The sequence below is a fragment of the Sciurus vulgaris genome (genome assembly GCF_902686455.1).
Source record: "Sciurus vulgaris genome assembly, chromosome: 8".
Classification (NCBI taxonomy): domain Eukaryota; kingdom Metazoa; phylum Chordata; class Mammalia; order Rodentia; family Sciuridae; genus Sciurus; species Sciurus vulgaris.
The window spans coordinates 53,436,705-54,590,137 of NC_136468.1; the positions used below are offsets into that span (position 1 = coordinate 53,436,705).

The following is a 1,153,433-nucleotide window of genomic DNA, read 5'->3' on the forward strand; positions in this document are numbered from 1 at the left end:
GACAGTTAAACACATGGTTCTTTTGGGCATCTAAGGAAAAAATAGTTTATGGAAGTATGAACCTTTCATATAACGAATCCTGTAGGCTTTATAACTAATGATCTTGAGGATTATTGCAGTTGTTGTAGAAACAATTTAAATATTTTAATATTCTGATTAAAGAATGATGATAAGGAAAAAACAGTTCCTATAAATAAAAGTGAAATAGGAGAAAAAGTCATGTTTTCCATGTTTTATTTTTTCATTCAATACTTTAAATTTCATGCAGAAATTATGGAATTGAAACCATTGGATAAATGATTCATAAACAATAAAGTTGGGCTGGGGCTGAGACTCAGTGATAGAGCTCTTGGCTAGCATGTGAGCCCCTGGGTTTGATCCTCATCATCACCAGAACAAGAACAACAACAAAAACAAAGCTGATGGAATAGATTTTACATTATGTAACTTGCCACTATATGTTACACAAGATGGTTACATGTCAATTTTACCTTATACCCTGAAACAGAGATACCTAAGGTTTTCAAATTCTGCATATGTTATGATAATTCTCATATTTCTAGAAGTTGGTGCCTAAGTTAAACACTTGTATAAGTTTAGTTATAAAGTTTAAATACAATAACTTGTATTTAATGTACACATATAAGGGATTTTAGTCCTTATTTCTATGCATTAAATACTTTGGGCAGGATGCAGCTAATTCAGTGGACTTTAACATGAAGTTTCATAGAAGAAAATGACAGAATCTACTGTCATTCTAGAGATATGCTATTAGATTAAAAATGCCATTGGCATAAAATCAGAATTTTCTTACTTGTTTATAGCAGTACTCCCTTCTACATGTCTGTTATTTTACTTTTCTTTGATTATAATTGCTTTTTTAATGACCTCCAAGTCTTTGTTGCTGTAATGATATGAAGGAATAACTCTCAAATGTTAATGGTGGACATGGTTATTATATTAGTTTATTTTTCATCAATATAACAAAATACCTGAGGTTGGGTACTTCGTATAGAAAAAAAAAAAATTCATCTCTGTGTTCTGGAAGTTCAGAGGCATGACACTGGCATCCACTCTGCTTAGGTGAGGGTCCCTTTGGTCATGTCAGCTGTCAGGTGGCATTATGGTGGGAAAATATTGAGAAAGAGAGATTACATAGTGAGACAGGGAACCAAAGAGAGACTTAGTGTTCAGACTTACTTTTTTATGACAACTCACTCTTGTAAGATTAGTCTGGGTTTCACAAGAACCTTCCAAGAGAAGTGTTCCCAATGACTTCCCAAGACCTCTACCTCTTAAAAATTTCACCCTCTCTCAGTATTGCCACAATAGGACCAAACTTCCAATACACAAACCTTTGGAGACAAACCACATACAAACCAAAACTGTCATGGAAATGATATCTTTAATTTAAAAATCAAGTGTAGCATGTGATAATATGAAATCAAAAGAGTTTATTAACTAATAATTCAGATTTTTAGCTCATTCAACTCTATTAGGACATTTGGAAAGGGTCATTGTATGAGCCAACTACAGTGCAGTGCAGTTTTTCGGGGTTGCTCTGTCACACACCTGTCTGATGGAAATATTTTGAACCTGCTCCCCTCTCTTGAGACTGGCATCCCTTTCATCAGGCATCTTTAGGAATTTGCTTAAGATCTGTCTTAAGCAAATAAGAAGTCAGGAGCAGTATTTTGGTTTGGGTAGATTTTAGGATGATGTGTAGCCAGGATCCACTTCAGTTAGTCCCTCATTCTACCCATTGTGACTTAAGAGTGATGTGCTTCCAGATCCAGTCATATGATGGTATTTAAAGGGTTAACAGAGGATTCTGGACCAAAAATATTTTCCTGATAAATCTGAGGTTGAATCAGAATGTTAGTATTTACTTGTAAAGCTCTGTTGGTGCTGAAAGAACCCAGAAACCACTGCGGAGGCGGGAACTCATGCAAGAGATTTTATTAAGTGGACAGGCAGAGTACCTGCAGGGTGAGAGAGAGGGGCGGGGGGTGGGAAGGGAGGGAGAGAGAGAATGGCAGTGGAGCTATTCTTAAGTAGTGGAATTTTGTGGGCTAATAACAATGGACCAGTGACTTGACTAGGTTCATGGGCTAGCATTCTGGGTTGTAAAATGGTGTGTGTGTGTGTGTGTGTGGATGGGCAGAATACTGGCAGCAGCAAAATGGCAGATCTGATGCCAATAGGTGCCAGTAATAAGGGACAGTGTAGTCTCAGTGTCATAAATCCTGATATTTAAATTTAGCTTGATATAAACTATGTAGGTGATATCAGAGATGTCTATACTGACACATACAAACAGGATGAGTGCTGAGAAATAAAAAACAGTCACCCACAGCAGGACAATAAACCAGTGACCTTGGCTTTATAAATACTACTAGAAACGACCAGTTGGTTAGATCACATAGATTTTTTTTTTCTGTAGAACATGGACTTCCTTCAATGGAGGAGGCACTATTATAGGAGATGCACAGAAACATAGAAAGATTTAATAGGAAAGAGTCCATGAATTTTTTTTATTTGTATGATATGACTGCATTATAAAAAGGAGGGAGTAGAATAAGTTGTATTAAATTTTGTCACACTCTGAATATTCTACTATATGAAGTTCACTTTCATACTTATGTGCTAAGTACATGTTGGGATTAATGACATGTTAACTAATTCAGGCTGACTCCTTATTTCTGGCTGGTGAGCAAGATCAAGGCCTCAAAGGCGGTTTCAAAAGATAATGACAATAAATACGACCACCATCAGGGATTGGTTAACAACAGTTCTGTGAACGTGATCAGCTCATGCTTGCCATATAGTCCTATGGGACTCTCGCCTGCATGAACCCCCCATGCCTTGCTGACCTTTAAGCTGATTGGTTCCCGCCTAGCCCCCACCCTACATAAAAGCTGTGTGACTTCCTCAATAAACGAGTTCCTGCTGTGATTGGTCTCCCTGACACGTCTGATTGTCCTCCGCCCAGAGGGCTGGGTGTGGGTGGTCAGTCGGCCCTAACTATCCTGGTCTGGCCTTGTTGGGGAGTGTCCCCTTCCCTTGTTGCTGGTTGAGAAGAGCAAGGGGGCTAAAGACCCCAACAAGTACAGATTTATAATCTTACAGTGATTTCTAAATAAAGAAACATTTAGCTCAGTACTTTGAATATGTTTTTATTCATGGAGTCTCTTTCATCTGTGGAAATGAGGTCTGTTATTTTACAATCATGGATGATTATGTTTTAATCCTACCCTGTTTTAATCATGTACATTTATGACATATATGAGATACTGATTCCTGGTTCTTTTCTATTCTGAGCATGAAAAAGGAATTAAGTTTTAGGAAGCATTAATAAGATATCAACATTTCCACCCAAATCCTAACCAGAGAAATATCAAATTCAGTAGAGCTTAAAACATAAACTAGATTTTCTCTATTCCAAAATGATATTGGCTAGCACATTTGCCTAGGAAATCTTCCTTTTGAATTCTATATTGTTAGTTTTGTGGGTAGTAATCTTCAATTTTGACCTTTGTCTGAGAGAGAAAAATACTAACAAAAATACTACTCCTGTCATTTTAACTACTTAAGTAAATCCATAAATCATAAGGAAACATGACCTAGGCCTGCAGATCTCTGTGAGGTGAGTGGTTTGTGACCTCTACTCAAGTCTATGTTAATGACGCAAATCGTCACTGAATAGCCGACATGTGTATGGCAGAAGCAAGCTGAAGAAACTGTCAGATCTAGGGCAGCATAAACAATAATTTCCTTTGGAATACAGAAGAGTGAGCCTCTCTCCCTTTCTTCTCCTGTGGCCCCACTCAATGTTGAAGAACTAACTTCCTATGAAATATAAGCCTTCCTGTATACCACATACACCTTTATAGGAAACACAACAGCACAAAATATTCAAGAAAATTTGGTGCAACATCATTCACATTCTGGATGCCTAATGTTGCAAAAGTTTCCCTTTTGCATGCTACTTTTTATACTGTCCACAAGCATACATTTTAAAAGCAAATGCATACTTATTTATATACCATTCGATAATATTTTTACTATTTTTGCTTAATCTTATAAAATGCACATTTTCTTGATTATGAAATTTGTACTATTTTAGTGACTGCATAGTTATCTCTTTGATTAATATGTAAGTAAATAATTTCTAGCTGATTTAACCTTAAATTGTACCTCTTCCTGGTTATAGGTGATGCCAAAACGAAGGTACAAGCCTGCCTAGGATCTTTATAGTACAATAATTTCACATAGCGGTAGGGTGTTCCAAATGTTCTTCTATCTTTTGCTGTGTTACAAACTATCCTACACTTAGTGGCATAAAACCAGAACTTTACTGTGCTTATGGATTTGATTTGGTGGCCAGGAACTCAAACAAGGCCACCATGGAGATAGAATATTTTGGGACTTTGCTGGCAAGACTGAAATAACTGGGGTAAGAATCAGGTGCAGGCTGCTTCTTCACTCACATGTCCAGTGGCTGGCCCACAATAAATCAAAGGCAGGACTCAATTGGGACTGTCAACCTGAATGCCTGCATAGGGTTCCTCCACATGGCTTAGGCTTCTCACAGTGTGACATCTGATTCCAAAGAGGGAATATTTTGCAAGAAAACAAATGGAATGCAATTTTCCCAGAGTCCAAACTGACCAAGATGATCTATGGAAACTAGTCCATGTGGGTCTCTTTAGAGGCTAGGTTTCTTATGACCTAACTTTGGAAACCACACAGAATTGCTTCCACCATATTCTATTGGTGGCAAGTGAGTCTACTATCAGTAGTCAGTTGAGAGTCAAGAAAATGAGACTTATCTCTTATTGAAGGAGTGAGTGGCACAGTCCTATGCAGAAAAACAAGTGGGTAATAGATACTGCTATGGCCATCTTTGTAATATACCATCTGCTACACCCATGATGCTACAGTATTTTTTCTGGTGGGACAAGATTTGAGTATGTAAGTTATTTGTTTAGTTGAACTATGGGGATGAAATTCCTTTTGGGCCAGGGTGTTTCTGCAAACTACTATCCCAGGCCAGAGAGATATATAACTTAAATTCACCTCAGTCACCTGAACAGAATGAAGGTTTCTCAGCCCTTGACATTCAAACTCCAAGAAGAACTTTTGAATTAGCCCAGGGAGTTTCTGATTCACTTACCTTTTGACTTGGAGCCAGATCTCTTCTCACTCCTCAATCCTTTTTCCAATTATAAAGGTAAACATTCTGTGAGGCATATGCTTATCATCTCCTCTTCTATCTGAAACCTGATGGCTAGGATTATGCAAAGTGCCTGATTTAGTTGATTAAGTAAGTAGTCAACTTAGTTTTTCTCTCTCACATGACTACATGGATACATATTTTTATTCAACAAACAGTTATTGATAGCCAAGTATCTTGTGAAAAAAGGCATGATTTCCACCCTTATGGAACTTAATAGATTTGGGGACACTGAAAAGAGATATGAAAAATGTATATCATAATATTCATACAGTAACATATTGTAATAAATTCCATGAATGATAAGAATGGGTGAAGAATGAGAAGGAACTGATCTGATAAAAATATGGAAGTAAAGCATATGTGATAGAGGAAACAGGACATGGAAAGGAGAGAGCTTAGTGAGATAGGCAGTGGTTTGTTCTAGCAGGGTCCTGTGAGTTCCTTGAATAGTCTGAATTCTATTCCCTTCATGAAGTGAAATTATTAAATGGTCTTAAGTGAGAAGTGATGTGATTTGGCTTACTGTTTAAGGAGAATTCTTTGGGTAGTGAATAGTTTGAGAGAGGTCAGAAAGGCTTCCATAAAGATTAGTTAGGTACCAATTCAACAATTCAGATAAGACATAACCATGGATGGTAGAGGAGGTGAAGAGAAGTAGAAAGATCTGAAAAGTATCTTGAAGTTTAAACAAATGATAAATGAATTATGGGAAATATAGGGAAGACAAGGTTCAGAGTGGCTGCCTTGATGTACCTACATGTCAATCCTCAATGGGAGACAAATCCACAGACTGATGTATTACATACTCTATCAGTCAATGGCTGATTGAGGGCAGGAGGTTGCTCCAGTATGGGAAGGAAGAAGCCCTGCTGGCTGAAGATTAAAAAATACTGTCAGCTCCTTATATACTTCCAGAGGCATGAAGGCTGTTGTAACTGAAGGAAGTGGAAAGTAAGGTCAGATAGGTAAAGTGGAACTATATTTCATTAGATGGTATAAGTCACATTAGGTATTTTGGGTTTCAGTATGGGATGCCACTGGGGTGTTGTGAATAAAATATATCTGGTCTTATAATTTTAATAGAATTACTCTATATTGAATCCAAATTTCTGAAAGGCAAGGTGAAATCTAGGGAGACAGATTAGGAGGTGAATACAGTAATCATAGAAATAGATGATGATAGCTTGTGCCAGAATGATGGACTTGAAGGTGGAAAGCAGTGGCCAAGTTTTGTATGATATTTGAAAGTGATTCACTTCAAAATAAAGGAAATAGTTTGGTAATCATAATTTCGTACACTCCACCAGAAATTATAGATTAAAATGACATTTTGCATTTTACCCAAGCAGAGCATATTTGAAAATGTTATCAAGCTTTGTAGTAACATGTTAAAGGATGACACTCCCAAATCCATCTTTAGTGTGAATGTTTTCTATCTTCCAGAAACTACTGAAAACATCAAAACAAAAATAATGTCCACTCATAGTGCTCATTTTTGCAATACAAAATTTGTGTTCATCTGCTTTGAAGTAGGAGTATAACAAACTTCAGAACATTCTTACATAAGCACCCTAGCAAGTTCTACATGGAAGGTGTGGGTTTTGTTGAATCCTGATTCAAGTGAACCAATTGTAAAAAGCAAAATCAGGTTGTTTAATAGATATTTGGTGATCTTAAGTAACTATCATCAGTATTTTAGGTATGATAATGATTTCATGATTTAAAAAAATGTACTTATCAGAGGTATACACTGAAATATTGATGCTGAAATCATATAATGTTTAAGATTTTTTTCAAAACAAGCCCTCATGTGTATAAAATAAGACTGAGCATGATTCGATAATTCACTATATAGAAAACTGTGAACTGTGTTTGTAAGGTTTCATTGTGCTATTGGTTTACTTTGGGGATTTTCCATGTTAAGAAGTATTAAAAATGAGCTGTCATATTTATAACACAAGTGATGTGACAAAGAAATCTTATAGACATACTGGGTAGCTATCCAAGGAGTGATTTATAGTGAGATAATAATCAAAACTTTTTTCTACAGAGCAAAACAGAAGGGGAAATATTAGAATTGAGAGCACAGGAGGGATTTGGCATTCCATTATTGGTTTTAAAGATGGAATGTGCTGGGTAAGAAGGAATGGAGAATGATTCAAGAAGCTGAGAGCAATCCCAGTCCACAGACCTATAAGAAAACAGGAACCTTACTCCTACAACCATTTCTGTCACTGTGAAGGTAGATGATCCTGAAGAGGACCCCAACTTCCAGATGAGAATATATATTAGCATGTAGATTTATGTATAAATTATATTTTAAAAATAGGAGTCCTTTTATTGATGTGATTTAATCATTTAAGTTGAACAATTTCAATAGTATTTAGTATACCAATGCTGTGAAAGTACCGTTTCCATCTAGTTCCAAATCATTACCCTCCATCCAAAATAAAACCCCATATGATATTTTTCTCCCATTTCCAGGCAGTCACAAACTTGCCTTCTGTCTAAGGATTTATCCATTCTAGATAATCCATGTAAATAGAATCTACAATATTTGATGTTGTGTATTGGCTCTTTCTCTTTACATAAAGTATTTGAGGTTCATTAATGTTATGACAGTATAACATCTATTACTACTTCACTCCTTTTTATGAATGAATACTACTTCACTCTGTGCGAGTGTACATGTGTGTGATAATAATTTGTTTATCCACTCATCTGTTGATGGACATTTAGACTGTTTCTATGTTTTGGCTATTGTGAATGGTGCTGATATGAACATGTATATTTGTATTTGCTTAGTGTCTGTTTTTAATTTTTTTGAGTATATACCTAGGAGTAGAATTTCTAAATCATAGAATAATTCTATATTTAACTTTTGTGATGAATTAGAATGACTTAATATATCATCTTAGAATATGTTTTATCATTTCAATATATGTATCAAATATCTTTTGGTATCATTCTACGCTTACTGTAAATTTTTTTTTCTCAAAATTTTGTCACAAATTTTTAAAATCATGATCATAATAGGAAACAATTTTGTTCTTTTAAGAATCAAATTTTTGTTAATCTCTATTGCAGAGTACATCATATGGAACTTAATTGAAATCTGTTGTAGGAAAAAAAAAAAACCTTTTAGGTAAGTATTAAAGGAAATATGGCTCTAACTTATTTAGTTATACAAGGGAAAAGAACCATTGAATGCCATTTCATGTATTTGCCAATTTTCAATTAAAATGAACAAAGGGACATCATTTATTGATAGCTAAAATATTTTCTTAAAAATATAATGGGTTCAAGATTATGACACTGTATAAAAATACATTTTTTCAGATGGATAAGAAGTCAATTCAGGCGCTGTGTTTGTAAATCAGTGGTAAAGCACTTGCCTAGCATATGTGAGGTACTGGGTTCAATTTCAACACCACATAAAAAATAAATGAATACAAAAACTTTTTTTGTCCATCTACAACTAAAATTATTTTTTAAAAAGGAAAAGTTCTTTCTTTAAAAAAAAATAGTCAATTCAAAAACTTCAACCTGTCCTCTCAATTCCCATGTTCAATTAATACCATAACCCACATTTTAAAGAATTAGATTACTGTGTGTATTTGAGAAAATATTTATAAAAATTTATTCATTCAATCAAAGCAAACATTGTTTTTTTTTTAGTGGCAGTTCCGTGTCAGATACTTTTCTAGGCAATTTTGGTAAATCAGTGATGAAAAAAGACAAATTGGTTGCTTTCGTGGAGACTAAATTTAACATTCTTACATTTCCATTTTCTACATCATATACATTGCAATTATGTTTATTGATATACTCTAAGCATTTAGAGTTGGAATTAAAAAAATAATTATCTCAACTAATGCAATGATCTGACTTAATACCCAAAGAATAATCTGAGAATTGTCCAACTTTTTTCCTGACTTGAGGTATCAGTAATGAATCCCAATAATTCATATAAATAATGACTGTATAACATGGCACACCTTTGTCTGACTTCTTTCTTGGCACACCTTTGCCTGCCTTCCCTGTAGTCAGGTGTGTTCATGTGAGTGAGTAAGTGGGAAAGTGGATTGTTGGCAGATGTGTCGTTTATTGGTTTCAACTATTGCATATTAACCTTCAGTGGAGATGTTCATGGGAGATCTTCTGTGTTCTCTTTCATCTTGTTGGTCTGGTACATACATGTACAGTAACTTTAAAATCTGTGTGTTGAATATGGTGGCTCCAAGATAAGGAAGAAGCCTAGTTGCAGATTTCCACTCAGGAAGAGCCATCTGCTTAATAAGAATACCTATTATGGACTTTAGTTTAAGACATTCTATACATTATAGTGACTAGAGTTACCTAAACAATTATTCTTTCCTCTAAACCCCAAAATAGAAGCAGAAATGTCTATCGATTGAAAAGAAAAGAGCTATTTAACATTTCAGAACTAAATACCAATAGAATTTAATTTTTCTAATAGATACTAATTTCTATAATAATATATGTTAATATCTCTATGTATTTTTAAAAGAAAGCATATATATGGGTTATGTAATCACCTTATTGCTATTTATTCCAAACTTGCTTAACTGATTCCTTCTGAATGATAGTCAGAATTTACTTAAAAAAATTTTTTTTACTTCCTTTCTTTTTTTGGTTCTTTTAAAACAATTGAACTTTATCTAAAAGAGAGGACATAATGAACAGAAAATGTAGCAAATGAGATAAAAATTTGACCACATTTTCTGAATGTACAAAACTTGGCCAGAAACATCTATGGGAATGCCACAGTTATGGTCAATGTAACCAACAGTTGGATGATTTCAACCCAGTGATTAGTAGATCCAAGAAATTATTGAACTTAAGTAATTCTTAAGTAACCTATTTATAAAACGAACTAATAGTTTTTTTTTTTTTTAAATTAGTGACAGAGAAGATGTGAGTCACCAGAAAGTTAAGAATTAAGTAACATAATTAATGAATAATATTTTCAGGATTAGTCATATTCAGGAAAGAAAAAAGAAAATGTAAAAGAAAACTCTGAAAACTTAACCTTTGAGTCTTAAATTTTGTGACATAGTATTTAATAAAAATAGGTAACAGTAAAATGTGTAAGCCATAAAAAATACCTGAAACAGTCTTTATTACTGCTTTGATTTTTAGTTAAATACACATTTTGCTTGTTATTGAAATGGCAAGGTACCATAAGGATGGAGATGAACAAGTACAAAGATTTTTCAAACCAGAGTAATTTGGATTTCAGAAACTGAGAACTAAAGAGCTGGGCATTGATTTATGTTGACACTTTAGGATGAATTATTAAGCAAATGGTTTGAGTGTACTTAGAAAAGAAAATAGTAACCATTAGCTAATGTCTTCAGTAAGTTCAAGTCTTGCCAAATTAACCTGTTATTCCTTTTTATAAGTCCCAGGCTGGCAGATGAGGAAATTGACAGAATTCCTTTACATCTTGATAGAAGCAGGGCATCTTATAAATGTTGCTTATATGGAAGAATCATATGCTCTCTAACATTACCCATAAGTGGACTTCTCATCAGTTTAAAAGTGAATGTGGAGGCAACTAGTGCAAAGGTTATTAAAATTTTTTTAAGTTCACTTAATCAGTATTACCTAATTATCTCACATTCAGTGAAAAAATAGTAAGCGTTATAGCTGTATATTTATGAATTGACCTGCTCTTTATTGAGCAATTACTCAATAGTTTAATAATGCATTTCAATTTATTTAAATGGCAAAATTCACAAGGAGCACATCACAAATAAAATACCCACTGCAGGAGTTAATATTGGTAGAATTACATACATGTGCCTGCATTAGCAATAAGAAAGTATATAATGTACAGGTAAGTCATCACACATACACGTCTTATGATATAATTGGAAAATCATGGGTTAAAATATGCAAAATTTCTACTATACATCATAGAGATACTAAACAATTCCACACAGTAATCTAATAAGAATAAGACAAAATTAATACTAATTTAAAATGTGAAAGGAACAATAAGTAGCAAGTGAAAATTCTGATGAAGAAAACTCAGGACAACAATGATAGTACATATTTAATGGACAGTTATAATGCATATTTAACATGTTTCAGTATCAAAATGTTTCCAAATATCTACACATAAACCAATTTGGTTATCTTTTGCTATATAACAAATCACATCAAATTTAATGGTACAAAACAAAAACCACTTTATCATGCTCATGGAGTCTCTTTCAAGAACTTGGATAGGGGCCATATTACATTTCCTAGTAATGTATTAGTATAAGGAAAACAATTGCTGTAATCAATTACTACAAATGTAGTGTCCTAAAGCAACAGAAAAGTGTTCTGTCACATTCATGGAAGCCATAAATTCCAAATCAAGGGATCTGCAGGGCTGTGTACTCAGAAGGCTGTATAGGAGAATAGGTTTCTTTATTCAATTTCCAAGTGGAGATTTTAGAGTTGAAAAGCATAATAATCAAGCTGGACTATTCACTACATGAACTCAATAGTAAATCTGAATTGGCAGAAGAATCAGAAGCCATGAAAATAGATCAATTAAAATTATATTAACTGAAGAAGAGAGAAGGAAGAAAAATAAAACCTCAGATATATGGGACATTGTCTAATGTTCCATCATATGTTAAGGAGAGTTTCAGAATAAGAAGAGAAAATCAAAGTAACAGAAAAATGTATGTGAAGTGATGATGACTCAAAGCATCCCAAATTTAATAAAAGGCATTAATTTATAGATAATATGAAGTTAATTAACTCTAAAAAGGATGTGCACTAATAGGGACATATTATCTCCTCAACATTAATTTATTCCTTGTATTGTCTTTACAGGGATTGGCAAACTTTTTTTTTATAAAATGCCAAAAAGTATTTTCAGCTTTGCAGGCTGTACAGTTTTTGTCATAACACCTAGTTCTGAAGATGCCATGAACAATAGGTAAATTAATGAGTGTGAATGATACCAATATATTATTGTTTTCAAAAACAGGAAATGGGCCAAACTTGAACTAGAAGTTATAGATGGGTGGATCCTGGCCTTTGATGATAAAAGATGCCATTTGGGGCCATTTTGGGCAACTTGAACCCTAAAATTGCATAGCAATCTTAGAGAAAAAGATTGTGATGCTTTAAAAATTACTTAGATATTTAAATATTTGTTATATTTTCACACTATTAGAAAAACTTTTTCTATAAAATAAAAATTTCAAACTTGAGAAATAATGACTTAAAAGAAGCTCTTTACTAGTAAATTGCAAGTTGAACTATCCTTTATAAGAGGATAAAAATTAAATGCAGTAAAATCAATATTAGATAAAATATAGGAGACAAGCAACAGCTCATGAATACTATAATATTATATCCATGTAATAACATTTAAATTTTTCAAAGATTTACTATTTGACCTGCTATTTATTGAGTAATTTACATATAGTACATAATTTAATGACCTCAACTGCATTTTATCTTTTCTTGAAATGAGAAACCTTAGGCAAATAAATTATATTTGCTAACAGTTCATATAGAGTAATTTATAGAGCTAGATTTGAGGTGAGTTTTTTTTTTTTTTTCTGGTTGCAAAGGCACAACTATCTACTATGTGAGTTTTAAGTGGTAAGATGATAGCTGATTTTAATTTTACTTGCTATATAGTTTTTCTTCTTTTATTTTATCCACATAGCAAATATATTATTTTAATAATGATCAAAATAAAAATAAAAACATTAGGAAGATAACAATAAATATACCAATGGTTCACCATAGCAAACTTAAATTTTGCAGTCATATTATTGAATTAATATTTCCAAAAGAAATTCAGTGTACAGACTTAGATGATATATTTTAACTTAATAGATGCCAAGGTAAATTTGATTGACAGATTTTGGTTGACTTCAAATCAATGAAAGCATTTACTTTTTAATAATAAACATGTGCTACATAAATTTAGTATCCTTTACTTGAGACAATTCTATTCGATCCACAAATCTGCAGCAGCCTAAAGCTATTTGTTTCTGGTTAATAAAAAAGATAAGGAAAGAAACTGAGAGCAAGTAATTGGGTTATTTTTTGTTATATGACTAATAATAATAAATAATTATTATAGTTCAGATCTGGAATATCCCCCAAAAGCTCATGTATTAAGCAATGGAGCAATCAGTGTTCAAATTTAAAATTATTAGAACATGAGGGCTATTACCCCATGAGTGGATTAAGCCATCTGATGAATTGATAACTTGAATATACTACTAGAAGGTACTGGAAAATATAGGCAGGTAGAGTATGGCTATAGGAAGTAGGTCACTGCGGGTGTGGCCTTGGGATTATCTTGTTCCCCACCCTTTTTTGTCTCTCTCTCTCTGTTCCCAGTTGCCATGAGCTGAACAGCTTTTTCCCACCATGTCCTTCTGTCATGATATTCAGGCCCAGGGCAATGAAGCTGAATAGTCACAGATTGAACCTCTGAAATTGTGAGCCCAAAATAAGCTTCTCCTCCTCTAATTGTTGTTGTCAGGTATTTTGGTCACAACATAACAAACTAACTAACATAAAATTGGTACAGAGTAATGGGTTCATTGCTGTGACTATAAATGACTGTGTGGTTCAGAAGTCTTTGGAACCAGTGTTTGGGAAGAATTTAGAAAGGTTTGGAAATGGAGACTGGAAATGTTATAAGCAGAGCTTAATGGGGCATACTGGTGGGAATTCAGAAGACCAGAAAGCCAATAGAAATGTGAAGAGTTAAGACTGTGCTCATGAGGTTTCAGATGGGATTCAGGACTCTATTTGGAACTGGGCTACAGGTCATGCAAGTTACATTCTGGCAAAGAATTTCTCTACATTTTGCCCACATCCTGAGACCTTCAGTGAGACTGAATTTTTAGGTAATGGATTAATCTGACCAAGAAAATTTCAAGGCACAACAGCATTTAGATGGTGACATGGGTATTACTGACAGTTTTAGGCCAGGTTTTATTGTGATAATCAGGAGAAAAGAGCAAAGAAGAAAAATTTTAAAAACTTGTAAATTGGTCAGAAAAGTGCATATAAAATTGGGATCAAGGAAAGTGTAATTGCTAAGATTAATGCTATTAAAGGAAAGCTAAGCACTTTGCAAATGCAAACGATGTCTTGAGGGCATCTCAGAAATTGGCTAGACCCTTCCCATCTCAGGCTTAAAGATGTAAAAATCCATTTGAAAGACTGCTTTAAGAGGAGAACATGGAGACTCCATGCTCTCACAAGGGTGCATAGGAAGTTATTTTCCCAGGATTAATTTCACTCTGCTCTGTTATTCAGGCACCCTGATGTCACTACAGCCCTGTTTCAAAGGGACTCAACTTTGCTAAAGCTAGCGATACAACTTGGCATCATCCATTTGGGATTGGTTTTGCAGAAATGCAAAATGCTGGAGTTAAGGTTTCATGAAGGCTTCCCCTGATATTTAATAGGAAGGCCTGGGATGCCAGCTAATATGTGTCAGGGTCAGAATCCCTGTTAGTGGCCCCTGAGATGATGTGTGGATCTATGAGATTAAATTGAAGCTCTAATGGAAACACCAAGAAATTTGAGATGCCAGTATTTGAACCATCTGCTGAAGAAATTTGCAGGCAGTGAGCACAGCCAGCTCAAGAGAGAAGGCACATGGGCTGTAACCACCATAGGGGTGGGGCTGCTCAAAGCCCTGTGGGCCCATATCCTGGCACATGCCCTGGATGGAAGACTTTGATGATTGCCCAGCTAGGTTTTAGTCTTGCTTTATTCCCATTTCTTTCTTCTATGCCTCTATTCCTCCCTTCTGGAATCAGAATGTTTTTTATGAGTCATTGTATATTGGATGTATGTAATTTGCTTTTGACTTTTATAGGGGCTCATAGCTAAGAGTTTGCCTTGAGTCTCAGAGGAGACTTTGGATTTAGACTTTTAAGCAATGCTGGAACTATTAAGACTCTGAAGACTCTTGGGTATGGACTGAATGCATTTTGCATTGTAAGATGGACATGAGATTTTTGGGATCATGGGTGGAACATTATGGTTTGGAGCAGGAATTTCACTCAAAAACTCATGTGTGGAAAGCATGATCCCCAATGCAACCAGGTTCAGAAGTGGGGCTTTTAGGAAATTATCGGATCATGAGAGTGCTCACCTTATCAATGGATTAATTCATAGATGGCTGACTGGATAACTGGGAAGTAGGAGGAAGTAAGTACTGGAGATATGTCCTAAAAGAACTTATCTTCTCCTCACACCTTCCTCAAACTTTCTGCTTCCTGGCTGCTTTTCTTTGCCATGCCCTTTTGCCATCATATTTCTGCCTTGGAGCCTGCTGACCATTTGACTCATGAGACCATGAGCCAAAATAAACCTCTCTTTCTCCTTTCTCTAAGTTGTTCTTGTCAGATACATTGCTCACAACAAAACAAAACAAAACAAAACAAGCAAACAAAAAAACCAAACAAACAAACAAAAAAACTAACACAGGAGGGCTTATATTTTGTGTCTTCTTATTATTTTTCTATTTTTAAAATAAAGACTTTGGACTTCAATAGAGAGGGACATCAAGGCCCAGTGGAATTTTGCTATAGAATTTGAGAATTCCTTATATGAGGGGTAATCTATGATATTCTCAGTGGTTATACAATATCCGACTGTGGTACTTACTTAACCTTGGGTATGAAATTTGAATGGAACATTTATAGAAGGGAAATTAAGATAATGAAAAGCCGTGGAAAAACACTGTATGAGGAATGATACAATGAAAGTTGGCAGGAGGTGATCTGATTATTTTGGAGTTTGAAAGAGCATGTACTTATTAGGTATATACAGAACTTGTAGCAATTAGTAGAAGGAATTAGTAAAAAATAGCAAAAGGAAGAGTTTGGCTCAATAATCAGAAAGAATTGCAATTACTAGAGCAGGCAAAATGAGAGTATTCTGCTTAGAGCATGAAAGAAAATTATAAAACTGGGACTGTTTAAATATTTCCAGAGTTGAAAAACATTAGATATAAAGACAGATTCCTTTTTCTCTTAAGGTCTGTGTAGTTTTATTTAAGAAATAGAGCTCCTCAGTTAAAACACCCTTGGAAAGAAATAAAACTCCAGATGCTTAAGAAATACTATCAACAATCAGTTAAAAAAAAGTCTCAACAGAATCTTACTCTTGAATATGAGGGCCAAAGTCTTAAACTTGAAACAGCTTTGAGTTAATTTATTTTTTATGTATATATGAATGTGCCACAATGAAACTGATCATTTTGTATAAATAATATGCATCAATAACAATGTTAATACAAAATAAAGAAAATTAACATGGAGAATATTTTTTTGAAAAAAATATTTTCAAAAAGATATTTTGGCAAAGATTTCTTAAATAGGACATTAAAAACTGTAAAGACTGATTCTTAGAAGTCTTGCCTAGTTTCAAAGTTCTAAAACTCTCACAATAGTATGAATAATTTGGTTTTGTAATATTGTCCTAGCTTTTGCTGAGCATAACTCTCAGTGGGATGTGAAGCTAAAAGTGCTGATATCAATGTGAGTTCATGACTTTAGTAATTAAATGGGTCAATCTCATTTTATGACATATTTTGCTTCCCTTAGGTGTAGAATGTTGGCTATCCTTTTAAAAAGTCACTTATCCTGAAATAAGATTCAGTAACCTACATACATTTTCTTCCTAAGTCATTATTTTTGTTCAACAGTATGTTTTTGGCCTTAAGCTATCAAGATATTTTTGTCAACATTGTATCATTTTGCTTAGGCTTGTGTGTTCTTAAAGAGTAAGCCAATCTTGAATATATTCAGAAGCTAACAGTAAATTTGACAGCCATAGGTATAACAAAGATAAAATGTATTAATATTTTATATTCTGAAATAACCTCCTCTCTTCTGGACTCTCACAGGAACAATAACTTTTTACCTTATTTTCTGTCTCACGTTATATGTTCATCATACTTTTTTCATAACTACTTGTCATGACTTGGATCAGTCTCTCTTCTTGACTCTGAAATTAAAGAATATGTATAGTGTCTTCCTTTCACATAATGTACGCAAAGTTCCTCTTGAATTAGAAGCATTTTTTCTCTTGCAATCTTTTTTATTTTGCTACTTATTATGACACTAAAAGTGAATGTTTATTGAGACATTGCTCTATTCTCGCTTTTTGCTAAACTCACTAATTGCATCCTGCCATTTATCCTGTCATGGATTAGCTCTGTCTCTGTCTAGCATGAGTAAACATAGTAATTAAGTAGTCCTGTTATCACTAACATGAAAATATCTATCGTTTGTATGTGTTAGGCTAGAGGGTTTAGAATATGTTGATTTTTTCCTTAAGAACCAAATATATCAAAACCATTTGCATATGTCTTATATCTTGAACTTCTTACAAGGCAGAGATTATGTCATTTCTTTATAACTTCTTACAAATGCAAAATCCCATATAAGGGTAGCTCAATACATGCTCATTTTATGACTTGTTAATTTTCGCCTACACATAGATGAGTTGTGTAAGATGATTCAAACCTACTGGAGAGTTACATTAAATATAGAAGCCATGACTTTCTTGGTAACTTAACAAACCAGTTTCAGAATATGGACAAGCAGTGTACATTTGAAAGAGTAGGTCATTAGTAAACAGAGTGCTGTGAGATTGGGAACCTTAGTAAAATTTTCTTGGAGCTGAGGTAGGAATTTAACTCAGTAATCAATCTCCTCTTATCTTGCTACCAAGACTAAAGCCTAGAGATAGGGTTTCAATTTCAACATGACTGGATTTCTCATCTGCTTCAGCCATTTAAATTTAGTGGCCTTAGGCAAGTCACATAACTCATCTGTGACTCAGTTTTCCTCATTGATAAGATGAAAATAATAATACCTACTTCACACAGTTGTGATAAGGATTAAATGAGGTAACCTAGGCTGAGTATGGACAACATATCCTGCACCTGATAGGCATGCAGCAAAAGCAAGTTTTTTTTTTTAATAATTGTTTCTAGAATGTTTACTTGTCTCTGGTTCATTGTTTCCCATGATATTGTTGCTTAATATAAGTCCTAATACAAACACATACATTTTTTGTTCTTGACCATTTTCTAACTCCAGGAAATCATCTGGTCTTCTTACCTTGGATCTATTTTGTTTTGGTTTTGAGTACTCAGCCTCATAGTTATCTATTTCTCAAAACATCCTCTCACACAATCCTCTTGAGAACAGAGAAAGCATAGAAAACATGAACATAAACATAATAAAACAAACAGTATGATTATTCTACAGGAATATTTTATAATTGTTGAAGAACTGATGAGATTTGCCTTTTGTATTTATAAACAGTATTTTAACAGCTAGTTTCCTAGGTTTCTGGATTTTCTTTTTTTCCTAAGAATTATTATAGTAACTGCATGCGTTGCAATATCTTCACATTTGTGTTTTGTATTTCATTTTTTTCTCTTGCAGAAAAGCAATAATGACTCAGTCAGGTAAATCTTGACAGTACATGAACTTTGGACTTAATGTAGATAAATGTTCTAGTTTATGTAGCTGTGTAATCAGTGTATAAACTAAATTTATAGTCTTTATGCTTGAATTCTATTTTAGATAAATATTATCTTTTATAAATGAAGAAATGTGTAATCGTCAAGTACAAAATGAAGACACCTGAATATTAAATAGGTTTGCTCTAAGGCAGGGAGAATTTATAAAGTGCTGTAAAATTGTTAGATAAAACAACTTTTATCCATTCCACTTATACCCATAAATCAGTCCAGATTTTTATTGATTTCATAAATATTCAAAGATTACCTTGAGTAATAATGATTTCATTAGTTATTTGTTTACTTTTTCTTATACAAATATTATATATAGACTGAAATATTCATGCTTTAAAAATCTGCAGAATGGAAAATATGGTGAATTACATAATCCGTGCTATATTCCTATGTATTACATTCTCACATATGAATGTATTGAAAATGAAATATATAACTGATATTTTCAGATAAGGAAGATTTATAATAGGGCATCATGATATATTTTTGTGTTTTAGAATTTCCTATTTGTAAGTTCAATACTATGGTAGATCTTCTAGGAAAAAAATATCAGTATGTTTTAAGTACTAGCACCTTCCATAAGTTAGCACTTCATTTCTTTGCTTATAAATTCACAGTTCATTTATCACTGTTGACTTTGTTTATCACAAAAGCAATAGCATCATTAATGTATCCCTGACAGTCCTGTGATTACTTAAAAGTAACAGTTATCTAAGATGAAATACCAGATAAAAGCATACTTTTCCATTTGGATGGACCTAACAGTTCTGGCATTGCCAGGGTTCCCTTATGCACCTATAGACATTTGGTAGCAGGTTGATGTAAGGTGGCTTCAGCTCAATGATTCACTCGTGCAAGCTAGCTCACTGTTATTCTCACTGAGGCTTATTCTACAGCAAGCGCCCAAACAACAGGGTACAGGCATTTAAAAAATCTCTGCTTGCAGCATGTTTGTTTTTATATTCCATTGACCAAGACAAGTTATACAACAAATTCCCTTGGTCAGCATGGTAAGACAGTAACCAAATGTGAGGACATAGGTGTTTGGCATGAATAATTTGGATCATGGTAATCTACCACAATGAGGTTTTACGGGGTCCTTTACTTCAATCCCTTATTACAGAATGAAATCATTAAATGAGAAATAGAAGTGTAACCTGCTTCAACTTGAATTTTATTTGCTTTATGCCACTAGAACTGATTTGCTTGGTATCTGTCCCCTGCAGCGATAAACATATCCTAGTGACAAGTATGTCTCAATATTGTTTGTATGCAGAAAGCTTAAATCTTGCTCCCTCCTTCCATCCCTACTATACTTCTTTACTAACCCTTAAAAAAAACATATCTAATGTGCATTTCTAGCATAAAATAGATTCCACATTACAACAAACCAAACCAATCCATAACAAATCAAAATTCTCAAACTTTAAAAAACGTATTTTCAGAGAGTTTACATATACTACATGTTTAAAATAAAGATTTCTAACATGAAATTATGATCTACACACAAAAAATCAGGATTTGGACATATTAGGTAAATTTTCACATATAACGAGTGACTGTTGAGCTGTAACAACTCAAGTAATTAGTAAACGAAGTTTGATGAGAAAATACAGCTTAAATACCCTGCTAGTCTTGAGGTAAGCAGTACATTTTATTGCTTTCTAGCAGCACATTTCTTCTTTTACAGTTGCAAATCAACTTCTCAATATCATGTCCTCTATCATTTTTTGAAATGATTCTGATTATTTACCAACCAGAAGATTTATTTGGGGAAATGTGTGAGGGGGAAAAGAGAAATAATTATAATTCAAGGGTATAATAACATTTCTTCAGAAGAATTTTAGATTTAGTAAACTGTGATTGTAAGTCAAGAAATGGATCAAGAAAAAAGTAAGGCTTTGTAAGAAAAAGACTTTGCAATAAAAACTCATTTGTAAAATGCGTTCACAGGGAGCTGGAGTATTATCTTTGGAATTGAGGACAGACTTGTTTTTCTATGAGAGGAGTGGAAAAGAGTGGGGTAATTATAGGCTGCAGAACAAAGCTTTGTGAGATCAGGGTGTATGATACAATGGACCCATAACAATAGGAGGGAAGATTTTTTTTTCACAAGCTTTTCAGTAAGATCAGAGGTAGCACCCCTTATTTAGATTGAAAGTCTAACTCATTGTAATTTATCTCATATTATCTAAGCATCTCTCATGTGACAAGAATCTTCCTATATTCTTATGGTTTCAAGAGGAATAAAGAACTATCTCTGGATTGAAGGACTTTACAGTCTAAGTGAAAGGTATCATGTAAATCCATTCTCATGTTCATCAGAGGGCTCTTGGAGAAAGCAGTATCTATATTTGGTCTTAAACAATGTATAGGCATTGATTATGAGAAGATAAGAAAAAAAGGCAAGAGAAGAATAATAATTTCCAAATTAGCTAAGGTACATAGCTAAATGCTCAGCATTGACAGAGATTTTTCTTAATTGTTTTTAACCTTTGATGAACCCCAAAATGTTACAGATCTGTCTTTCTGGAATGTTGAATTACCTCCTACCAATGCTGTTCAGTGTAGAACCTGCGTTTCTTATTGATGAGAAGAATCTTCCTGAGCAAATTGAACTGGCAATAGGAATTATGTATAGCTCCTTCTATTAGCAATTCTGCAGGAGGTTTATGCTGAGGAGATTCTAGTTAGTAGAATATAAATAAGGAATAAAAAGTAGAATTAACAAGGCTTCTCCTTTTTACTCAGAGGAGCTACAGTTGACTGGAAATGGTTCTAAAACAGTAGTATAAGCTGCTAACAAGTTACTACCAATTGAATTCCAATGCTGAATAGCCTCTAATAAAAGACCTATTTATAAAATAAACCAACACGTTGGACTTTGTGGTAGTCAGCTTTTCATCACTGTGACCAAAATACCTGACAAGGACAAAAAGTTTATTTTGACCTCATAGTTTCAGAGAATCAGTCTGTGGTCAGCCAACTCTTGCTCTGGGCCTAAGGTGAGGCAGAACATCATGGTGGAAGGGTATGGCTGAGGAAAGCAGCTCAGAACATGGCAATCAGAAAGCAGAGGGAGTCTGAGTACAAGGAGCCAGGGCTCATTCCCAGCGTCCTACTTCCTTCAGCTGTGCTCTACCTGTCTACAGTGACCACCCATTAAGCTTTTCAAATTATTAATCTCCAAGGTCTCACTTCTAGTGTCCTGCTTCCTCCAGGTGGGCCCTACCTGCCTATAGTTATCACCTATCAACATTTCAAATTATTAATCCATCAAAAGAATTAATCCTCTTATTAGGTTATGGTTCTCATAATCTAATTATTTCACCTTTGAGCATTCCTATATTGTCTCACACAGGAGTTTCAGGAGACATCTCATATCCAAACTATAACAGAATTGTTATTGTTGAAATTTTATTATATTCCTCAATTCTACATATTTCAGAAAACTCTGTCTCTACTGATGATTTTAAATTTACATGTACATTTAAGTATATGAATATATATATGAATATGAAAGTTGTAAAATTTTATTTTAATGGTTTTAATATTAATTTCCTTCCTTTTCCCACCTAAAACAAATATTTTTAGTATTCATATTGAATAGAATTATCAAATCAAATATAACTTTTGATAATTGATCTTTTTTTTTAACCTACTCATTGTTGCTCTATTGTCTCTTCTAGTACTTGTGAAGGTGTATGAAATGTGGTTAGGAACTTGAACTTTGGAATCAGACCATCTGAATTTTAGTTATGTGATATTAGGCAATTTTTAAAACACTTTAAGCTTGGAACTTTATCTATTATCATCTATATTTTATCTGTAGAACTGATATGATAGTATCTACCTCCTCTCAGAGGGTTACCATTGTAATTGTGTTGGATCAGTCATAGAAAATGGTTTTATTGTTTTTAGCAAGAGTAAACTCTCATGACTGCTAGCTATTAATAATAAAATCTGAACAAACTTTCCTCTTGAGGCAAGCATGTCTTCATTTTGTTCTGAGCACATTGTACCTCATTGATTCCCATTTCCTTATGTAGAGTTGCTTCTTTCTTCTTAGGAAAAACTCCTTAGCTTGAGACCTCACTGAAGTCTCACTTATTCCATAAGACTTTGTCCCATTACTGCACAGCCCAGAAGTTTCTGAACATAGATATATGTACACTTTGCCTACTTTTTTGGTCCTTAATTGGATTCATGGTTCACTATTATTGTTCATTCATTTGCCTATGTAGAATTTCCCAAAGAAATTCTAAGTCCTTGGAGAGACAAAATATTACATTAGCATAAACCAAAGAAACAAAAACACATCACAAAGAAAAAAATGATCAAACCAAATGATTCTTCCCTTCAAGACATTTCTAGAATGGATTCCAAGCTCTTAGATATTTACTAAATGAACATTAGAATGACTGTCTTAGAATATTAGAAATAATTTTCTTAAGTTCCAAGGGGAATTGAATATACACAAAATGATAGTTTTTCGTAAAGAAGGTGATATTAATCAAACTTTTATTAGTATAGAAGGGTGGGCTTTAGATCACAAGGTAAAGGAAACTTTACCTACCACATGTTTGCTGCTGCTTTTTGATTTGGAGCCTCCCACAAACTTAATGGTATCAGGGACACCAGAACTGATCTTCAAGATTGCTGAGGCTGGTTTTCTTTGGCTGGTCTGCTGCAGACTTCTTTTTATTATCTTTGGTTACCTAGCAACTGGTAATGATGACCTAAAGCCAGAGGATGCCTCAAGGCTCTTCCTCGTGCTTTGATTGTCAGTGTTAATTCATTGACCACATTCCTTTGATGTTCATATCAAGTCCATATTAGTGTGAAAAGTGGAAAACTGATTTTGGTTAATGAAACAGTCACTCATTATTTGATATTATAATATTTCTAATATTATAGAGTGGGTTTGTTTTTTAAAATTTCTGAATAAACTTCTGGCATAATTTGAAGAAAAATAATTGGTGGTGACTTACTATGATTTAAAAAGAAGTAGAAGTGATTTCTCGATAGGTGGCTTCTTTCAAATTGCAGGTTTAAAGTTGCCTGATCACAGTAAGGAACTAATTGCCTGATCTTAACTAGGCACACTGTGGTAAAGCGATCTTGGAAACATTTCTTCTCCTGGTGTTTGTATCACCTTGAGCTTCATTTAATGATGCCTTACTTTTTTTGATACTGAACTTCATTTCAACAGAAAATGTGGGTTACTCTTACTTTTCCTTTTTATTTTATTTTTTTTTTAAATACTGAGTTTTTAAAAGTTTAAGTTAGCTAAAATATATTTTTTAGTTAAAATTCTGTTCAAAATTCTGTTCTGTTCAAAGAAGTAGATTTGTCTTATTTTTTTTAAACAGCTCATAATACTTTATGACATTAACTACTTACTTTAATGTCTCTGTGATATTTGTCATTTTTAATTTCAGAAATATATTTACCACTGCACTTGGAATAATATTATATGACTGTATTAGTGAAGAATAATGAAATAATCTCAAATTTGTTTAATCCAAACCTTAATGTTAACTTTAGTTTATAATCTTTTTTTACCTAACTGGAGTTTAATTGTAGAGTGAATAAAATCAACTTGAATGTTAGTATCTGGATAAACAACTTGTTTCTAATTTAATCCAGTAGCCCTGTTGTATCTTTATTATGTATATATGATTGCACAAGACATTTTAGGTCTTGAGAATATGCTAAAGCATATGCTAGTAATTTATGATTTTATGAAGAAGAGATAGAAGTAAATAACAAGGACAAATGTAGTTATAGAGAGATATTGCATATATATATATACATGTGTGTATATATGTATGTATAAATATGCATATGTATATATGCTTTTATATATATCTATATATATATATAGATATATATCATGTGTGTGTGTTTGATAACAAGGGAGACTGATAAATTTAAAAAAGGATATGGGACATCACTCTTCCTGTTAGTTGCCAGGTAGTGCCTACTGAATGAGACTTCAGGGAAGCAAACACCAGCTAGACTTGTGCTGAGCTTGGACAATGGGATGGGAAAGTAGAACGTGTGCACATAAAACATTGAGGGCTAGACCCAATAGAAACTGGTTGCTCTTTGAGTGAATGAGGTCAGAAAAATAGAAAACTTGAACAAGATTGACTATTTGAATAATCAAGGCAAAGTTAGTACCAGTGACAGGGAAACAGGAACCACAGTAGTTTTATCATATTAAGGGAAAAGTTTATGGTTTTGACATGCAATTTTACTAACCAATAACTATTATATTCATCCAGGAATTTTCTTCACTACTTTTATAAATATTTTATCCTGTTACTTTCCTTCCTTACTAAATTTTTACATAATCACTTTTAAGGATGACACTGAATACTATCCCAATATTCTTATGAACGTTTTTCAAAGATTAAAGGAAAGATGGAAGAAATTCTATCTATCAATGCTTCCGATGGGATATGTCAAAACAATTTCTTCCATTTTTGCTAGGAAATAATTTTTCTGGTCGAGAGATTACAAAGAAAGAAACCAGGTTGTAATTTGTTCTCCAAAAATTGTAGTTTCCTCAAGTACAATCTGAACTTTATTGTTGAATTTTTTGGCAAAATTGAAAATCATTAAAATTTTTGAAATCAATTGAAAAATCATTTTCAGTTTTGTGTGCCGTTAGATTTTCTTTTTTGAAAATATGAGAATTGTTCAGAGAATCAAGAATTGTTCTAAGTCCTTATTATTCTCCAAATTTCACAGCAGCATACATATATACTTTTACATGTTGATATGCTTGCATTCTTGTAAATTGATCTATTTCCATTAGTTTATTTATTTATTTATTTATTTATTTATTTTGGAAGCAGGGATTGATCCCAGGGTGCTTAACCACTGAGTCACATCCCTAGCCCTTTTAAATTTTATTTTTCTTTAGAAACGGGGTCCCAGTAAGTTGCTTAGGGCCTTGCTAAGTTACTGAGGCTGTCTTTGAACTCACGATCCTTCTGCCTCAGCCTCCTGGAGTGACTGGAAATTATAGGTATGTGCTACCATGCCCACTATTTCCACTAGATTTTAAAAAGTCAAATTGATGAGTATCATGTCAGAATGGTTTGAACATTTTATATCAGTTCTTCACATAGTATATTATTGATATGATTTGAAATAGTAAAGCAAAAAAAAAAAAAAATTCATTCTATTAGGCATCTAGAGCCCTGAGTTGTATTTCTTATTTCTATAAAAGGATGTTAGAGAAAGGGTAAAATTCTATTGGTCAAAATTTCCTCCTATGTCTTCATTTATAACATAAAAAGTTTGATCTAGATCACCAGCCTTTTTTTTTTTTTTTTGGTCTCTGTATATGACAAAATGTAAAAATGGAATTTTTTGAGATTGTTCATTAGTTATTGTTTACCAAGGAGCATGTCCCATGGGTGGGAATAAGACACAGGACATACAAATTGTTGAAAAGTCAAGTAATGTAAGATTTGGGACACTGGATATAGGTACTTTTATCCAGGAACTTATTGTGAAGTTTCTCAGACCTGGGGTGATATTCAAAATTGAGAATTTCTACCCTCAGGTAAATCAGGTTCCAACTGAATGAATGTAGTGATAGAAAATAAAAGGAAATTTTTAAAAAGTGGAGTGGGAGAGAGGCTTCTGCAGAAAGAAATGCTTGTGCCATACAGTTAGGCAAGATGGTTATATTGACATCTGGTTCTGTGCCAACTATCCTCTGAAGAACTTGATTTTCCTAGGCATATCCAAGTGGTAAGGAGAGTCATTGAAGCATCAAGTATCCACATTGCTCCAAGTTCCAAGCCAGTCTACCGAGTTTACCAGTTCACTGAAAATAGCAGCACCCTAGTTCAGGTTTCCTTCTAATAACCATGAGACCTATGCAGGCCACAGGGCCTGGTTAACATTCAGGATGTTGACATTGACTGTGTCCAGCACAGAGGAAGAAATGATGGATATGTGTAAGGAGTGATCAGTCATTCAAATCAGTGAAGTGTCTTTCATACAACACATGAATTTTTTTCTTCTCATGGTCTATCCTTTTTTCTGCTGCACCAACTCTTAAGGTTCTTTTGAAACCTTTCCAAATAGGGCTTTCTAATTGCAGTTTCCCAGTCTCCTAATGTCACTATTTTCATTTATGTAGAATTATTTCTCGTTGACACAGGGAGATATGTCTGTTATCAGGAAAACAGAAACTGCTTCTCTCACTCATTTGTCTGCAAATTGTGCAGTGACAATGCATTTATTCTCTGTCTTCTCTATTTTATTTATCAAGAGATTTCTGCGACCAGAATAAATTTTATTACCTGAAAGGAGAAAAGAAAATAGTTTTTCAAAATCTTTTACAAGGTTTTCCACAAAATAGAATTATTTTATCATTCTTAATATTAATTACCACACCAATATATTTTTCTTAATAAAAATAATTATTTGAATAGAATAAAATTAATATAAAAGTCCCTTCTTAATCTTCTCTTCCCCTAGCAACTTAATTTCTCAGTACGGTATTTTTTTTTTTTTCCTGCAAATAGAGGCATTTGGATTCAGTGAACTTTGAGGTCCCTTCAAGCTCTGACACTAAGTCTGAAAGTTAAGGATAATTGGAGGACTTCCCTTGTTTTCTTAGATTGAAGTCATGAAAAGTATCTACTGTGCTGCTTTCTAAAACATCCCATAGACTCACTGAAGTGAACAGACCATTGCAATAGTGTGACATTGAATGCTATTTATCTTTTGATATTCCTCAAATGGTTGCTTCTCAGTCTTCCATGCAGTGATTTTGCAAGCATTCACTCCTTGAAGCAGGTGGCATTTTTCTAATTTTAACTCAGGTCAATCAGTAGGGTGAGTATTGATGAACAAGCATTTGCTACAATCATGTCTCAAGTAATGTCAATCTGGATTGAACATGTGCCATGCCTAAGAGATTTCTTAATTAACCTACTGACACTGCCAATGAGAGTTCAATGTTGTTTCAAAAAAGTACTATAAGTGCATACCTCTTTGCTATTTTTTACCATTTGCTCTGGTGTCCCATGAATATTGTGTCTTTTAATTTTCTTACCAAAATTAAATGATTTATGAAGACCATTTAAATGCATTATTTCAATTCCTTAAAATGCTAGTGGCTCAGTAATGTTTGATTACTCAGCCATGGGTACATTGTAATATAGGAAAATATAGGTTATGAGATAGGACCAGATTAGCTGTTTTTTGTGATTTAGGTTTACTTATTTGTTTTTAGAAAGGTTCATTATGAAGTCACTTACCTGTAAAGTATCACTTGAAAAGTCTGACTCCTGAGTCCCTCTTCCAGAAATCTCATATTATTGTCATGCTTATGATATTTTTCTTGCCAGTTTTGAAAGTGTAGTACAATTGCTGCTGTGATTTTTCACTCTGGAAAACCTAGTGTATACCCATTTCATTTTCTGTAAAATTTGCTTGAATTTATCTGAAAGTAACTATAATAGATATTGTATGAAAACAATGTTTATTATTAGCTAGCATATAAATTCAAAAGCATTTTTAAAAATTGAAGGATCACTTAAATATAGAATACCTATAAAATACTCTAATAAAGTCCATAATTGATTTTTTTACATATGTACCACCCAGATCAAGATATAGAGCATTTCCAAACTTTGTGAGTTTTCTTGTTGTTCCTTCCCAGTCTGTCTTCTCTCCCCTGTTGAAACCACTATTCTATTTTCTACCACAATTGATAATTTTGTAAAAATTGTTATATTCAGATCCAAATATAAGACACAAATTTAGTAATTTAAACAACACATTTATTATCTTAGTTTTCATGGGCCAGGAAACAGGGATCCACTGAAGATCTCACCCAACTGGTACTGTTGACCAGGATTAAAACCTCATCTGATACTTGAGGTCTTCTTTCAAGTTCCCTATGTCCACAGAACTCAGTTACTTGTGGTTGTAGGACCGGAGTCCTTATTCTCTTGTTGTCTAACAGCCAGTGATGGCTTTCAGTTTTAGATGGCTAACACCAGGTCCTAGCTGTGCAATTCTTTTACAACATGCTAGTTCATTTCTCCATATTCAGCTTGGGACTTCTTTTATTTTGGATTTCCTTGAATATTTATAAGGACTTATTTGGTTAGGTCAGACCCATTCAGGGTAATCTCCTTTCTTATTAACTCAAACTCAGCTGATCAGAAATCTTAATGGTATCTGGAGAATCTCTTCTACCATATAATACAACATTATCACGGTAATAATATCTCATCATATTAAAAAATCCCTCTCATGGTCAGGGGGAGAAGATTATATAGGGAGTGTATAGTAGTGGGCAGGAACATTGGAGGCCATGTGCCTATCAGTGCATGAAAAGTGTAAACTAAGGTGATAAAAATGAACTAAGACTCTGCTTTACACTTTCCATTCTTTACGCAGTATCCTACTTTTGTACAAATATGAAGAGTTCAATGATGTTAACAGAAGGATCTTCCAGCTAGCTAAAGCTATCAATTATTGAATGTTATTATGTTCTATTATCAGAATTAAAGCTATTGTCAACTTTATGAAATAAGATTTTAGCCCCGTTTAATAGATACAGAAGCTGAGACTTGTAGACAAAAAGTAAATTACTTCAGAGCACATAGTTGTGCATGAAAGAGAGTCAACCAAGTTCTAACTCCATGTCCTATGCTTTTATATACTACATTACATGCTCAAAGTTAAAGAGGGGATGGAGGATGAGAAAAGAATGGAAGAACTTTAGATTATGTAGAGGGAAATGAAGGGGGGTATGAAAAATGGTGGAAAAATGGTGAAAAATGGTGGAATGAGACATCATTACCCTATGTACTTGTATGATTACATGAATGGTATGAATCTACATCATGTACAACCAAAGAAATGAAAAGATGTACCCTATTTGAGTACAATGAATCAAAATGCAGTTTGTAAAAATAAAAAATAAAACAAATAAAATAAAATTTAAACAGACCAAAAAGTTTTAAGTAGACTTTAAAGGATATGTGGACTCTCATAGTACATGCAGAAATAACAGTAAAAAACAGAAACAGCAAAAACAGAGCCATGAAGTTGGAAAAGGGTCAGAAATGTTTGGACTGTAATATTTCTGATAATATTGCTGAATTTTGCAACTAAATTTTCACCTTCCCTATAGATAGCATTACATTGGCTAATACTTTATTTTGATACCAAGAACTTACATTTATAAACACTGTATATGACCCTATGGAAGTTTGTTTTGTCTTATGTAAGGAACACGTTCATTTCCTATGCAGGATCTTTTTTCTTCAAGACCTTTGGGAGAGATTCCTTTCTAGTTTTCAGATGAAGAAGAGCTGAGCTCACTGAACTGAGTTACAATCATTTTCCATCTTTGCCTGCTTATAAATCTTCATATTACAATTTTGGCACAGCCATAACATACATCTGATTCCATGATGAGTGTACATTTCCTTTTGTGGGGATCTCACTTTCAGTTAATGTATTTTACCTCTGTAAGCTGTCTTATAGTCTTTTTGAAACTAGCCAGGGTATGAATAAACAAATATATGAATAAAAGTTAGGCAAGTTGTTTATAGAAACTAGTGTTGAATTTGAAGATAGGTAGGGAGCTCTGAAATATGATCGACTGATGCTTAGCTATCAATCCTCCTACACCAAAGTGAACTGGAGCACTAAATTGCTAGCTTGGCTGCTATCTATTGTTAATAGATACCTGTGGCCTGGCTTGAACTTGGTATTATGAAGGGTATGGTTTGGACCTACTGATACTGATTTCATTCTGGTGTCTCCTTTCTTTTTTAAAACAACAACAATGACAACAGCAACAGCAACAACAAAAACTCAGTAACTGGATACAAAGGATGTAAAAAGAGTAGTGAGAAATTAAGATCCATTGAAAGTTACTTCAGAAGCTGTGTCAGCTCAATTTAGACAAAAGTGGGCTGGCGCAGACTCACACAGTATGGCACATCAGCAAAGCAATGATTGTTACAAATAATAGCACTGCACTTCCCTTTCATTTTCTGAAATGTAAACTGTATTAGAAAAATAATGCTATACAACTCTGTGGCAAACACAGTTGTAGGAATTTTTTGTAATGCTAAGTTATTTGAAAGAGTTTACAGCAATTGTTACAAAAAACTAAGGAGTAAAACTTGGCAAAGGAAGTAAATTGAAAAGCCTAGAATGTCATAAACATTTCAGGAAAAAAGGAGATGGGACAGAAATGACCAAAGGATCATATAATATAAAATCATGGGAAACATAGAGTATGAGAATATGGAAGAAGAGGTGAACATCCTTGAGATCCCTGAAGACTACTTGTACAACAAGAGAAGTCGAGTGGTGAAGTGGGCACATACAAATCACATGCAGAAAGACAACAAAAACAAGGGTTATGGTTTGTATCTGGAATGTCCTTCCCAAACTCATCTGCTATAGACTTGGTCCTCAATGCAGCTATGTCTAGAGGTGGGGCTTTGGGGAAGTGATTGGATTACGAGAGCTCCAACATCACCAGTGAATTAAACCATTCGGTTAATAGTTTGAATGGATTACTTGGAGAAGGTGGAAACAGGCAGGTGGGCACAGTTACAGGAAGCAGGTCACTGGGGCATGCCCTTGGGGACCTTATCTTTACTCTGGCTCCTTCCAACCTCCCTCTCTCTATTTCCTGGCTTCCATGAGAGGAACTGTTTTCCTTCCTCATGTCCTTTCATCGTGTTATCTTGCCTGGCCTCAGACCCAAAGTAACGAAGCCAGTAGACTATGAATAAAAAACAAGGACCAAGCCAATCTCAAAAAGCCAAAGGAAGAATGATATCGCTAATAAGTGGATGATGACACATAATGGGGGGAGGGAAGGGTTAGTGTTAGGGTTAGAATTAGGGTTAGGGAGGGGGGCATGTATGGAGGAAGGAAGCACTGTATAGAGGGTAAAGAGGGGTGGGAGGGGTGGGGGGAAGGGAAAAAAATAACAGAATGAATCAAACAATATTACTCTATGTAAATTTATGATTACACAAATGGTATGCCTTTACACCATGTACAAACAGAGAAACAACATCTATCCCATTTGTTTGCAATAAAATAAAATTTAAAAAAAAAAAAAAAAAACAAGGACCAAAATGAATTTGTCTTTGTTTGTCAGGTATATTTGGTCCCAGGGACAAAAAGTTAACTATTACAGTAAGATAGTAAATATGGCACTGGTCTAGGGGAAAAAGAGAGATTTTTAAGACTAGGGAATGATGAGAGATATAAATCATATGTGCATTTGATGTGTATCATGATGAGTATTAGTGCAGCTGGAAATTGAATTTGAACAATAACCATAAGCAAGCTGCTTTCTTGTGTAATCAAGAGAAAAATAAGAGATTTAAATTAAATTAATAGAAATTCTAATTTACTAAATTTATTTTAATTCTTTCGTCCTTTGGTAGCCAGAAATGAGGAGACAACTCTAGTCATTTAATCAGCATAATGTAACTGAGTAGTCTAACTATAACGTACATTTCAGTGAATACCTGTATTAGTTTCCTATGGTTGCTGTAACAAATTACCACAGTTTTAATTGCTTGAAACAACAAGCATTTCCTCATATTTCTGGAAGCCAGAAATCCATTTCACAGTGTCTTGGCCATACTCCCTCTAAGATTCCAAGGGAGAATTTTTCCTTGCTTCTTCCAGTTTCTGGTGATATGGGCATTCTTTGACATGTGGCTGCATATAACTCCAGTGCTCAAGGGTAACATCTTCAAATTTCTACCTTGTCCATCTTCTCATTACCTTCTTTGTATAAAATGTCTGTCTCTTTCTCTTATAAGGATACATGTGATGGCATTTGGGGAACACCTGGGTAAATCCAGATAATCTCCCCATTTCCAGATCCTATTTAATCATAAGTTCAAACACCTTTTCCCAAAATAAGATAAAACTCACATTTTCCAGGGATTTTCCATGTGATATCAGTGGGAGTTATCATTTAACCTACTAAATTTTCTAATTTAAACATAAGATGGTTTCTTGGCACAAAATAAGGACTTCAGTATGATTTTTTTTTAACCTCTCAAGGTGTCTTGGCCCATATTCTGTTGCTATAACAAAGTATTTGAAGTTAGCTAGGCATGGTGACCCACCCTACAATCCCAGTGACTTAAGAGGCTGAGGCAAAAGGATCTCAAGTTCGAGGTTAGTCTTAGCAACTTAGCAAGGCCCTAAGCACCTAAGCAACTTGTTGAGACTCTGTCTCAAAACTAAAACTAAAAATGGCTGGAATGTAGGTCAGTGGTAGAGTTCCCCTGGGTTAAATCTCCAGTACCACAAAAAAATAAAAATAAAACTTATCCAAAATGCTTGAAGCTGGGTACTCATAAAGAAAAGAGGTTTGTTTAGCTCACAGATTTGAAGACTGAAAGTCCAAGGTCAGGTGGCCTTATCTGGCTCTAGGAAAGACTCCTTGGCTATGTCACAACATGGTGGAAGAGGAGAAAGAGAAAGAGCTGCAGGCCGAGAAGGCCAAGTGCACAGAATGTCCTTGCTTTACAACAACCTGCCTTCATGACTGCTTCCTCACTCCACGTGAGGAAGTAATTCCTTTCAAGGGCTATAGTCCCTGACCTAATACCTTCCACTAGACTCCGCCTCTATAGGATTCCACTTCCTCAACAACAAAACACAGGGAACAAGCCTCCAGCACTGGAATCAAGCACTAGAATCACTGGGGATTGGGGAGAGAAACCACATGCAAACCATAGCAATAGATCTTTCTTATTCGTCCTTCACAAAGATATGATATTGTTTGGATGGCTAAGTCATTCTAAGAATTAAATGAGGTTTGGAAAAGTGTGCTCCAGGTGATAAAATGCTAATCAAATATAAGGTAATGTTAGTACTTTATTATCAAACAGATTCTATAATTATATTCTAATAAAATATTGTCAATATTTTACTGTGAATAATAATAATGATAACTAAGATAATATAATGCTGTATTGAGGGAATATGGAAAGACTAATAAGGTAAAAAATATTTTCTCTTTTATCCTCTATCTTTGCCATGTGGGTAATAAAAATATTCACATTTTAGGGTTGTTTTCAGGAGTTGATGTGCATAAAATATTTAGAAAAGTGTTAGACACATTATAGAGTCAGTGGTGATGAAATAATAAAAGATGAAATAAGAGTTCTAGGTAATTATTTGTAATTTGGGAAAAGGGTGAATATGGAAATAGGAAGGAGATTCTAAAAATATCAAATGAGATTGTCAAAGAAATGTTTCGGTGATAACTTTCAAGTGGGAAATATTTATTTGGGTTAGTCCTGCCTCAAAATGTTATATTTTTTCATTTATTACTATCTGTCTATCTATCTATCTATCTATCTATCTATCTATCTATCTATCTATCTATCTATATCTTGTTTTAACATTCGATATTAATGTTAGTTGTATAATGACAAAAATAGAGTTCTAAGAACTGTCATAAGCATAACTCAGACAGTCCAGTGGGATTCAAGGCAGTCTGTAAAATAGGCCATTGAGGGATTAGGATGGAGAAAGCACTAGAATTGTTGATCCCCATATCATAGGCTTATGACTTTTTGCACATGGAAATTGAGTCACAGGGGACAAATATATATAAGTAGAGGACTACCAAGTATGTTCTATAAGAAAAGTGTTATGAGAGTTCATTATGAGAGTCCCCTGGTACAGGGAACCAGGAAAGTCTTCATAGAGGAGATGGAATTTGAGCTGAGTCTAGAAAAATGAGCAGGAGTAGTCCTTTTAGGCAAAAGAGGAGAAACATTTCAGATTGAATAGACAAATTATGGTGACATGAAAGACATAGTAGGTTCAGAAACTTATGACTGGCTGCTAAAATTAGGTTAGTGAGCATTTGTAATATTTGAGAGATGTTTTTGAAAAAACGTAGAGATCATGCTATCAAGGAATTCATAGAAGTAAAGAGTTTTCCTTTTATCTTGAGTGGTATGGAAGAATTTCATACCAAAAATTATTTGTTTCCAATTTAGAAAATATATTCTGAAGCCATGAATATTTGAGGTATGTCTCTTTATTTCCCACTAAATATATCCATAAATTTACTAACAGTGAAGACATTCTGAAATACCTAGGAGGTAGAGAGCTATTCCACTCTTGTAATGGCACTTCCAAACTTATTGTTAATAAATGTTACAGTTGAGAGAATATAGACTGTGGAAGGGAGCCCCAGCAAATGGATGGAGTGATACCTCAATTCTTCGTAGTCTAGGCTCTCCAGAATTCTAATAACATCTCCTAATACAGAGGGATATATGAATTAAAGGATGGAATTTGGAGCACTGGCAGGGGATTGGGGAGACAGATTTCAGGTTTTTAGCTGAGGGCCAGAACCTTTGAAGTAAAGACTCTCATGAAGGTCATATAGACTTTGCATACATTTATCCAGGACACTGGAGAAAATGCTAGAAAAAGGTTGGAAGCATTATGACATTGGCATCTGACTTACAAATATAAATTTCTCTGGAATTATGGCTGTCTTTCTTTCCCTTAAACCCTGTTCCATTTCCCAGGGAGTTTGTACTGGGAAGTTAAACTAAGTTTCAAAATATAATAAATTTATATCAGTCTACCTACCTCCCTACATCCTTAATAACCTATCTACACTATTTTTACTTTTTGTATTTCTTTCACATTTTATTTTTATCTATTTTTCCTGGGACTAATAACAGAGATATGATTACAATGGCTGACAGAGACAGTAATTACCAATATTAAGTGACTCACAATGAGTTAGACACTCAATAGTGTGTGTATCTAAGCACTCATATCAAATAACTTTAAATAAAAGATTTTAAATGTTTTATTAAATAATGAGAGTGATATTTAGAGAACATAAAATAAAGTCAGAATGTTTCAAATAAGAGAAATAGAGTTTTTGGAAATTAAAACAATGACTGCTAAAATTCAAAAGACACATTCCATATAAAATCCATTTTATAGCAGCAGAGTAACCATTGTACTAATTTGATGATTTGAGGATTACTTTATAACCAAGACAGCATGGTACTGCCCTGGATTTGATGGTACATACCTTTAATCTCTGCTATTTGGGAGGGTGGGTCAGGATGATAGCAAGTTCATAGCCAGTTTTGGCAACTTAGTGAGATCTGTATCAGAATAAAATAAAAAAGGTGGAGGGGAGGGCTCGGATATAGCTCAGTGGTCAAGTGCTTGCCTAGCACGAGCAAGATCCTGGGTTTAATTCTCCAATTTTGCAACAACAACAACAACAATAATAACAATAGTAAACAGCATGGTGCTACCATAAAAGTAGACACATAAACTAATGGAACATAATAGCCCCCAAATTAATCTGCACATTAAGGTTAATTGATATTTGACAAAGATACCAGCAACTTACAATGAGGAAAGCACAGTGCCTTCAGTAAATGGTGCTGGAGAAACTGTATAACCCACATGCAGAAGAATAAAATTAGATTCCCATCTCTTACTATAAATAAAAACTAACTCCAAAATGGATTGAGGACATAAATGAGCAACCTAAAACTCAGAAGAACAGGAAGAAAATAGAGGGGAAAATCTCCCTGGCATTGGTTCAGAAAATTTTTTTTAAATATATAAACCTCAAAGTACAGGTTACAAAACAAAAGTGGACAAATTAGATACAACAAATTAAAAAGCTCCCGTATAGCTAAGCAAACTACAAAGAGACAAGCTTTGGAGTAGGAGAGCATATTCATGAACCATATCTGATAATGGATTAAATTCCAAAATGTATAAGGAACTTAGATAATTTAATAGTAGCAAACAAATAATTTAATTAAAAAACTAATTATTCAGGGCAAAGACCCTGAATAGACATTCTTAAAAGAGGACATAATAATGACTGACAGTTATATGAAAAAATGCCAACATTACTAATTGAGGTATAAATAAATGAAGTCCACAATTAGATATTGCCTCACTGCAGTAAGAATGGTTATTATCAAGAACAGAAAATTTAAGTGAGAAGAAGATGCAGAGAACAGGGAACCCTCATACACTATTTTTTTGGAAAAGAAAATTAGGATAGCCACATGAAAAAGAGTATGGAAGTATCTAAAAACATTAAAAAATACAACTCCCATATGATCCAGCAATCGCACCCCTGTGTATCAGTCCAAAGGAAATGAAATTAGTGTTGAAGAGACATCTTCACTCCCATAGTTATTGCAGCTCTATTCATAAGAAATGGAAGCAATCTAAGTGTCCATCAGCTGGGGAATGGAAAATAAAATGTGGTACATGTACACAGTGGCAATGGAATACTATTCAGCCATAAGAAGAATGACGTTTTGTCATCTGTAATGATGTGGATGGAACTGGAAATCTTTATGTAAGTGAAATAAGCCAGGCAGAGAAATGTAAGTACTGTATGATTTTGCTCACGTGAAATCTAAAAAAAAAAAAACAAAAAAACAAAAAAAACATTTATCTGGAAGTAGAAAGCCAAAAGCCAAATGTTGGTTACCAGAGGTTGGAGAGAGTTGGGGAGGATTGATCAATGAATACCAAGTTCTAGTTTGATAAGAAGGGGGCTAGTTCTGATGTGCTATTGCACAGTAAAGTGATTTTAGATGGGGATTCTGTCATGTATATCTCCCAAAGGTAGGAGAAAGGATTTGATTGTTTCCCCATGAAGAAATCATAAATGTTTGAGGAGATAGATATTTTTAACCTTATTATACAATTCACATATGTAGCTAAATATCACAATACCTCATTAATATGTGCAAATTTTATGTTTTTGTTTATTGGTTAAATTTAATTTAAATAATAAAATTGGTAGGCTATGAAGAAAGGAATCATATGCATATATGTCTGATAACAAGGACTATTCATAAAAGACGGACAGAACCACAATCTTTCACAAAGTCGACTGCAGCCTGACAAGAAAAAACACTTCTGTGAGAACCTCTGCCCAGCAGCTCTCATTTCAGTCTCAAACCAGCAGCACCCTTGTCGTTGGTCCGTGTGACCAAGGAATATTGTTTCAAAGTCTTTCATGTTATCCCTTTCATTTTGCCTTTAAAACTTGCCCTCACTGGCATCCTCTTTGAATACTACACACATTGTTTGCTGCCTCACACACACTCACACACATTCACATTCCCACTGGAATGTTATTCCTGAATAAATTTAATCATTTTTTTTTTTTTTTGGTTAAGAGAAAATATGGTATATTTTCACACTATTATGTTTTTTAAAAGAGGGAAATGCTCTCATTTACAACAACATGGATGAGCCTAAGGACCTCATATTAAGTAAAATAGGTCAAACACAAAAAGACAGATGGGTGGCATGATCTTAATTAAATGTGGAATCTACAAAGTCGAACTCATAGAAATAGTAAAATGGTAGTTATAGGAGCTTGAAGACTAGGGGTTGGGGGATTTTGGTCAAAGGACATAAAATTTCAGTTAGGAGGAATACTTTCAGGAGATCCATTGTATATCATGGTGCTAGTAGTTAATAGAAATATTTTATATGTTTAAAAATTGCTAAGAGAGTAGATTAAAGTATTCCTACAGTAAAAATAACATGTATGAGAAGTAATGCATATGTTAACTTGATTTAGTCATTCTACAACACATACATATAATCATATGGTACACCATAAAGATGTACATTTTTTACTCACCAATTTAGAAAATAAATGAAAAAAATGAGCTTGAAATAAAAATGTTCACAGAATTTAGAATAATGATGGGTTTGAAATTCTAAAGAACAGTAACAATGGATTTTCTTAAAAACCAGGTTTTACTTACTTATTTCCAGAAGCAGTGTTTTTCACATACTAACAACTTTTAAGGAAGTTTAAGGCTAACAATTTATACCATAGGACAATCTCTGTTGATTTATTTATGTTATATTTTAGTATGTCTCCAACTGAGTGGATGACATCACAGATTTGCTGAAAATGAGGAATGGCAGTTACAGAAGTATCAAAGAGTAGCAATGTTCAAAACAGATGAGTGAGAAGAACCAAAATAAAAACTGATTTAAACAATCCTACCTAGAAAAAGGCAAGAATTTTCAAATTGAAAGAACTCTCTGGGAAGCAATAAAGATAAAGGTTAAAGTTGGATTTGTTTTGTTAAATTTTCTTAATTTCAGTGATTAAGAAAGAATCATTTGAGCAGTCAAAAGGAAAACAAAATACACACAAGCAGCAAAAATCTTAGTTTCATCAACTTCTCATTTCCTCTTCCTATCCTCCAAGGCTGGGAGACATTGCAGGACTTGACTCTGGAGCTGAACATTGAAAAATGTTCCCCATAGGTTCTTTTTTACTCGGGTTAACCTGTATCCTCTCCTTCTCCCACGTGATGTTTCAGATGTGCCTGGAAAGAACACTGGGACTGGAGTTATAAAAATTGGGATGTATTCTGAATATCCTTGCTTGTTATCAAAGTCCCTTATCTTTACCAAGAAATTCTAGGATTTAGAAGATTTGTATTCTGGTTCTTCCTTTCTCCCAAACATCTCATGTTCAAATGGGAAATTCTACATGAGACTTCAATTTCCCTATATATTAAGTGATTTGAATTAATTCAGCTCTAATGACTGTTCTGGGCATATCATTATTCAATAGTGAGGTGGTCTAAAACATTTTTACAGTCATAGCAGAGTTTGAGAAGTAACTGTGTAAATGAGAAGCAAAGGCCAGAATGTCATGGGCATATAGGTTTTCTAAAGAAAGTTTCAATGATATTAACAGTTTTATTCAGAGTGCATTTTAGTAACCTTCAAATCCATTCCAGACTTGCCAGAAGTAATGGGAGCACTTATCATGCCTACCCAGAGTTTTGGCACTATTACCATAATTTTGACTTGAATGAAATTTTTTTTGGAAGTAATTGTCATCTCCAATTTTAGACCCATGACTGCTAGACCAATTAATTAGCAATTTTCTGATTAGTAATATTCTAAGTCAAGGGAAGAATATTGAATAATTTAAAATGAAAGCTGAAAAGTAAAAAAATAAGCAAAAGTATTTTTATGTGTTACAAAAAATATTTGTGGTCTTCCTAATACAATGTTTTAGTATACGATTCAGTATCCCTATGAAAATCAAGAATTTATTTTGAAACAGTGTCTTTCTAAAGAAATTCTATTCAATAACATTTATAATGTATTAATGCTTCTCTTCCAGACAAGTATATATAACAAGGGGTCAATGAGAAATCTAGCAACATATAACACTCAAGTTTGGGATATAATAATCTTGCATCAGTGACTAAATGGTAGAATAAACGTTTATGATCAGCAAGTTTACAGATCATTTTTAACAATGTGTGCTGAATACATTGCAAAGTAAGACCTGATCATACTGTGATTATAAATTGAAGAAATGGTCATGACCAAGCAGAAAGAAGTTCATTAAAGTGAAGTGCACATCAGATGTGTAATTGGAGAGCTTATGGCTAAGTATGATAATATTCCTCTAGAATGTGTGAAACAGGAAACATGAGCCATTTGGAGTAGGAGACAACAGGATAAAGGGCAGCTCAGTCATTGCTGCTCACCTCACTCTGGTGGTAGGAGAGTCACTGGAGGGGAAGGGTTTTGTTTTAGCATGATTGATTTTGACACCTTTAAATGATTTTAGAGTTCATTTTTTTCCCAATACCTAGTTTTTTTTTTTTTAACCATAATTCCAAAGACAGGTATGAATCAAAGATATTTTATTTGTAAGAATGATGTTAGAATATTACTTTCCTTCAAATGACTTTGGATTCACAAAGTACAGAGCACAAAAACATGTTTACCTAATTTTATCCATAGCCATAGATATTACTCAAAACATTCTTTATGCCTCAAATTGGTAAAAACAAAGTTCTAACTTTTATTCTGAGTGATATGTATTATTACTTAGCCATTTTCATTACAGAAGAAAGTGAAATATATGACATGTATATTTTAGATATATTTTTTCAATTCATAGAAGAATATTATTTATTTATACCCAAAAGCAGAGATTTCTTATTAAATATTTGTAATGATATTTATGTATTTGAAATATACTTTTGATGAGAAATCCGCAAAGAATTAAGAGACTTTTATATAAATAGTTGACTGATTTCTCAGAGCTTGTCAAAAATAATAATATAACACAGTTTGTGATATAAGCATGTAATGAGAATGTCATCCAGCAGCACTTTATACATTTTAGACATTAAACTTAGTATTACAGTGATATACAATGTATAAAAAAGGACAGTGTTCTTCTTAAATTTAAAACATTCACTAAAAGTTAATAGTTTTTAAATAAGGCAGTTCAACATAAACATACAAAATGTAGATACATATTAAAAACAGCAGAGCTTGGGAAAAGACCTACTAAACTTAACAAATTATAATAATAACACTCAGTTGAATTGGTAATAATATTTAAAGTGAGGTTTGCTAATATCTTAATGTTATGGAGAATATTAAATTGAGACTAACATAAACCTAAAGTACAATTATACATTATTTACATGATAATAGAAGATCAGGGACTTATTTGGGGACAGTTCAACTTTTCCCAGTTTTTTAAAGTCATTTTCAAAGGTACATTCCTTTAGCTAATTTTCAAACATCCTTTGACTGTAAAAAGAAAGCAGTGTCATTCTTTCTTCTTTTGAAGTCAGTTTTTATAGCAAATACATGTAGGTGATTATACTCATACACCTCTGCCTTATTCCCAGCTCCAGGACTTGTGTGTCACATGATAAGACTATTACTCCTGAAGGAATGAGTGAGCAGATTCAACAGCATTGATCAGTGTGATATACTCTAATAGCATTCGGCTTTGGAATTTAACTGTGCTGGGTTTTAGGATTTCACAGCTTAATGAGATTGGCATACAGGCTTCAGGGATTTCACAGTCTATTGGAAAATTCAGACTTGACAGCACATCATAATAATAGGATGTGATGATTAAAGTTTGTACAAAGTGCTAAATCAGTATGGGATGCCCAACACTTACCTTGGCAAGTGGAAGAATATTTCCTAGAGAACCTTTTATTGAATTTCTGTGTCTAAATGGAAATAGTTTTAGCTTCTATTGGTTATTATTTTATCTTAACCTACCCTTAACTATCCAACTTTTTATTCATTCATGCCCCAGATATTTTACTATTTATTTAAAGCTCTTAAGGTATAGATATAAAATGATGGACTGCACCCTTTCCTTTCTAAGACAGAAGGCCAAGACATCTGTCAGTATTGCAAGATACTGTGATAGATGTTATCCAAGGAAGAGTGAAAATAGCATAATTATAGAGGCAGTACAATAGAATGACTCAAAAAGGACCCCCAGGAAACACCTGAATTAGATTTTGAAGAAGAAGCAGAAACCAGTTAAGTAGCCAGACTATGGATGGAGGACCAGGGACAGGTAACTACTGTTTCAAAGGAAGTCTAGTAAAGTAGAGGAAGGAGAATGGGGAAGGGGAAGTCAAACTGGAGGAAAGAGTGGGGATCATAAACTGAAATCCAATTCCATGCATGTGTGAGTTTGTCAGGATGAACCCAACTACTGTGTATAACTGTAAAGCTCTAATAAAAAAAAATGAAACATGAAAAAGCAAGAGAATGTTCTGTATTCATATAGCTGTAATATATTAATGCATTTGGGAAAAGAGGTGGGTTTTGTTTATTCTTCTTTGGTTGTACTTATTCTGAAAGTAGCTAGTCAATGAGAAATTTAATAGAACAAATTTTCATGTTAAAATGAACAATGGAAAAAGAATGGACAACAAATTGGAGGAAGTTAGAAGGCATGTAATATTTCTTGCAAGAAATGACAAATGTCTAAACTAATGCAGCAGCAGCATGGATAGAGAAGTGGGTAAATGATTTAGAGCTACCGAAAAGGGAAGTGAACAGGAGATTTTTTTGTTTGTTTGTTTATTTGCTTCATGAACAATATAAAATGCAAAACAAAAATATATATTAGTTTATAAAATTACATTATCGTGAAGGTAGTTTGGTGATTGACCCATTAGCAATTGAACAAAAGAGGAAGGTGGAAAAAGAAGACAGTACCTGGACTTTTTTTGCTTAGCAAATAGACAGATGCAATTCTTTAATGTAGGAGGAAAGAACATATGAAAATTCCCTTTCTTGGAGAATTTTTGTCCATATTTTTGTACTTATGGATAAAAACACTCAAGTGGCTATTGAATATACTTGTTTAATGATCAAGAGAATGATTCGAGAAATATTAAAATGATATAGTGTCAGATATTTCCTTTAAAAATTCTCATAAAACCATCTCAAAGCTCAGTCTTGGTAGTTTACAACAATAGGCACTTATTTATTGCTCTGAGGTCTGAGGATTGATTGGACGGGGCAATGCTGGATTAGGTTGACCTTTTCTTTAGGCTGAAGTTGATCTCAGCACTGCTTCACGAGTCTTATCTTGCAATCAGAGACTGCCCAAGGGAAGTTTTTCTTATGGTGGATGGCTAAGATACAAGAGGAGTAAGCAAAAGTACATGTGATCTCTTGAGGTCTCAGTGTGCACCTAACAAACTGACCTTATGCTTATATTCCATTGATCAAAACAAATCACATGAGCAAACCCACCTTCAAAGGATCTGGGAGGGTAGGGAGACAAGGGAGTTTTGTGACCCAAAAGTGTAATCCATGAAGTGTAGAGTTTGGGCTTAATGGGGTGGAATGACATCCCTCACTGAAAGTAAGTAAAAATTCATGGAAATTCTGAGATTAAAAAAAAAAAAACTCCTTTGTTTAAAGTCATGGTTGTAAAACCTGTCTGTATTCGTGAATCCAAATAAGAAATACTTCACCTTTATTTGCATGAGGTTTAAAAGTTATGTGATTTACTCCATATACTCATTTTCCTGATTTATTCCAATGAAGGAATATTTGATTGAACGGTAATTTTGAGGATTTTCTTTGCTATGAATTTATTATTTCACATCTGATGTTTGTGGCTTTAAAATGTAGAAGATTCACTAAAAATTGCTGCTCTGTTTGGTGGGAGGGAAAACCATCAGGGTAAACAGGAAAAAGCATAGACATGAAGAAAGGAAAGAAGATTTTGTGTCTGAAAGTCTGAAAGGATAAGATTGAAAATAATTACATATGCATATGCTTAAATGTCAAGGCATTTGGAACTAGTACTTAGCTGAGAGAATAACATGTGATAGTATTTATAGAAATTACTGGACTTTTAAAATGTCTTATGTTTCATTCAGCACTCTTCAGAATGATCAAAATAGCTCCCTTTTCCTCTGAAATCTGTGATACCATAGTTTATTCAATGTTACCTACATTCTTCTACCCATCAGATTCTTACAGAGTGATAAATAGAAGTTGCTTAAGTATTCTTAAGGTAGATTTATCTTAGTCTCTGACACTTTTTATTCTTTAACAATGTTCTTTAGACCATAAGCAAACTAATTTTAACTTTGAAAAAGATAATAATTTCTTCTTATTTGGTGATATATTTTTACAATTTATGTACTAGTTGATGTACATATTGAACTGCATTTATTATTAATTTTAATATTACTTATACTGAGAAATGATCAGGTTATTCTATGAATACATGCCTTACTGGGATTTTAAGAATTTTTAAATAAATTAACAAATAATTAATAAATAGATGTAATTATGCTACTGAAGAAACAAAGGTAGGATTAACATAATTTCATTCTCTTTGCATTTGGTTTCATAGAAATACATGTCGATAGCAAAAGTTCAATCAACAGTATACAATTATTCTCTTGCAAGAGAAAATGGAAAAGACATAATGTAGTTTATAGAGGTCACAAATCTGTGAAAGTTCTGAAGCTAAATGAAACTGAATTGTATTGCATATCAATTATTGTATTATTCAGTAGTAGGATAAGAGAGTAAAATCAATGTTTGCCCTTTTATAAATTTAAGTAGGAGAAAAGAGTCTCCAAATTCAATGAAGATCAAAGAGAGAAAGTGAAGATATAAAAAAAAACAACTTTTGGTTTTATGAAAGAGAAGTGGATGTAGACTCTTGGCTAGAACTCAGTTAAGCTCCATTGAAAATCAAACTGGTGAGATCCAACAAAACACATAGCAGCTCCATCTTGAGGTGAAGAAGATTCTCAAGATTTTCGTCAGAATGCATATGAAGATAAGATGGGAAAAAGAAAACAGAACAAAAAAATCTCCCAAACAAGACCTGAACCCACTTAGGTTTCCACTACAAATGCAAGAAAAAAGCATTCTTCCACTTTTTGTCTGTCTGATTGTGGCAACCAAGATTGAATGGAGAGAATACAGGATACATAAAAACAGAGATGAAGGAGAGAGAAGTTTTTCAATTCAGAATAACCTTGTAAACATTGGAGAGCGTGTTGTATTTCAAAAAATAAAATTTCTGAGTTAAAAGAAACTCACTAATAGCATAAAATATAAGACATTTTTGTGAATCAGAAAGAATTCACTGGCCTGACATAGTGTTCTGTCTTCTTGACAAGAACTTCCTGCAATTAACTAGGCCATATGTAACGTTATTAACAAGAGAATAATGGGCAAAAAGGAATAATAAAAACAATGAACAAATGTAGAAACTTCACTAAAAATGTTTTCATAAACTAGATGAAATTGTGACCAAATTTATAACTTGAATTAGGGAAATAAACTTTCTCATTCTCAGAATAAGAGTTTGAAGAGTTTTCAGGAGAAAACTTCTGTTAAGACAAGTGAGAGATTAATGTTGAAACAGTGCCAAAATGACATGAAATGAACACCAAGCCTGTTCAATAAAATGCCAAGAATAAAAGAAATGTATGAAACTGAAGGACTAGGAAATGGTGGTTTCAGAACAGAAAATGAATATTAAAAATCATGGAAAATAAAAACAATATTTCAATATACTCTTGAGAAATAAATAAAAAGTAAATAAGTAAAAACTGCACAGAGGTAGCAGTGATATTAGTATGCAGATAGATTTGTTCTTTAAAACCATAGGTCAAAAGACAGACAATAGAATATAAGTATCTTAAAATGCAAGAAGGGAACACTAGAAGTAGCTAGAAAAAAATACAAGATAAAACTCAGTGATGGAAAAAGGATTGAGGAGGAGAGAGGGAAAGTGGGAACATATGAAGAAAGCCTGTGTCAGTCAATTCTGTGATGCTCTCATATCCATTTTTTTTATATTTGCCCTGCTTTTCTCTTTATCCCAGGAATTGACTCCTATTTTTTTTTTTTTTTTCTAGGACTCTAACTTTGCACTGTAGCCTCTAATTTTTGCTAAGTGCTGTTTGCCAACAGCAAAATCCCCAACCAAGCCTGCAATATAGCATTGCTTAGAAAAATAGGGGGAAGTCAACTTCCTTGAGGAAGACTGGTTACTTTGGACCTCTTTCTTCATTTAAGTGATGGTTTGTTCTCATGGGTGAATATAGACCTATTCCATGCATGTATTTGTTGTGGCATTTCTGACCTATAGTGCATCTGTCATCACCACCACCACTGGATTTACAGAATGCCTTAGAAGTCATCAATATGCTGCATGCTTCTGTCCATGTAAATAATTTTTTTTAAATCACAGACCTCACATTAGACACACCTGTCTTACATAAATGTGGAATAGCTTACTGAAACCAGAGTTACAGAGTGGGCTAGGAAAAACACCCAGTGCAGTTGAGTGCTATCCTGTGGGAATGATATGGGTTTTATCTGTTGACCAAAAGTCAATAGATTGGGCCAAAAGTCACACATCTAGAAACTCAGGGTGGATGTATAAGTGGCCTCCTCTCAAGGTACCCAGTTACCTTACTTAGAAGATTTTGTCTTCTGTCCTTATAACTTTACTGTTTGCTCTGTTAGTAATCTTGATGCACAGAGGAGAATTGTTATTGTGTAGACATTAGGTATTTCCCCAAGAGCTCATGTGTGAGATAATGCCAGAAACTTTAGAGGTAATGTGACTGGGTTATGAGAGCCTTAACTTAAGTGTATCAATCACCTGATAGGGATTAACTGGGTGATAAGACAAGTAAGGTAGGAGGAGGTAGGTCATTGGTGCATTCCTTTGAAGTATGTATTTTTTTCCCTAAAGAATGGAACCATGCATATCCCCCTCACCCCTCTCTCTCCTTCCTGGTGCCATGTCATGAACTTCTTTCTTCTACCACATTCTTCTACCTCAATGTTTTAACTTACCTAGGACCCAGAGCAATGAAGTTGGCCATCTATGGACTGACACCTCTGAAATAAACTTTTCCTCCTCTTATTGTTCTTGTCAGGTCTTTCAGGAGGGGGAACAATGCTGACTAAAATAAATGTTGAATATCAGGGAATACGTCAATGGTTTCATTGAACTTGGAAGTTGAAAATGTCATCCAAACTCCATTTTGACCTCAATAAATTGAGTGGAAGGCCTTTTGATGGAGTAGTTTAATGGTAGACTTGATCAATCCAGGAAAAACAAGACAATTAGGGGGTAGACACTTCAGGAATATATTATAGAAGACAGACTCCTATTTACAATGAAAAATTTTAAAAGATAAAAGATATAAGAATAAATCTAACAATAATTTGGCAAGCTGTTGTTGAAGGGTTCTTTGAAATGGTATTGAAGAATACTATTGATGACTTGAACAAGTAAAACAAGTTCTTTTGGGTAAAAAGATTTGTTATAATAATGAATAACCTCTAAATTAACTTTTAAATTATAGAATCCCAAAATTACATTAAAAGTAATAAGAGAATTTCTGAAGAACTGGAGAAGCTAATTACAAAGTTAATATATTAAAATGAAAAGTAAGAATAGATAGAAAATTGAGTGAGAGCCATATTCAATATCTACTCATAACAGTAATTAAAATATAAAAGCCAGAAGTAATTAAAACAAGGTCATGGTATACAAAAAAGGTAAAATTAATGAAAATTAATAAAGGTGCAGAAATATTTTCATATACATACACGAATTTAATAAATGATGGAGATGTTATAGTGGAGGGATATGATTCTATTCAACTTAATAAGATACATTTATCAAAGGCCTAGATTTAAATTACTTTAAATTTTTGAATACTGAGTACTCTTACCACTTATGTTCAATATTGTATTTGTGGTCCTAGCAAGTGCTATATGTCATAATAAGGAAATAAAAGTCATATATATCAGAAAGAAAAAGAAAAACTGTATTTCCTTATGGACTACATGAGAATATACAGAGTTAACCTGAGGGATCCCATATGTACTTATAAGAGCTAAGGTTACTGGATCAGCTCTATTTCAAAATGCTAACACCATACTACTGGAACATAAAAATTTTAAAATACTGAATATAATAGCAACAAACATATGAAATAATCATAGACAAATATAGAAAATTATGGGACCTATTGAATAAAAACTACAAAATATGGAAGAGATTAATTAAAGATCTAGTTAAATAAATAAGCATCCTCATGGGCTGGCAATCTCAATATTGTTAAATTGTTTATTAGTCTCAGCTTGATCTATAAACTTGATATAGTTTCATCCAAAATTGTTACAGGGCTTTTTTTTAGTTATATACAGCAGTAGAGTCCATTTTGACATAATTATACAAGTAAGCATGGATTATATCTTCTTCTAATCAGGACCCCATTCTTGTGGATGTGCAGGATGATGAAATTTGCTGTGGTGTATTCATATATGTACGTAGGAGAGTTATGTCAGATTCATTCCTCTGTCTTTCCTTTTCCTATCTCTCTTCCTTTCCCTTCATTCCCCTTTGTCTAATCCCCACCACCACCCTTATTGTGGGTTCCACATATCAGAAAAACCATTCACCTTTGTTCTTTGGGGATATACTTTTTGTAAAAACTGACAGGCCAATTCTAAAATGTGTCTTTTAAAATACACTATATTAGCTAGAGACATTTTGGAAAAGAAAATAAACAAGAGAAGGACAATCTATTTGTTTTCAAGTTTTACTATAAGGCCATGGTAATCTAATTTATTATTTGTATAAGGATAGGTCAATGGAACTGGATAGAGAATCCAGAAATAGACCCACACATGTATAATAAATTTATTTTTAATAATAATGCCAAGATAATTTGAGGTAGAAATTTTTTTTTTCAATTTGATACTTAGGAACAAAAGTAAATGTACAAACAGAGAAACAGCATGTATCCCATTTGTTTACAATAAAAAAAAGTAAATGTCTTTCACTAACTCACAATGACATGAATATTATCTAAGAAGAGATCATAGGCCTAAAGGTAAAATCTTAAACTATAGAAATTCTAAAGGGATCATAATAGAAAAATTTTAAGAACTTGGTGATCCTAAATTTTTGGATATGACACCAAAGTACAGATCACAAAAGAAAAATACTGATTAATCAAATTTCATCAACACTGAAAATTTTACTCATTAAAAGTGTGTGAGGGAAAATAACAAGGCAGAGAGCATGAAAATGTATATGTGTGTTTATCTGACAAAAATACTAGCATTCATAATATATACAGCCTTAAAGCTCTGCAAAATAAAGATAATCCAATAAAAACAAATGGTGAAAGTCTTGAACAAAATTGTTGTAAAAACAATATATTACTGGCATATAAGTGCATTAACAGATATACTGCATCATTATTCATCAAACATTTCAAATTAAAGCCACAATGAGATACCACTGCACTGCAACTTGAATGGCTAAAAATAAAAGATGGACCAAATGTCAGGTAACTGTAACTCTCCTATATTGCTATATGGGAAAATAAAATTTTCTAAGACCTTTGGAAATCAGTTTTATACTTTCTTATAAGGTTGGACATGCATATCAAATACAGATAGCAATCCTGCTCTCAGTTATTATCTAAGAGAAGTGAAAACTGTGACCACATAAAGACTTGTAAATGAATTTATATTATCAAAACTGGAAACAACCAACATTTTATTAACTGAAGAATATATAAACGAGTTTTGCATATTCACATATACTACTACTCAGGAATAAGAGAGAATGTAGATGTGTACTAAAACATGGTGGTAAGCCAGGAAGTCGGTTAAAAAAAAAAGACTTCATACTGTGCATTTATATGGTTTTATCTCAAACACCTACAATTAGAGAAATAAGCTTAATGGTTTCTTTGGAAGTGAGTGAGAGAGAAGTGCTATAAAAGAGAATGAGGATACTGAGTGACAAATTTCCTCCCACGTCTTATAAAATGTATCAAATTGTACATTTAAAATGGGTACGTTTTGTTGTTAATCATGCTTCAATACAGTTGAAATAAACATAATAAGCAGAATTATGGAGGAACTTTAGATTATGTAGAGGAAAATGAGACGGGGGAGGGGATAGGAATATGAAAGATGGTGGACTGACAGACATCATTATCCTGTGTACATGTATGATTACATGAAAGGTGTGAATCTACATGTGTACAACCATAGAAATGAAAGTTGTACCCCATTTATGTACAGAAAATTAAAATGCAGTCTGTAAAAATAAAAAAATAAATGAAATTTTAAAAAAGGCAAACAACCTCATGGGAAAATAGTTGCCATATGTGTTGCAGACCATACACTTGATTGTTTATAATATATAAAGAACTAATAAAAAATTTTAAAAAATTCTAACACTGCACAGGAAAATAAGCAAAGAATGCACATTAAAAGAAAGCCCATACCAAAAAAAAAAAAAAGGAAAGAAAGAAAATGATAAATCCAATTAATATAAATTAAAATTATGGGTTGACAACATTTTTACCCACATATTTGATAGACATTAAAAAAATTTATAATATGGCAAGGGTTCAGAGAATGCCTTTTCATTTTTTTGTTTGTTGGGTGACATTTTGTCAAATTTTATCACAAGAACCATATACATTTAGGACTGTTGCCATTTAAAGAAAAGACTAATACGACTTAGTTGATTTATATACAATAATATTCATTGTAGCATTATTCGTAATCACGTAACAATGAAAATAAAAATGTCCACAATACAAGGAGCTTCCATAAATTAGGTTATATCTAGAGTGCAGACTACTATAGAGCCAGTGCAACAAATTAAACAGCTGTATATGAACTATTGGAAGGAGCCCACAAAAATGCAGTTATAAATGGATCTGGGTCAAAAACAAGGTACAGGACCTCTCTCTCTCTCTCACACACATACACACACACACGTGCGTATCTTTATATGCTTGAATGATTTGTTTAGATAGAAAAGTGAAATTTTGCCTTTTGATTTTGTCATTCTTTTCTCAGAGCATGATGGCAAAGTAACTTTTCCCAAGTGTTTGAGATTGGAGGAAAACTTGTCTTTTAGAACAATTTATATGTGCGATCTTAATTAACTTCTAAATTCAATAATTGATTCTGTTCACCCTTCAGATGTGCATGCATATCAGAATGAGAAAATGCAAGTAAATGTTGTTTTATTAGCCACCACACGTAACCGTTACCTAATACTGAGCTGCATTTTTCCAGGATTCAATGTACTTTGCCATATTAAATCCCTGTGTTATTTTCAATGACTTCCAATTAGTAAAGTCATTCGTGGCCTACGTGAGTAGTCCAAACAGCTCAAGTCTGTTCTATGAACGAAACATTCTGAGAAGAGCTTTTGATGGTATCAAAGGAAGAAATGTCCTTCTGACTCCTTACTTTTCAGTAATATCTTAATTTTACGTGTAGATTTTACTTAAATGATTTGCTGATGATACAAAAATGGAAGATGCTTCAATACTTTTTGGTACATGCTATATGAAGTCAAGTGTTTGTATTAAGAATACAGGAATGCATGTGTATCGAGAACCGCTGCTTGCCCCAGGGCTGCTTCAAGCGGCTCCGGTTATGAGGAAAACCGTGGCTTCTTTGCCTGGCTTGCTCCAAGCGCAACTTCTTGCTCTTTTCGCCTACCTAAAACCACCACTTCTCGTGCTTACCACCGACCAGCAGGACAGAAGACACATACACTTCAAAGGTTCATCAAGCCGCTTCCCCTTTATTCAAATAACACCCTCAATATATAAGCAGTCTCATGCATAAGCGATTGTAACCAGATATGTCCATCCAATCCTGTTAAAGGTCAAGCAATCACTCGCTGGAGCATACATGTAAAGTATATCTGTCCACGTGCTAGGCAGCTGAACTGATTATAATACAGCCAATTGTAAACGCATTCTGCCTTTCTCCATGCATAATGAGAATGCCGTTTGCTCTCTGCCAGTCACCATCTTTGTTTTTTTTTTTTTTTTATTTTTATTTTTTTTATTGTAAACAAATGGGATACATGTTGTTTCTCTGTACATGGCATAAAGGCATACCATTTGTGTAATCATAAATTTACATAGAGTAATGTTGTTTGATTCATTCTGTTATTTTTTCCCTTCCCCCCACCCCTCCCACACCTCTTTACCCTCTATACAGTCCTTCCTTCCTCCATACTTGCCCCCCTCCCTAACCCTAACTCTAACCCTAACACTAACCCTTCCCTCCCCCACATTATGTGTCATCCTCCACTTATTAGCGATATCATTCGTCCCTTGGCTTTTTGAGATTGCCTTATCTCACTTAGCATGATATTCTCCAATTTCATCCATTTGCCGGCAAATGCCATAATTTTATCATTCTTTATGGCTGAGTAATATTCCATTGTATATATATACCACAGTTTCTTTATCCACTCATCAATTGAAGGGCATCTAGGTTGGTTCCACAGTCTGGCTATTGTGAATTGAGCAGCTATGAACATTGATGTGGCTGTATCTCTGTAGTATGCTGATTTTAAGTCCTTTGGGTATAGGCCAAGGAGTGGGAGAGCTGGGTCAAATGGAGGGTCCATTCCGAGTTTTCTAAGGAATCTCCACACTGCTTTCCAGAGTGGCTGCACTAATTTGCAGCCCCACCAGCAATGTAAGAGTGTACCTTTCTCCCCACATCCTCGCCAACACCTGTTGTTGCTTGTATTCTTGATAATCGCCATTCTAATTGGGGTGAGATGGAATCTTAAGGTAGTTTTGATTTGCATTTCTCTTATTACTAGAGATGTTGAACATTTTTCCATATGTTTGTTGATTGCTTGTAGATCTTCTTCTGTGAAGTGTCTATTCATTTCCTTAGCCCATTTGTTGATTGGGTTATTTGTATTCTTCGTGTAGAGTTTTTTGAGTTCTTTATAGATTCTGGAGATTAGTGCTCTATCTGAAGTATGATTGGCAAAGATATTCTCCCACTCTGTAGGCTCTTTCTTCGCATTGCTGATAGTTTCCTTTGCTGAGAGAAAGCTTTTTAGTTTGAATCTATCCCAGTGGTTGATTCTAGCTTTTATTTCTTGTGCTATGGGAGTCCTGTTAAGGAAGTCTGATCCTAGACCAATAAGGTGAAGATTTGGACCTACTTTTTCTTCTATAAGATGCAGGGTCTCTGGTCTGATTCCGAGGTCCTTAATCCATTTTGAGTTTAGTTTCGTGCATGGTGAGAGATATGGGTTTAGTTTCATTCTGTTGCATATGGATTTCCAATTCTCCCAGCACCATTTGTTGAAGAGGCTATCTTTTCTCCATTGCATATTTTTGGCACCTTTGTCTAGTATGAGAAAATTGTATTTATTTGGGTTTGTGTCCGTGTCCTTTATTCTGTACCATTGATCTACCTTTCTGTTTTGGTACCAATACCATGCCGTTTTGGTTACTATTGCTTTGTAGTAGAGTTGAAGATCTGGTATTGCAATACCCCCTGTTTCACTCTTCCTGCTAAGGATTGCCTTAGCTATTCTGGGTTTCTTATTCTTCCAGATGAATTTCATGATTGCTTGCTCTATTTCTGTAAGGTACGTCATTGGGATTTTAATTGGAATTGCATTGAATTTGTATAGCACTTTAGGTAGTATGGCCATTTTGACAATATTAATTCTTCCTATCCAAGAACATGGAAGATCTTTCCATCTTCTAAGGTGTTCTTTAATTTCTTTCTTTAGTGTTGTATAGTTCTCATTGTAGAGGTCTTTCACCTCTTTTGTGAGATTGATTCCCAAGTATTTTATTTTTTTCGAGGCTATAGTGAATGGGGTAGTTTTCCTAATTTCTCTTTCTGAAGATTCATCACTTATGTATAAAAATGCGTTGGATTTATGGGCATTGATCTTGTAACCTGCTACTTTACTGAATTCACTTATGAGTTCTAAGAGTTCTCTGGTGGAATTTCCAGGTTCCTCTAAATATATAATCATGTCATCAGCGAACAGGGATAGTTTGAGTTCTTCTTTTCCAATTCGTATCCCTTTAATTTCTTTGGTTTGTCTAATTGCTCTGGCCAGAGTCTCAAGAACGATGTTGAATAGAAGTGGTGAAAGAGGGCATCCCTGCCTTGTTCCAGTTTTTAGGGGGAATGCTTTCAGTTTTTCACCATTTAGAATGATATTAGCAATGGGCTTAGCATAGATGGCCTTTACGATGTTAAGGAATGTTCCCACTATCCCTATTTTTTCTAGTGTTTTGAGCATGAAGGGGTGCTGTATTTTATCAAATGCTTTTTCTGCATCTATTGAAATAATCATGTGATTCTTGACTTTAAGTCTATTAATATGGTGAATTACGTTTATTGATTTCCTGATGTTGAACCAACCTTGCATACCTGGGATGAAGCCCACTTGATCATGGTGCACTATCTTTTTAATATGTTTTTGTATGTGATTTGCTAAAATTTTGTTGAGAATTTTTGCATCGATGTTCATTAAGGATATTGGTCTGAAATTTTCTTTCCTTGATGAGTCTCTGTCTGGTTTAGGTATCAGGGTGATATTGGCTTCATAGAATGAGTTTGGGAGGGTTCCCTCCTCTTCTATTTTATGAAATACTTTGAGAAGTATTGGAATGAGCTCTTCTTTAAAGGTTTTGTAGAACTCGGCTGAGAACCCATCTGGTCCTGGACTTTTCTTTGTTGGAAGGCTTTTGATGACTTCTTCTATTTCAGTACTTGAAATTGGTCTATTTAAATTGTTTATGTCCTCCTCGTTCAGTTTAGGCAATTCATATGTCTCTAGAAACCTGTTGATGTCTTCGAAATTTTCTATTTTGTTGGAGTATAGATTTTCAAAATAGCTTCTAATTATGTTTTGTATTTCAATCCTGTCTGTTGTGATATTTCCTTGTTCATTCCGAATTTTAGTGATTTGGGTTTTCTCTCGTCTTCTCTTTGTTAGTGTGGCTAAAGGTTTATCAATTTTGTTTATTTTTTCGAAGAACCAACTATTTATTTTGTCAATTTTTTGTATTGTTTCTTTTGTTTCAATTTCATTGATTTCGGCTCTGAGTTTAACTATTTCCTGTCTTCTACTACTTTTGGTGTTGGTCTGTTCTTCTTTTTCTAGGGCTTTGAGCTGTAGCGTTAGGTCGTTTATTTGTTGAGTTTTACTTCTTTTATTAAATGCGCTCCATGAAATAAATTTCCCTCTAAGTACTGCTTTCATAGTGTCCCAGAGATTTTGATATGATGTTTCTTTGTTCTCATTTACCTCTAAGAATTTTTTAATTTCCTTCCTAATATCTTCTGTTATCCATTCATCATATAATAGCATATTGTTTAATCTCCAGATGTTGGAATAGTTTCTGTGTTTTACTCTTTCATTTATTTCTAACTTCAATCCATTATGATCTGATAGAATACATGCTAGTGTCTCTATCTTCTTGTATTTGCTAACATTAGCTTTGTGGCATAATATATGGTCTATTTTAGAGAAGGATCCATGTGCTGCTGAGAAGAAAGTGTATTCGCTCTTGGTTGGATAGTATATTCTATAAATGTCCTTTAAGTCTAAATTATTGATTGTGTTATTGAGATCTATGGTTTCTTTGTTCAATTTTTGTCTGGAAGATCTGTCCAGTGGTGAGAGAGGCGTGTTAAAATCACCTAGTATTATTGTGTTATGGTCTATTTGGTTTCTGAAATTGAGAAGGATTTGTTTGACATACATGGATGAGCCACTGTTTGGGGCATAGATGTTTATGATTGTTATATCTTGCTGATTTATGCTTCCCTTAAGCAGTATGAAATGACCTTCTTTATCCCTTTTGACTAACTTTGGCTTGAAGTCCACACTATCGGAAATGAGGATGGATACTCCAGCTTTTTTGCTGAGTCCATGCGCATGGTATGTTTTTCCCCATCCTTTCACCTTTAGTCTATGGGTATCTTTTTCTATGAGGTGAGTCTCTTGCAGGCAACATATTGTTGGATCTTTCTTTTTAATCCAATCTGCCAGGCTATGTCTTTTGATTGATGAATTCAGGCCATTAACATTCAGGGTTATTATAGAGATATGATTTGGTTTCCCGGTCATTTGGTTCATTTTTTAAATTCTATTTATTTATTTCTTTGACACAACTTGTTTCCTCCTTTATTTGACAATTCCTTTAGGATAATTCCTCCCTTTGCTGATTTGCTGCTTTGTTTTTCATCTCTTCCTCATGGAATATTTTGCTGAGAATGTTTTGTAATGCTGGCTTTCTTTTTGTAAATTCTTTTAGCTTTTGTTTATCATAGAAGGATTTTATTTCATCGTCAAATTTGAAGGTAAGTTTTGCTGGGTATAAGATTCTTGGTTGGCATCCATTTTCTTTCAGGGCTTGAAAAATGTTGTTCCAGGCCCTTCTAGCTTTTAGGGTCTGGATTGAAAAGTCTGCTGATATCCGTATTGGTTTCCCCCTGAATGTAATTTGGTTCTTTTCTCTCACAGCTTTTAAAATTCTGTCTTTATTTTGTATGTTAGGTATTTTCATTATAATGTGCCTTGGTGTGGGTCTGTTGTAATTTTGTGTATTTGGAGTCCTATAAGCCTCTTGAACTTGATTTTCCATTTCATTCTTCAGATTTGGGAAATTTTCTGATATTATTTCATTGAATAAATTGTTCATTCCTTTGGCTTGTTTCTCTAGGCCTTCCTCAATCCCAATAATTCTTAAATTTGGCCTTTTCATGATATCCCATAGTTCTTGTAGATTCTGTTCATGATTTCTTACCATCTTCTCTGTTTGTTCAACTTTGTTTTCAAGGTTAAATATTTTGTCTTCAATGTCTGAGGTTCTGTCTTCCAGGTGTTCTATCCTATTGGATATGCTTTCTATGGAGTTCTTAATTTGGTTTATTGTTTCTTTCATGTCAAGGATTTCTGTTTGGTTTTTTTTTCAATATCTCTAACTCTTTATTGAAATGATCTTTTGCTTCCTGTATTTGCTCTTTTAACTGTCGATTGGTGCGATCATTCAATGCTTCCATTTGCTCTTTCATCTCATCGTTTGCTTCTCTGATCATTTTAATTATGTACATTCTGAACTCCTTTTCTGTCATTTCTTCTGCCATGCTGTCATTGGGTTTTATTGATGTAACATCTAGATTTGTTTGCAGCATTTTCTTTCCTTGTTTTCTCATATTGTTCAGGTATCAGTTGACCGCTGAGATATTGCAGATTTCCTCTATTGACTTACAATGTCCCTGAAGATTTCTATATATATCCCCCCTTAGCCTTCAGTAGGCTGAAGTCTTGGAGGAAGTTGATAATGCGGAGCTCCACAAGGAAGCTGCCTCTCTAGGAGTGGTGGCCTTCAGGAGGGGTATAATCCCTGCTAGTGGGCAGAGGTGCCTCCACTTGTTGACCAATGGTCATCCAAAGGGGACCTAGGCTGCGGGCTGAGGCAAGGCCTGTTTGGGCCTGAGTCTCTAGTTTTACCGTCCTTGTGGGGAAACCTCACCCGGCAGGGAAGACTCACCCGGTGGGGAGGTCTCGCTGGTCAGTACCCTCCTAGAGGTTCCCCTCAATTACAGCTACCACCTGGGCTGGGCTGCCTTCCTCTGCAAAGTTCTCAGGGGCCCGGCCCTACCTCCTGGGCCTGGGAGCCTCACCCTTCGCAGATGAATCTCCTTAGGCTGCCCCTCCTCAGAGAATATGCCCTCAGGCCTGGAACCTTTGCTCCGCCCTAAGCCTGTCTCTGTGCGGCTCTTCCACCCAGAAGCCTCCTAGATCCTGGGACCCTGCTCTGCCCCTAATTGCCTGGCTATGCGGCCCCTCCTCTGAGCAGCCACCTGGGGCCCCGTACAATCTCTCTGAGTCCCAGAGACCCGCCACACGCCTCTTCCTCCAGACAGCTGCCCAGTATTCCGGTGCGGTCACTAGGAGTCCAAGAAACTCACTGCGTGCCTCCACCTCCCACCAACCACCCGTAACCCTGGGCAATCAATCACTCCGAGTCGAAGTGACCCTCCCCGTTCCTCCTCCTCCTCCAGATAACCCCCCGAGTGTTCAGGAGTTGTCGCTCTGGGTGACTCTGAATCCACGTGACCCGCTGCACGGGTCCTATGGGCAACCACCCGGAGCTCTTGGTGCGGCCACTCAAGACCAAGCGACCCACCACGCTTCCTCCTCTCCAGGCAGCCCCCCTGTGTTCAGGCGCTGTCCCTTTAAGTCCAAACAACTCACCACTCGCCTTCTCCTCTGAGCAGCCGCCTGGAGCGCCAATGCAGTCACTGCGAGTCCAAAGGACCCGCCGCGCTTCTCCTCCTCCTCCGAGCAGGCCCCGGGGTTCAGAAGTGGTCCGAGTCCAAACAGCCCGCCACGCAGCCTCTCCTCTGGCAACCGCCTGAAGCTCTGGTGTAGTCACCCCGAATCCAAGCGGCTGCGTTCCTCTTCCTCCTCCTCGTCCTCAGGGCAGGCCCCGGGGTTCAGAAGCGTCGTTCTGAGTCCAAACAGCTCGCCGCGGAGTTTCTCTTCTGGCAACCGCCTGTAGCTCTGGTGCAGTCTCTCCGAATCCAAGTGGCCACGCTCCTCCTCCTCCTCCTCAGGGCAGGCCCCGGTGTCCTGAGTCCACACAGCTCTCCTCGCCACTCCTCCCCTGGGCAGCTGCCGGATCCCCAGTGGTTGCTCCGAGTCCCAGCGCTGTGCCGAGTGGCCTCCTTTTCGGCGCTCCTAGTTGTCCGAGTTCACTGCTCCAGCGGGGGGAGGGGCGTCTCACTGGCAGCTCTACTTCACAAAGTTTCCTGCGTTCCGGGACCACTGTCCCATCCGGGACGCCTCCCCAATGGGAGAGACTCACCCGGCTGCTTTGAGTTGGTCCCAAGTGTCTCAATATCTCCTCTTTTGAATCCTGAGTCCTGGAGCAACATGAAATGCAGCCACCCTCTAGGCCGCCATCTTGAAACCTCTCCAGTCACCATCTTTGGATGCAGGGGCGTAACCCTGGGCCCCGGTTCCGCCCGTCACACATGTGACCAAACTTTCCTATGTAGATACATGAATATACCACCATGAATTTCACCTTTATGTGTATACATAAAGCACTGATTTTAAAAAACAATTATAATAGGAAAAAGATCAGCAGAACAGAGAAAAGGTAACAGGTGGAGGGAGGAAGGGGAAGGAAAAGGGAAGTACTGGGGACTGAGTTGGAGCAAAGTATGTCCCATGCTTGCTTAATTATGTTAGAATGAAACCTAAAATTATGTATACCTAAAACAAACTAACAAAAAATAGAGAAGAAGATCTAACAAAATAGAAGTGACATCAACAGAGTAAAGAAAGGGGACTAAGGAGGGGCATGGGGAAATACTGGGAAACAAAAAGCCACCAAATTATGCTATGTCCATTTATGACTATATCACAACAAATCCTACTTTTATATATAATCATAATGTGCTACTTAAAATAAAGAATAATAATAGAAGGAAGCTAAGTAGAGTATAGCAAGCAGATCAGGAGGAAGGAGAAGATAGGTAAAGGTACTGAGGAATACGATTGATTGATCAAATTAAGTACATGAGCACATGTAACCTAATGAATCCCTTTGTTATGTATAATTTAAATGCAGTCAATAAAGAATAAAATAAAAAAGAACTTGGAAAGTTTTATTGGTTAAAAAAAATTAAGGAAACTAACACAGTACCAATTATATCTACTTCTCATATCTAATTCATTTCTGTGACTCCAAAGATTGCATAAAAATTTCATAGATAAATTACATAGAAAGGTATTTTAAAGTAATCAAGGTTCCATATCCCTATTCTTGCCATGATACTTAATTATGCAAGCTATATCTTGCTAATTATAAATCAAAGTAGAGATTTTTTTCCTATTTCTGGTCACTGTGTTAAACCATGGTAATTATAGAAAGCAAATTATGGGGCTGGGGTTGTGGCTCACTGGGTTCGATCCTCAGCACCACATAAAAATGAATAAATAAAACAAAGGAATTGTGTCCATCTACAACTAAAAAAATTTTTTTAAAAAAGCAAATTATCTTAGTGATTTTTTAAAAGAAATGAAAGATGACATTTTTCTGAATTTTATAAGAAAATAAAGTATAATTCTAAAAGTATAATTAATATTTAACATTCTCATTGAATTTCATAAAATAGTTTCTTGCAAGAGTTTATGTACTCAGTAAGGCAAAAAAATTTTAGAAACATAAATTTGGCATTATGTGTATGCAGGGGGCAAACTGCACAAGGCCAACTCAGTCAAATTAAGAAGTTAGGGAATGAAACTGTGGAAACACAATCCCAGAATTAAAAGAGAGTGAATGGAGAGGGTGGATAAATGGAGCTGGAGAAGGCAGAGAGATAATTATTAGATAGAGACCCTGGAGGTTCCAAAGTGTTAGGTAAATTACTCTTGTTAACTATTTCCCTGAGGCAATGATTTAAGGGTGTCATTACTTTTTACTTCTTATTGCTACTCCTGCTAAGCACTCTATAAGATTTCATTTGTTCTTTATCTCAAGTAGTTGCTCAGGTACAATGTTTTCCTATGACCAGTGAGGGTGTGTAATGCCTGGAGCTGACTCCAGACAGAAACTTCTGCACCTGCTCTCATTTTGCATGTTTCCTTTCCATTGCTGAAATGTAGGGTTTGATTTTCCTCCTCCTTCTCTTTTGCAGTATAAAAGGAGTCATTCTACAAGGGGTGTTGTGGATTGTGATGGGAAAAGTTTGGTTTTATTGTCCAAGATCTTTGAAGGACAATCAAAAATATTTTTCTCTCTTACATTATCTCTTTCATTTAAAACTATTTTCTTTGAGAAAGCATTTTGGTGAATAAGTTATAACATTGTCCTATTATGTTTTAAACTTAAAAATGCTTTATTTTATTTCTTACACAAATACTACATATTAAGAAATAATTAAGATATATGAATCCTTTAATAATTGAAGGATAGTAACAACTTGGAAATGAATGGTTATGTGATTTTTTTTTTTTTTTGTACCAGAGATTGAGCCCAGGGGTGCTTAACCACTGAACCACATCCTCAATCCTTTTTATATTTATTTTGAGACAGGGTCTTGCTAAATTGCTTAGGGCCTTGCTGAGTTGCTGAGGCTGACTTTGAACTTGTGATTCTCCTGCCTCACACTCCAGAGCCTCTGGGTATGAATGTTTATATTTCACACATGTGCCCTCAAATGTTTTTCTTAATTAAAAAATTATTTTTAGAAACAATTTTGCTTATAATTAATTTATTTAACAATCTTGGCATAATTTAGACTTTAGACCAAATTTTCAGACTGATTTTTCTACCTATTCAATTATTTTTTGAAAACTTAAAAGATATTACTTCCCCTCAAATATTATTATAATAAAAATATTCCTGTGAACTAGAAAATATTTTAGCTTAAGTCCAATATAATATATTTCAGTTTTTCTTTCAGTAGTATTTTTTGTTGGAAATAAACCATTAAATTGAACCATATGAAGTTGCTATTTCTGAAGAACAAAAAAAAATTTAAATGGCAATTTTGTGCGGATCAATTATTTATAAAATTATATTCTGGGATACATTAAGAAAATCTAGAAGACAGTATTTATTCCTAAATAAGTATAATCATAAAAAATTATAATTTTTATAGGACATATTTGAATGTTTATATTACTTATGTCCCATGCAATTAATGAACTATGGACAACTAATTATCATCCAGTTTTGATTCAATTAATTTTGGAAAAAATTATCAAGAATGACATTTAAAATTAGGAGAAAGTGATAAAGGTTTTGTTTTGTATATCAGAAGTATTAGTCTTGATTTTTTCTCCCAAATCTGTCTATTTCTTGGCATAACCTTTGATAATCAGCAATTTAATACTTCAAAGTGTTAAAATTAAGACCTGTATGTTCATTTCAAGTTTAAGTTGCATACTTTTCCTTACACTATCAGTATTTGCATAGGTAGGCAAACCCAATTCTTCATGCAAATAGAAATCCAAATTATTTTTATAGAAAACTATGATTTCTTTAAATTCTACTATACTTACCTAAGAAATATTAGGATTCCCTAAAAACCAAACCAAAACAAGACAAATTATTGATCAAATGTTTTCGTTAAAGTATTGCTTTGTATGTTGGCTATAAATCTTGGACAGATAAATGAAATAGTTATCAACTTGCACCTAAATAATTCAACAGTCACACAGCCTCTCAAACATTCTTTAGCATTATGATGCCACAGTCAGAAGATGGAGAACTTGAATTCTCAATTTATTTCTATTCAAAATAGTGGATTAAATTCTGTTATGACAATAACAGAATGTATTTAGTTTTCTATCTGCTCAACTTAATAAGACATGTTATCTGTCTGCTCAACTTCAAATTTTAGATTTTCTAGGTTCCCATATCCAGTGTATCAGGTGATTGACAGTCATGTGTATGGGAGAGGTGTGTCTCTCTAAGGATTGTGGACAAATATCAGGAGGACACAGGCGCAACTGGGCTTCAATAAGAGGAACAAAGATAACAGATTATTCTTCTTTGATTTTCATAATTAGAATGGTAATGATAGATGAAACAAACAAGTGAGCTATTAGACTAACAAGAATTTACTTTTTAACACAATCTAAATCTGCTGTGCCAAACGCAGTCTAATCAGATGTAAGTAAAAAAAATCTTCACTTGCAGGCTATATGTCTGTGACCCAAAATAGCTATTGACACCATGCGTCTGAAGCTATGTGATAGTGAGGCAGGTGTATATGTGATGGAAGTGGTACTAAATGCTTACCATTTTCCTTTCTTACAGCACCAAAATCTCACTGTTTCCAGAAATATTCTTACCATGAATTTGGAAAGATAGAACAGTAAAGGGAAAGTGCTTCTTTTTTCCAATATGGACGGTAGGTAGAACTTTATGGCTTTGAACCTATTATGTAGATGTACATGTGAGTATTTGTGTATTTTCTATATTTGCAAATAAGAAATCTTAGGATAATTAGTAGTATATGTACAATGTTGTAACTATTTAGTTTGGTATAGTTGCTGCCTTATTCTAGAGCATCACAAGTAATCTTAGAACTATAACCTAGATACACAAGTGGGCTTTAATTCCTGTGTCAATTTGATCAATTACTAGTGGCTATTTGAAGGGTTATGTTTAGAAGGATTCTAAAAAGAAGGCTGACTCCACAGGATTCTGGGTTGTGTTGTAATTGCTTGGAAATGTGTGATAATGGTGTGAGTGTTATGGTATCTTTGCTAATTTATTTAATATTTCTGATGTAGTAGAATTTTTGATTTTATGTCTGAGGAACCACGGTGAGGAAGATGAATGGAATTTTTTGAGGGTTTATTATATGCCAACTCTTACAGTCTATTCAGTTTGTTACAACAATTATTTCATTTATTATTCCTGAAATCAATTTCATGTGGTATTGTCTCCAATTTATAGATGAGGCAATTGAGCATTGTAGAGGTAAAGTTAAGTGCCTAGGATACAAAATTAAAGGTCAAGACACAAGTTCAGCAAGGATTACTCCACTTTCCATAGTCTTAACTAATTCACTGTGCTGTCATTAATTTCCCCATGTCAAATATCACCAGAATTAGAACCTAGTATTCTGGATTAAGATGTAGTACTTTTTCCACTAATTAATTTTTAGCTGATCACAAAGGGTAAGTATATAAAATAAAAAGTGTTTTTATTTCATTAGAGGTACAAGTCTCTAAAAAAATAAAGCATTGAAAAATATTGAAAGAGAGCTAAAGTATTACAGCCCAACAAACTTATCCTTGAGTCCTTCTTCTAATATCATTAAAAAGGCATCTAGCCTGAAATTAAATGACTGTACTAACTCAAAACCACCTATTAGTCAAACAAACAATATTTTAGACACATGTATTATATTATTTTGAATTGAGGCTATTTGCTTTATTAGTTTTATAATACTTAGGGATAATTATAATTCTTAGGAATTAACAAATGCTTGGTTTTCTGTCATAAAACCTTCAGAGACACTATTCAGAACTTTATTCTGGGCATCAGATAGGTGACTTCTAGGCCTGATTTTACTAACAATAACTTTTGAAACTTGTAAATATATAGTATATTTAATCTAAGATTCTAATTTCTAAAGGGTTGTTAATATCTATAACCCTGACTCCAGTCTGCTTGATTAAACACATATTATTATGACCTTTCAAATGACAGGTATTGTAGAAGTTTGTAATACCAAGATGGCTAAACCAGAATCCTCACTGTCATGGGAAATGAACATTTGCATACAAATAGCTATGAACAATGTTAATGAAGTTTTATTATAAAACAATATGGTAAAAATGTTTATAGTGACAAGAATAAAGAAGAGAAGAAATAAAACTATTAGTCTGCTTCTGAACCTCAGTTAATAAAAATGCTAATATACTTTGAGAACAAAACTATGAAAAGCAAGTAAAATGTTATGGTAGTTATCATGACACGGCATTTTTTTTTTTAAAAGGTACCACCAAAATCTATTGTTTTCTTTCTTTCTTTCTTTTTTTCTTTTTTAACAGACTGCACTTTGTTTCACTGTACACAGATGGGATCGTCATTTCATTTCTATGTTTGTACACGATGTAAATTCACACAATTCATGTAATCATACATGTACATAGGATAATGATATCTGTCTCATTCCACAATTTTTCATAACCCCTCCCTCTCATTTCCTTCTACATAAAGTTCCTCCATTCTTCTCTCACTCCCCATCCCCTCACCCCCATTATATATCATCATCCACTTACAGGGAAAACATTTGGCCTTTGGTTTTTTGGGATTGGCTTATTTCTCTTAGCACATTATTCTCCACTTCCATCCATTTGTCTGCCAATGCCATAATATTCTTCTTCTTTAGGGCTGAATAATATTCCATTGTGTATATATACCACAGTTTCTTTATAAATTCCTCTGTTCAAGGGCATCTAGGTTGGTTCCACAATCTAGTTATTATGAACTGAGCTGCTATAAACACGGATGTGACTGTGTAACTGTAGTTTGCTGATTTTAAGTCCTTTGGGTATAAATCAAGGAGTGGGATAACTGGGTCAAAAAGTGGGTCCATTCCAAGATTTCTGAGGATTCTCTATACTGCTTTCCAGAGTGGCTTCACCATTTTGCAACTCAACCAGCAATATAAAAGTGTGTCTTTTTCCCCACATCCACACCAACATCTATTATTGTTTGTGTTCTTAATAATAGCCATTCTAATTGGAGTAAGATGAAATATTAGAGTTGTTTTAATTTGCATTTCTCTAATTCTAGAGATGTTGAGCACTTTTTCATACATTTATTCATCATCTGTGTTCTTCTGTAAAGTGTCTGTCCAGTTCTTTGGCCCATTTATTGATTGGGTTCTTTGTATTTTGGGCATAAAGTTTTGTTAGTTCTTTATAAATTTTGGAAATAAGTGCTCTACCTGAAGAGCATGTGGAAAAGATTTTCTCCCATTCTGTAGGCTCTCTCTTCACATTATTGATTGTATCCTTTGCTGAGAAAAAGCTTTTTAATTTGAGTCCATCCCATTTATTAATTCTTGCTTTGATTTCTTGTGCTTTGGGAGTCTTGTTAAGGAAGTCTGATCCTAAATCAACATGATGAAGATTTGGACCTACTTTTTCTTCTATTTGGTGCAAAGTCTCTGGTCTAATTCCTAAGTCTTTGATCCTTTTTCAGTTGAGTTTTGTGCAGGGTGAGAGGAAGAGGTTTAATTTCATTGTACTGCATATGGATTTCCAGTTTTGCCAGCACCATTTGTTGAACAGGCTATCTGTTCTCCATTGTATGTGTTTGGCTCATTGTCTACTATGAGGTGACTGTATTTATGTGGGTTTGTCTCTGTGTCTTCTATTCTGTACCACTGATCTGCCTGTCTATTTTGGTGCCAATACCATGCCATTTTTCTTACTATTGTTCTGTAGCATAGTTTAAGGGTCTGGTATTGTGATACCTCCTGTTTCACTTTTCCTCCTCAGGATTGTTTTGGCTATTTGAGGTCTCTTATTATTCCAGATGAAGTTCATGATAACTTTCTCTATTTATATGAAGAATGTCATTGGAATTTTAATTGGAATTGCTTTGAATCTGTATAGCACCTTTGGTAGAATGGCCATTTTGACAATATTAATTTTGCCTATCCAAGAACATGGAAGATCTTTCCATCTTCTAAGGTTTTCTTCAATTTCTTTCTTTAGTGTTCTGTAGTTTTCATTGTAGAGGTCCTTTGGCTCTTTTATTAGATTGATTAACAAATATTTTATTTCTTTTGAGGCTATTGTGAATGGAGTGGTTTTCCTAATTTCTCTTTCAGAAGATTCATCACTTATGAATAGAAAGGCATTAGATTTATGTGTATTGATTTTATATCCTGCTACTTTGCTGAATTCATTTATTAGTTCTAGAAGTTTTCTAGTGGAGTAGTTTGGATTTTCTAAATATAGAATCATGTCATTGGCAAATAGTGACAGCTTGAGTTCTTATTTCCCTATTTGAATCCCTTTAATTTCTCTTCTCTAATTGCTCTGGCTAGTGTTTCAAGGACAACGTTGAAAAGAAGTGGTGAAAAAGGGCATCCCTGTCTTGTTCCAGTTTTTAGAGGGAATGCTTTCAATTTTTTTCCATTAAGAATGATGTTGGCTGTGGGCTTAGCATAGATAGCCTTTACAATGTTGAGGTATGTTCCTACTGTTCCTATTTTTTCTAGTGTTTTAAGCATGAAGGGGTGCTGTATTTTATGAAATGCTTTCTCAGCATCTATTGAAATAATCATTTGATTCTTAACTTTAAGTCTATTGATGTGGTGAGTTACATTTATTGATTTCCAGATGTTGAACCAAACTTGCATCCCTGGGATAAACCCCACTTGATCATGGTGCACTACCTTTTTAATATATTTTTGTATGGGATTTGCCGGTATTTTGTTAAGGATTTTTGCATCTATGTTCATCAAGGATATTGGTCTAACGCTTCTTTCCTTGATGAGTCTTTGTCTGGTTTTGGTATCAGAGTTATACTAGCCTCATAGAATGAGTTTGGAAGGGTTCCCACCTTTTCTATTTGAGGAATATTGGTATTAGTTCTTCTTTGATGGTCTTGTAGAATTCGGCTGAGAATCCATCTGGTCCTGGGCTTCTCTTGGTTGGTAGGCTTTTGATGGTATCTTCTATTTTGGTGCTTGAAATTGATCTGTTTAAATTGTGTACATCTTCATGATTCAGTTTTGGAGGTCCATATGTCTCTAAAAAATTGTCAATGTCTTTGACATTTTCTATTTTGTTGGAGTACAGATTTTCAATGTAGCTTCTAATTATGTCATGTATTTCAATGGTGTTTGTTGTGATCTTTCCTTTTTCATCATGAATTCTAGTAATTTGAGTTTTCTCTCTCCTCTTTGTTAGGGTGGGTAAGGGTTTATCAATTTTGTTTTCTTTTTCAAAGAACCAATTTTTTGTTTTGTCAATTTTTTGAATTGTTTCTCTTGTTTCAATTTCATTGATTTTAGCTCTGATTTTAATTATTTCCTGTCTTCTACTATTTTTGGTGTTGAACTGTTCTTCTTTTTACAGGGCTTTGAGATATAATGTTAAGTCCTTTAGTTGTTGACTTTTTATTTTTTTAATGTACAAGCTCAATGTAGTGAACTTGCCTTTTAGTACTGCTTTCACAGTGTCCCAGAGATTTTGATATGTTGGGTCATTTTTCTCATTTACCTCTAAGAATTTTTAAATTTCTTCCCCAATGTCTTCTCTTATCATCACATCATGCAATAGCATATTATTTAGTCTCCAGGTGCAGAAGTAGTTTTTGTTTATTTTATCATTGATTTCTAATTGCATTCTATTATGGTCTGATAGGATACAAGGTAGTATCTCTATTTTTTTGTATTTACTAATGGCTTCCTTGTGGCATAGCATGTGATCCATTTTGGAAAAAGATCCATGAGCTGTTGAGAAGAAAGTATATTCTCTCGATGATGGCTGAAATACTCTGTAAATGTCCATGAAGTCTATAACATTCATTGTATTATTCAGTTCAATAGTTTCTTTGTTCCATTTTTGTTTGGAGTATCTAACCAGTGTTGAAAGCAGTGTGTTAAAGTCCCCCACTACTATTGTGTTTTGGTCTATTGATTCCTAAAATTGAGAGGTCTTTTCTGATGTACATAGATGCTCCATAATTTGGGGCATAAATATTTAAAATACCTTATGTCTTGTTGATTTATGCTTCCCTTAAGCAGTATGAAACGTCCTTCTTTATCCCCTCTGACTAACTTCCACTTTATCTGATATGAGGACGGAGACCCCTGCTGTTTTACTAAGTCCATGTGCATGGTATGTTTTTCCTCATCCTTTCACCTTTAGTCTGAGGATGTCTTTTTTCTATGAGATTTGTCTCTTGAAGGCAGCATATTGTTCGGTCTTTCTTTTTTATCCAATCTGCCAGTCTATGTCTTTTGATTGATGAGTTTAGACCATTAACATTCAGGGTTATTATTGTGAAATGATTTGTATTTCTGGTCATTTTAGCTTATTTTTGGTTTTTAACTTGAGTTGGTTTCTCCTTTGATTGGTTTTTCCTTTAGGGTATTTCCTCCCTTTGCTGACTTGTATTGTTGCTTTTCCCTTCCTCCTCATGAAATATTTTGTTGAGCATGTTCTGTAGGGCAGGCTTTCTATTTGTAAATCTTTTAACTTTTGTCTATAATGGAAAGATTTTATTTCATTGTGAAATCTGAAGGTTAGTTTTGCTGGGTATAGGATTCTTGGTGGGCATCCATTTTCTTTCAGAGCTTGAAATATCTTGTTCCAGGCCCTTCTAGCTTTCAGGGCCTGGGTTGAGAAATCTGCTTATATCTGTATTGTTTTCCCCTTATATGTAATCTGATGCTTTTCTTTTGCAGCCTTTAAAATCCTATATTTATTTCGTATGTGAGATATTTTCATTATAAAATGCCTTGGTGTGGATTTGTTATAATTTTGTGCACCTGGTGTTCTTTAAGCCTATTGTATTTGATTTTCCATTTCATTTTTCAGGTTTGGGAAATTTTCTGATTATTATTTTGTTGAACAGGTTGTTCATTCCTTTGGTTTATATCTCTGTGACTTTCTCAATTTCAATAATTCTTAAATTTGGTCTTTTCATGATACCCATAATTCTTGGAGGTTCTGCTCATGATTTCTTACCATTTTCTCAGTTTGGTCAACTTTATTTTCAAGATTAAATATTTTGTCTTCATTGTTTGAGATTCTGTCTTTCATGAGATCTATTCTGTTGATGGTGCTATGAGTTTTTAATTTGGTTTATTGGCTCTTTCATTTCAAGTATTTCTTTTTTTTCTTTCAGAATCTCTATCTCTTTATTAAAGTGTTCTTTTGCTTCCTGCATTTGTTCTTTTACCTGTTTATTGGAGTGATCATGCATTGCCTGCATTTGCTTTCTTATCATCTTTTGCTTCATGGATCATTTTAATTATGCAGTTTATAAACTCTTTTTCTGTCATTTCTACTGCCATGCTATCATTGGATTGTATCAAAATAGTATCTCAGTTTGTTAGGGACACTTTCTTCCCCTGTTTTTTTCATATTGTTTCTGTATAGTCCCCTCTAGCATTGAAGATCTGAGGTAATGAAGTTTCCCCCCTGCAGACTTATTGTGATCATGTGGTTTTCCAGTACCTCTCCTTTGAAGGGGAGATCATTATTAACAGCAAATACAGAGAAAATTCAGCCCTGAACCAGATAGGCCCTATAAAGACTTTAACATTATTGTATCAAACAGGATGAGTTCGATTATTATTTACAGAATTCATAGTGGTGAACTAAGAGGATGGGGAAGTGTGTAGGATGTAAGTGAATAAGTAGGTACATATCAAAGGGCCTCCAGTCTCTTGTAGGTGTCTCAGGAAGGGAGCTGCCCTCCAATGGTAGTGATCACGCCCTCAGGAATAATTCAAAATGCCTACACCAGCCTCCAAAGAAGCTGGGGAACCCCAGTGAGGGTAGGCACCGTGTCCAGCAACCATCTGTGGTGGTTGGTTTGGCCGGCACCGCATCCGGCCACCTTCTGCAGTGGGTGTCTCCCCACCAATCTTTTATTTAACAAAGCATTGCCCTTCATTTTGAAGGAAATGATACAATTTCAAATTGGTATTTCCTTCTCAAAAAGGTGTATAAGAATATAACATTGATTTAACATACAACCTTCAACAAAAAATAATATCTATACAATTTATTGTGTAAATTGCATATTCTTTTTAGCTCCAGAAAGCAATAGATGTTCAAAGAATCTTGAAAAAGAGATTGATTATTTTAAGAACTTGGAGGTGGTTTTAATAGGAGTCAGAATTAACATAAAAAATCTTCTCAAAATACTCTTTAGTATTTTTTTGTGTCTGGTAAAATTATGGTGCTTCGCTTGGTGACTTAAATAGCTGGAGCCATTGCTCTCTGGTCTGGGGAATTCACAACTTTCAGAATGCAAAATCTTTAAGATGTTGATACAGTAGTACATTTTTTTTTCCCTATAATATGAAACATAACAGGTAAATGGAACAAAAAGTGAATTGTGAATGAAAAAAATTTGTACAAATTCTCCTATTCCATGAAAACATAAGTTCAAAGTAGGAAACGAGTAACTTGTTTTGAATCTGTTTGGTTAAAGGGAATTTTATGATCAGAAGCAATATTAATTGTTAGGACATAATGATAAGCAAGTGTTAAATGTACTTGATTTTATTTTCTTCAACAACAGCTTTGATGTTTAGAAGGAAAATGTGCATGATAATCTGCTTTTCCTCAGCTGTAATTCCTATTCAAACCAGTACTTATTTCCCATGATTTCCTGCAAGTATTTCTGCAACCTGGAATTAAATGAATTAATGTGAATACTTCCCGCAGACAAAATGGTAAATTTATATTCATTAATTTTTCTTCACTTAACTGATTATGGCAAAGTGTAGCTCTCTGCTTTGGAAAATTTGACCATTAAGTCACATATGCACTTTTTCAAGTTTACATCTTTCATGAGTCAATCATTCAACTTTTTGAGCCTTTACATTGTGTGTAGCCTTTGCAAAGTAAAGGGGCACATCGCGGGGAAGAAAACTGACATGGCCCATGTCTTCAAGGAACTTCATTCCAGAGAAACAGACTTAAGTTTAATGAATAAGCATATAATTACAAACTGCAATACACAGGACCAAAATATGGACTGAAGAGAGTACAGTAAGAGGGATCTGCTTTGGATTGCTTGGTCACAGAAATTCTTTATGAAAATCGGTGTTTAATATGAGATCTATAGGATAGAAAGTAGCTAACAAAGGAAAAATTGGAGAGGAGAGGTGAAAATTGACTCAGACAATGTGGTTTGTGTAACAGACACAGGCATTTGCAAAATTCTTTAGTTAAAAAGAATTTTATTTTCATTTTGATTAATTGAAAACTGGTGAGCAGAACTGTGAAGCAGAGCCAGGGTGTAGAGGGAAGTCCGGAGAAGCACAAGCCAGGATAAACAGGGCCTTCTAGGCCAAGGTCACAGTAGGGATTTTGTTGCCATAGGACATGCTGAAATCTGCTGGCCTACATACAAATTGACTCTAATTTGTTTGTGTACTCTGTACTGTATTTTGAAAACTTGCAATTTTGTTTGTTCATTCAGTCACTCTTTTGTTAAGTGCCCAAACTTAAGTATTCAGAATCAAATAACAAGATAGGTAGGTCTTTCTTAATTCTTGATAAGGTTTGAGTAAACCTGGGATAGGCAGATTTTTTAAAAAGATGAATTCTATCATGACAGAAATTGTAATACATTATCATACTATAAATTGCATTACATTATAATTTTGACAATATTAATATATTTTATTCAGTGATGTGTTTAGACTCTCAGAGAAGGGATCTGGATATTCAGGAATAATCTCCTAGAACAGGTAATGTTGACTCTGGTCCTATGGGAGGAATGGTAGACATTTGCTAGGCAGGTCAGGCACTCTAGTCAGTTGCTTGGCACTGATGCTCTTGTTCAGGGAATGCATCTGGCACGCACTGTGCCTAGGGAGGAATGGACTTCTGAAAATCGGCTGGAAAGAAGTTAGTAACATGCTTTAAAACACACTCAATATTTTAAAATGTAATCTAGGCCAAAGACATTTCAAGTGGTAATATAACCTGATAGAGGGATGGTTTGGGGGGGTGACATTTTAAGATTCTAGGGTGACTGCCTACCCTGAACAGTATTCCGGGTACCATTTATCTTCTTGTAGTCACTACACTTAGTGACTTCTTGCATTTGTGGAGATTTTTATGGCATTCTGACTTTATCCTGAGTGTAACGTGCATGAGAGTCCTACGTAGTGACAAAGCTAAACTCACTATAGGAGCTACATATATACTATTTAGTTCCTGTGTTAATTTCCTATTGCACTTTAAACAAATTACTACATATTTAGTGGCATAAAGCAACACAAACTCAATTATTATAGGTCTGATGTCCAGAAGTGTGATATTGGGAGTTTGCAAGGCTGTATTCTTTCTGGAAACATTCAGAAGTATCTTTTCCCTTTTTTCGGTTTGTAGATGCTGCCTGCATATGTTTGCTCGAGGCCCCTTCCTCCATATTCAAAATCCATCACTTTAGCCTCTGATTATGGTCATATCTTTGTCTTCTCACTTTGATTACTTTTGATTACTTTGGTCCACTTAGATAATCCAGAATCATGCCCCATCTCAAGATCTTTAACTGAATCACATCTGCGTTCCATTTTACCATTTAAGGTGGGATAGCCACAGTTTCAGGGATTGGGATGTGGATGTCTTCAGAGACCTCGTTTAGCTTACTGTAGTTCTGCAAATGTTATTATCACATTGTGAATTCTGCACAATTTAGGCTTCTGATATGTGATTAAAAAGTTTTATTTTCTCAAGGAAGGTGGGGAATGGAAAAGCTTTAGAGGTGCTCAGAGAGACAAAAAGCTGTGTGATACCTCTTTAGTTTTATACTCGTTGCATGTCACTAAAGTGACATTGTTCCACTGGAGGGAATATGAGACTTTGAAAGTGCTGCCATGTGCAGCTCCCTGTGATGCTGAGGCGGAGGAGCCTTACTTCCTTTCTTCCTCAGAAGGGAGTCTGTCACTCGGCAGGGAGGCTATTTAAAGCAGCCACAACTTTTGGGTTGCTGAGTTCGGGGACTTGTCAGAGAAAACACTGCTTTTTTTCATTTCCTGTCAATGAGGAGGAGTTCAAGTTCAATAGAACGTTCTCTTTATTTCCTTGGGTTTTCATATGTCTAATAACAGGACATTGCCAAGGCTCCAAATGGAGTTCACAGTAGAATCATAAAACTAATGAGAATGGAATTAGGTTACTAGCTTTTTCAGCTCATTTGTGCAATTATGAAGTAACACAATGGAGACATAATGACCCTACGCCATTTTAAGTAGGATCTAATTCTTGAGGACACCAAACAGTTTTTAAAAGTGTTAAATGCCTAGTCTTCACAATTTAATTGGTGAGAAGATGGGGAAATTATTATCTCATTTTAAAAAATGAAGGCTATTAAATCAACTAGTCTGAAGAGTTATTCATGTTTTTCCTTTTTATCTTCAGTGACTGATTACTATCATATCTGAAAATGTTTGCAGGAAGCCAATGAACAGGCTTAACTCTAATTTTCACATCATCATGGCATGTGGGAGCAAATGTACTGGGACAAAACAGCCAATATATTTGGAATAAATGGAATCTGCCTGACTGAGAATTAGTACTGAGATTTAAGGTTCAGAATCTAAGTGTGTGAGTCAATAGCAAATATTTAGAAACATGGAAGGGTCCTGTACCTTGGACATTACCATCTTCTCAATTTCCTGTTCAATAGAGGTGGTTCTAGACTTTCCAGTTAATGACTTAGTAATCTTAGTAATCCTTTTCCTAGTTAAATTTTACATTTTACTCCCAGCTTGTGATAATTTAATCTACTCTTTGTATAAATGCAATCAAATGGACTATTACTATTACTTTAAAGATATATCTATTGATTTAAATATGTTACCTGCCATGTAGCTCATGTCTTTCAAACTAACAATCAGGAGTTTCAGATTTCCAGTTCCTGTGACATGCCAAGTGTTCTCCATTCTCATAACTTAATTGTGTTCCTCTTTATGGAAACAAATAAAATAGTCACTTGGCAAAAAATGTTTTCCTTTTCTTTTTAACTTTCTTCAAATATTTGGAATTCAGAATGCTCTCCACATCCCTAGGGAAATAGTAGGTAGTGATTAAGGTGACTGATAAACGTTCTAATCTCACATTTTGGCTTAGGTGTAAGCCTCCTGAGTTTCTTTGAGGTTTTCAATGAATAAAGAAATGAGGTGTGAAAAGGTTCAGGTTTCTGGTGGAAGCAAAAATGGAGAGGGCTCTGGAGTGTGGGAGGTTCACAAGTCAAGAGGGACCTAGGAATAATTTTTCATCCTATACTACTTTTATTTTTCTAAGTAATGACCTTGTAGAGTCAAACACAAGCTGTGATAAATGGGTTTGCTTCAACTTTGGTAGATGTTTTGCAGGTAAAGGGTATGCTATTGGGCAATATCAGGCATTTTTTTTTTCTTTTTGTTCTTTTATAAATTATACTCATTATAACATAATGAGTATTAGACATTCTACAATTTTCTAGATGTAGTACATTTTATCACATTCTTTCTGGAGATTTTTAGCACAATATATCAAAAGTCTTAAATATGTACATCATTTTGGAGTAGCTCTTCCTCTTTTAGGTATTTTCTTTGAGAAAATAAACATAGTATAACAATTTATGATTGTAGATGTTGTCATGTTCTCAATAAAAGATTAAAAACAATGTATATTTACAACATGAATTGGTTACATGCATTAAATCTATCTGGGTCCAATTAGTGTATAGAAACCACACAGAAAGTTACACATTGGAAAAAACACACTGTAGGCTAAATAAGGACAGTTTAAGAGTAATTAAAATCTAAGAAAAATTTATAAATAGGTGGATAAATGGAAAGAGAGAGAGAGAGAGAGAGAGAGAGAGAGAGAGAGAGAAAGAGAGAGAGAGAAAGAGAGGGAGAGAGAGAAAGAGAGAGAGAGAGAGAGAGAGAGAGAGAGAAAGAGAGAGAGAGAGAGAGAGAGAGAGAGAGAGAGAGAGAGAGAGGGAGAGAGAGAGAGAGAGAGAGAGAGAGAGAGAGAGAGAGAGAGAGAGAGAGAGAGAGAGAGAGAGAGATATCTGAGGAAAAGAACCCAAAGAAGAATAACTTGGAAGGGCTTCAGACTTCATTGGCAAGGGGGTACTTCAGCTCACTGGGTTGAGCAGAGAAGCTTACTGGTTTGGGCAGAATGAATCTGGTCTGCAGTCATTGGGCAAGCAGAAAGCAACTTTCCAGAATGCAGGCAAGGAAAGGCAATCAGCAGCAGGTGGCAGAGAACGGGAATCCTTCCAGCAGCAGGCAGCTATATAGGCTCAGTGAGGGTCCCCTGGAGCACAAGGGAGTGCAGTGAGGACAGCCCCTTTATGGGATCCCTCCCGCTGTAGGTGTGCTATGCAGGGGGCTTTAGAGGGAATTAATTATAATGTGAGTGACAGGCCTTCAGGGCAATAGTTTTCTTGACCAAGGAAGCCAGAGAAAGTTCATCTCCAGGCTCAAGCTATAAAGTTTCCAAAGGTTCTTGCATACTGGGCCCATGACTGGAGTAGAGTTCTACTAGATGAGCTTCACATTGCTGATACCCCCACCCTGTGCTGCAGCTAGTAAATAGAGGAGCTCCTTCCTCCTGTAATTTCCCACCAGCAGTCTCAACTGAGAGAGCTTAATTAACATCATACTCTCTTCAAAGAAGAAACGCTTAAAAGGATTTCCATCTATTATTACAGAATACATTTTAAAAGGCGAGTTTATGGTGAAAGACAATAAATCAATAACTAGCACACACGATTGAACATAAGATGGCATTAGCATGAAAGCATGCAGCCCTGGATGTAGTATTCATGTGGTATATTCTTCTGGAGCAGCAAGGAGGTTTGCTTGAAGTTCAATATAACAGTTCTGACTTCCCTAAGCTCAGAATTTGGCCTATCAAATAAATCGCACATTTTCAGTTCACATTTCTGAGTCATCCTATAGAAATCAGGGCCCAGGGAATTGACACAAATGTTTTTATCTCTGAGTAATAACATACTTTATCTTTGATTCAGAAGTCTCTTGTCCTCTGTGAGCAACTGTACAGATGTGGAGACTTACCTGCTAAGTTTCAAGAAAGTGAAACCTCAGACCCTCCCTCCTCTGTTCTTGGCTCACATAAAAGAAGTCAGTAAATAAATACAGATATTTTCCAAGCAGGTAGGTATTATGAAAAATATAAAATGCACAAAAGATGAAAAGCACAAATAACAAGGGGTACTGCTTTAGTGATCTGAGGAAGAAATGTTGCTCTACAGTGCCATCACAACACTGAAATAGGAATGAGAAGGAAAATGTTATGGTAAAATTTTGGGGAGAAAAGTTTTGTAACAGGAAGAGTAAATACAAAGCCCTGAGATGGCATCAGAGTTGGCCTGTTTGAAGGATGTCAAAGCCCAGTATGATGGAGAGCAGTGAGTGAGGGGAGACTGGAAGAAAGTGGGTGGGTGGGGACTTCAGCGGCAAGACCTTCAGTACCCTTCTATAAATGAAGGCCTGTGGAGGGTTTTAAAGAGGTGAGGGATGATCTGATTAATGCCATATAAAGATCACTCTAGCTCTTCTCTAAGAAGTGTGAGTAGAGTCAGGGAGACCGATTAAGAGAGGACCAATTTAAACAGCCTTTAGTGATTGGACTAGATCATCATTATCATATATCTAAGAAAAAAAAAATAGCACTGAAGTCCAGTAAAAGAAAAAAAATATCATCAGCAGCCTTGAAACAGAAAATGGATGATTTATGACATAAGTCCTGATAAGTAAAGGTCAAGGAGAAACAAAATATTTTATTATGATTCTATGCAACATTTAAAGATGCTTAATTCCACACTCAGAGATCTGAAGTGCTTCTGTGAAAGACTGTGACTCAGTAAACCTTGTAAAGTCACACTATGTTCATCCAACATGGAAAATAGGCATGGGATTTCTTTGAAGGCCAGCATATTCAGAGAGACCCTCTCGGGTTTAATATTTTTAGGAGCAGATAATAAATTGTGGGAAGAATTTAACATTTATTACTGAAATTACGTCTGTTTGTCCTTCCTTCCTTTCCTGACTTCCTTGTTTTAAAATGAGAACCTAGACTCTGTTATTCCTTGTAAAATATCTCTATGTATTATTCCCAACCTAATTGGAAATCCAGACTGTTACAACTGGGAAATCCCAAGTATCAAACTGTTCCATCAATAACCCATTTTTAAAATAATATATTCATATATCTTCTTATGTTATTATATAAGTATATGTATATATACTTATTAAGGAATTCTAAAAGTTTATCAATTTTTAATTTCCTTCTTTAAAGTATTTTTGACTTGAACGTTCGCATAAAATTTACTGATTTCTTAAAATAGCATGTGAAATAAGATCTCATTGAAAATATTGTTTCTGCCTATTGAACTAATGTTTTATATATGTATTTATCTGTTGGAAATTATCTAAAATCATATTTATCTGCTGTTAATTTTTCTTTTCTTTATATTTTTGTATAACTAATTCTTATTATAATCATATAATTTTACTACATAAAACATTCACATCTTTCAAATATGTTTTAGAAGATGACTTGGCAAGGAAAAATATTGTAAAAATATTGAATTAACCAATAAATAGGCTGTAAGTTAATATGTATTGCATGATCCAATTTCATAAAAAATTGCATGCTTACCCAAATATACAAATATGGGAAAAACATTTAGTCTTGGATGTAGCGTGTAAAATGCTGATATTAGATAATTCTGGGTTTCATGGTAACTTGTTTGTTCTTTAATGTACTTTAAATGCTTTCTGAATGTTCAACCAAAAACATGTATTACATAATCAGAAAAACAGTTATTTTAAAGTATGGCTTTCAGTAACAACAGACTTGGTAATACATAACAATCTTCTAAGCTTAGAACTTTTCAGATGATATAGCTGTGAGTTAAAGAACAACAGAACAAGATCTAAAGGAAGTCAGAAATATGGAGAGATGAGAAAAGCACACCCTCCATTTTTGGAGATGTTTATGGTCTGAGATCTTAGGCCAAATTTGAAGAGATGGCTGAAAGGAAGATCAATATTTTTTTGCATTTTTTATTTGTTCTAATTAGTTACACAAGACAGTAGAATGCATTTTGACACATCTTACATAAATGGATATAACTTCTCATTCTTCTGGTTGTACATGATGTAGAGGTACACCAGTCACGTAATCATATATGCACCTAGGGTAATAATGTCCAATTCATTCTAGTATCATTTCTACCCCCATACTCTTCCCCTCCCTTTACTCCCTGCTGTCTAATCCAAAGTACCTCTATTCTTAACTAACCCACTGCCCCCTTATTGTGGATGAGCATATCAGAGAAAACATCCTGCCTTTGGTTCTTTGGGATTGGTTTACTTCGCTTAGCATGATATTCTCCCACTCCATCCATTTACATGCAAATGCCATAATTTCATTCTTTTTTAAGGCTGAGTAATATTCCATTGTGTATATATGCCACAGTTTCTTTATCCATTCATGGATTGAAAGCACCTAGGTTGGTTCCATAGCTTAGCTATTGTGAATTGAGCTGCTATAAACATTGATGTGTCTGTGCCACTGTAGTATGCTGATTTTAAGTTCTTGGGTATAAACCGAGGAGTGGGATAGCTCAGTCAAATGGTGCATTCCTTTCAAGTTTTCTGAGGAATCTCCATACTGTTTTCTATAATGGTTGTACTGTTTTGCATTCCCATCAGTAATGTGTGAGTGTACCTTTTCCCCACATCCTTGCCAACATTTAGTGTTGCTTGTATTCTTGGTAATTGCCATTCTGATTAGAGGGAGATGAAATTTTGGAGTAGTTTTAATTTGCATTTCTCTAATTGCTAGATATTTTAAATCCAATCTTCTGTGAAGTGTCTGTTCAGTTCCTTATCCCATTTATTGATGGGTTGGGTTATTTGGTTTTTTTTGGTGTTAAGTTTTTTGTGTTCTTTCTGTATCCTGGAGATTAGTGCTCTTTCTGATGTGCATGTGGTGAAGATTTCCCCCAATTTTGTAGGCTCTCTCTTTATGTTATTGATTGTTTCCTTTGCTGATAACAAGCTTTTTCGTTAGAATCCATCCCATTTATTGATTCTTGATTTTATTTCTTGTGCTTCAGGGGTCTTGTTTTAAGGAAGTCAGGTCCTAAGCTGACAAGATGAAGATTTGGGCCTGTTTTTTCTTCTATTAGGTGCAGGGTCTCTGGTCTAAGTCCTAGGTCCTGTATCCATTTTGAGTTGAGTTTTGCTCAGGGTGAGAGATAAGGGTTTAATTTCATTTCACTACACATGGATTTCTAGTTTCCCCAGCAACATTTATTGAAGAGGATATAGTTTCTCTAGTGTACGTTTTGGGCACCTTTGTCTAGTATTAGATAACTGTACTTATGTGGGTTTGTCTCTGTATCTTCTATTCTGTACAATTGGTTTATGTATCTGTTTTGGTGTCAATACTATGCTACTTTTTGTTACTATGGCTCTGTAGTATAACTTAACATCTGGTATTGTGATGCCTCCTGCTTTACTTTTCTTGCTAAGGATTACTTTGGCTATGCTGGGTCTCTTAGTTTTCCAAATGAATGTCATAATTGCTCTTTCTAGTTTTATGAAGAATGTCATTGGGATTTTAATAGAAATTCCATTAAACTTGTATAACACTTTGGTAGTATGGCCATTTTGACAATGTTAATTCTACCTATCCAAGAGCATGGGAGATCTTTCCATCTTCTAAGATCTTCTTCAATTTCTTTCTTTAGTATTCTGTACTTTTCATTGCAGCAGTCTTTCACCTCTTTTGTTAAATTGATTCCCTATAATTTATATTTTTGAGACTATTGTGAAAGAGGTAGTTCTCCTAATTTCTCTTTCAGTGGATTCATCACTGATATATATGAACACATTTGATTTATGGGTTTTAATTTTATATCCAACTACTTTGCTGAATTCATTTATTAGTTCTAGATGTTTTGGGGTTGGCTATTTTGGATTTTCTAAATATAGAATCATGTCATTGGCAAATACTAATAGTTCTTCTTTTCCTATTCATATTCCTTTAATTTCTTTCTTCTAATTGCTCTGGCTAGAATTTCAAGGATGATGTTGAATAAAAGTGGTAAAAGAGAGCATCCCTGTCTTGTTCCAGTACTTAGAAGAATGCTTTCAATTTTTTTTCCATTTAGAATGATATTAGCTTTGGGTTTAGCATATATAGCTTTTATAATGTTGAGGTATGATACTACTATCCCTATATTTTTTAGTGTTTTGAACATAAAGGCGTGCTGTATTTTGTTAAATATTTTTTCTGCATCTATTGAGATAATAATATGATTCTTGTCTTTAAGTCTATTTATGTGATGAACTAATGTTTATTGATTTCCATATGTCAAAACAACCTTATATCCCTGGGATGAAGCCCACTTGATTGTGTGGTGCACTCTCTTTTAAATATGTTTTTGTATGTGATTTGCCAAAATTTTATTGAAAATTTTTGCATATATGTTCATCGGGGATATTCATCTGAAATTTTCTTTCCTTGACATGTCTTTGTTTGGTTTTGGTATCTGGGTAATACTAGATTCATAGAATGAGTTTGGAAACTTTCCTTCCTTTTCTATTTAATGGAATAATTTGAGGAGTATCCATGTTAATTCCTCTTTGAAATTCTTGTAGAACTTGACTAAGAATCCATCTGATCCTGGGCTTTTCTTCATTGGTAGGCTTTTGATGGCATTTTCTATTTCATTGTTCAAAATTAATCTGTTTAAATTGTGTATGTCTTCCTGATTTGGTTTGAATAGGTCATATGTCTCTAGAAATTTGTCTATGTCTTCAGGATTTTCTATTTTAGTGGAGTATGAATTTTCCAAGTAGTTTCTGATTATCTTCTATATTTAATAGTGTTGTGATATTTCCTTTTTCATCACAAATTTTAGTAATTTGAGTTTTCTTTCTTCATTAGCATGAATAAGGGTTTACAAATTTTATTTATTTTTTTCAAAGAACCAACTTTTTGTTTTGTAAATTTTTTGAATTGTTTCTTTTCTTTAAATTTCATTGATTTCAGCTCTGATTTTAATTATTTCCTGTCTTCTACTGCTTTTGGTGTTGATTTGTTCTTCTTTTTCTAGGACTTTGACATGTATTGTTAGTTTATTTATTTGTTGACTTTCTATTCTTTTAAAGAATGCAGTCACTGCAATGAACTTTTCTCTTAGCACTGTCTTCATAGTATCTCAGAGATTTTGATATATCACTAGTCTCATTTATCTCTAAGTATTATTTTATTTCCTCCATGATTTCTTCTGCTATCCATTTGTCATTCAATATTGTATTAGTCTCCAGGTATTGTAGTAGCCATTTTAATACTAGCATTGATTTCTAATTTCATTCAATTATGATCTAATGTAATATAGATTATTACCTCTAATTTTTTTTTTTTTTGTATTTGCTAGCACTTGCTTTGTGGCATAACATATGGTATATTTTAAATAAGGATTCATGTGCTGCTGAGAAGAAAATTTATTGAGTCATTGATGGATGAAATATTTTATATATGTCACTTAAGTCTGAACTATTGATTGTATTATTTGTTCTATAATGTCTTTGTTTGGTTTTTTTTTTGTTTTTTTTTTTTGGAGGATCTATCCAGTAGTGAGAGAGGTATGTTAAAGTCACCCCGTAGCATTGTGTTGTGGTCTTTTTGATTGTTGAAATTGAAAAGAGTTTGACACACACAGATGCTCCACTGGGTGGGGCATAAATATTGTTATGTCTTGTTGATGCATAATTGCCTTAAGCAGTGTGAAATGTCCTTCTTTGTCCCATCTGATTAACTTTGACTTGAAGTTCTTTTTATCTGATATGAGGATAGAATCACCTGTGTGTTTATGAAACCCATTTGAGTAATATGTTTTTTCCCATCCTCTAACCTTCAGTCTGTGGATATCTTTGCCTATGAAGCGAGTCTCTGGTAGACAGGTATTGTTGGGTCTTGTTTTTAAATCCAGTCTGCCAGTCTATGTCTTTTGACTGATGAGTGTAATTCATTAACATTCAGGGTTATTATTGAGGTACAATTTGTATTCCCGGTCTCCTTTGATTGACTATTCCTTCAGTGTAATTCCTCTTTTTGCTGGTTTTCACTTTTTTTTTTTTTTAATTTCTTCTCCATGGAATATTTTGTAGAGAATGTTCTGTATTCCAGACTTTCTGGTTGTTAATTCTTTTAACTTTTGTTTATAATGAAAGGTTTTTACTTTGTCTTCAAATCTAAAGCTTAATTTTGCTGAACATAAGATGCTTGGTTGGCATTCATTTTCTTTCAGAGCTTGGTATATGTTATTCTAGAACTTCCTAGCTTTGAGGGTCTGGGTTGAGAAATCAGTTGAGATTCAAATTGGTTTCTCCCTATATGTAATCTGATACTTTTCTCTTATGGCCTTTAAAGTCTATCCTTATTCTATATGTTGGGCATTTTCATTATGATGTGCCTTGGTGTGAATCTGTTGTAATTTTGTACATTTGCAGTCCTGTAAGCCTCCTATAGTTGATTTCCCATTGCATTCTTTAGGTTTGGGAAATTTTCTGATATTATTTCATTGAAAATGTTTCACATTCCTTTGATTTGTATCTCCACACCTACATCTATCCCAATAAATGTTAAATTTGGTCTTTTCATGTTATCCCATAGTTCTTGGATGTTCTGTTCATAGTTTCTTAACATCTCTCTGTGGCCAACTTTATTTTCAAGATTATATATTTTGTGTTCATTGACTGAGGTTCTGACTTCCGAATAGTCTAGTCTGTTGGTCATGCTTTCTACTGAATTTTTAATTTGTTTTATTGTTTCCTTCATATCAAGTATTTCTGCTAGGTATTTTTTTAGAATCATTGCCTCTTTATTGAAGTGATCTTTCATTTCCTGTATTTTATCTCTGACTTCATTCCTTATACTGTCATTTACTTTGCATATCAATTTAACTCTGTACTTTCCAAACACCTTCTCTGACATTTCTTCCACTGTGGTGTCAAAAGATTCTGTTATTGGAGTATCTTAGTTTGTTTGGGGTGATTCATTCCCTTGCCTTTTCTTGTTGTTTGTGTGTCTACCCATCTAACAGTATGGATCTGAAGCCATAGTGTTTCTACCCTGTGGACTTACACTGTCCCTGAAGGTTTCCAGTGCTTCACTGTTTAGGGTGAGACAAAAAAATAACAACCACCAATGCAAACAATATACAATGTTAAACCAAATAGTTCCTACTATGATGTCTACAACATTTTCACCAAATTATAAAAATTATTAATGGCTTTCCAAGTTATTTCGGGTGACAATTTTAACATTATTTCTCCATAAGCCTTTTTCTCTTACATAAACCTTCATCTTTTCAGATCTAACAATGCTTTTCTTGCTATTTATTGCTCAACAAGATGCCATATAGAGTAAGGTGACAATAGAAAAAAGTCTTTGTGGATTAGAGCAATAAAAGTTTATTTCCCAATAATACAAACAGTCTAGTATAGGTCCTAATTATTATGCTCCATCTAGATGCCAGATTGAAAATATACTCATTGAAGAAGGAGGAGGAGGAGGAAAAGGAAACATGGCACAAAGCATTCACGGTACATGATGATTATCAGAGAAGAGGAGAGAATATAAAAGTAAAGAATTTTAAAGGAATAGTGAAAGAGAGAACAATAGGATTGGCTATTAGTGGAAGAAAAGAGAGACTCAAGGAAACGGGTAGGAGAAAATATATATAAAGTAAAAATTTCAAAATAAATTAAAAACAAAAATAAAAGAATACAAAACAAAACTAAAATATACTAATCCAACATCCTAGTTCTCAAAAAAACTAATCCATGAAAAATAACTAACGTCAAAAAAAAAACATGAAAATGTATAAATATGTATGTACCCTTACAATCATAGTTAAATAGAGAAAAAGAAAAGGGGGGGGGGGGTGAGAAAAAATCTTGATGAAGAATTAAAGAATTCTTTCCACTGTAGTTCAAAATATTCTCAGCTTCTCTTCTCAGCAGTTGGATACTCTACCCTCTAGATTGCTGGAATGAGAGGTAATCTCTGGCAGAATTCCCGGAGGCAGCATTGAGGCTTAGGTGGACTCCAGGCTCTTGGCTGAAGGCCACTTGGCATGGAGATTCAAGTCAGCACACCTCCAGCACCCAGTACTTGCTGGTCCACTCTGGAAGTCTGTACCCCAGTCATCTCCCCTGGGTCCCCTTATGTGGTGGGGACCCAGTGTTTCCTAGTCTTGGTTTTCAGTCTCCAAACAGTCTCTCCTACCCTTACCTTTTCTAGCTTCTGCCAAATGTGTCTCTCCAAGTCTTTCCCCCAAGCATTGGATTGGAGGGAGAAGGATAGAGTCAGGTGGGTTTCCAGGACCAATTGTTCCCTGGGTAAATCTGTCTCCACATTTGATTTTCTCCTAGTCACTTAAAGTCACTCTATTTCACGCAGTGTGTGTTTATTGGGCCTGTATTGCCAGGAATCTTCTCCCTCATCTGCTGGAACCTGTGCAAGGCTGCAAAATGGTTCCTACCTTTGTCTTCCACATGCTACCTGGAAAGATGGTGGCTTCTTTCCCAGCACACAGTTACTATGTAGGCCATCTTTCAGTTTTGTTGGGCAATGTCCTTGATGTCCAAATGCTCCATACCCAACACACCTTGGCACTCCCTAAAACATGGGCTCCTTTAATTCCATTATCCCTTCACTATGCTCACAGAGGGACCACCCTGGCTGGAGAAGCTGCCTGTCTTCTTTCTTTGTTTCATGCTATGGAGCAGCCAGGAACGCAACATTCTCTATTCTGACATCTTGACAAGCCCCCCAGATCAATATTTTTAAACACCTGTGGATTAGTATAAAAGTTAAAGTCAGAGTTTGTTAAGGTTTCCCATGAAATTACTGGTGTTTTGGACTTCAATGGACTGAATGAGCAAATTAGAAGAAAATTACCTTTTATATAGACTGCAGTTCAGTTTCAAGTTATATATAAGATTCGGAAAAAACTCAAGTCTCAGAAATTGAATTAAGATTGTCTCAGATAGCTAGTGTCCCCAGACATCTGGAAGAAATAAAGAAAAAAATATTCCATGGAGGAATATAACATAATTTATGCCTCATCAAAGATAGCCAGACACACAAGGAAATAAAGCAATTTGAGGCAAGAACCAACAAAAATTACAAGCTAAACAACAAAAAACCCACAAAAACTCAAGGTATTTGAATTATTAGAAAAAATATTTGAAAATATTTGAAAATGAGCATGATTTCTATATTTAAAGAGATTGAGGCAGGGTTGAAAATATGGACAGATAACTAACCATAAAAAATATACTGATTTGTAAAAGATCCAGGTACAAATTTTAATGCTGAAAAAGAACAATATCTTGAATTATATCAGATACTACAGAGTGAATTAGCAAATGGACAATAGATCAGGAAAAAATCATCTGGAATGTAGCACAGAGTCATAAAAGAATGGGGAGAAGGGATTAGTGAATTAGACATCTTGCTATAGATGCAAGAAAATACAAAATGTATTATAAGAATTGTAAATGTAAACATGAAGGGCAAAGGGTCGCAAGATAAAGTGAAGAGATAATAGCCAAAAACTTTTCCAAACTAATAAATGACAATTGTCTTGGCCCATTCATGCTACTCTAATAAAATACCTGAGACTGGGTGCTGTAACCTGCATAGCACCAAACAGTTCTCCAAATGCAGGTGGTGGGTCGGATTAAGAAAATAATAGGGATATGTTTGTTAGCTTACTCCTTTCTGCCCATGGATTCCCCTGAGAAAGCATCGTTAAAGTCTCTGTTCCTTCTGCCATCATGTGTAAATCAGTCCCGTGAAGAGCCTGAACAGCTGCAGAAGCTGTTTATTGAAGGACTGAGCTTTGAAACAACTGATGAGAGTCTGAGAAGCCATTTTGAACAATGGGGAATACCCATGGACTGTGTGGTAATGAGAGACCCAAACACCAAGTGCTCCAGGGACTTTGGGTTTGTCACTTATGCCACTGTGGAGGAAGTGGGTGCAGCCATGAATTCAGGATCACACAAGGTACATGGAAGAGTTGTGGAACCAAAGTGAGCTGTCCCAAGAGAAAATTCTCAGAGACCAGGGACCCACTTAACTGTGAAAAAGTTCTTTGTTGATGGCATTAAAGAAGACACTGAAGAACACTACCTACGAGATTACTTTGAACAGTATGGGAAAATTTAAGTTATTGAAATCATGACTGACAGAGGCAGTGGAAAGAAGAGGGACTTTGCTTTTGTAACTTTTGATGACCATGACTCTGTGGATAAGATTGTCACTCAGAAATACCATACTGTGAATGGCCACAACTTTGAAGTAAGGAAAGTCCTGTCAAATCAAGAGATCACTAGTGCTTCATCTAGTCAAAGAGATTGAAATGGTTCTGGAAACTTTGGTGGTTATTGTGGAGATAGTTTTGGTGGAAATGACAATTCTGGTCATGGAGGAAACTTCCGCTCTGATGGTGGTAGATATGGTGGAAGCCGGAATGGCTACAATGGATTTGGTAATGACAGAAGCAATTTTGGAGGTGGTGGAAGCTACAATGATTTTGGCAATTACAACAATCAGTCATCAAATTTTGGACCCATGAAGGGTGGAAATTTTGGAGGCAGAAGGTCTGGACCTTACAGTGATGGAGGCTGATACTTTGCCAAAACAGGAAAGGAAGGTGACTATGGTGCTTCCAGCAGCAGCAGTAACTGTGGCAGTGGCAAAAGGTTTAAATACTGCCAGGAAACAAAGCTTAGCAGGAGAGGAGAGCCAGAGAAGTGACAGGGAAGCTATAGGTTACAACAGATTTGTGAACTCAGCCAAGCACAGTGGTGCAGGACCTAGCTGCTACCTAAAAGACATGGTTTAGATAATATTCATGTGAATGGGCAAAAAAACTTGAGGACTGTCTTTGTAGCTAATTATAAAACAGGTTATTTTAGTTCTGTTCTGTGGAAAGTGTAAAGCATTCCAACAAAGCGTTTATTTATTTATTTCTTTATTTTTTTGATACAGTTACATATTTATTAAAATTAAAAAAACCCACTACAGTCTTTCTTATTAAAGAAAAATGCATATACATACATACATACATATGCATAGATATGTAGAAATACATGGATGAGCACATACTTGTAACTGCTTATATATATGACAATTAAAAAGTTATTGTGATATATTATAAAACAGTTAACTGTATGTCTGGTAACAGAACTGTTGGTGATTTTATCTTCTACTCTTCATATTTCTAAATTTCAGAATTCAGAAATTTTTATTCATCTTATTAAAATAAATGTATTTATAATTAGAAAATTTATTTTTGAAAATAAGAACAATTTCAGGTCCCTTTTTGATTCCTGGAACAAAAACAAGTTAAAAAATAAAAAAATAAATGTAATAATATTCCACTTAAAGAAAAAGTCTTCCAAAAATGAATCCTTAAGAAGTAACAGTTCAAGAAAGATTAATATGAAATTTGTGAAATTTTCAGAACTTCTTAAAATATTAATTTATGAAAAGAAGTAAAATTTTTTAGCCATCTTCTGGTAAGTAAACATTTTTTTTTAAATTTTTTTTATTGTAAACAAATGGGATACATGTTGTTTGTCTGTTTGTACATGGGTTAAAGGCATACCATTTGTATAATCATAAATTTACATATGGTAATGTTGTTTGATTCAATCTATTATTTTTTCCCTTCCCCCCCCACCCTCCCACCATTCTTTTCCCTCTAAACAGTCCTTTTTTCCTCCATTCTTGTCCCCCTCCCTAACTCTAACCCTAACCCTAACCCTAACCCTAACACTAACTTCCCCCACCCTCCCCCTTATGTGTCATCATCCACTTATCAGTGAGATCATTCCTCCTTTAGTTTTTTGAGATTGGCTTATCTCACTTAGCATGATGGTCTCTAATTTCATCCATTTGCCTGCAAATGCCATAATTTTATCGTTCTTTATGGCAGAGTAATATTCCATTGTATATATATACCACAGTTTCTTTATCCACTCATCAATTGAAGGACATCTAGCTTGGTTCCACAATCTGGCTATTGTGAATTGAGCAGCTATGAACATTGATGTGGCTGTATCTCTGTAGTATGCTGATTTTAAGTCCTTTGGGTATAGACCAAGGAGTGGGATAGCAGGGTCAAATGGTGGTTCCATTCCAAGTTTTCTAAGGAATCTCCACACTGCTTTCTAGAGTGGCTGCACTAATTTGCAGCCCCACCAGCAATGTATGAGTGTACCTTTCTCCCCACATCTTTGCCAACACCTGTTGCCTATATTTTTAATAATCGCCATTCTAATTGGGGTGAGATGGAATCTTAGGGTGGTTTTGATTTGTATTTCTCTTATTACTAGAGATGTTGAACATTTTTTCATATGTTTGTTGATTGCTTGTAAATCATCTTCTGTGAAGTGTCTGTTCATTTCCTTAGCCCATTTGTTGATTGGATTATTTGTATTGTTGGTGTAGAGTTTTTTGAGTTCTTTATAGATTCTGGAGATTTGTGCTCTATCTGAAGTATGATTGGCAAAGATATTCTCCCACTCTGTAGGCTCTTTCTTCACATTACTGATAGTTTCTTTTGCTGAGAGAAAGCTTTTTAGTTTGAATCTATCCCAGTTATTGATTCTTGCTTTTATTTCTTGTGCTATGGGAGTCCTGTTGAAGAAGTCTGGTCCTAGGCCGACATGTTGAAGATCGGGACCTACTTTTTCTTCTATAATCTGCAGAGTCTCTGGTCTGATTCCAAGGTCCTTAATCCATTTTGAGTTGAGTTTTGTGCATGGTGAGAGATATGGGTTTAGTTTCATTCTGTTGCATATGGATTTCCAATTCTCCCAACACCATTTGTTGAAGAGGCTATCTTTTCTCCATTGCATATTTTTGGCACCTTTGTCTAGTATTAGAAAGTTGTACTTATTTGGGTTTGTGTCCGTGTCCTCTATTCTGTACCATTGATCTACCTGTCTATTTTGGTACCAATACCATGCCGTCTTTGTTACTATTGCTTTGTAATAAAGTTGAAGTTCGGTTATTGCGATACCCCCTGCTTCATTTTTCCTGCGAAGGACTGCTTTAGCTATTCTGGGTTTCTTATTCTTCCAGATAAATTTCATGATTGCTTGCTCTATTTCTGTAAGGTACATCATTGGGATTTTAATTGGAATTGCATTGAATCTGTATAGCACTTTTGGTAGTATGGCCATTTTGACAATATTAATTCAGCCTATCCAAGAACATGGGAGATCTTCCCATCTTCTAAGGTTTTCTTTAATTTCTTTCTTCAGTGTTCTGTAGTTCTCATTGTAGAGGTCTTTCACCTCTTTTGTGAGATTGATTCCCAAGTATTTTATTTTTTTCGATGCTATCGTGAATGGGGTAGTTTTCATAATTTCTCTTTCTGAGGATTCATCACTTATGTATAAAAATGCATTGGATTTATGAGCATTGATCTTGTAACCTGCTACTTTACTGAATTCACTTATGAGTTCTAAAAGTTTTCTGGTGGAATTTCCTGGTTCCTCTAAGTATATAATCATATCATCCGCAAATAGGGATAGTTTGAGTTCTTTTTTTCCTATTCGTATTCCTTTAATTTCCTTGGTCTGTCTAATTGCTCTGGCTAGAGTCTCAAGAACGATATTGAATAGGAGTGGTAAAAGAGGGCATCCCTGTCTTGTTCCAGTTTTTAGGGGGAATGCTTTCAGTTTTTCACCATTTAGAATGATATTGGCCATGGGCTTAGCGTAGATGGCCTTTACAATGTTAAGGAATGTTCCCACTATCCCTATTTTTTCTAGTGTTTTGAGCATGAAGGGGTTCTGTATTTTATCAAATGCTTTTTCTGCATCTATTGAAATAATCATGTGATTCTTGACTTTAAGTCTATTGATATGGTGAATTACATTTATTGATTTCCTGATGTTGAACCAACCTTGCATCCCTGGGATAAAACCCACTTGATCGTGGTGCACTGTCTTTTTAATATATTTTTGTATGCGATTTGCTAAAATTTTATTGAGAATTTTTGCGTCAATGTTCATTAATGATATTGGTCTGAAATTTTCTTTCTTCGATTTCACTCTGTCTGGTTTGGGTATCAGGGTAATATTGGCTTCATAGAATGAGTTTGGGAGGGTTCCCTCCTCTTCTATTTCATGGAATACTTTGAGAAGTATTGGAATGAGCTGTTCTTTAAAGGTTTCCACCAAAGGGTTTTAATGTAGACTCTTTTTTTTTTTTGCACCCATGCTGTTGATTGCTAAATGTAATAGTCTGATCATGACACTGAATAAATGTGTTTTAAGAAAAAGAACATAAGAACTTATAAGAAATAAAGGCAAATTCTCAACTATGAGTAAAAGTAGGACTTGATGGGTGATCCAGCTCTGACGTGGTCTGGTTCTAACAATGAGTGAGGCTCTCTGTGTTTATTTTATAGGTTTTAAACATGAAAAGGGATTCATAGTGAAAGGCTTCCTTGAAGTAGAAAGGAAGAAGTCTGTGAGCAAAACAGTTTAGTTGAGCTTATCAGTTCATGCCCATCTCTTCTACCTCCAGGCAGCTAGAACTTGAATTCCAGAGTTTTGGATTAGTAAATTTCATGACAAGCATTGATAGGCATTCTTCCTATCAACAGGAGTTGTCTGCAACAGGCCTTCCCTTGGCACTCTTGTACCAAAGGATTCCAGGGAAAGCCTTTTCACTGTCCAGCGTTATGTAATTAAAAGCAATAATTTATTCCCAGCTCCCAACAATTGGGTAGTTTATAAATAGTAAAAAATAGATTTCTCATAGTTTTGGAGTCTTGGAAGCTAAATATCAAGGCTTTGTTAGGTTCAGTGTCCAGTGAAGGCTGTTTTCTGCTTCTACAATGGTGCTTCAAATGCTGTGCCCTCACATGGCAGAATGGATGAAACCAAAAATGGGCTAATGCATTGGGTAGCCTGTTTTATAAGGCATTAATCATATTTACCATGATTTAGTCACTCCCAAAGGCACTACCTCTTAATCCTATAACATTGGTGATTAAGTTTCAACATCTGAATTTTGTGGGACACATTCCCACCATAACACTTAATAATGGTCAGTTTCAGAAGCATAATAAATACTAAGCAATATAATTAAAGATGTTATTAACTCATGTTAAAATTACAGAAAATAAAACTTAGCAAAGCAAAAATAATTTTGGGACAAACATTAAGGAGAGGTTACTTTCAAAAGATTAATAGGAATATAGGTACATTACGAGTAAAGTTCTAACAACTATTTTTATGAAAATTGGCAGAGTCAATCTAAAATTTTATGCAGGTGGAAAGAAATAAAAATAGGCAAGGCAATCTTACATAGTATAAAATGAAAGAACTTGACTACAGCAAATATTGAGACTTATTATCAATATTCAGTTTATGAGGTATTGTGATATGGCACAAAGATAGAGTACTATAAAGAAATAAATCCAGAAATAGACCCATACACATAAAACACTTAATTGATGACAATATTTTTCAGTGGAGAAGGAAGAAAAAAAATGTTCTTCCCAGTATATAATGTTGAATAAATATGGTTCAAGGACTGGAAAAGAGACCATGACTACTGCCTTTAATTCTGTAACAGCATAGATGTAGATGAGCTCAAAAACAAAGCATTATGTTTTGATGATTATATAACCTCAGTGTGGGGTGGGAAAGGTTTTTCACAGTACAGAGGAAAGCACTAATCATTTAAAAGATTGCTAAAGAGATCTATAGTAGAAGTAAAAACTTTGTTCATTAGAATATATGAGGACAGTAAAGAGGTAAGCTGAAGTACACAGAAGGACTCACTCATATCCGGAATGTATAAAGAGTTCCCAGAAATCAATAAGAAGTCAGAGATTCAGTAGAATCCTGGGCAAAAATCTTATACAGGGATTTCACAAAACAAGATGTTCACCATTGCCAGCAAACATTTGAAAAGATGCCGATCCTCATAATAAGGAAATTACAAATGAGAAACTTAGTGAAATGCTTATCTACCCAAACAGCAATCACTAAAAAGCCAAGCAAAAACTAGACAACATAAAGAAAATGTAGAACAAAAAAAGCTTCTGGTAGGATTACACATTTCCTCAAAATGATTGAGAACATTTTAGGTAACTTTATCAGTATTTACTAAAGTTAGCTTATTCATTCTGAACTTCCCAATATTCCATTTCTGGATATACACTCAACAGAAATGTACCTAGATGGACAACAGTAGAGATACATAACAATGCTATGATAGCACAGTGCAGAAAGTTCACCCAAATCTTGCAAACAGAACATACGTGCATCAACAGATAATTCAACAGAATGAAATGCTACTAAGTATTCAAGAAATGGAATGATATTCAGAAACAAAATAATGGTCTACTTATACCTGATAACAAGGATAGACCTATAATAATATACATCGAATAAAGGCAGTCTGGCACAGATGAACACATACTGTACAATTCTATTAAATCAGGTAGGAAAGGAAATTTAAACTGTACTATAATATTTACCTTTGTACACTTAGGTGATAAAGGTTAAAGAAAAAAGTGAAGATGATGAAAGTTACACTTAGAGATTATAAAAAGAATTGATATGCAGGGTTTTTTGTTATTGTTTCTTGGCCTACATTGTGGTTACAAGAATGTTTATAACAATTTGTTAAGCTCTTGTATTTGTTTTATTTGGTTCTCTGTCATTGTTTTACAATAATGTAGTTTTTATAATTAGTACCAAATGCAACTTTTTAATGGAAAACTAATTTTGAGGTGAGTCTCTTAACTCTGTGTGTATGATTTTTATATTTGTCATCTGGGTAAACATTTATTTTATATCTAGGTTATAATAAACTCTATACAGGTGATTATGAGTCAGAGTCACATAAAAATGAGTTGGTTCCTTCCCCTGCAAAACAGCGATTATAATTTAAAAATAAATTTTAACTGTAAGAGAGAATTATTAAAATCCCTGTTTACATGCATTTTTTTAAATCTAATTTTAAAAGCTGTTTTTCCTACCTGGCTATCTCTTGTGTATGCATATGGACAGGAGGGTGGAAAGAAAAGACCACTGGCTTTTAAAAATCTATTTTGTTTTAGAAGTTTAATTTATACTTTTCTTTTATGTCAATTTCTGACGGACCCAATGAGTATAATAGATCCATCAGAATGTTGACTGTACAAAGTATGGCATTTGTGCAGAAGCAGTAACTGTGCATGATTATGGCTATTGTTGAATTCAAAAGTGCAGATACAACTGTGAATACATAACATGTTAGGCTAATACTTTTCTTAAGCATGATATGTATAGTAAATTTAAAAACACAGATGCACACTCTGGTCTGGGTGTATCAACTTTGAGCCTTCTTACCCAATATTGTTAAAAACTTAGCCAGAAGCAACTGTACTTATTACTTCTGATTCTGCTCATCTTCTTGTTCTGTGGTTCATTTGGTTTCTTATCCATTTCTGTTTATAGTATCCTCAGGAAGGCGGATTCCCACATATTTTACAAATGATGTAGTAATTGTGGGGTTTAACTATTCTCTTACAATCTGAAAATTTTTCAGTGATTTAAGGTTTAGTTCTAGGTATCAATTTTTCTGCTTAAAAGATGAAGAATTAGACATTTTGTAAAAACTCTTACCCTATTTGCTTCGATTCCTAATTATAGTTGCCTGTGTAGGTGCTGAGTAAGAACACTAAGATGCATGGTCCTCTGGGGCAACTTGGTTCAAAGGAGTTTTGCTTTGTTCTTTGTAGCTCTAGAGGCTAAGCTGAAATATTTGGGTTTCGATGTATACACAACAAAATGTCTCTTTGGCAGAAAGATTCATTCTCACATTTCAAAAGAATTTTCATCTACAGTTGTTTTGTGTATCTCTTCACTGATATTTGTACTGCAGAGTTAATCACCTTGACTCTGAAGAAGGGTATGGCCATTTGAGCTGAAACTTGGTCATGTAAAACCTCCAATGTCATTGCCTGTAGCATTATCTGTTTTGAAAGAAAAGAGTAAGAATAAGAAGATTTTAATATTTGCTAAAAATCATATTTAGGTAAAGAGACATGATATAAAATCTTAAAATTGATTTGACTTTTTAAAAACAAGGGTGTTCTCAAACGTTAGTGTTTTATCCATAATTACATTTTATTTTTTATGTGAATCTTTCCCACCAGATATCTGGCACCCTTTGATTTACAAATTTTAAGATTATAAATCAGCAAAGGGTCAAATCACAAGGGCTGTTGAAGAAAGAGCAGACCCAGAATATATTCATGAATACGAAAAAAAAGTTAAAAAACAAGTTTATAATTTACAGTTGCCCTGAGGCAGCAATAACTAATACACTGAAAATTTACCCATTTTATGCATCTATTTTGCTTGTTTTACTACTTTGTTTTTCATAAAAACCACATTTATTTCAGCAACTGTCACTTCTCTTGGCATTTATGTGATCTCTGAGCTATGTGTGAAAATATACATATTTCTGCTTTATAATTTTTTATTGAAAAATTATTTCTTTTACAAATTTGTATCACATTTTTTGTTCCATGCTAGAATTATTTTCATTGCTCTTTTTTTCCCTATCAGTCACTTCAGAAAATGAGTATTATAGTTTATTTAGTTGAACATCTGCTTTAAATCTTTTTCCAATTGCAGCTTGAATGACATTTTATCATTAACTATAAAGTGGAACAAGTGGAAGTTTTCAGAACACAGGTCACACCAAAAATTATTCATTGAGAATAACACTGTAAATTACATTTAAATGACACTACCTTCATAAATAATCCAAGCTATCCACAGCTGTAACCTAATGAGTTTTGATATTGTTCCTAGGAGTCAATAGAACAGTATAAACAAATTATCATTTTCAGATACATGAGAGTAGTATAAACTTGAAAAGAAGAAATAGAAGCAGGTAGCCTCTCAGTTCCTATTTCTCAAAAGAATGGGAGCAATGGACTCAAGGCTTAGATTTTGTGATATCTTATTGAATAAAACATTAGATAATAATGCAAGGGGAGCATAGTGGACTTTTTTTTGTTTTTGTTTCTGTCTGATTAGCTTTTCTTTTCATTTTGTTTTTGGAAGAATCAATAAAGCATTTTAATTATTTAGAATTCTGATAAACCCAAAGAATACAATATGCTAGATAAAAGTCATCTTAATGAGTTCTGTTTGTCTTCCTTTTTTTTAAATTCATTTTTATTGTAAACAAATGGGATACATCTTGTTTCTCTGTTTGTACATGAAGTAGAGGCATACCATTTCTGTAATCATACATTTACCTAGGGTAATAGTTTTTGATTCATTCTGTTATTTTTTTTCTTCCCCCCACCCCTCCCACCACCCTTATCCTTCTATACAGTCCCTCCTTCCTCCATTCTTTCCCGTCTCCCACCCCCCTTTATGTGTCATCAATTGTTTATCAGCGAGATCATTTGTCCTTTGGTTTTTTGAGATTGGCTTATCTCACTTAGCATGATATTCTCCAATTTCATCCATTTGCCCACAAATGCCATAATTTTGTTATTCTTTATGGCTGAGTAATATTCCATTTTATATATACACCACAGTTTCTTTTATCCATTCATCAATTGAAGGACAATCTGGCTATGGTGAATTGAGAGGCTATGAACATTGATGTGGCTGTATCTCTGTAGTATGCTGATTTTAAGTCCTTTGGGTATAGGCTAAGGAGTGGGATAGCTGGGTCAAATGGTGGTTCCATTCCAAGTTTTCTAAGGAATCTCCACACTACTTGCCAGAGTGGCTGCACTAATTTGCAGCCCCACCAGCAATGTATGAGTGTACCTTTCCCCCACATCCTTGTCAACACCTATTGTTGCTAGTATTCTTGATAATCACCATTCTAATTGGGGTGAGATGGAATCTTAGGGCAGTTTTTATTTGCATTTCTCTTATTACTAAAGATGTTGAACATTTTTTCATATATCTGTTGATTGCTTGTAGATCTTCTTCTGTGAAGCGTCTCTTCATATCCTTAGCCCATTTGTTGATTGGGTTATTTGTATTCTTGGTGTAGAGTTCTTTGAGTTTTTTATATATTCTGGAAATTAGTGCTCTATCTGAAGTATGTCAAAGATTTTCTCCCATTCTGTAGGCTCTCTCTTCGCATTGCTGATAGTTTCCTTTGCAGAGAGAAAGCTTTTTAGTTTGAATCTATCCCAGTTATTGATTCTTGCTTTTATTTCTTGTGCTATGGGAGTCCTGTTAAGGAAGTCTGATCCTAAGCCAACATGTTGAAGATCTGGACCTACTTTTTCTCCTATAAGATGTAGGGTCTCTGGTCTGATTCCAAGGTCCTTGATCCATTTTGAGTTGATTTTTGTGAAGGGTGAGAGATAGGGGTTTATTTTCATTCTGTTGCATATGGATTTCCAGTTTTCCCAGCACAGTTTGTTCAAGAGGCTATCTTTTCTCCATTGCATATTTTTGGCACCCTTGTCTAGTAGGAGAAAATCGTATTTCATTCTATGAAGCCAATATCACTCTGATTAGCTTTAATTCCAGTATCTTCTAGTCAGAATGCATGCATTTTAATTCAATTTTTGATGATACAGTTCAGACACAGCCACCTGTGACCCCAATTCCAGGTATGGTCCCTTGCTGTAGTCCTACGCCTTCAGAACCTTATTCACTCTTGGAAAAATAACTGATTCAGGGTTCACAAGCAACCCATCTATGTTCTGTTCTGTTTACCACTTCCTTCTCAGTCTTCCTTTGTGGAACATTCCCTGTTTAACAGCCTTGAAAACTGCCACGTTTGGAAGAGTCATCCAAAAGAATTTAGTATAGAGCAAGGGCGGGAATACCCATCACAGGGTATTCTGTCTTGAATTTTCTTAGAAGATAAGACTGAGAACATTAAGCTCAGTTCTTGATTGGAGAGTTGGATAGGATGTTGGTTGGCAAGAACTCCAAAGCCTTTTGCTAAAAATACAGTCTGGACTGAGCTATAGATGTAAGAATTGTGATTCACAAGACCTCTAGAGTGGATTAAGTGTAAAGTGCTCCAAGAGTGTCTAAACTATGAAGTGGTTTATATTGACAAGAAAGTAGCAGACCAAAAAAAACCTGTGGCTATTCCTGTGAAAAAATTTGTCTTCTTTAATCAACACTAAAGTCAAGAAATTAGTGATAATAGAACTCGAATTCACAATGAGTGATATGATTCTAGAGATTGTGTTTTAACTACTCTGAAGATTGTCATGTAATCTAGAATGGAAAGTTTTATTCATCTATAGGCTATTACAACACAGAAGTATGTGACAGATATCACCAAAATCCTGGGCTTGGATCTGAGTGCAATTGTGGGCATGATCTTAGATTTTTTTTTTGTCATTGGGGAGTAAATTAAGTGTATTTTTAGTTAAGTGTGGAACTATTGCAAAAATTGGAGAATTATGCTTGTAAGTCTTTTGCAATTTTTAAAAAAATAAACTTTATTTCTCAATAGTGTGAATTTGCCACAAAGTTGTGAAGATAATACAGAGATTTCTATACCCAGTTGTCCTTACTATTAATATCTTACATCAGTATAGTACATTTGTCCCAATCGATGTAACAATATTTATGCTTTGTTATAAAGTACATATTTTATTCAGATTTCCTTAGTCTTTACCAAATGTCATTCTTATGTTCCCATAGAATTTCATCCAGAATAGCATATCATAGTTAGTCATTAAGTCTCCTTAGGCTTCACTTGGCTGTGACAGTTTCTCAGCCTTTTCTTGTTTTTGGTGACCTTGACAGTTTTGATGAATGCCGGTCAGACATTTTGTAGTCTGCCTCTCAATTGGGATTTGTCTGAGGCTCTTTTCATGATTAGACTTGGGTTATGGGTTTTGGGAACAAAGACCACAGGGGTTAAGAACCATTCTCATTATATCACAGCAAAGATATAGATTATCAACATGATTTATAACTGTAGATATTGACCTTTATCATCAGGCTGAGGTAGTATTTGTCTTTGGGGAGTAGTTGTCAGGTTTCTCCACTGTAAAGTCACTCTTTGGCACCCCACCCCCATCCCTTTAGAAGGAATACACTCTATGCAGCACAACCTTAAGGACTAGAATTATGCTCTGTTCTTGATGGTGGAGTACTTACATAAATTATGTAGAAATCTTCTGCAAGGAATATTTTTGTTCTCCATTTATAAATTTATTCAATCATTTATTTATATATGCATTGACTCATAAATGTATATTTTCTGCTTAGAGTTATGATCTAATGTTGCTTTATTTAGTTTTTCAACTTGTTCCTGCTTTTACAATTGGGAGTGCTTAAGACTAGGCTCTGTGCCCCTTTGACATATCCTCATCATCGCAAGTTTGCTTTTTTTTCCTGTGTACTTCTTTAGATTTTTGTATTACAAGATGTTCCATACTCATACTGTATGTTCTCTACCTGAGCCTGATAATCAGCCTTCCTAAGACTGAATTTCTGTTGTTGGAGTACAACATTAGGAGATGAGATCTGGGTGCTAGATGTGTTTGTTGCATTGGGATGACCATTGTTTCTAGGCCCTCACAGCTGACAGAACCAAGAAACATATTTATGTATGTAGTCAATGCATATACAAATATCTATGCATATTTCCATTTGTATTAATCTAAACATCCCATATTGATGTCACCAATTATAATCCATTATTATATGGGTCATTCCATCCTTCCCTACTTTGCTTTAAACTTAAACTCCAACACTCAGAATTTTGGTTCTCATTATACATGATTCCTTTGTTTTGTTATTCAGTTTCTATGTAAATGTATAATACTTTCAGAATGCTTATTTGGTTCCTCCATGAGAAACCACTTTATCAACCATATACAGTGCTTACATGCAGTTATTTTTGCCGTTCATCTGATAGAGTCTACAAATTGCAGAGGTCACTCAGATCAGTTATATTACATTTATTTTTACTATAGTTAGGTTACTTTTATGTCACAGTTTATATTTCATCCTGGAATTCTCAAATTTTTATTTTTTTACAAATATTTTTATATTTAAGGTTAATTTATAAAAGTTTTTACAGTTCAAAACAGTCATATTGTATGTATTAACCATTGAATTATAATATAAAATTCTTTAACCACCTATAAAACATCCCCTTTTACCTGGTTAGTTCTCCAGACTGCTCCTGAACAACTGATCTATTTATTGTCTCTTTAGTATTCCTTTTTCCAAGATGTCATATAAATAGAATTGTATAATACGGAACTTCTAAAAACTTGCTTATTTTTCTTTGAAATATGCAATTAAGATTTAACCACATCTTTATGTGGTTTTAGAGCTAAAAGTTTTGGTTCCAATTATGATTCTTTTACTTTACAACAGTGAAAAGTCAGTCTGTATTCAGCAGGAAATGTACTTTGAATTTTGAATTTGGATGTTTTCCAAGGCTAATGATATAGAGTACAGTCCATACTTATGCTGGGCAGTAGCAATCAGTCATATCCCAGTCAATCCTATAATTGTGAAGGTACGTAACAGTCTATAGTGTACTTTGTTGCTAAGCTATGATGTGCTGGGGTTAGGTGTATTAAATACATTTTTATGATATTTTCATTTTACAATGGATTTATCAGGACATAATCCATAGCAAATTGAGGAGTGTCTGCATTGTGCTTTCTGTTCTAGGTATTCTGTCTTTCCATATACACTCTGGATTGGATGAGTTCATAGTGATAAAAAAGAGTTTGCTAGAATTTTGATTGGAATTCATTGAAGAATCCACAAATCAAATTGCAAATAATTAAAATCCTATACAATGTTGTTTTTCAATACATAAATCTGCTTTGTCTATTTAGATCTATGATTTCATTCATTAGTGGTTTTGTAGTCTTCTAAAACTAGACTTGTACATACTTCCTCAGATATATGCTAAATAATTCATTTTATTGGTGTTATTGTAAATAGTGTTAATTTTTAAATGTAAAATTCAAATCATTCTTTGGTGGGAAATAAGAAAGCAATTGACTTTTACATATTAACTTTGTATCCTGTTTCCTTTTTGTACTTACCTGTAAGTTCCATTAGTTCTTTAATTCTTTGAGGTTTTCTACCTAGATAATCCATGCCATCTATAAATAAAAGTTTTGTTTTCTTTCCAACATGTATACTTCTATTCCTTTGTATACTTCCAGTAAAGTGGAAAGAGTGGATATCCTTGACTTTATCTCAATATTAGGCGGAAAGCTTCCTGTTTCTTCCCATTAAGTAATACGTTAGCTGTAGGTATTCTGTGATGTTCTTAATTGAGTTCAAGTAGTTTTCCTCCATTCCATGTTTTATGAGAATTTTTGCTATTACGAATGGGTGTTAGAGTTTGTCAAATGTTTTTTTCTGACTCTATTGATATGATCATGTAATTTTTCTTCTCTAGGCTTTGACATGAATTACATAGACCATTTTCTGAATGTTAAACCAGCCTTTTATTGTGAACTACCCAATTGGTCCTTTTGCATAATATTTCCTACAGTTCAATTGATTTTGTTAATATTTGGCTAATTGATTTTGCTAATATTTTTATGTTCATGAAGTATATTTGTATATTTTTCACTCTTGTATTATCTTCATGTTGTTTTGCTCTTGGAGTAGCTTTGAGCTCATCAAGTTATAAAGTATTCCATCTGATTCTAAGCTCAAAACAGATTGTGGAAAATTAATATTATTTCCTTTTTAAGTATGTGTTAGAATTCACCAGTGAACCCATCTGAACCTGGTGTGCACTTGCTTGCTTTCTTTATTCCTTGCTCTTTGAAAGTTCATTTATTGTCTACTACTAGATAGATGGTACTATTATTATCTACTACTAGACATATAGGACTGTTCAGTTTATTTTGGGGGAGCAGGTTTTGGTAATTTGCTTTCTAGGGACTGATATATTTTAAGATGTTTGCCAAATTTGTTGGCATAGAGTTGTTTTCACGATTACTTTATCAGCTTTTTAATGTCCATTGATCAGTAGTGGTAACTCTTTCATTTCTGATATTTGCCCATAAACCAGAATATTTTGTTTAGGTGATATCCTCTGTCTTTTCATTGCTTTTTTTCTGTAATTTTTTTTTTTTTTTTTTTTTTTATTCTACAAGCAGAAAGGAAAACATAAAAAAGGAACATTGGAATGAAATGTCTGGCCCAAAACCTGTTTGCTAAAACCTGTTTGCTTTAGACTTATTTGCTTTACTTTCTCTAGTTTAATACAATGGAATTTTATTTTTTATTTTAGGCCTTTCTTCTCCTTTAATGCACATGTTTAATATTACCCATTTCTAAGCATTGCTTTAGTTGCATTTCACAAATGCTGAAAGTAGTATTTTCATTTTTTCTGTGTTTCAAATAGATATGTCTGTAAACTTACCATTCTTTACTGGATTCATCATTTTACCAGTTCCAGTAAAATACAGGAATATTTCTTCGTTTTAAGTTTCTTTATCTTCCCCCACTTACAAAATAATTGTCTTTCATCTACTGTGGACATTTAGAATGACTTCAGACTGTTATAATTCTTCAACCTGAAAACATAATTTGGGCAATAATGAGAAGACCTTATTGTATTTACTGATACCTTTTTTTTAAATCATCTTATTTCTTTCTTACTGGTGTTTCATTCCAGAGTTCCTTTTTGTTTATAGATTTTTCTTTAGTTATTCTTCTAGGATAGGCCTTTTCTTTCAGTATTTGAAAGATACAGTGTGATTTCCATTTGAGATCCATGAATGGTCATGCAATATCCACTGTCATATAATTGTTCCCCCCACTAGATAAAGTTCACTGGGCCCACTTGTATAATCCAAAACAATCTCCTTATCTTCATGTCAGACAACTAGTGAAATTCCATCTGTAACTTTAGTTCATTTTTCCCATGTAGCATTACATATTCAAAGGTATTAGATGTGGGACTCTTGAGCAGCGGTATTATTATGATTACCACAGTTCAAATTATGGCCTTCAAATATTCATATCCCTGGCATATTAGAAATGTATTTCCTCATTCAAAAATCTGCTAAAATCTTAACCCTTGAAGCATCAACTCAAATTCAAAATCTCATCTAAATTCTAGGACCTCAAAAGTCCCAAATCTCATCATCTGAATATTGTAAACCAGGTAGGGGTAAAGCCCTGGGCAGAGCCCATCCTTAGGCATAGTTTTTCCACATGGGTGGTGAGGTGGGCATAGATAGCCGTTATGTGATGAAACACTCCCTTCCTTGTCGGGGTTTGAGAACAGTCTCATGAAGTTCACTGATCCACTCTCTTTACCGTGTTTCTGCTCAGGGCTCTTGCCATTTGCTGAGTCAGTCATCCTTTTTCATGAAAAGTAGAATGTTTGTTGTTGAGTCATTTTATCAGCTTGTATCTCGACTGCAGATTGCAAGATCTTTCATTTTGTCCTCTCTCTGTCACTTTTGGGCCAAACTGGCAGTGTTGCTACTCATCTAATGATCTCTCGTCTCCTATGGGTCTCCCTACGTATGACATGAAGGTTCACCCACTTCATAAGAGGTTTCTCTACGGAGCTTTCTGAGATAATCTCTTCTATTTTTTTTTTTTTCCTGCTGATTTGGCAAAGGGAATCAATGAGTCAACCTTCAATTTAGCCAAGAGCCTTTTCTGTGACTGAATGCTGTGAACTTATGATCTTTTTGAGGAATTGGGCAAAGATTATAAAGCGCACTCAGATTTTTCTCTAGGAATACTTCCTAAGTACATCTCTTAATTTGGGCATCTTCTGTCATCTCTACAGACTAAGGATTTCCATAATAAGCATGCCTGGTTTCCTTTTGGTTCAACAATTTTCTCCTCAGTTTGACTCTTCTTGGATTTTACTTAAAGTAACGTGAAGAAACCAGGCCATTCCTTCAACACTTGCGTGGCACCCTGCTCTACTAAATTTATAAGATAATTTTTATTCTAAAGTTTCTCTTTAGCTTTCCTTTATGTGTTTTCTTTTTTCCTTTACATTTCTTTTTGTTGTTGTTGTTGAGGCATTTTATTTTACCATTTGATTCAAGCATGCTGATAGTCGCCTGTTGAAACATTTATATAATGCCTTCTTTTACACCTTTGACAGATAACTCTAATATCTCTGTCACCTCAGGGCTGAGACCTTTGTCACTTCACACAATCTACTGTTTTTATACTTTTCAAATTGTTTGATATCTTTCTGGTGCTTGATGTGATGAGTGATTTTTTAAAAAATTGAAACCTAGACATTTTGGATACTTTCTTATGAGATGCTTGATTGTATTTAACCTTCCATTTTAGTTGGCTTTCTCTGACTCTGTTCCAACTATGAAGGGGTGTTGTTTCATTGCTGTTGGGTGCATATAGAGGATGTTTCCTCCATTTTTTTAAACTAATAGAGTTGACAACTTAATTTTCACTTTTCACAATACAAATGGAAACTTCACTTTTTCTGATCAGCTTCTCCCCTTCAAAACTGTTCTGTCTTTGATAGGAAGAAGGAGCAAGTCTTCATTGTCATGCTGTTACAGAACACTCAGTCACAGCAGCATGATCACCTGGTGAATTAGAACAATTAATACAAAATTGATCATAATAGGCTCCTATCTATCCTTATCTGTCTTGTTGAGTCTTTCCTGGTGAAGTGGGTGGGTGCCATCGTGGGAAGCAGTCGGAGGTCTTTTTCATAGGAGGCCCAGGCATCATTAGCATGTGACCTCCCATGGTGGCTTTATTCCTGGAGAAGGTCCCCTGGGTTCATCCCAGGAGGAAGAAGGCCTGCCATTGGTATCATGGGAGGGCCTCTCATACGTAGTGCTGGCATCCGGGCAAGGAGGACATAGTTGACTAAGGAGAGGTGAGAATATCACCTCTGCTGGAAAGGAACAGATAATGAAATAGCAGGTATCTTTGTTGAGTGTAGCCATTGTTTTGTCAATGAGGCTCTGAGTTTGCTCCTTCTCCCATTTCTGAAGAGAGTCTTTCACATTCTCCTTGTTTTCTACCATTGTGGTGTGTTTTTCTCACAGATGGAGAGCCATAGGTGATGTGTGTATTGCAAAAATCAAAATAAATTTGGGCATGTAGCTCTATAGCCATTGGTCTGTTTTCTCCATCTGAACTTCACTGAAACTCAAGGGAGTGTGTTCTCATTAATGCTGGGTAAGAATTGGGGTTTGGCTGTCCCTGATGTCCATTGGCACCACGAATGCAGGGAGGTTTTATTGACTGGCAGGAATGAAAGTCTGGTTCCCTACTTGACCCTGCTAGATCAAACTTTTATTCCTAGCATACATTAACTGGAGATATATGAAATGGGATTTTGGATAGGGCACAATCATTTTGCTGATGAAGTCTGGTTGTTCATGGGAGAAGATGACTGAGATGAGGCAGGAGAACCTGTTGTGGAAAGTAAGAAGGTTAAGGAGGTAAAAGGATGAAGTACTGGACAAGCGTGGAGGTTGAAATTTCCAAGAATTTTTGGTACAGTGCTGAGAGGGAGATTAAAATCTTCAAATAAAGGCAAATGATGGCACAATTAGAAGTACATTTTAGTGAAAGTATTTTTGAGAAAATATTTTAAAAATGATAAAAGTATGCATGGGGCACCTACCTCACTCACAGTCTCAGGTCTGTCAAAGAATGGAGAAGAACGTTTTTGTTCAACAGGATTTTCAGAGTTGAACAGTGTTTAGGGGTTGCAGTAGGGTTTTGTTTAGGGCAAAAAGCATGAAGGGAACTTTCAGAGAAAAGATGGAAGATGACTAGACTATACATGAGTTTCCAGGGAGCTGGTGTACTGGGAAATAACAGTTGGGTAGGAAGTAATGTTGATGAGTAGATACACAGAAGTTTGCTGTGTTGTGTCTCTTCTCTTTGAGCCTTGGGAATTGGGAGGTGACTGAGATGTATAGACAGGGACAAAAGACATGATGAGATTAGTTTGTACGGTTCTTCAGGTGAAGGGAACTTTATAGTAGCCTCCTAGGATTCCTCTTGTTGGTGAGGCATTTGATGTCAAAGCCGGGGAAGTTTCGTACAGGGACCGTGGGTGTTTTTAGGCTTTCTTATAAAATTCTCAGTAGGTGGTATCCCAGCTGGGGACAGTTTATTCAGAAACAACGGGAGACTTGTGGTCTCCTTGAAACTTGCTATAGCATATATCTCAGCCACAATTTGGTAAGGATTTATCAAGAGCACATAGATTTCTAGTAATTCCTTTAAAACCCCTAATACAATGTAAAATCAAGTAATAGAAAATATAGTTAATGTAAGATATTCTGTGGAAACTGACAAGAGTTACAGAAGTTGAATGAGTTATCAAGGACTTATGTGAGAACAGTTCATTGAAATGGTATTAGAGCTGCATATTAAAGGATATAACAAATTTGGTGAGAAGCCATTCTTGACAGAAAGAAGGTTATAGGCAAAGTTGAGAAAGTATTCCTAAACTTACTGAGAAAATATTGCAAGATAGAGTGAAAAGAGAAGACAGTGCTACATAAAGAATGTGATAAAATGAAGAGATATAAGAACAAAGAGGAGAGAAGGGGAAAAAAACAAAGATTTAAAATGTATAAATAAAGTGAACAAATAAATAAGTTTTCTTTTCAGACTTTATAAGTCACCCGGAGAATCTTGTTAAATTGCAAACTGTGATTTAGTAGTCTGATGAAGAACCCTCAATTCTGCATTTCTAATAAGCTAATGAGGTCAGTGCTGCTGATTTTTGAACCAACTTTTGCACTAAGGAAAAGACGATATAGAAGTAGAAAATAAAATAAAAGGAGGATGATGGGGTGAGGCAAAAAATAACTTGAGTTCATTTCTGGTTCATTGCTTTGTGCCCATTCTGTTCTATTTTGATTTGGTATTGGATGGGTATATAATCTCTACTTCTTTTACAGTCTGGTGATAATTTGACACAAGGAGCTAAAGGTAGAATAAAGGAGTAGGTGAAGTTAGGACTTATGTGACATTTGGAAGGACTTAATGTTATTTTTCTTTCATTCGAATTTTGCCAGGTAGCTTCCTGTGTCCTAGTATTTCACCAATGTGGTTGTTCACCCTGGCACATTCTTTTCTCCTTTGAGCTAGATCTAGTCACCCTTTATTTTCTATGGAAACTTTATTTTTCTATGGAAAATTTAACATCAAATGAAAAATTAGCATTAAGGAGAAAATTTTATTCAGCAAATTCACATGAGTTTCAAAAGAATATAAAGCATTTAAAGCTTTTGAGGTACTCGAATATTAGAGACAACATTGCTTGATCAAGAATAACAAAATCTTTAATACTGCTTTATTATTAAAACAATATTTAATAGTGCTTTATTATTATTTCCTTATCTTCATAAATAATCTCATAGGCCACCTATTAAAGAAATGTCAGATCTATTATTTATTCCCCTGATGCTCTTATGTACAATCTTCTCAAAGAATTAAAAATGATTCTTAACTTTTACTTTCTTATATTAATAGTACTGAAGAAGTAAGGGCTTGTGGACTCTCACGCATAATACATATATTGTATGGATTCCACAATATCTAGTTTAAAAAATAAGCCATGGTCACCTCTTTGGGAAAATTACATGTATTGTTACATTTTATTCTCAGTTCCCTCCAGAATCTATTCTGGTGAAGTGAATAAGAATTGCCATCACTCACTGCTTCTGTTATTAGTAGTTTTCATGCTGCCTCTTTCATTTCTTTTTCTTTTTTTAATATTTCTGTCAAAGCTCCAGAGTAGGAGATCATTTCTAGGTATTGTGCAGCTATTATTCCCCTGGACTATTTGGATGAACTCAGTTCTAGCACTTTTTCAGGTGTCATCCAACCAAACAGTAATAACATTTTTTTTCTTCTATTGTGTGGGTATTTTATTCACTGGCCTTTAAAAATGCTGGAGCAAGTCTCAAAGGTGTGTTTTCATTTGCAAAAGCAATCGTTTACATAAGGCGGTTTGTATGTTTTTGAAGGTTTCTCTCATTTTACACTGTTTAGATTACTTTGTCTTTTAAAAGTATACTTTCTAATTTAAAATATATTTTTCCATTCATTTCTTTGTGTTCTTGGCAATATAATTGAGAGTTATTACCAGATTCTTCCTACTTGACAGTTATTTTCAGAACATAAAATACACAAAAGTCCTAGGCACCTGAACAATCTTCTTTAAGAAATTTAGTGGATATGTACTAATTTTACTGGATATGTGTGTTAATGGATGCAAATGGAATCTTATGGAAACCAAATTGAGAATAAAAGGAGAGCAAGGCAGAGAAATGGAGAAAGTGGAGCATCACAGAACTAACTTGGCCAGGAAACACAGCTGTTTGCAACGGTGATTTGTCTTCCAGGGAAAACGAAAAAAAATTATCTGGCTTTCTTCTTGTCTCCCATCTATTATTGATTAAAGTTAACTCCAAAGGGCATTGCCATTTTCGTGTGATGTTACCTGGCCACTTCCGATTGCCATTTTAGAAGCCAGATTCCATAGAATTATAACAACCACAGCCAACTTGTAAACAGATGTGAGATAGCAGCTTTCTGCCTACAGCCTTGTTGTCAGAGAGTCTTGCATGTCTCATTCATCAGAGGTAATAGGAAGGCTCCAGTGTGGGAAGTGAGCAGTGTACAGTGCTTCAGTGAGGAAAGGCACTGTCCTCCTGTGGTTTAGAGTCCTGGAAGTTTTTTTCCAATAAAGATTGAACCAATCTTCTTCTCTGTGGGGTCAGAGAATGTCTTCTGTTTTAATTATTATTTTCTCCACTCAAAGCATTTTCCTATGAGTTAATTTTATCTTGGAGTACCCAAAGCATCTCAGTGTGGTGCCACTCCTCATCATTTTCTAGGGACACTTCACATTCAGAGTGTCCTTGTCCAGTCATTTTATTTCTCTAAACTCTTCAATGTACCTTTCTCTCTTACATATTCACAAAGACCTCTTCACATTGCAGAGTCTAAGCAAGCTGTTCCTGTGAAGGGTCAAAAGAATACAGGAAAAGAGTTCTCAGTTTGAGTTAATTGATCTTTTCCTTTCACATCTGAAAAGTGCACCAATGTAAGCAATACCTTAGTGGAGTGCTTACCCAAATAGATGTATTATGATTTAAAAGTTGGAATAGAATTTTCAATGCATATTTCTTGTTAAAATAACATTTACTTTATTTAAGGGAGAAAAGGAATACAGTGTTCTGATAGAAAACTTAAATAATAGACACAATATTTACCTACATTTCCTTCACCTTCCACCATACCCACTTGGTGATAGACTCCAACATTTTACATATCTTAAAACTCATTTTAAGGCAAATGCAAATTTATTTCTAGTTTTAGGTGTAGCAGATTGAAAAATAAATTGATATTCTAAGCACTGATTTTTTTGGACTTTCAGAACACAGAAAGTACAAATTAAATGCTCTTATTTTTTTAAGATTTTTTTTTTTTTCCAGGCCATTAGGTTAGCCTATGCTTTAACTTATTCTTGCTTGTCACATGTACAAGTTTTCCTTCCTGGCATGCTTGATGATAGGCGTTGAGCTGATCGGAGTAGCAATCACCAGCTCACTCAATGTGCCCCTTTCAGAGAGCACTGCTAGACCTTTCCCTTGTACTCAACAAGCCCTCTTATGTCTTTGAGGAAAGTAGGTGGGTCTCTGTGCCTGTTGAGCAAGTTCAATTTAAAATCTTGTGGGGAGAATTTCACAGCAGGTAAGCAGAAACAGTTTTATTGCCTCTATTTTCAGAATCTTTTTCAAATTACAATAATAGACCCGAGAAGCATATAAGAAAAGACAATCATTGTGGACTAAAACAGAGCTTTTACCCTTTAAACCCAAAGTACAAGTAAAGGAATCACTTTGGTCTTAAAGGTTTATTTTCCAATTCTAAATTCCATACTTTAGGAAATGTTACATTCTTCTGGAAGGCAGAAAAACAATGCTTTTGTAAGATAACTATTTTTTCTAAGTCTTAGACTGATCCAGATTGAAAAACTTCTCATAATTTATCACATTGTATAATATTTGATAAATTTGCATTTCCCAAAAATATGTTTTAAAGATTTTGGGAAAAGAAATTATTGCACATATTCAATAAAATTACTTTATTTAATTTCTAAAGAATTGTATACTACTCATTTTTATTATTAATCATGCTTATGGAAAATATGTAAGAAGGGAAAATTTATATGGTTTACACATTTTATAATTTTCTATGAAGTTTTGTTTTAATTCAAATTCATGAGGAAAATCAAAACTTTCAGATTTTGATTGACACATTCAAGGACTGTTGTAATCCAAATAAGGGTATGTTACAACCTGTTGTTTTACAAAGCATAATTTGCATTTACTTGCATATTTCTTAGTATAGAACTAAAATTTGTTGCTTCTAATATTTACGATGAGAAGTGGATTGGAAATTAAAACTAGGTAAATGTATAGAATTCAAAAATTATTATAGAAAATTAATTAACCACATAAGCCACAGATAACTAACTTTGAATATTTGGGAGTTAATAAATCAAATCATTTTATACATAATCTATTCCCTGAGTGGGATTCTTTGAGTGTTGGGACTAATGACACGTTAACTAACTCAGGCTGACTCCTTACTTCCCGGTGGGTGACCAAGATCAAGGCCTCAAAGGCGGTTTCAATAGTTAATGACGATAAATCGGACCACCGTCAGGGATTGGCTAACAACAGTTTGCAAATGTGATCAGCTTATGCTTGCCATATAGTCCTAGGGAACTCTCGCCTGTGTGAACCCCCCATGCCTTGCTGACCTTTAAGCTGATTGGTTCCCACCTAGCCCCCACCCTACATAAAAGCTGTGTGACTTCCTCAATAAACAAGTTCCTGTTGTGACTGGTCTCCCTGACGCGTCTGATTGTCCTCCACCCGGAGGGCTTGGTGCCTGCGGTCAGTCGGCTCTACCTTTGGCCTTGTTGAGGAGTGTCTCCTTCCTTTGTCACTGGTCGAGAAGAGCAAGGGGGCTAAAGACCCCAACATTTGAGGATTCTGGAAAATGTTTACATATATATATATTTAATGATCACTTTTAGGTTTGGAATGGGGAATCAGGCATTAATGTACTTGGCCATGAGAGCAATGACTAAGTAAATATTCACTTCTTTTGTCAGAAGAAGAATTTAGGTATGACTAAATCTTTGTAAAATAAAGAATAAAGTCCCTATGGAAAGTCTCCAGGCAATGCCTCACTATTCTACTACTAAGACTTCAATGTTTACTCTTACATAATTTCTCTTCAGGTATGGGATAGGTGAAACAAATTTTCTGCTTAAGTACTTGTCCTTATTATTCAGAATAATGAAAACATACATATTAAAAATCTAAACACAAAATTATTTATGCCCTATCAAGATCATAAAAGTTTTTTCAAAGTATAACTTTAAAAGGAAACTTTTTAAAAACAATATTATAATATTCACAAAAGAATATTAAATTCCATTTTATCAGACAACATGGAAACTTTTGTAAACATGCATTAATTTTTTTAAGCGGTTACCTAAAGTTGAGTCACTAACATTTCACATTTCTAGAAGTTATTGAACCGTGAAATAAGATAAGAAGAATTACTTCAGGTGACTTACATAGTCATCATAAGGCTTGTCTGATAATCAAAATAAACTAAAATAATAATGGAAACATGAACAAAACCTAAAAAAGTTTATTTGAAAATGGTACTTAGTAATAGAGTCAAATACCTATTTATGTATACACACACAAACATATACACAGATACATACATACATATATATGTATGCATATTTAAATTAACAAGATTAGCTACCTCATTGCCTAGCTCATTTATCATTGAAAATCAAAATCAAGATGGGGCTAGCACCAACAACAGTAAATACAGTGATCCAAGAGAAGTGAGAAACCTGACAGAATGGTATCATAGAAATCCATAAAAATCACTTAAGGTAACCTGAGACCATATAATACAGAGATAATAACCAAACAAGTCCAAATCACCCCAAGATTTCAATTGAATTGTATCACATTAAGATGAATGTGAATAATAAAAAAACATTTTTAAAAGATTCATCTATTTATACTTGGTCTCAAGAAAGAGGTAAATATTTATTTGGAAAATTAACTTTTAAAATATATTATTCCATAATACTCTCCAATTTTTCCAGTACTAAATTCCTTTAAATTTGATTCTAATTCCAGATGAGTGTGTGGCAAAATAAACATCTTCAAGAGGTTACCCAAATATCATGGTGAAAAACATAAAATGTAATAATAGTTAAAGAACATTTTCTTTTCACCAAAGGCAGTGTTCTAAGAGGTGAGATTCTATGTTATGATTTAGCTGTCAGAAATGGGCTATTTAGTAGATGGTTCTCAATACGAAAGCATAACAAACATTCTTTTTTTTCAAAATATGGTTTAATGTTTTCAATAGAACTTTTGAAGAGGAAATACATTTATGGGGTTCAAAATGCAAAAATAGGAAATATTACTCCACAAGTAATTTACTTTCTCATCTTTTATTTAGTCAATTCCCTACTTAAATATGTTAGTTCCTTGTGTATCCTTATTAGTTTCCAAGTATTCCTTCCAACTTTCTTTATGATTGTTTAAAAGACTAAAAACATGGAGCTCTATTTCTCTGTCCCTTTAACATATACTGTTCAAAACTTTTTAACTTCTTTCAAATAACACTAGTCTTGGACATGTTGCTCCATCAATAAATACAGTAACATCTTTATCTTCTTCAAATAGCTGCTTGATTTCCTTTTATGTAATTCAACATAATTCATATTTGTCTATTAATGAATAATTGTTTGTGGCAGACTTTGTCATGTTTACAGATACTCATTTCTATTCCCTGGGGATCATTCTTTTCTATCACTATAAAGAAAGGTTTGGCCACGTGTCTTGTTCTGACCGATGAAATCCAAGTAACAAGGACATAAGACACGGTAGAAATTTTAAGAGACCGTGAATGCTTTGTGTCATGTTTCCTTTTCCTCCTCCTCCTCCTTCTTCAATGAGTATATTTTCAATCTGGCATCTAGATGGAGCATAATAATTAGGACCTATACTAGACAGTTTGTATTATTGGGAAATAAACTTTTATTGCTCTAATCCACCAAGACTTTTTTCTATTGTCACCTTACTCTATATGGCATCTTGTTGAGCAATAAATAGCAAGAAAAGCATTGTTAGATCTGAAAAGATGAAGGTTTATGTAAGAGAAAAAGGCTTATGGAGAAATAATGTTAAAATTGTCACTCAAAATAACTTGGAAAGCCATTAATATTTTTTATAATTTGGTGAAAATGTTGTAAACAGAATACTTGTAGTGAGACTTGTTACTTGAAAAGAAATTATGAGATAAGCCCAGAAAATAATTCGTAGTTTGAAAGGTGATAAAAAAGGGAATGAGATAGTAATGAAAATTTGGAAGTAAAGTTTGCAAGAAGTAATAATTTTTAGATTTCTGAAAGAGAAAGATAGGAGTAAGGAAAAATGTCTTCATACTGACCTTGCAACAAAGATCACATAAAACATATGGACTATATAATACATCTGAACAGGTGAAAGGGCAGGAAATACATTATCTTGGTTGGAAAGAGGACTTAGTGAAAAGAGAATAAGGATGTTGCCTCCTTAAAAAAATCCTGGCAGTCTTCTTCAATTTCTTTCTTCAGTGTTCTCTAGTTTTCATCATTTTTTTTTTTTTGAGATTATTGTGAATGGGATGGTCTCCTAATTTCTTGTACCAAAGATTCATTATTTGGAATATAAGAACGTGCTTGATTTATTTATGTTGATCTTGTATTCTGCTACTTTACTAAATTTGTTTATCAACTCTACAAGTCTTCTGGTGGAGTTTTTGGGGACTTCTAAATATAGGATCATGCCATCGGTAAACAGATAATTTGAGCTCTTCTTTTCCTATTTGTATCCCTTTAATTTCCTTCTCTTGTGTGATTGCTCTGGCTAGAGTTTCAAGAACTATGCTGAATAGGAATGGTGAGAGTAAGGCATCATAGTCTTGTTCCTGTTTTTAGAAAAATGCTATCAGTTTTTCACTGTTTAGAATGATGTTAGCCATGGGTTTTTTGATATAGTCTTTACAATATTGAAGTAAATTCCTTCTATCTATAGTTTCTACAGTGTTTTAAACATGAATGGGTGGTGTTTCTTGTCAAATGACTTCTCTGCATCTACTGAAATAACCATGTGATTCTTGTCCTTAACTCTATTTATGTGATAAATTACATTTATTTATTTGCATTTGTGGCACCGAACTTGCATCCTTGTGATGAAACTCACTTGATTATGGAGCTCTACCTTCTTAATGTGTTTCTGAGTGCATTTTACCCTTGAGAAGATGGAAAGACCTTCCACATTCTTGGATATGCAGCATTAATATTGTCAAAATTACCATACTAATTAAAGTGCTATACAGATTTGGTGCAACCCACACCCAAATGTGAATGACATTCTTCACAGAACTAGAAAAGAGTCTTAAAATTCATTTTAAATAATAAGAGAACCAGAATAGCCAAAGCAACCCTGAGCTTGAAGAGCAATGAAGGAGGCATCTACAATACTAATCTCAATTATACAATGGAGCTGTAGTAACAAAAGCAGCAGGTACTGGCACCAAAACAATGGGTAGACTACTGCAATACAATAGAAGACATAGAGACAAACTCATATAGAGTAATCTGATACTTGACAAACGTGCCAAAAACATATGTTGGAGAAAAGAAAGACTTAACAAATGGTGCTGGGAAACTGAATGTCCAAATGCAGAAAAATAAAATTTGTCCCCTATTGAACAAAAAGTTAACTTAAAGTTGATCAAAAACCTAGAAATTAGACCAGAAATTCTATAACTGCTAGCAGAAAATGCAGGTCCAACACGCCAACGTATTGGTGCAGGCATCAACTTCCTTAACAAGACTCTTAAAGTGCAGGAAATGAAACCAAAAATCAATAAATGGGATGGTATCAAATTAAATAACTTCTGCATAGCAAAGGAAACAACTAAGAGCTTGAAGAGAAAGCCTACAGAATGGAAGATCTTGGCCACCTACTCCTCAGGGCATTAATATCCAGAGTATTTAAATAACTAAAAAAAAATTTAACACCAAATAAGCCAAATAACCCAATTAATAAATGGACAAAAGAATTGAATGGACATTTCTCAAAAGAAGAAATACAAATGGCCAATAAATACATTTAAAAATGTTCAACATCTCTAGCAATCAGAGAAATGCAAATCAAATCACTACATTGAAATTTTATCTCACTCTAATCAGAATGATAATTATTAAGAATACCAATAATAATAAATGTTGGTGAGGATGTAGGGAAAATGTACACTTATATATTGTTTGTGGGGCTGAAAATTAATATAATTACTCTTGAAAGCAGTGTGATGATTCCTAAAAAAAAAAAATTAGGAATGGAACCACCATATAACCCACTTATTACCCTCCTTGGTATATATCCAAAAGAGTCCAAATCAGCATACTATGGGGATACAGCCATGTCAATGACTATAGCAGTATGATTCACAATAGCACAGATATGGAACCAACCCAGGTGCATGGTTAAAGAAATGTGTATGTGTACACACACACACACACACACACACACACACACACAATGGAGTATTAGCCAAAAAGAAGAAGAATGAAATTATAACATTTGTTGGTAAATGAATGGAAATGAAGACCATCATGCTAAGTGAACTAAGTCAGACCCAGAAAGTCAATGGTCAACTCTTTTCTCTGACAGATGGAAGCTAGTGCAAACTTTGAGGGAGTGGGGGTAAATAAAGAGGAAATAAAAAAGAAAAAGAAAATGGGGGTGGGGAGGATTCCATCAAAATAGAAGAAAGATTAGTGAAGTAGAGGGAGGGAATTGGTGGGGAGGGACACCATAAGGGAAGAACAGAGGAATGACTCTGACCTTCTGATCCAACTTTGCTAAGTACATGTTTGAATATATCACAGCAAATCTCATCTTTATGGACATCCACAAGGCACTATATTTTTCTAAATCACACAAAAAAACTGTAAGTAAATAGTAGAGGGAAGAGGTCAGGGGAGGAAGGAGGGGAAAGAAAGGGAAATACTGGGAACTGAACTAGAGCAAATTATATTCCACACTTTTATAATTATGTCAGAATGGATCCCTAATGTTATGTGTAACTCAAAAGAACTAAGAATAAAAGCAAAACAAAACTGATGGTTCAAGGCATGTGCAATTAGGCATACATACAGAGTCGCATATTGAGATGGATTCTGAGTTTGGCTATTTGTCCATTATACTGATTGAAATTATATAAGTAAAGGGCTTATAAATTCTCTGAGTCATATTACCAAGAAAAACACCAGCCTGGACCAAAACATATTCATTGCTTGATACTTAAAATGACAATCCTGCTTCCAAAGCTCTGTGGGCAGAATACAAGCCATGTTTTTTTCATTGATTAAAAAGTTATATTGTCGTGTGGTCATTTTAATTGTAACCTAAGAGGATAATGAAAAATAATTACTTCCCAGAGGGTGGATCAATAACTATGGAGTACAATGAACTTGGGAATTATTCTTAGGAAGATAAATTAGAGACCAATCAAAAAATGTACTTCACTTCCAGTATAAAAGCTCATTTCTGTATATAGTCAGTATAAATGTGCTTGGCTAAATAGAAGTAATTGATAAATATTTCTCTATTTGGAAGGAACTGTTCATAGCAAGAGTGCCACTCTTGCTTTACTACTATGTGGCTAGTAGGTCTGACCGATGGTACCGGGCTTGATGATTTCCCAGAATGACAGAGACCTAGGATTTTGAGCTCAAAGAAGTAAATGGGTGGACATTTGAGTATTTTCCCTCTGTGGGAGATAACTGTGTCTGTGAGAGTGGGAACCAAGGATTTGGTAATCTGAAAGGCAGACTATGGTAGACCCTATTACAGTTCACCAATATGTACCTATATTCAATTCTACCCTGCTGTAATTCTTCCTTTCAGGGCCTACTTTGCCTTTAACAAAGCATATTTTGCTTTTAACAAAGAAATGTCAATATAATTGATGAAGTCAGAATATTTATTCAGAATGACATGCTTCTATCTTCTGCTTTCTCCTTTGTCATTGAAGCCTGCAATGTTCTAGTCCATTACATCTCCATCAATTTGGTTCTAAGGAGAGGATAAATTTTTTGACAGTACTTATGTAAAGAGGTTGGTTGAACATCCGTAATGACTAGTACATAAAATGTTGCTTTTTTAATCCACTAAGTTTTTTTAGCATTTGTTAGTTCTGCATATCAAGTCCTATCCTGACTAGTAACAGGGTTATCTCCAAATGTTTGCAATAATAAATAAAGTTTCAATGACCTAAACATGTCATTTGAAAAATGTGTAAGTGAACTTAAAGTTTAAATTCTCAACAGTGTAATTACTGAATTCAAGAATTAAACACAGTGCTTTTGATAGTTATGGCTAATCTGCTGTCCATAACTATGATATCAATTTACATTTTTCAATAGCAGTTTATAAGATGCATATTTGCCTACAGAGTTATAAAAATATCTGAACTATCAAAATTTCAGTGGACAATCTGGAAAGTGAACATTTTCACTAAGAATTAAAACTAAAAATCTATGGGGCATGGTGGTACACGTTTGTAATTCCAGTGGCTCAGGAGGCTGATGCAGGAGGATGGCAAGCTCAAAGCCAGTATCAGCAAAAGTGAGACACTAAGCAACTCAGTGAGACCTTCTATCTAAATAAAATACAAAATACTAATGGCTTAGTGGTCAAATGCTACTGAGTTAAACCCCAGTACCCCTCCCTCCAAAAAACCCTAAAAATCTGAAAATGAGATCAAAAGTAAATGTTTCAAAGAGAAATTTATCTAATGGAGAAATAATTTTGTAAAATAAGTATTTTAGTATATCCCTATTATTATGTAATTTTGAAGACAATGCAGGTATAGATAATCAAAAACTTTATCTTTCATAGAATTATACAATGGACATACTGAGAAACAATTTTTCTAACATAGTTAAAAATCTTCATATGAAGAATTTTCATGGAATTTTTGAATCAATTTCTTTTTTTAATTTTTATAATTTAAAAAATTTTTACAGACTGCATTTTGATTCATTGTACATAAATGGGGTACATCATTTCATTTCTATGGTTGTACACAATGTAGATTCATACCATTCATGTAATCATACATGTACATAGGGTAATGATGTCTGTCTCAGTCCACCATTTTTTATACCCCTCTCCCTCTCATTAAAATACAGGTATACATATTTTGCAAAAACTGCATTTTTTTGTCAGAAATGGTGCATGCTTTTGAAAAAAAAAATGAAGTACCAAAGGAGAAACATTACATAATCAGAGTATTAGATGCATAAATAGTATTTGATAAAGTTCATCACTCAGTGGAAAAATATTTTAATAAACTAAGAATATAAGGTGATTTAATTGATATAGGTATGTACTTATTGTAAGACAATTTATTTAATGATGAGTCATTAAAAACTTTCCATTTAAGACTGGGAATAAGATAAAGATACTAGCTAGTGACACTTCTATTAAACAGTGTATTGAAGATCTTTTTTAAAAATGTCTTTATTTTAATAAATATAATTGTGTATAATCATAAAGTACAAAGAAATATTTCAATCCACACATACCCTGTAGAAAGAGTCAATCAAGATAATTATATCCATCACCTCACCAAATTATTTTGTTTGTGGTGAGAATTATTTTGTGTGGTGAGAATATTCAGCCATTTTGAATTCTATAACCTATTATTATTAACTATGGTCACTATGCAGTGCAATAGTCACTAAAACTTATTTCTCTGGTCTAGCTGAAACTTGGTCTCTTTAGATCAATATCTCCCCTTTCCTAATCTCTACCCCATCAGTCTTTGTTAATCACATTGACTCTCTATTTATATGAAATCAACTTTTTTAGATATCACATTGGAGATCTTAACCAGTGTTATAAGACATGAAAAATAAAATATATAAGAATTAGAATAAAGATATAAATATGTCATTATTAATAGATGATATAAATATGAATATAAATAATTCCAAAAAGTAAAACAATAAGTTATTATGATGTTAATAAAGAGAATTTAATGAGGTCATTGGTTACAAAATGTGCCAATTAACTTTATGTTTGTATTTCAGAAGCAAACAATTTTAAATGATATTTTTTTAAAGTCATCAAGTAAAAGTTTATACAGAGAAATTAATATTTGTAATTGTATGAAATGCAGCAAAACTCTAAGAAATAAATCACAATGAATATGTGCCATATCTCTACATCAGGGATTTTTAACAGTAGCACTACAAACCTGTCCAGTTGAAAATCACAACTGTATAAATCACACAGTAAATTACACATAAAAAATTAAAATAGGACTAGTTAATATAAGAATTTACTGCTGGGTGCAATGGCACATGCCTGTAATTCCAGCAGTTTGGGAGGCTGGGACAGGAGGATTGTGAGTTCAAAGCCAGCCTCAGCAACTTAGTGAGGTGCAACTCAGTGAAACCCTGTCTCTAAATAAAATACAAAATTGGGCTGGGTATGTGGCTCAGTGGTTGAGGCACCTGAGTTCAATTCCTAGTACCAAAAAAAAAAAAAAAAAAAAGTTACTATGTTTATTGATTGTAAGATTTGATTCTATAAAGATGTTAGTTTTCCACAAATTGATCTGTAACTATAATGTAATCCCCATAAAATTTCTACAGTCTTTCCTCTTGAAAATTAATGAGTTGGTTTTAAAATTTATGATATGCAAAGGAGGGTAATTCAGATAACAGAAAAAGAATTTGGTCTGTGTTGTTTTTTTCCTCTGACAAAATGAGAGAAGATCCAATTTCTGATTTGTCAGAATGAGTTTATGGTGACTTCCCTGACTAGAATGGTCAGAAACTCCTTTTTTTTTTTTTTTTTTCCTTGTCTCTTTACTTGATTCATCACTTGGTCTTAAGAGGATGGGATGACTGGAGTCTTTAAGCCTATGGAAAAAGCAACCTGATCATATATAGTTCTACCTTTGAACCAAGATATTAATCATTAATCAAACCAATATATGTCAATGTGAACAATTGATTAATATCTCTCTTTCCAAGAATCTAAATGGCAGTGAATAAAACCCATAAAAACCCTGGCCTTCAGTTTTGCATTCACAACTGGGTATTTCTTTCCTGTTCTTAGGCGTGCTGGTCCCAGTAAGTTCCTATTTCATCAAACATCTAATCTCGGTTATAGCCAGTTTCTGGAAGTTTCTCTCTCAACCTTTTAATTTTGAGCTGGGTATTTCTCCTCTATGGAAATTTCAGATCCTGTTTATCTTTCATGTTACATTACTACTAACTCTATTGCACTGTACTTTCTGTATTACAGAAATTATAAACTCAATGCCTCATTTGAGTGAAATTGCAGGAAAAAAATATTCTCTGAGGTGTGAAAAATAATACAACTTCTCAAAAACAATAGAGGTTTATTGATTACTCAAGTAACAACAAAAAATAAATATGTCTCATTCTTAGGTATCTTTTCCATGAACTAAAGCATCTTCTACTCTTGGGTGGCAAATCACTTGCTTTCAGTGGTAAAAGGAGAAAGAAAAAGGAATATTTACGTATAGGACTTTTGACCAGTCCTGGAAATGGTACACATCACTCTGATTATGTTTCCTCTGAGAGAACTCAGTTACATACCCCACCTATTTTCAAGGGAAGTTAAGAAATGTAGGCTGTGTGTGACAATCAAAGTCTCTAGTAGAATGTTCAAACTAATTTTAATCATCTTTCCTGACATCTCTTCCATTTCTTATAGTTGTCAATTTTTTAATTATGTCGCCTTTCATCATTTCTCCAAGCTATAAAACTGTGTTTTTCAGTCACATGGAGTTCCTGTCAGTTCCTTGCCAGTACTCCCTCTACAATCTGCAAACCGCACCTCTCCCTGCTAACTTGTTTGTTTTGGTTTTTGTTCTGCTTTGGTTTCAAACCACTGTCCTAAACTAGATCATAAATATTTCTTCCCTAATCTAGTTTGCAAGTCAAATAACTTGTTTTACTGCCATACAGTCTTATCACACACTTCCACAATCTCAGCAATGTGATTTCAACATCTCCAAATCCAATATTAACATTCTCTTAATTGAATCCTCATTATATGTGTTGTTTATGTTGGTTCCTATTTCCTAGGGGTTCAAATATAATCCCAACAGTGTGTTCAACAACTCTCATAATAAAAACCTGTATTTCCAGCATCTCTTTTTCTTCTCCATACCTCTCAAGACTCCAGACACAGCCTGCTATTTCCTATCCTTGAATAAAACATGCAATTTTAGGTTTTGGATTCTTTCCTCCCTCTGCCAAAAATATCTTTTCTCCCTCACCCTGCTCTCATTTTCTTTCTCTAACTTCTTGATATAACTATCTTTTAAGGTATAACTCAAATGTCGTATCCTTTGCAAAGCTTCTCTTTCTCCATATCCATAATCTCTACTAATCAATCACTTTTTTTTTCCTTTTTGCTCCCATAGGAAATGTTTATAGTTTTCCTACATCATTTGTCAGTGTGCAATTGCATAGTAGTTATTTGTGTATGTGTCTCTTTCCCTTTATCCAGGATAGACTGTGAGATTCTTGACAGTAGTTATGGCATCGTATCTATCTCTGTGTCTCCAGTGTGTAGACACAAATTATACAGTTGCAGGGTTGAATTTTAATAGTCCAAAGACCTTTTTACCAACATTTTATACATGCACAAAACAAAACCTTTGTGTGTTTCCTCTTGATTCTTAGAAATAATATTGGAAATTAACAGAAGATTCTGTAAAACAAACATGACAATCCACAAATGTGAAAATTTAATATATGCTAAATGTACCAATTGCCCACATAAATCAACTGTTATAACTAGAGATTGCCTATATATTAAAATAACATGATACAACCAAAACCAGATGGTATTTACTAGCAAGACACAATAATATTTTAAAATTCTATGTAGATATACTTCAGAATATGAGTGCTCTTCTACCTAGAATATATTTTCTGTGGCAATGAAGTAGGGGAAAAATCTACTTTAAAATATATGGACGAACACAAATTTATCTTTAAAGAACTTAGGCAAGAAAGGTGAGGCAGTTTATCAGTGACTGACAGTAATCTGTAAATCAGAGGAGTTTCTAGGTGATAGAATTAGAGGTCAGAAGAATCTTTCTCTCATGGAGAATGCCAGGTTTTGTCTTTCCCCAGATCTTCTTGGCCCTTACACAGAGCCTGCTTTACTAGTTCTTCCCTGAGGCAAGGAATATAATGAAGTTCCAGTTCCACCACCTGTGAAGTATAGGATGCATTTCACTGTTGAAGATCTGTTGTTCAGTATTTTGGTGGGAACCTTGCACGTTCACTTGGACCCCAATTGTCCAACTTTGCATGACCTGCTGACCATTACCTTGGTTCACATGATCAAGGTTCTCTCTGCCTCAGTAAATTTGTCTGACATTACACTTGCCTGCTATTGCTGAAGTCTTGCCTAGGTGAGGCTGGGCTACTCCAACAATAAATGTCTGAAGTTCTCACCCGAGTACTGAAGCCTTTTGTATACTCCACAATAATAATCAGGGTCTTACTGTGGTAAGTTTGTCACTTCAGCCCTCATTTTGCCTATCATCAACTTTCACTGCTCCACACTTGTGGAACAGATGATAGTTTGAATTTCACCTTCTTTTTTAAAAAATGTTTTATTTATTTACTTATTTTTTTATTTCTAATTGGTTATACATGACAGTAGAATGCATTTTGACACATTGTGATAATACATGTATATAGGGTAATAATGTCTGTTCCATTCTACCCTTCTTCCCATCTCCACTGGCCCACCCTTCCCCTCACTTTTCTCTACACAATCCAAAGTTCCTCCATTCTTCCCTACCCCCCACTCCCACACACACTATGGACCAGTATCCGCTTATCAGCTTATCAGAGAAAATGTTCAACCTTTGGTTCTTTGGGATTGGTTTATTTCACTTAGCATGATACTCTCTAGTTGCATCCATTTGCCTGCAAATGCCATAATTTTATTCTTCTTTAAGGCTGAGTAATGTTCCATTGTGTATATGTACCACATTTTCTTTATCCATTTATCTGTTGCAGGGCATCTAGGATGGTTCCAGAGTTTAGCTATTGTGAATTGAGCTGTTATAAAAATTGATGTGGCTATGTCATACAGGATGCTGATTTTAACTCTTTTGGGTATAAACTGAGGCGTGGGATAGTTGAGTCAAATGATGGTTCCATTCCAAGTTTTCTGAGGAATCTCCATACTGCTTTCCAGGGTAGATGAACCAATTTGCAGTCCCAAAAGTAATATGAGTGTACCTTTTCCCCTACATCTTCACCAACACTTACTATTGCTTGTATTCCTTTTTTCACTCTCTTAATGTTCTAATAGTGCATTGTAGTTATACATAATAATGGGGTTCAGTTTGACTTGTTCATACATGCATGTAATATAATTTGCTCTTTTCTAATCCCTGGTACATCTGTATTCCCTCCTCCCTCTCTCACCCTGATCCATTCTACTGGTTTTCCTTTTATTTATTTATTTTTTAAATTGATGTTTTATCGGTATACATAAATGTGGAATTCAACGATATATTCATACATGTATATTGCATAATTTGATCAGTTTCTTTCCACAGTTCCTCCCCTTTCCCATCCCTCCTTCCTACCCATCAAATCCCTTACTCTATTTTACTATTCTCCCTATTTTCACTGGATTCCCCCTTCTTTTAATTCCTTATTTCTCTCTAGCTTCAGCACATGAGAGAAAACATTTGGGTCTTGATTTTCTGAGTCTAGTTTATTTCATTCGCATGATATTCTTCAGTTATAGCCATTTACCAGCAAATTACACAATTTCATTCTTGATAATTGCCATTCTGACTGGAGTGAGATAAAATCTTAAGAGTAGTTTTGATTTGCATTTCTCTAATTGCTGGAGATGTTGAAGATTTCTTCATACGTTTGTTGAATGATTGTATTTCTTCTGTGAAATGTCTGTTCAGTTCCTTTGCCCTTTTATTGATTGGGTTATTTGTTTTTTTTGGTATTAAGTTTTTTGGAGTTCTTTATATATCCTAGAGATTAATGCTCTACCTGATGTATATATGGTAGAGATTTTCTCCCATTCTGTAGGTTCTCTCTTCATGTTATTGATTGTTTCTTTTGCTAAGAAGAAAATTTTTAGTTAGAATCCAACCCATTTATTGAATCTTAATTTTACTTCTTGTGTTTTAGGAGTCTTTATAGGGAATGCTGAAAATTTGGGACTACTTTTTTTTTTTCTATTAGGTGTAGGGTCTCTGTTCTAGAGTCTAAGTCTTTGGTACACCTTGAGTTGATTTTTGTGCAGTGTGAGAGATTGAGGTTTAATTTCATTTTGTTACATATGGATCTCCATTTTTCCCAGAAACATTTGTTGAATAGGCTCTCTTTTCTCCAATATTTGTCTTTGACACCTCTGTCTAGTATGAGATAACTGTATTTATGTGGGTTTGTGGGTTTGTCTCTGTGTCTTCTACTTTATACCATTGGTCTACATGTCTATTTTGGTGCTGATATCATGCTATTTTTTGTTACTATTGCTCTGTAGTATAGATTAAGTTCTGCTATTTTGATGCCTCCTGCTTTGCACCTGTTGCTAAGGATTGCTTTGGCTATTCTGGGTCTCTTATTTTTCCAACTAGATTTCATGATTGCTTTTTTCTAGTTCTATGAAGAATGTCATTGAAATTTTGATATAAATTGCATTAAAGTTGTATAACACTTATGTATAACATTTTGACAATGTCAATTCTGCCTGTTTAAGAGCATGGGAGATCTTTCCATCTTCTAAGGTCTTCTTCACTTTCTTTCTTCAGTGTTCTTTAGTTCTCATTGTAGAGGTCTTTCTCCACTTTTGTTAGACTGATTCCCAAGTTTTTTTTTTTTTTTTGAGGCTATTGTGAATGGGGTAGTATTCCTAATTTCTCTTGCACTGGATTCATCAGTTATGTATAGAAATGCACTTGATTTATGGGTATTGATTTTATATCCTACTACTTTGCAGAGTTAATTTATTAGTTCCAGAAGTTTTCTGGTGGAATTTTTTGGATCCTGTAAATATGGAATCATGTTGTCAGCAAATAGTGATAGTTTGAGTTCTTATTTTCCTATTCATATCTCTTTAATTTCTTTGGTCTAATTGCTCTGACTAGAATTTCCAGGATGATGTTAAATAGAAGTGGTGAAAGAGGACATCCCTGTCTTGTTCCAGTGTTTATAGAGAATGCTTTCATTTTTCTCCATTTAGAATGATGTTGGCCTTGGATTGAGGGTAGGTAGCTTTTACAATGTTGAGCTATGTTCCTACTAGCCCTGGTTTTTCTAGTATTTTGAACATGAAGAGGTACTGTATTTTGTCAAATGTTTTCTCTGTGTCTATCGAGATGATCATATGATTCTCGTTTTTAAGTCTATTGATATGATGTATTATATTTATTGATTTCCATATGTTGAACCAACCTTCCATCCCTGGGATGAACCCCACTAGATCATGGTGCATTATCTTTTCAATATGTTTTTGTGTGCAATTTGCCAGAATTTTGTTAAGAATTTTTGCGTCTATATTCATCAGGAATATTTGTCTGAAGTTTTCTTTCCTTGATGTGTCTTCATATGGTTTTGGTATCAGGATGATACTAGCTTCATAGAATGAGTTTGGAAGGGTTTCTTCCTCTTCTATTTCATGGAATACTTTGAGGAATATTGGTATTAGTTCTTCTTTGAAAGTGTTGTAGAACTCAGCTGAGACTTCATCTGGTCCTGGGCTTTTCTTGGTTGGTAGACATTTGATGGCATCTTCTATTTCATTGTTTGAAATTAATCTGTTTAAATTGTAAATGTCCTTCTGATTGAGTTTGAGATCATATGTCTCTAGAAATTTGTCAATGTCTTCAAGATTTTCCATTTTCATGGAGAACACATTTTCAAAATAGCTTCTAATTATGTTTTGTGTTTCAATAGTATCCATTGTGATGTTTCCTTTTTCATCATGAATTTTAGTAATTTGAGTTTTCTCTCTCCTTCTCTTCATTAATGTGGCTTATCAATTTTATTTTTTCAAAGAATTAACTTTATGTTTTGTCAATTTTTTGAATCATTTCTTTTGTTTCAATTTTATTGATTTCAGCTCTGGTTTTAATTAGTTCCTTTCTTCTTCTACATTTGGTGTTGATCTGTTCTTCTTTTCCTAGGATTTGAGACATAATGTTAGGTCATTTAGTGGTAGACTTTTATTCTTTTAATGTATGAGCTCAAAGCAATGAAATTTCCTCTTAGCACTGCCTTCATAGTATCCCAGAGATTTGATGTGGTGTGTCGGTGTTCTCATTTACCCCTAAGTGTTTTTTTATGTCCTCTCTGATTTCTTCTGCTATCCATTTATCATTGAATAGCATGCTATTTAGTCTCCAGGTGTTGGGGTTGCTTCTATTTTTTATTTTGTTGTTGATTTCTAGTTTCATTCCATTATGATCTGATAGAATGCAGGGTAGTATTTCTATTTTTTTTTTGTATTTGCCAAGAGTTTCTTTGTGGCATAACATATGGCCTATTTTAGAGAAGGATCCATGTGCTGCTGAGAAAAAAGTGTATTCGCTTGATGATGGATGAAATACTCTCTATATATCTGTTAAGTCTGAATTATTGATTGTATTCTTTAGTTCTATAGTTTCTTTGTTTAGTTTTTGTTTGGAAGATATACCCAGTGTGAGAGAGGTGTGTTAAAGTCACCCAATATTATTGTGCTGTGGTCTATTTGATTCCTGAAATTGAGAAGGGTTTGTTTGATGCACGTAGATGATTCATTGTTTGAGGAATATATATTTGCGATTGTGATATCTTGTTGATGTATGATTCTCTTATACAGCATGAAATGTTCTTTTTTATCGCTTCTAACTTTCATTTGAAGTCCACATTGTCTGATATGAGGATGAAAACCCCTGCTTGTTTACCCAGTTCATGTGAGTAATATGTATTTTCCCAACTTTTCACCTTCAGTTTGTGGATATCTTTTCTAGGAGGTGAGTCTCTTGAAGACAGCATATTGTTGGGTCTTTTTTTTTTTCAAATCCAATCTCCAAGTCTATGTCTTTTGATTGATGAGTTTAGGCCATTAACATTCAGGATTATTATTGAGATATGATTTGTATTTCTGGTCATTTTGTTCATTTTTGGTTTTTAACTTGACTTTGTTTCTCCTTTGATTGACCTTTCCTTCTGTATACTTTCTCCTTTTGCTGTTTTTTTTTCATTTTTATGTTTTACAGATTGCATTTTGATTCATTGTACACAAATGTGGAACATCATTTTGTTTGTTTTTCCAATACCTCTTCATGGAATAACTTGCTGAGAATGTTCTGTAGTGCAAGCTTTCTACCTGTGAATTTTTTTATCTTTTGTTTATCATAGAAGGTTTTAATTTCATCTCAAATCTGAAGCTTAATTTTACTGGATATAAAATTCTCAGTTGACATCCATTTTCTGTCAGAGCTTGATATATTTTATTCCAGGATGTCCTGGCATTGAAGGTCTGGATTAAGAAATCAATGAAATCTGAATTGGTTTCCCATACAGGTAATCTGATACTTTTCTCTCATGGCCTTTAAATTCTATCCTTATTCTGTACATTAATAATGTGCCTTGGTCTGCTAGAATTTTGTGCATTTGGGATCCTGTAAGCCTCTTTTAGTTGATTTTCCATTTCATTCTTTAGAGTTGGGAAGTTCTCTGATATTATACCATTAAAAAGATTGTGCATTCATTTGATTTGTATCTCCATGCCTTCATATAGTCCAATAAACCTTATTTTGATGGATTTCTTACCATCTTCTTTGCGCAGTTGACTTCATTTTCAAAAGTATATATTTTGTCTTCATTGTCTGAGGTTCTGTCTCCTAAATGGTCTAGTCTGTTCGTGATGCTTTCCATTGAATTTTTAATTTGGCTTATTATTTTCTTCATTTTGAGGATTTCTGTTTGATTCCTTTTTATAATCTCTGCCTCTTTATCAAAGTGATCTTTCACTTCCTATATTTTCTCTCCAATACCAAACTTTAATTCAAAGTCAATCTATGTATTTTCTGAATTCCTTCTCTGACATATCTTCTACTGTGTTGTGTATGGATTTTGTTGTTGGAACATGCTGGTTTGTTTGAGGCATTTTGTTTCCTTGTTTTTTCATGTTGTTTGTGTGTCTTCTCATCTAGTGGTATGGATCTGAGGTAGTACAGTTTCTACTCTGTAGTCTTATAGTTTCCCTGATGGTTTCTAGTATCTCACCTTTTGGTAGAGGTAGAGGCCAATATTAACTGCACTCAAAGCAAACGATATACAACCTTAAACCAAATGGTTCTTATTAAGTTGTCTACAGTTCTGTTGCAATAAACAGAAATGAAGTGTTCGATTATTGTCTACAATATAAACAGTAAGTAAGTTTGCTAGAAGGGTTTCCTGTTTCAAATGATGGACAATGAGAGAACAGAAGTAGTGTAAGATTTGATGTTTATGAGTAGGGGGAAAGATAGAGGTAAAAATTTATAGTAAGCGTGAGGGAGGAATTAATAGAGGTTGGCTGTTAGTATGAGAAAAGTGAGAAAGAGAATCCAGGGAGACGGATAGGTGAGCAAAAGAATATATTCAGATTTTTTTTAAAAACTAAAAATATAAGAATAAACAAAACTGTGATATACTATTCAGATATCCTATTTTTCAGTAAATTGATGCATGAAAAATATTTGAATTCAAAGCTGGTAGAGGTGTGAGAAAGAAGAAAAAAAAGAAGAAAGTCTCAGTGGAAAACTGAGAGATTGCTTTTGTTGGCTTATAAAAAATTTCTCAGCTTCCCTTCTCTGCCAATAGGTAGGGTTTTCAGAAGTTTGATATTAACTCCAGGCAGGTGGGTGTTGGACCAATTGGGTGGGTGAGGCAGTAGCAAGATGCCCTCACACCTTCTTCCAGTCTTCCTACCTGTTGTAGCTGGCCCCTTCTATCCCTGTGCCCTTCAGGACTCACTGAGCTGGAGAGAGCCCAGTTTTCTCCAGTTTCTCCAATCTGTGCTCCCTGCAGTGAACTGCCCCTAGTCTCCGGCTCTTCACAGACTTGCCAGACCCAGACCAACCCAGACAAACCCAGCTGCAATCTGATGGAGCTAAGCTTCAACTTCCCCAGACTCTGCCTTGCTGAAGTTCCAAGATCTCAATGCCTTTTCAACTTGCAGAGAGACCACCAGGGGTATGCTCACACAAGGAGTGGACTTGCAAAGAGGCAGCCCAATGGTGGCCACTAGCACATCCAGCAGAAAGACCAGACCTTCAGGTATCCCAATATATCTCCAGGTCCTGGACGGTGTCCCCAGACTCAGGTGGCCATGCCCTGAGATGGGAGTGATGGTGGTGGCAAACCTGCAGGCCCTGGCTGGCGTCCCACAATGGTGGCAGCCACGTGTAACCAAACCTGTGGGTACTGTGACAATGGACTTCCAAGCAACAGTGGGCAGCAGCTAGTGGGTGATCCACTGGTGGTCTGTGGGCAGTCTGCAAACTAAGGATGCACAATTGGTAGGTGAACATTGAGTGGTAGGTGATGGGCAGGCAAGAGGCAGGCAATGAGCAAATGGTGGATCATAGGTGGCGGTTAGAGAGCGATCTGCATCCAAAAGGCGGGGGGATATGCTGGCAGACAGCAGGTGATGGGGGCAGAAGAATGGGCAGTAAGCAGCAGGGGATCAGTGGGCAGCAACCACTGTCTTGCAGAGAAACAGTAGTTCCTCTATTTGAATCCTGAGTCACAGAGCGACAAGAAATGCAGCCTTCCTTCGCTATCTTGGATCCCCCTTGAATCTTATCTTCTGACTTGAGCACAGTAAAGAAGACCATTTCTTTGGCCACTGAGCATTGGATTGTCTGATTCTCCCTTCCAATCCACACTCCTAGAGGGCTATTTTCCCAGTTGCTGCTGCCACTGATGCTTCTGCTTCTGCTTCTCCTCTCCTTCTCCTTTTATACATCTGCCTGTATCTTTTCCAGTGGAGAGCATCTTGGTAAAAGTTTATGATCTAGAACATTATGATTTTTCTTTCTGGCAGTCACTGCTCTGTTTGCAAGTTGACAAAATTAGTTTCTTGATTCCTCTTAGGCAGGTGACCTAAGTATTCCACTTTGTATGCTAGCATATACTATGTGAGTCTCTATACAACACAGGTAGAGAGATTTACTAGTATTCACTCCAGTTCCCATAGCAGTGGCTGTGTATCTAGCATCATGTGACATGTGTCATGAATTATTAAGCTGCTAGCTACCCTTTTTCTCTTCTTCATTCCTTCTTCACACTGTCAATGTGAAGACACAAAGATAGCTAATAGTTCAAAGGGCAGCTTCTAGAGTTTTATCACTGAATCTCAATTCAAAAATTAGCTGTGTTCCTTTGAGTAAATCATCTACCTTCTCTAAATCTTAGATTCCTGTCCTTAAAATGGGGGTAATACTATCTTTTGCTTTGTGCATTGTAATACTTAGCATATATTAAAAGTTTTGTAAACCTTAGATGCAGTTGTGGTAAGCATTTAAAATATTCAGTAAACAAATAACCAAGACAAAATAAATCATTAGAGTAGAAAAAGCACTCAATGGAAATTGAAATCCTTGTCAAGATAATCCAGATTACTTATTCCTATAAAGTCCAGAGAGATATTTTGATAGAATGATACTTGAGAGCTGAAAGGGAATTATCCAGAGAATCACTGTATTAGTTATTTATTTCTGTTAATGAGATGTAAGAAACATTCTTACATAACCAAATATGCAGGAAGAACTTTTGGAAGTGTAGAATGTGGTAATAACTGGTAAGTAAAAGTAAAACAAAAGAAATTGTACTGTAGACCAGCCCTCTTATTATAGCTCTGAGTTGATGTATGCTTTTGAAGGCTAGCAATGGAGGCCAGTCACCCATAAGAACTGAGTGTTTGAATTGTATTTAGTAGCATTAAAGACATACATTTTAATTTTAGTTTTAAATCAGCTAGCTGCTACTATATTTGTGCATTGTTACATTCTTGCTACACAAAATGGTACATGTATCAGCAGCATGAATGCCACTTGGGAATTTGTTTAAAATGCAGACTGAGGCCATAATCAAGCAGGCTGCATTTTATCAAGATCCCCAGGGGGTATATTTTAACAGAATTTACCAATTTTGAGAATTGCTGGTCAAAAGTTTGCTCACATGTGACAGTGTGTGTTAGTCCATGCCCAAGGATTCTTTAAATATTTAGGTGGAGGAAATTACAGTGCACTTCTTTATACCCAAGTGTCAAATCACACATATGTTAAACAAGTAAGGATCTTTTTTTTTTTCATTTTTGAAGTCAAGGATCCAATTGAACCTGTTGATCACATATCTAACAAATATTAATAAATCATTACCTAATTTCATTATGTAACAAGAATGAAGTGTAAGAATAAATTTCCTGGAGGGTGGGGTGCAATAGTGCATGCCTGTAATCCCAGTGACTCAGGAGGCTGAGTCAGGAGGATCACAAGTTCAAGTCAGCCTCAGCAACTAAGTGATGCCCTAAGCAGCTTAGCCAGACCCTGTTTCAAAATAAAAAATAAAAAGGACTGGGGATGTTGCTCAGTGGTAAAGGACCTCAGGGTTGAATCTGCAGTACAAAAAAAAAAAAAAAAAAAAAGAAAGAAAAAAATCATGGTTTAGCAGCGTTGATGGCTTATGAACTAAAAACTTTTCCCCAGCTTTCCTTACATCCTGGTGATTCTGGGTGGACAAAATTTCCATCAGTGGAACAGGTGGAAGTGATGTCAGCAATATCCCCATATGACTTCCTTAAAGATAAATTGTTTGACTTCTACTCTTTCTTTCTTCTTACTCAAATACCAGAATACAGATAAGCTGATGTATCCTATTTGTCCCTGTGGTTCAGAACAATAATTCAGGGAACAATGAAGCAATAAAGCAGAAGGAATCTCTTGCTTGGAGTGGGACCTCCAACCTATTCTGTATTACCTGCCTTTTTCAGGAAAGAAAGACATTTGTTTCTTTTGCACCACATTTTTCTCTTTGTTTCTAGTCTTTTCCCCTCCCTTTCCCTCTTCTCTGCTCTCCCCAACTTTTCCTCTCCATCTCCTCCATCTCCTTTTCTTTCTTAGTTCTCTCTCTCCCTCTCTCTCTCCCTCCCTCTCTCTCTCCCTCGCTCTCTCTCTCTCTCTCTCTCTCTTTCTCTCCCCCCCACAGTGTTTTAGCCATGCCCTCTGTAGTAAAGTGTAGAACAGTAGAATATAATCTTTTAATATAAAATATAGTTAAAAAACAACATGATTTCTGAAAGAGAAACCATAACTTGGGGTCTATTTTGCTAATTTAAAATAGAGTTGATGCATATATGATTTTTAAAAAACACTTATTGTTTTTTACTTTGCTTAATTTTTTATAACATATGTGGAAACATTTTTCACAACCAAAGGCATAAGATTTTGAATCATCACACAATTAATCTTTCATCAGGGATCTAAAGATGAAAGTCAGATGTCTGAATAACCAACCACTTTTTTCTCTTCACTTCTCCTGTCCCCTGTACTTGAATTCCATTGGCATGTGTGCGCTCTTTTCATAAGATTTTAAAGAAATGACTCTATACATAACCTCTGCCATTCACATTTGTAAATTAGACCCTGTCTTTAAATGCTGAATTCCTCCATTCCTGCTGTGGATAAATCGCACCCAGGATGCCCTGTCATCTTGTGTTTCTGTCACCCATCCTTCAACCTACTTTTCTTTTGTTTTCTTCTCCTTAACTCTGCATGCCTTTGACTTCTTTCCAAGCTCTGCATTTAAGCAGTTGGCATCCATATTTTGTTAATCTGTGAATATTAGGAAAGATTAAAAGTTCTCTGGAAGAAAATAATGTTCTTAGGATGATTTTTAATACCCAATTATTCTATTGCATTCTTAAGCATATTAAGGTAATAAAAGGATTTATTTTCTTTTCCCAAAGGTTACAATTGCTTTACCAATAATCTACATTACCTCAGAATTTCTTTTATAAACTATTGATGCATTAATGGAAGAATTTTCTTTTTGATTAATAAGAATTTATACTTGAGATATTACTTCAGTTATCTGTTGACTTAGAAGCACAGAATCTTCCACTTGTCACTGAAAACTCAATTTGATTTCTCACAAGAGTATAGTGTTGATACTTGGACTATATTAACAGGATTGAAAATGTTAGCTCTGTCATACACGTCTGGTTCATTCTTGTTTATGACATTTCTCTAATTCACTCATTTCTTTCATGTAATCATTTTTCTCTAAGTTTCTTCCTTTCTATTATTTTTTTAACCTGAGAATGTATTCCTTTTACTTTTCAATCATTTCTAAAATTTTCAGATGTTATTGTTTAAATGTTAGAATTCAGTTCTATTTTGTAACCCTACATAGCTTTAATCCTTCTTAAATTCACTAATGAACAATACATTTTAATTAGGGTGAAAAGAAAATTGGCAGTTCTGATAAAAATCTGTTTTATCTATATAATAAGTGCAATTTTGTAACCTTCTAATATCAAGGACATGGTTTGAATATCAGTAAATTTATAAACAACTTGCCTGATATTTTTGGTTAAAATCAGCAAGTTACATGCATTTTTGTGACCTTTTTATTGTTTGAACACAGAAGATGATTTCATTGAATAATGTACTGGTGTAGAAAGGTGTCTACCTTTCTCTAAAGAATCTAAAACTGGCCCAAACCAGAGAGGCTCAGAATGAAGCAGATACTTGATTTATCCAGCTATGTTACAAATCCCTTTATTCAGTCTGAGCTCACTGTTTTTTGTTTTGTTTTCTTTTTGGTTTTTTTTTGGCAGTGCTGGGGATTGAACCCAGGGCATCACACATGCTAGTTGAATACTCAATCACTGGGCTATACTCCCATGCCCTTGGGTTAATATTTTGTGAAACATCTTGTAGCAAATCATCCCAGCGGCTCACATTTGCCACTTACATAATGTCATCAATATCTCTGAGCTGATTGTTTATTTCAAATGTATTTATTTATTAGTATATACATATGGCCATTCAGACTTCCCTTCTTGCTACTCTCCAAACTCATATGTACTGGGGTAACAGTGTATCTCAGGAAAGTTAGTCTTTCTGGAAAGTTCTCATATTCATCTAATTAAATAGAAGTTCATCCATGAGTTTTCCAACACAGTGAAACAAATAAGAATGTATGGATACACTGGCATTGGGTGATTCATGAATGAATTATACATACATAATTCATTAATTGGAAAAGGAAACTTTTATACTACACTAGAAACTTAGGACTAAAGATTGCATGAATCCTATATCAGGTGGTTCTGCATTTTATCTTTAGATATTATCTTCATTAATGTAACTTTGCAAGAAGTCTCCTATGGATGCAATTCATAGAAACATAATTTATCACAATAAATCTATAAATTTTAAATATACCAAATATGCATAATAGCAATGAAGATTGTAAGTGTTGAAGTTACAATTCTTTTCATTTTGCTACAGGGGAGTTTATAATATTTTTATCAGGAGACAAAAGAAAATAATGAACATAATATTTGAGATCTATTTCTATCAGGTATTAGAAATCTGCACCTTCCTAAAGTAATATCAAACTTACAGAAAAGTTTCAAGGAAAGTACTTAGAAGTTCTATCTTAGCTTCAATTAGATTTCTTCATTTGCTGATTTTTTTTTGTTTGTTTGTTTGCCTATATATGTGTTTATCTGAACCACTGGGGAATATGTTAAAGTTATGAGACCTCTTTAACCAATGAGTAATTGTATATCTCCTAAAAAAATCATCTTCATTGACAGCCACAAGACCATGGTTAAACCAGAAAATTAGTATGGATATAACATTATGATCTTATTGATATCAAACAAAACATATTCCAATAATATCTATTAGAGTAAAAAAAAATGTTAGGGTGGCACAGATCTGTAAATTACTTATTGTCATGTTACTTTAGTGTCCTTTAACCTACAACAGTTCCGTGTTCTTTTTATACAGTCTTTCATAACTGTACCAATTTTCAAGAGTATAGACAGTTATTTCATGAAGTATCCAATAACTGGGTTTGTTTAATATTCCCTCATGATTAGATTCTGATGGTCCTTCTTTGGCAGAATTACTGCAGACACGAAGTTGTGCTGTTGTGAGAATATCTTTTCAGGAGTGCGTATCCTGTCTTTTAATCCTACTTGTGACAATGTTGATTATGTGATTAAGGTGGTGTCTGACAAGTACATTTTTTGTTTTTGTAATTTGTAAGCATTTCTTACAGAGATATTTCGAGACTGTGAATCTAATTCCCCAACAAACTTTGTCCATTAGTTTTAGTATTAATTTGTGATTCATTTCAGTATAAAATGAGAAAGTGCCTGCATAAAGAAACACTAACTAGAACTCAGAATTGTTCAAATACCTTCTAGACCAAAGTCTGAAAGAAATTAAAATACTGGTTTCCCAGGTTCCTGTGTTCAAAAGTTCCCCATCTGCTTCAGGTGCAAAATGCTGCAAGAGATGACACACTATTGAAATGTAAAATCTGGGTAACCTATGCTTTCAGAGAATCTTTTTAAGTGAGATAAGTAAGGTGAAAGGAACTTCAAAGAAATAAGACTCCATGAGGAGAGACAGAGGACACAAACTGTATCTCTATTAAGCAAAGCATAAGAGAAAGAGTGACAGACATAAAAATAAGTAGGAAAAAATACAAAAAAGTTAATAAATTCTTTAAGGTCAAATGTGAACCTCCCTGATAGTTGAGAATCACTGGGAGTCAGCACCTATTTGACAGGTTTTATTTGAGGGGGTGGGTAACAGAAAAGATTAGGAACAGAAAAGAGCCAGAAGTGGCACACCTTAGTGTCACAGCTGTGGAAATAGCAATTGGGTGTTACCAGGTGATAAGCCAAGGCTTATTTGGTGGGCTAAACTTTTCTCTCCTATGAAACAAAATGTGACTGTTACTGGGGAAGTGACAATAAGTCCTCCTTTTTCTTCATCTTCATCAAATATCTGCTTTTGCTTGGGGACAGATATGATCAAAGGACTTTTGCAGTTGTGAGAAATTCAGGAAACCCATTTGCACCTAGGATTCTCTGATGGTACAATGCAGAGCTCAGCTATCACTGAGGGAGGACTGGAAACTATGTCTAAAATTCTTCACAGAAAAAAAAGGTAAAGAATGCTGAATGAACTTCTCCACTGACTCAGGTGCACAGCATATAAGGAAGGATAAGGCTAGCAGAGAAGACCCAGGAAAATACATCTTTTCCTAGGTTAAGAGAATTTATGACTATCCTAAGCAACATTCAGTTGGGAAAGTAGAATTCAAATCTCACTCTCAAAAATCTCTGGTTTCAGTCTCAATATAACAGAATCCAATTTCTAAATGCCAGTTGTTTTCGAGTCTCTATAATTTTCAAATATTAAGTCTTCTATTCTGTTGCTGCCTGGTTTTATGAAGAAATTTAGTAACCTAGAAGAATGCAACTATAATAGGTATGGGATGACTGTGCAAGTACCTAGAAATGAGGACTTCGGAGAAGGCACAAGACAACCTGCTCCTGGTTTCTCTTCCTCTCTACTCCAGCCCTTGTTTATCAGATATTCCATAAAGTTCAGTTCTGCACTTGTAAGTAGAGGATGGCAGAATTATGAGGATGTATTAAAACAACTAGGTAGTGGAGTTAACAGTTATCAGGAGTGTCACACACAAACAGAAAACAATTTTGGTAGTGTTTAGACTGAAGGCAAGGTTTGTGAATTTTTAAATTTTTTTTAGGTGTAGGTGAACACAATGCCTTTATTTTATTTATTTATTTTATGTGGTGCTGAGGATCAAACCCAGTGCTTCACACATGCTAGGCAAGCTCTCTAACAATGAGCCACAACCCAGCCACAGGATTGTGAATTTTTTGTTTGATGGGAAATTAAGAGGAATGAAAGTTACATCATTATATTGATATATTGATATTATATTACTATATCATATCAATACATTCACATACTTATAACTCAATGTCATCTACATGTTTTATTGCTTCCTATAAAACCTCTGATAAGTGTTTTATTACAATTAGTAATTTAACTCTGATATAACAGTAGTACTGAGAATTTTGACCATGCAGTTTTCAAATAAGACTATTTTAAATTGTCTGTATTTGAAACTTTAATAGCTTATTAATCAAAGGAAAGACAAAGTGATTGAAGGCTACAGAAGCAGTTACTGCTTTTTCTTTTTTTCTACTGATACTAGGGATGGAACTTACATGTGCTAGGTAAGAACTCTAACCACTAGCTACTGCCTTTTAAGAGACCCAAATCCATCATGTAGATATACCACATTTTCTTTATCCGTTCATCTGTTGAAGGGCATCTAGATTCCATAGTTTAGCCATTGTGAATTGAGCTGCTATAAACATTGATGTGCCTGTATCACGGTAGTATGTTGACTTTAAATCCTTTGGAAATAATCCGAGGAGTGGGATAGCTAGGTTAAATGGTGGTTCCATTCCAAGTTTTCTGAGGAATCTCCATACTGTTTTCCAGAGGGGTTGCACCAATATGCATTCCCACCAGCAGTGTATGAGTATACCTTTTCCTCTACATCCTTGCCAACATTTATTGTTGCTTGTATTCTGTTTAAATATTATTTCTCCATTTTAGAAACATGAGTAGCAAAATTCAAATATTACAACCAGATTCTTTTTTTTTTCTCTATTTTTTTTTTATTGTAAACAAATGGGATACATGTTGTTTCTCTGTTTGTACATGGCGTAAAGGCATACCATTTGTGTAATCATAAATTTACATAGAGTAATGTTTGATTCATTCTGTTATCTTTTCCCTTCCCCCCACCCCTCCCACCCCTCCCACCCCTCTTTACCCTGATGGGTATATTTTTCCTCAAAATTTGTTGTAACGTATTTCTTATAACAGTCTTTAGAATAGAAAATATATGTGGAAAAAGAATCAAGTGTTAAACAAACCTATAAAAATTAGCCATCTGGATGGAACCACATTATCTTGCCTAATACTTAGTTGTATATAGTCTCATAAAAAATCTCTATCTTTCAGCCTTTGGAATAAACCAGTTTAACTGACCAATTCTTATGTTTCCTCAAATGCATAATTTATTGAGTTGAGAAAAAAATAATTGATAATAGTCTTCACAGTTTCATCTAAGCGTTATGGAGATCATTTGGAAATCATAGGTAAAGTGATAAACATTGCCTAAGATTATACTTGAGAAAATGTTTGAATTTTACCCAGTATATTTTTCAAGAATCGCTTAGAACTTACATTTGATCATGTGAACTTGCATATGGATCACTTGGACAAGTCCTCTGCTGATGGTAGATGTGAGGAAGGCTGACTCTGTACAAACCAGTGAACACTGGGAAGAGATGGGTAATCCAAATGATGCACAGCAGAGACCAAGAGCTGCTACCATTTAAAGTCTCAATGATATTTCTCTGCAGATGGTTACTGAAACCTTGTCTATGTGATTTTCTAGCAACATTACTCAAAATGTTAAAAAAGGAAAGAGGGAGAAAGAAAAGAGGAGAAAAGAGGGGAGGGAAGGGAAGCAGAGAGGAAGAGGAGAAGAGAGAAGAGGGGAAGAAGGGAAAAGAGAATCAAATCAGCAAAAATCTGATAATCCATCATGGGTTCACCAATAACATTTGAGTTGCTTTTTCAGGTATTTATGACTGTGTACATTCTAACTCTAACTTTCCAATTTATGATGCAATAATTCCTGTTCATTCATCTTTTTAATCAAATGGAATTTACTAATGTTCCCATAGATGCTCTGTGCTTCCCTTTCATGGTGCCTTTGCTCTTGAGTTTACCTTTTTTTGTATTTATCCCCTCTTCCTCTACCTAGCAATTAATTCCTATTTATTATTTCAATTTCCTTTATCGAGGAATACTTTACAAGGAAGAAAACATACTTGTTCTAAGTGCACACTCAATAAGTTTTGCTAGGGTATCATTACATTGAAAATGTAGAATGTATCCACAAAACTTTATTCACAATCTCTACAATGAAATCTTCTCTCACTCATCCCCTTTACACATGCCCGGAATGAAGGCAAGACAGATCTGCCTTTTGACACTATAAATCAGTTTTGCCCTTCTTAAAATTCCATATACACATAGTCATGTAGCATTTACTCTTTTATATCTGGTTTATTTGGTCAATTTAATTTTGTTTTGAGATTTATCATTTAGTTGTATGTATTATTATGTCACTTCTATTTTTTGTTAAGTAATATACCATTGATAGATAATACCTGTTATGGTTTGGATGTGAGGTGTCCCCCCAAATCTCACAGATGAGACAATGCAGGAAGAGTCAAAGGAGAAATGATTGGGTTGTAAGAGTCTTAACCCAATCAGTGAATTAATCCCTTATGGGATTAATTGAAGTGGTAGGGTATGGTTGGAGGAGGTGGGAATTGGGGCGTGGCTATGGGGTATATATTTTGTATCTGGAGAGTGGAGTCTCTGTCTCTCTGCTTCCTGATGATGCAAGCTGCTTCCCTCTGCTACACTATTCTGCCATGATGTTCAGCCTCACCTGAAGCCCCAAGGAATGGAACCAGCCTTCTATGGACTAAGACCTCTGAAACCATGAGTCCTCAAACAAACTCTTCCCCTCTGCAGTTGTGCTAGTCAGATACTTTTAGTCGCAGCAGTGAAAAAGATGACTAAAACAATACCAAAATGTATCTGTCCACATATTGTGATCAGATCCTTTGAGTCACAGCAATGAAAAAGATGGTTAAAACAATACCAAAATTTATCCGTCCACGTATTGTTACACATTTATTTCCAATTTTGAATATTACAAATACAGCTTCTGCTTGCATTTTTATACATTCTGTTGTGCTGATATATGCCTTTTACTTCTCTTTGCGAAATGCCTAGAAATAGGACTAATGAATCTTATGGAAAGTGTATGCATAGGTTTTTAAGAAATTGTAAAAACCATTTCCCAAGTGGTTGCACCATTTAAACTCCCACTAGCAATGTATGATTACTATATATTACTATACAAACTTAACAATGGTATTGTCATTCTTTCTGATTTGAACAATTCTAACAGATGCTTGGTAGTACATTATCGTGAATTTACTGTGAATTTTCCTTATGACTTTAATGCTGAGCATCCTTTCAACATTTTTTAGCAATTTAAGTATCACCATCTTTTGATAAGACTCAATTCAAATCTTTTGTTCATTTTTTTTCCTGGTTATTTGTCTAATTTCAAGTCCTAGTTTCTTTTTTATGAACTCTTTAAAATTATGTGTTCTATGCATAAAGGTATTTTTCTGCTTCCTTTAATATCTATAAGCTATATATTTATTTTCTTGTTTTATTGCATTAGCTAGGTCATTCAACACAATGCTGAGTAGATGTGTTAAAAGTGGATGTACCTGATTTTCCTTTGCTCCTGGGTGAAAGCATTTAGTCCTTTATCATTAAGTACAATGTTAACTATTTTAGCACTCTGTCTTCAAATATTCAAATGTACTTGACATTTATTGCATATTTATAGCATGTATTATTCATATATCAACGGTCAATACCCACATGTGACTGGTATCGCTTTATTAAACCTCACAGTATTCTTTTTCTAAAATTTTTTACAGACTTCATTTTGATTCATTGTACACAAACGGGGTACATCACTTCGTTTCTATGGTTGTGCACAATGTAGACTCACTCATACCATTTGTATAATCATACATGTACTTTGAAATATACAGAAACTGATAATTAAATATTTACAGAAATGTATCTTTACTTTATTGCATATACTTCATCTCAGAGAAACTGGTCCATGATCTTTCAACACATAAGTAAAAAGATGTGATATGACCAAATTTTTTCCAAATCCTGTGTTATTTTAATGATTTTGCTGGACCCACAGTTTCAGGTTTCCTTCCCTCTTCTTTCCCACTAACTCTTAACTTCTCTCAATCATGATTTGAAATCATATAATCAAGGGCAATGTACTCAAGAGCTTCCGGCTTAGGGGTGAAGTAAGGTACTCTTATTCATGCTAATAAAAGCAAAGGGCGGGAATGTAATGATGTTTCTATAGTTCTGGTTAGTCAAGTTTCTCTTATCTTTTTTTCCCCCTTATATCCTAAAAGAAGTGCAAAAGTGGATTGCAGAAGTATAAAAGTGTGTTTTGGCAGTCCTAATCCTAATCTGCTTCCCTGTTTAGAAAATTACAAAATAGTTGGTGGTTTGATCATTGGCACCACAAACAATCAGTCAATCAATACAAGCTGGGAGAATTTGACTTGGATAATAAGAAATAATAAAATGAATTATATTTCTTAAAATTATTAAGTGTTCTTGCCTATAAATTATCAGATGAAAAGTTTTCTTTGCTTCTTGGCTGACAATATTGAAATTCCCAATTATTGATAGGACAAAGGGCCATGTGGGTAAACAAAATCAGTTCAAGATGTCACTAGTCTAGTCTAGATTTATTGTTAAACCACTTGATCTATGTCATATTTTTAGGATTAAATTTCTTGTGGCCAAATAGTTTGTTACATATTTATGGATGAGAAATCTTCAAAAGCCTATGCTAAAAATTAACTGACTTGTGGAACAAATTTAGATTTATTAATCCATTCACTTGCTGACACATGTATACATATTCATTAGGTATAAGTGAATTGGGTGCTGGAATTGTTTACTGAAATCTCAGGAGTTCTCATTTCTTTAATCAATGCCTGATCTTGGGCAGAGCTCTTAAACTTTCTGTGCTGTCTTCAGTAAGTATAACCTAAGAAATCAGGAGTCTATGGTTCCTGTTTATTGAGCACATGTTAAGAACACAAAGCAGTCTTTCCATTACAGTCCAATCAGATGTGCATGCACAAGTATTCAATTCCTCACAGATTTCCATTTATTAGCTCTCAGATCTTACCACACTCCTAGACTACATCTAATTCTTGGAATTCTTAATTTTTAAATTCAAAACCTTATAAAGATATTAAAAAACAGCTAGAGTGATATGCTATATTCTTGGAAGAAGAGTCAATGTAATTTCATATATATGCATGTATATATAATTATATAAATATAAAATTTTAATCTCATGGACATATAGTTTGGGTGGCATTCCAATTAAAGCTCTCATATTTTTTTCTGGCACTCTTTTATTAATAAGACTGTTCTTAGAGCACTTTTTAATAAAAATTCTGCTGATAGAATACATTTGTTCCACACGAGGCAGTTTTGTGATATTTGATGATTCAATTTTACCTTCAGGTTATGACAAAAATTCAAGGTGAACATGCAGCATAAGTGTCTTGTGTCCCTTCTTTCTTAGATCGTGGGTCTGGCTGTTAACACCGGGCTTCAACACCCAGTGAAGCCAGGCATGGTAGCACATGCCTATTATCACAGCTTTGGGAGTCAGAGGCAGCAGGATCACAATTTTGAGGCCAGCCTTAACACTTAATGAGACCCTGTCTCCAAATGAAAAATAAAAAGTGCTGGGGATGTAGCTCAGTGGTAAAGCACTTCTGGGTTCAATCCCCAGTACCACAACAGAACAATACAAAACAAAACAAAATACTCATTGATACATTGCAGCCAATTTAACTTGGCTCTGTTGTACTATTTCTGAACAGGTTCAAGTTTGATGAGAAATCATGTTAGGTGTTAGGATAAGTTTGAGAATTTGTCATTCACATCTTATTTTTTTATAATTAGACATCTTATTTTTTATAACTAGAGAATTTTGCTAACCTATAAGACTTAACTTCAGCATAAAAAAATCCTTCACCCAAAAACAGTTCAAGATAAAGGAGGATGCATTGAAAACTATATTTTAAGTAAGATATTTATTGCAAAAAAGGAGGGTGGTTTTACTAATATCAAAGAGAGCTGCACATGACTGAGTTCCAAGTGCTGTTGTTCAAGACAAATAAGTAGTTGCCTGTGCCTGGGCAAGTGTTTGTGAAATGAAGTGTCAAACATTTTCAGCTCAAAGTGATATCTAAGAGGAATAATAAAGATGTGAACCTTGAAATGAAAAGCATTGAGGAAGACAAAGCATATCAGAACAACTAACTATAGATCCAGGTTATGAAATCACAAAGCCCCATTCACAAGCAGCATGGAAGGAAATTTCACGTGTCTGTATTTATTCAGATATCACAAGAATCACACACTCTTCTGTTTCTATTGAAAAGATCCTCCCTCTCTTAGCAAAGTGTGCCTGGAGATAACTGAATTTGCTAATGTGAAGGGATTGGACAACTTATCATAAGTGAAAAGCCTGTTATTTAGGCAGGGCAGAGAGAGCTTCTACAGGCAGTGACGAATGGCAATTCTGGGATGCTTTCGAGTGAAAGATACAGCAACCAACTATGTATGTATTTATGTATTTATTGTCACTGAACCAAGCCACAAATAAAAAACCCATCAGTTGAAGATATCCTTAATAATTATGCCTTCAGATCAACTACATTTATACCCTTTCTACCCAACTAATTCACTGTCCATTGTATGTAACTTTATAGTTTTTTTTTCTTAAATAAGTAGATTAAATAAAATATAAGTTGCCTAAAAAAAGAAAATAAAATATAACCTCCTCTGTGTAAAACTTTGTTCTTGGATCTGATGCTTTGTTCCTTCTGTCTTATGAAACGTACATTCAAGTCAGGAAAGACAGACACTAAAAATGGACAGAAAAATAAGTAATTAGCATTAAAATTTTTAAGTAGATAAAAGAAAAGGAGTAAGGGAGGGAGTATGAGTTTTGGAAAATGTCTTAGGGAGGAGTTTCTAGTATGTTGACATTTGATGACAGACCTGAACGAAGCAGGTAGTGAGGCCGAGTACATAAATAGATGGCTTTGTGTGCGCTCTTGTCTACTCCGGGAATATTTTCTTATCATCTCTACCTCCATTATCTTGCTTAGATTTCAAAGTCAAGATAGAATGTTCTTTCTTTGGAAATTTTAACTTCAATCAATCAATAGCATTTGCCATCACATTCCAAACTAACACAATCTTTTATTCATATGTTAGAATAGTACTTGTTTAGTCACTAGATAGTTATTAAATTATGGGCTTGAGACTGGGGGACCCAAAGAGTAGCATTACTTGCCCTCCAGAAGTCAGTGAAATTTCACTTGAGGAATTTACACTGAATTTTAATTTTTTTGTGCTCCCTTTTTAGACTGTAAGTAACTTATTTGTGTTAATATGACCATATACACACAACTTGCTCTATATGCTGCAAAATGGCATTTAACCATTAATATTGTGTGTAATATTGATAAAGGGTAACACCCACATCCATCCAGTAGTGGAAAGAAGTTCCATCTCGGGATGGAATTTTAGCTTTGATTTTAATTGGAAAGTGGTTTTTGCTGTTTAAGGAAATAAAGTTATTCTCCCTGTGTAGGGAAGAAGCAAGACTACACCGAGGAAACTTAATGCTGGCATGACAAGGATGATGCATAAAAGACAACGCATGAGGCCAAGCATGCAGGAAGCATTTTGAAGAGCATATTGAGGGGATCAAAGCTGCTATGGAAATCAGTTGAAAAAGTCTGTTCTTAAAGTCAGTTTTGAATAACTGCAAAAGTAGAGACCAAGAATATAAATGTAATTACAGAAAGGACCAAATCCAACACAGATGATTGTGGAACAAGCTTTAAAGGAAAAGATCTCTAGTCAGGCTCCCACTTTTGACTATGCAGCTGTGCTCACTGTGCAGCAAAAGGGTACATTATTAACATGCACCACTGGGCGAATGGTGAGTTGTGGAGGTGAGCCTTCTGGCAGCTTGTATTCCCCTTGCTCCAGCATCATCCAAAGCCTCAGAATCCAGAACAGAAGTGACAGTTTCCTTTATCTTCCAAGCTAAAAATTTCCTGTTTCATTTGTCAATACAATTTGTAACTGGGATATTAGAATTTTATTCTTTATTCAAGCTGATATGTTTTTAAATATAAGATTTTCTCTTTCCTCATGTGGTTGTCAATACCCATTCTTTTTTTTTTCTTTTCACTTTTACTGAGCCTGACATTAAAGAATCTCTATAGTATTGCTACAAATTGCTTGCTGAATAGAAAGAACAATTCCATATTACTATGGAAAAAAGTTTTCAGTGCCTCTTGTCCTCATAAAAGAAATTCCTAACAATACTGTTTCAATAAAGTTTATTTTTGTCTTTTGTGCTACATATTATGGCTAGTCAAGAATATTTTGAAGTTGTTGAGTTCGTAACAGTGATATCTGACCTGTGGCACCAAAAACTCAGCCTGAGTTCCAGCTTTGGTTTTATGTCCAGGCTTTCTCCCACCAGGACCTGCTCATTCCTCTTATCTCAGTCTAGCCAAACGGAGTCATTTTCCCTGGCAACACTCAGGTCAGACACACTGGGAACTAGTTCTTACCTTTATAGAGAATATCCTGAAATGAAGCAAAGCTTTGGCACAGTAGCGGGGAGGTAGAATCACAGTTTAATTACAGAAAGAATCTCAAAGGGTGAGAAGATGGAACTTAAAAATATTTAGATATTATACTAAGTCTTTAATTCAAACAAAAAAACTTTGCTTTCTGTTGATGATTTTAAATATGTCCTCCAGGCAGAATGATCAGGTTGAAAAGTAGTATTTATTTTCCTTTCTTGTGACTTGCTGTAAAGTCAATAAATGGCATTGAGTAAAATGAAAATCTGATCAGAAACTAGTATTTGGTCTGAATTTTGAATAGAGGGAATAGTTATTGACTAGCTTCTAAAAATAAAAGAGTTATGAAATAGCAGAAACACCTCTTGGGCATAAGCTCAGCTGATGCATAATAAATGTTCAAGATACCATTATTATTTTAAAACCCATTCTATAATTAGATATACTTTACACTGAATAGTCTGAATAATAATAGATAACATAAAGAGTTTTGTAGCTAAGATATGTATTAATACATCATTTCATATCCTCCTTGAAACACCTGGTGATAGAAGTATCACTAGTGTCCTGTTATAGATATAGAAGTGGAATCTCAGAGAATTTAGAAGAGTAAGCAGTGATCACCAAGGTTATAACAGGTAAAACAGCACCTTCTATTTTAAATTCTTACTTCTCACTTACCTCTCTCCACCCTCTTCCTACTTCTACCCTTGACCAATTCACAACTAGTTTTGCAAGAAATTATTTTAATCTTTTTATGATATCTTCTCTGGGTTCTATTTACCAAGCTAGACACAAAAACCACCTGAAACTGAACAAAGCAGTCTTATGACATTAAGAGGATTACATTAATATGCATTTGTATAATTAAATTTATGATTTTTTTCCACAACAATCAGTAGGCACATGATTATCTCATAAACAATAAAATATGCTATATTTCATGGAGTTTGCTGAAAAGTGAAAAACAAATTCTGCTTTTTATTAGCAAAAGAAGGGTGAAAACCATGATCCTGAGGGAATTGAGGGGGACTGAAAATAAAATATGATTTCCAACAGGAGTCACTGTGGCCAGCAAGATTCTACGGGCAGATAATGCAGGCTGAGATTTGACTAATCATGAAATTTACATGTTGATTATTTATTTATGCTAAGTATTGTTTTGGCTTCTGTTTGTCAAACATGGTTGCAGCTGTTGTAAGAAGGCATTCACAGTTTAGAGTCAAGTACCACTGGGAAATGCAAGAGCCATGTTTTGTTTTGGAATATTCGAGCAGATCGTACAGAATGTTTCTATCAACCAAGGAGTTAAAATGTCACATCTAGCCTCTTTGGCCACATTAAGCTCAAAACAGTAGGGGAGTAAGACTTCATAGCCTCAGCTTTAATTAAGCGATATCTTTATAGTACTCCCAAATGCTCAGGAAGCTGAAAGATACATTTTCAGCATTCTCTCTTTCTCCAAATCGTATTTTCTCTATAAGCAAGACAAATGAAAGACATATTTTCTTAACTACCACATGCTGCTCAGGGCACCACAGTTTGTGAATTTTTAAGTGAAAATGGAAATTGTTTTTATTTCCCTGATTTTTATTTGCAAGTTTCATGTCCAAACCTGTGCGCCTTCTGATCAAAAGTGACAGCTAGAAGTAGCAACCCGTTTAAGGGTGACATATTGTGTTACACTCAGCACATCTCTAGTTTAGAGAATTAGAGAACGCAAGTATGCAAACAGAGGAGGAAAAAGGACCATTTATTTTTTTCCTCCCTCTACAACCAAATTAAAATGAAGGTAAACCTACATGCTATGACTTCAAATATGCTTCAAAATATATCATTTAACAGGTTTAGGAGTTCCTGTATCCATTTCTTGTCCCTTTTGCTGAATATTTTACCCCAACTTTGCCAAATGACTCCCCCCATGAAAAACTAAAGAAAAAGAAAGAGCTCGAACAAAAGTTAAGAGGATTAGAAAAAGTCTCATCAAAAGAATATCTGATTTGTGTTTTCATCTGTAAAAACCAAATTGCCTTTGAATTTAATTTCTTTACACAGAGCTATAGAGACGTCATTTAAATTACTTGAAATTGTATCAAATACTGCTGACCAGCTCAGTTTGCAGACTAGTTCGATTACATTTGACTCCTAAATCTATATTTGAATATATCATCTTCATTTATATGAGAAAGAAAAAAATTCATTTGTTGTATTTTAAATTAGGTTTTGAGGATATTATGTTTCTTCGTAAATAAATGCACGCAGGAAAAAAAAAAAAAGACCTTCTTTGTTCTCATTTTTGATCATTAGAATAATGCGATTTTATCCCGTGCACTTAAAAAGTGTTTTAAGAGAGTACCTTCCATTGCATTCCCCTGAAATAAATTTCTGAGACAAATGTTTGAGTACAGGCGTTTGGGGGAAGGTAATTCCAGAGAGCTGAACTGAAGAGAATAAAATGCAGGAGAAAAGCAAACACAAGTCCACGTAACTGAATTGGCCTTCACTATGAGCACCTAGTACTCTCTTGCAGCAAAATCTGAGAAGTCATATAAAATATTCATCAGTACTGTACCTGGGTGATAAAAGGCAGAAGCATTTGATCATTAATTTCTATATTCCATGGGTCAGAGTTGGCCCTGGAAATGTTAATTACCCTGGACATCCTGGGTGAAGCATGAGTCCTGATCAGGATGCTACAAGGTTTCATATACGCAGGTGTCAGAGAAGTATTGTAGCAGAAATCAAGAGATGCTTGGTGTGAGCAATAGATCTTTCACTGTGGTTCACCAGAGGCTCCATTTCAGCATCTTTTATGCTATGAATAAGGTTAGTACCATCACATCTACTAGGTCATACTGCCTGAGTGATAGAGAAACGTTTAGCAAAGCCTTTACCTGTAACCTGGACCTCGAACTATAAAGCAGACTCTTTCTCTGGATCCCATTTCAGTCTAGTGGAATTCCAAGTCAACCATCGAATAGGAGTCTGAAAATTATGGCCCATGGGCTAAATTCAGTATGGTATCTGTTTTGTCTGCCTTTAGATAAAATTTTATTGGAATATAGTCCCATTCACTCTAAAACTCTAATTTCAAGCATATTTCTGTCTCCCTATTTCTTCTCACCTTTCTCCTTCCTTTTTCCCAAGAATTGCCACCAGTACCACTGGACTAATTCACTATTTTTCTTTTTTATTATCAACAATTAGTTTCATCTTCCAAGTTAACTTCCAGGTCCAGATCTTGTGTTTCATCATTAAAATGATGCACTTACAAAAACTCTTATGTCTTGACATCTTTCCTCCTTCCTATTCACTTGACTGAACTGCAAAGTTAATTAACGTAACATCCATATCTGGGAAACTGAATTTTGCTGTAGAAAAGTATACAATAAAGTAAAATGGCATTACCTTTCAATTCATAACCACAAATCTCAAATGGCCATTCAGTACTCTCTGGACATTTCTATAATATTTCAGTAATAAGTGAGAATTTTCATATTTCTTCTCTCCTCAGACCTCTCCTATCCCCTAGCCACTCTCTGGTAATGACCTCACCTTATATTCATTTACCAAGGTAGAAACAGGAATGGCTTGATCTTCTGTTGAGCAAACCTATATAACCTATCTGATTTGGAATTCTGTATGACGCTCCAAAGAACAGTCTCAGCTCCTACAAAGCCCATTTCTACACTTAGGACCTTGATCCTTCTCCTTCTTGCCTTCCTTAGCATTTCATTCTTTCCTTACTACCTTTTCCTATCACACCCATAATTTCCTCTGCTATAATGAATAATTACACCAATATGCTCTAGTAATTCAAATCTTAAAGGAAATAAAAATCATATAATTTCAGATACCCCACCTTGTATGCTACACAATATGCTAGCATTTCCCTCTTTTCTCATCCCTCCATAGAATAACTTACATGTGTCCTAAAGGTGTCTCCTTGCCCTCACCTCCCATTTTATTTAAACTTCTCTTTGGTCAGGATTTTGTTCTTTCTACTTCACTGATACTGTTCTCATTACATGCATTGGTATTCTCCATGTCCTCAGAATAGCATGCAGTTGACAGCTGTCAACCTAATTATTTTATTTATTTGAGAAACCACATTTCTTGCCTTTTTTCTTAACTTTTTGGATTATAAAATGAAAGCTTAAAACCAAAACTTCTAGGGTTCTTATCTTTATTTTATTATTTTTCTAACAGGTCTTTTATATAATATCATCCAGCTACATTGCTTGAAATACTATGAATTGGGTAATGAGTTCTAAACATATGTCCTCATGTCTAACTTCTCCCCTGAGCTCCAAATTCATAAACCCAACTGTCACTTGAATGACTAATAGGCATCTCAAATTAAACATGACTAAAATAGAACTTTTTAGATTTGTGCCTCCTACCCCACAACATGATTTTCCATCAGTCTTCTCCAAGTCAGTAAGAGCAAAATCATTCACTCATTTTCTCAAGCCAAAGGAACTCTATTCATTCTTAAAACCTTTCCTTCTCTTTCTTTTCCTCACCATCACTCTCCTCAAAACACACCCACACCCACACACACACACACACACACACACCCAACCCAGTGTAAAATCTTTTAACATGCATGCTAAATATACCAAATACAAAAACTCTTTTTTATTTTATTTTATTTATTTTTTTTTTTTACTAATTCATTGCCGCCATCTTGGACTGAGACATTATCATTACCTACTGGGTGTTTGCACTGATATTTTAACTGAATTCTCCACTAAAGTGAACTTTTCTCAAGGTAAAATTTCTTTATTGATAATAAACAAACAAGCAAATTAATCTTTTGAAGATAGAAAATAAATAATTTCAGCACTGGCTAAAAACTGTTCTGCAGTTCTATAAATCCTTTATTTCAAAACCTGACCTTTGACATTCTCTGCTGCCTGATATTTAATCCCCCCCAAACCGCCCCCCCCACCAGTATTTTGGCAATGTTGATTTGTGATTGGTCCCTGTCATCTAGAAACTTTGTATGAAAGGAAAGAGAGCTGTTCCCTTTGCTTGGGATGCTCCTCATCTGAGATCTTCTTGTGGTCATTTGTCTCAAACTAATGGATAAACATAACCAATGTTGAACTCTCATATTTATTTTATTGCTCAGATTTAGTTCCTTTATGGTAGTTTTCAAAATTTAAAATGATCTTTTGCTATGTATAGTCCTTTGATATCTTTCTCCCTATTCACAATCTTGGTTTGCCCACAGAATATAAACTTTACAGGAGAGAGCCAAGTGTGATGGTGTACACCTGTAATCCTAGCTGCTAGGAGACTGAGGCAGGAGGAAAACAAGTTTGAGGCCAGCCTGAGCAACTTAGTGAGACCCTGTCTCAAACTGATAATAATAAAAAGACCTGGGGATGTAGCTTTAGTGGCAGAACACTTGTCTAGCATGTGGTAGTCCCTGGGTTCAATCCCAGTACAAGAAACAAAACAAACAAATAAAAAACAGAAGAGACTTCACAGGACTGAAGGCCTTGTATGATTCTCAAATACTTTGAGTAATAAAGAGTGTGGGAAACTATTGGATAACTTAAAAAATTAGTTTCATGAATTATAGGAATAGGTATGAAACATACAATGTTAAGAAAGAAGATGAAATTCTTATATGACATTTATTTCAATAACCAAGGAAGAATGCTTTTGAAATTTTTGTAACTTTGGATTTTGAGCTAGTAAAACAATTTCAAAGTGGTAAGGTACAATTTCAATATTTTGCTTATTCCTGATGATAATAATTTACTTCTCAATAAGTATGGTACTTATATAAGAACATACTACTCTCAATAAATATGAAGCTACTGTCTGAGAAATTTCAGACACATGGGTACATACATTTATATTTTTGCATAATTATTCTTGATATAAAATTCCTCAACATTCTAAATATTAATGAATAGTGATAATATATGCACTTCATGCTTCATAATACTTCTTTCCTACTACAATATTTCAACTATTTCCTTAAGTATCACTAATGCATTAAGTGAAGGGCTTAAAAGATGACTTTTAGGATTATTTCAAACATATATTCTCATATTCTACTTTGCAGCTATAGCCTGTTGGAGAGGTAATCCTGGGGAAAAGAGGAGCATTTTGCTTTGTCTCATTTGTTGAAGCAATAGTATTTCCTTGTTGAAGAAAAGTCAAGCTCAGGGAAGGGAATAAAGAAAATAATGCAACATGCCATAGACAGATTTCTGAAAAATTTCTTAATGTAAAACTTCCACATATTAAATTACAGGACACTAAATATTGGACATATAAATTAATAACCCCTCTAAACTTCCAAAATGAATGACAAATAAAGCAATGAGCTATTTTTTAAAACATTCTTGTTTTTATTCCTTTTTAGTACTTAGCTTTTTTAGTCCCCTTTGAGATCCTACATAGCATATCAGCCCTGTCCAGTAGCCTCAACAGCTCAGTTCCCATGATATGGACTGCAAAGTGGAATTCCAATCTATGGAAACTATGGAAGCTTTTTTAAAGAAAAGAGCAGAAATGAATTTGAGAAATCAAAATTTAAATTTTCTATGGTTCTTAAATTAATATATTAAATGGCGCATTATTTTAAAAGGAAAAATTGTAAGTGTGACTTAAAATTTAAGTATTCTCTACAAAGTCCTTGATTTCTGGTCCCTAGGATAATGAAGATAGAAGCACTCTTGCTGTCCAGAGAGAAAATTTGAATGAGTTTAATTACTTAATACAGCAAATAAAGAAGTCATGAAAAGAGCATATTTCAAGAAAATGTCTCATTTTGTAGAAGATACTTGGACTATCAGCCTCCTTACCAACATTTGTCTAGCAATGTCTCCACCCTTCCTCTGACGGAATTAATTCACACCTTTAACATGTTTCCTTCATTCATTAAATTATTTTTATTTATATTGTTCATTTTAAACTAGGAACCAACATAGGCACTTGGATTAAATTCACAGACAAAAAAATACGTTGTTCTAGCCCCCGAACAGTTTAGAATCTAGCAAAAATTCACAAATGACCCAAACACAATAAAACCCTCATTCCTCAAGTAAAAGTATGTATATAATATATGGTAGGAGCACAAAAATGTACTTCCCAATCTGCCTAAGCTGGTCATACCTTCAAGACCCAGCCCACTACCACTGAAAATAAGTCTTGTTCTCAAAACTGGAGATTGCTTAATTCAAAGATTGGGTGGCAAGAGCCAATAGAACATTAACAAACAAAATTAAGAAAACTAGAGATCAAAGTAAGTCTAGATTTTTCACTGTCCATGCAGTTGGTCACCCATCATATACTCTATAATGATTGAAGGGGTAGTCAGGATGGCCAAAAGATACATATAAATTGGCCTGGGGTCAGGGGTGCAAGAAATCTGCCTGCAGCCAGGAAACCACTATAATGCTTGATAATGCCCTGTTTGATCCTATTTGCCTTATTATATCTTTCATCTTTCAGGTAACTAGATCTGAAAGAATGTGGTCAGATTTGTTTATGATTGGTTTCAAAGAGCTGGAGAGTGATTGTGTTAGAAGTATCCTTTCTGGCAAAAGTTTTCTTCTTCAGTTTTAGTTAAACGAGGTAAAATTCAAAATCAAAGTTAGTACATTCCCCAGAAATCAAGCCTCACAGATGTTAACATAAGTCTTTGATCACTGTTAGATTCCAGTTAGGTTCCTTGGCCTCAGCCAAACTTTCTATAGCCTTCCACTGGCCTTGAAAGTAGATTGACTCTGCCTCACTGTATTGTGCCAGATTCTAGATGATGCTCAGAATCAGAACTTCACCTATATGTCCTTATAAGTTGGTCCCCATTCCTGTATAACCTAGGGGGAATTTCAGATATAATACTGGTTTATTTATGCTTTTTTGTTTCCTCATTCTTATATCTATCTGGAACCAGTATGAAAATTTCTTTGGCTTTCCACTGAGAAATTTCAAATTTCTTTCTAATCCTGGCTTTCCTATCTAATGTCAACCAAGGATAGGTTTCCTATACTTACTTAAGTCATAGCATTAATTAGTTATTTTTCTTTTTTCTTTTATTCTTTCATAAAATAGTACTTTTATTATTGTTACTGTATACTACTCTTTACAATTCATATATATTAATTCACTTAATTCCTATACTGACCTTATTGAATTAACTATTATTATCCATACCTTATACATGAAAAAACTGAGGTGCTAAAAAGTAAAATAACTTTCTGAATGTTCCAAAACTACTAGGTAAGAAAGCTAAGATTAAAGCCAGGCAATTCAGCTCCATGTCTAATATTTTAAAGACTTAATTCCATCAGATTCAAATTTTAGAAAATTCTTAACACAGGACTGAACATGGACTGGTTTGTGGGGAGGAAATGCTATGAAACAAAAATGGAGAATAAAGCATTTCAGGTAGGAAACTATTGAAATCATAAGATAAAATTTCAAATTTAGTGTCAGTGGAGAAGTAAGAAATAAGAGAATAAATCAGTAGGACACGAATGACTGACTAGTAATATGGTCTTGATTTGTCTTGACATTCCTGATGGCAAAAAATGAAAAATCAAATGGTTTACAAAATTTCTATCAAGAGGCAAAGGGTAATACTTCTCTTCATTTAGTTTTCAGAATTAAAAACTTCATCTAATGTCTTCTAAGAATAATAGGTTGACATCTTTCCCCCAGGGCTTCATTTCTCTAAATCGGATTACATCCTTGAAAATAACATCTAGAAGAGTCTGCATTCCAGATTTATGGTGAACTGAACAAAAAAGACACATATGAACAGCAAATGGCATTGCATTTTACAGTTGTCACTATTAATACATGGTAGATTCTATTTCAAATACAAGAACTTAAAATTATGTGTGTCATTGTCAAACATATTTGCTTGGTTGATCTCTTTTCAATTCAAATTTTGTAAGGAAAAGAACCAAGATCAAAAAACCTATAGTACAGGGCTTTTTTAAATCTGTGTTGAATTAAACAAGATAATAAATATATTAATCATGATTAAGCATTCTATTATGTAACATTATTATTGTCATTTTCCTATAGTTAGACATTTTGAAAAGACTTCCTTCTCAGTTTTCATATATGACAAACATGCTTCTTCCATTGATATTAATAGTTAAACAATACGAGGGAAATTAATTCATAATTTTTAGTTGAACTATAATCACTAAGATACATTGAGAAAGGTACTTCTAGTTCACAATGATCATAGCACCATTGTTATTTCCATTTAACTTTTTAATTCTATGAAAAATTTTAGTTTTTAAATCACAAGTATTTATTAGTAGCTTTTTTCTGATTCTTTTCCAAAACTATGGAATAAGAATTGTCTTTAAAAAGCTTCATACTTATTCTAAAGTTCAAATTCTTTAAATATTAAACTTGATCTTTTATTGTAATGAAATATATTTTTATACATACACTGATTTAACAATAAAATATAACACATTTTGTCAATGTATTTTTTATGTGTGAATCTGCCATGTACTACATATTCATTAAAAAAGTTATGATTTGGATATGAGGTATCCCCCAACAATCTCCTGTGATAGAAAACACAGGAATGTTTGGAGGTGAAAAGATTAGATTTTAAGAACTGAAACTCAATCAGTACATCCTAGTGTGAATGGATTGACTGGGTGATAACCATAGGCAGGTACATCAGGCGGAGGTAGGTAACTGGGGTCATGCCCTGGAAGGGTTTGTCTTCATGTCTCTACTTTCCAGTTGCCATGAGCTAAGAATCTTTCCTCCACCATGCCCCTCCCCCATGATGTTTTTCTTCAGTTCAGGCCAGAGCAATGGAGTAAACCAACCATGGACTGAAACTCTGTAACTGTAAGCTAGAAATAAACTTTTCCTTCTCTAAGCTGTTCTGGTCAGGCATTTTGGTCACAGCAATGCAAAGATAACTAACACAAACAAAGATAAAAAAAATTATTCATGAAATTGACATAATGTGTACATAAAATAAATTTTGCCAAAACCTGTGCTTCTGGTTACACTACTTGATATGTAAGGACCTTAGGAGAATTATCTAATCTTTTCATGCTTCAGTTTCATTAGTCAAAATGAAGGTAATAATAGTACCTGCTTCACTGAGTTATTTTAAAAACTAAGTGGATTGATGGTATTTAACACATTTAGAATAGTTCTTGGCACATAATGCTTAAGAATGGTTAGCCATTGTATATATATTATTATGGGATAAATATATTGTTAAAGTGTTTTGCTGATAATGAAATTGGGAAATAACATAAAAGTAGTTCTTTAAATAGTGAGGACTTAAAAATTATGAAAATGTATATTCACACGTTTCATAAAAAATCACTGTGTTGTTATTTCACAAGTAATTTTCAACTTTGTGTACAAAGACACCACTGATGGAACTTTTGAAAACATACTTTGAGACAATGAAGAACAAAGAAAGAAGGCATGACAACAGAAATTTATCCAGGGAAGATTTTTCAAAGCTATTATATGGTATCCTGAAGAGTAGAGGGTACAAATAAGCTTGCTAATATCTTTTTCTCATGGTGAGGCACATGGAAAGTGGAGTAGAAACATAGATGAATGGAAATGTGGGGAGGCTGGCAAAGCAAGATAGAAGGAAATCAGAAAATCAATGAAATATCCAGGGGAACTCTCTGAGATGAGATAAAAGACAGAGTCAGAATGTTAGAAACGAATCACTCAGTTTAAGGTAATACAAAGAGAGAAAAATATTCACAATATCTTATTGGTCACTAAAATGTGTGAAATTTTAAAAATAGATTCTACATGATACAGCAAGATTACTTAGCAGTTATTAATGTAGAAACCCTTCCTATGGTGAATGTTTTTAAAAAATCACAAAGAAAGCATCAACCACAAGGGTCAACTGAAAAGGACATATGGGCAAAGTGCTCTTAAATTAGAATTATGTAAATTAAATTTGATAAAATTTCTTTAGAAAGAAAAACATTTATTTAGTAAAATCCAATTATTATCATTTTACAATTTATGGAAACACCAAAAGTAAAAAATACTATTAAAATTCACAGTGGTATCTATAAACACCTGAACTTTGCAGTCTTTGTCTCCAGACATCTCCCTAGACATACAGAAAAACATTAGAGATGGATATAATTGATCCCAGATAAACAGACTAATAACTTGATCACTGTACAGAAGGAGGAAAAAATTTGAACTCTGATTCAAATTATTTACAATGATTTATTAAATATCTCTAAAATTAAGTAAAGCAATATTATTAAAAATACTGGTGAGAGTGTTATTTTAAAGATTTCATGTTCTCTTTTAGAGGGAATCTATTGAGTTCCTGAAATCAAGGTGAAGATACAGGCAATTTGTATTTCTTATATGCTCCTGCTCCTTTCTACTCTATACTTTAAATATTTTATTACTTTGAAACTTTTTAAAGATTATAATATTTCATATTTTAACAGATTTAATGCTCAATGGATAATAATCAAACGGTTTTCTCCAAAATTTATTTCATAAAAGCTACAGTCTTTGAGCTCCTTTTTGCCTGTGAATGCCTGATTATTGGATTTAAGCTTATGTGCCTTTGATTGAGTAACATTTCAGTGGATATTTTTTCAGTTGTCTTTGGACATTATAGGCTAATATACAGAGACCTGGGGCAAGTTTGATTTTTCTCCCTTTTAAGTGATTTGTTTATTACCCCTGGATGCCTTTGAAAATGTTTAATCTTGAAAACCAACCAGTTGACAAGATTATGTGAGTGTGTTGATCGTTATCAGGAATGAAGTCCAATAATGTCTGTATATATTTTAAGGTCCTAAATATCAACAGAACACATTTCAACTATAATTTTGGAGAATAAGGCATTTGTCATCTTTCCTTGAGCCCTTCAGGGACCTGCTTTGAGTTTACACAAGCAAACTAAATTTTAAGGAAGAATCTCCAAGGAAAACTTCTTGTTTCACCTGTGAGAGAAAATTGGAGAGAGATTTGGCTGCCACACAAGGAATAAAGAAGTAATCAGCCAAAATTTTAACGAATTCTTAAAGGCCAATTTAAAAATAACTCAAGAACCTAGAAAAAATAAGCATTTTCACTCACTTACAAGCTCTTCTTCAGTGGCCGCTACTGGGTGCTCACAATAAAGATTGGGACAGGGCAGAGGATCAAAGACAGTGAGCGGAATGAAGTGGTTGGCAGGTGTGGTGGACACAGACCAAAGTTTGTCCTTTTTCCTGTACCTTCCTTTCGTATAGAGAAAATTATTATCCAGCTGGAGGGAGTATAGCAAAATTTTCCACCATCAGGACACAGGCAAAAAGTATCCATTATTCTGAAAGAGATATTTAAGCAAGATCTATGCAGAGAAGAGTTATGAAATGAACTTTTGCCCCAGAAGCTGTTATCGATACTCTGCTAGGATGGAGATGTGAAATCCCTAAGACCCACCACAGACACAAAGCTCAGTCTGGATGCCAAAAGAAGAAAGGCAAGGAATGCTAAAAGCATTTGACTCCTGAGGTCCAAGTTCTCAGCACCTCCCTAAGCCCACAGCTAGACAAAGATGATGAGGAACATTTTGTCTGAAGTAAGAAACTGGCATTGAGTAAGGAACAACATCAGTCCAACACTGAGGGAGGGTAGAGACACTCATCTGTAACATAAGGCTGAAAGAAATGCTAAAGGCTCATAGTGAATATGAATGTTGGGAAGAATTTTCCAGCACCAGAACCACACACTGAAAACAAGGTAACAGTCAGCTCACCATGGAGCAATATAAATCATGATTCCAATGATAAAACTCAGACCAAATGCAACTGTCTAGGTCGATTCAAACTTCATACTAGATTTCTGTTAGAGCTGAGCCAAGTGATGGACTTAAACTACATTTTCATTAACCTTTCTGTTCTTCATTACACAATGTATGACATTACACAATGTAATTAAAAATTACAAGATATATACACTGGACAAAAATGGGATCCATTTTCAACAAATAAATGATCACCTGGCACAAAAAAATAAATTGGCCCAGTCAAGGATTTCAAAAAGGCTATGATTCATATATTAAAGGATTTATTGAAAAAAGTGGTCAGGATTCATGAGCAGTTAGGAAATTTCAGCAGAGAGATTGAAAATAAAAAGAGAAATGAAGCCAGGTGCAGTGTTGCATGCCTGCAATCCCAGTGGTTCCAGAGACTGAGGCAGGAGGATCACCATTCCAAAGCCAGCCTCAGCAAAAATGAGGTGCTAAGCAACTCAGTGAGACCCTGTCTCTAAATAAAGTACAAAATAGGACTAGGGATGTGACTCAGTGGTCAAGTGCCCCTGAGTTCAATCCCTGGTAACCACTCCATACCCCCTCCAAAAAAGGAAAAGAGAAATGAAAAAGTCAAATGAAAATAAAAAATGCTATAAATAAAAGCATACAATTAAAGTTAAAAAAAGAAATAACAAACATATACAAAAATAATTCATATGGAAAATAAAAATAAATAAGTAAAAGGATAACATCAAAATAGATAATTCCTTCAGAATTATCAGAGGAACAAAGACTGACAAATCAAGACACTTTTATTTATGGCAGTAAACATTTCCAAGATGAAACACAAGAGAAAAAAAGAGAGTAAAAAGAAACCATGAGAGCATTCCAGTCATGACATCAGCCTTTCTATCAGAAAATATTGCATATTTTATGTCATACTTTGCAAGTAGGCATAAAATACAAAAGAAAAGGAAACTTTTAATTTAAAAGTCTATCCCTTCAAAAATATTGTTAAAAATCAAGGCAATATAAAGACTTCATAATATAAACAAAAACTGGAAAATTTTATGGCCAACAAAATTATGCTATGAGAAATTTTAAAGGAGGTTTGTCAGGTAGAAAGAAGAACATCCCATAGAAAACTTGGACTTCCAAAAAGAGTGTGCTTAGTAATGGTAAAATAAAAATAGATATAAAATATATTTAAAAGATAATTTTATTTAAAAAGATAATTAAAAATCAAGGAAAATAGTGGCATGGTTTTGTGATGCTTGTGACATATATAAAATTGAAATGTATACAAAATATGACATTAATGGAATTTGATTATATTGCTGCAAGGTTTTAATGCTGTATGTGAAAAGATACAATGTCATTTCCAAGTAGACAGTAATGTATTAATGTATAAGTATTAATGTAATCAAAAGGTCCTAAACAAATAAAGTCAATAAGCTAATGGTGAAAATGATATGAAATCATTTTAATAATATTTTTGTATTTTAAAAAAGGAATAAATTAAAAGAACCAATGGGACAAACAAAAAATTGCTACAAAGCAGATTTCAAGTTCAAGCAGATTAATAATTATAAAACTATAGTTTATATATTAAACTAACAAATATTCTATATGCTCAAAAAAGTTTGGCAGATTAAATTTTAAAAAGTAAGAAATTATGTACAATCTAAATGAATTAACTTTACATGTATAAGCATAGACCTTATAATTTTTTAAATTCATTTTTATTGTAAACAAATGGGATACATTTTGTTTCTCTGTTTGTACATGAAGTAGAGGCATACCATTTCTGTAATCATACATTTACCTAGGGTAATAGTTTTTGATTCATTCTGTTATTTTTTTCTCCCCCTCCACCCCTCTTATCCTTCTATACAGTCCCTCTTTCCTTCATTCTTGCCCCTCTCCCACCACCAATTATGTGTCATCATCTGCTCATCAGCGAGATCATTCGTCCTTTGGTTTTTTGAGATTGGCTTATCTCACTTAGCATGATATTCTCCAATTTCATCCATTTGCCCACAAATGCCATAATTTTATTATTCTTTATGGCTGAGTAATATTCCATTCTATATATATACCACAGTTTCTTTATCCATTCATCAATTGTAGGGCATCTAGGTTGGTTCCACAATCTGGCTATGGTGAATTGAGAGGCTATGAACATTGATGTGGCTGTATCTCTGTAGTATGCTGATTTTAAGTCCTTTGGGTATAGGCTAAGGAGTGGGATAGCTGGGTCAAATGGTGGTTCCATTCCAAGTTTTCTAAGGAATCTCCACACTACTTTCCAGAGTGGCTGCACTAATTTGCAGCCCCACCAACAATGTATGAGTGTACCTTTTCCCCCACATCCTTGTCAACACCTATTGTTGCTAGTATTCTTGATAATCGACATTCTAATTGGGGTGAGATGGAATCTTAGGGTAGTTTTGATTTGCATTTCTCTTATTACTAGAGATGTTAAACATTTTTTCATATATCTGTTGATTGCTTGCAGATCTTCTTCTGTGAAGCGCCTGTTCATATCCTTAGCCCATTTGTTGATTGGGTTATTTGTATTCTGGGTGTAGAGTTCTTTGAGTTCTTTATATATTCTGGAAATTAGTGCTCTATCTGAAGTATGTCAAAGATTTTCTCCCATTCTGTAGGCTCTCTCTTCGCATTGCTGATAGTTTCCTTTGCAGAGAGAAAGCTTTTTAGTTTGAATCTATCCCAGTTATTGATTCTTGCTTTTACTTCTTGTGCTATGGGAATCCTGTTAAGGAAGTCTGATCCTAAGCCGACATGTTGAAGATCTGGACCTACTTCTTCTTCTATAAGATGCAGGGTCTCTGGTCTGATTCCAAGGTCCTTGATCCATTTTGAGTTGATTTTTGTGCAGGGTGAGAGATAGGGGTTTATTTTCATTCTGTTGCATATGAATTTCCAGTTTCCCCAGCACCATTTGTTGAAGAGGCTGTCTTTTCTCTATTGCATATTTTTGGCCCCTTTGTCTAGTATGAGAAAATTGTATTTATTTGGGTTTGTGTCCGTGTCCTCTATTCTGTACCATTGACCTACTTGTCTATTTTGGTACCAATACCATGCCGTTTTTGTTACTATTGCTTTGTAGTACAGTTATAGTATAGTTGTAGTATAGTTGTTACTATTGCTTTATAGTATAGTTGGTGTTGCAATACCCCCTGCTTCATTCTTCCTGCTAAGGATTGCTTTAGCTATTCTGGGTTTCTTATTCTTCCAGATGAATTTCATAATTGCTTGCTCTATTTCTGTAAGGTACGTCGTTGGGATTTTAATTGGAATTGCATTGAATCTGTATAGCACTTTTGGTAGTATGGCCATTTTGATAATATTAGTTCTGCCTATCCAAGGACATGGGAGATCTTTCCATCTTCTAAGGTTTTCTTTGATTTCTTTCTTTAGTGTTCTGTAGATATCATTGTAGAGGACTTTCACCTCTTTTGTTAGATTGATTCCCAAGTATTTTATTTTTTTCAAGGCTATTTTGAATGGGATAGTTTTCCTAACTTCTCTTTCTGAAGATTCATCACTTATGTATAAAAATGTATTGGATTTGTGAGCATTGATCTTATATCCTGCTACTTTACTGAATTCACTTATGAGTTCTAAATTTTTCTGGTTGAATTTCCTGGTTCCTCTAAATATATAATCATGTTATCAGCGAACAGGGATAGTTTGAGTTCTTCTTTTCCTATTCGTATCCCTTTAATTTCTTTTGTCTGTCTAATTGCTCTGGCTAGAGTTTCAAGGACAATGTTGAATAGAAGTGGTGAAAGAGGGCATCCCTGCCTTGTTCCAGTATTTAGGGGGAATGCTCTCAGTTTTTCACCATATAGAATGATATTAGCCATGGGCTTAGCATAGATGGCCTTTACAATGTTAAGGAATGTTCCCACTATCCCTATTTTTTCTAGTGTTTTGAGCATGAAGGGATGCTGTATTTTATCAAATGCTTTTTCTGCATCTATCAAAATAATCATGTCATTCTTGACTTTAAGTCTATTGATATGGTAAATTACATTTATTGATTTCTGAATATTGAACCAACCATGCATTCCTGGGATAACACCCACTTGATAATGGTGCACTATCTTTTTAATATGTTTTTGTATGCGATTTGCTAAGATTTTGTTGAGAATTTTTGCATCAATGTTCATTAAGGATATTGGTCTGAAATTTTCTTTCCTCGATGTGTCTCTGTCTGCTTTAGGTATCAGTGTGATATTGGCTTCAAGAATGAATTTGGGAGGGTTCCCTCCTCTTCTATTTCATGGAATACTTTGCGGAGTATTGGAATGAGCTCTTCTTTAAAGGTTTTGTAGATCTCGGTTGAGAACCCATCTGGTCCCAGACTTTTCTTTGTTGGTAGGCTTTTGATGACCTCTTCTATTTCATTACTTGAAATTGATCTATTTAAATTGCGTATGTCCTTCTGGTTCAGTTTATGTAATTCATATGTCTCTAGAAACCTGTTGATGTCTTCAAGATTTTCTGTTTTGTTGGAGTATACATTTTCAAAATAGCTTCTAATTATTTTTTGTATTTCAATCATGTCTGTAGTGATATTTCTTTGTTCATTCCGAATTTTAGTAATTTAGGTTTTCTCTCTCCTTCTCTTTGTTAGTGTGGCTAAGGGTTTATCAATTTTGTTTATTTTTTCAAAGAACCAACTATTTATTTTGTCAATTTTTTTTGATTGTTTCTTTTGTTTCAATTTCCTTGATTTTAGCTCTGATTTTAACTATTTCCTGTCTTCTACTACTTTTGGTGTTGCTCTGTTCTTCCTCTTCTAGGACTTTGAGCTGCAGTGTTAGGTCATTAATTCATTGATTTTTTTTTTCTTCTTTTATTGAATGTAGTCCATGAAATAAATTTTCCTCTAAGTACTGCTTTCACAGTGTCCCAGAGATTTTGATATGATGTTTCTTTGTTCTCATTTACCTCTAAGAATTTTTTAATTTCCTTCCTGATATCTTCTGTTATCCATGCATCATATAATGGCATATTATTTAATCTCCAGGTGTTGGAGTAGTTTCTGGTTTTTACTCTGTCATTTATTTCTAATTTCAATTATGATCTGATAGAATACAAGGTAGTATCTCTATCTTCTTGTACTTGCTAACATTAGCTTTGTGGCATAGAATATGGTCTATTTTAGAGAAGGATCCATGTACTGTTGAGAAAAAAGTGTATCTGCTCTTTGTTGAATGGTATATTCTATATATGTCCATTAGTCTAAATTATTGATTGTGTTATTGAGATCTATGGTTTCTTTGTACAATTTTTGTTTGGAGGATCTGTCCCATGGTGAGAGAGGTGTGTTAAAATCACCTACTATTATTGTGCTGTAGTCTAGTTGATTTCTGGAATTAAGAAGGATTTGTTTGACGTAAATGGATGAGCCACTGTTTGGAGCATAGATATTTATGATTGTTATGTTTTGCTGATTTGTGCTTCCCTTAAGCAGTATGAAATATCATTCTTTATCCCTTCTGACTAACTTTGGCTTGAAGTCCACATTATCTGATATGTGGATGGATACTATGGCTTTTTTGCTGTGTCCATGTGCATGGTATGTTTTTACCCATCCTTTCATCTTTAGTCTGTGGGAATCTCTTTCTGTGAGATGAGTCTCTTGCAGATAGCAAATTGTTGGATCTTTCTTTTTAATCCAATCTACCAGTCTATATCTTTTGATTGATGAGTTCAGGCCATTAACATTTGGGGTTATTATTGAGATATGATTTCTATTCCTGATCATTTGGCTCATTTTTTTTTTTTGACACGACTTATATTTCTCTGTTATTTGGCTGTTCCTTTAGGGTAGTTTCTCCCTTTGCTGATTTTCATTGTTGTTTTTCATCTCTTCCTCATGGAATATTTTAGTGAGAATGTTCTGTAATGCCAGCTTTCTTTATGTAAATTCTTTTAGTTTTTGTTTATCATGGAAGGATTTTATTTTGTCGTCAAATCTGAAGGTAAGTTTTGCTGAGTATAGGATTCTTGGTTGGCATCCATTTTCTTTCACGGCTTGAAAAATGTTGTTTCAGGCCCTTTTAGGTTTTAGAATTTGGATTGAAAAATCTGCTGATAACTGTATTGGTTTCCCCCTGAATGTAATTTGATTCTTTTCTCTTGCAGCCTTTAAAATTCTGTCTTTATATTGTGTGTTAGGTATTTTCATTATTATGTGCCTTTGTGTGGGTCTGTTGTAATTTTGTGTATTTGTTGTTCTATATGTTGGGGTCTTTAGCCCCCTTGCTCTTCTTGACCTGCGACTAGGGAAGGGAGCACTCCCCAACAAGGCCAGACCGGGATAGTTAGGGCCAAATGACTGCCCGCACCCAGCCCTCTAGGTGGAGGACAATCAGAAGTGTCAGGGAGACCAGTCACAGCAGGGACTCATTTATTGAGGAAGTCACACAACTTTTATGTAGGGTGAAGGCTAGGCGGGAACCAATCAGCTTAAAGGTCAGCAGGGCACTGGGGGTTCACACAGGCGAGAGTCTCATAGGACTATATGGCAAGCACGAGCTGATCACTTTTGCAGAACTTTGTTAACCAATTCCTGAAGGTGGTCTGATTTATCGTCATTAACTTTTGAAACCGCCTTTGAGGCCTTGATCTTGTTCACCTGCCAGGAAGTAAGGAGTCAGCCTGAGTTAGTTAACGTGTCATAGTCCCAACACTATAAGCCTCTTGTACTTGATTTTCCATTTCATTCTTCAGAGTTGGGAAATTTTCTGATATTATTTCATTGAATAGGTTGTTCATTCCTTTGGTTTGTTTCTCTAAGCCTTCCTCAATCCCAGTAATTCTTAAATTTGGCCTTTTCATGATATCCCATAATTCTTTTAGATTCTATTTGTGATTTCTTACCATCTTCTCTGTTTGGTCAACTTTGTTTTCAAGATTAAATATTTCTTCTTCAATATCTAAGGTTCTGTCTTCCAGGTGTTCTATCCTATTTGTTATGCTTTCTATGGAGTTTTTAAGTTGGTTTTTTGTTTCCTTCATTTCAAGGATTCCTGTTTTTTTTTTTTTTTTCCAATATCTCTAACTCTTTATTGAAATGATCTTTTGCTTCCTATATTTGCTCTTTTAACTGTTGATTGGTGTGATCATTCAATGCCTGCATTTGCTCTTTCATCTCCTCGTTTGCTTCCCTGATCATTTTAATTATGTACATTCTGAACTCCCTTTCTGACATTACTTTTGTCATGCTGTCATTGAATTTTATTGCTATACCATCTAGGTTTGTTTGGGACATTTTCTTCCCTTGTTTTCTCATATTGCTCAGGTATCTACCCCTGTAGTAGAGAAACTCTGGGATATTGCAGATTTCCTCTATTGACTAATATTGTCTCTGTAGATTTCCAATAACTCACCTCTTAGCCTTCAGTAGCCTGAAGTCTTGGAGGAACTTGATAATGCAGTACTCCACTAGGAAGTTGCCCCTCTAGGGGTGGTGGCCTTCAGGTGGGATATATTCCCTGTCAGTGGGCAAAGGCGCCTCCACTTGTTGACTGATGGTCAGCCAAGGGGGACTAGACTGCAGACTGGGGCATGTCTGATCTGGGCCTGTGTCTCTGGTTCTACTGCCCTGGTGGGAAAACCTCACCCAGTGGGGAAGACTCATCTGGTGGGGAAGTTTCACTGGGCAGCTCTCCTCTGAGCAGTTCCCATCGGTCCAGAACTACCACCTGGACTGAGAGGCCCTCCTCTGTGATGATTCCAGGGGTCTTGATGTACTACCTGGCCTGGGGAGCCTGTCCCTGTGAGGGACTCCCTCTCTGAGCAGCTCTCCTCTGCTACGTTCCCGGCGTACTGGAGCTACCACCTGGGCCTCGGACCCTAACTCTGTGTCGAAGCCTCTCGCTCTGCGGCCCTCCTCTGCAATGCTCCCAGTTGACTGAGTTCTCGGCTCCAGCAGGGGAGTCTCACTGGGCCAGTCTACTCCACCAAGTTCCCTGTGTTTCGGGACTACTGCCCCATCTGGGGAGCCTTACCAGTGGGAGAGACTCACCCGGTGGCTCTGAGTTGGTCCCGAGTCTCTCAATACCTCTTCAACTCCTGGGTCTTATCAAAGGTCCTCTAGCCTCCTTAGATGTCTCAGGAAGGGAGATAGATGCCCTTCCAATGATGATGGCCTCGCCCTCAGGAATAATTCGAAATGCTTGCACCAGCCTATATAGAAGCCTCTCACTAGCTCTGCGAGGCCAGCGGGCTGGCTCATCTGCTGGCTTGCTCCCCGATGATGACAGACCTCAGCGTGGTGGTCAGGTGGGGTCCCTCAGTGATGACGTCTGTGCTTGGCCTGGTGGTTGGGCGGGCTGGCTGCTGGCCGCCTAGCTCCGCAAGGCAGGCAAGTTGGGTGCCTGCCTGCTACCTCCACGGTGCAGGAACCTGACTCACCTGCCAGCTTGCTCTGTGACTGCGACCTACCAGTGATGGCACCACCCCCAGTGCAGGGGTCAGGCAGGGTCCCTCAGTGATGGCGTCTGTGCTTGGCCTGGTGGTTGGGCAGGCTGAAATGTGCTTTAAAATCTGTGCCATGTCTGTCTCCTTGCAGTCAGAATTTGCCTTGAGGTTCTTCTGTGACTAGGGGGGCTGAGGAAGGAAGATCTCAAATTCAAGGCCAGTCTCAGCAACTTAAAAGATGGTTTCAGAGGTCTTAGTCCATAGAAGGCCAGCTTCATTCCTCGGGGCTCCAGGTGAGGCAGAACGTCATGGTGGAAGAGTATGACAGAGGAAAGCAGTTCACATGGTGATCAGGAAGCAGAGAGCTAGACATTATAATTTAAATGATCGAAAGATGTGCATAGTGCAAACAGTAATCAGGAGATTGATGAGTTGGCTATACCAATGTCATTCAAAATAGACTTCTCAACAACAAAAAGTTATCATAGATAAAGAAAATTCATAATGATGAGAACAATTACTTAAGAATATAGAATAATTTTATGCATATATGTATTTTTCCTTTAAAACATATGAAGAAACTAATATAAAGGAGATGAAAAACAGATAAGTTTATAGGTATATATCGAGACATTGCTATTCCTCTCCTAATGACAGAAAAGCATTAGGAATATAGAAAACTTGAACAATACCATCAATCAACTTGACCTAATTGAAGATTCCACGATATAACAAGAATACATGTTCTTTTCAAGCACACATCAAACATTCATCAAGAGATGATATTTCGAACCTTAAAATAAACTTCAATAGATTTAAAGAATTAGAAGCCAAAGCTAACTAGAATGAATAATAAAAAGATGTCTGAAAAGTTCCTCAAATACTTGAGAATTGAAAACACACTTCTAAACAACAGTGAATCAAAGGGAAAAATCACACGGGATGTTGGTAAATATTTTGAATTGACTAAAAAATTTAAAGTATGTAAAAATGTATGAGAAGCAGCTATTGGTCCTAAGTATTTACACATTATATCTTTATCTTGTAAATCAGGAAACATCTCAGTAAATCTAATCCTGCATTTAAAAAAAATATTTGTTCTTTTTAGTTATACGTGACAGTGGGATGTATCTAACCCTGCATCTTAAATACTACAAAAAGAAAAGCAAATGAAACCCAAAGGAGGCAGAAGGAAGGAAATAAAAATTAAAGCAAATATGAATATATGTATAAAAATAATAAGAATATTTTAAAAGGACTTGTATACAGAAAATATGAAAAACTCTCACAGTTTGCACAGGATGACATAAACACACAAACAAAAACCAAAAAACAAAAACCCTAGCAAATAAGCCTGTGAAAAGTTACTTGATATCATTAGTTATTATGGAAATTAAAATTAAAACTACAATGAGATATCATTGTAGATCTATTAGAATGGCTTTAAAACAAAAACTGGCTATATTAATATGATGGTTATGGATATCATTACATACTTAGCAGAATGCCTATAAAACAAAAATAACAATTCCAAGTTCTGGCAATGTTGAGGTGCAATTAGAGCTCTCATAGGAAATTGGGGGGGAATGTAACATGATACAACAACTTTGGAAAAGGGTTTTCAATATTATAAAAAGTCAAACACACTCTTACAATATGATCCAGTAACCCCACTCCCAAGAATATAATGTTTCTCCAAGAAAAAATTTCTTCAAAAGAAATGAAATCATATTTCTATATAAAAACCTATTCATGAGTGCATATAGCAACTGTATTCATAATTGCCAAAAACTGGGGTGAAACCTTATGTCTACCACCTGGTGAATGAGTAAATAAATTGTGGCAAAGCTAAATAATTTTTACAGCAACTAAAAAGAGATAACTACAAATACATACAATGACATTGGTAAATCTCAGTGATATTATTGTAATTGAAGAGTCAACTTGAAAAGACTACATATTGAAAGACTCACATGATATTCTGGAAGAGTATCTCTCCACATACACAAATTATTTGAGGTAATGGATGTGTTAACTCATGTGGTTTAGCCATTCCACAATGCATACACATATCAAAATATCAGCATAAACATATTCAAGTTTTGTGAGTAAAAAAAATGCATTTATTTGTCAAAACTCTTAACGCTATATATACTTAAAGGTGAATTTTACTGTAGGTAAAAAAATTACACATAAAAAAATGTAAAAGAAAAATGGAAGAATCTAGCAGGTGTATACAGAAGTTATACTGTAAGATTTTAAACTTCATAACTTTGTGATATGTTGTAAAATTCTTATATAAAATGTTGAAAAGTTGTATAAAACTGGTTAATTTAAAAAAAAAAGAAATTCTTAAGCTACAACTAGGCGATATAAACTTGTTATTAAAAGCAAAAATAAAGCAAATGAAGCATAAACAACTTGCATAGCATATAGCATAATTTGTATCGGGAATGTCCTCCAAAGACCTATGTGTTGCAGGGTTGTACCCAGATTGGGAATGTCCTCCAAGACCTATGTGTTGCAGGATTGTACCCAGACTGGCACTGTTTGGTGGTGGTGGAAACTTTAATAATAGGTGGAGACCTGTGGGAGGTCATTAGGGATGTGCCTTGAAGGGGACTCTGCTCCCTTCTCAGTTTTTTTCATTAACCATTAGGTGAGTGGTTTTATTCCCCCAGGCACTGCTGCTGTCATAGGCTGTCTTGTCATAGCCCCAAAAGCACTGGGGCCAACTGATCAGGAAGTGAAACTTCTAAAACTGGGAGCCAAAAGTTTTGTCTCTATAAGTTGGCTTTCTCAGAGAGTTTTTACAGTGATGGAATGCAGACTAACACAATATTTTAATCACTTTCTCCTTCAAGGTCATGTAAGTAAGCAATATAACTAAATAAAATGTGATATTATTAATATTAATACATCAATATGTTCTAAATCATAATTAATTTGTTAGTATTAAAATATAAAAACTCACATTTATTTCATTCAGTTTTACATAGTACACATTTCACACGTGCTCACTTGGATACATATGTAACAAGTAAGTTAGGTAAGTGATGTTACATTAGATCCAGAAAGTGAGAGACAGAGTGAAAGCAACTTGCATTGGGCACAAAGTCCAGGGCCTGTAACCCCAAATTTCATCTCAGTTTCTCTGTCTTTTTTTAAAAAATCAAATTGTAATAGTTATATAGGAAAATATCCACATTGAAGCATAGTACATATTCAGAAATTGCATGTGCTGTGGCTCAATGGTTATCAAACACCTGTGAAAACAGCACTGAGATTGAGGAACAGAATATGTCTAGAACACCAAAGGCAACTCAGTTCTTTTTGTGTATAGGAAATACATTTTTATAAAGCATTTAATTTTCAGTATTCTATAAAATATATACAACCTTCTATTTGTAGGCCCCTTAACTATTTTATAACACTTAAAATGTGATTTTACTTATAGAAAGTTTACATGCACAAAACTTTGGGGAAAATAGATTTAGGCAGTCTAATAGGAAAATACTCCAAAGATAACATTAATTGATTTTCACCGTTTATAAAATTAATAACTCTATATAGAAGGATCACCCTAACAGTTGTTCTAAAAGATATGTCTAGAATGCATTGGCTAATGGGACTCACATCACTGGCTTGTTCTTAAGACATATGTTAAGTATGATCCTGATGGCCTTAGTGCTGCCCTGTACTTCACTAGACTTTAGACAGTTTTCTCTCTGACTTCTCTTTCCTCAGAGCATTCACTTTAGAAAACTTGCAATTATAAATTCTTTCTTTTGTCACATGAGATGTAAATTTTTCAGGGCTCTTGTGTTTTAGAGCCCAGGAATTCCTTTCTCAAGAATCTGGTAGCCATCTCATTGGAATATAGTGATCAAGAAAGAGTACACATATCCCAGTTTCTGTGAGAAAACAGAAGCCTAACTTTGATAATCCAATGACCTACACAAATGGCCTAATCATATTGACCAACCCTGTCTCCCTAAGGTCCTCAAGTGCTCACTCCAATGCTTCAAAACTTTCCTAGCTTTTGCTTCAGAGGAGTTAGGTTCAGTCTCTTTTCTCTGTCACACTTGTCTTGAAAAAAGTATTTCTTGCCTGTTTAACTCAATCTTGTGCCTTTTTCCTTTGACAAGCACCTACTGGATTCCAAGTAGTAAGCCATAATCTCATACCTAGGACTTACTCAGACACCTAATCAGATATAAGTGAATATTGTAAATTCAATGTTTACATTTAGAAATGTACTATTAAAAAAAAAAAAAAAAAAAACAGCTGAGGAATGACTCTAGAGAAGCCACACAGGTTAGAAGACAAAGTTGAAACGTGAATAAGCAAGGACATTTTGTTGTTATGCAACATATAAAAGTAATTCTAGATAGTCCAAAAAAGTAAGAATACAGAGACATAGAGTTCATGATAAGTTTGGTGAATGTTAAGAAATCAGCAGTTGCCATAACAATGTAAAGATGTAAATTGCTATAACAATGTAAAGATGTGTGATCTAAGAAATGGAATTTAGAATTCCAGGAGAGATGATAATTGTATAAGTTGTGAAAATGATTATAAGTAATCCTACATAGTTTGGACTCTAGGAATTGGGAAGTGAGTACAAGTAGATATAAAAAAAAGATCACATGGGTTTTTCAATATTCCTCTATTAGCAGCATAAGGTTTGACGTGCAGGTAAGCTGGATCTGCAGGAGGGCAGGGGGGAAGGAGAAAGCCCTGGTTTACAGATATCCCTGGGTGGATTAACCCCAGCATGGCTGATTTAAATCTGCCAATGACTTAATAACCAGATTTCAAAATTCCCAAATGTTTAAGAGTTGTATATTCTTTAGTTGATACAGTTAACTCTAGAACAACACTGGTGGCAAGGAAAGACTAGTGATTTCACTGAGCAACTGGGAACAAAGCTGAAAGGAAACAAGTAGAGCTAACAGGTGCAGTATTCAGATTATAAACATCATTCTCTTTGTAGTCATTTAGATCTTCACCATTTTCAGGCCAAATAGTAAGTGTCAGAGACTGAGAAATATGTCTACAGTAATTGCTGTGTCAGTGGCAGAATCTAGATTTGAACACCCAGTCCCAGACATCAGGAGTAGGAGTTCAAATTACCATAATATATATCTGAAGCATCTATGGAAACACATGGCACCCATGAACTTTATGCAGTTGCAGCAAGTGTTATTCATATTGTGAATACCATTGTCCTTGTTTTCCACAATTGTTATTATGTCTGACTTAATATGTTAGGAGAGTGATGGAAGAACATATCAAGGGCTTCTAATACAGAAAGGAATTTTTATGCTTAAAAAAGTTTACAAGCAGAGGGAAATTAATGCCCTTGAAATGTTGTGGGTTTTAAATTGTATTTTTGACTCTTTTTCTTTAATACCAACTAAGTCTTATAAACAAAACTAAATGGGTTAGGATATAGACTTCCTTAATACTGTCACAGTGTGGGATAGCCTTGCTGGGAAATGATAAGCTCATCAAACGTTCCTTTATGTTAAAAGCTAAGATAATGACTCTGTAAACATCAACCTTATTCTTCCCATTATCCTGCTAAAATCTGAAGTACATTTTTAATTTTGAATTATGCTCGTAGTGATCCATAATCCTCAAGTAACTGAAAATTATTTTTCCTAAAATATATGTCACAAAGGAGACTGACAATGTCCAGCCTAGCTTTGACCACTGGAGATTATATAACCTGTGGTGCATGTGGCATACTGTTAGGTTTGGCATCTGTGAAAAGGGTTAGTTACAACTACAATGAGATAAAAACCTTTTAATCTATATACAGAGCAAGAATATTTTGGGCCCCAGCTTTATAGCCTCTGGTGCCTTGGACCTACAAATAAATCACTCATAAGATAGAAAATTTGGCAGAAAAATTTGGACTCCAAAATAGGCTGCCAAGTATTTAATTTTAAAAATTCAATAACTGCTATCAAACACACATGATGAAGATGAATGTATCTCCTGCAATTTTCACAGTTGGCACACCAGAGAATACCTGAAAGACAAGGTCACTGGCGCTGGGATTGTGTTCACACTTTCGAATTTAAGTCCTTGATAAATAAAATATCTTCACTCAAAATTGAAACATATATTCATGAGCCAGAATCAACACATAATAAAGTAATGCTGCTAACTCTGAACAATTCATAGAAATACCCAATTCAAATCAACTAAAGAACACAAGCCACATTACTTATTGCAGAGAAATTACTTTGTTATATAATTACATTATTTTTACATTTCATATTTTTATTTAACGTTTATTATCATTTGTCACCCTCAGTGTCAGCCTTGGCATATACATTCTCGCTGTGAAAGCACAGAGTGAGCTATTTATTGCTGTTATTTTGTCCTTACGAAATGTATACTTACCACAGTCTTTACAATAAAATTATAGCTGTGTTCTGCACGTGATCATGAAAAGGATATTTGCAACAAAAGCATGATGTTTTAAGGAAAATTTTAAGTTCTAGTACAAAGGGCAAAATTTTATATGTAAGTCTTATGTGAAAAACTGAAATAATTTATTTCTGCAGCAGGGAACTTTGATTATATTTGTTTAAAAGAAATTATGTGCTTTTGGCTCGGAGGAGGTCAAGGTGCAACTCTCTTGGGTCATCCCGAATCCGGGTTCATCCGACACCAGCCACCTCTGCCATGCTGCCCAAGTTCGACCCCAATGAGATCAAAGTAGGGTACCTGAGGTGCACCGGCGGCGACTCAAAATTGTGGCAGTGATTTGCCTAGTGGTCTCACGCACACTATATATAACTCTTCATGTCTTCTGAATCTTATGTGAACTTCTTACTGAAAGAATTGTGATAGAGAAGCATTTAAAAATTACATGAATGTTATGTATCTACATCATGCACAACCATAGAAACAAAATGTTGTACCCCATTTGTGTACAGTGAATCAAAATGCAGTCTGTAAAAAATAAAAAAAAAACAAATTAATCAAATAAAAAAACTATATTAATAGAAAATTTGACTTGTAGAAAGGCCAACAGACCAGAAAACATTGAAAAGATAGTTTATAACTCACAGTGCACGAGAGTGGGATGGGGTGCGGCATGCTATGCTTCAGAGGGCCACATGGGGAAACACCCAAGGTTGGTCATAAAGAACAGGAAAGGGAAGAAATTATAGGACAATTTATTGTACCTTAAGTGGAAATAAATGGTTAAGACAGGGTAAGCAATTTAGGATGAGCTGGTTTGAATAATTTTAATGGGCTCTCCTGCAAAGGGGGTTCCTAATTGCCTGGTTTCTGGCCATGGGACTGACTAGGGTAGATGAGGAGTGGTTCATTGTATGATAACTCGTTAAAAGAGATGCTTGATGATACGGAGTCTGGATTGTTTACTTGTTTTTGAAAAGTGCACCTGCATAAGGAAGGAGCCCCTCCTGAGAAGGTGGGGTGATGTTGAAGGTAGGGTGACAAGGCAAGGTGACAGGCATATTATTGAGTTGTGCAGAAGAAGGAATGTCTAGTCTATGCATGCAGGGTAGATGTTAAAGTGTAAAGTTTACAGAAGCTACAAACATGGTTAACACAGTAAGATTACTGCAATACAAGATTTAACATAGTAGCGTGTACTCTCGGAGACCTACCCTGATTTCCACTCTCGGAGACCTACCCTGATTTCCTCCACCCTGTTGAGCTACTCTTCATTGCTGTGAGGACTGTGTGCTAAGGCTCACAGTTTTATCCTCCTCTGGAAAATTTCCCTGAGTCAGTGGTTCTCAAACTGTAACATTCATCAGAATCAGGTGGAGAGCATACCTCTAGAGTTTCTGATTCATTACACCTGGGCTGAAGCCCAAGAAACTTACCATTTCAACATGATTCTGATCCTGTAGTCTAGGGACCACATACAGAGAACATCCTCCCTGAATTTCAGGAGTTCCCTTTCCTAGAAATTCCTAGAAACTTACACCCTCCAGAGTCCATGACTAATTGACAGGGGTGAAAGAGTTCTGACCTCAAATCAGGACAATTCTGTGGTGCCATCGTTCCCCAGAGATCCATATGGGATGGGGGTTTATTAGATTCTGCAGACTGTATCTTCACCCAGGTTGCTCCCCTTACTTCCTATCAGAGTTCTCCCTAGTAAACCACTTGCTCAAAGTAAATTGTTCTATTTTTGTTTTTAGGAAACTCAGCCCAAGATATTAGTATACTTTTTACAAAAAAAAAAAAATCCAATTGACTGAAGCAACATCTAAGAATTACTTTATCATTTTAAAAGTTTTTTTTTTCTTTAGATTCAGAATTCCTGTTGGTTCTCAAACACAATAGTTTTGAAAGTGGTTAGTAGTTATCAAAATTCTCAGAGGAATGAAAACTACAAATTAGTAAATGTGTGTGTGTGTGTGTATACATACACACATACAGAAAACTAAAACCAGAGCTACTTATTTGTAGAATAAAGACAAAAATGGACTTAGTTAGTTATCCTTGTCAAGAGCAGCTAGTGTTTGCTTAGTGTTGGTGTTGTTTTTACAAGGCAAGTTAAAAGAAATAATTCTGCTTTCTAGTATTTTACATTTCTATGGTATTGTCTGAAAACAAATTTACATTTTGGGAAGAGATGATTCAGTGAGTATCATGAACAATATTTTGATATCTAAACTAGTTCCCCACAGCTGATTTGTTTCAATTAATGGAATGTAATTAAATTATATGCATGAATAAATTAATTAATTAGTATACATTTAGTAATCTAAGTATGTCAGACATTGAGGTAGCCACTTTCTCATACATTATTTATTTAATCATTATTCATTTAATTGTCATGATCAAGGATTCCAAAGAGATTTTTAGAAATCAAAGAAAATTTCTACATATTTCTGAAAGTTAGGATAAATAAACTTGTAAAGGACTCAAACCCATTGTAGTGTTGCTGTTTTCTCTGTCAATAGTATAATATCAGTAAGTGATTATAATGAATTCATATATGGCTAAAGAATTATTAATGATATACTTACCACCGAATTTGGCAAACTGTACAATGTGGGACTACATCTCCTTCACCCTCTTCCAAGCTTTGAAACACAATTTATCACATTTAATTCTGATTCTGGTAGAAAAAACAATAAGTATTTTTGACTCAAATTTGTTTATCATAAGCCAGAACAGGTGATGAATGAGATTGAATAGTGTAAGCAAAAATATGAGTTGGAGTTTCTTAAATTACCATTATGGACAATTTATGGCATGAATTGTTACCAGCCCAGGAGCCATTAAGGTCATGGTTTAAAAGTGTTAGTTTTTGGAGTCTCATTTGACTTTTCTGCAGTGCAGTTTGTTGCAGTTAAAAGAATTCATTTCATAGGGTTGCAAATTCTGCTTTTTCCACTTAATATCTGTTTGAACTAAATCAGTGTATAGGTTCTCTGAGTCTCAATTTCTTCATCTTTGAATTGATGATTATGCCCATCTTGAGAGTATAATTGTGAAGATAAATGAAGTAATTTATGTAAACTTCTGTATACCATGGACAAATGGATCACAACAAATCTTCATTTTCACTCATTTAAATTCTATCCATATCTCCTTCCTCTTACCACATATTCCATTGCTACCACTTCTAAGCAGGCTGATATCATCCACCCTGAGTACCTCTTTCTGTCTTATGCTAGTCACCTTATTAGGCTTTTCTCTTTAAGTCCATCCTTTATGAACATGCCCTGATTCTCTAATGAAGTAAGATTTGCTCTTCCTAGGACATAACACTCATGACATTGAGCTTATCTTGTCATGCATTATCTTGTATACACATGACTTGCAAATTATCTAGTGGGATGTTTTATTCTACCTAAAGTAGGTGCCCCTCATGTTTGTCCCAGCCTAAATCATCACATGAAGTATTATGAGAACTATATGAATAATTGTCTTGTCTCTGCCTCCCAACCTATACCACAAGCTCTTGGCTAGTTCTATATGTTTTATTTTCATACATTCTATATATACCTCAGTAGTATATTATCATTGTTACATAGTAGTTACCAATAGACTTGAGTGACAAAGTAGAATTTCTCCTGAAGAGGCATACATATTCTTGCCCATGGTTTGTATGACCAAATTATTGAAAGCTTCATATATTTAATAATGTTATGATTAAAATCAGTGACTTTTAATCTGAAACAGGGACATTTGATACCAAGCTTTCAGGTAATAATGGGAAAACTCTTATTAACCTCTATTCTATCTGTGAGACAGTTAGGCATATAGTTCATGAGACCACAGTTATAAGCCCTTCCTCTCATCTGGTGACCTGTCTGTCTTCCTGAATTTCCTCAACTACTCTAACTGTCCTTGCTGACTTTTCCTTAGTGGATTTGACTCTATTTCCTTGTTTTTCTCACTATGACTTGTCATCCTAACTTAGACCTCTCAATTGCTTTATGATTTGCTCTAGAGTGTAATTGTTGTGTTTTTGATCTGATACTGATACCTAATGTCATACTGTTTTCCATTTATCTTTTTTTGATATTTACAATACCCTGAGTACTCAACTATTATTTGCATTTTAGGAAGAAGCAATTCTTTTCCTATGAAAATAACCTTGTAAAAATATGGATATATTAGTTTTTTCTTCTTTTCCTGGTCACAATAGGAGTGGGGCTGGCTCTTTTAGGTCCTTGTCATTATTTTGCCACTTCAGCTAATTCATTGTGTCTGAAATATTGGAATCGAGCAGCATTCTTTTCCACAGACTTCCTAAGAAGCAGGGATTGCTTAGTGCTTCCCTAAACTCTAAAGGCAATAATTTTAGAAACTTATCCATAGTGTAAACCTGAATCTCCATCTGCCTCATAGAAGCCATGAAGAAACATCTGGTAAAAGTCCTTGAAGACATGCAAACTATGACTTTGGTGTCTGGGACTAACTTATAAGGAGAACATAGCAAATGCATCTTCAGCAAGCAGGGTTTCCCAAACTTGAAGTATGGACACCTCAATTATACTTAGAAGTAAATGAACATGTGATAAAACCTTCTTCCTCTGGATATAAATGAATATGAAGGGCATCTAGGTTGGTTCTACAATCAAGCTATTGTGGATTGAGCTGCTATAAACATTGATGTGGCTACATTACTGTAGTATGCTAATTTTAAGTCCTTTGGGTATAAACCGGGAGTGGGTTAGCTGTGTCAAAAGGTGGATCCATTCCAAGTTTTCTGAGGAATCTCTATTCTACTTTCCAGAGTGGCTGCACCAATTTGCAACTCCACCAACAATGTACATGTGCCTTTTCCCCACATCCACGCCAACATCTATTATTGCTTGTGTTCTTGATAAGAGTCATTCTACTTGAAGTTAGACAAAATCTTGAGTTGTTTTAATTTGCATTTCTCTAATTACTAGAGATATTGAATACTTTTATATATATTTATTAATTGCCTATATATTTTCTTTTTTAAAGTGTCTGACCACTTCCTTGGCCCATTTATTGATTGTGTTCTTTGTATTTTTGGTGTAAAGTTTTGTAAGTTCTTTATAAATTTCAGAGATTAGTGCTCTATCTGAAGTGAAATATTATTCAGCCATAAAGAATTATAATATCATGGCATTTGCAGATAAATGGATGGAATTGGAGAATATCATGCTGAGTGAAATAAGCCAAACCCCCAAAACCAAAGACTGAATGTCCTCCCCGATAAGTGGATGATGATACATAATGGGGGTAGGGGGTGGGGGTAAGGGAAGAATGGAGGAACATTAGATAACACAGAGGGAAATGAGAGGGAGGAGGGGGTGGTGGTATGAAAGATGGTGGAATGAGACAGACATCATTACTCTAGGTACCTGTATGATTACATAAATGGTAAGAATCTATATCGTGCACAACCATAGAAATGAAAATTTGTACCCCATTTATGTACAATTAATCAAAATGCAGTCTGTAAAATTTTTAAAAAATTATTAAAAAAATGAAATATGAAAACAGAAAGGGTACTTTAAAAATGTAATATGCATATCAAATTTCTCAGAACAAACATTGATTCCAAAAGGCCTTGCATTGCACTGTTGGAGAATATGCTAAAATTTTTTTTTTACAAGTATTAAGTGGAGAATGGAAGCATATAACAAGATGTTTTAACCAAAAGAAAATAAATTCAGTTGAATAAAATCCCTTGTTAAATTATATTTGCATGAGCTAGGTCAAGATCAAGAATGAGCCATGATCATGAGCAAAAAATCATGGATGGGAAGATGAAGCAGATAGAAGGAGAGATGAAACATTCTTACTCATAGCTACATTACATAGTCTGTCCATAGGAGGAATCTGAGCATGCAAGGGAAACATTGCCAAAGAAAACAAAGAATCCCAATTACATACACACACACACACACACACACACACACACACACACACACACTCCTCAACTTCAACAAAGTGATCAGTTTCTAATTCTGGATATTATATGAGTATAATATGACCTCAAACATGTTGTATGGTTCTGTTTCACATTGCTCTGTTTACCTTTGTCTGTGTATACAGATTTTTGGGGGGGTCTCATTTGAATTTGCAGCTACTCCAATAAAAATATACATGTCTATTTCTAAAATTCAAGTTGTTTTCAGTGTCATTGGGGAAACGTGTCCTATAGACTATTTTTCTATTTTGTCCAATCAGAAATAATTTTCTATTTCAATTTAATATGATGTTAAGGTATGAAACTAAGCAATTCTGTGAGATGCATACTTTAAAGTTACATTTACCTTATTATTTTTAAATGTGATTCTGTTTTAAAGGAACTAAAACTGTCTAGCTCTTCATTGAAGTACACTTTAGCTTTGTGAATTTATGGGTATTATAGACAAGGCTCAAATAATAAGTGAAAACTGGACTTCCCCATTTCTTTAAAATTTGAAATCAAGATGCATTTTTCTCTCATCACAAGCATTAGTGGAAGTGGTGAGAAACATCATTTTCTTAACTCGAAGGTCCCAACTGCATGGCCAATCAAGGTTGATTGATTGGAGATGTCAAAAAGAGTGGCAGCCGATATCCTCCAGTCTGCTGACCTTGCGTTTCAGAAGACAGATTAAACCAGACTGTCTCTTTCTAAATTCAAATGGATTGGAGGGGAAAAAATCATTGTGCCTTGATCCATTATGGGTCTTGTGCTTAATTGATCTTTGACTCATTACTGCAGCTGAACAACTTAGTGGCACTTACATGAATACTTGTTTACAAAATGGTAAGCCAAGTTAATTTTTCATCTCCCGCTTTGAATCAGAAGAACAACTTAATAAACTGATGAAAAAAAATTAATAAAATTATAAAATAGCCCCAATCTGGCAATATCCTATTCATTTCCCATAATTTAAAAGTCCATGGTTGCAAGAATATGGTGCATAAATTCATGCTCTTTATATAATACATCTAACATATTAGCTGATAATTGTCAGTGTTCAGGTGAGAATGTCATCTTGCTAGAGTGCAAAAACAATTTCTGTATATGACTGGTACACAATGAATCTCAGACCTTCAGATTAGCTGTATGTTTTAGATTCATTTTCATGGTCCATTTTAATATTATCAAATAGTTATTAAATATTCAAAGTAAAATTTTGTTGCAAAATACCATGAGCAAAATCTTTTTATTGTTTTCTTATGGCCCATGTTTTTTGTTTCTATAAACTTAAAAGTTCAGTAACCTTCTGCACGGTTTTTTTGTCACAAAATTTATGAGAACAGTTTGAAATTATTTATTACACAGAAAATTTTCAACTGATGGATTTATAATTTGAATATCATATTTATTCTCAAATTATAAAATTTTACATGTAGTAAGAAAAGTCCAGATCATATATCATGGGAATTTAGAATTTAGAATATTCTCTTCCTCAAGTATCACATGTAGAAACTCATTGTTTCTATATTATTTCTTAATGGAATCTGCAAGAATCCTTAGGAAAGAGGTTCAAATTCATGGTGGTGTTATGGAGAGAAGAGAGAGAGGGAGAGAGAGAGAGAGAGAGAGAGATTAGTAAACTGTACATGGTGATGTTCAGAGAGAGAGAGAGAGAAAGAGAGAGGTTACTAAACCACATATGTGCTTTTGTAATTGTAAAAGGTGCTATTACTTTATGTGCCAACATTTAAGAGAAAATCATGACACAATTAAATTATGACACAATCCTAAAATGCCACCAATTAAAGATGTATAATCATTTTAGAAATGTAAATGTGGAAAAGAAAGTGCATCTTAGACTTGAGGAGCTACAGTTCTCTCTTCCCGTGGGTAACACAACCATATACTCCCTAAGATGACTCCTATGCCCAAAAGGAATATGAATGAGAACTCTCTAGGTTTTCCTTTTACTTTATTCATGCCCACTCTCCTTTGGCCAATCATTCTCTTCATTATTTCTGACCAATAGAGTGCCCTAAAGTTGAACCCTTACACCCCTCTTCGTATTCTTGCCCCATAAGTGATTTTTACCTAATCCCATAGCTTTAAAAATCACCTAGATAGTGGATGGATGAATCTTCAATTTGTAAAAAATCATCTTTAACCTCTGTCTGACCTGTATATCTAATTGCTGATGTAATAATTCCACCATTTGTCTTAAAAAGTCCTATAATTTTAGGACTAAGGCAGAATTCTTGGCTACCACTTCTTCTAGTTCTCCTAACCTCAGCACATGGCACCAGTCATCCAGTTATTTAGATGAATGTAGTAGCCTTTCTTAATTGTTTTCCTCAAACCCCAGTCTCACTTCTCTCAATACAACTTCAATTGGGATCAATATTGGTCGACCTTTTATCATATTTGCTGCTCTCTCTCTCTCATTTAAACACCCTCAGTTTCTCAAACACTAACACCTTGAATTCAAAGCCAATTATTCTTTTTCACATTCTCCAGAGTGTAGCCACAGAGACATTTCTGCAAAGCACATTTGATCATGTTATTTTCCTGCTCAAATCCCTTCATCAGCTTCCAATCAAATTTAGAAAATCAAAAAAGGGTAAAAAGTTATCTTTTATGGCTATAATATTCTACATTATTAGCCCACATTAACTGCAACTATTCATTTCTAGCACTCTTTCATATACATATACACTGTACACACACACACACACACACATTCCCTCTGATCCTACTAGACTCATGGCTGCTGCTGGAATTTGATATTATCTTATTTACCATTCTAGCCAGTACCTGAAACCTTGACTGACATGTAGTAGATGCTCAGTAATTATGGATGATTAAATAAATAAATGAATGACTGAAACACGAAGATGCTTTCTAAACACTAACTCATTGTCTCTTCTCATAACTTTCCTGTGATATTGGATCTAGTAGAATAAGAAGAAGTGTGTTTGCAGGTGAATTTGGGATGGTAGAAATTTCTGGAATACAAAAGCCTTCTTTTTAAAAAAAAAATCTTTTTGCCCACTAATATAGACATTTTGGTGAAGAACTGACTTGAGATAATTGATGTTTTTAGGTCAGTGTTGTTAATACCTCTAATATAATGATCAGTAAGAACATAGACTACTGAAAGTCTCTAACATTAAGAAAAATGTATTTTCAATCTCAGACATTCTTCAAATGGTGATTTCCTCTTGTATGTCAGTCTGACAATTGTGAAGTCAATGACCTGCACCAGGTGGGGAAGATGTCTACCATTCAAGTAGATTTGCTGTCCAGAGTGCTGAACCTATGGGTAGGAATTGGGGGTCTAGACTCCTCACAACAGCCTGGCTATTAGACTTGTGAGTAGCAGAATAACTGCTGTTACTGAAATTTATCATAGAACACTCTGTCCAAAACTTACACTGAGACAGTCAGGGAAATCAGTCTCTGTAGGGCAGAGTCATCTGTCATTTTGAAAGAAGCTATGTGAGCTATGGGACTCTGAAAGGTTTTTTAAAATATGAAATATTTATGTGAGAATAGGGATTGAGTATGACTTTGGGGCTATGGAGCATATTACGGTACTATTTTTGATGAAAACCACAATTGGTGGTATATAAAGCAGTCCAAGATTCTGAACCTTTTCTGGCCATGTGATACTGATACTGTGTGATCCTCCTCCACTGCTGTGAACTTGTCACTCTCTGATCTGAAGGGCATTCACTAGCAGATGCGCTACAAGTAGAGAAACACCTATTATGAAGACAATGTGTGATGAAAGAATTATTTTTTCCCCTTCATAGAAATTATGTCCTGCACAGTCCTATCACTAAACACCTTCTATGTTGAAAACTGAGGTTCACTTTTAGACTATTTGTCATAGGTGAGCATGAGGATCCTGAAGGTTTGAGTACATGAGTGGAACTAATGATCATAGCTAGAGAGTGCTGGACAACTCATTTAGTCTCAGATTATATTAATTAAAAACAGAAAATAATGTATCTCAATAATTTTAAGGTTAATATAAAGTGAATCAAAAAATAAGTATTAACAGAAGAATCAGTTTAGCAGAAATGACATGGTTATTCAGGATCATTACTCAGATTTTTTTAGGAAGTTCTAGGATAATACATGAAATTTAAGTCATTAGAAAAGGAATTATGTCTCACAAACACTTTCTCATTTGAATCTTGGGAATAATGGAATAATGACTAATTCTCAAAAATATCACAAGAATTCAAAAGAGAAAACACACCTACAAATACCGGGCAAATTTTAAATGCAAAACAATATTCAAAAGTTACTTTTTTGCTACTTTTATTGGATATAGATGAACGTCAATGATTGCCATAGATTCTAGAGATTTTTTAAACACTAATATGAAAATGGATAATTAATTGGACATTTATAGAGCATCAAACATAATCTTTATCTACATCTATCTATGTATTATGCATGTATATATATATCTGTGACATATGACATATCTATCTCCATAACATTGTTATGGTTTGAATGTGAAAAAAAAACATGTGAGACAATGCAAGAAGGTAGGTTCAGGGAAGAAATGTTTGGGTTACAGGAACCTTAACCCAATCAGTGAATTGATCACCTGATAAGGATTAACTAAGTAGTAACTGAAGTGGTAGGGTGTGGCTGGAGGAGGTGAGAATTGTGTGGGGGGGTGGCTTTGGGGTATATATTTGTATCTGGTAAGTGAAGATATCTCTCTGCTCCCTGATCACTGTGTGAGCTGCTTCCCTCTGCCACACTCTTCTGCCATGATGTTCAGCCTCACCTGGAGCCCTGAGGAATGAAGTATGCTGCCTATGGATTGAGATCTCTGAAACTGTGAACCCCCAAATAAAGTTTTACTCTCCTCTACAATTGTTTTGGTTGTAATCAAGCAGCAAAAAAGCTGACTAAAACATACATATATCCATTTATATGTTTTTCTTTCTTTCATGCTAGAGATGGAAGCCAGGGTCTTGTGCATGCTAGGCAAATGCAAATACTCTACCACTGAGCTGCACCCCTAGATCCTTACCTGTTTTCCTCTTGACAAATAATAAGATATATTTGGTATATGGTCTGAAGAAAGAAATTTCTTTTAGGTGAGCACACATAAGATTTTATAATTCAATTTTAAAATGTATTTATAATAATAGTTAAACTGTGTAGGTAAATGTTTTTAGGCAACTCTGATAACCTGTAGCAGTACTTTCAAACTATATTGCTGTCATGGATTACATAAAAAATGACAATATGTGTATGACCCACAGGTAAAAAGAAAGAGGCAACTGGCTAGAAGATTAATGGAACTTAAACTCTGCCTGGCAGCTTAAAAATGGAGGATATCAAACATTGGAATGCACTAGTAAGAGATCTCTGGCTTTAGGTCTAGAAATCATCAGATCCTGAATTTCACTGACTAGCCTGGGAAAAATAACCAAATCTCTGAGCCTTTATTCCTACATCTATAGGACTATAATAATCCTTTCTTTTTTTTACCCTTCATAGTTTCCATGAGTGTCAAATAACATGGTTGTGTGGAAGCTTAAAGTACAAAGCATTATATAAATGTTTGATATTAGTAGCAAAGATAATTGGGATTTTACTTGTTTATCAAGATTTGGATACAATAGAGCAATTTGGAGTAATGAAATTCTGTAAGAGCAGAGAAAGTCAATGCACAAAATGGAAATGGAAGAAAATAAATGTGATTTTATTAATGTATTTATTATTGAAATAATCACAATCCAAATGAAATGGAATTTTGCTTTTAAAAATAAAAGAAAATTATTTTATCATATTTTTAAAATACAAATTTTCTGCTTTTACTTTGTTATCTTTAAATGTTTAGGTCTTTGAAAGTCTGTCCAGAATATATTATATTGAAATGTTGAGTTAGTACCCATATCCTGAACCATTTAAAGCATACAACTGCTAAATCTCTTCTTTAGCCACAAATAACATTTTCTAGGACTGGGGTATAGCTTAATACTAGAGCACTTGCCTAGTATGCATGGCTATGGGTTGATCCCCTGTTTCACCAAAATAAATAAATACCATAAAATTTCCCAAATAAACAAGTTTAACATATAGTTCACATATTAAGTAGTTCCTTGTTAATTTCCCCATTCAAGACAGGGCCGAAAGCTTGACTTGGGGTCATAAAGTAGATTTGCTAAATAAAAGATTTAGAGTTCAAATTCCCTCCCTACTTTTCTTATAATACTAGCAAAAATAATAGCAGGGGGAAAAATGGAAAAAAAAAAAAAAAAAAACAACTTCTTTTTAACCTTCTCTCAAACTGGCCTAGCTAAGAAATTTAGCAGGGGATGGTCTGATGGTTAAGATTTATGAGCACTGTCTCCCCTGGTTGAAGATCAAGTCTGGCTCATTTGTAATTTTCTCAGTTTCCTTGGCTAAGGAAGAAGGTTCTGAGGTTGAACACACCTGCTTCCACCCTTGAAGCCAGTGAGAACAACCTCTGCTCTAACTAACCAGACCTTCTGTGCCAGATGAGGATAGAAGTAAAATATGCAGGAAAAAAAAATAAAATCCATGAAATACTACAGCATAGAGGGGTGAATAAAAATGCCACAGTATTATTATTTCATGTCTAACTTTTTGGTGACTACCTATACTTTAATAAATCAAAATATACTGTCAATAAAGTGTAGAAAGGCTCTTTGGAGATAGGAAAGAACATTTTTACTAATAAAAGCAATGATAAATTAATTATGTTATCAGAGTGAAATTTTCATTTAAGCAGATATTTTGTCTTAGCAATCTTGGTATATTATTTTGAATTTGTAGAAAGGGAAAAAATAAACAATGTGACATATGTCAAAATATATTATTTGGCATTTTTTTTGAAGTTCTCTAAATGCAATATGCTACCACTGAACAAAACTAGAATAATACATGTTTGAGTATGTTTCTCCCAGGGTCCTGGAAAAGCAACAAAACCCATTTAATTGAATATAGTCCAAATTTTATTTTACATTAAATAATAACAAGGAAGAAAGTTAACTATGGATTTTATAGAATGGATTATGAAACAGATTGTGAGAAGATTAAAAACCACATGTAGTATCAAATTGTCAGTAATGGATCAGTATGATCTTGTTTCTTAGGTAAACTCTTGGATCTTCTTTTTCAAGTTGCTTTGTCATTGACCTTGCAAGTTATCAGAGCAAAATTTATACTTTACCACTTATGGTTCCCACAAAGTAAAAATGAGATTAAGTTTTGTCTGGTGTATAGACTACTGTGTCTAAAGATGATTGCCTTTTATCTCCAGGGCACCCAGGGATGTGGGCAAAGGAAAATACATCTAATGAAAGGCTTAATTCTTGATGATTTTCTTAATTCTATGTGATTCTTCTTTTTAATAACATCTGTCTTTAGATTTCAGGCATTGGCAGAACACTTATGATAATATCAACTAGAAAGACATTTCCAATGACCATTCTTAATATTCTTTCATCTTCCTATCCCTTTTCTGTTTCTTTTCTAATTCTGCCATAAAACTTAATTTGAAAAGGATCCTGGAGGTAGAGGTTAGTGACTTAGAGTAAAATCATGAGAAGAAACTTTGTAAACTCTAAAATGGGAATGGAGACCAAGAAGGAAGACCAGGCACTCAAAATCGAAACATAAACATTAAGTTGTTTCATCTGGCCACCTAGTATTTTTGATTAAGCAAGTGTATTTGAGAAAACTAATTATGTTTTAGTTTAACAAAATATATAGTTTGGTTTTGGAAAATCAGTGTTCCGAACTCATGGGAACCTTTGTGAGAAGTTGCATTGTCCAAAGAAATGGCAGAGAGAAAGATAAGCAAACCCAGGCTCCCCGAAGAGCCTAATCACATAACTGACTTAGCGCAACTTTCAAAGCTGCCAGGAAAACTGTTTGAAAAGCTTGCCAGTGAGTCAGATCCTGCTGCTAGTGAAAGGTCTTTCAAAGGCTGGCATCTGGGTCCTCTGATTGCCATTCAGAAAGGGCTGCTGGGAGTTGGTGCTTTATCTCTGATGATCATGTGCTGGGCCCATTACCAGGCTATTTGGACAGTGATGACTGTGGTCTTGATTGACGATGAAAGCCTATCTTGTGATTTCACTTCTGAATACGATTCTTTCAAGCTGTCCTTTGTATTTATTTACCATTCTGCACTGACTTTAGCATGTGTTTTCTCTGTGTTATGAATTGACTAAGATCCCTCTTTTCTACAAAATGGGAGGTAAAACTACAACCCTGACTTTTTGTACATTTGTGGCTAGTAAATAATGAACTTCGCATCCTCTCTTTTTGAGAAAACTCCTATCAATGACAGATCCTCATATTTGTTTTATACAGAAATTTCTTTAACTCATCCTACCAAACATCTAGTATCATGTAGCTAGTAGACATATTTTGAGTCATGAAAAAGTTCATGGTATCTCTCCTCCTCCTTCCTCCCACCATAAGATCCCAACCATGTTCCATGATCAATATGATCTCCAATGAAGAGGGTCACATCACATCAGTAATGGAAATGCTCATACTGCTCTTTTAGGAAAGTTTTTTCTCTAATCTACTTTACCTGACAATGGAAGCTACCTCTGTCGTGCTTCTTGTCAGTCCTCATTCCATGGAGGTGCCCTTCAGGAAACTCAGTTCACTCCCTTCTATGTGACTCACTACCACTTTCTCCTTTCACCTGTCCTCTAATGATCCTTGCCATACAATGTCCTCTTCCATTATATGTGGCCAGTTAGACAATGACATACAATTAGAATTCCTTCACAGCAGGTGCTACAGTCCTTCAACTGTCTGTGCTATTAACCACTCAATCCTTCTGCTGTCTTCTTCCTCCTAGGTCTCAATTTTGTCCTTGACTACCCATCATCCTCTCCTCCTAAATATCACTCTGTAGTTTTAAGCCATTGTGCTCAAGCAACTATGTCATGATACTGGCTACTTGGTGATTTGTCTCACAAGCTAGAGGCTTCTCTAATAATCTCCAGGAAAGTGTACACAATTCAATATAAAATCACCATATGTAATTAAGAATATTCCACCTGAACACTGGCACTTTTCTGAAGTTCACTCATTTTGTGATTGAGGTATAATTATTGTGCTCAGAACTATAAAGTCATACTGTACAGATTTTGAAAGAATTACTGAATGCTAAGATATTTTACCAATCAGTTCAATACTCTGTGAACACATGGAATTATAGCCATGAGTAATTTCAATGTTATAACTATAGGCATTTATCTCTTTAATTGGTTTGATAGGGTAACTGACTCTTGACTCATATTTAAAGGAGAAATAGGGCTATAGATATGGCTGTTGCCTCTTCATATTCCAGACCTGACTGCTTGACATCTAATAACCCAACCACTGAAACCAGAAGCAAAACCAACCCACAATGGACAGGCTATATCCACTTATGTAAAACCAAACTTTCCTGGTTAGAGAAACTAACTTACATGTGCAACAATGGAGGAAAACTGACTTACACATACAACTATTCTCCTCAGCCTCTAGTAACTTCCATTCTACTCTTAACTTCTATGAGATCAATGATTTTTATTCCACACAGTGAAAAATCATGGGGTAAAGACATTTTTAGACAAGAAAACAGAAATGTTATCTCAGTCATTCTTTCTGAGAAATTTTCCAGAATTTGTACTCCAGCAACATGATGGGAGAAACAAAGTAGAAATGTAATAGTGCAGCTATTATAGAAATGTTAAGCAAAAGTATTTCAGAATGACAGTTTTAGAATAGGCCTGGAACAACAATATCTCAAATGATAACATCAATGATGATTAATAACAATAATGAGAATAATAATGGTAATAAACACTAATTAAAGCTGTTGTTTTGTGGAAGGCTCTAAGTATATTAGAAAGCAATGTTCTATTTATACTCATATGAACTGAATCCCTCTAACCAGTGCCAAGAGGTAAGATGATCATTATAACCATTTTACAATGAGAAAACCAAGACACACAAATAATTCAGATTACTTCCCCAAATATGGAGATGCATTAAAGCTCAGATGGTATGACTTCTGAGTCTGTAGGCAGTCAATGGTTCTGAAAACAATGTCTTTATGATTTAAATAGAATCCATTGAAACCAAAAAGTGTTGGTGATGTGAGAGAATAAACGTTTCTCTCAGTAAGGAAAAAAAAAAAAAAAAAAAAAAAAAAAAAAGAGAATTAGATCATTCAGGGAAGAATAGCAATCATAATCTTTGGATATGGAGGAATCTAGTTTTTCATGACATGGGTACACTGCATAGTCCTCAAAGAAAATTACAAACTGGTTTCTGGACTGACTTGAGAAATTAAAGATTTGTAGTCTGTCTAATTTTTCCTAGTTAAGTAAATTCTTCTTTATATGAGCTATTTAAAATAGAACATGACATTTATTTGGATGTTAGAACATAATAAGAAAATGGTATATACCACATATCACTTTAAATCTCCATCTTTTAACCCAAGATAAGGGCTTCTCTTGTTTGAAGATTTTTATTTAAACATAAATGTTTTTGAAGAAAAAAAAAATGATAATTACTCTTCCTGGGTCATGGTCTGGTTGATTTGAGTTACAGTTTTGACTGAGTGGCTTATTCTAGAAGTTGTAAGAGCTAGAGATGTGTCTTAATGAACCACCTAAGAGGGCAAAGCTGTACTTCCAGAGCTATGCTTTCTAATTCCTCTTATCTGAGTGCACCAAGAAGACTGAATGACCCAGCAAACCAGCTTCCTCTCCAGTTCTTCAGAAACAACCCAATTCCTGTTTGGTTTCCTTCAACTAATATTATTGTACCAGATAGGGAAGGAAGGATAAGAAGGATGGATAGAGCGTTCGTATTTTACTGTCTTATTTACTTCTAGATTCTAGTCTGAGGAGGAAACAGCCCATTTTTCTTAACTACCCTTTCTGTTTTCAGGGGATGTGTTAACCATCTTTCTGTCACTTAACAGGTACCTAAAATTATCATTTTATAAAAAGAAAAGGTTTACTTTGGCTCATAGTTTTGGAGGTTTCATCCATAGTCAGTTGATGCCACTGCTTTTTGGACCTGTGATAAGGCAGCATATCATGGCGCAATGTGTATGGCAAAGCAAATTAATTTCATGGCTGGGATGCAAGAGAGAGGAGGGAACTAAGATCACAGAACCCTCTTTGAGAGTATGTTTCTAAAACCAAAGGCTTCACCTCTCAAAGATTCCATGGCCTCCCAATAGTGCCACGCTGGAGACTAAGCCTTCAACAGTTGGGCCATTGGGGAAAATTCCAGATCCAAACAATGTAAACAAGTATAGCTTTAGCAGAAATCAGAACATTTTTATCTGAATAAGTTATTTTATTATAAAATTATAAAACTTTTATTTTTTTAAGGAGAAGGTAATATCTATTTTTCTATTCATGTTAGAAGTCCTACATACAGGCAAATGTATCTACTTTAGCTTTTCATCTTTCAGCAAAGCCCTATAGGAAAATGTACACAGTCATGTTCTTGGATAAGATATATAGATGAAAACTAATTTTTAAGTCATTGTTTTATACTAATCCATTGTTTTATTTGGTTTTAAATAGGATTATCAGGTACTAAAATGTTGTATCCAAATTCTTACCAGCACAATTTATATTCCTTTAAGACAAAGCTACAAGAAGATTCAGAAAATAATTGACTTTGAGAATCAGGACTCATAACAAAAGATGTAGAGGTGGATTTGGTTTATTTTGTAAAATTATATGTCAGATACAAAATGTAAATACTAAAGCACTCAATCTTGATTGGCCTCATAGTATTATCATTTTTAAAATGTCAGCCTTGATTATTTCATTCAGTCTCATGGTCTTAGAATTGGTGACCATGCCTCTTTAACTAGTTCACAACATGCTGGTAAGGATGGCATAATTAGTTTGAAAACAATTTCATTACAACTGTTAAACACTATATCATGACAAATTTCGATATGACTATTTAATTTTGTAAGAATTCTTGGGTGTTAGTTTTTTTTGAAATTCTGATCTTTGACTGAAGGCCTTCTGACATCACTAAGATGAACTGGAAACTATAAAAATGAGAAGGGAAGAAAATACTTTTTCAAAATAGTGTTAATAATCCATATTACATTTTAATATAATGTTTTATTTTTGTATAACTATGTAAGTAAAAATTATCAAATTCTACCATTACTTGCTTACTTTGGCATATGCAGTCCCAGTCCGTTTGCTATGGATTTGTTAAATCGAATATATGAGAATACTTTCTTGAGTTCTGGGATAATTCAGTGTCCTAGGAAAACCTGAATACTGTCTTTTTCATGAATCATATTTTTGAGTTATTCAGGAGCAACTTGGGAATACATACTGAATTCCGAAACTGATCTAGGCTTAGTTGTTCATTTGATAGTGAAATGCTTAGCACCCTGGTCCCTACATTCAGATGGAAGCCTTTGCTCAAGTTCAATGGGCTGTATCTCTCTTTACAGTTTCTGTTCTCTAAGGACTCAAAGGTGTTTTTATTGATTTCATTGAAGATTTTAAGAAAGTTCCTGTAAGTACTGTTTTAAAGAAATTGCTATTTTCTCCAAATTTTCCATTCCTGTTCACTTGAGAGGACACTAGTATGCTTCAAAACACATCCCTATGGTTTTGATGGAGTCAGTGAAAGTTTTCAGATACATTATTTTTATTAGAAGAGTGCCAGTGATATATTACTCTTCATTGGAATTTAGTTTCATTATAGGAGTAGTGAGTGGCAAGTGAACATTTTTCCTTTGATTGTATACTTTACAAGTGTAATGAAGATTTCAGTAGGAGGTTGAATAGAATATGTTAATAAACTTATATATATATTGAAGAGTTATCAGAACACATATTAGTTATTATAAATTGTCCACATCTATGAATATATTTGCATATAAGTGATTTTCAGCAGGTCTCTAAGATTGCTTTATGTAATTTTTCCAATTGATGTAAATTAAATTTCAATTGTTTCTTGTTTCAGCATTCCTGAGCACCATGTATGGGTGTATGTATATGTGTGTAGGTACCATTAGAAATATCACTTGGCTCCCTGCTTTCAAGTTCAAAAATAGGAGTCTACTATTATTTTTAATAAAAATCATTTACGTTAGAGCTATATTCTTTTCATAAATGGATGTGTCACATTTAAAGAAAGGGAGTGGTTACAGGGAGAAGTTAGCATGTAGGGTTAACTGCCATTTATTTTATCAGATATCTTTGAAATGTTTATCAATTCTGTTTGATTACATGCAGAGCCCATGTACATGGTTGTACTTCTCTGGTGGTCACTTTTGTTTGAAGATTACAAATTTTCTTTGTAAGTATACACTTCTTACCTGTTTCCTAATAGCTTTGTGTAGCTAATAAGATATATTACTTTTTAATATGTAAGACCATTAGAAATAAATGATTTAATTTACATTAAAGAGTATCTTGTGGGAATACATTAGATAAACAATTCTCAAAAGGAAGGTGACTTGTATACTTAATTGAGGTTAAAATGAAGGTTAAATGATAAAGCAATATTATGTCCTCTTTCTAAATTGCATATGTATGTTCTAGATAAATGGCTTGGATTGAATACATGAAAGTATGAACAGTAGTTATCTCTGAATTATAGTAATAGTGATGATTTTACTTTTCTTTTACATTATATGTGCATTAAAAATGTTTAGCAATGAGGATCTGAGACTTTTATGATCAAAATAATATTTCAAAAAACAATAAATGTGAAAAAAAGAAAAAAAAATACATTTGGACTTAAGCTTTAAATGAATAAATTATTAATTTTTTAAAAAGGAAAGGTCACCTAAACACTATAAAAATTATGGCTACATCAATTCCTTGGGATCTCCAACTACATGAATCAAAGAAATCATAGCATATTAATATCAACCTATGCAACTATTTTTTTAAAAGACAAGTAGAGTGTGTCCCACAAATGTCAAATGATTTCTCCAGTGTTACAGCATTTGGATCTAGGATTCTGAACCTCCCAATAAGAGATTTTAAACAATAGAATCCTCGCTTTTGTTAAGGGGAGATACTTTTGGGAATACCACTATGCCTCAAGGAAAAAGAATTCATCTTTTATTCCTCATATGCTATTTTGTTATTTCTTATCTTTCTTGATTTTATTCTCAAATAAAAATCTCCTTACTTGTCTCTGTAACTGAGGATAATATAGAAAAGGGAGAAATCATATCAATTTAATTATTAATTTTTCCAGGCACTCATGTCTTTGGTTAAGCAATTTTCCCATGCTCACTACATGTAAAGTAATGGACAATAATGGCATAATGCTGGGTTTTATGGCAGTTAAAAGGTATGTTGATATGAATCCTGGAAAAGTGGGGTTAACTTCCTTGGCTTTCTAGCTGAAGCTCTCTTAAGCTGGAATGGTGAGGTCCCATCCTCTCTTCTCTGAAGAGAGCTTGCAGAGAAGAACCCATCACAGGAGTCCTAGCACGGTGAGCTGGACCATGGTCTGATTCCTGTTGGCATCACTTAACAGCCAAATCAAGATGTGCTCACGACCCGCAAACTCCTAAGCTTTTTACTCAGTGGTTTATAGATTTCCTATCTAGGGTTAAGGTAACATGAAGGATTTTCTTTTGTTTTGATCATTTATATTTTAAAAAATTATTGACTAATAAAGAAAACTTACAGTTAGCTTCTGTGTTAGTTTTCTAGGGCTGCTGAAGCCAAGTGCCACAATCAAGTTGTGGCACTTAAACCATAAAACTGTAATATCTTATAGTCTTAAACGAGAACTAAAAGATCAAGGTGTCAGTAGGATTGATCCCTTCTGAAGGCTGAGAGTAAGAATCTGCTCCATGCCACTTGCCTGGCTTCTGGTGTCGTGTGGGCAATTCTGGGCATTCCTGGGCTCAGCTTGGAGAAGCATTACCCTCACCTTGGGATTCATCTTCACGTGACATTTTAAATTTGTATGTGTATGTCTCCAATTCTCCTCTTCCTATAAGAATATGAGTCATGCTGGAGGGCCACCCTAATGGCTAACTTGCTTCCATAAGATTCTATCTTTAAGTAAGATTATCTGAGATTCTAGGTGCTAGTACTTCAACATATGAATCAGTGATATTTGTGTTTTTGTGGAAAAGGGATGTTTCAACCTCTAATAGTTCCCAACCTGATACCCACATTTGACACTTAGAACCTTCAAAGAAGTGAAGCCCAGACCCTAGAATTGTTACCTTAATATCAAGATCTAAGAATAAATTCCTTTCTACTCTGACACATATTTGAGAGGGACTGACTCTGTTACCCTGAGTGTTTCCTTGGCTTTCATTTTTGCCTTCTGTTTCTTATTGCTGTGTTAGCTCCTACTAGTCTTCTGTCCTTTGCCACAGAGATTTAGTTCTCTTGGCATCATTAGTTCTGGATAGGCTGTTACCTGCATGAGTTTCAGCCAACTGTCTCTCAGTAAAACCCAGCATTTTCCCCTCCTGAGATAGCCACTCTGCTCTGGGGCCCAGCAACTACCTTAGCAAAATAGGAGTATGGACTATCTAAGAAATCAACCTTTACTGCAAAGCAGTACTATTTCAAGCTCTAATTCTCTCTCCTGTGCAACTGCTTCCTGATAATTAGGATCAGTTCTCTAATCTTTTCCTTCTATGTGCGTTGACCAAGAGTGCCTTGTTCTTCCTTGTATATCATCCCTCAGTGCTGGTGATATAGCCCATCACGCCATCACTCCCATGCTGGAGGCCCGGGTTCGTGTCCCCAGCACTGTGGGATTGCAGAAATAACAAACGAACGAAACCATTTCTGATCCTACCATCCCTCATTCCTGCCCCCATGCAAGTGAGTCTGCCATTTTGTGGGAAGCGGGTAGCAGTTTCACTGCTTGCCACAGAAGCAAATTTTCAGGCATCTTAATTGCCATTCAGATCCTGGTTATGGGAATCAACCTATATTTGCTCAGTGAAACACACATGCAAATTATTTCCTTCCGTAATTCTGCTTTGAGTTTATCACATAATGGGGGTGGGAGGGGTTAGTGTTAGGGTTAGAGTTAGGGTTAGGGAGGGGGGCAAGAATGGAGGAAGAAAGGAATGTATAGAGGGAAAGGAGGGGTGGGAGGTTTGGGGGGGAAGGGAAAAATAACAGAATGAATCAAACAACATTACCCTATGTAAATTTATGATTACACAAATGGTATGCCTTACTCCATGTACAGAGAAACAACATGTATCCCATTTGTTTACAATAAAAAAAACCTATACAAACTAGCTCTGAGTACAGATAATTACTTAAACATTTTAAGTAAGAGTAATAGCACAGATGAAGTGCCAAGTGTATGTCAGAGACTCTGCAAAGAACTTTAGAGGTGTTGCATTTGTGGTCCACAGATCCCATAAAAGATGTATTATTGCTTTTATGCTTTGAATGGAGAAATGACTAGGATTTATTGAAGCCTTACTATAAACTTGGCACAGCTATATACATTTCATAAATATTAACTTATTTAAACCTTTCCAAAAACTTCTGAAGTAGTCATTATATGGGTTAATTAATGTCTTTGGAGGAAAAGGATGATTCAAACTAAGATAATGCTATTATACTGAGTAATGCTGATATAATCCAATGAACAATTTTGGTAAGATTTTTCATCCTGAGGGTCAAGGGGACTAAGAAGGAACATGTGTGATGGAGCCAGGAAGAGCTGAAGCCATAGTATTTGGGGAAAATATTTGGGTGCAATAGTACAGAAGAGATGAAGATGCTACCAAAGAAGTAAGGGGAAAAGAGACAAAATATCTCTTAAGAGCAGATTTTCAAGGTCGTGCACATGTTTTCTACTTTTATCCCACTGATCAGAACTTGACTTTGATCTCATGTCTGGTTGCAGACTTTTCTGGGGAATTTTAATTCCATTATTAATTCTAGATGGTCTTGTACTTAAACAAAATATGAGGAGAAATGATATTGGAGGTATAAAGAGGAATTTCAGGGTCAAGAATGTAGTTCAGTAATAGAGTACTTGCCTAGCATGCATGAGTCTCTGGGTTTAATTTGCAGTACTACCAAAAATAAATAAATAAATAAGACTATCTGACATGCTACTCATCTAAGAAAACTGAAAAGAGGTTATGGAAAAATATAACATTGATTAGCTTTAGCAGTTGGGAAATCTATGAAATCTCTTAAAATGTTGTTATTCTTTAAAACAAAACAACTTTAATTCACTTTATAATGATGCTTGATAAAAACTATTTGCTGTTTTACTGTGCTTTGAAGAAAATCGGTAGAAACTTAACATTGAAATTCAATTCTGTGTGCCAAATTTTGGTAGCTGAGTATGTCTTCCATTAATGATTAATGGCAATATCTTTACAAAAATTACTTAAGGACTCTCGTCAGTCATGAAACATTGATATTTTAGTTTGATGAGATTTCAATACAGCATCAATCAATACCCACTTAATAAACATCTCAATCTTTATACAGGCTCATATGTTAGTTAAATTAAAGTCTCAGAATTCAGACTGTTGGGGTTCAATTGCTAACATCATCAGAACAGGAATCCTCAAAGTGTGGTTCTCTGACTAGCTGCATCAGCAAATTCTCAGGCCAAACCCTCAGCCTGCTGAGTCAGACACTCTGGAGTTGGGCCCAGGAAACTGTCTTAATAGAGTTTCAAGGTGATTCTTACCCATATTTAAAATTGAGAACCACTGACTTAGATCAAGTTACTTGACCTCACAAAACCTCAGTTCCATCCTCTGTCAGAAAGAATAACTGTAACTACCTTCTAGAGTTGTTCTGAGAGTTAAGCTGTGTAACTTGAGCAATGCCTTTAATATAAGTCCTGGAAAAGAGTAAAAGCATGAAAAACTTTAACAGCTTATATTTTCATTACAATTAGTAGCCTTTGGGCTAGTCTTATTACTAAAAAAAAAGTATGCACTTGGGAGACAATAAAACATATTAGTTGAAAGCCCAGCTGTTATATTGCTTGTACTCAATTGCTGAACTCAGATCTGGGAAGTGATTGACATTTCTTGTTCCTGTTTCCTCCTCTGTAGAGTTGGGATAATAACAAAATCCCTATATCATTAAGTTGTTAGAAAAAATAGAGTAGTTCCTAGCAAAAACTAAGTTTTCATTTAAATAGTGCTTGCTCTTATTATCATGTACTTGTGTTTGAAGGAGAACGGTTTTTTAATGTAAATTTATTCCAAGTACATTATTGGTCTACATTAAATTAGTTTCTTTCAATACTTATTTCAATACTTCTATTTTGTGCTATCCCTTAAGAATGACTCTTTCCTACCCCGCTTCATAAGTAATCCTTCAAAACATATACTTTTTGTACCTGTTTATTTTTTATTAGTTCCCAATTTCCTCTCCCAGGTGAATTAGAGCTCAGGAAGGATAAAGAAGGAAGATTTTAAATAAAGTATAAATAAAAATTTATGTCTGTGATGCTTTTAGGACTCAAAACAATCCTTAAACTTTTTCTTTTTTTTAATCTGCCCAATTTCCTATCACAAGGAATGGGTGCTTTATAGATAGAAGCTTCCTGTGCTGGAGAAAATCAGGGTTCACGCCTATCTAAAATACTTTCCTGAACTCTGAAAGCCAACTTAGCATTTCATGTCATTTTCAAAGTTTTTCTCACTCTAACAAAAACTGCTTGTGTTGTCTGGGATAGTTGGTGATTCAGTTTCTCAGGGAATATGTGACACATTGTGATGTAGTATAAAAGGATTTCAGAGTTATCAACTCCCAGACTCTTTATAATCCCCTAAAAATACATTTCAGCATCCCCTGACTGTGGCTCAAGGGGCCCTACCCACCTCATAGTTCTTCACCTGATCTTATTTTCTGGTCATCAATTTGATTTCTCAGAGACTGGCAGCACACGGTCTTCTTTGAATAGCCTCATGTCTATAAATCTTTATCTCAGGTTTTTTCAATTTTCCTCCCAGTGTCTGTTGATCCTAATCCCTAAATTTTTATCACTTGTAGCCTGAATTATAGGTGACCTTTTCATTGCTATCGGTCAGATTTCCACTTAATAAGACTGGAATGGCCCTTGTCATTTAAAAAAGATTAATGAGCAGTCCTAAATGAAAAGTGGAAGATAGAAGTACAGACACACACACACACACACACACACACACACACACACACACACAGAGAGAGAGAGAGAGAGAGAGAGAGAGAGAGAGAGAGAGAGAAATCAAAAGCTACACTGAAAAGTTGAGGTATTCATTGCTTGTATATTTTTCCTTCTTGTTTAACCCACCCTATTTTAAATGAATGATTATTAACCATTTCTGGTTGGGTAATTGGAATGTCATAATAAGCCACTGTGAATAAATTAAATACATTGTGCAGTAATTAATTATTATTTGAGGGAAAAGAAACCCAATGCATATTAGTGACCTGAATGTACTATTTTATAACAACACAAGTGAATCACCTGTAATTTTGCATTTCCTGTGTAATTTTCTTTACATACTTGCGGAAAGAGCTTAAATTTAAAAGTACTTCAAAGAAGACGATTACTTCCATGTAAAAAAAATTACTTGTCTATTTCCTTTCAACCTTCTTTGAACAGATATTTAATTATGCTGCTGGAGAGCACCTGATAAACATCCATCTTATGCAAATGAAGCTTATCTTTTTAAATGTTCACCTTCTCCCCTTCTGATTCTCTGATAAATGTGTCAAATTTGCATTTCTTTGTTCAACATTAATATAGCAGGGATTTCAGTGACATTGTGGTATTTGATGTAAGAATAAACCAAAGATGCCATTTCTGGGAATTTGGGTCCAAAGAGAATAGATGTGTGGATAAAAGAGATATTCACCTGGGGATGATGTTACCTCAAATTGTTTCTTTAGTTGTGCTAATTATTGACTAATACAAGATGCAGTGCTTTATTGGATATGTCAGGAGAAAATATACCTCTTACATCATTCAGAATATTTTAGCAACATGAAAAAAAATATGCTAGATTAAAAAGACAACCAACAAACTTTGGAAGAAAATAGTTTATTTACAGTGTGTGAAGTCAGAGAGAATAGACCATTGAATCATATATGCATTTAAAGGGTCTCAATTGGAACCTTGTTCTATTGGTTATTTTAGATATAAGGATTAATTTTACACAGATTTGCTGCTGTGGTATAGGAAAGTGCTATAGGTATTATAGGTTTGTAATAACTCCAGTGAGTGTCCTGCCTGTCTCCTACTATCACTGCTAGGTTGCTTCTCTTCAGGTATTTATTGAGCAACTATTATATAAAATCTAGACTTATCTAGTTAAGCCTTTTTTAAAAATGCTAAAAAAATTGTCATTTCTAAGATAAATGACAATTCGTGGGAAACCTACATGAGAAAAATGACAGAACCATACTACTACTACTAACAAATAATACAATCTCTGTTAAATACTACAGTCTACAGAAAAAGAAATGCATTGTAGCACTATGACAGAAAAGTAATTAGAGCAATGTTATCCAAACAATGTTCCATGATGGTTCAATAAGAGACTTTGTGAGAAAAATTGTTTTGTGATCAAATACAGAAAATGCTAAAGGCTGTGATGTTATCTTGGAAATTGCACACATGCGTTCACCTAGCTAAGCCTTGAGAATTGCTCCAGAGAGTTAATATTTTTATATTTTTAACTTCAATTACTGGTTTCTAAAGTACAAAATTGTATATATGTGGTTTGGGTCTTAATTTTCCCCCAACAACCATGTGTTAAAAGTGTGGTTGCCAGGGTGGCTCTATTAGGAGGTAATAGACCATTAAAGAGGTTATGGGATTTCCTAGGATCATTGGAAGCATGCCCTTGAAGAGGAAAGTGGGTCCCCGGCCCCTTTCTCTTCCACTTCCTAACCATGAGGTGAGCCGTTTTGCTCTGCCATGTGCTCCCCAAATTTGCCGTCTGGTACACCTGCTAGAGGAATGAAAGCAAGGGGTTTCCTTGATCATGGTCTGGAACCTCCAAAACTGTAGGCCAAAAAACAACCTTTTTCTTTTTTTTTTCTTCTTCTTATTTAATCTTAATTTTTGGTTGTTGTTGATTTTTTGGTACCAAGGATTAAATCCAGGGGTGCTTAATTGTTCAACCACATTCTCAGGCCTTTTTTTATTTTATTTTGAGACAGAGACTTGCTAAGTTGCTGACAGCCTCAGTAAGTTGGGGAGGCTTACTTTGAACTTGAGATCCTTCTGTCTCAGCCTCCCAAGACTCTAGGATTATAGGCCTGTGCCACTGTGCCTGGCTGAAATTTTTTTATTTATCAGTAAATTATTGTAAGTATTTTTTATAGTGATGGAAAGTGACTGATGTATACATGTTTTAAATACTGCCTACTAAGAAAAGCAGTTCTAAGATCTAGTTATTCTGGGAAGCCTCCTTAAATAATTATCCAAAAGCAGAAGATAGAATATATACATGGAATTTTCATGTTATAGGATTTTGTCATGGAAGTCATGGTATTGTACATTATTTCTGTGCACTCATAAAGGGTGAAATAATGGGAATTACATTAAATTTATATAATGCTTTTGGTATATGGTCACTTTGGCAATATTAATTCTGCCTATCCAGGAGCATGTTCTTTCCTTTTCTAAGGTTTTCTTCAATTTCTTTCTTTAGTGTTCTATAGTTTTCATTGTAGAGGTATTTCACCTCTTTAGTTAGATTGATTCCCAGATATTTTATTTTTTTGAAGCTACTGTGAATGGGGTAGTTTTCTTTATTTCTCTTTCAGTGGATTCATTACTGATGTACAGAATTAATATTGTCAAAATGCCCATAGTACCATAAGTGTCATACAAATTTAATGCAATTCCTATTACAATTCCAATGATATTCTTCTTAGAACTGGAAAAAGCAATCATGAAATTCATTTGGAAAAATAAGAGACCCAGAATAACCAAAGAAATCCTTAGCAAGTAAGGTGAAGCAGGAGGCATAATACCAGACCTCAAACTATACTACAGTTATAGTAATAAAAACAGCATGCTAATGGCACCAAAACAGACATGTGGACCAATGGTACAGAATAGAAGACACAGAGACAAACCCACATAAATACAGGTATCTCATACTAGACAAAGGTATCAAAAAAATTGGAGAAAATATAGCCTACTCAACAAATCATTCTGGGAAAAATGGAAATCTACATGTAACAAAATGAATTTAACCTTTATCTCTCACCCTGCACAAAACTCAACTCAGAGTGAATCAAAGACTTAGGCACTAGAACAGAGACACTGTGACTACTAGAAGAAAAAATAAGCCCAAATCTTCCCACATCTGTCTAGGAACTGACTTCCTTAAAACAAGACCCCTAAAGCATAAGAAGTTAAATCAAGAATAAAAAAATGTGATGGATTCAAACTAAAAAGCTTCTTCTCAGCAAAAGAAACAATCAATAATGTGAAGAGAGAGCCTACAGATTGGGAGAAAATCTTTACCACATGCACCTCAGATAAAGCATTTATCTCTAGGATATACAAAGAACTCAAAAAACTTAACACCAAAAATACAAATAACCCAATCAATAAATGGGCTAAGGTATTGAACAGATACTTCACAGAAGAAGATATACAATTGATCAAAAAAATATATGAAAAAATGTTCATCATCTCCAGCAATTAGAGAAATGCAAATAAAAACTATTCTAAGATTTCATCTCACTCCAATCAGAATGGCAATTGTCAAGAATACAAGCAACAATAAATGTTGTCAATATGGGGAAAAGGGTACACTCGTACATTGCTGATGGAAATGCAAGATGGTGCAACCATTATGGAAAGCAGTATGGAGATTACTCAGACAACTTGGATTGGAACCACCATTTGACCAAGTTATCCCACTCCCGGGTCTATACCCAAAGGACTTAAAATCAGCATACTATAGCAACACGGCCACATCAATGTCTATAGCAGTTCAACTCACCATAGCTAAACTGCAGAACCAACCTAGGTGCCCTTCAACAGACGAATGGAATAAGAAAAAAAAAATATATATATATACATATACATACACACACACACATATACATATACACACACACATATACACACATGCACACACTGGAATATTACTCAGCTTTAAAGAAGAATGAAATTATGTCATTTGCTTGTAAATGGACGGTGTTGGAGAATATCATACTAAGTGAAAGAAGCCAAACCCAAAAAACCAAAGGCTGAATGTTTTCTCTTACATTCAGATGCTAATTCACAATAAAGGCAGGAAGCGATAGGGAAGAATAGAGTTATTTTATATTAGGTAGAAGGGAGTGAAAGGAGGGGACAGGATATGGGGATAGGAAGATAGTAGAGTGAAACAGACATTATTACCTCATGTACATATATGACTATATGACCAATGTGATCCTGCAACATGTACAATCAGAAAAATGAGAAATTATACTCCATTTATGTATGATTTATCAAAATGTATAAATGCATTCTACTGTCATGCACAACTAATTATAACAAAAAATTTAAAAAAAAAATTTTAAAGTTGAAATAAACCAGTTAAATTTTTTCTTTAAAAACTTCATCTTTAGAGTTTAATCTTTGAAATAACTTTTCTTCCTAAAGTCATGAATAGTCATGTTTTTCCATGAAATACAACCTTTGTTATATAGTAAGACCATTGGTTGCACAGAATTTAAAAAAAAAATCTATACAAGTGTTGAAAGTCATTGCAAATGGTTACTAGGGTGATTTTGTGACTGAATGAAGCTAGCCTACTTTCTTCCTTACTTAGGGAATAAAGCTCAGCCTCTCTGCTTCACTACATGCCTTACCTCATTTCAAAGCCCTTTGGTTCCCAGGACATACAGGAGGGGTTACAGTATTGTCTTTGTTATTCTTTCCTGAAGCAGTGCAAATTTTGATCCAATATTGCACATTGCAGGTACTGGAAATCATTACCCTACCACAATTGTAAAATGCATTTTTCAAGAAATAGTTATATGTGAGAGGAAGTGTGCCTCAGAACTAATAAAGTACATCATTTCTTTTAAAGGTCAAGCCTGGCATTAGAATTGGGACATTTTGACCAAAGAAGAAACACTCTAAAATCACCACATGGGCACAGGCTTGATGTCAAATTTCCTTTAGTGAATTTCACCTCAACTCTTCTATTCTCTACCTAAAGACAAAAAATTACTCTTGGGACAACTTGAAAACAAAGTAGGAGACAATTTGTAAGAAATATGGAATTAAAAAATTGGCTTCTTCTATGAGCATAATTTATTTCAGATATTCTCAATTCTCATTTTCAGTATTTGCCATTAGCTTCACAAATAAAATAAAATGTCCATTTGAATAACTTGAGTATTACAGTTTAGTTATATCAAGTTTTTTAACTTATGTTGTAAGAAAACAACAAAAAACTACCCTGAAATTTCGCCTCACTCTAATCAACAGAAGAAGTAAAATAAAAAATCAATAAATAGAATGGTATCAAACTCAAAAACTTTTTCACAAGAAAGGAAATAATCAACAGTATAAAGAGAGAGCCTACAAAATGGGAAAAAAATCTTTGCCACCTGCACTTTAGAGAGGGAATTAATTTCCAGGCTATGTAAAGAACTCAATACATTGAACAACTCAGTAAATAAACCCCCAAGTAACTCAATCAATATATGGGCAAAGGAACTGCACAGGTACTTCACAGAAGGCAAAATATGAACAGTCAACAAATATATGAAAAAATGTTCAACATCTCTAGCAATTAGAGAAATACAAATTAAAACTACACTGAGATTTCATCTCATTCCAGTCAGAATGGCCATTATCAAGGATACTAGCAACAATAAATGTTGGTGAGGATGTAGGGAAAGGGTACACTCATACATTGCAGGTGGGACTGCAAATTGGTGCAACCCCTCAGGAAAGCAGTTAGGAAATTCCTCAAAAAGTTAGGAATGGAACAACCATTTGACCCAGTTATCCCACTCCTCTGCATTTACCCAAATGCCAAAAGTTGGCATACTACAGTGATGCAGCCATATCAATGTTTATAACAGTACAATTCACAAATAGTTAAGCTATGGAATCAACTGAGATGCCCAGCTATAGATGAATGGATAAAGTAATTTTGATATATATACCCAATGGAATATTAGTCAGCCAAAAAAAGAATGACTTTATGACATTCATGTATTAAACAGATGGATCTGAGACTATCCGGTAAATGAAATTACCAATCCCAAAAAACAAAAGGTTGAATGTTCTCTCTAATATGTGAATGCTAACCCAAAAGAAGGGTGGGGGGATAAAAATTCAGTGGATTAGATAAAGGGGAACAAAGGAAAGGGAGTGGGGATGGGAATAGCGACGAGAGTGGAATGAATCAGACATAACTTTCCTATGTACATATAGGAGTACACTGCATTGTGTACATCCACAAGACTGGGATCATCATCATCATCATCACCATCATCAATGAAAATTTAAATTTTTTTTTATTCTTCCACAAATTATTGCTCTTATGGAGTAGCACTAATTTCTTAGGAATCCCTATTTTCTAGAAAAACTCCTTAGAAAGTGAACAGTTTCACCATAGTGCTTCATGTTCTGTGCTTTTCCTTTGCAGAGGAATTGAGGAATCCCTGATCTCTTTGTTTCTTACATGGTAGGTCCAGTAGTTGTTATGCTCTTTAACATCCCATGTCCATTTTCATCATGTTACTTAACAAATTCTGAGTTTATTAGTTATATTCTACATTTGCTTAGTATTTGTTTCTGACAATTCAAATGTTAATTATATGGGAGCAGAGATTACATCTAATTTGTTCATCTCTGATTTCTCAACTCTCAGCAGATAGTAGGTTCAAGATGCATTTGTTGAGCTAAATGAACTATTAAGCAAAAATGAAAGTCAGGATTTATGACTTGCTATTAATTTCAAGAATAAATGTATAACTTTGGAATTACTGTGAAATGACTTGAAAAATTACTTGAGATCCTGACCTACCTGGTATTATAAAAGCTCATAGAATCATACTGGCATAAGAAATGGAATTTTCCTGCTGAGTGACCACTGAAATCTTTCAATATGCTATTTAGAAAATGTTCTAAGTGTTTTAATAATACTTTCAATTCTATGTAGTTTCAAAAAACTAAGTTACCTGGAGTTAGTGAAGAAAAGAATGCTGTTACAATGACCAAATATATCTCAACAGCAAAGCTACATAGACAATAAGATTAAAAAAACTACAAGTGACATTAGGTAGTAAACACTGGTTGACCAACTTCTTTTTTCTAAAAAGCATCTGGAACCACGGGTTTGTCCTTTGAACAGTATTCTTCTAATCCATCATATATTTTTTTAGTAAAATAGCTTTAGTTTTATCTGAAAAATCATAGTATTTCTACAAGTTCCAAAGACAAAAATTCTATTCAACCTAGATTAGAAAAAATAAATACAATTCTATACTATACATTTAGCCATATTAAAAAAAAAAAATAACCAGTATAGAATCCTTTCTTTGTTAGGGAAAAATTGCAATTATTTCTCAAATTTAATTAACAGAAAGTTATTATTTTAGTCAGTTTTTCGATGCTGATGCTGTGACTAAACAACCCGACCAGAACAACTAAAAAGGAGGAAAGGATTATTTGAGGGCTCACACTTTCAGAGGTCTTAGTCCATAAAAGGCTGGCTCCGTTCTGTGGGATTCAAGGTGAGACTGAGAGTGTGGCAGAGGGAAGCGGCTCACATCATCCAGAAAGCAGAGAGAGCTCCACTGGCCAGATACAAAATGTATACCCCAAAGCCACTCCCCCAAAGTCCCACCTCCTCCAGTCACACCCTTCCAGCATTCAGTTACCACTCAGTTAATCCCTATTGGGGCATTAAATCACTGATTGGGTTAAAGCTTTTAGGACCCAATCATTTCTCCTCTGAACCTTTTTGCATTGTCTCACAGGTGAGCTTTCGGGAGACAACACAGCTAAACCATAACAGTCATTTTTGTTTTTCTCTATCCAGTTGAGATTTATACCTTATATGGTTTCTCATGTGGATATTTTAAGGTAAATTCCAACAACTTAGACATTTACGTAGCCGTAGTGGGGAAAATCATTTCGTAGAACAATGAGGCTTCTTTTAAAGAAAAGTTTAAATGATTTATCAAATTCCCTATTTGATCATAATGTACTTCTTATTATCTCTGGACATTTCTCAACTGCACAATCATCAGCTTGCAGTGCTTGAGAAAGTTAATATAAATTGATCTTGTTCTTTTCTTTCTTTTTAATTGCTTTACTTGTAGTAAAGCAATTAAAAAGTAAACATAGAATCAGTAAACATAAAAACAGTAAACATAAAATCTGTGTGTGTGTGAAGTGTTCTTCATCTACAAATGTGCCTGTTTAGTAATATAATTCACTGGATGCTGAATAACTCAAAGTATACTTCTTACAGTTCTTCCAATGGACCTGAAGTTGTTACCATGAAAACCCACCTATAAATTTCTATTACAGGGTTTTCCTGAATTATGTTTTAAATCCCAGTACACTGTGGCAAAGATACCTTTTATACTAGTGTTCAGTAAATTTATGACCATAAGTCATAAATGTCTTGTTATCTATTTTTACATATAAAATTTTAATGGAAAACATTTGCATTTTCATATGCTCGTTCCTATGTTAGAAGGAAGGGATGAGTTGGGGTAACAGAGACTGTATGGGCTAAAAACTGACTGTTTACAGAAAAGGTTGCTGACCCTGTTTTAATTTTTATTGATGACTATTTACAAACTAAATTATGCTCATGAAAGTCAAAATATAGAACAAGACAAGCAGGTATACTGAAGGACCATAGCTGCTTCATGTGGCTCTACCTGCTGCTTCTGGGAAGCCTGGAGATAGGAGTCACAGGTTTTCAGAGGTAAAAGAGAGAAAGAAGAGTTGATATCAATGACAGTGGTTCAAAAATCAGCTTTCACTACTCAATCACTTTACCAATCAGGATCAAGAAACAAAGTGATATAGTTTTAAAATAAATTCTGGTTCTTTACTAAGTTTCCATCTGAATCACTTTTAATTATTGTGGCAGCTTAATGATTTCCTGATTACACACACACTGCTTCAATGTCAAGAACAACAACAAAATATCCAAAGAATTACATGGTTTGCTTCTCTGCAGAATAAAATAGGATTCAAAGAGTTGATTTAAAAATAAATAAATAAACTATCATTGTTTTACATTCGGACCATCACACATTTTATTAATTTAACCATATTACTGAAAATTTAAAATTAATGAATAACTTTAGTGTTAAGAAATCCAAAGCATTTTAAAGAGCTTTATCATATAATTTAATGAAACATAAGAATAGCATTTTCTGATATAAACTTAAAAAAAACTCACAAGGAAAGCAAGTTCAGATATGTAGTCTCACTGCAAATCCCTAAACTGAAATCCAAACAGGTTAGGAATTTACAACTCCTTTAGGGGAAGATGTAAATGTGTGTTTACATTCGATTTTTAAAAATCAATTATAGAGAAGAAAAATGTTCATTTACCTGCCTACTCTTGGAAAAAAAAAAGAGAAATTCAAAAATTGAAAACAACCCATCAACTACGTAGAGGTTAAAAGTTTTTCAGATCATTGGCAAAATTTCCTAGAATTGAGGCAGACCTTATATGAGGAACTTGCCACTAGGGCAAGTGCAGCTAAGTGCTCTGTGACCCAGCAGGAAGATGAAATGGGCTCAGTGGCAAGCCAACAAAAGCTTACATAACAAGCAAGCTTACATCTGCTTTCAGCCTACAGAGATGAGTAATGCAGAACATTTTAACCTTCTACCTAAAAAACCAAACCCTAGTCAAATATTTAAAGCAATGATTTTAAAGTATTGGATAATGACCAGTGCAAAACAGTTATTCCTGGTAGTTGGGGACTGGAAGCAAAGATTAACCCTACATTTGCCTTCATTTACTTTATTGAGATGATTTCCTTTTGATAAAGCTGGAGTTCTCAAAGATCTTTATAGTGTGATAGGTATGGCCAGGTCATAAGATATACGAATGTCGACAGTTAGTTGATACTGCAAAACAATATTTCAAAGAGGTTGTACAAATGTGTGAGAGTATTTCCCGTTTTCATTTTAACAATTCTGGGCTTATAGGCTTATAGTAGTATCTTAACATGTTTTTGATTTGCTCTACTAATTCATATCTTTAACAATCTTTGAAAGTATATATTGGCTATTTGGATATCATTTTTGTAGAGGGGTAGAGTGTCTCTAAATCTTATACTTTTTCTTTTGTTTTCTTTTGACTTTTTCCCCTTTGATTTGCTGTAACTTCTTGTATATTCCAGGCCTCAGTTGCTTATTTTTTTGTATTGCAAGTATCTTCTACTTTCTGGCTTGGGTTTTCACTCTTTTAATAGTTTTTGATTGACAGAACTTTGTAATTTTCATGATATCCAATTTGTCAAGAATGTTTATGCTTAATTCTTTTAAGGGTTATTTTCATGAAACATTTACCTATTCACATAGTGATGGATTTTAATTAACAAGACATAAATTAGTATGGGTATAAACTTCAAAACATAATTTAAGCTTTTCAGAAAGAATTGTATAGACCCCTATACCAAACGATAAAAGAAAACATATTTTTGAACCATAATTCTCTAGGTCTCTTTTATAACATGTCTCTAAACACGGCCAATACCAGTCAATACTTTCTAATACTGTAGGCATTATTCACCACTTCTCGTAGTGCTGAAGTTCATTATTTGCATGATTGGACATCAAAGGTATAGTATGTATTCATTTTACTAAGTGTTTTGCTAATGTACCACATATGTTACCAAGTTTTCAATGCCAGAGCGAAATGATATTATCTCATGTCAGGATAGTCTTATAATACTGCAGTAACAAGAATACCAAAATCTCATGAATTAGCACAACAAAATTGTTCTTCATGTTGGTTCTGTATATCAAGGTAATTGAGCATTTGAATCACGGTCATAATATATACTTTGGCATATGTGACAGTATTTGCTTCATGTGAACTGGAAATATTTATTAGCACTACTGATTCCTGTATGTATGGAACGCTAATACAATTTACCAACTAATGGTTTATACAGCATATTATAGGAAGTCTCCAAGAAACTGGATCACATATAGCTGACCAAAGGTAAGTTAAATTTAAAAGTTAGAAATCAACAATAAAAAGTTAACACCTACTTCCATCCAATATATTTGAGTTAAAGGCTAAAAGGCAATCTTTCAAATAACTTATGAACCAAATATGAAGTTATAGCAGAGAGTAAAAACATTAAAACTAAATAACAATGAAAGTCCAATGTGTCAAAACTTGTTAAAAGTATATAAAGCAAAAGTTTTACAAAATTTTTTGCAGTTAAATGCTTTTATCAAAAAATAGTAAATATTGAGTGTTAATGAATTTTGCAGCAAAGTAGCAGGACACAAGATCAATGTACATTAAAAAAAAAAAAAGGAGACAGGGTGAATTCCATGAAAATCAAAGGGTGGAGTAGAGGAAAGGAATAATGGAGGAGAGAGGAAAGTAAGAAAAGGGAGGAATGAGGTAATGAAATTGATCAAATTATTCTATGTACACATATGAATACTCCATAGTGAATTTAATCTTTATGTGTTCTATAAAGCACGAATTTAAAAAAAAAGCAATAAGTAAGTGGAAGGAAGATCAGTAGTGAGGAGGAAAGGAAAGGGAGGGAACGAGAAAGTACTTGGGACTAAAATGGAATAAATCATTTACAATTCATGTATGAATGATTTGTCAAAATGAGCTCCGATATTATTTGTAAAAATAATATAAAACATTTTAAAACCTTAAAACTTTTCCAAAATTGAATATGAAAAGTGGTGGATTATTGATTTAAAAAAGTTATGTATAAAAATCAAAAGTGAAAAACTCGGGGAAAAAAGAAGAGAAGAATATATTTTTGATGATAGGGGTAGAAAATATCTTTCAATAGGACTAAGCAAAAACCAAATAAGCTTTATGAATATGAATATAATTGCATCAAAATGAAAACTTCTTTAAGATGAAATACATAATTTAAAAAAGCCATAAATCACAATCACTAAAAAACAATTTGCTTTGATAATTTACATAAGACTTTGATACCAGTATGGAAAAAAAAAAAAAAAACCAAGAGAAAACTGGGCAAAATTATGAATATTCAGCATACACAGGAGTAAGTAAACCAGTTGCCTAATGTATTTAAAAATGCTCAACTTTAGTGTGATTATGAAAACAAATAAAAATTGAAAACAATTTAATATAATTTCAATTGGCAAAATTTTATACCTAATAAAACAAAGGGAGATTGTGGATGAAAAAGAACCCAGCAATTTTACTAAGCATAAACTATAAAGAAACTCTTGCATAAGTATCCAAATTAACCTATAGAAATATGTGGATTATAACTTTTTTTTTTGTAGTAGAATAAAAACCAATATTTATATTTCCATGCTCAGAGAACCTGAAATGGAAGCAAGGTTTTTGTAAGAAAAACTAAGAAGATAAAAATTGATTATAGTGGAGTTAAAATTTGGCATATCTCAGAAATGTTTTTGTTATTTCAAATCAATGAAATTCCAAAGAAACATCAACAGAATATAATGGAACTATGGAGTTGATTTGATTTTATGAACTCTCAAGTGGTAGCCTTAAATAAAACTTCCTCTTTCTAGTAAATTACTCAAGCTGAGTTCTTTATGAAATATTGTACCATTTACTGAAATTCTGTCTTTGAGTTCTCTCAGTTTTTGAATGCCTTCCATTATGGTGGAACCAATTACAGACTTTAAATGCTGCTTAAATGGTTTTTCTTCCTTCTGATACAAAGGTCAACTGTCTGAGGAATCTTTGGGTGAACTGAGTTTTCCTCTTGTACCACTTGAGACTCTGTGAGTCCTTGAGTTGCTCCCAGTTTTTAGCAGAAGCTTTTGACGCTCATGCCATCCATAGTTCTATCTCTTCAGGCTCAATTTGAATAAGTGATGGATTAGCTGTAAGGATTTCTTCATGATATAGCAACTCTTCTATCTAGTGGCACATTGGAAGTATAGAGATATTTCTCAGCAAAAATTGTTGGTTTTGCTTCAATTTTCAAAATTAATTTAGGAGAAGAGTTGCTAATGTTGATTGCTTGCTTGGATATTAATTCTTATTGGTAGGTTTTCAATGTACTTTTATGTTTATGTAAAATGTGGTTTCTGGTATCTCTTTGGCTACCATCTTTCTAGCCAAATATTTTATAGCATTTTGATCATGGTTTCATATATTGATTTTATTCATTCCAATAAATAACACATTTCTATTTGGATATGGATTTCAACATTTTCAAATGATTGATTTTTTGTTAATATTATCTGAGAGGAGAAAAGGGAATAATGAATTTAAAAATCAATATACTTTTTATTTTTGAACAAAGGTTAACATTTCTGCTGGGAATTGATCCACAAGAGGTTATCCTTAATATTTCCATAAATATATACTAGAACAGGAAGGCTAGAGACACATTTAGAGAATGATGATGCAGCTGGTCTTTTCCCCATTGTGGGTCTATTTTCTTACTCATTTGCATGCATATAAACCCAATGTTCTTATCAGCAATGGATGGTTAGATACTTAATTATTCAATACAGCTCCACATTTCAGTGAAAATTAACATGACTGCCAATTTCTAAAGATAACTTGGTAAAAGCCCTTGAGAAATATGATTTAAAATACTGCCTTTGAATAAAATGTGATTTCAGTCAACAATCCCTTCTCCTTGCTAAAGGAGTAGAGTGATGGTGGAGATAATTCAGAATGGTGGGGAAACCCCTGTGTTCTAGATTTGACTTAAAGAACTTTGTCTTTTCTAGAACAGAAGAATTTGTCTGATTTTGATGGGTTGAAGTTAATATTCAAATGTGTTAGTTTTCCTTTGAGAACTGGTACTAGAACTATGTTTGATACCAAGGTAAATGAGCTTCGCATTGCTGTAAATGTAGCTCCTGTTCACAGACATTTTAGGCTGTGTTGTTCATAATTGAGAGCAAACTATGTAAGGGTGACTGCTCTAAATATAATACAAGAAAATAATTTGCATTGATTCATTGTTCTTTCACTGGGCAAATATGTATTTAAAATAAAGAAATATAATAAATTGATATGTAGTCATACAATTTGTGAGCCTAAACATTTTCAGTTCCTTGACTTCAGAATTGACAGCCATTTTCTTGACAAGTTTTTAAAGTCCTGTCTGCCTGTAACTATTCATTTTTGAGAAAGAAATTTTGAAAAGATTTTAAGGGTACTGTAATTAAGGTAAGAACTATGGAGAAAAATGTATTGAGGACTATGGCAAATAGTGGAACAATTTCTTTCATCTATATACACAATAATATAAGAAGGAGATAATTGGATTCTTCTGGTTACCTTAGAGCCTCACTTAGTTTTTCTGGGTCATTCTTTCATTTTTCGATGGTCACATTACATTTTCAAAGCATCTTCCAAACTCTATTCATTTTCATAGCCCTTTTATCTTCTCCCTGATTTGAAAATTTCTCACATTGATATAATCATCTATACATACCTATTAGGTGGTATTTATGAATAATTCCCTGTCTCCATTTTAACTTAGGTACCAGACAGTCATCACCTTAAATTTTACAGCACAGAAGAAATATTATTCTTTATAAAACAACTTTGCTTTATAGATCTTTTAAAGATATTTTTCCTTGTTTTACTAACATTTCTATTATTTTCTTTGTATTCCAATTTTTTATGTTTGCTTTTCTTCCTTGTATCAGTTTGCATTTGTCATGAAAAACATAGACACTACAGAATTATGAAAGTGCATTATTTTATGTAGGGACTAGAGCTTACAAATTGGAAAACACCAGGAAAGCAAAGGACTGAAGCCCATACCAGAGGATTGGAGACACAAATATTGATGTCAGCTGGAAGCCAGAGCTGGTGAAGAAGATCAAAAACGCAATAGGACTGGCTTCCATGACAACAGAGTGGAGCCCATGGAGCCGTTTGCAAAACCACTGTCTGAAAGGCCAGCAACACTTCCATCTCCCAAATTTCATCTGAATTTCTCTGATTGACAAACTCTAACCCAGAACTACCCAGGAAAGAGCACTTTGGGAAATGTAGTTCCCAACTTAGGAGTTCATGGAAATGTTGTTTGCAACAGGAATGCTCCTATCAGAAAGAGAATCATGTAGGCAACACAAACAAAAAGCCAAGCAGAAAACATGCAGTCTCTTCTTATTTCTTAAGGAATATGTTGGTGGACATTTCCATCGTCATCCAAATTTTTGAAATAACAATTATGGAGTTAATCATTCATTCCATGTGTTTGTATACATATGATTTGATAATTACCATTCACTGTATACTTCCATGTCTTAATGTATTTTTTATGAATTAATAAGTTGATAATTCAACATCAAAACCCATTTGGAAGTAACCAAATATGACAATTATTTATTTTGGTATTCAAACACACTATATAAATATTTTCTGAGTTGCTAACAGTCTTCTATCCTCATCTCATACTTAGGAGAAGTAGGAGATTAATGTAATGGTGAAGCTGATTAGAAAGATATGCTACTGTCTATGTCATGTAAAAACAAATTATATTCATCTTCCACATGGATGGGGATGGAGAAGGAAAAAACATGCCAAAATAATACCAACATTGGGATTTGTTTTATTACCACAAACAGCACATGGTGGATCACCAAATTTTGGAAATATTTAAATCACTAATTTCAGTAGGGATATGATAGAAACTGCCTCCCTGCATCATTTAATTTTTTTAGAGCTTTGTAACAGAATTTTATTAGCATTTATAAAATATATTTCTACCTAACAGTGACCACATCGTAAGAGATTAATTTGAAAACATTTCTACACTAATTTCACTATCTATTAAGGAATACTAATATGAACAGCTGATCTTTTAATTCAATCTTACAGAAGTGTTTATTCACTAATAAATTTTGTTTTCTGATTTAAAAATCATCTTTTCATCTTGCTTTTTTTCCCCTGCAGCTAAACTAGAAATTTGTATTTTTTCTGCTAAAAAACAAAAACAAAAACAAAACAAAAAAAGAAATGACAAATTCTTTCTTATAAACTGCATTCTCTGATTTTCCTGTCAGCCTGCTTCAAGAAAATCCATGTGTTCAGTATGCTTGCTCGCAGTTTGGCCCATATTAAATGGTTGTTTAATCCAAATATCTGAGCCGCAAACTGAGCTGATCCTTCTGGAGAAAGTATGGTGGAGCAACCAAGACCACTAGGTAATCGAAGTGAAGACCACACATCCTGAGCTCCCCAGTCTGGTGTGAGGGGAGGACAGCTGATAACTGGATATGCAGTGTTACCAGACATCACTGGGCCCAAACCATTGCTTCTACCTGCCACTGCCACAAATACAGTAGGAATGCCATCCCCTTCATACTCAGCTTTAATCCTCAGAGTTTCATCTGGTCCTTTATGGACAGATGTTACCCGAAGTTCACAGGAAATTCCATAATTTCCATAAGCCTTCTTGATTTTTTCTCAGTGGCAGAGATCAGAAGTTGAACCCATCAGTACTATAACCCTGCACTGACTTTCTGACTTCAGAAGCAACTCTACTCTCTCTGCAACCCACTCAAAGTTTTTCTTTACTATCTGGAGCCCTTCAGGAGTTACTTCCTTGAGGTCACAATAAGACCGTCTTTCTGCTGGCTTCGATCCCCTGATGGCCAGAGTCTCCAGGAATCATTATCAATAACATCAGCAAGAACAATTTCTTTTGTGGTTACGTCAACACCAAATTCAATCTTCATATCAACCAGTGTACAGTTCTGAGGCAACCAGGATTTCTCCAATATTTCAAAAATAGCTTGTGTAGCATGACTCATGATATTCACTTCAGTTTGGCCTATAACAACACCAGCAAAGCAAAGTTTTGCAGCAATTAGCTGTTCCTCAGACCACTGTGGATCATTATTTGCTCATCCTTGAAAAACATCTCCACTTTTGGTGGGTAAAACTTGTATCCTTCCTTGACACCAGGATTTCTTTTGAGAAAAGAACCAGTTGCTATTCTTCTACAAACCCATTCAATTGGAATCATTTCACACTGGGGCGCAATGAAAGCTGTTTCTCCATATTTTCTCATGAAAGCAGTTTTGATACCTGCTTCTTGTAACAACTGAAAAATACAACTGGTAATTTTATTGGAGATTGCAGCTTTTCCTTCCAGATGATTCTTTCTAGCTGCATTTCCTGCTGTAATCTGGTCCTTGGACTGCAGGAGGACTTTTCCTGGACTATCTACCAATTCATAGACTTCTTTGGTTTTACCCTCATAGAGTTTCTTGCCAATGTTCAGTACACTATCAATCTGTGTTTCTCTCACAGATTCACTGAAACGGAATTAAAATGAAGATACTTGAGAATCAGCCTCTGGGACAGGAATTGCCCGTGTTTCTTCTAGCAAAGCAATAAAACTTCTTCTTCTTCTTCTTCTTCTTCTTTTTTTTTTTTCTCAAGATCGTGTCTTTGTTATTGGATGGTCATCAGGGACAAGGACTGAGCTTTTGGCAATAAATTTGGTTATCCCAGATGGGACCCAAGAGCAGTCCCTGTTGCTGCTTTCTTGGGCATGTTGCCAAAAGCTCGGTCCTTGTCCCCGATGCCTATCCAATAACAAGGACTTGGTTTTGAGGAAAAGGAAAAAGAAAGTTTATTGTTTTGCTAGCAAAGAAGGAACATGGGGGACTCCTATCCCAGAGGCTGTGATTCTCCATTTAATGTTTTTTAATAGTGATGCTAACTAATTTCTCTAACTATCCAAAGTATGTAGTATTACACTTGATTAACTCTCTTTGACTAGTGACTATGAGAGAAATTTGAGAATCTTTTTCTTCACCATTCATATCATACTCAAGGTATGTAACCAGTGTTATATATTCTGCCACATGGTAGTATACATATTCCAATTACACATTCAGGGATCCTGGGAATAACATTGTAGTTTGCTGTAGATCCAGTGGACCAGTGGCAAATGGACTTACGAAACTTCATTTATTACCTGTCATCCATAACTCCATTTTAACAACAGGAACATGAGAGGGATTATTGTTTGGTTCTTTTTTCTTTATTGATTTGTTTGGTTCAGTTTTATATTGGCTCATGTCAGCATTTAATGATTTAAATTATGATTTAAAATTTCAGTCATCTGTTCTTTGCAGTCACCTGGGGAAGTGTCTGTATTCACTTTAGCGAAGATTGAAGGGATATTTATTGTGTGAATGCTTTGGATCCTTCCTCAAGGGTTCCAGACTTTCTTTCAATCAGTGGTCTTTGGTCTCTAAACTGACTTAAGTGGTCACAATGGTGGGAGCCTATGATTTTCCATTGCAAGACTATCAACTTTCTGCTTGACAGACCTTGACTATTTTATTACGCAAAATGGGGTATATCCTTGCCAAATGGCCTTCTGTCAAACTCCCGGGAACATCATGATTTATTAGCCATCATCTCAGTCTCCTATAGGAAAAAGTATAATTTCCTCTTACAGTAATTACATCTCCCTTGCTTCTCACAGCCAAATTCTGCTTCTTGGGCTTTGCTGTCCTGAAACCCATCATTCCCCTTTAAAGTTACCCAAGTTGGATGCAGGAAGAGTTGGCAACATCCCTTGACTCCAAAGATTGGTCACTACTGAATTTCCCAAAGTTCAGATGCCTTTCCCATCAAGGCATTCCTAATTACTTTAATTGTAAAGAAGTGTTTTCTGAACATATTTTGTAAAAATGGAAAAATTGGTTATTCTTAGTTTTTATGAAGTATATCCACTCTATCTTTCCCACTTCCTTAAGCCATTAGAGTCTTACTTCATTACCTTATTAAATAATTTACTGCACCTCTACCTTTTTTACTCTAGATTGTTTTATGCCAGACTTCAAGGAGCCATTCAAGAAAATTGCTAAATCCACAGCCAGGTATTTTTGGCAACATTTTCAGTCCTTTGTCATGGGTGAATATCCTTATGTGAATCAATTTTTTTGAATTTTATCTTCTATATCTCCTGTTCTTACATCTTTAAGATCCATGGTCATGCATATTCACTCACTGCCTATTGGTTCACATTTTGTAGGCTTCCTCTTCCTTTGACGTTTAGAAAATCGTAGTTCAGTCTACATAAGTCTGGTTATCAGGCTAGAGGCAAAGGGTGGTAATGGATTTCAAGAATCTTTCAGGAACATGCTACTAGATATCTACTTCAGGTAAAGTCTTATCATAGACTGTCCTGAGAAATTGCCTCTATGTGTCAGGAGGGAAATGGGGAGCTTGGAGACACAATGGGTTTGGGATCATCAATTCAAATATCCCTCTTCTAATAATGTTTTCCATCATGATCTTGGCATTACATCAAAGACCTTGAGTTACTCCCAGTTTCATAATTATTGATACTCAGAAACCCTTATTATCATAACTTGGACTTGACTTTAATTTAGTCAGCTAATGGCTGCATTATATTAGACTGTTATTTTAACCATAGAGGATTTCATCTTTCACAGCATTGATGCATTGATTGCATTGATTGCATTGGATGCATTGATTTTATGGTTTTATTTTGTGAGGTCTTCTATGTCATTAAAACCTGCATCCCAAACCACTATCTTCATCATTATCACTGTCTCTATAGTGACCAAACAATGTACCCATTTCTCTATCTAAACCTTGGCTCCAGCTTATCACAATTAGGCACAGGTCAAAATTTTAGTAATTGTGTTGTCACTACATGTCAGGAATTATGGTCATCTACTTGTGAACAGATAAACAATCTAACACCAAAATTTTACCCTAATTACCTGTATTTATGAGATATTTTTGATACAAATTGTGCTAACTCAGATACTTTGTAATTAAAGCCTGAATAAAGATTGTGAACATTGACTTTATTTGGAAATGCAAACCTGGGGCTATAAGAATAAAGGGGAATATGAAGGAAATGAGTGTGAGGCAGGGAAGAGAAGAAAGGACAAATTGTTTCATTATCCATTTGGCAACCGTGTCAAAAGTATAATGCAATTGTTTTTTTAGATTATGAGGATCATCTTCCAGAGAGCAGATGTGAGCCCATCCATCTCAAGCAGCTTTCCAGGAAGACAAGATCATTCATTTCTCTTGTCTGTCTTAGTTCATTGTAGTGTGTTGTCATTCCCAGACTTCTGGTTATGTTGAGGAAAACAGACTGCATGAGCTGGATTTCACCAGAATCAGGAGGAATTACAGAGGTCCAGATGCTTGGAGAGTCTGGCCAAGTTCTATTTTACACAACTTAGTGAGGCATATACAAAAGAGCTCTTGCGAAAGTCCATTCTTCATCCCAGAAAGAGCTGAGACAGAAATATTAGGAGAAAAAGAGCAGACAGTAATAGTACGTTTCTATTGGTCTAAGATCTTGGAGATAGGCAAAGATGAACTATCTTGAGAAGCATGTAAACTTGCCTCAATTCATTATCCACATTTTAAATTATAGTCATTTTTAACTTCAAGTACTATCTGTATTTTTGCAAATCATTGTATCCCTTTGAATGAAACAGCTTATAACACAAACTCAAGGTGTCTAGAATTTATTTTTTGAGCTAATTAACATGTATTTCTTCACATACTCATTTTTTGTGTTCAGAACACTTAAAATCTACTCTGCCATTTCTAGGTATAATGTATATACAGTGTTATTAACTATAATTACTGTGTTATGCATTAGATCTCTTGAACTTATTCCTTCAATCTATGTAAGATTTTGCATCCTTTGAACAACATTTCCCACTATTTCTCCTAACACAAGAGCTCTTGAATTTGGAGCAAATCAATTATGAAATACAGATAAAATATCTAATCGAAGATTTATGATATAATAAATGAAATTTCAAAGGCTGAATTCAGAAGAAAGGATATAAATTTAAGAGTTAAAAGTTGAAAATGTGGGTCTGACAGCAATCAATGAGATAGGTAGCATATAAAAGGGAAAACCACCAAGGACTGTATTTTACTATATGGATTTGATGAAGGGCTTATCCAACTTTCATCACTTTTTCCATTAATGGAACCTAAGGATGGAAAGACAACAAGCAGTTCTTCAAGGTTACATTGGCCTGAAGCTAACATTTGACTAGCAGTTAAGGATACTTCCACAAATATTATTTTTTTTAGTTCTTATAATAGACTTAAAAGGTGTTAGTGTGGTAGGTACTTTGTATTGTCTCTGAAAATTTGCATTCCATCTATCCTCTAAGGGGAGTGGTTGGAAATCTAAAAACTAATTTTCAAGATTGTCATTGTCTCTACTACTAGACTTCAAACTGTTTCACTGATTTTTTTTTACACTGGCATGTTATTTAAAAGGCACAGATATGGCAGAGCCTATTCTCCTGGTGATATAGCTGCTGGTGAACATGAACATAGAGATCTGGTTATTTCAAGGTAATTACAGCACTGGACTCATTGACCTCGTACTGTGTGGGTACAAAAGTAGCTGTGGCAATGGTAAAGTGGCAGTTTTCTGATCTTGGTTCAACAGCTATATTGGGCATGCCCTAAGAAATCAACAGTTGAATCAGGATGCCCAAAATTCTACAAATTGCCTTTCCAATTATTCTGAACATTTTTAATTCTCTTTATTAAATGTCCTTTGCATGAATATTGCCATGCCATCTTATACTTAATCAAGCTTTCTTAAAAATCGGGATAATTGTAGACTTACATCAAATTGTAAGAAATACAACAGATTGAGGTCTTTTCCCCTTTAAAATTTTTCTTAGTGGTAATAATCTTGCAAATTTATAGCAAAATAATCAGCACCAGGATATTAATACAGAAACTGTCAAGATTCAGAGCATTTCCATCATGGAAAGAATCCTTCAGTTTTCTTTTTATAACCATACCAACTCCCCTTTCATTCTAAACCATTCCTTGATCCCTGAAAACCACTAATGGGTTCCACATTTCTATATTTGTTTTTCAATTCAAGGTTATTATATTAGTTGTCTACAACTGCCATCAAATCATACCATAGAGTTGGTGGCTAAATAACAGAAATTTATTCCCTCATGTTCTAGATAGCTAGAAGTCAGAGATCAAGGTACTAGCATGGCTGGTTTCCTTAAACAGCTTCTCTCTTTTGCTTTTAGATGGCCATCTTTTCCCTGTGTCTTCACATTCTCATCCCACCACGTGTGTGTGTGTGTGTGTATGTGTGTGTGTGTGTGTGTGTGTGTGTGTGTAAGGACTCCCATCATATTGTACTCGGCCCACCTTACTGACCTTGTATTACCTTTATTTTCTCTTTAATAGCCACCTACAAACATGGTCTCACTCTGAAATACTGGGGCTGGGACTTCACTAGAATACAAATTTTGGAGTAACACAATTTAGCTCCTAACAGTTATGTATGTGGCATCACAGTAGGAAAATTCATGGAATTGGCTTTTTCTCAATCACTGTAATTCTCTGGAGATTAATTCAGGATTCTGTGCATAAATGGTTTGTTCCTTTTGATTTCATAGTATGAATATGCAACTTCATCCCTCAAAGCATATCTAGGTTGTCATCAGTTTTTGACTATTTGAATAAAGCTGTTACGAACATTCATGTAGGTCTGTGTTTTATATGAACCTAAGTTTTCTTTTGTACAGGAAAATGCTCAAGAGTATAATTGCTGGGTTATATTTTGGTTCCATGTGTAAACATTTAATAAAATGCCAAAATGCTTTTATGAGTGGTTAGGCCACTTACCTTCCTATAAGCTATAAGTGATCCAGTGCTTTGCATCCTCACCAGCATTTGGTGGTATCTTTTATTATTCTTTTTAACATTATTTATTTTAGTAGATGTGTAGTGATATCTAATTATAATTTTTTTCTTTCTTTTTGGTACCTAGGATTGAACCCAGGGGTGCTTAACCACTGAGCCATATCCCCAGCCTTTTATTTTGAGACAGGATCTCACTCAGTTGCTTAGGGCCTCACACACTGCTGAGGCTGGCTTTGAATTTGTGATCCTCCTGCCTCAGCCTCAGGAGCCACTGGCATTACAGGTGTGTTCCACCATGCTGGACTTATAAGTAATGACTAATAATGTTGAGCAGCTTTTCGTGTGCTGATTTTCCATCTGTACCTCCTCTTTGGTGAAATGGCTCTACATGGTTTTAGCCTATTTTCTACTTAGATTGTTTATTTCTTTACTATAAGTTTTGAGAGTTCTTTTAAGTTCTAGAGACTGGTTCTTTGTTGGAAATAGAGTTTGGAAATTTTTTTAATCAGTCTGTAGTTTGCTTTTTTTCTTTTCTGTTTTTCTTTTCTTTTCTTTTTTTTCATTTTTAAGTATCAAACCCAGGGTTCTGAGCATGCCAGACAGTGATATACCACTGATTTTATATATATATGTCTATATATATATTCATATTCAGTCCTGGTTTCTCCTTTTACTGTCATGTTTACTAACAAGTCTAAATATTTTTGGACTTAAGCATGCTAAATAGTGATACACTACTGATTTTACATATATACACATATATGGATATTCATATTCAGCCCTGGTTTCTCTTTTTACTGTCATGGTTGGTATCAAGTTTAAATATTTTTTTGTAACTGCACCCCCAAAATGTTCTCTATTCATTGCTTTCTAAAAGTTTAATAATTTTTCTTTTACATTAAAGTTGTAATTTAGTTTGAGTTAGTTTTTGAACAGGGTTTAAGACTTGGGTATTGTTTGTTGGTTTATTTTTCATCTTACCTACCAATGTCCAGTTCCTGCAGCATTATTTGTTGTAAAGGTTATCTTTCCTCCATTAAATTGCCTTTGCACCCTAGTCATACATCAGCTGGGCATATTTGTGTAGGCCTACTTCTGGGCTCTCTGTCCTGTTCCATTGACTTATGTAGCCATCAACTGAGTCTTGATTACTGGAGCTGTATGTTAATTGTTAAAATCAGGGAAACTGGTCTCTCCAGTTAGTCTCCTTTTTCAAAATTGTTTTAGCTATTATGATTCTTTTGATTTTCCATGTAAATTTTAGAATGAGTTAATCTATATCTATCTATCTATCTATCTATCTATCTATCTATCTATCTATAGGATTTTGATAAGATTTTTAAAATCTGTATATCAGTTTGGTGAGAATTTACATTTACTCTGTTGAGCCTTCTCATCAATAAATATGGTTTATTTTTCCATTTATTTAGATTTTTTCTTTCATCATTGTTGTTTACTTTTCAGCATATACATACTACAAATGTTTTATATCATGTAAATTTTTGTTTTGTTTCATGTTTATAAATAGTATGGCTCTTTCAATTTCATTATCCACATATTTGTTGCTAATATAGAGACGCTTTTAGATTCCTCTGGAATTAGCATATAGACAGCCATGCCATCAGCAAAGAGAGGAATTTTTATTCCCTTCTGATCTCTGATCTTCATGTCTTTCTCTCACTCTTTTTTTTTTTTTTTTTTTTTTTTTTTTGTGCCTGGATCCACTAGCTACAACCTGCAGCTCTATATTGAATGAGAGTTGAGCATATGTAGACTTGTCTTGTAATGGATCTCAGGAAGAAAGGTTTCAGCCTTTCACTATTGTGAAGAACGTTAGCTATAGAATTTTTATAGATACTGTTTATAAAACAGAAAGTTTCTCCTTCCTTCCTATTTTTTTCTGACACTTTTCATTGCGAATAAGAGTTACTTCTGTCAAATGATTTTTTTCTAGATCACGCTATTTTTTTCCCCTAACTAGTTAAGATACTATGTTATGCTGACTATTTAATATTGAACCTGTCTTGCATTCCTGGGATAAACACCATTTGGTCATGGTGTTTACTTCCTTTTCTATATTATTGAATTCCATGTGTAGTATTTTGTGGAGGATTTTTTTGCAGCTAAACTCATGAAACATATTGGTCTACATTTTTATTTCTATATTGTCTTTGGTTTTAATTTCAGTGTAATCTCACAATATTAGTTTCATAAAGTAAATAGGAATATGTTTCTTACTCTTCTATTTTCAAGAGGAGATTATAAAATATTTTTATATTTGGGGTTAGAATAAATATTTTATGACAGAGATAGGATCATTCAGAGAAAATATCTAGTCTTGGAGACTTTTTTTTTAAGGTGGCAAAGGATAGTTACATGAATTAAGTTTATTTAATAGGTACAGAACTACACGAATTTTTTATTTAATGTTTAGTGATCTATACTAGGTTTTGTTTTCCAAGGAAGGGCTAATTTCACTAAGTTGAAAATTTATGTGTATAAAGTTTTCTCAGATCTTCTCAATGTCTATAGGATCTGTAGTTCTATCCTCAATTATATTCATGATACTAGTATCTTGTGTTTTTCTGTTTCGGTTTTACTGATTTCTGCTCCTACTTTTATTATTTCCCTTGTCTACTTGGTTGAGTTTATCTTGCTCTTCTTTGTCTGGGTTCTTGAGATGGAAATTTAGATGATTTCTTCTTTCTAATTGTGTATTTAATGCTGTGATTTTCCCAATGAGCACTACTTGAAATGTCTTCTGCAATCTTTCATGTATTGTCCCTTACATTTAGTAAAACTTGTTTTTATATTATTTCATAGATTTCATCTGTACAGGTTATTTATCAGTGTGCCATTTTGCTTAAAGTGTTCATCAAATGAATACATTAAGATGCAGCCATTAAGCCCTAGTAGAGACCATGTACATGACTATGAGACCTCAGGTCATTATGCAACTAGAGCCATCTGTCATTCCTTAGGATATTAGTAGACTGATTTGTGAATAGATATCCTACTTTCCCTTGACACTTACTTCTCTTGCACTGATACATCTATCTTGCCCAACCTGTAGGCTCTCAGGAAGTTTCCTACAGCCTAATTATAGTGAAGAAAAATACTCAGTCCTGGTTCACAGAAAGGTCTGCAAGATTTGATGATATGATGATAATCATTGGATTCAATCTGTTTCACATAAAAATATTGCTAAGGGGTAATTTTTAAAAATAGATCTCATCCTTCCAGCAATGAACTCTGTAAACAGTACACTTGAACATCCACTTCATATGGAGGGAAAAGTCATCATAAATAGAGGTATATATTTAGTCCTATGAAATAATGAATATCTTGGCTTTAGTTAGGAACTTGAAAAAAATATTGAACTATTAAAGGAAAAGAATCTGGAAGGTCAGAAGGCAAAAAGTAGTTACTTTATACTTCACTGAATGGAAATGATGCCCTTGTCAGTGAGAACCACATTTAGAATCGTATGATGGGAGAAGAGTAGATCTGAAAGCCAGGTAATTCTCTAGGATGTCTTTGGTACTACCATGACCAGTCAAAGTATGAATAGGGACTTGTATGACTAAGAAACAAAACTCCTCTAAGTTTTAATTTAATAACTCGGGCACTCTAAAAAGCAATCAAATGACTTTGGTCTTGATTGGAGAAATTGATGGCCAATGATAAAGGAAATACTGACTCTGTGGTACCAGAGATGATAAATATCATTCTTGGCTCTGTGGTTTGGAGGATTATAGATTATAGCTTCAGTTTTTTTAAAGTGTAATATTTGTGACGAAGCTTAATGTGCACATTTCTTGTTGGAGAGCATTTGAGACCCCCTGTCCTCACATGAGATACAGATAACTCTGAGGTTGTACACAGATCTGAGGGACATAATAGATGAACTATACCAGTTCAGTTTATCTGCCTCTTCAGGAAAGATATTATCTATAAATCAGTGGTACTCAGTGAGTTACCCTAAAAAGCAGTGGAATGGATTATATGCATTAGGCAATATTTTTGGTATGTAAATCTGCATGAAAATTTAAATAAAAAAATTAAATCACCATGACCTATATAATTAGAAGTAAATCATGAAGAGCTCTTTTGGTTGGCACTGCTAAAACATCTTTTGTGAGATTATTAAAATCGCAACTCCAAGTTTGATCTTATGGTACTAGAATATGAGTTGAATGGGAGTGGTGAGATATCCAGTTTAATAGGTAAACAGGGCAGACTCACAGATTGCATAGAGGATCTATATGGTGTACCAGTTTTAAACTTCCCTTTGGGGACTAGGAGTGGCTAGATATACTAGCAAATAAGTGAAGAAAGGCTAAATTGCATAGAACCATTTATACCATGAAAGAGGCTTATTTTAGTTAGATATTTTGCTGCTGTGATGAAAATTCCTGGAAGAACAATTCTAGAGGAGGAAAAGTTTATTTGTCGCACATGGTTTCAGAGGTCTCAGTCCGCAGATTGCTGACTCCATTGCTCTGTGCCTGATATAAGGCAGGACATCATGGTACAAAAGTGTGAGGAGGAAAGCACCTTGGGATATGGCAATCAAGAAGCAGAGAAAAAGAGCTTTGGTCACCAGTGACAAAATATGAATTCCAAATGGATTCCTGCAATGACCTATTTCTTCTAGCCACACCTGACCTGCCTACAGTTAACTTATGGTTAACCTTCATAAGCAAATTAATTTACTGATTAGGTTAATGCAGTCATAACCAAATTGTTTCAACTCTAAACTTCCTTACAGGGTCTCACATATGAGCTTTTGTGGTCATGTCTTATTTAAACTGTAATAGGGCTGTATGTTTATCTTAGGAACCATTGACAGGGTCTTAGGTAGTGGGCTATGACACAAATTTCATTTTAGAAAAAACTCCAGTGATAGAAATCTTGAGAATAAAATGGAGAAGCAAAACTAGAGATAAAAAAAATTACTTTGGACTTTGTTATGATGATCAAGCCAAGACAACAGAAGTTTCAGTTAAGGCATAGCAATGGAGAGCCAAGAGAGATATTAGAAGAAATCATGGCGGCACTACTTGGATGGAAATGAGAACTCCAAACAACATTATCATCATTATAAAATATTATAAAGAGCTTACTTTGTGTTTTGTGTGTCACCAATTAATTTCCATGAATTTATATATTTATATTTGATCTTGGTTTCTTGACCAGAGGGATGGCAGTTCCAGTCACAAAAGTTCGATACACTTGAGGAAATAAGTTTATAAAGCAGACCTCATTTCTCTCAGTAGCAAAGACAACTTTGAACCTGAGGTTTTTCTGTGTGCTTTTTCTTCTTTCTTTTTGGCTCATTTTTTTTTAAATCAACTGGGGTATGTTAATTCCTACCCTGCAAAATCACTATGATATTTAAAGGAAATAAAATATAGAATGCATCATTAAACATAGTGGACACTCAAGAACTATTAATGCCTTCACTCCTTTCCGTCCACCTTTTAATTTGAAAAAATGCATTTACAATATAAAACTCTTTGGTAAAATAGCCATCAATTATAATATTATAATGTTGGGGTATGCTAGTGTTGTATCGTTGTCTTTAAATTTAGTTTGATGGAGGCATTTCCAAATTTTGCTACTAGATATTTTCAACTCTCTTTTTGCTAAAATTCTATTAGAACCATAAGTTAAAATGCAATGTTGCATATTTTGTGTTTGAAGCTATGACAAAGCAACTGCAATATTACATTTTTGTGGGGCAAAGTAAAACTCTACATACAGTTTAGTTTTCATTGTTATAGCCATAGGATACATTTATTGTCAGTGTCTTACAGAATTTTTTCTACATTTTTATAAGTTGAAATCAGCTTCGGACAGATCTAAACCACTATGTAACTGCTATGTCTTTTTGCAATTGTGATTTGTGTTTAAATAAGTTATCCTTTCTTACTTTATTTCTTTGATTTAACATCACATTAGCCAGGTCACTCACCGTTGTACCCACTAAACCTTTCATTTAAATTTACCAAATGGTCAGGTTGTTCTGAAAATATGAGATACTATAAAGCATCCTACTGGGTGGGCAGCACTGCTTAATTGTGCAGAGCATGGATTCAATCTCCTTGAAAGTGCTTCTACCCTGTCTGTGATAGCTTGCTATGATTGCCAAGTAAATTATGTCTGTGTCTCCAGCACATGAAAATGTTACAGATGCAATGCATTCATTTCATGCATTTATTTCTGAAATGCTCATGACCTTGACTTAGTACAAACTGATGGTTTTTATAAATAATACTCTGTTTTTATCTACAAGTCTCTGGAGGGAGAGAAAGTATCCTGCAGATTCCTTGGGGATTATACACTTGCTGCTGAGATTTCAGCTGTCCTCTTGCTTGCTGTCCCTCTTCACTGAGGACCAGATTTTTTTCAATATGGCAAGTGTTCACTTAGGTTAAGATATTTGTTTTGCAGCCTATGCTAGTATTCCGACCTTAACATGACTGAATGAGCACTCTGTTATTGTCATTGACTGACTCACTCATGCATTGCCTTGATCTTCTAAAAAACCAGATCACAGAAATTTACCCATGGCAAGTAATGAGTTAGCCACTTCATGTTTCTTGGGGCAGATGTTCCAGAGGTAATCAGGAGATTTCCATGGAAAATCCCATATCATAAATTGTCAGACATTAGAAAGGAAAACAAAAATTCAACTCAATTATTCTTAGACTTCTGACTAGCAACATTTTACCTGATACTGTCCAGAAAGTAACAAGTATATGTCATACCTATGTTAATAAATACAGGTAGCCTCTTTTGGATTAAATATTTATATATTTAACATTTATATATATTTAAATATTTATGACTAAAATATTTATAGATTTAAGAATTATAGTTCTTATCATTTTTATAATTATAATTATATGGAAACAATCAATGTGAAGAGAGACCCTATAGATTGGGAGAAAATTTTTCCCACATGCACCTCAGATAAGGCATTACTCTCTAGGATATATAAAGAACTCAAAAAATTTCACACCAAAAAAAAAAAAAAAAAACCCAATCAATGAATAGGCTAAGGAACTGAACAGCTACTTCACAGAAAAAGATGCATAATTGATCAACAAATACACGAAAAAATGTTCAACACCTCTAGCAATTAGAGAAATGCACATCAAAACTACTCTAAGATTTCATCTCACTCCAATCAGAATGGCAATTGTCAAGAATACAAGCAACAATAAATGTTGGCAAGGATGTGAGCAAAAAGATACACTCATACATTGCCAGTGGGAAGGCAAAATGATGCAAACATTAGGGAGAGCAGTATGGAGATTCCTCAGAAAACTTGGACTGGAACCACCATTTGACCCAGTTATCCCAGTCTGTGGTTTATACTCAAAGAATTTAAAATTAGCATATTACAGTGATGCAGCCACATCAATGTTTACAGCAGTTCAACTCACCTTAGCTAAACTGTGGAACCAAACTAGGTGCCTTTCAACAAATGAATGGATAAAAAAAAAGTGACACACACACACATACACACACATATATACACATATGTGTATATATATATATATTCAAATGGAATATTACTCAGCTTTAAAGAAGAATGAAATTCTGGCATTTGCTGGTAAACGAATGGAGTTGGAGAATATCATGCTAAGCGAACTAATGTGCGAAATGTTTTCTCTGATATGCAAATGCTAATTCATAATAAGTGGGGGGATAGGGAAGAATAGAGTTACTTTATAGTGGGTAGAGGGGAGTGAAGGAAAGGCAAGAGGTATGGAATGATAGTATAGTGAAATAGACATTATCACCTCATATGCATATATGAGTACATGACCAATGTGATCCTACAATATATATAATCAGAGAAATGAGAGATTGCACTCCACTTATCTATGATTTATCAAAATGTATAAATGCATTCTACTGTCATGTACAACAAATTAAAAAAAATAAAAAAATAAAAAATAATATTCTAAGATATTTGGGAATTTAAGAACTGTAATTCTGCTATTATGTCTCCTGAGTAAATTTACTTCATGACTTAATTTTATTTAAAAAATATGATTATCTTTATCTCACTTTGCTCCTAAAGCAAAAACAGATAATCAGACTTTTACGACAAATGATGGTCACAGATTTAGGGAAAAAGCACAACTCTACATACACTTTAGCTTTTATTCTTTTTATAGAACCTACTAAATATCTGATGAAAAGTTTTGTTTTAATCAAGATTGTCTGCCTTATAAGAATACTTTTGCTGAAGGACTATTACTTTTTTACTGGGTTTACAATGATAGAGTAAAAAATAAGAGAAATAAAATGATCTTTTGCTTATACTATTTTTTAAAATGGATTGTATAGAAGCACTTTCAACAATTAATTGAAAGTGATGTCAGATGCAGGCTGTTTTTATTTTAACTAGTAAGGACTTAGCAATAACAAGAAGCATTTTGTGCTCTTGCTCAAGGGAAATGCATGTTTTTGGAAGTAACAGTCACAGAGCACCATCTTGTACACTGTGCTGATATTTTGCATTCTTGAATCTACGGCAAAAATCCTTCTACAGTGTTTTGGGATAAAATACCAGGTCCCATCCCATGAGGTGATTTACAGATACAGAGTAAGAACAAAATATTTTTTAAATTATTTTTATTTAGCTTTTAATTTTTTACAGACTGCATTTTGTTTTATTGTACACAAATGGGGTACATAATTTTGTTTCTATGGTTGTACTCAATGCAGATTCATACCATTCATGTAATCATACACGTACATAGGGTAATGAAGTTTGTCTCATTTCACCATTTTTCATACCCCACTCCCCTCCCAATTTCCTCTACATATTCTAAAGTTCCCCCATTATTCTCTCATTCCCCACCCCCACCCCCATTATATATCATCCTCCACTAATCAGGAAAATATTCAGCCTTTGATTTTTTGGGCTTGGTTTATTAAACTTAGCATGATATTCTACACTTCCATTCATTTATTTGCAAATGCCATGATATTATTCTTCTTTATGGCTGAATAGTATTCCATTGTATATATATACCAGAGTTTATCCATTCATCTGTTGAAGGGCATCTAGGTTGGATCCACAATCTAGCTATTGTCAACTGAGCTGCTATAAACATTGATGTGACTGTGTTACTGTAGTTTGCTGATTTTAAGTCCTTTGGGTATAAACCAAGGAGTAGGATAACTGGGTCAAAAGGTGGGTCCAATCCTAGTTTTCTTAGGATTCTCCATACTGCTTTCCAGAGTGGCTGCACCAATTTGCAACTCCACCAGCAATGTAAAAGGGTGCCTTTTTCCCCACATCCATGCCAACATCTATTTTTCTTTGTGTTCTTGATAATAGCCATTCTAATAGGAGTAAGAAGAAATATTAGGGTGGTTTTAATTTGCATTTCTCTAATTACTAGAGATGTTGAACACTTTTACAAACATTTATTAATTACCTGTGTGTCTTCTTCTATAAAGTGTCTGTCCAGTTCCTTGGCCCATTTATTGATTTGATTCTTTGTATTTTTGGTATTAAGTTCTGTTAGTTCTTTATAAATTTTGGAGATAAGTGCTCTATCTGAAGTGCGTGTGGAAAAGATTTTCTCCCACTCTGTAGGCTCTCTCTTCACATTCATGACTGTATCCTTTGCTGAGAAAAAGCTTTTTAGTTTGAGTCCATCCAATTTATTGATAATTGCCTTGATTTCTTGTGTTTTGGGAGTCTTATTGAGAAAGACTGATCCTAAGCCAACATGATGAAAATTCGGGCCTACTTTGTCTTCTATTAGGTGCAGGGTCTCTGGTCTAATTCCTAGGTCTTTGATCCATTTTGAGTTCAGTTTTGTGCAGGGTGAGAGATAGAGGTTTAATTTCATTGTACTGCATATGGATTTCCAGTTTTGCCAGCACCATTTGTTGAACAGGCTATCTTTTCTCCATTGTATGTGTTTGGCTCCTTTGTCTAGTATGAGGTGACTGTATTTATGTGGTTTTATCTCTGTGTCTTCTATGCTGTACCATTGATCTGCCTATCTATTTTGGTGCCAATACCATGCTGTTTTTGTTACAATTGCTCTGTAGTATAGTTTAATGTTTGGTATTGCGATACCTCCTGTTTTACTTTTTCTACTCAGGATTGTTTTTGCTATTCGAGATCTGTTGTTCTTCCAGATGAAGTTCATGATTGACCTCTCTATTTCTATGAGGACTGTCATTGGGATTTTAATTGGAATTGCATTGAATCTGTATAGTGCCTTTGGTAGTATGGCCATTTTGACAATGTTAATTCTGCCTATCGAAGAACATGGGAGATCTTTCCATCTTCGAAGGTTTTCTTCAATTTCTTTCTTTAATGTTCTGTAGTTTTCATTGTAGAGGACTTTCACCTCTTTTGTTAGATTAATTCCAAAGTATTGTTTTTTGTTTTTGTTTTTTTTTTTTTTTGTTTGTTTGTTTTTAGGCTACTGTGAATGGAGTGGTTTTCCTAATTTCTCTTTCAGAGGATTCATCACTTATGAATAGAAATGCATTAGACTTATGCATATTGATATTATATCCTGCTACTTTGCTGAATTCATTTATTAGTTCTAGAAGTTTTCTAGTGGAGTTTTTTGGACCTTCTAAATATAGGATCATGTCATCAGCAAATAGTGACAGCTTTAGTTCTTCTTTTCCTATTTGTATCCCTTTAATTTCTTTGGTTTGTCTAATTGCTCTGGCAAGTGCTTGAAGGAAAACGTTGAAGAGAAGTGGTGAAAGAGGGCATCCCTGTCTTATTTCAGTTTTTAGAGGAAATGCTTTCAGTTTTTCTCCATTAAGAATAATGTTGGTTATGGGTTTAGCATAGATAGCCTTTACAATGTTGAGGTATGTTCCTACTATTCCTATTTTTTCTATTTTTTTAAGCATGAAGGGGTGCTGTATTTTATGAAATGCTTTCTCAGCATCTATTGAAATAATCACGTGAGTCTTAACTTTAAGTCTATTGATGTGATGAATTACATTTATTGATTTCTGGATGTTGAACCAACCTTGCATCCCTGGGATAAACCCCACTTGATCATGGTGCACTATCTTTTTAATATATTTTTGTATAGGAATTGCCAGTATTTTGTTAGGAGTTTGTATCTATGTTCATCAGGGATATGTTCTAAAGTTTTCTTTCCTTGATGTGTCTTTGGTTTTGGTATCAGAGTGATACTAGACTCATAGAATGAATTTGGAAAAGTGTTCAACATCTCTAGTAATTAAAGAAATGCAAATTAAACAACTCTAAGATTTCATCTTATTCCAATTAGAATGTCTTTTATCAAGAGCACAAACACTAATAGATGTTGGCGTGGGATGTGGGGAAAAAGGCACATTTGTACATTGTTGGTGGAGTTGCAAATTGGTGCAGCCACTCTGGAAAGCAGTTTGGAGAATCCTAAGAAAACTTGGAATGGATCCACCTTTTGACCCAATTATCCCACTCCTTGGATTATACCCAAAGGACTTAAAATCAGCAAACTACAGTAACACAGCCACATCAATGTTTATAGCAGCTCAGTTGACAATAGCTATATTGTGGAACCAACCTAGATGCCCTTCAAAAGATGAATGGATAAAGAAACTCTGGTATATATACACAATGGAATAGTATATTTTTGTATGAGATTTGCCAGTATTTTGTTAAGGATTTTTGCATCTATGTTCATCAGGGATATTGTTCTAAAGTTTTCTTTCTTTGATGAGTCTTTTTCTGGTTTTGGTATCAGAGTGACACTAGCCTCATAGAATGAATTTGGAAGGATCCCCTCCTTTTCTATTTCCTGAAATACTTTGAGGAGTATTGGTATCATTACTTCTTTAAAAGTCTTGTAGAATTCAGCTGAGAATCCATCTGGTCCTGGGCTTTTCTTGGTTGGTAGGCTTTTAATGGCTTCTTCTATTTCAGTGCTTGAAATTGATCTGTTTAGATTATGTACGTCTTCCTGATTCAGTTTGGGAGTATCATATGTCTCTAAAAATTTGTTGATGTCTTTGATATTTTCTATTTTGTTGGAGTATAGATTTTCAAAGTAGCTTCTAATTATGTTATGTATTTCAATGGTGTCTGTTGTGATGTTTCCATTTTCATCACAAATTCTAGTAATTTGAGTTTTTTCTCTCTTTCTCTTCATTAGTGTGGCTAGGGGTTTATCAATTTTGTTTACTTTTTCAATTTTTTGAATTGTTTCTCTTGTTTCCATTTCATTGATTTCAGCTCTGATTTTAATTATTTCCTGTCTTCTGCTATTTTTGGTGTTGACCTGTTCTTCTTTTTCTAGGGCTTTGAGGTGTAATGTTAGGTCATTTAGTTGTTGATTTTTTATTTTTTTAATGTATGAGCTCAATGCAATGAACTTTCCTCTTAGTACTGCTTTCATAGTATCCCAGAGGTTTTGATATTTTTTGTCATTGTTCTCATTTACTTCTAAGAATTTTTAAATTTCTTCCCTAATGTCTTCTGTTATCATTGCATCATTCAGTAGCATATTATTTAGTCTCCAGGTATATGAGTAGTTTTGGTTTGTTATTTTATCATTCATTTCTAATTGCATTCCATTATGGTCTGATAGGATACAGGGGAGGATCTCTATTTTTTGGATTTACTAATGGCTTTTTTTGGCACAGCATATGGTGTATTTTGGAGAAGATGCATGAGCTACTGAGAAGAAAGTATATTCACTCAATGATGGCTGAAATACTCTGTAAATACATATTAGGTGTATATCATTGATTGTATTATTTAGTTCTATAGTTTCTTTGTTCATTTTTTGTTTGGAGGATCTATCCAGTGGTGAGAGTGCTGTGTTAAAGTCCCCCACTCTTAATGTGTTTTGGTCTATTTGATTCTTAAAATTGAGAAGGGTTTGTTTGATATATGTAGATGCTTCATTGTTTGGGGCATAAATATTTAAAAGTGTTATATCTTGCTGTGCTGTTTTATGCTTCTCTTTAGCAGTATGAAATGTCCTTTTTTATCCCTTCTGACTAACTTCCACTTCATCTGATATGAGGATGGAGACCCCTGCTTTTTTACTGTCCATGTTTATGGTATGTTTTTCCCCATCCTTTCACCTTTAGTTTGTGGATGTCTTTTTCTATTAGATGAGTCTCTTGAAGGCAGCATATTGTTGGGTCTTTCTTTTTAATCCAGTCTGCTAGTCTATGTCTTTTGATTACTGAATTTAGGCCATTGACATTCAAGGTCATTATTGAGATATGATTTGCATTCTTGCTTATTTTGGCTTTTTTTGTTTTTGTTTTTGTTTTTTTTTTTTTTTGCTTGTCTTTAATTGGCTTTACTTTTAGGTAGTTCCTCCCTTTGCTGACTTGTATTATTGTTTTTCATTTCCTCCTCAAGAAATATTTTGCTGAGAATGTTTTGTAGGGCAGGCTTTCTATTTGTAAATTCTTTTAACTTTTGTTTACTTTTCTTTCGTTGTCAAATCTGAAAGTTAGTTTTGCTGGGTATAGTATTCTTGGTTGGCATCCGTGTTCTTTCAGAGCTTGAAATATATTGTTCCAGGCTTTTAGTCTGGACTGAGAAATCAGCTGATATCCGTATTGGTTTCCCCTTATATGTATTCTGAAGCTTTTCTTTAGCAGCCTTTAAAATCCTATCTTTATTTTGAATGTGAAGTATTTTCATTAAAATGTGTCTTGGTGTGGATCTGTTGTAGTTTTGTACACCTGGTATTCTGTAAGCCTCTTGTATTTGATTTTCCATTTCTTTTTTCAGGTTTGGGAAATTTTCTGATATTATTTCATTGAACATGTTTTTCATGCCTTTGTTTTGTATTTTTGTGCCTTCCTCAATCCCAATAATTCTTAAATTCGGTCTTTTCATGACATTCCATAATTCTTGGAGGTTCCGTTCATAACTTCTTAACATCTTCTCAGTTTGTTCAATTTTATTTTATTTTGTCTTCATTGTCTGAGATTCTGTCTTCCATGAGGTCTATTCTGTTAGTGATGCTTTCCACAAGGTCTATTCTGTTGGTGATTGAGTTTTTAATTTGGTTTATCATTTCTTTCATTTCAAGTATTTCTGTTTGGTTTGTTTTCAGAATCTCTATGTCTTTATTGAAGTGTTCTTTTGCTTCTTGCGTTTTCTCTTTTAACTGTCTTCTGGAATGAGCTTGCATTGCCTGCATTTGCTCTCTTATCTCATCTTTTGCTTCGTGGATCATTTTAATCATGCAGATTCTAAACTCTTTTTCTGTCATTTATACTGCCATGCTGCCATTGGAGTCTATCACAATAGCATCTTGGTTTGTTAGGGACACTTTCTTCCCCTGTTTTTTCATATTGTTTCTATATATTCCCCTCTAGCAGTGATGATCAGAGATACTGAAGTTTGCCCCCTGCAGACTTATTATGACCCTGCAGTTTTCCACTACATCTCCTTTGAAGGGGAGATCAATACCAGTAGCACCCAATACAGAGAAAATGCAGCCCTGAACCAGATATAAAGACTTTAACATTTTTAAAATAAACATGATCAGCTCAATTACCATTTACAATATTTCTAGTTGTGAACAAGAGGATGGGGAAGGGTGCAGGATGTGAGTAAACAGAGGCACCTGTCAAAGGGCCTCAAGTCTCCTGTAGGTGTCTCAGGAAGGAGCCGCCCTTCCAATGATGATGGCCATGCCCTCAGGAATAATTCAAAGTGCCTGCACCAGGCTCCAAAGGAGCTGGGGAGCCCCAGCAAGGTTGTGCTAAGTCAGCATGGAGGCAAGCGCAGTGTCCCTCAGCAGTAGGGGGGCAGGCAGGCAGACAGGCTCAGTGAGGCAACCAACCTCAGTGTGGGGGGCAAGCTCAGCGATGTCCAACCTAGGTGTGGGGGGTGGGCTCAGCGACATCCGACCTAGGTGTGGAGAGTGGGCTCAGCAACGACTGACCTCGGTTAGAACAACATATTAAAATGAATGAACCAGTCTGCTTTTTCTTAAGTGAATTATTGACAGAAACAATTCTGGGAGGGAGGCTGGGGAATCACTGTACATTTGTTAGAAGTACCATCTTATAAAACACACAAGTTCCAACTTTCTAGCTTAAGGATACCAGTTAATAAGTCCACCAAGCACATCAGTTAATTTTCTTGGTTTTGATAAAGAGCTCCTGACATTGTTAAGAAGTTAGTTATGTTGTCTATAAAGTATCCCGTAACATAATATACCTTTCATATTATAGCTCTATAAGAAGAGCATTTTAATTATATTTCACTCAGGCTTATAAAAGTATCTTTTACATAAATACTATAAATCACAAAGAATTAATCCTCAACATATCAATAGTGAACAAACATATAAAGGAAGCTGAATTACAGAACAATTTTACTTTGTGTTCATTCAGTGTATGTTTCATAAAATTATTATGTTTAAAACTATAATACAAGAACACTTAGGGATAGGAATAGGAATTATAGGGATGAACCAAAATAGTCATACACATCAACAAAATATAGCTAGGAGTCTTAGATTATTTATGTGAAAACTTGGTTATTGTATTGTTATATTATTTTCTATTAATGTAATATTATTTATTTCAAAATATATTGCTTAACTTTTAAGCTATATCATTGTAATTGCTACACTTATTTGAACAAATACCTTGGAATATTATATATCTTTGAAAGGTACTTTTCATTTTAGGAAAAGACCATTTTAATTTAAGAGAAGTTGTGATGAAAAATCTCTTTCAGAACTGAGCTTTAAAAATCCTGTACAACAACAGGAACAATCTAAATCAAGCATGGAGGGCCAGGAAAGCACATTATAGCTTTTTTGGTAATAGAGGACAGTATTGTATGAAGGCATTGCTTTACTATAATCCTTGTCTTACAATAATCAAGAAGGCACCTCTTCACTCAGCAGCAGGACCTCTTTTTCCTGGATTCTGTGTGGAAGAGTGTGGAAGACTGTCCTTCAGAAATCCCATCCAATTATTTCCCTCTGTGCAAATTCTACAGAGCTTTTAATGGGTATAGACCTAGCTTATTGATGCTCATAAGACAAGAAAGGTGAGGTTTTACAGACAAAACAGTGTCTTTGGCAACTTGCTGGTATGCTGTGTATTTAAGGTCAGGTCACCAACTAGGAAGTGAAAGAAAATTCTGAGCATTCTTCTCACAGATTCAATGAAGAATTCAACTGGCTATGGCATGAAGAATTTGAACTTGAGGTGTTATAATGCACAATATAAATGTGATGAGATTTTCAAACAGATTTGGTGATAATTTTATAAACTAATATGTATAATACATTGAAACTGAGAGAAAGCAATGGACTTTGTGCCAACATTGCTAATTAACAGAACTCAGAATGCAAAAACTCTTTAAAAAGCATAGACATTTAATAAAACAAATCTTCAAAGCTTTGAAATAAATCAACATATAATGAAAGTGATTTGGCAATTATAAGGTCATTTATACATTTTAATTGTTATTTAGACACATAACATGAATAAGGATATAATGCCTCCATCATTGACAACCTGGCTATTTCCCAGGGTGCCATAACAACATACTGATACTTGGTACATGATCCCAGAGATTGTAAAGAAATTAATTGGGATAAAACTCGACAAAAGATCTTTAGGTAATTCTTATGTATACTTAAGAATGAGAAACTTTGAGTATGCAATATGTCCTAAGTAAATTACCTATATTATTTATAATTTCTGAATTTACTAAGAGTAATTATAAATCCTGTTTTAGGAATGTGGAATCTTAAAATGAGAAAAGTTAAAAAAAAATTCCAAGTCGATATTAGTTCTAAATGCAGAAGCAAGATCTGAGCCTGAGTATTTGTTCTTTTACAAAGCCCTGATGTTTTGAGTATATCATACAGCATATGTAATTATGAAACAAAGTGAACAGTAGAACTTAAGTTTATCTGGATAAAAAGAAAAGTCATTTGGCAAAAAATCTATAAAAAATTCATGATTACAATAACTAACAATAATTGCATGATTACCCTAAAGTGATTTATTCCTAAGTACTACACATGTGTTACCTCACTTACTTTTCACAGGAATTTTATGTGTTATTATTATTCCTATTTTTCAAAAACTGAAAATATTTCACCAAAGAAACTTAGAAGGGGGGTTTTCAAGATGGCAGACTAGAGGGCGGCTTCATTTCATGTTTCTCCAGAACTCAGGATTCAAAAGAGGAGATATTGAGAGACTTGGGACCAACTCAAAGCAGCCAGGTGAGTCTCTCTCCCATTGGGGAGGCATCCCGGATGGGGCAGTAGCCCCAGAATGCAGGGAACTTAGTGAAGTAGAGCTGCCGGGCGAGACAACCCTCCCCACGCTGGAGCAGTGAACTCGGACAACTGGGAGCATCGTAGAGGAGGCTGCTCAGCACAGCGCTGAGACTCAGAGCAACCACTGGGGCTCCGGGCGGCAGCCAAGAGGAGGAGCGGCGAGGAGAGCTGTTTGGACTCAGAGCGACCACTTCTGAACACCGAGGCCTGCCTGGAGGAGAAGGAGGAGCGTGGCCACTTGGACTTGGAGAGACTGCACCAGAGCTGCAGGCAGTTGCCAGAGGAGGAGCTGTGCGGTGAGCTGTTTGGACTCAAAGCCACCAATCCTGAATGCCAGGGCCTGCCCTGAGGAGGAGGCGGAGGAACACAGCGGGTAGCTTGGACTTGGCGTGACTGCGCCAGAGCTACAGGCGGTTCCCAGAGGAGGAGCAGCGGCGAGCTGTTTGGACTCAAAGTGACCACTTCTGAACACCAGGGACTGGCCCAGAGGAGGAGGAGGAGGAGCGCGACGGGTCGCTTGGACTTGAGTGACTGCATTAGAGCTCCAGGAGGCTGCTCAGAGGAGGAGGCGAGTGGTGAGTTGTTTGGACTCAAAGCGACCGCTCCTGATCACCGTGGAGCTGCCTGGAGGAGGAGCATGGTGGATCGCTTGGTCTTGAACAGCTGCACCAGAGCTCCGGGAGGCTGCCCAGAGGAGGCGTGCAGCGGGTTGCTTGGACTCACAGCGACTCAGAGCGACCACTCCTGAATACCCGGGGGCCTGCCTGGAGGAGAAGGAGGAACAGGGCGGGTCACTTGGACTCGGAGTGACTGACCAGGGCTATGGGCGGTTGGTGGGAGGAGGAGGCATGCAGTGAATTGCTTGGCCTCCTAGTGACCGCACCAGAACACCGGGCGGCTGTCCAGAGGAAAAGGCATGCAGTGGGTTGCTGGGTCTCGGAGGGATGGTACGCGGCTCCAGATGGCTGCTCACAGGAGGGGCCGCATAGCCAGGTGATTAGGTGCAGAGCAGGGTCCCAGGACCTAGGTGGCTTCTTGGTGGAAGAGCCACACAGAGATAAGCTGAGGGGTGGAGTGAAGGTTCCAGGACTACGGGCAGATTCTCTGAGGAGAGACAGCCTAAGGAGACTCGCCTGTGAAGGGTGAGGCTCCCAGGCCCTGGAGGTAGGTCTGGGCCCCTGGCAACGTTGCAGAGGAAGGCAGCCCAGCCCAGGCCTAGTTCCCCTTTGGATGACCATTGGTCTACAAGTGGAGGCACCTCTGCCCACTAACAGGGAATATACCCCACCTGAAGGCCACCATCCCTAGAGAGGCAGCTTTCTTGTGGAACACTGCACTATCAACTTCCTCCAAGACTTCAGCCTACTGAAGGCTAAGAGGGGATATACTAGAAATCTTCAGGAACATTGTAAGTCAATAGAGGAAATCTGCAATATCTCAGCGGTCCACTGATACCTGAACAATATGAGAAAACAAGGTAAGAAAATGCCCCCCAAAAAATCTAGATGTTACATCAATAAAACCCAATGACAGCATGGCAGAAGAAATGACAGAAAAGGAGTTCAGAATGTACATAATTAAAATGATCAGGGAAGCAAATGATAAGATGAAAGAGCAAATGCAGGCACTGAATGATGAGATGAAAGAGCAAATGCAGGCATTGAATGATCGCACCAATCAACAGTTAAAAGAGCAAATACAGGAAGTGAAAGATCATTTCAATAAAGAGTTAGAGATATTGAAAAGAAAAAAAACAAACAGAAATCCTTGAAATAAAGGAAATAATAAACCAAATTAAGAACTCCATAGAAAGCATATCCAGTAGGATAGAACACCTGGAAGACAGAACCTCAGACATTGAAGACAAAATATTTAACCTTGAAAACAAAGTTGAACAGAGAAGATGGTAAGAAATCATGAACAGAATCTCCAAAAACTATGGGATATCATGAAAAGGCCAAATTTAAGAATTATTGGGATTGAGGAAGGCTTAGAGAAACAAACCAAAGGAATGAACAATCAATTCAATGAAATAATATCAGAAAATTTTCAAATCTGAAGAATGAAATGGAAAATCAAGTTCAAGAGGCTTATAGGACTCCAAATACACAAAATTACAACAGACCCACACCAAGGCACATTATAATGAAAATACCTAACATACAAAATACAGACAGAATTTTAAAAGCTGTGAGAGAAAAGAACCAAATTACATTCAGGGGGAAACCAATATGGATATCAACAGATTTTTCAATCCAGAACCTAAAAGCTAGAGGGCCTGGAACAACATTTTCAAGCCCTGAAAGAAAATGGATGCCAACCAAGAATCTTATACCCAGCAAAACGTACCTTCAAATTTGACGATGAAATAAAATCCTTCCATGATAAACAAAAGCTAAAAGAATTTACAAAAAGAAACCCAATATTACAGAACATTCTCAGCAAAATATTCCATGAGGAAGAGATGAAAAACAAAGAAGCAAATCAGCAAAGGGAGGAATTATCCTAAAGGAATAGTCAAATAAAGGAGGAACCAAGTCGTGTCAAATAAATAAAGAAAGAAATAAAATAAAATAAATGAACCAAATGACCGGGAAACCAAATCATATCTCTATAATAACCCTGAATGTTAATGGCCTGAATTCATCAATCAAAAGACATAGACTCTTAGATTGAATTCAAAAGAAACATCCAAAAATGTTGCCTGCAAGAGACTCACCTCATAGAAAAAGATACCCATAGACTAAAAGTGAAAGGATGGGGAAAAACATACCATGCACATGGACTCAGCAAAAAAGCTGGAGTATCCATCCTCATTTCAGATAATGTGGACTTCAAGTCGAAGTTAGTCAGAAGGAATAAAGAAGGACATTTCATACAGCTTAAGGGAAGCATAAATCAGCAAGACATAACAATCATAAATATCTATGCCCCAAACAGTGACTCATCCATGTATATCAAATAAATCCTTCTCAATTTCAGAAACCAAATAGACCATAACACAATAATACTAGGTGATTTTAACACGCCTCTCTCACCACTGGACAGATCTTCCAGACAAAAATTGAACAAAGAAACCATAGATCTCAATAACACAATCAATAATTTAGACTTAACAGACATTTATAGAGTATACCATCCAACCAAGAGCGAATACACTTTCTTCTCAGCAGCACATGGATCGTTCTCTAAAATAGACCATATATTGTGCCACAAAGCTAATGTTAGCAAATACAAGAAGATAGAGAAACTAGCATGTATTCTATCAGATCATAATGGATTGAAGTTAGAAATAAATGAAAGAGTGAAAAACAGAAAACAGAAACTACTCCACCACCTGGAGATTAAACAATATGCTACTATATGATGAATGGATAACAGAAGATATTAGGAAGGAAGTTAAAAAATTCTTAGAGGTAAATGAGAACAAAGAAACATCATATCAAAATCTCTGGGACACTATGAAAGCAGTACTTAGAGGGAAATTTATTTCATGGAGCGCATTTAATAAAAGAAGTAAAAATCAACAAAAACGACCTAACACTACGACTCAAAGCCCTAGAAAAAGAACACACCAGCACCAAAAGTAGTGGAAGACAGGAAATAGTTAAACTCAGAGCTGAAATCAACGAAATTGAAACAAAAGAAACAATACAAAAAATTGACAAAATAAATAGTTGGTTCTTCGAAAAAATAAACAAAATTGATAAACCCTTAGCCACACTAACAAAGAGAAGATGAGAGAAAACCCAAATCACTAAAATTCAGAATGAACAAGGAAATATCACAACAGACAGGATTGAAATACAAAACATAATTAGAAGCTATTTTGAAAATCTATACTCCAACAAAATAGAAAATTTCGTAGACATCAACAGGTTTCTAGAGACATATGAATTGCCTAAACTGAACGAGGAGAACATACACAATTTAAATAGACCAATTTCAAGTAATGAAATAGAAGTCATCAAAACCTACCAACAAAGAAAAGCCCGGGACCAGATGGGTTCTCTGCCGAGTTCTACAAAACCTTTAAAGAAGAGCTCATTCCAATACTTCTCAAAGTATTCCATAAAATAGAAGAGGAGGGAACCCTCCCAAACTCATTCTATGAATCCAATATCACACTGATACCTAAAGCAGACAGAGACACATAGAAGAAAGAAAATTTCAGACCAATATCCTTAATGAACATCGACGCAAAAATTCTCAATAAAATTTTAGTAAATCGCATACAAAAACATATTAAAATGATGGTGCACCCTGCTCAAGTGGGATTCATCCCAGGGATGCAAGGTTGGTTCAATATCAGGAAATCAATAAATGTAATTCACCATATCAATAGACTTAAAGTCAAGAATCACATGATAATTTCAATAGATGCACAAAAAGCATTTGATAAAATACAGCACCCCTTCATGCTCAAAACACTAGAAAAAATACGGATAGTGGGAACATTCCTTAACATTGTAAAGGCCATTTATGCTAAGCCCATGGCCAATATCATTCTAAATGGTGAAAAACTGAAAGCATTCCCCCTAAAAACTGGAACAAGGCAGGGATGCCCTCTTTCACCACTTCTATTCAACATCGTTCTTGAGACTCTGGCCAGAGCAAGTAGACAGACCAAAGAAATTAAAGGGATATAAATAGGAAAAGAAGAACTCAAACTATTCCTATTTGCTGATGATATGATTATATACTTAGAGGAACCAGGAAATTCCACCAGAAAACTTTTAGAACTCATAAGTGAAGTCAGTAAAGTAGTGGGATATAAGATCAATGCACATAAATCTAATGCATTTTTATACATAAATGATGAATCTTTGGAAAGAATAATTAGGAAAACTACCCCATTCACAATAGCCTCGAAAAAAATAAAATACTTGGGAATCAATCTCACAAAAGAAGTGAAAGAGCTCTACAATGAGAACTACAGAATACTAAAGAAAGAAATTAAAGAAAACCTTAGAAGATGGAAAGATCTTCCATGTTCTTGGATAGGAAGAATTAATATTGTCAAAATGGCCATACTACCTAAAGTACTATCCAGATTCAATGCAATTCCAATTAAAAGCCCAATGATGTACCTTACAGAAATAGAGCAAGCAATTATGAAATTCATCTGGAAGAATAAGAAACCCCGAATAGCTAAAGCAATCCTTAGCAGGAAGAATGAAGCAGGGGGTATCGCAATATCAGATCTTCAACTCTACTACAAAGCAATAGTAACAAAAACGGCATGGTATTGGTACCAAAGTAGAAAGGTAGATCAATGGTACAGAATAGAGGATACGGACACAAACCCAAACAAATACAATTTTCTCGTACTAGACAAAGGGGCCAAAAATATGCAATGGAGAAAAGATAGCCTCTTCAACAAATGGTGCTGGGAGAATTGGAAATCCATATGCAACAGAATGAAACGAAACCCATATCTCTCACCATGCACGAAACTAAACTCAAAATGGATTAAGGACCTCGGAATCAGACCAGACACCGTGCAGATTATAGAAGAAAAAGTAGGTCCAGATCTTCAACATGTTGGCTTAGGACCAGTCTTCCTTAACAGGACTCCCATAGCACAAGAAATAAAAGCAAGAATCAATAACTGGGGATAGATCAAACTAAAATGCTTTCTCTCAGCAAAGGAAACTATCAGCAATGCGAAGAAAGAGTCTACAGAGTGGGAGAAAATCTTTGCCAATCATACTTCAGATAGAGCACTAATCTCCAGAATCTATAAAGAACTCATAAAACTCTACACCAAGAATACAAATAATCCAATTGACAAGTGGGCTAAGGATATGAATAGACACTTCACAGAAGAAGATCTACAAGCAATCAACAGATATATGAAAAATGTTCAACATCTTTAGTAATAAGAGAAATGCAAATCAAAACAACCCTAAGATTCCATCTCACTCCAATTAGGATGGCAATTATCAAGAATACAAGCAACAAGAGGTGTTGGCGATGATGTGGGGAAAAAGGTACACTCATTCATTGCTGGTGGGGCTGCAAATTAGTGCAGCCACTCTGGAAAGCAGTGTGGAGATTCCTTAGAAAACTTGGAATGGAACCACCATTTGACCCAGCTATCCCACTCCTTGGCCTATACCCAAAGGACTTAAAATCAGCATACTATAGAGATACAGCCACATCAATGTTCATAGCTGCTCAATTCACCATAGGTAGATTGTGGAACCAACCTAGATGTCCTTCAATTGATGAATGGATAAAGAAACTGTGGTATATATATATATATATAATGGAATATTATTCAGCCATAAAGAATGATATTTATGGCATTTGCAGGCAAATGGATGAAACTGGAGAATATCATGCTAAGTGAGATAAGCCAATCTCAAAAAACCAAAGGATGAATGATATCGCTAATAAGTGGATGACAAAGACACATAATGGGGGGAGGGAAGGGTTAGTGTTAGGGTTAGAGTTAGGGTTAGGGAGGGGGGCAAGAATGAAGGAAGGAAGGACTGTATAGAGGGAAAAGAGGGGTGGGAGGTGTAGGGTAATGGAAAAAAACAGAATGAATCAAACAACATTACCCTATGTAAATTTATGATTACACAAATGGTATGCCTTTACGCCATGTACAAACAGAGAAACAACATGTATCCCATTTGTTTACAATAAAAAAATATATAAAATAAAAAAAGAAACTTAGAAGGTTTATTCAGCTACCTAAAATTAATAGACAATTAAAGACAGAACTTGATTCAAACCTATCAACCTGCAGTATGACCCTATTCAATTTTTATCAATGTTATTTTGTTTTTATGAACATGTACTATAGAAATAATTCTGAATAAAAAATAAGCAAGGCACATAAATATCTACTGACATATTATTTTTAATATTAAAAATGAGAAAAGTTTAGAATAGTCAACATCAGTACAATTGTCAAATTAGTTACGGTAGATATTTACAATGAAGTATTACAACCTTTGAGAATGTATGTAATTATAAATTTAGATAAATGTTTATTAAGTCATTTCAGGTTCTGGGTAGGATATATAAAGCTATAAAAATGTGTCTTCTTCACTTGCAGCATGAAAAAATTCAGATATTCTGCAGAATCATGACTTTTCTTGAGCCTACAGATAGCTGGAGCTAGTAAACCTGAATCAGGTTGAAAGTTTCCACAGATGCACCATGTTTCACCTTTGATAGTATAGGGAAGAAGAATTGGCTGCCATATAAATGGGTAAGAACAAATCAACTAACATTTACGTGGATTTTAAAAGGTGAAGTAAATGCCAACTTGTCCATTTGGATATTGTGAATTCCCCAAACAAGTGTAGTTCATCCTCAGTGAAAAGCATTTCTTTATGTGTGTCTATCAAGTATGTATTTAATGCAATACCTGATACTTATAAAAGATCATTAATCTCAGTTCTGCTGTTATTAGGTGAGTGGGAGGCAAGAGATGGGGCTCAGTTCCAACATTTTAACTATCATTAATTACATTGTTGTCTTCCATAATATTATGTGAATCATTCCATGATTTTAATCTTGCTCTTAATTTCTGTCAATTTCAGGTAGCAAAGTAGGGAGGGGTATTTGCCTTGCCAAGGTAATAATGTTGACTTTTATTTAAACTGCTTTTTATTAGATTTTCATTTTGATTTAGACATACTACAAAAAACTGCAAATATGTATTTACTAAGTAAAGTAAATACATATTTACTAGGTAAATACATATTCTATATTCTGTAATGGATTTTTGTCAGTTTACAAGGAAAAGAGTGAGATGATTATTTACCATTTTAATTGCAACATGCATGTTGTGATTTAGTTTCATAACCAGTTAATTATCCATTGAATTAATTTTGGAACTCCTTAGTGTAGTTTCAAAGGACTGTTATATCATTTTTCAAATATGTCACTTCACTTGCCGTGGGCAAAATCATTTCACATAGCATTTGGCATGAAGGCCTTCCTTTTAGGAAAGCTAGAATAAATTCCTCCCCCACCCTCATTTTGTTTCATGTGTGTTATAAAAAGGAAAGACACACGCTCAAAAAATCCTCCAAAAGGAAAATCATACACAAACACACATACACTGCCACACACACACACACACACACACACACACACACACAGTCAGCATGTGCTTTCTTGAGCTAAAACTGCCTTAACATAGATTTTGGGCAGTATTCTGTTTCTGCCATCTGTATCCAATATTTAGAGGATATTGCAAAATCAGATGACAGTACGTTCTAGCTCTTCATACTCATTGCATCTGGGAGACAGGTTTGAATTGGTCTTGACTGGTATTAAATAAACCTTCAGAATAAAACTGAATTGACTGTGTTTTAAAAAAATTCTTTTCAGAAGCAAATTTGACATTTTCCCCCTCTCCCAGGGGTGACAGTTTAATGCTGCTTATCACTGCTATTTAATGAAACTTAGAGCTCTCAAATAGAGAAACTAATTGCTATATTATTTTAAGGAGTTTTCATTTTCCTCTCCATTTCCCTCCAACCCACCCCCAACGCTACCCTGACAGGCACTGTGGAAGAATAGATTTATATTCATTTATATTTAATAGAACCAGATTCTGGCCATAAGTTATTACATAAAGTGCAATGATAAATAATTGAGAAGACAGTTAACAAGTTTCTTACAAACCTAGACTCCCTTTTTAACCCTCAAAACTGGGGTCAAGTTCAGGAAAGTAAGTGAATGATATGGGAGTCTTCCCCTCTGGGTTCCCATATGACTCTTTAACTAGCAGAAACCAAATAGACCTTGTGTTTCTTTGAACTGACAATTTAAATTCTAATTTTGGCTACTCATCTTCAAAGAAACAGGAGGCACCCAGCTAGAGCCCAGCACGTAATTGGACCAAAGTCACAGTTTCTGCCTGTAATTATGTCCCTAAAGTCAGATGGTTTAAACTGGGAGCAAAGCCATGATTTTAGCTTCTTAGTACAAGCTTTATATTTTTAGAACGAAAAATATTGGTTTATTTCTAAGGTATATATACTTTTAATATTTAAAAATTGATGGTTAAAATCACAGATCTGAATCAGGTTTGAAGAGTATAAAGTATAAATATAGAAAAATAAAAACCAATCTAACAAAACTATAGAAATGGGTGATTGTTAGAGGACAAAAATGGCCATAGACTTAGTATATAGATGCTATAGATGAGAAAACCATGCTGAAAATTTATGCTTAGAATGATAGGCTGGAGGCTTTGGATGGAACCTGGAGGATGCTCAAGCTTAGAAAATAATTTTATTAATATTGTTAAACATACTAATATTATAAGTATACTATGAACCAAACATAGCCAATCCCCACCAACTAGGGTTCCACACCTCACTTTTAATTGCTCTGATATTCTTAGAGAAGGATATTGATGAAACCTCAGAAACTGTTTATCCTACTCATTTAGAAAAATCCATAAATAGAAATAAATTATACAATAATTCTAGGGTAAGTATTTCAAGATAGACAAAGCAAAGTGGGACAAACAGACCAAATAATGAACATGGAAAAAAAAAAAAAGAAGAAGAAGAAAGGAAAAAGTGACATATTGCCTTAGAATTTGAGCAAGGTGTTTGCATGTTTTCTTCTTAAAATTATAGTTATTTGCCCTTTAATATACAATGAGTACTCATTAAGAAATAATAGTTTTCTTTCCCTCTTTGTGACAGGATTTTAAGTTCTGGAAAGGATAAATCTAGGTCAGCAGCTGACCTTCAAAGAAATTCTCTAAAGAATTTCTCTAAAGTCTTTACTCCAGAATTATGTGTTATTAATGAACATTTCTGTCTAAAGAGGTTTGTCAGAGTTGGTTGCATTGCATGTAAAGATAATAAAAGAGTGATTCCTGGGTTGGAATGGTGAAATTATGCATGGAATGTATTCACAGATGCTTTCTTATCATTGAAATCTCATAAAAACCTTGAAAAATAAGTATTAGCACTCCTAATGGTTGAATAAACTGTTTATTGAAAGGACACTGGTAAGGGGTATATAGATCTTAGTCTTATGGCCAAATAACATGCAGAGAATATGATTACTTAAGCTTAGTTAAACAGAATCTAAGATATTAATCTCTTCCAAATTATCAGGACTGAGACTATTTCAAATGTAATTCACATTTTATCACAATGTATTTCAATACACAATATATACATGACTAACCCAAAGGGAAATATCATGACTTAAATTCCTGTTTATTATGAGACTTTCTAGGTGAGTGATCTTACAGTCTTATTTTTATCTTTAAAAAATATTGCTCAAAGACATTCTAATAACCCCTAAAAATATTGAATTGCTTCTGTATTCTATTTCTCTTCAAAATATAAGCAAAATCATTGCTCTAATACTATAAATTAACCTATGTATAGATAGAAACTTAGCATGTTATAACTTACTGCCTATTGATGCTTTTAGCATTCTAAACCATGTAAAATCTTTTCATTTGAAATGTAAAATTTATGGGCCACTGCTCTTGATATTTCATATTTTATATAAATAATTTCTTTTGTGAATAAAAAGATTGTCTTCTTTAGCAAGTTGAACTTTAGATAAGATTTTACATCCAATGTGTTTATATTAAAATTCAAGAGGTAACCAAAAAGGATTAAATTTCCTAAAAGGAAAAAGAAAATTATCAGTCATCAAGTCATGAATGTTTTTGGATTGATAGAACATAATGTTCCAGCAAAATAGATGGAATAAGGTATATCAGCCAAAACTTTCTGGGAATTGAACCACATATTAAGTATAATCACTTTCCAAAAGGAAGTTAGAAGTAACATATATGTCAGAAGTGTGGCAAATGTGTTTATATGGGCTTTCCATCTGTGCTGTAATATCCATTAAAACTGACACAAGGTAACTCATTTACTTCCTTATTTCTCTGATTGCCCCACCCTTAAATGGTCTGAATAAAAGATACACCACTTCTTTAGAGACACGAGTAAATGGGAGAGTATATGGAAAGGTTTTTGAATTTAATGAATGGAAGAAAGCGTATAAAGGTGTGCCTTCAATCTAAATAAGGTGGTTTAGGGGAGAGTAGAAAAACAAAAACCATACAAATGAAATAACCTGCTCAGAAGTTTGCTGGCAAATAAACAGAGACTTAAGGCTTTGTCCTGTGATTTATGAACCTGTGACCAAACCATAAACCATTTTTATATTGTTCCCCTACTATTACCTTATAAAAATATGCATATTATTCTTCCATAGGAACCTTGCATATAGGACTGGCATAAATGAAATTTTCCCTGGTTTCCTCTTTGCAAGTCAAATAATTATGTTGAAAAGAATAAAATTACCTCTTCTTCCACAAACAATTTGGCCTGGGCCAATGAGATACAGAAGATTAGAAGAGAGATGAGAAGTTGAATTTTGACAGTCTCCTGTCTGCACAGATCTTAAGTGACAACATCCAGGTGGCATGCCTGGAGATACAAGAAGATGTTTACTCTCTTTTACAAAGTTTACAGTTTGAGTAATTGTGGTTCAAGCTATCTGCTAATTTTCTACTTCTCACTGGCTACAAGTTTATTTAGTCATAATAAGCCTTCCAGTCATCAGAGAAGAGAGAAATTAGCACTGAAAACATCTAGCAGCCATTCTGCAAGTATTTTAGATAATTAATGTAGAGATGTACTCTACAAAACAATTCTCAGTATTTTTAAATCAAGTCATATGCAAGATTCTTTTTATTGTACTTGAGATTTTTCTGAAGCATATGGTTTCCAGAAAAAGGTCAGCCTTAAGGTGCCTTAAGGTGATTCAAGTAATGTCTAACAGAATATAAAAATAAGGATTATGGCTAGATTCCAGACATTAGTGACAAATATATGTCATAAGCTTAATATGAGATAATGCAGAAAATGGGTAATCATGATACAGAAATTCAAGGAAGATTCAGTATTAGAAAGCTGAAAAATAGTGATGTCCAGAGTAATATATTAAAAGTGAAACATCATATGATTATATTACAGATAAAGAAGAGTTTTAAACCATCATAAATGAGAAACAGACAGGAACTTCCTTCATTTCATAGACCATGTTTGTTAAGGTCCTAAAGAAAACATTTTACCTAGTTTCATAGCTTTAGACATGTTGCCTTTAAATAGAAAAAACAGTCAATTATATTTGTTCTTTGTTGCTGCTTAAATTGTTGTTGTAAATTTTCACAAATTTCATGGGTTGATACAATATACATAATATATGTATATTTATTAGCTTGCAGTTCTGTAACTCACTGCCTATTTTGTATTAAGGATCTCCATTTGAAAACTTGACATCATTCTTATCCTCCAGCAATAACCCATTTAAACTATAGTAGGTGAAAAAGTTACTATCTACAATAAGAAAAAATAACATGTTAACAAGGAAATATATATAATAGAATAAGTGGAAATATTCAAAATTAGAAATGTTTTTATTGAAAAGGATACTCAGTATTAAAAATAGCAATTAGCTATAAATTATACATTGATGAAACTAGGATCTTCAAGTATTCATGGAATGTAAAAATAATTTTTAAATTCATATGGAGAATTCATATCAAATATCATGAAAGATAGGACCCGCCCACAGAACTCTAAACTCTCCTTGGAAGAACAAGTGGAAATATACCTGTTAAGAGTCAGGTATGTTGATAAACTGAAATCATCTAAATATCTATCAATAGAAGAGATAAATAAATTAAGATATATTTATAATTAGTATAATGCAGATGCTAAAATAAACTAATTAGATACATATCAATATAGATAAATGCTCACAATAATTTGAAAACATGTAGACTGCTCTGCATACCATGATAAAGTCCAAAAGATTTTAGAAGTAATACTAGCTTTGTACCTATGATTAGATAATGAAAACATGAGTGAAATTCACAATACATTTATGGTAGTGAGATGTCTGCATATAGAAGGACAAGGGAAAGGTAGATTTTATTATTTCAGTTGTTTTTAAAATAATTTTTACCAGAAATAGAAACTGACGATGTAGAGGGTAACTTTGGGGTCCCTAAAATGATTAAAATTAAAAATCTCAAACAACTTGAAAGAAACGAGTTGGAGAACTTACCAGGTCTAAATTTAAGTTTTACTATGATGCATAAGAATGATGGTAGCGTGGTGGAGAGAGGCCCAAGGATAGACTAGTGAATCACAATACACGGTCCTGAATAAAACATGATGCCTAGTCCTGAGATAGACCCACACATATAATGTTAAATGATGTTGCAATGAATGCAAACATTTAAGTAAGATGAAGAAATTATTTTCTACAAGTGGTACCAAGACAACTGATTACTCACAAAGACAAAAAGAAACCTTAACCCCACCTTTCATCTAACACAGGATTGTTCTGAGAAAGAATACTGACTTTAATGTAAAATGTAACCTTAAAACTCCTAAGACAAAATGTAAAATAATATCCTATTATTTGTATTGGCTAGAGACATTTTTCTTAGAAGAAAAAAGTGCATTCTCTTAAATTTTTTTTACATTAGAGTTTATTAAAATTATAACTGGCTCATCAGACATTATTTAGAAAATAAACTAGTAAGCAACAGAGAAAATAAAATTGCTATGCATGTATGTGACTGAGTTAGTCAGTTTTGCATCTCTGAGACAAAAATACCTTTCAAGATCAACTTAGAGAAGGGAAAGTTTATTTTGACTCATGGTTTTGGAGGTTCCAGTCCACGGTAGACTGAGTCCCTTGCTTTGGACCCAAGATGAGGGAGCGAAACACAGTGTAAGGGCATGGCAGAGGAACTCTTCTCCATTCATGACAGCCAGGAAGCAGGGAGAGAGGAAGGGACTACTGAACAGGTGAGCTCTTCCAGGGCATGTCCCCACTGACCCACCTCCTGCAGTCACACCCCACTTGCCTACAGTTACCACATAGTTGATTCTTTCAAACTAGGATGAACTGATTAGGTTATAGCTGTCATAATCTAACCATTTTGCTTCTGAATATTCCTGCATTAACAGGAGCTTTGGGGAACATCTCTTTTCTAAACCATAACAGTGACAATTTTTATACAGAGAACTCCAAAAAACAGGGATTTATAGACAAAGAAGCCACTAAATAAATTGGAGATATTTTAAGTCGATATTTTACAAGAACAGTTATTCCAATGGCCAATAAGCACATGAAAAATTTTTAATATCATTAGTGAGCAGGGGAAGAAAAAACCAAACCACAATGAGATACCACATACCTAATAGAATGACTAAAACTAGACAGCCTAGTGACATCAAATGTGGGTGAAGCTGTAAACAGCCAGAGCTCATACTTTGTTGATGTAAGTAGTTCCTTAAAAGGTTAAAATACATCTCCCCATAACCTAGTAATTCCGCACTTAGGATTCATCCAAGAGAAAGTAAAAGGAGTTCACAAAAAAGCCCTACACTGATTCATATATTTATTAATTGTCTGTATGTCTTCTGTAAAGTGTCTGTCCATTGATTGGGTTCTTTGTATTTTTGGCTTAAAGTTTTGTTAGTTCTTTATAAATTTTGGAGATAAGTGCTCTATCTGAAGTGCGTGTGGAAAAGATTTTCTCCCACTCTGTAGGCTCTCTCTTCACATTCTTGATTGTATCCTTTGCTGAGAAAAATCTTTTTAGTTTGAGTCCATCCCATTTATTGATTGTTGCTTTGATTTCTTGTGTTTTGGGAGTCTTGTTGAGGAAGTCTGATCCTAAGCCAACATGATGAAGATTTGGGCTTACCTTGTCTTCTATTAGGTGCAGGGTCTCTGGTCTAATTCCTAATTATTTGATCCATTTTGAGTTGAGTTTTGTGCAGGGTGAGAGATAGAAGTTTAATTTCATTGTACTGCATATGGATTTTCAGTTTTGCCAGCACCATTTGTTGAACAGGTTATCTTTTCTCCATTGTATGTGTTTGGCTCCTTTGTCTAGTATGAGGTGACTGTATTTATGTGGTTTTGTCTCTGTGTCTTCTATTCTGAACCATTGATCTGCCTGTCTATTTTGGTGCCAATACCATGCTGTTTTTGTTACAATTGCTCTGTAGTATAGTTTAATGTTTGGTATTGTGATACCTCCTGTTTCACTTTTTCTACTCAGGATTGTTTTTGCTATTCGAGGTCTCTTGTTCTTCCAGATGAAGTTCATGATTGCGTTCTCCATTTCTATGAGGAATGTCATTGGGATTTTAATTGGAATTGCATTGAATCTGTATAGTGCCTTTGGTAGAATGGCCATTTTGACAATGTTAATTCTCCCTTTCCAAGAACATGGGGGATCTTTTCATCTTCGAAAGTTTTCTTCAATTTCTTTCTTTAATGTTCTATAGTTTTCATTGTAGAGGACTTCCACCTCTTTTTTTAGATTAATTCCCATGTATTTTATTTATTTATTTATTTTTTTGAGGCTACTGTGAATGGAGTGGTGGGACTAATGACACGTTAACTAACTCAGGCTGACTCCTTACTCCCTGGCGAGTGAGCAAGATCAAGGCCTCAAAGGCGGTTTCAACGGTTAATGACGATAAATCGGACCACCATCAGGAATTGTTTAACAACAGTTCTGCGAACGTGATCAGCTCGTGTTTGCCATGTAGTCCTATGGGACTCTCACCTTCATGAACCCCCCATGCCTTGCTGACCTTCAAGCTGATTGATTCCCGCCTAGCCCCCACCCTACATAATGACCCATCTGATTGTCCTCCACCCAGAGGGCTGGGTGTGGGCGGTCAGTGGGCCCTACCTATCCCTGTCTGGCCTTTTGGGGAGTGCTCCCTTCCCTTGTCACTGGTCGAGAAGAGCAAGGGGGCTTAAGACCCCGACAGAGTGGTTTTCTTAATTTCTCTTTCAGAGGATTCATCACTTATGAATAGAAATGCATTAGATTTACACGTATTGATTTTATATCCTGCTACTTTGCTGAATTCATTTATTAGTTCTAGAAGTTTTCTAGTGGAGTTTTTTGGATCTTCTAAATATAGGATCATGTCATCAGCAAATAGTGACAGCTTTAGTTCTTCTTTTCCTATTTGTATCCCTTTAATTTCTTTGGTTTGTCTAATTGCTCTGGCAAGTGCTTGAAGGAAAACGTTGAATAGAAGTGGTGAAAGAGGGCATCCCTGTCTTATTTCAGTTTTTAGAGGGAATACTTTCAGTTTTTCTCCATTAAGAATAATGTTGGCTATGGACTTAGCATAGGTAGCCTTTACAATGTTGAGGTATGTACTTACTATTCCTATTTTTCTAGTGTTTTAAGCATGAAGGGGTGCTGTATTTTATGAAATGCTTTCTCAGCATCTATTGAAATAATCATGTGAGTCTTAACTTTAAGTCTATTGATGTGATGAATTACATTTATGATTTCTGGATGTTGTACCAACCTTGCATTCCTGGGATAAACCCCACTTGATTATGGTGCACTATCTTTTTAATATATTTTTGTATGGGATTTGCCAGTTTTTTGTTAAGGAGTTTTGCATCTATGTTCATCAGGGATATTGTGCTAAAGTTTTCTTTCCTTGATGTGTCTTTGGTTTTGGTATCAGAGTGATACTAGACTCATAGAATGAATTTGGAAAAGTGTTCAACATCTCCAGTAATTAAAGAAATGCAAATTAAAACAACTCTAAGATTTCATCTTAGTCCAATTAAAATATCTTTTATCATGAGCACAAACACTAATAGATGTTGGCGTGGATGTGGGGAAAAAGGCGCATTTGTACATTGTTGGTGGAGTTGCAAATTGGTGCAGCCACTCTGGAAAGCAGTATGGAGAATCCTAAGAAAACTTGGAATGGACCCACCTTTAGACCCAGTTATCCCACTCCTCGGTTTATACCCAAAGGACTTAAAATCTGCAAACTACAATAACACAGCCAAATCAATGTTTATAGCAGCTCAGTTCACAATAGCTATATTGTGGAACCAACCTAGATGCCCTTCAACAGATGAATGGATAAAGAAACTCTGGTATATATACACAGTGGAATACTATTCAACCATGAAGAAGAATATTATTATGGCATTTGCAAATAAATGGATGGAATTGGAGAATATCATGCTAAGTGAAATAAGCCAAGCCCAAAAAACCAAAGGCTGAATGTCTTCCCGATAAGTGGAGTATGATATATAATGGTGGTGGGGGGGAGGGAGAGAAGAATGGGGGAACTTTAGATTATGTAGAAGTAAATGAGAGGGAGGGGGTATGAAAAATGGTGGAATGAGACAGACATCATTACCCTATGTACATGTATGATTACACAAATGGTATGAATCTACATCGTGTACAACCATAGAAATGAAATGATGTACCCCATTTGTGTACAATGAATCAAAATGCAGTCTGTAAAAAAATTTAAAAATAAATTAAAAACTAACTTAAAAAAAAGAAAATAAAGCCCTACAGTGAAATGATCATAGCAGCCTTGTGCATAATAATACCAAATTGAAAACAGGACAGCTATACATTAACAAAGAGATCGTCACAAGATGGCATGCTACTTAGTACTGAGAAAAGAATGAACTAGCTATGTGAATAAGAGCATGGATACAGCTCAAAATATCATGTTGACAAAAGCAACCAAGATGCAAATACGCACACACACACATACATACACACAATAAATCCATGTATGTGTATTTCTGGAATAAGTAGAATTAATCCATAATCATGGAAATAAAATTAGCAATTGTTTTTATGAAGGCAGAGTTCACTGGAAGAAGAACACAGGAACTTCCTTGAATGATGTGAACATTCCATCTTAGATAGGGATAGAGATTGCACACACAGACTTGTCAAAATTTTTTGAAATGCCCACTTAAGATCCTTGCATCTTCCTATTTGTAAATTTCATGGTCAAAGCAAAAATTTTTCTAGAGAAATTTCAACCAGCCAAGAGACTTGATTTAAGATCATTGCTATAAATGGGAGAAGTTAGAACTTACATTGAAATCCAGGTACTAAAATAAAATTCAGTAGGATTTTTAAGAGCTTGGGGGAAGGGAGTATCAGAACTCTTCTGTGTTGCTAATTTGGTTTGTCTCAAGGGAAAAGTGAACGTGGATCTTCCTGACAGGAATTGGATTTAAAACATAGGGCAAGACTTCCAGTGAAGTTAGACCCCACCTTTCAGTAAAAGTGGCAGATAAGGGTGCTTTCTTCTTTGAAGATTACATTTCAAAGGGATGACTCCCAGTCTTTGAGTGATGGAGTTTTAAACCAGCAAAAGGATTTTAAAAAGATTTATATAAATCTAAAAGGGTCAAAGTATAAGTTTATCAGTATATGTTTATTAAAGTAAATGCTGGAAGAAAAGAGAGGCTAGGAAGCCTACCTTGAGGCAGGATTAGTCAAGGTGAAGACAGTGTTAAATTGGTCTTGGACATACCTCACTCCCTGAAAAAATGAAATTAAAACACACACACAAACACACACACACACACACACACACACACACACACACACACACATGCAAAGGAATAGAATAATTTAGAAAGGCAAATACTCCAAGTTTTGTATGGAAATAATGAAGTTGCCATATAATCTGGACATCTGTCATTAAAGTTCATCACAGATCATGGAAATGACAGTGCTCACTTGAGTGTTACTGAAAGCTTGATCCTTGTCCCCAAGTCAATTCAATAACAAGGACACAGTGTTGAGAAAAAAGAAGAAGAAGCTTTATTGGTTTGCTAGCAAAGGAGGAACATGGGGACTCCCATCCCAAAGGCTATGATTCTGCCCATCGGCAGGAACAGGGGGCTTTTAAAGAGGTAATTACCAGGATACATTCCAAATGTTCTTTGTTGGAGTTGTAATTCACTTGTTAATTTGTGAGATAGTCATTTCTGAGATCTTCTGGTACCATCCCCCAAATCTGGCTTACTTGTTCCTGTGGTGGGTGTGTACCCAAGGACAGATAAATCTGCCTAAAATGGGGAAGAAAGGTAATCCCTGATTCCCCTGAGATTAGGGAGGAGCAGGGAGAGAGGAAGAGTAAGAGACAAGTCCATTTTAAACATCAGTTGCAGTGGCAGAGCAGCAAGGGCTGTATTCAAGGCATAGAGTAGACCACTGTTACATGAGTACTGTGGTCACAGGGTGTCTGTGAGTACATGACAGGGTTAAATGTCTGAAATTCATTGGCTCATTTCAGTCTCCAAGTGCCTGTTTAGGCACTGAGTATACAGTGGTGAATGAGATCAATGGGCTCCTAGTTTCAACAGGACTATATTTAAGTGGAGAGAAAGATGGATCATAAGCAAATCAAATAAAAATAAAATTACAGTATCAGTCATCAGTATTAAATTACTCTGAGGAAGCAGATATATGGTGGACAGTGACAAAACAGAGAAAGGTAGCTATAGGGAAATCTCTCCAGAAGAAATAAAATTTGAACTGATACCTGAATGAAAAATGTGAATTGAGCGTATTTCTGTAGAGGGAAAAAGGTATAAATGACCTGAGGGAAAAGGACACTTTGATTCTTATGGAATAGAAAGAATACTAGTTTTGTAAGACCCCCAAAAAGGAGGCCCCAAAGCTGTCCCACGGATTGACTGCAACCCCAATTAACCGCAGGAGGCGTCACTTGATGCAAACCGCAAGAGGCTTTTATTCCAGCGCGCTGGGACCCAACTCGTGACTCACGCAGGAGTCGAGGAGTCAAGTCCTGGGCAGAAAATCTTACAAGTTTATAAAGGCAGAAACCACACATCAGGAGGGATCACACACGGAAGGGAAAAAGGGAACAAAGCTGCTGGGAAATTCCAAAGGGGGTCTGGGTTTGCTGATAACATACAACATGTTTCACAATGTTTTACAACAGGGCGTAGATTCTGGTCAACAGTTTCTGGTAATCTTATATCCCATATATCTTAACTGTCTGAGCACTATCTTGCTCAATTTACCCTTTTACTCTCTGTTTGGGGCTGTTTCCTGGAACAGCTTTAAGGGCTTTGGTCCCATTACTGGGAGGGAGACTTTAGGGAGTTGAGATAAAACAGACAGCTTAAAAAAATGTCCATTCTTTCATTCCCCCATTTTCTTTTTGGTAAATTTTAATCATGGAACTTCTGTCTCTATATACTCTTCTCCAAAGCTATTTCCTTGGCGGAGGGACTGGTATTGTTGCCTGAGCATTAGTACCTGTACAGCACTTACTCTCTCCCTGATGAAGGTGACTAGGCGATTTAGGATGCAGGGCCCAAAAGTGAGGAGTAAAAGCAGTATAACAAGGGGACCCATCAGGGTGAACATGAGGGTTGGGACTACTTATTGGTGGGAGGTGCGTCAATAAGAGCAGGAACATGGTGGATGTGGAGCTTGAGGGGGTTGTCCAACTTTTCCACTTTCCATGTTGGGTCTGGTGGTGGCTTGACATGCAAAGCGTGAATCCAGGCGGCGATGCCATCGACTTTTACTGCAGTTGGAGTAGTGAGCAGCACTATGTATGGTAATGAGTGGGGGGTGAGTCCCATAAAGGATTTCAAAAGGAGTTAGCTTGAGGGAGCCAGGGGTATTGCGCACCCGAAACAAAGCAAAGGGAAGGAGGACTGTCCAGTCTGTTATGCCAGTCTCTAAGAATAGTTTAGTCATGAACTCTTTTAAAGTTCTATTCATTCTTTCTATCTGCCCTGAGCTTTGGGGCCTATAAGCACAATGTAATTTCCAATTAAGCCCCAGGATTTTGGCCAGTCCCTGACTTACCTGGGCAACAAACGCAGGGCCGTTGTCTGACCTGATTACCTTGGGCACCCCGAACCTCGGGAAGATGTCTTCTAGTATTGTTTTGGCCACCACCTGAGCAGTCTCCTTCTTGGTAGGAAAGGCTTCAACCCATCCTGAAAATGTATCTATGAATACTAATAAGTATCTATATCCATACCTGGCTGGTTTTACCTCAGTAAAGTTCACTTCCCAGTAACTCCCAGGACGGTCTCCTTGGAGCCATTTGCCATGAGATAGCTTGCTGGGCCGGGCATTCACCATCTGGCAAGACTTGCATTCTTTTACAGTTGTATCTGCAAGCTCCCCGAGCTTCATGATGTAATACGGTGAAGACTGGACAAGAGTTTTTAAATGTTTTGGGCCCAGATGAGTTAACTTGTGAAGGTGTCTGAGAAATATGATCGCCTGTTTTTCAGGGAGAATTCTTTTTCCTTCTGAGGTTTCCCGGATCCCCTCTGGAGTCTCCAGGCAAAATCCTAATCTGTCCACATCCTCAAGGTCTAGTTCTGAATATTCAAAGTTCCTAATACAGGGGTATACCGCATCCTTAGGGTGAGACATCGGTTTCCCCCCCGACAAAGGATAGGACATTAAGTCTCACACCTGGCGGGGTGAGCGAGGAATGGGTATCTGAGTTATAGTTTATTTTCTGGCCTCAGTTAGCCATCTCTGCCCCCCTTTGAGGGCATACCCCAGGTACGTTACCTCCTTTTGGAAGATCTGGGCCTTCCTGGCAGAGGCCCCATATCCTAAGCAGGCAAGTTCTTCTAGCAGTAGTCCCGTGCTCCCTTGGCATTCCTCCTCTGTTGCCCCGGCCAGTAGTAAGTCATCTACATACTGCAGAAGTGTTACCTGGGGATGGTTGGCATGGAAGTGGGCTAAATCTTGGTGGAGAGCTTCATCGAAGAGGGTCGGGGAATTCTTGAACCCCTGGGGTAATAGGGTCCAAGTCAATTGTCCTGTTGTCCCAGAGTCAGGGTCCCTCCACTCAAATGCAAAGATGTTTTGGCTGGAAGGGTGTAGTCGCAGGCAGAAGAAAGCGTCCTTTAAGTCCAAGACAGTGTACCAAATATGATCCGGGGGAAGAGAGCTCAGCAAGTTGTAACGGTTAGGTACAGTGGGGTGGATGTCCTGTACTCGCTTGTTTACTTCTCTTAAGTCCTGTACCGGGCGATATTCTCCTGTGCCAGGCTTTTTAACAGGTAACAAGGGAGTGTTCTATGGTGACTGACACTTCACTAGGATACCTTGCTGAAGGAGGTGCTGGATATGGGGCCTAATTCCTTCCCGGGCCTCTTTAGTCATAGGGTATTGACTTACAGCCACAGGAGTAAATGTGGCCTTAAGCTCTATAACTATGGGTGGTCTTTCTGCGACTAGTCCTGTTCCAGCCGTTTCGGCCCACGCCTCTGGATACCTGTTCAACCAGTTATTTATGTGACATATTTTTTCTCCCTGTCTCTCAAAAAGTCTATGTTTATCATCCAGGCGCATAGTCAGGGCAGTAGTTATTTTCTTGCTTTGGGTTACCTCTGAGCAATCAGGGGTGAAGGTAATCTGAGCTCCCATTTTGGTTAGGAGATCTCTCCCAAGTAGAGGCACAGGGCACTCGGGGATGACTAGAAATGAGTGGGTTACCCGTCCCGTTCCTAAGTCTACTGTTCTTCGGGTAGTCCATGAGTACTGCTGGTGCCCTGTAGCTCCTATGACCCATGATTTCTTGTGGGAGATGGGCCCAGTCGGTTCGAGTAGGACCGAGTGTTGAGCCCCAGTATCTACTAAGAACTCAACTGGCTTCCCTTCCACCTCTAGTGTTACCCTAGGCTCGGGGTGGGTTCCGAGCCCTGTCCCTGCTAATCTTCTTCTTCTTCTAGGGATAATGCTTTCTTGGAGGGCCCGGTCTTCTTTTTAGGACACTCTCTAGCCCAGTGACCTCTCTCCTTGCAGTAGGCACACTGATCCTTGTCTAATGGAGTGCGGTTGCCCAGGTTACCTGACCCTTTTTTTAGCCCTGCCTTGTGTTTGTTCCTGGCCTTTCTCACCTACTACTGTGGCCAAAATCCGTGTTAGGTTCTTCTCCTGCTTATGATCCCTTTGGTTTTCTCTTTCCTCTCTCTCCTTTTCCTTCCTTTGCTCCTTCTCTTCCTCGGTTTCCCTCTTATGATACACTTTCTCTGCTTCCTTAACTAAATCCTGTAGGGTATAATCTTGTAACCCTTCTATTCTCTGCGACTTTCTCTTAATATCTACTGCTGACTGCCCTATAAAAGCCATGGCCACGGAAGCCCTTTGCCCCTCAGAGGTAGGGTCAAACGGGGTGTAGCGCCTGAAAGCTTCCATTAAGCGCTCGAGAAATACTGATGGGGGTTCTGTGGCCCCCTGGATAACCTCTCTTACCTTAGCCAAATTAGTGGGGCGTCTCGCTGCCCTGCGGAGGCCGGCCACTAGAGTCTGGCGATAGACTGTCAGTCACTCCCTACCTTCTGCCATGTTGAAATCCCAGTCAGGCCTGGACAGGGGGAAGGCAGTCTCAATGATGTTGGGGAGCTGGGTGGGTCCCATCTGCTCCTGGTACATTCTTCCTTGCCTCCAATAAAATCCTCTCCCTCTCCTCAGTAGTGAAAAGGGTCTGCTGTAGCTGCTGGCAATCATCCCATGTGGGCTGATGAGAGAACATTAAAGACTCCACCAGCCCAGTTAAGCGCTGGGGGTCCTCTGAAAAGGGAGGATGATTAGTTTTCCAGTTATACAAGTCTGAGGAGGAAAAAGGCCAGTACTGGAGGGGCTGAAGAGGAGTTGGTCCACCATCCGTTGCCACTGGCGGGGGCCCATAAGCCCTTAGGGGAAGGGCAACGATGGTGTCGGGAGTTATCCCGTGGTGGCTCCTGGTACCCCATGCAGGCCACGTGGTGCACTGCAGGGGCCAGCGGTTCTTCTGGCTCTTCCTGACCCCCTATGGGGACTGAGGTGGGAGGGTATGGGGAGGTGAGTCAAGGAGAAGGTGGTCAGCCTGGGTTTCAGGATAAATCTTCTTGGAGGGGTCTGAATGACTGGATTTCCCCCCAGAACTGGGAGATTGGGCAGCTAGGATTTGTGTGGCTGGCCGGGGCTTGGGTTTTGCAACCCAAGGTCGAATCCAGGGGGGTGGATTTTGCACCAGATCCTGCCAGACCACGATGTAGGGCTCCTGATTTGGATGGGCTCCAGGTTCCTTCTGAAAAACAGTCTCTTTTACAGCAAGAATGACAGATAGATTAAAGGTCCCTTCTGCTGGCCATTTAGATTTTAATGAGGATATCTGTAATGTATAAAGCTGCTCCCCCACCCATCAGGTGCAGCCATTTTCCCCACCTCCCAACCACTTGTCAATCTGTGAACATCCTAGCTATCTATTGGTTCATCAGTCTGCCTGCAAGTATCCTTCTCCGATATGGGTCCCCTGTTAGCCGGGGGAATTCAACTGTTTACTGTAGCTTCCCCGCCATCTTTTTCCATCCTTCTGTCTGTCCTCCTCGCTTTTCTCTATCCTCCTGGGTTTCCACTCTCTCTAGCGCACGCCCTTTCTCTTTTCCTCTCATTTTCTCTCTTACTCTGCAGGAAGACACTCTGTTTGCTTCATAAATTCCCTATGTGATTTCCCTTGTCCGGTGTGGTTCCGTGGAAATTCCCTCACAATATCAAGATACACATTTTTTTAAAGTAGATATACCTAAATGCAAATGCCCAGAACCTCATTTGAAGACTGCCTCCATGTACGGCAAATCTGCTCAAATACCAAATCCACAAACACTACTCAAATATCATATCCACAAAATAAAGAATACATTGTATAGTCCTTAAAATATCAAGTAATTAAGAAATATTTGTCATTTTTCTTATATATGTGAGGTGGGTGGAAATGATAGAATTATTTTCAAGTTCAATTATTTTCAAACAGATAGGCAAGACTCCAGAGTCTATTCCTGTGACTAAATTACTTTTTTAAAATTGGTCAATACAATTTTATTTCAGTATTTACTTAAAGTTTTAATCATATAAAAAAATTTCAAAAGTGCAAGATATTAGAAAGCTTGTCACTGCTGTTTTTCTACTAAATTACAAATTACTTTTAACTCTGTTTCAAAGACAGCACAGAATTTTACATCTACTTTGTAAGGTAATCTTAAACAGGACTCCTAGGAGTATGTTTAAATAATATTGTGAGATATTCTAAAAAAGACCTAAAGATGACTTTTCTTTTGACTGTGAAAAAATGTTTTATGTTGAATAATGGTTGAATAAAATATACACCTGTAATATTTTAACAATACAACTAGAATTTGTTAGTTCTTTTGCTGGTACATTCTTTGTAAACAGCTTCCAGAAATATGTTCCCTGAGGCTAGATGCCATGGATTCTTCCTTTTTTTCTAATAAAATAAATAAATAAACAAATAAATAAAATAAAACAGCAGGGACGGAAAGTTCTGTATCCTCCTTTTTTTTCTATATATATCTAATTTCAGCCTGCTATAACTTTAAAAATATTTTTTAAAGTAATGATTTTTGTGTGTAACTATAGTCAAATATCTATTAGCATTTCTATTCAAAAGTGCTTATGCCCATGATTTAAAATTTTAAGACTTGCACATGTTTTGGCACATGCCTAGTAAGAAAATCTTTTTTTTTTTTTTTTTCAGATACTTGCATCTGGTTATGAACTATTTAATGCTAAATATGGTAAATAAGCAGTAATTGCATGTTATGCACAATTTATTATACATCTTCATTTTGAAGCATTAAGCAACAAAATAATGTGCATTCTCAAAGGAACTTGCCATCTGCATTTTGCACTTCAAGTTGGGAACGGAGAATGTAATAGGTAATGTGATGATAATGAAAATGAGAATTGTTATAGACCTAATAAATTACCCAAATTACTATATGGCATCTTTGCCTTGCTGCTTGTATGTACCATCTTTAGAACTCTTGAGAACAGGAAGGAGATGGGTGCATACAACTAGGGAACAGAAGCAGCCATAAAACACTGACTCACCCTCCTGTTTCTTTTTATTTGCATGCTTCATTTTTTCTTCTTCTTTTTTTTTAATGTGACTCCCTCTCTTTCTTTTTTTCTTTCCACCTCTTCTTGCCCTAATAGGAAGTAAAAGGAGGAATGCTTACTGCTCTATTCTCCACCCTTACCTGAAGCCCTGGGTCCTTGGTAGTCATTTTACAACCAGCTATTTTGTTGTTGTTGTTCTAAAGATGTATATCTTCTTGCTGCAGCCAAAAATCCACAGATGGAGATAACATCTAGACATAAGTTTCAATGGGAAGAAATTTTATCTTTGTATTGCAACTGCTTTTCAAGTCCCCTTGTTAACAAATGGGCTACACATAGCTCTTCTTCTTGTCTTCCCTTTGGAAAATAGGGTTTGAGAACTCTGGGTTTTATTGTTGACACAAACTACAGAAATAATCGAGAAGTAATTTTCATTTTCTCCTGAACTTTCAATTATTTTGCCTAAGAAGTCATCAACTATAAGTTATTTTCTTAATTTTAAAATTCACTAGTAATTTAGTTAGTAAGTTGTAGAAACATTAACCTACCAGCATAGAAGCCTAACATCATTGCATTTTTTAGCCTTGTTTCTATGTGCTATAGTAGAGAATATTTTTTCATAATTTGTCAACTTTTTTAAATTTATTTTTTTATTGTTTGTTATTTTTGATTCATTGTACACAAATGGGGTACAACTTTTTATTTTTCTGGTAGTACATGAAGCAGAGTTACACCGTGTATGTACTCATACGTATACACAGAGTAATGATGTTTGTCTCATTCCATTATCTTTCCTTCCCCCACCCCCTCCCCACCACACATTTCCTACTATTCAATCCAACATTCCTTCATTCTTCCCTTATCCCCTCCCCCGATTATGTATCATCATCCACTTATCAGAGAAAACAAATCAAAACTACCCTAAGATTTCATCTCACCCCAATTAGAATGGCCATCATCAAAAATATAAGCAACAAGAGGTGTTGGCAAGGATGTGGGGAAAAAGATACACTCATACATTGCTGATGGGATTGCAAATTGGTGCATTCTGGAAAGCAGTATGGAGATTGTTTAGAACACTTGGAAAAGAACCACCATTTGACCCAGCCATTCCATTCCTTGCCTAAACCCAAAGGACTTAAAATCAGCATACTAGGGCTGGGGATAGCTCAGTTGGTAGAGTGTTTGCCTTGCATGCACGAGGCCCTGGGTTTAATCCCCAGCACCACACACACACACACAAAAAATCAGCATACTACAGTGACATAGCCACATCAATGTTTATAGCAGCTCAATTCACAATAGCTAGATTATGTAACCAACCTAGATGCCCTTCAATAGATGAATGGGTAAAGAAACTTTGGTATATATACACAATGGAATATTATTCAGTCATAAAGAAGAATGAAATTATGACATTTGCTGGTAAATGGATGGATTGCAGATTATCATGCTAAGTGAGATAAGCCAAACCCATAAAACCAAAGGCCAAATGTTTTCTCTGATAAGTGCAGAATTTATCAACTTTCACAGCATATAATGTAGGTAGATCTCTTTTCTATACCTCTCTGGAACATGATATTAAAAGCAATTTTGCTGCTGATAGAAGTGATGGGAGCAAGTAACAGTGAGGTCACGTCCCAAATTTTAAAATATAATTTTATGTTCTTCAGTTTCCACCCAAAAAGCCAACTTTACTGCTTTGGGTGTAGGAAAATAAGTTTTTGAATCACTCCATGTCCTTATTTTTGTCATCTAAAAAATATCTACTGGTCAACATCTCTTGATATTCCTAGTCAACCTTTTTGAACTTAGAAAGTTTCTCTTTCCTCTCAAAATGTATATAATTGTATATGGCTGAAAAAAAAGATTTCAATGATGGTACTTTGCTATAAGCTATGACAAATGTATTTAGATTCTCTACTAAGATTCTCATTTTTCATAGGTTATTTTACATATCCCTTTCCCTGGTTGGGGGAAGTCTCCTGATGATAAAGACTTGTGGTTTGTGAGACAAGGATAAAAATTCATGAAGGGACAGCTTATGAACTCAGTGTTATACCCTGTCCCATTAACACTGTCATATCCCAGAAAGCTAATGGAATTGTACTTCCTAAAGATCTCTTTGCTATATGTCGGGGTCTTAAGCCCCCTTGCTCTTCTCTACCAGCGACAAGGGAAGGGGACACTCCCCAACAAGGCCAGACCAGGAAAGGTAGGGCCAACTGACCACCCGCCCACCACCCTCCGGGCGGAGGACAATCAGACGGGTCAGGGAGACCAGTCACAGCAGGAACTCGTTTATTGAGGAATCACACAGCTTTTATGTAGGGTGGGGGCTAGGCGGGAACCAATCGGCTTAAAGGTCAGCAAGGCATGGGGGGTTCACGTAAGCGAGAGTCCCAGGACTATATGGCAAGCACGAGCTGATCACGTTGGGGAAACTGTTGTTAACCAATCCCTGACGGTGGTCCAATTCATCGTCATTAACCTTTGAAACTGCCTTTGAGGCCTTGATCTTGCTCACTCGCCAGGGAGTAAGGAGTCAGCCTGAGTTAGTCAATGTGTCATTAGTCCCAACAGCTATACATCCCAAAGAACCAATAATTCTGCAACTTGGGTAACATTAGCTCTAAGAATTGGGGTAGCAATTCCTAATAATTATTTAACATCCAATTATTTTTCTCTATGTTATACCTAAAAATAACAGTGTTTTTCAGATAAAACTATACTATTACAAATAATCCATTATAAAAAAATTATAGGCCCTTTCAACAAAATATTAACTGCCAATGCTTAAATGATTTGTAATAAAATTACATTATAATAAATAATTTTACATTTTTATGTATATAAGAACTCTACTGTTACACTTTCTTAAAGTAATTGAGTATTTCACAAGTTCATTCTTACAGAATATCTTCAAACCTTAAGTGCAGGTTAAAAAAAATTCTTTTTTGTGAGGGTGTCTGAAGATCAAATATCATAGGTCTCATATTCATCTCATAATTGTGTATTAATGAAAGATACAAAGTAAAATCACTTTATAAACTTTTTTCAGAATATTGCTGAAAAGTAGTAGTAAAGTTAACCAATTTGAGTTCCATTTACCACCCTTTGTATTTTCTATTTGGTGGATATTACAATGATTAGTCAAATCATTAAGAGATTGCAGCAGGGGACAAGGACGAATACTAGAAAAGTTAGTAATACATACTGAATAAAAAGGAATTTAATTACTGAAAGCAAAACCCAAAAGATACAATTCATTAATCACATGACTTCTTAACTCTCTTCTATGGTAATACCTCTAGCTGTCACTTCTAGAGATGAATACATAGTCGATAATGATTTTATTTTTCTGCAAAGATATAGGCATTTTGCCAGGGCAGAATAGCAGGCAATCTTCAGAATGATGTTCACCTTTCTTAATTCCTTCCCATGGAACCTGAAACCCCCATCCTATGGCTTTTCTGACTTCAAATTCTACTCATTCTACATTTATAGTATTCACACATATCTTCCATTTATGTTTTTGCCACTAGAGTTCATTCTTTTTTCTCTCATGAACAAATTACTGAATTAGCTTCTTAATGTCTTCCTTTTATGTTGCTATTGCTTCCACATATTCTCTTTAACACCACCAACATAATGTTTCTAAAATAGAATCCGGTCAGATGACTTCCCTAAAAAAACAAGAAAAAAAAAAAAAAAAAAAAAGAAAGAAAAGAGGAGAGGAAAGATATCTCATCTTTTCCATTAGCTCTTGACCAATATCTAAATCTTTTAGTAAAGGCACTTAAGAATTTTTTGTAATAAATACTTCATATGCAAAGTAATCTATAAAGATTTCCACAGTCCCCATTTGGTACAATCAATAACTAATTCTATACCCTATTTAGCATTTTGATTCAATTTGTACATTACTTTTATCAAATATCACAGGACCCTTTCTACTATAATCACTTCATTTCTTGCACATCAGTCTCATTAAATATAAATGATTTAGGGACAAATACATCTGAATTTGTCAAATTACATATTGAAAGTGCTAAAAGTATGATTAAATTTTTAATTCATTGAATCAAGTGAATAAATGTCCCAGCCATTGAGATGGAAGTGATGAGATTAAAATATTCAACCTTTTAACTTAAACTTTTACTATTCCATAATACTTCCCAGAATTGGATTAGTTTATCACGCAAATGCTCACATTTGTTTATATAACTGCCTGAAAAAATCTTTTTGGTGAGATTCATTCTGAAGGTGATGCTAACAATTAGTATAAATAAGAATTACTTGCTGAAATATAGCATTTAATCTGTTTCTAGTTTTTAAAATTATGTATGCCATTTGTTAATATATACTAATCCATTTCATTCACTGAGCACCCAACCTTTACCAGTCATTTTATTAGATTATATATAAAACAGAATAATATATAAGTTATAGTATTATAATAGTTATAATATACTAAAGAATATATTCTGCTTCATATGTATCATCTACATTATAATATGCTTTTATAACTTGTAATAGATCATACAACATATATATTTTATATTTTATGCATTAACTATCCTGAAATTCTGCAACTTAGGCATTATTCCCATAGTAAATATAAGTAAGCTGAAGTTTGGAGATGAGAAATGAACAGCTCCAAGATCACAGAGGTGGAATTTCACTTCTATACTTATGACTTTGAAGCTTGCATTCTCTGTACTAGGCATACACACTCTCTCTGTTATTTCCTGCCTCTCCTCCTTCCTTTGATCCACAAACATGCTCAAGTTCAGTTCTCTGCCTTTCACATCCTGTTAGCTCTACTTGGAGTTTCATTTATATTGGTTAACTCCTTGATTAAAACCCATTTTCCACAGAACACTTCTCTGATTCTCTTAGTGCACACAGTGATGAAAGTGATAAACACTATCATTGCTGAGTGCTTGCTGTATGCCATACAGTGCTTGCTGTCTGAGCATCCATTTTTCAATGGATGCTCAAACCCTGTGAAACAGATTCAAGATCCCAGCAGGTGAAGGGCAATGCTAAGTATAGTTGGGATAGTAGACATTTGTTATTCAGAGATGACACCAGCCCACAACCTCCAGCTCCAGCTCTGTTTAGCCCCAGTTTCAGCTTCAGCCTCATTTAGCCCTTAAGTCTTTCCATAGCCTTTTTTAATGGATGCAGGTCAAAGAAGGCACAGTGCCAACAAGTTATATAAGTAGATACATGCCAATAATCAAATGTTTATGACCTTAAGTACATACACTGAATCAGAGTGTTTATAACCTTGACTACACACTAAAAACATAACCCACCAGAAGCCTCAGCAAGGGGGCCTAACTATAGACATCTTGGGCCTGCCCTACAGTTATATATTTTATATTCATTTTGTTAAGTTTTCCTGATGGTTTAATATTATATTAATATATAAGTGTACAGATGAGAAACAGAGGCTTAGAGAGATTTTACAAGTGCTTCAGGTCACCAACAGATACTGTTTTTTGTTTGATTATATAACCTATATGCTAACTATTCATTTGGAATATCTCCTTTAAACTTTGTTACATAATTATTTTATGTAATTTTAGGTTGATTTTTCAAAATGAACTGCAAATTCTTTTGAAGACCAGTTATTCTAGGGAAGGACGAAAGTAGATGTTGCTTTAAAAAAAAATACCATTTAAAAAATCCTACTTTATAATGCCCAGAATTATCCAAATGCAGATAATTAAAAGTTATTGTTTTAAAAATAAGAATATATACTTCTAGAACTTAGCATAAATATTTAATGACTTCATTTTAGAATTGATTAATTATGTCACAGGAAACTAAAAGCAAAAAAATCATCATATCCTGAGACATACGTTTTTCTCTTTTAAGATTGTAACTAACTGAGGTTACCACCTGCTCATAAGGGTCACTCTTGCCAGAGGTGACATTCCTTCTATATTATATCAAGTAAATACATCTTCATTTGTTCAGTCAGATCTTCTTTAGGAAAATTAAAAATATATTTATCAGAGATCACCAAATGTCAATAAGGAACAATCTGGTTTCCCTGGTTGTTGATCTAAAGGTGATTTATTAGTATACCGCATAGTATCAAAAAGATTTACTTTCATACATTTTAAGACAGTTAATCTCCAAAAGAATCTGTAATTCATTTTGAAAAAAAAAGCTAAAATTACACAAAACAATTACATGTCAAAGTTTAAGATATTATGAAAAACTTCTTGCAGTATCTGTACTTAGTAGGCTATAACACAGCAGCAATTAAACACTGAAATATTGGTGACTTCACAAGAACAGATTTATTTCTTGCTTATCTTGACATTTACACAGATCGAGCAGTTCTTCCTAATGTTTCTCTTAGAAGTGCAGTTCATGAACTTAAACCTCTCTCATTTGCAGCTATGCTAATTGGAACATAGGGCCATAATCCTCACTGCAATAGGAAAGACAACTGGAAGATGATGCAGATGTTTTGGATGCCAGACTTGGAAGCAGTTTGCACTTCTTACTTCCCAAAAAATTCTATTTGGTGAGTACTATCCATGATACATTGTCTTAAATTCTCATTACTGTTATAATAAAACATCATAAATGTAGTGGTCTAAACAATACAAGTTTACTATCTTACAATTCCAGTGGTCAAAACTGAAATGGGTCTCATGGGCTAAAACCAGGACTGTGTTTCTTCTGAATTCTTTATTTTAGAATCCATACCTCCCCTCCCCACCCTGCCCCAGCTTATAGAGTCTGTGGGCATCTCTTGGCTTTTGCATCTCCTTCCTCCAGAAAAATCGGTCTGAATTCTTTTCATACTACCATCTGTTAGCATCTCATTTTTCTTCCCCCCTTTTCCATTGTTAAGAACCCTGTGATTAACTAGAAAATCTAGGTTAATATTCTCATTTTAACCTCAGGTCATTAGTAGCCTCAGTTCTATATGTCATGTGTATTAATCACCTTTGCCATGTAACCTAATATAGTCACAGGTTCGTGGATTAGCATTTGGACATCTTGGGGGAAGAATTTCTCTGCTTCAACACACATTATCATTTTACCTTAAATTTATATTATCTAAATATTCCAATTAATGGCATAGATTTCCACATTGAATTTTTTAAAAGCAAGACAAAAGGTATACCATCCATAAGAAATCTACCTTAAATATGAAAACATAGAAATTTTAAAAGTAACAGAATAAAAGAATGAAATATCATGAAAATAGCAATTAAGAGAGATCTGGAGGACTATATTAATATCAGACAAAATATACTTCAGAATAAACCATTACTAGGGATAAAGGCTAATTTCATAGTAATAAAAAGGGTCTAAGAAAACATAAAAATATTAAAGAACCATAATGCTAATATTAGAGTTTCAAATTTCTTAAAGAAATGATTAAAGGATGAAATTAGAAAATCCAGAGTTATGTTGCACTCCTTTTATAGTAATTGATAGACTAGAAAAAGCAAACAGAGAATCTTTGTTACAGAAGTCACAAACAACAATATCAATCAAATTGTTCAAATTGATTTTTATAGAAATGCTATCCAAAATAGTAGAATACACACTCTTTTCCAGAGTACTTGGAACATTTAAAAGGCTCAACCACGTTCTGGGCCATAAGACATGTCTCAAAAATACTAAAAATGAACTCATACAAAGAACATTCTGTGAAGACAATGGAATTCAACTATATAAAAAACCAGAAAGATAATTAGAAAATCTCTAAATGTTTGCCAATTATAAAATATATCATCAGGAAAGCTATTTATTTACCCCAAATAAATGAAAATATATGTCCCCATGGAGATGTGTTTTCAGATGTTCATAGTATGAACAGCGAGGAAAGAAAGGTGTGGAGAAGGAGGGTGAGAGGAAGACAATACTTGTAATGTGTGTTTGATGGGGAGGGGAGGAGACTTGAGGCTGTCGGTCTGCTTTGTTCTTTATTTTCATACAAATTTTAGCATTAATTAGATGTTATGCATTTTTCTCTATTCTCTGATATAGAATATTTATTTTTTAAAGCTTTCTTTTTCTACTTCTTCCAAAAGACCAAAAAAGATATTTTCCTTGAATATGTCTTCCAACTGAAACTATACAATTTATTACTTTTTTTAATGTTTGTTTTGAGTGATATTTTATTTGTCCTTTTGTTTTTATTTTGTACTTCCTACTTGGTCTATGGACAGCAGTTTAACAGACTTAGAGTTCTAGCAACTTCTAGTTCAAATCACCCACAGCAAATTGAAAGTCATTCTTGTTCCCATCAAATGATTACTTATATGTCCTTGGGTCCCTTATTATGTTTGCTAAGAAAAGAAAATGATTGTTTCTCTTAGATGGTATGTGAAAACGGCAAGCACTTTGGAGGGTATTTTTAGATTCCGTGGAGTCTCTGGATAAGTGTATACCAAGGTGGTAACTTAGAATTCCACAGTGGTAAGGTAGGAGCCGAACTTTCAATCCTTCACTGTTTTCAGTTGTCATGTGTTCGTTCATTCAGACTATTTTTAAGCTGCTTTTAACTTTTTAATCTTCAGAAAAGTTATAATTTCCTTGTTAATTCAATGAGGCTACAGTAGCATTTAGAACCTAATACAGGATTTATTTCACGATTTCCTCTTTCTGGGAACCCGTGAAGTCTTTTAACCCTATCATTAGTCTTTTACATGTAGACTGGTGAAACCAGACTGCAGTTCCAGTAATTAAGGTACAAGGATTTCAAAGTCCTTTAAAATTTTAACTACATATGCAAACAAATACATAACTACCAGCAATCTATCACAGACAACAACCTAGAGTTTTAAAAGTGGATCAAATGAAATTGCTTATTCAATGTTTACTTTGTTCTTATGAAGATATTTTAAGCACTGTTTTTCTCCATTTTCTTGATGTTTTATGCATTTTTTTGGAAAAAAATAACAGTTTTTAAAACTCCCAACATTCATAAATTGTCAATCTATAATAAATTTAGAAAGTGATTTTTCTTTCATTTGAATTTTCTTCATATCTGATATTGTAAAAACTTCTGAAAACAATTATTCAACAAAAGGCATGGCCAAATATAGCAAGGTCTATGTACTCTGCTGCTCAGCATGTCTACTGTGTTCTACATGAGCTCCATAGGACCTCAAGCTGGATGACATGCACAAACACACTCTCATTAGCACAGTCAAAAATATGCAGACATGTGGTCCTTGGCTGAGGGATCATTTACAATATTCCTATTGCAATATCCTTATGCTAGCTCTTATGACATATCTAATTTACAATTCTTGAAATAGAAATAAGACCCACATACTTACTCGTGTTTTGGAGAATATTACTGTAGAGTGGTATGAAAGCAGAATCTGACTAGAGGAGGTCCCAAAATTCTGAGAGTGGTTTGGGAAGTCTAATCTGGAATGAGCAAGAACACTAAAAGAATCTGAATTAACTTGGAAACAAACTATTTTCATATTTGGTCAAGATGAAGAGCTTCAGTGCCACATTGCATAAAATTGAATTCAGTAGGGCAACTACCTTCTTTCCTCCTCCCCATCTCTTCTTTTCTTCCTCTTACTTTTAATTGCCGGAAGAATGGTCATGCAGAATGGTCATGTTTTCAAGAGTTATACAGATGAAAATAGAGGAGCATATCTCTAGCTATTTTAATTGCAAGTTGTAATGTTTAAAGAATTATATGCCTGTGAGAAAAATTTTAAACATTAATAATATTTAGGGATAATGCTTATTCAATATCTACTACTCAATATTCTTTATATTGATGACCCAAATTAAATGTCTCAATAATCCTTCCAGTAAAATATTAACATATGCATTTTAAGGTTAAAAAATTGAAGCTTAGAGAGATTATAAAATTCATTGAAGTCACATAGTTAATGCAGATTCAAATTCAGGAATTTTGGCCTCTGGAGCCATGCTTTTCCTGCCTTCATATTTTAATTATTAAAAGAAAACAGGTTTTTTTTTCTGTGCTTAAAGTACAGTAGTTGCCCCCTGTCCATGGGGGATATATTCCAAGACCCCAAGTAGACCCCTGAAACTAGGGATGACACCAAACGCTGTATCTATTTTGCTTTTCTTACATATATATCTATGATAAAGTTTAACTTATAAATTAGGCACAGTAAGAGATTAATCACAATGACTAATATTAAAATAGAATAGTTATAAACATATAGCATAATGAAAATTATGTGACTGTGCTCTCTCTCTTTTAAAAGAGTCATGACAAATTGTAATGTCTTGGACTGTGGTTAACCTTGGGAACTGAAACAGCAGAAATTGGAACCATGTGTGGGAGGGGCCCTGTACGTATCACACCAGGGAAGTGGGTGATGGTGTTTCCAATCTGTCAGTACATGGAGATTGGCGTTGACAAGTGACACGCTCTGGGTAGTCTCTCCCGACTCATAGGAGTTCTTGTGCTTTAATAGTCACCATCAAATTTTAGCATTTTCTTTATTATGCTTGAATGTCAATGAGCTGTGTAATCCAGATGGAGGGAAATGAGGATACTAAAGCATTATAGAGAAAGAACTTTTAAGTTGTTGAAGGAATGAGAAAATGTTTCACTTGAAAGAGTACTCCTTTCTGGTTAGAACAGGTGGTGTGCGAAACTTACTAAAGTGATGAATAATGAGCCCTTTTTCCATCTGTCTATATTAAAATGACTAACTTAACTCAGATTAATATTGTCGATTTTGTTTGACCAGCTTTCTAATTCAAAGTAGAAAAATTTTCACTCTTGATACATATATTACTATTATTATTTCTAATTATCATGGGTTACACAGAAAGCCTTACATGAGGAAGAGAAACAGGAAAAGTAGGAGGGAGACAAGGATATAAAAGCAGCAATAATTGTCTTATTAATTATTTAATTATTAATAAAATAATTGTCTTATATAATATAATTGTTGTAATACAAAGCTGCTCTCCCTGCCCTTTCTGGTGCAGCCATTTTCCCTGCCTCCCAACCACTTGTCAATCTGTGAACATCTTAGCTAGCTCTTGGTTCATCAGTTAGCTTGCAAGTATCCTCCTTTATTGGTCCCCTGTTTGCCTGGCAGAATTCAATTGCTTCACGGTAGCTACCCCGCCATCTTTTCTCGTGCTTCCCTTTCTCCTACTCACTTTCTCTGTCCTCCTCCCTTTTCCACTCTCTCTAGTGCGCCCTTTCTTATTCCCTTTCTTTTCCTCTCATTTTCTCTCTTACCCTACAGGGAGACACTTTGCTTAATAAACTCCCTTATGTGATTTCCTGTGTCCGGCGTGGTTTTCATGGGATCCCTTACAATTGTTTTTTCTCTCTTTTAGGTCTGAGGATGATTCAGTAGATATTGATTACTGGACCATATTTGAGTTAGCTAATTTGTGAGAACCAATATTCCCCCCCTCCCCCCCATTCAGTACCAGGCATTAAACCCAGGGATAATTAACCACTGAGCCATACCCCCAACTTGGGTATTTTTGTTTGTTTGTTTGTTTTGAGACAGGGTCTTGCTAAGTTGTTTAGGGCCTCAGTTAAGTTGCTAAGGCTGGCTTTAAACTTGTGATCCTTCTGCCTCAGCCTCTAGAGCCACTGGGATTACAGCCATAGCAACCAGCTGATATTACTTCTTATGGTGGGAAGAAATTGTGCTTGAACAGTGTAGGGTGAGTCCCCTGATACCCTAAATTTGGACACTTCCTTGGCCCACTGCCAGTAATTCACTTGCTTTTTTTCACAAAGAGGAAACATGAAAAGGAATGAAAACCTTCCTCAGTTTGACCCGAATATTGAAAAATGAGTGACAGATTACTGATGGTTATTTTTATTTTGCCTAAGTATAAATGACAAACTCTATTTTCAAAAGTCAATTGAATAAAAGCAGAATATGAGTTCTATTTCCAGTTTTAGACCAATCATAGAGCTTACCATTTTTCTCTCCTATACTTTGAATGAGAAATAGTTGAAGAAACTTAAAATTAGTGCCTTTCCTTGGAGGTGTGAGAAAAGTGATACTGTATGGCAAACCACCACTTCCAAGTCTAGAAAGGTGGGCAAATTCAGAGTCCCAGGAGGAAACCGCCTGTCTGGAGCAGGAGCCTCCCAAGACATATTGGTGGGAACAATAAAGAGGTAATTTCCAGGAACAGCCTGGGAGTGAGAAACTCTTGGTGTTTCTGTCTGGGGAGTGTCACCTCCACAAACCCCACTTTGTTCTTACGGTGACAACTGTAACTCCAGCAGGGGAAGAGGAATCAACGTTGTAAAATAGGCCCAAAGAATTACCTATAACAAAGGTCTACTCTCCAAGGAAAAAGACTCTATCAGAGCCTTATCAAAGCACTAGAAAGACACTCTTCCCATGCTAGCATCCCCAGCCTTCTTGTCTTAATAAATGACCCCAGGGAGGGAAAGCTATGTCACTAGAAAAATGCTTGTGAAGGTTACAGCCTAGAGACACAAGCCAACCAAAAGAATAAGATTTAATCACAAGATTATAAAATGGCTCCTTTTCCCCACATGTGACCATCATGCCAACAGAGTATTACTTAAGAGTAGATGACACCTGAAATTGATGCAACATGCAGATTTTTCTCTGAAGAAGACTATTTAAGAAATCAAAAGCCGACAGATCAACACAAACAAGGATGCTGCGGGGATCTGGAGCTTATGGCACCTAAAACTGCAGTAAATACTCAACACAGACTAATTCCCAGCTAGAGGAATACAAATTCTCACTTTAACGGTCCACGTACTTCAGTTCTATTACCTGTTACCACAAGTCTACTTCAAAGAAAAAATTACAAGGCATATCAAATAGAAAAAAATGCAGTCTTCAAAACTGAAGCGTCAGACTGAGACTGAGGTATGATCCATATGTTGGAATTGTCAGACAAGAGATTTAAAATTGATGATTAATGTCTTCAAACGCTAATAGAAAAAGTGATCAACATGTAGTAAAACATAGGTGCTGTAAGCAAAGAGAATCAAACTCAGAGAGTGAAGGTTCAAGACTCACCCCCACCAAAAATTTGGTTCAGATGTTTAGATGACTGATGCTACACACATTCCAGAAGAGTACAAAGAGAGACAACTTAATTCTGGAATTCAGGTTTTTGGAGACAGGGGCCAAGTCCCCCAGCAGGTCCACCATGGCTGGTGGGAACAAGGAAAGGAAACTGCCTCGGGTTTTAATTGTGATTGGGAGTTGAGAAAAGGGCTTGAGTTTCATGGTGAGAAGTTCTCATGCTCAGCAAGAGGCATGTGTGCCTTGAATCTCCTGAAAACTCCGGAAAGAAGTATACTTTCTTTTTAGCTTGCTCAGATGTGGGACAGAGGTAAAATGAGAGAGTAATGAGGCTTAGAAGCTATCAAACATCAAATTTTTAAAAAGTCGAGTCAGAATTCTAATTATAAGGAGTTGAAAAGAAATGTTAAAAATCAAAAACACTGTTAAAAATTAAGAATGACTTTGGTGAGCTAATCAGTAGGACAGGACATAGATAAGGAAAGAATCGGAAAGAATAGAAAACAGTTATAAACATTATAGATAATGTAAGTTTCCTTTCCAAATCCATAAACCCAGACTAATTATAAGAAAAAAAATTCTAATGGAGGGGCATCCTGCAATGTAGCTGACAAGTACTCCACAAAAGTATCAAGGTCAATGAAATGAGGAAGATCTAAGAAACTATCATAGCCAATAGGAGCCTAGAGAATGACAAGTAAGTGTAAATGGGGTATCCTGGAATAGATAAAATGTTTTAAAACAGATGTATCTTGAAGTAGCTCTCTGCATATAGAAAGATAGAAAGGTGGCATATATCTGATAGAAATACAGAGAGAAGATGAAATGAAGGGTTGTTAATAACAATTTGAAAAATATAGAACATCTAAAAGGCAAGATATTATTGTCAATTGTATACACACAGATGTTGAAAGTATAATACACAATTGATATGAGATTTTGGTTTAAAAGGACTTTAGATGCCATTCTAATTCACGTGATTTTATTTTATATAAAAGAATATTGGCTCTAGAATTGTATCTAGAAGCCAGGTGTTAAGCTAAGAATTATTAGGTCATTGTCTTTTATTATCTTGGTTCACACCCCCACCCATAATGAGAAACATTAAAATAAGTTGGGGAACAGGAAGAGACTTATTTCACAGAAGTTTGAGGCTGAGATATTACTCTGATCTGCTGTTGGAAGACAGCCACCATTAGGATAAATTGAAATAAACAACTTTATTTTGTGGCAGCATTTATTCCACATATTTAAATGAAAGGATAATTCAATGAGGCAAGGTAGAACAATGGGAAATATTTTGGAAATGTGGAGGAGTGAAGAATTTTTTTGGATGACACCCAAAATAGTCCTCACATCTACTGAGTAATAGTGATTATTTGATCATTGAGTAACATGCACATAAGTATGTACCTGATTTTCAGACAAGAGAATTCTCAAATGCTGAAATCAAGAATCTTGGATTTTTAAAGTGTGTAGACTATGTAAAGGAGGTGTGTTGGTCAGTTTTACATGACTATGATCAAAATACCCAACAAAAACCACTTGGAGGAGGAAACGTTTATTTTGGCTCACAATTTCAGAGGCCTCAATACATGGTAGAGGACTCCATTGCTCTGGGCCCAAGATGAGGCAGAGCATCATGGCAGAAGTGTCTGGTGGAGGAAAGCTTCTCAGCTCATGGACATCAGGAAACAGAACAAATGCAAGGAGCAGGGGACAAAATATATAATCCCCAAAGCATTCACCCTGTGACCCGCTTCCTCCAGCCACGCCCCACATACCTATAGTTACCATCCAGTTAGTTCTTTCAAATTATTAATCCATCAAATAGACTAATCCACTGACTAGTTTACAGGTCTAATAATCTAATCATGAGCTTTTGGAGAATACCTCCTATCCAAAAATAACAGAGGATTTTGGATACTATGGTTTACGCTGGTTTTTCAAGTACCCTCTTCTAATTTTTCCCATATTTTGTTCCCAGAAGTAGGTTAGAGAGTGCTTGATAATGTCTGAGCACAGTGAAAGACTTTGAACACTGAATATTTTTTTATTTTTATGAGCACTGCTTTCTACCTAATTCCCTTGAGTTAGGACCTTGGTAAATTTTCTGAATGTTTTAAAGTTGTTTTGTCAAATTAGGCCCATCTCTGTTTGGCATGGGTGAATTCATTTTACCCTGTCTATGAAGATGAGGAAATTTTAAATATTTTATCTAAATTTAAAAACTGTGCAGCATACACTGTGACTATTGTCCAACTTGATAGCTCTCAAAATGAAGAAGGGATGGTAGCGCACATCCTGAGAATAGTAGGCAAAGGAATAATTTTAGCAATTGTCTCCCCACCATTATTCCTCAGGATCCAAACTATGCTCTTCCCGCAAGTGTTGATATCCAAACAGCAATTTGTTACAAAATCTATCCATTCTACAAAATGGATGAATTGAGATGATTACCTGTATATGTTTAGAAAACACATTTAAAACTATTGCATAGAGCTAACTGGGTCAACAAAGCCAAATAATGCTGCCCTGGCTTTTCCTTCTTCAACAGTAGTTATTCTCAATTTTTTCCCCATCAAGAGAATCTTACTATGATACCAGTCCTGTAAATAACAGCAATTTCTCCGCTTTGGGGCAATAACCCATTAGGACAAAAGACTGTCTAATCTCAGGTCATATGTAGCTCTGTGAAGAAATTTCTGTTGATTATAAAGTGAAATTGTCTTCAATAAATATCTAAGTGCCAGTAACTTTGAAATAACAGAATACAAACTTTACTTTCACATAGAGTATTATATAGTATTCATTGATGTCTAAACTTGACCAAACTAGTTTGTTTTCTGCTTATTTTCTTAAATGGGCGCAGATAGTGGTATCAAACTATCAAGCTGACCAACTGACTGCTGTTTTACACAGGCTGCATGTCTACCATACCTTCAATGAACTGGTATGGAGGATGACTTCACTTTTGAAAAGCAGACTAACAGACAAGACAAAATTAAACAAGTCCTTTTTCTCAAAATGCAAGTCAACCTAAGGGAAAAAAATTCACTATATGAACTCTGAAGTTAAAATGATTTTTCCAATCAAGAGCAGAAAATAGGAAGTGGTTCCAGTTCCTGTGCTTTTAGGGTGTGAAAATTCACCAAAGATAAATCCCAAGAATGTTTGTCATTCTAGTGTCTCTTTAGTAACTGGACACAAACTGATCGATCAAAAATAGTGCCCACAGTATTATAGAGAACTTGAACTAGATATATGAAATGACAAAGTCCTATTGTACTCTGAGAGGAATGATGAAAAATCCATATAGACACTGCATATATTAGCACTACCATCATTTGAATTCTTCAGAGGAAACCTCTAAACTCGGTACCTTTGAAATGATTCCTTAAGCTGAAGCCAGTTAAGCCTCTGGAAAGAAATCTAATGTCCAGAATATTCCCTGGAATGTCTGAACTTGGTAGAGAATAGGGAGCCAGGTAGCTTCTATATTTCTTATAGAAAATAAATAGAAAAGTTTAATTTAAATGAAAATTATTTAAACTGGTAATAAAGTTTGGCCTATACATAAAGTCTATTCATTTCATGCAAAAGCATTGCCAGTATTTTCATTTGACTAAAGACTATATCTTTTCCTCATGCCTTTGCTAACTGATGTTCTTGCCCTTCATATTTTAGTTATCAATGAAAAGAGCTAATGATATGAATCTTAGACATCTCCCTCATTCTTGCAAAGTGAGTAGGAGAATCCAGTATCATCTAAGAATGTGCAATATTTTAAAATTTTAGAGTGGGGTACCAAGATAAGTAAATGCGATTAATATAGGCTTGTAGGAAAGAAAAGTTTGTATTGAATTTTAATAATAATATCAATACTATAATACTACTAACATGAGTAGCTCAAGTAATGTAATATGTCAGTTTCTTCATGTATGCTATGAGATAGGAATTATTTTTTCCACATTACAGATGAAGACAAAGAGAGTCTTTGGCCCAAAGCTACAAAGAAGTTAGGTCATGGAGGCAGAATTTGAACATGTACATGCAATAATGCCAATAATTGAAAATCCTACATTTCACATTGATTTGTATTGTTAGCTGAATGCAAGAAAAGTGTATGGCTTTCACATACACATGCACCTAATCCACCACTAGCACCTCCCTTGTGTTGACTTTTGCTGATAAGTTGTTTTTTGTAATTTAAGCCCTTTTGGTATATTAGTGAAGCATATGACTTTAATTAAGTCCTCCTTGTGCTAATAACATTCTCCATTCACTGCATATTAACTATGAAAAATCTAATCACAATATTTTACCCAATATTCCCTTTGTTTATAGTTCCTCATATATTTCTGACAGTGCTAAAATATTTGACATATTTGTTGTCATTAAATTTTAATGTTTACATTGTGACCTCTTTTCTATACCATATCTTTGTCGATCCCTTCCAATTCCTAATTTTTGAATCTTTCTATCATTTCTAAATGGCCAACACAGATCCAAATACATATTTCTTGGTTTTCTCTGGAGTGCTATGTCCTCCATGTCTGTGTCTTCATTTTTTTCTTCACCAGTATTTTTTAAATGTTTAAATGTCTACATAAACATACCTACCGGCTATCTTAAAAGCCAATATGTTGAGTTTATTGCCACGCTACCGTCAGGCGAAGGATGCAGGCTGATTTATTCTTATCCACTTTTATATCTCCAGGTGTTTTGTAGAGATAGGGAGCAAATAAAGAAGGTGAACACACACTCAAAACCTACGGATTTCATGAAGAGACATGAGAATCTCAAGATATATTAAGAGAGACTCTCAGAAAGGGGTTTTAGTAAACAACTCTTTTGTGTTTGTTGTTGTTAGGATAAAATATTACTCTAAGCATCTTTTACTTCTTGTACTTCTCTTCCACCTCTTGAACTTTACTGTTAGAAAAACTGGATAACAAAAATTTTAAAAATTTTTAAAAATAAATTTAAAAAAGAAAGGCAACAAATATTGACTTTGTAACTACTGGGAACATCCTAAATTGTGCCTGATAGGTGTTCTCTCATTTAATGTAATATCTATCATAACTGTCTGGTAAGTTTTATTTTTTCTAATTCTACAGGTAAAGGAACTAATGTGAGGAACATTTGAATAATTTTCCTATGGTCATATGAGTAATAATTGACAAAACAAAATCTGAATCCAGGGAAAAATGACTGAAATCTAGACTCTTTCTCTACACCATATTGTATTAAATAGGTAAGTGACTTTTTGTAAATGTTCAAATAAATTTTGTTTCCCTTTTCCAATTATGTATTCCTTATCAATATAATTTTTCTTAAACTTTTCCTACTAAATATATCAAATTATGGAAGATAACCTGAAACTCATATCAATAAAATTTTGGGAACCTTACTATAAATTGTCTACAAACTTAAGTTTTCCTTTAGGACTCCCATTATAACTTTATAACTCATTTAAGATTTGCCTTCTATTATGTAATGTGTCTATTTTACAATGAAAACTATTTTAAAATTCTATTCTAAAAAACACAAAACTAAATGTTATAATTTGTCACATTGATAACTGGGCATTATATTATTGGATTAATTCTAAGAGGTTTGTAAATTGGTTTGAATAAAGACTCATATTATTCCTATCTATTCATGCGTGTATATTACTATCCTTCAGTCTATCCATCTATCTATCCATCCTACCACCTACAGTGGTTTACATAATTCTGACCCCTGGCTGTCCCTCATATCCTGACCCCTGGCTGTTTCCTGTAAATTTCTCTGGACTCAGTCCAGCTACATGAACTCTTCTCCTGTTCTTCAAAAAATCAAAGCAAACTCTCACTTCAGCAGCTTTGTGCACTGACTGTGTTCTCTGCCTGATGTCCACATGGTTCATTCCCTCTCTTCGATTAGGTCTCACTTAGGCATAAATACCATCTTTTCTGCCTTTGCCGTGCCTTCTAAAATATGCTTTTTAAAAAAATATAGGGTGGCACTGTACTTTATGCTGATTTTCCCATAAATTTATCTATGTCCCCTCTATAGTTAACATAAAAATAATATATTTATTAAAAGTTTATATGTTGCTGCTGAACTCTCCAAAGTGTGAGATCATCAGACTTGGAGGTTAAACCACCAGGAAGAGTAATGAAATTTCACCATGGGTATATTCCAAGAAAAACTGTACCACTATTCCTACTGAAGTCCTAGATACCACAATTCATATGCTGATCATATGCTGCTCCTGGAAGTTCAACTACTTGGCCGTGGGCAATGTTTTCAGAAAAAAAATATCCTTTTCAGTGCTTGCTTCTTCATCTAATTGTTTCTCTCTTGATGGAAATATTAAGTAAGTATAGTTTGATTAGCAAATTCTGGGTAATACCCTGGAGCCCTAGATTAAGAATAGCTAGAAAAGTGTTTTCTACTTTTAAGTAGAGAAATTCACTAAATATAAGAAACTTCTTTCAAAATAGCACCTTGGTAAAAAAAAAAAAAAAAATCAAAATAAATGCCTACGTTGCTTCTGCATTCCCAGCACCTAAAACAGCACAGAATCCATTGTGAGCATTCTGTAATAGCTGCTAAGTGAGCAAACAAGGTACCACATTCATGTTCCACATAATGTATTTCCTCACCTTGTTGTCAAAATATTTTTGAGAACTGCATTCACACAAATTTGTGGATACATACAGCAACATCTTTTTTTTTCAATATTTTGGAGATCCAAAGTACCATCAAGGCAATAATAAAGCAATATTTTCAGGATTCCTGTAAATAAACGTTTTGTCAGTGGCTCTCCTGTTGCTGAGTTCAACTGAACTGCTTCCTAGGCTGGCCCAAGTGGTCCCCCACCTGCCATTCAGGCTCTTACCAGCTCAGTAAAACCCAGGTCAAAGGTCTTTTCAGGGTAGAGAGATGACTCAGTGATTCCTCTAATTCATTTTTCATTAAGTTTTGAGCAGGTCAACAATTTATTTTCTAAATTCTTTGAGGACAGGTGTATTTTAATATTCATAATTTTTCAGACACTGCAATATTTATAGTAGAGTCCAAATATCACATATAAATTCTCAGGTAGGTGTTGGGCAGCACTCTACTCAAACCCATTACTATTTCTTCAGTGAAACATAAGAAAACACTCCATACTAATTATGATAGAGTAAGATAAAAACAATAAATAACCTTATATCTGTTCACATCAAGTTTTGTTCCCAAGTAAGTTATAAAAATGCTTTGATTTTCAGTTTTTTGGATGCTGTTGTTGGGACTAAGAGTATAGACCTGTAAATTTATCATCCACCAATTAATGAAGACACTTGCTCATTGGTGCTGTGACCAACTTTCTTCATTCTACATTCAATTTATTTTTAGTGCTGTGATCTTGACATGGGCATTAAGCATGCTCACTTTTCTTTCTTTGCCTCTTGATTGAAAATGTTCAGCCCAGAATATAAATCAATAAATTTTATATTTATTTCCTACACTTATTTCTCTGCTCATAAATATAAAACTCATGTCTCACTAAAGCTTCCAACTACATTCTGCAATTTTCAGATTGACCATCTCTGTTTTCTGCACCAGCTCCCTGTGAGTGCTCAGTGACAACATCATTAACACCTTTTTCAGATCTGCTCAAATTCTTCTATTACCATACTCTATTATTTTAAGATTACATGTGGATTTATGGTTTTTCAGCACTGCCTAAAGTTCCCAGCTGACACATAAGGATATTATTTTAAAAATAACATTCCCCAAATAACATAAAGTTTAAAGTGAAGGGATGAACAATAAACCATTCTTGTAGCTGATCATTGCCTATTCAGCCAGAATAAGCTCAAATAACAGTGCTTAATGTTCTGAAAATCCCTTCACCAGTATATTATCATTGGGTGAGAATTGCATGTCATAATTATTAGTGTAGATTTTCTTACCATACATATGGATATACCTTAATAGTTGACAGTGATTGGAAACATCCCTAGATCTCATTACCTGAAATATATTTTTATTTATTTCTATTTTGACAAAAATGTATTGAACTATATGCTCGCCTATTATCTGATCTCTGCAGAGTAAAGTGTGTATGAATAGGAAATCAATTTAATGTTAACAATAGACTTGGTATTTAATATTTTAAACTACCAATACTACAACAGATATTCAATCTTTCCTACATTCACATGTAATTTCTAACTTTCACACTGAGCAAAACTAATTTGGATGAGGCTTCTGAGATCATATCGATGACTACAAGAATGTTTTAGTTTTATTTACACTTTTACAAATAGTCTTCTTTTTTCATTAAAAATAATAGTTTTATTATACATTCCAAAAGTTTTTCAAATAAGTTTTAGAAGAGAGATGAACTTATAGCTTTTAAAAAAATGTTCAAAAATTTCAAATAACTATCACTTAGTAATATGTTCTTTTTGACAATAGGTTTTGGAAGGAAGAGGGAAAATCATTAAGGGAAAATTGTTGTCGATTCTATTATCATGCCCTACAGTTTACCTGTATCCAGAATAATCCCACACAGATCAGCTTTTCCTATTTTTCATGTCATCCATTACTCTGACCATAAATAATGACAGAAAGACACAAAACACACCACAGGTTTTTGAGGTCTTGATTAAAGGAGGATTCTCAACACAATGATTGGAATTGTCACTGTTTCCCTCAAGTTCTTATACTCCAGCAGTGTAACATGGAAAAGTTCTGAAATGTTGGAGAAAAAAGAAAATCACTGTCTTTTATAGAGTTAGAAGAATTGAAAGGAGAAAAGGGAATAGAAAACCAGCAGGAGACATTGTATTAGGGCTCTCTAGAGGAACAGAATCAACACAAAGTATGATTATGAAAAGGGGATTTATTCGATTGCTTTATAACTAGAAACTGGTTAGTCCACAATGGCCATCTGCAGCTGGAGAGCTGTAAGAACCAGTAGCTGCACAGTTCAAGTGGTGGAAGCCCCAGAACAAGAATGATCAACAGTGCTACCCTAGTCCCGGACCAAGACTTCTGGAAACTACCAAGAGAATCACTGGCAGAGTCTGCTTTGGGAGAGTGAAGAAGCAAGAGTCGGATATCCTCGGACAATCAAAACAGCAATCAAGAAACTGTACCAAAAAAAAAAAAAAAAAAAGAAAGAAAAGAGAAACTGTACAAGAAGAGTCAAATTTGGATCTGCATCTGCTTCCTTGTTCTTCCAACTTTTATTCTATCCAAGCCACCATCCTGTTGGGCAGTGCTGCCCACACATAGGGAGGGTCTCCATTTCGCTATCCCACATTCCAATCATTCCTAGACAGGACCTCATTGACACACCCAGAAGCCTCTTATTCATGGGCATCTATTGATCCAATCAAGTTGACAATTCAAATTAACCATTACAGTCGTAGATTATAGGTCTATGTTTTAAAAAGCAATAAATATGGATAATTGGAAATCAATTATTATTTCTCTTAACATTTATGCCCATGATGCCATTGGAAAATTTTAGTGTGACCCACAGTTCGTGTGTCCTGACTTGAAGACCAAGTTCTAGCAGCATAGTTGTCCTTTTTCTTATATCTCCTCTTACACCAATGCCTACTATCAAGTGCAGTGATTTAAGAATCCTGGATTTAGGTTTTTGGCACTAGTGGAGTTTATTTCTGGACCAGTTAGCAGGTTTGTCATGTACATATAATCCTGATGTTATTTGCCTAGAAAGCCTGAAGTTCTCCCACCACATAAGGTCATATTCTCTTTAAAATTTAAAATGAAATGAAATGGGTCAAGACTCCTAACTGTAGGTTTGCAAAATCCGGGTCCTTCTTGGTCTGACATGCCCATTCCACTTTCTATGGTTATTCTCTTACTTCTCTTCCAAAGCAAACCAGATCTTGTCAGCCTCCTTCTTCCTGCCCCAGAGTGCTTTTGGCGTCCGCCTAAGTGGCTAAGGCTTTCTAAGTTTTCTTTCCTTGATTTTTCCAAGTTGTCCCAAGAAACTAAAAATTTCTCAGCTTTAATCACAAGTAACTCAAATCTTTTTCCTTCCACTCTGGCTATGGGGAGGGGGATGTGTCACATTGAACACTCCAAGAAAACCTCCTTAAATTTTCCTAATGAAAAAGTTGTCTTCCTGAGAAAGAGGTTCTTATGTAAACATATTCGATCTAAACCTTATGCTCATAACTAGTTTGAATAGTTTTTCTTGGCATGATCTAGACAGTCTTCCCTTATTGCTATATATTGGATAATATAAACTATATGAATTATTTTAATGAGTATTCTCAGAATTTGACCATTTATAAAGCAAGTAAGCCATGAAAAAGTTTCCCCCCTTTCTGGATAGTGTAGTGTTCACAAAACTTTGGTTCTCCATGGAAATTGTACCTTAATAGATTAGTTTGATTTCATATCATTTGATATCAAATACTTTTCCCAATTTAGAACAACTAAAAACTAAAATGATATTCCATTTCTGTGTATTTAAAAGTCTATCAATGGAAATTGATATCAAAACATAATATTTTCTTTTTGATTAGTCATGGGATATGGGAGTTCTAAATCCAAGGGTATGTAAAATAAAAACCAGGGTCTTTGATATGTTAATTATCACCTAATAGTATTACCTATCAGTATGTTCTTTAAATACTTTTCTAGGTGTTCTCCTGGAATGCATTTTTCTAGAACAGTGTATTCCAGCATGTATTGTTTATTAGAATAATATGGGAATCGAGTTTTCTTAATATCTTAGACATTATTATTATTGTTGTTATTGTTATTATTATTATTACTTTGTTACTGAGGATTAAACCCAGTGGCACTCTACCTCTGAGTCACATCTCCAGGCCTTTTTATATTTTATTTTGGAACAAGGTCTTGCTCAGTTGCTGAGGGTTTCACTAAGTTATTGAGGCTGGCCTAGAACTTGCAATTCTCCTGCCTCAGACTCCCAAGTCCCTGTGATTAAAGGTATGTGCCATGACATCCAAAATAGTTAGACATAATTATATTTAATATTTAAATGATATCATATACATATCCTAGAACTTACAACTTTTATACAACTTTCTAGAGAATTATACATATTTGTATAACTAGGTCTAGTTAATTAATTTTAACTTTGTAGATTTAATATTCATTTATCTAATGCACATAAGGTGATAAAGGAATATATATATATACATATGTGAATATATATTAAATATATTTTATATATCTTTTGTCTACTTTTGTTGATGATGTTTTTATATACAAACAAGCACAAGATAAAATAATACGCAGATTGTACCAACAGTTTTATTTGTCAATTTTAAAAAAATTAGGAAATAATGTAAAATTCCTCAAAGCATAATACTAACCAAAATTGAGCTCAGAGAAGTAGAAAATCTGAGTAATTCTGAAATTGTTAGCAAAATTGAAACTGAAAGAATGGACATTTTTTAAGCTGTCTGTTTTATCTCAACTCCCTACGGTCTCCCTCCCAGGGATGGGAAAAAAGCCCTTAAAGCTGTTCCAGGAAACAGCCCCAAACAGAGAGTAAAAGGGTAAATTGAGCAAGATAGTGCTCAGACAGTTCAGATATATAGGATATAAGATTACCAGAAACTGTTGACCAGAATCTACACCCTGTTGTAAAACATTGTGAAACATGTTGTATGTTATCAGCAAACCCAGACCCCCTTTGGAATTTCCCGGCGACTTTGTTCCCCTTTTCCCTTCTGTGTGCGACCCCTCCTGATGTGTGGTCTCTGCCTTTATAAACCTACAAGATTTTTGTTCGGGACTCGACTCCTCGACTCCTGTGTGAGTCACGAGTTGGGTCCCAGTGCGCTGGAACAAAAGCCTCTTGCGATTTGCATCAAGTGACGCCTCCTGAGGTTGATTGGGGTTGCCATCCATCCGTGGGACAGAGTTAGGGTCTCCTTTTAGGGGGTCTTAAATTTGGGGGCTCTTCCGGGATCTGACGGTCCCCACTAATCAACGGAGTCGACCTTGGAGGTAAGAAGGGGTACCCCAAAGTTGTCTGTCTTTGTCTCGTGTTTTGTTAGTTGGTCTGGTCCTGTGAGTGTGTGCTTTCGGTTTTGGTTTCACAGCTGTTCAGCGACTCCTGAGAATGACAGAACAGTGGTCGGTAGATGTGCCTGGAGAGCCACAGGTTGCAGCCCTGGGGGACACCCCAAGGGTGGAGGGGACGCCTGGTAGTCTCCTACGCCTGGTAGCCAGGGACGCCTGGTAGTCTCCTATGGTAAGGGCGCTGATTGGGTTCAATTGGTGGATCAGAGATTGGCGCCCGTCTGATTCTGTTGCGTGTTTGTGGCGGACAAGGTGGAGTAAGTGGGTCCTCGTGTCTGTAGCATTTTTGTTGTTTGTGTTTCTAACGGCAGACGAACTGACGATGGGACAGACTGTGACAACCCCTCTTAGTCTGACATTAGACCATTGGGCTGAAGTTAAGGGAAGAGGTTGCGACCTATCTGTTGAGATCAAGAAAGGCCCATGGCGGACCTTCTGATCCTCAGAATGGACTGCTTTTAATGTAGGATGGCCAGCAGAAGGGACCTTTAATCTGTCATTCTTGCTGTTAAATAGATTGTTTTTCAGAAGGAACCTGGAGCCTATCCAAATCAGGATCCCTACATCGTGGTCTGGCAGGATCTGGTGCAAAATCCACCCCCCTGGATTCGACCTTGGGTTGCAAAACCCAAGCCCTGGTCAGCCACACAAATCCTAGCCACCCAATCTCCCAATTCTTGGGGGAAATCCAGTCACTCAGACCCCCCCAAGAAGATTTATCCCGAAACCCAGGCTGACCACCTTCTCCTTGACTCACCTCCCCATACCCTCCTGCCTCAGTCCCCGTAGGGGGTTAGGAAGAGCCAGAAGAACCGCCGGCCCCTGCAGTTACCCCCTCTGCTCCCCCTAACAAGTTTCTGCTGGGGCCCACGCAGGGCACCACGTGGCTTGCACAGGGTACCAAAGCCGCTGCGGGATAACTCCCAACACCACCGTTGCCCTTCCCCTAAGGGCTTATGGGCCCCCGCCAGTGGCAACGGATGGTGGACTGGCTCCTCTTCAGCCCCTCCAGTACTGGCCTTTTTCCTCCTCAGACTTGTATAACTGGAAAACTAATCATCCTCCCTTTTCAGAGGACCCCCAGTGCTTAACTGGGCTGGTGGAGTCTTTAATGTTCTCTCATCAGCCCACATGGAATGATTGCCAGCAACTACTGCAGACCCTTTTCACTACTGAGGAGAGGGAGAGGATTTTATTGGAGGCAAGGAAGAATGTACCAGGAGCAGATGGGACCCACCCAGCTCCCCAACATCACTGAGACTGCCTTCCCCCTCTCCAGGCCTGACTGGGATTTCAACATGGCAGAAGGTAGGGAGTGACTGACAGTCTATCGCCAGACTCTAGTGGCCGGCCTCCGCAGGGCAAGCGAGACGCCCCACTAATTTGGCTAAGGTAAGAGAGGTTATCCAGGGGGCCACAGAACCCCATCAGTATTTCTCGAGCGCCTAATGGAAGCTTTCAGGCGCTACACCCCGTTTGACCCTACCTCTGAGGGGCAAAGGGCTTCCGTGGCCATGGCTTTTATAGGGCAGTCAGCAGTAGATATTAAGAGAAAGTTGCAGAGAATAGAAGGGTTACAAGATTATACCCTACAGGATTTAGTTAAGGAGGCAGAGAAAGTGTATCATAAGAGGGAAACGGAGGAAGAGAAGGAGCAAAGGAAGGAAAAGGAGAGAGAGGAAAGAGAAAACCAAAGGGATCTTAAGCAGGAGAAGAACCTAACATGGATTTTGGCCGCAGTAGTAGGTGAGAAAGGCCAGGAACAAACACAAGGCAGGGCTAAAAAATGGGTCAGGTAACCTGGGCAACCGCACTCCATTAGACAAGGATCAGTGTGCCTACTGCAAGGAGAGAGGTCACTGGGCTAAAGAGTGTCCTAAAAAGAAGACCAGGCCCTCCAAGAAAGCATTATCCCTAGAAGAAGAAGAAGATTAGCGGGGACAGGGCTCGGAACCCTCCCCGAGCCTGGGTAACACTAGAGGTGGAGGGGAAGCCAGTTGATTTCTTAGTAGATACTGGGGCTCAACACTCGGTCCTACTTGAACCGACTGGTCCCATCTCCCACAAGAAATCGTGGGTCATAGGAGCTACAGGGCACCAGCAGTACTCATGGACTACCCGAAGAACAGTAGACTTAGGAACGGGACGGGTAACCCACTTGTTTGTAGTCATCCCCAAGTGCCCTGTGCCTCTACTTGGGAGAGATCTCCTAACCAAAATAGGAGCTCAGATTACCTTCACCCCTGATGGCCCAGAGGTGACCTGAAGCAAGAGAATAACTACTGCCCTGACTATGTGCCTGGATGATGAACATAGACTTTTTGAGAGACAGGGAGCAAAACGATGTCACATATAAACTGGTTGAACAGGTATCCAGAGGCGTGGGCGGAAACGGCTGGAACAGGACTAGCCGCAGAAAGACCACTCATAGTTATAGAGCTTAAGGTCATAACTACTCCTGTGGCTGTACGTCAATACCCTATGACTAAAGAGGCCCGGGAAGGAATTAGGCCCCATATCCAGCACCTCCTTCAGCAAGGTATCCTAGTAAAGTGTTAGTCACCATGGAACACTCCCTTGTTACCTGTTAAAAAGCCTGGCACAGGAGAATATCGCCCGGTACAGGACTTAAGAGAAGTAAACAAGCGAGTACAGGACATCCACCCCACTGTTCCTAACCCTTACAGCTTGCTGAACTCTCTTCCCCCGGATCATTTTTGGTACACTGTCTTGGATTTAAAGGACGCTTTCTTCTGCCTGTGACTACACCCTTCCAGCCAAAACATCTTCGCGGTCGAGTGGAGGGACCCTGACTCTGGGACAACAGGACAATTGACTTGGACCCTATTACCCCAGGGGTTCAAGAATTCCCCAACCCTCTTTGATGAAGCTCTCCACCAAGATTTAGCCCACTTCCATGCCAGCCATCCCCAGGTAACACTTCTGCAGTATGTAGATGACTTACTACTGGCCGGGCCACAGAGGACAAATGCCAACGGGGCACGGGACTACTGCTAGAAGAACTTGCCCACTTAGGATATCGGGTCTCCGCCAAGAAGGCCCAGATCTGCTAACTCATCTGGGCCTAACATTTAAAAACTCTTGTCCAGTCTTCACCGTAATACATCATGAAGCTTGGGGAGCTTGCAGATACAACTGTAAAAGAATGCAAGTCTTGCCAGATGGTGAATGCCCAGCCCAGCAAGCTACCTCACAGCAAATGGCTCCGAGGAGACCGTCCTGGGAGTTACTGGGAAGTGAACTTTACTGAGGTAAAACCAGCCAGGTATGGATATAGATACTTATTAGTATTCATAGATACATTTTCAGGATGGGTTGAAGCCTTTCCTACCAAGTAGGAGTCTGCTCAGGTGGTGGCCAAAACAATACTACAAGACATCTTCCCGAGGTTCGGGGTGCCCAAGGTAATCAGGTCAGACAATGGCCCTGCGTTTGTTGCTCAGGTAAATCAGGGACTGGCCAAAATCCTGGGGCTTAACTGGAAATTACATTGTGCTTATAGGCCCCAAAGCTCAGGGCAGATAGAAAGAATGAATAGAACTTTAAAAGAGTGCATGACTAAATTATCCTTAGAGACTGGCATAACAGACTGGACAGTCCTCCTTCCCTTTGCTTTGTTTCGGGTGCGCAATACCCTTGGCTCCCTCAAGCTAACTCCTTTTGAAATCCTTTATGGGACTCACCCCCCACTCATTACCATACATAGTGCTGCTCACTACTCCAACTGCAGTAAAAGTCGATGGCATCGCCACCTGGATTCACGCTTCGCATGTCAAGCCTGCACCACCATCAGACCCAACATGGAAAGTGGAAAAATTGGACATTCCCCTCAAGGTCCGCATCCACCGTGTTCCAGCTCCTGTTGACGCACCTCCCACCAATAAGTAGTCCCAACCCTCATGTCTACCCTGATGGGTCCCCTTGTTATACTGCTTTTACTCCCCACTTTTGGGCCCTGCATCCTAAATCGCCTAGTCACCTTCATCAGGGAGAGAGTAAGTGCTGTACAGGTACTAATGCTCAGGCAACAATACCAGTCCCTCCACCAAGGAAATAGCTTTGGAGAAGAGTGTATAGAGACAGAATTTCCATGATTAGAACTTACCAAAAAGAAAATGGGGGAATGGAAGAATGGACTTTTTTTTAAGCTGTCTGTTTTATCTCAACTCCCTAAAGTCTCCCTCCCAGTGATGGGAAAAAAGCCCTTAAAGCTGTTCCAGGGAACAGCCCCAAACGGACAGTAAAAGGGTAAATTGAGCAATATAGTGCTCAGACAGTTCAGATATATAGGATATAAGATTACCAGAAACTGTTGACCAGAATCTACGCCCTGTTGTAAAACATTGCGAAACATGTTGTATGTTATCAGCAAACCCAGACCCCCTTTGGAATTTCCCAGTGGCTTTGTTCCCCTTTTCCCTTCTGTGTGCGACCCCTCCTGATGTGTGGTTTCTCCCTTTATAAACTTGTAAGATCTTTTGCTCGGAACTCGACTCCTCGACTCCTGCTTGAGTCTCGAGTTGGGTCCCACATGCTGGAATAAAAGCCTCTTGCAGTTTGCATCAAGTGACGCCTCCTGCGGTTGCCTCCTGGGGTTGCCGTCGATCTGTGGGACAGAGTTAGGGTCTCCTTTTTGGGGGTCTTACAGAACTCTAGTTGAAAATCTTGCCATAGTAAAAAATTTCAGACTCAAATGGTTTTCAGAGAGAGTTTATAAACATAATAGCATAAAATCAGAATATACATATTAGCATAATAGCATGATATAATAGGTATGTCAAATCATATTTAAGCTATTCCAAAGAACAGAAAACCAGTCTTCCTGATTCATATGAAATATTTATATCCTTGCCACCAAACCAAAGCTGAATGAGGAAAAACTAATTGAAACTGTTCTCTCTTATGAAAATAAATGTAAAAATCTAAAAGAAATAGTAAAGAATGTATAAGATGCAATACATTGTATAAGATTAAGTACAATGTATAGTATATAATACAATGTATTATAAGATGTAATAGAATGTATATAATAAAATAACAGTTTTTATTCAAGGATTATAATTCTGTCTATAGAACATAAAGTGTACCTCATAATAACAATCTAAGTAACACCATTACAGAGATTCATAACATCTGTTACTAAACATGGGTAATTCAAGCTCGGCACCATAGCACAGGCCTGTAATTCCAAGAGGCTGAGGCAGGAGGATCAGGAGTTCAAAACGAGTTCTGAAAAAGTGAGGCACTAAGCAACTCAGTGAGACGTTGTCTCTAAATAAAATACAAAATAGAGCTGGGGATGTGGCTCAGTGGTAGAGTATCGCTGAGTTCAATCACTGGTACCCAACTCCCCACCAAAAAGAGTAATTCAAAGGAAATTCCCTAACTTGAAAAAGCCTACTCTCAAGAAAAATCCTAGAAGAAAGGCAATCTCAATAGTGAATCCATACATATTATTGCTAAAATCTGAAGTAGAAAAATGACTCATTTTTTTTTTCCATTCATTCATTCCATTGATGTCCTAATGACACAAATGAATAGAAGAGACAAAGGACTTCTAGAATTGAAAAGAAAAATAAACTGTCATTTTTAAATCTTTTTTTTAAAAAACACGTTAATTTAATTCTATGTAAATAGAAAACTCAAAGGTATCATTTGCAAGAACAACAAATATTTACAAATTATAAAATGTTTTTGAAGGTAATTAAGAAAGAGCTGAAGAGAGATAAACACTGTTTCCACAGAAGGCTGGTATAGTAGTCAGTTCCTTTCACATTGCTTTGTTGACTTAATATCAACCCTTCAAACAGGAATTTTTGTCACTCTGAAAGCTAATTCTCACATAGATCTGGAAAATTAAAGACCTAAATCCAAGATATTCTTAATATAGAACATCAAGTGAAGGGATTGAGATATAAAATATCAGTCCATTATAAAATACTAGTAACTAAGAGAGTTTATATTGGAAAGTTATTAGACATACAGACTATTATTATTCTGTATGATTTAACACATTTTTCAGCATGTACCATATTCTTATTTTATTTCAAGGTGTAGTAATATTACAACAATAGTGCAAGCAAAACTGTTCTTCTGGGGTTTATGGTATAGCTAAATGAAGAAGAAAAACAATATTAAATGGTGATGATTGCTATGGAGTGTGTGTGTGATGGGACATGAAAGATCAGATAAGAAGATGGCATTGGTGTCAAAGCTAATAGAAATTGCAAGTGACAGACCACACTCTGATGTATCACAATAGATGCTGGTGGGGAAATGACTATTTGATTAATAGTCCTGAGAAATTAGTTAACAGTATGAAAGATAGGATTCTTTTTAAATTTCATATAATACCTTTGCAAATCCAGTTGAATTAAAGGCGGTACATGTAGGATTACACGAATGATCTATATCATTCACAACCATAGAAACAAAAAGTCTGTAAGGCCCCCTAAAAGGAAACCCCAACTCTGTCCCATGGATCCACGGCAACCCCAATCAACCGCAAGAGGCGTCACTTGATGCAAACCGCAAGAGGTGTTTATTCCAGCGCACTGGGACCCAACTCGAGGAGTCGAGGAGTCGAGTCCCTAGCAGAAAATCTTGTAGGTTTATAAAGGCAGAAACCACACATTGGGAGGGGTCGCACATGAAAGGGAAAAGGGGAACAAAGCTGCCGGGAAATTTCAAAGGGTGTCTGGGTTTGCTGATAACATACAACATGTTTCACAATGTTTTACAACAGGGTGTAGATTCTGGTGTCTTAACTGCCTGAATACTATCTTGCTCCAATTACTCTTTTACTCTCTGTTTGGGGCTGTTTCCTGGAACAGCTTTAAGGGCTTTGTTCCCATTACTGGGAGGGAAACCTTAGGGAGTTGAGATAAAACAGACAGCTTAAAAAAATGTCCATTCTTTCAAGTCGTACCCCATTTGTGTACAATGAATCAAAATGCAGTCTATAAAAATAAATTTTAAAAAAATCATAATAAAGTGTAAATTACAAAACTTCACACGTATAAGAAAACAAATACTGGGATATATGTTTGGATATTGAATAGGGGAGGATTTTAAAAATAAGAATTAAAAAAGATTTAAACCTCAAAAGAAAAGAATTACAAATTTGACTATATTAAAATGATTTAAAGATACTTTAAAACCCAAACCAGGAGAAGATATTTTAAATTATACCTTAAATTGAAAAAAAAATATTAGTATCTAAAATGTTCTTAAATGCCTTATAAATTATTAAGAAACAAGCCCTAATAAGAAGTATTTTAAGAAAAAGGTCTTGACTGCACCCACTGAGAGAGCAGGAATGCAGGACAGGTATGAGCTGAGCTGTCCTCTTCAAGCACATGCTGGTTGCTCCTTTGAGTACAGACTCCGGGAGAGTCAAAGAGGAAGCAGTGGCATTTCCTGAAAATGATTGACACTGGGTTCGTGGCCAGGCAAGAGGTGAGCAGTGACCCAATCTGAAGGTGTGCTGAAGGCTCAGCTGAAGGACTGGATCTGGCACAGGAAAAGAGGATGTAAGAGTGACTTCAAGGTGCTTAGCTTGAACAATTAGAAGATAATAGAGAAAAAAATCTGCTACATCTTAATTGCACATTTTCCTTTAGTATTTTCCTCTATATTGTCTGGTAGATTGGTGAGAGTCCATCGTCCTATGTTCATTTGGGAATGCAGAGATCAGTAGATACTTTCACGTTCACTTTAAAAACACCAGCAATTACATTTTTAAAAATTCTCTAAATGTACAAGAAATAATTAAAATTATGGATACCCTCTACTAAGTCTACTGATAAAATTTTTTTTAACCTTGAAGGATAAACCAAAGAGAGTTAAGGAGAAGCAAATGGTCCCATTAGGCTTTGTTTTGACATCTCCATTTGAAAGAGGTTCCTCTTCTGAAGAGGAAAAGCACTCTTTGGAATTGCTGGCTTCAGCTGCTACAGACAACAATGATATCCTTCATTTGTTTCTAAAAGGTCAAGAGACTGTAGGTGAGACCCAGCAGGGCAACTATTATAATTAGGAGAGAAACTGCATGTATTCTTAAAATTCCACATTCCATTGGGTACTGTGCTGTCATGTTTATGCCAAGGGGCCATGAACCTGCAGTGTAAAGGGCAGTCTGTGTGTGGGACAGTCCATTTTTGTCTCTAATATGTGGGTTTTAAGGGAAAAAAGAATTCGAAGATAAATGAGATCATGTAGTTGAATAGTTAAAGGTGATTTTACTATATGCACTTGTTTTCTGATCCATGTACTAGCAAACCACTTCAGAGCGGTGTGCTATAATATTTTCTTTAAAAAAAAACAAAGCCTTTCAAATAAAAGTGAAATCAAAAGTTAGGTGAGGAGCTCCACAGTAAGGTTGGTATTTTGCCAGCAAATTTCTGCTCAGTTACCACTACTGATAAGTACTGTTATATGACTCATTAAAACATTTTAGTTTCTTGACTTTCTTTACTTGAAGACTATCTTTACAAATCACAGACTACACTTCCTGAAATTCCTTGATTGCTACCTGAGCCTCCTTACTTTTTATTCAGTACTAGCCCACCCAATTCCTTCTATAGATTAAAGCTTCATTCGTATCCCTTGTCTTTAGAATATTGTGTATTTGCGTGTGTGTGTGTGTGTGTGTGTGTGTGTGTGTGAGAGAGAGAGAGAGAGAGAGAGAGAGAGAGAGAGAGAGAGAGGGGGAGAGAAGAGGGGGGAGTTGCCATAGATTATAAATGTATTTGTAATGCTCGCACAAATTTTCTATATAACAGTGAATTCTTATTGGTTGGGAATTTCTTTTTATTATTTATTTAAAAATCATACTTAACCATCTTTCCACTTATGAGATTGGAGTTTCTCTCCCTATCTCTTGAGTAAAATATCAAAATCCCATTCCTATGTAGTCCAAACAAGGCCTGATAATGCTAGTGCTAATAGTAGTCAGCAAGTGGATTCTTTCTGGGGGTGGGGAGATGAACTGAAAAAAATTAGATCCCTTTCTGAAATGATGGAAATATTTCATATCTTGTTTTGGATGGTGGCTACTTGGGTGAATATGACTATAAAATTCACTGAGTTCAATAGCCCATACCTGTGCTCTCTGATAAGTAGGTATATTATGCTCTAATAAAACATAAATATTGATATATCCCTTTTCATCCAGTGCCTTTCAACTCCTATTTAGCTGACACATCACTTATTTGGGTGCCATTATTTTTTACACACATTGGTAATCTTTGCTTCTTCCACACATACTTAAATTGTGGGAAATACAAGAAATAAGAAGATAAGTAGCAGATCAAGAAAGGAAAGCAATCATTAGGTACCCAGCTTCTGCAGAAAATAAAAAATTTTATGATGAACCTTCAAAATACATTTCATAACATAACATGAGTACTCTCATATATGGAGGAAAAAAAGTCAGCAGAAAGAAAATCTCCTTAAAAATAGAGGGGATGGGGGGTCATCAGTATTAGGTAAGAACAGTGGAAAGAATCTGACTTAAATTTCCTATGTGCAGACATAAAAATTTCACAGTGAATCTCCCCATCATGTGTATTCACAAGACACTAAAAACTTATAGTTTATGTACATACATAGGACTGAATGACTGAAATGAACCAGAAGTCAGGATCATTTGAGATGAGAAGTTCAAAGAATGGGAATGCCAAATGATTGAAAATATATGCTAAATTAATATTTAAAAGATTTTGACAAAAAGGATACAAGTATCTTTAATATTAGGGGACTCAGGTTCTAAAAAAGAGGTCATTCTTTGGGCCTCATGACAACAAAAATATATAATATGAATAATAGAATTCTCATAACAATTTGTATCTACTGACAAGAGCTAAACTTGATAAATCACATTATAATAACCCAAGAATTAAAATAACCAGGAATGCACTCTTAAAGTTTTGCAGAAGACTGTACCAAGGTGGTAGTCTATCATGAGATTTAAGGGATGATAGGGAAACAAGGGAAAATAGAAACTCCTATATTCAGGCTCAGTGAGGCAAGAGATGTGAAAGATAAAACAACTTCATGTGAAAAATCTCTAATGAGCTATTACCCTTAGAAGAAACCAGGTTGCAGTTGAAACTAAGAATCACAAAGAATGTTGAGTTGAAGAAATCCAGGATTGTGTTGATTATAGCCTCTAGTGACTAAGGGATGCAGTAGGAATTGCAAGAAGGCATGTGATGAAAGCAGGTAAGGCAATACTGGAAGTCTGCAGAAATGAGAATTGGATTGAAGAGGGATGGCATGGAATTTGATCTTCCTGGGGTGACATGACATTTGTCCAAGGGGACTGTAGTGTTGAGATTCTGGGTTTGGGAGAAGACTTGATACTGATAATGGTCTAGGAAGGAGAATATGAATTAATGACCAAGCTATCATAAGGATCAAATTATAAACTTATGCTAATAAAAGATACCTCTTAGAATTATGATTTGCTACTTAATTCAAAGGTACATTTAATTAATATACACAAGCAAATCAAGGAGAGTTTTTAAGACACCAAAGACCTCTCCCCTAATCCTACTTATGTCAGGCCTATACTCTCTGACCTCAAGTAATAAATTCAGTCTCTACCAAGTGTGTGAATTACTGCATGAAGCAAGGAGAGTTCACATTACAAAACAAATCTATTTCATATCTAAATAGCTACATAGTTTACATGGCATATTTTCATGCAGTCATGCTTACTGAATTCATATATTCTATATTTGTTGACTATAAATAATCCTAAATTAGGGTCAATTAACTAAAAAAATCCCATTGATAAGAACTAGCTTATTAACAAACACAAGAGTCTGTATGTCAGGAAGTCTGGTCATCAAATATATAAGGTTGTATCACCTGTTTCTCCCACCCCAAGTACCTATCCCCATTAATGGGATCAATATAAATCAATAGGCAGCTGCTTTTGTGACTTCTTCCACAGCAAAAATTATTTTCTGGGCAGTTTTTCCTTTTAACTTTCAAGCCTGGTCATTATTTTACCTAGGAAGATAAATCAGAAACAAATATCTGAGAATTTCTCTAATTATTGTAACATAATCCCCAAGGGAGATCAATACAACAGCATCATTTGGAAGTTTCCCATTTTAGATATACAAAGGATGCAATGTCCTCTCTGCTTATAGTTGAGTTTGATAAACATTTCACATTAGGTTACTTTCCAGAAATAGAGGTAAGAGTAAGAGGTGGAGAATAAGTAGCTACGCAAGATACACACAGTAATTTTCTTCTTCCAATTCTCTCATGCCAGCCCCTGCCTGCTCACTGGCTATAGACAATGATGAAAGAAGCCAGTTACAATGGCACATGCCAGTAATCCCAACTATTAGAGAGGAGTCAGGAGGAGCTCAAGTTCAAGGCCAGCCTCAACAACTGTGTGAGGCCCTAAGCAACTTATCAAGACTCTGTATGAAAATAAAAAATAAAAGAGCTGGGGATGTAGCTCAGTGGTGAAGCATCCCTGAGTTCAATCCCTGGTATCAAAAATAAAACATGGCTTCTAGGAAACTGACCTTGAAGTACTATGTTGATAGGAATCCAAATGGAGAGAAGTTTAACCAGATTTCTCAAGTTTACAAAATTCTCGCTAATGCTAATAAAGAGAATCATTTGAGACAGGGAGATGGATAGAAGATAACATTCCACGATGAAAGAGATCAAGAACCAGGACTAGGACCAGGAGATGTGATTATTGGGCTAGATTAGCACCAAGATGATTTTACTCAAAGGGGAGGCTTTTTCGTGTGTATGGACATACAACTGGGTGAAGCCTATGTGACTTCCAAAAGCCAACATCCACTCTTGACAACTAAACCATGGTCATCAGTGCTGAGGCCAGACCAGATTGTCAGGCAAGGAAATTTCAAGTGTGGTAAATGACAGCATGTCAGTTTATCACAGGCATTTGGAAAGGGTCACCTGATCACTGAGTTTAAGGTATACTTTCCTGTGAATGGCTTTCTCCTTCCTGGTGAACCCTCTTTTCTGGAAAAACTCTTACCTGAGAAGAAGGAAGTGGAAGAGAAGGATTAAATGGATCAAGTATAACTAATAAATATTGATCCAGATCTGAAAAAATGATGTCATTTATTAGAGAAGCATGGGAGGATAATGGACTTCATCCCAGAGGTCAGTGCAGCTCCCTGCTTTGGGAGATCCCAGTGAACATCCACTGAGTGGATGAGTGAAGGACTATAATCATAATATGCTGACTACTTGCTTTTTTAAAAATATTCAATAATAGTAGCATTTTAAAAGTAAAATGAAGACTAAAAGTGTAAGCTCAAAAATATTTTGCTTTATGATCTTTAGGGTTAAAAGCTAATTTCATCTGAGCTAATAATTCCATTTTATGTTTGTGATAGTTCATTTAAAATGGTTCTTGCTGGGCACCATGGTGCTCCTCTGTAATCCCAGTGGCTCTAGAGGCTGAGACCAGAGGATCATGAATTCAAAGCCAGCCTCAGCAACTTAGCGAGGTATTAAGCAACTCAGTGAAACCCTGTCTTTAAATAAAGTATACAACAGGCTCTTTCTCTAAATAAAATACAAAATAGAACTGGGGATGTGGTTCAGTGATGAGTGCCCCTGAGTTTAATCCCTGGTACCGCCACCCAAAAAAATAAATAAAATATAATGGTTCTTAAAAACAAATGCTCATTGACTTATGTTTTATAAAAGGGCCTTTCAAACTTGAGAGAATTACAATATTGGGTTTTGTTGAATATGTAGAATTGATGAAATTTTTTTCTACTAAACCAAGATAGACAATCTGTGTCAGCAGTTTACAAAATTATTAAACAAAGTTGGAGATATGGAAAGATTTCTCTAATTTTTGACAATGTTTTGTATTCTGGTTTATTTCATTTACACAGTTGCTTTCTGAATTCTTTGATTGATATGTATATTTCAGGCATATCAGATTATAGCAAATCCTATTAAAACTTACATTTACCTTACTTAGCTATTTTATTACCATAAAATTAGCTCAGTAAGTCAAAGGTAGTCCTTCATTTCAATGATGAACACATTATAATAAGAAAAATACAAACTGTAGAATTTTGCCTCTTAGAATAAGAAATATATACCTTTACCCTTTAGATGTGAGGTATCCCCAGATCCTCATGTGTGGGATAATACAAATAGGTTTAGAGGTGAAATGATTGGGTTATAAGAGACTTAACCTAATCAGTGCATTTATTCTCTGATATAGATTAACTTAGAGTGCTGTTGGGTGTGACTGGAGGAGGTAAGTCTTTGGGTGTGTATCCTTGATGTATATATTTTGTAAGCTGAGCTTATTCTCTCTCTGCTTTCTGGTGTCATGTCTCCAGTTGCTTTCCTCTGCTCCACTCTTCTACCATGATGTTCTGCCTCATCTCTAGAGTGGAGAAATAGAGCCAGCTGAGACCTCTGAAACTATGAGCCCACAAATGAACTTTGTTCCTCTAATTGTTCTTGTTAGGGCTTTTGATCACAGCAATGGAAAAGCTGACTAGAACACCTTCATAAATTAATTTCCTGATCCTACTAACACCCACATATACAAAGATACACACTCATCAAAATATTTCTCTAAAAAGAATATATGTTTAAAGACACTATTATCTCATGTACATATATGACTGCATGACAGATGTGATCCTGCAATATGGATAATCAGAAAAATGAGAACTTATACTCCATTTATGTATGATCTATCAAAATGTATAAATGCATTCTACTGTCATGTAAAACTAATTAGAACAAATAAAACTTAATTGAAAAAAGAGAAAAAAAAAAGAATACATGTTTAGATATTTTATGATCATGTCTACTTCATATGTCACATCTTCTATTTTTAAATGTTCCATGTCACAAAAAGAATATCCAAATGTCATTGAGATACAACATCAAAATATGTAGAATATCAAAGACTAATTACAGAGGTGAGGAAATATTCCCACAACTACAAGTAAGGAAGGCCTGAATTTTCATTTTGGTTTTGAAGCAGGGCAGTTATTTTTTATGTCAATCAAGTGTCTTCGTTCTTTTGAACCTTAGATTTTTTTTCCCTGTCATTCTGTTTTGTTTTGCTTTGTACTTAAACTTGTGTATTGAGAGACTTGAACAAATTTGTTGCCATTGCCTTAAATTTTGTTATTCTGTGCTTTGTTAACCTGGGAAATACCACAGCTAGCAAAGAGGCAAAATTTGGATACATCTTAGGAATATTCTGGTTATGTTGCCACTATATTGTGCAGCCTCCTGACCAGTGCCTGAAAATGTCTTTTGTATTCTTTGTATTTTGCATTTTTTATTCTTTGGGTTAAGTCTTTGAATGCTTTTAAAAATATATATATTTATAAATGAACCCAAGAACACCACTAGTACATTTGAATCTATCAGATTTCTCTTTAAGAAAGATTTTAAAAGAACGAGGGTAAAGAGGCATGAGTTTATGTACAATTAAAGAACACATGGCGGAGACACAGAGATGGGTACTACTTGAGAAGGCAGAACAACTTTCTCCCAAGGGACACGCATTAGAGTATTTAAGGAGTGCCAATCCTTCAGCACATAACTGTAAGGCTGGTGTCCTTGACCCACAGTGAGACAATTCAAGTTGTAAAGTTATCTGGTATGGAAACAGAGGCTTGCTCACCAAGTCCTCTGTGTCAGAGTAAAAAAGAATGGGAGCTACCAACTTGTTCGAAGACAATGAGAGACTCCTAGTTCACTAGAATTCACTGAGCTATGCCAGGTATTGGTAAGTGGCAATTTCAAGTTACAAGAAAGATTAGATCTGTTGATTTTTAGAAGTTTTCAGTCCTGCCATCTATGAAGTGATTGTAATTCCTTTTGTTCACCCCAAATCCCATGTGTGTTGTTTGCTCCAAGCCCAGATAATTGCTTACTCCCTCATTATTCTCTGAAATGGGGACTCCACTCACTAGATAGTACAGTAATGACATGATATCATATATTCCAAAGAACTCCCTCAATGCAGACTATTTCTGCTATCTTATGCAGAGCACATCACACTAGCAAAATTCAGCTTGCTCAGTCTTGTTAATGGTAGAATGCTAATAGGAAGAAAATGTTAGACTTCTCATTTTCCTTGAATTCTGGCTAAAGAGTTGACATATACTGCAGAAAGATAATCAAATAAAAATAGAACAATAAGAACTCTATAAACTTTGACAATATTCTTTTCAGTTTTTTATTTACTTAAAAATGTAATTTAGAAGAATACATATTTTTAAAATTGCTTTCTGGAAACTTTAGGGAGCTCATTTTCAGGCAACTGAACTATCCAGGCAAAAATCTCTTGGTAAGATAAGAGATCATATAGATGTCAGAAATATTACTAAAGTTCATATTTTACATTCCTGACGTTGTCAATAATCTTAAACTTACTTCAGAAGTATCTTTGAGATGCTATTGTTCAATTTCTCAATATAGAAATCCCTTTTGTGACATCCTGCTGGAAGACTTCATGTGATGAAGAACTCACCACTTAGTAAGACAAACCATTTTATTTTTAGAGAAAATTTAGTGATTTTAATTATAATCAGAACCATATTTTTGGCATCAAAGCTAAATGGTTGATAATTATTTTCTTATCATTCCCAGTTTTAACCTTTTCAATTAGAACTACCTGACATCACTAAAACTATTTCTGCCTTCTGTATGAATATCTGGTTTCTTTCACTGGTGCACATGTGATTCAGAATCTTGCAGTTCCTTCCTGGCTTGTTGGCCATCATCCCTTTCAGAATGTATTTCCTAGAAAATTCTCACAAAATGATCAGCATCAGCATCAAGTAGAGTAGCATATAGTTTTCCAATGGGAATTAAATTTGTGTTAAAAGACATTTAATGAATGATTGTTGTAGGGTTATTGTTATGGTTTGGACATAAGGTATCCCCCAAAAGTTCATATGTCAAACAATGCAAAAGTATTCAGAGGTAAAAGGATGAGATCAGGAAAACCTTAACCTAACCAACTTAATCAGTGGATTGATCACTTGAATGGATAAACTATTGGAAACTGTATGTAGGGCAGGTAGGGTATAGCTGACTGGGGACATGCCTTTGGGGTATATTTTGTCTCTGGTAAGTAGAGCTTTCTCTGCTTCCTGGCTGTCATGAACTGAGCAGCTTTCCTCTGTCATGCCCTTCTGTCACGATGCTCTGCCCCATCTTGAACCCAGAGCTTTATGGAGTCAGCTAACCATGGACTAAACCTGTGAAACCATGAACCAAACTAAACTGTACACAGTAAAGTGACCCTTAGTGATGTTGTTTAGTTAATCAATAACATGTAATAATGGAGAAGAAAAATAATGAGTTTTTGAGGAAAAAAAAAGTCATGTTTCCTTATAAAAATATTAATAGGAGTACTTAGTCAATTTCATAGTGATGTTTCATGAAAAAATAGTGTATACTACCAGTTATAGCAATAATTCTATGAGGTGCTATATGCATTTACAATATTTAAAAACCTCAATTAAGAGGACTAATAGGAAATTCCAGAATTCCCCCCACACAAAGAAATAAATTTAAGTGATATATGGACCAAATACCATTATTAGAAGTCCAGAATTCAGTTAAGAACCTGGAGTAATGCTGATAAACCCCAAACTGAGGAAAGCCACATTTCAATGGGTAAGAGATTTTACTTTAGTCACATCAGCTCCTTTCATAGGCCAGCACAACTTGTGCTAAGATAGATCACCTTCTCCCATAGCTTCTCCCTTGAGGGGAAGGAGAAAGTGAACTATGTATCCAACATCTTTAACCTTTCTGTGTGCTGCCTGGGGGAACCATCTGTATTGCTCACCTGGAGAAATGATGAACTGACATAGTTTGGACACCCGGGGGGCACTAAGAACAAAGAAGAGGTGGTGGTCTCACTGTGGATAACACAACTCTGCAAGATTGGAAAAAGGTGTAGTTCCTTACCTAAAGAAATAATGGTCAAATCTCTCAAATCTGATGAGGTAAGTGGGCATACAGGTTGATGAAACCCAAGAGACCCAAAAAGAATGAACCCCAAAATCTATACCAAGACAAACTATAATCAAATTATCCCAAGTCAGAAAGACAAAAAGGGAATTTTGAAAGCAGTAAGAAAAAAAGAGAATCATCATATACAATGGAAACTTCATAAAACTATCAGATTTCTCAGCAGAAATTTTGCATGCTAGAAAGAGTATGATGGTGTATTGAAAGTGCTGAAAGAAGAAACCACCAATCACCAACAAGTGTGATATGTCTGGCAAACTATGATTCAAAAAATGGAACAGGTATAAAGGTTTACTCTAATAAACAAAAGCTGAGAGAGTTCATCACCACTAGATCAGCATTTCAAGAAATGCTAAATGGATCAAGGACCTTGAAATCAGACCAGAGACCCTGGATCTTATAGAAGAAATGGTAGGTCCAAATCTTCAACTTGTTGGCTTAGGATCAGACTTCCTTAACAGGACTCCCATAGCATAGGAAATAAAAGCAAGAATCAATAACTGGGATAGATTCAAACTTAAAAGCTTTCTCTCAGCAAAGGAAACTATCAGCAATGCAAAGAGAGAGCCTACAGAGTGGGAGAAAATCTTTGCCACTCATACTTCAGATAGAGCACTAATTTCCAGAATATATAAAGAACTCAAAAAATTCTACGCAAAGAATACAAATAACCCAATCAACAAATGGGCTAAGGATATGAACAGACGATTCACAGAAGAAGATCTACAAGCAATCAACAAACATATGAAAAAATGTTCACCATCTTTAGTAATAAGAGAAATGCAAATCAAAACTACTCTAAGATTCCATCTCACCCCAATTAGAATGACGATTATCAAGAATACTAGCAACAATAGGTGTTGGAGAGGATGTGGGGAAAAAGGTACACTCATACATTGCTGGTGGGGCTGACAATTAGTGCAGCCACTCTGGAAAGCAGTGTGGAGATTCCTTAGAAAACTTGGAATGGAACCACCATTTGACCCAGCTATCCCACTCCTTGGCCTATTCCCAAAGGACTTAAAATCAGCATACTACAGAAATACAGCCACAACGATGTTCATAGCTGCTCAATTCACAATAGCCAGACTGTGGAACCAACCTAGATGCCCCTCAATTGATGAGTAGATAAAGAAACTGTGGTATATATATATATATACCATGGAATATTACTCAGCCATAAAGAAGAATAAAATTATGGTATTTGCAGGCAAATGGATGCAGTTGGAGAATATCATGCTAAGTGAGATAAGCCAATCTCAAAAAACCAAAGGACGAATGATCTTGCTGATAAGTGGATGATGACACATATAGGGGGTGGGAAGGGGGCAAGAATGGAGGAAGGAGGGACTCTATTAGAGGGATAAGAGGGGTGGGAAGGGTGGGGGTGGAGAAAAAAATAACAGAATGAATCAAAAACTATTACCCTATGTAAATGTATGATTCCACAAAGGTATGCCTCTCCTTCATGTACAAACAGAGAAACAAGATGTATCCCATTTGTTTACAATAAAAATGAATTAAAAAAAAAGAAAGATTAAAAAAAAAAGAAATAATGACAGAAGACAGCATTTACTTAAAGGCAGAGGCTTGACTATTTGAGCCATCCATAAATGACTGGCTCCAACAGACACTCGAAGGAGCCGGACTTAGCTTATTTATAGCGGTACAGATCAAAAGGGGACCAGTAGGAGCTTCTTCCAGAAAAATAGGATAAGGGGTGGAGTTAGGCAAGCCATTTGGCTCTAGTGGGTCATTCCCACCTTCGGGGCTTGCTTGCATTTGAACTTCAGTGGTGAACCAACGCTGGATAACCACATGACTCAGGCAGTTCCTGAAGCCAGATCCTCCTGTCTAAAGCTCAATCAAGATTGGTTCTCCTATAAGCCCATGAAGGCTACCTGAAAGAGGGGGTGATATGTGACTGTCATCCAGTGGTAGAGGCCAAGATGCTGCGAAACACCCTACGATGCACAGAATGGCCCACTCACAATAAAGAATTATTCAGCCAAAAAATAAACATAAAAAAGAAATGCTCAATGGTACTGCATTACACACACCACTGCATGTAGCTGCTATAGTTTGAATCTTAAATGTGCCCAAATGCCCACGTGTTAAATACTTGGTACTCTGTCTGTGGTGCTAATGGGAGGTGATAAAACCTCAAAGAGGTAGGGTCTAATGGAAGGTGTTCAGGTCATTTGAAAAGTTCCCTTGAAGGGAATAGAGATCCCAGCCTCTTTCTATGTCTTTTCTTCTTTTTCAGGTTTTGGTCATGTGGTGAACAGCTTTCTTCTGTCATGTACCTGCGTTATTACAGCTACAAAAGTGGCAGAGCCAACCTTTTATGTACTTCCAAAACCATGAGTCAAAATAAACCTTTTCTCTTCGTAAGGTGATTTTTCTCAGGTATTTATTACAGTAACAGAATACTGATTAACAGTTATTTTGTGTTTGTATGATTCTAGGAATTGAACCCAGGGGTTCTCTACCACTGGGCTATATCCCTAGTTGTTTTCCTTTTATTTTGTGACAAGACCTCACTAAGTTGCCCAGGCAGACCTTGAATTTGTAATCCTCCAACCTCAGCCTACCGAGTACCTTGGATTACAAATAAGTGCCACCATGCCTGGCTTCACAATTGCTTTTCCTATTAAATAATATATAAATTTATATATACATATACATATATTTGTGTGTGTGTGTGTGTGTGTGTGTGTGCAGCCACCACCCAAATTAAAACATACTATATAACCAGGACCTCAAATTACTACTTTAGTTCACTTTTAAATCTCTCTCCTCCTTAGTGATAAATAGCATTCTGAATTCTAGCACATTTGAGTAATTTTAATTATTATTAAATATAACCAATTTGATACAAATGAAATAATATATAAGCATTTTGTTTCTTGTGCACAATGTTGTGTCACACATGATGTTGCTGCAAGTATTGATAATTTACTGTTTTATATTTTGTGTAAAATTCCAGTCAATGAATGCTTGTCTCTCAATTTTATTTTTGAAGTTTCAGAATACATTTTTATTTAAGTAAAATTAAATTATTTTTATTTATTAAATGATCATTTTTATTTTTGTATGTACTTTCCATGAATATATTTTTTTCCTGTTAGAAGCATGTATGTGTGTATATGTGTTTGTGTGTGTGTGTCGGTTAATCATACATAAATATATGTATGATTGGATGCTGCTTATCTCAACTATTTTTTTGTTTTTTTGTTATTTTCCTTTTTATTTTTTGTGTCATATACATATATCTGATATATGATTTTCAGCAGTTTGTAACATTCTTGTCTTTCACATTTCAAGATTTTTTTCAAATCAATGTTTTTTTCAATAATTTCAGGTTTACTTTCCTAAATTGAAATATTTGACCATCTTAAACTGTACCATAATAAAAGGTACCAAGAACAAGCTCAGTTTTATCCTTCTGGCAATTCTTACCTTTCAAATGCTGCCTTTCAGATCTTGACTTTGAAGTCAGGTGATGATTTTCTCCATTTTGGCTATTCATTGCACAAAGGCAAAATTGAGCTTAACATGAAATTCAGGCAGAAAGAGGTACCTCTTTTCCTCAAATCTACCTTAAATCTGTGTTAAGGCTGTGCATAATTAGAAAGCGCTACAAGATCATTCCTTAAGATTGTTTCATACGTCCCCAAACCAGACTAAAGTAGAAGTAAGTAAGCTTTCAGTAAAATGCCTTTCTCCATGCAAACAAAAACAAAAACAAAATGATAACAACAAAACAACCTCTCTCCTGGCTCCAATCACCTTCTCCTTATTGACAGTGGGGATTTAGAACAAAACTCTCATGATCCTGATAGCACTATTTTGTCACATACTATGACATTAGGTTCATCGATTTTCTTCCCAAGTAACTTGATCTCAATTTTAAAAAATAAAACCAACCAAACATTCTCTCTCTCTCTCTTTCTCTCTCTCTCTCTCTCTCTCTCTCTCTCTCTCTCTCTCTCTCTCTCTCTCTCTCTCTCTCTCCACACACACACACACACACAGAGTTTGTAAGTACTGGGAAAGTCATCTGCAGTCAATACCACACATAACATGGAGGAGGAGAAAAGAAAGAGATCTAATACAAAATTACAGCAGCATCTCTGTGATATAGTTTGGTATAAAAAAGAATCAAAATGACATATTATTTTAACATTTAACTGCAGTATTACTCAATTTCTCTGAGCGTCTTTATGTTGTATTTAAGTAACATACTTTGAGAAGATATCCTGTCATCAAAAGTCATTTTATGGGCATATTGGTCGGTAGGTTGTTGCCACTATTTTACCGAACCCAGCATTTAGAGGAAGAGTGATTCCTAAAATATAAAGAATGCAACTAGCTTCAGAGCTGCAAGAAGTACTTGAACAGGTCTGTAAAGTACTATTGTAAGATTCTTGAACTAGGTTAACATTTTTTCTTAGTATATCATCTCTGTGGTTCAAACTAGAGGAAAGAGCATTCTATATATGAGAGGCACATTAATATCTTTTTTTCTTTGAGAAAGTCCAATATATAAAAATACTAAATTGTCCAGATACTTAGATATGATTACTCTCAAAAAAGGTTAACTTCAGAGTTCATCCCAAAAGCACACTTCTTTAGCTTATATCTTCAGGTCAAATTCTATTACTTTTGGGCGAAAGCTATTATGGAACTTATGAAGCAAGGAGAAAGTAAAGTGTTATCATTAGAAAAAGTTGCCAGGTAAGAGTGAGTTTCTGAGTCCAACCATCGATAGCATTTAAGTCATAACTCAAGAAAGTATTAACTCCCCCTTATTAGGTAACGACAATTTTTAATTTGTAATATCTAATTATGATTTGGGGGAAGTCAATAAAAAGATGCACTAAAAAGTTAGGCATTTCTCAGTGTAGAGCATAGGTGACTTTTGAAAGTGATGATGAATGAATGTTAGTTGGAATTTTATGTCCAAGGCAGGTGATGGATTTAGTCTGTGCCTAGAAAGTTGTACCATAGCATACTCTGTCATTCAGTAAACAAAACAAATGGCATTGTTTTATAGTAATAATTGTATGAGCTGGAAATAAATAGTGATAAAGTATTATTTAATTTCAAAAAAGATAGAGTTAAGCAAGTACAAACTTCTGTGCTCATTAAAATTAATTATCTGGAACTATACTATTCAATTCATTCAGCAGGCATTCACAAGGAAATTAATATATTCCAGGCACTTTATAGACATCTTAAACATATTTGTTTCTATATTATAAAATAATATATTAAATGGTACTTCCAAGTAGGAACTCATGCTCAAATCTTCCTTACCAGCATGTGACATAAAAAAGGACAAAAAAAAAAAAAATAGAATTTAAGCTACATGGCTACATGCAGGCAGGCTCCTACAGTATAAGATGGATTCACAGTGGACTGAAGCCACAGGGCAGCCTGGTGAGAGTATTGCACCAGCAAGCCCAGTGCCTGCCATAGACAAGCCCATACCAAGAGGCTGCACAGTGCCACAGCACACAGAAATGTCAACCATTGCTCATCACTCCAGTGTACTGAGGAAACAGATCTAGCTGCCAAGAGACAAGCTGCTAAGAATTCACAGACACTGAGGTGAAAAAAAATCTGAGAAAGAGCAATACTCTGATATATTCAAAAATACGGAGCTCTTGTATTGAAAGAATTAGTTAATAAAAACATCATGAAAGACCTTTGAAATGAAACAATAAAAGAAATCAGCACTGAAATAAAAACAGGATGGTATAAAACAAATAAAAACAGGTAATAAGAAAAGAACAAATTAGAGCTCTAATCAAAGTGAATTTAATTGTTTGTAGACAAACAAAACAACTGGGTGAAGAGTAGATTATACATGGTTGAAAATAAATTAGGGAACTAAAAGGTCAAATTAAGACATTCATTGTCAAGATAAAAAAGGCTAGGAATGAAATATTTTTAAAAATAATATAGATAATTATGGCGAAAATTAAATGTAGTTATGTAAAAAGAACAATAACTTAGAAAATTTGCAAAGTAATCAATGAAGGGCAATAAAGACGACAGAAATAATTAAAAAGACAAAAATGGTACTTAACTATCAGAGGAAAAAAAAGACCTAAAACTATGTAAGAGCAATACTGGTAAGCTTATTAAGATCCTAAGTAAAGTGGACAAATTTCTAGGGACTTAGTGCCAAAAATTATTTAAAAATTATTAAAAATTATTTTTAAATATTGTTAAAATGTACATACTATCCCACACATACATAGACCCCAAATGAGTAATACTCATATATCTTTATCAAAAATTTTAAGGTAAAGATTATTTTTTATGTAAATGTTTCACAGCAAAAAACTGGATGGACGACTGAGCAGTTGATTTTAAAGGGCATTTTTTGAGTCATAGCTCTAACATCGAAAATAGACATAACACTATGGTCATAAACTTAAGTGGTAATTGTTTTGAATTGTTGCAGATTGTGTACTTGTGTGAGTTAGAACTCTCAGCAACTGCAATCTTAGGGAGAGTCCCCAAACTTTTAAGTACTGTCTATCCAGGGATTCTATCAGGTTCTCAGGATGAAAATCCATTAAAGATCATCTCATGGCTGTAGCAATCCCTACTTGCTGAATCATAATATAACTTTGTAGGGAACATTCCTCAAGCTTATCTGACAGCATTCACTGACACCATGGACTCAGTAAGCCAAACAGTCTGAAGAGAGAAACTGAGGTAATGGTAAAGACTCGCCATGGAAGGAAGGTCTTTGCAGCTGTTGAGGCTGAATTTGAACTGAGGGGAGGCCTTGTTCTGTAAAGCATCCCAGCAAACTGTGATGTGAGATCACCCTTGCTGCCCTGCCTGCCTCAAGCTGTGTGCGGGAGCTTGCCATTCCCCCAGTCCTTTGTCTCAGACCTGTTGCTGGGCAGAATTGCTTAGGCATGCTTGGTTTGTTTACACTACCTCGACCCTCAACGTATAGTCCTCCTATAGGCTGACTCTGTTATACTTTAACAAACATGTTAACCTGATTGGATAATGTGTCTATATGTGTCCTGTGCAACCCTAAATGAAATGAGATCCGTGCCTTCAGAGCTAGATTTCCGATGCCTGAGTAAGCGCGCTGGGTAAGGCTCCGTAGGTAGGCATCCTTCGTCCTCACCCTCAGCAGACTGTCTCTGAACATCTACATAACTTTAAGTCTCTTTTGCGTTGTCCTTGAGATTCCTTAGAATGAATGACTCCTCGGTTACTTTTTTCTACTGGGACAATCTCCTACACTCACAAAGTAGAAACTTTGGAGCTTTATCAGAAATCACAATTGCCCTCCACAGTACCAATTGGCTGCTGACCCAACAACCTGTTAAAGAAAGTGAATTCTCTAAAAATGAACTCATCATTATGTTTTCCCTTTGATCTTAGAATGTTCAGTTTACTTTGGCAATTGTGACAAAAAACAAAACCAATGACCTCATGGACCAATCCTGGAGGACCACAGGAGATTTGGTATAACCTATGGTTGACTGAGAAGATGGAAAACCTTAAAGTTTAGATGGAAACTTCCCAATGCTTCGGACCATGTATACAACCCAATTTTAAAGACAATCTTTGATAAAGAGATAGAAAGAATAACAAACTGAATGAAGTTAACTGTCACCAATCCCAATGGGACTCATAATTGGAATCACATTAAGTTATGAAACAATAGCGATTTAAATTTTGTTATGTAAAAACAAAAACACGAACATAAGTGAAATGAATCAATAAATTTAAAATAAATACTACTAATGCAACTCAACAAGATGACTGGATAAAAGATTGACATAAAAATTCAATCGCATTTCTATATAAGAGCAATGACAAAAATATTAGATAAAAATCAATACGTGTCATAATAGCAACAAAAACATGATTGAAAAATGTCATGATGAAAAATAGTACAAGAATAGAGAAAGTGCATACAAGTTTATGGAAACACAAAGAATCTTGAACCTAGGGTTATGCTGTTTTGAGGATGTGTTGGTTCTTCAGAGTTATTGCTTCCCTAAAATATCACTCTATAAATTCAAATCGATAGCTTTCAAAATCACAATAGAAGTTCTGTGAATTCTCAAAGCATAATTATAAAACTAATAGAAGAATGGTTATATGAAAAACAAAATAATATTGGAAAGCATGAGATGTTAGATAAGGAATCACGAAACTGGTGAGATAAAAATTGGAGCTTGGAACTTCCAATTTGCTAGAAGAATGGAGCCACATTGTGGTTGAAAAGGGATGAATACCACATTGAACATATACTTGCATATCCCCCTGGAACATTTTAAAAATGTTAAAGTTTTGCAGAACAGGTGGCTAATATACTAGAAGCAGAAAGTTATTAAAAAGTACAGTAGAAGATCTAGCAGTGTCATCGTGTTAAATTTTAGGATTACCTTGTCAAAAAAGCAAGCCGAGATTGTGATAGGAACTGCAACGAATTTTCAAATAAATTTGAGGAATACTAACATTTTAATATTAAGGTTTTATATCCATAAATACTGGATATCTTTCCTGCTTTCTTTTTAGTTCTTATTAAATTGTTTTCAATAATGTAATATTCTTTAAAATTTTCAGTGTAAAATCTATTCAACTATGTTGAATATATTTCTAGGTAGCTTATATTTTTAATGTTATATATCAGATGGTTTTCTTAATTTTATTTCATATCATTCAGTGCTAGTATAAAGAAATACAAGTGGTTTTGTATATTGATCTTGTATCCTACAACCTTAGTAAACTCATTTACTAAAAAGTAGTAGTGTTAGGGAACTGGCAGATGAGTATGGTGGGAACATGAAGTTCAAAGAATAATTTTATAAAATGGGCTCACTGTGCTGACCTCACATGCTTTCTTTTCCAAGATGTAATTTACTTGCAGTCCTGCATGTCCTCAGTGGACAGAATATGTCACATTCCTCAGCAAACTACCTATTAAATGCAGGAGAAATGCAGGCCTACAGTAATATTGATAAGAGGAACCCAAGTTACCCTAAAGGGGGAAACATTTCTGACCAGATCCTAAAACTCTGAGAGATGAGAATTAGTTAGGTCTTTCTAACCATAAAATCTGTAACAATGTGTGGTTAAGAATCCAATTAGACCAAGCCAGCATGGGCCAAGTTGACCTAGAGTTGCCATGGCAGTAGGTATTTGGAAATCTGATGTCATCTTGCTCTCATTCAAAAGTTAAGAGGTGGACTTGGGTGGGACTCTCTGGAAAACTTCTCTTGGAGTCCCAATAAAACTGGAGTGCCAGAAATCATTACTCTATGTACATGTATGATTACACAAATGGTATGAATCTATGTCATGTACCACCATAGAAACGAAATGATGTACCCCATGTGTGTACAATGAATCAAAATTGTCCATAAAAATTTAAAAAGTAAATAAATAATTAAAAAAAAGAATATGCTAAAAACAAACAAAACAAAACAAAACAAAAAAAGACTGGAGTGCCAGAGAGACACACTGTCCTCTCCTCTCTGAGAGACCCACTCTCTCCTCTCCTTGAGACTGTCCCCTTTCCCTTTTCCTATCCCTTCAATACACTAATTCCTGTTTCTCTGAGCAATCTGTCTGAAATCTTTCTGACTTGATCACAAAATTCAGGGTTTGAAGGGAAATCTTCACTCTGCCTCAGTTTCTCAGAAGGCCCCAGTTCTGTAACAGTAGTAGTAGTTAAGTGGATATGTATATGGTATTTCTTTGTACAAAATGATGATATTTGCAAGTGGAGATAATTTTGCTTCTTCTTTTCCAAAGTGTATGCTTTTTATGCATTTTCTCGCTTAATTTTCCTGGCTTGAACTATTATAATGTTAACTGGAATTAGTCAGTGATGACGTCCTTGTTTTGTATCTTAGGAGAATACATTTAATCTTTCACCATCAGTATGATGTATATGACCTTTATGTAACTCGTCGAGTGTTTTAGTTAAATTTTGTTTCCTGTAATCAATCAAAAGATTCAACAAAAATAATTTAAAGGAGGGAAGTTTATTTTGGCTCAGGGTCTCAGAGGGTCAGTCCATGGTCAACCAATCCATAGCTCTGGGCTGGAGGTAAGGCAGAACATCATGGATGGAAGGGCATGGCAGAAGAAGGCTGCTCAGAACATTGCAACCAGGAAGCAGAGAGAGCTCCACTCACCAGGATAAAAATGTAAACCCCAAAGACTTACCCCCGTGAACCACTTCCTCTATCCACACTCTACCTGCCTTCAGTTACCCACCCAGTTAACACTGATTGAGTTAAGGCTCTCATGAACTAATTATTTCAGCTCTGAACATACCTTCATTGTCTCACATATGAGCTTTGAGGGACACCTCATATCTAAACCATAACATTGAGTATTTATACCATAAAATAAGTTGGATTTTGTAGGTCTTTTTCCTGCATTCATTAAGATGATTATGTGGTTTCATCTTTTATGGGTGGACTTCATAATAAAATGAGGACAGGTATGATTGTGAAATCAGGTAGTGATCTAAATAGATACTAATGAAATTAAGTATAGCATAGGTAGAGACAAGCAGTTGCTAATCTGCATGTATATGAGAATCCAGTTATTATTTACACTAGAGAGGGTTAGGAAATATGGCTGGAGATTTAGTGGAGAATCTTAAATGCAAGTTTTGGAAGGTTAGTCTTTTTTGTCGTTGTTGCTATTTCTTGGGAGTTTTACAGATGGGTTTTAAGCAGAGAAGAGTCACCATCAGATCTGCCCTTCATAAGGCAGAATTGAATGGGAGGTCAGAGGACCATGTGACAAAAACAAGATCTGGAGAGACACTAATATATTTTTCCATTAAGATTTATTATAAGATAGGAGTTAAAAGAACTTAAGAAATATAAACAACACTCAGTTCTTAAATACTAAAAAAGATGAGTTTGTTCAGTGATTTTTTTTTTCTTTTTCTGATATTTGCCAACAGTTGTAGTTTGCACCGACTTATCCACTGTCCTTCCTTTGGGTTCCTATTTGGTATGTACTTGAAAAGTATGTACTTGAAAATAGTTTACAGCTTCAGTGCCTAATATTTTAGGTGCTCAATAATTATATTGTTGATTTGTTGTGATTGTTACAGAGGGTTGATAGTAAGCATGGAGCCATGTACATTTTTTTTATTTCCTCTGTGTGAAGTTAATTGGACTATGTAGGAATTCAGTTCTCAACTTGGCCTTGGAAAAACCCTTTTTATGGTCTCAGCAGGAAATTCATTTTAGGCTTTTTAAACATACTTTCATGATTTTGATGTGATTATCATTATCCTAATCATTATTATTATCCCTCATTAACCTGGAATACAAGAGCATACCATCTTAAGACAGGAAGCTTTTAAATAGCCTTCATCATTTTTTTACTGCAATAATTACAGCAAATTCTGAATTCCACAGCTCTTTATATTGCTCAGGTTAAAATGCTTAGGTGGTTTGCTCAGTAGTAGTTCTCTTCATTTTTGTACAGATGTGTCAATAGCTTTAAACTACCACCACTATAAAAAAAAAAAAAAAAAAGACTTTTCATTTTAGGAAAAAAGAGGACTAATAGATATTTGGGGAAATATGTATGGTGTTTAACAAGTCTTAAAACAAAAGGAATATACTTAAATTAAAATCTGTTTCTAGTTTACACAGTACAAGGAAATAGAAATTTGAAGAATATCAGCTATAACACAGAAAAGGGAAACAAAGTCAATGTCCTTTCTAACCTGCCTGCCCCAGGATATCTCTGCTTAAATTCAGGCTGCATATTGCCACAAAAAATTTCTCTGAGGCACAATTTTGGACAAGTGTCTTTCAATAACTGAAGAATTTCTAATAGACTTCTTGAACACCAGAAGAGCCTGGCATTCCAAGGCCTTTATTATCTGTAAGTTAAGTGGCCACAGACTGGCTCTTGGCCAGGAATTATTCCTGCCATTGATACAGCAGTGAAGATGGGTGACTGGAAAGAGAATACATATTGTGGTCTAGGTAGCAACCAAGAATAAACAAAATGCTGTCCAGTGCTATAGAGACTAAAAATTGGGATAGTATTATACAACAACACAGGAAGTGCTTCCATTACAAAGCACTTAGGAAGTACCTCTGAGGAGAGGAAATTTGGGTTGTCTGAAAACTGTGAAGAAAATATTCATGAAATAATATAAATAAATGGCATTCCTAAAAGAAGAAACAACCAAGCTATAGATAACAATCTCTATCATCAAGGAAAAGATGGAGGATTAGTTTTGCCCAAAACTTTTCTTCTAGACCTCAATTCTTCCTTCACAAAAAACCAAAATCTCCAATTGTAACATGCCTGTCAACTTTCTTTAAATGAGCTGTGTATTTGCTCCCCTCAGGAATTTATTCATGAGCACCTTCCCTATTGATTTTTATGCTGTAAACCCTATCTGTACTGAGACACCTTTCCTGCTTTCAGAATCCAATGTAACCTGACCTCAGGAAATAAATGAATAAATAAATAAATAAATAAATATATAAAGTATCTCTAGGGAATATTTGGTCTTAGCTCTGTGTCTGTATACTAATATTGGTGAACTGTGAACTTAGATGAAGACCCCACTTCCACACCTCAAGTGGGTGGAGAAGAAACAGAGAAATAGAGTCTTCTTTGGCTTGTCCAGTGCTAAGGATGTGCATAGTCCACATGTAGGAGTCCAGTAAGCAGGGAAAACTGGTGAGGTCAAGCTGAGACTGGGTTCAGGAAGCATTGGATACATCAGAACTTATCTGTGGTGATGGCAGAAGGGAAAAACCAGTTCATTGCCATGTCTTTCCAGAAACTATGAGTGATAAATTTTGCATTGAATGAAATATGGCATGACGAAATTCTAATATTTCTGTGCTGTTTATGATGTGTTGCTTCTTGTGCATTTTGGTACATAAGACCTATTTCTGTAACTTTATCTTGGAATAAATAATATAAGGGATTGATGGCTTGCAAATTTTCCCAGATGTACTTGGGAAGCATTAATCGAAGGGTGTTTACTCCAAGTAAACTAGGGCATGGAAGATTCCAGTAAGGACAGAGAGACTGTCAGAGACAGATGACAAGAGTAACAGAGTAAAGATTCATGTGAGTAACAAGCAATTAAACTTTCATGGCAATTTTTCTACACATTTGCTGCTATGAGCATTGCTCCTGTGACCTAAGGCTGTTGAATTTCTGTGCCCTCTTTCTTGATATTGTCAAATTCCTGGGTTGAAGCCCTGTGCTTCTTTCTTTCTACAGATGTAAATGGGAGACTTTTTTTTTTCATATTAAGAAATAAAATTTGAGGAATCTAATGATACAAATTAGATTCCCAAGAAACCCGATGCAGACCAGCTTTTATTTTAGAACTCATGTTCTTACAGTAAAATTAGACTAGCTAGAAAATAAATTCAGTGTTAACGGAGTTCAAATGAAGAAGGTTCATAGCAACCTCTTGATTGATGTTAAAGAAATGCCAATGATTTGTGGGATGAAAATAAAACTGAAAATGGAGATGCACCATTAGGCTTTACAACGAATGTCTAATGGGACTTGCCACATTTTATTTTAAGAGAAAAGTTCTAATGGACAGTTCTGCAACTAGATCGTCCTCTCAACTACCATGCTCCATGGGGTAACAGGCAAAGATGCAGTGGCTTTACTTGACACATGCCCTTATCACTCTCATCACCAGATCTCTATTTCCTTAGGGCTTCACATACCTGCTTCTCCTCTCCTTTTTGAACTTTGCACTAGGAAGGAACTTTAGTGCCTGGACTATAAGGAGGGGAGGAAACTTCTCTTAGATTCTAGCAAGGAACATTGGAAATCAAGATGTGAATCAGAACAATGCATTCTTCTGGGGCTAAGGTACATGTCTGGGGTGTTGGGAAGCACTCTTTACAAGTCAAACTTATTGATTATAACACTTATGAAGGAGTCAAGACAATTTGGTGTGAACTACATATTAAAATAGAAGTGTCATAATTTCTATTCTCTGTTCTTCAATTTCATAATGTAGTATGAATAGAAGTCAGAAGTAAAGACATAGAGAGTAACAAGTTTATTTGCCCAGAACATTCAATGTTACCTTAGCATCTGTAATTGTTAGTTTTGGGGTTAATATAACACAGTGTTTTCTTATCAAGTTAAAATTTTCAAGTTAAATCCTATGCCTGACTGTCTCTTTCTCTATGTAACTAGTCTCTCTCTCTCTCTCTCTCTCTCTCTCTCTCTCTCTCTCTCTCTCTTTTTCTCTCTCTCTCTGTATATGTCAAATCTGTGTTGAAATAAAGGATGTATTCATTTCACTATGAAGAGGGGTAAAACAGGAACTTCTGGATAAACATGACATAAGACAAACTTAGTCAATAGACTCTGACCTTTCTGTATGAAATTGTTAGTGTATTGAAACCTGTAGCATTAAGCAGGAATCTAAGACATGGAGAAACAAAATAAGTCCTCAGAAATAAACTGTAATATAAGGGAAGAAGCATCCGGAATTAATACTCTTTATCATTCAAGTATTGAGACAGAGGTAGCTTGGGGTTTGAATCATAATTATCCACTGATATCACAGTAGGCTTCTTGTTGGAAAAGTGGTGATCTGTGTGTTCTCATGCACAGGTATAAGTGTGACAGTCTGGATGAAAGAGGTATGATACTTGTGTTAAGTGATTTTAGCTGGGAGATGTCACTGACTGACGATACTTGGGTCATTCCCAGAGATTCACTCAGTACTAGGGGGGCAGCAATACAGCACTGGGACATTCTTAATGCTGTACCTCATAAAGGACATCACTTCATGCTTTTGTGGTTTCATCAGTAACCTAGGATACCACTCTGGCCATGTTGGCCATGGAAATAAAGCTAGCAGACCAGGAAGTGAATATTGTAATAACTGGTTTTGAAGAGTGTCCTTGAAATATTAATCTCAGTACAAAGGAGGAATGAAATACTATTCTTTGTAAAGAACACAGGCGATCCACAGGAGAATTTGCATAAAGACTACAGAGGGCAAAGACTATACCACTCACTAACCTGGGAAGTTCTGTCATTTGATCACATTGTGAATCTAAGCTGTGATTGAAATTTGAGGCTATGGCAGTCACTCTATGTTATGGATTGAATGTTTGTGTCCTCCTGCCCCATTCATGTGTTGAAGCTATAACTTGTATTGTATTAGTATTTGGGGATGGGGCCTTTGGAATAATTACAGTGGATGAAGTCCTTTCTAATGGGATTACCACTCTTATAAGAAGAAAAGCCAGAGAGTTTATTTTCTCTCTCTCCCCAGAGGTTAATATAATAAGGGTGTGGAGTGTACAAAGAATGCGAGCACACGGTGATATGGCAGTGGTTGTCTACAAGCCAAGAGATGATATCTCAGAATAAAGCCCATTTTTCCAGCAACTTGCTGGACTTCTCAGCTTCAACAACTGTGAGAAATGAAGTTTTGTTGTTTAAGCTACCCAGTACTTTGTTAAGGCAGTTCATGCTAAGAAACTAAAAAAAAAAAAAAAAAAAAAAAAAGACTATTCTTACCTTATTAATAAAACTAACTGAAAAGCACTCCAAAATTAGATCTTGAGTTTTTCTTTCTGTTTCTGTACCCAGTGGCTGACCCAAAGTTGTTCTTTAAATAAACCATTATAACTTGCTATAAAATTCCACCAAGTTTGAATATTTGAAAATGTTTTGAGTATTAACAAGAAAAGTTCAGCCTGTGTAGATTTGAAAGCTTGATAAATTGATTATTTTCACTGATTTAATGTTTAATGACTTTTTCTGTAAAGTCAGTTTGAAATTAACTTAATTATGATCATTGATCATCATTTATCATCATCATTTGCATTAGTAAACACTGATGAACACAAAAACAAAACTAAAGTGCATATTTTAAAGGCTTGGGAAGACTCTGAAATATCTGAATGTCCATTGCTTTATAATTAGATGCAAGCAACATCAATGACAAGGCACAATATGAATGCAGACTGTTGTTTACATCTGTTTTAATACTTGAACCTGTTTTCTGAGTCTAAACACTTTCACATAATTAGTCCTCTTGCATAATTTATCCGTCTTGGCAAAGATTAATAACAATTAGAGATTATGGTTGTTCTAGGAATTGTTATTTACATTCTGCATCTCTAGTGTCTGACTCAGTTAATTCTAAATAAAAATAATAATAATTTAAACATCATAGCTATTTTTGGACTTTATTGTTGCTATGCTTTTAATGTCCTTTACAAAGCTCATGTTGAAATTTAAATTTCCACTGTGATGGTGTTAGAGGGTGGTAGGACTTTAACAGGTGATTAGGTTACAAGTGCTTTTCCCTCATGCATGGGTTAAACACCTGTATCATGGGAGTGGTTAGTTACCAAGGCAGTGGTTTTCTTGTAAAAGTGTGCTCTCTGCCTCCTGGGAGCTTGCTTGGCTTCCAGTGTTTTGACACAGCAGGGAAGCCCTCACCAGATGCTGGTACTATCTATTGGGACTCCCCAGCCTCCAGAATTGTGAACCACATAAACTTCATAAACTTCTACTGTTTATAAAGTATCCACTCTGTACTATTCTGTTATAGCAGCAAAAAAATGGACTATGAGAATTGTGATACTCACAGCCAAAGACATAAGGCATGTTTTGGAATTCATTTGCGGTAGATTAAAAGGCAGAGAGAGAGAGAGAACAAGGGCCAAAGCTAAGCTGGTGCCTAAGTAGGGGATGTTGCAGAGAGGACATACTGTAGAGAAAGAGACTTAAGCACCACTGGTTCAATAGCCATGAAATATCATCTTGTATCCTTCTCTGATGGGAGCATAATTATCTGAAAGGCAAGTTGATGTGTTTGCAAATTCATTGATGTGTTTTCTTCAAGGCCATTCTTCCTATGAGGTACTCACAATGACTGCATGCAGCAAAAATACCAAGCCAGGCCATTTCCTAAGAATATAAGGCTCCTAATAACTAGTGACTTTGACTAAAGGGCTCCCAATTGGCTTTGAAGAAGCTGTCTTAGACCTGCATTATAGTCTCACTTTTCTTATTCAACTATCCTTGCTTATTCTTTCTCTTCTACACAGGAATTACTACTCTATCTTGGTTTGATGATTTTCCCTATTATTATTATTATTATTATTTTTGGTACCAGGGATTGAACTCAGGGAGGGGTACTCAATCACTGAGTCACATTCCCAGCCCTTTTTTGTATTTTATTTAGAGAAAGGGCCTCACTGAGTTGCTTAGTGCCTTGCTTAATATTGCTGAGGCTGGCTTTGAACTCTTGATCCTCCTGCCTCAGTCTTCCAAGCCACTGGAATTACAGGTATGTGCCATTGAATCCAGCTTTCCTATTACTTCTGACTCCCTCATTTTCCCTAACATTCACTTTATCAAGACATCTCCTAGACATCTAATTCTCAATTGGCAATCTGCTTTTCAGAAAACAAATAGAACGTAAGTGGGAGATCAGTAAGATAATTTTTTAACATGCTCCTTGCAGATATCAAAATTTGAATAACAAGTTTGCCTCCTTAGGAATTTTCTACAAAATGATAAAGGCTGAATCTCAAGGATATTTCAGGATGCTATTTTATGTATTAACACCATTATAGAATGTGGTTTAAAGAAACAAGTGTGTTTAGGGCCTGGTCAAACAAGGCAATTGAGGAAAGCAGAACTTCCATTCTTATATTACCCTAAAGTCCATGGATTAAGCTCAAACAGAATGGTTAAATGATTCCCTTTAAGGGGACAATAAGAAGCATGGTCTTTCGCTTTGTGTCAAAGCCAAAGTGAGGTTTCTTCCTTTTGATTCTCATTACCTTAATAAGGTATTTTGCTTTTCAATAGAATAAATGATTTAAAATACACTTTTAAATTGGTATATTTGCTTAATCATACCAATAGCAAATATTAAATTTTTATACCTTCCAGACACTGCTACTTTATGTGTAGAATGCATTAAACTGTAATCATATGAGGTAGAAAATATCATTATTTCTCTCTGATAGATGACAAAACTAAGGTATACAAAGGTTCAGTGACTTCATCTTTCTATAGTTAGTAAAAGAAAGATTATAAAACTGGGCAGCATCTGTCCAAAGTCCCTGTTCCTAATTTTATTGTACTTCCTCTCAGAGGTACAATTTCTAATACACAAACTTGTAGGGCAAAGCAAATTGTCATTTTCAATTATTACTTGCTAGTTCATTTTGGGCATATTGTGTATAAATATCCAGGATAATTCATTATTATCTGGAACTTCTGGAGCTAACTTCTGGAGCTAGCACTTATAATCTCATTGTTCCCTAGAAATCTTGAAGAGACAATTTTCTGACCCAAAGTCATTTTTTTTATTGTTTTATTTTCCTTTTTTAAAAATAATGCTCAAATGAGTCATAATGAAGAGAAAATGAACATTCCACAAGGTGGAATCTCCAGAGGACTTGAACAGTCCTTTGGCCTTGCTGTTTGCAGGGCTTTTCTCCACTCTCTTGGTTTGGCTTTCTTTACAACAGTGGCTTCCCATGGCAGACAGCCCACATGACCAGCATTTATTAATTACAGGGTCTCCATTCTAACTACAGCTTCAGTTTCATAACTCTTCTTCAGAGTCTGCAAAAGGGATTTTGACCTTGCTGCACTTTGCTTGGCCTCCTAAATCTTCTTTTGAAGTCTTTGTGGAAACCTCCATGACCCTCTAACTCTAACATTTTGTAGTCTTTTAGAACCAGCACCACATGAAAAATGTCAAGGTTTGCCACAAATTCAAGTAATAGTTGGGCTCACTTGGAACATAGCTGCAATGGCTTCTTGAAATATCCTGGGTGGCTTAATATGACCATGAAACAACTTCTTAGGCTCTCCTGTGCAAGCAGGGTGCCCCATATGGAGTCTTTTCTCAAAGAAACGTTTACTTTTGCATCATGGAGGCTGTGACAGGTATGGTCCTGCAAATTCCTGAGATGCCCTCAAGGCATCTTTCCTATTGGGCAAAATACTTAACTCCTTTTTAGTAGCAGTAATATTTTCAATAACTATGCCTCTCTTGGCCCCAATTTTATATGCATTTTTCTGCTCATATTTGCATTTTTAAAATCCCTAAGTTCTTAAATCTGCTTCAGATTCTCACATTAAATCTGGTAAAAAACTGTCAGCAATATCCATGCCACCAACTAAATATACTGACTTTGAAATTTCTTTTGTTAGATTAATTAGTCCATCACCTTTAAATCTGGGTTCACACAAAGTCTCAGGACATGGAAAAAATGTAGACAAGTTCTTTGCCAAAATATAACACAGATGGCTGCTAGTCTAATTCTCAGTTGAGTCTTTTGTTTCTGTGTGAATCCTCATGAGCGGAGTCTTTATTGTCCATATTATTATTGGCATACTGGTCACCATCATAATCATCCATTAGGCTCTGCTTATAATAGTCTAAGTTTTCTCTAACCTGCAACTCCAAACTTTTCCAAATCCCTCCCACAAATCAGTTTCAAATATTTCTAAACTATATGATCAGGTTAGTCAAAGCAATGACTGTTCTTGGTATCAATTTCTATGTTCATCAAATTTTCATTTCTAAGACCAAAATACACAACAAGAACAACCTAGGAAAGGAAAAAGTCACTGTGTGCTTATGTGCTTATGGTTTTGGAGGTCAGTACATGATCAGCTGACTACATTGCTCTGGACTGAGGTGGGACAGAACATCATGGTGGAAGTTGTGTTGAAAGAAATCTGACTCATAGCGGTCACAAAGGAGAGAGAGGATGAGAAACAGGGCCATGGGGTACGAAACCTTTTTAAGGCATGCCTCCAGTGACCCAACCCTCAAGACTCACCAACTTATTGTTACCATTAATTATGCTACAGTTTTCAAAATCTAATCATTTCACCTCCTGCATTAACATCTCATATCCCAATCATAACACTCCCCCATTATGGAATATAATAAGGCGTCCAGACATATGATGGAACATTTATAAATTAATTGCTCTAGATAGAGCTATGGGAATGGGTCATGATAGAGATTTTGCATTTACCCAATTCTCCCAGTTTCCTGTCTCAAGGTTTCTCCCACTCTCACCTGTGAAAACACTCTTTTGGTTGTGAAAAGTCAAGTTAGAATGTGTCTAGTAAAATCATTCTTTCTAAGATTTCAGTGATTGATAACATTTATCCCTGATATAATACAACTTGTCTCTTTAAAATGAGGTAAGCCAGAAATGCCCATGTTGAATTCTTATAGTGAATATAAAATGTGTGAAATTTCTAGCAAAATTTTAGTCATAATGGACCAACCTTTTTTTAAAAAAGAGACATTATTGAAGTTGCATGAGGCAAGAAGGGCATTTCACTGAAGGGGGAAACATTAGTGAAATAATAAATTGCCATTTAATTGTCATTTTTTTCTGCAAAAAAAAATAGTAGTGCTGATAGGACTACAAAGTTTATGAAAAGTTTACAATGACTGACATATCAAACTACTAGTGTTGCATTTTCTTCTCTTCTTCCATAACTATGCCTTATTTCCTTTACTACTAAAAAAGAATCTGCTAAAAGTAATCATATATGTAATAGTTCTTTCTGAAAAAAAATCTAGCCTTAGGCTAGAATACATGGGAAAGGCTATAATACATTGTAATAGGAAACATAAGCCTTATTTATTTATTTATTTATTTGGTTAGTTATACTGGAGATTTAACCCAGGGGCACTCCACTTTGAGCTACCTCTCCAGTCCTGTTCTTTATTTTATTTTGAGATAGGGTCTTGATAAATTACTGAAGGTCTCACTGAGCTATTGAGGCTGACCATGAACTTGAGATCCTCCTGCCTCAGTCTCCCTAGTCACTGGGATTATAGGTGTGTGCCACTTCTCTTGGATGCCCTTTAAAATTTTTCCTTCTTTTTCTTATGTCAAAATTACTATGATGTATTTCCCTAAGGCAAACAATTTGAAAAGTAGTCATACAGACATGTTTTGTACAGTAATTTTTTTTTTTTTAACCCAGGGGCACTTAACCACTGAGCCATATCCCCAGCTCTTTTTGTATTTTATTTAGAGACAAGGTCTCACTGAGTTGCTTATGCCTTCACTAAGATGCTGAGGCTGACTTGGAACTCACAATCCTCCTGCCTCAGCCTCCAGAGCCATTGGGATTACAGGCATGTGCCTCCATGCCCAGATATAGAATGAATTTTAATGATTGAATGAAAAGTACTAGTAAATAATGACTAGTACTTATTATTATTACCATTATATTTATCAGTTATGAAGAATATGAACTTTTAATAGTAGTATATAGGTAATACTTATAATTTCTTATATATCAACATGATATACTTGTATATCACCATATATATATATATAATCACGATATCACCATTTAATTCTCAAAACTATAAGATATTGCAATGACTTTGTACATCAACTATCTGTAGTTGTGACAAGTTTCATAGGCTAAAGTCACAGTTCTCCATAAAACTATCCTCACTTCAATCATCAGCCACAAGTTTAGGAATCTCCACAGTCTAACATTTTACCAACTGGATACAAATTCAAGGGTTCTTAACTATCACTTCAGATCACTAATTTACTAGAACAATTCAGAGAACTCACGAAGCACTATACTCAGGATGACAGTTTCTGTATATTGTGTTAGGCAGCTGTCAGTATAGCAAATACCTGAGATAATCAACTTATAAAAATAAAAGGGTTTTTTTGACTCACTGTTTTAGAGCTTGCAGTCCACAACTAAGCACACACATTGCTTTTGTTCCTTTGTTGGGGTGCTGGATGGAAATGGCAGGGAGCACTTTGTAAAGCAAACTGCTTGCCTCATGTCCAGGAATCAAGAGGAAGTGAAGGGGCTGCAATTCCATAATCCCCTTCATGGGTACACCCCTCATAACCTACGGACATCTAACTTGGCCCTACCTCTTAAAGGCCCCACCCCCTTCCCAGAGTTCCACTCTGAGAACTAAGTCTTTCCTACATGGGCCTCAGGGGGAAAAAGGTCAAAAAAATGGTACATAGGGCAACCTCTGGAAGGGTCCTTTGTGATGTGTAGTCTTTCCTAATTTTAAGAGTCTATGACATTTTTACCATTATGGGTACCTTTGAAATAGCTGCTTGACATTTTTGTGCATTAATATTTTCCCTTCTTAACAAGACACAGGTAATGCAATGACAAGAGACAAAATTCCTAGAGAAGGATATTTGATTCCTAGTGAGGATGGTGGGATTCCTAGGTGGGATGTAATGCTGTAGGCTTGCAAATCAAGAAATAATAAATGGTGCGATGAATAAGGCATGGCATTATCTGTAGTGCTTAAAGAATAAGAGCTATCAGCTCTTACACACAGTCTAATTCTCTGTGAACTCCAAACAATATTAACAGGTAATTTAAAAATATTTACTATAGGAAAGTTTTTAATTCTCAGGGAAAAAAATTCACCAGTCTTTTAATCTTAAGTTACCATATGATTATGGCATAATAATAGTACAGATAGAATACTAATTGATGATGATGATGATGATAATGATGATGACGATGATGATAGGCAGAGAAAGGAAGAACTGAATGAAACTTAGCATTTTACAATAAAGATTTTTGGTGTATTTAGGGCCTTGATAAAAACTCATTAGAAAGCTCTTTAGTAATGAATTTTAAAATGTATCTGCAAACTTTGATTCCCATTTCCATGAGCCAAACTTACATCAGTAATGACAAGGAAAAAACTATCTATGTAAATGTTCAATAAGGCATCCTTTGTATTAGCAAAAACCTGGGGGAAAGTCTAAAACAAAAACATGGGGAATAGTTACATAAATGATGGCATATTCATTCTATGTCATTTACTTTGTAACTTTAAATGCTAATTAAGAAAGAATGAATCAAGAAAGAAAAAGAGTTGTTAAGTAAGTTGGGGAAAAGTAGTGTGCAAAATCAGAAGACAGCACTGCTCAAAGCTTGAGCATCCAGGCAAAGCTACATAATGTCTTTATCATTCTATGGCTGTAGATGAGAGAAATAGAGTGTGACCGTTGCTCCTTAACCTGCTGGTGCACTATGGTTGCTATGCTTTTTCCTGCTATGTATTTATATACACTGAGGTGAGGAAACATAGTAACACTTGCAAATTGTGAATCAGCTAACTTGTCTATGAATTTAAACCTTTCTCTCTGAAGTCCTCGACTAATGGTGTGCCCCTCAGATTGGTATCTGAACTCATTTCCTCTTAACAGAATATTATCCCTGGTACAGTATCATGCAACAAGACTCAAGTAGACTAAGAAATTGCATGGTCCTAAATGCTTTCAATTTGTGTGAATTTTTCTCCCTATCACAGCCAGTTACTAAATTTTAATGCAAATACCGTGCAAACCATCTCAGCAGGAAAGATAAAATTCCCACTGGCCTGGGGTCAGGATGCATTTGCTTCATCACATTTAACACAATGATTGTGAAACACAGTTCTGACAGAATTGGCATGTGAGGAAAATTGATGAGGGCAGAGTATCTAAGGAATAGAAGCAGAAGAGGCAAACCCAGGATGGGCAGTAAAATGCTTCAAGGACATGCCAGAAATCAGCCTGAAGCACTGAAACATGTTTACAAGTAGTGACAGAACCATCGAGCTCATCCTGCAATCAAGAATGGGGCATATTAGTTTGAATGATGAAGCCAAGGCAGTGCTGCAGTTTAGAGTGTGGTTGTCCCAAGAGAAACACTGGAAATGGAACTGAAAGACACCATCACCCCCGTGAAACAGCATTGCCAAGAAGACCTATTCATCTGTCAGACTTAATTGATCATTTCTTTATCATGGGCAGATGATCAATTATAAATCAAGAAGTGACATCTTCCAGGTAGTTCTGATTTTCATAGGAGATGCTTTAACAATTTTCATTCTGCTCCTCGAACCTTAGAAAAAAAGTCCTGCTGTTGTTCAAGTCAGGGAGGGAAAAAACAATAAAACAATTGTGATAATAGATAACGTAAAGACAGGTAAAAGGCTACTGATTAGGAGATATATATTAGAATATGGCAATACATCAAAGACAAATAACTAGTCACACCTTAACAAAAACAGCAATGGTTTAAACTAAACAGCAGCAAGTCCTGGAGAGTCTATCCTCCTGATGAAATGAGATCCCTGGAGATTTTGCATAAAGCTAGAGGTTTGTCTCATACATAACTGCTTTCCTGAAACAGAAATCTCAGAAGACTGCTTCATCTGTCTGTCTGAAATCAAAATTTTCCCCTTCTGGACATGCATTAATTGCTGATGACAGGAGGAATTTAACCATAGTAATTCATATCTGTGTAAATATGTCATCAGTCCTCATGTCTCAATCCTATCTTCTATGGATATCATCACATTTTAAATTATTCATGGTAAAAATTCCCAATATTCCCTTCTCAAGTAAAGATATAGTTAACTTAGGTGACAATAGAGTCAATTTGTAAAGATTCTCAGAAGTCTGTCCAGAAAATAATTTTTTTAACTCACCATTCTTTTTTGAGGGAAGCAACCAAACAAGCATCCTTAATTAAGCAGACAGAAATTTATATGATATATAATTTTGTGTAGAAGCAGCATAGACTTTATAATGAAGCAGACTTGGTTACAGGTACAGTCTCCTTAATACTAATAGACTACCATGAACTTCTTTAGCACTTACTATTATTTATCTGAACACATATTTTGCTTATTTGTTTTATTTTATTCCCTTTCCACTAAACTGTAAGCTCTGTGAGAGTTTATGTACTTCTATATCTGCCTTGAATATAGTAGCTATGTAATATATATTAGTCAAATGATTAATAAAATCACTCTGCAAAGAATTTTCAGTTGGTTCTACCAACTGTAGAGAGTAGTGGGAACATCATGTGTAAAGGATTATACATGTGCACTCAATATGGCTATATTGACTCTATCAGGATGAAACACAATCTCTGAAATTATAGGTATTATATGATACATACTTTAAAAATCAGTGTAAAATTTAAAACACATTTTAATATTTTAGTATGTCTATAAATTTTTACATTTCCAAGGACATACATCATTACGTATGGAAATTTAAAAATTGAAATAAAACTAAACAACATCACAAGTTCAATAAATATTGTATCAATTAATCAGCAGGTATTTTTTCATATACCCTTTGGTTAAAAATAGAGGCTTTGATTCCCAAAGTACTTAATAAATTGCATTAAACTTTGCACATTGGTGCTTGGCAAAAACATTTCCTCAAACCAACCAATAAGTTGAGAATTTTCTTCAACTCATGCACTAATTATTTTACCTAACAAATATTTATAGCATGCTGCCTTTATTACCAGTATGATTCTAAGAAACTAAAACATAGAATTCCAAAAAAGGAAAAAATCTGCTTTCATAAAATCCTTTCTCTCATAAAGTTTATTTTTAGGAAGATGGGATTTTAAAATGTGCAACTACAAATATACATTTAAGTGTGGATGACAGAATAGTAGATTATGAAATTGCTTAAAGAAATAATTCAATGTTAATGGTATAAATAGTAAATATTTTCTAAATTAAGTGGTTAAGAAAGACCCGAGGCATATAAAATACTGAGTGAAAAAAGGGAAGGAATCACCAAAGTACCTGAGCAAAGAGCACCCTAACCAGAACAAGTATCAAATGCAAAGGCTCTGCATGGCAAAAACTTGGTTTGTATGAGCAATGGCAAGATTGTAGTGAATTAAAGAGAAAAAGAATTTGTAAAAATTGTTTGTCAGCATTCCATTGCTGTGACAAACTACCTGAAATAAAATACTTGAAAGGAAGAAATATTTATTTTGGGTTCACATTTTCAGAGATTTCAGTCCATGGTTACTTGGCTTTAGAATATGTGGTGAGGTAGAACATCATGGCAGAAGCGCATGGCAGAAGAAACCTGTTCATTTTATGGTATTTTGGAAGCAAAAAGAAAGAAGATAGGGTCAGGGTCTCAATATCTTTTAAAAGGTCATGCCTCCCTATGACCTAACTTCCTTCCATTAGGCCCCGCCTCCCAGCAGTTAAAAGCAAACAAAACACATAGGAGCCTTTGGTTAACATTTCGGTTTCAAACAATAACATGTCAGAGGGCAAATGAAATTTCTTCTATGTGCATTAGGTTCTAAGTACATAAGACACAGGGAGACCAGTTAGGTTATTACTGTTTCAAGTGGGACATGATGTTGGAATATATTAAGCAATGGAGATGATGAGAAGAGGTCAATTTGGGGATATATTGGAAGAAAGAACTGGCAGGACATACTAGTAGGTAGTGACGAGGATGAAAAACGAAAGATACCCATGAGGATGCTCAGAATTTTAGTTAAGAATCTGGAGGACTGACAGAGTTCTTCATTCAGAGGTCCAACAATGGGGAAGGAATAAACTTGTGGAAGCAAACCAAGAGTTTTCATTCTGGCATGAAGGTTGTGATGACTAATAGACATTCAACAGAAGTTTTGAGTAAGTTACTGGATAAAGAAATCATACCTAAGTTATAAAGTTGAGAATCATCACTGTACAAATGACTCTTAAAAGGTCTGATAGTGAATAAGATTATGTAGTATGTATAGTAGAGATAAAAGATATCTAAGGACTGAATACTAGTTTTCTCCAATATTTAGAAGTTAGAGGCATTAAGGAACTCTGGTGGGGAAAGACTGAAAAGAAGAAACCAGCCAGGCTTGAGGAAAACCAATGTACATAATGTATGAGAATCAAAAGAGGAAATTGTTTTAAATAGGAAAAGTGTATCTTGCTATTGAGGGGTTATAGCCCAGTAGTAGAGTTCTTGCTTAGCAAGTGTAAGGTACTGGATTCAATCCTCAGGACCACATAAAAAATAAATAAATAGAATAAAGGTATTGTGTTCATCTACAATGAAAAATATTTTCAAAATTTCCCTTTTTCAGTAAAGTCCAGACTGATTTTAATGTGATTTGTGCATTCATCATGTGTTCCAAGTACTTTCAATATAGTATATCAATCTAATTTCCTGGAATTCAATTATGTCAAATTTCAATATTACTTTATTTAATTGGTTTACCACACTGAGACTTCAGTCACACAAGGGCTATTGTCTTTGGATTCAAATAATGAAAGTTGATAGGCCATGTTTGTATTTTCATTTTAAGTTTAAAATTAGCACACTACAGTAAAGCAGCCACATCAATGTTTGTAACTGCTCAATTCACAATTGCTAGATTGTGGAACCAACCTAGATGTCCTTCAACAGATGAATGGATAAAGAAACTGTGGTCTACATACACACAATGGAATATTATCCAGCCATAAAGAAGAATAAAATTATGGCATTTGCAAGTAAATGGATGGAATTGGAGAATATTATGCTAAGTGAAATAAGCCAATCCCCCAAAACCAAAAGCCAAATGTTTTCCCTGATAAGTGGATGATGATATATAATGGGGGTGGCAGGGTGGGAGGCAAGAGGAGAAATGGAGGAATTTTAGTTTACTAGAGGGAAATGAGAGTGGGGAGGAGGTAGGGGTATGAAGGATGGTGGAATGAGACAGACATCATTGCCCTATGTACATATATGATTACATGAATGATGTGAATCTACATTATGTACAACCATAGAAAGGAAATGATGTACCATTTGTGTACAATGAATCAAAATGCAGTTTGTAAAAATAAATAATAATAATAATAAAAAAAAAACCTAGTTACATGGCCACACTGAACTGAAAGGGAGTCTGGTAAAGTAAGGCTGCCGTGTGTCCAAGAGGAAAGTTAACAGCTTGGTGGAAACATTTTGGGAGACCTTGAAAAATTGGAAAAGGCTCCTTTCTCAGCAAAACAAGACCAAAGATAGAACAAAATGGCCTGTGTAAAAGGGAACAGGCACCAGGCAAGGTGGCTGTGGTTACACTTTCATCTCCCCAGCTTGAGTGATACCATAGCAAGTTTAAAGGGAACAGGGAGTTCCTCAGGTGATAGCACCTCCTCTTGGTTCCTGAAGTGGGTATGTGACACCCATGACTGACAGGTGACACAATTCTTCAGCTACTCTTGCTACTTCAGCAGCAGTTTCTTCAGCATCCAACGTATTTGTACTGTTTATAATCTAGTATTTTCTGTAATTTTCTATTTTTTAAATGTATTCATATAACCTATGGGAAAAAAATTCAAACAGTGGAAAAAAGATTATGATTAGGTAAATTAAAGGAATTATGCTGTGATAAGGTCATTCACCTAAATTGAGTTTGGTGGTCAACATTAGTGCATACAGATAAGGAGAAATGTACACATGGAAAAAATATTTCCAAATTGACTAGACTTCTCTCTTACTTGTTACATTCATTTACTTTTACCTCCACTTTCATCAATGTTAAATATTGAAGGATTGAATGATTAAAAAGGGAAAAATTACATCCTAGTTATTTCCTAATAATCTAATTCTACAATATATTTTCTTTACTTTTTAAAGACTTTTTAAGTCTTTCATATATGAAAAAGTCTATTTGCCTGCATTCTATGAATAATATATGGCTAAAAAAAACAAACTTTGGTTAAAATATTTTCTTAATGAATGAAATATCCCATGAAGAGACATTGGTGTTTATTTGCCTGTTCTGAAGATATCATGCTGTCTCCAGGCCAAAGAATTAAAATATTAATCTTTGAACTACTATCTTCCTGATAAAATGGGACGTAAAGATTGATTTTTTTTTCTTTCTTAAGAAAATATTTAATTTCTGAGTCGTTCACCTGACAATTCTTTAAGAAGTACAGCACTCTTGTGAGTGTGCTTATCTCCTGAGTGACTTTCATTTATTTATTGCCAGGCAACTTCACAAAGTTTCACTGGGTTTCCTCTCAAGACTCAAAGCAGTTATAACATGCCACTTGAGAATTGACTCAGTTCTATTGATATAATAAGAGAATATAACATTTAGAGTATGTGATGCTCATTTTGCATAGGTGAAAAAAATTCTCTTTATGTGCCCAAAATGATACAATGGGTGGACAACACTTAAACCTTGGGAAAGGCCCACATTTTATGGAGAGGTATGCATGGAATGTGGAGACCATGTCGCCATTTGCTTCTTCATCTTCTTGGTGTAGTTATAAATATCATCTCCTTTAATTTTCAAGAGAATCTTATTTTCCTGTTAGGAGGGAACTCAGGGATACAACTAATGGGGAGACACAACTGAACAGTGTCTGACCCAAAGGAGGCATTCAATAAATGGTGACAATTTGTTTAATTAAGAAAAGAATTTCTGACAGAACTCCACCAGTAATCAGATATGTATGTGCGCGCGTGGGTGTGTGTGCACACATAATTGTGTGTGTGGTGTGTGGTATGCATGAGTTGTGTGAAAAACATTTTTTGAATACTCATCAAGCTTGCACTAAATTGTTTAACCCAGAAGTACAGAACCTAGGGTAGATGTCTAGGAAGGCAGATGATTGGCATCTGGAAATTTTCTCCACTGAAAGCTTGGACTCCACCAATGGAATAGAGTGCATTGCAGAGGACTACTTCTGTTCATGCACAGCACATTCAATGGAAATACAAAGTAAAAAAGTTTTCCATTTGATTAAATCTTACTGGAGGGTAAAGTAAATGGTAAGATAAAGGTGATTCAAGGACCATAGCATTTGGTGATCATTTCTAGGAAGAACTGGTCTAAGATTTTTCACAGAAACCATAACACAATCCAGCAGATGAGGTCTCTTGTAGTCAACTAGGGTGGTAGGGAGACAAAAAATTAAAGAGAGGAATAACAATTAAGTGGAATCTCAATTCATTTCCCCAGGCCATTGGTCATGCTTGATTTAAGAGATTTCTAAGAGAGTTCTGTCCTTCTGAGAATAACAGCTTATTAGAATTTTAACTAAAGCATTTTCAAGGTTTACCTTAAAACTATTATAAATTATTCTAAAGCCACCATGTTTATATTATATTCTCAGAGAACACATTCTGGAAATTATTTGTAGAATTTTGTTAAAGCATTATTAAGTATTAAATCAGTTTTCTTAGAAAACAAAAAGAAACAGGACTTAATATATGTACATTAGATTTCAATGAAGAATGCATCTGTAGAATTTTAAAAGTTATATTTATTTTCAGTTTGAGGAAACATCTTTATTTATAACACTCAAATTTTAAGAAATAGTCTAAGAAATCCCAGCCTTTAAATATATACTATAAATATATACAGTAATAAATAAAATGTTAAATGCATTTAATTCAGCAGTGTAAAATACAGAATATTTCCACACCATTTTGTACTTGATTTTATTCTCATATTTTGGTATGCTTTTTGTTACAAATACATAACTAGCACTCCTATACCATTAAGCTTTTTATTGAAAAAAATATTATTGCATTGAACTACAGTCCAAGTAATTTGTTGAATAACCTAAAAAAGCTGATTTGCATGTACAATAGTGCAATTTACTTAGCCACAGTATAATAAAAAATGCTTTGAGCAAAGGATACAAAATAAAATTATTGATTATGTATCATATTGCCATACTATCATCCAGTTTATGTTAAATACTTTAAATAGAATCAGATATGGTGGGAATTTGCTGTAAACAACTACACAACCAATTTACATTATCAACTATTTTATAATTTCTCACATATCAAAGGAACTGAACATTTTGCAAGGTAGATAAGAAACCTTTTCTTGAAGCTGATTGTTCCAATATGTGAATATGTTTTGAAATCTTCCCCCACCAAAGGACTATTTTGAACGAAGATTAAGGTCTACAAATGAAGATTAAAGAGTATAGTTATTAACAACACACACACAAACACACACATACATGAATGCACTCATACAATTTAAAATTTTCCCATTTTTCCTGACTTATTCTTATGCTTCTGACAAGATATTCTTGCTCTTGTTATTTAAGAAAGATGATGGATTGCAAAAGGAGGAACTGACTTCGAGAAAGGAATTAAGAAAGTGGATTGGAGCTTTCCCTCATATACAAGGCTGCAATGAATGAAAAAGACCTTTTGGCTTATCTCTCTAATATTGACTTATTTGAAACCTAACCATTCAGCCATTACTTCCATTTTAATACAGCTTAATCCCAAGAAATACAACAATCACCTTCAAATGTCTACCTAATAGAATAAGTGGATAATATTTTTGCTGGAATGAAGTGATAACCTTTGAAAATCCTCTAGACCCAGGCTTATTGGCAGGAAAACTCATATTTTAGCTGGAAACTCATCTTATTGAAGTGGTTTCAGTCTGGAACACCAAGGGCAGTCATGTGTTTTCCTGATGACTGCATGGAATCGGTCACCCACTCACTTTTTTAAAAATAATGTTTCTATCTGCCAATTAGAGCACATTTCTCTTCAAGAGTTCATCTAATTTAAGAAATCAGAATTAAACCCCTTCATGCGCTGTGCTGGGCCAGAGATAAGCACCCAGTCAATTTTGACCCTAAATATATTACTTACATACATACACTGATGTGTGAGATTTGAGTCCTTTAAATTGGGGTTTGTGTTTTTTTTTGTTGTTGTTGTTGTTTTTTTTTTTTTTTTTAGAAACTGAACTTGATCTTTGCATGTTTAACTTTTTTTTTTTCTGAATCTTTGCGGGGAATTCTTAAGAAAAAATTGAGAAATGTGCCAGAGTTTGAGATGATCAGTACTGTTATTTCACCAATAAAGAGACAGTCAATTATGGACACATTCTGGGGAGGAAATCTGGACATCCCCTTCACATATATGTGTTATAGAGCAGAGCCATCTCTGTGTCTCCAATTACTGTTTCAGATGCTTGAGACACATGATGCTTCTGAAGCAGCTTCAGAGTACTATGATGAAATTCAGAAAATTGTGTTGCTGGTACCATTAGAAACTGTGTAAATAAATGAGAGTTTCATGTACTAAGGGGATAGATCCAGCAATATGATCCTGAGTAATTAGACTGATTAAATATTCCATTTAATAAGGAAGTTTCATAGGATTAGTTTCATTTAATATATTTCTATTCAGTGACAACAGAGAGATTCCATTAAGTCCTAGAAGATACTGAAGAGTCACTGTCAAATTCATTTTCTTTAAGTGAAAGAGAAATTTTAGGGGATTATTCTGTGAAATGGCTACCTAAGAAAAAAGCCTTGGTAGTCAGGAACTTTCTAAATCATTCTCTATATTCTAGTCTTTTCAATATTTTATTATATAACATTTATAAAGGTGAACTTAAAGAGAATTGTAAAGTACAGTTTTTATAGCCCCATTGTATTTTTTCTTGCTAAGTTTGACAGAGAATGATTAAGATGTTGAACTTCCCCAAATTTTCAGTTCATACGAAGCATTTAGTTGATCAACCATATCTGAACACACTGAGGCAGTTGTACAGTAGGCTAAATGTTTTTATAACCTTTTTCAGATTCTTTCAGTTTTAAACTGAGCATGTATAGTTTGACAAATACAAAAACTTGCCTCCAAGAACTAAGTGTGAAAGAATATCATCATAAAGGGAACTGTTCCATAAGAATCATGCAACAGACAGAAAAAGAATTTTAATGTCTAAATCAACTATCAAATACTAGTATAAATTGGAGGAAATAGTACTGAAAATGTAATTTATCACAGTGGAAATTTTAGGAAAAAGAATCTCTTTTGGAATTCAATACACATACATTTAGAAACCTTCATTTCATCTTTTTATTTCCCTTAAGGAAAATAAACCTAGTGTTTGAGCCTCACCTATTTGGTGAAAGTCAGCTTTATGATGGTACCATTCTTGATGTGACATCACACATTTTATAGTTTCTCACCCTACAATACAAGTTACCTTTTATTTAAATGGTGAAGTCTGTTTTCATAGTCCAAGATAGAAGATCTAATGAGCACTTTTATCACTGTGAGTATAAGATGAAGTAGTTATTTCCAAGCCATCAATTCATATCAATCTGTCTCTGCTAGTCAAAACTAAGTGTCTAGTAGAGGCAGGTTCTGTTTAAATCTTCTGAGAGATTAAATTGTCATCAAGACAATTATAAAAATTAATCGGGTGCTTTGTCTTTTCCATATTATGACTTCTAGAGAATTCCCATGATTACTCTATCTTGGTTTTGTGTCAGCTTTGTAATTTGCTTTGGGAAATAATTATCCACATTACTTTTTATCCTATGGGTAATTCATCATCTATTTATATAAGTATATCATTTATTTTACTTTTTTGGATTTACCCAATGTTCATCAATGTTTTTTTTGTAGTCCCTTTTATGGAGTTCCACACAAGTATATGGTTTCTTGCTGTGTGACTTTCTTTTTCTCATTTTTTCCATCTTTTAAATAAGCTAGCCTTGGTCATTGCTATATCCCAATGAAAACGCTCACCTTGCCAGTTTCTAATGTTATCTTGGAAACCACATTTTTCTTTACGTTGAAATTTCAAATTTACTTTATCTCTTTTCCTTCTTTCTCTCTCCCATGTGTGTCTACTGCAGCAAAGATATCCCCTCCCACTGTTTACCATGCATTACATATTTAACCTTTGAACTTCATTTTCCTTATCTGTAATGAAAAATGATACTAATGATCTCAAAATACAGTTGTGAAGTTTAACTGAGAGAATGTGGGCCAAGTGGATAACCAGACTACATAGAACACAACATGCCACAAGCAAGCACAACTCTCTTTCCCCAAAGCCATTCCTGAAAGGAGACACCCCTTTCTTATTCTAGTGGGGGAGTAGTTTGCCTTCACATATATGTAGCATCAGGTAACCAAGCACCTCCTTTTCTGTTGAGCTTGATTTTCTCTGAAACATATGTTTATGGAAAAGTTAGAGTCAAAATTTTTCTTTCATCGTTCTGAGAATAGAAAATAATAACCCTAAGCAGATGACTATTCACAAATATAGATGTAAGAATTGCAAATTCTATGGGCAGAAAACATTTTGAATGAATGAAGTCATTTTCAAAATTACATAGATGGTGATTTGATTCACCATCATTCATTGTGTTTTACTAGTATTTAGTATGATTAAATAAAACACCAAGTCCTTCATGAGATTTTCTCAATACCATGTAAAAATACACATTTAAACTGTTTACTTTTACACTCATGCATGTATTAGCTGCACACATTAAGGTTTCTGAATAGAAGAATAAAGAAAACTTAACATTTTAGTCCCTGTAATATTTGAAAGATTGATCAATATATTCAAAATGTTATTCTGAGTACATTTTATTTTGCATTATCAAATGCTATTGATAGTTGTATGTTTTCTTATACAAAAATTAAGTATTCTTAATTTTAGATATTATTGATACAATTGCAAAATTATCTTGAAATAATTTAATATGAAATGAAGCTAACTGATATTTCACAGAAAATCAATGCAATCTGTACAAAGATAGTTTTTCACTGAAGAGTAGTTTGCAACCTGCATCAATCAGAAAAATTCTGTTCATCTATTTCCTCTGAAAATATTGACTGATAGCTAATAATTAAAGCAAATATTTTAAATACCTGGTATATTTAACTGGCTTTTTATTATGTGACAAATAAAATCAAGTGCACATTCATTCAGTCATTCGCTTAACGAACACCCAGAACATAGGGTATTCTATTTTTCTTTGTAAGATTAACGTGCTGCCTGATGTCTTCTCCTATCATTTTATAACATAATGTGATAACAAATCCAAAACAATTCTTCAACACTTTCCTGGTACACATCCTTAAAATTATTTTAAATTTGCCCTATTATTTTTGTCAGTTAAAAGAAATTCTTAAAATGCTCCTGTTTTAATATTGAAAATTTAGTCTCTCCATATATACATGTGTGTGTGTATATGTGTGTATGTGTGTGTGTCACATTTTGAATTGGCACCAATATTTTAAATCTTATAACAACCAGAACACTTTAAATGTATCATTTTGTAGGTAGTGACGATTCATTTGCTTTCTCCACAAACAAAGCATTAATTCCTATTTGTTCAAGTGTGCTGACATATTTAAGGCCTCTTTCCCTCGGTTGAACTGTTGCATCTAGCCAGAGCAAGAATGATGGCAAAGATCTTGACCTTGGAACACTGGTTGGATCAATGGATTCAAGTGGATGATTGAAGTTGTGGCTGGATTTAAGTGGGGGCCAAACAATGTGGGGATAAATGCTGCAGGGGGCAGGGGCTGAAGTGCTATGTGAGATGGGTGAAAAGGGGCAGCTGTGACTAAATGCAGGGGGTGACTTGCTAAGAAAGTGGGGTGTGCAGGGATAATGGTTGGAGCCAGAGTTGAGAATGAGATAGGAGTAAAGTGTGACTGTGAAAGAGGATGCAGATGAGCTATAGGGAGGGGACCGCTATGGGAACTGAGGGACGCAGACACAGCGAAATGCTGCAGGAACGTGTGGTGGATGGTGGTGATGGAAGTGTGCTGGTGGACTGGAACCGTCTGTACAGCTGGGGCCGGAGAGAAGGCATTGGGCCCTGGAGCAGGCAAAACTCGAAGGTGCTTTGACAGGAGCTGTTTCTGCATATGCTGCTGGGCTTGCAGCTGTAGAAGCTTGTATTTATCTATTTCATCAGGAGAAAATGTTATGGGCTGTTGAATTAAAGGGGGGGAGAGAGATTTATGACACACTTCTAATTCATCTTCCACTCTGTCATGTTTCTGCAAAGTTCTGTCATAGTAAGTGTTTATGTTCCCCTCTACATGATTCATATGCATGCTTACATCCTGTACATCTAGATTTATTTGGTCCTCTTTGGTCTCTGTTGAATCACTTATACCAGTATATCTATTAGACAGAAAAGCACCAGGGAAATCGTTTGGTACTGGATCACAGTTTGGAATAAAAGGTTGGACCTCGCTAATTAAAGATTTTGATTGTTCTTTTGTTGTTGGGTTCTTTTTTCTGTTTAGTGACTGAGAATCTGCTACGACATGAATTATACCTCTAGTTAGATGGTTATCACAATCACTGTCTGCAAAAACAGTAAAATTATTTGTCTGTGAACCTTTGACTTTGTCTTTCTCACTTGTCCTTTGTACTGCATTGCCTTCTTCATTTCTTCTCTTTTTTGTGTACTGTCTTTTTCCAGACAAAGGCAAGGTCCGTCTGTTACAGTCTGGTGGCACAAGTTGAATTGTGCACTGGATTTGTGAATGAGGCTGTGATTCATTTTTCCAGTTGTTTGAAGAAACTTCAAAGTTTGCTGGTTGTTCCTGACACCTCTTGGCCTGTACTCTTTCTAAAAGGCCTTTGGCTGTCAGGGGGCTCCTCTCTCCTTCTCTAATGTTTGACTCTGTGATTTCTGAAGGGCCACTGGAGCAGTTTCTTAGAAGGTAGCTGACAGTCTCCGAGTCACACTGCCCATGCTTGACTTTTCCCAGATCACAAATGTGAGAACTGTCCAAAGACCCTTGACTCCTCTTGTTTTTATTTAAGCAACAAATTCTCTCTCTTGAGTAAGATCCAAATCCATTGTGCTGAAGTTCCTGGCAATTAGTTGGGTTTTCACTGTCTCTAGCACAAGAAACCTGTGAGCTAGACTCACAATGAATGATTCTTCTGGATTTTGGCCCTGAAAATTGTTGATTTTTACCTAGTTTATACTTCTCTCGGCAGTGACAATGTCTATGCTTGGAGTATTTTTTATTCTTAAATGATTCCCATGATTTACAGTTCCTGTCTCTCTGTGTTTCTGACTGCAGGCAGTTGCTCTTTGTTATTTCACCAGACCAGTAGAGGCAATTGTGCCTTTTGTGTCTCCATCTGTGCCTTTCAACTGAGCTGTGTTCTCTTTTACAAAAGTAGAGCAAATTACCACTGCTGTTACCATTGGGTCTGTGACTTGAACAAATGCTTCTCAAGCTGGGCATGCTGTTAAGAGATGTGTCCAAAGGGCTAGAATGTCCATTCAGAGATGACTTTGTAGAACATCTCTTATAACTTTGGTTTCCACATCCAGAAGCACTGCTAGTTGTGTTGATACTGTTGCTATCCAGAATCACACTGAAGTCTTTCCCATATTCACTGTGACTCCCTACTATGTAAGGACTAGAATTCCAGGTGAATTGGTTTTCATCTTCTAATTCTGAATGACGATCACAGGAAATTAATTTATGCTTTTTAGTCCTAGAGATGTGGGGAGGACAGGCTAGACCTTCATTTGCATCATTAATAACTACTCTCCCACAATTTTGCCAATGGGTCCTTGAAGTTTCCTCAAGTTCATTATCACTGTTATTATTATTGTTGTTGTTTTCTACACAATCCTTTAGAGACATATCAAGGTAAGCAGGCACTTCAGAACTTTTCAATTTCAAATTACTTGCACTAAGAGTATTATCACTCTTATTTGGTTCTGAATCATTGTAGCCCAAATTATATTTTCTCTGGAAATTTTCCCAATCAGGATTAGCTATCATCATCTTTGGTTTCAGAGATCGATTATCTTCTAGAATCAATTTTTGTTCATCTTTGATTAAACCTGAGACTTGGCTCTCTATTTTTGTCTTCATTTCCAAGGACTCCTTACCCAATTTTGTTTTCAAATCCTGTGGATTATGGCCATCCTGTGTGTTCCGAGAAAGTTTAAAATCAAAATATAATGGGTTGCAGCCATAAGATATGCAGGGCTCTGTTTTTGTAAAGAGCAGAAGTTCCACAGGCCATTGGAGAGTGGTGTGGCCATCTCTGCTTTGCACACGGAGGAAAGGTAATCGTTTGGATGTCACGTCATGCGGATATCCCTCTTTCAGAAGTCTCTGCATATTTTTGCTGAGTCTTTCTGTTTCTTCTAAAGATTTGTCTCGGTTCTGTATTCTGGAATTGGGATTCGAACACAGCGTATTCTTTTGTTCACTTGTCTCTGGTGATGAAAACTTATCCAGACATCTGAATATCCTGGCATTACTGTGCTCATAAATGTTTGGTGGGCTGGAGGAAGCAATTGCTTGGCATGGGTAATTAATGCAGTTTTCGAAAGTGTTCTTCAATGAATTTCTAGTTCCTTTCTCTCTGCTGGAAGGAGGAAAATCCACATCTGAAAGACTAACATTAGGTTTGGAGAAAGAAGCCTGAATGTCAACTGAATTTCCTCTTGTCTCATCAATGGAGTCATTTTTCTCCTGCAAAATTTTAGAGCTCACGGGGAAGGTGTTGTGTAAAACACTCTCCAGATGGCTTGGTGAGATGTGTGCTTCTTTTTCCTTAGTTAGGTGTGTTTCCTCTTTTGCAAACCTACAGCACTTGCATTTCTCCATCATTTGTTTTGCTTTATAGGCTGGTGACTTGTTGCAGTCGTGGCTTTCTTCTGTGTTCTCACTGAAAACTGATGCGGAAGATTCTAATTTTAGATGCACTTTTTTTGAAAACGAAAACGATACTCCTGTCCTGTGATTTGTATTACTGAGATCTGAAGATGTTTGTGGTATCCGATTTCCAAACAAATAACGCCTGTCGGATTGTAACTGGTGTCGATTTGACATGCTAAACCGCTGTTTATCAGAGGCACTTCTGGGGAGATTCTTTCCCTTTAGGAGAAGCGCACTCTTCATGCATGATACCTTTCTCCCATTCTTAACTGGGAAAATTCCCTGCTGGATTTGCTTTTCTATGGCCATCCTGGGGGCTTTGAATGCTGGTCCACTTCCAGAAACACTGTAAATACAATAAATATTTAAATGATTAAGACATTAGATTTGGAATTGTAGCTATATGCGAACATTTCATAGTGTTTCTATGATAAAAGATTACACCACTTATAAGCTAACTACATCTTTCGTAATATAACCATTTATCATGCTTGTAGAAATCAGTGTAACAGTTCTATACTGGCTATTTCTAAATTGCTTTATTAAGTATAGTATTTTAAAATTAGTAAAAGGCAATAGCAACTCAATATCTTACACTAGCACTGCAAAAGAAAATATGTCGTTGTGTTTCCAAAATAATATACGTCCTCTAGAATTTATTGACTTTTTGGAATACAGGTTTAAAATAATTTGTCCCTTCAATGTTCTATCTATAAACATTCTGCTGCAAACAAGGTTTTATTGGTGGAGGGGAAAATGTGGATCATAACAGTTAACTAATTGTTTGCCCTGGTCTGAATTTCTTTTCCTTTATCTTTTTCCATGTGCTTGGAAATGTTACCAGAGATTGTGGTGTGCTCTCAGCTCATGGGCTCTTGCATAAGATAATTTCAGGCAAGACATAAGACTTAGTGAAAAATACAGAAAAATTTATTACAGGGAAAGGAGAAATGATAAAAGACAATCTCAAGAGAGTTGAACCCCTCAGACAGGAAAGTGATGTGCACCCCTTTGTTTCCCAGTTTTGTTGGGGGTTTTAAGGAACTTTCTAGAGAGCCCTGCCCACCAGATACCACCTCTCAACTTTTTGACTGACAATTGGATTCCATCACAAGGTTTTTTTTTTTTTTTTTTTTTTTTTTTTTTTTTTTTTTTTTTTTTATCAGATTTTTAAGTCTCTGCTGCACATGGTCTTACCCACAGCTACCTGAGATGGAAAACCACTGGGGGCTGGAAGGAGGATTTTATCATCATAATGACATCATGAAGATTAAAAGGTAACTCTGGATCACCTTAGCCTATTCAACTGGGATTTTTATCGGAACTTGCTTTTCTACAGATTCTATGGCCAGTTAGCTTTGCTTTTAATTATCTTGTCTTCCTGAGTCCTGGAATCTTTGACCTGTATAAAAATCATAGAAGTTCCCCCTTCCACGCATTCTTATTGACAGGCAGCCCTTACAGTAGTTTTCCAGGTTATTTGCTGAGGATCATAACATTTCCTATTGATTTAAGCCAGGGTAGGTCCAGAGTGACCCTAGGTAAATTGCTTTTTTTTAAAACAGCATGTAAGGTGGGAGATGGCAGCACAGTATCCTCTTAACTTATTGTTCCTACTGTTCATGTCTAGCTGCTACCTATCAGAAACACCTGATTGTTTTTATCTATTTTGGATTTTTATTACATTTTTACCTAGCCATTTGTATGCAGAATGTAAATTATTAAAATAACTTGTCTTTGAAACATGAAACACTTGAATGTTATTTGAATATTCTTTCGAGAAGTACTCTGTCCTTATCTGAAAACTTCTTTATTGTTGTCTTCACCCATGACTATTTGATCAATCAGCATAGAGGTCTATAGTCACATTCTTTTGTTCACTAAATTTTATGTATTTTGCTTCATTGTCTTTATATGTTAATATTATATGTTTAATATTACAGGCATTTTAAAAATTAACCATTATTTTATAATGGATCAACTTATGCATTGGTACAATTTTATAATTTTTGTATTTATATAAAATACTTTTATTATAATTGTTAATATATGTCATATATATTCTTTAGGTTATTTATATTTAGCAGAACACAGAAAAAAGCTACAGAATGATTTCTTTTGGTTAATTTTTACCTATTCCTTGGGTACTTTCAGTTTAACTTTATTCTATGGTGTCTCTAGTTATTATTTTATTCTTGTCCTTATTTCTTGTACTGGAGATTTTGTTAATATTATTGACTTTCCTGAATATATCCTTTAGGTCTTATTTTTTATTTCAGTATTGTTCTGCTTTTTTTGCTCTCATTCAGGAAGAATTTCTCATATTTAATTTCGATTTGACTAACTCTGTTTCTTAAAATATTACAATCTGTTGTTTACTATGTCCATATGGATTTTAACTTACAAACAATAATTTTAGTCACCATTTAGTTTTCAATGATTTCAGATGTTGTCTCTTCTCATGAATTAATGATTATAGCTTTAGAGTTACATTGGTTCCCCTGAATCTTGTAGAAAATTAAATTTTGAAATTTTCTAAGACTGAATTCTGTTCCTTATAGTGATTGTTTTCACAATAAAAACTATCTTCTTATTCATTACAATAATCTCCTTTTTTTGAATCTCTTCATGCTCTCTAGAAAGATGATTTTAGGCATACTTTACATGAGAAATTTAGAGGAACATTCTAAGACCCTGTATGAGTTATTTAATATTTTTTTCCAGCATATAAATAAAAATAGAAAGCACAGAGGTTTACTGTAGTGTTACTGGCCTTTGAAAACACCTGTAGCCTGGGGATACATGTGAAGTAAGAACAAGGGACAAGCAGTTGATATAGATAGATGATTGGGTCAGTTGGGAAGATTGGGGTGGTTAGAAAAGAAAGGAAATAAAATGCTAATGCCTTAAGACACTTTCTCTCCTCAGCACCTGTTGCCAAGGTTACCTGCCTCTAGGTAACTGCTCCTCCCAACAAGGAATTGTTACCTCCTGCTATGGCAGGAAGGGACACTCCTGGAAGGCTTCTTTCCCAACTCTTGATCACATAAACAAGATAAGGGAAGGAGGGGACAGGAGATGAAAGGATAAAAGGGGCAGGACATCCTCTCCCGCAGAAACTAGCTCTGGACTCCCCCCTAAGTCTGTCTCTATTCTATCCTTTAAATAAAACTTCTTTTCTGCCCTTGCCTCAGTGTTTCTTGGGTGTCTTTGACACCCCTGAAACAGGACTCTGATCAGATTGGATTCTCAACACCAGTATCAGAAGGTTAAGGTTCAGAAAGAGCTATAGCCCTGAACTTTATCTTGGTCCCAGAGACTCTTTTCCACATTTGTCAGTCACCCATTGGCTTAAGAATTACGCTTCTGAATTAAGTCACCTTCTACAGGAATTTAAGTCAGTCTGATATTATTGGTACTCTACTCAGTAGAAATTAGCCTAGAATATCATTTTTCTTTCCTGGATCCCATTATGATACAGACACTTTAGTTCTTCTCTTCTATATTGTAAATACATACTTTGCTTAATAATATATTTTCTTATTATCCTAGCAACGTTTTGTGTGTCTTCTTGCTTTGATATATGTTAATCTAAATGTTCTTTCCTGAATAGCTGTTTTATTTTACTGTTTCTCTCTCCAAAGTGCAAGCTTCTTCCTCTTACACGCTTTTAAATATTTTTAAACCTCTTTCTTTTGTTGTTGTTGTTGTTGTTATGCTTTAGATTCTGGTCCCTAATTCTTGTTTTCATTTTATAATCCAATCTGCAGTTATGATTATAGATTTTTGACAAGTTTTCACATTTTATCTTCATTGTTAATCTATTATACACCTCATTTTCATGTTCTTAACTTTTTATCTTGTTGCTTTATAAGCTTTTATTTTCTTTATCTTAAATCTAATTTATTTTTATTATTTTGAAAAATCCTAATTTTCTACCCTTGTAGTGTTTTAAATTCTATTATTCTAATACAAGTTTATGTATTGTAATATTATTAAAACTTTAATTTTTCCAGTTTTATTGAAGTATACTTAAATAAAAATTGTACTTATTCCAGGTGTCTGACATGATGATTAGATATATGTATCCATTGTGAAATTTTTATCACAATGAAATTAATTGACATCCATTATCATGTACAATTACCATGGTATAGATGTGGTGGAGTTAGGATCCACTATCTCTACAAATTTCAAGTAAACAATACAGTATTATTAACTATAGTTACCATACTCCACATCGGAAAGCTTGTGTGCTTTAACTAAGCCCTCCCCATTTCCCTTATCCTCTAGGCTCTAGCAACCATGCTCTGTAAAGCTTTGATTTTTCAGTTGTCTCCTCATTATTTTTTCATTCTCTTCTTTAGAGCTTCTTTGGTTTCTCTTTGTGTTTTTTAACCTCATTATTTTTATTTATAATAGCTAGTAAGAAGGCAACTATCGAGGCAATTCTTTAAATCTTATTAATGGATTATCCATCCTAATAGTTCCCTCATAATTCTAATACTAAGCACTTTAACAAATGTACAGTTTAGTTCTCTTCTGTACAAACAGTATATTTTCCAAATAGGAAATAAAACTTATTAAAACAACATGATTTCTTTAGGGGTTTTATTTCCCAATGTCCCATATTATCCAATTCTTATATAAGGAACTTCATATTCTCAGAATCAACAGTACTAAAATTTTTAAATGTTGCAAAAATCTTCATATCAAGGTGTACTGTTCGTAGAATTAAACACCTACTGCAAGTTTAGACACAAAGTGTGAATTTCCGTCTCTCTATACAATATCTAGTTTTTCTGAGGATCCTGGTTGAATGGATGACATGGCAGAAGTTGACTGCCCTCTGCACAACCCATTACCAGTTTTCCGCCATCATGTGCCATCAATCAGATCCAAATATTCTTACTGTCAGTAAGTTTGCCTCTCCTCCCCCTGGATTCATAGGACAATTTTGTTATCTGGATCATCTTACTCAGAAGCCACTATTATGAGAATAAAGGACAAAGAAGAGTTGTCTAGGAGAAGGGCAATATAAATGATGTTTTTATTTTCATTTTTAACTTTGATTTGTTAATTAAGCTACCAAAATGAAAATATTTAATAATTTTGTTAAAGGATTTCCCTTAGTTCATGAAATTGTTTAGGATAGAGTAATTGGCTAGAGGGGAGGTAATAAATAGTAGAAAACAAAGAACGATCTTCCTGGTTTCAAATCCTGTATTTAGAAGTTTCAACCTCTTTTTCCTAATAGTATGAACACCTTGCCACGTACAGAACCTGCCTGCTCTACAGAGGATACCAACTCACATGTGCTTAGACTTGTGTTTGTAGTAGATGAGGTTTCCAGAAGGACACCTGAAACTTAATAGAGTACATCTTTTAATTTGGAGTACCTTAATGGGTAGCTTGGGCAAACTTAGAAATTGAAATAATACATGACTATTATTATCATTAACATCAACCATAGACATCCTCATCCTACCTCCATCATCACCATCCGTCATCAGGGCTTCTTTGAGCCTTTATTTTTCCCAGAGCAAACTATAAGTGTGAGTAGAAATGTGGGAGTGTGACATCTTTCATAGTAGCAAAACAACCAAAATTATGTTTGTTAAGGCTACTGAGACTTACAGCACTGCCAGGCAAATCTGAACTGACCTGAGAAGATTGATAGGAAGGATGTTTTTCTATGACGGGGCTTGCTCCATTTTTTATGATACAATTTACTGCATCTCAGATTAACCATGCAGCCATTGGCATCTTCCCTGGACCTTTTCCTGTCTCCTACCATTACCTACCAAGAAGCATGTGACTTGTTCTTCTAAGTCCTGTTTTCACAAAGATAGTCTGATACCTCATTGACAAAATGCTTGAATATCACAAATAACATGTAAGTTCCTCATATTGTCTGGTTAAAAAATCCCAGCACCAAATGAGTTTTTTGTCTCTATTTTTATAGGGGACCTCAGTGCCTCATTTTTGTATTAACCTCATTTCTGGATACATGTTGTACTTTTATTTATTTTTTCTTTATACTAAATTTCTCATTTATTTTTAATCTGATTATATATTAGGCTTTTCATAAAGTTAATTAAATTACTCTGAGTTATAAATATATGAATATATGTAAGCTGAATATTATTTTCATTCACAATTGGTCCTAAAAAAATAAATATTGCCTTAGAATCACATTTGAAGTCTAATATTTTGTGGTATTATAATTAAGCCACTCACTCTTGTTATTGTATATTGTTTTCCTTTTAAACAACAGGGGTTTAAATTTTGGTACAGAGTTATAAATTTCACAATTCACCAGGCTGCTGTCAACTATATTAATTAGCTACATTAGTGTTATATATTATGATTCATATGATTCACACAAACCACAATCTACTAATTTAATTGCATTCCAGGTAACAACTTTGAAACATTCAGTGGTTCCAAGCTTTTGTAAAATGGCTGTTTTCCAGCTACAGAAATGTATTAGTGTAATGCTTGTTATAATTATCAATTTAAATGGCACTCTGTGGTGAATTTAACTGCATTAATTACATCTTGTTTGTCAGCCAATGACAGTGTCATGTATTCTAGATTCAGGTGTACACAGGGGAATGTATGGGAGATTTACTTCTCCCAGAAAAGATGCATTCTTATTTATGGATTTTAAAATTATCATTATAAAACTTACATTACTGAGGAACTATGGTCAGCTCATTTGAATCAACTTGGTAAAATAAATACTAGTATATTAGACTCACTCTTGGATCATTTCACTTAAGAGTACATTGGAAAGGAAAAAAAATCAGATCACAAAAGTAATTAATTAATAAGCCTTTAACTATTGGAAATATTGGTCCTCAGACATAACAGTTGAACCAAGTAGATCTTTTGTAGAGTGAACCAAGTAGATTTTTCATTAGGATTTCCCCATAGGCTAAAGGGAACTCTGAGGCATCTTAGATCCTTCTAATTCTCACCATTCAGACTGCTGCCGTAACTCAGCCAGCTGATGAAGCCGTTTAAGTGCTTTTTCTTGTTTCTTCTCATCTTTCCATGACTTGGAAGCCACATTTCGAGCAAATTCCCGCTGCTTTAGTTCTTTCAGTCTCTGTAGAAAAGGAAGAAAAACAGATAGGTATACCATAAATAAGTAATAGATTCTTTTCAGTCCACAAGTCTCCTTATTAAACCTTGTCCTGAGTGCAGAGGTGACTTTCAGGACAGGGAGAGTGAAAGCATCTCCATCTCTGCTCGAGATAAAATCAGTAGATAAATGTAGTTGTCGACTCGGTTATTTTTCAAAGCTTGTCAGACTCGCTGCAGAAATGTGCTGCTAGCTGGGCCCCAGTCCTTGCTGAGATCACCCTGGCTACACAACTACAACCATCTGTGTGCCTGTAAAAACACAAGTGGGGCAAACGTGCGAGATATGAAGGGGTGTGAAGGAGGAGGAGGTTATAGAATGTGCTTTCCTCCACTCACCTGCCCCAGCTCCTCACCTGTAAAGAAGAAGCTCATTAAATTCAATGGGTGGAAAGAACTTTCTTCAATCCGTTGTTTCTGTTACCATGAAATGTTTAGCTTAAAGTTCTAAATGGGATTTTAATTCACTTTTTAGGAGATATGTATCAAATGCAGACTTCTACATTGTATCCAGGATGAGAAAAATGGGTCAGGGATTTAAAGCCTCAGGATAGAGGCTTGGCCTTGCTTTATTTAAATTAACCTACACTTCTTTTAATTAATCTTTCCTCTAAAACAATTGAGTTATGTGTAGAATGGATGCTGGCCAATACCTGTTTGGATTTCAACTTTAGAATCTGCCACTAAGCACACTTAATGATATTGAATGAATTGAGAAATCGCTACAATCAAATAAGCACCTTTACGTTTGGGGATTAATCCTGAATGGAGAGTGCATTTGAAGATTAGTGTCTCTTAACATATACAATGTGATTTTAAACAGTCTAAAATTTGTATCTGTTTAATCTACTTTGAGTTCCCAAGTCAGGTATGATATAGGATGTCCCCCAGGTATGAAAAAAACAGCAAAACTATCAATATCACTGAAGCAGACTGTTCTTCTGTTAGAGCAACGACCAAAATCTTTAATGATCATTAGCTTCTTTCTTGAAAGGGAACATGCTCATGCGAGATGGTGGTCAGATAGCTACATTTAAGTTAATTATCTGAAGAATGGGGCAGACCAGCTTCACAGAGAGAATATTCTGAGTACAAAGAACAAGAGTGACACAGAACTACAAATAACCACAAGGAGTATGGTGCAGTCAACTCCATTTTTAAACTAAATACTTTGGCTTTTTCTAAAAACAGAAAATTCCAAGAAATGAAATTATGCCCTGTGTGCTATGAGAACAAAGTCATTCTCAAGAACTGATCAACAGCAGAGGATCTGAACATTGATAGGTAGTTAGCCTTGGAAGAAAGCAAGGCTTCTAAAATCCCCATTGGTCTTACTGTGCTAGTTGTACCCCCTCAGACTCCACATGCCATATCAGCTATTTACTGGAGTGGAGCCTTGTCTTATGAGCAAAGGCCTTTTAGAAATTGTCCTACACAATTTAGAAGCACACATAAAATGCAGTTTAGCTGTGTCAAAGAGAAAAGAGGGCTATTTTGAAGAACAGGAAAGGATTATGTATTTTTTATTTTGGTTACTAATAAATACAAAATGCTCTATATTTATTTAATGTTCATTATTACCAGCATATTCAACTTGCTCAATCTAGGAGAGGAAATTGATCCATTTGCTCACAATAATTGGTACTTGACATGTAGTTAGTTATTGGAATCTTCTTTGAAACTCTGGGGAACACACATTTCTTTCATTAGCTTTCAGATTTCAGAACTACTTTCATTTTTTAGCTGTAGAAATGATTGTATATTTGATTTCATTCACCCAACAAATGCTGGTAGTTTCTACCATGTTAATTCCTACTATTACTACTCTGGGGAACAGCAATATGCAAATCAAACATTTTCACTTCAAGGGAGACAAACAAGTAAAGAAATACTTTTTACAAGACAGTGTTTCTTTTTTAAAAAAAATTAAAATTTGTACTTTTTAGTTATACATGACAGAAAAGTATATTTAGACATATTAAGCATGCATGGAATATGTCTTATTCTAATTAGGATCCCATTCTTGTGGTTGTACATGATGTGGAGATTCACTATGGTGTATTCATGAACATAGGAAAGTTATGTCTGACTCATTCCACTGTCTTTCCTATTCCTACCGGTCTTCCCTTTACTTCCCTTTGTCTAATCCACTGAACTTCTATTCTCTCCTTCCCCTTGTTTGTTAGCATCCACATATAAGGGAGAACATTCGACCTTTGGTTTTGGGGGATTGGTTTATTTCACTTAGCATGATAGTTCCCAGATCCAGCCATTTACCAGAAAAAGTCATAAAGTCATTCCTTTTTATGACTGAGCAATCCTCAGTTGTTTCTTAATAGGGGTGCATGCAACATACTTTAGAAGAATATGGGAATAGTTAGGAGATTTGTTGTGTTGAAGGAGTAGTCAATGTTAAAATGTTTTGAAGGAACACAAACCCGGAAGAAGAGATTCTGATTAAAGGTATCTATTCAGATTTGCCTCCATCAGTTGTGACTGCTCATGTTTGCATGTAGAAAACTCTCACACTCTGCCTTGTGTTTTCAGTGTGGTAATCAGTGTATGTGGGTGAAGAAACTACTGCAGGTCAGGAAAATAACCACCTAAAACAATTAAAGGAAAAAGTTCCTGGCATCCATATTAGGCCAAAAATAAAGCTGATTTTTACCAACAAAACTAGAAAACCTCATAGAATGTTCAGCAGAGAATTCAGTGAAATTTACTTCAGTAGAGAACAACTAGCTATTATTGAGCACTACTTTGGAGGTAACTAAGAAATCATAAAAGCAAGAAAAAAGAAACTGATTTCAAGTAACTTAGAATCACAGAACCAAACTCTAGGATATTTATAGCAATGAAAAAAAAAAAAAAAAAAAAAAAAAAAAAAAAGTGAGAATACAATGGAGAAATATCTTTAAATTTCTGAGGAAAAAAATATCAAAATTCTACACCATGTGAAATCATCTTTTAAAAAAGAAAGTGAAATAAAGATGTTTTCAAACATGAAAAAGTTGAAAGAATTCATCTCCTGAAATAGGCACAATAGGAAATGTTAATGGATGTCATCAGGCAAAAGGAAAAAAAAAACAAGTATATATGTGGGCGCTAAAGGATGAACAGCAGAAAAAAGAACAACTACAGAGAAAAATGCATCATATGTATTTATCATTTTTTCAATATATTTATATTGTTTAAACAAAAAGATGAACTATATATTTTGAGGCTTGCAAAAAATTTATAAATAAAAACGAATGACAACAATAACACCAAGTCTGGAGGGGAGGAATAACAGTGCACTGTTAAAATACTCTTATACTATATATGAAGGTGTGTAATAATAATTGAAGGTAGACTGTGATAAATCATAGAAGTATACTATAAACCCAACAGCAACCATTAAAATGGCAAAACAAAGTATTTTAGGCAATAGGACAACAAATTGCACTTACTTTATGCAATTCAAAAGAAGGAAAAAAATTAAAAAGGAAGCTAGAACAGATAGGAGAATTATAAAATAAAAAGATAGTAATTTAAATCTAAACATATCAGTAACCAAATTAAATATAAATGTCCTATACACCTAAACTCAAAAGCAGAGCATCAATTGGATAAAAAGGTAAGCTCTTATACATAATGAAATACTGTTTAGTCATTAAAGTGTGAAATCTGGTTTATGCACCACATGGATAGAACTGGAGATTATTATGTTAAGTGAAATAATCCAGGCACAGAAAAACCACTAGGAACTGATTTCACTTAAACGTGGAATCCTAAGAGTTGGTCTCAGAAGTTGAAGGTAGAATGATGATTGCCAGGGAGAAGGGTGGATATGGTGAGAAAATGTCTGTCAAGGAGTACTAAGGCAGAGTTTGATAGAGCAAGAAGCTGGGGTGTGTAGCACAGTGTGGTGAACATAGATAACTTTAACATATATTAAAAAGCCAGAAAAGAGGATTCAAAAAGTCAGAATAAAGGATTTTGAAAGTTTGCACAGTAAAGAAATAGGCTAAATATTTGAGGAGATGGCTATCTTTAACCTGAGTTGAACATTGCACATGGGTGAATATCAAATTACATTGGGATCACATTAATATGAACAATTTTAATGATTTTATGTAGCAATTTAAAAGTTGTTTTTGTTTAAAAAAACAAGATTTAACCCTGTTAACTACAAAAACAAACTTGAAAAAAAAAAGACAAAAAGTTAAAAGAAAAGAATATTAAATACATACTATGCTAATACTGATCAAAAGAAAGCTAGAGGGTCTATATTACCATACAACAGAGTAGATTTTAGAGTAAAGATGGATTACCAAGAATAAGGATGATTATTTTATCATGATAATGAGGCAAATTAATCAAGATAACATAACATTGATAAATTTTTATGCATCTATTAACAGAACATTAAAATATACAAAGCAAAACTTGCTACAATGTAAGTAATGACTCCACATAATTGACAATAATCTTCAGTTTAAAGATAAACAACTTTGAAATAAAAACTTTAAGGGCATGCAATAGGTCCATTTTTACTGAGAACAGCTCATGGCATAGATACTTTATTAAAAAATTGGTACTTCACAATTTTAACTTCTTTATAAAGAATAGTGGGGGAAATATGTTATTGTGCAAAGCAGGTGGTGTAAAGCGAGTATGTTTTATCTTTTTACAATCTGCATAATTAGCAACAAAAGGGATAGTTAATAATAGAATGACATCTTACATTTCTTCTCCATTAACTAGAAAAGTAGAAGACAGGAAAGTAAAGAAAATTAACCAGCATAATTTTGATACAAAAATTTTGCATGTTTAAGTACATTTTTGCATCTATTAAAAGATTGTATCATTCTTTTCCCTTTACCTACTTATATGGTATATAACTTCTAATGATTTTATTATGTTAAACTTTGCATTCATAAGATTGATGCTGCTTGGACATGATTTATTATCATTTGCAAATATTTATGAATTTATTTGCTAAAATTTGTTATGGACTTTGCCTCTATGTTCATTAATGATATTGGACTGTATCATCTTTTATTGTGTCATTCTAGTACTGTTTTTGTCAATTCAGGAATGACTAGAACAGAATGCCCTAGGTTATAGTTTAACCAATATGTATTTCTATAATTTCTGGACTCTGTGAAGTCCCAAATCAGGGTGACTATCTTATTGTTACTGATTTCTAGTTTAATACTATTATGGAAAGGGGACTTACTCTGAATGCTGTCATTTCTTAGACAGTTGTTGGTATGTATTTTATAATGATACACCTTGAAAAATATACTATGTATACTTGGTAACAAAACATACTTATTCTACATCTTTTTTGAACTTCATATTTATAAATATCAATTATGTCAGGTTGGCTACCAGTTTTGTTTAAATCTTCTATTGCTTTGTACAATTGTTTGCCTGTTTTGTTGTTGCTGAGAGGAAGATATTAAATTTTGCACTTATGATTGTGATTTGAACACAGTTCTCTTTGTTTCTGTCAAATTTTAGTACATTATTTTTGAGTTTTGTTATTAGATACATATTAAAGAATTAAGAATTGTTATGTCTTCTTAAATAATTAACATTGTAAAAATATTAAGTACCCTAATGTATAACTGATAATATTATTTTTTGTGGGGTAAGTCTTTATGATGTGATATTTGTATGGTCTCACATATTTTCTATTGTTTAGTGTCAGCATGATATATCATTTTTTAATTTATTTCCTTTAAGCCAATTTTGTCTTTGAAATGCATTTCTTCTAAAAGTCACTTATTTGAATGTTGAGTTTTTATCTGTTTTGTTTTTTTCCTTTTAACAAAAAGGTGTATAATTTGTGTTGAGTGCAATTATTTGTTCATATTTAAAAATATTTTCTTTTTTGTTGCATGTACTCTTTTTACTATTTTCTACTTGTCCTGAATTCTTTTCAGTAAGTATTTATAGGATGTCATTTTTTTTCTCTTAGAGTTATTATTCAGTTTTGTCTACTTATGTTGTTTTCATGGTTGTGCTAGAAAGCAAAATATGCATTTCTAATTTATCATCATTTATGTTTAATAATCCATAACAATCAAATTAAAATAATAATTGTATTATATTTTCATGTAGTTATTGTTTGAATGTGAGGAGTCCCCCAACCGTTCCTGTGTTAATGCAGGGATGTTCAGAGGTAAAACGATTGGACTGTGAGAGCCTTACCCTAATCAGTCTATCCTAGTTTGAAATCACTGCCTGGGTAGTAACTGGAGACAGGTACAGAGTGGCTAGAGGAGGTGGGCCACTGGAGGGGTGCCCTAGAAGGGCTATTCTTCCTGTGGCCCTTTCCTGTTCTTCTTTCTCTCTGGGCTTCCTGACCCCACCATGACTGAGCAGCTTTTCTCCACTGGGCAGTTTCCCCATGATGTGCAGCCTCATCTTGGGTCCAGAGCAATGGAGCCAGCCATCTATGGATGGAGACCTCTGATTCCATGAGCCAAAATAAACATTTTCTCTTCTAAGTTATTCTTATCAGGTCATAGCAATGCACAAAGTGACTAAAACATACCTTTTCACATATACTTTACTTCCATATAAATCTCACTTAATTTCTTAGCTTCTATTTTACTTGATACATCTAGAAATCACATTAAGAATTTAAAAAGAGAACTACCTGATAGATTTACCATTTCTGTAGCCATAACACAGAATCACTTTCTCTCAGTACTCTTATCCTAACCCAGAAGTAGATGGCTAATGTGTTGTACTTGGTAAAAAGGCCCAGAATATGTGCTTTGAAGGGGTTTGTCTCAATTTGTTTTTAGACTCATATAGGCTCTGTGGACCTGTGACTTGGATAGAAAAGGAGAGGGGTATCTTTCCCAATGCTCTTGTCTGCCAACAGTGGTAGAGCGCTGCCCCTTGGCCACCTGCGATGTTCCCTTGTATGAGGGACCTACAGTTCTACAGTTCCCTGAAGTATGAGTGATGTGTGTGTGTGTGTTTAACAATGTCCGTCTTCATTAAAAAAGACATTCACTATTGACAGTGAATGGCATGAAGATATCAGTATTCATGATAGAAAGAGGTTGAACAGGCCAAGGTTGTCTTTGTACGGATAAGATGTTTTATCTCACTTGTAACCATAACATTTTTTCCTTAAAAGGTACATTTTATATTTTTGTCTTTTCACTTGTATGATTATCATAAGTTGAAATAAAATAACTTATATAATCAAAAGAGAAAAACAATTGTCACTGCCTAGAAGATTATGCCCTGAGATTTATTTGTTGCCCTCTCCTCTCTCCATTACAATTAACTTACTCCCCGCCCCCAACCCCCAACCCCCAACCCCATCACAGTTTTGTGGAGTGGAGTTTACCAAATGATGGAGCTTGGTGAAAAGAGAAAGCTCTTATGCCAGTAGAAGTTGAATGAAAATACAAATAGGAGGAGAGGGCTACCCTTCTCTTTTAATCATTCTAAGTGGGGTTTACTAATACTGAATAGTATCCTTGATTAATCTCTGATCTAGGTCTTGACATTTCACATTGTTGCTAATCAAAACGTGATAGGGTTTTGTTGAATCTGCTAATGTTTCTCTTTAATGATCTTCTTTTTAGATGAGTTATTTTCTTGGCAGGGAAAATATGTAATCACTGGGGAATCAAGGTTGAAGGAGTTTTACACATTCTAAGAGTTGAATAATCATCCCTTCTCAAGTAGGTTCTGTTGGAGATGACAGTGCAAGCTATGGTCGATTGGAGCACAGCAGCTGAAGGTCTTGTAGGTGTGCTTGTGGTACTGAGAATCGAACCCAGTGCCTTTCACGTTGCCACAGAGCCACAACCCAGCCCTGCTTCTACTTCTTCAGCAGCTTTCTGATATGGCTCAGTTGTGACTTTTTAGAACTATGACCACCTCTCTCCAGTGTAGCCAGTTGCCCTTTGTAGAATGCATCCTGCCTCTTTATCACTTGGTCTTTTCTTCCCAGTTTCTTAGCTAGGTACTTTGCCTAAAAATCATCCTTCTCCTCACTGTGGTGCCTTCCCTCAAAGAACAGTGGTAGTCAACAGCTCACTGGCAACAGCCCTCTCCTGTTTTTTTTTTTTTTTTTTTTTTTTCTTTTCTTATATATTCATATGTCAGAGGGATTCACTCTCACTTCTCAACTTTTCTCAGAAGCAGACTACTTCATATTCATTGCAAAGTTTATACCATGAACATGTTTTCACACTTCCCCTTAGCAGCAGATGACCTCTGCCTCCTGGCAAAAGTATAATCCAGAGTGTAGGCAGCAGATGACATTTGTCTTGGACTCTGCAAGGTCTGCAATGCAGACTGAAGTTTGGTCCCTCCCACAGTGGTTAATAACCTTCTGCTCACTCTCAGGTAGAATCTCAAACAGGAATGTGTCTGGGATTCTTCTGCTTCATCCTTAGCTCCTGTACATCCAAGGTTCAGAGTTGGGTTTTCTCAACTCTCCTGAGCCTCCCTCCATATTAGCCTCTCTCTGTACTTTGCGAGGGATCTAAAGTGAAGGAAGTGTTTCCTGGCCCTTTTAAATGACCAGAATTTCTGCCTAAGCTCATGCAGAGTGCAGAACCTAGAAGGATTTATCTTGTGTTTGTTTCATCCTTCACCTTAGGTAAGCCTCTCTATCTGTACCACAAAGGGATCTTTTTCATGTCTTCTGCTGTTCTTGCAGTTCTGGTCATGAGCACTCAGTGAAGACCATATGGGTGGACAGGTGTACATTCACCTTGAGATAGGGTTTCTCCCATTTTGGTCAATGAGTAGTCTTTCATTTCATTAAGTTATATTGGAACCTCAGCTTTCTGAGGGCATTGACAAAATTTAGATTTTCTAAAATATCTAACTTGCTTCTGTGAGGGCAGGTGACATTTGTTGTAACTTTTCATGTCCTTGATAGAACACTCAGATTACGTATTTTAAGATTCCTTCTTTTACTTTTAAGCATCTGTTGATGTCCTATTTATTCTAAGGATCCTCAAAAGAAGGTGCTGATATAATTTGCAATAAATTATCCAGTATTACTATTTGTGGTAGGATAATTTCTGTATACACAATCTCTAAACCAGGCAATGTAAATATAAGGAAGGAATCTAAATGGTTAATTCTATGGAGAAAGGCCTTAATTAATGTTGATTCCATTATTTTCTTACTCAGTGAGCTCTCAATTAAAGTTATACACACACGTACACACAAATTTATGTATGCACTTAGAGAACTAAAATCTGATAGCAAGATAAATAGCCTACACTAGTTTATAGTTTATCCAACATAGTTTATAGTTTGACCATTTATAAGTTGGAATATTTTGAAACCTCTTTATGTAGTAAGGGTCAAGTCTCAAACTGACCCTTTACTACATAAGGGATTAAACCATATCTTGTCCTTCTGTGAATAAAATCAATCAAAGATTCAATAGAGCCCACTTTTTAGTTATAAGGGAAATCAAGTATTATCATAATACTCTTTTTAAGTTGTTCAAAAGCATCTTTCATAAATTTGATCAAAGCTGACATCTGAAAATTGTTTAATTTTGATATGCTTTATGATAAAAGGAACATTTATACGTTAGGTCATAGAATTTACTGATTACCATTTCCTTATCAGAATCTGTTGACACTGTGAATTAAATATGAAGGTGATGAGGTTCAGAGATAGTGGTAAATTTAAAGATATTAAGAGTGAAAATAAATATTAAGATTCTATTAAAGTATGCCACATCAGTATGTTAGGAATACACATTACTTTTATACTCCTCTTCATATATTAATTTTGTTAGCACCTATCCATAACCATCTATGACAGAATGCAGACTCACTGATTATGGACATCTCAATGAGTATGAAGAATGATGGAAATTAAGATGAAGGATCATGTTTAGTTTTGTTTAGAAAACATTACAAAATTTGTTAGCAGTACACAATTACACACACATACACATAATTGTACAGAGAACTTTTTAGTCTATTTTTAAATAATTCCTAAAGTACAGATAATAAATACAATTTAGTGAATTACCTCAGGAATTTTAGTGTTTGCTCAAGACAAATAAACTATATTTATATAGTGCATATTTTCTTCAGTGATGATCAGAACCTGATTAATTTCCCAAATTGATATAATTCTGCCATTGCATGGTCAATTAGGAACTTGACATGGAGAGTAAAGATTTGCTTGATGTTTGTATTTAGAGCCCTGTCTCTATTCAGACACTTTTCAGTAGTGACACATTTAATATGCTGATGAGGCTATTTTCACAATCAATATGAAAAAGCTGCATTTTCAGATTAAAAATCAAAAACATCAGCAGGATATGATATAAAAACATTATGTGATAATCATAAAACTAAGACAAGCTAGATTTATTTATTAGTCTCTTCCTTGAGGTGTATGTTGAAAAGAAAATCTCACAATCTTACTATGTGCAGATTCCTAAACTAGTTCAGTGTTCAAAACCAAATGCAGAGGTATAATTCATAGTTGGTAATTTATAAACTGGTCTTCAAACATTGCTAGCATTATAACCACTTGGTAATCAGTAGGGAGTCAGGGTGAACACCTTAGAGGAGGTAAAAGCTTGAACCTCCTTCAGAGGGAGAGTGAGGAAGAACTGAAGCACCTGACAATGGGGGTAACAGAAGGAATAAAATAAAGAGAGAGAGAGAATAAAGAGATGAAAACTAAAAGAATCAAAAGACCCAACGTCCATACTTCTTGTTTTTGCTTCTGAGTTAGGAGTAAAGAAGATGGAAAGAAAAAAAAAGGGAGGAAAAGAAAAGAAAAGCATCCTTTTTTTTTGCCTGTTTGAATAGTTTATTATTATTATTTTTTTATTGTAAACAAATGGGATACATGTTGTTTCTCTGTGTGTACATGGTGTAAAGGCATACCATTTGTGTAATCATAAATTTACATAGGGTAATGTTGTTTGATTCATTCTATAGAGGGAAAAGCATTCTTAAATGAGGCTGAACTGAGTGTGTATCTTGCTTAGGTCACTCACTAGCCTTGAAACACTGCGAAAATTATTCAATTATTCCTAAGTTTAGTTGAAACATTTGTAAACTGGCTAGCTCCCAATATCTACCTCGTAGTTTTCAGGACTGTCGTTTGGAAAAGATAAATAATGTAGCAAAGCACCTGATACACAGCAAGTGCAGAGTAAATAGGAATTGTAATCACTTTAACACATAAGGGATGGTCAGATTTTGGGGGAACATTTTGAAGCATGAGAACTTGATTCAACTGCAGAGGGTTCTATCAAGAGTATTTGATTCATATTTTTATTGAAAGAATATTCTTTGAATGATTTTCATTTGGACAGAATGACAAGAGGTATAGGTGATTTTTTTTTAAATGAGAAGACAGAAAAAGGGAGCATGCAGGTTATTTACTTGATTTGCTGCATCTTAGATATGAGCCTAAGAATGTGAGGTTATCATTGTCATTTTTATATAATAATGGGTCCTTCTTATCTTGAAAAGTTTATAAGCTTGATGGACTCATTTATGATTTCTTCAAATCCAAAATCATATTTTACTGCTGAATAAAATTATAAAAATTGATTTGTTTTCAGACTTCGATAAATCTTATTGAATATTGTGATTGGGTATTAATACTATTCAAAATGGATTTTTTTCTTAATCATGAAAAATTAATCTGTATTAGGTTCAAGAAAATGTACAATTGAAAATTTCAATTCTTCTTACCAAGGAGAATCAATGGAAAATGTTGTACATTAAATCATTCAAAAGTCTGCATGATAAACATTATGAAGATCAGTTTTGACATGTACCATAGTTGATGCAGCATGAATGAATGTTTTCTACTTCTGGAATGAGTTGCCTTTATTTTTTTATCTGCATTTATCCATATGAGTCCATTGAAATGTAAAGAGCAAGAAAAATTAGCAAATCAGCATAACAAGCCAAGAGATTTGTTTAGATTTGCATTCATAGTTATAGGATCAGGTTTTTCCAAGTTTAAAGAACTTGGCCTGTTCAGATCTTAATCAGTGGAGAGGGTAAAAGCCTGGATATCTAGTATTTCTTCAGAGAAATACAGGAGTGTGAAGTGGAAGACTTGTCTAGACATCTAGGTCATGTCCTTGTATTTTTTTTTTTTTTAAGAAACTTAAAAAAAGAAATGACAGGGCAGATGATCTTCATAGTTCTAGGGAGTGGATACCTGGCATAGTCTTTTCCCAGATCAAAAGCAATGCAATAAAGAACTGATGCAAAGGTCAAGTTAAAAAAGAAAAGGGGGGGGGGGGATTAGTCTTCAAGTAGTTTCTCCAACTTTTGCAATATACTTGATTCTCTCCCAGCAGCTAGTGAAATACGGCTTATAGAGACATATTTGCTAAAATACATTTATGAAATATTTGGAATTTAATTTTCTTCTTAGTTTCATTTTTAAAGCACAAACTAAGCAATCTTGATTTCCCTACCTGCCAGCAAGAATGCTTGGCTCATGCATTACAAGAGGAATTCAGCTGTGAATAAATAAATGAAGAAGCAAATTGATCAGGTCAGTAAGTCTCTATGCATCTGGAATAGCAATACTCTCAATATTATTGCTTACCAGTCCGAACATGCGTGTGAACATCTGCCTGCTCCAGCAACCACTCTCCGTTCAACTTCACTGAAGCAGGACGCACATGTGAAATGAACTTACTCAAGTGTATCTACTTTTCCCTTTCTTAAATAGAATAACTCCTTTCAGCCCTGCACTTTTCTTCCATAGGTCCCAGGGTGATTTACAGACATTAATGTTTTTCTTTACTGCAGAGTAAAAACCCAAGGCAAAAGTTCAAAATTATTAACCTCATTTTAGAGATGAAGAAATGAACATAGAGAAGGTTAAATGACTTGATATACACCAAATGAGAGAACAAAAAAAAAAAAGAAAGAAAAAGAAAAAAAGAACTGTGTCTCTGTGACTTGAAAACAGAATGTCTAATCTTCATAAGAGTAAGGAAAAAGAAGTGTTTATGTAGAATCCTACACATTTATAATAATTTCAGTTTGTGAAATCAAAGATATATCTAGCTCTCAAATATTGTTCATTATTTGGAAATGTTCTTATCAAAATAGTTTGGAAGACATTTATTGGTTATTCACAATTATCTGGAATAGGAGAGGCTGTAAATTTGAATAGTATAATCAAGATATGTATAAGAATTTTAAAATGTCTTTATTTTATTTAAAATGTCTTTACTTTATTTTCTGCTGTTTTGCATGTCATTATATTTTATGTGATCTGGTAGCAATACAAACACAAATAGTGAAATTAACCAAAATATTTTTAAAAGGTCTCCCACATTAAAATGTATGGTTTGAGCTACTAAACAGGATGAACTCCCTACCATTCCTGGGATGATTTCATCTGAGTATTTTCCCTTTTCTCTAAGGACCAATCCTGCCATGAGCAAGGAGATCATATGTAAGAATCATATGTAAGAAGAAGTGACTCTGAGTTGCACACTTTGTCTCAATCTTTTTCCTCAGAAGAAATCAGTACATTAAATGGGACCTGAAGAATTTTCCCTATTGTGTTAGAATATGAATGACTGGACTCTAAATATTTTTGCTGATGGTTGGTCATCAGTGCTTGAACATTTAGAATATAGAGATTCCTTGTTAGGCTCATTTCTGAACCTTTAACTGACTGATCCCAGTGTTCAAAACAAAGAGAGTCAGGCTTGAAGAAACTGCTGTTGAAGTGTTAGTTTGGGAAAAGTTTCTAGATTCTAGGACAACATGAAAATGTGGCTCACGTAGAAGAATTTCTTTATAATCCACATTGAACTGGGATTACCTGGTTTAGGGAGGGGTACCTACTCAGGTGCTTAATGCCTGTGGCCCAGGCAAGCCACGGCCTCCCTTTTCCAAAGCCAAGCACCCTCCCTCTCAGACGTTCTCAAATGGCACATGGTGTGATGGCTCCAGTGCTCCACTACTTCTGGGACATTACCCTGACCCTCTCATTCTTTAGCCTGCATGGACAGGACCCGGGTCAGTAGCGGCATAAAGGATGGACCTTTTCTTGACTTTAATGGTATATTTTATTTATTTCCTATGCCTTGGCATTTCAAACCTAAACTTTGAAGTGACTTTGCAGCTCACATGATCAAAGAAGAATATAATGAACACCATATCAACACCAGTATCTTTAGTCACTCTTGCTGTGAAGTGACAAACAGCATTACAAAGAGCCATGGGGATGAGTCAGTGGGGAATTGCTTTTTGGACTGGGTTGGGAATAGTAAAGGGCTTTTAATGGCCTCCCTTCTTCATTTGCACAGCATGATGGGAACATGCACACATCCGAATAATATTAATTGTCATGAAGTATCTGCAGAGAGCATGTTCAAATTTGAAAATATTCAGCATATCTGGAATGAACAAATGCAAATTCAGTAATAAAAATTATGTTTTGAGTTAACCTTTGATTAGACTAACAGTGATAAGGATTCAGAAAAAATTTGGTATTTGATACAGTCCATGGAGAATAAGTTTGATGTGGGAAATGAGGGAAAAATTTTGTCCAAAAAAACAAATAAAAATTCATACACTTTTTCTTATGCATCAAACTTAAAAATTATCACCATTTCCTTAGAGAAGACTGGAGAGTGTTTGAACATTACATACATTTTTTCATAGTGTAGTACTTATAATTGGTATTATAAATTTCTTATAATTTATCCTTTAAAAAAGTTAGTCATTGTAATACAAAATGATCAAATAAATTCCTGACTCATAAAAAAACACTTCCAAGCGTCATAACATAGAGCTGAGAGAACCATTCAGGCTATTTTTCTGTAAGGTTCATTTCTACCTCTAGGGAGCCCAGTCACTCATGAATAAGACCAAGGGCTTAGGGAATCTTTATATTTTAAACATTAGGATAATTAATCCCATTTCTTGTGGGAAAGCTTTAGGAAATAAATACTTTTGCACAGGCTTCAGTAAACTAAAAAAGGAAATCTTAAGAAAATCTTACGGCAAACTCTGCCCTCTAAGAGGATTGTGTGGCTCCTGCCACAAGGTCACCTTTATCTGGCAGTTATTACCTGCTCTACCTCCTTCATTCCCGGCTGCGTGATTCCTTCATGAACACATCCTCCCTGTCCAATTCATAAAGAGAACTTGACCTACTGCACTCTGACCCAGCTCCCCAGCTGTTTCTTTTAGGGCAATTTCTTGTATTTCTAGTGTCTTGTACAACCTCATATTATATTGATTTTTAAGAGCTGTTTCAATCTCTACTTCATCCTCCCACTCTTTTAAATCCTAGTTTAGGGTCAGTGATGCCTGCAGAGAATACTGTGGGAAGAAGTATTTAGTCTGAACATACCTGCAAACTAAGACTCCTTAGTCCAGGGAAAGTGCTTTATAGATTTCCTCAACTTCCCACCTAAATGTTCTGCAATAGAACGGTATAAGGAGAAATTATAACAGTAGATCCAGGAATACTGATGAGAAATTAATAAAATTAGATTCAATGTGAAATTGAATTTTGTATCCTGTTACTCTTAAACAAAGTAGAGATGATATTTTAAAGACAAAGATAGTATTGAGTTGGGACTTGTGTATCAGAAACTTGGCTTCAGTGGCTTAATCAAATCAGTTTTATATTACTCTAATGAAGAATCTATATTCAAGTATATCATGGTGATTGTATCTTTTCAAAGAGGTTCACAGCTCAATCTTGTCCAACTTTGAGTTTTCTCCAACTTAAACTAGTGACTTTATCTCCAAGGTCACAATACACCTGAGAAATGTCAGGCATCAAAACTACACTCCAGGCAGGAAGAAAGAAAGGACTAAGGGCAAAAGCTGACTTGATTTTTTTTTTTTTTTATCTTAGAAACAAGAACTTTTTGAAACTGAAAGGAGGAAAAGACTTCCACTCATATCATTTGCTAGAGGGATGACACATGTATTTGACGTTTATGTAAGGAATGTGAAAAATTCAGAATTTTAGCTGTGAATGTGAACATCCCTCAAAATAAATCCAGGTTTTGTTAGTAAGGAGAGAGGGTGTCTGGACCTTGAGTAAATGAAAGGCAATTTCTGTCCTAATGTTGCTAAATGCTGCCAAAAATAATGGTTGCAGTTAGTATTAAACTAAGCCTATTGCTGCTTTCAATTCCAAAGTTCCCCTCTCCAAGCTGTACAAAAACAGGATATAGAGAAGTTTCTAGATCATTATACTACACATCCTTGATTAAAAATTAAAAATTATTTCAAACGATTTGGAATTGTTTTCTATTTAGTCATGTTATGTTGGAAGTAGAGATCAGCAAACTAAGGACCATGGGTCAAATCTGGTCTTCAGTCTTTTTTGTAAAGAAAGTGTTATTGAAACACAGCCACTTGCTATTGTTCACATATGGCTCCTTTCCAAGCAATACTAGCAGAGTTGAGTCCTTGCAACACACTGCATCAACTGCGAAGCCAAAAATATTTATTATCTGACTCTCTCTGGAAAGTTTACCAGCCCCAGTTAAACAAGCAGCCCTGTTCTTGTTAATCTGGGATGAGGGAAGTTGTTTCTTATTTGCACACTTCATAGGATATTTTCCCTGAGAGAAATAGCCAAGTGAATGAAAACAAACAAACAAACAAACAAAAAAACAGAAGTTGGTGAAAGAAAAAGGTTAAGATATTTGGAGGAAAACATAGGTTTTATTTAACAGATAATAATAAATTGAACCTCCAGAATACAGAACAATAAATACATCTGGGGAATAACTTAGAATTCCTATTAGGAAGTTGACTCAGTGTTAATATTTTCAACTTCCCATGGGAGTCTAGCCAAATTGAACTTGACTTTGCTAACAAAACAAGCCTTGAATAGTCTCACTGCTGAGGATTCCACAGAGCTATTAAATGCTCAACTAATTTTCAGAACTCAAAAGATTGAATCATCTATTATTTCAAGTATATCACTAGCAATGCTCACAAAAAACAACTTTAGACAGATTTAAGATTCTTGATCTTTTCTAATAGCTGCCTAGTTTTGCATGAAGGTACTACTGAGCAAGGAACAAGGAAATTGTAATTCAGTCAAGAGTGTCTGGATATTGAAGAGTAAGAGGTATCACATATGAGCCATGTCAAGACTTTTGCTGCACGCCTCTAATGCCAGCAGCTCGGGAGGCTGAGACAGGAGGATCCAGAGTTCGAAGCCAGCCTCAGCAATATGGAGGCACTAAGCAAATCAGTGAGACCCTGTCTCTAAATTAAATACAAAACAGGGCCGGGGATGTGGCTCGGTGGTCAAGTGTCCCTGAGTTCAATCCCCAGTACCAAAAAAAAAAAACAAACTAAAAACCAAAAAAAAAAAAAACAAAAAAACAAAAAAACTTTTACCCCCTTGCACATGAAACTGATCAGAAGTCTTAATACTATTTTTGTTTTTTCAGAAGTTTAACTCCATTTACTAAATATATTGTGGAAAACTCATGTCACATATTTCATTATTAATTATAAGAACATGGGAAACTTAGGTTTTAACTGAGTATACAGTTGAGAAAAGATATTAGGGTTGACTGTGCAAGTATTTTTTCTTTTAATTTGCCTCTTTATTCTTCTATTTTCTTAACAAATTCAATTGTACTTTTAGAGCAGAATTGATTTTTAAATTTCTCTTTTTTCTGCTCTAAAAACATTTTTCCTCTAAGTTTATGTTATTTTCTCAGTTATTAGTTCCTCCTTGACAAGTAAATAATTTGAGTAAATAATTATAATATTCATAAAATTGAAATATTTTGAACAAAACTTTATCAAACTATAGAGCTATTACTGCTCAAAATATTATTTCATTTTTTTTCTTTTAATGACTATAAAGCTTCTTGGTAAGATATTGTAAATGAGCTAGACACAGTGGTGCCCACCTGTAATTCCAGCAATTCGGAAGACTGAGGCAGGAGAATCATGAGCTCAAAGCCAGCTTCAGCAAACGTGAGGCCCTAAGAAACTTAGTGAAACCCTGCCTCTAAATAAAATACAAAATAGGGCTAGGGATGTTGTTCAGTGCCCCTGTGTTCAATCCCTGGTACCCTTGCAAAAAGATAATGTGAATGACTTTATTGCCACTAAGATTACATTTCTATTTTAATTAGAAGTGGCAGCAATGTACTTTGCAAATCTTAAATTTCCAAACAGTGAAAGAGTTGCATCATTTCAATATTTTCCATATTTAGATTTTTCAGTAAAATATGGTATTTAAGCAGAATATAAACATAAGGGTTCCTTTGTGCCAATTTATAGTTGTGGAAAATTTGTAGTTTCATTTATCCTAGTCACTGTTTTTAAAATATTGTTACTTAAAAGGAATTTTAAAATTATTTCTATATTTTTTCTATCTTTGCATGTTGATTTGTTATGGTTATATCTTCAAATATTTATTATATGAAATTTTTTGGTCTAAGTGCAGACCTAAGTGCTAAGAAGCACTCAGAAAAGTTGATTTTGAATTTTAAAAATAAATGAGCTAACTTATAAAGAAATATAAACATCAGAGAAATCTCACTTTTTAAATTTGTCAAACAAAATCATAATGATTTATATTACCTAGTGTCATTGAGTGTAAGAGGAAACAGGCTCTTGGTGACTGTGTACACAGACACCATCACTTGAAAGGGTAATTTGACAATAGCAATTGCATTTCTGTGTCCCATCCCCCTGACTCAGCAATTCCACTTCTAGGAATACATACTTCAAATCTAATTACACATCTGAGTAAAGGCTACTCCTTGTAATATTGTTGGAACAAAGTTTAGACAAAAAAAAAAAAAAAAAAAAGAATAAAAAAAACCCTAATATCCTGGTTCTTTGCTCTTAACCATTACTTAAATTGCTGTGATTGCTTCCTTTTTAGGAATGAACTATGAGTTATAACCATTTATATAAACTGTAGTTTCTTTATTCCTTTTTATATAATTCTCTTCATTACCCCCAGCCCTGAAATTAGCTGCATCTAATTTAAACTAAGAAATAAAACTATCGATCACTTTTGTTATTTTGCTGCCTCAAGGAACATTTAGGTATTGAACAGAATTCATTAAACTCAGTAGCCAAATAATCAGAGGCCTCCAAATTTTCCCTTTTCAGGGCCAGACTTATATAATATCACTTTCAATATTTCAAAAAATAAAGGAAAAGAGAATCAGTTGAGATAAAGATATTATAAACAACTAAAAATTAAACATCACCTTATAAGTTAAAGTAAAATAGAAATAAGGATGTTGTAGTCGGTTGGAACAAGAGCAGAGTGAGACACAAGTAAGGTCAGAGGTGGGATAATTGGTGCTGGTAAATATGTGCTCTTTGATTTCCTTTCTTATAAAATATTGGGACTTATTTTCACATTCAGTTCTCAGAAAAATTTTATGAAGACACACAACTGTAATGGGATAAGGCATTTTGTTAATATGATTATGTAGTTAACCAAAACTTTAATTTCAGTATAACTCATCTTCTTTGACATCTGAATTGTTTGCTGATTGGACACAAATTAAGCCTGCAGATAAAATCTACTTGAACAACTCAACCATCATCTGCTGCTTAATGGTGCTAATTAGTTATTTCTTATTTGGATACTGTAAAAATATACATATCTTTATTCATATTTAGATAGATATGAACACATGGATGAACAAACACCATATGAATCATCACATAGATGTCCTCCTTCAATAGCAGAAGTATAAGAAAAATTCATATAAAAAATTGCTGAATTTTGAATGTGCTTGAGACTGAAACCTTATCATTATATATTTTATTTTCCCTGGGACTGTATAATATTTGTATTCACATATTTATTATGAAGAAAAATTGGAAACTATTTAGAAGTTCAACTACAGGAAATTGGTCAAATAAATTATGATACAGGTATTTAATAAAACACAGTTCTCCACAAAAGTTATGCCAAGGAAAAACAATTATCTTGGAAATAGGCAGTATGACAGACACACTTGTTCCTTATAGTGACACCCAGTCCTCTTTTCTTGTTAGTACAACTCTTTATTGTATTTAGCTTTTTTAGGTATAATGTAGCAAGTCCTTGTTTTCAGATGGGCATGTGATCTCATTTTTTCTATGTTCACAAATAAAATCCTACAATTTGGTCATTTGAACGTGTTCCATGTTTCCATGTTCAAGTCAAATTGCCTGCTGGCCACGGTGTATTAAAATATTAATAAAGTTAGTTCCCTGCAACCACAGATTCCCTATCTGTGAATTCACCCAACCACAAAAAAAAAATATTTATAAAAAAATTGCATCTGTACCAAAAGTGTACAGAAGTTTTGGTCATTATTTCCTAAATAATACAGAATAACCCTATTTACATAATTTTAATGTATGTTTACTAATATATAATTTACATAGTGCTTACATTGTGGTAGGTATTATAAGCAATCTAGAGATGATCTAAATATAAGGAACAGTATTCATAGTTTCTATGCAAACACATTTCTATTTTCTATAAAGCACTTATACCTTTGGATTTTGGTTTCCACAAGGAAACAATCACTTCAGTGAGGGACGACTATGAGATGCTGTTAGAAGTGCAAGAGCTATATGCATATTAATTTCTTTAATCTTGACAATAATTATGATACAAAGGTTGTTCTAATCACTCCATTTTACAGATGATGTACAGACAGTGAGAGGCAGAACTCACGAGCCGTCCCAGTCACTCTAAGCAGCCATAGTATGATGGCTCTAATGAAATTCTACCTTGCCTAGCAATGGAGAGAAAATCTTTCCAGGGGAAAATATTTTATGCCCTTTTAAATTTCTAATTCTGCACATTGTCCCTTCTCTTTTACAAACAGGGACCCGGTTAAGATGAAAATCATGTCTTTTGCCAAACACCACTCTGTAAATCAAATTGCCAGAGGGGACTTAAACTAAAGATCTATGCTTTAGGGAAAAAAAAAAAAAAAAATCTAAATGCTGTTGTGTCTCTGGCCCTGACACTCCACTGTATCCACAGAGCTGACTGTTTGAAGTTGGTAGGTCAATTGTAATACAATCATTGTAATCTTTAAGAAGAAGCAAGTTTGAAGGCAAATCCTTTAAGAACACAACTTCAGTTCCTTTTTAGCTTTTTTAGTTAATAAATATTCTCTTATGTACGTAGAGGTCCTTTGTGTTTTCATTTTATCATAGATATAGGGCTTATAATGTAAAAGACAAACGTATCAGACAAGCCAAACAAGCAATGGAGACTTTATTCAAACTGTTGAAATATAGGAGAGACCTGTAATAATGGAGAAAAACTGAACTCAGCTCCATTGAAATAAAAGGCAGAATTTTAAAAATCTGGAGCAAGCTATTGGAATAGTACTAGGGGATATTCTGTGGAGGTCCATCAATGTGATCAGACCATCTGTGTTTGCTAATTGTTATTTATTAAAGTTAGGCTTCTATCCTCCCACAGAGACTGGGAAATAAGAGACTCCATATCCTTCTATGATTGCATTTCAAAGCAATAATTCCCAGGTCCTTGAGAAAGACATTTTTGGATTAGAGAGGATTTATATCTGAAAGGGGCAGAGAAAGAATTTACAACTGCAGGTTTTCTAAAATGAATGCTTTAAATAAAGGGAGGTAAGTGAAGTTCCCATGCTCAGGAAGAAATCTGTCTATAAAGTTTAATGCAGTTGAGGGCAACACTAAGACTGTCTTGGTTAGTAGGGAGTTTGGAAAATGCATGAGCACCAAAAGAATTAGAAATATTTCTTATCCTTCTCATTAGAAAGATACCTGATGAAATATTGGTGTTTGCCCTTTCAAATTTATGTATCATTTATTTATAAGTATAATTTTAGTATACATGCAATTTTATAGTTCTTTCCATCCAATTCTTATCAGAGTCAGGACTGAAGTAAAATCAGATGAAAATCTGTCATTAATGACTACTACAATGAAACTCCCCCACTGATAGCTCATATACACTACAAATTTTTTATATTTCAGGTATTATGCAAAGCCCTTTAGTTAGTAGCCTGATTTAATTTCTCCTAAACCCTGGTAAATACTATTTGCATCCACACTCCACTTTTATTTCATGAGAAAAATGTAGCTACGAGATGTTGAATAGCTTACTGAGAATTACACAACTCGTGATTAGTTTCATAGAATTTGTTTGAAATCCAAGCTGCTTGACTTCAAATCCCTATCTGGTAACCTGTACATTCAATTGTGTCTGATAGATTCTTTGTGTATTTTACAGTACATCATTACTCTCCCTTGGAAGTATGACATTGTTATTCCCACAGGACCAAGACCTTTAAATTACATTTCAAATAGTTATATTTTCCATTTTGAATATATTATAGTTTTAAAAACATGCATCTGTGAAAGCTTTGAAATGTTCATTTGGGATTTAGCATCTCAATGTTTCCATGCTACCAACATAAAAACATCTGTCTTCTCCTTCATTAACAAGAGAAATCTCTGGGATACAATCCAGATTCAAGAAGCACTATTTACTGGAATAAGTTCCAAATTCAGAAGTATCTTTGCTTTTTCCAATTGCAAGTAACTCACTAAAAGAAAAGTCAATTATGCTACATAACATATTTCAGTCCAATTTAGTAATTCCCAATTGAAGCTTACCAAAGTCCAGGATCTTAGAAAAAAATTCCAGTATCTTTTTGAGATGCTAAAGTGTTTTCAAGGAAAATTAATTTAAATTCATTTTAAAATCATTCTGGTCTACTACCTGTATAGTATTGTGTTAAATTCAAGATTATCAGCAGTGGTAAAACAAACAATTTAGAGTCATTCACTTTGTTAACGCTGCTCTGTGTGAGGTGCTGAGCTTGGTGCATGAGAGATGAAAAGGACGCTCACCCAGCTGAGTGTTTGAAGGCAATGGAGACACACACATGGTCCCAAGAAGAAGGGCTTGTTTGTAGCATAAATTCATTAAAACTGGGAATGATTTCATGGAAAGGCATAGGCCATTTCACCAAGACAAACAACTGGCAGGGAGTATAGGGAGACTGCAAATGGACTGGCACCAGGAATAAGAAAACCATGAACTAAAATTATTTTATGTGTTGATAGAGGACTGCAGGATCACCTATTTCTCCTTCTCCAGGCCAAAGAATGCCTTTCTTCTCTCTCTAGCATGACTTCCTCTACTTTGGAATGCATCAGACCCAAACATGCCACTCTGAGTTCTGATTCTACTCTCCTCAAAAGTAACAGATAGGTTCTCTGACTCTAAGTCATGGAGAGAAAGAAGGTACCTCAGTCAGCTAGAGCCCAGGGTCCATTCATGTCCAAATTAGTTGTGACAGGGTGGGTGAGTGCTGTGGCTTAATTCTCATCTAGCAAGAGTTGCAGATATAAGCGGTGTGAAAAGAGGACATAAGCCATTCTCAAAGAATTGACTACAGGGCAAAGGAGATTGTGTTTAAAGAAGAGATAACTGATTATTTAGTACATACACAATTTATTGCAAAGCAGACAAGACAGGTGGACAAATAGACAAGATGGTGACCATGTAAGACATTGTTTTGTGATAAATAACACAATGTACATAGCAAAAATGGCAATGTAAAACAACGTGTTTCAGTTGATAACTGAAATGAATGCCATGGGTTTTTCATAAAACTGAAGCATTTAAAATGAACCTTGACAAAGATATCAACACCTATCACTGATTCATTGCTTAACTTATGCCAAATGCTATTAAGAAATGTGTTACATGCATGATCTCACTTAATTTTTACAGCAACACTACAAGGTAGACAGTATTCATTTCCCCATCTCAGAGAAAGGGAAACTGGCCCTCTGGCCCTTAGAAAGGTTAAGAACTTGCCAATAGTTGGTGGCACAGGCAAGATTCTAACTTGATTCTAACAACTGAAGAGCTAACTATTTTCTTAGACTCTGTGCATCACTGTCATTCCAAGGTCTGATGAGGGTAGAATTTTTTTTTTTTTTTTTTTTGAGATGGGATATTAATGTGTTTTTGTGAAAGACTGCAAGAGCAAAGGCAAAAGGATGATAAAATTCTGGAGTCTCAGAGAATATTTGGTAGCTCTTTTCAGTTGAAACATGGCATGTATGAGGAGAAGAAGTGAGAAACAAAATGTGAAAGGTAAATCCAATGTTGAGTGTGGTGTTCCATAAGGATCACACAGAGCAGGAGAGATATGCATAGGGCTGACCAGGTGGATTGGGGGAGGGGGAATGAGTCACAAGAATCTGACAAGGAAACTATTGCATTGCACTGTTAAGCTCTTCTACTGCAGTCCACTTATTTTTGTCAGTATAAATGATATTTCTCAGCTCCCCACGAATGAACTTGTATAATCAAGAGATTAGTTAAACTCTAAATAATAAGATAAAAGCTGTGAAAATAAGTGATTGGTAAACCTAAGGTTGTTTTTGCTAACCTGTTACCATTTCTGAACAACAACAAAAAAATGCCATACAATAACAATAAAAATAAGCACTTGTAGATAATTATTGGCATTTAAAATTCTCCACGTAAAGGCAAGACACTTTTTTCTCAACTCCCTATTTGTCAGCAAGCCCTGATTGACTTTTCCCATGACTGGAGTCCATGTTCATGGCTTTCTTTCCCTCCTTCAATGCTGCTGCCCTAGCCCAGCTCCTTGTCATCTGCTTCCTGGGTTCTTCTTATGCTGAGCCTCATCCAACTGCAGTTTCACTCTGCCTGACTTCTGCCCATTGTTCACAAAGTAGACAGAACCATCCAGTCAAAACATCTCTTTGAATTTTTTTTTTTAATTTCCTGAGAAGTGATCTTAGACTAAAGTGCCATGATTTAGGTACTCTCTACTTCTCAGCTTCACCTTCTATCTTTATCCTGTCTCTGGTCTGCCCATTCCAATGATCGCCAGTTGTACTGACTTCTTTTCTGCTACATAAATACCCATCATCAGTCAAAAACCTGGGATTTATGCCTTTGCTGGATGATCCTTATTTCTCTTTCTCATTAGATGCTAGCTAATGTTTCCTCATCTTCATAATTGGGTATCATGGCATCAGAGAGGCCTACCCTATATATTGATTGTTATAGTTTGGATGTGAGTTCATGTGTGAGACAATGCACGAAGACTTAGAGGAGAAATGATTGGGTTATGAGAGCCTTAACCCAATCAGTTAATTAATCCCCTGGTGGGATTAAGTGAGTGGTAACTGAAGGCTGGTAGGGTGTGGCCACAGGAGGTGGGCACTGGGAGCATGACTTTGGGGTATATGTTTAGTATCTGGTGAGTGGAGTCTCTATTCTCTGTCTCTACTTCCTGGTCATCATGTGAACCACTTCCCTCTGACATTCTTCCACCATGATGTTCTGTTTCACCTCAAGCTCTGAGGAATGGAGCCAGCCTTCTATGGACTGAGACCTCTGAAACCGTGAGACCTCAAATAAACATTTTCTCCTCTAAAATTGTTCTGGCCAGGTCTTTTAGTTATGACCGTGAAAAAAGCTAAACACTGATCCATCTCCTTCTGCTATCTCTAGTACATCATAGAGTAGGAGTCATAATTAACTGTAAAGAGCACATCCTGCTGTGGAGGGTTCCAGTTAAAGCAAAGAACTCACACAATGATCCACGCAAAATAGAAGGGATTAAGAAGGCTAGAACAGAGTCATAGAGTGGGAAATAGAGGTTAGAAGGTAGGGGAAGGTAGGAGATGGAATAGAAGTAAGGTGGGTTGTGTAGGAATTCTGAGGTCAATATAACAAAGTCGGGCTTTATTTTGTAGTGCTCTGAGAACGAAGGCAACAGAGTGCTAAGTAGAGGTGCAACATGGTCATAATTGCACTTAAGAAAGATGAAGGGTAGTAGTGTAAATTAAAGGGGGCAAAACTAGAGGCAAGGAAACTAACCAAGCAGGAAATGATGGGTTGGGATCTCAAATAAGAGGCAGTATGGAGCTAACAGGGGAATACTTAGGCTGCAAAATTAAGTTTCAGGAAATGACTCATCAATTAGGGATCTATTTGTACTCTCGACACTTCTATTATCAAGACAAATCATTTATTTCAGTACAATGTTTTACTTTGGTTAAGACCGTTAATGGTTTAATTAAACAAGTAACTCTATTCTTATCCTAATGAGGAGGTCCTGACATATATGTGTTAGATATTTAGATAGACTGATATGCTTTATTTTTAAGACCCAAATTGGAGGATGCAGTTAACCCTTGGTCTTATAGGAAAAATAAAACCCAGCATTATTTCAGAGCTGGAGATTTTACAGCAGAGAGTCAAGTCAGAGGTACATAATCCATGAAGAAAAGTGGATATTCCCAAAGTGAGCAAATTGCTGCAAAGCATTCTGAATGAAGCAGCTGAGTTTTGTTGTTGTTTGGGGGACTATTGTTTGCAGTTGTTTTTGAAGGTTTAAAAATGTGATGTCTCACTTCTAATAATGCTTTCAGTTGGCATGCTTGAATAACATGCTTAAATGGGAACCAGAGTTCTAGAAAGGAGAAAGAATCAAGTATTTCCATCATGAAGATCAATACCGTTTCAACAGTGAAATAAGCAAATAAAAAGTGAGAATTTTATTTTAAGTTGCAACCTGACCAAATGAATTCTTTAGTGACAAAACAACCTGTTCCACATAACTGGCGTTTAGATGGTCTAACCTGATAATAGAATATAACATAGAATTACTAAAGTAATACATGAATACTTGGTGAAATAGACCCTCTCCCTTGAATATCAATTCTCTCAGTTAAGCTTGTGATAAGAACTGGAAAGCAAGCAATTTTCTCATAAGAACTTGGACAAAATTTTAAAATGCTAGCAGTCTAAGTAATTGGCAGAGCACAAGATTTGGAAAACAAAGTGGTGGAAAAGAGGGCTGGATATTTATTATGAAGTATGAGGAGTCCGTCTAGAACTCCCAATAACATTCTTGATCCGCTTGGAGTTGAGTTTTGGGCAGGGTGAGAAAGTATTAATTTCCAGGATATACAAAGAAATCAGAAAGCTTAACATGAAAAAAGAAAAAAAAAATCAATAAATGGGCAAAGGAACTAAACAGACACTTCTCAAAAGAAGAAATATGTTCAACAAATATGTAAGAAATATGTTCAATATCCCTAAGCAATTAGAGAAATGCAAATTAAAACTACACTGAGATTTTACCTCACTCTAATCAGAATGGCAATTATTGAAAATACAAGTAACAATAAATGTTGGTGAGGATGTGGGGGAAAGGGTACACTCATACATTGCTGGCGGGACTGAAAATTGGTGCATCTATTCTGGAAAGCAGTATGGAGATTCCTCAAAACCTTGAAATTGAACCACCATTTGACCCAGTTATTCCACTCCTTGGCATATTCCCAGAGGAGTTAAAATCAGTATTCTATAGTGTTTTAGTCAGCTTTTTCACAGCTGTGACTAAAAGACCTGCAAAAACAATTAGAGGAGGAAATGCTTATTTGGGGGCTCATAGTTTTAGAGGTCTCAGTCTATAAACAGCCAGCTTCATTCCTCAGGGCTCCTGCTGAGGCAGAACAACATGGTGGAAGACGATGATGGAGAGAAGCATCTCACCTGATGATCAGGAAGCAGAGAAAGAGACTCTGCTCACCAGATACAAAACATATACCCCAAAGACACACCCCAGGGATGCACCTCCTTTAGCTACAACCTACTGGCCTTCAGTTACCACTCAGTTAATCCTACCAGGGAATTAATTCGCTGATTATTTGAAGATTCTCATAACCCAATAATTTCTGTCTAAACCTTCTTGCATTGTCTCACCTATGAGCTTTGGGGAGACACCTAATATCTAAACCATAACACACAGTGATAAAGCCACATCAATGTTTATAGCAGCATAATTTACAATAACTAAGCCATGGAACCAACCTAGGTCATCAACAGATGAACAAATACAGAAACTGTGGTATATATGCATAGTGGAATATTACTCAGCCATAAAGAAGAATGACTTTATGACATTTGTCAGTAAATGGATGGATCTGTAGACTATCATTCTATTTGAAAGAAGCCAATCCCAGAAACCCATAGGTCGAATGTTCTCCCTGATATGTAGATGCTAACCCACAGGAAGGGGTAGGGAGGGGAAGAGTAGAAGTTTATTAGAATAGACAAAGGGGAATGAAGGGATGGGAAAGGGATAGGAATAGGAATAGGAAATAGTTGAATGAATCTGATATAACTTTTGTATGTACATATATGAATACACAATAGTGAATCTCAACATTGTATACATCCACAAGACTGTAATCCTAATTAAAATAAAATAAAGCCCATGTTTGTATAAACATATGAAAATAGATTCTACTATTATATGTAACTAAAAAGAACAAAAAAAATTTAAAAAATTTAAATATGGGGATTAGAAACTAATATCATTTTAGTCTTTATTTGTCTAACTTTTTTAAATTCTCCTACGTTAAGATAAGGTCCTTACTCTCAGAAAGTGAACTGGAAGTTTTTAGGCATAAAGAGGCATTTACTATGAAATGGTTGGAGGAAAATCACATCTACTTCAATAAAGGATACAGAGAAGACATAAATAACTGGTGGATCTGGGACTATATGAGATTTTTTTTACTATCTTCGTAAATGTGAAATTTTGTAAAAATAAGAAGTACCCCACTTAAAGAATAAAGTGGTAAATGCTTAATTGAAATTTTCAAAGTTACAACTTATATAAAACAAAACAAAACTAATTTGGGTCTAATCTCTTTCAAAAATTATAGTACAATTTACCTATCATGATAGAACAGTCTCAAACTGACTTACATGGATTCCCTGATAGTGGCAACATGCTCACATGCCTGGGATTCCAGATCTATTAGAGGACTGAAGCAAAGTATTTGTTTTGGAGAATAGTCTCAAAGATAATGATTACTTAGCATAATTAAGAGTAAGTGATTCATACCCATTAAAAAGAGTGAGACCACTTACCTCTGGGAATACTTTCAAACCCTAAGGAGAAAATATCCCATCAAGATGAAGAAAGACACATATTTCTAAGTTGGCTGCTATAGTACTGCATGTGTCCAGTTAATTGAACTCAGCAGAAGGCTACTAAAAATGAGTTAGAGAAGGGAAATTAAAACACAGCTGTAGTATATGCTCTTTGAAACTGTGACCTGACCAGGCAGAACACTTCTACCTATACTAATTAAGATGGTATTATATGATTTAAATTTCATGAAAATATTAATAGCTGAACAACCACATTAGGGCTTATATTGTTTGGCTCTTAGCCCAATTCTGTGCACATAATTATTGGTTAATGCAAAACAATAAAAGTTACAAGTAGTCTTATCAGACTCAATGGATTTCTTAACGAAGTGAGTACGTAACAAGTCACTATTAAAACAGTTGAGATAGAAACCTCATGCTCTTCTCATTTAAGGTACTGGACTTGGAGGGTCAGGCCAGCATCTCATAAGGAGAAAGTTGGCACAACAACTTATTGAAGTACCTATTAAGTTTATGTTTTGTACTATAGGGAGAATAACAGTGGCTCTTTTAAAAAAACGAGTAGACTACAATCTGAGTACATACACTAAGGATTCTTCATCAAGTATTAATTGGAATGGATAATCTGGCAAGAATTAGGGTCTACTACTCAGAACAAGTCAAGTTTTTTTTCTGTCTTAGGATACTGATATTGCCTAAATACTTTCCTGTTGAAAAATAATTAGCTTTGAAGGGAATAATTAATGATCCTTGTAGAAAGTCCTGCAATTTACGAGTAAAAACTTGTCATCTTCTTCTGTACAGAAAGGGGAAATGTGACTCCAAAAGCAAAAGGCATTTTGCATTCCTAGGACTGCCTAGCAAAAGACTCAGCCTAAGTGAATTTCTCTGAAAACATCCTCTTGGTTTTTTTTTTTAGCTTAATAACCAAGCATAAATCTTCATAACAATGATAATTAGATGAAAAGAAGGCCACCAGTAAAAAATATATAATCTAGATAAAATGAGGATCATAATAATAGGTCCACAGTATGGGGACATTTTTCTCCTGTCTAGTCCAATTTTATAATACTAATTGATTTAGCAAATAGGTTTAATGTCTTAAAATATTTAATCTAAGTAAATAAAAAATAGATTTAAGACTTTGATTCAAAATTCACAGCTGTGTACATTATATTATCTGACCTGCTCAAAATTCAATGAAAGGAGAAATTACTTTATCAAATATTAAATTATTGATAACCATGGAAAACCAACCAAAAAAAGTACCCTTAAGAAACTATTTTGATTATTTCGGGAATATCAGAAACTGATATAAACAGAAATAGAAGAAAGAAATCATTCAGTTTGATATAGGAACAAAACATATCGAAGAATGATGATAGCATTACCTGTTTCTTTCCTTTTTTTTATATCATTTATTCACTTCCTTTCACTACTGCACTAATAACCACTAATACTACCTTGAATAGAAGCAGTGATTGTTTGATAGTACTGCTGTTTTGCTTGGTTTAGTTTGCTGCTTTTTTTTTCAAGGTATACTTTTAAAATATAAAATATGGTTCCCCCTGGCACAGTGGCATACACCTATAATCCCAGTAGCTTGGGAGGCTGAGGCAGGAGGATCCTGAGTTCAAAGCCAACCTCAGTAACTTAGTGTGACCCTAAGCAACTTAGTGATACCCTGTCTTAAACAAAATTAAAAAGGACTGGGGATGTGGCTCAGTGGTTAAGAGCCTCTGGGTTCAATCCCTGGTACCAAAAATAAAATATAAAATAAAATATAAATTTTCACTTTAGACCTGCATTCTTATTGTTCTAGTCAAAAATATTTTTAAATACATACTTTTTCATTCATCTACAGATTAAAAATGGATGTTGTTTAACTTCCAAACATTAGATATCTCATGGTTATCATTCTGTTATTGGGAATTTAATAATATACTGTTTAATGTCAAACTATTGAAATTTGTTTAGACTTACTTAAGATTAAGTATATGACCTGTTTCATGCATTTACACTAGGAAAAAACTTGGATTCTGAGGTTACTGGATGTAGTATTTTATCCATGTCAATCAAGACAAATTTATTTTTTAATGTTGTTCAGACCAATATCCTTATAGATTATTTTAGTTGAGATAGTTTCATCCTGTTTGTTCCTGTCAGAATTGTATAAATTGAGAATATGAAGGCAGATATCTTTACTAAGTTCAGAAGCTATCATAATACTATGCACAACTTAAAGATGTATTTCTTAAAGAAGTGCATTCTACAATATGTGTATGAGCAACAGGATATATAATTAGCTCTACAGGATTCAACTATCCTGTTAAATTCTCAGCATCAGTCATGAAGTGGAAGATGCAGAGAGTTATGATATTTTTGAAATTCACCTCAAAACACCGATGATTGAAAAATATTGGACATTATATCACAGATATTAAAATGCAAACATCTGATAAACTCTCCTTTAGACACCTTTGATGGTCAATCTTAGCATCAGAAATGACTAATAAACTAAGCATACTCATATGTCTTGATTCTTCATTGGTGCTTTATTGTGCTTTGGACAATTTCTATTTGGATTGTCTATTTTCATACATACAACACTAACCTAAAAAAATCCATTAAGTTTGACAATATCCAAAGTTGGTTTAAGTTATTTGTGCATTTGTATGGGCTTATAGAAACAGATTCAGGATATACATGGAGAATCTAAAAGGTACAAACATATACACTACAACATAGATATAACATTCTTCAGGAGGAAGGAGAAAACAACTGTGAATATAACTTTTGTGTTCTTAAAATATGTTGTTTACATTATTCAGCACATTTAAGTGCTAAATGACTCAAGTTTTTCAAAACCCCAAGAATAATTCTGAGTATAAATACACGGTAAGGTTAAAATTGTATATTCTTTAAATATTTAAATGGTATGAATCCACATCATGTACAACCATAGAAATGAAATGATGTACTCCATTTGTGTACAATGAATCAAAATGCAGTCTGCAAAAATGTAAATAAATAAAATAATTAAATAAAAAAAGACTAAAATAAATACCAGTTATTTTAAAATTATTATAAATGTGGTCTACTGTACTGTCACATAGGTATCATAAATATAATCAAATGTCCTTTCAAAAATACTCAAAATTAGTTATAGTTATTGAGTTAAATACTTATGGTGTTGTTTTGATTGTTACAGATATATTTAAATCTTCCTTTTGAAACATGCATAAAATAGCATTTAACATGTCTTTATCTCAGAATTTTCAACTCAATCATACTCTCAAAAATAAATATGTGTTTTGTAGTATGTTCAAAATTAAATTAGAGTTCATATTTTAGTAAATCTTCCTATAAAAATGCAATTAAACTTCTGGAAATTTACATTCTGGACCAATTTAACACTCAACCTGTGTATACTAAATGTGTATATAGCAAAAATGTTTTTATGTAAACAGGTTACCTATAAAATTGCACATTCAATAATTCTTGCAAATTCAACAGGCCAAATTTAAAATGTTGACTAGGTAAAAATTTTGAGGTGCTAGGGATACATTTGTAAAGGGAACAGAGTACTCTATCTTCAGGTAGCTTACTTTTTTATAGGGAGAAGAAAAAATAAATTAGTAAGTAAAATACATAGCATACCAGATGATAAAAAAACAATAAAACAATGAAGTAGGAAATGGGAGATGTGAAGTGACTCGGATATGTTGCAAATTTAATACAGTCAGGAAAGATCCTATTGAGAAAAAGGAATTGGATCAGGGATTTGAAATAAGCAGAGGAACAAGCTGGGTAAATATTGTAGCCAGATCATTCTATTGCAGGAGCCCTGAGGAGAGAGCAGCTAGAAGGTGATGAGCCTAGAGAGCACAGAGAGGAGAAGGTCATTGACAGCTTGGCTTCTCCTGTGAGGGAGGTAAGAAAGAGCGGAGGGCCACAAAGAAGGAAATTATGGCAGTCGTTACAAATGAATGGAACTGGAGACCATGATGCTAATTGAAATAAGCCAGACCCAGAAAATCAAAGGTTTTCTCTGATATGCAGGAAGTAGCCCAAGCCCAAGGAGAAGTGAAAAGAAAAGGAAGGGGACTCCATTAAAACAGAAGAAAGATCAGTGGAGTTAGAGGAAGGGGATTGAGAGGAAGGTGGGAAGGACAGGATATGGGAAAAGAGTGGAATGAATCTGCTGGAGCTTCCCTGTGGATATATATGAAGATACCACAGTGAATCTTACCTTTATGTATCCACAAGGTACTAATTAAATAAAAACTGTAAGTACATAGCAGATCAGTAGAGCAGAAGGAAGGGAACAGGAGAAGGGAAGAGGGGAGGGAAATAAGAAGTACTGAGGACTGAATTAGAGCAAATGATAGTCTATGCTTTATAATTTTGTCAAAATGAATCCTAATGCTATGTATAATTAAAAAGAGTCAATAAAAATAAAATAAAATAAAATAAAATGTTGGGGGCTATGCCATATGGACTACGCCAAGATGGCGCCTGACAAGAAGTTGTTTTGATCACATCTGCGGTGAGGAAGTCGGTTAACATAGACACTCAGGTGCTTTATCATTGGCCGTATTCAAGTGAGTCCACGCACACAACATGTGCACATGTGTTCCTGAGTGCTCCTGCTCGTGCCTGCTCGTTTTGACCTTTGCCGTGATTGGGCAGCTGGCTCCTCGCCTGATCTTTGCTTAACTGGCATGGCCCTACCCTCCGCCTCCTGGAGGGAATGTAAGTGGGCAGTAGGCAGAAGGCAGAAGGCAGAAGGCAGATGGCAGATCACAGAGCAGAGGACTAAGAACACACCTCTAGGTCGCAGATCACAGATCGCAGTACGCAGGACGCACCACTAAGAAGCACCTCTGACAGACAGCACCTTTAGTTCTCAGGATGCAGGATGCACCTCTAAGAAGAAGCAGCAGAACTCTAAGAAGAAATAGATCTTTGAAAGCGTAGCAAGCCTCTTTCTCTAAAACTCCCTCTCGAAGCCTCTCTTCCTCTAACATCAAGCAAGCCGCTCTTCCTCAATAAGCTAGAGAATAAGCAAGCAAGCAAGGAAGCAGCTCAGGAATAGAAGTAGTTTATTTCCAGTCCATCTCCGATAAATACCCGCGAGATTGTTGCCGCAGGTGGTAACAAATATCCGCGGGATTGTTGCTGCGGGCGGCGACAAATAAAATAAAATGAAATAAAATAAAGAGCAAGAGAGGTTTGATCTAACAAAAAGGACAAATTGACTACATTTTTGTGGAATAGACTATGAGTAATGGGCAAGGACTAAAGCAGAAAGACTGGCCATTATGCTATTGTATTTATTCGAACAAGACCTGCATTTTAGCTAACAAGGTTACCATATTTCTTAAAGTAAATGACAGCATTTTCCTGATTTGCTGTGTAATGAGAAAGAAGACAAAGTTTTTGGCCTAAGAAGCTGGAAGGTTAGACTTTCTATGTTCTGGGAATGGAAAGACAAACCCAAACTGGTTTTTGAGAAGAAAGATCAGGAATAAGATATGGATATTTTAATTTTCAGAATCTTATTCTACATCCAGATGCAGATACCAGTCTCTTAACTTCCATGTCTTGAGCTCCAAGAGGTTAGGAGATGAGAAGGAATTCTCAACTGACACTGAAAAAGAGTGTCCAGTGAGAGTAGAGGAAAGTCAGGGCAGGTAGGTGTCCTGGAGGAGAAACTGAATGGGTAAGTGGGTGAGAAGGAAGGAAATGCAGAGACTTTGGTGTATGGATACACAGAATATTTTATAATAACTGGGGTAAAGGCAAAAGAAAGGGGCTTAGAAGTATGCAGATCAGTTATGTGGTGTTGGGAATTTAGGGAATTTCTCTTCTAAGTGTGTGCATTTTCTCATATAAACAGAAAAATGTCATCAGGTAAGAATGAAGATTGGGGAGGTAGCATTGGAGATTTTAGTGGAGAGAAAAGGATGTGAAAGAGACTTCAATCACAGTGGAAGGATACAGAAAGGGTGGACTGTTAGTGTGACTGCTCTTCATGACCAAGACACAGATTTGGAAGAGCCCTCTCAGGAATACAAAGTGCAGAGTGTGGTTATTCACTTGAAAAAAAGGGAAAATCTTTTATTGAGATAAATATACAACTTTATTGATGCGGAAAATAACTGCTCCACATTTGGACAGTCATTTTATCCTTGTTTAGAGAAATGTCCAAATTTTATTTTGTTCCTTCTTTGATATTTTATTTATTGGAAATACTGATAACCTAGGAAATGAGAATTAAATTGGAGTTCTGGAGAAAATTCAAATCTTCTAGCATGAACACATACTATGCAGCAACAAATTAAAAAAATATTAAGTATTGAGCTCCTGATATGTGCTAGAAATCTAGGTAACATTTACATAGGGAAATTAATGAATAGGAAAAATACTCTAGAAATAATAAGTCTCATCTTTTTCAATTTCCAGATTCCTAATCACCTTATACTATATAAACAAAAAATACCAATCAAATATATTATTTGAGATGCTCTGGCAGTAAATATTTACATGTTGTCTAAAAGTGGTTACAATTCTAATATTGTATTAAAAATTGAGCATCTTAAGTAATTGAAAGTTGGAATTTTTTTTTTTTTTTTTTTTTTTTTTGGACCAGGTATTGAACCCAGGGACACTTAACCACTGAGGCACATCCTCAAACATGTTTTATATTGCTCAGGGTGTTGCTAAATTGCTGGGCGGGGTTCGAACTCAAAATCCTCCTGCTTCAGCCTGTGAGTTGCTGGGATTACAGGTGTATGCCACCATGCCTGTCTGGAAATTATTTACAATGAAAGGAAACATTTAATCAGCAACCCTATCTAAACAGTTTTACTTGTCTTTTATCTGTAAACCTGGAGATGTCATCGGAAATCTTGATCAAAACATACTTTGACAGAAAGAAAAGACACTCAGTACCCTTGTTTCATTCATCTTGGTATGGTTTCCATTTTGATGGCCCACTGTCTGTTGTTGCCCCTTTGTAGTGAATAGCATGAGGTCACTGCTTTATTCTGTCTTTTGAAGTGAAGTTTTCTTTTAGACTCTGGTTTTTGTAAACTTTCCTTATAACTATTTGCATTTTTATGGTGATATATTGCTTAGGTTTGTTATAAAAACTGGTTTGTTTTTTTTTTTTGTAATCACATATGAGAAGTTGTCTTTTAATCAATTAAAACAGTTTTTAGAATCACAAAAAAGAACTGTTTTATTTTTAAACAAACAGCTAGCTGCACAAACATTTGAAAATCAATTTAATAGTGTTTGCTTTTCTGTGCTTTACAGACGCTGTCAGAAAAGACAAAGGCAGTATAAATGCATTTGTTCTAAAGCTGGGGAGTAGATAAATAGAATTGGAGTTGGCCTTTCCAATGTTCTGTCTCAGAGAGTTAATTAAATGCTTGTTTTGTTTTCTTGATCTGATGGTAGGTGGTACACATATTGTTCCTTTTTTAAAAAAAAAAGTTCCACCTGTAAATGTTTGAGAGGGAGAAAGATGAAGATTAAAGCACTTTTTCCTTTTCCAACTCTCAGAGAGTTGCTGTGCTACAAATAAAGTTCAAAGAATCATTTTAAGAAGTGACAGGAACAGAGAGAGCCACAAATTCAGTAGTATTTTGAGGAATGCGCTAAAATGATCAGTTTCTAAAAAGATATCTTTTGTTTTGAACTCCACCTTCAACCTTAGTTACCTTTGTTTGGAATTATTAAGAATGCCTCTCTTATAATTATACCCCAAATGTTGTTTTTGGTTTTAGCTCTGTTTTACTAGGTTTTACGAAACAAGTTCACCACAGTAGGCTAAGACATAAATTTTAGCTAGCTAACAAATTTTAATCAGTTTTGATGAAACCTCCTTGATTTTACCTGTAAAGTCACAAGGCACAAATTATTTCAATTTATAAAATATGAAATTGATCATACATTTAACCTATTTTTATCAAGCATTTGTTGTGTGCCAGTATTTATTTTTAAGTTCCTATGGCCTAAAATATTGAATGTGAGTTTAATAGGGAAGGTTGTTCCTGGTGAAAGAACAGTATGAGCCAGGATACAGAGACATTACAGTACCTGAGATGTAGGGAAAATGGCAGATACCTCAAGGTGGTTGAAACATGGAATATAGAATTGTAAGAGGATTATGGAAAAAAGACACTAATTGAAAAATTATATGCTAAAGAATTTGAATCTTATGAGCTAAATGGATCCAAAAGAGTTTTTAAAGAACTTTCCATTTCCCAAACAGACAAATTTATCTTATAGAAAATCAAATCAAATAGCTTTGTGCCTGCTTCCTATAATGGGGAAGACTGCAGACATGTTAGAAAACTCATTTGGAATAGTTTGGAAAAGGTTTTATGGTAACATTTTTGAAATGCTGGTAGAAAGTAGAGAACAGACTTCTCAGAAGTCTATCACAGGTATGATTTACTGATACATTGCCTGTGCCAAAAGAAAAGAGAGAAGCAGCTTTGACTTTGACCTTAAGTCAGAAAAATAATCATTGAATAGAATAGAAACATAATTTGGAAGTAATGATTAAGAACTTGATTTGTGACACACTGTAATTTTGTTTCTGTCCACTGATAGGTAAGTAGAAATGCAGGTTGCACTTCAGGATAAAGTTCTGAGCAAAATATATGGAATTTACTTACTGTCATTGAGACGTAATCAAAACTACAAAAAGTAAATCAAACATAGAGGAAAATAAGATATAAGAATCAAATAATAGAGCTCAATTTATCTAATGAATAGATAGAGGAAGAGGAACAAAAAATGGAATTCAAATGTTACCAGTTAGCAAGATAGGCAGGGTAGCAATGTACCATAAGAGCTAAGGAAGGACACAGCTTCAAGAAAGACATTGTCTTGAATGTTGCCAAAGAATGCAACCAAGTGCTATAAGGAAAGGAAATCACTCATGAGTTTTAGGAAGGATAGTGTCCTCAATAGACATAGATTATCATTAGACTTGGACCAGAAGTTTGAATATAGCACATGAGTAGGAAGAGTAAGATGAAGTTCATGCAGCATTTAGATGACCAGAGACAGGCTGGGGGGGATAGAGATAGAAAATAATTAAACAGTAGAAAAATAATTAAATAGTAATACCAGAAGATTAAGAAACAAACATAACTAGCAATCTGCTGTTGCTTGCATATTCAGCATTCCTTCTTTTTTTCCTCTAATGAAGAAACATCCTTCTAATCCTTCTATTGGCAAATGGTAAAATGGTTCCTTCCCCACTGTTCATCCTGTGGGATTCAGAAGTTATTCTAATGCAGGGGACACTGGCAAGCTCAGGGAAATTGGGAGTTCTTTATTTTCTTCGACAACTGACTGGAGGATAAGTCTGAAGGCCAGGTCTCATGTGGAGCTAGACCACATTTGGTGGCAGCTGGTTTGACAGTCACAGGGATGAGAGTGACGTCATGGAGGAAAATATGTAATTTTTTGAGCCCTGGATGCAGTCAAGTCTAAAACTAATGTTTCTTTGGTCTTTTCAAATTTTTGCATCAGGAAATTTATGAAACTAGTTTGTGTTTTGTCACTTACAAACACTGGAATCCTGATAATATAGGTTAATGCCAAGTAGCTACTGTATAAATAGTAGAATACACAACACCAGGAAAGTGCAATGGTGAGAGTAAGTTCATAGATGAGAGAGGAGATCCAATTATCAGCAGGAGGGAAATAGAGCCTTGAAGAGAAATAAGAAGTATTTCTTGACAAGAAATAGTCTGAGGGGATTAAAAAGGTGAAACAAAGTTTCCATGTAAAAAAGTTAAAGGGAAGGAATATAAGTTTATAAAACAGGGTTTAAATCAACATTTGCAGAATGATTAAATAACCAGTTGGCTAATTCACTCCAACCAGTCAACTCCTCTATTCTGGGGAGAAAAATCCCTCAATTCTGTGGGGAAAACTCCTCTCAAACAAGTAATTTGATGAATTTTGTAGCATCTAGACCTATTTTGATTCATGAGATAAAGATACAATTTAGTTCAGTAAGTAAAGGCATGTTTAGTTTAATCAAATTCTTTGTAGCCTTCATACTACTCCCCACCCTCCCCTTTCACATACATATAGGACTAAGTTTTTGGAGATATTTTCTTATGTTTTCATTTCTGGAAAATGAGAAATAAATATTTTAAAAATAATACACCTGATGAGAACTCTGTTTCTTACAATGCCAATAATTTTGGAATTAAATAAGGAAGTATAATAAGAAATTGTATGTGGATAAAATGACAAATTAATTATAAATTCTGATGCTGCAGAGTAGAATGGAGTTCACTTTGAAGTACAATGAAAGATCATTGCTTGAATAGCATATGGGGAGGATGAGTTATGCAAGAGGAACTTTGGAATTATGTGGACTGTACTTATCACTTTGATTTTATAGGTAGAACTACATTTTAGAAGAGGAAATTTAACCATTTATTAAATTGACATCTTTGTGACTGGAATCATGGATATAGTTCTTGTTCAGATCTATTTATTTACAGTCAAAGCTGCTCCTTGGAAATTTGAGAGTCCATGTTATTTATCATATCCCTTAATATCTAGTAGTGCAGTCACTCAAAATTTTGAAATGTAAATATGAACTTTATCATGAAGAAAGGTTCTTTTTATAACTGTCTGAGGATGGGAAAAGAGAAAAAATAAGTTGACTTTGGTGCTAGACTGGTAATGTCAGAAATAGCAACAGTGGGTCATAAGGGCAGCTTTTCTGGAGGTTTTTAAGGACAAATAGGCAAGTTGCTTAGAAGAGGCACAGGAATGGTCCTGTTCCAGAGGTCAGAGAAAGCCCCGAATGACGCCTTCGATTCTCTGACATACAGAGGGAGGGAAAATTTTAAGCTAAGACAATAGAATACTTGCATTAATTACTTGTATTCATGGTTGTAGAGAATCCATAATGCCAATATTTCTTCCATTAGTTAGATGTCTAATGAAATGAGTGACCAGAAGTCTTCCCCTAAAAGGACTGTAAGACAGAAACTTGCTGTGAAGCCCTAGTGAAAATTAATGTGGCTGCACCTACTCCAGAGCTGGTTTCCATCCTTGCCTAGAACTGTTGCCTGGGGTCAGGAAAGATTTGACCTGGTGGGGAACACTGCAGACAGAAGATATATGACTGCTGAGACTCCCACTACTTAAAGAAAAGAACTAATCTGTATTTTCACAAAACGCCCTCATTTGCTAGTAAAATTATTATTGTTTAACATTGTGTCATTTTATTCTTTTAAGTTACCTTGTAAGAGAAACCTTTACAAATAAATTTAAATAAAATAAAACAAATTCAAACAATACAAGGAAGAATGGGATTATACTAGCTTTTAATACCATTTTAAATACAAATTTAAATAAGGCATGTGTGGCCTTAACCCAATCTAATTTGCTCCCAAATTTCATGAGCACAAGCTTCTCCTTATGCAAATTGTTATAAAATTCTTCTAAGGATCTTCTCAGTTCGACTCCACTCCTGACTTTGTTCCTGCTGCCTGAAGTATCCTTTTTCTGCTCATCTACTGATTCACTACATATTTATTACAAATCTCTCGCTCACATACACATGTGTGTGCACATGCACATACACACATATGCACACACATACACTTACCCTGTGACTTTTATGATCTAGGATTGCAAATAATATATTCAGGGCCAAGTGCCACTCTCTCCAACCCTTGACATCTATCAACTGTGGTAGACCTTCTGATCCTGGAAACAACTTCACAGTTTTCCCAACCCTGTACTCCAGTGAGCTCCTATAGTTCAAAAGGACATGGAACAGGGATACACCAGAATAAAATAATTGCTTAATCAAGCACAAAAATATGATACAGGAGTGCTTATACCTGGGCTTTTTCATGCTGACAGTTTTTATGGGGGGGTGTGTTTGAATGGAGACTGCATTCACTGAAACAGGTAACACAGAGTAATTGGTTTGGAGTAGAAATGGGAGGATGTTAGAGATAGCTTTGAAGTATGATTGCATCATCCCAGTAGACACATGCCAGTAGCAATTGGATATCCATCAATTGGATATTCATTTTTGAAGCCCCCATATGAGTTCTAGTTGCAAGGACATATTTGGGAGTCCCCTGAGTGTCAAGTAAAGATAAAACCATGGATATGATTGAGGTTGCCCAGAAATCATGCAATATGAGAAGAAGAAATGGACAAAGGCAGAAGCTTGCATCACTCTCCTGACATTTAAAGGGACCAAGGGAAAACACACATGTATGTGAGATTAAGAAGTGACAGCAATCAAAGGAAACACAAGGAGAGGCTAAACAGAGATTGAAGCCTCAAACCGAGGGCAGTGTTCAGAGTCGTATGTCAAAGTAAGTAAGCCCAACTGAAATAAGAACAGAAAGTATCGCAGGCTTTGGCAATATGAAGGGCATTGGTGTTGTTCAATTACAATGGCATACAGGGTTCAAGAGAGAGATTGAATTAGGTTAAGATACAGAAAGAACAAGGAGTGAAGTCTACTTTTCAAAGATGTGTTCTGAAATAAAACAATTGAAAGGCAGGGCAGAAAATGAAATGTAATGGGTCCAACCTGAAGTACTTTTTTTTTTATTTGGAGGAAGACTGGCCCTGTTCATGTTTATGTGATCATAAAAAGGTGTCTGTTAGTAAAGCAGACGTAGATATATGACAGGGTCTGTTTTATTCAGTTTTCTGTTGCTGTGACCAAAAGACCTGGCAAGAACAACATAGAGGGAGAAGAGTTTATTTTGGCTCATGGTTTCAAAGATTCAGTCCATGGTCAGCTGACTTTATAGATCTGGACTCAAGGTAAGGCAGAAGGTCATGGTAGAGAGAAGCAGTTCACAACATGATGGCAAGGAAGCAAAGAAAAAGCTCTGCTCACCAGTAACAAAATATAAACCCCTAAGACATACCCCCAGTGACTTACTTCCTCTAGCAACACCCTACCTGCAGATAGTTATTGCCCAACTAATCCGAATCAGTGGATTAATCCACTGTTTGAGATATTCCTTTCATAATATAATCATTTTATTTCTTAAAATTCTTTTAAAAAATATTTTTTTTGTAGGTAGACACATACCTTTATTATATTTATTTGCACTCTACTACTGAGCTGAAACCCCAGCCCCCTCTGAAAATTCTTGTGTATGATTTTTGGGGGGATACCTCATATCTAAGCCATAACAGGGTCACTGATATAGTTAGGGTATGAGGTGTCCTCCAAAATCTCCTGTGTGAATGCAGGGATGTTCAAAGGCAAAATGATTGGATTGTAAGAGTTAAAACTTAGTCTGTCCATTCTAATTTGAATGGACTACCTAGGTGGTTACTGTAGGCAGGTGGGATGTAGCTGGAAGAGGTGGGTCACTAGGAGCGAGGCCTGAAAGGGTTCATCTTCCCTTTAGCCTCTTCCCTCTCTTTCTGACCGCCAGGAGAGCAGTACTCCTCTACCATGCCCTTCTGCCATGACCTTAGGCCCAGAGCAATGAGGTTGGCCATCTAAAGACTGAGACCTCTGCAACTGTGAACCCTGAAAAAAGTCTTCCTCCTCTAAGTTGTTCTGGTCAGGCATTTTGGTCAAAACCGTGAAAAGCCGACTAAAACAGTTACTGATATAAAGCTAGATTTGAATAGCAAGAGGGATATGGAAGGTAGGTATGCACATAGGTCAAAATTAAAAAAAAAAAAAGAAAAAAAAGCCAAAAAAATAAATGACAAAGATTTGGCTATTGGTCTATGAGATGAGGCAATATTTTCTGCAGAAATTGCCATTGTTAGTGGAAGAGGATAACTGTTAGTTTCCCAGGGTTTCCTTAACAATTTACCCCAAACTTGGTAAATTAAAATAATGAAAATTTATGGTCTTACAGTCTGGGAACAGAAGTTCAAAATTAAGATAGCAGGTTTGTATTCCCTCTGAAGTCATTAGGGAGGATCCTTCCTTGTTTCTTCCAGCTCTGATGGCTCCTGACTTTCCCTGATTTGTGTTTATATAACTCTCATCTGTTCCTCCTCCATCTTTATATGACCGTCTCTCCATTTCCCTGTGTGTCTTTCATATGAACATTTATCTTTCAATTTAGAGCAAGAACCTACATAGATAACAGTATGATCAGCTCTCTAGATACTTTGATATCTGCAAATAATCTTTAGAGAAAAGGTCACTTTTACAGGCTTCCAGGGTTAGGACAGGGACATATCTCTTTGAGGTTCACCATTCATGCACTATAATATCTAATGGATTCTATTTCAAGATAACAGATTTGAATACATTATTTTGTTGTTATCCTCACACATTCAGTTCTTAGACATAATTATGTATGAGGTGATAGATACATCAAATAGTCTGATTTGATTATTATACAATGTATACATATGAAAATATCACATAGCATAAATATGAATAATTATGTATGATATGCCTTTAATTCTAGAGTTTAAAAGAGATTGAGGCAGAAGGACTGCAAGTTCAAGGCAAGCCTAGGCAACTTAGAAAAACCTCTCTCAAAAATAAAATAGAAGTTTTTATAGGTATCATATATATAGGATGATGGGACATAATGGGTTAAACACCTAAAGAGTCACTCTAGATGAACCAGAAATGCTAGAGAATCCTCAAGAAGCAGAAAGCAAAAAGAACAGTAAAAATCCCCAGAGCAAACCATGTTCCCCATGATAAAAGAGCAGTTATCAACTGATCTGCGAAGAGAACCTGAAACTAATAATGACCAAGAGGTGGGTGAACAGGGACTAGGCAGTGTTATTAGTAATGTTCTCAAGTTAGAGCTGTCAGGTAGTTTCCCTTTGTGCCCAGTCATGGAAATCTTTCCAGATAGAATAGTAAGTGAAAGAGTTCAGACAGGAGAGGCAGGCATGAGTCCTGAACAACTAACAACATTTGGCTGGAGTCCCCTTGCTCAGGAAAGCAAATGCTAAGGGATGGCACTTTCTTAAAGTCAAAACATTATAAGCCAGATACCAGTTCACACATGTCCCCCTGGACAAAAAAGAGGAAATAGACAGGACAAAGTGGACTTCTCAGATCATAAGACACATGCATAAGTAAGCAGCAAGTATCAAGCAGAACCATGAGAGACGGAAAACTGGATAAATGGAAAATGGACACGTGTCAAGTTAGCACACAATAGTTTTTAAAAATGCATTTTAAGTATCAATATTAATGTTCACAGAGAGATTAAGAGGACATCACACCAACACAGACTAAGCAATGGTAAAATAATAAATTATTAGGGATTTTTGAAATGTAAAATTATAGTTATGTGTGGGATCCCTTCTAAGAAAGGCTTCATGAGGCAATTTCATCTGTCTTTACACAAACCTAGATGGCACAGACGTATCACTAATGTAGCCTCCTGATGCAATCAGGAAGAAGAAAATACTAGAGGTATGCAGCTGCTGCCAACTTAGTACAGCAATTTATAGTAAACATTTTTTAAATAAAAAGAAGGATTACATTCTAAAATAATTATAAAACTGTTGTATAGTAAATAATGCAAATCTGGAATGTACATGTGTATTATCATTATCAAATATTATGTACTATGTGTAATTGTATTGCTATACTTTCATGTGACTTTCAGCACAGGTTTGTTTACACGCAGCATTACCACAAGCACATGAGTGATTAACTGTACTACAACTTCACAGGGGCTGCATCACCCTTGTGGAGGGATTGTTCAGCTCCATTATAATCTTGTGGCACCACCATTATTTATGGGGTTTACTGCTGAACCCCATGGTATTGAACTCCAAAGTGTTGTTAAGCAGTGTATGACCGTGTAGTTGCTGAAATTAAAACACAAAACAGAACGGTTATATGGGCTAAAATAGAAGAGGGACACAGCTAATGAGCACATATGGCACCCAGAGAACCAAACCAAGGAATTAACTCATAACGTGATTCTGAAGGTCACAAAGATGGTGTGAAAGAGAGATGGGAATGGATGAAAAACTTACACGGCTCTGTAAAAGTAACTGTGAATGGAGTAAGGGCAAGGGCTCAGATATCAATCACTGTTCTCAGCACCTGAGATATAGTAATTTATTTGAACCTGACAATAAGTATCTTAGAAAGGAGAAGGCAATTAACTCACTCCAGGTCACAAGACCAGTACACGAAAAAGCCAGGATTTGGACCTGAGCAATCAGGCTCAAGAGGGTATGCCCTTAAACATTATGCTAAACTGCCAGAGCATGAAAATAATGAGCTTGGATTGGAAGCATCATTGAATAAATGATCTCAGAGGAACTCCCACAACTGAAGAAAAGACATACGACTTCTCTGAGAGCAAAACCACTAACGAACAATAAAACAACCCAAAGTGACAAATGATCCAACTTTACACAGTAGGGTTCCCCTCTTTCTTTAGGGTTCCAGGCTGATCAACAAAGTGAATGAGGAGGAACCATGTATGTTTTGGTAATAATGCTCATGACATTTTCATTTCTTTAAAAGACTTTCTAAAACCTTTTATTTCTTTAATAATAAGTTACATAGGAAATGGTATCTAAATTTTACTCTTTCACTTTCTAAAAGTATTTTCATTAATCAGCATAAAAAAATAAATACGAATATTATGCTATAATGAACCAAGAAAACGAGAGTGAAATGAAATTCACTCTCAAATGAATAATCTATAGAATGCCACATCTCACTGTAAATAGGTGTATATTTCTGCTAGAAATATTTACTGGTATTTGATTCTGTAATTAAAGAGTGTTGCCCTGCCTATGGAAACATCATTTATTCAGCATATCTGACTTTTCCTAAAGTATGTTTTTAGAATTAAACTATGCAGCCAAAATATAAACTATTATGCTGTTATTGTACATAGTCTCACTGATAAAGCTAAATTTTCATTATTCATTAGCCCAGGGAAGAGAAATCTAGAGCCACGAAGTGAGGGAAAAAAGATATATTTTGGTAACATATTGTTGAAGGTATGGGCTGACTTCATGAGATACCAATGTTTGTAAAGTGAACCTAAAAATATGTAGAGCTTCTCAACTGAAAGAGAAAGGGTGATGAGACACAAAGCGTACTAGTTCTTCTCATACATAAAGGGCAATGCTGTCAGCATAGTTACGTGTGCATATTTTTTCAATGCAACAAATTCTGGGTATTGGGCAGATGATGAAGTTAGGATTTAGATTAGGTTTATAAGAGATAAAGCTATAACAAGAACTAAAATGTTGTGATTTCTCCCTCAGTATTCTTTATGCCACCCCAGACTTTGGTTCTGAATGGAAATCGAAAGTTAAAGTTTACCCTTTTATCTACTATGATAAATGGGTTTTTAATGCGCAGGATAACACCAGTTTGGATTGTATTATGATTTTTGCTTTGTAAATTGATGAATTTACATGCAAATAATATCTGTTCATGAATTTTGGGGGCTTCTCTTTTAGCTTTTTATGATCTTTTGTTTTTCTTGTGAGTCGTCTTCTTTGTATGATGGGGACACGTTTCTGTAGCACAGAAATTATCTGGGAGAACTTGTCTGGTGACCACATGGATTTGGTATTACAACGAGAGATTTTAAAAGTTGTTTCAATTATTGTGATGGTGACAAGACCATCCCAGCTTGCTGCTTCTTTTGGAATCAATCTGGGTTAGTGAGTTCTTAAAATTTATTAATTTTATATAAGTTGTTTTTTGTGTATGTACTGGGGATTGAAACCAGGGGTGCTTAACCATAGAACCACGTCCCCAGCAGCCCTTTTTACATTTTATTTGAGACAGGATCTCTTTGAGTTGCTTAGAACCTCACTAAGTTTCTGAGGCTGACTTTGAACTCATGAGCCTCCTGCTTCAGCCTCCCTAGCCACTGGGATTACAGGCATGTGCCACCGTGCCCAGTTTTTCTAAGTTTTATATGAGTTTTTGCATGTATGGAGTTTTTCATAATATTCTGTATTAGTTGTATAATATCAATAGCATCTCTAGTCATATCTTTTTCATCTTTCAACTTAGGATATTTTTCTTTGTTCCCTTTTTAATAAATTACCCAAGGTGAATAGCTTCTTCAAATAGACCTTGTTTGCCTCTGTTGGTCCTTTCTGTTACCCTTTTCAGTAAATTTTACTTTTATATTTCTTTTTTCCTATCATTGAATTATCGTCTTTTTTTGTTGCTGTTGTACATTTGTTTTCTTGTGTTGGATACATAGCATATTAACTTTTACCCTTATTTTTGTTCATTTTATTTTCTACTTCGTGACACAGTTTCCCTGTTGTACTTTGTGACTCTTGTCCATAAGTCTTTTGTTTCCCTTAGAACATTAACTTGGGGATTATGTGAGGGTGAAGTTTAAGTTGCCATTCTTCTAGAGAATGTTCATGTCGGTCTGTGTAATTTGCCAGGTGCAATTTTAAAATAAATAACTTGGAAATGCTTCATGTCATAAAGATTGTGAAGTGCACTGTAAACTGTTGAGAAGAACTTAATTCTCAGGCTGATTTTCTTTTTTCATCTCTCCAGCATCAAGGTGACATAGATACTCTTTGCAATGTTTTTGGGTTCTACTTTGTTATACTTTAATTTTGCCTTCCTCCCCCACCTGCCCAATGCTGAGGATGTTGAGGATATAAACCTTATGACCCAGGTTTATCTTCTTGATTTGGGCAGTCCCTAATCTATCTTTCATCTCTCTGTCTTATGAAGTTTTTATTTTTATTTTTTTAAATAGGTCAAGAGTTTCAGAATTCCACAAATTCTTCCAGTGTAGATGATCTTTGACCCTCATTTCTTACTGAAGCGTTATACCTTCCTTTTTACAGTTTTTGTTTCTGTGCAATTTAAGCAATGAATTTCATCCATCATTATCCTCAGAAATGGTACACAGCATATCTATAAATACATATCTGAAAAGGAAGTACTTAGCAAGATTTTAAATATCAATATCTGAAAACCAAAGCATAGTATAATATTAAAATAGATATTGTTGGCAAAGCACTTAGCAGAATGTTTCACATGTAATATGTTTTGGAGCATTTTATCTATACAAGAAAAACAGAACTGAGATATGGTACTTGTTGGATCCTCTATTCACAAGCTACACTACAAATTCTGATAGATACACACATCACTCTGGATTTCACAACTATTAAACACCACAGATTCTACAATGCTGAAAAGAGCATTATGAATATGCAGAGTTGTGTTGTATTTACATTACCTATGAAATTAAAACAGTTTAATAAGATTATATTTTAAATTTGGTTTTCTTCCTTTCAACCACATTGTAGAAAAGCAAAAACACTGAAGCAATATTAAGAGTTGTAAATAAGAGCTGTTATCTCTTTTCCTCTGAAGTTATAAAATGCATATGTTGGATATGGTGAAAGTGTAAACACTTTTCACTTTAGATTTTCTGTATTTAGAAGTGTAAAGCTGCCCTTGACATTTTACCTTTGAGTCATTGATTCCTAATTTACATCTTCAGTGTATATTTACCATGTGAATGTTTGACTCCAAGACTCTGAGATAAATACAAGTTGTATATTTAACAGCAATAGAAAATTGAATTTAAAAAGCAAAAAAGAAATAAAAAGAACTTTTTCTTACACTTTAGTTTAACACAAATTGGGTTGTATTCCAAGTTTCACTGGAAAAATATGTCAGAAATATACCTTCGTTTATGTTTCCTTAATTGTGAAATTATCTGATTTCTGAAATAATCAGCTTTTTAACATTCATACAACCTCTTTTCTTATTTTGTACTGTTACAGGAAAAGGACATCCTGGTAAATATGAATGTCTTGAATGTAAGTATGTGTCATGCCATATTTTAGACATTCTACATTTAAAATTTTTGATTTTTTTCAGTAATTCAATTATAGCTGAGAATCCTGCTTTTTGAGTGCTAAAATAGCAATCCTACTGATAAGCCAGCATTATATATTTTTATAATATGTACACCTGGAGAACAGCCTTATCATTTCAATGTTTTCTCAAAAGTGCTAATAAATTGTGTCCCCATATGTTTTCTTAAATGTTTAGCTGACTATGAATGATTCATTTTCTCATTTGTAATAGCCTGACCTAATTTATGTTTTAGTCACACATTTAAGTTTATTCATAAAGGCCAATTTTTACAATATCAAGAGTAATAAAAGAACTTGTTTTAATTAATTAAGAAATAATTTTATAAAAAACCAGGTGTTTATATTAGATGATTAATGCCAAATGGTGAAAAACTACCTGAGTGTGTTTTGTAAAATCAACATTATTCTTAGCATCTATGAAAAAGAAAAGAAGAATCTTCTCTCAAATAACATTTTAATAGCCAAGTGTCCCAACACATGTCAATATTTTGGAAGATTACTATCATATTCTCAATATTAAAATACATCTGTAGCTGGCAGATTTTACTTATGATCTTTTTAAGAGCTATACAAGTAACTTCAATAATGATCAAGGACAAAAGAAGCTGTCCATATTACCCAAGAAATACAAAGTACTATAATACTAATACCATTTACAACCATGGGTACCTTGAATTTTATAATCTGTGTCTTTTTTACAGTCTTTTGATCACTCCTAAATGTCAAAACAACATCTGTAGCACTGGTTAAAGTCTGGTGAACATTCTACTATGGGTATGTGTGAATGTAAATATAGTAAAAATTCCTTAGCTTTTTTTGTTTGTTTGTTTTTAATCCATAATCAAGCAGATTGACTACTTGGCAAAACAGTCTGATTTTACCTTGGTTCACAATTATATATTTATTTGTGGATCATAAAATCTAAGTGCCATATATGAAAGTAAAGTTGGAATTAGAAGGAGATTTAGAAACCTGGTGAGATCATATCATCATACCATGATACACATCCAGTCCAGCAATGCTCATAATATCTCTGAGGACTCAGGACTGTTCTATAGCAAAGCTTGGCTGTTAACTGTCACTTTGGGGGTTTTCTTCCTCCTACAAAGATTTTAAAATAGGTAGAGGGGAGTGAAGGGAGGGGAAGGGGGATGGGGGTTAAACACACATTATTACCTCATGCATGTGTGAATGCATGATGGATGTGATCCTACAATATGTACAATCAGAAAAATGAGACATTTTACTCCATTTATGTATGATTTATCAAAATGCATAAACACATTCTATTGTGTATAATTAATTAGAACAAATTAAAAAATTGAATTAAAAAATTTTATATATGATCATCATAAATGAGATGATAGTTCTACCTATTCATGGAAAAGTTAATGAGAAAAGATGACAAAATACTTTTCAAAATATTTCACTCTTACTAATAAGATCTTATTTTTTGACTTCCAACTTTGTTCACTACTCTCCCTTGAGAACAAAATAAGTTTTATGGGACTGCTAATAGGCAACATGACATCTCTGAGACTTCCTAGAAAGCTCTAGGCATACATTAACCAACTGTGTAAAATTCCTGCATGCCTGATTCAAACCCACAAAATATTTCATGAGTATTTCATGAAGGGGAATGTGGTTTTCCTCACAACATATAGAGTTTTGCATGATCAGAAGTGAATTTGAATCCCAGATTCCCCAGTTGAATATCTCTTCATTATTTGGCACTACGTATTTTTCCTCTGCATGAAATAACTCCACTTACCATACTGATGATATTCCTCCATCCACTCTGGCTGTTTCACCTGAAGGTTGTTACCAACCAATTCTCCTTTACCTAACCTAAAATGTTTGAGTTCCTTAGGAGTGGTTTCTAACCCTTCTTTTCACTCAAGTTTCTCCCAAGCAATCTCATTCAGTCTAATGGTTTAAATATGTACAAGCTGGTTACTTACAGGAAATCTTGATATTAGTTTATGCAGATATTTGACCACACAGACTTAAAACTGCTGCTTTCTGTAGTGCATTATTAAACTTCCCAACTACACATGGAAGCACTCTCTAGAGATCTGGATCTGCCTATAGATTTGCTAATGTATCAGAGGCACTTGAAATGACTCAAAAGCACCTGATTAGTTCTTGGGTCTTTGAATTATCTGCTATAGTTTGGAGGATCTTGAATGTTCTGCCCAAAGCCCATGTGTTGAAGACATGATCACCAGCCTGTGGCACTACTGGGAGGTCACGTAAACCTTAGGAGGTAGTGGTGTAGTGGAAGGAAGTTGGGACCTTGGAGATGTGCCCTTGAAGTGGATATTGGGTCCCTACCCACTTCCTACTTTCTGGCTGCCATGAGATTAACAGCTTTGTTCCAACATGGGCTACTTCACCATCGGCTTAAAAACAGTTAGTTAACCAACCACGAGTTGAAACCTCTAAAACTGTGAACCCAAATAAATCTTTCTGCCTTTTAAATGAATTTTCTCAGGTGTTTTGTCACAACAATGGAAGTCTGACTAACATATTATTCTAGAGTAAGAGTCATGATTTGGTTAGAGTACAAAATGTAACTCTCTAGTTAAATACATCTTCCCCTATTCTTTACCAACCACCTTGGTGAATTATAGCCATCTTCTGCATATAATTGGTATTCAGGCAAGAAACCTCTCGTCCCTTTATACTATAGTAGTTAGAATGAGTTTCCATTAATTATTACTTTAAATAAGACTTTCTCATTTTGCACTTAGTGGGCGGACCAATTGAAATCTGAAATATTGTAAACATGTATAAAGTATGTGTTGAGAGAAATAGTTAACAAATGAACAACTGACCAGTTCATTGTTACAGAACCAGCAAATAGGCAGAGATTGAGATTTGAGAAAGAAAATTTGAGAAACTAATGCAGAGAATCTCACTGACATCTCAGACTTTCTCCTTCTAGTCTAAAGAATATGATGGTGGCTACCATAAGAATCATAAGAGACTTTGTCAGTCAGAAATATAGCAGTTAGGAATGAAGAAGGTCTTTCAGTTCTGGCATGGAATAGCATTCGAGTCTAAACCTCAGAGCTTAGGGTAATTCTGGTACTTGAATTGATCCAATCCTAGTGGTTCAAATCTTTTCCTCTAGTACTGCCCATGCCCATCTAATATAACCACAGTTTTCAGGTCTGGATGTTTTTGTTTCTACTCTTCTGGAAAAATTAAAACATCAGTACACAAACAAAATGATAAATCATTCTCTGCCAGGCAGGATTGTTATTCATTCTGTTCTAAATACAAAAGCCTGATGATGTGTTCCTGTAATTTCTTATACAATGAAACATGAAGAAGCATTTTGCAATGATTTGGCTATTGCTAACAACTATGAAATGAACTGTCCCCAGGGTTTGTCCAATTTAAACAGGGCTAAATTGCTCATTTCCATGTTGACTAGCATTTACTTTAAAAAGTGGCAAATGTAATTCTTCTGTATGCAGCATGTAAGACAAACTTAGTTTATCTAGACATTAAGTCTAAAGGACTTACTGTTCTGTTTGCGAGGTTTAGTTTAGATACTAATGATTCAAATACATTTATTATTCCAAACAAACCATTTCCGATTATTAAAACTACTGATTTTTTTTTCTTTCCTTGTAAGAAATGTTCCCAATGTGGCAGGCATCATATTTCTTAATAAAGCCCAACAGTCTTCATAAATGTAAGTGTTTAAAATAAAGTACTGTGTAAGTTGACATTTAAACTGGAATTTGATGCTGTAAGACAAAAGCAACCTCGGTCTGTGTTCAATGGCATTTGATCATTTGAGTTTCTGTCCTGCAGCAGTGCTATACTACATGTTGTTTGATGGGTAAGCGAAGAACATTTTTAACTCTTTCCTGAACCATTAGTTTTGAATTTCAACATCTGAAAGATTAATATCTTACAAATTAAGTGATCAAATTTAAAAAAATAACATGAAATATTAATACAATTATTTTTATATTGCATATGCTTTGGAAATAGCATGTATTTTGCTATCTAGTTTGTTTTTTTATTTAAGAAGAAATTAAATCAAATTTAAAAATTATTTTGTTATTCTTATTTTTTATGGGTCATAAAATTACATAGAGTCCTCTTTGTATCTAGAGTAAAGAATAGTCACTGATTAACCATCAGCAAGTTCAATGCTGACCACACATGGTTCATTGCATGATGACATAAAAGCAGGATGATAAACACGAAGGCATAAAAGCAACTGTGTCCATTTGAGGCAAGGGGAGAGCAAATATTCCATAGCTATGTACATTTGATTAAAAGCACTTTGAGACCTCATGATAACCTACTTCTTTATTTCCAGCAATATTAATAAATTTAATGAATGAATCCTTCTAAGGGTTGAATGTCTATATATGCTAAGTGCTATTCTTGCTTCTGGAGTTTCAGTAGTAAGTAATCCAGTTCCACCAATTAATGATCTGACTAGTTGGATGAACAGGACGTTAGTTCAGTATTATGTACTCTGATCGCAATAAATATTAAAGCTATGACAGCTTACAGTAAAGGTAACCAAAAAAATTTGGAGGAACAGGACAAGATTTGTAGTAGACCATAAATGGAGATTTACAGGGTGTGAAAGAGATGGCCTGATGAAAGAAACTGGGGTAAAGCATAAAAGATCACAGTAAATTGTTTTTCTGGGGAAGCACAGGAGAAAAAGGAAATAATCAGCTCTTCCAATAGCCTTTTTTGAACATTATTATCCCTCCCTGTAGTGTTTGTAGTGATTAAATTAGGACTGTAGGAGAAAGGCTATTCTCTATTCTGCATACTGTGAAAGTGTATGACTAGTGATGTAATTGCAGGCATCATTGATAGAGAAATGTATAAACTTTTTATATGCAAACTTCAAATTTTGTCACATTGGTGACCACTGGTATGACCCTGTCTACACCATGTAAAATAGCTAATCCTATTGAGACAGAGAGGAAAAAAAATTATGCCTGGAAAGGAGTACTCTGCAGTAAAAGATAACTTTTTTTTAACTAGATGTAGTAGGGTTAAAGGACTTAATGATGAGTTAGGATCTGTACATTTATTTCTGCCCAAACTTAGGATTTTTTACTTCTTTGTAAATGAAAGAATTATAACTTCAAGATTATTAGTTACCCAGACTCTGAAACAAGGATTTGAGAGCAATTAGTGCTTTTGGGAGGAGGAGGAAACACTGACAGGGAGTAGGGTAGAGGAACAGAAAGTGGAAGAAGATCAATAAAGAGTATGTTATTAAACCGGTTATCCTGAGTGAGAATTTGAAGCCTCACTCTCAGAAATGCAATGGGAAAAGGGGTGAAACGTATTCCTACTGGGAAGAGATTGGGATATTTAGACTCAATAATTTGGTGGGAATTTTGGAAGGTGGGATGGGTATTACATTCAGGGTCCCATCTCTTATGCATAAAAGCAGAATAGCCTTCTGTGGTCTAAGGAGGAATAGCAACAGCCGAAACAGAAGGAAGGTGCAGATCCTGACAGTTGGGAAAAAACCAGAGAGCACTAAAGGTCTGAGGAAAGGTCTGCTGCAGACACTGTACATCCAGAATAGCAATTAAAAGCTGAACAAAGAATAAAGCATGCCTTGGAGTGGACTAAAATGAAGTGAGCCTATCTTGTCCTTAAAAAACAAACCAAGTACACTTTAGAATAATGAAGACCTATCTTCTTAAAACCAGCAAATAAAGCAATTATAGAACAGAATAGGATAGGAAAAATTAAAGTGCTCAGCAAGAAATTATGCTCTGCCTCTAATGGAAAATGTTTTAATATTAATACTCAGAGTGGACAGCAAAGGAAGATGAATAGAAAGCTATTAAAAGCCAAAAGTAAAGAAAAAGTGAACTGAGATATATCAAACATAAAATGAAGAATATAAGAAGGAAGCATAGGAAAGGTGTCAGTTATAAATCAAGTAGGAGATCAGTGGAGAGAGAATTTAGTTCTAAACCATAAATAGCAGAAGTTATTTAGGGACAAGTGAGATGCACTGCCAAATACACAATGATTTTCTCTTCAAAAATTAGTTATAAGAATTATGCCAACAACAAAACAACTTAAAAAAAAAAAAAGAATGGAGGAAGACTTTCACCTCACTAAAGCTTTTGTATGAACAATCATAGACAAGTTCACATCACCATGAGGGAATTGGACATATCCTTTCTCGAACTATCTCAGAATTAACTCACAATGACTGGAGGGAGCTAAGATACATATTCAAGCTGGAAATATAGGCTAGGTTCTATCACTGCAAACTAACAACATGACTTTGGAAAATTGTTATACAACTATAGACCTTAGTTCTCTTCTTACAAAATGACAGTTTTCATATGGTGATTTGTAAGGTGTTGTCTGGAAAAAAGTTGTGCTTCCCTTTAAAAAGTAGTTATTAGAAACGAGGACATTTTATTGGAAATACTTAAAATAAATAAATTATTATTTAATCCTTATTTAATGAGTAATACGTAATACAAAAGGATGGAGAGAGATTTATTTTGAGAATTTAGATACCATTTACCAGTGTAAGAGTGTGTTTGTCCAATATTAAAAACTCAACTGAAAAAGAGAGAATAGGTAAGAAAACATGTCAAAAACTCTTAATATTTTAATAAAACATTCAAAACTACTGGAATAAAATATTAATTCTGTTTGATTCCATATATCATAAAACATGACATAAAATAAATGATATTATTAAAAATTGAATGAAGGTATAAGCCAAATTTCTGTTGCCTCTGTCAATGTATTTATACATATAAATATTCTAAATCCAGGATTCTGCAGGTTTGACTTCAGTTCCTTAGAACTGTTTGCCATGCAGTGTAATTGTTTAGAAAATCAAGGTGAGGACAATCAGGCTTTGTTTGTTTAAAAATTTATAGGCTATTTAATATGTACCACTTCAACTATCATCATCATCATATCAATCTTCTCAGGTGGACAAGACAGATCTGTGAGCCTTACTTCATATCTGAGGAAACTGGAGGGATTGAGTGTGCTTGAGTAATGTGAAGGAAATCACAAGCTAAAAAGCAGTTGGTTCATGGCTCAAATTTAAACCTGAATTGGAAAACTCTGTCTTTGCACTCTATCAGGCTACTTTCACAGTCTTAAGTCAACTACAAGCATATTTTGTTCTAACCAGCTAAATATATCCTTATACATTTTGAAAATCATAAATTCTACTAAACATTGAGCTAAAATATTTTTGTTATTCGTATTTACATCATACCTAATATTTTCAGAACTGTTTTAAGTTTTTTCATGATTATTCTTTCCCTTTGGGATAAGTGAAACAGGTATTATTATTGCAATTTACAGATGATGAGCTAAAACTAAGAGAAACTATGTGACAGTCCCAAATCCTAACTGCTCATTATGGAATCACAGTTTAGCCTTTAGGGCTGGCATTCTGCCCGCTTTACCACATGGCATACGTATCATTAGCAATGTTAAATTACATCTTTATGTTCAGCATGCAAATCTGAAAAACACATTTGAATTTTGAGAATTATACTAATTAGAAAAAATTCTAACCTAAAAATATGAAAGATTATAAAATTACTGATCTGAATATTGATACAGAATTTCAAAAAATATATGAGAAGCAATTTATTAATATAGGCATGTAAATTTCCTTATGTAATTGTACCAACTCAGAAATCTAAGAAAGTGATTTTTAAAACTAAAATTATTTATGGTTATATATCCTTTGTTCGCATATACCTCAAAGTATTTTTTCAGCCTATAATTTAGTATCATGAAAGCTTTATATTTTACCAAGAAATTAATATAATTTAATGTAAATTTCTAATTAAACTGAGTAGTCAAGTAAATGTCATATGTTCATCAGATAAATTGGAAACTTCTAATTTTAATTTTCATGAGAGAGACTCAATTATTTTATCTATATTTGTGAATGGAACGTTACTGCATATTATTGGATTTTGTATTGATCACCTTCTTCCAATCATGATGGAAATCTTATACCTTTCTAATAGTTGGCTTAATATACTAGGTTTATGCCTAAATCTGTCTTATCTCCTCTTCTATCTCACTTCACCTCTCCAGACATCATCATGTTTGCTCCAGACTTTAAGAGTTTCAAAAATGAAACCAATGAGCTGGTCACAGTGCATACACAAACTTCCTAAGGACTAGAGACATGTCTCACTTCAACTTTCCTCTTGAGTTACTTTGATTGAATCTTTACAAATGGTAGAGGCTAAACCCACAATGGATGAATTTAATTAAATTTTAAGCCTGAACAACAATAAAGATTTATCTTCTGAGGTTACTGGCAAAAACAATTGCACTTACAACACATTTAAGTTCATGTGTTTTTGAGAAGCTACAAAAAGTATGGGAGTCAGTTTTGGAAATAGGTTCATGATTCCCAATTAAACATTCATGGAGAAACTGGTCTTGAAGTGTGGTTTTGATTCAAGATGCTTTAAGACTTTTCTATTTTCTTTTTTAAATCTTAAGAGTTATTTCTAAATAAACATTTATTTAATACCCATTTCTAAATAGTGTTTGGAGTACAAAGGCATTGTTGGAAGTATTAAATTGATTTCATTACAGTTGAGCCAGTTATCCCATTCTTGAAAAATAAACACAAAACATAAAACTATGTTGGGCCAAATTAAGATGGTCTTCAGGATTTTCCTGTACAAGAGTATATTTAATCCTCATAACTATTTTTAAAAAACCTGCCCTAAAGAATTGTGATCATTACTGTTATGATTGTGACAAATTAACTTTCTTTTTACTTTCTATATCTGGATCCAGAATGTTTTTGTAAAGTGCAACTTTTATACTGCTCAAAGTTTATACACATTAGCTATTCAAAATTCAACCTTAAACGTGCTCCAATTTTCTTAATTCATTAAAAATAGGGACTTCCATAAATTCTGATGGTCAAACTTTTAATATGGATGTAACCCATATTTATCACTATTACTTTGTGAAAAATCTCTTTCTGTTTACTTTCCCTTAACTTTTTGCTCTGTGACTGAGACTTGAATATAGAATAAGATAAGAAGTTTCAATATACTCCTGAGTGTGCTAATGCTTATAAAGTTTGCGTACCTCAATGTTCTTTAAAATTCAAATTCTTCACTAGTTCTTATGACAAACTAGAATGAAAATTTTAGTAGAGTGGAGAAAAGTTTGATTATCTTTTTGCTTTTAGAGTTATCATTTGATGATACTGATGAGCTGGAAAACTGACCTCATAGAGAGTAAGAAGATAAGGATTATATTACACACAGATTAAAACATGTTTTATTATAGAAGTAATACAGTGGATGAACCACTGCATTAAATAATTTTATTATGGCATTTAATTTCATAAAAATCCTATGAAGTATGTATCATTTACTTCTCAAAGAGCTTAGATATATTATTAGATCTAGTGTTAAAACCTAGTTTGAGTCCAAGAGTTCTTAAAATACTCTGGAAATTGAGTAGTAGTTTATTAATACCCTTTCTCCCACTTGACTAATTATTACAAATATAAAGGATTTGCTACAATAAAAAAAGAAGAAAAGAAAGAGTCAATCACAATGCAGTAATTCTGAAGAGAAGGGAATCATATCAGATCTACATAGTTTTCCAGCTAATTGGTTTATATTTAATAATAACACATTGAAAGCAAGTTCATTATATTATCTAGACATTTTACAGTTTATGTTGGGATGTAAGTCAAAAAGTCATCTTGTTTAACTTGAAGATTTAGCTACAGAAAATGGAAGACTTAGGCGACTGATGGGATGTTTTAACAGACAATATTTTCTTTCAAAGAGTGAACAATTATTTTTACAATCAATGGGATCTATGTGTTGATCGAAATTGTGAGCAGAATTCGCATAGGCAAAGTCATACCTAATTTGATATGCGGTCTACTATGAATTTTGTGAAAGGTGTAAAGTCTGTATTAGATTCCTTTTTTTTTTTTTTCACTCCTTAGCATGTGGATGCCAGACTATTCTTTTCTCTACTGAGCTGCCTTTGTCCTTATCAAAGATCCGTTGACTACATTGTGTGAATCTATTTTGAGCTTTTATGTTCCCCTGATTATCTGCCCATTCGTTTGACTGTACCACATTGTCCCATTTACTGTAGCTTTACAGTAAATTTTGAAATTGAAAAGTGTCAGTCCTCCAACTTTATTCTTCTTCAATATTTAATAAAGTAATTAGAGTCTCCCACTTTTCCACATGATTTAGAATTAATTTGTCAATATCTACAGAGAAACTATCTGGTGTTTTGATTTGAATTGCACTGAATCCGTAGATCCAGTTAGGAAGAACTGACATTTTGACAATAGTGAATCTTTCTACTAATAAACAGTGTTTCTCTGCTTATGTAGACTTTTTGTTATTCACTTCATCAAAGTTTTACAGTTTTGTATACAGGTCTTATGCATATTTTATTAAATTTATACTTAAGTTTTTGGTATTTGGGGTTCTAAAGTAAATGATACTGTGTTCTTAATTTTAAATTTTGATTGTTCATTGCTAATAAGAAAGTGATTTGCTATCTTATATTAACTTTAAATCACAAAATCTTGCTATAATTACTTATGAGTTTCACATTTTATTCTTTGTAGATGACCCTCATGTCATCTATAAGCAATGACAGTTTTACTTCTTCCTTCCAAACTACAAATCTTATTTACTGTTTTATTGCATTACTTATTGATTTACTTCATTCCATGTTGAACAGGAGAACTAAAAATGAATTTTCTTGCTTGGTTTCTCTTCTGAGTGGGAAAGTATCTAGTTTCTTATCAGTAAGTATAATGTTAGCAGTAAGTTGTTTTAAATGACATTTCTCAAAACTCATATATTATTTGTTTTCTGAACATTTTAATTTTTCTATGTGTAATGGAAATGAAACCTAGGGTCTTATGCATGTTAGTCTAGTACTTTATTACTGAGCTACACTTCCAGTCCCCTGTTTTCTAAAATTTTTATCATGAATGGGTGTTGTCAAATGCTATTTCTGTAAACATTGACATGATTCTGTGAATGTTCTTATTAATTTATTAATTTGTTGATATGATGGACTATATTAACTGGTTTCTAAAATGTTGAACCAGCATTGTATGCCTGAAGTAAATCCCCCTTGGCCACAGTATATAATATTTCCCATATTGTGGATGGATTTTCTGTTTTGTTGAGATTTTTGAATCTACAGTCACAAAGGATATTATTGTTCTGGAGTTTACTTGAAATATCTTTGTCTTTTAGTCTTAGAATGGTACTGGCCTCAAAGAATAAATTAGGAAGTGATCATATTTCTATTTTCCAGAAGAGATTGTGGGGAATGGGCATGATTTCTTCTTTATATGTTAGGTAGAACTCAGTGTATCCATTTGGGACTGTGTTTTTAGTATACCCATTGGGTCTCTCTATTTGAAAGTCATTAATTATTGATTCAATATCTTTAATAGATATGGTCCCATTTTGATTATCTATTTTCCATGTATAAATTCTGTCAGCTTGTGTCTTTTAATTTTCAGTTATGGTCTTACTGATGTCATGCCTATGAGATTTGTCAATTACTGATGGAGGAAATGATATCTCCAACTATAATGGGGGATTCCTCTATTTCTCTTAGCAGTTCTACTAGTTTTGCATCATATTTAAAAATTTTTTTTTGTTAAACACATGCACACACATGAAGATTTTTTTTATCTTCTTGGAGGTATGATCTTTTTATCATTATGTAATGCCTATTTATTTTTGAAAAAAAAATTCATTTTGGTGTCATTTAACCCAAAGTATCAAATTTCTGAGCAAAATTTGTACGTAATATTACTTTATTATCCTTATAATATATATGGGATCCATAGTGAGGACTTCTCTTTAATTTTGAGTATTGATAATTTATACCTTTTGTATCTTTAGTTATATATTTATTAATTTTACTGGTCTTTTCTAAGAACAAGTTTTAATTTTATTGATTTTGTCGATTTCTGGTTTTCAATGTAATTGACTTCTACTCTAAATGTAATTTCTTCAGTTTAGTTTGGATTTAATATATTCTTCTTTTTGTTGTTTTTATTGTTGGAACTTGAATTATTGATTTTAGAACTTTGTTTTTTCTGATATAACATTCAATTCTAAAAATTTTTTCTAAGCACTTTTTCTATCCCATACATTTTAATAAGTTGAATTTTGTCTTTCACTTAATTTAAAATATTTTAATTTATTTTGAGTTCTCTTTGGTTCATGTTTTATTTGGAAATATGTTGTTTAATCTACAAGGATTTGGGGGATTTTCAACCATCATTTATTGATTGCTAGTATGATTCCATTGTGTCTGAGATCCTATTTTGTATGTATTATAATTAAAAAATTTTAAGGTATGTTCTAAAAATAGTGTGGACTGTCTTGGTGAATGTTTCCTACAAGTTTGGAGGAATATATATCCTTATGCTATTGTATGAAATATTCTATATATCAATTATATCCGATTGTTTGATGTCACTGTTCAGTTTAATCATCTTAATGATAATTTGCCTTTAAGAGTTTTCAATTACAGACAGAGCAGTTTGTATTTCAAACTATAATGGTAGATTCATCTTTTTCTCTTAGGAGTTCTTTTAGTTTTGGGTCACATTATGATTTGATTTTAGACACATGCACATAATTTAAGCTTTTTTCATCTGCTTGGGGATGTGATCTCTTTATCATTATGCAATTCCCCTCTTAATTTCTGAAAATTTTGTTGGTTTTAGGGTCCATTTTGTCTGCAATTAATAAAACTACTCTGGCTTTCTTTTGAATATGTTTTCTGTCAATCTACTTTCAAACTATCATATCTTTATATTAGAAAGTTTTTTGGTAAATATCACAGAGTTGGGTCTTTGTTTTTAAAATGAACTATGGCAGTCTTTGTCTTTTAGTTGGTATATTTAGGCCTTTCATATTTAATATGATTATTGATACAGTTAGGTTAATATCTCCCATGTTTGCTCTGGTTTTCTGTTCCTTATTCTCTTTATTTTTTCATTTTATATTCTACACTTTCTATGTCTCCTCTGGTTTGCTATTTCATATGATTCTATTTTTCTCCTCTCAGCATATTAATTATGTTTATTTTAACTTCATTCAGTGGTTGCCCTTTGATTTGCAATATATCTTTACAGTTAATCCAAGCCTACATCAAATAATCCACTCTACAACTTCATATGTAGTACGAGTATCTTATGACAGAATATCACTGATTCTACCCTCCTCTCACTTGTAGAATTATTATTATCATTCATTGTAGTTTTACAAAAACACAATCATTGAATACATTGGTGCTATTACAATGTTGAACAGTTATCTTAGATAAATAAAAATTAAAAAAAAATTTTCACTTCATTCATTCCTTCTTTACAATTCCTTTCTTTATTCAGATGCAAGTTTCTGATCTATATAATTATCTTCCTTCTGCAAAGTTTCAGATTTCTTGCAAGGCTGGCATACTGATGACAAATTCTCTCAATCTGTGTTTCTTCTTTATTTCTGAAGAACAAACTTGCTGAACACAAAATTCTAGATTGGTGGGTGTTTTCTGTCACCATATTATGCATATTGCTCTACTATTCTTGATTGAATGGCTTCTGAGAAGTCCGATTTAATACTTAAGACTTGTTCCTGTATGGCTAAGGTATATCTTCCCATGGCTTCCTTTGTGATTTTAAATTTGTCTTTGATATTTTTTCAATTTAAATATGGTATGGCTAGATGAAGTTTCTCAGTATGACTAGTATTCTCTAAACTTCCTGGATCTATAATGTTTTGTTCATTATTAATTTGGGGAAATACTGAGTCATGATTCAAATATTTGTCCTCCCTCAATCCCTTTCCTCCCTCCATTCTTTCTTTTCTATTTTTTATTTTTCTTGTGGCATTTCCATTTTATGTATGTTAGACCCTTTGTAGCTTTCTCATAATTCTTGATTATATCACATTCCTTTTCATTTTTTTTTATTTTAAAGATTTTTAGTTTGGACCCAATACATTTATTTTATTTATTTTTATGTAATGCTGAGGATTGAACCCAGTGCCTCACACATGCTAGGCAAGCGCTATAACACTAAGCCACAACTCCAGCCCCTAAGATTTTTAGTTTGGAATGTTTTTATTGACATTTATAAAACTCATTAATTCTTTCCTTGTCTATGTTTAGTGTACTAATGATCATATTAAGGCATTGCTATTACAGGATTTAAAAAATATATATTACTTTTAACATTACCTTTGATTCTCAGAGTTTGTACCTCTCTGCTTATAATACACAGCTCTTCTGGCAAGTTGCTCAATTTTTCTTTGGAGCCATTAGCATATTAATCATAATTGTTTTAAATTCTCAGTCTGATAAATCCAGTATTTCTGCTACATCAATTTCTGATTTCGATGTTTGTTCTTCCTCTTATAACTTTTTGTCTTTTAGCATGTTTTGTAATTCTTTTCTTGAAAGTCAGGCAAGGTGTACTGGATAAAAGCAACCAAAGTAAACTGGTCATTGATAGGAGGTTTTATATTTATCTGACTAGGGATTAGGCTGTTTTAACTGTTGTAGCTCCAGTTCCAGAAGCTAATATTTCCCCTGTTCTTCTTGCTTTGGTCTCCCCTATCATCTTTGGACTTTTCTAGAGATTTTATAAAGAATATCAGAGATATATAGTCCTTTTAGTTGTATTCCTCTGCCAATATTTAGAAGTTTCACTGATGTAGTGGTAAGGTATTAGGATGGCAAGAGGGGAAAACATCCTGTAGTCCTGTGATTAGGTCTATATTCAGTGATCACTTGACCTATGATCTTCACAGATGCTTTTCAGAGATGGTTTTCTCCACCACTACAACCTCCAAATTAGGTGAGAGACAAAGCCAGAGGTGGCTGGTGTTTGCTTTATACCCCCCACCTCCATTCAAGAACTAGTGAGGGATATGATGGGGTCGGATATTTCTGTTCTCCAAGGCTGATGAGGCTCTTAGAAAAGTGATTCCTTTGAGGGCAGGTTTAAGACCAGGTGCTCTGTACTTTTTAAAGACTACTTTTTTGTCCCTCTACCAGAAACACAAGGTTTTATTTATTTTTAAAATTTGTCTTCCCTCTGAGAAAGAGGTTTTTCTCTTGACTCACAACAATCTGGGGGCCTAAGAGTCCTGCCCTGGAATTTTTAACACTTAAACTTTTCCACGTGGCTCATTCAAAAACTTATCACTTATGATTTAGGATTTCCTATTCCAGTGCCAGTTCCCATGGAAGTTTTCCACCTGGCTTCAACTTTAGTAAGTTGTGATTCTCTGTGTTGGTCTATCTTTCTTTCCCATTTTAGAGGAAGCAGTTCACTGTGTAACCTCATTTCTTGGATAAATCAAAAAAGAGTTATTGATTTTTAATTTCTTCAGTTTTTTTTCTTATTCTTTAGTCTTTTTCTTGAAACTCTTTACAAGATGGATAAAGACTGGATGTGCTTACCTATTTTAATATGTGTAGAATACATAGTACCCAGAACAAACAATACTTTTAAAATAAATGACTGCAAGATTGAATTATTCAATGATGACAAATGTGACTGGCACAGTTGATTAGCAACTATGTGGGCAAGAAATGAATTAAAATGATTTATATGTGAAATATTATTCCCCCTTTCATCCTTTGGCTTTATCATTAATGAGTGGACTGTGAGCTTGAGCTTGATCCATAGTTTTACAGTACTTTGATCTTTATTACAATGGCTATAAACTTATCATTTAGACTACCAGTAGCTAATTTAGAGTGTTATGGGGAGCAGCCCACTCAGTGCAGGTACTCAATGGATACTCAAAGGTACATAATGGATAAGGAAGATTATATAGGATACTAGCTGCTATCATTAAGCATTGCAGTTTTATGTAATTACACATTATTTGTATTTCACTCAGTTTCATGCTGTCATGAAGAAATATTTTTCAAGAAGGTAGAATTCAAGTTGGTAAAACAACAAAATAGGCCAGTAAAAATCATTCTATGGATCTGCTGATGGAAAAACATACATGTGTTAATGAACGAAGGCTGGATAGTTTTTAATGGTATCTGCTCCCATACATTAAAATAAAGTTGCTAAGTTGTGCTCAGGATGTAATTATAATTGCTCAACTAGAGACAATGGCTCTAAAGATGTAAAACCAACAGAAAATTATTTTTTTTTTACTGCCTATTTTAGGCCTAAGGTTAAATTAAATGAAAAAAAAATGCTCCACTTATTTAAATATTTATGCATTCATAATTTCAGAGATTAAAAACAGGCCCTTCAGTTTAGCTTGTCATTTAATGAAAAAAAAAATCCTTCACACAATATTCTTCAAGCCTTCATTGGAAAATGTAACATGTAAAATAGACCCTTCTCAGTTCTAGTGAATAATTACTATATGCTAGGTGCTGGCTAAGGGAATGGCATAAATTTTTCTCATTTCATTATTACAATGGTTGTCAGAAGAAGGTAGTACTGGCCCTATTGACTGAGAAACAAAGAGTTATGAGTCAAAAAAAGTAAAAGAGAGAGAAAAGGGGTAGAGAGGAAGGAAAGAAGGAAGGAAGAGATAGGAAGATATGCAAATATAACAGACAAGACAGATCATACACCTGAACTGAAGAGAAGCCAACATTAATCCATTAAACTCCTAGTGGATTAGAACTGGAAAAGTGGAGACTGAGACCTGAAGTGGGAAAATTAGCTAAAGTCTGCAAAAGAGCAATTGTACCATAGGTCCCCTACTCTATTCTGGCAGAAGACTCTGGAGAATCACTCTAGAGAAACTGAACCAGGTAAACTCTAGTATTAAGGACAGATGGTATCACTTAGGGGTCAGTTATAAAACCATTTTAAATAAAAATATTAAATACAATTTTGCCTACTGGCAAGATCCTAAGGTCCTCTCTTTTATGGATTCCAAATGATTCAGTGTTGACACTTGGGCAAATGATAAATATGAATTATCACCCTATCATACTCTACTGAGGATTATCATTTGCCAAACCAACCTATGCACAGCAAATGTGCCAAATTCTTGATTCTTTGATCCCTCTGTTTTAAATAAGAATGAAATCAAATACTGCAAAGAATTTAAGAAAAGCTTCTACATGTAAACCATAGATAAACTCAAGCGTGTGCCCGATTGTGCCTGTTCTCTCTCTCTCTCTCTCTCTCTCTCTGTCTCTCTTTCATATATATATGCAGTTGAAAATGTTTTTAGGTAAAAAATTTGAAGATAAAATTGTGAAAATATCTCAAAATATTGACATAGAATGCTAAGATATTAAAAATAGTAAGCAGAAGGATAAATTTAACAGATTAATTCTGGAAGTCCAATAACCAAACTAAAGGATTTTGAAAAAGAACAGAATAGAGAAGTAATAAGTGACTTGATTGTCCAACTGGAAAAACCCTGGGGAATGCCCTGCATGGTAATTGAAGTCACTCATACCAAGGCAAGTCATTGTAGAATGTTGGCATCTTGAATTCCTGTTTCCTGAACTTTGCATTTGGCACTCCCTCTCCCTGGAATACACTCTCAGAGTAATGGCTGTATGGATTTCTCTTTCATGTTTTTTAAACCCTTGCTCATGATTGCCTTTTAATAAAGATTATCACTGAAACATCTAATTAATAGCAAACCACACAGCACTCCCTATATGTCACCATCTTTATTTTCTCCCTAGTGTACAGAAATATACAATATCCTGCACATTGTTTTCTTGTTTTGTATGTTTGTATTCTGTTTTCCATACTCACTATGATGCTAGCTCCTAAGGATGGGGATGATTGCTTTCTTCCTCATCATATTCCTAGCATTTAAAACAGTGCTTGGCATACAGCAATCACTATATGACTATTCATTTTAAGAAGAAATGAGAAATCCTAAAGTTTCCAGAGAGAAAGGAAAAGGATTCAAGATAGTACACCACATTTCAATAGCAACACTGAAAGATGCAACCCAGCTGAAAAATAAATCTAGCATGAGTATAGAATAAGCACATTTACTTTTTCTGATACACTAGGTTCCCAATATAAATTTTATCTTTGAGGTATACTTTTTTAGCTTTTGGTGCATAGGTTCCACCAAAAGGAGGAGAAAAAAATGAGATATAGGATTGGACCAAAGAAACAAGGGATAAAATCCAGGAGAGAAGCAAAGACATTCACAAAATGAGGATTAAAACAAGTCACAGAACAACAGTTATGAAGTTACCCAAATGCAAGTGTATAGATGGAGGCAGAAAGAGGATTGTTCCAGAGTTGTCTCTAAAGTCAGGTGGGAGCAAAACAGATATATTCAACTTATCTAATGCTTTTGCGATTAGATATTATTCTTATAAATGGTAGATAATTCAGTTATAAATTAATGATACCATAGTGGGCACACTGAAGAGGCAGTTTATTTCTACCTCCAGGAAAAAGTAGTTGTATAAGAAAGAAAATATAATCATAAAGTAATCATAGCACCTTTATAAAGCTCAGTTCTGGAACTATTTGAGTATTCATGTAACAATACAATAACATTCAGATCTCTGTGAACTGGCAAGAATACAGTATTAAGTGAAAATACAAAGGCAGAATCAGATGACATAGCTGCCTTTTGTTTCAATTGTTAAATATTTGTTTGTGATTTGACAGTAAATATTTAGAAACTTACCTGAAAAGATAGGAACCAAATTATTATTAAACACTTTTACTTATTGTTCTTTACTTCTGTATTCATTGAATTTGATATAAGTATCCAAGTACCACTTTTAAGAATAAATTTCATATAAAATATAGGCTTCAACATAATTTTAATTTGTACATATTTCTCTCTATTTGGTCACTCCTTTTATTGAATATTTAGATTACTTGCAGCACTTTTCTATTTTAAATACCTTTGCATATAAATCTTCAGAATTCATCTAACATTTTCTTAGAATATGTGCTAAATTAAACTACTGATGGAAAAATTCATGTATCCAGGCATTTGATACATAATCAAGACTAGTACATCAAAAAAATTGTGTTTTCCCCACATCTTTCAAAAGTAGGTAGAATCATTCTTTTTATAGTTGGCAATTTATATTTTAAAAATTTCCCACAAATTTGAATTTAACTGATCACTAGTGATATATAACGTGTTCATCTCTTACAAGACGCTGATGATTTTTAGATCTACTCCTCCCTTTTCCCCTCTCTGTCTTTGCTGTAAAGTTTCTATCATCTCCTTTAGACTCATAAATGCCCATCTGACCACAGAAACAGACTCTCTTTGTGTACCTATCTTTAAACTGCTTTTAGAATTACTTTTCTAAATCACAAATTTGATCATACAAAAAATTTAAAACCTAACTTTTTTTTTTTTTGCATTTTAGAGAGTGACAAGCAATTTTGTGCTTGTACATCAATTTTCTGGGAAAACCAAACTAAACATAAGAAGCTTTGATTTGCAGTATTTATTGATCTCCCATCATAGCTGATATCAAGCTACAAATTTCTAAACAAAGAACTACAAAATTCTTCAATATTGAAATGGCTCTGGAGAGATACTCAGCTGACACAGACTATCACTGATGATACCAATGGGGTATTAGGATTTAGAGAAAGAGCAACTGGCCACTTAAGTTAGGGTGAAAAGGAAAGGTCTGGCTAAAGAGGTGATATTCAAACCAAGAGGCAAATGAAGAGAACCAGAAAGTTGAATGTCAGATGGAAGCATATTCCACACTGAAGGAATAGCTATTGAAGTGCCCTAAGCTAAGTACTTGGCATGTCTGAGAGACAGAAGAGCCAGAATGTAAAATTTTCATTTCTTTTTCTGTTGGTAGACAACCATGAGATCAAAAAGCCTCTTAACCAAGATGAAAGAAGTAATTTGAAAGAGTGGAATATGAGCAGGAAGCCAAGATTGGCTTCGGTTCTTTGGTCTTACAATTCTTTGCTAACAGAGTTTCCAACTACAACTGGGTGATTACAGGAAAACACACACCCAACATAACTAGAAATGAGGGTTTATAGAATGCAAAACAAAGGAGGGGGTAGAGTAAGTATGATACTATGGTTCCAGGAGCGCTCCTTCTAGACACTCCAGTCTACTTATTTCTTCAATCTTGCCGACTCCACAGATCATCTGGACTTTGACTTTTTTTTTTTTTACCACATTAAAAGCATTAATAGATTAAACTGTTATTCTGAAAAATATTATTGAGACAATTCAGGTAATATGTGGAGAAAATTTAAATCAAACTGTGGGAACAAAACAAAAGATAATTAGATTGAATTCTTTTAGTAGTTATTGGGGGTCTTTTCCTCTTGGAGTCAAGGTGACAAAGATAGACTCATTTTGATATTTTATCTTGAGCATGTGGAGATGGGGAGAATCCAAAACAATATTTTAAGAATGAATCAGTTGGAGTTCCAGGCTAGTCTTCGTAAGTGATGGCTCCTCCTGAGTGAAAATAAATCCTATTGTGAAGCAAAGGGAGATTAGGAGGATTAAGAGGCACGTGTGAAAGATCTAAAAGTGGGTTTGTTTTTTAATATTGAAACAATTTTTGTGGGGTTAATTGTATAGAGATCCAGCTCATTTTTTTAATTGAAATGAAACTGAGTATCTCTGGGACAGGAGCGACTTCAGTTGAATGTGAAGATGCACTACTCATTTCTGTATAAAACATTTGCAGTTAATAGTCTTGAGAAAGGGATTATGACTTGAAGACTGTCTCACAAGGAATTAATTGTTATTGACATGTTAGTTACATTAATAGTTACAGTGCTATTTTTATCCAAGTGATTGTAATTTGTATACACATTCAAATTGCTTTAGGAATAATGCTCAACATTTACACAGAATTATAAGATGTTCAAGGCAATAGCTAAAACAACTGTGCTGTTTCCAAAAACGTGAGCTGTGTACAGAGAGGTTGTCAGAGCTAGAAAAATCATTATTTTTCCTCATCGGAGGGGAAAAAAAAAAAAAAACCTCAGCTATATTACTGATGAACTATCTTTCTCTGCAAATTATACCCAAGAAAAATAGCTTAATGTTTTTCATGTTACACAAAAGTATTAAATGTCCAATGAAGTCCATTTAATTCTACAAATCACAGACTATTTTACTTTCTTTAAAGTTATATATTGACTCATTTGTCTAGAATTACAATTTCACTATGAATAATAATACCATCTTTGCAATAAAATAAACACATAATACTTTAGATATAGAAAAATAAGAAAATTTTAGAAATCACTTACTAAACTGAAATATCCATAGTAGTTACAAATAAGTGAAGGAAAAGCAAAAGGAGAATTCAAATGCTATTTTACCTCTAGATCCAAGTTGTTCTATTGATGAGTAATGGAATGATTGCCATCCGAATTTGGATTTTCTTCTAAATATAACCCTATAACCCCATATTATGGGAAGTTCAACAGAAGAGGCCAGATATTTCATCTGAATCCACATGGAAAATAAATTCATGGCATCTATTCACATTATTCAGGCCAAAAATTATTCTTAGCCAAATTCCCATCATCATCATGATAATGATCACCCCTATCAAATAAAGCTCTTAATGAAGCAAGAAACAAATGGACATATTTAGCTTTGAAAGTCAGGGGAAGTGTTGGTATATTTTATTTTAATGAGAACTTCCTATTTCTATACATAAAATCATAAAATTCAGTTTCATTTAAAAGAAAATTTTAAACTCAGCTTCATCTCAAATTGAGGTAATTCTCAAAATATTTTGAGCCAAATGAATTTTAAATGGAAGTATTTCAACATTATCCAAGAAAGCAGTCGAACAAGGTCTACAGCAAATTTAATTATTCTAATGTTTCCCAAAGCAGGCAGCATGTACAAAAATTCTCCAGAATATTAACATATTTTGAGCAAAAAGAAATTTGAAAAAGATTGCATTAAAGCAGTTTGCATTAAATCTAAGCTCCTTTAATATCCAGATATAAGTTTTCAATCTATACATTAAGTATACAGAAGTATGTATTAAAAGACAGTCACAAAATGAGAGGACATCCCAGGCAGAAGGAAGAGTCTGAGCCAAGAGGAGCAGGTGGGACAGCATAAGGCATCTTTTGAAAAACTGTAGGGAAATTCTGGAGTTCCAGGAGATAAATCTGGAAATGAAGGCAAGAGCCAGATTGTGGAGGTTTTGAATGACAGGCTCAACAGTTCAGACTCTGACTTTTAAAAGTCAGTCACCAACCACTGAAGATTTCCTAGGAGGGGATGGATAATACAAATCTGGTAGTTGGGGAAGTTTAATCTGGCCATAATGGATATATTGATTTGTAATAGGAATAGTACTATAATCTAATTAGAACACCCTTGTAATGAGCCAAGAATAAGATTAAATAAGAATGGGTGAGAATCCGATTGCAAAGTGAAGACATGATGCAAACTATACTGCGAAAGAAGAATAAAGGAAATAGGATGTAGTTTCTAAGATTGTTAAAGAGATCCCCAAGAGAATGAAGGTAACTCTAGCAGTCATAGGGTATCATTTGCTCTTCCAAGTATCATTCTTTGTAACTGCCCCTATTCTGTGATGTAATTTTACTACCCAACAGGACATACAGTTCTAGACTACATGGTTAACTTACACTTTCTTTAAAAATTTCAGTTCATTTGTCTTCATTTTTCTTAAATAAGTTTTGTGTTCTCTTTTAAGTGCATTAAGCATATACTTTTAAGTGTTTCAAGCATTTAAGGTATTATAAGATATATTGACATATCTGTCTCTTTAATGAGGTTACTAGTTTCAGGACTGTGTGGACCAAATTCATCTGTTTCCACTGATAACAGTAGAACAGTAGAACACTTTAGAAAATCAACATGAAGGAGCATGCCCAAAAGAGTTAGGATGTCAATAAGTGTAATGGTAAGCAAAAGTGGGCATGCAGATGTGATTAGGATTGTAAAAAGGTTGTTTTATCAACATGTTGGGAAGCCAGTAAAAATAAGATTAAGGAGAGTGAGAAAAAATTAATCAGACAGAATTCCATAGTACTAGGCATGCTGTGCCATGCATTCTTGGTGTGGAGCATCCACCCCTGGTAGGACAATACTTTCCACAATTCTTACAAGTTACCTGATGCCCTTCTGTTTCTTCACCTTAGCTTATTTTATGTTTTCAAGAATGCCAAATCCCATCTTGAGCCTCTATTTCACATCTACTTTCTGCCTGTGTAAAGCACAGATCAAGATCAAATGTCATTATTTCAAGAAAATTTCCCTCATCTTTTAATTCTCTAAATATCCAGAGTATTTATTATTCTTAAAATATAGCCTGCAGATTACCTGCATAAAATCCCTAAAGGGAAATGCTAAAGTGAAGTTCCATCTAATAAATGAAGAAGGGATGATAGAATTAGAATCATCATCTTAAAGCTCCAAATGAGGTAATTTATTTGAGCAAATGATCATAGATGGCTATAAAACAATTCAAGGAAAAAACCTGGTAGAGTAAATAAATGATGGATGGATCAAGCTGATCGTACTTGAATCTACTAATTCACTTTAATGTTATATAAAAAGAAACAAACAGATTGCCTTCTTACAGAAGGACATAATCTGCCCTCTGTTAGGGTTTGAATCTGAAATGTCCCCTCAGAGCTCAACAGTTGAAGGTTTGATTTTCAGTGCAGTAGCATACAGAGGTGAGAGTCTTTGGGAGGGACTGGATCATGAAGGCTCTAAACTCATCAATGGATTCATCCATTAATTTAATGAGCTATTGGGAATTGGTGGAAATTTAGAAATTGGGACACAGTTGGAGGAGTAGAACCTTGGGGACAGGGCCTGGAAGGGCTCAGGTCCCTTTGGTTCTTTCTCTGCTTTCTGGCTGCCATGCAATGAGAAGCTTTGCTGCATTACATGCTTCCACATTGGTACTTTGATATTTAGCCTCACCACAGACCCAGAAAAAGTGGAGCCAAGTGACCATAGACGAAAACCTCTGATAAACTGAGCCAAAGTAAATCTTTCCTCCTTTAAACTGATTTTCTCAGATATTTTGTCACAGCAAGGAAATTTGACTAATACATCCTCTACTATATTTTTGTCATGAAAAAAATTAAAATATGAATTTGACCAGGTATCTATCTATAAAACCAGTTTGAAGGGAATATAGAAGACCAAGAAAAGTGTGTGTGTGTGGGGGGGGGAACCAGGAGTGTAGGAATAATTCTGCAAAACCTTCAATATGGGAAACAGATGGCAAGGAGTAAAATTTCAAAAAGGAGGGAAAAAATCTATAAGTTAAAATATATTAAAAGAACTTAAAGACATCCAGACCTGTCAAAATTATGAATATTTTGGGACATTGATTTTAAATAACCCAAATTTATAAATCATTTGTGAGATAAATAGGGAAACAAGATATTCATAAATTACTGTCAATTTTTAGAAATGATAATGCTATATTTTTAAAGCATCATTACATATCTTGAAATACTTTAAGATGAAATTCTATGATGTCTGGAATTTACTTCAAAATAATGTAGACATGGTGGGGATGTGGTTAAGTGGTGGTCGCATAAATGAAAGAAGATTATCACTGAAGTTGGGTAATAGACAAAGAGTTTGCTTTCATATATGTTTAAAATTTTCCATTTTTATTCATTTTAAAATACAGGTTCCTGAGCTTCATATGGAAAGTGAATTATTAACAACTTTTGAGGTGATTATTATGCACACAAGGATATGGTGACTATAGTCCTAGAATATTTTATTCCATTTATTTTGCTCTTGCCAGAGAAAAGGAGCCAATTATATCTTATCCTTTTTTTTAATGGAATTCTTTTTTTATTGTAAACAAATGGGATACATGTTGTTTCTCTGTTTGTACATGGCGTTAAGGCATACTATTTGTGTAATCATAAATTTACATAGGGTAATGTTGTTTGATTCATTCTGTTATTTTTTTCCCTTACCCCCACTCCTCCAAACCCCTCTTTACCCTCTATACAGTCCTTCCTTCCTCCATTCTTGCCCCCCTCCCTAACCCTAACTCTAACCCTAACACTAACCCCTCCCTCCCTCCATTATGTGCCATTATCCACTTATTAGCGATATCATTCCTCCTTTGGTTTTTTGAGACTGGCTTATCTCACTTAGCATGATATTCTCCAATTTCATCCATTTGCTTGCAAATGCCATAAATTTATCATTGTTTATGGCGGAGTAATATTCCATTGTGTGTGTATATATATATATATATATATATATATACACATATATATCACAGTTTCTTTATCCATTCATCAATTGAAGGACATCTAGGTTGGTTCCACAGTCTGGCTATTGTGAATTGAGCAGCAATGAACATTCATGTGGCTGTATCTCTGTAGTATGCTGATTTTAAGTCCTTTGGGTATAGGCCAAGGAGTGGGATAGCTGGGTCAAATGGTGGTTCCATTCCAAGTTTTCTAAGGAATCTCCACACTGCTTTCCAGAGTGACTGCACTAATTTGCAGCCCCACCAGCAATGTATGAGTGTACCTTTCACCCCACATCCTCGCCAACACCTATTGTTGCTTGTATTCTTGATAATCGCCATTCTAATTGGGGTGAGATGGAACCTTAGGGTGGTTTTGAATTGCATTTCTCTTATTACTAGAGATGTTGAACATTTTTCCATATGTTTGTTGATTGCTTGTAGATCTTCTTCTGTCTATTCATTTCCTTAGCCCATTTGTCAATTGGATTATTTGTATTCTTGGTGTAAAGTTTTTTGATTTCTTTATAGATTCTGGAAATTAGTGCTCTATCTGAAGTATGATTGGCAAAGATATTCTCCCATTCTGTAGGCTCTTTCTTCGCATTGCTGATAGTTTCCTTTGCTGAGAGAAAGCTTTTTAGTTTGAATCTATCCCAGTTATTGATTCTTCCTTTTATTTCTTGTGCTATGGGAGTCCTGTTGAGGAAGTCTGGTCCTAAGCCAACGTGTTGAAGATCTGGACCTACTTTTTCTCTATAATCTGCAGGATCTCTGGTCGGATTCCGAGGTCCTTAATCCATTTTGAGTTTAGTTTCGTGCATGGTGAGAGATATGGGTTTAGTTTCATTCTGTTGCATATGGATTTCCAATTCTCCCAGCACCATTTGTTGAAGAGGCTATCTTTTCTCCATTGCATATTTTTGGCACCTTTGTCTAGTATGAGAAAATTGTATTTATTTGGGTTTGTGTCCCTGTCCTCTATTCTGTACCGTTGATCTACCTTTCTATTTTGGTACCAATACCATGCCATTTTTGTTACTATTGCTTTGTAGTAGAGTTGAAGATCTGGTATTGCAATATCCCCTGTTTCACTCTTCCTGCTAAGTATTGCTTTAGCTATTCTGGGTTTCTTATTCTTCCAGATGAATTTCATAATTACTTGCTCTATTTCTGTAAGGTACATCATTGGAATTTTAGTTGGAATTGCATTGAATTTGTATAGCACTTTAGGGAGTATGGCTATCTTGACAATATTAATTCTTCCTATCCAAGAACATGGGAGATCTTTCCATCTTCTAAGGTTTTCTTCAATTTCTTTCTTTAGTGTTCTGTAGTTCTCATTGTAGAGGTCTTTCACCTCTTTTGTGAGATTGATTCCCAAGTATTTTATGTTTTTTGAGGCTATTGTGAATGGGGTAGGTTTCCTAATTATTCTTTCCAAAGATTCATCATTTATGTATAAAAATGCATTAGATTTATGAGCATTGATCTTATATCCCGCTACTTTACTGAATTCACTTATGAGTTCTAAAAGTTTTCTGATGGAATTTCCTGGTTCCTCTAAATATATAATCATATCATCAGCAAATAGGGATAGTTTGAGTTCTTCTTTTCCTATTCGTATCCCTTTAAATTCTTTGGTCTGTCTAATTGCTCTGGCTAGAGTTTCAAGGAGGATGTTGAATAGAAGTGGTGAAAGAGGGCATCCCTGCCTTGTTCCAGTTTTTAGGGGGAATGCTTTCAGTTTTTCACCATTTAGAATGATATTGGCCATGGGCTTAGTGTAGATGGGCTTTACAATGTTAAGGAAAGTTCCCACTATCCCTATTTTTTCTAGTGTTTTGAGCATGAAGGGGTGCTGTAATTTATCAAATGCTTTTTCTGCATCTATTGAAATAATCATGTGATTCTTGACTTTAAGTCTATTGATATGGTGAATTGCATTTATTGATTTCCTAATGTTGAACCAACCTTGCATCCCTGGGATGAAACCACTTGATCATGGTACACTATCTTTTTAATATGTTTTTGTATGCGATTTGGTAAAATTTTGTTGAGAATTTTTGCGTTGATGTTCATTAAGGACATTCGTCTGAAATTTTCTTTATCGATGTGTCTCTCTCTGGTTTAGGTATCAGTGTGATATTGGCTTCATAGAATGAGTTTGGGAGGGTTCCCTCCTCTTCTATTTTATGGAATACTTTGAGAAGTATTGGAATGAGCTCTTCTTTAAAGGTTTTGTAGAATTCGGCAGAGAACCCATCTGGTCCCGGGCTTTTCTTTGTTGGTAGGCTTCTATTTCATTACTTGAAATTGGTCTATTTAAATTGTGTATGTCCTCCTCGTTCAGTTTAGGCAATTCATACGTCTCTAGAAACCTGTTGATGTCTTCAAAATTTTCTATTTTGTTGGAGTATAGATTTTCAAAATAACTTCTAATTATGTTTTGTATTTACTCATGTCTGTTGTGATATTTCCTTGTTCATTCCAAATTTTAGCAATTTGGATATTATCTCATCTTCTCTTTGTTGGTGTGGCTAAAGGTTTATCAATTTTGTTTATTTTTTCAAAGAACCAACTATTTATTTTGTCAAATTTTTGTATTGTTTCTTTTGTTTCAATTTCGTTGATTTCAGTTCTGAGTTTAACTATTTCCTGTCTTCTACTACTTTTGGTGCTGGTCTGTTCTTCTTTTTCTAGGGCTTTGAGCTGTAGTGTTAGGTCATTTATTTGTTGAGTTTTACTTCTTTTATTAAATGCACTCCATGAAATAAATTTCCCTCTAAGTACTGCTTTCATAGTGTCCCAGAGATTTTGATATGATGTTTCTTTGTTCCCATTTACCTCTAAGAATTTTTTAATTTCCTTCCTAATATCTTCTGTTATCCATTCACCATACAATAATATAATAGCATATTTTTTTAATCTCTAGGTGTTGGAGTAGTTCCTGTTTTTTACTCTTTCATTTATTTCTAACTTCAATCCATTATGATCTGATAGAATACAAGGTAGTGTCTCTATCTTCTTGTATTTGCTAACATTAGCTTTGTGGCATAATATATGGTCTATTTTAGAGAAGGATCCATGTGCTGCTGAGAAGAAAGTGTATTTGCTCTAGGTTGGATGGTATATTCTATAAATGTCCATTAAGTCTAAATTATTGATTGTGTTATTGAGATCTATGGTTTCTTTGTTCGATTTTTTTTTTTTTTTTGGAAGATCTGTCCAGTGGTGAGAGAGGCGTGTTAAAATCACCTAGTATTATTGTGTTGTGGTCTATTTGGTTTCTGAAATTGAGAAGGGTTTGTTTGACATACATGGATGAGCCACTGTTTGGGGCATAGATGTTTATGATTGTTATATCTTGCTGATTTATGCTTCCCTTAAGCAGTATGGAATGACCTTCTTTATCCCTTCTGACTAACTTTGACTTGAAGTCCACATTATCTGAAATGAGGATGGATACTCCAGCTTTTTTGCTGAGTCCATGTGCATGGTATGTTTTTCCCCATCCTTTCACCTTTAGTCTATGGGTATCTTTTTCTATGAGGTGAGTCTCTTGCAGGCAACATATTGTTGGATCTTTCTTTTTAATCCAGTCTGCCAGTCTATGTCTTTTGATTGATGAATTCAGGCCACTAACATTCAGGGTTATTATAGAGATATGATTTGGTTTCCCGGTCATTTGGTTCATTTTTTAAATTTTATTTATTTATTTGTTTGGCACAACTTGCTTCCTCCTTTATTTGACAATTCCTTTAGGATAATTCCTCCCTTTGCTGATTTGCTTCTTTGTTTTTCATCTCTTCCTCATGGAATATTTTGCTGAGAATGTTCTGTAATGCTGGCTTTCTTTTTGTAAATTCTTTTAGCTTTTGTTTATCATGGAAGGATTTTATTTCATCGTCAAATTTGAAGGTAAGTTTTGCTGGGTATAAGATTCTTGGTTGGCATCCATTTTCTTTCAGGGCTTGAAAAATGTTGTTCCAGGCCCTTCTAGCTTTTAGGGTCTGGATTGAAAAATCTGCTGATATCCGTATTGGTTTCCCCCTGAATGTAATTTGGTTCTTTTCTCTCACAGCCTTTAAAATTCTGTCTTTATTTTGTATGTTCGGTATTTTCATTATAATGTGTCTTGGTGTGGGTCTGTTGTAATTTTGTGTATTTGGAGTCCTATAAGCCTCTTGAACTTGATTTTCCATTTCATTCTTCAGATTTGGGAAATTTTCTGATATTATTTCATTTTATAGGTTGTTCATTCCTTTGGCTTGTTTCTCTAGGCCTTCCTCAATCCCAATAATTCTTAAATTTGGCCTTTTCATGATATCCCATAGTTCTTGTAGATTCTGTTCATGATTTCTTACCATTTTCTCTGTTTGTTCAACTTTCTTTTCAAGGTTAAATATTTTGTCTTCAATGTCTGAGGTTCTGTCTTCCAGGTGTTCTATCCTATTGGTTATGCTTTCTATGGAGTTCTTAATTTGGTTTATTGTTTCCTTCATGTCAAGGATTTCTGTTTGGTTTTTTTTCAATATCTCTAACTCTTTATTGAAATGATCTTTTGCTTCCTGTATTTGCTCTTTTAACTGTCGATTGGTGCGATCAATCAATGCTTGCATTTGCTCTTTCATCTCATCATTCAGTGCGTGCACTTGCTCTTTCATCTCATCGTTTGCTTCTCTGATCATTTTAATTATGTACATTCTGAACTCCTTTTCTGTCATTTCTTCTGCCATGCTGTCACTGGGTTTTATTGATGTAACATCTAGATTTGTTTGCAGCATTTTCTTTCCTTGTTTTCTCATATTGTTCAGGTATCAGAGGACCGCTGAGATATTGCAGATTTCCTCTATTGACTTATAATGTCCCTGAAGATTTCTATATATATCCACCCTTAGCCTTCAGTAGGCTGAAGTCTTGGAGTAAGTTGATAATGCGGTGCTCCACAAGGAAGCTGCCTCTCTAGGAGTGGTGGCCTTCAGGTGGGGTATTATCCCTGCTAGTGGGCAGAGGTGCCTCCACTTGTTGACCAATGGTCATCCAAAGGGGACCTAGGCTGTGGGCTGAGGCAAGGCCTGTTTGGGCCTGAGTCTCTGGTTTTACCATCCTTGTGGGGAAACCTCACCCAGCAGGGAAGACTCACCCGGTGGGGAGGTCTCGCTGGTCAGTTCCCTCCTAGAGGTTCCCCTCAATTTACAGCTACTGCCTGGGCTGGGCTGCCTTCCTCTGCAAAGTTTCCAGGGGCCCGGCCCTACCTCCTGGGCCTGGGAGCCTCACCCTTTGCAGATGACTCTCCTTAGGCTGCCCTTCCTCAGAGAATCTGCCCGCAGGCCTGGAACCTTCGCTGTGCCCTAAGCCTGTCTCTGTGCGGCTCTTCCACCAAGAAGCCTCCTAGATCCTGGGACCCTGCTCTGCACCTAATCGCCTGGCTATACGGCCCCTCCTCTGAGCAGCCACCTGGGGCCCTGTACAATCTCTCTGAATTTCAGAGACCCGCCACATGCCTCTTCCTCCAGACAGCCACCCAGTATTCCGGTGCGGTCACTAGGAGTCCAAGAAACTCACTGCGTGCCTCCACCTCCACCAACCCCCCTTAGCCCTGGGCAATCAATCACTCCGAGTTGAAGTGACCCTCCCCGTTCCTCCTCCTCCTCCAGATAACCCCCGGGGTGTTCAGGAGCGGTCGCTCTGAGTGGCTCTGAGTCCACGTGACCCACAGCACGGGTCCTCTGGGCAACCGCCCGGAGCTCTGGTGCGGCCACTCAAGACCAAGCGTCCCACCACGCTTCTCCTCCAGGCAGCCCCCCTGTGTTCAGGAGCTGTCCCTTTAAGTCCAAACAACTCACCACTCGCCTTCTCCTCTGAGCAGCCGCCTGGAGCGCTAATGCAGTCACTGCGAGTCCAAAGGACCCGCCGCGCTCCTCCTCCTCCTCCTCCTCCTCCTCCTCTGGGCAGGCCCCAGGGTTCAGAAGTGGTCTGAGTCCAAACAGCTCGCCACGCAGCCCCTTCTCTGGCAACCGCCTGTAGCTCTGGTGTAGTCACCCCGAATCCAAGCGGCCGCGCTCCTCTTCCTCCTCCTCGTCCTCAGGGCAGGCCCCGGAGTTCAGAAGCATCGTTCTGAGTCCAAACAGCTCGCCACGCAGCTTCTCCTCTGGCAACCGCCTGTAGCTCTGGTGCAGTCACTCCGAATCCAAGTGGCCACGCTCCTCCTCCTCCTCCTCAGGGCAGGCCCCGGTGTCCTGAGTCCACACAGCTCTCCTCGCCACTCTTCCCCTGGGCAGCCGCCGGAGCCCCAGTGGTTGCTCCGAGTCCCAGCGCTGTGCCGAGCGGCCTCCTTTACGGCGCTCCCAGCTGTCCGAGTTCACTGCTCCAGCGGGGGGAGGGGCATCTCGCCGGCAGTTCTACTTCACAAAGTTTCCTGCATTCCGGGACCACCGTCCCATCCGGGACGCCTCCCCAGGGGGTGAGAGTCACCCGGCTGCTTTGAGTTGGTCCCAAGCGTCTCAATATCTCCTCTTTTGAATCCTGAGTCCTGGAGCAACATGAAATGCAGCCACCCTCTAGGCCACCATCTTGAAACCCCTCTGGTTCATTTATTTTATTTTATTTATTTATTTATTTGACACGACTTGGTTCCTCCTTTATTTGACAATTCCTTTAGAAGAATTCCTCCCTTTGCTGATTTGCTTCTTTGTTTTTCATTTCTTCCTCATGGAATATTTTGCTGAGAATGTTCTGTAATGCTGGCTTTCTTTTTGTAAATTCTTTTAGCTTTTGTTTATCATGGAAGGATTTTATTTCATCGTCAAATTTGAAGGTACGTTTTGCTTGGTATAAGATTCTTGGTTGCATCCATTTTCTTTCAGGGCTTGAAAAATGTTGCTTCCAGGCCCTTCTAGCTTTTAGGGTCTGGATTGAAAAATCTGCTGATATTCTTATTGGTTTCCCCCTGAATGTAATTTGGTTCTTTTCTCTCACAGCCTTTAAAATTCTGTCTTTATTTTGTATGTTAGGTATTTTCATTATAATGTGCCTTGGTGTGGGTCTGTTGTAATTTTGTGTATTTGGAGTCCTATAAGCCTCTTGAACTTGATTTTCCATTTCATTCTTCAGATTTGGGAAATTTTCTGATATTATTTCATTGAATAGTTTGTTCATTCCTTTGGATTGTTTCTCTAAGCCTTCCTTAATCACAATAATCCTTAAATTTGGCCTTTTCATGATATCCCATAGTTCTTGTAGATTTTGTTCATGATTTCTTACCATCTTCTCTGTTTGTTCAACTTTGTTTTCAAGGTTGAATATTTTGTCTTCAATGCCTGAGGTTCTGTTTTCCAGGTGTTCCATCCTATTGGTTATGCTTTCTATGGAGTTCTTAATTTGGTGTATTGTTTCCTTCATTTCTGTTTTTTTTTTTCAATATCTCTAACTCTTTAGTGAAATGATCTTTTGCTTCCTGTATTTGCTCTTTTAACTGTCGATTGGTGCAATCATTCAATGCCTGCATTTGCTCTTTCATCTCATCATTCAGTGCCTGCATTTGCTCTTTCATCTCATCGTTTGCTTCCCTGATCATTTTAATTATGTACATTCTGAACTCCTTTTCTGTCATTTCTTCTGCCATGCTGTAACATCTAGATTTGTTTGGGGCATTTTCTTCCCTTGTTTTCTCATATTGTTCAGGTATCAGTCGATCACTGAGATATTGCAGATTCCCTCTATTGACTTATAATGTCCCTGAAGATTTCTAGTATATCCCCTCTTAGCCTTCAGTAGCCTGATGTCTTGGAGGAAGTTGATAGTGTGGTGCTCCACAAGGAAGCTGCCTCTCTAGGAGTGGTGGCCTTCAGGTGAGGTATATTCCCTGCTAGTGGAAAAGAGGTGCCTCCACTTGTTGACCAATGGTCATCCAAAGGTGAACTAGTCTGCGGGCTGAGGCAAGGCCTGTTTGAGCCTGTGTCTCTGGTTTTACCATCCTTGTGGTAAAACCTCACCCGGCAGGGAAGAGTCACCTGGTGGGGAGGTCTTGCTGGTCAGTTCCCCTCCTAGAGGTTCCCCTCAATCTACAACTACCGCCTGGGCTGGGCTGCCTTCCTCTGCAACGTTCCCAGGGGCCCGGATCTACCTTCTGGGCCTGGGAGCCTCACCCTTCACAGACGAGTCTCCTTAGGCTGCCTCTCCTCAATCTGTCCGCAGTTCTAGAACCTTCACTCCACCCCTAAGCGAATCTCTGTGCGGCTCTTCCACCAAGAAGCCTCCTAGGTCCTGGGACCCTGCTCTGCACCTAATCGCCTGGCTATGCAGCCCCTCCTCTGAGCAGCCACCTGGAGCTCCGTACAATCGCTGGGAGTCTCAGCGACCTCCTGCACGCCTCTTCCTCCGGACAGCCGCCCAGTGTTCCGGTGCGGTCACTAGGAGTCCAAGCAACTCGTTGTGTGCCTCCTCCTCCCGCCAACCGCCCATAGCCCTGGGAAGTCACTCTGAGTCCAAGTGACCCACCCCGTTCCTCCTCCTCTTCTGGGCAGGCCCCGGTGTTCAGGGGTGGTCACTCTGAGTCCAAATAGCTCTCCTCGCAGACCCTCCTCTGGGCAGCCGCCCGGAGCCCCAGTGGTTGCTCCGAGTCCAAGCGCTGTGCTGAGTGGCCTCCTCTACGATGCTCCCAGTTGTCCGAGTTCACTGATCCAGCGGAGGGAGGGGTGTCTTGCCAGGCAGCTCTACTTCACAAAGTTCCCTGCGTTCCGGGACTACCGCCCCATCCGGGTCGCCTCCCCAACGGGAGAGACTCACCCGGCTGCTTTGAGTTGGTCCTAAGTCTCTCAATATCTCCTCTTTTGAATCCTGAGTCCTGGAGCAACATGAAATGCAGCCACCCTCTAGTCCGCCATCTTGAAAAAAACCTATATCTTATTCTTAAGGACAGAAGCTATTTATTCCTCAGTTGTGTGTTTCCAAAGATCATATACTTCACATACACTAAATAAATATAAATGTTAGATAAAGTATTTATGTTCTCTCAATAAATATTTTAAATATAGAGTGTACAAGATTCATCCACAGATTTCAACCTGTCAAGTCCATTTTAGCATCAGCAGTGTCTACCTTTTCAAAACTCTTAGCAGGAATTCTCTAACTATGTGGAATTTTGCATTCAGTGATAACTAATACTTCTAATTTCTGAGTTGTCAATATCTCCATACCATCAAGGATGAAGTCTTAACAGGATGTGAATAGGTTTTTCCTCTTCACAGTCAAATAGAAGTATATAATATTAGCAGCCATGTATAGAATATCTACACTGATGACAGAGATGCATACAAGATCTTTAAAAAAAATAATTGAAATGTTTCTACCTGCCATTACCCCTTGACTTTGCATGGATTTTTTATTTGTTTGCTGAACATGGTTTATTAATTAACAATTTTGACACTCTTAAAGAGAATATTCTTAGCAAGTTGTTACCTGTCATTCAAAGTTTTTTTCCCGAAGATTCAGATTTTCCTATACCTTGGGATCTTTGAGCAATAATTTTTAAAAAAGGATCATAATAGATTCTGCAATAGATTCTGTCATAGTACTCACTTCTAATTAGTTTAGTGATTTTTAATGTGACACTATTTTTACTGTTTTTGTTGGTTCCTGATTTTCTCACATATATATATACACATATGATTCTAAAACAAGTAAGCCAGTATAGTCTTAGATCATCCCTAAGTTCACTTCCAGTTTTATGGTACTTCTAGGAAAAAAATGACCTCACCTAAAATTTAAACAGAAAACAACCTCTCAAGGAAGAAAAAAGACATAAATGATCTCACCTTAGAGTCTTAGGTGATAGTAAATAATGCTAAATTCATCCAGTTCTGTTCTGAAGATATAAATCTAGGAATATGAAGAATTGTCTCCACATTGGCTTACCTGCTTATGAGCATGATCATAAGAATTAATATGATTGTCAAACTCCTGGTGTTTGTGATACTGCTTGTCACATAATTCACAGTAAAAGTTTGCCTTCACGTCTTCCAGGGCCTTTGCTGTGGACTTTTCCTTTTCTGAAAAATCCTTTAAAAAATAAAAGAAGGCAAAAAATATTGGTTATATTTCGCTCTGATAGCATAACCAGATCTCATATTAATCAAATTGGTATATAATTTATTGTGACTGAAAGCTTAGGGCAAGACTTCTTATTTCCTGGAAAAGCAATGACAGTGTGGAAGTAACTTCCAGTTTAGCATTAACCCTAACTTATCAATCAACATACCAGTTCTGCCAAAGGAGCCCTCTGGTTATTGCTACAACCTGGTCTTCACTCATCCTTCCTCTTGCTGCCAATTTCCAGGCTGTGATTCTGACTAGTACCAAGCACTCTCTGTTCATTTCTACTGTATTTCCTTTATGGACTTTCTGTGTCACACATGATTTTGCCTTCAGCCAACCAATCAATTCACTGTATACACTCACCCAGGAGTGTCTTCATTCACACTACAGTTAGAACCTGTTGTACCCATAATCTTCAATCCCAGACTAATTATCTTCCACAGGCATCAGTTCCTGGTAGACTGTCTAGCCTTTGGGTTTATCACATATTTTTAAAAACCATTATCCTGGGCTGGGGAGGTAGCTCAGTTGATAGAGTGCTTGCCTTACAAGCACAAGGCCCTGGGTTCAATCCCCAGCACCACAAAAAACAAAACAAAACAAAACAAAAAAAACATTATCTTTACAACTTTAAGGATGTTTTATCTCAAACAGTTTTAGCTATATCATTCCCCTACTTAAAATCCTGTTGATTCTCTCATTGCCTGTGGTATAATACTGACAAGTACTTACTATGGATAAATTATGTATCAGGTAGGTATATTATCACAAGTATTCCTCAAATCCACCCCATGAGATAAGTTCTATTTTTACCTGCATTTTACAAATATATCAACCAAATGCTTAGAGAGGTCACATACTCCTGGTCACTGAATTAATAAGTGGAAATGGGATTTGAGTCTAATAACCTGTTCCTAGATCCTTTGTTAGCAAACAGCTTAGACTTATCACTCCCATTAAAACCTACCCCCTGAATATGCTATAAAAGCTTTTCCTACCATGCCAGTCTCATCTCTTATCAAGTCTTTTTCCCATACTGTCCTCTTTAAGTATATCCCCAGGTATGCAATTGGTATTAACTTCATTCATGTCAATCAAAATCCATCAAAATCTTTGAGGACAGACTTTTTTATGTGTGTATGTGTGTGGTACTTGAGATTGACCTCTGGGCCTTGTGCATAGGAGGAAAGCACTCTACCAACTGAACTATATCCCTAGCCTGAAAAGGAAACATTTTATTCATTTTTGTGTCTGCAGTGCTAAACATCATATTATCTAGTCCAGGACAAGTACCTATTTAATATGTATTACATAAATTAATGGATATTGCCCCATACCTCTCTACATGTCCTTGTCTATCAGCCCAGTGCCAAATGAATGAACGACTGCACATTGAAGATGACACATACATACATATAAAGAATTGATAAACACATTAAGGGTGGACTTTACTTTTATTTCTCCAAAATGACTAACCTGCTAATCAAAGAAATCATACCATAAGCCTGTATCATAGATGTCACAGACCAGATTTTATACAGTAGCAAAACAATTAGGTAGTTTCCACAAAGGCAGATAAAGTGATGGGACAATTAATTTATGCATGGAAACACAGTGATTCAAGTTCAAATATAACAGGGCAAAACAAATGGCAACCAGCAAAAAGAGCATGAGTATCATTAACAAACAGAAGAGTAGACCCAATATCTGTATTGCTTACCTAAAAGAACAGAAGCAAGAATTTGGTGATGTTCTAGGCCAACAGAAGACACAAAAGCTATTGAATAGGATGCATTCAGTAAAGAGAATGTAGACCCTGATTTCAGGACAAAAATCTAGGTGCTCAAAGAACCATGGTAATGGCCTGCTGAGGTAGTCACTGTTGAGAGCCAAAACAGGAGGACAGCACTGAGACTGCTAAATCTCTTCCTTTAGTAGAATGAGTATCAGGAAACCATTATTCCTTATCTAGTCTTTTCCCCCTTCTATTTTCTTCCTATAATTCCAGAATCTGAATTAGAATTACCGATTACTTTTTTTTTCCTGTTCCCTTATTATGACATTGAACCACAGGCTTAGAAAACTAATCATGTGCCTTGGACATTGGTTAACTATGCCTGGGTGCTCTAAAATACCTCAATCTCATGAACCAGGGGAAGGAATAATTGAGAATTCAGGTTTTATTTGTGGGAAAAAATGTATTCTCTTATTAATCTAGATTATATGGGGATTCTATGACAATAACTCAATGGCTAGGAGTAAGGTGTACTCCACATCTTACTTTTGTACCTTCATCTGCACATATTTCTCAAACAACCTTTAATTACTATATTGCATGACTTATAATTATATAATCTTAAGAGTTTTGCCAAAACTTAAATCATGGCATTTCTTGTAAATGCTCACATTTTACATGTTTGTAAGACTAAATTATACATCACATTTCTTGCTTCATATTTCTTGCCATGACATAAAGCATAAATCCCTATTTCCCTTCCCTCTAAGGTGCTAATGACAGTCCCTAAGGCATACCCTGATTTCCTTACTAAGAGGCAAAAGGTAGGTAGGTGGGTATAAGTGACATTGGCAAAAAATGCAAGCATGGCTCACAATCCAATGTGTCCAGCAAGGTCAGGGGGAAGAGTATAAACCAACAGGAGGTGACTGGGGATTGGAAATGGGGAAGCTGAGACATGAGGACAGAAATCTCAAAGGCAGATGAGGAGGACAGCCAGAAGGTAAGTAAGGTAGGGTCTGGAAAATCATACAGGCAATGAGAAGGAAGAAAGAAAGAGGAAGGAAGAAAGGAAGGAAAGGGAAGGGAGAAAGGGAAGGAGGAAGGAAGAAAAGAAGGAAAGGGAAGGGAGAAAGGGAGGGAGGGGAAAAAAGAAGGAAGGAAGGAAGGAGGAAAGGAAGGAAGGAAAGGGAGAGGGAGGGGTGGGCAAGAGAGAAAGAATTATTAAGAATCTTTGACAAAATTTGAAACTGAGACTGAGCTGGATAAGCAGCCAAGATTGCTCTCCAAAACCCTCTGCCCATGATCTTACCCAGCGTGAGGTAGTCCTATTCTAGAGTGTGAAACTGTACTATCTACTTGATGGTGCAGAGTGAGGCCAGCTATATATACAGAAGGCTGGAGAATAAAGTCTCAGATAAGTGGAAGTAGCACAGATGCCCAACTTAACATTCAGTAGAGGAGGTCACTGTTGTTTAGTAATGGTACTATTTGTACCTAGCAGAGAGCCAGGTAATGGTAAAGTGGGAGCACATGTTTGACTGGATCATGCTGCCTCATCCATCCAACCATTCATTTACTCAACTGACCATTAAGTATTCATGCATTCAAGAATCTCTTACTGAGCAACTTCTGATTTTTACTGGGTGTTAGTCTCAGAAGTTTATATACTAGTGGGATAGAATTACATGTAAAGAGGTAAAAAACATAAATTTGTGATAGAGTGATAATAATTACAGGTTGCTAAAGAGGGGTTATCTAGTCCAGATTAAGTATAATTGGAAGACAAGGTGAGGTTCTCTCTCTTTCCTTTTCTTTTTCTGTCTTCCTTTTCCTGTTTCAGTTAAATACACTGTAAACATGCAGTATGTTTTGACTTTTTGTTGAATGAAAGAGTACTTTTACTGATAAAATAGCCTCCCAAATAAATTAACATTTACTTTCTGAAATAATCACACAATCTTTAAATGTATTTGAAGATACAGAATAAGTTATGAAAGGAGTAAAAATGGTCATCTATTCTGTCAGTAAATTTTAATAATAAAATGAATAAAATTGGCATTTAATTCCTTCATTTCCCAGTTATTAATATTTCTCTTTTCACAATTTGCTTAGTGGAGGATGTTTTTGGAAGCTTGTTTAATAGAATGGAACACTTATGAAATAAAAGGAAGCTTCTAGTTAAACATTCTCAATTATTCATTAAAAGGTTGAAAATGAATTACAAATTGAGTATGACAGTTATCACAGCAAGAGTCATTCCAAAAATATTAGGTAACATCCATGAGCATTTTATGGTGTAATTCAATAAGGATGCTGTATAATTAATTACTTTTTATAATTAATATTGTGGGTGTGAGGAGAGAATATATACTTTTTCATACCAAGAATTTTTTCACGCATATAATAGATGTGTCTGTAAAATGATAAGTATTCTGAGTAGAATAATACCATTACTTATAAATATCAATGCTTGCTAAATTATTTTTATTATTGCAATGATTATTACACACTAAAACCCCAAGATGGCTAGAGAAGACCAAAATATGTCACCTTAAACATGTCCTTTTGGCAAAAGGGAAACTTAGAGCTTGTCATTTTGAGCAACCACAGACACAGGAGGAGATCCAAAACTGTTACCCTTGTGTAATGGAAATTTATATCAATAAAGGAAATTTTCATCCATACAGGTATCTCTCTTTCTGCACCAGGAAGAGGGTGATCTTAACATCACTAGAGACTCATAACCAAGGGGAAGGCAGACAGCTCTGCGTGGCAAACCTTCTCCCCGTTCAGGGTGCTTTTCCTGAGTCTTAACCAGACTCTTTGGCACACAATTCTTCCCTTGATTCGGAGAATGATGGTATTAAAGTCTGAAGTCCAAGACAACTTCTTAAGACTTTAGAAGTTTAGTAATTTGAGTTTCCAATGTGTACAGCAGGTATGTGTGTATCAGACTTCTCTTTGTTTTTCTTTTATTAATCTGTCTTTTGTTACAGGAAGTCCCAACTAAAGCCTTATGAATTAGAAAAGTACTTTTCATCCCCTACACAGGTACCTGATGTTTTGATGTTTTGTTGTGCATATTTGTATCATTGAATGCATGTGACATTAGAAAAATATTTTTAAAAATATACCATTCTGAATCTACAAATATTTGTTGTTGTTGTTGTTACTGGGGAATTAAACCGAGAGTGCTCTACAACTGAGTTACATCCCAAACCATTTTTGTTATTTTTATTTATTTATTTTTAAACCTGGAAACAGGATGTTGCTAACTTTCCCAGGCTGGTCTGGAACTCTCCTCTTGTGTCAGCCTCCCACATCCCTGGGATTATAGGTGTATACTATAATAACCTTGCTCAAAACAAATCACTGGTGGAAATTTGAGCAAATGAGAGAAACCCTCATCATCTTTTGTCTACCGTCTCATACCATAGCTATCAAATTTAATTTTGTTTATATGATTACAGTTTTCAGAGTTTTAAAAAAAATCTCACCATACATACATATATATTATACACACACACACATACACACGCATATATGTATACACATATGTGTATTCATATGTGTGTGTGTGTGTGTGTGTGTGTGTGTGTGTATATGTATATATATATATATATATATATATATGTTACTTTGGACTATTTAAGAGCTGTGCACATACTGCTGAAGAGAGTATCATAAAGACTTAATTAACATTAAAATTATTTTTATTGATTTCCTCTAAGTTGTGACTAACTTCTTTTGTAAAAGCAATGCTCTTTTCATTCTATAGCCTCTAATATGGTGCTCATTACTTTGAAAAAACTCAATAACTAAGTGAAATTAATAAATAATAAGATCAGATACACACATAGATAACATGGCCTTCCCTTGTGACATAAATCACCATGGAGATTTAAACTGTTCGAAAATGGTAGAGTAGGTAAGTATGGTTCCAAACATGAAACCTTTGAACTATTACAATCATTTTCTTAAATGTTGATTTTAGGTCTGAGGAAATCATTAAAAAATTATTCTGAAGAAGTGAAGTGTGGCAACTGCACACAGATTCACAAATAGAGTTATAGATTCTTGATGCCCAATGATCTTTCCATTTTACTACAATCAGTTGTTTTCTTTACAATTAATTATGAACCAATCACAGTCTTCCTAGATTTGGAAGAAGATATTTGCAAAAACATGAACCTTTTCATCCTTTTCCAGGGAAAGTGTGATGTTGGCTACTTCCTGGTTGTGAAAGAGAGCTTTTCTTCTCTTATTTTGACTCATTCAAGAGGCCCACATTGAAAAATGAGTCTAACCACTTTAAACAAGTGACATTATCCTGGGTGGCCTATAATTGGGACAATTCAGGATCATTTCTAACTTGAAAAGAATAAAAAAATTCTGACTTATGAGTCAGATGCCAGAGTGTTTATTGCACTGGTGTTCATAAAATGATGAAATATCTAAAGTTTGCTTATGTAGTCGCTTATTTTAGAAACTTCCTAATTTGCTACATTTAAACAGAGGTTATTTTTGAGGATTACAAACATATCTATTAGAACCACTGTTCATTGAGATTCAATACTACCAACTTCATCTTCCCCAGCACAAATTTATATACAATACTTCCACCAGAAAAATACTTTAGAAAGGAAATAAGGAAGTCCCAGGTGCATCCTAAGATAATCATAACAGAAGTTATTGCTTTATTGCTTAATTATATTTTTCTGCCTCATTGAAGGAAAAAAGGGGTGAGAATAATTTCCACAATATTGATCTAATACAAATGCTACACTCAGCCCTCACCAGCAAAGTCATGCAATATGCTTAGGTGAAGAAGAAAAGGTTCATGTTCAATAAATACCCATTAAGGAATGCATGAATGAATAAATGTAATGAATGAAGGAATGAATATATTTGATCTCTTCCTTTCTTCCTGGTGATCAATTGTGCTAAAAAGGAAAACTGAAAATCCTGAAAATATATATGCAATGTTAAAACCCATATAACTTTATAACATAAAAGGTTTTCCTCATAATAATGTATCAACATGGATTGATCAATTGCAACACACTAACCTACCACATTATGCAAAATGTTAATAATACAGAAGGTTTGGGAATATGTATGGGAACTGTATACTATCTGCTCAGTTTTTCTCTACACTGAGAAGTACTCTGCAAATACAGTATACTAAATAGAGTAAAGGATGTAAAAGTCAATTACATATTAATAGTTCTACCTTCAGTAAACACAAAGAATAACCCTGAATGGTGTAAGAATATTCTAATCCATGCAATGTACTGCCAATAGCTGAGCAGAAGGTATAGAGAATGACAAATGTAAGATACACTGAGTGGTGAGATTTTGAGACTGTCAGTTCCCTTCTGTCATTTCCTATAAGACAGAGAGCAACCCTCTGTAACTCTTAAGAAAAACAGGACCTACTGACAGTCCATATTTATGATCATTAGGTCCACTGGAAATTCAAGGGTAAAAACATTCTGTATTGGAAGGAATGATTTTGAAAATGTCTCTTGTGTGGGTGTATAAAATATAAGAAAATGGGTTTTCTTCTTCCAGACTGACAATACTGTTCCATTTATAAAGATAGTAATTACCACCCCATCAATTCAGCCCACAGATATATATAACTGTAATGAATATAGACATATTGCATTCATCTAAATTGAATACATTTAAATGAATATATCCATTGTGCATCAGACAGGAAGTACATTCATTTAGCCATTACTCCTGCTGTAACTACTTATTGTAAAAATGCAATTAATAGTGTCTGACATTTCATTTTCTAATATAAGAGAAATCAATGAAAAATGTCAGGTAACTAAGTTTTCTGGGAATTTGCTAGTGACACCTGCTCAGTTACAAACCACTTTTATTTAATTCCCAATTTGTAACAGCTATCTAGGGGAAAGTGATCATTAAGAGATATGGACTTAGTCACTATTTCACCTTTGATTGGGAATTGAGTGCAAATACGTTTCCTTGAATAGATTCAGTGATTGTCAAGTAAGTTCCATTCTTCAGCCTTATTTAATCAAATATTAATCTCCACAGAGCCGAGTTTATATCTGCTAAACCAGGCCTGGAAACTTCTGAGGTGGGGTGTTAAAATAGTATAAAGTCAATAGCTTGCTTTTAAGGACAAGCAAGTCTTACATATACCGAAACTCCAAGGTCATGCTGTTCTCTTGAATATCTATCTGCTCTCATGTTTAAAAATAAGTCTGTTATATTTGCTTAACTTTCTTTTTTGTAACCAGAGATGTTTTAAAGGTGATTGTGCTAACAAATGTACTGCATTGTTTAAAATTTGCTGTCCCAAGCTTCTGTCAATTGAAATTCTAATAAGTAATTTACTTTCAAACTTAAAGAAAACTAGCAATTGTGAAAGAAGCATGTTTTACAGAAGTTTTGTCTCAAATCTTGAAACTTAGAGCTGAGAAAATGTGTCAAAGTAAAGAAAACCTTTTTTAAAAAATGCTAATTTACTTTGAGAAAGAGACATTCACAAGGGCTAGTAGAAATGCCATAAATCAGGTTATGTTCATTTCAACACAGATCATATAACAATGCACAAACACTTGGCTCCATTTTCATAAAATTTGGCAGAGATGTTTGTCACTGTGCTTTGTCTTTTAAATATTTAATATTGAATTAGACTTCAGAAATCCTCAAAAGAAAAACTATACATGAGTTTATATACATAAACTTGCTTTCTTAATAACCAACTAAAATGCTTGTCATTTAGAGACTCAGAGACTGATTAGCTGGAAACTGGGACCAGGGGTAATCTGTGTCATAATGAATGGCAAGACTGATGATACAGCCCACCAGACCGTGGAGAACAGTCTACAGGAGGAAAAGATTTTCACAGCTGCTTGAGCAATTGGAAGCCTCATGTTTATTTCCAACACTAACATCAGCTCAACAAGCCATCCTGTGCTGTGCTTCAATCTATTGTTTGTGTGTGAGCATGTGCATGTGTGGGGTTGCGTATAGAGCCAATCTGTAAAAGAGGTAACTGCCATAGAAGAGAATGTGTGGGTTCATTGTTAAAAAAAAAAAAAAAAAGAAAGAAAGAAAGAGAGAGAGAAATAAAAATGTTAGAATCATGTAATTGGAAGGGATCTCAGAAATCCTTTTCCAGATAAAGGAATTTAATCCAGGGGAAGTTTTTTGGCTTGCCCAGGCTTATGCAAGATGATAAGTAGCAGATCCAGGATGAACAGGATGAAAATTCAAGTCCTTGACTCCTACCTTTGAAACCCATGGATGAACAATTTATTCTGTGGGATCTATTTCCACATTTGGAAAACGAGATTAGTGTAGGAAACCAAATTTTTGTGTCTTGGAAACTGGAGATTTATAAATGAACAACTGGAGTTCTTAACAGATAGAGGTAGAGATAGAGCTGTAGTCTCTTTTCTCAAACCAGATAATCAATTAAAATCTATTTAACAACGCAGATAGAACATATTTAAAGATTATATTCTCTTCTCTTGGGATGTCAAAAATAGGAATTTTTGTTTCACTTTATCTGATACAGAAGGAAACAATCACTCTCAATACTTTCTCTTTCCTTTATTCCTTTAAGTCTTAAAAACAAGTGGAGTTCTTCCGTTCTATAGTTACTAGTTATAGACTATTATAATGAATTGAGTACTGAACTTAGCCAGTGTTAAAAACTAGTTTTAAAAAGGCAAAAGCTATTTCCTTCTCTAATATAAGAAAAGATCTGAAATGGAAGAAAAGACAAAGGAGAAGATAAAATAACTCACATCTAAGATGTTTAATTTTTTTAAAAAACATTTATATGCTGTCCTTGAAGGAGTGTAGTAAGGTAGGGATTTAGTTGTGTGTGAAGGTTTGGATTAGTTATTCTGTTAGAGTACATGCAAGACACAATCCCTGATTTTAAGAAACTCTTAGACTACCTGCCGGGAAAGGATTAATTCACAGGATAGGAAGTGCAACTCCAAGGTGAATATAATCATATGGTGGGGATTTAAAGTGCTGTGTGCATTCAGAAAAAGGAAATAGTCATGCTGCTCTGTAATTTGCCTATGTACCTAAGCAGAATAAATCTCATTATGATAGAATTTTATAATAGGGCTAAATTAATAGTGTTAGGTTATATTCTTACCTATAAAAAAATCAGTGATAATTGGTGGACTCTTTGGTTTTGGGGGTTAAGAAGATGAAAATGTATTCCTGAGAATGAATGAGCCTCCATTTGGTAATGAGAATAATAGAGGTTTTACTGTATGTACTAATAAGTAAGAAGCCATACAAACTTTAGATAGGATGTGATTCCCATCCCCCAGTTCCTCTTGGCAACCCATCATAATTTCTGACTAACAATTTAGGTAGTAATCTTGATCCTTACCATGTTATATACTACTTGTGATTATTTTTCTGGTCATCTCTTTTATACTTTAATTTTCATGGTTCATAGCCTTTACGCACAGCCTGAATCCACTTTAAATTGGCAAAAGTACAATTAAATGATTTTTTAAAAATAATACTTATAGGATTTGTTTTTTCCATCCATTATACCATGGAAAGCCCTGATTCTGGTTGCAGTGGCTTAAAAGCTCTGCTGCAATTCCGAGCTGGAAACTGTGTCCTCATTAGTAGGTATACTTATCAGCAGATTTTTATTCTATGCTAGCTGCAGTCATTGCAGGAAATATTTAAATCCCCTTTAGTGGAAAAACCTCCTCTTTAATATAAAATGAAAATCTTCATTGATAGGAAGAAATGATGCCCTTAGGCACCTAATAATGATTCATTAGACTTTCCCTAGGAATATCAGCAAAAGCTCAGATAAGAGCATCCCTCTTCATTTATTGCACATTCAGATATCAAAATGTCTTTGCAATGGATATCTAAGCAAGAAGGAACACCAAAGGAAGAAAAAATAGTGGGGAAGTAAAACCTGAATGAGGACCATGAATCAAGACATGAAGATGGAAAGAGAAAAGATACATCTAGGTTAACACAGGAGTCCAGATTTCCCCTGTGAGTGGTACAAGAGAAGGCTAATGAGGAGGAAAGGATCAAGCTTGTGGTGTGAACTAAAATTTTAAAAATACTATGTTGGATGGGAGAGAAAGAAGATATCATAAATAATTTCCTCAATCCAAGGTAATGTTTTAGCCAAATTCTATTTGTAAAGGAGTGGGGGACATATTTCTTTCAGTATTGTCCATAATTTGAAATTTATTCATGTAAACTTGAAAATTTAAGAAAATTAACAATATTTACATCTATGAGAATCAATATTTCATTGAATCGATCTTGACCCTGATCTTCTCTGGGTTGTGCCAAAATCATCAACGCCTCTCATGAAAGCCTTTTGTTGTGGGATTGTCATGGGATTACTTTTAGGTGCCTATATATCTCTAGTGATTTTAAGAGATTTATTATCTTATTTGGGGGATTTTATGAAACAGGATAGGAATTCAAAGCTTAGAAATAAATTCAGGAAATAATAATTAAGCTTTGACTATGTTAGGTGCTATAGGAACTGCACAAGAGTTGGAAGGTATCGTCCCTGGACAAAAAGCATGCACAATTAGTTATTGAAAGTAAAATTTTAGAAAATAAGTAGCCCTTTACAAGTAATTAAGAGTATTGGGGAGGTACAGAGATTTGGGGCAAAGGAGTCTTTCATCCTTATTTAACTACTTCCAATCTCAATAGCCTTTAGTGTATTTCTTAATTTCTGTACAATGAATATAACAATGTCACTCTCACAGGATGATTGTAATGATTAAATAAATTCAGATATCAAAGTACCTATCATAGTTCCAAGCATCACACAGCAGTCACATACATATATACTTATGTATAAATGTATTTATGTACATGCGTGTGTGTGTGCGTATATATGTATATGAAGAGATATGAATGCATATATATGTATATTTGTGTGTATGTGTGTGTGTGGGTGTGTGTGTATATATATACATATATATATATATATATATATATATATATATATATATATATATATAGTCACTAACGCAAAAGAATTAGCAAAAATGGAAAGATACCAGCAGGAATGGTGTCTAGGAAGATCTGGGTTTTGAAATTAGTTATTAAAAATGGAAGAGGGGTGGGGGATTTAGTTCAGTGATAGAGCACATGCTTTGCATCACAAGGCCCAGGGTTCAATCCCTATCACCAAAACAACAGCAACAACAACAAAACAGAGGAGTCAGTATGTCCATGAGGCAAGGGGTACAGTTCTGGAGTTGAATAACCGGAGTTTAAGTTGAAGCTTTGTCTCTCTCTCTCTCTCTCTTTCTTTCTGTCTCTCTCTCTCTCTCTTTCTCTCTCTCTCTCTCTCTCTCTCACACACACACACACACACACACACACACACACTCACACGTGTAGTGTACTCAACAATTTGAAACAATTTGATCTTTATCCCTTCCTTTATCTATAAAACAAGCGTATATATTGAGTAACTATTGGGCCATTATATTGATTATGGAAATAAATGAACTAAAATGTCATTGTACAAGTCTCAAGTTACTATTGTGTTTTGTTAATTTCTAGGTTCTGTTTTGTGGTATTTTATTTTTGCAGAGTTTAACAGTAAATATGAATATATAATGCATTATATTTCAGTGTGCTATAAAACTATGATGATATATATATACACACACACACATACATACATACAAATGTATATATAGGCAGGTCAGGGTTTAGAGTGGAAGAGTCTGGCTTCAGAACAGAGATTTGAGGGACAGTCTTGAGGCTCCATAGAGAAGGGGGAAGCCTAGTGTCTCACAACTCACAGCCAAACAATGCAAGTAAATAAAGAATTAGCCCACAAGGTCCAATAAAAAGGATTTCTTCCCACAGGGAAGGGATGTAGTTATCTGTACCCAGCTGAGTGATGTACTATGTGGATGACAAGGTTTTCCTCCTATGAGACTAGTTTGTGTTACAGAATAAAATGAAAAAAAATTCAATGCAAAAACAAGCAGAAGCCTCAGTCAGATACTTAATCATGATCCGATGAGGACTCTAGTGCCCTTTATTGCTGACTCTTTTATTTCCAAATTCCCCATGGCACTATATTCCTGATAAGTTACTTGTTAGAAATAATGCTCTTTGTATTAAACATACATTTCCCTTACTATAAACAGGCTGCGCCTTTTGATAAAGATGGTGAGCTAGTTTCCTGACCTGGTCTTTTGCTATTCTGTCCTTTAGATTACTGCCAGTGATCTGAGTACAGATGGACTAGTTATTTTAAGTATATTTTTTGTTATTTACAAAAGCTTTGTATATTTTCATTTTCTTTCTATACTTTATAGAAAGTAGTTACTTGGAAGTTTAGTAATTCAGGATATGTAAAAACCTGTTCCTCAGATGAACAATAATGTTTGCTCAGTCCACAATGACATGTGTCAGTTTTTATTACATTTCTAGTGAAAATATTCCTTAGGTGTCATGACAAATAATCTCAAGGTCACTTCATTTCATATTTGGTATAAAATATATAATAGCTTATAATTTTTTTTAACTGATTGCCATGGGACTCAATTGATTCCATAATGTTTTCATTAAAAGAAAAAATGTAATCTTGCAAATGCTGTTAATATTATTAGGCAAATATAAGCTCTGACTACGGGTGAACACCAACATGCAAGGTGATTAGAAATGACTTTGCACCTTATGCTCTTTATTATAAATTTCAAAATGGCAAGAATCAATTTTTTAGATCTCTAACAAAAAGTCCATACCCACACAAATTATTTTGTCCATTTAGCAATTAAGAGCAGCATATGCATGTGTATGGCAAGGGTATAGCATTCCCATAAAATATTTCCATTCTATCCTATGTGCCTTAAATTAGCTCATTATTTGATCAAGCTAGTGTTATAATCAAACATGTATTTGAAAAGATTTACTTATCTGTTTAAGCTTTTTATTGTCTAGTTAATATTTCCACGAAAATTTGGACACTCATAAGTCTATTCATCAATCTTTAATGACCCTATCTGTTTGTGAAAACAGACAAATAAGATGTCACTATTTATAAAACTACTAATAACATGTAATCATCCAATTTGCTGAGCAATTGAATAACAATTTACTTACATAGAAATAAGGTCATGTTTCTTCCACATTCAAAACTTAAATTTTTTAAATTTCAGTTTTCTTCTGTCTTTATTCAACTAAATGAAATCTAACTAGACCAACCTGGGCATAAATTGTCTTACAACAAGAAAATTCAGAAACTTAAGTATTCTGAAGAGTTGAATATGAATTCTAATGAATACCCAAGCAGCACATATAAAATTAAGACCTAAGATTCCTGTTTTCTCATAATTAAAATTTCAAAAAACATTTCTCCCTTTTATTTGACTGTAGCAGTTACAAAAAAGATAATGTGAAAATTCTTAAGAATAAAATATTATTATAATCAGATAGCCAATGGAAGGAAAAAAGAAAAAAAAAACTATTATGCAGAATGTGTTCTTTAGTAGAAGACAAATTTGCAAAAGAACTTATGAGCAAACAGAGAGCTAGTAGCATGATTATTACTTCAACACATTTGCATCTGCTTTTTGTCTTCTTCCTACTAGATTTTTGGAACTCATAGTAGTTCTAAAGGAATTCTGAAATCTGACATAATAAGGCACTTAGGGCTTTTTGTTTTATTGTCCTTTATTCAGGTTCTAGGAACTAAGAGAAATGAATCTAAATTCTTAACTTGTATACCTTGCCTAAAACAACCAATTAAATATCAATGTTTTACTTTCTGTCATTATAAATTGGATTACATTTCATAAGATTTTATATAACAGAATCAGGACTTTTTAGCCTGATTTTACACTATACTATGTTCAATCTATGTTCTACATATTACTCCATCAATCATTTTCACTGTTGGCTATCATTCCATTGTATGTAATTATTTATCTATTCCCCTATTGATGGGTATTTGGGCAAGAATGAACTAGGAAACTTGCAAGTGGTGCTCAGCAAAATTCCCTAGATAGTAGTCATGGTTTTCTGTTAAATGATTAAATTGTACAAATCATGTGTAGTTTATTATATATCAACTACATCTCAATAAACTATTAAAAATCAATTATCAGTCCATTAAATTTATTTTCCATACTCCTAATAAGAATCTTAATCTCTCAATTTTTGGAAAAGTTCTGGGTAGCTCTTATCACAAATAAAACAGTAGCAGTTATTCTTTTGTTGTATAGTTATTTCTTTTTTTTTATCTCATTTAAGAATGAAAAATATTTTCACAATTATTTTAAATTTCAAGGCAAGTTTTGTTGCCAGATAACACTTAATTCACATATTTATCTTTCTAGAATTAAAACACAATTGAATATGCAAAATATGCTTAGTGCATACCCTCAAAACATCAGTTTAGATTTCACCCCTACCACCTGGCTAGAACACTTTGATATTCTGCTTTCTACCTTATGTCCTCAGGAAATTATTTTTCTTTCTTTCCAGGTGTGCAGCTTTCCCTGGTGGCATATTTCACCTTTATGGAGGTGGTAGAGGATGTATAAATTCATAATGCAAATACTACTGAATGTCATTTAAATATTTTTTAAATATAGATTTCAAGATTCATTACAAAGAGATTAAAATATTACTAAAGACTAAAGTTATAACAACTTTCAGGAGAGTATGTAGTTTATGTACTGTGGGTGTAATTCTAAGAACTGATAAGTTATTTAGGATTTAGTTGAAAGCAAACAAAATTAGCTGGTCATTTATTATACTCCATTAGTGATTATGAGCATTCACAGCATTCAGGTAACAATTTTGTGAGATAAAAAAATAATTTCTTCAATCTTATGGCCATTTGACAGTGACTGTGTTGCACTAATCAACAATTGTACTAATATTAATTGCCTACTGATATTTTTTGTATATTCATAATGAATATTGAAAATGAAATATGTTGACAAATATCTATTTTAGAGTTTCTGAAATTTACTTTTATTAGATACATATAATTTTGTCTTTTATGTGAAAACTACATATTTTGTATAAATTTTAATTTATGTTCTTCTTGAATACTTGGTTCTATTTAGGTTCTTTTCTATTCAATGTTTCAGCAAACATTTTCTTTGATTAGACATATAACATAAAAAAATCATTCATATGAGGAAAATGCAACAAATGGGAGGTGAGTTCTGGGTGAGGAGGTAGAAAGGAGACTTCAGGTCTGTACTTTATTCCACTACAAGCTGGGTGCATATGACTTCCTCATTTCTAGTGTTACCACTTCTAAAAGAGGGAGTGGTTCAGTTAATTGACAAGTGTCTTTCTAATTCATTAGTTTTTGTCTATTTGGAACAGGCTTCTTCCATGTCAAAGTATATTTTTGAGAAGAAGAAGCAGTCAGTCCATAAAATATTTCTGGCAAAATATGAAAGTGAGGAAAGAGTTTTGGAGAGAGGAGCCTGAATTATTCAGGTTCACTAGTTTCTACAATGATTTATTCATCCAAGAAGGGATGAATACTCACTGGCTTCCCCAATCCTTTGCCAATGTAGACAAAGCCCAAGGCAGGAGAAAAGATTATAGAGAATGTTCCCTGTCACATATCAGAATCTTCCAAATCTCTTGAATTTAATTATTTGCCCCCAAATGAAAGACTTCTGATAATATAGAATTATAGTTTAAATATAGGAAAAACATTTATTTGGACTGTAGTTTTGTGCATTGTTTTCTGTTTCTTTGGTTTTGTTTATCTGTTTGGAGCTTCCTTGGTTTCCACTCAATCAAGACAAGTGATTAAAATAAATCTTTGTAATGTTTTTAACTGTTGTACTTCCACATTTTCAATTGATGTTGAGGGGAATATGACCTGTTGGAATTTGGAAAATGGAATGAGCTTCCACATGAGAAATGACAACAAAAAAGCATGGGAATTGAAAGGATCAAACCAAACCAAATATTAAAATTAATTCTGTGCCAGTGGAGGTGAATACAGTGGCCAGAAGATATGACTTTACATTTCAAATGTGTGGCCCCACACAGGGACCTGCAAACTTTTGTGTCACAGATTAAGACAAAGTTTAAAAACATAAAAAAAAAAAAAAAAAAGAAAGGACTCTGCTATCTGTATTTGCAAATAAAATGCTGAGGGTAACTTAGGAATTGCGTTCCTAGACAGTCATCAAGGTTGACAGAATCTATCAGAACTTGACAGAGAGATTTAGATTAGAAAGGTAGAGGAGAGAGAAGTGGTTTGTTCATGGAAGGCCCTGAGATGATTGTTTCCTTGGAGATTATATTGCCAAGGGCACTTATTATTTTCAAAGTGGGCAGAAAAAAAAGGTGATTTTTTTTTTTTCTTATTTTCTCCCCAAAATGTATTTACAAATGCAACACAACTACAAAGTCGTATCATTTCAGGCTCAGGTAGGTGAGCAAACATATCATTTTCTTTTTCTAAGTGTCTTTTTTTAATCAAGAAAAGATTACTATTGGAAAGAGAGTGAAAGTTATTTATTTCAAAGCCAGCTGACTGGAATGGGGTTTACCAGGAACTATTCCTCAGACATGAACAAAGTTGTTTGCCCTTTCATGCACAGGAGTTGGGGGGATATGTAACCTTTAAAAAGAAAACAAATACAGGGAAAATAAAATCTGGAAGTGTTTTTATTTAAGGCATTGGTTTTATGCATTTGGCTACATGAATGAAATTGCTTTCTGTTTTCACTCACCCCCCCACACACCAATACTGGGGTTTGTGCTTATAAAATATTATCCTATAAATCTTACTATAAACCAAAAATTTTCTACATAAAAATTGAAAAGCTGTTATTTATGTGACACATGTTCTTGTGCACTAAAAAAATAACTTTTAGATAGGACAAAACGATTTTATAAAATGGATCCATTTTATCTTATTTTTGTAATGGAATAGGAATTAGTACTTTATACTCTGTACACTTCTAGGGTATTCCCATTTGTGGTGGGATTGATTTGTTTTATAAACCTTTTATCTTTATAAATTGAATTTTATCTGTATAAATTGGACTTTTGTAATTTTTACTTATAAATTATTTAAGTTGATAATCTATACATATTATTTTTATTGTTAATTTTTCATACTTTTTAAGATTTAACTTTTCACTGAATAGGCACAAACTTCAAAAGGCCTATTTTACAGATCAATATGTGCATGTAGTCACAATCAATTTTAACCTAATGATAATATTCTACATGACTCTCATAATATTGGATGTGATAATTCTTGGAGAGCCCTAACCTTGGCTATTTAAAATCTTGTCCTTTCAACCTGTCTCTTCGGTAATATGTTTTGAGTCTCAAAGAGCAATTTTCCTTCTCTTGTACTATTTATTGGATTATTTTATAAATCGAACAAGTCTCAGATACACATAAATGGTGCAGAATGCCCATGCCAGGGCTATTTAGAGAAACAGCATAACCCATGAGAGGGTCATTCCTTGCTTTTTGTGCTTCTTTCAGAGTGTTTGTTACTTCAACAAACATTTTGCATCTTCTGTGTGGTAAGACTTCTATGTTAGGTGCTATATCCAAACTCTGTTTTTCCTTTACAGTTCAGATCAAGTTTACAGCTTCAGCTGTGTCCTTGAAATCTTCACTGACAACTACTGTGTTCACTTTCTGAAATTGATCCTTTCAAATATATTGTAAACCACTATAAACACTTGAATATGTACATTAGTGTATCATTTCTGATTGCTTATTTAAAAATGCCTTAATTTGCAAGTTATTTTGTAAATTCAGAAGACTCTGCTACTCATTTTGTATCCTTTAGAGTACCGAATGCAATAATGGACACTTACTATTCATCAATACTTGTCACCCTGAATCCTTTCAACTGGTCTTGCTGAAGCCAAGACATTGTTGAAGCTACATCATTGTATACAAAAATTCTCCCAGATTTTCTGGAATAGCTAGTGTCCTCTACAGTTGTCCTTGGGAATATAAACATTTTATCAAAATGGATGTTTCGATTCTAGGTTTGGTAAATATGTTAATTATAATATTGATATTAAATAGACATCTAAGCTAATATAGAAATTGTGGGTTGTTTCAGATATGGTTTTCTAGAGTAACAAGTCCTGTCCTCTGTGTGTGGCAATGGGAGGTAGAGAAGGATAATTCAAAGAAACTATAGAACTCAATGATCAAATTCATTTCTGTAGTAAGAGAATTATGAGTGTTCCTTAAATACCAGAAAAAATGAACACTAAAGAAGTACTACTTATAAATATTGGAGGCATGAAATACATGAACACTGAACTCAGAGAGTTTAACAAGAGAAAGAATTTACACTTAAAGCTGACATATCCTACATTGAATATTTTACAGAGACTGCATTATTAACCATTTATTATTATCTAAGAAAAGGCTGAGGGGAGATGGAGCTATGATCTTAGACAAGGCATTAAACTTTTCATCCCTAAAACGAATCCCTAAACTAGATCTCACAAACTTTCAGATTGGGTTGCAGGTTCCAATGCTACTTATCAGAATAAAATCCACTATTGTTGATCAAAAAGGTCTGTTCTGATTTAAGTGTGTGTGTGTGTGTGTGTGTGTGTGTATCTGTGTGCACATGTGTGTGCACAGGGCTCAAGTCCTGCAAACCCATAAGCTTATCCACAGTACTCCTCAGCATCTCTGCACAGTGTATGAATGCTCATCTAACTCTAAGGGCTCTTCCTTTCACAAACACAGTGATTCATCATCCTATTCTGATTCTGTAAGAAGCCTGCTTCTATACATCTAATCTTAGACCAGACCAGTCTTTGCATGATGGGGAGCCGAAAGGTTGTTTGCCTATTTATTGGAACTTGCTGGGTTCCACATTGACAGCAGCTCCTAAAAAGGCTAACCCTATAAAAGATTGAAATTAAGGGCTCACAAAAAGATTTGTCAGCGCCTGTCATTCCTGCTGGCTTCTGAATGACTCAGGCCTCCCAACAAGATCCTGAATTTGGAAGCTGTATATTCAAATACCAGAAGGATTTAGATATGAATGTGCAGACGGCTGCATAAATAAAATGACAGTCACTGACTTCTTATTTTTCTTCATAAAATGAGAGCTATGACTCTGACTAATCTTATCACAGCCATTTTGACATCAAGGAAGGCATTATTTGAAAATTAAAAGCATTCCACTTTTCATTCAAAGCTGAGATTTGCTTTACCTGAGTTTGCAGATGCACTTAGGAATGCAGTATTTGGAGGTAAGAGAAGAACTAGTTAAGCACATTAGAGGAAAATCTGCTACATCATTTCTTCCACAGCAGGAAAATATTGTTAAAAATGGAATGAATTTTGCAGAACCTTTTCTACTAATATTATCCTTAGTTTTCTCTTCCATGGACGAACAGTTCAACTTGGATTTTGCCTTTGTTTTTTTCAGGATTCTTTTTTACCCCAAAGTGTATTATTTATCATTACCATATAAATAATGACATTTGAGTCACTTGCCTAATGAACAAAATACAAATACTAATTCCTCCACAATCTCCTCCAGTACACCTTCCAATGTTGTTCCTCAGGGTGCTCTTACATAAAGCTTTTGTTCTTGTTGAGGTTGATGATTCATTATTACTATTTATTATTACAGTGCACATTGTTTTTCCTCCTCTGTATCTTTCTTTACTTCTTCCTGCAATGTCTTTCTCATGCCACTAACATTATAGGCTCAACTCATTTGATGTCTAGTTCATGAAGCTGCCTTTGTTAACTCTTGCCAAAAGTAATCTTTGACAAACATGAGCCCCATTGTCCTTTATTCTTCTAATAAAATTGGTCTGGTCAACTTCTCCCTTGCATATATTCCTTGTCTTTAGTGTACACTTCTTGAAGATACAAATTGTGCATTCATTTTAGTATCTTGCAAGATTTAGTACATTTCTTGGTGCAGAGTAGACATTCGGTGTACTGTGTTTTTTGAAAAATGTCTTTCCCTGACTCATATACAGAATATTCCTGATGTAGCTAAAGTGAAGTCCTGAGTAGAAGCAGATAATTAATGGCCATATCAGAGAATATGAATCAGCATTGAAAATAATTTGGTTCTATTCTAATAATCTCCACTGAAGAATAACTTTCCATAACCATTGTACAACTCTTGACTACCTATTGTAGTATTTAGCATGTATGTCCTATGTGGTCATAGATGGAGTCTAGCTGTCTCTCTTAGTTATGGGGAAGAATGAATTTATTTTGTACAGTCAAGAAAAACTGGATTTAGTTTTCATCCTTTCATGTAATTTCAAAATTGTACTTCTGATAATTAACTATAAAGCATATTTTTCCAAACGTGTTGGTTAAAGCAAGAAAACATCTGTATTTTGACCCATTATATACTTATCATGGACAGTAACCATAACTACACTATTCTTTTCTTACAATATCTTGAAATATATCAAATTGAATTCTCCTTGTTCCACATGTAATTCTCATGGAAATATTACCATTTTGTATTTGCAGAATGTTGTATTGCTGATAAGATCAACCTCGAATTAGCTTAGTCTTTTTTGGAGAATGTGTTTTAGCTATATCTCCACTGGGCTTTTCACATGCTATCTCAACTTTTGATTCCTAAATGCTATCTCTAATACTATGCTTCTTAAAAATGGAATGAATAAATCTAGTGATTTGGAAACAATGATTCAGTAGTGAACTACTTACAATAGCATCTTTAAGATAGGGCAGTTTTCTACTTGATCCTGTTTGAATCAAATGTCATCTGCTCAAAGATAATTTGATGCAGTTTCAATTTCAATTAATCATCTGTTTTGAAAGCATATAGGTTGAAATACTAAGAATGCATTCTAGTTATTCAGTTGGCAATTGAGAATAAAGTAGTACATCACAGCGCTCTTAGGAAGTTTTTCTTAACACGTACATTTTTAAAGTACACCTTTTATTAAAACATAAGTTAGATTCAGTAAGGAAACAAATCAGAAACTCAATGAGTTTTTCAGGTGTGAACACATATTTGTGAGACAGCATCCAGGTTAAGAAACAGAACATTATCAGTGTCCCATAACATCCAAAAGTCCCCTCACAGCCTTTTCCAGCACATGTAATCACTACCTCAACTTCTAATTCCACTACAGTCCAGTTTTGCTGGTGATAGATTAGATAGATGATAGGTTAAATGATAGATAGATAGATAGATAGATAGATAGATAGATAGATAGATAGATAGATAGATTTACCAGCATGTGTTTTTGTGTTTGGTTTCTTTTGACAAAATCTGATTACAAGATTCACCCATATCATTGTCTATGATGATATCTTACTGATTGTCATTGCTGTACAGCATCCTACTACAGGAATATATCACTACTTATTTATCCTTTCCATTCTTGAAGCACATTGGGGTTGATCCCAGTTTGAGACTATATTGAATAAAGCTGACATGAATATCCTTGTCTTCTGAGGTAGAATTGCTGAGTTATAGGGCAACATATGTCCAACTTTATTAAATACATGAGTAAATTTAACATTACTATTTTCATACTTACATGCTATTCTGTAGTCTATAAATATCTGAAGTTATGCTAAATCAGTCAAATATTAAAAGTTATATAAATATCAATGATATAGTCTGCTTTATAATAATCAAAAATACAAGAGAGAGAGATTAGTGTGGATTTAGGGGACTATTATAAAGTAAAATTTCATAATGTTCAATCAAAATTTACAAAGAGAGTCAGATACATGTTTCACATCACTAGGGATTAACTTTTTGAGTAAAAGAAGTATTGCCATTAATTGTGGGTCCTTTGTTAAATAATGTAGAGAAGAAAGAATTGAAGGATTAATCAATGCCCTAGGAGAGCTCATGCAGCAGCCTCAAATTGTAATCAGTGCCTTGAGTTATTGTTTCTAGAAGCTCTGAGTCTCTGTTGCACTGCTAGGATCACTTCTTACCTTCTGTTTAATGTATTCTCACCAACTACTGTGATAGAATTAGCTTTACTTTTCAAAGTTTATTCATTTTGAGGGAAGAACGAGGATAAAATATACAAAATTGGTGCATCAAAATGTTTATTTAAACTTTTATTCTAGTCAAAGTCCAATTCCAAAGCTAAGATCATGTTCTAGTACTTCAAAATGAGGCAGGGGATAAAAGAAGCCTTCTTTAAATTTTAAATCATAAGCGAGATATAATTCCCTGGGTTTGGCTTAAGTGTAATAAATTCTAGTTATTTATAAATACATATCTTTCCAATACTAAGTTCTATGAGCATAAATTAAACACATTAAGTTTGCTACATTGCTATGAAATACATCTTGTAGGAAACTTCAAATTTACTGCATTTAGGAATAAAAAAAGTGAATCTATAGTTACTAAAATAGTTGACAAGGTAAAGAAAAATTATGTAGAAGTAAAACAAGAAAGAGTACCCTAGGTAACTTCCTATTTATAAATTGAAATGACTAACACAGGCATAAGGAATCTAGACATGATTTTGCTTAATGCAAGAGCTGGATTTTTCTACCTGGCTAAGCACTGGTAAAATAGGCTATGCTAACTTCTGTCATGTTCTCACTTCCATCTACTCTTTTACTTATTACAAACTATTGCCCACTTCCATTTTCTACTTCAACTATTTTTTATCAAAAAAGACATATTTTTCAAATAAAATTATATATTCTAAATCCTCATTCATATATCTGCTTCTTCATTTGGTCTCTGAGTGTCACAGCAGCTTCCATCTTATCATGTTTCCTTTCTTTGTCTGGTTTTACTTAAAATATAGTGCTAAGAATTCAAAGTGTCCTTTGGGTTACAGGGTTTGATGAGATCATACCATCTTTGTCAACCACCCCTGTAAGTCAGCAATACAGCAAGCCCATCTCTGAAAGCACCAGGATACTATTCATGGAGACCCTTCTGTGAGTTCAAAGTTCTACTATTCGGCATCCCAAAGCTCCTCCAAGTCTAAAGCAACTTAATTATTAATTAGAGAGGGTCTTATATTTCAGGATTAAGATCTCAGTCTTTGAAATTAGATGATCCAGGTTCAAATTCCATTTTGTCATTGCTAGCTCTTGGAATTTGAGGAAATGAAATCTCCAAAGTCGTGACACACCTTTAATAATATATTGCCCTTAATAGTCTAATTTACAGAGTTACATAGGAAGAAATTAAGATAATAGAGGTAAATATCCTAACTCCAAATCATTTATTATTGTTGTCATTACTATCTTTCCAGAATAAAAAATGAATAGGATAAGCACATCTCATAAATGAATCAAAACCACAATTCTACTCAAGATAGAAACAGATCAACCTTAATGATCAGTAACATAAACAATTTTCCCTACAGTATTTGTTACACAGTGTTAATTTCTACTATGAATGATTGGAGGGCTTGATTATACTGGATTTTTCTGGGTAAATAAGGTAAATCCAGGAGATGTTTGTTTTGGGCTGAGATTTAAAAAGACGAGTGACTTTTGACTGGAGCAATAATTGTTCAATCATAAGAAACCCATGTGCAGAGGTCCAAGGGCAGAATACCTGATTTGGAAAAGCCCAAGAGGCACAGTGCTGCTGGACGTGATACCTACTGGGGAGAAGGATGTTTAGATTTTACTTCAAATGGTACAGAGGTGTTGATGGAACTTTTCCTTTACAGACCAACCACCCATCAAGGCAAGGACCTCAGAACAAAGTAACCACAAAACTCCGGCCTCTTTAAGTGACTGAGTTACAAAGCTTTATTCTGTAGGGGACTCAAGTTCTACTGAAGTGGATGGGCTGTTCAACTCTTCTGCCCCTAATGCCCTCAAACTCTCCATTCCCAGTTCACCAGAGGTACAAACTGAAAGAAATAATGCTTCACTTTTTCCCATTTTATACGTTTAATAATATTAATCAACTCATGCTCTCGTACAGACATACGTGAAAGAGTCCATCATTTTTACTCCTCTTTGCAAAGAACAGGGCAAAGGCACTGAAGCAACCACAGTTCATGCCTTCAAATGCCCACTGGGCAATGGATTGACACATTCTTTGGTTAGGTAAATCAGCCTAGGCTATAAAATCAAACTTAAGGTATTGTTGTGGTTAAAAATGATAAAATTCTCATTTTTACACATTTTAAAATGAAGTATAAAATGACATGTTTCTGCTCATACTTCATTTTGACTTGATATGCATCTTTGGATGACTATAGATAACAATAGGGTATTGTACATTTCAAAAATGAAAGAAAGTATTTTGAAAGTTTTCTTATAAAAGTGACAAATGTTTGAGAAGATGAATATGTTTAATCTGATTTAAATATTATATAATATATGCATGTATCAAAACATCATGCCACTCCATCAATATGTACAATATTTATTTTTATGCACTAGTTAAAATCACTTGAAGAAAGAATAAACAACACAGACAAAAGGGATAGTCTAATAAATTTTCAAATACTTGTCAAAGAAAATAAGGTCAACTTTGCATCATTTAAAGTCAGTAAAGGTAATGCTTTCCCAGTAACTATTTCACAGATCTGCTCAGTTTGTGTTCTAAGTGTACAAACAGAACATTGAAGTATATTTGAAGTGTACTGAAAGTTAGTCTGCCATTTTACCCAGAGGCATTTGAAATTTTTCAACAAAAGCTCTCTTAACTGATTCACAGGCTTACTAGTACTTTCTCTTCCCCTCTGTAACCCATACTGCCTGAAGACTAGAATAGGTGAAGGCTGATTCTAGTATTCCACCCTTGAGCACTCTGGCTCTTGACCTCCCACCACCCAGGCTTCATTTTTATAAATTAAGGATTGCCTTATAAGAATTCATATTTGTTCTCCACCCTGTTTGTAGAAGTTATACTTATTACTCTATGTGATTTAAATGCATATTTTACTTACTGATAACATGTTTTGAAATATTTCTATGAAAATGAGGTTTCATGCTTTAAAAAAGTTCAAGAATACATGTTATTGGAGTGGAGGTTAGGACAATGATATTAAAATATTGGGGAAATAGACAATTAAGACTTTTCTATTGTTTCATAAATCTCAATTAAATTCTCACTGTACTTGGGCTCTTCATTGAAGAACCTGAACAAGACTTACAGAGCATGAATGAGGATATTTTATGATTGAAAAGAGAAAGTAACTCTACTCCAATGAATAGACCCATGATCAGAAAAAGTATTCTGCTCCACTACAAAAGATGCAAGGATTGTCCAAGTTGAAATTGTCAACTCTGTGGGTATTGTCACATATTTCTAGATTTAGGGGGCTACTTTTTATTAGCTATTTTAATTACAGTCCTAACAGGATTAACTAGGAAAGTTTCAATTGCCCATTGGGACTTTTAAGGTACAGAGCAAAAGAATATAAAAATCTGTCTTTAAATACATGAGGTAAACAAAAATTGAGATATATTAGCACAATTAGAGCTGAAATTTTAACTTTTCCTCTTGTTCAGGTTAGTTCTGAGATATGCTAAATTAATATGGTGGAATGATTGGTACACATCTAAATAACACTGCAGGGATTTCATTTAAAATCATAAGGTCTATGAGCAAACACCTGTTTTAGCGCTATAGGTTGGTATTTTCTGAAGAGGAGCTAGTACTAAAAAAAGCTATGGTAACCAGTATATAAATGCTATGGGGGAAAATAAAGGAAAAAAGTGCCTATCTGGAAGAGGACAACAGGATAGTTCCTTTCTCTGTATCTGAGGCCATGGCTGTGCATAAGACAGTTTCCTCATCATTTCATTGAATAGCAAGGTTAAACACAGATTGTTCATATGCAAAGTTAAGAACAATGTACTGTTTTTGTTTAAATATATGCTGTCTGTGTTTATTAAATTTCATATCTGCAATTTATGATTATTTTATTTTACTGTTATGGCTTGAAAATGTCTTTGTGTTGTTTTTTAGTTTGTATTTAAGATGTAATGAAAGATGAGACTACTTTAATTAATGAAAGAGTTTATGACAAGTTATATAATTTGACAATCACCATTTGGGTCTCTCATTTTCTGTTCAGTTTAATAACAAATGCCATAATTTGCAGTTCTACCTGAGCTAGAATAGGCCGGGTTCATTGAACTTAGAGCGTTTGTATAGCAGGACTATTTTTTATTCTCTTAAAAGTCACCCTTTAACCCTCCCAAACTCATTCTATGAAGCCAATATCACCCTGATACCTAAACCAGACAGAGACACATGGAGAAAAGAAAATTTCAGACCAATATCCTTAATGAACATCAATGCAAAAATTCTCAACAAAATTTTAGCAAATCACATACAAAAATATATTAAAAAGATAGTGCACCACGATCAAGTGGGTTTTATCCCAGGGATGCAAGGTTGGTTCAACATCCGGAAATCAATAAATGTCATTCACCATATCAACAGACTAAAAGTTAAGAATCACATGATTATTTCAATAGATGCAGAAAGAGCATTTGATAAAATACAGCATCCCTTCATGCTCAAAATACTAGAGAAAATTGGGGTAGTGGGAACATTCCTTAACATTGTAAAGGCCATCTACGCTAAGCCCATGGCCAATATCATTCTAAATGGTGAAAAACTGAAAGCATTCCCGCTAAAAACTGGAACAAGGTAGGGATGCCCTCTTTCACCACTTCTATTCAATATTGTTCTTGAGACTCTAGCCAGAGCAATTAGACAAACCAAAGAAATTAAAGGGATACGAATTGGAAAAGAAGAACTCAAACTATCCCTGTTAGCTGATGACATGATTATTTATTTAGAGGAACCTGGAAATTCCACCAGAAAACTCTTAGAACTCATAAGTGAATTCAGTAAAGCAGCAGGTTACAAGATCAATGCTCATAAATCCAATGCATTTTTATACATAATGATGACTATTCAGAAAGAGAAATTAGGAAAATTACCCTATTCACAATAGCATTGAAAAAAATAAAATACTTGGGAATCAATCTCACAAAAGAGGTGAAAGACCTCTACAATGAGAACTACAGAACACTAAAGAAAGAAATTAAAGAAAACCTTAGAAGATGGAAAGATCTCTCATGTTCTTGGATAGGCAAAATTAATATTGTCAAAATGGCCATAGTACCAAAAGTGCTATACAGATTCAATGCAATTCCAATTAAAATCCCAATGGTGTACCTTACAGAAATAGAGCAAGCAATTATGAAATTCATCTGGAAGAATAAGAAACCCAGAATAGCTAAAGCAATCTTCAGTAGAAAGAGCGAAGCAGGGGGTATCGCAATACCAGATCTTCAACTCTATTACAAAGCAATAGTAACAAAAACGGCATGGTATTGGTACCAAAATAGAAAGGTAGATCAATGGTACAGAATAGAGGACACAAACACAAACACAAATAAATACAATTTTCTCATACTAGACAAAGTTTCCAAAAATATGCAATGGAGAAAAGATAGCCTCTTCAACAAATGGTGCTGGAAAACTGGAAATCCATATGCAACAGAATGAAACTAAATCCCTATCTCTCACCCTGCACAAAACTCAACTCACAATGGATCAAGGACCTCGGAATCAGACCAGAGTCCCTGCATCTTATAGAAGAAAAAGTAGGTCCAAACCTTCAACTTGTTGGCTTAGGATCAGACTTCCTTAACAGGACTCCCATAGCACAAGAAATAAAAGCTAGAATTAACCACTGGGATAGATTCAAACTAAAAAGCTTTCTCTCAGCAAAGGAAACTATCAGTAATGTGAAGAGAGAGCCTACAGAGTGGGAGAATATCTTTGCCACTCATACTTCAGATAGAGCTCTAATTTCCAGAATCTATAAAGAACTAAAAAAACTCTACACCAAGAATACAAATGATCCAATCAACAAATGGGCTAAGGAAATGAACAGACACTTCACAGAAGATGTACAAGCAATCAACAGATATATGAAAAAATGTTCAACATCTCTAGTAATAAGAGAAATGCAAATCAAAACTACCCTAAGATTTCATCTCACCCCAATTAGAATGGCGATTATCAAGAATACAAGCAACAATAGGTGTTGGCGAGGATGTGGGGAAAAAGGTACACTCATACATTGTTGGTGGGGTTGCAAATTAGTGCAGCCACTCTGGAAAGCAGTATGGAGATTCCTCAGAAAGCTTGGAATGGAACCACCATTTGACCCAGCTATCCCACTCCTTGGCCTATACCCAAAGGACTTAAAATCAGCATACTACAGAGATACAGTCACATCAATGTTCATAGCTGCTCAATTCACAATAGCCAGATTGTGGAACCAACCTAGATGCCCTTCAGTTGATGAATGGATAAAGAAACTGAGAAACTGTGGCACATATACACAATGGAATATTACTCCGCCATGAAGAATGATAAAATTATGGCATTTGCAGGCAAATGGATGAAATTGGAGGATATCATGCTAAGTGAGATAAGCCAATCTCAAAAAACTAAAGGACAAATGATCTCGCTGATAAGCGGATGAGGACATATAAGGGGGTGTAGGAGGGGTTAACGTTAGGGTTAGGGTTAGGTTTAGGGTTAGGGATAAGGAGGGTGGTAAGAATGGAGGAAGGAAGGACTGTATAGAGGGAAAAGAGGGGTGGGAGGGGTGGCGGGGGAGGGAAAAAAAAGAATGAATCAAACAACATTGCCCTATGTAAATTTATGATTTTTAATTAAAATAAATTTAAAAAGTCACCCTTTAATTGTGGAAACTTTTATCCTAACTATTCAAAGTCTTTTAAAAGGATTGTAGAAGCAAGAATACTTTGTGTATGTCCTAACTTCCTTTGTCAGGAAAGCTGCTTTGTGTAAAAAAGCTTTTCTTGATACATAGGAATTCATTTCATGTAGAAATCCTAAAGCACAAAATAAATATTCAATAAAATAAAATAATTGCATACTAAACAGTATACCCTGAAAGCATTGCACTTGTGGAGGTCAAAGAGAATAGAACACCAGTCCAGAACCCTTTTCCCAAAATTATATGAACTCTGATGGCATTCTGAGTCTTTTCTTTGTTGTAGTTTTTTGTTGCTGTTGTTGTTGTTGTTGTTGTTGTTGTTTTTGGTTTATCTCTTTCTTTCTCTTCTCTCTTTCTTTCTTTCATACCGGCGATTGAACTCAGGGGCACTCAACCACTGAGCCAAATCCCCAGCCCTCCTTTTTTATTCTATTTTGAGACAGGGTCTCACTGAGTTGCTTAGCGCCTCACTTTTGCTGAGGCTGGCTTTGAATTTGTGATCTCCTGCCTCAGCTTCCCAAGCTATTGGGATTACAGGCATGTGCCACTGTGCCCGGCTCTGAAGTAATTTCTTTAACAGAAAATACCTACCAGTAATACAAACATCAAGTTATATGCAAATAAAATATGTAATTTTCACAAACTAAAATTTTTCTAGAACTGCCTAAAATATTTTCTGATAAGTAATACATGAGATGATATGCAAATAGTTAACATTGACTTATTTTAATTCTATTTAGAAACTCTTCTTTCCTAAAAGCATCTAACAACATTGTTATATGTTTGGCTTGTTTTATTTCTTATTTCCTCAGAGAAAGTAAATCAAATTGAAGTTTCTCTATAAACCTGGATTTCTGGAATCCAAACTAGATGTAGGACTTCACAATCACACTCTCTAAATGGAATCTTGTCTTTGGAGGAGTTCTCTATAGACTGTGTCTAAAAGAAAATTAATTATAGTTATAGTATCTAATTAATTTATTATTTTATTAATTTATTAACACAGGCTAATGCAAAAGTCTTCCCTTAAATTTTATACTAAAATTCCTAGGATGGGTTACTCCTGAGCTGCAATTCAGAGAATTTCTGCCTCCTAAAATAATTATTTAAATAGCCATTCTTGGACAAATGTGCCCAAAGAGCTTTCTTCTTTCTTTCTTTCTTTTTTTTTTTTTTTTTGTTTCTCCATTCTGTTTTTTAATTTTTAACAATATTTTTGTGAATGAAATTTTATTTTTATATACTTTTTAAATGACTTTAAAATTTTATTACTTTCTCAACCTCAGTAATCATTATTAGACATTCCAATCAACTTTGTTTTTTAATATCCACATATAACAGAGATGTGGTATTTATTTATCTCTTGGCATCTAACTTATTTCACTAAGCACAATAGCCTTCAAAAAGATCTTTTAAGTTAAAGAATATTGAGCTTCTGTGTGCCTTCAGTTGCAAACATTTTAAAAACCACTAGTGAGCTGTGTTGATAGCTGTGGTTTCATTTCAGGTACAAAATTAAAATGATATTTAAAGGAAAAGAAAAAAGAAGGATTTTTTTTTTTTTTCCAAACTAGTGGGAATTTTACCTGAGTTCTATATTATAGTGCACTGAATCAACAACTACACATTTTCCTGGATTCTAGTTTTGGCTCAAAAGTTATTTAAGAGTTTGGTAAGATAGTTAAAGTGCATTTTAAAAACCACTGGTTTAGATGATAACTTCACAGTTCCAATTCCAATATCTAAAGTTCTGATTATGTTTTTAAGATTAAATCATGATAAAGCTTCAAATATAGTTGGGGAATTGTAGGAGAAGGAAGTAGACTCTAGAGATATATGCTTTTTTGTTATAAAATGGTGACCATTTGTAGTAAATCATTTTCATATTTAATAAGCTTCTCTGTGCTCAAATATGGATGTTGTCTACACAATGAAGCTACAGACACTAAACTGATTCCAGGATAATAAATATTATTAGCATTTTTAAAGCAATTTATTGCTGATGATGTAGCTTAGTGGTAGAGTGCTAGCCTAGCATGTGTGAGGCCCTAGGTTCAATCTCCAGTACTGCAAATAATAGAAAAAAAATTAAAAAGACTAAATTAATGTGTTGTATGGCAAATCCTCAATTTGCTCCCATTATTCATCACATTGTACATTCATTATCAACATGACACTTATGAGAAACTATATTATGCATAATAAACATGTATAAAATACACATATTAGTACAGAAATTAACCATTTATAAATCACATCAGGAAAAGTATTTAAAAATAATAAATAAGCATTTTGCTAATCTCTCTCCAAACAGGAATTTATAACGTTGACTTTTACCTAAATATTGGGATATTTTACCAATTCTTCATAAAAATACAAGAAATTTCTTACCCCCCCAAAAAGTTTCCTATTCAGAAAACAATGCTTTAAAGCAAAATCAATAAAAACTTTATTTAATAAGTTTTCATTCTATTTTCATTGATTCTAAGTTAAATATAAGTAAAATCATGAATATTTATATGAAATTCTATTTCACAAGCATTACATTTCATTACATTTATTCCAGCAGGGAATTGTTTTTAAAACAAAATTGTGGGTTTTCAAGTTCATCACATAGAAAATATTCTATAGACTTTAGTTTCAAAGTTTAACACAAATTCAGTATGTTGACAGAACTTTCTTTGGTTGTCTCCTACTGGGCTTTAGACTCTGATTTCAGAAGTGATTGTATGCTACTAATCAGAGCAGGATTGCCCAGTGTGCTTTCACAGGCTATACAGAGGTCTCTGCACAGTAGTAGGGTCATCCCTCAGCTCTCAATCAGAAGTCACCAGCCTTTCCCCTCGGGGAGAATAGACTCTTAGCTGGGAGGCAGACTCTCCAGGAAAGGTGAGTTATAGCACCAGCAAATATGGTGTTCTGACAGGAAGTTCACAAGCAACAAGAAAGTAGCAGGATCTCAAAATTTCAGTGTTTAGACACAGTACAAAATATCCAGATGTTAGTTTTTGTTCTGCTACTAGCTATGTGACTTTGAGCTTGTGAATTCCACCATCTTGAGCTTCACTTTATTCACCTGGTAAATGAGAACAGTGGTACAAAAGGGAAGCACAGTAGATGAGGTAATCTGTCTAGCATGAAGAGGATTTTTAGTTCAGAAGTCAGATTTGTAGTTATATACATAATGAACATTTTGGGAAACAGAAGAATCAAAAAGTCAACAATGATGACAACAAAACCAAAACAGATTGTTATTTTGATTTTAAATTAATGTTCTTAGTGACTCCTAGTTCTGATGTGCTCATTTATATAAAATATACCTTTTTAAAAAATATTAGGTATATCTTCTTTTATAACTTTGTTTAGTGGTTACTGGTAAGCTTAAATATTAATTTCTCAGTGAAATTAACAGAAAAGGTCTCAACTGATATGTTTATGGCTGGAAAATTTTATTTTGTCAGGCTTACACCAACAACTTAGAAATACACATTGCATTTTGAAACTACTGCAGAGCATCATTTTTAAGCAATATCCAAGATGTCATCACATATGGTTATTCATCACCACATCCCAGAGCATGTCAAATTTTATTAGTGTGACATGATAGAATGTGACAGGAGAGACATTATTGAGTCTGATGTATTGCATATAGGAACATATATAAAGAATAAACAAAGATATCACACAAAGCATTGTCCTGTTGCACTTGCCAAAATCAAAGGTTTTCTAAACCAAATTAAACTATGTTAATTATCAATGAATAACTTTTTCTTAACTATGTTTAATAGTATGATATCCTAAAGGACAGGGTCTGCCCTAGAATAACCATTGTTCATAGGCATCAAGATTAGGAGATGTTCTTCATCACTCAATTAGATAGAGATATCATCACACCACGTTTTAATAAGATTGGAATCTTCTTGTTGCTCAGAAAGTGTCCCAATAGTTCTATAGGAAGGATGCTATGTCTGAAGAATTTCCTAAGTATTTTATATTCTCTACGTTGATCCTCGTTCTTTAACCTTTTCTAAACTAACACAGAATTTTATATCATATGTATTAGTCAGTTTTTCATTGCTGTGACTAAAATACCTGACAAGGACAACTTAGAGGAGAAAAAGGTTATTTGGGGCTTATGTTTTCAGATCTCTCAGTTCATAGACAGTCAACTCCCTTGCACTGGGTCCAAGGTGAGGCAGAACATTATGGCAGAAAGACATGTCAGAAGAAAGTTGCTCAGCTCATGCCATCCAGGAAGCAGAGAGAGTGCAAGGTACCAGGATAAAATATAAACTCCAAACCTACAATCCTAGTGCCCTACTTCTTCTGGTCACAGAGTATTTACCTATAGTTTTCTTTTCAAACTATTAATCCATCAAATGGATTTATCTACTGGTTAGGTTATGGCTTTCAATCTAGCCATTTTACTTCCTGCATCAACAGAGAAACTTTGTGGGGGAGATATATCATATCCAAACCATAACATTGCCCACAAACCTCATTTTTATTTCAAAATGCAAAATGCTTTTAAGTTAATTTCCAAGAGCCCTCATAATCTTAAGAGTTACAGAATTCCTTAAAGTCCAAGTCCAAATCTCATCTGAGACTCAAAGCAAAATCTTGGCTATGAACCTCTGTAAAGACCAAAAGCAAGTTATATATATCCAATATATAATGACATGGAGTAAATATTCCCATTCCAAAAGAGAAGAATACAGGCATAGAATGAAGGCACGATACCAAAATAAGATAGAAACCAAGCTGGGCAAACAAATCATATAGTTCCACATCCAGTATCTGGGACATATGGTGGTGAGATATGAACTTCAAAGTGCTTGGGCAGTTCCACACCTGTAGCTTTGCTGCTTTTAGCCCACATGACTCCTCTCTTAGGCTGACTGTATGCAGTTTTTCTCAGCAGACATTCCAAATTATTGGCACCTCTTAATCCCTGGGGTCTCCATTCCACCTTGGGTTTCCCTTCATAACTCCACACATTCCCCTCTCAGGTGCTGCCCCAAAAGATGTCAACCCACTACACTTTGCCTGGCCTCTCAGGCCTTCCTCTGAATACCTCAGTGGAAGACTCCGCGATCCCCTACCTCCAGTGTCCTGCATTTCTGTAGAGTGAGAACACTAAGGCATACTGCCAGTGTGAGCCCAGGACCTCCTGGACCACAGCCACAGTGGCCCCGAGTGTCTGGGTGGCTAGGCATGGTGAAACAAATCCTGGGGTAACAGTTGTCTAGGTATCCCTGTTGAACAGGGTGCCCCCAAGATCTCTTTAAAGGAGACCTTTAAAAAATCCCAAGGAATTTAGTTTTTCGTGCATGGTGAGAGATATGGGTTTAGTTTCATTCTGTTGCATATGGATTTCCAATTCTCCCAGCACCATTTGTTGAAGAGGCTATCTTTTCTCCATTGCATATTTTTGGCACCTTTGTCTAGTATGAGAAAATTGCATTTGTTTGGGTTTGTGTCCGTGTCCTCTATTCTGTACCATTGATCTACCTTTCTATTTTGGTACCAATATCATGCCGTTTTTGTTACTATTGCTTTGTAGTAGAGTTGACGATCTGGTATTGCAATACCCCCTGTTTCACTCTTCCTGCTAAGGATTGCTTTAGCTATTCTGGGTTTCTTATTCTTCCAGATGAATTTCATAATTGCTTGCTCTATTTCTGTAAGGTACGTCATTGGGATTTTAACTGGAATTGCATTGAATTTGTATAGCACTTTAGGTAGTATGGCCATTTTGACAATATTAATTCTTCCTATCCAAGATCATGGAAGATCTTTCCATCTTCTAAGGTGTTCTTTAATTTCTTTCTTTAGTGTTGTATAATTCTCATTGTAGAGGTCTTTCACCTCTTTTGTGAGATTGATTCCCAAGTATTTTATTTTTTTCGAGGCTATTGTGAATGGGGTAGTTTTCCTAATTTCTCTTTCTGAAGATTCATCACTTATGTATAAAAATGCGTTGGATTTATGGGCATTGATCTTGTAACGTGCTGCTTTACTGAATTCACTTATGAGTTCTAAGAGTTTTCTGGTGGAATTTCCAGGTTCCTCTAAATATATAATCATGTCATCAGCGAACAGGGATAGTTTGAGTTCTTCTTTTCCAATTCATATCCCTTTTATTTCTTTGGTTTGTCTAATTGCTCTGGCCAGAGTCTCAAGAACAATGTTGAATAGAAGTGGTGAAAGAGGGCATCCCTGCCTTGTTCCAGTTTTTAGGGGGAATGCTTTTCAGTTTTTCATTTAGAATGATATTAGCCATGGGCTTAGCATAAATGGCCTTTACAATGTTAAGGAATGTTCCCACTATCCCTATTTTTTCTAGTGTTTTGAGCATGAAGGGGTGCTGTATTTTATCAAATGCTTTTTCTGCATCTATTGAAATAATCGAAAAACTAAACTCAAAATGGATTAAGGACCTCGGAATCAGACCAGAGACCCTGCAGATTATAGAAGAAAAAGTAGGTCCAAATCTTCACCTTGTTGGTCTAGGATCAGACTTCCTTAACAGGACTCCCATAGCACAAGAAATAAAAGCTAGAATCAACCACTGGGATAGATTCAAACTAAAATGCTTTCTCTCAGCAAAGGAAACTATCAGCAATGCGAAGAAAGAGCCTATAGAGTGGGAGAATATCTTTGCCAATCATACTTCAGATAGAGCACTAATCTCCAGAATCTATAAAGAACTCAAAAAACTCTACTCCAAGAATTCAAATAATCCAGTCGACAAATGGGCTAAGGAAATGAATAGACACTTCACAGAAGAAGATCTACAAGCAATCAACAAACATATGGAAAAATGTTCAACATCTCTAGTAATAAGAGAAATGCAAATCAAAACCACCCTAAGATTCCATCTCACCCCAATTAGAATGGCGATTATCAAGAATACGAGCAACAACAGGTGTTGGCGAGGATGTGGGGAGAAAGGTACACTCATACATTGCTGGTGGAGCTGCAAATTAGTGCAGCCACTCTGGAAAGCAGTGTGGAGATTCCTTAGAAAACTTGGAATGGACCCTCCATTTGACCCACCTATCCCACTCCTTGGCCTATACCCAAAGGTTCTAAAATCAGCATACTACAGAGATACAGCCACATCAATGTTCATAGCTGCTCAATTCACAATAGCCAGACTGTGGAACCAACCTAGATGCCCTTCAATTGATGAGTGGATAAAGAAACTGTGGTATATATATACAATGGAATATTACTCAGCCATAAAGAATGATAAAATCATGGCATTTGCAGGCAAATGGATGAAATTGGAGAATATCATGCTAAGTGAGATAAGCCAATCTCAAAAAGCCAAAGGACGAATGATATCGCTAATAAGTGGAGGATGACGTATAATGGGGGGGAGGGAAGGGTTAGTGTTAGGGTTAGAGTTAGGGTTAGGGAGGGGGGCAAGTATGGAGGAAGGAAGTACTGTATAGAGGGTAAAGAGGGGTGGGAAGGGTGGGGGGAAGGGAAAAAATAACAGAATGAATCAAACAACATTACTCTATGTAAATTTATGATTACACAATTGGTATGCCTTTACGCCATGTACAAACAGAGAAACAACGTGTATCCCATTTGTTTACAATAAAAAAAAAAAAAAAAAACACAAAGTTTGGAAAAAAAAAAAAAAATCCCAAGGAAGTTTTACTTTTACACCTCTGAGCTTGTGATAGGTATGGTCTTGCTGATTCCTGAGATGCCCTCAAGGAATGTTCACTATTGTTTCTACTTAGTTTCTCTTTGATGGTGGTAATTTCTTCAACAACCTCTTTTTCCTTGGTCCCAATCTTATATGTTTTATCTCTGGCCAAAATGCAAATGTTTCAAATCCTTCCATTCTGCTTTCTGTTCCCAATTCTCAGGCTAAACTTGGCTAAAAGCCACCAGCAATATACATGCCATCTCTGGGCAAGGTGGGACATGCCTTGAAATCCCAGAGGCTTGGGAGGCTGAGGCAGGAGGATCGTGAGTTCATTCAAAGCCAGTCTCAGGGACTTAGCAAGAACCTGTCTCTAAAAAAGTATAAAAAGGGGCTGGGGATATGACTTAATGGTTGAGGGCCCCTGGGTTCAATCCCTGATTCCAAGAAACCAAACCAAACCAAACCAAACAAAACAAAACAAGATGTCATCACCTGAATGCTATACTGCCTTGAAATTTCTCCTGCCGGACCACATTAATGAACACATCCTTTAAATTTAATCTCAAAGAAAGCCTCAAAACATGTACAAAATGTAGACAACTTCTTCCTCAGATTGTAACATGAATGACCTCTGGTCCAATTCCCAATTGAGTTCTCCTTCCTCTCTGAAACCCCATGAGCACAGCCTTTACTGTCTGGACTCCTATTGATATTCTTGTCTTCTGAGCTCCAACTAGAATTACCCGTTAAGCTGTGCTTACAGTATTCTAGGTACTCTCAAGACTCCACCACTAAAGTTTTGCAAAGTCCTCCTATAAACCAGTTCCTAAAGCTTCTGAACTACATGGTCAAGTTAGGCACAGCAATGCCCCCACTTCTCATTGCCAATTTTTGTGTCAGTCAGCTTTACCATAGATGAAGAATCCTTAGGCTACCATTAATGTTCTATTTGTAAATGATAATTGAGTAGGATAATTGAGTAGGATAAATGAGTATTTTATTTCAAGTTGGTGAGCAAAATTATATACCTCTGTTTAATGGGTCACATGTTAAGCATTTAACATGGGAAACTGCTCATTTCTGGAGTATCATCAGATATTGACTCATGAAGTTAGTGATTATTAGATATTTGGCATTTAATCTTCCCACCATATTAAATGTGACCAATCTGAGGGTCAGCCTAATTAGCTAATATGTCCATGATCATATCATGTAAGAACTAGAAATGTAAAGGCACATGTGAGTCAATTTTGAGTCATCTCCAAATTCCCTGCTCAATTTGCTCTATAATAGGATTCCTTAGGCTGTGGGCCAGGATTTTCAACAATTTGTCTTCTTCAAGTTTCAGTATGTTATCCCAAGGTAGCTCTAGATTTATGTTGGAGATTAGGACAGAGTGAGCTTGCAGATTTCAAAGAAAATCTAAATGGTTAAGGAAATTCACCTTTTATTTAACAAACACTCATAAATGTTCTTTGTTGTGCTGGGTATCAGTCTAGAGGTTGGGGACAGAGAAATGAGTAAGTAAATCCATTTCTCTCAAGATACTGGGAAGCCTCTGGGACTTTATCCTCAGGATTATAATCACGTACTTATAGTAGGATCTAGAAATGTGGTGTCCTTTTTTTTAGTGGGGGACTTTCTATGTAATGTATGGTATGATAAACATATCTCACAGTGCTTATGATGTTCACAGTAGGGAGTGGTTCAGTCTGTTAGGGATTTAGTTAATGTGTCACTGGGAAGGGACATTTGACCTGAATCTTAAATAACAACTATTTGCTGGGTAGAGAAAGGCACAGAGGGAAAGTTTGGGGAGAAACATGAAAGAGAACAGGCTTGGCTGAAGAAGAAGTATAACATGGTAAGCTGAGAAAAATAGTCTGTGACCATATCATAAGAAAATTTATATACTTTAAGGAGTATAAACTATAATTCATGGGGAAATAACTAGGTATCATAAGAAAAAAGGAGATCTGTATTTTATACCGTCAAGATGACAGCAGTTATATAGAGACTTACAGTGAGTGGAAGTGGAGCAAAGGTACAGTTAGAAGGTGATAGCCACGAGAAAAGGTGAGAGCAGGGACTGACACAGCAACCCTGAGAATGGAAAGAGAAAATTGTCCCAGACATGTTTCAGAGATGAAGTTGACCAGACTTGGCAACAGCATAGGTATGGCAGGCTAAGGGGACAGAGGAACAAAAGATGACATGAGATTCTCATCTGGGAAGAGAATATGGGGAGAAGTACAACTAAAAGCCATACAGGTACAGACTTGCTTTAGGGAGGTGAGACAGTCAGGGACACGGACTGAACCCAGGGCCTTGTGCACGCAAGGCAGGCATTCTACCAACTGAGCTATACCCCCAGTTGAACAACCATTTTTAACTGGGGACTATAGATCATTTGTAGATCATTCAGTATCATCATAGTTTAGAAGTCAGGAAAGAGCTTGAGGCTGGAGCCACGAAAGTAATTCCAACCAGAATCATGCTGTATAGTTGTTGAGATGCAGCCCTTTGTTAAATCCCAAATTAGAGACAGGGTGAAGTTAGGTTTGTTGCCATTAGAAGAAGAGCCCTCATGAGACTTTCTGAGATTAACATATGTATTTCAAAGCACTAGAAGAATATGCTATTAATTTTCATTCATTGTATTTTATGTTGTTCATCATAAGGCTATGTATATTTGTGAACAAGAAAATATTCATCCAATTCAATGTGTCAACTTTCAGTATATCTTTCACTTCAGTTTCAATTATGCATTTGCAATCTTTTTTCAAAGGAATTTTTCAAATCAAACTGGCTTTCCTGGCAAAGTCAAGATCACACCTGACCTGTCTTTTATCTTTTATATATAAGGGTACAAAATACAAGAAAAGATAGAAAAATATTTGAACTGGATACTAGAGAAAGGCTTGGACTTGTGTGCCTCCCCTGGACTTAGCTTATGAATCTGTTTTCAAAGCGAGGCACACCTGGGGTATTGAGTGAAACGAGGTGTGGTTAAGTCTCAGAAACCTTGATGTTCATGCGCACATAATCTGTTGTGCATCACCCTGTAACTGGCACATACTGAAGGGTCAATGTCAATCCAGCAGTGGGTTTGAAATTATGCGTTTGTGGTTCTAACACAAGCGTAGAGCTGTGCTTACTTCGCTGCACAATGCCTTTCTAATGCAGGATTTTTTGTGCTTAAAAAACCTTTCTTCATTGAACACCACAGATATTCTATTCATCTTAACTCTATAATAAGGTTCACCTTTGGACTGACTCTTCAAAATCAGAGAAAGATGACTGCCAAAGATAATTACTACATGATGATTAATGAATCCTTTTCAGAACTGCAGTCACCAGACTGAAAACCTGATCGCTTTTATAATATCAAAGAATATTTTTATCAAAAGACTTTATTCTTTATCATTTTGTTGAAAAAGGAATCTAATGTCCCATTGCATTAGTAGGTGACAATATGTTCATCAAAGATGTGTTTTAGTACATGTTTTACAGCTTGTGAAAGAAAAACGACAGCTTCCACAATCAAAAGCTTTCTCACCAACTGTGGATGAAAAGAGACAGTTGAGAAAGCTGAATCACTAATTATCTTAGGAGATCTTGACATTTCCTTTATATTAAATAGCATGTGTTAATTAATTTGTATTTTAGATAATATGGTTTTGGTTTAAAATGATTTTAAAGAATAAGAGGGATTTTGAACTTAACTATGTCCTACCTAAACACATCCCATATTTATGGGGAGCTATTCCAGGCACTGGTTTCCAGGAAGTCATATTTTATCTGTGTCTTGTATGGCTTAAATTAAATGCCCTCACCAGCAGACAGCCTTGTCTCTTTCTTCTGCATCTGTGCTAGTCTCAAGTAGATGAGGGTGGATAGAACATTAGGTGTATCAGAGAAGAAGGGAACAGGGAGAAAGGTAGATTCCAAAACCACTCTTCACCTTCCCTCCTCCCTCTTGTTTATCAGGTTCCAAACAGTTCTCAGTGCCACAGGTAAATGCTCAGTAATTGCTGTCTTGGAGAAGAAAGGCAGGAAACAATTACTTGAGCCTATTTTCTTCTTGACAAGTGAAGAACTTCAGTGGTTGTGTATGCAGACACCAACATTTACAACTCTGTCATTTTTCCCCAAACATAGAGATAACTTCAAAACAAAATATAGTTTTAAATTGTTTGTGTATGAGAAGTGTTCCAAAAACAATCATTTGATTAAAGAAACTAATAATAGTAAAAATTCTTTCTGGAAAAGGTAGATTTCTACAAAGACATAGGAAAATGAGTCACTGTTTTTTGAGCTGCTACTCTGCTCTGTGTGTTTTCAATGTTCATCTCTATGTTCAAAGTAATGTCCAGAAATCTGTGTATTACTCCAATTTTATACCTCCAAACTGGATTACTGGAGATGATTGTCGATAACAAATTTACACTATTGATAAACATCTGTCAAGATGTCAAAGCCTCTGGCTCTGCAGATACTATCTTCATCTTATCAAAGAGATGTTACTTCTTGCTTATTCTCTCTTCACATTTATTTACTCCTTCTAAAGATGTAATCTTAACTTCTTCCTATACAAAGGCATACAGAGATTTATAAACCTGAAAAACATTATTACCATCTGCAGCAGGGCTATAATTTAGGACGGAGATCAGGCAAATGAACAAATGGGCAAATTCAATGTTAATACTCTGCTGGCAGAAACACAGAAGCACAGCATGGGAACACACATGGGAGAAGGAAATTCCTTCTGAGAAAGCAGAGGTCAAGGATCATTTTAGAAAAGACAGTATTTTGATGAAATGTTGAGGGTCAAAACACAGGTCTCCCTAATCAGAGGAAGGCATTCTAGTGAAAATCATAGGCTGAGCAGTGACACAAAGACACAAGAGAGACGGTTTATGTTTAGAAAGCTGTGAGGAATTCAGAATGGTTGAAGTCCTGAAAGGTGAAGCACAGTAAGGAAAGGCTAGGGAGATAAAACACAGTCAGATAATGCCAGCCCCCATGCCATGATAGGGACCTGATTCAGTAGGAAAAGGACAAAGACTGGGGCAGAGAACAAAACCATCAGGTTTGTGTTTTAGAAGCCACCACGACAGCAGAGATGTGAGGGTGTAAGGCTGGAATCTAAGAACCAGGTAGAGGTTCAGCCAAGACAGACACACGTTATGTAGAGGAAAGAGACTCACAACGTCTACCTTAGTGCTGCTCGAATGTGGGACATTCAGCAGAGGGGAAAGGTGAGCTTACTCCCAGTTTTCTACTTGGATGATCAAATGGACATTTTGGATTTATTCAATGTGAAGTAATGTGGATCTGCCAGTTAGAGATATCAAAGCTGCAGCTAGATAAGTAGTTCTAGATTCCAAGACAGAAATCTGAACTAATTCATCAGCAATTCAGCAGAGTTTGAAGCCATTAGAGTAGAGGAAGTGACTGTGGAGGAAATGTACAAAATAAGATAAATGGATAAAAATGTAGAGTCATTTTTAAAATGTGACGGCACTACCAGAGAACATAAGCTGAGAGTCAGAAAGAATGATTGAAATGGAGGTGGATGAGAGAGTATCCCAGTGTTTGTGGAGAAGAGCACCTCACAGAGAATAGAGTAGTCCACTATCTCAGGAACCCAAAGAAGTAACATAAGTTCAGTCAAAAGGAGAAAGTGTACTTCATCCTTGCATTGGCATCACTGAAGGCCTTCAGTGGAACTGCCTCGGAGGAGAGATACACACAGCAGCAAAAAGACAACTGAAAAGCTAAATCTGTTGCAGAAGGTGATTCTATTCTTCAGGAGTAGGACCTGGTTCTCAATTCAGTTCATCACAACCTCTTGCTTTGTGAGACTCTGAAACATCTCACTTTCCTTTTCTATTATTTCTAATAGCAAGATACCTAGACAACTAACAAGCAGGCTTCAGATTTTCTTTTTGCTCTTAGATGAAGTATTAAAGAAAAAACTCTATTCAGAAAAAATATGAATTACTTATTATTACTATTGTTGTTGTTGTTATTATTATTATGGCATTGGCATCATAAATATAATCAGATTCACTAGTCCCCAACCTCACAGGAAAGGAATAGGGTCCAGGCAGATTTTGAAGCCAGCTCAGAATCAAATTGCTCTGTTGATAGAGATCCTCACTTTTTCCCTTTCTGTGACCTCTGATGTTTTAATTTCTTCTGCAATTCAAGTCATTTTTTCGAACTAGTCTTTCCTTATCCTTCCCCAATTCTTCATTCTACCAAAAATATTGAGCCTGGTCATCTGATTACAGTCTCCTCCAGGTTTCAAACAATCAAATGAGAAATGCATTCTTAAAGTGTCTATTGCCAGCTAGAGCTCTGAGGCAGGAGGATGGCAATTTCAAAGCCATTCTCAGCAATTTATTGAGGTCCTAAGTAACTTAACAAGACCCTGTCTCAAAGTAAAAAATATAAAGGTCTGGGACTATGATTCTGTGGTTAAGTACTCCTGGGTTCAGTCTTTGGTACCAAAAAAAAAAAAAAAAAAAAAAAAAAGAGAGAGAGAGAGAGAGAGAAAGAAAGAAAAAAAAATCTTAATGCTTCATACTCATGGTAAAAATAAGTAAATAAAATTTAAAAAATAATGATATTTGCAAAATAGTATGCTTATGAGTCTCAGTTTATAATGATATTGAGATAGGTTATAAACTTCACTTAAAATACATAGTATTTAAAGTTTATTGTTAAAAATCTATGCATACACCATGGATGATATCTACTGGGGGCAGCTGAAAAGGCCAATCTAAACAGATGGCTAATGATCTGGAACAGACTGCACCTTCATACCCTAAGGGTGTTTGTCATTTGAACATCAACCCAGTGCCCACAGAGGATATATACAAAGATGTCAATCAGCCATAGCAACAATATAAATTTAATTGTGGTACCAGAAAATACTGAGGTTTGTGTTGATATTAAAAACAATAAAGCAAGTAACTGTATCTTGTATTTTCAAAAAGAATAACACCTTTATGTCAACAAAATTATGCATATTTATAAAAAAATTCAAGCAATAGGAAAGATGAATTAAAAGTTTTAAATCACTTAAATTGAGAAATAAAGATCATTAAAATATGTTAATATTATTTTAGGCACCTCTGCATATGTATACATAGAATACTCAGTGCATTGAAAAATGGGATATATTTATACATATATTTTTAATAAAAAAGCCTTCAGTTTTTATTTGAATTTAAAAGAATAGACAGAAAACTGAAGCTAAAGAAATTGTAGAACTTGAGCAAAAAGTTTTCTTTGTTTTCTCAATGAGCTCCATGGGTCCCTAAAATATTTCCATAATGTAAGGTCAAAATTTTGACATTGGTAGTAAAGAAAACTGCTCTCATTAGAATAGCATTACTTGCTTCCTTGCTATGAAAAATACATAAATTAGTTCCTTTATACCACTTATAGACTGCAAATTCTTAAACAAAATATAGTAATCCAAATCCATAAAAATAATAGTGAATACTGTCTAAACTTGTTAATTCCAAAAACACCAGGGTAGTTGAATATTTATACTTCTATTGAAATTCACATTTTAGCTGTTAATAAAAAGAGAAAACAACAACACGAAATTATCAAAATCGATGCAAAGTGCATCCAATAATGTTCAACACTGATACAGGACTAAACCATATGAACAAAGAGACAAACAAACCCACATATGTAAGTATATGGTGGTGTGACCCTTAGACAGTGCTCTTCCCTGGAGGCAGACCTTAACCTGTGAGTGTGAATTCTTGTGCCAGTCTCACCTACTGTACCATTGCCATGAATCTTTATCTCTGAAGACTCTTAGGACAATACTAATTAATTTTTTGCAGAAGATCTGGAGAAGCTTCTTAGATGCCCATGGTCTTCTGTGCTCTGTTCTATTTTCCTGAAAACATAGCAGTTTTACTTTTCATAGTAAATGTATTCTTGTAACCAGAAATACATGTGAATGATGGAATTTAAAATTAATCATAAAAACACCTGTGGTTTCTCTTCTCCACGAAACAAGTTATTTTCTGTGAGTTCAATCCTACATTGATAAGTAAATCAGTTATTGAGAAGAAAAATCAATACCTTCAGTGCTAACCAATGTTATTTCTAGACTATACTATGTTACCCTGTGTCTCAAAATCACATGGAAATGGATGGGTATTGGTATTCATGATGGATCAGATTACAAAGGAAATGAATAAGATAAAAATATTGCATCAAGGAATTTTGAATAAAACATAAGCAATTAAATAGCCATTCAGGCTTTTACCAATAATGAAAAAGTTTCAAGGGCAAAAAACATGCCATATATTTTTCCTCCAAATTATCACCAGAATATCAATTGTTGCATCTCAAATTTCAGATTTGATGGTAGCTAGAAAGGGATATTTTCAATGAGTCTTTCACCTTTGAATTAGATTACTTTGAAAAATGGACCAAAGTAAACACTTAATTTATAATCTCATCACCTGATTTCTAAACTCCATTATATTGTAAAGTAGCTATACTGGTTCTCATGTACTAATTCCAATCTAATTGTTAATAGTCTATTCTTCCCTTTTTAGACTAATATTACAAATGCTATAGTTTGGTTACAGAATGTTTCCAAAGGTCGTGTGTTAAAGGCTCAGTCCTCAACTTGGCTTTGTTAGGAGGTAGGGGAAACTTTAAGAGATAGGACTTAGTGAGAGATCTTCCAGTAACTGGGGATATACCCTCAGAGTGGATAATGAGTCCCAGGCCCTTCCTCTTCCTCTTTTGTTCCTGGCTATGTATTCAGGTTTGCTATGCCATGTACCCTTCCATGATGTGCTGTACCCCTGTCAGAGGCCTAAAAACAATGGTCTGCCTGTTCATGGAATGGAGCCGCCAAAATCTTGAGTTGAAATAAACATTTCTTCTTTGTAAGTTAATTATCTCAGGTGTTTTCTTTTGTTAACCAAAAGTTGACTAACACCACACCTTTGGCAAAGATTGCAATACCTCAAGTGCTTGAGGTGGGCACTAGTTATTGAAGTAGAAACTCACAGAATGATATTTAAAGATCTCATAATATTCTGACAACATCCAAGGAGGCTCCAAGTACCTGGGAAGGTTATGACACTTCTCAGAAACTCTGAGAGGAGTTTGGTCCTTCTGTCCTCTTCGAGGACCTCTCATTTTTCACTTTGACCCTCTCAGACTTTCTCATTCTGCCCACTGCAGGAAGTACTTCACTTCCCAGCTGCATATGTGTTACTTAGCAATGACCCATAATAGAAATATAATTTTAGAAATGGAAGGGATGGCAGCAGGGTCTATGACCCATATATATCTTAAGTCACTTAAGCACTCTTAAAACCCTCCCACTTTCCAGATAAAGTGGAATGTGGAGAAGGTTAAGACATCTACCCAACAGTAGAGCTGTAGTTAATGCAAAAACATGTCTGCAGGCCAGGCCAACAGATTTCCAGCCCCACATTCTTTCTAATGTGACAGTATTTCTCTCTCTCAGAGTGTTTACTGGATATAGGAGTGAGAATCAAGGTGCTCTGGACATCACTGTACAACCACAGAATCAAATTTTCTAGGGGAAAGCAATCTACATTATAGCACAGAATTAAAACAATGACAAGGGAATCAAGCCTAGTCCTAAAGGATGCCAACTGTCAACAATGGATGTGTTGAAGTGGTACTTGGTGGGCAAATATCAGTAATGACTGCATATCATTTTGAGAATCCTGCATAAGACCCTTCCTCTACCAATGTGCTAAGCCAGAATGGTGGTCCATCCTTTGCTTCCTTGTGCAGGACCATATGAATTATTGGAAGGGTGAATCTCAAAGATGAAGTACTGATAATGAAAACAAAATTGAGGATTTTTTTTTTACTGTATGGAATCTCTTAACTTTTAGATAATAACTATTTAGATGTTAAGATTCAAAAAGTGTCATAGTATTTTTGCCATAGAACAATTAAGGAGATGTAAATGAACACCTAAGCATTTTTATTTGTTACCTATTAACTAATTATTGACAAAAAAGCAAAATAGTAACACTATTGTTAATATTAATTTTTACCAATTTTATAAACACTATTACATTAGTTAACATAAGGTAACTATAATTAATCTTAATAGATTAATAAATTTGTGACTTTAACATAGTATTTTAGAAATTGACATATTTGATCAAGACTTTGTACTTTACTTTTATTTAAATTAGTTTCCACTTACAAACACAAGACAAAAAAGTTTCATGATTGGCAGCTCAAATTATCCCTTTTGGGCTTTTTTTCCTAGGAAGCCCTTGGGAAATTGATTTAAAATAATGAATGAGAATTCAGTGAATAGACACTAAAAATTTACAATGAACAAATAAGATGTGACCCATTCCAGAGAACAAACTGAAAGTTTCTTGCCATAGGATCAGTGGCTCTGACTTCAATTTCAGCCCGTTGGTAACCTCCTGATGCCTTCATCCACTGAGTGGCAGGATAAAAGTGAAAAATCAGCCTAAGTCTCCAGGGCAGGAACTCTAAGAGCTTCCCAAGGAAACCCTGAGAGTGATTCAGAAAGTGCAACATAACTTTTGTAGGCATCTGTCGACCTGATTGTTTATGGCTAGCTTCTTTAAACAAACAGCAGAAACAAAGGCAGTGGAAACTGAGAATTTATTTTAAAGAACAAAGATATTCATCAGAGAGCAAGAAGCTTGAAGTGAATTCACATAAGGGACTATTCAACAAATGTAGTCAATACAACATAATTTATTAGATTCTTCTAGGTCATTGTCTGTCTGACATGATGCCTGTGGTATGTGATTATTAAAACTTCTCACAAATCTCTTAAGTGACTGCATTTCAACAACATAACTGCTTCTGGTAAATGAAGTTCTTTTAAATTTCTATAGAGAAAATATTGATTTTAATTTTCAAATCAGTTTTAGTCAACTGAATGTTTATATTAATATTTTTAAATGACAGCATTATTTCAGAAAGTAGTATAATCCACATTTTTGTGTTCAGAGCAAAGACAGTTAAAAGTAAAATAGAGTAAGATACTAAATTTTCCAGGATAGTGAACACTTTCTTCTTCCCTTCTTTTTCATATACTCTTATTTGTTGTTTACATGTTACATAGAAGCATTTAGCATGTAGTTATATCACAAAGTAATTTAATGATTGAATAATAATCAGTAACAATAGTTAACTACAGGAAGAGTATTATTTATGTATGAGTTGCTCTGCTAAGGAATTTATAAGAAGAAACTTAACCATGCATAACAATCATATATATATATATATTTATAAGATATATATTATAAATCCATTGTGTAGATGGGAGAATTTAAATTTGGAGAGGATAACTTATCTGAGATATAGCATTAAAAGTAGCAGAGCCTAGCACAGTGGCCCATGCCTGTAATCCCAGTGGCTCAGGAGGCTGAAGCAGGAGGATTACAAGTTCAGAGCCAGTCTCAGTAACTTAGCAAGACATTGTCTCAAAATAAAAAAACAAAAAAGGACTGGGGATGTGCCCTAGTGGTTAAGGGCCCTGGGTTCAATTCCTGGAGAGTGGGGGTTGAGGGGGGGGGAGAGAGAGAGAGAGAGAGAGAGAGAGAGAGAGAGAGAGAGAGAGAGAGAGAGAGAGAGAGAGAAGAGGAAGGAGCAGAGCTGTCATATGATTCTACATCAACCTGACTCCTGAGCATATTCTCCATACTTTACATACCCTTTTGTGATATGTATATGGAATAATGTAATAATTGCTAACTTCTATATGCATAAAATTTTAAAAATCTAAATATAAAATTTGACATGAAAATAACTTGGAAATTTTTCCCTTAACATTTGCTAATACTCTTTGCTAGGAATGCAAACACAAGTTCAAGATGAGAAAAGAGATCCTTTATTACCAACAAAATCAGAAGGAACTGGTTTGCTCCCCATTATCTAGGTGAGAGATTCAGATGGTTGATCAATGCTTTGAAGCATACAAATGACATGCCTATAAGATGACAGATAAGTTTCAGGACTGCTTATAGAATCACTTTGTGGGATGGGGATATAGTTCAGTTGGTAGAGTGCTTGCCTCATAAGCACAATGCCCTAGGTTCAATCCCAGGTACCACGCACATGAAAAATAAATACTTTATGGTCACTTTTTAAAAATACTTTATTGGTTCACATATAAACACTTTGATTATACTATTTGTATATACTATTTGCCTTTAATTTAATTTTTAAATAGGGTTCCTTTCCTTCTGCTTTTAAGTCACAATATACATAGCTATACCAATTACAGTTATTCTGACTATTCTTACTTTCTTATTTTCAAAATTATGTATGGAATTCTGTAATATTCTGAAGTTCGTCATTTTGAGAAAATGATAAAAAGACTAGAAAGAAGAAATTGACTCTTTTTTTAATATCTAAATAACTTTTGTCCCCCTCATACATCTTGGGGTCGCCTACAGGGAAACTATTTCCAGTTTGTCAATCATACCCATTGTTGGACCTTAAATTTACTGCATTTAGATGGCTCATAATTTCAATATAACCACTTTTACAAATTTCTGATTGGTGATTTCTATTGCAGTGTTCATTATCCCCACATTTAGAATAATGTCACATTCTAATTCATTATAAGTAATTCGGTAGCTTCATAAGGACATTATTACATCCTACAAAATGGGATTAAGCTATAAGATCCTTTTCCTGTCTCATTACTGATAAATGTTCATTGATTTTCTTTATCATCTTTGAGTATATTTAAATTTACAAAAAAAAGTGTATCTCATCACTATCTCTGACCATGTACTAATGTTTACAGATGTTCCATGGTAATAATGTTTCCAGGGGATGATGGTTTAATGCTTCCCTGTTGGAGCATAATGAGCTTAAACATCATTTGGAAGCTGAATGATCTCTTAATTTGAGGACTGATTCAGAAAATGCTGAAGATCCTAGTTTGTTCAGTATCATGCAAGAAACTTTTTGCAAGTGGCAATTGTAGCACAGAATTCAGAAAGTACATAGAAAAAAGGCCTACTCTTGTGTCTGTAATTGAAAGAATAAAGTACAGATTTTTTTAAAAAAATTCCTTAACTTAAGCTTTACAGAACAAACAATTTTTTTTAAAGAGGATTTATTTTCTGGATTAGTGCACTGATCCAGAATCAATTATAATGAATGTCTCTCAGGAGTTTGGGAAAAAAATCACATTTTAGTCAACATCCCTCCTTAACATGGAGCACAGGGCCTGATGAGAGTAGAAATAAATATATGTCTGGTATGTCTGTGGAATGAATCAAAGAATGTATTAAATTGATAATAACTTATGACTTCAAGATTATAGTAGTGCTCCACTGCTTTCATTATTGTTACATAATGTCAGTATGCCACAAATAAGTTTAAAGCTCATACATTTTGACCTCTTTTTCATGGTTAGAAAATAATTCCCAAATCAAAAATTTTTGATATTTCTTAGCTTTCTTTTTATTTTAATCTCATCTATCAACAAAAACTATTGAACGAAAAGAGAGCTTTGTATTCTGTGAATTTATTTTCAAATGTGTTTAGAACATATAAAAATTACTGATCTTCCCTGATGTCTTGTGGGAAATACATCTAACCTAGCAAAAGGCCCATTCATGCTTCTAGGTGTACAATAGCATGTGAAATGATACCAAAAGTAGATAAGATATATGTAATACTTACTTCATCTCTAAAATACATATTAAAAAGCAAGTTTAATGAAAATGAAATGACAATGAGCCAGTAAAAGTCCTCTCTCTTAACACCATCTCTGTGCATCAGAGGGCACTTGTTTTCTGGAAAGAACATGAAATATGTATATATGTATTTATAATGTCTTGTACAGTTAAAGTATTTACAATTTAACAAAGACTTTGTGATATAAGTTCCAATAGGAAATAGCCACATAAACTAAAGCAAATGTTATTCAGTTACAAGCTTTCAAAATAAAAAGCATGATACATAAAATTATATCCTAATATGACAGATGAATATTAGCAGATGTAAGAAAATGTAAATGTGGAGAAAAGATCATTGCATGGACAGCTTTAGGCAGTACTTGGGCAATGTCCAAGATTAGCCAGTACGTAGGCTGCTTTCTTGACTTGGCTCCACACCTTACATAAACATGCAAGATACTCAGACATCAAAGAATGCTCAACTTTCTCAGGTTTTTCAATCAGAAAAAGTTCCTCAAGGATTAGTATTTATAGACTTTCATTAGAAGTCAAGCATAAAAACAATGGTGATGAATACTTAAAATTGATCTTGTGTCACTTTAGAACAGTTGGTTAATTATCAAATACAACTTGTATTTCCTCTTTTTAAAATTTTTTAAAATTTGTTATAGTTATACTTGACAGTAGAATATAATTTGACACATACAAAGGTGGAGGAAAACGTCTCATTTTTCTGGTTGTACATGATATAGAGTTATACCAGTCATGTAATCATATATACACATAGGTAATAATGTCTGATTCATTCTACTATCATTCTTACCTCCATAACCTCCATACCCCCTCCCCTCCCTTCACTCCCCTCTGTCTAATCCAATGTACCTCTATTCTTCCCTAACCCCCACCCCACCTTGTTGTGAATTAGCATCTGCATATCAGAGAAAACATTTGGCATTTGGTTCTTTGAGATTGACTTATTTTTCATAGCATGATGTTCTCTGACCATGTATTTACCAGCAAATACCATAATTTTATTCTTCTTTAAGACTGAGCAATATTCCATTATGTATATATACCACAAATTTTTTACCCACTCATCTATTGAAGGGCACCTAGGTTGGTTCCTAGTCTAGTGATTGTGAATTGAGCTGCTATAAACATTGATGTGGCTACATCACTGTAGTATGCTGATTTTAAGTCCTTGGGGTATAAACCAAGGAATGGGATAACAGGGTCAAATGTTGGTTCCTTTCCAAGTTTTCTGAGGAATCTCCATACTGCTTCCATTAACTAATATTTTCTAATCACTTTATACCTAGAAACAAGTGCTCAGGTTGAATGATTTAATAGACTATTAAGTAGATTTATGATCCAAAGATCCTTTATTATAATTCCCTATTAGACTTACAATCCAAATACCGTTTATTTCTACCACTGACATACTTACCTAAAGAAATAAAGTCAAAATTATAGGGATATTACTTTCTTAATTATTAGGCAAAAATCAACATCTATAAAGTAGGATGTGTTAGTTTTGTTACTATAAAAAATACCTGAGATAATCAGCTCACAAAGATAAGCTGATTTATTTTGATTCAATTTTGGAGATTTCAGTGCATGGTTAGTTGGTCCCGTTGCTTCTGGGCCTGTGGCAAAGCAGCACACTGTGGCGATAATAGGTAACAAGTCTACTCACCTCATGGTCAGGATATGAAAGAAAAAGAGACTGGGTTCCCATAGTCCCTTCAAAGGTATTCCCCGCAAAGACTGGAATACCTCTCAAAGTCTCCACTACCTCTCAAGAGTCCTGTGGACTGGGAACCAAGTCTTTAGTACATAAGCCTTTGGGGCACATTTCAGGACAGGACAGAGTCAGCAGTTCAAAAACCTGAGAATTCTCTTTGAGAGAATTAGATGTCCAACTATATATAAATTAAGAACAATAAACCAGTAGGATATGATATCCAAAAGTAAATAACAAACACACTGAGCTTAGGTGGTCTACTCAGAATTTAGCCAAAAGCATCATCCACGAAGACAAGCATTGAAATCAACTGAAACTATGCTACAAACCAAGTGCTCCCTGAATCTACAAAACTGAGGCAAGTCAGGGAACGGGGGAGACAGGGAGGGTCGCAGGGAGAGGTGTCAGAGGAGCAGCGACATCAAACCCCACAGCCATGCACTAAAAGGTAGAAGCTTTCACGAACAGCCTGCCTGAAAGAAGTGGTGAGCTCTCCTGCATTTTTCTTAGACTCTCAAGAAGTGATCTACCATTCCTTATTCACCATTTCTGGGTGCAGAGATCTTTTTCTAGTGAGGATGTAAACATGTCATTGAGGAAGGTGGGCCTAAATGAGGCAGTGTCACCCAGAAAAGAGCAGGTTTATCCCTTCCATTTTACACACATACATAGAAGCCTCAGATTTCCTATTTTTTTTTTTCCTCTTAAAAATGTCATCTTTCAAATAATGATGTAGTGAGCTACTCTAATGGACAAAGTCAGGAGGATAGATTCTCCTTCTGGCTATATTTATGAACTACAAACAAGTCTTCAAAGTGTTGCTAAAATGCATGTAGAAATAAGTTAATGTTGTATTTTTGTTTGTTTGCCTGTTTTTGTTTGGGAACTTTTAGTCTTTTTTCTTTAAATTGAGTAATTTTACGAGACAATCAGCCAGTTTACTGAAAAAAATCCTTTCTGTGAAAATGAACAATCCACTTCTGAATACTGACAAGTCACATAAATTCCCTGTGACTTAGGTCCTTATAGAAAAATTGGAGAAAATGATGCTTTCTACATATTTTTCAGAGGTACTCAAAATAGTAATGATATAGTGTCTTTAGAGCACTTGGAGTTCCCCAAGGAGAGGCACATATAAACTTGAATCACCACTCCATTATGATTTATCTTTGTTTTATGTAAACAGTTTACTATTCACAGCATTTTCCTTGTAGAAACCTTTTTATAACTGAAGTGCATTAGCCAGGATGTTTATTTCTACTGCTTACTCATAAAGGGGCTAAGGCTATATAGCATAGAATTCTCAACTGCATTAGGAACAAGTATTGTCTTTCAGAGCTGCTTTGTCCTTTAAGTGACTTCCATGCAACAAGCAGCTCAGAAAATATGAGCAAAAACTTCCAAGGAGCAAGTGAAACACCACAGAGAGTACCAGGAAAGTTAATTGAGAGTCTCATGAAAGCAAAAGTAGGTGAACTCCATTAGCATTGTAAAATGCATACAGGCAAATGGATCATTCTTACTCTTGGCCTTATGTGAAAGGAGCCTCTTATAGCCTTTCTCTATACCATCCCCGTAGTGATATGTCTTCCTAGTCTTGTGGGCTCCACAGAGGAGTGATGCTCACCAACCTCTCATTGTCAAGGCCCAAAATGAAGTCCTGTCCCTCTCCTCTGCTGAACAGATCTGGTGCCCTGTTTGGCCTTCTTGAGGCTCAGTGCTTCGGTCAGAGACAGGAAGTCCACTTACCTTACCATCTCTAGAGTATTCTGATTGCCTCTGAATGCCACCTGACTGGTTTTCCTGAATCTGGACTTTTTACTGCTTCAAACTCATCCAGTAAACTTGTGTCTGAGATACAATCCCCCTGCCTCAAGCTCAGGACCCTGTAATGTTTAAGACTCTGTAATACAATAGTTTAAAATTCTGAAGTGAAGGCCAAAAGATCTAACTTTAAATCTTCAAGTTTTCTTTGCCAGCTGTGAAATTCTTGAGATAATTGCTCCTTGAAGTCTTAGCTCCCTCATCTTGAAAGTAAGAGAAATGATACTTCCCTCTTAGGATTGCTATAGGGAATAAAAGAGAAAATGTAGCCAATGTTTTAAGCACCGTATCTTATCACTCAGTTTATAACAAGAGATAGTTGCTGTTGTTACAGATTTTGATTTCCTTCTAGCCATGAGAAATCATAACTCTCACATTTGAACAAGAGTAATCCTAATAACAGCTAACATGTTGAATGTTTTTAAGGTACTGAGTCCTACATATGTTAACCCATCAGTTCTCAAAACAATCTCACAAATGGATAGGATAGTTTATTTCCATTTGACTCACAATAGATAGGTAGTACAGAATGATTGCATAATGCTTAAAGTCACACCAGTATATGGTGGACTGGGTTCAAATCTAGGTAAATCTGGCTCCTGCATCTGTTTGTAGCCACTATGCTGTGCTGGTTTCCCACTGCAATTTCATTGTCCTTCCTTCCCTGGGAACTGTGGGCACTTATTTCTGTCATTTAAAATTTCCTCCCTGTTAAACTCTAGTTTTCCATACCTTACACATTTTCAAGTTCCACTCATGTTAACTTTATTTCCAGAAAATTCTTACAGTATTCCAGTTATCAATGGTTTTGTTTTCCTGAACTCCTATAATAATGTGTTACATAAAGTACTAAATTATTCACCACATGTTAGTGTGTATGTATTTGTGTGTGAATGTGTATAATTTAGTAGATAGGGTATTTTCTTTCACCTAGTGGCCTCCCAGATCCTTAAACACTAGGACTTTATCCTTCCCACAGTACTAAATTCATTTCAATAGGCTGTGAATAGGGAGACATTGTTTCATATAATAATCATACACCTCTTATCACTGTAGCTATATATTGTTTTATTGTGTACTTTATATATTCTATTTCATTAGTACTTGGATTTCATTTTTCATATCCAAAATAACTCAATTAGGTTTTGATGGGGTCTTAGCTTAATCTTCATGTTAACAGGCTTGAATCAAAAGAAAGTTGAACATTTCTCTGGAACTCCTTAACCCTAACTCAGACAAGTCCTGAGGAAAATAAGGAATTGTTCGAGGTAAAATGTCTCTAATGTCTAAGAATACTAAAATTGATCTTTAGAATACTTAGTTATGTCCATTTTAATTTAAGACATTTTGAGAACTTAGTTTCCTAAGGAGACAATTTCCTTAAGAGAAATACTCTATCAAATGACTTCCTTTGCCGTTTTCTTTAAAAATTTTTCAGCATGTCCTCTCCCATAGATGACTCCTGATTGCAGCTTTTTGTGTTATGCTAAAAACACATTCTTCACTCATTCTCTCTGACTGTGGCTTCCAAATATGGCTAGGTGGCTATGAGGTCTACCCTTTAAACAATATTTGTCCCTGGTAAGCATAACTGGATCTTTTCTTCTCATTGAGTTCTTTTATTTATTTATTTATTTATTTATTTATTTTTGGTTCTGGGGATTCAACCTAAGGTGCTTTACTATTGAGTCACATCCCCACCCTTTTTATATTTTATTTTTGATAGAGTCTCACTAACTTGCTGACCTGGCCTTGAATTCATAGTCCTCCTACCTCAGCTTCCCAAGTTGCTGGAATTACAGGCATGTGTTTCTGTGCCAGGTTCACTGAATTAATAGTGATGATGAGTTGTCCATGAAAGTTAGCAATTTTTAGTATTTTTTACTAATATCTGCCCTCTAAAATCAAAATGACTTATGTTTAGATCAATTTCAGCATACCTCACCATTTTCAAATAAAATGGGCTAAATATAGATACATACTTACTGGGAGATATCTCCCACAATGTGGAGATATTTACATTATCTTTTAAGTTAGGACAAAGAAGACTTAGATATTGGGTTTTTATTTAAAAAATTCCAAACTTCAACAAACAAAACCCTGCATAATATCAATTTCAGTCTTATATTCCCTCACATCAAAGTTCTTTACAGTTTTGTGAACTTGCCTTTATCCTTTGTAAAGACAGAATTCCAATTCCAAAGAAGGGGCAACTTTTGAAATGTGTTCATATGCTTCTTCTACATCAAAAATAGCATGCGTCAGATTAAAAGTAGCTGGTATCACAGTTCTTCAATATTGTAGGTTATATCCTTATTTTCACTTAATAAAGGAATATCATAAAGCTCAATCCTTAAAATAAAGGAAATGCAGCATGACACGTTTTCATTGATTATGGTTTCTTTAGTAATAAAACACTACTTCCTAAAAGAAGAGACAAACATTTACTGAGTGCTACCCTTTGCCAAGCATTGGGCTACACACTATTCACATGCATTACCTAACTTGCTCTATCCACTAATGGAATAGGTAATTGCTCTCCCAGCAGCATCATTGCTAACATGAGCTTTTTTTAAAAAGCCTTCAAAAGACATGTACATTTTAACTGTGACAAAACATCAGTGCTGAGGTGTTGTAGTTGTTGAACAAGGTAGGGGAACACGGAAAGAGACCTGGCTGAGGTCTTGCTGTCTCATTCCCCATACTGCAGGCAATGATCTTCTCTACCCAGGGATGAAAAATCACCTTATGTTCTTAGTTTTTCCTGTCACTCTGGAGAAATAAACAGTCCTTTGTTTGTTAAGAGAAGATGCCAAGGTCTTTGTTACTAAAAGTATCCCAGGCACTCTAAGGCTTTCCCCTCTCCCTGGTTGGGCCAGACCCAGTCTGGCAATCCTGTGCTGGTGATGCTTCATTCCACCTCTTTTCCTCTTAACACTACTTCTGACCCTCAAGGGTCAGAGCCAGGGGAGAGAGGAGATTCATGAAGGTGAGCAAAGTCTTACCTGGCTGGTACAGCTGTAAGCTGCATCATAGCCTTCTGGGGGAGCTGCCTGGTCTTCAGTTTCTTTCTGGGGAACAATGAATGTTTTTTTAACAGACAACTTTAAGTCAATTTTGGTATGGCAATTCTCTTACGTGGCCAGTGCCTCTTCCAGAGAGCTGCTTTCTTCCACTTGAGCTTTTTAGATCATTCCTGAGTCCCTTCCGTCCAGGGCACTTTTCTGGAGCATGTCCCTTCAGAATAGCAAATGGGTACACACAACTTCCTAGCTTAAATTGCTCCTGGGGTCTCTAGGATAAAGGGCCCTTTAGTTACCTTTCAGATAGAATACTAATTCTCCCTGTATTCCATGGTATGGAAAGTCATTCCTTAGTGACTTTCAACTTCCCTCGCTGAGAATCAAACACTAATTTTTCAAACTCCCAGGCTATTAGTGATATATTTAAATTTCTAAGAGATTCTCCGTAAATCTTTCTTAAGGTAAAAGAGAAGTCTGTACACCATTTTTTCCATAAGGAAGTAAAGAAAGTAATGATCTTTCACTAAATAAGTTTGCATTGTTAGTTTTGTGAATTTCCTTGCCTACCCAAATGCATTTTTTTTTGTCTTTGTACGCTAATGTTGCTAGAACTGATTTCAGAATCTCTCAGGATATATAGTAGCCAGTGTGACTTGATATTTGAAAGTACATGCTATGAATTCAGTAACCTAGGTTTCAACCCTGTTCCTACCATAATTCTGCTAAATAACCAAAAGAATATTGCTTAAACTCTTTATGCATGACATCCTAATCTATAAATGGGGATAACTGGCAGTAATATTGTCATATCAAATAATATGAGGGGTTAATAAATATAAAGTCTTTAGAGCAGTGCATGTTATAAGCACTTAAAATGTGCTAGTTATTTCCAGCAATACACCTTTATTGTTCTCAGCTCTGGAGATCTCAGTTCAATCAGAGGGGATCCCCTTTATAAACATCCTGTTACATTAGGCTCCTGGGTACCATACATTTGTTATCATTCCTTTCTGGCTCCTCAAATGCTTTGTGGTATATTGTATTTTACAGAAATGTAAATCAATAGAATTTTCTAGCATTAAGCATTAATTTAATTTTGGATTTAACAGAAGCCATACTGACGAAAGACACATAATGATATATAGTTCTCATTTAACAAAAAGATAATACCACATTACTGACTTAAGCTTTTTAAAGTATTGAGCATGTAAGAAGGATCTTTTACTGTAAGGATCTAAGCATAGGGGAGGGTAAAAATAACCTTCAAATACTGTTTTTGACACTGAAGTCTTGAATATATCTGGGGAATATTGAAGCATTAATCGAATGAGGGGTTCCCAAATTTTAGCAGGTATAAAAGGCACCAGAGCATTAAAAGCAGGTTCTAGGGTCTGTCTGTGGAAGTAACAGAGCTGCAGAGTGACCAGGAATCTACAGAGCAATAACCACAATAAATTGTGCTGCAAGAGGGACTCAGACCCACTGAAAACACTCAAACAAACATGGGCCCAAATGCTATTCTCATGGCATGAGTCACTTGTTACAGATATGACCTGATTATAAAGATCTCAGATTAGTGAGTCAGTATCTCTTTTGAAGGCTCAGTTCTCACTTCAGGAGAATCTCTTTTCATTATCAGAATAAAATGAGTTTTTTCTTCCTTTTAATGATGTGCAAAGATGGTGGTTTAGTATAGGAGAAAGTATAATTATAGATTTATTTTATAAATTAAACATGCATTAATTACATTTAAAACTCATATGTGATTTGTGTGAATCTCAAAATATTTCAGTCAGCAGCAGGACTCTATGATCTTCCCATGGGAATACAAAAAACTATATGCTAGCTGGGTATACATTTTCCTTTTCTTAACTGCTTCCTTTGAGATCTGGCTATTGTAGGAACATCTGGGAATGATATAAAAATCAAAATTGAGTGCAAAGACATATTCTGACCTGTACTTTCAAAAGTACTATATAACTTTCCCAAGAAGGAGGCATTCTGATCATTGAGGAACTTTAAGTATCCTTTCTTCACTGCCTCAGAGATTTTCACTTAAAATAACTCTACCTTAAACAACACAGTAACTGTAAGAAAAACTGTTCTGGGATTTGTGCACTTCCAGTGTTATAAGAAGAAGAATAGTTGAAAAATAAACCCAAACCCAAAAACCACCACTCTCAAACATCTTTAACTTCATAGTGTTTTGAAGGGCTGACTTCTGAATTTTTATGAAGTGCCTAAAAATCGATAACAATATTTATTTATATCTTCTAGTGTTTCCCCAAAATGAATTAGGCTTTGAAGTAAACAGTTGCCTTGACACAATCTGTCTTTGAGTCTAAGAATGTTTTGTCTTTGGTTAACTTTTGTAAGCTGTTTTCCAGAAACAACTGGGTATGGTGGGAATCATTATCATTATCATTATCGAAGTTCCTCGTCTTTGTAGGCTGCTTGTAATGAATAAAATGCCTTCACACATTCTGCGCTGGTTATGTTTTATTTTCTGACATCCTCGTGGGGTGTGTAGAACAGGGGTCATTTTCCTATGAGAAAACTGTCATAAAAGTTGAACCTAGTTGTGTGAGATCTGTTTATTGTGTTGCTACCTCAGTATGCTAACAGTGTCTTAGTGGTTCTCACGTAGGCCCATACTGTCTATAATTTACAGAAGAAAAATAAGTTTCAGGAAAGCTTGAGATGCAAAGAATTCCTGGATTCTGAACCTGTAGAAGGTTGTGAATACTTGGGTCTTGCATGTTCCAAAAGAAAACCAAACTCACACAAATCTGCGGAGTAAAATTTTAATAATGAAATGTATAATTCTCATATTTCTTTTTAAATAAATAAAAATATTCTCATTAATGAAACAGAAATGTAGCAATCTGTGTGGAGATTACTGCATGTGTTGATTGGAGATTGATTTTAATCCAAAACTGGCTTTAGTTCACTTCCCAGGAGCCTCATTATTATCTAATTCTGTATTTACCAAAGTGTACTCCACAGTCATGGCTTACTCACCAAAAGATGCTCTTTTTAAAAAGAGATTTGTGGATAAATATACTTAGAAAACCTAATATAGAACACTGCCCTCTGAGACAATAATTAAAATTCAGCATATTAATAGACATATATATGTCTATGCAATACAAATTGGCCAGGATTTCTCAAAAATCCATTTTCTTAAAGAGTATCTATTAACATTACATTAAAGTAGAATGACGATATATCAGCTGAATCAGTTTTTGCCAGAAGCTCAAAACATTTTTTAAATGATTGAAGAAAAAACTGACTCTATAATACAGTTTCTTCTATCATAAACATTATGTGTTATTCATTTTAAATTACATTAGATCATTGAAATTTCAACACGGCACTAAAATCAGTAGTTCATTGTAATCACTTGGGATCAAAGGAGCATATACCAACTACTAGTTGTAATTTACTCACACTGTTCTGTAACAAAAATATTGGGATCCAGAGGTAAACACTAAGGGAAAAAGAAGGATCACTTATTACATTGAAAACAATAAAAATTGAGCTTTAAAGCATTGAAAAATGATTTTGCTCAGTTTTTAAATTTTAATTTGTAAATTAAAAACTCATGATCATGTTTCATCCCTCCTTAATGGAATGTTTATGAATGTTCAAAACTGATTAGCATTAAAAAATGAAATTGAAGATGTAGAGATTTTTGTAGTAAAAATTGGTTTCTTTGCATAACATTAGGAAGATAACAAAATACAAATTTTTAGTTAGTTCATGCAAAATTTATTTTGAGAATTCCTACTCCTGACAATTTCTTAATCACATGCATATAAAACACACATACATATATATATACCCATATATTACATACCTGTATAGTTATATTAATATCTCTATTACATTATATAGCAGAGTATTTATAAAACCACTTCAGGAAATGAAATACTTGCATTTAGAGTAATTTTATTACTTTAATTTCATAGTAATTTTGTTAATATCTTTTAGCATAAAAGATATTAAGTTGATATTCTTCAGTCCTAAAAAATATTTTTAGTTCTTCTTGATGCTACTCACAGATGTGACAGCCAGCTTATCACCAGAATCAGGCCTGCTGCCAGACACCCTTTAAATTTTAGAGATTAAGAGAAAAGCTCAGAAGTGTTTTTAACATCTGTCATATTGACACAACAAAATTAAGTACAACTGGAAAGAACTAAGAAGCATTGTCTCTAAAGTTCTCTCCTTGAAGACAATGAAGGTCAATCATGATGCCAAATATTGGTGACAAAGGCAGGAATAAAAATCATAACATGAGTTATGGGAGATTCTGTGCAGATAGACAGAAAGGATCTTAACATGGGAGCAAATCTTTCTGAACTAAGTCCAACACTTTTTTCAAGGACTTTGAGGTTATAAAAGATGGGGGGGAAAGCTATGTGTTAGGATCACCAATCAGATCGTTTAGTACACTGGTTCTAAGTGAAGCGACAAATATCTGTTGGTTTTCACCTGCAACTCTTCAATCACCCCCACCTCCACCTATACACCACTTTGTAGAATTAATATCAACTTTCGAGGCAGGTGATAGTCACTATTTTCTCTTTGTCCAAGTTTTGACGAAGTGCTTTTCTAAGATTTAGTTTTTTCATCTATAACTGAAGGAAAACTATGATTTCATAGGTTAGTCATGTGGATAAAAGCTATGTATGTGAAGTGCGTAACACAATCACTGGCTTTCAGTTAAGTGCTTCATGGTAATTGATGTTATTCATAGTTGATATTCACATCTACCCCTTTCCCACACAAAGCACTAGGAAGGCATACTTTACTCCTGCTGTTTGGTATATGCCTTCAGTCCTGCATCAACAGTATGCTTCACCCTGAACTTCCTCTAAATAGCTTCCTTTCTGTGACCCTGCACTAGGACCACTTCTTTGTAACATAAAGTTAATTTACAGGATGGGGAAAGCATATCCTAGTTTCTGGAGCTGCTTGGATGTCTGGCTTTGAAGCTTTTTAAAGATAAGAATGGGGATTTAAGGTGTATTGTTTAAAGTCCAAAACTCCCTAGTTATCCTCAGGACCAGTTAATTTATTGATGCCTTTCACCCCACTGTGACCTATAAGACAAACTGACTTGATTAGTGATGAGAAGGTCATAATATACCTTGCTGGGAAGTTATGCCTTGAGTTCACTTGAAGTTAAGATTTGCTGCATTGTTCTTAGTGTTCAACTTGGAGGCAAAGCCCATCTGTGTGTGAATAAGGACCTGAGGGAGTTTGCACCTAACTGTGTCTCAGATCCCTAGTTCTTACCTGTACTCTTTTTCTCTTGTAACACCATTTCTTTTTATACTAAAATGAAATCTTTACATGAATGTATTCCTTGGAATTTTATGAATTCTTACAAACATCCCAAATTGCCAGTCTATGTAAATACAATTCCAACTCCCCTAATTCTTATTTGCATGACCTTTGGCAACTGACTCATGCTCTGGGTTTCAGTTTCCTCACCCGAAAGTGGTAGAAATATTAATAACTACCTCAAGGCTGTTCTATAGTTGAATATATGAGGATCAATTAGTGCCAGAAAATTATGAGTATTAAACAAATATTAACTACTATTATCATTAGAGTTATTTTTAATTTCTTTGTCTTAGCCCTAATAGATAAATTTACCTTTGAAGGTCAGGAAAAGTGTCGTAGTCATATTAATATCCAGTTTCTAGCATAGTTCTTGGCATAAAGAAAGCCCCTTACTATATTTTTTATGTTGAAGAGAGTCAAGAACAATTTCAGGATATTGATTTATAATACATCATTCATGCATCCATAGCGCATCTAAGCCATAGGGGAGATCTTGACATGTGCAGATTGATTTGCTCACCACAATGTATGTCCCTAAGTGCCCCATAGTCTTGATCATACAGGTGGCATGCATGTGTTTCCTTTTAGTTGTTTGTTCTTGTCTCTGCCCTAATTCACAAGTTAATTAAAAAATACTAAAACGAGGGGCTGGGGAGATAGCTCAGTCAGTAGAGTGCTTGCCTTGTAAGCACAAGGCCTTGGGTTCAATCCCCAGCACCCCCCAAAAAAATACTAAAACTCTGTTTCTACCTCATATTTTTCCTTCCTTCCACAAATATGTAGTAATAAAATATTTCTAATCAAGAAATTCTTTGGCTGTTCATAATCAACACTTTCTTCAATGATGGAAATGTTCTACATCTGTGATATCCAATATTACAAGTATGCAGTAGCCATAACAGCTACTCATTACATCAAACATGACTGACAGCTAAATGTTTGGCTTTCTTTAGTTTTAATAAATTTAAATTTAATATAAATAGCCACATGTAGCCAGTGGTTATCATATTGTGCACTATACTTCCAAATAACTGCTGTGTGGCTGCTGTTGTATTTTAATTATATATGCAAATAAATAAGAATATATATCTAATTCTTTTTTACTAAGTTATACTTATATGTTAAATTATAATTGTATATATTAAGTTATAATTTTATATATTATAATTACATATATTTTCAGTTGTGTAAGAATTGAATAAGACTTCTCTGTAACCTTCACAGTGCATATGCATTAAAAGTAAAAACTTTAGAGAAGTTAGGAATAGCAACTGACTTGTAAGGTTATAATCCATTACTGTGATGAAAGAACACATTTAGGGTTTTTAATCTGTATTTTAGAAACACATTAATTTAGCAGTATAATATACTATTTTCTTTTTGTACTATAACATTTCTTTTTGATACTATAACATTTTAGGTTTTTGTCTGGCAAGTTATATGGTAAGAGTTAAAACATTTTAGCTGTTTACATTGTTTTTCTGGTCATTATTATCCTTTATTCATTTCATAACTATTTCTGAAAATAATTTTGCAATTTAGAAGAAAACAATAAAAATAACATATCAAATAGTCTAGGTATACCACCATACTAGAAACGTCGTAACAATTTTCATAAAGTCTTTGTAGATTATGACTCTTCCCAGGTAAAACTGTAGGAGGAACTCATATTAGCTGATACATAATTCCAACCCAGAAGGCAATCAAAGAGGCTCTTGATTCTGAGCAAAATATCAGAAGAGGAAAATGGCAGAGAGGAACAGGGCAAGAAAAGTGGAATCAAAGCAGTGAGAGTACAGCTGATCAGAGAGGTGGGTGACAGGAAGGATGCACTGAGACACAACACTGAAAGTGGAAGACTCCAAGGGACTTGCAAATTCCAGGTACTAGAATGGAAAACAGGGGGCAGGGCACGTGGCGATGGTGGTGGTGGTATGGGGTGGGCTGCTAACAAATTAAATGAGAGAGAGGCAAAGCTGACAGACTTACTTAGGAAACAAGGGTAGAAAGGAAATGCCAAACTAAGCTGGGCCAGGAGCTGAAAAGCCATGTAGAAAGCAAGAAAATTATACAGCTTATCTCAAATTCCCATGGTGGAAAACTGTGCTCATAACCATTTGGAAAAGATGGTACTTAAGGCTGCCTCTCTAGAAGGAATTAAATCTCTACAGCTTCATCTCATCCTCATATAGCAGCAAATACTATCATAGGCAATGCCTTTGAAAGGGGCCATCCTGGTAATTCATATAGAGGGATGCTATTAGCTGAAGGCTGCCAAGCCCAAAACCCCCACTATGGATAAGGAGAATGGGGTGAAGCAGAACAGAGAGAAAGTGACCATCAGGGAGTATGATATCTGGAGAACGGCAAGTGCCCCAGCTGCTAGTCACACTTGCACAAGCTGCAGAAGCTTTCTGGATCCCTAAAGCCCACACACAACACAGAGGCAGTCTGAATATGCACACCTCAGACAACCACATCCTCCAAATCTGCCCAGACAACCCTGTCAATGGTTTGCCTCCACATCCAGCAGACTCCTCCATCCTGGTCACCACATCCTACTCACCCTCAAATCAACATGGGTGAGGTCACACCTCTTATGACAGTTCTGGATACATGAAGCATTTCTACAGGTAGGCAATCCCAATCAGGGAGAGACCTGGCTGCTAGTCAACAATTAGTGATTTCCTCTGACCCTCCAGAAAGCTACTGGGTGCCCAGACATATCACAGGAGAGAGAGACCCTCCTAGACTTGCATCATAGGTGGACTGTTGAAGTTGCTACCTCTATACCCAGAGAAACCTAGAGGCAAAGATGAATAGGAATCTACTAAGCCTCCCCAAACCTGAGGAAATTTAAATCAGGAAGACCAATAAGAAGACTCTTCATCTCAAATTCCTCAGAATGGAAAAACTGAAATCACTCTAATGTAGTTTTTGTTTCTTCTGTATTAATTTTATAGGTCCCCTTATTTTTTTATATGGTATTCCTTAATCTAATTATATGTATTTAATTAATTAAGTATTGGGGAATTGAAGTAGGGAGGGAGGTTGCCACTGAGCTATAGTCCCATTCATTTTTATTTTTTATATTGAGACAAGGTCTCACTAAGTTGCTTAGATTGGTCTTGAAATTGCAATCCTCCTGCCTCAGCATCCCAAGTCACTGGGATTACAGTCATGCACTACTGCACCCAGGGTATCTGTTTATTTTAACCTTTGAAACATTAATAGGAATTGTTCTTTTGTATTTTTTTCCTTGCTCAAGTTTATATTATCTCCCTTTTGTGTCTCTTTTTCTTCTTACATTATCCATTCCTGTCTCTATCCCCTCATTTTTTTCTTATTTTCTCTTTTTCTTTTTCATGCCCTATGTGGTTTAATAATAATTTTGTGTTATTTAATATTAACTTCTCAGTATATTCTAAAGCATTACTCCCTTTTTCCACTTGAATTAGTGAGTAACTGGGAACATTTCCAATAACACTTTTGGGGTTTATTAGTATATGAGTTTGTTCTGCAGTGGTCACAGTTACTGGTCATTATTATTTCCACTCAAAGTACTACTAGAGACTAAGCAAAGCACCATGATCACATTGAGTGGGAGTGCTGATATATATATATATCTCCAAACTGAGGTACATAGTAAAGAGAAAACAGTTCACTAAAAATCCCTCTGTATAACATTAGAAGAGATAATCAACCCAAAGGATGTATAAACCATCAACATAGAAATATAAGTAATATGAGAAAGCAAGGTAATAAGTCAATCCCAAAGGTTTATAACATTCTAATTACTGATCCCATAGACATTGAAGTGTAGTAATGCTGGATAAAGAATTTAAAAAGTTGATTGTTAAACTGTTTGATAAACTAAAGAAGATGTAAGAAATTAACTCAGGGAGAAAATGCATGTTATGAAAGAGTGTTTCAATGAGGAGATGGAGATTCTGAAAAGGAATCAAACTGAAATCCTAGAAATTAAAAACTCAATCAAATAAAAACCTGAGTTTAAAGTCTCGCAATTCATTAAATCCACATAAGATAGAATTCTAGGCCTTGAAGACAAGGTAGATGAATGTGTAAACTCAAACGGCAATAAATAAGAAGAATGGGGGAAGGAAGTGAGGGAGGGAGGGAGGAAAACCATGATTAGAATGTACAACAACTCTGGGACAATATTAAGAAATCAAACTTAAGAATTATTGGCACTGAAGAAAAAGTAGATATGAACTAATGGCACTGAAAACCTGTTCAGTGACATCATCAGAGAAAAACATCCAAAACTTGGGAATGAAATGAATATCCTAAAGTACAGGAGACACTGAGAATACCAAATACAAAATATGAAAAAAAGAACCTATCCATGACGTATTATAATCAAAATACCAAACATAGAAAAAAGACAGACTTCTTAAAATCTTAAAAGAGAAATGTCAGGTCATTTAAGAGTTAAACCAATAAGAATAATTTCTGATTTCTCAGAACAAACCCAAAGTTCAGGAGAACTTGGAATGATGTGTTTCAAGCCCTTAAAGAAAATATTGGTCAACAAAGCTATATCCAGCAAAGCTATCCTTCAAAATCTATGAAGAAGCAAAAACTTTGTAAGATAAGCATAAGCTAAAAGAATTCTTTGCAGAAAAATGTATTGAGTGCATTGCAGAAGATACTTAAAGAAATCCTACACACAGGAAGGTAAAACCAAAAAGCAGCATTCTGGAAAGGATAAGTTTCATTAGAAGAGTATTAAGCAAATGAGAACTAGGATCAAATTAAACAATAGAAATAAATCAATGTGACAGGAATTAATAAACATCTCTATAATAACATTGATATAAATGGTCTCAACTCCGCAATTAAAAGACATAGACTGGCAAATTGGATTAAAATCCAGACTGAACTGTATGTTGTTTACAAGAGACATACCTCACAGGCAAAGATATCCACAGACTGAAAGAGAAAGGATATAAAATAATATTCTTTGTGAATGGAGCCTGAAAACAAGGAGGGAAAGCTACCTTTATTTCCAAAAACTTAGACATTAATCCAAACTTAATCAAATGAGACAAAGAAGATCACTTCATACTGGTAAAGGAGAAATCCAAGAGGAAGATAATTATAATAAATATCTATACACCAAACATTAGTGTTCCTAATTATATATATATAAAAAATACTTGAAATAAAGACTGAGATAGAGCCCAAATTTAGAATATTGGGTGATCTCAAAACACTTCTCTCACTAATAGATTTGTTGTGGCTTAGATATGAGGTGTCCATCAAAAGCTCAGTATGAGACAATGAAAGAAAGTTCAGAGGTGAAATTATTGGATTTTGAGAGCCTAAACCTAAACAGTGCATTAACCCACTGATAGGTATTAATTGGGTGGTAGGGTAGGTAGGTCATGGGGCATTCCTTTGTGGTATATATTGTGTCAATGGTGAGTGGAGCTCTATCTCTCTTTCTTTCTCTGTTTCCTTACTGGCATGTCCTGAACTGCTTTCCTTCAGCATGTCCTTCCATGGTAATATTCTGCTCACCTTGGGTCCAGAGCAATGGATTTCTAAATCTATATACTGAGACATCTGGAACTATGAGGCCAAAATAAACTTTTCTTCCTCTACATTGTTCTTCTCAGATATTTGGTTATAACTCTGAGAAAGCCGACTAAGAAGAAAGGGGTACCAAGAAGTAGGGTTTTTGTCATGACTCACCTGACCATATGGTTCAAAAGCCCTTGAAAAGGTTAGCAAGTGAAGTCTGGGAAAGTTTGGAGATGAAGGACAAAACATTGTAAGGGTAACTTTTGGGGTTATTTTACTGGGAGCCCAGAAGACCAGAATGCTAATAAAAATGTGGTCTTTACTCATAGGGCTTCAGAGGAAAATAAGGACTCTCTTGGAAATTAAACTAGAGACCATTTGAATTATATTCTGGCAAAAACTTGTTTAAACTTTGCCTGTTCCCTTAGACTTCATGTAATGCTAAATTTAAAGACCATAAGCTAATTGATCTATTGGGGGAAATTTAAAGGTAGCATAGCAGTCAGTGACATGAATTTTGCTGCCAAGTATCTTCCAGGTTTACTGTGATAATAAGGAGCAAAAACAACAACAACAACAAAAAGTTAAAAGGAGGATTTTAAAATGTGCAGCATACCTGAAAACGGCATATAAAATGAGGTCTAAGGAAAATGTGATTGTTAAGGTGATTACAGTAATTAAAGAGAAGCTAAGGACTTTGCACAGATATAATAGGAAAAATAACTTGAGGGTATCTCACGAATTTCCAAGAACAAACCATTGTGGGTCCCAGGGTGTAGAAGAAAAATATCCTTTAAAAAGTGATTGGGGGCCCGGCTATCCCACTCCTTGGCCTATACCCAAAGGACTTAAAATCAGCATACTACAGAGATACAGCCACAACAATGTTTATAGCTGCTGAATTCACAATAGCCAGATTGTGGAACCAACCTAGCTGTCCCTCAATTGATGAATGGATAAAGAAACTGTGGTATATATACCATGGAATATTACTTGGCCATAAAGAAGAATAAAATTATGGCATTTGCAGGCAAATGGATGCAGTTGGAGAATATCATGCTAAGTGAGATAAGCCAATCTCAAAAAACCAAAGGACGAATGATCTCACTGATAAGTGGATGATGACACATATAGGGGATGGGAAGGGGGCAAGAATGGAGGAAGGAGGGACTCTATAGAGGTATAAGAGGGGTGGAGGGGTGGGGGGGGAGAAAAAAAACAGAATGAAGCAAAAACTATTACCCTATGTAAATGTATGATTACACAAATGGTATGCCTCAAGTTCATGTACAGAGAAACAAGATCTATCCCATTTGTTTACAATAAAAATGAATTAAAAAAGAGAGACAGAGAGAGATCGGGGGTCACCATGCTTGCACAGGGGTCCTAAGAAATTGTTTCACTATGTTTGGATGCCCAGGATCTCAGAGGACACAGCAGCCATGATTCTAGGTGGTCCAGTTACTGTGTCAGAGGTTGGCAAATCTCGGCATCATCCACATGGTGCTGGAACTGCAGGAATGCAGCATGCTTGTGGTAGGGAATCACAGAGGTTTCCACCAAGATTTCAAAGGAAGTTCTCTGAGGTCAAGCAAAGTACAGGAAGGTCCAAATCTCTGGGTTGTCCTGGAGAGGGCAATGAGAAAAACTAAAGGTAAAGCCAAAACGGAAATGGAGACCATAGGAATTAAGAGATGTTAGTAACATGGACTGTCTACTGAGAAAGGCTGCTGGCAGAAGAAAATGACAGGCTAAGAAAAAGCCTGTTTGTGCTGCAATCAGCAAGTTCAAAGAGGTAGAGCTACCAAAGCTCTTTGGAGAAAATGCTTCATTATCATGTGTCCTAAATGCTGAACACAGTTGAAACCTGTTTTCCCAGTTGTGTTTTTGTTCCATCCCTTCTTTTTATGCCCCTATTCCTACCTACTAAAATGGAAATGTTTCTCTATGCCATTGTATATTAGATATATGTAACTTACTTTTGATTATTATAGGGGTTCATAGCAAAGAGTTTGCCTTGCACCTCAGATGAAACTTTTGACTTGGACTTTAGGTCTATGCTAAATTGTTAAGACTATGAGACTCTTAAGGTAGACTAAACATGTTTCACGTTGTGGGGAATGGAATGCTATTGTTTGGATAAAGTATTCCCTGAAAGCTCCTAAATTAATGCAGGAATATTCAGAGGTGAAATGATTGGATTGTGAGAACTGTAACTTTGTCTATCCTAGCTTGAATGAACTGAGTAACGACTTTAGACAGGTGGGACATGTCTAGAGGAGGTGGGTTACTGCAGGCATGTCCTAGAAAGGTTAATCCTCCTGTGACCAGCCAGCCCCTTTTCTGCTTCTCTTCCTCTCTCTGCTTCCTGGCTGACCATAAATGGATCAGTGTTCCTCTACCGCAATTTTGAACCATGTTGTTCTGCCTCAATTTGGGTCCAGAGCAATGGACTAAAACTCTTGAACTGTGAACCAAAAGAAATTTTTCCTTCTCCAAGTTGTTCTCCTCATTTATTTTAGTCATAGTTGTGCAAAACTGACTATTACAATGCAGAAAAAACTTGTGGCATAATGATTGAAATATTGAAGGAACTAGGTATAGGAAAAACTTACTTCAACATCATGAAGGCTATATATATAAGACAAATCCAAAGCCAACATCATACTGAATGGAGAAAAATTTAAAACATTTTCTCTAAATTTCTGAACAAGAAAAGGATGCCCACTCTCACCACACCTTTTCAATATAGTCCTAGAAATTTTAAACAGAATAATTACACAAGATAAGGAAATAAAGGAATACAAATATGGAAGGAAGACATCAGATAATACCTGCTTGTAGATACTGTGATCCTATGCTTAAAAGATCCACAAAGCACCAATAGAATACTTCTGGAACTGATACATTCAGCAATGTAGTAGCATACAAAATCAAAACAAAAAAAAATCAACAGTTTTTCTATATTCTCTTTTCTATACACTCATAATGAATCTGCTGAAAAAGAAATCGGAAAAAAAATTCCATTCAAAGTAGCTTCAACAAAACAAATAAATTAATTACACAGGACTAAATCTAAGTAAAGAGGTAAATGCCCTTCATAATGAAAATTACAGAATGCTGAATAAAAAGTGGAAGGAGACACTAGAAGAAGGAAACACCTCCAATTTTCATTAGTAGACAAATTTAATATTGTAAAATTGGCTGTAATATTAAAAGTGATCTACAGATCCAATGCAATGCCCATCAAAATATTAATAACACTCTTCATAGAACTATGACAAAAAAAGTCCTAAAATTCATATGGAAAAATAAAAGACTTGCAATAGGCAAAGTAATTCTAAGTCTAAGAGCAATACTAGAGGCATCACAATACCCAGTTTCAAATCATACCACAAAGCTACAGTAACACAAAGGACATGTATTGGCATAAAAACAGACACATAGACCATCTGAATAGAAAAGAAGACACAAAGACAATCCTAAATATATTCAGTCATTTGATCCTTGACAAAGGCAGGAAAAACCTATGTTGAAAAAAAGATAGCCTTTCAAACAAATGGCACTAGGAAATCTGCGTAACCATATGGATAAGAATGAAACTAGTACCCTTTTTCTCACCCTACAAAAAGTCAACACAAATGGATCAAAGACCTAGGAATTAGATCAGAATCTTTGCAAAATCTAGAAGAAAATAAAGGGTCAATGTTCCACCACACAATACACAAGCATTGACTTCCTTAGTAAAACACCTAAAACTTAAGAAATAAAATCGAGAATCAGTAAGTGGGATGGCATCCAATTAAAAAACTTCTGCACAGCAAAATAAACAAGAACATGAAGACAGAATGGGAGAAATGTTTTTTACAACTATTCATCTGACAAAGGATTAATATCTAGAATATACAAAAAACAAAAAAAATCTTAACAGATAACCCAATTCATAAATGGGCAAATCAACTAAACAGACATTTCTCAAAAGAAGAAATTCTAATGGCAAACAAATATATGAAAAAATGTTCAACATCCTTAGCAATTAAAAAATGTAAATCAAAACCACACTGACATTTCATCTCACTCCAGGTAAAATTGAATCACGAATACAAGCAATAATCCTAACAAGGATGCAGGGGAAAATGAATGTGGTATATATTTATACTGTTGGTGGGATTATAAATTAAGATGACTTCTATGGAAATCAGTATGGAAGTTTCTCAGAAGACTATGATGGATCTGGGGTTGTAGCTCAGTGGCAGAGCACTGGTCTAGCATGTGTGAAGCACAGAGTTTGATCCTCAGCACCATATAAAAATAAATAAATAAAATAAAGGTACTGCGTCCATTTACAACTAACAAATAATAAATAAAAATACTAGGGTAAAACTACCATATGACCCAATTGTTTTACTCATTGGTATTTATCCTAAAGAGCTAAAGTCAATATACTCTAGTGATATATGCATACCCATGTTTATAGAAGCACAATTCATAATAGCCAGGGCATGGAACTAGCCTAGGTGTTCATTAATAGATGACTGTATAAAGAGAATGTGATATATATACATAATGACATTTTATTCAGTCATAATAAAAGAACACAATAATGTCATTTGTAGTAAAATGGATGGAATTGGGAAGGCTATACTAAATAAGCCAAATTCAGAAGATCAAGATCCCAAGTTTTCTTTCATATGTAGAAGATAGAAAAAAAGTTTTTAAAAAAGATATCATGCAAATAGGAAGGGAGTATGAGGAGGAAGAAGGGGAAGGATAGGGGAGATGCTGGGAAATAAAATTGATCAAGCTGTTGTATGCATGTAATGATATATCACAATGAATCTCACTTTATGTATAATTATAATGTACCTATAAAAATTTAAAAATTATTTTAAAAATAAAACAAATGCTAAAGAGTTGATTTAGCCACACATTGAGTGCTCTGCTGATATACCATAAAGCCTTGAGGAGAGGTGGGCCAGATCACATTGGATATAGTACATGATGCACATCTTGGCTTTACTACCTGTCAGAGAAGGTATTTAACCTTTGATTTTGCAACCTTATGAATGGGAAATAACAAACCTATTTTTGATTACTAAGCCAGATATTAAATGCAAAATATTTTGGATGATATGCACCACATAAATGGTAATTATATTTTTATTGGAAAAAGCAATATAACTTCCCAATGTATCTGTCTCAGCATGTTGGTCGTTTGCATACTCAAACATCCTCCTCTATTGAGAAACCACTTTAAAACATAATCATTTTTACTGTTATTTTACTTTGCAAAATAGTTGATGTATTGTTTAAAAAGAAAATTATCTCCCACTACACATACAAAATAGAAATAAAAAATAAATAAATGAAATAAAACCCAACCCACTGGACTTCAGTGCTGATGAGTAAAAGTAGTTTTTAAATTCATGTTTTGTTTATGTTTAATCTTATTAAGAGTGGTATTTTCTCTTTAAATCTTTGCTTTCAAAAGGTTTAGAAAAAGGTGCACCTGGGGTAGAATCATTTTAACCTGGTTCAATTGCTATTGGTGAGATCCCTTTTGTGCCTTTTGAAGGGCATTAGTTGAATTTTCATGGTAACCCAATATTTGCTCCATCTTCTTCCAATTTGTCAGGTGGATAAAGATGCTAGACAGGTGTTTGTCAGCTTTGTCACTGCTGTGACTAAATGACCAGACCAGCACAACTGTAAGGGAAGAAAGGTTTATTTGATGGCTCATGGTTTCAGAGGTTTTAGTCCACAGAAGGCAGGCTCCATTCCTCTGGGCTCAAGCTGGGCCTGAACATCATGGCAGGAGAGGGTGGTGGAGGAAAGCAACTTAGATCATGGTGAGCAGGAAGCAGAGAGAGAGACTACTCACCAGATACAAATATATATACTCCATAGCCATGCCCCAATTCCCACTTCCTCCAACCACACTCTACCACTTCAATTAATCTCATCAGGGATTAATTCACTAATTGGATTAAGACTTTTACAACCAATCATTTCTCCCCTGAACCTTCCTGCATTGTCTCATATGTGAGCTTTTGGGGGTCACCTGACATCCAAACCATAACAACAGGTTAAGAAATCCAACCCACTTGGGAATAAGCTTCCACTAGCAACAGAAGCATGTTTAACAAAAAAATAGAGCTCTAGAGAAAAATCAATAAATTATTTTTAAATAATTTATTGATTTTATTTGATTTGTATGCCTTAGCAATTTCCCATGCTTGAATTGTCCAATAAGGCTGGTTGTTCCTGCTTGAGTAATTAAGCTTTTTGATTGCAGTAGCTGGGCATAGCTAGATGCTGTGTTTCCTGTTCCCTATTCTAATTTTTAATTCTATTCATTGGAATGCCCCAGACCAAACACATGCATTTGGCTTATAGAAGGCAACAGTAAATCAAGTACAGAGAAGACAGACTAAAGTATATCAGAGTCAGAGGTGAGAGTACTTTGGGTTAGTAATTTTATGGATTATTGATTTACTTAGACTTCAAGGAAGAAAAGAAAGAAGGAAAGAAAATTAATATTTCAATATGTTATACTTTATGGGTGAAGTACAGTTCAGTTTTATAAACTGACCAAATAGAGATAATACAGAAAAGCATTTTGCATTGAAGCTGATGATATTCCCCCGATCTAGCTTTATATTTTAGTTTAATTTTTTAAAATACTTATAGCTGGGATTCAAGATGGCGGACTAGAGGGTGGCTGCGTTTCATGTTGCTCCAGGACTCAAGAAGAGGAGATATAGAGAGACTTGGGACCAACTGAAAGCAGCCCAGTGAGTCTCTCCCGTTGGGGAGGCATCCTGGATGGGGCAGTAGTCCCCGAACGCAGGGGTATTTGTGAAGTAGAGCTGCCCGGCGAGACACCCCTCCCCCCACTGGAGCAATGAACGCGGACAACTGGGAGCATCGAAGAGGAGGCCGCTCAGCACAGAGCTTGGACTCGGAGCAACCCACCCAGGCTCTGGGAGGCTGCCCAAAGGAGGGGGTGCATGGTGAGCTGTTTGGACTGAAAGCGACCACTCCTGAACACCGGGGGCTGCCCAGAGGAGAAGGAGAAGCATGGGCTGGGCACATTGCTTGGACTTGGAGCAGCTGCACCAGGGCTCCGGGCGGCTATCCGGAGGAGCAGCGTGGTGAGTGGTTTGAACTCACAGCATCCGCTCCTGAAAACAAGGGGGTTGCCTGGAGAAGGAGGAGGAGTGCGGCAGGGTGCTTGGGCTCGGAGTGACTGTATCAGGGCTACGGGTGGCAGTCAGGATGAGGAGGTGCACAGTGAGTTCCTGGGACTCGTGACAAACGCACCAGATCTCTGGGTGACTGCCTGGAGGAGAAGGAGATGTGCGGTGGGTCACTTGGACATAGAGCGACCACACGGAAAACCAGGCGGCTGCCGGAAGAAGAGGCGTGTGGCGGGTCACTGGGACTCGCAGCAACTGTAAGGGGCTCCAGGTGGCTGCTTAGAGGAGGGCCGCATAGCCAGGCTATTAGGTGCAGAGCAGGGTCCTAGGACCTAGGCGGCTTCTTGGTGGAAGAGCCGCACAGACAAACTGAGGGGCGGAGCGAATGCTCCAGGACTGCAGGCAGCTTTTCTGAGGAGAGGCAGCCTAAGGAGATTCGTCTGCGAAGAGTGAGGCTTCCAGGCCCAGGAGGTAGGTCCGGGTCCCTGGGAACATTGCAGAAGAAGGCTGCCCAGCCCAGGCGGTAGTTGTGAATTGAACGGAACCTCTAGGAGGGGAACTGACCAGCGAGACCTCCCCACCGGGTGAGTCTTCCCTGCCAGGTGAGGTTCTCCCACAAGGACTGTAAAACCAGAGACACGGGCCCAAACTGGCCTTGCATCAGCCCACATCCTACTTCCCCTTTGGATGACCATTCGTCAGCAAGTGAAGGTACCTCTGCCCACTAGCAGGGAATATACCCCACCAAAGGCCACCACCCCTAGAGAGGCAGCTTCCTTGTGGAGCACCGCATTATCAACTTCCTCCAAGACTTCAGGCTACTGAAGGCTAAGAGGGGATATACTAGAAATCTTCAGGGACATTATAAGTCAATAGAGGAAATCTGCAATATCTCAGCAGTCCACTGATAGCTGAACAATATGAGAAAACAAGGAAAGAAAATGCTGCAAACAAATCTAGATGTTACATCAATAAAACCCAATGACAGCATGGCAGAAGAAATGACAGAAAAGGAGTTCAGAATGTACATAATTAAAATGATCAGGGAAGCAAATGACGAGATGGAAGAGCAAATGTAGACACTGAATGATTGCACCAATCGACAGTTAAAAGAGCAAATACAGGAAGCAAAAGATCATTTCAATAAAGAGTTAGAGATATTGAAGAAAAACCAAACAGAAATCCTTGACATGAAGGAAACAATAAGCCAAATTAAGAACTCCATAGAGAGCATAACCAATAGGATAGAACACCTGGAAGACAGAACCTCAGACATTGAAGACAAAATATTTAACCTTGAAAACAAAGTGGACCAAACAGAGAAGTTGGTAAGAAATCATGAACAGAATCTCCAAAAACTATGGGATATCATGAAAAGGCCAAATTTAAGAATTATTGGGATTGAGGAAGGCTTAGAGAAACAGACCAAAGGAATGAACAATCTATTCAATGATATACTATCAGAAAATTTCCCAAATCTGAAGAATGAAATGGAAGATCAAGTAGAAGAGGCTTATAGGACTCCAAATATATAAAATTACAACAGACCCACACCAAGGCACATTATAATGAAAATACCTAACATACAAAATAAAGACAGAATTTTAAAGGCTGTGAGAGAAAAGAACCAAATTACATTCAGGGGGAAACCAATACGGATATCAGCAGATTTTTCAATCCAGACCCTAAAAGCTAGAAGGGCCTGGAACGACATTTTTCAAGTCCTGAAAGAAAATGGATGCCAACCAAGAATCTTATACCCAGCAAAACTTACCTTCAAATTTCATGATGAATAAAATCCTTCCATGATAAACAAAAGCTAAAAGAATTTACAAAAAGAAAGCCAGCATTACAGAACATTCTCAGCAAAATATTCCATGAGGAAGAGATGAAAAACAAAGAAGCAAATCAGCAATTGGAGGAACTATCCTAAAGGAATTGTCAAATAAAGGAAGAAACAAGTCGTGTCAAAATAAATAAATAAATAAATAAAATGAGCCAAATGACCGGGAATACAAATCATATCTCAATAATAACCCTGAATTTTCATGGCCTGAACTCATCGATCAAAAGACATAGACTGGCAGATTGGATCAAAAAGAAAAATCCAACAATATGTTGCCTGCAAGAGACTCACCTCATTGAGATACCCATAGACTAAAGGTGAAAGGATGGGGAAAAACATACCATGCACATGGACTCAGCAAAAAAGCTGGGGTATCCATCCTCATTTCAGATAATGTGGACTTCAAGTCAAAGTTAGTCAGAAGGGACAAAGAAGGACATTACATATTGCTTAAGGGAACCATAAATCAACAAGACATAACAATCATAAACATCTATGCCCCAAACAGTGGCTCATCAATGTATGTCAAACAAATCCTTCTCAATTTCAGAAATCAAATAGACCATAACACAATAATAGGAGGTGATTTAAACACACCTCTCTCACCACTGGACAGATCTTCCAAACAAAAATTGAACAAAGAAACCATAGATCTCAATAACACAATCAATAATTTAGACTTAACAGACATTTATAGAATATACCATCCAACCAATGGCGAATACACTTTCTTCTCAGCAGCACATGGATCCTTCTCTAAAATAGACCATATATTATGCCACAAAGCTAATGTTAGCAAATACAAGAAGATAGAGACACTACCTTGTATTCTATCAGATCATAATGGATTGAAATTAGAAATAAATGAAAGAGTGAAAAACAGAAGCTACTCCAACACCTGGAGATTAAACAATATGCTATTACATGATGAATGGATAACAGAAGATATTAGGAAGGAAATTAAAAAATTCTTAGAGGTAAATGAGAACAAAGAAACATCATATCAAAGTCTTTGGGACACTATGAAAGCAGTACTTAGAGGAAAATTTCTTTCATGGAGCGCATTCGTAAAAGAAGTAAAAATCAACAAATAAATGACCTAACATTATAGCTCAAAGCCCTAGAAAAAGAAGAGCAGACCAACACCAAAAGTAGTAGAAGACAGGAAATAGTTAAAATCAGAGCTGAAATCAATGAAATTGAAACAAAAGAAACAATCGGAAAAATTAACAAAATAAATAGTTGGTTCTTTGAAAAAAACAAAATTGATAAACCCTTAGCCACGCTAAAAAGAGAAAGAGGGAGAAAACTCAAATTGCTAAAATTCGGAATGAACAAGGAAATATCACAACAGACACGATTGAAATACAAAACATAATTAGAAGCTATTTTGAAAATCTATACTCCAACAAAACAGAAAACCTCGAAGACATCAACAAGTTTCTAGAGACATATGAATTACCTAAACTGAACGAGGAGGACATACACAACTTAAATAAATCAATTTCAAGCAATGAAATAGAAGAGGTCATCAAAAGCCTACCAACAAAGCAAAGTCCGGGACCAGATGGGTTCTCAGTCGAGTTCTACAAAACCTTTAAAGAAGAGCTCATTCCAATACTTCTCAAAGTATTCCATAAAATAGAAGAGGAGGGAACCCTCCCAAACTCATTCTATGAAGCCAATATCACCCTGATACCTAAACCAGACAGAGATACACTGAGGAAAGAAAATTTCAGACCAATATCCTTAATGAACATCGACGCAAAAATTCTCAACAAAATTTTAGCAAATTGCATACAAAAATATATTAAAAAGATAATGCACCACGATCAAATGGATTTTATCCCAGGGATGCAAGGTTGGTTCAACATCAGGAAATCAATAAATGTCATTCACCATATCAACAGACTAAAAGTCAAGAATCACATGATTATTTCAATAGATGCAGAAAAAGCATTTGATAAAATACAGCATCCCTTCATGCTCAAAACACTAGAGAAAATTGGGGTAGTGGGAACATTCCTTAACATTGTAAAGGCCATCTACGCTAAGCCCATGGCCAATATCATTCTAAATGGTGAAAAACTGAAAGCATTCCCCCTAAAAACTGGAACAAGACAGGGATGCCCTCTTTCACCACTTCTATTCAACATTGTTCTTGAGACTGTAGCCAGAGCAATTAAACAAACCAAAGAGATTGAAGGGATACGAATTGGAAAAGAGGAACTCAAACTATCCCTGTTAGCTGATGACATGATTATATATTTAGAGGAACCTGGAAATTCCACCAGAAAACTCTTAGAACTCATAAGTGAATTCAGTAAAGTAGCAGGTTACAAGATCAATGCTCATAAATCCAATGCATTTCTATATGTAAGTGATGAATCTTCAGAAAGAGAAATTAGGAAAACAACCCCTTTCACAATAGTATCAAAAAAAAATAAAATACTTGGGAATCAATCTCACAAAACAGGTGAAAGACCTCTACAATGAGAACTACAGAACACTAAAGAAAGAAATTAAAGAGAACCTTAGAAGATGGAAAGATCTCTCATGTTCTTGGATAGGCAGAATTAATATTGTCAAAATGGCCATACTACCAAAAGTGCTATATAGATTCAATGCAATTCCAATTAAAATCCCAATGATGTACCTTACAGAAATAGAGCAAACAATTACGAAATTCATCTGGAAGAATAAGAAACCCAGAATAGCTAACGCAATCCTCAGCAGAAAGAGCGAAGCAGGGGGTATCACAATACCAGATCTTCAACTCTATTACAAAGCAATAGTAACAAAAACAGCATGATATTGGTACCAAAATAGAAAGGTAGATCAATGGTATAGAATAGAGGACAGGGACACAAACCCAAATAAATACAATTTCCTCATACTAGACAAAGGGGCCAAAAATATGCAATGGAGAAAAGATAGGCTTTTCAACAAATGGTGCTGGGAAAACTGGAAAACCATATGCAACAGAATGAAATTAAACCCCTATCTCTCGCCCTGCACAAAACTCAACTCACAATGGATCAAGGACCTCGGAATCAGACCAGAGACCCTGCATATTATAGAAGAAAAAGTAGGTCCAAACCTTCAACGTGTTGGCTTAGGATCAGACTTCCTTAACAGGACTCCCATAGCACAAGAAATAAAAGCAAGAATCAACAACTGGGATAGATTCAAACTAAAAAGCTTTCTCTCAGCAAAGGAAACTATCAGTAATGTGAAGAGAGAGCCTACAGAGTGGGAGAATATCTTTGCCACTCATACTTCAGATAGAGCGCTAATATCCAGAATCTATAAAGAACTCAAAGAACTCTACACCAAGAATACAAATAATCCAATCAACAAATGGGCTAAGGATATGAACAGACACTTCACAGAAGAAAATGTACAAGCAATCAACAGATATATGAAAAAATGTTCAACATCTCTAGTAATAAGAGAAATGCAAATCAAAACTACCCTAAGATTTCATCTCACCCCAATTAGAATGGCGATTATGAAGAACATAAGCAACAATAGGTGTTGGCGAGGATGTGGGGAAAAAGGTACACTCATACATTGCTGGTGGGGTTGCAAACTAGTGCAGCCACTCTGGAAAGCAGTATGGAGATTCCTCAGAAAGCTTGGAATGGAACTACCATTTGACCCAGCTATCCCACTCCTTGGCCTATACCCAAAGGATTTAAAATCAGCATACTACAGAGATACAGCCACATCAATGTTCATAGCTGCTCAATTCACTATAGCCAGATTGTGGAACCAATCCAGATGCCCTTCAGTTGATGAATGGATAAAGAAACTGTGGCATATATATACAATGGAATATTACTCTGCCATGAGGAATGACAAAATTATGGCATTTGCAGGCAAATGGATGAAATTGGAGGGTATCATGCTAAGTGAGATAAGCCAATCTCAAAAAACTAAAGGACAAATGATCTCGCTGATAAGCGGATGCGGACATATAGGGCGGGGGGTAGGAGGGGTTAGTGTTAGGGTTAGTGTTAGGTTTAGGGTTAGGGATAAGGAGGGTGGTAAGAATGGAGGAAGAAAGAAATGTATAGAGGGAAAAGAGGAGTAGGAGGGGAAGGGGGATGGGAAAAAAACCAGAATGAATCAAACAACATTGCCCTATGTAAATTTATGATTTTTAATTAAAATTAAAAAAAATAAAAATAAATAAAAAAAAATACTTATAGCTGTCCCAAACCTCTCGAACATATAATATAAAATTTCTAAGGTGAGGTATTAAGGATTTTCACCATCTCTAAATTAATCTAATGTGACGCAAAGATAGAAAACCACTATTAGTAATACTAAAGTCTATAATGGCCATGTAAGATCATGTTTGCCCAGGATCTAGTTCAGTACTTGGAACATAGTAAGCACTAAAAAGAAAAAAGGGGTGGGGGGTTATTTTCATTTACTTTTTCATTAAACTCTGTCTAAAGATAATAAATTAACTGAGGCAACTTTCAGAATCGAGAGTATATAGGTGAACAAAATCTGACTTTGTCATGGGGATGACTGGGAATGGATAGTAAAATTCCCCAGAGCTGAACTTTTTTAATGTCAGGTTTATCATCATTATCACCATCACCACCATCATCTCCATTATCACTGACTTCCTCTAATCTCTGTAGACCTCTTTCTGTAGAGCAGTCTAGAATAATGAATGGAGAATGTTCACTAGGAGGATGAAAGGACAAATTCTGGAAATCTTAATGAGGAATTGAACTTTTCTAACTTCCCTGACAATTTTAAGCTTGCTTACATTTTAGTTAACAGCTGAAAAAATAAAAAGTAGCAAAGAACTTGTTAGTATGCTTTGGTATGGAATTTCCAGGGGAAGGGCCAAAGGAACTTAATTTAATAACATTAAAAGTGTGACAACCAGGGGCACTTCATGTTATGGATTTTATTCTTTTCTTGTGAAAAACTCATTATACTGCATTGTAAAACTCAGGAGGTAACATTTAAAAAAATTTAATCAACACTGGACACTATTTCACTGCTTGCCAAATAACTGCTTCTCTGCAATTTCTGAGAAAGATGGATTTTACCATAGATGCAGGCATTTAAAATTTTATTTCTTCTGTGCAAATAAAATTAAATGGTCTAGGAACTATAGAGATTATGATGCTAATTAATGAAATGATTGTGTTACTTAAGGAAATGCTGAATGAATACAGATGAGCTTTGCAGACCTGCTTCCAAATCCTTATTTAATACGCCAAGGAGAAGACCTTTAACTGTTGTGAGTCTTAGTTATTGTAACTATAAAATGGAAATATAAATAATTACTTCATAAACAATTTGTAAGTGTATTTAGTGAGTGATGATATTAAAAAATGTCTGTCAATCTTAAAAATTCCAATCATCAGAGAATTCGTTTTCATAAACATGTAAAAGAAGGTTCATCCCTTTTCTTTCTGGTTTAAAATTAATTATTACTTGATTGCATTTTACTGTTCTCAAATGCATTAACCTTCGAGTCACAAAATAATTTTTCCTATTTACATCAAGCATATAGGACAATCAAAAGTCTACTGACAAATGATATAATTTCCATTATTTTAAAATAATAGTTGAAAAGAAGACAAAGTATTCTTTATCAACCTTGGGGAAATATTTACAAAACTCAAACCATAAAAACTTATCTGGAAAGATTTTAAATTTTCGAAGTATGATTTTACATTTACGTGCAAAGTATGAAAGAAAGCATAATGATTATAAGATTTCAAAGCTCATTTTCAACAGCCCAATGGGTTATGAGTATGGGAATTTGGATATGAAATGTTCTCAGTCCCAAAAGTACTGTAAGTTTAATACACCTATGTTTCAGTCAGTAAAGCATCCACATTATGGCTGCAAATAATCATAACAAATCTTTTCAGATTTTACCCCATTGAGCAAATTACTTGAATTTATCCAACTGAGTATCTTACTGAGTAGTATCTATCTTTTATCTGTGATTAGAAAGTCTTTCAGAAGTAATTACTCACTATAGTTAATAAGTATAGCAATATAGAAAGTCATTTTTGTTAAAGATAAACTTAGAAAATACTCTTATCTGGGTAATATTCAATGTGAAAAGAAACCCATGAGAATTATATTGGTCTAACAAAGCCAACTTCTATCATGCTATATTCTCTGTAAATGATGCATGGTACTAGTATTAGATTCCTATGGGTATGGTAGCAGATTACCGCAGTCATTTGTGGTGACTTTAAACAACAAGATTTTCTGTTATACTTTTACGGGCTAGAAGTATGAAATCAGTATCACCGAACCAAAATTAAACTGTCACCTGAGCCACACTTTCCCTAGAGGATCTAGTGGAGAATTTGTCCCTGGCCTCTTCCAATTTCTAACCACTGCTAGAATTCCATGGTTTGTGAAACATGGTTTCTCTTTCCAAGGCCCATATCTTCAAATCTCTTTCAGCTCCATCCCTCCTGTACTTATCCTCTCCTTTTTCTCTATGTGATTTCATTTAGGTTCCACCCTGATCTGTAGAATAATATCTCTATCTTATTATCTTTAATTTAAAAATGCCTGCAAACTCTTCTCCAAGTAACATAATATTTGCATGTTTTAGACATTAGGTTGTGATATCATTGAAGCCATTAATCAACTAGTAGGAATGGAAACCCTGGGTATACTTCACTAACTTCATTGGAAATGAAGTCTCCAACCTATAAGCAGTCTAATTGTGAGAAATTATTATCTATAGAAATAAAACGATATTTAAACCCTTAAAATGTATTTAGATCCAATTTATTTCATCATTTGTCAACAATATGCATGACATACGTAATTTACTGATATGGATCAGAGACTTTTTGAAGTTCTCAGGGTCAAATATAGAAACGAAGACTCATTTTTTTGAGGTCTTTCCACATGGAGCAAGGGATGCAGAATACCAGTTATAACGAAATGACCTTGTATTTTCCATGACTTCAATTATGATATCAACATAAGATTTTTTATAACTGCTGTCATAAATCATATACATTTTGAATAGATATCACAAATATTTTATTCAGAATTCATGGTCTTTGCTTTCTCTTCCCAATCAAAAAATGAAGCATTTCTATGTTGAACTTTTAATGAATATTTTATGCTCACCAATAAATTTGACTAAAATAATCCAAAAGCTTGATCTTCCCTTAAGGCATTGATCATGTTTGCAATAGGCAAAATTCAGCAACAAACTACCAAGGTCAGGGGAAAAAAATTTTTAGAGCTTTAACATTTAAAAATGCACAACTTTTCCCATGAAGTCAAATGACTTTCTAATCAGAGAACTACAGAAAAGTACTTAGGAAAAGATAACACAAATATTCTAGTACTTATTAATATCCTCAAGTCTACTAGAGTTAAGACAACCAGAACACTGACAGCTTAGAAAAATGGACTAGTGTCAGAACTTCTTTTCCTATTATTTCCTAGGATAAAGTGTATATTTAAACAGTTGAAAAACTAGGAATAAAGAAAATTTCACCACCATGAAAAGGTATTACAGATGATTCTTAACAGCAAAAAAGGAGAAAATGTTAATATCTTCAAACATGGGAATTTATTCTTTTATTCAGTAACAATCATACTGCTGTAGTTCTGTACTGCAAGAGCAAAGGGCAAGCTGGGAAGAGAGTGAAACAGATTGTGTAGAAATAGTTTACTATTATGTTTACAGAGAATTTTCTCACCAGAGTTGGATACTTTTGAAACTGGACCTGTATTAATAGTAAGAATTTTTATATAGTTATGTTTTTGTGCACATTTTGGCACACATATTGTACTTCAATATATAAGCTTATTGAAATAAACCTCTAAAGAAAAAATTATAAACTCATAATGCTTAATAGATCATTCAAGTTCTATTTCTCACTATGTCTACTGAGTTATTAAAAATTTTAATAGTAGTTTAAAGAAATTTTATATATACAATGTAATCTATTTTCTCAAATATAGTTTTTGGGTATTTGACATTATGTAAGACTGAATGGTACAATTAGGAAAACTAAATTATGCAAAAATAAATATTTATTTCAATTCTCCCCAGAAAATAAATGTGAAGGAAGTAATGTTTCTTGAGATAGTATGTTCACTAGTGATTGGATCTTTTACCCATCTTATATGTGACATTTTCAGGAATAAAATAAACTCTACAAAGAGATTAATACTTGTTTGGGAGCTCAAATTAGCTTTGTTTTTGTTACACTTAATAGGTTATTATTAGTGATGTTACAAAAAAAATTGAAATGAAGACCAAGAAAAAAATCTCTCATTTCTGTACCTCATGCCTGGGATGAAGGTATATAATGTAAGCAGAAGAGAATGGAAACAAAATGAAAACATTATAGAAAATAATATTCCTCTTTTTTTCTTTTTTTTCCATGATTTGAGTATAAATTTTGACTTCTTTAACATCTTAAAGTCATCTATAGCAGCATTCTAATTCACCCTGCCCACTTGGACTCTGTCCAAGCTATACTATATGATCGTTCTGCAATAAAAGAATAAAGTCCCATGTTTGAAGATATTATTTTCCCCTTCATCTTGGTGAGTTACATGTACAAGTTCACAAAGACTTACCAGGAGGAGGCACAGGATTATATTTTTACAGGAATCAATTTTCAGATACTTGGCTTCCATAGGTAATCCTTAATGATTTTCCTTAAAAATATCTTGCACCTCTACTATGTTAACTTGTCTCCCACTGTGCACCATGCAGGTATAATCTCACCTCTGTGTTCTATGATATGATATTTCACTATGATGGGAAAACATCCAGAAGACCAAACAATGAGCAAGTTCAAAATATCACCCTCTGTGAGTCCTCCTGAAAACAAACTTTGGAGAAAAGAGCCTCTTCACCAAATGGTGCAGGGAGAACTGGAAATCCATATGTAGTAAAATGAAGTTTAACTCCTGTCTTTCACCCTCACAAAACTCAGCTCAAAGTGGATCAAGGACCTAGGTATCAGACCAGTAATCCTGCACATACTTGAAGAAAAGGTAGGCCTAACACTCCAACATATTAGCTCAGGAATTGACTTCCTTAATGAGACTCCTAAATTATAAGAAGTAAAATCAAGTATCATAAAATGGGATGGCATCAAACCAAAAAGTTTTTTCACAGCAAAGAAAACAATCAAAAGCCTGAAGGGAAAGCCTACAGAATGGGAGAAAATCTTTGCCACCTGCACCTCAGATAAACCATTAATTTCCAGGATATTTAAAGAACTTAAAAAATTTAACACCAAGAAAACCCAAATAACCCAAAAATAAATGGGCAAAGAAACAGACTCTTCTTGAAAGAATTATGAATGGTCAACAAATAAATACAACAAATAAATAAATGTTCAATATATCTAGCAATCAGAAAAATGCAAATTAAAACTACACTGGGGCCTGCATCTGTACTGGACCCCTGCCACCTGCACTGGACCCCTGCACCTGCACTGGACCCCTGCACCTGCACTGGACCCCCGTGCCCTGCTCACCTTCTACCAATGTGGGGCTCCCCCAGTCATCTCCATCTTGGGACATTTCAACCACCGCCATAGCCCCCTCAACATGGTAGCCACCTGAGGACACCAGTCAGGGCCTGGAGGCAGCCGATCACCACAGCACTGCATGCTGCAATGCTGCATCTCTGAATAGGTTGCCAATGTCACTGCACAGTCCATCCTCACTGCCCCATCTCTTAAAGTAGTTGCCTCCATCTTGGGACACCTCCATTGCCATCTTGGGTTATCTTCACTATTGCCCTCACTGGCCTGCAGCTATTAATGCCTGGTCCTGATCTGCCTGATACAGAACAGCTCTCCATGACAGGTGCTCAGGCCCAGTGCTCAGCCCTCAGGACCTCCCAAAAAAGAAGTTCCTGATTAGAAAGGGCTAGGGTGAGAGAGATACAGTTTTAGAGACTAAATTGGAGACCAGGGATTTGGGGGTCCACAGGTGATATAAAGGGCTAAGACCAGGCTCCCATATCACATGAGTGGACCCTAAAGGAGATTCCTGGGGTGCAGTCTTCCAAAGGGGACCAACAATTACTATACCCGGCATCCAGGAGTTCCACCTCCAAGACTAACCCTCCTGCTCCAATAACCTTCACCATCCTGAGGGTGGAGATTCCAGCAAACTCCAGACAACCCTACCTATCATACGAGATGGGAAGTAAAAGAAACAATTGTTCAATTTTCCTTTGAGATTTTTTTTTCTTTCTTTTCTTGCCCTCATATCCCCAACATTTGTGAAAGCAAGTACTTTTTATGCATCAGGTTACTGAGGACTGGGATGTCTGAATAGTATATTACAATTTTGTTGTCTATTCTTTTATCTTTTATTTTTATACTTCTTGTTTCTTTCTTTCTTTCTTTCTTTCTTTCTTTCTTTCTTTCTTTCTTTCTTTCTTTCTTTCTTTCTTTCTTTCTTTTAATCTTTCTTAAATTGCTCCCTGGAGTCTCTTTCCTCTTTTCTCCTGCTAACAGCTAATTTCTTTTCATTCGTTTTTCACACTACCTATGATCTAATACCTCTATACTCTCACCTCCTAGCTCATTAACATCTCATACTACACCACCATGTTCTCTCTTTGTACACAATTAGAAACTGTAGAGACTTTAGCAAACCTACTGTTTATATTGTAGATAATAATCAGACACATCATTTCTCTTTATAGTGACAAAACTATAAATGTCTTAATAGAAACTATTTGGTATAAAGCTGCATATTATTTTGGGGGGATACTATTAATATTGATCTCACACTTAAAGGCAAGGTATTGGAAACCTGCAGGGACACTATAAGTCTATAGGGTAGATGCTCTAATACCTCACATCTGCACTGCTAGAGGGGAAGACATACAAACAACATGAAAAAATAAGGGAAGAAAGCACCCCCCAAAAAACAAGATGCTATAATAAGAGAATCCATTGACAGCATAATAGAAGAAATGCAGAGAAGGAGTACAGAATGCACATAATTAAAATGATTTGAGAAGTAAAGGATGATGTAAGAGAGCAAACACAGGCAACAAGAGATCACTTCAATAAGGAGATATGAGATCAAATGCAGGAAGCAAAAGATTACTTCAATAAAGAGACAGAGATTCTGAAAAAAAAAAAAAAAACAAGAATTCTTGAAATGAAAGAAACAATAAACCAAATTAAAAACTCAATAGAAGGCAACACCAACAGACTAAATAACTTAGAAGACAGAACCTCAGGCAATGAAGACAAAACACATAAAATAAAGTTGACCATACAGCGAAGATAAGAAACCATGAACAGAACTTCCAAGAATTATGGGATAACTTGAAAAGACCAGATTTAAGAATTATCAGGATAGAGGAAGGTACAGATATATAAAACAGAGGAATGAACAATCTATTCAATTAAATAATATCAGAAAATTTCCCAAACCTGAAGAATGAAATGGAAAAATCAAAGTTAAGAGGCTTACAGGACACTAAATCTACAAATTAAAACAAATCCACATAAAGATATATTATAATGAAAATGCCCAGATTACAGAATAAGGATAGAATTTTAAAGGTTGCAAGAGAAAAGTATCAAATTATATATAGGGGGAAACCAATTCTGATCTCACAGATTTCTCAACACAGATCCTCAAAGCTAGGAGGTACTGGAACAACATATATCAAGCTCTGAAATAAAATGGATTCCAACCAAGAATCTTATATGCAGTAAAATTAAGCTTCAGGTTTGATGAAGAAATAAAAATCTTCCATGATAACCAAAAGTAAAAAGAATTTATAATTAGAAAACCTGCACTACAGGATATCCTCAGAAAAATAGTCCATGAGCAGGAAATGAAAAATAACAATGAAAATCAGCAAAGGGAGGAACTACACTAAAGAAAAAGTCAATCAAAGGACAAACCAAGTCAAGTTTTAATCCAAAAATAAACCAAAATACCCAGGAATACAAATCATGGCTCAATAATAACCCTGAATGTTAATGGCCTAAACTTATCAATCAAAAGACATAGACTGGCAGATTGGATTTTAACAAAAGACCCAACAATATGCTGCCTTCAAGGGACTCATGTCAGAGAAAAATACGTCCAGAAACTAAAGGTGAAAGGTTGGGAAAAACACACCACTCACATGAACTGTGTAAACAAGCAGGGATTTCCATCCTTATATTAGATAAAGTAGACTTCAAGCCAATGTTAGTCAGAAGGGATAAAGAAGGACATTTCATACTGCTTAAGGGAATCATACATCAACAAGACATAACAATTGTAAACATATATGCCCCAAACAATGGAGCATCTACATACATCAAGAAAACTCTTCTCAATTTCAAAAGAACAAAATAGGCCACAACACAATAATATTGAGTGACTTTAACATACCTCACTCATCACTGGATAGATCTTACAAACAAAAACTAACAAAGAAATTATAGAACTCAGTGTTACAATCAATAATTTAGACTGAACAGATATATATATATATATATAGAGAGAGAGAGAGAGAGAGAGAGAGAGAGAGAGAGAATATTTCATCCATAAATGAGCAAGTACACTTTCTTCTCAGCAGCACAAGGATCCTTCTCTAAAATAGACCATATATTATGCCATAAAGCAACTCTTAGCAAATACAAAAAAATAGATACTACCCTGCATGTTATCATATCATAATGAAATGAAATTAGAAATCTATGATAACATAAAAAATAGAAGTTACACCAACATGTGAACAATAAATAATGTGCTATAGAATGAACAATGGATAACAGAAGACATGAGGGAGGAGTTAAAAAAATTCTTAGAGGTAAATAAAAACACCAATAAAACATATCAAAATCTCTGGAACACTATTAAGGCAGTGCTAAGAGGAAAGTTCATTGCATTGAGCACATTCATTAAAAGAATAAAAAGTCAACAAATAAATGACCTAACATTAAATCTCAAAGTCCTATAAAAAGAACAAATCAACACCAAACAACAGGAAATAATTAAAATCAGAGCTAAAATCAATGAACACAAAAGAAAGAGTTCAAAAAATTGATAAAAAAATTTGGTTTTTTGAAAAAATAAATATAATTGATAAAACCTTAGCCATGCTAATGAAGACAAGGAGAGAGAAAACTCCAATTACTAAAATTCATGATGAAAAAAGAATTATTATGACATATTATTTGAAAATTTATGTTCCAATAAAATAGAAAATCTCAAAGACATCAACAAATTTCTAGAGACATATGATCCATACAAACTGAATCAGGAGGACATATACAATTTAAACAAATCAATTTCAAGCAATGAAATAGAAAATGTCATCAAAAGACTATTAACCAAGAAAAGTCCAGGACCAGACTCTCAACTGAGCTCACAAGAACTTCAAAGAACTAATACCAATATTCCTCAAATTATTCCAGGAAATAAAAAAGGACAGAACCCTTCCAAACTCCTTCTATGAGGATGGTATTGCCCTGATACCAAAACCAGAGAAAGACACACCAAAGAAAGAAAACTTCAGACCAATATCCCTGATGGACATAGATGAGGAAATTCTTAACAAAATTCTGGCAAATTGCATACAAAAACATATTAAAAAGAGTGCACCACGATCAAGAGGGGCTCATCCCAAGGATACTATGTTGGTTCAAGATGCAGAAATCAAAAAACATAATTCATCACATAAAAAGACTTAAAGATAAGAACCATATGATTAGCTCAATAGATGCATAAAAAGCACTTGACAAAATACAACACCATTTCATGTTCAAAACACTGAAAAAACCAGTGATAATAGGAACATACCTCAACATTGTAAAACCTATCCATGCTAAGACCAAGGCCATCATTCTAAATGGAGAAAAACTGAAAGCATTCCCTTTAAAAACTGGAACAAGACAGAGTTTGTGTTTCACCACTTCCATTCAACATAGTCCTTGAAACTCTAGTCAGAACAATCAGAAAGATGAAAGAAATTAAAGAGATACAGATAGGAAAAGAAGAACCCAAACTATCACTATTTGCTGATGACATGATTCTATACTTAGAGGATCCAAATATTCCACCAGAAAACTTCTAGAACTGATAAATGAATTCAGGAAAGTAGCAGGATATAAAATGAACACCCATGAATCAGATGCATTTCTGTACCTCAGTGATGAATCCTCTGAAAGAAATTAGGAAAACTACCCTGTTCACAATAGCCTCCAAAAAACCATAAAACACTTTGGAATCAACCTAACAGAAGAAGGGAAAGACCTCTAAAATGAAAACTACAGAACACTAAAGAAAGAAATTTGAAGAAGACCATAGAAGATGGAAAGACCTCCCATCCTCTTGGCGAGGCAGAAATAATATTGTCAAAATGACCATACCAGTGTGACTCTACTTCATGTACAACAAAAGAAATGAAAGTTGTACCCTATTTGAGTATGATGAATCTAAATTTTAAAAAAATAAAAATTTAAAGAAATGGCCATACTACCAAAAGTGTTATACAGATTTAATACAATTCCAATTAAAATTCCAACAACATTCCTCATAGAAATAGAAAAGGCAAACATGAAATTCATTTGGAAAAATAAGAGACCCAGAATAACCAAAATAATCCTCAGCAAGAAAAGTGAAGCAAGAAGCATTGCAGAACCAGACCTTAAATTATACTACAGTAACAAAAACAGCGTGGCACTGGCACAAAAAGAGACATGAAGACCAATGGTACAGAATAGAAGACACAAAGAAAAACCCACACAAATATAGTTATCTCATACTAGACAAAGTTGCCAAAAACATTCCCTAGAAAAAAGACAGGCTCCTCAACAAATGGTGCTGGGAAAACTGGAAATCCAAAAGTAGAAAAATGAAAATTAGACCCCTATCTCTCACCCTGTACAAAACTCAAAGTTTTGTACAAAAAAAAGTAGGGTTAAATCTCCATCATTTGGCTTTGGATCTGATTTCCTTAACAAGACTCCTAAAGCACAAGAAGTAAAATCGAGAATCAATAAATAGGATGGATTCAAACTAAAAAGCTTCTACTCAGCAATAGAAACAATCAATAGCATGAGGAAAGAGCCTACAGAATAGGAGAAAATCTTTACCACATGCACCTCCAATAGAGCACTAATCTCCAGGATATATAAAGAACTAAAAAAACTGAATACCAAAAAAACACACAAATAACTCGATCAATAAATGGGGTAAGGAACAGAGCAAACACTTCACAGAAGAAGATATAAAATCAATCAACAAATATTTGAAAAAATGTTCAACATGTTTAGTGATTAGAGAAATGCAAATCAAAATTACTCTAAGATTTCATCTAACTCCAATCAGGATGGCAATTATCAAGAAAGCAAGAAATAATAAGTGTTTGTGAGAATGTGGGGAAAAAGGTACACTCATTCATTGCTCATGGGAATGAAAATTGGTGCAAACACTCTGGAAAACAGTATGGAGATTCTTTGAAAACTTGGAATGGAACCACCATATGACTTGACCCAGTTTTCTCACATGATTTAAAATTAGCATACTACAGTAACTCAACCATGTCAATGTTTATAGCAGCTCAATTTGGAATAACTAAGCTATGAAACCAACCTAGGTGCCTGTCCTTCAACAGATGAATGGATAAAGAAAATGTGGTATATATACACATTGGAATATTACCCAGTCATATAAAAGAATGACTTCATGAATTTGCTGGTAAATCAATGGCTCTGGAGACCATTGTGCTAATTGAAATAAGCCAGTCCCCAAAAACCAAAGTCAAATGTTTCTCTGTTATGTGGAAGCTAATCCACAATTATTGAGGGGGGTGTGAGGGGAAGAATAGAAGTTTAGTAGATTAGACAATGGGAAATGAAGGGAAAGGAAGGGAGGATAGAAAAAGGCAAGGCAGTGGACTAAAACTGACAATTTTCCCATGTATATATATGAAAACAACACAGTGAATCTCACCATCATGTACATTCATAAGAATGGGATCCTAACTAGAATGAGATATATTCCAAGATTGTGTAATTATATCAACATGGAGTTTGCCTTATATATAATTCAAAAGAACCAATACATAAATGAAAAAGAGAGTGAGTAGAAGATTGTGGTAGATATTGTCCTTATGTCCTGTTGAGGTTGAAGCTTTCACTGCCAATTAGGTCTTATAGTCCATGTTTGAGATGTCTTAATGGTCATAATACTGTGGAGTGAATGACAGGAGTGAGGGCAATTTTCACTTAAAGCCCTCTTTCAACCTGGAATCTTGTAAAGGAATGCTCCTAGTGTAGGCTTCATGTTGCCAATCATAAATTTGTTTCCCTCAGTACCCTTTCCCTTCTCTCTATGCTCTACTAGGCATATGAAGGACTTGAATGTCCTGTAAACTACATGTTTCAAATTCCTTAGCCAACTACCTTCTAATTAAGTTCCTTTCATTAGAGGAACTCAAAGGGAAAGGAAAGGCGGGAAGCCAGGGGAAAAGCCTCTTGCCAGTTACTGCAGTCACGGTAAAGTATGCTCAATGTCTTTTTGCAGTCCTAGAGCTCATGCCCATCACCCTTTTCTTTGCATGACTACCATCACTCAGACTCAGCGCTCCCAACACTTACATGAATTTGCTTGCTCTGGATGCAGCCCTGACTCCAGGAGACCTTTCTGTGTTTCTGAGCACTGTTGACACCAAATTCTACTATTCTTCCCTCATCTTTACAAATGACTGTTCACTCATGTATTTAAAATCTGGGATGCTTCCCTGTCCTAATTTCTATTAATCCAAGCCTCTTCACATCTATATAGTAAATTTTCTGCATTAAATTTTCTATGACTAGACTCTTACTGAGAGACACCAGTGTAAAAAGAGTGTCAGTAAGAAACACTGAAGTCACTGGCACCAGATTTCATTCAAGGAAGAAACTCATACTCAAATTTCTTACCTTGTCCATCTATCTATCTGAGATTCATAAAAAATTTGCTAGAAAATAAAAATTATTGTGTCTGACAGCTCTATATCCCATTACGCTCAGCAATGAGTAAAAGTCTGGTAAGTTACTTCACTGAACCATATCTCAATTTCGTCTTTGTATTTTTTTCTATGATTTTAGGAAAAAAGAGATTTAAAAAATTTCATATTTTACCTCCAATAAATCAGGACTTAATTTTGAAGTAAAAAAATATTGAACAAAGTTAAATTTTTCTTGAATTCAGGATGACAGGAGAAATATTTTCATTAAATTTAGTTAAGATTATTGGGTACTAAAAAAATCACATTCATTTTTTAAAAACTAGGATTCAAACTTGGTGTCATTCTTCAACTACTTCTATGTTTGCTTTTTAATTGCTGAAGCAAAAACTGTCCATAGTCCAGTTTAAAGTTAATTCCTATACCTTCCAGTTGAAGGTTAATTCCTGCACCTTCTTGGAAATGTGTCTTCTGTATCTCACTTTCTAATCTTCAACTAGTCTTTGCCTTCAGCTTAAAAATATTTTCCAGTTTATCTCAGCTGAATAATGATGATGGAGATGACAAAGCTGATAATGAAGATGACTTAAAAATACTCTCTTTACTCCCCTGCCAGGATGGTGGTCCGGAGAGCCAGGAACTTTGAGGAGCAGAACTGCCCAGCGAGACTCCCCTGCTGCAGAGGTAGAACCAAAAACTCAGGCCCAGACCAGCTGGGCCCCAGCCTTCAGTCTACTGCCCCTTTGGCTGACAATTGGTCAACATATGGAGGTGCCTCTGCCCACTAGCAGAGAATATACCCCACCTGAAAGGCTACCACCCCTAGAGGGGCAGCTTCCTTTGTGGATCACTGCATTATCAAGTTCCTCCAAGACTTCAGGCCACTGAAGAAAATCTTAGAAGATGGAAAGATCTCCCATGTTCTTGGATAGGCATAATTAATATTGTCAAAATGGCCATACTACCAAAAGTGCTGTACAGATTCAATGCAATTCCAATTAAACTCAGAATGATGTACCTCAGAATGATGAAATAGAGCAAGCAATCATGAAATTCACTTGGAAAAATAAGAGACCCAGAATAACTAAAACAATCCTTAGCAGGAAGAGTGAAGCAGGGGGGATTGCAATACCAAAACTTCAAATATACCACAGAGAACTAGTAACAAAAATGGCATGGTATTGGCACCAAAATAGACAGGTAGATAGATCAATGGTACAGAATAGAGGACACAGAGACGAACCCAAGTAAATATAGTTTCCTCATACTAGATAAAGCTGCCAAAAAACATACAATGGAGAAAAGAAAGCCTGTTCAACAAATGGTGCTGGGAAAACTGGAAATCCATATGCAACAGAATGAAACTAAACCCCTATCTCTCACCTTGCACATAACTCAACTCAAAATGGATCAAGGACCTTGGAATCAGACCAGAGACCCTGCATCTTATAGAAGAAAAAGTAGGTCCAAATCTTCATCATGTTGGCTTAGGATCAGACTTCCTTAACATGACTCCCAAAGCACAAGAAATAAAAGCAAAAATCAATAACCGGGATAGATTCAAACTAAAAAGCTTTTTCTCGCAAAGGAAACTATCAGTAATGTGAACAGCAAGCCTACAGAGTGGGAGAAAATCTTTGCCAATCATACTTCAGATAGAGCACTAATCTCCAGAATCTATAAAGAACTCAAAAAACTTCACACCAAGAATGCAAATAACCCAATCAATCAATGGGCTAAGAAAATGAGCAGACACTCCACAGAAGAAGATCTACAAGCTATCAAAAGATATATGAAAAAATGTTCAACATCTCTAGTAACAAGAAATGCAAATCAAAACTACCCTAAGATTCCATCTCACCCCAATTAGAATGGTGATTATCAAGTATATAGGCAACAACAGGTGTTGGTGAGGATGTGGGGAAAAAGGTACACTCATACATTGCGGGTGGGGTTGCAAATTAATGCAGCCATTCTGGAAAGCAATGGGGAGATTCCTTAGAAAACTTGGAATGGAACCACAATTTGACCCAGCTATCCCACTCCTCGGCCTATACCCAAAGGACTAAATATCAGCATACTGCAGAGATGCAGCCACATCAATGTTCATAGCTGCTCAATTCACAATAGCCAGATTGTGGAACCAAGGAACCAACCTAGATGGCCTCAATGGATGAATGGATAAAGAAACTGTGGTTATATATACACAATGGAATATTACTCAGACATAAAGAAGAATAAAATTATGGCATTGCAGGCAAATGGATGAAGCTGGAGAATATCATGCTAAGTGAGGTAAGCCAATCCCAAAAAATCAAAGGATGAATGATCTTGCTGATAAGTGGATGAAGACACATAATGGAGGGTGGGAGGGAGGCAAGAATGGAGGAAGGATGGACTATATAGTGGAAAAGAATGGTGGGTGGGGTGGGGGGAAGGAAAAATAACAGAATGAGTCAAACATCATTACCCTATGTAAATGTATGATTACACAAATTGTATGCCTCTACTTCATGTACAACCAGAGAAACAAGATGTATCCCATTTGTTTATAAAAAAAAAAAAAAAACCTCTTTAGTCTCTTCATCATTTCCCTTTCATTATATTTTGTATGTAAATATATTCTTTTTTGTATACAAAATATATACATATATATAGTTTCTTTTTTACAAGAGTTGCCCACATTTGTGTCTCTGGTATTTCGTGTTCATAAATCTGGCCCACCCTTGCACTTTTACTCTTTATACTATCTCAATATGGCACACTGACAAGATTTCTTTTGGAATTACTTTCTATTGTGTCTTCCTAAATAACCTTTTCTTTTATGGATTATTTTACTCCTTTTCACCTCTGACAATTTTACTGTTTCCATCCTGAACAGTTTTTCCTATATTTACATTTTAACATCATTTTATATCTCTCCTCCTCACATCTATGTTTTCCCAAGACAAGATCTCATATACCTAAGGATTTAATTTTATATACTAATATTTTCAAATCTTTATCTCCAGTTTAGGCCCTTGTATACCGACTCCATTATTCAACTGCATGGAGGTGGTATTTACCTGGTGACCCTTTGGCAATTCACATTCTAAATATCCAATACCTAGTTGATCATCATCCCTTTAAAACCTGTATTTCCCTTTATGACAATCTCAGAGACAAGATTTATCTGGTTGTCCCAATCAGAGAAACAGAGTTATCCCTAATTCTTTGTTACGGTTTAGATGTGAGGTGTTTCCCAAAAGCTCATGTGTGAGACAATGAAAGAAAGTTTAGAAGTGGACTGATGGGGTTCTGACAGCCTTGGCCTAATCAGTACACTAATCCCCTGATAGGAATTACTGGGTGGTAACAGTAGGCAGGTAGGATGCGGCTGGAGGAGGTAGGTCCCTGGAGGTACGTTTTTGTGGCATATATTTTGTTATTGTTGAGCAGCACTACTCTCTGCTTTCTGGTGCCACGTCCTGAGCTGCTTTCCTCCTCCATACTCTTCCACCATAATGGTCTACCTCACCCTGGGCTCAGAGTAATGGAGCTGGCCATCTGTGTACTGAGACTTCAGAAACTATGATCCCAAAATAAACTTTTTCTCCTTTAATTGTGCTTGTCAGGTCTTTTGGTCAAAACAGCAGAAAAGCTGACTAAAACATTATTCTGTGTTTACTCTTTACTTAAATAAGCACTAAGCAGACTCAATATCATTGAAATGTCAGTTCTTTGATCTGTAGATTAAACACAATCTCAATCAACATCCCATCAAGTTACTTTGTGTATATGGACAGATTTGTTGTAGAATTTAAATGGAAAAGAAAAAAAACCCAAAGTAGCAACACAAAATTGTTAAAGAAAAATAGCAAAGTTGGAAGACTGAAACTACTAACTTCAAGCTTTACTATGTAGCTACATTGATCAACTCAGTATGGTATTGGCAAAAGAACAAATAAATCAACTGAACAAAACAGAGAGACTAGATATAGACCCACGCAAATATAGTCAACATATCTTTTGACAAAAGAAGCAATGGTAATTCACTGGAGACAGGATAGTCTTTTCTACAAATGGTGCTAGGACAATTTGATATCCAGGTGCAAAAAAAATGAACTAGCTACTGATCTTATATCCTCCACAAAAACTATTTCCAAATGGATCATAGATCTAAATTTAACATGAAAAACTATCAAAATGACTTGGAAGAAAACATAGGTGCTGTTCAATTGGCAATAAATTCTTGGGTCTCTGTGTGATAAGATATACATAGAGTAAAATTTAGTATTTTAACCATTTTAAATGTACATTTTAGTGGCATTTAATACATTAACATTGTTGTACTTGCAATGAGTTTTTAGATACAATTCCAAAAGCACCATCCATGAAAGATAAAGATCAGTAAACTGAATTTCCTTAAAATTAAAAACCTCTAGGAAAAAAAGTTTGAAAGAGGAAAATACAAGCTATAGACTGTGAGAAGAAATAACATATTTAATAAAAATATTTTTGTCCAAAGTATACAATGAACAAAAAACACTTCAAAAGACAACAAAGAACCCAAATAAAACATAGCAAAATTGTGAACAGAGAACTCACCAAAAAAGATATTCATGTGTACAGTAAAGACACGTCCAACATCACACATTATCAGGGAATTTTCAAATCAAGATAGGAAGGAGATACTACTATACTTCTACTCTACTGGATAAAACCCAGAATACTGATACACCAAGTGCTGGTGAGGTTGTACAGCAAAATGAACTTTCTGTCATTGCTGGTGAGAATGTAAAATGGTACCATCACTTTGAAAGATAATTTGACAGTTTCTCACAAAGCTAAATACACCCTTACCAAACAATCCAACAACCATATTCTTTGATATTTGCCCAGATGAAATCTTAAAACATTTATACCTATACAAAAGCCCCCATGGAAATGTTTCTATCATTTTATTCACAATTGCCAAAACTTGGAAGCAACCAAGGTGTTCTTCACTAAGTGAGCAGAGAAACAAACTGTGGTATATCCAGGCAATAGAACATTATTCATCAAAGAAATGAGCTATGAAGCTATGAAAAGATATGGAGGAACCTCAAATGCATATTACCAAGAAACAGATTACAAGATGAAAAGGTTATATGCTATATTAATCCAACTATATGACATTCTGGAAAAGGCAAAACTCCAGAAATAGTGAAAAGTTCAGTGATTACCTGAGATTTGTTGGTGGGAGGGGTCAGGTAGGGAGGTAGCCAGGACTGACTAAATAAAACACAGTGAATATCAAAGACAAGGGAACTATTCTGTTGGATACTGTAAAGAAAGACACATTTATATTGTGCTTTCCTGTTGATCTATGTCTCTTAATACTATGCAACATAAAGAGTGAAACCTAATGTCAACTATTGACTTTAGTTCATAATGTATCAACTTTGATTATCACTCATAGTAAGTATACTCTATTAATTCAAGAAGTTTATAATAGGGGAAACTCTGTACTTGCTGCTCAGATTTTTATAAACTTAAAATCACTTTAAAATATAGTCTGTTAACTTAAAAACAAAAGTCTCTTAAATCTGTCCCCATAACTCCATCCATGCTGATACTCCTTTTGTCCAGACCCACATTATTCCTCACCAGTATTGCTATGATAACCCTCTATCAAGTCAACTTGCCTTTAGTACATTCAACACAAACCCATCCTCCACATGGTTTTATCATTGTACTTCTTTGTTTAAAATATTTCAGAACTTCCGTGGCTCACGATTTTACTCATGTGGTTTTTATCAACTATCATTGTTGAACTAATTACTTTTCTGAGAGCATTACATTGTATTTTTTTATGCTATTTTATTTGATTGGGATACATTCTATCAACTATTCAACATCTATTTAAAACCCAATTTCCCATTTAAAACTTTCCAAAATAGTAACTTATTCTCTTCTCTCTCCTTTTTCAATTTCTTCTGAATTCTATGTTGGAATAACTGGTAGGTTTTCTCATCTGTTTGCCACACCAAACTGGTGGACTCCTCCAGGGCTTTTTCCTCCTGTATCATATCCAGTTTTATATCACTAAGACCTAGAACAGAGTTTGATTCAATAACACATTTAATTTTAGTGTGTGTGTGAGTGTGTGTTAAAGGTGTATCAAGTGAGACAAAAACTTATGTTATGGTAAGCAATATAAATTCTCTTTAGGGGCAGAATACCTAAATGAAGTTTTTCATTGGCTAGAAGACAAAAATGAAGATTAAACTAAAGACTAACAAAGGAGAAGTCCAGAGGTGTTAATGATTTTTGAGAGAGTAAAATGACATAAGATACACTTTAAAAAGATTAATTTGCCATTTGGGCTAAAGAAAATAAAAGAAATTTGGGACAGAAGACTGATCCTAGACTTAGGTAGTAATGCAAAAAAAAAAAAAAAAATGTGGTGTATGGAAGGAAGTGAATGTGAAAATAAAATCAAAAGTTAAGAGACTGACAAAATTCAATGGTGATTGGGCCTAAGGAACTGTATAATGGCCCAGTTTTGCTTGAGAATGAATAGATTGCAATGGTGCAACTGAGAGCAGGCAGAAGTACCCGGAGAGAAAATTATTCCCACTAGAGAGACACATTTAATTTCAATAAATTAATATAGATCATGGTAAAAAATTCAACATAAAGTTAGGACATTTTGGTTATTCTCTCAACTCTTCAAGAGAATATGAAGTTTTTGCAATCTCATGATTTCTCATCCTTTTCTCAATTTGCTGGCATAAAAAATAGACAAGCTTTATATTTTCATTTGAAATTGGTAGGTACATTAAATAGAAGCCTGTTGTTGAATGATTTGCCATGATCCAAGTATTTTCCCAGTAATCACACTCAATACATGATTTATTCCAGTTCTATTAGTAGATTAAAAATATTTTCTCCTTCATTGATGTTCTCTTACTAATTATATTCAAACATGAATTAGTTCATGCTTATGAATAGATGATAACTATTAGTGGGACTTTTTTTTGCCAATACTAATGATACGACTCTGCATAAAAGCCTTTATTTATTAAATATATCTTCATTTTAAACTCAACAGCAATTCATGAACTAATTTTCCCCTCTCCTTCCAATATTTTCAAGCAATATATATTGCCTTTCCAGTTTGCATTTTACATGGGTTAACCTTTCTATCTCTTGCCCTTTTACTAATTTTGGTGGGCACATTTCTTGATCTTCAGTCATTTCTTCCCTTTTCATTTATTTCTTACTTATAACCCCTTGCAATTTGTCTTCTGCCAGTTCTTCTACAGACACGTTTCTCTAAAGGTCACCATTGACCTAGATCTTGCCACATCCAATAGAATCAGTCTCGTTTGTCTTCTGTAGAATTAGACAGATCATTAAAAGTATCTATGACATTGCTACTGTTTCCAAATGAGATCATTTGTCCAGAGATGACTGTGAGATTTCTTAAAGAGAGTGAAATCATTCTACAATATGGAAAGGTTTCTAAAGGTGAGATCCTTTTTGGCCAGGTTCTGAGAACAATTCTGTAATAGTAAAAGTATTTAAGATACTTATTTCTTGAGATGCTTTCTTCCATTCCTTCCCTTATTTATGGAGTTGGCCTGACATGGCTTGTCCAGGTTTAAAAGCTACTGATTCCTTCTTTGTTTTATTCCTTCTCTCCTAACTGGGAATCCACTGAGGATCAAAGATCCTTCTCTGTACTTTCTGTCTGAGGTGGAAACCACTAATCCTAGCTCTCTAAGTTCTGGAAGAGAAGAAGAAAAAAACAAAGCAACTAATTTAATAACTAATGAAGGAAGAGAATCTCCAACTCTTTTAATCTCAAATCGTTTATGCTCATATCCCCCATTTTTTAATGTTCTATTATAAATGCATTCTACTGGCATGCACAACTAATGAGTACAAATAATTTTTTAAAATTATGTTCTATTATCAACTACATCGGTTCAGATGACTTATGATTGCCTTCTCTTCCCTCTTGCCTTGCCCTCTTTGAATCTGGCTCTGGCAGTCTTTGGAGTCTGAGAGACCTACTTTTCTAACTTAGAATTCTGTCTAATACCATTGAAGGCAAAGGAGATTGATTCTTAGGCTTGTGACCCAAATGACAACTTCACCATAGTCAAGACATCTTCTCGGAAGGGACCCATTCTTCCTCTCCTCTCAATTCCACAACCTATATATAGTCCACAATAATTATGGGGAGCTTTGGAAAGCTCTCCCTGGCCCTCTCTGCTGGTCCTGTTTGTACAGATCACCACTGAGGCAGAGGGTTCCATTCTTCTGTCCTCTCACACTTCCAAGGAGATGCTTATGTGTTCCATCACTCAGCACTAGGGCTTGAGGAACAGTTTATGGCTTACACTGCATATTTCTTTCTCCTCAAACTATCCACCCCTATTTTCTTCTTCTCTCCAGTTCAAAGGGTCACTTATCCCCTTTGACAATGGGAAAGGTTTTGTCTATTCCCGTGCATCTTTTCATCAACACTTAACTCTTGCCTTTTAAACTTAGAATAATACAAGTGCAGTTATTTCCTATGGCTATGGATAATTCCTAAGACATTAACAAAACTTCTACAGGGATGTTACCAGGGGAATGTCAGCGACTGAAATAGGAAGGCTGGGAAAGCTTAATTTATATTTCATAGACCAATTAGTCATAGATGTCCTCACAAATGCAAGCTGTTTACAAACAGATCTAGGAGCATTATCTAATATAAGTTCATGTAAAAGATCACTGAATTTATAGTTCATCCAGACATTCTCAAATCAACACACATTAAAAAAGAAAACCTACCAACATGCATAATATTGAAAAGTGATTCTCGAAAGGCTCAAAAGGAGTCTTAACCCAATGAGTGAATTAATCTCCTCATAGAGATTAACTGAGTGGTAACTGAAGGCAGATAGGGTGTGGCTGGAGGAGGTGGGTCATTGGGGGTGTGCCTTTGGGGTTTACATTTTGTCCTTGAGCTACTACTTTCCTCTGCCACAACCTTACACCATGATGTTCTGCCTCACCTGAAGCCCCAACGAATAGAGCTGACCATCTATGGACTGAGAACTCTGAAACCATGAGTCCCAAAATAAATTTTCTGTTCTCTAATTGTTCTTGCCAGGCACTTTTGTCACAGTAGCAAAAAAGCTGACTAAAATACTTATTAACTAATGTTTACAATGCCCAGGCTAATTTCTCCTTGGACTATGTTCTTGAGGAATTTATCCATTTTTAATTTTATTATTATCATTATTATGTTTTTTCCCTTGAAGTAATGGGCTTTCTTAAAGTGAACTTTTTCTAAATTTATTTGTCTTCACTGAGACTTTTAAATTTTTTTTTTTTATTTTTACAGACTGCATTTTGATTCATTATACAGGTATTGGCACCAAAATAGACAGGCAGACAAGACACAGAGACAAACTCACATAAATTCACTGAGTCTTTAATTTCTATTACTAATTCTAATTCTAATTCAGAAGTCTAATAAATCAATGAGGATATACTTTTTTCTCATGTAGCTCTCCAATTTCTCTCTATATGAATCATGTGCCTGGGGCTAGAATCTAAAATTATCCATGACCATTTCTCCCTTCCACTTTTAACTTATATATCTTGCTTTAAATGCATTTTCTTTTTTTTCCCTAAGTATTTTTAAAGACTGAATACCACTTCTCTGACTTCTAAATGACAAATCGAGTGGTATAGAGTCTATAAACTATTAGTATTTTATGATATCACCTAATGTAAAACACTGAAAACCTACCACGTAATACTACAGTCAGTACTGATTCTGTAGAATACATAGGTTTCCAATCTTTCAAATATAAATATCTCCTTTAAATAGAAAGTTTCATAAACCATCTCAGCACAATAGTTAGGCTTTCAACATCTTTTGAGTAAGAAAACAAACATATACATCACATCAAGTTATATCTTAGAAGTACTTGGAATTTCTTTGGATTCCTAACACTAAGTGAGTTTTCCTGGAGTGTATGTGCTGGATTCTGAGGCACTAGGTATAAACTAGGGAACAAGACTGACACCTGCCTTTGTAGAATTTACATTTTGTTTAAAATTGCTTTTAAATAGGTTAGGAACATCATTCACAAGCTAAGTGTGAAAAGAAAAGAATTTTCACTTGACTTGACATTGACATCTGCTACTTAAAATTAGTTACTTCTGATTTTATACACAGAATTAGTAAAATTTTGCAACCTTTTCCAATCATGGGAAATTGAATTTTTCTCCCCTTCTGTCAATGTGAGTTAGATTTTTTCATTCTTAAAAGTAAAAAATAATTTATTATACAATTATTTGATTTTATATTTTAAAAGGAAGTGACTGTGTTTACCACTAAAACTATGTTTATTGAAAATAAAATCACTTTGAGAGTTTTATTAAAAATAACAAAATTTTCATAAATGAATATATCTGATAAATATGCAAAATATTCACTTCTGATATATCTGTTTAAATGCCAACCTTGTGAAATTGGTGATATGCACACCAGGCAAATAGCTCAAAGCTAAGCATGCCTGTTAGCAGAGCTATTGTATATAATGAATGCAGATCACTGAGTTTTCCTGTTGCAACTATGAGGAAATGTTTTTTGTTAGTTTGTGTGCATTAACTGCTACATTAAAGGATTTTATTCTGTAATCGCATTTTTTTTTGTACTCATTAATGAATTTTAGTTTGGAGAAAAATGATTAAAATAGAATATATTTATTTCTTTTTGTAGGTGGCTTCATATAATAACATTTGAAATTCTCTGATGGAATTGTATGTACATATATTTATGTTTATGTATATAACATAGCACCTATGTATATAACATTTTATAATATAAACTTGAAACTACTTTGGTAATGTAGCTTATTTTTGTCATTTTTACTAAGAGAAAAATCTGTTAATAAAATAATGCATTTGAAACACTGATTTAATTAATGTGAGTTTATTTAAATGCATATTGTTGTCCTCTGCCTGGATTCCAGCCTTAGGACTTAAGTCTTTTTTGCAAGTGAACCTTATAACCAACCCTGTAACTAAATACTAAAGCTTTACCCAGACCAAGCTGGGTAAGAGTTCTGTGATACAACCCTCTGGGCTAAGCATGAGATCACCCTTGCAATTGGTTAGTCCAGTCCAGACTTTACTGTCTTCCAGATATTATACTTTAGCTGCTTCTCCTTTGCACATCTGACCCCGGCCCTTATCTTTATAACTTGTTTAATAAAAACTATGAGTTTGCTGCCTTCTACTACTTCTTCTGCTTCTTCTTCTTATTATTATTGATTCTTTTTAATTTTACATAACATTAGGATTCATTTTGACATCATTATGAAAGCATGGACATAATTTGTACTAATTCAATTGCCAGTATTTCCCCTTTCCCTCCTCCTTCCTTCCCTCTGCTGTACTGATCTATCTTTCTGCTATTTACTCATTTTTGAGCATTCATCTGAGTGAGATGAAGTTTTTAGTTGGACTAAAAACTTCAGTCCAACATCTACTGAGTGGTTCTCTTATATAGAGATCTTTCAACCTTGAAATCATGGACATGACTTTTGAACTCTTTCTTTCTTTCTTTTTTTTTTTTGGAAGAAGGAATTGAACCCAGGGGCACTTAAGCATTGAGTCACATCCAGAGCCCTTTTTAAATTTTTTTTTTTTTTTTTTTTTTTTTTTTTTTTTTTATTTTGAGACAGGGTCTCACTAAGTTGTTTAGGGCCTCACTAAGATGCTGAGACTGGCTTTGAACTTGTGATCCTCCTGCCTCAGCCTCCTGAGCCACTGGGGTTGTGGGCTTGTGCCACCATGCAAGCAGCTTTTGAACTCTGATCAACCGAGCGCATACATCAGTCTCAACACTTCCAGTAGGGCAGTATGACATCTATGAACCCTACTGTCTGCCTGCACTGTCAACTCTTCACCACATTTTAACATCATTTTCCTCTCACCACAATGAACCCTTTCCCAGCCTCTAGAAGTGGCTCTATTTTTCACTTAGTGTCTGCTAAATCCATGTCTCCAAACTTGTAAAACACACAGACTTCTATTTGAATAATTTTGGAAAATAATTTTACATATTCTTTTTTTTTCTCCCCCTTTGACTCTATTCTTTTTACATAGTCCTTAGATCATCATTTCAAAGCAAGGGTTCTAGATTTCAAGTTATGAGATCATAGGAGATTAGGAGTGTTGTGGGGTTTAGTTCTGTCCTCTCACCTTCTGAGGGTGTCCTCAATGATGTACCAGCATAGTCAGAACTTTTCATAAGTCTCTTCATTTTTTAAAACAGAATCGCCAGACCATCTTTACTGGTGCATAGATAATATAAATATTCAAAAATGTATCATTATACTGAACTGTTGAACTGCACTTCAGAGTCCGGACTTCAGTTTGCTTGTTAAACCACCACGAGTTAAATTTTAGTATGGAGTTTTCTTCACAGCATCAGAGTCACAGTCTATTGCTTTGTTCTTAGTGCATTTCTGAGCAAAGTATGCAGTGTAAAAAGATTTTAATGAAAACTCAGGCTGTGTATTAAGGAATATCTTAGCCACCATCTTCTCTCACATGTCCCTGAGCAAGCCAACTCACTGAGAGCATGTCACCTACATACATTACTTTAGTACAAGGAAAAGTTAATCTATTTATTATAACAGCTTTTGACTTAAAATATTTATTAAGATCAGGTGTGAAAATACAAAGTTCTCTGGATTTGGGGCAGGTTTCTGACCTAGTAAGCAAATAAATGCATATTAAATCATTTACACTGGCAGATTACACAGTCTAGATTCATTGACTCATCTCTATCCCAGTTACAGTCTAGATTCATTGACTCATCTCTATCACAGAAGGTAAAAAGTCAAGAATTTTTGTACAGTATGAGGTGTATGTCATGTACGACAGCAAAAGTTTAAAATTAGACTGTAGTTTGAAACCAGTCATCAGAGAGATACATAACCTTATCAATATTTTCAACTGCTTTTCATCCTCAGTCTCTTCATTAGTAAAGGTTACTCTAATGATTTTTTTTTTTTCTTACAGAATTTTAAAAAACAACTGGATTCTGGAATTAGTATATGGAAGAGACATCTGTACTCCCATGTTTATTATAGCACTATTCACAATAGCAAAGAAATGGAGATGACCTAAGGGCCCATCAACTGACAATTTTTTTTTTTTTAAATGTGGTACAAATACCGAAGGGAATACTACTCAGTCATAAAAGAAAATAAAATCCTGTCAGTTGTGCCAACATGGATGAAGCTGGAGATCGTTTAAGTGAAATAAGGCAGGCATAAGAAGACAAGTTCTGCATGATCCTGCCATATGCACAATGTGAAAAAGTTGGTTTAATAGAAATTGGATTAAAATGGTGATTAGTAGAGGCTGGGAAGAATAAGGAGGAAAGGGCAGGGAGAGGTTAGTCAATGGGAACTAAGGAACAAGTAAAAGCAAGATGTCCTGGTTTGCTATTGCTACTAAAGTAGGTAAGAATAAGGTACAGTATATTTCAAAAAACAAGAAGAAAGGATTTTGATTGTTTTTACCATAAAGAAATGATAAATATTTGAGATGGATATGTTTAACCTGATTATATGATATATGTATGTATCAAAACATCACATGGTATTTCATTAATAAGTACTTTTTTGTGATTTTAGGTATCATTTAAAAATAAATTTAATTAATAAAATATTCAGATTCCAAACAGAAACTACCAGGATTTGAATCCACACTATCTCTTACTATGAATGACCTTAAATACTTCTCAGTTTCCTTATCTGTAAATTCAAAATATTAGTTGTTCCTACTTTAAAAAAAATTTTGTAAATGATTGAAGCAGATGATATATGTAAAGTGCTTGGGTCTTGTCTAAGCTACTGCACTATAAGCATTAAATTTAATTATATTATCATATAGCTTCTGAATGTATTTTAAAAGCTAACCCAAGAACACCTTAATGATAGGACAAAGTACAACCTTATCAAAATAAATAATTGTATCAACATGAACAATTTACATTTAAAAGGAGGTAGTACATTTGTGGTAAAACAGAAATGAATTTCCTGAAAGATGTTTCATCTTAAAATAAATCAAAGTTTACGTCTTCAATGCATTTCCAACTTTGTGAACCTTTCACGAATTTAAGAAATGAGAATATCCTGAGAAATATAACCAGAATTGTGTTAAAATTCAAAAAAATTTTTTCGTAAGTATTTTCTCTTTCAAAATACTCTTGCATTTTATTTTAATTAATTTTCTGTTAGGTTCTGAGTTGATAATTTTTCTGATTTTTCCATAATAATTTCCAAACCTTACTTATTCATTACTCTATTGTACAGACACTCTACAGTGGCTCTTTGCTGCTAATTGATTCCATATTTTTCTTCATTTAAGTTTATTTGATGCTTGTTGACACTTCCATATACCTCACTTCCTGAATCAGGTTTTACTGCCTTTCATTGTTTTCTCTGCTTCCAATTCCAGCTTAATTTGCAGACTGGAAATTTTGTTTCAATATCTCCCCACAACTCATTTATGCATATTACAAACACCTGTGCTGGTGAAATTGACCTGTAACCTGTGACCCAATTACAAGAAAAAGGAGCTCCTTCAAGCAAAAGGAGCCAGCAAAAAAAGAGTCACCACAAGAGTGCTCTGTTCTGAAGCAGTCACAACAGTATTCCAGGTGCTATTAAAAGGCACATGGGGAGGACTGCAGGAAGAGAAGGGAGGACGTGAGATCTGAGAGCTGCCTGGAGATGCAGATGCACTTTTCCCATTAGTTTCATTTGGGGACTCAACGTGAACCTGAATACAAGATTTAGCCTGAAGCCATTTGTAAGAAGTTAGTCTGACAACTGAAATGACTTTGATGTTACGCAGAGATTAAAGATTAGCAATGCTAGAGATGAAATCTAGGAAGGGAATAAGTCAATATTTCGGGTGGGAGGATGATCTGAAAGTCCATAGTTGATATTATTTGGATATGAGGTTTCCTCTCAAAGCTCCTGTGCAGGAATACTCACAGGTGAGATGATTAGGTGATGAGAGCTGTAACATAATCAGCACATACTAGTTTTAAATGGACTATCCAGGTGGTAACTGTGGGTCTGTAGGATGTGGCTGGAGAATGTGGACAACTTGGGGGTGTGCCCTGGAAGAATACATTTCTCTGTGGCCCCTCCCTACTGTTTCCCAGCCTTGGCCAGGTGAGTTGCTTTCCTGTGTCCTGCCCTTTGGCCATGATGTGCTGCCTCACCTCAGCCCAGAGCAATGTGGTCAATAGATCATGGACTGATCCTCTGAAACTGTGAGCCCCCAAATACACTTTTCCTCCTCTAAAATGTTCTCCTCAGGTATTTTGATCAGAGCAACGAAAAGCTGATTAACACAGTAGCTGATTAAATCTAAGTGTCTTTGCATTAATTTCAACTTAATTTCATTTTATAATAGAAGTAGTTCCCTAGAAAGACTATCAATCAGCCACATACAATAAATATAAGTATGTAAATTTAGAAAAAGCAAGCAAATAATGAAAATAACTTAGACAATGAATACAATACAAAACCTTTGTTCAAGATTATCAATGGGATAGGTAATTTCATGTTTTAAAGAGTAAACAGTAAAATACATGATTCTGAAATACTACACTTATATCTTTGTACTAAATTATCTTAAAATCTAAAACTAAGAAAAATACCCATCTGAGGAATGATTTGTATATAGTGACTGCAAATACATGACTTCTTGCACTATGATAATAACCAGTGAACCTTTCACTTTTGGATCAAGTGCAACCACAAGACCACCAAAGAAGGCTGTAAAGCAAGGACAGGAAAAAAGAACATTTTGTAAGAATCATTGGTCACAGCTGCCTCAGGATCAACTCTTCCACATACTGGTCTTCTATTTCTTGGAAGATGGTTCCTTCATGGTAATTCTGTAGCTATCACACTTTCAGCCCAGTCTTCCACTGCATATTTCCCTACTCATATTCTATTTCTGGCTTTATCACCAGACATGCTATACATATTCCCACTATTTGGCTTTGAACTTACTTGTCCAATCAAGTCTTAATCCATTTTTCATTTACTGTGGTATTGATTTTCATGCAGGGTTCTGTGGACATGGACAACTATGAGGAAATGAAATGTTTTTTGTGCATTAGTTTGTGTGCATTAACTGCTACATTAAAGGATTTTATTCTGTAATTGCATTTTTTTTGTATCTCATTAATGAATTTTAATTTGGAGAAAAATGATTAAAATAGAATATATTCATTTCTTTTTGTAGGTGGCTTCATATAAATAACATTTGAAATTTTCTGATGGAATTGTATGTACATATATTTATGTTTATGTATATAAAATAACACCTATGTATATAATATTTTATAATATAAACTTGAAACTACTTTGGTAATGTAGCTGAGAAGTTCTAGGGAAGCAGCAAGGTTTGACTAAAAACATTGTGTGTGTGCGTGTGTGTGTGTGTGTGTGTGTGTGTGTGTATTTCTAAAGCACTTAAAAACTTGAGAAAAAAAAAAGTCAATGTGTTGGAATTCTCATGGACTAACTTTTGTATTTACTTTCAAGCTAAACTTGCAACAGTTTCTCCTGTGTCCTCATCACATATATTTAGAGGTCTACAAGTTTATCATTTAGAAGATTGGTGATTACATTGATTTTTGTTTTATTTCAGACCTGTGTATGTCTTCATAACCATTAATCTAAATGCCAGGCAATGCTCAGATTGATCTTTTTGATGCTGTTATCATTTGGTGTAATCGCTCCTTGTACAATTATGCAAACTGGAATACTGTTTTAGTCCACTTGTGTTGCTAACACAGAATATCATAGACAGGGTAATTTATAAACAATAAAAATGATTTCTCACAGTTCTGGAATCTGTGAAGTTCAAGATCAAGGTGCAGGGAGGTTTGTGTCTGGTGAAGCCTGTTCTCAGCCCTAGCCTCAAGGTGCTGCCTCATTCCTGCTTACTCTGAGGAGGACCGCTGTGTGCTCACAAGTCCGAACAAGCGAAACAGAGTGGACTCCCTGAATAGAATCCTTCCATAAGGGCACCTTATCTGCTTCATGAGAGTAGGAGCCTCATCTCTCAATCATCTCCCAGAGGCCATCATGCCCCCAAAGTTGTTTCATGAAGAAGTTTTAACACAAATTGTAAAGGGGACAAAAATATTCAAACCATGGCAAATGCATTGTCTCATAACACTGGCACATTGTAATACTTCATGTTCACAGTTTTTGAGGTTTCCTTATATTTTAACTTTTATATTTATTGGCAAAAATAAAGGCTGTGATAGATATCGCTAGGAATCTAACTTCGGAACAAGTATGATTTATATCTGCTACCTTTTAAAGATTTTCAATTTGTTTTTTGTTGTTGGTGGTTTTTTTTGTTTTTTTGTTTTTGTTTTGTTGTTTTTCTTTGTTTTTTTGTTTTTGTTTTTTGTTTTTTGTTTTTGTTTTTTTTTTTGGTTTTTTTTTGTTTTTTGCAGGGGGCAGTAGCTGGGGATTGAACGCAGACATGATTTACCATCTCAAATATTTTTTTTATTTTGAGGTAGGGTCTCACTAAGTTGTTAGGGCCATGTTAAATTGCTGTGACTGACATTTAACTTGTGATCCTCCTGTCTTAGTCTCCTTCAAGATGTTGGGATTATTCTATGTGCCCCTGCACCCAGCTTCAATCACTTTTAACTAAATAATATCCTGAGATGGCAAGGAAAACTATTCTCTCTGTTCATTACCATAAAAAAATAAAATTTTAACAGGAATATGAATACTGTCAATATTGGCATAAGCAAAATTTTTTAAAAAGAATTCAATTGATACTTAAACTTATATGAGAACAGTCATTTTTGTTTGCAAAAATAAAAATTAAAAATTGTATAAATAAGTCTTTGTTATTAGTCAGAACTACATTGCAACTAAGGAAGGGAGTTACTACCTACCAGAGTCTGAAAAATAGTGAATATGCTCCCATTACTAATACGTTCCCATTCTAGTCATTTAAACAAAAAATATTTGAGTGAATCCTAGACCTTCTGCAAGATATGTTTTGTGAAAAGTGCTATCTTCTCATTCTAACATAGGAAAGAGAAGATACATCAGTATTTAGAAGAGATGAAACAGAAGGACCTTAGAAACCCTCTAAAAACTATTGGGAAGGGGTATTGATATGACATTGTAACCAAGGGAAAACCTAAATAAACCCCTAGTTTCATCTGCTTTTACTTGATTTCAAAAATCACAAATTTTGGAGATCATGCATCTGCGTGATATATTACTCCCTTGCCACTAGGTTTGTTGGCACCTCTGATTGAAGCAGCCTAATAGGTTAAAACTGTTCTCTAGTGAAAGGTGCCTTTTGCTCTTCTCCCCTGTTCTGTGTTTCAATTAATTGCAAATCTAGTTATTCCTTGGAAAAGAAACAAAAAGACATGAGTTATAAGTCTTTTTACCCAGTAACTTTAGATTCACAGAACCCGGAACATCTGGTAACCTTCAGACAATAGTAGCCTATGCATCATAAAAGCAGACCACTGCAAAACTGGCAACTGTACCTACCTGATACAACTCCCTTCACATCCCTATATTAAGCTCTGTAACTGCAATCCCTAAACAAGGTGGCATTTTTTTAGGATAATAGTGTCTATCTTCCATCTAGCTGGTGTGTTGTCAATAGAGTCCCCTTTTCCCGTTCACTCTAAGTTATTGGCTTTACTGTTGACAACAAGCTGGGCCTTTCATGGTTTCAATATATTTTAAAAACATTCAGATATATATTGAAAAGAATATAAATAAACTTTTGAAAACAAAGTCATAAAAGAAAATATTGTTTCGAATGAGAAGAGGGTAGTAAGGGAATTGACCACTTGTGTAGGCATAATTTTGGTTCAAAAAGTAAAATCTTTGCTGGTTGAGGTTTTTAGACGTTTTAGATTATGTGACCTGAAACATGTAGAATGGGATCTGCAATTCAACAGCATCCACCAACTATTAGTCTTGTTTGTTTGGTTTTCTTTTCCTTTTCTGTCCTCACAAATGTGTTTTGACAGTGCACAGAGTGCTTGTTAAGAACACTAACAAGGAGGATGACACATAATGGGGGGGAGGGAAGGGTTAGTGTTAGGGTTAGAGTTAGGGTTAGGGAGGGGGGCAAGTATGGAGGAAATTTTAAATTAATTAAAAAGAAAAAAAAAAAAGAACACTAAAACCCGCCTATTTACAGAATTACTGTTTACAGGTTTTTTGTTTGTTTGTTTGTTTTTTTCGAACTAGCTAATAGGAAGTCATCTATCACGGTGGGCTTCTTAGCCTATGAACTAAAAGTAATCTGCCGACCAATAGTGAAAGCTGTCTGACAATAGATGGAGTATTTTCACAAAGTTCTAACTCAATTCCAGACAAACTGATTTCATTTTGATTGAATGCCTGAGTCCTGAGTGAAAAGATGCTTTAATACCTGAACTACCAACTGAACATCTTTGGACAATGTGGACCTTAGATCTGCTGAAGAACAGGAGGCCCAGGAGAACAGCAAACAACTCAGAGCCTCCTCCAGACACACCTACTCCTATGTAACAAGTTTGCAGGTTCAATTCCCTCTGTTATCTTTTAAGAAGGATAAAGATACGGTCAAGTTCACAAATGTCAGTCCCCAAGACAATCGTACAACCAGGATATTTAGGGTAGTAGAACTATTCTGTCTGACAATTTAGTGATCAAACATGAAAATGTACATTTCCCAATACCCACAGAACTTTAAAGCACAAAAAATAAATAAATGTTAATGTATTTTTACAAATCATTTAGAAGTTGGTAGAATCTCATAATCAAATGTTCAACGTCACAAAAGAATATTGCTATATTAAAAATAATAAAATTACCTCAGTGAGAAGGTTAAGATTAAAGGGCACTGACCAAAGTAACTTTAAAAATGAGGCGTCATTAAGGCTAAAGGCACAAGACACTTGCATAGCACTGCACTTGAATTGATGAAGTTGCTTCCCACTGAGGAGCAGCAGTTTGAAAACCACTATTCATATATACTAGAATTGAAATTTTAAATCAACAGAAGGAGGATGATTACATCAGATTTTCTCAGAGCTAAAGAAGGAAAATTCAGATAAGAGAGGGAAAAGAGCTTGAATGATTCATGTGGTAATGGGTTAGAGATGGAGATAATATGAACTCATTTAACCTAATAAAGATACAGATGGTTACATATAGAAAGACTTAAAGATACACGAGCTATTATACACATGTATATTTCCTTATTCTTTCAGCCAAAATGGCCTATAAGCAATGACAACTCAGTAACAATGAGTACACCAAGCACCCAGATCTTGTTTTCAAATGCATTTCTACAACAAAAGCAATGAGGGATATTTGGAAATACACAAGATAGGTTGAACTATCTGGTAATATGAGCAGATAAGGATGTGCTCAAATAGTAGTAATAATGACAACGATGGGAATAGATCACAGAAATCCAGGAGCCAACAGAAAGAGGTCACAATAGACAAAAAGGAAGTTTGAGTGAGTAAATAAATAAATAAATAAATGTTGGAATATACTCCAAAGTATAAAATGAATATCCATGATGGTATGGTGTGCATGTTTCTGCCCTACCCCATAAATTCCTGTCTTGTAATACTAAGCCTAAGATCACCATGTAAGGAAGTGGGGACTTAGGGGATTAGGTCATAGGGTGGAGCCTTCATGATTGGGGTTAGTGTCCAAATAAAAGATACCCCAGAAAAACCCCAGACCCATTCCATCATATAGGGACACAGTGGCATAGCACTAAATATGAACCAGGAAGAAGGTCCTCACCAGACATTGAATCTGTGGTCCATCTTAGACTTTCCAACTCCAGGAGAGTAAAAGATAAATATTTGAGTATTATAAGGCACCATCTTATAGTATTTTGGTATAGAAACTCTCATGGACAAAGGTACATGTAATATATTTATATGATATAAATAAATGAAATGAATAAATAAATGTGAATAATCTCCTATGCATAAAAATTCTACATACTTCATGTAAATATGGCCTCCTCAAGGAGGTGGAACACAAGATTGCATAGGTGCATTTTGATGTAGAGTAAGAAAGAAAATATACTTCATAAACTGCAGACCTAGCGGGGAAGCCCAGAGGACAGAGTGCCTTAGGAAGGCATTGAATGCTTATGGATAATGAGAAGGAAAATCAGGCAAACATGAGGAACTGAAAAGATAAAACCTGAAAATATCATGCTAAGTGAAATAAGCCAATCCCAGAAAACCAAAGGCTGAATGTTTTCCCTGATAAGTGGATAATGATACATAATGGGGATGGGGACTGGGGGGTAAGAGAAGAATGGAGGAATTTTTGATTATGTAGAGGGAAATGAGAGGGGGAAGGGGGCAGGGGTATGAAAGATGGTGAAATGAGACATGAATGGGGTGAATCTACATTGTGCACAACCATAGAAATGAAAAGTTGTATCCCATTTGTGTACAGTGAGTCAAATTGCAGTCTGTAAAAATAAAAAAAATAAAAAAAACATGACTATTTGTGCAATGTACTGTTTATCTTTGAACAATAAATTCAGAGTACCCAGGAATCAAATTCTTGTTTATTATCTTTTGATTCTGATCAAGTTCTGCCATGTTTTCTACTTTGTAGGCAGTTTTGATCTGTCTGAGACTAGTCATAGATATTCTATTTCTGGTGAGAAACCTCATTTAAATTCCAGTATTCACTCAAAGCTCTGAAACTACTCAATCTGAGAAACTGAGGCAAATTTGTTAGAGGAATATTATAAAATAAATGATTTGCCCAAGTGACAGAAGTGACATCTGTTATTACACATTTGTTTCCGTTACTATTTGGCTTGGCTGGGTCTCACCATGCATGTAAGGAAGTAGCATCTCTTTAAAATGATGTGTGATTTTCATTTAATTTATATCTGAGTCACTTAATTTGAAACACTGTTATACTATTTTCCTGCTCAGCATTATCTTGAGGTGATTAGCATCCCTAACTCATGAATTTCTGGACACATTGCAGATTGCTAAAACCAAACTTTTATATTATCTAATGATAAAACTATCATTAAATTGTTCCAAAAAATGAAGTTAATTTCTAAAGAAAATGGGAAAGACATAAAGACCAGCTATAGCAAATGCAAAGTCAGCTCTTCCTTATACTGAATACATGCAAACGTTCCTCAAAATGAGTGTGACTTCTTTCCAAATTCTGATCTTCCCTCTGTTTTGAGCTACATGTGTGATCCCCCAAGACTTTTGCATTTGTTGTAGTCTGTACAACTCTGGCTTTGTTCATTAATTGTTTTTAAAAGTTTTCCATCCCTTTATAATCTCCTTGTGTGTGTGTTTGTGTTCAGCCTACTAAAAAGTGAAAATTTACAAAATTCTTAAAAAACCAAACTGGTAGTTTTAAATGTTTCAAAGGGGATCAGAAGTGTTAGAAAATCATTCCAAAAATGCATATCTTTGTTTCTGGTTACTAGGGAACCCAAAGTATTCAAATTACCAGCAGATAATTTTTTTAAATAAAGTTGATCATTTCTCAAGTTGAATTATATATTTCCCTACTTTTGCATTTTAATAATCACCCTGAGGCAACTGAATATTAAAAAGAGTTGAGAAATTAAAACTATACCTATATACAATGTTTTGGTTTAAATATATCTCATCAAATACATGTTGATTGCTTTCCTTTATATTAAACATTATACTATTCTTTTAGAAGTTAAAGAAACTAATCATAAAGCCATTCTACTCTGATACTTTTCATCTTTTGCATTGTTTTCTGTCATTTAAATTATTTAATTTATTCAGGTCACATTTATAAAACACATACTATGGGCAGGAACTTCTCTATAAGCTGAAGACGTAGCAATGAATAGAACAGACAAAATTTCAGTCTGGGTGCATATTTAAATTTTCTATTTAAATATTGAGGTTTGGATGAGAAAAGTTCAGTGTAGTTATTATTTGGTATCTAGGGCGCATTAGTTCCACAACCTCACAGATACCAAAATCTGCCGATTTTCAAGTCCCTTATATAAAATGGCATAGTATTCATATATTACCCATGCACATTCTTCTGTATACTATAAATCATCTCTAGATTACTTGTAATATCTAATACAATGTTAGTGCTATGTTAATAATTGTCATACTGTATTGTTTAAAGAATCCTGATGAGATAAAAAGTACACGTTCAGTATAGGCACAAACTGTTTTGTGAATATTCACAGTTGGTTGAATGAATGAATGTAAAACCCACAGATAGAAAGGGACAGCTATATATGCAGCATACATGCACTCATCTATTACTAAAAAATGATAAGAGAAAACCCAGTTGCTCTCTAGATGTGTAAACTTTAGAATAGCTTTTTTACATATTTTTTTACTATGTTTTAGAGTTTTAATGATCAAATCTATTTGTTTTTCTTTTACTAAATTTAATGAATCATTGTAAAATCTAAGAAAGAGCTCAGGTTTCCAAATTTTTTAAAAAATCCAAATACACAGATATTTGGAAGACTCACCACCTTATACTTCAGATGCACAACTTAGAATCTATTCTAAGTCAATGATGTCTAGCTGAGGATTATTTAGTATAATTTTCCATAGGAATCAGTACATTAAATATCTTTAAAAAGTAATGTTAGCAGAAAATAAAATATCTGCACTTTGAATATGCACTTGCCACCTGCACATTTGCAAGTAGTGATAAATTTAATAACATTAACCTGAGAATGTTCTATTTTAATTGCATTTGAATATTTAAATTTCATATATTTAGATATTTTGTTTGATGGTGCTTTTGCCTTTGTGTTGAATGTGTATGTTAGGGTGTGTGTGTGTATGTATATTGGTATGGGTGTGTACAAAAAAAATGTTTTCCCTACATCTTACAAAGCATTTTAAAAACTAAAAATATTTCATTTAGATTAACCATAATTTCCATATTATAGAGAAAGCTATTAGGAAATTTTTAAGACCTTATTTGCTGTCATGGACTAATATAGATAAAAACATACCCTTGCATATGTGATTCTATGTATACATATGCAGAGAAATGGAAAAAAAAATGTTTCCTAACACATAGCTACCCATATTTAAGCAGAGAACATTCTTAATTACCAAACACCATGAGAGGAAATAAGTCATTACAACAAGAATATAGTAACTTTAACAATGTAGAAATTCTTCTTAAAGAATTGTAACTGAGCTAGAAAAGCAGTTTACTAAATATCAGTTAAAATCAGTTAAGGAGCCAGGCGTGGTGGCACATGCCTGTAATCTCAGTGGCTCAGGATGCTGAGGCAGGAAGATCCCAAGTTCATAGCCTCAGCAACTTAGGCCCTAAGCAACTTAGCAAGACACTGTCTCAAAATTAAAAATTAAAAAAAAAAATAAAAGACTAGAGATATGGTTCAGTGGTTGAGTGCTCCTGGGTTCATTCAATCCCTGGTAACAAAAGAAAAAAAAAATTTAAGAAACAATTTTGAGGATTGGGGCTGTAGCTCAGTGGTAGAGCATTTGCCTAGAATGTGTGAGGCCCTGGGTTCGATTCTCAGAACCACATAAAAATAAATAATAAAATAAAGGCATACTTTCTACCTATAATTACAAAAAATTTAAATTTACAAAAAAAAGAAAAGAAAAATTTTGAAGGCTAATGGCATGAATCTTCATAGAACTCAAAAGTGCATTTAACTAGCATGCTATGCTTTAGCTTTCCTTGTGTTCCCTAGATAAAAAACTGAGGTAGTTTGCGTAATAATGCTCTATTCAGGAGCACTTGGAAGGAAGATTGGGTGAGGGAATTGAGGCAGGAGATGAGGGTCAGCAAATATAAAGGAGGACAGCATGATGAGCTAACCATGACTCTGGAACAGGCTGACCATTCAGTCTCATCAGACATCTCCAGAGATACCTTATGTACCTAATCTTTGGTAATTCCAGCTAGGGGAAGAAGAGGAAAGAAAACACCTGCTGGTTCCCATTTCTCATTGTTCAAAGTTGACCTCCACAAGGTGGTATAAATATCCAGGTTAAGTGGAACTTGTCTGAGGCAAAGAAGGGGGCCCATAGGTGGGAGGCACAGGGATCTGTAGGGTTTTTCCCCAAACAATAGCAACATTAGAGGAAGCAGCTGTGACCTGTCTCTAGGATGCAGGAGTGGTGCAAGTGGGCCAGAGAGGGTTTAAGTGATTACCACAAATTCTAGACTTTTTAGTCGTTCCAGACCCATTATGTTTTGTGTTCAGGTCTTCATGGAAAGGAATTTATTTGTCATTTCCTTTTTTTTTCCCCCATGCTTGGGATAGAACCCAGGGCTTTGTACTTTCAAGGCAAGCACTCTACCAACTGAGCTATCTCCCCAGCCCCTGTCATTTCCTTTTAAGTACTTATAGGATGGTCTCATCCTGTTTCCAGGTATTTTTCCTTATCTCTTTCACTTTATTTCTTATGTTTTAACAGTAATAGTCACTATACTATAATTCTTATATTTGAGAATCAACACAAATACTAGTAAGAATGAAAATTTTTCAGTTGGTCTGCCCGAGTTGTAATGCTGATTCTGGTTCTTAGAAACCATGCTATCCTGGGCGAAGTATTTTCCTTGTCTGTAAAATCAAACACATCTATCTTGAAGAGTTGTGATGGGAAATAATTAAGTTAATATACGTATAAAGTACTTAGAAAAAGGTCTGATATGTATTATATAAATCACTACTGTAAGTTGGTTGTGAAAATTTATTGCCAAAGATTTTCTAATTGAACATAGTCATTTCCTCTACAATTTCTTGTCATTTGGAGAGAGGAGTCTGTCCATCATTCAACATGTATTTCTTGTGGTAATTAAGAGAAGGAAAGCAACAAAGGATTTGAAAGAGAAAAGAAATAAATGTGGAACTAATCACATAGGTGTGTATCTCACACAGAAGACAAACAAAAGGAACATTTGCGAATAAAGACCTTCAGCCCATGGGACGAGCATTTTAACAATATTTCATTGTCATCTTTAATACTTACAATTTAGCAAACATAAAAATACAAAATTAAATACATGATTTTATGCTAAATCTATGAATGAACACATTTATTCATATCAGGAGTATGTAAAGGAACACAACAGGCTTGCATATTTAAATAATTCTAATATTAATTATATATTACATGTGTTTATTTCTTATTAATGTTGATATTTTTCTTTTCTCCATAATTACTCAAAGGAGTTGAGATAACTTAGGATTTTGCAGTTTTGTATTTGTAAGATAACAAAATACTTTTATGACTTAAAATTTGGACCCACATCTTTATCATCAGAAAACAAAACAGTATCTGAGGTTAGTGTCATAATGCCATTTTGGTGCAACTGCAATTTAAATAAGGGCATATTAAGAATTGAAAATGATCTGCTTGTCTTTTCCATTTTTATACTTATGCTTTAAAACTCTTAGTTACATTACCAAAAATGAAATCTATTTAAGCCTCCAAGCATACATCAATTTTGGCTTGCCACTTCACTGGTACATTATAAAAATCAATAAGTGAACTGAGTTCTTTGAAAATTGTGCTTCTTTCATTTTTGAAAATCTATGCTGTGAACACTAAAAAGAATAATTTGGCATGGATTCGATTTTATACAAAGACCAATTTCCATTATAACTGTATTGCCAAATTGCTTATATACAAGCTTCCAGGCAGAATTAACTTGTTATAAAAAAGCATGTAGTAGATCTCACTTTAGCAAACTTTGAAAAATCATCCCATAAAATTTTGCATCCTGTTATTCCACCATCTGCTGCATGGTTCAGCATCATATAACCTTTGCCATGTGTGATTGTTAAAGGACTTGATTGTATTTGCAACTAAGGTAGGACAAATTTATCCTGATTTATTTAAAAGACTAAATGTTTTATCTCTTCTCCACCAATTGTTGCATTTCCATGTTTTTAACAGTTATTCTTACATCAGTAAATTATTCCTTCCAATCAGAAACCCTGACTAACATAATTCAGTAATTATATTACACCCTACAAAATAGCTGATTGGTACATGCACTAGCTATAGAGGAGTGAGATATGACATCAAGATATGCATTTGTATCTAATTTGTCATTAACATATGCAGGGGAGTTTATACAAGGTCTAAAAATGCTCTCTTATAGAATAAATGATGGTTAAACATTACATTCTTGCATCATGAAATGCATAATAAGCTATTCTTACAAATTCACTCTTAGGCTATCACTAGACCCTAAAAAGGCTTACAAATATTTTTGTCGGTATCTGAATTATCTCTTTGGAAACTGCATAGTGAAAGCCTATTGCCTGTAAATTAAAACGGAAAAAAATAAAATCACAGCAGGCAAGCAGAACAGGAAATGATAACACTCGCTCCTAACTGCCTCACCAACTATCTCATATTTAGTCAGTAGATTAAGTCATGGAAGATTAAAGCAGAAGCTTGCTCAGGGCATGTAGAAAATGCAAAAGACTTGATTTGCAAAAAATGTAAAGTGTAAAAGAGGAAAAATGGGTTGGAAAAGCAATCATGTTTAAGAAGTCCCTGAAGAACCTAAATATCACTGTATTATGTTTTTGAGGGATTGCCATAGTTTGAAGATAACTCATTAAATCTATCAGAATAACCAACAGGAGGGCAATCCAAATGATAAAGCCATTCTAATGAAATGCAGACAAAGATTAAAAAGAATTAAAAGTGACAAGTAAAATCCATTAGAGAACAGCTTTTAACTACTGTAATCAGAAGACGATAACTTACCTTGTCAATTAACAGCTGTATGCCTCCTTTGCGCACAGATACAAGATCTGGCAGTGTCACAGGGATACTTGCAAGGCATACAGAATGGGGTCATTTGAGTGGCACATAGAATATTCCTGCTTTCAAGTGCAACATCCGAACATCATTGAATATACCAAACTCACAATTAACTATGCTTCAATGGGCTAATGCTCTTGCAGAGTGAACACAGCAGTTGGGGGAAGTAATTAAAAGCCAGAAAATAATTGTATTTTGATTTGTCAACTCCAGGAACATTTATCAACAACTAGAAATGCTCTGCTTAGGGTGAAGGGAAGAAAAATGGGAGTTCCAGAATGGAACTATTCAGAAATTTTAACCAGGTAAAGTGAAACCAGGTATCATAGCCTAGTATTCATGAAAAACAAGTTAGATTCCCTATTTTAGAGTTGTGTAAAACTAAAAATCCAATCCTTTCTTCTGGCAATCTCCTATAAGTCTTAAAGTATGCAGATGAAAAAGGAAAAAAGAACTTCTCAAACATAGAAGACATCTCAATTTATAAATGTTCACCAACAAAGGCAGCATTGATTTTGCAAGAGAGCTTTGATTTTGACAAGCATATTCTAAACTTACAGAATGAATGCTGAACAGGGTTACTTGATTTGTGAAGATTAATCTAAGGAGAGTTCAAGGAAGATGAAATTGTGTATAGAATCAATTCATCCTCTTGAAAGGAAAAGAGCTATAGCATGTTTTAAGTCCATATTTCTCTTTATTACAATAAAATTATAGCATAAATGATTATATACAGAAATTGCCATGCTCCAAGTTTTCAACATTATATTTCTACTTATTAGAAACCACTTAGGAAACATATTTTACTGAAGATGCATTAAAAATCTGATCTGAAAAAGAATAATGGGAATATGCAAAGTGGAAATTAAAAAAATAAATAGTATTTTAGAGAACCCATATAGAGAAAATACTTTGTTTAAATATAACCCTGACTTGCTATCTTTAAAACTTTTCAAAAGCATTATAGACATGACAAAACCAGTTTCAGTAATGCATCCTTCTTACCTTCCTGACCTTTTTAAATAAAAATCTATCTCAGAGTCATAATCACAAAAATACATTGTTTGTGGCCCATATTAATGAAACAGGTATGTTTGCTGATGTAATTGAGACCAAATTCTCATGCATAGCATTGTTAATTCTTGCCATGGTAGGAATATTAGCAGTTATCACCTGGGAGGTCTATTGTAGCCTTATATCCAGTGTGCCTGGGTGAGTGCCATGATCCATAGATGTGTCTGCTTAAATCTATAACTAGTTTCCATTGTATCATCCAATCCATTGTTCTCCATCCCAATTTCATAGGAGTTGTTCCTCTTGGGATCTGAGGTTTCTCTGAAACTCAAATCAGCTTGCTTGGATTCTATCATTCTTTCCCCATTTCCCAACCCATTCCTATACCCATTCCCATTCCCTGAAACTGGCAACAGGTACTCACTGGCTATGTAACTCCCCTATAATCATGCTCCTCACATGCTCAGGGCATTGCTACTGTAGGCTACTCCATCTGTTGTGTTCTACATATAGATCAAGCTTCTTTGTATGTGATCTGGACAGCTGGACTGCTCATCATAGCCAGCCAGGCCTACACCCTATATAATCTTTTTCGAGTCTTCGAGTCTTTTTCCATCTATTCTCAGCTTCTGCCATTTATCCAACTGTTCTCAGAGGCTTTATAATTGAACCCACCAAACATACAATAATATGGTTAAAATCATGGTCCTTTAGTGACTCTGAGTGTCAGGTGTCATCACCTGGGTGCTACCTGCAATGCATTTGGAGTCACTTAACCACCATATTTTTCCATCTTCTTGGATTTAATAAAAAGGATGAAAACAGAAGAAGTAAGTTGCTTCACAAGTATAAGCTTGATTTGTGAATCAAGATTAATGCTCATAATTTCTGAAAACAAAAATATCTTTAAGGGTTAAATGTCTCAATATAAGTCATTTACATTATTATTATCCTTATTATATTATTAGCCTTAGATTAAGTGACAGGAAACATTGTATTGATATTAATTTCAATTATTTTAAAAGCAAATTGATCTTTCTAAGCTTGTCATATTCCCTAAATATGAGCAAGTCTTATTGAACCATATAAAGTTAGACATAAATCCTGAAATATACAGGGGTTTATGAAAATATAATAACCATATGAGAAGAAACAGACAATAAGATTATCTGAAGTGTATAATAATCAATATCATTCATTCTTGTCTAGGTACTTTATTTCCTTATAGCCCTGCTGCACTACTGACACTATAACATTTCTAATAAATGATTAGAAACTCAGAACCAGGAGGCTACATATAGAAAAGCAGAGGAAGTCAATAAACTGAAACTATTAACAAATCTGATTATGATTACCATATCTTATAATGCTCTCTACCTTTTAGAAGGTCTAAATAATCTCATATATTCATTCAGAAAATCCTTGTAATATATTTGTTATTGTGTGTGTATGTATGTGTGCACAAATAGGCTCCATATAATGTTATCATATTTATCATTGATAGACCAATTGGTATTTTATATTATGTAGTAGGTTAATTTTTTTTAATTTAAATTCTTCTTGTTGTAAAGAGGATTTTTGTTTCAAGAGTTTACAATAATACAATCCCATGGAATCTCTTGACTAGAAATATTATTGCATGGAACAAAATACAGATTACTATTAAAGTACTTTTTCTGGTAATAGTAGATAGTAGTCCTCAAAGGAAACTCAAGTCAAAGCAATCAGACAGATGAAGGAAATTAAAGGGATACAATTAGGAAAAGAAGAACTCAAACTATAACTATTTGCCAACATGATTCTATACTTAGAAGATCCAAAAAATTCCACCAGAAAACTTCTAGAACTAATAAATGAATTCAACAAAGTAGCAGGATATAAATTCAACATCCATAAATCAAATGCATTTCTATATACCAGTGATGAATCCACTGCTAGAGAAATTAGGAAAACTACCCCATTCACAATAGCCTCAAAATAATAAAATAAATTACCTGGGAATCAATCTAACAAAAGAGCTAAAAGACTTCTACAATGAAAACTACAGAACACCAAGGAATGAAATGGAAGACCTTAGAAGATGGAAAGATCTCAAATTACCAATAAATACAATTACTCAAAATAATTATCAAGGAAATTATCAACAGCAGTTAATTAGGTGAATAGTAGAAATGCTCTTTAGGTAGTTCATTTCCTTTTGACCCCAAAATGTTTTCCATTTTTATATATTAAAATAACTATAAGGATGACCACACAATACTGCAACCCTGAGCCAAGCATCCAGGATTGGCTGATCCGACCCTCCCATTTTGCTAGAAATGGCAGAAAAACACAAATGAGGCAGACCTGATGTTTAAGACCAATGTGCATACTTTATAATTTTAATGACAAGAAAACTTTGCCAAAAGTTTTATGTGACTAAAATATAAAGTCTTTGGGTGTTATTTTTGATTTTTTAAATTATATATTATGCATTTGATCATGTATTTATATGCAAGTTTAAATATTAAGATAATCTTTCATCTACCATTTTTTCCTTGTTTCATCTCACCAGTATTGTTACTATTGTTCTTACTTTTATTATTATTAGTTGGCATTTGTTAATCATTTGCAAGGAGCATTTATCAATTTATCTTTACATGAGGTAGAGTAATATTTTGATTTCTCATAGTGATAAATACTAAATCTTAAACAATTGATTCAATTTAAATTGCAAAACTTACAAGCAGAAAAAAAAATTAAAATTCATTTCATACCCCATCAAGAAATAATTCTTAAACTTGGAGAATGATAGAGCTTCCAAGGAAACTTAGAAGTAATTTAATAAAGGAACTGAAGATGTTTCCTTGGATTTGATGAAAGAAATAGTTTCAGAAATATATGTTTCAGACAAGAAACCGAGGTATACCAAGTAGAAAATAGAGTCATTTGCTGTCCATAGGTCAGACAAAATTATCTATAATAGGTTGAGCAAGAGGAACCACTTGCTCAACAGAAATGGAAAAGTGAGAAGAGTGGATGCAGTTAGACTTTCTAAAAGTGAAAGGATGTAAGAAAAACCCACCTTACAAGATATATATGTGAGTAATCATAGAAATCCCCAGGTGTAACTGTATGATTTTCACTTCATTTGATTAACTATTTTTTTTTTTTTTTTTTGGTACCAGGGATTGAACCCAGGGGCACTCAACCATTGAGCCACATTCTGAGTCCTTTTTATTTTTTTATTTAGAGACAGGGTCTCACTGAGTTGCTTAGGCTTCACTAAGTTGCTGAGGCTGTCTTTGAATTTGTGATCCTCATGCCTCAGCCTCCTGGGTCACTGGGATTATAGGCATGTTCCCCCATGCCCAGCTTAATTTTTTTTTAATAGTCCTTTAGTTGTTGATGGATCTTTATTTTATTTATTTATTTTTATGTGGTGCTTAGGATGGAACCCAGTGCCTCACACATGCTAGAAAAGAGCTCTACCACTGAGCTACAACTCCAGCCCCCTTGATTAACTTTTTATGGCCCATTTTTCTTTATTTCTTATTCACTTCTTTCAACTACTGAGTTCAGATATAGGTAATGTTCTACAGTAACTGCTAATCATATTGGTGAACAAAACCAGCCCTAGAACATCACCAAAATGGAAAGCCTGGAAGAAAAGGATGAATTCTCAACACAAATATTCTTCATTGAACCATGATAAAATAGAAAACCTGAGTGTTCCAATAATGTACAATGAGTTTGAGTCAGTAAAAAAATTTCTCCCAAAAAGGAAAAGCCTGGAATTGGATGTCTTCACTGTTGAATTTTAACAAAATTTTGAAAAAGAATTAACACCAATTCTTTTCAAACTATTTCAAAATATTGAAAAGGAGAGAATTCTGTCATATTCTGTCAAACGCCTTCTATGAGCCCAGCATTACTCTGGTTCCAAAATAAGACAAAGACACAGGAAAATAAAGAAAACTAAATACGGAGAAGCAAAAGTTCTTAATGAGATACAAACATTCTATATAAAACCACATCAAGAAGATTATACAGCACCATAAAGTAGAATTTATCATAAGGGTACAAGAATGGTTCAACGTGTGTAAATCAATACTGTAACACATCACATCAACCGAATGAAGGACAAAATCCATATTAGCATCTCTATAGATGCAGAAAGTAGTCTATAAAATCCATCATTCCTTTATGATTAACTCAACAAATCAGGTATAGTAGGAATGTACTTCAACATAACAAAAGTTATAACTGACACACACCCTACATCATGCTGAATGAGGAAAATATGAAAGTGTTTTCTTTAACACTTCAATGTTTCTGGAAGAAGATATGTACATCTACCCTCACTAACATTATTCAACATAGAGCTAGAAGTCTTAATGAGAGCAATCAGGCAAGAGAAAGAAAACGAGAGAGAGAGAGAGAGAGAGAGAGAGAGAGAGAGAGAAGGAAAAGAGAAAAGAAAAAATTTAAATTGGAATGGAAGAAGTCAATTATTCCTATTTGCAGATGATATGATTGTATATAGAGAAAAATCAAAAAGACTCTACCAAAAAAAAAACTGTGAGAAATTATAATCAAATTCAGTAAGGTTGCAGAATGTAAAGTCAACACACAAAAATAAGTAGTGTTTTTATATATCAATAATGAACTTGCAAAAAACGGAATCAAGAAAGCAATCCCATTTACAACAGCTAACCAAACCAAACCAAAACAAACATGCCAAAACATTTTTTTCCTAAAAATAAATTTACTCAAGGAAATGAAGGATCTTCATAATGAAAACTATGAAACACAAATGAAAGACATGGAAGAATACACAAAAGAATGAAAAGACACCTATCATTTGTTCATGAATCAGAAGAATAAATATTGTTAAAATGTTCATACCATTTGAAGCAAATTGAAAATTCAGTGCAATCCCTGTCAAAATACAATGACATTCTCCACAGAACTAAACAATTGTAAAATTCACATGGAACTACAAAAGACCCTGAATACCCAAAGCCATCCTGAGCAAAATAAACCTAGTTGAAAACATCAAAATAGCTGACTTCCAAACATTCTACCATAAAACTAACATAAAAACAAATATGTAGACCACGAAACAGAATAGAAACCCCAAATTAAATCCATGTACTTGCAGTCAATTGATTTTTGACAAGTATGCTGAGAACATTTATTGGGGAAAGAGCAATCTCTTCAATAAATGATGCTGGAAATCAGATCCCTCCATCTCACCATATGTAAAATTTTGATTCAAAATGAATCAAAGACCTAAATATAAGACCTTGAAAATATTAAACTACTAGAAGAACACATAGGGGAAATAATTTAAGATATTGGTATGTACAAAGATTTTTTTTTTGTAAGACCCCCAAATAACAGGTAATAAAAGTAAAATTCGACAAATGGGATTAAACCAAACTAAGAATCTTCTGCAAAAGAAAGGAAACAAAAAAGTGAAGAGACAACCTATTAAATGGGAAAATACTTGCAAAGTATTGATCCGAAGAAGGATTAATATCCACAATATATATGGAATTCAACTCAATAGAAAAACATTCAATAAAAATGGGCAAAGGATCTGAATAAACAATTCTCAGAAGGAGTTAAACAAAAAGTTCACAAGTATATGAAAAACTACTGAACACCACTAATCATCAGGGAAATACAATTCAAAACCACAACGAGATATCTTCTGTTCCCAATTAGAATGACTATTATCAGAAAGAAAAAAAGAATAACAAATGCTAGTGAGAATGTGGAGAAAGGAAAACTCTAACATACTGTTAGCTAAACTATAAATTTGTATATGCAATTATGGAAAACAGAATGGAAGTTGAATGGAATTTGCTCACCAGGAAAGGGGGATATTCCCCAGGATGTACAACCAAGTTCAAAATAGCAGAAATGACAAGCTTACAAAGTTGAAGGGCTTAGTTATACAATGTGACTGCATCTCTATCACTATCCTTATTAATCACAATCCTAACCATCCCAGAGGATGAGGACTCTTTGGATTTGAAGAGCTTATTACAGTTTCTCCTACCTGTAAACAGGAAATGTTACTTCCTAAAGGGAATGCTATGATCCAGCATGTCAGTCCTTGGCATAATCTGATTATTCCTATTATGTATGCCCCAAATATCAAGAGCTATCATTTATTTATTTCAGTGTTATCTACCATGATCCTACAAGAGAAATGAGCAAATGATATGACAATTTTCTCAGGTGAACAGACTGAATCTTATCCTCACTTAAAAATTACTACTGTTCTCTGTAAATCTCTCCAACCACAGGATTTTGTTGAGATTTCTTTAGAACACATCCAAACGGACTACTTCTCACTACCACTACTACTGTGGTCAACACCATCTTCCTCTAATTATTAAAAGTCCTTCTAATGAGTGTCTCTACTTCTGGACTTGCCTACCTTCAGTCTATTTTCAACCCAGCAGCCAGAGTAATGCAGAGAAAATAAAGGTTAAATCATGTTATGCCAATGCTCAAATCCTTCACTGTTTGTGACAACTAGAATGTGAAGCAGTCTTATAAGAATAGGGTATTTATTACTTATACCTGAAGTATCTAAAGCACACTGTATCATCCCTAAATTCAAAGGTAAACAGGAAAATGCCACATCTTTGAATGCTCCCTGTTTGTTCCCCAAAACCTAACCAATTTGAAGAAACAATGAAAGCAAATCTGGACCGAAAAGTCCAGATACACGTTAAGTTGAAGGACACTGTCTTCCTCTTATACACATTGGGAACTAGGGCACATTAGTATTATCTGTAGAAAGCTACTTTCTTGCATGGACACCAGGGTAGTTGGTCCTTGCGATGCTGGTCATAATGAGCAAACTAAGCACAGTGAGTAAGCTATGCTGATATAAAACCCCTCTCTCAGTGGGGACTATCATGAAACAGAGGGCACTGTGGAAAGGGTATGTGTCACTTGTCCAGCTGGCTGCCACTAAACAAAACACCATGAGGGAGAGGAGGTACTGCTTGTCCAAGCACTGTGAAGGATAAAAGTGCTACCTGTTCAGCCTGATACCATTAACTTCTTGGAGCAGTGGGCTGTGGATGTGACACACCCATAAGGATATTTAGCAAGAGGAGGTGCTTAATATTTTTTGAATAAATATGTAAAGCTCCCAGATGTTGAGTCATTTACTGTGGGCCATACGATCAAGAGTGAAGCCCTCTATATTCAAATCGTCTTTCTTATTTCATGGTCTTTTTTTCTTACTAGTTTGTGACCCTTGCCTAACTTTCTTACGTGGCACTTATTACCCTCTAAACTAAATTGCAGAGAAAACAGCCAATTATAAACATTCATCCTAAATTCTGGCTCTGGGTAGAGAAGAGTCCTCCAGTTCCAGTTGGATCACATGAGTCTTGTTGGAGAACCACCGCCTGAACTGCAATTCTAGTAGTCCTCATTCCCAAAGGGTGCCTCTGAATCTTGTGACCTCTGTGAAAAGGCAGTTTTTGCTAAATGGGTATACAAATTTTGACAAATCAATGGGGATTTGGAAGTTGAAAGAGTTAGAGAGTTTTAAAAAATTATAAGTAAAAAAAAAAAAAAGACAACAGGGAAAAAGTGCTACAACCACTACTCCAGAATCACCATCGTAAACAATTGACCCCTTGGTCCACCTCCTTTAACTCCTGAATGAGCACAGCTGCCTTGATATGTCTTGTCCAATCATGGTATTAATCCAATGGAAGTGTTTTAAGAACTTAAAATAATTTTTCTAAGAAGTATAATGATAGATGGGAAAGGAAGGGACTTGAAAATTACTAATTCTATTTCTCAGACTCCTTAAGTCCTTCTTCAATTATCATTTTACTTCCTTTCAAAGGAGCAACTAAAACCAGAGAAACTTTTGGAAGCAAATGAAAAGTTTTAGTTAGAGAGAAAATATGTAAGAGGGATAATAAATGCTTGAATGGGAAACAAATTTCTAGCTAAATTAAAATATTATCTTTTAAAACATATTTCCCTAGCCCCTTTTAAATTCATGTGATTGCAAAATATTTAGGTAAGATTGTAGGGAGATGAAAACCCTCAGGTTCCTTTGTTTAGTAAATATCCTTCACTGATGTAAGTAAGACATCATGAAAACCTGTGTATGGACAGAGACTGGTAAGAAAACAAGCACATTATATAGCAAAAATAAGAAAGCATTCAACTTTCTTAACAACATATTTATTCCAAAGACTATAGTGACCTTTAGAGGATACAGCAAGTTAAAAGCATGGTAAATAATTTCCAAGATTCTTACTTGGGTATTTTCAGTGAGCAAATGCTATACTAAAGGGAGAGAAATCATTTTTTTGTTTCCAACCACAAAATGTACTGATTAAACTTGCTTCCCCTCAGTGCTCAATTCAGTGAAGCAGTAATATAGGAAGTTTGCAAAAGTTAGTTTGCCTTTATTGTGAGATCCACTTTACTAATGGGAACTTATTTAGAAACTGGAGGCATTCTAACTCATTCTCCCATAACTAGGTTTGTAAACATTTAATATTAACTCATAAAATCATGTCCTCTTGACTTGCAAGCTATGGAACATTTCAATTGGAATAAGGCCTTTGATTGTTTGTTATGGTGATTCTGGAGTAGTATTATGGCTCTTTCCCCCTGCTCTTTAATTTTAATTTTTTAAAAATCTATAATACTATCTGCTTATTACAGAAACTATTTTAATTCTAACAGGCTGTTCACTTGACTAACCTGAATAAATGTGAGAATAATAGGTCAATACAATGTCATAAAATTAAGTTTCCACTGTGGCTTTCTTCAGATTATTTTGAGGTGGATAGTATTTTAGGTGCTTTTAAACATACTTCTATAGTTAAGGTCTTTTCAATGTTTAGTCACTTGGTTTCATTTAAATCCTCTTGATTTGCTTAAGAAAGGGAGAACTTTAGAGAAGCTAAAATAACATTTATCATTCAAAAAAAAATGTAGTTAGAAAGAAACAGTATTTCTAATATAATTGTGAAGAATTTTTAAGTGCCATTTTTAAAAGTATCTTCAAATTTATGGATTTTTAAGTTTATGTTTTGAACTTGAGCAGAACATTTACAACAAGATTGTCTCTTTTTTGTTATTTCAAAAATCTTACTCAAGAATAATATATTTAATTACCTATCTGTCTCAAAGCAATACCCAATAAAAACAAAGATTACTCTGATCTAAAATCTTAATTTAAATTTTAAAAAGTATAATTTTTGTACATGGTTTTCTATTTTCCAGACCTTAGGAAATTCTATGTTTTTTCAAGAAATTGTCAACCATTTTTGTTTACTTTCTTCATTCAGGAAGATTCCATGATCCATTACTTGAATCATTAGCCCTCCTGCCAAAAATCTATAATTCCTTACCTCTGAGCTTTATTCTTTCCCTTCTCATCTGAAATTCTGGTCTAGATGATCCCAAGAATCTGCTTTCCCTCTCCCTGCCCTGGAGCGGCTAAGTCCATTGAAGAAATTCCATAGGATTGATTGCTGACTATAAAGACAGAGAAAGCAACATCAAAGGAGCATGGGACACTGGCTGTGTAGCTGGGTGTTCACTATCACTATGTCAAATATCCTTCATTCTCCTCCTAACTGCAGTCCCTATGTATGTCCTTTGGCTCTGCTGATTAACTCATTTAATATTTTGTAGAGAAAGAAACCATTAGAGAGGATCATTTTCATTGACCTCATACACTGTGTACACACTCATGTGGTCCACTTCTGCGCTCTTCTTCCAAAGGCCCTGTGCCGCCTCCTTCCAGCAAAGCTTCCACTTTCAACCCCTCCTATTCTCAGGTGTCTATCCTAACATCCTTCTTTTCCCTATGTCTCCACCCACTAAGATTCAATTCAATACCACCCGGCAGTTTGCAAGTATCCTTAAACTGCTACCATTTTTAACCATGGTTTTGGTATGACATCACCTTGCTAATAACTGTACTTTATTGTATACAAAATTTCTCCTCAGAACAATTTCATTAGACATCATAATCATAATGTCAAAAGTTATTTGGATCTGATTGGATTACTCACCAGTATTTTTCTTATGTGCATAAGAATGGTTTCTTAAACTGGTATTTCATTTGTGTGGAGTATGTGCTTTTTTTTTCTTTTTCCATGGTGTAGTACATCTAACTCAAATTGGCAAAATAATTGGAATTTATTGGCTCACAAAAATGAACATTCTAGGAGGGAGTTTTGTTTAAGGCATGACTGTATTCAGGTACTTAATGAACACCAGTATTCTTCCTTTTCTCATCTCTCATCTTTACTTCACTCAGTGTTTTTCTTTTTTAAACCCTAAAAACTAGCCCTTCCCTTTTGATGGCCATTGGCAGTTCTATAGATTGAATCATTTTTTTAACACTAACAAAAATTTAGGGTAATGCCAAATCTCTGACATGGTTTATGTAATCTTTACAGAATCAATCTCTGTAACATGAATTCTGAGATGGGCATCATCTTGAATCACATGTGAACTTCTGTGAACAAAGTTTGAAATATAGAAAAAGAGAGGATATTCTAATATCAGTGCACCCTTATCTGAAATTGTGCTTTGCAAAGTTTGAGTTACCTGTGTTTAAATGTGGTCCAAAATATTAAGTGGAAAATTCCAGAAATAAACAATCCACAAGTTTTAATTTTAACACACAGTATTTCTGAGTAGCATAATGAAATCTTGCAACAGTCTCCTTTGTCCAGCTGGGACATGACTTTTCCTTTGGTCAATATATTCATGCTATATATGCTGCCCGCCCATTAGTCACATAGTAGCTGTGAGGGTTATCAGATCATTCATGGTGGTCTTACATGCAGTACTTGTACTCAAGTGATCTTTATTTACTCAAGAATGGCCCCAAAGTGAAAGAGTAGTGATGTTGGCAGTTTTATTACAGGATATTGTTATAATTATTACATTTCATTATTATTGTTAATCTCCTACTATAATTCATAAATTACTTTTATCATAACTATGCAAACATAGGATAAAACATAGTGTATGTAGATTTTGGTACTAGTTGTGGTTTCACAAACATTCACTGGGGGTATTGAAACATATCCTCTGCATCTCAGTAATAATTTAAAGACCAGTGGATCAAATATGCTTAATCAGTAGATCAAAATTGCTTAAAGACCTACAGGCAAAGTTTATTTTATACATGAGTTCTACATAACACCTAAGAATATAAAATTCTTTGCTATCAAATATCAAATTTTATTATGAATCAAACAAAACCAATATAGTAAAAGTGAAGAAAGGTAGTACAAAATAAAATATTTTTACTTGAGAAGTAGCAAAAGTTCTAAACATTTAGAATTAAGCAGCATAAAAAATAAAAAAAAATTCAAGAATTGTCTGATACAGGAAAACTAGCAAAACAAAGGGAATTATATAATAATGTCTGCCTGTTTAAAATAACTAATTATATAAAAATAATGTCAAATTCCAATAAAAACTTTCATTAGAATAAAAGTAAATTGTCTTTTCTACTGAAAAATCTATTGTAGTCAGTATTTTTTTTTCACCTTAGCACATTTGAACTCTCCTCCCCTAAGTAGAGAAATGAGTTGTCTTATGAATTCATGCCTCCTTCAGAAACAAATCAAAACTTTACATCCCCAGCTGAACTTATTAAAGACTGTTACACAGAATGTAAAACCAATTTTACAAATTGGTGAGGAACTCAATCAAGAGGGTTCTTGGGTATTCATGCTGACTTCTAGGGCTCCCTAACTGATTTCAGATATAACCGATCTTTTAAAAATTCTGTTAACATATTTAAACAGAAATACTAAAAATGTTCCTGGATTCTATAATTTAGTCAGTTTTTAATAATGGATCAACAGTCATGACTTCAAACTTGCTTCTCCATAATTTCTGACTGAAAACTGTGAACTTCTCAAGTTCCTTAAACCCCTTGACCTGAACTCATTCCTAGAACCTAATATTTTATAATCCCAGTACATTTCTTACTTCTTAGTTTCTTCTTTATTATGTATGAGGTGAAAATAGAAATAGCTCATATTTGCAATTCTCAAGCAGATTTATTCCCTCTTGGTATATCTTTATTCTTAGTTGAAATACAAAAAATATTAAGTTAATACAAGAAGAACCACTGAAATTCTTAAATGACAGATTATTCTGTATTGTCTTTCTGATTATATTCATCTGGGTTCATGCCATTCTTCTAAAATTCATCCTTACGTGCTGAAAATCATTTACAACCACAAGAATGGGACCCTAAGTTATATTTCATGTATGTAAAACATGTCAAAATACACTCTATTGTCATGAATATCTAAAAGGAACAAATAAAAATTAATTAATTAATTACTGGGAATTTAAAAAAGAAGTTCTTATTGGATGAGTTGTTGTAAATCTTTTCTATATCAGGTACTCAAGTGTTTCAGAGTCCTTAAAACAATATTTAAAGTGTAATTCAAGACTTTCTCTTTAATGGAAAAGATCTTTAATGAGTCATCATACAATCTGCTGGGCAATTAGAAGCTAGCAAAGAAAGATCAGACATAGTAGTAATACTTACTAGTTTTAACTTCTAAAGTTTTAAGTAGTAGTCACTAAATTATTCTAATCACTAGGAAAGGAAATTGCTAAAGCTTCAGAAAAAACAGGAATGAAGTTTATGAAACATGCCAGTGTTCTATGATTCATGTAAGCTTCTCTCCTTTACTGAGAGATCTCATTCTTTCTATTTCAGATTGAATTTTTTCAAAGACTGGATCACTGAACTCACTCTTATAAAGCCACTCACATCCACCTAAAAAGTAGCCAAAATTTAATTCTTCTCTTTCAAGGTCAAACTCTGGAGAAAGATCTCTACCAACCCAACTTAGGTCAGCTTGTTGCCCCTGTTTTAAATATGCACAGCAAGGAAATTTGGGCTTTTGACACAGTTTGGATAATTAATTGTCTGTGTGTCTGATAAACCTAATAAAACTGACCCGAGATAGAAGGATGGGTAAGAAAATTGCAGGAGTATCAAAGGCTCACAATTAGTAGGAGAAAACAGTATTTCATGTTAGGGTTACTAGGTTATTCTTGGAAGACAAACTAAATATAAATATTTGTGTGTGTGAATACACTAAAATCTCCACTACATACTCGAAATATCTACTAAATAATGTTAAATATTTCTGCTCAAAAAGAGACATTTCCTTTTAAAATTTGGTAACGTCAAATATTTTAAACTGGAACTGCAGCAAAATGAACCAGAATATATGTCAATGTAAACATTACAATCTATTAAGTCAGAAAACAAGGTTAGTTACTAGTTACAAGTCAGTTTACAAGGCTAGTTACTGAATTGTCCTTTTACTAATTATTGTTGTGACTTATTATTGTGTGGGAAGTTCTACTTTCTGATAGCAGTTTTTTCTCCCTATACATATGAAGGAGGGAATGGCTTTTAATATAGAAAAAGTTCTCTTTCTCTGCAAATGGTGACCTGAATACCCATTTATTGGGGTTGGGGGCTGAAACCATCTCCTTGAGTTTGAAGGATAAAAAGCTCATGGTTTATTTGACTTCATAAAAATTTCACCTACAATTTTCCATAGAGGCTAAATCTTACTAAATTCTTACTTTAAGCCAGGCGCAGTGGTAGAAGTTGGTTCTGCTGTATCTCAATTATTCTTCACAAAAAGCTAAGAAAGTAGATGATATTATTATCATTCATTTCAGATAAAGAATCCATTGCTTAGAGAACTTAGCTTACTTGCTCTGAGTTCACAAACTGAGAAGTAATAAAGATGGCAATAGCACAACAGTAGTCTGCTTCTAATGTATAACCCATCTCTCTGCATAAAACCTTCCAGAGGTATAAGATTGAGCTGGGAACTAAATATGAAACTCATACCATGACCTTATCCCATCCCAACTCATTCCATGTCTATCCCAGTCACCTGGATCAATTTTATGTTTCTCAAACTTGACAAGTTCTTTCTCCAACAAGAAAAATATTCCTGGATATTTGAGACCATAGTACCTGAAATAACTTCTATCTGTACCCTCTCCTGTATTCTCACAAATAAGTTTAGTCACTAGTGCATTTTTTTTTCATTTTTCTTAATAACACAGACCATAATCTAAAAAAAATTGTCTATGTTTTTGTTTTCTATTAATTGTGTGTCTAGAAAACATATTTTGGCAATAGGTATGAGAAACACAAACAATTCAGCCCTTTGGAGATACTAATTTTGCTCCTACTCTAGGGAAATAAATGTAATAATAGTAGTGAACTTTTACCAAGCACTAAGTTTGTGACAGGTACTGTTTCATGCAGTTTGTGGTTGATAACTGTTTCATGCATCTCATACTTAACTCTGACTTTAATCCTATCACTAGGTATTATGATTATCTTAATTTTAAGTGGAAAACTACTGAAACATTTGTGAAGAGAAAAAGAATTTTCAAGGTCATTAAGTGATATTAAGATATTAAGTGGATATTAAGTGGCTCAAAATTGAGTTTGTCAAACTCTAGCATCTATATTTTCAAGTATAGTGTTCAATACAGGAAAAAGTACTATTAAAAGCTATATAACAGATTATTTCCAGTAATGTAAACATAGATTATAGCATAGAGATGCAAATATAACATTATCTGAAAATGGAAGGTGTTTAGCCATGAAATAGTATTTATGAAATAGTATTCATAAATATCATAGAATGACTTTCAAAATACTTATTGAATGTTATAGTTTTAAAAGCACAAAGTTTTACGTGTGATACAATTATAAAATTGAAAAAAAATTATGCATTAAAAGACAATGAAGAGAATGAATCAAATAGTGATTATGTTTGCATGACTATACTATGCATATTTCTTTTTTCTCTTTTTAAAGTTTCTCTAATTATCTTTAGTAATCTCATAATACTTCTGTAATGGTGTGATTTTTAATTTCACATATACAGCCTCACTTGAGACATTTAGATCTTAATGATATATGAGTTTTCTTCCCAGGGGAAGGGCCTTGACCTTTAAGCCTTTGTACCCCATCAAACTCTATTTAATTGAACCTTTCTAGGTAAAAAGGCATAAAGGATTTATTTAGTCACCCTGCCTACAGTCATGTCAGGCAGGTCTATGTTTCCTTGTTTCATAAGCACAGCCACATTGTTTATAAACAGGCCAATTCTAGAGAATTGCCCTCTTTTTCTTTTGTCCATGGGGTACTGGTAGAGTCTCACCTGGTTTTATTATATGAAAAGTACATGCCCATCTTCCCTGCGGTCCAATCATAAGCCTTGTTCAACAAATTCCCTGCACCATCCATGAGCACAGAATTAGGGTAGTTTTTGCAAAGTTACTGGTCACTTCCTCTGGGGAACAAACTCAGTTTAACCTCCAGTTTGGAACTTGATTTTAAAACAGGCTTAGGAAGACCTGTCTGTATTCTTCTAAGTGTTCCTACTGTTTTGTTCTTCACAGTCCAATGTTCTAGAATAGTCTACCATTACATTGACTCTTTCCTCAATTTTACCTTCTGGATGACTTTTTTGAATTAATCTATGCATATAGAGTTTGATACTTTGATTCTCATTCACTATGCCAATTTATAAATGTTAAATCACAAATTTTAAAAGATAACAGAATGATCTATAACATACTAATACAATAGCATATATATATATATATAGTCCATGACAGTATTCCTTTCACTTTCAGTACTTTGCTTTCTATTTTCAACTTATAATACAATAAAAAATGCCTTACATGAGATAGCATTTAGAAATGCATAAAGGTAACTTTTTTAAAGTTCAAGTGTTTCTTTTTAGTAATTCAAGCATACCTCAGTGATATTGCTCATTAGGTTCCACTGCAGTTGAGCAAATATCACAATAAAGTGAGTCACATGAATTCTCAAAGCACATAAAAGTTATTTTTATATTATACTGTAGTCCATTAAGTGTCCCCAAAGCATTAAATCTGAAAAATATTGTAAATACTGTAAATAAATATAATGAACTGCTAAAAATACTGATGATCATCTGAGCATTTAGCAAGTTCTAATATTTTTGATGGTGGAGCATCAGGCCTTGGTGGTGATGGCTTTAATTGATCAGGGTGGTAGTTGGTGAAGGTTGGGGTGGCTATGTAATTTCTTCAAATAACAATAAAATTTTCTACATTGAGATTGACTTTTGGTTTTATGAAAGATTTTTTCTGCAGCATGCAATGATATTTGATAGCATCTTATCCACAGCCAAATTTCTTCCAAAATTAGAGCAATCCTTTCAAACCCTGCTACTGCCTTATCAACTAAGCATATATAACAGTCTAAATCATTTACTCTCATTTCAAGAATGTTCACAGCATCTTCACCAGGAGTAGCTTCCATCTCAAGACACTGCTTTCTTTGTTCAACAATAACATGCAATCTCTCATCTATTAAAGGTTTATCATGAGACTGCAGCAATTCAACCATATCTGTAGGCCCCAATTTCTCTTGTTACTTCCACTACATCTGCAGTTTTCTTGAAGTCTTGAACCTCTCAAAGTCATCCATGAGGGTTGGAAGATCTCCTCCCATGAATCATGAATGTTCTTCATGGAATATAAAATGGTAAATCATACCAAGTTTTTAATATCCTTTGCCCAGATCAAACAGAGGAATCACTGTCTATGGCAGTTTTAACTTATGAAATGTATTTCTTACATAAAATACTTGAAAGTCAAATTACTCCTTAATCCATGAAGTACAGAATGGATATCTTGGTAGCAGCCTGAAAGCATAATTAATCTTGTTGTACATCTCCATCAGAACTCCTGTGTACCCAGGTGAATTATCAATAAGTAGCCATATTTTGAAATAAATTTTTTTTCTGAGTAGTAGGTCTCAACAGTGAGCTTAAATTATTCAGTAAACTATGTTGTAAACAGATGTGCTTTCAGCCAGGATTTGTTGTTCAATTTATAGAGCATGGGCAAAGGAAATTTATTATAATTCTTAAGGTCTTTTGGATTTTCAGAATGGTAAAAGAGCAATGGTTTCGACTTAAAGCCAGCCATCAATGTCTCCTCTGTAATAAGTCCTAGATGGAATCTTCTTGTACATCTGTTCACATACCTTGAAAATCTGTTGTTTAGTGTAGAACCACCTTCACCAATGATCTTAGCCAGGTCTTCTGGAGAGCTGACTGCTACTTCTACTTCAGTACTTGTTGCTTCACCTTGAACTTTCACATCACAGAGTTGCTTCACTTCCTGTATCTCATGAACCAACCTCTGCTAGCTTCAGACTTCCTTACTTTACCTTTCAACCTTTGTAGAATTGAAGAGTCATTGCCTTGTTCTGGTTTAGGTTTTACCATATGGGAATGTTAGTGCTGGTTTGTATACATTGTATCTAGTCTATTGAAAAAAAGTTTTCCAATAGTAGCAATAAGGATTTTTTTTTTCTTTTTCTTTCTTTCTTTTTTTTTTTTGGTCATGCTTGTGATTGAACTGTGTGCATAGTAGGAAAGTGCTCTACCACTGAGTTAAATCCCCAATTTCTTTCTTTCTTTTTTTTAAATTTTGAGACAGGGTCTCACTAATTGCTGATGCTGGTCTTGAACTTGTGATACTCCTGCTTCAGCTTCGGGAGTCCCAGAGATTAGGGGTGTGTGCCACTGTAAACACTATTTTACTTTTTTTTCATGTATTCACTGAAGTAGCACTTCCAATTGCCTTCCAGAAATTTTCCTTTCTGTTCCCCACTTGGCAACTGTTTGGCACTAGAGGCCCATCTTTTAACCTCTCCTGACTTTTGACATTCCTTCCCCATTGCACAATTCAATCATAGCAATTTATTCCTTGTCATTTCTAGCTTTCAATTTAAAGTGAGAGATGCAACTCTTCTTTGCACTTGAACACTTAGAGGCCTTGTAGGGTTATTAATTGGCCTATTTCAATGTTGTTGTATCTCATGGAATAGGGAGGCCTAAGATGAGGAAAAGAGATGAAGAAAGAGCAACTAGCTGGAGTAGTTAAAAAACATGTGATATTTATCTGTTAAGTTTGCCATCTTATAAGATGTGGGTCTGGCTCATGGTTCCACCAAATTATTATAATAGTAATATCAAAGATCACAAATTACAGATCACTATAACAGAGTAGACGTGAAAAATTTGAAATATTGTGAGAATTACCAAAATGTGACAGAGAAATGTAGTGAAAATTTTCGCTATTGGAAAAATGGTGCCAACAGACTTGCTTGATACAGTGATGTCACTAACCTTCACTTTGTAAATAAATAAATAACTATAAAACTCAATAGAGCAAACTGCAATAAAATGGGGCACCTTATAACTTTTGATCAGATTCATTCTGTTTACAGAAAGATCAGTGAATAGAAGAACTTGTAAACCAGTAATAACACCAAACATTTATTTTTTAATGGCATTGCTTCTATTTCATACTCATGTAACATGTGACTTAATTAGGTCAAATGCAATAAAAATATCATGCTCAGTAATATATATTTTAAATGTCTATCTTCATACATAGGTTAAAAAAATGGGACAAGTTGCTACAACTTTTAAAAACTAACTTGTAGTGGTTTTGTCAGTTATCCAAACTTGGCTTAATGACTTTCCAACAGTAATTTAAAAAGCCAAAGAACTGGTGTAAATAAAGGCAGCAAGTAAATTATCTGGTACAAAATGGTTGCTATTTAACTTTTTTTTTAAATTGGTACCAGGGATTGAACTCAGGGCACTTAATCACTGAGCCATATCCCCATTTGTATTTTATTTAGAAACAGGGTCTCACTGAGTTGCTTAGTGCTTCACTGTTGCTGAGGTGAACTTTCAATTCATGATCTTCCTGCCTTAGCTTCCCAAACCACTGGGATTGTAGGCATGTGCCACCATGCCCAGCAATATTTAACTCTTAACTACTAAAATTTGTGTACTCTTTCATTCACAAACAGTTAAAACATTTTGCATCGATTATCTCATTTAGATTTTTTTAACAGAAATTCTCTAAAAAGGTATCACTAATGTATCTATAATTACAAGGATAGAACAGGAGGAAGACTGAATTTTAATCCCAATTGTGTGACTTCAGAACTCCTGGGTTTAACTTCTAGTCTTAACCTGCTCCAATTTGTAAGAAGTTATCACATAGGATACACAAGAAGCTATTAAGGTTATGAGCATGAATGCCAAGAGGATGCATCCAACTCTCCAACTCACTGTTCCATGAAGGGACAACTTCAGACAAGAACACCAAGTACTGCTACAGGCTTTTGATTTATCAATTTGGCTAGCTTAAGCTTGAGAAAAGAAGGGATAGTATATGCACAACTTCCTCCAGCTTATTCAATGAAACACTAATTAAGGTGCTGCTATTTTTTGCAGAAATAAAATCTCTGACCATCTGCAGTGAAACAGAGGAGATTATTCTCCATAGGCCTGATCTCACCAGCTGAGCCTGTAAAGGGGCAGTACCTTGTCCTGGTGATAAGAGATTAAAAAGAACAATTTGGTGTAAAATTGCTACCCCTACCCTGAAATTCTCTTCCTAACAACCTGCCTCATGATTTCTCAGTTGCTTAATCAGTATCTATACATAAGTACATAAGCCAATTTTTTATTATCTATCTATCTACCTATCTCCCTTCCAATAGGTAGGTTAGGTACCCAGACAGACAATGTGCTTCTATGATTGAACCCTGACTGGTACAAGTTTTATCAGTATAAGATCTTAATGTCAGTGGGACCTTAAGTTTACATAGTTTGATATGTGTAGATCCTCTTTAAACTATATATAGAAATTTAAATATGAAAATTAATATTTAGACTAAGAAAAAATCACAAAAAATAAAATTTTAGTTGCTGACAAATACCACAAACATAAAAGAAATCAGAATAATGATGCATTTTATTATGAACTGCCTACCATAATTTTAAAATACTTTTTCTGTCTACAATTTTTAGCTATATACTACTTAACTGTATTTCCATATGACAAAACTTTGGTAATGACATTCTCTATAAAGGGAATTAAGTAGCTTAATCTGTCCTCTAACATACTTGATTACAATTTATTTTATTTTTTATTAAGGATGGTTTCGACCAGGTGTCAGTGGAAAACAAATTCTTCACATATAATTTCATCCTCTTCAAAAGTCTCAGTAATTTCCTATAGAAATGCTTTAGACTGCATATGTTCTGAGACATAATTCTTCTCTACAATCTGTACCATTCTATCAGTTACCAGAGCTATGTTCTTATTGCAGTATACTTGGTACAGAACCTTCAAGGCACAAAGTACAGCAGGAATACATTCCGTGAGTAGTTCTACTATTTATTGGGCTAACACACTCCAGTCAGCAAAACCTTAAAAATGTATAACTGTGACTATGAACAGCATACCACAAATACCCATTAATACATACATCCCATTAAGACCAAACCAAATTCCCCTTGGTAATGTATGGTAGAAGGGTTAAAAGACTGATTGTATATGGGATACCTTACTTCTACAAATTGTACATAGACATGTACAGTGTAGTGAATATTGGCTCCTCTAAGATGTCTACTTTCTAATTCCCCAAACCTATGCAAATATTACATGACAAAAAGTACAGCTACAATTTCATGCTTTGAGATGGGGGAGATTATTCTGAATCATCAGAAGGTGGGCACCTAGAAGTCAAAAGTGTCCTCATAAAAGGCAGGCAGATGATCATAGGGAGAGAAGGGATGTGAGGACTGAAGCAAAAGACGGGATGGATGTGAAGCAGCAGCAGCAAATCCAATGAACACAGGCAGCCTCTAGAAGCTGGAAAGTTAAGGAAATAGATTCTCCCTCCCCATCAAAGTCCTTGAGAGGGAACATTGCCTTGTCAACACTCTGGCTCTAGAGTATGACCTCCAGACATGTAAGAGAATATACTGCTGTTTTAAGTACTATGTGGCAGTGTATTATAGCAGTAATAGGAAGATAATATACACACTCATTGTTGTGTTTTTGTTGGTACCCCTTAAGTGCATTAAAAGGACTTTGGATTGTTGAGCAGTTCTGAAGCTTTGATTTCATCTTATTATCCAGATACAAACTGCCTGTTCTGCCACATATGGTGTGACTATCTTAAACTGAGGTCAGTAATATTTACCACCAATAATTAATGAGGACTGAAGATAATTATAAAGAAGGTTTCAGTTTGTTAAAGGCAACTTTGTTATTTGACAGGAATTCTTCCAAACACTCTCTCATGCATATAGCATCCCTCCACCAAAAAAGAGTCCTAAAGGTCAGACACCTTAAATCAGGGTAAAGCTCAGGACTTTTGTCCTATGATCATATGAATAGTCTTCTCTAGAGCAACAATTAATCAATGACTAAAGATATGAGCTCTATTCCAAGTCACATCTAAAGTTTACTTCGCTTTCAACGTTTCAGTTGTGAGCTAATTTTATTTAGACCAATTGAGTTCTTTGCAAATTATTGCTTGTGAAACCTTCTTAACTGGTATGGTAGACACAAGTTGTACTGGAGGGATGTCCCTTCAAAGAAAGACTAGTTGCCCAGCTGGAAGTAGTGTCAGTGGGCTGCTAACTGACATCCCCTTTAGAGATCATTTCCAAGATAGAGGATCATCTTATCAAGAGCTGAGCTCTTCTGAGGCAATAATACCTAGGTAGAGCTATGAAAGCTCAACAATTTAGAACTGTTTAAGTTGGTTTTTCATCACTTTAATTAAAAGACCTGACCAGAACAACTTAGTGGAGGAAAATTTTGGGGGGGCTTATGGTTTTAGAGGTTCAGTCAATGATCAGATGTCCTACAGCTCTGAGACAAAGGTAAGGCAAAACATCGTGGCAGAAGGGTGTAGTGTGGGAAAGCTGCTCAGCTCACAAGAGCCAATAAGCAGAGAGAAAGAGCTCCACTCAACAGGGATAAAGTGCAACCCTCAAAGGCACACCCCAGTGACCTGCTTCCTCCAGCCAACCCTACCTGCCCATAGTCACCACCCAGTCCTTCCAAATTATTGTTTCATCAAATGAATTAATCCACTGTTGAGGTTACAGCTCTCATAATCTAATCAGTTTTGAACAGTCTTGCAGTGTCTCACACATGAGCCTTCCAAAATCATAATAGATCCTGTGCAGGACAATTTTGAGTGCTCACTTAGGGTTCAGAGTTTCCTGTAAGTTCTGCTAAAGTTGTTCTTTGGACCCTCAGTACATTCAGCCTCTTTCTTTTCCCCTTCCTTTTTCAGCTCCCTCCCTAATAAACATCAGGAACACAACTGTCTCATAGTCTGCTTCCTTAAGGATTCAACCAGTTTCACTGACACACCTAATTCTAAACTGTCTAATAAGTTTTAGTTAGTAGTTTATTGAGAATACTATACAATAGTAATAACTGATAAAATATGATCTTTCTGAGGGCAGTCTTGTTGATCTATCTGTAACCAGCACCAAGTAATTTACACACTGATGAAACAAATTGTGCTTCACTACCTTCTACTTGGATGAATGAGCAAAGGAATGGATCACTGAATGAAATATTGAGATCTTCTCTCCTTGGGCCAATAATTGTAGTTGAATAATTTGAAAGCAATGACAGTATTTTAAACTTCTTCATGGTCTGCCACTTTGTATACATGAAACAAGTTATTCTTCATCCTTCATCCTATAAATCATGAAGGGGTCTACATCTACTTCCCTCAACTATCGCCCACCTTGTTCACTGCTAGCCTTGCTCTCTAGCAATTGTCTGAGTTGTGTGAGACTTCCTCCCTGAAGTCCTGTATGGCACGATATCTAATAGGCATCTGTTGACTTGACACTTGTTCCATTGCCACTTAAGTTTGACATACACTTGAGCTAGATCTCTATTTTCATTTTGTTTCCAACCTACATCCCAAGATGAACATTTTGGAAACAATAGACTGAGAAGTTCTTGGGTGAAGGATTTACTCTTGTGAAGCTTTTCTCAGAGCCTAGCACAACATTTGACATAGAATAGACCTCCCACATGCCCAGATTTAACCATTTTTGTGATGATAAAGAAACATAAACATAGCTTAGTTTCACTGGCAATTTTGACAGATTTCTATTTAATACTGTTCTAGTACTGTAGGTAATGTTTTCACAACCCCATGAAATGGAGAATTACATTTAGGTAAATTTTCAGATGTATATTAGAAGGTTAAAGTACCAAGCCTAAGGTCAAATAACTGGAAAGAGCGAACAAGTTTAAAAACAAGTCCATCTTTAAACCATGCTTAAATTTCTAATCATGGTAAGCTTCTTTTGGTGAGGTAAGTTTCCTATTTTGTAAGTGAGCACTTAAAATATCAGAAGGTAGAGAGCCTAAAACTTTGTGTATGTATTAAATGTATAGAAATTGTATGTTTCCTTTTTAGTAACTAACTCACCTCAGTGAATCTGGAAAATCAAGATGACTGCATCAACTCAGTAGGAAAAAACCAGCAGCTAATGATTATTTACTGTCTTCATTTTCACCAATTTTCTTGACTTACTCAGGCTACTTTATGTTTTGATTCAATAGATACTAACTGGTTGCCTAATGTAAACCAGCTTCTACTCTAGGTACCAGAAAACAAAATAATGAAGTAAAGTCTTACCTATGATGAGCTAACAAAAATATCAACATATAAAGAAGAAATACCAAAACAGTGTGAAATAAAGAAGATTGAAGAGATTGATTGCCAAGGAAGTCAAGGGGGAACATCTAACTCTTTCTGGAGGTAAAGAGTGCACAGTATTAACTTTAATTGTCTTGAGTCCTAAGTAGAGACAGGTGGGCGAAGGGGCTAAGAGATACCTTCTAGCAGGGGTCACTATACACAAAAGCACAGAAAATTAAAACATAGCACAATATATTTATTTTTTTAAATTTTTTTGTGTAAAAACAAAAAGTCTTTTATTCTACTAGATATTAATGCTATCTGAAAAGAGTAAGAAGGAAAAAACGCCGCATTTTGACTTTTTTTTCAGAGCATGATTATTTTTTTGTTATTCTACAACAAAATCATCTATCTTTACAAAGTATTCTAATTCATACTGCTTCATTTGAATTTTTACTTTTTTTAAAATTTATTTTTATTATAAACAAATGGGATACATGTTTCAGTTTGTACATGGAGTAACAGCATACCATTTGCATATTCATATATTTACATAGAGTAATGATGTTTGATTCATTCCGTTATTTTTTCCTTCCCCCCCACCCTCTCACCTATCTTTTCCCTCTATACAGTCCCTCCTTCCTCCATTCTTGTCCCCCTCCCACCCCCCCTTAAGTGTCATCATCCGCTTATCAGTGAGATCATTCCTCTTTTGGATTTTTGAGATAGCACAATATATTGAATAATAGGAGTATTTACTTTAATATTGCTTAAGACAAGGCTTTAGGGAGTGGGGAGCAAGCAGAGGTAACAAGGTCCAGCAGGAGGGGAGGACAAAGGCAGTAGGCTGCTGGATAAGTAGCTCTAGAACAAGCCATGCATGCCTGCCCTTCCTATGTACAGGTTCAGATACTTTCTGTTTGTTTGTTTTCTGTAAAGAAGGGAGAGCCACAGAAGGATTTCTAATTAGGTGAACTACACGACTGTATTTCCCTGAATGATTTTCAGAAAGATCATTTCGGCAACAGTGTAGGAATGGAACCGAGGGTCTTCCCTCAGACACGGAGGCCCTCAGCAGGGTGTTCTGCTCATGCAGTGGATATGGTGGCAGTCTGGCTTGGAAAGAGGCAGCTGAAAAGAGAAGAATGTGGTTTCTGATAAATATAGGAGGAATTTTGGCTGGACTCTCAAGGAACTAGACAGGTTGATGTTTGTAGGAAACCAAGATAACTGACTTTGGTATCTATATATTAACTTTCTTCATCCTTACACAACCTTATTGAACAAAACACAAAGATGTTCTTCTATCGATTCACATGATATTGCACAGCTGAGCAATCTTACTCCCAAGATGTTGCTCTTATCCACAGTAGTGCTACCTCTTAGACATGCATGTGAGTCTCAGGAGAGGCATGAACTCTTGGCAGTTGAATTTTTGAACTTAGAAAAGCTTAAAGTCACCTCTGATGTGTCTTTTTCTCTGATATGATACACAGAAGGACCACACAGATGCACAGGGGTTCACAAGTATGCACTTGATATGTTGGAGTGAGGCAAATGAATCTGGCTCCAAGAGCAGTATTTAACCTGAGAAGAATCATCAATTGCAAGAAATCTGAGGGGTAAATTTGACTTCCCCCCCATGGAATACAACCTTTCTTCACTTGCTAATCTACTTCAAAATCTCCCTATTCCTCATTTTTCATCAAATTAAGCATGGTAAAAGTTAAAACTTTAAAATGCTTGCCTTAAATAAAAACAATATTTACTTGTGCAAATGTAACAACATGCTACAAAGTGCATAGGATATTGTAGTTAAAATTATAATCAAACATGTGGGAAGTAAAATCCAGTAAGATTTCTTATTTGCTAATTTTTCATAGTGATAATATTCATGCAGAATATTGCCATGCCATAAAGGATCTTTCTAAAATTTGTGCTAAATTTTCTCTTCTATGATCCTTAAGCAACTAAAAAGCTGTAAAAATAGAAACATGGTGACAGTAATTATGAAGATGTAACTAAATCCTTAACCTCTCTCATACCTAGAAGTTTCAAATCATCCCATATTTCAGCACAGTATTTTATTTGCATCTTTCATATAAAGGTTGCTTTTTAAAAATAAATATAGGAAAAACCTGTTATTATCATCCAATAAGGGCAAGTAATCATCAAGAAGAAGATAGTCAAAGTCATGAATGGGATGCTATGCTAAACACTGTTTTGGTGTTATTAAACCTCTGGTCTGAAAACTGACCACCCACTCCAGAGAGGGCCAGGCTTCTCCCCTTCCTTGGGACAGATTATTAATCAATCCTCAGCTGTTCCCTTCACTTGTACACTTAATGTGCATCATTACCTAGATTAATTTTTGTAACGTTATACTTCTTTACCAACATCTACAATTCACATTTTTTTTCTTTTTGTTACTAGGGATTTAACCCAGGGGCATTTTACCACTAAGCTATATCCCGAGGCTTTTTATTTTTGAGACGGGGACTTGCTAAATTGCTTAGGGCCTTTCTAAGTTGCTGAGACTGGCCTCAAACTGTGATCCTCCAGCCTCAGCTTTCTTAGGATCCCTTTACCTAATACTCCAAGTAAAGATTTCCCTCTCGAATGCAGGTAATATACTTCTCAATCTGTGAAGAGAATCCATAAGGTTTAGATCCATAATTTAATAGCACAGGATTAAGCCACAATGCAGTATTTCATTCATTCCTTTGGGAAAAAATTCACCTGCTTCTGCTCTAACCTTATCCCACAGACACACAATCTCATGCTTCCTTCAATGGCATTTTATCATCTGCTCTCCCTACCTCTTCCCAGTCTCATCTCTCTCTCCATTCCCTTATCTCTTTTTTTTCTTTTAATTTATTTTTATTGTAAACAAATGGGATACATGTTGTTTCTGTTTGTACATGGAGTAACAGCATACCATCTGCTTAATCATACATCTACGTAGGGTAATGGTGTTTGATTCATTCTGTTATTTTTTCCTTCCCCCCCACCCCTCCCACCCCTCTTTTCCCTTTATACAGTCCCTCCTTCCTCCATTCTTGTTCCCCTCCCACACCCCATTATGTGTCATCATCTGTTTATCAGTGAGATCATTCGTCCTTTGGTTTTTTGAGATTGGCTTATCTCACTTAGCATAATATTCTCCAATTTCATCCATTTGCCTGCAAATGCCATAATTTTATTATTCTTTATAGTGAGTAATATTCCATTCTATATATATACCACAGTTTCTTTATCCATTCATCAATTGAGGGACATCTAGGTTGGTTCCACAATCTGGCTATTGTGAATTGAGCAGCTATGAATATTGATGTGGCTGTATCTCTGTAGTATGCTGATTTTAAGTCCTTTGGGTATAGGCTTAGGAGTGGGATAGCTGGGTCAAATGGTGGTTCCATTCCAAGCTTTCTAAGGAATCTCCATACTGCTTTCCAGAGTGACTGCACTAATTTGCAGCCCCACGAGCAATGTATGAGTGTACCTTTTTCCCCACATCCTCTCCAACACCTATTGTTGCTTGTATTCTTGATAGTCGCCATTCTAATTGGGGTGAGTTGGAATCTTAGATTTGCATTTCTCTTATTACTAAAGATGGTGAACATTTTTTCATATGTTTGTTGATTTCTTGTAGATCTTCTTCTGTGAAGCACCTGTTCATATCCTTAGCCCATTTGTTGATTGGGTTATTTGTATTCTTGATGTAGAGTTTTTTGAGTTCTTTATAGATTCTGGATATTAGTGCTCTATCTGAAGTATGAGTGGCAAAGATATTCTCCCACTCTCTAGGCTCTCTCTTCACATTGCTGATAGTTTCCTTTACTGAGAGAAAACTATTTAGTTTGAATCTATCCCAGTTATTCATTCTTGCTTTTATTTCTTGTGCTATGGGAGTCCTGTTAAGGAAGTCTGATCCTAAGCTGACATGTTGAAGATTTGGACCTACTTTTTCTTGTATAAGATGCAGGGTCTCTGGTCTGATTTCAAGGTTCTTGATCCATTTTTGAGTTGATTTTTATGCAGGGTGAGAGATCGGGGTTTAGTTTCATTTCGCTGCATATGGATTTACAGTTTTCCCAGCACCATTTGTTGAAAAGGCTATGTTTTCTCCATTGCATAAGGTTTTGGTACCTTTGTATAGTATTAGAAAATTGTATTTGTTTGGGTTTGTGTCCGTGTCCTCTATTCTGTACCATTGATCTACCTGTCTATTTTGGTGCCAATACCAAAAATTTGTTACCATTGCTTTGTAGTATAGTTGCAGATCTGGTATTGCGATACCCCTGTTTCATTCTTTTGCTAAGGTTTCCTTTAGCAATTCTGGGTTTCTTATTCTTTCAGATGAATTTCATGATTGCTTGCTCTATTTCTGTAAGGGACATCATTGGGATTTTAATTGGAATTGCATTGAATCTATATAGCACTTTTGGTAGTATGGCCATTTTGACAATATTAATTCTGCCTATCCAAGAACATGGGAGATCTTTCCATCTTCTAAGGTCTTCCTCAATTACTTTCTTCAATGTTTTGAAGGTTTCATTGTAGAGAAATGAAAATTTACCTCTTTGTTAGATTGATTCCCAAGTATTTTATTTTTTTTGAGGCTATTGCAAATGGAGTTGTTTCCTCATTTCCTTTTCAGATGTTTCGTCACTTGCGTATAAAAATGCTTTAGATTTATGCATGTTGATTTTATAGCCTGCTATTTTGCTGAATTCATTGATGAGGTCTAGAAGTTTTCTGGAGGAGGTTTTTGATTCCTCTAAATATAGAAACATGTCATCAGCAAATAGTGACAACTTAAGTTCCTCTTTTCCTATTCGTATCCCTTTAATTTCTTTAGTCTGCCTAATTGCTCTGGCTAGAGTTTCGAGGACAATGTTGAATAGAAGTGGTGAAAGAGGACATCCCTATCTTGATCCTGTTTTTAAAGAGAATGGTTTCAGTTTTTCTCCATTAAGAATGATGTTGGCCATGGGCTTAGCATAAATAGCCTTTACAATGTTCAGGTATGTTCCTACTATCCCTATTTTTTCTAGTGTTTTGAGCATGAAGGGGTGTAGTATTTTGTCGAACACTTTTTCTGCATCAATGGAAATAACCATATGATTCTTATCCTTAAGTCTACTGACATGATGGATTATGTTTATTGATTTACGGATGTTAAACCATCCTTGCATTCCAGAGATGAACCCCACTTGATCGTGATGCATGATTTTCCTAATATGTTTTTGGATACAGTTTGACAATGTTTTGTTAAGGATCTTTGCATCTATATTCATCAAGGATATTGTTCTAAAATTTTCTTTCCTTGATGTGTCTTTTACTGGTTTGGGTATGAGGGTGATATTAGCTTCATAGAATGAGTTTGTTAGGGTACCCTCCTTTTCTATTTCCTGGAATACTTTGAGAAGTATTGGAATGAGTTCTTCTTTGAAGGTCTTGTTGAACTTGGCTGAGAATCCAGCTGGTCCTGGGCTCTTCCTGGATGGTAGGTTTTTAATGGCTTCTTCTATTTCATTGCTTGAAATTGATCTGTTTAAATTGTGTATGTTCTCCTGGTTCAGTTTGGGAGGAGCATATGTCTCTAGAAATTTGTCAATGTCTTCGGCAGTTTCTATTTTGTTGGAATACAGATTTTCAAAGTAGCTTCTCATTATGTTAGGTATCTCAGTGGTGTCTGTCATGATATTTCCTTTTTCATCACAAATTTTAGTAATTTTAGTTTTCTCTCTCCTCTTTGCTAGTGTGGCTAAGGTTTTGTCTATTTTGTTTACTTTTTCAAACAACCAACTTTTTGATTTGTCAATTTTTTGAATTGTTTCTTTTGTTTCAATTTCATTGATTTCAGGTCTGATTTTAATTATTTCCTGTCTTTTACTACTTTTGCTGTTATTCTGTTCTTCTTTTTCTAGGGCTTTGAGCTGTAATGTTAGGTCATTTAGTTGTTGACATTTCATTCTTTTCTGGAATGCACTCCATGCAATGAATTTTCCTCTTAGTACTGCTTTCATAGTGTCCCAGAGATTTGGATATGTTGTATCGTCATTGACCTCTAAGAATTTTTTTTTATCTCCTCCCTGATGTTTTCTGTTATCCATGTTTCATTCAATAGCATATTATTTAGTCTCCAGGTGTTGGAGTAATTTTTCTGTTTTTTACTTTGTCATTGATTTCTATTCTCAGTCCATTATGATCTGATAGAACACAAGGCAGTATCTCAATTTTTTTGCATTTCCTAAGGGCTGTTTTGTGGCATAACATATGGTCTATTTTTGAGAAGGTTCCATGTGCTGCTGAGAAGAAAGTGAATCCACTCATTGATGGATGGAATATTCTATATATGTCTATTAAGTCTAAGTTTTTGACTGTGTTATTAAGTTCTATGATTTCTTTGGTTGGTTTTTGTTTGGAAGGTCTATCTAGTGGTGACAGCAGTGCGTTAAAGTCACCCAGAATTATTGTGTTGTGGTCTATGTGATTCCTGAAATTGAGAAGGATTTTTTTGATGTATAGGGATGCACCATTTTGGGGGGCATAAATATTTACTATCGTTAGGTCTTCCTGATTTATGGTTCCCTTAAGCAGTATGTAATGTCTTTATCCCTTCTGACTAACTTTGGCTTGAAGTCCACTTTATCTGATATAAGGATGGAAACCCCTGCTGTTTTACTGAGTTCATGTGCATGGTAGGTTTTTTTCTCATCCTTTCACCTTTAGTCTGTGGATGTCATTTTCTATGAGATAGTCTCTTACAGGCAGCATATTGTTGGATCTTTCTTTTTAATCCATTCTGCCAGTCCATGTCTTTTGATTGATGAGTTTAGGCCATTAACATTCAGGGTTATTATTGAGATATGATTTGTATTCCCAATCATTTGACTTATTTTTGGTTTTTAAGTTGGCTTGGTTTCTCCTTTGAATGGTTTTTCTCTAAGGTAGTTCCTCCCTTTGCTGACCTACATTGTTGTTTTTCATTTCCTCCTCATGGAATATTTTATTGAGAACATTCTGTAGTGCAGGCTTTCTATTCGTAAATTCTTTTAACTTTTGTTTATCATGGAAGGATTTTATTTCATCTTCAAATCTGAAGGTTGGTTTTTCTGGGTATAGGATTCTTGGTTGGCAACCATGTTCTTTCAGATTGAAATATGTTGTTCCAGGCCTTTCTAGCTTTTAGAGTCTGGGTTGAGAAGTCTGTTGCTATCCATATTGGTCTCCCCCTATATGTAATCTGAAGCTTTTCTCTTGTGGCCTTGAAAATCCTATCTTTATTTTGAATGTTAGGCATTTTCATTATAATGTGCCTTGGTGTGGATCTGTTGTGATTCTGTGCATTTGGTCTTCTGTAAGCCTCTTGTATTTGATTTTCCATTTCATTCTTCAGGTTTGGGAAATTTTCTGATATTATTTCATTGAATAGGTTGTTCATTCCTTTGGTTTGTAACTCCGTGCCTTCCTCAATCCCAATAATTCTTAAGTTTGGTCTTTTCATGATCTCCCATAGTTCTTGGAGATTCTGTTCATGATTTCTTACCATCTTCTCTGTTTGGCGAACTTTATTTTCAAGATTAAATATTTTGTCTTCATTGTCTGAGGTTCTGTCTTCCACATGGTCTAGTCTTTTGGTGATGCTTTCCATTGAATTTTTTACTTAGTTTTTTTTTTCCTTCATTTCAAGGATTTCCATTTGTTTTTGTTTGTTTGTTTGTTTGTTTTTTGAGAATCTCTATCTCTTTGTTGAAATGATCTTTTGCTTCCTGCAGGTACTCTTTCAGCTTATTGATATTATCATTCATTGCCTGCATTTGCTCTCTTATCTCATCCTTTGCTTTGCAAATCATCTTAATCATGTATAATCTGAAGTCCTTTTCTGACATTTCTTCTAACATATTGTCATTGGATTCTATTAATATAGAATCTAGATTTGTTTGGATTATTTTCTTCCCTTGTTTTTCTCATGTTGTTCATGTATATTCCCCTCTAGCACTGCAGATCTGGGGTATTGCAGATTTCCCCCTATAGGCTTATAGTGGCCCTATAGGTTTCCAAAACCTTTTGTTTAAGGGGAGATCAACATTAGTAGTACCCAATTCAGACACTATGCAATCCTAGACCAAATAGCCCCTATGAGGACAATAACAAAATTGTCATAATAAACAGAATGAGTTCAAATATTATCTTCAGTAAAATAAACAGGTTTGTAATAAGGTCTGCAGTTTCTAATGGAGGACAAAGAGGATGCAGAGGGATGTAGAATGTGGCTGTGATAAGAAAGGAATATACAGAAGTTCTAGCCCACTTTTCCTCTTAGGGCACTATTATTATACGGAAGTTCAAGTAGGCAGGGACAATGTAAATTCCATCCACACTTCTCTGTGCCAGCAGTGTTCCTGGAACTAAATATCTTTGCTAAATCAGTTAATGCATTTAAGAAAATACTTGACATCCTAGTGTTTCATGGCACAGTAGAGTGACTATAATTAGCAATAATTTACTACATATTTCAATATAAGTGGAGGAATTTGTTTCCCACACAGAGAAATGATAAATGTTGGAGGTGACAGATATGCTAATTACCTTATCTTGACCAATACATATTGTATATGCTAGGACATCACACTGTACCCCATGAGTATGTACAATCATGTGTCAATTTAAAAAAGTAAATTTTCTTTTTAAAATTAGAGTTTCTGCTTTGCTGCCCTTGTCTTTGAAGGAACTGTGGTCCTCATTCTGAACTCCAGTCATTGACTGGCTCTGTGCAGTCTGTTTCCGGTCTTCCTGTCTTTTTGATCTTCTCTTCACTGTCTGCTTAGAGGAAAAGCTAGTTTCAGAAATTAGGCAAATCTAGTCAGGTTAAATCTTATTTTGACAGTTTAATACCTTTCATCCCATTCACTTAAGGAAAGTATTTAAACTATTCCTTTACTTTTTGGTTGTTATAATGCATTTCCTGCAGAGGTTTAGCTCTTTTTAAGTGTATTATCAAAGATGGTCCATGCAAAAGACATGGAGGCCTGGTGGCAGGAAGGACTTTCTTTGCTGTGTTGGTGGGCTCTTGATTTTTATCATGGATAGTTTCCACTTAGCTTACATTTATTTCACTGCTACAGTAAAAGCTCAAGGAATATACATACTGTCTGTCTGCCACAAACTCACTCTACCACTTTGTTAATTTCACTTCCAAACAAACCTCTCTACTCCATACTTAATGTTATCAGCAGTAAGTTTCCCTTTTAGCCAAGCAACTAGGATAGCTACTTCAGAGCCTCCAGCTTTACTGGGCCCATTCTTGCCCAACTCCGGCTTCATTCTGCCCTGTAGAGGAAAGTGTCTTTAGGACCAACCATTCTTGCCCTCTAATAGCCCACAATGTCATTCCTATACTCCCTTAAAGATATGAGGGACTGAATAATTTCCTGCTCAGGTGACTGGAGTGTTTACTTAGATGTGTGAGGCTCCTTACAAAGTAGGACAAGGTTCAGAGAAGGAAGGGAAGGGAGTACCCCAGATCTTTCTTTTGTCTCTTGTCCTGGTACCACCAACATTAGAGGTGAGGTTTCATCACTTTAATCCCAGAGCTCATTCTTTGCCCTGCCCCCTAACTGATATCTCTGCTCATCTGCTCCCCAAGAACCCTTTCTCCACACAGCAGCCAAACTGCAAATCGGCACTTAGCATTTGTGGCTGAGGTCATGTTTTCCTACTGCTCCTTCATCTGTTTCTTTTATTTCCTGTCTATGCTACAACCATTTCCTTAGTCATTTTATTGTCTGAGAATCTCTTTAAAAAGTTAGTATTTTTTAAAAGGAGAAGCTAGTGTGTCATGATTTATGCTTCCACAAATCAAAAAAAAAAAAATTATCAAACAGCACTATACACCAGTTACTACACTGACATCTGATTTTTTTTTTCTTTCATCAGAGAAGCTGCCTTGTTTTATTCTTACATTGTAAGCCTACAGACAGCAATCAACTTCCTGAAAGACAAGGCGAATACTGGGGGAAGAACACAGGGAGGAGACCAAATTACAATGTCCCACTTCCTAAATAAGCCTTTACCTATTAAATGAATCATATCCCCTAGAAGATGGAGCTCAGAATTCTACAAGAAACTTTGTGGGTAAAGAGTAGTTTTAGCAAAACAATCACATTTTAAGTGGCAGCAAGGCTATAGTTGTGAAAATGTAACTGTACAAGGTAAAAGGAGGTTAAAGGCACATACGAGGACTGAAATTGGAAATAAGTGGCAAATAACGCTTCAACATAGACAGAACCTATTACTGATGTTCTCCCTACCTATGACAGTGCTATCCAAAGAGGCCCATCACCAGCCAACATCCAATTATGTTGGCGCTTCAATTTCTACCTTCAATTCTCATAACACTATCTATCTTCAATGCAGGAGGCTCAGTTCACAAGTGTTAGGTATTTTTTTTTCCAGAGTCTATAGGAGTATCCAATCTGTTATAATCAAGGGGTGAGAGAGAGGGAGAAAGAGAGAGAGAGAGAGAGAGAGAGAGAGAGAGAGAGAGAGAGACCCTCAAGGGGAAAAATAGCAGTGGAAGAAAGGAAAGGAAAGGAGGGTGGCTTTGTCACAAAAACAACTATAACATAAATTTTAAAAAAATTTAAAGGTTACACTGTCAAAAATAATAATATTTATGCAAAAGTTCTTTTATCCCTGTTGAGTAGTTCAAATGTGAGTTAGTATATTTTTAATGTTAATTTTATTCTTAATATAAATTTGAATAGAAGTTCAAAATGAATAGCTCAAAAAATAATTCAGTCAAATCTGCTTTAATATTCAGTATAGTTTGCCATTACACATGATTTTCTAAATTCTGGAATTAAACACAGAAATAAGAGCTCCTGAGGTAAAGGAAAAATGACAAGCAACACCACTGAGTTCAGCAACAAGACTTCAAGTGTCTGTCACATTAGCAAACCATTACTAGATGCTATAAATACAAAGAGGAGATAAATGCAATAAGGGCATAGTTTTGACTAAAGTAATGTCACTTATTCATTTGATGGAATGGTTTTCTGACAGCTTGCATTATAGAAATCACAATGAGAATCTCTACAAAATCCTGCAAGAAACACATTCTATTCAATTTTATGAAAATGATATACCATAAAATTGTTGTTTCCAAATTTAATGGTTTGTACCAACAGAATTTTGGTAATATTTTTAAAATAGGATTTAATTCTATAAACGAAGTCAATGTTTTTGCTAAGCACAGTAATTTTAACTAAGCCAAAGAAACATGGAAGATTCTTAAGACTAGATAACAGGTTTTAAAAGCCTAAATATCTCTTTCTAACCAATATCTCTTTCATAGCCAAGAGATTGGCAACGTGTTTATGCTCTTTTAAAGTGCAGTGCAAAGAAGTAGTTTAGGGAAATACAAATTTTCTTGGAAAATTCTGAAAAATCACCATTCCACATGCCTGAAAAAAAGCATAAAGTGGGTCAAACCTGAATACTTTGTTGACACAATGCCTGAATAAGAAAATCACAGCAAGATGGTGTCTTTGTGTCCATGCCTCCTATCATGAAGGAGATACAGAATCAGAAACTCTAAGTCACTCAGTGCTTTTGTGCCCATGAAGATTGCTATTTGGGCGTAAGTGAAAATGACCACAAAATAAAATGAAATACTAAATTGTGCCTTACTTTTAATTTTTAATTTGAAATCTTCAACGTCTTACTTCCCAAGTTAATTTCAAAAACTCTAATAAGGACAATTATTTAGTGTTTTTCTTACATCTGTTTTCATACTTACATCATATATGTTAAATAAGAGCCTTCTAATTCTAGCACCAGCAATAACTTTACCCAGACTATGCTTATCCTATAATTTACTAGCTATTTAAAAATTTAGAAAAATTATAGAAAAGTTAAAGAAATAGAGAAAAAAAATTAAAACGATGTATAAATATTTTAGTAACTAAAAAACCTAGGAATGGAAAAGATGTATAAGTGAAATAAAATAATGAATGATTCATAAAGCAAAATAAGCATTAAAATAAAAAATATATATTTTAGTCCATAAGGTATCTCCAAGACCAAAGTCAGACAAAATCCTGGTAGGGTGGGGAAAACTGAAGTACATATAGCTGACACTTCATCCTCAAAACAGCCCTGTCAGGACTGTTTGAGGAAACTAGGTCACAGGCAAGATAAATCACTTCCCTAAAGTCAAATAGCAAAGAGATGCGGGAGCAAAGCTTTGAATGCAGAAGGTCTGACCACAGAGTCTGTGCTGGGATCCATGGTGCTGGACTGCAAGTGGTTAATATATCTGACAAAGGAAATTTAGATGTGAAAAGAAAAAATGGAAAATGAAAAAGAAAAGGGAAATGAACAATGAATTGAAATATGTAATTTATAGTTAAATTAAAAATGACAATTAGTATATGAAAAGATGTTAGATCTCACTAGTAGACATAAACATCATATTTTCCCTTATCAGACTGGTATGTTAAAATGTATAGTAAAATTTAAGGCTTTTGAGTCTGGCAAAACTGAGCAGGTACAATAAAATCCAATACTTGATAATATGCAGAGAAATTCATTCTTATATCCTTTTAATAATTATGGATTAATGGTTAAAATTCTACATTTAAATTACCTGGTACTAAACATCAATTTCCTTTGGTCACTGACAATACATAGTTTCTAAAAGTTTAATCATGAAAGTATCAACTCGAAAAGCAATTTGGCAGTATCTATTAAAAATAAGATTCATAACATTAACTCTTCTGGGAACTGACTTTTTTTTCTGAAATGAAAACATACATACACAAAGACCTTTAATGCAGCATTGTTCATAGAAGAGAAAAAGGCAAAAACTATCTGAAGGCCTATGAGTATATGAATAGTTGAAAAATTGATACAACTATAGTAAAGAAGGTCAAATAGCTATTAAAATATATATATATGTATATGGGTGTGTATATATATGTATATATGTGTATATATACACACACAGATACACATCTCCATGAGAAGAATGAGTAGGATCAATTCCTACTGACCAGGAGTGATTTCCATAATATAATTATAAATTTAGAAAAATCTAAGATTTATGTTGTGTGTCCACCTCAAACAAAATAATAATAAATATACATATTTGTATATATATTTATGAATTTGGAGAATGATGTGAAATGACAGACATGTCAAAAGTTATTGCCTTAGGAAGGTAAGAATAAGAGGGAATGAAATAGAAATTATTGGCTATTTTTCTATTGATCTCTTTCATTTCATTCACTTAAAATGAGCAGGTTTTGTTATATAAAAAATGAACAGTTCTGAAAAAGTAGAATGAAGAAGAAAATATTGTATTTTATTGAAAAATATTTTAATAAGTAACACCCTAGTAGATGAAGATACTTAATACACCTTTAAAAAATGAGAATTGTATCCTCTATTAAACTTTAAAACATCTTGAAGAATAGGGTATCACAAATGACTTCAGATGAATATGTGAACTAATAAAATGACTGTGATCATCAGAGACATGAATTCAAGGATCATGCACTTATGATACAAGGAATTAGTTATAAGACCATTAATTATAGAGCAAGCATTGGAATTTTGCCAATTTGCTTTTTGAATTTTATTGTAGATTGAAAATTGTGTGACTTTATTTTATAGGAGTAATTATTTTAGATCACATGAATATTGATTTATTTTAAGACTGATTCCATGTTTTCTTATGTAGTAATAAACCATAATCCCTCTTCACTTGAAAAAGAGTTTATAGGAAGTTCATGTTGAATTAATAGATAAAATTCTATAAATAAATCATTTGGTAATAATACAGAGATTGTTTTATGTTTTTCCATTGCTGTATTTTTAGAACTTTATCTTCTAAGTGTGCTTTTTCTATAGAAATCATCAGTCCTTTGAACCCAGGGTAGACAAGTTGTGGCAACATATTCCTTGTCAGAAAATACTATTTGTTTGTTTATCTGCTTATTCTGGACTTAGTAGGGGAATTTTTAATTGTTAAAAATGGGTTGTATGTAGTGCAGTATAGTTTCTAGAGTATTATTTCAAATTTTTTGTCACCTGAGGTTTGAAAATAGAGAAATACAATTAACCCGTGAACAATATAAGGCTTGCGGTTGATGGCACATTGAGGTCAAAACCCTGATTATAAATTTGGAACAACTAAACCACTAATAACTGTTGTTGATGGAAGTCTTATCAATAACATAAACAATCAATTAACATATATGTATGTTGTATAACTTATATGTGATGAAAAATACATGAATATTGCAATAAATCACCTTTTACCGGGATAGGAAATTACTGGAGAAAAGAGCTGCTTATGCAAAGGTGATCAATGTCATAGGGTGTTTTAGTCACTCAACTCTTAAACTCACCACAATAGCAACAAGATGTAGTTTTGAAGTTATTATAGTAGGACTACTGCAAATTTCATGTGCGTATGCTTGAACACTGCATATTTACATTTGTTTACATTTCTCTCCAATTGGTACCATGCATAGTGTATATAAGTTTTGATATATTTTGACTTTTTATAATAGATTGGTGCATATTTTATGATATTGAATGATAGAACAATTGTCTGCACATATCATATATATTTGTGGAGTGTCTAACTTTTTAAATATTTCTAAACTATGTGATTTATCTGAATTTTTAAAATTTTTGTGTATCTAAAAAAAACCCCATGTATAAGTAGATCCACAAAGTTCAAATACATGATGTTGAAGTGTTCAAGGGTCATCTGTTTATTCATCAGGATCCCAGTTGCTTTGGTTAATAGTTACAGTAAGCAGAAGCTAGATTTTCTTAATTCCTGCTGCCTGCATCCCTCCCCGGTTTATACCCAAAGGACTTAAAATTAGCATACTACAGTAACAACAGAGCCACATCAATGTTTATAGCAGCTCAATTCACAATAGCTAAGCTATGGAATCAACCAAGGTGCCCTTCAACAGATGAATGGGTAAAGAAAATGTGGTATATATAGAAATTGTTTTGTTACTCAGCCATAAAAAAAAAAAAAAAAAATGACTTTATGACATTTGCCAGTAAACGGATGGGTCTGGAGACTCTCATGCTAAGTGCAATAAACCAATCCCAAAATGCCAAAGGTCAAATGTTCTCTCTGATATGCAGGTGCTAATACACACAAGCACAGGGGGAGGGAAGGATAGAAAGTCCTTGGATTAGAGGAAGGGGAATAAGGTGAAGGGAAGGGAGATGGGAATAGGAAAGACAGTAAATGAGTCATACGTATCTTTCAATGTATGTGTAATGTGTCAAAATACTGTCATGTATATCTTTAAAGAACAAATGAAAAAACCCTGTAAAAATTTCAGATTAGGCAATATTCACCTTTACTGTGTATTAAAGTTGTGAAGTGCATCAGATTTTCTAATCAGTTTTTAACAATAGGATGTGGAAGGACAGAGGAAATAGAAGAATCTTCCAACTGATCTGATCTAAGTACTCACACTATAGCCAGTTCCAAGCTACCACATATTTTTAAAACATCTGGCAAATTTTTTCATTTAAGACAAGTCTTGCAAACCAATAGGAACCAGCTCAAAATCATCACTGAATTAAGCCAAAAAATCATCCCCACTTTCCAAATGTGAATCCTGGTAACAAAACTGCACTCTCCATTTGGTGAAGCATGTGCTGGGCAAGAAAATTTGATTCTTATGAATGATTCCCACATTGTCTGTCAATGGTATTGTAACAGCAAAGATAATTTCACATTCCCTTTGTATATGTAGTAACTTCAAGAGTCTAAGTATGAAACTAGAAAGTTATTAAATGCTAACATAACAAGATTATTAATGATAGGTTAATGTAGACTAGTTTGTACAATTCAAAGAAAAGGCATTGGGATATCTAACTACAAATACATTTGGCTATTTACTAATGAACTCAAAATGCATTTCTATTTTATTAGCAAGTATTTTATACAGAAGCGTAACTCTAAAGTTAAGCAAAACTTAAGATAATTTGTCATATGCATTTCTTATATTAGATCCTATTTTGCCCTCCCTAAAAGGCATTTTTATTATGTCTTATAATTGGCCATGATTTATTTCATCAAAAACCATAAAAAGACTAATATCATCAGCTAAACCAAAGAAAGAAAATAATTAAGGGCAGTACTTAAGGAGTGGTGAGATAGGAAGGGTAACCATTTAAGATGTTTCAATTAAAACATGTTAGCAGTCTCTATCATCTTTACAGTTTCTTCTCTTATTTTAAGACCATCTTTAAATCCAGTAATAGGTATATTCTAATTAAATTATCTTTTCAAAGTAATCAAATTAATGACTCATTTTTGTTATTTTTAATTAAAATATATTATTATTCATTATAGAAATCATAATACTACATAGCAACCATCAATCACTATGCTGGTTTCAGTAATACACTTTAATGTGCATGATGCACCAGCCAGGCAATTGTAAATCTTCCTATAATCCATTGAAAGAAATTGAGTTTGGAGAAATTAGGTAACATTCAAAATTATACAACTAGTAATATCAAGTAGAGGATCTGAATTCATATCTATCTCTTTTGAGGACCTATCTTATTTTTGTGATAGCAGACTGTCACATTTGTTTGTTTTTTAAGAAGAGAAATTGTTTTCTGCCTTTTCCCAATGACTTGTACCAGTATAACCACTCCCCAACATGGTCCATAGGACTTCCTTTGCATTGCAACAACTAAGGCATGAGATCCTGCAATGACTGTTGTTATTGATGGATATCAGTACCTGCTCACAAGAGCCATGTGAGTGTGAAGTAGAATCCAAAACTTGGAGTAAAACACAAAAGTGTAACATAATTTTAAAACTCAAAACAAAAGATAAATTCAGCCATCTATAAAAATTACCTGCCCTAAAGAACAGTAACAAAAGATAATCTCAAACAAATGCAAAAATGTAAGTGCATTAAATTATTCAGGATGTAGTTGGCAAAATATGACTATGCACCCAAATACTAAGCTGTTAAAACAAGTAAGAAATAATGGTTGTAAGAAATGGATAACAACTGGTATATAATCACCAGATGACAAGCAGATATCAATGTTTCATGAGCATAAAAGTAAGTAGCATTCTATCTAAATAACATTTGGGGATATGTGGAACTAGACAGACAAATATTTGAAACTTTCCAGGTTCTTTTCTGGAACTGATTGAAGGAAAAAATCCAAATTAAAATGTTCAAGATAGTAAGCATACCCTCTAAATTACATGTAATAACATTAACTTTATAATTCTAAAAATTCTGAATACTTTAGGGAATTACATTTAACTAGATAACTATTCATACAAATATGCAGCTATGTAATGTTTCAGACAGTTATAAAAGAACTGTATGAATAAATAAAAGAAATAAAGAGATAGTCCTAACTTAGTTGATAAAATCTCAATTGTTCAAAATTTTACTAAAAACTTTTCTGAATATAATTTATTTTACTTCTGGCATTTTGAAATACAGAAAGAATAAATTTATCAGCAGACATATGTGGTCTCATGTCTTTGACTGTTCCATTTCATCTGTAAAGCCAGCAGCTTTATTTTTTTGTATAGTTTTTTGGTTTTTTTTTTTTTCTTTTAGGATTATAAGTATGAATTGATGTCTCTTAGAAAGTAGCTGATAGAATAAACTTACATCATGCCTGAAGGTGAAGGCTGGTCCCCAGATACTGTGTCATCCATCCCAGCTGTAAGAGATGGTCTTAGTATCCAAATGGCATCACTAGCTGACACGTTTAATCTGATGTTCAATAATGGTGATATTGATAAGTACTGATAAATTTACATAAAATGAATGTTAAAGATTTATTTAATATATTTTCTGTGAAAATTGTTGTTTCTATTTCATAGCCATAGGGAATACATTTTTCCATTTGAAAGTGCTGTTAAAACAGTATTAACTCATTAAGTCCCAAGTTTTCAATTCTGCAATTATTTCAATGAAATTGACATAGGTACATTAAAATAAGTTGAAAGTCATAACCTAGAGCTTATATTTGCTTTATATTTTGTCATATATTAAATATATATCCCCTTTGCATATATTTCTATATATATAATTTCAAATGCTCTAATAATACATGTATTCATTTTTCTCAAAAATCAACAATTATAAAAGCATAATATTTATTTCAAAATATGGCATAAGTGTTATATTTATTTCTTGATTTTACTTTTTATTTTTTAATTATTTTGGCAGTACTAGAAATCAAACCCAGGGCCTTGTGCATCCTAGACATGTTCTCTAACACTAGAGTACATTGCTGACTTCAAATTAAGTTTTTATAGGTACCCCATATCTGGTTTGATGGAACTTAACAGGTTTTTATGGAAACTAATATTTTGGCTATATATATGTGTATATATATGTATGTATATATATATATATATGTAAGTAAATGTAGCATAATACTTTGAAAAGAGTTATTCAATAAATTCTTTTTTGTTTTAAATTTGTTGAGAACTTCAGATCAATTTATGTTAATTCTTAGTCTGAATTATTTTTATAAATCAAATGTTATTAGGAACACTCTCAAGGTATTCTATAGAGTGACACTTCCAAATTAATTAGGAAACATTTTTATGAGCCTCTTTACTTTAGACCTATACATCCTATTTCTGATTGGATATTCTTTCTTAGATATCACAAAAGCTTTGTTTATAGAGTTCCTCCCTCCTCAAAATTGAATTGGTTTCGTCAAACCAATTTTCTTTCAGCAACCTCTCTCGTGAATAGAACCACCATCGATTTGTATAAGTCACTTCATTCGTTCTGCTCATTCTTTCTCCATTAAAATTCTGCCCATTTTATCTTCTGGCTATATCAGACCTACTACTCTTTTCATGTCCAGTAAAGCCATATTGATCCAATCTATCTCTTTTATTACACTAGACAGCTATCTGGTCTTAAAATAATCATTTTTCACTTCTATCCATCTACAACTTGATTCCATTTTAAGATCTTTAACAAACACAAGTTTGATCATGTTACATCTCTACTTTTAATGGTTTCCCATTACTGTTAGGATACTAGAGATCCTTTTAAATGGCACATAAGAGTTTACATGGTATAGCTCCAACCAGCTTTTTGTTCAACCTTCCTCCTCTCTTGAAGGCATTGTACTTTCACTAGACTTTTTGAAGGCCTCTATATTTATCATTTCTTCCCCAGTCTTCTTTCATGCAATGTCTCCTCTTCCTAAATTCTTTTCCCTTTCATTCTCTTCCTCAATTGTTAGTAATTTCTTTCTAACTTTTGTTGAATTAATCACACTTGAGGAAAGTCTGCTTTCAAATCATTCTGCTTTCAAATCATTCTGCTTTGAATTCCACAGTGCCACATTCTTCACCTTCCCAGCACTTAAGACACTTAAAATTTTACATTTACTTATGGGATTATTTGATTTAATTTGTTTCTGGATCTCATAGTAGACTCTAAACTCAAGATATAAGTGACTGAGTCAACTTTGCTCACCATTAGAGCCCCAGTACCTTTCGTACTAGTACAAAGCAACTTCTCAAATATCTGTAGCAGTATTTCGTTTTTTTTTTTTTTTTTTTTTTTTTTTTTTTTTTTTTTTTTTTTTTTTTCCTATCATGGGTCCTTGCTCAAGGTGTTTACCTTTTTCTTCTAATCTGGTTTTTAGCACTTGATCATGTGCTTCTTCATTATTTTTTTTTATTTTTTTTTATTTTCATTGTAAACAAATGGGATACATTTTGATTCTCTGTACATGGAGTAAAGGCATACCATTCGTGTAATCATAAATTTACACAGGGCAATGTTGTTTGATTCATTCTGCCATTTTTCCCCCTTCCCCCCCACCTCACCCACCCCTCTTTTCCCTCTATACAGGCCTTCCTTCCTCCATTCTTGCCCCCCTCCCTAACCCTAACCCTAACGCTAACCCCTCCCACCCCCCATTATATGTCATCATCTGCTTATCAGCGAGATCATTTGTCCTTTGGTTTTTTGAGATTGGTTTATCTCACTTACCATGATACTCTCCAATTTCATCCATTTGCCTGCAAATGCCATAATTTTATTATTCTTTATAGTGAGTAATATTTCATTGTATATATATGCCACAGTTTCTTTATCCATTCATCAATTGAAGGACATCTAAGTTGGTTCCACAATCTGGCTATGGTGAATTGAGCAGCAATGAACATTGATGTGGCTGTATCTCTGTAGTATGCTGATTTTAAGTCCTTTGGGTATAGGCCAAGGAGTGGGATAGCTGGGTCAAATGGTGGTTCCATTCCAAGCTTTCTGAGGAATCTCCATACTGCTTTCCAGAGTGGCTGCACTAATTTGCAGCCCCACCAGCAATGTATGAGTGTACCTTTTTCCCCCACATCCTCTCCAACACCTATTGTTGCTTGTATTCTTGATAGTCGCCATTCTAATTGGGGTGAGTTGGAATCTTAGGGTAGTTTTAATTTGCATTTCTCTTATTACTAGAGATGTTGAACATTTTTTCATATGTTTGTTGATTTCTTGTAGATCTTCTGTGAAGCATCTGTTCATTTCCTTAGCCCATTTGTTGATTGGATTATTGGTATTCTTGGTGTAGAGTTTTTTGAGTTCTTTATATATTCTGGAAATTAGTGCTCTATCTGTAGTATGAGTGGCAAAGATTTTCTCCCACTCTGTAGGCTCTCTCTTCACATTACTGATAGTTTCCTTTGCTTAGAGAAAGCTATTTAGTTTGAATCTATCCCGGGTATTGATTCTTGCTTTTATTTCTTATGCTATGGGAGTCCTGTTAAGGAAGTCTGATCCTAAGCCAACATGTTGAAGATTGGGACCTACTTTTTCTTCTATATGCAGGGTCTCTGGTCTGATTCCGAGGTCCTTGATCCATTTTGAGTTGAGTTTTGTGCAGGGTGAGAGATAGGGGTTTAATTTCATTTCGCTGCATATGGATTTCCAGTTTTCCCAGCACCATTTGTTGACGAGGCTATCTTTTCTCCATTGCATATTTTTGGAACCTTTGTCTAGTATGAGAAAATTGTATTTATTTGGGTTTATGTCCATGTCCTCTATTCTGTACCATTGATCTACCTGTCTAATTTGGTACCAATACCATGCCGTTTTTGTTACTATTGCTTTGTAGTAGAGTTGAAGATCTGGTATTGTGATACCCCCTGCTTCGCTCTTTCTGCTGGCATTATTTCTTAACTATATCCACAGTTTTATAACATGAGAGCTAGCACATGGATATCTGTGAGTTATGCTTTGCTTTTATTTTTCCTTCCTACTAAAGTTTTAATTAGTTAGTCTTTAATAATGTGAATATGGTGTACATAGTTATATACTTATAAAGTCTGCTCAGATAATTTATTTTTCAAAAAGAAAACATAAATATGTATTTAATAAAGGTAACTTTTTTTTGTTTTTTGTTTTTTGGTTTTTTTTTTTTGGTTCTTTTTGGTACCAGAGATTGAACTCAGAGGCACTTAACCACTGAGTCACAGCTCCACTCCTTTTATTTATTTATTTATTTTTATTTTTGAGACAGAGTCTTGTGAAGTTGCTTAGGCCTTGTTGAGTTCTGAGGCTGGTTTTGACTCACAGTCTTCCTGCCTCAACCTTCTGAGTCACTGGGATTACAGGCAACATTCTTTAATAAACAGCCTTCATAAAAGTAGATGTAACCATAACTATTTTTGAATGGAAGAAGAGAAGTAATTAAATTTCAACTGTTTCAATTTTTAAAAGGTATGGAAAAGTTATTTGTTAACTTAGTCTTGTCATTTAAACCAGCACTAGAAGTTAGTCTCAGAAAAAGAGAACTGTATTTACACTTATCAAATGTAGGATAAAATAAATTGCAATTCTGTTGTCACCCCAAATTAGACCTTGATCTTAATCATGTTCAGTGGCTTAAAATGAAGGTACTAAGTGGAATGGAATTAAGCATTAAGATGTGGCACTCATTGGAGAAAAACAGTTTAATATTCACACCCCTTAATATAAGTCAATTCAAAAAGATGTATTTAATGCCAGATTTACTAATTTATAGATATGTTGTTTTGCAAAATTTTATTGATATATTTCCTTAAAAGTGACTTCTCAATTCTCATGTTCTTTTAAATATATCTCATCACATATACAAACACCTTTATCTTATATCAATAATTGCCTCAATTTCCTTCTTTCTATTGCTATGAATATCAATGACCCTTTTTTCTTCTGTCCCTTTCAGACTAATTGTAACATTTGCCTTATTCTGTATCTTTTGGAGTGAATTACTTATTTTATCTGATTTTTCTCCAAAGAATGACTTAACCATTCAACTTCATTTCTCATTTATAGGCAACCAATGCAGACACTTTGGAAGAATGAAAACACCAAGATGAATAAAGAAAGGTCTCTGTTCTCAAGAAATCCATGGTATAATATCAAAAACAGATCAACCCACTGATATATTACCAGTCAGACATGTTCTAATAGAGATGTAAAGAGAATACTGTGGAAGTAAATGGGTGGAAGTCATTATGTCTACACCTGCTATTCCCAAACTGTGTTGAGTTGCTCCAGTATACACAGGGAGCTCTCAGATCATTCTGCTGTACTTTATATTTCTGAGATAACACAGTGACATATATTGGTCAGAATACATGAACTCTATTAATTTATATGAATCTAACAATTTAACCATAACTTTGAGATATGTCTATGCTTGAAAGGAATCATGAGTAAGTTCCCTATATTAAATTCAGACAAAGGCATAACAAGAAAAGAACTACCCATAAATACCACACATGAAGACAGATGCAGAAATCCTCAATAAAATTATAGTCAACTGAATACAATAATATATAAAAAGAATTATACATCAAGACTAAGTGGAATTTATCCCAGGTATGCAACACTAGTTTCACAGTCAAAAATCAATTAATGAAATCCATCATGTGAACAAGCTTGAAGAGAAAAAACACGTGATTGTTTTCAACAAATACAGAAAAAGCAATTAACAAAATTTAATACCCATTCATGATAAAAAAATATATCTCAGCAAACAGGAATAGAGAAAAACTTCCTCAACTTGATAAAAAGTATCTATGAAAACTTAAGCTAACATCATACCTAATGGTGAGAAAATTCAAGCTTTCCTTCTAAGATCAGGAAAAAGGCAAGGATGTCCCCTCTTATCACTCATCTTCCTAGAAGTCCTAACTAACTCAATAAGATAGGAAAATAAAATGTATACTGGTTGAGAAGGAAGAACTAAAATAGTATCTTTATTCACAGATGATGTGAATATCTCTGTTGAAAATTTGAAGTACTGATCAAAATATTCCTGAAACTAATAAGTAATCATATGAAGTTCAAGGTTTAATGCTGTTGAGCAAAAGTAATTTCTTTCTTATATGTCAGCAATGAAAAAGTAAAATGTGAGACTAAGAACACCTGGCCATGTAGAAACATACACAAAAAACTAAATACTTAGCTTTAAATTTAACAAAATATATTAGGTCATCACAAGTCTCCAATGAAATGATGAACAATATCAAAGAATAATTGAAAAAATGATACATATTCTATGCTCAAGAATAGTAAGACTAAATGTTGTGATAAAATATGGGTTTTTTGTTTGTTTGTTTGTTTTGCATCAGGAATTAAACCCAGGATGCTTAACCATTGAACCACATCCCCAGTACTTTTCTTATATTTTATCTAGAGACAGGATTTTGCTGAGTTGCTCAGTACCACGCTAAGTTGCTGAGGCCAGCTTTGAACCCAGGATCCTCCTGCCTCAACCTCCCAAGCTGTCAAGATTACAGGTATGCAACAGGCCTGGAAAATATGTTCGTATATTGAACATTGAACTAGAAATTTAATGCAATCTTAATAAAAATCCCAGGAATATAATTTGTGGGTATCACCAAACTGATTCTAAAGTTTTATAGAGAGCAAAAGACCCAGGATAGCCTGTTTAATATTGAAAGAGAAGAATGCAGTTAGGGGACTAACACTACCTGACTCTAAAACTTATAAACCTACAGAAACAGAGAGTATGATATTGCTGGAAGAATAAACAAACAAACCAATGGAAAAGAGTAGAGAAAACTAGAAAAAGATCCATATAAATATAGTCAACTGATATTTGACAAAGTAATAAGGGCAATATAATGGTGCAAAATAATGTTTTAAACAAATGGCAGCAGGAACAATTGAACATCCACATGCAGAAATATTCATCTGGCTACTGATGATAAAACTTTCACAGAAATCTACTCAAAATGGATTACAGGCCTAAATATAAAGTGCTAAGCTCCTAGGAGGTAATGATGAAAAATCTTAGATGAACTTGGTATAGCAAAACAATACCGGAAGTGTATAATTTAGATACCATACCAAAGTCATGATCTGTGGAACAGATAACTGATAAGATGGACTTCGTTAAAAAAGAAAACTTCTGTTCTGCAAAAGAGAATATCAAGATAATGAGAATATAAGCCACATACTGGGAAAAATGTTTGCATATCTGATAAATGACTATTATCCAAAATTCACCAATTCCTAAAACTGAACAATAAGAAAACTAACAATCTGGTTAAAAACTGGTTACATACCTAAGGAGAAATCTCATAACAGAAGACACATATATGGCAAGTAAGCAGATGAAAAGATGCTAAACATCCTGTCTCTAGGAACTTAAGAATTAATAATGAGATACCACCATATACCTATCAAAACTGCCAAAATTCAGAGCATAACAATGCCAAATAATGATGATAATGTGGAACAACAGGAACCCTCATTCACTGCTGCTGGGAATTCAATATAGGACAACAAGTTCACAAAGTGTTTTGTCAGTTTCCAACCAAAGTAAACACTCTCACAACATACCCCTTTGTATTTACCCAAATTAACTGAAAAATTGTGTTTACATAAAAACTTGCACATGAGGTTTTATAGTAGTTTTATTCATAATTGTCAAAACTTGGAAGCAACCAATAAGTCTTTGAATAGGCAAATGGATAAACAGACTATGATACATCCAGACAATAGAATGCTTTTCAATGATACAAAGAAATAAGCTATCACATCATGAAAAGATGTGGAGGAAACTTAGATACATGTTATTAAATTAAAGAAGTCAATCTTAAAAGATTATATACTATGTGACTGCAATTATATAGCATTCTGGAAAATCTATGAAGACCAGAAAAAGTTGAGTGCTTGCCAAAGTTTAGGAAGGAGGGACTGATAAATAAGCAGAGCACAGAAAATTTTAGGGCAGTGAAACTATTCTGTATATTGCAATGGTAGATGCATACACTATGCATTTATCCAAATTACAAAATGTACAAACCAATAATGAACTTTGTAAATTCTGAACTTTGGGTGATAGGATGTGTTAATGTATGTTCATGAATGTAACAAATGTATTGCTGTTAGGGGAGATATCAATAGAGGGGGGTTTGTTGGGGGGGCATAAAGGAACTCTACATTTTCCACTAAATTTTGATTAAAACTTAAAATAGCTCTAAAATATTTAAAAAAAAAAACTAAGACACTGAGGTATGTAAGTGTATTTACCTTTCATCACTGTAACAAATACCAGAGAAAGCTTCATTTATAAAGTTGAAGAAAGGTTTACTTAGACTATGGTTTTGGAGATTGACAAATGTGATTCCTGCATTGACAGATTTCTGGTGAAGGATGCAGCACATCGTGGTAGATAGTAATGATAGGAGGGTGTATCGGAACAAGCAAGTGATTACATCTCACACTAAGAACAGAGACTGGCATCCCACAATACCATCAGAGGTCTTGCCCTGAATATCTAAGGAGCTCCCACCAGACCCAACCTCTTTTAAGATCCACACCACTTCCCAATACTGCCATCCTGGAGACCAAACCTTTACTCACAATGGATAGTTAAAAAACACTCAAACTGCATTCAAAACATGGTGGTAGGGCACTGTGAACCAAGGAAATTTAGGAATTAATGATCTATGCCTGTGCTTATATTTCAGAATTTTAGAAAAGGTTCTAATTTCATTTAGTTCCTAGCCTTATGTTTTCTATATGGTTTTAATTTTTATTTGTAGTTCTTCTTGTAAAATAAATTTGATTCTATTTTTCTGTAAAAATAATTAATGACCTTTTATGAGTAGCTCTTTTGAGCACTTTATACTGAAAACTGATTTGGTACAGGAAGGTAGACTTGCTCTGATAAAATACCTCAGAGTTTCTATCATTTGCTTTCTAGATAACTTACTCATATTACTCAAGCAAAATTTCTACTTTTGATCCACGTTTTCATGGACAAAAATCAATTAATTCAAAATCCATGAAAGTACAGACTTAGGTGAGAGATCTTTCCTTCCTAATTTTTTTTGTCTGACAGGTTGATGAAATGTAATGATTACTGACATGATGGTGACCCCCAAAGTGAGAAGTCATGTCTCAACTTCATTTTACAAAATATTCTGGAATTTCCATAGACTTTTATTCTTGTATACTATTTTTAATATGTTCAACCTGTCACCAACTTTTTTCATAATGACTTCTTTAATTTTACAACAGGAATCATAAAGCAATTCTATCAAACCACTCTCTTTTAGCCGTGAGAAGTGATTTTGTCTCATTTATTCTGATATTTAATAGAAAATATTCCCTAATTTCAACCATCTCATCATAATTTGTAGCAGACATTATTCATATTTAGTCTTAGACTTTGTCAATATTTTCAGGCAGGGGGATTCATGTTTCATCATATATTCATCTGGACACCATTAAATTTAATAGATATTTAACAGGTTCATAGGCCTTTCTTTTTATAGTTTGAAGTTTTACTTACATTATCTTTGCTTGCCTAGTGGGTATACCATATTTCCAATCCATAAATTTCTCCTTTAAAGTATAATCATTAATTTTCTCTCATGTGTTGTTTAATGAAATATTAATTCTAAAGTTTCCATAAAAATGACATAGTTCCAGGTTTGTAATAGTCATCTTTATATGATCTGAATCAAAACCACCTGGAAGTCTTCAAAGCAGATTCTGAAGTCTACTACCAACTTGCAAACCCCGCATTTGTGATATGACCCATGGAAGCTTCCCACATTCCCTTTCACAGAGAGTTGAGAAAATACTAAATAATTAGTAAAGCTTGAGAACCACAAGTCTTGTTCACCATTCATTTTATTGATACTAAGCAATATTTAGTGCACTCTTTAGATTCTAGTAGTAAGTCAGCATGAACTCAGAATTATAACTCAGGCTTCATAATTTCCAGTCAGTTTCTCACTCAATAATTATGTGTTAAATCAGAAAAAAAAAAAAAAAAAAAAAAAAAAAAACTGAGCTAGTCTCTGAAATACAAAGTTGAATAAGATACTCATTTTGTTGGAGTACAGGAAAGATTAGAAGTGAAATCAATAAGTGATAGTACGTGGGGTAATTGATACAAAACTGTCATGTAAAAAAAGCTATAAAATACACAAAGAAGAGAATTTTTAATGACCCGAAGATGAGAAGAACAGTTTGGAGTAATTTAAATAATGAATATTTCATGAGTCATCAAACCAGGAAAGGTCATTCAAGATGTGAAAGATCTGGAAGCAAGGAGAGCATCAAGCTGAGGAACTTGGTCTTAATTCTGTGAAATGACAAAATAATCAAATGTTTAAAGAGACTTATTGGAGTTTGTGTTTCTAAAGTTTATTCTGGCCACTTCTATGAAAATTAGATTAAAGTGAATCAGAGGGAAAACAGGAGAACTGGAAGAGAATACAAAGATAATGAAAGCAATGAAGACAAGACAAATTCAAGATATGGATTTGGTTGGATGGGGAGAGGGTAAGGAGAAGGACTTGAGGAGACTCAGATTGATAACTGAGCATCTGATTACAAAATGATACCATTAATTGACATAAAATAGGAAAAATGTGAAAAACATGGAAGATTAGAAACAGGGCAAGATAACACATATTTTCTAAGTCTTAGGAACCTGTGAGAATATCCTGATGGATTTCTCTTCAGATTTTTTAATTAATTTTTTTTTAGCTCCTGATATATGTTAATACATATTGAATGAAGCCAGTCTTATTACAAGAAACTTCCTGACCCATTTGGCAGGTGACTGATGCTCTGAATTCAAACAACAATATTATTTCTAAGTGCTGTAGTTTCTGTGTTCAGTGAATACCTTCCCCTGAGCTAGTACAGCAGATAGAGTGAATCATAATTGCTTTTAACTATAAATGACAGTGCTTTTTAAATATAAGCCACAGTACATTTGTTAAAATGTGTTCCTATAAAGATTTATGCATTCAAAGTCTGCATTTGCAGAAGTTAATACAGAAGTGCTTTGAATGGCTTTCAGTGAGTTTCTTATCAACCATGACACTTTATAGCTGATGCCATATTATGCTTCTCTATGGCCTCATTCCAGGCACTTTCATAACTAAATGTACTCTAAAACCCACTCGGAAAATATTCCATTTAATTAAAACTAACAATAATTGGATGTTTATAATTAAAACTAGGGATTGGTTTTATTTTGCAATGTTTGATGCCATGAAAGTCTATGATGTGCGGTGATATAAATAAGGCTATTGTGTTTAACTGTATAAAATTCACATTAAAGTGATTTCTGCTTCAGGCTGCAAACATTTGTGATTAAGTGATAGAGCTGGGGCATGCATATTGTTAAACTGACCCTCATCTTATGTCAAAAATTTGAATTTTTCCATGTTTATCCTATTAGCATGCCTCAGAGAACCCTGGTATTAATCAGTAGAAATGTCAGGCAACCATGAGTTGATTTAAGAGTCATTTTATTTTTTTCAAAGGAGCATCTCAAGTTTCTTCTTTCAGCATTCTAAGTTTGATTTATTTTATAGCTGTCCTTGATTTCCATATTAGCTCTGCACATAAAATTCCTATGCAAAGGAAGTCAATAAAATATCCTATTTTATAAAATAGGGTATAGAAATAAATATGCTGCCATCTTTTTAAAAAAAATGGAATTGCTTTTTAAATTTGACTCCTGCATATAATATATGCATTATTTTGTTATCTGTAGACTGAATTAAAAATATCTACTCCTATCTTGTATCTACAATATAATATACTATATTCTGATCTATGGATGAAAACGTTTTTAAGTATATTTGCCTAGGAAACTGGAGAGGACAGAACTCATTCAGACACTGTAGTTTTCAGAGTTGTCACTTATTCACTACAGGAATTGCAGAGAGGATGAAGAACTCAATGAAGAAAGTACATTCCTGCCCTGTCCTTCAGCACAGAGCCAGTTCTGCATTGGTCCCAATTTAGTATAACAGAAACTAAAGCTTATTTCACAAAGTAAGCTTCTCCTCTACCCTCCAGATCTAGTCATAGAAGTTATAACTTAATCATGTTGAAAATAAACTTTAGAAAGCATTAGAATTTCAGACTTGTAAAAAAATCTCAGATTTGATAAACATTTTAAGTCAAATTATTCTATTTGAACCAATATCAAATAGGCATGTTTTATATCTAAACCAATGTGAGACAAATTATGAAACATCCTCATAAAATCCTAAAAAAAAAAAAAAAAGTTTCTTTTACCACCCAGAGTTGGACTTTAAATTTTAGGGTAGGTAGGTAGGTAGGTAGGTAGGTCGGTAGATGTGAACTGTAGATTGGGAAGGATAACAGGGCTCACTCCATCTTTGGCAAAAAGAGATCACTCCACCTCAGGTGCAGAACCCTGTCTGTAAACTAAACTCCATCAAGGTCAGATACTACCTTCATTTTGCGGTTTTGTTTTGTTTTGTTTTTGTTGTTTGTATGTTTGTTTTTGATACCTGGGATTGAACTCTGGGGCACTCAACCACTGAGCCACATCCCCAGCCCTATTTTGTATTTTATTTAAAGACAGGGTCTCACTGAGTTGCTTAGGGCCTCGCTAAGTTGCTAAGACTGGCTTTGAACTCAAGATCTTCCTGCCTCAGTCTCCCAAGCTACTGGGATTACAGGCATGCACCACCACAACTAGACAGGTACTACCATCTTAAAACTAAAAAGAAATACATGTGGCCAGTCTAAAAGACTTTCCAACTTTAGAGCATGCACAAAGAACCAAGGCACTAAGCCACAGTGAGAATCCAGGGTAACTGCCCTGAATACACACTGTAGAAGGAGGGAGATTTCCAGACGGAATATAAAAACTGCCACATAGAAAATTCCGCCATTTCCTCTCTTGGATTGGCCTGCTCTGCACAACTTGGAGCATGCTTCCATTTCATTAAATAAACCTTTTGTACTTTTCTACGTCTCTTGACTAGAATCTTTCTTTTAGAAAGACAAAAATGAGGGGTGATATCATCCAGAAACATAAATTATATTGCTCTAAGCATCATCACATGGTCATCTGAAACATTTAAGTTATTATCCCCCATTTTATTATTATATGAAGTCTAAGTTTAAAGAGATTAAAACTTGTCCAAAGTAATATCAAATAAATATTAAAGCTGGAACTAAAACTTAATTTCTTCTCTGTGTGGTCCCAGAGCCAGAAATCTATGTTCTTTACTAATGTTGCTACTATTTATACTTGAGCTAAACTAAAAAAGGCTAACATATTTCATAGCCTTCCTTGATCTTTTATCACATTTTAACTTGCGAGCTGGAATAGTTCATTTAAAAAATAACTTCGAATGCTTACGTTCAAAGCAATATTAGTAGTTGTATATGCAAGATGGCACAAAAAAGACTTTTGAACTCCCATTTTTGCAAAGAAACATCAATTTGAACAACTATCCACATACACAAATACTTTCACAAGAGCTAAGGTATCTAGGTGTTTTAGTCAACTTTTGCATTGCTGTCACCAGAAGACCTGACAAGAACAATTTTAGGAAAGAAAAAGTTTATGTGGGGCTCACAGTTTCAGAGTCTCAGTGCATAAATTGGCAACTCCATTGTCCTGGAGTGAAGATGAAGCAGAACCTCATGTTAGAAGGTTGTAAAGGAGCAATGCACCTCAGGACATAGCAGTCAGGAAGCAGAGAGAGCTCTGCTCACCAGGCACAAACTAGAAAACACAAAGGAATGTCCCCAATGACCCACCTCCTCCATCTACATTTCATCTGCCTATAGTTGCCACCCAGTTAATCTGTGTCAGATTAATTCACTGATTAGGCTACACCTCATAGTCTAGTCATTTCACCTCTGAAAATTCTTGCCTTGTCTCACACATGAGCTTTTGGGGGATATCACATATCCAAATCATAACACCGGGTGACAAATTAGAGCACCTGGTGGAGCACAGAAATAAGAAAGCAGCATTAAAGAGGGTAGGAAGACCATCCATATTATCTCTGTCACCCTTCATCCCAGACCTGGCAGCAAAACATGGATAGAGATACTGTTTACTTGAGAAAGAGAGAGGGAAATAAACTGACATTGCAAGTCTTTAGCCTAAATCCCCTCTCCCAGTGAACCTACCTTAGGCCAGCACCTATTGCCCCGGAATCCAGGCTAGCACCTACAGATACATCATCCAGACCAGCCTCATAAACCTGAGCTCCAAGCCTTCTCCAGCACCGAGCTGGGCTCCAAAACACTAGGCTTCACATCTGCCCCCACAGATAACAGACACCAGACCTACTGCTGATCCGGTATTTGGTTTTCTCATATGGGCCTTAACATTTGAGAATTAATTAAAGCCACTTAATAGAATTTTAAGAATTAAATTCACTTAAAAAATTCTGTTTGGAAGTGACTTCAACCAAATATCATCTATTTCAGGCTCTAGTAACTGGAAGGGCAGCATGTGTTCAGCACCCAAATTCTTAGTTTCTATTAAATTATGTTACCAGAAAATAAGATGTGCACACTTTGCAATGGAAAACCATTTTCTGAGTTATACACTAATGCTAAGGTTCCCGTTTTTATGGTTCAGATGTGAGATGTTACCCAAAATGTCATGTGGAAAATAAGAGAAGAAGATTCAGAGGGGAAGATTGAGTTGTGAGAGTCTTAAACCAATCAGTGAAATAATTCCCTGATAGGGATTAACTGAGTGGTAATTGAAATGGTAGGGTGTGGCTAGAGGAGGTGTGCATTGGGGGTGGGCTTTGGGATATATATTTGTTTCTGGCAAGTAGAGACCTCTCTCTGTTTCTGATCACCATGTGAGCTGTTTCCCTCTGTCACAGTCTTCCGCGATGATATTCTGCTCACGTAAAGCCCCAAGGAAAGAAACTGGACTTCTATGGATTAAGACCTCTGAAATTATAAGCCCTCAAACTTTTTCTCCTCTATAATTGTTCTGGCCAGGTACTTTAGTCACAGCAGCAAAAAATCTGACTAAAACACCGATTTTTCAATAGAGAATTGATAAAAGAAAAACACACTTCTGTAAAATATATTCATGTCTTTTTTTTTCTTTCTTTTTTATTTATATATTTTTTAAATTTATTTTAATTAAAAATCATAAATTTACATAGGGCAATGTTGTTTGCTTCATTCTGTTATTTTTTCCCCTTCCCCCCCATCCCTCCCACCCCTCTTTTCCCTCTATACAGTCCTTCTTCCTCCATTCTTACCATCCTCCTTATCCCTAACCCTAAACCTAACCCTAACCCTAACACTAACCCCTCCTACACCCCCTTATATGTCCTCATCCGCTTATCAGCGAGATCATTCGTCCTTTAGTTTTTTGAGATTGGCTTATCTCACTTAGCATGATATCCTCCAATTTCATCCATTTGCCTGCAAATGCCATAAATTTATCATTCTTTATGGCTGAGTAATATTCCATTGTATATATATACCACTGGTTCTTTATCCATTCATCAACTGAAGGGCATCTAGGTTGGTTCCACAACCTGGCTATAGTGAATTGAGCAGCTATGAACATTGATGTGGCTGTATCTCTGTAGTATGCTGATTTTAAGTCCTTTGGGTATAGGCCAAGGAGTGGGATAGCTGGGTCAAATAGTGGGTCCATTCCAAGTTTTCTAAGGAATCTCCACACTACTTTCCAGAGTGGCTGCACTAATTTGCAGCCCTACCAGCAATGTATGATTGTAACTTTTTCCTCACATCCTCGCCAACACCTATTGTTGCTTGTGTTCTTGATAATCGCCATTCTAATTGGAGTGAGATGAAATCTTAGGGTAGTTTTGATTTGCATTTCCCTTATTACTAGAGATGTTGAACATTTTTTCATATATCTGTTAATTGCTTGTACGTATATTCTGCGAAGTGTCTGTTCATTTCCTTAGCCCATTTGTTGATTGGATTATTTGTATTCTTGGTGTAGAGTTTCTTTAGTTCTTTATAGATTCTGGAAATTAGCGCTCTATCTGAAGTATGAGTGGCAAAGATATTCTCCCACTCTGTAGGCTCTCTCTTCACATTACTGATAGTTTCCTTTGCTGAGAGAAAGCTTTTTAGTCTGAATCAATCCCAGTGGTTGATTCTAGCTTTTATTTCTTGTGCTATGGAAGTCCTGTTAAGGAAGTCTGATCCTAAGCTGAAAAGTTGAAGATTTGGACCTACTTTTTCTTCTATAAGATGCAGGGTCTCTGGTCTGATTCCGAGGTCCTTGATCCATTTTGAGTTGAATTTTGTGCAGGGTGAGAGATAGGGATTTAGTTTCATTCTGTTGCATATGGATTTCCAGTTTTCCCAGCACCATTTGTTGAAAAGGCTATCTTTTCTCCATTGCATATTTTTGGCCCCTTTGTCTAGTATGAGAAAATTGTATTTATTTGGGTTTGTGTCCATGTCCTCTATTCTGTACCTTTGATCTACCTGTCTATTTTGGTACCAATACCATGCCGTTTTTGTTACTATTGCTTTGTAATAGAGTTGAATATCTGGTATTGCGATACCCCCTGCTTCGCTCTTTCTACTGAAGATTGCTTTAGCTATTCTGGGTTTCTTATTCTTCCAGATGAATTTCATAATTGCTTGCTCTATTTCTGTAAGGTACGTCATTGGGATTTTAATTGGAATTGCATTGAATTTGTATAGCACTTTTGGTAGTATGGCCATTTTGACAATATTAATTCTGCCTATCCAAGAACATGGGAGATCTTTCCATCTTGTAAGGTTTTCTTTAATTTCTTTCTTTAGTGTTTTGTAGTTCTCATTGTAGAGGTCTTTCACCTCTTTTGTGAGATTGATTCCCAAGTATTTTATTTTTTTCAATGCTATTGTGAATGGGGTAGTTTTCCTAATTTCTCTTTCTGAAGATTCATCACTTATGTATAAAAATGCATTGGATTTATGAACATTGATCTTGTAACCTGCTACTTTACTGAATTCACTTATGAGTTCTAAGAGTTTTCTGGTGGAATTTCCAGGTTCCTCTAAATATATAATCATGTCATCAGCGAACAGGGATAGTTTGAGTTCCTCTTTTCCAAATCGTATCCCTTTTATTTCTTTGGTTTGTCTAATTGCTCTGGCCAGAGTCTCAAGAACAATGTTGAATAGAAGTGGTGAAAGAGGACATCTCTACCTTGTTCCAGTTTTTAGGGAGAATGTTTTCAGTTTTTCACCATTTAGAATGATATTGGCCATGGGCTTAGCATAGATGGCCTTTACAATGTTAAGGAATGTTCCCACTACCCCAATTTTCTCTAGTGCTTTGAGCATGATGGAATGCTGTATTTTATCAAATGCTTTTTCTGCTTCTATTGAAATAATTATGTGATTCTTAACTTTTAGTCTGTTGATATGGTGAATGACATTTAATGATTTCCAGATGTTGAACCAACCTTGCATCCCTGGGATGAAACCCACTTGATCGTGGTTCACTATCTTTTTATTATATTTTTGTATGTGATTTGCTAAAATTTTGTTGAGAATTTTTGCATCGATATTCATTAAGGATGTTGGTCTGAAATTTTCTTTCCTTGATGTGTCTCTGTCTGGTTTAGGTATCAGGGTAATATTGGCTTCATAGAATGAGTTTGGGAGGGTTCCCTCCTCTTCTATTTCATGGAATAGTTTGAGAAGTATTGGAATGAGCTCTTCTTTAAAGGTTTTGTAGAACTCGGCTGAGAACCCATCTGGTCCAGGACTTTTCTTTGTTGGTAGGCTTTTGATGACCTCTTCTATTTCATTGCTTGAAATTGATTTATTTAAGTTGTGTATGTCCTCCTCGTTTAGTTTAGGTAATTCATATGTCTCTAAAAACTTGTTGATGTCTTCGAGGTTTTCTGTTTTGTTGGAGTATAGATTTTTAAAATAGCTTCTATTTATGTTTTTTATTTCACTCGTGTCTCCTGTAATATTTCCTTGTTCATTCCAAATTTTAGTAATTTGAGTCTTCTCTCTCTTTCTCTTTGTTAGTGTGGCTAAGGGTCTATCAATTTTGTTTATTTTTTCAAAGAACCGACTATTTATTTTGTTAATTTTTCCGATTGTTTCTTTTGTTTCAATTTCGTTGATTTCGGCTCTGATTTTAACTATTTCCTGTCTTCTACCACTTTTGGTGTTGGTCTGCTCTTCTTTTTCTAGGGCTTTGAGCTGTAGTGTTAAGTCATTTATTTGTTTATTTCTACTTCTTTTGTTGAATGCACCCCATGAAATAAATCTTCCTCTAAGTACTACTTTCATAGTGTCCCAGAGATTTTGATATGATGTGTCTTTGTTCTCATTTACTTCTAAGAATTTTTAAATTTCCCTCCTGATGTCTTCTGTTATTCATTCGTCATATAATAGTGTATTATTTAATCTCCAGGTATTGGAGAAGTTTCTGTTTTTTAGTCTGTGATTTATTTCTAATTTCAATCCATTATGATCTGATAGAGTACAAGGTAGTATCTCTATCTTCTTGTATTTGCTAACAGTAGCTTTGTGGCATAAGACATGGTCTATTTTAGAGAAGGATCCATGTGCTGCTGAGAAGAAGGTGTATTCGTTCTTTGTTGGATGGTATATTCTATATAAGTTGGTTAAGTCTAAATTGTTGATTGTGTTATTGAGATCTATGGTTTCTTTATTCAATTTTTGTTTGGACGATCTATCCAGCAGTGAGAGAGGTGTGTTAAAATCGCCTAGTATTATTGTGTTGTGGTCTATTTGATTTCTGGAATTTAGAAGGATTTGTTTGACGTACATGGATGAGCCAATGTTCGGGGCCTAGATGTTTATGATTGTTATGTCTTGCTGATTTATGCTTCCCTTAAGCAGTATGTAATGTCCTTCTTTATCCCTTCTGACTAATTTTGGCTTGAAGTCCACATTATCTGAAATGAGGATGGATACCCCAGCTTTTTTGCTGAGTCCATGTGCATGGTATGTTTTTTCCCATCCTTTCACCTTTAATCTATGGGTATCTCTTTCTATGAGATGAATCTCTTGCAGGCAGCAAATTGTTGGATTTTTCTTTTTAATCCATTCTGTCAGTCTATGTCTTTTGATTGATGAGTTCAGGCCATTAACATTCAGGGTTATTATTGTGATATGATTTGTATTCCCAGTCATTTGACTCATTTTTGTTTTTTCACATGATTTGGTTTCCCCTTTATTTGTCTATACCTTTAGGCTAGTTCCTCCCATTGCTGATTTGCTTCTTTGTTTGTCATCTCTTCCTCATGGAATATTTTGCTGAGAATGTTCTGCAATGCCGGCTTTCTTTTTGTAAATTCCTTTAGCTTTTGTTTATCATGGAAGGATCTTATTTCATCGTCAAATCTGAAAGTAAGTTTTGCTAGGTATAAGATTCTTGGTTGGCATCCATTTTCTTTCAGGGCTTGAAAAATGTTGTTCCAGGCCCTTCTAGCTTTTAGGGTCTGGATTGAAAAACTGCTGATATTCTTATTGGTTTCCCCCTGAATGTAATTTGATTCTTTTCTCTCGTGGCCTTTAAAATTCTGTCTTTATTTTGTATGTTAGGTATTTTCATTATAATGTGCCTTGGTGTGAGTCTGTTGTAATTTTGTATATTTGGAGTCCTATAATCCTCTTGTACTTGGTTTTCCATTTCATTCTTTAGAATTGGGAAATTTTCTGATATTATTTCATTGAATAGATTGTTCATTCCTTTGGTTTGTTTCTCTAAGCCTTCCTCAATCCCAATAATTCTTAAATTTGGCCTTTTCATGATATCCCATAGTTCTTGGAGATTCTGTTCATGATTTCTTACCATCTTTTCTGTTTGGTCAACTTTGTTTTCAAGATTAAATATTTTGTCTTCAATATCTGAGGTTCTGTCTTCCAGGTTTTCTATCCTATTGGTTATGCTTTCTATGGAGTTTTTAACTTGGTTTATTGTTTCCTTCATTTCAAGGATTTCTGTTTGGTTTTTTTTTAATATCTTTAACTCTTTATTGAAATAATCTCTTGCTTCCCATATTTGCTCCTTTAACTGTTGATTGGTGTGATCATTTAATGCCTGCATTTGCTCTTTCATCTGCTCGTTTGCTTCCCTAATTGTTTTAATTATGTGCATTCAGAACTCCCTTTCTGACATTTCTTCTGCTGTTCTGTCATTGGGTTTTATTGATATAGTATCTAGGTTTGTTTGGGACATTTTCTTCCCTTGTTTTCTCATATGGTCAGATGTCAGTGGGACTTTGTGATATTTCAGAATTCTTCTATTGGCTTATATTGTCCCTGTAGATTTCCAGTGTATCACCTTCCTGCCTTCAGTAGCCTGAAATCTTGGAGTAACTTGATAATGCAGTGCTTCCAAGGAAAGCTGCCCCTAGTCCTCTACTGGTTCCAGGACTTGGAGCTGGCTCTGTGTGGAAAGGCTCTCACTGGGGGGTCTGCTCCAAGAAGCTAGCCTGGAAAGGCGCTTCCCGCCGGAGGGGGCTGGGCTGCGGGCCGCTTGGGGAAGTCCCTGGCTACCCTGTCCTGGTCCCTGAAGCAACCTGTGGGCAGGAACTTGCTGCCCTGGTTCAGGGACTTGAAGCTTGGTTCTGTGCAGAAAGGCTCTCACTGGGGGGCCTGCTCCAAAATGCTGGAGAATCTGGCCCTGTGGGAGGAGCCCACCGCCGGAGTGCGCAGGGCCGCCTGGGGAGGACTCTTGCTGCTCTGCCCTACTCTAATAAGCCACCCAAATCCGGGCCTGCCGCCCGGGCAGCGCTTCCCTGCTTTACCGGGTGGGGGAGACTCACCCCGAGGCTCTATTTTAGTCCGAGTCTCTCAATGCCTCCCCTTCTTGAATCCTGGGTTCTGGAGTGACTGGAGATGCAGTCACCCTCTAGTCTGCCATCTTGGATCGCCCCGTGGAAAAAGCCTGCGGTTGGGGGGCCAGGGGGCAGGTCCACCTGGAGAGGTCTCTGGCTGCCTTGCCCTGGTCCCAGAGGCTGCTTGTGGGCTGGAGGTCACTGCTGGCTTGGGGACTTGTCCATGTCTTTTTTGATATGATAAAGTTTGGAACCACCATTGGACCCAGCTATCCCACTCCTTGGCCTATACCCAAAGGATTTGAAATCAGCATACTACAGTAATGCAGCCACATCAATGTTCATAGCTGCTCAATTCACAATAGCCAGATTGTGGAACCAACCTAGATGCCCTTCAATTGATGAATGGATAAAGAAACTGTGGTATATATACACAATGGAATATTACTCAGCCATAAAGAAGAATAAAATTATGGCATTTGCAGGCAAATGGATGAAGTTGGAGAATATCATGCTAAGTGAGATAAGCCAATCCCAAAAAACCAAAGGATGAATGATCTCTCTGATAAGTGAATGATGATACATAATGAGGGGTGGGAGGGAGGCAAGAATGGTGGGAGGATGGACTATATAGAGGAAAAAAAGGGGTGATAGGGATGGGAGGAAGGAAAAATCATAGAATGAGACAAACACCATTACCCTATGTACATGTATGATTACACAAATGGTATGACTCTACTTCATGTACAACCAGAGAAAGAAGTTGTAACCCATTTGTTTACAATGAATCAAAATAAATAGTTAATAAAAGAAAAACATAGAAAAAAAAAAAGTTCATATTATATTAACCAATTTCCCTTCAGTTTTACCCTGCCATAAATGATTTCCAAAATTTTGTTGCTGGGGCAAGACAGGTAGGCAAGAGGAATCTTCCTACATACATTACTGTACTTTCATTCAACATAATATTAATATTGGTATTATTCATTGTTAATAATCATTAAACTTATACAGAGCATCTGGTATGTGTACAGCAGTTTTCAGTGTCCTGTTATATAGTCTTGTTATGCAATTCTCAAAATAACCCCATAAAGTATCTACTACTATTTTCCCTTTCTAATAGATAAGTTTAGAAATGGTTAGAAAAAGTAAATAATTTGCCCATACATGTTAAATGAATGAATCAGAATTTCAGTCCAAAGAATTATATATCCCAACACATGTTTCAATTTGCTTTGATTTTTAAGAAATTAAGAGTTAATGGAGATGTTTCAATTGCAGTAAACACCATAGGTATCCCAAACTGAGTTCTGTTCTGTTACTTTTAAGTAGCTTTTTGTGTCTGGTTTTATAATCCACATTGAACAAATATAAAGAGTTTCAAATCATAAATAATAAGTGATATATATATATCACTTATTATTTATGATTTGAATATATATATATATATTTGCAATGACTACAAAAATCCCAATGTATTGTTTTACCCATGTGCTGGAGGTCAATGTAGGAAAACAAATTCTGCACGTGATTATGTGTAGTATCCTTGAGTTGGTATATTCATAGACCTTGATATGTGCCAAACCTTCTTTTAAGTTCAATACATTTTAAAAATAGGACCATGCCCACCTAAGCAATGTTGGGAAGTCAGATTCATGGCAAATTGATCAAAAAATTCTCCAGGATAAAAAACACTAATCAAAAGTTTATCAGTTAACATCTTGCCCAGAACATACACTTTGCTCCCAGGCTTTAATTTTGAAGATTTATGTATCACTCAACTCATCTCTTCCATGATGTGTGAAACACAACTTCTCTAGTATCATAAGAATAATGGTGTGTTTAAAGAATACACCATTTTGTTATTCATAAAATACTACTGGCTCCCATGACAAGAAATCAGAATTATACCCTGGGGAGACTTTTGAACTATAATGAAACAAAATTAAACTCTTTTTATTGCTAGTGACAGAACCTACCCAAAGAGGTTTGTTTTTTTTTAGTTGAATTCCCTGTTATATTCCTGCACACATAACAACCCTTGTGAATGGATAATTACAACAGTAATCTTGTTTGTTTGTTCTTTCTTTGTGAGCAGGTGGGTCTTTTCCAAATAGACTGTATTATAAAAAATAAGTGATATCTATTTTAGAACATTTATTGAAAATTTGGATAAAAGCCTGTCATTCAAAATACTGCCCTCACCATCCTATTTCTTTAAAATGTTCATGTACATATAATGTCATCCCACAAAATGAAGTTGTCTCTGAAGATACCTGAATGTACAATGCATAATTATAGAAATTCAGTCTCTGAAATTCCCTCAAAAGAAGTTTAGAGAGTGATAAACTCTCTAAAGTTCAGAGTTTTGCTATGATGAGAGCAGGTGATAATCAATTAAGCAAGGAACTTTTAATCTCATTTTTCTAATAGATTACATAAAATTAAGAAAATATATATTCAGGATGTTATATTAGGCACAGATAATTTGACTTGATATAGTTAATATTTTTAAAAATTTCTCTTTTTATACTCTACAGACTGTTATTAATCTGTTGTCTCCAGTCTTTCACTCAAGATCTAATATATGCAGTACTCAATAAATGCTTATTCAATGGATTAAAGATAAAACAATATGGAAATTATTTGGCTAGCGTTCAATAACACATAAACACAATGAATGCAAGTAAAGAAGTAAATATGTAGTAAGAGATCATTTATACTGCAAAATATTTATTTTAAAACATTTTCATGTTTCATATGTGTTTTAAAAAGAATGAAACATATAAAGGATGATGCTCTACTAATAAGTAATAGTGAAAATGATGAAGTCATTGGTCATAATTTCTTAATCATCTAATAATGAATCTCATAAATGGTATTAGTGAAATGTTGAAGATTTAAAACAGGACTTCTCACCTCTTAATAAATTTCTCATTTACTTCGCTGGGACTTACATTTAATCCTAAATAGTTTTTAGAACACATTTCCTTTCTAGATCTCTTTAATTATGTCATTTATCCAGGAAGGCAATTTTTTCTCCATTGAAAATATACTCAAATACATTTTTCATAAATCTATATTTTGAAATTCACAGTAACTAGAAAGAATACATATTGATCTTCTATTACAATGAAGGATTCTTTTTGTATACTTGGCAGAAATGTAAATTATTTCAAATACTATGTTAAAGAATATAAAGATTCCTCAAAAAAAAAAAAAAGAGCAGCTGGGGGTATAGAACAGTGGTAGAGTGCTTGCCTATTATATGCAAGGCCTTGGGTCTAATCTTAGAACCAAAAGAAAAAAAATAAGATAGATTACCATATGATCCAGAAATCTGATTTCTGGTTATTTGTACCAAAGTTCTGTAATCAGTATGTTAAAATGAGGTATGCACTCCCATATTTACTGCAGCACTAATCTCAGTAGGCAAACTATGGAATCAACCTAAGAACTCATCAACAGATGACCAGATGAAAAATATATGCTATAATATGTGCAATTCATTACTATTCAGACTTGAAAAAAAAGGAAACTGCCATTTGTGACAACATGAATGGAACTGGTGAACACAGAAAGACAAATACCACTTGTTTTCACTTATATGTGGAATCTCTAACAATCCCACTCAAAGAAACAGAACAGAAAGGTGGTTACCAGAGGTGGGGTTGGGTGAGGAGAATGGAGAGATGTACAGAAAGCCTCATTAGGCAAGAAGGGATTTTTTTATTGTACTTCAATTTTACCTCAATAAAACTATAGAAAAAAGCAAGGAATTTTTTTCTTCTTTGAGATACATTGCACAGATGATGAACACAGTACATATTTATTGTACATTTCAAAATCAATAAGAGAAAAATTTTATATGGTCTCACCATGAAAATAGTGATGGCTATGTTAGTTTGATTTAATGATTCCACATATTAATAGATCTTAACATTATTTTATATTCCATAAATATAGAAAACTATTAATCTACACTTAAAATTAAAATAAAAAACCAAGGGTTCTGCAATCCTAAGAATTCCAAGAATTCCACAAATGATTCTACTCATTAATGTCCCTCCTATTTTCAAATTGACACTTACTCTAAAGACTGTCTACTAGGTGAAGTCCCCAAGCCTTCTTTCTGACCACAAATTTATTTGAATTGCTTTTAACACTCAGCATCATATACATTACCATTCTTCTAAATATGACAACCTTTTAAATTTAAGCATCTTTTACTGAAGTAAAATTGATATCAAAATTTTGGAAATACTCTGAAATTAAAGAAAGGAGAGCAAATAAAATTTTATTATCCATCTTATGGAAATGAAAGAGTCATTATTCTTTAAATAACAGTGAATGAGATTGATCAAATTATTTTATGTACATATGCAAAAATGACACAATGAATCCCACTACTGTGTAAAATTATAACACAACACTTAAAAGAAGAAGAAAATAGAATCTGGTCATATTTTTCCTAGAAATATTTAATTATTTGTTGAGTTTGAGTTTTTCCCACTTAAGTCATTTCTATAGTTTCTATTCTATGATTTTCTCTCTCATGCTCACAAGTGCATGCACACATACGCCCGCGTGCGCACACGCACACACACAGACGCTACTCCGGGTCCCTGAAGTATATTAAAAAGAATAATGAGGTCATACATTTCCCATACCTGAAGCCTCAAACATTTAAAATCATTGTGGGTCTTCTTTCAAATATACATATTCCTGTGACATAAAGCTTGAGGGAAAATATGAATCTCCTGAAAATGTTGCAAACACTTATCTGGTTCTATCATATTTAGGAGTTTGGGGTTCATTTCAAGTCATAATAAAGTGGTTGTGCAATTCTGGCCTGATACTTAGCTAATATATTATTCATACTCCAAAAAAGGAAAGCTTTCAAATAAATGGAACCACATGGTATGTGCCTCCAAGCCTCTGGAAAGTTGTATCAGAGAAAAAACAAACAAATGCAGAAATATTATAAGAATTTGCCAATACAAAATAATATCTTGCTATGCCAGATTATTTCATTCTCTTAAGGTACCTCAGCCTTGCAACACTGATTTTTTAAGTTTGCCTGTTATACAAAGATATAAATTCACCTTCAACAGCCCTCTTAGGGAATAACTAACTAGTCTCTGGAATCTGAAGTTTGAATGACATGATTTAATTAACTAAAAAAGATGAGACCATGATACTATTTTAAGAGACATGGAAGTAATTCAGTTTATTATATTTTTGGGAAGAGACTCGGGTGTTGCCTACTTGACTCTTTCAGGGGAAACAGAAGCCCATAGGGAATATTTGCCTTTTTCACATGCCATAAATTTTAAAGGCAGTGCAAGGACAAGAAATATATGTTTTTGCTCCCATTTATTTCCAATTTTGGAAACATTTTTCATTTTTTCCATATTATATAATTTATAAAATAAGTTCAACAAAATTTTATGTATCTTCTACCCTTTGACAAGTATTTTGGAGATTAAAAATTGAGTAAATGTGCCCTGCTTTAAGCATCTGTAACTACTAGTGAAAACAGTTATACAAACATATGATTAAAAGTGAATTTGAAGGCCATCTATACCAGGTGGATTCAGGGACAAGGGTGAGAGTCTCAGTGAGGCAAAACCAGGGAAATTTTATAGGAGAGGAAATACCTGAACAGAGGTTTGAAAGAAAAGCAGAATTTGACAAGCAAGAAAGATCAAAGGAAGCACCTTCTGAGGAAAGCCCACAGTATATAGAAAGGAACATCAGTAAAAAGCTGAATGATGTTTAGCAATTTCAACTAGAGCTGCAACTTAATGTCAGAGGAGAAACCACTCTTCAAGAAGACTGGAGAGGGTGTCATGGTCAAATTACATGTGGAAGTTTATTATAGGCTGAGTGACCCAGGGAGCCAATAGGTTCACTTAGCATATATGTTAGGGCTTTCAGAATGATTTTTCTCATAGATTATAGGAAATAACTGCAAAAGAAAAAAAAAAGGCAAGGGAAATATAAACCACCCTCTTTCCCCCTCAAGTTTACTTAAGACATGAGGCTGGACCCAATGTGGTAGGGCATTTTAACATTAGCATCATAAAATACAAGACTGACATAAGAGAAAGAAGACAAATTAAAGCAAAGCAAAATCATGATACTAACAGAGGTATTAGTGGGTCTTATTTTTCGTCTTCTTTGTCATAATCAACCATACAAGTTACATAATTAATAAATGAATATACTCTCCAATTTAACATACTCAGCCAGATGGATCATTATACCCAACCTCCAATCCCCATTGCCAACAGTCCAAGAGTTCATTCTCCTCTGGTCAAAAAATACGCTCAAAAAATTTAATAGGAAAATTCAAACTCTTTGTATATTAATGAAGCTTCAGATGACACTGAACTATTTTTTTCTGAATTTCCTATCGGTCAGTGGCTTTTTGGAGAAGCTGATCTTACAATACATCAATTTAGTAACCAGAACGTTCTTCATCCCTGGTATCCCAGCTTTTTCCCAGCACAGCCACAGTGACTCAGCTCATCAGAAGGCGGTGTTTGACTCTGCACCTCCTTCACCCAGAGAACTTCATGAACTCTTTCATAGCACTGTCATGACTAATGCTTGCAGCTGTTAACTTAGGCACAACTTTGATATTTTTAGTTGTTTTGCTCCTAAAATAAGTCTTTATAATATCAGAGTTTTACATCAAAATAGAGTGTAGTCTTTTGTACAGAATTGCTATTCCTATTACATAGGCAAAAAAAAAAAAAATCAGAATATTACTAATATAATACCATTCCAACTTCTACCTGTCAAAATAATTATACTGCTGGATGGAGAATTTAATTAAAATGGACTTTACATTCTAGGAAGCAGAATGTTGGCTGTTACTGAGGTGCTTTGTCTTGTTATTTTAAATGTAGTAATCTAAAGGTAACCATGAGAATGACAATAATGACCCTGGTGGTGGTGGTGAGAATATCACCTCATCAGTGCAAAATACATGCAGTGATCACAGCTCCATGAGTCGGGTACCATGGTATGATTTTGCAGATGAACAACTTAAAGTTCAGGGAAATTAAACAGATTGCCCAGGATTTCACAGCTAGGTAAGCAGTTGATTCAAATTCTATGTTTTCCCTTGATCCCACATTGCAAGTCAGGACAACCTTACTCTGCTAATATTAGCTTTTCCAAAAAATATGTTCTTCTATTACATTACCCCTTCATTTTCTCAACTTACGTGTGCTGGTTCTATGCTAAGCCCATTCAAAGCATTTAAAAACAGAAAGACAATTTTCACATATTATACAGTCTGGGAGATCAATTCCTGAAAATAAATGATGGAAATTAATTTTATATATATATATATATATATATATATATATATATATAAATGATAAAAAAATAGTAGTGAAACTGTGAGGCTGGCCCAAATGGGTTAAGCTATTTAGCAGATTAGAATCATAGAACCTAAGACTGATGTGGGAGGCAGAAGCAGGACAAATGAGAGAAAATTAGAAACTAATTTTTCTGTTTCCTAATTTAAATTTTGCCAGGTATTACTTTAGTTTTAAGTTTATGTGCAACTCACTTAGCCCACAGAAAAACCCTATCAAATTGGTATTGCTACTATCCATGTTTGACATATAAAGAAATTTGGAGCACAAAGAGTGTAAACAATAGGTCCGAATCTCTGTGAGAGTCAGCACAAAGGAAACATGATTTTAACCTTTTCAGCCAACACCTGTGGCATGTCCTGCTTAATAATTAGTGAAGACCTCACAGAAAGCAAGGCACATGGATTTATTCTTAAGGGTTCACATTTCTCTTAATGAGTAGATAAAGTTGAAAAGGGCATTCAAAACCACAAGGACAGCTCTAGAATGCACCAAAAACATCACACATTTGACATTTGGCAACTGCAAAATCAGGTAACTATATCATCATCATGGTTCCCATCCCAACTGGCTTTTGAAGCTGCCCAGAAATTCTGTGTCTCTTTCAAGAGATTACTCCCTGATGTCATTTTCATGCTTTCCCATCATCCTGAAACTTCAAATATGCCATTTCTTTGCTCATTATTTTTGTATGACTTTGCTTTCTATTTCATAGGAAATAATCAGATTACTGTTTAAAACTACCTCAAGTTCCTATCAATATTTGGATTAAGATTGTTGTTGAAAATATTCACATCATGGTATCCCTTCTACCTGGTTTATTTGTGCAATATATTGGTATTTTTAAAAGTAAATCACTATCACAACAAACCATTGTATAATTATGTGCCACCTAAATGTTCCAAAGGTCACTTGCTGGCTAGACATGATAAGGTCAGGAATCGTGAGTTGAGTAAATGTGTAAAGAAAGAGATTTGTTGAACAAACAAGAATAAACAAATTCCAGAGGTAAAAGGTCAAAACAGTCACAAGCTGACTACTGTGGTTCAGCCTTCTGTGTGTGTAGACAAGTCACACAGGGAGCCAAACAACTGCTGAATTTTACCCACTACACAAGCATCAGCAGTGCCAAGTAACACGGGGGCCATCAGGCTGTAGAGTCATCTGACCCTTTTGGAGATAAAACCAAAATTTTCATCTTCCCTGAAACTATATCTAGAGAAATTATTTTAGTGTCTTTCTGCACAAAAAGAAAGTCTTATTTTCTGAAAAGAGCTTTTTTTATGACCTTATCTCTTTCCAGATTGAAGGCCCACACACATCAATGCAGACACATTTTGGAGGGTCCTCCTCCTATAGCTAACAAAGAGAGAAAGGTAAGGGGAGATAGAGACAGAGGGAAATGGAGAGAGACAGAGAAAGAGAGCAATACATGTACTATTCCCTATTCTGGCCACAGTACCCTCATAAAAGGTTCTGAAGTTTTAGTGATTGGACATGAAAAATACAAAATTTAATAACTATCTAGAGCAGGAAGAAGTGAAGAGAAATCTAAGGATATTTTTCCTTTGGTATAGGCACTAAACATACAACCTAAACTGCACTTTTGTTTATATTTTGTTCTATTACAATGGTGGAAAAGTCCTCTTCTATTTTAAAGTAAATCCCTCTACCATTGTATAGAATCTTGTTCTGGCCCAACAGCCTTGAAGAGCTGACTCTAAAGATTCTTCTTCTCTTCCCTATACCTTCTAATATTTCCTCTCTTTTTTCTCTTCTCCTGCAGTATTTAAAAATGTTCAATTCTAGCTTTATCTTATAAGCAAATTGTGATTGGCTTTTTATACAATCCAGTAAACATTTCTCAGTTAGTGCTTTACTTTATTTGATCTACCACTCTTTAAAACTCATTGTGTAATGTATTTTTTGACTTCTCATTACTTTCCAACTGCCTCTCCTTTATTTATGTCATCTATGGATTCTTTATTTTTTAGTGTTATCCCACATATTGATATTCCCTAGCAATTTTATACTGAGATCCATTTTTCTCCTTGGATAATCCTATTCACGTTCACAAGATGTCTTTATGTCAGGCAAGGGTTTCTAAATATAAATTAGCAGTTCAGATTGCTTTCCTAATAGCCAGACCCCATAGTCATTCCCCTGATGAGCAGCCCCATAAGGATGTCCCACCAAGTCTTAAAATCACCATGTCTAAATATGAACCTCGGTCTTTCACTACACAATTTCCTTCTTTTCTTCAGTTTGCTCTCCTGGTACATAACAGCATCAGGCAATCCACTTGCTGAACCAAAAACTGGGCAATATCCTCTTTATCTTACTTTCCTTTACCCCAATCTTATACACATCATCAAGTTTCAGCATATATTTCATATTGCTTATTATAGTAGATTAATATTGTCTATTTCTTATATGCATACCCAGAACCTCATACTTTCTTGAGGATGTATTCCACTTGTTTGCAATTAAATTTCCACTACTTAAAACAGTATATATTACATAATGGGGAATTAATGTTCATTTGTCACTTAAATGGATGATCCATATTGCTGGTGTAATTCAAGGTAAGCAGTGTAATGAGGAGAAGGGAGTTGTGACTTGGGATTCAAGAAGTAGAAAGCATCCAGGTAATTGATAACTTTGTGCACTAAGTTAAGGAGATTTAAACACATTTTGTAACTTATACAAAAATTTGACAGACTTAAAGCTATTGAATAACATAATTAGCTTTGCCTTTTGGAAAGATCAGACCCTCATCAGAGTAAAAATTACTTTGGACACAAGTTAACCACTGCAATGTCCCAAGAGCACAAAGAAATGAAGCAAAGTAGAAGCTGAAGAATTTGGATAATGAAAAGGATTAAAATGATATGAACAAGACAGAATCAATGTAACTTAAGGATTATTTTAATCTGAAAAGGGAGAGAAAGGGAAGTCTGAAATTATTCATAGACTTTTAGCAATGTATTAACAACATGCCAATAGTGAAGAGTGAGTACAAAGGAGAATGAACAAAGTTGTATAAAATATAATACATTTATTTTTTAAAACAAGTTTTTCTGGGAAGAATATAATATCAGACGGAAATTCCTTTAAGATAACATCGGACAAACATGCATCATTGCTTTGGAGGATAAAAATACATGAGTTTAATTTTTATAAACTATGAAGAAATAGAAAAATCAATATGATGTCCACCTTTATAACAGTTGTTTAAAATTTCTCCAAGAGAGAATTCATAATTTTTGGACAATTAGTCTTAATAAATATGTGAAATGTGCAGTTTGATTTTATGTATAATGCATTAAAGAAATTTATATTTATTTCTGATATGGTATCCTACATATGGCAACTTGAAAGTTCAAATAGTGTATGTGCTGGTAGCATAATTTAATTAATGGAGAAGTTGTCATAATTGCTTTAGTCTGTCAGTCCAAGGTAGATAATAGTTTCACAGCAAATGGCAAGTAAGGATTAAAAGTGTAACACGTTTAATTTAGGTTTTAGTTGATTACAAATAATAAGGCCTGTGTCACTTAGCAAGTACATATTCAACCACTTAAATTCTACTTAAGAACAAGAGGTCTACCTTGATTGCCAAGGCATAAGTTGACTATATAAGTGTAAAACATCTGAGTTCTATTCATATAAATTTAGTTTATAAGTACTTGAGAGTCAAAAAAATGCTTAAGACTAATCATTAGATCACTGATATAAATTATTCAGTAAGCACAGAGAAGAAAATTGGAAGGGATTAAGAAGAGTAATAGCATAAGTGGGCAAATCACATTCTGGTTGGATGGGATGTGTGACTAAATCATTTTTTTTTTTTAAAGCAGTACCATGTGCACTGCACATCACTTAAAGGAAGATTGTGGATATTCTCTATATTCCTGCCTTGCACCTTGTCTCTTGTCTCTTCTAGGTTCAGACTTTCCCTACAAAGTTTTACTAGTTCTCCAAGGTTCAGTCCAAATCCTACCTTCTCTCTGATCTTCCAGCATGAATGTCCCACTTTTCTTATGTTTCTTTGTGTGTTGTCTATATTTCTACCAGAGCACTAGTGATAGTGCATTTATTAAAAGAAAGAAGATTTATTGAGTAACTCTTTGTACTTGGAACAACAGGTGATGGTGATATCTCTGCTTGGGTGTAGGGACCTGGTCCTCCTTTTCTGTGTCTCTCATAGCATATATCATAGAGGTTTGCTCATAGGTGCTCAAAAGGGATCCGAATGTATTTGTGTTCTGGTCATGCACTGAGTCATAGCTAATAATCTCACCAACAATTTATTTAATTTTTCTTTTTTTAAATTAATTTTTATTGTAAACAAATGGGATACATGTTGTTTCTGTTTGTACATGGAGTAACAGCATACCATTTGTGTAATCATATATTGACACAGGATAATGATGTTTGATTCATTCTGTTATATTTTCCTTCCGCCCACCCCTCACACCCCTCTTTTCCCTCTATACAGTCCCTCCTTCCTCCATTCTTGCCCTCCTCCTACACCCCATTATGTGTCATCATTCACTTATCAGGAAGATCATTCGTCCTTTGGTTTTTTGTGATTGGCATATCTTAACGTAGCATGATATTCTCCAACTTCATCCATTTGCCTGCAAATGCCATAATTTTATTATTCTTTATAGCTGAGTAATAGTTCATTGTATATATACCACAGTTTCTTTATCTATTCATCAATTGAAGGACATCTAGGTTGATTCCACAACCTGGCTATTGTGAATTGAGCAGCTATGACCATTGATGTGGCTGTATCTCTGTAGTATGCTGATTTTAAGTCCTTTGGGTATAGGCCGAGGAGTGGGATAGCTGGGTCAAATAGTGGGTCCATTCCAAGTTTTCTAAGGAATCTCCACACTGCTTTCCAGAGTGGCTGCACTAATTTGCAGCCCCACCAGCAATGTATGAGTGTACCTTTCTCCTCACATCCTCTCCAACACCTATTGTTGCTTGTATTCTTGATAGTCGCCATTCAAATTGGGGTGAGATGGAATTTTAGAGTAGTTTTGATTTGCATTTCTCTTATTACTAAAGATTTTGAACATTTTTTCATATGTTTGTTGATTGCTTGTAGATCTTCTTCTCTGAAGTGTCTGTTCGTATCCTTAGCCCATTTGTTGATTGGGTTATTTGTATTCTTGGTGTAGAGTTTTTTGAGTTCTTTATAGATTCTGGAAATTAGTGCTCTATCTGAAGTATGAGTGGCAAAGATATTCTCCCACTCTCTAGGCTCTCTCTTCACATTGCTGATAGTTTCCTTTGCTGAGAGAAAGCTATTTAGTTTGAATCTATCCCGGGTATTGATTCTTGCTTTTATTTCTTATGCTATGGGAGTCCTGTTAAGGAAGTCTGATCCTAAGCTGAAAAGTTGAAGATTTGGACCTACTTTTTCTTCTGTAAGATGCAGGGTCTCTGGTCTGATTTCAAGGTCCTTGATCCATTGTGAGTTGATTTTTGTGCAGTTGATTTTTGTAATGAGCCACTCAGCTTTTGTCTCTCCTCAATCTCTACTGCCTAGACATGAGGACCCTGCAATGTTATCATGAACTTCTTAATTTCTAGGGTTAATACAGCTATATAACTTGAGACCTATTTGCATTATTCATGAATTGAGTAACAAAACCTAGATATGGTGCAGGAATTTGCAAAAGTGGTTTTATTCTTCCTTTCCTCTACCAAGAGAAAAGCCAGAGCTTGGAACCTGTCCTGACTCCTTCTGTGACCAAGTCTTAAGGGTTTTCTCTAAAAGACCTCTCTAAATGGATCCAACAGTGCAGAGGCCAAAGAAATTGAAATTAGTAGACATTTTGAGATTCAAGCTAAAGCAAGGAGTATTTTCATAATTTGGCCTATGGTCCCAATTCTGATTGTATCATACCTGTCAGGAAGTCCCAATTACGTCAAACATACTTTGGGATTATTTTTTAAATTTACATTAGAGGAATCAGTAATAATTTTAGGTATAATATAGTATGTTTCTGTCTGTGTGCCTGAAGTTGATAATAACTAGAATGTATGCTAACATTTGACTTGGAAAGGTATGAATATTAGTACTTGTGAAACAAAAACTGGGAAGAAATTTGCAAGCAGCAAGAGTCATGTTTTCTGGGAACAATCATTCTATATTTTATCATATTTTTGTTGGCCATGTTGTTATTTTGCAAGCTATTACTCAAAGGACAACACCATGCCCCTCGATAGTGATCTTACAATCTTAAGAGTATCTCTGAATTCCTGCTATGAATTTATAGGAAATATTGGCTTGAAAAAGAAAAAAAAAAAAAAAAGGAAAGTAAGGTTTTAGAATAGGGGATCATTCTCCTATTTATTCTGCTGTTCATTGTATTGTTTATTTCATTTATTTCCTTTATTCTGGGATAATTATAATTGGGTAGATTTTTCATAAATACTAACATGTGAGAATACTCAATAACACAGTTGCTATGGTTTGTACCCGAAGAGTTCGTGTGTTAAAAGTCTGGTTCCCAATGAAATAGTATGAAATGGTGGTAGAAACTTTGAAAGGCAAGGTAACTAGGTCATTGGCGATACTGTCCTCAGAAGGGATTAATGTAGTTCTCACAGGAACCCAGTTAGTTCTTGCAAAATTAGATTTTTATAAAAGAGTAACCCTGGTCCCTAAATACCTCTATCTGTCTTCTTGTCTGTGTATTCCCTCTCTTTCCCATGAGCTCAGTCCATGATGCCATCCACTGATGTGACTAAATAGGTTAACAGAGGTTTAATTGAGGGGGTCACCCAGTTTGAGACTTCTAGCTTCTGCAATTGTTGTGCTAAATAAATCTCTTTAGAAAGTATATAACCCCAGGCATTTTGCTATGGCAATGCAAAATGACTAATACCACAATATGTAACTGGAATGATGGAAAGTTGGTGGCTTCATATATGGTGCAGGTCCATGGAAAGTGATATCAGTAAGGACTTAGGAACTACCTAAAGGACTGGATGCTCTGCTAGATTTAACAAGTTAAAAAGAATAGTGAGGCTCTTTTCTGATAGGGCTATGCAAAGTTTTGGTGAAGAAAGTAGGAACTTTCTCAGCAATTCCCAGAAAAGAAGTAGTTACAGGGCCTCCTAATATGCAACTGGTTATATAAACAAACTGCTAAATGTGTTATGATAATGATTATCCAGATCTTGGAGTGGACAGATCCTTAGAAATATTCACATTTTTACCACAATGTACCAAACAAATAAAATCTGCATGTATTGTGATCTATAAAATGAAGGGAAACTTCAAGTTAGCGGGCTAAAATTATTCATTTAATAAGGAGAAGCTAAATCTCTATAATAATAAATTGACAAGAGCTAAGCAATGAAAACTATCTCTCTCTACCCTAAATATTAGGTTAAAAAACAAATGGCTACCCAATTGCGTAAAGGAAACTATAGGGTGGATTGATTGCATCAGTAGGAGAAACCACACATGCTTTCTTTCAGTCACACATAGTGGTTATTCATAAGCTAGTGTCATGGGGTCTAGGTTGCATCTCATCTATAAAATGGGATATTATTAGACATGAGAGCTCTGCAAATCCACAGCTGTTTGGCAAAGAAGTCCTCACTATTTTAATGTAAAGTGTGAAGCACTGAAAACTATAGTCCTGGGGTGTAAGAGAACATATGGTAATGGTCAAAGTGCAGCTCTAGACACCTTTCAATTGGCAGGGTGCTGCCCACGATTTGGCAAAGTTAGGATTCCTATGTCAGCTTGGTTTCATTATAATTTATTATCAGTTTAGAACTTCCTATTCTATGGAAAACAAAGTGACATGAATAATGAGACAAGAAAGCAATGTTGTGCTACAGCCAAGAAAGGCTTAGATACAAGAGCTGAGATCTGAAAGGAAAGATCAGCTCAATGAGCTGATGCAGGAGTTCATGAGTTCGAGGCCACCCTGGGCACTTGGGGAATACAAGACTATAGTTCACAAAGAAAAAAATCAAGGGGAAAAAAAATAACAGTGAGGTAAGAGATTTAATGAAAAAGCGTTGTTCCAGCCATTGCCTCTTCTTGTATTTCTCGAATTTTACATGCAAATCTATGTGAATGCTGAAGTTGGTTGGTGTAAACAAATGGGTTCTTCTTTTTCTAGTGATTTGGGGGACTTTGAGACTTGTAGGTATCTATAGATATGGGGGAATGATAATTCCATCATACAGACCATCATATTCAGTGAGAGAATGCATTAATCAACTTAACACCTGTTCCCACTAGTACCTTAAACACATCTTTAGTTTTGCCTCAGTGGACCGTTTGCTCAGTCCATCAAGTTCACTAGTGAGAAAGAACTACAGAGGGAAACTTGTGTTACCCTGCTCACTGTTGGAGATTGCATTTGGTGGGGAAAAAAACATCTAAGGTAGCCCATTCCCACCTACCAAATATTAAAATAAAGAGAGTAGAACTGGTAGAGGAATGTCAAGAAACAAAGGACCAAACATTCCTATCAAATTCCTATAGTCCTCCTGGTTATAACAGACATTTGGTATTTATGGGTTTGGAAGTCAAAGTGTGAATCAGAGTTCTTCTGTTTGGGGTTGAAAACATTATCCTACAGGCCTACGTGCCCATCAGTAATTCTTCAGAGTGGAAATAAGCTGACTATTTAAATTAGATTTTCATAAACAACTTAGTGTTTTCAAAAAGATACAGTAATTTAATGCAAAATAAACAATAATAAAAACAAAGATACAACCCAACAATGAAGAATCCCAGATGTTGCAATTTAATTGCAATATAGAAGGTATGTTTACATAAATAGGGCTCTTATCACATCTAGATGCCAGCTGTCCATAGCCAGGAGGCATCAGGGACTATGCCGCTTAATTCAGTGCTTCAACCTTTACATGAAGTATTCAACAGTGAGATTTTTATAGTGATTTGAAGTTTTCTAATACCTACATTTCTCCTCTTAATTGATCTTAAGATCATGACTAATTTAAAACTATTTCTCTGTGATAAAATCATTTTATTCTCAGAACAAATTATTAAAATCACTATATTTCGACTCTATTTAAAAAAAAAAAAACTTTTGCTTGATAATAAATTATCTCTGAAAAAAACAAACATCATGGACTTTTCCTGAGGAAGAAGCATAGCTGTCAAAATCTACCATTTTAGAGAAGAAACATGTTCCAAAGGAGGATTTAAAAAGCTATAAATTTTATGTGACCTTTTAACAGCCTTAAACTTTGGTTTGAAACACACAATAATTTTAGCTCCCTAATGGTGGACTAAAATGTGGCCCTTAAAAGACAGAGTTTTATAACATGCAACCCTTTATAGCAAAGATATTTACTTTTACTGTTTGAGGTGGAAGATTAAAAAAATAGCACTAACGAAAAAATTTGGTTTCCTGAAACAGAATAAAAAAAAATAAATAAAACATTAAAAGCTTTTGTGGAGACTGTATTTTCAGTGAGCAATTTTTTGCCCAGTTAGCACAGAAGTTTCTCAAGTTTCCAAATCTTTATTTTCTCTAATAATCCTCCCCATCTCAGGAACTTTCATGCTACTGGAAACTTAATATAAAAAGAAACAAAGAAAGAGGGAAAGTCTTCCTATGTTGATTTAATAACTCCCAGGTTTAACCTAACAGCCAAATATAAGCTTGTAACTTACCCTGTTTTTTATATCATTCTGGATGACTAACCGCTTGATCGGCATTTCAGTATTGAATGCACAGTCTTGGAGCACACTTTATAGTTCTGCCTCTGTCCTTTTGCAGGTGGTGAATCCTAGAGCAATGCTCTTTGACCACACCCCCCTGAGTTTCCACAATGAAATTAAATTAAATTAGAAAATCAATATTAACATGCTTTGAAATTGCAAAGTTCTACAATATATTACTCATATTATTACTTCCTATTATTCATCAGTTGCTCCAGAGACCAAGTAAATATGAGAGACATGGTGTTTTCATATAGGTAGTTTATAATCTAAGTGAGAAGTAAAATATTAGTCACACACAACAGAAATTAAAAGATAATATAATCATAATCTGAGAATTTGTTAAGACTTTGGAGCTGAGAAAAGATTTAGGAAATATACAGTAACAATTGTGACAAGGAATTAAAGAAAAATCTTTCCTATGAGATTTGGAAAGAATGTTAATATTGTCCATTAAGGCTGCTATGATAATATACCATAGGTTAGTATAATATTGTGATTTATAAGTAACATATATTTATTTTTTACAGTTCTAGAGGCTGGGAAATTCAAGATGAAGATGCCAGCAGGTTTGAGGATTGATGAGGGTCCATCTTCAGGTTCACAGATGGTACCTTCTCATTAGGTCTTCACGTTATGTCTCTTTCACTCTTGTATTCTTTCTATTTTTGTTACTGATGATTGGACCCAGAAATGCTTTATCATTGAGCTACATTCCCAGTTCTTTTTTTCTTTTCTTTTATTTTTTTTAATTTTGAGATAGGATCTTACTAAGTCACTGAGTTTGGCCTTGAACTTTTGATCCTCTTGTCTTCTTTTTCTCTTTTATTTTATTTTATTTTTAATTTTGAGATAGGATCTTACTAAGTCACTGAGTTTGGCCTTGAACTTTTGATCCTCTTGTCTTAGTCTCCCAAATCTCTGGGATTACAAGTGAGTGCCACTGAGCCTGGCTCTAAAGTATCTTTCATGAGGATACACCCCCATGCATAAAGCCTCCATCCTCAAGACAGAATCATGTCCACGTCACCCCAACTCTTAATACTATCCCCTTGAAGAAGCAGGATTTTATCATATGAATTAGGAGGAATTGGGAACTAATATTTGACAAATATTCACTTCACAATTTCACACAAGTCATGATTTTGCCTTTTATCTCCACTGTCAACCTTTCCACATGGGACAGTGAGTAACATTTGTTTCTACACAGCTGTATGTACAGGGAACAGAGGGGCAAGGGGGTATCATGGATAGCTCTCAGTGACATGTTCAAAGGCTGACTTTATTTTAAATGTTTCCAATACTTGTAAAACCCAACATTGTACCCACCCCAACTTTGTGAGTTTGACTAGATATAAACATAATATAGGTTAACAACAAGGGACAGTTTGGGAAAACTTTTTTATATTTTGTAAACTGCAAAAGATGGAAACTCATTTGGCAAAGGTAGTAGATTAACAGATGCCTCCTCTAGACCATGTATAAAATCTTCTGTTTAAAAATTCATTCTCGAGTCCCCTCAAGTGACTTCTCAAGACTAGCAAGCTTCCAATTCCCTCCAGTAGAGGTTAAGAATGAATCAACGGAAGCCTAGAAATTAGAATGCAGTCAGAAAGACGGACAGATGACAGTAGCTCTAGTGCTGAGGGCTGTGCCCAACCTAGAGGCAGTCAGCCAGAAGATGACAGGTGCCCACGCTCCAGTTCCTCTGCTGGCCAAGCCATCGCTGCCATGCAGGGCTGACTCTGCCATGAAGAATGGGCACTTTGTGGGCGCCAGCACATTGTGCTCAATGACCTGTGGCATTGTTAGCACCCTAAGAAAATAATACTTGTGGTCAGGCCATAAAAGAAGTTAAACAGCATACATGTGTGGAGGAGCCCCAGTGAGGTGAGTTTGAGAAGCCTCTGGAGAACAGTGTCTCTTTGTGGGTCTCTGTGAACAGTGCTTGCTGATCAGGGAGTTGTTCTTCACAACTGCTGGGTACCTTTACTCTCTCACACTCTTACCTCCTGTAAGGTAAGAACAGATACTAAAAATAACTCTTAAAAACTCTGATGTAGTACTGGGTGAGGTGGCACATGCCTGTAATCCTAGCCGTTAGGAAGTTGAGGCAGGAGATTTGCAAGTTCAAAGCAGTCTCAGCAACTTAGCAAGAAAAAAAAAAAAACTGGTATGACTATAACATCTATTCTCATGTAATGTTTTTTTTATGCTTTAAATTATTATTTAATAATACAATAACATAGCCACTAATTATTTGTATTAATATTTACTGTATTTTTAAAGTATTCAATTAGACAGGATTAGAAATCAAACAAAAAAAATCCTGCACAATGCAGGGGATAAGTGATTTGTATCAAGCTGCTCCTCTTCCACACAGCAGCATGGGAATAGATGAAATATGAGGTGCTTTGAAAGTAGACGGATAGATTCTCCCAACCACGATAAAAAGCATAACATCGCCAGTGCAACTAAGATACAGTGTACTAAGTAGAGCATAAATATTTGTCTAATGAATTAAAAAGAAAAAGGAGAAAAGAAAAAGTGAGACATATCTGGACAATAATCTGAGAGATCAGGAAAAGATCACAAAGTAATAAAAGTCATTATTTTATCTAGAACAAAGTGTTCCTAATACAAGATCCCTTTAAATTCAAAGAATATATTACCAAATTCCAGCAAAGTTTGTTGTTCTGTAGCATTACACACACACACACACACACATATTTATGCTTATAAAAATGATTTTTTCAAGAATTTAGTTACAATCACGGTTACTTTTTTGACTGAAAATAATTAACTAGAGTTTATTTCTAGTTGTTCCCCTTCCCCATTGCTCCAAAGAGAATCTATAGCCATTTCTCCTTCCTTCCCTAAATTAAAGGAGAACTGGTAGTTATAAAATTAAAAATTCAAGGCAGAAAAGGGAATAAAACTACTCAGAACTGGTAAAAGCATACATTTCTGGGGAGGTCTGCTCTCTAGTGCAGGTAGAAGGAAAGGAATTTTATTAGCGTTTGGAAAAAGTTCACATAAGACAAAAAGGAAAGACTTTGAGCCGTCTGACATATTTCTCAGTTCTTGGACTTCATTCCTTTGAAGTTACTTGATTATTTAACTCTGTAACATTGTTTTCAGTTTGAATCAATGGATCTAGAACTTATGAATAGTTTTCATATAAGGAGTGGAGCATTTTACATCTTCAATAACTAAATGATTTTATGTGCACATTAGGTCTCAATAATGAAGAGTTTTATTACTTTGTGTATTTTATTAATGCTACCTGGAGAATAATAAATTGGCCCATCAAAGTTAGAAGCAATAAATTATTTGTACTTCACTATACAGTGTCATGAGTATTTAAGATATACTATCACCTTTGACCATGACATTGTAATTTTGCTTACAGCAGACTTTATAACTATCAAAGGAAAAAGTCTTAACTGCTCACTGTGACACACTGGGATGTGCACTGCAAAGCCTCCCAGCACCCTGCCACTCAGTGCTTTGTACCCAACCAGTGGGAGTCCCTGTAGAGCAAGTAATGCTGCCTGCTTAACAAATAAACAGCTTGATATTCACTTTGAGCTTTGCAGTCTCTGATAGGAGAAACGCTTACTTTTAGAACAGTATTTGTGATGGAAAGAACACTACCTTAGAGTGTGGTCAAGTGAAAGAGTTAGGAAAAAAAAGGTGACACCAAGGATAATGTCAAGAATGGCCCCAAACCTAGTTAGAAGGGTATTTTAGTAATCCAAGTATGCGTGGGGAAGAATGGAACAATAATGGAGTTTGCATGAATGGAATAGACTGAGGAGGTGCTCAGAAATCTGGTACCTAACGAATAGAAAGATACTAATGATTACAGAGAGACAGCCTAGAAAAAATTTTTTAAAATGCAAATTTTATATTCTGGGAAATGAAGATGGTGGCCCCACTCACAGATAATTTTGTTTAAATTAGAAGATTCATACCACAAGCTTCCTTTTTGATGTTCTATACTTAAGTATCTAAAAGGAGGAAACCCTATAAAATTATGCAAGACTTTGTTTAAATAGGAATGACTTATAAATTTAGGTTCCAAGTTTTAAAAGAGCAAATAATAGAACCACTAAAAATATTCACTACTGCATAAAGAAACAAAAATTGATGGAACAATAGTGGTAGTCATGGTTACCTGCATGCCATCATCACACTATGATTATATAATTCATTCCTATGAATAACACAATTATAGCCTAACATAACACAACACAGTCTTGCAACTAAGACACACAAAAAAATTCAGAAACTATTTAAATCAACAAAACCCACGTCTTCATAATATAAACTCTCATTCTGTATGTGAATAATTCAACTGTTCTTATGTATCTCCTTAATTTTATGATGATAAATTATATAAATAATAACTAAATTATTCATGGAATACCAAACTTTATATTCTTCTGAAAATACATAGGTAAATTCAAAAAGGAAAGAAAATAAATTCATGCTTTCCTATGTAAGTTAGATATGGTATTGATGTTTTAATTATGATGGATAAGTGTTATCCATACAGCATTTAATTTTAATTGATTTACTTTCCCTAATGCAGTACATTTAAAAATCTCTAATAAAATATTTTGGGGTTATTCAGTTTTATGTTTTCATATTAGACTGCAAGACTCCCCTCATCTTGTTAGTTGCTTGTTAAATAAAACATATAAAGCTATGCATAAAACTCCCTTTTCAAAATGACCAAACACAATTGTTCTTTCGGAGACTGGCACTCAAAGATAGTCAAGATAGACTGCACCCTATGTTTAAACATAATAGACATGACGAATTAGTACCATAAAGGGATGGGTTTCACCCACATGACTGATAACTACAGCAAGAGGACACTTAATTTGAACATCTCAATTCAACCTATTGGTCAGAGGCAGCCTAATGCAAGAGGCAGGAAGAAGCACTCAAAAGAGCACTTGGCTTTGATTCTGAACATTTAAAGTCCCATTCTGATTCTGGCATACATTTCATTTCCAAGAAATCACTTAACTTCTTTGCTCCTCAGTTTCTTCATCAATAAATTTTAAGAGTTGATGTTAATTTGGGTACTAAAAGTCTTATGATTTAAGTTAATTCCATATACTGGTTACATAGCTCTTAGATTGCTAGGAATTGCATGTACAAGTTTTGCCAATATCTCCTCTCTGCCAATTTACCTCAGTTCTTACATACACTGGGCAAGCTCCAGATCACAAATTACCCCACCAGGCATTTTGAACGTAGCAGATTAAAGCAATCTCTTCTAAAATATCTACACAATGACAGCCCAAGTATAACTGTTATTTTTTCCCCTTCTATTTTTTTTAGTTATACATAATATTAGGATTCATTTTGACAAAATTATAAAAGCAGGGAATATAATTTGTTCTGATTCAGTCCCCAGTATTCCCATTTCTTTCACCTTCTCCCCTCGCTTCCCCTGTTTTTTCTATTGATTTTTTTGCTATTTACTATTTACTTATAGTTTTTATTTTAATTAGTGTCTTGTGGATGTAAATGATGATGAGATTCATGGTAGTATATTCATATATGTACACAGGAAAATTAGGTCCGATTCATCCCATTGTATTTCCTTATATCTTCCTTTCTCCCTTCCCTTCAATCCTCTTCATCTACTCCACTGATCTTTCTTCTATTTTTTTCTTACTATAGTGACTATAACAGCTTTATTAAGCATAATTCTGAGTACTTTGCACATATCCTCTTATTTTGGATCAGCTTTTGTATATGCAAAAACATTCAACCTTTGATTTTTTGGTACTGGCTTATTTCATATAGCACAATAATCTTCCATTTGACATCTCTAGCAATTAGGGAAAAACAAAATTATAATTATATTGAGATTTCATTTCACTCTGGTCAGAATGGCAGTAATCAAGAGTTCAAATAATAAATGTTGGCAAGGATGTGGGGGGAAAAGGTACATTCATACATTGTTGGTAGAAGTGCAAATTGGTGCAACCACTCTGGAAAGCAGTATGAAGATTCCTTGAAACACTAGGAATAGAACCACCCTATGACCCAGCTATCTCAATCCTCAGTATATATCCAAAGAATTTAAAATCAACATACTACAGTGATTAAGTCACATCAATGTTTATAGCAACACAATTCACAATAACCAAACTAAATGTGTTGTTTCAGCTTTCCACAGTCAAAAGTCTGTGCTAAATTTGTAGTCTTATTCCCTTATTGCACTATGGCTCTTTCTTCTCTGAAGCACCACGTCCTTCATACATCTCTGCATCCTAAGGAAGCTGATGAACCTCTGCATAGATCACACAAAACACATGTGCTATTACAGTCTCAGAAAACTTTTAAAGATAGAAAAGCACTACTATGACCCTGAAAATGAAATGGAAATGTATCTTGTGGTACATAAGCTTACCATAATCCTTGCCTCTGTGCATTGGTAAGAATTTTGGGAAAAAAATAGCAGTGTGAAAACAAATATGATTTGTAACCTTGTGCAATAACGTGCCTCAAATCATCATTATAGTCTGCTTCAGAATTATGCCATATTCACACTCAAGAACTGAGTTGACTTCTGAATCATTGTAGATTCAAGCTGTGCTTATGTATAAGGTAGTTTGAACAGTTGGACTTTAATAGTTATTGGATTCATTTGCCTCTACCTTTGTTATTATATTGTACCCAATAACATATTTGGTACATGTTCCTTTTTTTTTTTTTTCTAGTTGAATCGTTTATTGTTCATAGAGCCAGCTTGAAGGTATCCACTAAAATGAAATGAAAAGACTACAGCTGATTTAGGTCCTGAATACCACAGTAGAGCTTTTAAGTCTACAAAAGACAGTGCCAATTAGAGGTTAAGAACGTGGTGCTCAGAGGTAAAAACCAGGATGATTACAACAAGGGATGCCATCTTTCTTACCATCATGTCTGTCATTTACAAAGTATTTACATAAAAGTGTCTCTGCTCAATTGGTTTATGTTATAAATAAGCTAATGCACAATGCATATGAAATGCTTAAAGTAGGACCCAGACATTGTAAGTGTTCAATAATAAGGAAATCAAGAAAAATGCAAAAACTTTATCGTGGGAAAAATCGTGAGTTATAGAATGTTAGATTCTGTATATGAATTTCTAAAATAAAATTTGAAAACCATTGTTCAGAATTAATCTCAGTAAACCATGTTCATTTTCTAGTTTAATGAAGCACTCAATCAAACATTATGCCCTTGTCTATAAATTGCACTAAAATCTTTCATGTATTAGTTGCATAAAAGTTAAATTGGGTTAATCATTTTCTTACTGTTGAGGATTTTAGTTCCTTGTATATTTTGGATTTAATACTTTAATAGATGTATAGTTTGAAAATATATTCTCCTATTCTATAGGTTGTCACATCACACTGTTGGTTATTGCCTTTGGTGTACGGAGGCTTTTATTACTTTCATGTAATCCTGTTATTCAAATTTTCTTTAGTTATCAGTGCTTTTCGGGTCATATGCAGAGAGTTACATATGTACACTTTCAAATCCTAGATTAGGATCAAAAAAGGCAGCTGCTGTGCCTGGTAACACAACAACCTCCTTATCCATAGAATTGCAGTTTGTATGGGTACTGTTGAATGAAAAGCTTTCGTACTTCCTTTGTCTGCAAATGCAATAGCTTATTTACAAACTACTGGTTCTTTGTGTCAGTACAGAAATGATTTCTTGATATTCCATCATACCGCTAATTCCATCTTTCTTGGAAACAGCTGAAAAGGAAATTCATAACAGTAGTGATGTGCTTTCTGGGGACACCAACTGGACTTTACCATTATGTAAAGGCAATGTGAGAACCTGCAGAATCCCAGAGAAGTAATTGCCCAGGACCAGAATGAGTTGCAATAGAATTCAGAACACCTGGGTTTCTGACTATCCACCCTCATGACATCAACCTCTTGCTGTTTCCTTCACATTTACAGATGAAAGTGGTAAATGCTTAATCCTTGCAGAATGTGAATTGATAATAGTGCACCCTTCTAAGTATGAACTAAGTAGAATGGAGATGGAGGTAATTGTCTCCTTTCTCTCCTACCTTGCGGGTGTCTCTAGGATGTGTGAGGTTCTTTTTCAGAAGTGCATCCTTTCCTTTTTCTCCTTCCTTATGAAGAGTAGTTCAGAGTTAGATTTAAGCAGATTGTTCAGAGAGAGAATCTTCAGAGGATGAAAAGAGAACAAAACTGATCTGAGGGGGTCACTTAGAGTGCTACAGAAGCAAATAATTAGTCTCACTTTCCACTTACTTGCCAGTTACTTAGTTAACAGTAGTAGAATTCAACCTGTACCTAAAATTGAGGTCTTTAACAAATGTATGATTGTGTTTCCATCTTCATTTTATATTATCCACACCATAGCTATTTCAGGACCTTAATACATATTTGTTGAATGAGTGAATGCTTTCGCACTGCTAGCATTAGAAACAGAAACTCCCATTCTTCCTATGACACAAACACATTCCAACTGAAGTGCACTGTTGTTTGGGTTTTTTGTTGCTACTCTTTTTATCAAGTCTTTTCCATTTGTTTTGATGGAACTAATAGAAGACCAAATACCCTACTAACTTTGTTATAAGAAAGAGAAAAATGTGTAACTGATTTTAAACCTGAGAACACTTTAGGTGGTCATTATTGATATAAAAGGAATTTGGAGAATCAATTAACTTTTATAATTATCCAATGTGGATATTCTGTTAAGATATTTATATATTTACAAACTTTTTAAAAATGTCAATATTATGCCAAGCAAATATGCTAAGTGTATGCCAGTCTCCTTCCCTGAGAAGCTCACAAATGGACAGACAGATGGAAAAGCAAGCACTGTCCAGTAAAGAAGGGGCTAGAGAGACATAAAGACTCATGGAAAAACAAAAGAGAAAATAGTACCGTGGGTTGTAACAAGAAGCTCCAGAAAGAGGGAATCAGCAGAAACAAGGAGGAGGTTTCAAAAGAAAAATGAAAGAACTGTGCAGAGAATTGAAATGGGAAATTAATGAAGACACACTAGCACGGAAATGGATGGCATGTTCAAGAATGACTAGTCAATCAACAGAGAAGAAAAGCAGGGTATCAGGAAAAGGGATGGATGTCAGCATGCCTTGTTAGCAGTCCTGAACGGTTTCCTATGAAAAACATGGAGACACATGTTACTTTGTGTGTGTGTGTGTGTGTGTGTGTGTGTGTGTGTGCGCGCTTATGTTTTTTTTTTTTAATTTTTATTTGTTCTTTTTAGCTATACAGGACAAAAATATATTTTGATATATTTACACAGGCATGGAATAGATCTTATTTTAATTAGGATCCCAGGTTTGTGGACACACCTGGTGCTATTCACTATAGTGTATTCATATATGCTCATAGGAAAGTTATGTCAGATTCATTCCACTGTCTTTCTATTCCTAACCCCCTTCCCTTCCCTTCATGCCCCTTTGTCTAATCCTTTGGATTTCTCTTCTCCCCCACACCTTGTTGTGGGTTAGCTTCCACATATTAGAGAGAACATTTGACCTTTGTTTTGGGGGATTGGCTTATTTCACTTGGCATGATAGTCTCCAGATCTATCCATATGCCAGTGAATGTCAAAAGTCATTCTTCTTTAGCCACTGAGTGAGGTATGCATTACTTTTAATCAAGAAGGGATGATGAGATAGAAGCAGAAAATTGCATCTTATCTGTCTTCCTTTTCCTGTCTTTTTAACCACTACTTCAGTGGCTCAGGACCTTTTCTTTTAACTTGTCTGTCAACTCTAACTTAAGATATTTTGGAGTGATAATTGACAGGACTTGAGGACTGAGTTAATATGGTGGTAGGGGGAAGGGAACACATCAAGGAACATCATGGGAATTCTTGGGGACCTTGGTGGATGGTCATGGTGTGAAAGATTTAGGAGGAGAAAGGACAAGCCTATGAGCATGCCTATATATAATATATTGTTTTAGATCACCGTATACTTGAGATACCTGAGGAACATTCAGAACTGGAAGGAAATAATGTGCCTGGAATGTGAGAGAGGATTTTTGAGCCTGGTCTTAGGAATCTGTGGTATAGATAGTGACCACGTGTGTCATTATACTATACAAAAAGAAAATTATAAAATGAGGACAGAGGAAAACTGAGACTAGAAGCCAGGGTAGTTCTGAACAGAGAAAAACAGGGCCAAGGGAAATCATAAATTGTGCACACAAAGGAATAGAATGTCTCAGTAAGAAGCCTGGTTTAATAGTGCTCGTGTTGAAGAGGACAAGGCAGATGAGATCCCAAAGGACACATTGGATTTCACAAATTAGAAGCTGAATTTTGTTATTGCCAAGACCTGATTCAGTAGAGTGTGGATTGAACTATAATGAAAATTGAGTAAGCAAGAAACAGAGTATGAGATATTTTTGTTGTTTTGTACTTTTGCAACATGATTGTCCACAGAGGAAGGGAAGACCAGCAAGTTTGAATGGATTCTTGTTAGTGCTGCTTTTTCCCCCACATCAGAATGCAAAGATTTATTTTGAATTTCATCAGGAAAAGTTGAAATTATTCTTGGGATCAATATATGTATTACATGCAAAGGAATATTACTCTGCCATAAAAGCAGGAAATTCTGCCATTTGCAACTGCATGGATGAACCTTGAGATCCATATGTTAAGTGAAGTAAATCAGGCTGAGGAATGATGCATGATGTCACTTATATATGCAATGTACAAAGATGAACTCATACAATCAGAGTAGAATGGAAGTTACCAGGCACAGAAGGATGGAGGAAAGGGAGATATGTTGGTCAGTGTGTACTAACTTTCAGATATAAGGTGAATAAGTTCAGGAGACCTCACCAGCATGAGGTGATATGTGAACTTGATTGTGGCAATTATTTCACAAAACATATGTATGTCAAATCATCATGTTATGCACCCTAAGATCATACAATTTCATTTGTTAATTATACCTAAATAAAGCTGCAAAACTAAAAAAATAAGCCTGATCTATCAAAATAACCAACTTCACAACCACTTGCTTAATAACGTACTGTTGTTGCAAATGAAATACAAATTACCCATAATTACAAATGATTATCTTGCTTAATGTAAAGTAAATGTTAACAATGCATCTTTCTTCAAGTCCAGCACATGCATGTATTGTAGTATATAAAACTCTATTTCTGAAGAATAAGTGGAGGATGACACATAATGGGGGGGAGGGAAGGGTTAGTGTTAGGGTTAGGGAGGGGGGCAAGTATGGAGGAAGGAACTACTGTATAGAGGGTAAAGAGGGGTGGGAGGGGTGGGGGAAGGGAAAAAATAACAGAATGAATCAAACAACATTACTCTATGTAAATTTATGATTACACAAATGGAATGCCTCTATTCCATGTACAAACAGAGAAACAACATGTATCCCATTTGTTTATAATAAAAAAAAAAAGAATATTTTGAGTTCAGATGACTTTAACCACTCTCCAGAAAATGTATATATGTTATGTGCTTCATGCATATTTAAAAATATTTTTAATTAAGCAGAAATAGGGATAGAATATTTAGTAACCATTGCCATAAACCTGATGTCCTTTTGGTCTCCTTAGTGGACAACTATGTGAGTGTAGTAAGTAGCCAAAACCATGGAAAAGCCTTCTAGAACTTTTTTCTTTCTTAGTAAATAATATATTTCTCATTCTTACTCAGGGAAATGAGGAGAATATTGAACAAACAAGGGATTTCTCATTTATGCATTGAATAAAAAAGATATTTTACTTGTTTTACTTCGATACAACACTGGGATATGAAACAAAGAATCTAGTCATTAGCAAATTTTCAAAAGACTAGGCTATGTAGAATATTAATAAGTGCCTAAAAAATCTGGAAATAAATGTTTTATTTCTTAAGTGACTTGTCAGAATATGCACAACCAAATTTCCCTCTGCTTATCCCTTTGTAATTTTTTTTGGATTGAATGTTAAAAAATTGAATGAGTTTTTTATGAATAGGAAAAATATTTTGCTATGCTGATTCATTCATCCCCTGTTCTCCATAAAATGCTATTTTTAATTCCAAATAGCTATTTATTTTTTATTTAAGAAAAAAGACAAATATATGAGGCATATGGCAATAAAAATGCTCATTTCATTTCATTTTTGTGTGCACCAAATGGAAGAATTCCTCACTGGAGGAAATAACAAGGCAGTACAGACTACAAAAGAATTTGTGGAAACTTCCCTTTATATGTAAATTCTCTTTCAGCCATACTTTTTCAAGAATCTAGTTTATTAATCCAATGGAAAGAATTAATAAAAAATTATGAAATATATCCTCAAAATATGGTATTTTAGGTTAAAATAGTGACATAATTTTACATACCACTGGAAAAGAATATTTTAATACTAAGATTATGAAGTACATTTTTAATAAGAACTTTTAACTAAATTATGCTACATTTAAATTTTTTCAGTAAGGAACAATCTAGTATGATTCTCTAAATAAAATTTGGCAGTCTCAAGCATAATTTTTTAGTTTTGTTGAAAAATTGTATGAAATCTCCTGATTTCTCTATATGATGTTATTCCAATAATATTTTCAAGTCCTCTGCCCCAGGTTGAATAATCTAAGAACATAAAAGCTAATAAAGTCAGTTTATGGCTAAATACTAAAGGAAATGATTGCTTCAGAAGAAAAAAAATAACACAAGTTTTCTACATTTTTTACTTAATGGTCAAATATATTTAACAAAATCTTGGTCATATTATCTTGAAAGCCTTTTTGCTGTATTTTACTGAGAAATATTTTCAGCTGGCAGAGTTAATGCAGGCTCATTACGCAGGCCAAAGCACTCTGGGCATTAGGACTCTGCTCTGAGCCCCTGCTTTTAGTCCAATTATGTCACATTGTAGGATGAGGAAAGATATTGTCCTGCCCCCATTTACACCCCACCTCCAGCTCCCTTGACATTTTTTTTATCTCTGTGAAATTACTATTGATTTATTTAGGGTTTGCCAAAATTAACATCATGAGGATCATTGGGATGCTTCTTACAATCAGATTGCAGATCCCTTCCTCGAGAGATATAATTTACTAGATTTAGGGTGTATCACAGGAATCTACATTTAGGGTGGATCATGGAAATCTACATTATAACAGTAAAGCACTTAATCAGTAAATCATTTCATAAGATCAGTGAACTTGGAAGTAACATCTATACCTCTGCTGTTCTTGTCGCTTGAGGATGATTTCTCACTTTGCTATGGATCCTTGGAATATTCTTTCATTCATTCATTTCCATCTAAGATTTTTCTTACCTTTCAGAACTGGCCAAATCTCTTTCTCCATTTCATTCCAAATTCTTTGGGCTCCAGGTGTCTTCCACCAAAGTAATGGGATATGTGAACAGGAAACCAGTAGAGGATTAGACAGTGCTACATGGATGGGAAGCATACTTAAAATAATAGGTGCTCAGAGCAGGAAGACTAGAGAAAAATGTGATTCTAAAGAAAGATGGAACAGAACAGGGAGTGAGCAGGAAGAACAAAGCAGTAGAAGCAAGAGGTGGTGGTTGGTAACCTTTCATGCAGGGCACAGTGCCCTGAGCCAGGTGAAGTAAGGATGATTAAGAGCCGAGATAAACTAAAAAGAGTACTAGGGAACGTACAAGAACAACTGGCATTCAAGGCAAAGTACAAGATAATCGCAAAAAGTAAAAACAGTTGCACGATTCTGAAAAAAAAGATCACAAGTGTTTGGGAGTATTAGGATCAACTTCATGGCCAGATGGCATTTTAACTGAGTTCTGAAAGATGGGTCATATTTTGAGAGGTGGAATGGGATATCAAGATGTCTTGGTAGAGAGAATTAATTAACCAATGGCTGAATAAACCAATCTGTGAACATGAAACTGAGCAAAGTTTAGTCAGATACAGTGTTTCAGTTTTTCTGGATAGACGATTCTTTCAGGTTTCTAGGTGACTGCTCCCGCTTGTACAAATGAAATTTCTGAAGATAGTACAAGTTTCCATGTCATACAAATGTTTTACTCATAGAATTTGTGCATGCTACATGTAAGCATTTAGAAGTATCATTATGATTAGAAAGAATGTTAATACATACTAAAGAGCAAAACAATATTCAGCAACCTTTAAACAAAGAGTCTGTCATTGTACTGTAAAAAGTTAAGGATAGGAGGAAGAAATGGTAGGTAGTAGTTCAAATAATACTCCATGCCTTCTTTAAAAATGTTATAATTTGGCTGGGTAAGGTGGTGCATGCCTGTAACTTCAACAGCTCAGAAGGCTGAGGCAGGAGGATGGAAAGTTCAAAGCTAGCCTCAGGAACTTAATGAGGCCCTAAGAACGTAGCCAGACCCTGTCTCAAAATAAAAAATAAAAAGGGCTGGGGACGTGTCTCAGTGGTTAAGTACCTCTGGATTCAATTCCTGGTACCAAAAAAAATTAAAAAAAATTAAAAAACAAACTAAGTTATAATTTTCTTTGAAGTCCTAAATCCTAACTAGAGTTAAGAGAATAAGACCTGTGAAACAAAAGTACTTTTGAAATTCAACCTCGTCTCATTGATTGGATGTAGGAACCACAAAATAAGGTGATCATTTTAAATAAATTAGTTGGGATAGAACTATTTTTTAAAAGGTATTCATAGTTGATTGCCTTTAGTGATCCTTAAGGGACCTTAAGAATCTGAATCTACTGCTGTGTGAAACAATGATTTTGTTAATAATTTAGAACAGTGGCCCCCAACTCAACTTTAGGCTTTCCAAATGTGTATCAGTAACACAAATGGTTTAGAACAATGTCCAGAACATTTCTGAGAAATATTTCCATTCCCTATGCTACAGTATGCCAGTTCATACCTCTTCCCCCACATGTACACCTCTGACCATACCCATCTGTTGAGTCAGATGAAATGAAACCCCCAAAATAGACCTCTTCCAACCTAAATGTTGTGACAGGACTTCAGTCTCAGCTCAATTACAGTCCTTTGAGTTTTAAATATCACTAGGCCAACAGTTTTAAATTATTGAGTCCATTAACATATTTTTGCAACTTAACAGGTTATTATTTTTGTTTTGTTTTGATTTAATTAGTTATACCTAACAGTAGAATGCACTTTGATACAGCATATATAATAGAGTATAATTTCTCATTCTTCTGATTATACATGATGTAGAATCCTGTCAATTGTATAGTCATATATGCACATAGGGTAATAATGTCTGATTCATTCTACTCTCCTTCCTACTCCGATACCCCCTCTCCTCCTCCTTTCACTCCCCTCCACCTAATCTAAAGTAACTGTATTCTTCCCTAGCCACATCCCCTGACACACACTTATTGTGAATTAGCATCCACATATCAGAGGAAAAATTCAGCCTTTTGTTTTTTTGGATTGGCTTATTTTGCTCAGCATGATATTGTCTAGCTCCATCCATTTACCAGCAAATGTCATAATTTCCTTCTTCTTCAAGGTGGAGTAATAGTCCATCATATATATATATATATATATATATATATATATATATATACACACTTTTTTTATCCATTCATCTGTTTAAGGGCACATAGGTTGGTTCCATAGTTAAGCTGTTGTGAGTTGAGCTGCTGTGAACAATAAGAGACCTAGAATAGCCAAAGCAATACTTAGCCAGAAGAGTGAAGTAGGAGGCATCATAATACAAAACCTTAAACTATACTACAGAGTCACAGTAGTAAAAACAGCATAGTACTGGCAAAAAAAAAAAAAAAAAAATGGACATGTAGACCAATAGTACAGAGTAGAAGATACAGAGACAAACCCACATAAATACAGGTTATCTCATACTAGACAAAGGTGCCAAAAACTTTCACTGGAGAAAAGATAGCCTATTCAGCAAATGGTGCTGGGAAAATTGGAAATCCACATGTAACAAAATGAAATTAAACCCCTATCTCTCATCCTGCATGAAACTCAGCTCAAAGTGGATCAAAGACTTAGGCACTAGACCAGAGACTCTGTACCTAATATAAAAAAATGTAGGTCCAAATCATCACCATTTTGGCTTAGGATCTGACTTCCTTAATAAGACTCCTAAAGCTCAAGAAATAAAATCAAGAATCAATAAATGGAATGGATTCAAACTAAAAAGCTTCTTCTCAGCAAAGGAAACAATCAAAAACGTGATGAGAGAGTCTACAGAATGGGAGAAAAATTTTACCACATGCACCTCAGACAGAGCATTAATCTCCAGATATACAAAGAATTCAAAAAACTTAACACCAAAAAAACAAATAACCCAATCAATAAATGGGATAAGGAACTGCACAGACACTTCACAGAAGAAGAAATACAATTGATCAATGAATAAATGAAAAATGTTCAACATCTCTAGCAATTAGAGAAATACAGATCAAAACTACACTAAGATTTTATCTCACCCCAGTCAGAATGGCAATTATCAAGAATACAAGCAACAATAAATGTTGACAAGGATGTGAGGGAAAAGGTACACTCATACATTGCTTGAGGGAAAGAAATTGGAGCAACCATTATGGAAAGTGGTATGGAGACTCCTCAGAAAACTTGAAATGGAACCACCATTTGACCCAGCTATCTCACTCCTTGGTTTATACCCAAAGGACTTAAAATCAGCATATTACAGTGATGCAACCACATCAATGTTTAACAGGCTATTTTTGATGCACTTTTTGTTATTCCATTTTATATGTACTTTATTTACTTAATAATAAAAGTCTAGCTGGGTGCAGTGGTGCATGCCTGTAATCCCAGGGGCTCAGGAGTCTGAACAGGAGGATCGAGAGTTCAAAACAAGCCTCAGCAAAAGCAAGGCACTAAGCAACTCAATGAGACTCTGTCTCTAAATAGAATACAAATAGGGCTGAGGATGCGGCTCAGTGGTTGAGGGCTCCTGAGTTCAATACCTGGTAACCCTCCAAAGTAATAATAATAATAATAATAATAATAATAATAATAATAATAATAAAAGCCTATTAAAAGTTTTAACCTAAATTGCATATGATAACCATTCCTTATATCTAGTGCAGTTTATACTGTCCAATTTAAGTTGCTACACTTAAAATGCATCATTTCAGAACCTTCCATTCAGAGTTATCATTCTAAAGCACAGCATGATGATTCAGTTATAGGCATGGTAAAGTAAAAGTTAATAACTGATTTAAAAAAAGTAGTTGAGGGTAATGATGTACATGCATACATGAATTACATGAATGGTATGAATCTACATCATGCACAACCATAGAAATGAAATGATGTACCCCATTTGTGTACAATGAATGAAAATGCAGTCTGTAAAAAATTTTAAAAACCAGTTGAGGAAGACCGACAACTGCAAGTCTGTTCACTAAAATGTATCAGAGGGATACTCCAACCATATCAAATAGGAAGAATTGTGATTAAAAACCAGTAAATAAGAACAACATATGAGAAGTACTGTGGAGAGGTCTAGTAGAAATTAATGCAATGTTCTTCTCAAAGGATGAAAAATTAAATTTTACATGGTATAATTTCTTTGGGCAGAAATATACAATCTAAGGTCACTATTTTTATGCAGAAAATAAAAGAAGATGATAGAAGACATTTAACTTTCCCCATTTACCTTATTATTAATACCATACTAATATGGTATATTCATAAACAATGAATGAACTAGTAGTGCTGTACATATCAACCCAAAAAAGCTCATACTTTATGCTGCCAATTTCCTTAGCTATTACTTCATGCCAGTGTTAGTTCGGGGATCCCAAGGAGGGTACCATACTACATTTAGCTGTCATAGCTCCTTAGTTACTCTAAGTTGTGACAGTTTCTCAAACTCTCCTTGTTTTTTATGACCTTGATGATTTTGAGTATTGGTCAGATATTTGTAGAATGTCTCTCAATTAAGAACTTTTTTTTCACAATTAGGCTTTTGTGTATGGAGTTTGGGAAGAAAGACAACAGAGATAAAGTGCTACTCTCATTGCATCATAACAAAGGCAAACCTGATCAATATGATTTATCACTGCTAAAATTAAACCTTCTCACCTGGGTGGGGTGGTGTTTGCCAGGTTTCTCCACTATTAAGTTACTCCTCTTCCTCTTTTTCTTACTGTACTTTTTGGAAATAAATCACTATACACAGCTCACACTTAAAGAGTTAGGAGTTATGCTCTCCCCTTTTGAGGGCTGACCACATACATTTTTTTTGAGATTCTACTATACCTGAGATTTGTATATTCTTCCATTTAGCTTTTTCTTCATTCATTTCTTTATGTCATTATTGACTCATTGGTATTTATTTTATACTTTGGATTATAATCCCACGCTTTTTGAAATAGTTTTTTACTCGAAATATTGCATCTTTGGCCACTGGGAGGTATTTTGGTTTGTTCCTGGGTCTCTTGGACAAATTTCCAACATTGTGGTATTTTTTAGCACTTCCTTGCTTTCTGGCACAATAAATATGTTCCCAGTTCACCTTGTGTATTTCCTGCCCTAGCCCCCAAATCAGATAGTTCTTTAAGAAGCACTAGTTTTTTTTTTACTGGAAAGTGGCATTATAAACAAGGAAATGGAACCAAAGTGTGAACGTGGGAGCTGGGGTGTCATCTTTCCTAAGCTCTTTCAGCTGACAAAGCAAAAAAACATGTGTATACATCTATATGTGTGTGTGTCTATAAATACTTTAATATGCATCCATCTGCATATGTGTTAAAATGAACATACATCACATTTCTATCATCTCCCACTCCGACAGTTAAGAAGTCTGGTTCCCTCAATTTGACACCTACTTAATTGTTCAATTCCTCACTGATTTACTTTTTAAAATTTAGAGCAAAATCTTGTTGCTTTTGGAATTTTTTGGTGTGTATAAATAGCATGTACCCTAGAACTTAAAAGGTTAAATAGATACACCTCCATTTCCTCATGTCCTTTTAACCAGCAGCATGTCTTATTATCCAAACTAGTCTTGCTTTGAGGTCTGTTTTTATTCTTATTTAGTTATATAACCAGTAGGATCAAAATTACAAAATAGGTATGTTCCAAATGTTTACTTCTCAGTCATTTGAAACTTGTGACTTTTGTTTTAATTGAAGTAACTTTATAGAGTGTTAAGTTTGCCAGGTTAGCCCAAAAAAGCCTATTTAACCCAGAATATTATAATGGTGTGTATTTGCAATTAAAATAATACGAAGTAATATTAGCAAGCAAAGGGGAAAACTTCAAAACAATTAATAAGATATAGTGTTATATTAATCTTAAATGTAGATGCTTAGGTAAGTAGGGAGGGGTTGATAATAAGAAGTCTACAGAATGCAGAGGAAAGGTCTATGAAGGGCTAAACCAGTTACTTCTGACATTGGCAGAACACTCGAGGTATAACGGAGTGTAGATTTTAATGAACCTTGACAGGAAAGGTGGAGTTATTGTGATGGGCTTTGTATGCTTTGCTAAGATGATTGGAATTAAGTTTAGGGGAATGATATGGGAAGCTACTGAGGAACTCTATGCAAAGGCATACCTTCACCTGATTTGTGCTTTAAAAAGGTTACTTTGATAACAGTTTCAAGGATGGATAGGAAATAGAGAAGAATGAAGTCAGGAACAATCAGGAAAATTACTGAAACAGTGAAAAATAGAAATGAAAACTTTAAGTCAATGGTCCAAAAGCCTTGAGGAAGTAGAAGAAAGGTTGAGATAGGAGATGTTAAAGAAAGAGACCCTTTTGTTCTTAACAACCAGCTTCTGTTACAGGGATGAGGGAGGGATTAATTTCCATGATTTTTCTATTACTGGTGTGAGGGATAATGAGGTTAAATGAGCATTTATGGGTGTCATAAATCAAAAAAGAGAATACGATAGTAAGTTTGGAGAAAAGGTAGTAACTTTTTTGATAACATGACTTCTTTCTGAAGTAGTCTTATCTTTCAGTCATAATTAGGGAATTTTTATACTAGTTGATAGCAGAAGTGATTTTCTAAGATAGCTGGCAGAAGTTGGAAAGTTAGAACCACTCTAGAGAATTCGAATATATTCATAGGAAAAGATTATCTAAGATGTACTTTCATAGCTCTGAGAAGTGGGAGGAAGAAATAAAATATTACTGGATGTTCAAGGAATAAAAGATGTGAGACAAAGACCCAAAGAGTCACAAAACTAGATTCCAGTCAGGAATTGGCACCATCAGTCCAGCTGGGGGTGAGTATGCTTGGGTTTAGGGAGATAATGGCCTAGGGGTTATTTATTTGTAGAACCCAATTTCCATGAGGTACATGTTTTATGAGAGTAGAAAAACACAATAATTCATTTTACTTAGGATTTCAACTCACAGGGTTTCCTAGAGATACCCTTGGATGTAATTTGATAAATTTAGAACCTTGCTAATTAGTTGGTGCAGTAAATGCTATATGACTGTGTGATTTATTTGTGATTTATACTTCATGGTTACTTATAATTTTTTATAAGGTAGGTTCAATAATAACCAATTACTTTTTCATCCTGTCCCATCTATTTTCCCACTTGCAAATCAAAGAGCCTTTCTACTATGACATCTCTATCCTCCTTTCCTCATTCACTCTCCTGTTTATCACACCAATGTGGACAAGAAAAAGAGAAAATGGCAATAGACATGCAGGCAGTATACCAGAACCTCTTGAACTAGTCATCACTTAGTATCTATTTTTCTTCCAGGAAACAAAACAAAGCCAATGACATTATCGATAACAAAATAAAACAATCTAGCCCAGACCATCAGATGTTTCTTCATGTGTGTTAATGTATTCCAATCCTGGAAGCTGGCATACGGCCTGGAATTAATTTTTATGCTTGGTTTCTTCTGTATGCAAAATGGATCCATGGGAAATTGATGAATAAGTTGTTTTTATAAGATTCTCAAATGTGAACTGAGAAAAAAACTAATGAATATTATTTTAAAATGTGTGTTTAAAACAAAGCAAAAAAACCAATGTGCATTTAAGAAACTGTAGCATCAAATACAAATTGGTTCATGTAAAGTACCAATAAAGTAGGAAAGACCTTCAAATAGTATTACTGTTACTAAAGGATGGTGTTAAAGACAGTAAAGCTTGTAGGGAAGGTGTTTGAAATGAAGACATGAGTGAGCAAATAATCTTAACAAATATAAGAGCATTATCTTAAGATTTTAATTAATGACAATTGACTTAAGTAGGTTATGTCTACATTATTACAAAAATATCCAAGTGAAAAGCTCAACACCGAGTTTATCATTTGGGAACTTTCATTTCAATTAATAATTTCAGCTTTTAAAGTCAAACATGTTTATACAGATATTTGGGGGTCATATAGATACACTGAACAGAAAAGATGATGAAAAGATTGATTCCTTACCTTCTTCAAATTTAATGAGTTCCTAATCTGCTATAGGAACTGAGACATTCCTGAGATGAGAAAAACAAGTGAACAATTTAATGGAAGAGACAAACGTGAACAGAGAATACAATACAACATGCATTAATATCTAGGGTCAGGGAAATATTGTGAACACATTCCCTACCTCACTGTCCCTGGGAATTTAGAAGTATTGTCTTGAATTTAATTCTTGAAGGATAAATAGGAGTTTTCAGAGAAATAAAGATGAGCAGTGTTTCCACATATAATTAAGAACATGAGTGATGATTTGGAGGTCTAAGAAAGTTTTATATGAGTAGAAATCATGAGAAAATTAGTAAACTCCATGCCTAGAAATGAATGCGATAAGGTGGCAGAGGATAAGAATGGAAAGCATTAAAACAGATAAAAATGTTTAGTAGTTGGAGATGAGTTGTGCAAGATCCTGAACAGCACTTGAACACCAAATTAAGTTTAGTTTCTGTCTTAAAGGAATAAAGTTCAAGCATTTGGGAAATGATTTTATATATAAATTAATTAATTCACAGGATAATCTTTTTTTTGGTAGGGAAACTGTACCAAGTATATGAAAAAATATATTAAATGTGGAGAAAATTATAGGGAAAAAAAGATTTACAAAACTTAGAAATTATCCACCTGGAGCCCATAACTACTGTGTGGGGCTGAGTCAGTAAGGACTAAGGCAGTCAGACATTTCCTATCGTGCTCACTCCTGCTAGGGGTCCACATTTCTGTTGAAGCTTATGTTAGACCAATGAACTTAAATGGAAAGCAAAAGGTTGCCTATTCTGAAAAACGGCAATGCTCCGTTGACAAATTATGTGATACACGAAGATATATGTGGAGGCCCCACAGAGGCTGCCAAAAACAAAAGCAAAGGGGCAGGGATCTGCACTATGGAGGCTGAGATTCACCATGTGCTGCCTGTGCTTCGTCAATGCACATTTTCATGTTACCTTAATTTTACATAGAGGACTTGGTTTAAGATTTTGATTAAAGAAATATTTCCATGGTTAAAAAACAAATTAAAAAGTAATGATGCACAAGTCCCATACTTTCAAAAGTAGGTTTTTAAAAGTTTCTTATATATATAATTGTCAAAGGATTCTTCGTCTTACGAGATTTATTATGATCTAAATTAGCTTTAAGAAATATTTCTACATTGTCTTTAATTTGCTCATTTTGCCATGAAGATTTTTTCATGAACCAGCACAGGTTATGTGGACAACTGTTAGAAATTATAGTTTTAGGAAAAGCAAAAGCACATAGTGCCCCCCGACCCCCACCAACCCCTAATGTACAATTATGATTATGTCCCTAAAGATCAGATCAGAAATTTGGAATATGCTACCTTTTAACATGAAGAAAGTTTCAGAATGTTTTCAGGAAACAGACTTTCCAGAGTTTAGTTCTAGTTCTGCAATTAATACCAGCAATTATTCTGAGTAAGTTAATTAATCTCTCAGTACTTCAGTTGTCCTACTACAAATGTGGGTAATATTAGTATCTTTTACTTAGTGTACTATGAGAACTGAATGAATTCACATGTAAAAAACATTTGTATCAGTATATTTCCATGGCACTATCGTTAGTTATTATCATTAGTTTTAATGGTAAGCCTTGGGTCTACTGAAGAAATTGAATTAGCTTTTTAGACTTTTTCATTGAGTATATGCTCAGATTATACCATCTGGTGTGACATGATTTATTTCTTGTTTTTCTCCCCCAACTGTGAAGTATGTTTCTTAAAAGTAGGGAGTTTCGCCTATTTTGTTTGTTGTAGTAACTCTAGCATTTAAGAGGGTGCTTAGAAAATAATAGGCACTTAATAAATATTTGTTGAATGAATGAACAAATTCCTCTTTCACTGAACTGGAGTTAATTCAAGTTCCCTTCATATGCTGATGCCCTGATATTTACTGAGCTATAAAGCAAACCCTAAAATACCAAATGGAAGCAAGGAAGATATAAAACCTATTTATTTTCTTGGTGCTTAGAGCAGGTACAGTTTTAGACTCATGTACAATTTGGGGACCTGGTAAAGACTTGTCCAATGTACTCCCACAAGAATGTTTGGGACACCACATTCTTTAGTCTTAATGTTCTCTCTCACCTCCGGCCCCAAGGAATGGAGTATACCATCTGTGGACTAAGACCTCTAAAGTCATAAAACCCAAATAGACTTTTCCTCCTTGCAATTGTTCTTGTCAGTTCTGACTAAACAGTGTGGTTTGTGCAGTGTGGTGGAGTACTATTTTCCTGGCTCTTTAAGAGTCCAGTAAAATTTACTGTTAAAGATTTTAAAATTCCTGTTGGCCTTCCTATTGAGAGGAACCCATTGCAAGCAGAATACTATGTAACAGCAAGATGACTATTTCTGGCTTGTGTTGCATGTGATCAAATTACATTGAAATTCTATTTCAAAATGTTCTGTAACATCAACAACAAAACGATATTTAGGAATGGTAGCTTTAGATGGGAAACCAGCAAATCTATGAATTTTAGGCCTATTTTAATTTTTTGTTTTTTTGAGAACTCTAGTAAAATCACTAACAAATTTTCTCTAAGAATTGGTCAATTTGGAGAAATAAGTGGAATCAAATTCATTGCAAATGTCATAAAATAATTTAATTTCATTTATATTTTTTAATTTGTTAAAGGTATATAAAGTAAACATCTACCAATCATCTTTGCAGAGACTATGAAATAGCTTCTATATAAATGGGAGAAATTTTATTATAACCCCGGCACTAAATTTTACATAAACTCTCTGTGCCATCTTATTTTAAATACCTCTAGAATTGAGTGCATTAGACAGGAGACAGTTGAATAAAAGAAATTAATGGGGAAGCATTAACAAATGATGAAAGAAGTGAATTACTCAAACATGAAGACATTAACTCAAGCACATTGAAAATTAAATGTGAGATAATATTATTTATGATAAAATTCATGTAAGATGACGACTCAATGAGGCAAAACTGATTTCATGAAGAGATTATAATAGCATAGGAAAAATACATGCTATAATCTTAAATGAATAAATCAGTCTATATATATACATTATATGATCAAAACTACAAAAAATCTGCTTTAGAAAATAAGTCTAATATAAATGCATAAATACTATACTGGCAGTAAATGTTTTGGGGAGAGAGCTTGTATTATCTCATATCCTTTCAATATTTTTACTTTTTCTCCTTTGCTCTGAATAAACACTAATGAATTTTACAATGTGAATAAAATCAGAGAAATGTTTTTAGTACAAATAAAGGAAAGTCTTTTTCTAATAATGTCATTAGTTTTTTCAAAAACCTCTAGTGAAACCCTGTATTGATGTTAACGTATTACATAGATGTTTTGGCATGTGTGTGAATATTCTTATGTATGAAATAAGCAAATGCTTCCTTTTGGTTGCTTTGTTAGTTAGCCCCTTTTAGGGGGAATTATAGGGAAAGCTTTGTAGGAATAATTGAGAGAAGACAGTAATTTTGCCAAATGTTTAGTACAAGTAGGAGCAATTGTTTTTGGATAATTGAACTTTTGTTTGTTCATTAAATTATGAAGGTCAAGAACCTAATAAATAAGATTTTATTTCACTGAATTTATTCTTTTTTTCTCCAGAACTTTTTTTGTTATCGAATATCTACGTGGTCTAATTTTCACTTTTAAAATGCTAATCTACTCCTTAATAATTTTATAAGACATAAATATAATTTGGCTAGAAGTCTTTCAACTTCAACGTTCTTAGAAGGTGATTCAAAGATCTTTAGAATAAGAAATTAACAAATTTATACAGAGACGATATGTTAGTTCTTTAGTAATACCCCAAGCAGAGAACTCAGTTGAGCTCACCCTGATTTCTGATCTACAGAACTATGAGATAATAGTTGGGTATTATTTTAAGCTGCTAAACTTGTCCTCTTTATTGAGCAATCATAGGAAAGTAACAAAGATGTGTAGATTTTTTAAAAGTCTGCATAGAACCCAAGCAAGCATATGATGCTTTCTAATGGTTACAAAAATATTTAGAAAAAAGAAAAGCACTTTCCTGGATTTTCAAAGTATAGGATTTCAATACCAGACTTTATAATGGAAAAATTATATATGTAAAGAATTCCAAAATGACTGAAGATTTTAAGCTAGCATTTTATAAGTAGTTTAGGCATTTTATGTTGTGCTGTCTTCTTTAATAAAACATGTGGACTTTATAATTGCACTGACAATTCAATATAACAAAAAAATTATACTTGTTTCATAATAAAAGATATTTTTTAAAATATAAAGATTATTTTGTCACCAGAATAATTACCTCACAAGTTTCTGTGAACTCTGAGAAGCATGATTATGGTTATTATGAACTAAAGAGTTATATAAGCCCCAAGGGTTAGCGTCCTGATTTTTAAATAAATTGTTTTAGACAGAATTCTAAAAGTACCCTACCAAGATTCTGTGTCTTAATGCCTAGATCTGGGACTATGATTAGATAATGCATTTGATTGCTTCAGTTTGGATCTGGAATGCCCATGTGGCAAAGGCTTCTTCCAGGTTTGGCATTATTGGGAGGTGATGGAACCTTTAAGAGGTAGGGCCTACTGGGAGTTATTAAGGTAACGTGTGTAAAGGAGGGTGCCCCTGAAGAGGACAGTCAGACCTTCCTTTTTATTTTTTTTCATGTTGAGGCCATGTAATGAATGGTATTGCTGTCACCATTACATAAGACCACAGACCCAATACAATGGGTCTAACCAATCATAGGCTTAAACCATAAAAACCATGACCTAAAACAAGTTGATTATCTCAGGTATTTGCTGTAATGGCAGAAAGATGACTAACACATTGAGGTTTTTTTTGTTGGTTTGTTACCTTCTTGGTAAAATGGATAACGCATATATAATTATAGTTACTAATCAATTGACTTTGACTTAATGAAAAGGAACATTATTCAGGTCTGACTGACCTAATCACATGATCAATTAAAAAAGTTTTCTCTCCAATGCACTTGGAAATTCTTTTCCAGTGTTTCTACATAAGAACCCAGTCATGTAATACCCTAAGCAGAGAACTCAGTTGAGCTCACCCTGATTTCTGATCTTCAGAACTATGAGATAATAGTTGGGTATTATTTTAAGCTGCTAAACTTTTCTCTTTATTGAGCAATCATAGGAAAGTAACAAAGATGTGTAGATTTTTTAAAAGTCTGCATCGAACCCAAGCAAGCATATGACTCTCTCCTTAGACCATGGTTTAAGAGAAGATAGGCAGGAGGAGTTGACAGAGATTAGGACTATTAGAGATCATTATAAAGAGTCTGGGTCAGAGCTGTGCACAGTGTGACAGGGTCAAGAGGCTGAGACAAGAGGATCCCAAGTTCAAAGTGAGCCTCAGCAAAAGCAAGGCACTAAGCAACTCAGTAAAGAAAATACAGAATAGGGCTGGGGATGTGGTTCAGTGGTCCAGTGCCCCTGAGTTCAATACTCGATACCCCTCTCTTCCCCAAAATAAAAGTCTGTCCGGCTCATGGTGGTAGACACCATAACATAATGAACTCAGTCACCAGGAAGAAACTCCCAGAGGAACTCTGAAGCAGTGTAAGGAATGCATACTATACAAGGGAGCAATATTGGGGGAGGGGAGTCCCATTCACATTGCAGATTTATACCTTTATTATAAAAATATTATGATAGAGAGAAATCAAGATTTTAGGAAAGAAATAGTTTTTCAAATACACACAAAAGCATCATAAGGACCAGCAGTGATCTTTATGACTTCTGGGCTCTAACTAAATCTTTAAAAAAAAAACTAAATCAATGTTAAATATTTTTTTTTTCAAATTTTCATTTCCTTTACACTTCAAAGTTATAAAATAAATAAATTTTCAACCCTAATGCTTTTTTTTAGTTAGTTTTATGTTGTATTAACAAATAACTGAGATAATCAACTCAAAAAGAGGAAAAGGCTTATTTTGTTTTCTTTAAATATATAGAAATTATTGAATAAATGTTATTAGAACAATTGCTATTCATTTAGAGAAAAATTGTCATACACCTTAAAATTGCATTTAAAATAAAGGTCAAATGTAACTGCTGTGAAAGTAATCAGAAAACATATAAGAAACCATCTTAATGATCTTGGTGAGGGAAGGAGATTTCTAAGCTTGACATGAAACTCAGAATCATATGGAAAAAAATGGCTATATAAATATAAAGCAAAGTTAAAAGACAACTGCTATCTGTTTGCAACACAAAAAGCAAAGGATACATAATGAGAGTCCCAAAAAAGTAGTTAGAAAAAGACAACAATCAATAGAACAGTCCAAGAGTATGAACAGATCATTTTCTAAAATAAATACAATTAGCTAATAACTATGTAAAATTATGTCCAACCTCACCAATGATCCAAGAGTGTAAATTTAAACATTTCAGTCTATTAAAATGTAAATGATTGATAATAAAAATTGTTAGCAAGATGTTGAAAATGTGCACTCTCATTCAATACTGATTGAACAACAAATTCATACAAACCTCCTGGAAGACAATTTAGAAATATATACCAAAATTCTCTATTCACAGATCTTATGACCGCTTCCAGGAACTTTCCAAATAGCAGCACAAATATATAAAGTATAAATGTTTAAGAATGCCTACTGGAGTACTTTTTTCTGAGGAAATTTTTTAAAAGTATGTTGTAGAAATTTATGATATTTTTTCATTCAATAGACTGCCTTAGAGTTGGCAAAAATAAGAGCAGTGTGTCAGGCATGGTAGCATACATCTGTAATCCCAGTGACTTGGGAGGCTAAAGCAGGAGAATCACAAGGTAGAGGCCAGTCTCAACAACTTAGTGAGATGCTGTTTCTGAATAAAAAATAAAAAGGCCTGGGGATGTAGTTCAGAGGTAAAGCACACTGTGTTCAATCCCCACTACCAAAGATAGGAAGAGAACTGGTGATAATGATAAATAACACAGCTCTCACCATGTAGCTGGCTTTATGCTGTGCTTCACATGTACTATGCCACTTATTTTGGCTCACAGTTTTGGAGGTTTAAGTCCATGGCTTGTTGGTGCACTGCTTTTGTGGAACCATGTGGCACAGAAAGCATCTAACCTCTTGGTGAGCATGAAACAGAAGAGGAAGAGAGAGAGGAGGGTCTAGAGTCTCAATATTCTCTTGAAGAGGACACTGTTCAATGAACAGGAAAGCTTCCAAAGTAGGTCCCATCTCTTAAAGGTTCCACCACCTCCAAATAATGCCAAGGGCTTGGTACCAAGTCTTGAACACATGGGCCTTTGGGGCACACTAATTCAAACCATAGTACAGATATTGGCATCACCTAGTCTAGTATTTCTTAATTTTTCTAATCCTAGAAAGTCATTGACAGGTGAGAATAATTCAAAATAACTTTCAAAATATACTTCTTATAGCCATAGCTTAATTTAAGCAGTAATATAATAGGGCTCAAAAATTAAGAACTGATAATGTATCTAAAATAATATGGAGAAACAGATGGATATCAAGATTAAAGAAACAATAGATGTGAATTAAAATGTTAATAGTAGAATTTAGATGATGAGTATAGGGATACTCATTTATAGTTTAGTTGGTAGAGTGTTTGCCTTACAAGCACAAGGCCCTGGTTCAATCCCCAGCATTGCAAAAAAAATAAAATAAAGAAAAAAAAATTCCTCAAATTTACTTTCTCTTCATACAAAATTATTGGAAAAACCAAAATCACATGGTGTTAACAGTAATATCTGGGAGTCACTGTGGTATACTAGTAGAAATATTATGGGTTTGCAATGAAAGGACACTGATCTTCAGAAATTCATTTAATTTGATCCTCAATAATTTTCTCTGTATACTTAAAATAATAACATTATTTGTTGTGAAAATTAGGTAATTAGTGTAAAGAATTTAAAATATTGATGGAGATTCATAGGTGGATATAGAGTTAGAAATATACAATTTCATACTACACACAGTTTTGTGGCTTCTAGTGCAGGTTCTTCTGTCTTCTAATTTTACCATCAGGCTCCAAAATCTTTTCCATATCCTAGACATATAAGTCCCTGCTTGCTCTCCTCAGGTAGCTGAAGTACAAGATGATCCAAAGCAGACTTGTTATATATAGAAATGCTCTTGGAGTAGTGATAAAAAGTAAAAGTAAAGGGAATAGATTAGATGTAATTCTCTCCTACCATTATCCCTTTCTCTCTCTCTCTCTCTCTCTCTCTCTCTCTCTCTCTCTCTCTCTCTCTGTGTGTGTGTGTGTGTGTGAGAGAGAGAGAGAGAGAGAGAAAGAGAGAGAGAGACAGAGAGAGAGAGAAAGAATATATCTGAAATAACTTTGACCAAAAATGTCTCCAAAATTAGGTGATAAAATTTGACCCAAAGCCATCACTGTGAATGGTAAACTGTCCACTAGCTTAAGTGTAAACAAATTTTAACCTGACCTAGATATATACTCTGATAACCAAACAACTTCTTTTCAGTCGATCATAGTAGTGAAGTTTCTGCCAACTGGTCAAATCAAGTTCATGGAGGGCAAATGCCTTATAACACCATGCCTATCATAAGGCACATTCTGGCTGCAGATGGTCAGGTTGTTTCTGTATGCCACTGCCTTTTCTCTAACTATAAATTTAATCTGTACATGTGGTAGGGAAGAGTATTCTGAATCATCTTTGATCTGGAATGCTGCCCAGTTCTAGAACCTTTCCTTGCTCAAGTAAACTTTGTTAAATATAACTGGTCTGTTTTTTCCAACATATGTTTAAAACTTAATTTGAAAAATGATACAACCCACTTCTTTTATAAATGCCAAAAGATCTAAAATAATTAATGATAATAAATTAATTGAACCTTGTGTTTCCCATGACATGCTCAAGGAGAAGATCATATATCTATGACATATTGTTATGTTATCAAGAATATATTACATTGAAAAATATTCATCAGGTATTTATTAAAGAATACAGTCCAGAACTATGTATATAATGGACACTGATAGTTTTAAAATAAGAAAGGTGGACAACTAAATAATATTGATTATCACTGGCTAGAACCATTATTGCTGATTTATATCTTTTGATTTCCAAATTTGCTGTTATGTCTTAAAATGGTGTATAAATTATATACTCCCATGTCAAATGTCATCATGTGCAAATGAAAGCAGCAAATCACTCTCTTGTTGACAAAGAATTCAAATGATAACTCTAAACAACTAATATTCTATATTTTCAAAAGAAAAAATTAAACTTTGATCTATCCCTGGTGATACTTTATTTTCACTTGACACTTCATTTGTTTATGTTTGAATCCATGTGCTCATGATATAGAGAGCTCTTTTTCTCTTCCATTTTTATTGGTAGCAAGAATTTTTTATTATGTTTTTGCTATTCAGGTTACCCACAAATTTTGTTTGATACACTAATAAGAAATGTGTTCTAATAATAAAATTTAAGTATGAAAGGGAGAGTAATGATTTTTCATGAAGTCAGTCTGTCAACGTTTGCTATGTTCCTGTCAGGGATGATGAAGAAGTGTGTTAGGTTTTTAAGCCACACAAAGACAAATGGACACAGTTGATTTCTTTCTAGTGCTTGGAGTTCAGTTCAGGAGACAAATCTTAGATTTGAAAATTCTTATCAGAATAATGTAATAATAAAAACAATGTAATAATATAAATCAAACTTTCACGTGTGTACTCTGAGGTAGGTGAAGACATGTAGCAGTTGTGGTCAGGGTATGCTTGATTATTTGATAAAAGGAGCTACATGAAGAAGAAAATGTTATACAGCCATGGACAAATCTGTAACCAGGCTTATGGGAAAATCATGACAAACAGACCATATTACCTGATATTGAATAATAGACTCCAAGGAAAGGAATAACTTAAGTTGCTTCAAGTTAAGAAATTACCATCATTATTTCAAAAATTTGATTTACTTGAAAATAAGCTAAAATAAGAAAACCTTTAACTATTTGGTAAGTAGTCCAGCTTTGTTCAACTTTGTTCAATTTGCGGCCCACTCTTCTTTTGTAGAATGAAAGAAGTCTGAGAGTGCCAAGCTGCAGGACTCAGCTGGGATATAGAAGAGATGACAGATACTCAAAGATCCAAAAATAGACTGTGATGAGAGGAAAAGCAGGTTTGCATCTCAAGTGAGTCAAAGGTGAATGACAGAAAATACATCAAGTTAAAGGGAAACAAGGTATGAGGAAAAGGAAAGAACACATCACATGATGTCATCAATAAAGAAGAAAACCTTTTGCAGGGGATAGCCAGGGAAAGAACACTGGAAATGGTCAGTGGACTGGGATCTTCAACTGCAGCTTACTTCTACTGAATCCATGGTTCATATGTGGATGAGGTATAGTGAAATGCTCAACGTTTGTATTGACAGTGAGCATGAAGCACTTTGGGAGAGTATTCACTTTTATTTCTCTAGATAAAAAACTAAACATAGCAAAAGCAAGAAAATAGACCAGCATATTTTGTGCTGTGTGGGAGGAGTAAATTCCACAATGACTAAAAATAAGGTGTGTCACAAACCATCAACTGTCACTAGCTACATCTTGCTCTGAAGAGGTTGGAAGTATGAAAAAGAAATAAACTATGTTGGAAAATAATTATTGTTGGAAAAGATCTATAGAAAAGCAGAATGTAGACAATTAGTTTGTCGTAGCTCTGTTGTTCTGAATATCATATTAATGGATTTTATGATCATCAAAGCCTTTATGTTTGCCAGAACTTGCATATTCCCTGAAAGCACTTTATAAGTTGAGTCTACATCCAGAGAGATACATTATTGGAAATTATATTTCCAGTTATGTGGACATATTTGAGGTACATCATTTGAAGGAATATTTAGATATACTGGCTTCTATTAGAAGAAAGTATATCTTCTCATAATGATATTGTCTAAGTACAAATTACTTCTGCTTCACTTCCATTAATCTTGTCAAGTATGCAATTAGTTTATTAAAATGAGAAAAGACTGGTAGATCACCAATGGTGGGCATTAAACATTTTTCTCCTTCCAAAGGGTCAATGTTCTGTACACTTGTTAAAATCTTTTAGTATCAGGCTGGGACTACATCTCAACTGGTAGAGTGCTTGTCTTGCATGCACGAGGCCCTGGGTTCAATCCCCAACAACACACACACACATACACAAAGACAAAACTTCTAGTGTCTCTGATCCTTACCCAATATGCAAAGCATGTGGACTCACATCTTTCTGTTTTAGGAGGAGCTGATGTTTATAGAATGTGAAGTTTTGTACCTTCTTCCTTTATGGGTCCTATTAAGTCAAAGATGTAAGGGTACTTAGTTTATATACATGAACTGACCATGAAAGAGCTTTTGATATATGTTGTGAACAGAATCTACAAGTGAGATTAAAGGGTAAGACTCTCCTTGCTACCCTTCATATGTTTATTCTACAGTCTTGTATCTTGAACATGGAGCTCTCTCCACTTAGCCCACAAACTACTAACAAGTAGAATCCATGAGAAAATGAGTGGATTAGGACAGTGTCTTGAGTTTTTAAATAAAAATGGATTAATATTTTCAAAATTTGGGTCTTATTCTCAGATTATATCCTTTTTTTTAACTTTAGTTTATAAAATACCCTTCTTCATAAATGACAGATATAATGGACTTTTTCGTTATATACATACAAATAATTACTAATCTTGCATAACAACTTAAAAACCCAATTTCCAATGTATTTTGGCAATTCATTATTGCATTTGATCCTTATACCTATAAGTTATTACTATAGACAATAGAACAATAATAAAAATATCAATAACTTGAAACTTGAACTGTAGATACTGATCTCAAATATCAAGTGAACACTGTGAATGAAGGTAAACGGTTTCTTTGACTGATTTATGATCATGTCCACATCAGGTTAAGTTCAATGCAAATTGTATATTGCATGCTTTTTTTTTTTTTGGTTTGGAGATAAGGTGTCCCCAAAAGCGCCTGTGTTGATGCAGTGAGGTGAGATGATCAGATTATGAGAGCTGTACCGTAATCAGTGGGTCAATTCATTTGAAGAATTAATAATTTAAATGGACTAACTGGGTGGTAACTGTAGGCAGATGGGGTGTGACTAGAGGAAGTTAGAGGACATGCTTTTGGGGTTTATGTTTTGTCCCTGGGTCTCTGCTTCCCAATCACCATGAGCTGAGTAACTTTCCTCTGCCATGTCCTTCTGCCATGGTGTGCCACCTCACCTTGGACCCAGATGAATGGAGAAGGCTGACCATGGATTGAATCTCTGAAACTGTGAGCCAAAATAAATTTTTCCTCCTCTAAGTTGTTCTTGTCAGGTATTTTGGCTATAGCAATGAAAAGCTGACTAATACTTACCTAAGTGTTCTTAGAGACACATCTATATTCTCAAAATTATCTTCTAATCAGGAAACTGAACATGCAATGGACAATTGTAGTTTTTAAGTGATATAATTAGAAGTTAAAACCTAGAAACTTAGGAAAGGAAGATACTGCCTAATTGCTTGGGAAGCAACACAGAGGAAGCACATTTGGTTTGAGGAAGAGAGTAGTAAAGAATTTTTCATTGACCCTACCTATTGCTTTGCACAATTATTTATGTCTGGACCCCTCATAAGGTCAGAGAAAAAGGGCTACTCCAAAGTCTTCTATATTCTAAGACAAAGATCTGAAGGTTTTAGTCCAGTTACACAGAATGAATATGCCTCTATTAAATAATAAATACAAAAATAATAATGATACAACACAGAGTGCTGCCTGAGGTCTAAGAACAGACTAAAATGGCATATCAACAACTAAAAGAATCATAGATTTACACTTCAAAAGTAGTTATTTACAATATAAAGTCAGACTCCTCCACTAAGAAGAAACAATTACTTTGTTCAAAAATAAGCTGCTACTAGATGTATTACTTTCATATGAAACTCCTACCAACTTCCTGCATACTCAAACTTATACACATGTGAGTAGTTTGTTTTCAAATAATTCCTAGGAACAAAGGTCCACATATCTCTATATATCTCTCATGAGGGGAGGCTGCAGGGTAAAGTCAAAATGCAGGGGTTTCAAAGATAGACAAAATCTATGCCGTCTCTCATTTGTGAGAGGAACTTCAGTAAATTATTTCCTTTTAAATTTCTTATTTGGGAAATGCAGATAAAATTTTCCTCATAGGATTTTTATGAAGAGGAAACAAACTATGGCACATATAATCCAGAATATTAAAGTTGCAATTTTCACCGAGGCACCAAGATTGGTTCTATATGGCATACCAAAGTAAGATGCAAGAGCAAATAATAAATTGCCAATGTAGATGGCCAAAAATCAGTTTCAATAACCCATTTAGGGGCCTCTGAGCCAAAGAGAGATGAAGATGAACAACAGAAATATAACATGAACCATATATGAAACAATTTTTTCTAGAATTCATATTAAATATAGTAAAAATAAAAAGGTAAAAGTTTAATATATAATTAACTCAATATGGCTCAGACATTAGTCTTTCAACATATGATCAATATAAAAATTACAGTTGAGATATTTTACATTCTTATTTTCATACTACTTTTGAAATATGGTATTTTGTACTTAATGCAGAGCACTACTGAAATGCTTAACAACATGTGACTAGTGACAGCAGCCTTGGACAGTGTAGTGTCTAAACACAGTAGTTCTCAAAATGTGATTCCTTGACTAGAAGAAGCAACATCACCTGGGAACTTGGATGGGAGTATAAATTCTCAAGTCTCATTCCAGATCTGTTTAATCGCAAACTTTGGAGGTGGGACTTAACATTTCTTGTTTTAACAAGCTCTCCTGATGATTACAATGTCCACTAAAGTTTGAAAACCACTAGTCTAATGACAGTATATCTCTCAAATTATAACAGGCGTATGTATCACTTGAGGACCTTGTTAACTGAAGAATCTGATTCAATAAATTTCATGGCAGACCTGAGAGTTTATTTCTCATAAGCTTTTAGTGATATAGATGCTGTTGATTGGAGTGCTCAGGGGATGGCCAAATAATACTCAGCCAGGATGCCATCTCAGGGTTGAGAATCACAGGTACAGAATATGAAAAGGGGATGGCACAGATGGGAACTCTAGAAGAAAAGAAATCCAAACTCAAAGCTTTTAAAGCCATGGCCATGAAGGGTACAAGGAGACTTCCCAGTCAGAGCCTGGATTTAATAAAGTATGGAAAACTGTGTGCTGATGTGAGGAGGCCAGGCAATGAAGAGATCCAACTGAGGTTTGGGTCTGCAGCTGAAATCCCTGCAAGGGAGTCTCTACCATATCCATGGCATGATGCATGAGAGAAAGAATCAGTTTGAAAATTTTCAATATTTTTAAAGATTTCATATTTGATTTATATCTGATAAACTTTCTATATCTATGCAATGCATATTAATGTGTCCACATAGTATGTATTTTTAATATTTTATAGGCTGAATGAGTTCAACTAAGAAGTAGCCCTGAATATCTCCTTCACTCTCTGCAGTTGGCAGGTAGGGAGATGGCAAGGAGCAGAGAAGGATAAGGTGCTTTCTTTCACTCTCATAAGCCCTGTGTGATATTTATCATTTGAAAATTTGGAGTTTTGTCAGAATTTAGACATGCAAACATTAGAACTGTACTATTTGTGACTTAAAATGAATCTAGAGTTTTCGACTAAGAAAGTCTAGAAAAGTCATGGATTTTCTACTATTTTCTTAGTAGACCAGGAAAAGATGATAAGACCATTAAAGGAAAGTTGTATCACTGTCATGATGGCATATTGAGAGTTCTGCTCATTCAATGGAAAGATCACGTATTGTATAAAATGCTATATGCACTATGTTCCCATTTCCCTTCCCCAAACAAGCAAATGCTGGATTAAAAAAAAAAAGTCTGCTGGACATTGAGTCAATTACAAATGTAAGATTGATCTTGAAAGTAACCCTGAACTTCATCATGTCTTCCTGAACATTCAACAACACAAGCATTTTCTCCCACATTGTTCAAGAGATTAGGTCACTAAATCATGAAAGACTACACAAAAATTTTTCTTTGAAGTTTCTAGCATATCTACGTTTGGTAGCTTTGAGTCGATAACATATTTTTAAAGATTCTATTTAAAGGTACTCTAGAAGAGAAAGGTGTATGCTAAAAAATTAAAAAGCCAATTAAATAGGTTTCTAGGTTTCATTGATTCATGTTGATCTTTCATAAAAACTTATCAAACTCCAAGTTAAAAAAATAAAAAGATTCATATGTAAATGCACCAGGGTTGACCTGCTTTTCAACACATTTCTTGTGACTTTTGGCTCTTATTATTCTGTCTTGCAAGCACTGGAGTAAGTTGACCTGTCATTTTCTTACATGCACTAAACTCTATTCACAAGGTTATACGATACCATTCAGAGAAGACAGCTTTACATGATGGATTAAAATGTGTATAGAAAAACCTCCATGCTATTTTAATGAATACTTAAAATTGACATCATGTTCACATGATGTCAAATAAGCACAAGCCGTGCTATGGGAGTAAAAAGTAGCAGAAGAGTAGCAGAAGTTTCTTTTTCTATCCTTCCTTTTTTTGTTTCCCCCAGCATTGGCAATTGAACTCAGGGGTGCTTTTCCACTGAGCCATAGCCCCAGCCCTTCTTTTTATTTTTTATTTTGAGATAGGGTCTTACTAAGTAGCTGAGGGTCTTTCTAGAAAATTGCCAAGGTTGCCCTCAAACTTGTGATCTTCCTGCCTCAGCTTCCTGAGTGACTGGGATTACACACATATACCACTGTGCCTGGCTATGGAGAAAAGCATAACTATTTCAGTATTCAAACAATAATTTCCATTAATGACATCTTACAGGGGAATATCTATGTGTCAGGCATTGTCTTTGGTAGATATTTTACTTCTTAGAAATTACAAAATAAGAGTGGTAAAAGAATTTAAAATTCTACATTAGGGCCTGGTTAATATAGAAATTTGTAGAAATTCAATTTTCAAGCCTAATTATCACTAGTAACAGTATACTAACCCAAATATTTCTGCTTTTCTCCTTTCACCAACTATCTTCTCATTTCAATTTAAAGTCAGATATACTATAATAAGGGGAATTATAGATGCCTTCTAGTCTGATTTTTTGTGAGACTCAGCAATCTTCAAATATTTTAAATAATCTTTTCTAGAGATTATAATCCTAACAAAATATTTTTTAAATGACAATATATTTTAGAGATGATTTAAATTTTTCTCTAAATTTTTAGATCAATTCTTTTCTTCATTTTTCACAAGAATGTTATATTTTCTGGTTGAATGTATACATGTGAAAAACTGAAAATAAACAGGAGAGCTTTTTTTCAACCACACTTTTCCACTAATATTAAGCATCTTCCAGGAAGACACTATGGTGAAAGTAGAAGAAAAATGAAATGAAAACAGATTTGTGACTTTGAAAAGCTGACAATTTAGGAAGCAACTCTGACATGTAAATACATGATTTATAGTAAGTTAGGTGTTGCTACCAAGAATGAATACTAGGTTATTTTAAGGCATGTTGGTTGACAGTGCCTGGAGAAATTGGAAAGAGTTTTAAAATGGAAGACATTTTAAACTTGTAAGAAATTAGGTGGTACAGGTAGTTTGTACCACATTTGTGAAACAGAAGTAACTGAAAGATGGAGATAAAATACACAATTCAAATTCCATATTTACTGAAGCCTTAGGCTTGGTGTCATCCTGTAGTACAATACTGGACACGTGATAACTTCTCAGTAAATGGCTGATTACTGAAAGTTTCCAGAGGAAGTGGGATCAGGAAATGCTGATGTCTCTTCCTGCTCTTACATCTCTGCATATCAATATTTAAAATTTGACTTCCTTTAGAAAAACCTGCAGCTCCAAGTCTAAAGCTGTACTGAACTAGGAAAGAGGTAAAAGAAAAACCAAGTGAGAAAATGAAAGGAATCCTTGATCTCTTCCATCCAGGCTCAATATCCCCTTAATGAGCAGTAAGTATATCTTCAGACTCCAAGCTCATCCTGCTAGAAAATCCTGGTATACAAAATTTCTATATAAAAAATAATAGAAGAATATGGTAAAGAATCACATATATTGAGTTTAATTCTAAAAATATACAAACATAGTATATAGGTAAAAGAGGGAGGCAAAATGAAAATAATTTTGCCAATAAAAGGAATAATATATTTTTTTAACTTAGATTATAGATATGGGGCCCATTAGCTATGAAATTTCTCTCAAACTCTAAATATTTTTGTCCTCATATCACCTGGCCTAGCACATGGGAAACATTTAATAAAGTTAAAATAAATAAATGCCTAGATGGTGGTACACATAGTAACCTTTTAACCAATGAAAGATAAAAACTTTAGACATTGACCACATGTCAAAATATCAACCTAAATATGTGCTAGTGCAGCCCTTGGTAAACCTTTGCTGTTAAGAGCTAAAGTATAAACATTCTAAACATTCAGGGCCAGATTGTAGTCTTGCAAATACTCAACTCTGCCATCAGAGTATAAAAGCAGCCACAAGCAAGAAGTAAAAAATTAGGCATGTTCATGTTCCCCTAAAACTTTATTTATAGAATAGGCAGTGGGCAGGATTTGGCCTGTAGTTTTCCAACACCTCATTTTATACAATTGCTCAGTTTGCACATTTTTCTTAAAAATATGGGTAAGATATAAATTTTTAAAATAATTACATATCAGCAAATTTTGTAAAAGCAAAATTAATATTAGCCCTACAAAGTTACACAAGGAAAATTTATTATAATTTTTAAAATTTATTTATACATGACAGCAGAAGGCATTTTGATTCATTGCACACATATGGAGTACCACTTTTCATTTCTATGGTTGTACACATTGTAATCACACCATTCGTACAATCATAAATGTATATAATAAGGTAATTATGTCTGTCTCATTCCACCATCTTTCCCACCCATTTCTTTCCCCTCATTCCGCTCTGTGCAATCCAGAGTTCCTCCATTCTTATCTTACCCCCTCCCCATTGTGTATTAGCATCTGCCTATCAGAGAAAACATTTGACCTTTTGTAAAAGGAAAAATTTTGAACAACCGATTTACTTGTTAAAAAATGTTCAGAATACAGTTTTTTAATTCATGTGTTGATCTAGAGGTGTACATGAACTTCTATAAGATATCAGTGAATCATGTTGTTTATTTTCATTGAAAATGGCATTGCTTCGTGGAACAAAGGTATAGAGAGGAAAGAAATGAGAAAGGAAGGAAAGGAAAAGGGGGAAAGTGGGAAAGGGGAGGAAAAGAATGAAGAAGAGCTCAGTGAAATCTTACCACTTCAGGTTTTATATTTGCACTCAAGAAATATTTTCTGTGAAGACTCACATTTTTTTTAAAATACCTCTATTTTATGCGGTTATAATACTAAAGCTAAACAATTTTATAGCTCTAATATTTATACAATTGATATAGAAAGTTTCCGTCTTGTTTCAAAAATTGGAAGAAAATAACTACTGCTATGATGTAAAACACAGCTTTAGGAAAAAAGTCTGCCCTTTCCAAACAATCACGTATATGGCAAATCATTTTAACTAATAAATGCAAAGTGTTTCAGGTACAAAGTACCTGCTACAAGAATTTATCGGTTGCTTTGGCTACATACACATAATGAGTTTGACTCACAGGCACCAAAATTTAATGTTAGAAGTAAACAGTACGATCTCCTTTCTTCCTCCCACTTGTTTTTCTAGATTTGACTGGGAATAGAAGAAAAAATGTCACTCTAATGACAGTAATTGTTGCCTAATGGCAAGCATGCTGTCAAATTAGCCTAAATGTCCATTTAAAACTAAACTTTTATGTGATTTGCTCAACTATTAAAGCTATTAGTTGAAACATGGAATTGATTTATTTTACCCATTGCATTAACCTCATCTTGCAAACTCATCAGATTCTTATACAGGGCAAAGTAAATGCACCTTGATGTTTTATAAAATTGAATTGAACATCAAGCTATTCACTTTTAAAAGCTGCACATTACTATAATAACAAGAGGGTGGCCAAGTCTGCAAAGTCTTCATTACTAGCAACTAAATGAAGCCTCAGTAATAGAGTCCTTGTGGAAAATGAATTCCATGTCACTACATACCAAACGTAATTAGTATCAAATAGGCTTTCTTTTGATGGGGTTATAGGTTCTTCGATTCGTAAAACCAAGGGGCAGGCATTTTTTAACCTAGCTGAAGAAAATTAGAAGCAGATTAGCCACTTTACAAAAATTCAATTTTTTAATTGACAATGAGAAAGTAGATATCTGAATTGATAGAAGATTAATAAGTGCAGTGGATTTAAGACAATGTAATTAAAAAATATAAAATGTATAGTTAGCAATAAACACACATGTTAAAAAGATATATGTCCAATAAAAATTGCATACACTCAAATGAAATCTAAACTCTGTAATAAATTGAGGATTCGATACTATGCAGTCAGCTCCTTGAGGAATCACAGTGCTTCTAGGCATGACCCCTGATTAGAAAAATTTTAGTCCTCATCAGTCCATTCATAATGCTATAATTAAAACTTTTAGAGAAAAATTTCCTGTTTGAAAATTCTCCTCCTACTTTAAAGCAATGTACATATCTTACTCTTTTATAAATTCATTCATTCTTCATTTATAACATGGTTCATTTATTCATCCAGGTGTACTGTTGCAGACACCTTGTTCAAGGAGCTCAGCATACTCATCTAAACACAACAGTACACGTAAAGGAAAACATGAAATTCACAAATCAGAGTGCACAAAACTGTGAAAGTGGATGGATCTAGCAGGATAATTAAAAAAATAATAATAAAAACAGTTGAGGATCATGTTTGGAAAACATTTATTTTTTATTGTAAACAAATGGGGTACAACTTGTTTCTCTGGTTGTACACAAAGTAGAGGCATACCATTTGTGTGATCATACATTTACATTTGCAGGAAGGAAATAAGGGTGCAAATCAACAACAGGTGGAAAAATGAAACAGGCAGAAAAAGGAAATGATGAATCAAGAATTTTTTATTTTGAAAGGTACAATTTATGCACAATTTCTGAAAGTTTCATTATTGTTTTAATGAAATTTATTGCTTAAAAAAGGATAATGGTGTTAGTAAATTTCATCATGATATAAGTTCCCTAGCAATTCAATTACTGCCTTATAGCATTTGGATGAACATATTGAACAATTTCTTGGTTATCATTAACATTGAAAAATTTAAGTTAATGTTGACTTAATTTTTACTATTAAAATTTTAGCATGCCTAGAAAAGACTCACAAATTATGTAACTATTTTTACCTGTTTTTATACTTCAAAGTAGCGGTTGGCTGCAGTACTATGCCACACCCTTCTGCAGCTCTTAAACACTGTGGGTTGAGAATGGTTGAAAAACTTTTAGAATTCCTGGTGTTAACTTTCTTAATTATAATACTATCTTTACACAATTTCTGGCTTAATCAATTCTAGTCATCTGTATGACTCCTTGCCCTGAACGATAAGAATAATGGAGGAACTTTGGATTATGTAGAAGGAAATGAGAGTGAGGGGGGATATGAAAAATGGTGGAATGAGACAGAAATCATTGCCCTATGTCCATGTATGAGTACATGAATGGTATGAATCTACATTGTGTACAAACATAGAAACAAAATGATTTACCCCATTTGTGTACAATGAATCAAAATGTAGTCTGTAAAAAATTTAAAAATTTAAAAAAGAATATGTCCATTTTGATAACTCATCAATTGTTCTTCCCCACAATGATTTAATATTCTCTTATTAGTAATATTCTTGGTTACCTTTGCAATTTAAATTATATTCTTAAATTTTTGTTTTATATTCCATCAGTTTTAGCAATTAACACCAAGCCCATTGTCTGCTTTTCCTTGCCCCTCATCACCTCAATTCTCTACCCAAAATTTATTAATTATATCTTTCTTTTTACACTATCAAAACTGAAAGCTTTATATTTTTCTTTCTTAGTTATATGTAAGTAGAGTGAAAGAGACTGTAAGGTTAACATTTAGAAGCTGTGGTGTCTTCTAGAATTTGCTGGTCATAGTGGACTGGAGTCTGAATCAGGCCTAGGAAAATCCAGAATGCTGGATTCTGAGATGGCAGGCTTCTTTGAGCAATCAGTGAAACCATGCTTGGGCAAGAGAAGGCTCAGAGTTAGTTGTAATATTACTCTTTTCTAGAAATATTAACAATTTAAGTTAGAATATTCTCTCTCTCTGTCATTCTGCTCACCCGTGTGTGTGTGTGTGTGTGTGTGTGTGTGTGTGTCCCCAAACGACTTCTTTTATTTGAAAACAACTCAAATTCATGGAGAGTACCCTGAATTTGACATGCAGTTAGGAAAAATAAGCCCTCAAAATGAGTTCAGAATATTATGGGAAGGGAAATAAATAAATGTGTCTTGACTCATTTAATCTACCTATGGGTTACAATAATAACACAAATGTTAGAGAGCAATTATCTGATTCATAAATGCCAAGGCATCACTATTGTATATGAATAAGTATTATCTGAAGAGAGCACATGAGAATTTCCAAGAGGAGTTCTTTTAAAAATATGAATGGGAATGGGATGTCATTCAGTGGCAGTGTACATGCTTAGCATAGACAAGGCTCTGGGTTCAATCCACAATATCAAAAGTTAAATAAATAAGTAAATTTAAAGGATGGATAAGGGTTGGTTTCACCTTAAATGTATCCAACTAGTTTTAAAGGATGAATGGTCTACCCTTGTGGTTTTGATGACTCTTCCCAGTTGGTTACTATAGTTACTAAAGTATTTTAGAGTCATTTGAATCCTTTATTTTGCCTGCTCTGTCCCCTATTATCAAAAGTACCAGGACTTTTATTGCACATACATTATTAACATTATAAAATATATATGCAAGAATGATTTATATTATAAATAAGTACATATACAATTGCTATACACAAATACATGTAATCCTAGCTATTAATTTATGATAATATTAACACAAAATACCCCAAAATCCACGCTAGAGAGATATGTGTTGCTGCACTGCTATCATAAGGGTTTAGTGTAAGCAAAATAATTAAGAAAGTTTTTATCTATCTTTTATCTGGAAGAGGCTTATGATATTTATAACTATAATTTCCATTTAGAAGACAATGCAAATATTAAAAGAATTTAATCAATGTGGTTGAAACTTGGTATCTTCTACTTCTAAAGTTTATTATCTCAACCAAATCACTCAATTTCTTCAAAGTTGTTCTTAACTTATGGGTATGGGCTTTTTAAGTATATTTGAGAATGGTAAGATGATTCCGATTGATTGCTATCTCAATCTCCATTTGCTTAGTTTTACAGATAAAAGACATGCTGATATATAACAAAATAATTCTAATAAGTAGCATATGCTCCCTTCATTGCAATAAAAGAAGATATGGTCGTGATTCATAATTGGGTTATAAGGGCAAAACTTAGGGAATTTACAGTGCTCTTGGATTTCAATTTACATGATTGACATTGCTCAGCATTCAGATAGGCAGAAGCAGATGGGCCGTCTGTTTTCAAGTTTCTCATCTTTTTATAGCTCAAATATGTGATAGCCAAACATATAGGGAAAAATAGCAAACACTGCCATCCTTATTTCTCCTTTACAAAGTTGAACTTTCTTGTTGATGAGGACTCAACCTTTCAAGAGCAGAAAATAGCTTCTATCTATACATCTAGTCAATATACGGAGTTATAAAGATTCATGAAAGGCTATTTTCACATAACAAGATTGACAAACTCCATGATTCCTGCTTCCAAAGTAGAAAAAGAAAAAATAGAGAACATTCTCCTTTGTTTATAATGTCTTCAAGTCCTTTGAACACATGACTTTGGTCAATTATAATATATTTTAAAAGTTATTTCTATAAGGAAACAAAGTCAAGGTGAAATGTTTTATGACCCATGATGGAGAATAGTAGGATAAAGATATGCTCTTACTAAGAATATAACCTCTATTAATTCAATTGTTTCTACCTCATGATATTTAAGAGTTCAAATGTTTAAGTTTATTTTTAGATTATTAAATCTAGACTTTATTCAGGTCTTGGAATCTTTCATGTTACAAATCTTCATGTCCTGCAAACTTAATTTTTCAAACAGTAAAATCTCCCCAGTTCTCTCTAAATTGTAATGAATATTTAGGCAAAGTTTAAAAGCAGGTTATTTAGGAAGCTTTATACATTTGTCTCTTCTGTGTAAAGGATTTCCTTGTGCTTATGGAATTCTGCTCTCTGTAAGTGTCAAATAAGCTTCTGAGAGCCTTTATTATCTACACAACAGAAGAGAAAACAAATTGAGAAGTCAAAGTACTGATTTAATTAATACCAGATGTGCTGCCTCACATGAGTCTCCTTGTTCTTATTTTTATTTTTCAGTACACTCTACATAATATGAAATTCACCATTTAAATATTTTAAGTGTGCTATTTGGTGACATAAAGTATGTTAACAGTATTGTACAACCACCATCACTATATTTTTTCATTGTTCTAAACTGAACATTTTTTTAACATCAAACACAATCAAGAAAGCAAATGACACCTTTAGAACCAGAAATAGTGTTGGTAAATTATATATCCTTAAAGTAATAACTCTCCATCTTTCTTTGCCCCACTCCTGGTAACCAAGATTCTACTTTCTATCTCTATAAATTTGACTATTCTAGGTAAATTACTTAATGGGATAATGCAGTATTTCATTCTGTGCTTGGCTTATTTAATTTAGTAAATGTTAAGGTTCATCCATTTTGTATAATATATTGAAATCTCACTCTAAGGCTAAGCAATATTTCACTGTGTATATATACCACATTTTGTTTATTTATTCATCTGTTGATGGATATTGAAGTAATTTCTCTTTTTGCTATGGTGAATCACATGACTATAAACATTGGTGGACAAATATCTCTTCAAGATTCTGAATGCATTTCGTTTGGATATAAACCTAGGAAAAGTGGGAATGCTTAATCATGTGGATCATTCTGTTTTAATATTTTGAAAAATGCTAGACTGCTTTCCACAGCAACTTTACCATTTTACATTCCTTCCAAAGTATACAAAGAATCTAATTTCTTCACATTTTCACCAGTTATTTTTTTTTTAATTAATAATCACCCTAAGTGTGAGATGGTATCATTTTGGTTTTGATTATCCTAATGATTAGTGGTCATAATAACATTTTCATGTTTGTTTGGCATTTATCTTTTTCGTAAAAAATATCTATTGAAGTATTTTGCCATTTTTTAAATTTAGTTGTTTGCGGTTTTGCTTTGAGTTATAGGAGATTTTTTCAACTATTATAATTATTACTCCCCTATCAAATACATGATTTGGAAACAACATTTCCAATTGTATAGGTGAGATTTTTTTCCTTTCTTGATAGTATTTTTCAATGTAAAACACTTTTTTTAACTTTTGATGAAGTCCAGTTTGATTTTTGCTTCTATTACCTATTTGTTTGCCTCTGGTGTCATGCCCAGGAAATCACTGGCAAGTACTCTGTTATGAAGCTTTTATTTCATCTTTTCCTCTAAGATTTTTCAAGTTTTCACTATTTGTGTATATGATGTGTAGCTCTGGTATAAATTAAGGAGTTAACTTCATTTTTTAAATGTAGATAGTCACTTTTTCCTAGCAAATTTTTATTAGAAACACTGGCTTTTTCTCATTGAATAGTTTGCTGCTCTTATTATTTGCCCATATGTATTAGTTTATCTGGGGGCACTCTATTCCATTGGTCTGTATGTCTGTTTTTTTGTCAGTATGACACAGTGTGTATTACTGTAACTTTGTAGGGAGTGATAACTCCAATGTTATTCTCTTTCAAGATGGTTTCATTTGTTCATGATATAGTCCAGATTCCATATAAATTTTAGGAATTTTTGTAGTCCTCAAAATACATGATTGGGATTTTGATAGGGGTTGCATTAAAACTGGAGATCATTTTAGGTAATATTGACATCTTAACAATGATAAATCTCTTCTAATCTAGGAACATGGCATGTCTTACTCTCCTCTCTGATTTTAAGAACATTGTAGATAATAACTTGAGTTGCATTCATGTAATTTCTGAAGCTCAACACAGTAACTATTTAGTGTTTTATTTGTGACATTATGAAAACAGGCATATAAGTGACTATCTATACCTGTTGGATAAATACCTTTATATTAGCACTACCCAAATTTCTTTGCTCCAGAGGAAGCCACTAAACTTATGTTCATATAGAATGCTTTCTTTCTATTTAAGACTTTGGACCATTGATATGAATAATAAATGACACTATAGTCTACAAATATAATGTGGTATATAATCAACACAAGCTGAAACATGCTGTTTTTGTATCTAACCACATATGTGTGTATATGATTACAAAATTTTAAATTACATATAGTTTCAAGAACATTTCAAACTTTTCTATGAAAAGAAGGCAATACTACAGATATACTTTGTTAACTCCATATATTTCCAAATGAAAGAAATTTTCCCAAAAACAAGGTTCATATATTCCTAACCAGATCAAAACTCAGACATTTTTTAAAGCAGGGCATTCAAGGAGCATGCTTCCTTCTAAGTAGGAGTAATGGCAACTCTGTTAAGCACTCTCTTCTGTGCTTTTTAAAAGATGAACTAAATGGAGCAATATTGAGTTAAATGAGGAGAAAGTTCAAATCAGCCCACAGTCCACATTACTACTCCTTTCCAGGAAACTAAGTGCATGACTATTGCTTTGATACAAGTACATGCCCTCATCTGGCCTTCTACATGCTACGTAAACTGAAGCATTAGATGATGTTTTGAGTGGAGACAAGAGCAGTATAGATGCTGTGTGAAGAGAAACCACACTTTCCTAGCACAAACAATATTCTGTACAACTTTCTTAAGGCAAGTTACTGGTAATCCATTCAAATCTATAAACCTGAGGACAGTGAATTGTAACCATAAGTTTCTTCAATGCAATTAAAGATATTGTGGTTGGATACCATTTTGACAATAAAACTAGACAGTTTTTACAAGAAAATCTTTTCCAGGCAGCAGAATATGTTTTAATCAAATTCCACACTAAAATCTTATGTACTATAGGGAAATTTCTGCAGTAGAATATAAAAGGTGACTTCTTTAGAGAATTTACTGTTTGGTATTCCCTAAGTGACTGCAAAGTCCCCCATTCTCAGGAGACACAGCTCAGCAGAGATTGATGAAATGTGGCAGGGAAGTATCAAGGCTTTGGGACCATTAATTTAAAATGCCTTTCCCTTTCATTCTCTGGTGTAAATTGCTGAGTGATCATCATTTTTCTTTACCTTTTGCCTTTGGTGATATAGTTTGTGTCCTGCCAGGATTGTAGTTCCCCGACATTAATTATGAACCACTGAAATCTACTTTTTTACATCATGCCCACGAGGGCAAGTTCTGAGAGGAGATATGGGATAAACTGAATACATGAGCTCTTCTTGAAGAATTTCATTTCAGCTAGGAAATTTACAAACTAGGACTTGAATTTTTTTTTTTTTTTTTTTTCATTTTAAAAGCTATAAAGAGGTCAGCATTGCATTCAGGGCCACAAATTGTTGAGAACTTCAACAGCAGAATAGTCAAGCAGGAAAAAAAAAAAAAAATGCTTCCTTTATGGGTATCTCAGAGTCAAGTTCAGGACAGCAATCAGTCTTCATCTAGTATCCAAACATTCATAAATCATATAATCTGTAAGGCTCAATAGGATAAGGCAAGCAGACAGTCACCTTAAAAATCAGTGAAAGGTGGTTCCACACAACAAAACAAGATATATTATGTCCTATTAAAATCATGAAATACTAAGCATTCTAACAGTAATCATTAAATACATTGTTAAAACACTTATGCACAATTATTACTTATTTATAACTTCATACTGCACTAGCCATGTTAATTTCCATGCCAAAAGTTTTTTAAACACAATTGTTCCTTTCTCATTATTGAGTGTGCCTCAGAGCACATGTGAAAGAACTGGGGGTTTTGATTCATACTCAATTCTATAATGTTTGAAATATATTTTGTACATTAAAATCCTCTGAACTTACTATCTGTTTAGAGATATTATTCTGAATAAATCTTAGATCATTCAAGTCTATTTTTAAACAATAAAATCATTGGTGTATTCAGAAGAGGAAAGATATCGAAATTTTTGTTTGATCCAAAACTTTGGTCCAAACAGAAAGCTAATAGCAAATTAAATGTGTTCTTTTTCTCAGTAGATACTGATAAAAATAAACCTCCTTTTATCTGAAAGAGACAAAATTTTACTGAAGTACACAAATTATATTCTGTAAGTAATTTTTCAATTTAATATGTTTTCATAAAATACATGGGATTTGGTATTTATCACAGAAAAGAAAAAGATATCTTTACTTCATGGAAACAAATTTTAAAAACTATTAACTTTTAAAAAACATAAAGAATATGTTCAGTAAAAATATCCCCAAGGAAGCTAACAGTATTCTATGAATACTTTCTAAGCTAGCCTAAGAGTCACCTGAGGAAGCACTTGACCTCATTTTTCATTACACCCTTGCAATGCCACATTTCTTCCTTGTGGACTTCTCTTATTCTCCTTCCCTCTCATGTCCCAGGATCTCTAGAAGCCTCCTGTGGCCTCACACAGGGTCACATTCCAGGGGCAACGTACCACTGGTGTTCCAACATTACCTGTGGGATAACTCAAGTCATAGGATACCATATGTGTGTGCTTTCTATTGTCCCACCAGCATACCCCAGTAGACTCTGAGCACTATGAGGGCAAGGACAGGTCTTATTTGTGGTGTTATCCAAACTTTGCACAGATCATAACCCATAATATTCACCCAGTGACAGATAGACAGACAAACTTAAAGAATGAATGTGTAACAAAAAGCATGGGCTGAAAAGAAATCATGTAGTAATTTGAACAAAAGACATATTTTGTGAAAAAAAAGAACAAAAAGATGTGAAAAACTCTTTTTTCTTTTTTTTCTCTTTTCTCTTTTTTTTCTCTTTATGTGAAAAACTCTTTAATGATTTTTTTTGAGCAAATAATTTAAAGGTTAAAATTTCCATTTGAGAGGAGAGTGAACAAGTGAATTTTTGTTGATAAGAAGCTATTGAAAATTTTGACATCAGCACATGCTACTGAAGAACAGTGAAAGACCTGAAGAGACTCAGAGGAAAGCAACAACGTGGGGCCAGAGAGAGAGGATGACCTACAAGAGGTTTATCCTGAAATAAGATGAATGAATTTTTCAGGGATAACTAGTATTAAATTGTAAGTAGCCGCTCATGCTGTAGAAAGTTCTAAGTGGCTTCCATTACTCTAAATATTTAGTAAAACTTTGACTATACAGTTACCATGAATTTGTGTCCCTAGAAGGGAATGGAGCCTTAGAAGTCCACAAGGATGCAGACATGGGACAAATCAATGAGGAAATCACTTATAGAAGATTCTGTGTAGGAATGAAACACTGGCAGAAATTGGGTTTCTGAGGAATAGTTCAGGAAGAGAAAAGATAGTTCTCAGACAACTACTGAAGATACTTTGAGGATATGCTCCAGTAAGTAGAATGATACTTCTAGTATTTCCTTTGAATATTCAAAATAAAAGTTAGCAGAAGGGTATATGATTTGGGACAGCAAGACTATAGATATATTTTAGAGAGTCAAAAAAGCTTCCAGTTGTGGAAAGTTTGAATGTCATGAAGAATGAGAAAAACATAACCTCAAACAATCTGAACCCACATATTTATGAAACAGTTAAGGTGATGTATGAAATGTAGCAATAAGATAGCAATCTTGATTGGTCCTCTTTTCAACAATCACTTGTGAGAGTAAATTTGCATAAATATTGGCAGTAACAATACATGAAACATGATGTACTAGGTTACAAGAGAAAAAAGTTCCTGAATCTTAAACTGAAGAAAAACACTCAGGGCCATTTTAGTATGCAAATGAGAAGTCAAGAATCAGACAACCTTTAGAGTGATGGAGCTCACAAAAAAAGCCAACAAAGCTAAATATACCAGGCAAGTGAGCTACATTCTCCTCAAAAGAGATTGGATTTCTTGCAATTATAAATGAATTGAACCCTGAGAAGATACCACATCTCTATCTAGCACCAAGATTCTACTTTTGGGAAATTAGTTTGAATCATAATTCCTCTGTCTGGGAAGATAATAGCAAAAAGACAATATGTCCACCTCTCCATTTTTCAGATTGATGCATGTTGGAATTGGTACAGTAGTATTTCTCCCAACACTAGTATTAGTCTGTGTTTGTCTTAGATAAGTGAAAAACAACGAATAATATAAACACTGTACATCATGAGAATGATCATCAGAAATGGAAAATGTTACTGTTGAATGTGACAGTAAATCTGAAAGCCACCAGAGGTGATTTGAAAGTCATTCAGTGTGCCTCTAACTTCAATTAAAAATAAAATATATTATAATCACACATATGGCAAGTTATGAGGTGGCCAGCCATTTAAATGTTGACACTGTAGATGGCTCTGTGTCACACCTAGCTATTATCTCTTACATAAAAACTACTTATATAAATACAACTGTATAAAACTAATGATATAAAATTCATATTTACATAAAATTATATAAATAAAAAGTTTATTATATAAATACAATGATACTAAAAGATTTTGGTCTTTGAATAAAAGATACACAAATCTGGATTATCATTGAACTGTACAATTTCATGAGATATGAAGGAATTTCCATTTTTATGAAAAGTTTACAGGATAATAAACTTTTTGGTTATATTTTATGTGTCCATTGAATTTATAAAATAAAACATTCATATGAAATATATGAAAACGTGTGAAGGAAAATTACCAACTGTCATCTCAATTAAATTTCTAAGGAAAATTCCAGATCCACGTGGCTTTCAATTGTTTAGCTGGTATTTTCTATAATAAATATTTATAGTCCCAGTCTTTGAGTTGAAGACTTACTTTTTCTTAGAAATCTAGGATGAAATCATCTGATGCCAGATTCACTGCTGTTAGATATAATCTGCCTATGAGAAAAGGTTGCCAGCTGTTTTTCTATTTCATATTGAGTCAATCCCTATCTATAGAAGATAAGTAGCACTCTGTGTGCATATACACTTTATATGCACATGTGCATAGACATTTGTATGCGTATTTAAATGAATATAGAAACTAGATCAATAATTTACAGGTAAGTTATCAATTATCATTTCCTCTCATGTATTTCTGTTAATGGAGAATATTTTTTAAAGAAATTTTCCAAAATGAAAATTTATGGGCCAAGAGAAGGAAAAACAACTAAGTAACAAAATCATGATTTAGATTTGAATATTATCATCACTCCTGTGTTAATAAAAATTATAGATTGAAATAATAAATGAATTTTCCGTTCAAAAGCCCATCTGCCTGAAAGCTAATTTCTTTCAATTGCAATAGCAAGAATGGTCTAAAAGTTTTTAACACTTTAGTCACTCTCTTTCACAATTAACGTGAGGATGTCAGACAGTATCTTTTATCTAGCTATTGCAGACTTTGAATATTTCTCTATTTAAGTCATGTTTGGTAACTTCTGCATGAAAGAGACACGCATGTATCACTCTTCATGCAATATTTATATAATTGTGGTCTTAGTGTATAGCCCTGCTTCAACTTATATGCATGAATTTAGTTTAGTCACTTTATTCTGCCTAAAAGCACACATTGATGTTAAAAGTATTGTTCCAATAGAAAATCATAGAGCAGTAGTTGCTAGTCCAAGTTTTCTTAAGTATTAAATAGGGAAGGATGCAAGGTTTAGGAATGTTCAATAAACAAAAGCTTTGAGCATGTATTATTATTTTATCACATAATTACAGTTCTGCATAAACACTAATCATATTGAATAGAAAGGAAAAATAAGGCACCGAATGGGACAAAGCTTCATATTTCAATTAGCCTTCTTTTTATAAATAGGAATTATTAGTTCTGTGTTACAAGCTGAGAAAAGGTAAGGTGACATGTTTGAAGAGCAATTATAGGACTTTCTCTTATTTGCACATCAGTGAATCAAAGGAAGTTTTACATCAATATGAAAGCTAGATTCTCAGAATTCTTGTCCTATTGGGCAGCATGTACTTACTAAAGAAAAAAAATAAGTTGTTTGAATTAATGAGGCATGAATAAGACAATGCAGTATAGCTTGCTCCATCTAAAATTGGACCTCCATAACATGAGAAAAAGCATGATCAACAAAGAGAACCCAGTGTAGTCAGAATTTATACGGAATTTTAGAGAACAGAATGACATGGAGTCTTACCAATATGAGCTCCATAGTATGAGCTCACATTTATCAAGTAGCCTTAATTTTATGTTAACACGCTCACAATTAATTTCAGGAGGAAATGTAATATACCAATCATATAAAAAAGTTACATTCAAGTTATATGGAGTTCAATTTAAGCCTACTTTCTCTGCTTATGGACAGATGTAGCTTAGGAAATTGAAATTTTAGATGGCAGAAATTTTTCTAAAGCTTAAGATATTTTCATTTCTTTACTTTTAAATATAAAATCATTTTATAATATGGAAATAAGAGTGCTATGAAAACTATAATTGCTATGTTATTGACTTCAGCATTAAGGCAAGATGCCAACAAGGTCAATGACATAATTCAGTTGAAGTGAAACATACTCAGAATATAGACTTATTATAGTTATTATTACTTTTCCCTTTAACATTAGCTCAAATGATATTCATCCTGAAATACAGGGTTGAGGTAACCTTAACATCCTCTGACATTTTGAAGGTAGAACAGTATCTATTACACCTGTGCTTTTATCAAAATGTCATGTATTTGGAGTCATACAGTATGTAGCCTTCCCAACCAGGTTCTTTCACCTAGTAATACGAATTGTCTTTTAGTTTTGTATGTCATTTCTTTTTATCAATAGAAAGCTTCCATTGTATAATTATATAACAATTTGTTTGTCTATTCACACATTGAAGGGAATCTTATATTTCTTCCAAGTTTTTATTAAAACTGATAAAAATATTTCTGTGCAGATTTTTTCAACTCAATTTGGTAAATAATCTAAGAGTGATTGCTGGATTTCATAGTATGTCTGTGTGTAGCTTCATAAGAAACTGTCAAACTGTTCTTAACCATAGATGTATCATTTTCCATTCCCACAGCAATGAGTAAAAGTTCTAGTTCCTCACTAGTAATTGACAGCTTCAAGTTTGGGGGGTTATAGCAAGAATAGGCATGTAACGGTATCACTGTTAAAATATGAAATCCCCTAATGGCAAAGGGTGAGCATCTCCCACAGGTCTTGTGGCCATCTGTATGTCTTTTGTGGGGAAATGGCTAGTAAGTTATTCTTATATTTTTAATTCAGTTGTTGGTATTTGTACTACGTTTTATGCATTCTTTGTATATTATAGATACATTCCCTTTTTCAGATACATGTTTAAAAAATATTTTACCCTAGACTATGGCTTGTCCTTTACTTGCTTAATAGTTCCTAATAGTTTCTTTCTGAGAGCAGACGTTCTTCTCCAAAAATTCATTTCCAAACACAGTCATTTAAATCTCTGTTATTTTTTAGCAGTTTTGTATTTAGGTCTATGATTCATGATCCACTTTTAATTTTTCAAAGCCATAAGGTCTATGTCTGTACTTTTCTTTCCTGGGAAAAGAAGAGGAATATAAACTTTGCTGGGATTTTGATTGGAATTGCATTCAATCTATAGATAATATTGTGAACATCGACACACTAACAATACTTATTCTCCCATGAATTTGGAATATTTATACATTTATTTAGTCATTTGCATGTGACCCTTGCTCTCTGGTAGATCTAAGAAAAGCTCCCTATTTTTAGCCTGTTTAATATTTTTCTTGTGCACATGTATAGTTACTTCCATACTGGAGATGCAACCAGAAGTCACTCGCTAGTATTTTAACTACAAGAGTTTCAACTAAATTATAAAAGTTAATAGATTAGTAGTTGCCAAAGATAGACATTTTTAGTCAGAATTGAGTACAGTGTAAAATTATGGAAAGGAAAAATAAATTTCAAAAGCTAATATAGAATCTTAGTTAAAATTTGGATTACAGAGAAATTATGAATATGGATGTGAATATACTCATTCCTAGGCTGAGGGCTCACTATCACCAGTAGATGCAGTTCTTAATATTCTTTACATACTTTTCTATGATTTTGAGGGTCTCTAGATAGAAGTCAACTCAGAAAAGGACTTAAAGGCTTTATGAAGATAATACGACAAAATACTTATAGGAAGAATTTTGCTACTCTATTACAGTAAAAGACAACTGAGATTTTATTTAGGTGCTATCATTTAGAAATGTTTTTTTTTATTGAGGACTCAGAACTGTTAAGCACCTCAAGGATAATATATTGCATCAGGACCACATATTAAAGAACATAGCAGAAACAGATTCCAAAACCAATAATGTTTATAAATTTCAAACAATTGGATGTAGTACAAAACTAATTTTAAAATATTTAAAGAAATCTTTTCAGACATTCAAAATGATATTCTCTTACTCTTTTCTCGTTAAATCTAACAATTTCTGTTAGAATCACATAATTTCAATCTAGCGAGATAGGTTGTCAAAATAATTAAAATCGTTTTTTAAATACACCCATTTTGCAAATTATATACCTAAAGAAGGAAGATCAGACAACTTTCCACTGTTAAGACTTTAAACTCATCTTACTAAGAGTGAAACTCAAACTTTATCAGTGATGGAAAATATGTTTCTTGGAAAAAATAAAGCTGGAACTACCTCACTAGAGGAGCTTCAAGACCATACATTTTAAGTCTTGCTTCTTTTTTTTAACTTAGACATTGCTAGTACTCATTTGCTGTGTGGCCTCAGTTCTCTGATGGATCTATGAGAACCCACTTATTTTTACTTTGTAAAAGGTACGTTAAGTATCTTTTCTCATACCAAGAGGCAGGGCAAAAACAAAACAAAACAAAACAAAAACCCACCTATTTTAGAAAGTATTACCTTACAACAAGGTAATTGTTATTCTTTTGAAAGAAAACTTGAAATTAAACTTTTAAGGGAAAAATTGTATCTCTCTAAGTAAGCTTAAAGGATTTTGTTCATTAAAACTATGAACAACATGAATACTATTCCTTATGGTGTGTTGAACCCTCATTTTTGCAGTTTTTGCTGAATCTCAATTATTTTAAAAGTAACAATAAACAAGGGTTAGAAAGAATGACATCTTGAAACAATTTGCATTCCTGTTTTGTCTGACAATGGTTATAGAGTGAAATTACTTTTCTCTGACCCTTCTTCTGGAAAAAAAAATCAATTTTTATTCAATAATGCAGATAAATTGAAATTAAAACTACAAAGTTAAATAAGTAGATTCAAGAATTCTCAACTTTTCTGAGGCGATCTGGGTTTCTTTCCTTATAAAAGCCTAATCCCCAGACTTTCAAATAATAGCATGCAAAAACCATTTTAAAAGGAGCATGCATTTTAATATAACAATTTCATTTCAAAGAATAGAGCCTAAAGAAATAATCAGGGTTGTACTCAAGATATGTATATACAAAATCATCCATAGAGGTGACATTTATAATATAAACAATTAGATTTTTAAAAAACCCACAAATTATCAGCAATAAAGGGTTGGTGATAAAATAATGTTTTATCTACATAGTAAAAATTATTAAAATCATATCATATATGTATCTATATTAGGAATGAATAAGAATTAATTACTCCTTATTTTCTCTAGGGAAGATGGCCTTTCTGTTTACAGGGGTTAGTCTTTCTTCATCTCAAGGAGTACAGGACTCTTCAGATTCTATGATCTGTAACTTCCCTAAGAAGCACTCTCATCCTATGGATAACAAAGCATTACTATCCTACTTCCATTCAGCATTTACCTACTGGACACTTTCTCTGCCCTAGATTCATCTAAACAATGAAGATATTGAAGAGAACAAAACAAATGATCTCCTTGTTATATAGAGTTTAAATATTAAAGCTGCCATGAAGAAGGAGAAGTGATAGAGAATCAAGATGAATGATACACTGAACATAAAAACCGAACGGATTTTTTTAAATGGGATCAAAGAAAGGGATAGGTGGTGAGTGTAGAGTTATTTAGAAAGGATGGTCCGAAAATATCAGCTTAAGTTGATTTTGGAGTTACGGATGGTAAAAATCAGGGAGAAGAGCATTTCAGATTTTGCTGACACAGATCAAGATCCTTGAGCTTAGAATGAATGAGTTTGACATGTTGGGGCCAGGAGTAGGGGACAAAAGAGGGAAGAAGCATTTGGTTCTGATTGAGCAAAACAGTGAATAAAATAAGAATCCTATAGGTCATTTTAACATCCAAGCAAGGAACAAATACAGACAATAGGAAAAATCAAGGAAGATGTTCTAAGTGTGGGGTACTGGAAAAGTAACACAATCCTGATACCACGTTAGAGTCAGTCTGTGGCAGTAGAAAGTGCTTAGACAAGGAGAGTAGGACACAAGTGTTGCTAGGACATCAGAAACCAGCACAAACAAGAGGCCACAACCAAGAACTGAAGCCCAGGTGTCATGTGCCCAGGCAGGATTGGAAAGCTTAGCAGGATTAGAAAGTTTAGCAGGATTGCTCTGTTTTGGTAAGCTTTTTTGCTACTGTGACTAAAAGATCTGACAAGAACAATTTTAGAGGAGGAAAAGTTTATTTAGGGGCTCACCATTTCAGAGGATTCAGTCATAGACAGCAGTCTCCATTTCTTGGGGCTCAAGGTGAGGCAGAACATCATGGCAAAAATGTGTGGCACAGGGAAGCAGCTCACATGATGACCAGAAAGCAGAAAGAGAATGCACTCACCAGAAACAAATATATACTCCAAAGACAGCCCCCAATGCCCCAGCCCCACCTTCTCCAGCCACACCATACCTGCCTTCAGTTACCACTCAATCTCCATCAGGGAATTAATTCACTGATTGGGTGAAGGCTCTTCTAAGCCAATCATTTCACCTCTATGCCTACTTTCATTGTCTCACATATGACCTTTCGGGGGACACCTCATATCCAAACCATAACATACTCACATTACCTATGCTCACAGATGTCACCACCAAACCAATTAGGAATATTATTCTTTTTTTCTTTTTTCTGTCACTCTTTCATTTATCTAATGTGCGAGGGCACAAACCAGCAATAACCTAGGTAAAGAGTTAATGTTCTCATGTTGCCACAGCGGTATCTAAGCTGGGAAAGACAAATAGATCAAAATATCAAAATTATCTGTGAGAATTATAGATTATAAGTGTTTTTTATTTGGATTTAATGTTTCAGTATTTTTCAAGTTTTCTGGCATGACAATGATTTATCTTGGTAATTATTTCAAGATCAGTTAAACATTAATCAATAAAAGGAAGCCTTTTTCCCCTTTCTTAACCTGGTTAATGTTAGATATACAAAAGCCTGGGCATGTCATTATAACCAGCTACATCAAAACACAAGAGGAGATTTTTAACAAATGAGATGAGAATATCACAAACCAAAACTGCCTATATAAAAGCCAAATCAATTTTTCTCTGAACTATATCATATTAATATGTACTTTGTATTTGTCCAACATGGTCTTAATCATAGTTATTTATAAACTGCTTTTGTTTTAAATGTAAAAATGGACATTGTCAGCAGTTTGAGACCTTACCAATAATCTGCTTCTCCAAAACCTCCAGATAGAGCCATAGAACAAAAAGGAAAATACATGCATATTAATGAAACAATGGCAATAATTCTATAAGTGTAGATGTGGCACAAGTGCAGACAAGTCATAGACAGCATGGTCAAGAGAGCCATCAGGAATCTCAAGACCCATCTATAGAGCATTGAGCTTAACACAATCTGCCAAAGCACATTCCTCTCCTCTGTAGTCAGGGACTCCTACAAATGACATTTCAGAACTGGAAACATCATTGCTTTATAGCTAAATGAATATTCCCTTAAGCATTTGCTTTTCAAGATATGAATTTCCAGGAATGAGATACCACCCACTACCAGCTGGGTATAGATAAAAATAAAAGAAATTTACCCTTGGATAAGAAATCAATTTTTCTAGTGTTTATATATTTTAAACTTGAAATTTTATCATTTTTTTTAAAATTGCCCTTTTATTATTTATTCATAAATATGTTTAAAAATACAGGTCTTGCCTACATTTGAATTAACTGCTATATTTTTAAAAATTTGATTTAAATGTAGTGGGTGAGTGACTGATAGTCATTGTACTCATTTTCAAAGACCAGTCTCCTGTATCTTTGGATATATAATTCTCTATTTCTTTAGAAACCATTCATAATAAAAATATGATGAATTTGTTGAATGTTAAAATAATTTTGGTCACAGAAAGTAAGCGCATTTTAAAATTTTCAAAATTTTTTTAAAAAGTGGATCAGATAAATGGCATTACTGCTATCAACATAGAATCAATAACAAAAGGTCATAGACATATATATACATGTATTATATGTGTGTGTATAAAAATTGATTGCCATTTAAAGCAGTAATACAATGGTAATGGGTTAAATTAAAATTAATTGTCTATTTCAAACCAAATTAGCATGATTATTAACCAAAGGTTCTATCTAAATGCCAAATAATGAAATATATGAGTAAATATATATGCATACCTGTCATTATTTTAATTTTCTATTAAAAAGTGTTTATGAGGAGAGAGGGGAAGGATGGGACCTGCAAGAGGTAAGACTGAGCACTAACAGAAGTGTATCCTTCCCACACGTGGTACTAGAGCCTTCAGGCACACTGAAAGTTTGGTTATATTAGAGGCCTTCAAATATTTCTTTTCCAATAGAGATTAGGCACATTCCTGCAAAGCAAAAACTTCCTTAAGTATTATATATATCAGAGAGATGGTATTTAAAAAATAACACTCTCATCTCACAACGGCAACACTTTCCAATTGCTTCATAATTTTTTCAAAGGTAATTTATATCACAGTAGCCAGAGTAAAAGCATAACAGCAAAAATATACTTCACTTTCCCTTCTTCTTGAAGCTTTGAAGGTTCTACAAAAAGGTTTTGTATCTCCAAGAAGCACTACCAATTCAAAAAGTATTTGTGTAGCACTTGCGGCATACATAGCCATATTACTAACATTTGTCTCTCATTTTCTAGCTCAAGATATGACCTTATATACATAATCTAATTTGATCCTTATAACATATGTAAGGCTTCAGATATGGCTCACAATTTCTTGAAAATATAGCAAGAAAAAAAGATCATTTTTTGTGCATGTATTATATGACTCTCTTTCTCCTTTGACTGAACTTCTATTTGCATTAAAAGGCAAATGGCACAAAGCCTTCCAAATCTAAGGAAGCAGGCACTGAGTCCAAAGTGTTCCACATGCTGCAGTTGAGGTGTCTACCCTGGGAGGAGAAATGGTAACTGTGTGAAACAAGCATTTATTGACTACCTAGATTTTGCCCTTGCACAATGATACATAGTTCAAAACTCTGAGTGGTAAGTGCTAAAAACATAAAAAGTTGTCTATATGTGAAAGAAATTAAGAACTCTTGCCTATCTTTTCATGGATTTAATTATGTGATTATTTTTTGGGCTTCCAACACAAAATGAGATAGTGAATAGTTGGATAGAAAGCATTTTGAAATTCTTAACTGAAAAAGACTCTAGTTAGCTGTCTTATTATATAATTTTCATTAAGACATTTTGAAAAGTGGTTAGTAGAGGAGGCAATCAAACAAACATTAAACAGATGACATCAAAATAACTATCACTTCAGATAAAATGTAAGTCTGTTCATTGGAGAAAATAAAATGTCAATAATAAAATATTTGCTCTACTTTAAAAATATGCATTATTAGTAACAATTTTAAAAGCTGTTTATGGGTAGTCATGCTTAAGATTTAAAAAGCTCTAAATAATACTACTCCCATTATAACAAGAAGAAAAATCTGAGTAATTTACAATAATTTTTCTTCATTCCATGAAAATACTGAGAGTGTTAACAAATATATTTTTTAAAAAGATACAATAGCCGGGCAAGGGAGTGCATGCCTATAATCCCAGCAGCTTGGGTGGCTGAGACAGGAGAATTATGAATTCAAAGCCAGCCTCAGCAGAAGGGAGGTACTAAGTAACTCAGTGAGACCCTGTCTCTAAATAAAATACAAAATAGGGCTGGGGGTGTGGCTCAGTGGTCAAGTGCCTCTGAGTCTACTACTATTCCCAGTAAAAAAAAAAAAAAAAAAAAAAAAATATATATATATATATATATATATAGTAAATATGCTCTCTCCTATTAAAAATAGTTAGCAACCAATACCACACATTTAATTATCCATGAGTCAAAATGGAAATCAAAGAAAATTAAGATATACTTCGTTGAAAGAAATTTAAAATACAACTTACCAAAAATTGTGGGATGTACCCTAGTGCATTTATTAGGGGGAAGTTTATAGCATTAAATGTTTGTCTTGGAAAAGTAAATGTCATATTAGCAATCAAAGATTCCACATTAAGAAACCAGAAAAAAAAAGTATAACTCAAATCCAAAGTAAGCAGAAGAAAGGGTATCATAAAGACAAAGCTAGAAATAAATGAAATTTTAATTAAAAAAATTAATGAAATTAAAATTTGGTTCTTTAAAATAAGATCAATAAAAATCACAAAATTTCTAGGTAAACTGAACAAAAATTTAGCAGTAACAAGAATATATGAGGGTCATTACCAGTGGTAATCAAGAAAACTTTATTGAATATTTTGAGTAAGTTGTGTCAAAAATATTGGCAACTTAGGTGAACTGAACAAATTACTTAAAAGATAAACTCATTTAAGATTAAATAAATAGAAAATTCATATAGATAGTATAAAAGTTTAAAATCTCAGGAAGAAAACATCAATCCAGAGGGTTTCACTTGTAGAATCTAAAGAAAAACTTGAGTAGAAACAATTCATAGAAACAGTTCTACCACTGTTTATAGAAATAATTTAAAGACAGGAGACCTTGCTACAGAATATTGCTACCAGTATTACTTGAATACCAAAATCAGATGAAGATATCTAGTAAAGAAAACTTCAGGTTTCAAACATCCCTCATGAACATAGACACAAAAAAGTCCTTAAACTATTAGAAATAAAAATCAACACATGTAAAGGGAATCAAACGGGTCTTACACAAGGACTATAGCATTGACTCTCTGTTCTTCTTTACTATAATGAAGTACCTGAGGAAGTCTAATTTTTAAAGAAGAAGAACCATTTAGCTCACAGCTTTCTATGTGAAAAGTCCACACAATGTTAAAGACTCTGTTGAGTGAATATTATCACCCTGGGCTTTGTCACCTTTGGAGATAGTAGAAGTAATTGTGAGGGAAAGACATCACAAATCCAAATAGGTAGGCTGAGGCTGGGTCCCACAATCTCTTCTGAATGTACATCTAAAGACCTTCCACTAGGTCCACCTCTTAAAATTTCCATCAATTTCCACATTGCTACACTGAGTACCAAGCTCCCAATGACATACCATGGAGGCCAAATCACATCCAAACCCTGGCACCATATCAGGAGACTAAAATAACTAAACGATAGTCTCATCAGGTGCAGAACAGATTGCATGCAGGAAAATTATTTGATAACATTCTTGTCAGGAAACTAGGAACTAAAGGAAACCTTCTCAAGTTGCTAAAATGCATTTATAAGTGAATATATATAAATAAATGATTGTAAATCACATATAATGATTAAAGACTAATCTCAATTTCAGAAACAAAACCAGGACATATACCTTTACCATTTCTATTCATACTTGCATTGGAAATCCTAAATAGTGCCAAAAGATAAAGAAATGTTAGAAATAATAATTGGAAAGGAAGATATAAATCTGTCTTTATTCACTGATGATCTGGTTGTAAATGTAAGAAATCCTAAAGAATCTATGAGATTTACCAGAAATAACAGGTAAGCTTAACAAGGTGGCAGGATATATGGGTAACATAAAAGCATCAATTATATTTCTATACTTCATACTACAAAACCTTGCTGGAGGAAATTATAGATATAAGGAAGTGAAAAATAATATGCCATGCTTATTGATTAAGAGTCACTATTGTGCTAGGTGTGGTGGCAAATTCCTGTAATCCCAGCTATTCCAGAAGCTAAGATAGGAGAATTGCAAGTTTGAGGCCAGACTTAGCAACTTACTGAGACCTTGTCTCAAAATAAAAACAAAATTGACTGGGGATGTAGCTGTGTGGTAGAGTGCTCCTGGATTCAATCTGCAATATTGGGGGCATCACTATTATCATGATGCTATGATATATGTTTTCCCAAATATTCATTTAAAGACTAAAGAGAATCACCACCAAGATTCTAGCAGACTTCTTTCCAAAAACTGGTGAGGTGATGTATTTTCATCTTTTCTATTTACATAAAATTGCATATTTTCTATTACATAAAAAATAGACATATTAATATAATAGTATTTGGTGTTTCAATATGTATATTATATAACATTTAAGTCAGATTAAACATATCTAGTTTTTCAAACATTTATCATTTCTTTATGGTGAAAACTTTTACCATACACTTTCTTCTAGCTTTTTGAAACATAGTGCTCATATTTATTGTCTACAGTCACTCTACTTTGCAATAGCACACAAGAGCTTCTTGCTCCTATCTAATTGTGTCTTCTCTTTTCTTTTGTAACTATTGTTCAACCTTTCCCCATCCCTCCCTACTACTCTCCCCAGCCTCTGCTCCGAATTTCTATTAAAACAATTTGTTTAGATTCCACCTAAGAGTGAGATCATGCTACACTTGACATTCTGTGTCTGCCTTATTTCACTTAACATGATTTCCAGTTCCATTCTTGTTGTCACAAATCACAAGATTTCATTTTTTTGTGAGTGAATAGTATTCCACTGTGTATATGTACCACAGTTTCTTTATCCCTTTATCAGTCGATAGACACTTTAGCTTTTTCCACTTCTTAGCTATGTTGAATAGTGCTGCAGAAAACATGAGAGTACAGATGTCTCTTCAAAATATTGATTTCATTTACTTTGTATATATACTCAGTACTGAGATTGCTGAATCATATGGTAGTTCTGGTTTTAATTTGTTGAGGAACTTCTATACTGTTTTCCATAAAGGCTCTACTAGCAAAAGACTAGCCTACTAGTCTTCAACCAAGAGTTGAGTTTTTTCCCCAGGAACATTAAGCAATGCTATAGATATTTTTGGTGATCACAACTGGGGGAGATGCTATCAGCACTTAGCAGATAGGGGCAAGGAAAGTTGATAAACATTGTATAGTGTTCTGGGTAGATCCTAAAAACAAAGACGTATCTGGTGCAAAATATCAATAGTTACACAATTGAGAAAGTCTGAACTAGCATAGTCAAAACAGTTTTGAAACAGAAGAGTAATGCTGTATGATTCACATTACCCAATTTCTGATACTGGTGTGAGGTAGTTACATTGATCAATAGACAAAAACAGAAAATCAGCATACGTATATCTAATATAAAAATACCAAGATCTTCTCACAAAATACAGTTAAATTTTTTAAAAAATTTAATTCAAAGATATCATGGATCAAAATGAGAAATAAATGTCTAAAAATATCTAGAGGAAAAAAATAAGAGAAAACTGTGATCTTGGTTTTGGCCAATATTTTTAAAATAGCACCCAAATTCTAAACCTAAACAAAAACTGATAAATAGAATTTCACCAAAATTTTAAAAGTAAAACAAAAGCATCCCTGCTCTTTGCAAGATATCCTTAGAAAATTAAAAGACTATCGATAAAGGACAAAATGTGTATAAACATGTATATCATAAAGACGTGTCTGGAAATATTATATATATTAATCTTGAAACTCAATTATAAAATAAAAGATATAATAAAATACACAAACAATTGAATATGTAATAATGAAAGATACAAATGCCAAAGGAACATATTAAAAATACTCATGTCATTAGTCATTTGGGAAATGCAAGCATAAATTACAATGTGATATCTCTGTACACTTAAAAGTAGAGTTAAAATTGCTATTTTTTAAGTGAAAATTTAAGTAAAATTGCTAATTCCAAGTTCTGACACAGATGTGGAACAACTCAACTCTCATATGCTGCTGGTAGGGAATCAAAATGGCACAACCATTAAGAAAAATAACTTGGGACATTCTATGTAAAGTTAAACATTTACTCTCTATAATCCCTGAAATCTCCTGCATTCTTACTCAAGAGAAAGAACATATTTCCACATACAAACTTATCAGTAAATGTTCATCGCACCTTTATGTACAATGACCCTAATCTGGAAAATCCTCAATATCCAGCAAATGTTGGGTAAATTTTGATATGCTTAAAACATTCCTGTACTGCACAAGCCATCAATACCTACAATAACATGGATGAATCTCAAAAGCATTGTGCTAAGTGAAAGCCAGACATAGAGGATACAGAACCATATGATTCTAAGTGACATTCAAAAAAATTTAAAACTGTAGGTATATAAATCAGATCTGTTTCTCAGGTGCTGGGTGTGGGGAGGAGACTGACAGCACAGAGCCTCAAGGGAAACTTGGGAATATTTCTATGTCTTGAGTGTGGAGGTTGGTTACACTGTTTTTCTCAAAATGACTGAAATGTACCCTACAAAGGGTGAATTTTACTTCATGCTAATTCAATAAATTAGAAAAAGCATGCAAATATGTGTTTTGATTTCCTGGAAAAGCCAAGATTCCAAGTGTAGGAGAAATTAAAGTTCAAAGCCTTTTTGAACAAATGCAATTTGCTATTGCATGGTTTGGGACTTTGTATTGTCAAAAATTACATAGAAAAATCTTTTGCTATATGAAAGAACTCACAATAGAGTGGTCCAAATGATATAAATGGCATAGAAAGGATGTTGTGTATTTCTCAAATCATATTTTAATATCTATAACAAAAATTTTCTATGGTTGACAAATCTTGGTTTCAATAATATTAACAGACCTTTTCCTTTAACATTCTCATAGAACGTTTTATACATGTGATATGAAACTCCAAAAAGGGTTTGTGATATTACCATGTAGTACAAAGGTAATGTTCTGCACAGTGGTTAGATTAAATGTCCTTTAAGGTTTTCTTCTAACACTCAAACCTTTTAGATTTTCCTTCTAAAGAAATGTACTCAGGATGTCAGGTTGTGGCTTATAAATAAAGAATTATCAGAAATATAAATTCTTAGTAGCAAGGACTTGTAGCATTCAGAGTGGCAGGGATAATGTGTTCTATTTTTTTTTCTGTACCTTATGAAATTTACTATTTACAATGAAATAGTAAATACTGACTGGTGTATGGATAAAAGTTCCATACATATGGAAACAAACCAATCACTGAAACAAAGTTGTATTGGAAAATTTTGTGGCCTAATACACACCTCTCTTGCTATCCTTCCCAAAACAGGTTTGCTGTTGTATAAACTGCATGTGCCTTTTCAGAGCCCACTATCTGACTGCGAAAAACGTAAAAAATGAATTCACTTGGCTCGGTGGCTTTCCCTCAAGAGGAAGTGTCATTATTTCTTGTTCTTCCAACACCTATGCTGGTAATCACACTCCTGTGCTTTATATACTACTACTTCCTGGGCCTGGAGAGGAATCGAGGGTGCTGATGCTGATAATGAACTCTAATAGAAATTATTTCCAATTTTGATTACAGAACAAAGAAATATCTTTTCTGAGATAACAAAAATTTATATGTTCTTGACAATTTATTTTGGGTATTCAGTGTTTGGTAATGCTAATCAAATAGAAATAAGCTTTTATTTTCCTTAAATTTTGCTGTGTTAGAATGGCTGGGGTGTTCTGTGATGGTTGTTTGTAGCTGGCAAATATAACAATGGTGGAATACATTAGCATGCATGAAAATCACACCTGTACATTTTCATATGTAACCATCATTCTGGTCTTTGGGAAAGAATGCCATGAATTAACCTTATTGCATTTAAAACATGTATGACTACAAATCAATGCAGGTTAATATTGTCTCTATAAATGAGGTCTGCTATAGTCAGTGCCACACAATACATAGTACTGAATGTAAAAAAGGCAGTGATAAACAGCACACTCAAAGTAGAATAGAGAAGTTTAGGAAATAAACACCAAGAAAAACCAAAACACATAATACTAAGATCTCAAAACTAGAAAGAGCCTTCTTTATATTTTCACTTACTGGTACATCTGGACTAGCTTAAATACCACAGGTCTTCTAAATCTGAAGCAATTCTTGTTTATTCATGCATCCATTCAAAATTCAGATTTAAACACCTAGAACCTGCCATTTTTTTTCCTAGATGAGAAGCTGTATCAGTGAATATGACAGAATTATTACATCTAATAATAATTAATTCATGCAAAATCAAGAACAAGAACAGCAGAATAAAATGCAAATGCTTACACCCAAAGCACAATCCCTCTTTATTTCATTTTACTTCAATCTCTGTTTTACACAAATTTCAAAACAAAATCGATTTATTAAATTTAAAGGGAACTCTTATCCATGTATTAGGAAGAGTATCAGAACACTATTGGTTTATTTGCGCTATGAGACATTGTGCATCAACTACACAACAGGCAGAATGTGACCTGTGGTGTACAATGAAGAATATGATGAATAGTGTAAAGCAGAGGCAGATCGTTAAAAAATTCAATGCAAAAATAGGGAAATCTTGAATGAAAGATATAAAATTGTTTTTATTTAAATATAAAGTCTGGTTATATAATTGTTGATGTGACCAATTTACCTATAAATAAAAATGCACTAAAGCTGTTAATTTCCATTTGAACACTATTTTAACTGTTGCTATCACACAATGGATTTGAAGGCATATGTATGCACAGGGCTCAACCATATGTTGTGTTTAATTATTAAAGTTTCCAAACATATGTCAAACTCTGAAATCTACACTACTCAAATTTAACAAATGTTAATACTTCACAAAATATTTTTTAAGTTAAATATTATGGATACAACTGAAGCCCTTTTTTACAGTCTTCTCTATACCACCTCCACTTCCTTTCTCCCCAAGTTTCCTAAAAAAGTACCCATTAGTCTGATGTTTTTGCTTTATTACAAATTTATTTTATAGTTATATATATATTTATATATATACATGCACACATGTGTGATATTTGTATGATAAACATACCACATGTACCTGTACACACATGTAGTTTTGATATTTAAAATGTGGAGAAAAACACATTACACCAATGCAAGTGTTTTTTTCAAATTAGCTTTTTCACTTAATTAAAATATCATTTTATATAAATATAGTCAGTTATTTTAAACTGCTTTATAGCATTTCACAATACAAAATTCCCAGCATATTACTATCAATCACCAACTTGCTGTGAAAGCTTAGTAACAGGCAAGGGAACTTGAGTCAAGTTAGGTTGAAGGGAATGATGTAGTACCAAAAAAAAAAAAGTGGAAGGAAATGATCTAGTGAAAATTGAAAAGCTGTTGATGAAAGAAATGGAAGGAACTGCTTGAGGGACACCCCTGAGTGGGCAAGTTTGGAAGGGCTCTAACGCAGTGTTTCAGACGGGGGCACAGGGACTGTGAAGTGGGACAACGATGGACGTGCAGGTAATTACGAACACATAAGTATTTAGTGGGAGATTGTGGAGAAGCTCTTCAGATTAATTTCCTGAGTAAAGAGGAAAACATTGCTATTTCTATTTCTGAGAAAATGGAAGCTCTTCCTTCATCTAAGCACATCTCAAAACCTTAGGTGCTATCTACATAAAAAACACAAAAAGAGACTCTGGAAAGTCAAGTGAAGGATCAGAATCACAAGGAACTTCAGGACTCAGGAAAGACATGATGGTTAGTTACCTGGGTTTGATATTTGCCTCATATATTGTTAGAAATACCAGGGTGCCACAAAGACTCAAACACATGCTCAGAAGTAGCTCTGCCAGGCAAACTTCTGACTGAAGGGCCTTCTACCCAACCTGGCTAGTGAGCGCACTTGGGTGGGAAGTCCACCAGGTTTTATCCCCAATGCAGTACTTCCCCTTGCTCTGATAGGAGTGGGGAGGGTTACAACCTACACCATTGGCTAATTTTACAATCAGAGTGGGCAAAGGGAAGGAGAATAGTTAAAATGGGTATGAGTGGATCTTACATTCCATTAAAGCTAAACACTGTATTATGAAAATGGACCCCCAAACTATTTCTCACATAGTCCTTTCATTCTTACTGCCTGTATTCAGTGGCAAGATTCTAGTGGATCATTACAGATTGGAATTTCCCATGTTATCTTCCTAATTTCTCTATTTTCAGTCCCTAGGGAAAATCTATTTATCTGTCAAACTGAGCTATGTGGATGAAAATATTATGTTTTGGATGCTCTCCTTATATTATTTCCAGGATTTTTCTATGTTTAGCACAGGAGACAGGCCTTATCTGCATTGGCCTAATCCCTCCCATATACCTATCCGTGTGCTTAAATATATTTATTCATTACCTTTAACTCATTCACTAATAATTTCTGGTCATATTTCTCAATCTAACTTAAACGTAATGAACAGATCTTTAAAATAGGAGTCTTAACTATTTTCTAAATCTTTTTTCTGCCACCAAAATAATAGCATAATACTGGGATCATTGTTGCTCTTAACTTCTTCAACCTTAAAATCGGTTGGATGCTTTCAAAGGTCCTTTCAGCAACAGTATTCAAAGTTTACAGGCAAATGTTAGGGAAGAAGCAAAAGCAAAATAAAAAGGAAGGAAGGGAAGGAGGGAGGAAAGTGGGGAAGGGGAGGAGAAGGGAAGGGAAAAAGGAAGAGAAGGAGGGAGAGAGAGGAGGGAAGAGAGGGAAGGAGGCGGAAGCATGGGGGAAGGCAGATACAAAAAAGAGAAGAAAGGAACCAAGCTGAATGGATTTTCAAGTAGAATGAAAAGAACACACATTTCAAATAATTGTCATAAAAATATGACACCTACTAAGAATATGAAGTTACAATGACTGCACAAAACCTTAACTTTGCCCTGGACAGGGTTCCCCTAATAATACCCTAAAATATGACAACTTGCCATATTGAATATTTAAAGGGAAGAGAGGTCTCTTACATTTCCATTAAGCTGGTCATAAGACCCCCCTGTGAGAGGTGCCCACTCTAAACCTGGAGGAAAAGGGCAGTCTTATCTCCAGATCTGGAGGAACATGGAGAGAAATCTGAAAGGACAGACCTTGCTAAGTTTCCCCCAGTTGACTACTCTTAGCTATTCCCTTTTTGTACTACCACATCTTTCCATGACTCTAGTCTCTTCATTAAACCAGAATAAAAACACTTAGGTTTCACCATTTCTTTGATTCTTCATTTCCTTATGAAGTCTCCCATATCATGCAAAACCTGTAATAAATAAATATGTTTGCCTTTCTCTCATTAATTTGTTATGGAGGCCCAAGGAAAGAAATTAAACAGATTTTTTTTTCTCCCTCCCCTTTTCCTTCTGGGAAATATTACTAGTTCTGGAAACAGCTTGTCACAATCTAATTTCTTAACAACTTTCAACTGATCAAGGGTAGAGAGATACTTTGAAGTTTTTCAAATATTGGATAGTTTTTCCTTTTATTCACTAATTCACTTAGCAAATATTTGTTTGAATATTTACTAGGTTTCAGGCAAAGTGATAGGCTCAGGGAATACAATGCTGAGCAAAATTCAACTGAACTCCTGGTTTTATTGTTGATTATATGCAACGTATAATCAGGAGTAGGAGACAATTACATGATAATATAAGTAAATATAAAATTATATTTGCAAGAAGAGCTATGAAGAAGATTGTGCCAAGTTATACTGGGAAGACCTGTTTTTTTTTAATTATTATTATTTTATTATTTTTATTATTATTATTACTACCAGGGTTTTCTTTTTTTTTTTTCATGAGCAAAATAAATACACATTAGCAATTGATACAGCATTTAGACTCAGAAGATTTCTTCTGAGAATCTATGGCCCTTCCTTTGCATCCCCCTTCTCATATTGTTATCACCTAAATAATTCAGTAAACAGTGTTTGCATTTTAGTTAAATGGTAGACTTTAGTGAAATCAAAAAAGAAGAATGGCAATCCCATTTTTACAGACAGATCCATAAAAGTTTTGTTTTGAAACACTGAGCTTGCTAAAAATATAGATGTCCATTATTTACTTCTCTGAATTATCATGCATGAATTAACTTAGATTTGATTTTATGGTCTTCATTCTTGCATTCAGATCTTCCAGACTAAAATAAGAATTATTCAATGAACAGTTTCAAGCCTATGACAAAGCATCCTTCCCAGGGAAGTTTATATGCACTCCTCAAAGAACATCAACAAAACTGACTCACTGAGGCAACACATGTACCTTGTACTGGTGAAAAATTAGATAGGTATGTAGCATCTATTGAAGTATATATTTTTATGGTACACTTTCTCAGCTACTGACCAAAATTAGAAGGCCATCACAAATGCCTAATGATGGCTAGACTGTATTATCTACTGATAACAGGAAAGACATTTTATGTTGCAGAAAAAAATGTCATTTGATAACTATATTACTTCATTATTTGCCTTATTATTTCTTACTTGTACTTAAAAAATAAAGGAACACTTCTACAATTCTGATGGTACTAAAAGGAAAATCTTATATCCTTAATTTATTTGATGAACCACTAATGCCAAAAACATCAAAAGTTTTCCTTTTCCTAGTGAATATTTTCTTGAACAATCCATAAAAGATCAGCATTCTAGGTCATTAACTCTCATTTATCAACTGCCACAAAACATGGTGTTTTAATTCACCTATGCATGTACATTCAATAATTCTCTTCAGTAGTCATGAAACTTCAATACACAAATCATAAAAATAACTTAAGAGAACTGATGCAAAGCACTTTTCAAATACAGTCTGGGACATTTTGGGGAACATAAGCCTAGATTTATACTCAGATACTATTCAACTAAAAGATATTGCTGACTTATTAAAATGTATATTTCTTGCCAACTTTCTTTGCCATAGAGATGACCAAGCAAATTGTCTTTTAAATTGTCAAAGGTTCAGTTGGCTATTTGAGATAAAATATGACCCAGAAATACTCTCCATTTCCTCTCAAATGTACTGCAGATCACAAGCCAAATGTCAATATTGTTGCAATTCTTAATCATTGCAACTGTACAACAGCAATCAAGTAAATTTCTATTTCAACTGAACTTTTTAAAGTGATTAAAAAATTGAGAAATTTATGATGTCAAAATCAAAACTAAAAAAACACTAAATTTTACTATAACTCATTTTCTGGTAAATTCTTAAAACTAAGCCTTCATTTTAATAAAGCTTCAATAAATTTCATAAAGAATAATTTAATATATACATTTAAGATTTCTATAAACTTTCACCTGAACTCCCCACGACTACACTGAATATAACCTGAATACACATTTTTTATGAACAATCTTTCTCTAACTATCGTGTAAATTTTTAAGATATAGTTTGGAATGTTAGCAAAACTAATCTTGACTCCAAAAAGTTGAAATAATTTGGAATCTGAAATTTACTAAATATCGAATTATGATAGATGTTACATTTTTGTTAACTAAGATAATTAAGAAAAAGACATTTTAATATCTTAAAAATATGCTTTAAATCACCATTATACTCATAGACTCACAATTAGATATCTGAAACAGATTATTTCCAAAATACATCTTTTTTCTTTTTATTTAGGCAAAAAATAACACTCTTTGGTGGGGAGCTATAGCTCAGTGGCAGAACAGGTGCATAGCAAGTATGAGAACTTGGGTTCAATCCCAAGTAGTACATGAAGAACAAAAAGCAAAACCATACAATAAATAAGCAAAACACTCTCTCGTCAGACAGAACCAGAAAATGTTTATAGCAACCCACATGGTAAGTGGAAATTGAAAACAGCAAGTGCACAAAGAGAAAGCAACAGGACATCAAGTGTCCTTACATAAACTGCAAAGGATGTGACATGGAGCTGACAAGAAACAATGATTTAATCACTAATAGCCTATTGGAAATCAGAGGTGATAACTGTATCTGTTGACATCCAACACTTGACTTCTATCTCAAAAACTCCATTAATTAAAAAATCAGTACAGGAAATATGTCAGTTTGAGACATCTCTCAATCCATGAGTTAATTGTTTTCTTTTCTCAGAGTCTTAGGGGTATAATAGAGAACCAGGATTCATCAAGACTTCTTGAAGACTTCTCACTGCTTACTCCATCTCTACACATGAGCACATTCCTACCATCCCTGGTCCCTGGACCCATTTTCCATACCTATTAAGAGGTTTGAGGATTGCATTTCCATTGATAGCCACAGGAATGTTATCTAGAAGCTTAACCCTGTATTCAAGTGGAGACTAAAATTGGGGAAATTTTCACTAGGAAAATAATAATGATAGTGATAACACTCACTGCGTAAACAAAACCAAAAATACTTTAATGCTACAAACTGTGTTTTTCCATTCATAATTGGACATTACATGGCATTTTTTTTCCAAAGAGTTCAGAGTGATCTATAATTCAAGAACTAGGCATAATGACAATTTTAATTCTAATGGTAAAGGGAAGGGAGAGAAGAAATTTCAGAGATTACTTTCAACATCTCTGTCATTTTCACTACCTTTCAAAGGGAAACACCCCTGGATCTCTTTAGAAATCAAAACATAGACTAAATATAGAGCATCCTAAAAATGTGTGCCAGATGTATCATATCTAGGGCTTCTTTCACCCCAGGGTATTTGCCAACTCCCACTTGACACATCCCAAATATTTTTAGCACATCAAAGTCTCTTACTTATTACTTGCACAGCTGGTAGCTAAAAATACTTACACTGTATAATGTTACTTTATAAGTTAAAGATTGTTCTTGCATCATTTATTCAGAAATGCTTTCATAATTGGAACCCAGGTACAAACAAGGTGGTTCAGAATGGAAAAGTGAAGGCAAGAAGTTCGTCCTCTAACCAGAAATAAAGTCAGGGATCAGCTATTTTAAGACAATGGATTTTGTACATTTGAAGGAAGGTATCAAAAGTTAAGAATATTTGGCAAGAAGAGACAGATGGGACCATATTAGCTAAGTCTCCAAAATCATCTTTGATGACTAGGCTATTACAGAGTGGACCAAACACCCTAGAGATGTACAGATGGGCAATGACAGACACAGGATAGAGCCAGGGATAAACTGAGGTTCAGGATAGAAATTACAGGCTCCTTAAAAACTGGCCCACAAAATAATATGTGGCAAAAAAAATCAAATGCATGGTAATTTAAGGACAAGGTGGGAGTACAGTTTCTTTTACTGTAGAAGAAGAAGTAATGAGGACGAGAAATTAGGGTGGTTGAGAGAGTAGTGTTAATCAGTTGGAAAAAAGACCAGAAATAATCAATTATTGGAAACTGAAATACCTAGGACAGAGAAACAGAGAGAGAAATTCTGCAGAGAATGTGAACTGTGTCCTATGTCTGGACTTGTCTGAAGGTCAGGGCTAAGGTGATTTTCAGGTTTCTCTTATGATGAGAAAATAGATTAGCGGATCTAAGCAGTTCTCTCTGCATTCTTAAATTACAGCTCAAGCAAGCACTGAATAGAAATGCCTCTCCCTTTAAAATACAGTATTGTTTTCTATTTCAAGTGCTAGTCCATTATTCTTTCACTAACCTGAGTTTGCTTTTCTCAGAAACACATCAAGTTTTCTGAAATTCTTCGGAAAAAAGTCTTTGTTTCTATGTCTAACTATTAAAGTCATTAACAGATTTTATTCCAAAATGATACTACAGTGACTGTTTTTAATAGGGCAGTTTTCAAAGATTGCTCTGTGTCTTACCACATCCAGATTTTAAATAATAAAGATTCTAACAATATAAGTCTGTCAATTTTAGCACTGTTTTCTGATCGGGGTGCACCTGGGAATACAGGAACATTTCCAACAAGATCTAGAAGAACCCAGTTCCTCTTCACTAAGCCCCCAAAATGGATGAGCTGCCACTCACTTTTTCATTCTTTTGAGTAGCCCTGTACTGGTGAAACAAACTGCAGAGCAGCTGTTTCTTTATTTTTTATTTTCCTGGCAGACATCTAGCTGTGATCTGTAACTCAGTAGAAACTAAGACATAAGAATAAAGCAGTATGATTTTTAAAAATGAGATCAAAGACACAAAAGCATTAGTGAAAATAAAAGTTCTACGCAAATGTATGCCAGTATTCCCTTAGATTGATGTTACAGGTAATTCTGAAGCAGGAATTAAGAAAATCACCCAGCAGTTGCTATCATATATATATTTCAATGTTAAATGCGGGAATATGGATTAGAAAATACTAGCTAACATTTCCACCTCCAATTGGGGCTATGTAAAGAAATCACATGGTGTAGATAGTTCCTTTGATTTTAAACAAAAGAATAAAACAGAGGAAAACATCTCTGCTTCAGGTTTCCAGATCTTTAAGACTGGAACCACAGATGGCTCCACCTTTTTCCCTCAAGCTGTGTCTGCATTAGAAGGTTTACCAGGTGCTTCAGCTTGATGTCTGGAATGCAGTAATGAATTCTAAATGGTCACATATTGCTACAGTCACAGTTTTTCCTTGCCACCTGCCTTGATGACACAAGCTATAGGTTTTTGTTTTAAGCGTTTGCCTAGATAATTTCTTTTTTTCTGGGGTCCCAGTCTCTAAGGCAGGTCCCCTAACACCCTGCCTAGATTTGCTTGCCTGTGCTTCCTATTTTACTGTGCCTCCTGGGGAACATGTCACCATTGTGAAGACCACCTAGCATACTAACCTTGCCAGGTTCTCTAATTTTAGACAACCTTACTTGTAAGGGCTTTCTTTCTGCCATCCTTTGTGTTCCTGCTGATCCAAATCTTCGCACTGACACCTGATTGCAACTTAGCTAACTTGCCCCTTCCCTCCTACTCTGTACATTTAGTGGCACAGCTGCTCCTGCAGGCCCAGCTGGTACAGATGGATTGGTTTCCTCAGCAACTTTGAAAATGGGCATCTGGCAATGACTTTTCTCTCTTTGCTATAATGCTTGATTCTACCACCCTTTACATATGAGCCATCCTAAATTATTTTAAAACAGAAGCAAATAGAGGTAATTATACACTCGAATGTAGGTTGTTTTTAGAATGGTCATTTTGGAACACAATTTTCATTCAGAAGCAAAGTTTTAAATAGTTATTATATCCCCAATTTATTATGTACTTACCATTGAACCCCTGTGGAAATCAAATTGTAGGTGGAAATGGTTACTGAACATATTTCTGACTGTACCACTAGTGTCTGAGTCAACTATTGTTGTCTTCACGTTGCCGAGGAGCTTCTGCTAGCCTCAGGTGCTACCAATGACCCGTATCATTTCATGGTTAGGAAACACAGGCATCCCTTGAAAGAAGATAACACAAATACATCAGAGGCATGGAGAATGAGGCCCGCATGTGACTCCAGGTATATGTTTTATTTCCAGTGAAAGAACAGGGGTGTGGTCACATGGGAGTCAATGAGGGCTGCTGTAACAAAATCCCACAAAGTATGTGACTTAATAGGAATTTATTCTCTTACAGTTCTGGGTGCCAGAAGATGATGACCAAGGTGTTGGGAGGTTTACTTTCTCCCAAGACCTCTCTCCATGGCTCAGAGATGGCCACCTTCTCACTGTACTCTCACATGAATTTTCCTCTGTGTACATCAATCAATTCCTAGTATCCCTTCATGTTTACAAATTTCCTATTCTTATAGACACCAGTCAGATGTGATTAGGGCATACCCTGATGACTTCATGTTACTTAATCATTGTCTTAAAGAACTTATCTCCAAATATGGTTACATTCTAAAGTACTAGAGACTTCGACACAGCAATTTGGAAATGTGATTCAGCCCACAACAGATGGGAAGTACCAGTCTCCTCATCAATGGCACAGGGCCCCGAAATGGCATAATCCCCGCATAAAAGTCTAGAATTGTGACTGGAGTACTTAGGTTTAGCTCTAAGATCTAATTATTACTAACAACATTCATATGAATGAAACTAGTACTAATTAATCCACTGACAGATCATTGAGAACTAATAACAAGTAGTGCCTCTATCAGTATATACAAGGATTCGAAAAAAGATGTTTTTACCAAATGTACATATATGATGCTGTCCTAGGTCAGAAGTTTTAATGGAAGTGACTTCAGAGATTTAGTTATTTATAGATATCTTTTCTTTATTTTGGGGCATCAACAAAAATGAAACCAAAAATATTTATTATCAAATCTACATTAGTATCTGTCATGTACTAGGCAGTTTTAAAGTTGGTGCACAGAAATGAACAAAATAGACAACTCTATTCTCGTGGAGATTGTGTAACAGAGGAGATAGCATATGGGAGACACATAACACACAATGAGAAATACTGTTTCTATGAATTAAAATAAAACTGAATGAGGAGATGAAAAGAAAGCACTTAAGAGTCCTGAATGAAAAGTGTGAGCCATGTGAGCCTTTTGTGGAAGACCTATCCAAGTGAGGGGCTTAAAGGTACAATGGCTTCTCTTGTGTGACAATTACCCAGGAATGTGGGTAGGACTACAGAGGTAAAATATCCTCAGGAGAGTTAGTTGGCACCTCCAGGCTTAGAGGGAAATGACTAATGTTTAGAATACTTTAAGATAAGTTGATAAGAAAAGGACTAACTAAGGCACAAGAATAGGTAAGTCAAAGATGTCTGATAGGTCAAAGAAAACAAAAGAGTATGCTCAAGACATCATGCAGACATGAATTGCAAATTCAAACAATAATTGAATATGGTAGTTTGATCAATCCTATTAGCCAAGATGGAACAGCAAAGAACAGAATTAACAGAGTCAAGCTCACATAAGACTATTGGGCACATAAACTACTACAGTTATTTTTGGAGAAAATATAAATCCAGAAATAATTTCAAAAATAAAAATATTCTCTGATCTAACAACTTCATTTCTGGAACTTTACCTTACAAGCAAAAATAAAAAGTATAGCAGTTGAAAATGTTTACCAAAACATTTCTTATAGTAGGAAAGCCAAAACAAAACAAACTAGAACCAACTTAAATTTGGGTCACTAGAAGAATGGTTGCACAAATTGTAGTACATTCAAATTATGAAAATATGCTATATAACTCTTTAAAGTACTTTTAATTTTTTTTCCATTAAACCATAGGAACGTCTGTGATAGCTCAAACACAGAGAGCAAACTTATCTGCTTAACCCTACTTTTGTAAAATAAACATAAAGGCATTTTCACTTTATACATATGTCCGTATTTCATGTATCTGAGTATACAAAACTGTGTACACAGATACATACCATGTTTTATTTATGAACACAAAAAAAATGAAAATGATAGAATTGTAACTATTTTTAGGTAAGAGAAAAATGTGCATTCCAAAGACATTTGTATTAAATTATATTCTCTCAGAGATTTAAAAGGGAAACACTGTCAATATTTTTTTATCTCCATGCACCATATGTCTACCATCTCATGAACTGACCACCTAGAAAAGCTGAATCAGTTACTTTGTCCTGAATAAACACAGCCTTAGTCATGTAAATAAAAAAAGGGAGAGTGAGCGTTATAGATTTCTCCATCTATTGAGTATAGTGAAACTGAAGCCAGAATTGGGGACTGGTAGTTAGTGTAGAAATAGGGAATAGGAGATGGGGGTCAGATGGAGGAAATGGAGGCCCTGAAAGCCATCTGCCTCTGGCAGTTGGAGACTGCCCCTGGGAAAATGGAACATCAAGGATCTCCAGAGCCCATTGATTACCAAATTTACCTGGCTGTCAGGGACAATAGGCAAAGAGCTGCTAAATAATGCCTCTTGGGCCCCTACCTGCCTGAATCACTTTGGCCCTCCCCCTGCCCATCTGCCTCTCAATTTATGCATCTCACCTGCAAAACTGGGCCTAGGCATATAGACAGGAAGAAAAGAAATAAGGGAGAAAGGGCAGGAGAATAAAACCTATATAAAGGACAAGATATGCTCATCCCATGGATTCTGCCTTTGGGTCCCCTTCTTCCATCCAGGAGAAGTCTGCTTTTACTTTTCTTTAATAAAGCTTCTTACTTTCTACTCCACGCTTGCCTTGTGTGCTTCTCTGGCATTATACTTCAACACCTGAGGAAGCAGGATTTGTCACCGGTAAACAGCGGTATCAAAACTAGAATAACTAGAATACAAATATTCAGAAGTGACCTATGTAATTCTTCCATTTAAAACAAACAAACAAACAAACAAAAAAGCTAATTTTAACAAAGAAAGGGGTTGTGTCCTAGTTCATTGACAGGAAATCTTGATCAGGGAGCTCCATGGCACGACCACAGAAGCAGCACCAGAAAAGGCTCTTACATGCAAAGTTGGAAGCCAACAAGCTCAGAGTCCTTATGCTATGTCTCAGTCCCTGTAACCCTCAATACTATAATAAAAAAGCTTTCACCCAATTTAACTTTACTTTCAGATGCCAGTAATGAGTTCCAGATATGCTGAACTTTGTAATTAAATAAGAATTAAAATAAGGACAGACAGAAAACATGGAATATAAAACACTTTTCTGTGAGTTACTCTGTCCTCAGAAAGCACTTGTCTATTAGCAGAAGTGGATGTGATTTAAAAAATCACAAAATTTGGTCTGAGGTCGCAGCTCAGCGGTAGAGTGCTTGACTAGTATGTGTGAGGCACTGGGTTTGATTCTCAGCATTACATATAAATAAATAAATAAATGTCCATTGACAACTAAAGAACATTTAAGAAATTATGACTTTTGATAATATTCAAGTGACTTTTTCTTTCCCATTTCAGAGATAGAAGATGAATAATTTGTATCAGTGTAATTTATCAGAAGACTATTAAATTTATTTTTCCTCAAAAGTGAAATTACAACTGAAAAGTTTAAATGTTGCATTAGATGTGAACTTTTTAATCCATTGCTATTTTGAAAATCAAAATCACACAAGAGGTAGATTGTCACATTGGTGGTTGTAAAGAGCACATTAGACATTTTAAACTATATATTTACCCAAGAGGCAAACCAGAAGAAATGTATATACCCATAAACAGCTTTAGTTATAATTAAAATAATTGATCATTTTGATAAAGTTTAACAAGAAGTTTGGTACATAAATATTCTTTTATGATATATGAATATATATACACCTAAATTACACATGTATTTTATATCTTTTGGAATTTTATATTACTTTTAGAAATGCAATAAACTAGAAAATAATTCATAAAAATTTTAAATGACAAATTTGTTCAAAATAATGAGTTCAAGAAATCATAAAATAAATTTAAAGGGACAGAGTGTGTGTGTCTCAGCTGAAATCTCATAAAAAGAAACATTTTAAAACCATTATATCTGATTCGGAAATATGACATTCCCAGTAACAACTACAGATAAATTATTCCTGTGGTATAAAATAATATTAATGAGTTACAAATGCACATTTAATGCTTTACATTGGGTATCAACTTTAACATACAAATAGAAACAGGATGTGAATAACAGGTTGTAAAATCGCTAAAACCTTTGATTCTAAAGCTCTATCATAATCCTGTACCATTTCTTTTTCATTACAAACTGTTCCCAGAAAAAAAACATCTAAGCACAAATTCTGCAAGGGAGTCAGAAAAATCAACTTTGAATAAATAAGGTATTTTCTTTTAGAATGTTTTGCATTTTTATCTTTAAACTTTATTCAGAGCAAAATCAGTTTTATCAGTGGAAATTAACCCTAAGCAACTTTTAAAATGTTGATATTAAAATAGAGCCTTATCTCCATATCATATCCTCTCATCTTCTTGCATCATGTTTATTCCTGAATTTATACCCTTCTTCCTGGGAAGGAGGGAAATTGGCAGCTAGCCTGTGAGCTATTTCTTACCCATTGTTGTGGATACAGGAGCACGAAAGAAGGCAGATTGACCTGGTCTCATCTTTTAGTAAATGTGCCAGCAACCAGCCTCCCAGGAAACAAACAAATGGCATTTGCTAGTAAGACTCCCCATCCATAAAATTCTTTTAGTAGGTGTTCCATGGTTTGGGATTCTGAATTTCTTCTAGGAACTAAAGTTAAAATTGATGGAGTTTTGGAGTATGTCACCATACAAATGTCACATAAATCATATAATTGTTTGATTATGAAATGAAGATATTTCGTAATCTAAAGTGCCTTCTACAAAGGGAAGTAACCCACACCTTGCAGAGAGACCTCTTCTATAGCTCTGGGCCAGAAGGTGCATCTGATTCAAGAAGGGAGGACCTTAAGAGCTCTTCTTGGAGTCCCAGAGCCCTTCTGGATTCACCATTCTCTCAATTGCTTGTATCTTTGAAATCATTATCAAAAACTGATACTTGACTTGACCATCCATTTCCTTGTGTTGACTCACTCTTCTTCCTCCAGTAATGCACATCCATCAGTCTCAACTTCTACCTTTTCACAGTCCCTCCTTCCCTAATGTCTTAAATCATTGAACCAAAAAGCATCTTGAAGATGATCTAAATTAGTTCTCTCATTTTATCATTGAGAATACTGACTTCCAGAAAAATTATATGAACTAAAATAATGATATCTAATCTAGTTTACGTCTTTTCACATAATAGCATAGGTCTTGCTATTCATGTCACTTACTGTAACAATTTATACACAAATATTTACATCTCTCACGTCTTTAGGTTGTAAAGTTCTAGCAGATTGTTTTAGTCAGCTTTCTTCACTACCACGACTCAAGGATCTGACCAAAACAATTCTAGAGTAGGAAAAGTTCATTTGAAGGCTTATGGTTTCCGAGGTCTCAATCCATTGACAGCAGGCTCCATTTCTTGGTGTTCAAGGAGAGGTAGAACATCACAGAGGAAGAGTGTGGAGGAGGAAAGCAGCTCACATGAGCATCAGGAATCAGAGAAAGAGATTTCCACTAACGAGATACAAAATATATATCCCCATAGCCACACCCCCAATAAACCACTTCCTCTGGTCACACCCCACCTGACTTCAGTTATCACTCAATTAATCACAACAGGAATTAATTCACTGATTAGGTTAAGGTTAAAGCCCAGTGATTTCTCCTCCAAACCTTGCATTGTCTCACATGAGAACTTTTGGGTGATACCTCACATCCAAAGTAAAACAAAGATATGAACTACATCTATTTTTATTTTAATTGTTCTCATAAAATTATATGTTCACATTGAAATGCTCAATAAATAAACACATAAATGAATGAATGAATTTCTGTATCTATAAAATGAGTCTTACACTAGAAAGTGGTCTATATTTTTACATCATCTAAATCTCTCAGAGATTTAAATGTCAATTTTCTAATTCTTTTCTTTTCAAGTTCTTCCTACTGCATGGAACACCCACACTCAACCTCCTCTATAGATTTAGATTCATAGATAAGTCGTAAATCCTGGAATTCTTTTGTTTTAATACTACTACATGATATAATTAAGAACAAGGTATGAGAGAAAATATAGATGATTCAATAAGCTGCTCTCTAAATCTAAATTTAAGATTTGTCTAACCTACTTATGAAAAAAAAATCATACACCAATATTGGAAGTTTGTTACAAATACTTCACATATATTTACAGAATGTACTTTACTTGTGGGAATCTTCAAATAAACTGGTATCAACAAATTTGATTATTGAAAAACATAGATGTGCATGTCTTATAGGAAATAGGTTAAAAACAATATTCATGTGATGTATTTTCTTTAAAATTCATAACAACAAATGCAATATAAATCTATATTATGTAACATTAAGAGGAAGAATTAAAATGTTTTCTGGAGTGTGTGGTTACACATTTTTCACCTTTCAGTTAATTTGCTCTAAGTTTGGAGTAGTTTGATGTCTGTCATAGGTGAACATATGGAGCATGTCTGGCAAGAATGCTGCTGAAATTTTAGTAAAGTTATAGTTTCCTTTTTATTAGGTCCCTAAGAGAAATAATTCTCATGTTCCAGAATGCCAAGACAACTGTTTTGTTTTTGTCTAATGAGTAGAATAAAAGAACTTATCTTGTTTCTTATTTATATTGTTTCCTGGAGACCTGAGAGTCAATGGAAGGCTCATCTCCAGCAAAAGCACTTACTCTTGCAGCTTGTACTTGGTCTGTTAACTTCACTCTCTGCTTCCTTTCTTTTTTTTTAATTTTGTTTTCAGTTGTCAATGGACCTTTATTTTATTTATTTATATGCAGTGCTGAGAATCAAACCCAATGCTTCACTCATGCTAGGCAAGTACTTTACCACTGATCTACAACCCAGCCCCTCTGCTTCCATCTAATTAACACCTTCTTACTTTCCCAAGAATTCTTTATGCATTTTTCTTTTATAGTTGACATAATTTTACAAACTGTCTTGAATACATTTTAGAACAGTGTAAATACATAGTTACATAAATACATATAAGGAAAGAGTCTATCAAATACCATTATATGAAAATAAACCTTTGGTCTGGTTGCCACAAAGATCTGCAATCTAGCTCATTTGTCACTCGGTTACACAAAACACTACCTTCCCCACCAGATCAAAAGGTTACTGTAGGCAGGGAAAAGCTGGATCTGCCTTGAAAGTTACAGTGAATGTCACTAGTATCTGTAGTAACATACTCTCTAATGTGATTCCAATTTAACAAAATTAATACTATAAAACAAAGGGTCAATTTCTTTTTAATAACAGTAAAATTTTATAGACTATGCTTTCTGAACTATCATATAATTACTAAGGAGAGTTCTAACTTATTATTTTAAAAAGTAGTTCTATAAATTAGAGTTTCTTTTAACCTTCTGTACTAAATTCCAGGATTTAAGGTGGTTGTATTTCAGTGATGTGAAGTACCATTATATTTCCTATGCTTGAATTGTGTACATACGAAGTTACTCTTTCTACATCTGTCAGCCTTCTTCATAACATGCAGGCTTAGAGCTTTGGATGTTTTCTCTTTTGAACTGCTTTGAAGGATAGACCTTCACCTCTGGTGGGTTCTGTACTTAACACATGTCTGAGTACAAATTCAACTACTTTTCTTCTCTACTGAACTGTGTAATGATTAGGATATAGGAGGTCACGACTGACATTTAGAATCAGGCCCATCTCAGAACTTAGTCTGTTAATCAGAATTATTACCCTAGGGAAATCTGTTACTTTTGCAGTTTAAGTTATTTTACCTTAGCAATGAATCTGGTTCACAGATCCTGAGTTAGTTCAGGACCACAGAAAACAGACTACATAAAACTACTTAAATTCTGTTTCTACATTTTAAATCCCACAAATAAAAAAGTACAGCTACTTGTGAGCCAACATAACAAATACATTTTTTAAAAACTCATTATTTTTCCATGTATATATTTAGAATAATACTAAATTTTATCTTAATGGTGAGTGCTTCCTTCAAAAGGAACCAAATACACATTAAAATATCTTGCTTTAAGAAGACAACCCTCTTGATGCATAGGCTAACAGTGCTTCTTTATTTCAGAGTACCACATCCTTTTCTGGTTAAAAATTGATCCTGAATTCCATTCCCTGAGGTGTTATAAAATTTCTGCTTGTTTCTACTCTAATATATAAATTGTTCATATTACCAAGTAATTAAATTCCAGTTATTTGAGGAAATTTTATTTTTACTATACTTTTTAGTAAACAAATATGACTCAAAGCATGAACAGTTTATAAGAATAAGCTGTAGCTCTACCCAAGATACCCCAAGCACAGCAAAAAGAATCTAGAAATGCAGCTTCTGATGATGCCTCCTCAGTTAAAAATACAGCTCTAAAGAGAAATACAATGCATCCAGCTATAATAAATAGTATGATTGAAGTTTGAAAGCTGAACAACTCCTCCCCAAATAAATTACAACTTTATTTTCCAGGCCAAAATCAACTAAACATTGTCATCCCTGCCATTGGCCTTTTTCTTTTGCTGTTTCAATTGCTTTCCACTTTACATATAAGAAAATTAGACAATTCACTACAAACACAAATGTGCATACATCCAAGGTCACTGGCTATACTACTTCATTTTATTACAGAATCATGAAGAATTTTTTTTTCCCCACAGACTTTGTGGACACTGATGGAACATTTTACAAAAATAAAACATTAATATACATATTGACTCACCAGTATGTATATGATAAGTCTAAGTCTCATTCTGCAAACTGCTATGTAAAATTTGAGAATGATACTGTTATTTCCATTGACTTTTGGATATATAGAGATATGAGTGTGACAGCATACAATTCATTTTCTATCTTGAGATTTTAAACCATAATTGTATAATTTATTGTAATATAAACATTTTCTGCAAATGTTTAAAATTAAAGTAAGATTCAAGTGAAACAAGACACTTCTCCTTTGTGCTCAACAGAGAACAATAACTCATGCAAAAAAAAAACTGTGAAATTTAATGTAACAGATGTCCCTTAAGTGAATTGGTGATGCTACTGAATACAGGTCTAACATCTCCTGATTATAATTTAACTGAATCAAAAAAAAAAAAAAAAAAACTACATATAGTTTGTATAATTCAAATAGCACCAATAATTCTAATACATTATATACTTTTAAAAGCACATGTCATTGGATTCTTATGTTTCTTTAATAGGATTTATTGAACTATGAAAAATGGAACAAAGATTCACTAACTGCTTTGTCTTGTCTTTTCTGCAACATATTAGTACTGCAAAATGCTCTGAGAGAAATTCTATTATCTTTCCATGAGAGATTATTCTCTTATTGCTCAAGTTTCATTATCAAGGTAGTTTTTGCTGATCATAATGAACACATATTTCTTAATCTATTTTTGTTATTTCTGGATAAACTTTAATAATGTCTTTCCTTAAATAGTTCTTTCCTCTCTTTCAGATATTGACTAATTTTGAGTTCTCTTATTCACTTCTTCATCTATCTATAAAATCAGAATGATTATCAATTTTAATACTTCCTATTTCCTTCAATTTGCTCACTATTTTTTTTCCTTTGGACTAAAATAGAATGGGAACAGTGGCTTTGGATTTTAGGAGCAATATTATGAGTGCCATGTGGTAACAAACTATCCAATCCCCACTTTTTTATACTATAACATCAAAGTTTGATATTTAGCCTGCCAATATTAGTATAATTTGCATGATTCTCAAACAAAAAAAAAATCTCATAATCATCATTTTGTTCTAGAAATGTTTGAAGAGTATATGAGGGTATAATAGGTAGCTCTCTATTCTGAGAGGTATCTTGATCTACTGATTCTACAGATATACTTTAAAAAAGCAAGCTGTTGAATCACTCTTACTTGAACTTGAGTCAAATAGTATATTAGACAAAGATGTTGTGTATAACTGTAGGATCATAACAGAAATATTCAACTGCATTTTCTGTAGACTCATTATATTCCTCATTTGTTCCACCATGCATGTATAGCCTTTTCACTATTGAATTTGATCAGTTCAGATTATTTAAATATTAATTTTTAAAAAGGTAAATTATATATTAGCTAATTTTGTTAGTTGAACAATTTGTGTCTGCATATTTCAACAAATCATCTTCCACCAAAAACACTGAACAACCTGTTATAATAACTCGTAGAAACACATATAACCTCAATATAAGTAACAATATATTCCTTTCAAAACCATACAACACATTTCCTAAATTTGGAGTAGATAGTGATGATTCCTAAAACATATCTTTCTGAAAACAGAGTATTCTGTTTCATAATGTCACTAAGTGTTGCTTAAGGACTCTGAATATAATATTCCAATGCCATTGTGACAAATAATAGCCACAGAAAATATCATATAATCTAACTTGTATTAGTAAATAAGCATTTCTCAAAAATTCAAAATAGTAAAAAAAATGATATAATCAGTAATGCATGATATTTATTTTGTAAATTCAACTACATAATTTCCATAAAGGAGTTTTTCTTTGACAAACTAAAGTTTCTGAGATGCATGGAATCTCATTCAGTCCAGGAAAAATACAACTCAGTGGACAATTACAGTCATTTGGATCCTTTGACTGTTTTTTCATTACCAATGTTGCTGTAGCAGATGATAATAAGCAAGTTCAGAAAATATCTCAGTGAGTTTTTAAAAATCTGAGCCCTTCATATCTTGACCCAATATCCAATACAATCTACCCATAAAGAACCAGGAATCTAATTCTGCATATTAAGTTTTAAAATAAATGGTAGAACACATAAACTCAGTAGCCTTCAACATTCTTCCTCCCAAAGTTAAAAGGTCTTTGAAGCCAAAATAGCTCAGGAACATACCACCAAGAGTTTTCATTTTAAATGGTTAATATCTTTTAAACTCACAAAAACATGTTGCTTTATTGATAATAAAAATTTAAGATTACTTATAATCTTAAATGTATACATTGCAAATACATGTTACAGAATCCACTTGAATTATTTTTAAACTACTTATTAACTTTTGTAGAGAAACTGCTCCTTGGTCCCATCAGCCTCGTCAATCAGGACTGAACCTTGCCAGAAGCAGAAGCCTGAGAAGACACTATTTAAGATTTCAGAATGACTTCCATATTGACTTGTACTTTTAAAACCCTTCCCAGCGCATCAGAATGGGCCCTCAGGTTTTATTTAAGACCTCTGAGCTGTTCTTTTCAGCTACCAGCTACCCTGTCCAGACCAAAACAAAGGAAACTTTAGCAAAACCCAATCAATATTAAGAAAAATTGTGGTGGATGCTGTTCATGATCCATTTTTCCAATGGGCTCTTCATATGAAGATCTGGTGCCACATGGTTTGGCAAGAGCAGCACTTTCAGGTTTGTTATATCAAACCAATGTCCCAAAGGAAGTTGTTGATTTATCATCTTTGGCGGTTATTCAGGAAGTGTAAACAATCAAGGTGGCTAGGGAGGCTCCTCCTGGAGCTGGCTTCTCTGACAAGACTCTGGCTTACACTATTCCCACGGCTTGCATCCCTTCCACCCAAGTCATGACCATAACTGTTGGCCTGATTGCTTCTGATGAGTATGATGTGGTAATGACTGGTGGTGTCAAGTTAATATCCATTGTTCCTGTATATCATTTGAGTAAAATGAAAAAACTGAAACTTGGTCTCAATAAAGCCAAGACTCAGAATCAGCAACTACCTTTATTTTTTATATTCAGATTGAATTTCCTATGACCCAAAGTCCCTACCGTGGACATGTTCTATATCAGTGAGACCATGCATTACTCCAAAGACCAAGTGGCTGGTGCCTATTTTGTTTTTGGACTGGAACAGGAGGAACATGTGCTACATTCTCACAGTCTGGCAACGGAAAGCACAGGATGAATGACTCCTTTTTGATGTTCTATCCTTCAAAGTACCAGGAAAGGATAGTTACCAAAGATAATGGTGCCTGACCTCCTTCACCAGAGCAGATGGCCAAACTAAAATCTGCCCTCATTAAGCACTATGGCATGGTAGTGACAGTAGCAAGTTCTTCTTTGCTCTTCAATGCTATTTCTGCAACACTGAACAGAGGACAATGTGGCCGAAGACAAAGCTGTGGCCAGAGGTTATAAACCAAATGTATATTTGAAGGATTTTGTGTATGTGTTCTAGTATCCAAAAGATCATCTTTTTTTCATACCAACATATACTATTCCAAAAGATCCAGAAAAGGCATTATTATCAATGAACGATATGAATGCTTTTGAATTTCAGGTCTCCACAAATCAAATTTTGGCTAATTTTGAAGCAATGGATTCTGATCAATTTGTACAAAAATACATGGGTAGGAAACAAAGGTTGTATTGTTTCCCTTGGGGAAGTTTAATAACTGGGTGGATCACTGCCCTCAGACAGTCATTTGGAGGCACAGACTGCTTGTTCATCATAACAGAGGCTAACAGATTGCAGGAGGAAGGAGGCCAGTTCAGCTTAGTGCCTGCCTAGAGGGCAGGATCATGCCATGCTATGATAGGGAAGCTTGTCCAATATAATCTAATCCATCCAGAAGAGGCCACCTAATTTTTGTGCAACCCTCACACTAGGTAATGCCATTTCAATGTATTACTAAATGATACCTGTAGTTTCTTCTTCCTTTTACCACAACATCTATGACTTTCTGTTAAATATTTTGCAATTAAGACAGTGTTCTGAGTTTTCAATAATCATCGTTTACTGCTCTTCCAGGGATTTCTAAATTCCAAGAATAAGAAGTTGTTTTTGATCTCTACTGTCATTAAAGAATGAGTGGTTACAATTTGAGAAAGAGGTTAGCTGAGATTTGAAAACATTTTTGTAACATTTTTAATTATATTTGTTCTTCTTTGTGTCCAAAAATAACTGTTTTCTCTAAATTACTAATCAATGTGTCTCAATTAACTAGATAAAGAAAAATAATTTATTATCTAAACATCATCAAAAATTTAAACTAAATGTTTATATACATAGTATATCATGTTGGTCAACCTTAAAAAGGTAGAAGGTGTATTGGGTAAAAAAAATACCTGTTGTAGTTTGAGTACAAATTTCTTAATAACATGTTTGAATATATTATTTTAAATACATTTATGTCATAAATAATAAATAATCAAATATATTCCCATTCTTTTTATTATTCTCTATATCCAAAATAACACTATATGTAAATTTTTATACAAATTTTTTCTGGATGATATTGCTAAGTTATACCCATTGAAAATATCTCAATGTCCATTAACCTTCCCTTCAGGGTACAACTTCTGCAAGGTCCTAAACATAAAAGATAAGTATGAAGTAAAAACATCTATTTCTGAAAATTAATTCAAAATAGATACCTACTATAATTTTCCTTCATTACTTTCCCTTTCATTTATGAAATCGTAGGCCATCTCAGCCATTAGGATTAGCTATGTGATTTACTCATAATGTGTACTCATTTTTAATTTTCTAGTTAAGGTAGAGCAGAATTTTACTGAGATGTTTTTCCAAAAGCATTTCATGCACAACCCCTGATAGTTTTAATATGTCACTGATTTTGTTTGTAACAATATGTACCTGGGAATTTAGAATTCACATATCAACATTACTAATTATTGGCAGTGTCTAGCACAGGTAGCATATCTAGAAAATGTTTACATTGTCAGGATATTGTGCTGTTAAAATAAAAATCAGTGGTATAATAAACTCCTATTAAAATTAAACAAAGCTTTTTGACTGATATCAACATTGTACCTAGTTACTTAAAAGTGTACAAATGATATTTCTAGTTTGGTATAGTAATTCTACAAAACTCATATTCACAGTTTAATAAATAATAGCTGTTTGGTAAAACAGATTGGGGAGAAATAAAGTGCTGTATGCTATTTTAGATTTTTTAAGAATGGATTGTGTTAACTATGAACTTATATACTCAGAAATAAGGTTTCAAATTGGACACATTTTAATCCAAACTGATGGAAGAAGCATTTTAATGTAACAACTTAATATTGCATTCTACTAAATCCCTAGATTTATATTTTCTTTCTCAATTTAAATAATAAGCAAACCAAATACATATTAAAACTAAAAGAAGTATAATCCACATTTTGACAAGGCCTTTAAAATTTTCAAAATGTGCAACTCACATTTTATATTTTTGTATGTATAAGTTTCCATATAGCTTAACTGTGAAATTCAGACATTAAAACTTACTATCTCAGTGAATTGTATAAAGAAATAAAAAATCTCACGTTTTCTGGGCATTATTTGTGTGGCTGATTATACTAGTCACCACTCTGGTGGCCCAGCAGCAGAGGGCAGTGCTAACATCTGAGAAAGACCAGGCACTAACTAGGGGCAAAAGATCAGGGTTTCACTTTTGATACTGATCATTTTCCTCAGGAAAGAAAACTTCCTGAGGCCACACATTCCTCATTTTATAACTGGAGGGAGAGTGTTAGCAAGGACAGTAGTGAAGCAGGTAAAAAAATAAAGACTGGTGGAGAATGAGTACCAAACATAGGACTTTACAGTAACGAAAAATATCCTATGAAGTCATCTTGTTAAGCCATTTTAGATTGCCCTAGACTAGACTAAATCCTAGACAAAGTTTCCATGAGAGAAGATGCATTTCTAATTTCAAACTTCTGTTTGTCACTCTTAGTTAACTGAAATCTTGAATCTAAAGAGTAACTGATGTAAGAAAAATTGTAAAGGGATAAATGAGCAGATCATCTACCTGCAAACTCACCTCCTATCCAGAAGCCTGTTAGGAGCATTTGATGGGATCAGAAAGACTTTTTCCAAGAACCCAGACCTTAACTACAATCAGCACTTTGAGTTCAGTTTCCCTTTAAGGAGAGTCTGCAGTTCTGCTGAGTCAGTTCTACTCACAGCCTGCCACTTAAGCAATACTACAATGTCATTGCCTCTTAGTGATCCTTCAGTAATCATGAAAGTGAAGTTGATTACTTTCACTATTTTGCTATAAATAATTACTACTTTTGACAGTTAACTAAATGAGTTCATCTGAAAATTCACTTGTGTAGACAAGAGGACAATTCAATGTTCAAGAGTGTGAATGATGCTTAAAAATACATCTGATTCTAAGTCCCATAAGAATAGAAATATACTGCTTGATGTGTCATTTCCGGATGTATTTAAATAATAAATTTCCCAAGTGCACATTATACATAATCTATGTACCATATTATGCATCATACCATATATATGATATGATGCATTTAAATATTTCAGTGATTTTTATCAATTCATTATATTCCAATCTCAGCTTCAAAGGATCATTCAGACAAATGTAAGTTAAATAATCAATAATATATGCAATCAAAGCATTGAAATAATGTCACCAGATATCATCTTTTGCTATCCTAGGAATTCTCTCCTTTTGGGTAAGAAAAAGGGTAACACTGTCCTCATTGCCCACAAAGCATCTAGAAAATATGTCCTTTTTTCATGGTTTTCTCCATTTGTTCAATCTACAACTTTTATTAGAAATTATGATTCATATATAAATATCTAGGAAAGTAATACTAGCCATTTTAAGCCTAATAGCATTAATAATAATATGCACAGAATTATGAATCATCATTTCAAATACTGTCTTTCATAAGAAAAGCAAAAATCTCCTATGTAAATTCACATGAGAAAGAAGATGAAAAAAATGAAAGAACAGTCTTGGTTCTTACGTATTTACAACCACATTGAGATGATAAGGATTTATGTGAAAAGTTGACTAACATGAAGAGTGAAGACATTATTAGCAAATTCACTTTTTTTAAAGCCTATAAAGATTAATGGAGATAAACTTTGGAGAAAAAAGTACAATTTGCCTTTTATGTACTTCCATATGCAAAAACTAATCTGAGATGGACATAAATAAAAAGTAAAATCAAAACTAATATCTTCTAGAAAAATACATAGATTATACTTGTGCCCTAGTGTTAGTTAGGACCCTTTAGGACATATAAAATGTTTATATATATATATATATATATATATACACATACATACATATATATGTATACATATATGTGTACATATATGTATATATGAAAGACATGTATATGTGTATACATGTATGTATGAAAGATAGTAGACTGAGACAGACATCCTTACCCTATGTACAGGTATGATTACACGAATGGTGTGAATCTATATCATGCACAACCATAGAAATGGTAAGTTGTACCCCATTTGTGTACAATGAATCAAAATGCAGTCTGTAAAAATAAAAAACAAATAAATAATTAAATTTAAAAAACAGAACAATTACTCTATCACAATAGAATGAAGGAAATAGGGAGTTGACTTGTAAAGTGTGCAAAGGAATATTCTAGGGTGATGAAAATCTAATCTCAGCCTGAGTGTGATTATACTGGTACATAACAATCATCAAAACTCATAAAACTAGCAGGGCATGGTGGCACATACCTGTAATCACAGCAGCTCAGGAGGCTGAGGATTGCAAATTCAAAGTCAGCCTTAGCAACTTAGTGAGGCCCTAGGCAACTTAGCAAGACCCTTTCTTTAAATAAAACATTTTTAAAAAGGGTTGGGGATGTGGCTCAGTGGTTAAATGCCCTGGAGTTCAATCCCTAGCAACAAAGAAAACAAAAACAAAAACAAAAAATACTCATAAAACTAAGCACCTACAGGTTTTCCTTTTATTTTGCTGAGTGAACATCAGAAAGACATCACTGGGATTTGGTAGTGTAAGTTCATACTACAGTTAGTGGGAAGAAAGTGAAATATACATTAACATATTATGTGTAATGAAATACACTACATAGATTGAGATGTGTATTTGCAATAGGTCTTAAAGAAAATGATGGCATAGTAGAATGTAGCCTTCAGATGGGTAAAGAAGCAAGAAATATTCAGATACTATAAAGCTTAAGTCAGAAGAGAAGCAAAGGCATCCTCTTATTGCCTACTAAGGTAAAACTCTACTTAGACTATGATTCTGAAACTTTCTGCAAGTATTGTTTCACACATTCTAAGGCTCCTGTGCTCATTTTAATCTCTGTCTACAGATAAACTTTTCCCAAACATTGTGCTGCTGTTTTCTTCTTTATACCAAAGCATCCACAGTTTCTTCAAGACTTAAATTGAAATGGCAAATTACATCCTCTAAATTTCCCATGATTTTATGACCTGTCATGTTATAATACAAATGTTGGCTAATCTATTGCTTCTATTCCAAAGTTTTACTTTTTTTTTTTTTAATGATATGAGAGTTTACTATTCTGTGTTTGAAATGTGTTAGCCATATGACACCTGCACACTTGGGCATGTACAAAGACTTGCTAGGAAATGTTGTGAAAATTCACAACTGCTGATAGTACTGCCAGATGTAGAGACACCCCTTTCATTTTGCAGAACAGATTCACTTAGGATTCTTCCATCACATTTGTATTGGATCTAGTCTTTATAAATATTGAGCAGAAGGGAGAATTATACAACAGTCTGCTTAAGGTGAAAAGCAGATGAAGCATATTCTCACCTAAATATGGAGAAAGTGCAAAGATTCACAGCTTGAGTCTCTTAAATTGTAAAATAGATCTGAGAACAGTTTATCTACATTCAGTGAGCATCTATTTACCAGCCACTTAATGGATCCCCTTGGAGAATTTATTTTCCAGTTTTTTAAGACATTCCAGGGTTATTTTAGTATTAAAATAATTATTCAAGTGAGTGAGAATATTCACAGAATTAAGTAAAGTGTTTTCTAATTGAATAGACAGACATCCAATCACATTTCTGAGGACTATTAGAAACATGGCATTTCAAAGAAGTTTCTACTTCACCTTGAAGCAATTTAAATAGCGGGACCTTTGCTTCAGACTCTGCAATACTGAGGAGATTATTCAGTTTATCAGTGCTGTTTGAAATTACTTTCAGAAACAGAGAACATTTTTCAGTGACCTAGTTTATTTTTAAAATTCACAATGGTAAGAGATAAACCTGATGTGCAGGTTAAGCCCGCTGTGTTCCAAGAGAGCCTAAGGCTGTCTCAACAGTCTATCTGTATCTGCCAACTCACTTGTTTTCCCTATGTTTTTAATCTAGTGAGGAATACTTCTTATAAGTGCTATAAAGTATCCTATGTTAGTAACTATACTATTTGTTTATATTCCAAGTTAGAAATAAACAAAAAGAAATTCAAACCATTGTCTATATTGACTGCAAATGCATACAAACTACATTAAAGGGCAATTATTTATATATATTTTATAACAGAAATATGAAATATGTTAGTAAAACCAAATTTGCATGCAGACACGAAAGTAATTAGCACACTTAAGCAGTCTTGTGGTATCAACTGGTCAGGAAGTAAATAGCAATCAAGTCAAATTGATTGCTATGGAAGTAAAGGGAAAAAGGAAACTGTAAATGAAATTCAAATGAAAGGAACTTACTAGGCTGCATAACAAATATCAATCAAACTAAATCGATTGCTAGGGAATAAGAGCATTAACAAGGCAATCAGGAGAACTCCAAGCCTCTGCCACATAAAATCTCCCAAATTAGAGAAAGTTGAACAAGCAAATTGGTGAATGACTTAAGTTAATAACAAAACATGAGCTTACCCTGGTATTGGAATATTTACTAGGAAATAAAATGAAGTCTGCTGTCTAATTTCAGGAGAAAGAAGATGACACAGAAAAGCACCTACTTAATGGGCTTCTCTGCCATTTTCTGCCTTTCCAGACTTTACTGAAGTCAAATGAAGCACATTCTAGTAACTCAGCCCTTTCTCATCAGGGCTGGGGAAAAAATTAGCAATTTGAATACAGTCACCCATCGGACTCCAAGAAACAGAAATCTTTGTCCTCATTAATCTTCCTATGTAGAAGCAGAAAAATACTTTTTCATCAAGTGAACATGTTTTAAATCATGGTCATTTTCCTAATTAGGAGTGAAAACTACAATTGAAGAAATACAGGGAGAAAACAATTAGGTTTGGGGTTCTCTCACTGTTCTAGGGGTACCTGGCTTTGACATACAACTGATATCCACCATAGACTTAAACATCAATTGATTTCAAATAGTAACTTCTTAAATATTTGAAGTACCTACATCTGTGACAGCATATGTATCAATAAATATTTCAAATAATAGAATTACATAACTCATTTTGCCCAATAACATATTTTTTTCTTTTTTATTTATTTATTTATTTTTTTATTGTAAACAAATGGGATACATGTTGTTTATCTGTTTGTACATGGCGTAAAAGCATACCATTTGTGTAATCATAAATTTACATATTTTTTTAAGAAAAATAAATTGTTCAGAGAGAAGTGCATAAGTGAACAGCAAAAAAGGTAGTCAGTAGCAGATAAGGTCCCTGGTCTAAGCTGGCAGCACCTTCTCACCATGCTACCCTGAATGAGTGATGATAAAATATCTATAAATGATGGGCGCCATCCTTAATGAGTGAAAATGCACCCCTTCTTCTCATAAGTCTCCTCTACAGTCAAATGGAGTGTGGGCTTTGAAGGTATACATTAAGTTAGCATTATAATAAAATGTTACTCAACCTAATAAAATAATCTCTGAAGATTTCTTGAATTCCAGAAAATATTCTTTTTTTAATAATGGATGAATACATGACAAAGGTAGGAGTATTTCTGGACAGTTTGAAACACATTCTCAATATTTATTCATAATAAAAGATGTGTTTGCCAAAGCTTAATATTGTTTTTAGCCATCTGTGAAAGAAAAACTGTGATATGTACTATTTTTTTTTTCATTTGTAACATACAAGTACCAATTATTTTCCTTGAAATAACAATAAATTCATAAGGAAAACAGGACCATGCACTAGCACATAACACATATATCCATTATATTTCAATTATCTTGAAGATCTCAGAGTATCTTCACCTGTCTTAAAGATCTCAGAATAATATTACCAAGAAAGTATTAGTTCTAAAGGTTTGAAGATGAAGAATTCTAGCTTCCTACTAGATTGTAATTACTTCAGCATTGGGTACCAAATGTCTTGTATATCTTTTTTACCTTCCCAACCCCTTAGAGAGCTTTCAGTAAATGTTATTGATTAACTGACTAACTGAGGAATCTCAACAAGAATACTTGTTCCCAAGCTTCTAATTCACAATAAGACTGTTTTTGCATGTAGTCCCAGCAAATCTAGTCAAATGGTCAATACAGTTAAAAAAATTAAACTAGCTCTTCAACTAAACATACTGATTTCTAACTGAAATGGATTAAGTCAGTTAGCATGAATTTTTTTATCAGGTTATTAAAAATGTACCTCATCAAATACAATGATTTGGCAGGCAAGAATTCAAGGGTAAAATTCAAGTTATTTGGGATTAAGTTTCATGTTTCATAAAGATGTGGTATAGGGAGTGATTTAGAGTATAGAGGCTGAGGCCAAGCTTCCTGGTTTCTAAAGCCGCCTTTGCCGCATACAGAGTTGAAGGTCTTATAACCTTGATCTAGTTAATTAATATATCTGAGACTTAGTTTTATCATTTATAAAATGGGCATAGTAATAGTATCCCACTCAAAGTTATTTTAAGAGTTAAATAAGTTCTTGGCACACAGTAATGCTATACTACTAAGAATCTTTTGTTTTGATTCTTAATAGCAGTAGAAGTTTATTAATACACAAAAGATAAATGACTTAAAGTGAAACTGATATCTCACACTTAGATCAGAAAATGCACATTGTTATATTTTTGCTGAAAAAATAGCAAACACTATCTTGAAATTTACTACACTATTTCTCATTTTGACTCAAAACTCAGAAATATATACATACCCCTGTTTTAAAAGAATATAAGTATACTTTCATGCATTAGAATAAACCTTTAATTATAAACTAGTATTTAAATATATTTACTTTTATAACTGATAATATTTAAAATAGAAAAGTGACAAATTACTTCCTAATAAATGGAAATTTTTTAAAAATATAAGCTATTAGAAAAATATGATCACTCTCCCAAAATGCCTTTTGTAATGCATTTGATTTAGGAAAGATAAAAGAGTACTTTCTATTGACTAATGCCTCTTTGCTTCTGCTCCTACAGAGTGAGTTATATGCATCTGCCATCAGTAGTAGCTTCTATTCCCCCAACTAATTTTCACCAGTGATCCTTTTCTTGCATTTATATAATTAAATTAAAAAGTAAACATACTAGAATGAGAAAAGGAAGTTTTAGGCCTATGGTATTAATTTGAATACTTTGAACTGATAAAAGAGTCTTATCAAAATAGATGTAAGACAATTAGGATAATAAAACTTTATAATTCTATCTTAAGACTACTTTTCAAAGTCAGTTATCCCACTCTACCTAAAAGAAATCCAAAGTAAAATCTTGCATATAATATATGAGATATGTGCTTACCCCAAAAGTCCATTGGACCTCCCACATTAAAGAGAAAGGAGGAAATTAGATCTAAATTAAAAAATTATCACTGTAGAAATATCCATTACAATTAAAGTTAAAATATCTAAGATAAGCATATATTGTCTGGGACTGTGTTTTCTTCTTGTCTGGGGGGATCCCCTGCTTTATGTGACTTTGTCAGAGTGGCTAAATGGCTTTGTTCTGATCATGTTTTATAAGAAACTTGCTCTTAAATTGCAATAAGGATATGGTCTCAAAATAAGTACTTTTGGTCTTTATTATCATATGAGGCCAGTAATTTGTGATAAGAGGTAACAGCTTACCAGAATGAAACAACTCTTAGTATTCTTTATGATAATTCCATCAATGCCAGATAGATTATGTCAATAATCAATTCAAACCTGTATTGAGTGACCTGTCTACTTAAGGACAAAACTTCTAGTTTCCCCTCCTGAAAATGTGTCTTTGGACCAAACCCAGCCCAGAAGAGCTTTTTTGCTCTCTCTTTCTCTCTGTTTAGTCTATGCAACCACTTTAAATAAATATGTACATGGATGATAATAGAGACAAAAAATTATCTGTAGAATTTGCAAATACCTTCTCCTGATTAAGCCTACAAAGAATGTCTAAGAAGAATGCAAATAATTGTTCTTGCTCTTTCTAATTTGTAGTCTTGATTTATGCTGATAATAGAAGGACATTTTACTGAATGAAGAACACTAATGTGATATGGTAAATTTTATAGAAACATCATTAAAAACCCTTGAAATTTGTCAGTAATTGAGATAAGAAAATGAATTTTTAATACACTGAATGGAAAATAATTCTTTTAAAGTCTTGTATTTAGACAACTGGATTCCAGACTACTAAGTGGAATTAATGTACTTGGTCCAGCATGCTTACTTCTTTTCTTTTAGATTGAAATGCTAACTTTGAAATATTGAAAAGGGAAAAGAATATTGAGCTCCAATTTTAATAAGTTATATTAAAAGATAACTCACATACAAATTCCCAGTTTTTCAGTTGGAAAAAAGTTTCATTAATTCAATGTGATTATACTTTTTAAGTATGAAGAGATAAGTCTGGATAATGACTGAAAAAGTCACAAGTAATTTTAAAAAGCAAATTAAAATAGAGTATATGGATGCTATGTTGAAAATAGGAGGTTACAAATATCCACTAATGCTTATCATTAAACTTCAAATACTTTTGAACACTATCACAGAATGGCTACTTTAAACTTATATTTTTCTTCTGCTTGCCTTGGACATAAACACCAAGCAGCACCATTAGATACAGTTTTTCTCCAAAGGTCAATCTGATAACACACTCTCTTCTATACTATATATTATCACCATTAATTTGATAGGGATGAAAGAAAAATCTGATCACCTAAAATGCAAAAGGCATTGTATAACTGCTTTTATAGAGTTATAGGAGTTATTAATCTATGCTGTATATTGCTAGCTCAAAACAGTACATTGTACACTCTTCAATAGAAAGGGCTTTTTAAATTTTTATTTCCTAATATTTAGCACAAGCCTCATACATAGTAGATGCTTGACAAATGCTTTTAGAATAAACAATTTAGTTAAAATGTATCATTTAAAATTTCCTAGAAAAAATTGAAAAATAGTTTCCTTTTGGAAAAGCCTTTAATTTCAATATATTTCTTAAGTTATTGGCTTGTATAAATCTTTGAATGCATTTCTTTCTACATTCTCTTTTAGAGTCAGTAAAATCTAGGAGAAATGCAATATCCATATTTTTATTCATTTCCATTTAAATATGTTTTTAAGATATCTGAATGGTTCATCATGTGTAACGATTGCTGAATTATTTAACTGAAAAATCAAGTAAAGCAATCTAAAGAAAAACATGCACTGAACTAAGGGTAAGGAAGTCTGTCATTACCTGAACACATGATTGTCAAATCATCTCATGGATCATTTTGGAACATGTTTTCGAAATATTACCAAATACATTGATTTTAATATCAGTAAAAGACTTTATTTACATTCAAGCTTTTAAAATTATTGCTCTATGTATTATAAGTTTATACATTCATGGTGATTGGATGGACAAAAATATTGTACAAATGACCTTTATGTCTGCAAAAGAAGCATAAAAATTAGAGAGTTCATCTAGAACGCCACATTCATCCCTTCACTTATTCCATTTGTTCACCAAACAACTATGAAATTTCTACTATGTGCAAAGTGACAGGCATACAGCAGTAGACAAAACAGTGTACCTACATTCTATATTTTAGTAAGGATGGAAGGGAAGGTGCATATAGTGCATCAGAGAGTCCTACAGGTGTTGGAAATCAAATGAAGCAAAGAAGGAGTTTCCTATCTTACACTGCTTGTTAAGGGTTGACTTCAGTCAGTGAAGACAGGAAGGAGATGAAAAGTTAGCCTTCAGGATTCTTGGGGAAAGAGAACTTTAGGAAAAGGAGACAGGAGGAGGCAGAACTGGACTTGAAATGTTCCCAGAACACCAGGGAAGCCAGCAAGGCAGAAGCAGAGGACAGAAGGCAGGGAGAGAAAATGAGGTTCCCAGACAATAGAAGCCAAATGAAGCTGACCTGGCAAAAGAGCATAAGGCTGTCATTTTATTCTCAATGAAATGGGAAGCTCCTGATGAGTGACATGATTTGATGCTAATTTTTAAAGGATCAATCTTCTTCCATTTGGGTAGATTATGCAAAGAGAAAGAGAACCTGTATATTGAAGTTGTTAGTACCTTTAATGTTAATTTTTTCTAGAGTCTCACTACATGTAGTTTTCATGTCACATGGCACTTTCTTATAGCAAATACCTTTATGGTGCAATACAATAATTGCATCCCACCTGTTTTAGAATTAAGATTGCACTTATTTAGCTATTGGTGTTTAAATTTGTTTTTATAGAGTAACCGTACTCATTTACATTTGTCTCAGATATGCCACCTGCGCCTCTCATGTACATTTCCTATTCTGCCTCATTTTCTTTTCTTAATCATACCTTCTTGCATTAGGGCTCTGCCTTTTTATGTTCTTGTTACTTTGCCTTTGAGTTTGGCTCTCATGAAGACATTTGATTTATTTCTTTACTCTGAGGAATAAGTGTCTGATTCGACTTAAAATACCTTCCTGAAGGACATTTTTTTTTTCATTTTATTTAAACTTGAGGCAAAGTTCATTTGTTACTTAAGAAAAAATAACATGTATAATCAGCAGGCAGATTGAAGTGGATGTTTTGATTGAGTGGAAGAAACATGAAGATGTAAGTTATGAAGGAATGTTCTTTTTCCAAATTATTTTTTATCCTTTTGCTGCCTATCTCAGATGTCACTGCCTTTCTAACATTTCCTCATGGTGACAGTCTTCTGTTGAACAGAAGTGTCATGGCTCTTTTGGTCCTATAGTCAGGCGAACAGATCTTCCAGTATAAAGCTGCTAATTTGCAGTTTTCAAGGCCTTATACAACTGCATGTTTACTAAGAAACAGCCTTTTGATAGTAAACTTCACTCATTAATTTAGCAACCAATCTTTATAGCTCAGAAGTGGAAGGGTTAAAATATTAACCCATAATTACTAAGAGAAAAATTATACTGCCTGCTCTTATTTAACTTTAAATTTCAATAGGTTTTTAACTTGTGTGCAAAAAGCACACAGGGAGAAGCACATGATTAAGATAACTACTACAGACCCATGTTGTCTAAGCAACATCTATCTAGAACATTCCTTCTTCTATATACACTTGGGTGAGTTCAATAACCAGGCAATCAAAAGTGGCAACTTAGGAGTTGATTCCCACAGACCAAAAATTTCATAAAATCATATTTTCTGAGATAAAGTTTACAATGAGACATACATACTTCATAAGAGAGATAAACTTGATTAATCAGTGTCACATTTACTGTTTTCTTAATTTTCTTATTTTAAATAATCAGTTTGGATTAATTCCTTTATAGACTGTAACAAGCAGTTTTACTAAGATCTGCATATTGTTATTTGAATAAATAACTGATTTCCTAAACTTTATTTTGGAGTACAGTAAATCTCTTCAGGATGCCCCTTTTCTCACTCACAGACCATCTTGTTGCCATATTATATAAATCAAAATAAAATTCAAACTTCTCTATGTAAAGCAAGTATATCAACTAATTTCATTGCTCTAAACTGGGTTTTTAAAACCTATATTTTTGTTAGATGTCAGTAATTGGATCTCTCAACCTGCAGGGTCAAACACAGCCTTAAATAACAAGTTCAAGTTTTCATTATACTATTCATGATATTTGAATTTTGAGAAACACCAGTTCATCATAATACCTATTGTCACATAACTTTCAGTGTTTCATCCTGAATGCATCTTAATCTACATATGAAAGCCATATGTTAATTATATCTCATAAAATATGTAAGCCAGCAATGTGCAAAGAACTTGCATTTTTTCTTCCCTTTTAAAAATAGATCTTCATTAGAATCTACATATTTTGGACAAATAGATTTTATGCATATGGAAGTAAATTTTGATGACTGGCAATGGGAACTATGCCTACAGTTGTTTTACAGCTCATTTTTAGGGGACATTATAAAATGAATTGGTTGGAATAGGTTGAAATTGATGTCAGAATTAATAAAAAATTTTAAACGTAGTTAAGCAAAAGAGTAAACAATCCATTGTTTGCTTGGAAGAGAACTTCAAAATAGTGAACCAAATAGAAATGGGAGAGTGTGAGGCAAGAAGACTCACTAGGAGTGAGATAAGGTAAAGGATGTGTTGGCTTAAATGAAGAAGATAGCAAAGAGGAGCAGAGGAAGTCTGCTTTAGAGCAAGAGATCAGAACAATATAAGGAGTGACAAGGTCAAACAGTATGCCCAGTGAAGCATCAAGTCATGCCAGCTATTTCTTGTCTGCCTAGGGAAATATATGTAACCTTGAAGCAGATTTTCCTTATTTTGAGTGGTTGGATAGGGTGACTAGGCAAATATTCTGTCCTCAGAATATTTCAATAGGACAATTTCCTTGGTTTTTCTTAGCAGTTCTTTTCTAATCTCTTGGTGTACATGGGAATATGAGAAAAAATTAAAACTGATACCATATATTAAAAACATTCAGATTTTCTGAAAGTAATACTTTCACTATCGTAAGAATGAAGTATTGATCTCATCTTACATTGATCAACTATTAGAAGTAATGTTATTATGGACCAGGATGGTATCTGATGAAAAGAAAGGTGAAAATGGAACTAACCATAATGTGGGGAGATATATATATATATCTTCATATGATATATATATGAACTGTTGACCTGGGCACAGAACTGGAACTTAAGGGTTGGGGTTGATTGGTTCTGCAGGAGACTTTCATTAAGATTATAAGCATTCAGGACACCACTCTGTCCTTTGTTCAGTTCCAGGAAACTGCAACTGAGCCTGATATGTGAACCAATGGAGCTATCTAGAACCACAGGGCAGAAGCCCACAGCTGCCTGTCACCTGTGCCAGGACCTAGACCAGCAAAGGCATGACTTCACTGCACACAATGACCCAGGCCTCATCAGAAGCTGCAGCAGCAGTGAGATGCCACATGGAGCATTTAGAAGCAAAAGTGAATTCCATGAACTGAATCTGTTTTTAGAATCCTTCACTGATTTCTAGAAGGTAAGACCTGAAGAGGGAAATGTTAACAACAGAAGAGGCCTCAGGATTGTGGAGAACGGAGATGACCACACACATAAGATGGAATGGCCCCATGTGGATTTCATGGCAATAATTTTACATGTGCACAGTTGGAATTTATATATGTGCAGCAGGAAGAGAAGGTTTCCAACAGAAGGTTGGAAGAGATGAGAAACTGAGAATATGAGGTGGATGGTGATACCATAATAACAACAAGGTACTAAAGATGTAGGGTAGGTTTGAGAGTTTGGGTGATAAATTCAATTTTGGATACTGTGGGTTTAAAAGGCCTTCAGACTATTTTGGTGGATATGAAGATGCATTGCTGCCTGCTTACATGATTTCATTTGCTCGCCCATGACCACAAGGGACTAAGGACTCTTATTGTACCCATTTTGTTGATGAAGAATTTGAGGCAAAAGGTGTTATCATTGGCTCCCAAACTGTTAGGTAACTTAGCCCAACCAGTGGTAGAGCAGGACTCCTGTTGAGGCAGCTTAGCTTGAGGGCCACTGCACTAGGCTAGGAGTGGTAGAGATGGAAGAGTATGGACTTAAAAGGATGTGGAGCTGGATTTAAACCTCAGCTTTGCCACTGCCAGGCTAAAAGAAGCTGAATGTATTTTTAAAAAATTTGGCTAAGACTGTAATAATACACCTATAAAATAAGGAATCTGAGTTTTAATTTAGAGAGTTCTAGTGGGGTTCATGACATGCTATATCCATTTCCTGTTATCATTGTAATAAATTACCATAAACTTAGTGGCGCGAAACAGCACATACTTATTACATTTCTGGAGGTCAGAAGTCTGAAATTAAAGTCTCATCAGCAGGGCAGTGTTCTTTCGGGAGCCTTAACAGGGGAATCAGTTACCTTGCCTTTTCCAGTTTGTAGAAGCTTCCTCCCCATCTGTGTTCATAGTCATTTCCTCAGGCTTTAAAGCACATTCCTTCAACTTATAGCTCCATCTGCTCAACTTTTGCTGACCTCCAACCCTCCTGAAGTCCTTTTGTAAGGACCAATGTGATTATTTTGCCCACCTACATAATGTAGGACAGTTTTCCCATTTTAATATCCTTGATCACATCTGTAAATTTCTTATGTCATGAAAGGTATACTTCACACCTTCTAGGGATTGGTGCATGGATATTTTTGAGAGGGCAGCATTATTCATCTACCACCTTGCATGTATACAGTAGCAATAATAACACTATAACTGCAAGAAAGGTTTATTGAACATTTCTCTTGATTATCAATTCTCTATGCATAGCCTTTGAGAAGACTTGGAAAGAAGTCAACTTGTGATTGACTCATAATAGGCATAAATAATTGTAACTATTATTATCACTATGAGCATTATTATTCTCTTTTATGAAGAGAATTAATATGCACAATATTCAGAGTGTACACTTTCAAATGTCCTGCCAAATAAATTTCTCACTTCTGAAAGACGACCTTTCTAACTTTCCTCTCGTAAAGCACTGTGCACAACACATAATTGCAGTTTCATACTCCATCTTCAATTCCTAATCAATTACAGCTATAGCATTCCAATTATTTCATTGGACAAATAAATGAGTTTTAACTCCCAGAAAAACCTCTCTGATAAACGTGCTCCTAAATTTTTTTCCATCTTCGTATAATTTCTACTTCAGGCAATTATTACTTTATAAAAATTTGTGAAATATACATACGTGAGATTATGTCAAGTATATAGAAATGTAAAAATAAGAATAAAAACCTAAATATCACCTACCCACTTAATAAAATATCACTCATTGTTTTGAAACCTCCATGTGCCCCATTTCTTTACATTTCCCTGCTAGATATAATCATCATCTTGAATTGTGGTTTTATTATTCCTTTGATTTTCTGTGCAGTTTTAAAAAGCTTTTCACTTGGGAATAGTTTACATTGCAGAACAGTTCCTGAGAGAGTATAGAGACTCTCCACGTACCCCTCATCATGTTCCCATATTATCAACATCATACATAGTATGACACATAGAGTGAGCTAGTCTTGGTCATTTTCACTAACTAAACTCTGTACTTAACTTGAGTCTCTTCAGATCTTTTCTCATGGTTAGACATGGTTTTGGAGAGGAGGTCCAGAGAGAAGAACCATTCCCATCACACCATATTAAGGATACGTGCTATCAATATCTCCTATTACTAAGCACTTTTAAGTTGCTACTTGCAGTCCACATAAAAATGAGAAGTTACAATCCACATTCTTGAAAGCATAGTGTCTAGATTAATTATTTGGAATTCTTCAAGGGAAATTTGTCTACTTCCTCCCACCTAATTACTCAATTTTATCCATAGAGACTCAGAGATTCATTTTATGCCTTTGGCATAAACATAACCCAATATGTTTATTTTTATTGATTATATTGTTCTAGCATTGACCATTGGGAGCTCTTTCAGTTGCCTAATGTGTACCTTTGATAACCCTCAATGTTTTGATTACTGAGCCCATCCTTACTTTCTGGTACTATAATATTCTGTAGGTTCATCTTATATATTCCCTACCCTAGTGCTAGAATGAGGCATTTCTCTAAGGAACTTCAATTTCTTTTATTGGAGGTATTAGAAACCAATATCTTGTTTTTGGGTGTGCTTATTGCTAATGGTATGTCAGTGCTTCTAGGCCCTCTTTGGAGGCAAAACTATAAAATATATATGAGAACACTAATCCATGTGTACTTTAATATTTATCTATTTATCTGTCTATCTAGATATTAAGCCAAACACAAAGTCATGCTGATTTATCCAACTGTAATCCAGCATCACAAGTTTCACTTTAGCCTTCTTCCTTGCTTATTGTGTAACTTCCTACTTTACAAAAGATAGGCTCACACTATCTTTCATCCACTTATTTGCTTAGTTTCCACATACAAGTATAGTGGTTTCAGGATTGTTGACCTCTTCTATTGTGGGAAACAACTTTATCAATTAGAGTATAGGAAGTATGTACAGTTCCTTTTGTCTTTAGTCTTATAGTCTCCATTCATTTACAAAATTACTTAGGTGCATTCAAAAAAGCAAATTTTACGACTTTACAAACAAAACAAAATTTTATATCTCCTTCTGTGAGGTTGTTGTATATATTTCAATACTGTTAGGTTACTTTTGCTATTTTAACCTCCTAGTCAATATTGTAATTGCATACATTAAGGTTTACTCTTTGTGTTTTATGGTACTAGAAGTTTAAAAATGCACAGTATGATTTATGTATCAGTTTAATATTATGTAGGATAATTCCAATACTCTAAAAAGTTGTTTTGTGTTTAAACTATTCAACCTTCCCCTTTTCCTGAATCCCTGGCAAACACACTGATCTATTTTCTATCTCCACAATTTTACCTCTTCTAGAATGTAATCTAGTTGAAATAATAGGGTATGTAACCTCTACAGACTCACTTCTTTCACTTAGTGATATGCATTTAAATTTCCTTAGTGTCTTTTTGTGACTTTGATATAAGCCAATTCTTTTGGTCACTGAATAATATTCCAGAATATGAATTTACCACTATTTGTACGTGCACTTACCTATTAAAGGACAGCTTGCTTTTCTCCATTCTTTGACAAATAAAATTGTTAGCTGATGATTTTTCCTTAGCATTTTAAAAATAAAATAATGACATTAATAATACAGGATTTCTCAGTTTTTCCATTTAACTCATTTAATCTCATAGTTGAGAAACTCACTTTGATGCTCAATGCAAAAATAATGAGTTTCCAATACCCATAAAAGGTCTATTTGGAGAACAGACCTGTCTCTGCTTATTTCAGACATGTTAATAATAAATTTATCTAATTGTATATGCTATTTTCTTAAAGAAAATCATCAGAATTGTTCCATCCCTTTTCTACATTAACTCCTTGTAATAATGCCTTCAATGAATGTTGATTTCAATTACATGAAGACATTGGGAATGAAACTTAGAAATAGCCATGCAATTACTGTTTCTGCCATTTTTGTGGTTATTGGAAGTAATTATCTGTTATAGTCTTCAAAGTGTTTCGTCACAAAAAAATCCATGTGACACACAGCATTCAGGCTAAAGGCCAGGAAGAATTTGTGTCTGAGTATTTGCCATGTCACCTTTCTTCATGCCTTTTACCCTTTGACAACCACACTTTTAAGATTGATTCTATTAAATTCAGCACTCTTAAGTTCTTGGTGTCAATTTGTAGAACAATATTCTACTTTATTTCTGGTATTTTATCCATACTTTATCCTACAGTTTCTATACTATGATATTTGAAATTCAGAAATAGGGTATATATTTAACAAACACATACTTATCAATACTTTACAATTATTTTAAGAAGTTTTATGCAAAAGAATGAGCTCACATCTCAAAATAAAATTTGTTTATAATAAGGCAATGTGGAAGACAAGTACTCAGATGATCATATCCCAGAAGGATAGGTGACATATTTTTGAAATGTCCATTTTAATGTTTAGCTTAGGTAGTAAGAAAGCAACTATATTTATGTCAGAGGTCAGAAACTATATTAAAATAGTAATCCATATGATAAGAAAATACTGGAACTCGCATTTACCCTGGAGGTCTCTTTTGATAGCTGTTGACCTAGATTCTGGAATATTATGACCAAAGTGCCTAAGGGATGTAAAGCAAAATCTGGAACCTCAGCCTATAGGTTAAACTTGAAACTACCACTAAACCCCCATATAAACCTGACCACAGGCAACCCCTGTTAAAAATTACTCTGATAAGGAAGACAATGAGAGAAGAAAAAATAGGTATCCTCCAAAAACTTCCAATCACAACCCTATACCTAGAAAAGTTTAGAGCGGTAAGTAACAATGTCAATAGAGTTCAGATAACTTAATCTGAAATTGTCTTCTAACTGATTCCGTATTAGTATTCACACTAATATAGGTTTCCAGGAGCAAAGTGACAAAGAAGTGGAAGATATAGAAGTTGTTTAACAAATGTATGGGAGAGAGGAGAGAACATTTCAGAGGAAGATGAGTAAAAGGTCAATATTACAAAAGAATGACCAAGACTTATCCAGAATTGATGAACAATGTGAATTTACCTTTATAAGAAGCCAAACAGGGGCTGGGGATATAACTCGTTGGTAGAGTGCTTGCCTGGCATGCACAAGGTCCTGGGTTCAATCTGCACAAGGTCCTAGGTTCAATCCCTAGCACCATGAAAAAAAGAAGCCAAACAGCAAAAAAGATAATTTTCAAAAAACCTGCAATGAAACAAATGGTAGCGAATTATGGAAATTATAAATAAAACAAGGGGGAGAAGATAGTCTATAAAAAAGACTGGTGGTGACAATGACTTTTTTCAGAATTACTGAAAGCCCATAGAATATAGAATTAGAAGGAAGTCACTATTGAGTTAGAAAAATGCTTCCAAAAATTTCATTTTTATGAATGACAATGGAACTTAAGAAAGTTTCAAGTAGACACTAATGTTCATAAATAAATCTAAAAGTGGAACACTCATTAAAGCACCATATAAATATATACTTCAGGAACAAAGAAAATTATCTTGGAAGAAAGGCCCAAGAGGTTAGAAAAAGTAGAGTCCCAGAAATTAGAAAATATATCAATGGAACTGGAGACTGTAATTCTGAGTCAAACAAGTAAGACTTAGAAAGAAAAGCATTGTGCACTCTCTCTCATATGTGGAAACTAGAGGGAAAAAGCAAGGAGAAAAAAGGAGGCCATGAAAGTAAAAGGGAGAACATTAGGGTAAAGAGAGGAAGCAGGGGAAAGAGGGAAAAACTATGTGGGTACTTAGGAGTGAAACTAAACAAACCATGTATTTATGTATGCACAAATATGCCAAAATAAAACCTATCATACCGTACAATTGATATGTACCAATAAAAAAGGAAAACTAAAAAAGACATTAGAATGTGTATATAAATACAACTAAAAATTAATTGTATCAAAAATAACTACAGTGACTAATTTGTGGCATCAAAATTAACATGAATATATTTGGTGAATAAAGTCATTTAAGTTAGCAGCACAGTGATTGGAGATAACACATGCTAAGTATCTTCTATTGATGATAAAGATATTGCTCAGACTTTAGTATATTAAATTTGCTCATTAAAGTATGTGGGGTAAAACTAAAAATGGAAAACAAATAAGTAGTTGAGAGGAAGAAAATGAATTGAGAAGGGGAATGAAAGTCTCAACTGGCTAAGTTTAAAAAAAAATCTTAGAACAAGCAGGTTAAAGTAAAAAGTAAGATGTTAGAATTGCACGCAACTAAATCTATAATCTAAATAAAGGTAAAAGTAATAAATTCAGGTAAAAGAGATCTTTAAATTTGAAACAGAAGATATCATAGACACATAGTATAAACAGACTTCTAAAAGTTTGAATAAAATAATAGGAAGGGATATAATAGTAAAAAAACCAAATAAATATTTAAAATGAAATGAGGGTAACTATTACCACTATCGAATAATATAGACTTTAATTAAAATCTTTGTTAGTAAAAGATACAAAGTTATTAAAAATTTCAGTTCCCTGAGAATAGAAAACATACCAAATATATAGGTTCTTATAAAATAGCTTCAACATATTTAAAAGCAAAAATAGGTATCATCAATGGGAGAGAACAGAATTAGCCAAAATAATCAGGGTTGTCATATGCAAGGATAACATGCAAAAGGCAAAAATGTTCTGTGTCACCATTCAGTTAACTATCTCTGGAGGGTCTCCTTACATGCCAGGTACCCTTATGGGTGATAGGGATATAACAGTAAATGACACAGAGACCAATCCCTGTCTCCAAGAAACCTGTATTCTACTGAGGCCAGGGTTGGGAGAGGCAGGAATCAAGCTAAATATGTTTGTTAGTTGGCAAAAATTGATGTAAGTCAAAAGGTACTATTTTAAATGACAGAAAAAAGCTCATGCTTCTTAAGAAGTAATATAATGAGGGTGCTGCCTGCTCTTTGCAAGAAACAAGAGGGATTCCAAGAAATAAGCAGCTCGGAAGTAGCAGCTAGTGTTAGCAGGGAGTGTGCAATCCATGAGCAAAGACATATTAGGGAGGGATGACTTCCAGGTTGGTGCAGGTCCTGACCTTTTAACTTTTTTTCAGTGTCTAGGTGGGAAGTGAAATGAAAATAGCAGTGTTTAAATATTTTATCTAGTATTAGAATATTTAGATATTGTGACCATAATCATTTATAAACCAAATTATTTTGGGGTAAGTTAGAGAGATGATGCAAAGTGTAATTAAGATAAAAAATTGGGTGCTGTGGATAGTTACTGAATTACAAGGTTATGTGCTTACATAATATCTAGGAGTCCTTCTTACTTTGAAAGACACAAAGGATACTTTTTTCCCCAGTGAGCCCAGAGTAAGGGCTTCCAATCGTGCCTAAGATGGGAAGCAACAGAAGGAGGTAGAGTCACTAGAAATAGGGTAAAAATTCACATGGATTGTGTAGAGGGAATCACTAGACCCACGTGGGAATAGTGTCAGAAATATTATTAAATCTTGACTTTCTGTCTGTCCCAAGGTTACACAACAAAAACAAAAATAGTGATAATGGCATATAATTCTATGAGGTTCAACGTTGAGATACAGGGATGACTAAAATATCGTTCGTAATTTTAATACAAATGGCATAGAAAGTGCATAGTATAGAAAGCAACAGGCTAAGTAAATAATAACCCAAGGCAGTAAGAGCTATACACAAGGAGTTTTTTTGAAAACTCAGATAAAATAGCACTTAAAACAAAGCTAGCATGAGGTGGGGATGGGTAGGGAATGAGTGAGTGACTAAGGGAAAAGGCATCTGTAGCATCAACCACAACCCAGAAACATAAAGCGATCCACACCTTCTGGGAACAACAGATGTGGCACATTACTATGACACAGGAATTTGTGTGACGGAGAAGAGGTAAATAAAATGTTGTCTAAGTATGAGAGATTTTTAATTCCATGCCAAAATGTCTGGATTCCATATTTATAGGCAGGAAGGTAAAACAAGATCATATATAACATCTATACTCTCATGGGGCAGAGAACCACATAGGAACACGCATAGCAGAAGAATGAGGAGTCATGAGGATGGAAGACAGTGGAGGAAAGTGGGAAAGGAGTTGTCTACCTAAGGAAAAATGGAAGGGAAATAAATAAATTCTTAATAAATAATAAACATTTATTAACATTTATTTATATGCCAGGGGCAAGCTAGGCTCAGTTTGAGTGTTTGTTCATTTAACCTGCACTACAACCCCATGAGAGCAGATATAATAGCTGCTTTACAGATTAGTTGAATCTTTAGGGAAGTAGAACTAAGAGTTACATGCAAGCAAATTACCTACTGTCCATTCAACACAACTAATCTAAGGGACTTCTTTCGCTGAGAGATAGGACTTCTTTCACTAAGAAAGTACTTCTTTCCAGAGCAGCAGACTGATTTTTGTTTGGCAAACTATCTTTCACTGATTTTAAAAGTTATGACTCACAAGGAAAAGAATACAGAGAGAGCTAAATTCCCTGATAAGAATGAAAGAATGTATAGTTTAGGAAAGTACAACATGGTAAGAGGAAGCAGAGGAATGTGACATTAAGCACGGATATGGAGGAAGAAGAGAAAGCACCACAATTTGACACTGAAGAAAAATGTCAGTGAGAAAACCACAGTAATGGCAAACTCTGAAAACAAGAATATTTGCTAAGACTGCTATACAGAAACATGCTTATAGGAGTAGTTTATAAGTAGTTCAAATAAAGGAGTCATATTCCTCCTCTGAATTTACCTGGAGCAGAGACAAGGAAGAGTCCAGAAGCAAGGTTAAGTATATTCGTCAGGGTTCTCCAGAGAAACAGTATCATTACGATATGTACAAATATGTAACAGGCAATTGATTAGGGGAATCAGCTAATGAGATTTTGGAGGTTGAGAAGTCCCACAATACCCCATCTATAGGCTGGGGAACCAGGAAAGCTGGTGGTATGATTTAGTCTGAGTCCAGAGGCCTGAGAACCAGGGGACCATTGGTATAAATCTCAGAATCTGAAGACTCAAAAGAACCTAGAGCTCTGATGTCCAAAAGCAGAACATGATGAGTGTCCTAAATTAAGAAGTAGAGACAATTGAACTTTCCCCTGCCTTCTTTTTAAAAATTTAATTTAATTTTTTTATTTTTTGTTTTTACAGACTGCATTTTGATTCATTGTATGCAAATGAGATACAACTTTTCGTTTCTCTGGTTGTATACGACATAGTGTCACACCATTTGTGAATCACACATGTACATAGGGTAATGATGTCTGTCTCATTCCACTGTCTTTCTGCATCATTAGCAGATGGATTGGATAAGACCCACTGGCATTGGTAAGGGCAGATCATCATTACTCAGTCTACTGATTTGAATGTTAGTCTCTTCCAGAAACATCCTCACATACACTGATAAATGATGTTTCACCAGCTACCTGTTCATCTCTTAGCCCAAACTGACACATAAAATTAACCCTCACAGCAAGATAAATACAAGGAGATTTAGTCCTAGTCAGTGGAGACCAGAAGGAATTTTAAATTCTTGGGATCTATGGGACATTAAAAGACAATGGGAGATCCCCTCTGAATGGAGTTTGTCAAAATTTATTTAAATATCAAAGAAGACAATTTCCCTTAACATCAGAGTTTTCATAGAAAGACAATGGGTAGCACCTAGGTTAATTAACCAAGTAGAGTATCAAGTGTCTTTTAGCAGGCAGGGCCTCCAAATAATATCAACACATACCACACTTAAAATATCCTTTCCCTCAGAACATGGAAGCTCCACCCAGAAAGTGTCATCCTGATCCATCCACATTTACCAAAAATTATCCTAAATCTTGGACAAGAATTTTGGAATGAATTCATGTTACCACATTGCCTGTATTCATGCTAACAATTCTGTTAGTACATATATTCCATTGTTTTAGACTAACCAATCCTCTAAATTATTTTTAAACATATGGTCAAATTAAATTTATAATTATATGTATACATACATACACCTGTATATTTGTGATTAATGGAGAATTAAGAAAGTGTCTCAAATCCTGAAAAGATTGACATAAGTTTATTAAAATCAGACTTCACATTTGAATATTTTCTCCAGTAATAAATTTCAGAGCAAAAAGGTCAATTTGGAAATTCAATAAAGAGCATTTTATTTTCTTAGTGACCCATCTGCTAATATAATTAATAATGCATCATTTTATTGCACACAATATAATGAGATTAATTTCCAGTTTCATTGTAATGTTTCATCAGGTGTAAACAGATGCACATTAGATGGTTTTTATATCTTACAGATTTAACTATGAAAAGATAATTTAGATATTCTGGTGAGTTATCTTAAGAAGTTTATGAAAAGTGAAAAATCTAATTTATGAAAGAGCCAGTCAATATAATTCCTAATTGACTTGCTCATTTCAGTAGATTCCCTATATCTAGTATGCTATAAAATTGTCCATATTTGTTTTTTGCACATCTGCACTTTTAATATAGTCCAACTTAGGAAAAATAGACTATTCAAGGGGAAAACACAAATTCTGTAATAGAAAATGATATACAGTTAGAGTGAATTATCTGATATGGTTCTCTTTTTTTAACCAAATTTTATCAATATTGTATTGTTCAACCCAAATCATATCACTACCTCACTGAAAAGGCAGCAGCCACAGAGAAAACCCTGTATTGTTTTATGAGAAAAGATGAATTAGCATAGTAAATGCAGCCTAGTGATCTCATTTAGAGATTTGGACTCTAAACCATTAACATTTCAATACTCTGTGGAAGAAAAACAAAAGATAATTTTTATCCAAAATAAAAAATTCCTTCCTAGAGAAAGATGGCAAATAATGTAATATGATCCCAAACTATTTTCACTTTGATGATAAGATTCTTAGTACTAAACATAAAGTGGATTTTACTCAGAAATAAGAATCATCAAATACCAGGTGACTAGAAATCTAATGCTGCATTTGAAGTGGGATACAAATTACATATATATTGAAATGCTTTCTCTTTTGCATTACTTGATGGGAGGATTTAGTTTAGTAATGTATTCAGGAGCACTTTGAGTTCAAAGTGGAAAAGCATTAAGAGAAAATTATTATTAGTATCCTTCTAGGAAGGAAATGTGTGCACCCTGATTCAATGGATAAGACTAATAAACATAATTGTAGACTTCCACTGCAGTGATTTCCACTCAGTGACAACAACATTCTGATGAAAATGTATTTTATAATAAAATAAGAAATATCTACAGAAAGATATTCATTATAAAGGATTTTCTCACAAGCTTTAATATTTGGTAGACAAAAGAATATTAATATGTACAAGGTGAATAATATTGGCATGCAGGTATCACATCTAACCTGTTTTGCCATCTGTTACATGGTATATAGTATAAATGGCTACATCAAATATGAAATTTATATAAAACTTCATACTGCTTGCTTGAAATACAGTAATTCTTCAAGATGTGATTAAGAAACTCCTGAAGGTATACATAATATCACATTTTTTTTAATTTGAAAGAAAAAGTTAAAAAGTTTTATATAAAAATGATACAAAAATAACATGTCAGGCTTGTAAAAATGTACAAGGTACACTCATTTTAAAATCTCTGATATATTTAGAAAATTAAATCATGTGCTCTGATCTTAAAATGTGTAATATGAATAAAATAAATGTATTTACATAAAACCCATGAATTAATTTTCTGTAATATTCTGCATTAATAATATTTATCAGACTATTTTATGCTACTCTCCTCATTTTAAAGAAGTTAAAGAATATGGGGATGGCTCAAAAAAATTCAGAAGAAATTATAGAGATATAAAAATAACACCCTAAGGGAATAACTGAAGTAGCTGGTAATTTTTAGCTTCAGATAAAGTGACTAAGAAAGAGTTAGAGTACACATCCATCTTCATTAGGGTTTGAATTGAACTAGATGATTTCTTGAGATGCAATTTCCTTTTTCTATAAACCATAATGCACCATAATGCTATTTTCTTCTAAAATAAAATAGGTAGATATACAGATACAAATATAGAAAGTTTGATAGGTGACATATACTTGATAAACATTAGCATCAAGAACATTGAATATTACTTAAATACACACTCAGTATTTCTCAAAATGTAGACTCAAAATCACATAAATGAAGAACTATAATTTAAAAATAGATTCCTATTTCCCTTAGATCTACCAAATCAGAATCTTTGATGGTGAGATTTGAGAATTTGTGGGTTTAAGAAGCATGCAGATGATCTATATGTATGATGAATTTCAGAGAACTGCTCACTTAGAGGAAACTATTTGTTTCTATACATGTGTTGTTGACTTTCAAGTTCACCATAGTGGCCACCTCTACATAAGCTAGCCTAAAAAGGGAAAAGAGCCTGAGCAAGTGTATGAGTAAGGTTTTATGAGCCAAGACTGATAATTGCCTTCCATTCATTCCATTGGCTACAACTCAGTTATATGGCCATAACTCACTTAAGGATGTCCCATAAATCTAGTCCAATTGTGTCTACAAATGAAACAGCAACTCATGGCTAATTCTAAACACATGAGACCAAAAAGAAAAACAAACAAAACAAAACAAAGTAAAACTTTCTTTTTGCTGTTGTCAAAGTATGGCCTACATACCCTCTAGAGTCCCCAGACTGGATTAGCATCTTTGGTTGTAGGCCCTGAAAATAGTCATTTAAAATAATTCCCTCATGAGACAGTCTGAAATTTGAGAATGATCACTAGTTAATCCTTTTGTATGATGTTCTCTACTATGTTTTTCCCAGAGGAACATTTTTAAAAATTCCCTCCTCTTTTCTAGGAAGAAGAAGAATCCTCAAAATGAAGATCTCTTCCATACAGACCAACACCAAGAGAAGAAAAAGTGCTCATGAGCTGGGGTTGAGAGCCAGAGCTTTTGTGCTGTCTCACCAACAGCAACAAAGCTCTAGGGAAAAGTGAAGAGTCACAGTTATGGCTCTGGTTCTGGGTTATTGAGGCAAAAATAATTTAACTTCTATATTAGCTATTTTTTCTACTAAGGGTCTCTTCTCAAACAAAAGTTAATATTCTTCACCGAGAGATGATGACATGCCTCCTTCTTCCTCAGGAAAGGCACTGTACAGTTGTTCATTTACTTGATCATTCAACATCACTTGATAAGCAACTAATGGCTACAGTTCCCACAACACAAGGTATGCACAATGATTTAGAACTTCCAATCATCTTTTATTAAGATCAACATTTTCCCAAAGAAAAACAAATATGTAATATAAACTTATGTCTATTATATTCTTAGGAAACTAAATCTCCAAGTTTACTAATTTTTTCTCCTAATGTGAGGTACCCTACAATCATATTCCTCAAATAGTAGAATAGATTAGTAAGGAAATTATTTTAATATATTTTCACAATAATCAGTAAGTATTCTGATATGTGTTCAATTACATGAACTTAAGTTCTTTACAAAGCAATAAAATGGCTAGAATACAAATGTTGCTGATTATGCTATTCTTATGTCATGAAACCTCTGCATTCCTATTTAAAGAATTAGGTTAAATTAAAATATTAACAAATATTAGTAAAGAGTCCATTATGAGTCAGGCACCCAGCAGAAAAATGTGTAAGGTCACTGCTTCCATGGGCCTAATCAGACGATATATTCTTATTATGAATTCCTAAATACACGTTGAAAGCCTACACAGAATTCCATGTTTTCATTGCCCCCAAAATATTATTTGGATGGCAAATGGTAGTTGTATGAAAAATAGATTTGTAATTTCTCTCTCAACATAATTCCTTCATTTCTTTTCATAAATAACCATTAAAAACATAAACCTCCTATCATTTGATATATCTCTACAATACTAAGTATATATTCTTTATTTTTTTAAATGCCACTTCAAAAATGAGAGATCAGTGTTTTCATTTTACTATTAAATGAAAGAGTTATGCAAAGTCCTTTGTTCAATGGTTAGATAATGATAATACAAATCTTTAAACAGTGTTCATTTACTTCTATTAATCTGCCTCACTACATGCCTTAATGGTCTAGGAATTTTCAATGAAAATAATGTTCACTGGCCATTAAATTAATACAATAAATGTTAGAACACTGTAAGTGCCACTACATGTAAAGCAGAGAAAATAAGCATAATTTCTAACCACCATATTAAGAATGGAAGTCATAAATTTTTAATCAAAGTTCCTATAGAGAGGTTTGATTTAATTTAATTAAGTTGAACTCCTTGATTTGGTCCATTGTAAATGTCTTAGGCACTTCCTAGTGTCTTCCCTTAGGTTACTGAAGACATTTGATAAATTTGGCTTCCTATTTTAAATTTTGAAATGGCATTAATACAAAAAAAATTAAACTGAAAAGAAAGAAAATTGAAAGTACAAAGCAAATTTTTGGAAAGTGTTTGAACTACAAATAGACCCACTGATACTTTCTTTATTTTCAAAACTCTTCTATGTGCCAATAAGAAAACAACAATTCAACAGATAATAACAACGGATTATAACTGTGGTTTTTCTGGGGAAAATGCAAACTATATATCTAAATAGAGTATGATAATCTCACTAAAAATTAACTTCAAAACAAAATAACTTACCTATATGCAAATATCAAAAATAGACCTAATATTTAGTTTTTTTTCAGGATTTGAGAATGTAATGAATTCTCAAACTATAGATAGAAGTGAAAATATGTACAATAATCTTGAAAGACAATTGCCAACAACTATCAAAAGTTTAAACTCACCCTGAAATGTATAATTCAATTTTAGAATATATTTTTTGCTTTTAAGCAAAAAAACTCACTAGTTCTTCTCTTCAATTTCCTTGATTTGTTTTTCCTTTTTTCTTTCTGTCCTTGTTTTGTCAGAGTACATTTGCAAGTGGCTTCCTCAAAATGGGTGTGAGAAAGTTAGTTCCTAGTATGTTTTTTTTGTTGTTGCTGTTCTCTTAAGGGAAAAAAATTGTAAAACTAAGATACATACTTTAGGGTGAGATCATGTTTATAAGTAGATGTAGCTTTTCAATGATATGAAATTACAGCACCATATAAAGTGTTTTTATCTCCTTGAGTTTTGAGATTTATGTGATATATGGATATATTCCAAGAAACTATTTTTAAAAGAAAACATGAGAGAGACATCCTTTACTTAAGCATGTAGACCATTATATTAAGACTTGGACATTACTTTTGATGAAATGTCATAGGCAGTTACAATTTGCTGAAGGATTGCCATATGCTCATAATAAAATAAAATAACTCCCAAATCTACATCTTTAATCCCATTACCTTATCATCTTGTCCTCAGACATGCTAACCTTTCTACTTCGCAGAGTACTCCTTTCCTTTCCGAAGTCCTGCTCTTTCCCACCTCTAAGTTACAACATTCTCTCTGATTCATTCAATATTCCAGCTAAATAGGGGCTGAGATCAAGAGAATGTAGGAGGAAGGATAGAACCTTCCTGGAGGCACTGGTTGAAGCTAAGCAGTACCCTAAAATTCCCTAAAATTTATTATGTTACAAATTCTCAGCTCACGAGAACTGTCTGTATTCATTGCCACCAATTTCTAAGTGTAACTGCTTCTTCAACCCATTCTAATCTGTTTTGAATCCCCCATCTGCTTTGGCAAAACAACTCTAAGGAATCCAATAATCTCCACTTTGTTATATTCAATAGACATTTTGATGACAATTTTCAATTCTCAGCAAAATCAAACTGAATATTTCAGTCTATTTATTGCAAATTTTGTCCTTTTATTGGTTAGTAAATTACCAAACTCTCTAGCACTCCAAATTATCCTATATACAGTTCCTTTGGAAACTAATTCCATAACACAGAACTTTTATTCATTATAGACTCTGTTCCCTATGCTAGTAGTTTTAAACTATAGATATGCTATAGACTCAACTCAGGAAGTTTTCAAAATTGGATATTTGTATAGGAATCAAGGGAGATTTCTAAACCTTGCCTAAACTTCTAATATGAAGCCCAAGTTGGAATTCACTAACCCTAGTAAACTCCTTTATGCACATAGCTTTGTTTCCAGTTTGTACACTGGATCCTGTCAGATTCAGTTTGTACTCCTGTGTGTGTGTATCCCAGACCTTTACTCAGAGCTCCAGCTTCATTCAACAGCTTCAATCTTTTCTTCTTTCATTATCTTCCTTTCTCAAAGATTATTTTTCCTAATTGCTGCCCAATAAAATTTTAATTGAATATATGTACTAGGTATATGTTTAAGTTCTATATGCATTTATGTGCTTTGTGCATGAAAAGAGGTTTTTATTTTGTTTTGTTTTGTTTTTGTTTTTGTATTTTATCACCTTACAAAAACCAATGTTCACTCTTTGGCAGGCAGTATCACTCTGATTGAGACTGTCTGGGTAAGATATATCATTGGCACACATTCAGAACAAACATCATCTTTCCTCAAACCATATTTCCTGCAATGAATTTTATATCAGCATTGAAACTAACATTCAATCTGCTACAAAAGTCAGACATTTGAAAGGCATTTTGTCATTCCCTGATCCCTAATACCCATTTCAAATCACTCAAGTCTTTTCTATGTAACTTCTTCAGTATCTTAGGAATCTGTCAACACTCTTTTATCTCCTTTTCCACCACCTGGACCTAATGTTGCCTAGCAGAGTCACTTTGGCCTTGACATAATGAAGCATGAGTATGATTAGGAAGACTGGAGAGGAAGAATAAGGTATTTGAATATAACTGCATATGTTAAGATACAGGAATAGGAATTTAAGTACTATATTTAGGAGATGATATAGTGAACAGATTAATTGGGAGAATTACTAAATTGAGTCACTATACTTAGATACATTCAAATTTCACAAAGGCAAAAATATTTAGTTGTCTTATTAAGATTTTAGTAACTTACCTATATTACATGTATTTGTATTGGTTGGAATCATAAAGAGCATAAAAATTTCTGATCATCAAAAAATAGTGAGTTTCATTATTACTTTATTATTTTGTATTATTATCTAATATTCATGTTCACTACTACATATAATTCAGCATAGTATAAGAGATTAAGGAAGTGCAAACATTTTTTTTATTTTTATTTAACGAACATATTTGAATATATGTCAAATACTCTTCTAAGCTCTTTACCTATATTGAGTCCTATAACTTTGAGTAAGTATGTACCCTTGCTATACTGATTTTATAGGTGAGAGAAGTAATCCATCTTCAATAAATTTAAATTGAGTTTATTGAAGATAAACCACATACCCAGGGGGAAAGTAATTTATAAAGCAAAACCTCACAGGATAAAACGTTTTAATTTTTTTATACAAATGATAAATTCTAAAAGAAAGTTAAAAATTTTCCAGTGTCATATAGTGGAGGAGATGAGACCAGAGTCTGATTTTAAATCTAAGCAGAATTTAGACAGAAAGAATATAATCCTCAAATTGTGCAAAACAACTTGTGAGAACAAATTTTAAAATACACTACTGTGAGAATTCTAAATCCAAATGAGATTAATAGTACATTTTATATTAATATGATCAATTAAACTATTTCAATTAAAATGCACCTTATTTATTAATTAAATATACACTCAATTCTAAATTTTTATCAACAACACTTAAGGACTGTTTTAATTTCACCTCTTCCACAGTAATACTTTTCAACATTTTCTGTTTTGCCATGTTGTTCACCTCTCAAATAATTAGGAATAGTCTAAAAAAATCTATTTTCATAACAAAATACTATACATCCTTTATGTATTGAAACAAATAACACTATATTATCTTACGGTTTTTCATTATAATCTGAAGCAATAACATTTACAAAAATGTTGGCTCTGCTATGAATGAATATAAATGATAATATATTATTATAATAATAGCAATAGTAGCAAATATTTATTTAATGTTTTCAATATGACAAGGACTTTGCCCTTGTTACAAATTCACTATCTAATTTAATCTGCTACCCACTCTATAAAAATAGATGCTATTATTATGCTTATTTTATAAAGAAGGAAGTTGAGGAGACAGAAGCTAATAATAAATCCAAGATCACACCCTAAGTAATTAAGAGGCTGGGTGGGGGTTGTGGCTCAGTGGTAGAGCGCTCTCTTAGCATGCATGAGGCCCTTGGTTTGATCCTCAGCACCACATAAAAATAAAATAAAGGTATTATTATGGGGCACAACTTAAGAACAGACCAATCACCACTGAGAAGTCCAAATTTGAGAGTCTTTATTAAGCCCACTGGCTGACTGTCTCACATAATGCCCCAAAAAATGGCTATTGGGAGAACAGCCCCGACCACAGGGTTGTAGGGGTTCTTATACCAAAAATTACATTAGGCGTAAGTGTCTGTTGCTATGATTCGAAATTACACATTAACATCATGAGATCATCGACAGAGGGGGAAGTGGGTCAAAATGACCCTTACCTAGGTACAAACTAAAGAATAGTTACTACCATTCATACAATCACTGTTCACATGATACATTGTTTAGGAGCAACAGGAATCAAAAGAGAGCTATTCTTTACTACATAGGAGTTGCCATTATATATTATTAAACATGTCATACCAAGTAACTGATGATGGGCACAGAGGCGGGGTGTTCCCATGGGAGAAGCTTATTTCCTACATAACATGGAGTCTTAGAGCAAAATGGAGTCTGTTTAGTCATTTCCCTTAGAGTCTGACCTATAACATTCTCATGGAACCATATCTGTCAGCCCATCACATTGTGTCTACCTACAATTAAAACAAAATATTTTTTTAAAAATAGAGGGACAAAATTTGAGATCAGATACTCCCAAGACTGAGCTTTTCACCACTGGTTTAATCCTCCTCTAACCCCTAAAATAGAATTGTAAATCAAATTATAAAACCCTCTAATAGATACATATCATAGATTCATTAGAGGAGACACGTGTACATCAAAAAAGAGTACTGGAAATAAATTCAAATAAATTAAGTGCATCCATGTTATAGAGAGTTTCAAAAGAGCATATAGTTCTCAAATGGTAGGAAAGATTCATTTAAGAGAAAGCACTGATTTGACAAACCTGCTAAGACTGAAAAAAATTAAGTAATCCTTGAGTCAACTGACCTGATCTGTGTTGGTAGAAGGAGAAAGAAGAAAGAAAGATGAACTTGAGAGAAAAAGAGAAATTATTCTCATTGGTCAAAATGCAAATTAAGTCCTCTGAAAATGAATAAGCAAGCAGCATCATGAAAAGATCATAGATTTCAAAACAACAGTTCAATTGCTACTTGTTACCTGTATAATATGGAACTGTACCTATTAAACTCCCTAATCTCAATTATATGTGTTTAGCTATTTTATACTGTTAAAATAAACACAATGACATGCAACTTTCCTAGTTAAATCCCCAAGAAATACTTGAGAAACTCTTTGTTATTATCTTTCTGGTAATAAAAATATTAATTTTATTTAACTATAAAACATTTTACATCATGGAAATCTGTTACAAACATTTTGCAAACCACAAAATTTTCTACATACTGTTTATTTCATTCAGTTTTAATTGTTATCATAGTTCTCAATCAGGTAAGACATTCTCAGATGATAATTCTGAAATGTTTAATTGGAAAAATGCTGAACTAGCATCATGTTGTTTATCAGTTTAAATATGTATCTTATTTATGTGTTTCTTCATTATATCTGCATTTTTCTCAGGTTCATTATAGTATAATTTTCTGTTATTAGCATATATTTTGGTTATTTCTTAAAACATTGCATTTATATTACTTTTTATTATTGATTATTAAATAATTTTAAAAGCATAATTACTGTTTTCAAGATTTTGATGTTGTCTTATTTTCCTAATCATACTTTTACTTTTCTAGTATAATAATAATATGTCCCCCTTTCCCCCCACTAGTTGTACTGGACTTAAGAAACTTGTCATATGATAGCTATAGTCTTCAGTTAATAGTCCCTTATGTTTGAAGAGCTCATTAGAGTTTACAGTGATAGCTCAAATTCCCATACTTGATCTTACTTGATCACCTCAGTAAGAATCAAGGACAGCATGGGTTTACCCACATAACTTTACCTCACCTAGGACCCCATTCCACATACCAATTATTTCTTCTTAAATGGTTGAATCTATGAAAAACAGGATTTGCATTGTTCTTCGAACCTTGCAGAATTAATTCAGAATTACCAATCATTTCATAGGAAATTTTAATGAAGGTAATACAAAATTTAATATAATGAAAAGCAAATGATACTAAATTATTATAATCATTACTGAATTCCATTAACAGAATTTTTATTTATGGAAAATCTATTAAATATTAATACCTAATCATCATCATCAGTAACAAATATGGACAGAAAAATGTTACAAATAGAGCAAAGGCCCCCCCAAAATTTCCTAGTTTACAATGTATCATTCAGAAATATTTTGTATTTGTTATATCTTCCTTTGTAATGTGTTAACTACTTAGAACTACTTAGATAAAAATGGCTATTGAGCAATTGCAGCTTGAACAAACCATCAAGATCAATTGTTTTTGATCATCTCTTTCTATTTCTGTCCTATGAGGTCTAGAAAGAAAAAAAAATCTTTATTTTCAAGACTCTCTTGTAACTAGATCCCTGAAAATAACATAGGTTCTGACAACCACTTGTCATTTTTTAAAAAAGTCATTTACCTGAATGTGGATTAATGCTGGAGAGGGCCCGTTACTTCCACACTTCTACTTTCTGCAGGTATGGTTCTAACAAGATGGTGTAGCAGTTCCCTGATCCCTGAATCTCATCGAAGGCCACCAGCAAGCAGCCCTTTTCCAATGGCCCAGCTTTCAGATGCTGACTGCTGGCAGTATCCCTGGAGGGCCTACGCTATGGTGAGGTTATGGCAGACAACCAGAAGCTGGTCCTTCAGCCCTCCAATCATTTTATAATTTTACATGCTCCTATGTTTAAAGCATTTCTTCTTCTTTTCTATAAATATGTTATTGGGTTTTAAAGTATACAAAATAATGAGAAAAACGTAGGCAGTAAAATGGTCAATGTAGTGAAGCAATTTAACATATCCATAACCACACATTAGTTAATCTTTTTGAGTATGTTCCAAGAACAGTTAACATCTATTCATTCATCAGAAAATGCTGAACACATGGCACTCTTACCAACTACCGTCCTCATGTCATACATTAGCCTCTGGACTATATGGTCTCTACTATATGTACTTTGAATTCTTTGACCCACATCTCCCATTTCCTCCCTTCCATCCTATCTCTACCATAGTTTGTTTTCTTAAACCATTTCTTCTTAAAATTGCTAGGTTGTCTTCAGTTATCTTTAGCTGACATCTGGTTGCTATACTCCCCAAACCCAAGGGAATCCTAGGTAACAGGGCAAGCCTTAGCTGGCCTGCCACTTGCTTGTCCACCTCAAGAGGGCATGGAGAGATGTTGTATTCTCCATAGCGCCCCTGCAGTCTTCAAGCCAGTAATGACTGCAGACCTACCCTTGAGTTAAACACTTGGTTCCACTTGGTCCTTTATCTCCACATCATCACATTATTTTCTAATATATGTATATGTGTGTGTATATTTGTACATATATACATATATATATATATTCAGTCACATATATTGTTAGTCATATGAGTAAAATCTTACATTGACACAATTTCAACTTACAATTAGAACTTAAATCTTAGTGAAGAATATTAGTTTTGTTTTATGATTAGACAACAGAAAAAGTGATTGTTGCTGGTATGTGTTTTCCTTATCTGTTGGAGTGACAGGAAGTATGAACAAAAATTTTAAAATGAATTTTAGTACCTGAAGGAAGAGGAAGTCAGCAGGAGCAGGAGACGTTATAAAGTGTCAAAAGTACTAAAGGAGGGCTGATTAATAGCATGTTAATTTTGCCCAGGGTAGACACAGTTAATTTTTTAAATTTATTTTTATTGTAAACAAATGGGATACATCTTGTTACCATGTACATGAAGTAGAGGCATACCATTTGTGTAATCATACATTTACAAAGGATAATAGTGTTTGATTCATTCTGTTATTTTTTCCTTCCCCCGACACCTCTTTTCCCTCTATACAGTCCCTCCTTCCTCCATTCTTGCCCCCCTCCCACCCATTTTTAACATGATGGGAGTATTGCTGAGGTCGGAAGGACTGAGGAATGGGTCACAGGATAAGCAGGATGGATGGGAAATAAGAGGGACAAAGAAGAAAGGTGCTCAAATAAATGTCATGCTTTAAGTCATGGCTGATGCCAGTCCTATTCTCTGAGGACTTACGGTAAAAAAAACATTAGTTTTAATATCTGTAAACCAAGTGTAAATACCTTCACATGTTTTTGTCTTATAATTCTAATTAAGAGCCACTGTATTACAAAATGCTTTAAAAGATTAAAGCATGTGATTTTTAAAAATGTCTCAGTTCTCTAGTATGTGATCATGGTGAACTTGAAAAAGCAGACTAAAGATGTGAATATAAGAAAGCATCTTCAATTAGTGATTTTTATTTTGCTCTGCTAGAAAAAGTAAAAATAAAATAAACAAGGTATACTTGTGATATACCTAGACTACAATCATTAAAAAGAAATACCCCACTTTTTTTCCTCCTACAAGGAATTGACACCTAAGAAAGCTTTTGAGTCTTTTTTAAACCAGAATTTCAAAGTCGCTTTCTGACTGAAATCTAGATATTTGGCTTAGCAGAGTCAACCACTGAGTTCAAAGATAGTTCTAAATTTGACCCAATATGTTTTCCTATCTTTATATATGCTATAAAGCATCTGAGATTAATGGAAAACATGAATAAAAAGGTCTTAGGTCCTGGAAACACCATAAAGGCAGACAGCCAATTGAAACTGGCAGGTTGCTCATGGTGTGTTGAATAAAGTACCAAAAGCATCACACTGACAGGCGAACTAGTGCTTGAGTGTGTGCGTGGCAGAGTGGGCCCGAATGCCTAAGATCTGCTGCTATAGCCCTCTTACTACAGGCTCCATAGGCCTTTTACAAACAATCACAAAGGAGGTTAAGGTAATTTTTTCTATTTGGAAAATCAATGGATAATAATTGATAATTGGGGTAGTAGCAATGACCACATAACAAATTGGACTATGCTCAAAGCATTGTTATTCTTTGCTAACATTAGATTCTTGCTCTTTAGTAATGATTATACATGGCCAAGTTGGTTCATGGGCTGATCAATCAACAGTGAGGGAGGCTGAGATGGTGATTCTCTTTACAACATCCAGATAAGGAATGGAAGGAGACAAATGTAGATGTGGTAAGACCATCAGTAAAAAGATGTCATCTGCCAAGGCTAAGCACTACCCTCAACAGGATATTCTCAAACATCTTAGAATGGCAATACATGCAGCTTTGAAAAAACATAATACATATATATTGTATGTATACATAGATTTATGAATGTTATACATACATTACATAGATAATATATGCTATATTATGCACATAGCATGGATGAGTATAGAAACAAAAATTACATTAAAGCTAGTAGTGAACACTGAAGACTCCAGAATCAGAAACTTCAGTTTTAGTCAGACTCTACCACTTACTGTGTGATTTGGTCCAAGTTGTAATTTCTTTATATTTCTGTTCTGTTGCTTGTACAATGGCTATAATAACAGCAACTCTCTCACATGTTTGTTCTAAGTAAATTAGTCTTAACTTATCCATGGCATATATGTTCCAAGACCACCTAGTGAAACAGCAGATGATACTGAACCCTACATACTGCATTTCCCCAACTATACATACATATTTATGATAGAGTTTAAGTTTTATGTTAGGCAAAGTATAAAAGGTTATAACAATAACTAATGATAAATTGAACAATTACATAATAATACACCATAACAAAATTGATGTAAATGTGGTTTCTCACACATGTATTGCTATACCATGACAGTAAATCTGACAACCAGGTTGACTACTAAGTAACTCACCAGGGACAGCAAATACAATATGAATATGCTGAAAAAATTGATGACTAATACACTGGGTAGGATGAATCAGGACTGTGCAAAGTTTGCTCATCCTACTCATAAAGGTGTACAATTTAACATTTATGAATTTGTTCTTATAATTTTCCATTTAATATTTTAAAACTGAGTTTGGCTGTAATTAACTAAAATCACAGAAGACAAAACCCCAGCTCAGGGCAAGACTATTTATTAAATAAGATACTATTGCTTGATACAAATGAAGACTCAAAGTATGCTTTTTAAAATTATTTTTGTTATTATTATTATATAGACAAATTGTTAGGGCATTGCATGATTAGAAGTTAGCAAGTTTACTTTTAATTATGATGATGCCTCTTTCCCTTGCTTATAGTCTCTTCAACCAGCTGCTTTTTTCTTTTCTTTCTTCTGTATTTTTCATTAACAAAGATCTGCTGTGTGTTTCTTAGGATGGGGCAGAGTGCCTATCTGCTGGGCCTATCTCATGCTGAATTTTATTATATTGTACTCACAGAAACACTCAGCAGACTCTTGAAATCTGAAAGACTTGACTATAATCAATGCTAGAGGGTTAGTATCAGAAGCAAGACTTTTTGGCATTAAATTGGAAAGTTAAGATATTTTTCAGGGAAAGGAAAGCAAAATATGAAATTTCAATTACCCAGCGATGTGCACAAGCCCCCAAACCTTTGAAGATTAAAATAACTGCTGTTCTTTCCCGTGATTCTGTGGACTGGGTGAGCACAGCAGCGAGGTTTTTCTGTTCCCCGTGTCATTGGCTGGGATCAGTCACTTGGGTGCATTTCACTGACCTGTAGCACTGGGTTACAAAGGACAGAGACCTTACTCGGGTGTTTGGTACCTTGGTGTTCCTCCATGAGCACTCTTTCTCTTCATCATCCAAACAGCACAGGGCTATTAGTAGAGAAACCACTTACAGGGCAGCTGGATGACCCCAAGGTGAAACTCTAACTCTCCTCACAGGCCCTTCCTCTACATTCTGTTGACCAAGACAAGTGGGACGCCCCAGCTACATGAAGGAGAGGAAAAAAAGCACCAACTCCAGTGAGAAGGCAACATACTCACATGGGAAAGGAAATAACTGATCATGAACTTCTTTAAAGACTGGGTCACAGCTAACTATGGTTTTGACATATTGTCACATATTATTTTTAATCATAACAATTAATATAGAGTTTATTAATTATAAAGTGAAATCATGCATATTATTTTCTGGCTTTCTACCTCAGGTTAAAAATGGATAAGATGAGATCTATGTTGTTCAATTAATTTTTTGTGTGATTACCTATTTTATTAATCCAACTGGGATAGTTTGGTTTAACCAACCTTTATTTACTATTTATTATAAACCACACATTGAACCATCATAACAATTGGTATACAAAGGTGAATAGAAACTAGTGAATTTAATTTTACACTCTTTCTGGGGGCTGTATAAAGTGTGTGATTTTAGATCAGCGTGATAAGCATTATGATTTGGGAAGGGCAGGATGCCATGATAACTAAGAGGAAAGACAGCACTTGGGCTGGCTAGGGAAAGGGTCAGCAAAGATTTTCTAGCATAGTTGCCACGTGGACCAAGAGACATAAAGAAAAGCAATAGCTACTCCAGTCACAGGCAATTGCAGAATCACACAAGAGCACAGCATACATAGAGATCTAAAGGGGGCTGGCCCTGGATGGACAAGGGTTTCAAGATGAGATAGGGGAAAGCTCTGATAGAAAAAAACAAAGAAATATGGTAAGAAATTGAAGGAGAACTCTGGGTCTCAGGAGTCTGCTGCTTCTTTTCATTTTATTTATTTACTTTCTTATTTTTAGTTTGAATTAAACATTCTTATGAACTGAGAAGAAAGAGCCTGGAAGAAAGTCAGATTTTCAGATTAAGTCATCATTCCTTATGCACTTTCTCAGAGATCTCAGCTCAGCCTGCCATTGTCTATTGTTCTACCACAGCCACCTCTGCCAAGACTGATGCTGTGTGGACCTCAGTCCAGCCCAAGACTGAATCTCTGGTTCTTCCCAGGACTTTTGGTCCCAGATAAAGCACAGGCATAGAACCTGGCTTCTCCAGAGGCTGCCTACAAGACCAGGTAATTGGGGGCACTTGACATCAATACATTGATTAGTGACAAAAAAAAGAGGAAGCCAGCAGTGGATTCCTTCTCCATTACTTCCTCTGAGGATTACTGCCCAGAGGTGGTTATCTGTACAGTCTGCCTGGAGATATCTCATATGACCAAGGAATTGCTGTGACTTTCTGGGAGCCAGCTGGATAAGATTATCTTATATTTGTTTCTCATCCTGACATCAACTCACATTTCTCTGGCCCTGAGGTTGCCCATCTCAATAACCACTTTACCACTTACGTTGTCTATCTCACATTCACTTTTTCTCTTTTCTATGAAATCTTGATCATGGAAGAGGGGAGTCAGAGCAGAGATAAGATATATATACAGACATATATGTGTGTGTGTGCATGTCATTGATTCATTGTCTCATTTATTGCAAAAAAGTGACTTATGCTAGGCAGTTATATTAGGCATTTGAAATATACCTAATAATTAGTGAGAAATAGTCGCTAATCTCAAGGCACTATTAGAAGGGATAGAAGTACAAAGAAATAAATGCAAGGCGGCACTCCTCATGTTAAGGAAAAGCACATGAATGCAGTAGCATGGGCTAATGAAAGCAGAGCAGTTATTTCTGTCCAGGATAATATGTGTCTGTGAGGTAAGGACAGGCAAGAAGCAGGAGAGACAACAGCAAAATTTTCCCAAAAGAGATAATAACCGAGCTGCTGCTGAGAATGTGATTCTATACCCTAAGCCTCAGCAATAAAGCAACTGAGCCCTGTTCTCAGGCACTTGCAGGCTAGAAGGAATAGGCACATGGTGGTCAAGTTTAATGACATCTGCTGCACTGATCGTTCTTTTTGAAACTCCAAGCCTGTTCTTACCTTCAGATGCAGATGTCTACACTGGCGTTCCCTGATGTTGTAAGTTTTATGACCTGATTCTTGTATAACTGACTCTCTCTTAGCAATGAAATCAAAGCTCACGTGTCACTTCCTTATGAAACCCTCCTTGGCAACCAACTAAATAACCCATTCATCCCTTACCTGCCTCATGTCACTTTCTACCATATCACCTAGTTTTATATTATGTATGAAAACTATGACTATACATATTAATTATGTATTTCCTATTCTTTTTTTTTTTTTTTTTTTTGTACCAGGGATTGAATTCAGGAGCACTTAACCACTGAGCAACACTCCCAGCCCTTTCTAATTTTTTTTTTTTTTTTACTTTTTATTTTGAGACAGGGTCTTGCTAAGTTGCTTAGAGCTCCACTAAATTGCAGAAGCTGGCTTTGACCTTATGTTCCTCCTGCCTCAGCCTCCCTAGCCACTGGGATTATAGATGTGTGCCACTGTCCAAGCAATGCATTTCCTATTCTTAACTATTAAATTTGAGTAAACTCTGGGTAAAAAGAACAGTATTGTCTTATTTGTTAATATAACTCCACTGTCTAACACATAGTCAACGCTTAAAAAGTACATGAACGAATTAAATTGTTCCAATATGAAAACAAAATGAAAGTACAAATGGAAGCTCAGTCTAAGAATGGCTGGGGCACGGATAACAAGGCAACTGACTTTTTTCTGAAAGAAGAAAGGGTTTCTTGAGGAAGTCTTTTGAACTGACCTCAGGATTAATAAATATTACAAAGTGAAGAGTTGCAGTGTAGAGAGGGAGGAACAGGGCATCCCAGATACAGTGAACAACATATGAAAAGCCCTGAGACAGGAGGCAGCATTCCAGGATCTAAAAGGTGGTAAGACTGGCTGGAGGATGGTGAGCAAGGGGAAGAAGCTAAGGTGAAGCTGGTGGGAGAGACATGGATCTGGCTGCTGCAGGACCTTCCAGTCCTGTTCTAAATTTTAATCCTATAAGGTCACAGGTGGGACTCTAAAGGTGAAACCAGGACACTACTCCAGGTGTTAGGGTTGGGGTCTCAGAAGAAGAAAAGTGTAGTAGCAAAACCAAAAGCAGAGTATGGGGTTAGTTAATGGTATAATTAACAGTATGAAGGACAAAAGCCTGGAAATCATGACAGGGTAAACATCTAAGAATTAAGAACGACAAAATCTGTTCTCACAGCTGGTACCTATTGATTGTAAGGTGGTCGGTTAGATCAGTTTGTGTCACTGAAATTCTCTGACTGGAAAATCACTACCTTGTCCTAGACAATGCCATGTAAAAATTATACGGTGATCTTGGATAGCTGTCATTGTCTGTGGGATTTATTCTAGAACCCCTCACAGACACCAAAAGCCATGGATGCTCAAGTCTCTTAGATAACATTGTATAGAATTTGTGTATAACCTGTGCACATTCTTCTGTATAATTTAAGTCATCTTTAGATTATTTGTAATACCCAATGAAATGTAAATGCTATGTAAATAATATATTACATTGCATGGGGAATAATGGCAAGAAAAACATTTGTATATATGCAGCCACATCCATAGTAGACACATAATACATAGCAGTAACAACAGGACATTTTAAAAATATCTATTTTCTATCTATAGTTGGTTGAATACACACACCGAAGTGGAACCCATGGTGGATAGAGTAATGACTGTATTTCATAAAATAATACAAGTAACATTATAAGTTATATTTGAGGAACAATTTTAGGACCCATGAAGAAAATTAACCAGAACATTCTACCATTTTAAGTCTGTTTATACTGACAGCTAAAATTCACAACTCGGGTTTAATTTTCCTCTCTGCCCACTTTTGTGCTCCATCATTATTTTTAAATCTATCATTCACCTTGTCCTGAATAATCAGATGCTATCTAAGCAGTGGAACTACTGCATCACTGACCAAGTAGTGAGCTTCTTAAAGCATTTAATCTTTGCATTTCTGGAACCAGACATGGTGCCTTGAATCTATGAGATTTGATTTTCCCTAAATTTATGAAAATCCAGTGGGACTTAGTAACTCTGAAGTCAATTTTGAATGATCAAAGAAAGTTTAAAATATGGGTTGCATTATTTTATACCATATATCTTTTTATCTACTTATTTGAAAGTACATAATTAAATCTAAATGTTCTATTAAACTGAATTTTTGATTTAGTAAGTAACTCCACTTCCCAGCCATGCCTGATAATAGTGGGCTGTAGAAGTGATGCTATTTTTAAAGTTGACAGATAAAAGATGTTGAATTGTCAATTGCCCTTATCACTAGATCTCCTCCCCTAACTCACCACCTCTCCTGCCTCTCCCTTGTCTCACTTTTCTGCATGTCCTTCTTGTTCTCATAATTCTGTTTTTGAACTACTGATAAATATTCAGGGGATATTACACCAACTGCAAGAACACTCTGCACTTCAATTCCCCCATCTCTAGAATGATTACATAAAGTGTATTCTATGTACCAAATTCTGGTGAGATTGAAATGACATCTTTTATTTGAAAGTGTACTGAAAAATGTAAAAAGTGAGTGCAGACTTAAGATATAAGAAAAAGTCTGTGGGTAGCAAACATTTTAGGAACCTCATTAGAAAACATGACAGATATACCACCTGAGTGATCAATAAAATGCACGTAGAGAAAATATGCAGTAGCTTCCCAGTTCTGTCAAGGATAAAGTCTGAAATCCTTCACACCTTATAGTAAATACCTTACAATGAGGTATTAACTGGCATTGGCACTTTTTAGGTTTCAATCTCCATGCCATTCCACTTTCTGACTTAACTATCTTTCCCCTTCAGCTCTGCTGAAACATCTTCTCCTTCCTGTACACAATACTCTCCTTCCTAAAGCCTCCTGACTCCAGTTTTTGTCTTCTATTTCATGGAAATGTTGGGGAAGTCGATGAGTACATTTAAAATTGACTGGTACATGACTGCATCTCACAATGGTAGCTATTAATGCTGTATGCCTATCGTTTAATTTACAACATTTCTGCTCTCTGGAGACTCCAGTGGACCGGAATCCCTAGAGAGCAAGGACCACAGCTCCCTCACATTGTATTCTCTAGTACCTAAAATAGTGTTCAGAATGTGCTAGTAGGTTGACGAATATTTACTGAAGGAAAAGAAACTGTAAATGAGGCAAAGCCTCACACTTTGAGCCAAGATAGTCAGCACCCTGGACAGAAGTTTAGCAGGACAGAACTAGTGTGATTCTCTGAAGAAGTTGACCAAACTTTTATTTCTGCAAGGAATAAATAGCTTCCTTTGAATATGGGTGGTGGTGGTGGGGAAGCACAGAAGAGTGTCATCTTATCAAAAAAAATTAATAAATATTTTAGTGCTAATTCTTAATCTTTCAATTCTGGTGCCAGAAATTATAATTTAGAGTTTGGATAGAAAACATCAAACATCAATCTCATTTTTTCCTATGATTTTAGCATACTTATAAAGTATTGATTTTTTCACAGAGAAATGTTTATACTCATTTCTACACTAATTTTATTCTTTTTGAAGTGGTTTACGAATTTTATATTTTTGTTACTTTAAAATGAATGAAATTAATTTCAGAAAATATCCTTGGTGTTAGAGCCCCTGCACAGCATTATGAGACCCTGAGTTCAATCCCTAGTACTTGGGGGCAAGGGAGTATGGTGCAGAGAAAGGAAATTTTCTTTTTTTTTGCATATCATGTCTGCACACATAAAACTAAACCAAAGTAACTATCCTTGTTAAATTCTTGATAAAATGATCTTTCAGAGGAAAGTCTGTTCCTTTTTCTTAAACTACAGACAATATCAATTTTAGTGAAGCAAATGAAAAAATGGTCTAATACAATTTCATGTTAACTAATTGATTTTACTAAGACACTAAGTCATGAGTTATTTTATAAATATTTGCAGACAAAACACCAGTCCCAAATATGACCTACCCAGAAACCCCCCAACACACACACACAGCTCCTGAAGTATAATAACATTTCAACATTCCCCTTCATTTAGTGATAAAGTCTTTAGCCTGAACATAAACCCAATAAAACCTATCTGTTCATTGGACAAAGGCCCAGTGATAAGCAAAATATAAACTTTAATGACTATATTAATACTTAATGCTTTCATAATGCTGTTCATTTATATATCCATTATATTACTCCCAGACATTAAGGGAAGACTTATAAGCCTCCCTATTAATAATTCTCCAACTCAAGCTGTTTTATTCTCTGAAATGAGTGTTGAAAATATGTTCACCTCATAGCTATACAACCAAAAGAATAAAAGAGCCAAAAAAATATTGGCATTGTTAGGTTCATGATTGTTGCCGTTGTGTTTCTCAAATGCATAATTGTTGACAGTTGTTTTCAAAATCATCATTCCTTGCAACATAACTGTAGTTTTCTGTTATAATGTCTCTAGATGTCTTTCAAATGATATTTTATTAATCTTAATTTTACTATAAATTGTAGCCTTCCTGTCATGATTCTTTTAATCATGTCTATATCTGCCTCAAAGTACTTCATTGTGTTCATATCACCTTAGGATTTCAGGGATCATACTTTAGCACGCAATCTGGAAGCATTCATTAGCTGTTTTTTGTATTTTCATCTAGTATAAAATATTCATCAAATTCTATTGCATGTCCCATTCTCTCTGTCCTTATCCTATCACCAATTGTATAAAAAGCAATCATTTTTAATTCCACATAAGGAATTATAACCCCATCTCTACTTTGGCTTCAAGTTATGTAGGTGCTTATTCTGCCCCTTCCCCCATTTTTGCCCAAATTATTTTCTATCCTTCACAAAAAAGAGTAGAAAATTTATCAAATTTAACCCCTATTGCCACAGAGGCCACATACTGAAGAAAGAACCTTGAAGAAGGGAAATTGAGTGTGTAAAACCTATCTGGGAAAAGCTAGAGGTCAATTCAAGGTGGGAAGAAAGAATAATTAAATCTCCTTACTGTCTATGAATTAGAGAAATCATGTCAAGGAGGAATGGATAATTACAGGTAAAGAAATGCAGTACTTCATAGCATTGTCTCTGAGATTACATGGCCTGATTTTGCCTCTAGTTCTCATTGCTTTCAAAGTATTTGAAATTGAACGAATGACAACTTCACTTAAACCTCAATTTTTCTCACATAAGATGCAGGTAAAATAGCCAATTCATCATGGCATTACTTAAAAGTTTAAATGAAGCAACTCTCATTAAGTGTAATTGCCAGGTTTATGCTAAAAATTAAAAAAAGTCAGCTATTGCTATTTTTATTTCATGAATTGTGGAAAACAGATTTGTTGTAGTACCAAACCACACAATTTAGGGATTTTTATCTTGAAATTTAGCTGCTTAAATAAAGAACCAAATAAGAGCAGCAGGTGGTGTAGTACTATGGCATTGAGGATTTGTAAAGCTTATATAAAGATATTCAAAAGTAAAACAACACATTTAGTTCAAAAGTAAATAGTTGAATAATGAAAAAAATTACTGTTATTACTGTGCTAACTCTAATTTCAACAGCATTCCAAATTTTTTAATCTCTTCATCATTATCATCGCAAACATCTATTTAAGTCTCCCTGTAAGCTTAAAACTCTGAAAGTTTAGAATTAAATAAGTTAAATCTATTTTCAAAAATTTCATACCTTGTTAATATTTTCATTTAACATTCATCTTTATGAGGGTTATTACATATTGATCAAATTCTGGGTTAAGAATTAAACATAAAAATTGGAGAAACCTCATATATTGGTAATTTAGTGAAAATATCTAGACATCTTTCTCAAATATTTGGGGATGATTAACTTGCTGTATCTTTTGTGTTCTTGCATTTTAATGTGATATCATATACTTATTCTATATTTAAAATAAAGCATTTTAAGGAAAGATTTTGACTATGTTGAACACAGAAATGTTCAGGTGAAATGTGAAAAATCAAAGTTAGCCTAATCTAGATATCTTTCAGTGACCAATTCTTTGAAATCAGCATCATCGCATTTTCCAATATAAATCCGTTTTACCAAGAACTCTGAATGAGCAATGCCAATTTTACTTAAGGTTTTATAGAGACTTGACATCACACAACCACACACAGACAAAAAAAAACCCTCAATAAATCTTACACATTTCTCTCCAAGTGTGGTGGCACACTCCTGTAATCCCCATGACTCTGGATGCTGAGGTAGGAGAATCTCGAGTTCAAACCCAGCCTCAGCAATTTAGCGAGGTCCTAAGAAACTCAGTGATACCCTGTCCTTAATAGAATATTTTTAAAAAGGACTGGGAATGTGGCTTGGTGGTTAAGAGCCCCTGGGTTCTATCACTGAAACAAAAATAAAATTTTACACATTTCTCATCTGCCAACACCATTAGTTCTGATTTGAATTGTTCTTTCTTATTCACCCTTCAGTTGTCTTAGGGAATCTAAAAACAGTCAGAAGCTTGTCCAGGAATATGTTTGACTAACTAATAAAAAACTAATTTCATAATTTTTGCAGAGAGCAAAACAGGATGTCTTTTTTCTGGATGACATGGTCTTAACAGACACTGATTCACAGAATATGACTAAAAATCTACATGCCGACAAGACTGCTAATTTGTCTTTCATTCCTCTTGAGAGCCCATTCGAAATAAGTGTAGGGGTATTGCTTCTCATCACACCAAAGATAGCATATAAATCCCCCAACAAGGGATTGGAGGAGAGGAAAACCTTAGCAACAACCATGAAACCTGAAAAAGCTGTATCTCTTCTATCCTAGCAAGAGGAAGAGTAGTTTTATCACAATAGACATGAAGCAGTGTGGCACAGAAATAAAGAACATGACCACAGAATCAGTTATCTAGTTTGAATCCAAATTGTACTTGCTAGCTGTGTGAATTAAAAAGTTACTTAAGTGGTCTGGTCTTCTCATCTGTGAAAGCATGTTAGTACCATCTGTGTCACGTGTGGATCCATGTCACATGTGGATAGATTAAATGTGTATGTACTATGTGTATACCACTGAAAATCAAGATAGAATTAACTGCTCCTTAAGGACACTGCCTGACTGACGCAGAGGGTGTTCTGCACAGTACTCTCCTGTGGGAAAAAAAACTATGTCTCTCCCAGATGCACACAGAGAACAGAGGAAGGAGCTATCTTGAAGTTGTGCAGCAGGAGACAGCAGCTAAGGGTGGGGAGCCCTAGCAAACCCAAGATGAGTCTGAAAAACAGGCCTGACAAACCCATCCCACACATCAAAGAGCATGCCTAAGGGGCCAGGATAAAATCAGATTCGGTAAGAGTTTTAGGGAGAGGAATAGGAGTCATGGAAACCCACCCAGCCCCTCCTTCCTCCTTGAGTCCAGCAGCTCACAGGACCAGCCCGGCAGGACTGCAACCAGCTGGGAACTCAAAAGGGCAGGGGTGAGAGTGACTGAGTTTGGGGCCTAAACCTGGGAGTACAAAAAAGAAGGTGTCTGCAGATGATGGAGGGGTAAAGGATTGGCACTAGTGGAGCCCAGGGGAGATTCCTGGGGTGCAGTCTCACAGCTTGGTCCAGTAGTTCTGGACCCTGGAAGTGAGCTGATTTAAAACTTTCAGACCAATTACCATTCACCAAAGAACTTGGAGCTAATACCTTGACCTAAATGCTGTCTTCAGAAACTCTGCCTACAGGAACTGCTCTGACAGAACACTCCAGTGAGCCCCACCATAAGGGTGGAACAGACATTACGCTCCTGTCCACTCTAATTTACATGGCCCAGAATGGAAGCTGAGAATTTGTGAACTCTTAACTGGCAACGTCACAAACAACTCAAAAAGAGGAAGGATTTGAAAGCCTGAGGCCAATACTCACTACATACCAGTGGAATGCACTATATACTTGAAGGAGAAATGGAAAGATATTTGGGAATAGAAAATGAACATACACTCTCATTAACAATTTTTGACCACTGCAATGGAAAAAATTTTCATAAAGAATTTTTTTTTCTGTTTCATTGTGAGCTGAACAGTTCAAGGCGACTTGTATATATACATATTTGTCTCTTTTTTTTTCTCATTTCTAGCATTGCTTGAAGGCAGTTTTCATGACTCAGTCTTTTGAGGGCTAGGATGATTGATTTATTAGTATAGTTCTGTTTTGTTTTGTTTAGTTTTTTTCCCTCTTGATTCTCTTTCTTTCTTTTCTTCTGCCAACATCCAAACTTTATTGTTCTTTCATTCTTTTTTTTAAATTTTTTTCTATTTCCTCTCTTCCTCTTTCATAATCACCACATCCTATATCTCTTCTGTTCTTTCCCTGTTCACCTTTCAAAATTGCAAACCCTGTTTCAAACTAACTGTTTTTACTGTGGGCAATAGCTGGTCACATCATTTCTGTTTATTATGACAATATTGTCAATGTTGTAGCAGGAACTATTTGGTTTAATACTGTATATTGTTTGCATTGGTTGTTATTATTTGTATCCCTTTAAACTATGAAGTACTGGAAACCTTCAGGAACACTATAAGTTCACAGGGTAGAAAATACTGCCTCAGATCCATGTTGTTTGATGGGTAGACACACACACACACACACACACGAAAAAAAAAAAAAAAAAAAAAAAACATGAAAAAGCAAGGGAACAAACCATCCCAAACAAATCAAAATACCTCCACAACAGAATCCACCAACATTGCAGTCGGAGAACTATCAGAAAAGGAGTTTAGAAAGTTTATAAACTGATCTATAAAGGACAATGTAAGGAATGAAATCACAGAGAAAAAATAACCTGAAATGAAAGAGCACATCAATAATGATTCTGAAAAAAAATTAAGAAGAAATTCTCAAAATGAAGGAATAAATAAACCAAATTAAAAATTCAGTGAAAGCATCACCAGAAGACTAGAATTGGAAGAGTTTCAGGCAACGAAGACAAAATATATAATCTTGAAAATAAAGGTGAACATGAACAAAACATGTTAAGTGACCATGAACAGAACATTCAAGAGATATGGGATAAACTGAAAATACCAAATTTAAGGTTTATCATGATAGATGAAGCTCATAAATACAAACCAAAGGAATGCAAAATCTTTTCAATAAAATAATATCAGAAAATTTCTCAGACCTTAAGAATAAAATGGAAAATCAAATATGGGAGGCTTACAGGACTCCAAATATATAATACAACAACAGACCTACGCAAAGGCATGTTATTATGAAAATACCTAATATGCAGAATAAGTACAAAATATTAAAGGCTACTAGAAAAAAATGAAGGTTTATTCAGTGGTAAACTGATCCAGATCTTAGCTGATTTCTCAATCCAGAACCTAAAATCTAGGAGATTTGGAAAAATAAATGCCAAATTCTGAAAGTAAACGGATGCCAACCAAGACTACTTTACCAATCAAAATTAAACTTTAGATTTGATTAATGAGAACCTTCCACAGTACACAAAAGTTAAAAGAATTCACAACTAGAAAGCCTGTTCTTCAACATACTTAAGATATATCAATATGAAGAAATACAAAATAAAATTGAAAACCAACAAAGAGAGGAACTACACAAGAATAGTCAAAGTACAAACTGATTCAAATTAAAAACCAGAAATAAGTAAAAATGACAGGGAATAAAAATTTCTCAACAATAACATTGAGTGTAAATGACCTAAACACATCAATCAAAAGACATAGATTGGCAAATTGGATTTAAAAAAAAGACCCAACAATATGCAGTCTACAAGAGACTTACCTCATAAACAAAGGAATTCACATACTAGCAAAAGGATGAGAAAAACCAGCTCATTTCCATGGATCTCATAAACAAGCAGGGGTTCTATCTTCATATCAGATAAAGTGAACTTTGAGTGAAAGATAATCAGAAGAGACAAAAAATGGCATTTCATAATGCTTAAGGGAATCATAAAACAAAAGAAAATAGCAATCATAAATATTTATGCCCCACAAAATGAAGCATCTGTGCATATCAAACAAAATTCTTCTTAACTTCAAGAATCAAATAGAACACAACAAAATAATATTGGGTGACTTTAACACACCTCTCTCATCATTGGATAAATCTTCCAAAAAAAAAAAACTAAGCAGTGAAGCTGTAGAATTAAACAATACAATCAATAATTTAGAGTTAACAGACATATATAGAATATTTCATCCATCGATGACTGAGTAAACTTTCTTCTCAGCAACACAGAAATCATTTTCTAAAATACACCATGTCTTAGGCCACAAAGCAACTCATACCGAATACAAGAAAATAGAGATAATATAATACCTTGCATTCTATCAAATTATAATATAATGAAATTAGAAATCCACAATAAAATAAAAAATAGCAACTACTCTAACACCAGGAGACTAAATAATATGCTATTGAATGATGAATGAATAGCAGAGGAAATTAAGGGTGAAATAAAAAAAATACTTATACATAAATGAGAATAGTGACACAAAGTGTCAAAATGTCTGGGACATTATGCAAGTGGTTCTAAGAAAAGCCCAGGACCAAATAGATTTTCAGCTGAGTTCTACTAGACCTTCAGAGAAGAACTAAAAATAATCTTCCTCAAATTATTCCATGAAAAAGAAAAGGAGGGAAAACCTTCCAAACTCATTCTATGAAGCTAGTATCACCCTGATACAAAACCAGACAAAGACACATCAAGGAAAGAAAACTTCAGACCAATATCTGTGATGAACATATATGCAAAAATTCTTTAAAAAATACTGGCAAATGATATACAAAAAATATACTTAAAAGATAGTGCATCTGATCAAGTGGATTTCCTCCCAGTGATACAAGGTTGGTTCATTATATGAAAAGCAATAAACATTATTCACCACATCAATAGAGTTAAATACAAGAATCACATGATTATCTGCATAGATACAGAAAAAGCATTTGACAAAATATAGCACTCATTCATGTTCAAAACACTAGAAAAACTAGGAATAGTAGGAACATACCTCAACATTGTAACTTAAACTCAGGGCCATCATCATTCTAAACAAGAAATAGTGAAAGCATTCCCACTAAAAACTGGAACAAGACAGGAATGCCTCTTTCACCACTTCTATTCAACATAATCCTTGAAACTCTGCCCAGAGCAATTAGATAAAAAAAAAGACATTAAAGGAATACAAATAGGAAAAGAACTCAAACTAATCCTATTTGCAGACAACATGATCCTATATTTAGAGAGCCCAAAAAAACCCCATCAGAAAACATCAAGAACACATAAATGAATTCAGCAAAGTAGCAGGACATAAAATTAAGACCCATAAATCGATTGGGTTCATCCATGATGAATTGACTGAAAGATAAATTAGGAAAAGTATATTGTTCACAATAGCCTCAAAAAGATACTTGGGAATCACTCTAACAAAAGATGTGAAAGACCTCTACAATGAAAACTACAGAACACTAAAGAAAGAAATTGAAGAAGACCTTAAAAGATGAAAAGATCTCTCAAGTTCTTGGATAGGCAGAATTAATATTTTCAAAATGTCCTAACTACCAAAAATGCTATATAGATTTAATGCAGTTCCTATTAAAATTCCAATGATATTCTTCATAGAAATAGAAAAAGCAGTCATGAAATTCATTTGGAAAAATAAGAGACACAGAATAGCCAAAGCAATCCTCAGGGAGAAAAGCAAAGCAGGAGAAAAACCCACATATGAATACCATTACCTCATACTAGACAAAGGTATAAACTTACATGGGAGAAAAGATAGCCTCTTCAACAAATGGTGCTGGGAAAACTGAAAATTCATAGGTAGCAGAATGAAATTTAACCCCTATCTTTCCCCTGCACAAAACCAACTCTAAGTGGATCAAAGGCTTAGGCATTAGACCAGAAACCCTGTGCCTATTAGAATTTGTAGGCCCATAATGTCAGCTTAAGAACCAACTTCCTCAACAACTCCTAAAGTGCAAGAACTAAAATTAAAAATCAAAAAATGGGATGGTGTCAAACTACAAATCTTTACAGCAAAGGAAACAATCAAGAGCTGAAGAAAAAGCCTACAGAATGTGAGAAAATCTTTGCCACCTGCACCTCAGATATAGAGTATTCATCTCCAGAAAAGAACTCAAAAAACTTAACACACACACAGACACAGAGAAAAACAACCCAACCAATAAATGGGCAAAGGAACTGAATAGGCACTTTGCAGAAGAATAAATGTGAATGGTCAACAAATATATGAAAGAATGTTCAACATCTCTAGCAATTTAGAGAAATGTAAATTAAAATGACACTGATTTCATCTCACTCCAGACTGGCAAAAATTATGAATACAAGTAACAATAAATGTCGGCAAGGAAGCATAGAAAAGCATACACTCATACATTGCTGGTGGGACTGCAAATTGGTGCAACCACTCTGGAAAGCAGTATGAAATATCCTCAAAAACAAAACAAAACAAAACTAGGAATGGACCACCATTTGACCAGGTTATATCATTCCTCAGTACATATCTGAAGGAGTTAAAATCAACATACCACAGTGACGCAGCCACATCAATGTTTATAGCAGCTCAATTCACAATAGCTAAAGTATGAAACCAACCTAGGTGCCCTTCAAAAGATGGATGGATAAACAAAATGTGGTACATATACACAATGAAGTATTACTCAGCCATAAAAAGAATTACTTTATGACTTGCCTGGTAAATGGATATATCCAGAGACCACCATCCTAAGTGAAATAAGCCTAACCCCCAAAATGAAAGGTTAAATCTTCTTTCTGATATGTGGGTGTTAATGCACAGTAAGCAGGGAGAACAGGAGTTCACTGGATTAGACAAAGGTGAATGAAGGGAAGAGATGGGGAATAGGAATAGGAAAGACAGTGAAATGAATCAGACACAACTTTCTTATGTACATATATGGATACTCTACAGTGAATCTCCACATCATGTACAATCACAAGACTGGGATCCTAGTTACAGTAAGATATATTCCATGTTTGTATAAATACTCGAATGCCATGTATATCTAAAAAGGACAAACAAAAAAAAACAGAAAGAGACACTCCTTATTTTGAACAAACTTTGTATCACCAAGGTCTTTCATAGCAGATGATGTTCATTCTGAAGAACCACATGGGAATGATCACTTAGGGATACTTCCTCTCTGGTTACACTCTCATTTTTTCTGCATTTTCAATAAACCCCATTCCTATTATATCTGAGAAAGACTTATACATTGGAAATTTTAAACAGATGCAAAGTAGTCTGAGTAGGAAAATGGCTCAGTATGTTATTTTTTATTAATTGACTTCTATCTCCTTCCCTTCAGATTCCATAGAGGTGAATATAAGAATGGAAAATGTCTTTATTCAAGAATTTTAGTCTCAGTTTTTCTTAGTGCTAACCAGTTTAGAGCAGCTGGCATATAAAGTTATGGCAGAAACTACACGGTAGCCTTTGTGCCCATGAAATACATTTCCCTCTGTACTTTGTTGAAGTACTTAGAAAAATGCTAAAAAGTGAAATGTGATCGAGAATCCGGACCCTTATTACGATCCAGACATGGCCATCCTGTAAGAGTTCTGTGCCTCCCACAGTCCACAGATCAGTGGGGTTCACTATGACTACTTAGCATAATGTATCACGTTACTTTTTTCTCTATCCTTTTCCTTTTGACTTACTTGTGTCTTTACTATTAAAGTGAGTTTTCTATACTGAGCAAAATTGGACCTTCTGTTTTAAATCTAACCTGACAAGGTTTGGCTTATTTCAAGTTATATTTAATGTGATTATTGACATGATTGGATTTAAATATACACAGATCTATCTTTTCCTACTTGTACTATCTATTGTGAGTTCCCTTTTTTCACATTTTCTACCTTTTGGATTGAGTATCTTAGGATAAACTTCTTTACTATACTATGTTTTAGTGGTTACTTTGAGGTGTATAGTATCCTTAATTTAACAAAGTTTACCAACATATGATGTTATACTATTTCACTTATAAGAACCATATGACTATATGTATTCATTCTCCTTTCCCAAATTTTGTTCTATTTTTATATATTTCAATTCTACATGTTTTAAACTCCCTGATGTATTGTTTTTGTTGCTTCAAGTAATTTATTATTTGCAAAGATTTGAATTAAAAAGTGTTTATATTTAATCATATAGTTTCTTTTCCCACACTCTTTATTTCTTTGTGAAGATTTCCATGCAGTAATATTTTGCTTCTCCTTAAGAATTTCTTTAATATTTCTTCAGTGCATGTCTGCCAGTGTCTAAATTTAGAACCAGAGGCTGAATTGTCTTTTTAATCTTTGAAGGTTTGCAAAATCTTTAGTTCAATTTTAAACAATATTTTTACTGAGTGAAGAATTCTGTATTTTTAAATTCAGTGTTCTAAAAGTGCCCCACTGCCTCTTAGCTTACATAATTTCCAAAGAAATCTGCTGTCATCAATATCTTTGTTTCTCTGTTCCAAATATATCTTTTTAAATTTGTCTTTTAAGATTTTTATCACATGTTTTAAGTACTTTTGTTGTACTTTACTTTGGTATAGTTTTCATGTTGGTTGATTTTTAAAATTCTTGCATGTACAGATTTATAGTTTTCACCAAATTTAAAAAATATTCAGCTATTTTTTAAAAGACAATTTTAAGCCTCACCCTTCCTTGGGTACTTAACTCAATTAGACATATTGAGGTAAAACACTTGAAGTTTCCCCACAAATCACTAATGATCTATATATTTTCAATTACTTTTATATTCAGTCTTTTTTCCCTTCTATCTCACAGTGAATATTTACTATTGCTGTTTTTAATTTAATTTTACTAGTATTTCCTTCTTCAATGTTTAATGTGTTAATACATACTAGTGTATTTTTCCTCTTGGATGTTAAAAACGTTTTTCATCTCTAGAGGTTTATTGAGTCTTTTTTGTCTTTGATGACTCTATTTAACATGTTATTCTTTCTTATAACTTCTTGAACATATGCCATACAGTTATAATTAAAGTCATAATGCCATTTTACTAATTTTATCATCTTTGCCATGTATGTGTAAGTTGTAAGTTTCAATTGATTATTCTTGTTTTTTTTTTTTTCTTGTTTGAGTGCTTGTTAGTTTGTGTGTGGATATTATTCACTGTAGATTTTAATTTTCTGGGTAATAAATAATTATTTCTATAAATAATTTTGATCCTTGATCTATAATATAATTACCTTCTTTGGACATAGTTTGTTCCTCTTGGGTGTTGTTTTTAAGGTTCTTGGTCATTTCATCTATGGTAAATTTTATCTCCCCTGAGAATTACGAGGCTTTTTGAGATGCTAGGTGAAGGAGGAATTCCCAGGTGTTCCCTTCTGTCCTTTTGCATGTTTTTTCCCCATGTCTCAGGTAATTCCCACTCATATCTGCACTGACTAGCTCTACTGAATAATCAGAGGCTCCATGTATCTCTCCAGACTTTCCTGTATTCTCTCTTTCTCCTTTCTAGTACATTGTTTTGAAAACTTTGGCCACCTTACATTTCTTAAACACCTGGATTGTCTCCATCACTCAAGAAAATGGTCATATTCCACCTAGCTTCCCTCACCCTTACTGTGCCTGAATAGAAATTTTCTCCAGAAAATAAACTGGAACACTTGTATGGCATAAGGCTTATCTTGTTTCTTACCTCAAAGGGATCACAGTTCTCACTACTTCATGTAAAATGTTTGGAAAATCATTGTTTCATGTATTTTGACCATTTTAAAAACTTATTTCCTAAGCAGGGGTCAAGTCAGTCTATTGTCTTATATTATTGTCTTATATGGAATCTCTTCCTTTTTTTGTTGTTTAATCAGGGGATTAAAATTTATCTTGGGGGAAAAATCTCTTCATTGATTTATACTCTGGTATTTCGCTGGCACACTTCTATTATATTCAAGATGAAAGACAGAAGGAGTTTTGATTCTTTTCACTAGCACCAGTGTGAGGAGAATTTAACTCCATGAAGTTAAATACTTTGCCTTAATTGAAATTATTATTTTAAAATATTTTTATAAAATGAGGGTTACATTGAAATGTCTTTCAATATAAAGATGAGCTTACAGTTTAAGAAGTAATTTTTAATAAAATACTGTTCCTTGTTCTCACATTTACCTATCAGTAAATCATGTCTCATTATACATTCAGGGTTTATGATCAAAATTTAAAATATTGGATTAAGGCAAACCTTCTCATTTTTCTTAATATTTTAAAAATAAAAGATATCCAATGCTTCATTCTGAATGTGCAAGAGCTTTTTCTTCTGTTCCATTTTGATCCAAACTCTATTAGAACACTCAGGTCAATTTGAATCATGGTAAATGGAGTGGGATGTGGAAAAACAAAATTAGAGAAAGTACAGAGGCAAGGGCAAAATAAATCACTGAAGTGCTCGGAAATGTGCCTGATGAGGAAAAGTTAGAGGGCTAAATGCACATAACCAAGAAAATGGAAAGGAAACTTAATAGCACGTTTCATGCATATGAGGGAATATTTTATGGGTGGCAGTTAGCAGATACTTTATCAATTGAGGGCAGAACTTCAATCGTGTCCTCGCTGATCGCCTGTCACATGCTTCATTTTCTTCATGCTATGATCAATCTAACACAGGGCTAGAGAAACAATGGTATACAAAGGACATTTTCATTCATCTTTGCTATTCAGGAACTTACAAGGACTCTCTCTAACCCACTGCATCAAATCTAAACTTCCAACAACTATGACCAAAGGCCTTCATCAAGCAACAGTACACCTCTCCACCTCAGGGCTCGAAACTTCCCACACTGAGACTTCCATTTGTGCCAGACCTTTCTATGATATAATTCCTAACCTTTCTTGTCCCCAAGATGTTTTCCCATTTTTTTAATCTATCTACATTCCCTGCTCAATCCCTTCTATTAATCATCCCTATAATCTCTGAAATTATAAACTATTAAAAATCTTTTCAGATTAAACATTAAATGTAAATCTTCACAATTTCACCATTTCTTTATATTTCATTTGGTTTATCACAAATAGGTTTCCTTGGTAGAACTGATTGTGCATGTTATGCACAACTCCAAGGGAAACTATGTGCTGTCAGGAGCTGCAAATGAATCATTGATTTTAACTGTGTAACCCGAATTTGAGACAACAGCCAGGCCCTGTAAGTCCCCTGGCTGGACTGACTGAGCCCCATCTCCAGGATCCCTCAGCCCGACCGATCACTCCCTGCCTCTGGGGCCCTCACATTGACTGACTACTCCCTGCTGCCAGGACCCCTAGACCAACTGACTGTGCCCTATCACCGGGACCCCAGACCGACTGATTGCACCCTGCCTCCAGCATCCCACAACCACACCAAACACACGGGAACTCCAGGACCCCTGCCGCACCAACTGCATCCCGTCTCCAGGACCTTCAGCTGACCACGTCCACCCCTGAGCTACAGCTCCCCATTTGCCAACACATTTCGAAGCCAGAGCAGCCATCTTGGATAATCCTGGAAGTCATAGCTCCCATCTTTGGGTGGGGCAAAACTCATCCTGAGACGGCTGCTGGAGGTTTGAAGCTCATTGTCAGGTACTTCTCATGCATCAGGCTACTGAAGACTGGGAGGTTTCATTACAATATGACTGTTATACTGTAGATTTTCTTTTTTCTCCTTATTGAAAAAATTTAAGTTTTTATTTCTTTACTTTTCTTGCTCTCTTTTCCTTTTGTTTACCTGTTCCCTCAGAGTCTCTTTCTCCCTTTTTTGCATGCTAACATCCGATTTCTTTTGATTATACTCTCACCCTTTCTATTTTCTAGAACTTCTGTATATTCTTTTCTTATCCCATTAACAGCCACATTCTACATCCCTCTGCATCCTCTTTGTCCTCCATTAGAAACTGCAGACCTTATTGCAAACCTGTTTGTTTTACTGAAGATAATATTTGAACTCACTTTGTTTATTATAACTGTGTAACCCTGGACAGTGTGCCCCATCTCCTAGTAATCCTTCATTGCAAGGGCACTGAGGGAAACACTCATTTGCAGCTGACTCCTGTTGATAGGGAGAATTCCAAGCTTGTCATGGAATTTACTAGGTCGAAAGCCTTGAATTCAAATCCCAGCTGCCTGGAGGTAGAAGAGATGGGCACAAGCTGATAAGCCCAACGAAGCTATTTTGCTCACAAATTTCATCCTGTTTACCTAGAAGAAGACTTTTCATAGTGAATTCCTTTGATGTTTAAAACCTATAAAATAAACATACAGAGCCTTGCTCATTGTTAGAACCAGACCCCATCAGAGCTGGATCACCCACCAAGTCCCACTTTCACTTATAATTGAGTCTTTGTCTTTACTTTCTTATTTTCTTAATTATAATTTCTACTTTCCTAATTTGACCCACCACCTGTGCTTAGAGAACTGTTTTGTTCTGCGCGGGTCACAGCATAAATGTGCACTTGTAACCTGTGTGCACGTGCTTCCTAGACTTAGGCCATGCACACTGAGCAGTATGTTTGGGCCTGTATCCTTCCTTGCATCCTTCAACATTGACAATATTCATGTATGCATTTACTCCTGAGCTACTATTCAAAGCCACCCCTACCTCTTTACCACCCCAATAATGTGGACCCTCTCTGCCAGTCCAGCTTCATCTTCTTTTACCTCTTCTTTTATCACCTAAGCTTTCATGCTTTAACTGTGGGTTTGTCAGCCTTGGCCACATTGGTCTAGGTGATTCTTTGTTGTGGAGAATATTGTGTTTGTTTCAGAGACAATTTAGCAGCATCCCTGGTCTCTCCCTACCAACAGCTGTATTATTATCCGCCTCCACCCCCACCTGTGAGAGCCAAAATTATCTCCACACATTGACAAATGTCATTATGGGAACAAAAATCACCCAATTAAAAATATTTTGTCATATTACATTATTTAATTATTATTTAAATATTTAACTTTAGCCATACTAAATTAGTAATAATTCCCCAAACACCAATGCTGATTCACAAGCTCATTCTTCCTTTTTTAGTCTTTGGGTAAAAATTGAGGAACTTACATTGCTTGAAGACCTTATATTGCTACTTAGCAAACAAAGCAACAAAGCAACTACAAACAACAACAACAGCATTTAGGACCACAATATTTAGGTATCACCACCTTCAGGAAGCATAACCAGGCCCCTAGACAGAATCTACTTTTCTCACCCATGCTATTAGATCTTGTGCATTTTTCTCATTGCTGACTCACCATACTTCCTCATAATTTATTTTATTATAATCCATCTCATCTAATGGAATACAAGCACATGAAAATAAGGTGAGTCTAAACTATCCTCTAGCCCATGCCTGGCATATAGGCATTGGAGAGCTACTGAGGATAACATTTAACATAACCTATTCCTCTGATTATTTCAATAGACCTGTGCACACATTATTCCAAACTCATTAAAATCTTTATCATTTATTGTATAAACACAGTGACTTTGATCTTTAAGTAAACCAGAATCTAAAGAAAAGTAATGGTATAAAATTGAGCTTCAAAAACCATCTTTCCTATTAAAAAAAAAAATTGGAGAAAGTGCCTGAATCTTTTTCTTTCTTAGATAGCATTGGAAATAAAGTTTTTGTTCATCAAGTATTTTTTTATTAGCTACTAACATGATGGAGAAAAATGTTAAACTGACAAGCATGTCAGAGTGAATAGAATTTTGCTCAGGAAATTTTCCTGCTTTACTTTTTCACTTCACTTATATATATTAAGACTATTTTATTATATTTTCTAAAAGAGAGGTCATTTTGCTAAATTTAATAAACTCTACTTTAAGTTAAAAGCATCTTTAACTACTCCAGATCCATCATCAAATTATAATATTTTTGTTGTATATACTCTGCCCAAAATTGAAAGGTTTTCCATTCCATTTTCTTGCTGCCATTTCCTATTTTCTTTTCAATTTCTGTGCTAATGACTTATTGGCTGTATGTCCTTAAACAATTGTTAGTTCATATATAAAATATGTAGACATGCATAAATATATGCATATATATTGTGAACCTACGTATAAATGTGCATTAATTTTTTTTTTCTTTTTCATCTTTGCACTGAAAGATTGTAAAACCAAGGAGGAAAGGAATGTGAACCAAAGCCTCTATACATCCTGTTTTTTTCCTGGGCTGTGGAAAAGTTGAGTTGTGGGCAGGTGATCTCCAATCCAGGTTATTCTGCCCCAGTTATTGTCTATCCCCAAACTCAAGGCATCCTAGTGTATTTAAATATCTAATTATAGATTTTGACTAGCACATTTCTGGAGATAGGAGATATCAGATAATATTTGCCTTTTGAAGCTTATTATCTTTCTTTTGTTTTCCTTCTTTGTAGGGGTACCACAGATTTGGGGGTTTTTCTTTCATGAATTTTGATTTCTAGCTGTTACTTCTGCTCAGTTCAATAAGCATACCACCTAGTGACTCTGCAGGAAGTTTTACAAATACAAAATGAATTAGACTCAGCTCCACTATATCATACTTCAAAGGATGCTTAGTTGAGAATTTAAAACAATGAGGGATTTATTGATTATCAGAAGTTATAGACATCAAGTTAATGTTATAAGTAGATAAATTAAATTTTCAACTTAATGCAAAATGTTATGTTAGTGTCAGTGTAACTGACTATTAATACCTTTCAGCATTAGCAACTGGTGATACTCCTAGGTAAAAGAGATTTAAATTATATCTTAGACCCCTATTTTGGTTGTCTCTCTTTTTTTCCTTTTCTCTAGTTTCACAGTTTTACAAGATAGTTTTTAATTTATGCCTTAAACAAATATTTAATGTGTACAATGTTCTAGAAACTGGATAACAGAGACAAAAGGGACATGGCATTCATCCTTGAGGGCATCTCAGTTTAGAAAGAAAATCAATTATACCAACAATCAATTGCAAACTGGTTAAGTTCTATCATCAGAAGACAAGAGTGATGGAATTGGAGAATATCATGCTAAGTGAAATAAGCCATTCCCAAAAATCCAAAGGCTGAATGTTTCCCCTTATAAGTGGATGATGATATATAATGGGGGTGGGGGAATGGGAGGTGAGAGAAGAATGGAGGAACTTTAGATTACATAGAGGGAAATGAGAGGGAGGGGGTATGAAAAATGGTGGAATGAGACAGACATCATTACCCTATGTACATGCATGACTACATGAATGGTATGAATCTACATCGCACACAACCATAGAAATGAAAAGATGTTCCCCATTTGTGTATGATGAATCAAAATGTAGTCTGTAAAAATAAAAAAATAATTTAAAAAATAAATAAAGTCATTCTTAGCAGTAAAAAATCTATATCATTTTAAGCTGCTGTGCATGGTACATGCATGTGTGTGTGCATGCATACACACACACACTTTTCCTTCTTGGCTCTCTAATTATTCAAATGATACCCTTTTGTCCTGGATTCTTACATTTAGTTTAAGACATCAAACCCAAAAAAATATGAATTCCTTGAGGAGAAATTAACACAAGAAGAAGAAGGAGGAGGAGGAGGAGGAGGAGGAGGAGGAGGAAAAGGAGAAAGAGAAGGAGAAGGAGAGGGAGAAGGAGAAGGAGAGGGAGAAGTAGAAGAAGAAGAAGAAGAAGAAGAAGAAGAAGAAGAAGAAGAGGAGGAGGAGGAGGAGGAGGAGGAGGAGGAGGAAGAAGAAGACGGCGAGCAACAACGACGAGGAGGAGAGTGGCTCAGGGAAGGTTTTAGAGATGTGGTGACTTGTATCCTTCTTTTAAAGGATAATTAAGTATTTTTCCTTGTAGGAAAAAAAGAACAGTCTAGAGAGAGAGAAAAAACCTGAGAAAGAGCCAGCAGCTTGAAATAGCCCATTCCACATGAAAACAGAAACATTTTGGACCATGCATTGCTACACTGGTGAGGACTGCCAGCCTCTTCTCCAAGGGTGATGTCACTCTGGTGTTCCTCAGGCCCCTATACCATGTGCTAAGATCCAGGGGCATAAGAGATGGCATTATTTTTTATAGTGTGTTATTACATGTGTTTTTATAGTGTGTGTGTCTTTATTTTTCTGTTAGTTTTTTACCTTTTAAACAGAATTTTGTATAGAATAAAAAGTCTAACATATAACATATGAGTATAGAACTAATTTGGCTGAGGTAAGAGCTTTTGCTCAAGATCTTTTCCATGGAACTACCATCTGCCTCACCAAAGTGTTATCTTCCCTTATATGTTTTCTGGAAACAAATCTTGTTCTACTTTGTAGAATTAAAAAGAAGGTACAAACTAAAAGTCGTTCAAAATAAACCTACAGTAAAATGGTTTCTGTGATGTTTTTGCTTTACTGAGGGAACTTCCAGCTTGCAGAACTACAAATATTACAAGCAACTTTTTATTTGTAGAAAGGTCTTTTCAAAAGAGAATGCAACCCATAACAATTGAGGATTGTCTAACTCCTCCTATCAACTGTTAAAAATCTCAAGAATATGTGTCATGCTAAGAAAAATATAAAATGGGATGAATATGGTATGATTTGGAAAATCAGAGTGAAACTAAAAATTTTAAATGTACAACTTCCAGTTCCATTTTCCACAGCAAGGACCAGGTGGTGAAAGGAAAGGCACAAATCTACCATGAAGAAATTAGGCTGTGACCACCTGAATCCAGAGATCACTCCTAACAAAATTAATAATAGAACAGGAGACATTGCATATGGCAGATGCAGGCAGCTAGTCTGCAGCAGCACTTACAAGGGGTTCTTTTCAAGATCTTTAACATAAATCTAACCAATATACCACATCTAACTTCTTGCTTATCAATAATACAAGATAGAAAAAAAGGTTTGATAATAATGTGACGTGGAGGAAGAAATCAACAACAAGTGGGAACTTCTTTTTGACAACTCAATGTCATTATAAAGAGGAATGGGTCAGATACTGTGGTGTATTCCTGTTATCCCAGAGGCTTGGGAGGCTGAGGCAGGGAAATCGTGAGTTAAAAGCTAGCTTCAGCAATTTAGGGAGGTCCTAAGCATATTAGTGAGACCCTGTCTCTAAATAAAATATAAAAAAGGGCTGGAGATGTGGCTCAATGGTTCAGCACCCTGAGTTTCAAGCCTCAATACCAAAAAAAAAAAAAAAAAAAAAAAAAAGATGGGGGGGTTGGAGGAGGGGACCAAGGAGACTAAAGAACATGCCAACTAAAGGTAATGCCTTACTTTATTCAGATCTGTGGTTTAATCGAATTAACTTTGAAAGATATTTATAGTTAATTGGAGAAATTTTAAAACTGCAAAGGATATTACATAATGTCAAGGAAGTTTCATTGATTTTCTTAGGCACAGTAATGATAGTATTTAGTATTATAATTATAAAAAAATCTCATTTTAAAATGAGTTGGTACAAAATATTTAGGTTGGAGATATACCTAAAATTACTTCAAAATAATTCAGTAGAAAATTTATATAAGTAAATGTGACAAAAAGTTAACATTTGCTGAGTCTGTTTAATGGTTATATGGGAGTCATGTTAAGGTCTATTTTTTCCTCTATATTTAAAAGTTCCCATAAAAATATTTTTAATTAAGACAATTAGAAGTTAATATTCACTTGTTTGCTAAATTGTTAATAGTAGTTGGCTTGTTTTGTTCCCCCCAGATAGATGAATGGCACCAACAGGGATCTTTTTATATAAAAATGTTTATAAAATAGCTAAAAAATTATAATTGTCATTGTGATTTTGATGTTATATACAATGAATTTGACATTTACTTTATTTTTTTATTCACATATTTATTCTGCTCCCAAAAGAAAATCCCAAAGGGACATCACGAATAAAAAAAATGCTCAATGAATTACCAGATTTTAAAATTTGATGCTCTACAGTTCCACTTACTTAGCTTACCAAAGCTGTCTGATTTTTAATTTGGTCACCTATAAAATGAAAATGCTAATAAAATCATCACAATTATGTGAGAAATAAATGAGCCAATAAGTGAATGTGCTAGAATTCAATAATAACTACATGAATGGTAAAGCCATTATAAACAGTATTGCCATCAGTAATATAATCAGAAAAATCCCATCCTTGAGTATTTTCCAAATGATGCTCTTTGCTTCAGAGGATATCCCACCCTATGTTTATATTAGTCATCTTAATAATATTATTAGTTGAAAAATCACAGCAACTTTATCACATATGTTAGTTTGGTTATTCATTGAAAAACACAATTAAAATAAGGAAGTCTTCCTATATCTTAAAGATATAGAAATTATGAGTATAGATGCATTTCAATAAAGAACTTTTTTCTATATTGCAAAGCCATTAATATTATTTTAATTAGTGAGCACATATTGCAAAGCCATTAATATTATTTTAATTAGTGAGTACATCAAATGAAAATTATAAAATACTTGAGTTTTCAGGACTAACGTGAAAAAAAAATAGCATTTTGAAAGGGCCAGGTCAGTTTCCTCAATAAAGTTAGGTTAAAGATAATAGCATCTTCCCCTTCTCCTGGTTTTGCTTTTCATAATTTCAGCTACCTGTAATCAACATCTGTCTGAAAATATTAAATGGGAATTTCCATAAATAAGCAATTTGTGTGTGTTTTTTCTTTCTTTCTTCAATTAAAAAAAATTAATGTGAAAAGACGTCTTGTTAAGTTGCTGAGGCTGGCCTCAAACATGTAATTCTCCTGCTCCAGCCTCCCAAGTTGCTGGGATTGTACATTTTGATTTGCACACCATTCTGTGTAGAATAATGAATTCTCACACCATCCTCTGTGTTCTGCCCAAGATATGACTCATCCCCTTGTCCCACACAGCCACATCATATACACTACTTGCCCATAAGTCACTTAGTGGACATCTTGGTTATCAGACTGGCACAGTACCTCAGTGTTGTTTTGTTGCCATTGTCATTGTTTTGTTTTTTGGTGTAACCCTTAGTCACATAACACACAAGTACAAAACTAGTGACACTGGCATTTTAGATTTACCAATGAGAAGCCATGAGATGCTCCCTTTAAATGGAAGGGTGAAAGTTATTCACTTAATGAGGAGAGAAACAGCCAGGAATCTTTTCTGTCATTAACTCTGGAGGCTGAGGCAAGAGGATCACAAGGTCTAGGCCAACCTCAGCAATTTAGTAAGACCTGGTGTCAAAATCAATAATAAAAATGTTGGGGGTATAACTCCATGGTAGAGCACCCTGGGTACAATGCACAGTACTGAAAAAAAAAAAAAGTGGGGTGGGGGGAGAAAAAGAAAATTATATGTTGAGTTTGCTAAGATCTGTGGTAGGTTATTGTTATTAAACTTTTATTGTGCCTAATCTATAAATTGAACTTTATCATAAGCACTTTTTCATAGGGTTCAGTACTATTTAAGATTTCATGTATCCACTGGGGCTCTTAGAATATTTCTCCTGTGGATAATAGGGAACTACTACATGCAGTTATATACAGTTTGTGTAAAGCAGTATAATTATTTCTTATATATGTTCTTTGGAAACAGCAGGGGCCAAGAAATCTCTGGACTATCCTTTTTAGGAAAACAACATGCTGTTCAAAAGTCTCAGTTTCCACAAACATTTGATTTCAAAAACAGAAACAGCATATACACAGGAAGATCAGGTAGAAACCTTTCTTAATTGATTTTAACAATTCTGTAACCAAAATGCTACCATTTGTGCTGCTGTAATTAAAGGCCCAGTGTTTTGATTTATACTTTTCATTCTCATTTTTCATTTTCTGACCTGTTCATCAATGTTGCTGCAGGCAGAAGCCCACAATGCAAGGTTTGATTAATAATGGATTTGAGATATAGCTGTGATAGAAATTATGTTCCCCAGACAGAGTTGGCAGTGTTCCACTTCATGGGAGAGCTAGTTTCTGTAATCTCACTTCCCAGCAAATGACAATGCTGAAGCAGTGTGAGTGGGAGCTAATCAAATGGAACCCACTTACTTGGCTGGTTCAATTTTTTTTACAATTGATGAAGACATACAAAATAATTAGTCTTGAAATTCACAGGTTATTAAGAAAACCTTAGGGAAAACTAGACAGAAAAAAATTTCCATTCTTCTGTTTTATTTACCCCAGGGTAAAAATATAAAAATGGAGATGAAGTGGAAATAGGACATAAAAATTCTACCCAAATATTTGTATTGTACCACTTAATGAAAAAATATACTATCTGTATTTTATACTGCAATCAAGATTCAGAGTAAGCCTGAAATGATGACATATTTCTATCAAGGAAAATTATTAAAATATAATTAATCAATCATATTGTCTGGGTTAACAAAGTAATATCAGCTAGACATTATAGTGAATAGTGGTTAGTACATTATTTGAGAGTTTGATTATCTTTTCCTAAAATAGAACATACCCAAAATAACAGTAAAATTCTGTTGAATATAATTTAGGCTGGGAAAATTCAGAAGGCAATTCAGGATTTAATGATGCTTATAATATTTATTGTAAATGCCTAGAGTCACTCAAATCGAACTTGAGGGCACTTTCTCCAAGACTTCCCTCATTTCTGACACCCACTGAAAGATCTATGGGGAGGATTCCAAGTTACCTTAGATTGAAAAATTTGCTGGAGGGATTGACAGTACTCCCTGAAAGCTTTTGTACTAAGGCTTACTGGTTATTACAGAGAAAGAATACAAACTAAAATTCACTAAAGGAAGAGAACCAAAAGGCAGTCTAGGAAGGTTCACTCTGAATCTTCCATCTTCTCCCCATCGAGACAGCACGTATTACCCTTCCTGTACCATGGAGTAGCAATGTGTATGGGATTCTGGCAGTCAAGGGAAGCTCACCCAAGCTTCTCTGTCCAGTGTTCCTATTGAGGCTTCTCACTACATAGGTACCCTTGACTGAACACCTAATGTGGTTGAACTCAGTCTCCAGGTTGGTGAGACCAGGTGATCCAACGTCCCCACCTAAGTCACATTTTTGGTATTAGGACATGGACAGCCCCTGCTCTAAGATGCCGAGGCATGTCTGGCCCCACCCTAAAATCCAAAATGGCCAGCCTCAGCCTAAACATAGACACTCCCAACAGGTATGATACACACTACCCACCTGGAGCCTAGAGAAGGCCAGATCTTTCTTTGGACAAGGCTGAATCCCTTACTACAGAATGAATTTTAATGATCATTTTACATCTAAGTGTGGAGTTAAAGAAATATGAGTTAAGCTTATTATAAGATCCCTAGTTTTACTCATGTGATTATTGTTTTAAATAAGACAGTATGATTATCTAATAAATATTATATTCCCTACATTTCACTGAATATTTATGCAGTTTGATTTGTAATCCTTCCATACTTGGAATTTACGAAAGCATTTTAATCTCAAGTCATTTTATTTTATAGTCAGTCAATTTTGTTTATAGATTCATGTGTACCCTGAGCTATTTTCTGTTTCATTAAGAAAGTTTTTCAGCACATCCCACACCACTTTCTTCTGGCTCCCCAAACACAAATATAATGTTACTAATTCTTGGTTCTCCCTCTGTGCAGCCCAGTGAATTTTCAGTTAATTTATTCAGTTCAGTCTCATTTCAGTTCAAAACTACCCCCGAGAAGTTAATTTAATCTGATGGCAAATGAGTTGATGTCCATCAAATGGAACTGAGTTAATATTTTAGGAATCTTGGTTACTGAGTCTGATCAGTTCTAACACATGATTACTAATATTCCCAGTTTAAAAACTTGAACAAAAGGGAACAAAGGGCTTAACATTTTCAAAACCCATAAGATTATTTGGTGCCACTCTGAAATAAATAAAATACAAGGCACTCTTATTTTATAAACAATTTCTATATAAACAAAACTGGATATTATTACTCTTCCAAGAGAAGTTTCATTTAGAATATACTTGTCCAGATGGGGAATACTCATTAGCAGAGGACTCAGTAATAGGGAAGAGTAAGCTGCCAATCAAGCAAATTACTTTAATGACAATGGTCATTAGAAACGAAATACTTTAGATAACAACTGACTGCAGAATGATGGGGCTGAGCATAGTTTTCAATGAATGTGGCGGAAACACAGCCCAGTGTCTGTGGATGGCTGCAGAGACTCTCTGCTTCTGTGCCAGAACTTTGTACTGAACCACAGGAATATTTTTCTCTAAAATGCACTTTCTAAGTAGATATCAATTTGTATTGCACTTCTTTATTGGGTCATCTAAAATGCTTTCTCATCTACCATGAAGGAGCCAACACGGGCACCATGGTATTCAGAAATGTTGAGTACAAATAACCGCTTGAGAACTCTTTTTTACTGGAAAATGGTTAGCACTCAAGTAGCTGAATGATAAGTAGTTCCAGTTAATGAGAGTTGAGATGTTATATGTTGAAATTCATTGCCACCATGTTTTATGCAGAGACTATTTGATTTATTACTTCTGACTATCCTGAACAGTGAACGCTATAGTGTCTATTGTTTTTTTCAGATGAGGACATGAGGTGCACAAGGATTGAAGAACCTGCCTCAGGTTAAGTCACAACACAAGAGGTAAAGAATTTAATCTCTAGTTTATATTAGTGCAAAGATGGTGTTGTTCCCCATGCTATTGTCTTCACTGTTGCAGAATCATAGGATGGAGTAGTGCTAATAGCTTTATAGTTGAATTTAATTATTTCAGTGTTTTTCCTTCATGCTAAGAACTTTCAGGGAATGAGATGATCAGCCTGGCCTGAAACCTCAGATTTGCCACACACTAGCTGCTTAATCCTGCACACATTACTTGACTCTGGACAACAGACTTCCTCCTAAGTGGATTAGACATAGCATAATCAATTTTACACGTTTACCACATGGATTAAATAAGGTAAGTATATTAAAAAGCACTTAGCACAGTACCTGATATTAAGGTGTGAACAGCTTAACAGCTTGTCAGACGCCCTCAATGGATTTGATCATAATTACGATGCTAGAAAATGATATTTTCTATAAAACTCCTTATATAACATGAAAACATAAACTGCCTTTTTTTTTTTTTAATTTTAACATTGGGGAATTTAACCCAGGGCCTTATGTATACTAGGCAAGCACTCAAGCACTCTACCACTGAGCTACATTTCTAGCCCTTCTACCTATTTTAATAAGGCTAAAACATAAATTGAGTCTTAATTTCACCAACTCTTAAAACATCCAGCTCTCAGACATTGAACATGGAAGATACAGTCAACTGAAAATTTGAGCTTGAATTCTGCAAGGTCTAGTTACATTTAATGGAAATTTTTACTTCAAGGAGTGCATTATCTGGTTCCATTTATGAGGCCACTACTTATAGAGTTACATTAGTGACTACTTAACACTATTTGTTATTACAGTCCAAAAGTAGCTAATATCTATTAAAGGCTAACCATGCAATTCGCAGGATTTTAAGATTTTTGCATGTATTAGTTCAGGAAATTCACCCAAGTTCCTTACAGAGTAAGTTCAATTTTTCTTAGCTTTTCAGATTAAGAAACAGGCACAGAAAGTTAAAAATGACCTGACCAAGAAACTACAATGTCAAAACCTGATGAGGAGGTTGCTTGGTACTTAGGTTGGCACTGAGCACATGGTAAATTTTCAAATACAATACAAATGAGATTAAAAATCTACATCTGCTTGTGTGTTTGACTCCATTTCTTACAGAGGGCCATCTCCCCAGCTCTAAAATTTATTATGAAAAATTTTATAGAGAAAAGTTGATATGATAATACAACAAACATACATACATTCTCCACATAGACTTAGCAATGGTAGTATTAAACCATATGTACTTATTTCTCTTTCTCTATAACATATTTAATATGTGCATGGTATATGGTTTGTATTTTTGTATACTACCATTTAAAACCAAGTTGTAACCATTATATTTTAATTCTAAATTGTTCTCTGTGAATCCCTTAAAGAAAAGGAATTCATTGATGCTTCTTTGGAAATACTTTTGGTCTAACTTCTTTATATCTTAGGTTTATATGTTAGTCTAAATCAAGAGATACCCCGGGCTTAAAATTTTTAATTAAAAGGAATATACATAGAGTGATCCTTGCTTGATTTTCTGGAGAAGGTATGTGTTATCCTCCTATTATAGTCCAATGCTATCAATCTTGTTAAACAAGATACAAATCACAGGGTTTCTATATACTGAACTCAAGTACAGGTCAAGGAACTTAGGTGATCTGCCAGCCCTATTGCAGGTGTACTCACGTGGTCCTCATCCTCAAGTCTTCTCCCTCTACTTCCTTTGATATTCAACATACTAGTTTTAAAATTCCCATAAACACTTAGCATTCCTTTAAACATTAAATAATATTTTCAATGTTAACTCATAACATACACAAATTATAACTTGTGATTAGACAAGTCAAATTATCTTGTGTTCAAAAATTAATTACAAAATGAAACACTAGTAAATGTTTCATTTAAATATTTCTAATAAAAATGCTTGAATATTGTAATCTATGTAAGATGTAAGAAAACATTTGGCAGAAAAATAGAGAACACTAAAAGAGGGACAGATGGCTATATTCAAATTCTGAGTTTTTCCTATTTACTAGCTGTGTGATATGCAAAAAATTATGTTTAATTTTCTACCTCTAAATAAGGGGGTTGAGGATCTAAGAGTATTTCTCATCTTTCATTATTATGAGAAATAAATAAGAATTTATTGACAGAGCTTTGATAGCACCACACATGTGTTGAGTGCTTACAGAATGTTAGCGCTATCTGTATATAATATCACAATGACAGAGTAGTTTAAAAATATTTTGGTCTCTGAATTCCTTTATGATTCCAAAATTAGATTGAGAATCTCAAAGATCTTTTAAAAAATTAGTTGGGTTTATTATCACTACTTCTCAGAAAAATTTTTTAAAAAGTATTTTAAAATAATAATCATAAACATATTATATGTTAAAATAAATAACATAAGTTAGTAGGAAATAACTATATTTTCCCTAAGGAAATCAGTGAGAAGAGCAGTGCTATTTTATAATTTTGTATAGCTCTTTAATATCTGACTGTAGGGAAGGCAGCTAGATCTCCTATTTCTTCTTATGCAACATGTTGCAATATATTCTTTTAATTGAAGTATGTGAAGAAAATATAACTTCACACAGACATACAGTTAGAAATAAGGAGTATTATAATATATTTTCCAAAAAACTATGGACATTCTTCTTTGATATTACACCCCAACTGGACACTGATAATTTATTAACATCTCATTGCAATGCACAATCTGAAATCAAATCAACAGATGTTAAACACTGTCATACTGTACTCTGTTATACTGATGGCATAATTTGCCTTTTGAGAGTGGTCTTCACATGTATATGATTGTCTAACATTGATCATTGAAAAATACAGGTTAACCGAGTTATACATTTCTACCAATATTAACATGATTCATTAAAAAAATATAAAAGTCTATTTGTTAATATCACCGCATCCTCCTCAGAAAAAGTCTAAGCATTTGGAAACTTTCAACTCACAATATGCCACAGGCTTTCCAAAATTCTATTTCACTTGAAAGCTTCAATTTTAACTCATTAGTAACAATTATTTTCAGCTGTTTTCTCTGGACAGGGTAAGATCACTCCTTTCATTTTACAGTAAATGTTTACCAAATATCGAAATATGATTAACTGTAGTTTGTCAGTTACTCTTTCAAATAAGAGTACTCTCTACTCAAACAAGTAGGCAACTGATTTTGGGGGGGACAAATATTGTATTTCCATATGTAGCAGGAAAGCTTAATGTGTACTTCCCATTTTGACACATAAAGTGATAAAAGAACATGTGCCCTCTAGCTTGCCAGAAAAAAAAAGAAAAGAAAAAGAAAAAGAATAACGGGAACTGAATTTAACCTCCCACCTAAAACAAAAAGACAAAATCTATTCATCAAATTTTTCAAAACACTGGACATCAGCCAACACAGAGCAGAGATCTCTGTCAGGAACAAACGAAGTGATCCCTGTAGATAGCTCCATTCATCTGAGAGTGCTGCCAGATCATGGCCAAAAAGGAGAGTACTACAGTAAGATCAGTGGACTCTCTTTGCTGAGGAGCTGAGGAACTGAGAATCCATAAGTCCAATTCTTTTCCAGAATACTGGAAAAGAGGGAGTGCACAGAAAGAAAGAGACAGGAAATCTTCAGAAAGCACATTGTGTATTCAGTAGGGTGTCAATCAATAATTTATGCATTTTCTATCATTTCTAGTCTTCTCCTCTCTTGAGGCTGAAGGTTTTAAAGAGATATTTATTTTAGCAACTTCCTAGAATGACATCAATTTTGCCTGATAAAAGTAGGAAGAACTCTATTATAGATTAAACAATGTTATTCCAAGATGTAACTTGATGAACAAAGTTACTTTTTGTATAGTCCAGAGTGATTTGATTTATTGTGATATTGGAGTTTGAACCCCAGTCTTTTCATATTTCCAGAAAGGACATTTTCATGACTTTTAAAATAGTAAAAACTGCTTATTATCCTTGTATAGTTACTAAGTGTCTTGTCATGATTAAAAATTTCTGTGATTTTAAATTATTAGGACAGTCATCTAACCATTTTATTTACTAACAAATGAAGATTTATGTCAATCCAAGCAAATCTCTAAAACTTGATGTTAGTCCATTAATGTGTATGACCACCAACAGTGATTGATTAGTGGATGGATTGCCTTTCTATCTGATAATCATGTGAGGTGTTTGTGTGAAGCAGGGATCTGCTAGTGTCCTGCACTATTCTGGAGAGCTCCTACCTTTACAAAAAAATGTTTGGCTGGCACAGAATTAATCCTCTTCCCTCTTTCTTATAGACTCTGGTTGCATACAGAAACACACACACTTGCACACACACCTACTCTCTGTATGCAGGAAAAGGAAAGCATAAAACATTCACATTTGCTACTTTTAGGCACATGCTTTCTTATTGCTTGTCAGTAGAAAGTACATACACAATATTCTTATATGTCGAAACAAAGAAAAATGTATGTGTGTATATGAAGGATGTATGTACATGTTCATTCAACTTATAATCAATAACACATCCATCTGCTATCAGAGTTACCTTTTTTATGGCCTCACAACTACTTCACTACACATTTTAGTTTTACTTATGTTATTATTAGTGCGTTTTATTTTTACTTTTTCCTCAAGTTTTATTGTGAACTCATGACCTTCTTAGAGTTGTTATTTGCCATTTCAAGCTTACATTTTTCCCTTGTTCAGTGATAGCTTTCTTCAAACGAGTTCTTTGTCCATTAAGGAATACACTTGTTATTTTTTAAAAATTTTTCTGGCTTGGGGGCAATAAAAGAAAATTGTATGCCCATTCTGAATGATCACTGGCCTGACATAGAATCAAATCTTCTTGCAAAACGGCCTGGTTCCTTTGCTTCTAACTAGGATTAAAAATCAAAATCTGGGCCCCAGGGGAACATGTGAGTACTGATGCTGTGAGGACAAAGCTGCCTTTTCAAAGATGCCAATGACAGAAAAGTTATTTCTTTTTCACAGTCACGGGTTCATGTTAATTCCTTAAAATTAAATCCATTTAAAATTAAAGCCATTTTTGTCCTGCTTTTCCGTTAGCACGTTGTCTTATTTTACCATTAAAACTGCAACCATTACAAATTTATATACTCCCATTTTAAAAGAACATGAAAATAGAATCAAATCAAATTGTTAAAACAGGAGGATAGAAGTTTTGTTCATAAGTAAGTGTTCACCAAATGTCCTGTGCTGTGTTTTCCTGTATGGAGTATGTAGTATGTGTGAACTCCAGAAAGAGCAGGTGCCTTCCATATGTATCAAAAATGATAATGATCATATAATTATTCTAGACATCTACAAGTAAATATTTCATCATTCTATTATTAAGAATTTATTACTTTTATATTTCCCAAGAGCTACATTTCTAGTGACTTTTTAGGGAACTAGGAGACTAAATGAGGAATGATAGTTAGAAAACAAAATATCTGTCTCTCATCAATGTGCCCAGTTTTAGCTAGAGCTAATTTCTTGTTCAATCTACTTTATAAGGGCTAATTTATATACAGTAAAAGGATACACTTTTAGTGTATAATTGAAGAAATTCTGACAAATATAAAAACCCATAAATAAGAGAAACTATCAATTATTATAAAGTAAATATCACAGGGGATCCCAAGTTCCTTTAGGAACATTTTTAACTCCATTTTCATGTACATGCATTTACACAATTGTTACAATTACTGGTCTTTTCATCAGTTGAAAAGAACTAGTTCATTTTCCTCATATACCGGAATTCCAAAATGCCAAGTGATGTGATATGTAGCTTCAGTTTATAGTCTAACTATATAATTCTAGGTCTTTTGCTTATTTATTCTTGGCCTGTAATAGTAAAATGTCTGTAATAGCCACAATTCAAAAATAATTCATAATATAGCCTGTGTGTCATTTGTGTATTATCACAACTGCATTTAGTTAGGATAACAGTTATCTATAAAAAGTCTTTTTTTTTAGAATTTTTCTTAATGAGAATTTTTTTTTTTCCCACACAGAACTGCTGTTTACTCATAAGGTAACTTTAATTTCTATAGTTCTAACTTGGTGATTATAGACTTCTATTTAAGCCTATATATTTTGGGGCCTATATTTCAAATATCATCAGACTAGAGTTCAGTGGTGTGTACTTAAAAACTAGATAGAGGCTGAGGACTACTCCTATTCCTGGAAAATAGTTCTTCCCCTTAATTTTTTTAATTGTGTTTTTTATCTGAAAAATATCTCACCAATTTTTGTGATTAAAAAATCAGTAATATACATACCAGAAAAATATAGAAATATACCAGATTTGGGTATAAGTGTTGAAATTCATTATTGTATGTAAATCACCTAAAAACATGAACCTAGCCCTGATCTCATCACTAAAGCCTTGAAAGTCACCTCAGGTCTTTGGTACTCAGTTTCCTCACCCTAGTAAAATAAACACACAATTAATTATTCTTAAACATTTAATTTTTCTATTTAGTGATTGCTTTACAAATAACACAGACTATTTGAGAAGCTTGACTTTCTCACACAAGTTCAATAGAATTAAGGCTCCATTAACTTAATAATAAAATGAGCATTTGAATGTAACTGCAACAGGTTTTTTCCCATTTTATTATTAGCAGAAATAATGAAATTGACAGTGTAATGCTCTTGTAGAACCATTCTTTTTCAAGATCTCAGACTCTAAATCTTCATATCCTTTATTGGTCCTAAAATTTTCTGAGGGCTGAGTTCCTGGTCCCTACCTCCTTCGTTGAACGATTGTAATACCATGGCAACTCACTAGCTATAGGTAATCATGTGTTTTTATAACTTTTACAACAACCTTAAAAAGGAGTTTTCAATTCATTGTAATGATTAGGTAAACAGGCTAGGAAAGGGTAAGTAATTGCCGCAATAATACCACAGATAATAAACGACAGAGCTGAAAAGAAATCTTACAAAAAGATTGAAATTTTAGATTTGCAAATTTGCATTACCCCTGTTAAAAATTTAAAACAAGTTTTAGAAAAAGTACTTAATAGACATATCTCTGGGGGTAAAATGGTGGAAGGCCCGATGAGGGTCTGGGTTTTATAGGGCCTTAGCCAGGTCAAGGGAGGAGTTAGTTACTTTGGGCGGGTCTTTTGGCAGGCAGGGCCAGGTCATGGGAAGAGTTTTGGTGAAGGGGTTTATTTAGGGCAGGGCAGGAGGACAGGTAGGGAAACTGAAAGGGAAGTTCCCTCCCTGGGGTTGGTGTGGAGCCTATGGAAACTGAAACCCAGATTTGCAAGGTACTGGAAACCTTCAGGGACATTATAAATCTACAGGGTAGAAACTGTACTACCTCAGATCCCCATGGCTAGATGGGAAGACACACAAACAAAATGACAAAAAAAGGGAATAAAGCACTCCAAACAAACCAGGATGCTCCAATTATAGACTCCATTGACAAACCAGTAGAAGATATGTCAGAGAAGGAGTTCTGAGTTTACTTAGTAAAACTGCTTCATGACTTTAAAGAGGATATAAAGAGTAAAATCAGAGCTCTGTTTCAGGAGAAGGAAGATATCTTAAAGAGATAAAGATCCTGAGAAGAAATCTAGAAGAAATCTTTGAAATGAAGGAATCAATAAAACAAAATAAAAATTCAATGAAAAGCAGCACCAACAGAGGAGACCACTTGGAAGACAGAACTTCAGGCAATGAAAACAAAATATATAATTTTGAAAATAAAGGTGACCACACAGAGAAGATGATAAATTGCATGACATTCCCTCACCCAGACACAATGCCTGAACAGCAACTGCTGAAGTCAACTGAGTGGAGCTACCGGGACTACTTCTGGGCTGATAAGAAAGACCCCCAAAGCAATGGCACCGTGGTGGCAGGGTTCAAACTGCTGCTCCAAAAGCATCTGAAGGGCAAACAAATGCAGAAAGAAATGTCTGAATTCATCAAGAGAGGATAAAGATTGAAGAAGAATATGCAAAGAACTTGGTTAAGCTCTCTCAGAACTCGTTGGCTGCACAAGAGGAAAGCTCCCTGGGAGAAGCATGGGCTCAGGTGAAGAGGAGCCTGGCAGATGAAGCAGAAGTTCATCTCAAGTTCTCCGCCAAGCTTCACAGCGAGGTAGAGAAGCTCCTAATGAACTTTTGTGAGAACTTCAAGAAAGATTTGAAAAAGTTTGACCACCATATCGCTGACCTCCGCAAGCAACTCGCCAGCCGCTATGCATTGGTGGAGAAGGCCTAGAAAAACCCTCACAGAGCAGCAGAGAGACCTGGAGATGAAGACCCAGCAGCTGGAGATCAAGCTGAGCAACAAGATGAAAGAGGACATTCAGAAGGCACGGAGGAAGTCCACACAGACTGGTGATGACCTCATGTGCTTAATGGACCTCTACAACCAGGCCCAGTCCAAGTGGTTTGAAGAGATGGTGACTACCACTTTGGAGCTGGAGCGGCTGGAAGCAGAGAGGGTGGACATGATCTGGCAACATTTGTGCCAGTACACACAGCTGCGGCAGGAGACGTACATGTTCAACCAAAGTACAGTTGAGCCTGTGGACCAACTGCTTCAAAAAGTGGACCCGGCTAAAGACAGAGAGCTGTGGGTCAGAGAGCACAAAACAAGCAACATTCGCCCTGTGGACATGGAGATCTAGACACGCCTGTGTAGCCCCGGGGGTCCTGCCCAGGAGAGGGGCTGGGTGTCCCACAGAGAGGAGATAGTGTCTCCTGCTGGGTGAAGCTGCCCTCCCACCCACTCTCCTTTCCACTGAGGAGAGAGGAGAGAGCTGGTGATTCTAGAAGGGTGATCCGGATGGCCCAGCTGGGGGATCCCAATTATTCCCAGGCCAAGAAGACAGACCTGCAACCCTGCCCTTGTCTCCAAGACTGAAGTCCCCAAACCCCACGCCATGCTTGTTGCTCTGAGAACAAACTGAGGCTGGAACTTCGTGGTCCCTGCTGAGTTTCATAGGGGTGGCCGTCACACACTTGTGCCCTTGGTTCAAGAAATGGCTGTATCAAAGGTAGAGTAGCAGTGCTCTTCTGTATGGTTACTACCAGGTCTGTTCCTGAATACATTGTGGTAGAAGTTTGATTTCCATGACAATAGTGTTTTGGTTTGCTCTCCTCACCATATGGAAGTACAAAGTAGGGAGTTAGGCCAGATTCAGTTTGTGGAAAATTTCCAACAGCAAAATTGAAAATAATACTTAAAATCTGATAAACACATCTTTGACCAAACGATTTGATTCTGATTCAAAAAATGCCCCAATCAACCCCATTTTCATTAATAAGTCTTACCTTGACATTTTTGGATTCTATTTGTAGTTGTAGTCTAATTATAGACCTATAATACAAAGGTAAAACAAACACAACGCAGCTCTTGTGGTTTTCCTTTGTTCCAGAACATGTTGTGTCTGTCCAAAGTTCTTTGTTTTGTCACCAGAACTTAATAACAAGCTATGCTTACCTTAAAAATACATACTCAGATCAATTTCAAATTGTATTTTAATTAATTTGGTTGAGAAGTAGGCTGGTAATATGAACCCTTAAAAACATTTAGATGTGTGTCCTTAGGTTAAAAAAAATAAATCAATGGTTAATATAGAAGATCCTAAATGAGTAAATGATTAGTGATGCAATTATTTAAACACTGCTAAGCAGAAGTAAAAGTATATGATAAACTTTTGTATTTATGGAATGGGAGGGTACTCAGCAATTCTCACTTAAGGTTCTTCTGAACAGAAATAATGTGCATATATACATATATATATGTATATATGTATATATATGCCAAAATGCATCAACACTGCCTTTGTAGAATGCAGGTAATTAAGGAAACAGACTTCCATCTAATATTAATACAAGTCAATAAGTGACACATATATTAATGGTTACATAAACATGTACCCAAAAGTGTACGCGTGTATACTTTAAAAATTTAAAGCATAAAAGAATAAAAAATATAGTTATTATGTAGATACATTTTCAGATCTATACAACAATGAAGAGCAAAAATAAGAGTAAAAGACAAGATATAAAGCAAAAATTGAAAACAAACATGACAGAAAATTTGTTAATGTATTCTCATAAAAAGAGCAGACTCCAGAAAACAATCATTTCAATTATAAATGAGCAGATAATTAATGGGTAGCTCATCATGACAAAAATGCCAGTATCTTTTAAATGTAAAGAAGAAAACTTTAGAATCTCTGTTTTGTCAATGAGTTAGAGGCACTTTTCAAATAAGACAATATTTTTAAAAATCTCTAAAGTTTTTAGTAAAGATTCAGGAACTGTTATCCACTGTCAAAGGGATTTAAGCCAGAAACATGTTTTGAATTTTTTTAGGAAAAATATGATAAAAGCTTTAAAAATGTATCTGGTCCTTCAGCAAATAATTTTATTTCTTATTTTTATCATTAGTAAATGAACAGAAAAGTAGTCATAATCCATTAGGATGTTAATCAAATGTACCATTTATTATGGAAAATTTAGAGACCATATACATATTTAAAGATCACTGATTGCTTGAATATTAAAATATTACTATCATAAAATACAATGCACCCATTAAAAATATCATGTTGCATAATATCACTTAAGATACAAGAAGAAATTTCCATAATAGTCAAATCTTTAGTTTTAGAGAATAGACTGGTCTTTGCCTAAAGCTCAGGAACTTGGGAAGGAAGTAGTCACTGCTTACAGCTAATAGCATTTGCTTATTTGTTTTCAGGAAGGAAATAAAAATATTCTACAATTAATTGTAGTGATTGTCACACTACTCTGTAATATCCTAAAAAACACTGAATTGTGCACTTTAGATGTATGGATTATATGGTAGGTAGAACTGTATGTCAACAAAACTCTTATTTAAATGAAAACCATAAGATAAAAGACAACTGAGAAACAAGAGTATATTTGAAATGTATATCATAAATAAAGGACTAATATCTTTAATGTTTAGAGATTTGTTCAAATTTCAGGAAAAAACTATGAAAGTCAAAGATATGAATAGACTAGTCATATAAAAGATGAACAAATTAAACTTATGAAAAGATACTTAACTCATTCACAATAAGAGAAATGCAAATTAAATCTATGCTGAAGATCAAATTTTACAGAAATACACATGCATATGCATGCATGCACACACACACAAAAATAAATGCATGTATAAGCTGTTAAAATCCAAATAAATTCTATCAGTAATACTATGTCAAAATTAATTTTCTGCTTTTTATCACTGTATTTTGGTTAAAGAAAATATTATCATTGGGGAAACTGGGTACAGGGTATGAAGAAAAAGCACTAATTTTATAACTTTATATGAATCTAAAATTATTTTAAAATGAAGTGTTTTTATCGTAAAGATGTGTTAACATTGAATTTAAAAGGATAGTTGAAAAGGGCATGCAGCTAGGATCCCAGAATGTTAAAAAGCATGGATTTCAAGTGAAATAAAAGGATAAAAAACTTATGTCCCTGTCTTTGTGTTGTGGACAATTGGAAATGATTTGTACGTGTGTGTGTGTGTGTGTGTGTGTGTGTGTGTGTGTGTGTATGTGAGCAGGCGTGCGCGTGCATGCCAGGGGTATTTCTATATTTTACTTGGAACCTATTAACAACTTTTGCTTAAACTCGAATAACTTTTCATCTCTGTTATGAAGCACTTCATATTCTGGTTAATCTGATCAACATCAACACCTTAATTACATAATATGAGTTCCCTAATGCCCTTTGGCAACACATACCTCAGTCTAATTCTTCTTCATAATCAAGTATGATATGGTTTCTAAGAAATTCTCCAGAGCTTCCTGCAGTATTTTTGCCTTTCCTTCTTAGTCTGATATGCACACACTATTAAGCAAATCCTACCAGGGGCTGGGATTGAGATTGGAGCAGCATGTCAGTGAAAACATAAGATTATTAAAAGAGAGAGAGATTATAAAATCATAAATCAGGGAATGAAACAGCAGCTTAATGTTCTTAAAGAAACTGGAATAAATTGTTTAGAAATGTATTTAATTTATTAAAAAATGATGCAAGGGCAGATAAAATGATAACCAGCAACATAGTTGATGATACAATCACAATCACTAGTACAACATATTCAGAGTAAAATAATATTGTGCAATTTATGATTAAGATAATATAGTTTATTTTTATTTCAAAAAGGATTTTATATGAAACAATAAACATCTTAACTCAAAACTTTCAACAAATTGATGACTGTTTCAAGATTTCATGAGATCTTTGGGGAGTTCATAAATAGAAATCACATGTTATTAACAAAACACACTTCCAACTCCACCTCTTTATTTTATTATAAAAACTTGGAATAAATTGTGTAATTACGCTCAGTCTTCTTATATGAAAATTCCTTAAATTTCTTAAGAAAAGTAAATTATTTTAAGGTTTTTTTAATCAATTGTGAAATTTAATCTCAAATTCTGGCTAAAATGATTTTTGTAACTTTCCCTTTAATAGAGCCACATTGTTTTACCAGCAACTCTGACTGTCTTTGGTAAGTCTTATGATTCATTACCATCAGCAGAACTGTCTCAGCAAGGAAGCATTCCTAAAATAATGATTGATATTTAATTAGAGAACGATCTCAGGGCTACGTGGCTCTGGCAGAGTAGATCCAGTACTTTGGTCTAGTCAATTCAGCCTTCAGAGTAACCTCATAGATCATTTTTTTAAAACCTCTCAACAATAGATACCTGATAATAGATAAAGGATAATGGATAAGCCCAACAAAACAAGTACTTCTTTCTCTTCTCTGTATCCATGTAACATCAGGAGCAGGATAAATATATACCCTTATTTGATGGAAACACAGAGTTAGGGCACTCTACGACCAAAATATATTTTATCCATAAGATGATGTAGTTGTTTTTTGAAATCCTGATTTTGATGACATCTTTAAATAAAAGCAAAGAACTCTTTTGGTTTTGAGAAAAATGTTAAAATGGACAGTATACCTTCTTCAAAACTTTTAAAATCATAAAATCATGTTAATAAAAGCAGAAAAGCATGTGATAGTTTTTAAACTTGCCAGAGTAGTCTTCTATTTTTCTGTGATTGGGATTATTGAAAAATCCTACTCGTTAAGCTATCTACTTATAAATCATGAAGATAATAATAATAATATATTTGTGCAACATCACCTTGTTTTGACCAATGATAACATATACAACAGTGGTCCATAAGATTCAATCACCCAGTAACATCGCAATGACTTAGTTTGTGACCAACACTTCAGAGTGTTTGCACAACAAAATCCAGTAATCTCAGAATATATCCCTATTGATAAATGAAGCATGACTGTACAGATCAAGTGTTTTATTTGTGGCCAGAGTTCTCTTCTCAATACCTGAAGAAAATGGTGTTTTTAAATTAAAAGTGAATGAGTAGGAGTTGGTGGGCAATCAGGTATATGTCTAGGACTGGGATTAGAAAGGAACATCCCAGGCAGGTCAAACAACAGTGGGGAAGACCCTGCACCCACCTGAGTAGGGAATCTTCCATCTGAAAAGAACAGCAATATAACACACATACACACACGTGTGTGTATTTATACATACACCAGACCACCAAAACAAAAAGGCCTGGGCCTTGAAGTTGACTAGAATGGGGCAGAAGAGAACATTTAGGGTGATAGAAATATTGTCCCCAGTTTATCTAAACAAATAAATGTGTCAAACTTCATGAAATATACATTTTTAAATATTTTTATTTTATATTCATTATACCTCAATAAAATTGATTTTAAAAAATAAAACTGGAATGTAGCACTGGAACAGATGAGAGTGCCAAAGGCCATTGGGAACCTTTAGAACATATAATAATTTTGGTATTTTCCTTTAAGGAAGAAGCTGTGAGAGAATATTGAGTGAAAGAGAAGTAGGATTATGTTTGTGTTTTGAATATTTATTGATGTGACAATAAGAAGAGGGGCGTGGAAAAAAGTGATGATAAGAAGGGGAGTTTGGGAAAGTATCGGTGTAAGATAATTAGGAGGATATTACATTAGTGCAGAAAAAAGAAGTCACAAACTTAAACCAAACATTGGCAATAGAAATAGAAAGCATGGGTGATTTTGTGCATGGTGTAAAAAAAGCTCCAATTTCATTCTTTTGAATTTGTATATCCAGAATTCCCAGCACCATCTATGGATCAAGAGATGATTAAGACAGTAATTATTTGGTTACTATCAGCAGGAAAGGGAAGGAGTCAAGAATGGCCCCTGATTTCTGACAAATAACAGGTATCCTACCAATATTTCTTCCTGAGGAGGCAGTGCAAACTGCAGAAGGAAAAATCTTGGAAACTGAGAGTAAAGAGAGAAGGAAGGTAAGCAATGGATGAGGAATTTTGTTTGGTCCACATTCAGTTTTAGATAATGAGACAGTGAAGTGAGAGAGTGAAGTCCGAAGAAAAAGTATGCAATCAAAAAGTGGACCTAGATCTCAGATGAGTGACAAAAACCAAAAACAGTCCTAAAAGGAAGCCTAGAACACCATAAAAGCAAGTACCGTCATTAAAATGGTTCTAAATATTTGCCCAAGTGGTTGTGTGTATGTGTATATGTACACATATATATGTATAAACAAATACATATATAAATAAATATAAATACACACACACATATGGCTGCACAAGTCACTGAAACCACAAGTTTTCAAGTTGAATGCTTTCTAAATAAAATTTGAAATTTCATAAAAATCTTTCTTCATAATTACAAAATTATATTTTAATCTATATCAAAATTCTTAAAAATTTCCTAGTTAAAATGTTTATTAACAAAAACAACTATGTACTTTATCCCTCTCCTGAACACTAATAGTAACCATTGTGCACTAGAATATTAAGACTCCTAAAAATTCTTTAATTTAAATATGATTTAATTTTGTTTAAACCAGTGTTTACCAAATTTTCCCACTACAATGCCCATTTGTGAAAAATGAGTATTCGCAGTCTTAATATTTATAGAACATATTTTGAAAATATACTAACACATAATTTTCATAATTGCTTCTTGTTTTGCTGCTTATTTTTCCATGTGATACCTGGAAAGAATAACATGGACCACTTTTATCATGAAATACATTCACTTTTATTACTCGACCTAAAATATTTTTTTCTGCTAGAAAAACAAGTCTCCTTACTGATCTTCCTGTCAATAAATTCAGGTTCATATATTTCCTTATTTTTAATATTGTTCCTGTATTAGTAAACCTGCATAAGTTTTCTAGACTCCCTTCTGGTTCTAAGATTATGCGACCCCATGAAAAATAGAGTCACCATTTTCCCTTTTAAAAATTTCCTCATTGCCAAAGTCTTTCAGAACTAAGAACTTATACTTGTGAGGATGATTTTATTGGAAAGCAAAATACTGGAGCTATAAAATAAAGATGTTTTGGAATTGACCCAAGCCTGGTAATATTCCTAAAGCCACCATCCAAGTAAGGCCCAAGAGAAAGAACTTAGCATAAACTGAATTTATATCTAAAAGTCCTAATTAGACCAGTTAAAGTTATTATCATTAGGTTTTCTATTGTGCCTGGCTGCTAAACTAGTTCTTTTCACTAAGTACAATAAATGAGAAACAACTTCGAATCATAACATTTTCAAGCTGGAAGATACCTTAGAGGTTAGCTGTTTCTACCCCTTCAATTTATGGATAAGGAAAAAAGATTCACTGAGGCTAAGCTATTGGTGTAGAAGCCATTTTCAAATTTGAAATTGTTATCAAGATTTAGAATATATTGTATGAATAAAAAGTTTTTGAAATGTGGTAATAGAATTCCTCTAAATAAATATACAAAATCAGTTGTAGAAAATTAAAATATAGAGCTACTAATGTGATTGAATTTAAAGCACAACCCTGAAATTACAATGTTTTTCTGACAATACAGTATCATTCATTCCTAGTATATTTTTCCACATAGAAAGCAAAATTTTACTGGGAAATGACTTTAAATGTAGAGATTATTAAACTGTGTAGGAATTTTTTATCATCTATGTTATCAGAAATCTTATTTTATTACAAAACAAATTGATTTATTACCTACAAAAGATTTGCTAGTTTTTCAGGTTAAACTCACAAAAAGGAAATTAAAAATTTTATTGCTCAGTCTAAATAAAGCGGAAATCAACTAGATCAATGTTGATTCAAAGAGGAAAATAAGTCAAAAAGAACCTGGTGGGTACTAGATAAGACATAGGAAGGATTTTTTTTTTAATTTATTTTTATTGTACACAAATGGGATACATAGTTTCTCTGTTTGTACATGAAGTAAAGGCATACCATTTGTTTAGTCATACATTTATCTAAGATAATAGTGTTTGATTCATTCTGTTATTTTTTACTCCCCCCCACTCCTCCCATCCCTCTTTTCCCTCTCTACAGTCCCTCCTTCCTCCATTCTTACCTCCCTCCCACCCCCCCACTATGTATCATCATCCACTTATCAGCGAGATCATTCGTCCTTTGGTTTTTTTGAGATTGGCTTATCTCACTTAGCATGGTATTCTCCAATTTCATCCATTTGCCTGCAAATGCCATAATTTTATTATTCTTTATGACTGAGTAATATTCCATTGTATATGCATACCACAGGAAGGGTTTTAAATGAGAGTTATCATCATGCAGGTACAGAGGTGAACTGAGCAAGATTTCCTCAAAAGAGTGAAAAATTCAGTCACAGTGTTGGTGAAAGTGGGAAAAATCATCTGGACTCAATCTCTTCTATAAAAAAACAAAATGAAACCAAGGAAACCAAGGACCAATAAGGAAAAGTGACTTATTTTGGGTGTATATTGGTCAGAGGATAAGTTGACAGGAAGGGTCAGTTCTCCTGGGTTCTAATGAAGTACTTTGTTTGACCTCCCCACACTGGGGAGGCCAGAAGACACTGGTGTCTGCAGGCTGTGGTGCATTTGGAGGATTCAGGGAGAGAGTAACAGGACAGGAAGCATCTGGGCTGCAACCTGAAAGTGCCCCCAGGCTCAGAAAGTCTGTGGACACTCCAGATGCTCAGAGACTAGTGCCCTGTGGTCTTTGAGCTCTAAACATTAAAGTTTTTTATTTCTGTAACATGATCTTCCCTCAGAAGATCCCCCTCAGCTCATACCATGCTTCCAAATCTAACCTCCCATTGACCTTTTTGAAATGATGCCTTCTTGGTGCACAGAACCAGTTGAGGATAAAAGAATGCCAGAAAAAAATTAATATGTCATTGCCTTTTAGTCCTTTTAGTTCTAAGGCCTTTCTCAAAGTCGGTACCATTTGAATTTTCCCTTACTGATAGGGCATGATTAATCTTCCTTCAGAATGATCATAAACTATCACAATTTCCTCTAAGAACTGTAATTATTATCTACTCACTGTTGGTCCTAAATTTCCTTCACAGAACTGTTTGATCATTACTTCTAGCTGCAAATCTCTGGCTCATATTACTTTGTCTGCCTAGTCCATTCTTCTGAAGGTTGAGACCAACTTACTTTGAACTCTGGGGTAGGGTTTCAGGCACTAGAATGCATCAGATGCAATCTAAAAATCAAGGATAGAACCAGGAAGCCAATGATAGTGCAAAGGGAGCTATCATCTTCATTCAATTTTAGAAGACTGCAAAGAAACAAGCAAATGATAAAGCCAGGAGTCAGGATCAGATCAAGAAGTGGTTTTTAAATAATATTAATTCGAGGATGATAAACAAGGTTAAGTTCCCACATCTGTAGAGTTAGTAGCCTTCATTTACCAGCATTCCCACTTTCCTTTGTCTTTTCAAATGCTCTCAGAAAAATGGGGTTCATAGAGAAGGTTAAACCAACCCACCAAAGCAAAAGGGCGTTCTCCCCACTTCATCAGTTTCACTCTCCTTTCCCATCAAGACACTAATGATGCTGCTTGTCCTTTCTGGGCAACCACCAAGGGAGTACTTGGCTTCTCTTGGACTTGGGTATCCTATGCCTCCATCATTGGTTTTCTTGCTTACAGGTCTTTTCTCTTCACCATTCCTTTCTGGTGTCCAATTGCCAGCCAGTGTATTCCTGGGGCCTAATAGAAGAAATCATCTTGGTTCCACTAGTTTGCAACATGCAAACTGGTGTCTGGGGACAAGGAAGATTGGTAGTCAAGTATGTACAGTTCACTATACTACACATCACAGTCATTCCTCACTGGATAGTCCTCCCCACTTCCTTCCTGCTCACGAAATCCAATGTGGGTATAACTGTGAAATAGCCTTCATGGAAATAGCCTTTGAGCCTTTCGTGTTTTAACTACTTTGTACTCTGATGCCAACTCTAATGTGTACATGTACTGTTCTTAGTGAATATTTTTATAATTTGACTCACATAGGTCATCCTAACAAGGATGTCTCTTGTACAAATCTGCTAAAAAAAATGTTTGATTAGAAAACTTTTAATAATAGAATCAATGATATGATTAAATCAAAATGGAAAATTCAATTGTGTTTGCTTATTTGATTTATATTTAAAAGTGACTACAAACAGAACTATTCTTGGAATCTATGTTACTTTAAAATAGTGGTGCTACCTCTGAAGCCCCATTGAATTCTTTCATTTTCCATCACACTCTTCTGCAAGACAACTGCTTTTTCTCTCTGCAGTATTGATCTAGAAAATCAATTTTACAACTGAGGAAAAGCACTAAATAGAACTTTCTTCAATAGTTCTTATGCTAAAACTCACTATCTTTTTGCCCATACTTTCCCAGGCTGAAAGGGGTAATTACACATTTTTGTATAAAAGGTCTTCCCATTCAGCACTAGCTGAACTACAGACTATATTTAATGAAAACTGTCAACTAGCTGGGAAAAATGTCAATGAACTTTAGGAAGAGAGGATGAGTAGATAAACAAGAAATTAGGATTAGTTCTGGATAAACAATTATGAAAATAAAGTTTGCTCCTTCATAAAATACAGACTATTTCAAAAGCATCAACCCACACTACTAAAAGACTTTTCTGCACTGTTATGTTGCTTTGAGAACTCTGCTTAGATTTTAACTGGGCAGAGGAAAAGCATAATGGAATGCCATTCATTGGTCTTATACTGTCATGATCTTGTAAGAAGTGTTGCAGCTTGATTTGAGTTAATAACAATTCATGCTGCCACCATAAGACAGAGAACATTGTCTATATATCAAGTTATATTATTATCTCTCGTATTATATTTTTGCATTATAATAGTAGTATATATTCAAAACGTCTACATGTTTCCAAAACAAATGAAACATCAGCATTCTTTCCTATGATAAAAAGTTTCAAATACAGCACAACTAGTGTAGATCATGGCAGATTAAAACCAAGAGTAGAACTGTAACCTAAATACTATGTGTACAATAAAATGAATTATGTTACACAAGTTAAATAATAGCTCACTTTCCCCAACTGGCCCAAACAGATATTTACTTTAAGAAATAGTTATTTTCATTGATTTTTATTAAAAATAGTAGTATTTAGAAATAAAATTTGAAAAGAAATGAGTATTTCCCTGAAAGAACGTTTAACTTTGGTATTTCTATTTCATAAGTTCATTTATAGAGTTTTGAGTCTATAACTCTAAGTTTTCTGCAAATAAAAGGTAATTTTGTTTGTGATTAAAGGATACTGTTTAGAGATACTATATTCAACAATATATTTCCCCTCATTTCCATAGTTCTTCATATACAAGGGAAAAAAACATTTTAAAATGTAAAGTAAATCTGTGTTGGAAATATTGAGGATTTATGAACACCATTTGTGGTTATTGAAAACACAAAAAACAGCTGGAAATATTGGGTAAAGTCACATAGAGACTTTAAAAACCTGGTCATTTATTTAAATAATTTATTCATTTGAATTAAAATTTCAACCAATATTAATTGTACTTGTGGACCCACTAGGCTTGATGGTGATATGATTTTTCCAGTAGCAACTGTGACCAGGGAATTATGGTTTATTATGATTTATAAACTCACTTTACAAAAGTGATTCTTGGCATTTATACAATAGATACTTTTGTTTATTGAAAATTATGCGCTAAACCATCTTTTATAAGACAAACTCAGAATCTCATGCCAGAACTGAGAATGACTTAGAGCTACCCATGGAGGTTTGGGCAAGGGCATGGAGGTCAGCCTTCATGATGTGGCTCTGACATTTGTAGATGATCATTTGTAGCAGTACCAGCTAAACCAAAAAGCAAAACACTTTCTGACCATTCTTACACTGTGTGTGCACAATCTTTTCTATCCTCTGTTTTCCCTTCCATGTTGTTGGATCCAGGGCAGATACCTAGGACTATAGGGCACCTCAAATTATTTTTCACCTATTATCACAATCCAGTGCATGTCTCTTCATCCAACTCAGTCACCCTTTTCCTCTCCAATCTCTTTCTCTGTCCCCAGTCCTCATTAAGCTCCTGGCTATGAGAACAGCAATAAGAGAAATAATCTGCTGTGCTGCTGTGGAAGTTAGCTGAAGAGTCTCCTCACTCATGTGACCACACACAAGAACAGATACCCACCCCACTCCACTTTTCCCTTAATCATGCTCCAGAACATTACAGGCATCTATTCTAGGAAATTTAAAAAGTGCAAGCCACCCAACATTCAGATCAAGCCTTGTGAAACAAATCAGAAAGAGGCAATGTTCCTGTGGGAGAAGGAGGCTATGGTTTGACTTCTCTGTTTTCAGGAGAAAACTGGCTGGATTAAATGCTGAACTTGATTCTCCTGGTGTCTCTAAAAGGTTTGTACCCACCCACCTGCTGAAACACCTGAATCCAAGCAGGCAGTGCTATTAGTAGTCACTAACAATACAGTACTAATTGTGAGCTTCCCAAAAATGGAACATCACATCTACTCCATAAGAAAATATTGATTCTATTTTTTCAGATATTTGATTTTGCAAACATATTTTAGGAATGTATTATATTGTAAAATATAGGCTCTCTCTATTCTGCAAAATTTGTTGTCAGTTATAAATCTATATGACCTCCTTAGAGCTCTTATTTTACAATTTTAAAAATTTAACAAAAATATCCTTTATGTATTGCTTTGTCCTTGCAGGAAACAATATTTGAGTAGAACTTTCATTACAATTTAAATGATACTATTAAGTAAAATGATTTAAAACATACATAGTGTGTTCACAGTTATCTTTGAGAAGCTTCATAGGACAAACTGTACTTCCTAAACAAAATTTCAATCAGTACTGTCCCTTGCCAAAACATGTGGGTCAATCATTTTGAAGAATCTTCAATAAATTCTCAGGCTTTCAATTAAGCAACAAAATCACAATTTCTCCTAGTCTTCAGAAGAAATTTATTGAAATTAAGTCTTTTATTTATGGATTTTTATAATAACTTTATACCTAGAAACTCATTTTCTTCATATGATTGTTGAAGGGGAAATTTTTAATGGATTTTTCCCTGTGTTTGAATATTTTTCCTTTGTATATTTTTGAAAAGTACATAGCCAAAACACATTTGTATCTCTAGAACAAATTTAGTAAGGAAGAAACATTCAAGATGAGTACATTCTGAGACAGAAGACAGAAGTTGGTGGGATCTATGACAGAATTTCTCCCCTAAAATGCCTCAGTTTCCCTACTCTCCATTGGAAACAAAATAAGTCAAGAGTTACTAAAAGTGGGGTACACCTTCAATAGGATGTCACAATGGGCAGAGAACATAGCCAAGCATTATACTATCTCCTACTATTTACTTAAGTAATCTTTAGTTTTGTAAAAATTAACATTTAAAAGTCTGTAGAGAACCTAACACATCTAATAAATGCCAATCTCATTGTTTTTGACTTGTATGTATAGAAAAGACAGACTGTACCAAGATAGACCTAACTTTCACACACATTACTTCAACATAGATGTACAGAAACATGTATTACTATATTTACATGATTATATTTACATCTATTATTATAATTACTATTCCAATTTTTAGGTGATGATATGGAAGCTCAGAGACACCATGCAATGTACCAAAATTAATGAGCACTTAGGTGACAGAGCAGAAAGTCATCCAAGGCTTCTGACCACAGGTCTAGGTTTATTCTCACCATATCCTCACCACAGAAGCCCTCAAAATTATCTAAAGTAATAAAATCTCCTGTTGGAATTTGCCAATCAGTGTATTTTCTACATTATCAATGCTTCATTCCATGTATGGACTACATGGATACAAAATACTTGTTCAGATAGGAAGAGAGAGAAAAGATTCACTGATCAGTCATACATACTAGATGCGAAATTTTTATGACTTTCACATTTCCTAACAAATGCATTAAAATTTACTCCTGCCTGACATTAGTACAAATTTTCTTTCTAGAAAAAAATAGGCATAATTATATTATCCCCTTGCTTTTGCAATATTTGGTTGTGCATTATTCTTTTCATTGGAATAATCTCTGATTTCTCAACCTCCATTTTGTGCCAACTTGGATGTTTTGTGAAGAAAATGTAACCTACAGATTGTTCTCAAATATAATAACATTTTTATGAGTACTAAATTTAATAACTCATGAAGTTGACATAATGTTATGCTTTGTAGACATTTAATAAAACAGTTCTTCATCAGATGTTGCCATTTTCTTTCATCATTGCCAGGGAATGATTTTTTTTTTTCATGATTTCAAACTTTTTCTTTCTTTTGCATGCACTAAAAATTCTGTAGTTACTCCCTAAACTTTTTCTCTGGTACCTGATAAATAAAGTGGCCTGGGTACAGTGCCAGGCACTTTACAGATCTTGTCTCATAAGATTATCTGTCCAGATTTAAAAAAAAAAAAAAAAAAAAAAAAGCATGCTGGGCTAGAGATAATAGGTTACCATAGAAAAACCCCAGAATATCTATGAATAAGGAGGATGATCTCCCAGGGAATTCCTAACACACTAGCAATTTCAGTGTTCTTCTATTTGAATAATAATTGAGTTCAGGGGGAGAAATTGTAGTGAAGATAAAGGATAGATTTAAAAAAAATATGAATAATTTCTTCTCTTTAAAGATGTTAATAGAAATCTTGAGTATGGACTTAACTTGATAAAAATATAACAATATCAGTTAATGAGTTGTGACAAACATCCCTTGTTAATATAGGATCTTAACAACAGGTAAGCTGGGCACATGTACTGTCTTTGAACTTTCATGTAAACCTGAAACTATTTTAAAATAAAAGCTTTCCTTTTAAAATATCATTATAATGAAAGTATTTAAAACAGAAAATAAGACACTAATAACTTTCCCTTTATCCTTTCCCTTTTTCAGAGGATTTAAGTCATAACGCCATTAAAAGTTCTAACTGCCTATGCAAAGAGCAGTCCTTTAAGTTGTTGGTGGAACCCAACCAATCAATGTTAATGAGGCCGCCACACAGAGAAAAGGTAGAACACAGCATAGGAGTCTGGGGAACCCATTGTGATAGGAAGGGCACGTGCAGGAGGAGGAAGCACAGCATGCGGAGTCGAGTCAGAGTAGGAAGAGGAGGGCATTCATGCAAGAGGCAGGCTTGGCATGGAATGTTCAAGTGGAGTGAAGAGTTGTCCATGCAAGAGTAGGTTGGTGGGAAACATCAGAACCCGAGGAGGAAGACAAGGACATTCACAAGTGAAATCAGTGGGTGTGGGGTGATGGAGATCAAGAGAGTGAAAAGAGTATCCACGCTTTGAGAAATGACCTGCATGGGGATTTCGGAGTTTGAGATTAAGAGGGCTCTGAAAAGTGCTAACCTAGAATGGGGTTACAGAGAACTGAGCAGGTTGCCTTGGGAGTGGGGAATACACTTGTGTGTGGAAACACAAGCTGAGTGAGAAGGGGGTCAGCCAGTGGGTGGAACTGGCCAGAGAAGGTGAAGGAGGGGACACCTGGAAGGGATGTGAGAGCATGACCAGGTAGAGGAAAATGCCTTCAAGGGACAGAGACAGCAACAATATTATATTGGACTGTTAAAATAAGTAAATATAATAGGGTTGATCAGAACTGGGTTTTCTTTACCAGTAAAGAAAGGAGTTATGAATATGGAAAAAGAAAACTGGAATACATCCTGTGGTGATGGATTTGAGTTAGAGGTATCAGCTGAACCAGTGGTTTTCAAAATACATTTACAAACAGCAAAATAAATGTGTATATATATATATATATAACTCTCCACTGAGAAAATCCTAGACGTAGTCTTATCTCAGTAGCAACTGGTGCCCAGAATTAGCTTTTAAATATCATCCTAACTAAAATTCTAAGGCTCCTTGGAGAAATAGCTGGTAACAGGGTGAGGTCAGGGAAAGTACAAGATTAAACTGAAACATCTGCTGTGCCAAAAAGCAAGAGAGTATTCAAAGAATGGTGGGGTCAGGTCAAAGGATACGGCATACATGGAAGAGCTGCTAGGGCCAAAGGCAGGACACTTTTGAGCTTCAAAAACTGATAGTTTAAAATTATAAAGCAGTAATGAACTAAAAGGCACCCTTATCCCACAGTCATTAAATGAATAGACTGAAAATTGTTCAAGAATGAGAGTGACACTTTTAAAATGCTTCATGAACTAATCAGAGTGTACCACACACCACACCCCTCCAAATCACCTTGCTATGCCTACATTGTGTTTGTGAACGTGACAAAGGGACTTTTCAGATGTAATTAAGTTTAGTAATCAATTGATCTGAAAAATAGGAGATTATCCCGATTGTCTGGGTGGGGATATCAGTGAGATTCCAAATGTGATTTAGCTCACTGCTCTTGGCCCTGAGTGGTAGTGATCCTGAGCGCACAGGGATTGACCAGAGATCTTGGATCCTTCCTTAAGTTACAGATTGTTTCCTGATAATGATATATCTAAATTACAATGAAATATGTCATATCCTAATAATAACAACATATACAATGACAATATTTCCAACTTAAAATGTAAAAGGGAAAGAACTTAACTTGAAGAAGTATACTGTTTCTAATATTTATCACAGTATATTTTTATAGCTTTGGTCCAAGTTATATCTTGTCATACTGAATTGCACAGAATAATATGGACAGTATAAGTAAGGATTACAATAAAAGAATAAAATAACATTTTATCATGTATTTGTGTACATTTGTGTGTGTGTGCGTGTTGCTGTGGATTGAACCTAGGGCCTCCTACATGTTAGGCAAGCACTCTACCACTGAACAATACCTCCAACCCTGTTTATTTATTTTTTCAACTAAGATAATATTTGCAAGGCAAGTTTAATTTTCAACTGGATAACCAGAGAGCATTCCCCTAAAACCTCAGAATGAAAAACAGGTTCTGTTCAAATCTTTTCTCATCTTTCTTCATTCAAGAATCTGACAGTCTGTTTCCTAACATGAAAGGAATGTCAGGAGAAACAAAAGTTAAAAAAAAAATACAATTCTTTCTGTAGAAAATAAAGAAGGAACTAACTTATTGGATGTCGGACACTACACTAGCCAATATCTATTATCATGTTTTGCTCTATACAATGATTCTAAGTAGATATTGACATCAATTTCCACTTTAAAAAATTAGAAAACTGGCTAAGAAATTTTATTTGTAGCCTAAGGATTTGGCTGTTACAAAATACAGAGGTTAAATATAAACAAATTGCACACAATCCATACCATGATGTTTGGAAGGACTAGGTTGCCTAGATTGACCTCACCATCATCTGACTGGGTGGAAAAATCAAGCGCTGTCATCATTAACCTTATTACGTGTATGTGTGCAACAGAGAGAAAAGCTGGTTTAAATGTTTAGTTTACATGATAAGTCTCAGGATGACAATAGATTTTCTCTGAAAATCAGAAATAAATTCCATATGAGAAAATACTTATGTAGGCCTTTTCATAAGAAATAATATGATACATTATTCCAAGGATTCTATATTCTTTCATATATTATTTCGTCTGTATACCTAATTGCCAGGTGCAAGCTGTTGGATCTTAGAGAACATAAAAATATGTACTCTAATGTTTTTATCAGATATATGAAAATCAGATATATGAAATTCAATAAAAATTTTCCCTGCTACATTTAGTAACATGATAATAGCCAATGTCTAAGAGCAGGGTGTGTAAAATATTAGAGACAAGAAATAAGTATTATAAGGATTATTTCTGCTCACCTTTTCCTAAAAACAGAATCTTCACACTTCCAGAAATACCTTTTTTTTTTTTCTTTCTGAATGCTATTTAGCCTGAGAGTACATTAGCTATTAATGTCAGAGTTCAGAATAAAGCCTGGTGAGTGCAGGTTCACCATTTCTCTTCAGCATTTAAACTTTCAAGTAATTATACATATAAGACTCTTTCCAGAGTCTTAGAGCAGATGTTCTGACAGCAATTACATAACTCATTTAGCATCTTTAATAAAGAGTCCTGTAAGCAAGAAAGTATGTAAATCTATGTGGATCTGGAGACTATGTTCAGCTTACAGTATAAAAAGGAAAAAATACAATTCAAAAAACTACTAGGTTTCTAACACACTAAAATTCTTATTTTTTCAATGCCTAGTTTTTGTTCAATATACAGTTGTTATACTGAAGTCCTATAGAATAGTACAGTAGACTGGTAAAGAGAAAATAATTAATATTAAAAAAAACATGAAAAAATTGGCCTTGTATAAAAATCACTGGATTAAGGGACATTATTTAGTCTAGATGTGGGAATATGATAATTAAAAACTATTTAAATATTTAATAAGCATTTTGCATAAAGAATTAAACACGTTTTTAAAATTCTACATAAGAGTCATGGGAAATGCTTGTTTTTAAGGTTTTGCAATTGAGATCTAATTCATAATACATACAATTTAACCTTTATATTGTAGTTATAAAAACATAACATAAAAATCTATCATTTTAACTGTAAAGTTCAATGGTGTAAATATTCACATTGATGTGAAAAAGATCTCCAGATCTTTTTCAACACACAAAATTAGAATACCCATTAAATGACAATTTGACATTTGCCTCCCCTACAGTCCCTAGTAACCAACTTTCTATGAATTTGACTACTACTTTAGATACTTCAAATAAATGGAACCACACAGTATTTTTCATTTAGCATAGTGTCCTTAAGGTGTATTTGTGATATAGCATGTGACAGGATTTCCTTTCTGTTTATGGATGAATAACATTCCATTTTATATACACATCACATTTTATCAATCCATCAATGGGCATTTGTATTCTTCCATCACAGCAATTGTGAATAGTGCTCTGTGGACATGAGTGAGCAAATATTTCTTTGAGACTTGGTTTTCAACTTTTTTGGAGATATCAAAAAGTGGGATATGATGCAAAAGTGGGATTGCCAGATCTTACAATAATTCTATTTTTAATATTTTGCAGAATCATCATATTGTTTTCCGTAGTGGTTGCATCATTTTGCAATCTCACCAATAGTGCACAAGGGTTCTGATTTTTCATATCCTTGCCAACCAGTTATTTCTTTGATTTTTATAGTAGCCTAATAGATGCAAAGTACACATTTCTTTTTAAGGTAGATGACTTCTTACTAGAAATTCTAAAGAAAACAAAAGAAAAAGATAAAGATCAATTGCTTTTGGAATGGAGAAAGTTCAGTCTTAGATTCATAAGAATGGGTTATTGGCTGGTTTTCCAGTACCAAGTATTATGCCATGACATCCATTGAGATAAGCAAGTCCTGATTTCAGTGACTCTGGCAAAGGCTACTGAAACAGCAACTGCAAGATATTTTCAGCATATACAATAATGTTTTAACAAAAGGTGTTATTACATGGTACATGATAATCAAAAAGTTGTCAAATTGCTATTTCTGACAGCCCCACAAAATAACACTGACCTATGGAAGGGTCTATGCTAGATTTGGTCAGAATTACTATAAGAGCATCTCTTACTTTAAATTCAACCATTGTTGAAAGTTAAACAAATGTCAATTTTTATTTTTTTAAAAGATATTTAAGACTTCTGAGATATCGCATTCTAATTTGTATGGGTTTCTCAGTTGACCTATCAAGGGTTACTAATTTTTTTCTGCTGCTTCCTCTTCCTGTAGGGTAATATGTGCCAAAAATCTTATAAACCACATAAACATAATCATTTTTTCTGAATATTTAACATCTGGAATTATCTTAATTAAATTGTGAAATGCATTAACAAATTAAGATTCAAGGATGTTCATAGAGTGTTGCTAATTTTACAACAAAAGGTAATCAATTACAAATGCCTAAGAGATTGGTTAATAAATTAAGGTTCATCTGTACTTTATTCTAGGTAACCATTAAACATAGTGCTATTGATTTATAGTTTATGCTTTATTAATAATTTTATGCCCTTTTAATAGTTTTACACAGTCTTTCAATATATTTTATTTACTTTTAATATTTATATATATTTTATTAACAATAAAAGGTATTCATAACATGTTACTAAGTGGTAAAAGCAAAGTAGAAGCCACAATTATTACAGTGGACAAAAATATATGTGTATGTGTAACTTTATCAATGATTATCAATGATAATGTTAATAAAATCTCATTATGTATAAAAATAAACATGTATGCATACATAATTGTAACTCAGAAGTAGTCAGCTCCCTGGATTATTGGAGTGAAATATCAGCTTGTTGCTTGTTTCCTAAATTTTCTGTAACGAATGTATATGACCTAAGTCATATAAAATAATAAAGAAGTGAAACTTAGCAGGAATGCATTGAAGCCATTTCTCAGGCTGGTTCATAGCTGTGTATCCTTGATCTCAGACAGAAGTGGGCTGATTGCTGTGTTTGAAGATGGCCACCTTCTGAGAACACCTGGGCAGGAGGAGTTCACTTTTAACTAACTCTGTTCTGATGCTATCTCCTCACATTTTGATAAGGGGGAAGACAAATCAATACTGTCAATAAAAAGTGTTTCTGTGTCCTTGAAAGACACTTTTATGCATAGCAAAAAACATTCATAGGTTTCCTTTAGTTAAGCTTAATTTTAAATTTAAGTCGCAAATTCAAAAACTTACCCCTAATGTTTTAGCACCTTCACAAATTATTAGTCTATGTATTTTAAAAGTTCTTTATAAAAGGATTTCAATTTAACTTTGACCTGAATTTTAAAATTTTCTTCCTTTTAAAGATTTTTTTTCACAGATTGCCTGACAAACATATTAGATACGTATGGAGATAGATAAGAATAGATTATATACATATGTATAAAACACTAAATGCTCCAGTACAATAAAATGTAATAGGAAATCGATTTAAAATAACAGATCAAAATCAGTTACTCAGTTATCCATTTTGAGATGGAATTGAAAGGCCTGTTATCTAGTAAATCAGATTTTCTTACATGTTAGAAATCCTTAAAATACCAAGTATACACAGATCTCTTCATAATACAAAAATATTTCTGACAAAATTTAGTTCTTTTAAAAGTTTCTCCTATAAATTATAAATCTTCCAGGGCTGAAAGATGTCACTAATTTTAATATTGCCTTCTCTGTCAATTGAAGTTGTATGATCCAGGATTTCAACCATATTGCTGAATGGATTTTTGTCAGTGTCACTAAGAGTCACTGAAGCCCTGTCTGCAGTCTATAAAATTCATCATTTACCAAATTTTGAGTCCATGACTCTTATAAACCTGTGTTCCAGATTGACTTATAGCCTTATCTTAGTATTAACTTAGGTTAACTTTTATCTGCTAATCCATTTAATTAAACCCAATATGTTGAATCACTGCTTTATTCAATTTTGAATTCTTTGTTTATTATCCCTTTCTATTGGGACTGAAAAAGACTGTAATTAAGGCTCCTCTGAAATTGAAGACAACTTTCTAGAGTTGAGATAAGAGCTGAAGGACTATCCCCATCCCTGTCCTGACAGATGTCAAGGTAGTGGAGATAACCTCCTGACCTCGCCTATCTAGCACAGGTAAACTAAATTTTCCTACATATATTTCCTGGTTTGTTTTTCTTTTTTTTTTTTTTTTTGTCTCATTTTATTACCTTTTATTTTTAGTTGTTGTTGTTGTTTTGAACCAAGAATTGGACCCAGGGGTGCTTAACCACTGAGCCACATACCCAGTCCTTTTCATATTTTATTTTGAGACAGGGTCTTTCTATGTTGCTTAGGACCTTGCTACGTTGCTGAGGCTGACTTTGAATTCAGGATTCTCCTGCTTTGTCCTCCTGATCCTCTGGGATTACAAGTTTTCACCACCCGGGAGCAGTTTGCTTCTTCTCTTTTAAAAACTTTCCTTACTTCAGAGCCTCCAAAAATGAAAATTTTGAAACAAAAAGTTTCTTCTATCTTCCTTCAAAGCTAGGTTTGAATAAAACCTATTTTGCTGACAATCTGAATATTTCTGAATATTTGTGGAGTGTATCCTAGCCCTGTCCCAAGCAGTAAAATTTATCAACCACCTGGTAATAGGGCCACAATTCATTTATCTATATATGTAAAATACTTTTGATCAGATTTTGGGTATCTTTTCCAGCTTACAGTCACAATGTCTAAACTCTTTCTACTGACAAATAACTCATATACCCACATACATTTTGGAGTTATAATGTGAGAATGAGAAGGTAGCTAAACGCTAAAGCCTTCAGTTTGGAGATGGGGAGGTCTTACTGCCTTCTTGGTTCCCTGCCCTCCACCCCATGTACTTGATAATATAAAAATCACTAATAAAGCCTAGGAAATAAGAGATCAACTCCACTTCTTTTCCTTCTTTCTGTCATGTTTTAAGATTCAGTTCACTTCTTTAGTTCACTTTCCAGAAGCAGGAAAGAGAGTGTACATTTGAAGTGCAAGCTCACTGGCTCAGCCTTTAATTGGTGTTTTATGGGGTTCGCAGCACTGAGGTTCCCAGGCAGCCCTTTGCCCTACAGCCTGCATTGACCTCATATCCAGAGAGGGGTATAGCTTATTAAAGCCCTTTTCACTTCAGTTGTAGGAATTCCATTGACTGGAGCACTTCATAGTGAAGGAGAAAAATTAGTACCTCATATTTAGAACTAAAAGGTAAAATAAACCAAATTATACTCAAGGATTTCTTTTCAGAACAATTATTTGCTGATTCTCAGTCCCAAAACAATATTGAAAAATCAGAAAAGCAGTCCATAATCTTACAGAAGAGTTACAGTTCATACTGCATAGCTCTCACCAATAAAACAAAGCTGCAGTTTTATCTGTGCTATGAATAAAAAGACATTGATATCCAGCACCAGGATGATCATCTGCCTGCTCAGAAAAAAATGATTAATTTAAGATAAATAGATGCTGACTTCAGACACACTGATTGCATTTCCTAGGTACTGCTTCAGGAGTACTCCCTCTACTTCGAGGTTATAAAGTATTCAGAGGGACTATTCTTTTCACTCTCCTAACACAAAGCAGTAGAGATTTAATCTAGCTCCTCTGTACGAGATGGTTGAATTGTATTTCAGTTTACCATCATCCTAGCAATACAAAATTCATCCTTTTTAATTTTATTTTTTATAACTTAAACTTTTTATTCCTTTTATTACTCATCTTTACATATCATCATAGAAAAATTGCTTAACTATAAAATATGACACTAAAATTATTCCTCTTAAGACAAATAAGTCAAAATAGAGAACAGCAATCATAGACAATATTTTTTTTCCAAGTTTCAAAGCATGACCATGCCTTACTTTTCCCTGTAAAGACTATATTTCTCCTAAAGATTATTTTCTTTAAAAATACCAGTTAAAAGTGTGAAGCTGTCTTCAGTCAAAGAAGATATTGATTCTTTATATTTTAAGTCACAAAGAAAACAGTTTTTTGAAGGCAGCAAAGACATGCATGCAGTCAAAGACATGAACTTGGATCCAATATAATGGAAACATGACCAAGAAGAATTTCCCTTTTTTATGAGGCATAGGGCTTAAAGAATGACCTTATAAAAAAAAATGTAAAAGTAGCTGGTTCTCAAATATATCACTAGAGGCAAGTTTCTAACATCTAAGGCTGAGTCACTGAATGCAGATCACACCATTGGCCTCCACCTCCACAAACTCATTAAATGTTATCTCCCACAACAAGCCTGGGAATCCAAAATGGACCTTTAGTTTGGTCAAGAGTCAAAGTTTAAAGTGTGTTTTCTTTTACTATGATGCTGGCTTATAACAAAAAACATCCAGGTATTCTCTATTCTCTTCATCTCTCCTATTCTCCCATCCCCTCTGTTCCCCTCCTCTCTCTCTCTCTCTCTCTCTCTCTCTCTCTCTCTCTCTCTCTCTCTCTCTCTCTTTCTCTCTCTCTCACACACACACACACACACACACACACACACACACACACACACACAATTAAATGGAATAAATTTTGGATATAAGTCCATAGTAAATAGGTGCATGATTTTGAGAAATAGATAAGAAATTTATCCTGTGGATCCTATGTATTTCTCTACTTATAAAAGGATTCCATAAAACTGCCAGCTATGAAAGCAATTTTATATTTTACAATATAAGTATTTTCTATTTTAAAATATAAATATGTTTAGGATAAAAACTATTACGTTTCCAATCTATCCATAAACACAAGTGTGTTCTCTCTCAAAACTAAGCTATTCTTAATGTCAACCATAATCATAAATAAATATAATCACAGCAAGTAGGATCAATACTCAAGTACTTTAGCTGAATGAGTTGACAATTTTAAGGCATGGGTGGTCTGAATGATTTTAGACCCTGAAACTTATTATACATGATTTTAAAAATGTTGCTTTTGTACTGATACTTTTATTCACTTGTGTGATTAAGAATTTCACATTTTCTGGATACATCAGAAATAGAAAACAGAAGTTATATAGCCAATTGAAAAGTGAAAAGTTCAAAAATATAAAACATTTGCATAGAAATCATAATTTTTCTACTAACTAGGTCATTGGGTTAGGACTTCAGACCTTTATTTCATTCAGCCACAAACCTATAAAAATGCGGTACTTTAACCCACCCCCCCACAAGGTTAAAAGAGCACAAAATGTTTACCCATATTTTGACACACAAAGGCACTTCCAGCCTAAGATATCTTTCCTGGAAACCCCTGGAAAAGGTATACATATTGAAATGGATTTTATGAGAGGTTCCTGCTATTGAGACAAGGATCTACAGTGATGGGTGAAGCATGGGCCTGATAGACATTCATGCAACCTTGGCATATACCAGCCGTGAAAGATGATGAGGGACAGAAGTCCCTTCCTGCACTCTAATGTCACTGTAGACCCCTGGGAAGGCCTCCTTCTAAAGGAAGAAGTTCCCACCTCAAACATACTCTACTTCATAATCCTATTATGTTTTTGCCAAATATACTATACAAAATGTATTGTACCTTACAAGTGCACATATTAAAACAGTGAAATGTACTACCTCATGAGGTTCCTACGTGTCCATAGCTGCTAGTGTTGTTGGGTAAAATTTTTGAATAAGTATGAAGTATGCAGTTTCCCTGAATTAGAATGGGCGAAAGGAGTTTTAAATTTAGTGTAGGCAAGAATTGTTGCAGGATAATGAAGGTTTGTTGGATAAACTTTTCAAGAAATCCTTCAGTACCTAGGACACAGCCAATCTTTAAAAATATTTGTTGTTTGTACTGTGTTGTTGTTCTACTTACATGAAATAAGTTGATATGAATATTTAGATCCTGATAAGTACTACTCTCACTTAGAAAAGGAACACTTTTAAGTTATAAATTCTAACTTAAATTCTCATTGCATATCTGGGATAGAATACTTTAGTAGTTATTTCTGACTATTAGATTTCTGCCTTCCCAAATACCTTGAATATAGTTCTTAAACTAGTCACCATTAAACATAGAACCCTCATAAACTACTTCCCTACTCAACACATTTAACGGTTCTCTTGAGCATTACAAAATCCAGATTCCTATCACCAGTTTTTGAATAGCTCAGACACCAGTTTAGTCACAAAAACATCTACCAAATATCCTGAAAGTACTCTAGTGAGAGAAATCATTTCATTGTTTTAGTATTTCACATCAATTTGCTTTTGTTACGTTTGCTATAGGTAAGGAACTTGAGAACAGTAATAACACTGAGCCTTTTCATGCCATGTTTTCCTTAACTGCAAAGGAAATATGTTATGTTGGTGTTAAGCTCCCTTCCAAATATAACTTCCACCAGTTCAGTTTTCTCCATCCCATGTAACAGTTGATCAAAGCTAAGCCACAAGCAAGCACTAAAATGGATATTTATTTATTGATGTGTTTTAGCAAAATAAATTGTATGGACCAGAGTAGATATTCGAATTGAAGTTGTGAAGATATTACTTCAAATATAATCACTTTTGTATATGTAAAGCAACCTTGCTATGACTCAGAGATTTTAAATCATGGAAAACTAAGATTTGTTGTGTATCTGTCACGTGATAATGTGCACTAAGGGTGTTAGTCCAATCTTACAGCTCTTCTGACTGCCGCACAAGCAGAAAATGAACCAAAAGAAAGGAAAAGTAACATAATCTAGAGTTTAGTGTTATTTTTAGTCTGCAAAATATCTGCATAGTAGATATGATCTTGAAATGTTTTTAAAGTATACAATACAGCATTCCATTTTCAGACTCCTTGTTCTCAGCTAGATACAATAGCAGCTTAGAAAAAAAAAAGCAGCATGCTAGTTTTTAATAAAGAAAAACCTAGGATCACTGTAGTGTAATTACGGTATAATCTTCCTCCTCTACAATTTACTATCAGAGTGCTTTCATACTTCTTACTGCCAAATGTTTTGGAGAAGCTGTCTACTCTCTGACCACTTATTCTACATTGACTCACTTAACAATTGCAACTTGGTTCTCTTCGTGTATTTTACTGAATCTATTTTTAAGTTATCCAGGAAACTTGAAATTGGCAATATTATTAAAAAGCCACCTCAATCCTCAAGTTTTTTACCCTTTTAGAATGTTACCACAGCCACCCTTTTTGTTCTGTGTTGACCTTCATGGCCCTGTGTTTTCTTCATTCTCTACCTATCTTTGATCAGCTGTTTCCTCTTTCCTGGACTCTTATTTTCCTATTCATTAAAACTACGTGTTCTACAGGAGGCATTTCCCCACCACCCACCTTCCTTTTGCTATCTCATGACCATGGTGGTTCTCATGGTTTCATTTATTTCCCTCAGTATAGAAGACTACAACAATTGCATCCCAAAAACCAGATTTCTCCTGATATCCAGATTCTCAGTTGCATTTATACCTATTAATTGATAATTATTACAACGTTTCTTCCTAAATGGGTCCTTCTCCTGTATTCTCCTTCTGCTTTTTTAATTTTAGTCCTCTTAGTGATGAATTTTTCAAACCCTGAGTAATCTCTAAATCCTTGCATACCTCACCACCCTCATCCTGTTGATCAAATATGTCTACCTTATTGATAGCCTCAGTCTTCACCACTACCTTAATTCAAACCCAAACTGTACAATTAGACCAAAATCATTATGACACACATTTTTCTCAATCATATGCAAAATTTTATGGACCGAGATCCCTGGATTGTGTCTTGATAACTGTGGCACCTTCCACATTTGTGTGCCTCCTGTCTTGCTTCTTTGTCAGCAGGCCCAGATTTTCCTGAGTGGTGTTCTTTCTCATTTGACCTGGTCCATGATCCAATTTTTTTTTTTTTTTTTTTTTTTTTTTTGCATGTTCTACCCATTGGAAGGCTCTCAAGCTATACTAACCCAGACTCACAAATGGTACAAATGAAATCACCTTTACCAAACCAATGCATTTTTTTTTATCTTTAACTTTTTTCTGAATAGAGCATAACTGTTAGAAAATTTAGAAAACACAAACAAATATTACCTCCAAATCTACCAGTGTTAAATTTGGCTCTATTTCCTTCTACCCTGGTTTCTATTCCCTTTTTAAATAAAATTGGGATCACATGTCATATTTAATTTTGCATATTATTTGCTTAATGGGATAATTTTTCTATGCTTTTAAAATACTTTCAAAAATAATTCTACAATATTCTATAATGAATAGATCTACTAATTTTTTCAAAGCCCTCCTATAATTCCTGTAATAGCCATCTTTACAACATTTCAGTCACTTCATTTATTATTCATAGGTACCTAAGAAGCATTACTAAGTCAAAACACAGAAAATTCTTAAGCTCATGATTTGTATTGTCAAGTTGTTTTCCAGAAGAGTCAATTTACTCTTCAACTGGCATGATATAAGAGTACTTACTCATTTGCTAACTGCAAAATTTGTAAAAGGGTTCTGGGTGCTTCTATTTTCTATCCTCAATTTCTCTGCTCTTCATAGGCAACTTCCCAAACAGTCATAAGTGCTCAAGAAATTCTAGTGATTCACTGCTACCCAGAGTGTAAAATTCAAACCTCTGAGTATGGTGTTTGAGTTCTCCGCAAACTTCTTCTAACTTGCTTTTTTTTTCCCTTTTCCATTTCTCCCCTCACTTAACCTGTAGCCTAGACTGGTAGTTCTATCCTTGGATACACTTAGAATCACCTGGAGAAGTCTTAACAAATTTATGCCCTAGGGTTCCATTCCAGGCTAATTAAATAAAACTAGGAACCCACTTTTTTGAAAGACTCTCCACCAGATGATGCTAATAGACAGGCTGGGTTTAGATCACTAAAAGTTAATCTCTTCTTCCTTAAAGTGAGATAGGTTGGGAGATGGAAGAATAGTTGTCACATATGCAAATTCATGACTGTTAGCTTTCTATTACTGTCACAAAACAATCAAGATAATCACCTTATAAGGAAAAGGTTTATTTTGACTTGCAGTTTTGGAAGTTTCTCTTAATGGTCGATTGGTCAAATTGCTCTGGTGCTTATGAGGCGGCACATGAGGGAGTAAGCTGTACCTCATGGTAGTCAGGAAGTAAAGAGAAGTAGCAGAGAGGCTAGGATCTAATATCCTCCTCAAGGCCATGCCCCCATGACCAGAACCTCCCATAGGCCCCACCTCTTTAAGGTCCCACTATCTTCCAGTAACATCAGGAACTGGGAACGATCCTTTAACACATGAGTTTTTGAGGCATATTTCAGATTCAAGCTATAAAATGGACCTCACTTTAAGTTTACTAAATTCAGACATTTTTAGGCTAGAGGGAATCTGCAGTTTGACAAGTCTGAAGAATCTCTGACTTGAGAATTATTGCTGTAGCCAAAACAGATTATTGTCATTTTCTCAGTCAAGTGCCACAGTCCCCAGCTTTGTGACATATTGCCTTCCAATCTTCATGCTTCAATGTCTGCTTCTGGGCTTCCCTGATCTCCATCGTTGCCCCCACCCAAAAACACACATCATTCTCCTCCTCCTTATTTGGGTTTTAATGCCTAGTTTAATGTTCATCTTTCCAGTCAGGTTTAATTATTCCATCATGGTGCTATCAGTATTGGTTGCTTTGATCTTTACTATGGTATTTCTCTTCAGTCTATACTGAACGTAGTCATGGGAAACTCAAATCCACTACCAGAATTGAAGTTGTAATGTACAAATCCAAGATCTGAGTTACAAGAATGTCTCCGGTGGTTAGCACATTTTATACAAATAGCAGATACGTATTAAATATTTAAAGAATCATTGAATACTTATTTTAATAAGTGTTCCTAACTTGTGTTATCGTTGACAAGTAATTACCAAACACTGTTCCATGACACTTCTGGTAAAGAGAGTCAGTGCTAAAGAAAGTAATCTATCTTTCTTTAATGATAAATCTTTAAATATCTAGTGATATTTAACCAATATGGTAACCATTTCACCCTGGTACGCTTTGCTAAGTCAAGTATATTTTGTCTACTTCAGTTTATTGTATGTGAAAGACTCTATTCAAATAGTCATTTACATGAACCATAAATTCTCTTAGGCTGATCATTTAGATCTGTTGAAACACAGAATGAAGTTAAAGGAAGTGATATAGGGTGTTCTGTTTCTCTAGTGCATAAGCACAGGTGAAACATTAAAGTGCATCCAGTATTCTAGGTGGAAACAAGTTCAGTATGCTACAACCTGACAGTCCAAAGGAATGAATTCAGAAAGCTTTCACAAAGCCACACCCCAGCCCCATTCCTCTGAAGGCCATCCTCCTTTGAGAGCTCTTTCCCTAAGCTTCCCTAGAAACCCAGCTTCTGCTTCCACCTTAATATTTCTAAAGCAATGAACATCATTTAAATGGTATCTAATTTTTTCCTGCACTCTTTCAAGAGAATCTGATTTCTGGCTATTTCATCACCTCTATCTAACTCTTAGCTCCTGAATTTAGGAACCCAATGTTTTCATGTTTGCATTTTATAGTGACGATATTACCTGGCACACCAATAAGTCTGAGATCAATGAGTAGCTAATGACAGTAGATGGATTTGGTTGGATCACAGAAATGATGTAGGAGTATTCCTTTAAATTTACTTTATTCAAACTTTAACTATCCACCGCATTCAGTGGAATGATCATGCAATAGATGAGGGATGGATAACCCTGTCATCATGGGTAGGCAAAGAGGATCATTTTCTCCCATTTTACTCAGGCAAACAGACTAGAAAGGCTGATGAGAGCAAATTTGAATTGTATACAAAGTACTAAATTACTCCATAAGTTAGTTTCCTCCTTTATAAATTGTGAACAAATATCCTTTTACCTTATAGGGTTGTTGGGAAGATTGACTTAGTGCATATGAAACTATCTAGTGCATGCTACATGGTGATACTTATCAACTGGCATTTGGTCACTTTAATTTTAATCCTTTCTAACTGTCCTGTCTGGTTTACAATGACAAAAGAACATTGAGAATTTATTTATCCAGGAACATTTGATTCTGGACAACAAAACAATAAAAATACGTAGGGAACAGTAAAGTACACTGTTTGGCAAGTATATTCTGTTTATGAGTGTGAAATAAGTCGAGTAACAAGGAGGATAGGTGAATGATTGAAAAAGGGTCAGCATCATAAGTTCCTATTCATTTCTGTGACTTATAAGAGGTTTAAACTTGAACTTGTATAGCTACTCTTAACAAATCACTATGGGGAAATAACATAAATGCCTCTTTATCCAGATCAATAGATAGAAGAGTTCTATCTGAGTCACCTTCTAAGTGTAAGTAAATGGCCCTTAATATATAAAACCCAAGAACTGTTGTACCTGAGAACTCAAATACCATCTAGACAGTTGAAAGAAGAATGTGCAACTTTAGTTATATGTGCCAATTAGTCAAAAACAATCCAAATGGTTTTTTGGATTTTTTTGGATAGTTTTTGTTATAACTGAATGTTATTTCTTTTTCTTTTGAGGGGGTACTGGGTTTGAACCCAGGAATGCTTTACCACTGAGTTACATTCCCAGCCTTTATTTTTTATTTTGAGACAAGGTCTTTTTAAGTTGCTGAGGATGGCCTTAAACTTGGTATCCTCCTGCTTCAGCCTCCTGAGTTGCCAAAATTACAGGTGTGTGCCACTACACCCACCATTATTTCTATTCTTATCTGGTCACAAACTTTACTCTTGACACTTGGTAGTGTGACTGATTAAAGCCAAGAATACAAGGGAAGAGCCACTTCAACCTTTCAGATATCCATTTGGCAATTGTGAAGAAAATAACCAAACAACAAAAGAATGCATGGAGAAATGGGAAAATATGTTGGAAAAATAAAATAAAGATGTATCCATTCTCATTTAACCTTTTTGGAATATGAGTATAATCAGAAAAAATATACAAATGAAGTCAACAGAAATTTGAGGCAGAACAGTACATACTGTAGTCAACCTTATCTTGAAGGATAGCCCTTGGCTAAGTTTGAAAGGAAATTGTACTATGTATAAAGAATCATCTCATAACAAGGAAGAATCTTACCTATATTCGAAGGATTGATTTGAGTTTGTGCATCCAAAAGTGGACTTTGGGGAACAATGTCCTGTAAATGTTTCTGCTGACTTTGATCAGCATCAGTTTGAAGTGTGTGGATTCCTTTGCCATTCTATGGAGGGGAAGTAGATACTTTTCTTTATCAAGCAAATGAGTTTCATACTTTTGGCTGAATTTGGGAGGAGGGTAGAGAAATATTGAGGGTAGAAAAATTTTATGATGATTCAAATGAAGAGCTGGGACTATGATGGAGGTATGAAAATCCAGAATCCAAAATGCATTTCAAAGAGAATGATCTTGGGGATAACTTTTAGGAAACATGAGAAGAACAGGCCAAGGATTTTGTCCTGAACACTAAGAGGGGGAAAAGAAAGTTAATCCGGATACTACTAGGGTATTTGTAAAAGGAAACAATTAATAAGGAAAATAATAGAATATTGGAATTTTAAATTCAAAAGAATAGAGTTAGATCCTAAGAAAAGAAGAGTTAAAAATAGAAGAAATAAGTGACAAGATAATTTAGGAGTCTTCTATAAATAGAAGATTCTGGAATAGGCTCAGTTTTCTGTCTTTGTCAACCCCAACCAACTAGTTATGTCTGCCTTGAATGATTGAAGATTCTCAATCCACAGCTGAGCTCAGTAGGAAAGCTCAGTGGTCAATCAACATTGTGGATCATGAAACCTAGAGGCAAGAGTGGCAACAAGAACTACCCAAATACCCTTACAAAAGGAAGTATCAATGATGCCGAACTAAGAGCAAGGAAGTAGAGTGGAATATACTTATGAGTACAGATTCTCAGTATTGCCCACAGCTAGATGTGAAAAGGAATAGGGCTACACCGATATTTAGGGCAGTTACAGTGTCATGAGAGAGAAGATCATAATAGAGATTGTGATCAACAGGGGAGCATTTTGTAAAGCTGAAAGACTGAGAATGACAACAATCCCAACACTAGGCAGTGACAAGGTTAACAACTTAGGAAAGATTGTGTTGTTTCAGGAAATGATGAAGTGAGGAATTATAGTTGATTTTTATGTATTACACAATTAAAGAATATTAAATCACTCTCAGCCTCCACTTTTGGGAATAATTTATCACTGTACATTATTAAAATCTAATCATTAGTTTGGATAACACAGGCTCATGAGAAAAAAAGCACTCTAAGTTTTAATTTTTTTAATTAAGAGTGATTTCTAACCTTGTTGCTTTGAAGTTGTTATTTAGAGGTTGTGTGAATATAATGTTTAGAGATGATATAATTAATTTTTATTCTAAAAATTCACTTAAATTCACATTAAATTAAGGAACCCAAATGCATTGTTGAACTTTCTTCTAACAGATTCACCATCACAGAGATGCAGATATGTGTTATTTTAGTATTTAATTAGTACAACAGATAAACTCTACAACCATATTTTTATTTACCAAAATGAAAAAGAAGAAAAAGTCAGGTCTACCATCTCTGACTTACAAATGCACCTGGCTAACAAAAGTCATTTGGACAAAGAAGCCCTCAGTTCCCCTACAGTGACATCCAGGTGTTGGTTGGCATACTATGATTAAATAGTGAAATGGGACTCGCAGTGCACTATGGCCCTTTAATTCCTCTGGCATTCCGACTCATTAATGCCCTGTGGAAGTCAGAACCCAGGACAGCTGAGAGCACCAGAGAACTGGCAGTTGGTAGCATGATGGAGGACAAGCCAGCAGGATCTGGGGCAGGTAGGTGCCAGAGCACTTGAAAGAAGAAAGAAATATTAAGTTTACCTTGGGGAGCAGGGAATTTCTGGGGTTAAGTTAAAGTAGCAAAATAATTTTATTTAAACCTTAAGAATGACAACAAAGAAGAGTAGTTTTATTGTTAGGAGAAGAAACAGTATCAACACTCATTACTTGAAAAGTGTATCATTTTTATCCAAGCAACACTTAACTTTTAGTGTCCCCAGTAAATGTTAAATAAGTTAACTTGGACTTAGATGCTCCAGATTTTCTTTTGTTAAATTTATAAAAAAATTGGAAGAATTATTATAAGTATACCATTTTTTTAATTGACCAAAAAAAAAAAAAAAAAAAAAAAAACCCACAATGTGTAATCACCATTACATTTGTAAAATTTTCTTCTTAGGATATATAATAGCTATTTCATTGCAAACTTAAAACCAGTCTCTAAAGTGTAAGTCTCATTTTGACATTTCTTTCATTTCAAAGACATTCTTAATTGATGGCACTGGGAAGGAATTTTTCTATCCAGTAACATTTGAAAAACTGTTACTCTTTTTTTATTTTTGTCAGAAGAAATAAAAACAAGAGTTCATCACTAAAGATGTATCCTGATGAGGTAACTACTGTGATAAATTAAAATTTGAAATCATCTAGAAGAATAAATAGAATTCATCATGGCCAGCACAGGCCATAATCCGAAGAGCAGCAAAAGGACTTTACCACTGCAATCTCTTCTAATGCCACAAGTACCCCGCAGCAATTATTTGCACCTTCAGGAAGAGAAACAAAGAATACAGCTAAAGAAATTTCTCCTCCATAGGATGTTTCTTGTGGCCAACACACAAGCAAACCTGGAGAAAAAGGAAATTGCTGAATACTACGAACAAGTATTTCAGTCAATTTTAAAGCGTCACCTAGGAGAAGCAGTGACAGGATTGTTGCTCGTCTACCCCACTTCCATTCTGCATATCCTGGAGTCTTCCAGTGGTACTCTCTACCAAATTCTCTTAGATTATCTAGACCATGAAAGAAAAGAAACAGAATATTTGGTCCACAACATGAAAATTATTGTCATTTCTCATAACATCCCAACGAGGCTCTTCATGCAATGGCATGTTTCGGTCATCAGAGTGCCAGTTATGTATCTTGATGATGTGACACAGTCTCAGTCCCTAAATGAGATCATCACAGATTTTCTCACCCAGACTCATAAACTAGCACTTCACCTTTTTAAGACTGTGAAAGCAGGTGCTAAGGGACCAGGTGATAATTTGCACCAAGTTGCACCTGACTTACTCCTTCCAGAACAAATCATAAAGTACCTGTTGAAATGTGAACAATTTATGGACCCGGTAACATTCATGAACATGTATAATAAACCAGTACACATCACAATGGATTCTGAGGTGGTCTGGCCTGCTCCTTCCCGTTTCTAGGGCTGAGAGATGATATGATCTGATCTCTTAAGGAAGTTCAGCTACTTTAAATAAAGGGAAAACTATTTCAATAGTTACTTTTCTCTATTTTAAAAAACACATTGCAGTATACACAGAGGTAATATGTTGATCTTTACAGAGAATGTTGAGCTAAACAAAAATGTATTTGTTCTGATATCAAGTTAAATACATTATTTTTAGGCAAATGGGTTTCATAAGTTCTATCATTTTTGTGGAACTAGAATTTTTTAAAAGTAAGAATGAAAAAGACAATTCAGATTCTTATTAATTATCTCAAAAGTTAATGAACAACCTTTACCATGTAGCAGAAGTACAGTGCTCAGGCGATAGAACATATAGAGGAACAATCCAACCCTTGAGTTGCCTGCAACCTAAAGTTAGAGGCAAGAATATGTGAAGTTAATTCTGATATGATATGATATATGATATGATTATTACTGTAGGAGTATTAGGGCTTTCTGAGCACAAGCAAGACAGTAATCACTATGTGATTTCTGCATTCTGAAAACAAAGTCTAATCTTTGAAAATAGTTCCAAAGTTCACATATTCTGGCCTACATATATAACAATAATATTGGGATCATTATAAGGCTAAAGAACACAATAGTTTTTTGAAATGTCTAGAAAACACATCATCAGATAGCTTTATATTCCTTTATGTAACATTATTTATTGAGCCCCCTTCTTTCTATATGACATTTCCATGCACTGGGTAAGGGCAGGATATACAGAAGACATTATTCCTGCCCACTTTAAAACTGTATTTCTAAACGGTTCTATGTAAGATAAACAAATTGGTTATCTTTTCAATTTATTTCCTATGAAGCAATTTTTATCGGAAATGAATAAATGTCAGATCAGATAGAATTTCTTTGGGTGAATTTTGTTTGGAAGCAGATTCTCTAAAGTTAGCTACTGAACAAAAATATAGTTTATGGATAAAAATTCTGCATTAATACATATGAATTTTGGTACATTGTATAGTATACTCCAATATATCCAATCCTTCATGTTCCTTTTACAATGTAACCTTCACATTCTTCCCATCTCCTTTTATGTGGTGGCTTCTAAATCCCTTTCCTTGAAATCAGGTTGACTTTTTGACTGCCTTGACCAATGAAGTACCTCAGGAGTTTTCCACGTGACCTTCAAGGCTGAGTCATGAAAATGCCATTGCACTTTGTTTTGCTCAGGAGCTTTTAGACCCTGAACACTATGCTGTGAGCAATCTAAGCAGTTTTTAACTGACATTCCTAGATAGGTCCCATTATATAGCCAATGTTATTCATTAGACATGTAAGACTCTGGGTGATTCCAGACTCTGGCCTTCCAGTTAACCCTGGATTTCAAATCAGGCCAGCTAATGCTATTTGGAGTTAGAAATGAGTTTTTCCCACTGAGTTCAGAACAAACTACAAGTCTATGAACATGATTAGTTATGCATTTATTTTGTGAACATACTAGAATGAATTTATTCAAATGAAAATTACCCTTTATTATTGTCACTTTTAGGAGGATTTTCGTGTAACCCAGTGATAAACCCATGCCAAAAAACATTTTGTGGTTCTTTTATGGAAGCTGAATTAAGGAAGTTTACAAACAAAGAGAGTTTAAATATTTTAGTTACATCTAATTTTTAGTCATCAACTAATATATGTTCCAATTTTATTAGTAACTAACAATCTTTCATTTGTAGAAATGTGTTTATAAATATTACACTCATTCTCAAAGAAAGATCTCCTGTCATTGAATATATTAAAGAGTGTGATACCATTTTAGTCACCTTTCATAACTGTGACCAAAATACCTGACATAAACAGGTTGAAGTTTTATTTTGGCTCACAGTTACAGAGGTTTTGCCCATAGTTGGTTGACTCCATTACACTGAACCTTAAATGAGGTAGGATGGCATAATGGAAGGAAGTGGCAAAGAAAAGTCTTTCAGCTAATGGCAGCCAAGAAGCAGGAAGAGGGAATTTAGAAGGGGCTGAATACAAAAGACACCATTCCTCAGGATGCCCCCAGTGATCTGATTTCTCCAAGTAGGACCCACCTTCTACAATATCTGCCAACTCCCAATAATCTATCAAATAGATAATCCAATATTGTGGTTCAAGTCCCAATGATTCAATAGTCCTAAAGGACCCACTTTAAACATCCTGCATTGGCAAACATGCCTTTGGTCTTTAGAGATTTTGGGAGACATTCTAAGTCTAAATCATAACATCCTGCCTCTAAGGGGAAGTACAAATTGTTTTCTGTAGCAGGTGTATCATTGAGATACTTATAAAGCTTACAACAATAATGTGCAAAGGGGACTCATACAGCTGTGTACACTTTGAGTATATTCAATAAAAATCAGAATCTTACATTTGGACCATACAAATATAACTTAGTCTGATAAATCCTCCAAATATAAATCATTAAACCTTAGGAAAACTCATAAGGTAATTTTTCAACTCAACTAAATTTATACTTTCTTTACAATGAAACTTTAATACTGGAGTACAGAACTTAACCCAAAGAGAAAATTATTTAACACTGTGAACATACAGTATTCAATACTCAGACAAAAATGAACTATGATATATACTCATATGTGTTCGGGAACACAGAAAATTCAAGCATTGTGGCCAGCACCACCCTAATCCTTTTGATTTTTTTGTAGATGCTTTGTAGTAGACTGCCCTGTTGATGTACGCTTACTTCAGAGCTAACTAATGACTTTTAGGAAGGTTTTTATTGAAGAATAACGAAAATAGTATTTGAAAACTCTCCCAGGGTGAATTCTAAAGTCTACTGTCTCCTTATTTCTAGAAGAAACATCTATATTTCTTAATGGAGAATTATTATTTAATCCCACTTTTGACATACAGTAACTTTCTTATAACTTTAGTAACACAAAACCACATTTCGATTAAGTTAAAACCTATCTCTATCAGTGGAATACCTCAGCTTCCCTGAGGAAGTAGGAATAAGACAACCTTTCACCTACTTTACATAGCAAGATACTTTCAGAGTATTTCATTGTATTAAATGATTTAATGTAGAATTAGAGTTCTCCCTCTTGTGGTCAATTATTTAAATTTCCAGATTACCTGCCCATAGAGTTATATAATAAACACAGTGCAGATATTTTTAAAGAATATAGATAGAACTAAAACAGCTCCTTTTGAATACCTGTTATTCTCCTAGTTCTGCAAATAAAAGTATATAAGACCTAAAGATATTAAGGTATTTTGCCAAAAGCAAAAGCAAGTGTTGATAACTGTAGCCCCTATTTCACCTCACTGTATTAATTACACAAATTCTGATTCCTTTACAGGTAAACTATGCAAAGCAAATTATTTTTCAACTCACTTTTCTCATTATTTTAGAATTCTAATTCTATAATGGACTTTTTAATATCCAAGAAAAATTTTGTATTTACTGACCCAATGTTGAGTCGCTATATAAAGAAATAATACCTTTCTGTTTTCTCACTTTTTTGAAAGAACAAATTCAATCCTTTTTATTAGATCATTAATTTCATTGGTAATTTGTAACAATGGTTGGACTCTAGATCCATCCTGAATACTCTTGCTGGTATGTTCCTATGCAGACATGAACTTTAAAAAGGGGTTTTCTTAATATATTTGATTTAATCACAAGTAGTTATGAAGTTAGAACAAAATGAGGATCCATTTTGAACTGAATATGAATATTTACATAATTGGTTCACCTGTAATTTTTAGTCAAAAGGATCAGTTTCTATCCCCATAGAGGATAATGAAGGGGATAATAGTGTTGTCAAGGAATTCTTTTCTGTCTGCTCACTATGGTTATTTGTTCTTTACTCCGATCCAGTTCATGCCATGACCCCAATTCCCACCTAAGAGCTAATAACTTCAAATGCTTATTTACATTTTCATTTATTAGTTTAACAAATATTTTCATACAAATATTTTGTAGTCCTCACTAATTTAGTCCCTGAACACCATGGCATAAAAAGACAAGGCTGGTGTTTTCAACAAGCATGTCATCTAGAAAAAAGAACTATAAATAAATAGATAGTGGAGTTTATTTCATACACTTTTATGTGTTGTGGGGGAAATAAAAGTCATAATAGTGACAGTGACTGAAGAGTCCATTTTTCATCATTTGGTAGTCAGGGAAGACTTCTTTTAAAGGAATTAAGTGGTCTCCAAACTGAGACTGGAATGAGAAGAGATGCCATTCATATCAAGATGGGATGGCAAAGGTCATTATATTCTGGGAGAAGAGGAAATTCAAAAACACAGGATAGGAGCACCTTGGTATGCATGAAGGATAGCAAGAAGACTGGAGTTGCTCCTTTCCATGAAGAGGAAAATTGGAGAGGGTAGCCCAGAATACTAGATATGGGACTTTCTTTTCATAGTGAGCGTCTGCATTTAATGCTGAGTATTTTCCTCATTACCACACAGGTCCCCTCTTTGTCTAGTCTTCATGTAGTGTCTTCCCAAGGAGTACCACTGGATGCTCATAAGCATCTCCACCTCCACATCTAAATTCTGTAAGAATTTTCCCACAAGGTTAACTTTGCTCTTATCAGTATCTAAAATTCCCAGTTTTATCCACATGATAACTTGTACTCTAAAGTGGAAACATACCAAGAATGTATAGTGCAAGTGATTCTGTTGAACTTTTATATTTATATATTACTATTCACTGAACTAAAATCCAAGTACAGTCACATATTCCCATTTTATTGAATTAAAATACTCTTTCCTGTTGGAGTATGTGAGCAAGTCATTGTAAGGAATCTTTATTCCACAGTAAATACATTTTGTTTGTATTTTTTTAAATCCTTATTTCAGTAATTATGCTTATCTGCTTTTGAGATATGTGTATGATATGACTAATATTCATTCATTTGATAAGAGAAATATTTACCTTCTATCTTTCCTAAGTCATTGTAAGTATAAACTTGATACTACTTAAATTATATAGTTCAAATATCTGATTGAATTTTAAAATATTGATCCATCTTTTAAATTTGTTATCTTTAGATATACATGACAGTAGGGCGAATTTTGACACATAATATATACATGATGTGCAACCGATTACAATTTTGATCACATTCTTGTGGTTGTACATGATGTGGAGTTATACTGGTTATGCATTCATATTTGATCATATAAAAGTTATGTCTGATTCATTGTACTGTGTTTCCTATTTCCATTCCCCCTCCCTTCCATTCATTTCCCTTTGTCTAATTCAATGAACTTCTACACTTCTTCTCCCTACTTTCCCTTATGTTTTTTAAGTACTGTTTTAAAAATATTTTTAAAACATTATAGTAAAGGTAAAGGCTTGATTTATGGCAGAAGAAATTCCTGAATGTTAAAACATATTTGCATGTTACTAAAATTGACTGTACTGTAATGACCTGCTAAAGAATCTTTCTCACTCAGTGCCTCTTCCCAGTTCAGCTAATCTTTGGAATTTTGAAAACTAGACTACTGTATAACAAGTTTCTTTTATAAAAGATGAAAACTACATATCTGGATATTTTAATTCTTTGATTCTTCACTTTTTATCCTGTGTAGCAACAGTTCTTGACCACAGTTCTGCTCCAGTCAAAATCAAAATGAAAAACTAAATATGTAAGTGAGATGAATGATCTTAATTATGTACTGTATCTATTACTAACTACCCATGTGTGTGTGTATATATATATGTATATAAACAAATAATTATTCCTTTTTAGGTCTCTGCTCACCTACACTGCAAAATCTATGAAGACCATAAAGTCAGTGAAACCTCTCAAATTTTAGCCAAAACTGTCTGAAAGGAATCATTATGTTGGTTTAGATAACCATGTAGACATGGACAGGACTAAGATGTCTTATTAAAAATTAGAATTCTAAAGTCTGATTTAATGACTAACATTCTCTATCACAGAGTACCTCTAGACAATACTAACATTTTTCTAAAAAAAAAAAAAAAAAATCCACCCTTCTCACCTCTATTTTAGCAAATGGATGGATAGAAAAGTGCAATGTAGAAATTTGTATGTTAATTTATAAAACCTGAATAGTAAGCCTGGTGGTATCATGAAATTAAAAAAAAATGAAGGATGAAGCACTTTTTTTAAGGTCGATAGGTAGTCATTGAAGATATTATGAAGGGCATAATCCAATTTGTTTTGCTAATGAGTGGAGAATAGACTGACAAGGAACGCCTTGGTGTTGACTTGTTCCTAGAAAGTTATTTAAACTTTTCTAACAGAAGATGGTCAGAGCCTGAACTAAATTAACGACTGTGGAAATTGGTGTAAGGGTTAGGCCGACTTGAGAGATAATCAGCAGGTGAATAAACATAGATTAAACACCTCAAAAGATGTCAAATATATTGTGTCTCTTTTTTTATCCAATAAGATGGTACCATTCCTGAGATAGGAAAGTGAGGTAGGAAACATAGAAGGAGCACTGAATTTAAAGAAACTATTTTTGTTTGATATTTCTATTAGTGATACCTCTATATATAAACATGTGAATATAATGTCATTAATTGAAATTATGTTATTTCTATTATTAATATCATTGTAGAGGTATAAATCACATATATAAAAATCTCATTCTTTGTGGAAATCACTAGGTACTAATATGCATTTTCTGACATAAGTAAACAACTTGTAGTAAAACAATTTGATGAGTTAAAATAAGATAAGCTAAAAGAAAAATTGTCCCAAAGATTACTCTGAGTGTGATATATCGACTACAACATTTCCCCATGATCATATATCTGCATTTGGTGGGGTCAGAAATAAAATCAATATTAATTATTGAGTCTAGTTTTTTCCCTTAGTCAAATAAAAGTCACTCAAAACTTTAATTCAAAAGAACTGTTTATTATCCAGGTGTAGCAGCAGACACATGTAATTCCAGAGATTCGGGAGGCTAAAGTAGTAGGATCACAAGTTCAAGGACAGCCTCAGCAACTTAGTGAGACCCTTTCTCAAACCGAAAAATGAAAAGGGCCGGGGGTGCAGCTCAGTGGTAAAAAGCACCTCTGGGTTCAATCCCCACTAGTATATTTAAAACCCATGTGTTAGGGAACATGAATGGATACACAAGCACATAATAGGCTCCAGTGGGCACTCCCCAAATTCATTGACATGTCATCTTTTCCACTTGCAATGAAAATGTAAGTGAAAAAGTGGGCTTTGATACTATATTATAATTGGTTGCCCACCACTTCTTTTAATTGGTTCCGGGAGAACATGTCAGACATTTAGTCACTCTGTCTTTAGTTACTCAGAAGGTATAGACTGGAAAACTGCCAGGCACCTTGTTAAGCATGGATACATGCAGTCATGAGCAAAATAAGCAGAATTTCTACCTTAAAGAGCATGCGGTTTCTTTTCCTTCCACTCCAAACACATAAAAGGAAATTAAACAAGAACAATAAATATCATAGCAGATATACAAGTTTAAGTGATTTATTTCCCAACTTTACACAGTTTCAAGGATCAGGGGAGTCCTCTAAGGGAAGAAAGGTATAGTAGAAGGGTGTCCTAAATCATAAAGGCAGGAAGAATCATGTAGTGTTAGACAAACTGAAAAATTTTACAAAGACAGAACCTGAAGTGCAAAGAGTAATTATGAAAGATGAGATTGGATAGTTAGGCATGGGGCCAGATTATACAGTTACACAGACCTTTAAAGCTGCATAAAATACTGTGACTTTATTCCAAGAGAACTGGAACACAGTTTTATTTAAATCAGAGGAATGCCATGATTAAATACACATTATAGAAGGACAACTATCAATTGTGGAGAAGAGATTGGACAGGAACTAGGTAATTAGCCTGGAGAGGTACACCACGTAAGAGGCTATTATAGGAAAAGAAATGATAGAAATCTATGCATAGTCTTTATAATATCTTATAAAGACAGGAGCAATAGGAAGAGGTGGACAGAAAGAATCAAGAGATATGTCAGATATCTTGGCATTTGAAAGTAGAGGGTATGGAGAAGAGAATGAGCCAAAGATGACACCCCTGCAAGTGTACATTCCCTGAGGTAGGGACCTACAAAAGCGGCAGTTGATGCTGTGCAGGAAATAATGAGATGAGATTTTCTATTTTGAACCTGTAGAATTTGAGATGTCCCAGAAACATCAATGTGAAATTACCTAATAGAAGGTTCAATATATTGCCTTGGAACTTAGGAGATGAACCTGACATAGAGATGAAGAACTGAAAATCAGTTTATCATTGGTGACTGGGGATTCAGGAGTAGTGAGTGCTATCACTCAGCACAAATAAACAGAATGAGCAGTCAGGAAAAATCTAGTTCAAAACCCTGAGAAATGCCAACAGCAGAAGAAGGACCTAGAAAGAAATCTAAGAAGACATTACTCAATTTTAATTGCTCAGAAGCCAAGGAGAAAAGCGATGGAGTTGGTGCCAGGAAAGACAAAGGAAAAGATTTCCCCAGGAAGGAATTGCAGCCTCAAAGGCAAGTGGAAAAGAGACTAGAATGAGGTTAATGACAAGAACAATATTGGTAACTTAGAAAGAGCAGAGCTCTTCAAGGTAGTAAAGGCAAAAACAGGATGCACTAAATGGGGAAGCATAGGTAGAGAAAATGGAAGCGTAGACAACATTTCCAATAGTTTGGCTGTTGGTATTGAATTTTCAGAGTAGATTTGGGAATGTAAAAGTCCCTTTTAAGTTTCCAAAATTTTGTCAAGAGTGGTGGTGCACACCTGTAATCCCAATAGCTCTGGAGGCTGAGACAGGAGGATGGCGGGTTCAAGGCCAGTTTCAGAAACTTACGAAGGCCCTAAGCAACTTGGTAAGACCCTATTCAAAAAAAAAAAAAAAAAACAGGGCTGAGGATGTAACTCAGTGACAAAGCACCCCTGAGTTCAATCCCCAATACCAGAAAAAAAAGATTCAAAAATTTTAGTAAAGAGATGACCACCAACTCTGTTCAGTTTCAAAAGACAATGAACAAGGCTCTTGTACTTTAAGGACTTTCAAGTGACTGTTGACTATGTGTATAGTTCTGGAAAGGAATGTTTTCTCAATAACCATTTGTTTAGATAAATAATTGCTCTAATATCTAGAAGAAATTCAGCTCTGCAGACAGAAAATCTAGAATATGTCTTTTATTATTTCATTGGTATTTCTATGGTCAAACTGTTACAGTTGATCACAGATCATGTCAAGTGCTTCATATACTTCATGGATCAATCACATCGTATTCATAAATTTTGCTCTGAAATCTGGCCTTTATCCAGGTCACTTCCTTTTTTGCCCAGTCAGGGCATGCTAGCAAACTGCAAATTACAGTAAAGTCTCAATTTTCCAAACTAATGACTTCAGAGAGCAATAACACACAACCCAAAATGATGGTGAATTCACGAACCATTTATCTCTGTAATGTATGTTCGTTAAACTCAGATATAAGTGCATCTTACATGGCATGTATAACAAAATGATAAGATATTTCAGCTGAAGTCACTCAAGGGAATTGGCAAGTTACACTTCTCAGTACACTATTGTTTATATCACCTTTGATATTAAAGTGACTTATTAAAATAAACTAACATATAACAGTTTTTTCTCTTTCTGAAATTGTTCATTAACAAAAGTAAAGAGAATAGTATAAGAAATCAATTTGCCCATCACCCTCATTCAACAAATATCAGCATCTCTTTTGAAAATTTACTCTTTGTTAATAAGAATGACTACCCTCTAACATATTAAGAAAGCAAACAAATATTAGAACTAGAGCTGGAGACATTGCCATTTCAGCCTAATAACCCAGTGAGGACAGAGAAGCAAGCAGAGAACTTTTTCAAAATCATGGCAGTAACTGATAAGAGGGCAAGAGTAGGACAGAGCTCACATCTTTCCTATTCTCTCTGGTGAAATCAGAACTACACTTCTACTCTCATTCTTGGTGTATAGTTTTTCAAAAAAATCTATTATAACTCTCCATTGTCTCATAGAACATGCACACACATGCACACACAAATGAAAACACTTGAAGTTTTTAAAAGTTGGTACACTAGTCATATAGTTATTGGGCTGCACTTTCAGGGATGGGGGAACTGAGTGATGGGCTCTGAGAGACAAAAAAATATTCTTATCTTGAATTTTTAAAATCAGATTTCATCCATATGTATCAACCAATATATTCAATGTTGCTTTAATGAGATTATTTTTACTGCAGTTCTTGTATTCCTTTTACCACTTAAAGGGAGGTAGTTATCAATTTGACATTTGCACTTTGGGACTTATTACACAAATAGCAAATATTTCTATAACTAAAAAAAATGCTTAGGACTTTAATGTAATACTGATTTGAAATGAATATGATTTTTTTCCCTAAGAGTATTCTTGTACCAAAATAGAATTTTGTGGGATAATTCTTTGGAGAAGCACTCATCTGTGCCTCTTGCTAAAGAAATTTACTCAGGGTACTGTACAATGACAGAAGACTTGGAAACCCACAGGTTACAGATAGGTGCATTCTGTTAGCAAAAGCTCCTTTTTGTTTATCTCTGGCAATACCTGATTATTCCTGCTGCTATCAATGTCATGATAGTTGTATAAGCACAAATACGAAATTTATAAATGACAATAAAACTATTGCCACCAAAATATTGCCATGCAGATGACTTCCAATTGATTAAGAGGAATAAAATGCTGGCATAAATAACATTACATGTGCATATTTGTAATGTAATTGTAGATGAGTAGAGATAAATATGTTAGAGTATATATGTGTGTGTGTGTGTATTTATGTGTGTAACAGTCTTAACCCAACATGAAGAAACCAATTAAGGAATTTAATTATCAAAGCTTGAGAGTATGTTACAAGCAAGGCTTTGTATTAAATAATGCAGACCATTTCTCTACCTATGATTCCCCCCTGACCTCCATTCTGAGACCCTGCTGACAGAAGCTGCCCATGAACCTTTCTCAGAATGTCTTTCCACAGCTACCTGGGTAGACCACAGAGAGTGTGACCTTCTCCCTCTTTCCCTCACCCAGCCCCCTTTTTCTCCTCTTGTTCTAGGATAGTTATTATTTACCAGGAGCAGAGAAAGCCCATTTGAAAGGTGGGAAATTATGAAGTTGACATAAGCAGCAGAGACTGACATATCTGAGAACAACAGAGGAACAGAGTCACCTCAGCTCTTGATTCCATTTTCTATCCCTGACTGAGGCCTGGTAGCATTTTCTACCCTTGAATATTTTCAACTAATTCTTGTTCACTTAGGAGTTGTGAAGTCTTTTGTTTGTGTTTTCTTTTTCTCTGGAAGCAAATGATTGCTATGCAGTAACATTTCTTAAAGCAACCTTCTTGCACATAGTAGAATAATTCTAGGTTTTGCACTAAAAAATTCATGTTCATAGCTCAGATTTTCTGCTGGTTAACTGTGGTTTGAGAAAGTTGTTTAACCTTTGAGCCTCAATTTTTTCACCTATAAATTGAATTTGCACTTGAATATTAAATGAGATAAATCATAAATGAAAATAACTGGCAAAGTTTTTCTTTTTAATTAAACTGAGCTTGGAGTGTGGTTTGCAGGTTTGTGCTTTCCATAATGCAGTTATGACAATCAACTTTTAACAAGAGCATAAGATGGTTTGAATTCTGACCAGCAGCCCAGGGAGACTTTAGGAATGTCAGGCCAATTAGTCAAGCTGTGAATACATACTGCTTCTGTAGCAACCATCCAGTAGTCTGAAGATATTCTAGAGTACCTCCTAGCAGGATAAAACGTGGGGTAAGTTGTTAAGCAAGCTTTTGCTGCTGCTCTTAATATCCTCTAGAAGAATCTGAGCTACCTTTGATAAATGCCTAAATACAAATTCAGACAACTGGACCCTGATTAGTTAATCAACTTTTATTAGTATACATTATGAATGCCCTACTTATATTCTTCAATAATAATGTGAATGTTAGAAAATTACTCCACCATTGAAATTATATGACTTAATATACTTGTGAAGAAACTTTTATTATTATTTCAAAGAACTCAAATTCTAAGATTAAAATGGACTTATGTTGGTTTTATGGGTTTTTGTTTCCATTATGTTTCTAACAAGAAATTGGTTGCTTAATTATATGTACTTAAAAGAATGAGATAGTAATACCACTGTGCCTTGTCACCTTGAAATACATAAATTGATTTTTAATATTCATACCTATGAGCAGAATTAGAACATGACAAAATAAGAAAAAGTACATTATGATAAGGGAATCAGAAGGTACATTTTTACTCCTCCTTATGAAAAGAAATCATTTGGGATTTTCATATTATAACATTATTTGTGGTCTATGTGAGATAAAATTGTTTAAGTGTTTACTTCATCTTTGAATCGTTATGAATTTTTAGTGCATTTGAGTTCTCAGAATGTTTTTTTCATAATTTATTTTTTTAAATTCATATTTATTGTAAACAAATGGAATACATCTTGTTTCTCTGTTTGTACATAAAGTAGAGGCATACTATTTTTGTAAACATACATTTACCTAGGGTAATAGTTTTTGATTCATTCTGTTATTTTTTTTCTTTCCTCCCTCCCTCCCACCCTTCTTATCCCTCTATACAGTCCCTCCTTCCTCCATTCTTGTCCCCCTCCCACCCCCCATTATGTGTCATCATCTGCTAATCAGTGAGATCATTTGTCCTTTAGTTTTTTGAGATTGGCTTATCTCACTTAGCACGATATTCTCCAATTTCATCCATTTGCCTGCAAATGCCATAATTCTATTATTTTTTATGGCTAAGTAATATCAGAATGTCTTTATAGTTTGTAAAATTGCTAATAAGAAATCTTTACCATCCTTTTCATAATGAAAAAAGGAAGTCTGAACATTAGTTGATTTTATCAATAATATTAACATTAACTGCTGTAGATGTGAATATTTCTCCAGATTTTTGTATTTTAATTTTGCTTTATGTATAGATGCACAAATTTTATTTTACATTGCGAGTGGTCTAATCAATTAGATTGAATAAATGCATGAATGACTGCATGGACGGCTGTACTGAGAGTCTACTAAGCTGTGTGTGAAAGGCTAGTATTGGCATAGTTTGTCTAGAATGAAATTAATGCTTTCTTCTTGTTGATATGGCTGGGAACTGGGTGCTAGGGAGGTAGGTAATCACAAAGCTTTACAGAGAATATCCACCAGAGCTCCTAACTTTAAAAGGAGAGAATAGAGGTGAGCAAATAATAAATCCTTCCTCAGTGTTATAAAACTGGAGTATTGGTGAGTTGACATTGGTCCAACAATTGCATAATTTAATGAGCACAACAAACTCATGGGATGCTTGCTTAAAACGCACATCCCAGGCCCTAACGCAAATGTTCTGATGCCTTAAGTTTAGTTTATGTACCTAAAATCTGTACTTTAATCCCATTTATATAGCAACTGATGGAAGTGAGTGCTAAAGGGCATTCTGATTTGATTTTATTTAAAGTCGCTAAGTTGTCATATTTGTCATATAACTTAACAGTCTTGTTTTCCATCTTGATACTCCAGATTCAGTGACATATACAGAAAGTATTCACTTTGATTGCAATTAATCAGTCAACTTGCCGTTTCTCTAGAATCATCACAAATTTTAAACTCCAGTTTTTGAAAGCTGAACCAGTGATACATTATAAGACAGGTCATAAATAGACATTTATCACACATATGCATTTGTTTCATTTGCATTTTCCATGCTTGACTCATAATTACATTGGGCAGAAAACATGGGTTCCTCACATTAGTAGCTCCCTTGGCTAGCAGCAATGCCAAACACAATTAATCAAAAAGTACCTTCTTTTCAGGAAGATGCCTACATTCCTTTATAGGAGGTATGAGTGGTAGGAGAGTTGCATGGCAGGGAGAGATTAAGAAACTATGTAGGACTAAAATCTAGTAGATTTACTAATCTGTCAAGGGAATACAGAACATTCTTAAGATTCAGTCTTAGGTTACTGTATGAAAACCATGTCCCCAAGCAGATGGAAGAATAATTTAGTTTTGGAGATCATATATGAAATGTTTATGAAGATAATTACAGTGAATAACTACACATATCTATGAATCTAAAATTCTAAAATAAATGTAGCAGAATAAAGGCCTCCACAGATGCCCAAGGTCTAATTCTCAGAACCTATAAATTCTGCCTTACCTGTTAAGAGGAAATTTGCATTTGTAACACTAAGTATCTTGAAATTGGAAAGTTATCTAGGATTATCCAGGTGGGTTCAATCTATCCTACATACTTTAAAACAAAGATTTTTTTCTTAGCAACAGAGAATCACAGAGATGACAGCATAAGGAGATAGTGCAGCCTTTGGAAGCAGAGATACATAGTCATAAGCAAAGGAATGTAGGCAATTTCTAGAAGCTGGAGAAAGAAAAGAAAGTCTCTAAAAAGAAAACCTGCTCTGCCTATACCTTGACTTTAACCCAGTGAAACCTCTGTAGGACTTCTGGCCTGCAGAAAATAATAAATTTGTCTCCTATTTTAAGTCACTAAGATTGTGCTAATTTGTTACAGTAGCAATAGGAAACTAATTTATGACAGATCTGGATTAAACAACAATATTTCTACCCACCAGTCAGATTTCTATTTATAGGTATACAACATACAAACACACACATATACAGTGCATATAACAGAAAATAATTTCCATCATTAGTTACTGCAACTCCCTCCTAGTTTACGCAAACTTTCAGTAAAGATTATAAATGCAGTGCAAGGTATTTGCTAGTAATCAGTTCTATTCTCACCCTTCCTGCTCTCCTCCTCTGGGACTGGAAGCCTGTAAACTACTGGCTGGACACCTATAAAGTGCATATCCCAGAGAACCTTGCCAACTGGTTTCTGGTTAGGTTTTCCAACGGAAAGCACTGGGCAGGGGGTGGGGGAAGTAGAAGTTAGGAAATGGGGGGTGGGGGGAGAAAGGTGGCTACAGCTGCCTCAGCATATAGATCCTCACAGTTCTGGTAGTGGCAGCCAAGTTCAGGGCAAGTGCTGACTGGTGCAATAGCAGCACAATTGTGGCTGCATCCGGCAGTGGTAGGCACCAACAGCTTGGGCAGTGGGACTGTGAGCTCCTGCAGAAACTGAGTTCCTGCATGCCTGCAGGACAGCAGTGAGGTGGTTTCAGAAGCCATGTTCCACCACTACCACTAACCTGAGAGTGCAGGCCCACAGGGTCCATGCAACACTACTTTCTCCTTCCTTCCTCCAGTCCTGGGGGTGGTAGTGACTTCCCAGCGGTTAGTATCTCTGGGTAATACCTTCCCTTTTTCTCTTCCTGAGGCTTTTCAATACATTTGTAATTGTATTCCCTCCGTTTGAAAGCCTGAGAATGGTTTCTGTTATCTAAGTCGACAGTGATACAAATGCTTTTGTAACATGAAGTGGCAGATGACATACATTGATTGAATACATTCTTATGGGCTAAGAACAGAAGGTATGTGTATAAAAGCTTATATCTACACATCAATTTTAATGTTTGCTCCTTGAGTGAACATACATATGTATATGTGTAACATATACAGTCCTTAGTCATATAGTATTTCCTCATTTCAAATAATTTACTGGCAAATCAGGTTTTGTTGGGGAAAGATAGTGAATGGGTGTGGGGGATGCTGATTGTTGATTAGAATTTCCAAAGGCAGTGGAAAACATTTAGGCACAGTAATGAGGTTGGATGTTCAGCAGCACAGAGACAGTAGTTTTAGATTAAATAGCTTTCCATATAGAAAGGGGAGGGGATCCTTCCTCATGGCAGCAAAATCATAAAAACAACTCTTCTACTTTACTCAATTTGCTCTGATAAAAACACCAAGAAAAATAGAAAAGCCACTTCAAATATATCATTGCCTTGAATTAAGGCTGTGTTAGAAAAGTAGGGCACACTGAGCATTTTCATTAAAAAGTTGTGGAAACATGGACTGCTATTTCTAACAGTTGTGTTAAACAGAATGCTAACTGGCCCCTATGTCAGTGCTTTTCTTCCCAAGAAAGCACTACAGTAAAGATCAATCTTATAGGGCCATCCAGAAGAGCAAAGATTTCAACCATTGATATAAAATGTTAAGTTCCAAGTCAGTGTTGAGAACATTTTAAGGAGTTTCAGAAACCTGTTTTTAGAAGATGTCAAAATGATAGAAGTAACCACTGGCTACATTTCATTGTGCACTTACTATGTACCAGATCCTGAGCTAAGCCCTTTACATTCATTAGCTCACTCATTGCAGACAATGGCCCTACAGACAGGAATTACCACTGGTGCACCACCTGAGGCTCATCATGGTCCAGCCATCACACAGTTGGTTAGAGCTGACATAGGAGGTCCAATCAGTTCCATCCAACTCTGAAATCAAGACCCTTCATCGCCTCTGTATACTTAGAACAAGAAGGGAAAAAGTTTAATGCTCTCACTTTAAAACTGGAGGAATGAGAGTAAATATATAAATTAAGGCAAAATATATAAATTATACAGTCATGTGCTGCATAATAACACTTTGGTTAATGATGCAACAAAACTATGACAGTGTTCCCACGAGATGAAAATGCAGCTGTATATAGCTCTATAAAGTTAATTTTCAGTTCCTCACTCCTTATAAGAGACTATGTCTCATGAATTTACTGCATAAGTAAATAGATGAATGATGATTCAACTTTGGAACTTTCATTTTCTTATCCTTAAATTATTTCTGATTTTTGTAATAGTAACAGAAAATTCATGGTTACCTATTGCATTTGGTGCGATTGACAGGAAGTAACTAGAAGGTCTAATATCAGAACAACAGAATGATAAGAGTTTAGTTCTATAGTGAGATTGAGTCATATATCTCTTGACATAGGTGATTTACTTACGTCCTTGTTATATGACCTACAGGGTCCTAACTGGTCCCCAGTCCTTCCTTGCTTGCAGCCCCTCAGCTTACCCCCATATCCCAGGCTTGACAGTCATTCTTGAGTTCTGCACCAGGCTCTGTACCGGGGTAACTCCTCCTCATTCCTCATGTCTCATATGAGCCATCTTTCACTCTGGGAAGTTTTCTATAATTCTAGGACTAGCTGAGGTCACCCTGCTATATCTTTCTTTATCACCAATTACTTTTCCTTCACAATAAACTTGCACTTTTATAGAGTGCTATGAAGTAAAAACCTGCTTATTACCTATTTTCACTCCCTATCAGCAGACACCTTCTATGTCTGTTGTGCTGGCTTCACTATCACCAGCACCTGGCAGAGTGCCCAGTATGTGCCCAGTAAGGCCCCCAAAAGTGTTAGTGAAAACGTAAGATCTGAATTCTACCAGCTTTGAGAAAGAGCCATATTGCCTGGTGAATTTTCCATTGGGAGCCTGGGATGACAGTGTATTTCTTCCAAGCAGGGCAGCACAGAGCTCTTCCAGCCATCAAAGTCCTCACCTTAAGAGCCTTTTTCTTCATCGTCTCCACACCCTAAGAGGGCCCAAAGCATCCTCCAAAGCAGAATTGTAAATTAAAAATCATCTTCAGTGCCCTATCCAATACTCTCATTATCCCTTGTCAATGGCCTCATTCTTTCTCCTTTAGGGATGAAAGACATCTAAGATGTTAGGTTAAGAGAAGAATCTTTCCTAGATCCTTCATTCACACAAAAAAGTAACCAGCAGGATAAAGAGTAAATAACTCTATTTTTGCTATTAAATGCAAATATATACAAGTTATGTTATGAAATATAAATTGAAATGCCAGGCATCAATGACTAGGAATGGAAGATTCTCCACAAAGTAGAGAAAGGATTTTCTCGGTAGACCTCGCCAATTGTCTGCCCTCCCCACACAACATAAGGGGGACACAAGGAGACATGAAACCCAGTCAATGTGCAAATAGTCCTTTTTCTAGGTTCAATATCTACAATAACCCCTCAGTCCCCCTGTGATCACATTTTGCGGGATACAGGGGCTACCTGGAATTGAACTCAGGGCACTAGACTGCTAAGCCATATCCCCAGCCCTACTTTGTATTTTATTTAGAGACAGGTTCTCACTGAGTTAGTTTGCACCTTGCTTTTGCTGAGGCTGGTTTTGAATTCACAATCCTCCTGCCTCAGGCTCCCGAGCTACTGGGATCACAGGCATGCACCGCCATTCCCTGGCCTGATCACACTTTTGGTGCTAGCCTGAAGGCTGCACCACACTGTGACCAAGAGGATCACAGAAACCCTGCCTTCAATTGCTGTCATCCTCTGGTCTCACGCAGACAACTGAAGTTTCAAAAAAGAATTCTGAAAATTCCATATAAGGATATAACCAAAAGGACAAAATTGAAAAGTCTACATGTACGAGTTTAGAACTGTCTTGAACTACATTAATTTTAGACTCAGTCCTAAGTGTTCAGTGCCCGTGGAATTACTACAACTGGGACAGCTTTAGTAGTTCATCCATTTCAGTGACTCCTCCCCCTGCCTTTTTTTTTTTTTTTTTTTGGTTCAAAGGAGGAGTTTGGTCAATTATCAAAGCCTGTAAGTATTATTACTACTTCCCAGGATATTTGGTTCATGAAGAATTTCTCTTCACACAGTGTGATTTATCTTTCAGTTTCACTACATGGCCAGCAAGCACCTGGCACATAATAGACCCTTAGCAAATGCTTAAATATATAATTGACTGACTTCATGAGTTACTTTGACTCCTCAGTTGAAATTTTCTTATGCTTTCAATTCTATAAATCTTTGCCCCCTTGGCCAGCCTACCATATGCAGGTTTCTGCCCTGCAGTTTGGCTAATTTCCATGGATGCAGTTTAAAGTGGGCCGCCCTTCCACTTTGGGGACCTGCTCAGGGGAATACTTGTGCTTCCTTGAGCTAATTCTCTTAGGTATTCCTCACAGCTGAGCTCCCAAAGTAATCTTAACAATTTTTACAAAAACTACATAGAATAAAACTTTTACATAATCAATGCCTATGATTGAATTAATTGGCACAGTATCGGAGAGCTAGTAAAGCTGCTCCAGGTAAAATGTGCTCATTTAACTATATTTTGAAATAAGCAGTGTTTACCTCTCATAGTCCATCTATGCAGTCTTCAAATCAGAGCCTCTATAGCTTGTACCAAACACACCTTCTCTGCATAGATATGATTTAAAAACAGGAGAGACCTCTGAGACCTTCCTCCTACCTTAAAACAAAGCAGTTCTGCTTGTGTCTATTTTGCAAGGTTCCTAGGATTTCCTTTGAACAAAAGGCATTATAGTCTTTTTAAAAAGTTGAAAACACTACTCAAACATTAATAAGTTGTTTACAAACAGGGCAGTAAGAAATGCACGGGTGTCAGTTCTTTCCACACCTCATCAAACACAGCACTCATCAGAGCAGAAGTGAAATCCTAAGGCTGGCCTTATATTCAGGACTTGATGAATAATTTAAAACAATGTATTGAATTTTTGTCACATAAGCAAAGCACATGTTGCATTCCAGGTACTGTGCATTCCATCTAATGTTAAGACCTTCAGATTAAGTGATATTCTTACACAATACAAATCTATCCAATATCACTACCAATGAATATTTTTATACCAATTGTCATTTCTGTCCACCTAGGCTTTTTTCACTTGCTCTGTTCCTTGTGGAGGCTGGTTTTCTCTATCACTTTTGAGGTGTACAGCTCATTCCAATGATCATAGAGAATAGAATAGAGTGTGATCTAAAAAATTAAAAAAATAAACAAAAACAAATTCACAGCAAAATGACCCGCTATCAGATGGAACACATAGTAAAGTTTTATTGCTTTTTATTACTTTCCCTTTATAAGACAATTTCACAAATCTTCCCTCTGTGATAATAAGAAAGCAAATCATCAGTGATTGTCACCAATGATTGACCCAGCAATATCATATAGATCTTGAACTCATAGAATGTAGCATATGGATATAGGAAGAAGAGCAATAAATTTGAATTAAGATACAATGGCTTAGTCCATTTTCTATTGCTACAACAAAATATCTAAGACTGAATGATCTATAAAGAATAGGGGTTTATTTTGGCTCACAGTTCTGGGGTCTTGAAGTACAAGAACATTGCTACATTATCTTGCTGGCTTCTGTTGAGGGTCTGTGCTCTCTCAACTCATGGCACAAAGCAGAAAGGCAAGAGGACACAAGCAGAAGAAGCAAAACAGGAGGGGTGACTTGCTTATAACAATCCACTCTTTAGCTAACTAATCCAGTCCCATAAGAAGGGGAACCCATTATCTTGTGAAAAGCATGAATCCCTCTTAACAATACCATCATCTCTCACAGGCCCACTCCCATCTCTACTACAATGGTAACAAAATTTCACCCAAGTTTCTGAGGAGACAAGCCATTTTCAAACCATAGCATACTTGAGTTCTTTAAATATATATAAATTCATTTAAATGAGAATTTATTAATATAAGCATTATTTGGTCCTTATAATCTTGGCAATAATCCTGTTTCCATAGTAACACAAAGTTCTATTTTATCCTCACGCATGCTTCTGAAATTATAACAACTTTTCTAATAATGTTTACATATCATTTGCACATAAATTTCATTTTTGTGAGAAGTCCAAGCTAGAGGTTTCTTTCTTTTAATCACGTATTGTTATCTTGCCACTAAAGTACATAATTCACATCTTCTCTCAAATAATGAAAACTCACCAGAACCATTCCTATTTCCAAGAAATTTTTAAATTTGCATGATGGTCAGAACATTACATTTCAACATGTAATATTAAGTAAAAGATAATGAAATACTTCACAGATGTCACCCTGGATAGAATCTAAGTGTTTTATTAGCATAAGTCGATTCATTTTTACCTAATCAGTATTCTCCCCTTCATGGGTTTCAAATACTTGGCAAGTTTCCTTCAGTCAACGTGAAGCAGCTGAAACACTATCCAGTTACCTATCCCCACCCAAATAGAGAGGTTTTATTCAAAAGCTTGCTCTCAGTTGAGCTGCACATATATGTGTTCCTTACTAAAACTCATTTTAATAACTTTTAAGAAGACAGTTTATAATCTGTCATATTAGGCAAATCGCCAAAGGCAGTCGCCTTTGGGGTGGGGTGGTACCCAGTTCAAAACACTCCTGGGGCTTCCAGCGACCTATCACCTTTTAAATGCACATCTGCGGTATTAAAAAAAATCTGCACACCTGTGATTTGTGGCAATTTCGACAAAAGTTAAAAAAATCTTTGATTTAGATACTACCATATGTAGCATAGGGAATTTGAGGAACTTTGAAGAATTGTAATTATTACTTCAATTGATCTTATTAATTTACTTAAAAGTAATATTTTCCCCCTTAGGAATTTGCAAATATACAAATCAAAGACTAAATAAACTAAAAAAGGGTAGCCTAAAATATGCCTTGGAAATGGTCTGATTTTCATGTTCTTACGTTTACCTTCTAGAAACAGAATATAGATGGTATAAAAGAGGAACACCTAGAAAAGGCAGTTTTTACAAATGTGAACCATATCTTTCTAAACATGTCATCATGTTTTGCTGAGTTTATCACCCCATAAAGAATATAAGAACCATGAGTATATTTCAAGTATTTTATTACAATAAACATTATAAGAAAGAATTCTGGGTGGCAGAAATTTTAATTTATATACTAGAAAATAATGCCAAGTGATGTGGCACTGGATGGTCTTTGTTCTCACAAGTGTTTCGGTCCTTTACAGGACTTAACAATGAGAATTGCCAGCTGTCTTTGAATATCTTTGAATGTCTTTAAAGGGATGTCATGTTGAAGAGGGAGCTCTTCTTGCTTCCCTACTCTCTTGCTTCAAAAGGACACACAGAGAACCAGTGAGTAAAAGGAGAAAGAGACCGAGACATTTGGGTAGAAGCAAAAGCAGACTCTGCATTAATTCAGTACTCATAGGAGACTAAAGTCATCTTGATAAGCAGAGAGCACCCTACCACTGCAAATGTTACTCCATATTAAAGGTGAATGTATTCTGAGCAGTTCAGTATAACCAGAGCATAGGATCACATAAAAGAACAGGTAGAGTAAAAGATGAAGATGTGGGTGGGAACCAAATCATAAATATGCTTAAAAATCACCCAAGGATTTTGAATTTTTTTAAGATGTGTGAATGTAATTATTATAGCCTCCTCTATGTCTCTTTTCTTCACATTCAGGTGAAGCAAATCAACAGGAGAGTATCAGACATGGGGGAGACTCCATCTTTTTCATCTTTCAAAAAAGAGTCCCCGTGGTCATTTTCTGTTTAGAGCATGACATTTATTTCATTCACTAAGAAAATGCATGTAGCCATTGCTTGCTAAGAAAGACATTGAATATAATTATTCATAACAAAATGGAGACTGGACAGGACATAAGTGAATGGAAGGGATGGGAAATGACTGCTTGTCTGATGCTGAGGAGGTATTTAGGACAAGTGAAGTGCTAAGTAGCTGTGAGAAGAAGGGTTTTGGAACAAAACACTGGTAGGTACATTCTGGATGGAGAGGGGCCTGACTAAATTCTGAGCTAGAGATGAATGTTATGTATGAATGGTAAACAGAGAAGAAACATGAATGGCTGAGTTGGGGAACAGGCAGAGCAGGATGGTTCTCATCATTTTGAGGATATAATGCATTTATAGTTAAAAGTATTATGCCAAAAGTTATGTGTAAACCAAAGAAAAAGATACTGAAAAAATTGACAATCATTTGAATGAAAGGAAAAAGGATTGATAAGAAGATGTATAAGGAGGTAGAATATCATTTAGAAAAATCAAACTTGGGGCTGGGGAGATAGCTCAGTCAGTAGAGTGCTTGCCTTGTAAGCACAAGGCCCTGGGTTCGATCCCCAGCACACCCCAAAAAAAAGTCAAACTGGCAGAATCTGTTTCAAAACAAACTATATTTTGCCTCTTATACCCACAGAAGAGCAAAATAAAATTTACCAAAAGGAATTTGCCAATTGTCAAAGACAAAAATTGGCAGACCTAATTATGTTTGCTAGAAATGAACAGAATGAATACTGTCCATGAATCATTCTCAAAGTTGCCTAGTACAAAATCCTGAGTGGCATCCCCATATCTGGGCATTCTATATTTTATTGTTTATTTATAGTTTGACTTGCTTTGACAACAGACATAAGTCATTTGAAAGAAACTTTATGGATTAAAACAACATAATATAATTTTTAAAAGAATGAGAGACATGGGACATAAAATTAAAATAAGAGCTGCACTGGAAATAGAAGATATCAGAGGTGTGGATATCACATTGCTTTGAAGGTCAACATCAATCCCTATTGCTTTGCTAAGCCATAGATTTGTCTCTGGACTTCTTATCAGCATAAGGAGGAAAGAAAAGGAAAAGAATTCAATAGATAGACTATTTTTCTATAAAGAAAAAATACATCAACAGCCCTTCAGAGGTATATGTTTATATTTTTATATCAAGTTTGAACGAAAGATGATTTTATTTCAACACCTGTTTTTAGGGGTCCATTTCTGGAAAATTAAAGATCATTAGTGAATATTTTAAAAAACAAATAAAAAAATTCCTTTTCCATTTTAAATACTAAAAATATTCCTTTAAAATGCTTTGACTTCAATAATCTAAGAATGTCTTAGTTTTAACTCATAATGTTGTCTAAAGTAAGAAGTAATTCATCTTTCCAGGATTTCAAGTTCAGTAAATTCTTCTAGTACTAGAGAGACTCTGTAACGTGGGGATTAGTACATCCCTATTATCATCATAACTACTTTTTAATGAAAACATATTAGATACTTAATTTCTCTCTCTAGATCTTATCCACTAAGAAAACTTGATTTGAAAAATCTATGTACAAAATGCTTTCACATCATTTTATAAGGGTTACTTGAATTTTCATGAAAAAACTATATTTGTTACAATTTGTTACAATCAAAAGATATTTTCAATAAAATCGCTTTTTAAAAATTTGTATTTGAATTCATTTTTTCAAAATATATACATATATACTTTGTATGTATAATATATACACGGTATTTAAAGATTTACCATGATGACGTATACTTTGAACAAGCCAACTTCACACTTAAGTACACTTAATAGAGTTGACATATATAGTACTCATCTTGCTCCTTGACCCAATTCAACCTTAAACCTACTGACATTTCAAGCTGTGTTAATACTTAAAACATGAATAATGTGTATTTTAGTGCACATACATTTTCCAATAGATAATTCAGTTCTTAAAATTACAAATGGTTAAATTCTATGTCAAATCCATGCCAATTTATCTGAAACATCATGCCAATATATTTTATATTTATTGTATTCCCAGATTATAGATCAGCAGCTTAAAATAGCTTATCTTCACTTTTGGTTTGTTTTGTTTTCATTTTTATCCTTTATACAAGTCTACCTGTATTTATACAAAATAATATACCATTAAAGCTAATTTTATTTTTGAAATCAAAGTTCATTTAGGGATAATGTGTATTTTATGATCAAATTTTAGTAAAATACTGACATTTGATACTTTAACAAAACGTCATTCATATAAAAACCATGCTATATATATTAATTTTGTATCTAAAGGAAACAAATCAAGGGATATGATCCATCAAATTTTAATTTTGAAGCAAATATCATATAATCTAATTTAAAAATAACAAATTAGAGAATTCATTCAAATACTCATTTGATTCTTTTTATTATGGAAACTTTCTAAAGTCAAGTAAACAAATTCATTTAAGCACTAGAAAGTTGACACTTTCTTGGTAGGATTGGTAGTAACTACAAGTTTCTGAAATCGGTTAGTTGGGGGAGAGAAGAATTGAAAAGGCAATGAGAAGAAAAGAGGTTTCTTAATATGATATTAACATAAATATATGTGTTAGAACTATAATAGTGAGTCATCTTTATTGAAAATATCTGAAAGTTTTGATACAAAGGCAGTATTGTGCGTTCACGAAGTCAGGAGGAAAAAGCAGGTGCCTTCTCTACAGGAGGGCATGTCTTCATAACTGTCTTTGATGCACAAAAACTGAGTCAGCATGAGAACATTTTAAACATGTTTAACATGAACTTAGTAAGCATACTGGAAATAGACACAATTAAATATTATAATCTAGAAAAAAGAACAGGATTATCACTGTGCTCCTTTCCTGATTAAAGTTCTCTGGACGGGTGCACCTTCAAGGTGATTCATCTTTTCTAGAACTTCTTTCATTTATGGATACACACTTATAAATTTAAAGAGAGAATTTTATACAATTTTTGGTCTATTTAAAATGTTTGTTTATTTGTATGGCACCTGCTTCTATTAGGCAAGTTAAACAAATGTACAACTTAGGAAAAGGTCACTAAACATTTTTAAAAATTCAAGGACCCTAAAGGATTGCTCAGATGACAATCCCTAGAGTCACCTCCACATGTAATGCTTTAGGGGAAGACAACAGGCATTCCCAAAAACACATAGTCTTGGTTTCTAATTATGGTGCTCCCAGGAATAAGCACTTCATGAGAAATAACATCTTACCTAAACTTCAAAAGATTAATTGTTAAATGTGTGGTTGCAGATAAAATATGTAGCTGTGATTACTATTAATATTTAATCAACAGGTATCATGAATGATATTAATCACACAGAGACTAAATAAACTATAAGAAACCATACTTAAATAAATCCAAACCTGAGATGATATTTTAGGCTGCATAAAAAATCAATTCAAATAAATTTTTAATGTGACATTGAGGATATCCCTTATTTATTGAATTTGAATATGGAGGCAGAAGAACTTAAAAATTCCAGATAAACCCAAATTAATCTATAGATTACTTTCTTAATGAATGTTTTAATTATTGTAACAAAGTTTTATCTTTACATGTTTTATGGTAAAAGGCTTTGAATATATGTAACCTGTACTTGAGCACAGGTAACAGTGTGTGTATATCCATCTATCTATGTTGTGTGTTAGCATACATATCTCATGCTAATTTTTAAAGTCACCATTCAGTCATACTATTTTAGAGCTCAGAAAGGGTGGGGAATAAATATCCTAAAATGTAGTAACGGGCACATTTACTTTTTGAAAGTTGACTTTTACCATTAAGTGTTACGGAATACTCCCTTGTTTTTCTTTCATTTTCCTTAATCTGTCTCTGGAGTTAGAGCAACATAAAATATCTCAAATCAATTATTCACATTCTAATTAGGATGGAGACACAATATGTTATTTTCATACACAGTCTCTAAAAAGAAGAGAGATGCAATCATAATAAGATATGTCCATGTTTTCATTTTGAATATGGAAGTGAAATTTCACTCTCTGATTTTCAGGTTACTTATCTATGAATATTCTTTGAGAATAAATGTTTTATTTATTTTCAGAATTATCCTATTAACTATTTATTACAAGAATTTCATACAAGAATTCAATATGTTTTCTAAATGAAATTATTTGAAATAAAAATATATACAAATACATTTATTCTCTTCTCTACTTTCAGTTTATTATCACAGATTTTATAGACATGTGCCTTGATCATAACAGATTTATACAAACCCTTTAAATATATAACTGAAGACATATATCTATAATACAGTAAAATGTCTAATCCATATTATGCAGATGTAGTTATATAAGAACTATAAACAAGGAATGCTTATGTCAAAAAGAAGTTGTGGTCTTTGTCCTGTTTATAACAAAATATAAAATAGTTTTCAATGATTATATTTTATTGAATATTAATATCAGGTACTACTTTTAAACAGGTTTATCAAAACAGAAAAATATAGAATAAAATATAAAGTAGAGAGACTTGCATTAAAAAAGACCCAAAAGTTGAAGTAACAGGGAAACTGGTGAAAGTTAGTTAAATCAAATCACGATACCCCAATCTATATTTAGATAAACTGAGTCTCAGTGGATGGAAATGATTAAAGTCAATTTTAGATCATTCTGCACTAAATTTGAAAAGGTATTGTCAAGTAACTAAGAAAAAGAAAAAAATAGATGGCTGTGTTTAATAATTGTATTACCTGTGAGCTTAAGAACTTAATATTTATACTTAGGGGGGATATCAACAAATTTATGTCAACTTGAATGAGACCTGATATATTTCACATATGTGTATATATAAATGAAACCTGATATATATATGTTATATATGTATATAATGTATATGCATATATGTATATATGTATATGTATATATAATATATATATGTATATATATCAGGGATATTTTAGTTTCACACTTTGCAACTCAGTAATAAAGGAAGCCAAAATACCCTCATTGAGACCAGGAAGCTATTCAAATGTGCCAAGGCCTAGGGTCCCTTCTGGTAGCAACCTATTTTAACTTAGGGGAAAAAAATAAGTATTATGCAATAGAAAAGGAATCTTGTTTGTTGGGAGACTCAGCAACCTGCCAATGACAGAGAATGAATGAACATCAGTTCACACATGGCCCAGCTCATGTGAGCAAATATTCAAACCTTGAGAGCCATGAAAATGCCATAGTAAAATCTAGAAGAAAAAGTAAATCAATGTGGGTCTAGGAAGTACATATATAAGCTAACTCAGGGATCTTTCAATGATGCATATGAAATTTCAGTACACTCAGTTGTATAAATATTGAAGAGAACCATTCAGTGAGTCAAAGCATAGAGCCCTAAGAACAAAGTAAGTGAATTAGTATGCTAGTAAAAACTAGCCAATGTAGTAAATAAAAATAGTGTCCTGTGGGTTTAGGATGCCTGGTATGCCCTGGTCATCCAGCACAGTCACGAGGATGATGGGTTATTTTCTCACATCCACATTCACAGATCCAGATCAATGGAGTCAATCAAGCTTCTGGGAGATGAGTGACCAGAGGGAGGGAGGGAGGATTTTTTTTCATCAAGTGACATAAATTTTCTCTGTAAACTGTAGAGATTTGGGAAGATTAACACCATATTCTAATGCATTTAAATAGAACTAAACAGTGTAGGAACTATCACATTTTTCTCTCTTTATCCTCAGCTCATTAAGACATATACACTACAACGTACTATCCAGTTCAGATTTCTATAACTTCAGGGAGAGTTGTGGAGACAGCCACAGAGATTATCAAGGTGTTGGAAAATAATACCTATGAGAAAATTGGAACATTCTAAGTTTACAAGACAAAATGAGCTTAAGCAGGAATTTGAAGGATTTAAGCTTACTATAAGGAAGAGTCTCCTGACACTTGGGTTGTTAAACATTGAAGTGGTTTGCTGAAACTGCAGAAACCCCAATCTGGGGAATCTGTAAAAACAGGAGAGACACAGACCTGCTGCTCAGGATTGGATATGGGCCTTATTCAGCTGGAACTTCCCAAGTCCCTTCTAACCCTGTGAGTTTAATTGTAAGTGCTAAATAAACAGTATTTTCCTTGTAACATTTCTGACTCGGTACCATTTAAGTGTGTGTGTTGGGGGGTGCGACAACACACTTTTTGCAGTACATAAAAGCAATTAGTTTATAACAAGGAATACTAACGATATCTTTGAGTACTTGTACTTTTTGATTTTAAACTTATCATGCAAATCTTACAGAGAGCTTAATGAAATATTTTTACAATATAGTGCAGTTTTGAATAATTCACACTGATGAGCATTAAATTGTGATGGCAAGTATCAAACATAATAAAAAAACAGGAAGATTGGCAAATTAAGCTTTTCCTCTCTATATCATACAGGCTAAAATATTGTGTTTTTTTGTTTTTTTTTTGTTTTGTTTTGTTTTGTTTTTGTTTTGTTTTGTTTTGTTTTTACATTAGGCTACAAAGTTTCTCATTAAGTTGGGATACTTACTTATTCATAGTCCAAAACATTTTTTTCTTGAAACACACCTGAATCCTTAAAATAGTAATTTGTAGTACCAAAGATGAATTGAGGATACACTTAAGTCTTAGATTCTGATGAAAGTACTTCATATAAAATATTGAATTAATCAGATGGTAACTAGATTGAATAGTTTACTAAGCTAAAAAGAAGTCAGTCAAATTGAATGTTGACATATTTATATATAATATAAAACAGTCCAATTTGGATTCCACAAGGGAACTCTTTTGCTTCCCCAGTAAAGAACCTAATAGTTAACCATTAGATTTAATCAAGTTTTAACAACCAACACCTTTCCTTTTGCCAATGAGCTGAGGCAAAATCTTTAAAGAGTTTATTATCTTATAAAGTAGCAGCAGCATTATTAACCTAATCTCGGCTGATGACTTCACAAAAGCACATTATAAAGTGCCACTCAAACTTTCTACACTTCCCAAATCCACAAATTCCTAAGTTGACAGCATCCTCACAGCCCTGCAGTTAACTGCATTCAGTAAATATTTGCATCCATAGCACCACAGATCTTAATGACTGTTGCAAACGCGCATGTAAACACACGCTCCTCTCTGTGTATTTGTCAATAAATTGTATAAACAGACATAATATACTTGTAGGTAAGGCTTAAGAAATTCCTCACCCACCCATTGTATCAGGACAGTATCTCTCAATATCTTTTTTAGTTGATGTTGATTTTAACGTGGGTAGTGTGAGTGTGTGTGTGTGTGTGTGTGTGTGTGTGTGTGTGTGTGTACACGCGCGCACATTACCGGTGAGGGGGATCCATTCTTGCAGAGGGGCCCTCGGAAGACTCCTTTAATGCCCCGGTAGTGCCCATTGCTGAGATGTCTCGAACTGATGACCAGGTAACAAGCCATGTGGGTCCAGGCGGGAGGCTCAGAGTCTCAACTCCTCTTCAGGCGACCAGCGTGGGATTGTGGGCTGGTTTCTCAGCAGCAGCAGTGACTGCCACCTCCTGAGAAGAGTACAGCAGTAAGCCCGGGACGCAGCAGCGCCCGCGTGTCCCTGTTCCTCACGCGGCGCTGGATTTCTACTGCCAGTAGCGGCTGCTGCGACTGAGGCGTTGGTGGCGGGAGTGGCAGCCACAGAACACTTATGGGTCCCAGCGAGCCAGTCCACATGCTGGTCTGAAGAGGTGGCTGCTCAACCGCGGGCCGGATATATATATAGTGTGTGTGTGGATATACACACACGCATAGACACTGAGGACAACTTCCCGGGTCGGGGTCTGCCAGGAAATTAGGACCCCCGCCAACCCACCACACACACAGCGCCTTCGCACCTAGTGCACGTCCCTGGGATGCTCAGGCATGGGGTCCCCATCTTCTGATCCGGGGCATCCCCGGGCCGGGCTGTGGGATGCGGTTCCAGGAATTCAGCAACAGCAGCTGTGCCGGGAGAGTGGCAGGGAGTCCTTGGAAGCGCCAAAGCACTGGCCCCCGCTGCAGTGGCGGGGAGAGGAAGAAGGAGGCGACTGGCGGTCTGGGACGAGGACAGGGTGCTGGGGACGCGGCGACTTCAGAGCGGGGGCAGTTAGCGCCGCGGCTGGAAGCCGTGGGCTCTGGCCAACTGGGAGGCTCCGGATGCTCCGGGCGGGAGGCGAGGAGGTGACAGCTGCCGCGGCGGTCGCGGGAGGCACTCGGTGCTGTGCGACCCACCGCTCCGCCTCCTGGAGTCTGCCTCCCTAGACCCCAGTCCCTCTGCTCTGAGTCTGAGCCAACTTTCTACCGTGTTTGGGGGCGGACACCTAGGATGAATGGGAGGGTCTTGGCGGAGGAGATGGGCAGGAAAGAGAGCGATTTCTTTACTCTTTCGCTGCCTGCTCACCTTCAGCGCTTCTTCAGCGCCCGGCGGACCGCCGGGTTGGCAGAAGCAACAGCTCCCCAGCCGGCTGTTAGGATGAGCTGTTCAACCCCAAATAGGGCAGACCTATTAGATGCGCTGTGGTAGGTAATACATGGAGGGGGAAGTAAGTTTTAGGCGGTAAACTTATAGAAATCAAATATGAATAGGTATACCTGCATATCTATGCACATACCTTGAATTATACTCACTTAGGAGTCTTCCTGTAACCATAAAGAAGCAAAATATTTTTAGTTGGATAAGACCTCTGTTTTCACAACCTCGAATCACCCTCTTAAAAGTGGTCTTTAACAAACGTTATTTCGTTTACTGTAAATTAAACCACCAGGGAGCGAGCTGCACTGGAAATAAAAGACCAGTGCAAAAATGTGCTCTACAAAGAGAGGGAAGCCCTTCCTGGGTGTGGAATCAGTGCGCCCTCTCCTCCACCCCGCGGCTGGCCTAATGAAGTTCTGCAATCTCCTTCTGCCCCACCTCCTCGGCTCCGTGCTGGGTATAAGCAGAAGGGTCGCCCCCTTTCCCCATTTTGCTTCAGTACTAGAATTAATTTTAAAGGTTACTGCTAATGCTGGCTCCCAATCTTCTCTCAAGTTTTCTCTAACTCTCCTGTTCCCCACAATGCCCCATTCACTTTCTGATTGACATTGAGGACTTCTCACACGTGACAGAAACATATTAAAAAATAATAATAATAGTAATTTAATTTTTTTCTACTTAGGTAATTCATAAAACCCTTAAGAAAATATCCAATTTTAACTTTGTAACTACCCAATAAAATCATCACTTTTTGTTTACACTAATACAGTGCCTTAATATCTTTAATATTTTATCAAGAGTCACATAGATGTATTTCTGATTTAAAAGGTTTTAGATAATCTTATTAAAGTGTTTAGAAAAATTCCATGAATGTAAGATAATAAATAAGGGGAAAATGTCATTTCCTTGCAGAACCTTTTAATTCAAAATGACTGAAAGAGATAGTGCAATGTAAACCTTGGAGAAATTGTTTGTTTTAACCATCTTGTTGGTAAAAAATTTTTGGAATAAAATAAAACAATGACAATAGATGCAACACATTCATCTATCTCCTTCCTATTGATGTGTTTAACATCACAGCAATGGTGTGTTTAACAATGCAGTGTTTATTCAACTTAGAGCTGTAAAATGTTTCCTGAAGCTGGAAACAAATAACTTTCCTCATATATACACATTAGATATATTCTATCCAAAGGGGAAAAAAATGTATCTGCCACTAGCAAAACTATTAAAGTACATCAAATCTTTACCCCAAGAAATAAAATGAACAAAACTGAAATTTTAGAAGGAGACAGTATGACTCAATCTACAACTATTTTATTTTTGGTAAAACTAGTAACCCGGCATTGAGGATCATGGTGTAAGCACCCTAGAATGGATAAGAAAGGTAAATGTAACAATTTAGGGGAATAACTTTCCAAAGCTACAATGCTTTATTTATTAAGCAAGTATACCTTCTAATAATGATTAATTATTTTTAAGAATACATCATTTTTCTAAAATAAAAGGATTAGTGAGTAACCAAGCAGTAAAAAATTCAATTGTACCATCCTATTCTATTACATTCTATTTAAAGAATTTTTTAACTATTCACACATTCTTGTTTATTAAAACGTTATTCTATATATATTTGAGTTTTTCCCAGAGGAAACAAAATATTTCCTTTTTATAGAAATGAGCCAAAGACCATAGTAATTTTACTAAATTTCTTAAAGATTGTTAAATTTTTTAGTTCTTTCTTTCTGGAAATGGTTGATACAGATTTTGTTAATTTGCCATATTTTAAGTCTGATATGGTTGTTCTTTGCTTTTGAATTTTTTTTTTTTTTTTTTTTGCCATTCATCTTAAAATATTCAGGCAAAAATTGACACATCTGTTATACTTGAACCAATTTTAAGAACTTTTTTTAAAAGAAAAAGAAACCAACTCCCTTCTTTTCTTCTCCAGATTGATTGATATCTATCAACGTGGTATCATCATATTCAATAATTCCTCATCATTGCTGCCCTATACTTAACATGTTGTTCACCAAATCCAAATAGTAGAAAGTTGTGTATATTTATTTGCATAGTTGCTATAGACACCAAATTGCTCAGATGTATTAACTTCTCTCTTTACTAAAAGAATGAAGTAATTACAATTTTTTTTCAGAGAAAAATCAAAATAAAACAATGTAAAATATGCTCTACTAAGTGAGTTTTAGACAGAGGTCAAATTCAGTTACAACAAATGTGATGAAAAAGCAAATATCATGTTCAGTTGTATAAGGCCCATTTATTTAAAGCAACGTTTGATATGACGAGTTTGCATTCCTTGGAAAGGAATATGAACAAAAAAAGGCAATGGACTTAATTCTGCAACCAAGTTGGCATTTCCATGTATTTAGATGATTGACATAGTATGAAATCCCCCCTGTATTACCTTTATCAGCATAACTCAAATGCACCCAATAGCTCCATATCCAACACTCCCACCTTAGTCCAAACCATTATTACCTCTTTCTTGAACCACTGAAATGTTCTTCTCACTAGTGTCCCTCATTCCAATGTTGCCTCCATATACTATGTATTCTCCATATCCAAAAGCCATAGTGATATCTGGAAAACCACAGATCATGTCCTAGTACTTCCCTATTAAACCACCTAATAACTTCATATCACATTCAGAATAAAATCCAAACTGTATTTTAATTTTTAAAAAAAGTTTTGTTTGATCTGGTCCCTGTCCGCCTTCTGTCTTCTACTCTCTCCCCTAGTTCTCCTGGTGTTCCTGTGGCACGTCATTTGCTTTCACTGAAGAGTCTTTGTTCCAGTTGTTCCTTCTACTAAGTGTTCCTATAAGTACCTTACAAGGGAAGCAGCTTCTTGTCCTTCAGATCAAACATAAAAATTGCTAATTCAGAGACACCTTTTCTGATCACCAAAGCTGAGGGAGCTATATGGGATTTTGGAACCATTTTTTTAAGTAAATTAATAGACTTTATTTTTGAGAGTACTTTTAAAGATTTATAAAAAAAAATTGAGCAGAAAGTACAAAATTTCCATATTTCCTCTTAAATCTCAAATAAACAAATTTTTCCTATTTCTCCTAGTTTTTACAGGAGAAATAGGGGAGTCGGGGGCGGGTACTGGGCTTTGAACTCAGGGACACTCAAACACTAAGTCACATCCCCAGTCCTTTTTTGTATTTTATTTAGAGACAGGGTTTCACTGAGTTACTTAGTGCCTTGCTTTTGCTGACGCTGGCTTTGAACTTGCCATCCTGCCTCAGCCTCTGGAGTCACTGGGTTACAGGAGTACACCACTGCACTCTACCTGATTTACTTCTATTGTTGAATAAAATATTCCATTCAGTTTGGTTTAAATTGTGTCCCTGCCTCACCCCCACCCAAATGATTAAGTTACAATCACCTGTGAAATGTTAATCTTTTTTGGAAAGTCTTTGCCAATGACCAATTTCAGATTATGTCATTAGGATGGACCCTAATTTCATGTCACTGTGCTTTTATAAGAAGGTATACATATGGGTGTAAAGACAGAGTCACCAGAAGAATGCCATGGAAATACTGAGGTTGTACCATACTCCATTGAATGCCAAAAGTTACCTGCAAATCACCAGAGGCTAGGAAAGAGACAAGGAACAGATTCTCCCTCAGAGCCCTCAGAAGGAACCAACCCTGTCAATACCTTGATAGTGACTTCTAGCCTCCAGAACTTTATGAAAATTAATTTGATTCTTAATCCACCCAATTTGTGATGCTTTTTTGTGGCACCCCTAGAAAATCAATTCACACTTCGTGGAAGTACCCTAGTCACTCACATATTGGATATAATTTGGTTGCTTCAAACTTTTGGCAAATGAATAAAGTTGCTATAAACATTCATGTGCAGGTTTTTACATGAACATTAATTTTCAATTATTTTAGCTAAATACTAAGGACTGAATCTCTAGATCCTATGTTTAGTTTTATAAGAACCTGCCAAACTGTCTTCCAACCTAGTTGTACCATTTTGCATTCTCCCCAATAATGGATGAAAGTTCCTTTTGTGCCACATCTTCACCACATTTGTTGTCAGTATTTTGTTTAGTCATTTAAATGACTGGGTAGTGGTACTGAATTTATTTTAACTTCTAATTCCCTGATGATGTATGATGGTGAACATCTTTTCCAGTGCTTACTTACTATCTACATATCTTTGCTGAGTTGTCCATTCATACCCTTGGCTGATCTTTTGAGTTGTTTTCTTATTAAGTTATAAGAGTTATTTGTATATTTTGGATATCAGATTTGTATATCAAATATGTGTTTTCAAATGCTTTACCTCCCTATCTGGCTTTTCTTTTCACTTCTTAACTGTGTCACTTACAGAACAGACATGTTTACAAATTTAGTGAAGTCCAGTTTATCATTTTCTTCTTCCGTGGATCATGCTCTCAGTATTGCATACAAATAGTCATCACCAAACTCATGACCACCTGGATTTTCTTTGTCATCTTCTAAGACTTCTGTCGTTTTGTACTTTACAGTTAGGTCTTTGATACCTTTTGATTAATTTTTATGGATGGTGTAAGGTCTGTGTCAAGACTCATTATCTGGGTTGTTGATATCCAGTTGATCCAGCTGCATTTGTCAGTTCTCCATTCAGTTGACTTTACCCATTGACAAAGATAAGTTGACTGTAATTGTGTAAGCTATGTCTTGGCTTTCTAGTCTGCTCCCTTGATCTATTTGTCTATTCTTCCCATATTTGTCTTGATTACTATTTGTCTTGATTACTGTAAGAGCTCATTCGAGCACTTTATTATATATTTTAATATTTTCATAAAATTTTATGTATTGACTATATTACGCTATAAAAGCAGATAATGTCTTTATTTTGTCCATTTCTGTGGTCCTAATATCTAAAGCAATCCAGCAATGCCCTTGGAATGCAGAAGTTCTTAGTTGATATTTGAGGAGTGAATGAATAATTGTTTTCTGTTAACCTGGTAACACAATTATTATTTCCGTATAATAATATGTGTGTGCATTTATCTGTACACACACAAATACAAGACATTCTCAAATCTGGGTTATAATATTTTAATTTTTTTTATATCAGAATCCCAGGAAACATTTGGTCAAATCCCACTAATTTCAGTACTCAAACTCTGTTTATACTAACATAATTTTATTATTATTAAACTTGCTTTCTTTACTTAAACTTTCAGCTTATCCTTTCATGCCTAGTACTTTGTATTATTCCCCTTGAAAAACTATTTTAGAAACTACATATTCAATTGCATGAGAGTCTTTATTATTTGGTGGCCAGAGATTTCGCATTGACACCAAAAATGTTCACTTTTTGTCCCCTAAACTGATTGAAACTATCAGACAAGGGATTCTGGTTAGAATGCAGAAATTTAAAAGTGGAGGAGAACTTAGAACAGGCTCCCATATTAGGCACCAATAGGAGCAGGCTGTAATATGAACGTGTGAAGCAGAATTCCCCCAAAGGCCCACGTGTTGAAGACTTGGTCCCAAGCTTGTAGCATTATCAGGAAGTTTTGAAACCTTTAGGACATAAGCAGGAGGGGAAGGAAGTTAGGTCTTTGGTGACTTGCCCTTGAAGGGAATATTGAGACCCCAGCACCACCCTCATTCTCTCCTTGCCTTCTGACCTCCATGAAATGAGTTGACCTCCTCCACCATGCAGTCTGCCATGAAGTACTGTGCCACAACAGAACCAAAGCAATGGGTTCAGCTGACCATGACTGAAACTCTAAAACTGAGCCAAAGTAAACCTTTCCTCCTTATAAGTATTTCATACTGGGCATCTTGTCAAGTAACAGCAGACTAAAGAAGCAGAATATTTCAGAGTCTTCCTAGTATTTTAAGAAAATTTGAAATCTAAATTTTTATATAAAATCTCCTACTATGTAAATATTGGTAATTAATGGGTTGTCATTTTTAATACTTTGGGCAGTTTTTAAAAAAACCATCAAATTATGAGTGAAAAGGCAAATGCACTGGTAAAAGATACAAAAAAGACTGAACTACAATAAAGAATTTATATCTTGAATATGTAAAGAACTCCTACTAATCAATAATAAAGAAAAAATTAAAAAGAACAGGAACTTCAAAGTTTCTTCACCAAAGTAGAAATAATTGAAAATTTCAGAAATCAATAATTTATTAGTTTTAAGTTGTGCATCGCCCTGCTCAGTCCCACTGGGGACATGAATCATCTTTGTCCAGTATCTCCACACTGCATACACTAGCTACTAATTAGCTATTAGTAACCATCTTGGTTAGCAGATCAGCTTTCATAATATTGTACTACTTGTGTTTGTGTAACCCTTATTTTACTTAATAGTGGTCCCAAAGCACAAGAGTGTGATGCTGGCAATTCAGATATGCCTGAGAGAAGCCATAAAGTGCTTCCTTTAAGCAAAATTTAAAAGTCTTAATAAGAAAAGAAAAAAGATCATATTTTCAGTTAATAACAGCAAGAATGAATCATGAATCTATGAAATTGTGAGGAAAAAAAAGAAATTCATGCTAGTTTGTTATAACTCACACTGCAAAATTTACAAACTTAACTTTATCTTTGATATGTGTTACAGGGAAAAAAAAAACAGTATAGAGAGAGCTCAATGCTATCTATCCCTCAGGCATCCTCTTGGGGGTTATGGAACATATCATCTACAGATAAGGGGGATCACTCTATTTTGTACTGAGATTAGTGTGAGAATTCTAGAAAACTGCTGATAATATCTCCCAGAGCTGCCCATTCATTTGCCTGAACCAGCAATCCCATGCCATATGTACCTGTATGAGAGCACCAAAAACACATATGAAAATATTTACTGAAGAATTATTCATTATGTTCAAATTGAACAACCCAAATATCCATCAACTGTGAATGAATAACATCATGGTATATTCATACTGTGGAATAGTAGACAATAAAAACAAGCAAGGGCTGCACAATAGAAAATGGATAAATCTCCTAGGCATCCAGTCAAACAAAGGAGCCAGACACAAAGACGTGTACAATCTATTATGTGGTTTATATAAAATGCAAAAACTGACAGAAAACTAATCTGTGGTGTCAGAAGTCAGATTCATGGTTACAGTTAGGGGTTAAAAAAAGAAAGGGAACAAATGTGGTCTCTGTTGAGAGACAATACTATTCATGATATGACTCGCTAATTTCCTTAACATATATGTTACAAATCAATTTTTAAAATTTTATAAAAATTAACCCCATCATTTTACTGATGAAGAAACTAGGATCCAGTGAACCTTAAAATATGGTTCAAGACACACAAGTTGGGAATAGAGTGAGCTTACCACTGCCTGACTGACTCGCTAGTGTTTTGTTTGTTTCTACATGACTAATCTAAAGTTGTTTGTTGACTTGTGCTATCTCCTGTCATAAGCAAAGGGATGGAAGATAAGTGGATTGGCCATACATAAAGAAAAGGAATACAATGTTCCAAACACTTTACTGGTGCTTATAAAGAATAATCCTCAAACTAGTGCTGCCACCTACATATCCAATGGGAAGCAGATGCATTCAAGGGTATAGAGCACAGTTTGGTTACATTTCCCCAGGGAAAGGGCATGAACCTGATGCAGAGGTGAGGTAGGTGATGAACTTGGATCTGTCATATGCTCTGTGGTACAGTTCCAGGAAAATATTCAGTATGTTCACTCTCACCCTGGAGCTTCCCACATAGAAGCTGAGACCTTCAGCTGGATACCACTCCACAATAGCCACCCCAGCTCTGGCAGGGACCCAGCTAGCAGCCCAGAAAACAGAGAACAATTAGCTGCCATATTTTACCTAGACCGTGCAGTGGCAGAGGATCTAGTGTTGTAAGTGTGGAAGTGGAACAGAGTCCAGAGGCAAACAGAAGCCAGTCAGGCAGGAAATGCAACGTGGTTATTCTATCTGTTGTGGTTATTTTTAAATATCTTCAGAAGTACGCGTACAAGAGACCACAACACATCGTGATGCTGTCTTTTGTTAACTCCCAGTGATGGTCTGACTATGAAAAGCTATGAAAATTTAAAAATATATTCATCAAACAAAATTCTGAAAAGTATCTAGAAACTACATATTTTAATATAGTTGTTGTTCCTTGAACACTTCAAATTCCATTCATTCTAAATTGCCTTACTGGTTCACTGAGCACATCTCTTTCCTCTATTGGCCTTTTTCATGTTTTTATAGATCTGTTCCTTTGTACCCTAATACTTAGCTGAACAGAGGTTTAAACTTTTGAAGAAAAAGCAGAGTTTTGCTGTTGCCTAATATGTAACTCAGTTTATGCCTCCAGATAGAGCTATTTATACTTTCTTTTTGCCTCTAATTCACACCTAATTCTAACTCAAACTTTAGCCAGAAGCTGATGAACCTATGTTCAGGCCTGTGCTCACTGATTAAGTGGTAAGACACTCAAAAGAGCAGTTCGTGAGCCGCCCTGAGACTGACTTCGAATCACTCCAGCAGCATGGACCTGTTTACCAATCCTCTTTTTGTCTGGGTCCTAACTGTGAGTCAAATTGCTCTACTACAGTTACCTACGGTCTGAAACCAGTTTCTTACAAAGGTATTTTATCTGCTCAGACATAGGAGGTCATGATAAAAAGATGAAGATCTTAGTCATTGTTTGTGATAAATCCAAAAGTAAATATGAGATTTCAGATATGACATCCCATGTCTGCTTATAAGTAAATACAGGAGTGATGAAGAAAGAGGAGGGAAGAAAGGGAGCGAAGGAGCAGGAAAGGAAGGAACTTGGGTGGAACGGAAGGAAGGAGAAGGCAGTTTGTAGCAGCATTTTAAAAATCCTTAAGATAGTGATGTTTCCTCCTGAAATTAATACAACTGGCTTAAAATGTAGAATGAAAGTAGCTAAAAGGGTCCTATGGTCCCTGAGCAAAAGGTGCAATATTTTGAGTACCACCTTGTTGCAGATCAAATACAAAGAAAGGGATGGTGATTTAATTAAAGTTGAGGGAAATTTAGGATAAGTTTCTTGAGACTTAGATTTGATTACTAATTCTGCAAAATGAAAACAGGGTCAGCCTCTGAGAACACAAAGCAAACAATAAGAAATCACACTACTGACTTCATGGATTTATTTTAAAGCGTTTTCTGAGATATGCCTTAATGGTTAAAACAAAAAAAAAAGAAAAAAAAAGGGAGGATGGTAGAAAGGGAGGGAAGAAGGCAGAAGAGGAGAGAGGGAGGGAGGGAGGGAAGGAAATTTTTCATTTCAATGACTTAGATTAATTAAAACTATGTCATAGAGAAATTATTGATTACTGACTAATGTTGTCCTGAGTTATCAAGAGAAAGACACTGCCTCCCCATAATTACTCAGATGCACAATTAATTGAATAAGACATCCCTATAAATCGATGCAAAAACCAATTTCAGACTATACCTGTCCATCTCTCAAAGATGAGTCCTAAAATCACAGGAGGTAGAGAAAGACTTCATATGACAAAATCAAAAGGAAAGAAAAACAGGAGTTCCTACTGTTTACATGGCCTTTTTGTCTTCTCATTTCACTGTTTCCAAAGTTATGGTGCCAGCTTGACAAAAATGTGGAGAGAGCAGAGAGCTTGGCTGCCAACACACACCAAGAAATGTGGCCACCATCCTGTCTGTTGGCTCACAGATCCCTGTAGAGTCTGGAGAGTGGTAATATAATTCATCTTGGCTTGGACCCTCTTTCACTTTTCCTGGAACTTAGCCATGCCCTATTCAAAGGCAGGGGCCATTCATTAAAGACAGAATGCCTTTTCCAAATTTACCATTTCTGATTTCCAGATGCCACACTTTTAAAACACAATCCAATTGAAAATACTCTTTAAATTTAAAATGCATTTACTTAAACTATTGTGAAATCTGTTCTCATTACTATGGAAATAACACAAGATAGATACGTTCTTCAACGCAACAGAGAGAAAATTTTCTTTTTTGTCTTTTTCTCAATTGACAGCAGAACATTAAACCAAATGTGGGTCCCTTCACAGTTCAGGTCCCTTTGCAGGCACATGGGTTTCATGCCTATGAAGCCTGCCCTTATTACAAGTAAAAATGCTGAATATGCTGCAGCTTCCTTCCTATAATTATAAAAAATCCATAGTCACTCAACCAACATAAAGACTATATTGAACCACTGTACCAATGTCAAGGACCAAAGTTGAAACAAAGGAATCTTACAGTTCATTCATTTCATATGTAAGTTTCATAATTTTAGTAAATTTTTGCATTAATATTGTTTATGCCATCTTTTGCATTCTAAATATAAATTCATGTTATTCATTAATATCACATGACTCAGGTTTTGATTTTTATATTATAAGCAATGCATGCCGAAACAGTTTTGCCATCAGCGACATAAAGTCTTGTGTAAGTTGTAAAACAGATATGGTTTTCTCAAAGGTGTTCATGCTTTCAAAATAAAGGAAACTGAGACTGTAATATAGAAATTAAAAACAGCCTGAGCTATTACTCTGTTTGCTTTCACCTCTTCAATTACTTATAGATAAACTGGTTGTAATATTTGCATTTGTCCTGTCACATTGTGCCAAACTGGGAGTTATTACTCCCATGACTTTGTGCAACTTCTGAGAAGTGGAACTTTGAGACTTTGTCCTTGAAACCTCATGTCTGTAGTAAACAAATCAAACTCATAAACACTGGCTAGTAAGTTTGTCTTATTACCATTTCACATAGTTGTCTATGTCACAAAATATCAGTAAATCATTTTTTAATATTTAAATGTTTATACCATAATATTTTCATGAAGATAATGTTTCATCTCCTACCTGCTAAACAAAATTTTCCTTAGTTATCATTACTCACACTTCAAGCAACTCAACACTATAGGCAAATGACCAACACAGAAATTCCTAATGAAAATTTAAATCTTTATTTTTTCATAAAATGTTTTTGCTTACATGTTAGACTATATTGGTTATAAGTCACAATATCTTAATTAACTTCCTGATATATGTCCATTCCTTCAAATGAAACTCCATTTCTGACGTATTGCAATACAGAACATTTCTTTTTAACTGTTGAGTTTGGAAGATATTATATCTAGTCTTCTAGAAGATTTCTACACTTCCATATTCCAGGAAAGGAAGAATATACAACAAATACAAAAATAAGACCATGGCTGATGGGCTTACATCTGGTGATACTTCAAATAAGGCACATTCCTGCAAAATATCTGTATATTTGAATTTAAAACAAAGTAAAATCCCTCATCTAGTACTATTTATTTTAATTTTAGGAAACTGTAACCACTCAAATCTAGTTCTTATTTTAAAATACTTGTTTTACTATGAGAAATATTCCTCAAAAACTTTAAGATTCTTCTATATTGAAAATAAAAGATAAAAATATTGACAAACATTTTAAAAAGGTATTTTTTACATAAGTTGCTTCGTGGATTTGCTACAATGCTAAATAGCCCTCAATTGTTTTCTTCTACACGAAAAAGATTTTTTTCAAAATGTAAAAATTAATAGAAGAGATTCTTAAAACTATTTTAATAGTATAACTATGAAGCAGGGCTACCAACTCTGCCAGATATCATTTTGATATAGCAATAATTCAAACAGTATGTCACTAGCACAAAAATAACTAATGATCAATGGAATACAGAGATAGTGCTTGAACAAAACTTTATAACAAAAATATTTTTAGTCAACACAAGCAACATCTGGAACAAACAGAAAGAATACTAATAAAAATAATTAATTGTCAATTTGTGGAAAAATTTACCTAGTTACATTGTTACATACCCAACATCAATCTAAATGTCTAATACTGTTGAATTAGGCAAAAATGCATAACAGAAATTTTTATTAAATATAGATCACTAGAAGGATGATCCAACTGTAATAAATACCCAATTTATTCAAATCAAGTCCCTCCAACATAAGTGGACAAAATAAATAGTATACTTTAGAGGAATTTAAATCTACTTAGAAACTCATATAAACTTCAATTGTGATACTGAAGAAATGCCCTTAAATTAATCTTGGGGTAGCACTTTATTCCCTTTATTTTGAAAAAATAAATAAATATTATTTGATAAATATTAATTGATGATAATATCAAAACAGAGATCATGCAGTTCAGGTCAAACAAGTTTACACATATTGTGCTAAAGCTGTCTTTATCTAGCGCTTATAAAAGGCAAACTAAATCTTTCCAAAGAATTGTAGATTTATTTCTACCATTTCCCCCAAATTTTGGGAAATTCATGCAAGGAAATAATTTAGCTGCAGAAAAATTTATATGTATAAAACTTTATCACAGTAACATAATAAATCTCAGATGTATATATTAGGTTTAATGGTGGAATAATGCTTAAGTTAATCATTTTGTATCCATTGCAGCCTTAATAATATTCCTTAGGACTTTCCAGGAAAATTGGCAACATGTTTAAAATGTTCATCTTGAAAAAATAAACATCAGAGAATTTCTAGAAAGTGTTGTCAAACTTCTTGTAGTAAATATTAAAGTTAATCATAAATATTTGAATATATTTGTCATTATAATCTTGGTTAAGAAGCAGCAAAGCTATTCTCACTGCTTAGGCTTTGGCTTTAATAATTTTAAATGTTCAAGCTTTGGGAGACCTGATCTAACAATTAAGTGTTACAGCTCAGTGGTAGAGCACATGCCTGACAGCCCCAAGGCACTGGGATCAATTCCATTATCAATCCCAGGTTTTTATATATATAATGCGCATCTATATGTTTACTAATTATGACAAAAAATACTGCACTAATTTTTAAGATATCCCCAAATTTATAATGGTTAGAAAACAATAGGAGTTTATTTATCAATCAACTAAATTCTGAGGTGGGATTACAATTAAAAAGTATAAATAGCTGTAAGTGAAGCCACATGTATAGATTCATACAAATATATAAATATATAAAAATAAGAATATTTGTGTCCCCAAATTGGTTTTGTGGAAGAATTTCAGGTAATTAATTTTTGTTTGTTTATTTGTATTTCCTACAGTATCTAAGCATTTCCCATGCAATAAAATAAAATTATTAAGTTAAAACATTTCAAACCATTGTAAAAGCTTATTATAACATGTTAACATCAAGCACAGCATACCATTGTAAATTCAACATGATATAAATATATACATACACATATACACATATACACAAACACACTCATAAAAATTATAAAGTAATTTGTATAAACATATAGTTATGCTATTTTTGTTAATATGAATTATTTTCCATATTTTAAAATATTATGCTATTTTAACAGTTTTCGAGAGCGGTCTTTAATGAGATGAAAAATGTTCTTTTAACGCTAAGTGCAATGCATTGTAGAAGCCCTAAAGGGCTGAATAATTATTCTGAGGGAAATAACTGTTTTATTTTGTTTTTTTAATTCTTTAAATTAAATAAGAAAAATACTTTCATTGGCTGTCTCTTATCAAAGTTGAGAAAACCCGACTGTTAACATTGAATAATGGGTTAAAGGATTCCCTCACATTCAAAGACTTGCCTAAATCCTAATTCCTGGAACATGTGAACATTACCTGGGGATAGGGGTGCAGATAAGTTAAATGGGATCATCCTGGATCACCTCAGTGGGTCCTAAATGCAGTGAAATGCCCTTCTAAGAGGCAAAAGAGGAAAAGAATGGAGAAGAGGCCATGTGAAGACAGAGGTAGAAATCAATGATGAAGTCACAAGCCAAGGAATCCAAGGAATACCTGAAACCATAGGATCTGGAAATTGGCAAGGAAAACAATCTGCCCTAGAACCTCAGAAAAAAGCACAGGCTTGCTGACACTGTGATTTCTTACTTCTAGCTTCTGGCACTGTTAAGAACATATTTCTACTACTTCAAGCTGCCTCGTTTGTAGTTTAAGTTATTTGGGTAGCCATGGTATGCTAATTCAGGATGGTTACACAAAGTGAAAGAAATTATTCCTTGTAATAAATGTCCAGTCCTTTAGAATATTTCATAGTCACTGAAGAAAATGTTTGGAAGTCTCTGATGGGGGAGAAAAGGCACAGAAAACAGTTCCAAGGGAGAAAACAACCTGGCACCACCAGCAAGTAGGACAAAGGAGGGTCTGACCAAGAAGTTGTAAAACAAAGTGACTTAATTTTACTTTTAGGTTATCTGTTCTGTGCTATGTGTTCCAAGTTTAATATCTGTTATGGTGTGGATGTGAGGTGTCCCCCAAAAGCTTCTATGTGAGACAATGCAAGAAGGTCTAAAGGAGAAATGATTAGGTTATGAGAGTCTTGACCTAATCAGTGAATGAATTCCCTGATGGATTAACTGAGTGGTAATTGAAGGCAAGTAGGGTACAGCTGGAGGAGGTGGATCCATGAGGGTGTACCTTTGGAGTATGTATTTTGTATGTGGCAAGTGGATTCTCTTCTCTGCTCCCTGATCATCATGTGAGCTGCTTTCCCCCAACACTCTTCTGCCATGATATTCTGACTCACCAGGAACACCAAGGAATGGAGCTGGCCTTCTACGGACTGAGAGCTCTGAAATCATGAGCCCCTAAATAAACCTTCTCCTCCCCTAAAATCATTCTTGTTGGACCTGTAAGTCATTGCAGTGAAAAAGCTGAATAAAATAATATCTGTCCTGCATTCTTCATAAAGTTTAGCCTTCAAAGAAAGATGCTTCAGGGATTGGATAACCAGGGTCTGTTTCATGCCAGGGAAAGACAGGATGGAAAGGAAAATGCAGTGCAGAGAAGGCAAGAAACCATGAAGGAGACAAGAATTCAGCTACAACATGAAACCGCAGGGAGCAGTGATCAGGAGAAGCAAACATCTGCAGGAATTTGGAGGGCGCAGGAGGCAGGGTTACAGTAGGTGCCTTAGAATAGCAGAGAGAAGTGACTCCAAAGATTCCTGGGCTTGGCCACACACAGGCAATAGAGGTTTGCATTAGATTAAAGAAGAGGCCAATTTTAGCCAGAGTAAAATTCCAAATTCATTTTGAAATCAGTTATGTTGGGCCACATCTCTGATCTTTATCTTTCTTTTCATCCTCCATACTTAACGATATGAATTTTCCTTACTGTTCTAAAAATAGGAATTGTTAAGTTATATCAGAGTTCACACTAAGGACTTGCTATTCCATCTACCACAGGATTGATGCTGTGAACAAATTATCAAAATAGAGATTACAAGGACTCAAAGTGAAGAAAGCAATCAATCAAAAAAGTATTTAAACATTGAAGAGTTTTAAAAGGAGGATGAAAGCAGAAAAATAAGAAAAGCTTGTGGAAAATGGACAAGATATAAAAAAAAAATGCATGTATAAGGGAATAAAATAGGGATGAATGTGATAACAATCAAATAAATAATGAGGTAAGGAAAAATCAGAAGGAATGGGACTGAATTTAGTAAGAAAAAGAAGTAGACTTTAAATCATACTGTAACATATATTTGGTATAATTTATTGATCATCATCCAGTGGCTCCAAAAGAGTTCTTCTATGCTTTTCTAATTCCCCTTCACTCAGTTCACTGCCAGAAGTATCCCAGTTATCAGAATACTTTCCAGTCCTTTTCCTAGGTGATTTATTTAGATTCTGATCTTAGTCAAGTTCTATCTTTTTCACTTTCCTGGTCTTTTTCTGTTTTATCCTTCTCTCATTCAGCATCCGATTCTGGGGAGTCAGATTTATGTCTCCTCTTCTTGCTTTGCTTCTGGAGAATACCCTTTACATGTTAACTTTTGAAGGTTGCTGATATAATTTATACTATTTTCCTTCAGTGCAGGGGATTGTCTTAAGTAAGTAAATTTTAGCACAGCTTATTATTGAAGGTATTATCTTTGTTCTTTTAATTTGGACACAAGTTGAGATTTAGAAGAAAAGTTTTTTCCCCTCATTATCTTAATGAGTTTGAAAGTGAAAATGACCAAGACAACTCTTTCCTATTCTGCCCATGTTTTAATTAAATCTAGTGTCCACTGTTTAGAAGATCAAAAAAGGTGGTAAATCTCTGTTTCTAAAATCCTTTCTGCACCATCATTTTTCTGCTATAAAATATGACATGACTTTAGCCTGGTGTGGTGGTGCATGCCTTAATCCCAGTGGTTCTGGAGGCTGAGGCAGGAGGATCTCAAGTTCAAAGACAGCCTCAGCAAAATATGGTACTAAGCAACTCAGTGAGACCTTATGTCTATATAAAATACAAAATATGGCTGGGGATGTGACTCAGTGGTTGAGTGTCCCTGAGTTCAATCTCTGGTTACTCCCCTCCATAAACAGAACTATGACATGACTTTGTAGGAAGTGAGAATCATTATCTTTGAGAAAATGTTAAATCGAATCTCTTGAAATAAGTCTCTTGTATATTAGTGAAACCACCTAACAACTCTGGCAACAAAATTTCCTAGACTTTATTTTCAAAGGTTCCATTTTAATGATAGATAAGATTGCTAATCATGTCCAAGAGTTGACATGGAAGCCAGTAGCAAAATCTTTAAAACATGCATGTGATACTGGGAGATACACTAGTGATGTTTCACAAGAGAACTTAGAATCTGTAAAACATTGTTTTAATTACTTCCATGATTGATAATTTTTAAAGTATAGTTTTCAAAAAAGTTTTCGTTTTTATATTTGAATAAGAAGTTATTGATGTTTTAAAAAAGTAGTTCTTAGAGAAGGAAGAAAGAAAACTTTGAATATAGAATACCGTATCAACATAATAAGGCAGTTTATATTAAACATGAATATTTTTAGAGCATATATAAAGTCAAATTTTCAGCTTTTAATGAGAGCTATAGTTGATTTAAATTTTAATTCAAGTAATGCTTTCCAAAGACCATAAAATTTTGTAGTCAATTAGATTTTATAATACTTCAGGAGAAGTTAGGGTAGCTTGGAAATGTATTAATTCTCTTATGACATTTGGATTTTGTTATAAAACCAATTGTTTGCTAAATAACTCCATGATCTAAAGAGGTCATTTATTTCCGAAAGTGAACATTCACTCTTAGGGGGCATCTTTCATATTGGGAGGCTCCAGTTTAGGTTTTGTGGAGAAAGACCAATAATGAAACACCACTTTAGTGCTTCTATTTTGAAAAAAATTATTAGTCTTTTCTGCTTTTAGCATTAATATTTTTATTTATATGTATTAATATAAACTCCGAAGAAGAACTATCCAGTGTTATGAAATTTGAAAAATGTGACTTTGGAAAACTTATCGTCATCCATTTTAGCTTTATAGGAAAGAAGTTCTTTTCAAAAAGATGAAATGTGAAGGTGATGAATATGTAATAATGTTTTCATACACTTGCCAATTTAATGTGTTTGCATAAATATTTAATACATCAATCTTTTCAAGAAGAACATGTTCTGCATTTCAATGCATCTTTTCTTTTTCATTAGATTGGCCTATTTCTAAAATCCCCAGAGAAAGTTTTATTATTCGGTGGACATTTTCAAGACAATGATCAAACCTCCTGATTTTGTGACTGCATAAGAAAATGTAATTTTTATTTACACTGTATACAATATCATCATTATACATATGGATATGTGATTTAGAAGAGTAAAATCTGCTTTTAGTTGATTTGGTAACATAAGAAATTATAAAAAGTATTATTTGAATCAAAGATTAAGAATGAAGTAAATAAATTGATATTATCTTAAACCAAAGTAGGACTGTTTTTGGCCAGGTTTGAGATAGTTGCATAAAGTATGTGAATTTTCATTATGAAATTTAATTTGACTCCACTCAAATTATTCTCATTTTAAGATTCTGTTCAGCTAAACAAAATTCCTCATTAAGTTGCTCTCCCTAAATCTAATTCAAATTCAATTACTTTTCCAATGTTCCTTCTAAAGTCATCCATATGCCCCATTACTCCACACGTAGTCCCTTGCAATGGCACCTTGAATCTGATTCTTTACATGTGCTCTTGGAGGTGATATTCTATATGCATGTGCCAACTGCATTATTTAGCACCTAACTTATTCCTCATGTCACTATTCTTTTTTCATTTTTCTCCATGTATGTGTTCTGGGGTATATAATTTTGGAACAATGTTTAAAGTGTTTATAAAACAAAACTACAAACCAGGTGTCAACAACTGAGGATCTGTCCTGATCTTCCAAAGAGGCAACCCTTTTTCGGTTTTCAACTGTCTGCCAAGATCTCAGGTTCTACCAAGTCATAGGCAACCATCCCAGGACTCTGTATAGGCAGGTGAGCATGAAGTTTGCCCATAGAGAAATCACAGGTGTACAAAAGCTGAGCCCCTCTGAGAGTGGCAGAGTATACATGCCATCTTCTTCAACAGAGAAATAATTAGGAGTTGGAGAGTTGATAAGCGTTCAGACTGTCATTTACTTCAGAATTTCCTAGCAAAATTTTAATTTAATACTCATGGAATTTGAAGACACAAGCACTTCAAATGTAGAACATAAGCTCCTCTGGGACAGAGGAGTTTACTATTCCTCCGTGGTTAGGAAAAAGAAAAGTCTAAGTCTCCTGTATGCTAAGTACTAATACTTAATTGCAAAATAAGTGAATCATAGAAGGACAATAATTTTAAAAAGAAAAAGTGATCAGTTTTATAATGTGCCATTTATAAGACTGACTGAAGAAATGATTTCTCAATGGGTGAAGCAGTTCAGGAATAGGTAGGCCTGGCTCCAGAGCACATTTAGCAAAACTCTGGGGTCTTGATTTTCTCTTACAATATGCTACAAACAACAGTCTCTTATTCCACTATACTCTGGGAGCATTTTCCTCTCCCATTCTATTCTATACTTTTTAATAATAAAATTAACAATTTCCAATCCAACTTCATACTGTTATTTTTTTCATATATCTTCATTCAATTCATCAAAACAGATCTTGAACTTGTCATAGAACACTCTATCTTGTAACTTACTTATATGCAAAACACCTGAAATAGATATTTTTTTCATAAGGAAAATATTTGGTATGTAACATCAACCTTAGACAAATGCATGACAATCTAATAATCTGGACAATACTTGGGATATTGAATATTATGTTGATAGTCTTGAGGTGTTTTTGTTGTGGTTCAGAGTATTATCTTTAAAATATATATGCCCTCAGTCATCCTATTTTTTAACAATTGTTCATTCCTCAAGAAGGTTCCTTTTCTGGAACCTTCTACATTAGCTTTTAACCAATCACCAGTGAACCCTCTACACTCAAAGTACAACTTTGAACTTTAACTCACTGTTTATTTCCTTCTAATTCCACTTAAAGGAATAAGGTCTAATAGTAATCATTGTCCTAACTACTATACCTTAGAAGGCAAAACTTTACACTAGAAGAAAGTATTTCTTTGGATATATTAACCCATAAATTCCTATACTCAAATATTATACTCTATTTTCTCCCCTGTTGGAATAAATGAGCTGTCAATTCTCTTATCCAATCTCAGTTATTCTACTCATTCAGTTGACACCATCCACTATTATCTGCTCAAAGACATAACTCCTGCAGATATCCCCTTTCTTTCTCTCTTGCATCACTGTGTGCAATATTGACATGCCCTGGGGCTCTATCCTTGTTCTCTTCTCTTGATCTTCTGTCCATTCCCTAGGTGATCTCATGACTTGTGACTTCAAATATTGACAATCTCATGAAAAATTTCTAACATCTCCATGCCAAGCCTTATTCCTGTACTCTAATTGAATATATTCAAATCGCTTACCTAACACTGGAGCTACATGACTTAGGGGCATCTTTAATTCAATATATTCAAGACTGAACTCTTGATCTCCCCCTTATCTTTCTCTCTCCTAGTCCCTCAGCTCAGTAAATGGCAATTTCACTTTTTTCAAATTGCTCAGATCAAAACATTTTAAGACATAATTGAATTCTGTCTTTTACTCACAACCACATACCACTAACTACAATCGCTCTTAACTTTCTTTTCAAGAATATCTAGAATCTACTAGTTCTGGATAATCTAATTATAATTTCCTTCACAGCTACCACACTGGTCCCTCTGCTCTGTGGGCTTGCTTCTTCCACCCCTGTCTCAGTGTAGTCAGGTACAATAACATAGTTGTTCTTTTAAAAGTCAGAGTGTCCTGTCTACTTTAAAATCTAATGGATTTTTAGCTTCCTTTGAATGAAAATCAAAGTACTTGCCATGATTAAGCCCAACAAGAGCTTTCTCTGATCTAGTCTCTATATTCCTTCTTTGTTCACTTCTAGTCACACCAATAGGTTGGCATTTTCAGGAGCACACCTGGCCTTCTCTCATATCTGGAGCTCATGTACTCTTTGCCTCTCTTTTCCACAGATGGACTTTGCAGCTCCTTCACTTTAATTTTCTGTTAACTTATCATAGAGGACAGATATAAGATAGAACATTGATATGACTATTAATTAATTATGCTAACAGTAATAGTATAGAATGTTAATAAGACTAGGATATACATAATAGTAAGTGCATGACAAATTCTTTGTAAGTATGGACAGGTAAGCAAACATAAATTTAATGTACAATTGAAATCCAGTAGATTCCAAACCAGAATAAGAATCTTCCAAGTAAGTACTAAAAGATAAACACTTATAGCTAATAGTTACTAAATGTGAGGGTTTTTTAACTATACTGATTCACTTTATCATCAAAATAGACTTAGGGAGTAGGTCGTATTATCATTATTTTGCAGATGGGACATTGAGGCAAAAAGAAGTACCTTGCCTTAAATCACATAAGTAGTAAGAGCTGTGATTTGAATCTAAATGATGCCTCCAGAAAAATGCCCTTGACTCTTAACTATTCTTAAACTATTTTTAAATTTTATTATTTATTTTCATAAAGTACTAATCCTTTAGAAAAAACATAAGAGGCCCCAATAAATTGTAAAATGATATTATAAAAGCAAAGGCCAGTATGACTGGCACTAATATAAAAGGTCCTCATAATTCCCACCTACAAACCACTCTGTACAAACCCCTCCATAGTGTTGAGGGCAAAATTATATAAACATGATGGTATAGCTACTCCTGTGATTAGGTTATAATTCCTGACCCAGTTGGCCTTAAGAAAGTGAGATTGTTTTCAACAGGCCTGTTCTAATAAGGTGAGTCTTCTCCCTAGACAAGATCCTAATTTGAGAATGAGTATTTGACACAATGAAGGGAGTCATGGGGTGGTGACCAGAAATAATCTTTTAGGAGATGATAGCAACTCCGTAGAAGACACCCATCAAAGAACTGAACTTTGCCAACAATTGAAATAAGTTGGAGGAGCACTCTGAACTCCAGATGCAAATATAGCTGTCTGAGAACCTCAACAGAGAATCTATTAACTCTGTTCCTTGATTTTTTGTGTGTGTGTGTGTGTGTGCTGAGGATTGAACCCAGGGCCTTGTGCATGCGAGGCAGGCACTCTACCAGCTGAGCTATATCCCCAGCCCTGTTCCTTGATTTTGATGTACAGAAATGAGAGATCATAAATTGGCAATGTCTTAAGTTACTTATGGCTATGTCTTATGTTACTTAGTGATAGAAAACTAATACAACAACCATTTCAATTATATCAACAGATATAATTTATTTAAATTTGTTCAGAAAAAGAAATAGATTTGTCTCATTTGCTTAATGATTAAAGAAATATATATTCTGCCTACAAGAGATAAATATAAAACAAAATGATACAGAAATGTTAAAATAAATAATAGTTTGCTAAATACAACCAAGAATAAAAAGTAGAACTATCGATATTAACAGTATATTGGGGAAAAATTGTAGCAGTAAGTCTTGCTTATATTGACCAAAAGGTTGTAATCTACAATAGTGTTAACATGACTGGGCTATGAAGCACCCAACTTGCTCTATAAAACACTAATTTGCAGTCTATCCGTAAAGGTGTTTCCCGAAGAGATTACCATTTGGGTAGACTGAGTAAAAAGACGCCCTTACAAGTGAGGGTAGGCAACACCCAGTCTGTTGAACAGAACACAATGGCGGAAAGAGGACAAACTCCTTGTCTCTGAACTGAGACATTCATCTTCTTCTGCACTTGGACCTCAGTGCTCCTTGTCCTTAGGTTTTGAACCCAGACTAGGACTAATGCTATCACTACCCTCTACCTCAATATTCTCTGACTAAATTACATCACTGGCTTTCCTGGTTCTCCAACAGGAAAGTTGGACTTCTGTAATCATGTGAATCAATTTGGATAATCTCCTTTAAACTCATTTTTTCAGGGAGAAGAAGGAAGAAAGAAAGGGAAAATCAACACAACATATGATATAGATATATATTTCTTTTTCTCTTTATTCTCTGGAGGACAATGACTAAAAAAATATAATAGGCACTCACTTCTATCACATAAATATCAGTGTACTTTCCAAAATTAAATGGCATGGAGCATTTAAAAATTTAATCAGATGCTTCAAAGATAAAGATCTGGAGATACATTTTTAAAATACCAATATTTGAAATTTGCTAAACTGCATTATCTATCACTGAAGTTTTGATGAAGAATTTTGAATATTAAACATGAATGAGGAAAAGTATGGTTTTCATAATTTATTTAAAGAAATTTGAAGATATTACCCCAGAGTGAGGGTCTTTGGATTTTAGATTTCCTGATATATAATAATTTCCCCTTGTTAACCAAGAGCTTATTTCATTGGTTTTATAATGGAACAAACCCTTTCAACCTATGGAATAAATAAAACAATATCTACAACTGACCAGCCCAGTACTTGGTATCAGTACCTTCTTCAATTCTTCTACCACCGCTAGTCTAGTGCCTAACTGATAGTGTTACTCAGAAAATTTTGATTTCATTTCAAATAATCAGGTTTACCATAATGATACACACATGCACACACCTACACACACACACACACACACACACACATACACAAAGTGTTTCTTGTGATGACAAGGAGAGATCTGGTCTCTGATCCATATATGAAAATGTGAATATCATTAAAATACACCGATTTTCTTTTCAACTAGTTTATTTTCCACCTAGATGGATTCAATTATTATAAAGAGAATTTCTGAATTTCATCTGTATTTTCCATATAAGATATGTCACTACAAATAGAAAAAATATATTTTACAAGAAAAGAAATGGTATTTCTTCAGGAAGGACCAGGCTCACTTTTCCCCCAGGAATAGCATATTATATTATGATTAATGAATATTTCAATCTAGAATATTTTCTTTGAGCCTCATGAGGGAGTCAAAATGATCAACATGTCTTTGCATTTGTCAGTGAGGTTAGAGTTCACCTGAGACTGAGGAATTCTTATGTCAATAATATTTAAACGAATATGAACAAACAAGAAATTTTAAATTTACCAGAAATATGAACAAATTTTAGGTTTTAATAGGTTCTTAAAACTCAAAAACTGGAGGTAAGAGGCAGTCCATGCTTCTCTGGATTTTATCCATCAAATTAGAAGTGAGAAAAAAGAAATAAGTAATCCTCACATAAACAAAAGCAGAATTATTCAACGATTTTGGTCATGACCATCAACTACATTTTTTTAACCATGAATTAGGGTCTTCTGTAAATTAATCCACCTGAAATATTACCTCCAGAAAATGGTTTACAGATTAGATTTCCGATTCATCATGATAGGTGTACATTCTTTATCTAAACTTGCATAGAAGGAATTCCTCAATCTTTTTTGAATGGTCTCTGGCAAATAGGAAGAAAGCATTTAGTATGTTAATTGTGACTTAAATAAGGAAAAAAAGACCTACTACACTTTCTCTCATACAAACATACCTTTTTAAAAAATCAACTATCCTTTTAAAGTTGTTTATTTTTTTACTGTAGACAAGTGAAATTGAACTAGGAATGTGGAATTAAATATTTGGATTTAGATACATACATTTTTGATAAACCTATCTAATTATGATTCAGTCCTGGTAAAGGCATTTGAAAGATGTTTATGAACTTTTACTGAATCATCTTTCTTCACATCTCTTTATACCTTGTCTTTAGAGTTCTTATAAGAAACAACTGATTTTGCAAAAATGGAATCTTTTTGAAAGCAGTCATTTGAAACCAGTACTAGTAATGGTGAGAGTCAAGTGAGCCATTTAGTACTAGCAAAATGTTTTATGTCCAAAGATTCTACAACATTCATTTTTATGAAAAGATATAAAATATAGGTTAGAGTATAAATACAGCCTTGATTTTATGCATGTTGTGTATTCTAATTATAGCAATCTAATTTATAAACAATACATGCTGTGGTTCTGACAGTGAAATTGTGATGAAACATAGTGTACAAATTTTAATTACATACAGTTCTAATACAGTGAGCACTGCAGCATTTCTGTCATCTTTGAAATGGTAACAGAATGAAAAAAAGTTTTTGAAATATGAGCAGGAAGGTAATGAGATCAATAAATGTCAGCTAGAAAAAGTAATCACAACTCCTGAGACTCACTGACCTTTCTACAAATTCCAGAAATAATAGAGTAGCTTAGGATGAGGAATTCTTTAACAATGAGAAACTGATACAATTATAAGAAGAAAGGGAAGCAGAGATTGCCCTATGACATCAAAAGCATTGCCTATAAAGGTAATTTTGACACTATAATTTATTCCCTTGATTTTTCTTCTAAGGTCACCACCAACATAGATCACAAATCTTTGGTCTTTACAAAGATGAAATTTCTATTGAAGCCTTTTGAATACTGAAATACCTGCTTCATAAACTTTGAGTTTGCTTCGTAATATTCAGCATCCTAATAAAGTTTAATAATATTGTTGGGTAATTTAAATACCCAAGATGAAAAAATATTCTATTTCAGTTTCTGTAAAATCATTTTGTAAGTTTCAGACTATAATTTGGAAAAGTTAAATTTGGGCCTGTGTTTGAAGGTATGTGGGGAAAGATTTAATCATCATGAAGTATTATGCATTTGTATATAAAATAAAATTATGATATTGTACAATTCTGCATTATAATACTGAAATATTTTTGAAGTACAAAAAATTTTAGACCATACTGTAAAGTTTCTCCAGTATCAGAAAGGACTAGAAGATGGTATATTCAGTTTTGGTGGCTTTGATCCTAAGAACAGACTGAAGTTGACACAATAAAAATTGCTATCATTTCAATAAAAACCCCTCAGCCTTTCTATTCTAGCAAGTTAGAGAAAAGTTAAGACTGATTCACAGATATTCATAAGAAGGGTTGAATCATGGAAATAAGAAAGCCAGAGATGTGATCTCTAAATTCTCCTTACAATCACCAGGATATGTCCACATATTTGGCTTATTCCTGAAACTGCAAGTGCACTGTGCAAACTCCAAGCAGTGCAGGTAAAGATGAGAAGCCTCAACTCTGATCTGAGCTGCCAGATAAGAGGCAGAGTTTGCAGTTGACTCCAACCAAATTAATTGCCTAATAACAAAAATCATCAACACAATCAGAGAAATACAATGAAATTTGAAGTCTCCACAACTTCACAATGTCTTGAAAACAGTTCAGATTTACTTGACACATGAACATGGAAGCAAGATCAAGAGAAGACATTCAACTGAGATTCATCCCAAGAAGAACCTGGTAGTGGAAAAAATTTTAGAAAACTATTAGAGAGAAGCAACTACAAATTCGAGAACAGACAGACACAACATCAGAAATCTTTAAAGCTAAATTTGCTTAAAAACAGAATGCAGATTTCAGAAAAAAATGATGTATTTAATATTATATCAACACAAATTTATCTACTTTGAAGAACAGAAAGAAAAAAAGATTGAAAAAGGTGAACAGTAACTCAGAGAACTTTTGGACAAAACCAAAAAGCCCAAAATACTTTTAACTGTAGTCCTAGGTGAAGTGAAGTAAAGCAGAACAATATATGAAGAAATAATGAGTGAAACTTTCCCAATTTGGGCAAAAGATAAATTTAGAAATTCAAAAAGCTCAGTGAACTCCAAGCAGGATAAATATGAAGAGAACAATGCCCAAGCACAAATGAGAAAATCTTGAAATCTTCTGAATGAGAACACCATGGAAACAGCCAGAGAAAAATAACAGGGGAACAATGTGAATGGATGAAGACTTAGAAACTGCTGAGGCCAAAACGTCTGAGCATTGTTGAAGTACTGAAAGAAGAAACCTATCAACCCCTAATTCTATTTAGAATGAAAACATCTTTCCCAGAATAAAAGTAAAATTGAAAGCATCTCATTTTAAAATAAAGTAAAATTAAGAGGATTCATTGCCAGCAGAAATTCACTAGGATAAGAAAAGCTAATGAGAGAACTCCAAGTTGAAGGGCAGTAAAATCATGTGAAAAACTCAAATCTTTAGAAAGAAATAAAAAGCCTTGAAAATGATTAAAAAGATATAAAAAGGAAAATAAAAAGTATAAGGGGAGGGGTAAATATTATAAGCTATAGAGTCAACACTGTATCTGAGCATTCCACATCTATAGATTGAACCAATCTCAGATTAAAAATGTCCAAGGGAAAAAAAAATGCAACAGTGCTAAACATGTAAAGACTTTTCTTCCTGACATTTTTTCCTAAACAACACAGTATAACAACTATTTACATAGTGTTGACATTATCTTGAGTATTTTAAGTAATCTAGACATGATTTAAAGTATAAGGGAAGATGTGCATTGATTACATGCAGACACAGCACAATTTTGTATGTGAATTTTGGTATTCACAGGGGCATGGAACCAACTCCCAGCAGATACCAAAGGATGAGCTTTATTACCTTCCAATTCATTAACAGCCACAGGACATTTAAAGAAAATATTATGCTATTATCTTAAGGGTTATAATATATGTATAATATTACATCCATAATATAGGAAATAGAGCAAGAATGAGAAGTATATAATCACAAATTTACTACATTAAATGACAAATACTGTTTCTAAATAGGTCCATATGGTAATCTGCAGAGAAATCACAAAAAATAATGCAAGAGGTATAGCTAAAAAGTCAATAGTGACATTAAAATAGTAATCAAAAATTATTTAAATAATCTGTGGGAAAGAAATAAAAGAAAAATGGGACAAAAAAAAAAAACCAGAAAAACAAGTAAATAGTACAGTGTTGGGTAAGCCCAAAGTTAACACTATCAGCAATAATACATTCAATATTAATGGACTACACATAACTATTATCAAGACATTATCAAGATGGGCTAAAAAATCAGAGCAAAACCAAAGTAAATACTATTGATAAGAGTATATTTTATTATAAAAATAGTTAATGTGAACATGAACAGATGGAAAAAAGACACATAATGCAAATTTTTTTGCTTGAGTTTGAAAGAGCACAAAAGAATCATTTAATCTGATGAACAACACTCCTAAAAAATCCACATATGGGGTACTAAAACATCACATGGGCAATAAGTAACCATAGACTGAGTGGCTGTGTTTGAATATAAACATCAGGCAACCAAAGGGCCAGAGGCAGGACCAGATTAATAAGGGACTCCACAAATAGAAGTAAATTCACTAATCAAAGTGTTGGATTATCAATCACTCACTGAGCATTTTAGACATACATATAGGAAGTACCATCAATAGGAGCATTTCTGGATGGGGTAGCATAGTGTATGCATAGATAAATTGCTATAGAGTTTTATAATCACCATTTAAAACTTGGAGGAAGTAGGAGAAAAAGGGTTAACTACTTGTCCAATTTTACATGTGGCTTGGCAGTTATAAATTTGAAACTATAACCCCTGGAAGAGAAAATTTACAGCTTTCAAATATTTGAAACATATCTGATATGGTATATAATTGTTGCTTCCTGCTGAGCTGCCATTTTGTTCTTATTGTAGAATGGTTAAAAAAAAAAAAAAACATCAAATGCATTACAGCCTTTAGATTTTCTTAAGAGCACAACCACTGCAAATGTGTATTTCAGCAGTAAACATGGCACTTTTCTCCCATAGTCCCACTGCTTTTGTTTTGAAAAAGCCTATATTCTGACCATAGATGAGCTCTTAAATAAAGGAAAATGCACACATTTTTTTTCATGTTTTAGTTCAAGTGGCATTAGGTATATAATTACTCAAAAATATACTGCTTTTGCATACTCTTCAGTAAATGCTCTCTTAATATTTGCCTGAGAAAAATACTTTATATGGCATTTTATATTTCAAAAATATAAAAAATGAAAGTTCTTCTTTTTTTAAAGTAGTCAAACAATACTGTCTTTTGCCTATAATGAAAATGGTGAAGCTATTTAGATTTAGAACTGAATTAAGACATTCTAAGATTTTTTTAATATTATTTTTATCCACTATATTTTAAGATCAATAGTCAAAAGACATCTGGTAAAGAAACAAAATGAAAAATCACTTCTTATTATGGTAGTAGCAGCATTGTGTTTAATGACTTTATCATTTTAGGCATACAAATGAGACTAAGTCCACGTTACCCCACATCAATCAATCACAAATATTAATAATTCTCATTCTTGAATTCATCAAAACAGCATTCCACTATAGTACTTCCTCCTTATATTAATATCTTGATGAAATTAATTGCAATTTATCTTACCTCATACCACAAATGGCAATATATTATGTACAGGTAAAATAGAAATTCATTAACCATTTTCAAAGGGAAATCATTCTGATAAAGGTACATAATAAAAGCATGATTTTTTGTATTTATGAATGTTCACTGTTCATTGAACTATATTTTTTCACTTATTAGCAATTACACATATTTACAAATACAAAATTATAATTTTCAGGTTGAGTAATAATCTAGTCTAAAAAATTATCATTGCCTTAATATCTTTAAGTCATATTCACATCTTATTAAATAATTGATGAGTAATTGCTGATATAAATTTTATTTTACATACAGAACTGACAGAAATGTGCTCAGTATTATGACTAATCCATGTAGACTGTTATAACTACTTTTCCTTCCTTGCACAAAATATTTTATTGGGCTAGTTTTCTTTGTATCTATCACTATTCACCTCTAATGGAGCCACTTTCATGTAAATCTCATTCACCATATGCAAACATATCAGGAATCCTAACAATTCTATCAACACAGAATCATTGACTAAGTTCTGTCTTTCAGTATAGCAAGAAGTCCAATATCTTTGTGATTATTGATATTTTGAAGGGAACAGATTTTCTTCCTCTTTGGAAACACAATCTCCTCATGACTCAGCTGCTCTCATTTCAATGAAATTACCATGTTAATGTGCTATCTGGCTTGTGCTTTATCCATTTCAGTGCTACCAAATTGCAAACACACTTAAAGGGAGAAGCCAAAAGAGTTAATTCATCTCTTAATCACATGGAAAAAAAAGAAAAAAAAAAAGCAATGCTCTGAGAAGGAAGACTCCCTGGTTAGGGGTCTTATTAGTGCATGTACCAATTCTCACCATCAAAATCAGGGCCTATTCTTCCTTTGTTCACCTCCCACCAGGTTGTTACCTTGAGAATAGAAACTTCATTCTTACTGGTTCGTTTAATCCTAAAATCTGATCAGAGGGATAGAGGTGTATCTGTTTGGGGCTGAATAGTTCATTGTGCTTAAAGATATGAAGCATAATAATAATGGAAACTAATATTTTATTTATGTTTCCAGGTCACAGTGGCAAATAAAATATTATCTCTAAGTCAGTCATTGTAACTATAATATGCTGACAATAACTTTCAGTACCTATTTATCAAAAGAGAAATATTCCAAAAGACTTAAAGGAAAACAGAGTGGAATTAGAAAGGAGTTGCATATAGATCTTTATCTGAGATACTTGTTTTTACCATTTTTTCTCTACTATATCTCCAAAGTTATGGATTTTTTACATGATTTCAGAAGCTGTGAATATTTGATAAATGCTCAGGTTAATGAATTAGAAGATAACAAGACATTTCTTTGAAATTTAATGTATTTCATCATCCTGACTATTTTCTTAATTTTTTTTAAACACAAGTTTAAAATACACCTTAAACTCTTTTTTTCTTTATTTATTTCAACAGTGCTGGGGATCAAACTCAGGGCCTGAGTATTCTAGGAAATGCACACTTCAACTAGCCCTACCTTAGAATTCTTCCTCAAGTATTTTCTTCATTATTCAGCAAAATGTAAAGATATTAAACCATATTATCTTTTGTGTGTACTATTTTGATGTCTTTTGGGAGAAAAACAATAAACTCTGGTTCACTCAGTCTTCTGCAGAAATTTCTGTATACTTAATTTTCTTATGCTTCACTAACATCTTTATGTTCATGAAGCAACATTAAAAAATTCAATTTGCAGTTATCCAAAAGACAAGATTTTTTAAAATTGAATACTCATTATATATTAGGAATTATGGTAGTCTACCTCATAATAATTAATTCTTACTTGAATACTGTATAACAACTATTGTGATTCACATTTAAATATTTTTTAAACTATGCTCAAAAAGGATAAGTAACCTTAACCTGCCATCAAAGTTACAAATGATGTCAAAATTTACACCCAAGTTTTCTAACTCAAATTCTTATGCTTCTCCAGTTTTGATGAGTAGACTTATATAGAATACAATGATATTTGCTCCTCTACCAGGAAGAAAACATTCAAGGATTGAAAACATGCCCTATAAGAAATGGATGCGTAAGCTTAAAAGTGCTCTAAAAACTTTATAATTACTAACATGTAGAAAATCTATTAACAAGATTAATAACTTTTTTTATTGTAAACAAATGGGATACATGTTGTTTCTCTGTTTGTACATGGCGTAAAGGCATACCATTTGTGTAATCATAAATTTACATAGGGTAATGTTGTTTGATTCATTCTGTTATTTTTTCCCTTCCCCCCACCACTCCCACCCCTCTTTTCCCTCTATACAGTACTTTCTTCCTCCATACTTGCCCCCCTCCCTAACCCTAACTCTAACCCTAACACTAACCCCTCCCTCCCCCCATTATGTGTCATCATCCACTTATTAGCGATATCATTCGACCTTTGGTTTTTTGAGATTGGCTTATCTCACTTAGCATGATATTCTCCAATTTCATCCAATTGCCTGAAAATGCCATTTATCATGCTTTATGGCTGAGTAATATTTCATTGTATATATATACCACAGTTTCTTTATCCATTCATCAATTGAAGGACATCTAGGTTGGTTCCACAATCTGGCTATTGTGAATTGAGCAGCTATGAACATTGATGTGGCTGTATCTCTGAAGTATGCTGATTTTAAGTCCTTTGGGTATAGGCCAAGGAGTGGGATAGCTGGGTCAAATGGTGGTTCCATTCCAAGTTTTCTAAGGAGTCTCCACACTGCTTTCCAGAGTGGCTGCACTAATTTGCAGCCCCACCAGAAATGTATGAGTGTACCTTTTTCCCCACATCCTCGCCAACACCTGTTGTTGCTTGTATTCTTGATAATCACCATTCTAATTGGGGTGAGATGGAATCTTAGGGTGGTTTGCTTTGCATTTCTCTTATTACTAGAGATGTTGAACATTTTTCCATAAGTTTGTTGATTGCTTGTAGATCTTCTTCTGTGAAGTGTCTATTCATTTCCTTAGCCCATTTGTTGATTGGATTATTTGCATTCTTGGTGTAGAGGTTTTTGAGTTCTTTATAGATTCTGGAGATTAGTACTCTATCTGAAGTATGATTGTCAAAGATTTTCTCCCACTCTGTAGGCTCTTTCTTCGTATTGATGATAGTTTCCTTTGCTGAGAGAAAGCTTTTTAGTTTGAATCTATCCCAGTTATTGATTCTTACTTTTATTTCTTGTGCTATGGGAGTCCTGTTGAGGAAGTCTGGTCCTAAGCCAACATGTTGAAGATCTGGACCTACTTTTTCTTCTATTTTCTTCAGGGTCTCTGGTCTCATTCCGAGGTTCTTAATCCATTTTAAGTTTAGTTTTGTGCATGGTGAGAGATATGGGTTTAGTTTCATTCTGTTGCATATGGATTTCCAATTCTCCCAGCACCATTTGTTGAAGAGGCTATCTTTTCTCCATTGCATATTTTTGGCACCTTTGTCTAGTATGAGAAAATTGTATTTATTTGGGTTTGTGTCCGTGTCCTCTATTCTGTACCATTGATCTACCTTTCTATTTTGGTACCAATACCATGCCGTCTTTGTTACTATTGCTTTGTAATAGAGTTGAAGATCTGGTATTTCGATACCCCCTGTTTCACTCTTCCTGCTAAGGATTGCTTTAGCTATTCTGGGTTTCTTATTCTTCCAGATGAATTTCATAATTGCTTGTTCTATTTCTGTAAGGTACGTCATTGGGATTTTAATTGGAATTGCATTGAATCTGTATAGCACTTTAGGTTGTATGGCCATTTTGACAATATTAATTCTTCCTATCCAAGAACATGGGAGATCTTTCCATCTTCTAAGGTTTTCTTTAATTTCTTTCTTTAGTGTACTGTAGTTCTCATTGTAGAGGTCTTTCACCTCTTTTGTGAGACTGATTCCCAAGTATTTTATTTTTTTCGATGCTATTGTGAATGGGTAGTTTTCCTGATTATTCTTTCCAAAGATTCATCACTTATGTATAAAAATGCATTAGATTTATGTGCATTGATCTTATATCCCGCTACTTTACTGAATTCACTTATGAGTTCTAAAAGTTTTCTGGTGGAATTTCCTGGTTCCTCTAAGTACATAATCATATCATCAGTAAATAGGGATAGTTTGAGTTCTTCTTTTCCTATTCGTATCCCTTTAATTTCTTCAGTCTGTCTAATTGCTCTGACTAGAGTTTCAAGGACAATATTGAATAGAAGTGGTGAAAGAGGGCATCCCTGCCTTGTTCCAGTTTTTAGGGGGAATGCTTTCAGTTTTTCACCATTTAGAATATTAGCCATGGGCTTAGCATAGATGGCCTTTACAATGTTAAGGAATGTTCCCACTATCCCTATTTTTTCTAGTGTTTTGAGCATGAAGGGATGCTGTATTTTATCAAATGCTTTTTCTGCATCAATTGAAATAATCATGTGATTCTTGACTTTAAGTCTATTGATATGGTGAATTACATTTATTGATTTCCTGATGTTGAACCAACCTTGCATCCCTGGGATGAAACCCACTTGATCATGGTGCACTATCTTTTTAATTTGTTTTTGTATGCGACTTGCTAAAATTTTGTTGAGAATTTTTGCATCGATGGTCATTAAGGATATTGGTCTGAAATTTTCTTTCCTCGATGTGTCTCTATCTGGTTTAGTTATCAGGGTGATATTGGCTTCATAGAATGAGTTTGGGAGGGTTGCCTCCTCTTCTATTTTATGCAATACTTTGAGAAGTATTGGAATGAGCTCTTCTTTAAAGGTTTTGTAGAACTCGGCTGAGAACCCATCTGGTCCCGGACTTTTCTTTGTTGGTAGGCTTTTGATGACCTCTTCTATTTCATTACTTGAAATTGGTCTATTTAAATTGTGTATGTCCTCCTCGTTCAGTTTAGGCAATTCATATGTCTCTTGAAACCTGTTGATGTCTTCGAAATTTTCTATTTTTTTAGAGTATAGATTTTCAAAATAGCTTCTAATTATGTTTTGTATTTCAATCATGTCTGTTGTGGTATTTCCTTGTTCATTCCGAATGTTAGTGATTTGGGTTTTCTCTCATCTTCTCTTTGTTAGTGTGGCTAAAGGTTTATCAATTTTGTTTATTTTTTCAAAGAACCAACTATTTATTTTGTCAATTTTTGTATTGTTTCTTTCATTTCAATTTCGTTGATTTCAGCTCTGAGTTCAACTATTTCCTGTCTTCTACTACTTTTGGTGCTGGTCTGTTCTTCTTTTTCTAGGGCTTTGAGCTGTAGTGTTAGGTCGTTTATTTGTTGAGTTTTACTTCTTTTATTAAATGCGCTCCATGAAATAAATTTCCCTCTAAGTACTGCTTTCATAGTGTCCCAGAGATTTTGATATGATGTTTCTTTGTTCTCATTTACCTCTAAGAATTTTTTTAATTTCCTTCCTAATATCTTCTGTTATCCATTCATCATATAATAGCATATTGTTTAATCTCCAGATGTTGGAATAGTTTCTGTGTTTTACTCTTTCATTTATTTCTAACTTCAATCCATTATGATCTGATAGAATACAAGATAGTGTCTCTATCCTCTTGTATTTGCTAACATTAGCTTTGTGGCATAATATATGGTCTATTTTAGAGAAGGATGCATATGCTGCTGAGAAGAAAGTGTATTCGCTCTTGGTTGGATGGTATATTCTATAAATGTCTGTTAAGTCTAAATTATTGATTGTGTTATTGAGATCTATGGTTTCTTTGTTCTATTTTTGTCTGGAAGATCTTTCCAGTGGTGAGAGAGGTGTGTTAAAATACCTAGTATTATTGTGTTATGGTCTATTTGGTTTCTGAAATTGAGAAGGATTTGTTTGACATACATGGATGAGCCACTGTTTGGGACATGGATGTTTATGATTGTTATATCTTGCTGGTTTATGCTTCCCTTAAGCAGTATGAAATGTCCTTCTTTATCCCTTCTGACTAACTTTGGCTTGAAGTCCACATTATCTGAAATGAGGATGGATATTCCAGCTTTTTTGCTGAGTCCATGTGCATGGTATGTTTTTCCCCATCCTTTCACCTTTAATCTATGGGTAACTTTTTCTATGAGGTGAGTCTCTTGCAGGCAACATATTGTTGGATCTTTCTTTTTAATCCAATCTGCCAGTCTGTGTCTTTTGATTGATGAATTCAGGCCATTAACATTCAGGGTTATTATTGAGATATGATTTGGTTTCCCGGTCATTTGGTTCATTTTTTAAAGTTTATTTATTTATTCATTTATTTGACATGACTTGGTTCCTCCTTTATTTGACAATTCCTTTAGGATAATTCCTCCTTTTGCTGATTTGCTTCTTTGTTTTTCATCTCTTCCTCATGGAATAGTTTGCCTAGAATGTTCTATAGTGCTGGCTTTCTTTTTGTAAATTCTTTTAGCTTTTGTTTATCATGGAAGGATTTTATTTCATCGTCAAATTCGAAGGTAAGTTTTCCTGGGTATAAGATTCTTGGTTGGCATCCATTTTCTTTAAGAGCTTGAAAAATGTTGTTCCAGGCCCTTCTAGCATTTAGGGTCTGGATTGAAAAATCTGCTGATATTCGTACTGGTTTCCCCCTGAATGTAATTTGATTCTTTTCTCTCACAGCCTTTAAAATTCTGTCTTTATTTTGTATGGTAGGTATTTTCATTGTGATGTGCCTTGGTGTGGGTCTGTTGTAATTTTGTGTATTTGGAGCCCTATAAGCCTCTTGTACCTGGTTTTCCATTTCATTTTTCAGATTTGGAAAATTTTCTGATAGTATTTCATTGAATAGATTGTTCATTCCGTTGGTTTGTTTCTCTAAGCCTTCCTCAATCCCAATAATTCTTAAATTTGGCCTTTTCATGATATCCCATAGTTCTTGGAGATTCTGTTCATGATTTCTTACCATCTTCTCTGTTTGTTCAACTTTGTTTTCAAGGTTAAATATTTTGTCTTCCATGTCTGAGGTTCTGTCTTCCAGGTGTTCTATCCTATTGGATATGCTTTCTATGGAGTTCTTAATTTGGTTTATTGTTTCCTTCATTTCAAGGATTTCTGTTTGGTTTTTTTTTTTTCAATATCTCTAACTCTTTATTGAAATGGCCTTTTGCTTCCTGTATTTGCTCTTTTAACTGTCGATTGGTGTGATCATTCAATGCCTGCATTTGCTCTTTTATCTCATCGTTTGCTTCCCTGATCATTTTAATTATGTACATTCTGAACTCCTTTTCTGTCATTTCTTCTGCCATGCTGTCACTGGGTTTTATTGATGTAACATCTAGATTTGTTTGGGGCATTTTCCTCCCTTGTTTTCTCATTGTTCAGGTATCAGTGGACCGCTGAGATATTGCAGAGTTCCTCTATTGACTTATAATGTCCCTGAAGATTTCTAGTATATCCCCTCTTAGCCTTCAGTAGGCTGAAGACTTGGAGGAAGTTGATAGTGCGGTGCTCCACAAGGAAGCTGCCTCTCTAGATGTGGTGGCCTTCAGGTGGAGTATATTCCCTGGCAGTTGGCAGAGGTGTCTCCGCTTGTTGACCAATGGTCATCCAAAGGGTAACTAGGCTGCGGGCTGAGGCAAGGCCTGTTTGGGCCTGTGTCTCTGGTTTTACCGTCCTTATGGGAAAAACTCACCCTGCAGGGAAGACTCACCGGTGGGGAGGTCTCGCTGGTCAGTTCCCCTCCTAGAGGTTCCCCTCAATGTACAACTACTGCCTAGGCTGGGCTGCCTTCCTCTGCAACATTCCCAGGGGCCTGGTCCTACCTCCTGGGCCTGGGAGCCTCACCCTTTGCAGATGAGTCTCCTTAGGCTGCCTCTCCTCAGAGAATCTGCCCGCAGTCCTGGAACCTTTGCTTCGCCCCTAAGTGTGTCTCTGTGTGGCTCTTCCACCAAGAAGCCTCCTAGGTCCTGGGACCCTGCTCTGCACCTAATTGCCTGGCTAAGCGGCCCCTCCTCTGAGCAGCCACCTGGAGCCCCGTACAATTGCTCTGAGTCCCAGAGACCTGCCTCTCGCCTCTTCCTTCAGACAGCTGCACGGTGTTCGGTGCGGTCACTAGGAGTCCAAGCAACTCACTGTGTGCCTCCTCCTCCCACCATCCGCCTGTAGCCCTGGGCAGTCACTCCAAGTCCAAGTGGCCCGCCCCGTTCCTCCTCCTCCTCCAGGTAGCCTCCCGGTGTTTAGGAGGGGTCACTCTGAGTTGCTCTGAGTCCACGTGACCCACTGCACACCTCCTCCAGGCAGCCGCCCGGAGCTCTGGTGCAGCCACTCGAGACCAAGCGACCCACTGCGCTCCTCCTCCAGGCAGCCCCCCGGTGTTCAGGAGCAGTTGCTTTGAGTCCAAATAACTCACCACTCGCCTCCTCCTCTGAGCAGCTGCCTGGAGCTCCAACGCAGTCACTGCGAGTCCAAGCAACCCACCGTGCTCCTCCTCCTCCTCCTCCTCCTCCTCTTCCGGGCAGGCCCAGGTGTTCAGGAACTGTCGCTTTGAGTCCAAACAGCTCGCCACACAGCTCCTCCTCCGGCAACCGCCCGTAGCTCTGGTATAGTCACTCCGAATCCAAGCGGCCACACTCCTCCTCCTCCTCCTGCGGGCAGGCCCTGGCGTTCAGGAGTGGTTGCTCTGAGTCCAAACAGCTCTCCGCGCAGCTCCTCCTTTGGCAACCGCCTGTAGCTCTGGTGCAGTTGCTCCCAGTCCAAGTGCCTCGCCACGCTGCTCCTCCTCCTCCTCCTCCTCCTCCGGGCCGGCCCCGGCATCAGGAGTGGTCGTTCTGAGTCCATACAGCTCTCCTCGCAGCCCTTCCTCTGGGCCGCCACCCGGAGCCCCAGTGGTTGCTCCAAGTCCCAGCACTGTGCTGAGCGGCCTCCTCCAGTTGTCCGAGTTCACTGCTCCAGCGGGGGAGGGGTGTCTCCCCGGGCAGCTCTACTTCACAAAGTTCCCTGCGTTCCGGGACTACCACCCCATCTGGGATGCCTCCCCAACGGGAGAGACTCACCCAGCTGATTGAGTTGGTCCCAAGTCTCTCAATATCTCCTCTTTTGAATCCTGACTCCTGGAGCAACATGAAATGCAGCCACCCTCTAGTCTGCCATCTTGAAAACCAATTAATAACTTTTGTGATACAAAGTATTTCTGTTTCAGTTTCTGATTTTGACACTTGCGTATTGGATAATTCAGACAGGACAGTGGTTAAAAATCCAGACTGAGACTGAGAATAAGCATTTGTCTCCCCAGAATCTAATGACAGATAAGTATAGAAATAATCATCAGGAATATGGGAGGAGAATACCTCCAGTGGGTCAAGAACTTGAACGATTTTCTAAAAGATGGAAAGCAGTCTGGAGCACTTTTCTATAAAACTGAAGAAAGAGAAAATACTATTTGGGAACCATAGGGCCAGAGTTGCCCAATCTGTCCATTAAAAACCCAAAGCACCAGGTGCAACAGAGAGTAGAGTGAGGCATGAGAACAGTGAAATTAAATGAAGTTATATATACAGAACAACTGGAGCAGATGTCACCCCATGATTTTCTCCCATCACAATTCCGAACACAGGCATTAGGTTTTTACCCTGGTTTCATCCCAATTCTAAAAGGCTGCTCTCTGAAGAAATTATTAGAAAAGCTAATGTAGATGTTAGCTCCACAGAATATTCTTCCCATTTTGACATTTAGTGGACTTGACCCACTGTTCCTCACTTGATCATTCTGTCTGTCGATGTAAAAATGAAAATAGAAAACACTCTGGATTTTTTAAGTAACACAAAATTAAGTAAAGGTAATTAGGCATTTATAAAAACCAATGGGGATGAAAGATCATCAGGACCAAACTTGGCTTTCAGATACAGGTCACCAGAAAAGTACAGAACTGATCCACATGAAAGCTGTTACTTCTGCAACAAATGAAACTGTGGAAACCATTGAGACTGTACACACACAGTTCAGAAAACAGGGCTCAATAAAGGACTGCTGCCTTCATCCTGTCAACCAGAAAGGTAGAGATTGGAGACTGGAACATTCCTGCAGTGATATATCTTCAACAACCTTATTGCTTGCAGAAAAGATCTGAAAGATGATAGGAAGTTGGTCTTTTTCTCTCTTCTATCCAACAAATCTCATACAATTGCATCTAATGTGCAGAAAATACATCACTACCAGAATCTCAGTTGCTAGGAAGTCTAAGGAATCCATAGTTTCTCTGCTTCCAGCCACTGCAAACAAATAAATAAGGATCATTAGAAGAAGCTAGCTCCTGATGCTGAAAGTAGCTAGCCTGTATTTATCAAACTCACCCTCGTCAAGGAAAAGCCTAAAACAGAGAATTCATGCCTCGCCCCAAAGAGGACTTCCTGTCAGAATACCAATCAAGACAGGCACCTAAAAGGAAAACACATTTAATTACAAATTGCAAACAAACTCCAAACCTAATCATTCCTTCACCTAATCACCCACCTAATCATTTTTTTATATTTTATTCTTTATTAACAAAAAATTTATGCAACCACAGATTTTTAAAGCTTATAATTTGCCATTCATGAAGGATTTTCTTTTCTTTTTTTTTTCCTTTTTTTTATTTTTTACATACTGCATTTTGATTCATTATACAAAAATGGGGCATATCATTTCGTTTATATGGTTGTGCACGATATAAATTCATGCCTTCGTGTAATCATACATGTACAGAGGGTAATGATGTCTGTCTCAGTCCACCATTTTTCATAGCCCCCTCCCTCTACATAATCTAAATTTCCTCCATTCTTCTCTCACCCCCATGCTCCTCCCCCATTATATATCATCATCCACTTATCAGGGAAAACATTTGACCTTTGGTTTTTTGGGATTGGCTTATTTCACTTAGCATGATAATCTCCAATTCTATCCATTTATCTGCAAATGCCATAATATTATTATTATAAGTGTATATTATAAGTGTATTATTATTATAAGTGTATATTATTATTATAAGTGTTCAACATCTCAAGTAATTAGAGAAATGCAAATTAAAACAATCCTAGTCGTATTTTAAGGACAACCATGGATCCGTAGGTATAAGACGAGAACCTACATGAGAAAGAGAATAATAACCAAAATAAGAAAATAGGGAAATAAGCATCAGAGAAAACAGATCACTCTAGAAGCAAGAGGGAAACTTCTAACATGATCCTCTGATCTGTTTAATCTCTCTAGATTAAATAAAGATAGGGTTCTTTAGAAAAGTGCCAGCTAGAGAATGTGAAAAATAAATCTTAGCAACCTATTAATATTGCTAAATTGAAAAAGCATGACTCATTATGTCCAGTATCCAATATATATAGGACATGTATAAAAACTTCATTGAGCATTAAATATGACACTTATAATAACATTATTGCTCAACAAAGTTTCTATAGGTATCCTATGTACAATACACTATGTCATAATTTGTAGATGGAAAATATGAACAAAAAATGGCAGATAAAATATCATTTCAGGAGATATAGCCTCCAAATAACAGGAATTCCAAGAAAAGGGAACATGCTCAGATACAGCAGATATAGATAGCATCCAGTCCAGACTGCAGCAGGAGAATAGAGGGCCTCCAGGAGAAGAAAATTCTGGGAAAAAGGGAATGCCACACATGGGTGGCATAATGATATGAAGAATGTAAAACTCAAGATGATAGAAACATTTCTCCTAAGAGCAACCCAGGCATGGTGGCATTCTCCTACAGAAAAGAAACCTAATCCTAGCAGATTATTTGACAATGAACATAACAATATAAATATTGTTCATGGTTTCTCACTTTTAGAGTCAACATGAAATCATGCAGCTTTTAATGTTGCCTCAAATGTATAAAATATTACCTAGGCCACATAAAACAGAACTACAGGGTGAGTCCCACCACAGGCCCCAGCAGCAACTCAGCAGAAGCCATTCAGCTGGCAGAACTACTGAGATAATGGTCTTAAAACAGTGGTTTTCAAAAGTTTTATTTATTTGAGCAGCTTGTAGCCTTTATCACATTTGATCTGGAGCATCAGGCAGGGGAGAAAAGGCATGAACAATAAAGCTACAGTTTCAGAAGAAGAATATGAATGTCAACAAATTTAACAAAACAAAAGTTACGGTAAATGGATGATGGGAAGGAGAGGTGGGCAAAGGGGAAGAAAAGAATGGGGATGTGGGAGTCTGTGTCTGATGGGTGGGGGCCCAAAGATGCTGGTGTAAGTGAAGAGCACATATTAAAAAAGTGGAAGTGAAATACGGCATTGGAATTACAGAAGAGATCAATAGATACATTTAAAATAATAATTAAGCTATAAATATTTAGGAGGGGTGAAAAGAACAGTGAGCCAAATCTTCAACTTTCAGAAGAGTCCATAAATGTGTTTTAAATCTCTTTTCCAGGCAGTATTTGGTTGCTGAGAATACAAACAGAGGAAAGGGGAAACTTGCTTGAATTCATCTTACTGTTGTGTGCCCTCTTTCTTCTGTCTGGAATATTTTATCACTTTGATTTTCCAGGAAACTTGTGTTCCTCCAACCCAAAGTCATGCTTACAAGCATGAACTCTGACCTTAGCCAAAGAAACACAGGGCAAAACACAGGTAAAAACGTTTAATCTAGAGTTTGGGAGGTTGCCGGGGTCCAGCCCCAGCAGGGGTCCATGGGTTCCACACTGGTAAGGGGGCGCGGGGAGACAGCGTCAGCGATGGATGAAGAATGAAAGACACAGACTCTAGTTCTGGTGCAATCAATCCCACTTTATTCTGGGGAAGGCTGGGTTTATATACAGTTTTCTTCAAGCTTTGATGACAGGCTCGTGACTAATAAAATCAAAGAAGTTTCCAAAGCATAGGCAGAAATTTTTTTTACCAAAAGATTATGAGAAAACAGTAACCTTACAGATTATCCTTACTTAATCATCAGGGCTTGCCATTGATAAAATAAGCTGGTCCATATCTAGTAGCTACTGTGGGAGGTGCTTTGTGCTTAGAACTTGGGGAAACATTGTTATCTATAAGTTTCTGTGCCCCAACAGGTTCTGGCTGTGCCAGTAAATGTAGTGTTTGGTTTTTAACATAATAAAAACATTCTGCTGTTGTGAGGTTAATCATCACAGGGTTTCAACATGTGTTTTGTCTCCATGATGTTTTTCTGGAAATTTGTAGAATTATTGCCATCACCTCTAACAAGATCCCCAGACTGAAGTGAGTAATATATTATTAGGAAAACTCCACAGAATAACATCCGAGCTAGGGAGGCATACATCTGGCTACAATCCTTTTAGGATGGGTCTCTGCAATCATCCTTCAGTGGAACTCTGTCAAGCACTGTAAGGAGAGCCAGGCGCCCCCGCAGGAGGTAACCACTAGAAAATAACAAAACAGAAACCATAGAACCAGGCTACTGAGGGTAATGGTACAGGTAGTAAAGAGGGGTAAAGGAAGAGACTGCTCCTTTTCTGAAGTTCCTTTTGCTAACAGGTCTCTATGGTGGGAACTGATGTTCCCCTTCAGTAACAGACTCCTCGACCTGGCTGCTTGAATGCTGTTTATAGATTGCCTTTGACTGTCAGCTACTGTCTCAGTTGCAGCAAGTCACTTCTCCCAAAGTAATGCACCTTCCCCAGAAGCTCACATTTAATGACTAACTGATGGTGAAATTGGGCTCAGATATCTCAATGCCTCTTGAGATAGATAATTCTTACAAGATATTTTAGCTCCTGAGCAACTGTTATGGTTTGGGTATGAAGTGTCTCCCCAAATCCCCTGTGTTAATGTAGGAATAGTCATAGGTGAAATGGTAACTTAATTGGTTCTTCCTAGTTTGAATGGCTTAACTGGTTCTAATTGTAGATGGGTGGGCATGACTTGAGGAGGTGAATCACTCGGGGAGTATCTCGGAGGGATCATCTTGCCTGTGGCCCCTTCCCATTCCTCTCTCTGCTTCCTGGTCACCATAATGGGAGCATGTCCCTCCATCATGCCCTTCTGTCATGATGATCTACCTCAACTTGGGCCCAGAGCAATGGACTCAACTGGCCATGGACTAAACCACTGGAACTCTGAGTCGAAATAAACTTAACATCTCTTCCTCTAAATTGTCCTTATCTGGTATTTTGGTCACAGCAATGTAAGTCTGACCAACACAGCACCCTGTGTTGTCAGTCCACACTACCACTGGACCTGCATCATAGTGTTCTCCTCCTTCCCATTTCTTCCCAACAGTCTATGTACTAAACTCTGTCTCAGCATCTGCAATCCAGGGAACCCATCTGATAACAGACACTTCTTGCAAGTATTAAGTTTAAATGCTAGAAAAGTGCTAGTGATAGTTTATTCAATGTAACGTACCACACATAAGTAATTAACAGTAAAACAGAATCAGTGTGGCAATAGATTTCAGTTTCACTTTGCATTAACATAGGCTTCTTTTTATTTTATTCCACTACATTCTTTTATTTTTGTATTTCTACAAGGATGAATTACTTTCTAATATTTTTTCCTAAACATGAAACTTGTGTTTCATTTTCATATACAGAAAATATTTTCAGTTGTTGGATGCTGTGTATTTTCTTTTCCAATTTATATACACTTAAATCTCATCAATTCTTTCATCATGGCAAGATATGACTGACCAGGCAAATAACACATTTCTATTGATTTACACTTATGTATATAACTTTCTTACCACAATAGTGAACTCTGCTTATCTGTCTTATTAAAGATAATTATTCCTGGCATGCAAATATCTAATAAATAATGGTGGGTTTATTGGCATAAAAGACAGTGAAATGCCCTTATTTTTAATGTTCATAATATGTCAACAGAGATAATTACTAGTTTTTATTATCTAGGTATCAGTTTATTGGTTTTTATTTTTAGAAGTACTTCCAATGAAAGCAATTAATTTCTGTGACTATCTTCTTCAAGCTCCTGCTTAAAATATTGTAAACATATCTTTCCTGGGCAGGGACTCTAGCTTTATTTATGTATCTCTGATTTCTAAATATTTTGTATAAGGCAGGTAGTCAATAAAATTTTAAAGAATATATGATAAAATGAATGATCTTGCTTCATACAGTACTTCAACCACAAATCTTTATCTGCTTAATATCATATATTGACCTCTTGCTGTTTTTACAATCATGTTTTAAATTCTGTGTATGGCAATCTCTTTGCATTTCTGGGTGCCCTAATTTTGCATTCTCATTCATTAAATTCATAAATATTTATTAAATACCTACTCAGGCAATTTGCCAGGTGCTGAGGCTAGAGTAATGCACACCAAATGGGAGGAGCAGTACTTGGAATGCATCTCATCGTTGTTCATTCTCTTTCTTTTGCCATCTTGCTATACCAGTTTGATTTTCTGACAAACTTTTATTCCTCCAACATAAAGCAAGAGTGAAGAGTCACACCACCAATGTTCAAATCCTGGCTCCATTGTTACTGGTTATGTGACTTTGGGCAAGTACTTTAATTTCTTTTTCCTCAGTTTTCTCATACTCAAAATAGGATGAAAATGGTATCTGCCTTATACAGTTATTAAGAGGATTAAGTGATATAATGTATGTAAAAACCTCAGCTTAGTACCTGGTTTATTATTTTTCAATAAATGTTAGCTAGTATTACCAATATAACTGTGACTTGCCACTAGAAAAAAATAGTTAAATCCAAATAATTAATCCCATAATATATGACAGCAAAGACTACCAAAGTGGAGTGACTTTGGAACATCAATAAACTCTTTTTACTCACTATTTTCAATTAGAAAATTTGTTTTGTTAAAAAAAATAGTGCACATATTGTTGCATATTGTAGAATTTGCTTTTTAAGGCAAAATAGTATTCAACTGTATGCATATATTACATTTCTTTATTCATTAATATCTGTTAGTGAATATTTAGGTCATATCCTTGAAGAGGTTATACTAGGTAAAATTAGCCAGTCACAGAAAATCAAACATTGCATGGGTCTACTTATATGAGGTATGTAAAATAATTAAATTCATAGGAGGAAAGAATGGAATGGTGGTTATCAGGGACTGTGGGAGGGAACTAAGGAGTCACTCCTCAATAAACATCAAGTTTTAGTCAAACAATATGAATAAGCTAGTGATCTGCTGTACAATATTGTGCCTGTATTAAACAATATTGTATTATGCACTTAAATATTTAAGAGGGTATATTTCATGTAAAGTGCTCTTACTACAATAAAAAGAATCATGTTCTAATATGTATAATACAGCAGAGGATTGGCAATCAAACTAGTTTATCACATATAACCCAGCAATCATGCTATGGCTGTAGAAGGAATGGGACGAATGGCAAAATTAAGAAAGGTGCAAAGGAAGAGGACCACATCATTTTAAGTTACAGAATGCAAATGTTTCAAAAAATCTCTGTGTTGTTCTCCTTGGTTCTTCCATCAAAACTATGAGTCAAGCAAAGCTTCCATGATTCGTCTCATTAGAAGTCTGAAGACTCAAACCTGGAAACATTAAATTGACTTCATTGGTTAAATTGGTTTCCTTTCATTAAGGAATAGAACAAGTACTAGGAAACAGATCCTATGGCCTCTTTTCTGTGTTCTATTTCCCAAAGTTCTTATGCATGGATGGGGATTTTAGGGTCAAAGAATGGAAAAGTTCACTCCCAAGTCAAGCTTACCAATCTAGGTAGTAATCATGCTATAACTTATGTATAAGATTGTGTTTAGTGCAACCTCCCCACTGAGAAAGCACAGGGTTCCATGTGGTGTGCTGCCACAAAGACAGTGGATCACACCCCCTCCAGTCTTCTTTCCCAACTTAATAAAGCAATCAATCACCCCCATATATTAAACACCAATCACAGCCTTAGACTGTAGGTAATCTAAGATACTAAAGTTCACCATAAGAAACTTCTAACTGAACTGAATGCCAATGCTCTACCTATGAAATAACAATGAATGATGATTCATATGCTTTTGTTTCCTGGACTCAAGTACCCTCTGTAGTATTATTATGCTTCCAGAGTTGTGGCAAGCATTACTTGTGATACCATATGAGAATTGCTAGCTCTTCGCTGAGCACGTAACAGAAACTCCATGAACAGCAGGTAGCAGTGTAATAAAAATGGCATCTGTAGTAGTGAGATAGCAGAATTTTGAATATTTCAGATCTATGGGTCCAAATGGGAATGAAACATTCATGGGAGCACTCATCTGTATTAGTTTGAGGTCTGTTTTCTGAAGTATAGCCAGAATAGGTTGGTTGGTATGCCTATTTTTTCCCTAAATGAATGAGTCTTTTATATCAGCTTTCCAGGGTCACCACAACAAAATACTACAGGCTGGGTAATTCAAACAACAGAAATTTATTTTCTCACAGTTCTGGAGGCTTTAGAAGTCCAGGTCAATGTATTGGTAGGTTTGTTTTTCTCCTGAGACTTCTCCAGTTGGCTGGCAAACTGGAGGCCTCCTGGCCTCCTTCTCACTGTGTTCACTTTGTTTTCTCTCTGCATGCATGTGTCTGTTGTTTCCTTGTATCCAAATTTCCCCTTCTGACAAGGCCAGCAGTCATTGAATTCAGATCCACCCTACAGATCGTATTTTAATCACATCTTTAAACCCTATACCTCCAAATATGGTGCCTTCAGAGGTTCTGGAGGTGAGGACTTCAACATATCGATTTGTAGGGGGACACACTTCAACCCATAAGACCTTTTTTGAAGACATAAACTCATAGAGATATATTAAGTATGATAAGTTTTATTAATTAATAATTAAGTACCCCACTGATAAAGGAAGTCTCCTTTAGCCAATGTGAGGGTTTTGAGATGTAGAGGTCAAGAACCTTGCCCAAAGAGTTTATAGCCAGAGTTTTCAGCATTACATATTATACCTTCTGTAGACAACATATTTTACCAGCAACTAAGGGTGCAACAGAAAGTTTTAACACTTGAGAGTGGCACTTTAGCAAATATTTATTCTTATAAATGTTTGTTAAAAGGGGGCATATTCATTTTGCTGGAGAATTCATTGAATACATGGGCACTGTACATACTATTAGACACCCTATTCTCTATTGTGTGACCACACTGGAAAGAAATCAGTGCTCTATATGCTGGCCCATATAAGGAGACTGGCTTGTTTCAAAAATAGACATCTCTCCAGATACTGAGACACTGGGACAAATGCTAACTCTGTCCTTTGTTTCCACCTTCTGAGGTCCACTGAGAGAAATTCCATTCATATCCTCCAGAAAAGCAAACTAAATCTCCTACACACCAATCCATAGAGTGTCTACACATTCTTCTCTACTTTCAGGGTGCCAAATTGTTGTGCAGTGGTCAGAGACTGTTTCCTTATCTCCCTCACTTAAGCAACTCCCTCACTTAGCAACTGGGTTATAATCTCAGTTCTCTACCAAAATTTATACTTTTAGAAGAGATTTAATAAAAGCTTGAGTATGAAAAATTAGTGAGTGATTAAACAAATAAACAAATCAATAATAAACAAATGCTTGAATGGATAAAATATTTGATAATGACCAATTAGAAAAAATAGGGTAAATGAAAGGGATCATAGCTTCAGGGAGATAGGCTGGGAATGACTTTTGATAATATAGTTGGAGGGAATGAGGAACAATCTAGAATAGATACAAGTTCAAATGGAGAAAAGAATGTTTTATACCCAAAGGACTTAAAATACCAAAAGTACTGTGCATTCACATCAATGTTTATAGCAGCTCAATTCAAATAGCCAAGCTATGGAACCAACCTAGGTGCCCTTCAACAGATGAATGGATAAAGAAAATGTGGTATATATGCACAATGGGATATTACTCAGCTATAATAATATAAGAATGAAATTATGACATTTGCCAGATAAGTGGATGGAACTGGGGACTACCATGCTAAGTGATAAATCCCCCAAAATAAATAAGCCTCTCCCCCAAAAACAAAGGTCAAGTGTTCACTCTCATGTGTAGAGTCTAACACACAACAAGGGAGGATAGGGAGGGGAAGTACAGAAGTTCATTGGATTAGACAAAGAGGAATGAAGGGAAGGGAGGAGGGTTGGGAATAGGAAAGACAGTAGAAGGAATCAGATATAACTTTCCTATGCTTATATATGAATACATGACCAGTGTAATTCCACATCATATTCGACCACAAGAATGGGATCAAAATTGTAATGGGTTGCACCCCATGTATGTACAATATGTCAAAATACACCCTACTGTCATGTATATCTAAAAACTACAAATAAAAAATTAATTTCATGACAAATGTCACCAGATAGAAGTGTGAACAAATTTTATTACTATCTATTACTATCATCCACTGAACACTCCTCAGAAATGGTTTGGCTCAGTTGATTCAGACTTGATATAAAACATATTCTAAGGGGAAAAATATTTCATGTGAATCCATCGAGATTTTCCATTTTAAGGAATCTAAGACTCTAATAAAAACAAAAATGTAGAAAAAAGGGAGTTTTTGCTGTTATTTGCTTTTTTTGTAAGCACACACAAAAAAATCAGTTTAATCAACATAAAGTGAATATTCATTAGAAAATAAAGTCACATTGTCTTAAGGAGGATTTATAAAAGTAAAGTTAGGGTATGTATGTGCAAGTGTTTTAGAGTAACAGGGTAAGTTAAATTTCATCTAAAATTGTTGCTCAGATCCAGGAAAACACTTCCAAACACTCATCTTCTTGAATATAAATACAGAATAATTCAGCCTACTCAAATTACAAAAGATTTTTTGTCATCTATCTAGTACACTTGCATTGTAGTTATCGATGCTCTATCAGTATAACTGCCAATGCATGAACCAATGATAGAAAAAGAAGAACTGAAATTGGGCTGGGGTTGTGGTTCAGTGGTAGAGTGCTTGCCTAGCATGTATGAGGCACTGGGTTTGATACTCAGCACCACATATAAATAAATTAAACAACCAAAAAAATATTTTTTAAAAAAGAACTGAAATTAGTCACAGGTTTATTTATATAGTTAATGTGTACCTCTCATAAGCATAGAGAGGTCCTTTAATTTTTCAAATTAATCAAAATTATATATAACATTTCTTTAAGTTGCATAGCTATGGAAAATCTAGAAATGATTTCTATTATTCTGACCACATATAAATATTATCATCAATATGATTGAATATTTTAGGACTCAGAGTAAGTGCAGTCATTGATTTTCTTCAAACATTTGATGATTTTGGCACATCACAAAACAATTTTGTAGGCATTGTTCTATAGTTTTCAAACACTTATTTCAAAGGAAATATAATCACATTTTATTGATGTAATTAACCCTAGCTCAAATTTTTGAACTCTACTTGATCTCATTAGCACAATTTTTTCCCTATAACTCAGAGGGGTATAAATATCCTTTTCAAAATTCTCCAAAATAGTCATATGGTTAAACTCGAAGCTTCATATATGGAAGTTCTAATAAGAAAATAGCTTATTTAATATGACACATTTAGTTTTATAGTATAAAAAATGATGTTAAATTACCAAAAAGATCAGTCCTTGAACTCACATAGTCTCACTTTAATCCCTCTTACAGTTTTACCTAAGATTGGTGTTCATAATTAGAAATAGTTCCAACATTTTAAGAGTCTAATAACGGGTCTGGGGAGATAGCTCAGTCGGAAGAGTGCTTGCCCTTGTAAGCACAAGGCCCTGGGTTCAATCCCCAGCACCACAAAAAAAAAAAAAAAAAAAGAGTCTAATAACAGTAAGAACAGAAAAAATTAGAGTCAAATGCAGATACCAACTACTACTAATCCTTCAAAAATCAGACCAAAAGAAAATTTTCTAGTAGTGATGTGAAAGTGGCAAGTAAATGTGTCATATTCTATGATGATATTAAATACTGGCTGCTAATATCACCCAATTAACTTTGCAGTATTCAAAATGAATTGCTAAAGATCAAAATAATGCAAATCCTTATTCTTTTTAATAATCTTACATTTAATTGCAACTCAACAAAATGTTTAGTACCCCCAAAATGATTGATGGTATTGTTACAAGTGACTTAAAAGATAATTCTAGTGATAAGTCAATCACTAGATTTTCTACTCATTTAATGCTTTTGAGTCACAATTCAAATATGCCACTAATTATATTAAACAAAATTATATATTAATATGATTATATTAACTAATGTAATTGTATTAAGTATGAAACATAAATCTCCAACAGGGTCTTATAAGGATTTTAATATAAGAACTCTAGTTATAATTACATACATGATGGTGGTCAGAGTCACCAATTTATGAGTGCAATGACTTTTATGAAGTTTAGCTCTTAGCCTGTGATAAAAGTCAGAATTAGTGACCTAAATTTACACATCTTCCAAAATGAAACAACTTGCCTTGCAAAAGTAAAAGCAGGTTCCTCTAATGTTAAGGCAAACATACTAGGTACAGCAAAAATAAATAAGTAAATGAGACATCTTTCACTGAAAAGGGTAATATTTAGTATTACTTTAAATCAGAATCACAAACTTTGCTTCCAATGAGGATAGAGGGGGTGAAGGAAAGAGGCTGATATATAAATAACTATAATAACAAGTTAGATTATGATTAAATGCCATACAAAAGGGCTAGAGTGTGGTATGTTAGTTCAAAAAAGGAAAAGAAGATACTCTGCTGCAAAACCTGACATATTCCAGTAGGGAGAAGAATCTGGTAGGATTAGGACCCATAGAGCTGAGAAAGACATTCAAGCTAGAGGGGATATTATAAGCAAAGCCACAGAACTGAATATTTCTGAGACATATACCATATTCAGTGGATACATGGACCAGGAACGTTGGCAAAACATGCCATATACAAAGAACAATCTGAATGATGGTTTTGGAGAGTGAGAACATGTAAGGAAGGAAAAGTACCCAAGATTTCTCAGTGGCCCTGTTAAAATTCCCAGTCTCCTGAAATGTAGGAATGTACATAATATAAAGAGAGTGTTTGATTTCAATTCCCCTAGAAACACTTCATTATCTACATACTATGTGGAGTGGCTCTGTAGTCATTTGTTTAGTTAATCATTGTGATTAAAAAGTATGATAAAGTTCTTCTTATCTCCCCAAGGGGCCAAATGGTTAGAGTCTAGATTAGGTCCCTAAATTAAACAACAAAGATGTTGTCAGTGCATAGCACGCCTGTAATCCCAACAGCTCAGTAGACTGAAGCAGGAGGACCGAAAGTTCAAACCAGCCTCAGCAACAGCGAGGCACTAGGCAATTCAGTGAGACCCTGTCTCTAAATAAAATACAAAATAGGGCTGGGGATGTGGCTCAGTGGTCGAGTGCCCCAAGTTCAATCTTTGGTGCCCAAATAACAACAAACAAACAAACAAAAAAAATGAAGATGTACCAAGAACCCTGTCTCTTCATTTGTAATATCCATATCAATAAGGATAAACCCCAAAACTTAGAAAAAATCTCTAGATCCTAAAAGCTGTAGACACTAGAGGTTACTCATTCCTTGAAGGTGATTTAACATTCAAAAAAGTAAGAATCCAGGATCTTTTTCTTTGCATCTGCAAAGATCAAAGATATGTTTTCTTTTCCCTTGAGAAGTAAGAGGAACAGTTGACAAATCCACTGGTACGTTTCCACCTGTTTTCAACTTGCCTAGACAGTTTCCATGACAGCATATCAGGTTGCCTACAAGTCTAGCAATGTTACTGTCTTTCTGGTTATCAATACAGAACTCATCCCAGACCCAGATACCTTGTCTTTTGCATATCAGAATGATGACTGACAGGTACATATGAATGAGAGAGGTAACATCTCAGAGCCTTCACCGTTCCTTATAAAACAGAGTCACACATGAAGAACGTTCACTGGCAAGCCCAAAGTATTAATTTTAAAATGTTTCCTTTTGAACTGTTTCTACACTTTCCAAAAGTTGCAGAGAAGTAGTACCTTATCTCAGCAAACATTACAGCTTTTTCTAGATAACAAGAGCTTAGTAAATGGACAATTCTACAAAATGTTGCTGCGGCCTGAGCCAGAGAATGTAAAAGGAGGTGAAAATCAGGACAAAGGTTGAAACTTGAAACAATTTAACAATTCAGTGAAACTCAATCAAATTTGGTTTAATCCAACTCTTACATAAACTACATTTTTATCTCCCCAAGAGATTACACAAGATTCTTCCAGAAGGAAAGAATAAAGAATAGAAATGAATCAGATACAAAAAAGTAAAAATTGCTTTTAGTTGAACAATAATAGCACTGAAATTGAAAACATGCTAGAGACAAGAAATTCTAATTCATAGTGGAAATTCTTGAGTGATTACATCTGGTAAATAAAAGATGTTAATAAGGATGTTGCTTTTAGTAATTTTTACTTGTCAGGGACTGAGATCACTGCCATCCTTTGATGAAGAGAGTTTTTAACTGTAGCAGATCAGGATGTTTTTATGGGTGCTGCCTAGTTGCAAATTGGAGATGATATAAGGCACAGGTCTTCATAAACTTTAAAGCTTTGAAGAGTAATAAATCCAGTTTGGTCTGAATAGTGTACTTTTTATTTGCAGAGGCACTGTTACTGTTTAAGAATTTTTGTTTGTTTTATATAGGCCTCTTCTAAAAACGCACTAGCTCTACTGATTTGATGCCAAGATATTACTTTCTAAACAGGGAATTTAAAAACGTTTTAGTTATCTGATTACAAATTTACCTGTTGGAGGACAGGCACTTTGTGTCTCACAATCTTCTTTTGCTGTTCTATTCCCAAGATTCTTAGTAAATTTTCCTTTTAAGACTTTAAGACTCCCAAATACTCAGAATGCAATTACTACTGTTTCCCTCTTATCTTGAGAAGATGGAAATAAATTCATTGTACTATTTTTTTCAAGTACATCTACCAGTACTGCTGCATAAATTTCTTCCAAAACTGAATTATATTATTTCAATAAGCTTGCCAAGTTCCAATTTTAAACAATTTGCCAAGAATGGTGCCAAGTGACTTTAAAAATGGTAGCATTAATGAATACGAAGTTCATATCCTAATAGATTCCTCAAGAAGGGCTAAAGATTACAGAGGTCTATGGTTCAGTTTTGAATTTCTGATGTTTAATTTCATTCAGTGCTGTCTTAGAGTTTTCTTCTGAATTATAGTTGATTTGAGAGAAATTTTTCTCAACTGATTTGTTGAATATTCTTTCCAGATTTCTTTCAACAGAGCAGTATGAATCTGTTAATCATGTCCTTTTGTGTGTGTGTGTGTGTGTGTGTGTGTGTGTGTGTGTGTGTTGGTTTTTTACAAGATTTCAAATTTAATAATGCCCTGTTTCTCAGTGTAGCCAAATCCAGAAATTTTCACGGATTTATTTACTTTGAGGGTAGGCAGTGGGATTGTGTGTCCTCTGATTTTGTGTTCCCCCTCTCTTTGTAAGATCCCCCAGATGCCCTTCTTCTTCTTCATTAGCCAGTCCAAGAGTTTCCTCTTTTCCTCCCTACTCCCTAGAAGCTGGGTATTTCAAACACTGCTTCTTCAAACAGTGAGAACTCTCACATCCCTTCTTTGTGGTCCATGCTCTGACATACCTGAACACTATTTTATTATTTTAAGAGCAAGGGTAGACTTAGTTTTTCTGTCAAGAGATTTTAGAGTACCTCATTGCCATGTCTTCCTAGCAGTCTCTCCAGGACTGTGTTTGCTTTCCAAAAAACGTCCCATGAGAGAGTTGGGACAGGTCAGGAGTGTGAGAGAAAATACACTGAAATATAATGATGTCTCCTTTTTTCTTACAGCTGTTTGCAGTGTGATCATCCTCTATTCAAATTATGTGATGGAAATAGTTTTGTGTAATTTCATTTTTCCTTCTTTTCTTCCTATACTATGCTAAAAGGAAACATCGAAGGAAAAGAACCTAGACATAAGCTGCAATTGTGTTTGTGTATCATTTTTATTTTTAACCTATCAAAGTCATTATATTTAAGATATTGCTTTATAGACAGCATATATTCAGGGCTTTTTTAATGCATTATGATAATCTCTATTTTTATTGGTTTTCTTAGATCCTTTATATTTAATATTGTTATTGATATGGGTTAACATATCATATTGTTTGTTGCTTTATGTTCATTCCATATATTCTTTGCTCATTTTTATCTCTTTATTGCCAGGTTACATATTAATTGCATATTTGTTATGATGATATTGAATATTCATTATTAATTTATTCATAGTTCCTTGCAAAAAAAAATAGTTGCATTAAGATGCACAATGTGTATCTTGGGTTTTATCATAGTATGAATATGAATAGCATAAGAACCTTATAATAAATATCCTTTCAATTCTCACCTCTAATTCATTATACACCATTCTTAGGAATTTTATTTTATATGTATTACAATGTATTGTTATTATTTTGTAATACATTCAATTATCATTTAGAGATATTGAAAAATATGAAAATGTTTATATTAATTTTTATCATTTTGAGAACTCTTTAATTTTGTGGGTAGATCCAAATTTCTGTTTGGTTTCATGATCTTTTTGCTTGAAGAACTTCTTTTATCTTTCATTATAGCATAGGAAATTTACTGCTGGAAATAAATTCACTTTACCATCACTTTTAATTTTTTAAAACATTAGTTTTGCCTTTATTTTTAAAATATATTAACTGTAGATTGAATTCCACATTGACTTTTTTCAGCACTTTAAAGATGTTACTGTATTCTGGATTGCAGTTTTTGACAAGAATTCTGTCATAATATTTATCTTTTATCCTCTCTATGGAAAGTATCTTTTTCTCTGCCTGTCTTCAGTGGCTTCTCTTATCTTTGCTTTGCCATTATTATAAGTTAGACATTTTGAAAAATTATAAAATATTCTTTGCAGATAAGTTTTTACATAATATTAACCCTAAACTATGGGGCACTATTAGACCTAATTTCTAAGTAAATACCTCAAGATTTGAGAATTATACAGATTACTTTAGTCTATAAATAATATGAAATATTTTTGTAGCTATGTTAGCATTTTTATCTAACACTACTAGGAAGAGCTAAGTATCCTGTTTGAGTTTAGACTATGAATTTTTTCCAAAGATAATTCAACAAAAGATTGTATAGTATACAAGACAATGTAATAATAGAACATGATTTGTGATATTTTTTAAAACACATATATACAAAAATGACTCACAAGAAATGAAACCAGATATGATAAAAATAAAGAAAATATATAATGTACATTAGAAAATATTCATTTTGTCATCACCCATGACTGCTCTTTATACACTGAATTATAATATTCTGAAACAACAGTATTTATAGCCTTCCAGTGTTTCTAATGGACTAAGAGTGATTTGAGGATCTTAGAATATCCTGATGTACAATTTCTTTATGTTATTAAATTCTTCAACACAGCTGAATCTACATTCTTTAAGGGGGAACAAAATTTCTCTTTCACAAAGTGCTAAAAATAACTTTTAATCCTGAATTTTGATAATATGTACTCTTTCAAAATGTATTAAAAAATGGTGGGTTTACAATGTCATTAGGTAATGCCATATACCTGACAACAAGATAGGGAAATAAAGACCAAATGAGGTTATAAAAGTATAAAGACTAAAAAGACAGGAGGCACTCTCAGGAAAGCTGAACTACAAAGATTTTTGCTTGGCATCAGCTATTGGTATTAGATATCACAAGAGAAGACTTTAGAAATTGGAGATATGCTTACTTACTTTTATATCTCAAAAGTTTTTCCATCTCTATCTGAGAAAATCTATGTGCCTTCTAAACTGTACCTTTTAAAAGACTGTATTCGTTTCCTGAGGTAAACCATAACAAAATATCACAAACTGGCTGACTTACATAGGAGAAATGCATTGTTACAAAATCCTGGGGGCTAGATGTCTGAAATCAAGCTATCAGAAGAGTTAATCCCTTCTGAGGGCTTCTGGTGGACTGCTAGCAATCTTTAACATTTTCGATCTCTGTCTTCATTGTCATATGACACTGTCCTCATGTGCTGGTCACTATCCAAATTTCTCCTTTTCTAAGAACTATGTTCATATGGCATGAGGGGTCCACCTTACCCCAGTATATCCTTATCCAAACATAACCAATTACATCTGCAAAGACCCTATATCCAAATAAGTTCACATTCTGAGGTATGGGGGTTAGGACTGAAAGCATGAATTTTGAAGCAACACAATTTAACAAATAGGAAGGTTCTAAATGTAGGATGGTTTTGAAGTTTCACCAAATATATTACTTGTAGAATGATTGCTAACTTACAAATAAAAATTTAAGCAGTTGATTCAACTTTTTATTAACCTCTAGTTGTGTTTTGAAGTAAATCCTATTATCCTTTTGTTTGAAAAATATTTAAATTCTAAAACTGAAGGATCAAATTGTTTCTTAAATCTCATTATATTGGTTTGTACTCACGAATTTAGAGCATGAAGATGGAATTTAATGAACCTTTATCTAAAATTTATTCTAAACAATTACATACAAAATCCCAAACCAGTTATTTAGAATTAAAAACATGTTAGTTTCACTAAAATAATATAATTATAACTGTAATATTAATTTAATATAAATACTAAATATACATGGTACATACTATTAATTTTTCATTTTGATAATTGTTTAAATAAAAGTTAATTAAATGCTATACATTATAAATTTATATATTTGGAAATTTTTATGCAATTCTGCATTGTCCATAAATATAAGGAAAGGGTGCCTGAAAACCAATATGATTACCTAGTTTTTCTCCAAATGGTGGTTGGAAAATGTCTGCAGAAATATTTAGTTTGCATGAGAGTTCAAGTACGCAGAGCAGATCTAGGAAGCAACCTCAACTCTTCCTTGCCTATAAACAAAGCAGTGAAAGAGCAGGTGACCAGAGAGATACAGGAACCAACAGAAGACATTTCCTGAGGATAACCCCAAGCAGCCAGTCACCTCACACATGCAGTACACCCCATAAAAGGGCCTACAGAGAAGTCTCCCAAAGACATTTGCCACCACCCAGTGGCCTAGATACAAACACATTGACCTGTGACCTATGCATTCCAGAGCAGGCAATAGACTTCAACCTCCCATGAACCACCCAGCACCAATTCAACCAGACCACAGTGTCTCTAGCTTTAGACCACGACAACAGACACACTCTGAAGTACACATAGGGCAGCCCACACTTGATTTAACAACAATGAATACACAGAGGTTTTCTTCAGGAGACACATGGAACTGCACTCTGGAAAGGGGGTAAACTGGCTGCTAAGTCACAGACAATTGGAAATTGTCTCCTCTGACCCACCAGAAAGCTAGCTGGTACCTGGACACACCAAAGATTAGAAGGGAGATTCTTGAATAGTATCAAGGATGAACTGGTGTAATCACTACCTTCACACTCAGGGAAATTTACAGATAAAGAAAAGAAGTGGTAACTATTTTCTAACGGTCCCAAATCCTGATGAAATCCAAATCAGGAAGAATCAACAAGAAATCTCCCTATCTTAAATAGCTTGACATTTATGTATGTCATAAACAGCTCTAATGTCAGTTTTGATCTTGCAGATATTACTTTTCATATTAAATCAATAGATGTTCCCTTATTATTTGATGTGGTATCCTTCAATTCAATTGACTGCATTTCTTCAACTATTTTAAAATTACTAACTGGAATCATTCTTTCTATCTGCTTTCCTAACTCAGGTTTATACTTAGTGCTCCTCTTACTCTCTCTTTATTCCTCTTGTATTACCTACTTGTGCCTCAAATTCCCCTACTTTTTCTTTTAATCTTAGATTGTGTTTTTTCTGGTTTTTATTTTCTCTTTTTTCCCTTTCATATTTTTTTATTTTCATTTTTGCAACCTCTATATATTTCAATAATAATCTTACTATCTTTAATAGCTAACTTCTCACCTTATTCAAGAACATTACTACAATTTTATGCTTGGATTAGTTGAACTGAGAACATTTTATACATGTATTTTCCCTCTATGGTTTATGCCTTTGCTCTGAAGTAATTGGAGTTATAGTGTTTAGTACCTTCTCTCAAAGTGCTGTTGAATACTGGGCTTAGCAGAAGGTACACATGGAGTGGGAGAATCAAAACTTATGTATTCACCCAATGTAAGGCACTGAAGAGAAAGAAACTCACTAAATAGTCTCTTCATAAAAGTAAAGGAGATATGATCAGATGGGTGGAAATACAAACAATATGAAAAAGAAAACTAACAAGTCACCCCAAAGAACCCTCGGCATTTAACCAATTGATCCCATTGGCATCACAGTGCAGGAAATGTCAGACAAAGAGTGTAGAAAGTTCATGGCTAAAATGTTTAGTAAACCAAAAGGTGATATGAGGAATGAACTAAGGGAGAATATACAGGAAGTAAATGAACATTTCAATTAAGAGATTCTGAAAAAGAACCAAACAGAAATCTTGGAAAAACATAATAAATCAAATTAAAAAATCAGTAGAAAATCTCACAATAGATTAGAACACATAGTAGATTTTCAGGTCTCAAAAACAAAGCATATGATCTTTAAAATGAAGTTGACAATAAAGAAAATATGTTGAGTTCATTACCAGAATATTCAAGAAATCTGGTTAACATTAAGAGATCAAATCTAAGAATCATTCACATAGAAGAAGGCACTGAGATACAAACCAAAGGAAAACACAAACTTTTCATGAAATAATATCAGGAAGTTTCTCAAACCTTAGAAATAAGATGAAAATCCAAATACAAAAGGCATTAAGGACTACAAATAGGCAAAATCAAAAAGATCCTCTCCAAAACATATCATAATTAAAATGTCTAATACCCAAAATAAGGATAGAACTTTAAAAGATACAAGAGAAAAATGGCAGGTCACATTTAGAGGTCAGCCAATTACTTTCTTCATATTTGTCAGTCCAAACTCTAAAATCAGGATGGTTTGCAACAATATATACCAAATCATAAAAGGTAATGGATACTAACCAAGATTGCTATATCCAGCCAAGGTAATCTTCAGAATTTAAGATGAAGGGAAAATCTTCACGATAAGCGGAAATTAAAAGGACTCATAACCACCAAGACATCATTGAAAAAACACACTTAATGAACTATTATACACAGAAGAAATTAAAAATAAACATCAAGCCAGAGAATGGATGAATATCACTGGAGAGTCAATTAAAAGATAATCAAATATGAATTAGACATTAAAAAATAAATCAAAATGGCAGGAAATAAAAACCGTATGTCATTTTTTGGTAAATGGATTTTCTGTTAACTAGAGAACATCATGCTAAGTGAAATCAGCCAGAGTCAGAAAATCAAAGGTTGAATATTTCCTTTCATATGCAAAATCCAGAACAAAATAAGGGAAAAGATGGTTGAGGGGTACTCCATGAAAGAAGAAAGAACAACGGAGTAGAGAAAGGGGACTTAGGGGGAGAGGAGGAAGAACTGCAGAATGAAATTTACCAAATGATGCTAAGTACATATATGAATATACCACAGTGAATTCCACCTTTACATGTATATGTGTGTGTGTGTGTGTGTGTGTGTGTGTGTGTTGTGTGTGTGTGTGTGTATCCAATTAAAGAAACATAAATAAATAGAAGGAAGACCAGGAGAGTAGAGAGAGGGAACAGAAGGGATGAGGGCAGAGAAAGTGAAAGTCCTGGGATTGAAATGGAACAAATTATACCCTACTCATGTACGATTATATCAAAATGAACCCACTATTGTGTAAAATTATAATGCATGCTGTGGTTAGATTTGAGGTGTCCTCCCAAAGCTCATGTGTGTGTGAAACAATGCAAGAATTTTCAGAGGTGAAGTTGTTAGTTTTTGAGAGATTTAAACTAATCAGTAGATTAATCCACTGACATTGATTAACTGGGTAGTAACTGTAGGCAGGAAGGGTGTGGAAGAGGAAGAAGTTGTATTTTGTACCTAGTGAATGGAGCTCTCTCTCTGCTTTCTGATTGCCATCTCCTGAACTGTTTTTCTCCTCATGCCCTTCCATCATGATGGTCTGCATCACCTTGGACTGAGAGCTCTGGAGTTGGTTTACCATGGATTAAACCTCTGAAACCACGAGCCAAAATTAACTTTTCTTCCTCTATGTTGTTCTTGTCAGGTATTTTGGTCATAGGGATGAAGCTGACAAATGATGCACTACTAACACATTTAAAAAAAAAGAAATATCTAATCTACATTCCTATGTCAAGGAAGACTAAACTTATATCATGCAATTTGTTTTCTGTAATTTGTATTTTTTCTAGCCAATGTTTCCTGTGCAGGTGAAAAGTCAGGGTATGAATTAACCATCTAATGGTTATTACATGCCTTACTCACTGCAAAATGTTTAAAGTTACACATATGTGCAAAGATTGTTATAAGGCCTCTTCCATCTTTAGTGGTTGGTTAATACTTGGTAATAAATAAGAATGGACTTAATGAACTAAAAAATAAATAAGAATGCTGCAATTCCTTGGTCACTTGGTCATTTGTATTGAAATGGTATTGCCTTCTGTATTTGAAACAACTTCTGTAAAAATACAATGTGTGGTGGTTCAGGGGTACAAGCAAGCTCACTTACTCAGTGTTAGATGCAGCATGCTTTCCTGTGCTCCCTTTGAGTCCCAATGAACTCCCACACATGGTTTGTCCATTGGAATTCTGTGAGTATGGGGCACAGTGAACTCTATGTGCAAATGGAGCAGCAGAGAATACTGACTATGTATATGATGGGTATCTCCTCTGCTCACATGCATACTGCATCATCTTGTTGTTTTCTTACAATTTACAAATTCAAAGTTAATATTATAATCTTAAAAAGTAGAATTTGCAAAGGCAATTAAAGAGAAAATGTATAAATGGGATTATATCAAACTAAAAAGCTTCTGCATACAAAGGAATGAATGCACAGAGCAGAAAGACAACCTAAAGAATGGGAGAAAATATTTGCAAACTATATTTCTGATCAGAAGCTAATATACAGAAAATACAGGAAACTCAACAGCAAATAGATTTTAAAAAATCGAATTTTAAGAATGGGCAAAAAAACTGAATAGATACCTTTCAAAGGAAGGCATACAAGTGGCTAAGATGTAAATGAAAAAAAAAATGTTCAACATCAACATCACTAATCATAAGGAGATAAAAGTTAAATCACAATGCAATATCACCTCACTCCAGTTAGAACAGTTATTATAAAAAAGATAAAAATTAGTGCTGGGAAGTATATGAAGAAAGGGGAACTATTATGCACTGTTGGTTGGAATAAAATTTAATATAACCACTATGGAAAAAAAGTCTGGAGGTTTCTGAAAAAAAAAAACTAAATATTGATCTACCATATGATTCAGTAGTCTCACTTCTATATTGATAAGAAATCAAAATATCAAAATGATATCTGCACACCAAGATTTACTGTGATACTGTTTACAATATCTGAATATGAACTCAAACTAAGTATCCATCAACAGATGAATGAATAAAGAAAATATGATATATATGTGTATACCTGTATATATACATATACATATATACAGATACACAAATACAAACACGATGGAATACTATTCAGCTATGTAAAGAACAAAATTCTTTCATTTATAGCAATATGAAATTATAAAATAGAGATTATAAGATTAAATGAAATATGCATTCAAACACCATATAATTTCACTTATATGTGGAATCTAAGAAAGCAGAGTTCATAGAAGCAAGCTGAACAGCAATTAACTAGAGATTGGGGAGGTTGAGATTGGTTGACAAGTAAAACATAAAGCTGGATAAGGAGGAATGAGATCTAGTATCTTATTACACATAATGGCCATGATAGTCATATTATATAGTAACTATATGATTAATAGTTATATTGCATCATATAACTCAAGTAGCTAGAAGAGATTTTGAATGTTATTATCACAAAGAAAGGATAAATGTTTGAGATGGTGAATAACCTAAATCTCCCCTTAATATTTGATCATGATACAACATATAAGTGTATCAAAATATTATACTTTACCCATAAAGTTGTATAATTTTTATCTGTCAATTAAAAATTTTTAAGTAAAAATTTAAAATAAGATTAAGTTCATAGAAGTAAAATAGAATGGTGGTTACCAAAGGCTGAAGGGAGAGGTAACCAGAACAAAGAAAGATATTGTTCAAAAAGTACAAAGTTTTAGTTGTAAGTTGTAGTGATCTATTATTGTACAAATGACTATAATTAATACTGTATTATATATTTCAAAATTAGTAAAAGAGTGGATTTTAAATGTTATGACAATGAAATGATAAGCATATGAGGTGACTTATATGCTAATTAACATGATTTGATTCTTCCACAATGTACACATGTATTGGAATATAATTGCACCCCATAAATGCATGCAATTTTAATTACCAGTGAATGGGGTTTTGGAGAAGATGGATACCAGGAATTGAACTCAGAAGCACTTACCCAATGAACCACATCCCCAGCCCTATTTTGTATTTTATTTAGAGACAGGATCTTACTGAGTTGCTTAGCATCTCACTTTTACTGAGGTTGACTTTGAATTTCAGATCCTCCTGCCTCAGCCTCCTGAGCTGCTGGGATTATAAGCATGCACTACCATGCCCAGTTCCAATTAATGTTTTAAAAGAAAACCATTTCAAGGTAGCAACAATAAACATTAAGCCAAGCACGAGGCCTTCCTGAGTGAAGAGCTCTATGAGCAGCTTATGTTATATGCTCATGCTTCATCTATACTCCCAGGTTGGCTCTCCCTTCATCCCCACACACACCCATAAGGAACCAATATGTGGGTGAATCCACTCCTACTCCTAGGGATGGGCTTCTGTCCCACAGAAAATTCTGTATGAGAAGCTGCAATCTAAGATACCTTACAGTGCTACTGGCACACTTGGGCTGTGGCTTCTCATCATGTGAACACAATTCCTGCTAGTTGCACACACACCAACTGCTTCCTTCAGCCACTTAGAACCCTACCATGCCCTTCTCCACTCACATCCTACATGAATCCCATTTATCAGTTTCACTCCAAATATCTTATGGAAGCCCAGTTCTGTAACCCCTGATTGGAGACTACAGTATAATCTCTTTAAGTCTTTGAGATTTTCCTCCTTCTTCCTAAAAGATTTGTTCCATTTGGTCTTCCAAGCACATTCTGGCTTACTAGAAAGTCCATCCATATCCACCTGAGGGGACATTAAATCAAAGAATGTAAATTGCCCGTTTGTTCCATTAGAGTACCCATTGCTCTTCCTTGACAGTTTCATTGGATTGGTAAGTATTAGCAAAAATTCTACACAACCTTCTCTAAAGAGTGAGAAAAGAAGGAGCAGTCAAATTTTGATTAATAGTCATCAACTCTCTCTAAAGAATTGTCTTTATTTGTTGTGTTTGCCAATACCTGTGATGTAAATATTCCCATCATGACCAATTTTTAAGCTACCAAATGATGTCAACAGGCTCACAAAATTTCTGAAATGACACTGGACATTTTAATTCTGTGTTGGAAAAACTTTCATTTTGTTTTCAAATAATTATCAGCTTTCATTACCAAAAATCACACTATTACCAGGGAAAGTCATGCTCTGTCCTGTATAAGTGTTCCCCTGATGTCCACATGTTGAAGTCATGTTAACAGAGTGGCTCTATTAGGAGGTGGTGGAACCTTTTAAGAGGTGAGGCCTGGTGGGAGATCCATAGGTCACTGGGGGTGGGCCCTAGAAGGGGATTGTGAGGCCTCTTTCTCTTTCTCACTTCCTGGCCATGAGACAAGTAGCTTTTCTGTGTTGTGTGCTCCTACCATGATGCCTGCCTCCCAGAAGCCTGAAAGCAATGGATCCACCAAACCATGGACTTGAACCCCCAAAATTGTGATCTACAATGAATCTTTTATTTAGTTGATTTTCTCAGGTATTTTTGTAGTAATGAAAAGTTGACTACACAAGCAATTTCCCCTTTATATTCCTTTTCTTTTTTTCTACAAAACAGTCCTAGAGAAATAAGAAACTGACTTGACCCAATTTACAAATTTTTACAAAGTTTTTCTAACTTCGACTGAACCCTCCTTCTATGCTTCATGATTCTATTTATCATGTTGATTCTCCCTTAAAAATTCCATTAACTTCCATATCTTCCCTACTTGAGTCAAGCCTTCAATACCATATCCAGACACCACTGCTTTTGGATGGTGACCACACTTCCTATTTAGGAGCCTTGCATCTACAGCCATACCACTCTGAATGCACCTCATCTTGTATGAAAGGAGAGCTGACACGTATTTTCTTTGTTGCCATTGATTCCCTTTCAAACTGTTTCTATTTTCTTTCTCCCATTCTTCCCTTAAATATCAGAAACATGGTTGTGCCTGTTATTTACCATGCCTATTTGTGCTATTTAGTCTCTACTATTAAATATCTACTTCTTTGGTCTTAACATTCTTTTTTATTATCTCCATCCCCTCTTCCCTGGAAGTTTCTTTCAATTGGACATGCATGTAGCAGCCATGTTTTCAAAAAAACGTTTTATATCCAGAACTTGGTGTCTAATACTGTTCCCCAATTCTAAGAAGGGACAGGGAAAACGCAAGGTAATTCTGGAGTATTCTGAAATATTGGAAAGTAGGAAGTACTCAAAAAAACATCAGAAAGGAACTTAGGAGTCAACCTTAAAGAGTTCCTAATGCCCAAAGCTAGAAAAACAAAATAATGCAGTGCAGACTATGCCCTAAAGCATAAAGCAAATACACATGAATTTAGGTGGATTAAATAAATAGAGAGAAAAAGACAAAGTTTCTTCATAAAAGTATAAGTAATATACAGGGACTCTCCTTCTGAAGATGGAGCTTAAATCCCAACCTACTCCAAATGAGCATGGCAGATCTGGTGACTCGTTTCATAGAGTAGAGAATGGAAAAGGGAAAATAGCAATGTTATGGTGAATAAAAGTCTGGCTAATACTACTTTGACCAAGAGACCAAGCTGAATACCTTGGAGGATATCATGTACCCTTCATACAAAGAAATGCAAAAGACCCACAACCTCTGGAGAATATACAAATATGTATTTACAAAAATACATATTCTCAATCTAATCAGGAGGAATATATTACATGAATCCAAATTGAAGCACTTTCTAAAATATATCTGACCAGCATAGCACTGCTCAGGGTCACTGCTCAGGGTCAGAAGTACAAGGGAGGGTAGAGAAACTGTGGAAAAGGTTGAGAAACAGGTAAGAAGACACTGGGAAGACATAATGATGAAGTGGGATGTAATAGCTCAGAGTGGACCCTGGAATAAAAAGGAACATTATTTGAAAAAACAGTAAATCCAAATAAAGTGAAGTACATAGTTAATAGTAATGCATCGGTGCTGGGTCCAGTTTTGGCAAGTCTATGTAGTAATGCAAGGTGGTGACATTGGGAAACACACTTGACAATTGTGTAGCAACTCAGTATTATCTATGTAATTCTTCTCTAAATCTTAAATTGCCTCAAAATAAGAAGCTTATTTTTAAAAAGTTACTTTATCTTAATTTCCCCTAGCTATTATCTCCTCTTTCCATCTGACAAATAAATCATTGTAATGATGATATTATATTTTAAAATGAACTTTTATCACAAGGATTTTAATGACAACTAAGCTACTAAATAGAAATATAAATTATAAATGTTTAAAATATTGTTAAATTATGCAGAGATAATAATATATCAGTGAAAGAAACTGTGCAAACCTTTAGTCTTCCAGAGCCCCAAAATAATCTATCAAATGCCTTTATTATGAAAAATAGCATTTATGCAAGAAACAATACATATTTTATATAACTTCTGATATGCAACACATTCTGGAAATTTCTTTTACTCATTATGTAGTATTCTCTGTCTTTGAAATGAAAATTTCATGTTAATATCAAAATGTATTAACAGCTCTTTAAACCATTTTCATCTATTTTTCCACAAAAGCTATTGAGATAACTGTAATACACAAAGTGCTATTCAAGGTTAAAAAGAAAAAATGTAGGACGAGGATAAAACCTTTGTGTTGCCAAGTTATATAGCTAATAGCAACTGGAAAAATACTGTGCAGACCTTCTCAAACTGGCATCTCAGAAATCCTTTGTGTATGACTAACTGCCTTGATAAACGGCAATTACATTTGCAGCAAAAGGTCCTAGAGAGGAAAGGTATTGACCCAATGAAAATGAAAAAATCCCAAGGCACTCTTTGAAAGTCATTTGTGGCCATACTTAAATAATTACAGTATGAGCCCAGCTCCTTTAACCATATAACTCTTGAATTTACTTGTTGAGCACAAGAGTATAAAGTGCATTAATTTGCCTTTACTGAGAGTATCCCAAACAATGCACTAGAAGTAAATCAAGCTATAATATAAAGGTATTATACTAGAGCAAATTTTAAGATCAGTATAATTCATTGGATAATGCTAAAAGGTCATGTTTAGTGATAATGGGATTTATATAAACTGTCATTTTAAATTTTTGTTATTTTTATTAAAGTCACATACATAGTGTCAAGAGGCCAATAGATATGCAAAGCAAAAAAGCAACAATTTCCTATCTGACTAAGTCATTTTTCCCAATCTTGAAAGAACTAAATTCAAATTATTTTAAATGATATGTTGTTATATAATTCTACATTTTTTATCTATATATATTTATTGTATCATAGTAATAGATATTTGGTCTTTATCAGAGGCAGATCTGTTATTTACTTATTAAATATCTTGCTTCCTTTATCCATACCCCATTTTAACCCACAAGGCAAAGAAGTAATAAAGAATGTTACCAACATATACAGGGGTATCTGTATTACAGTAAAGGACCCCTGAAATTATGAAGCAGAGAAATTATTAGGGAACTGTCTCATCCACCTTTCCTCTTCTCCAGGAACAGAAGCTAGAGCAAGAGCTTAAGAGCTGCAGCCTTCTTAGTAGAAGCAGGAGATGATCTCCTTTCAAAACCTCAAAATCTAAGTATTGCCTCTGGGTAGTTAAAAAGGTTTTGCTTCCATACTACCCTTTGAATAGGAACAGATGATTCCACCTGGAAAGAGGTAAGAGGGTAAAAGGGGGGTGTGCATGCATTCTGTATCTCTCTATATAGCATGTGGATTTCCATGTTCACAAGCCTTCCTTGATCATGAAGAAACATGGAATTATTCCAAGGCATCCTGATGGATTCCACATCTCTAAATAATTTATGCTATTACTTCTGAAATTTAAAATTTTAGTCACTATCTATTGACATCTTGCTCCTCTCCTAACCCCAATTGCATATTTAACACACGTACAACTCTCAAAGTAGTTATGTCACAGTTTGATTGGCTCAATATTCAGAATTTGTAATACTGTTACCACATAAATGATAATTACTACTGAATCAGGTAACAAACTGCTAGTATCCCCATTTTTGTCCCATACTGGACTTTCTTGGAGTTAATAATATTCTTTTTCCTGTATTGCTTAGTATTTCCTTTACCACTAACTCAAGTTCACATTCTTCCCTGAGTCATGAGTGACTTCATCTATAATGTTTCACCTTTTTGAAGAACTCTTCTGAAGACCTAGGACTTGCTCCAGTCTGAGAGCAGCTCTGTAAGCCTGCAGCAGTCACCTTGGCTGCCTCCCCTCACATTCTCTCCACACTTCCAGTTTCAGTTGAGCTGGGGCAGACTGTGCCCTGTGATCTCAGACTTAACTCCTTCTGACCTCATCCCAGCCAAAGCTCTGCCCACTGCCTCAGGGTCTTACCCTACTCCCCATTGTATCCCAGCAATGAGAAACAGCAGTCCATGGGGTAATGCTGAACAACAGGGATGCTGGCCGCTGGATTAGTACTGCAGCCACCTCCCCTGCGAGAGAACAATTCCTACGTCACTACAGGTATTCTCATCACAGTCCCCTGGACTCCATGTTTGCTCACAGTATGAGCTCAGTGAAGGTATTGACCTTTCCCCTTTATCTCATTCATCCCTTCCTTCACTTCTGCTCTTTGGGATTATCTCCACAAAAACCATACCCAGTTCCTCATTGCAGGCTCTCCTTTGAGGGCACTTAAGCTAAGATTCCCCTTCACCATCCTGAAGAAATTGTTCTCCTTCTCCATTGGTTGAAGGCCCAGTTGGATCTTTTGTGGTTCTGATTCTTGGTTTCCCTCTCTCTTTCTTATGGAGCTCATATTTCAATAGAATAGTGTTCCAAATAACTTTTCTTTGGAATTTTTTGAAGGCATTCTCCAATGTTTTCTGACTTCCAATAATTTACATAATATATTCAAAGTCATTCTAATACTTTATACTTTGTAATGAATTGATTTTTGACTCTGGAAGTTTGCAGGATCTTCTCTTTTACGTCATTGTTCTGAAATAATATTGATGGATAAGGTTACAATAATTTTAAGCTGCTCAATTAGATAATTGCTAGAAATTCTGGAATTGAGATTCCTGTTCAAGAAAATTTACTCAAATCTATTTTGAAATGATTTCCTTTCTTCCATTTATTCCCTTTCTAGAACTCTTTTTTCTTAGATACTCTAAGTCATAGGATAGCATTCCAGTTTGTTCATCTAATTTGTCTTGTAATTTTCATCTCTTTTTAAAAAATTGTTCTGAGAAAATTCAACTTGTTTCTGCAATTATTTCATCGAGGTTTTTGCTATTTACTGAATGCTCTAAATTTTCAAGAGTGCTTTCTGGTTTTTGAATAATAATTTTTATAACACAGGGTGCTATTCATGGACTGTATATCATCTTTTATCTTTCTCCATTTACTAGAAATGGCAGCAGCAGTGATTTTATTCATCCCTGAAGTTGCTCCCTCAAAAATGTTGTTAATTTAATTTTAAAGCAGTAGAAAATAGATTGTGGTCTTCTGTTTATGGACCATGAATTTATTGTAATGTCACCATCTTGTTCACTTTCCCTTTGACTGATCAGAGCCCACATAGGAGTCTGGATGTCTGTTTAGGAGAGATAAGTCTGGCTGTCAAAGCTCCAAACTAGAAAAGAAAAAGAAAACTGGAGATCTCACTTGGACTATGCAGGAATCCTATTCCTAGAGTGACTAATGGGTAAATCTGGTGCTTCACTCCAGGCTGACTAAAGCCCCAGTCTATTTTCTCATTACTATGCTATAGTGAGTGCAAAGCATCATAATGAATATCATACAAGGGCAATAGATACCATAAATGCATCCTCATATAATTTATAAAGTTTTGTTCTTAATACTTTAAGTTTCAGGCTAAGATTAAATCAGCATTAAAATCTCAATAAAAATAGACATTGAGATCCACAAGAGTGAATGCAGATGCATGTGCAGTGATTGCCTCTGCCCAGTACTGGAAGTCACAAGCCAGCTCCTGAGTGTTACACAGAATTTGATATCACTCTGGAAAGCAGTGTGGAGAATCCTCAAAAAACTTGGAATGGATCCACCTTTTGACCCAGTTATCCCACTCCTCCGTTTATAACCAAAGGAACTAACATCAGCAAACTACAGTAACACAGCCACATCAATGTTTATAGCAGCTCAGTTCACAATAGCTAGTGTGTGGAACCAAACTAGATGTCCTTCAACAGATGAATGGATAAAGAAACTCTGGTACATATACACGATGGAATACTATTCAGCCATAAAGAATAATATTATGGCATTTGCAAATAAATGGATGGAATTGGAGACTATCATGCTGAGCGAAATAAGCCAATCCCAAAAAAATGAAAGGCCTAATGTTTTCCCTGATAAGTGGGGAATGATATATAATGGAGGTTGGGGGGTGGGGAATGAGAGAAGAATGAGAGAACTTTAGAATATGTAGAAGGAAATGAGAGGGAGGGGGCTATGAATAATGGTGGAGTGAGACAGACATCATTACCCTATGTACATGTTTGATTACATGAATGGTATGAATCTACATTGTATACAACCATAGAGAGGAAAAGATGTATCCTATTTGTGCACAATGAATCAAAATGCAGTCTGTAAAAAATTAAAAACCAAATAAATAATTAAAATAAATAAAAATAAAAATAAAAAAGAAAGTCATAGAAATTCATGCTTGAGGTTATAATGGTCTGAAAGCCTTAAAACAGAGAAACAGAGGTCAGGGCCTATATATTTATAATGAGAAAACTGACATGTTTCATAGCTGGTTAAAAAAAAAAAGGCAAGTTAAAAAGAGCCCTCAGATTTTAAGATCGAATCACCAGAAATATTTATGAAGTTTCCAACACTCAGGAAATAGAACATCTTAGTCACACTCACTGGACAAGCTCCATGCCCCTCTAAATTGAATTATTATTTTAATTTTGACCTAGTTTGTAATTCTGGGACATTTGCCAAGGATGTAGAGATCAGTTTAGTAATCACATGTTGATTAGTATGCATGATTTTTTTTTTCAGTCCTGGGGATTCGAACCAGGACCTCAAGCATGATAGGTAAGTGCTCTACCACTGAGTTACTCCCCAACACTAGTATATGTAATTTAAGAAAACAACTTAAAAAACTAAACTGGAAACTACCTATATATATATATATATATATATATATATATTTACTATATATATGTATATATATATTATGGTCAATACCACATTAGCTATACTATTGAATATTCCATGCATCCTAATCTTACACCAAAGGCAGTTTAGTAATAAATAATTTTAAGTAATACCAGCATCATTAAAAAAAAAAAAAAAAAAACCTTCACATAATGGTTGCACCCCACTGTTTTTGAAAAAAATGTCGGATAAAAATCTACAATTAATACATGGTGAAATATGGTATTCAACTCAGAAATACACTTAATTTATTATTGAGTTGACCCTAGAGGGAGCATAAACTGCCATAATAAATTATACAGAATGCCTAGTAAATCACTTATTCATTTAAGCAAATAACATCTAGAAAATATGTCAGTTATCTACTACACATTATGCACTTAATAGGTTCTGAAGATAGGAATGATAATAGGAGAGTCTTCCTCCCCCAAAGTATCACACATTGACCCAAAGAATTATTCAGGATGTCAGGGAATCTCAGAAGACTGACACTACATTGTTGCCTCATATCATGGCAGCAACGAAAGTGGGGAAACTTTGATGTGAACTACCAAGAGGAGGTGTGGTATCTTTTTTTTTTTCTTTTAAAGATCTTTTTTTTTTAATTCTTTTAATTTTTTATTTGTCTTTAAATTTTTACAGACTGCATTTTGATTCATTGTACACAAATGGGGTACATCATTTCATTTCTATGGTTGTACATGATATAGATTCGTATCATTCGTGTAATCATACACGTACATAGGGTAATGATGTCTGTCTCACACCACCATTTTTTATATCCCCCACCCTCTCATTTCCTTCTACATAATCTAAAGTTTCCCCATTCTTCTCTCCCTCCCCACCCTCCATCCCCATTATATATCATTCTCCACTTATCAGGGAAAACATTAGGCCTTTGGTTTTTCGGGATTGGCTTATTTCGTTCAGCATGATATTCTCCCATTCCATCCATTTGTTTGCAAATGCCATAATATTTTTCTTCTTTATGGTTGAATAGTATTCCATTGTGTATATATACCACAGTTTCTTTATCCATTCATCTGTTGAAGGGCATCTAGATTGGTTCCACAATCTAGCTATTGTGAACTGAGCTGCTATAAACCTTGATGTGGCTGTGTTACGGTAGTTTGCTGATTTTAGGTCCTTTGGGTATAAACCAAGGAGTGGAATAACTGGGTCAAAAGGTGGGTCCATTCCAAGGTTTTGAGGATTCTCCACACTGCTTTCCAGAGTGGCTGCACCAATTTGCAACTCCACCAGCAATGTTAAAGTGTGCCTTTTTCCCCACATCCATGCCAACATCTGTTATTGTTTGTGTTCTTGATAATAGCCATTCTAAGTGAAATTAACTTTGCACTTTTTTTTTATTTCAGTCAGTTTTGACTTCTCTTCTTCTCTCATAACCAGCACCCAATCTATCCAGTCCAAATATGTCTTCCTTCCCAACGTATTCCAAATAGAATTCTTTTCATATTTTCCTCTACCATAAAACCATTAAAGTTTCTATTATCTTCCTGTGAAGCTATTGCAACAGTACACTCACAGGTCTCTCTGCCTCCATCCTTGCCTTCTAGAAAGAAGCTCTTTTCCACCTGACATCAAGAATATGTTTTTGAGATTAAGTCAAATGTGTGATTCCTCTAGTCAAAGTCAAATAGTCATTTAGAGAATAAAGTTGTAATAATGACCCATAAAGCCATAAACAAACTCCTCCATTGTTTCCCTGCAAGTCAAGCATACTCCCCACTCATGGGTCCATGCTTACTATTCCTTCTGTGTGCATTTTTTGGATTGTTGTTCCCTAGATATCTTCTCCTACTTCTTTTTGTCTTTACATAGATGTCCCATAATGTAAATTTTTGGGGGGTACTGGGGAGTGAATCCAGGGGCACTTAAACACTGAGCCACATCTTCAGCCCTGTTTTGTAATTTATTTAGAGACACTGTCTCACTGAGTTACTTAGGGTCTCAATGAATTGCTGAGGCTGGCTTTGAACTCTCAACCCTTCTGCCTCAGCCTCCCGAGATGCTGGAATTACAGGCACCATCAAGCCCGACTTTAATGTTCTTTTCTAACCCATAAAAAATAGCATCATCTCCTATCAACATTTAGTCAGTTGTTTTATTTATTTATTTATTTTTTATTTTTTGCAGTGCTGGGGATCGAACCCAGGGCATTGTGCTTGCCAGGCAAGCACTCTACCAACTGAGCTATCTCCCCAGCCCAGTTATTTCATTCTTTATCACATATTTGTTTATTTGACTCTGCCAGAATGAAAATGCCACAACAGTAGAAACTTGGTATATTTTTGTCCTCTGCCGAATTCCTAGAAACACCTGATACACACAGAATGTCCACAATCAGAATATGTTGAACTACTAAATTGAATGTGACTGACATGAGCTTAAGTCCTTGTTATTTTCAGTCTACCCAAGTGGGCAAACAAGCAAAGGATAACAAGTAAAGAGTTAACCCCTGTTATAGTCAGTAATATTTTTGCTCTTAACCCCAGTAAAGGTTTAAGGAGCCTATGTGTTACTATTTTTTATTTTAACATTTAAATAGGATTTTATAGAGATTTCGAACTTAAAAGGTTACGCAAGTCATGTTAGGAAAATTTTAAAACAGAAAAGGATGCTTTCAAAAAATTCACCAAATAACTTATTTCTCAACACTGTCAATGGCTAACAATTTCATGTAGATATCATATAGTATGTAAAGTTTTCTGTCACACTTTTAGTTCTTAATAGCTAATACTTAATTTTGTGTTGCGTTTAAACAATGGTGGGTGTTATGTGTTTGTATACAAATTATCTTTCAGATATAATGCTTCAAAATATACTTTGAAAAGCATATGTAGCATCTATCTTAGTTCACGTTGCTAAAAGTTGAGATGCAAAGTAATAGAGTAGTTGAGACCACAAAAGTTCTCTGCCAGACTGCCCAAGTTGCAACCAGCTTCGTCCCTTGCCAGTTCTATGATCTCGGGAAACATAATCTTAGTGCCGTGTTTCTCCTATCTGTAAAAAGGAGGTACTAACAATAGCAAGTTCAAAGTTTTATTATGAGAATTCAATTGTGTGGATATATGTAAAGTACCCAAAAGAGTACCAGACAAATATTAAGTTAACATCAATGTTAGTTGTTAATGTGAAGAAAATAAAATCCAATATTGCCTAGGAACATCTGAAATGTTACCAAGATGAGGGAAAAAATGGTGATATACCATTAGTCCTTTGATTGCAAATGAGACTGAGTAATTCTCAATCACTTAACCATACTCTTTTCTTCTCTTATAATTAATCTGCTTAAGTTCTTTGCTAATTTCTTATTTATGTTAGTAAGCTTTTCATCACTGTTATCGAAATACCTGGCAAGAACAACTTAGAGGAGGAAAGATTAATTTTGGCTCCTGGTTTCAGAGACTTCAGTCCATGGTGGGCTAGCTCCACTGTTCTGGGCTTGAGGTGAAGCAGAATATCCTGGCAGAGGAAACTGCTCAGCTCGTGGCAGCTGCGAAGCAGAGAGAGAGAGGAAGGGTCTGAAGGGAAGATAAACTCTTCCAGGGCAGCTCCCAGTGACCTATTTCCTCTAACTCAGGTCCAGCCTCCCAGTAGTAGTCCATTCAGATATAGTGTTCTCCTGATTCTCTCAATTCCCAAAGGCCCCACCTCAACATATGATACTTTAGGGGGCATCCAGACCATAATTTTATTCATTTACAGAAACTATTTATAAATTGGGATTAACTCTACATATTTACTGCAACTATTTCTCTAATTTTCACATCATTTGTTCATTAATATTATCCATTATTTTTGCACTATGCAAAAATTTTAAATTTTATATTATTAAATCTATCAATTTATGATTAAAATTTTCCCCCTTTTTGTTTCTGTAATTACTCTAGAATTTTGTGATTTGAAATTTTACATCAAACTCTTTAATTTATCTGGAAATTGTTATGCATAGTGTGATATAAGAATTTACCTTGAATTTCTCTGGAACCAATTTTTTTCAATTTCAGTTATTTAAAAACTTCTTCATGGTCAGTTTCTCATTACTTGCTTCATATTAAGTTTATATATGTGCAATATGTAATTGTTCATACCCATATCCATGCATAATATATGAGTAATATTAAAATTAAATTTTATATCCTAAATTCTAATTTTAGTTTTAAATGAATATTTGTGGAATGATTAAATTTAAATTGAGTTGACAGGACAAAAATTGCATTGATACAATATTCTTTTGTCTATCCAATTGAGACTAAATATTGGCTTCATAGGGAACTCCTAATATAAAATTCCAATTAAAGGTTGAAAGCAATGTGTGAGAACTTCCTGCAGCGTTTGCCAAATGCAGATGATCTTGCAACGTTAACATCTTCATACATGCAATGTGATTGTGCATGAGCCTGTTACTAATATATCCATTCCAATAAGTTGGCTAATGTATAGCACAATAAATAGAACAATTAGAAATATCACAGTGTCAACCAACTTGTGAGATTCTAATCTGTTTCTAACCACTTAGGCTTGTTTTCCTGCTGCTGTTTTTAAATCCCATACTCTCAATAACATTAAAAAGAATACAGGTCTTCAAAAAAGTTATGTAGAAGACCTGCTGCTGATCACTTGCCCTCCTAGTTTAATAAACCTGAATTTTTTAACTAAATGAATTTTAAGTACTCTGTCTTAAACTCACTTCAAAATGAGTATGCAAATATTGTTTTAAGTTCTTCAGCTATCGGAGGGCTTGGCAGGTCAGATCACTGCCTGACGTGTACTGCTGGACGAGGCAATGCAGCTAGAATGTTGGAATCCCCTCCACTAGGGAGGAAGCACAGTCTTCTCATCAGGAACAGGGAAGCCAGGGCTGAGGTCAGGAGCCCTTTTGGAACACTATTGAGGTCTTGGTGAGATAGACAAAAAGGTTGAAGTTCTTTTGCATCTATGTTGCTTTAACCTTTTTTATTCATTTTAGTAAATTCTTCCTAGTCAAAGTTGCTATAGCAAGATGAACCCACTTTCAACATAATTTTATTATTTTATGATATGTAAAAGCCAACCCTTAAACCACATATTTATGGTTTTCTTTTGAGGTGAAACATCAGTGTTTTCAGTAGATTCTTGCACTCAGTAAGAATCTACTGATTCTTGCTTTTACTTGCTTTTTTGCAAATATTTATGTAGATTTTCCAAATAAATTTTGTATCAATAAAGGCCTTATTTTTTAAAAAATCTGCTTGGACTCTGTTCCATATTGTAATTCAACATAATATAATCTAATAAGGAGAATAAACTCCAATTAGGAACAAACTTAGGGAGTGTGTTTTAGAAGATAAGTATGGATTATATAAATTACTTCTAATATCCAATTTCCTAATCAAGAATATCCAGTATCAAAGATCAACTTAGAGAGACAGATGTAATTCAAAACTCCTTACAAAATGCACAAAATTTGCTACATCATATTCAAATGGCTCATAGCAAGTTATAAAAGAAAACTGGAACATCTCTAGATGTATTAACTAATGGCTAGGAAAATAGATAAAGTCCATTCAATATGAAGTGGTAAAGCTTCCTGAACCACATTTGCTCTTTCCAAATATAGTTACACTATGAACACAAGGTAATAGTGAAAGTTCTGAGTGAACTTCAAATCAAGACTTTGTGAAAGAACCAGTTTCACGGGATGTATCAATCAAGTGTTCTGTTTTCCCAGGAGGAATGCAGTTAAATTATTAATCATGCCCAACCTTTGAAACTGGCCATCTACGATGCTTGCACAGAAACTAAATTATTTCTCACCAAAGAACTTTCCAAATGTATTTTTTTTCTATTTTCTTGATCAGTGTATTAAAGTTGTACAGAACAGTGGGATTCGTTGTTACACATTCATACATGCACAAGTTAAAGCAATACAATTTGGCCATTATGGAACACTCCAAATTTAAATACTCACTTTGGAGTTTCCATCATCTCTTATGTTCTTCAGCATCTCATCAAAGCTTTATGGGATTCTAAATATGGTTATTTTAACGAGGTGCTAATTGTTTAATAAAAATAATGTGTGTAAAAGAGGATCATTCACAGAGTCCTTTACTTTGCTACATATATCAGGAATCCAAGTGAAAACAGGGAAATTAGAAATGGACCTTCTAATAGGACCTTCTTAATTATCATTACAATGCTGCTTTAGTTCAGAAAAGGCACAGGAGACACACCACTGCTACACTTCACAGTAAACAAGGTGAGTTATTGTAGGTATTAATAAGAGTAAATAAGGTGAGTTAATGTAGGTATTACTAACAACTATGAAGCAGAGCACAAGGATCCCTTGATTCCATTCCTATTTAGTATCCATAGAGAGAGGTAATTTGATTGGCATGGCAAAAATGAATGGGCTGGTGGAGGGTACAGAGCCCCATGACATGTGCATGTTTATGGGATAGTTAAGGAGCTGGGAGGGGAACATGGTTTTCTGTGTAAAAAAGGATCTCCTGATCCAAGAAATAGCCTAAGATAACTTGGAGTCTCCTGGGGCCCACAGAGCAGACATCAGCCAGAGGCCCTGCATTTCTTCCTAGGTTCCACTGCCAACTAACCAAAATAAAAAGTTGGAAAAGGAGATTCGTGGCCTTTGAGACCAAAGGTGAGTCTCTTCTTAGGAGCATAAGCCCATAATTTTCTTATCCCAGATTTTTTAAAAGTAACAAAAATAGTGTCAAAACTAAGAAGGCAGTTTGACACTATTGAACTGCTTTGCTAACCCCTGCAAAAAAGGTATTTCTTGATGTTGGTCCTTTGGCGGAAAGACACTTTTCAGAATGCCACAAGGTTATAAATTTTTGAGTCTGTCTAACATACTGCAATAAATAATGACCACCATTTTCTTCCCCTGATACTTCATCTTACAGCAGTCTTTCACAAACAATTTTACTTCATGGCACAGAGAGAAAATGATAATACCTCTACCACACACTGAACAAATTGGGTGATTTGGGGATAAACTATGTGTAAATATTAATTATATGTTCTTTATATAGCATAATTATATCAAAAACAAATTATAAATAATGAATGAACACATTAACTCTAATATTTAAAGAAAACTAATGAAATCTTAAAATGAACTCTTATTTAATACGAAATGAGATTGTTCTCATGATGGTTTATCTTAATACTTAGAATGTCAACACACAATTTTTGATCCCAATACTTTAATAATAATAGCTTCAAATTTTTGGTAGCCACCATGGTGAGAAACTTTTTGCACTCGACAGCAAATTGCAGAATGACATTGATTGCCAAATGCTCTTGCAGATGAATACTTCATTTCATCTATTAAAATAATTTCAGATAATTCCGTCTCTTAACAGGAGAATGTAATCACCCTTTAACTTTAAAAGTTCTTTCTTGTCTTTCACTGAACTATGAACTATTAGAAAATCATATAATAATTCAATTAGGTTTTTAAGTTTCAAGGGAAGTTTTTCAGATTAAGTATTTAAAACAATCATACAGAGACTTCCAATTTCTGATAATGTAAAGAGATGGAAGTTTTGATTCCCATCTTTATCAGCAAGAAAAAGCTAGGCAAAAGAAAATCAATGACTTTTTTTGAATCCACCAAAAAAACTGATATCACAAGACAAACCACAATTCCAGAATCTAAAGAGACATGTTCATTCAAAGGGACACTGGCTAATTCCAGTTTCCTGGAGCAAAGTCTCAGAAGCCACAGACTAGTAATTTTGACAAATTACTAGAACCTTACTAGCTCATGTAATAAGAAAACAAAAGAATTAAAAGTTATATAGTTTGGAAATAAAATAAAACTTATCTATAAAACATTCCTAGAAATAAGCAAGAATAGCAAAGTCCAAGCACATAAGAGTAACAAAAGAAGGCAACTGCTTTACTTTAGATCAACATTGGACAATTAAAACTTTGAATTAAAAAAAATACTATGGCATAGAAAATCTGAAGTACTTTGGTATAAAACTAATGAAATATGCACATGATTTAAATAGAACACTAAAAAACACTGGTGAAAGAAATAAAAATTATAAATAAATAGAGAAATGCTCTCTTAATCAGATTTTTTGTTTCTGTGACCAAAAGATCTGTCAAGAACAACAGAAAGGAGGGGAAGTTTATTTGAGATTCACAGTTTCAAAAGTCTCAGCTACAGACATTCAACTCCATTGCTTGTGGTTTGAGTTGAAGAAGAATATCATGGTGGAAGGGTGTAGTGAAGGAAAGCAGCCCAAGACAGGGCACCAGAAATTAGTGAGAGTTCTCCTCACCAGGGACAAAATACAAAACCCAAACTCCCTCCAGTCACAACTTGCCTGTCAATAGTTACTATTCAGTTAATCCATATGAGTGAATTAATTCACTAATTATGTTAAGGCTCTCATAATCCAATTATTTAACTCTAAAAGTTCATATATTGTCTCATACATGAGCTTTTTGGTAACACCTCATATCTAAACCATGACATACTCTGGATTCATGAAATTAGAAGACTCAATATTGTTTTAATGTCAGTTTTTCCCAACTCGATCTGTAAATTCAGCTCAATCTCAATCAAAATTCAAGTAAATTATTGTTAAGATATTTACAAACTGATTTAAGATTTATATGGTAAGTCAAGGAATCTAGAATGGTCAAGACAAGGCTCCAGGAGAACAGTCAGAAAACTTACGCTTCCTAATTTTAATGTTAACTGCAAAGCCACAGTAATCAAAACAGTATGTTATTAGATAAAAACAACATAAATCAATGAAAGAGAATTGAAATCCCAGATATATATGCATATGTTTAAACTGATTTTTACGAATATGGGAGGACAATTCAGTGTAGAAATGATGGCATATTCAAAAATATGGTGCTGGAACAAATGTCACGGACCTACAAAAAAGTTTAAAAAAAAAATCCAGATATAGACCTTATACCTTAGACAAAAATATATGCAAAAAATCTGATAAAAAGGACTGATATATAAAACAAAATGAATTATTATAAGAAACAAGAATTTCTATAATAAAATAACACACTGAGGCATGAATTCTAAACAAACACCTCATCAAAGAAGATACACAAATGGAAAATATAGAGATGGAATGATACTCAACACCAATTGTCATTAGGAAATACAAACTAAAACAACAATGAGAAACTTCTACACAATTATTAGAATAGCTAAAGTTCAAAAATTTACAAAAGCAATTTCTAAAGATGTAGAGCAATAAGAATCCTTATTCATTGTTAGTGGGAAGGAAAAGTTGTATAGACACATTAGAAGAATATACAACAATTTCTTACAAAACTAAACATTCTATTACAATATCATTCAACAACAATGCTTGTAGTTATTTACCCAAATGATCTGAAAACTTATTTCCACATAAAAATTTGCACTTGATATTTATGACAGTTTTTATTAATAGTTGCCAAAAATTAAGAGTAATCAAGATATTCTTCAATAGGTGAATCGATAAACAAAATGTAGTACATCAATATAATGAAATATTATTCAGTGATTAAACGAAATGGTCAAGGCAGGTAAATAACAAGAACGAATGTTAAATGCACATTTCTAATGAAAGAAGTCAGTCTTAAAAGGTAATATACTGTATGATTTTGTATGATTTTTGTATGATTTTTATATGACATCTGGAAAAGGCAAAACAAAAAAAAAGAGTAAAAAGATTAGTAAGTGCAGGAATTTGGAGGGAGTTGGAAGTGATGCATAGGTGAAACTTGAATATTTTGTTTTTGCTTTTGTGGTTTAGGATGGCAAATCCCTTCTATGTGATGTGGTAATGGTGGATACATGACACCAAACATTCATCAAAGTCATAAAACTCACAGCACAAAGAGTGAGCCCTAATAGATGCTAAACATAAAATAACTCAGGAGATTGGGAGAATCCAGGATAGAATACTGATGAGGACCAAATAACTACCTGTGTCACAAGTGTATTAAGAAATCTCACTTAAGTGGACTAGGGAAATCAGTGTTACTGAAGGAACTGTGGAAATGAGTAGATATGGTAAGCCTAAAATCAATAGGGACAATACATAAGCACTACATCATGATAAAGATTTTCCTCCTCCTCAGGAGTAGAGGTTAACAACTCTGAAATTACCATAATGTATACTGACCTTGAACAATTCATTAAATAAATGGTAGATGGTGGGATCCATATTTCTCAACGTTGGAATGGAAAATTACAGATGAGCAAGGGGAGAAAGTACAGTGATCCATTCAGTAACGGATTAGAGTTGTAGACAATGGTATCAACTCATGTTTTTCTTAATATAAATACAGATAGAAGTAATTGCAAATATGTGTAATATATGAGTTAGTATACACACATATATTTCCTTGCTTTACCAATTAGTGGATTATAGAAGCAAGGACACTCTAGTAGCAATGAGTACACCCCTCTGCCCAGACTTTGGTTTCTAAACCCTCCTCCAAGAAATGAACCAGGACTTCTAAGAGCATAGAATGATTGCTATACTGGGGCAGGAAATGTAAAAGATAAACCTACAGGACATTACAATACAGAAGGTAAAATATAGAAAGGGTAAATGCAATTATGAAGGTATAAATGGTACACAGGAGCCAAGTAAAAGAGTTCCCCATAGCAAAAGACGAACAATTTCAGCTGTATATCAAGTTCTACTGGGTTACAACTCAAAGTATAAAATAAGTATTTGAACTCATACTAATAAGTGCTTGAATAAAGAAATAAATGAGGGAGAATAGTTTATGTAGATAAACCCAAATAATTTATGTAGATATTCCATTCTTCAAGGAGTTGAAGAATACTTCTCTACTCTTTAAGTGTGGGCTGCACACAGTGATTTCCTTTCAAAGAGCTTAGTCTAGAAAGGAGTGGAAGGAGTAAACTTTTACTGTGGAAAAATCTGACAAACAAACACTGTAACAGCCAGATGATCAAGATTAACATCAACAGAGAAAAGTGTTATTGATAGTACCTTTTATATCATATGCCAACAATGGCACTTTCCCTCATGATCTTCCTCACAAAAACCCACAAGCCCAGCCTAATCATGAGAAAAATGCCAAATAAAACATCTGAGGAAGATTCTTCAAAATACCTTGTACCCCTTAAAACTGTTAAGGTCTTCGAAAGTAAGGAAATTGCCACAATCCCAAGAAGCCTGAAGAGATTCAACCAGGAAATGGCATGTGGATTCTGAAATAGACAAAGGACAAGAGATAAAAATAAATGAATTTGAGAAAAGCATAAACTTGCAATAATATATAATATTGATTCATCAATTATGACAAATAGAAGCACACAGTATTAAGATGTTTGTAACAGGGGAAATTGGGTGTGAGTGTGTGGGATTTTTCCATAATATTTTACAAGTGTCCTATAAATCTAAAATTATTCTAAAATAATAATATCAAGAAAAAGCACACAATAATAGATCTTGCCTTACATAGATTACATAGATTTCCTTCTATAAATTTTAAGAATTTGTTTTTTAGGATTCAAATTCAAACCCCAATTAGATATTGTTAGAAAACATTTTTAACTTAATCTTTCTAATTTTAAATTTTATCTATGAATCCCCAAGTCTTCTCAGGATACATACATATTTTGTCATCATTCTTGCACTTTTTTGTTAATTTTATTTAGGTGTTTCAAAATTTCAGTAGGGTTGATCATTTTTGGAAGCCTGTAATTCCTATTCAATATTTCTCTTAAGTGAGAAACATATAGTCAATCACCGCCCCCCCCCACACACACACACTCTACAGTTCTTTTAATTTCCAAACTCTTGACAAATTCTTTCTTTTTTGCAATTAGCATATTTCAGTGCAAAACAATAGAGTGTGGTGTTATGATCCCATTTCTTTAAATAAAGCTGAAAATAGAACTGGAATATAGAGGTTTGAATTTTAATAAATTTATCATTTTGACATTTTTAATGTGGATTACAGAATGCCAGGCAAAGCTTTAGGTATGAGAGATTTCTGTGACTAGAAAAATATGTTACTTCAATTTCAGAGTTTTCAAATTGAATTTAATAAGGCTTTTACACCTTCCTATCATTGCTACTATATCATCGATAGACAAATTTGTACATTTTAATACTCATTTTTTTTACAAAAGGCTCGTCTATGTGAACGTCATCTCCAAAAATTTGTTTCATCAATATTTTCAAATCACATATGTTTCTCAGCATTTCTCTGTAATAATTCTAAATGAGAGGCAAGAGAAGTTTATTTTTTTTCTATGACTATTCCCCTGCAGGTGTTCTTCCTGAGAGGGTGTGGACTGTGCCCAACAGAACCCATTGGGAACTCAAACCATTACAAGAAACAGAGACGCAGACAAGTACTAAAGAAATTCAATTTTGTAAGGATGCTAACTAAACCAGTGACTTGTTATACAATATATTTAAAACTGCAAGGTAGGGACCCAGCCCTAGATCACAGAAGGTCTTCTGCTCTCCAAACCAAAAAACAGATCAGTGAGTCAATGTTGACGGCCTAAATTCTACCAAGTCATAGAGCTGTAACTCTAATGTTTGGACTGCATTTCAGGTCAGGCGATGGTGCCTCCTTTGCTAGGCCCTCTTTTAGAGTCTGACATCTAACCTTGCTAGATTCCTTTGTGCTTCTCCACAGCAACTCTTCAAGAAGAACCCCCAATCTACTAGTCCTCCTTTTTCAGGAAATTTCTTGTTATAAACTTTATTCCAGATCTGGTATGTATGCCGATGGGTCATTTGCTCTCATCTGTTTTATAATTTTGTGCAGATAGTTAGATACCTTGTCCCCAAACCCATCACAAAACTCCAGGAAGGGAACCAAGGTACTAGTGATCAACTATGTATCCAGAGAAGTTTAAAAGTTGTCTTCTGAGGGTGATGTGATCAAGTAAGAATAAAGATTTTAATTACAAGTATTAATTTGACACACATCTCTTGTGATGACTCTATGATAAACCAGAGACCAGAGATAATATTCTATTATTATGAATGGTTTTAGAGGCAGTTTCCACAGAAGTGAGCAGACTCCACCCTGGATAAGAGTTACTCAGAATCACAATTTGCTAGTCTTTTTTTTTTTTTTTTTTTTCCCTCCTGGTACTAGGGATTGAACCCAGGGGTACTCCACCACTGAGCTATGCTCCCAAGTCTTTTTAATCTTTAGTTTGAGACAGGGTCTCATGAAGTTGTCTAGTTGGCCTCTAACTTGTGATCCTCATACAGCATCCTCTTGAGCTGCTGATGCCACAACCAACCCTGAGTACAGTTTGCTAGTGTTAAGGGTGGGAGTAATGCTTTCTTGATTTTTTTACTCTGGAACCTTCCTCTGAAACTATGTAGGTGAGTTCAAGGCAAGATAGTGTTGCTGGCGTGCCACGTGTCCTATATACTTGGAATGAAAAGGAAAAAAAGCTTAAAACTGTGTCCTGTGTGATGCCCCTCCTCCAGAAAAATAACTAAAATTCCCTTCTTGTAAGTCTGTATAAATAAGATGTGGAGATCAAAGATTCAGATATGATGAGATCCATGGTGTTCCCAAAGCTATTTTATGTAAAACAAGCAAATAAAATATTGGCAGGTGGCAATGGAGTCTTTCTGCAATTAACAAAAGAATGAGTTCAGCTGAACTGACTGTCTACTACATGATAAAAGACTAAGAAGGAGTGGGCTTAGGACTTCCTGAAAACTGAGATAAAAAGGACTTGTCCGTATCTTGTTCCTTATTGACCACAGAATCCAAGGCATAGGAAAAACTTATTACAAAATCCTAGGAGTCTACACACTTGTTCTCTTTTTAGAATAAAGCAGACGTTCTATGCAACATCTCTTTCTAGCCTTTAAGCACAATTAGTTCTACTGGGTCAAGGAAGCTTGCCCAAAAACCCTCTTGCACATCCTTCTCTTACTTTGGTTCCCTTTTAAAATCCTTAGTTTACTCAGCAAATTGGTTAAAACAGGTTCTACAAACTTGAATATGTTAAATTTAATATTCAAAGAAGTCCAACCAATTTTACAATTGTTTCTTTTATTTGTGTGTAACTGTCCAAGGTACAGCAACCTCTTTCTCGTGTAGGATGGGTTATAATGACATATATACGTCACTAGTGTAGCTGTCTCAAGAAATATTATCTCCTATACTGTGGTTCAGATGTTTCTTGCTGAAGCATTTCTTGCTCATTCATGGTCACCAAATCCAATTAGTATAACACCATATATGAAATGGACCATAGTGAGGTTCTACTATGTGATCAAAGTCCTCAGAGATGATTATGACTATATTATGACCAAGATCAGGAGGACTGTCATGAAATAATGTAATGAAAGTGTACTATTGATCTTACTAGGCAAAGGTCAAGACATCTTTACTGATTGGTAAACAGATAACTTTACTGATTGGTATGAAACAGAAACGGATTTTTTGTTGTTGTTTGTTTTATTGTTTTGTGGTACTAGGGATTTAACTCGGGGGTGCCGTATCACTGAGCTATGCTCCAGTCCTTTTTACACTTTATTTTTGAGACAGGGTCATACTAAGATATTGAGGCTAGCCTTGAAATTGCAATCCTCATGCCTCAGCCTCCCTAGTCACTGAAATTACAGTGAATTCAACTTAAAACAAAGTTTTTGTCAAGTCATAGTTGTATAAAGCTTCCAGAAGCTTTGTTGATTTGATACAATAAATATACCATAACAGAGCACAACTGTGATTGGGTTACCACTGAATTAATAATCTACAGGCATTCTACACATTCTGGTTTTTTATACAAAATAAGAAAGCTAAATATGAATGTTTTAAAAATCATTGTTCCTACCTCCCACAAGCATCAAGCCCATTAGTCCCTGAAATCAAGAACCCAACTCATAGCAACATTTTCCACCATCATCTTTAGTCTACAGAGAATAACAATGTGAAACTTTTTCAGGATTGTAATGTTCCATTCACTGATGCATTTCTTAATGCCCTGGAATTCCTAATCTCACTCCAAGTTGCTAGAACCAACAAATCTTGAGTTTTAGTCAGTATACTCAGTGATGAATTCAACCTTATACAACCTTGCATTTCATGTTCTTTGGACTTTGATATAAAACCATTAAAACCTATTTCTATATGTGCTTCCAAGTTTTCTAACACAACAGGGTTGGTAGGAATCTAAACTCCATTGGTATGTAGGAAATTTTTCCTGGGAGCAGGCTTTGCTGTTCTCCCTGAGATATAATGATATCAAATATTTACTACTGATCCACAGTCAATGAGAAGTTAGAGTGGAGTCCAGAGAAAATGAGTATCCTAATATAAAAAAATCTATCTTAATGAAGTCATTAAAAAGTTTTCATGCATTTCTTTTGAATATGTGCCCAGGGGTGGGATTGCTGGATCATCTGTACTCCCATCTTCATTACAACACTATTCACAATAGCTAAGATGAGAATCAACTTGATTGCCCATCAAGAGATGAACTGATAAAGAAAATATGGTATACATACACAATGGGATGCTATTCAGCCATAAAAAGAAGGAAATCCTACAATTTGTGACATGAATAAACTTGGAAGGCATATTGCTAAATGAGATAAATCAGGCAAAGAAAGACAAATACCGCATGATCTCTCTCATATGTGGAATCTAAAACAGTTGATCTCACAGAGAATACAATAGTGGTACTAAAGGCTAGGATGGTTGATAGTAGGGGTGCTGAATAGAGATAGATCAAAGGTATAAATTATATTAGGAGGAATAATGCAAGAGATCTATTATACAACATACTGACTGTGGCAAATGAGAATATATTGTATTCTTTGGGAAGCTGGGAGAATGGATGTTAAGTGTTCTCACCACAGAATGAAAACTATGTCAGTTAATACATGTGCTAACTAGCCAGATTTAACAATTGCACAATGCATATGTGCTTTAAGGCATCATGTTGTACAAAATAAATACATAAAATGTGTATATATCAATCTCAAAAAATAAATTTGAATAAAAAATACTTTTTAAAGATTTGCTGCAAAAGTTTAGAGGTATAATGGAAGGGGAAAAAGGCTTGCACTAGCAAGGAAAGTTCAGAGACATTTGAAGTTTCTAAATGCTAACCTTCATATTTTCATCCTTTTTCTCAAGTATTGCCTTTAAATTAATATTGGAAACTTGGGAACTTTGCATATTTAATTATTGTTGCAACTCATCAACTCAGACATTCAGGCTCCACATTTGATTCTTAGCCATTTCTTCCCCATCTGTGAATGAGTCCAGGGAATTCCCTTAAGGTCTCCCAAAATACTTTATGATTATCAACAATATTTTAAATAGGAAGTTGAGAGACTTCATTCTATATTTTTCTTTGTGTATGTTGTTTAGGGAAATCAGAAGCAGCCTTCCCAGGAAGCATGACTATTCTCTAAACAACTTGCAGTCAATCAGCACACCATCATCTCACCCTACCCTGTATGAAAATCCGAATGTCATCGCAGGCTGCAGATTACCTCTCCCATCTCCCATGGACATTTGCCTTCATTCACAAAAGGAATCCCATTTTACACACTGTCCCTTCAACCCATACTCATTATCAATGGGACAGAAGAAGGTAAAAGTATTACAGGGGCCTGTTGAGAGTTGGAAATGGAAAAAGAGTTTCCCGCAGGTATTGTAGCAGTCAGGAAATGCAGCCACTTCCAGAAAAACCACAGAGGCAGGAAGGGAGCAGAGGAGAAGAGCTCCACACTGTTAATATTCTCTGTCTCTCTCCCCACCCCTCATTCTGGTTCCCCATCTGTGCCTGTGACTGATTGAAGAAGGCAGAATCTCTAGAGGTCATGTTCCAAGTACACAGAAAAGATCAACGAATGGAAGGGACAAGCTGAAAATTAAAACAGAAGAACATACAAGTATATTAACTGTATTGTGCCAACATAACAACACATATGTGCATTTTCACAAATGTGAAAATTGCTTGTCTTACCAATTTGTATGGTTATTTTCAACCATATTTACAAAGGGAAAAGATAAAGGAAACTTTCAAATAAGACTCTTTCAAAACTACTATTAACACAAACTTTGATGCCATCACAAAAGATATGGAAGAGACACTATTCAATCAAAAAAAGTTTTACAACAGCTCAGCTTGATGAGTATACAGATTTTAGTCTCAATAACTAAGAGCAAGTATACACCTGGCCTGGGACATATTTAACTGCTAAGGCTTAGAGAGACTGGGACAGTAGGAGTTACGTAGTGCTAGTACTGCCCACTGTGCTCTGGGCGTGGAGGGATCCAACAGAGCCAGATATGTAAGTATTTGAGAAAGGAAATCAACCCTTATAACCTTGTAGCTTATAAACTGTAGAGTTGAGGAAGCACTGATCTCACCTACAGCCTAATCAGTAGGGTAGTAGAAATGTATTGTGTATTATGACATGAGTCTCCAACTCTGCTCTGCTTCCCCAGCATTTGAAGTTGGGAAAACAAAGCCACTCCCATGATGTTATCAACATTTAGGGTCTATATATTGTATTGTTATCTAGAGACCTTCCAGCCCTTATCCTTACTGCCTTGCCATTCTCAAAAATATGTTCTATCTAGATAGACAAAATAGACTTCTTCTCCTGGTGACTGTCTTATAATATACTGTCTTATAATGTACTAGAAAATTGGGTGCAAACTTATGCCATTCTCCAGTGGCTTTTTTCCCCACATATATAGATATAATCTGTGGCAACTATAACAAAGGGACAAGCGTAAGGGACTATATAGTAGTAATTTTCAAAATCCAGGTTGTGGTGTTGACTACATAAACCTCTGCATTAAAATTCAAAGAAATTTACATCAAAAAGCAAATTTTCCTGTATGATAATTTTAAAAATATAATTTAAGACAAAACATTTTTAAACAAACTCAGATGAGAGTTCATGATATTGCCTTGCTTAAGCATCAGAATAATTAAACGTACAGTATGTACTTCTCTATCAGAGACTTGGCAGAAAGACACATTTCTGCTTTATAAGTGGATGCTTCTGGAATCATAAGAAAATGAATTAATCCATCCTAGGGCCATGCCACTTCAAAGCTGGAATCTCCTGCTTTTTAATGCATTCTACCAGTTACCAAAAAAAGAAAAATCAGTGAGAAGTTCTGAGATATGTATATCCATTTGTGTATGTGTGTTTATGTGTGTGTGTTCATGAAATAACATCCCTATTGATGGAATGTAATGTAGAATGGATATAATCATGAAAATTAATCATAAAATGGTTCTCCTGAACTAAAGTTTTAGTCTATTGAATCCTCAAGAGAAGGAGACCAAATAACATAAAGAATTCATGTGAAATCCTAGACCTAACCTAATCCAGAGACCAAAAGCTCAGAACATGCTGGAGGGAACAGTTGAAAGAAAGCATTCAGAAGGTAGAGGATGATACTCAAGTCTGGTTAAAGGGTTTGGTTTCATAAAAATTGCCCATGTACATTTTGACAAATTCATCCTGAATTCAGGTCAAAGAGAATAAAAGCAAAAATATGACCAGTAGTTAAAAAATGGTAAACTAGAAAGACATGTAATAAAAGTTCCAGAGGAGAATAAGGAGAATGATGAGGAGCAAAATGTGACAAAAATTTCCAGAACCAATGAGAGAAAACATTCCTCAGACTCAAAGAGAACACAGAATATTAAGAAGGATGAACAATAATAAATATATATTAAGATAGGCTATGCTCAAATTTTAGAATGTAAGGGATAAAGAGAATACCTATAAAATGTCCTAAAAGACAAGTACAGATCACCTACAGAGGAAGAGTTAGTAAAAGGCATGAGCTAAAATAGACATTAGAACACAGTGGAATAATGTTTTCAAAGTGGTAAGGAACACGGTTGTCAACCTAGAATTCTATACCTGACAAATCTACTGTCAAGATTGAGGATGAAATAAAGGCACTTCTAGAGTCTGAAAGTTAAAAGAGTTCAAAAATCACAGAGCTTTGTTTAAAGAGTCACAAAAGGATCAGTTTTAGTTATAAGAAAGCCAAGCCAGAGTCAAGTAATGGAATGCAAAAGTAACTGATGATTGTATGACTCATGGGTAACTGTAATTAACATTTAACTGTCAAATTATGTTAAAGAAATGCAGGACTCATATTTTTAAATGAATGGTAAGGAAAATGAAGTCTTCTTGTAAAATTAAAGCATAACTAAGCTCTTATCTTCCTGGGTAGAAGAACATTGATATTGTAGACAAATCTTATGTAGGCTTTCAAAGAAGATAGTACTTTTAGATCTGTAGGTTACAAGAATATAAGGGTAATTACCAAGAGATACAATCTATGGCATCTAAAGCAGCAGAGAAAACAGACAGCTCAGAGAAAAGACCACTAGTGGAACTGAAAGTTAGAAAGAACATTAAGAGCAAGTTAAGAAAATGCATAGTGGACAAGAAAAAACTGGAGGAAATAAATCCACATGTAAGTAATAAAAAGAATGGAAATGGACCAATAATGGTTATGAAAGGACAAAGGTCTTTAGAATGAAAAAATCTTCAGTCATTTTTAAATAATGATGTCTAGTTTAAATAATGATGTTTAGTCTTTTTAAATAATGACATCAACTTTTTTCCTGACATCTCTGCCAGACGTGTGTGGATACACAGACATGTCACATCACTTATTGGTCAGCCAGGAAGGAGAGAGACTATGTGCTGTGCATGTTAGGGACACTGCATTTCACTGTAAATAACAGAAATACATGCAGTAGTTTGGGTTAGCTTTATCTACAGAAACATTTTTAAGAAAACATAAAAACAAACAAGTTAATTGAGGTTCATTCATTTTCTCCTTCCCAATTAGTGGCAATACCATTATTAAGCCAAGATTCTATATGACAGTTGAGATATAGATATAGATAGATAGATAGATAGATAGATAAACAGATAGATACACACACATATATATAAAACATATATATCTATATGTTTGAGTGTTGCACTAATTTGATTGCAAATATTACTTAATAATAATTTTCCTGGATCCAAATATGGTGTTTTGTTTTGTTTAAAATCCTCTACCCATTCTTCCTCCTTTGGACCTCCTCAGTTGTTGAGCCCTGTGGTTGGTTGCCTGTTTTAAATGTTTATACACATTAGCCTCTCTTGCCTATTAAGTGTTTTGTTCTTTGGAGTCTTAAAACATGTATATTTTCCTTTCTAGTATAGAGCTTTGTTCATAATGGGTGCTTTTCTTCTGTTCTGGAGGAAAATAATAACGGCAACACCAACGCAGGTGGTGGGGTGTCCACTAGAATGACTCACACTGTAAGGAACGCTCAACTTCATAAGAGCAAGTTCCACCATCAGAATGATTTACTTACCTTGGCTCTATGTGGGATTACACCCTGTGGGAATGAATATACATTAAAATCCTTAATAATGGCAGTGAATTTGCCTACAAATTATGTGTGTGGGTAGTGTAATATGTTGGCATACCTTAAATTCATCATAATAGGTTTGGATACCCTTTCACAATAATTTACTTAGAAAAATACATTTGAATTTTCACATCCTTGTATAATGCAATTCATGTCAAGAGAAGGATTACTAATTCCCTTAATGATTCATTTTATACTCAACTCCACAGAAAACAGGAGTCTAGAAGAAGGTATCATTTTGCAATAAATGTCAAAAACATGTTTTATCTAAATAGCTCAACACACAGTACTGACAAAATTTAGTTAGAGATAATTTATACCCTTCAGTGGCCAAAGTAATCTATGGGTTTCCTCAAATTGCTTTTGTCTATAAAATAAACTCAATTTGCTTTACCACATGAAGCACAAATTCAAAGCAATATTTCATAAATCTCTGTCACTGAAGATTAAAGTAATCTTTAATTTACAAATACTTCCACCAGCCTATGAGCTTTATGTTTCCAGGGTCTGAAAATTGAGTTAGACAACATAAAGCTGATTTTCATCCTTACCTGCTAGTAAAGGCAAGATTTCTAATAAAATAAGAAGAGATAAGCCATTATTAAGTGTCCCTAAAGATCTCATATGTGCACTAATATGGTTCTGCACTCATTTGTCTGAACAGGATTATTGTAATAGAGCACTCTGGATGAGGCATTTATGTTGTGTCCACAGTTATCTGTCACAGTATCTCAGCTTGGTAAATTCCACACAACATTCACATCTGCTGCATAAGGTCAAGGAGCTGCAGGAGGCCATTCAGCCCTTGACTTTGAAAACTTGCATTACCAGTAAATGTTCTCATTTAGAATTATTGTTGCACTACCATGCACCAATCACTAGCTCAATGTGAAATGTAACAAAATCAAACTCCATAGCATAAAATATGTGAAATTCTTATAGACTAGTGTCTAGTTATGTTTAAAGTTTCTGTTTTACAAATCCATGATAGTGACATCTATGAAATTCGTTTCTCTCTTTAAATAATTAGCAACATATTTGAGTCCCCAATAAGCATGAGGCACTGATGAGAAGTTTACATGTATTATCTCGTTTAATTCTCACAACTCTATAATGTAGTTCTGATTTTATTTCCCTTTTTATAGAAGGGAAAGCTCAGGCACAGGAAAGTTAGATTATCCAAGAACACTCAATGAGTACATAAATGCTGGAGTGCATTTTACTTCAGTTATTTAGCTTCAATTTTTGGAGCAGTTTAAAGTTCACAGAAAAATTAAGCAGCAAGTACAGAGAATGCCCAAATATCCTCTTTCCACCTCTCCTTCTTTCCCTGCATACAGTTTCCCCTATTATTGACACTTTGCATTAATATGACACATAACTTATATTAGGGCTCACTCTGTGTTGTACAGTTCCACAGGTTTTGAAAAATGCATAATATCATGGATCCATCATCACAGAATATACAGAATAGTGTTGCTGTCCTAATATTTACTTGTGTTCCATGTGTTCATCACTCCTGCTGAATTTCTAGAAACCACTGATCACCTTACTCTCTCTAGATAGTCTTAGCTTTTCCAGAATGTCATAATTTTGAAATCATATAGTATATATAACCTTTTCATAGTTTGATAGCTCATTTCTTTTTGAATAATACTTCATTGCTTGGATCTATTGCTATTTGTTTACCCATTCATCTACTGACAAGCATCTTGCTTGCTTCCAAGTTTTGGAAATTAAGAGTAAAGTTACTATAAACATTGATCTGCCAATTTTTTCTGAATATAAGTCTTCACCTCCTTTGAGTTCTGTATTAGTTTACATAACAAATACATTAGGACTTGTATAACAACGTATCAGAGATTGGGTGACTTAATATGATAGAAATTTATTGTCTCACAGTTCTAGAGGCTAGGAGTCTGAAGTCAAGATGTCAGCAGAATTCTTCTATAAGAATCTTATAGTTGTCCTCATATAAATCTTATAGGAGACCTCTATTTTTGTTAAATGTTTACCTATTTCATTTTTGAGGCAAATTTTTGGTAGTGTTTCTAATTTTCATGTAAACGCCTTTGTGCTTTTTATTTCAAACCCAGTTGTTCGATACTGGTATATAGGAAACAATTAACTTCTGTCTATTATACTTGTAACCTGTGATTGCTAAAATCACTTATTTGTTCTAGGAGTTATGTTGCTGATTCTTTGGGATTTTCTACATAAATACATTCTATCAATAAAGATAACCTTCTCTCTTCCCAATCTGTATACTTTTTTTTTCTTTCCTTTTTCTTGTTGGATTAGCCAGGACTTTAAGCACAATGTCAAATGTAAGTAGCGAGAGGGGACACCTTTGCCTTATTCCTGATTACAGAGAGAAAGTAGCTATTATCTTATTATTAAGCAGGATGATAGCTATCCTACACATACACACACACACACACACACACACACACACACACACACAAACATTCTTTATCAGGTTAAGGTGGCTTTCCTATAGTTCTATTATGTGGGGAATTTTTTCAATAATGAATAGGTGTGAGATCAATTTTCAAATCCATTTTCTACATCTATTTATATGATCATGTGACTTTTCTTTTTAGTCCATTGGTATGACAAATTGCATTAATTAATTTTTGAGTGCTGAACCAGTTTTGCATACCTAGAATAATTCCTGATTGCTCATAGCATATAAATCTTTTGTTATATTAGGATTTTACTTGCTAACATTTTGTTAAGGATATTTATATTTATAGTCACAACATATTTGTCTGAGTTTTCCTCTTTTGTGATAGTTTTATTTGCTTTGGTAATGGAATGCATTTTTGAAACCACAATCTGATTCAAGAACCGATGCTCTTAACCACTGTATTCTACTGTCTGAATGTTTAAATTTCAGAACTTGAACTTCTGTCATGAACCAAGTACTGTTAGGTGTTACATATTTTTGCACATAGCAGGAGAACAATAATCCTGGCAGAAATAAGCAAATTCAATTTATTTCTAAAATAAGTATAGTAAGACTATCTGCCTCATGAGATTTCTGTGTGAAATAAACAACACAGTGAATGATAAAGACCTGACATGGTACTTAACCACCTCACAAACATGTAACGCATCCCTGGGGTAAAGTCAAATCACAGCAGAATCTTTTTATGCTCCAAATCAAGATCTATAATATTATAATACTGATAACATAGTGTTTGGTACATAATTGATATTCAAAAAATTGTGTTGAACTGAATTCATAAATATTTTAAACAATATTCCTAAAATTTTGTTTTCCTGTTTTTAACCTCAAAGTTACTCTGTAAAGTGGGATGGCCAAAGAAGAAATTTATAATCAAATATTTTAGATTTTAACAATAGAAAAATAGAACTAGATGGTCACATTTCCATGATGCAAGATATACACATCATTTTAATCATTACTATAAATATTAAATAAGATATCTTGTTCAAGTGAACATAAATACCCTATAAGAGTTTCCACTATACCACATTCAACATTCAGATTATGTGAATTTGATTAATTTTAAAGATTAAACCTTTCATCAATACATACATTTTAGATCACTGAAGTAAAGAACATGACCCTGCTCACCAACGCACAGTAGAGGACTCTATAGACCCAGTCATATTTCTTAGTAGAAGCAGAAGAGGTTATGTCCCTCTTCTTGCCTAAGCTTCAGTATGAGTTGAAAGAACCTATATTAGGATCCATAAAAACTTTTTATTCATATTAATTTGTGGGAAGACTTGATATAAAAGATGCCAGTATTTCCTACCTTGATCTGCAATGCAATCCTAATTAAAATCTCTGCTAATTATTTTGTGACACTGATTTGAATCTTGATGTGGAAATACAAAAGACCCAAAATATCCCCAAAACTGAAGAAAAATAGAGAACATCAAACTACTATCTGACTTTAAGCTATAGTAAACAAGATAGTGTGGAGTTGGTGAAAGAATAAACAAATACATCAACAGAACAGAATAGAGAACTCAGAAATAGACATAGCTGACACAAATAAACTCGACTGATCAGAGGAGCAAAGGTAATTCAATGAAGAAATAATAGTTTTTTTAAAAAAAAATATGGTGCTAAAGCAAATATGTATCACATACAAAAAAATCTACATGCAGCTTTATATCTCCGACAGAATTAACTAAAACTAGATCATAGGCTTAAATATAAAACAATATAAAACTTTCAGAAGATAGCATTGGAGAAAATTTAAGTGACTTGGGTTTGGTGATGAATTTTCAGATATGACCAAAAACATGATCCAATGTCATCTTTTACCACTTTTATTCAATATCAACCTTGAATAGAAGGATCACTCTAGCCAAAGCAATTAGATAGGCAAAAGAAATTAAAGGGGAAATTAAAGGGATACGAATAGGAAAAGAACTCAAACTATCGCTATTTGCCAATGACATTATTCTATACTTAGAAGAGTAAAAAAATTCCACCAGAAAACTTCTAAAACTCATAAATGAATTCAGCAAAATAGTAGGTTATAAAATCGACACCCATAAATCAAATATGTCCCTATACAACAGTGACAAATCTACTGAAAGAGAAATTAGAAAAACTACACCATTCACAAATCTTCAAACAAAATAAAATAAAATACTTGGGAATCAATCTAACAAAAAGAGGTAAAAAAAAAAAAAAAAAACCTCTACAATGAAAACTACAGAACGCATTCCACAGAAAAGCATTCCATGCTCCTGGAGAGGCAGAATTAATATTGTCAAAATGGTCATATCTATCAAAAGTGTTACAAAGATTTAGTACAATTCTTATTAAAGTCCAAATGACATTCTTCATAGAACTAGGAAAAGCAATCATGAAATTCATTTGGAAAAATAGGAGACCCAGAATAGCCAAAGCAATCCTTAGTAAGAAAAGTGAAGCAAGAGGCATCACAATACCAGACCTTAAACTATACTACAGATCTATAGTAACAAATGGTATGGTATTGGCACCATAACAAACATGTAGAGCAATGGTACAAAATAGAAGACACAGAGACAAACCCACATAAATACAGGAATCTCGTACTAGACAAAGGTGCCACAAACATTCACTGGAGAAAAGATAGCCTATTCAATAAATGGGACTGGGGAAAATGGAAAGCTACATGTAACAAAATGAAATTAAATCCCTATCTCTCACCCTGCATGAAACTCAACTCAAAATGAATTAGACTTTAGGCACTAGACCAGAGACCCTGCACCTACTAGAAGAAAAAGTAGGCCCAAATCTTCACCATGTCAGCTTAGAATCTGACTTCCTTAACAAGACTCCTAAAGTGTAAGAAGTAAAATCAAGAATCAATGAATAGGATGGATTCAAACTAAAAATCTTCTCAGCAAAGGAAACAGTCAATAACGTGAAGAGAGAGCATATAGAATGGGAGTAAATCTTTAACACATGTACCTCAATAGAGCATTAATCTCTTATAAAAAGAACTCAAACAACTTAACACCAAAAGAACAAATAACCCAACCAACAAATGGGCTAAGGAACTGAACAGACACTTCACAGAAGAAGATGTACAATTGATCAATAAACATAAGACAAAATGTTTAGCAATTAGAGAAGTGCAAATCAAAATTACTCTAAGATTTCATCTCACTCCAGTCAGAATGGCAATAATCAAGTAAACAAACAACAATAAATGTTGGCAAGGATATGGGGGGAAAGCACTCATACATTCCTGGTGGGACTGCAAATTGGTGCAACCATTATGGAAAGCAGTATGGAAATTCCTCAAGCTACTTGGAATAGAACCACCATTTTACCCAGCTATCCCACTTCTCAGTTTATACCCAAAGTACTTAAAATCAGCATACTACAGTGATGCAGACACATCAATGTTTACAGCAGTTCAATTCACAATAGCTAAACTATGGAACCAACCTAGGTGTCCTTCAATAGGTGAATGGATAAACAAAAAGTGATATATGAAAACTCCAATATTCCAAAGCATCTTCCTCTGCAGGAAGACAGGAAACACAGGGCAGAGAGAAGTGTACCCCTGTGTCAGAAAACAGGGACCCTGTGAGATTGCAGAATGTGCCCAAGACCTCCCAGCAGAAGGCCACACCAAGGAAAGCCAAGCATTTCAGACTGTAAATAGCTGAAGGAGATCTCTCTCAACTACAGAAAGAGAGATCATATGGCTATTACTCAGTCTGAAAGAAGAATGAAATTATGGCATTTTTCAGTAAATAGATAGAGCTGGGGGAATATCATACTAAGTGAAATAAGCCAATCCTCCAAAACCAAAAGCCAAGTGCTTTCTCTGATATGCAGATGCTAAATCACAATGGGGGATGGATAGGGAAGAATAGAGCTACTTTAGATTAGGTAAAGGGAACTGAGGGGAGGGGGGATGGGGATAGGAAGAATAGTAGAATGAATCAGGCTTTGTTATCCTATGCACATATATAACTATACGACCAGTAAGATTCTACATCATCTGTTACCAGAAGAATGAGTAATTATAGTCCATTATATATGATGAATCAAAGTGTATTCTACTGTCATGTATAATTAATTAAAACAAATTTTAAAAATTTAAAAAACACATCAAAAAAAACATGCTCCTAGAAAGAAAAAAAAATCAGTTAGACTTTATTAAAATAAAAGGTTTCTTCTCTGTAAAAGGTATTGTTAGGAAAATTAAAAGTCAAGCCGCAAAGTTGTTGAAAAATCTCTATAAAACATATATCTGATAAAGAACTCATCCCAAACATGTGTTAATAGCTTGCAGCCTGTTACAATCCATGAGCTATGAATGATTTTATACTCTGAAGATTAAAGAAAAAAACAATATGAGACACAGACTGCACATGATCTGCTATTCCTAGAATATTTACTATTTGGCAGTTAAGAAGTTTGCCAAATTACTCTAGAATAGAACTCTCTGATACATCTTCTTCTTATGATGAAAATGTTCTGTATCTCTGTCATTCAATATGGGAGTATTATGGTTTGGATGTTAGGTGTCCCCCAAAAGTGCAAGTGTGAGACAATGGAAGAAGGTTTAGAGAAGAAATGATTGGGTTATGAGACCCTTAATTGAAAAAATGAATTAATCCCCTCATGGGATTAACTGGGTGGTAACTGAAGGCAGGTAGATGTGGTTGGAGGAGGTGGGACATTGGGGCATGCCTTGGGATATGTATTTTGTATTTGGTGAATAGAGTCTCTCTGTACTCTGATCATCATGTGAGTTGGTTCCCTCCACCATACTCTTCTGCCATGTTGTTTTGCCTCATCTTGAGCCCTGAGGAATGGAGCTGACTATTTATGGTCTGAGACCTCTAAAACTGTGAGTTCCTAAATAAATTTTTCCACCTTTACAATTGCTCTAGTCAGGTCTTTTTGTTGCAGCAGTGAAAAAGCTGACTAAAACAGGGAGTCACAAAAATATATATAGCTAATGAGTAGTGGAAATGTGACTAATGCAAATAAGAAAATAGATTTTAATTGCATTTAATTTTAATTAATTCAAATTTACATAACTACAGATGTCTGGTGGCTACCAAATTGGACTGCAAAGTTCTATAGCACCATTTCTCCTATCTCAGTGGTTCTGAACTAGCAAATACCAAGGATACTCACTATTACCTGATTTGTCCTTGGCTATTTAATTGAATTCCTCCCAAAATATTTTCCTTTTACTTTTATGTCTTATCCTTTTACCATCTCACCTATTTCCTTCCAATATTTCTTCAACCATCACACTCTTTCATTTGCCTGTACCTTGCGTGGAAAAACATCCATAAGGGTAAAACTAGGATCCTAGTGCAGAAGGCAGATGTGCGTCTACAAGATGGAGTTAAAACTCTAAATCATTGCCCTTAAAGGGGTTTGGTACAGGGAGAGTAGATATTTAGGGAAGTGGTACACATGTCTAAAGGAGGCAGACAGCAGCCATTGAGCATCACACACAATTCATGTAGGAAATTCTGAGTTTCAAACACCTGACTTAAAAATTTGTCACAAACTTTCTGATAAATTATATATAGTTTAACAATAAAAATCACTTACTGGTTGAGATTTCTACTGTTTTTGTAGATGAACACTTTTTATTTCCTTGTTAATTTTGAGGAAAAAGATATTGCTCTAATACAGTGTTATAAAAATTGTAGAGGGTACGCTCATAAAAAACGCTTTCTGATTTAGTACATCTCAGATGAAACCAAGGAACTTACTTATACTTTTGACAAGTACCTCAGCTGATATTGACAGGGGAGGTTGACAGCCCACCAATTTAGACAGTTCTAGCACATGCAGAGAAACACATGATAGAAATAAAATCAGAACGACAGAAAAAATTAAATTTTGGATCTTAAGTTAGCTATTCAGTTCATCTAATTTCTCCAAAAACTCTGTTTCTGTGGCTTGTACACATACTGTTTCTTGGGTCATGTAGTTCTAGAAACCAGCACTTTTTTTTTTTTTTTTTGTCACTTCTTTCAGAAGCAACCAAATATTCCTTCTTCTATGAATTTTGAAGAAAGATTTGGCCCTTTTAACTCAATATTCTAAACTACACTTTATATACAAGCCCCATTAGTGTATCATATTATGTTTAATTTTTTTTATTTCACATTAAGAAGAGGAATAATGTCTAACTTACTATAGATGTACTTTAATATTCTAACATTTTGTAACACATCATTAGTTACATATAAATGTTTGATAAATAAATCAATGATGAAAAATACAGAGCTTACCATAGCTAAATGACCTTATTATTGTTAAATATGATAAATATTTACACACTTTGCCAGTTTTTGAATCATAATTTTAGTCATACAATTTAAGGAAGCAGAATTAAATTTTTAAAAGTCCTCAAGGTAATATCAAAACATGAACTTAAAATATTCCTCTTTAGAGTTCATTTTATGCTATCTTTTCATTCCAACTATACAAACTAAGAATTAAAAAAATTAAACTGAAAAAACACACAAAGAAAAAGAGAAAGACTTATGTTCTCTGTGGTCATCTAGAAATATGCATGCCCTCTCCATCAATATGGGAGCTTTAGGAAAGGAGAGACATTCTGTGTCCCCAGTTCACACATCAGTGTATAAAATAGAATTATTTTCCAATAAATATGTGCTCATTGATTGTAAGCATAGATACATAAATAAGTGGGTATACAATTGCCATGAGTTCAATGAAGACTGAGTAGTGATTTTTTACCAAGTATTACCAGGCATATAGATTTCTATAGAAGTATAATTTTCAATACTTGCTCATTTAAAATGCAAGAAAAAAAGAAAGATATAATCAATGGAACACAAGTTTACAATGTCTGATAAAAAGAGCAGTACATACAAAAATATTTGTGTAGTACTATGGATCATGGAAAATATTTACTTGGGTTACATGGGAATTTTTCCTCAACTTCAGAAGCTACAAATACTCAGTGCATACAGAATCAGCTGGTGCTTTATTACTTGTTTGCTTTTGATAATTTCCTCCTTTCCAAGGCAGTTTTATTCTATCAAAGCGACATTGAAAATCAATCATATTATCCTCAAGTAGAAAAGTTTACTATTGAAAGAATTGGGATGAAATACCTTATTTAAAATAGTTCTCAGTGTAATGTACATGCATTATTTCTTAATACTTGGAATTAACAGTTCCCATGTGCTCGTTCCAAATCAATTAATCCAGGAAGTAAAAACTAGTTTTAGTGCCAAAGTAATTGTGTCTCTTGATGTTTATCTTCAATGCATTTGTTTGTTAGGCAATAACATAAAACAGACAATTTGCTCCAATTCAATCCCCAATACTTTCTCTTTTCCTTCCCTATTCCTTTTCCCTGTTCCCTTTCCTCTATTTCCTCTATTCCCTTTCTATTTATTTATAGTTGTTTTAAAATTAGTTCATTATACATACGCATAGAGGTGAAATTCACTGTGGTATATTTATACATATATACATATGATAGTTTGGTCAATATCATTCCAAATGAAACTTGATTGCTACCTCTCACCTGCACAAAAGTCAGCTTGCAGTGGATCAAAGACGTAGGAATTAACCAGGAATTTTGTAACTGCTAGAGGAAAATGCAACATATTGGAACAGGCACTGACTTCTTTAACAAGATTCCTTAAGTGCAAGAAATAAAACAAAGAATCAGAATCAAATTTTAAAACCTCTGCAAAGGAAAAAAAAAAAAAAAAAAGAGCATGAGGAGAGAGCCCACAGAATGGGAGATGATTTTTACCACCTGCTTCTCAGGGAGCTAATATTCAGAATACACAAAGAACTCAAAAAACTTGGAAATTCAAAATGGTGGTTTAGAGGAAGTCTGCATATCTAGTTGCTTCATGGCTTGAGATTCAAGCAGTGGGAATACTGCTCCTTAGCAAAGTAGGTGGAAGAGAGGTTTCACTAAAATTCAATATTGAACATTCGGAGTCTCACAGATTCAGAAATTTGGGTACATTAAACAAAGAAGAAAAATTACATTGGAACAGAGCTGGTTGCAATAGCAAACTTGTTCACCACAAAGGGAGAGCACAGAAAGAAATACAGATTTGGTACAGAAAAACCTGAAATCAGAAAAGAAGTCTTATTTTAGCTGATCAAAGACTGCACTGTACATTGGTGCTTGAAAAGTGCTCTGTTTTCCAACTGGCTGTGGAGAGCTGAGGCAAGACCATCTTGAAGTGGCCACACTGCAACTGCTGAACTGCTGCTGCAGAATACATGCAAACAGTGCCACACTGTTTAGACAAGTGCCCACTATGTGACCTAGGGTGTACCTAGCAGAATGTGAGTGAAACAGTCACAAATAAGATTATATCCATGGAGATTCAAGTCAGAAAAACAAAGCAGAGACCAACTTGCTTTTTCTTTGAGTTTGGTCACTCACATGACCAGGTGAAGTAGGTCAGGATTCTGAACAGGTGAATATGAATATGCTCAAAGATTAAGTGGAAACATTGTGCTCATGGGCAGCAAGAAGGGTTAAGAATTGACTTTCTTGCCCCATGAGTAAAATTCTTGGTAGACTCCTGAGATCCAGATCCCTGGAACAAGATAAGCAACTGTCAAGCCCTACGGGTGTTGATCTAATGTCTCCAGAGCAGACACCACCCAACAAAGCCCCTGAAGTCCAATTAAGCTGAAACCTGACCTACAAGAATTCCTTCTATAAAACTCTGGAGTAGCTCTACCCTGGAAGTACACCAATCTGGTCTATGTGGATAAAATTCCAAACTGAGAGTAATTCCTACTCCATCCTACCTCATACCGGTGAAAAGGGAAATTCAGACTCAATTCAACCAGCTTTAGTTTTAGGCCAATCCAACTGGCATTTCAGAACACCAAAAGAGGAAAGGGTTACCAAGCCCAGCCCTTGCTTTTGCTCTCAGTACTCCCTTTACTTTGTTTCTCCTATTTTTTCTCCTCCTTCCTCATAATCATCACTTGCTACATCTCTTCTACACTCTGTGTTTACTTTTTTGAAATTGTATTTTCTATAATATTTTTCTTTTATCTTAATTAACTGTATTCTTAGCATCTTTTAGAACCAATTGATTTATATATGTTCTACCCCACCATTAACACTGATATAATTATTAAGGCTGTAGATGACATAGTTGACACCTGCTGTTTTCTTTAAAGGCAGATCTAATTTACGGTGATTGTTTTTACTGTTGACAATAGCTGACCCTCCCCCCATTCCTGCTGTTTGTGGTAAGTTATGTTGTAAAGGTCATTGTAGGAACTGGATATTTATTTTAAATTATTCACACAGATTATTGCTATTGTTTGTTTTGCCCTATTCTGTGAAGTGCTGGGAACTATAGGAACACTACAAGTAAACAGCATAGAGACTCTGCTATTGAACTAAATTCAACCAAGACAGTGCAACTTGCTCAATACACAAATTAATGTCCCTAAATCTTTAGCTATACTTTTATACGAATAATACAAGCAACAAAAACCCAAACTAACAACTAGGCCCCAAGTAGAAATAGATAGGGGTGGGTCCAGATATCCTACCTATGGATAAACACTGCTACAGCAAAAACAAAGAATTAACATGAAGGCTATACATAGCATACCTACAAGGGGATCTCAATCTAGACTATGCTAAGACATGTTGGCAAGTGAAGACTGCCCTAAAAAGGCCCACACATAACAGTGGAAGAGAAATACCTCCCAACAGATGCATAAAATCCAACACAGGAATAAAAGTAATGTGGAACAGGGTAACAGGACACCTCCTAAAGTTTATAATTCATCAGCAACTGACCCCAAAGATATTAAAGTGGATGAAATAACAGAAGAATTCAAAAGAACTATTATAAAAATAATCAATGAATTCCAAGAGAAAAAGAAAATAACTGACTGAATTAAGAAAGTCAGTTCAGGATATGAATGAGAACTTCAATAAGAAGATAGAAATATTAAAAAACATTCCAAAAAATTTTGGAAATAAAAGACATGATAAAATAAAGTGTTTAGTTGAAAATCTCTCTGAGTAGACCATGTTGAAGACAGAGTATCAGAGCTGGAAGACAGTGGCCAGCCTTGAACACTCAGACAGTATTAAAGAAAAACAAAAAGAAATAGAAACCATGATCATAATATGCAAGAACTCTGGGGCAACATGAAGAGATAAAATTTAAGAAACATTGGAATTGAGTATGGTTTTAAGATGCAGGCTAAGGGAATTGGTAACCTTTTCAGGGAAATAATAACAAAAAGTTTCCAAACCTTCAGGATGAGATGGACATCCAGATAGAGGAGGTATTCATAACCCCAGATAGACAAGATCAAAAAAAGATTCTCTCTATGACACTTGATAATTAAAATTTCTAATATATAGAATAAGGATGAAATTTTAAAAGCCTCAAGGAAAAAACATCAGATCCCATTTAGAGGCAATCCTGTTAGAATTACTTCTAATTTCTCAGCACAAATTCTACAATCCAGAATGGCATGCAATTATTTGTTCCAAAATATGAAAGAAAATAACTGTCAATCAACACTGCTATATCTTCAAAAGCTATCCTTTAAAATCAAAAAAGAAATAAAAACCTTGTAAGACAGCCAGAAAATAAAGATTTCATTCAACTAACCTGGCACTATAGAACTTACTTAATAAAATACTACACACAGAAGGAATAAAAATCAAATCCCAGAGCTCACAAACAAATTTCATTTGAAGAGTGGGCAACAAAATGAGGAACAGAACCAAATTAAACATTGTAAATGGATCAAAATGGCAGGAATTAATTAACATTTCTCTGAAACACTATTGACTGTAAATGATCTCAACTCTCCAATTAAAAGACATAGGCTGGCAGAAGGGATTAAAAAACAAGACCCAAGGATATGTTGTTTTCAAGAGCCTTATAGGCAAAGAAAGCCATGGGCTGAAAATGAATGGGTGGAAATTGATATACAATGTGAATGGAACTCCTCAACAAGCAGGAGTAGCTATCTCATATCTGTCAAAGTAGATGTCAATCCAAAATTAATCAGAAGAGCCAAAGAAGGTCATTTTATACTATTATAGGGAATAGTCCAACAAGAAAACAAAGCAATAACAAATATTTATTCCCCAAACATAGGAGCAACTAATTACATATAAGAGATACTACTCAAATTAAAGCATGAGAAAGACCCCAGAATAATAATACTGATTTATTTCAAATACACCTCTCTCACCATTAGATAAGTCATCCAGACATAAACTCATCCAATAAAGACTCTCTGTACCTGAAAAATACTATAAATCAAATTGAGTTTATAGACATCTATAGAATATTTTACCCAATAGCTGAATATATTTCTTTTCAGAGCTCATGGAACCTCCTCAAAAATAGACTATACTTTAGTCCACAAAGTAACTCTTAGTAAGTATGAAAACAAATGGACATAATTCCTTGCATCTTATCAGATTATAAAGAAAATGAATTAGAAATAAGCATGACACAGACCTACAGAAACTGTATAAACATACAGAGACTGGACAGTATAGTTTTGAATAATGAATCAGTAATAGAAGAAATCAAGGGAGAAATTTAAAAATTTTTAGACTCAAATGAGAATAGTGATATAACATATTAGAACCTCAGGGACAGTACAAAGGCACATATAAGAGGAAAGTTTATAGTGCCTACATAAGAAAATTAGAAAAATCCCAAATAAACAATCTAATGATGCATCTCAAGTCCCTTGAAAAAGATGAAAAAATTCAAAAACCTGTAAAAGGAAGAAAGTAATTAAGACCAAAGCCAAAATCAAGGAGTTTGAGAATAAATAAATAAATACAAATGAATCAAAGAACTAGTTCTTTGAAAAGATAAATGAGATTGATAAGTCCTAGCCAAACTAACCAAAAGTAAAAGAGAGAAAACTCAAATTAATAAAATTAGACATGGGAGAAGAAATCACCACAGCAATACAGTGAGTCAGTAGGGGATATTTTGAAAATTTATTTATTAGTTTTAGTAAAAACTAATGTTAATATCCTGCACATTTTTCCATGATATAAAAAGGGATGGAACACTTCCAAATTCATTCAATGAAACCAGTATCTATGAAGCCATATCATACCAAAACTAGATAAGGACACATCAAGTAAAGAAAACTACAGAACAATATCTATGAAGAACTCAGATGCAAAAATACTTAATAAATTATTAGCAAATTGTGTTCACAAATATATTAAGAAGATTTTACACCAGGATCCCAGAAATGCAAGGATGTTTTAATATACACAAATCAATAAATGCAATTCATCACACAAATAGATTTAAGAACAAAAATCACTTAGTCATCTCAATAGATGCAGAGAAGGCCTTTGACAAAATTCAGCACCCATTCATGAAAAAAAAAATCACTGAAAAACTAGATAGAAGAAACTTAACATCATAAAGGTTATATATGAAAAACACAAAGCCAACCTTGTTGTAAATGGGGAAAAATTTAAAGCATTTCCTTTTAAATATGGGACAAGAGAAGGATGTTTATTCTCACCATACTTGTTTAATCTAGTGCTGGTAATAGAAGCCAGAGCAAGTAGGCAAGAGAAGTAAATAAAAGGGATTAAAAACAGAAGAAAAGAAGTCAAATCCTTACTGTTTGCATTTACTATGTTCCTATACCTAGAAGATAAAAAAAAGAAAAAAGAAAAAGATTCCACCAAAAGATTGCTGGAGCTAATAAACAAATTTATCAAAAAGATTACAAAATCAATATACAAAAATCAAAATCATTCCTATATACCAACAATGAATCTGTTGAAAAAGAAATCAGGAAAACAATCCTAATTCACAATATCCTAAAAAACTAGGAGGTATAAGAACTCTGCAATGAAAACTATAGAACATTGAAGAAAGAAATTGAAGAACACATAATATGGAAAAGACCTCCATGTTCATGGATAGGCTGAATTAATATTGTCAAAATGGTCATACTGTCAAAATCAATATACAAACTAAATTCAATCCCTATCAAATACAATGACATTCTTCATAGAACTAGAAAAAAAAATTCTAAAAATTTATTTGGAAGAAAAAAAGATCCAGAATACCCAAAGCAATTCTAAGAAACTGAAGCAATGCTAGATACATCACAATACCTGACTTCAAATGATATTACAGAGCTATAGTAATAAAAACTGCATGGTACTGGCATAAAAACAGACACAGAGACCAATATTAGATACTAGAAGGCAGAGAGTCATACCCATATGCCTTTAGTCGTCTGATCCTTGACAAATTTAGCCAAAACATACATTGTAGAATAGACAGCCTTTTTAACAAATGGCACTGGGGAAACTGGTTTCCATATGAAGAAGAATGAAGTTAGATCCTTATCTTTCACCCTGCCCAAAAATCAACTCAAAATGGATTAAAGACCTAGGATTTAGACAGAAACTATGCAACTCTTAGAATAAAACATAGGGTCAACACTCCAGCATATAGGCAGAAGTAACAACTTCCTTCATAGGACCTTCAAAGCTCAGGAAATAATGCCAAGAGCTAATAAGTGGATAGCATCAAATTAAAAAGCTTCAGAACAGAAAAGGAAACAATTAGGAATGTGAAGAGAGAAACTATAAAATGAGAGAAAAATCTTTGCTTGCTACTCTTCTGATAGAGGATTAATAGTTAGAATATAAAAAGAACTCAAAAATTTTACCCCCCAAAAAATTAAATAACCCAATTAATACATGGGCAAACAAATTTAACAGATACTTCTCAAGAGAAGAAATACAAATGGCCGATAAATATGTGAAAAATGTTCAACATCATTAACAATAAGGGAAATGCAAATAAAAACTACACTAAGATTTCATCTCATACCAGTCAGAATGGCAGTCATCAAGAATACAAATAATAATAAAAGCTGGAGAGGTTATGGAGAAAAAGAAACACTTTTACACTGTTGTTGGTATTGTGAATTAGTACAACCACTATGCAAATCAGTATGAATATTCCTCAAAAGACTAGGCATAGAATCACCATATGACCCAGTTATACCACTCCTTGGTATTTATCCTGAAGAATTAAAGTCATCCTACTAATATATTCATATGTTTGTAGTAGCACAATTCACAATAGCCAAACTATAACACCAGCCTAGGTATCCATCAATAGGTGAAAGGATAAAGAAAATGTGCCATACATACACAATGGAGTTTTATTCAGCTATAAAGAAAAATGAAATTATATCGTTTACAGGAAAATGGATGAAACTGGAGACCATTATGTTAAGCAAAATAAGTAAACTCAGAAGGTTAATGTTCATATGTTTTCTCTCATGTGTAGAAGCTATGGGAGGAAAAGAAAAGGAAAGGTGGGGTTGAAGTTCATGAAAATCAAAGGGAGATCAGTAGAGGAAAGGGACAAAGGGGTAGGAGGTGAGAAGAAATGGGGGAAGTGCCAGGGAGTATACTGGTCAAATTATATAGTTACATGGTGTATTGTGTGCCCTTATGAATATGTAACAACAAATCCCATTAGTATATACAAACATAATGTACCAATTAAAAACTTGGGGGATAAAAGAACTCAAAACCACCAAAAAACCCAAATAATCCAATTAATAAATGAGCAATAGAACTAAACAGGCACATCTCACAAACACAATATAAATGCCCAATAAGTGTATAGAAAACTCTTCACCATCCCAAGCAATCAGTGAAATGCAAATCAAAACTACCTACCCTAAACTTTCGCTCTAGTCAGAAAGGCAATTATCAAGAATACAAATAGTAATAAATGTTGGTGAGGATATGAGGGGGAAGTACACTCACAATTGTTGGTGGGACTGCAAATTAGTACAACTATTCTGGAAAGCAGTATGAAGATTCCTCAAAAAACTAGGAATGGAACCACTACATGAACCCACTATCCCACTCCTTGGTGTGCATACAAGAGATCTAAAATCAACATACTATAGGGATACAGCCCATCAATATTTATAGCTGCACCATTCACAATAGCCAAATTATGGAACCAGCCCATGTGTCTTTCAACAGATTATATAAATGTGGGTAGAGAAAATGTGATACGCACACACACACACACAAAATAGATTTTTATTCATCCATAAAGAAGAATTAAGTTATGGCATTTTCCAGTAAATAAATGGAATTAGAGAACATCATGCTAAATGAAACAGGCCAGACTGAGAAAGTCAAGGGTCAAATGCTTTCTCTCATATGCAAAAGCTAAAGTAAGATAAAGAGAAAGGCGGGGTAGGAGTCCCATGAAAATAGAAATCAGTGGAGCAGAAGAAAGGGATTGAGAAGAGAGGGAAGAGGGATGGGAAAAGGGAAGAATTGTGGAATGAAAGTATTCAATCATTTTTAAGCAGCTGTCAAACGCTCTCTTTAAAAAGCTCCTCCAGGGGAAATGGCTATGTCTAGAGTAAATGATATAAGGATCATAAAAAAAAATACCAAATTATTTTTAACTGGCCAAGTGACTACTAAAAGAAAAGTGCTGTGTAAAAGGCAAGTGAAAAGACCTTTAGTATCTTTAGAATGAGCTTTCCATGCTATACAACCATATGGAAAAATGAAGCTTTTGCACACATACATCTTTAGAAATTATAGGATCCCTTTTCATTAGAAAGACAATTTACCCAAACAATCGACAGCATACTTCACATCATTTACTTTAAGCCAAATTGTCCAAAACAATACTGAATAAAAGTATATATTAAAAACTTGGTATTGCTGGGCTCAGTGGCACACACCTGTAATCCCAGCCACTTGGGAAGCTGAGGCAGGAGGATTGCAAGTTTGGGAAAAACCTCAGCAACTTAGTGAGGTCCTAAGCAACTTAACAAGATCCTTTAACGAAATAAAAAATAAAAAGGACTGGGGATGTGGTTCAGTGGTTAAGCTTCCCTGGGTTTCAATCCCCAGTACTACCCCACCAAAAAAAAAAAAAAAAAAAAGTTAGTACAAAAGCTTCTGACAAATTAAACAGAATACCACAGTCAAATTGTTGGAAGAAACATTATATACTAATATGCCAATCATTAGTTCAGTTTAGAAATTTTTCTTGAGGAAATTAAGGGCCTACAAAGTTCCCATTATTTTAAATTACCTCTCAATTATGATGTTATTTACCTGCATGTCAATTTGGGCCAATAGAAAACTTTTTTTGTTTTGTTTTGTTCTGCATAAGTTTAGTACAAATTCAAAGCACAACACTTTAATATTTTCTCACAAATTTAGTTCCTCAAATGAGAAATTAATTTTAACTAGCATTCAAGGAATAATAATTGAATGGGAAAGCAACAACAACTTTGGCTGGACAGATGGCAAATCTAAATACTTTGAGATTAAGAAAAAAATTTAAGAGTTTCAGAGATCAATTAGTATGTGTGTGTGTGTTTCTAAACAGTACGTGGATTCCTTCAGTTGTATCTCAGATATACTTTCAATTGCAATACTTCAATTAGCAGGGTGTTTTCCTTCCAAGCCAAACAATTCTACTTCTAAAACATTCTAAATGATAGAAAAGTCATTTTGACAAAGATGTTTATTACTCAGAGTGTCTTCCTTGCATTTCTTCCTTCAAAATCTGGTTTGGCTATTTTAGGTGCCAATAATAATTCAAAGAATTAACTGGAAGCCTGAAATGCAATGTCTTATAGGTCCACTGTAATCGTAAGACACACTGCTTCCATGCTTATTATGGACTATGATGATTTGGGATACAAATATGGTCCATTTTGTGGCAGATCAACACAGTAAGGATTATGAAAACACTTGCAATGGAAAAACTTTCTCTTGTGCTTTTTCATGTATTTATATTTTTTTTCACATATTTCCAAGGAAGGGATAACCAATGAGGAATATGATGCATGCATGTGGCATACAATACATTTTCATCTTATTCAGGAATCACATGGAAATTTCCTAAGGGCACCTAGTGAGTACATGTCTGTAATCATATTAAATTCTAGAAAGATAAACAGTAGCATAGATCAGCTACAAAAATTCTGAAGTGCACCTCAACTATCTGTCATTCTTAAAAGATTCTCACCAGTTCTCACAACTTGTGATCAAGAAGAGTTTAAAGTTCCTTCCAGCTTTGTTCAACTTTAGACAGGCTTTTTCCTGTTTACAGCTAGAACCCCTGATTTTCTTTATCAAAGAGCATGTACCTTAAAAAACTTTTACTTTTTTAATTGTAAATTCATTCTCTGCCCCTTCAATAGGTAATTCTTTCCAAAAGCCCCTTGACAGTTTCACAGCCCAGAACTGTCTTTATCAGGGAACTGGGGGCCATCCCTTTGATATGCAATTAATGAATTAGGCTCTTTGGGGGCACAGAAGCCTGACGTCCATGTGTGTCTTGCTCCAATCACAAAGATAGCAGAGAGTTGACTTCTTTTGGATGAAACCAATTAGCAAGCACAGATGGCTTGTGTTCTCTTACTCCAGCATGTCAACATTGCCTGCCCCTTGATTTGGTAGAGCTGAGTTCAGATTACATATGGTCTCTTTGCCCTATTGCTATATCCTTGAATAATATCTTATCAATTTAACTTTCCAGTGAAAATTTTACTTCGGCTCTCATGAACCTATTTAAGATAGAGGAAAAAAAATATTTCCTAGATTTTTAATCATAAAAATGCAAACCAGACAGAGCATCATTTGATAAAAATAGAAAACAGAAGCTATTTCAGAAAAGGATGCCATTAGTTATATAAAACAACATGAAGTTTGGAATTGTTGATTTAAACCACATGTAAGTGAAACTGATCATGGGCAAGGAAGATTTTTATGGAAAACTGAAACAGTGTCCTATAGAATTACTACTTTTCCAGACTACCAAAACTCACTCATCACATGGCTAATAACTGGAGCTTTGGCCAACATGAAATAAAGAATACCATCTGGTAAAAAAAAAAAAAAAAAAAAAAAAAAGAGGTGATAAGCAGCAGGTTTTTATTATTTTCTATGAGATTTTAAATACCCTGGTAGATTAAAATGAGCATATCCAAATGTAAATGAATTCTGCATTTTTATTTTCATATGAAGGAATTCTTAGATTACTATTCTTGCCATCTTTCCATTATTACATTTAATAAATTACATTCCCATGTAATTTGTTAATGAAAAGTGACCTGACCTATGTACTACTCTGTGAAAGCAAGGAGTACAGCTAGAACTATTCATATATCATGCTGCCCTTCCATCATTGTAATTTTACATGGTCCTGCAAATGAATGTGTTCATGCATTGCATGCCTGATGAGTTTCAACAAAGCTTAAATGTAAATTCATGTCATTTTAAAATGTGTTTTAAAACATGTACTGTTTTTCAGTATAGTACCATACTGCACAGTCTCATTACTAAGTCTTGGCAGACTGGCCACTCAAAACCCATTTAACTTTTCCCCTTCTTGTCATGTCTAACTGGCAAGGGAAGACATAATTTAAAAACTATGTGTGATTAATATACATCATTATAAAATGTGACTGAATTTAAATCAATAACCCTGTTATTTGCATTAGATATCTCTTGTGCCGTAATTGCTGATTTAGTAGTTAATTGAGAAAAACCCTTGTTAATGATCTGATGTAGCTCTCAGGAATGCTGAATGGATAAGAGTCTTCTCCAACAAAAAAAGAATCATCCCAACTAAGTATGTCAGATTCAGGGAAATAGTAGTGGAATGGTTGATTGCACCCAGTGGTTCAATGATTTGTCTCAGCCAGTCACACATGACACACATGGAATAAAAGATAAGTATTAGGGACTGTTGATCTTAATGACAATTCAGAATAATAGGCTTCTTTAAGTATTGAAAAATTCATAAAAAAAAATAATCTTATCTAGAACATTTTCTTGGGGATGGGAACACATAAAGCATGTTTTGACACCGGGGACCTCTCTGTTCATTATTCTTCTATCAATCTGTCTTTTGCTTGACTTCTCTTGCTTCTCTGCCACTCACTGCCTCCTAGCTGCTGAGATCACTGCTCCTGGGAAGGAGATAGTTAATGGTGCTGGCAACATCAATCCTCCAGAATCAAACCTCTGATCTCCTCTAGATTAACTCCTTTTAGCTTATCATTTCTCCTCACAGTCTTTAAAGAAGGATTCTCAATTTAAATATCCATTGTTTGAAAGAGAAACTTGGTTAGCCTCATGAGAAAATCCCTCTTTGTAAGAGAAAAAGGAAAACAAGATTCATTAAAGTCCAAAAGCTTTCCTGTGTTATTGTCCCAATCACTTCAAATACAATATTTACTCTAATTCTGTGGTTCACCAGAACTGCTTATTAGTATTATTTCCACATTATACATGGATGTTAGGTAACTTTCTCAGAGACCAATTGCTAGTTAATATGGAAGCAAGGATTTAAAACACAATTTCAAATCAATGCTTTTTCTTCCCCAACAACCCAATGCACCTATAAGATGATCTATTTGGAGGAAAAACTTCAGGACTGAAAAAATGTGTTTTGAATTCAGCATGCTTGGATGCAAATTGAAATGTGTTCAGGCTGAAACTCTTGACATATGTGGGGTAGTGTACACCCATGTTCCTTAACTGTGCAACTGTCTCCTGGGGTGTCACAGCAAATTCATTGGGCACAATGGCATGCTTTTAAATTTCAAGGGAAAGTCAACACCTGTCAAATACTGAAAACCACTAGTTGGAGGTAGTTCAATTTCAATAATAGATTATACTACCTTGCATTCAGTGGAAAATCTTTGCAAAAATGTGCTTTCAGTGATTGTTGCAAAGAAAATCAAGTGTTAGGGATAAAATGTGGAACAGGTAAAATTGAGGTTTCTGATGCTGTCCACTCTGGCTCTGATATCTGAAAAGTTGTTCAATACCCAATTAAAGCATACATACCATTAGTAAGTAAATGTGCTTATCTAAAAATTAAACATTAGTTTTGTAACTTATGTTTATTATTTTTTCAAATATATTAAGTAGTTAGGATATAACCATTTGTTAGTTATTTGAACTTTGTTGCTTCATAAATAACACTCTTAAATGTCCCTTTTGATCTTAGGACATTATGGAAATAAGACCAAGGCAGTAATGACCAAAAGAAAGGAGAAACCTTGGGAATCTCTGAAAACACATAACATCATTTCCTTCTGCAAAAGTTATTGGGATTAGTAAATGTAATCAAGTGAGAAACATAGAAATAAAGGGAGAGTTATGGTGGGTGCCATACCCAGTACTTTAACGTATAAGGGAAAGATAAAATTGAACTCTAAATTCCAATTCTGTTTTTTGTTGACTTGGGAAATTTTGAAATTAGTCATGCCGTCTTCACCTGTAGAATGGGTAGAATAAAGTGAAAAATCTTGCTTCGTGTCATTTTATTGTGAGGATCATAAACAATGTAAACCAAAGTCAGCACCAGGGTCCAAATATATTCTTTATAAATAAACCAAACATTACCAAATGGCAATGTTTAATACCCTTTCCTGAGTTCACTCTCCAACTGCAGAGAGCATCAATAACTAATGCTCATTCCTCATATCCAAATAATTACCAACATTGCTTTGTTTTTTATTCTACCCCAAACACTCACTATGGATAAGAAAACCAGCATCTCAGATGTTATCGTCAAGGATTTTTTCATTATTTGTTCAGGGTTCATACTGATTCACTTTGGGTTGTTTCTTTAATCTCCCACCTGATAACCCATACCTACCATACTCAGTCTTTTTTATCTGCTTCACCTACAGATAGATGACTAAAATCTTTAAAACACAAATCCAAACACATCTACCGGTACCCAAAAGCCTTCATGACTACCTATTGATTACAGAAATCCAAACTATTAAGTCCAACCATTGAGGCCCTTTATCACAGAGTCAAACTTGGGCAAAGCTCTGTGAATTTAGGCAGATCTCAATTTCCTCATCTGAAAATGGAAAAAAAATAACTGAACTGCCCTGAAATGATGGCTGTGAAGAGAAAATGAGTTAAAATAAGTTCGGTACTTAGAACAGCACTTGGCACGGAGTAAATACTGTTTAAGTCATAATTACTTCTCACACACTCAACTTACAGAACCACATGATACTCTCTAAACAAATCCCATCTGTGCTGTAGAACACTAGAACTTACATCCACCCTCATTCTACCCCTCCCTAATCTTTTTAGCCTCTAGTTACCACTATTCTACACATTCAGGTAAACTTTCATTACCTTTCACACATGAGCAAGCACATGTGATATTTATCATTCTGCATCTGATTTGTTTCATTTAACACAATGTCCATCAGTTCCATTCATTTGGCTGCAAATGATATCATTCTTTCTATGTCAGAATAATATTCCATAAAAATCTCTATTTCATGAATAACTAGGAGAAAGGAGCAATACCAAAGTACTGACATGAAGGTAAAAACATGATCCTGGTTCCATCAGTACACATGGATACATGTATTGAAATATCACATTGTACTTCATAAAAATATTCAATTACTACATGTTCATCAAAAAATCTAAATAGTTAAGGAAATGTGGACATATTAACTACCTTGATTTGATCATTACACATTGGATCTACGTATCAAATTACCACAGTATACCTCATAAATATGTACAATTAAAATCATAACAAAAACAAAATCATGCTGGGGATATAGCTCAGTTGGTAGAGTGCTTGCTTTGCATACACAGGGTCCTGGGTTCAATTCCCAGCACCACACAAAAAAAAATGATACATCTTTAGATGTCTACAATTTTTCTTTTTGTCTTCCCTGTGCTTAAATTCTCTTTCTAAGCTAATCTCTAGCCTGAATCTTAACAAATTCTATCAGCCCATTAAAAACTTCTTTATGACTCTTTCCTTATAACTCTTAGAGAAATTCATCTTTACCGTCCATTTTATTATCATTTTCGACATTATATAGCTATCAGTTCATTTTCTTCACAGCCCTAATCACAAGTATAAGCAAATAATTTTCTGTTGGCTAAGCTATTTAGAATCTATTATTAAAATCCCATAAATCAATGTGTGTGTTTGGTCACCCTAAACACACAAATAGAATATCTCATATATCATTGACTCACAGTAATAATTATATGATAAATGAATGAATGAACATGTATCAATTCTCAAATAGAGATTTATTTTTCATCTTATAAATACTATAAACAGTTTCTTTTATAGGTGAATTTTCTCTAAAGTGCCTAATACCCTTTCTTTTCTATAATATTCATTTCATTCATAAAATAGTTTTATATTGATATATGGCCTCAATTTGTCAGGTTATATAAAAATAGTGAAACAAGACACAATGCCTATTTGCTTCATTTTAGTCTGATCAATACAGTGATCAAAATTACTAAACCTAACATGTTGATAGTTACATATACCACCACCAAATATCCATGAAAAATATTTAAGAAAATATTGACCACTACACTACATGTGTTCATCTCAAATATTGCTTTTGTTTTGACTAAGCCCCTGTATGCTTTTTTCCATGAAATGAACGTACAAGAATATTATTGATTTTTTTTCATTTTCAGATAAAACAATAAGTGAGCCAAGGAATATGAACAATAACTTGAGTGCAAATATATCATATTTAATAAAACAAAAGATAGCAATATTTTAAGGATCCATTTAAAAGAAAAATCACAGATGGATAAGTACATAGTTCAGTATAGCAACGCTTCTGAGTGAGCCACAGAGCACTGGGATGCAAAGAGCACAGGAGGAGATAAACAATATTGGTCAGGAAGAAAATAAATGAACATGATTAGTCAGGAGGATGTAAACAAGATAGGCAATGTTTCCCTTTTCTGGTGGCAATGTGGATTCAGGGAGGTTCTTTATATTTTGTTACTTTAAAGACACATGGACATTATTTTATTTGAATATATTAAATTTTAAAAGATAAATTTAAGACTAAAATGTAACACAAAAAAGGAATTGAAAGAAAGGCCAGAGAAGGAAAAAGAATAATTGAATGAATTACTACAAAACAAGAAAAGGAATTTTCTAAATTCATTCTTCTTCATACAGGAAAATTGGCAACTGGACAAGTCAGAGATCTAGTATTATTTACATAAGAGTGTTTACTTCCTGCTTATGGAAATTGATGATGAGTTTTTCATTTATAACTGGATCATAAAACCTTTCTCTTCAACTAAATTTATTTACATAGAAATTCAAAACCCCACGTATGTTTTTAAAAACTCAGTAGTTTTTAAAACTCATAGTATTTTGGCCTATTTCTTTCCAGCAATATTTTTTATAACATAAAAAAATTTTAAATGAGGAACCACTGTATCAACAAATATTTTTCAGGAGTCAGACTCCTGTAGACTTTTGATGCTAAATTATTTTTAACACAGATGAAGAAATAGCAGCAGTAATGAAAAAGGCTACTTTTCTCCCAATACGCTTTCCCTTCTTATAAATTCATATAGTTCCCCCTAATACTTAGGTGAACCATGCTGTATCAGAAAAGAAGCTACATTTCTCAGCATATATGCATTAAATAGGGGTGGTGTGTCTTGTTCCAAATTTTAGTGGAAATACTTTCAGTTTTTCTCCATTTACTATGAGGTTGACTTTGGGTTTTTCATATATAGCCTTTATATTGAAGTAGATTTCTTCTATTCCAAGTTTCTTCCATGTTTTTATCATCATAGGTGCTGAATTTGTCAAAGGTTTTCTCTGAATCTATTGAGATGATTGATTTTTGTTCTTAATTCTATTTATGTGATGAATTTCATTTATTGCTTCATACAAGTTAAACTGTCCTTGCATGTCTGGGATTTAACTAACTTGGTATTGATGCACAATCTTTCTAATATGCTATTGAATATGATTCACTAATATGATTCATTAATATGATTCACTAATATTTTATTAAGTATTTTTGCATCTAAATTCATCAGAAACATTGGTCTGTAGTTTTTTTTTTTTTTTTTTCCTTGATGTGTCCTTATCTGATTTTGTATGGGTATATTACTGGCTTCATAGAATGAATTAGGAAGTGGTCCATCCCTTTCCATTTCATGGAATAATTTAAAAAACAAAGGACTGGGGAGTGATAGTGATATTGGCTAAACTATATTGTCATATTATGTGCAAGTACTAACATGCAATAACAAATCCCACCATTAGGTACTAAATGCACCAATAAAAAATGTGGAGAAAAAAATAATGAATTAACAAAACACTGAACATTAGAGCACTTAAGGAAAATGGAAACATAGAAAAGTAAAGGAAGAAGTGAGAGGTTGAGAGCACAGGGCACAATAGTCAAGAGCATGGGTTTGCAGCCTATCACCATCATTAATGGGTTGCAGGCTGTGTGACCCTGATCAAGTTACCGAGCACTCTTTGCCTCAGTCTCTTAATCTCAAAAGTGGAGTACATACCAGCAATTACTTTGTTCTGTTGTTTAGAGGAGTAAAAGATGTAATATATTAAATTTATAGTTAGGACCTGACAATAAGTGCGTACTAATGGTTAGTTAAATTTTATTAAAGAATTTGTCTCTGGTTTAAAAAAAAAATGTGCCTACCAGGAACTCATAACCTAATCAGGAACATAAATACATACATTTTAAAAATGACCATAAAGGATGCAACCTGCTTTTAGGCAAGGTCACAAAATTGGGATAAAGAGAAGATTGACATGAGATTTGAAGGTGTACATATAACATAGGATGGAGCAGAAGGGAATTTTTTTTTCTTATAGAGCACAAGTGTTTAAAAATTCGTACTTCGGCATCAGACTAGATAAAATGCACCAAAACTCTTGAATTCTTGCTTTTTTATTTCTGATTTCTGGCTTTCTAAGTGAATCTTAACATAATGAAGTTCACAATGGAGCTTCTTTTATCATACACACAGAGGACTTGCCTCCTCCTGACCTCTAGCATACTCTGAGGAGAGACCATTCCAAGAGGTTTGTATTACAGGGACCATTCATAGAAGCAGATAGACTACATGTTTATCTAAGAGACAAAGTTCTTTCTTCTCTTTCATTTCTCCTAAATAATCCAAGTTTTTATATCCACAAATGAAAAAATAAAAGAATCATCTGATTCTATTCAGCAAGGTCATTCTTTGAAACACTATTCATCTACTAACAATTCACTAAAAATACACTAAAATAAATTAAATTTTGTTCCTACGTTTTGATCTCTGAATGTACAATCTTGCTATATCAAAAGACCAAATTAAATAAAAACAAAAAACTAAACCATTTTGATTGAATATCAGAAAAAAATTCAACTCCCTCTTCTCATTTGATCATCAAGTGAACCATATTATCATTGCAGAGAAGAACATCCAATTAAGCTTTCATGAAACTTTAGGATGCTTCTGTTCTGGGCCTTATTTCTGTAATAATACTCCATAGATGAAACTTCCACTTTTCTTAGTTGAATAATGCTTTTTCTCTTAGAGAAGAAAATTGTGCCAATCAAATTTGAGTTTTTCTAGAACAAGTAGGTGATTTAGATAAAGATTAATGCAGATTTTTTTATAACACATTAAGAAATTATGCTATTTCAGGAATACAATGTTAAATGCAAAGGCAGTAGACATTTTAAGAGAAAAAAAAGAAAAAACTGAATGAAACGGTAGCTGAATAAGACCAGTAAGAGATGGGTATGTTATGACTGACAAAGTTGACAAATTAAAAAGAGTTAGATAACTTGGATAATGATTCACTCAATGCTTCTGTGATCCTGGAAATCTAGTTTTTCATACATAGGATGATAGTGAAGAGAGAGAATTACTAACCAATCACATAACCTACGAAGAACGGGGTAAATTACAAATCTTTCTGATATAATCTATTTAAGAATATATATCAACAATTAAGATGCTACTGAAAAAGCAGCTTTGTGGGCTGACATGTTCAGACAAACCTTAGCAGAAGATATAAGATTAAGCCAATCCTTAGAGGATCAGTAGGAAAAATAAAACAGGTGAAGCAGAGGAAAGGGTGATATTATTACAGCTTGGAGAAAAAAAAAGTGCAGGTATCACACTTACATGGGTTTGTAGTCTAACACAATGTATCTAGTTACTTAACAGCAATGTAAAATAACAATAACAACAACAATAATGGCTAATAAATATTAGGTGCTCATTACTGCCAATGATTGCTCTAAGTTTTTTATACACGTGAATCCATGTAGTCTTCACAAAGCCAATAAAGACATTGGAACGTTTATCTCCCTTTTACAGATCCTAGAATTAAGACACAGAGATGTTAAGAAATTTGTTGAATTTCACATGACTAGTAAGTGATTCAAAAATAGGCACTTAGTAAATGAAAGTTCTTAATTTTATTTTAAGTATTTTAAAATACACTGAAAAAGCTCCACAAGACACTGGATCAAACAACCTTCTAAACTGAACAAGCTTTATAAACTCATTACGTTTTCTTATTTCAGGTTTTCCCTTTTCTTGGTTGAGATTAGTATACTATGTGTATGTGTGTGTGTCTGTGTGTGTGTGAGTGTGTAGCATAGTAACTGTGTAAAGGCAGAGCAAGTTATATGAAAATGGAAAACAGCCTAAATATTCACTAGTCAAGAGTCATTATTCTACTTAAAATTATCAGATATACAAAATTAACTCAGGGTAATATCATACTCCTGTGTCAATATGATTAAAAAAGTAAGTCATTTCATGAGTCATTTATCAAATGCAGCTGAATGAATTATTATGCATTCAAATAAACTATAGGCAACACATATTATGAAAAATTAACAAATGCTTAAGCAAGAAAACATTCAATATTATGTACATAACTTGTGGTGTGTGCATGTGTAAATTCATAGCAATCTGTGTGCACAGTATGGATTGCCTATAAATTTTGGTATTTTAAATTATTTATAAAATACAGTAGCTAGTGTTTGTACTTTTGAAGTACTATTTTGTTAATTTCAACACAATGAACTAAGCAGATCAATACAAAGAAAGTCAATGAAACAGTCCAATTGGATAGTTATGTAGAAAATATTCGTGAAAACATTATCTTAATAATTGCCAAACAAGGTTTCCAAAAGTAGCAATCTGCTCTTTTAACTTTCAACTTTCATTTCTAACCAAGATTTCTCTCTCATTTCAGATTTAAGGCAAAGAGTAGTTTCCCAGAAGTGTTGATTACACTGAGACAGAAAATAGGCTTTCTTTAATGATTAAGGTCTAAAAGGAATTTCCGTGTCTGCCTGTAGCTTTAAGAATAAAATTTAGAATCCTCATCTATCACCAGGACCCTCCAGGGTTTGGTCCTCTGACTACCTTGCTCAGTTTCAGTTCCCAATACTCTTCCACAGTGGATTAGTTTCTGCTCTGATGTAATATTGGTAGCTCGGTGTGTCTTAAGGTCATGTCATGTGCTCTTAAATCATTCTTAAAAAGTCTGCTATGATTTGAATGTGAAAAGCTCAAGGGTGAGACAGTGCAAGAAGGTCCTGAGGAGAAATGATTAGTTGTAAGCAACTTAACCAAATTAGTGATTTCATCCCTATAGGGATTAACTGAGTGGTAACTGAAGTGAAAGGGTGTGGCTGGAGGAGGTGGGAATTGGAGTGTGATTTTGGGGTACATATATTTGTATCTGGCTCGTGAAGTCTTTCTCTGCTTCCTGATGATGTGAGCTGTTTCCCTCTGCCACACTCTTCCACCATGATGTTCCTGTCTGATCTGGAGCCCCGAGGAATGGAGCAGGCTTTCTATGGACTAAGACCTCTGAAACTGTGAGACCTCAAATAAACTCTTCCTCCTCTACCGTTGTGCTGGTCAGTCCTTTACTCACAGAAGCGAAAAAGCTGACTAAAACAAAGCCCATCCTTGTCCACTTTTGAATCTATCTAACCTATGTTCCTCCTCTTATCAGTGCTACCCTCCTCCAGAAGATTTTCCTTGTCTACTCAGTATGATTCTATGGTTCCAAGAGTTTTCTATATCAGATTCTTGTACAGTGTTATGCCATAGAACTTGGTTTATTTTCTTCTCTTCAGAACTAAGCAATTCATGGGTGAATATCACGTGCTATTTGCCCTTGCCCTACAGGGTATTTAGCTATTGCAGAAATGAATTGTTAGCTAACTTCGATAACTTGCTATCTGATTTAGTTGAACTACAGAGTTCAAGTTATTTAAGCATGTTTTCCTTAAATGTCCTTTATTTGGTATGTGCTTGAAAAAGGAAAGATAAAAATAGTACTACATCAATTTCCTGGTTTTTGTTTCCCTTAGGTATCCCCCTTTCACTTTCTCTCATCCCTGGTCCCTGACTAGAGGATGATAAGGTGTCTGAGCACACTTCCTGTGGGAAAGATAGGACTTAGGGTGGATGTAATGTCACTGGCTTAAGCATGATATAATGATCCATGTATCTAATCCTGAAGAGAGAGCACCAACATTACAGGAGATATTATCATAAGGAATAAATGCAGTGCCTGAAGTAGACAACTTTTACAGCAACCCCTGAGAACTTTTGTGCTTAAAAGTGCTATTAGTTTTTCAACCATCGTCTCAATCCAATATTGTTGCCTCAGAAGTAAAAGATGAGATGTTTATCATTCTTCACTCTTTTTCTAAGACCTGTTGACTCAGCAACCTTATCAATGACTTCTGGAGACAGATGTTAGTACATGAGAACACTCTTCCAGTTAGAATCTTTTGAACCAGCATAAATTATCTTTAAATTTTTAACACATTTTGAGTTATTTTGAGTGAAAACATGCTTTTAAGCCAAATATTAATATGGTTTATTCTATCTTTTACAAGGAGGAGAAATTTCAGTAAAAGATTCTTTAGAGAGGTTAGCCATCATCAATTTTTCTTTCTAACCTTCAAAGACAATCACAAACATAATATAAAATATATCATTTTCTCTGCATGTGTTGGTTACTCTGCCCTGGATAATCTCTTCAGCTGTTGAATAGAGTCACAACATCTTCTAAAAAAAATCTGAATTTGTCATCCTTATGGTTCTTGATTCAATGTTCAATCCCACATCATTAGAAAACAATTTTGGAGCAATTGTTAAAACAAGTCAATAAAAATCACTACTCTAGCTCCTTGTCAGTAATGTTAGTATGGTTAGTATTAAATAATGCCATCTGAAGCAGAGCAAGTATATTTGCTTAAAGGTGTGAGTGAGGTACTCAACAAATATTTCTCGATTAAAATTTAAATCTACCTACCAGACAGACCAAGAATGAATTGCACTGTAATTCCAAATGCAATATACCTAAATTTATATATTAGATTTTTAAAATTTTTGTGATTAGATTCAACAAAGCTTTTTAAAAGAAAATAGGGAATATTCTTTTAAATTACCTTTTAATGAATGTTTTAGTAAATAACTATTCTCTAGTGTATTTTCTTTATATACTTTCTCAATTCTTACATTTATGACTGCCCACCACTTCAGCTCAATACCATGGATAAGTAAACCTATAGCCAAAGTAATTCCTGTTTGTCTTGTATAATTAGGTCAAGGATGGAAAGGTCGTGAAGCTGGAGGAGATGGCAAATAAAATTTATATTAACGAGCACTGCTCTTCTTTAGCACTGGAGGACATGGAAAGGGAATTTATGATATTTGGGTTGTGGATCAGGATTCTTTTCTTCAGAATAGGTCAACATACATCTTGGAGAGAATTATAAACTTCTGGGATTTGAAAGGTTCCCAAATGCCAGAATATTTTCCTCTGATTCAAGTTTATATACTATAAAACTTTTTCTTTTATATAATCCTGCAACATGAAATTCTATTACATTGTTGTCAATAATTTTAAATTTCAATGTTACTCAGTCTCAGAACCTCACATGAAATTTAGACTAACAATAATTATTAACATTAAATGCAAAAGGGCATATACAATGTTTTAAGTAGTTTAATTTCAAAATAAGAGAAAAGGAAGTGTCTTCTTAATTATGCAAAAGCCAACAAATCATATCTTTCCAATGTGAATACTAATAGTGGCTACATTAGTGACAGAAGTCTATGAATGACTTTTATTTATCTTCCTTTTAAGAAAACGTGTGTTTTAAACAACAATGTCTTTGAGGTAGATAGTGAAAAGCAAATATAGAATCAGCATATGATTTTTATAAGTAACATGGTAGAGATATTTGGAGTTTGCAATACAATGTTGGCATACATCTGTATCTGTGATTTCTACTGCCACTACATGAACAGAAACACTATGTGGCAGATACTTGTACCAAGAAACCATCTAGTGGTAGAAAAACAGCAATAATACAAAGGGATTTGAATGACTCCCAAATCCCAAAATATTTGCCTCTGTTCTATAGACTATAATATTCAAATGAGAATTGAGTATCTTTTGCAAATGTGTAAAGATGACAATTATGGAGCCAAAACAGCAGAAGCCAGAAATTATAGATTCACTGGGTTTGTTACTGCCACTCCATTTTTATTAATATAGACTATAAACTGTTAATATAGTAAGCATGATGCCATTTTTAGATAATTCAAATCAGCAATTCCTCATTCTTGGGTTTTCAAAGTTTCACATAAATATACATATTTCAAAAGATATTACTGATAGTGAAAAATATCATTTTTAAGAGATAACTATGAGTCTTGGGTTTTGAGTGTAAAACATCAAAAGTAAACAGTGAATTCAGAAGAAAATAATAAGGAAGAAATTATTTTAAATGATTAACATGGGAAAACACAAACAACCCATAAGGATATGAAGAGTATGTTTTCAAAAGAAGAGCAGGATGAGGAAAAAATTGTCCAAGACAATAATTAGCATTTCATTTGAAAAAGAGGATAAGGTAACCAAAAATTGTTTACTTATATGATAGTGGAATATAAGGGTGGAATTGATTTTACCCTACCTTTTTCATATGGAGTAGATCATGCATGAGTTTTATATCACATAAAGTTTTACCAGAGAGCTCAGTTGTGGCTCTGTTCTGCAAAAATGTCTGTCAGACTTACTCTGTCAAAAATATTTTGTCACATTTCACTATCCAAATTGAAACTCTTTGGGGACAACTGAACACAACTGGCACAGGTAGAAAATGACTGATTTTTAGCTTCAGTTGATTTCTGTAGATGTAAAGCAATAAAATTAAGAAGGGAAACAACAGATAGCATGTTGCCCAACAGGTATAATAAAGCTAATTATCACCTCCCAATAAAAAAAGACAGCATCTGGAAACTTCATATGCTCCCTCATTAAATAACATGTGTGATAACTCCAATAAAATATTTAATTTCTTCAGACCCCACTTAGCATTATGAAGACTAAATTTAACAAAACTCAGTGGGATCCTTGTAGATCTCATTTACACTGTCAGAAATTTATTAGAAAATAAATGAAGTGTGATAAGAGTCTTTAAAATGAATTTGACAGGTATCAAAGGGAAAGGTAATATTATTTAATTAGTGAATTAAATACTTAAAATTATAGAATCACTGATTTTATAGCTCAAAAGGACTTTAGAAATGATTAGAGTCAAAGGTCCTATTTTCCCATTGAGAAAACTGAAGACCAGAAAGGTGGATTTACTTTGTTCGGATCACACAGCACATTCTGTGCTTCTAGGCATTGTAAATGAAGAAATAGCAACAATCAGGAAGAAATCAACCATAGAAAAGAGTCCCTTCAGAAATACCACATTTGTTGAGTCTTGCTGAACCAAGCACTTTCTATATGTTGGTTTATTTTATATTCTTAGAAGCTCCATGGGTTATGTATTATTATCTCCATTTAATGGGTGGGAAAATAGAAAATCCAACTATAAATACCTTGTTCTAAAGTATTATTAGTGGTGGAACCTAGATTAGATCCCTCGTGTGTGACTGCAAATTTTCAAATCTTTCCACTCTACCTTCCTATTATAAAACCTTAGTCTCTTTTTCTAAGGTGAACTCACATTCATGAGCATCTATCGATGATAATCCCATACCACAGAGATAATGATGATGAAATTTAGAGTGTCCTATGAGTAAACCTTCAATGGAAGAACCTCTAAAAGGGAAATCCACATGAATCAAGAACAAGAGAAGCCTAATCCGAAGGTGGGCCGCTTCATGTTAAATGTTTCCCCCTGTATCAGAAGGACTAAAGGGAAATGTTGGAGGAGGTATATGCACAGCATTAATATATTAATATTTTTAAGATATTAATTCCCACCAACAAAGTATTTGTGAAAGTGAAATATAAGAGAGGGCCCTGACTTGGCTCAAACAGTAATTAATTTGCTGGATCAAAAACTGTCGGGAATGTAGAACAATAATGATTTAAGAGAAAAAGGGATCAGTGAAGATTGATGGCCAGAGTATCTTAGTAAAGAAGAGAAACCAGGGAAAATGAAGAGGGTGCCATAATTCAGGCCCACCAAATAAGTAGTTAGCCGCAGGACAAAAAGGCATCTCTAAGCCAGCTTTGATGTAATGACACCAGCAGGAAGCACTGCCAGCCATAGTTGTACAGCTTGGTAATTCAGGAGACCGTCCCTGGGAGAGGCGCTAATTGGCCAGCTGAACAGCCCCAAAGCTCTGGTAGAGGTGGTGGTGCCAAGCACCCATGACAGAGACCCAGTGAAAAGCTCTGGCACCCAGCAGGCTGAGAGTTGTTCATTAGCTTATGTAAGACACTCCAGAATCACAAAGGTGAACTTTCCAAAGGACTGAGATTTGTTGTGAAAAGGTAGAAGAAATATGTTCAATGGAATTTGGGTAGAAAGGTTAAAACAAACATATCTACCGACTAATGTGGGCATCCAGTTACTTTATAAGATTTTGATCTGCTGGATGATACCATAACATACAAGCTTTATGACCATAAGTTATTAAAGCTGAAATGGCATCTACATGTTACCTAACCCAACATCTTTTAATGGCAGATAGAAAACTGAGGTCTAGAGACATCATTTCCTACTCAAGGTCACATAACTAGGAATAGAAACAGAACTTGCAACAACTGCTGTCCACTGAATCATACTATAGCTTTTCCTCACTGTTCTGTTCCATTTAAAAAAAAAAATAGCTTTGCATTTAGCATTCTAAGGGTTCTTTAAATTTCTGAAATGTAAGAATTTCTTTTAATATAACGTGGGCTTTGCAGTTTTAGAAATACTAGTTATTGTAAATACCAAATGTTTCCCTGAAGTAGCTCATTGAAAAAGCTTTGATATAAAAAGTTCTTTCTAAAATGACTCTTTTGTAATGCCAGAAAGGGCACCTGAGGACAATCTATCTGTTTTATGCCATTCATTGAATATCCTCCATTGAAAATGCTGTTATAGAGTTTTGATTACAAGACAAAAATGTTGAAATAGAATGCATCAGTGACCTGAAAATATGTCCAGTTATATCTTGCTGCTGCCTCTGTTCTTTTTTATTTGTTCAGAATGAAATAATTTAAAGTTAGAAACAAGAAAAGTACGTGCTGACTAGAAAGTTACTGATAATTTTAAGTTATCAGATGTTAATGTGTTTGTTAAATATTGAATTAAGAAGGATATGCTCTGTGCCTACCACATATACATAAAAGGTCATACTCCATCCTTACTGTGTAACTAGCAGAGACCATCTTCCTATTCAGCATCAGAAGAGGAATAAGAATCCTGAGTTTTAATTTTTTTCTCTAATTGCTTTGTGGTCCTTTGAAATTCAGTTGTTCTCTTTAATCCTCAGTTTCCAGAAGAGTATATATGTGGCCCTCCTATTTCTGCAAAATACAGGGCATAGATATGGATGTTGATTCATAAAGACAATCAATGGTGTCAAACATAACATGGACTAATAATAGATAACCAGGGCAGTTATCACAGTATATTTTTCCTAGTATATAAATTTACTGCCTAGTTCAGAGATTGTACTGACAAATAAAGGATGTGAAAGTTTATTTTAAATGTTTAGGTTCCATAGAGATATAAAGTATTATTATGGCTGTTTAAGATTAGGAGCTGTGAGTGATGCTTCCACACAGCCGATAGGGCTCTGCTTACCACGGATTCATCAGTGTGCTGCCGACTTGCCACTGGACAGCAGTGCTCTGAGGGTGAGTTAGAGCTGTTATTATTTTATACTCAAAATATTCTGAGTTGCTGATAACTTGGCCAGGTTTTGTCTTAGCTGAGTGACACTCTTCTACTCTTGTCATTGGATGGACTGTGGTCTGTGGTCACTTTTTTCTCCATGAATCCCAATCGTAGAATTCTGTGTTGGGTTTGAATTTCAAAGTCTTGTTTAGTGTAAACAATGAATCACCTGATCCCAACACAACTTAAGGGTCAGAGCAAAAGTAAAGGCAGGCTCCTCTAAAGAAATGCACCTCACTTGTCACTGGGAGAATAACCACATAACACAAAGTAGAGGGAGGAAGATGATCATTGGTGATCATTTTATTCTGCTCATTAGCGGAAGGAGGGACAGCCACATCCCATTTCCCAACACACACACAACATGGTAAGTCCAATCATCTTCACAAAGCCCTAAAGAGATGATTGGAAAAGTGTAGGAATCTCTTCACATTATTCCAAACTGGCTGCCATCTGAGTCTCTTCTATTTTGTGTTGCTCTACCCTGATTCATAAAGTAATAACCTTGAATTAAGACCATCAGTGTCATTTCCACATGTAGATGGGTGTGACATGTCCATCTGTCTATGGGGATATCCCACCAATTTTTCTTAGTAATCTAAGTCTTCCTTGTTTTGAAAGATGTCTTATGTTTCAAGCAATTCTCTATCTGCTAACATCAGCATTCTCTTCACACTTAATGTTTTAAGCCAACATCCTGCTATGTTGTATTGGGCAGTTTAAAAGACAGCAAAGACAAATGGCTTTCCCTTCTGTGTGTATTGCACTCATGTTTTCTCTAAATTTCAACTTATTATCTCTAGCACAGTTCCAATGAGTCAGCCTGACTGTCCTGAATTAATTCTCCTTTTTCACCTATTTTTAATGAAACTAGTTGATCACAATCTTCCAAAAGGAAAATGAAAGATAAGAAATCTATCTAATAAAGGAGAGGAAAAGCTTGACTGAATTCACTCATCTGAGCTCTGAGAATGCTTCTGTGTCGCTCTTCGGTTGTCCACTGTATTCTGTAACATTCTGTTGTTTGCATGCTTACCTTGTCTCATTTACCAGCTTCGTGGGCACAGGCAAATGAGACAAGACTTTCTATCCATTGGACAAGCCTGAGTAGCACCAGTAGAGCAGTACATGCAATAATTATTGACAATGAACCTAATCTTTTGCACTTACATTGAGGGTCTGGGTAAACAGCTGCTTTTGTTGGACTTATAACAAGACTGCATATAAAGTTATCTAGTAAAGACTTTGTTAAATAAATAAAACGACTCAGGTTAACATCCACATTTCCATGTTGAAATGACCATTTTATACATTGCTGCCTGTGAAGTTTGGTGAGTGATACCTCAGTGCCCAGAATTAATCTTCTTTCAATAAGTGAGCAATTTTACCCACTTCCAATCTATACAATCAGCAGCAATATAATATCCAAGGGGGGAAAAGCATAAAACATGTTTGGATATTGTAATGAATTTGATTACAACAACACCAAATTAAACCTATTTTCATTTTCATATTATAAAAAAAGCAGCAGGAGGTTTGACTAGATAACTTGCTTTTACTTTATTAAATTCCTTACGTTACAGTCAGCTGGATTGAGTGTTCCCTGGGAGTGAATTAAGAACATTTGGGCCTTGTCTTTACATTCAAAGCAGTGTGACTTCAAGTTCAGGCCTTTACAATTCACTTTCCTTGCTCTGCCAGGGAGAGATTAAGGAGAGCTCCCAAGTTCCTCTGCTGTTTATTGCCTTCTTTATGTGGCAGGGTTTTCCTCCTACCTTTAGCCCATGAAATATCATGCTGTGGCATCAGGCAAGTGAAAGACTAATATGTCCCAGAAGGGCCATCTTAATGGTCCAGGGCAAATACCAGTGGAATACAGTGATTATATTGCCATTGGAGGGAACGAAACCCTTTACAAATCCCCTGTGGATTAACATATATTTATGAATGTTTAGCTCCACCCAACAATGCTAATTATTTAAATGTTTGCTTAGTGAACTAAAAGAGTTAATATATTTCCCAAAGCATCAGGATAACACCAGGAGGATTTGCATTTTGGTTGTAAAAGTAATGGCACTTCTAAAGCCTTATTCATAATGGGATGCTAGTAGAAGGGAACAAAGCACCTAAATAAAACTGAACCAACTTGAATAGTCCTTAAATAGTTTACACTACTATCATGGCACATCTCCATTCTCAGCACAGTCTAATGAGAGCTCAAATGTGACATTTCCAAATGTCCTGCCACCTTATCTTCTCAACTTCCTGCCTTCCCTTACATTGTGGTATTCAGACCTAACTTTTGTAGCTGGCTTATTGCATTTCATTTCATAACAGCTGGCACATTTTTCCTGGCCACAGCCATGTTACAAAGTCAGCCACACGTTTTCCTGTCACTGGGAATGTTAATCTTGTCTGTCATAAAGATCTGATCCCCTCATACGTTGTGCATTTCGGTAGCCACCACCACTGACAGTAAACCAAAGGGAATATGCTTAGTTCCAAAGGGTCAGCACTCTAGGTTTTTCATGGGGACAAATTCTAGGCCCAAGAGCATTCTATCCTGATCAAGAGCAACACAGTTTTTAAAGTTATAGATTGAAATGATTATAGAGAAAAGGCGAACTGCACCTAAAAAATAGCCCATAAACACTTGTTGAAATAAGCACACACAAAAAAGAAAACCCCTATTTTTCATAGCATATCATACATATTTGATGATTGAAAGAGTTCTACTAAAGCAGGGTGTGTGGCACACTCCTATAATCTCAGCAACTTGGGAGGCTGAGGCAGGAGTATCATGAGTTCAAAGCCAACCTCAGCAACTTATCAGGCACTAAGCAACTCAGTGAGACACCATCTCTAAATAAAATACATTTTTAAAGAAAGGGGGCTGGGAATATGGCTTAGTTGTTGGGACTTGGGTTCAATCCCTCTACCAAAAAACAAAGTTCTACTAGGAAACTGGGACAGTTTCATTTTAGGAAACATCAAAAGTTGATTTTGCACTAATGGGATATTTTGGATATATCATAAATTATGTATTATAAGAATATTAACTGTCTTGAAAATTTTTTCATATTATACAATAGCATAGAAATTTCCCTACAATTGCTAATCACTCCTTATTATATCCTCTCACTTTCTTACTTTTCTTTTTCATACCCACTTGACAAAATCTTAGTTCTGGTTAAAAGCAACTTTCCACCTAATCTATGCCTGCACCTGAGCACCAGAGCATGGCTGAAGAAAAGCACTCATCCCTGCTGATTGAGCTCATCTAATATTCTTAAGCACTAATCTCAAGTAGACTCTCAGCTTGTCTCCAGTAATTTGGTTCTCCCACAAATCAAGATGGCAATTCAGATCTTTCTATTCACACTGCCAATATCCCTTCCCCACTCCTCCCTCTCAAAGACAATCTTCCCATTACCTAATCTTCCTGCTAGGATCTCTGCATGTGTATGTAAATGTTCTCCTTCCTGCCATTTCTAATAATACCTACTGACCCTAATCTGTATAAATCCAAATACTCTCATTCTCTGCTCCTCTCCTGCCTTTTCTTATTCATTCAAGGACTTTGCTTCCCCATTTAATCCCTCAACCAGCTACATCATTCATATTTTCATTCATATTCTCATTCTCTCCCTCAATCTCTATCTCTATATTACCCAAGCCCATGGTTTATGTATATTTATTTAGAGATATTCAATGACAACTCTCAATTTATATCACCAACTCTGATTTCTTCCCTGAACTATAAATTTTAATAAATATATAGGAAATTTATTAACCAACACCTTTCATATTTAATGGGCAACTCAGAAGTATTGTAACCAAATTATTTATTCCTCCCTACCATTATTCTCCTCTAGAAATGATACTGTCATTGTTCTCATGACTCACACTAAAAAGCTCCTTCTTTCCTCTTTTCCTCACAGAATGTGTCCAATATGTCAGAGTTGTAAAGTTTTTCAAAATAGAGACTAATGGTGATCACTGATTACTTCCATTACTTCTTTATCTACCACTTAAGATAAGTACCCCCGTCAGTTTTTATCCAGAATACCTTTATAATCAGTCAAGTATTTCTACTTTTGTAACCAAAGTTCACTTCTTTACAGCACCCAAAGTGATCAGTTTATAAAATAAAATTCAGATCATATCACCCACATGACCAAAACCATCCAATGACCTAGTACAAAAAGTGATGTGGTCCAATTCATTATATTTTTCTTTGTAATACATTTATGTTCATATGATACATACTGTTCTGCAATTTTTTCTAAAGTTAATTAATTCATCTATTCAGAAAACATTTATTGAGCACCTATGATGTTCCAGGCACTATTCTAGTCTATGAAGATAAGAGGATGAAGATGACATAATCCTGTGAGAAGTGAACCTGTCTCCTAGGATGCCTCACAACACATACCATTTATGATTTTCCCATTGACAAAAACAATACATGTACATCATATAAAATTTGGAAATACAGAAAAGTATTCAGACAAAAGTTAATAAACATCAGGATACTAATGTTATTTTTATTTTCCTCTCATTCTTTTCTACCTTTCACTTATTTCCTCTTTATTCCTTAATATCTAGGTGAGGTCTCTCTGTCCCTGTGGTGTGTGGGAATCTCCTCAGACCCTCAGCAGGTCTCTCAGTGGTTGCAACCATACCTTCATCATCAGGACCTCATAATCTAAGGGACCCATGTGTAACAAATCACATCAAGTACCCAGTGGCGACTTCAGATATATGTCTACCCTTCAATTTAAAAAGCAGGAGAATCTTCACATTTGAAGCTTGTATCATATATTCTGTTAATTTAAGCATGAGAGTAATCAAAGGGAAGGGGGTTGTTGGTGGTGGTTCTGTTAAAGCACCAGCCAGATCGGAGATCCTAGGAGATTTCCTCAGTGATCCTAAAACTGCCATCAAGTTTGTGGTGCCATTCATAAATATTAAGAAATGGAAAATTCAAGCAAAAGCATGAAAACTTCAAATAAAATCAAAGGCCCTGTGAGGATGTAGCTTTACCACAGAACTACTGCACAGCCTGGAGTCATAAAGGGAAGCACCAGGGAACTGATTAACTAGGACTGTAGTGACAGTAGGCTAGAAAATACGCTTTCTCTTCAAAGGCAGAGCATCTGATGGCCCTGCATGATGCAGTGCAATGCCGTACACCTCATGGACACCAATTTAAATCCAAGCAGGCCAGTTGTCAGAGCAAAAGTCATTTGTGCCCAATAGCATTTTATTAGCCCATGTGAAATGTTCCAGAGTTCCGAAGTTAGTTCTGAGGGAATGTGACTAGATCGTCAAGAATACTACTCCATTTGCTCTCACGGGGCACCTCCGATGATAAGCCATGTCCATGCAAAACTAGAGAACAGATCAGCAAATAGTGATAACAGTAGTTCAACTTCATAATAGTAACAGCTGCAACAAAACTATGTAACACTTTGTTTTATGAAGCACTTTCATATTTCTCATTCCTTTTAACAACCCTATGAAATTAACTAATTGACAAGATATTATTGCTTGTATTTTACAAAGGCGGAAAAAATGAAGTTCTGATTTGCTAAATAACTTGTTCCTTGTACTTGTTACCTAAAATCAAATCTTAATCATGAAAAGAACAAAACTAGGCCTTTAACCCAGCCTTTGGATTCCAAATCCACCTTCCCTGGCAGCATGCTATCTCTTTTTCATGGTCTTTAGAACCAAAGTAATTTTATTAGTTGGAGAGTTTGGAGAATAAATCGTTGTCCAGATTTTTTTCCTAGTACAGAAACATTATGTTCTTTCAAAGTAGAGAAATCATGTGGTAGGTTTAGAAAGATCAGTTGAGCATCCTATGATTATTCATGGAGAAATTTTCTATTTGTTCTTTTAAGTTAATAATAATGAAACTAACAATAACAGCGAACTTTTACTGATTGCTTGATATGTGACAGATGTTCATTTTAAAGCTCATTGTTTGACAAAATGTTTATATTGTCTTCTATTTTTCGTTTAGAGAGCTGGATATGAAAATGTTAAGTAATTTGAAGAAGCCAGAGAAAAAGTGGCAGAGTTGGGTACGATGCCTATTAGTTTGGTATCAGAGCTTACACTCTCAATCATTACACTTTCAGTAAGCCATGTGCAGCAGAATCACTCTGGAGACTTCTCTGAGTATGACACAAGAAAAACCAGACTGTGAAAACTTGCATTATGTTCTTAAGGTAATATAATCAAGAGAAAATATATATCATTTCCTCAAGTACTATACTATTTTTCCAGGAAGATTATCCAAGAGTATATATTTTACTAATATAGTTAGTAACCCTACATATTGAGTTACTACTGAGTGACCAACACTGTGATCTCTATGTTCTTAGCAATATGAGAAATGTAGGACCAAAAATAAAATAAAACAAAGGCTAGGACACAAACATTTGCAGTCCTTGGAGAGCCCTTGGAAGAATCACTGTAAACTGCTAACTACATCAAAATATACAATGAAATTCAAGTTGTGAAAGACATGCTCCTAAAATTTCAGTGGGTGTTAGAATCAGCAGGAGGGCTTTCTAATAGATCATTGGACTCTATCTTCTGAGTGTGAGATTCAGGGGATCTAATGGAGTACGAGTGGTCTAAAAAATTGGCATTTCTAACAGGTTTCCCCTTGGTGCTGATGTTACTGATCCAGGGCACAGACTTTGAGAACCACAGAAAGAGAGGTTCAACAGAAATCCAAGGGAGCATACAAGGAGGTAAAATAAGTCATCCAAAGCTGAAGATTTCATGTGGGGGTCAGCCTCTGCACAGGGCCTGGGTAAATGAGAATTTCAGATACTGAGAGTTAATGTACTTCAGACACAAGAAGAGACCTAATCCTTCAGGTTCTTCCTTCTGTCATCTAGAGATTTGGTGGCCTCATTCCACTCCTGCAGAATGAAATAAAAATTATGAAATTATGTCTCCTTGCCCCCAAACACAATGTACTTTGATATTCCCTTTGCTGTCTCCACAGTCCCGATATTTCAGAAAGAAATAAAAAGTGCAAGTTTAACACGTTCTAAGTTTCTTTCTTCTATTTCAATTTCCTTTAAAACTGTGTTTTCTCTAAGTTTGTTGTAACCAGACTCATACATTCTAGGGTTATCAAAAGTGGAAATGAGTTGTTGGTCAAGTTTTCCTTTGTAGGTTGTTTTATTGACTGGAATGGTAGAAACAGTCATGATTTCCCAAGTATTCCCTCTACCCTTAACAAAAGAGACCAGAAAAGAAATGGAAATAACTCTAGAAGAATTTTAACAGTCTGCTAGAGCGGGAGAGTAAGGCAAGGCACTGACTCATGAGATTGGGTTTTATTCCCAATTCCTCTATTGCTTTACCACATGATCCTAAAGAAGTCATTTAAATTCTCACTGCTCTAATTTTTGTATTTGTAAAGTGGAGATGATATTTGCCATGAGACTTAGTTAATGCTTGTAAATGCTTTTGAGATCATTGGGAAAGGAGAATAATAAAAATCCTATTACTCTAGATTGAACTTTGGAACCCAAACTATAAAACAAGAGGAATCTACACTCTCGGCAACAAACCAGTTGAAAAGGCTTTTTCCTACTACTAAGCTGCTCATTATCATGACAAGTGTATAATGTGCTTGGATATTGTGAAGTACTTTAGGATCATTTCTTTTACTGCTTTTTTTTTTTTTTTTTTTTTTTTTTCTCCCCTTTCTCTTGCAGATGGAACAACTAGGGGGCAGATAATTACAATGCTATCTTCCAGCCTAGGGATGAGAAAACTTTTTCCATAAAGGGCCGGTAGTAGATTTTTTTCAGCTTTCAGGCCATGGTATCATCATCACATATGATTATGATTATGAGATATGTTTAAGATCAGGATAGGGCTGGGACTGTAGTTCAGTGGTACAGTGCTTGCCTCCCACGTGCAAGGCACTGGGTTCGATCCTCAGCACCACATAAAAATAAAATTTAAAAATATTGTGTCATCTACAAGATTTTTTTTTTAAAGATTAGGATAAACGCTTACCACTAATCATTATCATTTTTAATTTTTCCATTTCCAACACCACCATCGTTCCCCTGTGATCTTCTTTTAATACTTATTCAAATTCAACTACCGCATAAATATTAAGGTAAAGTTCACTACTTCTTCCTTGCTTTCTTAGATAAAAAAATTTGGTCATGTTTTGAAGTTCTATTTAACTTTCCCCAAAATAAATTATTAAACCAAGCTAGTTGATTTCAGCACCCCAAACACAAACCATTCTGTTTCATTCGCATTTTCTATTTTATTTTGCCTATTGGTTCATTACTTGCATTTCCTCATGAGCCCTTAAAGAAAATAATGTTATTCCTTCGGTTGCACAAATTGAAACCTATTTTTAAAGAGCTGCAACCCAACCATTTTGATTATCCTGAATTCGATTCCCTTCCTCATTTGTTTTAAAAAAGGAAGGGACTATTCATAAGCCACCATCTCTCTCTTGAGTGTAATTGTAGAAGCTTGTTGTATTCTTATTAACACATTTACACACTTTTCATTTTGTTTCCTTATTGCAGTGATAGTAAACCTTCCTGTTTACTTTTCTATTTACATATCATTAAAGAAGATTTTTTTTCCTAAAGTACTTTTTTCTAAAGATTAAAAAAGGAGTCCTAATCAGGACTCTTTCAAAACAATATAAAGCCAGAAACAGAGTCATGAATTGCATTACAAGAATTTACAAAATGGTGAGTAGCGTAAAGATTCTTTGCTTCTTTCTAGTTAAAATATTTTTTTAAAGATTAAGGGCTCCTTTCCCTTTAAGGAGGATGACATCTTCATAAACTTTCTCAAAAATTCATGTCAATCAAATTTTAGTTGTTTTAGAGTAATACAGAAATAGTTATGTTTAGTATGTGTTACAGAAAATGGAAAAGGCAGTTAATTTTAATAATTGGCTATAATTGCACAATTTTTCTGATTTTTTTTTCTTCTCCATTTTCCTGCCTTGCAATGTACACTTCAAAAATAATCCTATTGATCCTTACACATGGAAATCTGTTAGGTTTTTTCAGGTTTGTGCCATATTGCAAATCAGTCAATCCCAGAAATTCCTTTACAGTGCTACAGTTTAGCATTACGTCCTTTTATGTTTAGCATTTATTAAGGGCTATGTAATAAAGGAAGAAACTCTCTGCAGCTCTTTGAAAAACCTGCTACTGGTGACACTATCATTGTATCGTTCATGGCCCTGTACAAATATTCACATTTTGCATTTTTCTCAAAGTTCCGAAAAGAAAGGTTTTCTCTCCTGATGATATTTTTGGTCACCTTTCTTATAATTAAAAAATATATGTAACTCACTAGTTTCTTTTTTATATTGGAGTTCAAGAAACAAATCAAACATTTTTAGCATCTCATTTGCACTAGTCTGACATTTAAAAGTATGTCACTGTTATATTATTTCTGTTCATGATTCTTACCAGTCAGTGATGATTATATGCTGGAAATAAACTTTGATGCAAACAAAAAGTAAAATTATTAGAAATACATGGGATTCAAGGAATAAATTTTGGTAAGGGTCAGGAACCAAGGTAGCCTAATAATCCAAGAACAGTCTAGTTGGAACAGAATTGCAATAATTTGAGTCTTATACCTGACCTATGGCTATAGGGACCGGATTTAATCTCCCTAGTGTAAATATCATCCCAGGAAATGAAAATGAGAAATGTTAGGGAGGGAAAATAGAGTCTAAGCAATCTCACCAATGTTTGCTACAAGTGATTGTCACTGTTTTGCTGAAGAAAGCAGCTTTATGTGTGTATAAGTCATGCTATATTGCTTTCATAAATCAAAGAAAATAATAAATATTGAAGAATTAAAACTTAATCAAAAAATTTTTATCAGATATTTCTATGTTCAATTAATTATGCTATAATCCCGAATGGATGGAAAGGGACCCACAAGTATAACTATGTGGCTCTGGCCACAAGAAGCTTAATATCTATATTTAGAAAAAAGATAAGCATGTGTGAAATGACAAGTGATTATTCTTGGGGCAATCAAATATTAAATTTAGGATCCAAAAGGCATTTATTACAAATAATAGCATATCCTCTGGAACCAGATTTCTTTGATTCCAATCTCAGCACCACTACTTAAAAATGAGGGAGCTTTGTCAAATTATTTAAACTTCCCCATCTATAAAATCAGTATAATAATAGTTCCTATTTCACAAGGCTATTTTGATGAGTAAATACACATAAAATATTTAGAATACTATTTGGAACACAATGAGTTCTATACAAGTTCTTACTACTAATGTGTAGAGAAAAAGAATAGAACAGTAACTATTCCCATTTTTATTTATTCAAAAATACACTGGATGAAATCATTCAAGTCCTTACTCAGAGCTTTTTGATATACACAGTACATAGTTGTTATCTATTGTCAGCTACTGCACAACACCACACCAGAGCTTCTTTCTCAGATCTGTTACTCAGTTCCCCTCAATCAACTTTTCTCATCCCACCCTCTCCCCCACTCTCTTCAGACTCTGGTAACTACCATCCTACTCTCAACTTCTAGAAGAGCAACTTTTTTGTTTTCTAGATTTGAGAGAGATTATATAGTACTTGTCTTTCTGTTTGGTTCACTTAATTGAACGACCTCCAGTTCCATTCATGTTGAAAACAATACAAAAACACAGCAGTTGGTTTTTGTTTGTTTTACAAAATACAAAAGTTAAAAGAATTTGTTATAGCACTCCAGCACTACCAGAAGTTTTAAAGGAACTCCTGAGACAGAAGTAAAATGATACCAGATAGGAATCTGGATTTACACAAAAATAACATCAGAAAAACTCACTTCACAGTATATATGAAATATAGTCTTGCTTATTATTTAAGTATTGTGAAAAATTTGATATAAAAAAAATGGCATTTTTCTACTGCGACACCTGCAGTCTGCCAGCATACCAACTATTTTTTGAGTGCAGATTGTTCACAGTCTGGTGCCTACCATTTGCCATTTGCCTGGCTCTTGCCTGTCCATCACCTGTCTTTCACCTACCCATCACCTACCACCTGAGGTTCACCTCCCGATTGTTCGCAGCAGCCAGCAGACTGCAGAACACCAGTGGAGCGCCAGCTGCCTGCTGTTGCCTGGAAGTTCACTGTCACAGTACCTGCAGGTTTGGTTACGTGTGGCTGCCACCATTTTGAGACAATAGCCAGGACCCTGGCCAGACTGACCCAGCCCCGTCTCCAGGACCCCTCGGCCTGACTGAGCACTCCTTGCCTCGAGGGCCCTCAGTCTGACTGACTGCTCCCCACCATCGGGACTCCAAAACTGCCTGACTGCATCCCGTCTCCAGGATCCTGCAACCAGACCCACCACACCCCACCTCCAGGACCTCCAGTAGACCACACCCACACCCTGTGCTGCAGCTCCCCATTTGCCAACACCTTTGGAAGCCAGAGCAGCCATCTTGGATAATCCTGGAAGCTGTATCTCCCATCTTTAGGTGGGGCAAATCTCATCCTGAGAGGCCTGCTGGAGACTGGAAGTGTATTGTCAGGTACCTCTCATACATCAGGTTACAGAAGACTGGGAGGTTTGAATACTATATGACTGATATAGTATAGATTTTTTTTCTCCTTATTGAAAAATTTTAAGTTTTTATATCTTTACTTTTCTTGCTCTCTTTTCCTTTTGTTTACCTGTTCCCTCAGAGTCTCTTTCTCCCTTTTTGCATGCTAACAACCAACTTCTTTGATTACACTCTCACTCTTTCAATGATCAAGAACTTCCATATTTTTTTCTTATCCCATTAACAACTATATCCTACACCCCTCCCCATCTTATTTGTCCTCCATCAGAAATTGCAGACCTTATTGCAAATCTATTTGTTATACTAAAGATAATAATTGGACTCATTCAATATTGTTAATGTCCTCATAGGGGTTATTTGGTTTTAGGTTGCATATTGTCTGAACTGGGCACTGCTAATACTGATCTCCCCCTTAAAGAAAAGGTTTTGGAAACCTATAGGGTCACTATAAGCCTATGGGGGGAAACTGCAATACCCAGATCTGCACTGCTAGAGGGGAAGATACATGAACAACATGTAAAAAGAAGGGAAGAAAATGTCCAAACAAACCTAGAGTCTATATTAATATAATCCAATGACAGTATGTTAGAAGAAATGTCAAAAAAGGACTTCAGATTATACATGACTAAGATGATTCACAAAGCAAAGGATGAGATAAGAGCAAATGCAGGCAATGAATGATAATACCAATAGTCTGAAAGAGCAACTAACTGCAGGAAACAAAAGATTATTTCAACAAAAAGATAGAGATTCTAAAAAAAAAAAAAAAAAAAAAAAACAAAAACAGAAATCCTTGAAATGAAGGAAACAATAAACCAAATTGAAAACTCAATGGAAAGCATCACCAAAAGACTAGACCACTTGGAAGACAGAACCTCAGACAATGAAGACAAAATATTTAATCTTGAAAATAAAATTGCCCAAACAGAGAAGATGGTACGAAATCATGAACAGAACCTCCAAGAACTATGGGACATAGGGTCTATGAAAAGACCCAATTTAAGAATTATCAGGATTGAGGAAGGCACAGAGATACAAACCAAAGGAATCAACAACCTCTACAATGAAATTTTCCAAACCTGAAGAATGAAATGGAAAATCAAATACAAGAGGCTTACAGAACACCAAATGCACAAAATCACAACAGATCCACATCAAGGTACATTATAATGAAAATGCCTAACATACACAATAAAGATAGAATTTTGAAGGCTGCGAGAGAAAAGCATAAGATTACAAATAGGGGGAAACGAATACAGGTATCAGCAGATTTCTCAGACTAGACTCTAAAAGTAGAAGGGCCTGGAACAACATATGTAAAGCCCTGAAAGAACATGGTTGCCAACCAAGAATCCTATACCCCGAAAAACTAACTTTCAGATTTATAGATGAAATAAAGTCCTTCCACGATAAAGAACAGTTAAAAGAATTTACAAATAGAAAGCCTGTGCTACAGAATATTCTCAACAAAATATTCCAAGAGGAGGAAATGAAAAACAACAATGGAGGTCAGCAAAGGGAGGAACTACCTTAGAGAAAAACCACTCAAAGGAGAAACCAAGCCAACTTAAAAACCAAAAATAAACCCAAATGACGGGGAATACAAATCATATCTCAATAATAACCCTGAATGTTAATGGCCTAAACTTATCAATCAAAAGACATAGACTGGGCAGATTGGATTAAAAAGAAAGACCCAACAATATGCTGCCTGCAAGAGACTCATCTCATAGAAAAAGACATCCAGAGACTAAAGGTGAAAGGATGGGAAAAAACCTACCACACACATGGACTCTGTAAAAACGAGGGGGTTTCCATCCTTATTTCAGATAAAGTGGACTACAAGCCAAAGTTAGTCAAAAGCGATAAAAAAGGACAGAGAATGCCTTGTGTTGTATCAGATCATAATGGAATAAAATTAGAAATCAATGACAAAATAAAAGATAGAAATTACTCCAATAGCTGGAGACTAAATAATATGCCATTGAATGAAGCATGGATAACAGAAAATATCAGAGAAGAGATTTAAAAAAAATTCTTAGAGGTAAATGAGAATGATGATACAATATATCAAAATTTCTGAGACACTATGAAAGTAGTGCTAACAGGAAAATTCATTACATGGAGCACATTCAAGAAAAGAATAAAAAGTCAACAACTAAATGACCTAACATTACAACTCAAAGTCCTAGAAGAAGAAGAACAGAACAACACCAAAAGAAGTAGAAGACAGGAAATAATTGAAATCAGAGGTGAAATCAATGAAATTGAAACAAAAGAAACAATTCAAAAAATTGACAAAACAAAAAGCTGGTTATTTGAAAAAGTAAACAAAAAAAAGTAGCCACACTAACAAAAAGGAGAGAGAAAACTCAAATTACTAAAATTCATGATGAAAAAGGAAATATCATGACAGACACCACTGAAATACATAACATAATGAGAAGCTACTTTGAAAATCTATATTCCAACAAAATAGAAACTACCAAAGACATGGACAAATTTCTAGAGACATATGCTCCTCCCAAACTGAACCAGGAGGACATATGCAATTTGAACAGATCAATATCAAGCAATGAAATAGAAGAAGTCATCAAAAGCCTGCCAATCAAGAAAAGCCCAGGACCAGATGGATTCTCAGTCGAATTCTACAAGACCTTTGAAGAAGAATTGATACCAATACTCCTCAAAGTATTCCAGGAAATAGAAAAGGAGGAAACCCTTCCAAATTCATTCTATGAGGCTAGTATCACTCTGATACCAAAACCAGACAAAGACACATCAAGGAAAGAAAACTTTAGATCAATATCCCTGATGAACATAGATGCAAAACTTCTTAACAAAATACTGGCAAATCCCATACAAAAATATATTAAAAAGATAGTGCACCATGATCATGTGGGGTTTATCCCAGGGATGCAAGATTGGTTCAACATCTGGAAATCAATAAATATAATTCATCACATCAATAGGCTTAAAGTTAAGAATCACATGATTATTTCAATAGATGCTGAGAAAGCATTTCATAAAATATAGCACCCCTTCATGCTCAAGACACTAGAAGAAACAGGAATAGTAGAAACATAGCTTAACATTGTAAAGGCTATCTATGCTAAGCCCATGACCAACATCATTCTTAATGGAGAAAAACTGAAAGCATTCCCTGTAAAAACTGGAACAAGGCAGGGATGCCCTCTTTCACCACTTCTATTCAACATCATCCTTGAAACACTTGCCAGAGCAATTAGACAGACCAAAGAAATTAAAGGGATACAAATAGGAAAAGAAGAACTAAAGCTGTCACTATTTGCTGATGACATGATCCTATATTTAGAAGATCCAAAAAACTCCACTAGAAAACTTCTAGAATGCATAAATGAATTCAGCAATGTAGCAGGATATAAAATCAATGTGCATAAATCTAATGCATTTCTATTCATAAGTGATGAATCCTCTGAAAGAGAAATTAGGAAAACCACTCCATTCACAGTAGCCTCAAAATAAAAAAAAATACTTGGAAATTAATCTAACAAAAAAGGTGAAAGACCTCTACAATGAAAACTACAGAACACTAGAGAAAGAAATTGAAGAAAACCTTTCAAGATGGAAAGATCTCTCATGTACTTGGATAGGCCGAATTAACATTGTCAAAATGACCATTCTACCAAAGGCACTATACAGATTCAATGCAATTCCAATTAAAATCCCAATGACATTCTTCATAGAAATAGAGAAAGCAATCATGAACTTCATCTGGAAGAACAAGAGACCTTGAATAGCCAAAACAATCTTGAGTAGAAAAAATGCAAAAGGAGGTATCACAATACCAGACATTAAACTATTCTACAGAGCAATAGTAACAAAAACAGCATGGTATTGGCACCAAAATAGACAGACCAATGGTACAGAAGAGAATATTCCTTTCTCCTCCAAACAAAAGTCAAAAACTCATGTGACCACTATAAGTTCACCATAGCTTTATGAGGCATGACCACTTCCCCCTTCATCTTTGGTAGGTTCAGTACCAGGGCTTAGATAATCCTTGGGGTCTGGGAAGACATTGGCATGTTCCATGAACCTCAACCTGTAAGATTCACCATCCCACTGAGATCACCTGCTTTTTCTGTCCAAGGATTGATTCTAGTCACTAAGGTACAGGGAGTTTCAAGTTCACCTGCTGCCATTCATAGTAATAAGGATGAAAAAAAAAAAATCAAACAATTGCTTTTCAGAACCAGTAGTGAATTATCAGTCCTGTGCTAATGCCCAAGATTTCTAGGCTGGGCTTTTAATTTGTGTGCTATGTAATTATAACCTCCAATTGTTAGAGTATTATGCAAATACCAGTCACTGACAGGTATAGTCCAAAAGCCAACCATTGATCTTGAGCATAAGCTTTGTGCCCTATATCAGCCTTTGTTTCTCAGCCTTTGTTTCTCAGGTCATACTGGCCTGGGGACAAGTGAAATTACATATAAATGCAACCTTGAGTTTTATTTTCCCCCATAGGTTCTAAATAATTTGGCTGTAACTCTTTGGGGATGACGTTCATGAAAAACCCTATAATCTTCGTTATTATATTTCTCAGCTGCAGGTACTTCCAAAGCTGTGATTTATCTAAATTGTATTTTAGTCAAAGGGTTACAAAGGGGATAATGTGAAAAGTCTATTGGGATATTGTTAGTAAATTTTAAAAATTACTTTCTGTATCCAGTTAGGCCAAGTAATTTTTTTACTCATTGCTTTTAGGGCAGGGTATGTGTCATTGAAGACTTCAAGGGAATAAAAGTTAAGCATCCAAACTAAAGATTTTTTTTCTAAAAGCTTGTCTGTTAGGACAAAGTTATTCTTTACAGGGCTCAGGGACAGGCTTCAGATGAATGAACACTATAAGCCTCAAGCTATGGAGTGGCACACAGATATTTCCAGAATTCTTCCTCTTGCCCACTTTATGCTTTCCCTCAGATCCAGTCATGAGTTTTAAGTCCCAGTTTTATATGCACATCACAGGGCACATTCTCAGGCTGTTTGATCCAATCATGGTCACAGTTCATATCAGGTTCACTCCCAGAGGAGCTTTGCCTTATATAATGGGAGGCTCCTTTGCATTACTATCCCAGTCCATAACCAGCAAGGAGCTGAATTATAAAATATTGAAGAGGGTCCTCTCACATTGTGGACATGAAATCTGCTGCATTTACATTGCCAGAGCTCCATAGCATAAGGTGAGATTTTGGAATCTCACCTTACTCTTTAATGTTATGTTAACAGTGCATATGACACATTTTATCTCTACGTTTTTACAACCTTTAGCAGTGTATCTGGCACCTCAGCCATTCAGAATTTACTATGAACCCAGAAGAAATGGAAAGAGCCTATGAGCCAGAGTAGTTAACATAAAGCCCCAAAATAAAAAGAACTGGAGCTAATAGTCAGATCATTTTTGTGCAGTGCAAAGTTGCAAATTTTTAGCAGCAGTTAAAAATAAACTTGGGCATCTAGGATACTGAGAGGGAAGAACAATCAAAACCAGAATAACTCACTATCTGTTTTTTAAGTTATTTTACTTTATCTAACATAGTGGTTGAGTTTAAAAAATATTGAATAAGAAACACAAATCAGAAAAAGCTGATAAGTTGTTACAGATCAGAAGAAACCAGAGAGACATAACAACTTGCAATGTGGTATCATGGACTTTTTTCTGGAACAAAAGGACATTAATGGAGAAACTGACAAAGCCCGAATAAAATTTAAAGTTTAGTCAATAGTAATATAACAAGGTTAGATTCTTAGCTGAACTAAAATTGGCGAGGATTTAACTGGAAATTCTCCATAAATATAACATTATTTAAAAATAAAAAGTTATTTTAAAAGGTGAATAAGACAAAATCCTTACCTTGGAGTAGTTAGAGTACAATTGGAAAGACACAATAGAAATGAGGCCAGGTCAGTTCTTGTGCTGAGTAGTTTAATGAAAGGACTCACAAGATATAGTGGTGCATAGCACTAAGAGATGTGCTCTTGGTCTACTCTGGGGGTTTAAGAGATCAATCAATCCTGAAGGATGTGTACATTTGAACAAGAAAAGGAAAGGTGACCAGAAGAAAGCAGAAGAAAGGATTTGAAACATACAAGGAACTAAGACAATTTGGAAGGGCAAAGGGTAAGCCTGGAGATGGACACAGATGGGGAGGTGGCAGCTCTATGCACCTCAGGAAAGAGCTGGGACACTGCCTGGAGAAGAAGGTGAATTAAGTGACCAGATATGCAATAGCAAGGGGGATGCATATTTGGAAGCAGAACTGAAGATAGAGAGACAAACGAGGAATTGCTTGATAGTCTAATAGTATAAACAGTGGCTATGGACAGGAGAGTGTAAATTTGAAATATACATAGAAAGTAAAATAAGCAGCGATTAGTGATTTCACCTGAGGCCACTTGGTGCAGAAGAAAATTATTTTCTTTAAAAATGTCTTTGGAATACCAATGCTATGACATGATACAATAATTAATTTTCAAATACCAATTATCTGACTATAGAAGAAAGGTAGAAATTATATACAAAAACAGGCAATCAATAAGGAAGAGTAGATTTGTTTTTAGAACCACCATGCTTAAATAACATAATGTTAATAGATGAAATACAAAAAGGAAAAACCAAAACACAAAGCAGACTTGGAAAGAAGGTAAGCATCACTGCAAACCCTGAAGGAAATTGTAAGCAATGCTGAAGTTAGTCTTCAGACTGCGCAGAGCAGTAAACCATGGTTTCCTAAGCTCCACCAAATCCTTTGAATCAAAATGAGTCTGAAAAGGAAAATACATTTTAGGAAGTTGGCAGAAAGAACATGAACCAGATAAATTAATAATGAGCCGATAACTATTAATGTGTTTGTAGTTTAAAATATGAATGTGTAGGATACTTAAAGAGAAAGAAAAATTAGTATCATTTTTTAAATGCAAAAGAAAATCAAGCAGAAATGGTAGTAGAAATCAAGCAGAAATAGTAGAAATGGTAAATGCAAAAAGAAATTCAAAAAATTAGAAAAATGTAATCATTGACCAAAAAAAATTTAATGGTATTAAAATGATTTTTCTGATGTCAATATTTAATTAAATTTACTATCTCTTTTGAAAATTATTTTTTGAAAATTATTTTTTGACTTATATTCATGGCTTCCTTATGGGTTTAGTTTCTTGCTGAATTACATTCTTGCTGAGTTTATGGCTCTAACTTAGCTTTCGACTATCTGATAATGTTCATATTCTGCCCCTATCTGAAAATATAATTGAGCTTAGTGAAAATTATAAATTGACAATCATATTCCCTCAGAACTTGAAATATATAACTCCATTTTTTTCTGTTATTTAATATCAGAATTTGGTCAAGAAAAAGGGCAAAATAATATTTAAAAATTGAGAATGTGTTATAGAAATAGGAATAGATATAAACAATTATTTGTCAAGAAAGGAAAAACAAAATGAATAACTTTTGAAAAATATAAATTAAAAAGATGGAGTAAGAAATAAATTATAGAATTAAAGACTAAATAAAACAAAGTCATTGAAAGATCATAATTTCTCTAAAACACATTTAATCTAAATAATGCTGCAAACCAATTTTACTAAACTTTTTACTCTTTTAGTCTAAACATGATTACAAAACTTGATAATGTGATTTTTAAAAGGGCTAATCAATCTAGTAAGAAAATAACAAAATTATAAAAATAGGAAAGAAAATTGTCATTTTCACAGAAGATATAATCGCATTGAAAATCTAAGATCTTGGAAAATTATTAAAGCTAATAAGGAGTTCAGCGAGACTGCTGCTTGAATATGTAAAATCAAAAGTATATCTATATATCAGAGATATAAAAAGAAATAATTGTAACAGAGAGAATTATTCCATTGGTTCTGGTAACACACATATATAGGACTCAGATAAATTTCACAAATATTGTACAAGAGTTTAAAGAAATCATGAAATAATTTTAAAAAATTAAATAAATGTAGCTTATTTGTGGATGGAAAGACTGGACATTTGTGAATATCAGAAAGAAGGTCAATATTAATAAGAAGGTTAACATTCACAAATATATCACCAAAATCAACATTTGTAACAATGAAATTCTAACAAAAATGATATTTGGTGGTTTGATCTTGAAATATGTATGAAAGAGAAAGGTGAAAAGACTGAGGAAATTTTGAAGAACATATGATAAGATATGGCTATTTGTCTACTACATATCAAAATTCACTATAAAACCATAGTAATTAACCTATCATCAGTCCATGGATGAAGGAGAAAAGCAACCAAAAAGAGAACATAGACCCATATATATATATATATGGTTTCATATATATATTATATACGGTAGAGTTGATAAAAATCTATAGGGAAAAATCCTGAGAGTCAATAATTCATTGAAGGAATTGTTTATCCACATGTAAAAATATTAGCTCTCCACCTCATTCAATACTAAAAATAATCAGTGGTTCAAAGTCAAACTGCTTAAGAAGCAAATATAGGTAAATCGGTGAATTATTTTGACACTGAGAAAGGCAAGGTTTTATGTATTGACAGTGAAAATACATGATTAATGCATTTGAATACAACAATATAAAAATATTCTCTACAAAAATGATACCTTAAGCAAAGTTTAGAAACCAAAACTCAAGAAAATATTTGAAATAAATGTACCTTATAAAGTATTCAAAACCAAAATATGTAAAGATAGTTAATGACTATTTTAAAAATATGAAACATCCAATGGAACAATGGATAAAAGGTTTGAATGGAACACTCACAGAATAGAATTTCAATGGTTAATAAAATCATGAAGGGGTACCTTACTTACCATTCAGAAAAATGCAAATTAATATTATTTCATCATCATCTGATGGCAAAAATTTCTAAGTCTTAGCAGGACTGATCAAAAAAGGGAATGTTTATATACTACCCGTGGGATTGTTCATAAAAACAACCATTTAGAAAAGAAATTTGATATGTAGGAAGTGTGAAGATGTATGAACCCTACAACCCAGAAAATTCCACTGATAATTATATAGCCTAGAAAAATTTCACTTATATACCTATCTAGCAATGGGAGAATGTACTATGATAAAATTAACACATTTAAAAATTAGTATGAGATGACTGTATTTATATGGTTTTCTCTCTGTGTCTTCTATTCTGTATTGGTCTGCCTGTCTATTTTGGTGCCAATACCATGCTGTTTTTGTACTATTGCTCTATAGTATAGTTTAATGTCTGGTATTGTGATACCTCCTGTTTCATTTTTTCTACTCAGGATTGTTTTGGCTATTCAAGGTCTCTTGTTCTTCCAGATGAAGTTCATGATTGCTTTCTCTATTTCTATGAGGAATGTCATTGGGATTTTAATTGAAATTGCATTGAATCTGTACACCACCTTGAGAAGAATGGTCATTTTGACAATGTTAATTCTGCCTATCCAAGAACATGGGAGGTCTTTCCATTTTCTAAGATTTTCTTCAACTTCTTTCTTTAATGTTCTGTAGTTCTCATTGTAGAAATCTTTCACCTCTTTTGTTAGATTAATTCCCAAGTATTTTTTTTTATGCTACCACATAAATACAGTTACCTCATAATAGAAAAAGGAGCCAAAAACATACAATGGAGAAAAGATAGCCTGTTCAACAAATGGTGCTGGCAAAACTGAAAATCCATATGCAGTGAAATGAAATTAAACCTCTACCTCTCACCCTGCACAAAACTCAACTCAAAATGGATCAAAGACATAGGAATGAGACCAGAGACCCTGCACCTAATAGAAGACAAAGTAGGCCCAAATCTTCATCATGTTGTCTTAGGATCAGACTTCCTCACCAAGACTCCCAAAGCACAAGAAATCAAAGCAACAATCAATAAATGGGATGGACTCAAACTAAAAAGCTTTTTCTCAGCAAAGGATACAATCAAGAATGTGAAGAGAGAGCCTACAGAATGGGAGAAAATCTTTTCCACATGCACTTCAGATAGCGCACTTATCTCCAAAATTTATAAAGAACTTACAAAACTTTACAACAAAAATACAAGAAACCCAATCAATAAATGGGCCAAGGGCCTGCACAGACACTTTACAGAAGAAGACACACAGGCAATTAATAAACATATGAAAAAGTGCTCAACATCTCTAGTAATTAGAGAAATGCAAATTAAAACAACTCTAAGATTTCATCTTACTCCAATAAGAATGGCTTTTATCAAGAACACAAACAATAATAGATGTTGGCACGGATGTGGGGGAAAAGGCACACTTTTACATTGCTGGTGGAGTTGCAAATTGGTGCAGCTACTCTGGAAAGCAGTGTGGAGAATCCTAAGAAAACTTGGAACGGACCCACCTTTTGACCCAGTTATCCCACTCCCAAAGGAGTTTATACCCAAAGGACCTAAAATCAGCAAACTACAGTAACACAGCCACATCAATGTTCATAGCAGCTCAGTTCACAATAGCTAGATTGTGGAACCAACCTAGATGCCCGTCAGCAGATGAATGGATAAAGAAACTCTGGTATATATACACAATGGAATACTATTCAGCCATAAAGAAGAATAATATTATGGCATTTGCAAATTAATGGATGGAATTGGAGAATATCATGCTAAGTGAAATAAGCCAAGCCCAAAAACCCAAAGGCCGAATGTTTTCCCTGATAAGTGGAGAATGATATATAAGGGGGTGGGGGTGGGAATGAGAGAATAATGGGAGAACTTCAGAATATGTAGAAGAAAATGAGAGGGAGGGGGGTATGAAAAATGGTAGAATGAGACAGACATCATTGCCCTATGTACATGTATGATTACACAAATGGTATGAATCTACATTGTGCACAACCATAGAAACAAAATTATGTACCCCATTTGTGTACAATGAATCAAAATGCAGTCTGTAAAAAATTAAAAGCTAAATAAAAATAATTAAAAATTTTTAAAAAATAAAATAAATCAAAAAATAAATAAATAAAATAAAAATTAGCAACATGAATAGACCACAAAAACAACATAGGAATAAGGTAGAAAAATAACTCCATATGATATTTTTATAGAACTCAAGTAATTTTCAGTACAGTTCTATATATTCTATATAGGTGAACGCCAATGTCAGAAAAGTATAAAAGCATGTCAAAGAATGATAGACACCAAATTGAAAATAATGATTATATAGTTATATCTTGAGAAGAAGAGAGTCAATGAGAATTGGAATGGGCACACCCAATTGGAAAATATGCTAGATAATTAAAATTGTTATATTGAATTCATGCAGTATTTTAAAAATATTTATAGCTTTCTGTGGGTATAAATAGTTTATAATTTATAAAATAGAAAAACATAAAATTATAAATTTTATAAATATTTCAGGAAGATGAATAAAATTTTAAATGTTTGAATATGGAAATTGCAATAAGAATTTAAAGCTGCCCATGTTTTCCTACCTGCATGTTTTCCTACCTCCAGTCTTGGCAGGACTCGGCAATCAAATACATCATAGAGACTGAACTTTTAAGAAGCAGTTCACACTGTGATATCCAAGTTCTGGATTGGAAAAATTAAGATTTCCTAGTTTCATAGCAATCCTACATTCAGCATTACCCTTGCTGCACATCCTCCATTCCTTTGCTTTGATTCCATGATTTTAAGGTCAAGAGTTGATCTTTATCATCTTTGCAGTCCTGTAACTTCCAAACCTAAAACAGTGCACAATTCACAACTTAAAAAGACACTAAAGGTCTTCACAACTACCTCCAATCTAAATTTTATGGCCACCTCCTACTGTATCCTATGCACATTCTTCACTCTAATTGTACTGAGTTAACACTGCTACGGGCATGGCACAACTGTAGTACTGTACCTGATCTTTGTGAAATGAATGTGGTATACTCCACATTGGGAGAAAAATAAAACTACTCATGACACCTGCTCGTACTTATCCATTTCCCATAGACAAGGTGCCCAGTAAATTCAAACTCAGTAATAAACACCCGCGTAATGAAGGTAGACAACATTGACATCCTCTGAGTGATAGTTACATACTAGGGATTATACTCCGTACGTTATGTATGTTGTCATGTGTTCCTCGCAACATAATCTCATAATGTGCTATACATTCATTCTGTGGAATATTTGCCACAAAGGTAGTTGGTTATTTGTACAATATCTGTTTTTTCCACTAGAATATAAGCTTCATAAAAATAGACACCTACCTTTCTTAATTCATTCTGCATGTTCAGGGCCTATAAAAAGATTAGCATATTAGACCTTTTTCAAATATCTCTTAACTAAATCAATAAATAGTTCTAATCTAGGTATCGCTCTTTTACTGATGAGAAAGCAAAAACATTAAATGACTTGCTTATGGTAACATAGCTAAAAATGGTAGGGGCAAACACAAGTGCAAGTGTTTCAACACTCAAAGTAACATTTTGCCCTGTTGGTGCCCAACAAATGAAGAAGTACTAGAGCCCAGGGTCTCTAACTGATAAGAAATAAATCCCTTTAGAAGTTCTTTAAACTCACCATGTCTCCCACTCCTTTCATATAAAGTGAAGTGGAAATGCAACCCTAAGAATTATGTTATATCAAATGAATTGACATTTAGTGCATGTTTTAATCAGTTTTTTCATTGCTGTGACCAAATATCCAGATAAGAACAATTTTAGGGGAGGAAAAGTTTATCTGGGGGGAGTCACAGTTTCAGAGGTCTTAATCCACAGACTGCTGGTTCCATTGCTCTGGGCCCAAGGTGAGGCAGAACATCATGGTAGAAGGGTATGGTGGAGGAAAGTATCTCAGGACATAAACCCAGGAAGCAGAGAGTAACTCCTCTCATCAAGAACAAAATATATAACCCCAAAGGCATACCCCAATGATCCACTTCCTCCAGCCACACCCTATCTGCCTACAGTTTCCACCCCATTAATCCCTATGAGAGGACTAATATACTGATTAGTTTAAAATTCTCATAACACAACCATTTTACCTCTAAACCTTCTTGCATTGTCTCCCACAAGAGCTTTTGGGGGATACCTTATATCTAAGCCATAACCATGCACTTCCACCGTATTTGGCACAAAGTAAGAGCTAGATAATTCTATTACTATTCACTCAAGTACAATGACAGAAATTATTATTATTATTCATGACTTAGAGTATTACAGATAATATAATCTCTCATAAATTGTTTTCTGTCTTGTCTTTGATAATGTCCTACCTGTTCTTACTTTATTTCTTTGTTACAGACCCCTGCACTGTCCCCTTTTATTATTAGTTATCACTTCCCAGAGCATATTCTTCACTCACACCCGCCCCCCTTCATTTCCCAACAGTAATCTATTTTGGATTATTCTACTTCTATAAATGGTGTCACCATTATTTCAGTCTTGAAACCTAAACTAATCTTTTAATCTTCTGTCTTCTTATTCAATCCAATTAGCCATCATCTTTAAGAAGTGTGTCTTTTAAATCTCTTTCACATGTCCTTTTGTTTCTATCACTAGCTTCGGTGTTTTAAAAACTCATTTCTAGCTAACTGTTATTAGATTCTACCTGATTTTCTAATTTCCCATATCTCTTCATACTAAGCCCTTTCCCTTTTGTACAATAATGGGTCTATATTTTATTGAATCAGCCAGACTTAATAAGATATAAGCAGAAAAGAGCTTTATTCTTCCACTTTCCCCTCAAATGAGTTCATTTCCCTTCAAATGAGTTGCCCGTCTACCACAAGCCAGGAGCATGTCCCCCAAATCATCTAGACCCTTTTGATCACAATGAGAAATTGTCTCAATTTCATCTAATATAATTTATAAATCTTCACTTCCCTTTGCTCCATTCTGTGCCCCAGGTAGTAAACACATCAGGCTAGTGTCTGCAATGGAGAATTGGGGTCATTTTGCTTCTTTATTCCTCACTCACTTTCTTCCCCTACTCCACTGAAAGTGAAGGCTAGGGAAAAGGAAGTTAAAGATCGCAGAACAGTATCAGATGGCTGGTACAGAGTTCCCTCCTCCTGCATGTATTGGACGTGCCAGTATTGTCTTATTTCCATTTATTTCTTCTTTGGAAAACACTTGTAGGGGATTTTCAAAGTTCTTCTACATATGGCACACAGGCACTTCCATCCAGAGAAACTCTTGCTAATCTCTTCAACTCCATACATTTAAAATACCAAAGTGGGAACCCACAAACACTGTCTGCCATAGGTTTCTAGTCTGTTAGAATGCTCAGCACAGGTAGTCCAGTAGGATCCAAAAAAAATATTTGACCCCTATTAAATTATTCCCAACTTTCACTGAAATTAAAGTCAAAAAAGTTCTAATTTTATAGTCTGTTAAAACTAGTGTGTTGTCATGCTTTTATTAAAAATTCCTCACATTTTCATAAAACCCAAAGGCTATATCCTTAGTCTTCGTTCACTAATCCAAAATCCTCCCTAATCTTCCCTGATCAGTCATTCTAATCTACCTCCTACTATTTAGCTAATCCAAACATCTTTTGCCTCTGAAAAAATAATCACTGTTTTGTAAATTTTGGCCTTACATCTCCATCCTTCACTCCCTCTTCTCCCCATCACCTCATTAGGGTTCTTTTGTTACAGACAACTTAAACTGAATTTTCACATAGAAAATAAATGTATTAGAAGGATGTTGGAGAATTCATAGAATCAACTGGAAAGCTGGAGAACTCTATTTGGAGGGTAATTAAGAAAGGGAGGAGGCCCAGATCTTTTCATAGGAAAAATCTATTTGAAAGGCCCCCGACTTCATCAAACACTAATCCTTACATTACTGGATCTTAAGTCCTCTGACCCGCAGGAAATAATCTCTCTCCCTGGCCTTTCACTTTGAAAATTTCCACAAGATTTAAAGTCCCAGATAGGAACATACACTTAGGAATAGCTAAATCATTTGCCCACAGGCCCAAAATCATGGGGCAAGAGAAATTGACTTGGCATTAGAAATAAACCAAATTTATTAATTTTTGCATCTCATTGTTGCCATAATAATCCAAAGCAAATGTTTTGAAACCTCATGAGATTGACAAAGGGACTGAAACAAGATGTTTGTGCTAGAAATGAGTATCTTCTGCGTTAAAAAAAAAAAAATGGAAAAGATATTAATCACTTAAACAGCAAAGACAGACATACCAAAATACCTTAAATAGATTCTTATGAAGAAAACTACATAAATTGTTTCATATGTGTAACAGAAGAACCAAATAAAGATATTGAATATTTTTGGATGGAAAGATTTTTAAAGTAGCCATTTTTTATTTCAGCTATATGCAGGATGATTTTTGATTCAGATCTATAATCATGTGTCTTAATAAACAATGGGAATTCAGTGTATGGATTAAACTTTGTTAATTTGAATGAAACTATTTGGCTTTTTTTCAGGAGGAGGAAGGGTGGTATCTATTGACTATGTATTTGTGTTTAAAAGTAGCTTACAGAGATAGAGACTTATAGGTACTTGAATATTGTACTTGATATAAAGCATGAAACAAACAGAAAAAATTATCTAAGCTCACAATAAATTCATAATGTTCATAAATTCACCAAAGGAAGAGTTCATATTTTAAATCTGAAAGGTTACTAAGGAAATCATGTGAACTTAAGCCTATGTTACAACCTGCCCCTCATTAAATATGGAATCTTACTCATGAATAGACTCCATAATAGGTTCTGTCTCATTCAGAAACCATAAAGTTTTATTATTCTTAGTTTTTTTGTGTGTGTTACCTTGTTCTAATCAGAGGCTTGAACAGATGACAAGATGGGATGTAAGATGGCCAAATCTCAACTTGAAGAATCTCATGTCTCATTATCAATACAGACATCAAAGACAAAATCTCTGTCATTACTGGCAGAGATTTGATGGCAGTGAAAAATTAGGGCAAAAATAAAGTTGAGACAAATTAGGGAACTTTTGTCTAACTGCTCGTAAATATGAGTTATACAGTGTGTACCTAGAAGAAAACTTGCTTTCATTCCCATGCTGCTAATTCTGATTCAGCAACAGCTGCAACGAAAGAGTATCAGACTCTCAGAAACCCATGTGAGACCCTGAGTCCTACCTGACATCACTGTCCCCATCCTCAGTACTCTTGCTACAGCCCCAAATCCTCACACATCACCTGCAAGTCCTGGAACCATTTCATGAGGCTGAATAACCCTGTGCTGTATCCCATGGCATCCAGTTCCTGTGTTCTCTCAAGGAGAACATGGCAATAAGTTTACATTACTCGTTTTGTCTTGGTAAAGTGAGTGTGGGACTTATTTTCAAAAACAAAACAAAGAAACAACAAGAAAAACACACTGGATTGTTATTTACACCTAAGTTTCACCCTCAGATACAGGTATAGTCAGGGAATCCATTGGTCTTTGTTGGTAATACTGGAAAGGTATTTCTAATGTTAACTGAGAATGTTTAAGCTCTCACTCTTTAGAGAAAGGATGGGGTATACGTCGCTGGCTCTTTGCGGTTCCAAAATCCGTGGATATTTGTCATTGCCTGCAGCAACAACTTGCACGGGTCTTATGGGTGGTGGAGTGGAAACTGAGGCACTTCTATCTTTCTCTTTGGTGCACTGCTTTCTTGCTTGTTTATAGAGGATAGAGGAAATGAGGTTTACTTGCTTTGAGAGGAGAGAGAGAGAGACCCCGCTTATCAGAGAGAAAGAAACTTTGCTTAAGAGAGAAACTTTGAAAGAAAGACAGGCTTTTCTCCATTCCGCCATCTGCCTTCCGCTGCTGCCCCTACTCACTGCTGTGTTCTCTCTTCTGGCTTTTCTGCTAATGGCTGCTGTTGTATGTCCCTACTAGCTACTGCCGCGTGTTTTTCCCTCTGGCTGCTGCCGCACGTGTGTCCTTCTTCTCCTGCTTTTCTGCTAATGGCTGCTGTGGCGTGTTTTTCCCTCTGGCTGCTTCTAATGGCTACTGTGTCTCTGTCTCACTCCGCCTACGCTTATATCACCTCCAGGACGCAGAGAGCAGGGCCACGCCTCTTACCCAAAGATTAGGCGAGGCGCTCGGAGCAGGCAATTAGTGCTCGAGAACACGTGCACATACATTGTGTGCGTGGACGAGAAAATCGCCTGAGTGTGCTTATGTCAATTAACCTCCTTGCTGCCAGTGTGATCAGGCGCCATCCCGGCGTCGCCAACATGGCACAGCCCCCAACAGGTATAGAAAGCTATCGTAGCCAAGACTCCATTTTCAGAGTTGGTTTGGTCTAATGGTCCCCAGAATGGAAGAGGTGCCCTTCCGCCCATTTGGAAGAATAGTGCATCCATCTGTTTTTATAACAAATGTTATTGAACAAGTACCACGTGCCAAACACTAGATATTCAGTGATGAATAAAAAAGACAAACATTGCTGTCGTCTTAGATGTTTTTACACTCTGGTGAGGAAAGAAAGACAATAAACAGATAAGTCACTCTGGCTTCAATCACATCATTTCTTCAGGCCACAAATATTAGTGTCTACTGATTTCTGACTGGTCATGATTTTATTTCTGGTAATTTTCTCTGCTACTTTATCTTTATGCTGGGTGTCCCTGCTTCAAGGGTTTTCTTTGCTACAACATCCAATTCCAGAAATGTGTGCAATTTAATGATTTTCTACTAAAAACAGTACTACCCCCCAGCAAGGGTCATTAAAGACACAGAGGTGCAATAATTAGAAAAGAACCATTGTTTACCATATTTCAAGAAAAAACAAGCTAGAAATGTATATTATTTACAAAATATTTATGGTGCAATCCAATACTATCATAAACATAGGCTGATAAAACTTCAGTAAATACAGTAGTGGCTTCTTCCACCATATCACTGTTCAACTATTTTAACTGATAATTTGAGTTTTAATATTTTCACTCCTTAATCTTTAATGGTATCAAATAGCCTCATGATACAATAATCAATAATCATGATAAACCTCATCACATAGTTCCTTAAATACATTAAATCATGTATTCAAGATGTAAAAAGACAACACATATTCTTGAAACAACTTTATTAAAAATGAAAGTTATGAAATTTTATTGGGCACTGTGAATATAGTGAGTGTGAACACTCTAGGCTATGAGCCCAAAAGCTAAATTTCTAATTTGGCTCTTTTTGAAGTAATGGAGTTTCTGTCTGTTTGAACACTTCTGGTGTGAAGATAAGTCTTTACAGCATTAGAAAGAAGTTAATATTGCTTTGGAAGTATTTGCACTTTTTCTTTTTGATAAGTCTTTTAAGAACAATAAAGAGATTTATTTCTGTCAAGTAGTAATAAAAATATTATGAGTGTTCTCAACTGCTTTAGTATTTTATCAAAGGCCTGGTGTACATGTGGTTGTTAAAATCTGAAAGGAGACCAGGTAAAGTTTAGTAAGCAAGAGAGAGTAGGGTATCGAAGGGAACAGGAGGGAAATAATAAACCCTCCGTGTGTCTTTTTGTAATAGACTACATAATTTGTAAAATCAAACTAAGCATATCTCTAAGAGAATGGCTATTAAGAAATCCATTCAACTGGGCACAGTGGGGCATGCCTATAATCCCAGTGACTACAGAGGCAGAAGCAGGAGCATTTAATTTCAAAGCCAGCCTCAGCAACTTAGCAAGACTGTTTTCAAAATAAAAAACAAAAATGGCTGGGGATGTGGCTCAGTGGTTAAACACCCCTGGGTTTAATCCACAGTACCAAAAAAAAAAAAAAATCCATTCATTTTTATAGTTCTATTATGAAGGGCAAACATTTAGATTATAACTTTGTACCATAATCAATAAATCTGCTAATAGATGTTCTTTTATATATATCATTAGTTTGTTTTATTAAAAATCTCAGCTTGTTATAAAATGTTGAATATAAATTTGTTCTCATAGTTAAACACTTCATTCACTTATGGTAAAGAGGTTACAAATAACCAGTAGACTGCTTAGGAGGGATACAGACTGCACTGGGGGCCCCACTCCAAATTAAGAAGAAAGAAGGCCAAAGGACTCCAACCACATACCCTGATGAGCAGCAGAGAAATACACTCAAACTTCTCCACTTAAGCTAACTAAATCCATAGGTGCACAGGTCCTGTCTTTTGTCCCCTCCAATGCTTCCTCTCCTTTAAAAGGTAGGTTCAACTTCAGGGATTTCAAAGACAGAAACTTTGAAACAGCTAAGTTTCTTCTATCTCCCTTCAAAGCTGACTTTGAATAAAATTTATTTTCCTAATTTGACTCCGAATATTGCTGGTGCAGGAAGTATTCATTGTAGCCTCTTCCCCCCAGGCTATAGTAGAGTTGGTCTCTCAGTTACAGGAACTGAAAATAGAAGAGTAAATGTCATTCAATAGAATGGATTTGTTCATATTTGTCTCCTTTTTTCCTAAGGTATTAATAACATTTGCCTCCCTGTATGTTAGCACCACCTGCACTGCAGTCTGTGACTATTTGCTCTTGGTCCAAAATAAGATAGGTGGAGGTGCTGAGAGGATGCTTCTAAACTTTTATAGCTATTTGATGAAAAATTTGATAACTTTTTAATAACAATATAGCTAGGATTGTTTTATCTTTGTGTTTAATTTTCTAGTAACATTTTCATTATAGCTAATGAAAATATCTAAAATGTAAAAAAAAGGTTTTAACAAAGAAAAACATTGCTCCTTCACCAGAGATATAAAAGAAAATAAAAGGCAGTAGGTTGGTATGCAGAAATAAAGGCTCACTTTTGTTTTATTTGTAAAAGAAAACTTTTAACAAAAATTCTGCCACACAGGTTAAGACAATTTCTTGTAAGATCTTTTCTTTCTTTTTTCTTTTTCTTTTTTCTTCCCTTTAGCTTTTGAGTGTAAATAATTTAATAATTTGCTCCAGCATTAATTTGATTGGGTTCAATATATTGCTTCTCTGGTCTTCAACAAAGCACATTTTATATCCCCCTTACACATACTCATTTCATCTGTTAATTATCTCAACAACTTTCCTTTAAATTTTTGACATATGCATATATTTTCAAGCAGCTTCAGCCTTAAGCAAAGCCAATTTAACATCCTTGATAGTACAGTGGGTAATTGGCTTCTCATCTCCCTTTTCACTCCTGCCATAGATTTATCTATACTCAGAGAGTGTCCATTGCAGCATGTGGTCTTCGTCAAACATTCTTTTCAGAGGCTTTCCGTGATTCAGAATAAGAACTAATGGGGAAAGTCTTGTAATCAAAAGCTACACTCCTTCCACTATCACATCAGCTTATTGAAAGAAGCAGAGTTGTATATGTTCTCTTCTACACCCTGTGCATTTCCACAGCTGCCTATAGATGATAATGTATCCCAAAATATTTCAAGGAGCAAAGAAAAAGAGCAAAGTGAGTTAAGCCGTTCATTTCCAAGACCATAAAATAATTTATTTATTTACCTTAGTAAATTTCTGTTGTTGTAACTACAAGGAGAAGCTAGATTTAAAACAGACAACTAAAAAAAAAAAAAAAAAAAGTAGATTGCAAAGTATGCAAACTTAACTAAAACTTGGCCTAGAGTTTTTATTTTTTCATTTTATTTAAAGATATTATAGGTTGCATTTACCCATGAACAGAGAAATAAATTATCTGAGGTGTATTTAAAAGATAATTCTTTATGTTGTCAATAAGTAAAATTGAACTACTAATATAAAAATTATATGGATGAGTCAGGTGCAGCCAGCGGTGCACACCTGTAATCCCAACTACTCAGAAGTATGAGGCAAGTGGGTCACAAGTTCAAGGTCAGCCTGGACAACTTAGTGAGACCCTGTTTCAAATGACAAAAGCAAAAAGGTCTTCAGGGGTAGCTCAGTGGTAGAGCACCTCTGAATTCAGTCTCCAATAACCAGAAAAAAAATCTCATGGATGAATCTTAGAAACATTTTTTTATAGTTGGTTAATTTTATTAACTAGTATACCTTCCCTTTCCTTCCCTTCATCTTTCCTCCTGTTCCCTTCATTGGCATAGATTCTTATTGCCAAAAATTTCCTCAAAACAGTATTTTAGGTGTGGTTAAAGAGTAATATGTAATATTTTCGTAATTATTGCTTTCTAGAAATTCTACTTGAGTTTTAAAATTTCAAGGTGGAGGAGACTTCTCTTATTTTGTATTTAACTTCTATTTTTATTGCATTTAAAAGGGTATCTTTTTTAATAAAATTATTAAATAACAACTATCATTTATTTTTTTAATTTTAATTTTTATTTGTTCTAATTAGTTATATATGACTGCAGAATGCATTTGGATTCACTGTACATGAATGGAGCTCAACTATTCATTGCTCTGGTTGTACATGATATAGAGTCCCTACCATGCATGGGATCATACAAGTACCTAGGTTAATGCTGTGAATCTCATTCCATCATCTTTCCCAATCGCCTGGCCCCCATCCCTCTCCTCACTCCCCTCTGCCTAGTCCAAAGTTCCTCCATTCATCCCTCCCCAGCCCACCACCACCATTATGAATCAGCATCCACTTATCAGAGGAAACATTTGGCCTTTAGCTTTTTAGGATTGGCTTATTTTGCTTAGTATGATATTCTCCAATTCCATCCATTTACCTGCAAATGCCATAATTTTATTCTTCTTTAAGGCTAAGCAATATTCCATTGTGTATATATGCCACAGTTTCTTGATCCATTCATCTACTGAAGGGCATTTGGGTAGGTTCCATAGCTTAGCTATTGTGAATTAAGATGAAACATTAAACTGTTTGAAAGGTGAGAGAACATATTTCTTCATTTGTACTAAGTTCAACCAAAAAAAAAAAGTAATCAGTGGTGAAAAAATATCACCAAAATGTTGACTTCTTGAGTGTGAAGTATAGGAGCAGACTGGAAGGTAATTTTTTGCACTTATGATAATGTTCAATATCTTGAGCAGAATTTAAACTATATTAGTGTAATATATTTGTCAAATATCATCATATGATACACATAATATGTAAGCCTTTCACCATATACGTATAATGCTCTCCTTGTAAATAGGAACACAGACAGGAATAAAATTCCAGTTAAAATTCCAGTTGTGTTGTGGGGCAGGTACAACTTAAGAACAGACTGATCACCACTGAGAAGTCCAAATTTGAGTCTTTATTAGCCAGCTGACTGTCTCACACAATGCCCCAAAAATGGTTATTGGGAGAACAGTTCTGACCATAGGGTTGCAAGGATTTTTATACCATAAGTCAGTACATCAATCATAAGTGTCTGTTGCTATGATCCAAAACTACAAATTAACATTATGAGATCTAAAATCATGAGCAGAAGGGGAAGTGGGTCAAAATGACCTTACTTAGTTACAAATTAAAGAATGGTTACTAACATCTAGACATTTGCTGTTGACATGGCACATTGTCTTAAAAAATAGGAATCAAAAAGAGAACAATTTTAAATTAGAAAAGAATTGCCATTTTGTGTTGCCAAACCTGCTATGCTAAGCAACTGTTGATGGGTACAGAGGCAGGGTGTTCCCACAGGAGTCTCAGGGTAAAATGGAGTCTGTTTAGTCAATGTCCATATAGCTTGGCCTATAACATTTCCAAGGAGTCAAATATGTCAACCCATCACATTCGCCACTTGTTTTATGTACATTGATACATCATTAGCGTAGAGGTGTTTGTAGTGGGTGTGTAACACTATTAGCTTAACAGATTGGATGTTTTTAACATATTTTGTTAAATAGTTTATCATGTGTGGCTGATTAAAAGCCCCAGCACAATTAGGATGAGAGGTCCCGGCAGTGCAGTCACTAGAGTAATTAACCAGGACCAAGAGAACAGATTGACTTAAGGGTTTGAAATTTAGGTCTCCTGTAATGAGTGCAGTGGTCCCTACAGCAGTGGAGCCAGGTATACCTAACCCCCCTAGGAGAGGAACTAAGAGACGGGAAGCTCATTTAGATTGATGGATTGGCCCCAGATGATCCCTTTCTCCTTCCCCATCATAATAGTACACCTGGGGAATGATGTGAACAGTAAAACAGAATTCATCCCATTTGGTAATATTGAAAAGTTGAAGGGCCGGGCATGGAGTTACTCCTGATGTACGAGTAAATTTGTTCCCTCAGGGGCCACAAGATGGTTGGTCATATGAACCTGAGGAAGTCCCAAGGACTACAGTAGAGGTGTAAGAATAAGCAAGAGAAAAAATATGATTAACAGTTTTTCAGTCTTATCTTTAGAGAGTGGTTGGGGTTTCTGAGGGCTGTCCATTTTTCTTTTGTCTTGACTAAGATGTGATGAATCCATGTTTGTGAGTAAGGTCCCCTTCATTCCAGCCAGGTGTTAATCCTTTTATCTGAAACCATTTGACACAGACATTATCTCCTGGCTGGAATAGGTGTTGGGAATCAGTAGTCTCTTGGGGCTGATTCTCTCATAAGTTGAGCCTATTGGAAAGACTTAGCAATAGGTTGGATCAGGAGCAGGTTATCTTGGTAAGGGTGGAGGAAAGGGCTCTGGAAGCATTACCATTGCAATGGGAGCAAAGAAAGGAGGCTGAGCTCCTAAATAAATGTTCTGAAGAACCATTCACAAAAGAAAATATATTCTTCATTTTTCTATCATAATCCAATTATTTATTTTGGTAGAGAGTACCAGGAGGCTCTGTTCTGTTCTCTGGTGAGCCTCAGAATCCTGTAGCATTTAATTCAATATTATGGTACCTGGTAATCAACCCAAGTATTAATCTTTAAAAACTTGAGTATTACAATCATGCAGCCAGGTGCAGTGGCACATGCCTGTAATTGCAGCAGGAGGATCTTGAGTTCAAAGTCAGTCTCAGCAAAAGCAAGGTGCTAAGCAATTCAGTGAGACCCTGTCTCTGGATAAAATACAAAATAGGGCTGGTGGCTGGCTATGTGACTCAGTGGTCCAATGCCCCTGAGTTCAATTCCCAATATCAAAATAATAATAATAATAATCATACAATCAGTCTTTCCTCTATCTACACCACAAATCATAGAAAACTGCAATTGGTTCCAAGTAAAGGAGCAAAAGGAACAAAAAGAGAATCGTTAAATGAAAAAGCAGCAATTTGACCGATGTTATATCCATGACCTACAAAACTGAGGTAGAGAAGAGATTCTGAAATTCACACTAAAGTCCACAGTTACTTCTATCAAACACAACATACTCCTTCAAACCCATGAATGTATATCGTTACCCAGAAATTTTTAGAGAAATAAAGTTCAGAGCACTTGTGCAACTTACCTAAAACTACACAGACAGAGCATAAAGGATCCAAGGTCACATATAGCTTTTGATATTTTTACATGTAGCTAAAAGTGTCCTAACTTGTATGACATAACTTGTGTTTCATATAAAGTAGTTAATTGGATCAGTTTCTTGACAACATGGTTGAAAACAAGTATTGAAGAGAAGAGCAGCTTCTTTCACCTGCAAGAGAATAATATTGGTATGTGAAACTGACTTTGAGATGGCATAACAAGACACTACATGGATGGGATATCAAGAAAGCCTGGAGAAACAATGAAAGTTTCAGTAAGGTGAGACATCCAAAGGAGGAAAAGAAGCAGGCAGCAAAAATAAATTTAACCCACTACCCATTTTATCAACCATATGGCTTATTCCAGTTATTTTCATCACAGAGATAGGCTATCCATACACTAAGGTTTTCCCCCAGAAAGTCCTGGTTTATGCCTCTTGCCCTTGCATAATTATTAGGAAAAAGTTTTTATCTGGACTATGAGTTATATGGTGACCATATTTAAACAGAAAAGATGTATACCAACAAATGATTAATTAGGAAAAATGCATCTTATGAGAAGTAATTTTTAAAAAGTTGTATGTAACTGTAGTTAAATGGTAGTCAAAAGTATGTTTTCGGCTATCATTTTTGTGGCACTGCTGTTAACTTGTTTGCATATTACTTGTTAGAGAAATCAGTCCAATTAGGATGTCTATTTAAGGAAACAACTTGAGCTCACAGAAATTTTGTTATTCTCCTTTCAAAAAAGTGGTCTTTCTAGTCCAGGCATATTGCTCAAGTTCCTAAGTAATTGTTCTGCATTGTTATATAAATGTCTATTCCATGTTCAGCATGAGTTTTCATTTACGCTCGCAAATAAAAAATTAAATATGTTCAGAGAATGGGAAACTATCAACTATGAGTATTAAAGTTGAGCCCCCAATTTATTTTGTATTTATGTCTTAAATTTACATATGTGGTGAAAAACATGATCACAATGTTTTAAAATTAAAGTGTGCTGAAGAAAATCTCCTTTAACTGCCTGCAAAAGCTAGATAACATTTCTATGTATGTGGAAACATTATATAATGATGCTTTATTATAAGTCATTTATACTTTATGAAACTGCTAAAAATATGCTATTTGCATCATGTAAAAAAAGCCCTTTGGAGAATTCAAAGTAAACACAAATTGTACATGCCAAATCATTGAAAACCCTCATAGAAGGAATTAGAAAACTTAGGTGCATATCTCCCTAAGTGATCTCTGTAAGAATTGGAACCTCACCTGTGCACATCACATCAGTAATGAACTATGCCACCTTGGAAATGTTATCTCACCTCTCAACTTAGTTTCCTCATTTGTAGAAATAAGATTTGGGATTTAAGATCCTTCCAGCTATATGAATCTAGAAAACAATCTAATATTTTGGCCATAACTTGAAAAATATTCAAATATTTTAAATCAAAAACAAAAAAAAAAATAGGTGTGGCTTCAGGAAACACTAAAAAATGTGCAACAAACATTGTGCTAGGTACGTTCTTTCTGTTGTAGGATTTGATACTTAAATAATCCTGTAAAGAATTTGAGAAGGAATAATATAGGTGAAGCTGAGATACTGAAGAATAAATAAAGTCAGGAAATTACCCAAGGCTAGATAGTAAATGATAGCACCAAGAATCAGACCCAGGCCTCTCAATCCCAAAACCCATACTACTGATCAGTATGATACCATGTTCTCTCTCACCCTCACCCTCCAACTCCAGGCATGTGGGGCTGGGACTTTGAAGAACAGCCATCTGTTGTTTTGACACTAAGTAACTAAGTGACCTTTGACAAGTCTAGTCCACTGGGACTATCTTTTTCTATTTTTAAGTGACAAGCTCAAACAGATGGCTTCTAAATTCTAACCATTTCTTATTTTGTAGCAATCATTTGAAGGCTTATCATGCCTAATCTCAAGTCTGTTTCTGATACCCAAAAACCATTTGCCTTAACAAATTTCCTTTCTTACAAATTGCCTTACAAATTTCCTTTATTAAAGTAATTAAGTATTTGTTGGTAACTCAAAATTAATTATTTATAATGCAAATTAAAAGAATGGAAAGATTTGAAAGGTATTTAGTAAGCACAATCTGCACAACTCCATTAAAAATTGGATATAATGTGTGACATAAGTGAGAAGAGGACTCCTCAATTTTTGACTTTCACAATACAAGGACCTCTCAATTTTTTTGGCTTTCATAATGATGATGTGATTCACAATAGACTAAGAGTATTTGGCAAAGGGACAAGAATATATAATATAGACCTAAGTCTTAATTTTCTAGTTAATTCTTTTTTTTTTTTTTTTTTTTTTTTTGTCTGAAAGAATTCACTTTCAGTCTTTCACATTTTGAAAACACTGAAGTCTTATGTGAAACCACACTTAAGCCATAACCTAAGGTCTTTTGGAAGAGGGGGAGGGTTAGGGGAAACCTACGAAATAATAAAGAAAAGATGCCTTAGTCCTTCCTTGTCGATTTTGCAATGTAATTATGTAGGTGGTCGAAGATCCAGGAAGAGAACCCTGCATCAATTTTTGGCTCTCAGTCCAGACTCTCTCCATGACTCAGCCATCTGTGTTCTGTAGGTTTATGAGAGTCATCCTGGGGCTGTGGTGGAAGAACAAGATTCCAATTTCACTAATGATAAACACTTTTCAGTGCTTCCTTTTCTTCCTCACAGCTCAGCCTAAATATTTCAGATTTCATTTCATAATCTTAAATGTGTTTTCATGAGGTGACGTGCTGTTGAGGAATATGCAAGAAGAATTAGTCTGTTGGCCCTCTTATGACACTTGAAAGCAGGAAAAGAAAATCTCATAATAATGGCAATGCTGGCAAAAGTCCTAAGTATCTATTTCAAAATTTCTACATAAAATTCCCCATGAGCATTGCTCTTCAATTCCATTCCATTATTACATCCTTTATTTGGGGCAGACATAATATGAGAACTAATATTCAAACTTTGCAGCTGCCTGAGAAGGAACAAGAATTTCACTCTCTAATGCCACAGCTGTTATAATTGCTGCTACAGCAGTTCACTATTCCTGGGTTTCAGCAAAATGAAGATTTAACATACAGATCATTGTCTTTTAGTTTTCAAATGTCACTTTTGATGGTACTGGGAGAACATTTTGAGTTATACTTTTGAGAATTTGTTAATGGGCAGAGCCTAGTGCTTTATGACTCTATACCTGTACCAGTCAATGAAGCATTTACACCTGTAGTAGGAAAACACACATAACGTTAACTCATATAACGTCATCTATTTAAACACAAACTCATTTTCCAAATGTATGTAACTTATGCCACTAACTAGTTTTTTTTGCAATAAATATCTCTCTTATTATTTCCTAATTTTTTTCTTTAAGTGAATTCTATATATTTAATTCAGTATGTTTTTAAAAGAAATTATATCACTATAGGTTCAGCAAAAAAATAATGAATCTTTTAAAGATGTACTAAGATAAACTTGTGATCACTTATGGTACATAGTTCAAATACGGCCCTCAATGATCTTCACCTACAAATGTTGCTGCATGTGTGTAATCCCCTCCCTGTGTTGATCACCTTTTTGTCATTGTGACAAAACACCAGAGAAAAACAAAAGAGGAAAATCTTATTTTGGCTCACAGTTTCAGTCCATGGTCACTTGGTTCCACTGATTCTGGACCTGTGGTGAGGCAGAATATCATGGCAGGGAGAGCATAGTAGAGAAAGCTGCTGACTTGGCAGCCAGGAAGTTGGAGTGGGTTTTGCAGGGTTAGCCCTGGGACAAATTATACCTTCAAAGGCATGCTCCCCAGTGACCTAGCTCATCCACATAGGATCCACCTCTTAAAGTTTTCATCACCTTCCAATAATACTGTCAGTTATGAACGCATCAATGGATTTATCCTTTGATTAGGTCATGGCCCTTGTGACCCAATCACTCCCAAGAGCCCTACCTCTGAACACTGCTGCATTGAGAACTGAGCCTTCAACACATAAGCTTTTGGGGAACATTTCAGATCTAAACTATAACACTCCCCCTGAGTGTGAACTGGACCCAATGCTGAGTGTGAACTGGACCCAATGACTTGATTCTAGTGAATCAAGACAACCAGAAGTGATGAGATGTCACTTCTATGACTAGGCTACAAAGACCGCTGTCTTTCTGGATTCTCTCTAGAACTTATTCAGCTTGCACATTTTAACAAGCTTCTGTATTGTAGAGCAACATATTGTATGACAAGAAACTGAGGACAGTCTCCATCCCCAAACCGGTGAAGAACTCAATACACTCAAAAACCATAAAAGTGAATTTAGAAGTAGATCCTTGTCTAGTCCAAAACATAGATGACAACTCCTCAGTCTCTGAAGCAAAGGACCCATCTAAGCTACACCTAGATTCCTGCTCCATGTAAATTGTGAGATGATAAATACTGTTCTTTTAAACCTCAAAAGTTGGGGGTAGTTTATTAAGCACAATATATAATTACTATGCTAACACATTAAAAATTCTCCAGACCCCTACCATATAAATTCATCTCAAAAATGGATAAAACATAATTGTTAACAGTACAGTCTTTGGAGTCACACTTCTTAGGGTCAAAAGGTAACTCTGATAATTCTCAGAAAATTACTGATATTATTTCACTGAAAACATTTTCTCAAAACTTAAGAATTAAATGAAAAACCAACTACAGGAAGCTTACAAGACCCCAAATATACAAAATTACAACAGACCCACACCAAGGCACATTATTATGAAAACACCTAACATACAGAAAAGGGTAGAATTTTAAAGGTTGCCAGAGAAAAATAATGTGTTACATTTACAGTGAAACCAAACTGGATATCAGCTAATTTCTCAACTCAGACCCTCGAAGCTAGGAGGTCTTGGAATAATACATACCAAGCTCTGAAGGAAAATGGATGCTAACCAAGAATACTATACCCAGAAAAATTAAGCTTCAGATTGGAAGATGAAATAAAAAATTTCCAAGGTAAACAAAAGTTAAAAGAATTCACAAGAAAGCCTGCACTATAAAACATTCTCAATAAAATATTTCATGAAAAAGAGATGAAAAATAAATGGAAAATAATCAAAAGGAGGAACTACACTAGAGGAATAGTCAATCAAAGGAGAAACCAATTCAATTATAAACCACAATCAATCCAAATGATAGGGAATAAAAATCACTTCTCAAAATAAGATTGAAATGGCATAAGCTTATCAGTTAAAAGACATGGACTGGCAGATTGAACTAAAAACAAGATCCAACAATATGCTGTCTCCAAGAGACACACCTCATAAACAAAGATCTCCACAGATTGAAAGAAAAACGATGGGAAAACACATATCATTCACATGGATGTCACAAACAAGCAGGTGTTTTTATCCTCATATTAGATAAAGTTAATCGGAAGGGATAAAAAAGGCTATTGTGTACTGCTTAAGGAGAGATGTCAATGGGATATAATAATTTTAAATATTTATGCCCCAAGCAATGGGGCATCAGTGTACAACAAATAAACCCTTCTCAATTTTAAAAATCAAAAGATCACAACACAATAATACTGAGTGACTTTAACATGCCTCTCCCATCACTGAATAGATCTTCCAAACAAAAACTAAATAAAAGAAGCTATAGAACTAAAAATACAACTAATAATTTAGACTTAGCAGACATATACAGAATATTTCATCCATCAATGGCTGAATATACATTCTTCTGAGCAGCACATGGATTCTTCTCTGAAATAAATCATATCTTATGCCACAAAGCAACTCTTAACAAAAACAGAAAAATAGGTAAAATACCCTGAATTCTATCAGATCATCATGGAATAAAATTAGAAATCAATGGTAAAATAAAAACTAAAATCTTCTCTAACACCTGAAGACTAAATGATACACTATTGAATGATCAATGAATAGCAGAAGAAATCAAGGATGAAATTTAAAAAAACTTAGAAGTAAATGAGAATAGTGATAAAACATATCAAAATCTCAACAACACTATGAAGCCAGTGCTAAGTGGAAAGTGCATTGCATTGGACTCATTCATTAAAAGAATAGGAAGTCAATGAATAAATGACCTAACATCATATCTCAAAGCCATAGAAAAAGAACAAATCAACACCAAAAGCAGAAGACAGAAAATAATTAAAATCAGAACTGAAATAAATGAAATTAAAATAAAACTAATTCCAAAAAAATCAATGAATCAAAATTTGATTCTTTGAAAAAATAAATAAAATTGATAAACCCTTAATCATGCTAACCAAGAGAAGGAAAAAACTCAAATTACTAAAATTCATGATGAAAATGAAATATCACCATGGACACTCCAAAATACAGAGGATAATCAGAAACCATTTTGAAACCATTTTATTCTCCAATATAAGAAAAATTTTAAAGACATATGACTTACTCAAATTGAATCAAGAGGACAGACTCAATTTAAACACAAACAATTTTGATGAAGACACCATCAAAAGTCTACCAACGAAGAAAATTCAAGGACCCAGACGGATTCTCAGCAGAGTTCTCCCAGACCTTCAAAAACTTACACCAATCCTCTTCAAATTATCCCATGAAAATAGAAAAGGAAGGAGCCCCTACATACTCATTCTATGAAGCTAGTATCACCCTGATATCAAAACCAAATAAAGACACATCAAGGAAAGAAAACTTCAGACTAATATCTCTGATGAACATAGATGTAAAAATTCTTAATAAAATACTGGCAAATCACATGTAAAGACACATTAAAAAGATTATACACGGAGATCAAGTGGGGTCTTCCCAGGGACAGACTGTTGATTCAACATATGGAAAACAAAAAAATGTAATTCATCACATCAATAAAGACAAGAATCACATGATTACCTCAACAGATGCAGAAAAGCATTTAACAAAATACAGCATCATGTTCAACACACTAGAAAAACTAAGGTTAGTAGGAACATACCTTAACATTGTAAAAGCTCTACGTTAAACACAAGGTCAACATCATTTTAAATTTAAAAAAAGTGAAAGCATTCCCCTGAACCTCTATCTAGAGCAATTGGCAAAAGAAATAAATTAAAGGGATAAAAACAGGAAAAGAACAGCTCAAACTATCCTTATTTACAGATGACATGATTCTATATTTAGAAGATCCAAAATACTACACCAGGAACTTCTAACACTAATAAATGAATTCAGCAAAGTAGCAGGATATAAAATATATACCATGAATCAATTAAGTTCCTTACACCAATAATGGATCAGTTGAGAGACAAATTAGGGAAACTACTCCATTCACAATAACCTCAAAAAAAAAAAAAAAAAAAAAAAAAAAAAAAAAAAAAAAAACTTGGGACCCACTCTAACAAAAGAGGGGAAAGACCTCTACAACGAAAACCACAAAACACTAAAGACAGAAACTGAAGGAGATCTTAGAATACGGAAAGATCTCCCTCTCCTCTTCTTGGCTAGGCAAAATCAATATTGTCAAAATGGCCATAGTACCAAAAGAGTTTTACAGATTTAATGCAATTCTGATTAAAATTCCAATGACATTCTTTACAGAAATAGAAAAAGCAGTCATGAAATTCATTTGGAAAAATAAGAGGCACAGAATAGCCAAAGCAATCTTGAGTGAGAAAAGTGAAGCAGGAGGCATTCCAATACCAGATCTTAAATTATACTACAGAGCCATAGTAACAAAACCAGCATGGTATTGGCACCAAAACATACATGAAGACCAATGGAACAGAATAGAAGACACAGATAAAAACCCACATAAATACATTTATCTCATACTAGACAAAGGCCCCTATAAACATAAAATGGAAAGAAGATAAGTCCCTTCAACAAGTGATGCTGGGAAAACTGGAAATTCATATGTAGCAGAATGAAATTTAACACCTCTCTCATTCTGTACAAAACTCAACTCAAAGTGGATCAAAGACCTAGGCTTTAGTCTCTGAGCATACTAGAAGAAATGTAGATCCAAGTCTCCATCTTGTCAGCTCAGGAACTGATGTTCTCAGCAAGATTTCTAAAGTAAAAGAAGCAAAATCAAGAATCAATAAATAGGATGGTATTAAACCAAAAAGCCTCTAAACAGCAAAGGAACCAATCAAGGGCATAAAGAGAACCCCTATAGAAAAGGAGAAAATCTTCGCCACCTGTACCTCAGAGAGAGCATTAATCTCCAGAAAATATAAAGAACTCAAAAAACTTAACGCCAAAAATAATAATAATAAATAATAATAACCCAATAACCACATGGGCAAAGGAACTGAACAGGCAATTCACAGAAGAAGAAATATGAATGTCAACAAATATATGAAAAAATGTTCAACATCTCTAACATTTAGAGAAATGCAAATTAAAACTACACTGAGAGAGGGGAGTGAAGGGAGAGGAAGAGGATGAGGGTAGGAAGGATAGTAGAGTAAAACAGACCTTAGTACCTTACCTCATGTATGTATATGACTACATGACCGAAGAGATCCTACAATATGTACAATCAGAAAAATGAGAAATTAAATTCCATTTGTGTATAATCTATCAAAATGTATAAATGTATTCTACTGTCATGTATTAAAAAATTAGAACTAATTAGAAAAATTAATTAAAAAACTATACTGAGATTCCATCCTACTTCAATCAGAATGGCAATTATCAAGAATACACTTTTTGAAGGAAGAAGCAGCAACTTATGAACATATTTTAACTGCCACAGAGATTATGTAAGAATTCCAAAAGCATCAACCCTAATGACAGTGATACTGACTCTAAGAATGATCATTTGTTTCTATGAGCAAACACATATCTGCCTTTGAAGGCCAGAAACTTCATTTAGAATGGAATCACTCTTTCAAAAGTATGTATACACACACACACACACACACACATATATTAGGAATGAAAAGTCTTTTTAAAATAGCACTAATCTTAATTCCTTAGTGACATTAAAGTTACATTATTTTTCAATAATTTTTATTCATTGATCAGTCTAACAGTTTGACACCTTATTTATTGACTACCATGATGGATCACATCTGCAGTATATATATATATATATACAGCAGGAATATGTCAGCTTGAAAGGGTACCTGTAGTAATTAAAAAATTAAATGTAAAAAAATACAAGTAACAATAAATGTTGGCCAGGATGTGAGGAAAAAAAGGCACACTCATACATTGCTGGTAGGACGGCAAATTGGTGTAATCACTATAGAAAGCAATATGGAGATTCCTCAAAAGCTTGGAATAGAACCACCTTTTGACCTGGTTAAACCACTCATCAGTATATATTTAAATGAATTAAAATCAGCATTCTACAGTGATGCAGGCACATCAATATTTATAGCAGCTCCGTTCACCATAGCTAAGCTATGGAACCAACCTAGGTGTCCTTCATCAGATGAATGGATAATAAAAATATGGTATGTATACTACAGGGAATACTACCTAGTCATAAAGAGAATGACTTTATGACTTTTTCAGGTAAATACATGAATCTAGAGACTATCATGCTAAATGAATAAGCCAATCCAAAAAAACCAAAGGTTGAATGTTATCTCTGATATGTGGATGCTAACACATAACAAGGAGGGGGAATAGAAGTTCAGTGGATTACACAAAGGGGAATGAAGGGAAGGGAGGGGGACTAGGAATAGGAAAGACAGAGGAATAAATCAGACATAACTTTCATATGTTCATGTATGAATACACCACCAGTGAAACTCCACTTCATGTACAACCACAAGAATGGGATCCTAATTAGAATGTTATCCACCACGTGTGTATAACATGTCAAAATATACTCTACTGTCATGTATATCTAAAAAGAAGAAAATACATCTAAAAAGAAGAATAGAGAGCGTTAACTGGGGGTGCAGTGTCATCTGAAAGCTCTGTTGGGGAGGATCTACTTCCAAAATCGTTGTCGTTGTTGGTCGTAGGATTCAATTCCTCATGGACTGTTGGAATGGATGCCTCATTTTCTTACTGCTTGTTAACTAGTGACTGTTCAAAGTCCCTTGCCATAAGGGCCTCTCCAGAAGGCAGCTTATAAGATAGCAACCACTACTATCTGAAAGAGTTATGTGAGAGCAAGAGAGAGGAACAAAGTAGACATCAGGGTCAGTTCATAACCAAATCTCACAGTGACATTTTTGTTGAATTCTATTTGAAAGAAATAAGTTACCAAGTCTAACCTTCACTCAAAAGGAAGATTACAGGAACACACAAATACCAGGAGGTAGGGATCATTGGAAGTTATTTGAGAAGCTGCCACCCATAGCACTGCTTAATGAAAGTTTACATGCCTAACACAGTTTTAGTTATACATGCACATTCTCCAGGATAGTTCTAGGCAGGAGCAACTCATTAAGTGTCAGGAATCTAGGAGGACATCAGACTTTTCCACTCACTACCAGAACTTGCTGCAGTCTTTCCCCAGAACTTCCAGCAACACACCCTCATTCTTTTAAGAATTTAGCTCATGGCTCATTGTCACCCTCCTATTCCATTCATGTCATAATGATAGGTAATTTCAATAATTCAATTCATGTTTCTCCTTCCAAAATCTACTTCCTCTGATGAATCTCTCCTTTTCACTAATTTACTGCCTTTTTTTTTGTCTGTTTGTTTGCTTTTATATATTTGTACCATGGTCATTCTGAACCTCATTAATCTTTATTCCAACCTCTTGCTCCATAACTATCCCCTAGTTTTCCAGACCATAGCCTCCTTATCCCAATTCTAACAATATTTCAAGTCTTTGAAACCCACAGCCCATTTATCCTACAACCATTTCATTGTCATGACTTCCCTTGTGTTCTTATACTCCTCCTTGACAAATTTAAATCTCATTACCCCTAATTATAATAATTTCCTATAGCACTCTTAACTCCATTGCCCCATCTCTCTTCAAAATTGCCTGGTTGAATCTAACTCACCACTTAACTTCCTGCCTGTTTCTAAGGTACTGAATGTAGTTAGATGGGGAAAAAAACAAGTCGTGCAAAACTTTGAATAGCAATTGGGCTGTCTCTGGTCTTCAGTGATCTATATTTACCTGAGCCAGTCACTCTTCCACTCTCCTAACCAAACATTTTATACCTCTGCTCTCTTCTCAAAAGTTCAATAACTTTCCCTCCAACCTCACTATATCCTGATTCCTTGCTATACCTTCTCTGAGAAAATAAGAGCAATAAGAAGATAACTCTCAGAATTTTGGCCATCAAATTGATGGCCACAATACATGTTCCCTTATCCTCTGCCTTCCTTCTTAGTACTATGAATCAACCGTGTATGACTTTATCTAAGTCCAATGCTTGCACTTGGGCACATACCCCATATGATCCCACCTATTCACAGAATTTGATTCAGGAGAATCTTCCCTCCTTCTTCCACATAATTAATAAGATTAATTTGTCTCTTTATTGGAGCATTCCTATCAGTATAAAAACATGTTGCTATTTATTCCTTTTTTAAAACCTTATACCTCTCTTCATTTCCACCTCTCTGCTCCCTTTTATGAAAAAACTCCTAAAGAATTACCTGTCTCAGATTCTCCCTTTCTTTTTTTAATGCGAAACCATCTTTTACCTCTATCTTCCACCAATATTTATTTAATTAAGGTCAATATTAATTTCTAATTTCTAAATCCAATGTTCAATTCTCAGACTTCTTCCTTGTCATTCCCTAGGCTATATTTCACATAGTGGATCACTGCCTTCCAGTTGAAAACCGGTTATCATTGGTTTACCTTTTATTAGCTTCTAGGATACCTCATACACCTGGGTTTCCCTTCACTTCAGTGGCTGACCTATATCAGTCTTTTTGCTAATTCTTTTTTATCTCTGAAACCTTTAGTGTTTCTTCACATTGACTCTACATTAGAACTAAATCATGAGGGGATTTTTGTTTGTTTGTTTTGGTTTTGGTTTTTTTTTTTTTTAAACCCCAGTACCCAGCTGTACCCTGACCTACACAATTAAATCTGACAAATAGCACCTGGTCTAAGTATTTTTTGAATGCCTTCAAGTAATTCTAAGTTAAGAAAAATCTACCTGAAATGGAGTGCACAAGATTATGGTCCTTGAACTATTAACAATCCCTCCTGCAGTGATATCACCAATATTAGCTTTTGCCTATGACGCCTAATCTATAGTCACAACATAGATTTCTCCCTAAAATCCGCACTACTATACTCACTTCAATTCCATCAGGTACTATCTCAAATTAATATTTTAAAACTGAACTCTTGGCCTTTCCCTCAAATTTGGTCGCCTTATATTCCCCTCAGTAATTAAAAACTCTACTCTTCAAATACTCAGAACCAAAAAAAAGGAAAAAAGTACATATCACATGTAATCTATCAGAATATCCTGTTGGTTCTGTTTTATAAATGTATCCAGAATTCAATCTTCTCCTGTCACCTCTGTTCCTGTTACTACCTTATAGGTAAAATCACCATTATATCTCATTTGAAATATAGCAAATCCCTCTAATTTCCTGTTCTCCCACCCTCCACCCCTCTTCTTCCATTTTTGTCCCTATGATTCACAGAGCAATCCTTTCAAAATATGCTAGACTGTTTCACTTATGAGATCAATGGTTCCCACTAGTGCTGAAAAATCAAAATTAAAATGTCATTATAGACAAAGAGCAACTTTTCCCAACTATGATCCCCTGACCCACTTCATCTTCTATTATACTTTCTAGACACTATGGTCAACTTGACATTAATCAAACACCCAAGGTTTATTCCCACATCCGTGCCTTTGCTGTCTCTGGTCACACTGCCTGAAACACTTATCCTCTAGAATTCCTGGTGTACATGACCTTATTGCACTCTGGTATATGCTCAAAGGTTACCACCTCAGTGAAGACTTTGCAGATGTTGCTTAAAATTTCAACCCTCACAGACACACTTCAGATCATCCTTCTGTAGTTTTTCTCAATATCCCTCATTAATATTTATACATACACACAGCTATATATGCATGTTATATATGACACATTAATATTTTTATTTGTCTCCATCATTCCTATGAGTTCAATTTTGTTAGTAAGAGTTGTTCCAATTACTTTCAATTAACAACAACCAAAAAAAAAAAAAATGAGAGTATATAACCTTAGATCTTGTGGACAAATTTTCATTCGTATGAATATGCAGTTTTTCTCTTCCATAGATTATATTGCCAGGAATTACCCATACAGTCAGACTTTACAACAAATCTGTATACATGTTTGATTATGGCCAGCTTCCCATTTCTGTCCTATAAAATTTATGTTTCTGTAAAGAAAAACAATAATGGCCACACACTTTATAATTAATCACCATTGCTTCTTTGGGGTTTCTTATTTAACAGAAACACGTTTTTAAGTTGGTGTGGTACTCCAAGTAACCAGCATCCCCTGAAAACCCACGGTTACTTTTTGAGGTTGTAATCTTCAAAAATTAACTATTTGAATTTTTACCAACTTGTCAGCTAAGCAGCAAGAAGATCTCTTTCTTGATAATTTAAAGAATTTCTTATTCTTTAAATTTATGTTTAATAAAAAATTAAGCCCCTTTTTGTCTGAAAAGCAAATTTTGTGACAGAATATTTTGCCTGAAATTCCATTTAATACATAGTTAAGTGGTGATTTGCATTGATAGGTTAGAGAAAATTCCAAGTCAAATGATTCTGAATAAAATGGATTGACAGAATGATTATATCTTTGTCTGAGGCAAAGAGCAATCATTTCTAATATGATAATGGCTACAATTTAGGTAATGCTTAATATATGCCAAGATTTTCGCTAATATATCCCACACAAAATTCTGCGAGATGAGTATAATTATTCCATCTTATGACCACATACAAATGAAAATACACAAACAAACAAACAAAAAACAAGAGGCATGTCATGATCACACAGTTAATATGATACCAAAATTCTAACTCAGACTTTTTTACAAAGCTACTGCCCTTAGGCTTTCTACTTGGTGGATCCCATTGTCAAAATACAACAAATAATTCCCGGACAACTAAAAATAGACTGGTTAATTCAAAGTGAAATGTGTGACTATTCTGTGATTAGATTTAGACCAAAAAGTTCCCTACTAATTAAAATATTTTCTGGTATAAGTAAGGCTGTCATAATCCAGAAAAAAACAGCTTTGGACTTGAATATCATTTCCAAGCAGCTACTCTGTTATTTTACAAAGGGCAGAGGCCCCCTATTTGTGGGGAGAGTGTCCCCACCATGATGTTTTCAGATCTCACATATGATTTTTAACAGACAGAATTCTATCTGGATTTCCCACTGATTCTACTTCCTAACAGCTTCCTTTTTATTTCCCTCTTCTTTTTCTTTCCAATTTTAACATTTATGAGGCTAGAGACAGTTGCAATAACCACAGAAAATTAGTTTTCAAAGCATATTTGAAGTGGAACTAATTGTTTCCCATCATGTATTTATCAGTTAAGAAAAACAGAATGAGGAAAGTGAGCATTTTGCTTTGCATTACAAATCTCATCGGCAAGTGGGCCCATAAATTAAAAGCACAGTTCTAATAATGCAGGTTTGAGAGGTCAGAATTTACACCTGCAAAGAAATGCTCCTTCTAAATGATTTCTGTGAACCACACAGACTGGAAAATCATTACTGTTGAGTTCTAGGAGTCTTTATCATGAATGATGAAACCTCAAAGAAGACTAGGTTCAAAGCTGAAAGAGTTGTCCCAGCCAAAGGGCAGCCCCTGTGGCAGGGCCCAGGAATCCCTGTGTTCTGGTAATGTTCAAAGAAGCATAGTATCTTCTACCTCCTACTAGGTAATCCCAGCAAGTTTATGAATGCTAATTCACATACTTTAAGAAGTTTTAACAGTTTTCCTGTCTTGGTTTCCACAGAACCAGCTTCTCCCATTATAGAAATTATCACTATCTTTTAATGAATCAAAAACTCTTGAGTACTTACTATGTGCCAGATGCTTAAGTACCTGGATTATCTCATTAGAGGGTTGCAAGACAATGCTGAGGTACGTATAGATAATACACATTTTGCAGACAAAGCAGTCAAAGAAACTTGACTAAATTTACACGCCAGGAAAAGTAATAGAGCCCATATTTGAACTACATCTGTCCAACTGCCAAGTCAAGCAATAGATATACGATAGTACAGTATTCTTACTCATCTGACTCACTATTTTATTCACAGGACCTGGCAGAGTCTAGAAGAAATTAAATAAAGATCAACTGAATACCTTAATGGCAGAGATAAGGACCATAAAATGGCTTATCAAAACATGTTATTCTATCAAAAAAATTATAACAAAGTGTCAAAATGTTTCTTCTTTAAATAACTTAAGAGACCTTATAGATTAGATTTAGACCAAAAAGTTCCCTACTAAATAAAATATTTTCTGGTTATAAAAAGCAAAGAAAATAATAGCTAAACATGCTGACATGTTCAGAGACCACTTCTAACCCAGGGATCAACAGACTTTTTCAACAGGGGGTCAGAGAGTAAGTATTTTAGGACATCCAGGTCTCTGTGACAACCAATCAATTCTGACATTCTCAGAAGTCAGCCATAGACAACACATAAATGAATGAATGTGATATATCACAGTAAAACTTTATTTATGGACACTAAAATTTAAATTTAAATTTAAATTCTAATTTTCCCAGGTCATTAAATATTATTATAGTTTGATTTTTTTTCTATCCATTTAGAAAAGTAAAATTCATACATAAGCTTATAGGCCTATACCCAGAAAAACAGGCAGAGTCTGTAATTGGCATAAAAGCAGTTGTTTGCTAGCTCCTATTCTAAACCACTTTTGCAGTCTCCTTACAAAGAGGAAAAGTTTCAAAAAGAAAGGAGATTTGATTCAGAACTGAATGAAATTTACCCAACATGCTGTTTTTGTTGTTGTTGATAATGATGTTATGAAATCACATACAGGAAATTGAGCCATTTAAATATGAGTTGTGATAGATAGGCAAAAATCAGTGAAGTAGTAAAGGTGGAAGAAAGTTTCCTCATCCAGTTAACTAGAAAGAATTACGCCATTTATAAGAAAATGAGAGTGACAAGAGGACACTTATTTTAAGCACCAGGCATGTTCAGAAACAAGTCAGAAATATAACTGGTCTAATTATATCTCCTTCAGCTAAGGTCTCAATTAATGATTCTTTTTAAGTGAGATAATTCAAATGCTTCATATACCATAGTTAAAAATGCACCTAAAACAGTTAAAATGTGCATTAGAGAGAATACATGATTACACAAATGGTATGAATATGCATCGTGCACAACCATAGAAACGAAAAGAAGTACCCCTGTGTACAATTAATCAAAATGCAGTCTGTAAAAAATTAAAAAATAAATAATTTTAAAAAAAAGAATACAGATTTGGATATTCTATTTTTCCATCTACACCAAAATACTGAAGGAGTCCCCACTTCTGTGAAGCTAGATTTATTTTTCTCCCTTCAAAAGAATTCCTGCACCCAGACTTCTGTGTGGTGCCAGAGAAGATCACTCAATCATGCAAGTAAGGCCATTGCAAAACCTTTTATCCCTCCATGATCAGATCAGCTCCCTGTCCTGAAAAGCTACCTAGAGTTCTTCACCCTTCCTGAGTGCCAACCCCAGCCCCCTCCCTCTCTCCAGCTTTCCTCTCTGCAGATGACCTTGTTTCTGTTTCACAGAGAAATTGAAGCTGTCAGGGGGAATAGTCTTCAACTTCCTGCCCTGGCAGTAGCAAACATCAGGATCTTGTTTCCCTCTTTCTTTCATGTCTCAGAAGCTGAAAGTTCCTTTTGTCTTGCTTCAAGCCAGTCTCTCTTCCTGTGACCTTGATCCCATCTACCCTCCCCACTTCATTTGCAGCAAGGACTTTGTTCATCCATTGTACTCTCTTCCTCCTGTATTTTCAAAAGTCCCTTCTTACCCATCATTCTCCAAAGCATGTAAACACTTTTGGCTCTTTCTCAGGTGAAAAACAAACACACAAACTCCAAACCTCCCCAACTTGGTGTCTCCTCCAGCTTCTTCCTGCCTTATATCTCACTCAGCCTTCACATCACGTCCCTCAGAACATCAGTATTACCCTCCCCTTCATCTTCTCTGTCATGGGTCCACAGACCCATCTGTGGCACAAAAACATCTTGGGCAAATGTCCCCAATAACCTTGTGTCCCTTATATTAAATGTGTAATCTTATTGCTATACTTATATAAAATTATAAACACCATTCCTTATAGCTTCAACTCCTCAAAGCTTCAGTTATACTATTTTTTAAATTCTTATTAAATTCAAATTAAAAACTTAACTTTGATATGACCCTCTTATAAAATCTCTGATAAAATGGCACACAACAAAAACACAAGCAGAAAATTTCTGAAAAATTATAATGTTTGTAGGGTTCAGAAAGAGGGAACTCAAGAGAGAGAGACAGAGTCAGACTGGTCTTCAGGCAAAGTTTATTAGAGCCCATAGCATGGCAGGGTCTGAAGTAAAGTTTCAGACTAGCCAGGGAAAGCAACAGGTATTCTTTAAGGGTCCCTTAGGGAGGGGAAGGTATTGAACCCCAGGGAAGCGAGTCTCAGGTTGGTTGACAGTGCCAATTAAATTAATCTATGCAATCAACCGTTTGGACTGTGGCAGGTACTTGCAAAGTCCTGAGTCCACCTTTGGATAGAAGGAGGGAATCTCACAGAACAATGGGCCTGGTCGGTATGTGACCTTTAGTATGTAAATGTTGTGTCTAAATTGACCAAGGATTGGGATCATTTGTGTTGCATTCTAGCTAAGGTTTCTACATTTTTGCTGGTGTCCTGAGACTTTCTGTGAGGCATAATTTAAAGATGATGGACTAATTAAACTTGCAGAGAAAATTTCAAGGTAGCGCAGCATTCAGTGGGTGGCATGGATATTGCTGGCAGCTTGTAACCATGTTTACTGTGATAATTGGGGACAGAAAGTAGAGTGGAAAGATTTGAAAGACTTAAGGTTTGGCTAGAAAAGTGCAAGTAAAACTGGGGCTAAAGAAGCTGTGATTGCTAAAGACATTGTTGTCACTAATGAGACACTGCTAAGTGCTTTACCAAGAAACAATAGGAAATATGACTTGACAGTATCCCAGGAATTGGCAAGACCACACTAATTTCAGGTTTAGGGCATTAAAGTTAAAATTTCCTTTGAGAAGAGACCATGGGGAAACCCTGCTTGCATAGGGGAGCCCAGAAAGTTTTTTCACCATACTGAGTCACCTAGGCACTCGGAGTCTGCTATAGCCATGTTTCTAGGAGGCCTAGCTACTGCTTGAGATGCTACAGAAATTAGCGCAAACCATTTGCTGCTGGTTCTACAGGAATGCAGAATGCTGGAACTAAGGGGTCATGGATGCTTCTACTGAGATTTCAAAGGAAGGCCTAAAAGGTCAGGCAAAATGTAGTAGGGTCAGAGTCCCTGCAGGATGCCTCTGAGAGGGTTATGTGTAAAGATATAAGAAGGAAGCTGAAGTTGCAGTTGAGACACCTGAGATTAAGAGATGCCCATAATATGGGATTTCTGACAAAGCTGTAGGTATAAGCAGCACCAAGCCAAGATAGAGGCCATGTGGGCTACAACCAGTAAGGCCACAGAAGCAGAGATACACAAACCCATTGGAGAGAACATCACTATGCCATGTTCTCAAATATGCTAGATGTGGGACTACAGGACTTATTTGCCCAGCTGGGTTTGGTCTTGCTTTGCTCCCACCCCTTCTTTCTACGCCCATATTTCTTCCTTGTGGAATGGAAATGTTTACTCTGTGCCATTAAATTTTAGATATATGTGACTTGTTTTTGATCTTTACGGGGGAAAAAAAAAAAAAACTCTATGAGTTTGCCGTGAGTCTCAGATGAGACTTTAGACCTGACATTTAGGGGAATGCTAGAACTACTAAGACTACAGAGAATTTTTTTTTTTTTTTTTTTTTTTTTTTTTTTTTTTGTGTGTGTGTGTGTGTGTGTGTGTGTGTGTTTTAGGCTTATATTTTTAATGTTTTGATTGTGCTAGACTGTTCTTATTGCATTTGGAAAGTAGTGAAAAAAAACCACTTTTTAAAATTTGATTTTATTATTTTTTTGCATTTTTTAATTATTTTTTTTAGCATTTAATTTTTTACAGACTGCATTTTGATTCATTGTACACAAATGGGGTACATAATCTTGTTTCTATGGTTGTACACAGTGTAGATTCATACCATTCGTGTAATCATACATGTACATAGGGTAATGATGTCTGTCTCATTCCACCATTTTTCATACCCGCCTCCCTCTCATTTAAAAAGTATTAAATATATTTTGCATTGTGAGGAGGGTACAAGCTTTTGGAGACCAGAGGAAGAATATTAAGGTTTGGATATAGGGGTCTGCCAAAATCTCATATATGAGATAATGCCTAAATGTTTAGGGGTAAAATAATTGGATTGCAAGAATTGTAACCAAATTATGGATCAATCCACTGACTTCAATTAACTAGGTGTAAATGGGGCAAGTCAGGTGTGACTGGAGTAAGTCAGTCACTGGGAGCACGACTTTGAGGTTTTATATTTTTTCCCTGGTGAGCAGAGTTCTCTCTCGCGCTCACTGGTGGTCATGTCCTGAGCTGCTTTCCTCCACCAGATCTTCCACCATGATGCTCTGCCTCCTGCTGAGACCAGAATTATGGAGTTAACCAATTGTGAACCAACCTCTGAAATAATGATCCAAAGTAAACTTTTCCCCCTCTAAATTATTCTGGTCAGGTCTTTTGGACACAGAAATGCAAAGTTGACTAAAACAAAATACATTGATAATTTTAAAAATACAAAATTCTATATCCAAATATCTATTGCAGAAAAGATTCTTTTGTCAAATCCCAAACTTTACTGAAATGGGAAAAATAGCCTTAGTGCCCCTATATTAAACATTTGACAATTATAATAATCAATATTAGAATTCATCTGAATATTATTAGAAATAAACAATAACTATGAGTTTTTGCTGGCTTATACAATATCCCAAACTTATTTAAGAATACAATATGAGGAAAACTTTTTTTTCATATCAGTTCTATTTCTTAGAGTCCTGTTTCAAAATTTGTAGTCTGCTGAAATTAACATTAGCCTTTCTAAACCTTAGAGCCATCATCTAAAATAAAAATTCTCAGTGTGGTTTTGGAACCCTCATGACTTTCTGGAACTCTGAGAGGTCATTATTTTCATTTTTCACTCATGTCCTCCCAAACACACATCCATTTTCTAGAGGCTGCATAATGTATGACATCACAAGCAATGGAGTACATAAGACAATGTGAGAATTCAGCTGTCTCCTATTACTCAGATATTAAAGAGAATTTCAAAAATACAATACAATGCCCCCATTCTTATTTTTTTTTTTTTTTTTTTTTTTTTTTTTTGGTTTTGAACACTGGTTATTTAAATAAAAATGTGTTATTTACATTAACAAGCAGTGGGTTTTGGGCTAAGGAGCTTTTTGTTACTGTGATCAAAATGTATGAAAACAACTTAAAAGAGCGAACATTTATTTTGGGTTCACAGTTTCAGAGATTTAGTCCGTGGTCAACTGACTGCATTGTTCGGGGCCTGAGTTGAGACAGAACATTATGGTGGAAGGGTGAGGCAGCAAACAGATTAATCCACTGATGAGATCTGACCCCTAATCATCACCTAAAAGCCTCATCTCTAAACCTTACTATATTGGGGACCATTTCCAACCCATGAGTTTTTTTGGGGGGGAACATTCCCATTCCTAACCATAACAGATTTATCATTATTTTTAAATTAATGAATGTAAAATATATATTCAAATTTCTCAGTTTCAATTACCAATATGTAAATATAAATAGATATTATACACATACACAAAGAGTATTTGGAATACTTAATGATGTTGAAGAATGTAAAGGAGTCTTGAACCAGTAATCTAAAACATGCATAACCTATCCTACTATAGTTTCTATTTTTTCTATTCTTTGTGTTTAACTTATTGACCATTGTCTTTCTTGGTCTTTTCCTTCACTTTAGGTTCTAAGTCCCAGACATTACAAAGCCTTCTGATTCTTACTTGCAAACAGACAAATTAGTCTCAGACAACAATTTCATCCTGGGGAATAGTGAATCAGATGGTACTAGTGCACGACAGACTTCACAGAAGTTGTTCTGAAAAAATGTCATCATGGAAGTCTAGTAGCTTTATTGTTCAAGAAAGAACATCTTGATGTCTGAAAATTCTCATGTTGTTACTGTGAAGGATGATGAACTGTCTTGAAATCGTATCGACCCTTGGCATATCAGATGCAATACTGGCCTTCTACAAGTCCAGTGGGGACTAGGATTGTCCCAGACCATCTGTGTGCTCTGCTTGGAGCCAGGCCCAAGTAGCTCAGAACAGAAGTTTTCCTTCACCTCTCAGGAGCTCTGAACACTTTTTGCCAGTCTCTCCTTTTTGAAATAGTCTCTCCCTTTATTCATCCTGCCATACCTTTGTAGGTTTATTCTAATCTCTAATTACAACTCTATATTCTTTTAAAAAAATCTCTTTCACAGCCATTTCTCCTTAGCTCTTCTCAATACTCATCCCACAGTGTGAGTACTCTACACAAAAGTATACAGATATCAGCTATATTAAAATTACTCCCAAAGATCAGAAGAGAAAAGGGACCAGGTGGAGAGAGAAAGGGAAGGTACTGGGAATTAATCAAATTATGTTATCTGGATATGTGAATATGTGACAACAAATCATACTAAGGTACATAATTGTAATGCACAAATAAAAAAAAATGTAAGACTCCCAAAACACAAGTTGAGCCTTGACTTCCCTCATGAATGTGAGACCTCAACACAGGACATTCCAAATAAGTGTACCATTAGCTCTTTACAAAACATAGAAAATCTAATTCATTACTTTCCCTAAAAATGTTAAAAGTTAAACTTACTTTCTCATTCTATTCCACTATTTTACAATTAGAGGTGACATTACTCCCAGGGTACATTTGGCAATGTCTGAAAACATTTTGGGTTGTCACAACTAGGGAATGGGATTCTCCTGTCATCTGATTCTGCTAAATATCCTACAATGCATGGCACAGTTGCCCACAACACAAAATTACCTACCCAAGATGTTAGCAGTCCTGGAGTTGAAACATACTACTCTATTTCCATTTCTCCTCTAGCCACATATGACTCTTATCTTTGGCCTACATGTGGACACCAGGAACCTCCTGAACTGGATTTCAAAATGACGTGACTGGAGATCAGAGAGCAGCAGGGAGACCTCTCTCTAGTACGACAGCCCCCAAAGTGAAGGTAGGCTCAGGAATCAAAGGCACAATAATTGGAATCCATGTTTCATCAGAAACTTTGACAGAAATATCAAGTTTTTTTTAAATGCATTGGAGAGGGATTAGTAGACCACATGAAATTTTAAAATGGATTAGGTTAATAGTTGATTCCATGGTGCTCTCAAACATCTCAACCACTTTGAAGATTAAAAATATTCATAAGAACAGAAAGACCATTTTGATATAGAAGATGTATTATGTAGAACACTGCTTTCATATTTGAAACCCACCCAAGGAGCTAAATGGAAGGGTGGCAAGTTCCTGTTTCTCATCTCAAACTGATAAGGGAGAGTTCATAGGAATTACTCAGAGTTTAATGAGTCCTATATGTTTATGGAGACATAGTAACCTACTAGCTCCTACACAGAAAATCTGGAGGTTGAGATATGCTGACCAGAAGCTTTAGGAGCAGTATGCTGCTAATTTATTACCTGGTTCAAAAATGTTTCCATGTTTCTTATGGACCAGATGAGGCTCAGCCAGCATGTGAACTGTATTTGAGCCTCTCCTATAAGGACTGCCTATAACAAGCCCTTGCCAGACAAATGTTCAAGGGGGATGAAGGAATTGCTAAGAGGTACAGAAGTCAGTGACCCAGTGAAATAGAAAGGTTTTCATCTACATTAAGGAAACTATGGGTGACTCACAGACATGCAAGGGTTTTCAATGATTTTTCAAAAGTGCCTACAAGAGAACCAGCTTTCCTTATCAGTTGGGCTCTCAGAGAATAGTCAGGTTAACCATGAGAAGGGAGATGACCATTTTTGTATCCTCCTCATCTCTCCTCCCTTCCCACTAGCCTAACAAATTGAAATAAGAGAAGAAACTAGGAGTGAGGTTTCTGGCAGTCATTGCAGGGAAGAATCCAGCTTGGAAAGGGATAGTGAGAGAAGGTTTTAACTTTAAATCAAGTTCTGGCTTTTTTTCTTATTTGAATAAACTCTCATTATGGAATTGAGTCCAGTCTTTCTCTTACCTAAAGAAAAACAGAGAAGTTATGGAGTCAACCCAAGTCTGCATCTTGTCATCAAGTACTGTCCCTACTGAAGAAGATCAAAAGTCATTGAGACACTGTCTTTTTAATAGGGTTGCTTCTAAGATCATGGTCCCTATGTACATCAATTTTAAAAGTTTGAGCAATGAGACAAAACTTTATTTAAACGGAGAGAGCACTCATCAATCCAATAATATAAATGAATTTAAGAGGAGAAAACTAAAGAAGAAATCAGAGAAAATTTCCAAATGTATGGGGGTCATCGAAAGAATGCAGTCTCCATTCTAACTCTCCCTCTTCCTCACCCTCCATACACAGGTAGTTTTCAAGTCCAATGAAGTCTACTTCTATGATATTCTACAACAGTCCTTCTCCATTCTCACTGCCCTGGTTTCATTTCTCAGTTTCTCATTCCTGGATTTCCTGGTTGGTTTACTTCCACAACATGTAAGTATAAACATTCTTCACTCAGCTTAAAGCATACATGTGCATATCCACTGGGTGCAGTGGCACACACCTGTAATCCCAGTGACTTGGGAGGCTGAGGCACAAAAATTGCAAGTTTGAGATCAACCTCAGCAACTTAGCAAGGCCCTAAGGACTTAGTAAGACCCTGTCTCAAAATAAAACATAAAAAGAGCTGGGAATGTGGCTCAATGATTAAGCAACCCTGGGTTCAAACTCTGGTACCAAAAAAAATGTAAGTATACATATTTTATTCCCCAGTTTGATAGCCTTTTTAGAGTACCTGTTTCAGAGAAAAAAGTCCAAACATCTGAGCATGGCATTCAGATCTCTGCATGACAAAGTCTCAATCCTCTCTGCTGAACTCATCACCAATTGCTTTTCTCTCTCTTACACACACTCCCTCTCTCTCACATGTACACACACACTCTCACATACACACATATCCCTCTGATCCTCTTATCATACTGGACTTCTTGTCACTGCACAAATAAGCCCCAAACTTTCTTGTAACTGTGCTTTTATTTTCATATTTTTACTTCAAACTAACATGCTCTTTGCCAAGCCCCATGCTGCACACATCACCCCACCTCCTGCTTTTGAAACCCTGCTCATTGTTCTAGTTCAGCATTTATTAATGCTCTGTGAAGCATAATCTGGTACCTACTCAGAATTATCATTCCTTCCTCTGTGTCCCAATGGCTTTTTAAAAATACACTTATTGTATCCTTATTTCCTTTATCATGTATATGACATTTTTGTCTCATCCACCAGCCAGTAAATCTTTTGATGTTTTTGCCTATATAGGCAGTCAATAGACATTTGTTGAACTGAATTAAATGTTGCTGACAAAAGGCAGTTTTCTCTTGTCCTCCTAATTTTTCTAGAAAATGCAATTCTCAGGTTTTATTACCTACTCATCCTACCTGTTTTGGCTGAAATGACTAAGAATAGTATATTTATTTGTAAGAACTCAGGCTCAATTTTTTAAAAATACACAGAGATGAGGCAAAATTTTTTAAATGCACCATTTTTAAAATCAATTACTGCTAAAGGTAATAGATGAATTTCAAAGAACAAGCCTTACTTCTCTATATAAAGCAGGGTTCTTCTTTTAGGGAAGGGCATCTTAAATTTAATTTTACTAAAGAGATACCAAATCATTCTGACTACATGGAAAACCAATTTTTTTAATTTGATAGAATCTTGCACATGTACTGTTCTTTGGTTATATCTACAAAAAAAAAAAAACTGAGTTATATATTATCCTTTCAAAATGTACCTTCTCGAAGAGTGGAACAAGCATGATGGGATAGAAAAACAGTGATTTTAGAACTTCAAAATCTTCAGAACCTAGAGTTTATTGCAATATTCTATTTCCAATCTACCCTAGAAGAAGTGAAATCATTCCCTTCTCTGTGGAAAGCATGGAAATAGTACCATCATCTTAGAATTCCATATTCTTTTTGCTACTGGATTTTGGATACCTTGAGAACAGAGACTAGTTCATCCATGTTCCTCCCTCCAAAGACTGTGATAGAATAAACATGTGCAATAAATTGATGTAGGACAGATGGGGCTGGACATTTAAGGAATTAGCAGGAAGCAGGTTTAGACCTGCAGTGGTCCAGAGAAACTATTGCCCTAAAAATCTCTGGACCTCAAGTCTGGAAATTCTTTAAACTTTATATGCAGTGGGGTGGTTACATATTAGTGGGTGGGCACATAACAGTTACTCTTTGTCCCACATTTTTAGGCTAGACAGAGGTTTCACAAGTCTTTACTACAGAAAGCACAAGTAACAATTCTTGTACATCATCAAGTTTGTGGGCAAATTTAGTTTTTGCAAGACAGAGCAACTTAACCCTTACAGAAAATAAGAAGTTTCAAACCACAATGAGTTCTTTGCAGGAATTTTTACTGATATTCTGTTAATAAGAACAATTATGGTGAGGGTCTCTGGAGAAGCTTAATTGTGACTCTTTGGGGGAGGATTGAAGTACATTACAAAATAAGACAACAAAATGTTAACAGTGACGTTTAATAGCAATTGGGTTTAATGGAAAGAAGATGAGCTTTGGAATCAAAAGATGAATGTAAATTTTTTTTATATTTTACCAAAGCACTTTCATATATGAAGTACAATAATCCTACAGAAGCCATCACTACTATTAGAAAAGTACTTCTGTCTCTCTTCCCCACTTATAGAATTGTCATTCCTTACCCCACTGGGTTGGACTATGTGACTAGACATCAGTCATCTCCATACAAGAGCACTCTCTTGAGATGTAAAATCCTTTGAGGTTGTCTTTCTCTTCTTACAATGGACAGAAAGCCATCATTCCATATGTTCTGGCCACTTGGGTCTTTGAATAACTATTACAAGTACCACCCCCACCCTCTCCTGCCAACCTTTAATTGACATGTTGCCTAAATGAGCAATTTTTTTAAAAAGTTTCTTTAAAGTCACTGAGGTTTAAAGGCCACTCGTTAACTCATCTTTATCTACCCTATGTGACTGATACAGCTGGTCAATCATATGGTCTCCATATTTAAAAGATAACAAAATTGAATCACAGAAAGTAAGGGACATTTTCAAGATTATACTAGTCAGTTTTTACTACTTCCTAGTATAAATGTAGGGCAATTTTTTGCATAAATTTTAAAGGAAAAAATATTAAATGCATTTATTTAATTAAACACAATTGAATATTTATGTGTATGTATGTATATTCATGTATGATTTTAGAGCAGAGCAGATATAGACCAAATGTGTATAATTAGAATAATAAATTCCAGTATAATTACATTAAAATATTATTTGATTTTGGTTTCTTTAGTGAATTTTTAAAAATTTACTTTTAAACATAAATTTGGTTATAATTTTAATTAACAAAAATATCTAAAATTTTAGAATTGTGTATACATACCTACTATCTTTTTAATGTTTTTATTGGTGCATTATAATTATACATAATAGTGGGATTCATTTTGACATATTTATAAATATCTATAACAATTTGTAACATTTCAATTCCCATTACTTTTCCTTTCTTTTCCCACCTACCTCCCCTGATCCCAACTATCAAGTTCTTCAAGTTGCCTCCTTGTTTAGAAAAAATATGGAAGTTTTCATTTTCTTGGAAAATTAACTTTATTTCTAAATAAATTAATTTCTATTACGTTACGGTAGAAATCTTATAACTATATATTCCTGTAAAAGTTACATTCATTTTAGAAGTATTACCAGAGTAACAAGAAATCTTCATATATTTATCATTATTAAACTCAATGTTATAAAAACTATGGACTAAAATAGAATTTTTTAGCGTTATTCTATAATTTCAAAATTTGCATTTCTGTTGCTCAAATTTAGCATGCCTTTCCTTCCTCCATTAACTATGACAAATAAAAAAATTAATCTAGTTCTTGAACAACAAAAAATATTTTCAGAAACATTAAATATCATTTATATTATGCCATGTAGGCTATCATGAATGTCCTTCTATCCACCAGCAATTCCTATTTTCAGGTAATTGAAAACAGTAACACTAGCTTTAATTTTATTTTTCAAGGACAGTACTCAAAAGGATTGGAAGGACAATGTCAATTTTTGAAAAGTCACAAAGTCACTTACACTAAGAAATACTTTATATACAAAACTTGAAAACCCTGAGTGGTTTTCTTAATTATTGTATTCCAGTGCAAAATTTAGCTACTGATGATCCAGGATTAATTAATACTTATTCAGATGCTCAAACAAATAAAATATCTCTAAAACAGCAATTATCAAACAAGTAATTTAAATTCCCTGCCACCACGGTCATCTCCAGAAATATCAGTTTCAAAACTCATAATATGCCAATAGTTAAGTAGGGTTTTATTATCCTACTGATAGCCTCTAACCACTTATCTCCTACTTCTGATAACAGATGATCCACAGCTCTCTGTATCTTATAGTGTTGACTGGAAATAAATTTAAAAAACTTATAAGCTTTTTACTCTTTCTAGAATACCAAGTTTATGCATTAGCTACCCTCTGGAATGCACATCAATACTTTGCTGGTGTACAAGTATAGGCATTCTACATGAAGGAGAAGGGCTGAGTCTAGACCCAGGAAAAAGTTTCTAACTAGTTTGATAAGGCTCAAAGGGATTTCCTGATATGAAAACTGTGTAATTCCCCAGAGCCACATTATTAACCAGTTTCATTTCTTCTAGTCCGTTATGAAAACTGCAGGCCATCTCTGACAACACTAAAAAATGTCCAGTTTCCTTCACCATAATCAACTATTACAGGCTTCGTAATCTCCCAGGGATGTCCTGTGTTATAAAAGTTACTGGGCCTTATGCCAGATCTACAAACTACTAGAGTTGCTGATCTAGCAAAAAGCAGATTAATATTTAAGAATGTCATAAACAAAAATCTAAATACATAAAACCAACAAATACTTTATTGACTCCATTGTAGAGCAAATTTATCACATGTCCAGATGACTGTTGTTTGATCCCTTTACATAAGTCCTCATATAAGCTCTCATTTTGTAACATTTGAGTCTTTGCACTCTTATTGGGATGGTATCTCTAATTATGCTGCTTATTTTATTCTGGTTGATGGAAATGATTTTGGTAACCAGATATATCAGGAGAAAAAGTTTCTGTTCTGTTTCTGTGCTGAACATTTTCTAAGAGAACTTCTCCCTCCAATTTTTTAAAGTCTAAAAAAATCGCTCTTGATCTCCTTTCTGTATAATTAATATTGTGTTCAAACCTTGTGTGGCCTCTTCTAAGATTGAAAGAACAAGGAGAAACACAATGAAGGAAATATTCTATTCATAATTAAATTCCTATGAAACATCTTCATTAAAATGCAGGATACAAAAAAAAAAAAAAAAAAAAATCCCTGCTTTGACTTGCACCTGAATTTGAAATCAGGAAGCTGCTTCCGGTAAGTTTTAAAGTAGAATGTTAGGATTAATTGCAATATTCAATGGAGTTTTCAAATGGAAAGAGTTCCACTAAATTATTTTGAAATGCAGAAGTATATGAAATTACATATAGTCTGCAGGTCCATTCAGGGGACAGTAATTACAAGTCATCTTTGCTAGATAGAAACAAGAAAATTGAAATCAAATTTTGAAAGCATTAAGAATTAAATCACATAAGTATTTGTATATAATTTGGTTAATGAAATCCATAATTTTATGAAGTCTTAAGGGGGTTAAAAATGTATAATTAAACTAATACCACTTCATTATATGCTTTTTCAAAGGGTCTTAGATAATTTGTTATTACATACCACTCAACTGTATAGAATTTAAATTCTTCAACCTCAGCTTCTCTTAATATAAGTGGTAGCATAATCACAGATAAGTTACTTTCATTTTTTGCTCCTGATTCACTCTCCATTCTTTTTCACTTGGCTTTGTGCAGGTGTGGTTGTTGGGAAGCAGTCACAGACCTGTACCAACTATGTTAATGCTTCACAGTGGTCTTGAATAGCACTGAGGGCCATCAAGAGATAGCAGGAGAGAGTGGTGTGGGAGACAGTACTCCTTCCCCTACTTTCCCCCTGCAAGGCTGCATAGACTGCATCTGCATCTAACATAAACCTAGTTCCTGTCAAGCTACCCTCTCCATACATAGCCACCTTTACCTCCAGATAGAGAAGCATGCCTTCTCTTCACATGTTGAGGCCTAATATTATCATACATTGATGCCAAAGATCCTTCTGGTTACTGACCCCAGCATGCTGCCTTAACCCTCATGGTTTATCTACATTATTGCTATATCTTTGAAAATAAGTGGGTTTTTTTGTTGTTGTTGTTGGTGGTGGTGGTGGTGGTTTTCTTTGTTTGTTTGTTTTTTGTAACTCTACTAGGATATCCTAATTTGAATATCCCATTTAATCCCTGCAAGAACTAAGATTTCTACTGTTACAGATACAATGAGTTATTATGTATACATTTATTTACTATATAATACTCATTTAGAGATAGCCTAGGTTTTTTCAGGGAAAAAAAATTCACAATATAACATTTATATATGATATTTCAGATGACAAAATCAGGGTAGGGGAAGAAAGGTGTGAAACATTTCCTCCCTGTCCTAAGGGTCACTGCCAACACTCCTATAACAAAAGACAGGATAACAAAAGAAAAGCAGCAGGAGTTTTCAGAAATAAAATCACTAAGACCTACAAAAGGAAACTGGTCTATTACTATGCTATGTATAGTCATGTAGAAATGTGATGGTAATGGAGGGAAAGACCCAGCAAGACCTGCTTGCTCAGGTTTTTCTTGTTCTCTATGTAGCCATCCTTCCTTCCCAACATAGGGAAGAACCCTTTCTGCAAGTAAGGTCTTGCCACTTACTATTGGATGAGGTAGATCAGAAAATTTATTTATGCCAGATCCCACAGAAAGGCAGGGGAAAGAGTTTCATTTCTGTGACCCTCCTAGGAGAGAGAAATCCTGGTTTCTAAGCATCACTTCAGGGAGATAAGGGGAGTTGGAAACAGGAAGTAGGACAATGTCCTAGAGAGACCTTCTGAGGTCTTTCAATGTCCTTCAGTTTAAATTGCTCAGCATACCCAGACACCATACTTTGGGCTATCTTTTTCCAGGTCCTAACACCAAGACAAGGGTTTTGATTTAATGAAATCTTTGTTTAAAACGTAGGTCACTTCATTCTCTTATAACACATAAATATTAATAGTTATTTAAGAAGTTATGTTTTCATTTGTAAATGAACACAGAGGAAAAAAATGTTCTCTCCATTAAAAATAAATGAAAATAGGTGTGATGATGCATGCCTATAATCACAACAATTAGGGAGGATGAGGCAGGAGGATTCCAAGTTCAAAGCCAGCCTCAGCAACTTAGTGAGGTCCTAAGCATCTTAGGGAGACCCCCATTTCAAAGTAAAGAAATAAAATACAAAGGACTGGGAAAGTGGGATGTTGCTCAGTGGTTAAGCACCCCTGAGCTCAATCCTTAGTCCAAAAAAAAAAAAAAAAAAGAATGAAAACATACACACAAAGAAGTATAATTACTGTTAAATTTGATTATTTAAAATATAAGTTATAGTTCTAATTAGATAGTGAATTGAACACACATATTCCTACCTACTCTGGAAACTCCACCAAATGGATTTTTTAAATATGTAAAATCATGAGTACAAAGAAAAGAAGCAGATGCTACAATAGTCAAATTTGGAAGCACAAAACTTGGTGGAGAAGTAGCTACTGATATAGCAAAACACAAAATTCAACCCTAAACTAACAGTGCAGCAAACCACAAGGAAATCAATTTACATGGTAGATTACTAAAATAGCTTTAATATTAGAGGTAAAGATGACCAAATAGGAGGAATGATTGCAAATAGCAAATATAGAATCACTTTATAGGTAACTCCACAATTGCCACGCCCCATCTATAAAAATACAGATAATAATATGTTTTTTGTTCCATTATTAAATATGGAAAGATAGTCAAATATCATCTGTTTTCAATGAAAGGTTCTAAAATGAAAGTCAAGGATCAAAACAATCTACAGAAATAAGCAACATGAAGATAACAAAGAGATAAACCAAATCAATGAATCCAAAAAAGACCAAAGCATATGGACAGCACTGTAAACAAAGGAGAAATACTATAAACTTGCTAAAAAGAGTAAAGGGAATATAAAAAGTCTCAAAAATGATGTCATAAGACTTTTCAACAGTAACACTAAATACTTGAATTGAAAGGATGAAAGCTTTCAAAACCAGGAGGAAAAAAATCTTGTTCAAGCTAGAAATCTACATCCAGTCACTTTATCAATCAATGATGAAGGTAAATTAATGTCATTTTCAGGCATGCAATGTTGCAAAAATTCAACTGTGCCCATAGAGGACAACCAGTGTAGGTAGCAGTAGGTCAGAAGACTCTGTTAAAAATTTCTTTAGCAGATGATGCCAATATAATATTTGAAGGGAATGAACATCTTGAAAAGAGATTAAGATTTCTGGCAGGTAATTTTGGATTGAATTATTGATAAATATATTTTTAAAGTCAAGCAAATACAGTATAATCATTAATACTATGGAATTAGTGACATTTTATTAGCAATAAAAATATTTTTAAACTAAGCAAAAACAATATATTAACTTGAATTGATTAAAGAACAAAAGTAGCCATTGTTTGCTACATGGCTTCTTTCTAAATGTGCATAGTCTTAGGAAGGTAAATGCATTAATATAATCAAAATGAGAGAAATACATTGGTGTATATGTCACAGTGGTGAAGTGGAAAGATTTGATAAAATAGAGCTAAATCCTATTGGAAAGTCAATAGATAATGCCTAAAATTTTAAAAACAATAAAATATAAATAAATGAATGCTATTTAGAAATAGTGATGTTAAGATGAAAATAATAAGATAAATAAATTATCATAATTATAAAGCTCACTCATTTTACCCAGTTTGAACTTTTGAAATAGTTCTGTTTCTAGATGTATTCCGCCTACCCAGTCACCTTTTCTACCTTCTGAGGAAACAGTGGTTAATTAAACCCACATTTTCCAAACCAATTCTTATGAACATAAACCCTTAATGACAATTATTTAATAAAAATTGAATTCTCTCACTCATTAATGTATTTTAATTATAAAATATATGTATTCAACCTAAATTACTCTGAACTATAGGCAAATGTGAAGAATCTGGCTGCTATTTCCTGTGTTTCCTCAAACTATCTTCCATCTGCCTTTAGAGCTAGTATAATGTTATTTGGGAGTTGTCTTTGTCAATACATTTTTCAAAACTCTTCAAGTCATGAGAAACATTTAAATCAGCCCTCCTTTAAATGCTAAAGACTGGGTTTTCTTGTGAAAATTTTTTGATGTTTGATACCCTTTATATCATTTAGCTTCCATGTCAGAAAAAGAAAAGGATTGTTTCTAATTCCCATACTAAATGGACTATTATGTCATCTGTGAAGGGCTGTAATCAGTAGTCAAAAGATGAGCGGTTTCTTAAGAGGACAAATGCTGCAGTCATATACAAGTTATTGGGCTCCTGTCATCCACTACGAGTGTTACATTGCCGGATTTCATGAGCACAAGATGAACAGCCTAGAATCAGCAATGCATAAGAACTTTCCCAGATGGATAGCAACCCACTTCTGCCAGCCCACAATTTTACATACCTTTCAGTAACTCTGAATCCTGGATGTAAAATGCAATAGTCAGGGATATTGTGTGGATTTATGGTCTTTTCTGGAGTCCTGGAAGACTTGTGCCCTGGATAAGGATTATAATCATTCATATATGTAGAATTCCTTTTTTCCTCTGTGGCAGATGCAACATTGATATCTTGTTTCAGGAAGTCACTTCAACATAATTCAAGTCCAAGATACAAATGAGAAAGTCATTTAACTATTTCCTAGCCCAAGTATGAAAAAATAAGCTGAATGAAATGAGAGACATGAGATCACTTTTGTAGCTGGTCACTATAATGAAGCAGCCACACTATAGCTTCCATGAAGGCAATCACCAGCAGATCCTTTATACAGATGATTACTTCAACCTGATGCCAACACAGAGGTAGTTTAGGCAGAAGCACATGCTCACTTTATTATTTACCAGCTTTGAGCTCAAACTAAATGCAAACAGTCCATATTGCATCATTCGATAATCCTCCTGTAACCAGTTTCATTTTCCAGTTTCAGTTACCTTCACTCAGCCACCTCCTGAAAGCATTAAATGAAAAGTGCTGTATTTTGAGAGAGTGAGCGACTACATTCACATCACTTTTATTACAGTAAATTGTTATAATTGTTCTAGTTTGTTATTATTGCTCATCTCTCACAGTGCCTAATTTACAAGTTAAACTTTATCAAAAGTTTGTATATACAAAATAATACATGGTGTAGATAGATTTCAGTACTTAACTGCAGTTCCAAGTATCCATGAAGGTCTTGGAATGTACATACACACACATATGCACACACATATATATCTTTTTATAATCATATATAATATATATTATAATTATAAAAAGGGAATTTGTTAGATTGACTCACATAACCAGAAATTGGATAGTCCTACAATGGCCATATGCAGGCTGGAGAGGTGGAGGAACCACTAGCTTCTTAGTTCAAGAAGCTAGAGCCTCAGAACAAGAAAGATCAATAATGCCACCCTAGTCTGGGGCAGAAAGCCTGGAAACTCCCTGGAAAGTCCCTGGGCAGAGTGTGCTTTGGAAGAGTGAAAGACCTGGAGTCTGATGGCCTCAGGCGATTGCAGCAGCAATCAAGAACTTACTCAAGAAGAATCAAGCCTGCATCTCCTTCAACTTTCTTGTTCCTCCTAATTTTGTTCCATCCGGGCCCCCATCCTATTAGACTGTGCTGCTCACACTTGGAGTAGGTCTCTGCCTCTGTTTGCTATCCCACATGCCAATCATTCCTAAAAAAACACTCGCATTGAGACACCCAGAAGTCTCTTAATCTTAGCCATCTCTTAACCCAATCAAGTTGACAATTCAGAGTAACCATCACAACCGTATTTACAGCACCTATATTTCATAATGTAGTGCTTGTACAAAATAAAAGAACAATATTGTATCATCCAGACATTTATGATCCATGCCACTTCCTCAACTGAAATGTTAAGAACATTAACAGGAATAATTCATTGACCACCAACTAGAATATAGACTCTGACCTGGTCATTTACCTTACCTCAAGGCATATTCACAACAAATCTTGAGGTAAGTACTGAAAACCACTCTATGTCTTGAGTAAATATCAAATTTTCAAACTAAGTTTTATAGTGGTTAAGTACCATGCTCATATTGCCTATTACTTGCAAGAGAATGATCCCACTTCATAAAGAACAAAAAGATAAACAACAGGGAAGTTTTTTCCTGAGAGAAGTCATGTCTGCCCAGATCAGCTCCTGAGAAACCTTCTCTCCCCTACACCATCCCTCTTTTGCCTCACCCATGCCAGAGCATAAGATATAAGAAACGAAGGGAAAGATAAGGTTGATTGATACCAGGGACAAAGGTGAAGGAGACAAGGAGGGAAAACTTGGCTTTATTTTAAAATGTGCAAATCTTACAAACAGATGAAGCAAATAATGGAAAACATCAGTAAATACTAATTCTAAATAGCCAATATATCAGTTTCTCTTCTATAATTTTTCTACTTACCTATATATCTGAAAAGTTTTAAATTTAACAGAAGACATTTTAAGTAAAAATGTATGTTTGAGCCAAATTAAGACACCAATATGAACATCACAACTAATATCTTAGACTTTGGTTTAAAAGTAATAGTTATTTACATTTCTGAGAAGGAAAATGAGTCTTAGGACTAAGGTAACTCTCACAGCTGAAACAAGCATGGACTGGAAAGAAGAGATGAAGCCAAGGAATAAATGAAAAGCTACCCACAGTTGTGACAGAAGGTGACTAGATCCAAGACCTGTCAAGGCAGAGGAAGTTGAAGATGAGAGGAAGAAAGATATTTTCAGTAGTCAGTCCCATGGGACTTTATGACAAATGGACTATTAAAAACTGGGGTAAAGAATCAACTATAACCTCCTGGGATAAATGGTTCAACTGATGCAAAACCAAGAAGAAAGTGTCAAGTTTAGGAGGAAAACTGTCAGTTCAGTGTGGAGCTACCACGGAGAAGTACTGACAGAATATCAAAAGCAAGGTAGCCACAGACAACTGGAAATGAGAGCCTCGAGTTCTAGAAAAAGAGGAAGGCCAAAGAGAGACGACCAGGGTTCTCTGTACGAGGGGGTCATTGAGGCCCTGAAGCTAAATAAGACCCATTAAAAATGAGAGTGGAATGAAAACTTAGAGATAGAGAATGGGGGAAATTGGGGCTCCAAAGTACAATACAGTTAAGAAATATCAACCTCACGAAAACACATTCTCAGCAAGGGAATCCGCAGGAACTTGAACCTTCTGAAGGTATCCAGGGATGAGAGAACTGACAGTTATTATGCTCCAGGAACACTTCTGTTTATATAGTCTGATTTTGTCCTCATAACAGCTCTCTCAGTGAATATAATGGAGATTTTTTTTTATTTTTTTATTTATGAATTTATGAAGGAAGAAACCAAAGTTCAGAAATAAGGAAGGAATTTGGTCAAGTTCTCACAGCAAATGCCAGATGTGGGATTCAATCCGCCTCTGAATGACTCCAAAGCAGACGTTCTTTCCTAGGAGTTCTAAAATGATCCATTTGGGGAGCAATTTACATGCTTCTAATAGGTTCTTTTTTTCTTTCTTTCTTTTTTTTTTACAGACTTCATTTTGATTCATTGTACACAAATGGGGTACAACTTTTCCTTTCTATGGTCATACACAATGTAGATTCACACCATTCATGTACTCATACATATACATAGGGTAATACTGTCTGTCTCATTCTACTACCCTTCCTTGCCCCACCCCCTCTAGCCCCATTTTCCTCTACACCATCCAAAGTTCCTTCATTTTTCTCTTCCCCACCCCTGCCACTCCCCTTCATTATGTATCATCATCCACTTAAGAGAAAACATTCGGCCTTTGGTTTTTTGAGCTTGGCCTATTTCACTTAACATGATATTTTCCAACTTCAACCATTTACCATCAAATTATTCTTCTTTATGACTGAGTAATATTCCATCATGTATATATACTATAGTTTCTTTATCCATTCATCAATTGAAGAGCATCTTGGTTGGTTCCACAATATAGCTATTGTGAATTGAGCTGCTGTGAACATTGATGTGGCTGCATCACTGTAGTATGTTGATTTTAAGTCCTTTGGGTATAAACCAAGGAGTGGGATAGCTGGGTCAAATGGTGGGTTCATTCCAAGTTTTCTGAGGAATCTCCATATTGCTTTCCAGAATAGCTGCACCAATTTGCAACCCCACCAGCAATGTATGAGTGTACCTTTTTCCCCACATCCATGTCAACACTTATTATTGCTTGTGTTCTTGATAATAGCCATTATAACTGGAGTTAGATGAAATCTTAGGGTGGCTTTAATTTGCATTTATCTAATTTCTAGGATGATGAGCACTTTTTCATATACTTGTTGATCACCTGCATATCTTCTGTGAAGTGTCTACCCAGTTCCTGAGTCCTTTTATTGATTGGGTTCTTTTCTTTGTATTTTTGGTATAAAGTTCTTTCTTTAAGAGGGACAGGGAATAGTTCAAGCATGCTGGACTCCCTAAAGTATGGTTGAGAGTTCTTCATTATCACTGTAGAAAACCTTTTCTTTGAATTTAAATTGAGCCCATTTATGACTTAATCAACTTCTATGTTTGAGACTGGGGGGCATAGAGAATTTATGCCTTTGAACCCAGATGTTTGTTTTTCTAACATAGTAACCAGGTCAACACATTTGCTTCAAATCAGTTTTCCTTTCATACTGAAGTAGTATGGATTAAGAAAATAAACCAGCATCAAACTTGGAAGGTGTTGACTTAACACCAGCTCTGGAACTATCAGCTGCATATAAGTAATAAGTGAGAAAGTGAAAACTAAGATCTCTGAATCAGAGGAATTAGTGATGAAATTTTGTGTAGCCTGAACTTTAACAGGTGCCTGACTAGGTTACTATCCACTTTCGCACATCCTGCCACTCTCTAAAATTCTTAGCACAAAGGGAGTAGGTGATAAATACTCTTCAGAAATAGCAATATAGTTGATAAGCTGTATATCTCACAAATAGAACCCATACATTTCTGGGTTTATGCCTACAATTCCCACTTACATTTCATGTCCTGATCCACTCAAGGTAGTTACATTATAGTAGCTCATAATCAGTGTAGTAATTTTCTATAGGATTAGAAACCAAAGGAGATAAAACAAAAACAAAATCAGTGTCATCATAACTAATCTACCAATGGGCAAGACACATTCAGGATTAGGGTTTCTGAAGGGTCAAAAGAGAACAAAATGACTTAAGTTTTAAATCTGTGATTCATATCATTGCTCCAGATGGGGTCATATTAATCAAATCCAAAATCTCCAAGTTTGCACTTGCAATAGGCAGTAATACTTTTTTTTTTTTATAAATCCAAAAAGTAAAAGTATCCAAAAAATATATCCTTTAAAAATCTGAAACTCTTTGAAAATGGTTCCTTGATATTGCACTGTCAAAAATATCTTGGCATCTTGGCATATAATCACTTATATTGTTCAAGGAGCTATGACCCTTAATCCACCAGGTGCAGACTAAATTTTCCATAAAGAAGCAGTCAATATTCTGTACCTTCGTCATTTGCCTTGCAGATAGAAATTTTTAGGAAACCAAAGTATGGGTGAATTGCTACAAATATGTGTTTGTTTACTGTCATTCTGGGTGAGACTCATCAGGTAGAAGCACACAAAATATTCAAAGAACACAGAATTGATCTGGCACAAGGCTATAAGATCTAACCACTTCCAGCACAATGTTAGTAAAGTACACAAATCATCCCAGACAGAATAAAGAACTATGCAAATGCTAAGTCATTCTTTTCTCTCATCTGGTGTAGAAATGATAAACAGACTGAAAATCAACCTCGTGTTGATTCCTCGCTTTAATGCACTGACTTGTTAATCTAATAGCTTAGTTTTATGGGCCAGCTATTTCAAAATCAAGAGCCTTACTCCACAAACCTGTATTTTACAATACCAACTGTGCACCGGATATAAACAAGGACAGTAAGCACATGAATCAATGAGACCCATGAATAAACATGTCCATGTGTCAGTAATGTTAAAAGAAAAGGAAACAGTAGTTGAAGAAAAAAATAACTCTGCTTAGAGGAACTTATATTCAATCTTCCCCCATTTAATGGCTTTGAAAATTGAAAGCAGAAGATGATACATTATTAAAATAGTAAATATTCCTGCATGATTGTTTTGCATAAAGTGTGTATGTTCATTTTGGTTGTTTTGGTTTCTTTGAATCTCTAATTCTTATGAAAATTACTGAAATAAAAAGAAATACTGATGCTATTAAGGTGCTTTGTGGAGTTTATTTTAATCATTTAGCTTTGCATTAATAAGTAGTTTTTGTAAACTGTTTCAAACCAGTTCACTGAACTGTTTGCATACCCATCCATAAATACATGTTTCAAAAGCTGAAAATAAAAGTTTTGATTTGCTAGTGCCTTAGAATTTGAATGTGGGTTAAAATTCAGTAACTTAACACTCATAGTTTTCAGACATAGTTTGTATACATAATCAAGGGATACTTTACAGAAGGTTCACTCCATATTAATTTCCCATATTTGGCCCATTTAAAGCAGAAGCCTATTGGTACTGCCAAGAGGGTCTGGGAAACCATTAATACAATTCAGAAATATAGATGGCCTTGCCTGCTGCCTGTCTGGTTTAATCTCAAACTATCCAATTCAAGGGTAAAAGGAAAATCAGACTCATTGATTTTATTATCATATTTCATCAATTCTAGGACATTTTTGCATATTTAACCCCCGTGAAATTGTAATATGTCTTTAATCTATAGCATCTTAGAATTAATTAGAAGCATTTTTCTTTCTTAATGGCATATAAAATAAATGTGTATATTACTATTGATGGCATTTTAGATTAGATGAAATATGGTATACTTAAATCTCACTATTTCTTAGTGTAATAAATATCAGTCCAAATTAGTCAAAGTAAAAGATCTGAATTGTAGGGTTTTAAAATGCAGTTTCATTACTTTTAGCTACTCTAATAGCAATTTGCAATTTAAAGACCTTAGAGGAATTTTAAAGTGTAAGTTTGCTGGAGGGATTATGTTAAAATAATAACAGTAAATATAAGTGCATAATATTTACCAAGTCTATATTATAACCTTTTTATATGCATGTTTCTTACTCAGCCCTCTTAGCAACTCTATTTGTCAGGAATTTGAAGGGGGAAAAACTTTTGCATGCATAAATTATGAACCAGTTGAGAAATAAAACAAACAATAAGATAGATGAGATATTCTAAATAGTTTTATTGCCAGTAGGACTGATATAAGAATACAGCTTATCTTTGGAAAAGGACTGATACGGAAAGACACATAGGACTGGATGATAGTTCCTCACTACTAATACGTATAATATAGGAATACTGTCACTCCCATTATAATGAAGGAAACTGAGAAGTGGAAGGTCCAACTGTTGGGTCTGAAGAGTAACCAAATCTACAGTAAGCCACTTTGAGACGAGGATTATTCTGAGCTGAAGGTAAATGAGAAGCCTCTCCCTGTTTGCCCAAAGGCACAACAGAAGTTTACGAAAGTGTCCCTCTTCTCTACATTGGAAGGACAACTTGATCACCAAAGATAGCCAGCCATTAGTCCATTCTCATCCTGTACTCCACTCTCTAACCTTCATCTGTCACTGGTTTCCCTAGATCAGTCTGCCACAATTTTCTACCTCTAGAGACTCAAGGCTCTTTTCCTTTGTTTTTTTCTCTTCTCTAAAATTGTATTTTTTTTTTCTTTTTTGAAGATGCTTTATAAAGTTCTAAACCATCTCTGAGACTTACTCATTCCCTGGGTACCTCCTACGTATATACGAAATTTAAACGTTAACAAATTTCTATTTGTTTTTGTTAAGCTATCTTTTCTGCACAGGGATTCCAGTTAAAAACTCAAGAAGGGTGAAAGGTAAATTACTTTTTTTCTTCCCTATAGGTGCTAGGATATAAAATAAAACTGACTTTTCTTTAGTTGTATCAATATTCTCAAGAAATTAAGTTTTTTTTCAAAGATACAACAAAGAATTCTATGCCTTCCCTTCTAAATACTATGAATATTGGGAAAGTTGCTTACATTCTTTGTGCCTCAGTTTTCTCACCTGTGAAATGGAGATTAGTAATAGTACCCATATATAAAGAAGATGACTGATATGTATAACATGCTTAGAAAATAATCTGGCAGTAGTTAGTACTTAATAATGTTGCCTACTAACATTGTTGAACTATTGTTCTTACCATTGTTAAGCCAAAATTAGTCAAACATGAGCAATTTCTTTGGGCTTAATTCACTATTATTTGAAAGAATCATGTCTAGATATCATTTCAAGGTTAAATATTGAATCACTTCAGTTGCCCTAACAAAAGAATGTGGTAGTCATGAAAATGCTTCATTCTCTGAATAGAAACCAAAAAACCAGGGTTTGAACCTAATGAAAATGCCATTTCTCTGATATAATACAATCCTATTCTAAAACCTCACTAGACAATGGCACAGTTCTGATTAGTTGGTTTTCACTCCATTATTTCTTCAGATAAAGTAGGCAGGCATGAAAATGAAGTAAAGATAATAAATCATCCTTTTGAAACCCTTAAGCATTCTGAATAACCTCTGGCTCCTTTTTACTATAATGTGCTTGTCAGCAAGATAAGTGAACTTGTGCTGAAGTCACTGGTCAGACTGTAGTGTGAACCCTAATAATGTAATTAAACCCTAGAGAATAAGCATACCCTTTCTATGGAAAGTGTTTATGCTTTGAGTTTAAGAAAGAAATTAAATTGTTATTTATTTTTTCTATATCAAATTTGTTGAAATAAAGTAGGAGAAATAAACAATATTTAAAGAATGGTAGGAATATAAGATCAATTCACCCCAATCACCTTTTAAAAATAGAGCTTTTTTTTTAATTTACTGATATCCAAGTCCATCTTCCAGTTGTTTGAATTTCATTTTTTATTTGTTTTTGAGTTTTAGAAGTTGGAAACAATCATCTCATGACTTTGGTGATCATGTATGTCTTTGAAAGTTGAAGAAAAGTTTATGCTTCCCATTTTTTTAGTCACGATATTTCTATATTTGGTTTTGTTATTTTCATTAATTCCTTCTTCCATTTTATTCACTTGTTGGTATGCGGTAAAATGCATTATAAATTTAAATTCTGAGATTCACACAAAAATTCCTTTGTGAACATTAAATCTGGCATTTACATAACAGAAAGGGACTTCATTTTATGCCCTATTTCTGGTCATTGTGATTGCCATTAGCCATAGTTAGGCTTCTGAGAGTAAGCTCCTCTTAGAGTTTGCATAGGAAGTGTCCCCCAAAACTTTCTGTTACTTCAGGAATATTCACAGTTGAAATGGTTAGATAATGAGGGTTCTAATTTAATTGGTCCATCATAGCTTGAATGCACTGCATGGATAGAAACTGTAGGCAAGTAGAGCATGGGAGGAGGTGGGTCACTGGGTGTGTGCCCAGGGAAGGGTGCATCTTCCCTGTGGCCCCTTTCCTGTTTCCTGACCCCACCATGAGCTAAGAACCTTTTCTCCACCTTTATCCATGGTATGCTGCCTCATCTTGGACCCAGGCCATAGACTGAGACCTCTGAAACCATGAACCCCAAGTAAACTTTTTCTCCTGTAAGTTGCTCCTGTCAGGTATTTGGTCACAGCACAGCACAAGATAACCAAAACAGCTCCTAATGGAAATATTATAGTAAGGTTTATCCTTTTCACTCTTCTAGATAAATACATATTTCTTTACATTCTTTCCAAATATTTGTCACAACTCCTTATGACAATATTAAAAAAGTAGAGATCTCTTAATATTTTCCCATAGACAAGAGCATAGCTGCAGCTTATTTAATGGGCTTAATACATAGCTAGTGAGTGAAATCCTATCTGAAGAGACTCCACACGATTGAATCTCTTAGAGAATTTCATCCTATCTGAGCTCTACTTTACAAGTTGACTTGGGGATTGGTTTCCTGGAGGAAGTGATATTTCAATGGTATTTTGAATATGTGGAAAGGAAACAAAAACAGACATACGGGCAATAGAGAGGAAAATCTTTAAAGTCACAAGAATGACTATATTGCCATGAAAAAGTCCAAAATCATTGACATGAGGTAATTGGCCAAAAGTATTAAAAATTTGAGGGAATGGCATCATTTAATGGAGTGAATAAGGAACTGTAAAAGGTAATATGATGCAGTCAAACTTGCCATTCAGAGTCTTAATACTTAGCATGTCCTCTACTTTCAGTAGCAGCATCAATACACTAAATGGACAGACACTACGATTATTGAAATAAATACTCTTTCATTTTATTTTAATTACATCATACTAATGACATTGTATAACTTATAGGTGTGGTCATTTGGATTTTATCACTATTTTCTTGTCATATATTTCTATTAATAGTAGTAGTTCTCTGCTAAGTTCAAAAATGTACTGCTATGGAACCAATGTATTGTGAAAACTTTAAGTGACCCTTTTCAGTCTTAATATTTAAGTAACAAATTAGTTTTGTGCATGAGACCTTTTTTAGATGCAAAAGTGTAAACCAGTTTCTTTGTAATAATTCTGAATCTCAAAATTTATTTAAAGAATAGGATTGCAGCATAAAACTCTTGAAGATTTAGCTTGGAGTCCAGCTTTTCCTTTATAGAGTATAGACTAAGCCACTCAACCAAAGATCAGCTACCCAGAGTAACATATCTTTAAAGAAGTTACATGTAAAGACACATTTAATAAATATTGGTAAATGATGTAGTTTTACAAGTTTAAGGGATGTTTGATGAAGATATTTTTACACTAAAAAGTAGAATTTGGAATTTGAGAGCTGGGGATATAGCTCAGTTGGCACAGGGCCCTGGGTTCAATCCTCAGCAATTTGAAGTACGTCAGGGAAAAAAAATGACCTTTTTTTTTTAATTTTGCTGGTTGTACAAGTCAAAGTAACACATGAAAAGTTGTAAGAATCATTGCTTACATAATGAATTGAACTAAAAATCTTCAGAAGCTGTCTGAGCTTTGAACTTCCTCTCATGTTAATGCTTTTGGCTTTGAGAACTGCTCACGTTTATACACCAATTGTGTTATCTGAATTTCACTAGGAAATTCATATCTCCAAAAACAAACACTAACTAAACATGACAAAAGAATCTTTAGTTATTTTTAAAATAATTTAACTATTGTAGTCCAACATGTTATGACACTAAGACAAACTAAAATTTTGAATAACACTGAGATGATAGCATCATAGTCTAAAACATCAGAACTACCTTTTCTTTCTTTCTTTCTTTCTTTCTTTCTTTCTTTTTTTAAGTCAAATACAATAGGAGAGGCAAAGTTACTCATGGCCTAAAGGATGTTTGAGAATGGAAAAGAAAATGCAAATTCGTTGAAGCAGCATCATTGTTCAACTTCTCTTCCTGTCTTTATTCTTAGATTGCTACACAAACCTGACAAAATTAAGTTCATTTTACTATGGTTCTTTCTGTACTGAGTACAGAACCAACAATTACCCTGTCAAACAGTACTATGTGGTCAGAAAATCAGAAAATTTGGGTTAAGTGGAATTTTAATCCTAGATAATCCACTGACCTTATCTCTGTGTATGGTGATTTTGCTTTAGAATAGCAAAGAGCAATTAACTCTCACAGGACAGATGGCTTTTGGTTACCAGATTCTCCTAAGTAATGCATGGGAAGTAAATCAAAGTACAGTACTTTTTAACCTTACATCTTCAAAAGTCCCTGAAAATTCAGTGACAAGAAAAAAAAAAATCCCTGAAACTCGCTTAAAATTTATATATTTTAGGAAACCTCTAAATAATCAAAAAAGAATTTATTCAGCATGGTATTATTTATTCAGAGAGACCACGCAGTTTGTCCTTCTGACTGACCCTGATTCTACTACCTTCAAGTGCCATGCAGCCATATGAACAAGTTCAGTCATGGGGTGCATGCTGCAGATGAGCCAGTCATGAGCCTCACTAGAAGACATATACTCTCATAGCTCCCCTCCAATCACATATGGAAAATCCGCCAGTAGCCATTTGCCAGGCTCTAAGGATACCAATGTGAATAAAGAACTCACACTTCAATATTTTAACATATATATTATTTAAGACAGAGCACTTGTCCTCATGGAAGTAAAAAGACTTTAAATCAACAGCTGAGTGCAAAAGGATATAGAGTTATCTGATAGAGCTAAATCAAAAGAGGCTCGCAGATCACTGCCACTGTTAAAAGGTCTCTCTATGACCTGTGACTTTCTATAGTCCCAGGGATTCTCTGTGTTTACCTTACCGTGAGTATTCCTTTTACATTATAGGGTTCTTATACACCAGTGCAATGTTCCCAGAATTTTAGAAAAGTGTCTCCTGAGCTTTAGACAAGTGCTATAGACACTTGATGGGATGCCCCAGATGTTCATTTTATATATCTATGGAACAGAAATTATGTGCAAAGCATAGTGCACATGCCAGATTTGAGTACAGGGAATGCAATAATGAGTAAAAGTGGGTCCCTAACACAAGGAAATTGCATTTAAAGGAGGAGAGATAAAACACTTATGTAATACAAGCTATTCATTACCAGAGTACAGAGGAGAAAGTAATCGTATTTATTTGTGGGGATTTATTTGTGGGCAGATTTACAAAAACATTGGCATTAAACTGAACATGGAGAAAAGGACATATTTTTGTTAAATAAATGAAGAGGAAGAGCATTTCAAGCAGAGAGAATGTAATAATTATATTCATGGAGGTGGGACAGCACCAAGTGTTCTCAGATACAATCAAATATTGTATTTAATTCTGGCTTCTTACCTGCAAAGAGGAGAGACAGGATTGAAGGAAAGTGATGTGGGGAGAGGGAAAGGGTACGAGGAGAAGGAGAACACTAGAAATGCAGTTTGGAAGGAAAATCTTTGAATTGCATGCTTAGGAATATGTTTGACATTGTACAAGCAATGGAAAATCAAAGGTACAGAATCAACCATTTGCAGGGTTGGGGGTGGGTAGCATTCAACCCTATCCTTCATAGCAGAAATGAGGAAAACAAAATCAAAGAGGTTTAGTGATTTGGTTAGCATAACACAAATAAGTGGAATCACTGAATGTTTTTCCATAAGGATATAATATTCCAGATTTTCCTTTGGAATATTAAATTAGACATATGCTATAGAGTGAATAGAATATGGAGAAATTGAGAATGACAAACCAATTACAGAGACTATAAGAGACCAAACAAGATATATGAGAATCTAAAACAGGATAATCATGAAAATTCAAAGGAGAATACTGAATGATGATGATAATGATGAGCAAATACAGTGTGATTACTGTACTAGGCATTATTTGAAATACTACACACATAGCGATACATTTTGTCCTCATTACAACCCTATGGTCAGTGCTATCATTTTTAAAGAAATATACTCTTAGAAAGTGCCAACTAGCACCACAAGAATTCATTGGTGAAGTCAGGATTCAAACTCTTGTCTGCTAGCTCTCAAGTCTAACTTTTAATGAATGTGGAAAAAATTTATGGAATAGAGTCTACAGGTAGAAATAGTTATCTGATAGAGAGAGATTCAAAGGGATGTCCGATGTTGAAACTGGAAAAGGGGTGTCTTAAAAAAGGTAAAATAGGGATGTCCTCAAAAGAGCATTGGAGATGTGTTTGATTTTAGATGGTATTGTGATATCAGGAGAGCATGTGGTGAATTAACACACAAAAGAGTAAAGTTTGTGAGATTTTAAATTTAGCAAGACTAGAGGACAGAGAACCATTTTAGTCAACCTTAGGAAAGTGAGAGTTCATCTTCTTTTGTTTTTTTTTTTTGAAATTGGCATATGGTTTATTGAGTAATAAATAGTTTCTTTTTTTTTTTATAAACAAATGGGATACATGTTGTTTCTCTGTTTGTACATGGCGCAAAGGCATACCATTTGTGTAATCATAAATTTACATAGAGTAATGTTATTTGATTCATTCTGTTATTTTTTCCCTTCCCCCATCCCCTCCCACCCCTCTTTACCCTCTATACAGTGCTTCCTTCCTCCATACTTGCCCCCCTCCCTAACCCTAACTCTAACCCTAACACTAACCCTTCCCTCCCCCCCCGTTATGTGTCATCCTCCACATATTAGCGATATCATTTGTCCTTTGGCTTTTTGAGATTGGCTTATCTCACTTAGCATGATATTCTCCAATTTCATCCATTTGCCTGCAAATGCCATAATTTTATCATTCTTTATGGCTGAGTAATATTCCATTGTATATATATATACGACAGTTTCTTTATCCACTCATCAATTGAAGGGCATCTAGGTTGGTTCCACAGTCTGGATATTGTGAATTGAGCAGCTATGAACATTGATGTGGCTGTATCTCTGTAGTATGCTAATTTTAAGTCCTTTGGGTATAGGCCAAGGAGAGGGATAGCTGGGTCAAATGGTGGGTCCATTCCAAGTTTTATAAGGAACCTCCACACTGCTTTCCAGAGTGGCTGCACTAATTTGCAGCCCCACCAGCAATGTATGAGTGTACCTTTCTCCCCACATCCTCGGCAACACCTGTTGTTGCTTGTATTCTTGATAATCGCCATTCTAATTGGGGTGAGATGGAATCTTAGGGTGGTTTTGATTTGCATTTCTCTTATTACTAGAGATGTTGAACATGTTTCCATATGTTTGTTGATTGCTTGTAGATCTTCTTCTGTGAAGTGTCTATTCATTTCCTTAGCCCATTTGTCGACTAGATTATTTGAATTCTTGGAGTAGAGTTTTTTGAGTTCTTTATAGATTCTGGAGATTAGTGCTCTATCTGAAGTATGATTGGCAAAGATATTCTCCCACTCTGTAGGCTCTTTGTTCGCATTGCTGATAGTTTCCTTTGCTGAGAGAAAGCTTTTTAGTTTGAATCTATCCCAGTGATTGATTCTAGCTTTTATTTCTTGTGCTATGGGAGTCCTGTTAAGGAAGTCTGATCCTAGACAAACAAGGTGAAGATTTGGACCTACTTTTTCTTCTATAATCTGCAGGGTCTCTGGTCTGATTCCAAGGTCCTTAATCCATTTTGAGTTTAGTTTCGTGCATGGTGAGAGATATGGGTTTAGTTTCATTCTGTTGCATATAGATTTCCAATTCTCCCAGCACCATTTGTTGAAGAGGGTATCTTTTCTCCATTGCATATTTTTGGCACCTTTGTCTAGTATGAGAAAATTGTATTTATTTGGGTTTGTGTCCGTGTCCTCTATTCTGTACCATTGATCTACCTTTCTATTTTGGTACCAATACCATGCCGTTTTTGTTACTATTGCTTTGTAGTAGAGTTGAAGATCTGGTATTGCAATACCCCCTGTTTCACTCTTCCTGCTAAGGATTGCTTTAGCTATTCTGGGTTTCTTATTCTTCCAGATGAATTTCATAATTGCTTGCTCTATTTCTGTAAGGTACGTCATTGGGATTTTAATTAGAATTGTATTGAATCTGTATAGCACTTTAGGTAGTATGGCCATTTTGACAATATTAATTCTTTCTATCCAAGAACATGGAAGATCTTTCCATCTTCTAAGGTGTTCTTTAATTTCTTTCATTAGTGTTGTATAGTTCTCATTGTAGAGGTCTTTCACCTCTTTGGTGAGATTGATTCCCAAGTATTTTATTTTTTTTGAGGCTATTGTGAATGGGGTAGTTTTCCTAATTTCTCTTTCTGAAGATTCATCACTTATGTATAAAAATGCGTTGGATTTATGGGCATTGATCTTGTAACTTGCTACTTTACTGAATTCACTTATGAGTTCTAAGAGTTTTCTGGTGGAATTTCCTGGTTCCTCTAAATATATAATCATGTCATCAGCGAACAGGGATAGTTTGAGTTCTTCTTTTCCAGTTCGTATCCCTTTAATTTCTTTGGTTTGTCTAATTGCTCTGGCCAGAGTCTCAAGAACGATGTTGAATAGAAGTGGTGAAAGAGGGCATCCCTGCCTTGTTCCAGTTTTTAGGGGGAATGCTTTCAGTTTTTCACCATTTAGAATGATATTAGCCATGGGCTTAGCATAAATGGCCTTTACAATGTTAAGGAATGTTCCCACTATCCCTATTTTTTCTAGTGTTTTGAGCATGAAGGGGTGCTGTATTTTATCAAATGCTTTTTCTGCATCTATTGAAATAATCATGTGATTCTTGACTTTAAGTCTATTAATATGGTGAATTACGTTTATTGATTTCCTGATGTTGAACCAACCTTGCATCCCTGGGATGAAGCCCACTTGATCATGGTGCACTATCTTTTTAATATGTTTTTGTATGCGATTTGCTAAAATTTTGTTGAGAATTTTTGCATTGATGTTCATTAAGGATATTGGTCTGAAATTTTCTTTCCTTGATGAGTCTCTGTCTGGTTTAGGTATCAGTGTGATATTGGCTTCATAGAATGAGTTTGGGAGGGTTCCCTCCTCTTCTATTTTATGGAATACTTTGAGAAGTATTGGAATGAGCTCTTCTTTAAAGGTTTTGTAGAAATCGGCTGAGAACCCATCTGGTCCCGGACTTTTCTTTGTTGGTAGGCTTTTGATGACTTCTTCTATTTCAGTACTTGAAATTGGTCTATTTAAATTGTTTATGTCCTCCTCGTTCAGTTTAAGCAATTCATATGTCTCTAGAAACCTGTGGATGTCTTCGAAATTTTCTATTTTGTTGGAGTATAGATTTTCAAAATAGTTTCTAATTATGTTTTCTATTTCAATCCTGTCTGTTGTGATATTTCCTTGTTCATTCTGAATTTTAGTGATTTCGGTTTTCTCTCGTCTTTTCTTTGTTAGTGTGGCTAAAGGTTTATCGATTTTGTTTATTTTTTCGAAGAACCAACTATTTATTTTGTCAATTTTTTGTATTGTTTCTTTTGTTTCAATTTCATTGATTTCAGCTCTGAGTTTAACTATTTCCTGTCTTCTACTACTTTTGGTGCTGTTCTGTTCTTCTTTTTCTAAGGCTTTGAGCTGTAGTGTTAGGTCGTTTATTTGTTGAGTTTTACTTCTTTTATTAAATGCGCTCCATGAAATAAATTTCCCTCTAAATACTGCTTTCATAGTGTCCCAGAGATTTTGATATGATGTTTCTTTGTTCTCATTTACCTCTAAGAATTTTTTAATTTCTTTCCTAATATCTTCTGTTATCCATTCATCATATAATAGCATATTGTTTAATCTCCAGATGTTGGAATAGTTTCTGTGTTTTACTCTTTCATTTATTTCTAACTTCAATCCATTATGATCTGATAGAATACATGGTAGTGTCTCTATCTTCTTTATTTGCTAACATTAGCTTTGTGTCATAATATATGGTCTATTTTAGAGAAGGATCCATGTGCTGCTGAGAAGAAAGTGTATTCGGTCTTGGTTGGATGGTGTATTCTATAAATGTCCGTTAAGTCTAAATTATTGATTGTGTTATTGAGTTCTATGGTTTCTTTGTTCAATTTTTGTCTGGAAGATCTGTTCAGTGGTGAGAGAGGCGTGTTAAAATCACCTAGTATTATTGTGGTATGATCTATTTGGTTTCTGAAATTGAGAAGGATTTGTTTGACATACATAGATGAGCCACTGTTTGGGGCATAGATGTTTATGATTGTTATATCTTGCTGATTTATGCTTCCCTTAAGCAGTATGAAATGACCTTCTTTATCCCTTCTGACTAACTTTAGCTTGAACTCCACATTATCGGAAATGAGGATGGATACTTCAGCTTTTTTGCTAAGTCCATGCGCATGGTATGTTTTTCCCCATCCTTTCACCTTTAGTCTATGGGTATCTTTTTCTATGAGGTGAGTCTCTTGCAGGCAACATATTGTTGGATCTTTCTTTTTAATCCAATCTGCCAGTCTATGTCTTTTGATTGATGAATTCAGGCCATTAACATTCACGGTTATTATAGAGAGATGATTTGGTTTCCCGGTCATTTGGTTCATTTTTTAAATTTTATTTATTTATTTGTTTGACACAACTTGTTTCCTCCTTTATTTGACGATTCCTTTAGGATAATTCCTCCCTTTGCTGATTTGCTTCTTTGTTTTTCATCTCTTCCTCATGGAATATTTTGTTGAGAATGTTCTGTAATGCTGGCTTTCTTTTTGTAAATTCTTTTAGCTTTTGTTTATCATGGAAGGATTTTATTTCATCGTCAAATTTGAAGGTAAGTTTTGCTGGGTATAAGATTCTTGGTTGGCATCCATTTTCTTTCAGGGCTTGAAAAATGTTGTTCCAGGCCCTTCTAGCTTTTAGGGTCTGGATTGAAAAGTCTGCTGATATGCGTATTGGTTTCCCCCTGAATGTAATTTGGTTCTTTTCTCTCACAGCCTTTAAAATTCTGTCTTTATTTTGTATGTTAGGTATTTTCATTATAATGTGCCTTGGTGTGGGTCTGTTGTAATTTTGTGTATTTGGAGTCCTATAAGCCTCTTGAACTTGATTTTCCATTTCATTCTTCAGATTTGGGAAATTTTCTGATATTATTTCATTGAATAAATTGTTCATTCCTTTGGCTTGTTTCTCTAGGCCTTCCTCAATCCCAATAATTCTTAAATTTGGCCTTTTCATGATATCCCATAGTTCTTGTAGATTCTGTTCATGATTTCTTACCATCTTCTCTGTTTGTTCAACTTTGTTTTCAAGGTTAAATATTTTGTCTTCAATGTCTGAGGTTCTGTCTTCCAGGTGTTCTATCCTATTGGATATGCTTTCTATGGAGTTCTTAATTTGGTTTATTGTTTCCTTCATTTCAAGGATTTCTGTTTGGTTTTTTTTCAATATCTCTAACTCTTTATTGAAATGATCTTTTGCTTCCTGTATTTGCTCTTTTAACTGTCGATTGGTGCGATCATTCAATGCTTGCATTTGCTCTTTCATCTCATCGTTTGTTTCTCTGATCATTTTAATTATGTACATTCTGAACTCCTTTTCTGTCATTTCTTCTGCCATGCTGTCATTGGATTTTATTGATGTAACATCTAGATTTGTTTGCAGCATTTTCTTTCCTTGTTTTCTCATATTGTTCAGGTATCAGTGGACCGCTGAGATATTGCAGATTTCCTCTTTTGGCTTACAATGTGCCTGAAGATTTCTATATATATCCCCCCTTAGCCTTCAGTAGGCTGAAGTCTTGGAGGAAGTTGATAATGCGGTGCTCCACAAGGAAGCTGCCTCTCTAGGAGTGGTGGCCTTCAGGTGGGGTATAATCCCTGCTAGTGGGCAGAGGTGCCTCCACTTGTTGACCAATGGTCATCCAAAGGGGACCTAGGCTACGGGATGAGGCAAGGCCTGTTTGGGCCTGAGTCTCTAGTTTTACCGTCCTTGTGGGGAAACCTCACCCGGCAGGGAAGACTCAACCGGTGGGGAGGTCTCGCTGGTCAGTTCCCTCCTAGAGGTTCCCCTCAATTTACAGCTACCGCCTGGGCTGGGCTGCCTTCCTCTGCAAAGTTCCCAGGGGCCCGGCCCTACCTCCTGGGCCTGGGAGCCTCACCCTTCGCAGATGAATCTCCTTAGGCTGCCCCTCCTCAGAGAATCTGCCCGCAGGCCTGGAACCTTCGCTCCGCCCTAAGCCTGTCTCTGTGCGGCTCTTCCACCAAGAAGCCTCCTTGATCCTGGGACCCTGCTCTGCACCTAATCGCCTGGCTATGCGGCCCCTCCTCTGAGCAGCCACCTGGGGCCCTGTACAATCGCTCTGAGACCCAGAGACTCGCCACACGCCTCTTCCTCCAGACAGCCACCCAGTATTCCGGTGCGGTCACTAGGAGTCCAAGAAACTTACTGCGTGCCTCCACCTCCCACCAACCACCCGTAGCCCTGGGCAATCAATCACTCCGAGTGAAAGTGACCCTCCCCGTTCCTCCTCCTTCTCCAGATAACCCCCCAAGTGTTCAGGAGTGGTCGCTCTGAGTGGCTCTGAATCCACGTGACCCGCAGCACGGGTCCTCTGGGCAACCGCCCGGAGCTCTGGTGCAGCCACTCAAGACCAAGTGACCCACCACGCTTCTCCTCCAGGCAGCCCCCCTGTGTTCAGGCGCTGTCACTTTAAGTCCAAACAACTCACCACTCGCCTTCTCCTCTGAGCAGCCACCTGGAGCGCTAATGCAGTCACTGCAAGTCCAACCGACCCGCCGCGCTCCTCCTTCTCCTCCTCCTCCTCCTCCAGGCAGGCCCCGGTGTTCAGAAGCGTCGTTCTGAGTCCAAACAACTCGCCGCGGAGCCTCCCCCCTGGCAACCGCCCGCAACTCCGGTGCAGTCACTCCGAATCCAAGTGGCCACGCCCCTCCTCCTCCTCAGGGCAGGCCCCGGTGTCCTGAGTCCACACAGCTCTCCTCGCCACTCTTCCCCTGGCCAGCCGCCGGAGCCCCAGTGGTTGCTCCGAGTCCCAGCGCTGTGCGGATTGGCCTCCTCTACGGCGCTCCCAGTTGTCCGAGCTCACTGCTCCAGCGGGGGGAGGGGCGTCTCGCCGGCAGCTCTCCTTCACAAAGTTTCCTGCATTCCGGGACCACCATCCCATCCGGGATGGCTTCCCAACGGGTGAGAGTCACCCGGCTGCTTTGAGTTGGTCCCAAGTGTCTCAATATCTCCTCTTTTGAATCCTGAGTCCTGGAGCAACATGAAATGCAGCCACCCTCTAGGCTGCCATCTTGAAACCTCCGAGAGTTCATCTTCTGTTACAATTTAGATATGAAGTGTCCCCCTCAATCTCATGCATGAGAGAATCAAGAAAGTTTAGAGATAAAATGATTGGGTTATGAGAGTCTTAATCTAATCCCTGCATTAATCCACTTGAATGGATTAACTGGGTGGTAACCATAAGAAATTAGGGCATGACTGAAAGAGATGGGTCACTAGTGATGTGCCTTTGGAGTATATATTTTGTCCCTGGTAAGCAGAGCTCTCTCTGCTTTCTGATTGCCCTGTCATAAGCTGTTTTGCTCCTCCACATCCTTCCTCCTTGATGTTCTGCCTCACCTCAGGCCGTGAGCAATGGAGCTGGTCATCTATGAACTGAGACCTCTGAAACCATGAGCACCAAATAAACTTTTCCTCCTCAAAATTATTCTTCTCAAGTCTTTTGGTCACAGTGGGAAAAAAATGACTAAAACATCTTGTAAGTATGAGTGAAGTCCTTAAGGAAAAAGAACTGAAAAGTTCTTATTACTAAGGAGCTATGGATGAAGAATTTATTAAAGAGTCAGAGCCTTTCAGAGAACCAAAAAAGTACTGAGTTGTTGAATCCAGGAGCAAAGCATTTAGAAAAGTACTTCTTGTGTTGAGCAGAAAACAACCAGAGAGAGAAAGAGAAAGAGAAAGAGAGAGAAAGAGAGAGAGAGAGAGAGAGAGAGAGAGAATGAGCAAAGGTAATGTCATTAGTAGACAAGAGGCACTGGTGACCTCTGATGATGCTAGTACACGACAGCTGTGAACAGGGAACTCAGATTAGAAACTATTAAAAAATAATGGGAGGCTGGGGATGCAACTCAATGATGGAGTGTTCAAGTAGCATACATGATATACTAGGTTGATTCTCAGCACCACATTCAAAAAAATGGATGAATAAGAAAGTATAGTGTTGGATACCTTAGTGATAAAAAGGAGGAGAATAGGCTGATAACTTGAGAATAGCAGGGTTTTTTTTTTTTAACCATTAAAATCCAATCATAGACAAGTGATGTTTTATCAATTGTGTGATTGTTTTATATCAGCATTAATATCATCTCTTAAAAAAGGAATCCAAGTTACCGAATGAGTTCAGAGGGGGAATAACATATCTAGTAGACAAAATAATTATTCAACAAAACAACTAATAAATATAATGATACTAATGCATTACTTAAATATAAGAATTCTAAAGCAATTTTAATTCTGAATTAATCAGTATTGTTTCTGCATATAAAGATGATATCAAGAATAAAGTATGTTTTTAAAATAATAATGGTGAATCATTCTGCTATCATTAACACAATCACCACCAACCAAAGAAATTGTGAAATTCTTTCCTATCTTCAACATTCTTGTATTACTACTCCTACCATCAAGATTTTATTATCAAATTCTCCTTCAAGATAAAAAAAGTTTTCTTCAGTACCAGATACTTACAAATGTTTATGGGATTGTATTCTCACAATTATGGTAGACTTAAAAATACCAGGTTGATACTTAAGATGAAAATGTGACAACAATTCCAATTTCCTGAGGATTTTGATACCACTGTAAGAGAATGTAGCGAAGGAAGTTTAGGAGAGTGAGCCGTGGACTCCAGTAGACCTGGGCTCAAATTCCACTTATCTTTGGCTCTTATATACCTCCTTAGAAAATTATTTCATTTCAAATAAGCCCCAGTTTCTTCAGCTATAAAATAAAATAAGACTGATAACATCTTTTGATATGGTTTCTGTAAGGATTACATGAGTTTATGTACTGTAGTTAGCATAAGTCCTGACGTGTACTTAAACACTCTACTCCTATTATTATTCCCCTTTTGGTCCTGAGAGTAGTGCTTGTCACATCTCTAGACACCATCACACTGTGTTTCCTTCTGAACTCCTCTTTTTGGTTCCCTCTATCCCTTGTTCCTCCTTCTCCTTCTCTCCCTCTTTTTCCTTATCCTCCTGCCCTACCCCCTGAATGAATATAATCAGATTATATTAATTACAGGACTTCTTTCTCTAGTGCTGCCATAACAAAGTACTACAAATTGGGTGGCTTGCATAGCAGCAGCTTGCTCAGGGCAATGTGGCCTTTCCTCTCTGCAATGCATCCCTGGTGTTTCTTCTTATTATTATAAGAACATCAGTCATAGTCAGTTAGGGCCCAACCCTGTGACTTCATTTGATTCAAATTATTTCTTGAAAGGCTTTATTTCTAAATACAGACACATTCTGAGGTACTGAGAATTAGGGCTTCAACAAAAGAACTAAAGGGGATACAATTTAGTCCATAACAAGAAGAAAAAAAATATTTTCTATACTTCATGCCTGAATGTTACCATACATAGAAACATAAATACCTTTCCTTAAAAATTACTTTGAATTTCTCAAGATGGCAGAATAAGAGGAGGTCACTTTGCTGGCTGCTCGGTGGGGTGAAACCAAGAAAACAGACAGGCAGCTTCTCTGTAAGGTGGGTGAGCAACAATGACAACATGACACAAAAAAAAAAGTAGGATGAATTTATTGTAATTTAAAACTGGATATTCAAAGCAGACTGAGAACTCAGGAGATTGGCTATAATAAGAAAGAAATCCCCAGTGACACAGCCGCCACCTCAACTGAACCAGAAGCACCAGCCAGAGCAGTCCCTCTGTGAGCATAGTGGAGGGATAAGGAAATTAAAGGAACCCACATTTTGGGGAGGCCTGAGGAGTGTCTGGGTATGGAGCATTTAGAGATCAAGGACATTTCCCATCAAACCTGAAAGATGGGCTGTACAATATCCGGTGTTCAGGAAAAGAAGCTGCCATCTCTGCAGGCGGCATAGGGAAGACAAAGGAAGGAACCATTTTGCAGTCACTGCACAGGGGCTGGCAGCTGAAGGGGCCAATTCCTGGCAAACCCAAGTTTGGCCTGAAATACAGGTCCATTAAACACATACTACATGACATCGAGTGTGCTTAAGAGACCAGGAGAAAATAAAATATGGAGAGAGGTTTACACTGGGGATGACTGGCTCTACCCTTCCCCCTCCAATCTGACTGCTTGCAGGGAGAGATGCATCTGTCAGGAAGGGGAGAGATTGGAGACTGAACCGAGACCAGGAAATGTGGAGCCTGCAGGTGATGTAGGGGACTAAAAACTGGGTCGCCTACCACAGGAGTGGAACCCAGGGGAGATTCCTGGGGTAAAGTCTTCCAGCATGGTCCAGCAAGTACTGGGCACTGGAAGTGCACTGATTTAAAATCTCCAGACCAACTGACATTCAGCAAAGAGCCTAGAGTCCACCAGAGCCTGAAATCTGTCTCCAGGAATTCTACCTATTGGATTACTTCTTTCACTCCAGCAATCTAGAGGGTGGAGCATCATGCTACAGATGACCCCACTTAAAACAGTTACGAGGAGAAGCTAAGAATCTTTTGAACTCCAATGGAAAGAATTCTTTTAACTCTTCATCAAGATCTTCTTTAAAATTATTTTTCTCTGCTTAATTGTGACCTTAATGATATAAGAACATTTACATATATTCATATTTTTTTCTCATTTCTAGAATCTGTGAACCCAGTAATGTTTCATGGATTACATTTTTGTGAATAGGGTGTTTGATTAATATATTTTAGTTTTGTGATGTATTTATTTTTAATTTTTAAAAAATTTTTGCTTGATATATATTTTTTTCTACCTGTTTCCCTTGATTCTCTCTTTTATTCTGCTAACAGCCAATCTCTATTGTTCTCTCTTTCACTCTTCCTTCAGTTTTTACTTCTTCTCTCTTCATTCCTCAAATTCATCAAACCCTATACCTCTTCTCTTCTTTCCCTGTCCACCATTTCAAATTACAAACCCTTTTGCAAACTTGCTGTTTTTATTGTAGGCATAACTTATCACATCATTTCTACTTTTTGTGGAAATTAACATTATAGATATCAGTAGAAACTATTCAGTTTAATGTGGTATATTGTCAGTATTGATTGTTGTTATTGTTTGTCTCCCCTGTAAAGTGTGAGATACTGGAAACCTTCAGGTACACTATAAATACACAGGGTAGAAACTCTACCGCCTCAGATTCATACTGTTAGATGGGTAGACATACAGACAACATGGAAAAGTAACAGAAAAATTGCCCCAAACAAACCAAGATATTCCAATAATGAAACCATTGACACCACAGTGGAAGAAATGTCAGAGAAGGAGTTTAGAATGTACAGAGTTAAACTGATCTGTGAAGTACAGGAAGGTTAAAGAAATGATCTCAGAGAGAAAATATAGGAAGTGAAAGAAGTGAAAGATTACTTCAATAAAGAGATGGAGATTATGGAGATTCTAAAAAAAAAAAAAAAAAAAAAAAAAAAAAAAAAAAAAAAAAAACAGAAATCCTTGAAATGAAGGAAACAATAAGCCAAATTAAAAATTCAATAGAAAGCATCACCAAGAGACTAGATCTCTTAGAAGAAAAAGTTTCAGGCAGTGAAGACAAAATATAAGATTTTGAAAATTAAGCTGACCATAGAGAAAAGATGTTAAGAGACTATGAAAAGAACTTTCAAAAAATGTAGTATAATATGAAAAGATCAAATATAAGATTTATCAGGATCGAAGAAGGTTGGGAGAAACAAACCAAAGAAATGAAAATTTTTTTCAATGAAATAATGTCAGGAATTTTCTCAAGCCTTAAGAATGAAATGGAAGATCAAATATAGGAAGCCTACAGGACCCCAAATATATAAAATTACAACAGACCCACACCAATGCACATTATTATGAAAATGTCTAACACAGAGAAAGGGGTAGAATTTTAGAGGTTGCCAGAGAAAAACAACCAGCCACATTCAGAGGGAAACCAATATGAATATCAGCTAATTTCTCAACTCAAACCCTTAAAGTTGGAGGTCTTGGAATACTACATACTAAGTTCTGAAAGAAAATGGATGCCGACCAAGAATACTATACCCAGAAAAATTAAACTTCAGATTTGAAGATGAAATAAAAATCTCCATGATAAACAAAAGTTAAAAGAATTCACAAGAAAGCTTGCACTATAAAACATTTTCAATAAAATATTTCATAAAAAATAAAATGGAAATCAAGCAAAAGGTTAAACTACACTAGAGGAATAGTCAATCAAAGGAGGAACTAATTCAAATTATACACCACAAATAAATCCAAATGACAGGGAATAAAAATCATTTCTTGATAATAACATTGAATATAAATGTCCTAAATTCATCAATCAAAAGACATGGACTGGCAGATTGGATTAAAAAACAAGAGCCAACAATTTGCTTTCTCCAAGACACTCACCTTATATAGGCAAAGATATCCACAGACTGAAAATGAAAGGATGGGAAAAAACATATCATTCATATGGGTCACATAACTAAGCAAGGATTCCTAACCTCAGATAAAGTGAACTTTATGCCAAAGTTAATCAGAAGGGACAAAGAAGGCTATGTCATACTACCTAAGGAAATTATACATCAACAAGACATAACAATCATAAATATTTATACCCCAAACAATGAAGAATCCACATACATCAGACAAACCCTTCTCAATTTCAAGAATCAAATAACCACAAAATAATACTTGGTAACTTTAACATGCCCCTATCACCACTGGATAGATCCTGCAAACAAAAAACTAAGTATAGGGGCTATGGATGTAAAAAATACAATTAATAATTTAGAATTTTCAGACATATATAGAATATTTCATCCAACAATGACTAAATACACTTTCTTCTCAGTAGCACACAGATCCTTCTCTAATATAGACCATGTTATGTAAGCTATCATATGTTGGCATACAAGCTTAATATATTTTTAGATTTGTAGGACTATTTTGATAGTTCCCTTTCCTTTGATATTAATTTTTGGGTTCTTGCTTTTTTCTTGATTAGGTTTGTTTATTTTTATCAAATTTTAGCTGTATTATTTTCTCTCTATTTCATATATTTCTGCTCCTCTTCTTAGTTTTTCCTTCCTACTACATAATTTGAAAATAATTTGTTATTCTAGCTTCTGTCTAACACAAGTATTTTACATTATAAATGTTCATTGAGTATTACTTCATCCCAGAGATCGTGATACTTTAAGCTTTTATTATCACTTATTTCAAACTACTTTTTATTTTTCTTGTGTTTTCTACCATGACCTCTGAGATATTTATAAATGTGCCATTTAATTTTGATATAGTTGACATATGAGGGTGGGGTTCTATATATCTTAAGGTGATTGATTTCTAATGTAATAAATCATGCAGTAAGCCCACTGTGCATGATTTCAAATTTAAAAAAAAAAAGTATTGGTTATAGACATGTCAAAACTGATCAAATTGCATACTTCAAATATGTGCATTTTATTGTACTTCAATTTTACCTCAATAAAGCTATGGAAAAAAATCACTTTGAATATAGTTACATACACCATTTATTTCCCTTTGGTCAAAGTCACTGTTGATAAGAAAGTAAGTAGAGATCAAAGATAACTACTCTACCTCATGAAGAAGAATCCATTTTATATAATATGCTTTAATTTAATATGGCACATACTTGAAAAAACCATAATGACATTAGCAAATTTGGAACCACTTATTTCAAAGATATTGAGATGAATTTTTAAGTACATAGTATATAAATTGTAGCATTTCAGTTATACTTTGTGGATAACTGAAAAGTAAATGCTAAAATGGGCACTGCTGAACTAGAGAACATCAAAAGGGGATTTTTTTTCCAATGTGCAACAATCAGCAAAATGTAAAGAAAGAATGATGATATTTTTCTTGTTTCCCTAAAATGCTGAATCAAGTTCAGTGCCAGAGGAAAAAAGCCAAGCTACCAGCTTTGACTATTCAGAGTGAAGCTGCTTCCAAAATGAGCCCAGGAATATAATTCATCCCTGAACACATGAACACATTTAAGTACTTTGCTTCCTCGTAACATACAAAAGCTTACCTGCAACCCTGGAGATGTTATTTTAACATATGAATTTTTTTGTTAATATTATTAACATACTTTGTATTCTTTAAACTTAGACAATATGTCAGTATGAACTGTGCTTCTAACTTATACTAAAAAAAACAATCTTCAATCTGACCTTTAGGTTCTTCCATAATTCAAGGGAAATTAAGATTTTAATGCACTGTACATTTTTAAATTACTTACTATTACATACTGAATGCTGAAGAATATCTGGAAATGAATACCAAAATGCCCAAATGTATAAAGAGAAATCACAGAATATGTAACTCTTGATGGCTACATATTAGGGTCAGAAGACAGGCAAAAAACCAATGTAAGAAACCAAATGTTCAAATAGATTTTGATGATAGATTTTTTAAAATATTGAATATCCACTAAGGATATGTTTTGCAAGTATGAAGGTTTCAATTTGTTCAGTTTCCTGTGTACTTAAAATCATGGCATTTAAATTGAAAAAATTTAAGAATAACATCAAATGATATAAGATAAAACTTAGCTAGGAATTAACTCTCAACAGTTTTACACAATAGAACGAACGTACTTCTATTAAATTAACTGTAGAGGGTTAGCAAATTCAATTAAGTTACACAAATCCCAAATAATAATTGAATATTGAGAGCTCAATTAGCAAATAGATAAATTATTTAGTAGAAGAGTCATCCCCTCATAACCACATTATCTCGTTTCTCCACTTTCTTTCCCTAATGCACTAAAGCTTTTCAAAGTAATTGGACACTTCAGATGAGCAGCAGGAACAACCACCTCTCTTGAGGTAGTCATCAGTCAAAATGGAATTTTCAGGGTAAAAGGTTTATCTGCCTCAATCACATACTTGATTGAGGCATGCAGTTTTGCAGTTTGTCTTGACAATGAGGCTACTGAATTATTATTTTTTTTTAAATGGAGGTGAGAGGTGAGGGAAAATAAATAGGAGGAAGAGGAATAGGAGTATGAGGAGAGGAAAAATAAGTCTAATAAGTCCAAGTACCCAGTGAGATGATATGCTGAAGGGACTAAAACTCATCCATGTGCCATGCCTTGCACATCCTCTAGCCTTGGTTAAGGATTAATATTTTCAGAAATGGTATAAGGTACCTATGTGTACCTGTTGAACAAGGCAAACCTCCACTCTTTAATCAGCAGTTATGCTCAGGAATGTAGAGAAGATGGCATATTAAAGCAACTTAGCTAATAATATGCAGATAATCATTTGTAATAGACCAGTAGCAAACAACACTGATTCAATTTTTTCACTGTGTAACTCCTCAAGGAAAGGGTTTGTAAACTTTGGTAGACTGATAAATGATCTGCCCTTACTTGGAAGACTGTGTGAAGTTGTCCATGGGTATTTCCCCATCTATTCTAATAAGAGCAACTTCAGCCATTAGACTTCTTATACTGTTCTTTCCACCTTCTACAGCTGAATTCAGACTACTCAGTACTTTACCAAGGATGGGAAACATGATTATACTATATGTAATTTACCTTAACAGTGACTCTGATATACTAAATTTAAATTATGGGTAACTCTTGGTTTTAAATAAGTTTTCCTGAAATCTAGTAATAAACACACACATACTTTATATTAAACATTTAAATTAATATTGTATTCATTCAACAAGCATCTATTAAACTTCTCCCAGGTACTGGGAATATGCTAGTTCCTAGAAATATGTAAAACATGATTACTGTCTTCAGAAAAGATGAAAGGGAAATACAATTTATTGAATAACTGTTATGTACCTATGGTGGTTTTGATGTAAGATGTCCCCCAAAAGCTTTTGTGTTAATGCAGGAATGTTAGAAGGTAAAATGAATGGATTATAAGAGTTGTGACCTACTCAGTCCATAACAGTTGGAATGGAATATCTGGGTGGTAATTGAACCCAGATAGGTCAGTAGCCAGAGGAGGTAGGTCACTGAGTGTGTGCCCTGGAAGGATGCACCTTCCCTCAAGGCCCCTTTCCCTCACTTTTCTGTTTTATAGATGCTTTGAGGTGAGCAGCTTTCCTCCACCATGCCCTTCCACTATGAAGTTCCATTTCACCTTAAGCTCAGAGCAATGGATTTGCTCTATCATAGACAGAAACCTCTGAAACAGTAAGCCAAGATAAACTTTCTGTGCTCTAAGTTGCTTTTGTCAAGTATTTTGATCAGTGACAAAGCTAACACACCATCCACTAAATGTGATTGAAACACTACTGTGAGGTGAGTACCATTGTATGTTTCTCTCATAAAGAAACTAACATTGAAGGAAACTGAGTAGTTGTCTATTGCTAATTGTCCATTCACAAATAACAAAGCCACTACTGAAACCAAGACCTATGATATTGCAAATTTCAATCTCTTTTCTCTATTCTGAATACCAATAGTTTAAGCAGGGAAGGTGGGCAAGTAAACACTAATGATAATCAAACTGTATGCAATGTAAAATAGTGGCAAAAAGGAAAAGCAGTAAAAATTGCACTTCAGGAAAAGAAAAGGAGAAAAGGTATGTGAAGTCTTCTCCAAAGAGATATTTGAGTAATATATTCAAGAACAAGGAGCAGCTCTCTAGTAGATGCCAGGACACACAGTGCTCTGCTCCTATTAAACCCCTTATAGTCCCTAAAATTTCCCATATTCTCTATCTCAGCTCTCTGAGTCCATGTTCTGTGCTTTGACGGAAATATGTTTTCCTCTTTGTCTGCTGGGAATTCCTAGAATTAAATCTAATAAGCTTAGACATAGGAAAATTTATAGCCAGTTTCCCAATGATTTACTCATTCAGTAAATATTTATGATTCCCTACTTATATACCAGATACTAAATATTTAGAGAAAATACCAATAAATCTTGATCTGTTTAAAATCTACTTGGGAATATGGAAAATTAAAAGCATGATTGCAATACAATATGTGCTACAATAAGAAGTACAAGAGACCTGAGAAAACAGCAGAGAGCACTGACAGAAGACTCCCAGAGGAGACTGTGGTCAAAGACTGAGTGACTGGAGATATGTAGAGAAAAGAATTAAAACAAAAATATCTAACTTCTTGGTGAGTTTTATATTGTTGGAAAATATCTTTAAAATCTTGGCAGCACTGCAGTGAACAATTGTGTAATGAACAAAAGAGCTAATTATATGCATGAAACCAGCAAAGTGACACACAAATATCAGTTCCACAGTGTATTTCATGTCTTTGATGTACACCACCAGGAGAAACTTGACAATGATTTGCTCACTGGAAGATAGATAATCCTGAACCTAAGACGCCATCAGACTCCAATTGCTAAAAATATTGATCTCTTGATATAATCTGTAAATGAAGGGAAATGTAGTTGATTGGCATTAAATAATCGTGACTACATTGACAATCAGAATGATAATCCTGATATCTTCATGTGAAGAATGTTTCTAGAACAGCTTAGCCTATAAGGATATTTACTTCAAGTTCTGTGATCCTCCTCCTCGTTTCTTCTCCTCTGTCCTTCCTTCCTTTGCTGTCTTCTCTTTTCTCCCTTCTCCCTCCTTCTCCCTCCTTCCCTCCTTCCCCCCCCCCCCACACACACACACACACACCTTTCCTTCTTCATATTCACTGAATCATCGCAATGAATAAAGTGGCAGAGTCTGTACTATCTCTAGGCTGGATCTGAGCCAGCACAATCATTATTTTTTTTCCCTTTTCAATTTTCTAAATGACAAATATCAGCATTCACCTTCTAGCTAAAAGTTCTCTACTGTAAGCAGTGTATATATTTTTTTAAAGTACTAAAGGTGCTCAATAAAAATTCAGTAATAAAATGATAGTGCATAGCATTTGGGGATCACTCTTTGTTGCAAGACTTTTACTTGTATTAATGTTCATCTATACAATAACACCATTGGGTGGATATTATCATTATTACTATTCCCATTCTGCAAATAAGGACCTGAGCTACAAAGTGATTAAATAACTTACCAAAGTCACACACTATTTCATAAAGGAAAGAAAGCTATTAAAAAAAAATTGACCATGACACTCATTGTCTTTGACAACTCACTCATTGTCTGAGTTTAAAGAGATAAAAGGACACTCCTTTTCAAGATGCTAAAAGGTGATCTTATGTAAAATAATATAGAGAGTTAAATATTGAGAACAGTGCTAAATAGTGTTCTGGACAGACAATTTGTATCCCATTGATCATAGTTTTCTTTGAATTTCTCTTATCATCACTATTGAAATTAAAGCATTTTCAATTTTCGATATTGTGGTCTCAAATGTCTTCTTGCCTTTATATCTAAATTATATGAACAAGCCCATAATTCACCTGCTTTGTAGATAAACACAGCCTAGTTTTGAAGCTTTTCCTCTTTGGACATAATTTTTCAAATACTTATATCGATTTTTAAATCTTAAATCCATTTTTTAGTTCAGTTTAATTTTGTTTTACATTCAACAAACACTATACTATTCTTCTGGTCAAGTATTTTTTGACAGAAGCAAGCAGATTTATTTTCCATGATACTTGTGTTATTTGGACTATGGCAATGACATTTTAATGATATTATGAATTATTTTCTTCATTTAATATTAAAATATCCAAAATATTAATGTCTATAGTAACAAAGTAAGGTATAAATACAAATCAATTACTAAAATTCAAAGGGAGGGGAGAAAATAGAACAAAAGAGCAAGAGAACATTCAAGAATTACTTGAATTAAAATGCATATTTTCCTTTCACTATCTGGGTAACCCTCCAACCTTTGTTTTCTTTGTTGATATCTACCTACCAACCTCTTTACAAGAATTTACCATGATTCTTACATACCATTTATAATATTGTCATTTTTTATGCTCATTTTTCAGATGTTTAGCACATAAAATATAGAAATAAAAAGCTTCAATTTTAGGATTTTTAAAGGGAAAATTAGCTAAGTGTTCTAATTAAATATGATACTTATTTTACATTGTTGTATCTTAATAGAAAGACACCTGTTTATAAAAAAAAATGTTCAATTACTAACCAGACATTGAGCAACCAGAACAGAATGGAAAATCAGAGAATTTCCATTAAAAAATGAAGTTAAAAAATTCTGGTAAATCTTTACTTATAATTTTAGCACTAAAGTATGTTATATGCATCCGCTTTGCCAATATCTTCTACATGAATACAAAGGCCCACATTCCCACTGATGTTCTCTAGAAATGCAAACTAAGACATGCTGGTTGGCAGCTTCCTGGAAAGATGAAAGGGCTTTGCAGTCCAAGCTGTGCACCTGGCCAGTTTCCAGGTGAGAGGCTTCCCGAGATGAGCTGGAATCAGCCAGAAATAGCCTAAAGACAGCAAAAGTGAATGGCATTTAAGTGAAATGCAGTAAAATGACAGAAGACTAAGGGACTACATATTTGATCTCTAAATTTTATACCAAAGACTTGTTAATTATGAAAACCTGATCCTTTGTATTTGTTGTTTATGTTCACAAGTTGTCCAAAGGAGTTAAACATGTGTGTTATACAGTAAAACTCAATGAGCAATACATTTCAACATCTTCTCCTTTCAGAATGAAGTGATGTTCATTCTGAGAAGCAAACATAAAGCTGCTTTACAAGAATGGGCCCATGGTGCCAGCAAAGAATTTGTCTTCATTTTCCAAAATAGCAATTTAAAAAATCATCAGCATTTATTCAGGGTTCTCCAGAAAAATAGAAGCAATGGCATATGTGTATGTGTGTGTACACAGAGAGAGAGAGAGATGCAGATTTATTATAAGGAATTGGCTCACATTATGGAGACTAACCAGTGAGTCCCAAGTCCTCAAAGGACAAACTGGGACTGGGACCCTGGGGAGTCAATGGCATAGTTCCAGTCCAAGTCTGGACCGGTGAGAATGGGGAGAACTGAGGTGGAGTTCCAATCTGGAGTCCTAAAAGCTTGATACCCCTTAAGAGCCAATGTTTCAATTGGGAATCTGAAGGCAGGAGAAAACCCAATTTCCCAGTTTAAGGCAGTCAGGAAGAAGGAAATTTGCTCTCACTTGCAGAAGGGCCAGACTTTTTGTTGTATTCAGGGCTTTGATGGTTATATGAGTCTCATTCACACCAGGAAGGGCAATCTGCTTTACTAGTCTACTGTCTCAGATGTTATCCTCATCCAGAAACCACTCATGGATACAACCAGAATAAGGTCTTAAGGAATATTCAGGCATAATATAGCCAGTGAAGTTGACACAAATAGCCATGAGAAAAGGGTAAGATACAAAACAAAAACTAAGAGTGTATCTATTCAAATTCCTCCCTTTTTTATTTTCAGAAAACAGAGCCACTAGTACATTGAAGGATTTGTCCAAGGCATAAAACTCATTACAACTGTCGCTAGAATAGATCACAGATGCCTTGACTCACATAATTGTCTAAATTACACCATGCTATTTTTTAGAAAAATACTTGAAACTCTTCTTTGTCTTCTCTTTTTTAATCTGCTCATTAAGTGCAAAAATAGTTTCTCTAGCAATTTTGAATAATTCTAATCTGTTCTTTAAATTTACACTGACCACCCTTTAAAAACTGAGGAAATAAAGTCTATTGACAAGCAATCTCATTAGACTGCTCCCAAAAATCTCCTTCACAAAAAAAAAAGAGAAACAAAAAGAAAGAAAGAAAAGAGAAGAGAAGAAAAGAGAAAAGAAAAGAAAAGAAAAGAAAAGAAAAGAAAAGAAAAGAAAAGAAAAGAAAAGAAAAGACACCCAAATACTGAAATGGCAAATGGTTGAGTTCGGGCTGAGGTAGACGCTGTTCTGAAGAACGCGAGTACCTCACAGGAAACAGAAAACCAATTTCAGTATTTGCCTTTTACAAACAAAAACAAACGATGGAAACTGGCCTGAATAAATGGCTTGATTCTTTCTCTTTCTTCCATGTAACTGCAAGCTATCTTATGACATGCAATATAGGCCCTGACCCTGCTGACTTAAAGGAAAGGGTCACAACTCAGATGACCAGTGAGCTTTGAAATTCTACCCTCATGTGTGCAGTCTACTTCCTTCTACTATCCAGAGAGACTACAACCACACTCCAACACTGCCTGAAAAATGGCTGACGGTTCAGTAAGATCCCTGTGTGATCTGGACCCAGGATTTGTCGTCTCTATTTGCCACAACTAGCATGGAAACAAGATTGTAGTGGCAGATCTGAATAGACAATGAGGAACTATATACAACCTGACCACCTCCACCATATTTCTCCAAGGCCAGTTATCCTTGGGTATTTGTGTGAGCACTCATTCTGTACTTCCTGCGTGGAAGCAGGAAAAGTGTCAAGTCTGGGACTCAAATAAAATACAATGAATCCTCAGAAGAGAAAGTATTTCTCATTGTTTCTGTTGTTTGTTTGCATGTTTTGAGGAGTGAGAAGTCACAACTCTTTTCTTACCTTCACATAAAAACATGTTCAACAAAACCTCCTTCACATAACTAGAAGGTTCTCCATTACTTTGTCAGTATTTTCCCCAGCTACATCTCCCTGGGGTATGTGCCTTACCTTTCTCCATTCCCACCTCACTGGCTTTGGTCCTTCACACTTCGGGGATTCTTTATCTGCTTCTGCCTGGAATATCTGTCCCTCTAATCTGCAGCACAATAATGTATTTTAAAATATTCCCAGATGGAATTTGTCCTTGCTTGTAACATAAGTTTTCTCTACAGTCCACCTGCTATTAAAACAGGTAAGAGTTTAGTATTTGTTTCTCTAAGTAAGTAGAAAGCAAATACCATATGGGAAAGCAAAATGAACTGATTAAGGACAATTCTTGCCTGACAGAAAAAAAAAAGGAGGAGGAGGGTGTCTAAGAGGAAGAGAAAAATGTTCCCTATACACAGCCCTCTGAGGTAGCCCCAAAGTCACACAAGGGAGGATAGGGAAGGGGAGGGGGAGTAACTGTAAAAATATGCAAATGATTGATAGAATCCTGCTGGAATACCCAGACACAATCTCCAAAGACTGCAAGTATATCTGAGAAGCCCAAGGTGGTTGAGATACCCTGTTAAACATGATACCTGAGGGATGAGAATGGATATGAGTTAGGGAATGAATAAGATGGATGGGCCTTAAATAACTCCCTGTTTTCCCTCAACCTGTAGATGGCATTGAGAAAGTTATGGTTAGGATATGAGGTGTTCCCCAAATGCTCCTGGATTAAAACAGGATTATTTGAGGTAAAATGAGCTCTAACCTAATTAATCCATTCTAGGTTGAATGCACTAACTGTAGGTGGGTGTGGTATGGATGGAGTTGGTGGGACATCTGGGAGTGTGCCCTGGAAGGGTTCATCTTCCCTGCTGCCTCTTCCTTTCTCTCCGCTTCCCGGCCACCACAAGATAAGGTCACTACTGAACCATGCACATTAACCACGGTGTTTTGCCTCACTTTGGGCCCAGTGTGAAGGAGTCAGGACCCATAAACTAAACTTCTGAAACTGAACTAAATAAATTTTTCCTCCTCTAAGATGCTCTGGTTGGATATTTTGGTCATTTTGATAAGAAACTGACTAAAACAGAGGGTTCAGAAATTCTTTTGTGTTACTACTGATAGATTCAGAAGATAACCAAAACTAGCAAGTTCATCAGAAAGGTCATGGTCCACTAGCAAAAGAATATAAGGTCAACTGTCCAAAACAAGAATCATAGTGGAGGTCTTTGGAATCTTCATTACCAGTGAGAATTAATGATGAGGAAGAGAGAGGATAAAGGATATATCATCTTTTGGCCACTCTCTCTGGGAGTAAGTACCATGGACTCCCTTGTGCTAGAACAGAGACCATAAGTTACACCAGCCACATCTAGCACAGCAGCAAAAGCAGCAAAGACAGAGATCAACATCCAAAGAGCAGGCAAGGGGAGCTAGATAATAAACAGAGGCAAAGAGGCAGTGATTGAGCTCTTCCCCATCACCATTAGGTTATACAAGTTTCTTTCTAGTCCTAAATGCTGGAGGTATTTAGGTAGCAGAGCCAAACTGCTCACATCATGGCCAAGAGGTGAAAAAAGAGACAAGTTCCACAATCCCCTTCAAAGACACCTCCCCAGTGATCAACGGATTTCCCATAGTCCCCACCTCTTAATGGGTCTACTAGCTCCCAATAGAGAAAAGCTGGGAAACAAGCCACATATACCTGTGGGAAACATTCCAGATCCAGTGCCTGGATTTTCTTTGTTCCACATAAATCCTTAATATATTTTTAAAATTTTAAAATCTTAAATTTTTATAAATATCAATTCAATCTCCAGATTTATCTTCCCTGTTATGATTTAGATGTGAGGTGTACCCCAAAAGCTGCTCATGTGTGAGACAATGTAAGAAGGTTAGAGGAGAAATAATTGGGCTATAGCCTTAACGTAATCAGCAGATTAATGCCTGATGGGATTAACTGGGTGGTAACTGAAGTGGTAGGGTACAGATGGAGGAGGTAGGAATTGGGGCATGACTTTGGGGTATATATTTGTACCTGGCAAGCAGTATGTCTCTCTCTCTCTCTGCTTCCTGATCACCATGTGTGCTGCTTTCCTCCACCACACTGCTCTGCCTCACCTCAAGCCCCAAGGAATGGAGTTGAGCTTCTACGGACTAAGACCTCCGAAATCATGAGTCCTCAAATAAACTTTTACTGCTCTACAATTGTTCTGGTCAGATCATTTAGTCATAGCAGCAAATAACTGACTAAAACATCCACATTACTAGTTATTCGTGAATATGCCTTTTACATTCATTGGACATTATTTGTTATATTTATCGGGATGCTGACAGCAAATGTGTACTTATATATACAAATGACTTAAAAATTTACTGTCTTTTACCTCTTCTGATCCTCGGAACTTTCCAAGATTAAAGTAACATAGGACATCAAAAAGGAATTAATAGATATAATTGAAAGTATAACTGTACCTTTATTCATTAGCAACATGCAAAAGACAAAATTGAAGTGCTATTTCAATATTTACATTACAAATACTTACATTTAGATGACAGAAATTGTGATACCATCTATAATAGACTAAAAACTCATAAATTATTTTTTTTTGTATAAAACAGACCCTAAAGGATAAATGGGAAAAGAATGAACAGATGCCTTAGAAAACAGGACATCAGCTTGTGAAAAAAAAATATTTACTCAACATAGTAGGAACTTCTGGTTACAGCCCATATGGCAACTTACATGGGGCTTCTTACTTCTTCTGAAAAATTAACCCTGGAATAATTATAGAAGCAGGAGGGGAAATGTACTACAGAAGCAAACCTTTCCATGGGGATACTAAAGCTGATTTAAAGGATATGTTAAGGGAAGGTGGTTGCCTGAAGCTTGGGACAGAGAGCAGCTGCAGCAGCAGAGGATACTTTAGAGTAAAACTTTGTAAATACAGCTCCTTTGTGTGTTTGGGACAATCGTTTCCTTTGCCTTTACCATAAAACTCAGTGGCAAATGTTCGTATTGCCAGTGCAGATGTTCCAGGGTATTATCAGGAGGAGACTGAACAAGCCCAGCTGGGCTGTAGTCTATATAAACAGGTGCCCAGTAAGCAGCTGCCCCCAGACATTCACTTTTATTTACTCTGCAATCCAATAATCCTGGACACAGGAGTTGTAACTTAGTGGGTCTACCTCCTAATGCTATTTCTTTCTAAGGCTTTACAAGGGGCAGAATGGAGATGATATGCAGAGCTATGGAGAAAAACAGGGTAACCCAGACTGTCTGAGGCTTTCCACACTGGGGTTCATCACCTCTATCCTCCTTGACTTCACTGGACTCACTGAACTAGCAAACCATGGTTGGCCTTCTACCCTCCCTCGACTACTAATTAGAATAGCTCACCCCTAAGACATGGTTCACAATTCAAAATTAGAAGTATCTGCTTCTAATTTTGCTCCGAATTCTGCTTCTGCAGTAGCACATGCCTATAATCCCAGGGACTGGGGAGACTAAGGCAGGAGGATTGTGAGTTCAAAGCCAGCCCCAGCAACTTAGTGAGGCCCTGAGCAACTCAGCAAGATCCTGTCTCTAATAAAATATAAAAAAGGGCTGGCTCAGTGGTTAAGTGCCATGGTTAAGTGCCCCTGGGTTCAATTCCTAGTACCAAAAATAAAAAATAATAATCAGAAGTATCTCAGTGAAATTTTAAAATGCAGAATATATCTTAACAGTCCACTTGGGCTGCTATGACAAAATAATCTAAATTAAGTGTTTATGAACAGATATTTTTTTCTCACTGTTCTGGAGTGCTCTGGAGGTTGGGAAGGCCAAGACCAGGCCCTCAGCAGATTCATTGTCTAATAAAAGCCTTCTTATTCTATCTTTGCATAGGAGAAAGAGCGAGGGTCTGTCTTGGGCCTCTTTCATAAGGGCACTAATCCCATTCATGAGCTTTGCCGCCATGACCTATTCCCCTTCCAAAGGCTTCTCATCCTAATGAGAATCTCATGTAACCACTTTGGCTACATGAATGGGGGGAGAGCATAAACTTCAGACCATAAAACATACCAACTGAAATTTATTTTAAAAATTAATATTTAAGTTTTAAGATATATTAAGGAGATGACAAAAGAGTCACCTAAATTTAAATAGAAGACTTTGGATCAGAAGACTCATACAGTGAGATATAACAATGACACATGGTAAAATTAAGGCTGTCCAAGACCATGAGATAACTCTAAGTGCTTCCAGGTAGCAAGGACAGACCTTTTATAAAAGAACATGACTCAGCTTGCATCAGTCTTCTCAACACAATCTCTGGATGTCAAAAAACTCAGTTGAGTAATATATTTTTAAGTATTGAAGGAACTTTAGACCTACAATTTTTGTATAGAGAGCATTAACATTTAAATGTAAGAGTAAAATAAAAATGAATTCCAGTATATTAGGCTCAGAAGACTTACCACCAAAATTCCAAACTGAAAATATTTGGGTCGGTAGTATTCAAATAATACAAAAAACAAATTCAAGAGAAGCAGTAAGAGATGTGGAAATTAAGGTATTAGCACACCTTGGTAAATTGACTGCTATGCTTTTAAAATTAAGAACAGGAAGATATAATATATAAGTAATATCACAAATTGAATGTGATCAAGCTGAAGGATAATTGGGAAAAGTAATAATGATCTTTCAAGAAGATCTCAACAGATAAAATACAGGATAACTATGAACAAGTATTTAACACACATACACACACAGGCATATACCCAGCAAATGTATGGCAAGATGCTAAAAATCACTGATACTTCAAAAAACAAAAATTAAAGCAATGAGACACTACAAATTTTAGCCTGGAAACATAGAACATTGTAATAAGAACATAGGTATATGGAAATTCCATTGCATTGCTTCTAGAAATTTTTTAGCACTATTTAATCAAATTACAACAATGCACACACTCAGAATTTCAGGGAATTTTTTAGTTTTAATTGGGAATAGATATACCTAAAGATTTGATGGGAGTCAGGTTTAATTTCTTTTTATCAAGAATTTCTTAGTTGGTGCTGTTTTACTTCTTACTGTATTAATCAAAGTCTTGTATTACCTGGCTGCTCATATTTAGTGATGCTAAGTTAGATTGGGTGCTGTTAGCCCTGGATAGCTCCCCTTATCCTATCTTTTAGTCATTTTAGCATCCATTGATGAATACTGACTTGAGCCACAAGTTCATTAGGGGTAGAAATATGTTGCTTTTCTAATTCTATTTTCCCTTCTGCATTTATTATACACAAAGAACTTTTTTTGCATTAACAATTTGGTGACTCCAAAATAATTTGTGCATGTGAGGTCCAAATCTTTCCTTTGTCAGTTTTCATGATAATGAATTAGTACCATTTATGACTGGTGGAAAATTGAAAGCAATTGAAGATAAATAAAATAGACTATATTATTAACATGGGTTAAAATACACATACATGTACAAAACAATATATTTACATTTTATAAGAAAACATTTTAGTGAAAAAGTGTCTATGAAATATAATTAAATGATCACTATGATTGTGGGACAATGGGAGTGAAGTAGGGGATAAATGGAATACATACATAGATTCAGATAGAGGATGATAGATAGAGCAATATAAGAGATAGATGAGTGGTAGGTGGGTGGATAGACAGCAGAGTCTTTCATGTGTACATAATAAGTATGTTTCATGATCCAAGAAATACAATGAACTGAAAAATTTTCTTCTAAGTTCCAAGAAAAAAAATTTCACTCCCACTAAAAATTAAAGAAAGGCAAAGAAAAATAAGACACCCTTTATTTTTAATTTGTTAAAGATAATAGCAGGTTGACAAGTATAGAATAAATTCACTTACAAAAACAACTGGTAGAAGTGTAAATTGGTATAACCTTTGAGAGAAAATGTGGAAAGATGAAGCACCATCATTAGAAATTATTATGTTATATGAAATGCTCTTAAAACCTAACCTTACAAAAGTATCAAAAATTGAGAATGCTTTATGCACAAAGTTGTTGATACGGGAATATGTATCAGACTGAAAGTTTTAAAGTAATCTAAATGTCTAATAAAATTTTAAAGTTTAATACAATTTTTACCTAACTAGTATGAGGGCAATAAGGAGCAATAGCTGCTTCTACTTCTAGATAAGGAATGCACAAGAACAGGAATATTTTTCTTTCTGCCAGAAAGCAAGGAAGACATCCAACATAAATGGGATCATATCAGAGGGACAGAGGAAGCACCCTAGAGGGAATCTTACTGGCCAAAGATGGGCAATGGTATTATCAAAAAAAAAAAACTTCAGTGTGCAAATATATTCATAATGAAATCAGAAAATCAAAATACCTGTTTGGCTTCAGTACTAATTCATTATCATGAAAACTGACAAAGGAAAGATTTGGGCCTCACATGCACAAACTATTTTGGAGTAACCAAATTGTTAATGCAAAAAAAGTTCTTTGTGTGTAATAAATGCAGAAGGGAAGATAGAATTAGGAAAGCAACATATTTCTACCCCTAATGAACTTGTGGCTCAAGTCAATATTCATCAATGGATGCTAAAATGACTAAAAGATAGGATGGGGGGAGCTATCCAGGGCTAACAGCACCCAATCTAACTTAGCATCACTAAATATGAGCAGCCAGGTAATACAAGACTTTGATTAATACAGTAAGAAGTAAAACAGCACCAACTAGGAAATTCTTGATAAAAAGAAATTAAACCTGACTCCCATCAAGTCTTTAGGTATAACTATTAGTTTTCGGGAAGTATGGGGGTGAGAGGCAGAAATAAAAGAAATCATGAAGAACCAATAGGCCAAATCAAGAATGTGGAAGTGCTATAGGATAAATAACCATGTTTCTTTCCAAATTAATAACATAATAAGAGGAGGACTGGGAGCTTGATGGAAATTAAATGGGATTTAGGAACATGAAAAGCAAAAGCATTGTTTGACTTTTATTCAAACAAGCCAACTGTAAAATTTTTTAAAAGATAGTATTTAGATAATTGAGGATGACGGAATATAAACTAAATACTGGATGAAATAAGGAATTAACTGTTTTAGGTGTAGCAATACTATTTAGTTATTTTAAAAATAACATTTATCATATGTACATACAGAAACATTTACAAGTGAAATGATGCCTGGAATTTAACACATCCCAGTTCCAAAAGGAAATGCTCTAGTGTGTGTGTGTGTGTGTGTGTGTGTGTGTGTGTGTGTGTGTGTGTGTAATAAATGAGAAATGAGAAAAGATTGGCTAAATATGACTGATAAAATTTGGTGACAAGGAAAGGGGAATTATACCATTTTCTCTGTTTCTATGTGTGTTTGAAAATGTTCACTTAAATATAAATCAAAGTGATACACTAATAAATAGCCTCATATGCTATCCAAAAATGGCATTGCATTCCTTAATAATATCATGAGATGTGTTTTCTGCCCTTTTATTGGACAGATAACAGAAAACAAATTTTGAGTTTGTTCTCATGTATATAACAAGTCAATTCACATAGGAAGAAAAAGACCTAGAAAGTGATCTGGAAAACATCTGTCTTGGATGATCAGAATAATGAGTAATATTTTTACTTTGCTACATATGCAACACAGTTCTCTAGGGGGCCTTGGATTGACCCACTTTTTATGTGCAGTTCTAAAGAATAACTGTAGAATGTACTGGGAATGCAGTATCCAGAGAGAGAAAAACAGCCTGAAATAGCCTGGGCATTGTTCTGTCCCTCCTAGGGAATGAAGAAGCATCATGACTATGGGAAGAACTTCCCAGAGAGCTGGGCATTGTTCCTCTACCCTTGAATGCAGGATGCCCCTCAAAGCTTTGCCCAGTGAGTCACATGGTTCCTGAGGTACATAACACAGGGCAGGTCACCTTTCAGGGTCCTTCAACTGTGGTACACAAGGGACATGGATGGTCATCAAAACTTCCAGTCCAATATTCCAATGCTCAATATTGTGAGCATTGGGGAACCAGCTCACAATACTCCCAGGTTCTTTCATACCTTTCTACCCATCTGTTACGTGATACACCCACGTCCTGTAACTTGCCGTGAGTGTTCTGTATCACCATATCAGACCAGTCAGCAATCAGGCACAGTAAACCTGTTTCACAATATAATTTTCGATAGGATCCAAATTTCCAACTTTTACCATCAGAAAATGTTTTTAAAACCATATCCTCTTATTTTTTTCTTCCTCATTTAGAAGGATGAAGATTGCCCAATCCGGATTTTAAGAACTTCATATCACTCAAGATTCATATACTTAAAAAAAATTCCACACCATGGCAAAATACCTGTTTCTATGATCTTTTTGAAACAGGATTTTCTAAAGTCTCAGCTATAAGTCAAAATATCTTTAAAATCCTTTACTCAGTATATTGAACTTTAAAATTGCCAGCTTATTCTTCCCCAGATTTCTCTAATCTCACATAACTATTTTCCATAAGTAATTCACTAATGGAGCTACAGAACCACAATGTCTATATACTAATACCTAAGATAGCAAAATTTCAATAATTTGTTTGGACAAAAGTCATTAGATGAGTTCCAGCTACATAATTAATATACACTAATGACTTCAATATATGTGAAAATAAGCATGATAATCTAAGAGAAATCTATTCATAACCTACTCTTCTTCATCAAGCAATTATGTAAACTAGAACTTAAAGTGTATTTGAGGAATGGGTGTATTTTAAGATATTCCAGCTATGCCGGGACAGTTATGCAACCTATCCCAGAAATAAGTCCTTCTCAACCTATCTTCTTTCAATTCTTTGAAGAATAGCAAAGCAATTCATCATTTCTTCCTTTCTGGACTCATGATGTTTCAAGTGTGGTACCATCAGTTTTTCTCCTGTTTGGGTGAGTTTAGGAAATACTATGAGAAGACTCTCCCTTAAACTCATGGCCCTACGGTAAAGGCCATCATCACTCTCACTTGGACAACTGGAATAGTCTAATTTATCACTGTATTCATTCTTGCCTAATCCATTCTCCAGAGCAAAGATAAAATAAAAAGCAAATCTGGTCATATCATTCTCTTGGAAGCTGTCATTTCATTTAGTATAAAAACCAACGTTCTAAATATGACCTTTATGTCCCAGTTGGATCTGCCCCCAATTGCTTCTTTCCCAGACTGACTTCCTATCACTCTCTCTTTAGCACCGTATACTACCTGACAGTTTTAGTTCTTCTGGTGTTTCCTCGATGTGTGAACCTGGCCCTCTACCCCTCCATCTGTAACCATTCTTTATTGACTTAACTCAAACTTCAGCTTTAAGATTAAACACCACTTCAGGAAGTTCAGGGAAGCCTCCCTAATCCTCTGTTTCCTGCTTTATGTTCTTATAGTTCTATGTTTCTTGTTCCAAAATGGTTTTGAAAACTATGTGTAGGTAATTATGTGAGTAGTCTTTTCAGATATGTCCCTTTTCCCACTTCACAAATTCCTGAAATTGTTCAGTTCCATGTCCCCAATGTCTAGCACAGTTCCTAATGATAGTCAGTAAATAGTTGAGATTCTCCTTCTTCTCTTATTTTTCTGCAAAGAGAATTGCTTTGCAGATAAAATATGCAATCTTTATGGTAAGAACAAGTAGGAAGGCACTGAAAGGAAAGCTTATGAGGGCTAGGTTTGAGGCAATGGTGTTTAGAACGGAAATGTCATATGAAGGAAAATATAATGTCCCGTACAGTTAGATGCTGCTGAGTGAGATTTTGTAGACTCACTTCTACGGGTCCACACACAATGCTGCCTATGTGTGTGCCTCTTCCCTCCCTACTCTTCAATGGAAACTCTCAGCTACCTAGAGAATTCCTCTCACCCACAGTTCTTTTAATGACTTCATATCCAGTCCAGACGTGTTTTAGAAACATTGTTAGAGGGCAAATTGTAGTGTGTGTGTAAAATGTTACAGTAGGAAACCATTTTTATTAGTAAACACATACATATTATATCTGTGGTATAAATTCCCCTTTCTAAACTGCCCAAGGCTAGTAAGAAAGACATTAACTAAAATACTAAGTGCAAGTTGATGACTATGATAAAAGTTTTATTTAATAATAAGTTAAGAAAAAAAATGAACTTAAAACACAGGGAGAGAGAAAAGTACCCAGAATACAAAGAAAATAATAAAATGGCCCCTTAAGTCAGAAAAGGGAAAAAAATAGGATCACCTGGATCTGCTTTGAACAGCTACATCTAAAAATCTAGGCTCCTGGCTTTCATTTCATATGTCAAGTGATACCCTTTCAGAGTTATAAAAACCCTAAGCAAACCAACATAAAGTAAAATCACTTTTACCTTGAAAATTACCTCCTCACCTCTGAGAATCATTCTGTAATTTTTGTGGTTTCTGCATCCTTTGAACCAAGGACTAAGAAAAACACACATACATCTTGCCCTTTCTCTTTCTCTTCATTTTTATTATCTTTCTCTATTAAATGACAGATGAGAGTGGGGGATATTGCAGGGCTTACGAATATTTTAAAGAAGGCTCAATCTTAATTCCTAAGTAGTGTAAAGTATCATTTCCAAAGGGAATTTTATGTTCTGATTTGAATGATGGATTTGACATTCAAATCCAACTCAGGAAGACAAGTAAGTATCTTTTAGACAAAAAATGATGGTCACTAAGTTTATATAGCTTTTACTTGTTTTTTGTTTTTTGTTTTTTGTTTTATTTTTAATGTGTGTGTGTGTGTGTGTGTGTGTGTGTGTGTGTGTGTGTGTGTGTGTGGTGCTGGGGATTGAACCCAAAAAGCATGCTAGGTGGTGTCTGCAACTTAATTATATCTCCAGCCCTGATGGACTATTTTTAATGAGATAAGTTTTATTCTCTATCCTTGGAGTGGTCACTTAAGGAGTTCATGTATATATGCAAATTTAAGGTAGACAAACTAATAGTAGGAAAGTATACTTTGTAAGCTAAGTAAGTATATGCTACTACTACTTTTATTTCCTCACATAATTATGTGTTTGAAAACTGTTCACAATGCTCAATTAAGCCTTTGATGTATTTTAAAATAGAAAGATATGAAGACCTATCAATTGTGCTCTGCTTTATGTGTGCTGGTGAATATTTTTACCATTGATATAAATAGAATTGAGTGTAATATATACTGTTCTGAATTACAGAGTGGTTGAGGGATGCTATTACCTGCAGTCTGTATATTCAGAAACTATCCATAAGGCAAAAATAAGATCATTGTGTGGGACCCAAGGACCTCTTAGAATATAAAGCATTTATACTCTAATTCCTGTTCTCAGAAATTTGAAACCAGGGTAATTTTGGCAGGGTCTCTTAGATAACCCTGACTACAGTCTGTGGCAGAGTATAGTTAAGAGAGCCCCAAATTAATCTCATCATTGCAGGCTGGTGTCACTGACTTAATACTGAGTTCAAAGAAGAACTTCTGAGCAGCGTTATGTTCAATGATGGAAGACCATCAGGGCACAGTCATCCTGGGGGAGTGACTGGAAACAATGAGGAGCAACCACGGGGCATGGGGGATAAACAAGAGAGCGGGAGTCCTGGAGACCTCCTGGATGGAATTTTTGCAAGCACTTTGCACTTGGTGATGGGAGGGATTTGGTTGGGGGCTAGAAAGCAAGTTTCCTCCTTGGAAGAAGGACAACAGCCTGAAGTTGGGTCCTGTACTGGGCCCAAGGTAGAATACAGACTAAGCATTATTAGTGACATTATGATGGAGTTCCCAGTTTCTAGCTCCCAGTTTCCTTGGATGATTTGGCAAGGGAGAATGTACTCATGTTGGAAATGCTGAACATCCTACCAATATAAAAGGGAGGGTTCAATAGATGTGCATTCAACCAGAGGTTTGAGGGCTGAGGTTGTAGTTCAGTGGTAAAGCACTTGCCTAACGTGTGAGGCACTGGGTTCAATCCTCAACACTAAATAAAAGTAAATAAAATAAAGGTATTACAACCATCTACAACTAAAAAAAAAAAAAAAAAATGTTTTGAACCCATAGGCTTGAGAAGTAAATCACATAGTCATAATATAAACTATTCAGGACTCTTTGCTATTATTCTTTGGATAAGAATCCTGTGCATCTTCTGTATGGTTTGTTTTGTACTGGGGATTGAAACTAGGGGTACTCTATCACTGAGTCACATCCCCAGCTCTTTTTGAGATAGGGCCTTGCTAAGTTGCCAAGTTGCTGGCCTTAGACTTGTGATCCTCCTGCATCAATCTCCTGAATGACTGGGATTACAGGTATGTGCCACCACTCCCACTCCTCAAGCATCTTCTTGACTATATTTAGTGGCTGTAACAATTATGTAGACATGAGTCCTATACATGACAATTTACAAGATGACAAACTGGTAGATCCAAATGAACTAATACTGGAAAGGACTTGAAATGCGTCAGACATATGGTAAGTCCTATATAAGTGTTCGCTATTATTTCTTACATTTATTTGTTCAAAGAATTACCGGTTTGAAAACTTCCCTCAATATTCAATTAAGTCTCCAATGTATCTTAAAACAAATGTACAAAATAGAAAGTCACAGAATACCATCAATTACACTCTGCTTTGCATATGCTGGTGAGTATTTTTACTATTGAAATAACTGGAATTGAGTACAATATATATTCTGTGCACTGGTGCCACTTAATAAATTTTCATTTCATTAATTGTCTTATAATGGGCATTGAAGGAAACAAAATATTTAAATGATTATGTTTTTAAAATGCATAAAACTTAGATGCTTCTAAGTTTTAATCTCTGGCCATCAGCTTGAGTTATTTGGGAGTGGTATAGAACTGGAAACTGTCAAAGGTGACAAGAAAATTAAACTTGTACTCAGAATAGATGCTGAGGAAAAATAAAAGGGTAAGAATTTGCCATACCCTGTGCTCGATCCTGGGATAAATGAAAAGGGATGAGAAACTGGTTTCTTTTAAATTAACTTGCACTAGAAAGGAAAAGTCATCTCTGGAGTACTGCATATTATAAACCACCAACTAGACCTAATGGCTCTGGTACTAGGTGAAATGTTGTATAATTTGCTAAAGTCCTAAAGGTCATGCATGGATTTAGTTTTTAAATGCATTTTTATTCACAGAAGACAATTATTTCTAAATGTTTTCTGAATATTAAATAATCGATATTTCAAAATAAAGCCTGATTTTAAAATATGACTTCAGTCAAAGAAAAGAAAAATAGTCCTGGGATATTAGAGATTACTGTAGTCATACACAGAGAAGAAATATTAGGTAAATATAATTAAAAACATTTCAATTTTTATTAAATCTTTTTGTCCTTATCACAGTTTGTCTTCTACATAAATTTGTAAGGTTATTCTCAGAATTTGACTCTATACTATAGTAAATGGATGACACCAAAATAATAACTGATAAAATACAAGTGAAAGTAAAGAAATTTTCCAAATAATAAAAAATCAAATTCCTCTTCTTCCCCAATATGAATTTCCACTAGGAACAAGAATGTCAACAGAATGCACTATGTCATTGTTAGTTTTCTGTAATTAGAGCTGCAGTGGGTACTTCCCATCCTTCATGACCTCTGTAGAATCTCTTAAGGGTTCTCTGCCTTTATCTGTGCCTTTTACAACCTCATGACAACACAGGTAAGACTTCTAAAATGATAATGTAATCATGTTTCTTTTTTGTTTCTAAGACCTCACTGGATTTCAATCCCCTAGAGATCCAATTCCAAATTCTTCAGCACTATATGCAAAGCCCATTGTGATACAGATGGATGGTCCAATTTTCAATCTTATTCCCTGCTACACTTTTCTTATACTTTATGCTCCACCATTCTGAACAGTTCACAGCATCTCAAGCACATCCTAATGTTCACATGTCAGTGCCACTAGGCATCTACTGTTATTTGCACCATGTTGCCTGGACCAGAATCCCACCTTCCCATGCTCCTTCCTCAAGCTTCACACACTGTGCATACTCTGCTAGTACAGCTTCTCTGATTTTCATTTATCCCAGGACCTAGCACAGAGTACGGCAAATTCTTGCCCTTTTATTTTTCCCCAGCATCTATTCTGAGTATGAGTTTAATTTTCTTGTCACCTTTGACAGTTTCCAGTTCTATACCACTCCCAAATAACTCAAGCTGATGGCCAGAGATTAAAACTTAGAAGCGTCTCTTCCACATAGCAGACTGGGTTTCCAGTTTTACCGCCCTTTTATTATCTTTTTTATAGGGCCTTATAGGCATTTGTCCAAGATCTTAAAGTGACCCTCACCTGACTTCCCCAGAGATACTGTTCATTATCACAGGTTCGCTCTCCCTACCTGGCTCTTCAGTTTTGAATCATTTGACCTGGGGAAGGAGGGTGGCCACCCCAACTCCATACTGTTCTTGTCCAGGATCTGCAATTAAAAATCCTTGAGCTCGTTTCTAATTGTGGTGGTGTTTGAATTGGCACCTTCCATCCAAAGGACTAGGGACTACCACAGCCACGATTTCTTCAGGATTCCTGGAAGAACACCAGGTCAGGCTGTCAGCACTTAGGAAGAGTCAAGAAGGCATAAACGGGACATGGGTCAGACAACAGCTATAAGGCCATCTCTCAGCATTACAACTTTTCTGTGTAAGGAACTTACTGATCCCAGGTGGTGTGATTAGGCCTTAGGTTGTCCATGAGGAAAAAGAAGCACCCTGTGAAAGGCAAACCATAAATACCACATCCAGCTCCCTTTCACTTCTGCGTAGGGCTGGTACTAAGCCCCAGTTTGTCCTGGGGCTCTTGGAACACACAAAAAGGACCCCATCAATATCTGCTCAATTGATTGAGGGGATTTTTTTATTTTTTGGTACTAGGAATTGATTCCAGGGGCACTTAATCACTGAGCCACATCCCCAGCCCTTTTAATATTTCATTTTGAGACAGGGTCTCCCTAAGTTACTTAGGGCCTCAATAAGTTGCTAAGGCTGACTTTGAACTCACAATCTTCCACCTCAGCCTCCTGAGCCACTGAGATTACAGGCATATACCACCATGACTGGCTCAAGGGGACTTTTATTCAACATTGTCCTCGAAACTCTAGCCAGAGCAATTAGGCAGACCAAAGAAATTAAAGAGATACAAATAGAAAAAGAGGAACTTAAGCTGTCACTATTTGCTGATGACATGATTCTATATTTAGAGGATCCAAAAAACTCCTCCACAAAATTTCTAGACCTCATCAATGAATTCAGCAAAACAGCAAGCTATATGATCAACACGCATGAATCTAAAGCATTTTTATATGCAAGCGACAAAACAGCTGAAAGGGAAATGAGGAAAACAACTCCATTTGCAATAGCCTCAAAAAAATAGGGGGTTTCAAGATGGCGGGGGTTTCAAGATGGCGTGGGGGTTTCAAGATGGCGGACTACAGGGTGGCTGCATTTCATGTTGCTCCAGGACTCAGGATTCAAAAGAGGAGAAATTGAGAGGCTAGGGACCAACTCAAAGCAGCCGGGTGAGTCTCTCCCGTCGGGGAGGCGTCCTGGATGGGGCGGTCGTCCGGAACACAGGAAACTTTGTGAAGTAGAGCTGCCCAGCGAGACAACCCTCCCCCCGCTGGAGCAGTGAACTTGGACAACTGGGAGCATCGCAGAGGAGGTCGCTCAGCACAGCACTGGGACTCGGAGCAACCACTGGGGCTCCAGGCGGCGGCCCAGAGGAGGGGCTTCGAGGAGAGCTGTGTGAACTCAGAGCGACCACTCCTGAACACCGGGGCCTGCGCGGAGGAGGGGGAGGAGGTGGAGGAGGAGGAGTGTGGCGAGGCGCTTGGACTTGGAGCAACTGCACCAGAGCTACAGGCGGTTGCCAGAGGAGGAGCTGCTCGGCGAGCTGTTTGGACTCAGAGCAACCACTCCTGAATGCCCGGGCCTGCCCACAGGAGGAGGAGGAGGAGCGTGGCCGCTTGGATTCAGAGTGACTATACCAGAGCTATGGGAAGTTGCCGGAGGAGGAGCTGCGTGGCGAGCTGTTTGGACTCAAAGCGACCGTTCCTGAACACCGGATTCTGCCCAGAGGAGGAGGAGGAGGAGGAGTGCGGCAGGTCGCTTGGACTCGCGGTGACTGCATTGGAGAACCAGGCGGCTGCTCAGAGGAGAAGGCTAGTGGTGAGTTGTTTGGACTCAAAGCAATCGCTCCTGAACAACGGGGGGCTGCCTGGAGGAGGAGTGTGGTGGGTCGCTTGGCCTCTAGTGGCCGCACCAGAGCTCTGGGTGGCTGCCCGGAGGAGGCATGCAGCGGGTCACGTGGACTCAGAGCGACTCAGAGCGACTCACAGTGACCACTCCTGAACACCCGGGGGGCTACCTGGAGGAGGAGGAGGAACGGGGCAGGCCACTTGGACTTGGAGTGACTGCCCAGGGCTACAGGCGGTTGGCGGGAGGAGGAGGCACGTAGTGAGTTGCTTGGACTCGTAGTGACCTCTGCCCACTAGCAGGGAATATACCACCTGAAGGCCACCACCCCTAGAGAGGCAGCTTCCTTGTGGAGCACCGCACTATCAACTTCCTCTAAGACTTCACCCTACTGCTAAGAGGGGATATACTAGAAATCTTCAGGGACATTATAAGTCAATAGAGGAAATCTGCAATATCTCAGCAGTCCACTGATACCTGAACAATATGAGAAAACAAGGGAAGAAAATGCCCCAAACAAATCTAGATGTTACATCAATAAAACCCAATGACACCATGGCAGAAGAAATGACAGAAAAGGAGTTCAGAATGTACATAATTAAAATGATCAGGGAAGCAAACGATGAGATGAAAGAGCAAATGCAAGCATTGAATGAGCACACCAATCGACAGTTAAAAGAGCAAATACAGGAAGCAAAAGATCATTTCAATAAAGAGTTAGAGATATTGAAAAAAAAAAACAAACAGAAATCCTTGAAATGAAGGAAACAATAAACCAAATTAAGAACTCCATAGAAAGCATATCCAATAGGATAGAACACCTGGAAGACAGAACTTCAGACATTGAAGACAAAATATTTAACCTTGAAAACAAAGTTGAACAAACAGAGAAGATGGTAAGAAATCATGAACAGAATCTACAAGAATTATGGGATATCATGAAAAGGCCAAATTTAAGAATTATTGGGATTGAGGAAGGCTTAAAGAAACAAACCAAAGGAATGAACAATCTATTCAATAAAATAATATCAGAAAATTTTCCAAATCTGAAGAATGAGATGGAAAACCAAGTACAAGAGGCTTATAGAACTCCAAATACACAAAATTACAACAGACCCACACCAAGGCACATTATAATGAAAATACCTAACATACAAAATAAAGACAGAATTTTAAAGGCTGTGAGAGAAAAGAACCAAATTACATTCAGGGGGAAACCAATATGGATATCAGCAGATTTTTCAATCCAGACCCTAAAAGCTAGAAGGGCCTGGAACAACATTTTTCAAGCTCTGAAAGAAAATGGATGCCAACCAAGAATGTTATACCCAGCAAAACTTACCTTCAAATATGACGATGAAATAAAATCCTTCCATGATAAACAAAAGCTAAAAGAATTTACAAAAAGAAAGCCAGCATTACAGAACATTCTCAGCAAAATATTCCATGAGGAAGAGATGAAAAACAAAGAAGCAAATCAGAAAAGGGAGGAATTATCCTAAAGGAATTGTGAAATAAAGGAGGAAGCAAGTCATGTCAAATAAATAAATAAATAAATAAATAAAATTTAAAAAATGAACCAAATGACCGAAAAAACAAATCATATCTCAATGATAACCCTGAATGTTAATGGCCTGAATTCATCAATCAAAAGACATAGACTGGCAGATTGGATTAAAAAGAAAGATCAAACAATATGTTGCCTGCAAGAGGCTCACCTCATAGAAAAAGATACCCATAGACTAAAGGTGAAAGGATGGGGAAAAACATACCATGCACATGGACTCAGCAAAAAAGATGGAGTATCCATCCTCATTTCAGGTAGTGTGGATTTCAGGCCAAAGTTAGTCAGAATGGATAAAGAAGGACATTTCATACTGCTTAAGGGAAGCATAAGTCAGCAAGATATAACAATCATAAACATCTATGCCCCAAACAGTGGCTCATCAATGTATGTCAAACAAATCCTTCTCAATTTCAGAAACCAAATAGACCATAACACAATAATACTAGGTGATTTTAACACACCTCTCTCACCACTGGACAGATCTTCCAAACAAAAATTGAACAAAGAAACCATAGATCTCAATAACACAATCAATAATTTAGACTTAACAGACATTTATAGAATATACCATCCAACCAAGAGTGAATACGCTTTCTTCTCAGCAGCACATGGATCCTTCTCTAAAATAGACCATATATTGTGCCACAAAGGTAATGCTAGCAAATACAAGAGGATAGAGACACTACCTTTTATTTTATCAGATCATAATGGATTGAAGTTAGAAATAAATGAAAGAATAAAACACAGAAACTATTCCAACATCTGGAGATTAAACAATATGCTATTATATGATGAATGGATAACAGATGATATTATGAAAGAAATTTAAAAATGCTTAGAGGTAAATGAGAACAAAGAAACATCATATCAAAATCTCTGGGACACTATGAAAGCAGTACTTAGAGGGAAATTTATTTCATGGAGTGCATTTAATAAAAGAAGTAAAACTCAACAAATAAACGCCCTAACACTACAGCTCAAAGCCCTAGAAAAAGAAGAACAGACCAGCACCAAAAGTAGTAGAAGACAGGAAATAGTTAAACTCAGAGCTGAAATCAACGAAATTGAAACAAAAGAAATAATACAAAAATTTGACAAAATAAATAGTTGGTTCTTTGAAAAAACAAACAAAATTGATAAACCTTTAGCCACACAAACAAAGACAAGAGAAAAACCAAATCACTAAAATTCAGAATGAACAAGGAAATATCACAACAGACAAGATTGAAATACAAAACATAATTAGAAGCTATTTTGAAAATCTATACTCACACAAAATAGAAAATTTCGAAGACATCAACAGGTTTCTAGAGACATATGAATTGCCTAAACTGAACGAGGAGGACATACACAATTTAAATAGACCAATTTCAAGTAATGAAATAGAAGAGGTCATCAAAAGCCTACCAACAAAGAAAAGTCCGGGACCAGATGTGTTCTCAGCCAAGTTCTACAAAACCTTTAAAGAAGAGCTCATTCCAATACTTCTCAAAGTATTCCATAAAAAAGAAGACGAGGGAACCCTCACAAACTCATTCTATGAAGCCAATATCACCCTGATACCTAAACTAGACAGAGACACATCGAGGAAAGGAAATTTCAGACCAATATCCTTAATGAACATCAATGCAAAAATTCTCAACAAAATTTTAGCAAATCGCATACAAAAACATATTAAAAAGATAGTGCACCATGATCAAGTGGGTTTCATCCCAGGGATGCAAGGTTGGTTCAACATCAGGAAATCAATAAATGTAATTCACCATATCAATAGACTTAAAGTCAAGAATCACATGATTATTTCAATCGATGCAGAAAAAGCATTTGATAAAATACAGCATCCCTTCATGCTCAAAACATTTGAAAAAATAGGGACAGTGGGATCATTCCTTAACATTGTAAAGGCCATCTATGCTAAGCCCATGGCTAATATCATTCTAAATGGTGAAAAACTGAAAGCATTCCCCCTAATAACTGGAACAAGGCAGGGATGCCCTCTTTCACCACTTCTATTCAATATTGTCCTTGAAACTCTAGCCAGAGCAATTAGATAGACCAAAGAAATTAAAGGGATATGAATAGGAAAAGAAGAACTCAAACTATCCCTATTTGCTGATGATATGATTATGTACTTAGAGGAACCAGGAAATTCCACCAGAAAACTTTTAGAACTCATAAGTGAATTCAGTAAAGTAGTGGGATATAAGATCAATGCACATAAATCTAATGCATTTTTATACATAAGTGATGAATCTTTGGAAAGAATAATCAGGAAAACTATCCCATTCACAATAGCATCGAAAAAAATAAAATACTTGGTAATCAGTCTCACAAAAGAGGTGAAAGACCTCTACAATGAGAACTACAGTACACTAAAGAAAGAAATTAAAGAAAACCTTAGAAGATGGAAAGATCTCCCATGTTCTTGGATAGGAAGAATTAATATTGTCAAAATGTCCATACAACCTAAAGTGCTATACAGATTCAGTGCAATTCCAATTAAAATCCCAATGACGTACCTCACAGAAATAGAGCAAGCAATCATGAAATTCATCTGGAAGAATAAGGAACCCAGAATAGCTAAAGCAATCCTTAGCAGGAAGAATGAAACAGGGGGTATGGCAATACGAGATCTTCAACCCTACTACAAAGCAATAGTAACAAAAACGGCATAGTATTGGTACCAAAATAGAAAGGTAGATCAATGGTACAGAATAGAGGACACGGACATAAACCCAAATAAATACAATTTTCTCATACTAGACAAAGGGGCCAAAAATATGCAATGGAGAAAAGATAGCCTCTTCAACAAATGGTGCTGGGAGAATTGGAAATCCATATGCAACAGAATGAAACTAAACCCATATCTCTCACCATGCACAAAACTAAACTCAAAATGGATTAAGGACCTCGGATTCAGACCAGAGATCCTGCAAATTATAGAAGAAAACCTAGGTCCAGGTCTTCAACATGTCGGCTTAGGACCAGACTTCCTCAACAGGACTCCCATAGCACAAGAAATAAAAGCAAGAATCAATAACTGGGATAGATTCAAACTAAAAAGCTTTCTCTCAGCAAAGGAAACTATCAGCAATGCAAAGAAAGAGCCTACAGAGTGGGAGAAAATCTGTTCCAATCATACTTCAGATAGAGCACTAATCTCCAGAATCTATAAAGAACTCAAAAAACTCTATACCAAGAATGCAAATAATCCAATCAACAAATGGGCTAAGGAAATGAATAGACACTTCACAGAAGAAGATCTACAAGCAATCAACAAACATATGGAAAAATGTTCAACATCTCTAGTAATAAGAGAAATGCAAATCAAAACCACCCTAAGATTCCATCTCACCCCAATTAGAATGGTGATTATCAAGAATACAAGCAACAACAGGTGTTGGCGAGGATGTGGGGAGAAAGGTACACTCATACATTGCTGGTGGGGCTGCAAATTAGTGCAGCTACTCTGGAAAGCAGACTCCTTAGAAAACTTGGAATGGAACCACCATTTGACCCAGCTATCCCACTCCTTGGTTTATACCCAAAGGACTTAAAATCAGCATACTACAGAGATACAGCCATTTCAATGTTCATAGCGGCTCAATTCACAATAGCCAGACTGTGGAACCAAACTAGATGTCCTTCAATTGATGAATGGATAAAGAAACTATGGTGTGTGTGTGTATATATATATATATATATATATATATATATATATATATATATATATATATATATAAAGGAATATTACTCAGCTATAAAGAATAATAAAATTATGGCATTTGCAGGCAAATGGATGAAATTGGAGAATATCATGCTAAGTGAGATAAGCCAATCTCAAAAATCCAAAAGACAATTGATCTCACTGATAAGTGGATAATGACACATAATGGGGGCTGGGAGGGGGGAAAAATGGAGGAAGAAGGGACTGTATAGTGGGAAAAGAGGGGTGGGAGGGGTGGGGGGGAAGGAAAAAAATAACAGAATGAATCAAACATCATTACCCTATGTAAATGTATGATTACACAAATGGTATGCTGTTACTCCATGTACAAACAGAAACAACATGTATCCCATTTGTTTACAATAAAAATAAATTTTAAATCTTGCTTCCATTCCCTTCAAAGTCAAAAAAGAAGGGCTGGGGAGATAGCTCTGTCGGTAGAGTGCTTGCCTTGCAAGCACAAGGCCCTGGGTTTGATCCCCAGCACCGCAAAAACAACAACAACAACTAAAAACGTCAAAAAAGAAACTCAGATCTCAGCAGACCCTCTTGTTGGACATGAAGAAGACTTTATCAATACTGAAGCATTTATGAAGCTTTCCCTGAAAATATTAAACCATCTTCATTTATTTAAATTTCCAGAAACCTGCAGTAACAAGCCTAATAGCAGCATTTGAGTAAATTGCAAAGCCTATTTCCATTTCTGATCTTTCATAATTTTTTTTTCATAATTTCTAAGGACAGATGCAAAAAGAAAAATGCTTCTTCAGATAAAGGTTGCAAGCCTGCTTTAAATCACTATAGAGCAAAAGAATCATGTTGAAACCAAATATTTTTACCAAATATGAGAGTTATAAGGTGTTATATCCTTCAGAATGACAACATAATGGTAAATTATGAACCACTGACCTCAGAGGAGCAACATTATGTCTGAAAAACTACAGGTCAAATCAATACTAGGTAGTGAGCCTTTTTCATAGAATGTTAACAAAGCAATTGCCCGGGCTCTTGGGGACTGAATCACTTGTACCTGCTGGTGCACTAGTCCTGCAGTAATGTCAGAATACCAAGGGCAGTCATGGGTCTATGTATCATGATTAAGGAAGCAATAATAGGGGTCACCAATAATCAATAAATATTTATTGAGCTATCTATATACACCACAGAAGACTTTGTGAATAATACCCAAGTGACATAATACCTAATCCCTGACTTAAATGAGTTTATAGTCTGGAAAGGGCTTAAATGAAGTATAAAGAACAGGCCAATAATAGAATTTTCAAACAAAATTGAAGGCAACAAAAGATTAAATGTCTCATTCATTCACTAATATTGATTATGACTGAATACCTGAGGATACAAATAACAGGAAAGAAACAGATAACAGGAACAATGAGAATTCAAGTGAAAGGGATCTCTGTAGAAAGAGATCCTCTTATCTATCAGAAGCTAAGAGGAAAAATCTGAACTGTGTATTCAGAAGTAGGAAATATTTATATCGACAGACAAGAGGGGAAGTGACCCTGAGGTAATAAAACAAGTGTGAATCAAAACACATTACCAGGTTATATTTTTCATTTTTATCCAAATCCCAAAATGACTTGTGGAACAAATCCAGATCCTGGATTTGTTCACATATGCATGATGAAACTCTTTCCTTCATGCTTACCAGTGTTAATCATGTTAATCAGTATTCTTTGAGATGACTGTGTTCTCTCTATAGTGCCACCCACTTTCCTGCCTCTTGAATAAGTAACAGGGAAAGGATGTAAGAAAGCTCTCCTAAAAAGAAAACAGTCTATAAAATGCTTTGTACTTGGAGTATGCAAAAAGAGGACACACAATCTGGTTTGAATGTTTACAGGCTGTGGAAAGGTTTTAAAACCTCCCATAGCTAATAGGCTCATCTCATAAACATATTCAGCATTTCAATAAATAGCATATATTTCTACTTGCTTCTTAGTGATTGCTTTCATCCGACTTACTCAGAGCTCTTCAGAGACCCTGAGCTGGATTTTCCACAGTTCTAAGTCATTCCCTGGAGGTAATTTGGGTAGTTAAAGAGGCGTATTAATTATTTCAGGCCACAAGGGACCCATTTATTGAACATATAGTGAAAAACCAAGAGAAAAATAAAATTCCCCTGAGCCCTAAAGATGGGTAAGAATTCTTTTCTGGGTTTGGTGAAAGTAAACTCTCTGTAGCATGTTAGTTAGCACAGAGGCAGTAGAATTTTACATTCTGATTTTACTGAATCCAATAGAATGTCCACTAATGATGCCCTTATATTGAAATGAGTTATTTCTTCACTATTTAAACATAGTGTAAAACAAACTTCTATCCACCACTATAACCATAGAAGTGAATCAAAAACTAACATAAAAAGGTGAATTGTACCTAAATTTATTAATTTCTAAAAATTACTAATATACTGAATTGTACAATCGATTTTTTGTTGATTTTATTTTTTCTTGCTTAGACATGAGGCAGTTTGCAAACAGGATGCCCTAATCCAGAGATCTCCCACACACGCTTCTAGGGTTTGAATCTTATTCAGTTATGATCTTGAAAGTACCTTGGGGTATTATTTAACCTTGAGAAAAACAAATCCAAGCAGGTACCCACTGAGAGAATAAAAAATTAAGATCCACCGCTCTGGCTGGATTTGTGTATAACTCCTGCTAAAGCATATTTTCAACACCAGGAAGAGCAGCTGTCCTTCAACCAGCTTCGAGGAATAGAATCAGCATGAAAATTTATGCTTCATTTTTGCCCTCTATACGCTTGTCTTTCAATGCTTATTTTACAATCCCAAACAATTAGGAAATAATTAAGAATATTTTTCATTTATTTGGTTCAAATATTTACATATTTATATTTGGCATTGACCAAACTGTATGTAACTAAGGAAACTCAGGCAAGGATGTAAGGTAATGGTTATTGTGCACCCACTTTTTCTTTCTTTCTTTTTTCTTTTTTTTTTTTTTTGGTATTGGGGATTAAACCTAGGAGTACTCTGCTACTTAACTACATCCCTATTTTATTTTGATACACAGTTTAACTAAATTGCCCAGACTAGCCCCAAACTTGCAATTCTCCTGCCTCAGGATTCCTATTCGCTGGAATTACAAGTATGTGCTCCCATGCCCAGCCTTTTAATAGTGTGTGATTCCATGGATTTGGTTAGCAAATTCTGTAGAATTTAGAATTAAGCTGTTCCCTTTTGAAAAATGTAACTTCATCAAAATAATAAGACTCGGAATTTGTTTTCTTTAAGGGTGTTTAAAAGTCACCTACAAATAAGGCTTATTCAGTATAACGTTCCATGTAAGATGAGGACAACATAATTTAATCCAGGTATTTCAAGAGAGGAAGTAATCAGGGTAACTGTTTAAAGACACATTGGAAGAGCTGCAAACAAAACAAAGAAAGGTAAGGCAAATAAAATAATACCATCAGGAAGTTGGTACAGTTTTAACAGCAGGTAAGCAAATGGAACTGATGGTGTTATTCAGAGGGAAGCTGAAAATCTTCCACCATGTGAGCTGGTACCAGGAAGAAGATAATATGGCAGGGTCGGGGGCAGGTATGTGTTTTCTGACTGGATCTAGAACAATGAGGGAGAGCACCCAATGTCATACTGCAAGAAGTGTCATGTGTTAGATTTCTGCCACAGTGACAAAATACCTGAGATATGCAACTTCTAAAGAGGAAAGATTTATTTTGTTTCACTGTTTTGGAAGCTTCAGTCTACTGTCACTTGGCCATGTTGCTTTGGGCCTGTGGTGACACAGTATGTCATGGTGGGAGTGTGTGGTAAAAAAGAACTGTTCAGCTCATGGTGGTCAAGAAGCAGAAAGAAAGTGACAGAAAGGGTGCCAGGGTTCAAATATGTCCTTCAAGGGCATGCCCTCAATGACCTAAATTCCTCTCATGTGAAATGGAGCAGGGGAAGAAAGGGGATTCAATCTGAGAATGAAAAAGCAAATCATTACAGTTTTTCCTGGTCGCTCTTTGGCACCAATCATTCCTTCTACCATATTTAAAATTCACAACAGATATTGTTTTATCTGCCTGTCAGGATGCAACCATCCTTCATCCTTACCTTCACCCTCAACAAGGGAGAGAATATCCTGTTGAACAAGTTGGATTTGTTATTTGTTGCAGGAAGAAAGAACATACACAGCAGAGAACACACTATAGTGTCTCAGTAAGAGAATGTTAGAACCTGTTATAGATAGAATATGAACATCTGTTGTATGGTTTGGGGAGGATATACGGAAACAGGTTAACCATAGGTGCAGTACTTTTAGAAAGAAGGGGAAATTCTGTGATTGGATATCTCAGTAAATCTTATTCATAAGAAGAGAAGACTAGAATAAGAATAAATCTATAACTGACACAGCCATCACTGTAATGAAAGAAGGAGATAACTGATACTTTGTATCTTGTTTAGTGACCTTGGCTTTGTCTCACTTTATTGTGGTCCCATAGTGCCCTTGTCTATTACTGATGTTCCATGTGATCATTCATGTCCAAGAGAAGAACACTGTGGCCCAGTAATAAACATTAGATGTAGAAATAACTTTCTTAGCCTATATCTTACATTCATAATATAAATGTGGAATAGAATATACTTTCTAGTTCACCTCCTGGTAACCAATCATGAGTGACAGCTAATATTTAAACACATCCTTCCACCATCTAGTCCATGTCCCACTTTCCCTTAAGCAGCACTTTGATAGTAGAGATTCTTTACCTAGTAGAATGACCTACACAGTCTTCTCTGAAGATACTAAACCTTTAGTGGGTCAACTTTACTGGAGTATTGTAATACATTTTTACTCTGCTGTAATACATTGACTTTTACTCTTCCACATAGAAGTACTAAATGCCCCAGTGAATCTTCTGGGTACCAGATGTTTTCACATGCAAGTACAATCAACCCTTCCTTGCCCATTGGAATCAGCTTCCCCAGTCAAGTTAGTAACCACTTTACCTGTTGTTTCAGTGGTATGCGGATCCTAAATAGCAAGGTGGTAATCTCAACTCCAATTAAACTCAATAAACTATCATTTATATGGCCCCCTAAAGGAAGCATTTTTCCCTGGTAACAAAGACCTCTGAAACATCTACAACCAAGTTTGTGGGAATGAAAGCAAAAGTCATCAGAGACCAAAGTTGTAGGAAAGGGAGAGACCACCAGATATAGTAGTAAGAGTGGTTATTCCTCACCCTGTCCCTTGAATTTGGCTACAAGAACAATACATATCAGCCTATTCAAAGAATATACAGCATCATATAAGACAACATTACCAACCACAGGGTGCGGTCACCCTGATAGAACCATACTGAATTTTCAGTAGGCCATGTCACAGTTCTATAAAGTCCGATTTCCTCTAAGTGACAAGGTATTTGTATAACTACTAGATTCTGTGACCTGTTGACTCACTTATGCTGTGAAGTTATTTCCCTGGTCAGAATTACTATTATGTGAGATAGCTTTATGCCATATTAAGTCACTTCATGAGCCACTGATTATATACTGTCACAAGCATTTTCATACAGAAACTGGGTGAAGGATTTATAGAATTCAATATTATTTTTGCAGTTTTTAAGTCTCAAATTATTTTAAAATTAAAAGTTTAACAAAGAAGGTTACACAGAAGAGGAATTACTTCTGCTGATGAGGAGACCAGGAGGAAATAGAGGATTCAATGTTTAACAGAGTCAGGGAGAAACATGTCATATTAAGCAAAATCATATGCCTACATGTTCAAAGTAAGTCATTATTACAAACATAGCATTTTAATTTATTTGAAATTGTCTTAAACCAAAGGTTTTTTTTTTCTTTTTCCCAATCCAGCCTGTTCAAAACATATTTAAAATGTTTTTGACTTTTTTTTCTTTTGTGTCTATGGCAACAAAGTATTTTCAGCTTTCCTTTAGGTTTTTTTTCTATCTTTGGGTTTTCTTAAATTCTTGAGAAGGTTTTATTTGAGGAGAGTGTATATTTTCCAGAAAGGATTTTAAATTTTAAATACCAGAGAAAAACCACTTATTAGTGAATAGTAATTTTTGAATTCTTCAGTTTTGCATTTCCAGCTAACTTCTGGTCCTTTTGTTCTCTGGGTTCCTGACTGCCCTGTTACTTCACATTGTAGCTTAAAACTGCCCTACTCATTAAAAAAAGTTCATAGTTGATAAACCAGAGCATGGTAACTGTTAACTATGCTAAGTGTTGTGTTTTTATTTTCAAGGCACCATCTCTTGGCAGGAGGAAGAACAATTTTGTCCAGCTGAGAGAAAGAAATTACACTGAAATATTTGAGTTAACAGGTACATACTTCTGATTTAGTGTAATCACATTTTAGCACCAACTGACTAATACCCAGAAGAGCCTCCCAACTGATCCATATCTCAAAGTGTCATTAACACATGTAATATAATTATGAAACTGAGACAGTCTAGTCCCTGATGTCATTTTTCCCATTTTTAAAAAATAATTCAGAGCTCAACTTCTGTTTCTTTGAAATAAAATTTCACTTGAGGTTTCTTTGTAATAAAATTTTTAAATCAAAGGAAAACCAGTAAGAGATCAGAAGGCAGGAAAGGAAAGCCAAGATGACCACATGATGGACTTGGCAAGCAATGCTAAACTCACCAAGGTTAGACTTGAACTTGAGGCAATGATCAGCCAGAAAGGGGCACCAGGCAGGCTGCTTTCTGCAGATTGGCATTTTGAAAATCCATTTGGATTATAAGTTTCTTTTCAATATGCAAATATACCTGAGTAAGGTTTTATCATTCACAACCTACTGAGTTATTTTGATCAACTAATCAGAGGGCAGTTGGAGAGGACTAGGTTTTGAGGATTCACAGGTAGACAATACCTGAAATAGATCTGAACTAGTCATGTTCTCGGCAGTGTATCACTCCTAAAAATTGTCCCCCATCACTCACAGTAAATACTGTAAGTTGCAAGTATTTAAGTCCATAAGGCCAGTATGCACAATTTTATCCCAGGATATGTTTGACTTTTTTTAAAAAAATTAAGTTTATTGGGATTAGAATAATTGGAATGTGATTTAGTCAAACATCATTATGATTGAGGAAACCTAAACATACAACATGGCTGAGAACAGTACCTAATCTAACCTGCTCACACACTTCAAAAGAATTAAACCATTCTCTGATCAAAAGCTACTAAATATGCTACTTTTCAAGAGACAAAGTATACTTTAAAGCAGCATTTCAAGGAACAAAACCAAGACTTCTCTGAGGCTCAAGTTGTCTTTTCCATCAGTTTCTTTGCTAAATTTAAGAATGTGTAACTTACATTTAGAAAAGTGCTTCTTATTTACTTCCTATACATCATTTCCTGAAAAAATCAAAATGCCTCTGTGATATCTTTATAAGCAGCTCCAGTTTTGAATTAGGAATTTGTGCATCTAGATTATGCTCAGGAAAGCATGAATCATATAGATCCCATTATGTAATTATGCAAATGCACATAAAATATACAATTACAAGCATATATGGGCAGTGAAATTGAATTAATTATTATGACTTAACTCACTTGCTGAATGTAGTTTTATTAACTAACAGTCCACAGATGTGTTTTCTCTCTTGATTCATTTACATTTTAATACTATGTAGAAATGATAAATTATTGTAACAGCAGATGATAAAAACAGATGGAATAAACATAATTGAACCCAAGATGATTTACATAGGTTTGAATTGAACAGTTTGTGTATTTAAGCCAATTTTTAATGCTTTATTTTGGTTTTATAGCTATTTAGGAAGAATTTTACAAACACACACACATTCAAATTAGCCAAGGGCATTTAAAAATGCACATTTAAAGGTTATTAAATAGCTCTTCAAATTGGTGAACAATCACTAATTAGAAAGTATAAATACCAAAAAACCTAAAAAAGATAAGACATAGTAACCTAGATATTATAAAAGTAATCCATAAACATTAATGCTAAGTGAACATTTGACAAATTACTAGGTATAATTGAAACTCTCAACCACTTATAGATTACATTGTTCCCTGAGGGCTGCATTCCAAACTTAAATAATTAATGATCTTTCCAAAGAAGAACTCTAAAACCATTTAATACTTCATTTCAGCTCAAATAGTATCTGTATGTAAGAATTATCAATTTTTTTAATGGGCATACATTTGAGTCAACATATGGGACTATTACTTCCATTTGTTTGAAATTCCATCAAATAAAATTGTGATTACATGTTTAAAAAAAAATCAATATTTGGGCATCAAATTTCCATGGTGTCTGAAAGATGAAGAAAACTTGTTCTTGTTTGTCAAAAAAGGATTACAAGAATAGGACAGGACAGGAACTGCTTACTAGAGAATAACTGCTCAGTGGTCCATGGCAGACCTTCCATCTCCTCTTATATCATGTGGTACTCAGGGCAGAACCCTTGTTTAGCAAAAGTAGAGGATTATGAATGTGTGGACTTCAAACTACCTTTGCTCTTTTGGAACAGCTATTTTAACCACAATTCAACTCTCAGGTGGCATCCTCCAACGTAACACTTTATGTTAAGTTATATGTCTATGATGCTAAAAGGAAGAGCCTGAAATTGCAACTAGAGGGATTGCAATTTCTACAATCAAGTCATTCTACAGTCAAATAATGTTTTCTAAAAACATTACAACGAATATTTCTATTTAGGACTTCATCCTGCCACACTGTAGAAAAGGGTTTTTCATCTCTTACTTGCATTTGGGACTGAGATCCATGAGACCTGGTCTTACTATCCCTTCAGGTTGAAAAGCCAGGTTTATCTGATGGCAAGTCAGCAAAGCTGACCATATTGCAAACCAGAAAAAGTGAGCCTCTTAAGCTACACCATCTAAGGAAGGCGACGAGCTAGATACCAGGCAGCTGGCAAGAACTAAGATATAAATTAAATAGAAGGAACAGAACTAAAGTGAGGCAGATTCTATAGACCAGGAGGATGGAGCAGGGGTATCATTTTGAAACTTATAAGAAATGTAAAAGCAAAGTGAGTATAATGAAAATAGTGTCCCTATAAAGTGATAATTAATATTTTATGTGATTAAATGTATTATACCCTTTACCTCAGTCATGATTTGTGCTTGATATAAGCATAGTGGCTAACTTTCAAATTTCTAGTTATATCTACAAACTAAAAAGGTTAAATGGAGTGTGGAAAATGGGGTGCCATGTGTCTCCCCATATCTGCACCCCAAGTCTGAATCACTGCCCTGGAAACTCTTGCCTTTACTACTCTTACATTCTCCAGTGTCATGGAGAAGCTGCTATTATGGTTAAAAGTAAAACCATGATTGGGATAAATCAAATACAAAAACTAGCTAACTTAAATCCTTACAAACTTAAAACTTGAGTTTTGTTTTGTTTTGTTTTAATGATTTAGACAATAACCAAAATTCTTGGCTGTCGCTGGCTCTTTGCAGTGCCAAAATCCGTGAATATTTGTCACCACCTGCAGCAACAACTTGCACGGGTCTTATGGATGGTGGAGTGGAAACTGAGGCACTTCTTTCTCTCTCTTTAGTGCGCTGCTTTCTTGCTTGTTTATTTATAGAGGATAGAGGAAATGAGGTTTACTTGCTTTGAGAGGAGAGAGAGAGAGAATTTGCTTATCAGAGAGAAAGAGACTTTGCTTAAGAGAGAAACTTTGAAAGACAGACTTTGCTTAGAGCTTAAAGGAAGAGACTTGCTACACCTTAAAGTCCTGCATCCTGTGAACTAAGGGTACGTCCACCCAAGGTGCCCTAGTGATGCGTCTCAGTTCTCCGTTCCGCTGCTGCCCCTACTCGCTGCTGTGTTCTTTCTTCTGGCTTTTCTGTTAATGGCTGCTGTTGCGTATGTCCCTACTAGCTACTGCCGTGTGTTTTTCCCTCTGGCTGCTGCCGCGCGTCTAGCTGCTTTTTTGCTAATGGCTGCTGTGTCTCTGTCTCACTCCGCCTACGCTTATATCACCTCCAGGAGGCGGAGAGCAAGGCCACGCCTCTTATGCAAAGATTAGGCAAGACGCTCTGAGCAGGCAATTAGTGCTCGACAACACATGCGCATACATTGTGTGCGTGGACGAGAAAATCACCTGAGTGTGCTTATGTCAATTAACCTCCTCGCTGCCGGTGTGATCAGGCGCCATCCCGGCGCCGTCAACATGGCACAGCCCCCAACACTTGGCCAACATGAATTTGTTTTATCTTTTCTCAAATAACAATGAGAAAGTCTTAAAGCCTTATAAAATCATCTGAGTATTAAAATGATTATCTGTATTATATAGTACTAAACCAATATTATTGGTAACAATTTGAAATTTTCATCTTCATAAGTATTATTTATAACATCAAGTCTATACTCGCTAAAGTATGATTTCTAATGATTTTGGCTTCCATCATGAACTATTTTCCCCAAAAGTGTTTCTACTTGCTGGGTTTATGCAAAATTTTCATAAATTTCATAACCCCCTATTGATATCTTTATCACTCTATCATGTAAATTACATCAGATGCTAGCATCACATCAACTTTATGCTAGTGCTCAAAAGCTGATACAGACCTCAGCTAGTGACCTGTGTCAGACCAAAGCTTTGTACAGGTTCATCAGGGTCACATTCTCTCTAATCTAGTCAACTGTGTCTGTATTTGCAGCAAGAATTATCATTTCCTCTTGGCAATCAGAAGTAAATATCTTCAAAATGATTTTCATGTTTTCCATGAAAAATACTACTTTGTTAATTCTCTGTTCATGGATGTGTTTCCACATATTACTAATGAAGTTTAGAAAATCCTCTGTATCATAGCATTCTGGTTTTGCCCTCATTCATAGAAATGTACAACACTGCTCCTCTGGAAAATTCTACTCCAAATTGTGGTTACTATGTGGGACTTCAGCACTTGAGCAATTAAATTGCAGATTATATTGCAGATGCAGCTTCTGTGGGAATCCACAGATTTAACAGCATGGTTCATTTGTTTTTCATTTCTTTTTTTGCCTAAGTTTTCTGGAATCTTTGTTTATTTCTATTCAGAGAAAATTGCTTTTATGTCAGATATCTTTGCTTCTATGATTTTTTTGTATGTTTTAATTTTTTTATTGTAAACAAATGGGGTACAACTTGTTTCTCTGGTTGTACATGAAGTAAAGGCATACCATTTGTGTAATCATACATTTACATTGGGGAATGATGATTGATTCATTGTTATTTTTCCTTCCCCCAACCCCTCTCACCCTTCTCTTTCCTCTATAAAGTTCCTCCTTCCTCCATTCTTGCCTCCCTCCCGACCCCCATTATGTATCATCATCTGCTTATCAGCGAGATCATTCGTCCTTTGGTTTTTGGGGATTGGCTTATCTCACTTAACATGATATTCTCCAATTTCATCCATTTGCCTGCAAATGCCATAGTTTTATTATTCTTTATGGCTGATAATATTCATATATATATATATATGTATATATCAATCATAGTTTCTTTATCCATTCATCAATTGAAGGGCATCTAGGTTGGTTCCACAATCTGGCTATTGTGAATTGAGCAGCTATGAACATTGATGTGGCTGCATCACTGTAGTACGCGGATTTTAAGTCCTTTGGGTATAGGCCAAGCAGTGGGATAACTGGGTCAAATGGTGGTTCCATTCCAAGTTTTCTAAGGAATCTCCACACTGCTTTCCAGAGTGGCTACACTAAATTTGCAACCCCACCAGCAATGTATGAGTGTACCTTTTTCCCAACATCCTCACCAACACCTTTTGTTGCTTGTATTCTTGATAATCGCCATTCTAATTGGGGTGAGATGGAATCTTAGTGTAGTTTTGATTTGCATTTCTCTTATTACTGGGGATGTTGAACATTTTTTCATATATCTGTTGATTGCTTGTAGGTCTTCTGTGAAGTGTCTGTTGATTTCCTTAGCCCACTTGTTGATTGGGTTATTTGTATTCTTGGTATAGAATTTTTTGAGTTTTTTTTTTTTTTTTTAGCAGTGCTGGGGATTGAACCCAGAGCTTTGTGCTTGAGAGCCAAGCACTCTACCAACTAAGCTATCTCCCCAGCCCCTGAGCTCTTTATATATTCTGGAAATTAGTGCTCTATCTGAAGTATCAGTGGCAAAGATTTTCTCCCACTCTGTAGGCTCTCTCTTCACATAAATTTTAGCAAATCACATACAAAAATATATCAAAAAGATAGTGCACCACAATCAAGTGGGATTTATCCCAGGGATGCAAGGTTCGTTCAACATCCAGAAATCAATACATGTAATTCACCATATCAACAGACTTAAAGTCAAGAATCACATGACTATTTCAATAGATGCAGAAAAAGCATTTGATAAAATACAGCACCACTTCATGCTCAAAACACTAGAAAAAATAGGGACAGTGGGAACTTTCCTTAACATTGTAAAGGCTATCTATGCTAAGCCCATGGCTAATATCATTCTAAATGGTGAAAAACTGAAAGCATTCCCCCTAAAAACTGGAACAAGGCAAGGATGCCCTCTTTTACTACTTCTATTCAACATTGTCCTTGAAACTCTAGCCAGAGCAATTAGACAGACCAAAGAAATTAAAGGGATACAAATAGAAAAAGAAGAACTCAAACTATCCCTATTTGCTGATGACATGATTATATATTTAGAGGAGCCAGGAAATTCCACCAGAAAACTTCTATAACTCATAAATAAATTCAGTAAAGTAGCAGGCTACAGGATCAATGCTCATATTCATAAGTGATGAATCCTCAGAAAGAAAATTTAGGAAAACTACCCCATTCACAATTGCCTCAAAAAAAATAAAATACTTAGGAATCAATCTAACAAAAGAGGTAAAAGACCTCTACAATGAGAACTACAGAACAGTAAAGAAAGAAATTAAAGAAAACCTTAGATGGAAAGATCTCCTATGTTCTTAGATAGATATAATTAATATTGTCAAAATGGCCATACTATCAAAAGTGCTATACAGATTCAATACAATTCCAATTAAAATCCCAATGACATACCTTACAGAAATAGAGCAAGCAATCATGAAATTCATTTGGAAGAATAAGAAACCCAGAATAGCTAAAGCAATCCTTAGCAGGAAGAGTGAAGCAGGGGGTATCACAATACCAGACCTTCAACTATACTACAAAGCAATAGTAACAAAAATTGCATGGTATTGGTACCAAAATGTACAGGTAGATCAATGGTACAGAATAGAGGACACAGACACAAACCCAAATAAATACAATTTTCTCATACTAGACAAAGGGGCCAAAAACATGCAATGAAGAAAAGATAGTCTCTTCAACAAATGGTGCTGGGAAAACTGGAAATCCATATGCAACAGAATGAAACTAAACCCCTATCTCTCACCCTGTACAAAACTCAACTCAAAGTGGATCAAGGACCTTGGAATCAGACCAGAGGTCTTGCACCTTATAGAAGAAAAAGTAGGCATAAATCTTCATCATGTTGGCTTAGGATCAGACTTCCTTAATATGACTGTCATAGCACAAGAAATAAAAGCAAGAATCAATAACTGGGAAGCTTCTATGATTTGATAGGCTAGTTTATCTTGGTTAACTGAGCTTTTTAATTTACCATAATTTTTATTAAAAAAAAAAATCCCTACAGGACAGCAAAAAAAGACCCAACTCACTTATAGTGGGTGGGTTATGGCCAGTTGTAAGCGTTTATCAAATTTCCATATGAGGTGTTTCTTCTTAAATTACTTAGTCTATGATACCTTGAGGGAAAGTGAGGATTTCTTTCTATAAAACTACTTTTTATTTCAATTGGATTCATGTCCATTGGCTGATCATTCACTTTCAACTCAGTAGTAAACAAACAAATTCTGATTCTTCTACCTCAGAATGTAACTTGTATTTATTGTGTGCTAATATCAGTTGCTTTCTTGGACCTACAATGGGTGTCTAACAGGCCATGTTTCATGATCTGACCATTGCTCATCTGCAGAATTCACCTCTCAGTGTCCTTTTGCTACATTAGGCAACAAACCCCTCTGACCACCTTTTCCTCCATTGAAGGAGCTAGCCCATTTTAGAGTCTTCACAGAGGCTCTACTTGAAAAACCCTGTTCCAAGATCTTCCTGACTTGTGTGCCTACCATTTATATCTCAAATGATATATCAACTTCCCAGTAGAGTCCTCCTTGATTTCTCCTTCTAAATTAATATCCCCACCTGCACATGTAGAAAAAGTATAATGATCCCAATATAGCTAAGAATTCCTAACACATTAACCTGGAAAATGTTCCATTAACTTCTTAGGTCAAGACTTTGAATGTTAACAAACTTTTCATGCAGCGTCTGAAATTGATATAGAGTTGGAGTTTTTGTTTTTCCATAATATGGTTTCAAAGAACCTTCTGAAACAGAATTATCAATATAATTTTGATGATGAGGGGTTTTAATTCCATTGCAATTTTTTCATGAAACAAGGAGGAAATCTGAAACAACTTTTGATGGCACCAAGGATCATTCTTAGGACATAGTAGATGCTCAACAATACTCATTGATTACTATACATGTAGTATATTTTAAAAGGACAATCACATACTCTGATAGTTATGCAAGTAAACATTGAGGTGTGAACTGAAGAGTACTGAAATAAAGTACAACCACAAAATTTCTTTCCCATTCTGATGCTACCAACAGTGTGTTACTTTTAGTCATTTCCTTCCTTTCCATTAACCTCTTTTTTAAATGCTAGGACCTCAGGAAATTGTAGCATACCCTGTTGGGTTGTATATTCAGGCTCTCTTTTTCAGGAAATCCCCACTTGATCCCAATCAATAGAACTCCTGGAAGCCAAGTATCTATTATGTGCTTTTGCCCTAACTAAGCCAGTCAGACTTTTTCTTTCAGGAATTTAAAATTCTGATCTAAAAACCACAAAAATTGGGAGCTTTGAATTTTGGTCAGATAACAAGCAGAGCTCTAGGTCTATCCAATATAGCAGCCACTAGTCACAGGTGGCTATTTAAAATTAAATTTAAAATTCAGTTAATTAAAATGCAAAATGCAGTTCTTAAGTTGCATTAGCCACATTTCAAGTGTTCCCTATTATAGAACATTCCCATCATCATAGAAGAGTCAATTAGACAGAGGTGATTTAGAGCAGGAGTCAATCTCGCCTGCTGCCTGTTTTTGTATGCTCCCTAAAAATGGTTTTTCTTTCATTTTAAAATAGCTAGGGGATAAAAAAAAAAAAAAAAGAATATTTCTGACACGTGAAAATTATGTGAAATTCAAATTTCAGAGTTTGTAAGAAAAGGTTTATTCAACCACAATCATGCTCATTCATTTACATGTGATTGAATGCTGTTTCTGTGTTACAAGGGCAGAGTTGAATATCTGCAGAAAAAAGCACAGAATCAGCAAAGTAGGAAATATTTACTATCTGACCCCTGCTCTTGAGGGAAGCACTATGGTTGGCAAAGTTGCCTTGACACTCTCTGATTCTGAGAGTTTGAGGAGACCAGATAACACATTGTAGCGCTAAGGACTTGTTGATATTTAAATGAATTTTCATTTCTATATTGAATACTACCAAGGAGAAGGACCATCTTTAAGAGTGTGTGTTGCTAGAGGTGGGGGTGGGCATTAAAGGGAAGAGTGACTTTTTCCCCCAACACAAACCAGCAGGTGCTAGACCATCACATTTGGCCATGCCTGCCATGGTATATACCCCAGGCCACCACTGCCAAGAACAGAGTGGTAAGAAACAGGAGTCCTAGCATTTCTCTGGTACAAGACAGGGGCTCCTCAATGTTCTCTGTGAGAGTCCTGCTAAAGTCCCTTTAAGTGAACACCGTACCAATTGTCCCTGCAGTAGCACAGCAAGATATATGAATCAGAGCAGATGGCATAATTAGTGTGCAAACTAGGTATAAGTATAGAGTGGAAAATAGGCCACAGCATCCTCTGTGAACTGTGAACTACTCCCAATACCCAAAAGAGGCACAATGATTTGATGTGAGACTCTCTTGTAAGAATTTCATTATATAAGGGTAATGGTCACAAGTCAAGGAATATCCAGGGTCATCCACACTGTAAGAATTACATTTTACTGGGATTTCCCATAAATTGACAGAAACAAAGATGCCAGGAAGAGGCACACAGAGGTTAAGATAGCATTCCTAGAATGGGTACAGAGAGGATGCACCTAGGAGCTAAGAAGTAAGGCTATGCTTCACAGGAATTCTGGGTCACTTGCTATCCAAGTAATTCTCAGTTCCATACTTTAAGATTCCAGAGCTTCTTCTCTCCAGTAATAAGCCTGACAAGTCACATTTCATTCTCTCAAGGAGGTGCCAGGTAATCACTTTGCCTTTAGCTCTAATACAATCAGCAGGGGAACATGGGTGGAACATTAGTATGACATCAGATGGCCTGAGTTTGAATCCCATCTCTACCACCTATTGGCTGCTTCATTTTTCCTCAATTATAAAAAGTGACATCTACTTCTAAACTTGTTTTGATTAACAATAAAGACAATTCAAGTAGCAGTGCTGACCAGGTAGTCAGACAAGAACAGTGAATAAGAATGCTGATGTAGAAGACACTGCTAATGGTTGACCAAGGTTCACCCCACACACATACTTCCATTGTAGATTCCTGAGACTGCTCAATATTTGTGCCCAGTTCCAAGCAAAGGATCATAACCTATTTAGACCAATTTGGACAACTCTGTCTCCACTTTCTCAACCTTCCTTGTAGTTAGGATTTGCAAGTGCCCCAGTTCTAGCCAATACAACTTTAGCAGAAAGTTCCTGGATGTGAGAGACAGGAAGGAGGGGATTTCTGGAGAAGTTTTTGCTTTCTCAAACAGGAGACAGATGATGAGGTAACAGAAATGAGGAAAAGCCCACAGAAATCACATCCTCAACACCCTAGAGCTAATGAATCATTATTTTAGATTTCCTAGGTTAAAAGAAAAATAAAACCTCTATCTGCTGTGAATTATCTTACTTCTGGACATTTCTTACAATGAAGTAGATAGAATAAAGGTACCCAAATTGTTCTGATGAAAAATTAATTTTAAATTCCTTCAAAGTTTGCTAGTTACCACTATGTAAATTGGAAAAGAAGTATAAAGTATCACATAAGCTTCCTTGAAATGTCGTTGTTCCTCCCTCTGTGGTCCCCCACCCCGCAAAGTGTCCTTGGGCCCTGCTTCTTCTAGAAATTTACATTGCCAAGGAAATGGAGTCATGGCAGCCACAGGAGCCATACTGTCCTCAGGGAAACATTTAAAACTGCAGGAAGATACAAGGACAACAAGAAGTTGCTAATACTTTTGGAGCGCTTATTATACGCCAGGGACTCTTCTAAGATACACATATTGACCCATTTAATGCAATTACCCACTGAAATTGACATTATTAAAAATTCCATTTTACAAATAGAGAAACTGAGGCAATAAGATTTAAGTAATTTGCTTGAAGTCACACAGCTAAGTGGTGGAGCCAGGATGCAAACTCACAAGCATCAAATCTTATGAACTAAAGCACCCTGTCCTTCTAGGGATGATGTCAACAAACCCAAGTTCAGCAAGGTAAGGAGTTAGAATTGATCTCATACATTTGTCAGGAAGACTTTGAAAGCCCTAATCTCAAACTTTGCCAACTCATCTATTTATCCAGTTCTTCAAGGTATCCAACATATGAGGAAATAGGTCAGTCAATTTAGAAATCTTGACAATTTGAGCACCTACAAACAACTAAAAGGTGTTTAGCTTCGAAAAGAATGATGAAGAGACCCATCCAAAGGGAAAAACATTTACCAGGAGACAGAGCTATAAAGGTAGAATTCCAGAATTTAGAAGCATTGAGTAACATTTATCTTTACCAATACCCACTCTTTTGACTGTCAGGCTGTGTCTTACTCTCACATTTTCCCTCCCAAATACTGAATTGAAATTTACACTCCACCAGCAAAGCCAGCCCTTTCACCTGCTTATGCAACAGTCTGGAAGCACAGCAATCTGAAGTTCATATGATTTTACATAAGTCTATTTTGGAGGAACAGACAGAACATTAAATTAGGCTAAATTGTCTTGTTTGGGATGAATAACAAGGCTAAATAAGATGTAAAATTCCCTTTTCACATTGTACCTGAAAATAAATTATGTTTTATTATATTTTAAGGAAGAAATGACCAGGGAAAGTACCATTTGTTTCTAATGGCTCTTGGTAGTCATAGTAGTTCTAACACAGACCAAATTCATGTTTGCTTACATAACTCATCTACTCAAGATCCAAACCAATGAGTTCTTGCAATGTGGCAGGCACAGTACAAAATCATATTAACAATGCATAATATGTGGCCTATATTGCTTCTATTTCCTTCTTACAGTTTCAGGAATTAGTAATGTTTACATTGGTATACTAATGTGTCCTGTATTTGCCTGTACCCATAGAACAGAATCATGAATTCTCTGATAAGCATAATGGTTGCAAAGGTTAGACAGGTAGCTTTTCCAGACAGGGCCTGTTTGGAAAGTAATTAGTATTTGGATTGAGAAATGATTAATGACTGATGACATTAAGTGTTTAAGACAGGGGCACCAAAAAGGGAAGGTTGACTTTTTAAAGAATTTGATAAATGCCTAAAGGGTATGCCCCACTCATCTACTCTTTCCTGATCTAAAACACCTATTCCTTTCTTATTCCACAGCATGACCGAGATTGTCTGCTGCCCTCAAGGATTCATGTACACACACATCTTCAACAAGGACTCTCATCAGCCATCCTCCTTGTCCCCAAAAACACAGATTTAAGGAATTAAAAAGTGCTTTCTCCCTACACACCCACACCAAAAACAAGACCACCTGATTAATGTCGCCACTAAATTTCCTATTCAAGAGGTGATAACTGTTCTGAAGAAACCTGTCCATATATACTTTATTGATCACTTTTAAGGAAGCAAATAAGCTATCAAATTTCAACCACTTTGTAAACTACAAACAGGTTCCCCCATTTCACAACACAAAGAGTCCACATTAGAGCAATAAGCAAGATAGAAACAGACAAATGAAACTCAGATCACTCTTGCTTTTTAACCCTAAGGAAAGCAAAGGAGTCTAAGACCAGGAACAATATGATAGCTTCTCAATGCAGGAAGAGACGTCATGGCAAGTCAGGTCACAGATCTATCTTCATTTGAGGGGTTGCGTTAGTTTCCTTCATCACAACTGTCTAAAATCTTGTGAGCTGGCATAATTTCCTAATAACACAATGTAAAATTTATTGACTCAGTAGAAGTCTCCCACTCTCATGGAAATGAAGAGGCAGTTCAAGAAGAGAACTACAGGTGGTTACATGTTCAGCTGTCCTCTGAATTTGAAACAATTACTCCGTGTTCAGGTTTTAACCCCTTTGGCAGTGCCACTTGCCAGAAACCCTTAATAGAGCTGAGGAGAAGAAACCTGTCAGTTGCAATAGTGGGCCACAACAGATGAATAATATATTTCCAAATTAATTGAATAAGAACATTTGGCCATGTCTGCCAGATTTATTTTATTGTATGATTTGCAGGCTAATAATGAAGACTGAGTTTTTAATTATAAGATTTGCATTCCTCCACTCTATCATAAAAACTCATACAAAAGCTGTCTTTTCGTACATTGAAATGAGGGTTTGAATACATGATAGAGAAAGAATGGACCAGCAAACCATAAGCCTTTCTAGGTAGTATTTCTTAAGGACTCAGTTTCTCCTCAACTTAGAAAAACCTATCAGTGACCATATTCAGCTCCTGTTCTCACACTTACAGATGCTTCATTTTCTGCACTACAAGCATAAAAAAAAAAAATGCTGTACTTTTTCATATATGACCCCATCAAGTCTGCATCACTTGAGATATGTACTATGAGTCATTTTACAGTGTGGATTTTAGTTTGAGATAAATCCCTTATGTAACTGATTTGGCAGGTATGAAGTGACAGATTGAAAACAGACTACAAACTGTAGCTCCAAACTACAGAACAGAGTGTACCTAACAGGTTCACAGCTAGAAAGAACTCGGGATGGTAGGTAGCTTCAAAAGCCCATGAAGTAACATGTAGAGAAACTAGAAACCTCCTTTTACTAGTGCTGATACCTCAGAGGATAAGTTCAGCTTTCTACAAACACATGGGGTAGAAACTTGTGGTAGAGCAAAGCACAGGGCTGCCTACCATCGCTATTTTAGAATACCACAAAAGGTGAGAAGACAAATTGTTCCTGACAAGAGAACTTCTTTGGACCAGAGGAGTGAAAAGGGGCCACTACCCAAAAAGACTCTTGAAGATGAACTTTGTGAAAGGGCTTGATTCCACACTTCGTCCATTGGTCAAAGAAAAGATTGAGGAGAAAGCAAGAATTCATATTTTTAAAAGTGAAAAGAAGATTGAAATATTTATGTCATCACTCTCAAACAAACAGGCATTAGAATCCCCTAGAGTGCTTGTTAAACACAGACTCTGAACCCAAAGCCTGAGACTGCACACATGTAACTAGTTCCCCAATAATTCCAACACCACTGGTCTGGGGACCACACTCTAAGAACTGCTAATCTAAAACAAGGTTTTTCAATCTCAGCAACATTAACATTCTGAGCCAGATAATTCTTTGTCATGAGGAATTGTCCTGTACAGTATAGGGTATTAAGGAGCATCTCTGCCCCAACCCCCGAATCCAGTAGCAGCTACCCCAAAAAAATGACAAAAACATCTCCAGACGTGGTCAAGTGTTCCACAGTGGGAAAATTGCACATTAAAAAAAAAAATCTCTGACCTAGATAGATTGCAAAAACAAATATCTTTTCATCTGCACATTCAACTTTTTTTATTTGTTTTAAAGTTAAGAGTTTTACTCTGGTCTTATTTTTATTTTTCTGAAAACCTATTGATGACTATAAATATTCTTTTTTTATTTAAAATCAGAGAGAGGGGAATAAATTTTTCAGATTAAGAAAATGAGATATCTCTGTTCTGGTTCATTAGACTACAGGGGACATGAAGCAAACTCTAGGGCCATAAGGTCCTCCCTAAATCTCAGATACCTAGGTGTGATTGAGAAGTATTCCCTAGCGTTCTTTCACATTCAAAGATTTTACCTACCTCCCTATTGTAATCAATACAGAATAGATTCTAGAGGTACTTTAAACCAGGAATCTAATGCAGAACGCAAGCATGACAAAAAGTTATTACCATTCCAGTAATACCACCATTAAAAAAAAAAAAAGTCTCAGAGTGAAAGAATAATTAACAAAGACAAGTGAAATAAATGCCTCAGGAGGGAGGGGACCCACTGATGCTTAGAGCAAATAATAAGCAATAATTCATATACAAACTTCCTACTAAAAAAATAAATCCAGTATGAATGTAAGGCTTTGGGAGAGAGACAATACGAAACAGGGCAAAATTCCAAAGAGAACATCTTCAGGTAATGCAATGTGTAAGTATTTCTTCTTCAGAGTTAACAAAAATGCTACTCATTTAATATTAATTTTGGCTTTAAAGATTAAAAAGAATGTTGTTTTTTTAAAAAGGCAAAGGAAGTGATTCTAGCAGCTCATAGGCCAATAGGAGACATGATCATCCGTCAATGTTTTCATCCTTTCTGGCACAAACTTCTGCTGTAGTTTTCATTTTCTTCTACAAACAAGCTAATGAATGAATGAATGAACTAAACCACAAACTAATTTTTTATTCTTTAATGAATAAGAGTTCTTATTATTTTGAATATGAGCCTTCATGTTATGGTAAAGACAACATTTAAAGCTGGAACCTGATTTCTAGTTCAGTATCTTTCCGATCACATTTTTTTATTTTCTTTAGAGCATTCCTATATTTTTTATTCGTTCTGTTTATTGTAAATGAATGTGTACAAGCCACACACACACAAAAAAAAACCCTATAAAATTAGTCAACAAACATAGCAAGTACAGTTTCAACAGATGCCCAACAGCTCTGAGGTATGCTCCTGAACTATAGTTTGATGACCTTTTTATGAAGGAGAAGGTGAGAGACATACACAGATTAGCCACAAGGCCTAGAAAGAGGGCATAGTGGAGCAGTGAGGTCTACATAGGAGGAATCTGTCAGATCCCGGAGAAAAAACAAGATGACGGTGGATCAATAAACCTAAGTGGGGCTTGACTTAGACCTCCTCACCTCAGACCCCATCCCACCCCCTTTGTAATCCAGCAATGTGGGAATGAAAATAAAACTTATTCATAATTACAGCTCAAAACAATGCTTTTCAATGTGGCAGATGGAAATCAGTGAGAAGATAAGAGCATCAGGCCTTTGTTATGCAATTAACTGCTTTTTAAATATCACATTTTATTCCAAAAGTGAAGAATCCTGAATAATTCTTTAATCAGGCATATGTGGGGCCTGAGTAGGTCTTAGCAGCAATATCCCTCCATCTCTCTAACATAGACTTGTGTTTTTGTTTAGTATTTTTTTACAGGAAGAACAGACTGCACTAACATCAATATGACACTATTATGTGAGTTTCTTCAGACCAGCCCAACCAATTCTGCAACTTTCTGGACACTGGGTGAACTACAGTTTTGATCAACTTTGCCACTAACTACCAGGAGATAGTGTCAATTCATCTTCTGTGATGGTTTAGTTATTAAATGTCCCCCAAAAGCTTATGCATGGGAGGATGCAAGAAAGTTTGGAGTAAGATGATTGGGTTATAAGAGCCTTAATCAAATGAGTGGATTAATCCCCTGATAGGAATTAACTGGATGGTAACTGGAGGCAGGTAGGGTGTGGCTGGAGGAGTTAGGTACCTTGGGGTAGGTCCTTAGGGTATGTTATGGTTTAGATGAGGTGTCCCCCAAAAGCTCTTGTGTGACAAAATGCAAGAAGGTTCAGAAGACAAATGATTGGGTTGTAAGAGTTTTTAACCCCAAATGATTGGGTTGTAAGAGTTTTTAACCCAATCAGTGAATTAATCCCTTTCTAGTGATTAACCCAGTGGTAAATGTAGTAGTAGGGTGTGGTTGGAGGACATGGGAATTGGGGTGTGGCTTTGGGTACATATTTTGTATCTGGAGAGAGGAGACTCTTTCTCTCTCTGCTTCTTGATCATGATGTATGATGTAAGCTGCTTCCCTCAGCCACACTCTTCTGCCAGCTTTACCCTGAGCCCCAAGGAATGGAGTTGACCTTCTGTGGACTAAGACCTAATTTTTCCTCCTCAATAATTGTGCTGGTCAGGTCATTCAGGTGAGAAAAGTTGAGTAAAACAGGGTATATATTTTGTCAGTGGTGAGGGGCACTCTCTGTGCTTCATGGTGTGATGTTCCAAGTTGCTTTCCTCTGCCACATACCTCCACCCTGATGTTCTGCTTCATATATGGCACAGAGCAATGGAGATAGTGATCGATGGACTGAGACCTTTGAAACTGTGAGTTCCCAAATAAACTTTTCCTCCTCTATATTGTTCTTTTCAGGTCCTTTGGTCACAATGGTGAAAAATGTAACTAAAACATTCACCCACCCCTTAGTTTCAATATTTTGCTAGAATGTTTCAAAGAACTCAGAAAATACTTATCAGTGTATAATGCCCAGGAAAAGACAAATAGATGTATGACAAGGTATGGAAGTGGGGAAAAGGAAGCAGAGAGCTTCCATACCCTTTCTAGAAATGCAACACTCCTAGAAACTCTGTGTTCACCAATATGGAAGCTCTTTGAAACACCATTGTTTAGGAGTTTTCACAGAGTTTTCATTACATAGGCATGACTGATTAAGTCATTCACCACTAAAAATACTGGCAAATCTCATACAAAAACATATTTAAGAGATAGTGCACCATGATCAAGTGGGGTTCATCCCAGGGATGCAAGGTTGATTCAACATATGGAAGTCAATAAATGTAATTTATAACATGAATAAAGAATCACATGATTATCTCAATATGTGAATAAAAAGCATGTGACAAAAAAAGAGCATCCATTTATGTTCAACACACTAGAAAAACTAGGGATAGTAGGAACATACCTCAACACTGTAAAAGCTATACATGCTAAATCTAAAGACAACATCATTTTTTTTATCTACTGTGTTTACATTTTTTATTTGTTCTTTTCAATTATACATGGCAGTAGAATGTACTTTGACGTATCATACATACATGGAGTAGAACTTCACATTTTTGTGGTTGTACATGATGTGGAGTTACAAAGGTTGTATATCCATATATGAACATAGGACAGTTATGTCTGATTCATTCTATTGCCTTTCCCATTCCCAAGAGATCCCTCTCTTCCCACAACTCCCCCCTCTCCTATGGTGGTGAACCTCACCTTCTCCCTCCCCTCTACCTATTTTGTGTTAGCATCTGCATATCAGAGAGAACAGTCGGCCTTTGGGTTTTGGGGTTTGGCTTATTTCACTTAGCATGATAGTCTCCACCTTTACCAGCAAAGGTCATAATTTCATTCTTCTATCTGAAAGATAACATCATTCTAAATGAGAAAAATTGAAAGCATTCCCTCTAGAAACTGGAAGATAAGGATTCCCTCTTTCACCACTTCTATTCAACACAGTCCATGAAACTCTACCCAGAGCAATTAGGCAAAAGAAAGAAAATAAATAGATACAAATAGGAAAAGAATAGCTCAAACTATCCCTATTTGCAGATAACATGATTCTACATTTAGAGGACCCAAAACACTACACCAGAAAACTTCTAGAACTCATAAATGAATTCAGCAAAGTAGCAGGATTTAAAATTAACACACCCAAAAATCAATCACATTCCTACACACCAATGATGAATCAGATGAAAGAGAAATTAGGAAAACTATCTCATTCACAGTAGCCTCAAAAAAGTAAAATAAAATGAAATACTTGGAAATCAATCTAAAAAAAAAAAAAGAGGTGAAAGACCTCTACAATGAAAACTACAAAACACTAAAGAAACAAACTGAAGAAGATCTTAGAAGATGGAAATATCTCCCATGTTCTTGGATAGGCAGAATTAATATTGTCAAAATGACCATACCACCCAAAGTGTTATACAGATTTATTGCAATTCTATTAAAATTCCAATGATATTCTTTATAGAAATAGAAAAAGCAGTCATGAAATTGGATAGAGGTCCAGAATAACCAAAGCAATCCTCAGCAAGAAAAATGAAGCAGGAGGCATCCCGGTATCATTATTAGGCTACAGAGCTATAGTAACAAAAACATCATGGTATTGGCATCAAGACAACATGAAGACCAATGGAACAGAATAGAAGACTCAGCGACAAACCCACATACAGACTAGACAAAGTCCCCAAAAACATATATTGGAGAAAAGATAGCCACTTCAACAAGTGGTGCTGGGAACACTGTCAGCCATATGTAGCAGAATGAAATTGAGTCCCTATATCTCACACTGCACAAAATTTCAACTCAAAGTGGATCAAGGACCTAGACATTAAACAAGAAACCCTGTGCTTAATAAAAGAAACTGTAGGCTCAAATCTCCATCATGTTGGCTTAGGATTAGACTCCATCAACAAGACTCCTAACAAGCAACAGTAAAATCAAAAATCAATCTAACAAAAGAGGTGAAAGACCTCTACAATGAGAACTACGGAACACTAAAGAAAGAAATTAAAGAAAACCTTAGAAGATGGAAAGATCTCCCATGTCCTTGGATAGGCGGAATTAATATTGTCAAAATGGCCATACTACCAAAAGTGCTATACAGATTCAATGCAATTCCAATTAAAATCCCAATGATATACCTTACAGAAATAGAGCAAGCAATCATGAAATTCATTTGGAAGAATAAGAAACCCAGAATAGCTAAAGCAATCCTTAGCAGGAAGAATAAAGCAGGGGGTATTGCAATACCAGAACTTCAACTATACTACAAAGCAATAGTAACAAAAATTGCATGGTATTGGTACCAAAATATACAGGTAGATCAATGGTACAGAATAGAGGACACAGACACAAACCCAAATAAATATAATTTTCTCATACTAGACAAAGTATTTTCTCTTACTAGAAAACATGCAATGGAGAAAAGATAGCCTCTTCAACAAATGGTGCTGGGAAACTGGAAATCCATATGCAGCAGAATGAAACTAAACCCCTAACTCTCACCCTGTACAAAACTCAACTCAAAATGGATCAAGAACCTTGGAATCAGATCAGAGACCCTACACCTTATAGAAGAAAAAGTAGGTCCAAATCTTCAACATGTCGGCTTAGGATCAGACTTTCTCAACAGGACTCCCATAGCACAAGAAATAACAAGAATCAATAACTGGAATAGATTCAAACTAAAAAGCTTTCTCTCAGCAAAGGAAACTATCAGCAATGTGAAGAGGGAGCCTACAGAGTGGGAGAAAATCTTTGCCACTCATACTTCAGATAGAACACTAATTTCCAGAATATATAAAGAACTCCAAAAACTCTACATGAAGAATACAAATAACCCAATCAACAAATGAGCTAAGGAAATCAACAGACACTTCACAGAAGATCTGAAAGCAATCAACAGATATATGAAAAAATGTTCAACATCTCTAGTAATAAGAGAAATGCAAGTCAAAACTACCTTAAGATTCCATCTCACACCAATTAGAAAGGCAATTATCAAGAACACAAGCAACAATAGGTTTTGGTGAGGATGTGGGGAAAAAGGTACACTCTTACATTGTTGGGGTTGCAAATTAGTACAGCCACTCTGGAAAGCAGTGTGGAGATTCCTTAGAAAACTTGGAATGGAACCACCATTTGACCCAGCTATCCCACTCCTTGGCCTATACCCAAAGGACTTAAAATCCGCATACTACAGTGATGCAGCCACATCAATGTTCATAGCTGCTCAATTCACAATAGCCAGGTTGTGGAACCAACCTAGATGCCCTTCAATTGATGAATGGATAAAGAAACTGTGGTATATATATATACAATGGAATATTACTCAGTCATAAAGAAGAATAAAACTATGGCATTTGCAGGCAAATGAATGAAATTGGAGAATATCATGTTAAGTGAGATAAGCCAATCTCAAAAAAAATAAAGGACGAATGATCTCACTGATAAGCAGATGATGACACATAATGGGAGGTGGGAGGAAGGCAAGAATGGAGGAAGGAGGGACTGTATAGAGGAAAAAGAGGGGTGAGAGGGATAGGGGGAAGGAAAAAATAACAGAATGAATCAAACACCATTACCCTATGTAAACATATGATTACACAAATGGTACGCCTCTACTTCATGTACAAACAGAGAAACAAGATGTATCCCATTTGTTTATAATAAAATAAATTTTAAAAAAAGAATCAATAAATGGGATAATATCAAAGGAAAAAGTTTCTTCACAGTAAAAGAATCAATAACATGAAGAGTGAGTCTATGGAATAGGAGAAAAATCTTTGCCACATGCACGTGAGATAGAACATTAATCTCCAGGATATATAAAGAACTCAAAAAAACTTAACACCAAAAGAACAAATAACCCAATAAACAAATGGGCAAAGGAACTGAACAGGCACTATGCAGAAGAAATATTAATGGTCAACAATATATGAAAAAATGTTCAACATCTCTAGCAATTAAAGAAATGCGAATTAAAACTACACTGAGATATCATCTCACTCCAGTCAGAATGGCAATTAGCAAGAATAAAAGTAACAATAAATGTGGGCAAGGATGTGGAGGAAAATGTACACTCATACATTGCTTTTGGAACTTCAAATTGGAGCAACCACTCTGGAAAGCAGTATGGAGATTCCTTAGAAAACTGGGAATGGAACCACCACTTGACCCAGTTATCCCACTCCTCAGTTCATATCCAGAAATCTTATTAAAATCAACATGCTACAGTGATGCAGCCTCATCAGTGTTCACAGCAACACAATTCACAATAGCTAAACTATGGATCTAACCTAGGTGCCCTTCAACGGATGAATGGATTTTTAAAACTTGATGTATATATACACACGGGGAAATATTAACCATAAAAAATAATGACTTTATGACTTTTTCCAGTAAATGGATGGATCTGGAGAATATCATGTTAAGTGAAATAAGCCAATCCCAGAAAACCAAAGGTTGAATGTTCTGTCTATTTTGTGGATACTAACACATAATAAGAGGATAGGTGGGGGAGAATTGAAGTTCAGATTAGACAAAGGGGAATGAAGGGAAGGGAAGACAAATGGGAATAGAAAAGAAAGTAGAATGAGTCAGACATCACTTTCCTATGTTCATATATGAATATACCACCAGTATAACTCCACATCATGTACAACCACAAGAGAGGAATCCTAATTAGAATAAGTTATACTCCACATATGTATTCTATGTCAAAATATACTCTATTGTCATGTGTATCTAAAAAGAATTAGAAAATAAATTAATTAAACATTAAAAAATAAATCATTCACCACTGAATATTGAACATAATCTGGGGTGGGTCTCCCCTACCCAGAGGTAGGGAAGTATTGCCAAATATTGCAACCATAAAACCATAAGATTTGTTCTTTCTGATGACCAGTCTCCATCCTGAAGATATCTAGGGTCCCCCAGCCATCTCATTAGCATACAAAAGACCCTCTGACCTTGTAGCAAGAACAGAGACCAAATATATATTTCATGTTGTACCATAGATAGTGATGTCAGAGTCATAGAATTTAATTCCAAATTACATATGCACCATATCCAACCCATCCCATGTAAAAGTATTGGTTTAATACATTTTTGTCTTTCAATCTGTTTCATGGAATCATAGTCTGTGAATGAGAGTAATGCTAAGTAAAAAAAAAAAAAAAAAGTTATATTTTCAAATGAGATTAATCTCCGGATTAAACAATTTTAAAAAAAAATATTACTTTATGACCCTTCAACAAAGGTACATCATGTAAATTTTCTTACAATCATTTTATCATAAACACCAATTGTAAACAACAAAGGATTTTGAGATAGTCAATGTTTTGTTTTGTTTTGTTTTTGAGATAGTCAATGTTGAGGGAACGGTTTGGAAAACACTCAAGAACACATCTTTGATGGCATTTTATATTTTAACACCATTGTTACTTTGGGAATTAAGAATTATGATACTACATGCACTATTCAGTAAATATTAGCTCACAACCCTCTATTTTTGCACATGTAGAATCTCATCTTTAGATTTATTCTGATTCTCTTGGGTGTGCAAGATTAGTGCTGAAGAAAGGGGGAATTTTGTCTGTGTAAGGTTTTCTGGATTGTACCCAGAGGTTTTTAAATGCTTTAGTCAATTACTTGTTCCTTAAAGCCTAGGGTATTACACCAAAATTGTTTAATTGAGTTGAAAAAGGTTATTTACAGTATTTTCCACATAAATGACTTTTTCAGCCAGCTGATTTGCATATAGTACAACATTGCTAATTTATACTAATGACTAAGAGAACACTAGAGATTACAAATTCAAGAATTAGCAAGTACTGTAAGTGAAAGCATGAAATTAAAAGCAATTAGAGCTGTCTCATCACAAAAAGAACTTGATTAGCCCATGCTTATTATTTATGGTAGTGATTTATAATATACTAGCATTTATTTTGTAATGAAACCTTCATGATGTGACAGTTTATCATCATCCTACAAGAAAAATGACAAAGCTGCCAGAGAATCAGTAAAGCATGTCAGCTTTCCTGATGGATCCATTCCTTCACTCAGCATTAACTGTACTATACTCCTGCCCCATAAAAGTACCTCTGTTAAGCACAATTTTAATGTTTTTTTCCCCCTACTACTAAGACCACCAGATTTCACTGGAACTTGGAAAACACTGACAATATTTTTTTAAAAATTCCCAATAATTCCATCAGCTAGAGATGACCACTACTAACATTTGTTTGCTTCCAATATTTTCCTATACATGTACATAAAGAAAATCTGAAATATGTAAATATGTTTGTTTAATTGAAATTTTATTTTCAACTTTGTCTTCTGAGTTTTCCCTTAGATATTGATGAGGATGAACCAAATTATATTCATAATTTAATTACTGCTACATATTTAAAGTACATCATAAAGCCACCATTTATTTCATTTCAGTTAATCCTACAAAACCAGCAATAATTTTCTTTTAATCATTTGAAACAATTAAAATAATTCCAATAGTCTATACTAGTTTTGCACTATTACAGGTAACTATTTGTGTGTGTATGTACATCAGCAGAAGATAATGCAATTTGGAAGATACACTCGATTTGAGCCCAATATTAGTCACAATTGCTACCACCATATTACCTTCCTGGTGTAGGCAGCAACAACATCAAGAAAACATGAACAGGTACCAGCTCAGTCTAAATTTTGCTTTGTAATAGAATTAAGCTTCCTCAGTCATTGATTTGCTTTTTAATATCTATGGTCAATTCCAGCCCACTTCAATTTTGAGAAACTTCAATTAGAAGTTCCAAAAAATAATAATTTTTATCTTAATTGTTACTATTTGTTTCACAGATAAAAGTAGG

At 34.8% G+C, this 1,153,433-nt stretch overlaps 2 protein-coding genes and 3 pseudogenes across 5 annotated transcripts; 3 read left to right on the forward strand and 2 right to left on the reverse strand.

The window, feature by feature from the left end:
* Positions 1 to 86,227: 86,227 nt before the first annotated feature.
* Positions 86,228 to 87,195, forward strand: LOC306668856 (heterogeneous nuclear ribonucleoprotein A1-like 2; annotated as a pseudogene). The gene has a single exon. The product of its transcript is annotated as a heterogeneous nuclear ribonucleoprotein A1-like 2 (transcript).
* A 126,649-nt stretch (positions 87,196 to 213,844) lies between these two features.
* Positions 213,845 to 215,962, reverse strand: LOC306668857 (bifunctional phosphoribosylaminoimidazole carboxylase/phosphoribosylaminoimidazole succinocarboxamide synthetase-like; annotated as a pseudogene). Its single transcript has 2 exons — positions 215,952 to 215,962; positions 213,845 to 215,283 (listed from the first exon to the last, which is right to left on the reverse strand). The product of its transcript is annotated as a bifunctional phosphoribosylaminoimidazole carboxylase/phosphoribosylaminoimidazole succinocarboxamide synthetase-like (transcript).
* Positions 215,963 to 341,051: 125,089 nt separating this feature from the next.
* Positions 341,052 to 870,064, reverse strand: ZNF804B (zinc finger protein 804B; the record flags this gene model as incomplete). The annotated part of the gene is made up of 4 exons (XM_079151656.1): positions 869,479 to 870,064; positions 435,573 to 435,716; positions 351,308 to 351,438; positions 341,052 to 344,670 (listed from the first exon to the last, which is right to left on the reverse strand). The coding sequence occupies exons 1-4, from the start codon at positions 869,584 to 869,586 to the stop codon at positions 341,052 to 341,054; spliced, it is 4,002 nt and encodes a 1,333-aa protein (XP_079007782.1). The 5' UTR covers positions 869,587 to 870,064.
* LOC306668398 (trifunctional enzyme subunit beta, mitochondrial-like) lies at positions 724,831 to 730,161 on the forward strand (annotated as a pseudogene). Its single transcript has one exon. The product of its transcript is annotated as a trifunctional enzyme subunit beta, mitochondrial-like (transcript).
* On the forward strand, positions 839,075 to 840,186 carry TEX47 (testis expressed 47; the record flags this gene model as incomplete). The annotated part of the gene is made up of 1 exon (XM_079150834.1): positions 839,075 to 840,186. The coding sequence occupies one exon, from the start codon at positions 839,075 to 839,077 to the stop codon at positions 839,834 to 839,836; it is 762 nt and encodes a 253-aa protein (XP_079006960.1). The 3' UTR covers positions 839,837 to 840,186.
* Positions 870,065 to 1,153,433: the final 283,369 nt, after the last annotated feature.